At 42.0% G+C, this 1,153,433-nt stretch overlaps 1 protein-coding gene across 1 annotated transcript; it reads right to left on the bottom strand.

Annotated features, from left to right (window-relative positions):
• Positions 1 to 302,871: 302,871 nt before the first annotated feature.
• LOC126275143 (nephrin-like) lies at positions 302,872 to 989,075 on the bottom strand. The gene is made up of 16 exons (XM_049977173.1): positions 988,857 to 989,075; positions 756,183 to 756,312; positions 724,498 to 724,700; positions 690,511 to 690,621; positions 617,520 to 617,717; positions 564,148 to 564,299; positions 471,755 to 471,899; positions 465,594 to 465,724; positions 459,314 to 459,473; positions 430,295 to 430,642; positions 425,491 to 425,829; positions 362,570 to 362,776; positions 354,087 to 354,229; positions 335,994 to 336,243; positions 304,506 to 304,698; positions 302,872 to 303,412 (listed from the first exon to the last, which is right to left on the bottom strand). The coding sequence occupies exons 1-14, from the start codon at positions 988,957 to 988,959 to the stop codon at positions 336,052 to 336,054; spliced, it is 2,562 nt and encodes an 853-aa protein (XP_049833130.1). The 5' UTR covers positions 988,960 to 989,075; the 3' UTR covers positions 302,872 to 303,412; positions 304,506 to 304,698; positions 335,994 to 336,051.
• Between the last annotated feature and the right edge of the window lie 164,358 nt (positions 989,076 to 1,153,433).

Below are 1,153,433 nucleotides of genomic sequence, written 5' to 3'. Positions count from 1 at the left end.
CCTTCACGAAACTTTCTCAATATTGTTTTGCGAAAAAAGACTTCTTCCCTCAATAGTTTTCCATTTGCGTACACAGTGTATTTCCTTAATAGTCATGTGCTCATCGAACCTACCGGTACGAAATCTACCAGTATCCCTCTGAATTTCTTCCGTCTTCCTTTAACGCCTCCTTGTGGGGACTCGAAACACTGAAGCAGTATTCAAGGATGGGTTATAAAATAATTCTGCACACTGTCTCCTTTATACATGACTCAAACGTTCCTAGAATTATTCCAATAATAATCGCCTCCCCTACAACTGAAATTAGGTGCTCGCTCCATTACGTATCGCCTTACACCGTTAGGCCTTATATGTAATTTAGGTAACTGTGTCAAGCAGAACGCCACTAATGCTGTTTTCGAATATTCTAGATTTGTTTTATCATGCTGATCTCCATTAAATTTCATTTTTAAACATTTAATGCAAGCTGCTATCTCACCTAAAAAATACTTTGATGTGATCAACCTGCATCCTTGTGCAATCACTCACTGACATTTTTCCGTACACTACAGTGACAGAAGCAGGCAATCGCTTATTGTTGCTGGCAATAACCGAAAGATCGCATATGTATACAGAGAAAAAGGGTTGTCGTATCACACATCCCTCGGACACTATTAACCACGCCACGTCCGTGATGAACACTCGTCGTTCAAACGATGCTCTAGACGGTTCCATTGTTGCTGATGAACACTTGTCCTCCAGGACAACTTACTGTGTACTGTTACTCAGAAAGTCTTCGACCCACTGAAGTATTAGAGTCTCTGCCTGATGCTCGGATCTTTGTTAACCCTCTGTGGTTTTACTCTCCGTCAAACACTTTCCGGAACTGTAGCAATGTTGTCATTCAGGATATCGTGGTAGATAAAGGTAAGTTAATTTTCGTTCGAGCGGACAAAAGCTTTTTCTCTTTCAACTAAATTGATTAAGTTTCGACGTTAAAATATGCTGAAGATCTCTACACCACGTGGATGTTAAGGATGTAGTCCTATAATTTTCCGAGTCCGTTCTTTTACCGGGAGACAGTAGTGTAGTGTTAGTGTCTACAACTGATCAAAACATCCTAGATTCTGGATTCGTTTCCAGCCACTGCTTAAATTCTGAATGAAAGTCATCAGCAATGGCAGCCAAAGGCTCCTACAGGAGGAGTCATCCTCGTTCCGTCAACGGCCTTGAGAAAAAGATGCGGTCAGACATTCAGGGCGCCCTCTTGCCCTTGCAGTGATGAAACTGTCCCTAAACGGTGAAAGACTCAACAATATTATTATCAACGGTATGAGGCTACTCAATGAACTGAATTAAAGTTAATGTATGTCCACACGATAAATGTCCTGTAATTAATGAAGTATCATGATGGTTAATCCATTGCCAAAAGATTAGTCTCCCACTGGGAGGGGCATTCTAAGCGAGAGTTAACTACAAAAAATTACAAATGACGAAAGGCAAGTGTTCTACAATTCGCATTATGAATGTGAGAAGTCTGAATGTGGCATGGAAGTAGAATGTCTAAAAAGGGTCTGGATATAGTAGGAATCAGTGCAGGGAAATGGCAGAAAATTAGGATTATTCCTCAGGCGAATATAGACAATACCATCAGAAGCGGAATATTGTATATTGGGAGTAGAGTTCAAGGCTAATAGAAAGATAAGGCAGAGAGTTAGTTACTGTGAACGGTTCTGCGAAAGTATTGCCCCTGGGGTAAATGTGGTCACCCCGTCAAATGGTAAAATATTGATGTATGAGTGTGGAGACTGGGAGGTCATTGGTTGCAATTTTCTGTAGACTGTTTTAGCTGGATTTTACCGATTTTAGCTAAATGAGCTGATCATCATTGCTTCAGTTTGTTACAAAAAGATTGTGTAATGGGTAGTTTGGTACAATTTCGCTCTAAAATTGCGATGTGTGTGGCGAAGCGGCACGTATTCTTCACTGCGTGATAGCATATGACAGACGTTTTTATACTGGAAGGTAATACCCTAAGGTTGGGTAAATATAATGTTTGGGTACCTCTGCAACATTGTTCGAAAGCATAGCAACCTCGTTTCTTACCTATACAAATGTGTATTAGTAGTCTAATTTAAGTGTCGCATTGTCTTCACCATATGCCATCATGATAAAGAATAATCAGTATAAGATGACAAACTTTTTGTATTTCAAGTTGAAATTAATACCATAGCATGTGGTATCGCTATACAGCTTGCCTGACTTTGATATTGCTTTTAGCTTAACTAAGCTGAGTTTAGATCTGGGAGTAACACTGTTCATTTTGGTAGAAAGAGTAAACTGTTCCCAGTGCTAATTGCACTTTCAGCTGTACATTAGATCAGAGCTAGTACTCATACATATTTTGTGATGCTGTAGAACCAATTCTTATAAATTTTGATAAATCTCATGTCTGATATAAAAATTGAGCTCGACGCATTCACTAAGTTAAAATGTATTTAACTGCTCCAAACAAGCAATGAGCATGTATTTTCATAAGTAATACAGACTATTTAGAAATGGAAATATATAATTCGATTGTCCGTTGTAGTTGCGAAAACTGGTACATGTATCGAACTTTCATTGTCAAATGGTTAAAATGGCTCTAAGCACTATGGGACTTAACATCTGATGTCATGAGTCCCCTAAACGTAGAACTACTTAAACCTAACTAAGCTTAGAACTTGACACACATCCATGACCGAGGTAATATTCGAACCTGTGGCGGTAGCAGCAGCGCGGTTCCGGACTGAAGCGCCGAGAACCGCTCAGCTACAGCCGCCGGCGAACATTCGTTGTCAACAAGTGCTGCTTATCTGGTAAATTTTAGGGTTCCAGTAAGTAAAGTACATCTACATCTACATGACTACTCTGCAATTCACATTTAAGTGCTTGGCAGAGGGTTCATCGAACCACAATCATACTATCTCTCTACTATTCCACTCCTGAACAGCGAGCGGGAAAAACGAACACCTAAACCTTTCTGTTCGAGCTCTGATTTCTCTTATTTTATTTTGATGATCATTCCTACCTATGTAGGTTGGGCTCAACAAAATATTTTCGCATTCGGAAGAGAAAGTTGGTGACTGAAATTTCGTAAGAAGGTCTCGCCGCGACGAAAAACGTCTATGCTGTAATGACTTCCATCCCAACTCGTGTATCATATCTGCCACACTCTCTCCCCTATAACGTGATAATACAAAACGAGCTGCCCTTTTTTGCACCCTTTCGATGTCCTCCGTCAATCCCACCTGGTAAGGATCCCACACCGCGCAGCAATATTCTAACAGAGGACGAACGAGTGTAGTGTAAGCTGTCTCTTTAGTGGACTTGTTGCATCTTCTAAGTGTCCTGCCAATGAAACGCAACCTTTGGCTCGCCTTTCCGACAGTATTATCTATGTGGTCCTTCCAACTGAAGTTGTTCGTAATTTTAACACCCATGTATTTAGTTGAATTGACAGCCTTGAGAATGGTACTATTTATCGAGTAATCGAATTCCAACGGATTTCTTTTGGAACTCATGTGGATCATCTCACACTTTTCGTTATTTAGCGTCAACTGCCACCTGACACACCATACAGCAATCTTTTCTAAATAGCTTTGGAGCTGATACTGGTCTTCGGATGACCTTACTAGACGGTAAATTACAGCATCATCTGCGAACAGTCTAAGAGAACTGCTCAGATTGTCACCCAGGTCATTTATATAGATCAGGAACAGTAGAGGTCCCAGGACGCTTCCCTGGGGAAAGTACGTGCTGCAATATCCCCCCTAATGCCTTCTTCCATCTATTGTGCACATTAAATAATGTCCAGTCCAAGTAATTAATAAGCACTGTCTTTTATGAAAGTTATTGAGGAGCGAAGATTACAATAAATGTTCAAGTTTACTTAGCTTCTCATGTTGAGGGAGCTCCAGTTCTCCTTGTTTAGGGGTTTGATTCTTGAAGCTGAAAATCTCTCATCAGGTCCTCACGGTTGGTTTGAAGTAATAAATTTGAAGTTTGTGGTTTTACCATTTATTTTACGTAAATACATTTTTCTCGCATTTTGGTATATCATACAGTATTTTGATTTTTAACCTTCACAATGTCAAAATCACGTCCCACTCACAATAATACAAAAATACGTCCGATCGCAGGAACAATTCGAAGGAAATAACAATATATTCATAACAAATGAATTTCTACTTGTTTCCGTTATGTTATTAATTTCTATTATTATTTCATAAATGAATCCTAAAATAATCATAATAAACAGTACAAGATTATGTAACTAAGAACAGAAATTTTAAGTGTGCGAGTAATTCGTAATTTCAAATGTTTCTAAAAAAATAATTTTAACAGTACATTCAGAAGAAACACTTATCGATTATAACATCAAAACAAAATTTTTATATAAAGTAATTCCTTTTCATAAATTTTAGCTCGCAATATAACATACTGCATATAAAATTATATGGAAGTTTTCAGAAAAGTAACTGAGGCAATACTAATCTTTCCAAAACTCGAAAAACAATAATGGTATCGACAACTACTATTGAGGAAAAGTAATACCAGAAGAGGATGTCCTGTTACAATGCATGTTTTATTTTGTTACAGAACAATTAAGTTGCGACAGTAGTGAGATGCATGCTTTGTGCTTAACGTCTTTCCTGCTTTCAGAAAAATACCTTTTTTGGTTCAAAGCTGGAATTGCCATCCTCGATTAGAAATCTGTAATTAAACTTGTGTGTTAAGCAACCTGTGCATATGTGGGTGAGTACTGAATATCTTTACTTATTTTGATAAATAATTTTTTGTGATTCTTTATTTTCTCTCGGCATATTTGTTGACTGAACAGTCCACAGTGGTACTGCCGGTTCGTAGTGTTCAGCAGGTACAATATTTCGACGATTATACATGTTGCCATCGACAGACCCGCTTAATAACTGAGCTCCTGAGGGCGCGCGCCGGCTAGTCTCCCCTCCCCCAAGAGCTGCTGCCGCCCGGTATGCGCTGGAGGCCGTGCGCCGGCGATCGCGGAGGCGCAAGCGTCGGCGTCTGTGATGCGGAGACGCCAGCGTCAACGTTGTGATTGCGTTGATGCAAGCTCTCTGTCCACCCTGGTCGCCAGATCGTGTTGTTTCCCGCGAGTCGTTTAATTATACCCAATCCTGGTTCCCAAGCCCTGCTAAGATTACAGCAGCAATCTTGGTTCATGAGATCGTCGCTGGTGCGACTTTCTGTGGATTCCCCAACGACAGTGTCCCAGTATTTGCAAATCTGTAATTTTCCTTGCTCGTAAGCACTCTATCGCGGGATTCACAGACAGTGCTCTGAGGCCGCTGACTTGGTGGGATACATCAGTCGAGTGTGCCTCTTGTGTTCTCGGCAACGATCTTCTACGGTGAAGTTGTCTACCCGTTACATGTCGTCCAACATTCATATGGGATCTTGTTACCGCTGGCTTTCCGCAAAATTAGATTACGTTTCAAAATCGCACACTAACCTGTATTTCCATACTTACAGCTGCCATCACTTTTCGCAGAGGAATGGGGTCCTAAAAATACTTGTACTCAGGGTGAGCACCACTTCGGACGCAAGGAGTCTGCCCCAGGAGCCGGATTACCTTAGAAATGTACTCCGAAGAAATGGTACCCAGGTTGGCAGTTCAGGCACGCTCTCTGCTCCACCGTCTCCACACCTGTGGAGACGGAAGAGGTCACGAAAGAGGCAGCGACTGCCATTGTACCGTACACTGGCGCACTATAGGGAAAAATCGCAGTTTATTGAAGAACCTGGCCTAGCGATTCTAGGCGGTACAGTCTGGAACCGCGCCGCTACGGTCGCAGGTTCGAATCCTGCCTCGGATTGTGTGTGATGTCCTTTGGTTAGTTAGGTTTAAGTACTTCTAAGTTCTAGGGGACTTATGACCCCAGAATTTAAGTCCCATAGTACTCAGAGCCATTTGCCCACCCAATAACACACCTGTATTACCGGGAAGCGTCAAAGATGATCTCGATTTACGAATGGCCGCCATATACCATATTCTGTGTCAATGTGCCAAGAACACCAGAGGTACACTCGACTGACAGCAAGTCAACGGTCACATAGGACTGTTTGTCACTGAATCACGCTATGGAGTACCAACGTACCGGGATCTTAGCACAGATTTCTCAGTAATGGAACAGCGTCGTTAGAGATGTCGTATGAATTCGCACGAGGGACGATCTCATCAACCGATATTGCGGCTACAATCTTAGCAAGGCTTGGGAACCAGCGCTGAGTTTAATTAAGAGGACTCTCAGCAAGCAAAACGATCTGGCGACCAGGACGGGCAGAGAGCTCACATCAGTGCTATCGCACACGTTGACGCTGGCGTTTGCGCCACCACTGGCACTCTACTGCGGGCACCGACCGCAGAGGGAACAGTTCGTGGGGCAGAGGATATTAGTAGGCGAGGTGCCCGCCGGAGCTCAGTTCATCACCGCATCTGACGACAGCGAAGTGTCGGATCGCCGAAATATTGTGCCCGTTGGACAGCACGAACAGGCTCTACAATCGTAGTCTCCCCCATCAGTTTTATTTTGGTGCAATGACTATATTTTCCAGACATTGACATTTTATCTTTGCTCTGTACCACCACCGTCTTTGACCATATTTCGTATTAATCTTGTCCCACCATTGCCTTTGATTACAGCCTCTCTCAGGTGACACTAATACTCCACCCCCAGTAGCTTTTGTCACTCGATTAGTAGAATCGACGGCGTTCGCTACTGATTCTCATGGGTATGGGATGGTAGCATCTTCTGTGTTAGGTTGTTCTGGTGTTGAACTTGCATATGCTGCCACACGAGACGATCAGCAAACCGCATCCATGACTGATGTAAGCCAGCTTCCTATATTGATGTCAGCACAGCAGCCAGCACTAATGGGTTTGGCTTAGTGTTTATCAACAACACTCCGGTTCAGGCCTGAATCTATCCTACACTTCAGCGTCGCACGACTCTGATATTCTAGAGTAACAGCAGACCAGGTTCGCTTTTAGCATCATCACGATCCACCTGAGGCGACAACGTGAGCAGTGTTCTGAGAGGGATCAAGAACTCAAAGATAAAAATACATAAGTCTTTGTCACTGCCATCTGCGAAAGCGCAGCTACCGACAGGGTATTCCTTCCACGCCAGTGGGCGTCAAAACCTCAGCATCAGAGAGTTATCGGCTTCCACTAGAAGCTGAAGCAGCGTCCTTGGCAGCAGGGAATCCGCTATTGAGTTCAGAGGAATCTTCTCCGGGTTACGTATTCGCTAGTTGCTGCTGAAGAAGCAAAAACGTGTATATTGAGCGATAAATGTAATAATTTTAAACATTGTTTTACCGCGTCTAGCGACAGGGCACATTTCCTTGATCTGCAACCTGACGAAATGATGGGGACTAAAAAGGGAAGAAGACAAAGATTTCTCGTCAGATACCAACAGTCGCAGAGAGTGGCATAAATTGAGTAGGATACGTCATGGATAAGAAAATAGGGCGGAGGATGAATTAGGAAGAAAAGTTGTTATAATTAGAATGGACAACAAGTCTACACCGACAACAATACCGCGGAAACACGTACCGACGTCGCAAGCAAATGGTGAAGGGACAGAGAAAGTATTTGAGAATATTGAAAGGGCAATTCGGCACGTAAGCTGAGTTTAACATCCAGTAGAATGGTTAATTCCAATGCGGTTGTAGAGGAGACAGTAGGTGAAAGTATTACATGAGATTATGGGCGTGGAATCAGAACGAGAGAGAAGAAATACTAACTGAGTTGTACAATAAAAATAAGTTAGAAATAACGGTTACTCTGTCCACAAATCACAAGAAGAGGAGGTATACTAAGAAATGTCCGTATTATGTGGGAAGATTTCTGTTGGATTCCATAACGATTAGCCAGAAATTCTGTAATCAGGAATTGGACTGTAAGGCGTACCCAGGAGCAGACAGCTAACCGGATCACAGTTTATTAATGATGAAGACTAGTCTGCAGTGTAAGAGACCAGTCACGAAGAATCAATGTGCAGAGACATGGATTATGGCAGTACTACGGAATGAAGATATACACTTGAAGTGTCTGAGTCTATAGATGCTGGGATAATGAATATTTCAGAAGGCATTTCGGATAAGAGGGAATTGAAACCTCAAAAAACCCAGTCAAAGATGGTGAAAAGGAAATCGTAAGTACAGGGAACGTGACTACGAAGAAATCATGGATAGCATAAGAAATACACTACTCGCCATTAAAATTGCTACACCAAAAACAAATGCCGATAATAAATGGGTATTCATTGGACAAATATACTACAATAGAAATGTGATTACATTTTTACGCAATTTGGGTTCATAGATCCTGAGATATCAGCACCCAGAACAACCACCTCTGGCCGTAATAACGGCCTTCATACGCCTGGGCTTTCAGTCAAACAGAGCATGTATGGCTGCCCATGAAACTTAAACGCGATACCACAGTTCATAAAGCCAAGTGATTGGTGTATTGTGACGAGCCAGTTGCTCGGCAACCATTGATCACATGTTTTCAGTTGGTGAGAGATCTGGAGAATGTGCTGGCCAGGGCAGCAGTCGAACATTTTCTGTATCCAGAAAAGCCCGAACAGGACCTGCAACATGCGGTCGTGCATTATCCTGCTCAAATGTAGGGTTTCGCAGGGATCGAATTAAGGGTAGAGTCAAGGGTGCTAACACATCTGAAATGTAACGTCCAATGTTCCAAGTGCCGTCAATGCGAACAAGAGGTGACCGAGATGTGTAACCAATGGCACCCCATACTATCAAGCTTCGTGATACTCCAGTATGGTGATGACGAATACACGCTTCCAATGTGCGTTCACAACGATGTCGCCAAACACGGATGCAACCATCATGATGCTGTAAACAAAACACGGATTCATCCGAAAAAATTAAGTTTTGCCATTCGTGTACCCAGGTTCGTCGTTCAGCACACCATCGCCGGCGCAGGCGCTACTGTCTGTGACGCAACGTCAAGGGTAACCGCAGACATGGTCTCCGAGCTGATCGTCCATGCTGCTCCAAACGTCGTAGAACTGTTCGTGCAGATGGTTGTTGTCTTGCAAACGTCCCCAACTGTTGAATCAGGGATCGTGACGTGGCTGCACGTTCTGTTACAGCCATGACGATCTCGACTGCTGGTGACTGCTAGTGATACGATGCCGTTGGGATCCAGCACGGCGTTCCGTATTTCCCTCCTGAACCCATCGATTCCATATTCTACTAACAGTCATTGGATCTGGACCAACGAAATGTCGCGATACGATAAACAGCAAACGCGATAGGCTACAATCCAACCTTTATCAAAGTCGGAAACGTGATGGTACGCATTTCTCCTTCTTACACGAGGCTTGACAACAACGTTTCACCAGGCAATGCCGGTCAACTGCTGTTTGTGTACGAGAAAGTCTCCTCATGTCAGCACGTTGAAGGTGTCGCCACCGGCGCTAACGTTGTGTGAATGCTCTGAAAAGCTAATCATATGCATATCACAGAATCTCCTTCCGGTCGGTTAAATTTCGCGTCATTAGCTCGTCATCTTCGTGGGACAGCAATTTTAATGGCCAGTAGTATATTTCATTTGATCAACAAAGAAGGAATACAAAAATGTTGTGGGATGGTCAGGAATACAGAAATACGAGTCACTTACAAATGACAGAAACATGATGATGTGTGAAGCTAAGGCAAAAATGGCTACACGAAAAATATGAGGAAAGCGAAAAGGAAACGATTGGCGGAAGGGATGCTGCAGCAGAAAGTAAAAACAAAACAGCCACCAATGAGATTAAAAGCAAGTGCTGTGACATAAAAATTGCAATGGAAATTCTGGTGTAAAATACAGAGGAGACAGCGGATAGGTGGAGATCCATTGAAGGTCTCTGTCAGTGGAGGGGTTGTCTGATGACGTCGCAGAAGAGGAAACTGGATTCGACAGGGAACAGGCAGAAGATCTGGCTTCAGAATCAGAATTTTGTACGACTAAAGGTCATGTGAGGCAAAAGTGATTCCATGATAAATCTTTGATGGAGAGAAGTGGCAATAAACCGGCAATTCACGTTGGCGTGTGTGGTGTATGACACTGGCGATATACCGTCAGACTATCGAAAGAACATCATCTACACAATTCTCAAGACTGCAAGTGCCAAAAAGTGAAATAAATATCACACAATCGGCTTAACAGCTCATGCATTCCAGTTACTTAACTTATTATGCAATAATATGCAGGAGAAAAGGTAACAAAACTGAGGATTTGTTAAATGAAGATCAGTTTAGCTTTAGATAACGCCAAAAAGGCCTCAGAGAGATGGTTCTAACAGCAGTTCATACTGAAAGCAAGACTGAAAAAAAAAGGGATTCGTACATAGGATTTGTCGACTCAGAAAAAGCGTTCAACAGTGTTAAATGGTGTAAGATTTTCGAAATTCTGAGAACAATGTGAGCAATTTATAGGGATAGACGGAACAATAATACTGGAAAACCTAGAACGAGGTGCTTGGATTGATAAAAGATGTATGACAAGGATTTTGTGTTTTGCCCCCAGTCCTTTCTATACGTAGGAAATGCAGTGATGGAGATCACAAAAAGTTTCTAGAGCAGGATTAAAATTCATTCTGAAACGGTATGAATGACAATATTTTCTGATGATATTGTTTTCCACAGTGAAAGTGAAGAAGGATTGTTGAATGCAAAGAACGGTGTAATGAGTGAAAACTGTGGTTTTGAGAGTAGATCGTAGAAAGACGAAAGTAATGAGGAGTACCGGAAATTACAACTTCGAGTAACTTAACACTATGAGAACCACTTGCATGAATATCAAGAGCTCAGAGGGAAACCAATTCTAAGCAAAGAGGGGAAAGCAGAAAGGTGGAAGGAGTATATAGAGGGTCTATACAAGGGCGATGTACTTGAGGACAATATAATGGAAATGGAAGAGAATGTAGATGAACATGAAATGGGAGATATGATACTGCGTGAAAAGTTTGACAGAGCACTGAAAGATCTGAGTCGAAACAAGGCCTCGGGAATAGACAAAATTCCATCAAAACTACTGACGGCCTTGGGGGAGCCAGTCCTGGCAAAACTCAATCATCTGGTGAGCAAGATGTATATGACAGTTGAAATACCCTCAGACTTCAAGAAGAATATAATAATTACAATCCCAAATAAAGCAGGTGTTGACAGATGTGAAAATTACCGAACTATAAGTTTAATAAGTCACAGCTGCAAATACTAACACGAATTCCTTACACACGAGTGGAAAAACTGGTAGATGCTGACCTCGGGGAAGATCAGTTTAGATTCCACAGAAATGTTGGAACACGTGAGGCAATACTGACCCTCCGACTTATCTTAGAAGAAAGATTAAGATAAATGCAAACACGTTTCTAGCATTTGTAGACTTAAAGAAAGCTTTTGACAATTTTGATTGGAGTACTCTCTGTTAAATTGTGAAGGTGGCAGGGGTAAAATACAGTGAACGAAAGGCTTTTTAAAATTTGTGTAGAAAGCAGATGGCAGTTATAAGAGTCGAGGGACATGAAAGGGAAGCAGTGGTTGGGAAGGGAGTGAGACATGGTTGTAGCCTCTCCATAATGCTATTCAATCTGTATATTGAGCAAGCAGTAAAGGAAACAAAAGAAACATTCGGAGTAGGCATTAAAGTCCATGGAGAAGAAATAAAAACTTTGAGATTCGCCGACGACATTGTAATTCTGTCAGAGACAGCAAAGGATCTGGAAGAGCGGTTGAACGGAAGATGAACATCAACAAAAGCAAAAAGAGGATTATGGAATGTAGTCGAATTAAGACGGTTTATGCTGAAGGAATTAGTTTAGGAAATGAGACACTTAAAGTAATAAATGAGTTTTGCTATTTGGGGAGCAAAACAACTGATGGTGGAAGTATAGAGGATATAAAATGTAGACTGACAATGGCAAAGAAAGCGTTTCTGAAGAAGAAAAATTTGTTAACATCGAGTATTGATTTAAGTGTCAAGAAGTCGTTTCTGAAAGTATTTGTATGGAATGTAGCCATGTATGGAGGTGAAACATTGGACGATAAATAGTTTGGACAAAAAGAGAATAGAAGCTTTCGAAATGTGGTGCTACAGAGGAATGCTAAAGATTAGATGGGTAGATCACACAACTAATGAGGAGGTATTGAATAGAATTGGGGGGAGAGGAGTTTGTGGCACAACTTGACTAGAAGGAGGGATCGGTAGGTAGGACATGTTCTGAGGCATCAAGGAATCACCAATTTAGTACTGGAGGGCAGGGTGGAGTGTAAAATTCGTAGGGGGAGACCAAGAGATGAGTACACTAAGCAGACTCAGAAGGATGTAGGCTACAGTAGGTACTGGGAGATGAAGAAGCTTGCACAGGATAGAGTAGCAAGGAGAGCTGCATCAAACCAGTCTCTGGACTGAAGACCACAAGAACAACAACAAAACCATGTTTGGGGATTGCTAAGTATAGGAAGTTAAGGAATTCTGCTTTCTAAGTAGCAAAATAACTCATGATCAACGGAGCAAGGGGAACATAAAACGCGGAATATCACTTGCAGAAAGGGCATTCCTGGCCGAGAAAAGTCTCTTGGAACCAAAAATATGCCTTACATTAGAGGACAAAACTTCTGAGTATGTTTGTTCAGAGCACAGCACTGTTTTTCAGTGAGAAATGGACCCCTGGAAAACCGGACTAGTAGAAAATCTAACGATTTGAGATGTAGTGCTACAGAAGAGTGTAGTAAGGCTTTAAAGAATAACTACGGTGATAATACAGGGTAAATGGTAAAACTACAGAAAAAGATAGAGATTGCAACACAACCGGCAATAATTGAGGATGTAGACTGCTAATGCTACCCCGAGATGAAGAGGTTGAAATAGGAGAGGAATTCTTATCGGGCCGAATCACAATAAAATACAAAAATTGCAGCAAATTACATGTTTCACATAATTTTTCATGCTGGGAGGTTGACATAGGAGGGGAATTATTATCGGGCCGGATAAAAATAAAATACAAAAATTGCAGCAAATTACATGTTTCACATAATTTTTCATGCAGGGAGGTTGACATAGGAGGGGAATTATTATCGGGCCGGATAAAAATAAAATACAAAAATTACAGCAAATTATATGTTTCACATAATTTTTGAAACTGTGTGTCGTTACGTCAAGTAATGGGTACAGTATTCAGCATAATTCCTTTTTTAATGAAATATAATAAAAGTCGTTTATATAGTTTTGAACATGACCATCAAGTACTGATTAGTTTACTTCATTTTAATGGCTAGCAAAAACAGGGCTGTGACTAGCTGTTTCGAAGAAACATAAAGCACTGTAACTGAAGAAGTGGGTCGTGGTTTACCGCTGCGTTTGCCTGTAACATCACAGATAAGAAAGAAGTGGCTTGTCACGTGATAGATAAGTTAGATCGTGGCCTCTGGCGTCACGCGTTGCCCTTCGCCATGTAGCCAACCCATCCGGTATTGGTCAAAGAGCGCTTGAATCGTCATAACTCTACTATTTTGTGTCTATGAGGTCCATAAAATATGTCCATAGTGTGTTACTTGTCGAAATACTTTCTTAAGATCTTTTTCCAATAAAGCACTGAGAACTATTTCGCAAAAAGATGTGCCCAAATGTGTCCTCAGCTCAGTAAAGTCGACTCCAACTAATAGTGCATGATCAGGTACTTTCGCTTTATTGCCCGTTTACTTTCTTTCAGTTATAAAACTAGAAAATACAAAGAGACGCTATGGCACATCATCTAGCGCTCCCTGTTGTTACATTTCTACTATTGGCAGACATGTTTGGTGAGGTCATTCTGCAGTTGTCCTGAAAGCGATAGAGTGGCTGAATTTTTTTTAATCGTCTCTGCCGTGTACTAATCGTATAAATTCACTCGCCCATCTGGGAGCATTATTTATGAGTACATATCTGTAACTGAGCTGTTTTCATGTACATCGATGTATTTTCCATTTGCGTAGTACAATACGCTTTATACAAGCTCTCCTTGCCATATATCTCAACGCGTATCGTACTTCCAGAACTTTCTGACGATGGAAAATCATGACACATGCATGCAGTATAATCTGAAATATTTTTGACGTCTAGAACATAAGGTCAAAAAATTTTATAGTAACTGAAAATAAAGTATATACAACGGAAAATGGTCAAAGTTGCGAAGTTCACTTTTATTTAGTTGATGACTAGTTTCAGGTCGAGAATGATTTTCAAATCATGTAATAGGCAAAATTGCATTTTCCAAAATACATGAACCATGTCAAGATGCCAACCATAGATGTATCACAAAGTACAGATAGTTAGAAAGCATACTGTTATTAGTGTGCTCAATAATTTTTCACTTGCACTTTATTATAGACATATGTTTTAGACCAGGAAATGGTTGCCTTGCCGTATGGCCGGCGACATTCAGGGTGGTATTCCAGCGCTATCTTGAGCGTCTCCAGACACATCTTCGCTTCATCTGGGCTCAGTTCAAATGTTTCAAATGCCTCTGAGCACTATGGGACTTATGGTCTGAGGTCATCAGTCACCTAGAACTTAGAACTACTTAAAGCTAACTAACCTAAGGACATCACACTCATCCATGCCCGAGGCAGGATTCGGACCAGCGACCGTCACGGTCGTGCGGTTCCAGACTGTAGCGCCTAGAACCGCTCGTCCACTCCGGACAGCAGGCTCAGTTCGGAGCGAGGCATATTACTGAAAACAATTCAACTCCAGTCAATGAGATTACAGACCGAAGACTTGTCTCGGTATGCCCCAGATACCAACCCGACTGTCGGCCGCCGTACGGCCCGACACACATCAGAAATGGTGTTTGGTGTCATTTGTTTTCATACCAGGGCCCCTTTGTTTGTCATCCGCGGTAACCTTGCAACACAGCGGTCTGTCGACAATGGTGTACACCCCGTTTTGTTACACTCAATGGCAAGCCATTCTGAGCTTAATTTTCGGAAAGATATTAGACTCTCGCACACAGGGAGATTATCTACAGCTTGACTTAATACTTGCGGGACTCTTACCTTGGCCAGCAAAGTCGGCGGATGTATCCCAAACTGAGAACTTTTGGAGCATTATGGGCAGCGAACGTCAGACGTTATGGGACTGTTGTTTGGAACGGACCAGCAACATATTCAAATTCAGAATAATCAAATTAGATATAATTAACTGCTCTTAAGTGTATGAAAGACTGTTGCTTACTAACAGTAGTATAAAATGGTCTTGCATGATACTGAGCAGTAAGGAAATGTTTGGAAGCAAACTGGACGACACGGCCAGTGAACAGAACACTGGGACTACTAGGCGTTCCAATGTGCTTCTCTGGAGAAGGACGTTAAATAGGGGTTGTCAAACGTTGGCAAAGAGGCAGCAAGGCCTTACGTGATGCCGCCGGCCGAATTATGCAACAGCAAAGCTTTGTGTGGGGACAACCTGCGAATACGTGTTACGAGATGGAGTGAGGTAGAAGCTTAACAGAAAACTCAGATGTCGTCCGCACGCGGAAACCTGAATTTTTTATTGGACAGGTGAACATAAGGCACCTAGTCTTTGAAAACTTTGGGATGCCGCTAAAAGCGCAGGTACTACAGAGAAAACATTGTTTAGAAGGATGGGCATTGGTTCATATGGAACATTTCCGAGAGAGACTAAGACCACGACAATACTGGAAGGAAAGAGACAGATAGAGTGAAGAATGGCTGTTGTCTAAGGAAACTGTTAAGAAGAATTTCACTGGTTAGCCGAGTTAAAAAAACATTCTAGAGAAGGGGACCTGCGCTCTTAGAGAATTCGTTTTCCAGCCAGTTAGCGCCAGCTCGTAACGAAAAATAAGGCAAAGCAGGGTTGACAGACGCTGTTGAGCAGTAGAAACGGAATTCATGTGACTCTTCTCTCCACCTGGTCAACTCGCAGAATTTCTGCTTATGACGTCAGCTTGGGAGGAAGGAAGCTGACGCTACCGCAGATTGAGATCGCAACGTTTCTGCACCAAAAGCTACATGTACGGTGTGTGCGAGCCTTTTCTGCATGAAGGGAAAGTCAGACCAATTATATTTTAGACATTCAGTCTAACAATTTATATTTTCTTATCCATCAGTCTTCTGACGGGTTTGATGCGACCAGCCGCCAAGTCCTCACCTGTGCCAACCTCTTCATCCCAGAGTAGCACTTGTAAAGTACGATCTCAATTATATGCTGGATGTACAGGGTGATTCAAAAAGAATACCACAACTTTAGGAATTGAAAACTCTGCAACGACAAAAGGCAGAGCTATGCACTATCTGTCAGCGAATTAAGGGTGCTATAAAGTTTCATTTAGTTGTACATTTGTTCGTTTGAGGCGCTGTTGACTAGGCGTCAGCGTCAGTTGATGCTAAGATGGCGACCGCTGAACAGAAAGCTTTTTGTGTTATTGAGTACGGCAGAAGTGAATTGACGACAGTTGTTCAGCGTGCATTTCGAACGAAGTATGGTGTTAAACCTCCTGATAGGTGGTGTATTAAACTTTGGTATAAACAGTTTACAGAGAATGGGTGTTTGTGCAAAGGGAAAAGTTCTGGACGGCCGAGAACGAGTGATGAAATGTAGCACGCATCCAGCAAGCATTTGATTTTTTCTGATGGGGGTATGTTAAGGATTGGCGTTTCGGCCACCTCTCCCAGCCACCATTGATGATTTGAAACGAGAAATAACAGCAGCTATCCAAACTGTTACGCCTGATATGCTACAGAGAGTGTGGAACGAGTTGGAGTATCGGGTTGATATTGCTCGAGTGTCGGGAGGGGGCCATATTGAACATCTCTGAACTTGTTTTCGAGTGAAAAAGAAACCTTTTTAAATACTCTTTGTAATTATGTATAACGGAAGGTTATATTATGTTTCTTTCATTAAATACACATTTTTAAAGTTTTGGTATTCTTTTTGAATCACCCTGCACTCTAATTTCAGCCTTCTCCAACAGTTTCTGACCTCTACAGCTCCCTTTAGTACCATGATGTCTTAACTGATGTGCTGTTCCTTCTCCTTGTCAGTGTTTTCCACATATTCCTTTCCTCTCCGATTCTGCGCAGAAGTTTCTCACTCATTACCTTATGAGTTCACCGAAATTTCAACATCCATGTCTAGGACCCATATCAAATGCTTCTGTTCTCTGCTGTTGCGGGTTTCGCACAGTCCATTTTTCACTACCATACGATGCTGTGCTCCAAACGTACATTCTCAGAAATATCTTCCTCAAAAGGACACCTATGTTTGATACTGGTAGACTTGTCTTGCCCTTTTTGTCAGTGCTAGTCTGCTTTTAATGTCCGTGCTCTGTAGATCATTGGTAATTTTGCTGCCTGTGCAGTAGAATTCCTTAAATTCATCTACTTCGTGACCATCAAGCCTGATGTTAATTTTCTCGCTGTTCTCATTTTTGCCACTTCTCATTACCTTCGTCTTACTTCGATTTACTCTAAATCCATATTCTGTACACATTAGACTGTTCATTCCATTCTGCAGGTCATATAAATCTTCTTCATTTTCACTCAGCATAGCGATGTCATCAGCAAATCGAGTCATTGATATCTTTCAACTTGAATTTTAATTCAACTGCTGGACTTTCCTTTTATTTGCATCACTGCTTCTTCGATGTTCCGATTGAAAAGTAGGGCGATATATTTCATCCCTGTCTTAAATCCGTTTTGATCTGACATCTTCATTGTATGTGGTCCACTTTTATTATTCCATTTTGGTTCTTGAACATATTGTTTGTACCCTCTCTCCCTATAACTTACACCTACTTTTCTCAGAATTTAGAATATCTTGCACCACTTTACATGTCGAACGCTTTTTTTAAGTCAACATGTCCTATGTACGTGTCTTGAATTTCCTTTAGTCTAGCTTCCATTATCAACCGCAACGTCTGAATTGCCTTTCTGGGCCTTTATCTTATAAGTAATGAAACGTTTGCTTCTAAGTTCCACAAAAATTGCAAGGTATGTGACTTATTTGCTTTCATACCCGCCCCCTGGTCCACCCTCCGTGCTACCCATGTGAGATTAACAGATTTGTTTTCTCAGAGGGTACCTTATCGAAATATTGCTGCAGGATAAAATTATGATATATTATTTAGAGAAGTTTTTTTATTATCATAGTTCTGAATTATTGAAAGGGTAACTAAACCAAATGAATATATCAGAAATTGCTAATATATTTACTTACACAACCAGCTCAGGATTTTGGCGATCTAGCACACGAATCGGACAGAGCTTCGCATGCTGCCCTTCAGGAGGACAACCATCAACTGCATCAAGCAATGCCAATCCGAGTTACTGTTTGCAGACGGGAGCCAACGCGTTATTGACCTTCTCCGTTTGTATAGCTCTTCCTCTTGAATAAATCATCCTTCTTCAACTTGAATAACAAGTATACTGTTTTTGTTCGACTGATCTTCGTTTACAACTTTCAGTGTATGAAGGAGAAAAACATCAACGAAGTGCTAGCAGATGGCATTTTCCGATGTAAGCGAGAAATCAAGCGGAAATTACCATAAGTAAAAACTACCATATTGTTAACGAACTGTTTTTCGATCTTAAAGGAAATAATAATGGAAACAACTATTGTCCTCGGGTGATGCTTTACCTCAATAAATCTAAACGAGTCTGGTGAAAAAGAACATGTATTTTTGTAGTTGCAACGACAGAACGAAAATACGCTCAAGAATTGCAAAGCATCTATGGATAATATGACCACAAAATGAAAAACTCTTTGTTTATGTTGTGCAACAAATACGTTTTTTAACTTCGAAAACCAAACATTAGTCAATGGACAGTATTACACAAAACAGAGTAGATAACATTACAATATTACAGATTATACGGTTATCATGCCGTGGTTTTGAGGTTGTGATATTGGCTGAGAACAATCTGCGCACTAGCAAGTTATGTTTAGTAGCAAACAAGTTTTACATTGTAATTAAAATGTTTATTTAACTGGCAATATTCAACATACTACATGATTAAAATGTGTAATATTAAAGTATTACAAGTTGTATTGTTCAAGTTTGTGGGGTAAAGAGTAGGAAGTTCTGTTATGTTTTAATTTTGTGTATCAGTATGTGTTAGTTTGGCGGTTGACACCGTCATGTGAAGCTTAAAAGTGGGGAACTGCTCAGTTGTAATTGACCATTTGGAACCAGCTTGGAATTTTGTGCTAAATGTCTGTTTACCTCAAAAGCTTCTAATGGACTTACTTTTCTTCCTTTGTTGGCTGTATGTTGTTCTTGTGTGTTGACTTGATATTTGTGTTCTTTATTCAGCGCATTTTCAGCAAAAGTGGACAGTGATTTATGCAACCCCGCCTACATTCGTTTTCAATCAGCCTAGTTGTTATGTCCATGTCTGTCTGACAAACGTGCAGTTCGTTGCTGTCATTGGAAGCGATTTTGTAAACACTTATGTTAGTTAATAGATCTTTTTAGTCCTTGCTTTTGAACAGGATGTGTGCTGTAGTGCCTCTAACATAAAATGAAGTTTTGTAATTGTAGAACTTGTGGGTTTTGGCTAATTTGTCAGACAGCTTTCCTAAATGTGGTATAGCACACCAATTGATTGTACAGAAGCCTTACACATAGGGGAACATTTTGCTTTTTTGCTTTCTGTTTACAATGTTGTCAATTAATTCAGGGGTATGACCACTGTTTGATGCAATGTTCATAATGGCGTCTAATTCTGTTTGAAAATTCTGTTTTGACATTGGTATGGATGTACCGCGGAATGAAAGGCAATATGTTTGTGTGATACTGTGTCCTGTGAATATGAGAGTATTACAGAGTAGTGATATCTATGTTGAGGCCTAAAAGTTAATGAATTTTTCAACAATTTCCAAAGTGAAATGAATGTTTTTATACTGTGAATTTAGATGTTATTGGAATATGGTCAGCTGTCTTTTGGTTCGGGTCCACAGACACTGTACGTCTTCTACATATCTGAACCAATATTTTATGTCATCACTGAAAGGCTCATTATGTAGGAGCTGTTTTTCGCAATGGTCCATGGAGATTTCTGCTCAAAGAGAACTGAGGGTAGACCTCACTGCCAAACCTTCTATCTGCTTGTATAGAGTACCTTCTGACTAAAAATTATTTTGTCGTAAACATGTTTGGGTGACCATTTTTATGTATTCTTCTTGTATAGAGTTCACACCTGCTCTGTACAGAAGTTCTTTTGAACTATAGAGAAATTCCTTGACTCCTTTGTTTGTAAGTAAGTTGCTAACCTCACAAGATACTTGTTTTGCATTGTGTGGATAGAGATGTCTTTAGTTTCATTATCGAGATCCATCAAATTTACAGTTCCTACCTTAGACTTAAATTTTGTCTCGGTTTTGATACAAATACGTATTCCTTTGTTAGTTGTGTAGTTGCTGCGGTGTAGAATGGAACAAGAGGTTGTAAAAATTTTGGAAGTCTACACACTATAGGAGCTACTGTGTTCACTTTGACCAAATACTTGGCATCATATTAAGGTATTATACATTTGCAATTCTTGGTTGAGTTTTTAATTTCTCCTTTAAAAATTTCGGTGGGAGCTTTGCTAAGGATATGGTAGGAATAAGGTGTGAGTAGTTGTTCCAGTTTCCTAACATACTCATTTTTGCGATACTTTGTTAGGAATGTTTCGGCAGTTCACAGTTAAAGCATTAATATTCTAAGTGTCTTTGTTTTATGGGTGGTATGTTTTCTCTCTTTCATGTATACATTCGTCAGTTGACCTCAAATTGTTTCGATGTCTAACAACTCCAAGTGCGCTCCACATGCTCTCTGCTAAATGAGTAGCTGCTGCCTCTGTAAAGGATACATGTGACCTGTCAAGAGGAATGCGTTAGTTCTGCAGCTCATAACACAGGGTGAGACTACTGCGGCAAAGACTATCACAGAATCGACGAAAAAGTCTCACTGAGGTCCTCCATTAGGCTCCAAACCAAAGAACCCGTGATAATATTCACCACCTTCCGATGATCTTTGCCGTTACGAACAAGATCACAGATTCATTCTACACGTTTAAATCCCTTTCATCCAATATGGGAAGGTATTGTCATTACCTTCAGTGTGGCGCACACCTCACCAGCACAGCAGGGCTGTCCACATGAATTTGTGAAAGCCCATAAGAGGCCTCACAGAGGTAGCAGATAGGGGAGTGCCGCCTCCCGCAAGCGTCTGCCCATTGTGTGCACCTGCCGACTGTGTGTGCCCAGAAGCGTTCTGCATAACAGAAACGCAAACAACGACAGAGAGGTCCCCGACGCCCTGCCCTGAGCCACGAGCATCTGCATTGTAGTCTCCAGTATCATGATACAACATATGTCTCTGCGGTACAGTGCGCCTTACCACAAAATCGTGTGCCCAATTGACGTTTAGGAGAGTGATAATATTTCATTTTATTTTCCTAAGATCATTGTGCCACCCGTTATGGAGAAATGTTAGCACATTTTTACAGACAAACCAACAGGGAACCAAGAAGATGTATTACTAAGGCAGAAATACAGTCATAGATGTGATGCCAGCTAATAGCATGTGACTACGAGTTGCATATTTAGATCAAGTATGAGTGATTAGTAGTAATTAGCGCACCTTTTTTTATGTTTTGCGATTAATTTATTGACGCCCCCCCCCATATATATATATATATATATAGGGTGTTACAAAAGGTGCCTCCAAACTTTCTGGAAACATTCCTCTCACACAAAGAAAGAAAATATGTTGTTAGGACATGTGTCCGGAAACGCTTACTTTCCATGTTAGAGCTCATTTCATAACAGCAATTTTGTCATATGATGACGTGACGGAGACCGTGGCTGTTGTTTGAAGAAAAATGTTGATAGTGTTAGGACAGCAACCGGCCTCAAATTTACTTTCAGTTCCTTTATTCAAAGGAAACCGTTACCGGTTTCGAATCGTTGTGGTTCATCCTCAGACGGTTTACACGTTTTCTATATGACATGCGGGCTGTTTTTACAGATTAATTGTCCTACAACATAAATAAAACATAATTATAAACACCCCACACACAGATGGATGCGTTACAGATTTTCGTTGCATGTGACTTACGTGAAACGTACGTTTCGAGTGTTTGTTTTCATAACATATGTTATGCCTGTCCTACCCTCGCAGCATGGATATTCTAGAGCCTGAGAGTAGCCTGACATAAATTATGTTTCTGTACCCATTTCTATTCCTCCGATTACTGCGCCATCTGTGGCGTAACGAAGAAAATGCATCAGATAAAACACGGAGATATGAAATTACAATGAAATCCAGACCATTAGGTTCTTACAGGCGTTGGTGGCATGCTCCCCGTGAGACCCACACTTGCGATTTACTGTCCATACACTACATTTGTAGTGACCGTGCCAACTATACCCATTACTCGAGGCAGTCAATCTACCGATTCCCGTAAGAGTTTGAGCAATGTGAGTGCATCTGCACTGAAAAACATCATTTGTCGGTAAGCCGTATCTATATGTAGATGGTATCCGACATGTCCGAAAGAACAGGCTCATATTCATAGATGTAGATCTTGCCGAAGAATCGTAATTCCCATTGAAGTTATCAAAGCTGCTCTACACGTTAAGGGACACTTCTTTCGAAAAATTTCGAAACATCTCTGATTTAATTTTATTAGTAGAGGAAGCAAACTTCCGTAAAGGAAAATCCCGTGCCGATGGTACTTTCACGTTGAAACTTACACAAGAAAGACGAGTATTCAATTTGGAAACACACCTAGCATTTATAGAGAATGAAAAAGCATTCGACTGCACCATCAGAAGAAATCTTTGGTGAATAATGAAGGTAAGAAGCACGTGATAAAAGTATGCCAAGGTTTATTACAGCAGGGAGTAAGTTAAAGCTATTCAGCGTGTGTATCGACGACTTTGCGAACTGAATGGAGGACATAATACCTCAAGGTACAAGAATTGGAACAGATAAATTCTTTAACACAATGCTTTTGGGCAACGACCATATAATTATACGGAACAGTGAAGACAAACTACATGGAGAAGTACACACATTAAACAACATAAGCCTAAATTGTAACCTGAATATATCAACAATTAAAACAAAACGAATGGAGTTTTAGGAAAATATCACACAAAGACCATAGAAATCATTAGTAACACAATAACTTAACAGGAGTCCCATTTCCAGTATATGGGATTTGAAATAATTTTGAAAAAGAGAAGGACATAAATAAGAAAATTAATATTTATCAGCTTATATGTGCCACAACGAGAATAACTCTGAATAGTAAAACGAGAAAAGGAATCAAAATGAATTTTACAGATCATGGCACTCGCAACAGTACTACATGTAGCAGAAAGCTGGACTTTAAGATCAAAAGATGTAACACAACTTGAAAGAATAGACTATACATTCCTTAGATCACTGAAAGAATGCACACGAGAAGGCAAGAAATGAATATATGACGGAAGAACTGGTGGCACAGCCATTAACTGAAGAATTAATCATACGAAAGCAGGGACAGAGAGAGCGTCTACAGCTTACGTCAACTTAGAGAACCCCTCGGAAAGCGAAGGAATACAATCCTATTAAATGAAAGAATGTGGGAAGCCCGAGGAAGAAATGGTGAGGCCGGCACAGGCGATGAGGCCTAATCCTAGAACGTAGAAAAACAAGAAGGAGCAGGAGGAGAAGAAGAAGGAGAAGGGGGAGGAGGAGGAGAAGAATACTGGAACATAGCCTTTGATAATGGAAGGGACACAAGGAACACAACTTTCGATAGTAAAACTTGGAATATACACAACGTTGTTGAAGCCTAGATAAAAGAAAGAAATGGTTGAAAATGCTTTGAGGTTTAACCACATTATTGCAGTAGAATAGGCAGATAGCTATGCTTCTGTATTGTTTGCTGTGTAGCGATGTAGAAAAGGTCAGTCAGCAACAGGATTTATAATAACAAAAAGGTTAAAAAGAAGCATATTGGGACTTCAGCCTATAAACGAAAAATATAGCAGAATCAGAATAAAAGGTAAATTCTGGAATATACCGATAATAACAGCATATGCGCCAAAAGAGAAAACAGAAAGTAGAATAATAACACAACATAGAATAAAATAACACAATGATTTGAACCTAAAAACTGCGTCCATTAAGTCGCGCAGATACGATCATTTGATAGTTTTAGGACGCATTAATGCGAAAGTTACATCTACATGCGTATCTATAAATCTACGTTGATTGCTCTGCAGTTCATAATTAAGTGCCTGCCAGAGGGTTCACAGAGCCACATTTAAGCTACATCTCTACCGTTCCCCTCTCGAACGGCACGTGGGAAAAAACAAAAATTTATATCTTCCCGTGCGAGCTTGGATATCTCTCATTTTATTATGATGATCATTTCTTTTTACATAGGTGGGTGCTAGCAAAATATTTTCACATTCTTGGGAGAAAGATGATGACTGAAATATCATGAGAAGGCCCTGCTCCAGCGAAAAACCACTTTGTTTTAACGTCTCCCACTCCAATCCATGTATCATACCGTGTCACCCTCTTATATCTCGACAATTCAAAACATGTTGCTCTTCTTCCATCTTTCTCGATGCCACCCGTAAATGCTATCTGATGTACATCCCACCCTTCACAGCAATATTGCAGAAGACTGAGGACAAGCGTAGTGTAAGCAGTCTCATTAGTAGATATGTTGCATTTTATAAGTTTTCTGCCAATAAGTCCCAGTCTTTGGTTTGCTTTCCGCACAGCATCGTATGTGTGACCGCTCAGAATTTGTAAACCGTACCGTAGGTGCAGCCACAACGAAGGGGTATCTGTTGAGAGGCCAGACAAACGTGTGGCTCCTGAAGAGGGGCAGCCGCCTTTTCAGCAGTTGATTGACTGATCTGACCTTGTAACACTAAACAAAACGGCCTTGCTGTGCTGGTACAGCGAGCGGCTGAAACCAAGGGCAAACTACAGCCGTAATTTTTCCCGAGGGCATGCAGCTTTACTGTATGGTTAAATGATGATGGCGTCCTCTTGGGTAAAATATTCCGGAGGTAAAATAGTCCCCCATTCGGATCTCCGGACGGGGACTACTCAAAAGGACGTTGTTATCAGGAGAAAGAAAATTGGTGTTCCACGGATCGGAGGGTGGAATGTCAGAGCCCTTAATCGGGCAGGTAGGTTAGAAAATTTAAAAAGGGAAATGCATAGGTTAAATTTTGATATAGTGGGAATTAGTTAAGTTCGATGGCAGGAGGAACAAGACTTTTGGTCAGGTGAGTACAGGGTTATAAATACAAAATCAAATAGGGGTACTGCAGGGGTAGGTTTATTAATGAATAAGAAAATAAGAGTGCGGGTAAGCTACTACACACAGCATAGTGAACGCATTATTGTGGGCAAAGATAGACACGAAGCCCACGCCTACTACAGTAGTACAAGATTATATGTCAACTAGCCTTGCAGATGATGAAGAAATTGATGAAATGTATGATGAGACGAAAGAAATTATTCAGGGAGACGAAAAAATAATAGTCATGAGTGATTGGAATTCGAGGGTAGGAAAAGGGAGAGAAGGAAACATAGTAGGTGAATATGTATTGGGAGTAAGAAATGAAAGAGGAAGCCATAAGTTAGAATTCTGCACAGATCATAACTTAATCATAGCTAAAACTTGGTTCAAGAACCATAAAAGAAGATTGTATACATGGAAGAATCCTGTATATACTAAAACGTATCAGATAGATAATACAATGGTAAGACAGAGATTTCTGAACCAGGTTTTAAATTGTAAGACATTTCCAGGTGCAGATGTGGACTCATGACCACAATCTATTAGTTATGAACTGTAGATTAAAACTGGAGAAACTGCAAAAAGGTGGGAATGTCAGGAGACGGTACATGGATACACTAACTAAACCAGAGGTTGTTGAGAGTTTCAGGGAGAGCGTAAGGGAACAATTCAAAGGATTGGGAGAAAGAAATACAGTAGAAGAAGAATGGGTAGTGCTGAGGGATGAAGTAGTGAAGGCAGCAGTCGATCAAGTAGGTAAAAAGACGAGGGCTAGTAGAAATCCTTGGGTAATAGAAGAAATATTGAATTTCATTGATAAAAGTAGAAAATATATAAATTCAGTAAGTAAAGCAGGCAAAAAGGAATAGAAACGTCTCAAAAATGAGATTGCCAGGAAGTGTAAAATAGCTAAGCAGGGATGGCTAGAGGACAAATGTAAGGATGTAGAGGCTCATCTCACTAGGGGTAAGATAGATACTGCCTACAGGAAAATTAAATAGACCTTTGGAGAGAAGAGAACCACTTGTATGAATATCAAGAGCTCAGATGGAAACCAAGTTCTAAGCAAAGAAGGGAAGGCGGAAAGGTGGAAGCAGTATATAGAGGGTCTATACAAGGGCGATGTACTTGAGGACAATATTGTGGAAATTGGAGAGGATGTAGACGAAGATGAAATGGGAGATACGATCCTGCGTGAAGAGTTTGACAGAGCACTGACTGACCTAAGACGAAACAACGCCAACATTCTATTAGAACTACTGACGGCCTTGGGAGAGCCAGTCATGACAAAACTCTATCATCTGGTGAGCAAGATGAATGACAAAGGCGAACCTAAATTTCTAGCACTTGTAGACTTAGAGAATGCTTTTGCCAATGTTAACTGGAATACTATCTTTCATATTCAGAAGGTGTCAGTGATAAAATACAGGGAGCGAAAGGCTATTTACAATTTGTACAGAAACCAGATGGCAGTTATAAGAGTCGAGGGGCATGAAAGGGAAGCAGTGGTTGGGAAGGGAGTGAGACAGGGTTGTAGCCTCTCCCCGATGTTATTCAATCTGTATACTGAGCAAACAGCAAAGGAAACAAAAGAAAAAGTCGAAGTAGGTATTAAAATCCATGGAGAAGAAATAAAATCTTTGAGGTTCAACGATGACATTGTAATACTGCCAGAGACAGCAAAGGACTTGGAAGAGCAGTTGAACGGAATTGTCAGTGTCTTGACAGGAGGATATAACAAAAGCAAAACGAGGAATATGGAATGTAGTGGAATTAAGTCAGGTGATGCTGAGGGAATTAGATTAGGAAATGAGACACTTAAAGTAGTAAAGGAGTTTTGCTATTTGGGGAGTAAAATAACTGATGATGGTCTAAGTAGAGAGGATATAAAATGTAGACTGGCAATGTCCAGGAAAGCGTTTCTGAAGAAGATAAATTTGTTAACATCGAGTATAGACTCAAGTGTCAGGAAGTCATTTCTAAAAGTATTTATATGGAGTGTAGCCATGTATGGAAGTGAAACATGAATGATAAATAGTTTGGACAAGAAGAGAATAGAAGGTTTCGGAATGTGGTGCTACAGAAGAATGCTGAAGATTAGATGGGTAGATCACATAACTAACGAGGAGGTATTGAATAGAATTGGGGAGAAGAGGAGTTCGTGGCACAACTTGACAAAAAGAAGGGGCTGGTTGGTAGGACATGTTCTGAGGCATCAAGGGATCACAAATTTAACAGTGGAGGGCGGAGTGGAGGGTAAAAATCGTAGAGGGAGACCAAGAGATGAATACACTAAGCAGATTCAGAAGGATGTAGGTTGCAGTAAGTACTGGGAGATGAAGAAGCTTGCACAGGATAGAGTAGCATGGAGAGCTGCGTCAAACCAGTCTCAGGACTGAAGACCACAAGAACAGCAACAACAAGTATTTAGTTGAGTAACAGCCTTTAGATTTGTAATATCCATCGTGTAACTGAAATTTAGCTGTTTCCTTCTAATGCTCATCTGGCTTGCTTCTCACTTTTTACTAGCCACTTTTTCCATCAAACTGATATTTTGTCTAAACCATTTTGCAATTTATTTTGATTATCTGATGACATTACAAGACAGTAAATGACAGCATCTGCTGTAAACAATCTAGGAGGGCTACTCATATAGTCTTCTACCTATTTGACAATGGCCTAAAACACTTCCTTGGGGAACTCCAGATCTTCCTTCTGCTTTACTCGATGATTTTCCGTCAGTTATTACGAATTGTGATTTTTCTGACAGTGAATCACGGATACAGCCACACAACTGAGACGGTACTCCAGAGGCACGCAATTTAACTAGAAGTCGTTTGTGAGGTAAGGCATATGAATGCTTTTGATGTCTCCTGTTAATATCACTCATCACTTCGTATGAATAAAGTACTAGCTGTGATTCACAAGAACGGTGTTTTTAGAATCCCTGTTGTGTATTTGGCAATAAATTGTTTTCTTCGAGGTGATTAGTAATATCTCAAGGACGGATATGTTCCAAAATTCCATTGCGGATTGAGGTTAGTGATTTGGATCCGTGATTAACCAGACTATCTCTATTTCTTTTCTTGGATATTGGATTGACTTGTGCAACTTTTGTCTTGGGGTACTGATTATACTACGAGTGAGCGGCTGTATATGACTGGTAGATATGTAGCAATTGTATCAGCATACTCTGAGAGGAACCTAACTGGGATACAGTCTAGATATCTCTTTTAAGTAACTCCTGCTGGCACTTGTTCTTGATACTAATTCTGGAATAATTACTTCGTCTTAAGTTGTGAAGTAATTTCAGAAAACCGTGTTTAGTAATTCTGTTTTAGTGACAGTGAAAGTCTAGATTGAGTCTTGCCAGTGGTTTTCTTTACATACGGCCAGAATCGCTTTGGGTCTTGTGTCAGGTTTCGAGGTAGAGATTCGTTGTGGAATGTATTAAAAGCATCTTGTTCGCACTAAATTTTGAACTTCTGTATAACGGCGTCTAAGGTGGAGATTTTCAGCTCTTTTAAATTTGGCGTGCTGTTTTCTGCAACAGTGTTCTGACCTTTTTTGTGTACCAAGAGGGGATTAGTACCATCTTTCATTAATTTATATAGTATACGATTGTATATCTCAATTGCTGTCGATAATGTTTCTTTGAACCATATCTGGTCTACACTTACACAGTCAGACTGGAAGAAGTGGAGATTCCCTCTTAGGAAGGTACCAAGAGAATTTTTATCTGATTTTTAAAATAGGTGGATTGTACGCGGAGTAATTTTTGGGAAATACATTTTGAAGGATGAAAGTAATGAGAATGAAGCTAAGCTATGTCAGTTCGCTACCAGCTGCTTCCAAACGAAAGAATACGCGTTAGAACACGTAAATCGACTGTTTATATATCATATGTTATAAATGTATATCCTGCGTTGTTTGTCACATACGTACATATTACAGGGTACAAACTGTTACTCAGACCACAGCGTTGTAGTGTAATGTGGAATGGAAAAAAGATTACATTGTGATACAAAAAAGACTCTATGATCCTTAAACTGGAAATTATACCATATAATAGTTATGGACAATCTAACAGCAGACGAGAAAGATAAGACAGGTGGAACACAAGTCAGAAGCCGTTCAAGGAGCAGAAGATGAAACAGAATTGATAAGGAGAAAGGAAAGATATGAATCTTTTTCGAAGGAATGCAGATTAGCAGTAGAAGACGGAAATGCGGGAAGACTGAGAATGCTACAGAGACAAGAAAAGGAAATTAAAGGTTCATAAACAACTAAAATTGAATGCCCATAGGCGATTTACGAAAACGAAAAAGGAATGACTGACAGCAGAATTTTATGAAAAAGAAGAATTAAAGAAATTCAATAAAGCAAGAAAATTCTGACTTGCAATAGGGCAGAGGAAAACTGCTTTCAATCAACACTAAATGTACTGAAATTCGTCTTCACAGCTATAGCTTTCACAACTGACTTTTCTTCCCCATATCCTAAGCCGCAGACCTTCTGGAAAGATGTAACTGTATCGAGCAATCGATTTCTTGAAGATTCTCAGACTTCGACCAACTCGCTAAAGACACATGAAGTGAAACACTTTGGTGAATGTAACACCAATCAAAGGCGGGTGTGCCGCGTGTTCAGCTAAGAACTACCGGTTTAAACTGATGAAGTAAAGGCTGGTCTGGTTTGGGATTCCGCTAGCGTGGAGTCCAAGGGCGCTGCTATGGTTCAGTAATGGAGTGCCTGATTATAGTTAATGTGCAGCAAGAAAGGTCCTTTGTGGTTATAAGTATCGTATGACAGCAGAACTTGGTAGTGAATCTAATGCATTAATGTGGAACCGATATAGGCCGAAAAATAATTATTTCCCGCTTTGACCACCAGGCGCAAATCTGACACTGTACACAGTTTGAATGTCTATGTGACATTCATGTTATCATTGGCAGGCCATAATGTGAGTGTACAGTATGGATGTCGAGAAGAGAGACTGTGCGTTAATAGTGAAAATGTTTTATTTCAGCGGCAGCAACTACATTGCTTGCACTGAGAGTATTGCCGACTGAAAATACTGAGGACAGGTCTGATGTCATTAACTAGTTTAAGGCCAACTTCTCATGCAAATAAGCAAAAACTAGGTAAGGTTCCTAATTTTTTTAAGGCAGTGAAAATACATGCAACGGGTATGTTTGGGGATTATGATTGATCATACTTTGAAGTTTATTATAGATTTGCAATATAAAAAAATGGGGCCAGTATTTAAGGTTTGACCAAGGGGCTGCGAATTTGAAGCACGCAGACTGCGTGCGGTGTAGCCCCTTAGTAGTTATGTGAAGTCAAAAATGGGTAGCATCAGTCGATACTACAGTCAATTTAAGGGAGCTTTTACCCAATTACAGTGAAATACCTTAAATTTAACGATACGGTGCTAACTCGAATCTTGAGTTCGATTTTTGGAAGTTTTGATCACTCTTATGGCTTTACAAAAAATAGTTAATACAAACAAATTTCATATATTTCATATACAATTTCCCAATGAAAGCCCTTACTTTTAGATGGTCAAAGGAAGAAGTTAATAGCTTGAACAATTTTTATATTATGCTGCACGAAGGTTTGAGAAATCGATTATTGAGAAAAACCTGATTAAAGTTCAGAGAAAACTTTTATGTACGTTATTATTTCAATTTACAAAAACTACATGTCATTATATACTTTTGATGTCACCAAACACAAGTCTGAAGTTAGATTTTCAAAATGGCGAATCAAATATAGCGGACCAATAATTATGTTCTGACCGATTTGATCAAAATTTGACCCAAAAATGCGTTTTCGCTAATTACACTTGATATTTAACAGCAAGACGATATATCAGCTCTTCCTATAACTGTTTTAGCTGTTCCTGGAGGGCAATTCCTTTGTATTTATTGGCGAGAAAAGTCGATCTGGCTTAGCTGGGTGTACTGCCTCCGGCAGTCTGCTCACGTTGTTCGTCAGAATTTTCTACAAATATGTTTTTATGCATTTTTTTTTATCAGTCTACTGACTGGTTTGATGCGACCCGCCACGAATTTCTTCCCTGTGCCAACCTCTTCATCTCAGAGTAGCACTTTCAACCTACGTCCTCAATTATTTGCTTGACGTATTCCAATCTCTGCCTTCCTCTACAGTTTTTGCCCTCTACAGCTCCCTCTAGTACCATGGAAGTCGTTCCCTCATGTCTTAGCAGATGTCCTATCATCCTGTCCCTTCTCCTTATCAGTGTTTTCCACATATTCCTTTCCTTTCCGATTCTGCGTAGAACCTCCTCATTCCTTACCTTATCAGTCCACCTAATTTTCAACATTCGTCTGTAGCACCACATCTCAAATGCTTCGATTCCCTTCTGTTCCTGTTTTCCCACAGTCCATGTTTCACTACCGTACATCCTCAGAAATTTCTTCCTCAAATTAAGGCCGGTATTTGATATTGGTAAACTTCTCTTGGCCAGAAATGCCTTGTTTGCCATAGCAAGTCTGCTTTTGATGTCTTCCTTGCTCCGTCTATCATTGGTTATTTTACTGCCTAGGTACCATAATTCCTTAACTTCATTGACTTCGTGACCATCAATCCTGATATTAAGTTTCTCGCTGTTCTCATTTCTACTACTTCTCATTACCTTTGTCTTTCTTCGATTTACTCTCAAACCGTACTGTGTACTCCTTAGACTGTTCATTCCGCTCAGCAGATCATTTAATTCTTCTTCACTTTCACTCAGGATAGCAATGTCATCAGCGAATCGTATCATTGATATCCTTTCACCTTGTATTTTAATTCCACTCCTGAACCTTTCTTTTATTTCCATCATTGCTTCCTCGATGTACAGATTGAAGAGTGGGGGCGAGAGGCTACAGCCTTGTCTTACACCCTTCTTAATACGAGCACTTCGTTCTTGATCGTCCACTCTTATTATTCGCTCTTGGTTGTTGTACATATTGTGTATGACCCGTCTCTCCCTATAGCTTACCCCTACTTTTTTTAGTACCTCGAACAGGTTGCACCATTTTATATTGTCGAACGCTTTTTCCAGGTCGACAAATCCTATGAACGTGTATTGATTTTTCTTTAGCCTTGCTTCCATTATTAGCCGTACCGTCAGTATTGCCTCTCTCGTGCCTTTACTTTTCCTAAAGCCAAACTGATCGTCAATCTGATTCTCAATTTTCTTTTCCATTCTTCTGTATATTATTCTTGTCAGCAGCTTCAATGCATGAGTTGTTAAGCTGATTGTGCGATAATTCTCGCACTTGTCAGCTCTTGCCGTTTTCGGAATTGTGTGGATGATGCTTTTCCGAAAGTGCGATGGTATGTCGCCAGACTCATATATTCTACACACCAATGTGAATAGTCGTTTTTTTGCCACTTCCCCTAATGATTTTAGAAATTCTGATTGAATTTTATCTATCCCTTCTGCCTTATTTGACCGTAAGTCCTCCAAAGCTCTTTTAAATTCCGATTCTAATACTGGATCCCCAATCTCTTCTAAATCTACTCCTGTTTCTTCTTCTATCACATCAGACAAATCTTCACCCTCTTAGAGGCTTTCAATGTATTCTTTCCACCTATCTGCTCTCTCCTCTGCATTTAACAGTGGAATTCCTGTTGAACTCTTAATGTTACCACCGTTGCTTTTAATGTCACCAAAGGTTGTTTTGACTTTACTGTATGCTGAGTCTGTCCTTCCGACAATAATACCTTTTTCCATGTCTTCACATTTTTCCTGCAGCCATTTCGTCTTAGCTTCCCTGCACTTCCTATTTATTTCATTCCTCAGTGACTTGTATTTCTGTATTCCTGATTTTCCCGGAACATGTTTGTACTTCCTCCTTTCATCAATCAACTGAAGTATTTCTTCTGTTACCCATGGTTTCTTTGCAGCTACATTCTTTGTACCTATGTTTTCCTTCCCAACATCTGTGATGGCCCTTTTTAGAGATGTCCATTTCTCTTCAACTGTACTGTCTACTGCGCTATTCCTAATTGCTGTATCTATAGAGTTAGAGAACTTGAAACGTATCTCGTCATTCCTTAGAACTTCCGTATCCCACTTCTTAGCGTATTGATTCTTCCTGACTAATGTCTTGAACTTCCGCCTACTCTTCATCACTACTAGATTGTGATCTGAGTCTATGTCTGCTCCTGGGCACGCCTTACAATCCAATATCTGATTTTGGAATCTCTGTCTGGCCATGATGTAATCTACTTGAAATCTTCCCGTATCTCCCGGCCTTTTCCAAGTATACCTCCTGCTCTTGTGATTCTTGAACAGGGTATTCGCTATTACTAGCTGAAACTTGTTACAGAACTCAATTAGTCTTTGTCCTCTCTCATTCCTTGTCCCAAGCCCATATTCTCCTGTAACCTTTTCTTTTACTCCTTCCCCTACAACTGCATTCCAGTCGCCCATGACTATTAGATTTTCGTCCCCCTTTTACATACTGCATTACCGTTCCAATATCGTCATACACTTTCTCTCTCTGTTCATCTTCAGCTTGCGACGTCGGTATGTATACCTGAACTATCGTTGTCGGTGTTGGTCTGCTGTCAATTCTGACTAGAACAACCCGGTCACTGAACTGTTCAGAGTAACACACCCTCTGCCCTACCTTCCTATTCATAATGAACCCTACACCTGTTATACCATTTTCTGCTGCTGTTGATATTACCCAATACTCATCTGACCAGAAATCCTTGTCTTCCTTCCACTTCACTTCACTGACCCCTACTATATCTAGATTGAGCATTTGCATTTCCCTTTTCAGATCTTCTAGTTTCCCTACCACGTTCAAGCTTCTGACATTCCACGCCCCGACTCGTAGAACGTTATCCTTTCGTTGATTATTCTATCTTTTTCTCATGGTAACCTCCCACTTCTCACTCCCCTCAAGGAGATCCGAATGGGGGACTATTCCGGAATCTTTTGCCAATGGAGAGATCGTCATGACACTTCTTCAACTACAGGCCACATGTCCTGTGGATACACGTTACGTGTCTTTAATGCAGTGGTTTCCATTGCCTTCTGCATCCTCATGTCGTTGATCATTGCTGATTCTTCCGCCTTTAGGGGCAATTTCCCACCCCTAGGACAAGAGAATGCCCTGAACCTCTATCCGCTCCTCCGCCCTCTTTGACAAGGACCGTTGGCAGAATTTGACTGACTTCTTATGCCGGAAGTCCTCGGCCGCCAATGCTGATTATTTATCAAAATTTACGCAGTGGCGGGGATCGAACCCTGCACCGAAGACGTTTTTGATTACCCCTAGACCACTGAAACATAAATCAATTGTGAACGAGCGTCTCTGCACAACATGTTTTGTACCTGAACCGGGTGTCTCCGGCTGAGAGCGTCCCCCGGGGGCCGTGATACTGCTTCGAACAATGGGCTGTAGAAAACATTGTAATGCATGAATTAAAAATCTTTTTGTCCCATTGTTCTAGACGTATATAAAATTCGTAAACTTCGATTCTTTTCTTTCAAAAAAGGCATTAAAGACATTAAAAATTTGGATCATTTTGAATGAGAACCTGTCCTTAAAGAAGATCTTAATGAAAAGCTAAGCTTGGTAAGGCACCTGGAGAGGGAGGCGTTCTATCTTTGGAAGTGATTGACAATGTTGTTGACGCTTCAACTGGCCATGAAGCATACGCCCAGGGCAGTGCTAGTGCTCGTGCATTGTCACGCGAGCAGTTCATCACACGATGAACAGTACAGAAAGTTTTGCTGTCTGTTATTCACTAGTACCCATAGAAAATGGTTCAAATGGCTCTGAGCACTATGGGACTAAACGTCTGAGGTCATCAGTCTCCTAGAACGTTGAACTACTTAAACCAAACTTAACCTAAGGACATCACACACACCCATGCCCGAGGCAGGATTCGAACCTGCGACCGTAGTGGTCGCGCGGTTCCAGACTGCAGCGCCTAGAACTGCTCGGCCATCCGGGCCGGCGTACCCGTAGAAGACACAGACGGTGCAGGAACTGCCACCTCATGATTTGCAGCAACGTTCTGAATTATCTCTTTGGTGTCTAGTTGAGCCATGCTCCCTCCTACCGATCTTGTTTTCCAAAGGGAGTTGTAAACTTTGAGAACCACGCCGAGAGACCTGGTAAGCGAGGGCAAGTGGCATACGTGGTGCATTCAGACGGTGTTCGGGCTACAAGGAGCAGTCGTAACGTGAGGGCTCGGTCAGCTATCAAGAAATTAGCAGCAATACCGAGAGAGAATGCAGTGAGTTGGGACCAGTTGTTGCAACGTGGGTGCAGAACTGGACCTTAGACGGTTGGCCACCCAGTCCCGTATACGAACCAAGTCACCTGCATGGTTACTGGGATGCACCGAGTTGCCCTGGTCCGTGAAACGGCTTGCTCTAGATTTCATGCACATTGTGCCAGCTGCCTGTACCGGGCATGTGCGTCTATTAATTCATCTAATTATTTGTCAAGACTACGTATAATTTGGTGCAACTTAGTTATCTGTGTAACGTGGTGCTGCAATTTTTATGTGCTTGGTGGCGTGTGGCTCAATTTGAGAATCTCTTTAAACCCTGCCATAGCAGATTGTTCTGTTGTATTATAGGAAACAAAACAAATTTAAAAGTCATTGACTCCGCTGATTTTTGTGTCTGGTGAAAGTTGTGAGGTGAATGCAATGCCAGACATAGGCATTGTATCCTTAGTGTGTTTTGTATTTTTTAACTAAACAGTGAAAGCGAATTGAAGCCCAGCTGCTGAAGGAATGTTCTTAGTCCTTATTTTTAGGTTTCACTTTGCTTAATAAGACCAAGTAAATAACATTGTTATACCAATGTGCCAAATATAGCGTTTTCGATTTTTCTGATAATGCTGGCCTTAAATATTATGTAGCTTCATATTGAGCAAATTTATAAAAACGTTTTGTTACCTAGAAATTTTTTTGAAATTCTCAAGTTGTAAAGCTGCGGTGCAATTTAAAACACACCCAGAAGTCATTACAGCGCATTGTGCTGCCAGCGGGATGAACACCCACCTCGTTAAGCAGTCTAATTCACAAGCGGCAGTTGCCGCTGAAGGGCCGCTAAATGGCAGTTTTTTCTGTTTCATTGCGGTTAACCATACAAATGTAAATTTTACTGCAGATCTGTCCGTTGCAGACCTGAAATTTTTATAGTTGTTAAACCGCAAGCAGGTATTTGCTCTTAATCCAACACTTATAATTAATTGTAATACCTTTCTTATGACATGTACTGTTGAAACCGGAGGCCTCTTGGAAGCGTTTTGGAAAGAGGTTGAATATTTCGAGATGGAAATTATTTGTGACCGTGTACGCAATGCGAAGCTGTGTATCCAAACTTTTCTTGAAATTAATATTATCTTTCCACTGTGTCATGGTTTAAGATTTTAGGGTTTTAGCATCTGTTCAAAAAGTGTTTGTTGGGGCTCAGTTTTTTATTTGAAACGTTATTTTGGTTTTTAGTCTGTTGTACTGATTCGATTGCTACTGCCTTATATCCATGCATGCGGGTTTACTTGGGTGCTCCTCTTTGACTGGGCCCAACCTGCTGTGACTGTCACCGATGGCGCCTATCTAAGACTTCTTCAAAATTTAGTTTCGTATTTTTTTTGGAAAAGCTGTATAAACAGAATTTAAAGAGTTTCATTATAAGTGATTTTTAAATTACTCCTTTAAACTAAATGTTAATTGAACTCTTTATTTAATTTTAAATGGTGTTTGAAATATATATAGTTACTTGTTATTGCCTGGGTCTCTCATCAAACAGCTACCCATTATGACGCCAAAGTGGGGAACCACATTTCACTTGCAAATTTCTGTGGGGAGAAGACGTACATTTTAAACCACACGGGGTGCTGTGAACACACAGAACAACCCAATCTGTGGTACTGTTCAACCGAGTGTAGCTGACGAAGAGTCATTGAAAGCACCGTATGTGTCTTTGTGGTGTAGATTCGTAAACGCCTTTATGCCTGGTCCGTTCTTCTTTCAAGAGAATACACCCAGAGGGCCTGTTTGGGGTATCGTGACGTCTGCACGTTGTCGAGACCTTCCTGTATCACATGTGATCCCCGATTTGGAAGAGCGTAACTGTGTGAAAACTAGCTTTCATGCAATACGTTATATCACTCGCCCACTGAAAGATCTGCTTAACGGTGTCTTCCACGAACGTGCTTTCTTCAGATACTTTTGCAAGATAACTTGATGTACGCTCATTTGAGTTTTGGTTCTGGGGATATCTAAAGGAACACGTTTACCAAGAACAAGTCGGTCCGTTCTGAAGGCCAACATACAACAACGTGTTGCTCATATTACACCGGAACAGCTGTGAGCAACTATTGATCACGTGTTTTTTACGGATGCAGCACTTAACCGAAATCTCCGGTGCTAATTTCAAATATATTGTGTAATCGGTGGTTAATAATAAAATCAGCATTATTCCTTTCCCACTTGTTTGACCTGTCTGCCGATGTCTCTTTCCTAATACATTACACATGGACATTTCCATGCGTCTGTCTTGCACTCACAGTACCAAATTTGCACCTGGTGGCGGTAATTGGAACTTTTTTTCCAAGTTGTTCTGTATCATCGCATCAGGATATCTACCTAGTTTCCCAGAAACACAATAACTACAACCCAGACTGGATCCCTGTGAGCAGTGTGCTTTAAGTATAAGAACGCGTTATTAAGTACAACTGAATTAGATTTCTGTTGATCTGTCTGAGATCTCATGTTACATATGTTCCCAGAGATTCTGCCTTACATTTCGCAGCTTGGGGTTTTGGTATTTGCAGCTTTTACCGAGCTTAAGCTTACGTATAACTTATTTTTCATCTTACCTTCCGTCGTATGGTGAGATCCGAATTGCTTTGTCGAATTCGTCTCATCCTCTTCTAGTGAATTGTTTTCTAATGCTTTTGAAATTCTTTAATTTAAAACATTGCTTTATGGATAATTAATGTTCTACGTGTTCCATGCATGGGCGAGTCTGTATTGTGACCATGATCATGTTTCGGATAAATTTACACTCTCTTGAACTACAGTTTACGTCGTTTATTCGTTATCCCTTGCCACAGTTTAAACATTCTAATATATCTATGATTGGGAGTACAGTATGCAATCTGTCTCGGAGTGTCTCACGTAATGTTACAGATTTTCTGCCTTCCACAGAGATAGGTCTTACTGATCCGCTATTACAATAAGTAAACACGTTTCTCAAAACTACAGTCAACAAAACTCTTCCGCTGTTTCGTTGCTTCCTTTTCACGCCAGAAGGCAAGCATAAGCAGGAAACGCAATTTATATATGGCGTGATTGCTCAGTATCATTCAGTTTCGGTCTTCTAATTAGAAAATATCATGTTGACAGACAGAGCTTTCTCACTAGGTCTAACTTGGCTACAAACTTTTGTAAACTTTCTCTGGTCTTATCGCTAGTTAATCATGGAATCCATTCAAATGGGCACTTATGCTCGCTATTATTAAGGTTCGCCAAGTAAGCTATACCTCTTACTTCGTTGTTCTTTTCCTTTAAGTCATTCTGCGAGCACAGCGTTACAATATCGTATCTCCACGAACTTTATATTAAAAACCGGCATGTTTAGGGTTCATATTTGCACGTAATCTGAATTTAACACAAGAGTTATTAGCTTGCAGCATGCAAAACCATGGTGTCAAAACGACTGTATTGCATAAATCACTAATACGGCTATTTGCGTGGAAAATAATCGTATGTCTTTAATGGAGGAGTGCATCATATCAACTGATATCGTCTTGCGATCCATTTTCTTCAAGATTCGATTCAGTACTTCATTGGTTATCTAGTTTTCCCTTGATGATGTAAGAAGCTACATCCATGACTATTACCTTCAGAGAATACAATCAAACACTGAAATTTGTGTAAGATGTTAAAGAAACAGTTTTATGTCTACTTATCATTCTTCTTCCTGAAACGTTTATGCTTATGCTAGCTGTTCACAGACTCTTTTACACGCTTTTCTTTTCACCCACAGTCTGTCATTAAGGACCTCCTTTCTCTGCAGTCCTCTGCGGTTCATACCACCTTTCACCTGGTCTCTCCATCTTGTTAGTGGTCTTCCAGTGGGTCTTCGTCCTGGTTCCATTTTTTTAATGTTGCCTAACCATTTAAGCATTTTACGTTCCACAGTTTCTTTTATGCAGGCTTGTTTCATAATGTTTCATTCCTAATCCTAATCTGTCTCGTATTACCCAGCGTCTCTCATAGAAAGCGCATCTCGGTTCCTTGTACTCTACACACGTCTTTCTTTGTCCAAGTCCAACATACTGATCCATAGTCGAAACTGGCAGATAATGTGAGTTGCTTTGATGGTGTAAGAGGTCCATGATTAAAGAATGTGTTGCAAGCGCACTCGAGCACAAGTTTTTTCGTTGGATTGCTCACGCGCTGCCTGCGATATGTAAGCTATAAGAAAATCTCAGACCAGAGAGCAGTGCTGTCAGCAGTAGGAACTGTGTGTTAGTAGCAGTAAGTAGTTGCTAACAGTCTGGTGTATCGTGTTGGCTGGGCCGGTCGTGGTGGAGCGATGGCGGAGCCTGAGCGTTGTAGGATGAGGTAAAAGCAGCGTCGCGCATATGTAGTATTGTTATGTCAAGTCCCATGTAAATGTTCAAAAAAATCTGTTCGTAATAATCTTTCTCATAAAAAGTAACTTTTGGCAATCATTCATCTTAATTTAAGGAATTCACTAATTTCTCCAATCCATGGTCATGCTGATTACAGTAAATAAAAATCAGTTGTTTCTTTTTATACATGACAAATCTATCGGCCAGCATTGCACTGGGCTGTGCCAGAAAAGTTTATTTTCATATAAGAGCAGATATATATATATATATATATATATATATATATATATATATATATATATATATATATATATGCGTTATCTGGCGACTAGACTGAGGTAAGAATTTTAAATTTATTCGGTGTGATCTTTCAGGGCCATGACGCAGCACTGCTGACGTCCAAAATTTACCAGGTTAAATTGACAATCAATTATTGAAAGGTTATAAGTGAGTCACATTTTTTATTATTGAGAGATTAGTCACATTTTATTATTGATAGGTTACGCAATTTTTCTGTTCGTAGGTTATACTGAATTTGAACGACATAATTATATTTTTGAGAGGTTTAGGAATTTTTTTGTTGTGACGTTACACTTACTGTGAATATTATTCATATTATTTTACTGTGGAGAGGTTACACTTGTCAACAACCGGCCAGGATCGTATTTTCTTTTTGAATTTCTGAGTAGTAGATGTATATATCCTCTTATTTAACTAATATTAAATGTAGTTTACATCTGGCGCAACGCATTTACTAACTTGTCACTCTTTCTTTCACAGATCATCGGCAATTTAATGCTCTTTATTGTTATTGTATTTGTTCCACTTTTGCTTTGTCCTTGTTTGATTTTGTGCTTAACTTTGATTTGTGAAAATGCCGCGAAAAACTGCTAACAGTATATCGCGATGTGCAATGAATGAAAACGCCGACTCGAATAATTTGACCCATAATACTAGCGACACTCAGTGTAATACCAATAATCCTCTAATTACTGATAATCAGTGCGTGCCGATCAGTAGTAATGATTTTTATCCTAATGATGAACAAACAAATTCAATTACGTCCACAGTATATGTAACAATTGATGACGCGGCACGTTCCGTTACAATGAACGCTGTCCAGTTAGACTCGCCTGATTTGCAAAATTTACGTATCGAACAGATAATTGTTTCTAACGAAGGTGAACAATGTACTCAAAGTACGTCAGATTTTTTTGATTCCGATGTAGTGACCAACAGTGCACATCCAATTAGCAAACCTTTTCGTGAATCAGACAATGGCCAAATGGTTACACAAAACGTGAAACTTGCAGATACACCATCACATAGCGCAGAAAATACAGTCGCTAATTTTGGCATGGATCAAGTTATGGCATTATTGATACAACTTAATGAAAATCTCAAACAACAAATTAATGAAAATTTCAGACAGTTGAATGGAAAACACGACAATCTTAATGAATCGAACAAACAACTTAATGAAAGTTTCAAACAGTCGTATGAAAAACACGAGAGGTCGATCAAAGAAATTAATGAGAACTTTAAATACATTAATGAAGAGATTGCAGCCGTTGCCGTGCAATGTCATGATACTAAAGAACAATTACGTGAGGAAATTAAGGTTTGTGCTAGGAATAGTAGTGACGAAATTAGATCCGTTGCACAGGAATTACATAACACGCACGCAGACACAACAAATTTACTTAGAGATCAAATTAGTGCAGTTGCTAAACAATGTTCAGAAAACGCAACACAGTTACGCGACGAGTTTAAATTCATGTCAGCAGAACTTTCATGCACACTTGATGAGAAATTAGATAAGAAATTTGATGAACAAAACAGACAAATTGACGAACGTTTTAATCACCACCTACAAAACAGTGAAAAGGAGTTACCGTAAATTCATACAGGAACAGAACAAAGTAAAGAAACAAGTTATGGAAACAATTACTGCACAGATACAGGAAGATAAGCGTAAATTGTTTACGAAAGGAAAAACATACGTAGACAACAACATTGCTACAGTATCAGACGAAATTAATACTGTCAGACAGTTGAACACTGAATTGCATAATGAAATCTCCGCTCTTAAAACCAAAACAGACACACACACAGTAGACTTTCAGACAATGACCAGCAGACTTGAACAATTGGAATTAATATAGGATCCCGATGCCATTAAAGCAGACATTAAAAAATTGAACAAAATCACCCGCAAAACCCAAAATCAAGTTAATGTTTGAGACACTAAAAATGACTATCACGTAAAAGCACTGACTGAAAAAGTCGATGAATTGGTCAGTCGTATTGGTGTTATCGAAAATAACATTGACACCAAATCAGACGATACGTCACCAATTTCGTTCAATCAAACACCCGAATTCCAAACCTTACAGCAGACAATCAGTGAGATAGGTTCGTCGAATAATACATTACGTAGAAAATTGTTATCTTTACAGCAAGAAATGACTGAAATGAAAAATGTTACAGCCTTTAACACGTCACAGCATGCACAACATTCCGAACATTTCTCACATTCACACAGCCAGTACAATTTAGGTAATTTACAGCGAGTACGTGACTTAGATTCCGAACAGTCACAGACAAACAGATTATCATACAGTCCTGAACCTGTTCAGACATTCAGAGACGATAATTTTGATCACAAGCAGTTTCTGTCCGTTAGGAAATTTAAGGTATTTAAAAATGACAGAACACAGATTCACTCTTTGGATTTGATACAACAATTTAGCTTTGCTTTTCCACCAACTTGGCCCGTGACACACAAACTTGAATTTATTAGCAGTTTTTTGGAAGGCGAACCGGCAACTCGTATGAGACCGATCGCGAGGCAGTGCTACTCGGTAGAAGAATTTCAGAATGCCTTTCTGTCGGCGTATTGGTCGAAGACGACACAGCGCGGAATCAAGGATCAATTAATTAGCTTGGCAAATTATGAGAACTAAAATTTTCCCACTGTCACGCAATTTTTTGAGCACATGGTCCAACAAAACCAATACTTAAGTGAGCCATGCAGTAAATCAGCACTTATCCAAATGTGTATTTCTAAATTACCACGATCGTTAAGAGTATCTCTTTCAACAGGACAGCACAAAGAAAATAGTTCGGCATTTAGAGATCTGTTACAGCTTTTGGAAGTTCAGCAGTCAGAGTATTCTTTCATAAACAAAAATTTTTCACATCATAACCAAGGTTGACAAGCATACGCCAATTACGATCAGCCACGCTATTTTAATAGCAATGGTGATAGACTCTCCAGGAATGACAACCACCAAAACTTTAATAACAGACAAAATTTATATTATCTGAATCCTCATAGTTATCAGCAACAGCAAAGACAATTTGGCAACAATAGAGGCTTTTCCCCACAACATCAACAAAACCAGTCGGTTAGCATACCTAACCAATAATGTAGTCTGCAAGGTCAACCAAGTCTTAATGTTTCGCCGCCTACACATATAGCGTCGGCTCAGTAACGCACAGCAACAAGGAAATCACTACGAACAGAAGACACATTATTTCAGTTCCTATCGCAACGCGCCGTATAGCAATGATTATCATGACAGACGTAAGAGTAATGAGCACACTTTTCAGCGTAACAGTCGGTCTTACCAGCAGCTGAATCATCCGCAACAACAGATTATCATGAATGAACCAGACAGCAGATATCATCCCGAACCTAAAACGTCAGGAAGAAATAACACAACAGTACAAATAGTGGAAATGCCACAGCATCCTCCCGCAAATAGCAGCACGTCAGATAGAATTTGACTAGATACAGCACAGATTGAACCTTCCAGCGATGTAAGCAATACTTTTGATACACAGACTCTTGTTCACGAAAATGTTATTACTTTTGACGACATCCGAGACACTCTTTTGCATGAAAAACCAGTTATTCAAAAAACCATTTCCCACCCTGTCATTGAAGTAAACATTGGATCATCCACATTTTCGGCAGTAATCGACTCTGGATCACCTATGTCAGTTATAAATGAAGAAACTTTCAACGCTTGTAACAAAGAGAATACTTATCCTACATTACCATTAGGCAAAACTAAAGTAAAAGGAGCAGTATCTGGTAAAGGAGTAGATGTAAAATTACAGACACACTTATCATTTTGTATGGCAGGTCATACATTCCACTAAAATTTTTGGATTGTTCTCTTATTGACAACAGACGTTATTTTAGGTATGAGTTTTTTGGTACAACACAACGCAGTTACTGACTTTCAAAATTCCTATTTAGTGTTAAAGGATGAAAATGTACAACTGGCATTAGAATTTCAGCACGCTTTATCTGCAGACGAACAGGCAATTAATCGAACAGAGGTCATTTCTACATCGCGTAACGGACTGTCATTCCACATTGTTCACAGATACGTTCGTACACAACTATAATATACCAGACGAAGCTGACTATGACGTTATGCAGATGATTTGTGATAAAGTAATACAAAGCAGTGCAAATACAGAAGTCGAAAGTACTCAACTACTCAATATTCTTTTACAGCAAGCACCAGTTTTTTACAACATCCCTGGTACTATGTCCAGTTTTATGTATGAATTTCAAGTTATACAGTAAGGTGTCAGGCAAATCCAACACCTTACATGAAAACCCTGACATGATAAGCAAATCTACTAGCTGTCACATAGCTCGGAATAAATCGTGACATTAAATTAACCAAAGTAATACGAGTAACGAGTGAGCAAATGGAATACCACAGACTAACACAAGAATGCCTAAATGCATTCGTACCTTCCCACTGTGAGGCAGACGCAGTTCCGAGGGGAGAAACGAGGACAGAAGCCGAGAGCAGAACCGTGTTAAGCTAGATAAGGGAGGGGCTGGGCACCCACGCCGCGAACCTACCTGTACGACTATACAACCCGCACGTTTTAGCGTGAGGCTTTTTCGCGTCTCAGGTACGTCAAGGATCACCCCCAGCCCATGTTAAAAGCTAGAGCCCTCCAGAAAAGCAGTATAGATCTTACGATAACATAAAAAGGGCCACTACCACCCGCAAGTTTTAGCGTGAGACTTTTTCGCGTGTCTGTTACATTAGGATCACTCCGCAGCCCATGTTAAAAGATAGAGCCCTCCAGAAGAGCAGTATAGATCTTACGATAACGCTAAAAGGACCACACTAGCTGCAGGTTTTAGCATGAGACTTTTTAGTGTCTCTGTTACGTTGCAAACTTTAAAAACATTGCCCCACCACGAAAAGTACAACGTTTCTCATTGGATAGACAGAATTTTTGTAGGCGGAGCTTAAGGTTAACATTGAGACCCTGATTGGTCAGATGAAAACACAGCCAGATAGTTTTTTTAAAACCAACTTCGGTAAATTGTAGTACGGAGAAGTTAGAGGAGAGTTGGTTCCGAGACGGCGAGCTGGATGGCTGCTGCGCCGGCCGCTGCCGCCCTGACGCTGCTTAAACACCGACAAGGTAATGAACGCACGCGATGCCGCATTTTTGAGCGCATAAGGCTTCACTCAGAACTGTAGAAGTCTCATCTGTTACACCCTCTTTTTGCGTAATACTAGTGTCGATCGTTAATGAAAACTCATGGTGTTCACATTTGCCACTTGAAGTAAAAATCTTAAACGCGATAATTTTTCTGTTATATAGTTATTGAGAAGCCACATCAACCACTGTAATTTACGACAAGTTAAATAAGTAATTAAAGATAATTGAGGGTCACTGTAGACGATTTTGATAGTTTTCTCTTTTGTGAAACTTAATTTAAACCTAGATTATAGAAGTGATATGGCATAGGTCATCCTTCGGTCGATTGTAGAACTTGGAGACCCATTCAGGGAATATTCGTTCACATTTTTGTTGAACGCAGTTGGTTTTTACCATCCTGTAATAAAACATTTCCTTTTGTCAATAGTGCAATTTATAAACGATGTTTTGTGAATAGAATAAAATTTCCAATGGTAAACGTAACTGCTTTTTCGACGTTATCTTACCAGCTAACTAAAAATAGGAAAGCCTTGAACCCCTTCCACTAAATTTAGTTAGTATTAAGATTCTTTTACAGGGAGTGCTGTGGAGCTGACGCTGAGATCATTAAGTATTTGGTTATATCATCGCTAGTCTCACTGAACTCTTCTGAATTCTACATGTCATGTGTGGTCTGGCGTCTTCTTACCAGCAACAGGTCCCAGGTTCAAACCAGTTCCCTAAAAAACACGCTCAGAGCGTCGTTGCGCGAAAGTGGTAGGGGACACGATATAGTACAATCAGACACCATGAATGTTTAGAATACAGCACGACGCGTTTAAAGCCAAACATTATCGCATTCCATATATTCACAGAGAACAAGATAAGAAAGACTTGCAAGCTATGCTTCACCAAGGAATTATTGAACCGGCAGTTAGTCCGTACATAAACCCGCTCCATATTGTTAAGAAAAAGGATGGCTCACTTCGGCTCGTACTTGATTCGCGTCCCATCAATGACATTATTATTAATGAAACAGATCGCTCTCAAGCACTAGAAGAATTTCTACAGATATTTCATGGTACTGCTGTTTATTCCACATTAGATTGAAATCGAGATTTTGGCAAATTCAGCTCCATCCGAACCGCAGAAGATACACAGCATTTCTCTGTTTTGGTGACTGTTACCAATTTTGTAAATTACCTTTCGGTTTCATAATTTCTTCAGCAGCGTTTATTCGCGGTTTGAATACTATACTTCCGACAGAATTAAAAGACAGAATCACAACGTATGTAGACGACATTCTTATTGCAGAAGCTAACTAGTCTGAACACAATCTGATTCTTGAACAACTGTCGCAAACTTTTCGTGCACAAGGACTCACAGTTAATCTTAGCAAATCGCACTTCGGCGAAACATCCATAAAATTTCTTGGACATGTAATTTCAGCAGAAGGCATTGCACCTGACGAAGAAAAACTTCAAGCTATACGTGACATTACTGTTCCTACGGCAAAGAAACAACTACGCAGCTTTCTGGATTTAATTAACTTTTTCCGTAAATTTATTCATTACTCTGCTTTAGACACCCCTAGATTGTGCCAACTGACGGGTAAGAACACTAGTTGGTCCTGGGATAGCCAAGCGCAGTCTGAATTTGTCAATCTGAAACAAGCTTCGGTGAATGCACCACTTTTATCACACCCTGATTCTACCAGAAATTTTTTCCATTTCCACCGACCGTACTAACACAGCTTTAGGCGTACACATTTTTCAGCAAATTGAAGAAGACGGTAATACAGTAATTAAAAATATCGCCTTTGCAAGTCGCATTCTGTCACTTGCTGAACGTAATTATTCTGTTACAGAGCTTGGAACATTATGTGTTGTATGGGCATTTCCCAGATTTAGGAATTTTCTTTGTGGAAGACATACTACCGTTTGCACAGATCAAAGATCTATACAGTTTTTACTTTCCGCTAAATTTACACATGACAGATTAAGCAGATGGAAACTTTATTTACAGTAATTTAATTTTACATTTGTTCACATTTCCGGTACAGAAAATATTGTAGCAGACGCACCATTCCGTTCTCTCAGCAACCATCAGCAAGACATCGCAACCAACTTCTGCCAAGCAAATTTTAGCGTCATGTATATTTAACAAGTTGCGTTTGAAAATTTCATTTCGTCGTCATTACAAGACATAGCACAAGAGCAGAATAAAGACAACATATGGAAAGAAATTAAACACCTTTGGCAAGATAGAAATAACGTTACCTTTAGAAACCATTATACTGTACGCAAGAACATTCTGTTTTGCCGCTCTCACCCTGACAGCAACAACAGCATTCCTGACGAGCTTGTTAAAAAGTTAATTTGGTATACTCATTTAAGTTACGCACATTATGGAGACAGAAAATGTTTTCTTATACTGAGACAGAGCTGTTATTTTGCCAACATGGAGAAACGTATTCGACGAGTTTTAGCGTCATGTAAAATCTGCCAGAAAGCTAAATCAGACACTTCACACATTCCTTCGTTACATCCCATTGTACTCGTTATATTGAGACACATGGCCGCTGTAGACATTTTTGGTCCAATTCCCAGAACTGATAGAAGTTTTTGCTACATGTTTGTCACTGTTGAACTCACTTCGAAATTTGTTATATGATATCATATATAAACACTACAATTTGATGCTACACGCAATAACTCCTGTTTTGAATGATGACTTCTGAATAATGCATAATAAATGCCTTGTCACTGGGCAATGAATGCCAATAATTACTTTAATGAGACGAGTCATGAATATACTATGCCATTAATTTCTGTAATTAGAAGACTTATGAATAACGTTTTGTAGTAATTACTATAATGAGACGTCTTATGATGCCAATGATTACTATAATTATATGACTTATGCATAAATGCTATGCCAATAATTAACTCATTTTGAATGATGACGTATGAAGTAGAAGTGGATAGTTCCTGTGAAATATTATGGGTGGAGGTTACACTCAACAACCGAGCTAGGTTAATAATTGGCTCCTTTTACCGACCACCCGACTCAGTAGCATTAGTGGCAGAACAGCTGCGAGAAAATTTGCAATACATTTCACATAAATTTTCTCAGCATATTATGGTCTTAGGTGGAGATTTAAATTACCAGATATAGACTGGGATACTCAGATGTTTAGGATGGGTGGTAGGGACAGAGCATCGAGTGACATTATACTGAGTGTACTATCCGATAATTACCTCGAGCAATTATACAGAGAACCGACTCGTGGAGATAACATCTTGGACCTACTGATAACAAACACACCCGAACTTTTCGACTCTGTAAGTGCAGAACAGGGAATCAGCGATCATAAGGCCGTTGCAGCATCCCTGAATATGGAAGTTAATAGGAATATAAAAAAAGGGAGGAAAGTTTATCTGTTTAGCAAGAGTAATAGAAGGCAGATTTCAGACTACCTAGTAGATCAAAACGAAAATTTCTGTTCCGACACTGACAATGTTGATTGTTTATGGAAAAAGTTTAAGGCGATTGTAAAATGTGTTAGACAGGCACGTGCCGAGTAAAACTGTGAGGGACGGGAAAAACCCACCCTGGTACAACAACAAAGTTAGGAAACTACTGCGGAAGCAAAGAGAGCTTCACTCCAAGTTTAAACGCAGCCAAAACCACTCAGACAAACAGAACCTAAACGATGTCAAAGTTAGCGTAAGGAGGGCTATGCGTGAAGCGTTCAGTGAATTCGAAAGTAAAATATTATGTACCGACTTGACATAAAATCCTAGGAAGTTCTGGTCTTACGTTAAATCAGTAAGTGGCTCGAAACAGCATATCCAGACACTCCGGGATGATGATGGCTTGGAAACAGAGGATCACACACGTAAAGCTGAAATACTAAACACCTTTTTCCAAAGCTGTTTCACAGAGGAACACCGCACTGCAGTTCCTTCTCTAAATCCTCGCACAAACAAAAAAATGGCTGACATCGAAATAAGTGCCCAAGGAATAGAAAAGCAACTGAAATCACTCAATAAAAGAAAGTCCACTGGACTTGACGGAATACCAGTTCCATTCTATACAGAGTACGCGAAAGAACTTGCCCCCCTTCTAACAGCCGTGTACCGGAAGTCTCTAGTGGGACGGAAGGTTCCAAATGATTGGAAAAGAGCACAGGTAGTCCCAGTCTTCAAAAAGGGTCGTCGAGCAGATGCGCAAAACTATAGACCTATATCTCTGACGTCGATCTGTTGTAGAAATTTAGAACATGTTTTTTGCTCGAGTATCATGTCGTTTTTGGAAACCCAGAATCTACTCTGTAGGAATCAACATGGATTCCGGAAACAGCGATCGTGTGAATCCCAACTCGCTTTATTTGTTCATGAGACCCAGAAATTATTAGATACAGGCTCCCAGGTAGATGCTATTTTCCTAGACTTCCGGAAGGCGTTCGATACAGTTCCGAACTGTCGCCTGATAAACAAAGTAAGAGCCTACGGAATATCAGACCAGCTGTGTGTCTGGATTGAAGAGTTTTTAGCAAACAGAACACAGCATGTTGTTATCAATGGAGAGACGTCTACAGGCGTTACAGTAACCTCTGGCGCGCCACAGGGGAGTGTTATGGGACCATTTCTTTTCACAATATATATAAATGACCTAGTAGATAATGTCGGAAGTTCCATGCGGCTTTTCGCGGATGATGCTGTAGTATACAGAGAAGTTGCAGCATTAGAAAATTGTAGCGAAATGCAGGAAGATCTGCAGCAGATAGGCACTTGGTGTAGCCAGTGGCAACTGACCCTTAACATAGACAAATGTAATGTCTTGCGAATACATAGAAAGAAGGATCCTTTACTGTAAGATTATATGATAGCGGAACAAACACTGGTAGCAGTTACTTCTGTTAAATATCTGGGAGTATACGTGCGGAACGATTTGAAAAGGAATGATCATATAAAATTAATTGTTTGTAAGGCGGGTACCAGGTTAGGATTCATTGGGTGAGTCTTTAGAAAATTTAGTCTATCAGCAAAGGAGGTGGCTTACAAAACACTCGTTCGACCTATACTTGAGTATTGCTCATCAGAGTGGGATCCGTACCAGGTCGGGTAGACGGAGGAGATAGAGAAGATCCAAAGAAGAGCGGCGCGTTTCGTCACAGGGTTATTTGGTAATCGTGACAGCGTTACGGAGATGTTTAGCAAACTCAAGTGGCAGACTCTGCAAGAGAGGCGCTCTGCATCGCGGTGTAGCTTGCTCGCCAGGTTTCGAGAGGGTGCGTTTCTGGATGAGGTATCGAATATACTGCTTCCCCCTACTCATACCTCCCGTGGAGATCACGAATGTAAAATTAGAGAGATTCGAGCGGGCATTGAGGCTTTCAGACAGTCGTTCGTCCCGCGAACCATACGCGACTGAAACAGAAAAGGGAGGTAATGACAGTGGCACGTAAAGTGCCCTCCGCCACACACCGTTTGGTGGCTTGCGGAGTGTGAATGTAGATGTAGATGTAGTTGTAGGTGAATAATGCATAATAAATGCTTTGTAACTGGCCAACAAATGCCAATAATTACTGTAATGAGAAGACTTATGATGCCAATAATTATTGTAATTAAGTGACTTATGAATAATGTTCTGTAATAATTACTGTAATTAGATGTTTATGATGACAATGATTACTATAATAAGATGACTTATGCATAAATGCTATGCCTATGATTACTGTAATGAGATGACTTATTAATAATGTTCTGTAATACTCCATACAAAGTACATAAATGTTTAGTAAATTTTCAATGAGTGCCAATAATTATTCAGTTCAGTTAATACATTAGTGTAATTCTGAATGATGACTAGCATAAGACTTAATGTATCCTTCACCTTCTGACCTAATTACCAGCAATTACTGCAATGTCCGTATGTCCTGTTCATCCTCATGATCATGGAGCACTATTTTTGCTTTCTGCACTAATTCTACATTGCTGTAAGAGTATGGACTCTACAGGAATGTGGTGTTGACATACCAAGCTGTCCACCACCTTGAACGATGGCGATGTTATTATGGTCCTACTGTTTGGTGTACCTAATGTCTTGGCTACACTGATAAATACATCAGGGAAGAGAACTTAAGATTGTGTCACTTGGCGTTGTGCTTCTGTAGAAATATATGGACTTTCAGTGCAGCTACGTGCAACCCACTGTGCTATAACCATGATGCTATCCTTCCCATTCCTTTCCTAGTTCTTGTAAAATGTTAGAGACTTATACAGTGCGTATGCACTTTATTTCATTTCCTGATGTATTCGGTTCTTGTAAAAATGCTAAAGACATACACAGTGCGTGTGCACTTCATTTCATTTGTTAATATGATCAGTTGTCCTAAATATCCTAAATATTTATACAGTGCGTGTGCACTTTATTTCATTTCTTATCGTATTCAGTTCTTGTAAAAAAATGCTAAAGACTTAATCGCCCAGAAAAGAACCACTGCATAGGGTGTCGAATCGTCGGTATTTTAGTTGTATAGTATTTCATAATAATGTAGCCCAACAGGAAAAATGATTCTATATATTTTCTCCCATGACATATTAAATGACGTTTAGGTAATAACCCTACTAGTCAGCTAATGTCTTTTTTCGAGTTATTATATTCTGGAATTTAAATTTCTTGTGTCTGATATATCTTGCATCTCAGATATAATAGTTTTATGAAAGTTGGTTCTTCCTTGCATAAAAAATATTCTGGGAGTAAGCCATCTACTCCAGGAGCTAACTGTGTCTTAGCTCTTGAAGTTTTCTGCTAACTCCATCTCACAACATTGTAACTATGATGTTCTCTTCCATTTTCATACTAATGTCACAGCCTCCGTCCACCTACCGCCTTTCAGCGTGCCCTTCTCTGATACCTACTGGCTTCCCTTCTTGCCTCTTAGTATTTTCATAGGCGTATCTATTTTCATCAGTGACCTCTCGAATTTTTCTGTAGTCATAGAATCTTCACAGTCTTATTTGCATTCTTGCTTTGTCATTTCCACCTCTCTCGAAACTAAAATTTATTCGTCTATATTCTCTTCGGCTTGCTTCATTTCTTGCATTTTTTTTTTTTTGCTTTCCTCAGTTACATTCAGTAAATCCTCTAATCCTCTGATATCAAGGATCTCTACTGAGTCTTATGTTTTTACGCAAAACAGAAGAAAATAACAGAAACGATCATAAGTTTCAACATCTAAAATTTCCCAATATATACAACTTTGTTAATACTTATGATGCTGTTTTGTATCTTTTAGTGCGTGTGGAAACACTTTTCAATTTGACAACTTTACTGTCACACACAACCACTTTTCTCTATTAACAGCTAATCGGTTTCGGCAGCCACTAATCACCTGCAAGCAGCGTTCTGTTTTGTGTACCTTCAAAGAATGACTTGTGGCACATAAACTAACACACAATTACAGAATGCTAGTTGTGGGATCGGATGTTGTGCGTTGTTGGTCGAAGCAGGTCAATTGCTAACGAATAAAAGTGACTGTGTCTAATAATAAATTGTTGACACTGGATCAAACATGTACTTCTCCATGGAAATCTGTCAGTTTCTTTAATGATCTGTTGACATTATGAAGAGTTTTTGTCTACAAATAGTTTGTATTCAAACATGCGTATCAAGTGGTGCTATCCATGTAGTACTCATCTGCGTCCACCATGTCACTAATCAGAATGACTGAAAGTAACAATGTTAATTGAAATGTTATTGAAAACAGTGAGTTATTGAAATCCTATGAGTGGACGTTACTTAATTTCATTCCCGATCGGAAGAGCAACGAACATGAAATTTCAAGGTGAGCTGAGCATTATTGTAAGGAGGAATCAGGCTAATATGCTTAGGAGAACGTACGTCTACGTTTCGCCTTCAGTTATCGCATTATATACAGTTACATTTAGTTTACATTGTTCTGTTTTGTTCATGTAAGTTCTGTGATGTTAAAACGTTATATGACAACATATCCAGCGTTTGTGGAGCTAGTTTAAGCAGCTGCACTGATACAATGCTACACTAAAACAGTGTGTATACACAAACGTAGATGCTGTAGGAATCAAATCTCCTGAATATGTATCCACAAGACGCTGAGTGTGATAGAATCCAATATGAAAAACGTCGTTTGTGATTAAGTGCGTAATGAATACATAAATCTAAGTGAATCACCGTTTCATCACTGTTTAAGTTGTTAAGATTAACAGGCTTGCAACCAAGTCAAGTAAAGACTTTGTATTTATTTGTGATAAAGACCGAGCCGTCCAGCGAACTTCTTCGTACAAATAAGCATCTGCCCAGTGATTCGTTGGAAGAAAAGACTTGAGAGGGACGATATGTAAGAAGAAGCAGCAACTATCCAGGGTAGGTAGTAACTAGTAGCAAGATCTGGCAGTCTGTCGCAACATTTCAGGAGGATTTCTGTCTTCTTCAAGCTCCGGATCAGTGAAATACACGAATCTGGAACACAGTGAGTCAGGAGCGCATGAAGGAGCTGCAGGGTGGGTGTTTACCTATATAGCACTTATATCACAAACATGAGATCTTCATCTGGGCAATATAACTGAATAAATAAGATATGCCATTAGCGATTCCTGTTTAATGGCAAATCGGCATTGAGATGAGTAAAAACATTAAAGCATAAAGGTACTTTATAGAAGACATTTTCATTCAACAATAGTTCTTTTTTAAAACTATGAGATTTCGTACAGGAATGGCTATTGAGAAAGCTAAAATTTTTCTCTTAAATAGATGTCATACCCGTAAAAATAGTTATAAAGTTATGTTAAGAGCATTAATAACGCCAAAATAATGATATTAATTTCTGCATACTTCACTTTCCAAAGGAAATAAAATCTGAAAATAAATTAATTTTTTAGATTCCCATCTCAGTTTTATATTACGCTTGGACGGACATGAAAGTATTTTTCAATGCAATACTTAAACATTTCTGTATAGTTTCCCAAAAAAAATACGCTGCTGACCACCCAAAATGCAGCATCTTGAAGAAAGCATCCAAATGAAGTAAAACTTGCAGCATGCGTTTGCGACGACAAGACATGCGCACGATCAGCATTTCAGTCGGAAGCGCACATCATGGGCACGTAGTAACGCCACCCGCATGCGCTGTATGAAACGGAATGGACTGCCGTGCGCAATGACTAGAGTTGTTCTTCCCTGTGGTCCTTCTGCATACGTAGCTTCAATATACCACTTAGAAGACAGTAAAGCATCTTCAGAGCACGTTTCGGAGTTGCGCATAGGAACAGCGGATAATCCTTCAGAGAAATCGGTTACCTTGTCGGACGGAACCAAGCAACTGTGATGCAGATCTGTAATCGCTGGATGCCAGAGAGATCGACGGACCAGTGGGAAAGATTGCAACCATCTCGTTGCACCATTACACCTGATGACCGGCACATTGTGCTCATGGCAGTGATCGATTGCTCAGCCCAAATTCTTACTTTTGCGCAACAATAAGTGTACGTGCGTATTATTCAATCTTATTTGCAGCAGAGTCGAGACAAAGACAGGCCGAAAGGCGTACGTGTAGGTCTTAACGACTGCTAACAACTGCCTCCGGCAGTTAGTCAGTGACTATTCAAGACGACTTTAAAATTCTTGATTGTGAGTTAATTTTAACAAGTTCTCTATAGCACATGGCAAAATTAAGACCTTCAGTCGGCACCTTTTCAGTTAAATACTTATTTCCCGTGGGCCATGCAAGAAGCCAAGTGTTCACGACGTGTGACATCACAAGCTCGTTGCGGAGCCGGTACACCTCGTTGCCCCGCAACCAAGGCGTCCATTACTGAGTTTACCACTGAGCCAACGTCACAGACGTTTGCACCGCTAATGATGCGATAACCTAATGGAATGACATTGTTTTACCGTTTAATCCTGATTCTGCCTGCACCACCTCAATGTCGGATTAGAGTCTGTAGACACGGTTCTGAGACACTGTTGAACTGTTGCCTTACGCATCGCCATACTGGTTTTGTACCAGGTATTATGGCTTGCGGTAGTATTGGACCCCACTTTCGCTCTCTACAACTACGTGTTGCCGGTACACTACAAAACCAGCTTTACATCTCTGAAGTGATGGAGTTTGTTGTCCTCCCACTGATAAGTCAAAACATTAGATCACTCCACATCGCGACGTTGTTGGCCACCTGGTGGCGTTGCGGGCACGTGACATTCTAACAAACGTATGCACGTGGAGCAGACACGGGCAGGGAATCACCCAGGCGGCCAATGGAGAAAATTTATTGAGATAATCGAGTTTGACACCGGGCAGCTTGCCAATCGCCACATTGCAAGAGCATAACGCGCAACCGTGTCTCGCAATGTTCAGTACTACTCCGCCGTCCATCGGATTGCTTTGTGGCCTTGATCTCCCTGTTCTCCCGATCTCTTGCCTATCGAAAACGTCTCGTGGATGATTTCCTTTTCAATTACATTACTGGCCATTAAACTTGCTACACCACGAAGATGATGTTCTACAGACGAGAAATTTAACCGAAAGGAAAATGATGCTATGATGTGCAAATGATTAACTTTCCAGAGCATTCACACAAGGTTGGCGCAGGTGGCGACACCTACTACGTGCTGACTTCAGGAATGTCTCCGACCGATATCTCATACACAAACAGCAGTTGACCGCCGTTGCATGGTGAAACGTTGTTGTGATGCCTCGTGTAAGGAGGAGAAATGCTTAGCATCACATTTCCGACTTTGATAAAGGTCGGATTGTAGCCTATCGCAATTGTGGTTTATCGTATCGCGACATTGCAGCTAGCGTTGGTCGAGATCCAATGACTGTGAGCAGAATATGGAATTGGTGGGTTCAGGAGGGTAATACGGAACGCCGTGCTGTATCCCAACAGCCTCGTATCACTAGCAGTCGAGATGACAGCCATCTTATCCGCATGGCTGTAACGGAACGTGCAGCCACGTCTCGATCCCTGAGTCAACAGATAGGGACGTTTGCAAGACAAGAACTATCTGCACGAACAATTCGGCGACGTTTGCAGGAACATGACTATCAGCTCGGAGACCATGGCTGCGGTTAACCTTGACGCTGCATCACAGACAGTAGCGTCTGCAATGGTGTACTCAACTCCAAACCTGGGTGCACGAATGACAATGTCATTTTTTAGGATTAATCCAGTTTCTGTTTATAGCATCATGATTGTCGCATCCGTGTTTGGCGACATCGCGGTGAACGCATATTTGAAGCGTGTATTCGTCATCGCCATACTGGCGTATCACCCGAGGTGTTGGTATCGGGTGCCATTGGTTACACGTCTCGGTCACCTCTTGTTCGCATTGACGCCACTTTGAACAGTGGATGTTACATTTCTGATGTGTTACTATCCATAGCTCTACCCTTCATTCGATCTCTGTGAAACCCTACATTTCAGCAGGATAATGCACTACCACATGTTGCAGGTCCTGTATGGGCCTTTCTGGATACAGAAAATGCTCGACTGCTTCTGCTCTGGCCAGCACATTCTCCAGATCTCTCACCAATTGAAAACGTCTGCTCAATGCTGGCGGAGCAACTGGCTCGTCATAATACGCCAGTCACTACTCTCGATGAACTGTGGTATCGTGTTGAAGTTGCATGGGCAGCTCTACTTGTGCATACCAACCACGCTCTGTTTGACTCAATGCGCAGGTGTATCAAAGCCGTTAACACGGCCGGAGGTGGTTGCTCTAGGCACTGATTTCTCAGGATCTATGCACACAAATTGCGTGAAACTGTAATCACATGTCAATTCTAGTATAACATATTTGTCCAATGAATACCCGTTCATCGTCTGCATTTCTTCTTGGTGTAGCAATTTTAATGGCCAGTAGTGTAAATATTGATTTCCCGTAGGTCCCGCATGTAGTCGGATGTTCGCGAAGCGTGGTGGACAAGCCGGCTGCACCAACCGGGATACACCAACCGCTGCTGCACTAGATCAATTTTTGAAATATGTTGGATCAGCATGGACTACTGTTCCCCAACGACACGTCCAGAGCCCCTCTGAATCAACGCCGAGACGTATAGGAGCGGTATGACTAGCAATGGCGCAACACTGAGTACTTAATTTTACATCTTCCTCACTTCACAAGGGATTGTATTTTAAATCATGTGAACTATGTGCAACGTTTCATCTCCTCAGTCAGTGTGGCTGCGATATCTCCGGTCCTCCTTGGTGATGCATTTTGGATGGTCAGCTGTGTAACAGTTCGCGAGAGACAGTACAAGTGTAACTATAGCATCATAATGTTAAAATACACTGATAAGCAAAAACATTAGATCACTGCCACTCGCGATGCTGGATGCCACCTGGTGGCGTTTCCTGCGTGTGACTTGATAACAAAAGTATATAAGCAAGTCATACACAGACTGGGCATCACCCTAGCGAACATATAGGCTGCAAATGGCGAAATCCATTGAGAGAGTTTAACTAAGGGCAGATTATTATTACGCAGAGCCAGTGAACGAGTATGTTGAAAACTGCGAAACTGGTCGAAAGTTAACGTACTACTTCATGAATGTCTATGGAAAGAGGTAGAAGGACAGTGAAGTTACCACTAAGCGACAAATGGTTGGAAGTCCACGACTCTTCACAGATCGTCGAGTTCGGAGGCTTGTCTGCTGGGTAAAGTTGGTTAGCACAAGTGTTTCGGTGCACAGCGATCATCGTACCTTACTGCACATAAAGCTCCTTAGCAGACCACCCCTACACGTACACATGTTGACCCGACGGCATCGTCAATTACGATTACAATGGGCACGGGACAATCAGGATTTGACCCTCGGTCAATGGAAACGTGTCACCACTTCGGGTGAACAACATTTTTGGTACACTAGGTCGATGGTCGTCTCCACAAATGCCATCATCGAGGCTAACGACCGCTCGAAACGCGCAGCCCGCTACGGACGCAGGCTAATGTTAGCAGTATTATGTTACGGTAGGCATTCTCTTGTGCTTGGAAGTAGTCAAAGACAAAGTGATACTTACGAAGCTCCTGCGCCACTTCATGCTTGAAGATTTTTCCGATGGCGACGTCATCTTTCAGAAGCATACTTGTCCATGCATCGGAGCCAGAAACGTGCTACAGTGGTCTGGGGAGCATTATAATTAACTCACTCTGAAGTCCCGGCGAGCAAATTTGCCTCATTTAAATACTGCGGAACCGTCTGGGGCGTTATCAGCCGCCATCACCGCGTACAAAAATGGGCGGTCCCTTCTTTACGCTAACACATGACCTGTGCGTAGACGACTAATTCCACATACCATCCCAAACCTAGCAACAAATTGTCGGCTTCCTGATACGCAGAACCAGTGATGTACTTCGTTCCAAAGACGGCGAAATATGCTCTTAAGCAGGTGGTCATAATATTTTGCCTCAGTGTATTTGCCCAATTCCAGATTTCATAATTAGAATTTAAGTAAAACGTCGCAATCGAAAAACAAAAGGAGGCATTTTGCACTGAAGATCAATTATTATAATGAATTTAATGCATAAAAGCTTAACATCATGAATGAAGGTGAGAGAAGCCTGAGAAGGGGTGTTGTGAAAAGCATACAGACGTGGTAAAATATAAAAATACGTAATTCATTCATGGCTGTTGGTGGATGAGGTAAAATCAAGTATGAAGAGCCGTCAAATGAAAGCAGAACAACCGTCACAACGGAAGTATTGAATTGTTCTATTGAAAAGTAATCACGGCGCTCGTTAACGCAGTCATCCCACTTGGAGACGAGGCGACTAATTCTCGTTTCGTAGAACGCGGTCGGCCGCTGAAGGATTCACAACCGCACCCTTTCTTCATTTCCTCCTCCGATCGTGACCAGCATCAATGCGTGTTTTTCTTCAGGTCACCAACGATGTAAGACCCAGGCTATACGGAGGATGTTTCAGTGTTTCGCAACCAAATCACTGAACGTAGTCGTCACCCGACTGGCGGTGTGGGGCAGGGCATTATCGTGCAAATTCGGCTGCAAAGGCCCTGTGCTCGTCGAGTTCCTCACTTATTGCGCAGGGCTATGAATAAAATGTTGCAGGAACTGCTACGCGCTATGGAGTCAAAACGCTCAGTAATGCTGCCGGACAGAGTCATCCTGTTAGACGATGACTCCTACCCCACACTGCCTGTCGGATCTAGTTGCGAAACACTGCATATTTCTCCGTACAGCCCGGATCATTCACCTCGTGCTTATCACGTCGTTGGCGACCTAGATTATGACATGCAGGACATCAGCTTCAGTTGGACGACGAAGTGAAGCGAAGGTATGATTGTGGATCCTTCCTCGATCGATCATATTCCACGAAACAGGCTCAGAGCACTATGGGACTTAACTTCTGAGGTCATCAGTCCCCTAGAACTTAGAACTACTTAATCCTAACTAACCTAAGGACCCTCCGACACACACCGTCAGGTGGCTTGCGGAGTATGGATGTAGATGTAGATCACACACATCCACGCCCGAGGCAGGATTCGAACCTGCGACCGTAGCGGTCGCGCAGTTCCAGACTGTTGCGCCTAGAACCGCTCGGCCACTCCGGCCGGCACGAAACAGGAATCGATTGTGTTTTCTCCCACTGGGAAAAAAGTATTAATGCGTGTAGTGACTGCTTTTGGATGGAACCATTCCATGATTTCGTTGTGGTGGGTGTTTGGTTTTCACTGACTGCCCCTTAGAGGTGAAAATAAACGAAACCGATTAATGAAGCAGATTTTTGTTCGAAACTGCCTTTGGTTTGAAGACAGTATTTAGCTACTACCATTAATTAGAAACCCCTCTATAAATTCTTTGCACCTTTGTCTTCTGGTCGATGCCTATGATTGGTAATAACCACATTCCCAGACAAGCCATTTTTTTTATTTTATCATGTAATTTTCATCAAAACGAAATCTGTGTGCTAAGTGGATTCTGTTATCACACCACAAAAATTAATTCACTAGAGATAGATATCAGATTTCTAATGCATGATGTGTTGCAAAAGTAGGGGTGAAGAATGTCACACCTGCTTAGACACTGTGGTAGATACAGGAGAGATTTTATGGTTCCCATCGGGTAATATAGAGATATTTTGGTAATATACAGCTTTTTTGTTGTGTCAGCCACTGTAGGAGTCAGCACCAACAAAAACAAGAAAGAAGTTGTGGTGGCAAGTAGCAGGAATTCAAAATCATCTGTACAAAACAATTTCAAATTATAAGGACACGTTATATCTAAAAAGAATGTAAACAAATCTTCTCTTTACGAGGTGGCTGCCTGTACCTCCTACTATAAGTGCCTTAGTGCATATTACTGCTAAGTAAGGCTAAGTAACGTCTTCCTATTACTCAGTACTCAGTACCGATGGGTGGCTGGCTAAATCAGCGTTGACAGGGGTCGCTGAACTCTGGTCTTCCTGGAGGTGTGGTGCTCCCCGCTCTTTCCATTGGCGCGAGTCAGCTTCTTCTTGATGCCATATCACGGCGCTGATCGGGTCGGTCTGCATTCGATGCTTTAGGACTGCACAGACTTTATCCTGATTACCTTACTTTGTTCTAGACAGACAGACCTGTAACAGGAATATACCAAACATAATATAGATTGAAATTCACAGTCAAGTTCATAACATGCGTTCGGAAGTTAAAATGTACAGATGATCTTTTTTTTACTTTGTATTTGTACAAGGCTGAATGTAAACACCTATTTTTGTCTTTTCAGTACGAAAACACACTGTAGGTTGCAGTTAAAACTGGAGCTTTATGAGGTCGTTGCTCCTCTCTGAGGTATTTCCAGAATTTGTTTAGGAACTGCGGATAACTAATTATTCATAACTAGCCGAATCATTTGGTGTGCACCTTTGGCGAAGGCTTGCAGCTTTTCTAAGATATGGGGATCTTAGCATAGTTACATGCCTTGCCGAAAGTGCACACCGGAAGTTTTTGCTACTTGTGAGTAATACATTACCTATAATTCCTAACAAATTGTAAAGATGATTAAAAAAAGCGAAACTTGTCAGTAAAGTTTCTGATGCCATTTGCAACCCAGATTATTTCTTCTACCGAAAATATATCGAAGTTGTTGTACCGTGGCCGTAGAGTTGGAGAATTTATTTAACTGTATTTTAGTTTCTATCACGTGTCTCGATTTCTAAAGAATTTCTGAGGGTCTCAATGGACATCTGAACGGCCAGTTTTTGATGAATCAGTAAAATTTTGAAACTTGAGCATAAAGCCTGTTGGTTTATTTCTTGTACAAAATACAGTAGAGAGGGTAAATACATAACTGATGTCACTTGAGTATGTGTATAAATAGATTACAATCACCAAATTACAACTTTCATTAAGCCTCTTGTCGATTTCCAAACACTTACTGGAACAATACAGTTGTAGTGGATGGGTGACAGGAAGTGCCATATTAAAACTCAGTGAGAACTTTCCAAATGATTTATTTGTTTCCACTACAGCGCTCCGTTCACCTAAGCCTGTGTCACAGGGCCCCGCAATGCTGAAGAAGCGCCCCACTGGTCTACGAAATGCAACGCTGTGTCTTGACGGCCTTGGCCGGCCCACTGAGTTCCCATGATCTCAGGATGGCTGCGCCAACACACGATTCTGCAGCCACTTTCCCAGGTGACTCCACGCTGCTCCGCTGGGAGCTGTAGGCCGGCCCTGCGGCTGCTTCTTCCTCGCTGGCGTAGCTGAGAATGCAGAGCAAATAGCCGCCCGCAATCCATCGTTCGAATCTGCGGCCCTCGCCTTGGAAGTCCCTGACATGTGTCGGTAGTCGAGACGACTTCCCACGGCAGCGACCCGAAGAGTGGCCTGTCGCTGGCTGGCTGCAGACCCCGCGTCGGCCTCAGAGGGTCGAACCAATGACCCGCCATGGACTGGGATGCCGTCGCTCCATCTGTTGCTGTTTGTAGCCTGGCGATGTGACACGCCTCGTCGTACAAGGGAGCTGCCACACTTGAATGAATATCGTTAGATAGCGGCATCTATTTATACTCGGCTGTGTGCCTCGATTTGCCACTTCGCGTCACGTATTCATAACACTTAGTGGACCAGTGGCTCTCTTCTGCCTACGACTTGCGCCAGGGAAACTGCTGTGTGCGCCCTCTCTGGCAGTTCTACGCCCCTACGGCCTGTATTTGCCTTCGCAACTGCTGATATGTGTAACTTACTGCAGTTCGGCCTGCACCTGGTTGTAACTTCTGCTCCGAATATCGCACAAATCTAACTTTCCCTATCCTAAACGGTGGTGCCGCTACACTGTGATGTGAGTAGAAAGGGAGTAGGTGTATTCTATGTTTAAGCAATGGCCAAATGTAAGCCAGCAGCATGCTGTGTTCCAAACTCAGCTCTCACCAAGGAACATTCCTCGTTGAGTTCTCCCTACAAATTAACGGATAAGTTTTAATGATAGAGTAGTTGACTAATGTCGACCCCAGCAAATAAGTCTAGCTACGTTTGCTTCAAGTGTCCCAGTGGAAACTTACTTAGCGACATTTGTATCGCAGAACGTTTACTGAGAGAGCAGTATGAGGAGGAAACGACATTTCCTGAACAGCATCGCTGCTACGGATTAAAAATATTCTGACCGCCAGGGACTAGAGTACAAGCTTTTAAAAAACATTAAATCCGTATCAGAAAAGAATAAAAGATGATAATTACAGTTTTTAGTGGTATGTGACTTGCGAGTTTACTAGCAGTACCCATGAGACATTTACAAACACAGTAATTCATTCGATGAGCAGTAGGTTGAAGCAGCACAAGAGAAGACACGTGATACCCTTACCACGTTTAGTAAGCTTATTGTATAATTTAGTTAAGAGTTAAAAACCAGCAGTTTGTAGTTCTAATTTTTCACTGACTGATTTCTTTCTCATAGTTCGTAAGACGTTCAATTGCAAGAATAGAAACAAATATATCACAGTTGCACACATTCCTCCGATGAGCAGGACGACGTTATATCTTGCGAATTTTGCAAGCCATACAGTGTTAAAATCTATCATTCAGTCGAGTGATAAATGGTCACACTCTGGCAATTTGTTGTCATTATTCATGCCTTCTAGATCACACAAGGTACTCCGAATAAAACGTCAGTGACCAGTGGTGGTCGAAACCGATTGGCTGTTAACAGGTAAGCGTCATCGTGTGAGTCCGTGATGTTAAAATAAAAAGTATTATCATATGCACTGAATGACACAAAAAAAAGCAGAAATATTGTCATTGGAGTATATATAAGGCACTGTAGTCATAAAAAATATGTCCATCTCTATTAGTTTAGAGTCCTTTGAAAAACTAGGTTATTAGAGGCGGAGCAGAAGCTCAGATTTTTGAAGAATTGGTATGGAAATTGGCCGTGTCCTATTCAAACGATTTAGTGAAATTACAGAAAACCTGTGCAGTACCATCGTGGACTTAATCTGACATCTTCCCGAATGAGAGTCCAGTACGATGTACCATCTCACTTCTAGTTTCTTTTTATTGATGAACACTTTAATACACTAATTCCTTATATCCAGATTTTCAGTTACATAACATACATGACTGAGAAGGAAATGAGGTCTTTTGAAACAGTACACAGTTCTTTTGGAGAGGTGTGATGAAAGAAATCGGACATGTTAATACGGTGGGCTCTGTTCGGGCAAGTGCTTAAGGAAATACAGGTAAACCTAATACACAGTGCGTCCGCAGCTCGTGGTCGTGCGGTAGCATTCTCGCTTCCCACGCCCGGGTTCCCGAGTTCGATTCCCGGCAGGGTCAGGGATTTTCTCTGCCTCGTGATGACTGGTTGTTGTGTGATGTCCTTAGGTTATTTGGATTTAAGTAGTTCTACGTTCTAGGGGACTGATGACCATGGATGTTAAGTCCCACAGTCCTCAGAGCCATTTGAACCATCTAATACACAGTACCTCGACAGGGACTCGAATAACGGAAAACCCGAGTGTAAGTTTCGTTCCTAATCTGCGGAGTCCATCTTGACGTATATCAGTTAATGAATAATCTTTTAATTTTTTGTGCTGCTAGCTTAGAAGTAGCACAATCAGAAGACGATATGAATGAATATAGAAGTTATAACGAAAACTCAACAGATGGAAATGAATCAGCGTAATAGAGGAACTTCGGTAACTAATCTATTATAATACACAGAACAAGGTTTGTTTACACTTACATTTTACTCATTGTTTCCAAAACCTATTCTCAGTATCACTGCAACTACTTGACATTAGAACACTATAAATAATAATAATGTCGTGTGACGATGGACTCCTGTCGCGTAGACCGTTCGCCTGGTGCCAGTCTTTCGATTTGACGCTGCTTCGGCGACTTGAGCGTCGATGGGGATGAAACGATGATGATTAGGACAACACAACACCCAGTCCCTGGGCGGAGAAAATCTCCGACCCAGCCGGGAATTGAACCCGCGCCCTTTGGATTGGCATTCTGTCGCGCTTACCACTCAGCTACCGGGGGCGGACATTAGAACACTTACATAATATTAACAATTGCATTGCTCGCTACATCTCATACGCCTCTCGCTTTACCATTTTCGTAAGGCTCCCTTTGCCATTAGAGGAACGCAAGCTGCATCGCATACCAAATCAGGACAAATCAACCACATAATGTTGTTGAGACAACAGGCTGACGAAATTTCGGGAATTATTCTGCCTTGCTGACAGCCACGCGGGGCGGAGAATGTAATAAGAGAAGCAATGAAGGCTTCTCCGACGGTCACGAATTTTTGGAGCTAATTCCAAGTTCCTCCAACCATTAAATGGCAGGTGGAGGACACAGAATAAGGTTAACTTGTTACACGACGAAGTGTACTGACACCTCGTACAACTCTCTCCAGTTCGGACACGCCATTGACGCCGTATTAACCTACGTGAACGACATAATTTTCGAAAAAAAAAATGAAACGGCACGCTGTGGTTTGCTGATGAAAATCAGTTAGGCCTGATCATTTCTACGATGCAGAAAACAGAAAAACAGCATCAAATGATATTTAAGCATCTAGGTCCCCAAGTTTACACTGTAACTTAAATCCAGACCTTACAAATATAAATATTGTTGTTGTGTCTTTATGTGTCCCGTACAATGTTTGAAGAAGAAATTATTCATTCACTCGTAACAAAGGTTCTTTAGATTAGAAAGATACTTTGTAGGATACACTAAGGTTACATTAATTAGTCCTGATACGACCATTTCAGGCTACAGTATTACCATTAGTTGACTGTCTTCACAATAGTTCTATAAGGAATAGTAAAGCTCTGTTCCCGTGCCGACTGTATATCTAATATCAAAAATAATACAACGACGACCTTATTAACACCTTATCTGAACGACCTTATGTGAACTTCTTCTGATTTAAAATCAAGATACTGCTGCAGTGTTGTATCATGAAAATGAGATCTAAAACAACTTGAAGTACTTGATTTTATTTGATTTAATATACTTGTGACGATATTAGAAAAAACTTTAAATTTGGTATACAACAGGTTTCTCGGCTTTTCAAAAACTTGTGCAGATATTATTACCGTAGATTGGAAAAATTAACATCTCTACCTGTATCAGTTATTATCGGTTAGGTTCCCTTCCATGTGCCAGGGATTTGAGTTTAAACTGATTTTCCATATTACATTTGTGACTCGAGTAATAAACTTCTTAGAACGATGACGTACATCTTATATGCTGAAGCTAATCTGAACATTGCTAAAACAGGAAAGTGAACTTTACAGAGTGTTAAGCTAGTGCCACGTCTACCTATTCCAACTGAACAGCGAAAAGTTTGTGCAAGTAGCTTCTCCACTAACTAGACGTCTAATTCAACCGCACTTCTCAGTCTGCATTCTAAGTTCTTTTCGTCCAGATACATAGGTTTGAGTGGTTTCATTACGATTGTTATTATTATTACAATGTTTCCTTCACCTCCGAAGCCAAATATAGCTAATCTCGTGTTCATACAAGCTAATGTGACAAAAATTTCTATTACTTCCTAATTTTGTGATACACAATACGTGGAAATATTTTACCATAACGTCTTTACATGGAGAGTCAGGCAGCAGTCATAGTTGACGGTAAATTGAGTTCATGGTTCAGAGTAGTTTCAGGGGTAAGACAAGGCTGCAACCTGTCTCCACTGTTGTTCATATTATTTATAGATCATATGTTGAAAACAATAGACTGGCTGGGTGAGATCAAGATATGTGAACACAAAATAAGCAGTCTTACATATGCGGATAACTTAGTTGTGATGGCAGATTCGGTTGAAAGTTTGCAAAGTAATATTTCAGAGCTAGATCTGAAATGTAAGGACTATGGTATGAAGATTATCATCTCCAAAACTAAAGTAGTGTCAGTGGGAAAGAGATATAAACGGATTGAGTGCCAAATAGGAGGAACAAAGTTAGAACAGGTGGATGATTTCAAGTACTTAGGATGCGTATTCTCACAGGATGGCAACATAGTGAAAGAATTGGAAGCGAGGTGTAGCAAAGCTAATGCAGTGAGTGTTCAGCTACGATCTACTGTCTTCTGCAAGAAGGAAGTCAGTCCCAAGACTAAGTTATCTGTGCACCTCTCAATCTTTCGACCAACTTTGTTGTATGGGAGTGAAAGCTGGGTGGACTCAGGTTACCTTATCAACAAGGTTGAGGTTACGGATATGAAAGTAGCTAGGATGATTGCAGGTACTAGTAGATGGGAACAATGGCAGGAGAGTGTCCACAAACAGGAAATCAAAGTAAAACTGGGAATGAACTGTATAGATGTAGCAGTCAGAGTGAACAGGCTTAGATGGTGGGGTCATGTTACACGCATGGGAGAAGCAAGGTTGCCCAAGAGACTCATGGGTTCAGGAGTAGAGGGTAGGAGGAGTCGGGGCAGACCAAGGAGAAGGTACCTGGATTCGGTTAAGAATGATTTTGAAGTAATAAGTTTAACATCAGAAGAGGCACCAATGTTAGCACTGAATAGGGGATCATGGAGGAATTTGATAAGGGGGCTATGCTCCAGACTGAACACTGAAAAGCATAATCAGTCTTCAATGATGATGATGATGATGATGATGATTTAAAACGAAATGATACATTTTAAATGCATTATCCAACAAAACCGAATGGTCAGCTGACATTTTTTAATAATAAATACGTTGTAAGTGTCGTGAACTGATGGGAGAATGTATGGCACTTGATTGGGTCTGAAGAGAAACATTTGGTAGCTTTATGGGTAATTGTCTTTTTGCTTGCCTCTTGTAAATTTGTTATGGAGCATTTCTACGCACAGACCTATAGTAATCCGTAACCATTGTTTCATTCCAGCGGATTTGATATACGACAGAAATATCGTGACGGAATCATTCTTCATCACTGATAATTCCACTACTAGGAGGAAATGTTTAGTTATGGAATTTTTGCAGAAATACTGTCACCAAATAACTCGATTTTCACCCCTTATGTTGACAAAAAGACCATGAATGAATTCCTTTATGGATTTCCATGAATGTAATATTTTAAAGAACACAGTTCTTATTATAGGAAACAGCGATCTATAATTATTATAAACTAATGATCGCATAAAGTTTTTTAATGTGGCGACCGGTTTGGATCTTATTATAAGATCACCTTCAGGCCTACAATCAACAGGAATCCTTATAAACTTATAAAGGATGAAATACTATATTGATAAAACAGTAAATAACGCTGATATACCACAGATTTCTGCCGGAGACCGTGGCGCATGGCAACCCTCTTGCTTGTGGCTGGTGGTGTACTGCAACGTGAAGGACGCCAGCTGATAAATACTTGAAGCCACAGCCACGGTCTCCGGCATAACGTCAAGGATAGCCAATAACGTAAGTTGCATTTCTGTCGCTTAAGAAAGTAACGTGGTAGTTACTATTAAGTCAGTATTACCAGCTGTAGAACTTACATAACAAGTTAAAATCTTGTAGCTTTTAAAATATAGTTTCCTTGAATATTTTCCTGTCTCCTCCTAAACTCTGTTAGAAGCAGGATCTTTTATATTTTTCAAATATGTGTTTCAACAAATAAAAGTTCCTTAACTTTTGCATCACTTTGTAATATTTCTTTATATTTGATGAATTATTCTGATACAATTCTACCCTTGAATGACGTTTACTAATTTTCTTTCTTCATACTCGCAGAATCCATGCGTAAATTAGTTTCATACAATAGCTATGCCATGAACACATAATTATTCTTTGTAGTACTCTCTCTGGTGGTTGTTAGAAAAAAGCTTCCGAGATTGTCTTCGTGCCGATTAGCCTGAGCATGGTTTGAAGAATTGCAATCTGAATATTGAGATTTGTGACAAAAGATAACTGATACGACATTGTACGATTAAAAGGGAAATATATATATTGCTCCTTAATACAACAGGTGTGTATTTGACATTTGAGAATTAATTATATTCATCGATATATTGTGTAGTTGTTAATCAGAAGGCAACTTCCGAAAGACTGGATACGAACCTGCATTTAATAATCCAAAAGCTCCTTTACTTCTTCTGAATGTTAAACTTCATCAAAGCCAAATATCCGCTTCATCTGATGTTTCCAGACTGACTATACAACTCTCTCAAAATTGCGAGGCATTTTATTTGTACAGGTTAGCAGACTGCCGGAAAGCACGAGCCTGCAGGGAGGAACAATTATCACCTGATTTCATTCTAACAAGTAAAATTTCCGAATCACTTTTTAGTGACTGAGTCATGATTGTGTTTCCTATTATGAATGATTGATGCTCGAACGAATTGAGAACTACATAACTACATAAGTACTTAGATAGGAGGAAAAATTACAACTTACAATCGGAAATTTATCTCTTAAAATAGTAAACGCCTGTCCATCATGATTTATTATTTCGAAACGTACACTTTTGAAAAATCTAGTATTATAAGAAGAGTTGGAGGAAGAACATCTTTTCGGTGCTTAAGAGGCTCGCTAACTATGTTATCTTCGTTCAAGTTTTCTTACAGGTACATTTGTTCGAATAAGAAAGTGATGTGACTTCTTACACCTAATGTTCCACATACAAGCAAAAAAGCATTATTTAGTGATACCCACTTGCATTCCTAAGAGTGCAGCTACGATTTTTAGATCGACACAGATTTTTCACCTTGTATTCAGCATATTTGATTGAGCGGTGAAGGAGTGCTATATTGGCGTATCTCTTCGTATGTGAACTGCAGGACGTACAGGATTAGAGGGAAGACGGTTGCAGTCGTGAAGTAATACAGAGTTCAAATTAAGCTTGGATGAGGCTATGAACAGCCTCAAATCCGACGAACTGTGATTCACATTCGATTATTTTGTCAAGTCACTAAAGTCGCAGTAAACAATGTGATTGTTTTCCTTCTGAAAATATACGGGTCCCTGAAACATCTAGATACGGCTCTTGGCTGGTGACACGTGCGTAAGCCTCCTGCCTGGTCACGTGTATCCATTCATGTCCATTGTGCGTTCCGACGGACTTAGGCAATTCCAGCAGGACTATTCGACACCCCACACGTTCAGAATTGCTACAGAGTTCTGCGTTTAAACACTTCAGCTGGTCACCAAACTCCATGAACATTATTGAGCATATCTGGGATGCCTTGCAACATGCTGTTCAGAAGTGGTGTCCATACCCTCGTACTCTTACGGGTTTATGGACAGCCCTGCCGGATATATGGAGTCAGTTCCCTCCAGGGCTACTTCAGACATCATTCCAGTCCATGCCACGTCGTGTTGCGGCACTTCTGCTCGCTCGAGGGACCTACACAACATTAGGCGGGTGTACCAGTTTCTTTGGCTCTTCAGTCTAATATCGTTCGATGGGGTGTTAACGAAAACCAATATGTTCTACAGTTGTATCTACAATATGCCTTTAAAACCACAAAATTTAGTCCTTGTAAAATCATTACTGTCTATAATGGCGAATATCTACAATACAGGTTTAAAACCATAAAACTTTGTCTTTGTAAAAACAATATGGTCTATAATTGCTAGTGTGTACAACATCCGTTTAAAACTCTAAAATTTAGTCCTTGATCACATTAATTAAAAGTGCAGATAATTAATTTCATTCGGCACTGAACATCTTCAAATTTAGTGATTGTCAAGCCGAGATAATTGGTGGAAGTATTTTACTCTAACTCTATGATAACTGTTTCTTTCGAAAGCGTGTCTCCTATGCAGCCCGTAAAATTATTAACAATCTCTTGCCATTCACTGTGCAACACTCTAGTAGCTATAGTAATATATAGTCATTCCCTGCGAAACAATTGAACACGGATCTGTAGTTTCGCTGAGAAAAATGTAGGTCTAAACTGTATTTCATTGTGGGCGCTATTCTTAAATGAGCATGATTACTAAAACTGAATACGGATGTCTACTAGACTTTTGTGATTACTACTGTCTTCAGATATACGAGTACACAAGTGTTGTCCTGCATGTCTTGTACTATCATCCACACTCCCCCACCTACCATTAGATCCTCCAGTCGGTATTTCTTGATCTTCAAGACCGGCATAGAACTTCCTCCGTTCATCCTTCCATTTCAGAGTAGGAACTGCAGCCCAATGTCCTCAATTTTTGTTGGATGTATCGCAGTCTCTGTCTTCCTCTGCATATTTTACTCTCTAAAGCTCCCTCTAGTAGTGTGGAAGTTATTCCCTGATGCTTTAATACCTTGATACTTGTCCCATCTTCCTGTCCCATCCTGTCCTGTTAAGGTTTTCCATGTATTCCTTCCCTCGTCGGTTCTGCGGAGAACCTTCTCATTCTGTGGCACTACATCTCATATGCTTTCCCACAGTTCTAGCCTCACTGCACAATGCTGTACTCCAAACTACATTCTCAGAAATGTTTTCCTCAGGTTAAGACACTATAGACTTCTCTTGGCCAGCTATCGCCCTTGCTGCCGGTGCTAGTCTGCTTTTTATGCTCTCGTAGATCCATTCGCCATGGGTTACTTTGCTGCCTAGGCAACAGAATGCTTTAACTTCGTGATCACTAAATTTGATGTTATCTTTCTCGCTGTTCTCGTTTCTGCTACTTATCATTGTTTTGTGTTTCTTCAGTTCACCTTCAGTCCATATTATGTACTCATTAGACTAGTGATACCATTCAACAGGTTTTTTAATTCTTCTTCACTTTCGCTGAGGCATATCTTTTCACCTTGAATTTTAATCCCGCTCTTGAAGCTTTCTTTTATTGAGTCACTGCTTCTACTACGTATATACTGTCGCCTGTGAAGTACGGGCAGCGTCATTAATTAGTAACTAAAACATACTCGGTCCCGGTTTCGAACTCCGTCATTCCTTAAATCTCCAATGAAAATGATCACCAATGGCGGCGGAAGGCCTCTGGCGTAACCAACAGCCTTTTCAAAAGGAGCAGAGGAGCTGACAGAGTTTCTGCACACTCTATTGCATTTTAACTGGGAAATTGACCCAACAAAGCGGAAGAATCAGCTATGATCAACGGCATAAGGATACAGAAGGTAATGGAAACCATTAATTTAAAGACATATAATGTGTATCCACAGCACACGTGACGAGTAATTGATAAGTTGTAATGGTAATATCTTCACTGCCAAAAGATTTAGGCCTGTCTTCCATGAAGATCGCCGGGAGTGGACCGACAAGGAAGACGTGACCAAGAGAAGAAGATTGAATAACTAATGAAAGGATATCGTTCAACCAGTCGGGGAGTGAAATGTCATAAGTTTGATCACGATAAGAAAGATAAAAAATCTGCAAACAGAACTTCTAAGGCACAATATAGAGATCGTGGGCGTCGGTGAAATGGATTGGAAAGAATGCAAGGATTTCTGGTCATACGAGTTTAGGGTAATATCAACAGCAGCGGAAAACGGTATAACCGGAATAGGGTTTGTTATGAATAGGAAGGTAGAAAAGAGCTAGCTACTGTGAACACATTAGTAATAGGGTTGTTATCATTATAATCGACAGCAAACCAACACCGACAACAATAGTCCAGGTATATATGACGACGTCGAAAGCAGAGGATGAAGAGAGAATGTATATGAGGATATTGAATTTAGCACGTAAAGGGAGATAAAAATCTAATAGTCGTTGGGCATTGGGATGCGGTTGTGGGGGAAGTATTAAAAGAAATGGTTAAGGGAGAATAAGGGCTTCGTACTAGGAATGAAAGAGGACAAAGATTGAGTTTTGCAATATATTCCAGACAGATCAAGAATCTTGGGAAAACTCGGGAGACCCAGGAAGGTTTCAGTTACATTACATCACAGTCAGACGAAGATTTCAAAATCAGATTTTGGTTCGTAAGGCCTATCCAGGAGCAGATATGGATTTAGATCACAATTTACTCATAATGAAGATTACGCTGAAGCTTACGGGACTAGTCAGGATGAATCAGTGGGCATAGAAGGGTAAAGTGTACTGGTTGATTAATGCATCCTATTAAAATTAATGTAAAGTATGCATGAGAGTACGTCAAGTATAGTTCCCAAAAGATGCGGATTTTTATGCTCAAATACTACACAGTGGATTCCTGAATATCACTATCCACGAAAAAAGATATGTAAGGATTAACGAAAAAGGAGGGTTTCTGTAATTAATTACGTCCGCGCTCATTATTCGTTGCGTAACTGGACGTAATTTGTGTAGCTTTCTTCTTGTGAAGATGTAAGTGTCGTCCGAATTGGTTTCATCTCCACTGACCTCAGATTCTGACGCGCGTGCGGCAAATAATGCACAAATAAGTGGCAAATCGGAAAGAATTCAGTTTTATCAAAATTGAGATTACGGAATACTGGGATGCCACTGGATTTTATTTCTGTGTACAGAAGCTAAAAATCAAGATAAAGATTCTGAAGCCCATTCTACCGTTAATATTCATAATAATAATCACAGTCAACATTCTTTAGTTCCCAAGGACCTCAAAAGTCACAATAATACATCACACGATCTTGAAAAATGTTCCGGTGTGTGTGAAATCTTATGGGACTTAACTACTAAGGCCATCAGTACCTAAGCTTACGCACTACTTAACCTAAATTATCTTAAGGACAAACACACACACACCCATGCCCGAGGGAAGACTCGAACCTCCGCCGGGACCAACCTCACACGATCTTAAAATGAGCATGAGATTGCACAAATAGGTTTTCCGAGGCAAATTTAGTAATCAATTCCATCTTTACTCGGCGTTGCACTTCACGCACTAGTTGGCGAGTTGGCACCTCGAAAACCAACCGCAGACTGCCTTTATTTAACGGAACATCGCACAGGTACGGTACGTCCACCGATTCAGGTTTTCAGTAAACTCTTCCGTCTTAATATGAGTTAGGTTTACACACAGTTTCATGGATTACCTCCCCCAAAACGGATCATAGACTAGTAGGGAGCTATCTTATCAGTTTCGCACCTGCCTTCTCAGATCGCTCATGTGAGCAGTCCATCCTTTCCATCAATGAGCACTGACTGATACTAAAAGTGTAAAATAGCATTTCATGATGATTATTTCTCATTATCAGGAGAAAAAAAACTGGCGTTCTGCGGATCGCAGCGTGGAATGTCAGATCCCTTCATCGGGCAGGTAGGAAAAGGGAAATGGATAGGTTAAATTTAGGTATAGTGGGATTTAGTGAAATTCGGTGGGAGGAGGAAAAAGACTTCTGGTCAGGTGACTACAGGGTTATAAACACAAAATCAAATAGGAGTAATGCAGGAGTAGGTTTAATAATGAATAGGAAAATAGGAATGCGGGTAAGCTACTACAAACAGCATAGTGAACGCATTATTGTGGCCACGATTGATACGAAGCCCATACCTACTACAGTAGTACAAGTTTATTTGCCAACTAGCTCTGCAGATGACGAAGAAATTGAAGAACTGTATGATGAAATAAAAGAAATTATTCAGATAGTGAAGGGAGACGAAAATTTAATAGTCATGGGTGACTGGATTTCGGTAGTAGGAGAAAAGGAAACGTAACAGGTGAATATGGAATGGGGCTACGAAATAAAAGAGGATCCGCCTGGTAGATTTTGCACAGAACATAACCTAATCATAGCTAACACTTGTTTCAAGAATCATGAAAGAAGGTTGTATACTTGGAAGAAGCCTGGAGATACTAAAAGATATCAGATAGATTATATAATGGTAAGACAAAGATTTAGGAACCAGCATTTGAATTGTGAGACATTTCCAGGGGCAGATGTGGACTCTGACCACAATCTATTGGTTATGAGCTGTAGATTAAAACTAAAGAAACTGCAAAAAGGTGGGATTTTTAGGAGATGGGACCTGTATAGACTGAAAGAACCAGAGGTTGTACAGAGATTCAGGTCGAGCATAAGGGAACATTTGACAGGAATGGGGGAAAGAAATACAGTAGCGGGAGAATGAGTAGGTTTGAGGGATGCAATAGTAAAGGCAGCAGAGGATCAAACAGGTAAAAAGACGAGGGCTAGTAGAAACCCTTTGGTAACATAAGAAATATTGCGTTTAATTGGTAAAAAGAGCCAAAAAGGAGTACAAACGTTTCAAAACTGAGATCGACAGGAAGTGCAAAATGGCTAAGCAGGCATCTCTAGAAGACAAATGTAAGGATGTAGAGGCTAATCTCACTAGGGCTAAGATAGATACTGCCTACAGGAAAATTAGAGAGACCTTTGGAGAAAGGAGAACCACTTGCATGAATATCAAGAGCTTTGATGGAAACCCAATTCTAATCAAAGAAGGTAAAGCAGAAAGGTGGAAGGAGTATATAGAGGGTCTATACAAGGGCGATGTACTTGAGGACAATATTGTGGAAATTGGAATGGATGTAGACGAAGATGAAATGGGAGATACGATACTGCGTGAAGAGTTTGACAGAGCACTGACTGACCTAAGACGAAACAACTCCAACATTCTATTCGAACTACTGACGGCCTTGGCAGAGCCAGTCATGACAAAACTCTACCATCTGGTGAGCAATATGTATGAGACAGGCGATATGCCCTCAGACTTAAAGAAGAATATAAGAATTGCAATCCCAAAGAAAGCACGTGTTGACAGATGTGAAAATTACCGAACTATTAGTTTTAATAAGCCACAGCTGCAAAATACTAATGCGAATTCTTTACATACGAATGGAAAAACTGATAGAAGCCGACCGCAGGGAAGTTCAGTTTGGATTCCGCAGAAATTTTGGAACACGTGAGGCAATACTGACACTACGACTTATCTTAGAAGGAGAAAGATTAAGGAAAGGCAAACCTACGTTTCTGGCATTTGTAGACTTAGAGAAAGTTTTGACAATGTTGATTGGAATACTCTCTTTCAAATTCTGAGGGTGGCAAGGGTAAAATACAGAGATCGAAAGGCTATTTACAATTGGTACAGAAAGCAGATGTGAGTCATACGAGTGGAGGGGCATGAAAGGGAAGCAGTGGTTGAGAAGGGAGTGAGACAGGGTTGTAGCCTATCCCCGATGTAATTCAATCTGTATATTGAGCAAGCAATAAAGGAAACGACAGAAAAGTTCCGAGTAGGTATTAAGAGCAGTTGAACGGAATGGACAGTGTCTTGAAAGGAGGGTATAAGATGAATTTCAACAAAAGCAGAACGAGGATAATGGAATATAGTCGAATTAAGTCGGGTGATGCAGAGGGAATTTGATTAGGAAATGAGACACTTAAAGTAGTAAAGAAGTTTTGCTATTTGGGTAGCAAAAATACTGATGATGGTCGAAGTAGAGAGGGTAGTTTGTATGGAGTGTAGCCATATACGGAAGTTAAACATGGACGATTAATAGTTTAGACAAGAAGAGAATAGAAGCTTTCTAGATGTGGCGCTACAGAAAATTGCTGAAGATTAAATGGGTAAATCACATAACTAATGAGGAGGTATTGAATAGAATTGGGGAGAAGAGGAGCTTGTGGCACAATTTGACTAGAAGAAGGAATCGGTTGGTAGGATATGTTCTGAGACATCGAGGGATCACCAATTTAGTATTTAAGGACAGCGTGGAGGGTAAAAATCGTTGAGGGAGACGAAGAGATGAATACACTAAGCAGATTCAGAAGGATGTAGGCTGCAGTAGGTACTGGGAGATGAAAAAACTTGCACAGGATAGAGTAGCATGGAGAGCTGCATCAAACCAGTCTCAGGACTGAAGACCACAACAACAACATGATGATTTAGTGATACTGAAATTATAATTAATAAATTCTGACTAAAGCTATCTTTACAATCACGGTCTAGCTGTAATTTAATGTTTAAACGGCAACTGTGAAGGATAAAGGATTTGTTTCTTGGCGCCCAGCGTGGGAAGTATATCCCCATTGACTCTCTCTCTCTCTCTCTCTCTCTCTCTCTCTCTCATGATCATCTGGCGCGTCGTCCCTAAAGTCAGCCATGAGATCGTAACTACTCGCCAGCACCCGCAACAAAATCTTCCTATACTGTGCATTAAAAATTTGCAACAAAATGTAATAGACGTGGGCAGAGAAGTGGCACAAACGCCACAAAGTTTCATGCAGAAGTAATAAGGAATGAAGAAACACGCTTGACGTTCTCTAAGACTGTAGATACTGCGATAATGAACAGCTCAGTTGGCATTTAAGTTGAAGATAAAACAACAGAGAGAAACATAGGTACGTGGAAGGTAGCTGCGAAGATAGCATGGGTAGTATAAAAGTTCTTCGTTGATCGACGGAAGAAGAAAGTTCAAAAACGTTCAGGGTTGTACAGAAGTATATAAATACAAGACACTTAGGAATGAACTAAGTAGTAAGTGCAGGGAAGAAAGACGAAATGGCTGCATGAAAAATGTGAAGAAACCAGAAAAGAAATGAATGTCAGAAGGACTGACTCAGCATATGGGAAAGACAAAACAACCTTTGGTGAAATTAAAAGAAGAGCGGTAACATTGAGAGTGCGATGGGAATTCCAATGTTAAGTGCAGAGGAGAGAGCATATACGTGGAAAGGCTACACTCAGGCCTTGTGCGATGGGGGGATTTATCCTGTGACTGAAGAAGAAACAGGAGTCTATTTGGAAGAGATAGGGGATGCAGGAGAGCTTTGGAAGATTATAAGTCAAATAAGGTAGAAGCGATAGTTTACACTCTTCCGGAGTTTCTAAAATAACTGGCGAAGTGGCCACAGAACTATTCTCGTTGGTGTATAGAATATATGAGACTGACGATATACCATCAGACCTTCGGAAAAATTTCATCCACACGATTCTGAAAATAACAATAGCCGACAAGTACAAGAATTATCGCACAGTCTGCTTAAAAGCTTGTGCATCCAAGTTGATAGCAAGAAAATATACAGAAGAATGGAAAAGAAAACTGAGGATCAGTAGTATGACGTAACAGTAGGTGTGACGTCATAAGCGGGTGACTGCGTGTGAGATCGCTCTCTTAAGTTTTTATGTATTTTTAGGTTTCAGGTACATATTTTAACGGGTTTTGTGGTAATATTTACTATATAAGTGACTTATTAGTGGTTTCGTCATTCACCTCTGCCTTTCTTGTGTTGTGACCTGATATTTGTGAGTGTTTCGTATCGAACAACTTAACCTCTTACCTGTGTTTACATTCCGCCCTGACCAGTTGCAGCTGTAGCGGCGCGTCGAAAGCTAAGTACTAATTAAATGTTTGTGTGTAGTGGTTTATTTAGGAACTTCAGTAGTTTTCAACCGGTGTTCTTGGTGTTTTCTGGTGAAATAATTTCAGAAGTATTGGAACTTAGATAAAGTAGTTTTCTTCTGTAAAATTTTACCATGAGTGAGAAGTGTGGGCTTTGCCGTAGGTTCGTGAGTAGTGGATTGCGGTATGAGACTTGTTCGAAGTATTTTCACTGGGGGGAATGCAGAGGGGAAGCCAGTGCGCATTCTGATGACATCCTCTTCTGGAACTGCAGGTTATGTAGCAAGAGTAAGTTGATAGAGGCGCAGGAGCGTAAGATCTGTGCCCTTCAGGTGCAGTTGAAAAACGCGCAGGCGGAGCTAGATAGCATGAGGAGGGAGAAGGGAGTTGGGGAATGGGAGCTGTCTGTTGGCAAGAGATCTGCTAGGAGAAGAAGATTTTCAGATAGTTTTACTATTGGTGTTTGCAATAGATATGACCAACGGTCAGAGTCTAGTGGAGAGGAATCTCTAGTAGCTGTTGATGTAGGAAGTATGCACCAGACCTCAACAGTTACGGTGGCTAGGACAGTTGCAAAGTCTAAGAGAAAGCAGAAGATTCTGCGGTTAGGTAGTTCTCATGTCAGAGATGTAGGCCAGAAGTTGCAGTAAGTGTTGGGGAGTGAGTACCAGGTCACCAGCATTGTGAAGCCTAATGCACGATTGGCTCAGGTGACTGTTAACATAGGGGGGTTACGTAGGAATTTTCCTAAAAAGGATCAGGTAGTGATTGTGGGTGCGGCTGGTAATAGTATTAATAGGGATGGGAATATGGCATAGATGGTGACCTGGAAAAGATAGCCACTCACACTGGCAACACGAATGTGCATTTCGTGGACCTGTTTCAGCATCACGATCGGCCTTATCTTAATACAGCCGTCAGGCATAATAACATGAGACTTGGGGGTGCGCTGATGACAGAAAGCATGGGTCACATTTCAGTGATGTCGGTGTAGTCTATCAGCAGGACGTGTTTCACTAGACATGGCCTGCACCTCAACAGGTATGGAAAGGAGAGGTTGGCAAATCTTATAGGTGACAGCATAGGTCGGGGTGGTGGCATCACTCATGGGAAAATTCCTACAGTAGTGGGTGTTAGAGCTGCACCTTTTTTAGATTGAAGTCAGCTGGTAGGTATTCCTGCTTAAGGGAAGTCTCTCTGACAAACGAACCACTTTTGACAAAGCTTAGGTATCCGAGTAATGAGAGAATTAGTATATTTCATCAAAATATACAATGTATTAGAGATAAAGTTAATGAACTGCATATAGATGTTGACTCTGAAATTATGGGTATATCCGAACATTTCTTAAATAAGGAGATAATTCAGAGGCTTCCTTTACCGGGATTCTGGTTGGCTGGCAGCTATCCTAGGAGCTCTTTGCGGTGTGGGGGAGTAGCCATGTATGTGAAAAACAGCATCCAATTTGAGTCATTTGGTGTTTCAAAGTACTGCACTGAAAAGGTGTTTGAATGTTGTGGAGGTGTGGTTAAATTTAATGAAGCTAAACTTCTAACTGTTGTTATTTATAGATCCCCAGACTCCGATTTCACAACATTTTTGCTAAAGCTAGAGGAGGTTCTTGGTTCACTTTATAGGAAATACAAATAGTTAGTTATATGTGGTGACTTCAATATTAATTGTATAAGTGATTGGGCAAGGAAAAGGATGCTGGTAGATCTCCTTAATTCATATAATCATATGCAAACTGTATTCTTTCCAACGAGAGAGCAAGGGAACAGTAGAACAACCATAAACAACATTTCTGTTCATTCCTCATTACTAGAAGGTCATTCTGTTAGCAAAAAGGTGAATGGCCTTTCAGATCATGATGCACAGATTTCAACTCTAAAAGATTTTTTTTCTGCAACACATGTTAAACATAGTTATCAACTGTTTAGGAAAGCTGATCCAGTTGCTGTAGAGACCTTTGTAAACGTTGTCAAGGAACAAGAGTGGCAAGACGTTTATAGCGCTGATACAGTAGACGGTAAATATAATGCTGTTCTCAAGACTTATCTCGTGCTCTTTGAAATTTGCTTTCCCTTAGAACGTTCAAAACAGGTTACTAGCACAAATAGGCAGCCTGGGTGGCTGACTAGGGGGATAAGAATATCTTGTAGAACAAAGTGGCAATTATATCAAAACGTTAGAAACAGTAAAAATCTAAATGCAGCAGCTCACTACAAACTGTATTATAAGGTGCTTTAAAATGTTATTAGGAAATCAAAAAGTATGTGGTATGCAGATAGAATAGCTAAGTCTCAGGATAAAATTAAAACCATATGGTCAGTCGTAAAGGAAGTGGCAGGTCTGCAGAGACAGGTCGCGAATATACAATCAGTGTGTAGTGGGAATGTCCGTGTTACCGATAAGTCGCATATATGTACAGTATTTAATAATCACTTTCTGAATATAGCAGGTAAACTAAACAGAAACCTAGTCCCAACAGGGAATCATATAGCGCTCTTAGAAAAAATTGTTCTGAGACCATTACCTGAAATGCTCCTCATTGATACTGACAAGAGGGAGATTGAGTTAATAATTAAATCACTAAAGACCAAAAATTCTCATGGCTACGACGGGGTATCTAACACAATACTGAAGTATTGTTCTATGTAAGTTAGCCCAATGCTTAGCCATATCTGTAACTTTTCCTTTAGGAGTGGTTGGTTTCCTGACCGATTAAAGTACGCCGGCCGCGGAGGTCTAGCGGTTCTAGGCGCTCAGTCCGGAACCGAGCGACTGCTACGGTCGCTGGTTCGAATCCTGCCTCGGGCATGGATATGTGTGGTGTCCTTAGGTTGGTTAGGTTTAAGTAGTTGTAAGTTCTAGGGGACTTATGACCACAGCAGTTGAGCCCCATAGTGCTCAGAGCCATTTGAACCATTTTTGATTAAAGTACTCGGTAGTGAAGCCACATTATAAAAAGGGAGACAGGGATAATGTTGACAATTTTAGACCTATTTCTATGCCATCGGTGTTTGCTAAAGTTATCGAGAAGGTTGTATATACAACGTTACTGGAGCATTTAAATTCATATAATTTGCTGTCAAATGTACAGTTTGGTTTTAGAAATGGTCTAACGACTGAAAATGCTATATTCTCTTTTCCCTCCGAGGTTTTGGACGGATTAAATAAAAAGCTGTGAACGCTACGTGTTTTCTTTGATTTAACGAAGGCTTTGACTGTGTTGACCACAAAATATTACTGCCGAAGTTGGACTATGATGGAGTAAGGGGAGTAGCTTTCAATTGGTTCGCCTCTTATTCTAAGAACAGAAAGCAAAAGTTAATTATTGAGAGTGGTACTGATGTTCAGTCCCAATGGGGCACTGTTAAGTGGGGCGTTACCCAAGGGTCGGTGCTGGGGCCATCGCTGTTTCTTATTTATATAAATGATATGCCTTCCAGTATTACAGATGATTCAAAAATATTTCTATTTGCTGACGACACCAGCTTGGTAGTGGAGGATCTTGTGTGTAATCTTGAAATAGTATCAAGTAATGTAGTTCATGAAATAAATTCGTGGCTTGTGGAAAATAATTTCACGCTAAATCATAGTAAGACTCAGTTTTTACAGTTTGTAACTCACAATTCAACAGCATGGACATATTATAAGCGAGACGGAACAGTTCAAGTTCCTAAGCGTTCGGATAGATAGTAAGCTGTTGTGGAAAGCCCATGTCCAGGATCTTGTTCAGAAACTAAATGCTGTTTTATTTACCATTAGAACAGTATCCGCAATAAGTGAAAGGTAAACACGGAAAGTAGTCTCCTTCGCATATTTTCATACGCTTATGTCGTATGGTATTATTTTTTGGGGTAATTCTTCTGATTCAAAAAGGGTATTTTTGGCTCAAAAACGGGCTGTTCGAGCTATGTGTGGTGTAAGTTCGAGAACCTCTTGTCGCCCCTTATTCAATAGTCTGGGAATTTTGACATTGCCCTCACAGTATATATTTTCTTTAATATCGTTTGTTGTAAGCAATATTAGCTGATTCCCAAGAGTTTGCAGCTTTCACTCAGTTAATACTAGGCAGAAATCAAATCTGCATGTGGAATGCACTTCCTTGACTTTTGTGCAGAAAGGAGTGCAGTATTCTGCTGCATCGATTTTCAACAAGCTACCACAAGAACTCAAAAATCTTAGCAGTAGCCCAAACACTTTTAAGTCTAAACTGAAGAGTTTCCTCATTGCTCACTCCTATTCTGACGAGGGGCTCCTGGAAGAGCTAAAACATTAAGCAAATACCAGTGTTACATTGCTGATTTTCTTTATTTAAACTTACGACTTGTCGCCTGAATATGTTTTTTATATTTCATTTTATCTGTTTCTACTATCGTGTTGTAATTTCATGTCTTGACTCGTTCCATGACCATGGAGACTTCTCCTTAATGTGGTCCCACGGAACAATAAATAAATAAATAAAATAAATAAACGAACAGTTTGGCTTTAGGACAGGTAAATGCACGAGAGAGACAGTTCTGACGTTGCGATTGAAAATGGAAACAAGACTGAAGACAAGTCTAAAGATGCTCTTAGGATTTTTCGACCTGAAATAATGGTCCGGCATTGTAAAAAGGTGTGGAAGACTAAGAAAGAAGTGCATGGCTTAAAGAATTTGTAATACACTGTATACTTCGGAATTTAGTTACGCCCTATATTTATTTACAGATGCCTTTTTTTCGTTTCTTGAATTTACGACAGTCTTCTTGTTACAAGAAGAATTGATGAAGGCGCCATAAAATGACAAGGAACCTCTGGTATGCGATGTCACAAAAGACCAATGATGTATATGGCATTCGACGCCCAACATGTCGTGCCCCATGGTACCATTATGTTGGCTGCTATTGACAGCAGGGAGCGAGACTGAAGGTCCGGGGCACAGCATGAGGCTGCGCAGTGTAGCTGAACTGCTTAGGCGACGAGTAGCAACATCGCTACAGTGCCAGTGGTGTTCGCACAAAGCAGAACAGTAGCAACGATAAACGAAGCAAACATTGCATTATATCTACAAATATTGTATGTTGTATGTTAACTGGGGACCTAGAAACGACGGAGAGGCTCCGTCTCAGCCGCAGCCGCAGTGGTCCACAACCCTACGACGACTACGGCAGTCCACGTCACCCCCCCCCCCCCCCCCTGCCACCCCACACCAAACCACTCTTCCAGGGTTATTGTGCGGTTCGGCCCACGGCGGACCCCCCCAGGAAGGAACGTCTCACACCAGATAAGTGTAACCCCTATGTTTGCGTGGTATGGTAATGGTGGTGTACGCGTACGTGGAGAACTTGTTTGCGCAGCCATCGTCGACATAGTGTAGCTGAGTCGAAATAAGGGGGACCAGCCGCCGTTCGCCGAGGCAGATGGAAAACCGCCTAAAAACCATCCACAGACTGGCCGGCTCACCGGACCTCGACACAAATCCGGCGGGCGGATCCGTGACGGGGACCAGGCCCCCGCTCCGGAACCTACAGCCCTTACTGAAGCTAACATTTCGTTAGAAAGGAGCCCAACTAATTTCGCAGGGTGAGAAACAAGTGTTGATGAAATACCAGATGAGTCAATAGAATGTGTGGTGTCGTGTACGCTACACTGTGCGTAAAATTTTCATTAGGAGTACAGTGATGGCGATACCTGCTTAATAAGTGAAACTGATAGTGAAACGGCTGTCGAGCCATATAATTCATCAACATTGTCAGCCAGGGAGCCACAAATCCCGTCTCCAGTGAAAAGTTCTAAAGATTAATCGTTGCCCAAGCAGCGGGTATTAATCACCATTACGCACATCGAGATTTCGAATAAGTCATCAGCAATATGTCCTTGTAGTGCGAAAGAAAAACTACGGATATTCAAGGAAGGACAAGGCTCATTTGTTACAAAAACTGCTGTTTGTGCGTTTCAAGGACGCTCGACACAATTTGCAGGATGTACATGGTATTCACCTAATACGTTGTGCACATCAAATTGCGCTCGGCATGGATTACAGTGATTTCAAGGGAATCAGTGCATGGTTGCTTAAGTTGAAACGGTCTGCTGACTGGGAAGACGTAAGATAACGAAGTTTGAAACAAACTGCCAATTTGACGATTCACAACACATTGCGGAATCGGCCCGAAATTTTGTGGGTGAGATGAACTTAGCCCATCCTTCAGTAAGGAATTTGTTTTTAACTCTGAACAATCGGGATATGAAGAGTGAATGCATGTGGAAGGAACCCTGGAAATTAGAAGTACGAAGAGAGTTGTATTAAGATCAGTTAACATCAAGGCCTTAACGCATTCGTATACAATTATGGCAGCTGTTAGTATGGTTGGTAAATTGGCTGGGTAGTTAATTATTGTACTGCCAGAAATTGGAGGTGCTCAGCTTCCTACGACTCTTTCTCGCGTTTTTGACGTTCAGAGGGCAGAAGTGAATATTCACGTTACAGTAAGCAAGAGCGGGAAAATGGTCGTAAGAGAATTACAGCTGTGATATGAGAACTGCTTTTTGCCAATAGCTGGTCGAAATAATTGGCTTACGTTTGCTTCACGCTCTGCGTACAAAATCCATACTCCTTTAGAACCAACTATCACTATCGGAAAAGTGTGACATTTCAGTTCCTACCAATGGGAACAACTGGACAAATTCAGTCTCTGGGTGTTTGTTTTTCCGTGCCTAAAACATATCGCATTATCTGCAGCCACGCCTTAAAACATAGTCTCTTTAAAAATAACCTCCACGGCAACTTGTTTCGCATTCAGTTCCATGCCATCACATTCCATCCGTCCTCATCACCCCCTTACATCAACATGATTCATTATGCATTCTTTAAGATAGGACACCTAACTAAACGTCCGGCATAGTTCGTAACTCCCAAGGAGCTCGCAATCAATCTCAACGATGCGAACCTTTGTGATCACTGTGGCGGCTCCCTTTTCATTCGGTGTTCACGGTGCCAGTTAATGATTTGTTTTGAACATTCCTTGAATGTCGACGATGTCCATTTTATGAAGTGTAATACACACATGCCGTAAAAGGTTTAACACTGCAACTCCCAGACACCTATTTTCTGTCGCCCTCATGCTGCAGGTGGTGATACACTGGCAAATAAAACTTTTTTTTTCCTGCCAAAATTGTTAACACAACACTTTCAAACGAGCCTTACGAAAGATGGAACTTGAGGCCTCGTACCCAAGTGTTACCTTGTGAGTAAGATTGTGCGATTTAAGGGGGCCAATGTAGGCGCCAAGGAAAGCCGACGAATTAGGAATGTATGTATGCAATCCTATGAATATGGCTCCTGTCATCTTCGGACACAGAAGTCTCCACTGCACGCTCACCATAACGATGTAGAAAAAAGTACAAATATTTTGGACTCGAGAAGTTGATCCTATTTCATGTTCACTGTCACCTGAATTTGAGCACCCGAGTCGTGGTACGGAAAACATCACAGAACAGTGTCCGTGAACTATACGCAGCGGGTTACGGGACTCAGTAAGCCGTTGGCAATTAGTATCAATTTAAAGATGCGAATCTGCCAGTCGTCAGATCACTCTACTTACCTCTAGTCAGCTACTTTCCACTTTCTATGTTGTTTGAAGACGTGCAGCTGTTCGTCACCCTATTACACAATCAATGTCCTTCCGAGAGTTACCGACACTAGATTTTCATGGCATATACTTCCCTCCACAATTCTTTCCTCTGAAATTGGTTGAAATGGATTTCTTTTAACTAATAGTAGCGATTCCTGTCGTGTTTGAAACTGATTGTCATTACAAGATGTAACTCTGACCAGTCTCTGTCGGAGAGGATCCGCTTACGAACACCGTTCTCAAGTGCTGTTACAAGGCGGCCAATGGTATACCATTCCTTGCAGACACGATGGGCAGTTCGCGTTGATACAGTAGCAATTCGTGAACGTTCATCCAGGGTGTGACCTCGGAAATGTCCAAACACTGTTTCTCTTTTTCACTATTCTGTCATTGTTGACAGTCGAAGATTATGTATTACAGATACCAGTAACTTCACCTCATCATCTTGAAAATCTGGAAAAATTATGTAACGATCTTATACGGTGGTACGGTACTCGTAAGAGAGAAAGAAAGAGACGAGAATGAGAGATACAGAGAGAGAGAGAGAGAGAGAGAGAGAGAATGTTCAAATGTGTGTGAAATCGTATGGGACTTAACTGCTAAGTTCATCAGTCCCTAAGTTTACACACTACTTAAACTAAATTATCCTAAGGACAAAATCACACACGACCATGCCCAAGGGAGGACATGAACCTCCGCCGGGACCAGCCGCACAGTCTATGACTGCAGCGCAATGACAGCTCGGCTAATCCCACGCGGCAGAGAGAGAGAGAAAGAGAGAGAGAGAGAGACAGAGAGAGAGAGAGAGAGAGAGAGAGAGAGACATAAAATAAATAACTGATGATAGAGGAAAACAATGTGCAGATACAAGTATGGAGTTAAGAATATATAGTAAAATAAGAAATTGGAGTTTTTTAACTGGAGCTACGGTGCTACACTGCTGAATATCGGTTCTGCAGTCGCCCTTATCGCGCTACGTTGTGCGCAAGATAAAATGCGCTGTACTCACCCTCTCGCGCTCCAGACTCCGCCAGATTCGATTAAAAACGCAGTATCGTTTTTCAAAACGCAGAAGAGGACACAAACAAATAATTACACGCTGCGCTACACACTAATAAAGGCGCGTCAGCCGGCGCTGCTAGATTTCCCGGTTCGCCGGCCCTCTTTCCGCATTCACTGTCACGTATCCGGCGGCTCGGCGATGGAAATAATGCGCAAACCTCGGCTCATCCAATCAATGCAAAGGCAATTTGTTCGGCAAAAATCTCCAAACTTGCTGTTCGTAACACGGTTTGCAGGACGTGCGCCAGACTTCGTACGCGGTGACCGGGGCTGCCGCCGCGACCGATGCATTTACGTAGACAGCAGCGGAGGTATCATTAGCTCAGGCCAGCTGATATCTGGTCTGCTGTGTAGTATTAGCTCAGCACTGTCAGGGTGAAACAAATGGCGGACACTTTTATGTGACGTCTTAAAGAGAGATATAATACGCCAACTACAATTAAACATTACTTCTTCCATTGAAAGATTCCCTCTCTTAATCTAATGACATTCTGATTCATTCCTATGCCTTTATTCAAAATATTGCAAATGCAGTTTGAAGGGTGTAGCTGTAGAAGCTACCTACAACTAACATGAGTGTAATAATATTGAATTTACTCAGTTGGATACACATCGCGATTCAAGAAATTGGACACGTTGTTTTCATCAGTTCTTTTTATAAAACAATCTTTTTTAATTTCTTGTTTTTTTTTTTAGCCAGAGCTATTTCACAATTTCAGGAAAATTTTGGTACCGACTTTACTAATTTCGTGTTTTAATTTTGGTATACACTAAGAAATCAAATGTGTTTAGCCAACCATATGTCATAGGAACTAATGAATAGATATAACAAGAGGCTTACCAGCAGTATGGGCGGGATGAGTCGCTCAGGAGCGGTCAGTGACAACGAACATGAACTAGTTATTCGATGACCTTTTGAGTATCAAATCAAACACATTTAAATCCATCTCAAGCTACCCACTCGATTGTTAGTGACGTGCATGTTAAGTGAAAACGTGATGGAACAACAACAGCTGAGGAAGACGAGACCTACCTCACCTACTGACGGACATGGACGGTCAAAAATTGTGGACAATGGCTGGGAAAAATAGCATGGAACCACCTGAAGGAATCAACCGCGGGATAAAAATATCAACAGCAGTCCAGGTAGCACAATGACCGTGCTGGGGTACAATCGCGAGCAGCTCCTCATAAGCCAGAAATTTCTTTGTCCTTCAGTAAGTTCTAAACGACGATTCAGGCTGTGAAAAGAGCGACACGACGATTGACGTTGTGAAAATAGCGACACGACTGGTTCAATGGATGATTGTAGTGAGTCATTGGGATTACTGACTCATGCGATAAGCTTGGAAATCCAGTGGAAGGATTAGGGTTTGGCGTACTCCCGGAGTACGTTACCATCACTTGTAGTGCCAACAGCGAAGTACGGAGGAAATCTTGGATTATGGAAGGCTGGGGAACGAAATCGGCTGTGCCCTTTCAAAGGAACCATCCCAGCATTTGGCTTAAGTGATTTAGGATAAGCTCGTAAAGCCTAAATGTTGGTGGTCGAAAGGGAACTAAACCGATGTCCTCCAGAATGCGAATCCAGTGTGCTAACATATGCATCACCTCAGTCAGTAAACACAGAGGTGACAGTGCTACGGTACAAGCAGGTCTTTCGTGGAGTTAGGATATAGCCCCCTCGTTGCGGTTAAGAAAACGCGTCATGGGTATGGGTCTGAATACATTTTACAGCAATGTGTACTGCATGCAGCAGAGGGACCTTTCGGAGTCGATGATTTATCACCACGAAAATGCGCTCTGCCACCAAGCAATGAAGTTTGTTGTAAACTATACATCTCTTTTTCCAAGTAAATGCTTAGTACACAGTATCAATACTAGGCATAAGAACAATATAGATAAGGATTTAAAATCACTTACTCTTGCCCAGAAAGGAGTCCAGTATTCACCAACGCATATTTTCAATAAGTTAATAGCAACCATTAAGAGTTTAGTTTCAGAGAAGGCACAATTGAAACACAATTTAAAAGAATTTTTGGTGGCCAACTCCTTCTATTCCATCCATGAGTTTCCCAACAAGTGCAGTAGACCATTTTTATGAAAATTTATTATACTTAAATTTTGTGACAATACTTGGTTGTAACAAATGTTTCAAATGGCTCCGAGCACTATGAGACTTAACTTCTGAGGTCATCAGTCCCCTAGAACTTAGAACTACTTAAAGCTAACTAACCTAAGTACATCACAAACATCCATGCCCGAGGCAGGATTCGAACATGCGACCGTAGCGGTCGCTCATTCCGAACTGTAGCGCCTGGAACCGCTCGGCTACTCCGGACGGCTTGGTTGTAACAGCCAAGTAACTACCTACTGTGTGAATGATAGATGTATGGAAATCAGATGTAAGTCTTAAGTCTGTAAATAGTGGAAGTTTAATTTTAAATCCTGTACATAATCTGACTGTTCTTAACTGAGGAGCGCTGAAATGAATAATTTACTTTAATTTTTGACAATACTTGGTTGTAATAGCCAAGAAACCAGCAAATGTCTGAATTATGGATTTAATGAAAGCAGATGTAAGTGTTAAACCTGTAAATATTAGAACTTTAAATTTAATTTACGTACATAATTTTACTGTTTATTGACTGAGGATCATTAAAATAATGAAACAGAAGTTTTTCTAATTAAATTTTTGTAATGTGTTATCTGACATGTTGCACACCCAGGAGGATACCCCCTTTTATGGGTCTATGGAATGAATAATTAATCTAATCTAAACATCTTTGAGGGAATGTTTTGTGGACAGTAACGTTCCTGAAACGGACTGGACTGCCAGAGACGGGATCTGCACCCAACGGAACAGCTCTGGGACGAGTTATAACGTTTACTTCTCTTCAGACTCCAGCATCTAACTTCTCTCTGGTTTCGGCTCTTGAGGAAGGACGGACTGCCATTGCTTCACAGACTTTCAGACACCACACTTAAAAGCAGAGTTCAAGTTGTCATACACACGAAGGGTAGACATACCTATGTTAAAGACCACTAACTGCTGTCCGGGTCCTTTTGATCAGATAGTGTATACTGGTAAACAGGTCGTATAGTGTTTACAAATCTGCATTAGCACCGGTTTTAGCACCGAGATAAAAACCTGCCAGCGCTACCAACTGGTCACCACAGCAAATAACTTCGTGTGTTATCTAACATTACATTAATAATTTGGTCACATTGCATAAGGAGAATACTAGCACAGTGAAAAAACATCATGGTGTATTTTGATTATATTTGTTGAAGAAGGGTCACGAAATAATTGGAGAACTTCTAGAAATTAAGATTCATAAATAGAAGTAAATTTCATAAATTTTTATTTAACTTTCAAAACACGCCTAATCCTACTCCAATATTTTAGCTGGAAAACAGAAACACAGAAAATTAACTGAAAACCTGAGGATCATAACGGGGGAATACGATTGACGTTGTTGGGAAGACTAAAAAAAAGAATAAAGCAGATTTCTTCATTTGCGAAACCCCTGTTTTCTAAAGAATAATATAAATGGCAAAGTGAACTCCTCATTCAAGATGCAGAAACATGAGCTGCTCAGAATATTTACTCTGAGATAAGAAAATAAGTCATCGTGCTACAGCGACACGCGACACTTACTTCTTCTCACTGCACAGTTAGCACGGGATGACTGGCAGGGGGCTAACGATAGTAGCCACACGACGAGTCCCAAGAAACCGGCTGATCAGAAGGACAAGTTCTACATAAGCAGCTGAAGCCCGGTTTGAAGGGGCGGCAACAAACTTGTAGCGAATATGGTGAAAATACAAGTGCCTTGAAGCAGGAAAATAGAGGAGAGCGCTGCAAAAGTTTCCCTAATACGGCTTACAGATATCCATAGACAATTTTTAAGGTTCGTACCAAGTTACACAGTTTTCATATACTCCTTAAATTGCCAGAATCGGGGCGATCTGTAGTGTAATGAACTTCAACAAAACTCCAGAGAGCCAGGATTGCTAACACAGTATTTATTTAGCTGGCCGGTTTCGACAATACTTTATTACCATCTTCGGAAGATTCAAAGATTGTGACATAGTCTTAACAAAACCGGCTATCTAAATAGATAATTAACTAGCGATCTTTGCTGTTTGGAATTTTTCCCAAGTTCAGAACAGTCTTATATTTATGAATGACGTAAGATATACAGTGTGTAGGAAGGTAGACAGTACACGAGATCAGCCTAAAAAACATACTATTCTGGTGGGGCGATATTCTCACGTTTTAATTGGAAAAGAAAAGCTGTATTCTTGTTGACATTCGTCCTGAATAGATACTTGTTGCATCGAAGTGTACTCTGAGACTATGAAACCCCTGTGGCCGAGTGTCTAGCATTAAATCGCGGAAACTATGAATTCAGAATGCGCCGAGTAGTCCCTGTAAACCACCCCTGAATCGAAACCCAACCTGACCAAAGTCGTTCTGCTGGAACTCCACAGTGAAATGAAACGAACGGAACTGATACAGGATCGAAAAACCGCCATGCTATAGTGTAATGGTTTGGTGAAACTATTAGTAACGGTTTGTGAATCGAAAATAATGCACCGGTCACTTGTGCAGTTTCTGTTGCTGTATAACATCCCTGCCTGCAACTACAAACAAATATAAAAACTTTTACTGATTCATAAGTGCGGCGGTATGTCAATCGTTCTCCAGCCGCCGACAATTTTCTGAATTTCAGGTACTAATTTAATTATATCAGAGAAACAGCCATGCCACTTGTATAACTTAAGAGGATTATTTGTTTTCCTGAACATAGAAAAGACAGATTACCACCGCTGTGCGTGTTCATGCAGCCACCCTTGGAAGCACAGAAGTAAGTCGTTTCTTGTTTTCCTCGCTCTTTTACAATTAAAAATATTTTACGATCTCATAGAGAACTCTGCCAGATATATAAAACTCAGCAGAGCTACCTATCCGACTGAAACAGCAAAAACAAAAGAAAAGTTGAGAGACCTTACTAAGGAAAAACTAATGTGTTTGTTTCACGTTCCAATCCCCCTTCTCCACCCCATCTCCTACAAGAATGCTCTAGTAAAAATTTCTGCAACGATAATTATTTTTCTTGAAACAACCGTTTTTGTCACATATAAGACGACAATATATATCAAAAGTACTGGGCGGTTATATTTAAAGTGAAGTTCTACACAGACGTCCAGTGTGGACTGTCATTGTCTTATGTCAGAGAAACTTGGTAGATATTCTAATGCGTTAATGTGGAAGCGATTTACGCAAGAAATATATTTAATCTCAATTCCGTCACAGGTGAACAATGGCAATATGCAGCATGTTTCTTGCTTTTGACACTCGCAATAATGCGACACTTAGAAAATAATGCGATATTTATAACCTTCCGAAAAAGAGCACTAAGTGTCTGAAACCGGTTAAGGAAATGACAAGTCTGTTCTGCAGCTGGTCACTGAATATTTCAATGAATATAACTACAGCTACCGAAGAAGGATAAAATAGTAATGTTTCCGTATGTGGTGCATTAGGAACGGGACGTGGGCAGAATACGTAAAGAAGTGAGATGGCATAATGTTGCTTTTATTATTAACTGACGCTTGCACCGGAAAAGTCGACGATATGATGTGCAACGACAGATTTGTACCTGGTGGCCATTATTACCATAATCTCCCAGCTTCGCTGCCATATGATAATTTCAGCCCACACTGGGCGTCCGTGAGTAGCTCAAATTTAATAACAACCACCCAGTATATCACTCTTTAAACGAAAAAAAAAAACATAGATGACATAGTTACAAAAAACTGAAAATGTAACTTCCTAAAAAAAAGAAGAAAGCATACGTCCAGAAATATTATGGGTATGAAACGAAAAGAGAATGTGTGAGGTGAAATTGTAGAAATCAAAAATGAGAACTCCAAAATTAGTCTACGAAATTATAAACTTTCTTACTGATACTGAAAGCACATACTTTCACTAAAATTCTTCTTAGTGTGCGTGAGAAAGGAGGTCGAACCCAAGGAACCTTGAAGCTGACATGAGTGCTGTCGAGGCAGTCGGACGACGTGCATCGTAAAACTGGAGCTCCCTAATCAAATTAACAGAGGGAATGAACACGGACCCCAGTTGCCAGCAATTCAGCTCTGGCTCGTGTGAGCGGTCGTAAGGCTGTCCATGTCACGCAATTTGGGGAGAGGGCTCGGCCACTGCAATCGTCGCTACGCTCCAAGGTCTTTGACATGCTTTCCATATATTTCCTCTTTCTACTCATAATAAGACGTAATTATTTTATGGATGTTAGAAATATAATTTAACGCTTTTGGCATTTATGAAATGCCAGTAGAAACGTAACAAAAATATGTTGATATCAGTAGCATCAGATGTTTATACCATAAGAAAGACTGTAGCTGTACGGCTGAAATGTTCATTATTCCAGTGTTTCATATCTTGTATTTTAAGACGCCCATGTATACTCAGAAAGACTTACATAATTGATACGTCCACGGACGCCTACATCAATAAACTTTCCATACATTAATCAATGTCACTAAACAACGGTTACAGATTTTATGGTCTGTGTTTCGGCATAACATCAAGGTAATTCTCATTATTCATTTCACCGAACTGGAGACATTTTAATTTCTCAGATATCTTCTTTTAAAGTTTATTTATTTCTCGATGGAGGGATAAACGGTTATTACCGTGTCAGATGTTTATAGACCTTTTCATTTATTACTCTCCACCTTATCAACAGCCATAAAATTGCTAGTATGTTAATTTACGTTCAAGGACACAATTTGGTAATACTATTACCACCCTATATTCTTCTTCGTATTTGTGAAACGATCATCTGCGTCATTGGAAGTGTGTACAGGATCTTCTTGTTGTCACATATAAAATAATTCGTTACACGCAAAGCTACAAAAGCTAAAGAAAGTACATGTACAAATACAGTACCGACAAAGGGTCGCAGAAAGCAATCAGCAAACTAATGATATTCAAGTGCGTGTCGTGAAAGAATTCTGATGTCCCGAGTAAGATAACATACGATGGCTGTACGTGGAAAGAAACTGTTAGCCCGTGTGTTCATTTAGAGTGCTCACCAGAAGTTTACTGGCGCTCTAAACTAGTAGGGATAGAATTTTTCTTTATGACACAACTGTACTGGATTGATTTATTTTCACCAACTAGTGGTACACATCTGCCACAGATTCTTATATCTAAGAACGTCAAGGAATTTCATCGTAAGGGTCTTAAGCGCAGCACGTTAAAAATGTAATTGGTAGGGGAAGATGTGTTACTGGAAAGATTGATGAACACATTGTAAAGTCTTGCAGAAATAGTGTGAAATGGGAGAAGTTACGTTTCCTTTGAGGATCATTAGTGCAGAAAATTCAAAGAGGCATCCCCAGCTTGTAAGACAGAGTTTGGATCTCCCTTGGGTTGTGCAGTGAAATATTTACACGTTATCACAAGGCAGTGGAAGGTGTTCTTGGGTAGAGGACCGAGGAGGGGACAGACAGTTGTAGGCTTTCATTTGTTTACGGAAGCTGTAGAAAGCCAAAGGGTAAAACCTGCAACGACATCCATATTCCCAAGTCTACCAATCGCGATATTATAATGAAGTACTATTAATTATGAATCTTCCTAGCTGATTAAACCTTTGTGTCCGATCGAGACTAGAACTTGGGACATTTTGTTCTTTGCTGGTAAGTGCTCTACCGACTGATGTACCCCAGCACGTTTCACGACCTCCCTCACAACTCCACTTCCGCCATTACATCTCCTACGGGCACACAGTTTTAATCTGCCAGGAAGTTTCGATTCAGCGCACATTCCGTTGCAGAGTGAAAAATTCGTTCTGGAAACTAGGAATTATGCTTCTGTCTAAGAAATTAGAAACATTAGGCAGGGAATGGCTCCTCAGAATTATTAAGCTGATGTCACTAACGAAAGACGAGGAGAAGCAGAATCCGTATTTTGGAAACGGTGCTAAGAGTGAAAGCATTTACTCATTGAAGGTGTGCTATGTTGAAGACTATTGATTTTGTAGCTAAATTCCCTACTGACTCTGTAAAGCTGTGCTATTATGTAATTTATAAAATCCAAATGTTATCGAATGCCTATACAGTTTGTGGTGGGTTTCAGGCGGTATTGACTGACCTTTAATATTTGACAAATGAAAGGATCATGCTTTGTATTCCACGTTCTTTGAATTTGCATCGTTTTCAGACAAAAAATATAGGTGGGTCTGATGGGTGCTTTAAAATATAATTATTTTCTGTTGTACCAACCTAAACGTGCCATTAACCTATGAAGAGTATTTCTGTGGTAAGATAATGTCATAGTTATGCGAATTTTCATGCTTACCTAAAAGTTACTTGTTAGTCTACTTCATTCTTTGCAATCCTGCGTTCCGTATTTCCCGATCTTTGATTAGCTTACTGAAATAATTTAAATTTATCGTTTCCATGGGAATCACGTATTGACCATTAAGAATTACCTTCTACTCTCCGCTTCGTTTAACCATTCTATAGCTGAGTGATCTTTGTGCATTAACACAATGATTTATTGTGATTTGCTTTTGTGGATTTTCACACCGTTTGCATGCGCGGATTCCTACTAAATAGTTTTGCCTAGCGTTGCATCTTCGGTAGATTGAAAAATAATGTTCTAACTTCACAACGTTATAGCTTGAGAATTACTGAGGTTTTACGTTTGTAGACTGTGCATGTATTAAAAATTTTGTCTTAAAAGTGGTCCTGTCACTGTTGGATGTAATGTGGTTGGTACATGATGCTTCTAATTGATTGCTGGTTTTTAGAATATTTTTTAATTAACTGATGACGTAATGTACTTTTAGACTGCAGTCCAGTGATACTAAATAAGTTCACTACCTACGACGCTTAAATGCATATTCCAGAATTTGTAGATGTGTAATTTGTCGCAATTTTTATTTTCTGTGTTAAACAGAATGACTACTGTACAACCATTCAGTAAGAAAGTTTTACATAGACGTTTTGGATATCTACGTTCCCTGATCAGGTCCAGGAACTTGTGGAAGATAATTTTTTGTTACTTCGTTGGAGTTCGCATAACCTTAAATCGCATTTTAGTACATTTATGAGACTTCGATTTTGGAATTTCCTGGAACTGAGGACTTTAGGTTCTCAGATCGACAGTTATTCTAGTAGAGATATCGGGGATTTGAATTCACAGATTTCCTCTGAATATTTGACGACTAGGTGCTGGCCAGTTTAGTAAAGGATTTGGAGGTAGAGCTCAGTGAATAGGCTATCCCATCATACCTTGCTGCTTTGCGTTTTGGTGCTTTTTTGATTGTTGTTTCTATGCAAGCCCACATTGTATTATCTATAATGGCTTCAGTACCATTGTGACTGATACCGGAAGCTATATGTGATGAAGTGTCCCGTTCGTAGTTGAAATGAATTTCTATATGCGTGTGCATTTTTATGTAGTTTTCTATTCCGTTTTTCTCGTAGTTGGTGTCATATCCGTCAGCGAAGTTATGATTAATTTTTGTAACTATTTTTCTTCCTGTTATGAAATAAAATACTAAGTAATAGCCGCTTCAGTTGCTAATAGGTACTTTCTTAAAGCCCATGAGTTGTTTCGGCCTTTGCATCTAATCCATTTTCACGTGTACGTTGTGCTGTGCCGAAGCAACGTCAAATGAAACAACATCAAATGATCATTAGACATTGCTTCACATAACATCCTGTACTCATTAAAGGACCAACATGTGGAAGATGTAACCTGCTGGGGACTTAAAAGAAGATATAGCAGAAGCTGTAAAATTTGGAAATTTGTGGTAAGTTCTTGTGGGACCAAAGTACACGGTATGCACAACACGCACACCTGTGCCCGAGGGAGGATTCGAATCTCCGATGCAGGGAGCCGCGACAAGGCGCCTTAGACCACATGGGTACCCCTCGCGGCAAGGCAGAAACAGGAGCGTCTATGTATTAACCTACTATAGAGTTATGGAACAACAGCAGTTTGTAAATATGGAGTAACTAATAAGGACGGAAACATAATGACGTTTCCATTCTTTGTGCCACTCACGTTGTATGCCCTCAGTTGGATGACCTATGAAATTAGTCTTTAGTATTCAACATTTTTCGTCTAGGTTCCCTTAATTCTGCTTATAATCACCGTATAGTAATGTGAATCTAACAAACTCCTAGAAGTTCGATGCTGACTCTCCTTTAATACTCCTCACGTGGGTACTACATTATTCCTAAAGTTCATTTGCCGCCCTCGCATTGGTAGTTTATAAAAACATCACACGTAGATTATTTTGACCCCTTTGCTTTTTAACTCTTATACCAGTACATCTTCATGTGCCTCTGCCCATTAAGGCTAAATGTTAAATGTTTCAGTAGATTCACACAATTTGAATTTGAGGGCGGGTATCTTTTCTTAAGTTGCGTTACTGTGGATGGTAGCGTCTTATAATTTAAATTTTCTGATCCTTCATAGCTGTGTTCTATTCGTGATGGTTCTACTAAAATTCTTATCACCTCGCAGAGTATTTCAAAGTTTGATACGGCAGCAGATAAGCTAAAGAAAACTTAGCTTTGTTTCGCATCCATCACGATTTATATTTCTCTTGTTACGTTGTGGTTTATGTTTTGCGGGCGACGAAACAGCTATCTGGACAGCCGTAATTTGCAGGCTTGCGGATTCACGCAAACACTGCGAGGACAAAACGCTTGTTGTTATTGTGAGACAAGAATTGCTGGACTCAAGTAATTTTGCCTTTATTAATGTAGGGAGCGGCATAATATTTAGTGAAGCGACATTTGTTTTGAAACCACTGTATAGCGTCGCTTTAGCTCAAGGCCAGGCTGTTTGTAGCGTCGAGTACGCTTTTGTGGCGGCGCTGTATGGCCGTAATAAGTCAGCCCGTCATGAGGACGCTCCCAGCTGCAGGACATTCTGACTGTGACGGTAAAACGTGTGGCGGCCATCTTTAACTGCGTCTGCTCTCTGAACTGCCATATAAATAACGCTCTCCCCGAAGACACCATTACAAATTACCGATGTAGTACTGATAACGAGATACTGACATTTAGACACATTGGCATTGTTGCATGACATGGAAACAACGCAGTTCGACATTTTCTATGGAATGCCTTTTCTTAAGCGTCTCATACGAAACTGAGGTTACTATTGTTGCAGTTATGAGGCATTTTCGTTGCTGAAATCCTATACATACAATTTCAATTGGCGGAGGAAATCGTCAAACTTTTTTTTAAACTGACTGTTTCTGTGAGGAATTCATTTGTTAGTTACGAGGTTTTTCATAAAATTTGTATTTCTAACAACTATATTTGTATCATTTTTAAAATTTCTGATTTAACTGAAGGGGACAGTACAATCATAAGTGAACAGGAACCTACCTGTCAGACTGCGCTAAAAAATTTACCTCATTTCTTACATTTTCATCGACATCCATATTCTACCAACAACTGTTGGTTAACCGGTAAAACTGGAAGTTTTACAAGTTCTCTCAATACCATCTGTGTACGGAGCGCTTAAATCACAACTTCTTATAAATATGTATGATTGTGTCTGTGTGTCTGTACGTGTAGGATGGCTGCGTGATAAGAACCACCTACCTTTCGTAGTTCAGGAGGTATGACGTCATAAACAATCAGACGCATGAAAAATGTTGCCTAATGCATGACGTGTTCATACTTTTTTTCTTTACTGCTAAGGCACTCCTACAGTCCTGCAGTCAGGGCTACTTAAGAAATTCCCTGACGCCTGGCTGCGTTTTCGCCAGCTTCCAGCTGCGAAACGCAAACATCTGTAGACGAAAACAATCGCCAACTATAAAGCTACTGAGAGACGTTGCTGTAGCAACGTTCACAAAATCACGCTGTAGACACGCCGAAGTAGCTGTGCAAAGCGTACAGAAACTGCCCAGGGCATATGCACGACTTTTTCCTAATTTCAAATGTGTTTTCACGAATACATGGCAAAGGAACATTTCCGATAGTACACTAAAAACACAGCTCTTTTTCGTTTCCGCTTCCAACAGAAAATAGGCTACATGAATATTCGAGAAACTCCGGGTTCGTCAGCAAGTCATAATCAAATTAGAGCTTGGCTTTCGATTGTAGCTCCGAACGGGGTGTAAGAAATTACGCAAGTCTTACCGTATGAGCAAAAAAATAGATAAATAAAAACTTCGTAAGGAAAAATTCGATACGTTACAGGGAGTTAATTAGCACTGAAGTTAGTCAATCAGACTGTTCCACTAGCAGATTCAAACGGCCCGCCAGATACAATTAATGTCATTAGTTCTCACAACGTACAGTGCTGAGCCTTTGGCTCTCTCTTTCGGTTTTAGAAAACGAAACGAAGAACACGTTTGGCTACAACGTCTATGGCGATCTGCTTTAACTGTCTCCTGACTGGCTAACTTACATCATAATTAACTAAGAAACAGCGAGACTTACCCAACATTTTTCCTTAACAATTATTTCTCAGCACAACATACCATACAAAACCATTACAAGCACTTGAGACATTTTCTGACCACCGTCTATGTAACTGTAGCCAGTGACATGGTGAAATGTTATCTGAGTACATGACAGACGTAACAGTAACGTTATTTAATAATGAATTTTGGTGTAAGATCTGGAGCAACAGAGTACAAACGAAATCTTTATTTTGCAACATCGGCTAGCTTACTAGTCGAAGAAACATCGACATAAGCCATTGACTTCCTTAGAAGCTTATAATATTGTTAAATTTTTAAAGCTGTGGCTGCACTAATATCGGGAAAGAAATTTAGCGTAAACTTGTAATTACACTGATATTGATTAAGTTATTGCCTACTCCAAGTCCTTTAACTAACAGAAGTACGATACAGTGCTGTAGCGAGACAGTCATCCAAACAGCCAAATGGAAAAATAAAAATGCCCACGGGCCATTACATACATTACACACACAATTACTTTCATCTAGAACTAACCAAGGCTTTATAACACACGATACGTAACCATCTTAATGACTATTTGCCAAAACATTGCACTCTAGACAGACACTAATCAGAACTGCACATACATTTCTGGAAAATAACTACCCTGATAAACGTAATGAATTTCCTGGATATAGTAAAGAGACGTTTGTTATTAGTACAAAATAGCCATACTGACAAAGAGACTGCTAAAAATAATTAATTAGATTTTGCAGCTGCAGGCCACATAAATGGCCACAGGCTACACAAATGGTAATTTGTTTAGAAAAGAGAGGAAAAAGAGAACAACAAAATACTATGAAAGTAGATTTCAAACAGATGAAGTGCTTCTTTACACACACTACGTAAGCCAACATGCGGTGCGTGGTGGAGGGTGTTCTATTCAGAATTAGAGTGAGGGAAAAACGATTATCTATATGCCTCCGTACGTGTCTCGTTGTGCGAAATATACGTTTACTGGAGTAGGATGGCTCTGGAGGCAGCTTCAGATGTCGGTACTCTATGTTTTCTTATTCGTGCTCCTAGGAAAGAAGGATTTAGGAAGTAAGATAACTGATGATGGTCGAAGTAGAGAGGATATAAAATGTAGACTGGCAATGGCAAGGAAAGCGTTTCTGAAGGAGAGAAATTTGTTAACATCGAATATAGATTTATGTATCAGGAAGTCGTTTCTGAAATTATTTGTTTCGAGTGTAGCCATGTATGGAAGTGAAACATGGACGATAACTAGTTTGGACAAGAAGAGAATAGAAGCTTTCGAAATGTGGTGCTACAGAAGAATACTGAAGATAAGGTGGATAGATCACGTAACTAATGAGGAGGTATTGAATAGGATGGGGGAGAAGAGAAGTTTGTGGCACAACTTGACTAGATGAAGAGATCGGTTGGTAGGACATGTTTTGAGGCATCAAGGGATCACAAATTTAGCAGTGGAGGGCAGCGTGGAAGTTAAAAATCGTAGAGGGAGACCAAGAGATGAATACACTAAGCAGATTCAGAAGGATGTAGGTTGCAGGGAGGTACTGGGAGATAAAGAAGCTTGCACAGGATTGAGTAGCATGGAGAGCTGCATCAAACCAGTCTCAGGACTGATGACAACAACAACAACAACAACAACAGGAAAGAAGGCCGCCTTCCTTCGATAGATTCCCATTTAGTTTCCGAATCATCTCGGTTGTACTTAAGTGTCGATCTAATCTTCCGGTAACAAGCCTAGAAGCCCGCTTTTTATATTCTTCGATGATATCTTTCAGTCAGACCTGTTGAGGTTCCCAAACACTCGAGGAGTACACAAGAGTGGGTCCCAATAGATCCTATACGCGGTCTCCTCAAAAGACGAACCACACTTTCTCAGAAGTCTATCAATGTCCCCCCCCCCTCCCCCCTACTACCGCCAATAAGTGCTCGTTCCATTTCATATCGCATTGCAACATTACGCCCGGATATTCAATCGAAGTAACAGTATGGAGCAGGACACTACTGACGTTGTATTCGAACATTACTGGAATGTTTCTCCTACTCATCCGCGTTAACTTACGTTTTTCCACATTTTGAGCTAGTAGCCATTCATCAAGCCAATGAAAATTTTGTCTAAGTCATCTTGTATCGTCATAAAGTCACTCAACGACGTCACCTTCCCGTACGCCACTGCATCATGAGCAAAGAGAATCAGGTCACTGATGTGTATAGAAAATAATAGCGGTCCTATCACACTATACCAATGAGTCTGGGCGTCGAAGACAACGTAATAGGATTCATTACTAAGGAAATCTCTGGGAACCTAACTCGTACACTTCTATCTTCGTCATCAGTCCGCAGTGGGAGACCATGCCAAACGCTTGTAGAAATCCGGGAATATGAAATCTGCCAGTTACGCTGAAAGGCGGCTACACTGAGTCACAGCGCCAGAGATTGCGCATGAGAGTATTATTGAGCAGCCTCCACTGGCAGTTGCAGCTGAGAAGTTGCTGAGGGCGCTAGTAAAAAAATGGTTCAAATGGCTCTGAGCACTATACGACTTAACATCTGTGGTCATCAGTCGCCTAGAACCTAGAACTAATTAAACCTAACTAACCTAAGGACAATACACACATCAATGCCCGATGCAGGATTCAAACCTGCGACCGTAGCAGTCGCGCGGTTCCGGACTGAGCGCCTAGAACCGCTAGACCACCGCGGCCGGCGGCAGTAGTAGTTCTGAGGTAGCCGTAGTTCGAGTACTAATTGTGACCATGTCGTGTGCAGTTGTTCTGTTGGGCAAGACACCAGATGTTGTTGGATTGGGGATGTTGTAATGATGAGAGTGTATTTTTCGTCAATATATATGAAGGTAAAGAAAACTTTTTATTTCAACTGTCTTATGCCTCTTGGTCACAGGTTCAGTCAACAAAGCATTTGGCTCATGTTCTTGTGTCAGACTGTAATTCTGGCTTCTATATGCAATTATGGTATTTCTAGTTTTTTTAATTACTTCAGTGTAAATCGTGTTTGAAATATCTTGTCTTATTGAGCAAGAACCGTGCCAGATGTGTACGTTGAATCACACTTCCACACACAGAACTGCTACACTTATGCTTTCTTGTTTCGTAGCTTTTATAGTTGCTGGGGATTTAACTAATTAATTGTGTTAACGGAAATTTTCTTTCATTCTTTGTTGTTATTCTGTGCAGTCAGATTGCGTACTAATATTATTCAGGGCCAACCGGTTACGAGTCTGCGTAACCGGACAAACAGCGACTAAAATTAAAAATATTTGCATTCTATTTCATTAAGATCCCATGCACCTGGTGACCGCTGCTTCGGATCGTCCCTTTGAATTCTTTTGATGGTAGAAATAGCAAACAGTAGTATTGTTGTGGTAATTCGTAGTTTGTAATTTGCAGTTTAGTAACTGTAGTCTATATTGCATGTGTAGTTCTGGTAATGAACATTTGTAGTTGTCTTGCCTTTCTTCTAATGGTATTTTTGCACAATTTAATTTTTGATGTCTTGTATACGGGCTTGACAATTTTGTGCAATTGTGAAGATTTTGAGTGTTCGTTAGGCGTGTTTGTTGGGAAGCATTTCGTGTAAATGGTATTGTTGGTGATAAAGTGTTATATTGTGTGTAATTTTCGTATAGTGACGAGCTTTGTATGTTTTGTAAATGATTACGCGATCGATGAAAAAGGCAAAAATGATGGATAGTCAGAATGACGAAATTGTTAACATGGCGAACTCGCCAACACAGGAGGACAGTATGATGAATAATGAAGTAGAAAATAATTTTATAAGCAGGGAAAATAGTCCGCAACTAGTTTAAAATTTTTCAGAATCAAAAAATTCACAGAATACGAGATTAACGATAGAATATTCTGAAATAGTATGGACCACAGATAGCTTTACGGCGATGACAAAGAAAATTAGTTTTATGGAAAATGTTAGGGGCGACAAGAATTTTGAACCAGTTAATTTGGAGCAGTTGATGGGTGCTATATTAAATTTGGGATCACAGATGTGAACAATGGGAACACCCTTAGTCTCACAAATAGGAACAATTAAAACCGACATGGGAACAATGGGAACTCGGTGAGACTCATAAATAGGAACAATTAAAACCGAGATGGAAACAATGGAAACACGGTTAGACTCACGAATAGGGACATGTTTTAAAAACATGAAAGATGAATCAAAGAAAGAAATTAGAGAAGAAGTACAACCGATTTTGAATGCTTACAATAATAGATTAATTTAAATAGAAATCAGACAAAAGGAACAGGATAGAGAACAGGAAGAAAGAGATCGCGTGATAGTACAAAAATTTTCAGAGTTAAATTTGCAATGCGCACATTATAAGGAAGAAATATTTGAAAGAATCGAGGAATCTGTACCAAATGACAGAGTAAATAACCTAACACAACAGTATGAACAGTTAACTACTAAATGTTTCAATATTGAAACCCGAGTGGCGACACTTACGGAATACGTAAATAAACAGAAACAAAAAACAGGTGACTTATCGGAAAGAGTTGAGGAGATTTCAGATAAATTGAAAAGTCTTAGTTTAAATGGAGACAGAGATTCAGACGATACAGCTGCATTGCCATTTGCAGAAACCGAAGAGTACCAGAACATAAATGAACATGTTGAAAATCAGGGAAAATTTAATGAACGCGTTAAAAGGGAATTTGAGGCGTTACGAAAGCAAGTCAAACAAATTGAAAGCGAAATAATAGCAAAAGTCAGCAGAAGAAATTTAGAATCACAGATAGCAGAGGGCTTGGAAGAAAATAATATATTTCATTTACGAGAAGCAACAAGAGAGCGCCAGGCGCGCGAACTTGACAATAATCTACGGGACGGGGACAGACGCGGTAGGTCTCTGTCGCCACGAGGAGAAAACTTTGACTATAAACACTTCTTAACTATTCGGAAATTTAAGATCTTTCGCAATTCTAAGAATGACATACATCCATGTTCATGGTTAGATCAATTTATGTACGCACTTCCACCAAATTGGCCACTAAGTCGCATACTGGAATTTATGTGAGGCTATTTAAGTTCTCAGGGGATTCGCTACACTAAGTGATGTGTGCCGTAGCGTACACAGGGTCCCGAGCTGTAGTGGTGCTATTTCCCTTTTAGTTTTCTGCACCACTGCCTACTCTTTTACTATTCTTTGTATCTATCAAAACAACTCTTCAACTATCAGTCTATCTAGAGAATCGGTAAAGAATATCCGGATATGACTATTTTGCCCAAAAGTGATTTCGGAAATTACCGTTTATACTTACTGTATCTTCAGCAGCATTCATTCGTAGTTTAAACGAAATTTTACCTGTTTATCTTTGTGACAATATTACTTCATATGTTGACGATATTCTTATTGCTAAACGTTCTTGCAGTGAGCACACCAAAATTTTGGATTCGTCATTACGCATTTTCGCAAGAGTTGGCATTACAGTGAACTTGGAAAAATCTGAAATTGGTCGTACTCAGCTGAAATTTCTTGGTCATATTATTTCTACAGAAGGTATTCTTCCTGATCCAGAGAAACTAGACGCTATTCGTAATTATGCTGTTCCTACTACAAAACGTGATGTTCGTAGTTTCCTTGGTGTCTGTAATTTCCTTGGGCGCTTTGTTAGATTGGACGATTTGGCCACACCTCGTTTATGTTAACTATCTGGAAAGGATTCTAATTGGTGTTGGGATGAGGAAGCTCAATCACAATTTGAACAACTTCGTGATGCTTTAGTTGCTGCTCCACTTCTTTCACATCCGGATTTATCTAAAGATTTTTGTTTGGCGCCGGACTCATCATACACAGGCCTAGGTGCACACTTATTTCAAGAGATAAAAGAAAACGGCGTTGTAGTACAGAAAACTATTGCATTTGGAAGTCGTGTTGTCTCTAAATCAGGAAAGAATTATTCGATTACGGAACTTGAAGCCTTGGCTGTTGATTGGGCTTTCACAAAATTTCGCATCTTTTTGTACGGCAGACATACTAAGGTTTACACCGATCATCGAGCTCTAGGATTTCTTATGTCAGCAAAATTAACACATGGAAGATTGTCACCATGGGCGCTGTATCTACAGGAATTTGATTTTAGTATTGTTTACATACAGGGTTCTTCAAATATTATTGCTGATGCTTTATCATCTGCACCTATGGGTTTGAAACAAAGTGCTGAGGAGGACTGAAAAGAAAACAATTATTGTTTGATATATATTCAAGGTGTTGCGTTTGAAAATTTTATTTCGTCTTCGCTCCAGGACATAGCTAAGGAGCAAAATAAGGATCAAATCTGGAAGGACATTAAGGAGAAGTGGAGGAGAAAGGAAAGCGTTGCGATTATTTAGTTCGCGATGATATTCTTTTTAAACGAAAATCGGTCGACAACTCTGTTTGGTTAGTTTGCATTTCTGATGAGTGGGTTAATAAATTGATTTGGTATACACATTTCAGTTATGCACGCTTTGGTCCCAAAAAATGTTTTCATAAATTACAAGAAAATTGCTACTTCTGTAGTATGGAAAAACGTATTCGATCTGTTCTTGCCAAATGCAAATTATGTCAAAAGGCTAAGCCGCCAACTATTTCTCACAGAGCACCGTTGTTTCCTATCATTCCAGCAAAATTAAAGGAGATGGCTGCAGTCGATTTGTTCGGTCCAGTGGTTTGTTCTACTAATGGTTTTGCGTACATTTTGGTAGCAATGGAATTGACATCAAAATATGTGTGTTTTACACCTTTACGCAAAGCAACAGCTGGCTCAGTATCTAAAGCTTTCATCAAACATTTTCTTAAAGAAGTGGGACATGTTGATAAGGTTATATCAGATAACGGATCACAGTTTCGCTCTAAAATTTGGCTTCGTACTCTACGGCGCCGTAACATTAAACTAATTTTCATTTCACTTTTTCACCCTCAATCTAACGCTTCAGAGAGATGGATGAAGGAAATCAATAAATTGTGTCGACTTTATTGTCATGACTCACAGAACATGGGACCAGTATCTTCATATTTTTCAAAACATTCTGAATGAACTTCCTAATGATTCAACTTCTTTACCGAGTATATTGTTATTAAAAAATCAAGCACCGATAAATCGCATTTCTGAAATCGTTCCGTTTCCGCCTTCACGGAAACTGCGGCATTCTGAAGTTGTCAACCTGGCTCTACAAAATATTGCATTTGCGGCTGCTAGAAGAGAGAAATCAGCTAAACGTCCTGGTCGTTTAAAAAACTTGTCAGTTGGTCAAAAGTTGTTAATTAAGTCTCATAGTTTGTCTCACAAAGGAAAAGGCTTGTGTCGCAAATTTTTTCTGCTTTATAGCGGTCCATATAGGGTTCGTAAAATTATTCATGATAACACTGTCGAAGTAGAAACTCTTAAATCACGGCGCTCTTTGGGAATTCATCATATATCGAATGTTAAAATTTTTGTGGAATGACATACTTTTGAAAACTAACATTTTTGATTTTTTGAAAACTAACAGTTATACGTAAACACACGGAGAGTACAAGGATACCGCGCCGTGTTCCGGCGGCGGCACATACTCAAAGCAACAGTCAAGTCTGCGCGCCGCACAAGGCAGTCGTTGACCGCAAACAATTACTTCCTACGTCACGCGTACCTACAGCTGATCGAGCGCTCAGTGTGAATGCACTGCAGCCGTAAACGAATAAACAGTCTAATTTCTCGGAATAAATTCAGTATAAAGCTATAGTGACTTGATGAATTATGTTATTAACGTTCAGTATTTTTCAGGATACGGTTGTATAAAATATTTAAGAACTTCAGCTAAATTCTGTGTGTGTCCGACGTTAAGAGGACTTGCTATCGAGAAAATTTTAGGAAGAATGTAATTTCGAAGAAGAAAGTAATAAACTAAAAATGTAACTATTAATTGAGTTTATTTTTTGGGTAACATATTTCCACTTAGGTACATACTTTAGAAGTAATATGCTGCTCGCGATTACGTGATTTATACTTCGTGTTAACTGATTTTGACAATGATTACGTGATTTATACTTTCTGTTAACTGATTCTGACAATGATTGATTAATGAACAGCGTTGTTCATTATGTATATTATGCATCGCTTGGCTGCACTGCTTTTTCACTATTGTCATATTTTTTTTTTATTATGTGCCTGCTGTGCTTATTTATTTAAATTATAATTGTCACCTGATTAATTATGCTGATTGTGGTTATGTATGTAAGTTATACTTTGTGATTTATCTGCTTGCGCCTTCATGTTTACTTATTAAGATTACATATGAACATTTATTTGCTTATGCTGATATGATGCTAATGACCTGTTTATTATGCAAGATATATATTTGCTGCTCTGCGTATGGATTGCATATTACACATTTCTGTTTTGTTGTCATAACTACTCTTTAATTTGGTATAGAGAAATGCTGATATACTGTGTACGAAGATGGAGTTTGGGTCACACTATGGTATTAATTATAGATTGTTCGCTTGGCAGAGCCTTGTTGTTAAATTATATGCTCTACTGGTATACTTACTCGCTATTGCTTTTTTTGCTTCCTCTCGGTGCTTTATATTTTAAGATAAGAAAATGAACTGCTATAATTCTACGAACGACATTGGTACAAGAAACTTCATTGAAGTCACTTGAACTGGAGTTTTTATGGAAGCCGTATGAACTTATGCTAATAGGAAGGAAGCTAACGACACGACATACCAACACTAGGTTTAGACCATTGACAGTTATTACACTGCATTCTTCGTGAGCAATTGAAATAGCAAGTGGCACTTGACACAATAAATACTCCACGTGTTTGCTTCTGTTGTGTCATGGTTCTTGAAGTGGTGTACACACTGAATTATTACGAACATTCACACTCCGTACTCGTCCTTACTTACTGAAAGTTATTCAAACTAAAGGCTGTTAGCGGTTATGTATGCATTTCTTTCATTTAATGATGGACAAGGTAACCAAAATGTATTTTATAACTCATAATGAGTAGAAGATTCGGGTCAGATGGATTACACAGAGGTTGTGTGTGGACATTATGTCTTTGGATTGTATGGGTTGATGAATTGAAGTTTTGCACTAGGATTTTATCTGTACTTGTTCGAGGAGACTGACTAGAGGAAAGAGTTGTTATGGAAGTGAAATGATATTGGCGATAAGGTTTATATGTGTCGGCGTATTGAAGAGGTATTATTGAGGTATTGAGATTTGTGAAGTTGATTATTATTGGAGTTCTGGTGGATAAGAGGTAAGGTAAATGATACAGGTGATAAGGTTTATATGTATCGACTTATTGAAGAGGTACTATTGAATATTAAGATTATGCGATGCTAATGATTATTGGAGTTTTGGTGGATAAGAGGTAAATAAAGTAAGTGAGTAGTATTCTTTGTTGCTGGAGTACACAGAACAAGGAGGACGAAGATGGCAGACTAGAACACTAGAAGATTGTCTACACACACACACACACACGCTTTGTTAAATCAATAAGCAGTATATACTGTTTTTTTTGTTGTTTTTTGTTTTTTTTGGAGAAAGTAAATATTTGCAAATCATGGCACACTGACAGTTGATCACAAAAAGTTGGCTTGGCAAGCATTGGTCTTGACATGATGACTATGACATTGGCTAACTATTATTGACTGTTATACACTGTACCACTACTACTTGATACACATATTGAGCATAAAATTTCAACAGAATTGCATTTACACAATTAACACCATTCAATTACATAGTAGTACTTAAATGTGGATGAAAGATGAGTGAGTGTGTTTTGTGTGTTTTCCTTTCCTGATCCCAAATAATTGGTACCGACCTATCTCCTAAATATTATTTTACTTGTTCGTTGTGGCTTGCACTGACACCCATAAATACACTCCTGGAAATTGAAATAAGAACACCGTGAATTCATTGTCCCAGGAAGGGGAAACTATTGACACATTCCTGGGGTCAGACACATCACATGATCACACTGACAGAACCACAGGCACATAGACACAGGCAACAGAGCATGCACAATGTTGCCACTAGTACAGTGTATATCCACCTTTCGCAGCAGTGCAGACTGCTATTCTCCCATGGAGACGATCGTAGAGATTCTGGATGTAGTCCTGTGGAACGGCTTGCCATGCCATTTCCACCTGGCGCCTCAGTTGGACCAGCGTTCGTGCTGGACGTGCAGACCGCGTGAGACGACGCTTCATCCAGTCCCAAACATGCTCAATGGGGGACAGATCCGGAGATCTTGCTGGCCAGGGTAGTTGACTTACACCTTCTAGAGCACGTTGGGTGGCACGGGATACATGCGGACGTGCATTGTCCTGTTGGAACAGCAAGTTCCCTTGCCGGTCTAGGAATGGTAGAACGATGGGTTCGATGACGGTTTGGATGTACCGTGCACTATTCTGTGTCCCCTCGACGATCACCAGAGGTGTACAGCCAGTGTAGGAGATCGCTCCCCACACCATGATGCCGGGTGTTGGCCCTGTGTGCCTCGGTCGTATGCACTCCTGATTGTGGCGCTCACCTGCACGGCGCCAAACACGCATACGACCATCATTGGCACCAAGGCAGAAGCGACTCTCATCGCTGAAGACGACACGTCTCCATTCGTCCCTCTATTCACGACTGTAGCGACACCACTAGAGGCGGGATGCACGATGTTGGGGCGTGAGCGGAAGACGGCCTAACGGTGTGCGGGACCGTAGCCCAGCTTCATGGAGACGGTTGCGAATGGTCCTCGCCGATACCCCAGGAGCAACAGTGTCCATAATTTGCTGGGAAGTGGCGGTGCGGTCCCCTACGGCACTGCGTAGGATCCTACGGTCTTGGCGTGCATCCGTGCGTCGCTGCGGTCCGGTCCCAGGTCGACGGGCACGTGCACCTTCCGCCGACCACTGGCGACAACATCGATGTACTGTGGAGACCTCACGCCCCACGTGTTGAGCATTTTGGTGGTACGTCCACCCGGTCTTCCGCATGCCCACTATACGACCTCGCTCAAAGTCCGTCAACTGCACATACGGTTCACGTCCACGCTGTCGCTCTCTGCTACCAGCGTTAAAGACTACGATGGAGCTCCGTATGCCACTGCAAACTGGCTGACACTGACGGCGGCGGTGCACAAATGCTGCGCAGCTAGCGCCATTCGACGGCCAACACCGCGGTTCCTGGTGTGTCCGCTGTGCCGTGCGTGTGATCATTGCTTGTACAGCCCTCTCGCAGTGTCCGGTGCAAATATGGTGGGTCTGTGTTCTTTTTTCCATTTCCAGGAGTGTATCATAGGTTTACTGATACTTGTGTATTTGTAATAGTTAGTATGACAATTATCTGATCTCATTTTGTGTGTTTGCTACAATTTCTATGTTTAGTGTAAGAGCATTGATAATAATTTTGAAAACGCAATTGGGTGTCCATCCAAACTGTTGTTCGTGCTTGCACCTGTTCAACATTGATGGATGCCACTTGGAATTGTTTTCTGCTGATAAACTCTGATGAACTGTCTGATTAGTGATAGTGAATATTATGGACTGTTCCCTGCACCTGTACAACATTACTGGGTGCCACTGTTGGAACTGCTACTACTGATTATGTCACTTGTTGGTGTCTGCACCTGCTCAACATTACTGGGTGCCACTGATGGAACTGCTCTACTGAAATAATGTTACGTCTTGTTGTCTGCACCTGCTCAACATTACTGGGTGCCACTAATGGAACTGCTTCTACTGAGATAATGTTATTTGTTGGTGTCTGCGCCTGTTCAGCATTGCTGGGTGCCACTGATGGACTGTTTCTACTGAGATGATGTCACTTGTTGCTGTCTGCACCTGCTCAACGTTGCTGGGTGACAATGATGGACTGCTTCTACTGGAATGATGTCACTTGTTGCTCTCTGCACCTGCTCAACATTGCTGGGTGCCACTGATGGACTGCTTCTACTGAGATGATGTCACTTGTTGCTGTCTGCACCTGCTCAACATTGCTCGGTGCCATTGATTGAACTGCTTCTACTGGAATGATGTCACTTGTTGGTGTCTGCACCTGCTCAACATTGCTGGGTGCCACTGATGGAACTGCTTCTACTGAGATAATGCCACTTGCTGGTGTCTGCACCTTCTCGCCATTTTTGGTTGCCACTGTTGGAGCTGTTTAAATACTGCTGACGACATGTTATGAGACTGCTAATTGCACCTGTTGACCATTGGTGGGTGCTACTTTTGGAACTGTCAACTACTCTGAGGAGTCCTACTTGTTTATTGTTGAAATGATTTTATATGAATATTTGTATAAACTGATTTCTTGTGTGTTTACTTTTTATGAAATGTTATGAGACTCTTACCTGCACCTATTCGTCATTGCTGACGCTATTGATTGAATTGTTTAACCACATGATACTTGTGTAAACTATTATGTAAAGTCATATGTATGCAAGCATTTTCATTCCTTACTGTATTTTATATATTAGGTTATTGAAGGGTCAGTGAAAAGGCAAAATTTATTTATTTACTTATTTAATATTATCTTTTATTTTTGTCTGTATTTGTTTTGGACGAATTTGGTGGTATTTTCACCACCAATGCTGGCAAAAATACCATCAAATTCTAGCCAGTGGAGGAGGGGCATATAAAAGGTGGCTACACTGAGTCACAGCGCCAGAGATTCCGCCAAAGCCGCCTCCACTGGCAGTTGCAGCTGAGAAGTTGCTGAGGGCAGTAGTAGTTCTAAGGTAGCCATAGTTAGAGTACTATTTGTGACCATGTCGTGTGCAGTTGTTCTGTTGGGCAAGACACCAGATGTTGTTGGATTGGGGATGTTGTAATGATCAGAGTGTATTTTTCGTCCATATATATGAAGGTAAAGAAAATTTTTTATTTCAAATGTCTTATGGCTCTTGGTCACAGGTTCAGTCAACAAAGCATTTGGCTCGTGTCTTGTGTTAGACTGTAATTCTGGTTTCTATATGCAATTATAGTATTTGTAGTTTTTTAATTACTTCAGTGTAAATCGTGTTTAAAATATCTTGTCTTATTGAGCAAGAACCGTGCCAGATGTGTACGTTGAATCACACTTCCACACACAGAACAGCTACACTTATGCTTTCTTGTTTCGTAGCTTTTATAGTTGCTGGGGATTTAATTAATTAATTGTGTTAACGAAAATTTCCTTTCATTCTTTGTTGTTATTCTGTGCAGTCAGATTGCGTACTAATATTATTCAGGGCCAACCTGTTACGAGACTGCGTAACCGGACAAACAGCGACTAAAATTAAAAATATTTGCATTCTATTTAATTACGCCCCCATGCAACGCTTCATCCAGAGTCCATAAGATATTATATGGGAAATGGGCAAGCTGATTTATGACTTGTGCGATGCTGATTTGTGGACAGAAGCATTTCAGTCTGATGGAAATTTATTGTATTCTAACTGAGAATATGTTAAAGAATTCTATAGCAAACAGATATTAAGAATATGGTCTGTAGTTTTCAGGTGCTCGTTCTTATACCCTTGTTGTATACTAGAGTCAGCCTCACTTTATTCCAGTCGCTTGGGACTGTCCGCTGGACGAGAGGCTCTACGTACTATGGTACTCAACATCTGAGGTCATCAGTCCCCTATAACTTAGAACTACTTAAATCTAACTAACCTGAAGACATCACACACATCCATGCCCGAGGCAGAATTCGAATCTGCGATCGTAGCAGCAGCGCGGTTCTGGATTGAAGCGCCTAGAAACGTTCGCCCACAGTGACCGGTGCTGGACGAGAGGTTCGCGATAAATGGAAGCAAAGTAACGGGCTGATACCGTACAGTACTGTTCGTAAAACTCAATTATCAGTCCACTCGAACCCGGCGACTTGTTATTTTCTACCCTTTCAGCTAGTTTTCTGCATCAGAGATGACTATTACTATGACACCCATACGTAGGTCTGTCTGATGGTCAAATTATGGTATGTTTGTAGGATTCTCCTGCGTGAACGATTTCTTCAACGTAGACTTTAAAACTTGGGCCTTCGCCTTGCTGACCTCTACTGCCACACCAGACTGTTTGACGAATGAGGAGATACAAGTCGTGGATGCGCTTATCGATTTTAAGTAAGAACTGAATTATCTTCGGGAGATCTTTTACTCAGGTATAATGTTTGAGGAACAGTTGATAAATTATCTATTTGGTCCGTCTCAGTTGCATGAATATATAATTTATTGCTACAGTTGTTACCGTTTTCCATTCGACTCGCCCTTTCTGAAAAGCTGCACTTGTTATTAACCGTAACTAGATACGCAACACGCCCCCAAAGGCATGAATGGCTTCTTACATCGAAGTCAACCTGTGAGCAACAATGCTCTCATTGGTAAGACCGCTGGGTGCTTTCTGTTACGCCTGAGCGACAACCGAGGGCATAAAACGTGATTGGTATAAATAATGGAAACCCCACTATGAAACAGATGATATTCTTCACATGCACCTCTAGAATTAGTGTACACCCATTTCGGAGAGTATTTCGAAAGTTTTACTCAGTTTTCTATTTTTTATGCCCAGCACTTAATGTTTCTATTCGAATTTTTTGCTTGGACATCGAATTTGAAAATTTTCTCCATCATAGAAACTTCCAGTGGTAAATCGACGTACTTTACTGTAGCAACTTTATTTTTTGTGTTGACAGTGTCGGTGGAAGACCATTACTGGTTATGTACGGTCGTCTACCAGACATCAGCAATTACTGCCTCAACGCCTTGCATTTCGTGCCATAATACGCACATAAAATGTGAAATATGTTACTGCAAAAACATCTTGCGGGAGCAGTGGTACTAAATACTTTTGGATGACTGTTTGAAAGGAAATTCAACGTTTTTCCTGTTTAACCTATGTGATGCGAAGGAAGTAATGGCAGAAGGTTGTTAATGTGTACTTAATAGGTGTCTTGAGTAAAAATTTTTGATGAGTGGAAATAATCTGAGATTGCTGATCACAAATATGGAGCCAGAATTTCTTTATGACACCACAGTTTTCACATAGTATTCTTACAAAATAATCACTTTTCCATTAATTCTTTGATCATACTACTAAGCTGCATTATAATTTTGTTGCTGGTGAAAAATATAAACAGTGATTCATTTCGTAATAACATTAGTCATTCAGCTTTAATACAAAGTTGATACAAATCTGAAAAATGCACAGAAAGTATTTTAATTACGAAGGAACTTCCAGTTTCTTGAAAATCTGCAGTGGATGTTACGCAGGCACGTCATGCAGCAAGCATTAGTCTTCTGCGAAGTATGTGTTGCACCTGCCATTTTTTCTAAAGTAATTTATTTGCATTGTAGATTCACAGTCACTTTTAACAATGATATTCTCAGTGCGAAGTCTCAGTCGCCAGTCTCTAACTTTGTAGAAATACTACATTTTACAGTGGAACTAGAGGTAGAAAAGTTTTGTGAGGTAGAAGGGACGTAAATGTGTAATATGGATATCACTGGTGCCTACAAGACATTAGGCTGTTTATTGCAGAATGTCACGTCTATCACACTGAAGTAGTAAACACTATGCTACCGCTGTTCCCGAAACGACATTGGAATCACTAAACTGAGAGTTTTAATCGAATGTCTGAGACTTACTACTAATGTTCTGTATACGTTATGGAGCTTCCAACATTGGTTCTGCCCGCCGTCTTAATCCCCAAACTGTGCTCATTAAGATTAAAATATAATGTAGTATCCGTTTGTCTTTTGATTTGTAAAAAAAAGTTCAATAAATCAAACTGATAACGGGAACAAAATTAAAAAAAAAATTGTTTTCTGTAAGAAATGAGATCCTGTAGTGCGAGATGGTGCCAAATGATCAGACCAGCAGATAATGACTATTAAAAAAAATTATGAGATTTATGTACATGTATTAGCCATTTTGAAATGTGATGAGACGTGAATATAATTTATTGATTCAGCTTTCTGAAATGAAAAAAAGAACATTTGTTGTGATATTGTTAGAAATATAGATGTAGAAAAATTTTTAAAATTTCCTTTTCAAGAGACACGTGCTGGTCTTACACCAGTGTCGATAACCACGGTCCTGTCCGCCCCCGGTAGCTGAGTGCTCATCGCGACGGAAAGTCAATCCTAAAGGCCCGGGATGGATTCCCGGGTGGGTTGGAGATGTTCTCCGCTCAAGGACTTGGTGTTGTGTTGTCATATTCATCATTTCATCCCCATCGACGTGCAAGTCGCTGAAGTGGCGCAAATCGAAAGAGCTGCATCCGGCAAACGGTCTCCACGGCGGGAGGCCCTAGTCACACGCCTACAAAGGCGGGTAACGCAATCCGCCGAACATCTTACACAATCTTGGCAGCGGGCCAGCGGGGGACCTAGCGCTCAGGCGTACGCTCGCCCTAGTAAGACTAGTGCGCGCGTACGGGATAACGCTCCGCTGTCACTCTCAAATATTCTAAGTCAGACTCAAGGTCATACGTTATCGGATTTCTATATATTAGAGCGAGGGCCGCGCAGCGGCTCAGTCGCGCTGCTTCTGCTGCACAGGCAACTGCATTGAACGCTACCAAGATGCCGTACAGGAGATACCGTCGCCGTTCTAAAGAGACAGTCTACAAAACCATCGAGAACATTGAGTTTGCTACAACATCTGGAGACAAGAAGAATCGTATACCAGTCAAGTCTATTGCTGCTCAAGCTTTGCTCGACGGACCTACTGTATTTTGTGGTTGTCGACTTAATTTCAGTTTAGATATTAATGATTCTTTTGATCATGGTAACGGATTGTTTACTGAGACAGGAAAAGTTTGTATTGGGGGCAGAAATGATTACTAACTCTACGATATACTTCCTAAAGTCGGGTATTCAAGAGACAAGTTGTCAAGAGAAACTATAGTGAATCACAGACCCTGGAACGGTCACCTTTCTTGTTCCGCTGTACAAGTCTCAATGAAAGCTTATAAGCTCGTCCCTTCCATTTCACCCTGCTACTCCATTCTAAAACGCAGAGGGCGACGCGCTGTGACATTCGGCGCTGTGAGTGTGTGAGTCGTGGTGGGAGGAGAGGATGGAGGGGTGGAACTGGAGAGGAAAATTGCTCGGGCACGTAAAGCTCCCGTCCTCAATTTCCTCTCTACCGCCTTACTGATGTATGGCACAACGAAATTTAGTACACAGCTGCAAACGGCTGATCTGAACGGTATTAATTCTATAATGCATTGAATTATTACTTGTCTCCCGTATCGCTTTCGGGAGAACGTTAACTAACTGTTAAAGTAACGTATCCACGAAAGAAGTAAGTTAAAACCATTGCAGCCTGACTATTGTGGAATTAGAGCTCATAAAATCCTTACGAAGGTAATCTAAGGATATTTTCATTTTTCTTTTCTGGGTATTCAGGAAAACTCAATGTGTGAGACTTGAACAGGAATCGATATTGGCTTTCCATGAAAAGTTAGTAAAGCGTTCAATGGGTGCATACCTCTATTTGGCGTTTTTGCCACAGCTGACAATTTAACTCAATTACTTTCCCGATTGTCAAGCAAATATACTGCATTCAACAAACTGCAGGAAATCTTTGAAGTAACTGTCATGGACGGCGTGAGTACGACACAGTCGGATTTACTGTAGTACGTTAAAAACAACACACGCACGCACGCACACGCCACGAGCACACCCACACACGCACACAGAATGAACCCACCCACCGAACGCCCCCCCCCCCCCCCACAGTGTGTGTGTGTGTGTGTGTGTGTGTGTGTGTGTGGATGGGTGTGGGTGTGTGCGTGGGTGTGGGTGTGGGTGTGTGCGTGGGTGTGGATTTTTGTGTGTGATATGTTCGTTTTATACAACTCCTCTACCTTTTTACTAGTCTTGTGTAATATCTGGATAAGTTAGTAAGCAATGGATTCAATCAGAAATTGGGGAAAAGTGATACTCTGTTTAAATTAAGGAATTATTCTGTCATCTTCCCCCTACAACTCTTTTCCAATAATGTAATTGACAATACCTACTGTAAGGGATCCGTTATCCCACGGATATGGATATTAGAATCCGATAGCCAGGTCGACAGCAGACAGGAGTCGATTGTCGAGAACTGCAGGAGGCAGTGAGACTAGTGTTGGGTGAGGAGTAGTACTGGGGAGACGGTCAAGCAGGGCGGTCGACTGAGCAGTAAACGGTAAATTCATCGGAGTGTGACAAATGAGCGCGTCCCCCTGATCGTCGTGGGGTGGACCGTCATCGATACTGATTCGCGAGTGATATGAAACCAAAAGTGACAAGTGCCGAATTAGGCGTTTCGCGTCAACCGCGACGGCCAGCAACAACCATGGATTGCAGTGAGGATTGTTGTGAATGTTAACCATCATGATTTCGTGTGACGAAGTACTGAAAAATCAGCAACAAAAAAAGAGATATAACCGTAACTAGACGTGTGAGGCGAAGGTAGCAACTACCTCAGAATTTGTGTGTTAGTAGGAAATATATATCAGTTTGTACATCGCAAACTTTGTGGTCCTTAACAATAGACAAACTTTCAATCATTAACTATTCCGTCTCAGAACAGACGCACTCGGTTGAAATACCCCCGAAGCCACAGCAGAAAAACCGATAGCCTTTCATCCATTAAGCACATGGTCATATAATCATAGTAATTAACTGTTTGGCGGATTCGGTAAACCACACAAAATCCAATAAAGGAATTTAAACGTGAGTGTTTCACTACGTATACAGCATTGGAGTAAACGAATAATTTCTGAGTTTAATCAGTCTTAGTGGATAGAGTTATATTGTGCTGTAGGCCAATGGCTCATTTCACATCTAGGAAAGTGTAAGTTAAAGGTTATCTTCCACTTTCAAGGGACAGAGAACAGCTTTGAATCCAGAGTGTCCTAAAGTGAGAAGCAATGCTGGTATCGGTTCTAGGTCCACTTTCATTCGTTGATAGCGTTCATATTCCAATTTTCCTAAGTTTAAAGTGACAGATGTTCTTTTTCATATAAAATAGTGTAGTAGGTAAAATGCCGTTGCTTTAGAAATGAAATGGACTGTCTGCAGTTTCTCACACGTAAGTACCTTAATGCAACATATTATTTCAAAGAAATCATATAAAAAGTAAAATGGAACGGTTTGACTTCTTAGAACTGAAAAGGGGACTTTGAGAAATGACCCACAGTTTTTTAATTGTAACTAGAAAAGCATAACTTTGGCTAAGTTCTTCTTTCAATGCGCACAGTAGTTCGTGCATTAATTTACTTCTCTGATATATGTTGTTTATTTTTATTCGTAGTCTCAAATCTTTCGGTCTAGTGAGTCGAATTTCTTAAATTTGTAATTGTCCTTTGAATGGACAGTGTCTTGAAAGGAGGATATAAGATGAACATCAACAAAAGCAAAACGAGGATAATGGAATGTAGTCAAATTAAATCGGGTGATGCTGAGGGAATTAGATTAGGAAATGAGACAGTTAAAGTAGTAAAGGAGTATTGCTATTTAGGAAGTAAAATAACTGATGATGGTCGAAGTAGAGAGGATATAAAATGTAGACTGGCAATGGCAAGGAAAGCGTGTCTGAAGAAGAGAAATTTGTTAACATCGAATATAGATTTATGTGTCAGGAAGTCGTTTCTGAAAGTATTTGTATGGAGTGTAGCCATGTATGGAAGTGAAACATGGTCGATAAATAGTTTGTACAAGAAGAGAATAGAAGCTTTCGAAATGTGGTGCTACAGAAGAATGCTTAAGATTAGATCGGTAGATCAGATAACTATTGAGGAGGTATTGAAAAGGATTGGGCAGAAGAGGAGTTTGTGGCACAACTTGACAAGAAGAAGGGACCGGTTGGTAGGACATGTTCTGAGGCATCAAGGGAGCACCAATTTAGCATTAAAGAGCAGCGTGGAGGGTAAAAATCGTAGAGGGAGACCAAGAGATGAATACACTAAGCAGATTCAGAAGGATGTAGGTTGCAGTAGGTACTGGGAGATGAAGTAGCTTGCAGGACAGAGTAGCATAGCGAGCTGCATCAAACCAGTCCCAGGACTGAAGACAACAACAACAACAACAGCAGAATATTTGATGTTGATTAATGACGTACTATGCAATTTCTGTCTTGTCTCTCTTGCTAAATAAATTTATGTTACTACGTTCATTCATATTAATACTTCACTTCTATCACTGAGACTGCCGCCGCCTTAAGATTACTGCTGTCACAATCTATGTTAACTGATTCAAAAGCTTCAATTCTCTCTGTCGCTAGCAGTTATAACATGTTACGAACTGATTCTCTTTTTGTTTGAAGTATTATTCCGGCGAAACATTTAGAGCAATGTCACATGAATTCCCTGTCGCTAGCACCAGTTTTTATCGTTTGACTCTCTAATTCTATAGCTGTCTCCCACTATTACAATAGAGTAATCAGGACACGAAATTCCGCATGTACTCTCTGAGCTGCTCTGCCACTATAGCTTCTGATACGGGGTCTATAAAAGCATACTCTAACCGTAATTGACCCACATTTGAAGCTTATACTCACATACATTACACTATGTTAGCAAAGTATCCGGGCACTCCCAAAAGTGTACGTTTCTAAAATTAGGTGCATTGTGATGCCACCTACTGCCAGGTTCTCCATATCAGCGACTTCAGTAGTCACCATACATCGTGAGAGAGTAGAACGGGGCGCTCCGCGGAACTCACAGACCTCGAACGTGATCAGGTGATTGGATCCCCCTTGTGCCATACGTCTGTATACGAGTTTTCCACACTTCTATCCCTAGGTCCTCTTTTCCAATGTGGTAGTGAAGTGGAATCGTGAAGGAACGCGTACAGAAGAGAAGCGTTACAGGCCGACCTCCACTGTTGGCTGACAGAGACCGCCGACAGTTGAAGAGGATCGTAGTGTATAATAGGCAGACATCTATCCAGTCTATCACACGAGAATTCCAAAATGCATCAGGATACACTGCAAGTACTATGACAGTTAGGTGGCAGGTGAGAAAACTTGAATTTCATGGCCGAGCGGCTGCTTATAAGCCACTCATCCCGCCGGTAAATACCAAATGACGCCCCGCTTGCTGTAAGGGGCGTAAACATTGGACGATTGAACAGTGGAAATACATTGTGTGGAGTGACGAATCATGGTACACGATGTAGCGATGCGATGGCAGGGTATGGGTATGGCGAATGCCCGGAGAACGCCATCTGCCAGCCTGTGTAGTGGCAACAGTAAAATTCGGAGGCGGTAGTGTTATGGTGTGATCGTGCCTTTCATGCAGGGGGCTTGCATCCTGTGTTGTTTTGCGTCTCACTAATCACAGCACAGGCCTACATTGATGTTATAAGCATCTTCTTTCTTTCCACTCTTGAAGATAAATTCGGGGATAGCGCACGCATCTTTCAACACGATAGAGTACCTGTTCATAATGCACGGCCTTTGGCGGAGTGGTTACACGATAATAACATTTCTGTAATGGACTGGCCTTTACAGAGTGCTGATCTGAATCATACGTGAAGAATGGGCTGCCTTTCCCCAAGAAACTTTCCAGCTCCTGACGGAACGTAGGCCTATGAGAGTGGAAGCTGTCATCAAGGCTAAGGGTGGGCTAACACCATAATGAATTCCAGCATTACCTCTGGAGGTCGCCACGAACTTGAAAGCTATTTTCAGCCAGTTGTACGGTACTTCTGATCACATAGTGTTTCTCACGTTGAGTTTCCGTCATAGAGTCATTAGAAATTATCAAACTGTTTACTGCAATAAAGACATTCTTTTCATAATCGGATCGAGTTTCTGCAGCTGGTCTGATTCCGTACTGCACAATATATTCGTTTCAAATTTGTGAAATTCGGAAATAAATGTTGCATCACCCCTATAATCTTCCAGCACCATGTCGTCAATTTTAGTTCGCTAATTTCAACTGGGCAAAAATTAAGATTTTCCAAGTACATTTTCAGGTTAGCAAATTATTATCTACTTCCATTACCCAGTTATTTTTTTTGTCCGCCTCTGCCTCCCCTTTATAATCGGAGCACTGTGCTCGATCAGTGAATTTGACTGTGTGCCTAAACTGGCCGGTTTCAGATGAACACTGCACTACCAGAAAACTTAAGTCTGTTTATTATGAACCATCATCGTTCATACTACAGGTTATATGCAAAATATACGTAACACAATGACACTGAGTTAATGTGATTTCACTAAATCAGATGCAGACTCCGTTTAGTCACACAAAGTAGGCTTTCACGGCCGGTATTTTTGATGTTATTGATATTTGATTTATGGCCATAAGGCCATGACCAGTGCGTAATTTCCTGTCTAACTTTTAGTGCTCCACTGCTGGAGATTTCGTCAGAGGCTTTAGCGAGTATGAAAATTGTCGCGGGCTCAGAAAAAGAGCAGCAAGCGAACTGTTATTTATGTATCCTAGGCAGCGGTCTGATGACATAACTAACCGACCGTTGAGTAGATCCATATAAACTGTTCGACCTGCTGCCCTTATATGGAGCCTCTAACACCTTTCTGAGTCGTTAAAGACTATGGTGAAGTCTCCTGCAGTGGATGACGAAGTTTTAGGCCCACTAATCAAACATCAGTAATGTTGAACAAGGAATTTAAGTAGCGTAAGTAAAACTCCGGAATCAGAACTTAAATTTGGTTAGTAAGGTTCTCAATTTCACGGATTAATTTTGAAAATCTAACAGAAACGGCTACCAATAGATTACAGTGCTGTAATTCAGTAATGCTAGTTAATTTCTACAGCTGAAAATATATGTATCACAATGGTGCTGAAAAAATGCGAGTTCACTAAACCAGTTGCAGACACTTCATGATTACACAAAGTAGGCTTTCACGACAGTATTTGTGATGTTACTGTTCACTCTGAGAGAAACTTCGAATCCCGATTGATACCGTATATTTCAGAAAACGTCCATGTTGATCCGGTACTGGATTACTCCTCCATACTCTGTTCATACCCTCATTCGAGTCAGTTCATCCACATAACATGTTACTCTATTATATGTCATTAATCCGTGACTAAAAATCTGTCACAGTTTAACGTGTAAACGAGTGAAAAGCCGGTTCATGAATATAGAAAGAGGTTCCTCATCGATATGCAGCAGGTAGTTATTTAACCTGATACTCTAGTTAAAAGCAGTTACATTGAATAATCTTCATTAAATTAATTATTTAGTGAACCTTTTATTAACCAGGAACGTTGGGGAGCAAAAATTGCTCAATACACACCATCAAAAAAGTTTTGCATCACCTCGGTACTGAGAGCTCTGTAACATGTACAGAAAAATGGAATAGAGATTAACATAAACCTTATTTCCACCCTTTTTGCTGCTCATGAAAACCACACACTGCATGTTGTACCACCATATAGCGGAGACCTATAGAGGTGGTGGTCCAGATTGTTGTGCACACCGGTACCTCTAATATCCAGTAGCACATCCTCTTTCGTTGGTGCTTGTATTCGTCGTGGCATACTATATACAAGTTCATCAAGGTACTGTTGGTCCAAATTGTCCCACTCCTCACCGGAGATTCGGTGTGGATCCCTCAGAGTAGTTGCTAGGTTACGTCGTCCATAAACAGCCCTCTTCAATCTATCCCAGGCATGTTCGAAAGGGTTCATGTCTGCTGACCAATCTAGTCGAGCTAATCTAGTCGCCCACCTGGCGACTCGTCCAGTTGGATCCTTAAGACCTGTCAACCAACAAAGTGAATGATGGTCTGTAACAACTGTGAATGGCCTTCCATAGACATACCGTCGAAATTTGTATATGGCCCAGATCACAGCTTCTGTCATTGAGTAGTTTCTCTCGGCTTTTGTAAGTGTCCTAGAAGCATAGTCTATAACCTTCTCTTTTCCGTCCGAAATTTGCACCAGAACAGCACCGATCCCATACCCACTGGCATCTGTATGTAGTTCTGCAGGTGCTCTCTCATCATACAGACCAAGTACAGGGTCAGTCGTCAGAGCTTTTCGCAGCGCATCGAAAGAATCTTGTTGATCACCACCCGAGATAAATTTGGCATCGGTTATTAACAACCTTTGGAGTGGCCTGGCTTTGATACAAAAGTCTTTGATAAAACTACGGTAATAATAACACAGTCAAAGGAAGCTTCTCACATCTCTAATACTTTTAGGAATAGGAAATTCCATTATAGCCCTCACTTTTCTGGGTCTGGCCGGACACCTTCGTTTAACACAAGGTTCCCAAGTATGTTCATTTCTTTTGCTCCAAAGAGACACTTTCTTGTATTACGTTTCAGTACGGCTTGTTGGAGACACTTAAGAACGGCCCCCAGTCCTTTTATGTGTTCATCGAATGTCTCTGAGAACACTATAATATCATCTAAATAACAAAGACACATCGTCCATTTCAGGTGCCTCAGAAGATTATCCATCATTCATTCAAAAGTTACTGGTGCATTACACAAACCAAAAGGCATTACCTTAAACTCATACAGTTCCTCAGGGGTACTGAATGCAGATTTCTCACGATCAGCCTCATCTACTTCGATTTGCCAGTATCCCTAGTACTTAGCCCCCTTCAATCTAGTATACCGTCAATTCGTGGAAAAGGGTAAACGTCCTTTTTAATTATCTTATTAAGCTTCCTGTAATCAACACAAAAGTCGCAACTGTCACCCTTCTTCCTGAGGAGAACTACTGGTGACTCTGTGAAGGTTGAATGATATCATTGTTCATCATTTTCCGTACCTTGTCGCGAATTTTTTGACTTTCCATTGCTGACGCACGGTATACTCTCTGGCTTATTGGCTGAAGGTCTCCTGCGCTAATCCGGTGCTTCACCGTCGATTTGTCTAATGTGCTCCTCACATGTGAATTGAAGCATTCAGAGAACTCTTGAAGTAGCTTCTCCTCTTGTTCCTTAGTGAGATCTGGTGATAGTCGAGCTAGAATAGATTATCTTTTAGTGATAGCACTGATTTCACCCACAGACTCGGCATGGGTGATTTATATGATGCTCAGCTGTTCTGCAGTTAACGGATCAGTGTTTGCTATGCACATGCTTTTTAGAAGGATCTGCAGTTCTCGGTGACAGTTAACTATCCACAATTCACCGAATCCGTTCTTAAACGAGGCGACAGGGGCTGGGATGAGCAAGTTATTATTCAGAGGTACTCTTCGCTCACATTTCACTACAAGATCCATGGGTTGATGCATGGCATGACACATGACAGCTACCTTTCTACCGCTGACTGCAGGAATGATCACTTCATCCAGCACACATAGTTTCCACATGCTCGGATGCACGTCTTCTGTCCATAGTATCTCTTCTCGTCTAGCATAAACTTCGAGCCACCACACACATAGTTTCCTATCATTTTTGTAGTAATCGACGGCGGAGGATTTTCCTCTTTGGCGGCCTCACCTCTAAGGAAGGTCACACCCTTTAGTTTTCCAGGTTGCGGCGGCTAGGTGCTCGTCTGGAGCTTCTAAACGGCGATGGAGACCTATATCGGCGTGCTGGGGAGCGTCCTCTCCAGCGACTAGCTTGCGGCGATGGTTACCTGTGTCGTCCTGCACCCACATCTTCTTGTTCGTCTTCGTCGTCCCGGAGTTGCCGTCGGCTAAGATCAGACATCTGTCTTCTGGCGCGAGCGTCATCAAATATCTGCCGCCTTTCTCGACAATAGCGCACCACATGTCCTGGTCGTCCGCAGGGGAAACATACTGGTTCTTATCCTGGGTCCTCCAGACGTAAGTATTTCTTGGTACCCATACAGGTTCCTCATGCGGCATTGTTGGAACGTAACTTCGCCTGGGTCTCGTATTTTTTACCGTTTTAAAAGGAAATGAAGAAAGAGATTGGGTTCAATATCTGCTCCAATTCCTCCATTATGACCTCTTGCTCTTTGCTCGCCGTGCAATCCAAGAGCCCTTTTAACTTCATCTCTCACTATCTGACGAAGAACACTTGTGAAATCAGTTTCTTCCTCCGTCACATCGATACGACGTTCGAAAGCCGTTCAAACTTCTTGCTTGTAACTTTTTTTTGATGCATTGTCTCGATATACTGGCACCATTTTATGAAGTCGTCTGTTGTCGAAACCTCCATCAGGAGTAGGCCTTGATACATGCCCTCAGCAACACCCTTCATGAGATGTACAATCTTATCTTCCTCCGTCATTCTAGGGTCCACTGTTTTACACAGCTCCAAGGCGTCTTGAAAGTAGAATGCTCTCGTTTCCCCTGGACGCTGTGACTTGCACTTTAATTCATCTTTAGCCTTGCTCTTCTGTCGTCTAGCGTCGCCAAAATACTTGCGCAGGTCCGCCTGGAATACTTGCCAACTTTTCAACTTCTTCTCGTTGTTCTCATACCATTGCTTGGCAGTGCCCTCCAAGTAGAAAACTACGTTAGTCAAACACACGGTGTCATCCCGTTTGTTAAATGTGGCCGTACGCTCATATACCTTCAGCCACTTGTTTGGATCTTGGCCATCATCACCAGAAAACGCAGAAAAATGTCTCATGTGGTGGCACACAGTTGCTGTCATCGTGACGTCTTCTTCTGTCTCCGATAGATTGCGATCTGTTGAATATGGCTCGAGGTCTTGTTTCTCGCCACCTAAACGGCGGCTCTGTCGTGGACTGATGGGAGGCACTGTGTCGTCGATAATGTACGGTATCACAAGTTCCGATATCCAGCGTGTCTACCAGAATAATATCACATAGAGGAAGGTGTAAGTAGATGAATAACGAACACTAACTTCACTTGACGAAGGTTTATTCAGCACTTGCACATACAAGAGCGCGGAGCGAACGGACTCCGGCCAGAACACATACAATATATAAACAGCTACAGATCATTCCAGTATAATGATTCTTGCCATTTGTGGATACTTCTAAAATGTACTAGAATCGAATATATAAATTAAAATTGTACAGTCCACGTGAGTTTTGAGTTCACGACCTTCGATACAACAATTTAGCATTACATCCACTACTGCACGGTGTTACTAAGCTGCTTATTTCACAATAGTAACTAAATTTTCTTTCGGTGTTCGTCGGAACATCGCAAGTCCGTAAAACAATAAACGTTTTGTCAGTGTTGAGCAAAATATTAGTCAGTTGGTCACGAACCGCCTTTCGACTTCTTGGTCCTTCTTCAGATGACCATTAAATGTCACAACCACATACAAACAAACGTGCAACTTACACATGTATAACTTACACAAAAGACACAAAAGAAAGTATTACATTTCATAGGGATATCGTTATATTTAACACAATACGAATAATAAACGTGAAATTACAATTGTTATTTTTGTATGACTCAAACATAAGTTAGCAGAGGGGATAAATGAACTGTATATTCTCCTTTAATAGAAGGCTTACTTTCGGTCTCATACGTTTGCAGATTTCAAGTACTTGCCTTTCTGCTTTGTTTAACACTATTTACGACTTCACACTCTACAACGCATGGACGGTTTTGTGTTCCGCAAAGGTTTGTTTTCCCAGTTTATGGCTTCTCTCTTGTTCAGAAAACCTAAATACCACAGCTCTACCCGACTTTTCCACAGTGACTGCATGTATTTTTATATAAACCACTCTGGGACATTGTTAGTGCAAAGCGAATGTCTGTAGGGGCGAGATAATTTTTTTGTGGGGTTATCTAAATTTTTGTTAAGATATTGGATGGTGAACAGTTTTTTTCCCTATTAACAGGTCCCTCTTCGTCAGCGTAGAGGTGTGGTGTAATTTTACGCACTTTAATTTTTCGTTGAATATTATCAATCAGTGTACAGCTGTGGCCAATACTAGTAGCGATAAATTTGAAATGGACTTTCAGATACTGGAACTGATATGAGGTGATGTCCCATTGCCATAAGAGAGAAAGTCGTATGGCTCAAATGAAATCGGTCTGGAGACTGATGAAGAAATGTTCTCTCTCTTTCCATTTAGTATGCGGTAAATGTAGATCCTGTACACCTGGGTATTCAGTCTCTATTTTTGTATTGATGCTTTTTGTATCTATGATTCCGCCTTTCTGTAATAGTTGTGTTACAATTACTCTGCCAGCTGATGAACATTAAAACATTAGGAAAATCGCTAGATTGCTCTTCGATTTTAAAATCTATGAAGAAAGATTTCTTTTGATCATGAAACTCTGGAACCTTTGAGCTCTCAAACCTCCTACGTATACTGGTGTTGAGTCACAGTATAGACTCGAAGCCACTTGGTGGTGTTCCATTTTTGTCAGCTCCCGCCAGCGGAGCTACAAAAACGTGTGCTATGAGCACTATTCGGAAAGAAACGTATGACAACTGGGGATTCAGGTGGGAAGATTTGGAATCTGGTAAACCTAATGGAAGTGCTGAGTTCCCAGTGTAACTGCTTTAACAAATAACTTGTATTTATCAAAGTCGACCAAGTTTTAAAAACAATAATTAGCAAAATTGACTCAGTAGAGGTTAGAAAAATGACTTTTAAACAGCTGCTACTAACTAAGAGACACTAGCCATTACGTATACACAAAAAGTACAAAATTTTAAAAACAGTTAACTACTCTTAGCAAAATCAGTTGGTCAGCTTTTAAATGACCTTCAGACAGCTGTCATTAATTATGAACCCACTATTACTCAGTAGATATTAAGGGTACTGAATTTTAAGAGCAATTAACAGTAACTGAATATTAGCTGTAGTTAACCAAAATTCTGTGACCAGGTTTTAAGTAAATGGTTTTTGTAATGGCTGTTATTAATTATGAACCAATTGTTATTCACTAAACAGAAAAATACAGAATACAAAAAACGACTTAAGATTCACTGAATAAGCACCTACAGTTGGCCAATTTCCACTAGTCAGATTTTAAGCAAATGTCTTTTCAAGAGCTGTTATTGATTACGAACTTACTGTCATTCAGTAGACGACAAAGCACAGTATATTTAAAAAATTACCAGTCACTGAATAAGCACCTACAGTTAACCAAAGTTCACTGATCATATTTTGAACATATGTCATTTAAACAGCTACTATTATGAGCTCACTGTCATCCAGTAGACAACAAAATAATGAATTTTAGAAACAATTAATAGTCACTGTATAAGCAGCTACACTTAGCCAAAATTTTCTGATCAGATTTTAAGCAAATCATTAGTAACCAGTTACTATTACTTATGACCCACTGGTGGTCAGTAGAAAGCAAAATACAAAATTTCAAAGAAAAGAAATAGTAACAGTCGCTGAATAGGCCGCTACAACTAGCCAACATTCGCTGATCAGTTTTAACCAATTGACTTACAAACAACTGGTATTAATTATTGGTGGAGACTGAATAAATCACACCAGGGGGGCGGGAGAGACAGGCAAAGAGCGAGGGGTAAGGACATAACGGAAGGTACGTAACATGGACAAATATCATGCCCACTCATAGAAACTGCTTCGCAGGGCAGGCAATAACCGACAGGCAAACCCTTTACAGGAGTCGATTCATCATTTCTTTTACCATCCAACACTGTTCCACAGCAAACCGACTCGCTCCGCGAACCACATGCTTACTATCCTCCACTTTCCTGCTTCACGACTCTTGCTCTCACCAATCGCGTCTCCATTGTATCACCAAAGTGATCCAGACGAAGAGCGGCGTAATCGATAGAATTTCGAGCCCGCCCGGCTCAGTGTGCAGCCGGTCGGTAAGTGTAAACCATTGTGAAAATCAAAATGTTTTCCTAGCCACAGTTTGCTACCGGTTCCAGCTACGTCTCTACATACTCGCCTCTACGACTTAGACAAGCTCAGGGATAGCCAATTACGGGCTGTGCACTTCACATCGGAAAACCTGCAGTGGCATCTTAATTGCCTTTGCAGAACGCGCCCGAGTATTTTCATAGAGAAGGAAACACATGACAGTTATGGGGAGTACGTGATATCAGGCGAAATCGCTCGCCAGTCCCTCGTATTTGAAGGGTCACCATTTATTTAGGCATATTCAATTACTCACTGTGCACTCAGAACTGAAAAGAGCGAATTGACGCGATCGACAGAGGTTCTGAAGATATCGCCCAACACATCTCTGAAAAGTAGCATCGGATTTTCACTGTGATTTCTACATCATGCCAGACAGGATTTCACTTACCTAACAGACTTCGTATTCTTTCGTATACATTTAATTTTTCATGAGTTAGCGACATATCAGACATTAAGTTTTTGGTTTAATGAACTTTTTTCTAGCTTTAATGTTCAATTCTGCAGAGTTGATACTCCATCAAAGGGACAGATTAGTTTTTGTATCCCGCCTGGAAGGTTGCGAATGGGTCTACTGCTGTAAACTGAAAGGTAGCCCGAATGTAGGAGGCGAGTAGGAAGAGGTGAGGAAGAGACCTCGGTATTGCTTTTTAAGTAAAAGTGGTTTTACTCTAGGTAAGACACTGAACTTCGGCTATTATGAGAACATAGGTGGGAAGCAGGATGTATCAAAGCTAATACAGGCAGAATCTGAAGTGACTCGCCCACTATGAAAATGAAACAATGTTGGTTGATCGCCAGCTCGCGAACAAATGGGCTGAATCCGGAGCGGCGCTCGTTGAGTTGTGCAGCGCCGGCTAGAGGGCGCTGTCGTCGGCGTCAGTGTCGTAGTGTCAACCTAAGAACTTGTTCCTACGCCGTGGCATCGTAGCTTCGGATACCACACCCCTCGCCCCCCCCCCCCCCCCCACTCCTAAAACGGCGCGCCGTCGTTGAGTAGGGCTTCTGACGGTGGGTGGAGTGACCCAGGGGCTGCGCAACTGAGGGGGTGGACAACGGAACTGACGGGGCGTGCTGCCCACCCGTGTCCCCGAATTGCTCGTGAAAGGGCGAGGAAAACACCCCGTTGGAAACCTCCCCAGGATGCGCACCGCCACTGGGTATGCTCGGATAAGGAGGCGAAGCAACGACCTCCATGGGTGACACTGCGGTGGCAGCGTGATGGCAGCCTTAAACCTATCGGTTCCGGCACCACGGAGAAACTCTGCGACGGCGACGGCGGCGGCGGCGGCCGGAGGTGGGGCCGTGGCGGCGGTTAGAGGCGCCCGCCTGGTGCAAGAGAACGGACCGGGAGCAGCGGCGGTGGCAGGAGCGCCCGCGGCGAAGGCGCGAGTGGCGGAGGCGCCGTTGATGGAGTCGTGGGCTGAGTTGGCGGAGGCCGCGAAGCCTCCAATTCTACCGGAAAACAACCAGCGGCAGAACACCGAGGACGGCACAACCGGATCTGGTTCCACAGTGTTCGAGGGGCAAGAAATGACAAATAAGGCGCAGCCAAGCTGGCAAATAAAGGACCCCTGCTCCCAGCGCAGCCTGCCAGAGAAAACATGATAGGACACCAAATGATGCTGCGTCAAGCCCGAACGAAGTGAAGCGGCAGGAGCCCGCGGTGGCGGGTGCAATAGCTGCAGGAGCGACCGATGGGCGCGGCCATGAGGCAATTCCTCTGGGGAACGAGTGTCGCGCGGCAGGGAGTGATATGAAGCAAGGAAAGTCTATAGTGCGTGCTCGCGAGAGTGCGTGGCGCACAGCTTGCTCATCTGCGGTTTGCACAAAGCATTCAATCTCGCCGTTCGACTGGGGATGGAACGGGGCTGAGGTCAGATGGCGAGTGCCATTGGCAGCACAGAACTCGGAGGACTCAAATTGGTGGCCATTGTCGGAGACAACTTCAGGAAGGCCCTCAATCCAAAAAATAGGCGTCAACGTCCGAACAGTACTGGTAGATGTAGTAGAAGACATAGGCACAACAAAATGAAAATTGCTGTACGCATCAACAACTATAAACCAGCGGGTGTCTCAGAAAGGACTCGCAAAATCAATATGTACGCACTGTCAAGGCGCAGTAGGAGTCGGGCACGTAAAGAAGCGCTGGCAGGGACCATATTGATGCTCCACGCAAGAGCGACAACTGGGAAGCATATTCTCAATTTATTTGTCTATTCCGACCAAAGTGCAGTGACGATCCGCTCTTTGCTCCGTCCGCACAATACCCCAAGTGGATCACTAATCTGGGTAGCAGATGAAGGCCATTGAGTACGAATATACAGCAAAAGGATTTGCAAAGAAGCATCGGCGGCTGTTGCGAATGCAGTGCGACGAAAATACACCGGAAAACCATTAGCTAAGTCCTTATCTTGCGAATCAACGAACATGCAAGACAGTTTGGAAGAATCAAACACTTCATCAGGGCTGATACATCTACATCTACACGACTAATCTGCACATTTAAGTGCTTGGCAGAGGGTTCATCGAAACCACAATCATACTATCTCTCTACTATTCCATTCACGAACAGAGCGCGTGAACAACGAACATCTAAACCTTTCCGTTTGAGCTCTGATTTCTCTTATTTTATTTTGATGTTCATTCCTATCTATGTAGGTTCGGCTCAACAAAATATTTTCGCATTCGGAAGAGGAAGTTGGTGACTGAAATTTCGTAAATAGATCTCGCCGCGACGAAAAACGTCTTTGCTTTAATGAATCCCATATCAGCTCGCGTATCATATCTGACACACTCTCTCCCCCATTACGTGATAATACAAAACGAGCTGTCTTTTTTGCACCCTTTCGATGTCCTCCGTCAGTCCCACCTGGTAAGGATCCCACACCGCGCAGCAATATTCTAACAGAGGACGAGCGAGTGTAGTGTAAATTGTCTCTTTAGTGGACTTGTTGCAACTTATAAGTGTCCTGGCAATGAAACGCAACCTTTGGATCGCCTTACCCACAATATTATCTATGTGGTCTTTCCAACTAAAGTTGTTCGTAATTTTAACACCCAGGTACTTAGTTGAATTGACAGCCTTGAGAATTGCACTATTTATTGAGTAATGGAATTCCAAAGGATCCATACAGCAATCTTTTCTAAATCGCTTTGCAACTGATACTGGTCTTCGGATGACCTTACTAGACGGTAGAGTACAGCATCATCTGCGAACAACCTAAGAGAACTGCTCAGATTGTCACCAGGTCATTTACATAGATCAGGAACAGCAGAGGTCCCAGGACGCTTCCCTGGGGAACACCTGATATCACTTCAGTTTTACTCGATGATTTGCCGTCTATTACTGAGAACTGCGACCTTCCTGACAGGAAATCGCGAATCCAGTCGCACAACTGAGACGATACCCCATAGTCCCGCAGCTTGATTAGAAGTCGCTTGTGAGGAACGGTGTCAAAAGCTTTCCGAAAATCTAGAAATACGGAATCAACTTGAGATCCCCTATCGATAGCGGCCATTACTTCGTGCGAAAAAAGAGCTTGCTGCGTTCCACAAGAACGATGCTTTCTGAAACCATGCTGATTACGTATCAATAGATCGTTCCCTTCGAGGTGATTCATAATGTTTGAATACAGCATATGCTCCAAAACCCTACTGAAAACCGACGTCAATGATATAGGTCTGTAGTTCGATGGATTACTCCTAATACCCTTCTTAAACTCTGGTGCAACCTGCGCAATTTTCCAATTTGTTGCGAGCGGTTGCATGTGATTGCTAAGTAGGGAGCTATTGTATCAGCGTAATCTGAAAGGAACCTAATCGGTATACAATCTGGACCTGAAGACTTGCCCGTATCAAGTGATTTGAGTTGTTTCGCAACTTCTAAGGTATCTACTTCTAAGAAACTCATGCTAGTAGCTGTTGGTATTTCAAATTGTGGAATATTCCATTCGTCTTCCCTGGTGAAGGAATTTCGGAAAACTGCGTTTAATAACTCCGCTTTAGCGGCCCAGTCGTCGGTAACAGTACCATCGGCGCTGCTCAGCGAAGGTATTGACTGCGTCTTGCCGCTTGTGTACTTTTCATACGACCAGAATTTCTTCGGATTTTCTACCAAATTTCGAGACAATGTTTCGTTGTGTAACCTATTAAACACATCCCGCATTGAGGTCCGTGGCAAATTTGGCGCGTCTGTAAATTTTAACCAATCTTCGGGATTTCGCGTTCTTCTGAACTTCGCATGCTTTTCCCGTTGCCTCTGCAACAGCGTTCGGACCTGTTTTGTGTACCACTGGGTATCAGTTACATCTCTTACCAATTTATGAGGTATGAATCTTTCAATTGTTGTTACTACTATATGTTTGAATTTGAGCCACATCTTGTCTACATTTGCATAGTCAGTTCGGAAGGAGTGGAGATTGTCTCTTAGGAGGACTTCTAGTGACAGTTTATACGCTTTTCTAATTAAAATTATTTTGCGTTTGTTTCTGGTGGATTTGAAAGAAACGATATTGAGCCTAGCTACAACGACCTTGTGATCACTAATCCCTGTATCAGTCATGATGCCCTCTATCAGATCTGGATTGCTTGTGTCAAGGTAGACGTGAAAGCATCGGCATTGACACTTTGGGCCGCAGGCAGAAACAAAACTTTGTAATTGTTAGCTAAGTCCTTATCTTGCGAATCAATGAACATGCAAGACAATTCGGAAGAATCAAACACTTCATCAGGGCTGAGAGGTAGACGAGACAAATGGCTCAAATGGTCAAATGGCTCTGAGCACTATGGGATTTAACTACTTTCGTCATCAGCCCCCTAGAACTTAGAACTACTTACACCTAATTAACTTGAGGACATCACACACATCCATGCCCGAGACAGGATTCGAACCTGCGACCGTAGCGATCGCGCGGTTCCAGACTGTAGCGCCTAGAACCGCTCGGCCACTCAAGCCGGCTGTGGACAAGACAAAGCATCAGCATTGATGTTCTGGGCCGTAGGTCGAAACAAAATTTTGTAATTGTAGTTCGACAAAACCAAAGACCAACGTTGCAACTTTTGTGCAGTATGGGCCGGAACTAGCTTTGACAGGTGAAACAACGACGTCAAAGGCTTATGGTCGGTGACCAAATAGAACTTTCAACGGTACAAAAGATCATGAAACTTTAGTCACTCGATATAGAATAGCTAAAGCTTCTTTCTCGACTTGAGTATAGTTTTGCTGGGCGGAACTGAGAAACTTAGACGCAAAAGCGATCGGGTGATCAACAAAATTGATGCTGTGCGAGAGAACCGCTCCAATGCCGTGAGAAGATATGTCGACAACCAAAAGAACTGGTTAGGAGGGATCGAAAGGAATCAAACAGCGATCACTCACCAAAGCAGATTTGAGCTTGTGGGAAGCAGCGTCACATTCCGATGACCAAACAAAAGAAACGTTCTTACGCCGAAGGCGATGCAACAGCGGTGCAATCTACGCTGCATTTGGTATAAACCGAATATAATATGTAATTTTTCCCAACACATACTGAAGTTCTTTCAAGTTCCTGAGTTCTGGCAAGTCTCTAATCACACTGATGTTACGGCCAGGGGTGGATACCCTGTTCATTAATCATAAGTCCTAAATAGTGAATCCCAGTTTGAAACATTTTGCACTTGTCTCTGTTGGACTTTAGTCCTACCTGCCAAAGTACAGTAAATAATGCACGCAAATTCTGCAAATGTTCGTCATGGATTCGACCCCACACAACTATATCGTCCAGATAATTTGAGCAACCAGGGACTGTGGCGCAGAACTGCTGCAAGTAAGACTGAAAAATAGCAGGATCCGAAGCACAACCGAACGGAAGGCAGCGAAACTTTAACACGCCAAGGTGGGTGTTGATCACAAAATAGAGCTGAGACAGTTCGTCGAGCGGAATTTGAAAGCATGAGTCCCACAGGTCAATCGTGAAAAGAATTTTCCCACAGCAAGATTATCAAAAATGTCTTCAGGACGCGGTAAGGGAAACACAGCTACCACTGTCTGGGGATATACAGTACATTTAAAGTCAGCACAAATAGAGAGATGACCATTAGGTTTTTTCACATAGACACTATAGGCGCAGCCCATTGCGAAGCAGAAACAGGTTCAATGACACCACTGTCTTGCAAATGTTTAAGTTCAGCAGCTATGGTGTCGCACAGTGTGTGCGGTACTGGGCGTGCACGCCGGCAAACAGACATGGCATTGTCCTTAACTACAACATGCGCTGCGAAGTCGATGGCACAACCAAGGCCATCCGAAAAGAGTTAAGCAAAATCATCGCATAGTGCGGCAATGCTGTCTGCATGGTTACTAGCGTTGATGCAAAGTACGTTGTCCTGAATGTCCAGACCAGAAAATTCAAATGTGTCAAAAAAATTGTTCAAATCTTCTGAACACTATGGGACTTAACTTCTGAGGTCATCAGCCCCCTAGAACTTAGAACTACTTAAACCTAACTGAACTAAGGACGTCACACACATCCATGCCCGAGGCAGGATTCGAACCTGCGACCGTAGCAGTCACGCGGTTCCAGACTGTAGCGCCTAGAACCGCTCTGCCACTCACACCGGCCCAAATGTGTCCATGCCAAAAATGTTACTAGAGTGGTGTACATAATAAGACAGTTTTCGACGTTGCACTATACGTGGCCTGCAAATTACACACGCCGAGCACTGAGATTTCCTGTCGAGTAAATGCTGTCAGTGTGGAATATGAACGACGAAGTGGGGTCGAACCAAGCAGGTAACATGTTGATCTGTTCAGTAAAGAAACTGACATACCAGTGTCCAGCTGCAAGCGCACAGAATGTCCAAAAATGTTCAAAGACACCAAAAGTTTCCTCTCATCGCTAGAGGAATTGTCTGGCAAAATTCATTTATTCACACAACAAGCTGTAGAAGGACGTGAAGCAGAATTCTTTGAATAAATGGCATTAACGTGCATAGGCTGAGGGGAAACTTGATCACGGCGGTGTCCGTTGCGGTGACGGCCACGTGAGTCACACGAACGGGAGACAATTTGTGAATTAGATTTTGTCTTACTGTATACAGCTTGCACATGTCCTTTCTATTACAAAAATAATACTGTGTACTTGTGCACGAGCGGCGCGGCTTGGCTCGCTGCGCTAGGCCGGGCGAGAGGGCACGTGTTATGCCGTGCTAACGATACACACACCCGGGATCACGTCGAATGCGGAAGTAGCCATATCTAAAGTATCTTGTCTGTCTAGCAAGTCCACTACTTCCTCCAAAGACGAGTTTTTTAATTTGAGGATTTGCTCGAGGATGTGGTGATCCGCCACCTTCTGCGCTATAGAGTCTCTAATCATTATATCCGCAAATGAGCGTCCACACGTGCAATAAAGTCACAATCACAAGTTAGTCCCTGAGGGTCCGCTAACCAAGATTTATTGGACTGAGTAGGGGTACGCCAGAGACGGAAATGTGTAGCGTGCAGCTACCACATATACACTGTCACGGAAGTGGGACTTCAAAGCATCGATCACTTCGTCGTGAGCTTTAGTTTCTGCGTGGGTGGTGGGAAACCGTTTTACGAGCACACGGTATAAAACAACAGCCACGCTGGCAATGAAAAAGGCAAGCCGCTCTGTACCTGGTATGTTGTATGCTGCGAAGTGTGCCTCCAGCTGGGCATTGTATTCTGGCCAGCGTTCAACGTCAGGATTGAAGGCACGAAGTGGCGGTGCTGGAGTCTTCGTCGGTGGTGGTACAGGCGGAGACGTCGGAGGGGCTGAAGTAGCTGCAGTCTGTAGTGTGACCTGTCCATTTATGGCAGCAAGCGGCTGCGTCTTTTGCTCAGCCTGAAAACGTACAAGGTCGGACAGCGGAGCCTGTTCCTGTGACGAAGCCATGTTCTACACATTAGAAAACCTTATAGCGAATTGTGGAAACATTCATACACTGATTCACACAGGCAAATTGACAAAGCTAAAGCAGTACCGAGCAAAAAAAGACTCGCAACCAGTTTTTTGTACCCTGCCTGGTAGGCGGGATGTGAGTCTGCTCCTGTAAACTGAAGGGTAGGCCGAACGTAGGAAGCGAGTAGGAGCAGGTGAGGTAGAAATCTCGGTACTGATTTTAAAGTGATAGTAGTTTTACTGTAGGTAAGGCAATAAATACAGGGTTACATAACTTTGGCTATGATGAACATTTAGGTGAGAAGCCGGATGTATCAAAGTTAACACAACCCATTATGAAGATCAAACAATGTTGGTTGGTCGCCACCTCGCGATCAAATGGGTTGAATCCGTAGCGGTGCTCGTAGATCAGCACAATGGTGGCTAGAGGGAGCTGTCGTCGTTGTCGATGTTCTAGTACCAACCTAAGAACTTGTACCTACGCCGTGGCATCGTAGCTATCGATACCACATTAGGCTCACTCTGTATACGTGGAACACATATACTGATGAACCAAAAAATGATAATCTGCTACTGAAACCGCGGTGGTCCCACATGGAACGCATTAGAGCAGTGGTTTTGAGTACCATGGATTCGACAAGTCCGTGACAGGTGTCGGCAGTACTTGGCACAAGATGTCTAGGCTTGAGTCACGCAAATCCCATACATTACTGACTGAACAATGGTCTGTGGGCACAGTGGTGGAGGTCAATAACGTAGAAAATGTGTCCACTCAGATTCTGATCTGGTGAGCTTAGTGATCAAGGCCAATGGTTGGATCCTCGCTGTAAGCATATCCGGACACGAAGATCGACTTGGTGTAACTAGAAACGTGATCCGGTCCGTTTCCATTCATTCATGGTTCAATTTCGATGACTACATGTCCACCGCATCGCAATTCACGATATCGTTTTGTCAACATGGAAACACGCAGGGCTGTCTGATGCGGACCCCCACGATTTACAAAGAGCGCTGCACTGAGTGTTCCAGAACACTTGTGCTTGTACCAGCATTGTACTCTGTCATCAGATATGCCACAGACTGCCACCCATTCTACTTTACATAGCGGAAAAGCCTCCGACTTCCAAGTTCAGTGATAAAGATTCGGCATTGCAGCCGGATTACATCGACTTCTTGTCACAAAATTTCGGCTGACAAGCATTCAGCGATTTTCAGATGGCCGGCCGTAGTGGCCGAGTGGCTCTAGGCGCTACAGTCTGGATCCGCGCGACCGCTACTGTCGCAGTTTCTAATCCTGCTTCGGGCACGGATATGTGTGAGGTTAGTTAGGTTTAATTAGTTCTAAGTTCTAGGGGACTGATGACCTCAGAAGTTAAGTCCCATAGTGCTCAGAGCCATTTGAACCATTTGAACCATCTTCAGATGAGTGTTTGCATGGGTCATTGCTAGTTCAGATCTTCAACTTTATAACAAAACCTGGCGCGGAAATGAATGAGCAAAGGGAGCTGCTACATGAGAGGCATCTGCCGAGTTTCGCCCTTCTTCGAATATTGCTTCATCTATGGCGCACAGGCGCATATGCAAGGTGATACTAAATGTTCCCTATCCGAAGTGCTTTCTCGGAATCGCGGAAGTCGGATGGCAAAACTAATAAAATTAACTGTCGCTAGACGTGTCATTTATTGTAGGACGATTTCCTTCTGAAGAAATTAAAGAAATCACAGTTTCCCATACCTTATCCATTTGAAAGCCGCCATCATGATTGGTAAGATCTTTCGCCAAACGTATTTCAATGGATTCCTTTATGACTGAAGTCCAGAAGGATCTCGCCGAGGTCAAGGTTTCTGTAGCAAAATAGTCTATCGAATGTCCTTTGAGGTGCAACGCTCGCCTATGTTGACTTAACTGGGCTGCGAAAGGCGAGTGTGGCGACCATGCTCAACGCACCTTTCACTCCCTTGGCGCGTTGTTTCACCAATGAAGGCTTTGCAACATTAGCAGCTTCGAACCGAGACGAGCACAAGTGTTTGTAGGTGGTGAGTATATTACTTTGATATTTCGTTTCCTTAAAATTCTGCCTAGTTTACTCGAAATATTGCTGGAATATGGGAGGAATGCGCTTGTTTTCAAACTGCTTCTTCTCCTCTTGATTTTGTTGTCGATTACGTTCCTTCTTCCTTAAAGCTGTGCTTATCCGATGTGGATAATATCCATTATCTTTGACCACTGATTGTAGGTGTTCCAGCTTCTCTGCAAGGCGTTCTCCAGCAGACACTACCTCCACCCGGTGCACCAACGTTAGAAAGAAGTCCATGGTTTTTGAGGGGGTGATTGGCAACTAGACCACTGCAAGTACACATCTGTATGTGTGGGTATTTGGTAAACGAAATTCCCCAGCGATCCATGTACTTCCCGACTGACTAAGACGTCCAGAAATGGGAGATAACCACCCTCCCTACTTCTATCGTAAATTTGATATTGATTCAGATACTGCAGAAATGATGACAGTTCTTTTTCACCATGGGGCCACAATGCGAAAATATTATACATATATCGCCAGAAGGCATTTGATTTAAGTTATGCTGAATCAAGTGCCATCTTCTCAGAAATTCTCATAAATATCGTTTGCTACCAGAGGGGGGAGAGAAAGTTCCGTGGCAACACCTTCAATGTGCTCAAGTTATTCATTGTGAATGAAAAGCAGATTGAGGAAACAGCTCTGTTATGTTGGCCTTCAACTTACTATTGATGATAGACAGTGAATCGATGAGAGAGACCCTGCTGAAGAATGATACAAAATCGCAGCTTACTAATAGTCCGACTCATTGACCATTAACAAAGTCAGCGGTGTTGCAAATATGATGTTAGAACTTACCCAGAAAAGTTGTTAAAGTGTTTCATTATTTCTTTAAATAAAATTCAGTGATATTAACGCAAACGGCCGCGCGGGATTAGCCAAGCTGTCTAAGGCGTTGCAGTCATGGACTGTGCGCTATCCCGGTTGAGGTACGAGTCCTTCCTCGGGCATGGGTGTGCGTGTTTGTCCTTAGGATAATTTAGGTTAAGTAGTGTGTAAGCTTAGGGACTGATGATCATAGCAGTTAAGTCTCATAAAATTTCACACACATTAGCACATTTAACCAAAACTATTTTCGGTGACCACTTCTCCACAAAAATTATTAAGGTGTTTACTTACTACTTTAAATAAAATTCAGCGATATTAATTCAAACTATTTTTGCTGATCTGTGCTAGATAGCCCATCACCAACAAATGACACCGCTACGCTGGTGTGCTGACCTTACGTATGGCACTAACTTTCGAATGATGTGTCTCTGCCAGGTAATACAGATCGATGAAGCTTAAGCCATAACAGAAAGAACTTCTACAGTAAAGAACAAAGTATACTGAAAGCAATAAACAACGAGACGAACAGATGGGACACTCAAAGACAGTAGTTACACTGAAGTCACGGCGATTTATGATGGTCACCTGCACATTACAAAAGGTGGCACACTCTTCTTGATAGGGTGTGTGACCACAATGGATGGCAATGCATGCTCTGGAACGTGCTCCCATGTTGGCCACGAGGTTAGTAAGTTCTTGTGGTAGGGCGTTCCAGTCTTCCAGCACCCGATCGATAACTGCTGGTAGGACGTCGCTTGATGTGGACGTGCTGAAATACATCTCCCCAACACGCCATAGAAGGTCTCGATGAGATTTAAGTCGGAGACACGGGCAGACCAGTTCATTCGCCGAATATTCTCTTATTCCAAGAACTTATCCACATGCACAGTTCGATGCGGATGCGCATCCATAAAAATGAAGTCATGTCTGAATGATCCCTTGAAAAGACACGCTTCACGAAAAAGTACAGTGTCACAATAAAGTTGATCGGCGAGCGTACCTCGTTCAATGATTTGAAGATCATTACGTCCATGTAGCTTTAAGCCTCCTAATACCGTAACTCCCGGTCCACAAGACGATCTTGTTCGCCAATGTTCCTGGGTCTATTATACATTTCCCATCTCTCACCATATGGGGCTACGACCAAAATTGTCGAACTTAATAGTTTGGTGATGGAGAGACATAATGTTTCATGGGTGTACTGACCTCAAGTCACTGAATACAGTGTTACAGCACAGAATAGTAAAGGGGTATAAATCATAAAGTTTTATTCAAACTCATTCACATTGCCATAGGCAAACACAAGTTATGAGAGAGGCAGAGGAGTAACTGAGAAGCGAGTCAGTATGTCTCAAGCGGGCCCCGCCGATGACACGTAAGACACCGTCTGTCGAGTGAGGGTAGGTTTTCAGCAGGACTGATTACGGCAGGAAACCAAAAGTAGCGAGACAGGCATATTGATGAGTTTGTAAGACATGTTGCAAGAAACTCTACTCTCTGTCACAAGAGCATATAGCGAGAAACTGATGCATTAGTTAATAGCCAGTGAAAAGAATATAGCGAAAATAAGAAGGACACATGAGGTCACTACGAACCGAGCCTTGAGCCAAAACCTGACGCTAACTTCCTTTAAATATTCCAGCCCTCCTCCTCTCGTCACGAGTTGACAATTGGGATTGAGGGCATTCACAATAATAGCACTCGATTCCACAGTTACGAACTAGCGAAGATGTACTGCAGATGATGGCCTTCACCCGAGGAACTACATGCTGCTCGACGCCTACCATCTTCTGAAGAAGAAACTGACTGTCTTCAGACAATACCACATCTCAGATTAGTCCCAGTGGTGAACTTCGAGGCGCAAGCCAGTAACAGGGCCTATTGGAGTTCCTGTTCAACACTCAGACGCCTTCGGGCGCTGCCATCTACCGGGGGTATGCAGGGGATCAGCAGACCACACGAGTACTGACGCCAGATACGCTGAGGAGGGGTCGTCAAAGGCCATCATAGAATTCGGTGCGGGACCGAGTACACTCCAGCAGCCATCCCGCACGGCCACGACTGTTCGCCGGCAGTTCGCTGCGGCGCCAGGGTCGCACACATCTTTACCTGGAGGTGCAACTGCTGAACTGACTCAACGGACGTCAACTAGCATTCAGCATGGATCTGAATGAGCAGCATCCGAGGATGGTACACATTGAGGACAAAGTACGGAACTCTAATGTCTTACCAACGTCGTTAACGCTTCGCGTATTCCCAATAGCTTTGCAGGCTTCACGCAGACATGTCCTCCCCGAGCCAATGGTACACTCAGCGATAAATGTTATTGTGACATGTTACTCCTTTCCCTTTCCCCTGTGCTTCTTTTCAGGGACTTAATAGGCTGCAACTTCATCATTTTGGAAGATAATGCGCAACCGCTTTGAACGCACAGAAGGAGAGGTTCTTGTAATGAGAGGATTATTTGGCGATTGCACAGGCCTGCCCGTCCCCTCCGTCGACAATGTGCATTAGAAGGAAGTATACCATCATGTCCCCATACACTAACGACCATTCAATTTTTGTAAATCTCCTACCACAAGAATGCAAGAATGGATGCACGTTTCAGAACATGCATTAACGTCCGTGGTGATCACATTCCCGATTAACCGCCCCCCCCCCCCCCCCGGTCTTCTGTAGAGTCTATGGGACCAACGTAAATCGAAATGACTTCAGTACACGTATTGTCCTCCGATAAATGTGTCACTTTTGTTCGTATCATTGCCGGCCGGAGTGGCCGAGCGGTTCTAGGCGCTACAGTCCGGAACCGCGCGACCGCTACGGTCGCAGGTTCCTGCCTCGGGAATGGATGTGTGTGATGACCTTAGGTTAGTTAGGTTTAAGTAGTTCTAAGTTCTAAGGGACTGATGACCATAGCACTTAAGTCCCATAGTGCTCAGAGCCATTTGAACCATTTTTTTTGCTCAGAGCCATTTAAACTATTTGTTCGCGTCATTGGGCACCTCTATCTCTCACCTTGGGTGCAATACTGCAGCACATCTATCTAGGTGTGGCCCACGTTTCATCAAGATATGGCGGTATCTCATCACGTGAATGTTAATTTCGTCCTTAAATTTCGCACAACGGTGTTTTTAGGTGCAGCTTTATGCAATATTTACCTGCTACGACAGAGGCTGCTCCCTCCCAGGAGTATCTATTTCCATCCTTGTAGTGGGTGGTTACAGGAAATTCTGTTGTTCAGTATTAAATGAAAATTAAAACACTTCTATTAACTTCTCATGGTTGGGATTCACAGTCATGTAATTTTTCTTAAAAGATATCATAGTTGCCATTGATTGTATACAATATTTATTGTTACTACTGCAATTTCGGCCTGATGGCCATTTTCAAGTAATACTACAAAAGTTACATTCTGTCAGAATATACATATACGCATGTCAGATAGTTTTATATTCTGACAGAATATAACTTTTGCAGTATTACTTGAAAATGGCCATAAGGGCGAAATTTCAATAGTAACAATAAATATTTTATAAAGTCAACGGCGACTGTGATGTTTTTTTAAGTACTAAAACACTTCCATCAGATTATTTTTCATTTAGTCTATTTACGCAACCAATTTCTGTGTTCTATTACATCATTGTCAAGCCACTTTACCAATGTCAACTGGAAAAAACCTAATCTCGTGTACAGTCACTACAGGAGTTAATATTAACTAACCGGTGCCTTGTATATCGATTTCTTTAATTTTATATGTACAAACATGATTAAATTTCGTTAACTTTTATCAGTATGTTGGAACTATGAATGGCGTTTTCGACACATCCAGAGTGCTCTTAAATAAGTGTGGATGGCAACAGTACTTCTTTTCAAACGTGAGCAGAGAATGATGTGGCAGGAGTGTGGAAGTCATATATTCCTAAGGAATGCATTTATACTTAGCATATCCATTCAGAGAAACGCATAGAACATTAAATTATGGTTGACAACTCCATTTCTGCTTGATATGAGAACAGGAAATGATCGATAAGGAAGCAAAATGTAGCTACGATTAAGGAGAGAAATGCTGGTACACCTGTTGCCAGATGAAATTTATAATTTAGTACTTACGAACCAGTAGAATACCTATTTGAGGGTCGCTAACGTACTGATAAATGATATTGAAGGGTACTCGTACGGCTCAACAGCGATTGTGTGGCGACTGCTGCGAAGAGGATATAGGGGCCTGTAGCACTTCCGGTCAATAGAACGCTCATTCGGTTGGCGCGACCGCCACAGTGAGAGAAATCTGATGGAAATCAGCGTTCAGTTAAATTTTATGGCAGCGCCCGCAAGCTGAACTGCCCACAAATGAGCCATTATCACTTCGACTGACTGTGCGTCACGGTAATGGCACTGCCGTAGTCCCAGTACGTACCGAACTGTGCTCTGTGGCAACAAGATCAGATATCGTCTGGACGTATTAACGGCTGCGTCACTGTCGTCCCGTAACGCCCTACGTGGCTAACACTCTCGCAGAAACATCGGTTTATCGTCGACTGCCGTCAGCTGCCATCCACAGCCGTGTTCACACATGCTTTGTGCAAATACAAATAGAATGGTCGACCCTAAAGTTAACTGAATAGCCAGAAGTTCTGACTATCTACTAGGGTACAAAATCGTTAACGACTTAGCGATACATTGTCCTACGTTTACGGCAATATTTCCTGTTGTTTATCGTAAATAGACCATTCTTCGGCCCGTGTTATTCTTCCTTTTGTTAACAATTGCAATACATATTAAATTTAACGAATAAGGATCCCCTGTATCACCTCAGAGACTTGCTGACTTTTTACCGTATTATTATTTTTATGTATTTATGTTACATGTTTTTTGAGTCATCACATTTCTGGCTGTTTTCATACAGCCAACCACGATTACTTCTCATATGCTAAGCTCTTCATCTCAGAGCAGCATTTGTAGCCGCCAATTGTATTTTTGATATGTTCCAACCTGTTTCTCCCCCTAAAGCCTGTAAAGCTCCCTCGAGTACTGTGGTAGTTATTTCTTGGTGTATTAAGGCGTTTCCTGTTGTCCTGTCCCATCTTTTTGTCAGTCCTTTCCACACGTTCCTCTCATCGCTGTTTCTGTGGAGATTCTCTTTTGGTTTCCCCACAGTCAGTGAGTCACTTCCATTCAACATTGTGCGCACAGCGTACATTCCCTGAAACTGTTTGCTATTTGAGGCCTATGTTTTATACCAGTAGGCTTCCTTAACCAAGAATGCCCTTTCCCGGGTGCTAGTCTCCTTTTTATATTCTCCTTGCATCGTCAGTCACGTATTATTGTGCTCTAAAGGTCGCATAATTCCTTGGCTTCGTTTTCTTCGTCGTCCCCATCTCGTATGTTAAATATGCCGCTAATATTATTTCTCCTTTATTTTATTTTCGTTTATCTTAGGTTTTCTCCCAGTCCATAGTGTACGCTTATTATACTGTTCATTACATTTGACTGTTCCCGCAACAGTACATTACTTTCATTGCGGTAAGCTGGGTCGTCAATGGTATCATTGATTTCCTTTCAAATTTCTTCGTTTACTTCGACGTCTTAATAGCAAAATCATTTTCGAAATATCAGAAGTTTTTGTCAAATCTTCATCTTCTAGTTGTGTAAGCAGAGCGACGTTATATCAGAATGATCATCTTTGATTGAAACTTATGAGGCCATAACCAAAAGTTTAAAAATGTTACAACTGAGACTGCAAAATAAATTACATATTATAAGGATCGACACAGTAGCTCAGTCCCTTGTAACGAAAATGTCGGCTGTAGTGGAAATACCAATTCTGTTCTCGTATTTCCATTATTGCTTCTTCGTTGTATAGATTTCTCAGTATGTGTGAAAGACGGCGCTTTATAAGCAGAGCAATTAGTTCATGCTCTCACGCACTTTTCTGTCGTGCTTCTTTTACATATCACATATAATCCATATTTCCTTGTAGTTGACCTGTATTTTCCCGGGAATTTCAAAAACTTGTTGCCGAATGATTTCCTTACGTCACCAAATCATATGAATATGTCTTCCATTCTCTTAAACCTTACGTCCATTATCGACGGAAGATGTCTCTGTGTATTTATCTTTTTTTAAACCCAACAAATCTGACTTAGCAGATACTCAAAATTCTGTTCCATTCATCACTACAAAATGTTCTCGTCAGAACCTCAATGCTTGACCTCTTAAAGTGATTGCAAGATAGTTCGCGCATTTTTCTGTCCTTGTATCTTCATGACTGTGTTCATGACATACACTGTCGAAAAAAAATCTTAACACGAATGAGTTGCGTGACCTAAAGGAGAGGTGGTAGGTTTGTTTTACATCTGAGGTATCTACTCCAATTTCGTGCCTCTTCTCCCGGCGAACTGTGCTTGCTTTCCAGTAACGAAAAATGTTGAAACCAGCACTCCAATAGCGATGCTTCTCCAACGTACTGTATCTTGCCGAAAGTAATGAGTCGTGATCTAATGCCATTCACACTGTATAGCTCCCTCCTATCATTACAAAACGGCTGTTTCAGCCGCGTCTCCATGGCATCAGTGACTAAAATTCCAATGGCCCATTTCCATGACTGCCAACTATACTTGCATCAGAGCCCCTCTGAAATTCTGAGAGCAGCAGCGACGTTAGACCATTATTTCTGCTGGCCATATTTTCTTCCAAATAGATGGCTGTGTATAAAAGCCCTCTGAAAAACAAGATAAACCTGCGCTTTCCTGGTGTCACCTGGCCCCATTATGGCTGCTGGGCAAGACGAGGCACGAGATACATAACAGCCGCTACCCCAAACTGTGCTTAGATATCACTGCTTTGGTAAAGTCAACCACTGGTTCTGACCGTTACCCAAAACCCGTTTTTTCACAGAATCCCATGTCCGTCCCATCTCGTATTCAATATGCTGTGGTTTATCACACAAACAAAAGTCATTCATAAAGAGAAGAGGCTGCTTCACATTATGTGAGAAAGGAAATGAGGTTATATACCGTCACTGTGTTTCTATGTCTGTGAATAAAGATATTACCTATGCAATACATTCTGATCTCAACCTCTAATTACAAACCTGCCGGAGTGGCCATGCGGTTCTAGGCGCTACAGTCTGGAGTCGAGCGACCGCTACGGTCGCAGGTTCGAATCCTGCCTCTGGCATGGATGTGTGTGATGTCCGTAGGTTAGTTACGTTTAATTAGTTCTACGTTCTAGGCGCCTGATGACCTCAGAAGTTAAGACGCATAGTGCTCAGAGCCATTTGAACCTTTTGAACCTCTAATTACATAAATATATTTTTTCAGTGGAACGGGAACGCAAATTTTCCCGCTTAGATTCACGCGAAATCAAAATCCTCATACTCATTCATTATAGTTTTATACATTACCAAATGTCATAAATTAATGAAAAAACGAAAATAGCAGGGATAAGTTCTTTAAGGGACAAATTTACGGTTTTTGCGTAATAATGGGTGAGATAAGAAAGAATCCCTTTATTAATTGCGTAACCTTGAAGTTGTTTACCAACAAGAAGCCTCTATGTATGGATCCTTAGTGTATTCTAGTTTCTGTCTTTCTCTACAGTTTTCGCCCTTTGCAGCTCCCTCTAGTACCACAGAAGTGATTCCCTAATGTGTTAAGAGGTGTCCTATCACCCTCTCTCTTCTCATCATTCTTTTCCACATGTTCCTTTCCTCTTCGATTCCGTGGACAAACTCATTCGTTACATTATCCGACGATATAATTTTCAACACTTTTATGTAGCACCATACCTCAGACCTCTCGATTCCCTTCTATTGCGGTTTCCCAACAGTGCATGTCTCACTACTGTATAATGCTGTGCTCCAAACGTGTATTCTCAGCAATTTCTTCCTCAAATTAAGACTTACGTTTGATACTAGGAGGCTTATCTTGGACAGAAATACAGTTATCGCCAGGGCTAGTCTGCTTTTTATGTCCTCCTTGCTCTGTCCGTCATGGATAATTTTACTGCCGACGTAGTATAATTCCTTGACTTCGTCTCTTTCGTGACCCCCGATTCTAATGTTACGTTTCCGGCTTTTTTTATTTCTCATAGTTCATATTACTTACGTCTTTCTTCAATTTATTTCAGTCCATAACCTGTCCTCATTAGGCAGTTTATTCCGTTCATTACATCCTGTAATTCTTCTTCACTTTCTTTTGAGAGTAGCAAAGTAATCACCGAATTTTATCATTGGTATTCTTTAATCCTGAACTGTAATCCCACTTAAGAGCCTATCTTTTTTCTACATTACTGCTTCTCCGATGTGTAGCTTGAACAGTAAGGGTGAAAATCTGCACCTCTGCCTGACACACTTTTTAATGCGAGTGCTTTGTTCTTAGTCTTCCAGTCTTATTGTTTCCTCTAGGTTCTCGTACACGTTACTCGTCTTTTCTTATAGCTTAACTCAATTTCCTCGGAATCTGTAAGACATGGCACCATTTTACATTATCATACCATTCTTTCATTTCTAAAAATCCGATTGACATTATTCATTATTCTTCATTCTTGCTTTCATTATGAGCCTCAATGTTAGAACTGCCTCTCTGGTGCCTTTAACTTTCCTAAGGCCAAAGTGATCATCATCTAACACATCTTACATTTTCGTCTCCATTCTTCTGTGTATTGTTTTCGTGAGCAACTTAGATGCATGGCTCAATCTGATTGTGCGATTATCTTCGCACATGTCACCTGCTGCTATATTCGAAATTGTGAGGGTGCTGAGTTTCCGAAAGTTTGGTGGTATCTAACCAGCCTCATACACTTTACGTCTAAATGTGAACAGTCGTCTTGTTCACACTTCCCCCAGTCATTTTAAAATGTTACCTATCCTTTAAGCCTTATTTGATCTTAAATCGTTCAAAGGTCTAAATTCTGATTCTAATATTGCATCCCATATTTCTTCTACACTCCTGGAAATGGAAAAAAGAACACATTGACACAGGTGTGTCAGACCCACCATACTTGCTCCGGACACTGCAAGAGGGCTGTACAAGCAATAATCACACGCACGGCACAGCGGACACACCAGGAACCGCGGTGTTGGCCGTCGAATGGCGCTAGCTGCGCTGCATTTGTGCACCGCCGCCGTCAGTGTCAGCCAGTTTGCCGTGGCGTACGGAGCTCCATCGCAGTCGTTAACACTGGTAGCATGCCGCGACAGCGTGGACGTGAACCGTACGTGCAGTTGACGGACTTTGAGCGAGGGCGTATAGTGGGCATGCGGGAGGCCGGGTGGACGTACCGCCGAATTGCTCAACACGTGGGGCGTGAGATCTCCACAGTACATCGATGTTGTCGCCAGTGGTCGGCGGAAGGTGCACGTGCCCGTCGACCTGGGACCGGACCGCAGCGACGCACGGATGCACGCCAAGACCGTAGGATCCTACGCAGTGCTGTAGGGGACCGCACCGCCACTTCCCAGCAAATTAGAGACACTGTTGCTCCTGGGGTATCGGCGAGGACCATTCGCAACCGTCTCCATGAAGCTGGGCTACGGTCCCGCTCACCGTTAGGCCGTCTTCCGCTCACGCCCCAACATCGTGCAGCCCGCCTCCAGTGGTGTCACGACAGGCGTGAATGGAGGGACGAATGGAGACGTGTCGTCTTCAGCGATGAGAGTCGCTTCTGCCTTGGTGCCAATGATGGTCGTATGCGTGTTTGGCGCCGTGCAGGTGAGCGCCACAATCAGGACTGCATACGACCGAGGCACACAGGGCCAACACCCGGCATCATGGTGTGGGGAGCGATCTCCTACACTGGCCGTACACCTCTGGTGATCGTCGAGGGGACACTGAATAGTGCACGGTACATCCAAACCGTCATCGAACCCATCGTTCTACCATTCCTAGACCGGCAAGGGAACTTGCTGTTCCAACAGGACAATGCACGTCCGCATGTATCCCGTGCCACCCAACGTGCTCTAGAAGGTGTAAGTCAACTACCCTGGCCAGCAAGATCTCCGGATTTGTCCCCCATTGAGCATGTTTGGGACTGTATGAAGCGTCGTCTCACGCGGTCTGCATATCTAGCACGAACGCTGGTCCAACTGAGGCGCCAGGTGGAAATGTCATGGCAAGCCGTTCCACAGGACTACATCCAGCATCTCTACGATCGTCTCCATGGGAGAATAGCAGCCTGCATTGCTGCGAAAGGTGGATATACACTGTACTAGTGCCGACATTGTGCATGCTCTGTTGCCTGTGTCTATGTGCCTGTGGTTCTTTCAGTGTGATCATGTGATGTATCTGACCCCAGGAATGTGTCAATAAAGTTTCCACTTCCTGGGACAATGAATTCACGGTGTTCTTATTTCAATTTCCAGGAGTGTATATCTACTCCTGTTTCATCTTGTACCACGTAATCAATCTGCTCCCTCATAGAGGCCTTCAGTGTACTCTTTCCACATATTCGCTTTCTCGTCTGCACTCATTCCACTATGTTGCCATCCTTGCCTATTATTCCAATGAAGGCTAATGAGTTTTTTATATATTAGGTCCGTTCTTCCGTCAACCATTTATTTTCCGAATCCTTCACATATTTCATGCAGCCATTTCGCTGTACTTCCTATTTATTTCGTTCTTAAGTGACTTGTATTGCTGTATTCCTGACATTCACTGACCATTATTTCATTTGCTTCTTTCGGCGATCAACTTCGTAATATCCTTCCTTGCACCTACGATTTCTTTCCAACTTCTGTGATTGCCGTTGTTAGGGATGTCCAAAAATTCATTCCTCTTCGATTAAACTACCTACTGAGCTTTTCTTTATCGCAGTATCTGTAGCCTCAGAGAATATCAAACGTACCTCTTCTTTCCTTAGTTCTTTCGTATCCCACTTATTTACGCGGTGATTCTTCGTGACTAGTCTCTTAAACTCCAGCCTATTCATCATCACTACTGAGTCTCTCTCTGCTCCTGTGTAAGCCTTACTGTCCAATATCTGACATCGGAATCACCGCCTGACCATGGTTTATTGTAGCTGAAATCTTCCCCCCGTACATCTAGGTCTTTTCCAACTATACCAGATCCTCTTGTGATTCCTGAATATAGTATTATTTATTACTAAGTGAAAATTTTTGTAGAGCTCAATTAGTCTTTCTCCTCTCTCTCGTCATACCACCAAGCCCATATCCTCCCATAACCCTTCTTCTACTACTTTCCCTACAACCGCATTCCAATCCCACCATGACTCTTAGATTTTCCTCTCCCTTTATGTACTGAATTACTAGTTCAATATCATAATCTGTTCGATATCTTCTTGCGGCGTCGGAATGTGTACCTGAACTACTGTTGTCGGTGTTGGTTTGTTTTCGATTATGATGAGAGCCACCATATCACGGAACTCCCTCTCTTTCCTACCTTCCTATTCCTGACGATCTCTACTCCCGTACCTGCTGCGTTTTGTAAGACTCAATACTCGTCTGGCCAGAAGTCCTTGTCTCCCACTTTACTTCACTTGATCCTAGTACTTCTAGATCGAGCCTTGGCTTTTCCCTTTTCAGGTTTTCTAGCTTCCCTACGAAGTTGAAGCTTCTGAGATTCCACACTGCAACTTGTAGAACATGATCCTTTCGTTGGTTATTCACTCTTTTTCTCATGGTCTCCTCCCATCGGCAGCACCCTCTTGGAGATCCGAATGGGGGAATACTCCGAAACATTTTGCCAATGGAGAGATCGGGATACGACTTTTTTTTCAATTAGGGGCCACTGTTAATGGTGAATTGTGCTTCGTTTGTCTTTAATATGAATTCCATCCTTCCTTGTGGCCCAACACTTTGCCTGGTCTTCACGAATAAAGGAGACGAGAGAGCTACAAATATACCGGAGTTGCCTAGTGCACTCACGCACGGTGATGCGTTCACCGGATGGAAACAATAAGCCCAGTATCCTGATGGTATTGACAGTAAAGAGCTGTTTCGGCACTGATATCGGATTCCACTCTCCCGCTTCTAACCATGAAACACAAAAGACACACCATTCCATATACATTTTCATTTTAATCACCTACGCCAAACGGGTACATTTTAGACACAGAGAACGGCTACAGTCTGCAGTTCTGGAACCCTCAAAAATCTCAAATGTTCTTCTGTACACTGCAGATCGAAATCCATGCCCAAAACCGTCATCCATCAGGCATCCACCAAGCATTCACCGTCATCCAACACAGCATCACGTCCATAGGAGCCAAGATCTGACGACGTAGCGGTTAGCTCCTGCTTCTCCACTGGCAATCATGGCAATCACTCGCGATCACTGAATAACAAAGTAAAATGGCGACCTGTCAGCGTACAAAGTCTCGTTTAATACTGAAGGAGCGGTCTAATTGTAGGAGCCGGCGCCTCTAACTTCGACGCTCTGCAGCGTCAATGGGTGACATTTCCGGACATGGGGCTCCTATCTTCCATTTGTTCCCCAAGACACCCTCTACAACCCCCGAAGTATGCTGCAACATACCTGGACAGCCGTATACACAGATCTTGATGTAAATACTAAAGATGTGCACGAACAGGGCTGAAGTGTAGTAATATCATCAGCAGTTTAGTAGATACAAAGCACTTAACCCCTTCGTACTGACACCACCAACTCCATTCCAGGTACCTGTGGTGCAGGAAAAGCGTTGTAACAAATAAATTGTGTAAGAGGATAGCCAAAACTAAAAATTGCGCTATGTACTAATATTGACATAAGGTTATCGAGTAAAACAGAAGTGATATCTGGCTTTCCCCTGATCTACGTAAATGATTTAGGAGACAACCTGCGTAGTCATATTCGATATGTGCCGACTGTGTGTCATTTTCCGTCTAGTAAAGTCATCAGAAGATCAAAACTAATTGTAAAATGATTTAGACAAGATGCGATGTGAAAACTGGCATTTGGCTCTAAACCATAAAAAAGTGTGAGGTCTTCCGCGTGAGTTCTACAAGGAATCCGTTAAATTTCGGTTACGCGATAAATCACACCAATCTACGAGCTATCAATTGAACCAAATACCCAGAGATAACAGTTACCAAGTACTGAAACTGGAACAGTCAGATAAAAAACGTTGTGCAGAGAGCGTAACAAAGATTTTTTTTGTTTTTTTTTTTTTGTAGAACACTTAGAAGGGCAACAAATCCACTTAAGAAACTGTCTACATTAAGCCTGATCGTCCTGTGCTAGATCATTGCTCGGTGTTACGGGATGCTTATCAGATAGGATTGACGGTGGAAGTTCAAAGAAGTGCAGCTCGTTTTGTGATACCACGTAATAGGGGAAAGACTGTCACTGATACGATAAGCAAAAAGGGGGAGGCAGTCGTTGAAACAAAGGCATTTTTCGTTGTAGCAAGATCATTACCCAAAGTTTCAACTTTGAATGTAAAATGTTTTCTTGATGGCCACTTTCATAGGGCGAAAGATCATCGTGATAAAGTAAGAGAAATTGGATCTCGTAAAGGAGGATTTATGTATTTGTCTTTTCCATGGGCTTTTCGAGACTGGAATGGCTGAGAAATAGCATTTCAGTGATTCGATGAACACTCTACTAGGCATGTAAGTGTGGATTGCAGAGCAGTCATGTAGATGTAGATACATAGTTACTCTCAAAAGTTCCATCTTAAAGGTGGGATACACGGACAAAAAGTGATAAAGAAACAGACAGTAGTCTATGAAAGTAGCACCTCGTAGTAAGAACTTCACTGCATCTTGTAAGTGTCAACCGACAATGAAACGAGTTGCAAGAACGACTGTCGTTTCGCCAAAGCCAACAAGATATTTTTTCGGCAAATAGAGGCTAATTTTGCAATAACGTATCCAGCAGTACAGACAGAGCACAAAATATTTTCTTAAATCTTAAAAGTAATAATTATCTGTAAAGATCACCTTTAATTAAATTACAGCCGAATTATATATAAACTAGCTGGAAATTTAAAACTGTACATAAAAACTGATATGATACAGTCGCTGCCTTCATGAGTCACAAAATTTGTGTATAACATGTTCAAGGAATAACCATTGCGAAAATTATAATCTGATGAAATTCAGCGCACACTCCGCTGTAGAGTAAAAATCTCATTCTGGATTATAATATGATATTTGCTAGTAAATAATGGATATACAACCCATGGTCTACGGGTAGCATCTTTGACAAGTAACCGCCCCGAGTTTGAACCCGGCCTCTGCTTGAAATTTGAAATGGTTCAAATGGCTCTGAGCACTATGGGACTCAACTGCTGTGGTCATTAGTCCCCTAGAACTTAGAACTACTGAAACCTAACTAACCTAACGACATCACACACATCCATGCCCGAGGCAGGATTCGAACCTGCGACCATAGCAGTCGCACGGTTCCGGACTGCGCGTCTAGAAACGCGAGACCACCGCGGCCGGCTTGAAATTTGAATAAAAATTCTCAAGAACTAGTGGCTGCAGGCTTTGAGCTATAACAAGTCGCCCTCTTTCAGCAAACGGCGTTCAGAAAGAGTGTGGAGGAATGGGGAGGGGTTCAGGGCAACCTCTTGTCCTGTAACACCCCACCTGTTGCTTTTGGAGTACAGGTGATGACTCATTTTGTGTGTCATCTCCTGTATTATAAAATTAGTATGTCGATCATTTTAACGATCCAAAACCGTTTTGAGAGTGTTATTCGGACAATTGACTGCCAGCTGCCCTTTCTCAATCATTCTTTCATTCATCCCTGGGATAATACCTTCGTTTATGGGATTTACATTTATTGACGTGGTCATTGATTTTTTTGATTGTTAACTGTAATTTCTCTCCCAGTTATGGACAATTCATGGCCAAAGTAAAAAGGAAATGTAAAATACAAGGACTTTCGTCTCAAAATCAGTTTACATAGGTACACACAATTTGAAATAAATAAAAAATTTTATAACCTAAATGTAAATCAGAGTGACAGTAATGTCATGATCGTTCTTTTTACTATTGAGGTGAGGCAAATAGCTATTAGTACAGCTTGTAAACACACTATGTGTTACTGTTGCTGGACATTTATTTGTTTGTGGTGTACATGTCTTAATTATAAAGTCCTAGCAATTCAACCCAAGTCCAGTGCTTGGCATGTGTACAATTGTGTAAATCCACATACAAGCAGAATTGACAAGTTCTATCGATATTTATGTAATGTGGAACGACCACGTAAGTACTTTTTGTATTAACCTAACATAGGCATCAAAAAAAACATGACAATATGGATAAAATGTACATGTGAAATAAAATGATAATTAAAATCACACTTAAGAACTAATACACAGATTGTCTTAGATTATCAAACATCAAAGTTAAAAAAAAAATTAATTCATTTCAGGATTGTCTGACTGTCAAGGGTTAATTTAATTTTATTTTTTTATCATATTTATGAGGGACAACTTCACCACATTGGTGTACAATTGTTTGTAGCTATACACACACCCTTATTTGTAATGTTTATGTGGCAGGAACGGGAGGAACGATGAAACTGGTTAGCACGATCAGGAGCTAGTGAGAGACCAGTCAGACCAACAATGGTAGCAAGATGTCGCCTTGGCGACCCATATCTTCTTGATGCGGAGGCAACAGTACCGATTTGTGGATCACAGTGCTGCTGCGTGTAGTGAGGTACTTTCTGGCCCTATAGCTGGAAGGACCGCTCAGTCATTAGAGCTTGGCGTCGATGTCCCTCACACGTGAGACCAGTGATCCTCTGATTTGTCCTCATCTGCAGTGACCTGCTGCCGACAGACTGCAAGACGGAACCCTTTCTTTGGCTAGTGGTGAATAGGGAGGATATATCATAAGACGTGAGCCGTTGCCTGGCTCAGGTCCTAAGTGAAGGTGCCATAATACTCGAAGAGGTTCTGCAGTAATGTTGCTCCGCCACACACGGCGAGCGACAAATAGAAGTTACCGATGATGCTTCTGCGAACTTACCCCCCATCCACCGTGTGCATACAGGGACCAGGTGTATCCCAGCTGCACGTCATGGACCTCTGCATGTCAGCTTTCAGTGAGTGGCCGGTGTACCACAACCTCCGTCATTGCAGGAGTTGGTCTGCATTCCATCGGCCAGATGTTCTCTCATCTCCCGATTGCCACCGTCCTCGTTCACGTGCCATCGAAAGTGTGGTGCTCCAATTTCCACGTCACCTCACTTTATCCCTTCTGAATTCTCTGCTGACGCATTTACATTAGGACATTACATAAGGGGCTTATTTTTCTACAATAATGGATGATCACAATTTCCACATTCATAATGTACAAACTTTTTCGTACATTAACTATTTTTCACTATATATAAATTCATTTCGTCAAACATATACACGGAAAACATAACGTTAGAGCAAAATGAAATCTCCTTATAATAATAAACCGTCTTAGTATCATTTTTTTTCAGACTTGAGTGGAAAGGGACTCTCTGGATTCAAGGGATCGGGATTCCATCACCTTTTTAACTATCACAGAGATGGCCATCTCTACAAGCTAAGTAAATTTTAAAAATGTTTATATACCACCCGGTATTATTCGATGCACTCCGGGCTTTTACACCAGGTCTGATGTCCCTGCAGCAGTCCCTGTGAATCAAGCAGCTACAACAAATTTCTTATCTTACCAAATGATCTAGGCTTGTTCGGTATAGTTACGCCTTTAGAATTCTCTTGCTCTCCTCCTGTTAGTCCTTGCCCATATTATGATCTCTTTATACTTGTTGACAGGAATTTTATTAGTGTCATGCAACTACAAAAAAGAAACAAACACAACGCACTGCTCACATACTCAGTTGTTCAGAAAACTTAAATTTTCCGACCGTTATTAATCTTTCTGCGACTTCAACATGCTATTCTCACATAACAATGTGTACTAAGGTGCACTACGTACGCCACTGCGCATAACTGGCCACCTCAAAACCACTTGTACACTTTGTCATAAGTAAATGCAACGGTGCGTTTTGACAACAGCATCGGCATACGGGACGGGCCACCTCAAGTTTTAGCTGTGTCCTTTGACGGAAATATGAATTCAATGATCTCTTTCTCGCCTTTCAACAGAGAGCCACCTACTGGTTCAGCCTCCTCAGAACGTATATCTACCTCTCATCTAAACAGTGTTTGTCAGGAATACTTGTCGATTACTTACTTCTAAAACACGACACATCAGACTTAATTTATTTTAATCTAAATATCTTCTTTTAATTTAAAGTTTACTATTTTTCGTTATATACATGTTGACCGTTCCACGCCCTAGTCAATCATGTTCCTGTACAATAGTGTGAGATGGTTCCGGTTTTGGTGGTAGAACTTCTACTTCTTTTGTTGCATTGTTTCGAAAACCATCTTGCCAGCCCTGATTCGTTTGATGACCACTTCCACACCTATTCGACTTGTTCCCGGGAGAGTGCCTACCGTTGTTAGTGTAAGTATCCCCGGGCTTACTGTTACTCTTATCCTGACCACATCCGTTGTGCTTATGTACGTGTTTGTTTTCCCACTGTGAACCGTTATTTCTTAAACCGTTTTGCTATTCCCGATGTCGACGTTTCTCACGGGCTTACTCCTCGTTAAAGGCGAACTCGAGTTCCCTCAATATTCCTTTCAATGCTTCTGTGTCGCTTTCACACCTTCCGGCAAGTGTTTGCTGGTAGGCAATCGGTAGCTTCATATAACACAGGCGTATTATTTCAGCTGCGCTATAAGGACTGTCGAAATACTGGTTCCTCTTTTTCATATTCTTGAAGAATTTTAAAGGACTTCGGTAACCTGCGCCTTCCATATCTCTAGACATAATTAATTCTTGCTTAATGCATTCCTGTGTTTCTTTTGACCAGAATTAGCCCAAGAAGGCATTCCGGAACGCATCATACGAGTTGCACGTCCTGGCACAGTTCCTCATATATTCCACTGCGGCTCCCTCCATATATGAGCACACGAAATCAAGCTTATACATGAGTGGCCAGTGTGGAGGCAGAGACAGGTCAAATTGGCCTATAAATGTTTTGGGATGAAGACTATTGCCTTCATCTCTGTAATGCTGAAACTTTCTCACCGAGATGAAGTGTTTAAAATCAAATCTATCTTCGCCATGATAGTTTTGATTTCTTTCTACATTCTGTTGAATCGGTATCTCCGGGTGCAAACTTCCTTGTTCAGAAACTCTGTCAATGTGGGTACTCGATAAATGTTGTGTACTACTTACTAGGAGACAACAATTGTGCCCCGTCGACGTATGCATGCCCACCGAGTTTTCTACGTGCATCGGCGCGGCGTTACGGTATGCTCCGCTGCTACTGGGTTTCGCCGTGTTACTCGAGCCGTCCAAATTACCGGACAGAGAAGTCGGCTTAGCGCTGATAGAACTATTTGTTCAACACTAGCTACCTCCCTGTTGCTATCATTGCCAGCTATTTCGCCAGGATAGCTACCTTGTGTTGGTATTGTGGTTTTCCCGATAATGCGCATAACTTCATTTTCTAGCTTTCGTTTTAATTTGGAGACTTCATCTCTTAGTGCGTCCCTAGGCGCCACGTCCGGTTGTTGCTGTTCCTTATCCTCAATTCGCTTAATGCGACTCTGCAATTTGGATAGGACACCCTTACCTACTTCAACGGTACTCTGTGTCGATACGCGAGTTCCCTTCGCAATTTTCTTTGCCCCCCTTGCTATCAATTTCGCTTGATTGGCTGTTCTTTTTAATATAGTTACCTCCTTTTCTAATTTTACACCTAAGTTTTGTACCTCCCCTTTCATTTCAGCCATCATTTTTGCGCTCGCCTTCCCGGTGTTCGATAATTTCGGAGTTATATTTTTCCATGTTGGATATTTTGTACTGAGATCGGCGTGAAGCATACTGTAGTTTTTTCTTATTTCTGCCTGAGTTCCTTTCGAAATTTCTATAATGTTCTCTACACCGTTCCCATTTTGAACTTCTGTCGCCTGTGTCCTACAATGAGCACGGTTTCCCGTGTTCCTGTTAACCGTTCTGTGTCTTGAAACGTAATGTTTCCGGACACCATTCTCGTTCCGGACTGAACCACTCGACTGGGGTCAGAAATAATTCGTTTCAGCGGCACTATGGCTCCGTGAGCTGTATCCTCTATAATTATGGATTACGACATCAGCCTCCACGTGCCGCGGTTCCTCAGCGTCGCTGTCGGACTCATAGATTCTACTACCCACTGGGCTGAACCTATTCTTATCATCACCTTCCGTCATATGCATTTCACACTCGTCACTTTCGCTTGCAGTACCCTAGCAGGTGTCACCCATTATATCACTATTACAGACGAGATTCTGCTCTGTGGTGGCCCTAGCTTTTGCTCTTGTCAGCATGTGTAATTTAATGTGAATCGTACACCCGACAACAACATTTATTTTAGTCTTAACAATAAAAAGGTACAAAATACCAATCACAAAACAAAATGCTAAACTGGGTGTGCAGAGTGAACAGAAATGCCACCAACTTATACTTGCTAATAGGACTGACACATAAATGGTTGTACACTTAGTGTTCAGCATTTGCACACACAACAAAACAACAGAAGAACAACGAGCTTGCACCATAGAAGCAAAAAGCACAACTACAACAACAAAAAACACACAACTTATGCTACTTATTTTTAACCATGATTCTACTATCAAAATGATCAGACAAGTAGGATCACAAAACTGAGGTTTCTCCTAACTGCATCTCAGGCAGATCCAAAAATTAATAATCCTGGCAGAATCGTCATATCTAACATCACACCCGTTTCTTGTCCAATTGTTGCGTGTGTTCGCCTCTGACATACAACTTACAGAGAAATTGGGCTTGGAACTGTATGCAAAAATGTATAACACTAGATTTAAATACGGCCCTGTCACCCCCAATTAAACTGCGGTGTTTGTGTTGGCGATAAATCACATCTATTGTTTCTTCCAAACATGAACGATCACGAACACTTAGGATGTTCAATGACATCAAACACATACACAAAAATCATTCACAAAAATAAAATGAAGCAAATGGGTGAATTCAGGATCAACTACTGAAAGTAAAGGCTCTACTGAATTACAATAATTCTATTATCACCTTCAGATCAATGCTGAATAAAACAAAATGAAGAATTTACATATTATCCTCCTAACTGGCATTGGCAGTAACTGTTTTAAAATCGGTTCAAAACGCGATCTCTTATAACATATATATGAAGAACCACTACACTCATACGAGCGAGGTGGCGCAGTGGTTCGACACTGGACTCACATTCCGGAGGACGACGGTTCAATCCCGCGTCCAGCCATCCTGATTTAGGATTTCCGTGATTTCCCTAAATCACTCCAGGCAAATGCTTGGATGGTTCCTCTGAAAGGGCACGGACGACTTCCTTCCCCATCCTTCCCTAATCCGCTGAGACCGATGACCACGCTGTCTGGTCTCCTTCCCCATACCAACCAACCAACCACTACACTCCAAAGTACCGTGAAACCTCTGTGGAAACAGCAATTTCCGTTGATCTAACTACTTCACGTTACTCCTAACACAGGCCGAATCGAGAGCGATCTCACCGTAATATTCCAGTTGTAGCGGCGGTCTCCGACGGCTACAGCGCGGTCGTGCGGTCAGCGTGTGGCGTTTCAGGAAGTACAATCCTACAGTATTCAAACACCAGACTACTGCCCGTAAACTTCTCTAATTGCGACAATGTTTCCATCAGCAGTGAGCTGGAGGGGCTAACGTCCTCTCAGAATGAAAGACCAAGAGAGGAGACGACTTGGCTAACGTCCTCTCAGTGCGAGAGCCGAGCACAGATGACCCCTACCAAGAGTCCAGCAAGATCGCTCTTCACCTTTGTTTTCTTACCTCAACTTTTACCGAGTGAATCACATCAGTAGAAGCTCTCAAAATACCCAGTTTTCCAGTGCCAACCAATATACGGCTTGGGAATAGAACTCTTTTCCACAATTCTTTTATTTCTACAAAATGTCACAAGTACGCCTACGCCAGCTGGGAAGAATCACAGCTGTGGGCAATAACACGTATACTGGAAGTTTTCTCCCAAGAGTCCACTCGAGATTTTCCCGGCAAGATTCCCTACCGTAGCGAACAAAGATTCTTGAATTGAAAGTTAGTTATTCGGAACTCCTGGCCTGCTCCACTTGAGTTACTCGAAGGCGTAAAATTAGTCTGACATAGGCTACAGCACGCACAGGAAAGACCGTCCAGCTATCCACTCCTCAGTTTTGGTAAACACTTGAACCCCTGCAGCTCTGCGTCCCCCAGAGGTTGGCAGCCGCTGTGGCCTCCTGTTCATCATTCATACCGTCAGGCTGTGGCCTTCGGGGGCTATCCAACAAAACCTAAAGTGTCACGTTAAATGGACACATGTAAGGAACAAGGCTGTTACCACCTTACAGCCCTTGGTTTGGAAAACGGCCCACAAAGAGTGGAACAATACATACAGAATATAAATTGGCAAGACACGATTCCTTTGGTTATCAGGGAGACGACTGCCATGAGAGGAAAATGGAATAACAAACGAACCGTTCTATGAGTCGGAACATGAAATGTCTGAAAGTGATAGGAAATCTTGAAAATATGGATAGGGAAATACAAACACTCGTTCTAGATATAGTGTGAACAGTTAAGTGAGATGGGAAGAAGGTTAGGACTTCTGGTCAGATGAATGTATGGTAATATCAACAGCAGTAGAAAATGGTATAGTAGGAGTAAAGTTTGACATGAGTGAAATGATAGGTGAGGAAGTGTGTGACTATGAACCGTCCAGTGACGGATTGATCTCATCACAATTGTTTCTAAATCGATGGCAACAACAACAGTTCAGTTATAGATGCTGATGTCGGGAGGAAGTATATGATGGTAATGAGCTCGTAATCCGTTGGGTGAAAGGAAATAAGAATTTTCTGCACTTACTCAACCTCAAAATAACCAACACATTGTTTCAAAAGAAAAATATTCACAAACACACCTGGTCCAACAGAGGATATCCATCAATTACTCACTAAGGTGAAAAAAGTCGTGGAATACCTCCTAGCATCATGTCGGACCTTATTTTGTAGTAACTGGACGTGACATGGACTCAACAAGTCATTGGAAGTCCACTGCAGAAATTGTGAGACATGTTGCCCCTATAACCATCGTTAACTGTGAATGTGTTGTGCACGATTTGACCTCTTTATTATGTCCCATAAATTTTTGATGGCTTACATTTCGAGTGATGTGGGCGGTAAAATCATTCGCTCGAACTGTCCAGACTATTCTTCAAACTAATCAGGAACAATTGTGACCATGACATCGTTGTGTGGAACTTGAAGTCCATAAATGACTGCAAATGGTCTCCAAGTAGCCGGACATATTCGTTACCAGTCAATGGTCGGTTCATTTGGAACATTCCACGTAAACACGCCCACACCATTATGGAGCTTGCGCAGTGCCCTGTTGATACCTTGGGCCCAAGGCTTCATGGGGCTTGCGCCACCCTCGATCGCTACCTCCAGCACTTATCAACTGAAATCAAGACATCTGACCAGTCCATGGTTCTCTAGTCGTGTAATATGCAAGCGATATAGTCACGAGCCCAGGAGAGGCGCTGCACGCAGTTTCGGTCTGTTAGCAAAGGCATTTATTTCATCGTCTGCTTCCATAACGAATTAAAGCCAAATTTCGACAAACTGTCATTACGGACACGCTCACCGAGCAGCCTTCGTTGATGTCTGCTGTTATTTCGTGCAGTCTTTCTTGTCTGTTATCACTGACAACTCTTCGCAAACTCCACTGTTCTCGATCATTAAGTGAAGGCTGACGGACAGTGCACTGTTCGTGGTGAGAAGTAACAGCTGCAGTCTGGTATTCCCCGAACAGTCTTGACGCTATGGATCTGGGAATATTGAATTCTCTAAGAATTTCCGAAATGGAATGTGCCATGCGTCTAGTTCCAGCTACCTTTCCGCATTCAAAATCTGTTAATTCCCGTCACGTGGCAGTAATCAAGTCGCAAACCTTTGTAAATGAATAACCTGATTACAAATGACAACTTCGCTAATGCACTGTCCATTTATACCTTGTGTACACGATGTTACCAACATTTGTAAATATGCACATCGCCATTCCATGACATCTGTCACGTAAGAGTATATTACATTGTAGTGAATAAGAAATCTGATTCTTTAGTGTGGGAAATGAAAGTGTGTGTGTGTGTGTGTGTGTGTGTGTGTGTGTGTGTGTGTGTGTGTGTGTGGTTATGTCAAAGGGAATGAAAGAAACTGTAAGTAATATAGCTTCTTGACAACCATGTTTTCTAGTAGCCATGGTGAAGTTGGTACGTATTAAATATTTCAGTGTTAAAAATAATTACTCTGATGTAAATGTCTTGGCACTGTGCAAAGTACTTTTGCAGCTGGTGTGAGTATGCAGCTTGGATAAAATGTGAGCACAGGGTGTACAGACGGAAATTTCGACCATAAAAAGGAGACATGTAGTGTCACTGCACTCAGAAATGATCAACAGTCCTACGGATTAGGTGGAGGAAATACTGAATTTTATTGGAAACATGGATAAGTCCATGTGTTATAGGGTTTAGGAGGAATAATAACATATATCAAGACAGAAGTAATAAAATAATAATGATAATAATAATAACAATAAGAAGAAACCCCGTGGAGGCTCGGTAAAAGAATAGGCCTTCGGTATGTTCTGTCAGTCGTAAAAGGCGACGAAAAGAACAAACCACTAATAGGGCTAACCCCCCTTTTTGTGTGATTAGTTGGTTCAGGGCAGAACATCACACATCAATTAAACAATCAGAGGAAAACGAAATCTTAAGACAGCCACCAGAACAAACACAAATAGAAGTGACACACGTGTTAGATACAGAAGAAAAATGTCATTTGACATATATAGAATACAAAGACACAAATACAGACATTAGACCATTCTTGCATAGACCACCAAATAACCCACAAGTCGAAACAACAATAACAACTATCAACACAATCATACACAACAAAACAATTGAAAATACAACTATGGAAGAGTTACAACTACAGGTTTATGTGGGAGCACTCACTACACTAAATATGTACACTTGGCAGAGATCAGAACCAACCAACACAGAGAAGAAACCCATAAAACCAGCATGGCGACACAGGCTACAGTTCAGAACAGAAAAACTGAGAAAAGACATCGGACAGCCAACACAATTTATAAGAAATGAAAAATCATACAAAAAACGAAAAAGGTTAGATAAAATCTCACAACAAGAAGCGATAGAGTAATTAGATGAAAAGAAGCGGGAAGTACAAGCATTGGCCAAACGACTTAGAAGATATACAAAAAAAGTAAAAACGGAAGGAAACCATAAGAAATTTTACCAGACAATAGATAACACACACATTAAAATAGACAATCCATCAAATATAACAGACATGGAACATTTCTGGAGCAACATATGGTCAAACCCGGTACAACATAACAGACACACACGGTGGATACAAGCAGAAACAGACTCATACAAGATGATACCACAAATGCCTGAAGTGATAATTTTGCAACATGAAGTCGCCAGAGCAATTAATTCTACGCACAATTGGAAAGCCCCTGTAAATGATAAAATAGCAAATTTCTGGCTACAGAAGTTCACCTCAACGCATTCACATCTAGCTAAATTAATTAAAAGTTACATTGGAGACCCATACACAGTCCTTGATACACTTACACAAGGAATAACTTATCTGAAACGTAAAGATCAAGCAGACACAGTTAAAACAGCAAAATATCGCCCCACAACATGCCTACCAACAATATACAAAATATTAACTTCATCCATTACACAGAAATTAATGACACTTACATCACAAAACAAAATTATTATTGAAGAACAAAAAGGGTGCTGCAAAGGGGCATGAGAATGTAAAGAGCAACTGATAATAGATGCAGTGGTGACATATCAAGCTGAAACTAAACAAATGTCGCTGCACAACGCATACATTGGTTACCAAAAAGCTTTTGATAGTGTACCCCACTCATGTTTACTACAGATATTGGAACTATACAAAATAGATCCTAAATTAATACAGTTCCTAAACATAGTAATGAAAAATTGGAAATCCACACTTAATATCCAAACGAATTCAAATAATATCACATCACAGCCAATACAGATTTAGCGTGGAATATACAAAGGAGACTCATTAAGTCCTTTATGGTTCTGCCTTGCTCTGAGCCCACTATCCAAAATGCTAAATAATAAACATTATGGATATTACTGGAACATGCCCACACAAAATAACACATTTGCTATATGTGGATGATCTAAAACTAATGTCAGCAACAAATCACCAACTCAACTAATTACTAAAGATAACAGAAGTTTTCAGCAATTATATAAATATGGCTTTTGTAACAGACTAATGCAATAAAAATAGCATAGTCAAGGGAAAACTCACTAAACAAGAAGATTACATATTGGATAACCACAGCGGCTGCATAGAAGCGATGGAAAAACAGGTGCCTATAAATATCTATGACACAGACAAAAAATAGGATTAGATAATACAACTATTAAAGAAGATCTAAGAGAAAAACATAGACAAAGACTAACAAAAATACTGAAAACAGAATTGATAGCAAGAAACAAGACAAAAGCTATAAATACTTATGCTACACCAATATTGACCTACTCATTTGGATTAGCGAAATGGAGTAACACAGACCTAGAAGCGCTCAATACACGTACAGGATCAAAATGCCAGAAATATAGAATACATCACATACATTCAGCAACAGAACAATTCACATTAAGCAGAAGGGAAGGAGAGAGGGGATTTATCGACATAAAAAACCTACATTATGGACAAGTAGACAATTTAAGAAAATTCTTTATAGAACGAGCAGAAACTAGCAAAATACACAAAGCAATCACTCATATAAATACATCGCCTACACCATTGCAATTTCATGACCTATTCTACAACTCTTTAGATCACATAACATCAACAGATACGAACAAAGTAAATTGGAAAAAGAAAACACTACATGGCAAACACCCGTATCATCTAACACAGCCACACATCGATCAAGGTGCATCCAACACATGGCTAAGAAAAGACAATACATACAGTGAGACGGAAGGATTCATGATTGCAATACAGGATCAAACAATAAACACCAGATATTACAGCAAGCATATCATTAAAGATCCCAGTACCACAACAGATAAATGCCGACTTTGCAAACAACAAATAGAAACAGTAGATAACATCATAAGGGGATGTTCAATACTAGCAAATACAGAATACACCAGAAGACATGACAATGTAGCAAAAATAATACATCAGCAACTCGCCATACAACATAAACTAATAAAACAACACGTTCCCACATACAAGTATGCACCGCAAAATGTACTGGAGAATGATGAATACAAAATATATGGGAACAGAACCATTATAACACATAAAACAACACCACATAATAAACCTGACATCATACTCACCAATAAAAAGAAGAAATTAACACAATTAATAGTAATATCCCTACCCAATACAACAAATTTACAGAAGAAAACAGGAGAAAAAATTGAAAAATACATCCAAATGGCTGAGGAAGTCAAGGACATGTGCCATCAGGATAAAGTTGAGATTATACCAATTATACTGTCAACTACAGGAGTCATACCGCACAATATCCACCACTACATCAACGAAATACAGCTACATCCAAACATATATATTCAACCACAGAAATTTGTAATTGTTGATACATGTTAAAGTACTCGAAAGTTCCTAAATGCAATGTAACATATACCATACAGTTAAAAGGAAGTCACGCTTGATCAAGGTCCAGGTCACATTCCATTTTCAACCAGACATAACGTCTGAGACAGGAAAGAATGATGATGATAATAACAATAATAATTATTATTATTATTATTATAGCAATGCTGATTCTGTCAACAGAAACAGATATGTTAGACATGAACACAAAGAGGGTCTGGAGGACTAAACGACGAGTAGAGCATGGAAGTTGTGGAACGGAAGAGAATTTCCAGGAGAGAAGAGAGAATGACAGGCAAAGACCGAGACCAAAGGGTCCAAAAGGTGATACTTGTGGTGTAGACAGTCAGAAAACAATCTACTTCCCCACTTATTGTTCACAGTAGTAGCTATAAAATAAACAGAACTGGACCAGATTATAAACATAATGAAAAATGTGTTCAGCCCTAGCTTTGCATGGGTAGCAACGATAATGTAGAGCTGGAAAACGTGTCTGGGGTAGGTGCAATTTTGTTGATCGGTCCCTGCATAGAGTTACGATTAAAATTCAGCGAACAACATTAGGTAACTAAATATGCTCACTTTCATGTACCTTAGATTAAAGCAACACATATCAGGAAAATATTTGGGGGTCTCGAATGTTACTGGGGTTTGGAGTGATACCTCGTGGCTATGACAGGATCTGTGAATTGCCCTGTCACCTAGCCTGCCAGACTACTCTGCCAGTCTGGTAAGAGACACGTATTCTATGTGACCTTCTACAGCATTTCCTAGCATCATTATGATGCACGCTCTACCTAACAGTATACTTCCCACAACATCGGTACTAGCCTCCCTTTGCCACACATTCTCAGTGGGAAGCAGACACTACCACACAACATTCGTATAAAAAACACTCAGAAACACTATAACGGTGTAAAGTTTACCCTGCCACACAACAGCGAAAGGGTGCGCAAGTTACAAGGATATCAAGGACATGTGCCTTCTGCCATTCTCATCAGTTATCAATGCCATCGTTTTCACAGAATCTGAGGACTTCAGTTGAACATAGTGCAATCACTTTGCACGAAATACTTATGAACGCTGTGCGCAAAACGATGTCGGAAATCAGTCTACATATAAGTGCAAACTGTATCAAATCCTAACAATGGTTCCTGAGATTGGTACAAAGAATGAAAGTAATGAGTATTCTACTTTTGCGTTATGGAATAATGTAGTAGAGATAATGCTGTAGAACAGGGACATATTGAAAACAGTGAGGTTTTGGCAGCTATTACAATCAATCATGTATCTAAAACAGAATCATTGATGCCAGAAGTACAAAAAGGTGTTGGTATGAAACTGAGCTGCAAATCAGGCGGTAGCACTGAAGCTATTAATGAGGAAGTTATTTGCAGTGGTTCAAAGGTATGTGTAAAGAAAGAAAGAAATATTTATGGTATTTCCTCTTTGGATACCAATGTGTATTAGACTAATCAGGTAGGAGATTTAATGTTATTGTCCTCAGTGGTGATGATGCAGTAAATAAGGAAGTGATGGGAAATATACGCCTTCACCAATGAGTATAAGTGGCGATAAGAATTACTTAAATGATGAGTTGGTAAGTGCAATATGATTTCATGGTGGTACTGATAGTGCTGATAGTGAATCTCTCGTGAGGAAGCTCCTTCTTCATGGAAGGTGAAGGTAATGTGGTCCCGAATAAGAATGTCAGTAGTGACTGGATCGAGAAACAGTAAGTAGATTTCAATGTAATGGGCTCGCTGTTTTATTGAGAGGTGCACAAGTTATTGATTCTTGAGGAATGGGAGGAACACGAATTTGTAGTAAGCAGAAAGATTTAGACTTTAAATGATCAACAAGGTGTTGAGGGGATATTTACTGATTTATTTACGGCGAGTGAAGAAATAGAGCATGGGGCTGTTTGTAAAAATTCTGTATCTTAGGAAGGAAAGGCAGGGAGGAGACTGAAGCAAATTTTTCGATAATCGAGTTGAAGACAAATCTTATTGTACAACCTATTAATACAGTGGTAGAGGGAAAAGTGAAAAACATTGTGCTTTCAGTTATTGGCTCAAGTAGTTTGTCAACTGTATCAGAATTTCTCTGGCAACAAAAAAGGAGGGAGTTGCTGGAATCACCAGCGACTAGTGCGAAAATAAAACAAAAGCACTTCGGCGAAAGAAGCCAGTTAAAGTAGAAATACTGTTGTTGGGGCCAGATCCGCATGTGGCGTTCCGTTCGTTGTCGGAGCCACATGCGGCTCCGGCCCCAGACAACTGCCACGACCACAGATGGTGGACGAGCTGGGAGCGAACGTCCGTGGGAGCACCAGGGAGGGGTAAAAACCTCAGGAGCAACACCTGGCGGGCGCAGACCGCGAACGCAACTCCCGACACAGGACAGGCCTCAGAGAGCCGCCACAGATGGCGCCCAAGTAGGGGGCGGACGTCCGAGGGAACACTGGGGAAGAGACCACACATTACAAGCAGCGCCAGGCGGGTGCGGACGGCTAAGGAACACCCAGCGCTCTCTGGGCATAAATATTGGACAATATCCTCCAACACGGCAGTCTCAGTTAGCATCTGAAGAAGGCAACGAGTTACGTGGCCCTTAATATTGGCCAGAGCAACAGAACCATCAGGCAGTAGACCCTATTTTTCCACATGTAAATATCTAGCTGGGAAAGCCTGAAGAGTTACAATTTTGAATTAATAAAGTTCTTAAAAAAGTTTTAAATTTTTCAGCTCCAGACTCTTAACTGACTCTGGTAGTTTATTAAATAGCTTTACAGATGTGTGTTTGAAGCTGTTTAGAGATTTGGTATATGAGCAAATTTCTTTTCTTACATCATTACAGTGTTGTGTGTTATAATTATGTACGTCAGAATTCAGATCTAAACTAGCCCCCTTTCTTTGTAATGTACAAGAGACATTGAAATATGTATATGCATGGCAAGCTCATAATACGAAGTTTAATAAATAATTGTGTATAGTGAGTTCTAGGTGGAACTTTACATATCACTCTGACAGCTTTTTTCTGGAATGTAAATAAGCATTTTGAATAGCAATTATTTCCCCAAAAGATTGTTCCATACATCAAATGAGAATGAATATATCTATAATAGACAGAAAGCAAAATTTTCTCATCTTCTTATGCTTGTAATATTCTGAGCATAAATATCCCTTTGGAAATTTTTGGTGTTAAATAATTCACATGTGCCTGCCAGCCTAAATTATTTTGCAATACAATGTCAAGAAACTTTACAGGAACTGTCTCTGAGGTGATTCTATTATTATAAGAAATGTTTAATTCGTGTGTTTTATTTATGTTCATAGACAGACTATTGGCATTGCACCAGTCAGAAAGTATATCTACCTTGGACGATGTAGAGTTACTTACGTTATTCTTTGTAGGCAATGTAACAAACTGATATCATCTGCATTCAAGTAACAGTTTGTAGTATAATCTATAACATTGCTAGGTAGGAAATTCATACATAATATGAACAAGAGAGCTCCCAAGATTGAACCTTGAGTAACACCATGGTTAATGGGTAAGAAACTATAATTCTGGTTATTGAAGTAAACAGTTTGAGATCTGTTAGATAAGTATGACTGAATAATTTGAACAGCAGTTTTTAATTTGAGCAGCAGATTGTTGTGGCACACAGTGTCAAACACTTTTGATAGGTAAAAAACTTTGTACTTACAATAAATTGTTTCAAGACAGTTACATATGTAGCTCATAACAGCATCACATGCTGATAGATTTTTCCTAAACCCAAACTGGCTATTTGAAAGTAATTGATGAGAATCTAGAAAACTGGTTATTTGAATACTCATTAGTTACTCAATAAACTTGGATAAAACTGGTACAAGAGAAACTGGCCTATAATTGCTAGGCAAATTATTGCCACCATTTTTGAGTACTGGGATTGCTTTAGGTACTTTTAATTTTTCAGGGAAACAACTTTCAACAAAGTAGTAGTTTATGATGCGACAGAGAACCACTGCTATATTTACTAAGTTTGAATATTTTAGAGCTGTAATTGTAAATATTCAGTGAATCACAGAGAGTACATATTCTACACAAATGTGTTCAAAATAAAACACCTTTTCCATAGCATCCATGGTGTAATATGGTTTTTTCCTTGCAGCAAATAACAAATGTGTCAGGGATTCATTTGACTGCGGATAGAGTCAGAAAACAAATTCAATATTTTACTGTGTAATAAGAATATGTACCTATTTTTTTCATAACTGAAAAATTGGTGGGGCTTCATTCATATGTATCTATAGCAGTATTTGAGTGGTATTATTTGTCAAAAATTGTACTGATGTGGAACTATGACACTAGGAACAGAATCAACAGCTTGACACTGATATTGCTGGTGACGTTTAGTAATAATAGTGGTGTGTATTTGAAATATGTGCGTCCATATCAATATGTAAAATAAATATACTGTGAGTTTCTTGAAATCAGTTTTTGGTAAGCTCATAATCTGGAATAGCGACTGATTTTTGTTGTTTATTTATCCAGAGATGAATTAGGAATTTATTTATTTATTCAGGGTGACGTTGTTTCTTTTATTGTAAGCTCATGTGGGAAGCAAGTTACTAAGTATCAAACTACAGACGCATAAAGTTAAAATGTTTGTATTTGGGACATCATTTGTATGTGTGGCTTATTTGAATTTAAATGTTATTCTCATGCCTTGTGCCCTTTGTGAATCCCTTTGGAGAGCTACCTATTGTGGACACATGGTGAAACACGGAAGGACTGAAATAGCTTGACCACTTGGCAGTCAATCACTCACTAGAATAAACAGAAACTCACTGGAGTGGTTTGTTTCAATATTTGATAAAATGTGATTTCGCTGGCGAGCAGTTACACAAAGCATTGCTGGTTGTGCATGGAGGCAAAAGGAAAATGGTTAAAAACCACACTGTTGGAGCCTGGGTGCAAGAAACTAATCCCAACCATGTGGTACTGTGATGGGACAACAACAGTGGTTTAAATTATGACGCAATGGCAGCGAGGTGGTGTATGTGAGACTGGGTGTAGTGATTTAAGTACTTGAAAGTTACCTTGGGTGGTAAAACGCTGTTAGTTAAATGAGTTATGTGGACAAATAAAAATCCCGAAGTTGCTAACATCGTTGAGCTTAATAAGCCCTGAAATGAAACTGTTTTTCTTAATGATGTGTTTAGTAATAAAAATAACACTTTGCTTGTATAGGCTACACATACATATTATTTTTAAATATGTGTTTATGTTTGTGCGTAGTTCCTGTTCATTACGCATGCTTATCCATATGTCACACAAATTTACCACACTAGTTTAGGCACAAGGAGTAATTTATGTGACAATTATAACGAAATCTAGTGCTACTACATACTGCAGTTAGCCATGTAAGTGCAATATGACATTACGAGAAACCAATTTGAACTGGGATAACAGTGCTGTGACAGTACACAACAGCCCACTGCCTGAATGAGGAATACTTGTAAGCTGATGGCTGGACACCAGAATGTGTGTTTTCCCAAGTCCAGAATGGCGGCACATGGCTGTAGGCTGGAGACAATTCTGTGATGGCTAAAGCTGATAAAATGAAAGATGATGCCCGTACTTTCAACGGAAGTATATTACAAACATGATACAGACAAGATATAGAAAAAACATTTACGTCAGAAAAATTACTGTAACGAGACGAACTCATTGTGACATAAAGCATGCCGCTATGGTAAATACTGAGAAGGCTGAAGTTGTTTTAATTATGAAAGATTGCATAATTAATGAATCTGAGATACTAGAAGGGTATGATGTTGTGAAGTATAAAATGATAGTTGGCAGGATGAGTAAACACCAAAAGAAGCTAATTTGCAAATCAAATATGTGTACAAAAAAATACGGGCGAGTTTATTCAAAGATGCAGCAGCTACTGGCCAATACTGCCCGTCCGGTGGAGTAAGCACCACCTACAACACCTGCTGCTATACAACCTTTTCGACAATTTCGTGAAGAAGCAGAGGCATGACTTGAGTGGTGGTCACAGTTCGATTCCCATACCCTCGCTAACAATGTACCAGGTACCGTGAAACTTCCTTATCTATTATCTGCGGTAGGAAGTGCAGTGTTCTTCCTCATTTAAAAACTCTTTCGTAACGCCACTCCGAGTCAACTTAGTTATGACCAGGTAGCACAGGCCCTAACAGAGTATTATGAGCGACAAGTGAATGTTGTAACATCTACATATCAATTCATTACTTGCAGAAAACGATCAGAACAAACTTATCGCGAGTGGGTAACAGATATGTTGAGTATGACAAGGAAACGCAAATTCAAATGTGTTTGCGGCGCTTTATATTCAGATATTATGTTGCATGAGGCTATCGTGCACAGTGTGCCTGATGCCAAACTCAGTGAACAGATAGTGAAACTGTCCGATACGTCATTTCAGCAGATAGAGCAAATGTTAGATCCGCTGCTTTGGCAGTCGATAAATTTGAGCAACCGGTTATTCGTCGGGTTGAGTCTCTTGCTTGTTACCGCCCCATTCCACAACGGCAGGTGTGCTAGCCACACCGAGTAAACAACGCTGCACACCGTATAAGCAGTTCGCTAAACAGGCTTCTACACAGGCGAACAGAATTAAGTTCTGCCCCTCGCTGTTATTCACGACACAAATGCCGAGACTGACCCTCCCGACAAGCTCAATGTTAGCTTGTGGTAGGAAAGGACATGTGCAATCCGTATGTTTGCAACGCAACAGACATAAGAATCCAGCCCACTCACAAAAATCTAGCCAGCAAGGCCCATGTCTTTGATGCAATATATTCCAAGTCTGCAACAAGCAAATGTGCAGTTTCTTCCGTGATACGTCAGTCAAACTTTTTGTTCATTTACTTACTTATGGGAAAGATGGGAAATTTCGCTTGGACTTAGGTGCCTCTGTTACATCGCTGAATCGTCACACATATGAACTGTTAAGTTCCCCATGCCTGTCTGAAATTAGCACCCAACTGCCTGCTTATAATGAACAAGATATATACGTTGTCGGAACATGTACTTGGCCTGGCATGGATATCGCGACTGTCAAAACATATTTGGTCTTGATTCTTTTGATTTGTTTGACTTTAATATTCAGGACAATGTGTTGTCAGCTTCTGCATTCAACGGAAAAGACAGTGTCGCTAGCATGGTAAAAGAATTCGTGGAACTCTTTTCTGAAGGTTTAGGAAAAGCTAACAAATTTGTTGCACATATTACGCAGCAAGACGATGCTCAGCTGAAATTTTGCTGGGCTCAAATTGTCCCTATGGCATTACGCGAGAAAGTTGCTGCTGGACTTAAAGAATTGCAAGAAAGCGGAGTTATTGCGCCCATGTCAGCTACTCAATGGGCAAGTCCACTGGTTTGGCTCCCCAAACCTTCAGGTCCCACTCCCTCTGTGTTGACTTTAAGTTTACAGCCAAACCAGAAACTGTGATTGATATTTATCGCCACGCGGAATAAGCCGAGCGGTCCTCTTTCCACTTCACTTCACGGACCCCCTATTCTATCTAGATTGAGCCTGTGCATTTCCCTTTTCAGATTTTCTAGTTTCCATACCACGTTCAAACTTCTGACGTTCCACGCCCCTACTCATAGAATGTTATTATTTCGTTGTTTTTCAGTGTTTTCCTCATGGTAACCTCCCCCCTCCCAGCCGTGCGGCTGGTCCCGGTGGAGGTTCGAGTCCTCCCTCGGGCATGGGTGTGTGTGTGTTTGTCCTTAGGATAATTTAGGTTAAATAGTGTGTCAGCTTAGGGACTGATGACCTTAGCAGTTAAGTCCCATAAGATTTCACACACATTTGAACATTTTTTTGATACTTATCCATTGCCACACCCAGAGGATCTCATGGAGAAAATAGGTTCTGGATGCTACTTTCAAAAATTGATTTGTGTGACGCGCATCTTCAAATACCGCTTGATGACGAATCTCAGAAAATAAAAGTTAAAACATAAATCTTAAAATTTGAGTCATACCAAACTTGAATATAATTAATCAAATAAATAAACAATCTTGTGTGTTGTGAACACTCATTTGGGCTTGTTTAAATATTTGCGTTTGCCTTTTGGCAGTGCTTCCGCACCCGCCATTTTCCCACAGTATTTGAAGCAGGTCACTACACCAAATCTAAACTGTACAAACTATTTGGACGATATTGTTGTAGCAGGTCGTACACCTGAAGAGTATATAGGAAATTTAAGAGCTTTGTTTTGTGTTTATCTTATGCAGGACTAAAGTGTATATAGAACAGGTGTGATTTTTTTAAACCATAGTTGCGGTAACTTGTTCATTTCAAAAAAGTCAAGGTGTACATCCTTTTCAGTCACAGTTGTTAGTCATAAGAGTCTTGTCACTTCCTCGCAAAGTCATAGAATTTTTGTCAGTCTTACGGAAAATGAACTACTATATTCCGTTCGTACGGAATCTGCACAAACAGCGACTCCATTGTATCGGTTGCGTCGCAAGAATGTTTGGATAGACGAGTGCCAAGAAACTTTTTCAACAACTTAAAGATGCCTTGCTCAGTGATCGATGCTTAGTTCACTTTGATCCGGAGAAGTCAGTTGCATTGCAAGATGACGCTTCCTCTTACGCAATCGGTGCAGTGTTTTCGCACAGAATTGGTGATACCGAATGGTCTATTACTTTCGCCTGAAAAGTGTTGTCCAAAGCTCAGTTTAGCTACTGACAAATTGAGAAAGAGGCTTTGACTATTGTGTACGGCGTCACCAAATTTCACCATTATTTTTATGGCAGAAAATTCAACTTAGTAACGGATCACAAGCCTTTGCAGTCCTAGTTCCATCCTGCGAAACCGGTTTCTGTAGTAACTACGAAAAAATTGCAAAGATGAGGTTTGTTGCTGTCTCAGTACCAGTACGAGATGGTGTATCGTCCCACAGCTCAGCGTCATAATGCGGACGTGATTTCACATCTTTCGATTGGCCCTGATACGGTTTTTGACGCTTCTGCTGCATATGGTTGTAACATCGATGCTCAGGATTCTCAATTGCTTTAATCTTCTCCGCTGAACTACAAGAAAATGGCAGAGGCCATGGAAGCTGATTCAGAATAGAACATTTTGCTAACATACATCCGCGTATCTTGACCTCGATCCTTGAATAGCATTAAGAACTCTGCAGTGCGCCGATATTTTGCATGTCGGCGTAGCCTCGCTGTACAGAAAGGTGTATTAATTGTTCAAAATGACAGTAGATAATGACGTTCTTTGATCCCTAAAGCTTTCTAAAAAGAAGCGTAGCAGTTCCTTCGTCAAGGACACTGGGGGATTGGTCGTACCAAACAGTTAGCGCATCGACACTGTAGTCGGCAGGGTATGTACACCCAAATAGAACAGATGACGTCAAAGTGTCATGCATGTGCGGAAAATCAGTCCCCTCTGCCACAACAATTCTCTGATTGGCCTAACTCGCTATCGCCATGTCAACTTGTGCATATTGACTTTGGGGGACCTTTTTCGAACATTCGTTGGTTGATTGTGGTTGACTCATATACACTCCTGGAAATGGAAAAAAGAACACATTGACACCGGTGTGTCAGACCCACCATACTTGCTCCGAACACTGCGGGAGGGCTGTACAAGCAATGATCACACGCACGGCACAGCGGACACACCAGGAACCGCGGTGTTGGCCGTCGAATGGCGCTAGCTGCTCAGCATTTGTGCACCGCCGCCGTCAGTGACAGCCAGTTTGCCGTGGCATACGGAGCTCCATCGCAGTCTTTAACACTGGTAGCATGCCGCGACAGCGTGGACGTGAACCGTATGTGCAGTTGACGGACTTTGAGCGAGGGCGTATAGTGGGCATGCGGGAGGCCGGGTGGACGTACCGCCGAATTGCTCAACACGTGGGGCGTGAGGTCTCCACAGTACATCGATGTTGTCGCCAGTGGTCGGCGGAACGTGCACGTGCCCGTCGACCTGGGACCGGACCGCAGCGACGCACGGATGCACGCCAAGACCGTAGGATCCTACGCAGTGCCGTAGGGGACCGCACCGCCACTTCCCAGCAAATTAGGGACAGTGTTGCTCCTGGGGTATCGGCGAGGACCATTCGCAACCGTCTCCATGAAGCTGGGCTACGGTCCCGCACACCGTTAGGCCGTCTTCCGCTCACGCCCCAACAACGTGCAGCCCGCCGCCAGTGGTGTCGCGACAGGCGTGAATGGAGAGACGAATGGAGACGTGTCGTCTTCAGCGATGAGAGTCGCTTCCGCCTTGTTGCCAATGATGGTCGTATGCGTGTTTGGCGCCGTGCAGGTGAGCGCCACAATCAGGACTGCATACGACCGAGGCACACAGGGCCAACACCCGGCATCATGGTGTGGGGAGCGATCTCCTACACTGGCCGTACACCTCTGGTGATCGCCTAGGGGACACTGAATAGTGCACGGTACATCCAAACCGTCATCGAACCCATCGTTCTACCATTCCTAGACCGGCAAGGGAACTTGCTGTTCCAACAGGACAATGCACGTCCGCATGTATCCCGTGCCACCCAACGTGCTCTAGAAGGTGTAAGTCAACTACCCTGGCCAGCAAGATCTCCAGATCTGTCCCCCATTGAGCATGTTTGGGACTGGATGAAGCGTCGTCTCACGCGGTCTGCACGTCCAGCACGAACGCTGGTCCAACTGAGGCGCCAGGTGGAAATGGCATGGCAAGCCGTTCCACAGGACTACATCCAGCATCTCTACGATCGTCTCCATGGGAGAATAGCAGCCTGCATTGCTGCGAAAGTTGGATATACACTGTACTAGTGCCGACATTGTGCATGCTCTGTTGCCTGTGTCTATGTGCCTGTGGTTCTGTCAGTGTGATCATGTGATGTATCTGACCCCGGGAATGTGTCTATAAAGTTTCCTCTTCCTGGGACAATGAATTCACGGTGTTCTTATTTCAATTTCCAGGAGTGTAGTAAGTTCCCTTTTGCTGTGCCTATGGACTCGGAAACGTCATATAGTACAATTCAGGTGTATTCATGACTTCTTTGCCTCGAAGGTTTACCTGAAATAATAGTGTCAGACAACGGCCCTCAGTTTACGGCCCATGAATTAGAAACATTCTGTGAACGCAATGACATACAGCATCTAACTAGTGCACCGTTTCACACACAAAGGGAGAAGCGGAAAGTTCTGTCAGAATCTTCAAGCAGCAGATGGCCAAACATCGCTCCGCACACACCAGGGATAAAGCGTTCCAACTGTTTCTCGCCTCATATCCTTCGCACCCACGAGATGGACCATCGCCGGCGCAATTGCTTCACGACCGCCGCCATCGTACACTGCTCCTCCTGCTCCACCCTTCTCAGCATCCGGCGCCGAAGGAAGGCAACAATTATCGCTTCGCGCCCCATGATATTGTCTTTTAAAGGGTTTTGAGCGGCAGCAGACGGTGGGCAGGAAGCGAGATCGTCTGTCGACATGGCGCTTGCATGTACCTTCTTCAGGTACAGATGGCTTGCAGTGCCTCCATCAAATTCAATCTCACCTTTGTCATGTCACGATGATCTTGTAGTGTCTCTTCCCCCAGATTTGCTCGTCCAGAGGTCTGGGCGGCCACAGTAGTCGCCAGAGGGTGTCCTCACGACACCGCGGGACGACCCAATGAAGACGGAGCCTTCGCCTCCTCTGCTGCTTCTCGTCCTATGACGGAGCTGAACCTGCCCACACCGCAGCAGTCCCAGCCTTCTTCATCTCTTTCTGGCAGCAGGAGGTGGACGCGTACCCTTCTGGTCGTTTTCAGGGGAAAATTCCCTCAGAGCACAGGCCGAATGGCGGGGTGAGACCGGAAGCCTGACGTCGCCTGCAGCCACAGCTTCCGGCCTGGCGATGCGTCCACACTCGTGCCTCCCACACCGTTGTTGCTCTCCCTACACGACGACGGCCCGGCGCTTCGGGGCAAGGAATATTCTAGTGTAACCACTTGCACCGGAACGAAGATGAAGGACGCAAGAGAAGAGAAGGTGGTGATACGACGTTGACCAATAGCCCGCTGACAAGAACCGCGCCAAGACAGGAGCGAACTATGCAAGAAGAGAATATAAATGCCGCTCCTGCTTGGATCGGCCGCCCAGGATCTGGACAGTGTACGGACACGCTTAGCAGAGAGTGCTACGATATCAGTTATTAGTAATCCACAAACTGTGCCAAACTTGCATGAACATTGTATATAGCAAAGGACTCGGATTTATGTTCCATGACGCCCATCGCTTGCGACACCATTGTAAATTCCAAGTTAAGTATTGTCAGTCTTCATATTTGTAATAGAAACTATTAATTTTATTTGCTTGAATTGTTGTATAGCATTCCAAGAACGCAGCATCCTTTAGGCACCCCATACGAGACGATTGGGCAGGACTCCACAAAGTCAGCAGAGCCTAATGTAATCCTCAAAGTCCTTGCGCACACACGATTTTCTGTTTAACATGTATTTATAATTTTTCATAATTTCTAGTCAAATTGTAAGACTGGATATAGGTGCGCTTTATGCGTTCTGTTAATAGCTTATTTTTCATAATTTCTAGTCACACTGTAAGACTGGATATAGGTATGTTTTGTGAGTTCTGTTAATAGCTTATTTAAGATTGTGTTGTTATTTTAACAAGAGGTCACAAAATGAACAGAAAATTTTCACCCTTTTCTTGTATCTTGTCTATATGCGCAGTCAGCTTCAAACCTGAATGGTGGCCATTACTGGGATGCCGTGATCTTCGTGAACATGAGTTGTTGACTTAAACTTTTCTCTGGACTTAGAGTATTTGACTGTGTTTTTAGTGATTATTTGTTGCTATGGATACTTCTTTTCCTTTCTAATTGTCATCCTGGACAATGAACTCTCCTCGATTAACTGAAGACGGGTGCTAGATTTATTTATTACTGATTTTTTTTTCCAATCCGAAATATTTTTGCCCTCCATTCATACATGTATGAAAATACTTACTAAATGTTTAATTTGGTTGAAAATTTAATCTTTGGTTACGACATCATCATGAGTCCTATGGGGTTTTTCCCTTCGTTTATTACATTTTGCGCTTACTTATCTATTTACTAGTATAAGTCAAGAACCAAACTGTATTAGAAACAAAGGGTATAAAGCAACACTGGAAGTCCGACTCCCTCTGATAAAAACAAGCCAGCAACAAGTTAGTGTATTACCCACTCAAATATTAATTTACAGAACCACCTATGAGATGGTAAACCCTGAAAAAAAGATAATCACAGAAGTTGTACTAACAAACTAGGTGAAGGGAAAGTAACTGCGACGAAACCATGGGCGCCTCAGTTGATTTACTAGAGTAGAAAGTACAAAAACGTTCAGGGAATGACAGGTATGAAGGAATATAAGTCACTCAATAGTGAAATAAGTACAAGGTGGAAGGCAGTGAAGACAAATTGGCTGCAGAAAAAATGTGAAAAAAATAAAAACAAATGATCCTTGGAAAGACAGATTCAACATACAGAAAAGTCTAATTACTTTCGGTGAAATTAAAAGCAAGGGTGTCAATATTAAGAGTGCAGTGGTTATTCCCCTGTTAAATGTACATGACAAAGCGCATACTCGGAGGGAATACATTGACGGGCTCTGTGAGTTGCAAGATTTGTCTGATGGGTCTCTATGAGACTGGTGTCATGCCCGTAGATTTTCGGAAAAATATAATCGACACGATCCCTATGATAGCATGGGATTGCGAGAAAGATCCCACAATCAGCTTAAAAGTTTGATATTGGAAGCAAGACTTAGGAAAAATTAAGAAATGTTCACAGGATTTGTCGCTAGAGGAAATGTTTTACGAGGTGAAATAGTGGAAGATGTTCTAAATTCTGAGGAAAATGGGTATAAGCTGTAGGAAAAGATGATGCTATACAATATCCAAGAGGTAACATAAAGAATGGAAGGCTAAACAAGAAGTGCTCGGATCAAAAAACTGTAGCAGAGAGATGGTCATTCACACCTACTGCTCAATCTACACATCAAAGAAACAGCCACGGAAATAAAAGTAAGAGTCAAGATTGGGATTAAGAGTGAAATGTCCTCATTGAATCTGAGTACGTCTTACTGAATCTGTTGATTGAAATAAACAATCTAATGAGCATAGAATATGCACTGAGAACGAAAAGAAGAAACACGAAATAAATAACAAGTAGAAGAAACGAAATTAGTGATAAATTTGACATTAAAACCGGGGAGCAGGAAGAAAGCGAAGTAATTCTGCAGTCTTCATATAAGGGACGAAGCTAATACGGCGTAAGCTGAATAATACAAGAGAACAGAGCTTCCCTGCAGAATAAAAATCTATTAGTACCAAATATTTGCCTTAATTTGAGGACGAAATATCTAAGAATATACGCCTGGAGCACACGATTGTACGGTAGTGAATCAAGGAGTGTGGGATCTCCGGAAAAGAACAGAATCGAGACGTTTGAGATGTGGTGTTACAGTAGGGTGTTTAAATTAGATGGACAGGATGAGGAATCATCCACAATATCGCCAAGAAAGAAAATATGTGTAGAAGAGGGGACAGGACGACCGCACGTGTGTTAATACATCTGGAAGTAGCTTCCATGGTGCTAGAACGATCTGAAGGAAAGGGAAGAGAGATGTCTGGATTCACCAACCAGACAATTAAGGACCCAACGTGCAATTGAGATGAAATGGTGCAGGAGGTGAATTTGTGGTGGGTCGCCAACAAGTTAGAAGACTTACTACTCACAAATAAAAAAGGGATAGGATACCAGGAGGCTAAACGTAAAATCCTGCAAGTCTTCGTTTATTTTTTGTCACACGAAATCTGCGATGTGTTTAAAATCCTTTCTGAAAACATTTCATTAACTTTGAATTTACGTAAACTATATTTCATTAAGAAGTTCTCTTGGCTGTTGAAATTGCAGATTGATCAATGAAAATGTATAAACTACCTTTCGAACGTTTTAATTACAATAATTTAGCATCCTAACGTGGGAGCCACAATATTTCAAACTGAGCCTTACATAACGAATGTTAATTTTTGAAATATTGTTGTGATTCGGTATTTTCATGAATAAGGCTTTGAATAATTTCCATTCCAGAATGATTTGCATCAGAAAAAGTACGAGTGACCACAGCAATTTTTTTCTGCCAGCATCAGCTAACGACTTTTCCTAGTATGTTACTTTTATTACTGCAAATATACGGTTCTGACAAAAACAGAGTGTGCTTTCCGATTATTCACATAAATTTTGCTCGTAAAATTTTATAGTACTCAATAAAACGATAGAATTGGATAGTGGCAATGAAACCTTTCCGCTGTGTAACAACCCGCTACCCATTACCATCGCTTCTTATGAATGAATTCGACAGTACACTGTAATTGTAAACTCCATCCATTTCCTCACATTTTGTAAGTAAAATCCAAATTCATCAAATGAACTTTAAATTTTGAGCAGTATATATTAAAATACCGAGCTGTGTTTAGGTGCTAAGCATTCAGGCAACTTATAATTGATTAGGAGGTCAAAAATACTTTTCCATTTGCTTTTATTTCTGCAGTTTTATTAAATTTTGGGTTAATTAACAATACAGGTGCTAAAGCCTACTGTCCTGTGGAAAAGTGTTGCTAAATTGTCAGGTAAAGGTATGGAGCAAGTTTTATCCTTACGATTAACCAATTTGCAGGTATGGTTCCCTCACAAATTCATCTAATTTGGAAACTGCAAAGACAACCATAGAAGTTTGATTTAAAAGTTTCTGAAACACACGGATAAGTAAGTTTTAACCAGGAATGCTGTTAACACACCTAATGCATGACTGTGTAGTGAGCTTCATCTTGTAGATGTAACCCGTATATCTGCATAGTATAAAATTAAGCGTTCAGAGAAAGAACTTTCAGATCCTAACGAACAATGTCGAAATTTATGTGGAAAAGACTGATACGATGGCGTCACGTCTCCGAGGTAGTGCAATAAAGCTAGTGCATTTACTAGTGAAGAAAAACGATAGCACCAGCACAGCTACTTAAACCAAATTTCTGCAATTTCAGAAAAAGAAAATCTTTTGATTCAATGAGGAGACGATTGCGAATTGTACAAGAAAGATATTCTGTAAGGGCCAATCAACGTTTCCTGTCGAAGGCCGCACACTCCAGAATCGCTATGCCAATTAGGCAAAATCTTCGTGAGCGTTGAGGCAATCATCCCAGCGACGCACCGGGCTGAGGTTACCCGTTGATAAAATACTGTGCCTTGCTGTTTGAAAAACGTCGGTAAATTCCTGTTGCACGTCCTCGTCCGGCATGAGTCGTCGCACGTTCAACGCCTCTTTCTAAGTAAACGACTGCGTGGCAATCGCAAGAGGAGAGATCAGGCTATAGGGCGGGTGCTCTTCTTTCCCAGGGGCGTATGGGTGAGGCCGTCCTCCCAGACAGACCGGCGTCTTGTGTCAAACAGCGACCAGCTCGGAACTTGGCGCACTGCTCTACAACGGTGGTTCTCGTCCGACGTGCTCCTCCACACACATTCTTCTTTCATCGGTGGCTGGCTACCAGTGTTCGTCCTTCAGCAGACAAGAACACACTAGCTGCACGTTGGTCCGGATTGGATGAATTTGGTAATAACTTGAATGCCAAATTAATTCCTTGCCTGCATGTCGGTGCTTTTATACACGTATCGTACCATTCACGCTCCAACGGCACGGTCAAACAGAAACTTTTGGATTGCCACTTGTAATATGGCAGAAGTTGCATTGGTACTGGTGCCGTAATTTGCAGTGGCTGTTAACATGGCGGCGATGCAGTCATGACAGTACTGTTGGCCTCGCCCAATTACAAATTTTCTTGGCGTCGGAATTACATTTTTATAGGCCCAAAAAGCATGACATGACAACCGTATCATTGAAATCCTTTCACCTTGAATTTAAATTCCACTCCAGAACCTTTCTTATGTTTTATCATTGCTTCCTCGATGTACAGATTGAACAGTAGAGGCTACATCCTAGTCTTTCACCCTTTTTAATACGAACACTTCGTTCTTGGTCGTCCAGTCTTATGATTCTCTCTTTGCTGTTGTTCAAATGGCTCTTGAGCACTATGGGACTCAACTGCTGTGGTCATTAGCCCCCTAGAACATAGAACTACTTAAACCTAACGAACCTAAGGACATCACACACATCCACGCCCGAGGCAGGATTCGAACCTGCGACCGTAGCAGTCGCACGGTTCCGGGCTGCGCGCCTAGAACCGCAAGACCACCGCGGCCGGCTTCGCTGTTGTACATATTGTATATGGCCCTCTCTCCCTATAGCTTACCCCTATTTTTCTCAGAATTTCGAACATTTTGCACCATTTTACATTGTCGAACGCTTTTTCCAGGTCGACAGGTCGTATGAAAATGTCTTGATATTTCTTTATTCTTGCTTCAATTGTTAACCGCAACGTCAGAATTGCTTCTATCTGTGCCTATACCTTTCCTAAAGCCAACCTGATGGTCATCTAGCGCATCCTCAGTTTTCTTTTTTATTCATCTGTATATTATTCTTGTCAGCAACTTGGATGCATGAGCTGTTATGCTGATTGTGCGATAATTCTCGCACTTGTCAGCTCTTGCTGTCTTTGGAACTGTATGGATGATGTTTCTTCGAAAACAAGACGGTGTGTCGCCAGACTAATACATTCTACACACCAACATGAATAGTCATTTTGTTGCCATTTCCACCAACGATTTTAGAAATTCTGTTCGAATGTTATCTATCCCTTTTGCCTAGTTTGATTTTCAGTCCTCCAAAACTCTTTTAAATTCTGATTCTAATACCGGGTCGCCTATCTTTTCTAAATCGACTCCTGTTTCTTCTTTTATAACACACAACAAACTTTCCCACCCATGTAGGCATTCAATGTATTCTTTCCACTTATCCCCTCTCTCCTCTGCATTTAACCATGGAATTCCCGTCACACAATGTTATCACCCTAGCTTTAATTTCACCGAAGGTCATTTTGACTTTCCTGTCTGCTGTGTCAGTCTTACCGACAATCATTTCTTTTCCATTTCTTGACATTTTTCATGGAGCTATTTCGTCTTAGCTTCCCAGCACTTCCTATATATTTAATTCCTCAGCGACTTGTATTTCTGTATTCTAAGTCTCCCGGAACATTTTTGTTCTCCCTCCTTTCATCTATCAATTGATGTACACTCCTGGAAACTGAAATAAGAACACCGTGAATTCATTGTCCCAGAAAAGGGGAAACTTTATTGACACATTCCTGGGGTCAGATACATCACATGATCACACTGACAGAACCACAGGCACATAGACACAGGCAACAGAGCATGCACAATGTCGGCACTAGTACAGTGTATATCCACCTTTCGCAGCAATGCAGGCTGCTATTCTCCCATGGAGACGATCGTAGAGATGCTGGATGTAGTCCTGTGGAACGGCTTGCCATTCCATTTCCACCTGGCGCCTCAGTTGGACCAGCGTTCGTGCTGGACGTGCAGACCGCGTGAGACGACGCTTCATCCAGTCCCAAACATGTTCAATGGGGGACAGATCCGGAGATCTTGCTGGCCAGGGTAGTTGACTTACACCTTCTAGAGCACGTTGGGTAGCACGGGATACATGCGGACGTGCATTGTCCTGTTGGAACAGCAAGTTCCCTTGCCGGTCTAGGAATGGTAGAACGATGGGTTCGATGACGGTTTGGATGTACCGTGCACTATTCAGTGTCCCGTCGACGATCACCAGAGGTGTACGGCCAGTGTAGGAGATCGCTCCCCACACCATGATGCCGGGTGTTGGCCCTGTGTGCCTCGGTCGTATGCATTCCTGATTGTGGCGCTCACCTGCACGGCGCGAAATACGCATACGACCATCATTGGCACCAAGGCAGAAGCGACTCTCATCGCTGAAGACGACAGGTCTCCATTCGTCCCTCCATTCACGCCTGTCGCGACACCACTGGAGGCGGGCTGCACGATGTTGGGGCGTGAGCGGAAGACGGCCTAACGGTGTGCGGGACCGTATCCCAGCTTCATGGAGACGGTTGCGAATGGTCCTCGCCGATACCCCAAGAGCAACACTGTCCCTAATTTGCTGGGAAGTGGCGATGCGGTCCCCTACGGCACTGCGTAGGATCCTACGGTCTTGGCGTGCATCCGTGCGTCGCTGCGGTCCGGTCCCAGGTCGACGGGCACGTGCACGTTCCGCCGACCACTGGCGACAACATCGATGTACTGTGGAGACCTCACGCCCCACGTGTTGAGCAATTCGGCGGTACGTCCACCCGGCCTCCCGCATGCCCACTATACGCCCTCGCTCAAAGTCCGTCAACTGCACATACGGTTCACGTCCACGCTGTCGCGGCATGCTACCAGTGTTAAAGACTGCGATGGAGCTCCGTATGCCACGGCAAACTGGCCGACACTGACGGCGGCGGTGCACAAATGCTGCGCAGCTAGCGCCATTCGACGGCCAACACCACGGTTCCTGGTGTGTCCGCTGTGCCGTGCGTGTGATCATTGCTTGTACAGCCCTCTCGCAGTGTCCGGAGCAAGTATGGTGGGTCTGACACACCGGTGTCAATGTGTTTCTTTTTTTCCATTTCCAGGAGTTCTGTTACCCATCGTTTCTTCACAGATATCTTCTTTTTACTTGTTTTCCTTCCCAACTTCTGTTATCGCCTTTTTTTAGATATTCATACCTCTTCAACTGTACTGCCTACTAAGCGATTCCTTATTGTTGTAATTGTAGCCTTAGAGAACTTGAAGCGTATCTCGTTATTCCTTAGTACTACCGTATCTCACTTCTTTACGTATTGATTCTTCCTGACTAACGTCTTAAACTTTAGCCTTCTCTTCGTCACGACTCTGTTGTGATCTGGGCCTATATCTGCTCCTTTGTAAGCCTTACAGCCCAGTATCTGATTTCGGAATCTCTGTCTGACCATGATGTAATCTAATTGAAATCTTCCCGTATCACCCGGCCTTTTCCAAGTATACCTCCTCCTCCTTAGATTTCTAAACAGAGTATTGGCTATTACTAGCTAAAGTTTATTAAAGAGCTCAGTCAGTCTTTCTCCCCTCTCATTCCTTGTCCCAAGCCCATATTCTCCTGTAAACTTTTCTTATTCTGCTTCCCCTGCAAATGCATTCCGGTCCCCCATGGCTATTAGATTTTCATCTCTCTCTACATACTGTATTACCCTTTCAATACCCTCATACATTATCTCTTCATCTTCAGCTTGCGACGTCAGCATGTATACCTGAACTGCCGTTGTGGTGTTGCTTTGCTGTTGATTCTGATAAGAATAACTCTATCACTGAACTGTTCACTGTAACACACTCTCCGTCCTACCTTCCTATTCATAACGGATACTACTCCCGTTATACTCATCTGACCAGAAATCCTTGCCTTCTTTCCACTTCACTTCACTGACCCCCTAATATATCTTTATTGAGCCTTTGCGTTTCCCTTATCAGATTTTCTAGTTTCTATACCACATTCAAATTTCTGACGTTCCGTGCCCTGACCCGTACAATGTTATTATTTCATTGTTTTTCTGTGTTTTCCTCATGGTAACCTCCCCCCTCCCAGCCGCATGGGATTAGCCGAGCGGTCTAGAGGCGCTGCAATCATGGACTGTGCGGCTGGTCCCGGTGGAGTTCGAGTCCTCCCTCGGGCATGGGTGTATGTGTTTGTCCTTAGGATAATTTAGGGTAAGTAGTCTGTAAGCTTAGGGACTGATGACCTTAGCAGTTAAATCACATAAGATTTCACACACATTTGAACACATTTCCCCCCCTCCGCCTTGACAGTCCCCTTCCAAAGATCCGAATGGGAACTATTCCGGAATCTTTTGCTAAAGGAGAGATTTTCGTGACACTTCTTCAATTATAGGCCACATGTCCTGTGGATACACGTTACGTGTCTTTATTGCAGTGGCTTCCATTGCCTTTCGCATACACATCCTGTTGATCTTTTTTGATTCTTCCGCCCTCAGGGGCAGTCCCACCCCAGGGCAAGAGAGTGCCCTGAACCTCTGTTCGTTCCTCCGCCCTCTTTGACAGGGCCGTTTACAGAATGAGGGTGACTTCTTATGCCGGAAGTCTTCGGCGCCAATGCTGATCATAAATCAAAAATTTAAGCAATGGTTGGTTTCGAGCCTTGACTGAATGCGTTTTGATTACGAATCAAATACGCTACTCCAAGATGATGATAATATGATAATGATATGATATGATGATAATATCACAAAATGCATCATTCTAGGCCCATAAATACTGCCATTAAGATCCTCTGGCACCAAAACTCTAAGACCATGGACCACAATGATTCGCAACTGCTAGCGAGATGTTAACCACAGCATTGCTCTGCCGAGACTCCTTCTCTGTCACAAGCGACGAGTTTCCACTTGCGCGCCAATCACACCTTTTCCACTCCACCAGGCTACTTCCATTGCTACGGGGCTTCCCACATATTTTACGTTCAACCCTATGTTCCCTAATTTTGGACCAAGTCATTTACAGTACCTTCAATAACTCCCGTAGTCATTTAAGTCCACAGGGCACAGATTAAACATCTTTCAAAAAGTTTACATAACTGAAGCATGTATACACAGTCAAAGAATTTCCATGGCAGATACAACACTCTACATAAGCAACGCTACAAATTGACACAGAAATATCGATACAGATACAAAATAGGTCGAAAATAAGGGTTACGAGGTGATTCAGATGTTGCGCTTGATAATGCAAGTGAGACCGAAGAAAAGTCAGAATACGTTCTTAGAATGTATCGACCGAGAAAACTGTTCGACAATCGAAATGCGGCAAGACACTCTGCATTCGCAATAAAATAATTATAATCCGTACAGGCAAAAGGAAAATATGTTGGTAAGAACTAAGGACTGTGATTAGAAATTACATAGGATAAATATGCAGTCTTTCACCGCTACTCCTCAATCTGTACACCGAAGAAGCAATAAGGTAGATATAAGAACGGTTCAGGAGTGGAATTAAAATTCAGGGCGGAAGGATATCAATAAAATTTACACACGGCACTGTTCTCCTGAGAGAAAGGAAGGAAGAACTGCCGGACCTGTTGAGTTGAAAATGGACGGTCTACTGATCACTCACTACCGATTACGAATGCGAAAAAGGTGAAAGTAATGAGCGCTAACTCAAATAAGATCAGCGATAAATTTATGATCAAAATAATGAAATACAAATCAAAGGAAGTTGAAGAGCTCTGCTACTTTGGAACCAAAATAACGCATTGTGGAGAACGCAAGGAGGACATAAAAAACGAACAAGCACAGGCAAAGAGGGAATTTCAGACCAAACTCTATGCGTATGTAACTTCAGCCTTAATCTGACGAAGAAATATCTGAGAATGGTCGTTTGGAGCAGATCATCGTATGGAAGAGAATTATGGTCTGTGAGGGCACCGGAGAAGAAGAAAATCGAGGTTAATGAGGTGTGGTACTGCAGAAGGATGCTGAAAATTGGATGGACAGATAAGAAAAGAAATGTGGTTCTCCACGGTATCGAAGAGGAGAAGAACATTTGAAAAACATTGAAAAGAAGTAAGGGATGATACAGTGGAGGTACATGTAATAGGCCGCATCAAATCAATCTGAAAACAGATAAAAATAATCCATCGCTTACCTCTGTCACCACATTATTGGAAACAAAAATATGAATGATGCTCATGAAGATACATGGACGCTCTTTGCTTCCAGATGCCAACGAATGTAAAAGAGTATTGGTGCCTTTAGGGTCATACCTTACGCTGGTGTTCCCGACGATGGAAATTATTTGCAAATAGAGTGAAAGTTCATTCTTTTGATAACCACTGATGGATGAAGATCTCACAAACTATGATAGATATCGGGCTGGCAATAGATCCCTGTGGCACGCCCTATAAAATTACAACTGACAAAATAAGACCTCCTGCTATACTATCCACAATGCAGAGTGAAGGCCGGATGACAACGAATTGGAGGGAGTCCACTGAAGTTCTCCTTCACGTTGTTCTTACAGATGATGACGAAGAGGAGGACACTGAATATCAAAAACCTGAGAGAGGAACTCGAACAGCTTTAAGACACTACAGCCACCGCATACGAGTGTACCGATAAGAAGGTCGCTAAAATCTTACCTGATGTGAAACTGAGAAGAGCTCTAGGCTTCGGCGGCATACCACGTGAGGTACTACAATCATTAAGTCCCTATGTAGTTCCTTACGTGAGCAGACTATTTAAGGAATACATTATCAAATGGATTTTTCCAAAATATTGAAAAAGGCAGTAGCAAAAATCATAAAAAAGGGAGAAGATAAATATCTCATACTTCCCTAATCATACCGGCCCATTTGCCTAATAAAAAACTTCTTAAAGTCTTAGAAAAAATTGTAGTGCCAATCAATAGACTCAAATGCCAGAATATCCTAAGGGGCTAAACTGCGCACAGTGCGGATTCAGAAGGATGAATGCACTGAGGATGCAATTAATGAGGCGAAACTATCAGTTCCCATTGCGGACAGGAAATATGTAATGGTTACAATGATAGAGGGGCATTTGATAACGTATGGTATCCTCCAATCTTTAAATGACAATGAGGTTGTCCGAGAATGTTACACTACTGCCTACTGGATTACTGGAATGAGCATTATCAATAATTACCGAATGTATTGCGAATGGATGCTTTCCAGGCTCTTTTAACGATCCCGAATTCTAGGACTTCAACTTAGAACCTCTAGGCGATAGGTTGTAAAGCAGTCAGGAATTGTTAGGAGCTGATGCATATGCCGACGATTTGCTGCTTATAGCGTACACCAACAGTAGAGGTAAACTAGAAAATAGATGAGGCAAACTGCATGGAATTTGGCAGAGTGGTGCTCACAGATGCCACTCAGAACAGCTCCACAAAACCTGACATATATGTTACTGAAAGGCAGACTTATGAGGGGTCCGTTAAAAAAAATCAGGAGACAATTCTAAGGCACACCGTTAACCGTAATTTAGGTGCACACCTGGACAAAAACTGGACACTTAATGCCTAGCAAGGGAAGAGAATTCTATAACGAATAAGATTATTAATATGGCAGACAGGGTGTACGGTTTCTCCCTGAGTGTAATTAAACTATACCAGAAATCTGTATTTGCAGAACGGAAGCAGAGAATGAATTCGTCACACAGGAAGGACAAAGTTTCAATTTCTTCTTGACATAACTGAAAGGCTACCGACAGCACATTTTGAGCCAAGCGGGGGACTGCTCCAAACCCTTGTCTGCCGTGCGCTATATCCTACATATCTGAGTGGAAGGACAACGACCGTCTGTTACTGCACTGAAATCGGCTCTTCTGATCATGTCCTAAGGGAATGTTCTTTGGCTGAAGGCATAGCAAGAACCGCTCTGCAGACTTTAAGAGGTAAGCCGAACATTGCTATTTCCGGCAGGCACCGCTGGGCGTTCATGGCCTGTTCGGGTGGAGTTTAGTTTAGTTTAGCTTATGATCGGTTCAGTTGGATCAGAGGACCCGGTCCGTTCCTTTCCATAGGCCACACCATTATGGAGCCACCACCAGCCTGCACAGTCCTTGTAGTCAACTTGGCTCCCTGACTTCTTGGGGTCTGGCCACTCTCGAACCCCACCATCAGCTATTACCAACTGAAATCGGGACTCATTTGGCCAGGCCACGGTTTTCCAGTCGTTTAGGGTCAAATTGAAATGGTCTAGAGAACAGGAGAGGCGGCGCAAGTGATCTCATGCTGTCATCAAAGCCACTCGATTCGGTCATCTGCTGCCATATCCTATGAACGCCAGATTTCGCCAAAATCTCCTAATAGATAAGTTCGTCGTCCCACATTGATTTCCATAGTTATTTTACGCAGTGTTGCTTGTCTGCTAACACAGATACCTTCACACAAACGCTGCTGCTCTTGCTCTCGATAAGTAAAGGTAGTCGTCCATTGAGTGGAGCGTGGTGAGAGGAAATTCCTGAAATCTGGTATTCTCGGCAAACTATTGACACTGTGGTTCTCGGACTGTTGAATTCATTAGCGATTTCCGAAATGTCTCATGCATCTAGCTCCTATTACCATTCCCCGTTCAAAGTCTCTTAATACCCATCTTGGGGCCACAATCATATCGGAAACCTTGCCATATAGATCACCTGAGTTCAAATATCAACTCCGCGCCGGCCGGAGTGGCCGAGGGGCTCTAGGCGCTACAGTGCGGACCCGTGCGGCCGCTACGGTAGCAGGTTCGAATCCTGCCTCGGGCATGGATGTGTGTGATGTCCTTAGGTTAGTTAGGTTTAAGTAGTTCTAAGTTCTAGGTGACTGATGATCTCAGAAGTTAAGTCGCATAGTAGTCAGAACCATTTTTTTGTAAAGTGACCTGGAGTAAAATTGTAGTTGTTTACTACCCCAAGAGGTTTGAGAAATTTATTTGCTTACCTTATTATTATCATTCTTTATTGATTTACTTACCTTATTAACCCTCCTATCCTTCTCAGTTGAGATATGGAAATATACAATCGAAAAGAATAACATCCACTAGGTTTCTTCGAGATTCGAACCCGGATTTTCCGATTCCCAGCTAATTACCTTGGCCGTTGCGCTATCAGTGCTGTCGGCAAAAAAGCGTTGACCATGTGGCTAGGGAAGCGACAGTTGTAAAAGTTTCTTTCCTCGATTTCTGGAATACTTTGCGTTTTCCGATCCCATATCTGATGATGAAAAATGCTCTATTTACAATTACCTATCGATCCCGCCAGTTTTGAGTCGATTGCTCTTCATAACTTCTAGGGGTGATTTTCTCAAAATTATGGGGGTGTTGACCCAAAATATCTTGGATTCCTTAGTTTTAGGTTGTACACGAGCGACCTGCCAAATTTGAGCCGAATCGGTTGGCCGTGTCTGAGGCCTTCCCCTTGTTAGCCAGGCCAGTGAGAAGCGGCTCACATCAAGCGGCACTGAGTCGGCAGGGACGCAGACTGCTGAGTCGACTGCTAGCATCGTGACAGCGCCGCAACTCCGCTGGCGTACAAAGCCGACTCACAGCAGGGCGTGCACGGGTCCCTGAAGCGGCCATTCTACGCCAAGCCGCTTCACAGACAGCGAATTGGTGTCCTCAGCATTGCGGGGTCCAGTGACGCAGATCGAGATGAACGGGGACACTGCAGTTGGAAACAACTGATCACTTTGAAAGCTCGGATGAGTGTTAATACGGTGCCTCCTACCCCTTCCCGCAACATTTGGTGTAGCTATTACATTTGGTGGCAGAAGATGCCACTACAAACGGTGCCATAGGAAAACGACTTGAAGCTACCTAAATGTCAGTGTGAAACTAATAAAAAATAAATAAAAACTTGGTAAAATAGTGAGACAAAAAATTTAAACTTAATTCATGTTGAGAACAAATGAAGAGGTTTAGGGAAAATATGTAGATTATTATAAAAATTGACGTATATTTAATTCTGTACGTAATGCCCCATTGTTGTAATCGACAATACGGAAATGGATAGATAGCATTTAAAACTTTTTGTAACATTGTTACACGGGGACATCGATCTACTAATATTATAACTCGTATAGTAAACACTGTCGTGATCCTTTTTATTTTTTAGTAGACTGGTTTCAGTCTTCTAGGAAATCATCATCAGATGTACATTCCTTGATGCCAGCAGGAATATCTGGCGTGGAGCTGGTCCGTCCATACTGGCATGAAGAACACTGATTGTTCTCCACGTCAGCGTGGACGGACCTGCTCCTCGCCAGATATTCCTGCTGGCATCAAGGAATGTACATCTGATGATGATGATTTCTTAGGCCATCTAACAAATAAAAATCAACAATCTATGTGTCATGACGACTGTGTTAGGTAAATCAGAAATAAAAAATAATGTAAAAATAACCTTGGTGGCCCGCGTACTGGGAGTCGGCGGCTTATGCCGTGCTTTCCCGCACCACCCATGCGAAGGAGACTGCAGCCCTCTTCTCCAGATGTGGAGCTGTTCTAGTGAGCCAGCACATTAATTTGCGAGGCACAACAGCAAAACGTCTGTAGAACCTGCGGATGTGAAATAACTGTCTCGTGGAAATAAGACTACAAACTGGATACGTAGATTTCATAAACTCGGTAACAACAGAAATTGACACTAGTACGCTCTTGTATTTTTACTGAGATGCCTGGATTAACAAAATACACCGACGTTTCCAAGTTTACCGAGTTTACGGATACTGCGGCCGTTAAGGGTAACAACTAACCAGCAGGACACTGACGATAAAAGGGACCCATTTAAAAGGTGAAAAGCAAAATCTCCCTATGTTTTATTTCCTTGTGTCTGCTTATCTCGTAGCGTATGTCAGCGTATTCCTAGGAATGGCTGGACACCAGACCGTCGTCGCTTTCTGACTGGACGCGGTACCAGCTTATGGTCCGTCAAACATCCACGTTCATATCGTTATGCGCCGATTATAGCAAGAAGATTAATTACACAATTGCGTAGGCTTCCGCAGCCAGAGTCAGTCGACATTGATGTTTTCTGGGTATGGTACCGCGTCATATTGTATATTAAGCTACTGCTGGAGAAAACCAACGTTTCGGCCACGGTTTTAGCGGCCTTCTTCTGGGTCTACTGTTGCGTTCTAGCTATGCAGTGTCCCTTATTATTTTGTCATTAGTGTTCACTGAGCATGCCATTACGTCATCATTTTAAAAAGATAATTCATTTCATTGATCACTTAAGGAAGAAGTTTCAAAAATCGCTCAGAGCACTATGCGACTTAACTTCTGTGGTCATCACTCGCTTAGAACTTAGAACTAATTAAACCTAACTAACCTAAGGACGTCACACACACCCATGCCCGAGGCAGCATTCGAACCTGCGACCGTAGCGGTCGCTCGGTTCCAGACTGTAGCTCCCAGAACCGCACGGCCACTCCGGCCGGCTGAAGAAGGAGAGGGGAAGGTGTTTTAATAGGTTAATGCGGTGGAGGGAGAGCGTAACCTCTGTTGTCTATTGGCTGTTTTATTACGTGCCATGATTGGTGGTTGGCTCCTGTTTTCCAAATGCGGGTCGTCGGGCGCGCGGCGGCAGCTACTCGCCGGTAGTGCTAGCGCCTCGTGTTGCGGTCTGTTGGGCTGTGATTGCTGGCAGCCAAGATGGGGCAAAACTGAGTCCATCGTCTCTATTCATGAAGATTAATTCTGTAAATGCTCTGTGTTTAATTTCACCCAGCGACACTGCGGTAACAGAGTTGGAAAAGCGACTAAACTTCGCACGAACCCAGAAGACTTCGCCCATCAAGATTTTTATCGCTGCTGTTGAGGAACGTTTCTTGAAACTTCCTAGTGAAACTGTTGAAGAGATATGGCAGCAGACTTGCACGACGATAACTACGACCAAAGCGCCCAGCAGATCATTAAGCTAAGGAAGGAAAAATGCCCCGTTATTTAAGGAAAGACACAGAAATAGTAATTTTAGGTGCTGAGAAAGGAGACATTACTGCTCTTCTATTTGCACCATCATAGTTTGCCAAGATGATGAATTTGCTACAGAATGCAGTATAACATCGTCTCCAAAAATTTCCAGTATATGCAGTACGAAGGCAGATATCCACCCAGGCTGTTTCATAACTACCTGAAAAAGGTTTGAAGTGTGCGAACTTCAGTTCCACCACGACATGATAACCATTGTGAGCACTGTATTAACATCATCAGCCCTGAACCAACAGACGTATTATGTGGTCTCTTCATTCACACCAGTGCCCTTCCATGGATTCACAGTTCATATGAGGGAAACTGGAAGATGATATTGTGCTTCTTTTCAAACATGTGCTGGTCTCAAGTTACTTTTTATCTTAAGAACCTTTGTGTTGTGGCCAGAAGGTTGATCTGGGGCAGCCGACCCCCGTGTCGTTCTCTGAGAATAGCGTTATCTGGATGTCGTATGGAGGGGTAAGGAGTTAGCACGCGTCTCTCTCTGCTGTTATCGGTTACGACAACCTTGGAGTCAGTAATTCTCATTCATGTAGTTCCTTAAATTGCCTCACTAGCCTTTTGCGGTCCTCTCACCCAGGAAAAACCTTTTGAACTAATAAGAATCGAACCTGGGTCTCGGCGCAGCAAAGAGACACGCTGACCACGGCGGCTACAGAAGCGGACAACCTTTTTCTTTAACGACCTACTTTTTGAGCAGAATGAGGGAATTGCTGTCGATTACCCTCTGTCAAGCACTTCAGCCGACGTTTTTAAAATCTAAATGTTCTTGCAGAAGGGTAGACGATACCTTTGTGATATGGCCAAACAATTTAGATATGGCAATTTCAGGCAGCAAGGCTTCCTTCATTTTTGAAACAAGTTTACTCCCTCCGTCCAAGAACCTACTTCATCATGGAAGTGGAGACATTCCGCATCAGCAAGTCACTCTTCGGAGCAAAGTCGACGGCCTCATGGATGACAGAGCGCTTCCTAAAGCTGCACACGGTGAAATCTGCGAGCTTTCATCACCCAACACAACGCAGCCGTGTACTATGGACTGTCGTTCATGTGTCTAGCGCTACCATAAAACAATGGTTCAAATGGCTCTGAGCACTATAAGACTTAACTTCTGAGGTCATCAGTCCCCTAGAACTTAGAACTACTTAAACCTACCTAACCTAAGGACATCACACACATCCATGCCCGAGGCAGGATTCGAACCTGCGACCGTAGCGGTCACGCTACCACACATACAGAGACTTCAGTAAGAGAATTTATCCACCTCTGGTCTGTGTTTGATCGGAATAGATCTCCCCCAAACGCCTATTCATAAGGCATTTCAACCAGCACGCACCAAACCTCAGGAGCAGCCAGACAAAATCGAGAAACACCCGGAGAATGGTTGTTGCACCTTATGTTGGTGTCTTGGCCTTTAACATGGGCAAGATATTCAAGAAACATCGACTATATTCCGTCTTCTGCTCGCTCGTGCAAGTGCAAACAATGCTGGGCTTCTTGAAAGACAACACGCAAGCAAGGAGACAAGATTACATAAAATACCGCAGCAATGTAAGAAATCTTACACTGCGTATGCGTTCAACACCATTTAAGACAGAAACCACGAACAAAACGTCACGCGACATTGGGTCAAAGAAAAAATAAAAGAAAAGGTTTGAAAAAAGCAATACTGATGCTAAACACTACCTGACAGTATATGTGGCTACGTAGGGACGAAGATTCTCTCGTCTGGCTTCACATGCTGGGACTCTGTCATTAAAGAGGCAATCGAAACGCGTGTCCTATCGACTTTATTAAGAAATACTCGAGATTTCAACTCAACAAAACAAGGGAACCACCAGTTTCTGGCACTGAGGTATCGCAGGCCGCAGACAGACGATTGCAGGGAGCCTACACAGACGGGAAATCAGTGTAAGGATGCTTAAGCCGGGTCAGCACCTTGCTAGTGCATGTTCATGGGAGTCCGTACATTTCCCAGCCTCGATTTGAACACCACAGACTGTTTCTCCTGCAAGGGGCTCTGGATGTCGCAACGTCTATTACTCATCTACGATGACTTCGTAGCCCCACCCTTTGGCGCCTGGGCTTTTCTTGTGAGCCAGCACATAACTAGGCGTTATCAACATGTTAGTAGCACCTGAACATGACGAGGACCTGCCTCAACGAAATATGTGCAGTTTACACGACACTGTCTGACGAAACGCCTGTGAACCACTTAAGCCGACCTTTTTGTGGTTGGTGAAGCAGGGCTGCTAGTGCTCAGGTAGCCTGCAGGCTAAAATCCCAGATGTGGTTGCGGTGGTGTCGCTTGTTGTTACCAGATGGTTGCTCAATGTTCCGTCTTGAAGGCAACGATGTTAAATACTATTTTTATTCCTTATTAGAACTGTAGTGAAGGTACTAGGTGTCAGTCAATGCCCCAACCCGATCCCTCTCCTCCAAGACGCAGGCCGGACTCGGATGGTGAAACGGCTCACCTGAGAAATATGCTACTGTCACGCACAGCGTGTGGCGTCTACCTCTGTCAGTGGTAATGCTGGCCAAGTGATGGGAGCAGCCTAGCAGCGATGAAGGTGACTAAGGCTCTGGGAATGGTGGCTACTGTTGGTCTGCATACGCAGATACCCTTTACAAGCAGCTCAGCATGATGCACCCTGTAGTCCCATCACGGTTGTCGGGGCTCACAGCAGTGACATATGATCGAAAAGTCTAAGGCAGATGGTAACACCATCCGCCAAAACAGATAGTGACAAAAGTGAACAGTGTTGTCCCCAGATGTCTTGACAGACAAAAAGTTATTTAGTACTCGCACGGACCATAGGCCCCTGCAGCCGGTGGCCAACAGCACATGGAAGCCGGTGGACGATCACTTTGCCAGGTGGACCACTGGTTGGAAGACACAAAGTGGGCAATATTTATGCAGTTTGGCAGCACGCGCAAAACTACGTTAGTGGCAGATCACTGACACACTTCGAATCGTTTATGTCCCTTCGTAGACGACTCGTGGTAGTGTCTGCCTTGTGATTGTCTAAAACGGTATCAGTTTATTCCTCTAAATGAGATCGAGACGCAACTTCTGGCCACTAAACAAGGGTGATATCATTGCTCCACCTTTCACATCGTCTTAGGAACTTCTCAGCTCGTGCATTTATGTTATGCTATATAACCATCAGTTTTCAGAAGCCCTCAGAACAACTTCTACTATGTCGGTGTACTGAAAAACATCTACCTTCATAGGATCGCCTGACTATTAACGTTCCTTGTGTCACCGGATGAAACATACCCACAGAAAAATTTAGAATTAAATGGTTCAAATGACTCTGAACACTATGGTACTTAACTTCTGAGGTCGTCAGTCCCCTAGAACTTAGAACTACTTGAACCTAACTAACCTAAGGACATCAGACACATCCACGCCCGAGGCAGGATTCGAACCTGCGACCGTACCGGTCGCCCGGCTCCAGACTGTAGCGCCTAGAACCGTTCGGCCACTCCAGCCGGCATTTAGAATTACTTTGCTGGTAAACTTCTACGTTATTTGATACAAAGACAGCTGAGCAAAACTGAACGTAGTCAGACAGTTCTCTCTTTATTTATTCTGATCATAACTAAACTGACACACAATATTTTCTTTAGCGCTACGCAATCTGATTTTCAATAATCCCTACCAAAGAATTGCCTAGACTAACAATAAACTATACCTATCATGAATCACTTACCTCACAAAACTCTTCGTTACTCGAACTACTGCAATACAGCGGACTCCAATGCTGCCAGAGAAATGATAAATTCTCTACTGAAGGCACTAAATACGCAAAGTTAGCAAATGAAAGATTTTGAGACAGAACAAACAATGTATTTACCTTAATAATGTTCAGTTCAAGACATCCAGTCTTAAAATTTTCCTTTTTCTGCCGGACACACGTCCAGATCGTCCGCTCTCTAAACTCTGGCATCTCTCGCTCCACATCCACCACTGCTGGCGGCTCACCCCCAACTGCACAACGCTACGCGCTGTTCACATCTAACGACCCAACACTACTACAGCGAGTACTCCAACAATGCCTAGCAGCCACAGACTGCACACAGCACAATCAGTGATTTTCATACAGAGCGCTACGTGGCGTTACCAACATAAAAACCTAAACAGCCTACTTACACCGTTTTATGATGTCTTCCTGTCGAAATGGTCAGAAGAGTCTGCCACTATACTAGCAACAGCTGCTTCCAAGCACTGTACGGTGGCTCGCGAAGCAGCTAAGACGACACGAGTATAAAAGATCTCAAAGCTTTTACCGAAGCTACTAGAGACAAGTAAAAATAAAAACGAGCGGAGATATTATGGTGAACTCAGGAAGTCTGCGGCAGAACAGAGAAAGATGCTTCTGTCGACAAGTTCATTAGGGAGCCGGACGTGGAAGCTTCAGCAGCGGCAGCGCTCCGGCGTGCGCATTTCTCTTCCGCGGCAGCCCCGGACAGCCCTCGTGGCGGCTGCGCTGCCAATAAGCGGCGAGCCGCCCTCTCGTTAAGGCGGGCGGGCGTGGCGAAAGCTGCGGAGGAACGCGCCGGCCCACTCTGGACCGCGCCGCGCCGCCCGTCAGCGCGGGGCATCGATTCCGGGCCGGAGGCCGCCTCGTCTCGCCTCGAGTGCCTGCCTACCCTACTCGGCCCTGCACGAGTACCGAACGCTGATCAATGCCTCGTAACGGAAAGGGGGCGTCCAGCCACTGTGTGCGTAAGGCACGGACATAGTAAGGACACCATAAAAAAGCGACTTTAACGTTCGACCCCAAATACTGGATATTTTGGAGGTGTTCTCAACTTACGAATTAATTATTCATGTGTTACGACCACTCGAAATGTTGGTTTTACTTTTACATAGCCGGCAATCTGGAAAGGGGACATCGATTATAGTTTGATGAAGTCATATGACACCAGTGGAATTCTAGATGTACATCTACATCTACATTCATATTCCGCAAGCCACCCAACGGTGTGTGGCGGAGGGCACTTTACGTGCCACTGTCTTACCTCCCTTTCCTGTTCCAGTCACGTATGGTTCGCGGGAAGAAAGCCTCCGTGCGCACTCGAATCTCTCTAATTTTACATTCGTGATCTCCTCGGGAGGTATAAGTAGGGGGAAACAATATTCGATACCTCATCCAGAAACGCACCTTCTCGAAACCTGGACAGCAAGCTACACCTCAAGGCAGAGCGCCTCTCTTGCAGAGTCTGCCACTTGAGTTTGCTAAACATCTCCGTAACGCTATCTCGCTTACCAAATAACCCTGTGACGAAACGCGCTGCTCTTCTTTGGATCTTCTCTGTCTCTTCTGTCAACCCGACCTGGTACGGATCCCACACTGATGAGCAATACTCAAGTATAGGTCGAACGAGTGTTTTGTAAGCCACCTCCTTTGTTGATGGACTACATTTTCTAAGGACTCTCCCAATAAATCTCAACCTGGCACCCGCGTTACCAACAAATCGTTCCGCACGCATACTCCCAGATATTTTACAGAAGTAACTGCTACGAGTGTTTGTTCCGCTATCGTATAATCATACAATAAAGGATCCTTCTTTCTATGTATTCGCAATACATTACATTTGTCTATGTTAAGGGTCAGTTGCCACTCCCTGCACCAAGTGCCTATCCGCTGCAGAACTTCCTGCATTTCGCTTCAATTTTCTCATGCTGCAACTTCTCTGTATATTACAGCATCATCCGCGAAAAGCCTCATGGAACTTCCCACACTAACTACTACGTCATGTACATATATTGTGAAAATCAATAGTCCCATAACACTCCCCTGTGGCACGCCAGAGGTTATTTTAACGTCTGTAGACGTCTCTCCATTGAGAACAACTTGCAGTGTTCTGTTTACTAAAAAGTCTTCAATCCAGCCACACAGGTGATCTGATATTCCGTAGACCCTTACTTTGTTTATCAGTTGACAGTGCGGAACTGTATAAAACGCCTTCCGGAAGCCAAAGAAAATGGCATCTACCTGGGAGCCTGTATCGAATATTTTCTGGGTCTCATGAAGAAATAAAGCGAGTTGGGTCTCACACGTCGCTGTTTCCGGAATCCATGTTTATTCCTACAGAGTAGATTCTGGGTTTCCAGAAATGACATGATAAGCGAGGAAAAAATATGTTCTAAAATTCTACAACAGATCGATGTCAGACACACAGGCCTATAGTTTTGCGCATCTGCTCGACGACCATTCTTGAAAACTGGAGCTGCCTGTGCTCTTTTCCTATCATTTGGAACCTTCCGTTTTTCTAGAGACTTGCGGTACACGCCTGTTAGAAGAGGGGGAGGGGCAAGTTCTTTCGCGTACTCTGTAGTGATAATTGTTGTTAAGTCATCCGCAGACAGGTAGAATAGTAGCATAGCCAACAGAGCGCCATTATGTATCTACCCATTTGTATGGAATTCTCACAGCCAGAAGGTTCAGTGTGGTGCAAACATTTGAAGCAAGCAGGCAACCATGTCACGGAGAAGCACTCGTCTATCCTACAGCCAACTGAGCGAGTTTGAAAAGGGTCAAATTGAGGCCTTCTAATTGGCGGAATGATTATTTCGGGAAACTGCCATACAAGTTGGACGTGATGTGCCAGCTGTGCATCGATGGTGGTATCGATGATCACGTGAAGATTCTCACAACCGGAGGCGGAGGTCTGGACGTCCACGCAACACAATCGCCAGTCAGGATCATCGCACTGTAAGGGCAGCCATGGGAGATCATATAGCTTCGATACTGCTACCACAGCCCAGTTAAGACGGTTTATGGGGCGGACGCTTCAACACTCACTGTTACCAACTGGGTATTAGCAGTAGGACTATGGGCACACACAGTTCCACTTGTCTTGAAACCACGCCATAGCATCGACCTGCAAGGCTCAGCCGGACGCTGTGTCTGAGCGATTCTAGGCGGTTCAGTGCGTAACCGCGCTGCTGCTACGGTCGCAGGTTCAAATCCTGCCTCGGACATGGAGGTGTGTGATGTCCTTAGGTTAGTTAGATTCAAGTAGATCTAAGTGTAGGGGACTGATGATCTCAGATGTTAAGTCACATAGTGATTGGCGCGCCGAGATCTTCGGAGACGAAGCAGATTCTGCCTGCACGCAAGTGATGGTTGTTCACACGTACGACAGACTTCGTGAGTACTATGAGAATGCAGGCTAACTCGGGGAATCTTGATGATAAATTCTTCTCGGGTTGACAGCCGAGTCAATGTGTTGTTCTCCAGCAACGTTTCAGCAAGTTTCTTACTTGCCATCTTCAGGCGAAGTGTCGGGATCACGTCTCGTCCGGGTCTTTATAGCCGCTGGACCACGGGCATCTCTGCATCCTTGGCGCGGGTCGACGCCACTCCTTGAGTATCTTAACAAACTCCGTAGAATTCTTGATGTGGTGGGGACATTTACCCACGAGAGGCTTAATTAGTAGCGCCAGGTGTTTGGCTATACCATAGGTGGGAGAGTTGATCGTGTCTACTATCGGTCGTAATGGTACCTCCCTCTTGTGTATCTTGGGAACAACCTGGTCAATCGGGACAGTGGCTTCCAACTCAGCAGCGAGTGGAATACAACATTATCAAGAATGAGAGGAGAGCGCTCCGATGGAGGTAGGTCGGTGGCGGCGTATGGAATAAACAGGCCGCCACCGAGACCAGACGCCAGGACCCGGCGCCCGCGGCTTCCCCCCACCACGCGCCGCCGCGCCAATTCCGCTCGCGCCTGATTGGCCCGACCCGCGCCAAGGATGCAGAGATGCCCGTCGTCCAGCGGCTATAAAGAACCGGACGAGATGTGAACCCGACACTTCGCCTGAAGATGGCAAGTAAGAAACTTGCTGAAACGTTGCTGGAGAACAACGCATTGACTCGGCTGTCAACCCGAGAAGAATTTATCTTCGTGAGTACTGCCTCTGAGATGCATTCATCCGAGACACATTGCCTGCACTCCAGGTCTTATGGTCTGGGATGCTATAAGATACAACGCTCGTTCAACTTTGGTGATTCTGAAGGAAATACTAACATCGCTCGGTACGTGCACAATGTTGTTTGACCCGTTCTTTTACCGTTCCTGCAACAGAAGGTGATGTGTTGTTCGAACAAGGTTATGGTAGCCCACACACTGCCCGTGAAACTCAACGTCCTTTTCAAGACGATCAGCAACTTCCCTGGCAGCACAATCTCCAGTCTTGTCTCCAATCGAGGACGTGTGGAATGTGATGGGACGAGAAGTGGCTTGTGCGTCTGTCAACCAATAACTTTACAGAACTACGTGGGCAGTTCCAGCATGTGCGGCATAGTGTATCCCAGGACAGTACTCACCATCTGTACGATGGACTGGAAGGCAGAGTCAGCAACCGCATTGCCATCGGTGGGGGAAACACCATGTACTGATTCGGCTGTTTCACATGATCCGGTAACCATAAACATTTCTGCTGTTTGTAAGTTTAATCTGTCCACACATAGTGTACTAAATTCTTTCCGGTATTGTATATCGCATTATTATCTTGCCTCTCCTCGATGCTATTCAATCTGTATATTGAGCAAGCAGTAAAGGAAACAAAAGAAAAGTTCGGAGTAGGTATTGATATCCATGGAGAAGAAATAAAGACTTTGAGGTTCGCCAATGATATTGAAATTCTATCAGAGACAGCAAAGGACTTGAAGAGTAGTTGAACGGAATAGACAGTGTCTTGAAAGGAAGATATAAGATGAACATCAACAAAAGCAAAACGAGGATAATGGAATGTAGTCAAATTAAATCGGGTGATGCTGAGGGAATTAGATTAGGAAATGAGACACATAAAGTAGTAAAGGAGTTTTGCTATTTAGGTAGTAAAATAACTGATGATGGTCGAAGTAGAGAGGATATAAAATGTAGACTGGCAATAGCAAGGAAATCGTTTCTGAAGAAGAGAAATTTGTTAACATCGAATATAGATTTTAGTGTCAGGAAGTCATTTCTGAAAGTATTTGTATGGAGTGTAGCCATGTATGGAAGTGAAGATGGGCAATAAATAGTTTAGACAAGTAGAAAATAGAAGCTTTCGAAATGTGGTGCTACAGAAGAATGCTGAAGATTAGATGGGTAGATCACGTAACTAATGAGGAGGTATTGAATAGAATTGGGGAGAAGAGGAGTTTGTGGCACAACTTGACAAAAAGAAGGGACCGGTTGGTAGGAGATGTTTTGAGGCATGAAGGGATCACAAATTTAGCACTGTAGGGCAGCGTGATGGGTAAAAATCGTACAGGGAGACAAAGAGATGAATACACTAAGCACATTTAGAAGGATGTGCGCTGCAGTAGGTATTGCGAAATGAAGAAGCTTGCATAGGATAGAGTAGCATGGAAAGCTGCATCAAACCAGTCTCAGGACTGAAGACCACAACAACAACAACAACATCTTACAGTTCTTTTTAATTTTGAGTAGGGCATCTGCTACAAATTCGGTAAACAACCCAGTTTCTGTTAACAGTGCTGTAGAGCTTCAATGTATTTGAAGAGTGACACCGAAGAGCCATCAGAAGCAGCTGTAATATAGATTTACTCACAGAAAGCCAGTTCTGGTCAAGCAACCAGCTTCAGGTCGGACATTACCATTGCATGTAAATAAAGGGAGGATTCATCGTGCAGCATCTGTCGCACTTAGACTGTAGACAATCGCAGTCAGAATAAAATGAAAATAAGGTAGAGCGAGATTTTACAGAGATGATTAGCACACTGGACACGAATTTAGGTTTCCCTTGGTTTCTGTAATGTGCTTAAGGAAAATGCGTGATGGGCGCGACTCACATCCTTCCTTATTCTTCCTGAGTCAAATTTTATCCTTCAGATTTAGCGACTTCGAGCCGACGTAACGTTGAACGTTAATCCTCTTCTGATTTTACGATGCAACCTACTCACACTCACCTGACTATTGACATAGGAAACAGTCACATCGAAATTCACCGACGTCATGATATTGTGGTGATGCACCATCTGCTGGAAATGTAAACGCCATTTTGATGAGAGTCACCTATCTGTGAAACTGAAATGATTTCCGGAAAATAAAGGTAAACTGATAGGGCTCTTTTAATAAATGAAATGGAAGTAAACATAACTCTTGCTTAAACGACATGTCGAAAATGTGTTCAAAAGATATTTAAAGACGTTTGTCTGTTTCATATTGATAGTTACATAAAATGACACTGTCACTTAATCAGAAACGTAAGTAATTTCCAATTAGTGACATGTTTTAAGCAATATTTTAAGATTTCAACACAGAGCTCCTCAAACTCTTTTTATCTTCTTCTTAGTATTTATGTCTATAGTCAAGAAGCAAACATTAATTAGTTCATACTTCACAGTAACATGTGGGACACCCACCTTATGAGATGCACTGTACTTCGACTTAGCTGACTCTTAAGTAAAATTTGCCTCATATATGGTACGACACCTTGAGCGTTGTTATGAGACATTTATGAAGCATTTTGTACTTAATTTTATATCAGCAAGTAAACCAAAGATGTTCTGGAAGGGTCTACATGAATGGTCTACATCATGCTTAGTACGAAACTGTCGTTGCGTTATTATCTTAAACCCTGGTTCTTCACAAAGCAACATTCCACCAATTTCTGCCTTGAGTGGAATTATCGTTTATTTTCTACTCTCAGCCATTTTCGTCTATAACACCATTTTCTAATACGATTTGCCTTAAGTGATTTTGAATGCATACTCCTACTTTGTCCAATCTTAGAACCACGAAGACCTTCTCCTAATACTTTTTGAAATCATTTAGGAGCCAAAGTGATTGAAAATTACGTAACAAAGAACGAAAACAGTCCTGATCGCTATAAATTATTTAGTTTTACTTCTGGTGCCAGGTTTTAGTTCATATCACCGTCTTCAGACCACAGGCATTGTCATGTATGAAGTAGCTGGTGCTGTGATAGGGTGTACGGGGAGCTTTGTGGCACCAGAAAAACAGCCAGAACGAACAAGACATCTTCGTTACACCTCTCCATCATTGTTCATTGCAGACAACAGTATCTTGTCTGAGGCGTCCATTGGCTTTCTTTGAGTGTCGTCCAGTAATGATAACAGAGCACGCTATCCGTCGAGTAATTGTACGCCATGCGACTGCCTCTCAGCGATGACTCACCATAGCGCGCTGACCAGTTATGGCCGCAAGTGTGTTGGCACGACTCGCGCCCTCATCACTGTCCAGCAGGTGGCCGACAGGTGACATTAACGCCGTGACGCACTCCCTGCAAGATGGCTGGCAAGGTACTCGCTAGGGCCGGTGCTAGCCTGGAGAGATGGCGGCTCCAGCTCCAGTGGCTTCAGGGTGGGCTGCCCTGTCAGAGTTGAATTGTCGTCCCTGAACCGCTTTCTAGTGGCGCTCCGAGAGACACAGCTCAATTGTTGAAGAGTTTTGATATAATGCAGGTGTATTTAGTGCAGAATTGCTAATTATTTATACGTTTTAGAGCTGAATTGGCTTGGGTTTTGCTATGCCTTTGGCATATATGCTGAACACTTCTGTGGCGGCTGGTGTGGGAAGGCTTCCGCCTTCTTCTGCCTAGATACTGCTGTGACAGCTGTTACCAGACCTCGCTCGACCAGCAAGAGTCACGATGCTGCGACGGATGTGTCGTGTATTGCAAGGCATAAAATCTGCACTTGCCTGCGACTGATACTGCAGTAACCTACTTCCTACTCTGCACATTGACCTCCAACACCACCCAGTTTCTCAGGTCACCATGAACTAGTTTCGATACAGTGTCGCAGTACAGGTGTTGTTCAGAAGTACGACGCAATGTACAGAAAGAGGCCAGATCCAACACATGGTTGCTAATTCGTGGAAGTTTGCATCTGGCTGTGAAGTATGCTCGAATAACATAATGGCATGGTGCGATAAGCGGAAAATCTAGGTTCGAGTCCCAGTACGGCACAAATTTTCATTGTCGTCAGTTCTTATGAAGCTGATTTTTATTCACATTTGATACCGCCAAATCGGTACTTACCGGCAGTGCATCACTGATGCAAAGTATTTTACTGCTGGAAGGCACGAGCGCACACTCGTGCAGTAAGTTCTTAAGGCACCGTGGGCGAACAAAAGAGGAGTCGGTCCGAGTCCACGCAGGGCCTTTCGTTTGTTCTGCAGCGAAACTCTGACGGCTCGGAGATCAGGTGGTTGACCGCTCAGCAAGTGTTGTGGCACTGCACGGAAGGTTTTGGGTATCTGCCGACGGCTAGTCGTGGCTCGTATTTGTGAATCAGCATGTCGCGGTATTACTGTCCACTTGGGAAGTGAAGTGACCAGCTGCACCAGTGAACTTACCCGCTGGACATCGACAATGATTTCTTTAAAATGACAAGATCACCTTATTCATATGGCAAGAATGATTGTAATCAGAGGTGTGCATGGCTGAATGTGGAAGCGTTGTGGTGGTCTCGTGCAATATCAAAGTTGAATTGTGTTAAACTGTATCTTTCCTCATCTGTAGAAACCTGTGCAAATGTGATTGGTATTAAGACGGTCGAACTTGGTTAGCTGCTAGTTGGTGCAAGGATGTGAAGGGACGAACTGGGTTGCCGTCCTGTGATTTTATGTGTCCGGTGGGTCCTAAGCATCCGGCTGGGCGCCATTAAAATTTCCTTTAAAACTGAGCTTCAGGACAGCTCACAATCACTGTGTGAGTGTGTGTGTGTGTGTGAGTGCGTGTGTGTGTTTGTACTGAGCGAATTGTCGGCAAAGTGAATTGTGTAACATACTCTGCTTACTTTTGACGTCTCCTACTGTATGCTTGCATTGTTTAACTTAGTCAGTGTTGAATTGTTATCTAGAAGGGCGCAAGTTTCCTGCAGGGTTATAGCCATATTAATTTTTTACTTATCTATTCCACTGTATTTAACTAATGGTAGCTTTGCGCATCTTGTCTGGTCTAGCTGCTCTGATAATTTTTTTAAGAAAGAATAGTGCCTGATGTTTAGCTTAGTACTGACTGTGCTTCTTAAAACGACGACGCCAGCTGAGTAGAGTTTGGATTGTTACATTGTTTTATTATAAAACTGCGTTTCTTGTGTATTTTGTGATAACTGCAATGAGGAGGAATAGTGCGTGACTTCAAAGATAGTGTTTACATTGTTCTGAAGCGTGACACGCTCAAACCTGGTTAGCTGCTAGTCGGCTCAAACCACGTCAAGGCACTGTTGGTCCACATTGCCCCACTCCTCAACGGCGATTCGGTATAGATCCCTCAGAGTGGTTGGTGGGTCACGTCATCCATAAACAGCTTTTTTCAATCCATCCCAGGCATGTCAGTACTACATAGGGGGAAGGGAGCGAAGGGGCTCCTAAGCCCCATGGAGAGTAAAATCAAATAAATGAATTTCAATTAATTTTAACATACAAATTCTATAATCATTCAATTGTGTATGAAGTAATTAACAATTAGCTTCCATTTCAAGTTTTTGTATCAAACGAGATGTATACAACATATAAATATTGAGTCAGAGGACCTACGAAAAATGCCCCCCCCCCCCCTCTTTGGTAATGCTAGGGCAAAAACAAAACATCCAGTCAGTATGTAGCCACCGCCATTGACTTTGACATCATGTAATCCATGCCAGTGCACTGAATGTAATGCCATGATGTCGTAGTAAACGGGGTCAGGCATCTGACATGGATGGGGTATTGACTTTCTCATGCGATGTCACAAATCTGCTTCCTGGAGCACTCTTAACTTGATGGCTGTGACATCAATGCACTAACAACTGCTTCACAGTTTGAGGGGACAATTTTCATCTAGTTTATTATAGAGAAATTTGAACAAGCAAGCATTGTAACTTAGCACCTTTTATGTATTTTGATGGACATTCAAACATGAAAATAAGGTTGTGATGTGATACTTCACTTAAACATTGTGTGTATTGATATTTTCATCCCCACTAAAATCGTGTACGGTCAGGTACATTTCTGTTCAAGGTCTCATTTAGACCTTCGGTGAAATGTCAGCTGCATGTTACGCATTTTATTTTAGCAGAGAACAAGTGTTCTGTACAGTTATGGAACAATTTGGATGCGCAGATACAGTAAATTAGACCTTTATGTATCTTGGCAGATATTTTAGACATGAAAATAATGTTATGACATTTGACATAAATGTTGCGTCGCTGTATAACAAACATGATAGACAAGGAATTACTGTAACTTACATCCATAACATATTTGAAATATGGATATAACATTTGGACACAGGGCCTAAACATTATACATGTCTCTGATGTAGTTTTTGACTTACGTCTTGGAAGGTGAAATAACAGTGTGATGCTTCACATTACCATTGTGTGTGAATGTGTGTGTGTTTGTGTGTGTGTGTTTTTACGTATTTTAGTTGTAAACATAATGTGTGCTAGGTACAATACAGGTTCGTGATGGGATGAGAGGAGCAGAGCTTACTGCCGTTATGGTTGTTTGGCTTGTGATGCCATGACTATGACGTTATAGCTAAGGTGAATGTATATGGTGACATTTTGATAATGTCGTTTATCTGGGCAAGTGACATTACGTATACAAAACAAAATGTTCCCAAAGGAATATAGTGACTCTGATGGTGTGTGGTTCCTCGCAAACCTGTGTTACAAAGGAGAAACTGATATTTATAATTGGCATGTGGATCAGAGAGACAACGCCTGAATTTCCTCTGCGCTTTTCTCGTGAGCAGTGCTTACTGTCTCGGAGAATGTAATATCACATACATGTTATTTTGACATCGTTTTGGAGATGGACAATCTGAAATATGTCAGCCACAGCCTACAGACTCACCAATCAACTAGCTGAATGCAGCATTTCATTACTGCAAAGATGGTTCTAAAATCCAGGCAGTTCTCGGCATAGATCCGTAAAACGCTGGTCGAAAGTAACTGCTCTGATATTTCGCCTTATTGGTTCCTCTTAACAAAACGGACTATAATTGCTTTGAAACGTAAAGGCTGTCTCATTAGTTGCTCGACAGACTAAGTATAGGAAGCTACGAAAGTTACGACCTTACAACTCCATCTCTCTTGGACTTTATAAATATGACTAACAGTAACGCTTGTCTAGGATACCCAGGGAGGAGCAATGAGCTTTCACTCTCATACCCACTGATATCTGGGAAATTTATCAACTCCCGGGATAGCGAAGATTTCTTTAATACAGAATAATAACAGAGATGTTTATATTAAAGATCCTGGCAGATTAAAACATTGTGCTGGACCTAGACTCGAACTCGGGACCTTTGCCTCATATGGTAGAGCACTTGCCCACGGAAGACAAGGGTTCGGAGTTCGAGTCTCGGTTCGGCATACTATTTTAATATGCCAGGAAGTTACACATCAGCGCACACTCCACTGCAAAGTGAAAATTTTATTCTGAAAACATCCCCCAGGCTGCCGCTAAGCCACGTCTCCGCTATGTCTTTTCTTCCAGGAGAGCATGGTTCGCGCGGAGAGCTTCTGTGAAGTTGGAAACGTTGAAGACGAGATACTGGCAGAATTGAAGCTGTGAGGACGGGTCATGAGTCGTGCTTGGGTAGCTCAACTGGTAGAGTACTAGCCCGCGAAAGGCAAAGTTCCCGAGCTCGAGTCTTCGTGAGTACACTGTTTCAACCTGTCAGATGTTTCACATCCCACTGCAGAGTAAAAATTTCATACTCGAATCACTGCTGTTAGTCACTAAATTCCCTGTTTTGTGCGCTATTGTAATCTGGACACCTCTGTTCGCGTCTCCACTGAAATCGCAGTTCTCTCTTCCGGGAAAAGAGACCGTCCGTCCTTCTAGATTGTGTCCATACAGCGGCCACGTCTCACTATGTCCGTCAGTGAGGCGTAGCAGATCCTTGATCTAACAGCATCGATACGGTTTCCCTCGCTTGGGGCACCATCAACTCACTGGCTGAATCTGCTCCACGAACAATAACGAACTGCGCTCACAGTCCCGATTATGGCACGCACTGTGCGAGTAACAGCCCCCTCTGACTGCAAGACAACTTCTAGCGGCCATCAGATGCCACCACCAGAATGAAATGCATCGCATGCCACCACTCACGGTCCAGTGCCTGATTCCTTTGTTCGGCTTGCCTGCTGGTCAGTCCAAGACTCCGGCTTGAGAGCTGGTCAGCGCAGGACTCCCTGCTCCCATCACTCGCTCGGAGCGGCGACAGCAGTGCTACAAAGCCACCGGCAGTGCCTCCTGTCCAAGCGCTAACGCGAGAGCACTGCAGAAGCGGCTGCGTGATTGGGACAGAAATCAAGACATGCTGCGATGTACGAGGCACATTTCTGTAAGTGTAATCATATTTCATATAATGGTGTGCGATTCTCCCAAAGCCGAATTAGATCGTCAGCAGAATCTTTTTAGTTTAAATTTTTTTAAATTTTTGTATATTTATTAAATTAAAATTTAGTCTCTTAGAAGTCGTCAAAATGTGCTACACAGGAACAAACTGTTGTATTGGCTTACTTATACCTGGAATTTCGCTTACCCTTAGAAGACACTCTTGTTGTTAAATGCTTGTTATTTGCTGGTGAAGGAAATATATGTACTTACATTAAGCTTAATCACTTTCTTTAGATAATTATCTCTTCTAAAGCAATATTCACTGAATTACTATGTTCTTGGCTGAAACTCTTTACAGTGTCCTGTGCGTATGAATAACCACACGGAAAAGCTTACTTTTCCACCATCTTCTAAATGCGAGGAGAAGGAAATCTACAACCAGCAAAAATCTGTAGTTCCAACCATTTCACTCTGCTATAGTTAAAATTTAAAGTCCATTTCAAGATCATCGGCAAGGGAGTGAAGCCTCTTTACAAATTCTAAGTCGATTTTACAATTCGTTGTATAGTAAAGCACATACGAATTTTTTTTTTTTTTTTTTAGCATTGCCCTGAGCGAGGTAAGATTGTTTCCCTCTCGTAGGGCCAGCTGCTTCTGCTCTTCTTGGATTTCTCATCTTGGTACGGTCGCAAATTTTCTCGCAAAACGTGTTTGTGTATTGTGTTTCTTGTTAGTTTTCTTTCCCCTATGTTTGTATAAATATTAATTTGAATTAATTTACTCATTTCCTCTTAACATATATTATCATTCTTCACCATATTTTAAACGTAACAAGTACCTCATAAATTTTAGCTCTGGCTACTTGATTTCTTAAACATCACTCGTTGTGTTAAAAATCGGTGTTTCAGCCCCATAAAAATACTTCAATTCCACGACAATTTTGTAGTGCCCCAGTTTCGTGATGAACTGAAACCAAGCAAAAACATAGTTTCCTGTTGAGGTATCTTTCTTGGAACCTGCCCTTCGTTTCGTGCAATCATTTTTGTTTGCGAGGAAGACGTTAACGTATAAATCGACCAGAAAGACTAACCGATATAAAAAATGAGGCATAATAAACGGATAGAACGATTTCAATTAATTGTTTGGTCACTCGATTGGGACGTCTGATATTATAATGCCAGATCTCTTTCACAACAAATTAAGTAACATAGTAAGAATAAACTGATAATTATAATAATACTGTTAAGTAGTCTCTTGTTACGTCATTTCATGGATCCGATGGAAAGTATTTGTACTTCTTACTACAGGACAGGAGAAAGTGTTGATTACTTTGTATCTCTCTGAGGCAATGGCAGTATATTAAGCATTAGGGAAAGCAGAAACTTGCATCAAAAATGAATTTTATACATGGATGTATTTTACTAGGTTATGAATTTTGATTAAGAACTACGTTCGTCGAAATTGCAACGAATCTCCAAGAGAAAAGTATGTGAAAATATACTGAAACAATAATACGATAGTTTTCGTAACGAGACGTGATATGAATCTCCTGACAGTGAAAATCACCGTAGGCTGTCAATCGACTCGTGAAGAACAGGTTTATGATTTTGTTATTACACTTTACAGAAGGCCTTTTACTTGCGGCCTTATCGCATAAGGAAGATAATACTATTAGAACTTATTTCAAGTGATAGAGGAACGATTTACACTATGTGATCAAAAGTATCCAGACACCTCGCTGAAAATGACTTACAAGTTCGTGGCGCCCTCCCTCGGTAATGCTGGAATACAATTATGGTGTTGGCACACCCTAAGACTTGATAACAGCTTCCACTCTCGCAGTCATACGTTCAGTCAGGTGCTTGAAGGTATCCTGGGGAATGGCAGCCCATTCATCACGGACTGCTGCACTGAGGAGAGATGTCGATGTTGGTTGGTGAGGCCTGGCAAGAAGTCGGCATCCAAAACATCCCAAAGGTGTTCTATAGGATTCAGGTCAGATATAAATTAAGGGAGGGAAAAAAACTAACTTAAGCATTAGTGTCATGCAATATTTTGTGTAATGTAATATCTTGTACAGACATCTTTCATTAACCTGGCACGTTCCACATCTTTACGAAGTGTCGTATTCATGATCTATGGAACAAGTATTAATCTAATCTAATCTAATCTACTCTACACAGGACAGTCCATTACAGGGATGTTACAGTCTTGTAACCACTCCGGCGCAGGGATGTTACAGTCTTGTAACCACTCCGGCGCAGTGCCGTGTATTACGAAAAGTTGTTCGATCGTGTTGAAAGTTGCAATCGCCATCCCTGAATTACTCTTCAGCAATGGGAAGCAAGAAAGCGCTTAAAACGTCAATGTAGTCCTGTGCTGTGATAGTGCGAAGCAAAACAACAAGGGGTGCAAGCCTACTCTATGAGAAACACGACCACACCATAACACCCCGCCTCCGAATTTTACTATTGGAACTACACTTGATGGCAGATGACGTTCACCGAGAATTCGCCATACCCACACAGTGCCATCGGATCTACACGTTGTGTACTGTGATTCGTCACTTCACACAAGGTTCTTCCACTGCTTAATCGTCCAATGTTTACGCTCCTTACACCGAGCGAGGCGTGATGTATGGCTTATGAGCAGCCGCTCGAATATGAGATCCAAGTTTTCTCACCTCTCGTCTAACTGTGATAGTACCTGCAGTGGATCCAGATGCACTTTGGAATTCCTGCGTGATGGTCTGGGTAGATGTCTGCGTATTACACATTACGACCTTCTTCAACTGTCGGTGGTCTCTGTCGGTCAATAAACGAGGTCGGCCTGTAAGATTTTGTGCTGTACGTGTCCCTTCACGTTTCCACTTCTGTATCACGTGGGAAACAGTGGACATAGGGATTTTAAGTGTGTGGAAATCTCGCGTACAGACGTATGACACAAGTGACACCCAATCACCTGGCCACGTTCGGAAACCGTGAGTTCCACGGAGGGCCCTATTCTAATCTCTCACGATGTCTAATGACTCCTGAGGTCACTGATAAGGAGTACATGGCAGTACGTGGAAGCAAAATGCACCTAATATGAAAAACATGTGTTTTGGGGGTGTCCGGATACTTTTGATCACATGGTGTAATTAGTTACCTATGAGGTGCTTCAATTTTTATTTTGCAGTACTCTGTCTTTTGAAGCAAATCTTCAAGAAGTACTACTAAACGATTTAGTACTGAAGCAGGTTGTGAAGAAAATGATATTATTTAGATCGTCTGTCTGTAAACTAACAACTAAGGATTGAATGGTGTCGCTAAAATTTCCATGGTTTAATGTGAATTTTTTTTGTTAATATGTACGACTTCTGAGCACGTTCTCTCGATAGAATGGTTAATGTGGTTAATGGCAGCATGTGAACAGCACCTATTATCTCCATCACGAACAGATAATTAATAGATATATGGGGCACCCAAATTAAAACGAGACAGACGCTGAAACTTAGTAAACAATCATTGAACTGTTAATAATCTAAAAATACTATGAGAAAGACGTTCAGTGTCTTCAAGGAAAATATGTGAGTTTGCCTGTGGAACCACGATTTAATCGAGGGACGCATTTCTTCGTCCCTCTTCGTCCAAAGGAAATCGAAGGTCAACGATGTCTTTCTTCAGGGTTCCAAAAATATGGACATCCCATTCGCAGACATCGAAGTTGCATGGACGATGTGAAAGGGATTCCCAGCAAAACTTCAGAAATTTAGTCGAAGCATCCTGCCAATAAAATGCCTGCCCATATATTCCTAAGGTTGTTTCCATTACGCTGTACAAGTTTCGCTTTACTGCCCTTAGATATCCTCCATACAGTCCCTGTTTCTCTACGTGTGATTTACATATTTTTGGATTCCTGAAGAAAGGCGTTCGTGGCCGATGATTTACTTCGGACGAAAAGACGCACAGTTGGGTACAATCATGGTTCTCTAGGCAACAGGAACATTTTACCATGTAGGCATTGACCGCCTTGTATCAGCATGGAATATGTATTAACAGTTACGGCGATTACTTTTAAATAACAATCTGAAACTTCCAGGAAGATTAAAACTGTGTGCCGGACCGAGACTCGAAATCGGGACCGTTGCCTTGTACTTCACCATCTGAGCTACCCAAGTACTATTCACGACGCGTTCTCACAGCTTCAGTTCCTCCAGTTAAGCCTGTAGGTCTGCAGAAGAGCTTCTGTGAAGTTTTGAAAGTACTAGCGGTATTGAAGCTGTGAAGATAGGTCGTGAATCATGCATCCGTCGATCGAATGGTAGAGAACTTTCCCGCGAAAGGCAAAGGTCGCGACTTCAAATCTCGATCCGCCATACAGTTTTAATTAGGAGGAAGTTTTATATCAGTGCACAATCCCCTGAAGAGTGAAGCCCTCATTCTGAAATAACAAACTGGTTACTTACTTTTTTCCGTATGTATCGTTTTCATCTTACGGAACAAGGCAGAAATATTTTATTCTATAAGTAATGAATGAGGCAAGATTTCCCTGGCCACAGTTATATCGTCATCGTGAAGAGATGTGGTATCTTTAGTTAGTGTTAACATGCTACGAAATATTTCTACATCTGTGTATATAGTACGAGACATGTGAAAGTACCTACTACTAAGATGATGCTCATTAAGCAGAACATTCTTTGTCCATGAAATGAACTGATTTATGTTTGACAAAATATGTGGCACTGGCAATTGAGGGAAATAAACATCTTTGTTATTAGTCATAGACACAACTTGAGTGTTCTAGGAGTAGGACTTGTATCTGCTGTGTTGAAAGGCCTAAAGTAACATACTTTTCGGGTAAGGCAAAGTACGATAGCTATTTCAACAGATAAAAGTATAAAATGTGATAGTGCATTATCAATGCTGTGTAATGTCTACCCGTGCATTGCCTCGTTCGTTGTCATCAGTGACTCTAAACAAGACCAGGAAGTAGATACCGTTTCTTTTATTTCTAACAAGCGCAAAACAAAAAAAGACATCCGCTCCCGAAATTTCATAATCTGCACAATTAAATGTTCAACGTAACGTGAGGATTTCGGAACAGTCTTTGGTGGTATAATGAAGGTAAAGTTATATTAGTTCACTAGTTAAATCATTATTGTTGTAGCCACGCACCTACATCGCCGTCATTTCACAATCTTGGAAACAAAATAGGGTCTGGGAAGTGATTGCGGAAGATATTTCATTGCCACGGGTAGATCCGGCAACGTTTTAAGTTATTAAAAAGACAAACGGTACTAATGGCTTAATAAGCTGCAGAAACGTCAGTGCTGAGCAGTCGGAAAATAGCTAATTTCAATATCATCTTGGGAAAAACAAATAGTTTGATTATATTCTTCATCGTCCGACTTCATAGCTTTGGTTAAGACCTGCATGATTTCTATTATTGTGTGATGTCTAGGTACCTGCTTCTTTGACTACATTAATATTTCTTTAAATTCTCCTTACCTACCGCATCGCAATAGGGCGTCTAACTGAATACCTACTCTGAATGTTAATTGGTTCAGTGATCTGTGTTTCTGCTGATTCCGTTTGCTCAGTTTTTGTTGCCCATTTCTCCACTATCTGGTTTAATGAGTTACTCAGAATGTCATCCTACTTTCGTTGTGATTATTTTCCGTGAGAAAACGCTGCCTGACTAAAGTACTTATTCCTAAATTCATTTACCTCGTGTCTTGATTGATGTGGCACTGGCGATGCCTGCAGATGTACATGAAAATACATATGTCAGTCTGATTTCTACAGAAAACCGTGAAAAAATTAAACAATAAACACTATGTATAATTAGTGCGCATTAAAAACGATATTATGCCTTAGTTCAGGCGGTTGTAGATGAAGTGCATTGATTTAACAATCAAAAGAACATACTGCATTTGAAGCTATCTATTTCAAAACACACACACACACACACACACACACACACACACAAACACACAAAATAATTTGAAAGAGGATAATTCGTCCAGAAAAAATTATTAATCATTACTTGTCGTAAAATACAGTTACCATACGTGATTGCCCAAATACAATCTCAGATCCTGCCAAAGACTGCTTGATCCACAAGCATTTCTAGGTTCTTTTTCACGCTGCCCGAAAAGCATCCGCATCTCGATGCATACAAAGTTGCGTGAGTCGAATGAGTCGTCGATTATTTAGAAAAATCCCTTTCATGCTAGTTACCTACGTCGCTCTGTAGCAAGACATCAAGGTGACAATATTACTTTACACGAAAAATAGTGGTATCAGGCACGCCGAGATGGGAACCTTTCATATTTACTCTTAGAATCATCACTAGATCATGGAACCCGGGAAACTGAAATACTTGCTCAGTAATTTCCTAACAGGTGCGCAATACTGCTGACTGGTTTCTGTAACACCTGATGTTCTGGAAGTATACATCGACCTCTTCACATTTCCGAACACTCCCTTCTTCAAACTTTGGTGTAATATGCGAGTAAACTGACCTACTGAAATCTTGTCATTGTCTGATGCGCTTTCTTATATACTTTAGGCCAATTCAGAACCTATCTCATACGTTCTACGTATACATAAGCGTAACAATGTATGCTACAACGTATATTGCGTACTTCATTTCGTCATTTCTCGCCAGTGTCATTACCACATGTTCGTTTCTTGCTCCTTGCTACTTCGGCTCATTAATATTCACTTACACTAGCGTATCCATTAAATATGTCGTGTGACTAGACCCTCACGTCGGGTAGACCGTTCGTCGGGTGCAAGTCTTTCGCTGCGGTGCAACTTCGGCGACTTGTGTGTCGATGGGGATAAAATGATGGTGTTTAGGAAAACAAAACACCCAGTCTCTCAGCGGAGAAAATCTCCAACCCAGCAGGTAATCGAACCCGGGCTCTTAGGATTGACATTCTGTCGCGTTGACCACTCAGCTAGCGGCGGCGTTAAGCGTATCCATTGCTTCATGAAGATATATATGCTTCCTTACTAAATTTCTTTTTCTCAGTTCTCAGGATCAATATTTCTGATTCATCAGTGTCATTAATCATTGACTGGATGCTACATTTGGCTGTGACACAATCCCTTTATCTCAGAACGAATTTATGGAAAAGATACACTCTACATGGACGTATTTAATAAGCATCACAGACGGATTTATTCAGCATCACTACTGCACTATATACCCAATCGTACCCTCCATCGCCGTACCCGCAAAATTTGCCAAGTCAGACCACTGGAAGGTGGTCTCTTGATACTTTCTAGCAGTGACATGCAAACACGCACAGCAGCAGAGATAAATATTAGCCAATTAAACAATATGGAATGGTGCATAGTATGACACAGTACTTGTACATGTACCAGTCGACATTTCTGCCGTGCGCAGTATTCCGAATCAGTGTGCACTGATTCATATTGGTTTTACCACTGTCAAGCTCATTTAATGTACTCTCCTTTGGGTGTGATAGGAGTTTAGATCATTTCAGTAACAATATTCCGGTTTCTTTTACTGTTCGACATGCCTTTTCTAATACTTCAGACGGAAATCTGATCTCACATATCTGTTACAAGCTAATTTGCGTTTCTTAAACATACTTTTACGTTTAGTCAATTATTAACGTATGAAAGAGCATCTTAATCAAGTTTACTACAGGAATCACAAAGTATCGCACTGCTTTGAAGCAAAATTAATGGCAGAAAAAAAGGATTGATTAGATTATTCGTAATGTCAACATCTGAGACGTAACTGTAGGCGCAAAGCAAGGAAATTCACAGTCTTCTTGACTATGAATTTCCCAAGATATAACTGTTCAAAGATGGCAGTGTATGCGAAGTGGTGAAAATTGTCAGTCACATGTCATCTTTCAAAATATTAATGAAGACCTTACAATTTCCTGTTTTTAATGTACGATATACCAAAATCGTCAGATAAGTCCAATGTACATTATGCAATAGAAAACACAAAATGACAAATTTCATCGAATTTGACGTACAATGTCTCCTTAACTGGACTTGAAAGTCAGGCTAAAAAATACACATACATAAATGTTGATATAACTATGGCAGTTCTAGCAACAAAAGTTAATTTCTAAAGCTGCCCATTTTTAATTATGTAGCTAGCTGGAAGCAAGTTATTCACAAAAACAATACAAATAATGGTACACTTATTTGTGTTTAATGAGGGCAGAAGGTGTGAATACTTTTCCTTCGTACTGTGACATAAATACAGAATACCATTTGTTACAGCTTCTAATTTGACTGTTTATTGCATACACCTCACAACACGAAAGACTCACATGTCTTTTTGGTATCAGTTCTGGTGGATGAGATCTAATTAAAACACAATATATGATTCACGTTGACATAATTTTAATTAATGCCGGCTTTTGATTAATTGATTTACGTAATAACCCGATTCTCTGCAGTTTTAATCTTGTAAAATAATGAATATTTTAATATCTATACTTCAGCAGATTGAATAATCCAAATACTGGATTAAACAAATACAGCTTGCTTGGCGGACAAATCCATAACAATCTTTCCATAGTGCACTCTCCATTATAATACATACGCAGTGAATTCATGCGAAGAGAATGCAGTACATGCAACATGCCATAAATGAGGAAATGAACAATGTCTGTTCTTTTATCAAAAATGATTAATGTACTCTTTGGTATCAAAAAATCGACATTTTTAGAGAAAAGTAGCAAAAACTGCTAAACCTCGAGACAGCACAAAGCAATTAACATCGTAGTTGAATACATTTCTATCGTCGTGTTACTACACAGAACGGCCAGATGCAAAATGGTCTGTTTACATCGACTGTATATACGAAAGCGGCATTTTTAAAAGCGAGACAGCTGAACACAGATGCGTAATAAACTTGGTCGACTGGTGTCCAAGCATCCTGATCTGCACTAACAGTTATTGAGGGGGAGGCAGGCGATTAATTCGTGTTGCGGGACGCATATTTCCGAACATCAAAGAACTACAGTCTGTTCCGATGACCGAAATTTGATGTTATATGCCGGTACTAGAAAGAAAAGGAGAGTGAGCTAATTTCATCTCTAATACCTCCCGATGGCAGTCACTGGAGGGATTTTGCCATGGATTAGTGTGCACAGAATGATTCATGAAATTGCTGTATCCTTGAGGCATTAGGGCATACATGATCATGCAGCTCATAGCTCATTAAACGATTACAAGTGCCAGCATGTACACTGAGCAGGCACACCAGTGTGACCACCGACCTACTACTGATGTAAATCCGTCCAGACGAGGAATGGCTGCTAGTCAGACACACGCACGATGCATGCAGCATCAGTGAGTGTGCTGTCCGTGTGTAGAAGGGAGAAGGCGCGGGTTCTATCCGAGTTTGACCGAGGGCGGATTCCGATTTCCCGAAGACTCCGCACGACCATTTCCGAAACTGCACGACCTACCGGGCGTACGAGGAATGTTGTGGTCAGTCTTTCCCACAAGTGGCGAAAACAAAGTGAAACCAAGTCTAGAAATAGTGAGGTTGGACGACCGCTGCTCATTACTCTTCTCATCTGCAGCCGACGACCCATGCATGTGACAATGTTAACACCACAACATCGGCAAATCCTACTGAAATGGGCACGTAACCAACGTCACTGGATGTTGGTGCACTGGCAGAGCGCTGCACGGTATGATGAATCATGATACCTTCTCCATCATGCCAATGGGAGGGCGCGAATCTGTCGTCTTCCAAGAAACCAGCTCCTTGACCCCTCTTCTGCGTGACGGAGACAAAAAAGGTGGCGGTTTACCCAATTATGCTTTGGACGACAGTGACATGAGTATCTGTTTGTCCAGTGGAGCACTATGACGGTCAAGAGGTATCGTAAACTGGTTGCAGACTGTTCGAACAGTCCATGGGTATACTGCCGGTTCATAGTGTCCAACGGGCACAATATTTCGGCGATGAGACATGTCGCCATCGTCAGGTGCGCTGACGAACTTAGCTCCTGAGAGAGGGCGGCCGATTTAAATCACCTCCCCCCGTGGGTCGCTCTCCGCCGTCCGTGCCCGCGCACCAGCGGTCGCGAAGACGTGGGCGTCGGAATCTGTCGTAGCGTCGATGTGCTTGTTACGTCAGCCCTGGTCACCAGTTCGTATTTCTTGCTGAGAGTCTTCTTAATTAAATTCAATGTCGGGTCCCAAGCCTTGCTGAGATTGTAGCCGCAATCTCGGTTGATCGGTGGATAAGATCTTCCCTGGTGCGAATTTCGATAGCCTCCCTTATAACGCTGTCCCAATATTTAGAGGTCTGAGCCAGGATCTTCGTACGCTCATAATCTATCTCGTGTTTCTCGAACAAACAGTGGTTGCCAACTACTTACACCCCTTTCATGACGATCGTGTTTACATGTGGTAGTAGCATTTTTCAACAAGATAATGTGCGATGCCATATGACCAGGAGTATGATGGAGTGGTATGAGGAACACAATGGCGATTTCCGATTGAAGCTCTCTCCTCCCAACTCTCCAGATCTGAACCCTATCGAACACATCTGGAATGTGATTGAAAGCCTCTATTCCCTCCGCAGAATTTACGGGAATTAGGTGACGTGTGCATGCAATATGGTGCCAACACTCCCCAGCGACCAGCCAAGGCCTCATTGCTTCCATGCCACAACGCTTCGCCTCTGTTATCATTGCCAAAGTTGTACAGACCGGCTGTTAAGCAGGTGATCATAATGTTCTGGCTGATTACTGTAAACTAATTTGCAAACCAATGCAAGAGCATTCCGTTCACGAATTATTCAAACTTTATAATATAGAATGACAGGTCAGATGGTTTGATTTGGCGAGGTATGTGAAACGGATCGTTGTGATCGAGGCATTGTCTACATAGGTATTGGCACTTCCATGTCCTATAGCACAGATTAAGACTTTTTATGTCCATGATGATATGGAAGGTTATAAGAACCACACGGACTAAATTTCAGATGCAGTGCTACGTACCACAACGGGAAAACAATTTATAGTAATAATGGGTTCCAAAATGCATATGATAAGAGCTATGAGCACTTGTTCATCGTACATGCTGTGAACCATAACTACTTGCTTTCCTTATTTAGGGAGGAAGTAGTATAGACATAGCCGTTCCCACTATTATCGGTATTATGCTTGATTACGCTCTTTCATTCTTACCCAACACTGCTTCGTACGTGGTGTCCAGGAGGACGCGCAAGTGAGTTTCGAGCCTTTTACAAGTACACCGAGCTCGCGGAGAGGATTGTCGCTATATCGGACAAGAAGAAAAGTTCAAGCTGGCCACAGCAGCGTGGAGTCGTTTCCGAGCGGACAAGTTGAGTGGAGGCCTTGTAACCTCCTCCTCACTTACCGACCTTAATGACAGTGAAAAATTTAACCGCGTGTACCTAATGGAAATTTAGGAAAAGCAATCGTCACCGAAGTTAATCTGTCGGTGTAGAGGGAGGAAATGGTTACATCTAAATGAAAGGAAAAATGTAAATGAAACTGGTGGAAATTAATTTAAAAAGGGGTAAAGTTAATAAAGAAAGTAAATGTGCGGCTGTTACGTTAAAAATTAACTGGCGTTAATTAGATATTTGAGATTTGGGGGAAATTACGGTCGCCAGTCCTGTGGACAATTACTATAGTAACTGAAAAAGAAAGGTTATTACACATATAATTAGCACTATAAGCGTGGCAAGTGAAGGTTGACACGTGTAGTGTGAAAACTGAAAGTTTGTCAGAAGTAATAAATTTCGCTTTACTCCGACTTAATTTAGCAAAAGAATTAATCAAACCGGAAAATTGAAAGTTAATTTAGTGACTGAAATTAATAGTGAGATTTGTTTCTGAAGCACATCGAAATTCAGTAAAATACGGTTAGTCTTGGGCTACCTCAACAATCATTTCAAAAGCTACTTGAATCTACCCAATTTAGAAATAAGAGATTTAACTTTGAACTTGAATTAAATGATTCTGAACAATTAACGATAGTAAAGTTTAGTACGTACCAAGCTGAGCTGCAGTCACAGGTAAGCTAAAATACGGTAACAAAACTCGCACTCTTAATTTGTGCTTGTGTAACCTAAATATTGTAACCAACGATGAATACCTTAACTGAACTTTGAAATTAAAGCAGTGAAATCGAATGATATTACTTTAATGCTGGCGTTTGAATTTCATTCCGGGAAAGGAAGCGACCTTGCTTGGTAATGCAATTAGGACAAACGTTCATGCTACGTTGCTGTAATTTAGTGAGAAAAATTTAACAGTTTGAAAAGCTGAGGTCTGCCATACAGTTCTAAACTTTACGTGCTTCCAGTCTTCCTTGTTAGTTGATTGAAGATTTGAAGTCGTCGGTCGAGGAGGTGGCGACAGTCAGTCATTGTCGGCCGTCGCTGTTGCAGAAGCTGGATGTTGGCGCGGCTTCTTCTCGACACGGTCTCCAGCCGTAACTGGCTCTTGATGTGTGCCAGCTAACGCTTCCGTCAGCGACACCATGTCTGAGGCTAACATAGCAAGTCGAGGGCAATTACATGCTGCCAAACCCCGAAAGCGCGGCAACTCGCGAGAGCGTCACACAACACACCTGCTCCACTATCCTCCTCCAGCCATACTCTCTCTGCTCTGCCCTCGCTCCACGCGGCAGAGTTCACACTACCAAAGATCCTAAACACTCTCGTTCTCCACACGACCTATCGATGTACTCGTTCGATTCCATAGTTTTCCCTAGGCCAGACCCAGCGTAAAAATACAAATAATATTTACAAAACAAACCAATTATACATCGATATAGATACATAAATGTATAAATACAAATAGTAAAACAATTACAATATATAAAGGCACAGAAATGTCATATATTCAGGTAACAAAATAAGGAAAAAATTTATAGTACAATAGATGGAAATAGGAGGATATGCATTTCCGGCGTTACAGCCTCCAGAGCAGAACGTGGATGAGTGCATGACGCCAGCACGGTGCCTATGCTAGCTTTCAGACAGAAGGAGAAGTGGGTGGCTGTACATCGGGTGAAGAAATCGTCAGTTCACATGTAGAAGCAAAAGAAGATTGCTGTAACACTTACTATTTGGCAAGAGCAGAACTTGGTGAATACGTTTAAGAACATTTCCGGTAGCCGTGCGATTGCCTCGCCAAGCCAACGTGAACACGCAGTGCAGTCTCGTTTAGTATTATTTGGCGGAATTTCACTCCCTATTCGTCTGCAGTTAATTTCTTACTTGTGGTTTGGTACTGGAGCTAACAGACGTAACCTCTTCCTCCTTCCAAAGGAATTAAAGTTCTGTCAATTTTCTAGAGACAGAAAACCACACGGACTTTACGTCATACACTGGCTCCCTGTCGGTCGCACCTCCGCTTAAGCACAGGAATGTAAAACACAGTCGGTCGTACAGCTGTATTGTTCATTTCTGTCACATATGTACGAAAGAACAGGAACAGTTTTGATCCTGCAGCCACTACGAATGAGATACGAAGGAATTAAAGGCATTAGCGCCCAAACGGCTCTGATTTAAATCGAGGGTGAATGTTGAAAATTTGTGACATACTGCTAATCGAACCAAATCTACTGCTTAATATGCAGATGCTCTGACCACTGCGCCATCCTGATTCATAGTGACTTCGACTTCAAAATGGTGTCTCTTATTTCGCACATGTCCCAAAGAACGAACACCACACACGTAATTAAAGCGAGGACGGCTAAAAGTCACTTCAGTGCAGAATTGTTACGGGAATCGGCCAAATGCCATGAGTAACGAACATAATGAGGAAGGGGCACTACATAAGTAGTGTGTGAAGGAAGTGAGAATTAGGATCTGACGGTAGGCATTCTACAATAGTCCTTGGAGTTACACTTAGCACTGTGTCCGAATGGCGTACGTCCCGCTTTTCTATTCTGTGATTTCCTCGTTAGTGTTGTTCTGTGTGCCGAGTGAGTCGTAGCGCCTCCGCTTCGCCTTACTGTCTGTCTCTGTTCGTCTACTGGCAGCAGCGCCTACCGACTTTCTATGGCTTCCATTGTTTCCAAGCGTATCCCACGAAAAGGTACTATGAGCTTTACTCTATAATTCTAGGACTCGCTTGTCGATACAATTTATGTAAACTCTAATCAGGTCCACACCTCTTATTTTGAGGCAGACGAGAACGTGTTTATAGTGAAATTCACGCGTCTCCTTCACGTTGAAAGTCTACTGCCGCAATATGCTTCTCATGTCCCGTTCAAGCATCTCGATAATTCCTTTAGTATGGTGCCACTCGCAGATGCTGCAATTGCAACCAATGTTCGCGTTTCAACCTTCCGCCGGAAGTTGATGACAACTTTCTAAAAGACATATTGACCTCTTACGGCAACGAAAAAAACGTTCCTCGTGAACGTTGTTCCATCAAATTCAAAATTGTGTGATTACTGCGTTCGTGTCATGTATACTGGTCAAGAGGGAACCTATTTCCTGTGTAATGAAAGTGAACACACTCGATCTAATACCCACGGAGGATTTTTGTATTAAGGCCTTCATTAGTGCAGCGTTGCGTATTGATCGTTGATAATCTTGTTCCTTCTACTCTCGAGGTCGGACCTGCTCCCGATCGTAATGAGCGAAACGTCAGTTCTGATAACCGCGTAAATAAATATTCGCCTCTATCTCCTCGATAGGTTCAGAATACTATTGCTCCAGGACAGAAACTGAACAGTGGCAAACAAGAGACGTCGCATTAAAGATAGTGAGGGTGAGAACTAGGCTGCCCCTTCTGCCCCAGTCACCTCCGCATCGATTATGTCCCATCCTCCTCTCGATGCTACGTTACCTCCGAACCGTGGTACGGTGAGTGGCGAAGAAGTTATCTCCAAAGTCCCTCCTGCTCGCGAAGTGGCTCCTACTGAGCTGCCTATGTGTGGAGACGGAGCAAAGTAGCCCCCTTCGTCTTTGTATCCTCCGTTAGTCTGAGACGGTGTAATGTCTTCCTGCTCCTTAGTCGTCAGCCGCCGAAGGTTTCCTGCATTTGCCGACTACAGCAACTACCAAGGAGAATAAAATTAGCCACCAAGTATTACCTGTTGCGTTGGCAGTTTTAGACCTTAGTGACTGCAACTGCATTACATGACCCTAGTTCTGAGTAGTAGGCAGCTGTCTCTATGACCGCTCCCGCACGTCCGCCAACCCACGTAGCCGAGAGACACAACCTGGCCGCCCGGTGCCACGTAAGAAATCGATGAAAAAGGTTGCCATGAAGGGGGTTCTGGTACGCAGGTGTCTGATTCCCCTGTGGATTCCACAATGGATCTTGACTCTCAGCTGTCTACGTAATTCTACTCGGAGGTTCGCACACCACTGTATAGCTGTGATCAATGACCCAAGTCTACAATTTCATTTCCTTATATGTTAATTGTGTGGAATCAGAACTGCGACTGGCTTTGTTGCGTCATTTCATTTATGAATCATGTGCGGACATCGTTTTCTTACAGGATGTGCTATTTAGGCACTTCTCCTTACCTGATTTTCGTGTGATCTTTAATGTAGCACCCGAATATTCTGTGGAGAACCCCTTATTCTTTCACGAAGGCATTCTATTGTTGAGGTGGAAATGTTGGATTCTGGTATCGGCATAGGTTGTCAAATTATTAATCTTACCTTGGTTCTTTTATATGCTGCTTCTGGCACTGGTGGCGCAATGGATCGTCTGCGTTTTATAAAGAGGATATTTTTGTGTAATAGTTCTCCCAGTATTCCGTTGGGTGGTGATTTAAACTGTGTGTTGCGTCCTACAGAACCATGTAAAATTTTAATTTATTTCGCGAATTACATCAATTGCTCTTTTTCTTATGCCTACAAGACGTCTGTGTATGTAAATACCTGACGTTAGTTACATTTACTCATTTTACTGCAGTTTCTGGAAGCCCCGGTTAGATAGATTTTATTATCAGACTGGCAGTGCGATTGCACACTTGATGTTGAAGTCATCGCAGCTTGCTTTAAGGATCACTTTGTAGTCACTAAATCCTTTATCTAGATGGGGAACCAGCCAATCTGTTTCGCGCTCCGTGGATGTTAAACGTCGCTCACCTCTCAGACCCGTCTCTCGATTACTTGACGCGAGCCTTGTGGGAGCGCATTATACGGTCCACTTGGAAGTACTCTTCCATTCTTGGCTGAAGAACACAGTTGGCAAAACCGAGGCTCAGGCAAACTTTGATTCTTTTCTGTGCTGCTAAAGCGCGATACCTTCGGAGAAGTTACGAATATTACTGTTCCATCCCAAGTGAACTTAATGATGCTGGGGATCACGCACCTTTGCGAATAACGGATGGGATGTATAGGCAAAATTGTTACCCTTAAAAAGAATAAAAATGCAAGAGTTGAAAATGCAATCCAAGCCCCATTCTTTGCTGACCCGAAGAAATGACTTCCTCATATCATTTGCTTCGCCATTAGTCCCGTCGCCGACGCGCTTATATTCATTCTCTCACGACAAGTAATTGACTATCGTATCGGAACAAGTTGATATAATGCGTGTCTTACGCAAATGCTATGTAGACATCCGCGACATCGATGCGTCCAGCGCAACGCCTTAGGATCCACTAGAGAGCATCTTGTACACAACAATTACACCTGAACATAATGATACGCTCTTAGCTAAGTTTCAACCTGAGGAAGTTTACAAACTTATTGCGGGATAGCCCTCTCAAAAATCTCCAGGTCTGGATGGACATCTCAAGGAATTTTACGTGCGCTTTTGGTGCTGTTGTGTGCTTCGTTTACGTCACTTTTGAATGAAGTGTTACTGGATAGTTTAATGCCGACCTCGTTCATAGTGGGAAAAATTGTTTTACTCCAGAAAAGCCCTGTACCGGCTTCTCCTGATATATTTCACCCAATTGCTTCGTTAGTCTTTGTTTATAAGACTGTGGCGAGGGTAGTGAATAATAGAATGTCGGCTCTGATGGAGATGATTATTGCCTAACATCAAAGCTGCGTATCTTGTCGTACCATTCTTATTCTTATAGTCGACTGTCGTGACGTGGTTTCAGTTACTGCTATAAGGTCCATCCCTTGTGTCCTTGTTAATCACGTGATCAGGATAATCATGACTTTTTGCTGCGGATCCAGGCGGCAGGCGGTTTTACTGTTGACACAAGGTGAGTGCTCTCAAATCTGTTTACGGGTATTTCAGCTTCGGTGGTAGTCAAAGGCCAACTGACACCCCGATAAATATCCGTCGGGGAGTGGTTCAAAGAAGCCCGCTGTCAATGACTTTGTGTTGTCTATGCAGTCCCTACTTCAGATGCTAGCATCCCAGTTGAAACGTTGGACGCTCTGCGGAGGGACTGTAACTGTTCGTGCATATGCGGATGATGTGATGGTTCTATTCTACAATTCTTATTTTGCGAGTTTTAGATGACACAGTTGTTCCAGGGGCTATTTTGGTGGATCAGCATACGTCTATCGGTATCATCATTGATCGTTGTCGTCTCAAAATGGCGACGGTCAATTGGAAGTCTGTTACGGAAAAAATTCAGAGAGCGATACGAGAACATGAAAGGCGTTTTCTTACTCATCTCCAGAAAGTCCGAATACTGGATACATATATTTCATGCAAAGGTTATTACTTGGCCTAAGTTTATCCGCTTACCTCGATGATGACGAAGAAACTACAGCAATCGTTTTGTCGTTTCTTATGTAAAAGACATATCATTCGCTTACGGTATGAGGTGGTTACAAAGCCTCATTCCTTTCGGGGGCTGTGTCTAGCTGACATACGAAGGAAGACGCAGGTGCAATATGTGCGTCATACTGTTTTGATGATAACTCAAGAAACACATTCATGTCTTGTTTTCCTGTAGCCGTCCAGATAGTCTTGAATTTCCTATTGGTATTAATCGCATTAATTATGAGTTATAACACCCTCGTAACTTCCATCTTGCGGTGAGCTATTTAGAGGCTGACAATTTATGGAGACGCGTCCTCACCTTTAAATCCCTACAGAGTTGTTGGAAAGCCGTCCCTTGACCGAACCTCGTTGAAAGAGGATCGCAGCAAACAAACTGGGCGACAGTTTGGTGCAATATTAGTATTCCGATATTACCGATGTGCGAAGCGTCCTCTTGGTATAAGGTAGTAAATAGCTTGATACCAACGAACGAGCGAGTTTTCCGTAATGGGCTTTGCGACACGGCTTTATGTAGTCGTTGTACATCTGCAGATACGACATCGCTTTACTTCTGGAGGTCACATGGCAAATTGGTCTTGGATTTAAGCACGCAACTGGCCTTACTTGGTGGATCTGATGAGACTTTATACACTACCGACATCATATTGCTCCCAGATTCTTCCTTCTTTCCACTGCCTAAAACCAATACTGTTATGTGGTTCCTGGAACACATCGTTCATTATGTAATAGAATGTGAGGGGAAAGATCACATGAACTTCATGCAGTACATAATCACGGCCTGCTTAACATGCTCGCGATATTGATACCTCTTCACCAATATATTGAATCTTGTCTTCCGTCAGCAAGGTGTTGGTCAATTTCATTTTTCTAATGATTGATATTTCGTATGTTTCCCATTTGCTTTGCTTCGGTTTGATCTCTCCTAGTTTCCTGCTCGTTTTGTTAAGTTCAAATGGCTCTGAGCACTATGGGACGTAACTTCTGAGGTCATCAGACCGCTAGAACTTAGAACTACTTAAACTTGACTAACCTAAGGACATCACACACATCCATGCCGGAGGCTGCATTCAAACCTGCGAACGCAGCGGTCGCGCGATTCCAGACTGTTGCACCTAGAACCGCTCGGCCACGCCGGGCTCCTTTTGTTAAGTGTTTTGACTCGGTGTCGCTTCAGTTCTATTGTAAAATTTGTATACATGAGGAAAAATACACACGATCGTATATATTGCTTAAAACAATATAGAAATTTTCTTACTTTGCTGTTTAGAAAGTGATTTGATTGGTTGCACTTCTGCTCTTAGATTCTATATTACAAAATAAATAAGAATTTAAAAAATCTAAATAAATATAATGAACTATAAAAAATTGTTTATACATATCATGAGAGCTTCGTGATGGTTTTTCGACTACGTTCCCAGTTCTTTTTTCCTTTCTCCCCTTGTCACGGTTTTGTAATCATAATTAATTTCTTCTCCCATATTACATGGTACTTTGACTATGGTCTACTGAGGTTTCATGATAATGTTGTTGTTGTGGCCTTCAGTCCACAGACTGGTTTGATGCAGCTCTCCACGCTACTCTATCCTGTACAAGTTTCTTCATCCCCCAGTACTTACTGCAACATTTTTTATTTTTTTTTTTTTGTCATCAGTCTGCTGACTGCTTTGATGAGGCCCGCCACGAATTCCTTTCCTGTGCTAATCTCTTCATCTCAGAGTAGCACTTGCAACCTACGTCCTCAATTATTTGCTTGACGTATTCCAATCTCTGCCTTCCTCCACAGTTTTTGCCCCCTACAGCTCCCTCTAGTACTATGGAAGTCATTCCCTCATGTCTTAGCAGATGTCCTATCATCCTGTCCCTTCTCCTTATCAGTGTTTTCCACATATTACTTTCCTCTCCGATTCTGCGTAGAACCTCTTCATTCCTTACCTTATCAGTCAACCTAATTTTCAACATTCGTCTATAGCACCACATCTCAAATGCTTCGATTCTCTTCTGTTCCGGTTTTCCCACAGTCCATGTTTCACTACCATACAATGCTGTACTGCAGACGTACATCCTCAGAAATTTCTTCCTCAAATTAAGGCCGGTATTTGATATTAGTAGACTTCTCTTGGCCAGAAAAGCCTTTTTTGCCATAGCGAGTCTGCTTTTGATGTCCTCCTTGCTCCGTCCGTCATTGGTTATTTTACTGCCTAGGTAGCAGAATTCCTTAACTTCATTGACTTCGTGACCATCAATACTGATGTTAAGTTTCTCGCTGTTCTCAGTTCTACTACTTCTCATTACCTTCGTCTTTCTCCGATTTACTCTCAAACCATACTGTGTACTCTTTAGAATGTTCATTCCGTTCAGCAGATGATTTAATTCTTCTTCACTTTCACTCAGGATAGCAATGTCATCAGCGAATCGTATCATTGATATCCTTTCACCTTGTATTTTAATTCCACTCCTGAACCTTTCTTTTATTTCCATCATTGCTTCCTCGATGTACCGATTGAAGAGTAGGGGCGAAAGGCTACAGCCTTGTCTTACACCCTTCTTAATACTAGCACTTCGTTCTTGATCGTCCACTCTTATTATACCCTCTTGGTTGTTTTACATATTGTATATGACCCATCTCTCCCTATAGCTTACCCCTACTTGTTTTCAGAATCTCGAACAGCTTGCACCATTTTATATTGTCGAACGCTTTTTCCAGGTCGACAAATCCTATGAACGTGTCTTGATTTTTCTTTAGCCTTTCTTCAATTATTAGCCGTAACGTCAGAATTGCCTCTCTCGTGACTTTACTTTTCCTAAAGCCAAACTGATCGTCAACTAGCACATTCTCAATTTTCTTTTCCATTCTTCTGTATATTATTCTTGTGAGCAGCTTCGTTGCATGAGCTGTTAAGCTTATTGTGCGATAATTCTCGCACTTGTCAGCTCTTGCCGTCTTCGGAATAGTGTGGATGATGCCGTTCCGAAAGTGCGATGGTATGTCGCCAGACTCATATATTCTACACACCAACGTGAATAGTCGTTTTGTTGCCACTTCCCCTAATGATTTTAGAAATTTTGATGGAATTTTATCTATCCGTTCTGCCTTATTTGACCGTAAGTCCTCCAAATCTCTTTTAAATTCCTATTCTAATACTGGATCTCCAATCTCTTCTGAATCGACTCCTGTTTCTTCTTCTATCACATCAGACAAATCTTCACCCTCATAGAGGCTTTCAGTGTATTCTTTCCACCTATCTGCTCTCTCCTCTGCATTTAACAGTGGAATTCCCGTTGCAATCTTGCTTTTAATGTCACCAAAGGTTGTTTTGACCTTCCGGTATGCTGAGTCTGAACGTCCGACAATCATACTTTTTTCCATGTCTTCACATTTTTCCTGCAGCCATTTCGTCTTAGCTTCCCTGCACTCCCTATTTATTTCATTCCTCAGCGACTTGTATTTCTGTATTCCTGGTTTTCCCGGAACATGTTTGTACTTCCTCCTTTCATCAATCAACAGAAGTATTTCTTCTGTTACGTAAGGTTTCTTCGCAGCTACCTTCATTGTACCTATGTTTTCCTTCCCAACTTCTGTGATGGCCCTTTTTAGAGATGTCCATTCCTCTTCAACTGCAACCTACATCCTGCTTAATCTGCTTTCTGTATTCACCTCTTGGTCTCTTTCTACGATTTGTGATTTTCACCTCGCCCTCCAATACTATATTGGTAATCACTTGATGCCTCAGAACATGTCATATCAATCGATCCCTTCTTCTAGTCAAGTTGTGCCATAAATTGCTGTTTTCCCTAATTCTATTCAATACCTTCTCATTAGTTACATGTTCTACCCATCTAATCTTCAGCATTCTTCTGTAGCACCACATTTCGAAAGCTTCTGTTCTCTTCTTGTCTAAACTAATTATTGTCCACGTTTCAGTTGCATACATGGCTACACTCCATACAAATACTTTCAGAAACGACTTCCAGACACTTAAATCTATACCCGATGTTAACAAATTTCTCTTCTTAAGGAACACTTTCCTTGCTATTACCAGTGTACATTTTATATCCTCTCTACTTCGGCCATCATCAGTTATTTTGCTTCCCAGATAAAAGAACTCAGTTTCTACTTTAAGTGTCTAATTTCCTAATCCAATTCCCTCAGGATCTCGTTATTTAATTCAACTATATACGATTATCCTCATTTTGCTTTTGTTGGTGTTCATCTTATATCCTACTTTCAAGACACTGTCCATTCCGTCCAACTGCTCTTCCAGATCCTTTGCTGTTCCTGACAGAATTACTGCGTCATCGGCGAACCTCAGTATTTTTATTTCTACTCCATGGATTTTAATTCCTACCCCAAATCTTTCTTTTGTTTTATTTACAGCTTGCTCAATATAAAGATTGAATAACATCGGGGATAAGCTGCAACCCTGTCTCACTCCCTTCCCAATTACTGCTTCCCTTTCATGTCCATCGACTATTATAGTTGCCATCTGGTTTCTATACAAATTGTAAATAGCCTTTCGCTCCCTGTATTTTACCCCTTCAACCTTCAGAATTTGAAAGCTTTCTCTATGTCCGCAAATGCTAGAAAAGTAGGTTTCCTTTCCTTAATCTATTTTTAAGATAAGTCGTAGGGTCAGTACTGCCTCACGTGTTCCAACATTTCTACGGAATGCGAAATGATCTTCTCCGAGGTAGGCTTCTACCAGTTTTCCATTGGTCTGTAAGGGATTCGCGTTAGTAATTTTCAGGCGTGATTGATTAAACTGATAGTTCGCTAATTTTACCATCTGTCCATACCTGCTTTCTTTGGGATTGGAATTATTATATTCTTCTAGAAGTCTAAGGGTATTTCACCTGTCTCATACATCTTGCTCACCAGATGGTAAATGTTTGTCAGGGCTAGCTCTCCTAAGGCTATCCGTAGTTCAAATGGAATTTTGTCTACGCCCGGTGGCTTGTTTCGGCTTAGGTCTTTCAGTGTTCTGCCAAATTCACGCAGTATCTCATCTCCCATTTCGTTTTCATCTACATCCTCTTCCATTTCCACAATATTGCCCTCAAGTACATCGCCCTTATATACACCCTCTACACACTCCTCCCACCTTTCTGCTTTTTCTTCTGTGCTTAGAACCGGGTCTCCATCTGACCTCTAGATATTCGCACGAGTAGTTCTCGTTTCTCCAAAGGCCTCTTTAATTATCCTGTAAGCAGTATCTATATTACCCATAGTGATAAATGCCTCTACATCCTTAAATTTGTCCTCTATCCATCCCTGCTTAGCCACTTTGCACTTTTTGTCGATCGATTTTTGAGACGTTTTTATTCCTTTTTGCCAGATTAATTTACTACATCTTTATAATTTTTCCTTTCATTAGTTAAATTCAATATATCTTCTGTTATCCAAGGATTTCTACTAACTCTCGTATTTTTATCTACTTGATCCTCTGCTGCCTTCACCACTTCATTCCTCACAGCTACCCATTCTTCTTCTACTATATTTCTTTCCCCCATTCTTCTCAATAGTTCCCTAATGCTCTCCCTGAAACTCTCTACAACCTCTGGTTCTGTCAGTTTATCCAGGTCGCGTCCCCTTAAACTCCCACCTTTATGCAGTTTCTTCAGTTTTAATCTACAGTTCATAGCCAATAGATTGTGGCCAGTGTCCACATCTGCCCCTGGAAATGTCTTACAATTTATAACCTTGTGTCCGAAATCTCTGTCTTACCATTATATATCTGAAACCTTCCAGCATCTCCAGACCTCTTCCATGTACACAACCTTTTTTCATTATTCTTGAACCAAGTATTTGCTATTATTAAGTTAAGCTCAGTGCAAAATTCTACCAATCGGCTTTCTCTTTCATTTCTTACGCCCATTCCATATTCACCCACTACGTTTTCTTCTCTTCCTTTTCCTAGTGTCGAATTCCGCTCACCCATGACTATTAAATTTTCGTCTCACTTCACTATCTGAAGAATTTCTTTTATCTCATCATACATTTTATCAATCTCTTCATCGTCTGCGGAGCTACACTCGAGCTCATAAATTAAGGATAATGCTGATACATGGTGAAACAACGCTCTAGTGGGCGGTTTGCTGTTTTAAATCATCTGAGGGTATGACCATTCGATGCATTAGACCTGCGGTCGTCGCACGGTGGCGCCGGCAGTAGTTCACATACGCAGAAATGTGTTGGTGCATGTCAGAGTAGGTGCAGCGAATAAGTGTGCAGACGTTTTCAGACGTGCTAATGGTGACTGTGTGTTGAAAATGGCTCAAAGAACACACATTGATGACCAGGGCGAATAGAGGCTAGTCAAACACAGCAGGTCGTAACATGGGCCCTACGTGTGCCACAAAGTGTAATCTCAGGATTAAGGTAACGATTTCAGCAGACAGGAAACGTGTCCAGGCGCTACAGTACGGGACGTCCACAGTGTACAACACCAAAAGCGCCCGCAGAGGGCCACGGAGTATCGCCGGTAGCCTTGCCCGGGACCTTACCTCTGTCCCTGGAACATTTGTCATCAGACTCACAGTCTACAGACGACTGAACAGACATGGTTTAAACCCCCAGAGACCGGAAAGGGGCATTCCACTGACCCCTGATCACAGGAGAGCCCGTAAAGCCTGTTGGCTAAAACACAGTACATGGTCATTAGAACAGTGGTCCCAGGTTATGTTCAGGGACGGGTCCAGGTATAGTCTGTACAGTGATTCTCTCCGGGTTTTCATCTGTCGTGAACCAAGAACCATATACCAACCTCTTAATGTCCTTGAAAGGGACCTGTATGGAGGTCGTGGTAAATAAAGCATGAGCCAATAAATGAAAAAAAGCAAGCTTTCCATAACCTATATCAAAAATTCTTATTATTAAACCAAGTTGTCTTAATATAGAAAGAGCAATAGTTTTCTTTAAATCAAATTTAAAATTAGCACCCAATTTAATGGTGTGGGGTGGGATTATAATTAGTGCACATACACCCCTTCATGTCTTTGACAGAGGAACTCTAACAGGTCAGGTGTATCGGGACGTCTTTTCCCACCAGCATGTCCGCTTTTCAGGGGTGCAGTGGGTCCCACCTTCCTCCTGATGGATGATAACGCACGGCCCATATCAGGCGAGTGGACTGGCCTGCCCGTTCTCCAAACCTAAACCCCATCGAGCACGTCTGGGATGCTCTCGTTTGACGTATCGCTTCACGTCTTCAATCTCCTAGGACACGTAAGGAGCTCCAACATGCTCTGATGCAAGAATTGGAGGCTATACCCCAGCAGCTGTTCGACCACGTGATCCAGACTAAGGCAACCCGTTTTGCCGCCTGTGTACGTGTGCATGGTGATCATGTCTCATATTGATGTCGGCGTACATCCGCAGGAAACAGTGGCGTTTTGTAGCAAATGTGTTTCAGGACGTTTTTCTCAAATTATCACCAATACCGTGGACTTACAGATCAATGTCGTGTGTGTTCCTTATTTGCCTATGCTATTAGCGATTTCTTTTGTCTCATCATATATTTCAGCAATCTCTTCGTCATCTGCAGAGTAAGTTGGCATATGAGCTTGTACTACTGTGTTAGGCCTGGGCTTCCTGTCTATCTTGACCACAATATTGCGTTCACTATGCTGATTGTAGTAGCTTACCAACACTGCTATTTTTTAATTCATTATTATACCTACTACAGCATTGCCTCTAGTTGATTTTGTATTTATAACCCTGTATTCACCTGACCAGAAGTCTTGTTCCTCCTGCCATCGAACTTCACTCATTCCCACTATATCTGACTTTAAACTATCCATTTCCCTTTTTAAATTTTCTAGCCTACGTGCCCGATTAAGGGATCAGACATTCCACTCTCCCACCCGAAGAACGCCAGTTTTCTTTCTCCTGATAACAATGTCCTCCTCAGTAGTCCCCGCCCGGAGATCTGAATAGTGGACTATTTTACCTCCGGAATATTTTATCCAAGAGGACGCCATCATCATTTAACCATACAGTAAAGCTACATGCCCTTGGGAAAAATTACGACTGTAGTTTCCCCTAGCTTTCAGCCGTTCGTGGTACCAGCAAAGCAAGGCCGTTTTGGTTATTGTTACAAGACCAGATCAGGCAAACCATCCAGACTGCTGTCCCTGCAGCTACTGAAAAGGCTTCTGCCCCTATTCAGGAACCACACGTAGTCTCTCAACAGATACCCCTCCACTGTGGTTGTACCTATGGTACGGCTATCTATATCGCTGAGGCAAGCAAGCTTCCCCACCAACGGCAAGGCCCATGGTTCATGGGGCGGAGAAGTTCATGATAATAAACAAAAGTAATGGCGCAATAGTCAGCCTTTCTGCCTGCTAAGGAGAAGATTTGTTCTTGAATCCTGGTCTGAAACAGTTTCTTAACTTTCCCCTTTGATTTGACTCAATGCCATTGGACGACAAAATAGTTAATTCTTTTATGTCTTATTTTATCATATACGTTTATGGGCCCTGCTGTTGTGGAAGAACATCATTATCAGTGTTGTGATTTCCATAAAGTGGTTAGGTACTGTAGCGATTAATGCAAACGCATCGGAAAAATGCAATAAGTAAATAACCCGATCAGATATGATGATTCTATCACAATGGGATTCATAAATCCCACTTCTGTTTCTACATAAATTTGTATATGTGTTACAATGTACTACTCCCTTTTATAATTCTTTTGGTAATATTCTCCCTTTCGAAGAATTTTCTATAGTGGCCATGAAAATGTTTTAAAAGAATAGATAATTTATTTTAAGAGATAAATTGCTTGTACCCATTAATTTTTTGCCGTGCTCGCTCGTCAGTGGGTGTCGTAACATGCCCTAGTCGATGCCATATTTTTTTTTGCTTCTTACTATTTCAATAGGCTTCAGTCATCAGCACTATTTCTTTCAAGTCATAGGTTAGCTGTGGTTTACTATTCAAAACTGGTGTCAGATGCAAGCACTATTGTTTTAACTTAGCCTTATTCTTGCTTGTGGAATTTAAATTATTTATTACTATTGTGAAAGATTGTTTTAACCGTACTTCTTGGTGCGGGTTATGCAATGTGTTATCCTGTGAAGCTTTGAAGATTGTCCAGATTCTATAAACTGGTTATTGTGCGTTTGTCAATTGTATTCTGTTTGTAAGCTCCTATATTTTAGAAATACCTGTGTCGGCGCTACTTGGATAGTAACGTGTAGAAGTGCGTCCAGTACGTGAACTGGGGATGTGAAAGAAAGATAATTTGACACCTGCTGGCATTTATAAAGGAGATGTATATTTCTGGGCAAGCAAATTCACCTATTTGCTTAATTGTTTCTTGTATTAAAATTTTTAGTACAACATTGCAGTGCATGTATGTCCGAAAGAAGAGGCACTTCGGGGACTATAGTCATTATGATATATATAAAATATCTTCACAGTTGCGAATATGTACAACCACCATCTACATAATGGAATAACGACAGCGAAGATTTGTACTGGAGTCGGACTCGAACCCGGATTTCCCGCTTATCGCGAACGGTCGCCTTACCGAGTATCCATCTTTTTATTTCTTTGTTTTCTATGTTTTTTCAAGATTCGAATTAGGATCACTGGATTCAGAGTCCAGAGTCCTAACCTATACACGAATTCTCTTTTTTATTATAATCACAGTGACTTGGTACTATCATGAAACTCTAGTAAACCATAGTCAGAACATCATGTAATATAAGCTACAAATGGGAGAACAAATTAATTATGATAAAAAAACAGTAAGGCAGGTTAAAAGGAAAAAAAAACTGAGAACGTAGTCGAGAAACCACTACGAAGCTCTCATTATACGTATAAACAATTTTTATAGTTTATTATATTTATTTAGTTTTTTAATTCTTATTTATTTTTATTGTATAGAATTCAAAAGCAGAAGGACAACGAATCAGATCACATTCTAAACAGCGGACTAAAAGAAACTCCAATATGATTTCAAGTACTATATATGCTCATATGTACATACACTTCATCTATACACATTTCAGAATAGAATTGAAGTGACACTGAGTCAAATGGTTCAAATGACTCTGAGCATTATGAGACTTAACTTCTAAGGTCATCAGTCCCCTCGAACTTAGAACTACTTAAACCTAACCAACCTAAGGACATCACACACGTCCATACCCGAGGCAGGATTCGAACCTGTGACCGTAGCGATCGCGCGGTTCCAGAATGTAGGGCCTAGAACCGCTCGGCCACCCCGGCCTGCGATACTGAGTCAAAACACTAAACAAAACGAGTAGGGAATTTAGGAGAGAACAAACCAAAACGAATCAGATGGGAAACATGCAAAACAAGGAAAATACCTATCATTAGAAAAATGAAATTAACCAACACCTTGCATACGGAATGCAAGATTCAAAATGTTATCGAAAAGGTGTCAATATCGAGGCATTCGCAAGCATGTGCAGTAGGCCGTGATTATATACTGTATGAATTTCATGCGATCTTTCCCCTCACCTTCTATAACATAATGAAGGAAGATCCCAGTAACCACATAACGGTACGGGTTTTTGACCGTGGAAAGAAGGAAGGATCTGGGAGCAATATGAAATCCATAGTGTACAAAGTCTTAGTAGATCGACTAAGGAAGGCCAACTGCGTCCTAATCCAAGGTCAATTTGCCATATGACTTCCACAAGTAAAGCGATGTCGTATCTATCTGTAGACGTATAACCGTTACATGAAGCCGTTTCGCTAAGCCCAATACGGAACACTCGCTCGTTCGTTGGTGTCAAGTTACTTACTACCTTATACCAAGAGGAAGCTATGCGCATCGCCAAAAAAATTGAAACGGTTCTGAGCACTATGGGACTTAACATCTGAGGTCATGAGTCTCCTAGAACTTAGAACTACTTAAACCTAATTAACCTAAGAACAAACATACACATTCATGCCCGAGGGAGAACTCGAACCTCCGCCGGGACCGGCAGGATTAAACCTGCGCTCGTATCGGTCGCGCAGTTCCAGACTGAAACTCCTAGAACCGCTCGGGAAAACCCGCCGGCCATCGGCAAAATCGGAACACTAATATTGCACCAAACCGTCGTTCAGGCTGTTTGCGACTATTCTCTTTCAACGAGGTTCGGGCAAGGGACTGCTTTCCAAAGAGTCTATAGGAATTTCATGGAAGTCACGAATATGTTTTAATTGATAATATGTGCGACCAACATCAATAGGGGGTCCAAGACTGGCAGGACGGACACAGAGAAATAAACGTGACGTGAATGTGTGAGTTTCTTCAGTCATCATCTAAATATTATGTCGCACTTATAGCATTCGCGTCTTCCTTCGTGTATCAGCTACGCCCAAAGTCCCAAAGAACGTGGCTTCACCTTATACCGTAAGCGAAAAACATCTTTTCCATAATTAAAGACCAGACAATTGTTGTATTTTCTTTGCCATCATCGAGCGGAGCGGATAAAACTCTGGCCATGTAATAAGCTTTCTGTAAGACATATGCCGGCTGCGGTGGTCTCGCGGTTCTAGGCGCGCAGTCCGGAACCGTGCGACTGCTACGGTCGCAGGTTCGAATCCTGCCTCGGGCATGGATGTCTGTGATGTCCTTAGGTTAGTTAGGTTTAAGTAGTTCTAAGTTCTAGGGGACTAATGACCACAGCAGTTGAGTCCCATAGTGCTCAGAGCCATTTGAACCATTTTTGTAAGACATATGTATCCAGTATTTGGACTCTCTGGACCAGAGTAAGAGAACGCCTTGCACGTTCTAGTATCGCTCTCAAAAGTTTTTTTGTAACTGACGTCCAGGTGAGCGCTCCATTTTGAGTGGACAGTGATCATCGGTGATCCCTAGAGACGTATGCCGAATCACTGCAGTAGCCTATGGAGGAACCCTACCATCAAAACCTCGCAATGTAAGAAGCCTGCATTTGCCTTCATTATCATCGATTACAGCCTTCAGTCGGGGTATCTCCCCAGAACTGCGGAGCAAACCATCACGTTATCCGCATTTGCACGAACAGCTATAGTCCCTCCGGAAAGTGTCCAACCTTTCAGATGGGATGCTGGCATCCGAAGACAGGGCTCCAGAGACAACACAAAGAAGTCATTGACAGCGTGGCCGTTAACAACCACCGCAGCTAAAATACCCGTAAAAAGATTTGAGAGCCCTAGCCGTGTGTCAACAGTAAAACCGACTGCCGCCTGGATCCGCAGCCAAAAGTCGTGATTAACATGATCAATAGACTAATAAAAGTCTGGGAAAGCAAGTTCACAAGAGAAGTACGTTATAGCAGCAACCGAAACTACGTAGCGACATTCGACTGTCGGGTTAAGAATGGTACAACCAGATACGCAACTTTGAAGTTTTGCAATAATCATCAGAGCCAACGTCCTGCTATTAACTTCCCTTGCCACAGTTTTATAAACAAGGCCTAACAAATGGGGGAAGGCTATCAGGGGAAGTCGGTGCAGGGTGTTTCGGGATTAAAACTATTTACTCCATTTTGAACGAGGTCGGCACTACTCTATCCTGTAACATTTCATTCAAAAAGGACGAGATGGTAGCACCCAACAGCGCTAAAAGCGCACGTAAAATTCCTTGGGAAGTCCATCCAGACAAAGGGAGTTTTTGAGGAGGCGATCCCACAGTAAGTTTGTAAATTTCTTCAGGCTGAAAAGCTGCTAAGAACGTTTCATTATGTTCAGGTGTAATTTTGATATCCAAGATGCTGACTAGTGGCTCGTGGAAGGTTCCACTGGACTCATCGACATCGTAGATGTCTACAAAGTATTGGTTTAAGACACTCACTGTATCAGCTTGCTCCAAATCGATACGTCCATTACTTGTTGTGAGAGAATGAATACAATCTCGTCGGTGACGGGTCTGATGCCTAAGCAAATGATATAAGGAAGCCAATTCTTCCAGTCACCAAAGACTAGGGCTTGGATCGCATTTTCAACCCTTTCCATTTGTATTCTCCTCAAGGGCAATAATGCTGCCTATACACGTCTAACATACGCGATTCTCAGAATTGCGTCATCCGCAGCATCATAAAATTCACGCAGGATGGAATAGTAATATTCGTAAGTTCTCCGAAAGTATCGCGCTCTGGCAACGCAGAGAAGAATCAGAGTTTGACTGTGCCTCGGTTTTGCCGGCTGTGTCCACCAGTCAAGGACGGAAGAGTACTTCCCAGTGGACCGTAGAGTACGCTCCCACACGGCTCGTATCACGTCACCGAGAGAGGGGTCAGGCAGACGGCGCTGTTTGACAGCCACGGAGCGCGAAACAATTTGACTGGCTGCCGGTATAGATTGAGGGTTGTAGTCACAGCACAGTGATCCGCAAAGCAAGCAGGGATGACTTCAACATTCCTAAAAGTCGCAGCAAAGTGAGTAAATTTAACTATCTTCGGGTATTTACATACCCAGACGTCTTGGAAGCGTAAGAAGCGGACCCATTCATGTAATTCGCGACATAAATTAATATTTTAGATTGATCTGCTGGACGCAACACAGTTAAAATGACCACCCAACGGATTACCGGGAGGACTGTTATGCAACAATATCCTCTTTATAAAAATGCAAACGGTCCACTGCGAGACCAGTGCGAGAGCGAACATTTAAAAGAACCAAGGTAGGGTTTAGAAGTTAACAATCTATTCACCTGCCAGAATACAACATTACCACGTCAGCAATAGGAATGAGTTCGCGAAAGAGTAAGGAGGTCCTCGTAGAATATTCGTTTGCTAAAGATCACACGAAAACCAGGTAAGGAGAAATGCCTAAGTAGCATCTCCTATAAGAAGACCATGTCTGCAGAGCCAATCCCAATTCTGATTCCACCAGATTAACATTTAAGGAAAGGAACGTGTAGGCTTGAGTCATTGATCACAGAAATATAGGCATGTACGGAACGTCCGGGTAGAATTAGGTAGACAGCTGAGAGTCAAGGTCCATTGCGGAATCCAAAGGGGAATTAGAGACATTGGGGGGACCAGAACCTCCGTCATAGCAACCTTTTTTCTTCGATTTCTTACATGCCAAAGCACGGTCAGGTTGTCTCTGTCGCTTACGTGGGATGGCGGCCTTGGCACACGCAGGTGTGAGAGGGGTCAAAGAGACAGCTTCCTGCCCCTCAGAACTAGGGTCATGTAATGCAGTACCGGTCACTAAAGTGGAAGCAATCTCTGGAACGGCCAACGCAACAGGTGACACTAGTTTGCTAATTTTATTCTCCTTGCTTCTCCTTGGAAGCTGTTGTAGTCGGCAACTACAGGAAACCGTCTGCAGCTGAAGATGAAGGAGCAGGAGGACATCGCATCGTCTCTGACTGTAACGGAGGATACAAAGACGAAGGGGGGGTCCTCCACTCCATCTCCACACACAGGCAGCTCAGAAGGAGACACTTCGCGAGCAGGAGGGACCCTGGAGATAACTTCTTCGCCACTCACCGTACCACGGATGGAAGGTATCGTAGCATCGAGCGGAGCAGGGGACATGGTCGATGCAGAGGAGTCTGGGGCAGAAAGCGCAGCCAAATCCTCACCCTCACCATCTTGAGAGCGACGTCGCTTGTTTTGTCACTGTTACAGGTTCTACCCTGGGGGCAATAGGATTATGAACCTATATATTCATCTACACGATTATCAGAACAGACGAATTGCTCATTATGATCCGAAGCAGAAGCAAGTCTGACATCGTGAGTGAAAGGAACAGAATCAGCAACCGTCAATACTGACGCCTTGAATAGAGAAATTCTCCACGAAACGAATTTCATTATAACAGTGTTACATGCGTTGAGTAGACCAACGTTCACGACGAACGTTTTCCGCGTTACCGTAAAGGGTCAATATAACTTTTAGATAGTTCTTCAAATGGCTCTGAGCACTATGGGACTTAACATCTAGGGTCATCAGTGCCCTAGAACTTAGAACTACTTAAACCTAACTAACCTAAGGACATCACACAACACCCAGTCACGACGAGGCAGAGAAAATCCCTGACCCCGCCGGGAATCGAACCCGGGAAACCGGGCGCGGGATAGAAAGTTGTCATCAGCTTCTGGCGGGAGGTTGAAATGCGAACATTGGTTTAGTCAGTTGCAGCATCTGCGAGTGACACCGTAATAACGGAATTATTGCGATGCTTGAACGGGATTTGAGAAGCATGTCGTGGAAGTAATCTTTCAACCTGAATAGGATCCATAAATTTCACTCAAAACATATACTCGTCTGCTTCAAAATAAGTGGTGTGGACCTGATTAGAGTTCATATCCATTGTATCGACAAGACAGCCGTAGATTTCTAGATACCCGGTTTGCAGGTGTCGAGTTGTTTTATCGGAAGTAAAGGTCACAGCATCCTGAGTGGCCAACGGCGCTGTAAGTAGACGAACACAGACATATTGTGAAGCGGAGCGGAAGCGCTAGACTCACTCGGCAGACAGTATAACACTAACGAGGAAAAGTTCACACAAGCGACGCTGCGGAAGGGAATAAACAACAAATTTCCCGCTCGGCGCTTGACGCGGAACTGACCACTATCCTTGCACGGTCCACGGCCTGAATCAAACATCCATATGTCGTCGTTCATGTGTCACAACCGGCATACACAGTATGCAGTTTCCCTACAGGGAGGAGGGGCACTGTTACTGAAAGTATTTGCCTGGTATCGGTGGTGAAATACGATGCGGCAGTGCCTATGTTGTTAAGAAGCAGCAAACGTGCACGTCCGAAAGAACCCTTCATCGTACTTCTTAACAACACAGGTTCTGCAATACTGTATTACACTACATTTATTGTATTATCCTGCAGAAGTTTTCAAACGTTTATATCCTTTAGAAACTGTTGCCTTACAGTTTGCGAAACATATGTGTGATTTGAAAAAGTGCTCACGTGCTCCAAGAAGGCTCTTTGCGGTCCACTTATACTGTCATATCCGCTATATGCATACACTGTCTCCGACTTGAAGCTTATGGAGTACAGTACCTAATTCCTTCAAAATCTGTATGGCGAGCGATAAGCAGTGGCAGTATCTCAGAATCGCCACAATTCCAATGGTCCTGCTGTACCTGTGAATGGTGGCTATACATAGACACAATCGAGAACAACATACGCAGTTGCTATGTTGAGCTCAATTTTTAAGCTTCATGAAAAAGTAATGCAGAATACGTGATATTATCATAGCTAGTTTCCTCGCTGTTAAGAACCCTCCACTTTATCTCACTATGATGTGTTTCACTTCACAACTTGCGCTTAAAGCTGTGCTGATACTTTCTGTGAACTTTGATGATAATACAAAAAACAGAAGCAGATTACAGCGAGTGCGTCTATGTAGTTGTTTGTATCACTTCAAATCTCTAGCAGCCTTTTCTAACCTGTGTATCTGGTTTCCGTGCCGCACGCGACAGTTAATTTCGACATAAATAATAGTCATAACAATGTCACCCTACATGAGTTGTTTCGTTATCTGGTACCAGTGCTACAGAATTATCCACAGTTTTCTAATTCTTTGACAGAATAATGGGTACTGCATTAAAGCAAATACGCTGGTGTAACAGCAATGGAAACGTGAATTACAGTTATAGGTTATATTGAAGAGAGGTACAACAGTAGCCACATTCTGATGTTTCTCATTTCATTGTATAGTCAGAGACTCTTCTGTCGTTATAAGTAACAGCCGCACACGAATTTGTCAAACTTTAACTCATCGCCAAGGTCACACGGAAGGGATTCTAGGTGTATAAACGTGGAGGTATACAATGTATAACGATTAAGGTTGTTACATTCGATATTTCATATAAATCGCTGAACTCCTTAAGGCAAAAGTTATTTTCAGCAGACCGTAGACCTGGGCCTAAGGCTGTTCACCGATTACATGAGACTGCTACCAACAAAGAATTTTCGTGAGCAGCTAACTGCAGTAAACTTCATCACTTTAACTAATATCCTCCCTGCTGCTCTCCTTCAATTACGTGGCTCATTTGAATACGCATGGCTGTTGTGATTCGACTAACATCACTGTAAATAGATGCGTCTCCACTTACGAGAAGACTCTATCGACTACAAACAAGCAGACGACGTGTTGCTGAAGCTAAACCGTATCGGTAAGCATCTGAAGAAAGACATATTTTCCCATACGCGATTATGGGGTAAAAGCGGTCTAAGAGCACTTATGGTTCAATTACACACTAAGAAAAAAAAATATTTGTGAACATTATGGGGAGGGCCCTTGAACCAGCTCGAGATTTTTACGATCTAACGCCCCAATTCGACAGAATTTGGCACGATATCCCTCAGGATTACATGCAACAGCTCTGTCAACCAATGCCAAGCCAAATAACTGCTTCCACAAGGGCCAGAAGTGGACCAAAGTATTACTTACTTGCTAAATTCATAAAGCTCTTTCCCTTCAATAAATCATGCTATTTTTTAAAATTGTAATCATTGTTTGTCTGTACGTGCACATCGCATCTATCGATTTCCCTCCGACTCGGATAATTCATTTCGTGGATCGTCTTTTTTACTTATAAGAATAACTGCATTATGGTTAACTATGATCCATCACAAGCAAATTAGTATTGCAGCAATTTATTTTTACGTTGTCCTAAATGTCAAAGTTAGTTTCGTTAGTCGTGCTTTATGTAGGCAGTTTGAATGTGGGCTGCCAAAGAGAAGTGTGTCGCTCAATGAAATCAGACATCCTTCTTGGTAACTGATCGTGCTGTGTTAATGAAAACAATTGCCGATTTAAAAATTACCTTCACAATTTTTCTTGAACCGGGACTCTTACAATATCGGCTGTACGTGGCAGCTCAATGCGTAACGCACTTTGTGTTGCTAGAAAATCTAAACTTCGTCGTAGACAAATGCACAAAGTTCGCACATATCATCATGCTGAAGGTTAGAATGAACTTAGTCATCTCACTAATTTCCTCAGACACTGAATATTGGAGTATCCTGACGATGATGAAATCGTTTTAAACTGATTGAACCAAACGTTAAGCTTAGTAGTAAAGAGACGTGAAAATTCTAATGACAGCGTACCGTAGAGATCTAAAAGCATGACATTGTACGCACCGAACTCGGTTTCATAGAGGAAACCACTGCAACATGTGGACATACAAAAACCTAGCCTTTTAAAGTCAGTAGAGCAAAATTGTTTTATTGTTTTTTTTGCGTTAAATTCTTCCTAAATTACACAATTACAGCTGACAGACGAGAACTGATTTCGATAAAAGTATATTAACGTTTGTGTGTGCGTGTGCGTGTGTGTGTGTGTGTGTGTGTGTGTGTGTGTGTGTGTGTGTGTGTGTGTGTGTGCGTGTGTGAAGCAATTATGTACCTCTGTGTATGTGTACTGTGCCTGTTTTGTCCTCCCTTTCCGTCTCCTCTCATATGGTCAATAGTACCAAAACTTTGCTTGCTATGGTTTTCTTTTATTATTTCACACAATGTCAAGAAGACTATAACAGTCGAAAAGTGACAAGTAGTGGGACTTATGCTAGCTCTGACGGCGTTAAAAATGTAAAAGGAGAAGGTATCATTGATGACCGATGTATCGAGTTAACTTGACTGAAATACGCGTAATGAAGACTTTAAGCAATTAAGGGCATAAAAAGAAGATCTGTCTGATATATTCCAGAATCTCTGTCAAGAAGGAAAGGATGTGGAGAAAAACACTGAAATATAATTTATTTGCAGGAGGAAATATTACGGTGTGGCTTACAGTAATCTTTTTGGGCATAATTGGTTCAAAACACAACTACAGTTTCACAAGCGTTAGCATTCACAGGTACGCTCAGTTCACCCAGAAACATAAAGCAGAATTAAATTACACATTTTGTGACGAATAATATTAACAATCGGAAGTTGAATACACGTGGTCCGTTAGAGATGCTGTCAAATCTAAAACTCATATTGCCTCTCGTTCACGTGGAACAGTTACTGGACCGTCACCAGAATGTCATGTCTGCGTATTAGTAAATATCGTCTCTGCAGCGGTATACAGAAATTCATTTATTCACTTAGAATCTATTGCTCAAACTTTTAGTTTACAGATCTACAGGAGTGGACATCTTAGAAGATTGCAATGTTATTCTAAAGGCATAGACGCATAACACAGGTTTTCACTGAATTCACCATACTCATCGCAGTTGCGTTAGCAATGTTACCTGCAGAAATACAGTCATTTCTCTCCATAAGACGAATTACGCTTAGAGTGCAAAAGTGAATTAACATTGTACCGTCAGTCATATTCAGTCAGTCCAATAAAATTGAAGCATAATGCTGAAGAACGCAATTAAAGCAAGCATACCGTGAAGACAACTCGTCTTTGCAATTGGTAAATTCCCAGAAATACATAAAACATCTTTTCTCCATTTAAATTTAGGTATGGTTCACGTTCTACATGCATGATATCTAGGTCTTTTCTTCTTCAATACTGATTGTTCTGTTTTAGAAGTTACGATAAATATTTTCATTTTCCATTACGTCACTGATGTCGGACTACTGCTGTAGGCTCCCCTAAATAAACTCATCTGAGGAACATATTGATAAAATTTCTTAGAGAAGTATACCCCTGAATTTCCTTGCTGTCAAAAATTGTAAAATTTTTCCACTTTTCGGTCTGTTTGTTGAGATTTTCGAATTTGCTTAACATTAAAACTTGAGGTCTTGGCATCAGATTCTCGTCTCCTAACATCTCTTACAATGTTTGCTTTTTTTCCCCTTTATACTTCCATTACTACAATAAAGTGTATTTGCTCTCATTGCAACCATTCGTAAGGGTACACTATTTTATTTGACACTTTCGCTAGTTGACAGATGCCAAAGTGCTAACTGCTCGATTTGATCCATAACTATGCACAAGTTGTTTAGAAGGGCGATAAGGCTTTCTGCGGAGAGTATAGGAAAGTTTAAGATGCACCTAAACTTCCATTTGCTGTATACACACAAGAATTCTACTCTTGCACTGTATTTATCACTGTCTCGCTCCTCTAGTCACTCATACGTCAAGAATCAATTCTCCATGAATGACACAATGTATATCATTTTTTACTGTGTGGTATGAATCCTGATATATATCCCAAATGCATTCCAATGCTGATTCAAATCCTCATTTGCAAAAGCTCCTCAGGCCCATTATGACATATAAAAGAATGTTATTTTATTGACAGGCAACATATTTGTGAATAGCTTATCAGAGATCGTTGAGCAAAAAAGAGCTCGTAAAAATACCAGGTGGAATCATATGATTTAATTGTAAAAGTCCAGAAAATTTCAGTTACTAAAATATTCCATTTTATGACTTATGTGACATATTTCCTAGTTCAAGCATATAGGTGTTACGCAATGCAACAAGATACCCTCTCCAGTATAGTTTTTAAGTGATGTCTGTAGAATGTGTAAGCGTCATGGAGATCAGGCCAACTGCAGTCATGGGCTGTGCAGCTGGTCCCGGCGTAGGTCCGAGTCCTCCCTCGGGCATGGGTGTGTGTGTGTGTTCGTCCCTAGGATAATTTAGGTTAAGTAGTGTGTAAGCTTAGGGACTGATGACCTTAGCAGTTAAGTCCCACATGATTTCACACACATTTGAACATTTTTGATCAGGCCAATGTCCAGTCGTGAACCAGTTTTTGATGAGGTTTTCAATATGTTCTATCAGTTAACCTTCGAAAAGTAGCCAGTTTAACCGCTGGTAAGCGGCCTACAGACCATTTGCTTTGGTCAGGAGGTCTAGCGGATTTGGTCAGGTTGTCAGGTTAGACACGTTGTCAGGTCGTGTGTAGATGTGTCGGTTGTCAGATCCGTCGTTGGGTCCTTGTCATTTGACCACGTCACCCGACCGCCCGAGCGAGGGAGCGGAGATCAGACTGGTGTCTTGCTGCCACGTAAATCTCTTTAGTTGAGCTTTGGACTTCGTGAGTATGTCCATCTTATCAAGTCACTGTTGCTATTAAGCGACATGTCATTATGGACTTCTTACAACTCTGTAAGAACTTCAAATGTTTGTGAGATGGTTGTGACAAGTAGTATTGCAACAGGGATGCCAGAAATCAAGCACTACAAATCATCACAGAGAAACTGATACACAGAGAAACTGATACACAGATTGGGAAACATTTCGCGTTACATGCAGGTAAAGACGTGCTACGGATATCATAAGAAAATAGGAAAGATTAATCAAGGCGGCACAGTCACAGTTTCAACTAGGAAAAATAGGAGCTGAGGTAGATGGACGGGCTATTGGCCTGCAATCACGAGAACTGAGTCATGTTCAAAGATGCATTGCAGAAAAATTAATACATAATGTTACGGTACAATCATCAATAGCCAATTTAAGTGATACCAACCCATGTCCCTGACGTCGCTTTCATGGCCGTCACCATACAAGTACAGATTAAGTTGTTCCAGCAGTACGTGCAGTTCTACAATTCCCCTCAGTTACTTCAAATATACGACGCTCTGTTCCACATACCGAAGAAGAAGAATAAGAACTAGAAAACAGTGCTTACACGATGATTGAGTTCCTTACATTTAAGAATATTGCTTCACAATAAAACGTTTTTTTACATGAAATAAATTCTAAATAAGTAATTTACATTAACAGAAAGCCTTTTATTTACCTCTACGTAGTTCCTCAGAACTTCGCATGCTGATTCCAATGTTTCGTGAATTTATTCTGAAAGTAACTGTTGGGAGAGTGAAGCACTGTGTTTAAGATCTACATAGTCTCTTCCAGTAGCTAAAAATCTAAAGAGTGGCAACCAATCCTTCTCAGCGTGACACTTTCTGCTTCGGAGGCAATTGAGTCATAATGAGCAGCAGTGTAATGATAACGTCGTGTGACGAGGGCCTCCCGTCGGGCAGACCGTTCGCCTGGTGCAAGTCTTTCGATTTGACGCCAATTCGGCGACTTGCGAATCGATGGGGATGAAATGATGATGATTAGGACATCACAACACCCAGTCCCTGAGGGGAGAAAATCTCCGACCCAGCCGGGAATCGAACCCGGGCCCTTTGGATGGACAGTCTGTCGCGCTGACCACTCAGCTATCGGGGGCGGACAGCAGTGTAATGAAATTGTAGCTGTCCTTTCTCATGTAATTTCCAAACACTTTACTATCAATTTCTCTCAATAATGTCGTATGGATAAACTGTTTTCGTTTTAGCAACCATTTTTTGACCCCCTTCATTATCTTTCGTACTCGAGGAGTTTCTAGGAGTACTACCAGAGCAATGTCCATTTCATTTTGCTTCGATAGAGCAAGAGGCACGGCACGGTGCAAACGTGTGTAATCTCGACAGAAGAGAAGAGGCAAACTGACAAAATATGGGGCAACATTAGGCTGTGTGGAATGCGCACCTCACACCGCCACCTCACACCATCGCCTATGATCGCCACGTGTTTGCCTATGGCAGTTTGTAATCGTACTGCCACACCGCACCTTACGCAATAATACAATACTTAAATAGCGCGCCAGGCCCTGTAATTTGATTGGAGGCACTGTCGGGGCTGGTCATTGTCACCAGCACAGACTTAAGGTAGTCAAGATGTTTTGAGAATCGCATGAGCAACTATACAGTGGTGTAATGTAACATATATCACATTACGCGGGAAGTAGTAATATTTCTGCTGTGCTTTATTGCAATGTACTTTGCACAGAGTGAAGAATCACGCGGATCTATTATTATGGAAGCGTACCGTATGCCGTAACAAATAAATTTCTCTTGCTCCTAGGTCTTATATGCATGTAAACACAATTTAACTCAAGATAGTTGTGACCCTTTCGCTTGAAAATTCAGTAATAATACTCTGTAAAACTAAGGCTCGAAAGTAACTTTTGTATATCGTATCACTGCCAACTAATAGCGCTCGCAGAATCGTGGACCTTTACACACAGAACTGTTTCAGTATAGTGCAGAAGGTAACTGAAAAAATACGGATTGAGCCAAAATGAAAGGATTTTTTTGTTCAAAGACAATAATTACGCTCACGTCACCGCTACTTATGAACTTACTTTAGAACAGGAAGGGCGTGGTTCTCAGTAGGGCGTGTGACCACCGACGGCAATGCATACTGCGCAACGTGCTCCGAAGCTGGCCGCAAGGAAGATAAAGAGTTCTTGTGGTAGGGCGTTCCAACAACGCAGCTGACATCTGCCGGATGGTCAATGGCGCATGTAGCAGTGCTGCAACACGTGTACCCTACGGCACCCACACGTGCACGATGGGATTTGTGTCGGGTCAACGGGCAGGCCTGTCCATTGGCCTGTTATTTTCTCGTTCCAAGAGTCCTCCATCTGGGCTGAGCGCTGCGGTCGCACATTGTCTTCTGGAAAAATGAAGCCAAAGCTGAATGCACCCCTGAAAAGGCGAACGGGGGAAAATAGTATAGTGTCAGATTAACGTAGGCCGTTGAATGTACCGTGTTCAAACATTTGGAGGTCAGTAAGCACATCCAGCATTATGTTTCCCGTAAGGACACAGTTGAGACAGCAGTAGGACGTATTTAAAGAAACTCGTAACATAAGGGCGCAGCACGACTTTCATTTGCAGACTTGTTACTTTCAGTTGATAATCCAGTTTAGGGTGTTTTGAAGTATGCGCCAAAGTAATGTGAGTGTAACAGATAACTCCATGTGTGAGTAGCGCTAGAATCTATTTGCATAAATGTTATAATTTGTCTCTTTCAGAAATCTAGTATTTAAAGATTTGATTGTTTTGTAATCAATTTTTGAAAAAGTGTAGCAACACAAAAATGTGGATCGTGTAACCAATGTAAACAAAGTATGTAAAACATTTCATCGTGTCTGCAGGAGAACTGCGTTCGTTAGGCAGAGACTTCTTTTGTTATAACTCCATTGAGAAAAAGTAGCTTCTGGCAGTCGTTGCGTGTGTGATTATCAAGCAAAAGCATGTGGAAGGATACCCACAATGTATGTATGGCTTTACCAGAAGAAGAGGTCTGCCACTTTGAAATGATTAACAAAAAAAAACAGCCACAGAAGGAATGATGAAGGATTTGAAAACCGTTTATCTGCCTCAAAACCCCAACGGTATAACAACAATCCAGGTAAGTCCTACTTGTTTGTAGGTAACTCTCTTCATTCACGGTCTTCAGTTCAAGAAATACATGCGGTGTGCAGATAATTTGCTTCTCTTATTCACTTTTTTCTTCCAACAATTATACTAAAGTGTTTTGATTACTAACTATGCGATGAAGATTCTTTACGAACATACCGTTGCACCAGTACAGTGAATTAATAGATATATTGAATGCACAGTACCATCTGTATGAATATTTATGATGATTAGTCCATGATTACTACTATGGTTTACATGTATGATTGTGTGATGATTACCATATTTATTACGATGCTAATTTACTGCGAGTTTCAGTGCTACAATATATTACATTATTAGCAGACTAATGTCAACCTTCCAGTTATCGGTAATATTTTCTTGTTCTCTAATGTGAAGTATCATCTCATGCACTTAGAAGTGAATTCTCATTATTGGGTGTACTTAAAATTTTGTTATAACACTGTGTTGGGCAGTCTGGTGCTCAGATCATATTTTTAATGAAACACTATTTTTTAATAATGCAGGATAATTAAACAGTAAATCCCAACAACCCCGTTCTACTCCACACGCCATAACACATGGGCCACCAAAACTACCAATTCGACTGTGTAGGATGAAACGTCATATGACGAGAGGTAGTGCACTTGAAAATTCGATAACGCCCTCATAAAATGCATTTTCTTAAACTCCCCTTTCATCACCTTCTAGGCCAATGGCCGCGAATAAAATTGAAATGAAACTATAGTGGAACTCTTTCTGAACACGCTAATCTCAGTTCCAGCTCCGAACATTGCATAATTTTCGAACGGGAGCGAGCTTAATGAAATGTGTCTGTTCAACGCAGGATGTTTCGTGTTTCCACGTACTCCAGTTGAGGTGTCATTCCTAAAGTAATTTTTGAAGGAGAATGGCCACGTCGTTGACGACTTGTAAAACATTTAGAACAATGTTTCCGGCAGCTATTATATTATACTGTGTGAACCCTGGATCGTCTAGTTTACGATCCGTACTCTCTCAGTATTTGCAGAGTCATGACGCCAAAAGGGCTTAAACAAGTAAGTGACCAGCTTTGAAGTTTGTTAGCCTCGTGTATGCCAAAGTGACGGCCACATAATTGTCGAATTAAGGATTGCTCTGTTATCTTTGTATAACTTAATGAACACGCAGGGAGGATTACGTTTGGCGAAGTGAATACGCCTCCTTACACAAGGTGAGTAGTGTTCTGTAACTAAAATGTTAATTGAATTCCTGCTAAATTGAGTGCAAGGCAGATTGATTTGCGAGCTTGATCAAGAAAGCATTGGCTCATGATATTTCTGTCCAGAGTTAAAGTTCGAAAATGTCTGTAAAATTTCTTTTTTTTTTCTTTTTTTTTATTCACGAACCTATGCGGAAATTTTCATGGGTCTTTAAATACGAAGTTGCATTTCAGATTTAAAGTACACAAACGTACACAGAGATTTTAAGAGTCTGACACCGCTCTGCTGTTCGAAGTTCATCTGCGCAACTCCTGCAGAAATTCTACAAGTCTTGGACACATCGCCACAAAAATTTCACTTTAAATCGCACAGGGATCGCGCAGACCCATCAGACTTAAAACAACTTGGCCATTACTCTTATATACCCTCGATCTGTCGTAGCAAAACCCACAGAATTAGAAACTGTACATAATATATATTGCAACGAAAATTACATATCTAAATGCTTTAAAGGAGTATCAATTTAGCACTGTTTTCTTCGAGCTGTTAAAAATGTTAGTCTCATTGTTTTTTATCAGAAAATCTATGATAATACCTAATGCTGATTACAGGTGAACTTAAAATGAAGGAAATGTTCGTAACATTTAAGGTGCTATAGCATTTCTTACATAAGGTGTCCCGCTGTTTTAAAAAATTGTATGAAATGCATACGAGTACCATTGTCACAATAATCTGCCAGAGCTGATTTTCGTATTTTATTTACCACTACCTATTCAAGCGATGACTCATTCTCCAGCAGAATGATCTACTTCTAATTAAGCAGGGTTTTGCATGACTGTAACAATGGTGATATTATCTATTATTGCCGATAAATGTGTTGTTCTGTTGTCTATTTTGAACCAAAATGACGTTGTTAATTGTCAGACTCAGCCGATCGGTTCTAGGCGCTACAATCTGGAGCCGTGCGACCTATAGTAGTATTCAAGCGCTATCTACAAGATCGCTTAGGACATTTAGAAGATATTAATTTGTAACTGAACTAAGTGCATTCATAACTTCCATCGCCAAAATCTAAAACAGTATTATAATTAGAGAGTGGATATTTAGCTGTGTTTCCTCACGTCGTTTCTCACTTGCTAGTGTTGCCACTTCCTATCCTGTGTTCTATTGCGCCATGGGTTTTAATTTTGTAGCATCAACGAAATAATATCAGACATCTAAGATTCGGCATGGCAGCGCCCTCACACCACGCACAGGCCAGCAGCTGTCCACTCTCCCAGGGAAAACTACCAGCAGTAACCCTTCGGCCTGTCGGACGTCCATCAGAAAACCGATTCACCTCGTGGCCTGCTTATTTCGCCTATAGCGGAGGCTGAGAAGTAGTCTGCTGGTCAGACGGCTGGACAAGCTACTTCCATGAAAACTACTCTCGCCTTAGTAAGGACTCGAGGCTTACTGCGACTGTAGTCTCGGGCAAGGCAATGTAAGATAGAGTATTTGCAATGAATGTAAATTCTGACACTAAGCACATTATAATTACTCACTGTTATGAGTTTCATTTATTTAGCACGTGTGATGCCAATCAGCATAAGAACTGTCATAATGTACCCTTCGCAGTTCAATTATTTCTGAGTTATTTATACGTGGGTTAATACGAAGAGAAAAGCACAAAACTCCCTCCTGAATAGTTATATTGAACAATGTGACTGGCACAGCAAGAAGAGGACTCACAGGAGTGCGTGACTGAGTTACAGCACAGACCTACCTTCTTACCCAATGTACTCCAAGGCCAGCTGCACATACTCGACCTATCAAACATACCTCATTTTACCTGTAATGCAGTTGTTCAACCGCTGCGCATCCATTCCTGAAAACTGATTAATCTCTGCACTAAAATATTTAGACTTTGGGAAAGGTTGGTACGCCATCAAATAAAGAATAATTTAACCTGGTGAAACCATAATATATTGTTGTAGGCCCATTGCCTTCGAATTACGCGAAGCTGCAGGTGGTTGTTGTTGTTGTGGTCTTCAGTTCAGAGGTTGGTCTGAGGCAGCTCTCCATACTACTCCAATCTGTGCAAGCTTCTTCATCTCCCAGTACCTACTGCAACGCACATCCTTCTGAGTCTACTTAGTGTATTCATCTCTTGGTCTCTCTCTACGATTTTTATCCTCCACACTGCCCTTTTCCTTTACTGGTTGCTCAATATATAGACTGAATAACATCAGGGATAGGCTGCAACCCTGACCCACCCTCTTCCCAACCATTGCTTCCCTTTCATGCCCCTCGACTCTTATAACTGCCATCAGTTTTCTGCACAAATTGTAAATAGCCTTTCGGTCCCTTTATTTTACCCCTGGTATCTTCAGACGAGTATTCCAGTCAACACTGTCAAAAGCTAGAAACCTAGGTTTGCCTTTCCTTAATCAATGTTCTAAAATAAATCGTAGGGTACGTAGTGCCTCACGGGATCCACTATATCTATGGAATCCAAACTGATCTTCCCCGAGGTCAGCTTCTACCATTTTTTCCATTCGTCTGTAAAGAATTCACAATAGCATTTTTCACTCGTGACTTATTAAACTGATAGTTCGGTAATTTTCACATCTTTCAACGCCTGCTTTCTTTGGGATTGGAATTATTATATTCTTCATGAAGTCTGAGGGGATTTCCCTTGTCTACATCTACATCGACATGACTACTCTGCAATTCACATTTAAGGGCTTGGCAGAGGGTTCATCGAACCACAATCATACTATCTCTCTACTATTCCCTTCCCGAACAGCGAGGGGAAAAACGAACACCTAAACCTTTCTGTTCGAGCTATGATTTCTCTTATTTTTTTTAATGATCATTCCTACCTATGCAGGTTGGGCTCAACAAAATATTTTCGCATTCGGAAGAGAAAGTTGGTGACTGAAATTTCGTAAAAAGGTCTCCCCGGGACGAAAAACGTCTATGCTGTAATGACTTCCATCCCAACTCACGTATCATATCTGCCACACTCTCTCCCCTATAACGTGATAATACAAAACGAGCTGCCCTTTTTTGCACCCTTTCGATGTCCTCCGTCAATCCCACCTGGTAAGGATCCCACACCGCGCAGCAATATTCGAACAGAGGACGAACGAGTGTAGTGTAAGCTGTCTCTTTAGTGGACTTGTTGCACCTTCTAAGTGTCCTGCCAATGAAACGCAACCTTTGGCTCGCCTTCCCGACAATATTATCTATGTGGTCCTTCCAACTGAAGTTGTTCGTAATTTTAACACCCAGGTACTTAGTTGAATTGACAGCCTTGAGAATTGTACTATTTATCGAGTAATCGAATTCCAACGGATTTCTTTTGGAACTCATGTGGATCATCTCACACTTTTCGTTATTTAGCGTCAACTGCCACCTGACACACCATACAGCAATCTTTTCTAAATCGCTTTGCAACTGATACTGGTCTTCGGATGACCTTACTAGACGGTAAATTACAGCATCATCTGCGAACAGTCTAAGAGAACAGCTCAGATTGTCACCCAGGTCATTTATATAGATCAGGAACAGTAGAGGTCCCAGGACGCTTCCCTGGGGAACACCTGATATCACTTCAGTTTTACTCGATGATTTGCCGTCTATTACTACGAACTGCGACCTTCCTGACAGGAAATCACGAATCCAGTCGCACAACTGAGACGATACCCCATAGCTCCGCAGCTTGATTAGAAGTCGCTTATGAGGAACGGTGTCAAAAGCTTTCCGGATATCTAGAAATACGGAATCAACTTGAGATCCCCGGTCGATAGCAGCCATTACTTCGTGCGAAAAAAGAGCTAGCTGCGTTGCACAAGAGCGATGTTTTCTGAAGCCATGCTGATTACGTGTCAATAGATCGTTCCCTTCGAGGTGATTCATAATGTTTGAATACAGTATATGCTCCAAAACCCTACTGCAAACCGAAGTCAATGATATAGGTCTGTAGTTAAATGGATTACTCCTACTACCCTTCTTGAACACTGGTGCGACCAGCGCAATTTTCCAATCTGTAGGTACAGATCTATCGGTGAGCGAGCGGTTGTATATAAGTGCTAAGTAGGGAGCCATAGTATCAGCGGAATCTGAAAGGAACCTAATCGGTATACAATCTGGAGCTGAAGACTTGCCGGTATCAAGCGATTTGAGTTGCTTCGCAACCCCTGAGGTATCTACTTCTAAGAAACTCATGCTAGCAGATGTTCGTGTTTCAAATTCTGGAATATTCCATTCGTCTTCCCTGGTGAAGGAAATTCGGAAAACTGCGTTCAATAACTCCGCTTTAGCGGCACAGTCGTCGATAACAGTACCATCGGCACTGCGCAGCGAAGGTATTGACTGCGTCTTGCCGCTTGTGTACTTTACATACGACCAGAATTTCTTCGGATTTTCTACCAAATTTCGAGACAATGTTTCGTTGTGGAGCCTATTAAAGGCATCTCGCATCGAAGTACGTGCCAAATTTCGCGCGTCTGTAAATTTTAGCCCATCTTCGGGATTTCGCGTTCTTCTGAACTTCACATGCTTTTTCCGTTGCCTCTGCAACAGCGTTCGGACCTTTTTTGTGTACCACGGGGGATCCGTTCCATCTCTTACCAATTTATGAGGTATGAATATCTCAATTGCGGTTGCTACTATATCTTTGAATTTGAGCCACATTTCGTCTACATTCGCATAGTCAGTTCGGAAGGAATGGAAGTTGTCTTTTAGGAAGGCTTCTAGTGGCACTTTATCCGCTTTTTTAAATAAAATTATTTTGCGTTTGTTTCTGATGGATTTGGAAGAAATGGTATTGAGCCTAGCTACAATGACCTTGTGATCACGAATCCCTGTATCAGTCATGATGCTCTCTATCAGCTCTGGATTGTTTGTGGCTAAGAGGTCAAGTGTGTTTTCGCAACCATTTACAATTCGCGTGGGTTCGTGGACTAACTGCTCGAAATAATTTTCGGAGAAAGCATTTAGGACAATCTCGGAAGACGTTTTCGGCCTACCACCGGTTTTGAACAAGTATTTTTGCCAACATACCGAGTGTAGGTTGAAGTCCTCCACGAACTATAACCGTATGAGTGGGGTATTTATTTGTTACGATACTCAACCTTTCACTGAACTGTTCCGCAACTGTATCATCGGAGTCTGGGGGTCGGTAGAAGGAGCCAATTATTAACTTAATTCGGCTGTTAAGTATAACCTCCACCCATACCAATTCGCACGGAGTATCTATTTCGACTTCACTACAAGATAAACCACTACTGACAAACACAAACACTTTACCACCAATTCTGCCTAATCTATCTTTCCTGAACACCGTCTGAGACTTCGTAAAAATTTCTGCTCAACTTATTTCAGGCTTTAGCCAGCTTTCTGTACCTATAACGATATCAGCTTCTGTGCTTTCTATTAGCGCTTGAAGCTCAGGGACTTTTCCAGCGCAACTACAACAATTTACAACTACACTCCTGGAAATGGAAAAAAGAACACATTGACACCGGTGTGTCAGACCCACCATACTTGCTCCGGACACTGCGAGAGGGCTGTACAAGCAATGATCACACGCACGGCACAGCGGATGCACCAGGAACCGCGGTGTTGGCCGTCGAATGGCGCTAGCTGCGCAGCATTTGTGCACCGCCGCCGTCAGTGTCAGCCAGTTTGCCGTGGCATACGGAGCTCCATCGCAGTCTTTAACACTGGTAGCATGCCGCGACAGCGTGGACGTGAACCGTATGTGCAGTTGACGGACTTTGAGCGAGGGCGTATAGTGGGCATACGAGAGGCCGGGTGGACGTACCGCCAAATTGCTCAACACGTGGGGCGTGAAGTCTCCACAGTACATCGATGTTGTCGCCAGTGGTCGGCGGAAGGTGCACGTGCCCGTCGACCTGGGACCGGACCGCAGCGACGCACGGATGCACGCCAAAACCGTAGGATCCTACGCAATGCCGTAGGGGACCGCACCGCCACTTCCCAGCAAATTAGGGACACTGTTGCTCCTGGGGTATCGGCGAGGACCATTCGCGACCGTCTCCATGAAGCTGGCCTACGGTCCCGCACACCGTTAGGCCGTCTTCCACTCACGTCCCAACATCGTGCAGCCCGCCTCCAGTGGTGTCGCGACAGGCGTGAATGGAGGGACGAATAGAGACGTGTCGTCTTCAGCGATGAGAGTCGCTTCTGCCTTGGTGCCAATGATAGTCGTATGCGTGTTTGGCGCCGTGCAGGTGAGCGCCACAATCAGGACTGCATACGACCGAGGCACACAGGGCCAACACCCGGCATCATGGTGTGGGGAGCGATCTCCTACACTGGCCGTACACCTCTGGTGATCGTCGAGGGTACACAATTGTGCACGGTACATCCAAACCACCATCGAACACATCGTTTTACCATTCCTAGACCGGCAAGGGAACTTGCTGTTCCAACAGGACAATGCACGTACGCATGTATCCCGTGCCACCCAACATGCTCTAGAAGGTGTAAGTCAACTACCCTGGCCAGTAAGATCTCCGGATCTGTCCCCCATTGAGCATGTTTGGGACTGGATGAAGCGTCGTCTCACGCGGTCTGCACGTCCAGCACGAACGCTGGTCCAACTGAGGCGCCAGGTGGAAATGGCATGGCAAGCCGTTCCACAGGACTACATCCAGCATCTCTACGATCGTCTCCATGGTAGGATAGCAGCCTGCATTGCTGCGAAAGGTGGATATACACTGTACTAGTGCCGATATTGTGCATGCTCTGTTGCCTGTGTCTATGTGCCTGTGGTTCTATCAGTGTGATCATGTGATGTATCTGACCCCAGGAATGTGTCAATAAAGTTTCCCCTTCCTGGGACAATGAATTCACGTTGTTCTTATTTCAGTTTCCAGGAGTGTATAATTCCGACTGTTCCTTGATCCAAGCACGTCCTGTAATTGCCAAACACCCTTTGACATTGCAGCCCATCCCGCACTTACCCGAGGCCTTCTAACCTAAAAAACCGCCCAGTCCACGGCACACAGCGTCCGCTACCCGTGTAGCCGCCAACTGAGTGTAGTGAACTCCTGACCTATTGAGCGGAACCCGAAACCCCACCACCCTATGGCGCAAGTCAAGGAATCTGCAGCCAATACGGTAGCAAAACCGTCTGAGCCTCTGATTCAGACCCTCAACCCGGCTATGTACCAAAGGTCCGCAGTCGGTTCTGTCAACGATGCTGCAGATGGTGAGCTCTGCCTTCATCTCATAAGCAAGACGGGCAGCCTTCACCAAATCAAATAGCCGCTGGAATCCAGAGAGAATTTCCTCAGATCCAAAGCGACACACGTCATTAGTGCCGACATGTGCCACCACCTGCAGCTGGCTGCACCCTGTGCTCTTCATGGCATCCGGAAGGACCCTTTCCACATCAGGAATGACTCCTCCCGGAATGCACACGGAGTGCACACTGGATTTCTTCCCCTCCTTAGCTGCCGTATCCCTAAGGGGCCCCATTACGCGCCTAACATTGGAGCTCCCAACTACCAGTAAGCCCACCCTCTGCGATTGCCCGGACCTTGAAGGCTGAGAATGATCCTCTGAAACAGGGCAGGCAGCTGCATCTGGCTCAGCCAGAGACAGTGCCTGAAATCGGTTTGTCAGACGCACCGGGGAGGCTTTCTGATCAGCCTCCGGGGACGCCTTTCGCTGCCTGCCACGCCTTGGAACGACCTCCCAATCAACCACAGGCGAGGGCTCAGCCCCACTGCGGGCAGCAACCGGGGCAACCACAGCAGCAGACCGATCTGGGGACAGACGGGACGAGGTTGACGTCCCCGTGATACCCAAGTCCGGCTCCCCACAGTGGTGCCCATTGGCAACAGCCTCAAGCTGCGCGACGCGAAGTCAGCGCCGATTGCAGTTGTGAGCGAAGGGATGCCAAGTCAGCCCTCATCCGAACACAGCAATCGCAGTCCCTGTCCATTCTGATCGATGTTGAACAACAGTTACCGAAACACGAGTCCGTGCCTAGATAACGCAAGCGAAACACGCAAAGAATGTATCAACTAACCTGTACATATGCCTAACGACTGCGCTACAATCTCCTGAATTTACGATTGCAGTAACTAAAACTCGAAATTGCACCTCCTGTACGAAACTCACACGCAATTTAAATAAGAATCTACGAAGTAAACACTAAGGTGCGATGCTACAACCCTCAAATACTATAATACGCCCGAAATATATGAATTAAACATGCAAGTACTCAAAAACACGCAAAGAAAATAATTAAGCTATCTAACAAACAAGTAACCTAGGGTTATACGACTTGCTGCTGCAGCTGCTTATCCAACGGCGGCAGGGTGCACACTGACTGACCAACCGACACTGGCCGTTCACAACAAAAACAGAAGACAGACGACTACGCGAATTTACACTGTTCAGGTACTAAGGCGCGATGCTACAACCCTCAAATACTATAATACGCCCGAAATATATGAATTAAACAATGCAAGTACCCAAAAACACCCAAAGAAATTAATTAAGCTATCTAACAAACAAGTAAGCTGGGTTATACGACTTGCTGCTGCAGCTGCTTATCCAACGGCGGCAGGGAGCACACTCATAAATCTTGCTCACCAGATGGTAGAGTTTTTCAGGGCTGGCTCTCGGAAGACTGTCAGTAGTTCTAATGGAATGTTGTCTACTCCCGGGGGCCTTGTTTCGACTTAGATCTTTCAGTGCTCTCCCAAACTCTCCACGCATTACCGTATCTCCTATTTCAACTTCATCTACATCCTCTTCCATTTCCATAATATTGTCCTCAAGTACATCGCCCTTTTATAGACCTTCCATATACTCTTTTCACCTCTCTGCTTTCCCTACTTTGCTTAGAACTGGGTTCTCATCTAAGTTCTTAATATTAATACAAGTGGTTCCCTTTTCTCCAAAAATCTCTTTAATTTTCCTGTAAGCAGTATCTATCTAACCCTAGTGAGATATGCTTCTACATCCTTACACTTGTCTTCGCCATTCCTGCTTAGCCATTTTGCACTTCCTGTCGATCTCATTTTTGAGACGTTTGTATTCCTTTTTGCCTGCTTCATTTACTACATTTTTATATTTTGTCCTTTCATCAATTAAATTGAGTGGTTCTTCTCTTACCCAAGGATTTCTACTATCCCTCGTCTTTTACGTTCTTGATCCTCTGCTGCCTTCACTATTTCATCCCTCAAAGCTACCCATTCTACTTCTACTTTAGTTCTTTCCTCCACTGCTGTCAATAATTCCATAATGCTCTCTCTGAAACTCTCTACAACCTCTGGTTCAGTCAGTTTATCAAGGTCGCATGTCCTTAAATTCCCACCTTTTTGTAGTTTCTTCATTTCTGACCTAAAGTTCATAACCAATAGATAGTGGTCAGAGTCCACATCTGCCCCTGGAAATGTCTTACAATTTAAAACCTGGATCCTGAATCTCTGTCTTACCATTATATAATCTATCTGAAACCTTCTAGTATCTCCAGACTTCTTCCATATATACAACCCTCTTTCATGATTCTTGAACCAAGTGTTAGCTATGATTAAGTTGTGCTCTGTGCAAAATTCTACTAGGCGGCTTCCTCTTTCATTTCTTAGCCCCAATCCATAGTCACCTACTATGTTTCCTTCTCTTCCTTTTCCTACTATCGAATTCCAGCCACCCATGACTATTAAATTTTCGTCTCCCGTCACTAATTTCTTTTATCTAATCATACATTTCATCAATCTCTTCATCTGCAGAGCTAGTTGGCATATACAGCATGAAAAGTATTTAAAATGACTAACTCTGGAAGGTTGTAGGTGAAATCAAAACAAATATATCCCCCTTATGTCATTTTTTCCTATAAGGATTATTTAAACCGCTGGAGACCATATTTCGCTCTTCAGTTGTTAAGAGGCCGTATTACGATCGTCAGTTGTTCGAGGGCGTATTACGGTCTTCAGTCGTAGGCAACTGCTGTCCACCAGTGTAGTAGTGCATTTTCTGTTTTTCCTAATGGAGCGATACACGTGGAGTGAGTACACTTATATGGTTGGTGGATACTACGTAGCGCACGACAACGGACGAGCTGCACAGCGGGTTTATCAACAATAATATTCTAATCGCCGTATCCCGCATCATATGACCTTTGCTGCTGTGTACCAGCATCTGCGAGAGACCGGGTCATTTAGCAGATTACCTGGACAGGGACGCCGTCACATGGTAAGAACGCTGCAGTTTGAGGAAGCTGTCTTGCAGCATATGGAGAGGAATCCTTCAATCAGCACTCGTGCAATTGCGCGTAACATGGGGACGAATCAGACGAATGTAAGAACAGTTCTTCGAGAGCAACCCTTACGTCCATTTCACTCACAGCTTGTCTGCACCCTGGAACCAGTTGATTATCCACCCAGAGCACAGTTTTCGGGGTTGTACCTGGAACAGTGTGAAATGTATCCTACATTCCCATTCTCTGAGTTATTTACCGATGAAGCAACGTCCGGGCGTGATGGAGTCTTCAATATGAGCAATTCGCATGTTTGGAGTGAGGATAACCCACATGCCACAGTTATTAGGGCTCATTAAGTGCGGTTCTTCTTTAATGTGCGGGTCGGTGTTGTTGAGGACTATTTAATTGGGCCGTATCTGCTACCTAGACCATTAAATGGCAGGCATTGTTACAATTTTCTAACCAGAGCATTGCCAGAATTGCTGTAAGACGTCCCGCCCCCTACAAGAAAACGCATGTGGTTCAAACAAGCCAGGGCGCCGGCACATTACAGTAGCCGTGTGAGTGATTCCTGGACCGACGGTTCCCAGAAACGTGGATTGGCAGAGGTGGTCCTGTACCATGGCTTGCTCGATCCCCAGATATTTCCCCTCTGGACTTTTTTGTGTGGGGAGAGATACACAGCCTTGTTTGTGCAACTCCTGTTACATCAGAAGAGGATGTGGTTGCCCGGATAGAAGCAGCAGCAGGAACAATTCATGATACTCCTGGGGTTTTTGGCCGTATCAGACAGAACATGATCCGACGGTTTAACCATTTTTGAAAATCTACTTTAATGGAAATTGGGTTGTGTTAATGTGTTGCCTCTTCGTCATAAAAATGGAAAAGTGTTTGTTGGTTTAGTTAATTTGCCACCACAGAACTCTTCCTCTGCCGGTTTAAATATTCCAAAAAGGGAAAAAATGACATTAGGGAAAAATATTTGTTTTTATGTCCCCTACAGCCTCTCAGAGTTTGTCGGTTTAAATATTTTTCAACCTGTGAACTATTACTACAGTGGTAGACGAGGGCTTCGTGTCTATCTTATGTATTCACTATGGTGATTGTAGTAACTTACCCGTACTCCTATTTTTTATTCATTATTAAACCTACTCCTGCATTACCCGTATTTGATATTGTATTTATAACCATGTATTCACCTGACCACAAGTCTTGTTCCTTCTGCCACTGAACTTCACTAATTCCCACTATATCTAACTTTAACCGATCCATTCCCCTTTACAAATTTTCTAACCGACCTGCCCGATTAAGGGATCTGACATTAAACACTCCGATCCGTAGAACGCCAGTTTTCTTTCACCTGGTAACGACGTCCTCCTAAGTAGTTCCCACCCGGAGATCCGAATGGGGGACTATTTTACCTCCGGAATATTTCATCGAAGAGGACGCCATCATCATTTAACCATACAGTTAGGCTTCATGCCCTCGGGGAAAATTACGGCTGTAGTTTTCCCTTGCTTTCAGGCATTCGCAGTATCAGCACAGCAAGACCGTTTTGGTTAGTGTTACAATGCCAGATCAGTCTATCATCCAGACTGTTGCCCCTGCAACTATTGAAAAGGCTGATGCCCATCTTCAGGAACCACACGTTTGTCTGACCTCTTAACAGATACCCTTCCGTTGTGATTGCACCTACAGTACGGCTATGTGTATCGCTGAGACACGCAAGCGTCACCACCAACGGCAAGGTCCGTGGTTCATGGTGCAGTGCGGCGCGGGGGGGGGGGGGGGGGGGCGGTGGGGGGCGATGGGCAAGGGAGGGGAGCTGCTGGTATAATTCAGAATTCATTGAGGGTATGTAACTTCCGCCTTCATCAAAATAGTTACTCCCGTATAAAACGATCATAACGTTTCTACTCTCTCAGTCTCTGCCGCTCGCTATCACTGCCATTCGGTGTCGAAGCCACCTGACACATAAAAGAAATGAGGGTAAATGTAAAAGTAATGTAATCGCACATAGCCATTGATAGGTTTACAATGTCTGGAAGTAAGTGCATCTTTGACAATGTTCGTAACAGCCGTTTTAGTTGTCAGGTTGCAGAACTTAGAATTTTTTACGATGGAGTATGACTAATGGTTTTACGTATGAGACAAAATAATGTGATGAGCATGATATGTAATGCATTATATAGCGAATGTGCTTGATACTGACGCAAGGCGAAAATTAGCTAGTCAAACGATTTTAATAAAGCACAATACCATCTACAACGGACAATGTATTCTTTATTAAACTCTTAGACCCCCCCATGAACCATGGACCTTGCGTTGGTGGGGAGGCTTGCGTGCCTCAGCGATACAGATGGCCGTACCGTAGGTGCAACCACAACGGAGGGGTATCTGTTGAGAGGCCAGACAAACATGTGGTTCCGAAGAGGGGCAGCAGCCTTTTCAGTAGTTGCAGGGGCAACAGTCTGGATGATTGACTGATCTGGCCTTGCAACATTAACCAAAACGGCCTTGCTGTGCTGGTACTGCGAACGGCTGAAAGCAAGGAGAAACTACAGCCGTAATTTTTCCCGAGGACATGCAGCTTTACTGTATGATTAAATGATGATGGCGTCCTCTTGGGTAAAATATTCCGGAGGTAAAATAGTCCCCCATTCGGACCTCCGGGCGGGGACTACTCAGGAGGACGTAGTTATCAGGAGAAAGAAATCTGGCGTTCTACGGATCGGAGCGTGGAATGTCAGATCCCTTAATCGGGCAGGAAGGTTAGAAATTTAAAAAGGGAAATGGATAGGTTAAATTTAGATATAGTGGGAATTAGTGAAGTTCGGTGGCAGGAGAAACAAGACTTTTGGTCAGGTGAATACAGGGTTATAATACAAAATCAAATAGGGGTAATGCAGGAGTCGGTTAATAATGAATAAAAAATAGGAGTGCGGGTAAGCTACTATAAACAGCATAGTGAGCGCATTATTGTAGCCAAGATAGACACAAAGCCCACACCTACTACAGTAGTACAAGTTTATATGCCAACTAGCTCTGCAGATGATGAAGAAATTGAAGAAATGTACGATGAAATAAAAGAAATTATTCAGATAGTGAAGGGAGACGAAAATTTAATAGTAATGGGTGACTGGAATTCGAGTGTAGGAAAAGGGAGAGAAGGAAACATAGTAGGTGAATATGGATTGGGGCTAAGAAATGAAAGAGGAAGCCGCCTAGTAGAATTTTGCACAGAGCACAACTTAATCATAGCCCCACTTGGTTCAAGAATCATAAAGAAGGTTGTATACATGGAAGAATCCTGGAGATACTAAAAGGTATCAGATAGATTATATAATGGTAAGACAGAGACTTAGGAATCAGGTTTTAAATTGTAGGACATTTCCAGGGGCAGATGTGGACTCTGACCACAATCTATTGGTTATGACCTGTAGGTTAAAACTGAAGAAACTGCAAAAGGTGGGAACTTAAGGACATGGAATCTGGATAAGGTGAAAGAACCAGAGGTTGTACAGAGTTTCAAGGAGAGCATAAGGGAACAATTGACAGCGATGGGGGAACGAAACACAGTAGAAGAAGAATAGGTAGCTCTGAGGGATGAAGTAGTGAAGACAGCAGAGGATAAAGTGGGTGAAAAGACGAGGGCTGCTAGAAATCCTTTGGTAACAGAAGAAATATTGAATTTAATTGATGAAAGGAGAAAATATAAAAATGCAGTAAATGAAGCAGGCAAAACGGAATACAAAATGGCTAAGCAGGGATGGCTAGAGGACAAATGTAAGGGTGTAGAAGCTAATCTCACTAGGGGTAAGATAGATACTGCCTACAGGAAAATTAAAGAGACCTTTGGAGAGAAGAGAACCACGTGTATGAATATCAGGAGCTCCAGATGGCAACCCAGTTTAAAGCAAAGAAGGGAAGGCAGAAAGGTGGAAGGAGTATATAGAAGGTTTATACAAGGGCGATGTGCTTGAGGACAATATTATGGAAATGGAAGAGGATGTACATAAAGATGAAATGGGAGGTAAGATACTGCGTGAAGAGTTTGACAGAGCACTGAAAGCCCTGAGTCGAAACAAGGCCCCCGGAGTAGACAACATTCCATTAAGACTACTGACGGCCTTGGGAGAGCCAGTCATGACAAAACTCTACCAGCTGGTGAGCAAGATGTATGAGACAGGTGAAATACCCTCAGACTTCAAGAAGAATATAATAATTCCTATCCCAAAGAAAGCAGGTGCTGACAGATGTGAAAATTACCGAACTATCAGTTTAATAAGTCACAGCTGCAAAATACTAACGCGAATTCTTTACAGACGAATGGAAAAACTGGTAGATGCGGACCTCGGGGAGGATCAGTTTGGATTCCGTAGAAATGTTGGAATACGTGAGGCAATACTGACCTTACGACTTATCTTAGAAGAAAGATTAAGAAAAGGCAAACCTACGTTTCTAGCATTTGTAGACTTAGAGAAAGCTTTTGACAATGTTGACAGGAATACTCTCTTTCTAATTCTGAAGGTGGCAGGGGTAAAATACAGGGATCGAAAGGCTATTTACAATTTGTACAGAAGCCAGATGGCAGATATAAGGGTCGAGGGGTATGAAAGGGAAGCAGTGGTTGGGAAGGGAGTGAGACAGGGTTGTAGCCTCTCCCCGATGTTATTCAATTTGTATATTGAGCAAGCAGTAAAGGAAACAAAAGAAAAATTTGGAGTAGGTATTAAAATTCATAAAGAAGAAGTAAAAACATTGAGGTTCGCCGATGACATTGTAATTCTGTCAGAGACGGCATAGGACTTGGAAGAGCAGTTGAACGGAATGGACAGTGTCTTGAAAAGAGGATACAAGATGAACATCAACAAAAGCAAAACGAGGATAATGGAATGTAGTCAAATTAAATCGGGTGATGCTAAGGGAATTAGATTAGGAAATGAGACACAAAGTAGTAAAGGAGTTTTGCTATTTAGGGAGTAAAATAACTGATGATGGTCGAAGTAGAGAGGATATAAAATGTAGACTAGCAATGGCAAGGAAAGCGTTTCTGAAGAAGAGAAATTTGTTAAAATCGAGTATAGATTTAATGGTCAGGAAGTCGTTTCTGAAAGTATTTGTATGGAGTGTAGACATGTATGGAAGTGAAACATGGACAATAACTAGTTTGGACAAGAAGAGAATAGAAGCTTTCGAAATGTGGTGCTACAGAAGAATGCTGAAGATTAGATGGGTAGATCACGTAACTAATGACGAGATATTGAATAGGATTGGGGAGAAGAGAAGTTTGTGGCACAACTTGACTAGAAGAAGGGATCGGTTGGTAGGACATGTTTTGAGGCATCAAGGGATCGCAAATTTAGCATTGGAGGGCAGCGTGGAGGGTAAAAATCGTAGAGGGAGACCAAGAGATGAATACACTAAGCAGGTTCAGAAGGATGTAGGTTGCAGTAGTTACTGGGAGATGAAGCGGCTTGCACAGGATAGAGTAGCATGGAGAGCTGCATCAAACCAGTCTCAGGACTGAAGACAACAACAACAACAACAACAAATACTTAGAGGCTCTGGATCCACACGGAAACAGGTTGAGTGGCGGTGTATGACGCTACATAAGCTTTGCTCACTACACATCCTTCGTCTAAACTTCGAACTATTGTCACCATCCAAACATACTTTCACAACACGAATTAACAGCACTATCTACTATTGACTGTATAAAAAAATGTTCAAATGTGTTTGAAATCCTTTGAGACTTAACTGCTATGGTTATCAGTCCCTAAGCTTACACGCTATTGAACCTAAATTATCCTAAGAGCAAACACACACACCCATGCCCGAGGGAGGGCTCAAACCTCCTCCGGGACCAGCCGCACAGCCCATGATTGCAGCGCCTTAGACCGCTCCCCCCCCCCCCCCTGTTTTTTATTATTATTTTATTTTGATACAAATAGATAAAAGGAAAGCCGTTCCTATTCGGCTATATAAACAAAATAATAGAACGTCGTCCCGTTACGACCAAGGATGCTCCATACTATAGCCCGCAGCGAATTTTTCGATGACTGTCGTGTCGTTGCTATGTTGTTTCCCTTGTTTGTTTAATCTCATAAGAAAAGGAACTGGAAAGAGATGCTATGGTTATCTCCTAATGTCGTCGAGATAATCCAGCTGCGAGGTGGATTATGGATAACCCTCCAAAGAAAATTAGAAAAATATTGCCTACATTTAGGGTTCTTGACGATCGCGCAATGTCGTCCGTTGAGGTAATACCAAAAATTCGGGTACTGTCTTTTCGCCATTACAGGATAGTTAGTGAACAGCGTTGCTGCTAATACACGTCACAGAGTTCGTTTTTGCTCTTGGAAAATACATCTCATCGGGGAAAACACGTGATCGGGTAGTTATCCAGCCGGGAGTATTGCGTGTGAGAAAAGCCAATATCTGATGCACCGAATACGAAACATCTTTGGCGACCTGCATTCGAAACGATGTTTATCCGTGTCAATCACTTGGCATGTTGCACACAAGGGTGAATCGGCGAGGTGGATGTGATGTAGGCGGGACTGGCACAACTGTTGCCCATTAACGGTTACGTACCATGCAGATTGCACGTCAGTATCAAGGGTGGTGGCATTCACTGCCTGCCACACAGGGCGCCACTTTGCAGTGGGGTGTTTGTTTTCATTCACATTCGGTGTCCTGTTCATTTGCATGGGAGTATATCGCCCTCGTCATCATCAAGCATGTCGTGTGGGTAGTATTGCGGTGGGGATGTAGCTTAATTCAAAGAAGAATTGGCTAATGTAGAAGAAAGGTGCTGGGATGTCCGATATCATCACAGGGGGTGCGACTTAGATTGGTCTTAAGGCTTCCAGAAAGAGACTTGTGAGGCAAATCGGACTTCTACATCTACATCTACTTCGTCGCCACAGTTGCAGGTGACAGCTGACGAACAGGGCCTACGCTCTTTTCTGAACATGACAAAGGCCTAAACCCCCTCTGCTCCTCGGGAGGGTTAGGGGCTCGTATCGTATCTTAAATAACATGCCCGTATGAACAAAGGATCCCAAAACAGCCAACATACGGTGAGCCAAGGTACGTGGTATCGGGAGTATCTGTGCAAATTGGGGGATACGTTACGCCAAATAGATGTTAGCATATCGTGTCCGTTGCAGGAGGTCTAGATGTCTAAGACGGTGGTCACTTATTTCCGCTCTCATCTGATTCAATAAACGCCTGTAGTTAAGGGCTGTTGAACGCTTCATGTTAGATGTGAAATCAATCCCAAGGCAGCGGATTGTGTCACTGATTCGTAGCGGTGCTCTACGAACATCGTCATTACTGCGAAGAAGGTGTACCAGATCATCCGCGCGAAAAGTGTGTCCACCAAGGGACATCCCAGTCAGGCGTTGTTGGAGGCCGCAGAGGAGTGGTTCCAAGACGAGGGCGCATAATACCGCCGAATGAGGGCAGTCTTGTCGCACCGATCACTGGATCTGTATCGGCGGCGTGAGACGGCCATTATATAAAAGCTTGGACGACGCGCCGCGTAGGAGACCCATTAGTACCTTAACTATGATGTCCATGTGTCGCAGTACCTCCATCAAAAATGTGTGGTCGACTCTGTCAAAGGCCTGGCTAAAGTCGAGTGAGGCCAAAACTCCTGGCAGTTGGCGAACTTTGGCTAGTGCGATCATATCTCGATATCGGCACAGTTCAGTACGAATATTATGGTCACCACCTAACGATTTCTGGTCCTGCGACACAGCACATTGTACCGATCGCTTTAGGCGTGCCGCCAGAAGCCGGGTGAAAATCTTCAAGTCACTGTTGAGTAAGGTCAATGGACGATAGTCACTCATCCTGGATCCGCCTTGTGGTTTGGGTATGGACACAATACGTCCTTCTAGGAAAGCTCCAGGGATCTGCATCTTGGGAGACATAAGATCGCGGCAAATATCAGTCCATGCTGGTGTCAGCAATTGTTGGTATGTCCGGTAAAATTCCACAGGAAGGCAATCACGTCCCGGGGACTTATGAGCAGCCTGTATTGCTTCAATGATTTTCTCTTCCGTTACATCTGCAATCAAATCCGCTGCCGCTGTCGGAGAGATCGTGCCATAAGTGAGTTGACAGACTTCGGCGATCACCTCTAGGAGATGTCGATTTTCTGAGTACAACCTAGTGTAGTGAGCATGAAGGGCGTTTCCTATGTCGCGCTGGGTATCAAGGCGTCGGCCGTCTTCCGTCGTGATAGCTTGGATCAGTGTCCTGCAATGACGTGGTACATGGACAGTTTCTCCAGGGCCACTCTGTCTTGAGTGCGCGCTCTGACGATCGCACCTTCAAGGTGGCAACGTGTTAATCTCATGATCTGTGCCTTGGCACGGTTCACCGTCATATACCGCGCAGATGATTACGGCACTGTTGCACATTCCCTTGAGATGATGTAGTAAACGTCCGTGGTATGTCTCTCCCATGCTGCAACGTCTCGGCCGTAGCCTACTAATGTTTTCCGGAGGGTTGGTTTGCCACAGAGTAACCACCACGGCAGTGTAGACCGGTAGGTGCCAAGCCGGCGGCTACTAGAGTCCCACGGGTTCTCTACAAGGCGGCGGCATTCCTGAGAGGCTAGGTGAGCAACGTTCAACCTCCAAGGACCACGGCTGTGCCATACCTTCTGGCGGCCGAAGATAATGGCGCAGATGTAGGCCTCGTGTTCGGAAAAAGTTGTGGGACAAACTTCGGCAGCTCTCGTCCCCACAGCTGTGGAGCGCGAGATGTAAATCCGGTCGATTCAGCTGGAGGAATGGCTGGTGTAGTGTGTCAGTTCGGGCCCATCGCCACAAACATGTGCCCACGAGTCCACCAAATGAAGATTATTTATAATTGTCGCAAATTGTGCGCAGGGAGAATGATGTGGTAACTGATCCCTATGTGCTTGGCTACAGTTGAAGTCCCCTCCGATTATCATGGCGTCCTGGAGGCACTTAAAGAGGAGCCTGATTGTATTGTAACACCATAGCTCTAATGCTGTACTGATTTAGTTTGCTTGTGTTTTATTTAATGTTACATCATTGAGCTTCTGTAAATGTGTTTGTTTGAATCGATAACATAAAATTGTATACTCCTTTCTTTGTAAGAACATCGATGTCATGATATGATTCTATGCAATGTAGTGTATCTGTCATTTAAATTCTTTGTCCCATTTGGATGGAACAAAACTTACTGCATGTAATTGTAATTTTGTGTGAATAATTTTTGGTAGAAATGTCAATATGTGCAAATGTTCTGTTTTATTTACAGTATTTGTTTGCTCTTACGTAAACTGCTGATCCTAACTTAGGGCCCTTAGTTAGTTTGTATGTAAAAGGCGTAGTGGTTCCTCTCGGGAACGAAACTGTGTAGCACGGGCAAATTGTGGTTGGCCCATGTAGAAAAGGTGGAACAAGAGTCAGTCGGGGACGAGCTACGAGTCGGGGACGAGCTACCAAACTGTGCACTGCCATGTAATACTTGCACATTGCCCTCGTTCCGAGACAGGCTTTTTCCGCTACTTTCCAATGCCTCGGATGGATGGATAAATAGCTAGAACGACTCTGGAATTGGTATTCATCATCGCCACCAAGAAAGGCCAGAGTCCAGCAATTCTGTCTTCAAATCCGCCGACCGACTTGCAGTTGTCACCACATTGCGCAATCACTGTAAAGGAGTACTATAATAATGTACAGTGAAGGATCAGCTAAATGGATGTGTTAGTGTGCTCAAATATAAGATAATTTATAACTGAATTTATGTACCTACCTTGATTTTTCTCCGGATCGTAACAGCTCTCAGGTTTCTCTCCGTTTGAACTAAAGTGATTTCCGAGTGTCCTTATTGAAAGAACGTTAAAGCCCAGTGTTTTGCTGATGGATGCCTCTTGAACATAGTTAAGTGAAAGTAAAAGTTAATGTGGCAAGAGAGTGAGTTACAGTTAATGATGCTTGCCGAAAATAATTTTTCTAGTAAAACTGCTTATTAATGTATTGTTGCCAACTTCAAATTAAAATTTCTTAAGACTGAGACTTATAAAGTTTTGCTTCGTAAATGATCTCATTACTGCCTGTTGTAAATCACAGAAGGTGAGTCAGTATCTTACATATATGTTAATTTTGTCTCTCAATGTAGTAAGAGTGGAAAACTGCAGTATGAAACGTTATATACTCATGTTTGCTAAGTGTTTGTCTCTCTTGTGTATTAAAAGTGCATATGAATAGTATACCAGGATCCACCGTTTGTCTATTGTGTTAATGCTCGGTAACAAGTAACGGAAAGACCATTAATTATGAGAACCATAATTTCTTTATTGAAATGATAGTGAGAAGCAACCTGTTAGTGAATTCCAATTAACTTTCATTTTAAATAGTAAAGCATTTAACTGAGAGAGACTTAACCTATATCTAATTAATGATTCTGCAGTGAATAGTAATAATAACGTTATAAAGACCATCTAGTTTGTGTAAGCCCTGAAAGTAATAGTGTGTTTCGGTATCTGTTATAATTTTGCAAATAGTTTGTGCTGCTCCAGTGGTTAGCTTCAATCTTAAAACATACGTATGTGTCAAGAGTTCACTGCACTCGCGTGTGACAAAGTATAGGTTGTGTTTATCCATTAAAGTTACTAATAACTATTTTCTTGAATGAGAATGTTAATCATTCTCTTGCCTAGTTAGGCTGGCGACCGTTTTCTTTATCAATGAAACAGTGCAGATAGGCAAAAATTTGTTTGTTACTGTTCAAATATTTCCGTAATTCTGACTTTCACTTCCGATAAGCCACCGCCGTTAGGTATAACACGGTCAACACAACAAAATTCCTCTCGGAGGGTAACACTGCTCTTTTGCGTTATACCATAATTGCTTTAATAAGATTGTTTTATTTCACAACCTGCCTCCAGCTTTAAGGTTATGGTACAGCAGTAGCAGACAGAAGTGTTATAGTATGAGCAAAAAAGGTGGATCGTTCGCGACGACAACCAAATCCTGACGGTGCATAGTTGTTAATAAGTTTGACTCCTTGGATAGTAAGAGCCATGCCTCTGGCGACAGCGAGAAACTCAACGTCTTCTGCGGATATACCTTCACGGAGGAGGATCGCCACACCACTGACATTGGCAGACGCATGTGAGACCCAAGTCTTGTAGCCATAGCGTTCCTTGAAGTCTGCGACAAACAACTTTTGAAGGAGCGCAATGTCGATGTCTGCTGCGTAGAGGAGATCCTGTTGCATCGTTAGTTTATGTCGGGCACGTATGTTGTTGATGTTAATCGTCGCTAGACGTTATGTTTGGTCATCCAGGTTGGCAACTGAGTTGTTTATGAGGCCAGGAGTGGGCGGCAGGGGCAGCCCCATAGAGGCTGACGATACAGCCGTAGTCACTGTGGTTGGTCGGTGGAGGCGTCAGGATACTGTTGGAACTATATGCAAAAGCACGCGACCCTGCAGAAGCTAGTAGGTCCGCGAGAATGTTGAGCTCTGATAACGACCTCGCTGCCGTCTCGTAGTCAGAGGTCGTTTAAAGTGTCTGTTCTTGTGACTTTGAGTCACAGACGGTAGTGATCAAGGGATTTCTGTTAGTGCACTGATGTGTCACAGACATACGGTATCCCGTTTGCAGGATGTGTAATTCCTTTAATGCGACAGTGTTATGATGCCATTTTTCAAAAATGCAGTGCTCGTGCACACATGCAACATGTGTCTATGAACTGTTCGTGTGATGTTTAAGTACTCCTGCGACTAGCAAAATCCCCAGGTTTGACAGATCCTATTTTTGAACAGCTTGACCTGGGCCGTCCTAGTAGCCGAGGTTTACGGACCAGTTACAACAGTTAAGGGTCACGTCGCCTCAGGATGCATACAACGGCTTCAGAACAACCTTCTTACACGACTTAGTGCATCTACCCAGGCCACAGGAGGAGCAACATCAAACTGATAAGTGGGGACATGCTGCCAAGTTGTTTCAATTTTTTTATCGGTTTCGTAATTACTAAAATAAATTACGTTTTTTCCCTTCTGGGTGTTTCACTGCTTTTGCCAGGCAGTAAAAGTCAGTGCATTTTGTTTTAGTTCTGTGTGCCTTACGACCAGCCAGGAGACGGTTTCCTCGCAAACGTTGTGGAGCCTAAGCTAAAGGCGAAGATAACAAAGAGGATAGGTCTACAAACAAGAAGTGTATACTGAAGGTCAAAAGCAGGAGCAATACAGAAAGTGTTTAATATAAGACTAGTTAATGGTGATTTCGTTCAGCGACTAGTTCACAAAGTTATGTGGGATGTTGATAGAACGCCGGCCGGAGTGGCCGTGCGGTTCTAGGCGCTACAGTCTGGAGCCGAGCGACCGTTACGGTCGCAGGTTCGAATCCTGCCTCGGGCATGGATGTGTGTGATGTCCTTCGGTTAGTTAAGTTTAATTAGTTCTAAGTTCTAGGTGACTGATGGCCTCAGAAGTTAAGTCGCTTAGTGCTCAGAGCCATTTTGTTCATAGAACTGACGGTGGCTGTGTATGTGGTCAAGCAGAGCTACTACTGGCGAAGTCTGCAACCGCGTGTTCAGATGTGATGCAATATATGAAACGTGTTTGTGGTTTCCTTTATATGACAGCGTTGCATTTTATATTTATGCTTCTCTCTTGAACTGTAAAATGTTCGTATTTCGCTAAATTGATACTATTTGCTCATTACAGTGAGACGAGGTAATTATATCTAATTTCCAAGTTGTAAAGTTCTAGAATCACGATAGCTGATTAAGATAAGGAAAAAGGTTCGAACATAACACGTTTGTGTTTGGGTCCTCATTTAAGACTGATTTGTGCAAACCGCACCATGATCGAAAGTATCGATGACATTTCTGTTACGATTTAGCAATGGAATCAGAATTATATGTAGCAAGCGACGGCTGAAGGCATCCTTTGTCGGTGGTGTGGTGATGGAGTACCCGAAAGTTTTAAGACTCGTGGCAGGGTTCGGACTGCGGCGTCGGTAAGTTTTCTGAGAGGGTGGCATAAGAATACGATGGAGAAACTGAAGGTTCGACTCCGTTTTCGGGGGTAGAACCGTTTGATGTCAAGCAAGTGGGCCTGTCCCACGCCTTGAAACATGGAAAAGGAATCTACGGATTCTGAGATTAGCATGAAAGGCAAATTATTGAAACTAGTGTCTGGATTGAGTTTCCGTTGGAAGACCCGATGCAGAGCATTATAGTGTAGTAATGGAAAAAGTAAAGTGGCCTGTCTGACATCACAGTAGCCCAAAAAAGTAATAAACATAGGAGACATAACAATGTGTGGGGGAGAACGCGACAGATGTCGGCTGAAACAGGACCATCGTCAAATTGCAGTCCTAACTCAGTTGCGTAATAAGCTTTGTATTTGTTTATTCCACGTAAATCAAACCTGAATATGTACAGTTGGGCTGCGCGGGATTAGCCGAGCGGTCTTAGGCGCTGCAGTCATGGACTGTGCGGCTGGTCCCGGCGGAGGTTCGAGTCCTCCCTCGGGCATGGTTGTGTGTGTGTGTTTGTCCTTGGGATAATTTAGGTTAAATATTGTGTAAGCTTAGGAACTAATGACCATAGCAGTTAAGTCACATAAGATGTCCCACACATTTGAACTTTTTTTTTCAGTCAGTAGTAGGTAGTTTACTGTTTACCTTCCACTGCGGCGAGTGTCACAAGTCCGTGTCTCAGTAGTGCCATTGAGCACTTGTAATCCAAGTCCACAATTAAGATCACATGTCAAGCGGTCTACGCAAGACCTCGAGTACTTCACATTAATCGTTTCATTCGGGAAGAACTTCATATTGCACCTCAAGATATCATTGGGATCCACTTTTCTATGACACAAAGTGTCGTGTACATAAAACGTTTCAATGAAAAGGCGGGCACTGATGTTGTGTGCCGACACGCTCATGGACTTAACTTTAAGCATCCTGATGGCCACATAGGAACTGTCACGATCGACCACTCTGGATTAGGCCTTCGCACTCTGAGGGTCTTCGAGTTGCCGTTCGAAGTCCCGTCAGATGTTGTGATAACAGCTTTCAAACCGTGTGGCAGCGTGCTAAGCCACCTGGCTGAAAAATGGCAAAAGTGTGAGACATACCCCGTCTTAAACGGAGTGCGACAAATGAAGATTGAACTGACGAAGCATGTGCCAACCAAATTAGTAATTGGCGGCTGCAGAGCCATTGTCATGTACGACGGACAACCATGTACTTGTGCCGGCTGTGGCCAGGAAGGACATGTCCGATCGGCCTGCATTAAACACTGACTGACTCAGACACCGGTTGGTGAAGTTCCATCCCCGGCGACGCCTACTTCACTCCCCATCATGTATGCAGCGGCTGCAACCACAACAGCTGTTCCTGCCCAGGATCGTAACACCATATTGCAGTCAGTGGTCGATGACAGTTTGGCGGACAGCATGTTACACAGTGACCGACAATGATAACAGGAATAACACTGAAGTACCTTTCCAAAACACTGGAATGTCCCCAGGTCACCACTATACTCGCCGACTGCAGCCCTTTGCGTTGTGGTGTTAACATCAGCCTACGCATGGGATAATAGTGCACTAGTGTGACTCCTGTTAGCCTCCAACCATTGGTGAGGGATGACAAAGGATGATATGTCTTGAGCTGATGCCGATGCACAGAAATTAAAGCCCAGGTAAACAAACCATAACAAGTTAATAGGATTATTCATAAGCCGGCGGCGACGGTCTAGCGGTTCAGGCGCTCAGTCCGGAACCGCGCGACTGCTACGGTCGCTGGTTCGAATCCTGCCTCGGGCATGGATGTGTGTGATGTCCTTAGGTTAGTTGGGTCTAACTAGTTCTACGTTCTAGGGGACTGATGACCTTAGATGTTAAGTCCCATAGTGCTCAGAGCCATTTTTGATTATTCATAAATACTTAAAAGTACACTTAGTTCGGAAGTAATAATGTCAACCTAAATTCGTGTTTCCGTCCAGGAATTAGATTTATACACAAATGAAAGCTCGCTTTATGTTTGTTATAGATGTTTAACTGGCAGAAGGCCAAAACTGTAATACCCAAAAATTCAGGATCCGGAATCACTGCGAAAGTTTTAAAGTTAGCAGCAAAACTACAAGTTCTCTGATTGGTCTTGATCTCTGCATAGAGAGACAATGTGCGCTTAATTAGCGAAAGGCCAAATTCTACATGACTGGAGGTAAAGTCCGTGTCCTCAGCCGGTCAGTGTGGCCGAGAGGTTCTAGGCGCTTCAGTCCGTGTCCTCAAAACAGTATGAACTTAAAGTTTAAGAGCGCACCACTGCGGCGGCCCAAAACCAGCACCACAGTGGCAGTTCCCGGCAAGATAATGGGCACTGAAGACCTTCAGGCGCGCTGGTTCCTAAGAGAGACTCGGACTGATCAGCCGCTACTGTGATCGGCGTGGGGTCTACAGAAATCTCTAGGAATGATGTGGCCTGTCACCGCAGAGTGCCTGCTTAAATACTGTGGAGGCGTCAGGATACTGTCGGAACTATATGCAAACACGCGACCCTGCAGAAGCTAGTAGGTCCGCGAGAATGTTGAGCTCTGATAACGACCTCGCTGCCGTCTCGTAGTCAAGCGGGCGTTTCAAGTGTCTGTTCTTGTGTTTTTAGTGCCCCTGCCACACAGATCGATATGTAGGAACTCACACCTGGACGCTGGTCTCTGAAGGATTTACGGGTAGGTAAGACATTCTGCAGACACTCTGTTAGATGCTGATAATGCTGTTTCACAAGACTACCCAGAATTTCCGTATCCTTTGCAGTGCTCACACATATTACGGTGTTCACGCCCCGCACTCACGGAGAAGTGCCGCAACACGATGTGGCATGGACTCGACTGATGTCTTGAGTAGTGCTGGAGGAAATTCATAGCATGAATCCTGTACGGCTGTCCATAACTCCTTAAGAGTACGAGGGGGTGCGGATCTCTTCTGAACAGCGCGTTGCAAGGCATCCCACATATGCTCAATAATTGTCATGTCTGGCGACTTTGGTGGTTAGCGGGAATGTTTAAACTCAGAAGAATGTTGCTGCGACCATTCTGTAGCAGTTTTGGAAATATGGGGTGTCGCATTGACCTGCTGGAGTTGACCAAGTCCGTCGGAATGTACACTGGATGCTGGTGACCAGACAAGATGCTTCTGTACGTGTCACGTGTTAGAGACCTATCTAGACGTCTGCTTACGTGCGGGGTCCATGGATTAATGAGGTTGTCCCTATACACGTACACGTCCATCCGCTCGATACAATTTGAAACGAGACTCGTCCGACCAGGCAATATGGTTCCAGTCATCAGCAGTCCAATATCGGTGTTGATGAGCCCAGCCGAGGCGTAAAGCTTTGTGTCGTGCAGTCATCAAAGATACACGAATGGGCCCTCGGCTCCGAAAGCTCATATCGATGGTGTTTCGTTGAATGGTTCGCACGCTCGCACTTGTTGATGGACCTGCACTGAAATCTGCAGCAGTTTGCGAAAGGGTTGCGCTCTGTCATGTTGAACGATTCTTTTCAGTCGTCGTTGTTAATGTTCTGGCAGGATTTTTTTCCGGCCGCAGCAATGTCGGAGATTTGATGTTTTCCGGTACCCTCGTGAAATGATCGTACGGGAAAATCCTCACTTTATCGCTGCCTCGGAGAAGTTGTGTCCCATAGATCATGCGCCGACCCTAACACCAAGTTCAAATTCACTTAAATCTTGATAACTTGTCATCGTAGCAGCAGAAACCAATCTAAGAACTGCTCCAGACACTTGTTTTCTTATGTAGGTGTTGCCAACCGCAACGGTGTATTCTGCCTGTTTACATTAATCTGTATTTGAATACGCATGCTCATACTAGTATCTTTGGTGCTTCAATGTGGCATGACCCGTAAAATATGCAATAATTTATGAAATAAGATCTAGGCAAAAACGAAATTAGAAGAAATATCCTTACATCGACAATCCCTTAAAACTGTTACAACTCATAACACTTTCATACATTTTAAATGTCACGTTAACAAACATAGATAAATTCAAATCGGCCACATATTAAATGTGACAGAATCTCATTTTAAATAACACGGCCCAGAAAACTCTACAGCAGTTGCAATGACTCTTAGATGTAACTTAAATTGCTGGAATGTTCTAGAACTAACGCACAGTCGTAGCAATCCAACAGGCAAATCAAGATACCACGAGTGTTCTTAAGGTAAACTAATTATAAATTCCCGCAACCTGTGGTGTACACCTTCACCTTGTATAATTAAACGACATCTTTAGTAATCCAGTAGAGCTTGCCACTGAACGACCTTCCAGCAAGCCAAACATAGCAAAAGACAAGAGAAACAGACCAGGCCAACGTCGCGACATCATGCCGTGTACTGGCTAAAGGATCCGTTATTGATATCCAGCTCACCTGAGGTAGTCACATCCAGCAATACGTTCCTATATAGTCCGAGTTGTCTCTGTGGTGTTCGGTTGTAGACCGTCACATAGAAACTGAGGCCACACTAGAAGGTAGCAATGCCGAAGTGGCCAGGCGCGTCCGATGTGGATGCTTCTCAGGTAGAGAGCACTGGCCGCGATGGCGGAATTGAGAGCCCATTCAAATCTGTTCTTGGCCCTGACGTTGAACCGTCACAGTTTACTTACGGTTTTCCCATCGGTCTTGTTTTCATTTGACAGCCCCTTACTTATGGAGACTCAACTACCAGTTTATGCAAGAAAGCGTCGTTCCTCTGCAGTCTTGCTGCATTTCGCTACGATTTCTCAAGCGTTCCGTCTTTCCTCTATAGAGATCGTTTCAAATTCGTTGGATTAAACGTCTAGGTTTGGTAGCTCACGTTCTGGGGGATAGCTTTTGTTACAGACAAAATGTTTGATACTGGTGAGGCTATGCGCTCTTTAGTATGACCGGCCCTCGGACGACCAGATTTCACCGAACTAGCGGTGACTACTAACCAGGTGTACTAAACCGATACATTTTCAAGAGGAAGCTACAAGCGTCTTTAAGCAGAGAATGACATATATCCCTCAAAAGAACTGGAGAAAAATGATTTTGGGCGTCTGCCATACTCCACTGAGCATTGAGGACTGAGTCTGTTACCAAACAATACTTTATCTTTCACGAATTAAGTACACAACAGAGCATGATTACATTCTCGATTGTTTGCATAAAAAGAATTGAAATGTCCGACAGGTGTCAAAAACACAAGTTGAAACGATCATTCATCCTGGGTGCTCTGAATAGCACTTTAAGGCTTTCAGAAACCGTGAAGGTTTATCACTGTCTGAAACCTACATGGCATCCTTGGTACAGATCTACGGAGGTGATCCAGAGGTATCGGTTCCCATTCCTCGTGAGAGCCCTTGACAGTTCTTGGAGAGTCTGTGGTGGAACCTTCTTGACGCCCACCACATATGCTTTGGTGTTAGGAGGAATTAAGGGCCACCACAGCATACATAACCACCATATGGTTCAACAGGATCTGTCTGGTGAACTTTCTGACGGTAAGGCTTATGGAGAACAACAACATCCATATTGGTATGGTTGTCAAAGCTGAAGCCTTCAGAGAACATCACAGAACCTTTGAAAGCTGACGATTCTCTCGGCAAAATGGCTCAAATAGTTCAAATGGCTCAAAACACTATCGGACTTAACATCTGAGGTCATCAGTGCCGTAGACGTAGAACTACTTAAACCTAACTAATCTATGGACATCACACACATCCATGGCCGAGGCAGGATTCGAAACTGCGACCGTAGCAGCAGCGTGCTTCCGGACTGAATCGCCTAGAACGGCTCTGTCACAGAGGCCGGCTAAACATTTTGATTGTAACTTCAATTTCTCCCCGTGATCTATCACTCATAAACGTTTGATGCAAACACTTTCAAACATCTTGAATTTGCAAAGTACGCCACCAAGCGTTCAAAGCTATTCACCAAACTCTAACATATAACTGTCGCAGGCTTATAAATATTACAGTCTGATCAGAGAAAGCGGTTCCAGTGGCCCTTCTGAGATCGTCTTGTAGTGCTCTGGCTGTATACGTACCACGCTGCAAAGCAGAGGTGGCTAGATATAGGTCTTTACGTGGGTTTGTATTACGTCGGCGACCATCTCGGTATATATACAGGGTGGTCCAAAAATCCGGAAAAACCCTCATAAAATTCAAATGGAGTAGCAAAACAAGGAAACAGAGTCCCTACGCACGAGGAACGGGAAGGGGGAAACTATATAGGCTATGCCACCAACATGGCGGCCCTCTTGAAAGCCGCCATCTTGGATTCAACTCCAAAATTTCAAATGGGAATGTGGTAATGTGACATATCAAACAGATAGAGAATTTCACCATAAAAACAATGCCGTTGTTATTTTAAACATAGCTTTATTCATTCTCATGTTTAGCCAGTTACATATGGCAGTGGTGGGACACTCTGCTGCATGTGTGTTATGTGCCGAAGAGACATTACGCCGATGTTAAAGAGTCCCGAGAGTCCACCAACAGTCATAGGAATGGCTCGATATGATGTCCATCATGTTGAAATGTTACTGCTATCCTCCGAACCCAGTCCTGATGAACTTTGACCAAGACATCTGTCTGAATGTAACCACACGCATAAACGACGAGCTGCTATAGATAATGCAAATCCCTTATTTTCACAGAATAAACCAGTGCTTTGACATGACCCCAAAGATAAAAATCCAAGGGAGTCATATTTGATGAACGTGATGGCCACTCCACAGCACCCCTATCACCAATCCAATTTTGAGGGAACTGCACATCCAGGTATGCTTGCACATTGTAGCCATATTGTGGTGGGGCTCCATCATGCTGGAAGAATTCCGGAAATGTCCCGTTCTCCGTTAACAACGAGGGAAACACTTCATGTAAGAACCTCACATAACCGTTGAATGTAAACGGAACCATTAATAAAAAAAAAGGTCCAACGGCATTGGTACCCCACACACCACACCAGACCATCACTTTTTTGTGAGTTGACCGTTTTGGAAATATCAATCCAGTGCGGATTTGTGTCGGACCAGTATCTGTGAGTCTGCTTGTTCACTTCAACATTGATAAAGAAATTGACTTCATCAATGAACAGCAGCTGATAGGGGAAGCCTGGGTTTATCTGCAGCTGCTGTGTCACCCATTCTGCGAACTGTACCCGACCGTCTGGGTCATACTCGTTCAGGTGATGGAACAGCTGAGTTTTGTAAGGATGCTATTTGTGCTGCGATAAAACTCGCATTATGGAGGTAAGACTAACCACACATTTTTGTGACTGGCGACGAGTACTCCCTTGCGGACTCTTGTTAATGATGCAAACACGCTCACTGTTGTTGCTTCATCGGTGGCGCATTTTGGTCTTCCAGCCTTAGGTTTATCTGCGACAGAACGTGTTGCTCGGAATTTGGCCAAAAGCTTGGCAACTGCGCTGTGAGTGACAGGCTGTCTGGTGACGACTGTTGAAATCCTCACCAATGACCCGTGTGCTTCTTTCTCCTGATATCAAGATGATTTCAATGCGTTCTTCATTTGTTAAGGACATTTTGTAACTTGTAAATAAGGAAACAATGATTGAAACGTTAAATGATACCTAACAGTTAAACACGTGTAACACATCAGGCATGGGATAGTCACTTTGCACCGTTTCAGACTTCATTTTATGACTTCTCAGTACGTAATACTCACGCTGCGGAGAGTCTCACTGCTGCCGCAAGTAATGGGCTATAACCTGAGAAAGAATAAAGCTATGTTTAAAATAACAACTTCATTGTTTTTTCTGGTGAAATTCTCTATCTGTTTGATATGTCACATGACCACATTCCCATTTGAAATTTTGGAGTTGAATCGAAGATGACGGCTTTCAAGAGGGCCGCCATGTTGGTGGCATGGCCTATAAGATTTCCCCCTTCCCGTTCCTCGTGTGTAGGAGCTCTATTTCCTTGTTTGCTACTCCATTTGGATTTTATCAGGGTGTTTCCGGACTTTTGTACCACCCTATATATATAACACTGGGACAACGGTACTCACTTCCTACTGAGGTCTCACATGACAGCTAATAGATGGAGAATTGTTTTAATGGTTGCCTATACTGAAAAGGAAGATCTGAAGCCATCCGATAAGATCACAGGTACCGCATGTATCAAAATAGATTTGACATGCCGGGCTTTGATACACGTGTTCCCATAATTCTTTAGAAGGAAATCAGGAATTTTAAATTTGCTGTTCCCAGCCCCTTTCACCCTGAGCACGTGTCTGGAGTAGCATTCTTATAACAACCCTTGAGTACGTTCAAAGTTACTTTTATGTCCTAAGTTTTACTCCGTCAAAAATTTCGTTTTGCTTTTATCTGCTAGAAAGTCATGAATACAGAAACAAAGCTGGTGTAATAGCTCTCCGTTTGCTGCACCTGTTCTTAATACTCCAATGTTGTTTATCGTCTTGTGTCTGTTTCACATCACACTAATTATAATCACCTTGAGATATGAATTGGATTCTAATATTGTCTGTGCATAAACGTATCCGTGCCTCATGCAAACGTTTGACCCTCACTTCTCTTCAGTAGCTTGTTGTGCAGAACACGATTGTCTGGCTCAGTCAAACGCTGCTCGTCGGTCAGCTATCCAGCGCAATGAAACAGTCAGTAGCCCGCTCTAATAGAGGCGACTTGGACTGTGCCGCACTGCGACAGGTTGAGTATTCGCGTCAGAAGCGCAGTCTCGCCGCTGACGTCACCGTGCTGAATGGGAGGGGCACTGCCCACTCAGTATCCTCCGAATAGTTAGCACCAGCCCGGCGCCGCGGCACGTGTCCGGGGAGCTGAAAAGCGCGTGAATCCTTCTTTGTCAGCCTTTCGAGAAACGGTTTCCCCCTCACTCAGAGGTTCATCACTCACGGGAAAGCCATTCTGGGTACCTCATTCCGCTGCGCTCCGACAACCTTCGTCCACTGAAGTATTTGTCAACCTCTTTCCCTGAAAAATAGTACGGAACGCCAGGGTACTTCTCACACTCGTGATAAGATGCAATCGCACAAGCTGAGTAGCTGACATTTTGATAGCATGAAATGTAATGCACATATGCACATGTGCGCTTCAATTGCACGTACATTCGTACAGTGAAGAAAGAATATCAAATTCTGGTCTACACACAGATGTGACCGATTCGCGTCCAGCATGTTTCCGATGTAAACCAAATGCTATTCGTTGAATGGCCAACAACGTGTGTATCATTTACTCTGTTGACCCTGTTGGCCATATTTGATACAAAATTCTGCGTTGCAGAAACAGTAGATTTGTATAAGTCGTAGCACAGTCCCTGTTAAGAGTGTTAGACCTATCTTCGTATTAATCATGTAATTCTTTACAGAGTTCAGACAATATGGTAACAAAGACTATTAGTAAAAATTAGCACTCATGTCTCGAATATGCATACGACAACTACCAACGAAAGGTAACGGCGTTTGGCTACTACTCATCTAAAAGCAACATCTGCGAGACATATGAAAATGAATTTGTAAGTAGGCTGTTTTGGTTTTTATGTTGGTAACGCCACGTAGCGCTCTGTATGAAAATCACTGACTGTGCTGTGTGCAGTCTGTGGCTAGTTTGCATTGTTGGAATATTTGCTATTGTAGTGTTGGGCAGTTGGATGTGAACAGCGCGTAGCGTTACGCAGTTGGAGGTGAGCCACCAGCAGTGGTGGATGTGGGGAGAGAGATGGCAGAATTTTGAGAGCGGATGACCTGGACATGTGTCCATCAGAAAGAGTAAATTTGTAATACTGTATATCATGAACTGATATATATGATGACTTTTGAACACTAGTAAGGTAAATAAATTGTTTCTTCTCTATCAAAATATTTCATTTGGTAACTGTGCCTATCAGTCGTTAGCGCTTTCAGTAGTTAGAATCTTTTATTTAGCTGGCAGTATTGGTGCTCGCTGAATTGCAGTACTTCGAATAACGAAGATTTTTGTGAGGTAAGTGATTCATTAAAGGTATAGGTTGTTGTTAATCAGGGCCATTCTTTTGTATGCACTATTGAAAGTCAGACTGCGTTGCGCTAAAAATATTGTGTGTCAGTTTAGTGTTGATCAGAATAACTAAAGAGAGAAATGTCTGAGTACGTTCAGCTCTGCTCTGCTGTATGAAGATCATATAACATAAGAGGCTTATAAGCACAGTAATTCATTAATTTTTCTAAGGGGATGTTTCAAATTCAATACATTGTTTATCGGTATGAAGATTTTTACCTGACACCACAGGTATTTAAGAGACTTCCTAAGGCGTTCTGGACCTACAATCTGTATTCGTGATAGACAGGCAACTGAAATTGGTGAGGACCATGTGTTAGTCTGAACTACCAACTTGTACTACAAGCCTTCGCACACTGTTTACAGTAGGATACCTGTTACAAGCATAACAAGAGCAAGTAAACTGCTTTCTTTATGATTGTCTTTTCAGTGTATGGAATTACCAAAAGATACTCCCAATATACCATACATGTTATATTAAGACAAAAAACATCGAAAATAATAAGCACCTATGAAATTGAGAATGTTATAACTTGCAGGACGCTTTTATCCAGCATTTCGTGGTTGTTGTTGACGATGATGATGATAATGAACATAGCATCAATAACTGAAAATCAGATTTAGTTTCATTGAAGTAAGGAAATAACTTACTTGAAGATTTGTTGTCACTTCAATAAAATACAGTGGCAGAAAAATAATCGGGACCCCCAGAAGGAGTTGTTCGCCATAAACTAAAGATGGTAAGCGTGTTTCTACATCTGAAAGGCCATGTCTATTCAAATTTCGCTCTAATCGCAGAAGAGTAGCTCTAAATTCACCACTACGGGGATGAACATCAGGTATGCTTTAAACACTTGCTGCAAAGGTTGCGCGCATTACTTACCTTCGAGATTGGACGTGATGAATAAATGTTAGTCAAGACTGCCTTTAATGCGACAAAGACGCCATTATCAGCTGCAAGTTTGAACTAGGTCGTGTAATAGGACTACGAGAAGCTGGGCGTTCCTTCAACGATACTGCGTAACAACTTGACAGGAATGTGGCCACTGTTCATGATTTAACATTTTAAAGAACATATTATAGGAAACAGCGATTTATAAATATTGTAAATAAACTGGAAGCTGTCTTGGTCGGATATTTTTTTTATGTGGTGATCGGTTTCGATCTTATTATAAGATCATCTTCAGATCTACAATAAACAAGAATCCTTATAAACATATAGAGGACGAAATCGTATATTGATAAAACACAATTATTGTCGATTGTGTTTGTTATGCTGCTGCTTACCACATTTGTTTATAACTACTGTATTCTATTATATCATATGGACAGAGATTAGCCAGCCGAGGTGGCCGAGCGGTTCTAGGCGCTACAGTCTGGAACCGCAACTGCGCTACGGTCGCAGGTTCAAATACTGCTTTGGGCATGGATGTGTGTGATGTCCTTAGGTTAGTTAGGTTTAAGTAGTTCTAAGTTCTAGGGGACTGATGACCTCAGAAATTAGGTCCCATAGTGCTCAGAGCCATCCTTTGACAGACATTACGTCAGACGAATTTGCCTACGCTCTTCAATATCTTTAGTATCACATTATCATGCTTTATACTTTGTGTACTATATTAAATTGTGTCTGTTTTTTTACCACATATTACGCTGGATTAAGTGCATGTGTGCACCAATCAATTTTCTTGCCTTATGTATACGCTATATGTCACTTATCTGTGTTTTGCTATTTGACAAGGGATGTTTTCTTCCCCTGCACTGCCATGTCAGCGGTTATTGGTATATTTATTAACACTATATTTCAATATAACATAATGGTGATCGCAGAAATTATTTCTTTCGCCCATGACGTGACCGTCCAGACTGTGATTTTATCTGTTTTTTAGTGCCTTAATGTCATTAACGTTACGCTCATGATAGCCTTCCCGTAGCATTCTATGCAGATCAACGACTGTAACGGTAATATAGCTCTTACTTTATAAATTTCTGTAATAAACCACTACTCATATCGCATTCAAGATGTAACATTTATTTTGACGAAATGTCTTTTAATTAAAATTTTAATGGTAGCAGTAACACATGCGCATACCACTTACACATACCGTATACTGACCGACCTTCGTTGGATCTTCCTGGCAACCTTAGAGCGACCAGGACGCCTTCCCACACATAGCCTCTTTGTCCTTGGTAACACAAGTAGGTAGCCATGGTTACTAGAGTGGCGTCCTTGTTATCATCTTTCCTTTGGTCGATAACAGTACATGATAGAGGGCCACGCTGTTTAGGTCGCAGTAATTACCTTTTTACACTCTATTTTATAAGCTAAGAGATTTTAACTTGCTTTATAAGTTCTATAAATCGTGATAATGACTTAATAGTAACTACCACGTTACTTTCTAAAGCGGAAGAAATGCAACTTACGTGATTAACTATCGATGACGTTATGCCGGAGACAGTGGGCGGAGCTACAAGTATTTAATTAGCAGCTGGGGTCCTTCGCGTTGTAGTACACCACCAGCCACAAGCAAGAGGGTTGCCATGCGCCACCGCCTCCGGCAGACATCTATGGTATATCAGCAGTATTTACTGTTTTATCAATATACGATTTCGTCCCTTGTATATTCATAAGTAGTCTTGTTCATTGTAGGTATGAAGATGATCTTATAATAAGATCGAAATCTATCACAAAATTAAAAATTTTTGCCATCATAACTGCTTCCAGTTTATTTACTGTACATGATTGCTGGCAGTCATGGCTGATGTGTACCGCTGAGTACTTTGGCTATCGATTCGCATCACCGACAGCTGCAGCGCTGGCTGGGCGACTAGAGTGCTTGAGAGGTCGTGAGGACTGGGTTTTAGGGAATGGAGGGGGCGCGATAATGGGAGGAGGAAGATCACCGAGCAGCGGGCGTGCCTGTACGCAAACCGTGATACGCCTCAGCGGAGCTGCGTGTGGACCGCGGAGGGCTCAGAGTGAACGACCGTCCGAACGTTGGGAGCATCGGGGTCTGGCGCTGTGCTGTTTAGCGAGTACGAAACAAACCGTTGCGGCTGACGTGCCGAAGATTTTGGAGTGTGGAGCGAAAACTACTACTGATAGATTCATGGTAATATCGTTGTCAAATATCGCTCCTGTACCTTTTATCCCTCCCTCCATGAACCATGGACCTTGCCGTTGGTGGGGAGGCTTGCGTGCCTCAGAGATACAGATGGCCGTACCGTAGGTCCAATCACAACGGAGGGGTATCTGTTGAGAGGCCAGACAAACGTGTGGTTCCTGAAGAGGGGCAGCAGCCTTTTCAGTAGTTGCAGGGGCAACAGTCTGGATGATTGACTGATCTGGCCTTGCAACATTAACCAAAACGGCCTTGCTGTGCTGGTACTGCGAACGGCTGAAAGCAAGGGGAAACTACAGCCGTAATTTTTCCCGAGGACATGCAGCTTTACTGTATGATTAAATGATGATGGCATCCTCTTGGGTAAATATTCCGGAGGTAAAATAGTCGCCCATTCGGATCTCCGGGCGGGGACTACTCAGGAGGATGTCGTTATCAGGAGAAAGAAAACTGGCGTTCTACGGATCGGAGCGTGGAATGTCAGATCCCTTAATCGGGCAGGTAGGTTAGAAAATTTAAAAAGGGAAATGGATAGGTTAAAGTTAGATATTGTGGGAATTAGTGAAGTTCGGTGGCAGGAGGAACAAGACTTCTGGTCAGGTGACTACAGGGTTATAAACACAAAATCAAATAGGGGTAATGCAGGAGTAGGTTTAATAATGAATAGGAAAATAGGAATGCGGGTAAGCTACTACAAACAGCATAGTGAACGCATTATTGTGGCCAAGATAGATACGAAGCCCACACCTACTACAGTAGTACAAGTTTATATGCCAACTAGCTCTGCAGATGATGAAGAAATTGAAGAAATGTACGATGAAATAAAAGAAATTATTCAGATAGTGAAGGGAGACGAAAATTTAATAGTAATGGGTGACTGGAATTCGAGTGTAGGAAAAGGGAGACAAGGAAACATAGTAGGTGAATATGGATTGGGGCTAAGAAATGAAAGAGGAAGCCGCCTAGTAGAATTTTGCACAGAGCACAACTTAATCATAGCTAACACTTGGTTTAAGAATCATGAAAGAAGGTTGTATACGTGGAAGAACCCTGGAGATACTAAAAGGTATCAGATAGATTATATAATGGTAAGACAGAGATTTAGGAACCAGGTTTTAAGTTGTAAGACATTTCCAGGGGCAGATGTGGACTCTGACCACAATCTATTGGTTATGACCTGTAGATTAAAACTGAAGAAACTGCAAAAATGTGGGAAATTAAGGAGATGGGACCTGGATAAACTGAAAGAACCAGAGGTTGTACAGAGTTTCAGAGAGAGCATAAGGGAACAGTTGACAGGAATAGGGGAAAGAAATACAGTAGAAGAAGAATGGGTAGCTCTGAGGGATGTAGTAGTGAAGGCAGCAGAGGATAAAGTGGGTACAAAGACGTGGGCTGCTAGAAATCCTTGGGTAACAGAAGAAATATTGAATTTAATTGATGAAAGGAGAAAATATAAAAATGCAGTAAATGAAGCAGGCAAAAAGGAATACAAACGTCTCAAAAATGAGACTGACAGGAAGTGCAAAATGGCTAAACAGGGATGGCTAGAGGACAAATGTAAGGATGTAGAAGCTTATCTCACTAGGGGTAAGATAGATACTGCCTACAGGGAAATTGAAGAGACCTTTGGAGAGAAGAGAACCACGTGTATGAATATCAAGAGCTCAGATGGCAGCCCAGTTCTAAGCAAAGAACGGAAGGCAGAAAGTGGGAAGGAGTATATAGAAGGTTTATACAAGGGCGATGTACTTGAGGACAATATTATGGAAATAGAAGAGGATGTAGATGAAGTTGAAATGGGAGATACGATACTGCGTGAAGAGTTTGACAGAGCACTGAAAGACCTGAGTCGAAACAAGGCCCCCGGAGTAGACAATATTCCATTAGAACTACTGACGGCCTTGGGAGAGCCAGTCATGACAAAACTCTACCAGCTGGTGAGCAAGATGTATGAGACAGGCGAAATACCCTCAGACTTCAAGAAGAATATAATAATTCCAATCCAAAAGAAAGCAGGTGCTGACAGATGTGAAAATTACCGAACTATCAGTTTAATAAGCCACGGCTGCAAAATACTAACGCGAATTCTTTAGAGACGAATGGAAAAACTGGTAGATGTGGACCTCGGGGAGGATCAGTTTGGATTCCGTCGAAATGTTGGAACACGTGAGGCAATACTGACCTTACGACTTATCTTAGAAGAAAGATTAAGAAAAGGCAAACCTACGTTTCTAGCATTTGTAGACTTAGAGAAAGCTTTTGACAATGCTGAATACTCTTTTTCAAATTCTAAAGATGGCAGGGGTAAAATACAGGGAGCGTAAGGCTATTTATAATTTGTACAGAAACCAGATGGCAGTAATAAGAGTCGAGGGGCATGAAAGGGAAGCAGTGGTTGGGAAAGGAGTGAGACAGGGTTGTAGCCCTGGAAGAGCAGTTGAACGGAATGGACAGTGTCTTGAAAGGAGGATATAAGATGAACATTAACAAAAGCAAAACGAGGATAATGGAATGTAGTCAAATTAAATCGGGTGATGCTGAGGGAATTCGATTAGGAAATGAGACACTTAAAGTAGTAAAGGAGTTTTGCTATTTAGGAAGTAAAATAATTGATGATGGTCGAAGTAGAGAGGATATAAAATGTAGACTGGCAATGGCAAGGAAAGCGTTTCTGAAGAAGAGAAATTTGTTAACATCGAATATAGATTTATGTATCACGAAGTCGTTTCTGAAAGTATTTGTTTGGAGTGTAGCCATGTATGGAAATGAAACATGGACGATAACTAGTTTGGACAAGAAGAGAATAGAAGCTTTCGAAATGTGGTGCTACAGAAGAATACCGAAGATAAGGTGGATAGATCACGTAACTAATGAGGAGGTATTGAATAGGATTGGGGAGAAGAGAAGTTTGTGGCACAACTTGACTAGAAGAAGGGATCGGTTGGTAGTACATATTTTGAGGCATTAAGGGATCACAAATTTAGCATTGGAGGGCAGCGTGGAGGGTAAAAATCGTAGAGGGAGACCGAGAGATGAGTACACTAAGCAGATTCAGAAGGATGTAGGTTGCAGTAGGTACTGGGAGATGAAGCAGCTTGGACAGGATAGAGTAGCATGGAGAGCTGCATCAAACCAGTCTCAGGACTGAAGACAACAACAACAACAACCTTTTATCAGCTACTTTTTACAAAACTAACGTTGACATGTACTGGAAGGCTCAGGTTGTGTGGAATCTTGCAGTGGTTTAGTTAGAAATATGGGAGTCTTGCGGTATGCTCCTAATCTGTGCCTTAGTGCACAAATATAAAGCATGTGACTCAAAGTAACAGGAGTTGCAGGCTACATCTGGACTAATACTGTTTTGTACCGAGTGACCATTTTCCGTGTACTTAAACTTACTGTGTTACTTGAAAACCTCTAAACCACAGAGTCGTTAAAGACCCGTTAAGCTGTCTTTTGCGTGGCTGTAGTGGTAGCCCAGGGGTTTTATTTCTCTCTCTTTTTTTTTTTCAAGTTAAAGCTTTATGACCAAGATAGGTCAGTGAACTATTATAGCAAAAGAAATTTAGCATATAACCTAGTGGCTGTTTGTTCGTAATTTACTGCATTGTTAAAGTAACGGATGTAGTAACCAGTTAGTCGCTGTCATGCAACATGACGCTTAAGAAACTGTGAAATCGGCAGCTGCGTTGGCTATTGGTTGACATGCGAGTGGCTAGAGCCACCTAGTAGAAATAATCTCTGTGTCCATCTTTAATATGTTCTGGCACTGCCGCCATATGCGTTGTTTTAGAGTAATTCGTGGAAGTAAAATTGTTTATGTCTAGTCTCTAGTCACACCTCTGTGTCTGAATTGTCATCATTGAATACTGTTAGAACCTTCCACCTGTTTCTTTAAGGATTTAAGAGCTTATTCATTGACAAGTCCTAACCGTATGTCTGATTAAATATCAAGTAGCTAGTGCCCACATCATCTCATGTGAGTAGCAGGACTTACATGTAACTGGATGTATCGGTAGAGCTAAATGCACTTTTCAAGGTAAGTATTGTTTTCGTGTGTTGTGTCGAGCGATGCCTATGCTTGAGTGTATACCGTTAGACAATTAGCTTCATTACTAATTTGAATTTATTCTCCCAAGCACCTGTCCTTTCTTAGGAAAGTTACTAACGTGCTTAGTTTAGTGGCTGCTAGAACAGTGAATTTCATTTACTGTTTTAATGGTGTTACGAGTAGCCAAGAGCCAAATTTAAAAATTTTCTGGTGTATTCTTGAAGTTAAAACGGCTAGTGCCGATTCATAATGAAAAATTAATTGCACAATTTTGAGGCGGATAAGCGCTGAGCTAAACTTAAAATTTAATCTGTTTGTGTAAACTGTTAAAAAGGTTCTCGCCATGGGCATTTCAATATTTAACTACTTGTGTAGTAGCAAACTTTAAACGGCTCGTGACTATTGAAATTGTGAATTCAAAGGCGGTTATCGGTGGGCCAAACACCAAGTTTTGTCCGTTTGCGCAATCATTAAGCCTTAGCAAATTTATCTTATTTTATATTGTATGTAATTTGCAATTTAAGTGCTACTGCAGGTTAGTAGGGAAATCGAGTTAAGTGTTTTAAGGCGATTACACGCCTACTAAATTGTTAGCATTTTGAGTGTAGTGTAATCACACGTAGACTGTTAAAGCCGTGGCTGATATGAATGATTCTGTGGTTTATGTGCCATCCGAAACGTAGACTCATTACTGATCCTTTAAGGTGAGATCGCTGAGTACCGTTAGGAACATTAAGGGCTTATTTCATTGCAGTTACTTACAAGGAAAGCTCCCCATCGCTATCCGCTGAGATTTAGTGATAAGAGGGCTCAGTGGACAGCGCGTCAAAACCTGAACATAGGTCAAACATGAAAAGAGGAAGAAGGTGTACTGTACTGTGAAAAAGAAGCAAAATAGAAACAGCGGACTGTCAAAGGACAAGAAGTGCTATATAGAGCAACCTAGATACACAGTGACGTCGTAGTCATTTGGTCGTGAGTTTTTTTTTAACCTCTGTTCTCTGTGTTCAAATGTGTGTCTGTGTCGTGGTGTAACGTCCTTTTGCAACAGCGAGGAGTAAGGAAGGGACCTATAATGACAGCTGATTCTGCACAATTACTCTGCTAGCAGTCTTCAGTGGTTTCGAATGGGAACAGCAAATGTTTGATGATAAAGATACGAGTGAGTCAACCGTTTCCTCCACCAGAAAACACGTATGGTGTGTCATAGACGGCATTTGTGACAGTATGTGTGTCATATGAGAGGAATCACTTACCGAAGGATATAACATGTACCCCTGGTGAATGAGATACGAGCCCTTGCCCAATTTAACACTTCGTATGAATATGACTGTGATCACTCACAGGTAAATGATGAAAACATTATAATTCGTGACGTAAGCTGCAACAGATAAACACAATAGTTTCACAATCACACAGTTTCTCAGTGCTCTGTCATAACATGTGTTTTCAATGTTTTTGAAGCTGGGTTTCGTTTTCGAAGTTTTGACTCTTGAATTCCTTCGTTGTAACGTAGTTTCCACCCGTTTATTTGTTGTTTTCATTTCGGTGAGACGTCTATTTGGTACCTCACCTGGTCTCACTATTTATCACGTTTTCTTGCGACGGTGAAGTATACTTACCGCAGGACTTATATTCTACCAGTGTATAGTATGAGAAATGGAAAGATTACAGAAAGAGAACCAACATTTCAGTGACTGGACGGGCAGTTGATAATGTTGTGAAAATAAATAAATAAAAATAATTAACGCAAGAGAGATCTGAACACGACTCATCCTCCTCATAGTCTAACATCGTCACCACTTAATCACGATATCGCAGCTGTTTGGCTGTGCTCAGTTTTGCATTTCTTGAGCTTGAACCGTCCAGTGTTTCTATTTCGCCTTTTTGCACAGTTCAGTACACCTTCTACCTGTTCTCATTCTTGGTCTACGTTCAGTTTCTGACGGACTATACACTGGGCCATCTTACCACTAAATTTGATTTGGGTGGAGAGCGAGAGGGTGCGATGGACAATTTCACTTGTTAGTAACAAAAGGCCAGTTGAATATGGAATGATTTTGGCTTGTGTCATTTGCTTTAAAGGCGAATTGGCATGTCGACACTTAAGAACTCTGTTCGGCCGTGTCTCATTGAATGAAACCCGAATGTGTTATTATGTGATAGGCTAATGCCAACAGTATTTTGTTTCTCTTAATAATTTTGCATCGCTCAAGTGCCCAAGTACTCTTTGTCAATAAAGGGAATCAAATTTTTTTTAAATATTTTGTGCTCAGTACGTTTTATTCCAGGACCCTTGTATCTTTGATACCTTTGCTCCAAAGGGCAGACTAAGATCACGGTTGCGTGGCGGAGCTGGCCTAACGGCTTCTTAGGGCAATGGTCAGATCGAGAGAAGTGACTGCGCAGGCGGTTGGTTGGTTGGTATGGGGAGTAAAGGGACCAAACTACAGGGTCATCAGTCGCAGGCGTTGGTGATGTGTGTGATGCCGGCGTGGCTTACTCCTCCTTATTTGGTGTTGTGCAGGAGGGTAGTCCTCTTGAACCGTACTGCGGTTGCACGGTCTTGTAGTAAACAGGGTCAGTGATCTTTCTTCAGTTGACCATGATCGTTAGATGACCCCTATGCTACAGGCTCTTCTGCAAGATATTATTTTGGTTCAGTACCTTCTGTGTAATCTTATTTGGCAAGTAGATGGTGAGGCAGTCGAAGGGTGGAAAGAACGTCCGATAGCGCAATCTCACGCTTGTTATCATGTTTGTAATCTCCCGCACCACTTATTGCCTATTCTCAGAGGCATTCAGGTCCATTCGGTCCGAAATGTTACCCATATTAAATTTTTAATGGTTAACTGTGAAGGTTGAATAATAAGCCTCAGTGCTGCAAGCAGTGGATGACGTCATGTGCCAAATTCCTTAAACATACGTAAAAGGTATATAGAGGGTCTACACAAGGGCGATGTACTTGAGGACAATATTATGGAAATGGAAGAGGATGTGGATGAAGATGAAATGGGAGACACGATACTGCGTGAAGAGTTTGACAGAGTACTGAAAGACCTGAGCCGAAACAAGGCCCACGGAGTAGACAACATTCCATTGGAACTACTGATGGCCTTGGGAGAGCCAGTCCTGACAAAACTGTACCATCTGGTGAGCAAGATGTATGAAACAGGGGAAATACCCTCAGACTTCAAGAAGAATATAATAATTCCAATCCCAAAGAAAACAGGTGTTGACAGATGTGAAAATTACCGAACAATCAGTTTAATAAGCCACAGCTGCAAAAAACTAACACGAATTCTTTACAGACGAATGGAAGAACTAGTAGAAGCCGACCTTGGGGAAGATCAGTTTGGATTCCGTAGAAATGTTGGAACATGTGAGGCAATACTGACATTACGACTTATTTTAGAAGAAAGATTAAGGAAAGGCAAACCTACGTTTCTAGCATTTGTAGACTTAGAGAAAGCTTTTGACAATGTTGATTGCAATACTCTCTTTCACATTCTGAAGGTGGCAGGGGTAAAATACAGGGAGCGAAAGGCTATTTACAATTTGTACAGAAACCAGATAGCAGTTATAAGTGTCGAGGGACATGAAAGGGATGCAGTGGTTGGGAAGGGAGTGAGACAGGGTTGTAGTCTCTCTCCGATGTTATTCAATCTGTATATTGAGCAAGCAGTGAAGGAAACAAAAGAAAAATTCGGAGTAGGTATTAAAATTCATGGAGAAGAAATAAAAATGTTGAGGTTCGTCGATGACATCGTAATTCTGTCAGAGACAGCAAAGGACTTGGAAGACCAGTTGAACGAAATGGATAGTGTCTTGAAAGGAGGATATAAGATGAACATCAACAAAAGCAAAACGAGGATAATGGAATGTAGTCAATTTAAGTAGGATGATGCTGAGGGAATTCGATTAGGAAATGAGACACTTGAAGCAGTAAAGGAGTTTTGTTATTTGGGAAGCAAAATAACTGATGATGGTCGAAGTAGAGAGGATATAAAATGTAGACTGGCAATGGCAAGGAAAACGTTTCTGAATAAGAGGAATTTTTTAACATCGAATATAGATTTAAGTGTGAGGAAGTCATTTCTGAAAGTATTTGTATGGAGTGTAGCCATGTGTGGAAGTGAGACATGGACGATAAATAGTTTGGACAAGAAGAGAATAGAGCTTTCGAAATGTGGTGCTACAGAAGAATGCTGAAGATTAGATGGGTAGATCACATAACTAATGAGGAAGTATTGAATAGGACTGGGGAGAAGAGAAGTTTGTGGCACACTTGACCAGAAGAAGGGATCGGTTGGTAGGACATGTTCTGAGGCATTAAGGGATCTCCAGTTTACTAGTAGAGGGCAGCGTGGAGGGTAAAAATTGCAGAGGAAGACCAAGAGATGAATACATTATGCAGATTCAGAAGGATGTAGGTTGCAGTAGGTACTGGGAGATGAAGAAGCTTGCACAAGATAGAGTAGCATGGAGAGCTGCATCAAACCAGTCTCAGGACTGAAGACCACAACTGCAACAAAAGGTAAAAGGTCGTCTGGGAAGTATGTATGATAGCTGAGGATAATTGATTTCGCAGTGCAGGAAAATTCTGGAGGGCTGCCTAGGTGCACAAAGGCGCAAGATCCTAAGAGACTAATACTTTTATCAGGTACAAGGAAGGGAGGAAAATTAGTCTGAATAGATTGAAGTCTGAAACTGCCTAGGGTAGACCTATGTGAGAATATTCCTCAGACGGACATGGTCACGACCGTGTTGGACGAGCTGCGACCTCTAGATAGATCGCGCATTTTGTTTACTCAGAGTCGAAAGACGTTTCTGGACCTCGACCCTCTGGTAACTGCTATTGCCATTCTGAAGTATGAAGATGAGGTTCATTGGGAGGCTGATGCTATCAGGAGAGGTATGAAGAGAGTAGTGCGAGAGATAACAGCGCCAAGAGGTGGTGAGAGTGTGCGGGGTCGTTGAGTTGTGCCTTAGTGGATTCGGATAGGACAAATCGATAACTAATTACGACTGGTTTAGAGGATACAGTGAGGTTGTGCGACTATGGGACTTACCTTCTGAGGTCATCAGTCCCCTAGAAGTTAGAACTACTTAAGCCTAACTGACCTAAGGATAACACACACATCCATGTCCGAGGCAGGATTCGAACCTGCGACCGTAGCGGTCGCGCGGTTCCAGACTGTAGCACCTAGAACCGCTGCCACCCCGGCCGGCCGACTGCTCTAGCTGGACTCGAATAAAGAGGATTGTTGTACTGTTTCAGAAGACCACTTACGGATTGCTGGGAAGGTTAGATGGAAGGATAGGCAGATTTATGTAGCCCGAAATTTTGGGCCCTTAGAGCAATGACAGTCAATTTACTATTGGGTCGTGAGCTTACAGAATTTTCTCAGTGTATTTCGGATTATGGGGTGAAACAGATTCATTTTAGTTTTAGCCCCAGTGTGAAGCTTGTCTTTTGTAAGCGTAAAGTGGCACGGGGAGTGCTTAGGCGGTCACAGGGCGAATATGAGGTCGGGCACTTGTCTGCTGGAGAGAGGGAAAGGTTATTGCGCGTCCTGCGTAAGTTACCGCATGTGGCACCAATAGGTTGGGGGTGTCCTCGAAGATTGAATATATCATGCGACTGCCCGATCAGGAAACGGTTAGACAATAGCCTTATAGGTTATCCCCACCTAAAATGCGTGAGTCGCGCCAAATATTGAGTCAGCTGTTGAAAGATGGTGTAATTATTCACTCGATACGCCTTTCCCAAACTGTTGGTTCCAAAACCTAATGGTTCCGGACTCCTATCAGTGGTGGATTATCGGCTGTTAAGTCAGAAGGTAGTTTTGGAATATGTGACTCTGCCAGACTTGCCGAACTGTTTCTTGTGGTTCGTCAGAGATCAGGTGTTCTCGTTGTTAGACGTCGATCAGGCATACTGTCACACTCCGTGACGATGAGTTCTTTGGCTATGCAGGCGAACTGAAAGCTGTCTAGTAATCCACATTTCAGTTATGAAATGCAGTGCACACGAATAGGTTAAATGTTCGGTTGAATTGTTTGCAATACTCATATTGCATCTTGTGAAACTGAGAATGTGTAAGAACTTTTACTTTTTAGCATAAAGTTGCTGGTGGATGACTGACTAGCGAGAGAGATCCGTTTTCGCCGGCCGGGATGGCCAAACGCTGGCACGGTAGCTCAGCGTGTTCGGTCAGAGGGTTAGCTGCCCTCTGTAATAAAAATACTGAGTTAATGATTCAACGACGAACTGAAACGGGTGTCTTGCAACGTCCGCCCGAGCAGATGAAACGAACGAAAACGAACAAAATGAGACTAAAGAAAAAGAAAGCGTACAGTGGGAAGCCGCGCGACCGCTACAGTCGCAGGTTTTAATCCTGCCTCGGGGATGGATGAGTGTGATGTCATTAGGTTAGTTAGGTTTAAGTAGTTGTAAGTTCTAGGGGACTGATGACCTCAGAACTTAAGTCCCATAGTGCTCAGAGCCATGTGATCAATTTTTTTTAGAGATCCGTGTTCCTAACATAAGCTCTTGTTTGTTTGAAAGTAGTGACTTCATTTCATTTCCTTATATTACCAGAAGTACTTACAAAATGATAAGAAAACATGGTTACCAGTCAGGTTCCCGATAGCCAATATTGTTGTTGTATTCATCAGAAACTAAATAATAGCTCTACTGGAAAAGACTAAAATTTTAGATTTTTCCATGTTTATATCAGTTACGCGTCAGCAAGATGTATGGATTGAAATTGGTATAACAATTCCTCTCACCTCTAGGCGGCAGGTGGGAGGCCCATTAAATACTGTGTGGGACAGGCACTTTCTGCTACAGGCATTGATACGCTCGCATAATTACAGACATTCTTCAATCTCTTCAAGTGCTTAAGTGGAATTTTCCTGAAAATCTGTTGACAAGCAGCCCAGTATCTTAGTACAGCTGTAACGCATGACAGAGAACCTTATATTCCACTTTTTTTTTAACAATAACTGTGGTGTTGGTGTAACTTGGTTTCTTATCACGAATGGAAAAACCTCATTTAAGAACTGCTGTGCTACTTGCATCTTTGACATGAAAACCGTAGTGTCTCCGTTTTTAACATCTTTTTCTTGCAATAAAATCCTTAAAAGGCGGTCCCCTCACACCGAGGATTTACATAAGATTGCCTCCAATTCCGTTTAAGAATCGCCTGCCAAGCTAAGTGCATATCCATTGTTCATTCGCACCTCTTAAGATATAGTCACTAATTTTTCCATACATCGATGATCAAGAAATCCTTTAAAATATTTGAGGAACGGTCTGATTACTTCAGACAATGCAGCAAGTTCCTGTACCTACCTGTACTAGCCATCAAGCGATGTTATGATTACTGCTGTTTAAGAGTACTAGACGAAATTACATTTTAACCATGCGGTTTATTTCATGACTCTAGTAGCATCTCCAGAACCAGCATGTCTCATAACACGTTGAGTAGCTACATATTTGCATTACTTATCTACATGAAGCGTGCAACACAAAATTTTAAATATTAGAGTTTCAGTTATAACATAACAATTTATTACACATATAACGCGATGCTCTACTGTATCTTCCGAATCTACCTTCTGAAAGGACACACACCGTATCACACAACTGAGCAATAATGAACGCCGTTGAGTTCAGTAATAGAGCTACAGAGTGGTTTTTTTTGCCGTAGTTCTTTGATTAAGCGTATATTTATAACAGCAATTAAAGAAGAAATTTTGATTTGAAAGGCATGTACGGAATTCAAATATGGAACAAAAACAGTTAATACACAAAGATTTTTTTTTCTAAAACAGTAATAAACTTTATTTGCACATTTCTTTCTCCTCCAGGTTACAACGAAGAGCAAGTTCTTATAAATTACTGATGAAACATAGACCTGATATCTTCAGCACGACACGAAAGTGTATATTGACACATATTTGAGTCTATATGAGATTCTTCATTAAATTTTAACATTTTTAAAATGTATTTCTTCAACACACAATAAAGATTTGTTACTTCACGACACAGTAGAAAAATAGGTATCACAGCCGATATCTTCAGTTCACTTAGTTGAATTTGATTATGATTTATAATCACGTTTATAACAAATTAATTCACATTTTACGAATAGAATGTTCCATTTAACATTGTTCAAGTCTGTATGAATTCCAAATAGTTACTGCGATGAATTACCTTACCAAATTTGATATCGTGACACTTGTTAATGCAGCTTGTAATTTGGCGACCATTAAAATATCCGTAGGAAATATCGTAGTTAATTTTTTTCTTTACAAACAATGTGATCCACTCGTATTAAGTGATGATTCAGGAATTCTAAAGAAAAGAAGAAAAAATACGGTATTATCAATTCTTCACAATAGATATTTCTTAATATATTCCTCATTACATAGAAATACTTTCTGATCATCATTTCTCTACCATTATTTGGTAAGCATTTCACTACTTTCGTAATTCTACCAAGCTTTCGGTGTTAAACAAACCTTTGAATGAGATATCAAATATCAATATTAAAACTACGCTACGGAGTTAGAAATAGTCGGTTTATAGCATACGAGCGTAATGGAAAAGAGGAGGGAAACAGAATAAAGTCCTACGGAAATAATGACTTTAAGAGATCTCCAAAGAGTAAATGAAATAACCAGAGTAGAGAAGAGAAAAACAATTGACTTCAGGTATTTTCATTCCAAGGACGCCGCCGACATAATTGGTAAGTAATAGGAAAATATGTTAGAAAAAAGTACCATAATAAGGAATAGAATAGATATAATGGACACAGGGGATATGAATATCGGATACAAAGCGCCGTGTTATGTTGTAAATATAGCAGTTGAATCACGAAAAGAAAATGACTCCTACACTGCATGTATCTTCTTTGACAACAGCGATTGCTTAAAGACTTAAGGGTGAGACGGTATATTTGTCCACTGCAAACCGAGAGATTCATTTTGGCATGGTCGTAAGTTTAACTAGAGTACCCGTAAAAACGAAATTTTTAGAAATTAGGTAAGATTCTTGCCATAGTTCGTTCGAAACACTTGCGAGATGAAGTAGGTTAAGAGGGTGCTTCCTATGAACCGTTAATGACTACTGGAAGGTTTCACCCACTTCATCCATCCCCAAAGACACTGTTTTAGTCTATATATATATATATATATATATATATATATATATATATATATATATATAACACTACACTGATTTGAAATAATTAGAGAAACTTTGCATCTGAATGTCCGAATGATCGGGGATAAAAAAATTGTCAAATGCTGATACAACATAGAGGAAAGAATTCAAGGGCTTGGCGCGTTGGTTGAGTTCTTATAGGAAAGACGACGCGAAATCAAATTTGGGAGTTGTTGCGAGTAATGAGATAAAGAGCTGTTGCGAACACGGAACGACTGCTCACCTATTGGGGCGCGTGTGCCGAAGGAGTCCCGCTATATCCGCCTTTTGCCACTGCCTTTCCTCTTCTATCTGCAATCGCTGTTGTTTTCGCCATGTTCGTTTGTTGACTGTGCAGTCGAGAATATACTGCTAAGCACGCTTGCCCCACTTTCTGCGACGATAGTGGAGTCATCGGCATTTATTTTGGTTCCTGCCTGTAAAAAAGAAAACTTCTATTACTACGTAAAACAGAAGTTAAGCAATATAGATCACCAATCAAAACAATGAAGTGGACGCACAAAATATTTTGATTAACGCTTGCAGAAAGTCCTCTAAAAAACAACAGGATTCAGAAGAAAATCAAATGATGTACCTCATATTCGTGAAATGTAGCATATGTAGGAAAGTACATGTTGAAGACCTGAACGAAACAAGGAAGTAGTGACAAAAGAATGTTATTAATTTCATTCTTGTCGTATAGACAAAATACTCTTTTTATTGTTCTGGGCTACATAAACGTTAGTGAAAACGAAATCACGAGGAAAGAATTATGAAGCAATCCAAAATCAGGGGCACAGTAGCACTTAACTAGAATTCCCAGGTGACTCCAAACACATATCATCAGCATTATTACGTCACCTATGGCAGGAAATTCAACTGTTACGAGAAGCTGACCATGGAGAGATGATTTGGGAAGTGGAAATACACGATCCAACCTCATAAACGAGACCACCGCCTCTATTCAACATCACAGTGCAGTAATACCGAAACAGCTAACAAGGGGAGGCCACGACGTTTGGAACGCGGATTTACTGCAAACTTCGTACACTCGTAGTACTCCACGAGGACAAGAAAATGTGTAAGCAGTAGCGCGTACTTCTCAAGCGTTATTGAGAAAATCGCAAGATAATTTCGATCGTCAAATATTGTCAAATATATATACCTGTACATGGCCATTTCTACCACGGATGCCGGCACGGTAGCTCAGCGTGATTGGTCAGCGGGCTAGCTACCCTCTGTATTAAAAAAAACTGAGTTAATGGATCAACGACGAACTGAAACAGGTGTCTTGCGACGTCCGCCGCGAGCAAATACAACGAACGAAAGCGAACCAAATGAGATACAAAAAAAAAAGAAAAAGTGGTTAGCGTTGAAGACCCGTAATCGCTGGGTCGTTGGATCGACTCCCAATAGTTAGTTCTTTTATTTCTGTCACAGTCTTGTATTTATTATTTATATTACAATTAATGTAATGGGAAAAATAAGTGTAATCGGATGAACTTTTATTAAATTTACAATTTTATTTGGCAGTCTACAAAATTTTATCACAAGTAATGTGATATTCATAACTACCGAGTAGTAAACGACCAAACGCATAAAGTGATACTGGTTCGTATTTAATCGAAAGAGAACGAGAAATTGCTTCTCGTGAAGACGCTATTAAAATACACTCGATACTGCACGGCCAATCATCAGCGCCGATATTTAAGGAAATGCTGCGTTATGCATGGTTTGCTTCCAAACTAAGGGCTGAAAAAGAGGTTTCTGAAAATGTTAACGAGGTTTGCTTTTCCACAGAAAACCTGACAACACCTTGCTTGTGTGGAAACATAGCATTGAATCAATGCAGCTGGTGCCGTTTAAATTTGTTTTCCATGTTTTACGAAAAATACAATCCCGCAACTTGTAATCGTAATGTCGAAAGCGACGACTTATTGTAAATCTTTCGAAAGCCGTCTGTGCCGGTCAAAATGTGGAGGTACCAAGTCGTTTCGGGCTTCTTCCAGGTATAAGGGATTTCTCAAATAACGGACAAGCATACATTTTCAGTATCACTTTATGCGTTTGGCCGTTTATTAGTCGGTAGTTATGAATATTCTATTATTTTGTAATAATAGAAATTTGTAGACTTCCAAAGAACATTGTAAATTTAATAAAAGCTCATCCGATTACACGTATTGATCCCATTAGAAAAACTGTAATATTAATAGCAAATAAAATGACACTATTAGAAATAAAAAAAATGACAAGCAGGACTTGATCAAGAGACCCAGCGATTACGGGGCTTGATCGCTAACCACTCCTTTTTTTTAATATCCAAATGGTGTGGGTTCCTGTAATCATGTCCTAGTTCATGAGCCACGGGCAACGTATGAGTGACCAAGTAAGTGGTCCCGACAGTCGGGATACCAGTTACTTTGAAATAAGGCTGAGCACTCGGACATATTCTGAGTCGTGGTCACCTTTGTGCTCATACGGCAAAGACTACCAAATCCACCGGTTAGTCCCTCTGCCGTTAGGGGTAAAACCCAAGGGGACTCGGCGCAAGTAAGGCTAGCAACCTGCTTCCCTGGTACTTTAAATATGATGCTGGCAACAATCAGAGCAAAATGCCTCGGACCTTTGGAGGTGACGGAGTCCCACCTCTAACTGACAAATCAGGGACTCCTAAGACACGACTTAGCAAACAAATGGTAATGAGATGGGGAGCTATTAATATCAATGGGGGCTACTCTGGGAAGAAGGTAGAGCTGGCAGAGGCTGCACGTAAGATGGGGCTGGACGTTATAGCTGTTAGTGACATTAGGGTAAGGGGTGAGAAAGAAGAGGAAGTGAGAGAATACAAGGTCTACCAGTCAGGGGTCAAAGCAGGAATAGCACAATGGGGTGTAGGGCTTTACATCAGGAAAGAAATGGAACCCAGCGTAGTTGCAATAAAGTATGTAAACGAACGACTGATGTGGATAGATTTGACAGTGCCTAGCAAGAAAATTAGGATAGTGCTAGTATATTCGCATTGTGAAGGCACAGATCAAGATAAGCTGGATAGTTTTTATGAGGCACTCAGTGATGTAGTTGTTAGAGTAAAGGACAAGGACAGTGTTCTGCTCATGGGTGATTTTAACGCCAGGATTGGAAAACGAACAGAAGGATACGAAAAGATTAGGGGTAAATTTGGAGAGGATATGGAGGCAACAGGAACGGGAAACAACTCTTGGATTTCTGTGCCAGTATGGGCATAGTAATCACAAACCCCTTTTTTAAATATAAGAAAATTCACCGGTATACTTAGGAAAGCAGGGGAACCAGATCTGTCATTGACTATATAATAACAGATCAGGAATTCAGGAAGGCTGTTAGGGACACACGTGTATTCAGGGGATTCTTTGATGACACTGATCATTATTTAATCTGCAGTGAAATTGGGATTGTGAGGCCGAAAGTGCAGGAGGTCAGGTCCATATGTAGGAGGATAAGAGTGTAGAAACTTCAGGATAAGGAAATCAGGCACAAGTACATAACAGCGATCTCAGAAAGGTACCAGTTAGTTGAATGTAGTCAATTACAGTCATTGGAAAGGAATGGACAAGGTACAGGGACACAGTACTAGAAGTGGCTAAAGAATGTCTTGGAACACTAGTGTGTAAAAGTAGGATGAAGCAAACAGCTTGGTGGAATGACACAGTCAAGGCAGTCTGTAAAAGGAAAAAGAAGGCGTATCAAAAATGGCTACATACTAGAACTCAGTTAGACAGAGAAAGCTATGTTGAAGAAAGAAACAAAGCCAAACAGATAATTTCAGCATCCAAGAAGAAATCTTGGGAAGACTTTGGAAACAGGTTGGAGACTATGGGTCAAGCTGCTGGTAAACCATTCTGGAGTGTAATTAGCAGTCTTCGAAATGGAGGAAAGAAGGAAATGACAAGTATTTTGGACAGGTCAGGAAAATTGCTGATGAACCTTGTGGATGCCCTTGGCAGATGGGGGGAATATTTTGAAGAATAGCTCAATGTAGGTGAAAATGTGATCAGTAATGTTTCAGATTTCGAGGTAGAATGGGATAGGAATGATGATGGAAATAGGATCACATTTGAGGAAGTGGAGAAAATGGTCAATATATTGCAGTGCAATAAAGCAGCTGGGGTGGATGAAATTAAGTCGGAACTCATCAAATACAGTGGAATGTCAGGTCTTAAAGCGCTACACAGAATAACAGAAATGGCCTGGGAGTCGGGACAAGTTCCATCAGACTGGATAAAAGCAGTATTCACACCAATCTTTAAACATGGATACAGAAAAGATTGTAACAGCTACAGAGGTATCTCTTTAATCAGCGTTGTGGGTAAAATCTTCTCAGGGTTTGTTGAAAGGAAAGTGAGAGTATTATCTGAGGACCAATTGGATGAAAATCAGTGTCGATTTAGGCCTCTTAGAGGTTGTCAGGGCCAGATCTTTAGCTTACGGCAAATAATGGAGAAGTGTTATGAGTGGAACAGGGAATTGTGTCTATGCTTTATAGATCTAGAAAAGGCATATCACCGGGTTCCTACGAGGAAGTTATTGTCTGTTCTACGAGATTATGGAATAGGAGGCAAACTTTTGCAAGCAATTAAAGGTCTTTACATGTGTAGTCAGGCAGCAGTTAGAGTTGACGGTAAATTGAGTTCATGGTTCAGAGTAGTTTCATGGGTAAGACAAGGCAGCAACCTGTCTCCACTGTTGTTCATGTTATTTATGGGTCATATGTTGAAAACAATAGACTGGCTGGGTGGATTCAGGTTACCTTATCAAGAAGGTTGAGGTTACGGATATGAAAGTAGCTAGGATGATTGCAGGTACTAGTAGATGGGAACAATGGTAGGAGGGTGTCCACAATGGGGAAATCAAAGAAAAACTGGAAATGAATTCTATAGATGTAGCAGTCAGGGCGAACAGGCTTAGATGGTGGGGTCATGTTACACGCATGGGAGAAGCAAGGTTACCCAAGAGCCTCATGGGTTCAGCAGCAGAGGGTAGGAGGAGTCGGGGCAGACCAAGGAGAAAGTACCTGGATTCGGCTAAGAATGAATTTGAAGTAATAGGTTTAACATCAGAAGAGGCACCAATGTTAGCACTGAATAGGGGATCATGGAGGAATTTTATAAGGGGGGCTATGCTGCAGACTGAACGTTGAAAGGCATAATCAGTCTTAAATGATGATGATGATGTTGATGATGATTCCAAAAAACACGGCTGCCGGCGCTTCCTGGTAAAAACGGCCACGCACAGGTGTATATTTTCCACGATTGAAATTATCTTGCGATTTCCTCAATAACGCTTGAGAAGTACGGGCTACTACTTATACATTTTGTTGTCCTCATGGAGTACTAGGAGTGTACGAAGTTTGCAATAAATCCGCGTTGTAAACGTCGTGTCCTCCCGTTGTAAGTTCGTAAACTGTTCGGACACAAATGGATCCATCTAAATCAGGCCCTGAGCCACCTGTGGGGCGCCACGGGCCGTAGACGACAGACGTGAAAGACGGCTGCGGATGTGTGTGCCAGCGAATACACGTGTAACTGTCGTGCAACGATCGGGACAGCTGGAGCAAGGCGCTACCAACAGTGTCTCCGTGAGGAGCATTCACCGATTGTTGATGCATATGGGCCTGCACAGAAAGCACCTGATTCATGAACCCATTCTCCACTGCTGTACATCGGCGAAGCTAGCTAGTATTTGCACGCCAGTACCGCAGTTGGACGCACACGTTTTATGCCGCATCAGACTGATGGCGTTGGCGCGTACAGCGTGAAACATCTGAGAGCAAACACCCTTCTACCTGTAGGGAGCGTTTTGGTCTGGGAAATGTTTTCGTAGCATTTCCTGGGTGATCTCGGCATTCTGGAATGCGCAGTGGATCAACAAAAGTATGCATCTCTCCTAGGGGATCATGTCCTCCCATACGTGCAGTTTATTTCTCCTTAATATGATGTCATGCACCAGCAAGATAAATGCAATACGTGACACATTTCTCAGTGCACATGCGTGGTTCCAAGAGTGTAGGATGATTTTAACGTACTCCCTTGGCCACCACGCCCCCGGATTTAAACTCAGTCTAGGACCTCTAGGACTACCTTGATGAGACTATTCGCAGATGGATTCTCAGCCGAAAGTCCTACCGCAGATGGCCATGCACTGGAGTCGGCATGACGCCATATCACTGCAGGTACCTTCCAGAAGCTCAGTGGCTCTATTCTTGCATGTCTCGCTGCCGTTACCGCTACAAAAGGTGCATATTCATGCCTTTGACAGTGTATCGAGCCTGTCTGTCGTCGAGCGTCATTCTATAACTATTCAGATGAGTTGCCATCACATAGCCAGAATGTCTGTTATGGACCGGGATACATATACTTAATTATTATTGTAGATATGATGACTTAGAAAAACAACGCCAGTGTGTAACAAACAAGAATTGAAACAGAAAAGATTGAAAATAATTACACTAATGATTGTCTGGGGACTTACCGCACTAAAATAATTACACCAATGATTGTCTGGGGACTAATCGCACTAAGAAACGGACTTAGGGCACTCAGAAAATTTTAGTGCAATATGCTCGCCGCAAAAGGCTTAAATAACTCTTTGTAAATGTATTAGCTTTAATTAATCTTTGGCGGTGGAAAAGTTGTAAAATTACAATACAGAACATACATACACCGGACGAAATAAACACATCAAAAAAGGTTTTGCATCACTTACGTTCCGAGAGTACCGGAACCTGTGGAGAAGATTGGAGTAGAGATCAACATAAACATAATTTCCACCCTTTTTATTGCTCAAGAAAACCACACATTGCATGTTGCACCACCTTAAGGCGAGACCTTCAGAGGTAATGGTCCAGATTGCTGCTCACACCGGTGCCTCTAATGCCCAAGAGTACGTCCTTTCTCATTGGTGCATGCCTCTATTCGTCGTGGAATACTATCCAGAAGTTCATCAAGACAGTGTTGGTCCAGATTATCGCACTCCTCAACAGCGATTCGGCGTAGAGCCCTCAGCGTGGTTGGTGGGTCATGTCGTCCATAAACACAGCTTTTCAATCTATTCCAGGCATGTCCGATAGGGTTCATGTTTGGAGAACATGCTGGCTACTCTAGTCGAGCGATGCAGGTATCCTGAAGGAAGTCATTCACAAGAGGTACACGACGGGAGTGCGAATTGTCGCCAATATGTTGCCGATACGGTTGCACTATCGGTCGGTGGATGGCGTTACGGCGCCTTCCATGACCACCAGCGGCGTACGTCGGCCCCATATAATGCCACCCCAAAAACATCAGGGAACCTTCACCTTGCTGCACTCTATGAATAGTGTGTCTAAGGCGTTCAGCGTGACCAAGTTGCCTCCAAACACGTCTCCGCCGATTGTCTTTTGAACGCATATGCAACATTCATCTATAAAGAGAACGTGATGCCAATCCTGAGCAGTCCATTCGGTGTGTTGTTGGGCCCATGTGTACCGTGCTGCATGCTACCCTGGTTGCAAAGATGGACCTGGCCATGGACGTCAGGGGTGAAGTTGCGCATCATATAGCCTATTGCGCACAGTCTGAGTCGTAACACGACTTCCTGTGGCTGCACGAAAAGCATTATTCAACATGGGGGCGATGCTGTCTGGGGGCATCCGAGACATAATCCGTAGGTAGCGGTCATCCACTGCAGTCGTAGCGCTTGGTCGGCCTGAGCGAGGCATGTCATCGACAGTTCCTGTCTCTCTGTATCTCCTCCATGCCCGAACAACATTTCTTTCTTTCACTCCGAGGCTCCTGGTCACTTCCCTTGTTGAGAGCCCTTCCTGAAACCAAGTAAGAATGTGGACACGATCGAACCGCGATATTGACAGTCTAGGCATGTTTGAACTAAAGACGAGCCTTGTCTTCCTTACTAGTGGAACGAGCAGAACTGACCGGCTGTCGGACCACCTTCGTTTAGTAGGCGCTGCTCATGCATGGTTTTTTACATCTTTGGGCAGGTTTAGTGAAATCTCCGAACAGTCAAAGGGACTGTGTCTTTGATACAATATCCACTGTCAACGTGTATAAAATAATCGTACACCATGTGATCAAAAGTATCCGGACACCTGGCTGAAAATGAATTACATGTTCGTGGCGCCCTCCATCGGTAATGTTGGAATTCAGTATGTGCTGCACTGAGAAGAGGTATGGATTTTGGTCGGTGAGGCCTGGCACGAAGTCGGGGTACCAAAAACTCTATACGATTCATGTCAGGACTCTGCGCTGGCCAGTCCATTACAGGGATGTTATTGTCGTGTATCCACTCCGCTACAGGCCGTGCATTATGTAAAGGTGTCCGATCGTGTTGATAGATGCAATCGCCATCTCCGAATTGCTCTTCGCAAGTGGGAAGCATGAAGGTGCTTAAAACATCAATGTAGTCCTGTGCTGTGATAGTGCCACCCAAAACAACTAGGAGTGCAAGCCTCCTCCGTGGAAAACGCGACCACAGCATAACACCACTGCCTCCGAATTTTACTGTTGGCACTACATACGCTGGCAGATGACGTTCACCAGGCATTCGCCATACCCACACCCTGCCATCCGATCGCCACATTGTGTACCGTGATTCGTCACACCACACAACGTTTTCCCATTGTTCAGTCGTCAAACGTTTACGCTCCTTACAGCAAGCAAGTCGTTGTTTGGCATTTACCGCCATGATGTGTGGCTTGTGAGCAGCCGCGCGAACATGATATCCAAGATTTCCCACCTTCAGCCTAACTGTGATAGTACTTGCAGTAGAGATCTTGATGCAGTTTTGAATTCCTGTGTGTTGGTCTGGACAGATGTCTGCTTATTGCACATTACAACCCTCTTCAACTGTCGGCAGTCTCTGTCAGTCAACAGATGAGGTCGACCTGTACGCTTTTGTGCTGTACGTGTCCCTTCACGTTTCCACTTCACTCTCCCATCGGAAACAGTGGACCTAGGGATGTTTAGGAGTGTGGAAATCTCACGTACAGAGTAATAACACAAGTGACACCCAACACCTGACCACGTTCGAAGTCCGTGAGTTCCGCGGGGCGCCCCATTCTGCTCTCTCAAATTGTCTAATGACTACTGAGGTTTCTGATATGGAGTACCTGGTAGTAGATGGCAGCACAGTACACCTAATATGAAGAACGTATGTTTTTGGGGGTGTCGGGGTACTTCTGATCACATAGTGTATATAACTGTCACAATCAACGTGCTTAGCAAGCCAGAACCAAACTTGCTAAGTAGGCACGAGTTGATTGTGAGTCTCGTCTATTATTACTGTGTAAAACATGTGTTGCCACGGAGGTGCTCCTCATTACAATCAAGCACTTTCAGTGCAACCACATTAGGTCAGGCCACACAGTGAACTATTTGGTTCGAATCGAGTCGCAAACGTATGTGCTGCAATTGTGACAAGATTTATTTATAATAGTGTCATGAAACATTAAAAAAGGTTGCTGATGATGTATCAGCAACATGCTGAAACAGAAAAAATTCTGGTTTGTGTTCACCGAAACAAGAATGTGCTATTTGCATTTACGATTACTCGTTGCCAAAGTGATAGAATATCATGCAGAGGCAACACCGCGATCAGGGTGAATCAAATTGAACAACCGTTCGCCATTATTTTTGGAATTTAAAACGAAGGGACATGGTGTATGATAGTGTTGAAGGAAATTATGAAACGTAGCCTAAAATAATAAATTCACACTTTCACGTAAAGTTAAGGACGTGAAAGTTATCTTTGTGCTGGTCTATAACACAAATTGACAAAACCAACAACAGGTAATACTTCTTAACAACACGCACATGAAATGAGAAATATTCGCAGTTTTACTGCTTTTGTGAGCGTAGTTTTACACCTCGCAAACTTCAGGAGTGATTTCGAAAGGATATTCGATGACTGCATATCTCATAAGTTCGCACAAATACTATTTCGCTTTTAAAACAACCACAGAACGTCGAGAGATGAAAGTGACGACGCCACAAGTGCTTTCGACTGGCGTTTGTCTAAAATCGGAAATCGGTTATGTGACTTCCACGGTCGTTAATGTTGAGAGGATTCACTATATTCCATTGTTCCCGTACTATAACTCACATCCTATGACACTACGCTATTTCAGGGCGACGGGCTATTGCAGATTTATCACACACACGTCACTCTGTGTACGATCTTTTGTAATTACATGTCAGTTAAGGACAAATCAACTGCAAAGGTATGCAAGAGATTCTACGACGAACGACAATAATTTTCCAAATTTCAACCGATCACTGTGGTCATGCGGTAAGAGACGTGCGATAGGGGAGACCAAGGAAGTATGTTCACGTCCTGGTAGATGCTTCTTTCTCCCATTGTCGCATTTGTAACACACTCAGAGACTTTCTCGTTCATGTAACAGAATCATATTCTATAGTGTTCGATGTTACCTGTATACACGGGCGTGCTCTATCTGGAAAGAATGTCATCGATTTCTTGACTTCATTCGGATTAAAACACGAAACATGACGCTGCTGAAAGTGAACCAACCGGCAATGACATTTATATTATTTCTTGTCAAAAATATTTGACAACCCTAATTTTTTCGAAATATTTCATGATTTCAAAGGATGTCGTTAAGGAAGTGCCTTATTGCTAAGAGTGAAATGAGCAGCAACGGCATTTATATTCTTGCATGTCACGATTACTTGGTTGCATATTTCCAAATATGCTGCGATTTACAAGTGTCAATAGGAAGAAACGTAAGAGCACAGCTTCAATTGCCTCAAATCATATTTATAGCCTTGTTTGTCACAAATATTTAGTTGCCAGCGGATCCTTACCAATGCTTCCGTAAATCTGGCGGTAAACATAAATATGACACCACACAGAAAGCAACTGACGCCACGTGAACAGTTGCACGTGGCAGTATTTCCTCATTATAGTCACTCGCACACAATGACTTCCGAAAGTATGGCGGATAATAGGCAGTGAGACACCACTGGAAGCGATGAACAGCGTGTCACAGTCTCTCTATGTATATCTCTTTGGTCGCTGCCTTCAACGACTTCCATCATTTAACGCCAAATCACAACTCGTACGATCACACTACCATACTTCCAGTGAGTTTCTTTGCTACGTTTTCGTACATTTTACATGTTACTAATACTTACAATAACATGTTATTTAATCTGTGTTCGGCAATTGCAATGTACAATGGTTGCTGGGAAGTAATGCACCGCATTCTTTTTCTGAGCCTAAAACAATGCTACGAGTGCGAAACGTTACGTATGTTTCATTTGAAGTCTCCTGAGCGAGCGCACCAAGTTTGTGTCACTTCCGACACACAGCACAGCTACAGGAAAGTTTCAAAATGGCATCTGTAGGGGATGTACGTAACAAGCGATGTGCCGTCATTTAATTTATCACTGCAGAAAAAGAAACTGTGGGGAATATTCACAAATGCTTTTGCAAGGTCTAAGGAGCGACTCCGGTCGTCGGAAGTAAAGTTAGTCGCTGGGCACGGTAGCTGAAGTCATCAGATGGCGTCTCGGCGGAGCTCCATGGTTTGCGACGGTCGGGGAGACCATCCACGGCTGTCATACCTGACGCCCCTGACCTAGCCCCATCGTATTTTCACTTGTTTAGCCATATAAGGATGCCATTCGTGGAACACATTTCGAGAACGATGAGGAGTCGTTTCACACTGTGAAGCACTGGCTCTGCCACCAGGACGAGGGCTGTTACCGACAGGGAGTACACGCGCTTCTTTCCACTGGAGGACGGCCATAGAACGGGATGGAGATTATGTGGAAACATAGGGTGTGTAGATAAAACACCATTCATTCAAAATGGTTGAAATGGCTCTGAGCACTGTGGGACTTTACATCTGAGGTCATCAGTCTACTAGAACTTTGAACTACTTAAACCTAGCTAACCTAAGGACGTCACACACATCCATGCCCGAGGCAGGATTCGAACCTGCGACCGGAGCGGTCGCTCGGTTCCAGATTGAAGCGCCTTGAACCGCTCGGCCACACCGGCCGGCTCCATTCTTTCGTGTGTGTAATTCCCTTTATGTTCAATAAAGAAATGTTAAAGAACTAAATGCGGTGCATTACTTTCTGAGAAACCCTCGTATCTTGAAGAAAATTTCGCATTTTGTCGTGTACCACATAGAGCTAATAAGTAGTATGTGCCTACTACAGTACACGGTATACTTGGTACTAATGCCAACGTTTCATAAAATGATAATCAAGTAGCAAAATCCAGCTGTAGCCTGACTTACTTTTCCACACACGATTAGATATAATGAATAAAGATTAATTATAAGTAAGCGTATTATTTTTTGTATTACCTTCTCATATACTAGAGTAATTATACGATTTTCTTAGTTTATTCTTCACCCGGTGTCTTCGTTTTGCATCTATCGCCACTCCGTCTAGAAAAATCTGTGGACGAAGTAGTAACAGACATACAACCAGGAAATAAAATCGTACAACCACTCTACAATACGCAAATACTAACCAGATTTCTTTCAGATTGTTATTACCAGCTATGGCAACATATTTCATTTGGAACAGTAACGCAGATTTGTGACACTTGACATATGTAAATTGAACGTGCCACACGAGGATTAAGCTGGCTGCATTTGTAAGTCAGCTGTGTAGTCATTTCATTTGTGCTGGAACGTAGCAGCCGAGGTCGGACAGCCTGATTTAATCATTTGGCAGCTTAATGACTCGTATTAATGACGTCAATGTTACAGACAATGCGCAGCACTGAAATTCCGCCTGCAATATTGTCGTGGAGCGCACACGTATTTGGCGAGCTGTTCACAAGCACAGTTCACGTTCGCTGATGATATGCTTCCTGTCCAAACAACGCTGCTACTCCCCATCAAAGTGAATATGTATATACTTGTGAGAGTGACGTTATATGCCATTATAGATACCATAATTGAGTACTAAGAAGTATTCACTGGGAACACATTAAGTTCGCGTAGGTGAATGAACTAAACGCTACGATAAGAAGAAAAAGGTTATGTTTTAATGAAATTCACGAAATTATTTCCCTTACTTAAGCGGTTCTACATACACGTTTAGTTGTTAATGTATTCACAGTATGTTACGGAGTGCGCACTCTCTCTCTATTACGTACCATAAATGCATACTGTATAGCTTGGTATGAATGTAGACTTACCCGTTGCTTACTTGTAATGAAAACCATCAGATTTTTAGCCGGGTGGCAGTGTCATAATACTGCAACACAGCCGGTAGAGTGGAATATCAACGGATTATAATGTGCATATTAGTTCATTGCCCTTTATGTGGCAGCTACAAATAATTCTTACCGACCTTGCTCAGCGTTAACTGTGGATTGGAAAATGTGGCGTTGCCGAAGTGAAATTTCTTCAGCGTCACCATTCATCCGTTTCGCCAAGTAGGTACTCCTGCGGACGCAACTGTCCTAGACTGCAGAACATTGTGTTCTAGAACATGCTTGAAGTTAGGCTATTCCATCTCAACAGGTAACTGGAAGCTTAGAAATAAACTTCCACCCGAAAGTAAGCAACTAGTGCCACGCGGGATTAGCCGAGGGGTCTGAAGCGCCGCAATGATAGACTGTGCGGCTGGTCCCTGCGGAGGTTCGAGTCCTCCCTCGGGCATGGGTGTGTATGTCTGTCCTTAGGATAATTTCGGTTAAGTAGTGTATAAGCTTAGGGACTGATGACCATAGCAGTTAAGTCCTATAAGATTTCACGCACATTTGAACATTTTTTTAAGCAACTAGTTCTGAACCGAAACTTCATTATCGTGTAACCTCTCATTCATCGGAGGCATCGAAGTCTATTACGAAGAATGATTACGGTTTGACGACTCGTCGACAACGAAGTCAGAAAAGACGGAATACAAGCTCGGATTGAAGCATGATGGGAAATAGAATGAAGAGTGTCATACTCAAGCCGGCTGTTGTGGCCGAGGGGTTCTAGGCGCTTCATTCTGGAATCACGCGACCGCTACGGTAGGAAGTTTGAATCCTGCCTCGGGCATGGATGTGTCTGATGTCCTTAGGTTAGTTAGGTTTAAGTAGTTCTAAGTTCTAAGAGACTGATGACCTCAGATGTTAAGTCCCATCGTGCTCAAAGCCATTTGAACCATTTTTTGTCATATTCAAAGGAAACACCCTAGTATTCGTCCTAAGCGGTTTGAGGAAATCAGACGACGTGTTATATGTGTAAGCCGAGCCCTCCTCGTATGTGTACCATCTTTTTAATCTGCCGTTTGTGACTTCCTGAGCATCAGAAAATTAACTTACCCAGTGGATAGTTAGTTCCAAAGCCCAGCTAAGACTTGCTACAGATGAGAACGTAGATAGTGTGCATCAAAACGGTTTCTTTTCTTTGACTGCCTTATCCTTCCCTCCATAAATCCCTCTCTTCCACTAGCTCTTCGTTTCCTACTAGCCCTTTCACACTACGTCCTGAATTATTTTCTGAATGTGTGCCAATCTTAAACGTATCCCCCCTCTCCGATTTGCACCAGCTGCAGGTCCATTTAGTGTAATGGAGGTTACTCGCTAATGTCTTAACATACGTCCTCTCATGTTGTGCCATCTTCTTGTCAGTGTTTTAAATATGTTCCTTTCCTCACCGCTGCTGCTAAGAACGCCCACATTCTTTATCCAGCTAATTATCAGCATAGTTCTGCAGCATCACATACCAAATGCTTTGATTCTCTTCCGTTCCCGTTTTCCCAATGTCTGTAGGTCACTACCGTACAAGGCTGTGCTTCAAACGTACATTCTCATACATTTCTTTGTTAAATTAACATCTAAGTCTAATAGATTTTTCTTGGCCAGGAATATCCTCCTTGCCTGTGCTGATCTACTTTTTATATCATCCTTGCTTCGTCCGTATGGTTTATCTTGCTTCCAGGGAAGAAGAATTCCTTATCTTCGTCTGCTTCGCGATCACCAGTTTTCATGTTAGTTTTCGCGCTTTTTGTTGCTGTCACTTGTCATTACCTTCGTCTTTCTTTAGTGTATTCTCAGTCCATGTATTGTACTCATTGGAATGATCATTCCTTCCACAGATCATGTTTATCAATTATCTCATTTATGGTGCTCTTCATTACTTTGTTTGTCTTCTGTTCACTCCTAATGTATATTCTGTACTCATCAGACTGGTCATTCCTTTCAACAGGTCCAATATGACTTCTTCACTTGCACGAAGGATAGCAAAGTCACCAGCGAATCTCATCTTCCCACTCTTGTAACATTCTTTTATGCCAGTCATCGCTTCTTCTATGTGTAGACGGAACAATAGGGCCGAAGAACATATCCCTTTCTTACACTCTTTTTAATCCGAGTACTTCGCTCTTATTCTTACAGTCTTATTGTTCCGTCTTGGTACTTGTAAATACTCGTGTCGTGTATCATCTGTCTCTCCCTTTTGCTTACTGCTATTTTTCTAAGATTTTCGAACGTCTTGTACCGTTTCACAGTATCAGACGCTTTTTCAAGGTCGACAAATCCTATGACCATTCTTGATTTTCCTTCAGTCTTGCTTCCGTTATCAAGCGCAACGTGACAACTGTCTCTCTGGTGACTTCGCTTCCGCTAAAACTAACCTGATCGTCATCCAACAAATACGAATTTTCTTTCTCTGTCTTTGTATATACTATTCTTGTCAGCATATTGGTTGAGTGAGCTCTTAAGCTGATTGTGCAAATGTTCTCGCGCATATCGGCGGGTACTGCCTTCGCAATTCCGTGAATGATATTTTTCCGAGAGTCTGACGGCAAGTCACCAGTGTCATAGGCTACACACACAACGTTAAATACTAGTTTGGTTGCCACTGCCACCATTAATTTCATAAATTCCGACGACAAGTAATCTATTCCTTCAGCTTTACTTCATATCGAATGTTCCAACCTCTTTTACATTCAGACTCTAATGCTGGATTCCACATGTTTTCAATTTTCTTTTCTTTGAATCAAAAGTCTTCTGAATGGTTTCATGTGTCCCCCACGGATTCCTCTCCTGTTCCAAACACTTCTTCTCAGAGTAGCGCTTGCAACCTAAGTCCTCAATTATTTGCTCGGTATATTGCGATCTATCTCTTCCTCTATAGATTTTACACTCTACAGCTTCATGGAAGTACCATGGAAGCTATTCCTTGACTTCTTAATACATTTCCTATCATTCTGTCTCTTCTTATTGTGTGTTATCCTTATCCTTTTATTCCTTTCCTCGCCGATTCTCCGGAGAAAATTGTTTCCCTTATCAGTCTACCTAATTTCCAATATTCCTTTCTAGCATCACATCTCTAATGATTCGATTTCCTCCTTCTCGTTTTTCAACAGTCCATGTTACGCTACCATACAATGCTGTGCTCCAGGCGCACATTCTCAGAAATTCTTTCTTCAAATTAAGGCCTGTGTTACTCTTGGACAGAATGTCCTCTTTGCCAGTTGTAGTCTGCTTTTTATTTCCTCTCTGCTCCGCCTGTCATGGATTACTTTGCTTCCTTGGTAGCTGAATTCGTTAATTCCACCTACTTGATGATAATCAGTCTCGATAAGTTTCTAGCTGTTCTCGTTTCTGCTGCTTCTCATTAGTTTCGTTTTTCTTCGATTTATTCTCAATCCATATTCAATATTCAGTAGACTGTCGATTCTATTCAGCAGATCCTTAAATTCTTCTTCATTTGCACGAGGATAGCAAAGTCATCAGCGATTCTTAACATTGATATCCTTTCACCTCAAATTTTAATCTCACTCTTGAATATTTATTTTCGTCATTGTTTCTTCGGTGTATACAGGGTGTCCGTAAATTCCCGATACAAACTGAAACATTACGTTCTGTATGTGCAGTATAACGGGTTCGTTTTCGTTTTGTGATAATGTATACTTGTAGTTTTTAAGTGTCAATACAGACAAATGTGCTTAAGGGATAAGCTTATTTCTTAAGCACACTTGTTTGTATAGAGACTTAAATATTACGTGTTGCGCTATGTTGCAGTTCTAATAGTTTTCTAATAATTGAACTGTATCACACCTAACTCAATTCCTCAGTCAAAAGCGGGTGAGTTAAACATCTGAATTGAAACTATTGGAGAACGGAAACGGGGCTTTTCTGGACGTGGGTTCCTATTCCAAGTATTATGTACCCACTCCCCTATACAAGCCCAAGAAGGTCGTTGCGGTTCTTATACCCGCTTTAATCCAAACACTTTTTTCTTGGTCTTCCACTGTTACTGACCTCCCTTGGCTCTTGAATATATTGTATATCATCAGTCTTTTCCTGTACTTCACACTGCTTTTCTCCGAATTTCCAACATCTTGCACCATTTTACACTGTCGAACGCTTTTTACTGGTCGGAAAATCCTATGAACGTGTCATGATTTTCTTTACTCTTGCACCCATTATCAACCGTGACGTCAGAATTGCCTCTAGCTGTCTTTACCTTTCCTAAAGCAAAACTAATCGTCACATAACACATCGTCAATTTTCTTTTCTATTCTTCTGCATATTATTCTTGTCAGCACCTTGAATGAATGAGCTGTTAAGCTGAGTGTGCTATAATTGTCGCGCTTGTCGACTTTTGATAACCTTGGAAATGTGTGGATGATGTTTTTCTGAAAGTCAGGTGGTGTATCGCCAGACTGAAATAGTCTACAAACCAACGTGAATATTTGTTTTGCTGCCACGTACACAATGATTTCAGAAATTCTGATGGAATGATGTCTATCCTTTCTGCCTAATTCGATCTTAAGTCTTCCGAAGCTGTTTAAAATTCTGACACTGGATCCCATGTCTCTTCTAAATCGACTCGTATACGCTCTCTTCTCTGCATTTAACAGTGGAATTCTCACTGCACTGTTAATGTCTCCCCCCTTGCTTTCTAATTTCACAGAAAGTTGTTTGGACGTTTCTATGTCATGAGTCAGTGCTTCCAATAATCATTTCATTTTAGAGTTCTTCACATTTTCATACAGCCATTTCGCATTAGCTTCCCTGTATTTCCTACTTATTTCATTTCTCCACGTCTTGTACTTCTGTACTCCTGAATTCCCATGAATATATTTGTACTTACTTCTTTCAACGATCAACTGCAGTGTTTCTTCCGTTACCCATGGTTTCTTTGCAGTTACCTTCTATTTTTACCTACATTTTCTATTCAACTTCTGCGGCTGTCTTATTTAAAGATGTCCATTCCTCTTCAACTGAACGTCCTACTAAGCTATTACATATCGCAATCTCTACAGACTCATATAACTTCAAGTGTAGCTCTTCATTCCTGACTACTTCCATATCCCACTTCTTTGCGCACTGATACCTCGTGCCTAGTCTTTTAAACTGCAGCCTACTCTGACCAGAAATCCTTGTCTTCTACTCATTTCACTTCACTGACTCCCACTATATCAATATACAACCTCTGCATTCCCTTTTCAGCTTTTCTAGTTTCCCTACCACGTTCAGACATCTGACATTCCACGCCGTGACTCATAGAACGTTATCCTTTCGTTGTATATTCGTTCTTTTTCTCATGGTCACCTGCCCCTTGTCAGTCCCCTCCGGGAGATCCAAATGGGAGAAAGTGAGGAATCTTTTGCCAATGGAGAAATCATTATGATTCACTTTCAGATTTTCAGTTACAGGCCACATCTTCTGTGCATATACACTATAGGTCTTTATCGCTGTGGCTCCTGTACCCTTCTGGATCCTCATGTCGTTGGTTATTACTGATTCTTCCGCATTTGAAATCAGCTTCCCAGCCCAAGGGTAAGAGAGTGCCAAGAACCTTTGTCTGCTCTTTCTCCCTCTTTGAGATGTCCCTTGGCTGAATGAGGTGGACCTCTTATGCCACGAGCCTTTGGCCAACATTGCTGATGATGTTAATTAAAAATTTAAACGGTGATGGGAGCCCTAAACCAAGGACGTTTATCGCAGCCAAGCAAATAAGCGCTTTGTTTCATTAGCTCTATACAACGTGGATCGAGTTTCGCTTCCGGTACTCTCTTTTTCTAGTTTATTCCCACGTAATTCTAACTACTAATATGCGTATTATGCTTAGAAATTGTGTGATGACCCAGAACCGCTTACGGATGCTACTCGAGTTTGTTAACTAACTGAAAAAACCATGCACACTGAAAGATTCGGCGTTCATTACTAGTGCTGGCCGGCCGCGGTGGTCTCGCGGTTCTAGGCGCTCAGTCCGGAACCGCGTGACTGCTACGGTCGCAGGTTCGAATCCTGCCTCGGGCATGGATGTGTGTGATGTCCTGAGGTTAGTTAGGTTTAATTAGTTCTAAGATGTTAAGTCCCATAGTGCTCAGAGCCATTTGAACCAGTGAACTAGTGCTGTACGTCACAATAATTATTGTTCCCATGTTTAAATGATCAAAATCATCCTGATTCGTAGAGTGATCCATATGCTATAAATTATACTTGCCACACATGCGATAAAATAATATGAATAAAATGACTGCTCTGATTTCTAATTTGATTAAAAATCTCTCACTGCGAAAATTTATCTCCTTGTTTATGTTAAAAGATTATGAAAATAATGATAGTTCGCACCATAATATTTAAGTGGGAAGGGATATTCGTGGTTTTTTTCCCACTTACTGACAAGAAAATATGGCAAGTGCCATAACCCAAACTCCCTCCATTCTAGTCACGCGCTTTACCATTTCTTTTTTCTTTACGATACAGAAATTGACTGCTTGTACCGACAGGAAAGAATAGACACAGTCCGCTTCAGTGGCCTGGCGCCTGGAGCGATACCTCTGAACTGGCCTGTCACTTTGCTGGTCCTCCCATGATACTGGCTTGTTTTTAATTTATTTGTTGATTTCCGCCATCCGGGGTGGCCGAGCGTTTCTGGGCGCTATAGTCTGGAACCGCGCGACCGCTACGGTCTCAGGTTCGAATCCTGCCTCGGGCATGGATGTGTGTGATGTCCTTAGGTTAGTTAGGTTTAAGTAGTTCCATGTTCTAGCAGACTGATGACCTCAGAAGTTAAGTCCCATAGTACTTAGAGCCATTTGTTGATTTCCTTGCTTTAAATTCATCTACATCTACATCTACATTTATACTCCGCAAGCCACCCAACGGTGTGTGGCGCAGGGCACTTCACGTGCTACTGTCATTACTTCCCTTTCCTGTTCCAGTAGCGTATGGTTCGCAGGAAGAACGACTGTCTGAAAGCCTCCGTGCGCGCTCGAATCTCTCTAATTTTACTAATTTTACATTCGTTGTCGTGAATTGTTTGAAACATTACAACTTGTTACACAAAAATAAAAAAAAAATTGGAACAGAATCGAATTTCATCCTACGTGGCCTCCGCTTCTCAAAGAAGAAAAAATCTTTTCCTCCAACAATTTTGTTCATTTTCTTTTTATCAATTAAAAAGAAAAACAAAACCAACATGACCATAAAGATGAATTAACCTACCTAACAATGCTTCTGAATGTGATCATGACGAGAATACCACAAGGTCTGGTTAACTCAACAGATACCTTGACGACGAAATGCATTCCTATTGGCGAAAACATTAATTGAATTCGCAATTGCAAATAAGGATAACCATCAGCTGTAGATGGTATCGTACTCAGAATACCTCAGGCACTTCAATATCGTATTGACTAATAAGTCGCTCCCTCCTACAATGTAATGAAGGTAGTGGCCTAACATCCACCCAATTGTATCTGATTTTACTCTTGGAAACGAGGGTGCGTCTGGACACAGTAGGATATCAGCGAAAAGGCAGTCTCAACGGATCGGGTTAGAAACTCTAATTGGTTTTTAAGCCAGCGCCAGTTCGCTTTATGACCATGACAGGTAAATCTATCTTGTAGAGTGTCTATTGTGGGTCAGCGAATACGCTGATCCGTGACACTATGTCCAATATGAAGGAGATTCTCATTGCTGGATAACAGGATGTGTAACACGCGATACAACTAACACGCCACCGCCAATGTTAAAACAGGAAGGCTAACACGAAATCACACCACCTTCCGAGACGTTTTCTGTGAAGCCCGTTCAACTGCCGTTCTACAGTCAATCCCTCTACTGCGCATTAACAAAAATGTGGTAGTGAGATGTTGCCTCTGTAGATTATCAGCACCCAAATAATTGACAGCAATATAAAATTCACTGGCATGGTTTGACTGGAAACTGACTCGACCAACACTGTCAGACCGATCAATACAGCCCCCTCGCAGACAGTAAAATAACAGAGATGTGAATGTGTGGATTGCGCGAGAGATAGTCAGTGCGATGCGCCGAACAAATAACATGACTCTTTCCAGAGAGAGAACGCACCCGCGTAATCTTTTCGTATCGTAGTAATCGGAAAATGTGATACTTTCATAAAAAAATGACTAGACATCTGCTATAGTTTCCAAGCCTTCTTCGCGGGATGGCGAAAGATGTGACTGGTGTAATACGTTTTGCACAAGTCATAGATATCCAGAGTCCGAAGTTTCTGTAGCAGGTTAAGAGAACACCATTCATGTTCCAGGATTGATCCTTACGTGTTCTACGTAACCGGCTTCAAATTAAGTGTTACCATTTAGAGTGGAGAACGCTCAATTATGACTCTCAAAGATTTATTATTGGCCACTGTCGCCCACCTCATAACAGTGTTAACAAAACCCTATAATTTCATCAATCTAAATTTGTCTTTGTTGACGTGGGCACCATATACAAGGCAAATGACACCCAACCTAGCCCTGAGCAATGGAATCTCAACGGGAGAACGTAGTAACTCCATCACATGATTCGCAAATCTGCGCACCGAAATCGTCTCACCCAGTAGTGTCCGTCCTTGTAACTGAGCGACTATTCTTCGAAGAATGGGCTCAAGCCATAGAATACACAATGAGATTGTAAGCGAACTTCCCCGATGAAAACCCCTATGGATCGTAACAGGGGATGTCAGTTGGCCATTGACAGCTACCGAAGCTTGGACAGCCGTAAACACATTATACTAGAGCCTGTGCGCGTCAACTGTGAAGCAAACGGCTTCCATTGTCTGCACCAGGAAGCCAATTTTGATACGGTCGAAAGCCTTGTCAAAATCGACACATGCCAGAGCACCAGGAACAGAAGTAACAGTGGCCATCTACATAATATCACGAAATTCTCCTACTGTAGCAAAAATAGTACGACAAGGAATAAAACTCTGATAGTCAACAACAATTTTGCCCAACAACGCACACAGCTATCTGTTAAACTCCCTCGCCACAATCTTATAATTGGAATTTAATGAGGTAATCAGGCAAAATTTATGACTTGCTGCCCGACCGAACTTCTAGAAATTAACAAGATTTTTATAACTTAAATGAGGCAGACACGATCCCATATCTCAACACTTTGTTCAAAAGTAATGCAAAAGTAGTATCCAACAAAGGTCAAAACCGCACATAGGACTCCTTAACCAGACCATCCAACCCCGGTGACTTCCTAGAAGACGATCTGTCAAAGTCGCAGACATCATCGCATTGAAATCCTTCTAAAAACGCAGCATTATGAGCAGGTGTAAGTTTATGATCCAAACCCTGGACAAATAATTCGGATGACGTATCGACAGGAACTGGCACCTCATACAGACCAACATAGCATTGATGAAGAGCATGCAGTATGTCTTTTTGTGCCGTCACAATATTGCCATCCTCTGACAGACGTGATGCCCACACGTCGACGACGAGTCTGATGTCGAATGAGACGATATAAAGTAGCCGATTCATGCGCTACGTCGAAACATGGTTTGGATCGCATCCTTAACCCTTCCATTTGACGCTGTGTCAATCGTAACGGTTGCGCCTTAGCGCGCCTGACGTCTAGAATCCGTAGCAGAGCGTGATGTGCTCTTCGATAGAGGTCACGCAAGAGGGAGTAAAAAAAATTCTTGCCTCCTCCGAAGTTCCAGCGCTCCATCAACTCAGAAACTTATCAGTGTTTTACTGAGTTCGGCTTTGCCGTTTGAACCCACCATTCCAAAATAGAGGGGTATCGCGTAGTTGAACGAAGACTACGACTCCACATTTCCCGGATCACCTCATCGAGAGAGGAGTCATTCAAGTGAGCCATATTCAACGTTCAGGGAGATCGAAACAATTTCACTAACTGTCGCTTGTAATTTACAGCAACAGTAACTGCACTGTGGTCTGTGAAGCTGACATTGACGACATGGACAGACAAAATTCTATCACACACCTTATCAGGTAAATAAAATCTCTCAAACTTACTGCTAGAAGTAGCATGAAAATATGTATGTTTGACTATAGTCAGACATTTACAGACCCAAGGAACGAACTAAATCTTGCAATTTCCTACAGATAACAAAATTGTGAGACTGATCTACAGGATGCAACAAACAGCTAAAATCAGCACCTATTAAAACGTAAAGATTACAGAGGCGGGGTGGGAGCCCCTACCCTTTGATTCATCATCAGACTCGGCAATGGATCTTGACACTCATTAATGACTTAATTCAGTTGGTCAGCACCTTGAATTTAGTTGCTTGTTCTGTTGTTGCGTTCCTGTAACAAAGAAACCAACTCTTCCTCATGAAATCGGGAAACGTCTAGAGTGCGTCCGCTACCGGATGGTGCATGAAGGAGAATCACGTGAATAAAAGCACAGCCTATACCTCTAACTTACAAAGAAATTCAATCCCTTCGATGGGAATGCCCTGCCTAAAGAAAAAAGGCAATCCTCATGGAACTTCCGGGAGCCACATTAAGCACTCTGCCAAAACAAGTGAGAGAAAAGCGAGTAAATTGTACTTCTTGCAATAATAAGACATCAACAGAGAAATCATAGATAAACTGTCTCAACGAATCAAGCCTTATTATCATTCAAAGAAGGAAATCTATAAGCCTGACAACTTTAAGAACAAGCAACTAAATTCAAGGTGCTGACCAACTGAATTAAGTCATTAATGAGTGCCAAGATCCATTGCCGAGTCCCATGATGAATCAAAGGGTAGGGTCTTCCAGCCCGCCTCTGTAATCTTTACGTTTCTTCTTTTTACGAGACACCACCCGCTCAGGTTGAACGCGTTGTTTGCAACGACTACGAGGCAGTACAGAATCGACAGTACGACTTAGGCGGTTCTTGGACATTAACCAGAGTAGGTCACAAACAAGGAGCCGCATAGATCCACTCCGTAGGATGGTATCCTTTCAATTCAGATCGACACACAAGAGATGGGTCAGGCAATACAACATCTGGATCGACAGGTAGGGTTCCATGGCCACTAATCACCTCCACTGCAGTAAAAACAGCCAGTCGTTCTGACGTCTCCTGCAAGGGTGACATCAAGGAACAGATCATTTTACGGATGCCTCAGCTTGCTGCTGTTGGAACATCAGAAGGCTCAACTTTCCTACTCTTGGGCTTTTTTGGATGAGTGACCTCAACCGCTGAATCAATACCAGGAGAAACACTAGAGATCTCAGCAGCTGTTTCCGCTCTATCGATTCCATCAGGAATGCAAAACTTAGATAGGTGTGGTCGAGGAGTGGACGTATCCGACTCCCCATCACCCGGTGTCCAACGTCTCTTAGATTGCACTGTGGGCTAGGTAACATCAGTTTTGGGACCTAGCTGCGACGGTAAAGGCTGAAAATCGGGAGCAGTAAACTGCTCATCCCTGTGTTGTTCCATTGCACCCGCGAAAGACGTGGCACCAACCTCGTGATGAGTGGAAACGAGGACAGCTAACATCAATTTTCTACGCTGTTCAGAAGAGGATTTCAATGCAAATACCCCCCGCGGGAAATTAGACCTCAGGTGGGCACTTTCATTGTAGAGGAAGCATCTCCCCATTTCCCCGCTACACGCGACATGAATTAAGGTAACTACAGATCTGAAGATGGGAGAAATGTTACATTTAACTAACAACTTCGCTGAACTGAGCGGGCCACCGTTCGCGTCGCATACCCGTCATATCACCAAAAGGCAGCAACTGCTGTCAACTTCCGGCGGGAGACCGAACTCTCAGACACTGATACAATCTCGAACCCTGTTAGCAGGCCACACCATACTTATGGAGACACCACGATCCTTACCGGAAACTCGAGAACAATGGCACAAAAGCAACCCACCTACTTGTACTGGACCCAAAACTTTTTGAAAAATACATAGTTATCACAATCAAAATTGCCAGTATGAACCAGAGCAGATGTTACATGAAGAGCCAATCATGAATTTTCAAAGATCCGGACTGCACGGAACCCATTGATTTATCGAAACTAAAGCTGACTGTACCTTTTCCTTGGAACAGATTTGAAAAACATGGCGGACATTATAAGTGGACTACACCGCTGCTAACAGACACACACCACAACTAATGCAACGGACCAAACAACGATGCCACGCGACGGTGCAGTGAGGCGATAAACAAACAACCTTCCCTCTCGGCGCTGCCCCAGGACCACGGCTGTTCCCTAGTGACTGGAATTTATTCTTCTATCACGTCATCAGAAGAGACGTCCCTCCCATGGATACAGCCAATGTACTCATTCCACCTATCCGCTCTCTACTCTGCGTTTGACAGTGAAATGCCCAAAATGGTTCAAATGGCTCTGAGCACTATGGGACTCAACTGCTGTGGTCATCAGTCCCTAGAACTTAGAACTACTTAAACCTAACTAACCTAAGGACATCACACACATCCATGCCCGAGGCAGGATTCGAACCTGCGACCGTACAGTCGCACGGTTCCGGACTGAGCGCCTAGAACCGCAAGACCACCGCGGCCGGCTGAAATGCCCATTCCGCTATTACTTACTACCTCCGCTTTTTATTTCACCGAAGATTGCTTTGACTTTTCTATACGCTGAGTCGGTTCTTCCGACGACAGTTTATTTTATACATTCCTCACATTTTTGATGCAGCCATTTCGCCTTGGCTGCCATGCACTTTCTTTCGTTACCAAGTGATTTATGTTGCTGTATTCTTATGTTTCCGCGAACATTTTTGTACTTGCTTCTGTCGTCGATGAATTGTAGCATATCGTTTATTACCCATAGTTTCTTCTCATTTAATTTCGTTGCACCTGTTTTCGCCTGTCCACCATCTTTGATTGTCATTTTTGGAGATGTCGACTAGTCTTCAACTGAACTGCCTACTCTGCGTTCCTTACCGCAGTTCCCACATCCTTAGCGAACTTTAGACGTGTCTCATCACTCCTGAGTACTTCAGTATATCACTTCTCTCTAGTTTTTTTTTTTATTTTGAGGGAGGGGGACGATTCTGTTCACCATTACTAAATTGCAATCTCAGTCTACATCTACTCCTGGGTACGCCTTACAAATACTTGATTTTGAAATCTCTGTCTGACCATCACATAATCCAGCTGGAATATTCCCCTGTCGTTAGGCATTTCCACGTATACATCCTCCTCTTGTGATGCTTCAACAGAGCATTCGCTGTTACCATTAGAAATTTATTGCAGAACTCAGTTCGATTTATTCATTCCTGTTCATATCCTTCCAAAACACGTTTCAAACCCCATTGATTATTTGATTTCCAACTGCCTTTAGAAACTGAATAAAATCTTAGAGATCTTCACATACCCTATCTATATCTTCATTTTCTGCTTACGATGTCGGCATGTATCCCTGATCTACCATTGTCGGCGTTGGTTTGCTATCGAATGTTATGACAACAATCCTGTAACAGAAATGCTCACAATAGCTCACTATCTGTCCTTGTTTCCTATTCATAACGAATCATACTCCCACAACACCATTTACTGCAGTTGTTAATATTACCCAGTATCCGACTGACCCAAACTATTTATCTTCTTTCCTTTCTCTTTAATGATGACAATTATACACTCCATACACAGATTCATAGTATGTTAACGTGTCATTGATTATTCCAACTTTTTCTAATAATCACTTCCCCTTGGCAGTCCCCTCTCGGAGATTCGAATGGGACACTAATTTGGAATCTTTTGACATTGTAAAGAATATTCTGGCATAACCACAAGCGCCGGAACGACGATGTGGAACGCAACAGCAGAGAAGGTGGTCAGAAAACGTCAGCTAATGGTGTACGGAATTGGACCGCGCTGCGTCAAGAGCGACACCTGGAAGGAGTGAATATAAACGCCGCTTCTGCTAGCCTCGGCCGCTCAGGTCAGCCCAGTCTGCAACGGGATCTGTGCTACGCTATCTGATTGTCGTGATCGGTATCAATTGCTTACTTGCACAAAGTGTATAGCAAGATCGATAGTCTTTTCATGTCGCTTCTCGCTAGTGACATGTGCGGTAGTAAAAGTTAAGTATTGTCAATTTGCTTGGCGGCTCGTGTTTATGCCGTTTATTGTTTGTCATCTTCTCGTTTCTTATTCCATTTACTGGCGTCACTAACTTCCTGCTTTAGCTACCCGTGAATGGCAGCAGAAGCGCTTATCGGTAAGTTCACTGTCGTACCATCTCTGGAGCAACGGATAGTATTTCTGGGTTGCCGTGTGTCGGGAGTTTAGTTGCGGACGGACCAGCAGTAGAGTCAGTCGAGGGACAGACCAGCAGTGCGGTGCGGATAATCAGTGCTCGCCGACCGCTGGCGACACACGTGAACCGTCCAACGGAAGGAAAACTGAGCGGTACGACCGTACTATAGACTTACTACAGACGTACAAATCACAGTGGAACACGGAGACCGTGAGTGGACTTCAGGGAGAGGTGTGTCAAGACACGAGGAGGTGTTAGTGGATACGAAAAGCAGCAATATATGTAGAATATCGCATAATGACGAGACAGCACCTACTGAGCATGCAATGACAGCCCGTACCAAATATATTTTATTTTATAAAACACTAATCTATTGCTTCGGCCATAGCACTACTTTATTTCACGTTTTATTCAAGCGAGGACCTCGATAAGCTCAGTTCATACAGGTAACTAAATTTCAGATATGTTGAAAAGTGAACATAGATAGACTCGCTGCCTTTTCCCAATAAATTCTCAGAAGATGTTAGTGACGTATAAATATTGATACCGGTGATGCTAGAAAGGTAAGGTTAGGAAAGAATTTTAGAAAGAGGACAATTGTCATGGTCACTAATAGAACGATCACTGCTTGTAACGAATGTTGGCAACTATCGGAACGCATTATTTATATTTGATGTGAATCATTTACCTGATCAAAAGTATCTGGACACCGCTATGTAATGCGGAACTGACCACTAGACGTAAGTGACCGGAGTTGGAAGCAGAATCGATTGTCAAGGAAAAATCAGTGACTTCGAACGTGTTTCTGTCATTGAATGTCATCTGAGTAAAAAGTCAACCGGGAACATTTCATCCTTTGTAAGGCTCTTCATGTCGGCTGCTGGTAATGTGATTGTGAAGTGCAAAGTCGATAGAGCTATCACAGCTAACGGACGGTCGAGCCTTGCGGTGAGTGGTAGTCAAAGATCGCATGAAATCAGCGGAAGACATCACTCGTGAGCTCCAAAGTGCTTTGCACACCACGGGTGGCTACCAGCCGCCCGCGGGCCGGACCCGGCTGTGACTGCTTTCAATCCTGCCTGCGGAAGAAATTCTTGCGGGAAAGAATATGGCGCTACCATTGTACTCCGCCCGGGACGCATTCCTCGAATACTTCCGCTGACACTCGGTCCGCCTTGGGTTCGCAGCTCACGTCGCAGACCGGTGAAGGTTTTTACTACACCGTGCACGCCATTTTGCCGTCGCTGGTTTCGAACAAAAACGTGAATCACTTTTGCAGTCTGAGCACGTGATTTATTTGATTTTATAGAATCAACCGATGCATTTTCGATCAGTCATGAAAAGTGTTTCTTGTCAAATATTTAAAAAATCCTTCCAAATAATGTTTGTGGATATTTACACACAAAGTTTCAAACACTTGAATGACTTGCTTGAAGCCAAAAGTCGCAGAATTACTGCTAATTACTTGTCGGCAGGGGTGGCGTCTCTCGTAGCCGTGTTCTGTTTCCCTGTCCTTTCTCGTATTAACTTTACTAAATAATTCTGTCCGTTGTGGACGTTTCTCAACACTGCTGCTATTGAAATTAAAGGTGATTTTTTTAATTAGCTGTAAATAGTTAGTTTTATGATCACTATCTCTTCGATGATGACATTTAAAGATGCCTGGGTTCCCCTCTTCAGATGTTTATTTTTATTTATGTCTCATGCACATTTTTTTTGCAAACAGCGTTGTAGGAGTTTGCAACGGAAGTTTTTAAGACAAGTATTGTAAAACTTCGCAAGTAAAGACATAACCTTCACGGCGGATAAATAAATTTAAATATTTCAAGATGGGGTGAACACACGAGGGTTGTTCAATAAGTAATGCCAACCTTTTTATTGTTAACAGTCAGAATTTAGTGACAATGTACATCGAAATGTGTTTTTCATGTCCTATTTTTCTACGTACTCTCCATCACGCTCTATTGCCGTACGCCAGCGTTGTGGAAGAGCATGTATTCCCTGCTCGTAAAGGCTCTAGTCCTGTAGGTGTAGGTATGTTTTCAGTGCTAAACTGCCACTCTCGTCATCTTCATCTTCAAAGTGTGTTAACTGTAGAGAATCCTTAGGCGGCCCAAAGAGATGGAACTCCGTGAATGCCAGGTCTGGACAGTAGGGCAGATGAGGCACTGATGTCCAACCCAGATGGGCGATGTGTTCTCGGGTTCTCAAACTGTTGTGTGGTCGTACATTAGCGTGTTGTAGCAAGATTCTTGTCCGATCTTGTCCGATCGACCACGTCGGAAACGGTTCTTGTATTTATTCAGGGTCTTTACGTATGCCTTTGAAATGATGGTTGACCCTCTTGGCATCACATCCACGAGATTGACGTCATCACAATCCCGGAAGACTGTCACCATGACTTATCCGGCAGAGAGGGTTTCTTGAATTTATTCTTTTGTGTTTAACAAGGATGATGTCACTCCTTGGACTGCCTTTTCGTTTCCTGTGCAAAGTAGTGCCCTCAGCTTTCGTCCCACGTAACGATCCTTGACAGAAAGGCCTCTCCGTCTGTCTCAAAACGCTCCAACAACTCAGACGACATAGTCTTTCTTTGTATCTTCGGGTCTACTGTGATCATTCGTGGACGACATCGTGAGCACCTCTTCGCATATCCAAGATTCTCGATCATTGCAGACGCACTTCCAATGCGGGCCCACAACTGTAGAGCCAATTGTCGAGTTGTGATGTGCCAGTCGGCACAGATAATGAGATTCGCAGGATTCAGCATGTCTGGAGCAGTGGCTGTGGCAGGACGTCCCGAGCGTGGCTGATCATGGGGCTCTGTTTCTACACTTCCCGAGGCTGTAGCTTTCTTTGCCCGTGGCGCAAATGCGCACCTATCAACTGCACCATCACAAGCCACTGCACACAGACGTTGATGGATGTTCACCACCGTATATTTTTCTGCACACAAGAATTCATTAACAGCATGCTGCTTGTAACACCATTTTCACGCTGTACTACGTCTCTGCCATGTTCTAGACCGGTTCCAAATTTCACCGCGCACAGGAGAAACATCAAATGTGACCATCACGGATGGTTGTCTATGTATATTAATGGCTTTAAAAATGTATAGAATTTATTACTGAACAACCATCGTAAAATGAACGTAGTTTTGACGAATAATTTGTTGGCCTGACGTGTAGGGAGACGGGAGCCGTCATACAGTCGCGTTACCTCATGAACAGTAGCGTCACGGACGCTAGTTTCGACTTCGATGGGCTACAGCGTTGCTGTCTCGCTAGGTGATCAGGTGACCATGAGCTTAAGTATGTGAATCAAGCCCGCGGGTGACGAATGGCTGCCCATGTCAATTAGAGTAAGTCGTTCGGATTTGTGGAATTCTTGCAATACCTTACGTGCCGTCATGTGTAGTGCCAACAGTGAATTGGAGAAGAGGTGATGTTATTGCATGTGAGTGTTTAGAATTTGGTGACCTTATTATGCTTAAGACAAACTAAATGCGGAAGTATATGATCTCATCTTTCCACATTGTGCTGCGCAGAGTGGAGGAACAGCTCAGAGATAATCAGTGTTTGTATCAGTATAACAGTGCACTCTGTCGTAAAGCAGTCTCTGTAAGGGAATTTTCCGTAGATAACAACATTCCTCAAATGGACTGTCCTGCCCATAGTCCCGATATGAAGCCAATGCAACACTTTATGTCAAATAAACTGGACCGCGTCATTTCAACTTCTGAATCAGCTAAATTGCCGACGTTTCGATCGACTTGCTGCTGTGCTCTCCAGGGCGGTTCACTGTAAACCGCCCTGAGGAGGACAGCAGAAAATAGGCCGAAGCGTCGGCTATTTAGCTGTTTTAGTAGTTACAGTGATGCTTCCCAATTCCCAAGTTATTTTATCCAAATGACACAGGCCGTGGTAGCCTACGAACTTACACCAATGCAACACCTTTAGGATGAGTTAGACCTCACTCGCGCCCGCACCTTCTAGCGCCTCTTGACGAGAAATGGGCTGTTATTCCTCCACAGACATCTCATTGGAAGCTATCGCAGTAGAGTTCAAACCATCCAAAACGTAAGGAATGGTGACCCCCAGTCTACTGATAGTTGTTCGGATACTTCTGAACAGACAGAGTATAGTCTGATTTAGACTGTTTCTTCAGTGTCGTAGGAAAGGGCCGATGCTCGTCGTTGTACGCTAAAGCTTCAGTAGTCACGACTATCAGGTATAACTTACGTAAAACCGCAGAAACGCGGCTGCAGACAGCTCGGGCGCGAGAGGTGTGGACGCTCGGCTAGACTGCACTCTCCTTGTGGCGCGCCAGGTGCGGCGTCTGCGTGCCCGCGTCGTGGCGGCTCCTGCAGCCGGCGGCGGAGGTCTTGAGCAGCGGCAGCGGCAGCGCCGGAGGCGGGGGTCGCGCTTCCAGCAGCGGCTGCGGGTGGGGGACGGCCACCGGCCAGCACGCCGCCTCCAGCACCACTGGCCCCTGCACAGCGGTACACGGCGCCGGGTGTCTCTTTAGGCTCTAGGCGGACTCTTGCATATAAAAATTGCTGTACACAATTACACTACTGGCCATTAAAATTGCTACACCCCGAAGATGACATGCTACAAACGCGAATTTTAACCGACTAGAAGAAGATGCTGTGATATGCAAATGATTAGTTTTTTTAGAGCATTCATACAAGGTTGGCTCCGGTGGCGACACCTAAAACGTGCTAACATGAGGAAAGTTTCCAACCGATTTCTCATAAACAAGAAGCAGTTGAGCGCCGTTGCCTGGTAAAACGTTGTTGAGATGCCTCGTGTAAGGAGGAGACATGTGAACCAACACGTTTCCGACTTTGAAAAAAGTCGGATTGTACGCTATCGCGAATGTGGTTTATCGTATCGCGACATTGCTGCTCGAGATCCAATGACTGCCAGCAGAATATGGAATCGGTAGGTTCAGGAGGATAATACGGAACGCTGTGTTGGATCCCAACGGCCTTGTATCACTAGCAGTCGAGATGACAGGCATCTTGTCCGCATGGCTGTAACGGATCGTGCAGCCACGTCTCGATCACTGAGTCTGCGGATGGGGACAATTCCAAGACTACAGCCATCTCCACGAACAGTTCGACGACGATTTCAGCAGCATGGACTATCAGCTCGGAGACCATGGCTGCGGTAACCCTTGACTCTGAATCACAGAATAGAGCGCGTGCGATGGTGTACTCAACGACGAACCTGGGTGCACGAACGACAAAACATCATATTTTCGGATGAAACCAGGTTCTGTTTTCAGCATCAATATGGTCGCATTTGGAGACATCGTGGTGAACGCACATTGGAAGCGTGTATTCGTCATCGTCAAACTGGCGTATCACTCAGCGTTACGGTATGGCATGCCATTGGTTATACGTCTCGGGTGCCTCTTGTTCGCATTGGCGGCACTTTGAACAGTGGACGTTATATTTCTGATGTGTAACGACCCGTGGCTCTCTTCTTCATTCGATCCCTGCGAAACCCTACATTTCAGCTAGATAATAGACGACTGCATGTTGCACGTCCTGTACGGGCCTTTCTGGATACAGTAAATGTTCGACTGCTGCCCTGACCAGTACAGTGTCCACCTATCTCACCAGTTCAAAACGTCTGGTTAATGGTGGCCGGGCAACTGGCTCGTCACAATACGCCATTCACTACTCTCTATGAACTGTAGTATCGTGTTGAAGCTGCATGGGCATCTGTACCTGTACACCCCCTATCCAAGCTCTGTTTGATTCAGTGCCCAGGCGTATCAAGACAGTTATTACGGCCAGAGGTGGTTGTTCTGGGTGCTAATTTCTCAGGATCCATGCAGCTAAATTGCGTGAAAATGTAATAACATGTCATTTCTAGTATAATATATCTGTCCAATGAATACCCGTTTATTATCTGCTTTTCTTCTTGGTGTAGCAATTTTAATGTCTTGTAGTGTGTTTCTTTATCATTTCCTTTTGCAGCTCTTGTAGTGGTCTCGTTCGGTCACAATTACTGGATATCATGTTAATGGTAAACAAATGCTCCACAATTGTAAGATACTTTATTGATAGAAGAATTGCACGCCAAAAGTCGCTATACACTACCACAGTTAAGGAGTCCTTAGCCCCATCATCAGATGTATCTAAAATCTAGCAGTAGTAAGACTCGTGTCCGCGTCCCAACAACTGACAGGCAAGTGTCTACCGTAGGTGGATCTCAAATAACATCCCAAATTCGTCGTAGACCTATGGTAGGCGTTTTCCTATTAGTTGCTAGGGCATGGGACTGATGTCCTACTACTGCTAGATCTCGGAGAACGTCTCAAATTGATGGTCCATCTATGGTAGATGTAAGCCCGCTAGTTGTTAGGAGATAGACATGATGTTCTATTACTGTTGGATTTCAGATACCTCTGATGATTGGTCTGACATCCAGTAATCGTTTTAGTGTATAGCGACTTCTGTCGTGCAAGACTTCGGGTAATAAAATATTTTACAACAGTGGTGGATTTATTTACCATGAACATGTTGGAAAACAGTTGTAGATGTCCCACATATAAAAGCTTGTACTGGAAATTATGTCCGCCTCTTAAGTAGAAAACGATTTCTTACATAAACCCAAATATCGCTGAGCACCTTTATACCGTCAGCAGTGTGGTATTCTTTATTTAGTTTTGTGAGATGCAAATAATTTGCAAGTAACAGTTATTCAAACGAAATTACGATAAAATCAGTTTTTGTCTGTTGCTGCGTTACCTTATTTTTTCTACATAATTGGGTTATGTAGAATCCTCTATATGTTTTTGGATATTGATAGCTTTTCACCTTAACTGTATGACTAAACACAGTTTTGTTGTGCGGAAATATTTCCCGGTTATATTTTACGATTATTTACATTTAGTTTCGAAACTAACTGTCTCACCTGAATTAACATCTGTTGTTGATATGCTCACGGAAACACCATACATATTTTGTGCAACTTGACTCACGAACAATAAATCTTTACCCTACAAAACACAATGTCAACGTTATTGCTACGTCTCCACTTCCTGTTGATGTTCACTTGTTATATCAAATGGCGCAAAATTTGAACTTTCCTTGCGTGCCTCTGTCTCTCTGTCTCTTTCTCTGTGTGTGTGTGTAAGTGTGTGTGTGTAATTGTGTGTGTGTGTGTGTGTGTGTGTGTGTGTGTGTGTGTGTGTGTGTGTGTGTGTGTGCAACGTTCGACTCCAAACTTGCATGCAGGGGACATCTAGAACTCTTATCCAATAAAACGTGATCAGTATTGCGCAGAGAGAGAGAGAGGGTGAGAGAGAGGGGGAGAGAGAGAGAGAGAGAGAGAGAGAGAGAGAGAGAGAGAGAGACAGAGAATACGAAGATTCAGCCTCCTGCAGCACGTCCAGGATCAGGAAATCGCCATTAACTGTCGTCCTTCGAAACGTTGTTTGTGTGTCGAAACGACTGCTGATCATAGTGCTGTTGCCATGTAGTGCTGAGATGAGGACAGCAGCGCTCCTTCTAGTGTAATCAGACATCCAGTCACAGCATTTGGCGACACAGGAAAAGCGTTCGACAAAGTAAACTACGTGATGATGTTCACAGTTGTCACAAGGAACCTCTTGAGTGCGACGTCGAAAGTCCAATCCTTGGTGAGTCTAATTTGAATGTGATGTGTTAAGTTTATGAGATAAAAAATATTAGCTGCTAATGACACACCAAGTGCATCAAGTGGTCCTGGAGGTACAGACATCATGCTGGGATGCACCTGTTGCACTTTGTATTTCTTATACTTCATAAAATGGGCATCGTTAACAATCAGGAAATTTTCGAAAGAAATCATTAATAATTTCTGAGAACATGTCACATGGAATGTGACAGCAAGCAACCAAATGTACTGTGTCGTGGAGCTTTGCCTGAAACTGGCTATCCTTCAAGGCTTAGCTACAGCTAGTGCGGTAATGTTTTTATACGCACGGGAAAAACAAACATTCAAAGGCTGTATCTGCCTAGTGCTTCAAGGTGTTGTGAATTTCAATGTCGCATTCTTTTCAGGAGGGATAGTTTGCTCCAAAAGTGAATGATTTTTATACGCAGACCAGTAATCAAACAAAAGCAAGTTATCTTGACCATGTATTCGGCAAAAGCAGTGCTCACACCATAGTTGTAGTCCTCTTAATCCCCACTTTCCCACTCTTGCTTGCTGTAGCGTAAGTATTCTATGCTGCCTTTGCAAGATCAATGACATGAGAATAAATCGCAGGGGGCGCAGAGCACCTCCAACTTCTCGCAGCACAATAAATAACTTTCGAGGAAATTTAATATCCAGATTATCAGTTGGCGTAATTTTATACGAATGCGTTAAGGCACTGATGGCAGTTGATCTTGGTACCTCTTATTTCGAAGGTTCCTTTCTTTTGCATTTCTTCTCCCAATCAACACTGACAGCAGCTGGAAGCAAATTCCTTGATTCCCGATTTCGCTGTTTTCTGTGCATCGTCACTTGACGCTTTGTTTGAACTTCCATACCAACATATATTTAAATTTTCTTAAAGATGTTCCCGATGTCCGAATCGATTTATTCAACTACAATTTGGTTCACAAAACTCTAAATATTGGTTTAAAACGGAAAAAGAATTTAATTTTTGACGCAGATTCACTAGTAAAGGTTTGTAACAACGGCAAGAACGTTCTTTTTATGAGATTATCTGTTTCGGTATGTTTTAGACCATTTTCTGACCTACCACCGTGATGGTGGTGGACGGAGCAGGCGCTACGGCTCTACAAACGCTAATTGCTAGAGCTTGAGAAGTTAGTGTTTGTGTAGTCGTAGCACCTGCTGCGTTCACAACCACCGTCTTCATCGTGGTGATAGGCCTGAAGATGATCTAAATAAAACCAAAACTGGTAACCTTATTTAAAAAAAAAAAGCTTCTTGCAGTTGTGACTGTTCATGTTCAAGAATTAAAGAGAGCATTTCTGGCTGAAATAAGGGTACTACTGCCAAACTTTGGCTTTAACCCGAGAAAGAAATTTCTGAATGAGCACAGCATTTTATGGAAGTTAATTGTCGGATAAGTGGACTACGAGAAAAACAGAAAAGAGGAGATATTGGGCTACACAAGAATGGTAATAATTAGATGCACTGATAAAAATACGGAAGTTCTTAACAGAATTTGTCAATAAAGGAACATATCTAGTGCTAGACCTGAATATATGGTCCGAAAGCCACCGTACGGTGCGTGGCGGAGGATACCATGTCTCGCTAAAAATTATTTCGTTTAAAGTTCCAATCGCAACCAACAGAGCGAGGGAAAAGGATTGTGTGTATGCCTTCATACTAGCCCTAATTTCTTTTACTTTATCTTCATGATCCATACGCGAAATTTACGTTGCTCGTGGTAGTATCGTTCTGTTGTCAAATTTCAAATTCCAGTTCTCTAAATTTTGCCAATAGTGTTCCTCTAAACGAAAGCCGCTTTCCTCCATGGATTCTCATTTGAGCTCCTGAAGCATGTCAATAATATCTGCCTGTTGTTCGAACCAACCGATAACAAATCTAGCTGACCGCCTGTGAATAGCTTCTATGTTTTCCATTAAGGATAGATGGTACTTTTCCGGCTCAATATTATGTAAAAATCAACAGCCACTACTTACAGGCACGGTTTAAAAAGTCTACGTTTTACAGATCTTTCGTTGATGTCAGGTAATGGAGCACACTTTCTGAACAAATTAGAAGTATTTTGAATATTTTTGTACCTCCATAGGGCTATAAAAAGAAATACAACAAAATCGATGCAATTTTTTTCACAATGCTTCCTCAAATTAAGGTACCATTTAATCCGATGTTATTCATTTGAAATTTTCACCATATGTGCATGACATGATGGCTGAGCTACTAGATCTATTTAATTCCACCTATTGTGTGTATTACAAGGATAAAACAATATATCATCTTACATTTTAATTTTATAATTTTTTCCTAATAAAAAGTTATTTATTCTACAATTTAGTTGATTCTGCAATAGAGCATAGGTCTGCCGCATACGTATGGACTATCGCTAGTAACAGAAAGAATTTGAGCAATGCTTTATAAACCTTAGGAAATATTTTTACCTGAATTCTGAAAAATATAACATGCAGGAAATTGCGAATGAAGATATGAGTCCATTTAAACTGTGCCTCAGAACATTCCTGGAGCATAGTCTTCATCCTGCCGCCTTCATTTGTTCATCTTCAAGCTTCCTCTTGGCATTCCTTTTAGAACTTCTTGCTTCTTTGGTAACTTGAAGAGTGAATCTTTCAGCTTCATGCACCCATTGTTTCTAACACAAATGATCTTCCATATTAGAGCCACATTTTATGCCTAAATTTCTCAGGACCTCCAACCTACCTATCACTCCATCATTGAAACATATCACATCTATTACACCAACGTTTAATGTATTTAGTCCTACAAAAACATTCTTGGGTAATCTTTCCCATATGCAATGGTTGAAACTTTCATTTGTATTCTGAGTGCATCCATGAAGACATTTACTGAGCAAAACAGGGTCACTCAGTTCTCTAAAAATTGGTTTTACTTCATTCATAAGAGGCTCAGAAAGAGAATGGATCTGATGGTATATTTGTCTACTTTCTTTTGCTTTTTGGTAACCACACCAAGGATCTGCTCCTTAAGGAGTCCGCGAACAGGGTTTTCAGATCCTTTTACATGGATTATTTTGACAAATTACGTGTTTTTTGCGTGTCTGTATATCACTGAACTGCATTATTTCGGTGATTTACAAATAATTTGCTGGTCTGTAGACTATTTACAGTGACTCGATCATTCCAGGGTCAGTGTTTTGCATCAGTGTAATAAATAAACTATTGAAATCCCTCCCCAAATACGAGTAAATTGTATACATTACCCCCCCCCCCCCCCCAAATAAACAATGGACCTTGCTGTTGGTGGGAAGGCTTGCATGCCTCAGCGATACAGATACCCATATCGTAGGTGCAACCACAACGGAGGGGTATCTGTTGAGAGGCCAGAAAAATGCGTGGTTCCTGAAGAGTGACAGCAGCCTTTTCAGTAGTTGCACGGGCAACAATCTAAATGATTGACTGATCTGACCTTGTAACACTAACCAAAACGGCTTTGCTGTGCTGGTACTGCAAACGGCTAAAAGCAAGGGGAAACTACTGCCATAATATTTCCCAAGGGCATGCATCTTTACTGTATGGTTAAATGATGATGGTATCCTCTTCAGTAAAATAATCCGGAGGGAAAATAGTCCCCCATTTGGGTCTCCAGGTGGGGTCTACTCAGCAGGACGATATTACCCACACAAAGAAAACTGGCGTTCTACGGATTGGAGCGTAGAATGTCAGATCCCTTAAACAGGCAGGTCGGGTAGAAAATTTAAATAGGGAAATGGAGAGGTTAAAGTTAGATATAGTGGGAATTAGTGAAGTTCGGTGGCATGAGGAATAAGACTTCTGGTCAGGTGAATACAGGCTAATAAATACAAAATAAAATAGGTATAATGCAGGAGTAGCTTTAATAATGAATAGAAAAATAGGAATACGGATAAGCTACTAAAAACAGCGTAGTGAACGTATTATTGTGGAAAAGATAGACACGAAGCCCACGCCTACTACAGCAGTACAAGTTTATATGCCAACTAGCTCCGCAGATGACGAAGAGATTGATGAAATGTAAGACGAGATAAAACAAATTGTTCAGATAGGGAAGGGAGACGAAAATTTAATAGTGATGGGTGATTGGAACTCGATAGTAGGAAAAGAAAGAGAAGGAAACATAGTACGTTAATATAGAATGAGAGTAAGGAGTGAAAGAGGAAGCCACCTGGTAGAATTTTGTACAGAGCATAACTTAATCATAGTTAACACTTCGTTCAAGAATCATGAAAGAAGACTGTATACATGGAAGAAGCCTGGAGAAAGTGGAGAGGCTCAGATACGCTCCTGGAAATGGAAAAAAGAACACATTGACACCGGTGTGTCAGACCCACCATACTTGCTCCAGACACTGCGAGAGGGCTGTACAAGCAATGATCACACGCACGGCACAGCGGACACACCAGGAACCGCGGTGTTGGCCGTCGAATGGCGCTAGCTGCGCAGCATTTGTGCACCGCCGCCGTCAGTGTCACCCAGTTTGCCGTGGCATACGGAGCTCCATCGCAGTCTTTAACACTGGCAGCATGCCGCGATAGCGTGGACGTGAACCGTATGTGCAGTTGACGGACTTTGAGCGAGGGCGTATAGTGGGCATGCGGGAGGCCGGGTGGACGTACCGCCGAATTGCTCAACACGTGGGGCGTGAGGTCTCCACAGTACATCGATGTTGTCGCCAGTGGTCGGCGGAAGGTGCATGTGCCCGTCGACCTGGGACTGGACCGCAGCGACGCACGGATGCACGCCAAGGCCGTAGGATCCTACGCAGTGCCGTAGGGGACCGCACCGCCACTTCCCAGTAAATTAGGGACACTGTTGCTCCTGGGGTATCGGCGAGGACCATTCGCAACTGTCTCCATGAAGCTGGGATACGGTCCCGCACACCGTTAGGCCGTCTTCCGCTCACGCCCCAACATCGTGCAGCCCGCCTCCAGTGGTGTCGCGACAGGCGTGAATGGAGGGACGAATGGAGACGTGTCGTCTTCAGCGATGAGAGTCGCTTCTGCCTTGGTGCCAATGATGGTCGTATGCGTGTTTGGCGCCGTGCAGGTGAGCGCCACAATCAGGACTGCATACGACCAAGGTACACAGGGCCAACACCCGGCATCATGGTGTGGGGAGCGATCTCCTACACTGGCCGTACACCTCTGGTGATCGTCGAGGGGACACTTAATAGTGCACGGTACATCCAAACCGTCATCGAACCCATCGTTCTACCATTCCTAGACCGGCAAGGGAACTTGCTGTTCCAACAGGACAATGCACGTCCGCATGTACCCCGTGCCACCCAACGTGCTCTAGAAGGTGTGAGTCAACTACCCTGGCCAGCAAGATCTCCGGATCTGTCCCCCATTGAGCATGTTTGGGACTGGATGAAGCGTCGTCTCACGCGGTCTGCACGTCCAGCACGAACGCTGGTCCAACTGAGGTGCCAGGTGGAAATGGCATGGCAAGCCGTTCCACAGGACTACATCCAGCGTCTCTACGATCGTCTCCATAGGAGAATAGCAGCCTGCATTGCTACGAAAGGTGGATATACCCTGTACTAGTGCCGACATTGTGCATGCTCTGTTGCCTGTGTCTATGTGCCTGTGGTTCTGTCAGTGTGATCATGTGATGTATCTGACCCCAGGAACCTGTCAATAAAGTTTCCCCTTCCTGGGACAATGAATTCACAGTGTTCTTTACCGAGCGAGTTGGCGCAGTGGGTAGACACTGGACTCGCATTCGGGAGGACGACGGTTCAATCCCGCGTCCTTCCATCCTGATTTAGGTTTTCCGTGATTTCCCTAAATCGCTTCAGGCAAATGCCGGGATGGTTCCTTTCAAAGGGCACGGCCGACGTCCTTCCCCGTCCTTCCCTAACCCGATGAGACCGATGACCTCGCTGTCTGGTCTCCTTCCCCAAAAACCAACCAACCAACCACGGTGTTCTTATTTCAATTTCCAGGAGTGTAGATATATAATGGTATGATAGAGATTCAGGAACCAGGTTTTAAATTGCAAGACATTTCCAGAGGCAGATGTGGAATATGAACACAATCTATTGGTTATGAACTGTAGATAAAAACTGATGAAACTGCAAAAAAAAGGCGAGAATTTGAGGAGATGGGACCTGGATAAACTGAAAGAACAAGAGGTTTTAGAGAGCTTCAGGGAGATAATTATGGAAGGATTGACAAGAATACGGGAAAGAAATACAGTAGAAGAAGAATGGGTAGCTTTGAGAGATGAATTAGTGAAGGTAGTAATGGATCAAGTAGGTAAAAAGACGAGGGCTAGTATAAATCCTTGGGTAACAGAAGAGATATTGGATTTATTTGTTGAAAGGAGAAAATACAAAAATTCAGTAAGTGAAGCAGGCAAAAAGGAATACAAACCTCTGAGACAATGAGATCGACAGGAAGTGCAAAATTGCTAAGCAGAGAAGGCTAGGGGACAAATGTAAGGATGTAGATGCGCATATCACTAGGGGTAAGATATATACTGCCTACAGGAAAATTAAAGAGGCCTTAGGAGAAAAGAGAACCACTTGTATGAATATCAAGAGCTCAGATAGAAACCCAGTTCTAAGCAAAGAAGGAAAAGGAAAAATATGGAAAGAGTATATAGAGGTTCTATACAAGGGCGATGTTCTTGAGGACAATATTATAGAAAAGGAAGAGTATGTAGATGAAGATGAAATGAGAGATCTGATACTGTATGAAAAGTTTGACAGAGCTTGGCAAGACCTAAGCCGTAACAAGACTCCAGGAGTAGACAAGCTGCATATTCAGCAAGCAGTAAAGGAAACAAAAGAAAAATTTGGAGAGGCATTAAAACCCATCTAGAAGAAATAAAAACTTTGATGTTCGCCGATGACACTGTAATTTTGTCACAGACAGCAAAGGACCTGGAAGAGCAGCTGAACGGAATGGACATTGTCTTGAAAGGAGGATATAAGATGAACATCAACAAAAGCAAAACGAGGATAATGGAATGGAGTCGAATTTAATCGGGTGATGCTGCGGGAATTAGGTTAGGAACTGCGATGCTTAAAGTAGGAAATGAGTTTTGTTATTTGGGGAGGTCGAAGTATAGATGATATAAAATGTAGACTGGCAATGGCAAGGAAACTGTTTCTGAAGAAGTATAGATTTAAGAGTCAGGATATCGTTTCTAAAGGTATTTGTATGGAATGTAACCATCTATGGTAGTGAAATGTGAACGACAAATACTACAGACAAGAAGAGAATAGACGCTTTCGAAAGGTGGTGCTACAGAAGAATGCTGAAGGTTACACGGGTAGATCACATAACTGATGAGGAGGTATTGAATAGAATTGGCGAGAAGAGAAGTTTGTGGCACTACCTGACTAGAAGTAGGGATCGGTTGGTAGGACATGTTGTGAGGCATCATGGTATCACCAGTTTAGTATTGGAGCGCAGCGTCGAGAGTAAAAATCGCAGTTAGAGACCAAGAGATGAATACAATAAACAGATTCAGAAGGATGTAGGTTGCAGTAAGTACTGGAAGATGAAGGAGCTTGTACAGTATCATGGAGAGCTGCATCAAACCAGTCTCTGGACTGAAGACCACAACAACCATAACATTATTTCTACAGTTCATAATTAGTGAGCATGTATGCAGAGCGTTTTTCACGCATTCTTTCAGTGATCTATGAGTAGTTTGCAGGTCTGTTGGGTCTGCAATTCATTATTTCGTTAATTTTCGAGTTGTCCGCGTGTCTGTACAGCAATGCACCATCAATGTACTGCATTATTTCGATAATTTACGAATAGTTTGCTGATCTCTAGGCTATTTATTGTGACTCCAAGCACGCCAGAGTGAGTGTTTTGTATGTGTAATTAATAAACTATATGAAATCCGTCCCTAAATAAATTGTTCCCAAACTCCTTTCTCTCTCCAGAAGCTCAACATTGACCATCATAGGACGACAGCACTCTCTGGTGGCAGTATGGAGTAATAGTTCAGCTGGACTCCAGACCTCATTGTGAACACTGTGGATGGAGCTACTGACTCAAATTGTTTAAATAAAGACTGCCTGCAAATTAAAGACTTACATCCATCATATCCAGCTACTGGACACACGTGGAGTCATTTTCTCGCTAATTCCAAGGAAGAGATGGTGGTCAGATGAATTAGATGAGTGGAGGTATCCCAAGGGACCATTTCTCCTGCCCTTTTCACAGGTTATTTTAGCAAGCCCAACGGACCTTTCGTCTGCCAAAATTTGAACTTCCCGCCATTTTAGGGGAGGGGATGGGGGAGGTGACGGGTGGGGAGGGTGTTAGGATAGTGGAGGTAGCCTATTTAACCTGCCTTCCCGCCAGTTTTTGAACATCCCGCCAAGACGTCATTGCGACGTTGCTACACCTATCACCGACTTCTTGGATCCGCCGTCATGAATAAATTTGCCATCAATGCAATCTGGGTTGGTGCTGCTCTTGTCCCAGTCCTTGTTTGTAGTGTTGGTTCGATGCTACAAATGTACAAATTTGTCAACGAAGATTGTTCCCTATTTTCTGCTACCGGTGGAACAGAAGGCTAAGACCAGTAATGTCCCAGACGAGAATGGGCACGATGACACTATATCTGAAAGACTGCTTGACTCTGGCCTACAGCGATAACTGTACATGTGCAAAGGGATGCCATGGTCTCATCCTTGTGGTTTAGCAGCAAAACAAATAAAAGCATAATGGTTTATGCGCTATTGCACTATTGTTGGCTGCCACATGTAAACTCACTTCTTTGTATTGAGGGTAATGAGAACAGCAGCTGCAGCGACACAGATGTTTTAGTCCGAGGTTGTGCCACTTCCAGTGTTTCACGTCAGCAGGATAGTTGACGGCTACTTGTAGCCCTAAAAGTGCAAACCTCCGACTAATGGTACCACCACTTTCGTGGTCTGAAGGTGCCTGACATTTATCCCTTCAAACGTATCTGGGCGACCTTTGATAGGCCACTTGTTTGTCACAGAGCTCCAGCTTCCACTCTAGGTAATTTACGGACTTGCAGTCGACCCCCGTAGTGTCATCTTTGATTCCAAGGGACATGTGTAGAATTTCTGTCTGGTCCGACGAGGACTTACAACTTAGGAAGTACATAAGGCTCAGTAATCTCAATCATGAGTTTCCCACCAGATACTTAGTCTGTATGACAAAATTTATTTCAATCACAAGCTTTCTAGTAATCAATGAAGAGATTCACAGGGTTATTGATACGCGTTTCCTACGTTTCAGAAGGCACCTGAAACCAAATTACGAGATACATAGTAGACAGAGCATTTCTCTGAGTCTTTATTGATGCTACGCGCCACGGAGGAGGCGTAGCTAATAGCACGACCACTACGGGGCAGACGTGCCAAACATGTAGACAAATCGTCCGCTCCGTTCTGCTGTATCATATCATTCTGGTCCTGCAGTTAGGCAACGATTGCCGAGATTTCCAAAGCGGGACTCTGTCATGGCGTCTTCCCAGAGAGCAGCAGTGATAGTAGCAGCCGCGGCTTCAGTGAATTGCATGCACGTATTGACGTTTGCCGCTTCACTAACAGTGACCTTGTTGAGCACCCTTAGCGTGAGTTAACAACTGGGAGAAATGCTCTGTCCACTGATCGGTGTAAATTTTCTATATGTACAGTAGTTTTCGTGCAGTCATCCTCTGAAACGCAATATTTCTTGCTGTGATACGAAGGAACTGCCGTATTATAAGAGAAATTATGAAAAAGTTGAATGCTCGCCATCACCATGCCTAATCGAAGCATAATGTGAGATTCATTCTCAACAAAGTTCTTCTTCCAGGTCTGTGTGCGTGTGTTTCAAAGACATTTCTGTAAAATCGAACTTGGCGTTTGACAGCGTCTTGTAATATTTGTCAATCTTTCAGCTACTGTTGCTATCTCCACTGAGTTTCGTCAACCATTTTGAAGTACGTTTCTAACACCCGCCGAAGTACTGATCAATAGGACGAGTACAAAATGACGTGATGGTTCAAATGGTTCTGAGCACTATGGGACTTAACATCTGTGGTCATCAGTCCGCTAGAATTTAGAACTACTTAAACCTAACTAACCTAAGGCCATCACACACAGCCATGCCCGAGGCAGGATTCGAACCTGCGACCGTAGCAGTCACGCGGTTCCGGACTGCTCGCCTAGAACCGATGACGTGATGATATAGTACAACCAATTTTATTGTTAAAGTACCAGTTGTAGAGAATAATGGAAAGAACTGTTGGCAAGGGACGCCATTTTCAGAAATCCGAATTCGATTGCACATTTCTCTAGGATTTCACACAACGCTTTTACGTAGAATCTTTTCTTAAGCAGAAGTATCACCAAAATACAATGTTCATATGTCGAACGGCTGAGATGCTATCAAAACGCATCGTAAGAATTATCGTGGTATGTAACACTCTAATGGATTTATATTTATACCGTCATGAAAGCAGATGTCACTGTTTTATTTTTATTTTTCTCATTCCTTTCTCTTTCATACAGTTTTTATGATGCAGAGATTTCTAGGAAAAGGATATGTAAGGACTATAAGAGATGTACGTGACCCAAAGGTAGTTGTAATATTTTCAGCAGGATATGAGAAATCAAGGTGAGATGAAAATAATGTGGGATGTGCGGTTCTATGAATTTATTTTTATACTTCACGGGAGATGGAGTTTTATTTGGGTTTATGTGAGATAGAGTATATTTTAGCTTGTAATTAAGGACACAAGTTTAAGAAAGGTACGAATTTCGCTTTTGTCGCGATTGACGGTTGCTACAGATCTAGGGTCCGTCATTCGTTCTATTACATTACATTCGAAATGAAATATGCACGCAGCAAGCTATAGCTTGAGAAACAAAATATCATTAACAATTAACACTTATCACAAAAGCGTGTGGCATTGGACATAAACTGAAAGGCAGCAACCCTTCGTAGGATGTGTGTTCGTCACAGAAAAACCTCGAATGTCATCCCGTCACTAGTTGCTCTCTATATGTTGGGATCTGTATACTACTTCGCCCGCTGCGTTGTCAGACTACACAATGGCGAAAGATATTATTGTAAGTAAAATTATGTGGTCCCTGCTGCTTCTCTCAGGCTCTACTCCGCGATGCCCTTCCACCTAGGTGTGCTATTCGCAAAGCGTTCTGTAATAATCTCTTAGGAATTCAGATAATGCAGATAGGACGTGGTGGAAATTACCGATTTCAGTTATTAATTGTCCATATTTAGGTACATTTATATATCACTTACACCTTCGAGTCAAAACATCTCTGCCAACTGATATTGACATACTCCAAATTCATTCACTCGCCGTACGTATTTAAATCAATTATTTCGTGATGTCAACTGTGAAAAAAATTTTATAATGTGTCTATCTACTTCAATACTGGTTAACTAACTACATGACTTTCTCAAATACAGAGCATGAGCAAATTAAAGCATCACTTTCTCGAACCCTCGTAACTGCCTCCCATTCCAACGTACAATATTAAATTTTGGATTAATGGTGCCCAGAAGGGTGTGGACACGGGCTAAAAAGGCCATAGCTCAGACGTTCACTCGGTGGGAAGTTCATCACAGCCCGTATTACCTACATTTGGCTCGTTCGTTTGACGCACTACGGTGGAGGTCAGAACAGCGCCACGCAGCGTTCTAATCAAGCTGTTTTCTTATGAGTTTCTGAAGGTAAATTTACAATGTGCTCAGCAAAGGTGCGTGGTGACACCGAGGGCGTTGCCGAACTGGGGGAACCTTAGAATGACTTAGGGACTCTTTGCGGTTTTATCACAAGCATGTTGATATTGCAATCCCATTCCGGCCCTGTGATCACGCCGCAGGAGGACGCGAAATTCAGATCCTGTCGAATGGTTTTCCATGGTCTCTGGTGACTTCATCCTGTATACCGGAGCAACTACACTCCAAAGAGGTCAGATCAAGTTCAATGGGGTAGCAGCCCCACGATGTCCTTAAGGTAGGGTTGCAGTACTCAGGGGCTGGCATCAGCGTTGAACGTCATCAAAAACTTCATCCTGCTGCTTATCGCAATATGGACGTAAAACATCCATGGTGGCGTAGAGCAGTATTATGATGAAATTTGGTGCCAATATGAAATCACTAATCCTCTTTACAAGTGACATGAACTGGGCTGCATGTATGAAGCGCTCCCTAGACCGACGTAGACGTCGTAGGACCCCGTATTATTGCAGTGTTACAGAGGAAGTTTCTAGGCACCTTTGAGTCAAGTTTCAGTCGTTTGCGTTGGAATGGGAGATTATTAGCGGGGTTTGAAAAATGATATTTAATTTTGTTGGGCAGTGTATTTACGTCTCTACTACCTCAACCATGTAAATTGATGATGTTCCGAAGGAGACAAAATCCATTTTTTACCTGTAGAAGCTCAACTATCAATTTTTCTATACAAGGTGGTCCATTGATAGTGACCGGGCCAAATATCTCACGAAATAAGCACCAAAAGAAAAAACTACAAAGAACGAAACTCGTCAAGCTTGAAGGGGGAAACTAGGTGGCGCTATGGTTGGTCCGCTAGATGGCGACGCCATAGGCCCATCGGATATCAACTGCGTTTTTTTTAATAGGAACCCCCATTTTTATTACATATTCGCGTAGTACGTAAAGAAATATGAATGTTTTAGTTGGACCATTTTCTTCGCTTTGTGATAGATGACGTTGTAATAAACGTATAAATACGTGGTATCACGTAATATTCTGCAGGGCAGTCGGTATTTGCTTTGTGATACATTACCCGTGTTAAATTGGACCGTTCACTAATTGCGGAAAAGGTCCATATCGTGTTCATGTATGGCTATTGGGATAAAAATGTCCTACTGGCGTATGCTATGTATGCTGCTCGGTATCCTGGACGACATCATCCAAGTGTCGGGAACTTTCGTCGGATATTTACGTTATTTAAGTAAACAGGAAGTGTTCCGCCACATGTGGAACGTCAACCACGACCTGCAACAAATTATGATGCCCAAGTAGGAGTTTTAGCTGCTGTCGCGGCTAATTCGCACATCACTAGCAGACAAATTGCGCGAGATCGCGAACTTCAAAAACGTCGGTGTTGAGAATCCTACATCAACATCGATTGCACCCGTACCATGTTTTACACACCAGGGATTGCTTGGAGACGACTTTGAACGTCGTGTACAGCTCTGCCACTGAGCACAAGAGAAATAATGGGACGATGACAGATTTTTTGCACGCGTTCTATTTAGTGACGAAGCGTCAGTAACCGACAGCGGTAACGTAAACCGGCATAATATGCACTATTTGGCAACGGAAAATCCACGATGGCTGCGACAAGTGGAACATCAGCGACCTTGGCGGGTCAATGTATGGTGCGGCATAATGGGAGGAAGGATAACTGGCCCCCATTTTATCGATGACAATCTAAATGGTGCAATGATTGCTGATTTCCTACGTAGTGTTGTACCGATGTTACTGCAAAATGTTTCACTACATGACAGAATGTCGATGTACTTCCTACATGATGGATAATCAATGTTCGGCACATAACTCGCATGCGGTAGAAGCGGTATTGAATAGCATATTTCATGACAGGTGGATAGGTTATCGAAGCACCATACCATGGCCCGCACGTTCACCGGATGTGACGTCCCCGGATTTGTTTCTGTGGGGAAAGTTGAAAGATATTTCCAATCGTGATCCACCGCAAACGCCTGACAACATGCGTCAGCGAATTGTTAATGCATGTGCAAACATTACGGAAGGCGAACTACTCGCTGTTGAGAGGAATGTCGTTACACGTATTGCCAAATGCATTGAGGTTGACGTACATCACTTTGAGCATTTATTGCTTTAGTGTGGTATTTACAGGCAATCACGCTGTAACAGCATGCGTTCTCAGAAATGATAAGTTTACAAAGGAACATGTATCACATTGGAACAACCGAAATAAAGTGTGTAACGTACCTACGTTCTGTAATTTAATTTAAAAAACCTACCTGTTGCCAACTGTTCGTCTAAAATTGTGAGCCATATGTTTGTGATTATTACAGCATCATCTAAGACAAAGAGAAAAAAGTGGTCCAACTCAAACATTCATATTTCTTTACGTACTTCATGAATATGTAATTAAAATGGGGATTCCTATTTTAAGAAACGCAGCTGATATCCGTTTGACCTATGGCAGCGCCATCTAGCGGGCCAACCATAGCGCCATCTGGTTTCCCCCTTCAATCTAGACAAGTTTCGTTCTTTATAGTTTTTTCGTTTGACGCTTGTTTCGTGAGATATTTTGCCCGGTCACTATGAATGGTCCACTCCCAAGATATTTCTTGCTGATAAGTTACCTGACAGCTTATATGGATTTCATAGTTACCTTTTAGTTCCACGAGAGCCTGTGACATCACCGTTTAACCAGTTTCCTATCAGACTTTTCAGTTTTTATCCACATGTTAAATGTTAGTTATCCTCCATCTTAGATGTAGGTATTCATTGCTCGCTGTCTAGTAATCATCAGCCAAGCACTACAACCAGACGCTATTCATTCGTAGCGTATGCTTGCGAAGGCGCTTTGAACATCTAAATACACCACTGCTTCTCCTGAAAATGCTTACTGCTTCGATAGGGCTAGCAGCGACAGGACTTACGGAGGCATGAGTGGCTGCAGCGACCGTCTTAGGGTAGACGACGGAGGGCGGCGTCGGCGTCGGGGTGGGTGAGTCGCTGACCAGCTGCCTCGTGTCCGCGGGCAGGGGGTGCTTCAGCAGGCCCAGGTACCCTGCGCTCACGTCTGCAACAGCAACGCAGTGCGCACCTGTAACTTCAGTCTGTTGTTTCAGGATTTGGTGCCAAAATACGAGAATACTGATAGGAATAAGAACTTTTCACAAATAAGCGTTGTAACAGACTTCGTATAATGCCGTCTGTAACAAGCTATTCAGTTTGCTATCGCACTGCTCCTAGTACATTCTCGGTGACGTTGCATGGATTCCGTTAAAATAATTAGGACTATGAAATACTGCATGTCTTAGTTTCGATCTGTTCATTGCAATAACTGGGGTGTATAAAAGGGCTTAGCTTTTTCAGTCTCCGATTTTGCTAAAAAATTGATGCATGTATAACATAAAGCATTATGTACAGCTATATGTACGTGAAGGAATTACTTTTCAAGATAATTTCCATGGTGACAGGATTGACAAGTTTGGCGCAACTAAATTGCACCTTTCACATCCCTTCTGAGGAGCCATGTCGTAAAAATGTCCCGTAGTTCTACGTTTCAGAAAGTCACAAATCTTCTACTCATCGCAGACAACAGTCAATACTGCGGCATATAATGCTATTTTGTGAAGAAACGTTGCAAAGTTGAGAGGCAACACGCTAATCTCTCACCTTAACAACATTGTAAGTCAGATAAACGTTCATATTTTAGGTCATGATCTCGATGTTCCCCAGTACTATATTTGGTATGTGTGCTTTGTGACTTTTTTTACAAGAGGAAATTGCGGGCGGAACGTTCTTGTAACCGTGTGTACAACCTGTAGAGAACAGGTACCTCAGGGGTCATAGTAGAGGTCATGGAGAACAGGCAGAGAGACGAATTGGGGCCACAAATTCTGAGTGCAGTAACAAGGCTGTGTGCGTGTTTCTAGGAAACAGCACTCAGTGGTTCATACCTGCAGAGGGACTTCTGGCCGTAACACTCCTTTCCTTCCACTTTTGACAAGGAGGCGCAGGTTTGCAAAATATTTTACCTTGGCCAGATGGAAGTCTGTCGCGATGGTAGCCAGTTGGTACGAAGTGGGTGAAGGAGCCATTTAAGAGAGAATGCTGTAAACTAAGTCTTTGTGCAAATGGTGGGAGAATCATGGAACTCCACGCATTCTCATGTTGGAAACTGTAACGATAGTTAGTTTAGTGGAGACCTTAGTGTAACTGCCCTGATGCCACGGAGTCGCCACTTTCTCTTAGCGAGCAGCAAAAACAAACATATTTCATTGGCAAGACTGTCTGGGAAGGTTAACATCCTTCTTTCAGAAACTGGAAACGTTCGTCTTGGAGGGATTATATGTCTCCGTAAATGAGGGACTGTGGTCCTTCTAGGTAGATTTTATTTGATTTTTAACCCAGACATGGCCATCCTCACTGTAAGAACTACCCCTAAGTAGTCTAAGGTCTCCTTGTTTCAGACAAAAGAGATTTGGGTCACTGATTGTCTCCTTTCAGGATATGCAAAGTGGACGCTTTAACCTCTAGCGTGGGAACCCCGGTTCTGTGTCTGGATTGGCTACGAGGCCAACAGGACAGTCAAGAGGGGAGATTCAATGAGTAGAGGGTAGTACTACGTATTTCTGCAATGTAAGGGCGGTTTCGTTTTTGCGAATTCTGCTCCCGTACTGAGGTTTGGTAGAAAATGATTATGATTATTTGCCTTCCACATCTTCTGGTCCTCCCTTAGTAGGGAACTTCAGGCCTTTCCCTAATCGGTGAGAATTTTAGTATGTATCGTTTGCTGGACTAACAGCCATTGTCAGCTTCCAACCGAACTGAAAGTGGAACTGCAAATCATCTTCGACATATTTTATGTCACAAAGTTGAGCATATTCGTCCTGAGTCAGCAGTCTGACGTTTGACAATTCCACCACGCACCGTCGTGCCTGCAAGTCAAATTGGTTTGCCCAGACCAGCAAGTGGGGGTACCTCACACTGAAATCATCAGGCATTTCAGGGCTCCGATAGGGAAGTTTCCTGCGTACTGATAATCAGTAGTTTGAAAACTTTTTGTGCACGTGTCAGAATATTACAGCTGCCACAACGCTCCGCTCCTCGCTCACAGTGCGCCGTTTTCTGCTGCCGCCTGAATCAAGGTGACAAGGTAAAATACTGCTGCACCGGCGTAGGCTTGTTGAATGATAGTGTCGGCCGGGGTGGCCTAGCGCTTCTAGGCGCTACTGGCTGGAACCGTGCGACCGCTACGGTCGCAGGTTCGAATCCTGCTTCGGGCATGGGTGTGTGTGATGTCCTTGGGTTAGTTAGGTTTAAGTAGTTCTAAGTTCTAGGGACCTGATGACCTCGGATGTCCCATAGTGCTCAGAGCCATTTAAACCATTTGAATGATATTCACAGCTCCCTGTTCTCAGGTGAACCGTAATTTCTGATATACTTGGTCGTAGTTGAATAGATTGGGCCTTAAAGAGGATTAATGTAAACAAATCAGATTGCGTAGTAAAAGGGATTAATTCAGGAGAGATTTTGTGTAGCTTGTATCCCAATGCATTATTTCCAAATCAAACACCATAATTTTTCTGATTTGTGTTTATCATTTTTGTGTAGGATTTATCAGCTAGTTAAAGTTACAAAAGGATCAATAAAACCGGTCTTTTTTGTAATCTAAAATACGGCATTGTCCTCATTCATACTCCATCGACTATTCACTATTTTTATGTTGTTGTGGTGATGCTTGGATACACCAGTAATTTAAGGTGCAGTCTTATTAAATCAGATAATTGGGTTATTAATTTGAGTTCTGAAAGTAAATACAGACATAGACAACAAAAGTACCATGCGTAAATTCACTAATTTCATGTATAAAAACTGAGGGTCTAGCTCACGATTCGAAAGTTGTTGAGAAGATAATACTTTTCTTTATGTAAAGATAACATTTTGCGTCACTCAAACATATATTTATGATTAAAGCAAGTGACAGCTTCCAAAGTATCTTCCCCATGAGTTAGGGTACGGTTGTCAGGTTTATTATTATGTACATGTCTCAGCTCGGAGAGTAACATGACATGCTTTAACTGTGGTTAGGCAGACTTCTGTAGTCACTACCACATGTGCGAACTTCAATGAGGTGTTCAGAAGATGTCTCAACGTACGTCAGAGGTGTGATAGCCCAGTTGTTAGTGAGAGGTGTGATACCCCAGTTGTTAGCAGTTGTAGTGATAAGGGGGGTAGGGGAGAGAATTTTGCCAAATCCGAGCACATTGTGGCATTCGACGATATTTCACCTCCGCTCAGAATAAATTGCTGTTCCTGTGATGTCTTAGTGACTCGTTAGCTCGCCAAATTTGGTTACGAAAGTATTTTGTTATATGTGTGTATTGTGCAGAAATGATGAGAATGCCCATAACTGACAAGTTAGTTCCGTATTTTGCGTATGCTGGCTAAGAAGTTAAAATGTCTCGCAAATTACGATCTCTTTAGACGAGTCACTCACTACACATTGTGGAAGACGGTGGGGTCTGGACATGGAATGTTATCCGCGTTACCGGGTTTCTTAGTCAGCAGTGTTGCTGTAGTAACAGCAAACGATAATTGTTGCTTGTAAGACCGAGTTGTGGTGATTTAGGCGGACGTTTTGTAATAGAGGGCAATTCTTAGCAACTGCTGGATGCAGAGACGCAGGTATTGCGGTTATCAGTAGGACGGGGGAGGCGAGGGCGCTCACCGTATTGTTCAAAATGGTTCAAATGGCTCTGAGCTCTATGAGATTTAACATCTGAGGTCATCAGTCCCCTAGAACCTAGAACTACTTAAACCTAACTACCCTAAGGACGTCACATACATCCATGCCCGAGGCAGGATTTGAACCTGCGACCGTAGCGGTCGCGCAGTTCCAGACTGGCGGGCCTAGAACCTCCCGGCCACACCGGCCGGCTACCGTATTGTTCTTGGGGAAACTGTACCGTTTAGTTCTAGTGTGACTTTTCGACGTATTTAACTCTGAGCGTTATCCTGATCTAATTTTCTTTTCTGGTAATATAGAAGGCTAAGAAATAGCTGGAAGCTAATTTGGTTAGTGGTGTATATTTGTAGTCTGCTGTCTGATAAAGAAATGTAGTTTGATACAGACTTGTAGTTGGATAACTGGATTATTACAAGGAAACGGTAATTGTGTCACAGTCATCCCATGGGTGAAAGAGACACTGGACACATTTACGTTTTAAGTAGTTCATTAAAATTGGAGAGCAGCAAAGCGCTGCTCCCGATACATCATTATCATTTCGTGAAGAGTGACTTCGACTTCCTCCAGAGATGAAGAAATAATGTACGGTCCAAATTTCACTTCTAATGAAGTACTGTAGGACACGGTGACAAGAAGCAAGAACAATTTAATGAATGCAAATACAAAAGCTAATACACGAATATGACATACAGCTAACAAGGGAACCTCCCCATCGCACCCCCCTTTGATTTAGTTATAATTTGGCACAGTGGATAGGCCTTGACAAAACTGAACACAGATCAATCGAGAAAACAGGAAGACGTTGTGTGGAACTATGAAAAAATAAGCAAAATATACAAAGTGAGTAGTCCATGCGCAAGATAGGCAACATCAAGGACCATCTAAGTTCACGAGCGCCTTGGTCCCGTGGTTAGTTTTAGCAGCTGTGGAACCAGCGGTAGTTAGTTAAAGTCTTCCCTCGAGTGAAAAGTTCTTTTTTTTTTCCTTCGCAAAGTTATGATCTGTCCGTTCGTTCATTGACGTCTCTGTTTACTGGAATGTGTTTAGTGTCTGTGTTTTGCGACCGCACCACGAAACCGTGCGATTAGTAGACGAAAGGACGTGCCTCTCCAATGGGAACCGAAAACATTTGATCGCAAAGTCATAGGTCAACCGATTCCTCCACAAGAAAACACGTCTGATAGATTCTATACGACACTGGTGATGGCATGTGCGTCACATGACAGGAATATGTTGTCGACCCACCTAACTTGTACACTTGGCCAATGGGTAAAAAGATTCTTCTTCCTTCCCGATTTAGGTTTTCTTGTGGATGTGCTAATCACTCCCTTAAAAGTGATGAAAACATAAGAGTTTGTCACATAAAATGAAAACAACCAATGAAACTTTTCACTCGAGGGAAGGCTTGAACCAAGGACCTCTCGTTCAGCAGCTGCTCACGCTAACCACGGGACCACAGCGCTCCTTAGTTAACGCCGTCTTTGATGTTGCCAATGTTGCGCATGGACTACACAGTTTGTATATTTTGCTTATTTTCTCATAGTTCCACACAAGTTCTTATTGTTTTCTCGATTGATCTGTGTTCAGGATTTCAAGGCCTATCCACTGTGCCAACTTATATCTAAATCTGGGGGGGGGGGGGGGGGTGGAGGGGCGGGGTGCGATGGGGAGGTTCCCTTGCAAGTTTCCATGGTAATTATGAGAACAAAACACAATTCATACAGATAATAACTGTAATTCAATCCTTTATGGTAACTAGATACTTATTTTTAGCTGTATTCGAAACTGAAAATATGCTCCAGTTATGAAACACCGCTGTTATAAAAAAAATTTTGTTTGTTTATTAATTTATTTTGCATCGCCGGTGATTATGCGACTATTGAGCTTGATTATCTTTCAGAGAAGACACTGATCTCACTTAAAGAGTAAATCTCTGATTGACAACGTTTCTCGAGAAGATTGGGATACAGTAAACAGGCTGTTATCTCACAAGGTGGACTCAATTAAATACTTGTGCGTCCAGCGATCGTTGAATATTTAGATTTAAAGAACAACAATCAGCTGACAAACACATCATTTACTGAAACTAATTCAGATTTCGACTATTACGTAGTCATCATCACCAGTGTAATTGCCAAAGTGTGGCAAGGTCTCGGAGTGTCAGAGCATAAACACCGATAAATGACACAAGCCTGTACGTGTATCTGACTACCGGCTGGGCAACAAAATCCATTCAGACGGCTGAGTTACGGATTGATAACCACTTGCACGTTATAGTTGTATCAATTTCATGACCTGTGTGAGCAGGCAGGTATGACTGAATAGTGCGAATAACGAACACTGGGAGACATCTGCTAAAGAGAACTTTTTAACAATTTCTAAGTAGCTTGTGCTTCAGTGAAGGAAATTCACTTGGTCTTTTTGTTGACACGGCACTTCGTTGAGTAGATCGCTTGCCCATAAACCAAGGGCAAGAAAAGGTGGGCCATTTTGCTTACAGATTGTGTTGTAAGTAGGCTTTGTATTCTGGTCTGTCACGGCGAGACGAGGGTAAATGGGAGATGCGGTATTCCTCAATCTACGTTCATAAGCACGCTAACAGAAGGCATCTGCACTACAGTAGCGCTGATTTATCTCATTGACTCTTTTTTTTTTAAAGAAAAAAACAGGAATTTTCTGTCCTGTTGCTGATGGTAGGCGTGATCTGGAAATATTTTCATCCTTGTGACAGAGGTTTAGTGATGCACTTCGGTTTACGTGCAATGGCAAATGCTGTAGGTGTAAATCACGTACCAGTCTGGAGGGTAGCGCTCACGTAAAGCCTGGAAGTTAAACACTTTCAGAGTGTACAGACGCTATGATGGCCCGATTTCGAATCTTATACGAAACTTTCGCAATCGGCTTTTCGTAGAAATTCTTATGATACTGCGAACAGCTCAGGAGATTGCCCTCAGGTGAGGACACCTTTACACAAACCGGGTATTTTGGCAATGAAATTAATCCCATCTGGTATACCCGACTGCTGTAATGATAATTCCGTGTGGTTAAGCACTCAGCAACCTTGTGTAGATCTTTCAATTTGACACCACACCGGTGACTTTCGTGTCCTAACACACCACAGTAGTTCTACCAGTGGAAGAATACCTACAGTTACACGTGGCTTCCGAGAGACGACACGTTCCTGGCGAGTCTTCACATTACTGAGAGGTGAATGTTATGTTTTACGCAGACTGAATTATTTCCTTTTCCGGCCGGGTCCGATCTCGTGGCCTTTGTTTTTCCACCCACTCTCTTTACCTTTAGACCACTTGTCCCGACACACAATTACTGTTACATCTTACCAAGAAGTTTTTCTGTGAACGAGTGGATTTGAATGGTTGACATACATCTTGTAGGACCTACGAGTTCACCAGTTCGCTTACCAATTTGGACAGGTGGAGCTGTACTGGAAGCAGGGTCAGGGAGCTTATCTGAGTTTACGCCTCTTAATTAAGTAACAAATTAGTTTATTTTGGAGGCGGGTTGGTGGGATATCAGAATGTAGTGTAGATTACACCATTTCCACAGAACTGGCCTGATTGTCCGAACCTGTGCTTTGCGACAAGAAACAGAACCTACCATGTTCGACAGAACAGCAAATGTACAAAGCTTCCTGTATGAAGGTCAGAGCACTTAGTTTGAACACATATTGAGGCTTTACTCCTATGTAGCCTTAACAACACGTAATTGTGTATAACTATACACATTCGTACTCAGAATTAATGGACGTTTCATGCAGTCAGTTCACACACGAGAGATGACAAGTTGACTTCTCCTAGGAAAGTAACACATATAGTGTGACGTACGATGACTTAAATTTTATCGTCTTGAAAGGGGTTATAAATTTTTCTGTTGCGTAAAAGCTATAGAAGCTACGATAGCATTTTGCAAACCAGCGGAAAAGGTGTTCCGAGAATGAGTTAGTTTACATCACAAAATGTCGTCTGTTCTTCGTAACGACACTGCTTATAAGAAACAGGATTTGTTTGTGGAGTGAACTTTATGTTTCCGTTGTACACGCTACATCTTACACTAAGTGCCGCGTCGATGAAATTGAAGCAAACCCAGAAGAAAATAATACACAGCGTTGAGTTTAATAGCTTAGACAGAAAGAATTCCGATATGGCACGTAGCAATTCTATGGAAACGTCTTGAACGCTAAAAACTTTATTTATGAAGCGTTTCCAGTAGTTATCATCGCACAAAATATACCTAGGAAAGCTCAGACAAGAGGTCAGTACAAGAAGAGATGTTATTTCGAGACGTCGTATGACAGACTGCTGGCAAGCGATGTCTCAGAAAATATCTTTTGCAAACACGCCTAACGACAGCTGCGCATGACAATGTACGTTTCGTTATATTACTCGCCTCTATGAGGTATCCTAAGCTATTTTATGTGACTATGATTGCTCGAGTCACGTCAAAAATAAATTTCATAGCGATCAGACGTTTCCATGAAGTTACTACTTGCCAAATCTGGATGGTAGTATACCTTACAAATGGCTGACTTCTTCAGTCAAATGGATGAATGTGGATACTTACCCTCCCTCCCCGTATGACACTTGGTAGCATCCAGCGCTATTTGTAACTAAGATTTTCATTCTAACAAATTAGAGCTCCACTCACCTCCTTCATTGGGGATGACGTCGGGGTTGTCCTCTGTGGTGACGGTGGCTGGCGTCTGCGGGGGCGGCTCCTTCTGGCTGGCGGCAGCTCGCAAGCGCGCTCTGCGCATGCGCAGCGCCAGCAGGAGTGCTGGGATGCCGACCAGCAGCAGTGCCACCAGCACCCCTGCCAGCAGCAGCGCCTCCACTGGCACCGGAGGCTCCTCTTCTGCACAAAGTAAACAACAACAACAAAACAGTAACTTCTTGTCCAGGGACCCAGTACATGAACACTATGCAGTGATGGTCACGACACCACTCCAGTGGCGCCAACAACAAGTCAATCGTGCAGGAGTCCGGTATACGAATATGCGGCTGTGATTAGCGACACTGCCCGACACATACAGGGAGTGGAGAAAAACATGGGAACGCCATAAAAACAACTCATCACCATGCCTAATAGCGTGTATGAAGCCTTTTGGGATTCAAAACAGCTTCCAATCGTCTCGAAATGGATAAATACAGACTCTGTGTGGTTTCGAGTGGACTCTTATACCATTCTTCCGGCAAAATAGTGGCAAGTTGAAGTAACGATGATGGAAGCAGATAACGGTCATACCCTTTTCTCAAAAGTAACCCACAAAGGCTCTAGAATATTGTGATCTGGTGACTGTATTGGACAGCCAAGATGTGAAAATTTATCCTCGTGTTCGCAAAACCAGTTCTGCATGACGTGACTTGCTGAACATTGACCCTGTCATCTTGGAATACTGCACCAAGATTGGTGATCAAATATTATACAATCACGTAAAGTCTTGAAAAAAAATTGTTCAAATGGCTCTGAGCACTATGGGACTGAACATCTGAGGTCATCAGTCTCCTAGAACTTAGAACTACTTAAACGTAACTAACCTAAAGGCAAGTAAGAAGGCCTTGAAGGAGAACCATGACGTCCATGGAATACCATGACACCACTGCCCATGTCATCACCAAACGCCGCAACGTTCCACTCCTGGCAGCAAGCACCCCGCATCGTACACTTGGGGTGGCGTACGTCACACGTAAAATTGGACAGTAATTGGAAACGCTATGAAACAAGACTCATTCGACCATATGAATTTCTTACATTGCACCACAGCTGAGGCTTTACGACTTCGGGATTACGTTTCCTGGTTACGGCAATTTGCATCATTGCAGCATGGGTTTGGAATTCCAGACTGCCTTGCAATTCCCACTTTATGAAGGTCACTTCCTCCTGTTTCCGTGCTGAGAGGGCTTGCAAGTACGACATTTAATTCTGCAGTGACTTTTGCAGCTCTTCGATCTCTGTTTTTCCCGAGAATTCTCTTCAATGATCGTCTGCCGCATTATGAATCAGCGGATGATGTTTTTCCGCATTCCCCGTATGCGGTGTACATCTTCGATACTCTGCCTCCCGAAACACCAGACACTTCGGATGCTTCCCATCATACGAGCACCAATAATTTTCCCACGCTTGAATCTACTTAGCTGCGACATGATGTACTCATAACTACCAGAGAACACCATTCTGACCATGTCTTGCAATGACGTTCGTTGTCAAATGCAACGGCGCCACGAACAGACTTGGCTACATCGGCATTCAAACTCAAGAACGTTTCTCTCGTGGTGTTTCATATTTTTGTCCAACCCCTGTAGTTGGCCCTGATGTCCCTGCACTGCCCCAACCAGGAACACAGGTACCGCGCCCGCAGAGTCTTGAACGCGAGTTAGACGCGCAGCAGCAGCCATCATGACCTCCTGCAAGGGGGGCATAGATTTTTACTTGGCGGTCGAGTTGGAAGTGTCGGCAAATGTGGTGGGTCTGCACCAAGGCGGTCATGTACGATCAATTTAGGATATTGTCACAATTTATAGTGTAGCTACTAGGAATGCTCCTTCTGAGAAAGGTTTAAGGAAGTCATGTCAGCTGGCGCAGAGAAATATTATCCTTTGTATTGGAACTCTGTTCCTAGGTTAACTGGTAATAACAGAAAGAGCATCTGTATTTCATGATGGATATTTTCTTGCCGAATGGAATTTGTACCGATTGTTTTCATTTATTTACTGTTAACCATAAATAACAAAATACCAATTTCACACTGTTAAATTATTATTCTGTTCAAGAGCTTTGTCTGTGATTGAACTTTTCTGATTATAATCTTTGAAGTGTATTTTATTGACGAGTTACTTTACAATTAATTTGATGTTACATCTTTAGTGTTCTTCGGTAAATTTGCACGTATTGAACCCAGTCGCAGCACTCGCCCATCGTTCGATAACCTCGTTGTCCATGTTCCTGTTGTGGTTGGCAGCAGAGCCAACCGTGTTACTGAAGGAGGCCGAAATTCACGCGTTTTAGCTCACGCAGGCTGGCTTGAGGTCTGGAACATGACAAAGGAATTAGAATTGAGAAAAACGGACGTAGCTGATGCAATACTTAACTTCAATCCATTAATGGAGAACTCGCTCTTTATGGTACATGATTCACAATATCAATAGTACGGATACTGGCGCCTTGCTAGGTCGTAGCAAATAAAGTAGCTGAAGGCTTTGCTAACTATCGTCTCGGAAAATGAGAGCGTAGAAGGCAGTGAACCATCGCTAGCAAAGCCGGCTGTACAACTGGGGCGAGTGCTAGGAAGTCTCTCTAGACCTGCCGTGTGGCGGCGCTCGGTCTGCAATCACTGATAGTGGCGACACGCGGGTCCGACGTATACTACCGGACCGCGGCCGATTTAAAGGCTACCACCTAGCAAGTGTGGTGTCTGGCGGTGACACCACAGTTCCATGAATTTGAGAATCTGAAATTCAGCTTACTTACAAGACAAAATCATCATTTTCGTTGGAATGTTCATTAGCATTTTCTTAAATCTTGTGCCTGTTTACAAAGAAATCAGACGCCGGGATCACCGATGTGCCCTCCAGGCAGATATGATTTACTTCTTCATTAGTTATATGATCTACCCACATTATTTTCAAAAGTTTTATGTTCCCTTTGTATCTGAACTGTTTATTGTCCAAGTTTCATATCCAAATGAGGCTAAACTCTATATAAGCTATGTACTTTCAGAAATTGCTTCCCAACACAAAAATTCATATGAGACAACATGTTTATATTTTTAAGAGGATCATTCTTGCTCTTGGAAATATGTTTTTAAACCCTCTTATGCCAGTTTCTTGCTCCACACAGTCAAGTACTTCGGATGTTTCAGTTCATTTTTCTTTAAGGCAACACATCCTATACTTTTCGAAAGAATCTTTGTGGATATAAGTAAATTCATATTAGGGAAACAGTGGTAAATATAAATCTGGATAGAAAAACCCATTTCTCCTGAAAGTGAATTCACTATCCTAATAATCATGATTCAACGCTTATTCCCATCCCAGCGTTACTGACAAGTGACGATCCCCTATTCCGGATAAATTACTGTTCTTAAATTTGTGGATGATATCCGACCTTGAAGCAAAATCAAGGTTCTCACTGATGATGAAGTCCGACTGTTTTGTTTCATGTTTAATCTCCTGACAGCTGGCGATACTAACTAGAAATTTTGAGCTCTTAGGTATGACCAGGCTTTCGTACAGAGAAATTTTTGTTAATGAATAATAACAAGAAAGACCATGTAATAACTTCATCAACGTGTTTAAAATGTAAAGGAAAGTAAACACTAGTTAAATTGCAAATGTGACTTAAAAACATCTAAATCCTTCCAGCCTCAGTTATTCGCATGGGAGTGTGAGGGATACATTGCTTGTAGAACATAGAGCGCAGTTCGTGGCTAACAGTCTTACGCATTTCTTCTGCAGAGGTTGGCAGGTCTCACGTGAAAGTTGGCGTAGAATATAGCTGGCCCTTTTAAAATACGATAAACATGAGCATAGTTGTTCCTGGATAGCCTATATAAAGGTTTACATTTCCTTCATTATAAACATTCATTATGTTGACACTATTTCAGTGTAAAAATTCTTCTTAATATATGGAATATATTGGACTGTGGCTATCTTATAAAAAACTGACTTATAATGGACTACGTTTCTTCACTGCAAAGGGACTCGTACATCTTAAATGAAAGTATAATGCAGCTTTCGTTGACAGCGGTGTGGTAACAGATACGTTGTGGATTATAGCTTATAGCTTAGTTAAAAGAAATGATGTATATGACAGTCAATTCTTGAGCGGTGTTGCTAATTGATGAAATCGATTCCGTTCTGAAATCGGCTAGTAAGGATGTCGTTTTCCCCTACATGCATTACCTTAAGATCCCCTGACGGAGGACTTCGCAGTACACTGCAGAAATTGTACGGCCTACCACCTCAGTCGCACTCGTTAATGTCCACGTCTACGTGTATACTCTACATGCCACAATGCGGTGCATGACGGAGAGTAACGTCCATTACGTCTAGTCATTCCATTTTCTGTTCCCCAAGCAAATAGAACGAGGGAAAATGATTATGTCTGTGCTTGCATCGTGTCTCTTAGACGAGATGTAAAATGCTGTAGAATGAATGACGTCGAATTTGAACATTATTGACCCTGTGGGAATATCGTGGGGCAAAATGAAATTTAATGAAAATTTTACCAACATATGACGCTGTAAGCGTATTAACGTAAACTGAGTTGGCTATAAATTACAGATGAATCGCAATACGACAACTATGGTTTGTGCTGCACACTACACAATCTGTGCTATCCATTTCTCGGCGAAAGTTCGGCAGTCAACAGTTGCGGCACTGTTAGATAAGCTCATCCACAAAGACAAGCCGGCCGCGGTGGTCTCGCGGTTCTAGGCGCGCAGTCCGGAACCGTGCAACTGCTACGGTCGCAGCTTCCAATCCTGCCTCGGGCATGGATGTGTGTGATGTCCTTAGGTTAGTTAGGTTTAAGTAGTTCTAGGTTCTAGGGGAATGATGACCACAGCAGTTGAGTCCCATAGTGCTCAGAACCATTTGAACCATTTGAACCACAAAGGCAAGGTCGGACCACATCGGATGGCAAAATTCGGTTATTAATTGTCCTGCGGCCAAAAACCATATTCTGAGCCAAATGTCGTCGGCTTTTTATTGCCACCTTCTTCTGACGCAAGTTGAAATCGAGGAACAGTATGTTCCAGAACAGACTGGAATGTCTCAGGAGTCACGTTCAGAGTGCATTGTGCATTGTCTCTGCAGCAGCCGCTTGACTGTGTGTGCAACGTGTGGAGAAGCGCCATTTCGCATAAAAATGATTGTAGCCACACATTCACACTGTTGAAGTGTTAGAATGACTTTGGAACCCAAAAGACTCTCATAGCGGTTACCAGTGACAGGTAACATAACCTACAGGACTTATCGCCTGAGAAAAAATACGGGCCTGGATAAACGATGAAGTCCACCCGCAGCACAGAGTCACCTTTGGAGAGCAAAAGTGGAACCGGTAGATGTGCGTGTGGATGTTCCTTTGCCCAAGTTCTGCAGTCATCTATATTAACATGTCCTTGGAGTTCGGAAATGGTCTCGGTCTGTGCACAGAATGTTCCATGGTCATTCACCGTCCTATTCCATATCAGCAAAAAAATCCAGAGCGGACGTTTGTCTTGCTGGCAGGTCAGCAGCAAGCAACTTCTGAACATGCGTGTTTTTGTATGGATAGCGGGTCACAATGTGCCGTATTATTTTACGAACGGTGCTCGCAAGAATATCGAAAGTCTTGGCGATTCCCCGTGCACTGTATGTTTGCAAACCAATCGACATCTTCTTCAATGTTTTCGCCACAGCTTCAACAGATGTCCGTTCAACTGCTTTCCGTCCTCATCCACACTATACATTAAAACAACCTGTCTTTTGGAACACTGTAATCACTTTCTCCAGAGAACGAGAGACGGAGCGAGGTGCGCAGTGGTTTGCAAACTAGATTCGCATTTGCGAGGACGATGTTTCAGACCCGTGTAAGGCAATCCTGATCAAGGTTTTCCATGGCTTTTCTAAATTGCTTCTGGCAAATGTTGAGATGATGCCTTTGAAACGGCACGGCCGGTTTCCTTCCCAATCCTTCCCTAAGCCGAGCTTGTGCTCCGTCTCTAATGACTTCGTCGTCAACGGGACGTTAAACTCTAATTTCCCCGACTATTTCCCATTTCCTCTAGGTCCTAGAGAGTCCGGAACCTCTACGGGGCCACCTGCCACAGCCATCGTTCTTGTGAAAGAGCTTCAGTAGTAGCGTTCAAACTTTCTCGGAGACTGTCGTTTTGTCTCGGACGAAACTGAAGAACAGCCCTGTACCACGTTGTTGTTGGTGTGTTTAGTCTGGCGCTTACAGCGTCATTTGTAGGACAAATTTAATTTTCTTTGTTCCATGACGGTTCTCCCTGCATCAATTATATGCTGTCCAAATGTGACGTAGTTCTGTGCAGTAGTTCGCTTTCTTCGTCGTTTCTAACTTGGAACTTTAATTACCATCACCCTGTGTGTTGGTGGCAGCAGCAACGTCCTGATGTCTGTCACCAATATTTGATCTGTAAACTTTCTCAACATCATTACGAGGAAAGTAAGTCTTCCCACTTGAGTCCGCGTAGTATCAGATAAGTAAACGAGTAACGCAAGTTTACTCAGTGACACTGGACCAGGAAGAAGGGGGAACGCACCGGTGTTGTCTGAGATGAATAATATTATGATTTTAGTATTTCAGGCAAAAGAAGACCATAAGTATCACCAGATCTATGAACATCAGATGTCATGCCAATGAACTGAGTAAAATTACAAACTTCAATTGTTATACTTTTGTGATTGTTAGGCGTGGACCTTCAACATAACAGGCTCTCAAGAGTGCCACCAAAATATCCAGACAGTGAACCAAACGGAAATCAAGACCTCACTTGTAATCAGATCACAGTCGGTATCCAGTGCAGGTTCGCCCTTAAATAATCTCATTGCTACCATCTTCCGTTAGACAGTTCTTTAAGGATTGGAAGTATAATCCAGTTTCTATCAGAAATTTTGGGAACATCCAGCAGCACCTGAATGCAATGGCCTCCTCAATCGTCGAGCCGAGGAGTGCCTGTACGAAACAAAATTTATTATTCGAATAGTTAGGGCATGTAAACGAAGATAATTTCTCTTCGAATATTTTTAAGTGTTGTCATTGAATCAACTCGTCACTACTTCACATGAAATATAATTATCTAGTATAGTGTAGTACAGAGTCTATTGCGTAGTGTTCACTGCACTACAAAGACAACAGTGTAGACAGTATTACTATAATAGCAATAGCAACAGATGTCAAGATCAAAGCGGCAAAGTGCACAATAGCCTCTTAACAGGTCAGGAGCCGACCTCTGTACTAGTAGCAATAGGCAAACAGATCGTTTGTGTGTTCACTTTACGTGCTTCTAAGTGGAAGCGAGTCATTCATTTAGATTTGTTTGTGTGCTTTTGTAGTGTAAACCCTAATTTTTCACGTGTTGATATAGTGTAGTTTTACACCGTATTTAGTGTGGTTATAGACTGTGAAAGTTGTGTTGGGAAGTGAGATGAGTTGCTGACCCTATGTCACATTTCCATGAAGTACTTGCTGCGACCAAGCAGCTTGAGGCTCTTCGCGGTGGTCATCACTGTGGCGTACCAGGCGTACCAGATGTGGGGATCCAAAGAACGTGCTGCATATCCCGCGTTCCTGATTGATCCACTCCTGTGGTCCGCCCAGTTACTGACCGCATCGCTATTGATACCTCAGCCGTTGGAGATCGTTTCAAGCTATGGCAACCAGTCAAAGACAGCGACTGATAAAGATCCTGAAACAGATGTAGTCACTTGCCCTGTTTCAGAAGAAGCATTTCGGCGTGAAGGGTGTAGAATTCACAATGGGAGGGTTGTTGGTAGTAGGGAGCTCCAATGGCAGATGCTTGACGTATCCGCTTACGGATATGGCTGCCAAGGCGTGGATAAGTCCAGCATCCTCTCTGTGTGCATACAGGGGCAATTATCCCAGATGGTGAATGGTTGCTTCCTGATGCCATGAGGATCAATCTACTGCAGGTGGTGGCTCAAGATGGTACTAACAATGTGTGTCGCTTTAGATCGAAGGTGATTGATTATCTCTGGTTTCGGGCAGCTAGCTGAAGTAAAGATTGTCAGTCTTGCTAGCGAAATGACGCGTGGCCAACCGCGTGCAGTTTCGTTGACTGGCCCGACTGTGGACCTCTGGTACAAAACCTATTGGGGGTCTTAATTAGAAGGTTCTGCAACCATGTAGACTACAGTTTGTTTGACTTATACCATAGGGTGGTGGGTTATGTGGTTCCACCTAATAGGTCGGCGGAGCTTTACAAACATGAAGCGGCTGCACGAGTATCAGGTGCCCTGTGGAATGGACTGTATGGTTTTTTTAGATCAAACGGTAGCGGAAGTGTAAAAATAGAGAATCAGCCTCAAAGGATGCTGGTGAAATACAGGACGAGGGTAGACCTAGAACACATTGGTATTAGTATTACAGTTCTAAAGTGTCGTACCTGTGTTGGTAAATAAAGTTTAGCAGACATTTTCACAAAGAACTCTACGGCTTTAATAAAGGGCCGATTGAATTCTGTTCCTGATGGCGTACTTGTTGCTGTTAGTAGTAATTTATCTTGTAGTGAAATTGAAGTAGATAGCTGCTGCGAGCTGGTATTGGTAGAGGTTACACTCGACAACCGGGTTGAATTAAGGATTGGTTCCTTTTACCGAACACCCAACTCAGATTATGTAATTGCTGAACAGTTTAAGGAAAGTTCGAGTCTCACCGCGAATGAGTAGTCGACGCATATAATTATAGTCGGTGGCGACCTCGATCTACCCTCTGTAAGTTTGTGAAAATACATCTTTGAAGCCGGCAGTAGACACAAAACATGAAAGTTTCAATGAAAGCATTCTCAGAAAATTATTTTGAGCAGTTACTGAAACAGCCCACTCGAAGTATAAATTGCTGCTTTAACGAAATTCACATCTTAGTAACAAATAGTCATGAGTTAATAAGGAGCACCATGATGGATACAGGGACTACTGGACACGAGGTAGTTGTAGGGACATTGAATATTTTTTTATTAAGTTCACTTATGTCTTGACACACTTTTATTTTTCGTAGAACCTACTGGTTTCGACTTCCTGACATTTTCAAAGGCAGTGCTATGTCAGTCATATAAAAATATAGTATCACTTCAACATTCTTGAGAACGAGACAAATGCAAAGTGCTACCAATTGAAAATTTTGGTTCTAGTTTTGACTTGGTAGCAGTTTGCTCTTGTCCCGTGCTCGAGAATGTTGACGTGATATAATATATTTAAAGTTTTTTTGTGACTGACATAGCATTGCCTTTGAAAATGACCGAAAGTCGAAACGCGTAAGGCTGATGAAAAATAGAAATGTGGTCTTGACATAAGTGAAGTTATTAAATGTGTATCCAGATCGCCGTGTCGTCTCACAGCATTTTCATTCAAAGTGCAGCAGACTGAACATTGTGGCATCCAAAACCATCAAAAGTGAACGGAAAAAGCACCACGACAAATTTAAGAGAACCAAAGTATCCAAGATTGGCGATGTTTTACAGAAGGTCGGAATTTAGCGTCCACTTCAATGCAAGATACTATTAATAGTTTTCACAACGCTGTCTCGAAATTTGGCATAAAATCCTAAGCGATTCTATTCCTATATAACGTACGCCGGTGGCAACATACAGTCACTACCTTCAATGAGCGGTGACAGTACAACTAACGGGGAGTTATTGAAACCACGCCTGTCACCCTCAAACTGAGACATCATCATCCTGGCGACTCCGAAGGCGGGGATGGATATTGCAGCAGCAGTAGTATCTCCGAAATCTGTTTGCATCATGGCGAGAAAAGAAATGTAAGGTCGACGATGCGACGATGGAAGACGAGGTCATTAGAAAAAAGATGACAAGTATAGATACGAAAGACAGATGGTAAAGGTACCGGCCATGATCTGATCATGGAAACCTTAACTAGGAAGGTCGAAGGGACATTCGAACTCCTCTCCTCCAAAATCACCTTACTTTGTGGGGCAGAGGGTATTCCCGCGCCGACCACCGTGGCCGAGCTGTAGTAGGGGCTTCAGTCCTCAACCACCCGGCTGCTACGGTCGCAGGTTCGAATCCTGCCTCACGCGTGGATGTGTGTGATGTTAGTTAGGTTTAAGTAGATCTAAGTCTAGGGGACAGATGACCTTAGATGTAGAGTCATTTGAACCAATTGGTATTCCCGCTCCCACTGCTTTTACGTTTCAGTAATACTAAGAGTATGAACTATAACTGAGTCAATGGAAATACTGTATTTGGCAGCCATTTCTCCAAAGGCGACAAATTACTTCTTGGCTTTTGTGTCGGGTTCTTCGGCCGATGTTCGTTTGACGATTTTTCTGGCTTTTCGCCAGTACGAGTGGCTGGCATTGTCCAAATTCCATCCTCCATGGTTATAAGCGGGCCAGAGTCGTCGATCTTGCGACTGCAGATTATACACTGTCCAGTACAATTAAAGGTCGAATCCCCGTAATTGTCTCCAATTGCGACACAGAAGTTGGAAATTTGGTTCAAAAATGCAAGCAACCCTTTCGACAACCCTTAGATTTCGCATGACCGAAAGTATGAGCTAGAACAGCAGCCGAACACCATTCAACTGAATGGACGTCGATATATTTGTACAGGTATATTTTTAAAGTTCTCAACAAAGGTACATGGGTGACACCGAGGGTATTGCCAAATTGAGGGTCTTAGAGCAATCAGTTGCAGTTTGATCCATGCCAATGTGAATACCAGCTACAAAAAGAAAAAAGCCCCCCCCACCAACAGAACCCTCTGCGCGGCTCCTCCCCCCCCCCCTCCCCCACCTCCCCTGTAGGTTCGAGTATTATGGATGGGTGTGTGTCATCATCAGTTTAAGTTAGATTAGTAGTTTGTAACCGTAGGGACCGATGACCTCAGGAGCTTGGACCCATAACACCATACTACAAATTTCCCAAAAAAAATTTTCCAACCGCCACGACCACCATTAAGCGTGATCACACCACAGGAGGGCTAAAGAACAATGAACACGGTTTTCTGTTCAGATCACGTTCGAATTTTGTCGAATGGTTTTGAACGGTCCCTAGTGATTCCACCCTGTACACCAGTGCAAAACTTGCGGTCGCGTCGTACTCCAAATGGGTCAGCCCCACAGTGTCCTTAGCGAATGGTTAAATCGTCCCACGACGTCAACACTGTCGAATGTTACCGAAAACTTTGTCTTGATGCTCCACCTCCTGAGGCCTTCTGTTGTCGATTCTGAGTGGCGGGTGTCTCAAAAGTATTCCTCGACGGGCCACTAGAAAATAATGTGATTTCAACACTGAGTGTCGCGGCTCTGACCTCCATTACAGACACAGTAAAAGAAGGGGTGAAGTGTGGATAAGAAGGTATGTGAGGATATAACATCGTGTGACACGTTCACGGTGGCGTTGGGCAGAGTTGTGGTGAAGTCTAACGCCTCACATGAATTTCTGTGCTCTGGTCTTTGATTCACACGTGTCGACGTGTTGCTGTTGAAAGCGGGTCCGAGCCTAAGGGTGATTTCGCAGAGCTTCTCTTTTTACATCATGAGACAAGGAGGTCGTAGGAACCTCTGAGCCAAACTTCAAACCGATGAAATGCCCCTTTAATTATGTTGCTCAGTGTATGTACCTGTCGCGCCAGCGTCCGAGAGCTTCTCCGTGGTCATTACCGCTGTCATCCCCTTGTTACCTTAATACGTCAGAACAATCGACAAACAAACTTCGAGTGAAGAACCAGAAACTAAAGTAAACAAGCATGTTGCCGAGAAGTGCCAAGAAAATCTCAGCAATTTTGTAATCCCGAAGATCTTGCACCTTCCCTATTAAACTTGCGCTTGTTGCTTGGATGGAAGGACGCTCGACAAACCTCCAAACCTCCGCGTGAGCTCAAATTTCTCTGATTTTTTCACTGTTGTCATTCCGCGAGACCTATGTGGGATGAAGTAATATGTTTGAAAACTTTTCTTGGAAAGCACGCTCGAAAAATTTCAGCTGTAAACCCTTCCATGACATACAACGCTTCTCTGGCAGCATCTGCCACCGAGGTATGATAACCACATCTGTAACTCTCTCACGTTCATGTTGTGTGAATATGTACCAAGGTATTTGCCGGCCGGAGTGGCCGTCGATTCTAGGCGCTACAGTCTGGAACCGAGCGACCGCTACGGTCGCAGGTTCGAATCCTGCCTCGGACATGGATGTGTGTGATGTCCTTAGGTTAGTTAGGTTTAATTAATTCTCAGTTCTAGGCGACTGATGACACCAGAAGTTAAGTCGCATAGTGCTCAGAGCCATTTGAAACTTTTTTTTTGGACCAAGGTATAGAGGAGCAGTACCTCGTTAAACCAGTAAGTGGCTCGAAACAGCATATCCAGACACTCTGGGATAATGAAAGCATTGAAACAGAGGATGACACGCGTAAAGCGGAAATACTAAACACCTTTTCCCAAAGCTGTTTCACAGAGGAAGACAGCACTGCATTGCTTCTCTAAATCCCCGTACAACCGACGAAATGGCTCACATCGAAATAAGTGTCGAAGGAATAGGAAAGCAACTGAAATCAACCAACAGAGGAAAGTCCACTGGGCCTGACGGGATACCAGGTCGATTCTACACAGAGTACGCGAAAGAACTTGCCCCCCTTCTAACAGCCGTGTACCGTAAGTCTCTAGAGGAACGGAAGGTTCCAAATGATTGGAAAAGACCACAGGTTGTCCCAGTCTTCAAGAAGGGTCGTCGATCAGATGCGCAAAACTATAGACCTGTATCTCTGACATCAATCTGTTGTAGAATTTTAGAACATGTTTTTAGCTCGCTAATCATGTCATTTCTAGAAACCCAAAATCTACTCTGTAGGAATCAACATGGATTCCAGAAACAGCGATCGTGTGAGACACAACTCGCGTTATTTCTTCATGAGACCCAGCACATATTAGATACAAAATCCCAGGTAGATGCCATTTTCCTTGAATTCCGGAAGGCGTTCGAGACAGTCGCCTGATAAACAAAGTAAGAGCCTACGGAATATAAGATCAGCTGTGTGACTGGATTGAAGAGCTTTTAGCAAATAGAACACAGCATGTTGTTCTCAATGGATACACATCTACAGTCGATAAAGTAACCTCTGGCGTGCAACAGGGGAGTGTTACTGGACCATTGCTTTGCTATATATATATCAATGACCTAGTAGATAGTGTCGGAAGTTCCATGCGACTTTTCGGGGATGATGCTGTAGTATACGAGAGCATTAGAAAATTGCAGCGAAATGTGGGAAGATCTGGAGCGGATAGGCACTTGGTGCAGGGAGTGGCAACTGACACTTAACGTAGGCAAATGTAATGTATTGCGAATACATAGATAGAAGGATCCGTTATTGTATGATTAGATGATAGCGGAACAAACACTAGTAGCAGTTACTTCTTTAAAATATCTGGGAGTATGCGTACGGAATGATTGGAAGTGGAATAATCATATAAAATTAATTGTTGGTAAAGCGGGTGACAGGTTGAGATTTATGGGGAGAGTCCTTAGAAAATGTAGTCCATTAACAAAGAAAGTGGCTTACAAAACATTCGTTCGACCCGTACTTGTGTATTGCTTTTCCGTGTAGGATCCGTACCAGGTCGGGTTGACAGAGGAGATAGAGAAGAACCAAAGAAGTGCGCCGCGTTTCGTCACAGGGTTATTTGGTAAGCATGATAGCGTTACGGAGATTTTTAGCAAACTTAAGTGGCAGACTGTGCAAGAAAGGCTCTCTGCATCGCGTTGTAGCTTGCTGTCCAGGTTTCGAGAAGGTGCGGTTCTGGATGAGGTATCGAATATATTTCTTCCCCCTACTTATACCTCCCGAAGAGGTCACGAATGTAAAATAAGAGAAAATCGAGCGCGCACGGAGGATTTCCGACAGTCGTTCTTCTCGCGAACCATACGCGTCTGGAACAGGAAAGGGAGGTAATGACAGTGGCATTTAAAGTGCCCTCCGCCACACACCGTTGGGTGGCTTGCGGAGTATAAATGTAGATGCAGATGTAAAGCTACTCAGTTATTCTATGTAGGAGGACACAATACTGCCAGTAATTGAATGCAAGTTCTCATGGGCTGTTTGGAACAGAAACTATGAATACCAACTGCTTATGGAAAAGATAATAAATTCGATATGTAGTGTACGAAAATCCCTGTTGTATCGTCTGCGACCTCCTAATCCCTAATTAATCTCACAATGTTCAACGAATATATTTTACCCGCGGCTGTCTTCTCCAGAAGGATAACGGCTGTTTATGGCTATTGGCTGCAGCCTCCCTATCTGGTATCGACAGCGAACCGTTTGTTCCACGCATTATCGGGGGCGGCGGCGCATTGTGCACAACCTTACGGCGTGGCACAAAGCCATAGCTGATAATCCTGGATTCGTTCAATTCTCATAACTTCCGCAGTTCTAAACAAAAGCGCAGTTAATAGCTTGCAGCCATAGTCGCCCAGTTCAGAGACTCTAGTAGTTAAGTGCTGGAGATTGTACGCAGTTGGAAGCGGAGCCGTTAAATGGCGAACAACGCATGGCCTAATACCGTGAACTTTTACTCTGCTGCTGTCGCTTTAGATGATTAAATCACATTTTTCTGCTGCAATGATGAAATACAGGGTATAGGGAGGAACGATATCACAAAACTGTAGCCTACATTAATATATTTTATGGGTTAATTCCTATCGGCTGTTTTCTCTTTATTGCTGCAGCCATTTGTTTGGGGATAAGACTTTGAAGGGGGGTATAGAACTGATCCTTCCTAGCGATGGAATGTTAATCAACAAATGAGGCTACGTTAATACAGAATTCCTGTTGCATTATATATTTAAGTCTATGAGAAATGATGTTTTTGTAAGCTGCATTAATTTGATCTTCTCTCACAGTGAACGTTTCTTAGTCACTGACAAATCACACAGTAATACACGTCTCTGAAGTAATCGGAATCAAAAATGCTGAATGATATTGATGTTTAAACAGTACATGGTTCGTGGACACTTTGTAAGTAAAAATATATTGAGCGCTGAAAAAAAATTGTACCATTCCAAAATGCCGGACTTGTTTAATATCTGCTACTGTTGTCATATTACATATTTTTTCTCAAATGGTACTTGTCAAATCATAAATCACATACACTGCCGTACCGCAGAAGTGACTGAAACCAAACTCCTTAATGAAAGTCAACGTAGTCAAATTGGAGCATGTAATGTACTTTGGAAAATACTTCTTAATTTATGTCTTCTCCGCAATGGTTGAACGCACAACGTCTACCTATTTCGATGCTTATGAGTCATCATCAGAAGTACAATCTCAGAAAAGACAAAACTTTAAAAGCCGCGCAGAGTGGCCGCACGATTTGAGGTGCCATGTCACGCATTGCGCGAGTCCTCCCTCGGGCATGGGTATGTGTGTTGTTCTTAGCATAAGTGAGTTTAAGTAGTGACTGGAATACTCTCTTTCAAATTCTAAAGGTGGCAGGGGTAAAATACAGGGAGCGAAAGGCTATTTACAATTTGTACAGAAACCAGATGGCAGTCATAAAAGTCGAGGGGCATGAAAGGGAAGCAGTGGTTGGGAAAGGAGTGAGACAGGGTTGTAGCCTCTCCCCGATGTTATTCAATCTCTATATTGAGTAAGCAGCAAAGGAAACAAAAGAAAAATTTGGAGTAGGTATTAAAATGAAGTAAAAACTTTGAGGTTCGCCGATGACATTGTAATTCTGTCAGAGACGGCAAAGGACTTGGAAGAGCAGTTGAACGGAATGGACAGTGTCTTGAAAGGAGTATATAAGATGAACATCAACAAAAGCAAAACGAGGATAATGGAATGTAGTCAAATTAAATCGGGTGATGCTGAGGGAATTAGATTAGGAAATGAGACACTTCAAGTAGTAAAGGAGTTTTGCTATTTGGGGAGCAAAATAACTGATAATGGTCGAAGTAGAGAGGATATAAAATGTAGACTGGCAATGGCAAGGAAAGCGTTTCTGAAGAAGAGAAATTTGTTAACATCGAATACAGATTTATGTATCAGGAAGTCGTTTCTGAAAGTATTTGTTTGGAGTGTAGCCATGTATGGAAGTGAAACATGGACGATAACTAGTTTGGACAAGAAGAGAATAGAAGCTTTCGAAATGTGGTGCTACAGAAGGATACTGAAGATAAGGTGGATAGATCACGTAACTAATGAGGAGGTATTGAATAGGATTGGGGAGAAGAGAAGTTTGTGGCACAACTTGACTAGAAGAAGGGATCGGTTGGTAGGACATGTTTTGAGGCATCAAGGGATCACAAATTTAGCGTTGGAGAGCAGAGTGGAGGGTAATAATCGTAGAGGGAAACCGAGGGATTAGTACACTAAGCAGATTCAGAAGGATGTAGGTTGCAGTAGGTACTGGGAGATGAAGCAGCTTGCACAGGATAGAGTAGCATGGAGAGCTGCGTCAAACCAGTCTCAGGACTGAAGACAACAACAACAATAAATAGTGTCTAAGTCTAGGGACCAATGGCCTCAGCAGTTTGGTCCCTTAGGAATTCACACACATTTGCACACAATAAATTAAAACTAGACAGATAAAGAGAAAAATAACATGTATAACCAGTATCTTGTTACAAGATATACAAAACGAACAGTAGCTTTGTGCTCATCTTGGTCACTTGACCTCAGATGCCCTGTCTGCTCTTTCTTTCTCGCATTTATAAAATGAAACTCTTTATCTTCACTGTTAATACTGCCTTCCGACGTTGAATTTCTTCCACTTCGTTAGTTAGGAAAGGAACAAGAAGAGTGTCCGTGTGACCATCGAACGAGAATGAAAAAGCTCTGAAAAATATTTCAAATTGGGTAAACAGCTTAACGATTTGCTACTAAAGTACATAATGGCTTTTCTTCATTTTCAATTTTCATTTGCATAGAGTTCTTCTTTAACACAGAACCCCTCTTAAAAACCTATCTCTTGATAGACGAATTCTGTTGCGCTCGCATAAACCTGTGGCCCTTAGGAAGATACGCAGTGAAAGCCTTACTGTAAATTTGTTCTGTGAATATTTTCGCACATTGCTGTTAGTTGCACTGTTGCACCACCTTGCTGTAGAAAATACTCTTCAAAATGAGAAAAATGCTCTTCGCCAACATTTGCAAAGACTGGACTGCTGCTAGCGTTAGTCAGCGTCATTTTGGTAGCTATGAACGCGTTACAAGCAGGAGAGTGACTACGGGAGCGATAGAGTTGATTGAATGTACCAAACCAGGCGGTACCTGCATATCGCTGACACAGTGATCCGGCTGCGTGTAGAGTGTGCAGATAAGCTCAGATGCCACAGCCAACACGGTGCGTCATTTACGTAACTAATCACTTTCCATCGGCAATGCTGCTGTGGCGCAGTTCTGTTGGCGGTCGGTCACTCAAAAGCTGTCTCCGGCTTATTCACCTAACAGATACAACGCCTTTAGGTGATGATAATCCTGCTTCAGCTCAGCCAATAAAGAACAACTGCATTCTGTTGGTTGAAACAAAAAAGATGTGCATAATATTTTTTACTTATGTAGTTTCTGTCATTGAGACAGTGAAAGAAGCAACGATTCATGGACGTCGGGTGAAGAAATCATGTCTCCTAGTTAATCGAAAGTTTTGGATAAAGTTTATGAATATGTCCGTGCTCATCAAAACTAATTAAAGGTCTCTTCTAACTTCGGAGAAAATTGTAAAAATTAACTTTTTCAAACCTGAAAATTGTAAAAATGAAATTTTTCAAACCCGTCAGTCGGTTCAAACACAGAGTATTATTACTGCTTTTATATAAAATGACAGTGCTTTTCTTTAAAAATCTGCAGGCGTGGTCTGAGCGTTAGAATTCCTGTGAGATTTGTGGCATCTATGTTTTTATACTGAGAACATGTCACTAAAGCTAAGAAGTGAAAGTCGGGAACTATGTTATGTACGAAAAGACAAATTATTTAAAGACAGGAGCGATGCTATTACCGTTCTAGTGCCTACAGCATTAACGAAATTACAAAACAGATATTTTCAGTAGCTCTATGGTTCTACCTACAATCAGGTTTCCTACCAGATCACATCTCTATTCTTAGGACTAATTTTCAATGTATATTTAAGTTGTCAGACATGTAGCATACAATATGTTGTACAAGACGTACGGCCACGACTGATATCTAAACGGTGGCGCACCGTCTGTAAGGCACTGATAAGCGTGTAGAGAAGAACTATTTGCTCAGTTGTCAATTATAAAAGTTTTATTTATAAAAGTGGATCAAGAGAGCCCTAAAAAGACTAGATGTTTGACTGGACAGTGTTCTATTTAGGACCCATGGTGGTATCTGTACATCAGCAGTGCTCAATATTATGTATTCTATAACGTGCAGTAACTTCTATGTAATACAGTTTAGTAGCTGGGAAAGCCTTTTGCTAAAACAACTAGACTTCACTGAAACAAATATATAAATCCCGAAAATTCATTTAAAACAACCAATCTTCCAATATATCAGTCTCAAAACAAACATTCTGGAGTACAAGAACAGGTGACATTTGGCAGAATTAGTAGTCTATCTATATCCGAATCCCGCTCCAGCTACTGCCAGATCTGGGTGCTGACGAGTCCTCTCCATTTGGCTCGGTCATCCCACCACTTTTCTTCTTCCACTTGCTGCCAGGTCACACCTCTCCTTTCAACAGATATTCTCACTCCCATTTTCCACCGTGTTCTTGGGCGCCCTCTAGGTCTTTTCCCATCCATCTTAAGTTCTTCCAAAATTTTGGCGAGTTTCTGCCCATGCATCCTCTTAACATGCCCATACCATCTTAATCTCTTTCTTTCAATTTCTTCTCTCATACTTTTTTGATTGAGGTCCTTTCTAATCTCTACATTCATTACTCTGTCCATTCTTGTTTTTCTCTTAACTGCTCTGAGAAATTTCATTTCCCCTGCTTGCAGTCTGCTCCAGTCTGTCATTGTCCATGTTTCTCCACCATAGGTGACAATAAGGATGTAATAATTCTTATACATGAGAAGTTTTGCTCTTTCTGAAACTTCATTATTCCAAACCAGATGTTTTATTGTTTGGTAGAAATTGCCTCCCTTCTGTAACCTTCTATTAGTTTCTTTAGTTATTCTTCCATCCCTAGATATTTCACTCCCTAAATAAGTTAAACTTTCTACCACTTTGAGGGGTTCTCAATTCAAGGTAATATTTCCGTTGATTCCTTTCCCTCTTCCAAATACCATTACTTCACTCTCATCATTATATACTTTTAATCCATACCTTTTTGTGGTGTCACCGCCAGACACCTCACTTGCTAGGTGGTAGCCTTTAAATCGGCCGCGGTCCGGTAGTATACGTCGGACCCGCGTGTCGCCACTATCAGTGATTGCAGACCAAGCGCCGCCACACGAAAGGTCTAGAGAGTCTTTCTAGCACTCGCCCCAGTTGTACAACCGACTTTGCTAGCGATGGTTCACTGACAAAATACCCGAGAAGATAGTTTAGCCTAGCCTTCAGCTACGTTATTTGCTACGACCTAGCAAGGCGTCATTATCAGTTACTATTGATATAGTGAATCATGTACCGTCCAGACCGACGTTTGTCATTAATGGATGAAAGTTATGTATTCCACCAGCTACGTCCGTTTTTTTCTAAATTCTAATGTCCTTGTCCTGTTCCAGACTTCACGCCAGCCTGCGTGAGCTAAAACACGTGCCTTTCGGCCTCCTCTAGTAACACGGTGTTGGCTCTCCTGCCAACCACAACACTTTTCATTATTTCCTTCCACGCATCAAGCTGTGACTGTGCATCTACCTCTTTATCACCCCATATTACCATATCATCTGCAAAAATCATCTTTTTGTCTTTTTCTTTTACTATATCTTTAACTGCCCTATTCATTCCCTCCACCACAACATTAAAAAGCGCAGGAGATAGAATACTTCCTTGCTTAACTCCTTGTCTTATTTCGAAGTATTCAGAGTTCCCCAGTGGTGTTCTAATTCTACAATTGTGGCCTCTGTACATTGTTTTTATAATATTAATGGATCCATCTTCTATATCTACCTTCTTCAGTTCTTCCCAGAGTCTTTCCCTGTCAAGTGAGTCATATGCCTTTTCTATGTCTATTTAGAATTAGTTGTAAAAGGAGGAAATAGTCCTTGCGAGCTACAGCCGTGCAATTGTAACTGCAGCTGTAGACGTAAATAATCTACGCTCACAAAAGAAACAACAGTGGCAGTGTAATTATCAATCTATCGTCTCAACAGACAGTAACATTCTCGTAAAATAATCTAAATAACGACTCCATTACAATAGTAAGAAACCTAGTACCCAATGCCTGAGACTTCTCAAGTGCAACCTGCATCGGTATTCAAACGCGCTAAAATAGCGTGATACAAGTCTGTTCTCCTTTGAGTTATTCCACAACTTTGATTAACTCTTCCTGGAGTGTCTCGGAGATCCACACAGATATTTCAAACCAATAAAGCTCTGATCTGTGTAAGGTCAGTTTCTCAAGCACCTCTTTCCCTAGAAAATTTACCATTAACTTCATTGATGTAAATATTAGTACATGTTGCAATAATGGGTATTATATTTTCGTTCAAGAATAACTTTATGATATCTGTTACTGTCTTTGTTATACGAGCTTTCTATCAGACCACTTAAATGTGCAGTAACATGACAAACACTTATTCTAACATTGGAAGGATGTTAACTTTTCCTCCATTTAGCGACTCCATTTTTTTCATAAAAGAAGTACTTCCTTTTAAATTATATTTTTCTGTTATACAAATTCATCATTTTCAAAGACTTACTTTTATGCTCCTAAATCATGGCCGCTTTCATGTACACAGTCCTCTTTCTCTAAATCAGCAGTATCAGTTTAAGTAAGGATCTTCATCAGTCAGCTCTTGCAACAATTCCAGCTATAAATCAAAATCTCTGCTAAACTCTGTCCTAGGTTTTCTTTGCCTTTGACATTTAGTCCACAAACTGAAACTATACTGAATATTTACGTTTCGTGGATAGGTATTCTAGGTAAACAGAAAATTACCTGTAATTAGTTTAGATTTGCCTACAATTACGGATATGAAAGTTATATAGGATTTAGGAAAGCACACTAAGGGATTGTAGGGAGGCGCTGTATAAGATTGATCGAATTGGAGAGCTCAGGCAGGTGGCAGACTAACCGTCTAAGTGCAGAAAAAGAAAACACTTTTAGTGTCCTGTTCCTCATTTACGTACCCAGTACCACAAATTAATCATGGTCAGGTGATCATGACACTGAACTGCCCGGGGTGAGACATACAAGAATTCTGCATTAATGCAGGACTCGCACTTGCATGCGGAGCTCTGATACCTATTTGCACACTTGCCCCATTATCACGCCAAGCCGTTTCAGTGAGAAGAGGGTAAAACTGCAGACCCACTGCGCTTAAGTGGCATGCAGACCCACTGCGCTTAAGTGGCAACGCAATTACGCAAGGAACACTGAGCGTTTTGTAGGCGAGTTGGTTTAATATTTTATAGCAATTTGGATTACAAACAAAGAATTCCAGTATTATGTAATTGTTTTAGGCATGATGGAGATGTAATAAAATTTATAGCTGATACAAACAATCAGCATACAGATAGACACAAAAAAATTCAAAAATTTATATCACTCATGCTGCAGCGTAATTATGCCTCAATTACTTTCGTAATCGAAAAAAAAACATAACGCACATATATTGACCAGAACACCGGTATATGTTTCCCCGTCCCATTATGGAGACGTGGAAACTCTTTCCGAAGAGGACCACGGGATATCCCTGAACTGTTTTATCGCAATTGAATTTATCTGTTAAATAGGAACTACATGACAGATCTGTCGGTTTCACCTGCACATGTGCAGGTTTGCTTACAATTGAAACACAGACGGTTTCAAAAACAGATTTGAAATTGACATTGTCCACAATATGTTTAGAAAACTGTGCATGTAATTCCTTCAACTCGAAAATAAATTCTTCAAAAATCGTGTTATCTTAAAGTTATAGAGCTCATGGAAATGAATGGTTCCTGTCACAAGTTGCCCCTTCCACAATTAGATTTCCTTTTAAAAGCTTCCCTACCATATTAGAAAAAAATTGTTTTTCACCGTGCAGCGTCTTACTGTGTCAAGTAAGTAAGAGGTCAGCAATTCAGTCTTATGTACTATTTTTCGCTCCTGCTTTCCTTTTTGCTTCAGAACTCAACAGTGGCTCTTAAACAGAAAAATCGTTCTTGGCAGGCACACTGACTTAACCAGCGTTCTGTGTAGTGTTACACATGTTGTACATTTTAACTAAAGACATTCAACTATTTTGAGAACTATCCAGTGATACAACACTCGACCCACTATCACACCACGTGCGTGGGTGGTGGAGACCAACTTTAAAATCTTCCATGGGAATTTCTGCCTTTTTTGCACATTACGATTCGACGGCTAAATTTACATACGTTTTGCCTGAAGCATTTTCTTCGTTTCGCTACAGAAGTCGCTGTAATCGGAGGAATAGAAATGGGTACACAATGGTAATCTTCGACATGCTACTCAATGGCTCGTGAATATCCAGTGGCACCTGGGACCCCACCTCCATGCTGCGCGGGTAGGACAGGCCAGTGTTTAATAACTTCCACTTCTCGACGCTCTAATGTGGTCGTCGCGCAAGACAAACATTACTCTAATTTTCCAATTACACTAAGTGTTCAGACGTAGTACCGCCAATTTCAAGACAATGAGTCATTTGTTTTTCAAATGATCGTACACAGGACAGAAGCGTATGTAGATTTTCCCACAGAATCGTGATCTGCTGTAAGAAACTCGGGTTCCCACTGAAGACTTCAAAGTTGGCCCCCGCCCCCCACGCACCGGTTGGGATAGCGGGTCGAGTGCGGTGTCGTTGGATGACCCTGTCCGAAACAAACAAATCGGAATCATAGCTTATTTTGATCCGATGTGTAGTCTTCGGTATATTTCAATGTCTTCAGTTACAATGAACACCCTCTTTCACGTCATCAAATTCTGTATAGTTCCATTTTTTACTGTTAAGTTCATGATGTAATATGCATATAACTACAGAATATATACTATTCGTATCACCAATCAAACCACACCCACAATGTCAGCTAATGGGACATAAAGTGTATATATATACAAAACAATAAATCCCGTACAAATCGTTTCTGGATCGTTGTAATGTTTTGATCTTTCATCAGCAGCCAGATCTTTGAAGTCTTTCGGCATGTTATTGTAATGCCATTCCGTAGCAAATTTGCGGTACCTGTCGATTACAATACTGAATAAGAGACATTTAAAATTCTCATCCTTACCCTGGAATGTCCATTCATTTTCTAACTTTGGGACGACACGTAGCTAGACTATTTCTTTAAGTTAAAACAAACACTGGACTCTTGAATATTACACCACAAATAAACAGTGAAGGGTAAACAGTGCTGACACCACAATTCTGTGGAGCTCAAGAAAGTGATACCTACCACAAAATTCCACACCAAGTGCCTGAACAAATAGTGTCGCATCGCTCTGCTCGATAAAATTGTAGGGCTATCCGATTAGCTCCGAGAGGGACCGAGCAGAGCCGAGATATTCCGGAACAGGCCAAGCCTCGGAATACACGTGTGCAGCACATAATACATACTTGCATACATGCATGCATGCAGAAATTCACGCCGTGCCCAACCCAGGACTACATAAAGCAAAAGTAGACACCTGACAGAAATATTAAGGAAGTGTAATTCATCCACTGAAGAAGTGATTTACAAGACACCAATACTGATAAAATATAGTTACTTGATTGGTTGTGGCTAACCTGAAAAGCAGCCGCAGCAACATAAATGATCCAATGGATAGTATTTGAACTTCTGAAGGAGCGGTAATAGGAATAAGATAAAAGACATTAGGGTATGTACTGGATCATACAGGTAATCAGTTTTTCCTCGACTAGTACGAATGTGGAACAGGAACGTAAATCGGTGATGCTATTATAATATGCCACTTAACTGCAAAAACTAGCTTGACTGGTATGTGTTCACAGTGCATACTGTTTGGAGGCAATGCTGAGAGATTTGCATCACTAATAGGCTGTATCGATTTACAGGAAGACCTGCACAGATTTGACAGTTGGAACAGGCAATGACAACAGAAGCTGAACGTAACTAAATATAAGGTACTAATGATAAATAGGCGAAGAGTCCCAGTCCTATTCTATTACATACTGACCACAAACCACTAGAAATAGTAGAAATCGGAAATAACTGGAATTAACCATCCAGAGAAATCTAAAGTGGAACGTGTTTAGAAAGAAAATAGTAGTACAAAAGCAGATATCATATTGAAGGTATTTTATATCGTGTTCAAGGTTGTACAAAACACACTTCATAAAACTAAGTTGGCGCCGGCCGAGGTGGCCGCACGGTTCTAGGCGTTTCAGTCTGGAACCGCGCGACCGCTTCGATTGCAGGTTCGAATCTGGCTCGGGCATAGATGTTTGTGATGTCCTTATGTTAGTAAGGTTTAAGTAGTTCTAAGCGACTGATGACCTCAGATGTTATGTCCCATAGTGCTCAGAGCCATTTGAACCATTTTATTTTTAGAGAAATGCATCGTTACTGTACAATTCTTGCTGTGGTAAAGAATATGTCAAGATGATGGAATGTTTATAACGCTTCATATTTCAAAATAATTATAAATACATACAATGTCCACAGCAGTGACTCCCTATGCACATCTTCATTTCTGCAAAGTAACTGCCAGCATATACCAAACGTTGGCTGGCGGCATCTCATCCTCAGATCCTAAGAAACGATCGTTTCACACACACACACACACACACACACACACACACACTGGAGCATGGTAAAACAGCGGCACTGGCAAAAGTGCGCACAGTTTATTTAACCTTTATGTACATCTTTCCTGTTCCTATATTAGTGATGGCAGCAGCATATGTATGGGACAGTAGTGTAACGTAATGATGTTTTATGTGTGTTTACAAATGGTTACGAAAATGCTTCAACTTGAATTATTTTCTACTTTTTTCTCGCCATTACCAGGAACTCCGCTATAATCTTTATTAATCTTTCGATGTCATTCTCCACCAAGGTAGCCTGATTGACATCACAGTGGGTTGGCCGTTTTTTCTAACACATTAATAGTGCAGTTACTGTGAAATTTCCTACATAAATACACTTGGTAGAAAACAAGAACGTATTTTTAAATGATACACTGGGATATTTGTTAAGCGTTAAACAATTAGGATATCAGAGTACTGGTTTAAATTATGCACTGCATTAACTGTGTAAGATTTAAAATCTTGTAAATCTTGTTTTTATACATATCTTTGGTTGACGCTGTTTAAAACCGAGTCTTTGGAATACTATAAGAAAATAAACAAAACTGAAATAGGTAGCACTAAAATTGTAAAAAAGTTGCCCTAAATATGTAAATAGAAATGGAAATGGGTCATACATTAGAATGCTTGCAGAAAATAATATTGGGAGATTTGGAAATTTGATATTTAGAGTATTGGGTGAAAATCGTGAGAATTGTCCCAGATAGCCCCAAAATTGTAAGAAATTGTCTCGTAACTGTAAATAGAAATGGCTAGTGGTCATACGTTGCACGAAATGCCGTGGGGCAGCCATGACATCACTAAATTACAGTAACTCAACCAATAGGGTAACGGCCTACCATTTTTCGTACATCAACTGTAATGTCAAAATATCTTACGTCAGATTTGGGCCGAAAATGATAGAAATCCAGCCTCAGTGTCATTTATACTTCACCCATTAGGGCGATACGTGTTAGAGGATACGGAAGGGGAGCGGTGGCAACTTGAAACTGATCAGACAAACAAACATCCTGTTCATAAATAAATAAAAGAGTATTTGCATACATCTTGTTTACTTTAGGGCTATATAAATAGCACAAATATTCATTTTACTTACATGAGGAGCTCAGACAAGTGAGTGGTTTGTCTACGTAAGTGAAGTCATTGTTTACACACGGAGGTGTGGTCAAGTGACATCATTCACCACTTAGCAAGAATAATGGGACCTTTGTGCTTGTAGATACCCTGCTCTCCTGCTCGTGTTATCAATGGGGGAGCAGAGAGTCCAAAGATCGTGGATAGACTGGCATAGAGAAAAGAAAATACGTGTCCTGTAAGAATTACAGAAACAAATAGTATCGCATGCACCATGGTGATAGCTTTCCACACTACTCTGCTGTGAGCCCCCCACCAGCTTATTTGTTTCCAGACATGTCCGTTGTTGGGGATACTAAAAATTCTCACTGATTAGATAGAAGTATTTGCTTAATTTAGATTCGCTCTTATATCACAATCTACTTCAACGAAACTGTCGAGGAACTAATGGAGTACGCAACGTATGTAGGAATCGATATAAATGGAAACGGATTCTTACACAAACTTTTACGTTCAGACAACGTATATGGCGAGTGAAAGATAGCGGTCTGGTTGGTCTCCACAATTTGACTTTCCAAATCTCCTTTGGTTTCATGAAGTCAGACATAATGGATGTTTAACCACAACTATCAGTCATCAGGGATTAAATTACTATACACTTTTTTATTGAGTCTGTCAGATTAGTGGGACAGTTCTTACTGAGATTCTTCTAACTTTTCTTTTGGGAATGCTGCTCGCATAGTTGCACCCAGAAAACAAAGCCCTGGTCATTGATTATTGAATAGTCGTATTCAGATGAAGTTTCGTTGTCCGCATTACCTCCAAATCCTTGAGCGCCATGCACTCCATCTTGTCTACCATATCCGGTTACCTGCCGCAACATTTATCTTCTACCATCTGACTAAATTCCGATCTCGTATTAACTACAGTCAATACCTCCACCTATTCTACAATGTCCGCAAACTGCATAGCATTAAATAAACCCATTATCGCACCAAAAATAAATATAAAATACATCTGATTAAAAAAGCAGATATAAATTTACTGGACGCCTTCCTAAGAGAAGGTCTCCACTTCTCCCAATCTGATTACGTAAGTGTAGACTAAATGTTGTTTCAGTTGAAAGAAATAGTATCGACTGCAATTGAGAAAAGCAAACCAAATAAGTTAATAAGAGATAGTACTAATCCCCGTAGTACACAAAACAAGTCAGCTTACTGTTACAGAAGCAAAGAAAAAGGACACCAAACTTAAAAGAAAGCAAGACCCGCAAAACTACCGAAGTTTCAGAGAATTTCGAAATTTTACACGAAATTCAATGCTAGATGCTTTTAATAGTTTCCACAACGAAACTCTCTCTCCAAATCCGGTAGAAATCCAAAGACATTCTGATACTATGTTCATAAAGCAAACCAGTGGCAAGACGCACTCAATAGAATCACTGTGCGATAACAATGATGATGTTACTGATGAGAGTGCTAGTAAGGCAGAATGCCTAAACACAGTCTTCCGTAATTTCTTCAAGAAAGAAGATGCAGCAAATATACCAGAATTCGCATTAAGAACAATGGAAACTAAGACTGACTTAAAACTAGATAGCCTCAAATCACTCGATAAGGGGGAGGACTCGGTGCAGATTGTATTCCAGTCTAGTTTCGTTCAGAAATAATATCTCGATACTTAGCATCATATAAGACCGCCCATTTGTCGGAAGACCCGTAACTAAAATCTGGAAAGTTGCACAAGTCACACCAATAGCCAAGAAAGGAAATAGGAGCAATCCCATAGGCCACTGTCGCTCACATCGATTTTCAGTAGCATTTTGGAACATATACAGGCTCGAACATTATGAATTACTTGGAAGAAAACAATTTATTGACAAACAGCCAATACTGATTGAGAAAATGTCGTTCTTATGAAACACAACTACCTCTTTATTCACGGGAAGTATTGAGTGCTGTAGCCAGGGGATGTCAAATTCATTCCATATTTTTTTGATTTACAGAAGGCTATTGACACTGTATCTCACAGGCAACTTCTAATCAAATTTCGTGCCTAAGGATTATCCTCTCAGTTGTAAAACTGTATTCATTATTTCCCGTGTGACAGGTCACAGTTCGTAGTAATTGGTGGAAAATAACTCAGTAAAACAGAAATAATACCTCGCGTTCCTCAGTGAAGTGCTAGAGGTCCTCTGTTGTTCCAGATCAACATAAGTGATTTGCGAGACAATTTGAGAATGTTAACGGATGATACTGTCATTTACGGTCTTATAAGGTCATCAGAGAAGATATAAAAAGGCAGTAAATGAAGCAGGGAAAAGGAATACAAACGTCTCAAAAGTAAGATCGACAGGAGCTGCAAAATGGCTCAGCGGGAATGGCTAGAGGACAAATTTAAAGATGTAGGAGCATACACCACTAAGGGTAAGATAGATAGATACTGCCTACATAAAAATAACAGAGACCTTTGGAGAAAAGAGAACTACCTGTATGAATCTCAAAAGCTCAGATGGTAAAGCAGTCCTAAGCAAAAAAAAAAAAAAAAAAATGTTGAAGTGGCTCTAAGCACTATGGGACTTAACATCTGAGGTCATCAGTCCCTTCAACTTAGAACCATTTAAACCTAACTAACATAAGGACATCACAGACATCAACGCCCAAGGCAGGATTCGAACGTGCTACCGTAGCAGCAGCTCGGTTCCGGACTGAAGCGCCTGTAACCGCTCGGCAACAGCGGCCGGTTGGTCCTAAGCAAAGAAGAGAAAGCCGAAAGGTGGAAGGAGTATACATATGGTCTATATAAGGACTATGTACTTGAGGAGAATATTATGGAAATGGAATAGGACGTAGATGAAGATGAAATGGGAAATATAATACTGCGTGAAGAATTTCACAGAGCACTGAAAGATCTAAGTAGAAATAAGGCCCCGGAAGTAGACAACATTACGGTAGAACTAATGATAGCCTTGGGAACGCCACTCATGACCATAATCTGCTATCTGGTGGCAGAATTTACGAGACTGGCGAAATACCCTCCGAATTTAAAAAGAATATAATAATTCGAATTCAAAAGAAAACAGGTGATCACAGGTCGTGAAAATTACTTAACTACCAATTTCATAAGTAGTGGTTGCAAAATACTAACGCGAACGGAAAAACTGGTAGAAGCCGACCTCGGGGAAGATTAGTTTGGATCCCGTAGAAATGTAAGAAGACACGAGGCAGTACTGACCCTACAACTTAAGTTAGAAGCTAGATTAAGGAAAGGCAAACCTACGTTTATAGTATTTGTAGACCTAGAGAAAGGTTTCGAAAATCTTGACTGGAACTCTCTCTCTCAAATTCTGAAGATGGCAGGGATAAAATAACAGAGAGTGAAAGGCTATATACAACTTGTACAGAAACCAGAAGGCAATTATAAGAGTACAAGGGCACGAAAGGGAGGCAGTGGTTGAGAAGGGAATGAGACAGGGCTGTAGCCTCTCCCTAGTGTTATTCAGTCTTTACATTGGACAAACAAAAAGCTTAAGGTTTGCCGATGACATTGTAATTCTATCAGTGATAGCAAAGGACATGGGAGAGCAGTTAAACGGTATGACCGTGACTTGAAAGAAGGATTTTAAGATGAACATCAACAAAAGCAAAACGATTGTAGTGGGATTAAATCAGGTGATGCTGAGGGAATTAGGTTAGGGAATGAGACACTTAAAGTAGTAGATGAGTTTTGCTGTCGGGGAAGCAAAATAACTGATGGTATTCGAAGTATGGAGGACATAAAATGTGGACTGGCAATAGCAGGAAAAGCGTTTCTGAAGAAGAGAAATTTTTTAACATCGACTATAGATTTAAGTGTCAGGAGGTCTTTCCTGAAAGTATTTATATGAAATGTGGCCTTGTATGAATGTGAAACGTGGACGATAAACAATTTAGACAAGAAAAAGAACAAAAATATTTGAAATGTGGTGCTACAGAAGAATGCTGAAAATTAGATGGATAGATCACGCGTCTAATGATGAGGTACTGAATAAAATTCTGGAGAAGAGGAATTTGTGGCACAAGTTGACTAGAAGAAGGGATCGATTGATAGGACACGTTCTAAGCCAACAAGGGGGAACAAATTTAATGCTGGAGGGAAGCGTGGAGGATAAAAATCGTAAAGGGAAACCAAGGGATGAATACACTAAGCGGATTCAGAAGGATGTGGGTTGCAGTAGTTACTTGGAAATGAAGAGGCTTTCACTGATAGAATAGCCCTGAGAATTGCATCAAACCAGTCTTTGGACTGAAGACCACAACAGAAAGGTCATGAAATGATCAAGACAAATGGCATAACAGTTTAGACAAGATATGTTTTTGATGTTGAATGTGGCAATTCATTCCAAATAATGAAATGTTTGGAGTCATCCGCGTGAGTCCCAAAAGGAATTCGCTAAATTCCGGTTACACGATAAGAAACAAACATCTATAGGCTGTCAATAGGGATTACAATTACGAATAACTGAAATTGGAACTATTAATGTTGAGCGGATTTATAGGCCGCAATCTCAGAAAATGCATGAGGGCAGCTAATACGCTTGTGCCCCTCTTCTGGAGTACTGCTGTGTGGTATGGGATCGGATCAGTTAGGGTTCACAAAGGACATCCTAGTGCAAAGGAGGGCATCTTGTTTTGTGTTGTCTCGAATTAGGACAGAGAATGTCACGGAGATGATACGCGAATTCGGGTGGTAATCATTAAAAAACGGCGTTTTTCGTTCCAGCAAGTCCTTCTCATCAAATTTCAATACCAAACTTGCTCCTCATAATGTGAAAAAATTTCGTTGCCCCCATCTACATAAGGAGAAATGATAATCGTAATAAAATATGAGAAAACAGAAGTCACTTGGAAAGATTTAAGTGTTCATTTTTCCTTCGCGCTGTTCGAAAACAGAACGGTAGAAAAACTCCCTCTAGGTGTTCGATGAACCCTCTGCTGGACACTTAATTCTGAATTGCAGAGTAATCATGCAGATTTCCATTAGATGTATATTATTTCCCTTTTGGACTATGCTCCACAAGCCAACTTACGGTGTGTAAAGAAGGGTACTACTAATACAACTATCTGATGTGCCTTTCTAGAACAGAAAGTTAGAAGGCTTTGTGTCGCTAAACATCTGTATTAGCTCGAATATTTTGGGTTTTCTCGTTGTGGTTATTTAGCGAGACGTACACCATGTGATAAAAATTATCCGGACACCCCTAAAAAAAATATTTTTCATATTAGGTGCATTGTGCTGCCACCTACTGCCAGGTACTCCGTATCAGCGACCTCAGTTCAGTAGCCATTAGACTTCGTGAGAGAGCAGAAAGGGGTGCTCCGCGGAACTCTACTGACTTCGAACGCAGGCAGGTGATTGCGTGTTACTTGTGTCACACATCTGTACGCGAGATTTCCACACTCTTAAACATTCCTTGGTCCACTGTTTCCGATGTGATAGTGAAGTGAAAACTGAAGGGACACGTACAGCACAAAAGCGTACAGGCCAATCTCGTCTGTTCACTTGAGAGAGACCGCCGACAGTTGAAGAGGGTCGTAATGTGTAATAGGCAGATATCTATTCAGACCATCACACAGGAATTCAAAACTGCATCAGGATGCACTGCAATTACTATGACAGTCAGTCGTGAGCTGAGAAAAATCAAATTTCATGGTCTGCTGGCTGCCCATAATCCACTCATGACGCCGGTAAATGTCAAATGACGCTTCGCTTGGTGTAAGGACCGTAGACATTGAACGAGTGAACAGTGGAAGAACAGCGTGTGGATTGACGAATCACGGTACACAATGTAGCTATCCGGTGGCAGTGTGTGGGTGTGGCGAATGCCCAGTGAACGTCATCTGCCAACGTTTGTGGTGCCAACAGTAAAATCGGGCGCGGTGGTATTATGGCGTGGTTGTGTTTTTCGTGGAGAGTGCTTGCACCCCTTGTTGTTTTGCGTGGGACTGTTACAGCACAGGCCTACAATGATGTTTTAAACACCTTCTAGCTTCTCACTGTTAAAGAGCAATTCGAGGAAGGCGATCGCCTCTTTCAACAGGATCGAACACCTGTTCATAACGCGCGGCCTGTGGCGGAGTGGTTTCACCACAAGAACATCCTTGTAATGGACAGTCCTGCACAGAGTCCAACCTGAATCCTACAAAACACCTTTGGAATATTTTGGAACGCCGACTTGGTGCCAGGTCTCACCGACCAAAAATGTTCAAATGTGTGTGGAATGTTATGGGACTTAACTGCTGAGGTCATCAGTCCATAAGCTTACACACTACTTAACCTAAATCATCCTAAGGACAAACACACACACCCGTGCCCGAGGGAGGACTCGAAGCTCCGCCGGGACCAGCCGCACAGTCCGTGAATGCAGTGCCTGAGACCGCTCGGCTAATCCCGCGCGGCCTCTCACCGACCGACATCGACACCTCTCGTAATTGCAGCACTCCGTGAGGGATGGGCTGCCATTCACCAAGAATCCTTCCAGCAGCTGATTGAACGTATGCCTGCGAGAGTGGAAGCTGTCATTATGGCTAAGGGTGGGCTGACACCATATCGAATTCCAGCGATACGATGGAGGGCACCACTAACTTGTAAGTCGTTTCAGCAAGGTGTCCGGATACGTTTGATCACATAGTGTATGTGGAACGTAGCAATAACATGATCGATCTTTCCCGAAACGTGCTCTCTCCGAATTTCAGTTGTGAATCTCCCCGTGACACTCAATTCCTGTTATTAAGCGTCTATTAGAGCAGTTTGTTGTGCACCACCGTAACGTTATCACACCGACTGAACGAACCCGTGGCGAAGATCGCCGCTCTTCTTTAGGTTTGGTTCATCTCTTTTATTACTCCGATCTGATAATTCTCCTTGACTAATGAGCAACTGTCAAGAAATGGTCGAACAAGTGTCTTCTACGACCCTTCTTTCGTGGACGAATTGAATCTTCTTCTGATTCTTCCTGTGAATGTCAGCATGACATCTGCTTTTCCAACTATTGTTTTATGTTTGTCTTTCCTCTTTAGATGGCTCTGTTTGCTTACTCCCATGTATTTTACATTTATTAGTGATTTGTCATCACTAATGTAGTTCGTCGTCAGAGTATGTGTAGGTCTTCTAGCAGTTCGATACGGTATTATGGCATTGCTATTTTCTTACCAATAACCATATCATCTGCAAACAGCTTCATGGAGATCCTGATCACTAATCATTGTATGCTGTCATGCGTATATTAACATATGCCAAACTTCGTATAGTTACACACAATACGCAACGCTAGCGTAATTTTAACCAACTCCCTCTCTCAAACAACTGAATCCTCTCCTGTATTTATCCATTCCATTCTATCAAAAAACAGCTCTCCTCCACCTATTTTAATCCACCTGAGAGATTACGTTTTCCCTCTCTATTTTCCATCATTATTTCTTCTCTTGGTACTTCGGCCCTTTCCACCGCTTTAGCTCCACCTCTATATCAACATCTACATCTACATCGATACTCCGCAAACCAAACTTAAGTGCCGGACTGGGGGTTCGTCGAACCACGCTCCCAATAAATTTCTATTCGATAAGTTTTCTTTATTTTACATCTATGGTCACAAACTTTTTGTTAACAGATTATCGTACCCAGCAGACCGCAGCATTCATACCAAGATTCTTCGACGCTAACCTAACATTTTCCTTCCCCAAAACCCATTCTTCCCGTGCATATCCTTCTACGCTAGAGTGAAACTGCAAAACACTTTTTTAATAAAAGCCATCATTTCTACAACGTGCTTTAAAAGTAGATAATTTTGTTTTTACATTTGCCTTCAGTCTTTCGATTTTAATTTCAAGAACAAAGCAAATGAACAGTTTTATGCTTTGTTAATACTCCTAAAAATTGATCTCCTTAAAGGTTTTACAAACATTTGTAAAATCTTTCAGCTTGTAATCATATTTGTTTTGCTTTTATGAATATTTTAAAGTTTTCGGCTGAAGATTGGGATGCTGTACCAGTGTCAGTCCACTACCCACCCACGCAGGAAGCGGGCCATGAAGTAACAACAAAGAAAACAAAGTTTTGCAACTTTGCCAGCAACTCCGATGGCAAGGAATGATATCCAACTTTATTTCCTATAGGTGAATGCCATCCGTTTTTATCGACGTTAACACGGTCGCTCCCATACATAATGTTATCTTCAATTTCAAAAACCAGTTTTTTGTCTTTTTTTAGTGACACTGAAAGGGATAATAAATAACCAACTCACAAAATATTATTTTGTTCATCTTTTATTGATGTTAATAGTTAAGCAATTCTTCTGACAATGTCATATATTTTTCTTCAATGTATTGTCAAATCGAAGCAAATTAAAAGAACAGTACCTTCTACGGAACTGTAAGAGTTGGTTGCGGCAGACATCGACCTCAATACACTACATTTCGAGAGGACTGGCTAAGGCTTGCAGATATACTGTTTGAGTAGAATTTTCCCGTTGTTAGCTGTCTCAAGTAGCTTCAGGAGTGTGGGGATGCGGTTTACTAACATACCTTTTGACGACCGAAATTATGTGAAATTACAATGAAAAATTTCTATCATCTGAGTTTCGATAAAACACCTTTCCCGTACTTGTCGGTATTATTGCAGCTCATAACACTGGACTGGGTCACCTCAGGATCAAGGCTGCCAACTAAATATGTTACATTCGTAGATTCCATTTTCCGGTATTAAGGAAACATCTTGTGTACATGACACCTTCCAAACATCTCTTTATTGAGGGCTCGTATTACGCGATAAGACTCAGTGGTCAACACATTGTAGTTCCTGTTTGCGTTAACACAAATTCACATCAGACAACCGGCATTGATATAATTTGACAGAGCACGACAAATTAATTCTCTCGTCTCTAGACGGTCTGCATTGTCTTTAACCACCTAGACTTGGACGAGATGTGTAACCTTAATCTTCTTTTTTTGCCTCACATGCCTCCCTTGTGCAACATTGCAGCTAGCTTGGAGCATATATGAATATGTGAGTGTTCTTAGGCGGTACTATGCACAAAGACGCTGGGAGCACTATACTTCTATACATTTGGATGTACCTTTCGGGAGGAATATTAACGAGAAGTTAGACTTGTTTCCGGTTAGTCGCTGATTTGTTCCTACCGAGCGAGGTGGCGCAGTGATTATCACACTGGACTCGCATTCGGGAAGACGACGGTTCAAACCCGCGTCCGGCCATCCGTACAAAGGTTACCGTGCTTTCACTAAATCGCTCCAGCCGAATACCGGAACGGTTGCTTTGAAAGGACACAACTGATCTCCTTCACCATCGCCAAGCAGTATATTGCTCCCTCCTACGTATATCTCGCGAAGAGACCATGAGGATAAAATCAGAGAGATTAGAGCCCACACAGAAGCATACCGACAATCCTTCTTTCCACGTACAATACGAGACTGGAATACAAGGGAGAACAGATAGAGGTACTTCAGGGTACCCTCCGCCACACACCGTCAGGTGGCTTGCGGAGTATGGATGTAGATGTAGATGTAGATGATACAATTCGAGCTTCAGCTCCGTCTCTGATGACCCCGACGTCAATGGTAGGTTGAAACCAGTTTACCTCGTTCTTGCCAAGTTTTATCTGATCATATCGCGTCTGTTCAGATTCTTAACTGACTTTTCATGCAAGTGAGAAGTATTACAGACTTAACATAATTAATTTTTTTTCGTAATTATATAGAAAGTGCGCGACAAGAAATAAGATGTTATTTTAGAGTGTACAAGGAATGGTTGCCGTTTACCGCTGCTGCGGCCTAGCTTGTATCAAAGAGATAAATAAGAGAACAAAAAAATTTGGAGCAAGAATAAAATTGTAAGGATAACAGATACAAATACAGAAGCTCACTGATCGTATACAGTGGTTGGACATTAATATGAAGATACTGCAGGAAATACATACTTGAACATAATGTAGGAGCTAACGATCTTGCGCCTGTGAAATGTCCTCAATACGTTAAAGTGTCAATCGTGGTCATAATAGTTCTCCGTGTAATTGTGAGTGTATTATGTCGGACCTAAGTGAATTCGAATGTAGTCAAACTGTTTGTGCTCGTATGCTGGGTGCTTCCATAAACAAAGAGCCCGAAGTACTAGATGCTCCCAAAGGCGCCATAAAGGAGATTCGTACCGCACACAGAGAAGGCGGAAAAACATCATCCGCTAATCCAAAACGCGGAGAAAACGTGTGTGCTGAGTGATCGTGACAGATGATTCTAACGAAATATAAGAAGACGATAACAGCGAAAGTCACTTGATGACGGAATCTCCAGCGCCAGCTGGAATTGTGAAACCACTCGTCCTGAGGCGACCCAGTCCATTGTTATAAGCTTCCATAAGCCCCCCCCCTCCCCTCCAGACGGTAGGAATTTCAAATAATTTCACTCGTCAACAGCTATGTTAGTAAAACATATCTTGCATCGCTGGAGCTATCTACGGCAGCTGCAACGGACAAAGTATATCCACAACAGTACACCTGTTATAGGAAAATGTGGTGTCGGTGCCATAGATCTTGCATTATGGAGAAATGGAAGAAGATAGTTTTGTCACACAAGTTATGTTTCACATTCTATCCAACTCATGGCCTAGTTCTGTCCCAAGAGTGAAACATGGAATGTGGCTCAAAAATGGTTCAAATGGCTCTGAGCACTATGGGACTTAACTTCTCAGGTCATCAGTCCCCTAGAACTACTTAAACCTAACTAACCTAAGGACATCACACACATCCATGCCCGAGGCAGGATTCGAATCTGCGACCATAGCGATTGCGCGATTCCAGACTGTAGTGCCCAGATCCGCTCGACCATTCCGGCCGGCCATGGAAAGTGTTCGGAGATGATTTGGGCAGCCATATCCTGTTATTCCATGGACCCCAAGGTTATCCTAGAAAATAACATTGCTGCCAAGGATTATGTGGCAATTCTGGGTGATTAGGTGCATCCCATGGTACAATGTTTGTTCCACCAACGGTATCGCTATGTGAGATGATCACTCTGCTCGCATCGTCTAGGACTGCTTTTGGTGAGCACATAGATAAATTGTTGCATTTGCTCTGCCCACCAGAGCTATCAGATAACAATATTATTAAGATTCAGAGATGTACTTGCGAGAGAAGTTTAAGTGATCGCTATCCACCCGTAACATCGTTCCATTAACTTGCCCTTATTTCGCAGGAAGAATGGTATAATATGGCCTTGAATACCATAGAGGACCTGTATTTGTCCGATCCGAGACGACTGGGAACTGTGTTGAACACCAGTGTGTTTCCTACAGTGGCTCACAATGGCTCTGAGCACTATGGGACTTAACGTCTGAGGTCATACGTCCCCTAGAACTTAGAACTACTTAAACCTATCCAACCTAAGGACATAACACACATCCATGCCCGAGGCAGGATTCGAACCTGCGACTGTTGTGTCGCTCGGTTCCATACTGTAGCGCCTAGAACCGCCCGATCACTCCGGCCGACTTCCTAGAGTGTATTAGATATGATAACAGGTATGGTAATATGTTATGTTTGTATTTAAATGTTTTTGTCCAGACTCTCTCCGTCTGGACAGATAACGTAGCATACAGTATCAGAATAAACAAAAAAGACAAAGCTTATGAGCCGTATTAGAAGAGAGAATGATGAGTTACAGAACATAAACTGGAAACGCGCACTAGAAAACTGGGCGTATTAGCTGTATATGAAGTAGAGTTACTGTATACGAATAAGTCAATGAAGACAGCAGAAGCAGATCGACGCTATAAACAAAGGACTGAAATAAAAAGAGAGGTCAGTAGCGAAATAAAAAGTTACTGGGGTTTATATAGAGCCACTTCGGTTGCTCAAAACTTTGTTAACTAACCACGGTTACGATCACACTAGGGCAATCTTCATAAGACTAACTAGCTACTCATAAACCGGGTAGGGTTACTGCATACAAATAAGACAAAGTAGGACAGCAGAAGCGGATGGACGCGGTAAGCAAGGGAGTGAAATAAGGAGAGAGGTCAACAGCGAAATAAAAAATGAAATACCTCTAATTACAGGATGTATATATAGCCACCTCGTTTGCACAAAATTTTGTCTATTCTCCACGGTTTCGACTGCACTATGGCAATCTTCATCAGAAATAAAGGTTACATGGGATACATGTAACTTTTTACGCTGATGAAGATTGCCCTAGTGTAAACGAAACTGTGGTCAATTGACAAAATTTTCTGCAACCGAAGTGGCTGTATATACGTCCTCTAATTAAACAGCGTACGGTTGCTGGGTCACAGCCAATCAAATGTTTAAAAATTTTACAAATACCTCTGATAGTCCGTGTAATCATTTGAAATAATTTAGAGAGTTCATAGAAAAAGTGGGAGCTGCACTACACATATCATTCCTGTCCATCTTTATAGATTTCATACTATATTGATTCAACTGCTGTTTCGTCTAATATGTGTTACGCTGAATCTAAAGATACATATGTTAATTATGTACGGATATTTCTTTTGAATTTCTATCTATTGAAGTAATCACACAGTAGGTGAACAAAAATTTTGTGATGCCAACTGTCCGATACTTCTCGCACCAAGAACACCGTAGCTTTTTGAGGTACCGAATTCGAGAGTTATTTCAACCAATTTTACATACATAAACGGTAGTGCGAACTCTGCTATAGACGATTCCCATACTTGTGAATGTGAGCGCAGGACATATTTTCTGTATGTGGGTAGCACCCGTGAAAAATTCAACAGCAGTGAGCTAAACTGGCACTTTGTAGGTCAGAGGCAGCTCGCGAGTGAGAAGTATATCGCACTCGCGACGTTGCGTACTTAAGAGCTAAGTCTGTGAAGAGTGGGGACTGCGAAGCTGTGGATTGCGAGCAGAGGGAAGCAACACGTAGCGGCAGCGGGCGGGCGCTTGAGTGCGGCAGCGCCGGTGAGCGGGCGCCTGCAGCCGTTCTGCGCTTCGCGAGTTCATTGTGCCACCACTCGGCGGGATTACCCCAGTGGGACGGACGGGCTGCGGCCGAGATATTTATACAGCGGCCGAGCTCCACCGCGCCGCGAGACGTGCTCCCGGGACGGAGGCTCGCCTTAGCCGGGAGGGATCTGCCCGCTGCTAACTGCAGCTCGCGCCGCGTCGTAGAGACAGTGGTTACCCGTGGCCGACTTCACCGGTTGCTACGCGGGGACACGGCTCTAAAGAGGACAGCTTATCATTCCAACGTTCATCGTTTTCGGTACGTAGCGGAAAGTATCTTCAGTGGTAATAGAATGTAAAGGCGAGAATGATTACTCGCCAACCAGGGACACGGGTAGTATAGCCAGATTTTAATTTCCTGATGGATAAACCAAAGGCTCATTTGACTTACACGAGCAGAGTAAAATTCATAGGATGTGTTCCAAGATAAAGGAGCAAGACAGGTGCAGAATATTTGCCGATAAATAGTCATGTATGGAGTCAATAATATCATACGCAAACGAGATTTCTTGCTTGCCGCGTTAGAAAGAGATATCACCAGAACTTGCACATAAATTGCTTTACAAAGTGTAATCATCCTTCCTGCTGTACCGCGCAATAGACCATTTTTCATACACACATTGCTCTCTGAGGGAAAATAGGAGTCATAATTGCGAATAAAATAGATGTTTATTTAGTAGGTTAGCGGTTGCGGATTAATACCCATTTTCGAACCAACCAAGACTCCCAAAGTTAAATGTACGACCTAAATAACGATTAATAATGCCTATACATGTATGTCCGGTCATAAGTGAACATCACTGAAATGAATTTAAAAAAAAGTTGCACTAGCAAGTGTTCTCATTTATAATCATTTCACGCATTTGATTGGTTATGCCACATCTCATCCTTTTTTTTTTTTACTTTTTTTTTAGAAATCTCTTATTAGTAATGTGTTAGTTTATTGACGCCAAGCGCTATGTGTAAATGATCTGTTATTGTGCGGTTTGTGCGCTCATTTAACTCTTCACATCCCTTTCTGTAACATTTTCTATACTGTAGCGAATTTGCCGGTCTTGATTTTTATTTGTGTTATCTTGTGTTATACCCCAGACATACACTGCGTTGTACACATGTTGATGTTCTAATGCACGGGGTACTGAGGGTGGCACCAGTAAAATGTCGAAACTGGCAGCTAAAAGAAAAATAAATAATGACTGATTGAAATTCACCAAGAGTTTCTGTCTCATAACAGCCAGCATCCTGGAAGTACGCACGTTACTTTCTATTTCATTGGATGTCATATGTAAGAAACACCCAACGAAGTACCAATTAATATTACACTACACACATGCTACACTCAGTACCCCAGCTTTCAAACCATCACTGTGACATATATTAATGTTGTTACAGTATTTATTTTTGAGAGCCAAGAATTCTCCCGCATGTCTTACAACATTTTCACTGATCATACTTTATGTATAATCTTACTTACACAGCTGTTGTTCACAGTAAGTCTCAGTTTATACCGCATTTCTTTACTCACAACATCTTTCCGTAGCAATACAGTTATTTGATTTCTTACCCCGGTAATGTGGCTGTCACTGCTATTTTAAATTCGTCAAATTTACTCCTCCTTACATTTGCCAGAAAATCTGTATCTCTCACGAAGCTCATCAGCGGCATCTTTATCCTTTGGTTTATTGGTGTCCTGAAATGTTGACAACTATTTTACTTATTCAACATGTAAGTTAAACACCTGGGACAATACACTGAAATAACATCCGTCCTCTATATGTGCATTTTTAAAATATTTTCCACATTATTATTTCCACTTTACCTAATTCGACACTTCTGTAAGGTATTCATTTGTTTTTTTATTGTAAATAATTACATATTTCATCTTTAATATACTGGGACAAAGATGAATGAGTGCACTGCATGAGTAATAAATAAGATTCTTGACTATGTATTTACTTTTGTCTGTGGCTCACTAGCTAGACAATCAGTTGAGCGCGCTGTGACATTCTTATTTCAGGCTTAGTAGCGAGCAGTTGAGTTTTTCAGAGAATGAGATTTGTTATTTGTCAATCTGGGATAAATTATTTGGAATATTGTATTATGGAGATGAATTTTTTTAATGCTTTTTCATTCTTTGTTTTAATGGACAAAGTTTTTGTGGGAATGATATGTCAAATGAAAGAGGAACTCAGACAGTTTTAAGAAGAACCTAATATATGTTCAATGTGAGCAAAATCTGTCACACTGGTTGAACTTCACTGTAGCCAAGCGCTGGATAGGCCACAAGGGGCCCATTGATAGGGCTGCATGTGCAAGAATAAGATGTCTATTTGTCAGAACTGGGCTGTGGGAGAACTGTATATGAGGGAATCGAATAGACTGTAACGTGGTGCTATAGAAGGCAGTAGAAAATTAAGTGCACTGACAAGAGGGATGAGAAAACTTTCTGCAGAATCAGTTAAGAAAGGAACACATGGAAAATACTAGGAATAATGGACAGGAAAGTAGGTTACGTGCTAAGTAGTCAGGAGGAAAAATTAATGGCTCACCGCTTCAAAAACGTTCAAATGTGTGTGAAATCGTATGCGACTTAACTACTAAGGTCATCAGTTCCTAAGCTTACCCACTACTTAGACTTTATTATCCTAAGGACACACACACACACACACACACACACACACACACACACATACACACACACACACACACTCCCATGACCGAGGGAGGACTCGAACCTCCGCCGGGACCAGCCGCACAGTCCATGGCTGCAGCTCACGGCATCAAACGAGAAAGAAGACAGATAAAGAAAAAAAAATTCAGCCACCTTCAAGGTGAGGCGGTGACTAAATTGAAACTACTAGTTGATACAATGGTACACCGTGGTCTCAAACGTGCATGCGTCAGACTTGCGACTGTCGTCACAACAGTGGCATTCGTAGACAAAGCTTTAAGCGTAAAATCGCGTACTGAAATAATACTGCAAAAATTGAAGGTATTTTGTGTGTCCCTAAACTGCTCACTATTGGCTATTAATCTGCTTTAAATTTGTCCTATAGTTTAGTCCTACGTTTTCTACTTTACTAAGATAAGGTCTTTGACGAATAATTAATTCTGTGATTTCATGCAAAAAAAATCGAATACTGCCATCAGACCGATATTAATTAATAAGCACAGTGTACTAATGCACATATCGAGGGTGTATATGGAATTTTGTCAATTTCTCTTACCATTTATTGCACGCAGCACACAATCTCACTCATTATCCATACTGGAACAACCGCCTTCCGATCAGTTAAACTCAATTAACAAGTCTATCAATAGTCAAATGTCCGCATGATGTCCGATGATTAGGCCTTCTTGCCAAAATGTTTCACAGTTCCGTGCTCGTCAGCAAGTCATTGTCTCTAAACAACGTCTATATAATACACCACGCGGTGGTATGGCTCTTAGCAGAAATAACATCTTTCTATTTAATTATTAAAGTGTCACAAGTATCTTCCAAATCTGACAGTGATTATGTCCACTTCCTACTGTCCTCTTTCCTCTAACACACTCTTCCTGACGTAAATAGACAGCTGAATATTTTACCAGAAATTATGGAGTTACAAGAGAGACAAACTTCGACTCCGTAGGCCAAATCGCGACTCTCCATTAGTTAGGCCACTTGGTCGATCTGCCGCATTCAGAGAGTACTAGCGCGATCTCTTCTGATTGAGACAAACTAAGGCCAGTTCCCTCCACCATATATTCTTATCGCATCAAATTTCATTTCATTGACCAAAACAACTTGAAATGAGGAATATTGTTCCTAGGTACGTGATACGGCATACGCCTTACAGTTCTAGGACTTATGACAAGAAAATACTTAGCTATATGACTTGAGTCATAAGTAAACAATGTCATATCACGTGTATTAGGAATCTACTCCTTATATCATGAGGATATTACATACGCAAATTGAAAAGTTTGAGTTGTTGTTGTGGTCTTCAGTCCTGAGACTGGTTCGATGCAGCTCTCCATGCTACTTTATCCTGTGCAAGGTTCTTCATCTCCCATTACCTACTGCAACCTACATCCTTCTGAATCTGCTTGGTGTATTCATCTCTTGGTCTCCCTCTACAATTTTTACCCTCCACGCTGCAATCCAATACTAAATTGGTGATCCCTTGATGCCTCAGAACATGTCCTACTAACCGATCCCTTCTTCTGGTCAAGTTGTGCCACAAACTTCTCTTCTCCCCAATCCTATTCAATACTTCCTCATTAGTAACGAGAGCTACTCACCTAATCTTCAACATTCTTCTGTAGCACCACATTTCGAAAGCTTCTATTCTCTTCTTTTCCAAACTATTTATCGTCCATGTTTCACTTCCATACATGGCTACACTCCATACAAATACTTTCAGAAATGACTTCCTGACACTTAAATCTATACTCGATGTTAACAAATTTCTCTTCTGCAGAAACGCTTTCCTAGCCATTGCCAGTCTACATTTTATATCCTCTCTACTTCGACCATCATCAGTTATTTTGCTCCCCAATTGCAAAACTACTTTACTACTTTAACAGTCTCATTTCTTAATCTAATTCCCTCAGCATCACCTTACTTAATTCTACTACATTCCATTATCCTCGTTTTGCTTTTGTTGGTGTTCATCTTATATACTCCTCTCAAGACACTGTCCATTCCAATCAACTGCTCTTCCAAGTCCTTTGCCGTTGCTGACAGAATTACAGGGTCATCAGCGAACCTCAAAGTTTTTATTTCTTCTCCATGGATTTTAATACCTACTCCGAAATTTTCTCTTGTTTCCTTCAGTGCTTGCTCAATATACAGATTTAATAACATCTGTGAGAGGCTACAACCCTGTCTTACTCCCTTCCCAACCACCGCTTCCATTTCATGTCCCTCGACACTTATAATTGCCATTCGGTTTCTGTACAATTTGTAAATAGCATTTCGCTCCCTGTATTTTACCCCTGACACCTTTAGAATTTGAAAGAGAGTATTCCAGTCAACATTGTCAAAAGCTTTCTCTAAGTCTACAAAAGCTAGAAACGTAGGTTTGCCTTTCCTAAATCTTTCTTCTAAGATAAGTCGTAAGGTCAGTATTGCCTCACGAGTTCCAGTATTTGTACGGAATCCAAACTGATCTTCCCCGAGGTCGACTTCTACTAGTTTTTCCATTCGTCTGTAAAGATTTCGTGTTAGTATTTTGCAGCTGTGGTTTATTAAACTGATTGTGTAGTAATTTTCACATCTGTCAACACCTGCTTTCTTTGGGATTGGAATTATTATATTCCTCTTGAAGTCTGAGGGTATTTACCCTGTTTCATACATCTTGCTCACCAGATGGTAGAGTTTTGTCTGGACTGGCTCTCCCAAGGCCGTCAGTCGTTCCAATGGAATGTTGTCTACTCCGTGGGCCTTGTTTCAACTCAGGCCTTTCACTGCTCTGTCAAACTTTTCACACAGTATCGTATCTCCCATTTCATTTTCATCTACATTCTCTTCCATTTCCATAATATTGTCCTCAAGTACATCGCCCTTGTATAGACCCTCTATATACTCCTTCCACCTTTCTGCTTTCCCATCTTTGCTTAGAATTGGGTTTCCATCCGAGCTCTTGATCTTCATACAAGTGATTGTCTTATTTCCAAAGGACTCTTTCATTTTCCTGTAGGCAGTATCTATCTTACCCCTAGTGAGATAAGCCTCTACATCCTTACATTTGTCCTCTAGCCATCCCTGCTTAGCCATTTTGCACTTCCTGTCGATCTCATTTTTGAGACGTTTGTGTTCCTTTTTGCCTGCTTCATTTATTGCATTTTTATATTTTCTCCTTTCATCAATTAAATTCAATATTTCTTCTGTTTCCCAAGGATTTCTACTAGCCCACGTCTTTTTACTTGTTCCTCTGCTGCCTTCACTACTTCATCCCTCAAAGCTACGCATTCTTCTTCTGCTGTATTTCTTCCCCCCAAGACTGTCAATTGTTCCCTTATGCTCTCCCTGAAACACTGTACAACCTCTGGTTCTTTCAGTTTATCCAGGTCCCATCTCATTAAATTCCCACCTTTTTGCAGTTTCTTCAGTTTTAATCTACAGGTCATAGTCAATAGATTGTGGTCAGAGTCCACATCTGCCCTTGGATATGTCTTACAATTTAAAACCTGGTTCCTAAATCTCTGTCTTACCATTATATAATCTATCTGTTACCTTTTAGTATCTCCAGGGTTCTTCCATGTATAAAACCGTGTTTCATGATTCTTAAACTAAGTGTTAGCTATGATTTAGTTGTGCTCTGTGCAAAATTCTACAAAGCGGCTTCCTCTTTCATTTCTTAGCCGCAATCCATATCCACCTACTACGTTTCCTTCTCTCCCTTTTCCTACACTCGAATTCCAGTCACCCATAACTATAAATTTTCATCTCCCTTCACTATCTGAATAATATCTTTTATTTAATCATACATTCCTTCAATTTCTTCGTCATCTGCAGAGCTAGTTGGCATATAAACTTGTACTACTGTAGTAGGTGTGGGCTTCGTATCTATCTTGGCCACAATAATGCGTTCACTATGCTGCTTGTAGTAGCTTACCCGCATTCCTATTTTCCTATTCATTATTAAACCGACTCCTGCATTACCTCTATTTGATTTTGTGTTTATAACCCTGTAGTGACCTGCCCAGAAGTTTTGTTCCTCCTGCCACCGAACGTCACTAATGTCTAACTTTAACCTATCCATTTCCCTTTTTAAATTTTCTAACCTACCTCCCCGATTAAAGGATCTGACATTCCACGCTCCGATCCGTAGAACACCAGTTTTCTTTCTCCTGATAACGACATCCTCTTGAGTAGTCCCCGCCCGGAGACCCGAATGGGGGACTATTTTACCTCCGGAATATTTTACCAAAGACGACGCCATCATCATTTAATCACACAGTAAAGCTGCATGCTCTCGGGAAAAATTACTGCTGTAGGTTCCCCTTGCTTTCAGCCGTTGGCAGTACCAGCACAGCAAAGCTGTTTTGGTTATTGTTACAGGGCCAGATCAGTCAATCATCCAGACTGTTGCCCATGCAACTACTGAAAAGGCTGCTGCCCCTCTTCAGGAATCACACGTTTGTCTGGCCTCTCAACAGATACCCCTCCGTTGTGGTTGCACCTACGGTACGGCTATCTGTATCGCTGAGGCACGCAATCCTCCCCACCAACGGCAAGGTTCAAGGTTCATGGGAGGGAAAGTTGGAGTATTAGCGTAAATTTACATATCCAAGCTATCATTCAAATCATTAACCTCATTTGATTTCTGATCTGCTATTATTATTGGAAGCGTCGAGTAAGGGATTATTACAATAGCTATAACAGAACAGACATAATTACTACACGGTTTGGTAACTGATATAACAATACGATATACGCTAGCACAGCTGTTTACTATACGGCACACGCACTGATTGGGACCTAGTTCAGTCGGACTACATCTTCACACTAAACATGAAAGGCCGCTGCCACAATACTGCCTCTCAATAAGCGGATAAATATCATTACGCCGCAACTAAGCAGGTCTGCCCCTGGACAATGTAATAATGTTGAATATCAACAAACAGGCAGCTAGCCCTAAATATGGAGAACTGAGTTAATGCGAGTGAGTAGGAAGAACACACCTGTAATGTTCGGATACAGTATTATTAGTGTCCTGCTTGATACAATCAAGTCATTTAAATATCTGGGCATAACTTTGCGAAACCATATGACATGGAACGAGCATGAGAGAACTGTGGTAGGGAAGGCGACTGGTCGAATTCTCTTTATTGGGAGAATTTTAGGAAATAGTGGTTCATCCATAAAGGAGATAGCATATAGAACGCCGGTGCGACATATTCTTGAATACTGCTCCAGTGTTTGGAATCCGTACCAGGTCGGATTAGGAGGAAGACATCGAAGCAATTTAGAGGCGCGCTACTAGATTTGTTACCGGTAGGTTTGAACAGCGCGTAAGTCTTACGGAGACGCTTCGCGAACTCAAATGGGAACCCCTGGAGGTGTGGCAATGTTCTTCTTCCCGAGAAACACTGTTGAGAAAATTTAGGGAACCGAGAACTGAAGCCGACTGCCGTAAGATTCTACTATCGCCTACACACATTGTGTGTAAAGACCACAAAGATAAGATACGAGAAATTAGTGCTCATATGGAGACACATAGGCAGTCGTTTGTAGCTCACTTTATCAGTGGAGAAGGAAAGGAAGTGAGTTCTAGTATATAGCGTACCCTCCGCTAGGCATCGTACGGTGGTCTGCGGAGTATCTATGTAGATGTAGATAAGCAAATAAGGGCATAATAAAGGTTGGTGATTGTGTAATTTTTCTCCCCTCAACTTTCATCTAAAAACCAACTTAGTGTGTTTTGTACAACCTTAAACACGGTATAAAAAAAGGCTATCACTTCAGAATGTCCCTAGATTTTGTACATTCTGGCCATATACACGTATAATCTGAGTCTGTGTTGCATCCATAGGAGTAAAGATTGTGTACCTAGATGAAATACTGTTTCAGCCAGTACCTTTGGAACATGCGATTCTGTACCACGAGATATGTGGTATTTTTCAATTAAGGCACCCAAGTGATATAAGATTTAATCCTCTCTGTAGCCATTTCGTTTAATGTAATCGATACACCTCACTGATACGTCTCAGCTATAGATTTCGTTTTCTGCATATTTATGGTTTGCAATACACGTTGCATACAATATTTGGAGAGATTCCAAACTTTTTTAGATGAATTCTGATTCAAATCTACTTTCAGCTCTGTTGTCATGTTTATTTGCTTACTTACCTCTGCGATCAAAGTCATGTACTACGAAATTCCCTCATTATGTACCGTGTAGTTCAGTATCAACATCATCTTCATCTCTCTTATTTTTGCACAACTTTGTAGACCTCTCTGCCCTTGCACTGCAAACCACAATTTGGGTGAAATGCTAAAAATTGTAAAAAATATATTTAATACTTTCTATTGCAATCAGCACTTTGTAATTGTACATTATTCCCACTTTTGTAGGTCCACCTAACTGCTTATTATTCACTACACTCACGTATAAAATCACGAGTGCACTAATTACGTGGAATTTATTTAAAAAAAATAGTTGGACGATCAATTTGCTGACTTTGTAAAAAATCTGATATCACTGTTTTAGTGCCTTTACCGAGTCAAGAAGTAGGCAGCGTGCCCTCCAATGTGGCAAGTAATATGACGTGTGACATAGCAGATATATGGGAGTGGCGTGGCATGCAGTTGACTCAATGTCAAAAGCAGTAACGTCGCACCATGGCTTTCATGTGCGATGAAAGTGTTCTGGTTTTAATATTGCATGTAGATGAAGCAGAACTACATCTGCCTCTTTCTGAGTAAAATACTTTTCGTATACTTATCTTTTTCATTTATGCCCTCTGCTATACAACCTTTCTCCTTCTCTTTTGTGGAAACAACATGATATACCAATTTTAATTTTTTGCACCTTATAATATGATATTACAGATTGAAATGGCTATCTTTCCAATGCTGATTACAGTTATTTTGGTATTTCGAAATTAAGTAGGTACCACGCATATTTCGGAAAGTTCGCAGTGAAAAATGTAGTCCCTGGTCAGTTTGCATTTGGTACATATTTGGTCATATTTAGGGTGATTATAATTAAAGTTTAATTTCAAAACGCTGTAGAATTACCCCATGGTCAGAATGACGTCAAATTTCAACAGAATATTATGGGAGAAGGGGGAAAACGTATGGCAGAAGAAAAAGAGTGTGAAAATTGATCAATAAATGGCGCTGTTTGTGTCAGAATACGCACGGCTCATTGAAGCTGGTATAAACACGCCGGATACACGGCTTTTCCTCCTTTCGCGTCTGCGACACTCCATGACTGTCTCAATGCAGGATCGCGCTCTGTGTGTAAAGCTGTATTACAAGAATTATGATTGTGCACACGCCGCTCTATAGAAGTTCCGGATTCTGAAGGGTTTGAAAAAAAGGGTTAGTCCGATGACTGCCGTGGGTCTGAAGAAAATGATTCGGAAATTGGAAAAGACGAGTTTTTTTGGTATACAACCTCGTAAAGGGAAGAAATCAATTGATTCGATGCTAGTGGAAGCAGTGGCCACAGAAATGCTGGAGCAGACGAGTGGTGGTGTGTACACCTGTAGTGCACGGAGAATTGCTCGAACATTGGACCTACCCGTGAGTACGGTGCGTAAAATCATACGAAACATCTTTCTCTGCTGTCCATTCAAAATTACCCATGCGCACTACTTGCTTCCTGTTGATCTGCCAGAAAGAGAGAACTTTGCTTTAGAATTTCTTGTTTGCATTGAAGTGGACAGTGTTTGGCATCAGCGCAATTGAAAACCGTTTTTCCACATCCTACGTGAGATGACATTGCCGTTGTGAATAGGCTTACGCAGCAAACATCACACGTGTACACCCATCCCCGTCTAATTCTTCCATCATTCTCGACAACCTCTTACTGCAAAAAACAGAAAACAGGAATTCCACAGAGAACCGATGATGATATTTCAGATATTTAGCTGCCGAGTATTCGTTCAAAGTGTTTTCCTACCTCTTTCTTTTTTTTTCGTAGGATTCGCTACAGTTCGGAGAATGGCGGCTGAATCGTCAAATGCAATATGAGAGCATCCGCAGCCGGAATATATACCAACACTAGCTCAAGAAATATGGAAGAACATTGCTGATGGAAACTATGGAATCTACTCAACTTTATTGTCAGCATAGACGTAATACATGTCAGAATTGAAGATTCTTCAAAATCTGGAGCAATGTTTTCAAATTACAAAGGTTTTCCTTCCATAGCTTTGTTAACTATTCGAGGCGCAGATGGATTATTTGTCAAGTCACGTTGGCAAATATCGCCGCCACTCATAACGGAGAGTATTAGAAGAAATTTCTGTTGGTAAAACACTGTCAGGCGGCAAGCTCTCGCTTCCGGGAACACCTTTTTCCTGAACGAAGATTAAAAACCTCTTATTATTTTGTTATAGATGAAGCTTTGCCTCTCGCAAAACATTGAGGCCTTATTCTCGTTAACAATTAACAAATAAATGGTGCTTTTTTATTAAAAATTATCTGGGGCAAGAATGTCTGTAGAATTTTCTTTAAGTATCTTAGTGCCGAAGTTCCTGGTGCTGGAAACTTCAAAAAACTGTGGATTGTATAAAATCGATGATATAGGCCAAGCTATTTGGGTGTTAGATACATTTTTACTTATTAATGACGGTGTACATTCTAAGCCATGTGTGCAGAAAAATGTAGATAACCATACTGAAAATTCACATCAAAAACAGCAGGTCAACCAAAACCTTCAAGCAACATCAAGGAATCGAGGAAACGCCCCTGTACTTTCTTTATTAGCCTGAGTGGAGCGGCGTCTTTTCAGAAAAAGGAGTGTATATACTTAAAACTCGACAGGGTTTGATATTAAAACAATGTTTTACAGAAAACCATATTGCATACACGTATTTCCATTTAGCTGCACCTTCTTTCTCTTCCACAAATAAATCAAATGCTTTATTTGTGTGGTAATATTTTACGTAGTTGCTTTATAATTTCTGAAGGTATTTTAGTTCTGTCGCTGCAACTACAAGATATGTGTGTTTTTTTTTTCGACATACATGTTTCACTTCACTGAGGTAAAGTATCATCAGTGGTGGTGATTTATGCTTGATTTCTCGCCTGCATAGGGAAATGCCGTTTGCTAGCACATCTTTGCTGTATTTTTTTCCATTAGACACTGATACTCGTAGGCAATTTTTTTTTTTTGTTGCTCTGTAGAACTATGCATTTCTTTCGTTTTACATAGCACACTTTTTCGCAAGAAGTATAACAATAAACAGTAAACAGTGGTGTGCGAAACCGTATGCTCTGCAAAACGTAAGAAATGCGTAGTTCTACTGAGTAACAAAAAATTTGACTGCAAGTATCAGTGGCTAATGAATAAAGACACCAAAGATGTGCTAGCATACGGCATTTCCCGATGTAGACAAGAAACGAAGAAGAAATTACAACCGCTGGTGACAGTTTACTTCAATACAACGAAAAGAGTATCGTGAAAAAAAAAAACATCCATTTCTTGTAGTTGCAACGACAGAACGAATCAACCCTCACAAATTAAATTAATTTCATTTGTCGTGTCTGCCGCTGATATTTCACGGGCTGTCCTTGCCACTCGTTACCTTAAGTGTTCATGCTTCTGTATTCAGCACTGTTGTAGCCATAAATACAAAGATGGCTTCCCACATGACCAACAAAATTAATCTTAGAGACAATATAATCTCTCATTTTCCTTCGTGCAGACACAACGGACAACCAATACTAAAACTTCTGTATTGCGTCACCAGCCCAGAAGTGGTACGTGGCAGAATGTGGAGTCTTCATCTGGCCACGAAGCGGGTGGCACGCTATACATCTCGTCAATTTGGTAGAAGTTGTGTCATTGAACAATGTGTATTTAGCTTAAAATGCAAGCATAAATGGTATTAGCGTATGATTCTTTGTATTTGCTCAACTGGAGGTAACATTCACTCCTCTGGTAATACTATAAAGTTCGTCTTCCACAGCCTATAAAATCAAGAGCAACGGAATTTTTGAACTGGAACGGGAAATCGCCTGACTTCACGGACAATGTAATAGTTCGCCAAGTGAAGCGATGGATGTCTTCAGTTCCGGAATGACCATAACTAATTACGAGTAAGTAATAAAGCACTTTAGGTGATAAATACAGGATAGCAAAAGGTTTTCTTTGAGACAAGAAGTGGTGGTGTTCTCACTTAAGTTGTTGTTTTCATGTGGAGCTCAGCACCCTAATTGAGCAAGACAGTCTTACACCTCTCCGTCCCGATTTGGTTCACAACAGCATGATGAATAATAAAAGAACATGAGAAAATCCGTAAGACCTCGAATCTGTTCATCGCAGTGGTACTCAGCGAGTGATATGTGTCAGCCTCAGATCCAGCTGCAACTGGAAACCTGTGATGAGAAATGATCGTAAAAAAAAAGAATCAATACGTTGCTCCGTTTCACAGTTTGCATTGAATGTAGCCGGTGAGGCCGTTGCGGTGGCAAATTCATGCGTTGTGTAAGTTGGTACGTGCGAGAATACTAAACTTGTGAATTATTTCTCAGCACACTCTACCCTTCAACACCCTTACAAGCTTTTCAGGCTGTATATGACCACCCTGCATTGCGGATTCCATTCAACAAGGTGCTATCGTCCGTAGACTAAATAGAAAGGTCTTCCACTGTTCAGTAGATATCTTTCATTCAGCTGTTCAAGAGTGATTAATCTAATGGGTGATGACTCACGAACATGATACGTTCACTGTTCTTTGTTGAGATTAAAAGTGTTCTATCGCACCATGTTTCTAAGGAAACTGTCTGCTCGATTGTTTTACTTGAACATTTGCTGCCAGGTAAAACTTTTTCTTTAATGTTTTTATATTTACCGTACTTATACGGCGTTATTTCACTTAATCTGTGGTCTCCATACGTTTAAAGTAATACAACTATTATCTTCTTTTTCGTGTATGATGTTATTCACAGCTGTTATTTTTTCAGCAGTTTTCAAACTATAATTAAGTCGTCAACTGCTCCATCGGAATATTTTACGCACTTCACCGGTTTCGACATATTAATTTGCCATCTTCGGAAGTTCAATATCGCCTTAGAACACGTAGTTAGCTGCCCTGTCTATAAAGATTTTTTTTACAATTGTTTAATATTTCTCGGCGCTAGCGTCTATAAAATTGCAGTGTTTTTATACGGAATTTACAGCGTGGGACATCAACTATGCATTCGATAAAAACTGTTTTCTGATGTAAACAACAACAGAAAATATCTGTTTCCTTCGTTTTTCAACTTGTGAAAAACACAGCTAAACTTTAATATTCTTTACAAGTTTTAAGAACTCTAAGAGAAAAGTGGGACTCTCATCCAAAGATATTGCAGAAGAGAGTGAGGTGACGAGTGAAACTTTGTCTTGACAACTTCAGAAGTTACCGTTCCCCCGCTTCGTCGATAGCAACCGATAGTCTGAATGCCTGCAGCACCATGCTCCACAGAAGAGAAGGAAACAAAACAAAGGGTATTTGTCAGCGACAGTAAGTATTTCGTTCAAAACTCGGAGTTTCAAGTGGTGTGTCAACGTCGGAAAGATATCACGCGTCGTAGGACATACTCACAGTTCAGTGACTTTACCGTTATTTCTGGAATCACCTGTCACGTAAGAGGATCAAATCGGTGGTGTTTAGCAGGTACGGCACATTCCTGCAGCACTCCATAAATTAAAGAAAATAAGTGCTCTGCTAGTTTGTTATTGAAAGTGACTCTTTTGAACGCAATAGTTTGATGATTAATAATGTAGCCATTGCTTCTCATTTCCTTTTGAAACTTAAGTTATTTCTGTAACAGCTGCTAACTAATATTGGTGACCAATCATGATCCAGTGCACCATTGCATAGTAGCGGCTGATACAAATAATCAGATTTTCCAGAATGAGATTTTCACTCTGCAGCGGAGTGTGCGTTGATATGAAACTTCCTGGCAGATTAAAACTGTGTGCCCGACCGAGACTCGAACTCGGGACCTTTGTCTGTAGAGACGAGATACTGGCAGAAGTATAGCTGTGAGGACCGGGCGTGAGTCGTGCTTCGGTAGCTCAGATGGACAGCCGGCACGGTAGCTCAGCATGTTCGGTCAGAGGGATAGCTGCCCTCTGTAATACAAAAACTGAGTTAATCGATCAACAGCGACCTTCAACGGATGTCCTATGACGTGCGCCCCGAGCAGAAGCAACGAACAAAAGCGAACAAAATGAGATAAAAAAAAGATGGTAGAGCACTTGCCCGCGAAAGGCCAAGGTCCCTAGTTCTAGTCTCGGTAGGGTACACACTTTTAATCTGCCAGGAAGTTTCAAATCAGATTTTACTCATTATAGGTCTGTGTATCTTCCAGGTCCTTTGTCTTCCCTTGTAAAACATTGTCTTGTAACTTCATTTAAATATGCGAAATGAACTTCATTTGCTGTAACATTACACATTAATCTCAAAATAACGTTAATGGACGTTTGTAACAAGACATCTCAAAGCTTACTCGCTTCATCTTCTTCAATGTAACACGCAGCTACATGTATAGTGTCACCAAGGTAAATGGGCAATGCAGATTAAAGGATGAATATGTCTTAGATCTCTTGTCACGTTCAATGACCCTTTGTATTCAGGTTTCCAACGAGTTCCTCTCTCGTAATCATTAACAGTAACCATCCTGCTATAGGTTTGAGGGGAATTTTCATGTGCAGCTCCCCAAATTATGTTTTCCACACGTCACGAAGTCACAGAAATTCCACACGCCAGAAGAGATTACGTCGATGACTCTGATGGATTTACATTAGTAGCTATGCTGATACCATTACATGGTGAATAACTCCACTTATTTCATTTCTCATTTCTCTCTGACTTTTCAGCACTGCCCCCCCCCCTCCCCCCCTTTCCCCCGTTTCCGCGCACCACTATAGCATCTGTCAACAAAGAAGAATTAGAGATCAGAAAGTTTTAAAACATTTTTAAGTTCTACCGTGGCGTTACCTGTTGTGGTACATGGATACGGGCACTGGATGCTGTAAGGCTACAGAGAAATAAGCTGTTACGCACAATGTAACGGAACCATCTACGTTGGTAATATTCCTGTGCCACAGACATCGAAATAATCTGTGGTAACGTGTGTAAGTTCTATGACTCTGTGACACGTCGATGACGTAGTTCGAGCGATTACGTACGAAAGTACCACACGGTACATTATACACTTCTCTTGTCCGCGACTTGTGCTCAAAAGTGGAACCCAAACTAGGTGATGTGGTACAGTGCGGTCCTGGAAGCATGTAGCTCGATCCTTCTTTCAAGCGTGAGTCATACATCAGTATCGACTAATCAAAGTTTTTTTATGGTGATGGGAAGTGAATAGAGAGGGCGGTAACACAATCATAACGATGTCAGGAGCCCGCATTTGGGTTATCAATGGTAACGTAATACTTATTAACGTATTGCAAAGAAACATGACCACGTACATGAAGTACTGCAATTGAAAGAAAGCAGTGAGCAAATAATCAGTGACAAGATTCACATATTTAATTTATAATAAGAGCTCGAAGATGCCACTACAGGGTTAAGTCGAACATGAGAGACAATTATCAGCAATGCGGAACAAGAGTAACACACGATGGCGCGTTATATGGTCCGTAGACAGTGAAATATCACGTTGCTGCGTAGACGGCAGCCGACGATACTTCTAATCGCGTGAATTAACGTCTCGTGAATAATTAACGTCATATGCTTTTCGCTTGAGGCCTCAGAGCCATACTACTGTCGAATAGAGTCAAGTTACCTCTGGGTGAAACTGACAGGGAACTTAAAACAAAAATTATGTTAAATAAGTACACATTGGCGATGAAAATTCTTTCGTTTAACTTGTTATATTTGCTTCTCTAAAGTTCTTAATTCGTGGCAGTGGCCATTCTGAACTTTTCCCTGAATACTATTCGTTTTCAGGGCTGATGTTCCTTATTTAACTTTTTTAATAGGCCACAAATTTTATTCGTGTGGCAGGCCTAAAGCAACTCCACTGTCTGGGTCCTGTGCGTGTCGTGCATTCACCTTCCACAACGATATCTGAAGCAGTAACAAAAGTAAATCTAGTATCCTTACCTATACATGGACACACAAATGAAACTTTGGAAATTACGGTGAAGTTCGCAGTTTATTCTCGAACGTCCCTTTCATGAACAAACATACGTGAATGCAATAAGAATGTGACCCAAAGAACGCAGCAACAAGTCATACAGTGGATGCAGCTACAACTGTCTGTATCAATCCAGTGGTGGAGTGAGGTAATTATTTGCAATACATTACCCCCCCCCCCCCAACTACGCTACGTAGTCGCCGCTCCGACGATGACGTTTGTCGTAGCATTGTGCCAAGTTTCCAACACCCTCGTCACAGAAGGCAGCCGCCAGTGTTTTCCGACTTTTCTCCACAATTACCTGCAGTTCGTTGTCTGTTCTAAAATGTTTTCATAGCCAGCGGTCATTGTGAGCAGAGATGAGAGGAATCCAAGACCGGACTGTACAGTAGATGATCAAGCATTTCCCATCGAAAACTCTACAGGGGTGTCCTCATTTCCCCTGCAGCGTATGGCCGAGAACTGTCCCGAAAAAGTGAATGCATGACTGGTATTTTAAGTGGGGTTGCATTGAAATCAGGTGAAACGTCATGGAAGGCAAACCTACTTGACAGGAGACACTATGCTGTAGGCGACTTTACGAGTTCACTGTGTGCCCAGGATTGAGAAGAGCGATGTGACGCGATCGACAGGCATACTAGAGAGACTGCCCAAGCCTTGGTGCAAAACTTCATCGGATTATCACTGTCTTTTTCCATTTCACGGCCTACCGGACCTTACTATCCAAACAGCCCTCGCATTAACTGTATTGGTTTCAGAAATATGTAACTTTGAGGTCCAAAATCTGTTAGTTTCACACTATTTGACAGTTTCGGCAACATGGTGTGTACAACGATGTGCTCAGTGACTCAAACTACCCGGCCGGTACGTACCGACTACGGTAGGTAATCGACATAAATGGGGACGAATGAGCTTGAAGGATCTTATTTAAAAACAGGTTCTCAGTAAGAGAACAGTCAAATGTCAGTTTAGCAACAATGTTCTATTGCTAATCTAAATGGCCTGTCCGTCTGCAAGTGAATCCTGAATGCACTCTCCGTAGCCATTAGGTGGGGTAAAGTATCACATCTCGTCCGCCTGCTACATAATTCTTTCCGTTTAGGTTTGTAGTTTCAAAAATCGGTTTCGTCATATATTTTCGGATGAGGTATACATTATTATCGATTTGGCGCTTACTTTGGTAATTGTATCTCTGTCGCTATATCATTTCCACTTGTCTCAAAATAAATGAGGCAGCCGGCCGGAGTGGCCGAGCGGTTCTAGGAGCTACAGTCTGGGACCGCGCGACCGCTACGGTCGCAGGTTCGAATCCAGCCTCCTTAGGTTAGTTAGGTTTAAGTAGTTCTAAGTTCTAAGGGACTGATGACCACACTGATGGTGCTCAGAGCCATTTGAACCATTTTGAATAAATGAGACAGGCAGACCTAATATATCCTCTCCGCTGGCAGTGGATGAAAAGAGAAACGCTCTCACGGCTTTGTACTCTACATACAAAATGACACTGATATTACAAAACATTAGTATGGACGACTTCATTCCATTAAACCCCTTAGTTATTTTGTATGTTATCAAGGAAATGAAAAGGAGGAATATCACACAGGCAAAGGAAAAAGAATATTTCTCCTGCCAGTCTGAGAATTAGCAGAAGAAAAGGCGTTCAGGATCCCGAAGGAGGAATGGTTAATATTCGAGGATAAAACAGAAGTGGACATTCGAACAAAAAGAATTCTAGCTAAAACGGGCTGTAAAATTTATGCCTTAAGAGCTATGAAAACTACTTCAGTACTGTGAAACAAATCTCTTCTACTGTCAGCTGTTCGCTTTTCATACTTCTGGAGGAGGTAGTAAGGAGCAAAGTAAGAATAAAACTTTTGTAGTGGACATGGGCTCAAAAAGAGTTCTGAGCATTTGTTCAGTAGAAAAGATGTGCTTCACATTAGTGAACAACAAATGCTCGTAACTATTAAGATATTATTTTAGTCTCCATGTTCACTCGATTATTTTTCGAATGATCGTTCGTGTCATGTCCCTGGATAGTGACCATTCTCCTGCAACACACTGTGGGTATTGCCATTTCTTGTCTGCTCCGAACCGTCTAAGAAGTATCACTGCGCTCCTGGTGATCTTCTTCAAGCCAACAAGAAGACACTCTAGGGACCACCGCCATCTTGTTGACCACTAACAATAACAGTTCGAAAGGCGTTGCAGTAAAATTAATGTGACACAAAATTACTCCTGCAGAGAGAGAAAGTCGTTATGTAATATCTCTCTCACTCTTGTTGTTGGTACACGTTGAAAACCAGGACAGAAGGTTCTTTTTACTTTAATTTATGACTTATCTCGCCGTAATCATAATCACAATCTCCTTTCAATACCTACTGTCCTTGGGTATACAAACAAATCTATCAGAAGTACATTTATCCAACCATAATCATGTTGAGCACCACAGCTGACGTTAATGTTAATGATTAATGAAAACCACTTCAGCTGATTATAACTGAGCCGTGCGCGGAGTTATATCGATTCCTGTACTTGCGTAAACTCTTTGACTAGCGTTGCTTAGCTACTGTTTCCTTGGCGTCTTGGATGGTGGCGCCCTCGCGGCTCGGCAAAGAATTTAAATGCGCGCACAGACGTGACCTACTGGAGTTTGGCTGTTTTCATGGAGCCTTGTGTGGTGTCGCAGCTTGTTTCTGGAAGCTATCGTGGTCGCTCATCGTGTATGTACGATTGATTTTTACATCGCGAGCCGAGCCTTCGACTTCTGTGGAGCTGCAACTTTAACCTGTCTGTGCAGTGAAAGACCGTATTCTGAAGATTTGCTTGCTGGCTTGCCTGGTGTACGTGGCCACGTACATCGTCCCGTGGTTCGCTTTGTCCTGATACAGGAACAATGGTGAGCACCATTTATTGTGAGTGTTAAGTATTGTTCACGATTCACGATTCACGAAATAGTACCATCCCTATCTTCCTTCTTCTGGGTGTTGTTTGTTATTTTGTCAGTAAACTCATTTGGATCATTCTGGTGGCAGTATTTGAACGATCTTTTTTCTCTTTTTTTTCTTTATGGAGTGTCGATTCCCCTCGAAGGGGGCGGGCTGGCTGCAGCTTAGTACGCCACTCTTCAGCCTACAGAATTTGTTCTAAAAAGATGAAGATAATAAATAATAAAAGCAGGCGATAAAATCGGTGACTCGAATGGTAAAATGGCGGAAAATCGTGCAACTTAAAACATAAAATAAAGGGTTCTTGATGCTAATAAAATATATATGAAGCAGACAGGTAAAATAATAGACAGACAATTAAGAAACACGGCGACAGTCTGGTTCCTGTTCGCAAGAGATATAGAATTCACACCCTGCAATAGCATGAGTTCTGTTCGCAACACTTTCGAAAGACGAACAACACGGAATATTCACTTGAACACTGCACTAAGTTGGCACAGATATGACATACCACAGCAGAGGGCAGACGGGGTGGAGGTGGGGGGGGGGGGGAGGTGGGGTGAGGGGTTGGAGGGAGGGTGGTGAAAGGAGAGGAAAAACAAAGTGGGGGTGGATAGGGGAAAGGAGCCGATATGGAGGACGAGGACCCATAAGAGGGGGGGGGGGGGGGCTTGGCCGATGTCTGCATCCTGGCGATAAAAACATGAACCTGTCTAAATCAAGTATTTACATAATTGTAAAGGGTAACAGTTTTCAGACATCATATGTGCATTTTAAATAAAAGTTTTAGTGTGTGCTATTTCCAGTATTTAAGTGACTTACATATACAGGGTGAACATTAACAAAACCGACAAAACACAAGAACGGATTTCTGAATGAAAAAGAGAGAAAAACGTCTTATGAATACGTGTCTGGAAATGCACCGTTACCACGGTAGATGGCGCTTACGAAAGAACCTTCCGTCTGACCACGTGCCGTGTATTCGTTGTGTGTTTCAGGCTGTGTGATTGATGCAGTGTTCTATAAGCAGCAGAATGATGTGGTATCCGTGCCGGGAACAAGTCTAGATGGTGTTTGTATACGGCCAAGCACATGGAAACGTGGAGAGGACAGCACGGCTGTACCAAACCAAATACCCTCACAAACACCAACCACATCACACTATATTTTAAGATGTTTTCGGTCGTTTGTGTGGTCACGGGTCCTTTCAGACCGAAGAACGTGCAAGGAGGCGGCGGACTGTGCGTACACCAGATTTGGAGGACTAGGTCCTACAACATATTGGGACGAATCCTAGTACAGGCGCCAGGAAAGGGGCCCACCAACATTGTGAAAGCCAAAGTACTTCTATATGTATGCTGCATGACAACCGCTACAATCTCTGTTACCTGCGACGAATGGAAGGATTATCGGCAGTCCTCTCCGTGACGATTGCACGCACACAGTCAATTTACAGACACTGCTCATTGGACTTTTTTCTCCATTTGCAATCAGGAATAAATCCCTGCAGTTTGTCGGTTTAATCGATGTTCACCCTATATATATGTACGTGCATGTTAAAAGGACTGCGTTGTACTCCGTAACTTTTCTACTGTGATTGGGGGGGGGGGTTCAGTGCACTCCCTGTCACTTTGTAAATATAAGTTGTGCTCTGTGTGTATGATTTAGAATTCGTCGAGCAACTGTCTGTGAGATAGGACGAAGTTGAGCCGTTACCGTAATTGCTAACTGATGCGCTCTCGGTTTTTTCGATTGCCTGGAATTTTGTTTCTCTCAAAGTGGTTGGTAACACCCTCAGCCTGCTTCAGCAACGTGTACATTATTACAAATTTTCTGTGATTACACATATTGTGAAATAGCGACTCTCTTTGGCTTCTTTACAGCGTGTCATTAAAGTTTTAAACACCTTAATACAAATTTCTTCATCTATACGATTGATACTGGTTCATGCAAAAGTCTGCTTCACAGACGTAAAGCTTGCTTCAGATTTTATACTTTCGGTGATAGCGGAAACTAGTGTGACAACGATCACCTCTGATTGCATTACAGCTGTGCGTGAAACTTTTTAATTTTTTGTAGTAATTGTATCCGCGTAATTTGATAATTATTGATGATAAATAGCTGTGTATGTCAGTATACTACTATTAATTATTTTACGTATTTGCGAATACATCCAGGAAATAACTGAGTATGTAGCTTGCAAGTGCTAGTCTGAAATGAAGAGGTTGGCACATGAGAGGAATTCGTGGCCAGACGCATCCAACCTGTGAAAAGACTGATGATCCAAAAATAAAAATATGTATTTCGATATTTATTGATGCTACGGTCTGTTCTATCTGCTTCACAGACCTTATATATCACTTCTAGTGTCAAGTACCTGCTATGCGTGTTACAGAAAGTGTTGGTAGAGAAAATTTTTTATAGAATTTGTATGCGAACAAGCATTACATGTTTTTGTAAATGACAAACCGGTATTTGTAGTAAATAAAGAAATTATTTTCTTTCAGACTTTTTTTATTTTCTCTGAGCAGCTTTATGATCCCTGATCCCATCTCCTACCCAGTTCAATTACACATTTACGAGTGGTTTCGTTCGTATAAGGGGCACAAAAAGTTTCCGTTTTAGGTTACTGCTGCAAAGTATGTGCAATGCAGTGCTACTCCGATGCACGTGTGAAGTATCGACATGTAGGCAAGGGATTAGTTCGGTACTTGCAATCTTCTGTCGTGCGTACAGTTTACATCTAAACGTGAACTTTGGCGAAGTTGTTACCAAATACGTCCAAAAAGAACCATTTTGGTGTTATTCTTTCCTTGCCTGCCGAAGGAAAAACACGAGTAGACATCCGGCCGACAATAAAGACTGTGTATGTGGTAGCAAATATGTCGAAACCAGCGTTGCGGAACGGTACTCCGAGTTCCATGTTGCTGCTTCGTGATGACTCACGTTCCTACATCGCAAAAGTCGTAACGCTGAATTTACGCCAACTCGAGTTGGAAACACTCGAGCAGCCACCCTAATAGCACTGACCTGTCTTTATGGGATTATCACGTTTTCGATCCCTTGAAGAGTCAATTATTGCTGTCGGACGACGATGTGCAGCAGGCAGTTGCGGACTTCTTCACGCAACAAGACACAGTTTTTCACCGAACAGATATCTTCAGGCAGGTTCGTATGTTGGGTGATTTTCTCAATGTTAAAGACGGTTTTACCGCATTGGCATTCCAATTCTGGACTTTACGACCTTCTAATGGAAACTTTCTGATCGCCCTTTACATATTATATTGTGACTGCCGAGTCGTGCTTAAGTCATTACGCAAATTGGCTGTTTGTTGAATATAATGTTAAAATGTAACAAGGTAACCTCCCCATCGCACCCTCCTCAGACGTAGTTATAAGTTGGCACAGTGAATAGGCCTTGAAAAACTGAATACAAATCAATCAAGAAAACAGGAAGAAGTTGTGTGGAACTATGAAAAAAATAAGCAAAATATACAAACTGAGTAGTCCATGTGCAAGACAGGCAACATCAAGAAAAGTGGACGCTCAAGAGCGCCGTGGTCCCGTGGTTAGCGTGAGCAGCTGCGGACTGAGAGGTCCTTGGTTCAAGTCTTCCCTCGATTGAAAAGTTTAATTATTTGTTTTCAGACAATTATTATCTGTCCGACCGTCCGTCTGATGCGAGGTAACTGCGCCGTAGTATGGGGACGCTACACCTAAACAACATGTTCCTGTCATGTGACGCGCATGCCATCACCACTATAGTATAGAATATATCAGACGTGTTTTCCTGTGGAGGAATCGGTTGATCTATGACCTGATCTGTGTTGAGTTTTTCTAGGTTTATCATTTGTGCCAAATTATAACTAAATCTGTGGGGCGTGCGATGGGAAGGTTCCCATGTAAGAATGAGCCTGCCCCCCCTCCCGCCCCCCTGTAAAAGGAAAAAAACCTCATCAAAATGTAGATTGATAATGTATATACCGTTATGCAGAAGAAAAACTCACTGATTACTGCTGGTGCGTAATGGACGAAATATACGAAGTAAGAAGTGTCAGTGGGACTGATAGAGGAATGGCTGAAGTCGCGCCTGCCGGTCCGATGGTACCTTGGTCGAGTCGCGGCCTGCTGAGTCCTCCGCCGCCGCCGCCGGTGGAGGCGCTGGGCGTGGTCACCTGCAGCTCGGCGGCCGAGTCGCTGCGGCCCTTGCCGTTGCTGGAGAAGACGCGCAGCCGGTAGGAGGTGGCGGGCTCCAGCCCGGCCAGCGTGAACTCCGGGGAGGCGCGGCTCGTCACGTTGGCCACCAGCCGGCCGCCGCGGGCCGCCAGCAGCTCCAGCGTGAACTGCTGCGGCGGCAGCCCGCCGTCAGAGCCCCGCATGCACGACACCTGCAGCGACGTCGCAGACCGCGACGACACCCGGCAGTCGCGCGGCGGGTCCGGGGGACCTGCCGGGCAAGCAGGGCACAGTGGAGGAGCTGTCAAGTCCCGCTTTTCCATCACCGGAGAAGAGGGTCTGGAACGTCTTCACACGATCTGTTACACTACAATAATCACTGAAACCGGCCACACTACAGGACCGGGTGAAGCAGAGGCTAACGCAGGTGAATCGGATTTGGGAGAACTGTATCAACAAAATCAAATCAAACTACATGGTAGCAGAGATCTCTTCACGTATTAAACATCCCTGAAGTAAACTTGCACTTAAGTCAGTCTCGCACCCGGGCGTCGTGCCTCACTAAGCAGATGCGCTAACCACTACGCCACCCTGACATGGTGGCTTTGCACACCTACACAAACTGCCCTCGCATGCTTCCCTCCACAATCCTAATTCCCGTTCAAGCCTCAGTCCAATGTATTCCCGCTAAATTCGAACAACGTTGCAAAGGCCCTCCAACTGTATTGGAAAAGTACTTCAGCATCGGACGAAACGGGGGATGCTGAGGTGCAATTCTAATCGAGTTGGAGAGTGTCTGCAATGCTATTGGATTTTAATGGGAATATCATGTGGGTTGAATGGAAATTTTGACTGAGAAAGAGGGCATACAAGGCTAGTCGGTGCAGTTGTGAAAACCTACGTAACAGGGTGGCGTAGTGGTTAGCGCATCTGCTTAGTGAACAAGAGACCCGGGTTCAAATCCCGGCTTTCATATAAATTTTCATTCATCACTTCTCATATACAGAGTGAATCAGGAGGAAAGGTACATACATTGACGGAATGGTGATTCTAAACAAAAAAACTTCTAATAAACATATGCCCTTTTCTTAACAGTCTCCGGGTAAACCAAGGAAAACACGTAGGAACGGGAAAGGTACAGGTGACGGTAAATTAAGATACTGTTATGTTATGGTTTGTTTTATTGTGTACGTTTCCCCACATAAAAAGTTCAAACAGTTCACCGTCAATTTTTAATGCATGTTGCTGGTCTTGTAGACATTCTTGTGTCGCCGATCGGAGCTCAGTTTTGCATTCCTTTACCTGGGCACAAGCATGTAAAATACGAGCGAGAAGTTCCTTTCTCGTGTCCACTCTACGCTTGTAGACGTCGACCTTAACATTAATCCAAGGAGGTACGGTCGGGTGACCTTGGTGGCCCAGCAATGATTCCACGGTGACAAATCCGACGACCAGAATGCGTTGTGTTGAGACACTGTGTCATTGGCCGTACGGAATGTGTAGCATCTCCGTCATGCTCAAAGTACGTAAGAGCTCGTGTTGCCAAAGGAACGTAATCCACGTAATCTGGTAACACATTTTGAAGAAACCCAAGATACCGTGTATCAGTAAGACGGTTATCTGAAACAAATGGACCTATGAGTTTGGTCATCAATAATACGGCACCGTATGTTGATTTAGAAACGTCGTTGAAAATTCGTTTCCACAGTACCATGCACATTTTCATTTGAACATACATGAGAGCTACGAGTGTTGTTGATTCCGTGTTTGTGGTGTACCATGTTGGGCAACAATTCTTCTAGAGCTAGTAGTATGGTTGTGTTCAACTACTTGAAGAATGTTCTCATCTTCACTAAGAGGTTGTTGTACGGGACGTTCACAGACACCATTTACGCTAGGAAGCATACCACTCTCACACAATCCGTGAAATATCCTGCTAAACACCCTGCTACCTGCCACTCTGCGATTCGGAAATCGTTGTCGGTATTCTCGCACAGCATCTGTGGAATTCCCATTAGACAAACCATACAGAAACACCATCGCAGCATACTCTGCATGTGCGAAGCCCGTAGCATCTTCACAACACAAAACTGTATTCGTTGTTCAGGTAACAACACTGTAATACCATGCAATACGGGAAGCGCTGTCTGACAGAGACTTGAGGTAAAGAAATGCACCACGTGCAAATGAACTGCGTACTGGCACGGTTAGTAAGGACGACGCTACACGTTTTCCGTTCCTAGTTGTTTTCATTGGTTTATCTGCAAACGGTTAAGAGAAGTACATATATGTATTAAGAGTTTTTTGTTCAGAATCACCACTTGTATCACCCCTCAAAGCATGTATCTTCCCTCCTGACTCACCCGGTATACACATCATACATGCGTAAAACTCTTGTCACGGCACCCAAATTGAGGAAATACCCTTACTGTAAGTGTTGTAAACACCTCCAGTGATATTTAGCAAGACAGTTTCAATGCTGACATTGGCGTAAACGTCATGACAGCATCTCGTCTTATACATACCATAACGTTCCGGAGTACTAACCTATTCGCAAGTAACTGGCTTTAAATATTTAACAGAGTCGCAGAAATATGTTTGGATACAGTTAATGGCAATACGTTCGTCATTTCGATGGGAATGATAAAAAATGACATCTTTTTACGTGTACACTTACGTCTATGCTCTGTTGTGAACAACTGCGGAAAGCATGGCAGAGGATCATTCCCCTTGTACTATTTATTTGGGAGACTTCTCATGCAATTCTCGTATGGAGCGGGGGATAAATGACGACTTTAAGCACTTCTGCGTATGCTGTAATGATTCTGATCTGAACTTCTCAGTCACCACTTGAGCCAAACGTAGAAGGTTATTCTATGCTTGTCGATCGCTCAGTACCGTTTCTTGAAATTTGAAAGTGGCCTTTCGAGGGGTGGTTGGCCTCTGACAATCGAGTCTGCCTTCATGCCTTTCAGAATATCCGTGGATCTCTCCCACTGTTAAAAAGAAATCTGTTAACATTCGTGCTCTCCTTCTTTTAATATCCTGTGTCATTTCTATTAGATATGGTTCCTATGCGTTAGTGCAGTTTTCTTGAATGGGTCGCGCAAATGCTTTGTAAGTCATCTCCTTTATATATTAATTACATTTTCCCATTAATGTATCACTATATCGAAGTCTGCTACCCGCTTTAACTACTACTGAGCCTTCGTGACCACTTCATTTCATATATTTATAAACTGTTTCTATGAGGTAACTGCTGCTAACACGCAGTTGTTAATATCCACTCACTCGCAAATAATTATTGCTTATAGCATATTAGCAAACTGTGAAGTGGATGACCTCCGAAATGTCTGCGTCTATTCCACTACCTAAAATTACAAGTATGTATCCTGAAGACGAAACCAAATGTCAATGTAACTTGAGACACGAACATAACATCGGCGGTTAAGTATATGATTAGAGCTCCAGTTCCCTGTGGCTCAATAGTGACCAAACCCCATTAGTCTTATTGATGATTTAGCATTGTCACAAGCCTGGTGGGGTACACGACGAGCGTGAACTGCGTCAGATGTTGAGTGACCAGTCTAAGAATGCGGAAATGCAGTGTACTCATGAGATACAGCGTTATGAGGTCTTGACACTCTTTGTAAAGGACCTCTCTGTAGGTCGGCGCCTTTCCGGATCACAGCCCTCCAGATGTGTGTCACATTCTTCTGTGGCATTTTCCTGTTGTTGGGCAGCATGGGAACGCAACCGTAGACGTACTTGTCGTCAAGATAACGCTCGGCCACATTTGACCACCACAAGGGAGTATCGCCGTACTGTGCACCAACCACATTCTAGCGCTTTCACATTTGTACCTGCCATCCGAAAACAAGTAAAGGACTCACTACCACATTATGCGCCTTCTTGCACCACTGGTATGAGACTATCAAAAACCAGACTGGGAATTACCGTCCTATGCGTAGACAGCCATTAACAACACAACACAAACACCTGCATCTGGATTTGTATGCCCAGTGATGAGTCGTTGTTCTCCGCAACCACAGATGACTATCGTCGGCTAATAGGACTTCGATCTGGTTAGAGGCCCATTCTTCCAATGTTTTGAAGAGGAAGAGGTGGTGTTATTTCTGCTCTTATGGTGAGGGAAGCCATTGTGTGTGACTTCAGGTCACATCTCGAAGTGACTGAGGAAACTTGACGATACAACGGTGTGCCATGAACTTCCAGTTTCCTCACGTTTTACCTCTCGTACGGCAGGATCGGAGTGCCTGTTATCAACAGGAAGATGCTAGTTCACACTTAGCACGTATCTTTTTCAAAAATATCTGCGCGGTTTTTAGGTATTAAGGAGGCTAGCAAGATTCTCAGTCTATCCCCAACAGAATAGATTTGGGACCAGCTCGGATGTCAACTGTGTACTAGTACAGTTATACAGGATATCAGGGATCAGTTACAGCACTTGTGGGACAACTTGCCTTGGCAACGAGTAGAACATGTTTGCGGCACTCTCCCCAACCCAATCAGTGCATACATCCACCAGACGGAATGCAACATTTTCTAGTTCCTAGTTAATCTTGCTGGATATTGTACTCACTGGAATAGAAATATATACGCTCAAGCAGTGGCGTTTCATTTCGTTTCATTCCATCCTTCTTCATACCTCATTTATTTTCTCTATTGTCTGCCTGTAAATTAACGTACAACGTGAACCCTGGCTGCAGACGAACCTGCAGGTACGACCTGGAAGACGCAGGGCTGCTGCTGGACGCCCACTTCGTTGCGGCCCCAGCAAAGCAGCGTCCCGTAGTCGGCGTCGCTGAGGGGCGTGTGCGTCGCGACGCTGCGGCCCGGCTGCGTAGTGACGGCGGCGGGCGCCGTGGCGACCGGGGCGCTGCCGCCCGCTCCGGCGTCGGCGCCGCTGGCGGCCGTGGGAGCTCCGCTGGCGGCGCTGCTGTTGAAAGCCCAGCGGAAGAGCGTGGCCGGCGGCCGCGCGTCCACCTCGCACGGAACCGACACCGGCTCGCGCCGCGCCGCCCCCCACATCGTCTGCTGGCCCGCCGCGCACTCGGGAGCGTCTGCACAGCGCACAGTGGGCGGGCGCTCCGCTGCAGGTATGGCTAAGCTTCGTTTCGGGGACACAGTGTACACTACTGACCATTAAAATTGCTACACCAAGAAGAAATGCAAATGATAAACGGGTATACATTGGACAAATATATTATACTAGAACTGACATGTGCCTACGTTTTCACGCATTTTGAATGCATAGATCCTGAGAACTCAGTACCCAGATCAACTACCTCTGTCCGTAATAACAGCCTTGATACGCCTGGGCATTGAGTCCAACAGAGCTTGGATGGCGTGTACAGCTACAGCTGCCCATGCAGCTTCAACACGATACCACAGATTCTTAAGAGCAGTGACTGCGTGTTGTAACTAGCCAGTTGCTCGGCCACCATTGACCAGACGTTTTCAATTGGTGAGAGATCTTGAGAATGTGCTGGCCAGGGCAGCAGTCGAACATTTTCATTATCCAGGAAGGCACGTTCAGGACCATCAACATGCGGTCGTGCATTATCCTGCTGAAATGTAGGGTTTCCAGGGATCGAATGAAGCGTAGAGCCACGGGTCGTAACACATATGAAGTGTAACGTCCACTGTTCAAAGTGTGATCAGTGCGAACAAGAGGTGACGAGAATTGTAACCAGTGGCAACCCATAACATCACGTCAGGTGATACGCTAGTATGGCGATGACGAATACACGCTTCCAATGTGCGTTCACCGCGAAGTCGCCAAACACGGATGCGACCGTCATGATGCTGTAAACAGAACCTGGATTCATCCGAAAAAATGACATTTTGCCATTCGTGCACCGATGTTCGTCTTTGAGTACACCAACGCAGGCGCTCCTGTCTGTGATGTAGCGCCAAGGGTAACTGCAGCCATAGTCTCCGAGCTGATAGCCCATGCTGCTGCAAACGTCGTCGAGCTGTTCGTGCAGATGGTTGTTTTCTTGCAAACGTCCCCATCTGTTGACTCAGGGATCGAGACGTGGATGCACGATCCGTTACAGCCATGCGGATAAGATGCCTGACATCTCGACTGCCAGTGATACGAGGCCGTTGAGATCCTGTACGGCGTTCCGTATTACTCTCTTAAACCCACCGATTCCATATTCTGCTAAAAGTCATTGGATCTCGATCAACGCGAGCAGTAATGTCGCGATACGATAAACCGCAATCGCGATAGGGTACAATCCGACGTTTATCAAAGTCGCAAACGTGATGGTACACATTTCTCCTCCTTAGATGAGGCATCACAACAACGCTTCACCAGACAACGCCGGTCAACTGCTGTTTGTGTATGAGAAATCGGTTGGAAACTTCCCTCCTGTCAGCACGCTGTAGGTGTCGCCACCGGCGCCTACCTTATGTGAATGCTCCAAAAAGGTAATGATTTGCATATCACAGCATCTTCTTCCTGTCGGTTGAATTTAGCTTCTGTAACACGTCATCTTCGGGTTGTAGCAGTTTTTAATGGCCGGTAGTGTACCTCAACCAATGCCTTTTCACTTTTGCAAGCAGCATTCTAACTTCAGCGATATCCAGCCTAAAAGCGTCAGTAAGGTATGACCCCATTCATTCGGGCTCATCCTCATATATTGATAAACGTGGAAGAAAGGCATCACTGAAGTACAGAAATAAGGAAAAATTTAGGAAAATTACAGAATATGTCAAACTTGTCATCAGCCAGAACAAGATGTCTTCGTCATCAGAGCATTCTGCGGGGAAGGTAAAGTTCAGAATTCGAATTTCAGTCCACGATTCGACTCCAGTACGCAGGCAATATCTCAGAGTGAGACAATGATGTTGAGACCATCCAAATGAAAAACATGAAAGTATGGGAAGAAATAGTTTTAAAATTAAGAACTATAATGATAGAAACGAACTACACAATATTTGTTGGCGACTGAAAAGGACACTCGTCAAGGTTAAATACAGACCCTTTAAATTTGAAGAACAAGATTACCCCACCAGACTTTGTGTAACAATTCTTTTCACTCTACCGATTTCCGGCATTGTAAACTTTCAAATGTGTCTTTAGTAACATACATGCCTACATTGTCGTCGTTAATTTAAAAATTGCTTTGCACTGTTTTAGATGGCACTCGGTTTTTAAACTAGTTACGACGATCTAGCCACATTACGTTACTGGAAACACACTTGAGAACGTGCAATTCTCGAAACCGGTAGTGTAAAAAATAAAAATAAGTAAATGAATTAATAAATATGCACAGACTGGTAGAAAAAGTTGGTTCTTCAAATATATTGAGGCTGTGGAGCCGACAAAAAAGACAATATTTGATCCTTCACCTCATAGGGTTTGTGGAGGCCTGGCCTCATCCCAAATGCATCTCGTAGCAGTCCTACAGGTTGATCCTGACATTAGCCTCTCACTCGATTCTGAAAGTTACAAATGTTTAGCTGTCACAGCTCGACTCTCTTTACATACATAATAAACTACTCACCCTAACACTGTGTAATGCAAGGCAGTGTTCTGTGATCGTGGAAAATGGGTTAGCGGAAGAAGTATTCACTGTCATTTGCCAGCAAATTCCAGGAAATTAGCTGTGGATTTCACCTGCTGCTGGTTGGTTGGCAACAAAGAGTCACATGATCATGATGAGCTCGACAAATCAGGAAAGGAAAATCATCTATCAGAGCCAACAAGATTTAAATTAATTTTCCTTCAACTGTTACGAGTAACTCAGATTCCTTTATCAAGCACTAGCATAGAAGAATGAACAACTGCCGCCGCACAGTTCCTGGAGAAGAGGTAGTGTTGATATATTGAATGCATACAACGAGTGAGCAGAGTAGCACTGTCTGGACATATTGGTGGACATGGAAATAGGCAAGGATTGTCGGAATTCAATTTGACTGTCGTGATTTCCTTGCCGGTTGTGGAATGGATGAGATGGTGGTAATAAATAACTTGCCCATATCATTTTATTGTTCTTGAGCCCGGTGGTGTTGCTGACGTCGCCTTTCGGATTCCTGGCGCCAGTAGCTCGATCTGTCCAGTGATATCCCTTTGGTTTGAGGCCACTAAGATCTTTGATCGAGGTTGTTGACCGGGTCTGGGCGTGTTGTGGCGTGGCGAGTTGGCGAGTGGCAACGGACGAGGAGGACGGTAGGAGTGGACGACCCGGCGAGTAAGGCGAGCGCTCGCGCAGGCGTCTTGGCCACGGAGACCGGTGGGTGGTTGCTGGGTATATGTTTCGACCGATTTGAATCCGTGGCTGAATTTGAGAGCCGTCTTCGCGCGTAGTCTGACCGGCAAGTTATTAATGGCTGGTCTCCGTGGTCACACTGTTGCTCTGCAGCATTTGCCCTGTGAATGCTGAGTGATTTGTTGAATTGTCGGTTTGCTCGGAAGATATTAAAATAGCGTAAGGGGTTGTTGATGCCAATACATGTACCCGCTTATTCAATGGAGACCGTTCATTTATGTTGCTGGCCGGTCGGAGTGGCCGAGCTGTTCTAGGCGCTACAGTCTGCCTCGGGCATGGATGTGTGTGATATCTTTAGGTTAGTTAGGTTTAAATAGTTCTAAGTTCTAGGGGACTAATGACCTCAGAAGTTAAGTCCCGTAGTGCTCAGAGCCATTTGAACCATTTTATGTTGCGGTGATTGGTTTGGTGTCGCACCACAAATCTGCTATTAAGTGTTTCAGTGCAGCGTCGTCGCCGTAGTTAGTGGCAGTTTTCCGTACACACGCTCCGTCGGCGAAATTGTGAGTGGCATGCAGTTTTAATTTTGTTGCATCGTTGCTGCTACTACAGCTTCTTGGCCTTTCTGTTTTGGCGAGTGCCGACTATCGGTTGGAGGCATCGTCTTGTAGTGAAAAGAGGTGCTATTTTATGTGCAGCGATCAAGGCGAATTCTGTGGAAGCAGCTGGGCAGGAGACGCTACAAAATAACTACGAACATCTTGTAGTGGGGCTTCTTCACCGTCAACAGACGCGGAACGAGATCAATGTTACCTGTGTATGACGCCACGCCAAAGTAAAGAGTGTAAACCACATCAGTTGTTCGAGAGCTGTCGCATTATATTGCTGCTATTCTGTGTCTGTGAGTCGTTTATTCTCTCTCTCTCTCTCTGTCTGTGTGTGTGTGTGTGTGTGTGTGTGTGTTCATTGCTATATGTGTCCTACAGTGACGTTTTACAATCCTATGCCGGAACGTGATTACTGATTTTACGCATGTGTGCTGGTCGTGGAAGATTGTACTTGGCACTCTTGTTCAGAATGCTTTTTTATTCGGCTGCACAGTAGAAAAAGCGGAGGGTTGCGCTATTAGCAGCAGTAGCTGTGAAAGAATTACACGCCGTTTGTATCCTCTTGAAATACACCAGTAATTGTTTGCCACATTCAGTGAGAGCAAAGAATTGATAATTTCTAATTTCATAAAGAGCGATTGGTGTGGCCTTCTGATACTTTTTGCCAGTAAATTAACTTAAACCTACGTCTGTAAGAAATTTTCTTGTGCCAATAAGGCTGCCCCCTAATTTTAAGTTGGATGTGAGTGCACCACGCTCTCTTATGATAGTGTACTGATCAGTTACCTAGCCTAAGTGGTGTTTACGCAAATTCAGCACTGTTAAGCGGGATTACTTCAGAACATATCTATCTTAAGGCGTGCTAAACTATTTAAGCTCTACTACTCGAAAAATAACTAGTTTGGTATGATAATTTGGTATATTGACAGCATAGCGCATAATGGTGTACCGTTAAAGCAGCGCATTGGGCACTAATAGTTATGTGTTGTGTTGTCCTGTAGTGACTGGATACCAGAAGTTAATTAGCAGTTAGATGTGGTGTAAATTGTTATTGTGGGGTAGTTCTAATCGACGAGAATGAATTGATTAAAACTGGAATTCATTTGTCGTTGAGTGTTTTAAGGTGGAAATCTGCGAAAAACACCCAAATTTTGATATTATTTCCGGTGCAAAACTGCAGCTGGCAAGTCCTGTGTCCTTCGTACCATTCCCCCCCCCCCCCCCCTCCCTCTGCTCATTCCAGTTTCTGCAGTTGACACATTATAAACAGGTCCAGAGTTCCCATCGTTCTAATGTTTGGTTGTTTGGCATGCAGCAGCCAATGAAAAAACAAATGTAGCGCACAGGTATCTCGTCGAATTCTTGTTGTATGCCATGGTTTGAATCATGGTACCAAAATCACAAAGGGAATGATTGAAATTTTTGTAAACAGTTCGAATAAATTTCGTTTGTTGCCCATCTAGAGCCTCAGATGAATTTGAAGAGATGTGTTTGCAAGACTAGGTGCAAGTAGAAGGCTAAAAGTAAAGTAGATACTCAACGAATACTAATATCATTTTCCCATAGCACACTTGTAGGATTTTTATGAACTTCTAGGAAACTGATATTCATTGATACGGTGGTATGGAATTCAGCAGTAACTTAGGATGTTAAGTGGAAATGGCTTGGGGCAGTAAAGGCGCAATTGTATGACAGCAGTGATACCATTTATTAACAACGCTACTATCGAACAGTCACTGAAATGTAAAGTAAAATTTTTCTAGTTTAGTTATTTTAAAAGAGCACTATAACTATAAAAACATAATAATGGTCCTGAATCAATAATAATATTAATAATAATAATCAAAACAATAATACAAAAAAATACTCTGTGAGAATCGTAGCATTAGCAATGTCTGCTGACAGTAGTACTAAATTGCTCTCCAGCGTATCAAATCTCACAATTGTTAATGAGTTCTGGCTCAGTCTTACTAAAGACTCAGTTTAGAAAAATCTACAAGTTAGCACTAAAGCTCTAACCTAAGCGGTGTTCATTAAATTATAAATACAATTACGCAGAATAAATACACTATGTGATCAAAAGTATCCGGACACCCCTAAAACATACGTTTTTCATGCTAGCTGCATTGTGCTGACCTTCTGTCAGGTACTCCATAACAGCGACCTCCATAGTCATTACACATCGTGAGACAGCAGAATGGGGCTCTCCGCGGACTCACGGACTTAGAACGTGGTCAGGTGATTGGGTGTCACTTCTGTCATACGACTGTACGCGAGATTTGCACACTCCTAATCATCCCTAGCTCCACAATTACGCTGTGATACTGAAATGAAAACGTGCAGGGACATGTACAGCACAAAAGCTTACAGGACGACTTCGTCTGTTGGATGACAGAGACAGCTGACGGTTGAAGAGGGTCGTAATGTGTAATAGGCAGACATCTATACAGACCACCACACAGGAATTCCCAACTTCATCAGGATCCACTGCAGGTACTATGACAGTTAGGCGGGAGATGAGAAAACTAGGACTTCATGGTCGAGTGGCTGCTCACAAGCCACATATCACGCCGGTTAATGCCAAACGATGCCTCGCTTGGTGTACGGAACGTAATCATTGGACGATTGAACAGTGGAAAAACGTTGTGTGGAGTGACGAATCACAGCACACAATGTGGCGATACGACGGCAGTGTGTGGGTATGGCGAACGTCATCTGCCAGCGTGTGTAGTGCTAGCAGTAAAATTCGGAGGCGGTGGTATTACGGTGTGGTTGTGTTTTTCATGGAGGGGGCTTGCACCCTTGTTCTTTTGCGTGGCGCTATCACAGCACTAGCCTACATTGATGTTTCATGCACCTTCTTGCTTCCCACTATTTAAGAGCGATTCGGAGATGGCGATTCCATCTTTGAACACGATCGAGCACCTGTTCATAATGCACGGTCTGTGGCGGAGTGGTTACACGACAGTTATATCCTTGTAATGGACAGGCCTGCACAGAACTCTGACCTGTATCCTATACAATACCTTTGGGATGTTTTGGAACAACAACTTCGTGCCAGGCCTCAACGACAGACATCAATACCTCTCCTCAGTGCAGTATTTCGTGAAGAATGGGCTGCCATTCTCCACGAAACCTTCCAGCACCTGATTAAACGTATGCCTACGATAGTGGAAGCTGTTATCAGGGCTAAGGAATTCAAGCACTACCGATGGAGAGTGCCACGAACTTGTAAGTCATTTTCAGCCAGGTCTCTAGATACTTTTGATCACATATTGTAACCAAAAAGGTATACTACTACACCTATTTAAAATTGTCATCCATGCACAAACACAGCTAAACATCATTCCGAATAAGTATCATGATGTCGAATATAAAACATAACAATTGAAAAAACAGTGCAAAACTTGTCATTTTAAAGAAATGTCTTTCATCAGCATCAACCCGAATCTCCTCCTCTGAACTCTCCTGCCGATAGATAGTGATAATCAGCCACACAGTTACAAATTAGCACTAGCACAAAAAATAAAGTTACCGTCGCACACCACGGAAACTATAAGAAGTATCAAGGCCTGGTAACTGCATTCTCCAAGACCTGATAGTTTTATTGACCAATCCTGTGTACACAGCGTACAACACTACTCACAGCCACGTCCGTGGGCTCCAGGTACAGTTCTCCCGGAAACCGGAGAAACACAATCTCGTCCTCCCTTCACACGTGTTTGACCTTGCACTTCCGGTGTCGATAGCCGCCATGTAACATTACCACTCAGCTTCGCAGTCGTACGTTTCGCATTACGTTGCACAACTGCTCAGCAGCAGACTTACGGACAGACTTCACGGAACCAAGTAACACCAGACGCCTTGTCTCTGTGCGCTCGGTGCCACTGTGCGTATGCTGTCAGCCAGCTCCGGCACTCGGCCCCGACTCCAAGCTCACGCCATTCCACTACCGCAGCAAGGCTCCTGCAACAGACCACGTGGGAGTGAAAACAGCATTGGCTGTTGTGCTCCAGGGCGTTCGACGCCACTATCTCTGTACTATCGTCCAGCCGCCAGTCCTTTTCCTAGGCGTTGGCTTGCGTTTCGAGTTTACCGGCCCTCAACGGTGATGTTACAAGCGTCCGGGCGTTGAGTTGGGGCTCCGATCCGTACGTTTGCCGACAAAAGGAGGATAACACAGAGCGGCGCTCCCTTCATGCATGCCGCTCAAGATATGTTGTAATTAAGGTGCTGCTCACCGCCTCGACGTTACCTCGAAGTTCTGGCTGTTCTGTTGTCGCACACAAGGCTCCTTGGCGCTGTCACGTTTGCTCATTCGTCAATCCTGTGGCACTGTAAGCTACTTTGATGCTCCACGCGCACTCAGCTGTGGTGGAAAGACACCACGAGCTTTGGCGCAACAGTTAAGTGGGACGCGACATTAACTGTGTTGCATAATCACTGCGCCCAACGTAATCCTTGATTACAAAATACGATGTAAAAGTATTTTTAATGCCAACTGTCTAGAAATTTAGCACACCTGATTTTGATCGTAAACTGAGACTGATTTGTAGTCAGAATACAGCGATGGTAGTATAATCTGCAGACACGCAATTGGAGAAGCAAAGTCCTTCGAGTTGCTAAGCATTTGAGAAGTGCAATATTGGCAAGGAAGTTAGAGATGGAAAATAGTCGTACGTTTGGCTTGGAGGCATGTTTTACGCTACACATGTAACGAAATACAAGGACATGCTGACCCCAACAGTTTTTATTTTGTTCACAATATCAGTTGAAGTATTACATGTCATGCGCATTAGTTGGTCGACTTTCGCGCTTTGCTGACGCAAACTGCAATCCTCTGCCGCTATGGGGCTCAGAATCGTAGCTTGTGACATTGCGGTGTGCAACGTAACTGTATCAGTACGTGAGAAACAGAGTGCGGTAATCGTGTTTCTAATCGCAGAATACTTGCTTCCAATTGAAATTCATAGCAGAATTAAAGCTGTGTACTTGATGATCATAACGACATCAATAATGACCGACGACGGATTTTCCGTGGTCGTAATGAAGGAAATGGTGGTGCTAACCTCAACGTGTGAGACAGAACATGAAGTGCATGACCGCGCTCGGCAATCGACGAGATGTTTTGTACTCTGGTTGAGGATCAGAGGAAAACGTCGTATAAAATAGACGCAGTGTGGCACGTCACGATACGTGTACAGCCCATCGTAGCTGAACTGCGGTACAGAAATGCGTGTGCACGATGCTGCGTCTAATAGTCACATCTGACATGAAACAGAGGAGATTAGACATCTGTCAACAGTTTCTCTTACTATTTGAGCGTAAGGGTGATGGGGTCCTTGACAACATTGTGACAGGTGACGAAAACTAGGTTCACCCAGAAAACAACAGAGAACCAATAGAGTTCTGCCACAAAGATCACCGACGCCAAAAAGGCTCCATACCATGCCAACAGCAGCCGAAGTCATGCTCACAGTGAATTTATGTCTAAAGGAATCACCATAATCTCCGCAAGGTACGGCTAAGCCCTCAGGAAACTGAAAGCATGAATTCGAAATGTTCGTCGACACATGATGCACCCTCTCCTCCCAAATGACAGTGCCAGACCACACACGAGCGCTCCGACATCTGTAGCAATCCGCCGCGTTAGGTTCACCTATCATCGATCATCCTCCATACAGTATCGAGTTGCAACCTTGATATTCTCATCTGTTTCCAAAACTTAAAGAACACCTTCGACTGTACTTTGACTGTCATGAAGCGGAACAAGCAGAGATAAGGTCGTGGTTCCATCAGCAAATTCAAGATATATACAGTGACGGTAACAACGAATTGGTCTCTCGCTGGGACACTATGCTGGCTAGAAGAGTAAAGATGTAGAATGTTAACAAAGTCTGTTTTATTTAAAAAGCTGTAAGCGTTTTCACTGCTTCCGTGCCGTCCACTTCAGTGACTCGGCAGCCGAGTCTGAGACACTGACCACTTTCAGGAAGCTTCCATGCTAGCCATAAGGTTCATTGATGCAGAGGAAGGCGGCAGAGGTAGATCTTTCACATGGTCACCGACAGACAGCTCTATTTAAACTTCCTCATGACCAGCCGATCGTTACTGTAACAGCTAGGCAATATTGTGACGCCCAATCTGTGTCGGACACAGCCATGGAGTCGACGATGCCCCAGTGACGCAGCTGCTGCCACACTCACCATGCTTCAAACCGCTGGCTGCCGCCTGACTGCCAAGGCAGTTGGCAGCCAACACTCCGCTGCCGTCTCTACAAGATCTTTCACCATCTTTCAACCGACGCCGAGGCACGAGGGGATGGTGACCCATCTCAGTACTGCTGAGATCCACCAGCTAACGGCCAAGAGATTGATTCTGGGTGCGGCCGTCGTCTGCCGCAAAGTGTGGCAATACGTCGCTGGCTCTCTCTGGCCGGCAGCAAAGTCGTGTCGAGGGGAACTCTTCGCATTTGGCGAGTCGGCATTTACGGAGCCCACCACCCAAATGTGTGGGTACACCGCGGGTCGTACGGTACGAATGTTGCTCTGACGTTGGTACAAGACAAAGGCAGGCCACGCCCAGGACGAGAGCCTTTACAAATATTTGTCCAGCTCTAAAAATTAATAAAAAACTGTTAGTTACTGATGATTTCGCTGCAGCGACCCACATCGTCCTCCAATCTTCCTCATATACTGCAGTGTAGTGAATGACACTCCTTTGACGATTTTGAGCAGTGTCAGTTAAGAATTAACTCTTAATTACGATTATGGTTCCGCATCAGCTGTAGAATATCTTAGAACGTCTGAACATTTGAACCAGAGCGGGACTCGAATCTTGATATCCTGGGTGTGAAAACATCAACACAAATGGAGAACTGAATTGATTCTGGAGGAGTTCTCGGGTAGTCAAAGTGGTTGAAGTGGCCGCTCGCGACATGCCGAAAATCGGGGTTCGAGTCTTGATCTACTACAAATCTTCATTTATTCTGAAATATTCCACAGCTACAGCGAAACCATAATTGCGGCGAATAGAGTTCATTTCTAATTGATTACAACTATTCATCATCAACGCAGTGTCTCATATAGTACCACAGTATGTCATCCCATAGCAAGGCAATGACGAGAGAAAACAGTACCTTGCCCCATACCGAAACCACAGTAATATAGTGCGACCACAAAAGAGTGAAGACCATCGGGACAGATGGACGTCTGAGCCCATCACGAAGGCGAAATGGGATAGCCGAAACGATTAACACGACGACTTAGACAAGTGGGAAATCCGGGTTTGCGTCCCAGCCTGTCAAAAATTTTCTTTTTTTTCTCAAATAACATAGCCATAACCATAATCTCAATTTTTGAGTTTAGTCCCTCACATTTATCCGAGCGCAGGACGCTCCAGGTGGGGGCTCAGCATCTCTTGACAAAGACCAAGTCGTTTTCCACCACACAGTAGCGGTCGTATACCCTCGCCAGCTTTATTCTCGTGTCAGAGATGGGATATCTTTGAGACTGACTGATCGACAAAGAAGAAGCAATAATTTCATTCTGGTGACAGAAGCAAACTGAGACTGCAATAGCATATCCAAGACGCAGATCAGATTTTCGGTTTACCTCGTGGTATCTTTCTACCCTTATGTCCTTTAATTCCCGACATCCTGTTTTTCCCCCATTCGGGTTTAGACTTACTTATTGCATTTGGTAAAGACCCCTGGAATGAACCATTAATACAACTGGTATGTACAGACATCAAAAAAAGTTTTGCGTCACCCCTGCTCCCAGAACTTCTGAAGACAGACGTTGACTGTGGATATTGTGTAACAAACACAGTCCCTTGGACTGTTCAGATATATCACTAAATCTGCCCAAAGGTCTAAACAACTATGCATAAGTAGCTCCTAATAGACGGAGGGTGTCCGATAGCCGATCAGTTCCAATCATTCCACCATGAAGGAGGTACACGGCTCGTGTTGTCTGTAGTTCAACCATGTCTAGACAGTCAATACCACGGTTGGATCGCGTCTGCAATGTAACTTCGTGCTAGAAAGGCTTTTCAACAAGGGACGTTTCCAGGCGTCCCGGAGTGAAACAAAGCGATGTTCGCGGGACATGGAGGAGATACAGAGAGACAGGATCTGTCGATGACATGCCTCGTTCAGGCCACCCAAGGGCTTCTACTGAAATGGATGACCGCTATCTACGGATTACGCCTCGGAGGAACACTGACAGCAATGCCACGATGTTGAATAATACTTTTCATGCAGCCACAGGACGTCGTGTTACGACTCAAAATGTGAGAAGTAGGCTCATGATGCACAACTTCACTCCAGACGTCCATGGCGAGGTCCATCTTTGCTACGGCGATACCATGCAGTGAGGTACAGATGGTCCCAACTGAATGGACCGCTCGGTATTGGCACCACGTTCTCTTAACCGATGAGTGTCGCAAATGCCTTCAACCAGACAATCGTCGGAGACGGGTTTGGAGGCAAACCGGTCAGGCTGAACGCCTTAGACACACTGTCCGGCGAGTGCAGCAACGTGGAAGATCTCTACCTTTTGGGGTGGTATCATGTGGGAAGGACGTAAGTCGCCGTATCGGCTGTACAATATGTGAGTGCCATTGTCCGACCGATAGTGCAACTATATCTGCAGCATATTGGCGAGGCATTCATCTTCATGGACGACAAGGCGTTACGTGGGACCGACGTAAGGTGCCGTATCGGCTGTACGAAATGTGAGTGTCATCCTCCGACCGATAGTGCAACCATTTGGCAGCATATTGGCGAGGCATTTGTCTTCAAGGACCTTCATGGACGATAATACGCTCCCCCATCTTGCACATCTCGTGAATGACTTCCTTCAGGATAACGACATCGCTCAACTAGAATAACGACATCGCTCAACTATAATGGCCAGCATATTCTCCAGACATGTACCCTATCGAACATGTCTGGGATAGATTGAAAATTTCTGTTTATGGACGACGTGACACACCAACCACTGTGAGGGATCTGCGCCGAATCGCCGTTGAGGAGTGGGCAATCTGGACGAACAGCGCCTTAATGAACTTGTCGATAGTACCCCACGACGAATACAAGCATGCATCAATGCAAGAGGACGTGCTACCGGGTATTAGAGGTACCGGTGTGTACAGTAGTCTGGACCCACCACCTCTTAAGGTCTCGCTGTATGGTGGTACACGATGCAATGTGTGGTTTTCATGGGCAATAAAAAGTCTGGAAATGATGTTTATGTTCATCTCTATTCCAATTTTCTGTACAGTCTCCGGAATTGTCGCAACGGGGGTGATACAATACTTTTTTAGGTGTGTATAAAGTGCAATTCACTAGGACACTTAGCTCCATGGACTGTACCACATGATGTATCATGCTGGGTATTCCGACAAAAAGGCCGTTACGACGGCCGTTACTGAGAGTGTGCCTGACGTAGGCATGGGATACCTCGGGTTCCCCGAAACCTTAGGAATAGGTCAAAATAACCATCAGGTTTCTCATGTCAACTGGAATTTCATAAAACAGAGTAATGTAAATAGTTAAAGTGTCTGTTTAGGTACGAGATAAAAAGGAACTTTTAGGTGAGACTTCTACTACGTGGAATGTGCACCGTAGCAAGGCGTATAGCAAATACTTAATGCATTTAGTTTAGTAGGAAGCATGCATATGGTGTGATATTTTGAATATTTGGTGAAGTTCGTACTTCGGAACAGGAATGTCCCGTTGTAATACCTGAATCAGGGTAGCAGTTAGTAAATAATATTTAGCGCCTAGCTGAAATGCATATGATAAAATATAATGCACATGATAAGTTATATGTGAGCAGTAGTACAGCGCTGACAAAGTAGAACATGACTGAAGTGTCTATAATAACGGATGCTTAAGATTTTCTCTCTTTCATCATGCTAGACTGACACAAAGCAGTGACGTTCTAAAATATGACACGAATGCGAGATGGCAATTAGACCTGACATCATCACTAAACAGCTCTAGGTCCCTCGAAAGACGGTGAGAATGACAGCAGAAAATCCGCCAATGATGTTCGTGAAATCTGGAGATATGATATTACGGGAGAACGACCTTGTTAAGAGGGCGGAGGAGCGGACAGAGGTTCAGGGCACACTTTAGTCGTAGGGGAGGGAAACTGCCCCTAAAAGCGCAAGAACCAACAACTATAAACGACATGAGGATGCAGAAGGAAGTGGAAAAGACTGCATTAAAGACACGTTACGTATATCCACAGGACATGTTGTCTGTAATTGAAAAAGTGTCAAGATAACCTCTCCATTGGTAAAAACTTCCCGAATAGTCCCCGATTCGAATCTCCGGGAAGGGACTGCCAATGGGAAGGTGACAACGAGAAAAAGACTGAATAACCAAAGAGAAGGATAACGTTCAACAATTCGGGTCGTGGGATGTCAAAAGCTTTAACGTGGTAGGGCAACCAGAAAATCTGAAAATGGGAATGCAAAGGCTCAGTCTAGATATAGTAAAGGGTCAGTTCAGTGGAAGTGAAATGGAAAGAAGACAAGGATTTCTGGTCAGATGAGTATAGGGTAACATCATAAGCAGCAGAAAATGGTATAACGGGAGTAGGAGTCGTTATGAACTCGAAGGTAGGGCAGAGAGTGTTTTAGTGTGAACAGTTCTGTGATAGGGTTGTTCTTATCAGAATTGACAGCAGATTAATACCGATGTCGATATTTCAGGTATATATGCTGACATCGCAAGCTGAGAAGGAAGAGACAGAGAAAGTATATGAGGATATTGAAAAGGTAACACAGTACGTGAAGGGATATGAAAATCTAATAGTCGTGAGGGACTGGAATGCTGTTGCCAAGGAAGGAGAAATTAAAAAGGTTACAGAAGAGTATGGGCTTGCGATAAGGAATGAAAGAGGAGAAAGACTATTTGTGTTCTGTAATAAATTTCAGCTGGTAATAGCAAATATTCTGTTCAAGAATCCAAAGAAGACAAGGCAGGGTAGTACGAGAAGATTTCAGTTAGATTACATCATTGCAGACAGATTCCGAAATCAGGTACTGGATTGTAAGGCGTACCCAGGAGCAGATATAGATTTAGGTCACAATATAGTAGCGATGAAGAGTAGGCTGAAGTTTAAGTAATTAGACAGAAAGATCAATCCACAAAGAAGTGGAATACGGAAGTACCAAGAAATGACGACATACACTTGAAGATCTCTAAGACTATAGATACAGCAGTAAGGCAGTAGGCTGTACAGTTTAAGAGGAATGGACATCTCACAGAACTTGGAAAGAGAAACGTAGGTAGAAAGAAGGTACTGCGAAGTAATTGCGGGTACCAGTAGAAATACTTCTGTTGATCGATGAAACCAGAAAGTACAAAAATGTTACGGGAATCTCAGGAATACAGAAACACAAGTAGCTGAGGAATGAAATTAATAAAGAATTCAGGGAAGCTTATACGCAATGGCAGCACGAACAATGAGAAAAATCAAAAAAGAAATGATTGTCGGAAGGACAGACTAAGCATGCAGAAAAGTCAAAACAACCTTCCGTAACAAACGTGGTAACATTAAGAGTGTAACGGGAATTCCACTGTTAAATGAGAGAGCGGATAAATGGAAAGAATACATTGAAAGCCTCTATGAGGGACAAGTTTTGTCTGATGTGATGGAAGAAGAAACAGGAGTCGATTTAGAAGAGATATCGGATCCAGTGTTAGAAGCAGAATTTAAAAGAGCTGTGGAGGACTTGAGGTCAAACAAAGGAAAAGGGATTGATAATATTCCATCAGAATTTCTAAATTTTGGGGGGAAGTGTCAACAAAACGACTGTTTACGTTAGTGTGCAGAATGTATGAGTCCGGCGACATACCATTTGACTTTCGAAGGAATATCATCCACACAATTTCGGAGACTGCGAGAGATGACAAGTGCAAGAATTACCACACAATCAGCTGAACTGCTTATGCATACAAGTTGCTGAAAAGAATAATAGACAAAAAAATGGAAAAGAAAATTGAGGATGTTTTAGATGACGATCAATTTGGTCCTAGAAAAGGTAAAGATACGAGAGAGGCAATTCTGACGTTGCGGTTGATAATGGAAACAAGAGTAAAGTAAAATCAAGACACGTTCATAGGATTTGTCGACCTGGAAAAAGCGTTCTACAATATAAAATGGTACAAGAAATTCGGAGAAAGATAGAGGTGAGCTATAGGGAGAGACTGGTGATATACAACATGTACAAGAACCAAGAGGTAGTAATAAGAGTTGTCGACCAAGAACTAAGTGCTCGGATTTAAAAGGGTGTAATAAGGGATGTACTCTTTCGCACCTATTCTTCAAAGTGTACATCGAAGAGGCAATGATAGAAATAAAATAAAAGTTCACGAGCGGAATTAAAGTTCAAGGTGAAAGGATATCAATGATACGATTCGCTGACGACATTGCCATCCAGAGTGAAAGTGAAGGAGAATTATATGATCTGCAGAATGGTCTGAACAGTCTGATGAGTACAAAATATGGACTGACGGTAAATCTAAAAAAGACGAAGGTAATGTGAACTAGTAGAAACGAGAACACCGTGAAGCTTAACATCAGCGTTGATGGTCACGAAGTAGATGAAGTTAAGGAATTCTGCTTCCTAGGCAGTAAAATAACTAATGACGGACGGAACAAGGAGGACACCAAAACGAAGCCAGTGATTGCTTAAAGGGCATTCCTGGCCAATAGAAGTCTACTAGTATTAAACATTGGCCTCAATTACATGAAGAAATTCCTGTGAATGTACGTCTGGAATACAGTATTGTGTGGTAGTGAAACATGGGAATGTGGGAAAACCGGAACAGAAGAGATGTGATGCAACCGACTTATGTTGAAACTTTGGTGGACTAATAAGATCGTTTTCGTTTCTTTTGAGTAATTTACTTCATTTACTGGAATTCCTCACGCTGCGTTTTCGGCTCGCTGGCAACACTTTATTTCTCTCAAGTAAATCTGGATAACATTATTTACAAAATGTGTATGGGAGAGACAGTCAAAAGCATCACGTCATGTAAACGATGTCAACGCCGAATAGTTTTTCTTTATTCGACTGATACCTGTTTAAAAAGACTCGATTCATACTTCCATCCTGAGCGCTACGGCGAATGTGTCATCCATCTTCGTATAATTCGCACCTCTTAACCCACAGTACTAAGGCAAGATATTTTATCACATTTATCCCTTTCGTGACGGGTTACCGGTGAAAAACTGTATTACTTCGGTGATTATGATGACGGAAAAAACTAAACATTGTCACTCAGGGTGAAGCACGAGAAGGGTTTCATAGGCATAAATCATTACTGCAGCTACTTCAGTTAGTTTTGGGATATGCAGTTCGTTTTTCCATTGAGTGCTGAAGTTCGCGAGCTACAAAGGTAACTCCTTGTACCACCATTTGGTGCTAGGACTTACCTTCTTTACTCTTGCTTCCATTATGAAGCGCAACGTCAGAATTGCCTCTCTCGTACCTTCATCTTTTCTAAAGCCAAGCGCAGTGGTTTGCACACTGGAATTGCATTCGGGAGGACGACGGTTCAATCCTGTCTCCGGCCATCCCGATTCAGGTTTTCCGTGATTTCCCTAAATCGCTTCAGGCAAATGCCGGGATGCTACCTTTGAAGGGCACGGCCGATTTCCTTCCCAATCCTTCCCTAACCCGAGCTTGCGCTCCGTCTCTAATGACCTCGTTGTCGACGGGACGTTAAACACTAACCACCACCACCATCTAAAGCCAAACCGATTGTCATGTAACACATCCTCAATTTTCTTTTCCCTTCTTCTGTGTAGTATTCTTGTCAGAAACTTGGACGTGTGATCTATTAAGCTGATTGTGCGATAATTCTCGCACTTTTCATCTCTCGCAGACTTCGAAATTCTTCCGAAGGTCACACAATCTACACGGCAACGTGGATAGTCGTTTTGTTGTCACTTCACCCAATAATTGTAGAAATTCTGGTAGAATATTATCTGTCAATTTCGCTTTATTTGATAGTAAGTCCTCCAAAGCTCTTTTAAATTCTGCTTCTAATACTGGATCCCCTATCTCTTCTAAATAGACCCCTGTTTCTTCTTCCATCGTTGTACCAAATGGTGGTAAGAGGAACTGCTTTTCGTAGTGATATGCGCATCCGAGACAAAATTTCTGAGCTATTCAAATACACACAAAAATTGATTCACTTAATTAATCCGTGTATTAGCCTCTAGTAATGGTCTGAAGGAGAAAAGGTGCTGTCGCCACACCATATGGTGACCCACAGCTAGCATAAGGAGTTCTAGAGTTTAATCGTGAACGACAGTTTCGTCTTGCTGTAGAGATGTACCGAACACATCTCCACTACATTAAACCGTAGCACAAACTTGATAGGTCTATCGTAGCCTCATGTGATTAAAAACTTAGAAATGGGAAAATAAGGATCAGGTCATAAACCATACTCCGGACTCATCCACAAGCAATACCAGTTTGAGACTGCGATAAGCGTAAGGACAAGTTGGTTTCAATAATGAGAAAAAGTTCATTGCGCATAATTATTTTGGAGAGAGAGAGGGTCAAGTTTGCGAGAGCTCGGGGAGAACATAAAGAGTCTACATCGTATCATGATTCAGGTCAAACAGATTTACGGTAAAGCCATTATGAAAGGAGCACTTGGGTCAGCAAAAAGTGAACGGGTCCAATGCGAACAACTACAAAAAGTTTCTCGCTCCAGGACGTCTCTTAGCCCGCAGCCTGTGAAATTCATGGCGGAGGGCAGACTGCAGCGCAGGGATACCAACAACTGAGAGAGCTCTCTCAACTGCAACTTCAGTGCTTTTGCCCACAAATCGGCATTTGCTGAGTCTGAGGAAAGGGACATACTAGCAATAAAGGAAGCACACGAGAAGTAGATCAGAGCGTTTCACATTTGTGCAGCAATTTCAGGACAGCAAAGCAAAACAAAACAAAATCATTTCACAGCGTTATTCAGCAGCCCGCAATGAATTTGTATGGACGAGACATGGGATCATATTTCAGTGTTTCAATTCCTCATCTAGACACACAATATCGTGCTGCTACTTTTGAAACTAACTTCATAGTTTTTGAATATTTTCTTTTAATTTTAAATATTATAAGATTTTTATTATTACATCGAATTAGCCAAGTAAGCCTGTACAGGTTCAGCTAGTCCTCCAACTATAGTAATTTCTGCACTCTGGACAATTATGTCAGTGTACCTAAAGAGAAGTGATGTCATTAGTTGCGGCTGACTAATGATAGGAATGATGTTTTAGTATCTTTATTAGCAGTGGTACTCTTTGCAAGTGTAAGTATTTATCTTCCTGATAGACGATTTCGAGATACTAGTATCAATCATAAGAACTTCATCAAATTATTCATCGTTCGTTCGAAACGAGTTCAAATTAGTTGAAAAAGATATAGTCCTCCGTACGCATAGACGATTGCAGACCTTATTTAATGACCAGTTCGGTGAAAGACTTAATTAAATTTCAGGGTGGATCTCGCTGCGAGCTCTGTTTCGGAGGAATGCGTACCGTCTCACTCTGATTTTCAGTTCGCTAGGCCTGTAAGCGTACTGTCATATCGCTGTACTGGTTGCGGAGTATCTTTGCGGGCAGCCGCGTCTGTCGAGTCGCGCATGGGACGCGGAACTGTTACGTTGTGGTGTGGGTGGCTCTGCATGTGAGAGGCATCGTTATTATGGAAGTTAAAGTGTTGCTAAAAGTGCTATTATAGTAAAGTCATGAAATATGGATATGGTTCAGGGGAAAGTGCGTCAAGAAGTAATTAAAAATGATCAGTGCCGCCGATAACGTATTTGTGTATCCTCTCGTTGCGTGTCGTACCGTACAGTATCAATCATCCGCGCCGTGTTCGGTCTCCCAGAATGAACTGAAGTGAATCGGTAAAAATTAGTTACCATAAAAGCGTGCAGTCAAGTGCCAGTTTCTTGTAGCGAGCTTGAGAACGTGCGTGTTTCCGCATTATCAACAATCAGCTGCGCAGCGACGGCTACGGGCACGCTCGTACAAGTGAGAACTGAGAACTGAAAAATTAGCTTTACGGACAGTGTTGTATCATTACTAGTGTCAAGGAGGACTGGTAGCTAAAGAAATGTGTGTATGCGTGGCGAGCGTAAGAACTTTCGTTCGATTATCCGGCTTTCGCATCATCAACAATCATCCGCGCCGAATTCGGTAACACGTGCACTCGTCCAAGTGATTTTGTGGACAGATAATCATCTAGAAGTTGGCATCAAAACTAATGACTTAGAATGTAAGCAGTGCAACCTGTAATTTCATATCGTCTCAGAATATACACTCCTGGAAATTGAAATAAGAACACCGTGAATTCATTGTCCCAGGAAGGGGAAACTTTATTGACACGTTCCTGGGGTCAGATACATCACATGATCACACTGACAGAACCACAGGCACATAGACACAGGCAACAGAGCATGCACAATCTAGGCACTAGTATAGTGTATATCCACCTATCGCAGAAATGCAGGCTGCTATTTTCCCATGGAGACGATCGTAGAGATGCTGGATGTAGTCCTGTGGAACGGCTTGCCATGCCATTTCCACCTGGCGCCTCAGTTGGACCAGCGTTCGTGCTGGACGTGCAGAACACGTGAGACGACGCTTCATCCATTCCCAAACATGCTCAATGGGGGACAGATCCGGAGATCTTGCTGGCCAGGGTAGTTGACTTACACCTTCTAGAGCACGTTGGGTGGCACGGGATACATGCGGACGTGCATTGTCCTGTTGGAACAGCAAGTTCCCTTGCCGGTCTAGGAATGGTAGAACGATGGGTTCGATGACGGTTTGGATGTACCGTGCACTATTCAGTGTCCCCTCGACGATCACCAGAGGTGTACGGCCAGTGTAGGAGATCGCTCCCCACACCATGATGCCGGGTGTTGACCCTGTGTGCCTCGGTAGTATGCAGTCCTGATTGTCGCGCTCACCTGCACGGCGTTAAACACGCGTACGACCATTATTGACACCAAGGCAGAAGCGACTCTCATCGCTGAAGACGACACGTCTCCATTCGTCCCTCCATTCACGCCTGTCGCGACACCACTGGAGGCGGGCTGCACGATGTTGGGGCGTGAGCGGAAGACGGCCTAGCGGTGTGCGGGACCGTAGCCCAGCTTCATGGAGACGGTTGCGAATGGTCCTCGCCGATACCCCAGGAGCAACTGTGTCCCTAATTTGCTGGGAAGTGGCGGTGCGGTCCCGTACGGCACTGCGTAGGATCCTACGGTCTTGGCGTGCATCCGTGCGTCGCTGCGGTCCGGTCCCAGGTCGACGGGCACGTGCACCTTCCGCCGACCACTGGCGACAAAATCGATGTACTGTGGAGACCTCACGCCCCACGTGTTGAGCAATTCGGCGGTACGTCCACCCGGCCTCCCGCATGCCCACTATACGCCCTCGCTCAAAGTCCGTCAACTGCACATACGCTTCATGTCCACGCTGTCGCGGCATGCTACCAGTGTTAAAGACTGCGATGGAGCTCCGTATGCCACGGCAAACTGGCTGACACTGACGGTGGCGGTGCACAAATGCTGCGCAGCTAGCGCCATTCGACGGCCATCACCGCGGTTCCTGGTGTGTCCGCTGTGCCGTGCGTTTTGATCATTGCTTGTACAGCCCTCTCGCAGTGTCCGGAGCAAGTATGGTGGGTCTGACACACCAGTGTCAATGTGTTCTTTTTTCCATTTCCAGGAGTGTAGATGTTCATACCAGATGAAGGAGAGTGTTGTGATTGTCGTTGAGTGGCTCCCCTAAAACCGCTTGCATATTTAGGTAGATAATTTCAGGCAAGCTAGCAGCAGTGTAGAGCAGAACAATACGGCTTCCGCGGGAGTATCAGGTACATGGAGTGGACAGGGCGCGCAGTCGAAACGACAACCAGATGAAACGTACCCCACTCATTCGTACTCCTGGGCGTGTTACAGGCGCAGTCACTTTTTCACCACTTCGTTGCACAATAATTTAAGACTAGCCGTCTTTAGATGGGAAATTATATACGTCGTCTTCCGTAATTATTCGTTCCAATAAATACAAGAGGTGTAAAACATCAAAACAAATACACTTAGTTACTGTAGTATGCTGCTTACAGCAATTTAGGATCATAGTCAAGATTTTCACGAAAGGTGGCTTAACACGTTAAGTGCAGCAGTGACACTGACAGGAACCGCTCGAATACGCGACCACTGGCCTGTAGGCTCGCAGTAGCTCGTATGAATACTGATAGTCCTGACCGTCCGAAGATAACTGGCATGTGCGCAGTGGTACCAGCAGTGACGGCAGTTCTAGAGACGAGTTCTTCTTCTGTTCCCACCACGGTTTCACGCACCATCTGCTTCATAAGCCCCATGAGCAAGAAGTCCAGACACCGAAGCTGGCTCTTAGATGATTCTTCACAGGAATGCTGAAAGGGCCTGTCGCCCCATAGTGCTGCAAGTACGTCCTCTGTCTAACATCATAGGCAATTCTGATGAAACATGTTTCACGCGTGTTCTCCGTCTGTTGCACCGGAATGGAAGAATATATGGTCCAGTCAACCTCTATCCGAGAATGCCTGCCCACACGTTACCACCGAATCGCTGTCGGTGAGCACGATGTCGAGTACGTCGTAGATTCACATTGCTCAAACATGCGAATTGTTACACTCAGCAGTTTCGAATGTTAGTATACATCCTCTGTCAACGACAACGGCTCAGCTCCTTACGTTATCACTGCTATGTCCCTCAGAGGCACCAGCTGCAACACGTAAGACGGCTTCAATGGGCGAATCACGGAAAGCAACGCTCATGTCATACGTAGGAGCCACGCCGGATTTTGAAGTACACCCCTAGATCCTCAGGAGTCACACCGAAAACTACAGACCGCCAGGTACCTCGCCAGACAGCTGCATAAGGTCACTAGCTTCATCATCAGAGCCGGCCAATGAGGCCGAGCGGTTCTAGGAGCTTTGGTCTAGAACCGCGCGATCTCTACGGTCGAAGGTTCGAGTCCTGCCTCGGGCATGGATGTGTGTGATGTCGTGTCTTGCGAAAAATAAAGTTCAGAGACCTTTTCGCTTCAAAAACAGCATCAATTAACACTAGCTCCATAATCACCATCATCTGCCAGTTGCTGCTATATAAACATACAGAAACCTTCACCAGTGCCATTAGTGTTCCTGGAAAATATTGATACGATTCCTCTTGAGGAGGTATATTCATTACAGCATTAATAAAAGTCGTTTTCAGTCAGAAACATTTTCCAAATATCCGCCTATTTGTTGTTTTCTGCTAACATAATCGGATGCAACGTCACTATCTCAAGCGAAGAATTTTATTTAGATTGTGTGAGTTATAGAAAAAGCGTGGAGTCCTGCGCTGGTGTGTGTGTGTGTGTGTGTGTGTGTGTGTGTGTGTGTGTGTTTATGCTTGTATATATGTGTGTGGGAGGGGGGGGGGATCCAACCTGCGATACATTTTTATCTACAGTGCTAAAGGGACAGACGATTGCTATCTTAATAAGAAAGAGACAAGTACTAGCAAAACTTAAGTTGTGAATCTGGATCATTACTTTTACTTCTATACCTCAGCTGAAGAGAGCATTTCCTACAACACGTTAAAGTTATGGTACTAATTCCAGTGATTCTTATCGTTCAGGAAGCCAGACAACTGCGTATACTCCGCTATAAAGAGAAATATCTAAGACTATAATGAGCTTTCACAAGGACATACACCTATCCACAGTGAGAAATACGGGGGAAAAGAGAACAGATCAACCATATCCGTCACCCAGTGACTGTCACCTGTACACACATATGGCATTCTTCATGGTTTCTGCAGCAAATTACTGAAATCAGTCGGATAAGAAATTAAATGCTTTTATTTAAAATGATAACGGTATCTACATAAAAGGAGAAGTACAGCACCAGACAGCGAGTGACACCTAAGCTGTCGACAATAGAGTACTTTAACAGTGCACATAGTCTGCTGAGGTTTCATTTCCCGTGTGGTACTGTTGACATAGGGGTTTGCAAGTATTGCTGTGATCCTTTTTAGATGTATAGATACAAGTCGAACCTGAAAATGGGTCTGCTAGACTCGAAATGGATATGGCAATAAAGAAACTGAAGATCTTTCTAGCAGCCAGAGGCTCATTGGAAAATTTGTGGGAAGATCTTAAGGGACCAAACTGCTGAGGCCATCGGTCCCTAAGCTTACAAACTACTTATTGTAACTTAAACTAACTTACGCTAAGGAACACCCACACCCACACACACACACACACACACACACACACACACACACACACACACACACACACACACACATGCCCGAGGGAGGATTCGAACCTCCGACGGGGGGAGCCGCAGAGGCTAATTTTGAAGTTTAAACGTAAGTTGCACTAGAGAGTGTAGTATTTTTCTTATTCTCATTAGCTTAACCTCAACAACTAAGTATGTTTTTCTTTATGCTACCAACCGTTTGGTATCAAGACTCCTGTGTGCGTCTTAAATATAGCCCTTCGATATAAGGAAGGTCCCCATCTGTTTCGTTCCATTACAATGTACCTTAGTGAGATGTGCAGAGGCAACTAACGAAGTTTCACTAATATTTACTTGCATGTGTTACAAACCGGTAAAGGTAGTTAGCGGTGTTTCATTTATCTGTTTGGTTCTGACATTCTAGTAGCGCGAGGGAATATTTTGGTTCTTACACAGATGTTGTATGTGACGAATCTCCCTAAATTACTCACCAATCCTCAGGGAAGAAGGAAACTATTGTTTGACGTGGCATCCGAAACACTAGTTTCTGGCGAATATCCAAATCACCTAGAGGTGAATGTTCAGTTAAAAGACTCAGTGAAAATTCCGCAACCCAACCAAGATTTAATCCTGCGACCTTCCAGTTTTGAGGCACGAACCTTACCACTGTGATTCCCTTTGCTTACGTATTTCTTAGTCGTTTTTCTTCAGCTGCTACGTGGGAATTTCACAAGATATCTCTCAAATTTCATTGGTGAAAATTTCACACCGTTTTTGCTTCATCATAGAGGGTGGCCAATCCCATCACCGACCAGGCTGAGCTACCGTGAGGGCTACCACTAAACAACCAGGCCCGACAGAGATTCTGCTCAAGCTTCCGCCCCCTTTGCCATTAGGCGGCTGTTACATGACTTCAATTCCTACCAGATAGTCTCCCTTCAAGGTGACCAGCACGAAGCTCTTATCACTGCCACGGATACCTCGTAAAAAGCCGATTAAATATGGACCAGACATAAATATATATATTACACACTCATTAATACTACGAATAATAAATTATATACGCAAATCTTTATCGCGAATCAATCTAACCATTAGTGGAAGCCGAATCAAAATCCCTACAATAGTTAACGAGATTGGCGATAAAAGTACAGTACAGTACAGTACAGAAGGTAAATGAAAGAAATATGCCACCTGCACTTTCCCTACCACTACAGGCCATATTCACTTCGCCTGTCTTAATTTTCTTGGGAGTTTCAAAGTTTTCTGCGAGTTAAAAACGTTATATTCACAGTGTCGCAGTTTGGGTGTTAGTAAGACTACCTGATGTATTGCCAGACCGGATGTGGGTGAACTGACTGCACTAACAGTGGTCCTATGAGGAATATCCTCCTTATGTATCTTTAGCATTAATTTGTTCACCAATTCGTCTAGTACAGCATATCTTTTACTAATGTCGCTGTCTTTCTGACGATTGACTGTGTTAGAGCACGACTAGACTTCCGTATGTATGAACTACTAACAAATGTAGCATAATCAGGGTGTGGCGCTCAGTGATCAGAACGACTGTGGTATGAAGCCGTCCATTCAGTATACAGGAAACAGAAATGACACTTCTATTCAAAGCCGTAGCGATTCGTAATGTTCCCTAGATATTACAAAAGGCGGGACATGGTTCTTAACGGCTTGTGCGATAACTACGGTCAGCAGTATATGGTCTGCAACGTGTGACCATTCTGGCCACAAGGTTGGTAAGGAGTTTTTGTGCCACTTCCTCCGCGCAGTTGACAACTGTTGGATGGGTGTTGATGCACGTAAAGTGGTTCAATACGTCTGCCCAATGGCTCCCAGACGTGCTCATTGGGTTTTAAGTCGCAGGAACGGGCAGAACAGTACATTCGCCGAATGTCCTCTTGTTTCGAGAATCTTCACCAGTCATGTTCTGTACAGTCGTGTAATGCAGTCCATAAAAATGATGTCAGGGTCGAATGTATCCTTAACAATTCCGACATGGGGAAGAAGTACAGCAACGTTGACAGGTGAGTAGAGTTATGGCCTTCCAATATTAGGCCTTCTCACACCATACCAACTACACCACAATATTGATCATCAACAATATTCCTGGCTGAATTATTGGTCCCACCTATCGACATTTGAGGATCGATATATCAAGTGTTGTCCAACATGATCTTTTTCGTGGTCCAGGTGTATGATGTGGGGAGGCTTAATGCTGCTTGGGCATATTGACCTCCAACACGGTCCTCTCACTGGTCGACGTTACTGATGCACACTACCCATACCCTTTGTCTGTCTTTCGAAGGGCGCGTTTGGCCCTCACCCCATTCTTATGGATGACAATGCGCGGCAGTTGCAAACAGCTCAGGTGGAGGAACTTTTGAAACGAGAGGATTTTTGGAGAATGGACTGGCCTGCCATTTCCTTGTCTTCCTTGCAAACAATTGTTTGATGCTTTGGGAAGACATACTGCAGAAATTCCACATGCACCAACGACCATTCAGCAATTGTCAGTCGCGCTAGTGGAGGAATGGTACACCGTACGACAAGAATTCATTATCGAACTTGTGACCACCATGACAGCAAGTTGCCGAGCAAGTATCTCTGTTTGTGGTGATCACTTACTCTATGAGGAGCCATGTCTCATGTTTTTCTTTATGTTCAGGGGACCACCATAAATCGAGGTGACTTAAGTGTAATTACTGCCTACTGTCTATTATTTTAGTTACCTTCTTTATTATTCTGTTACAGTTCTTCTTGCGTGTGGTCCAAGTTTCATGGAGCGACGTTACTTGGCAGTGAGGCATCATTCGAAAGTTACTTTCGTCCTTAAATTTTGCCTAACAGCGTATTACACACATAGATAGTAAGATTCGGAGATCGCTGTAGGGTGGTTAGCGTTGCTTTCTCTAGATCAAGGGGCGCCGGCCGGAGTGGACGAGCAGTTCTAGGCACTACAGTCTGGAACCGCGCGACCGCTACGGTCGCAGGTTTGAATCCGGCCTCTGCCATGGATGTGTGTGATGTCCTTAGGTTAGTTAGGTTTAAGTAGTTCTAAGTTCTAGGGGATTGATGACCTCAGAAGTTAAGTCCCATAGTGCTCAGAGACATTCGAACCATTTTTTGAGATCAAGGGGATCTCGGATTCGATTGCCTGCCGGATCAGAGATTTTATTCACTCGTGAACTGGGTGTTGTCCTCATCATCTCTTCGTCATCATCAACGACCTGCAAGTCGCCGAGATGGCTTAAAATTCTATGTCTTGCATTACGGTGGCCGAAAAACTCCAGGATGAGTCTCCCAACCGAGAGTACTATACCATCATTTAATTTCATGGACGTTAGAGTCGATGGCGAAAAAGATGTCGTTCAGAGTGTCTGCTACAAATGGAAGTAGATAGGTTTGTATGAGTACAGACTGGTATCAGAGAGTGAGGAAGGATGAGGCAGCCTACTAACGTTCGCGTTCAGGCGGTAAAGAAGACGAAGAGAACCCGAGATGAATATTTTGGTAATACTATGCGAGAGACGTTAGACAATCTGCACTGACCTGTAAAGGGATATTTATGCATTTTCGAACAACGATCAGATGTGTCTGCGTTCAGTCGGTGGACTTACTTCCTCACGTTGGTATCGAATAGTGAATTAACCTTCTGTCGAAACAGGGCCCACAAGAAACACATGTCGCAGATTGTGTCACAGATCCAGTCCCTTTGACTGTTCAGAGATGTCACTAAACCCTCCCTAAGATGTAAACCACTATTCATGAGGAGCCCCTATAAGACGGAGGGTGTCCGACAGTCGATGAGTTCCAGTCAACCCACCAGGAAGGAGGTACACGGCTCTTGTTCACTGTAGTTCAACATGGCTAGACGGTCAATACCGCGTTTCATTCGCGTCCGCATTGTTACTTTGTGCCTGGAAGGGCTCTAAACAAGGAAAGTGTCCAGGCGTCTCGGAGTGAACCAAAGCGATGTTGTTCGGACATGGAAGAGATACAGAGAAACAGGAACTGTAGACGACATGCCTCGCTCAGGCCGCCCAAGGGCTACTACTGCAGTGGATGACCGCTTCCTACGGATTACGGCTCGAAGGAACAATGACAGCAACGCCACCATGTTGAATAATGCTTTTCATGAAGCCACAGGATGTCTTGTTACGACTCAAAATGTGCGCAATAGGTTGCATGATGCGCAACTTCTCTCCCGACGGCAAAGTCGAGAGAGGGCCCACAAGAAACACATGTCCCAGAACGAACTTGTGATGTCACACTTGCTGCCTTACCCGACATACATCGTGAACGCTCACGCTCAGCTGCGTCCGAGACGAGGTGGGAATCACGGTGTTAATGAAAATGTACCTACTAAGTCCAATCGACAGGTAAGTAATGCTAAACTCTTTTGAAACAGTAACTTTCTCCCCGCCGTAGACGGTCGCTGGGACTCTTGAGGCCTGTAGTGTCACGTGCTGTGACGCACGCCACAGGGCCACGCTAGCCCCGGATCCAGAGGCGTGTCCTCACAAGTTATTGCAGTGAGACAAGTGGCTGCGCTAGGATGGATCCTACTCACACTTGACGTCCAGAGTGAGCGGGCTGCTGTCTGCGCGGCCCTCGTCGTTGGCGACGCGGCACGAGTAGCGGCCGGCGCTGTGCCGGCGCACCGCCTGTAGCACCAGCGTCAGGTTGCTCAGCAGCGTGCCCGCGCTGGCGTTCGTCTGCACCTGCTTGCCCTGCAACCACAACCACACGGTGTCCTGCCCAGCGCGCCTTCACGAAACGTGAAATATCTGTGCTGCGTAACCACATCAGGTGTTAGAAAATAGAGGCGCTCACTAAGTGCTACAACACTTTCTTATTTTCAGAAAACAGGTTGTTTTTACTCATGAGACTACAAAACCCTATTTTTCAGCAATCTCCGTCCAAGGCGATGGCCTACCGTCATTTTACTGCGATACTGCAAGTGCCTGTGTGCCTGAATGGTACCAATCGACTGCTCGGGGCCAACGTCTTGCTGCAGCAATAACCGCCCCATCATCCACTTACTGTCCGAAACAAATTGCAGTCTATGGTCTTCTGTTAGGTGGCCAGAAACGCACCGGACATACAATTATAAGTACACCAAATGGCGGACGAGTGTGTCATGGAGCACCATCATAAACCTACTCAAAATTATTTCATGCCTATACACTCATTTTTTTTCTAAATCGTAACTAGGAGTTTATGAACACCCCCTTATGGCAGGGAAAGTCCTCAATTGTATCAGAGATCATTTAATACTTCATTACACCTACCCACAGTGGTCGAGTCATCATGCCAGAAGATAGTTAGACACTTATCAAGTGTTCATCTGGCATGCTTTCCTAGTGAAGAAAAGCAAGACAAGTGGTTGGACGATGCGTCTGTCATCGTCGCAACAAGGTCGCACAAACCTGTCCGATCTCCCAATCGGTGGCTGGCTGCCCACGGCTGTGACTCTTGAAATGTAGGGACGTGCGGACACTCTCATTCGAGGTGATAGACGGATCAGAATCGGATACCTCGCCACTCATTCGGAAGTCTCTATTGGTAGTGTTGACACACTTCGCAAGAACCTATGAATAACTGCGGTGCTCTGTGACGCACTTCTGGTGCAGACGACGTTTTCAAGGCTACGCATAGCGCCGCTCCCAATCGGAGCTTCGTGAAACTATAGGCGTTGAAGCTGGAATATTCGCCAAACTCCCACTACAAACCCCGAAATTTTTCAACCTAAATTCGCCGATAAAAAATGTCTGTTGCGTTAATTATTGAACGCTCCGCGTAGATGAATAAAAAGAGACTCTTGACGGCAATTTCAGCGCACGCATAGAAACTTGAAAAAATTGTCTTGGCGCCAGTTGTAATTTGCCGGTCCATTTGGTTGTCTTGATTAATTCAAGGCTGCAGATAGCTCTCTCACTCACTACCCACTGTGCGTCGAAGCGGATGGCAATAACTCAGCAACAAAAGGCGTTATGCGTTCGTCGTTTTAGCAATTGCAATTCAGCTACAACTGTCCAAGGAGAGTTTCGTTGACAGCAGAGGCACTGCATCTCAGACAAATCCACGGTGGCACTAGCAGTTTCGTGATACTGTCAGCTGTAGTGACAAAGTTTTAAATATATTCACGTAATTACTTTTCAAATACAGCTCCGCAATTAATTTGTTGTTTGTTAGCAGGTAAATGTCTGCAGTTTTGGTACATACCTAATTGCCACACCACTCTATCGTACCAGTCCAAAAGAGGAACCGAAATGAAACGACATTAACCATTGATAAAGTGCAGAATAGTACAATAATTCATTTTCTGCATTTGTAAGGGAACAACACTGCATCAAACAATGCCGAGTTTATGCGTTCATACGGCAACAATGCACTTTTGTGTGTTTAAGTGGTTCGGTGGTGTGCTCGAGACCAGTATATCGGTATCAAAGAGATACTGAAAATCAGTCATGGATACCAGGTTCTGCGAGTGACCATACCCTAGTTCATGCTGCACGTGGCAGAGTCAAACATGCAAGTTCCTGGGCTATCATATTTTGGCTCATAATTCTGGATATTGTCTTCATACAGAACCCAGTGGTTTCTCACTCTTTCCTCGGATGAGAAAGCAGTTATGTGAAAGCCATTTCCAAAATGGACACAAGTCATTTTCGGCGAGAGATCTATTTTGAGCAGCCGAAACGCAGATCTCTATAAACAATATACCCGCCAAGTCATTCACAGTCGTGCATAATGTCTCGCATTCAAGGGTGAGTAAGTAGATTATTAATACCATGGAGCCACGTCCTATGCCTAATAAACTATTTTTTCGCGGACATAGACAGATTTTTTTCTTTATGATAGTTAGGACTTTATGAACACCACTTGAAGTTACTCATGTAAGGGGAAATCGTCAGTTGTCTCTGCGAGCTCGGTCAAAACTTCGAATGCATTGCCCCTAGCCCAAACAAGTCTAGTCGTTATTCCAGCGGACAGTTAGCCGCTTATCAAGTGTTTATCTTGCATGTTTTGCAGCAACATTTACATTTCACATCATACACTATTTAGGTGCTGCAAACCCTTCATGTGCTGATAAACAACAACATCTAGTGTTTCGTAAATTAGTTCTGACAGTAAAAATTGAAAGGAATTTATTTTCACATGAATCATCCAGTTAAGGATGTGTCAAAGTGGGAATTCCCACAGCTTAATGTGTTGTGCGTCGTTTCTGAAGAAGAAAGTTAGCGGCCATACCTCCCTGAAAAAAACAGTTACAGGAAACACATTCCTGGATTTGTTGAAGACATGGCTTCAATAATTGCAATATTCTGCAGAAAATTTCGTATTTCAATGTGGCGGAGCACCACTACACTATCACCTACAAGTAATACCTTTCCATTGAACTGTCGTGACGATTGTTCGGCCGTGAGGTGTGTACAGAACCCAAACTGCGTAACTAGACATACAGCACATTTGATCTTTTTGTAAAAGAGAGATTAAATTCGATTCAACAGGTAACTGTTAAAAAGTACCTAGTATTGTACGTGCATGCATGTAAAAGATGTACCCGTTGGGTCACCGGATGGTTCCGTCCTTGGAGTCTTTTTTGGTGGCATCAATGAATGAAATATTCCCGGTTTACAAGCCACGTAATTTCACATAAAATTCTGAGCTGACGACGGCTGTCTTTTTCATCATTATAAGGAGTAAAAAAAACTAGACTACTGGGGCTGGCACAGTGTTCCACTTAGGTGCGATTGCATCGTCTGGAACCCTCCAGAGAGGGCAGAACTGGCGTGTGCACAGAAGGCGTGTTCGGCAGCTAGAAGCAGATCCGGCCTGCGTGGGGCCGATGATCTCATGTAGCGCGAGGGGCATGCGCCACGTTTGAAATGGCTGCTCATTCCTCTGTGCAAGGTTCAAATAACTGTCTTAGCTTTCAGTCGATATCCAAACCCGCCTCACGCCCTATTGGTTGTGTACTTCTGGTCTCAGGTAAGACTGTTGCTGTTTAATCTAATGTCAGGTGCCAATATGCAGAGGCATGAGCCTAAATTGTTGTCTTTTCAAGTTGTATTTTACGTCCATTTTCCAGGCAATCTTAGTTTATGGCTGACTTCTCAAGCACCCTTTGGTTAATACAACACTTGTGCTCAGTGCATCACTCGCTACCAGTGTGAATCGTTTGACATACATAGTCTCTGTCGCATTCGCAGCCGTCACCATATACATTAGGCACTCCAACACATGTGTTGTCTTTAATTGAGCGCAACATATCTCATATCACAGAAGTGGGCTGGAAAGTTGGTGCCGGCCGAAGTGGCCGTGCGGTTCTAGGTGCTGCAGTCTGGAACCGCGAGACCGCTACGGTCGCAGGTTCGAATCCTGCCTCGGGCTAGATGTGTGTGATGTCCTTAGGTTAGTTAGGTTTAAGTAGTTCTAAGTTCTATGGGACTAATGACCTCAGAAGTTGAGTCCCACAGTGCTCAGAGTCATTTGAACCATTTTGGAAAGTTGGTCTCAGTAATCGTCTCTTTAGAAATTTTGGTATTCATTGCCCCATATTATGTTACGAAAGCAGCCGGTCTGGCCATTTCTGCCGATGTATGAGGCGGTATCCATCTGTGGTAAGTGAAAGTGTTTGTAATGTCTCGTTCGCAATAATCATCGTCTCTGAACATGCGTCTGAAATGCTGCAACTTGGAGTATAGGTGGTCGCCGTCAGCCATAAGCTTTACTCTGTAAACTTACGTGATCAGGGCCGTTTCTTGTGTAAAGGATGCTGAAAACTATCAGCGCCCAATTAAAAGTCGTTGTTCCCTGATTTCCTGTACAGTGAATGGCAAATCTGGCGTCACCTCACGGGGATTTCATAGTGATGGAGGCAGACACAACATATATAACCGAGACCGAGGGTACACAAATACTAGGACATGGTTTTAGGCTTAGTATGTCGGGTGACTGCAAAGAAGGATGCTTCACACATGTACGGAGGCGGGAATGACACTTTCAAACGTGGCGCCAGGTACTAGCCCCCCTGACGTCATCGGTCACATGGTGGGTCGGACCTGCTGCTTGTTGCCCAGGTCGTCTTCCGTGCATGCTCAGTTTGGCCTCCTTTAGAAGGCACCAGACGTTGCAGTCGTGCCTGTATAAGCGGAACATGGTGTCAGCCACAGCAGTCTATCGTTTTTACTCCTGATAATGATAGCGAAGACAGCTGTCGAAAGTTCGAGTGTTTTATTTCTTGTGACGCAGATTGTAAATGAAGAAAATTTTATCCAATGTGATGATTCTTTCGAAACCAAAATTTTGTTGCTCCATGCCAAAGTTAAAATTCATACCAAGTTTCTATCTATATTCATCAAGAAGATACAGTGTGGCGAAATCAGCTCAGTCTTTTTGAAAAACCCATACATTAAGTGGCTCTTCATGCCCAAGACTGTGGCAATGCGACCTTGACTTTCAATATAACCTTCATTTGCCTGGATCGGGAGTTTATAAAATTATATTAACAGTTTCGACTTTGCTAGCAATTATCTTCAGACCTCAAAATATCATTACAGTGTGGAACACGTCACATATTATACAACTAAGTACTGAGTACATTTTGCTGCTGGTGTAAAAAGACAGCTAACGCCCCAGTGAAGTACTGAGTCTTAAAAATTAGTACTTGATTGTATACCATGAAACTCTCTCAAGACGTTTTACGATCTGAAGGTGATTTCTAGCACAGTGGTACGTTAATAAACTAACGATCTAGAAAAAATGTATTTACTATTCGTAGTCATGTTTTCATTCATTCTATAATTATTTCATTGGGAGCTACCTAATAAACCACGTATATATGGGTTTAAGTCTTACGTTTGTACAGCACAATGTTTAACATGGTACTTCTCGTATATTTATCCTTCACAGTACAAAATACATATAAAATGGTAAAATGGAAATGTGGCATTTTACAGTAATTATGCAATAACGGTAACAAATAATGAATACCGTTAACTGACAAGAGTGAAAGTATACGATGTTGAAAGCAAAAACTTTCCTGTAAATACAGGTCATAGCAACAGAGCTTTCTGTGATGAAACTTAGAATGTTTGGTTACTGGCTTAAGCAAAAAGTATTGTTGTATTCAATGGAAAAAGTATTTGAAATGTGGCTTTATCGATATAGTACCCATGTAATTTGGATGATAATTTCACCTTTGTTTAGGGAACTTGTATGGCAGGGCTCTGGTACATATTGCTGCTGATGTAGCACGGCACCTCACTCATTGGTATAGTATAAGATGGATAGATAAAGGAGGGCCTGAACTTCAAATATCACCTGACCTCAATCTTTTACAGGGACAAATACAATATCATTTCCGAATGCGAGAGCGACTTCCATAACAGGTAGTTATGCTCAGTGAACTATAACACGGTGAAGTAGAATTGTATTAGCCGTTGAAGTAGGCCTCCGGTAAAATTTGAGAGCAGCCAGATAGGAACTTAATCGGAATAGATTAAAATATATACGTACTAGGACAATATTTCCTACTTCAGTCAGTTGTTGCTCATAACCATACATCTACAATTATCTCACAAGTGGTTAACGGATCGACGTTTACTGAAACTCATTTTCTGGTATTGTCGTATACTTTCACTTTGTCAGCTTCCATTCTAAATGACCTCACACCCTATATAATCTTTCCGGATTATCATTCAAAAATAATGTGTTTTATTCTTTATAAAATGGTGTTAAGAGTGCCACCAATAGTTCCTCAATACTCACTTGGGAATGGAGTAACTGCGATATATTAGTAGTGCCACTGTACCCAGCTAGCGCGGCAGTGCGTGAGTACTCACGTCGTGCGTCCAGACGACGTCGGTGACCCAGGGGTCGGCCCGCACACGGCACTCGAGGTAGACGTCGTCGCCCTCGCGGATGGCGCTGGCGTTGAGGCCGCTGCCCAGCTCCAGAGACACGACGGGGCTGTCTGGAAAACGGCGCCTCGTACGTCGCTGGCCGCCGGGCGACTTATTCTCTACTAATCAACTCTGCTCAACGCAGCCTTCCCGCAGCAATGTGGTGCATGAGCCATGCTACCGTGCTAGTCACCAAATGTCGCAAAAACTGGTATCAGTAGGATTCAGAGCCTACCTGTACATGACTATCTTTGTCTGTGATATTTGTGTTTCAACGACAGAAACAAGAGACAGACTCTCTGCTACGACAACTGAGGAACTTGCGGTGCAGTGTACTATTAAATGTGGAGGCAAGACTTGAAAATCAGGACACCTTGTAAGGTGATGCCCACTGCGTAATTATAGGAGATCGTGTTTTGTAAACACGAGAACGGACCTGTCCGGAAGGAGATCTGTCACAGACCGCCGAATGCACGGCTATGTATGCATGAACCATTGCGTTGGCTTTTCCTGGGTGCTAGAGAAGGTAAGATGTTTCAATGCGGCAAAGACGGCGGATTCCGAAGTCTGCAGGATAACTATCTACAGCCTTTAATTCTGAAATAAACTAATAAAAGGTAGAATAATCTACAAATAAGGCAGACACAACAAGATGATCTTGACAGTGAGTAGTATGCGTTGATAACTATACTACAAAAAAATGCAGAAGCTACTTTGCCAATTTTTAGATAACCCTTAAAAAATTAGTTACTAGTAAAAGCATTGAGAAATAATTACAGTCTTGGTAGCGGACCATAACTGAGGGAGTCAGTATAGGCACTGATTATCATTCATCACTAATCATCATCATCATCATCATCATCATCATCATTTTAAGACTGATTATGCCTTTCAGCGTTCAGTCTGGAGCATAGCCCCCCTTATAAAATTCCGCCATGATCCCCTATTCAGTGCTTGTATTGGTGCCTCTTCTGATGTTGAACCTATTACTTCAAAATCATTCTTAACCGAATCCAGGTACCTTCTCCTTGGTCTACCCCGACTCCTCCTACCCTCTACAGCTGAACCCATGAGTCTCTTGGGTAACCTTGCTTCTCCCATGCGTGTAACATGACCCCACCATCTAAGCCTGTTCGCCCTGACTGCTACATCTATAGAGTTGATTCCCAGTTATTCTTTGATTTCCTCATTGCGGGCACTCTTCTGCCATTGTTCCCATCTACTAGGACCTGCAATTATCCTAGCTACTTTCATATCCGTAACCTCAACCTTGTTGATAAGGTAACCTGAATCCACCCAGCTTTCGCTCTCATACAACAAAGTTGGTCGAAAGATTGAACGGTGCACAGATAACTTAGTCTTGGTACTGACTTCCTTCTTGCAGAAGAGAGTAGATCGTAGCTGAGCGCTCACTGCATTAGCTTTGCTACACATCGCTTCCAGTTCTTTCACTATGTTGCCATCGTGTGAGAATATGCATCCTAAGTACTTGAAACCGTCCACCTGTTCTAACTTTATTCCTCCTATTTGGCACTCAATCCGTTTATATTTCTTTCCCACTGAAATTACTTTGGTTTGGAGATGCTAATCTTCATACCATAGTCCTTACATTTATAATCTAGCTCTGAAATATTACTTTGCAAACTTTCAATCGAATCTGCCATCACAACTAAGTCATCTGCATATGCAAGACTGCTTATTTTGTCTTCATATATCTTAATCTCACCCAGCCAGTCTATTGTTTTCAACATATGATCCATAAATAATATGAACAACAGTGGAGACAGGTTGCAGTCTTGTCTTACCCCTGAAACTACTCTGAACCATGAACTCAATTGACCGTCAACTCTAACTGCTGCCTGACTATCCATGTAAAGACCTTTAATTGCTTGCAAAAGTTTGCCTCCTATTCCATAATCTCGTAGAATAGACAATAACTTCCTCCTAGGAACCCGGTCATAAGCCTTTTCTAAATCTATAAAGCATAGATACAATCCCCTGTTCAACTCATAACACTTCTCCATTATTTGCCGTAAGCTAAAGATCTGATCCTGACAACGTCTAAGAGACCTAAACCCACACTGGTTTTCATCCAATTGGTGCTCAAGTAATACTTTTCTAATAGACAGCTTTATTTATATTGTATTTTATTTAGTTAATTATGCCAATATGTCAGAAGGGCGATTCTTCCACGCATAATGAATGCACTATGTCGTACCCATAACTTTGTTCTACTGCATCAGATGTGGTAAGAAGGATATCCGCAGATGTAATCAACCGCTGCAGTTGTATATAGCTTTATTGGTTCAAAAGAACGATCGGTTTCGGGGAGTTGTAAGCCTATGTTATTTTATACTATGACGATGTACATTTAATCATCTCTATTCACTTGTATATTGTGTATTCACCTTTTTCTACGTTCGGGCTTATCGGTCCCCTCTTCCACTGTTCACGTTTTCTTGTAGTTTGACGATCGTAAGGTATCGAGCGCGGCTGCCTTATACCACCGCATCATCACCAGCACCATCAGCTGCATCATCACCTGTCCACCGCCTAGGGTTCGCAGCGTGCGGTGACCACGTGAGTAGCGGTGTAAGTTCTCTTACGTTCATGTTTTAGCAACAAGTCTTATACGATCTCTGATTATAACTACTTCATTTTCACTTTTGTAGTCTTGTACATTTGAAGAAGGGCTGCTAACTGCCCGAAACCGGTCCTGACTGTGAACCAATAAAACTATTTACAGCTTCAGCGGCTGATTGTCCAGTGCTAGTTTCCTACTTTCTTAGCTTCACTTATTACATTCCGCGTCACCTAGGAAGTGGCCCTATTTCCAGCCGTTCTGCGCATCCCCTCCATTAACAGCTGGAATCCAATAAGAGTCATCATTTTTCCGAGCTACTATTCGTGAGCTACTTTTGAACAGTGAGAAACTCCCTACAACTCATGCTTCACAGCATTCAGGTATGATGGTGATGTAGAGTAATATGCAATATGAAAGTGAAAACTTGAACAGACAAGATCGCTATTTGTAGTTTTATTTTTGCTGGCCGGTTTCAGAAAATGTAATTTTGCAACATCAGAACCTATGCAAACACACGTAAATATATCTCCATTGTATGTGCACTCTGCAAAATGCTGAAGAGGTCTCCGAGGCAAATTCCAATGTTACGAGTTTCGGAAATTGCCATCGTCAGATATCCTAGAACATTATGCTGCAAACACAAAGGAAAATTACATGTTGTTGTAGTGCGGCGGCGCGGTTCCTTTTGTCCATTACCGGCACCTACCTGTGAACTCGTTGCAGCAGACCTCCGGTAGGAATGACGAGCAGAAACCTACCGTACTGCAACTCGTACCAGCCTGCATACAACGTAACTATTCCAAGAATCGGGAAAAGGTCTCAGTTTGGAATGAAAAGAGGAAATACTGAGAAAAAGTCGGTACATTCTGAACATTGATAATGTACACGTACACTGCCCAGCCCGTTCTAATCTTAACACAGTCATGCACAAACCATTTCATGCCCGTTAGCAACGTATTTCCGGAAATCTGAACAGCTACTAAGCACGGAGTTTTCTTCAACGAAAATAATCGCCACACTATTACGTTTATCGGTGTCTAACGAACTCATGTTTTTAGTTACCGATCTGCCAAATATGCCACGTGGAATTACTGTCTTTTCTCATACACAAAATTACTTAATAAATCCGTACTTTCTAAAACACACACAGGGCTAAATATGCCTTTACTTTAAAACACATGTAGCACAACTGAAACTGGCAAATTATAACTTCCTTCGGAGCTCATGCTACACACGAACGGACCATTGAAATGCTGTACTCTGACTACCTAGACTACTGTAACCATTCTCCATCTCCAATAGGAAAGACGCGCGAAGAATATAGTGTTCTGACTGGTCAGTTTTATTTAAGGCCAATAGAGAAACATTATTCTCCCGCGTTAGTTCGCGCTTTTTATGACTAACCAATCAACAAATAACACACTTTCGAACTGTGTTTTTCCCGAAATAGTTAAAATTCAGATATTTTGTTTATACTTTATGTTATTAACTATTTTCATTTGCACTCAAATTAGCTTTCCTTTTACTATAAACTTACTTAGCATATTATGATACAAAATTCCCCGTCGTCTGCATTCAAACCGTCTTAAAAATTTCTCACGCTAGTTCGTACAGCGTTTGTCAGTATAACAATTATCTACATATTTACTTTAGACCACATTCACGCATCATTCACACTATTAAAAACATACACAAAACTGTACGAAAATAAATAAACCAAAAAGTCTTCAAGAAATAAACAGAAGAATTCACAAAACCATTCTCTTGACCTGTTCTTTGAGTGTTTCTGAGCATTACTGGAGTCTTGTGAACCCGACAGAACCCGCTTGAGACCATTTGCCTGTGTATACGCATCAGTCGTTCTCCCAATACACAGCTCTAGACAGGGGCGATGTAAGGCACCACGCCCCAGTAGTAACTATCATAAGTACACTCTGTTTACCGTCATTACTACTACAACATCCAACGCGACGTTCCAGTATATCTGATGACAGCAATGTCCAAAACGCGTAATATTGGAATGATAAAGTCAGTTTGCATCGATTCAATTTCTTTTCCTCAGCGACCTATTTGGAAGACCGTAGATTGCACATATTTTTCACCATGACTACATGCCTGGTTCGTGACTCGAAGTCGCACCTTTGCTACATCTCCATCACATGTTCAATATACCGTGTTAAGTCGTGACACGTCATTCTAGAAATGTGAAGAAAGTGATACACCGACATGTCAATAAGATGTACAAAAACTTTTACATAGCATGTCATGTAAATTGCACCGGGTGCACAAGCTCATATTCACACAAGAGCTGAAGGGAGACTGTTGGGTCACGTTCTAAAAAGAAGCATAGAGCCTAAACTTAAGGCATTCACCATGGCCGTCTCCTTCATACCGCCACAAGTATTTTGACTACCGTTCCCTCAAAGGATAGTGATGGGAGTGCCCAACAATCCCTACGCTTCGTTGTAAGTGATTTGAATGTGTGTATTCTGCTCATTTCGTCCCCGATTCTCTTGGTGGTTAATGTCTGTTTGGTATATTTAGTATCTAAATATCAGTGAAGTTACATATTGATTTCGTTTGACCCCTTGTCCAAAATAAATGAATAAAAAATAAAAATAAGAAGTAAAAAAATTGAAATTAACAACCTAACCCCAACTTCGTTTTTTTTTTTTTTTTTTTTCTTTTCCTCTTCAGATGTACATGCTGATGCAAATTCAGGCTGCGGAACCAAATGTACTCATAAAAGATTATTCAGTAGCTGCAAAGGGTTTGTTTAACAAGAATGCATTCCTGCATATGTGGCTGCCCGCAATATAAAGTCTGTTGCTAAGAAGCTGACAACCTACAGTGTGTTTTCTTCTTTTTACGTTACGTTTTGGTTCTACATCACTTCGGATACGTCTAAGTTGTGCTTTCATTTGGCTATGGGTAGGCTACTACTTCTTGGACTTTTTTCCAAGGCCATTCCTTCACCGTCTTGTTAGTTCTCTGTTAATACTTGACCCCCTCTCCCTCCCTATCAGGACAACGTGCCGGAACGTTATACAGTGATGAGGGCCTGTCTACATGGATGCTGGTTCCCACATAACGCCGTAGACAGCGCTTACGATACACATGAGCCACTCTAAAGCACTCCGTCTTCAGGCCACAAGTGGCCTATCGGAACCATCCGACCGCCGTATCATCCTCAGCTGAGGATGCGGTGAGGAGGGGCGTGGGGTCAGCACCCCGCTCTCCCGGTCGTTATGATGGTTTTCTTTGACCGGAGCCGCTGCTATTCGATAGAGGGCTCCTCAATTGGCATCACGAGGCTGAGTGCACCCCGAAAAATGGAAACAGCGCATGGGGGCCCGGATGGTCACTGCCAGCCACGCCCGACAGTGCTTAACTTCAGTGAGCTGTCGGTAACCGGTGTATCCACCGCGGCAAGGCCGTTGTTCTGAACCACCCTGGACCTTTTGTATTACAGTGGGTGCCTTGGGTGTTGGAGCAGCGGAAAGAGCGAGCGACTCACAGCGGACGGCGAGCTTCCAGCAGTCGCGGCGCGCGCCGGCCGGCAGCCGCGGGTTGTCGCCGGAGCAGCACAGGTGGCGGCCGGCGTCGCGCGCCCGCGGCCGCAGCGGCAGCACGCTCGTCGTCGCGTTGCCGTCAGCGCTCACCTGCAACACCGCCACACCAGGAATTCAGCTTACATACAGTACCTCTCTCACTAGCCTGTTACCCACGGCAACGCCCGCGTGCGCGTATGGAAAATACGCACATTTCTCCTCGACCCCACTTCCTTCACTTCCATCACTCTTTTCTGCTCTTTCTGAAACCATGTTTCTGCCTGTCTTCTGCTCGACTTCCTCTTTCCATCTCTTTCCCCGCCGCCTCTCTCGACATCCCTTCCTTCTCCTATCATTGTCCAGCTTTCCCTCCTCACCCCCTCCCCACCACAACCACCTTCCGCTTCCCATATACCTGTGAATCTCGTCCTACCTCTTACCTCTCGCTTCATATCCTGTTGTCCTCTCTTCCTTCGCCCATTCGCTCCTCCTCACTCACTCTGTCCATTTTCTAGTTCCCCTATCTGTCTCTCTCCTCCTCATGTCTGTCTGTCCTCCATTCACTCCAGCCCTTTCTCTCTGCCCATTTTCTCCTCCCATCCTCTTCCAGACAACTTCCTCCTGCCTCCCTCTTTCCTTATCCATCGTGTCCTACTACCTCTCCCTGTCCATCCCCTTCTCTATCCGTGTCAACCTTTTCGCAGCAGTCTCCATTCGAATTTCCAGAAGGCCAATATTGCAGAACACTCCTACTACGCCTACTATGTGGTTGAACCTTTACATTAATGGCTTGAAAACGATTTTTGTCCTTCAGATAAATACTACTATGTGAAACGGATAGATACAGCTGGTAATAGATCTCCAACACAAAATACCTGTCTTGAAGAAGCCTACACATAGGGGACTGAAAAAAATTGTTTCAGCTCTGGGAAGAAGTTCGATAAGGCTGTCCAGTGCGACACCCTTACTACACACTCATTGTGCAGGTCAGCTCTTTTGATCAGGGAGAGAAATCAAAAAATCAGTATCATGGAACAAAACAAATTAATTAAAATTTACCAATAGATAGCGCTGTAAGCGCCAGAAAATGCACACCAAAAGATACACAGCACACTCCTGTTCCTCAGTTAGCATCCGAGATGCTCAGCATAACTGTTTCGGTGAAGCATAGCGAGTTTCCAATAAAGCTGTTTTGCATGATTGGTGACTGTGCGCCAGTAGCCCTGCAGAACTTCCAGGTATGAAAAATGTCGATGGTGTGATGTCCTTCAAGGGTATGAGAAAATGACTAAGGAATTCGAAAAGACAGATTGTTTTCAAGAGGAATGTGGCAGAGACAGAAAAGCAGTTGATCAGGCGTCTGTCGAAGATGAGGTCACAACATTGCAGGAAGATTCATGCAGTGGCCTGGAAACATGTAGTGGTTGGGAAATTGTCCCAATGCTGGTCATACCTGCGAGCACGTTACATAACATCCTACGAATCATCCTGCACTGTTACCCATCCTAAATCACATACATTCCGGACTTGCTTATTGCTGACCTACCAGCAAGACAAACGTTCGTTCAGGCAGTTCATGGAAGTGGACAATATGCTGAATTGCAGAATATGGGCGACGAAAAATCCATATGCTCAAAATCCAGTACCACTTACTTATACAAAAGCGACTGTGTAGTGTGGGTTTACGGCATCGTTTATCTTTTTTTGTCTCTTATTTTGTTTTGAGGAGATTAATCCTGCGGCTCGAATAAATGGTTCAAATGGCTCTGAGCACTATGGGCTCAACTGCTGTGGTCATCAGTCCCCTAGAACTTAGAACTACTTAAACCTAACTAACCTAAGGACATCACACACATCCATGCCCGAGGCAGGATTCGAACCTGCGACCGGAGCAGTGGCACGGTTCCGGACTGCGCGCCTAGATCCGCGAGACCACCGCTTCCGGCCCTGTTGCTCGTTTTACCTATACCGTCACTGGTAAAAGCTATGAGACTCTTTTTCACAGCAACATCATTCCAACTTTTCAAAAGCGTCGGTCTGTGGGCAGTATTACTTTTATGCTAGTTTTCACTCCTCCGCACATTGCACAGCAAATGAAATGGCTGTTGCATTTCGGAAACGGTAGAATGTCATCCGCCATATTAATATAACCTAGCCATCCAGATCACCTGATCTTAATCTGTGTGATTTCTGGCTCTGGAATTACGTGAAGGACGTTGGTTTCAGAGTTTCAATTACGGACGTAGATGAATTGGAGGCAGGCATTGCTTAATGCGTTCTAACCACCTAAGCCCTCTGATCTGTTGTGCTGTTCCTCGATTTCAACTTGTGGCAGGAAACGGTAGACAGTATATTGAACATGTCTTACGCCAGAATGAAATTTTCACTCAGCAGCGCAGTGTACGCTGATATGAAACTTACCGGCAGATTAAAACAGTGTGCCGGACCGAGACTCGAACTCTGGACTTTTGCCTTTCTTGGGCAAGTGCCCTACAAACTGAGATACTTAAGCAAGAATCACGACCTGTCCCCATAGCTTCAGTTATGCAAGTACCTGGTCTCCTACCTTCCCAACTTCCCAGAAGCTCTTCTGCGAAAGTTGCACAACTAGCACTCCTGGAAGAAAGGGTATGGCTTAGCCACAGACTGGGAGATGTTTCCAGAAAGAAACTTTCACTATGCGGCGTAGTGTGAGTGATATGGAACCTCCTGGTAGATTAAAACAGTATGTCAGACCGAGACTCGAACTCAGGACCCTTGCCTTTCGCAGGCAAGTGCTCCACTAACTGAGCTACCCAAGCACGACTCACGACGCGTCCTCACAGCTTCATTTCTGCCAGTACCTCGCCTCATATCTTCCTGACTTCAAAGAAGCTCTTCTGCAAACCTTGCACCAAGCTGGCAGCACGAGAGAACGGTCCTCTATGCAAGGAACGTGGGCCAGCAGGTGTACACTTGCGGTCCGGCAACTGGTCGGGCAGCAGTAGAGCGGCGGAGTCACGGAGGTTGCGCTTGAGAGACGAATGGCAACTGGTTGCTGGGAGCTGGTGATAGTTTCCTCGTACGTACGGAGAATGGGGGGGCCGTTGTCTTATTGGTGTCTGAGAGTGTTTTGTGGGGCAACGAAACAGCAAGGATATGGAGGAGCGTCTGAGGAGCGCCTGAGGAACAGACTGGTGGTTGGTGGCTGACTATACGAGAGGGCAGTCCCGACGGCTAGATGTACGGGACATCCGTGTTGATGTCCTGAGATCTGTTCATTTCTGTTCCTGGAGAGCACGGACCAGGGATGGCCTCGTGAGTGGTGTGTATCTTCCGTAGAACGCTTCAGAAGGGGCAGTGTAACTTGTTCCCAAGTCTGCACTCTACACAGCACCCTTGTCGTACCAGAAATAGAAAATAGGTAAGTTCTAAGAAACGTATTGGGCAGTGGGTCTTCACAAACAGTACCATTCCTTACAGTGCGTTGAACAGATTTTCTGCGTGATTGGTTAAGCCTGGTTGCGAATCTTATGGGTAACATTATTTCACGCAGCTCTTGAAGCAATACTGGATGAAGCTACTTTTTTAACATACGTGATCCAATGATGCTCTGCGCCTGGAAGATAAAATTGTTGTGGGAGGTAAATTAGTAGTGATTATTACGTTTTTAGTTTTTGATGCTCATTTCAACGCTTCATTTTGTATGGATTCTAAGCGCTCTATTCATATGATAGTTAGAGCTTGGCGGTTCTGGTACCATGAGCACCTATCTTCCATTACAAAATTTTATTTATTCATTCTGAAGAGTAATTTTCTGGCTTTCGTACTGTAAATTAATTCTGTTGCTTTCAGTATTGTTGACATTGTCCTTTTCTTCTGTAGATCGTGTTCGTTCATTCAGAATTTTAATTATTCAGGGACTGGTTCATGTTACTCTGTATTATTTGTGAAGACATTAATACGGTTTCGGAATAACTGACAAAAAATAGTTATTCTTGTGTGTTGCTTAAAGATTTATTTTAAGGTTCTATATTTACTGTGAACTGTATAAATATTTACAAATCCATTGGTGATCCAGTTGTGAATAAATTGTGTACTATCATAAGAGAAATGTAACCCCTCATACACCCAGTCACTCCCACATCTCAACCTATGATGATGCTACTCGTTATTGACATCAATAAACATTCGTCTGTTCTAAATATGTTGCCTACAGTGCAGAATGAAGCTATAATTATCACCAACAATTGTGAGTTATTTTGTTTTTCCTTTAATTTCTAAGAAAGGGAATCGAGCGGTGCACCCCTCTGCCTATCCCTGTTCCTCAGAGATGTTGATGATACTTTTGGTACTTTTTTTTGCAGCTTGGCAGTTCATCTACGGTATGGTAGCTGTCTTTCTTAGGTGTTTTGGTAGAATGGACAGCCAGTGGACGACTCGGCCATCCTGTGTATCGAAAAAGGATGCTCATGAGCCTCTACGTCAACGGGCGTTGTTTTCATCATCCACCTCGGACGAGAGATAGCCTGAACATCATAATGGACATAGCTATTTCAGTCTAGGACTGCTATATCCTAGGTTGTCACGTCCACCGTGGCCACCGTCCGTGCCTCGAGATGCCTTCGCCATCTTTTTCACCTCGGGTACCTGATGTTTCGGCACGCCGACACACAGCAGAGTCCCGCGGGTTGCCATCGCACCTGGTGCCTGCAGCCGACACTGTTCGACTTCACTGCGGCATCCGCTGCGAGATCATGGAGAACGTCAAGATCACCAGCCAGCCTGCCTACTTCGCATCCGCGAAGCCATGTGAAGCCGGCTGTTTCCGGGTATCCATGCTCCGGGTAGCATATATGGTACTGCCGCCTCTAGCCCTCCAGTAGAGTGAGCCGCCAAGTGTGCCGTCCAGTCTACCGCTGGCGAAACAACGAGTCACCTATACACAGCACTGCCGAACGAAAACAATGCAGATTCACGACCGGGTGCAACCATAACCGATTCCGACCTTGGAGAGAATCGATGGTGACAGACTCTGTGCTTTCTCTTGCCCCCTTACAAAATTTAATTCAAGTAGTAGCAGTTACTCTTATCAGATCAGAACGATCTATTCTGTTCTTTGTAGAGATTCAATTTCCGTTGTTCATGTTTTCTTCTTGCTTCCTTAGAGAAATAAATTCTATAGCTCAAGACTACCTGGGAACTTTATTTCTGTGTGCACCTTCCCACAACTACACACATGAAGGACCGTCGCGCCTCCGAGATTAATCACCTGACGACGGTCTTCAAAAGGAACGGGTGTTCTGTCCGTGATGGGTCGAAGCCGTCGAGGAAACCAAGACGCGACGCTTTTCAACCCAGTCAGAAGGACGAAAACATTGCTCAGCTTCTACTATGCGGTGCGAAAACTAATAAGTTCACGTACAGCCCTAAACAGCCAAGGAATCAGTTAAGTCTCCCGACCATCCATAAAAATAAAAGAAATGCTGCGTCTTGTGAAAAATAATCTTGACCTGAGGGCATCAGGGATTTATAATATTTCTTACAAGCGTGCCCGCAGTTACGTGAGGATTTCCATACGAACTGTTGTGGAACGTTGCGCTGAGAAACATCGCCAACTTAAAAACGACATTTACAAAAATAAGCGGTAGCCGAGCACAGTCTGTGAAATAATCACGACACTATTTTGGAAGAAATGGGAATATTCGTTCACACGTCGAACTTCAGGGTCTCTGTAATGAGATAAGAGATTGAAAATAGGTACGTGTAAACAGCTTTAAAGAAGCCGGCTGTCCAGTTAGCAGTGTGTGGCAGTGTGCTTTGGATAAAAAACACGACATAGGAAGAATTCTCAAAGTTTACCGCCATCTGGTAGCGCCATAACGGACTCTGGAGAGGAGGAGCTAACGTCATCAGTGGACGGTCAGGGCATCACCCCAACAGAGGCTAACTTAACACAATGTCGGGGGAACAAGACATTCCTGTACACTGGAGTAACACGTTGTGTGGTAGCGATATGCATATATATATAGATGGAGGAATTATAGCCTACACAAGGCTCAAAAGCACATTGCATTGGTGGAGTTGTCATTTGTACTCGGATAATTCACGTGAAAACGTCTCCGAGGTGATTATGGCCGCATGGCATGAATTATCAGACTCTGAACGCGGGATAGTTGTTGGAACTAGAAGCATGACACATTAAATTTAGGCAGCCGTTAGGGAAGTCAGTGTGCCGAGATCCACAGTGTCAAGAGGATGCCGAGAACACCGAATTTCAGGCGTTATCTCTTACCACGGACAACGCAGTCGCCGAGCGCTTTCGATTAACGACCGAGAGCAGCGACGTTCGTCCAAAATTGTCATTGCAACAAACGAACAACACTGGATGAAACAACAACAGCTCTATGGGATGTAAGGTGGTTGTATCGGTTAGGACAGTGCGGCGAAATTTTTGTGTTAATGAGGTATGGCAGAAGATAACCGACACGAATACCTTTGTTAACAGCACGACATCGCCTTCAGCGCCTCTCCTGGGATATTGACCACACGTGTTGGACCCTAGACGTGTGGAAAACTTTAGCTTGATCAGGTGAGTCCAGATTTCAGGTGGTAAGAGTTGATTTAGGGTCCGAATGTGGTTTATACCGCACAAAGCCACGGACGCAAGTTGTCAAGAAGGCACTGTGCGATCTGGTGGTGGCTTCATAATAGTTTGGGCTGTGCTTACATGGAATGGATGGCTAATCTGTCCAGCTGAACCGATCATTGATTAGAAATAGCGATGCTCAGCTGCCTGGAGATCGTTTGCAATCGTTCATGATTTTCATGGCCCCAAACAGCGATGGATTTCTTATGGATGAGAACATTCATGTCGCCGGACCACAGTTGTTCGCGACTTGTTTCAAGAACAATCTGCATAATTCGAGATAACCATTTGGCCACATACATCGCCCTATATCAGTATCATCGAAGACTTACCGGACATAATGGAGAGATCGTTTGTGCACAACATCCAACTGGCAACACTTACGCAACTATGGATGGCTATAGAGGGAGTATGGCTCAGTACTTCTGCAGGGAACTTCCAATAGCCGGTTACTCCATGTCAAGTTGCCTCACTACGCCGAGCAAAAGGAGGTCCGACACGATATTAGGAGGACTTTTGTCACCTCAATGTACAGTTCCGCTTTGGGACAATTTGGTGGCACGGTCTATTTTGACTTCTGCATTACTTGCACCTTGTACGTAAGTCCACTGTCACTGGTGACAGACACCTGGTTCGGTCCAGCTTGGTCACAGCCAAATATTTGACGACGAATCTTGGATGTCACCACGTCCGATTTAAGGCCCAATCAACACAAGCCGCCGCTTCGGACACCGCTTTCAAAGGGGTGCCAAATTGCAAGGTTTGTACGTATACAATGTCTAATAAAATTAATACCGAAACCTAACACAGGTAAAAGTGTACCCACGAAAATTATATGTGTGGGTGGAAGGAGGGTCGAAGTCGCTTGTGTGGAAAAATGTGGGCCAATTAGGCCTGAATCTTACGCTTTCGACAACCTAATGCTGAAGCAAAGCAATGGCTGACGCCACCAACAGATATGTGTAGTAAAGCACGTTAGTTAAAGCTTGCCTGTCAATATTCGGTTTATAACTAAAAGTAACTTAGGTCAGAAAAAGCAAATTTTAATGAAGTATTACGTGATTGGACAGACTATTAACTTATTCTGAAAATATTAATTACCGGTAATTTACCTGAATAGTTCATAATGAAGTAATAGCAATTAAATATACTTCAATTATACGAACCTTGATTAAATGTAGTTTAATTACATTCCTGCTCCTAGCGCAACTAATGGATTTACTGATTGAAAACATTGTGTAGAGTACACTGCTCTACACACGTTCGCTCTTTGCAACACTTAACTGTACTGATTGAGAGTAATAGACGTAGCAACGCAAACTGGAACCATGCCTTGGGTAGCATTAGAAATTAAAAACCTTCCGAGTATCGTGGTAAGAAATTGTTGACTATTGTTGACTACAAATCTGTTATTTGTCTTTTCTGTAACTGTCGTCTTAGTTATCATTTACTCGTATTACGCTTTTATTATCCTTGCTATAGGCAGTCGTTCATCACTTCAAATATACAAAGCGGCAACATGTATTCACGGACCATATTCTCCTTTGTTCCACATTTTCGTTGTGGCATATATTTTGAAACAAATCGTGAATGCATATGGTTATTCATAATCAAGGTAGGTACCGATGACACAACAGTTATTAATGTGACAGCAATTACAATACGCGCCGCAGGTTGGAAAAATATCTTGGAATGACGACATCTCTATCACGTACACTGTGTTAACATGTTCTTCGTTGTGAGAAACCAAAAACACTTTCTTGTCAAGGTTCTTATAAATGCTGATTGCATGTGGCTTTCATGGCTTGATTAAATGATGTTAATGCGGTTGATGATTTCATAATTACATTATAAAGAATGGTACGGAAATCGGTTGACGTGATTTACACGTAAAGACAGACGTATGAGTACAATTTCAGAAAAATTTAACTTGATAAATTGAGAAAGTCAATAACGCGCTGGTTCCCCTCTAGCCCTTTTTCACGCAGTTATTCGCCTTGCAGTTGTTGGATGTCCTCCTGACGGACATCCTACCTACTGCATAACTGAGTCGTCACCTTGTCAAAAGCAGAGGTGGTTAATCTGCCCTGCCCATAATAATTCAAACGTTTACAACTAGGAGAAATCCGGTGATCTTGCTAGCAAAGACAGGGATCGGCAAGCACAAAGACAAGCAGCAGAGACTCTCGCCGTGTGCCTAACCAGGATGGCTTTCCATGATGAGGACAAAACGGAGCGTAGAATGTCGATATACCACTGTGCGCCGGCCGCTGGGGCCGAGCGGTTCTAGGCTCTTCAGCCCTGAACCGCGCTGCTGCTACGGTCGTGCCTGGGGCATGGATGTGTGTGATGTCCTTAGGTTAGTTAGGTTCAAGTAGTTCTAAGTCTAGGGGACTGATGACCTCAAATGTTAAGTCCCATAATGCTTAGAGCCATTTGAACCATACCACTGTGCTGTAAGGGTGCGGCGGATGACAACCAAAAGTGTCCTGCTATGAAAAGAAATGGCACTCCAGACCATCACTCTCGGCTGTAGTGCCATATGGCGGGTAATGTGGCGGGTGACAGACAGGTTGGTACCCAGTCACTGTCAGAGGCGTCTTCTGATCCGTCTTGGCCTGGAATATCATTGACTGGAATAGAATTGTCCCGTTTCGAAATCGGGTCCATCGGCCAGTTAAGACGTGTGTGGAGACGTTCTGGCTTGTGGTTGGATAACAACCTGACTGCCGCCCGCCGCATCGGAAGACAACCACGATTGATGATCTGAGATGCCATTTATTTCCATAGCTGGACACATTCGGTTGTCAGCCGCGGTACACTTACAGCTAACCTACACGCCGACGATATCCTCTATCCTGCTTTGTTGCCTTTCATGGCAGGCCGCCCTGGCTCACATTTCAGCAAGATAACGGCCGCACGCAAACAGCAGAGATTATACTGCTTATCGTCGTCCCTGCTGAAACCTGCCTCGGCCAGCAACGTCGAAGGACCTTTCCCCAAATGATAACGTTTGGAACATTACGGGCCGAGCCTTCCAACTATCTTGAAATTCTTGACGAACTAACGCACCAATAGGACACAATTTGGCGCTGTGTTCCTCATGAGAATAACAGACGGCTCTATCAATCACTGGCAAGCCGAATAACTGCGTGCATAAGGGCCAGACGTGAACTATCGCGTTGTTGACTGGCTCTATTTCCCTAGATCTTTCTCTTGAATAAATCAACAAGTTTTTCAAAAACTGGAATAATTTGTTTGGCCTGTACGTGTACATACAGATTTCCGTCCCACACGCCTAATTCCTTCGTGATGTGTTGATTTTTTCCCCCTTTTTCCTGTTTTTGCCTCAGAATACTTGCTGTGAGTTACAATGCAGTCAACAAGCGGCCGTATTAGAATATTAATATCTATGGTGATCATTGTATTGCGACTAGATCACTTGTTACTCTCGGACTTCAGCTCCATCTCATTCCAGCATTTTCTTTCCTCTAGTTTTATTTACTCCCGGTTGACCAAAAAAATAACCGGATGATAAACCAAATTTCTCCGTACGAGTTATTTTTGTGATCTGAGACCTGCTGTGCACCAACAGAAAGCAAACGCGCATGATGCACCAACACAGTGTATAGTTCAGTGATTAACAACTCAACACATTGTATAGTTGAATGGGTAATCATAATCATATATCTCCGTGGTTGCAATGGATAAAATTAAGTACAATTGTTCCACAATCCTTGGACTGTAATTGTAGCATCGAATAACAAATGGTTCAAATGGCTCTGAGCACTATGGGACACAACTGCTGTGGTCATTAGTCCCCTAGAACTTAGAACTACTTAAACCTAACTAACCTAAGGACATCACACACATCCATGGCCGAGGCAGGATTCGAACCTGCGACCGTAGCAGTCGCACGGTCCCGGACTGCGCGCCTAGAACCGCGAGACCACCGCGGCCGGGCATCGAATAACAATATTAGGAAAGCAAAATAACCTTCATCAATTTAAACGAAGCCAAAGCGTTGACGAACAAAAGATGGTCGCAGCTGGTGAACAAGTTAGGTCTAAAATGCTACAAGCATTCAGTCAATTCGAAATTAGCTTTGTCTACCTGTTGCTGTGGTCAGTCCAAAGACTGGTTTATGCAGCTCTCCACGCTACTCTGTCCTGTGCAGGCTTCTTCATCTCCGACTAACTGCTGCAACATACATCCTTCTTAATCTGCTTACTGCATTCATCTCTTGGTCTACCTCTACCATTTTTCCTACTCACAATTCTCTCCAGTACTATATTGGTGAACCCTTGATGTATCACAATATGTCCTATCAACCGATCCCTTCTTCGAGTCAGGATGCGATGAATATCTTTTATCCCCAGTTCTGTTCAGTATCTCCTCATTAGTTACGTGATCCACCCATCCAAGCTTCAGCATTCTTCTGTAGCACCACATTTTAAAAACTTATATTTTCTTAATGTCTAAACTGTTCATCGCCCATGTTTCACTTCCATGCATGGCTGTACTCCATACACATTTGTTCAGAAAAGACTTACTAGCACTTAACTCTATACTCGATGTTAATAAATTCCTCTTGTTCTGAAACGTTTTTCTTACGGTTGTCAGCCTACACTCTCCAACTTTGGACATCAGTTATTTTGCTGCACAAATAGCAAAATATGTCGTTCGAAATTTAATTCCCTCAGTATAACCTGATTTAATTCGGCCACATTCCATTATTCTCGATTGGGTTTTGTTGACCTTTATCTTATATCCTCCTTTCACGACACAGTCCTTTATGCAAAGGAGTGGTGTATGAAGTTAGAGTAAATTTTGCAGTAGAAGATCTGGTAACAATGAAGACTGATGTTCTTCACTAATGAATTCCTATTGATTCAGTAAGTGCCACATTTTGTCATTAGACTTTCGATATTGCGGTACTGAATGGTTCAGCTGAAGAGAAATGAGAATCACTAAAAAGGGGAACACAGACGTTGTACAGACATAAATGGATATAAGAAATGTAAATATGACGACAGTGGAGCGGTAACAGAAGATATACCTCAGCTGATTGACAGTGGAACTAGATACCAAAATTTCCCCGAAAAGAAAGTAATGTAGCAGTATATATCATTCACAAATGAAACCAATAAGCAGTGCGAAGTAGCTAAACCGACACACAAACAGGATTAGTAACATGAATTCTAAAATGAATAGTCACTGGAAGGACCAATTTAACAAATACAATAGCAAAGTCCTATTATCATTGTAAATACACTCCTGGAAATTGAAATAAGAACACCGTGAATTCATTGTCCCAAGAAGGGGAAACTTTATTGACACATTCCTGGGGTCAGATACATCACATGATCACACTGACAGAACCACAGGCACACAGACACAGGCAACAGAGTATGCACAATGTCGGCACTAGTACAGTGTACATCCACCTTTCGCAGCAATGCAGGCTGCTATTCTCCCATGGAGACGATCGTAGAGATGCTGGATGTAGTCCTGTGGAACGGCTTGCCATGCCATTTCCACCTGGCGCCTCAGTTGGACCAGCGTTCGTGCTGGACGTGCAGACCGCGTGAGACGACGCGTCATCCAGTCCCAAACATGCTAAATGGGGCACAGATCCGGAGATCTTGCTGGCCAGGGTAGTTGACTTACACCTTCTAGAGCACGTTGGGTGGCACGAGATACATGCGGACGTGCATTGTCCTGTTGGAACAGCAAGTTCCCTTGCCGGTCTAGGAATGGTAGAACGATGGGTTCGACGACGATTTGGATGTTCCGTGCACTATTCAGTGTCCCCTCGACGATCACCAGAGGTGTACGGCCAGTGTAGGAGATCGCTCCCCACACCATGATGCCGGGTGTTGGCCCTGTGTGCCTCGGTCGTATGCAGTCCTGATTGTGGCGCTCACCTGCACGGCGCTAAACACGCATACGACCATCATTGGCACCAAAGTAAAAGCGACTCTCATCGCTGAAGACTACACGTCTCCATTCGTCCCTCCATTCACGCCTGTCGCGACACTACTGGAGGCGGGCTGCACGATGTTGGGGCGTGAGCGGAAGACGGCCTAACGGTGTGCGGGATCGTAGCCCAGCTTCATGGAGACGGTTACGAATGGTCCTCGCCGATACCCCAGGAGCAACAGTGTCCCTAATTTGCTGGGAAGTGGCGGTGCGGTCCCCTACGGCACTGCGTATGATCCTACGGTCTTGGCGTGCATCCGTGCGTCGCTGCGGTCCGGTCCCAGGTCGACGGGCACGTGTACCTTCCGCCGACCATTGGCGACAACATCGATGTACTGTGGAGACCTCACGCCCCACGTGTTGAGCAATTCGGCGGTACGTCCACCCGGCCTCCCGCATGCCCACTATACGCCCTCGCTCAAAGTCCGTCAACTGCACATACGGTTCACGTCCACGCTGTCGCGGCATGCTACCAGTGTTAAAGACTGCGATGGAGCTCCGTATGCCACGGCAAACTGGCTGACACTGACGGCGGCGGTGCACAAATGCTGCGCAGCTAGCGCCATTCGACGGCCAACACCGCGGTTCCTGGTGTGTCCGCTGTGCCGTGCGTGTGATCATTGCTTGTACAGCCCTCTCGCAGTGTCCGGAGCAAGTATGGTGGGTCTGACACACCGGTGTCAATGTGTTCTTTTTTCCATTTCCAGGAGTGTATGTGAATTACAGAGCTAAAGACAGAGATAGAGCAGACAGGAGAAAATATTTTACTGGGGGTTTTCTTTCTAAAATTTCTAAACTTATTGAGCTAGCGATGACCAGACGATTATAAAGTTCATGAGTACCATCTATGAGACTAGAGACGTATGGTATGTTGTTGGAAGAACATGACCAACACAAAACCGAAGATTTCAAATACGGATTTGTGTCAAAACTATCACACAATGGGCCTGACGGCTCATGTGTTGCATAATGGAAAAGGAAATAGGAGATTGGTTAAAATGATCATTATAGCTTAACAAAGGTAAAAGAACCAGAGAGGGACTTCTGTCGTTACGCTTGATAAAGAAATCTATATGAAAGGATTTCAAAAGGTTTTGATTATTACTCGTAACTCTTAGACTTACCAGAAAGCGTTAATACAGAGAACACATAAGATGACGAGCAGCTTAGGGAAAATGACATCTTGAAGATACTCACCCAAGTCCTGTGGCAGACAGTAAGAATGACGCTTCTTGCCTCAGTGACAGGTTCAAACTCTGAGAGCGTATGCTTCGTGTAACATATTATCTGCTTCTAAATATATCTCACGACTATAAGAGTAAAATGGTAATGATCCATTTGATACGAATGGTTACCGAAGGTCGTTCTTGTTTCCCTCCATTTGCGATTAAAATAGGGGGGAAGGTCTGGGAGAGGGAGAAAATTCCGTGTGGTCAAGAAGACAGTATAAATTTGGAAACTTAATTAACCCCGGAATAATGTGGATTAGGGGTAAAAATTGACACACATACTTTGAATGATCTGGGGTTTTATTAGAACCAGGCGCTCCACCCCCCATTGCTAGACGCATAAAAGATCTCTTGCGAGCGTCGTTTGGTGATGATCGTGTGCTCAGCCGCCACTCTCGTCATTCTTGGCCTTCCAGGTCCCCAGACCTCAGTCCGTGCGATTATTGGCTTTGGGGTTACCTGAAGTGGCAAGTGTATTGAGATCGACCGACATCTCTAGGGATGCTGAAGACAACATCCGACGCCAATGCCTCACCATAACTCCGGACATGCTTTACAGTGCTGTTAACAACATTATTGCTCGACTACAGCTATTGTTGAGGAATGATGGTGGACATATTGAGCATTTCCTGTGAAGAACATCATCTTTGCTTTGTCTTACTTTTTTATGCTAATTATTGCTATTCTGACCAGATGACGAGCCATTGTCGGACATTTTCTGAACTTTTGTATTTTTTTGGTTGTAATAAAACCCCATGTCATTCCAAGCATGTGTGTCAAAGTGTACCTCCCTATCTACATTATTCCGTGATATACTCAGTTTTCAAATTTATACTGACTTTTTTATCACCCAGTATATTGCTACACAAAGTACCATTCGTATATTCATCGTGTTGGAGCTTGTTCATCGGACATTAGCTTTATACTTGCAAAAATTTTACATTTGCATTAGCAGAGTTGATATAGACGCATGTTTTACTCGTCATCTCGTCGTGTCAGCTACCAGTGCATACGAAAGTATCTATAGAAAACACTGAATAGTAGGAGCTTGTTTGTTCCTTAGCTACCATGATCATGCTCCTCTACATTTTATTGTCCGGTACACTGTAAATATTTTCATGTACAGGTCTCTTGTTGACACAAGACTGGAACTGGCTATACAAGTGACCGTTCTGGCAAAAGAAATATAAATATTTAACTAGTAGAAACGGTAAGTGATTGCTGACAATATGTACTGAATGTTTGAAGGTTCGTAATAGACCATACGCGTTACTCTTTCTTGATGTTATACGTAGTAATGTCATTACATCAAATCACTTAAATAAAAAAAATAAAAAAAATCGCTTGAAGTAAGAAGTTCTTCAACAAATGATGCATTACGCTGGGCACTTCACATTAAAATGCTCATCAGTGGAAGACTTACAGTTTCTTTGATTTTGTTACAGACGTAATACTCGTTTTCACCATTCACGTAAGAGAATGACATTAATTCGATTCCCACTCTAATTCGAATCAGGCTAATTGAACTAATTATCTTCTGTCAGAAGTTGTTGGTTTTCGATATACCTCAACCGTTTAACTACTTGATTAAAATAAGTTTCGAATGTCACGGCTAATCTTAAAAATTTCTCACGTTTCTGCAGAAATGTTGTAATAAAATGTGCCCCGTCATAATTAATATCAATGTTTTTTAATTCCAGTATATAAAGATAACTACTGAAAAGCCCAAAAACAATCGGAAGTTTATTTCCTGGACATACAAACTTTCCTGAAGGTGTATTGATTACTGTGAGTTAAATCCTACGTATCGGGACATGTAATGGCCTCATTATTTTCCGATAACTGTTGCAGAAGTAATCAAGAGCGCCAGTTTCCTATAACGGCGCTCTACTTTTCTGGGGATGGCTTCCCCAGGCGGCAGTTATCACCAAGTAAACGTGCTCAGCGTTAATATCCAACAGGTCCCGGGGAGAGCAGAAGATTTCAGCTTCTGGGGAGTCATTTTTTCCCGTATGGTCTCTTTCTGTATATCTTATACACAGTCTGATACAGTTCAGTGAACAATACGATGCGAATCATAACCAAAAATACGATATCTCGCCGTTCGACCATGGAACACGTTCACCAGTAACAGCTGGGCATTAGAGTTCCGAGTTTCCTTACCTTATAATCCTTACTAATACAGGTAAATCGTCGCCACCGCAGGTAACACACGCTTATATGAGAACATTTACTGAATTTCAAAAACATAGTTCAGTACTGAGCTGTTAGGTACGTGACACTACTGGTAAACTACTTCACTTGCTGGCGGCAACGCAGTTGTCTCTGTTGTGAAAACGTGGAGGCAGAGAGAAGTATCCATGCAAACAGAGGCGGAAATCAGCTTATTCTTTACCTTCATTCGGTGCAGCGTTGCACGCCTTACGAAGATGCAGATTATGTTTTTTATTACTGGATTAATATTACTTCTCATTCTATGTTCGACTACAATGTGTATAAGATAATTAAGTAGGTTACCCTTCAAAGTTTTATTATATAGAGCATCACATGCGATGCATAAGCAGGTGAGGTATGTACTTACAGTAAGATGTAGGTAACATGTAAAAGATGTAGGTAAGATGTAAAACATGCAATTAAATCTGGAGTCAATGGAGGCGATAGGGTGTATGTCATTTGAAAAGATTGGTAATTCCTGAATGCATAGTTAATCACGGACGCTATGTTTCGTACTCATCTCTTATGTAACGGAAGTAAAAAGTGTAAATAATGTTATTTCACATTCAGGTGGGCTGTTATTATTTACTACAAAATAATACAATGATGTTATTATTGACGCAAGACTACTACAGTATTAAGGATATGTTACACGTAAAAGTTATTTTCGTATGGATTAGCTTTTATGTGATTGATTCATGTCGTTGTAAAGCAATATTATTGTCAAATACGTTAACATGTCACTCTTGATTGTATAGAAACAACGAGTAAGCAGAGAAAAGCGGGGCTAGCTCTGTGCTCTGACTGAGAATGGAGCAGCGTATAACAATTTCCGATGCATGACTAAAATTAATGTGAACTCAAGAGTGAATTATAAACTGACTTATCTCACGTAGTTTTAGTGAAATCAATTTGTGGTAAGTAAACTAAGTCTGTTAGTTGTAATTCTGTCGTGAACTGCCACTAAACTGGTGAGAACTTGTTAAAAGAAAAGAAATTAAAACATCCTGAAACTCCCATGTTAAATAACTACTTAGCAAAGGGTAAAAACATCCCGCTGTAAGCTACTGTGATTTTCCTATCTAGAATGTATATTATTTTTGTTAGGTCGCCAGGAGACATTTTTAAATTCTTGTCACACGAATGAGTAAACATGACTACAAAGTTTGTCAGTCAACGTTGAGACAGATTTTTTTTTATTGGCTAAACTGGTTTCCACGCCTTATTCTTTTCTATAGCTCATAACACTTCTTAGTCGATGGCTGCGTCGGGTGGTAGTTGAAATGTGATTTTTCTTTAATGTGTGAATTTCTAAGGGACCATACTACTGAGGTCATCGGCCACTAGACTTACACATTTAACGCTAAGGACAACACTCAGCCGGCGTATGTTGCCGAGCGGTTCTAGGCGCTTCAGTCTGATACAGCACGACCGCTACGATCGCAGGCTCGAATCCTGCCTCGGGCATGAATGTGTGATGTCCTTAGGTTTAAGTAGTTCTAAGTTCTAGGGAACTGATGACCTCAGATGTTAAGTCCCATAGTGCTCAGAGCCATTTGACAACACTCACACTCATGACCCAGGGAGGACTCGAACCTCCGGCGGGATGGACCGCACGATTAGTGACATGGCGCTTCTAACCACGCGGCCACTCCGCGCGGCAAGTGTGATTCTCCTCAAAATGCCCTGCAGATACTGACTTCGAAGTACACTAAATCACAATGCGAACACCTATTAGTGAACATTAGTTCGGAGTGTGTCCACCCTTTACCTTGCTGACGGCTTCTGCTCTGCTGGGGGGCACCTTTCGTGAGGTGTCGGAACGTCTGTGGAAGACACGCAGCCAATTGTTCCTCGTGAGCCGAAGGACGCTGGGGTCTGGAGCGTGGTTATTTCCGTTTTATATAGGGGTGTCCAGATACTTTTGATTAAATATAAAATGAATTGATTGTCGATATCGGATAACGTTTTGTTTCTGTACCGCGGAAACTGATTGTACTTTCCTTGGGGTTCACTGTCTTACTTCAAGACCGTTATGAAATATTGCCTGCTCAGCTATCGTGAATAGTGTGTGTCGTGTGTGTTCGTACCAAATAGGACAACGATTTAGCACAATATGAGGAATGGAGAAAGTCTTAAGAAAGGTCGCTGACGTTGCGCAGGAGTAGACTTGGATCTGATAATTGGAAATGAACAGGATGTACTAAAGGCGCGGCTCGAGAGGAGCGCGCGCTGGCCCGGCAGACACTTGAACAGAGTGGCTGTTGGAAACGCAGTTTGGAGCGCCGTGCCGCTCTTTGGCCCCTCTTCCAGTGGAGCGCCGAGTTGTAAAGAGAAGACGGCGCGCGCGTTCTGCCGCTGAGTGGCCCCTGTTCGCTGTCTGGGCCACTCAACCGTCGCAGTCCCGTGGGGACAACAACCTCGAGGGTCAGGCGCGCTTCTCATTTCCGTTACTGTCTCTGCCGCACCGGCTACGGCCTCAGCGCTGCGCCCGTAGCTCTCTCTCTTCGCGCAATACGGACCCGTGGAGCAGAGGCGAGAGAGAAGGCAGCAGCGCACGGCGAAGGAGGCGAAACTGCAGCTGAGTAGAGTCGGAAGCCCAAAACGGAACTACACAGTGCCAGTATCTTCCAGAGGACCGGTGCACTTCCCAAGTCCTGGCAGCTCTTGACGGAAAAACTGCCACCGCAAAATACGAATGTGGGTGAAAAGTATATGCAACTCGAAGCATAGTCTCTCTCTTTTTTGTTAAACTAAAACAGCTGGTTATTGCGAAATATTTTATTGGTAAGCTGACTACGATTTACGTCTTATATACGTGACTTCGAGGGTCATTCTAAAAGTAAAGAACCGTTGAGCAGTCATTTTTCTTCAAGGCTACCGACCGGGCCTGGTCTCACACGAGTAGCATTCACAAGAGTGCAATCGGAGCAGGGAGTTGGACCCCAGATAATTTCTCCTGGGGTCGAGTGATTGAGTATAGGTCACAACATCAAATTTAATGATCAAATTACACAATAGTTGGTTGAAATGGCTCTGATCACTATGGCACTTAACTTCTGAGGTCATCAGTCCCCTAACACTTAGAACTACTTAAATCTAGCTAACCTAAGGACATTACACACATCCATGCTCGAGGCAGGATTCGAACCTGCTACCGTAGCAGTCGCGCGGTTCCAAACTGTAGCGCCTAGAACCAATCGGCCATCCCGGCCAACTACACAATAGTGACCACAGGTATAAACAGCATAAGTAGTACAACGTTATGACTGGAAATTATAAATGAATTACTGACAAGATAATGCGATAAAAAATTGAATTGCTCGAGCAGAATCTAATGCAACCTTAACTTCCGTGATACAGTTTATAAAAATCAATAACGTATAGGGTGTTATTAAGATACAAAGCTTTAAAAAATATACAAAATCCAAAATTACTTCTTTTACCAAACATAGTACAAACACCTCCATTTACTGTGCTCTTGGTCCCGGTGGACGTTGGAGTCCTCCCTCGGGCATGAGTCTGTGTGTGTGTGTGTGTGTGTGTGTGTGTGTGTGTGTGTGTGTGTGTGTGTGTTTGTCCTTAGGATAATTTAGGTTAAGTAGTGTGTAAGCTTATGGACTGATGACCTTAGCAGTTAAGTCCCATAAGATTTCACACACATTTGAACATTTTTTGAACTTCCATTTATCCCCTTTATCGAAAAAAACAGTAATCATGGAATCCACTGGTTTTTCGGTCCTGGTTGGTGCCAGTAGTTGAACACCGTTTACAGCATCATTTACCGAAATTCAGTTATCTATAACGAGTACATCTGTTGCCGCACGTCTCAACCGCTGCCCCTATCCTGTCCAGTAATTCCGCAGCCCAGAGCGTGTATACGGCGTGTTTTCGTTTACGGAGGCAACAGATGGTTTTCATCAGCTCAGATCTTGCTCTGATATACATAGAACTTAGCAGATGGTTCATTAACCTGCAATAAGGACATGTTACATTTCACCATCTTAATAAATAATATGCAAGTACCAGCAACGAGTCCAGTAGCGCCCGGCTGCTACAAAAACTTCTACGGAAACACCAAGCCTGTCTACTCAGGTGCCTTATAAGTATGCCTTCAGCGTTTCCTTTAAATTACCACCTACACACTGCAAGAGATGACCACTATTACATTCAGCATCTTCTCTTCGAGCCACAAATAGTGCTCGCTGCTTCACGAGAGATAGGCAGTGACTAACAGCGGTGAACAGTTCCAAGAGGCTTTTTCAGTACTCTCAGCAGATCCACAGAACAATCATACCTTAATTCAAACGTCGCCACAAATGCAATTACCGCGTTTTCGATGATGCACTGATACTTCTGCAACAACACTGCTTGAGCAGGGCACCGAGCTCACCACTTGTTCGCGGGCAACGTTAAACACGATGCAACATTTTAGAATTGCGGCTTCATCCATCACATTTTCATAAAAGTCGATTATCTGTCTGTAAATTTCGATATTGCGAACATTTTCATTCACCGAATTATACTATGAACCTAACACTTAGCGGGATCATTAATCTTTTCAAACTTTTAAAACCGCACTAAAAAACAGCAGAGGAATAAGCGCGACTGTTATTAGCGCCTTACTGGCGCCAAAGCTTAGGAACGTCCACGTCACGAAGGAGGGAGTGACCTGCGCGTCTGGTCAGATCAAAATGTTGTGTATTTTTAGAATGACCTATGTATCTGAGATAATCCGACACCATTAACGTCACTATAGATATAAGACCTCCACAACCTAGTATGATATGATTTTCATTTAACTTCATTGAGAGACACCATATTTTCGAGATACAAGGAAAAATGTTGTTTGTCGACGATTACTGCACTTGCAGTGATAAGTAAATGTACATGAAAGTACACGGATGGTGCAAAGAGTCGAGAGGTTGTCCCAAAAACTAAAGAAAAAAAACCATCCAAAGTTTGGTGCAGGTTCCTTACACAAAAAGAAGAAAAAAAGATCCAGTAAACATGGCCTCCAAAATGCATACCGCAAAAGCTATGAGCATTCCTTCTTCTTCCTTAGTGAGAAACATCTATTCTAGTGAGCATGTTCTCATAGGTATACTTTATAGATCCCATGCTTACTGGACTTGTTTTCTTGTTTTGGTAAGGTAAGGAACCTGTCCCTAAAGCTTGTCCACGTTTCTTTGGGACATCCTATACATAACTGCACTCGAAGCAGCGAGTATTCACAACACGACCACTCGCTGCGCCTGAAACAGACAGCTGTCCTATGCGTCGAAATACTGTGCATAAGAACTGTACATCTAGAAATGAACCTAAGCTTCTGAGCAGACTTTATAGCGAAATATTCTTGGCTGTACTACTAATGTTCGACATTCCTGCTCTTCTCTCAAATAGAATACTAAAATATTGTACGTATGCTTCAATATGTGATACAATACTTCTTAGCTTGTTATTTATCTCCTTCCACAAAGAAATGAAAGATGCAGTACAACAGTTTTACAGTCATGATAGAAATGGAGTTCTAAAAATTTGCAACAATGTTGCGTTCCTAAATTCGCGTTTATCGCCATACCATTTTCGCGCTGACAGAGTTGAATAAGAATAGATATCGTAACATATTTCTAAATTTCTGAGATTTTTCACGATTAATGCGGAACGTAGAGGATAAGAAACAAGTGATGTAAACTAAGAACAGATTCCACAATTATCGCTTTAAATCTGCCTACATGTGGCACAAACATTAACAATTATATCTCAAACGAGGTACTTCTGAAAAGCTATTGCTGAAAAGTTGTTTCAATCTTAAAAAGCGTGGTATTTGTCAAAGCATCCATAAAATCTGGCTTTTAACTCAAGGTTACGAGTAGCGTTTCATTCAGTGGGGCCCCTGACTAAAGATTTGTGCTGGTTCCGTTCCTTGGATCTCAGGTCACATTACCCAAGAAAATGTTCTCCTTCGTTTAGAGTGCAAAGCACATAGTAGTTGTTTTATTTTAAGGTACGTGTTTTAGATTACTGAAGACTGTGATTCGCTTGTAAGTGCACCTGTTGGAGATAGCCCTCAGTCTTTCGGGAGGCGAGATCCGGTGGTTATTTTGATGCTGTTATGAGCAGTTCGATTCCACAAAGGAATTTTCTCATTTAACTTTTAAAGTGCAAATGCCTTAAAGGAAAGTAACTGTTTCTGTAGGTGACCTTTATTGTTTTAATTTTTTAAACTGACCGTTTTAACTAGAGCTATTACACAAAATTTTGTAAGAGATTGTCTAAGTTTATTTCTCGTTGTGTGACTCTGGTACCTCTTATTACCGAATTATATACGTTAATGTCGATTTATCTCAAATAAGATTTTTCCATTAGTACCTCGCCCACGTTGCATTGTACACTTAATATCTGAGAGGCACAATATACAGTAGGAAAACCACGTAGCTTAGGGGAAGATGCAAAAATACACAAGAGCAGCGGTCGCTCAGCGGTGCTTGAACTGAAGAGGCGTGCATGGGAGCGTCCACGCGTGGCGAAGCACTGATGACGGACTGAGATGAAATGGCTCAATATAGGAACTTAACAGGTTTGCAGCTGTTCGTAAAATGTTGTTACTACAAAACTTCTACCTCGTCACCCACCGTATGCGTTTGCAAGAGAGTGCAGGTTCAATAAGTGCACTTCACCGTCGCCGAAAGGCAGCGACAGCCTGCCGCACATCATCGAAGGAAACATTAGAGCAGAGGGTCCGGCTGTAGTAGTGCGGTTGAGCAGGTGTGTTGTGTGACGCTCCCGCGAGTTGCCGCGCTTTCAGGGTTTGGCTCAACTTGCTATGATAGTTTCTGACACGTTGTCACGGACGGGAAGCATTAGCTGGCGCACATCAAGAGCCCGTTTCGCCTGGTGACAGTGTCGAGAAGAAGGCGCGCCAACATCCAGCTTCTGCAACTGCGACGGCCGACAATGAGTGACTGTGGTCACCAGCTCGACCGACGACTGCAAACCGTCACTCAACCAATAAGGAAGACTGGAAGCACGTAATGGTTTAGAACTGTATGGCAGACCTCAGCTTTTAAAATTGTGGAATGAACCTTTGTTGCTCATTGTCCCAAGTGCCTTACCAAGCAGAGTCCCTTCCGTTTCCGAAATGAACCCGAGTGTCGTTGAAATTCAGACGCCAGCATTAAACTAATATCATTCCATTTCACTGCTTTAATTTCAAAATTCTGTTAAAGTATTCATAGCTGGCTACAATATTTAGATTACACAAGCACAAATTAAGACTGCAAGTTTTGTTAGCATATTTTAGCTTACCTATGACTGCAGCTCAGCTTGGTACGTACGAAATGTTAATATTGTTAATTGTCCAGATTCATTTAATTCAAGTTCTAAGTTAAATCTCTTATTTCTAAATTGCTTAGATTCAAGTAGTTTTTGAAATGATTGTTGAGGTAGCCCAAGACTAATCTTATTTTACTGAATTTCGTAGTGCTTCAGAAACAAAGTTCACTATTCATTTCAGTCATTAAATTAACTTTCAATTTTCCGGTTTTATTAATTCTTTTGCTAAATCAAGTGAGAGTGTAGTGAAATTTATTACTTCTGACAAACTTTGAATTTTCACACAACACATGTCAACCTTCAGTTGCCACGCTTTTAGTGCTAATTATATGTGCAGGGATCTTTCATTTTCAGTCATTATAGTAGTTGTCCATAGGACTGGCGACCGTAATTCTCCCCAAATCTCAAATATCCAATTAACGCCAATTAATTGTAACGACTGAACATTTGCATTTTTCCTTTCATTTAGATGTAACCCTTCCCTCCCTCTTTACCGACAAATTAACTTCGGTTACGATTGCTTTCCCCAAATTTCCATTAGGTACATGCGGTTTAATTTTTCACAGTCATTAATGTCGATAAGTTAGGAGGAGGTTACAAACTATAACATACATCTACGCTCTAATTAACTACAATGATGCTAATCAGTTCTTCACCTGATGGCCTTGTCCTTAGTTGAACTGATAACCAAATTAATGCTTCTAATAAACTAACACTATTCATGTGAATTTGTAACAGTAATAACAGGTTTTGTGCACTTTAATACAGTTGCTGTTTTAAACAGTGTTTCACTGCCCAGCAGATACTGTAATGTACACCTATAGCACGTTAAATGTGTTTTTTGGGGGGGTTTTCTGGTCTGCAGTGGAACGGTGCTATATCAGCGTTTTTCATTCTTGATTAAGTATTGGCAATATTACTGCTGAATGGATATAATTATTGCTCGGCGCGTTCCTTATAAAAAGATGATTAATGTTTTTGCAAATATTTTAAGTTATTGTGAGCTGGTAGTAAAGCGACGTGTATGTTCAGTTTAATAATGTCGTTGCAGTTACAAATTTATGCATTTCTTCTAGAATGACGAAGGACTATACAGGGTGGTCCATTGATCGTGACCGGAGCAAATATCTCACGAAATAAGAATCAAACGAAAAAACCACAAGCAATGAAACTCGTCTAGCTTGAAGGAAGAAACCAGATGGCCCTATGGTTGTCCCGCTAGATGGCGCTGCCATAGGTCAAACGGTTATCAATTGCGTTTTTTAAAAAAGGAATCACTATTTTTATAAGTTTTTTAAAAAAGGAACCCCCTATTTTTGTAACATATTCGTGTAGTAGGTAAAGAAATATGAATGTTTTAGTTGGACCACTTTTTCCGCCTTGTGACAGATGGCGCTGTAATACTCATTAACATATGGCTCATAATTTTAGACGAACAGTTGGTAACAGCCAGTTTTTTAATTTGAAATACAGAACGTAGATACGTTTCAAAATTTTATTTCGGTTGTTCCGTTGTCATACTTGTACCTTTGTAAACTTATCATTTCTGAGAACGCATGCTGTTACAGCGTTATTACCTACAAATATCACATTAATGCAATAAATGTTCAAAATTATGTCCGTCAACCTCAATGCATTTGGCAATACGTGTAACGACATTCCTCTCAACAGCGAGTATTTCGCCTTCCGAAATGGTCGCACATGCATTGACAACGCGTTGACGCATGTTATCAGGCGTTGTCGCTGGATCACGATAGCAAATATCCTTCAACTTTCCCCACAGAAAGGAATCCGGGGACGTCAGTCCCGGTGAACGTGTGGGCCGTGGTATGGTGCATCGACGAGCAATCCACCTGTCATGAAATACGCTATTCAATACCGCTTCAACCGCACTCTATGTGCCGGACATCCATCATCTTGGAAGTTCATCGCCATTCTGTCATGCACTGAAACATCTTGTAATAACATCGGTACAACATTACGTAAGAAATCAGCATACATTGCACCATTTAGATTGCCATCGATAAAATGGGGTCCAATTATCCTTCCTCCCATAATGCCGCACCATACATTAACCCGCCAAGGTCGCTGATGTTCCACTTGTCGCAGCCACCGTGGATTTTCGGTTGCCCATTACTGCGTATTGTGCCGGTTTACGTTACCGCTGTTGGTGAATGACGCTTCGTCGCTAAATTCAACGCGTACAAAAAATCTGTCATCGTCCCGTAATTTCTCTTGTGCCTATTGGCAGAACTGTACACGACGTTCGAAATCGTCGCCACTCAATTCCTGGTGCATAGAAATATGGTACCGGTGAAATCTATTTTGATGTAGCATTCTCAACACCGACGTTTTTAAGATTCCCGATTTTCGCACAATTTGTCTGCTACTGATTAGCCGCGACAGCAGCTAAAACACCTACTTGGGCTTCATCATTTGTAGGAGTCGTCGTTGACGTTTCACATGTGGCTGAACACTTCCTGTTTGCGTAAATAACGTAACTATCCGGCGAACGGTCCGGACACTTGGATGATGTCGTTCAGGATACCGAGCAGTACACATAGCACACGTCCGTTGGGCATTTTGATCGCAATAGCCATACATCAACACGATATCGACCTTTTCCGAAATTGGTAAACGGTCCATTTCAACACTGGTAATGTATCACGAAGCAAATACCGTCCGCACTGGCTGAATGTTACGTGATACCACGTACTTATACGTTTCTGACTATTACAGCGCCATCATCACAATGCGAAAAGAAGTGGTCCAACTAAAACAATCATATTTCTTTACGTAGTAAACGAATATGTAATAGGAAATGGGGGTTCCTATTTAAAAAAACGCAGTTGATATCCTTTTTACCTATGGCAGCGCCATCTAGCGGGCCAACCATAGCACCATCTGGTTTCACCCTTCAAGCTACACGAGTTTCGTTCTTTGTAGTTTTTTCGCTTGATGCTTATTTCGTGAGATATTTGGCCCGCTCACTATCAATAGACCACCCTGTATACTTGCGTTTTTCTCCTAACGTAAGGTATGTACAGATATATGCAAAACTTGAGGGCGAGGTAGTACATAACATATGAACTACTCTATGAAAATTGCGGGGGCATAAAGCGAAAGCTCTTCCAGTCGTGCACACAAACCTGGACGTCTGATGGAGTGAAGCCAGTGTGACTATACCGCTGAACTAGGTTGAAGGAACCGGTATACACAGTGTGTCTCAATCAGTTATGGTGGGTTGTGTTGGTGTTCTTAAATACAACATGGCCTGCAAACAAGAACTGGATGACTTCCGTGGCAAAAAAGTACCGGAAAATTGGAAGATGGATGAGGTGTTACTGGTGTAATTGTGGAGTTTTACATTGCTCACAGGATTGTTTCATGTGCATTAGCCGCGTGCAGAATTAAGTCACTGCTGCCCGAAGCAGAGCAGATGGTCGACCACGGTCAACTATTGCAGAAGGTAAAAGCTACATTGTGCAAGAGACAAGAAGGAACCAACGCCAAACAGTGAGTTGCAACCACATATAAGAGGACTCAAGGGACACAGGCACAAAGAATGCACGCGGTTGATTTCTTTGCCCGGTGACAACCGAACATTGGCGACACCGTTTGCGGAGGTGCCAAGAGCTGAGGATCTGGACCAACAAGCAATCGTCTCGCGTTCTTCTCGGATGGAAGCAGATTCAGCCTGAGTAGTGGTTCTGGACGTACCCTCCAGGAACATTACTGAAGAAGATCGTTTTGCGATGATCCAGGCGTTATGTTGTGTAAGGTATAACTTTGCATGGGACTGCTGACCTCCAAATCTTTGAAAATGGTACAGTCGTCCGTCAACGTTATTGTGACACTGTTCCCATTCCCCATGTGAATCTTTTCAGCTATGTATTCGGGCCTGACTTTATATTTACAGGTGACAACGCGCGACCGCATCGAACAGTATTGGTAGAGGAGCTCTAGGAACGAGAGGGTGGACTGGCCTCTCCGTTCCCCCGACTTAAATCCCATCGAGCACTGCTGGCATGTGTCGGAGAGACGCATTGCACCAAGTCCACATGCACTCGCCACCATCTAGTAACAGTGCGTGAGAGCGAAAGGAATACTGTACCGCAAGAACTCTTCACTAATGTTGTGGCCAGCATGGAAGCACGGCGCAGAGTATGCATTGCTGACAATATGGATTCACAAAATGATATAAAAAAAATAAAAGTAATGAAAAAGTATCCACTGTACATTATCAAATGACAGAAAATGTATAAAAATGTATAAGGAGTGTAACTACAGATATGTAACATGTAAATAATTGGTAAGTTTAACTTCATAGAGACGTACATTACAGAACTAAACTGAGCTGAAACTTTTTGGGTTGGAGAGGCTCGAGGAACTTCGGAGGCCCAACTCCTACAGGGAAAGTGATGACACTGCCAGTAATCAACAGTAAGACTGATATGAAAAAAGTATACTAGCTTATTATTTTTAATGTAAAACTGTAATTAACCTATCAGTATCATTTGTACTTAGATCTAAGCTAATTTCTGCTGCATCTGGGACCGGCTCGAGGTTGTTCTGAAGCCCTCCCACGTGGAACACCCAGGTAGTGGAACACTTTCTTCTATAAAAAATTTCCCCTATCATCTGTTAGCTTCTACTTAAATGTAAATTGTTTCTGTTTTCTTTTCTTCGATGTATGTTCATTTTATTCCCCTACCAACTCATTACTGTAAATCTTGGTTTAACGCTTAAGAAAAAAGAAAAAAATGTTTTAAATATGGAACAATGTATTGTGACACTCAAAACTGTTAAATGCACGACTTGCTTTTCAAAATAAGCAGCGGATCTTTCAACATGCAATAAATGAAATTAAATATTAGTGGTCATCATATAGCCTATTTAGAATCGGTCCCACCTTTTATAATGAACCCGGAACTGTCATAAATCGCGCAGACTACATTGTAATTATTGTCTTAGAATAAAAGTGTCTTTCCTGTTCGTCACACTGGCATTTCTTTTAGTTACCTTCTGTAGTATACTGTGGCAGTTCCTTCTATTTATGTTCCAAGGTTTTGCGACCATTGTTATTTGGCAGCGACACATCACGCGAAAGTTACTTGCGTCTGTAAGTGTTGCACACCAGTGTACTTTGTCTTACATTTATATGATCCTTCTGCTTCAGTAAATAGCACTAATGGTAGCTACAGACTACTGAAGATGATCATACATCTTTATTAAGGACTAGTAATCGATCGTCATACACTTTAAATTTATACATTCAAGTTTCACTTATTGCTATTACTTGACTGTTGTCCTTGATTTTCTGAGTCGCTATGCCACGGATTAAGCCTTGTACTTAGGTGAAACCAGTAGGAAGTATTAACACACTCAGGTCACAAAGGATAGGGTTACATATACCACAGAGCTTTATATTTTTACTAATACATACTCATCGTTACAGCAACCATATACGATTGATGTGAACACTGATGCTGCATGCTCCATTCAGTACTATATTTATCCTACCAAATATGCAACGGTTTCATATATTGTCAGAAATACAATAGCTTACTAGTACCATGGAAATAGCTGATGTTGAAATCATTTTGTTCATATAATCCGAGACAACCCTAAATTGAAATGTAAGACTATACTTTCTGTCATTTTATGTATTAAATGACACAGCGTACGTTAATTATCAAAGCCAATTACACGAATTAAATTGTTTCGTCACTTCGTAAGTCACTCATATTTTCTGCCTGACGACAAAATTATACCCACAGTCGTAAACTGCAAACAGGTATCAGTATCTTCTACATGTAAGACACGTCACCAGGTGATTATCTTCGATAAATTTTATACGATCTTCAAAGGTTATACGGACGCTATATGTACAAACTAAGCGAAAAACATTATCGATTCTTTAGGACCAGCTAGTTTCTTTACATCTATGAAAGAAGCATGGGTTTCGAAAAAGACGATCGTGTGAAACACAGCGCTATTCGTCCACGAGACACAGAGGGCCATAGACACGGGTTCACAGGTAGATAACGTGTTTCTTGACTTCCGCAAGGCGTTCGATACAGTTCCCCACAGTCGTTTAACGAACAAAGTAAGAGCATATAGACTATCAGACCAACTGTGTGATTGGATTGAAGAGTTCCTAGATAACCGAACGCAGCATGTCATTCTCAATGGAGAGAAGTCTTCCGAAGTGAGAGTGATTTCAGGTGTGCCGAAGGGGATTGTCACAGGACCGTTGCTATTCACAATATACATAAATGACCTTGTGGATGACATCGGAAGTTCACTAAGGCTTTTTGCAGATGATGCTGTTGTGTATCGAGAGGTTGTAACAAAGGAAAATTGTACTGAAATACAGGAGGATCTGCAGCGAATTGACGCATGGTGCAGGGAATCTCAATGTAGACAAGTGTAATGTGCTTCGAATACATACAAAGATAGATCCCTTATCATTTAGCTACAAAATAGCATGTCAGCAACTGGAAGCAGTTAATTCCATAAATTATCTGGGAGTACGCATTAGGAGTGATTTAAAATGGAATGATCATATAAAGTTGATCGTCGGTAAAGCAGATGCCAGACTGAGATTCATTGGAAGAATCCTAAGGAAATGCAATCCGACAACAAAGGAAGTAGGTTACAGTACGCTTGTTCGCCCACTGCTTGAATAATGCTCAGCAGTGTGCGATCCGTACCAGATATGGTTGATAGAGGAGATAGAGAATATCCAACGGAGAGCAGCGCGCTTCGTTACAGGATCATTTAGTAATCACGGAAGCTTCACGGAGATGATAAACTCCAGTGGAAGACTCTGCAGGAGAGACGCTCAGTAGTTCGGTACGGGCTCTTGTTAAGGTTTGGAACATACCTTCACCGAAGAGTCAAGCAGTATATTGCTCCCTCCTACGTATATCTCGAGAAGAGACCATGAGGATGAAATCAGAGAGATTAGAGCCCACACAGAAGCATACCGACAATCCTTCTTTCCACGGACAATACGAGACTGCAATAGAAGGGAGAACAGAAAGAGTACTCAGGGTACCCTCCGCCACACACCGTCAGGTGGCTTGCGGAGTATGGATGTAGATGTAGACGAAGGAATCCATTGTAATACTAGACACAACGACGCGAATAAACATCCGCGGAATGTCATGCTGCAGATAAAGTATATCAACAACAGGGAAAAGACCATCAATGGCTCATTTAGGGAGGCGACAGATAACTAAACAAAAGTGACCTAAGCGACCTTAAATTATCAAACAATGCTGTACACACTGTCGAAAAGTAGTTATCTGTTCACCAGACGTGATGATGACTTATGTCGTAGTACAGAATACATATTTTTTTGTTGAAATATCACACATGTAACTCCCATTACGCCATCCGACATGATGTTCTCCCAACAAGTATCCCTAGCAGACACTTTCTCAAAAATGTCTTAAAAAACGCTTAGCGTCAGAGGTTCGAGATTCTGGTACTGGCGTCTACCGTCTGTAAAAAAATCTACTAGGCAGTGAGTCACACTATTACACAAGAGGTAATTTTCAAGAAAAGTTCGGACGAGATTGTAATCTTTACACTCAGAAATAGTGGACTGTGCTTTGCGCTCGAATAAATAAGCGACAAAGCGAGCACAGACACGCAGAGAGGGGCGTCTAGTAATGGATTATACCGGCCCCTGAGCCACACGACGTTCTTGCTGTAACGGTCATGTGCTGCGGAAAGAACTTACATACTGAGAGAAGACGAATTTCGCTAAGTTATCGGGACGTAGTTTTACGTTCGTGCGCCGCACAGAAATATAGACCTGTCTCTCTATCTAGAGTGTTCTTTGTCTAACAGGATGTTGGAAGAGTTCCAACAGATTTCTGGTAGTGGTCGTTGTGAGCAAACTGAACGTAACATGTCGCCGAGGCAGGAGAAACATTACTAAAACTTCTAATTACAAAGTCTACTGTAAATTAATAAACCGGGTAGTTTTAATGTATGAAAAATTAAGAAAGGCTACTTACACAATATACTTATTTGCGTAAGTCTTATAGTATCATGAATCACCTTAGGTATCAAAATTTTATACCTAAATCTCTAGAAGTAGATTATTTTCTGTAGACGTCGAAATTTACATTTCGGCGTGTTTCATAGTGTTTTGTTTGCTTTATAGGACCTGTACAGTCTGATTCAGTGTGAAGTCGAGCTTACGATGTTGCGTCTAAGCTGACGCCGGACAAAATATTTGTATGAGCATAACCAGTGAAAACTCAGCAACATAGTTAAATGTAAATAATAAACGAATTATTTACATCCTATATAAGCATTCACAGAGCGAAACCATCAAAATAATGTTAATGTATTAAGCTTGGCTTGAAAAGTTTGTGTAGAACTGATATCAGGAGGTAGGAGCAAACGCAGCTCTTGCCCTCTTGAGAGATGCAACGAGTTGTAAGACTCAGTGGCACAGCCCTCCCCCTGTGAGGTATATTGCAGAGAAAACTACGCCACCACAAAGCTGAAGGCCAGTTCCGCCGTGTTATTGCGTTCCTTTCACGACTGCTGTAAGAAGGCATGACGCGCCGAGCGGTAACAGATACAAAGCACTGCCAAAACCAGTCGTATCACAGTAACACAAGTCTCATTGTGATCTCAGCGAGCTCCACATTAACTTTTATGGTCCCCAAGACACTGCAACGCTATGGCGGATTGCATCTCCACATATACATATTATAAATACAGTCTCCCCCGACTGTTCCTGTATGTATGTGAAGGATATCATGAGGAACTACTGTAGGGATTTTCATACGGTTTTCACTCATAGATGCACTGATTCACGAGGAATGTTTGTGTGTATAATTTATTATCGCTACTCCAGACGTGTCATATGGCCATACATACAAGAGAGCGTTCCAAGAAGTAGTGCCTCCGAATTTCTTATGTAAAATCTCCTAAAGCTTTTTAAGTAAAACCTATATCATTAACATTCTGCACCTTTATTCTTCATGTCTACATATTTATTGCTCAAATAACCACCCTGGCGACGAACACATTTCTCCCAACGATAGACCAGTTTGTTAGTACCGTCCCTGCAGAATGTTTGATTTTGCTGACAGAGCCACAAACTCACCTTTGCTTGCACCGCTTCATCACTATCAAAGTGAAGTCCTAGAAAGTGTTCTATAAAATTTGGAAACAGATGAAAAAATGGCTACATACTAGAACTCAGGTAGACAGAGAAAGTTATGTTGACGAAAGAAACAAAGCCAAACAGACAAGTGCAGCATCCAAGAAGAAATCTTGGGAAGACTTTGGAAACAGGTTGGAGACTATGGGTCAAGCTGCTGGAAAACCATTCTGGAGTGTGATTAGTAGTCTTCGATAGGGAGGTAAGAAGGAAATTAAAAGTATTTTGGACAGGTCAGGAAAACTGCTGGTGAATCCTGGGGATGCCTTGGGCAGATGGAGGGAATATTTTGAAGAGTTGCTGAATGTAGGTGAAAATACGATCATCAGTGTTTCAGATTTCGTGGTAGAATTGGATAGGAATGATGATGGAAATAGCATCACGTTTGAGGAAGTGGAGAAAATGGTCATTCGATTGTAGTGCAATAAAGTAGCTGGGGTGGATGAAATTAAGTCGGAACTCATCAAATACAGTGGAATGTCAGGTCTTAAATGGCTACACAGGATAATTGAAATGGCCTGGGAGTCGGGACAGGTTCAATCAGCCTGGACAAAAGCAGTAATCACACCAATCTTTAAACATGGAAACAGAAAAGATTGTAACAACTACAGAGGTATCTCTTTAATCAGCGTTGTGGGTAAAATCTTCTCATGTATTGTTGAAAGGAAAGTGCGAGTATTAGTTGAGGACCAATTGGATGAAAATCAGTGTGGGTTTAGTTCTCTTAGAGGTTGTCAGGACCAGATCTTTAGCTTACGGCAAATAATGGAGAAGTGTTATGAGTGGAACAGAGAATTGTATCTATGCTTTATAGATCTAGAAAAGGCATATGACCGAGTTCCTACGAGGAAGTTATTGTCTGTTCTACGAGATTATGGAACAGGAGGAAAACTTTTGCAAGCAATTAAAGGTCTTTACGTGGACAGTCAGGCAGCAGTTAGAGTTGACGGTAGATTGAGTTCATGGTTCAGAGTAGTTTCAGGGGTAAGACAAAGCTGCAACTTGTCTCCACTGTTGTTCATATTATTTATGGATCATATGTTGAAAATAATAGATTGGCTGGGTGAGATTATATGTGAACACAAAATAAGCAGTCTTGCATATGCGGATGACTTAGTTGTGATGGCAGATTCGATTGAAAGTTTGCAAAGTAATATTTCAGAGCTAGATCAGAAATGTAAGGACTATGGTATGGAAATTAGCATCTCCAAAACGAAAGTAATGTCAGTAGGAAAGAAATATAAACGGATTGAGTGCCAAATAGGAGGAACAAAGTTAGAACAGGTGGACGGTTTCAAATACTTAGGATGCATATTCTCACAGGATGGCAACATAGTGAAAGAACTGCAAGCGAGGTGTAGCAAAGCTAATGCAGTGAGCGTTCAGCTACGATCCACTCTCTTCTGCAAGAAGGAAGTCAGTACCAAGACTAAGTTATGTGTGACCGTTCAATCTATCGACCGAGTTTGTTGTGTGGCAGCGAAAGCTGGGCAGATTCAGGTTACCTTATCAACAAGGTTGAGGTTACGGATATGAAAGTTGCTAGGATGATTGCAGGTACTAGTAGATGGCAACAATGGCAGGAGGGTGTCCACAATGAGGAAATATAAGAAAAACTGGGAATGAACTCTATAGATATAGCAGTCATGGCGAACAGGCTTAGATGGTGGGGTCATGTTACACGCATGGTAGAAGCAAGGTTATCGTAGAGACTCATGGGTTCAGCAGTAGAGGGTAGGAGGAGTCGGGGCAGACCAAGGAGAAGGTTCCTAGATTCGGTTAAGAATGATTTTGAAGTAATAGGTTTCACATCAGAAGAGGCACCAATGTTAGCACTGAATAGGAGATCACGAAGTAATTTGATAAGGGGGCTATGCTCCAGACTGAACGCTGAAAGGTATAATCAGTCTTAAATGATGATGATGATGATGATGATGATGATGATGATGATGATGATGATGATGAAAATCAGTGCCAGATAGAGACGGCATGGGGAATTATCGATCTCAGTGAAACAAAAGCGGCGGATTCTTGCATGTGTCCCAGCGCCTGTATGTATTCTGGATTTCTAATGCTGAAGAAGAGACTGTTTCATGTGCGGACGAAGTCTTAGAATTCATCCCTTCAGCTTTCTGAGGGTCTCTCAGGCACTGGAATATGAGCGAAGGTCAAAAAGTTTCCGTTTGCGGCTGTTGTTGCATAATGTATGCAATTGCGACTCCAATGCGGGTCTACGTATAAGCACCGACGTGCAAGAAAGGCGTTCTTTGAAAGGAAGCTTTTTGAAACTTTCTGATCGCCCCTTCTAACTACGTTACACACCGTCACGTTACACTCTACAGCCCTATAGTCATAGAGGATTGTTACTTGCATCAGCGAAGGGTGAAAGATGGGCGAGTAAAACGCATGACATGTAATAACTGAATATACCGCATACTGAGAATAGAACAAAAAATCAGGCATTTTTTCAGTTCACCCTCGTGGTTATGACCGTGCGAAGCCAGGTGGCATCACTAGTTACCAATATTAGGAAGTTTAATGTGGGGCGTCAATGACTTTCGCTGCACGAGAATGAAGTTGAAAACTACGGTATGTAATACTCCCACGTTGCCTCATATTTTACTAATTATTGTGTAGTGGAAGAACATAAACTACGAGTGTTGCTGGAAAAGTGTACCGACTACTTTTTTTCTATTTCTAGAAGATGCGTACAATATCGTCGGTTGAGTTCTGTTGCAAAGAGCGGTGGCAGTGGAACGTTTCGACTGCAGGAAAGGATGGCACAGGTACCTTTTGGAATATCGACGATTCTGTGCAAATCCATAGTGTTTGACAGTCCCCGGCGGGACATTCTCCATGCAGGGTAAATGGTAGACCACATAATTGATATTCAGGTAACTAGTTTCACGTAGGACGTTAACAAGAGTGAGTGTATTAATCACACGGGTACCTTAAATACTTTTTTACCAGCAGTGAAGAATTTTTATAAATAAAACGTGATCCAGAGCGAATTAGTCTTTCTCTTTGAGTTGAGTTTGGTTTTCTTGTAGGGTGAGAATAGGATTTCTCGAGAAGGACGTTACATTTGCATTTCCAACTGTATGTCAGTAAGTCAATATTCATTGCCGTTGATGATGAGATGTGATCCTACATTCTCGAATTCCATTATGACTACACATTCATGTGATTTACTTCTGCGCGGATGCCGGAACAATATGTTTCCTCTGTTCCTTACATGTTTATGTTTATGGCTATTACAGAATACCCGGAGATATTTGACATCAATATGTACTATTACAAAAGTGAGAAGCGCGTTTAACAAACAAAAAACATTTGATATTTTATGGCCCTGGACGAATTATAGATAAGTTCTAACAGACTATAGCCTCATGTAATGTCACCAATATATCATTTGGTACATAAATATTCCTATCACAAGTAAAACCGTTAATAACAAACTATTCCAGAAAAATACTTATACACAAATTTGGAGATTACCTCAGTGCTCTCCAACTTTCTCAAAGTAACTGAAGTCGCCACTTCTAAAACGCTATCAAAGTCATCCATCAAATAAAACACAAGTAAATGCAAAAATGGTCACAAAAAAAAATTAGTCTCATGAAACAGATGCCTTTGACTTCCTGCAGTAACTCATAATATCATAGACTGAGATGACTTAAATTGTAATGTGGTTCTACACAGACCTTATGTCTTTCATCTGATCGGTCATAATCCGTTATTTATTTGTAGCTATAGAGTTGTTTACATTAGATTTTAATTCTGTCATTCTGACATTGAACAAATGTTATAAATACAATGCTTGAAAAACTGGGAAACGTCCAGAAGGAAAAGGAAGAAATTAAATGAGGAGTTTCACGGGTTGAGATTATAATGTTATATTATTGCAATGATTACAAAACCGTATCAAATAGGTGAAGAATTTTGCGTTAAAACCCCCACCTTTCAGTGTGTCATTCCAGCACCTATAGCCTGGATGCATGGACTAATTTGGTTGGGGGAGAGTAATTTACGACCTTTATGCACCCTCCTTAGTCAAGCTCGCGGACAACGGTCGTAACTAGTCTTTGATAGTGGTACTACGCGCTACAACATATTTAGCCACTGAGCTGGTTCTATTAGGTTCTGCTGGAGACAGCTCTGGGTATCCTGCCAGTCACTAAGTACCTCAGCATCACGCATACAGTTCATAGATACAAGTGGCATGTGTGGACGAGAACGGTCCTATTAAAAAATGTCACCACGAAACTCTGACACACGATGAGGCTGGGTATCCATGACGTAACACTGACAAATCAGACTTCCCTCTTTCATTAGCAGTCGTAAACAGTAGTCATACCCAACAGATCTCTACATCCTATATTACCGCTGTGCCCCTGTAAAACATTACTCGCCATTGACGGTCGTCTGGGGAAGTGGAGAACCATTATTCATTGCTGAACACAAGTAGATCATGTTTCTCTGTCACGAACGCACTCCAATCACAGACATTAGTGTTGTGGTGTTCATGGCAGCATACTCACAGAACGGTAATTCCATAGTCCAGCTGTTGATGAACTACAGCCAAAGGTGTGGCATGAGACAGAATGTTGCAGATGCTCCATCACTTTCTCTCAGATAACAGGTGCAGATGTTAAGAGATTACGATGTCCTTAGTCCACAATTCGGCGTTCCTCCCTTGTCGTGGTCAGACATGGTCGACCGGAACATTCATAACGAGTATGCCCTCAGGTTCCCATGTAGTCCAACATCTATCCACAGTAACATCCGAACGCCACACAGATTTGGGTATTTCCATCACTCGAGGAGCCGGTCATATGGAGACCAACAATTATGTCCTTTCCAAATTATGTCAGAAGATGAAAACGATTTCTCATACGATTATGTTACATTTGCACACCCTTCAGACTAATCATCCAACATGTGCACGTTTTCGATAGTCCTACCAGGACTGGTAACAACACTAAACAAGAGGAAAACAAATGCATTTTGGTGCCGGCAGCGGTGGTCTAGCAGTTCTAGGCGCGCAGTCCGGAACCGCGCGACTGCTACGGTCGCAGGTTCGAATCCTGCCTAGGGCATTGATGTGTGTATGTTCTTAGGTTAGTTAGGTTTAAGTAGTTCTAAGTTCTAGGGGACTGATGACCACAGTAGTTAAGTCCCATAGTGCTCAGAACCATTTCTTCTGCATTTTGGTGGCCGTTATGCCTGTCACAAGAAACCTTAACTCAAGTCATTTAAATATCCGCCAGTGGTGTGTGCCTGTCTCCTGGGTGCTTCAAACTTTTTGTCAGACATTGCATGTTATTACAATAAAGGTCACTTTTTCATGTAACAGAAATGTCACACATCTGTGTCAAATCCTCTATGATGCTTAGTTTTCATAAATAATTTGGCATGCCGCTTCCAGCAGCATATGCAAAGTTGGTTGCTAATGATACGATTCACTCTACTGAAGGATGCAATGAATCCGATTTACAACAGCAGGTCTCTGTGGTAATGTAAGAAACGTAAAAAAATAGTTATATAATGTTTCATGGTGGTATATGACAGAAAAATAATTGTATGAATTGAGAGAAAAATCATACGCAGACATATTCGTCATTACAGAGTATTGGTTCCCAGTCGGGGGTAATTTGCATCACTATTTCGTACTGTAACACTTATTACATACGTTACCAATAATAAAAGTTTTTCCCGGTACTACCATTAAAACGTGACTCAACGTGGTGGCGGGTTACAGCTTGTGAAGCGATTGTATGAACAACATTTTTCAATTTTTTCACATAGTCCACCCACTACACACATAGCTTGTACTCAGTAACACGCATCTATGACTGTAAATATGGTGTCCCAGCTATCTTGTCCATCCAAAATATCTCTGGAACAATAACAGCTACTGGAAAACGACTTTCACCGGTATCAATGTAGTGCTGGGGCCCATGAATGTACATATTTGGAAACATTCTAAAATGAAAGCATATGTGTTTTTCACACAAACTTATGTTTTTTAAATGGACCTCCTATATTTTTTATTCAGCAATCCATAGCATGACAAAGCACATACACAATGGCGTTGATTGCATCGCAACATTCCCATTCCATCCCGAGATATTAAGACGCGAAGTTGACGCTTGAAACACCCGACATGCGCTGCTAGCGCAGGTCCTGAGGCTCAGGCGTGAACCCCATGCTCCCCGTAATCGCTATGTGACTGACATGCGTAATCACACTTCCATACTTATCAAGAGGTCCGAAACGAATAATACGGTCTGCTGCCATCCTGCTGCGATTACGGGCAGCATGGGGTTCACGCCTGAGCCTCAGGACGTGCGCTAGCAGAGCATGTCGGGTGTTTCAAGCGTCAACTTCGCGTCTCAATATCTCGGAATGTAATGGGAATATTGCGATGGAATCAACGCCATTGTGTATGCATGCTATGAATTGCTGAAGAAAAAAGACAGGAGGTCCATTTAAAAATACATACGTTTGTGTTAAAAAACACATATTCTTTCGTTTTACAATGTTTCCAAATATGTACATTCATGGGACCCAGCCCTATATAATGAAGATGCCTTCTCCACCTTGTAGGTGCTTCCCCCCAGTGCACCAGAAATTGCTTGCTCATTAATAGGTAAACGAAATACTTGGCAGCACAGCACAACAGTAACTAAGTAACGTCCAGGATGTTGCTGTAGGACCTACACAGTATTACTAATATTAGTTGTAGTGGTCAGAAAGAAAGCATTGACAGCCTGAAATCTTCTATCTACTGCTAAATCAGAAGTAGTGAGTCTAGCAGTCAACCGTTTTACAAACAGTAAGTGTAGTAAACACATTTTAATTGGTTGATTGTAGATGGGGCTGCTGAGTGTCGGCGAGGGAAGTATTGTTAGAGAGAGGATTAGTTCAGAGGTTTTGGAAGAAGTGTATGTCCTTAGTGCGGATAGTTATCTGTCTTTTCTAAAACGGAGTTGCAAGTAGCACTTGTAATACACTGAGGACTGCTCCAGCGCTCTATAAAGAACAAGACTGCTAAAATTAAGCACTATCAATTTCCCATTTACTCAGTCGTACGTGGTTTAGTAAAACATCTACAAAAACTAAATATCGTTTATCTTTCTTCATTTTAAAGATAAAAGTGTTCAAAGGAAATGCTCTTCAGTTCTGCAGATCCGGTTGGATATTGCTAGGCAACACCCCAAAGTACAACAATATAACAATTATAATGAGAACGATGCCTTCGTACATATAAGAACTGTCATATGAATTCTACGTAAGTGGCACCTAAAAATTTACTAAATTGACAATTTCTTACAGATCTCCATACTGAATACTTAAAAGTGAATGTTTTTTAGTGTATATAGCTATAAGAAAACTGGTTTATGTTTCCTGATAAGTTATGACTTTTGATTTGATTATGTGAAAGCGATAAACGATAAATAAAGTTATGAGGAAAAATTGTACTTAGACACTAATGTTTAAGATGGTGGAGCTACGGTGGGTGGGGATGGCAGGGTGGAGGGGGGGGGGATACAGCTGATATCTCATTGAACTCAGGGTAATGGCCCTAGAAAGCTTGGGAACAACTGTTATAATAGTGTCCGTGATCTCAATTTGTACAAAAACGTCAAAATTCAGTTTGCAGCTCGGTTTTCTTTACATTCAAATAGCCGGTTTCAGGCCAGCTGCCCACATTCAGATCTTCTGTTACAGTTACAGAATAATCTGTCGACACATTACAGTAATGCAATTGTCTTAACTAAAAATATAAAGGTTTTGTTATATGATATCAACATGTATGCTACTTAAAATAACACAAGAAGTGTACAGCATTAAACAACAAAGACTGCAATATTAAACCTAGAAGTTCAAATGATTTTCATAGAGCAGTATGCGGAAATGCCGTAAAATGTGAAAAATGAACCAAATAAGACAACAACATTAATACTATTTTTACTAATAGCTGGAAAATATGGAAATATCGATTAACACTGAGGAGCTGTATGACGGTGCATACACCTTCCACTGTGTTCAAAATATGCGCGATACGGTTACTGTCTTTTTCGTAGAGGGTAAATTTCTGCTGTTGCATTCCTGTTTCGTTTCATCGCAATTGCGGACCAAGCAAGTTGAGGAAGTGACCTTGGCGATGAGCAGTGTGTGTGTGTGTGTGTGTGTGTGTGTGTGTGTGTGTGTGTATTTATGTAACTACAGTTGTTGTGGTCTGTAGTCTGGTTTGATGCAGCTCTCGTTGCTAGTCCAACCTGTGCAAGACTCTAAATATGTGCATAAATACTACAGGCTATACACCCGCTTATTTTGTTCGAGCTTTGGTTTCGCTCATCAAATTTTAACACCAACACTTCCCTCCATTACCAAATTAAATATTATATGTTGCCTCAGGATGTATACTATCAAACGATCCCTTCCTTTAGTCAAGTTTTGCCATAAAGACCATCTATCCCTAATTCTGTCTGGTACTTTTTCATTGCACATATAAAGCAGACTGCCAGAGGGCATTCCTAGATAAAAGAAACCTATTAGTAACAAATACAGACATTCCTTTGCAGAAGAAAATTCTAAGAATGTTCCTTTGGGCACAGTATTGTAAGCTGTGAGTCATGGACTGTGGGGAAATCGGAAGAGAATCAAAGTTTTTGAGATGTGGTACTGCACAAGGATGCTGAAAGTAAGTAAAGGATTGAGGTGATTCTGGAAGGAATCTGTAAAGAAAGGAGCATATGGACGGCACTGAGAAGAAGACGGAACAGAGTGAAAGGATATGTGTTAAGAATTCAAGTGATAGCGTCCATGGTACTAGAGGGTGCTGTAGGGAGTAAAAAGTGTAGAAGAAGACAGAGATTGGAATGAACGCAGAAAATAACTGGGGGCATTTAGTGCAACTGCTAATCTGGGATGAAAGGTGACACAAGAGAGGAAATCTTGGTGGGTGCAACGAACCACGAAAAAGAAATTCTTCATTGGTTATCACATCTACCCATATAATATTTCTAAAGAAAGACCGACGCCAGCCGTAATCGGTCATCGACATAGTTCGATGGCAAAAGTTGAAAATTTGTTCCAGATAGTGACTCGAACCCAAATCTCCCGTTTATGGGAAAGGTAGTCTTAACTGCCTCTGGCATCAGAATTCTCCGCTTGTAATACGGTAGTAACATCCACTTTCCATTCACCTACTTGCTCGCTGCGAGTCCTGTAGTCCCGCAAGGGGTTCCGACCCTGTTATCCATCCGCACTGCAGTTATTAAGGCAGTCACACCTATATATGAGGGGTGTCTATTCTGTCGACGTATTCCTTCGAAATTTGATATTTGTGGCCGCTGTATCCAACAAGAGAGCGGTGTCTGTTTTGTTGGACACATATACATGATGTCTTTCCTGAAAGTTGTCAGTGCGTTTTCTCTGGTGCTTTGGCAGATATTGGCAATTTCTTTTCTGCAATGTGAAGTTGCAGTCAGTCCAGTCACATACTGCTCATTACGTTTTTCATGCATTGCGCCAGTCTATCGAATCGGCACGTAAAATTCCACTTTAACAGTCGTTTGGTTCATAATGGGAAACAAACCGACACTTTCTGTCAACGTTTGGCGTCACATGGAAGTCGTGGTGAGCAGTATGTGATTGGACTGACTGCAGCCTCACACTGCAGAAAAGAAATTGGAAATATCTGCCGAAACACCACAGAAAACGCTCTTGACGACTTTTAGGAGAAACATCACGTATATATGATACAACACTCTAATACTTGACAGTCTTCTGTAGCACTAGGTTCATTCCTTTCATCTGAGCTGTTTGTTGCCAGCGTCCATTTTTATCGTTTTCGTAAACATTGTTCCTCCGATTATCACTCTGCATTTTATATTCGCTTTAGTTCTGCCTTCGTTACGTATCTTATTCTTGGAACAGCAAAACAAATCTACATTTTGTGCCTCATTAGCTAGTCTAATTCCCTCAGTACCATAGTATTTAATTCCGATATACTCCAGCATAGCACTTCTTCAGAAGCGATTTGATTACATCCTCTGAAATAGATAAATGGATGGTTCGTTGTTGTTATTGTTTCAACGTATCCTGTAAGAGTAAATCATGGAAAAGAAACATTTGTTATAAATTGCTGAATTGAGGCATCCTAGAGACATATCCGTCCATTAGGATGTTTAGTTATATTGATACATGTGTCTCGTGTATGTTCTCTGTAGTCATTTGCAAATTTATCGTCTCTGCCTTTCCAAATCAGTTGGAGTTTCATCATCTACATTGGTACTATAGAAACCACTGTCACACACACGAGCACAGTTACATCGCATTGTACAGCGTATCAGCTTTATTCATAAAGATTTAATTGTCACTCCAATAAATCAGTTTGCTACGTCTTAAGATCATGTTTGCTGACATCAGTTCTTCTTGAGCAATGCACGCTGTGATTCAGGGTTGCAGAAAAACAACGACGAAGTGTGTGAGCTGATGAGTTAAGCAGTGGGCCTCTTACTTGACAGACTCGTTATTGAAGAAAAATTGAAGAGATTAGGAAACAATTCTAAGACGTATATACCGCACCTCGACTCGATGTATATTGGTCAGGTACCTATGATCATGAGGCTAGAAGACTCGAAATCGTTCAGGGTATAAGAAACGAAGAGCATTTTTTGGCAGTCTGGGCCATTTCCTTCTTTCTAATTAATCATGCGATCGTATTACCCAGTATCCTAATCAACGATGGTTTCTCGTGTTTTTCTTTCATCAGATTTGTTTCGGTTTTTCACAGTGTTATTTTCACTTGTTTCCGTACCAAATAATTACTGCGTCTTCCCACATTTTCTTGAAATCAATTACGAATAGTTTTTTAAACAACATTCTAATTTATTCGTATTGCTGTTTGCTGATTTTATAATGTTTCCTTTGTGAACGAATGTAAACATGCATCGTAAACCTACAAAACCTATGGTATTCTGTGTGACGTTCCATGATGAAAAATCGTTCCTTAGCTTTATCCTACTTCATCCTACTATACAGCTCTTTGGATGCATACCAAAAGAACTGTAGAAGACAAAAAGTAACCAAATTAAATTGCGATGTTTCCGAGCATGCTATAATTTTAACGTGGTCTTCCAGGACCAAGCGGCGAGAAAGTAAGCGCAAGCTATGAAGCAAAATTTGTTTTAATAAAGGGAACATTCGAAAACTCTATCCTTCCACGGTAAGGAGGCATCTTCAATATTATATCTGGCCAGTGCTGAATGTGTATATCAATTGTGGCTATATTCGATGCTGACACGTAGTCTAACATTCGTGACTTGTTATCTCTGTGTACATTCCCGTTCGTTGGGTCTGACAGTGCCAAAACCTGCTTATTCAGTTTTTTACACCCTTGGAAGTTGGTATGAGTGTGTGTGCATGCGTGTGTGTGTGTGTGTGTGTGTGTGTGTGTGTGTGTGTGTGTTTGTGAGTGTGTGTGTGTGTGTGTGTGTGTGTGTGTGATTTCACCGAGAGTGAGCGATTAAGAGAACATAGAAATGAAATAGCTTTGTTGGTCTTATTATTGCCTGTGCTCACATAAACTACATTACACAGCGTAATCAATATGCGTCGTGAAATAAAACGATATTAGTTTACTTTTGTTGTTTATTGTGTCAGACAGCAAATAATTAGTACTGTGGCGTAACAGCGCAATTATCTTTGTGGTGTCATGGATAATGACATGTTTTTGTTTTCTCTTCATATTACGAGTATCTATTATTTGCTCAACCAAAGAAAGCCACGGGTGTGTGTGTGTGTGTGTGTGGTCAGACTCTGAACTGCGAAATAATACTGAATAGGACATTCTGTATAGTCATAACTTTAATGATTGATTTTCAGCCCGGGTTTGTATTTATCACAGAGAGAACGAGAAACGTTCAACGCTCATTGCTGTTGGCCTTTTATGTGTACTATATACCATTCAAAAGAAAGGTATACTTGTAAATGTAAGGGAACATTATGAAACGGAATCCACTGGTACCCAAGATCTGAAGTACGTAAAACTTTGTTTCCTCTGTGTAAACTTTTCGTTGTGTTTTTGTCTTAAAATTTTTGTTGGATCTGACTCAGCTTCATGTATCTTTTCCTTTCTGTCCTATCTGCCCTTTCTCCTGTCTGCATTGTATGCAGAACGTGATTGCATTTTATCTCTAAGTACGTTAAGTTATAGCCGTGCGGTCTAGCGCACAGCTTTCCGGACAGGGAAGGAACGCCTTGTCCCCGGCACGAATCCGCCCGGCGGACTTGTGCCGAGGTCCGATGAGCCGGCTAGTCTGGTTTTTAGGCGGTTTTCCGTCTGCCTCGGTGAGCGTGAGCCGGTTCCCCTCATTCCGCCTCAGCTACACTATGTCGGCGATTGCTGCGCAAACAAGTTCTCCATGTGCGCTTACACCACCATTACTCTACCACGCAAACATAGGGGTTACACTCGTCTGGTGTTCACTTGGGGGTCCACCGTGGGCCGAACCGCATAATAATGTTGAAAGAGAGGTTCGGTATGGGGCGGCGGTGAGGTGAAGTGGACTGCGGTTGTAGACGGGGGACTGCGGACCTCTGCAGTTGCGGCGAGGACGGAGCCTCTCCATCGTTTCTAGGCCCCCGGTTTACATCCAATACATACAACTTATGTTACTTACATCTTATACAAACTAAAATACCTTTTAGTGATATTATTATTATATTTGTCCTAATGTGAATTTCAATTGTTTTCACAGCCATATAACGGTGAGCAACGAACGATGTTGGGAACTGCTATCATGGTGATGGTACTGATTGGTTTTCATTCCTGCAACCCGAAACGTAAATTTCGCGATTAATAAAAGAATCAATGTTTATTCAAAATAAGTTTGGCGAATTCCGATTCTTTTAAAAGAAGTATTGCTATGCAACGCAAATACTGGCGTTGAAGTACTTATACGGGGTGAACCACGTTAAACTAGCATGTCACATATTTCGGAAATGGAAATTACTTCTGGTGTGTGGTCTTCACAGAATGGATTGGTAGTCAGGGTCTCGCATTGTTAGCCAGTAAGCAGATTCTAATAACATTTGTGCAAACATACATTTTTTTTAAAATACAACAATGCCTGTTCACAATCATGAACTGAAAGTGGGGTAAGTTAGAAAGTCTGTGGTGCTTGTTGTAGGAGTTGTTTACGAAAAATAGTATTTTCAAACGTTTGCTCACCAACAGTTGTCTGTGCTATTCAACTTGTTTACTTGCTAGTACGTTGTTGTTACGTTTGCTTGCAGTGTGATTGCGTGTCTCTTGAGTGTATTTCGACTTCCCAGCCAGTTAGTGTGTGATCTTGAGTGAACGATGGGATTTCAAAAATTGCTCTGAGCACTATGGGACTTAACATCTATGGTCATCAGTCCCCTAGAACTTAGAACTACTTAAACCTAACTAACCTAAGGACAACACACAACACCCAGCCATCACGAGGCAGAGAAATCCCTGACTCCGCCGGGAATCGAACCCGGGAACGCGGGTCACAGAATATTGCTCCAGAAGTTGGACCATTACGGAATACGTGGAGTAGCTCACAATTGGCTCACCTCTTACTTTACAGCAAAAGGGCGTTATTCACCATGTTGAGAATGGTTGTGATGTGGGGCCTGAGTGGTCTACGGTCAAGTGGGGCGTGCCCCAGGGATCAGATTGAAGGCCACTCCTATTCCTTATTTATGTAAATGATATGCCCTCTAGTATTACTGGTGAATCTAAAATATTTCTGTTTGATGATGACACTGGCTAGGTAGTAAAGGATGTTGTGTGCAACACGGGCTCGGTTTCAAATAGTGCAGTTAATGACCTAAGTTCATAGCTTGTAGAAAATAAACTAATACTAAATCACAGTTTTTACAGTTTCCAACACAATTCAACCGAACCAAACGTTTTAATTTCACAGAATGGTCATATGATTAGTGAAACTGAACAGTTCTAATTTCTAGGTGTTCAGGTAGATAGTAAACTGTCGTGGAAAGCCCACGTTCAGGATCTTGTTTGAAGACTTAATGCTGCCATTTTTACTATTCGAACGATATCTGGAGTGAGTGATCGTTCGACATGAAAATTAGTCTACTAAGTGTATTTTGAAATAACTTCCGGGAATTCAGCCAGGTTACACTTTCAGCGACCGCCGATATTTCGGCGGGAGAGCACCCCGCCATTTTCAAGGCAAAGTGCAACGGATTTCACTTGGGATTGGTTTGACGGCTCCTCATGGACTCAAGCTGACTGGGAATACAACTCCGTCACTGCCCGACATTTGGAACAGTTTGAACGTTTTCGTAGCACGGAATCGGATGTTATATCTCGACGATGTGATAAATCTCAGAGAAGTCTTTTGACACGCAACCTTATCCGTGCTAGGGAACGGCTTAAATTTTGCACCCACTCCGAAGAGTTTTCCGGAAGTTTATTTTATTAGTTCAATTGAACAGGCAGTTTGCAAACTACCTCCTGGTGCTGCACAGGAGGTTAGGAGGGAGGCATGCCGTGTTTTGACTTGGGCTCATCCACACAAGAGTAACGTAACAGCAGCAGAGAGGGCTGTTTTACGCTCTCTCAAAGTTGATCCTAAAATTGTTATTTTACGTTCGGACAAGGGCAATGCCACCGTTGTTTTAAATAAACATGATTATGTACAAAAGGTGCAACGTTTACTATCTGATTCAGCATATCGCGGAATCGATGCTGACCCCACAAGAAGTGTTGAGAGAAAGACCAACAGCCTCCTGAAGAAAAGTGGTTTGTCGCAGTGCAGTATCAAGAGTCTTAACACTTATAGTGTTGTTCCCCCTAGGTTATATGGGCTTCGGAAGGTTCACAAGGAAGGGGATCCTTTCCGTCCTATAGTGAGTAACATCGGCGCTCAGACATAGCGTGTAGCCAAGCATCATGCTTCTCTGTTGAGTCCACAAGTAGGTCGGTGTGAACATCATATCAGGAACTCAGCTGATTTTTTACGTCGTTTGAGGGATTCAGTTTGAATGACTCTGATATTTTAATGAGTTTCGATGTGGTCTCTCTCTTCACTCGTGTTCCTCCGTCTGATTCGTTGAGGTTAATTGAGGCCAGGTTTGGTGCTGAATTAACTAATCTCTTTCGGCATGTGTTGACAACCACTTACTTTTTATTTAGTGACCAGTGTTACGAGCAGACAGATGGAGTTGCAATGGGTAGTCCGTTGTCTCCTGTGATCGCAAATTTGTTTATGGATGACTTCGAGGAACGTGCATTGGAGTCGGCGCCTTTGAAACAACGCCTGTTTCTTTACATTCGTGGACGATATCTTCGTGGTTTGGCCTCATGGTAGGGAGAATTTGAATGTCTTTCTAGAACATCTGAACTCGATCCACCCGAACATTCGTTTTACCATGGAGGTGCAGTAGGATGGTTGCTTTCCCTTTCTTGACGTGTTGGTTAGGAGGAAGGATGATGGATCATTGGGACATGCAGTCTACAGGAAACGTACTCACACCGACTTGTACTTATAGGCTAATAGTTGTCACCATCCGGCTCAGCGTGAAGTGGTACTTCGTACCTTGGTACACAGGGCACGTGTTGTTTCTGACGCTGAGACTTTGCCAGCTGAGCTGTCCCCTCCTGAAGTTACATTTCGTCAAAATGGTTATAGTGACAGACAGATTGAACGTGCGTTGCGCTATCGACCAACTGTACATCGTGTGATTAATGATAATTCTCCGGGTTCCCGGGTTCCCGGGTTCGATTGCCGGCGGGGTCAGGGATTTTCTCTGCCTCGTGATGATTGGGTGTTGTGTGCTGTCCTTAGGTTAGTTAAGTTTAAGTAGTTCTATGTTCTAGGGGACTGATGACCATAGATGGTAAGTCCCACAGTGCTCAGAGCCATTTGAACCAATGATAATTCTGAGTCAACACCAAAGTCTACTGCCTTTTTGCCTTACGTAGGAAACACGTCCAACAAGATCGGTCGTATATTACGGAAATACAATGTGAAACGTGTTGTCCGACCTCCATCTAAAATTAGAGCACTTTTGAGTTCCGTTAAGGATGATCTTGGACTGCTTAACGCGGGTGTGTATCGTATTCCTTGTAGCGGCGGCATGGCATATATTGGTCAAACTATCAAGACCGTGAAATACTGATTCAATGAGCATAAATGGCACACACGATTACAGCAGCAAAATAGATCTGCTATTGCCGAACATTGCTTGGGTACTGGTCACCCCAAGTTATATAATAACACCGAGATATTGGCATGCACGTCCAGCTATTGGGACAGTGTTATTAGGGAGGCAGTTGAGATTAAATTAGCGAGAAACCTCGTTAACAGGGATGGAGATTTCTGTTTAAACTCTGTTTGGAATCCGGCTCTCTCCCTTGTCAAAAAACAGAGGGACAGAGTCAATGCTAACTCACCGGCGAATTCATAGTCTCACTGTCGATAGCTCTGGCTTTGGTCATCTTTGGTGGCACCAGTGTTCAGTGTGTTTGTTATCTTTCCTGCTTCAGTCCGAGAACCGAGGTTTTATTTTTGCTTGTACGCCGCCTGTCCGTTGCAGTTTGCCTGGAAAATTGCGGGGTGTTCTCCCGCCGAAATATCGGCGGTCGCTGAAAGTGTTACATGGCTGAATTCCCGGAAGTTATTTGAAAGTTGTATACACCAGGAGAAACTGAGCTCTCACAAGCGTATTTTCATTCGCTTATGTAGTGTGGTATTATATTTTGGGGTAACTCTTACCATTCTAAACGGATGTTTTTGCCTCAGAAACAGGCGGTTCGGGTAATAAGTAGTGTTCACGAACCTCTTGGCAAGCCCTGTTAGCCAGTCTGAGTTATTAACATTCGCCTCTCAATATATATATTCCTTATTGTCATTTATTGTTAACTGTATTAGCTTTTTCCCAAGAATAAGCAGCTTTCACTCAGTTAATACTCGGCTGAAATCAAACCTGCATTCGGGTCGGACATCCTTAACTCTTGTGCAGAAAGGTGTGCAGTATACTGCTACATCCATTTTCAATAAGCTACCACTCAAATTCAAAAATCTTTGCAGTAATTCACGAGCTTTCAAATTGAAATTGAAATGTTTCCTCATGGGTCACTCCTCTTCTGTCGAGGAGTTCCTTGAAAAATTAAGCTGATCCTCGTTGCATTGTTGATTGCGTTTACTTAAAATTATTGATTGACTTTTTTTCGGTTTCATAAACATTTTATTTTTATTTGTTATTACTTTTATGTTGTAATTGCATATACTGAAACATTCCATGACCGTGGAGATTTGCTAGCCAGTTTGGTTCTACGGAACTTGACGTGTAAATAAATAAACGGAAAGTATGTATTGCCACTGTCAGTAGTAATTTTGAAAACAACCTGTCATAGTCAGCAGTCTCGTTACTGGTCAAAATCCACTTAACTAGTGAATGTAATTGCATTGTTCTTTAGCGTCTGCTACCACAAGTATTGTGCAAGTGTCGGCGTGGGAACTTTTTAAAATAATATATCTCGTAATCGTGTGGCTCTAGAATCCTGCAACAAGCATCATTGACATTCTTATTTAGCCTACTTTCAGTCTGTTAATGACTTTGAGACTGTTAATGTCAATAGGCATTGTTTCGTTTTAAAAAGCGGATGTTAGCAAAAAGATGCACTTTCTGAATATTATAACAACCTGTTTATTGGCTAACAATAAGAGAGCACGACTACCAATCGGGTCTATGAAAACCGCACATCAACAGCACTTTCCATTTTCGTAGAATTTGTGGCACAAGTTTCAGTTGATTGGCCCTGTATTTCGTGCCACCGTCACACATCATCCTGTTAGTAACGAACCAACAATTACTGATTACGCTGATTCCCGTCTGTGTTCCTGTCGTGAGAGTATTCCCGTTTTCTTTCACTGCTCGGAAATTAAAACACCGACCGAAATTTTAGATACCTCACACTGTCAGTTTCATGTTTCGTGTTAGATACACCCTATGAGGAACAATTGTCGTGAGAAGAAGTAGTAAACTAATCCACAGAACGGAAAATAAATGAAAAAAAGAATAAAATAAAATACAAAAGGGAAGCATCAAAACGAAGGGAAAAGGCGTGTTCTACCGAAATTGACAACATGTCACTACCAAAGGTAGGACAACATTACTTTTGCTTGCCATTATCAAGAGTGCTGCTTCTGATGTTGAGATCTTTGGCCATTTAAAGTAAAGACATTATTTTTAAATTCATATAAGAATTTTATAGGTCAAAAAATGGCTGTTCCATTGGCATCTAACGTAATGGCGAAGTCACGCTGCACTGCTGCACGCACGATCTTTAATTCTTGATTCTGATAATCTTGAATGTTAAGCATTGTTACCGAAGAGATGTTTTTTTTTTTTCAGATCATAACTTACATAATTATTTTAAACATTTTTTGCTTATATTTTGTTTAATGGTCAAAAATAGCCATGGAATAAAATTATACTTGGCCCTTGACGTGGAAAAATGCGGATTCGCTAATGCAGAAACTGAAATTCATGCATTTCTGAATGCAAACTAGAATTGCGTTCTGAAAGCAATACAGAAGCTGGAATTGATAACCATTTATTTGAATATGATGTAGACACAAGTAATGAAATAATTCGTGCCATTATTGTTTCTTGAGAAGTAAATGTTCCAGTGAATTATACTTCATGTGAATGGAATGTGCAAGTAATTAATCGGTCCATATTCAGTTATGTAACTGTTCCGAAATTTTTCAGGCAGTGGAAGGAAACATAAAAGATATTAATATTGAACAATAAACGAACTTTAGTATCATATCAATGCAATTAGAAAAACAGTCCAACGATTTAACAAAATTGACTAATCCAGTGTCATGTAGTAACAGGTTAAGTTGCACAACTGAAAGCGGCCTATGAAGGTCTTCCGCAAATCATACGCTCATTGACTAAAGAATAAAAACAATTGAAATATACGGTATAACAATTAAACAATGAAGCTAATCTTTTGTAAAAAGGAGGGAGGAGTTGAAGTACAGAAACAATTAAATGATCAAAGCAAGCAAATTGTTGTAACATTTCGCAATGGTTTTCGGACAAGAATGTAGAGATTAATAACAAATTAGATTCAAAATTATAACGTGTAGTAAACAAAACAGACACATCAATAAAATCAGAATAAGCACGGATAAAATCTGTTTTAAACGAAGATATGCTGCAACGGCCACGATCAACTTACATCGCAAATTACAATTCTGCAACAAGAATTGTCTTAGGTCACAGGTATTCAAGACAGCCCACGAATTGTTTATAGATCAACTGTTAACAGATCACGTGACGGTTACAATACTCCTGCGCTGCATCCCGCGATGTACGATAGTGAAATGATTTTCGGTGATGTACTGCCAAATAAGGTACCATGCGAAGTAGGAATAGCACCGCCACTATGTTCTGTCTTAATCCAGGAGAGTTTACTTGAGCACAGGCAGTTACAGATATTTTCGCCAGATAACTGAGCCCCACATCATGTTGAGGCATTCGAAGGCGTGGTACTTCAATCTTGTAGCGAACAGCAAAACAATTTGCTTCACAACAACCTAAATTTGGGGTGATCGAGCCCTTGGGATAACTAAAATGGCAGAATCTTGCCAAACATCTGAACAATTTTAAAGAGAATTTTTATCTAGTACTGATCAGGTTTCTATCGGTAAAGGCTAAGGAAACAGGTGATCAGTTCTGAACACTTTCATACTAAACAGAGTAGCCTCCGCAGAGATTCTGAGAAGTACTTAGACAAAACTCACTATTGGGGCGAGCCAATTTCTCGTAAAGGATTCTAAAGGCAAGTTACCTTTAAACATTCGCGAGAGATTGATACAAGTACCGGGAGACGACCTAGAACATTATTTGTCTCTGTTTGACGCCATAGACCTGATCAATGAAAGCATAAAGGTCAATCATAGTAACAAGTACGGCCAATAGCACGCCAAAGTCAAATCAACCGCACTTGCAGAATCGCAGTCCAGGCCAGCAGAATGGCTATCATGCTGCTCAGTGACGTTATCTGTGTCACCAGTGTACGATGCAGGACCCGCTGACATCGCCTGAGATAATGACAGAAGAAGGTACAATAACCGAAATCATACTGGTAACCAGGTAAACGAGGGCGTGCATTTCTATATAAGTAGTATCACTGGAATTCAAACAGTATAAATCAAGGAAATATCAACAATATTCACCCAAAAAATAATCAGATACCCCGTGGTCTGTCTGAGACAGCTGGAAGAATTAAGGCCCGTCTTTAGATATTATTGAAGTGACGAAATTAGTTAGCAATAATGAAGCTTTGTCATACTAATATAGGCTATATTAAGACCTCCAACGACGGTCATTCCACGGGTTGGGGCAATCAAGGCAATCGTGCTCACCTCTTAAGATACAATGATGGAACTGATATAAGAGATGAATTAACTACGGTTCGACACGTATTCTAATAACAAACAAGTATTGGTTCCTTCAATTCAGGCCATAGTTATTCAGACAGGAGCTTCTGTTACTGGTATATTACAGAATTCATTTAACAAGATGAAAGAGCTGAACAAAATGCCGAAGGTAGTAGCTGTAACCAGATATCTGTATTCAAAACCCAAAATCGCAGTTTATCAAGTGGCAAAGATGGAGTTAGGTTATGTAACATATAATGCAGAAGATGATACAGACCATAAAAGATTATCTAGATCTTGCGTTAGACTGCTCCAAAAACAAAGAAAATCAAAAGACTTTAGAGTCACCAAGGTTTGAAAAAGTGTCTCCACACGAAGTAGTGCTGAATGCTTTCCTCTGAATGGAAAATCTGTAAATAAATCTGTTCCCATGTAATTATATGAATCAGAAAGAGAAAAACTACATATTTAACGGGGATGTACTTCATGTACAGTATGACCATAAGTGACAATGATGCACACTAAAGTTAAAGCACCACTGTGATATTAAATTAGATTATTGCTTGGAAAAAGAGCCTCGTTTTTCATTGATGTAAAGTAAAGGAGACGTTTTTTTAGATATCAGTACTTTCTTAATAATGAAAGTTAGTTCTTGTGTCAGTATATATTAGTTGTTGAGATGTTTCGTGAGGAATAAATGACACTGAAATGAGTGGAACTACTATGAGCTCCCAAGCAGAGCACCGATACGAAATGTAAATGTTTCTGATGTAATTAATGGTATCGGTTTAGCTGTACTATTGTCTAATAGTTCGTATTTGTGAAATGAATATCTCCTGAACCTGTTTCCTTTATTCATCTCTTTATCTCTCACTATGATTTGTAACTCCTACTCTTCCCTCTAGCATTAAATTTGTGATCTCTTGATGTCGCAGAATGAGTCCTATCAACCTATCCTTTCTTTTAGTCAAGTTGTGCCACAAATTTCTTTCTCCCCAGTTCTGTTCAGTACCTCCTCATTAGTTATGTGACCTACCGATCTAATCTTCAGCGTTCTTGAGTAGCCCCACATTTCAAAATCTTATGTTCTCTTTTTCATCGTCTCTGTTTCATTTACAAACATGGCTACACTCCATACAAATACTTTCAGAAGAGGCTTCCTTACACTTAAATCTACAGTCGATGCTAACAATTTCCTCTTCCTCGGAAACACTTTTCCTTTTGCAATTGCCAGTCTACATTTTAAAGCTTGTCTATTTTGGCCATAATTATTTATTTCGATACCCAAACAGCAAAATGCACCTACTACTTCAAGTGTCTCACTTCCTAAGCTACTTCTGTCACAATCACATGATTCAATTCGACTACATTCTATTACCAGCGTTTTGCTTTTGTTGATTATTATCTTATTCCCTCCTTTCAAGACACAATCCACTCCGTTCAGCTGCGCTACCAAGTCCTTTGCCGTCTCTGACACAATTACAAAGTCATCGGGAAACCTCAAAGTTTTTATTTCTTTTCTCTGGTCTTTAATTCCTGCTCCAAACATGTCTCAGATATTCTTTATTGCTTCCTGAATGTGCAGACTGAATATTATTGGAGATAGGGTACAACCCTGTCTCACTCCCTTCTCAATCACAGCTTCCTACTCACCCTTCGACTGTTATAAGGCCCATCTAACTTCTGTACAAATTCTAAATAGCCTTTCCATCCCTGTACGTCACCCCTGCCTGAAAGAGAGTATTCGAGTCAACATTGCCAAAAGGTTTCTCTAAGCCTACACATACTATAAACTTGGGCTCGCCTTTCCATAGCATATCCTCTAAAGTAAGTTGTAGAGTCAGTATTGTATCACGTGTTCTTCCAGTTCTCAGCAAATCCAAACTGATCTTCCCTGATGTCGGCTTGTACCAATTTTCATTTTTCTGTAAAGAATTCGTGTTAGTGTTTTGCAGTCATGACTTATTAAACTGGTAATTCGGTAATTTTCAAGCCTGTCACCACCTGATTCCTTTGGAATTGGATTCACTATATTTTCCTTGAAATCTGAGGATATTTTGCCTGTCTCCTACATATTGCTCATCAGATGGAAGAGTTTTGCCTTGACTGGCTCTCTAACGCTAATAGCAGCTCTAACGGAATCTTGTTTATTCCTGGTGCCTTCTCTCGACTTTGGTCTTTCAGAACTCTTTCAAACTTTCTCGCAGTATCATATCTCCCATCTCATTTTCATCTATGTCCTCTTCCGTTTGTATAATATTTGCCCTCAAGTTCATCTGCCTGGTCTAGGCCGTCTATATACTTCTTCGAATTCTCAGCTTTCCCATCTCTGTTTGGGACTGGTTTCCTATATGAGCTCTTAACGTTCATACAGAAGATTCTTTTTTCTCCAAGGGCCCCTTTAATTTTCCTGTATGTGGTATCTATCCTTCCCCTTCTATTATATTCTTCCAAACCCCTGCATTTGCGCTATGGTCATTATTATTTAGCCATTTTGCACTTCTTGTCGATATCGTTTTCAGACGTTTCTATTCTCTTTCGTCTACATCATTTGCTGCATGTTTGTATTTTCTCGGTTCATCAATCAGATACAGCATCTCTTCTATTATACAGGTATTTCTGCTCTTGTCAATCATCTCTTAAGGCTTCCTCTGAAACTCTCAACAAACTCCGATTCTTTCATTCTATCCAGGTCCCAAATGCTTAATTTTCTACAGTTCTGTAATGTTTTTAGTTCTAAGTTACAGTTCCTAACGGATAAATTGTGATCAGAGTCCACACATGCCCATAGAAATGTGTTACAATTTAAAATCTGCGGCAGAAATCCCTGTCTTACCATTATACAATCAATATGAAAACTTCCAGTGTCTCCAGGTCTCCTCCACACAAACAGCCTTCTTGCATCATTCTTAAATCAACTGTTAGCGATGATTAATTTCTGCACCGTGTAAAATTCTAGCAGATGGTCTCCCCTTGAATTGCCTTTCCCCAGTGCATATTCACAAATTATTTTCCTTCTCTTTGTTTTCCTGCTTTTGAATTCCAGTCCTCTATGACTATTAAATTTTCCTCTGCCTTAACTATGTAAATAAAACTATCAGAAACAAACAGCCTTATTGCGAACGGCTGAAAGACAGGGGAAACTACAACCGTGATTTTTCCCGATGCCACGCAGTGCATTTGTGTAATTAAATGATGATGACATTCTCTTGGATAAAATATTCAGGAGGTTCAACAGTCCCCCATTACGATCTCCGGGAGATAACTATTTATGAGGATGTCGTTATCAGAAGCAGCAAAACTGGACTTCCGCGGATTGAAACGTGGAATGTCAGATCCCTCAACAAGGCTAGTAATTTCGGAAAATTTAAAACGGGCAACAGGTAGGATAAAGTCAGATATAGTTGGGATTAGCGAAGATCTGTGGCGGGAGGAATAGGGTTTCCGGTCAGGTGAATACAGGATTACAAATACAGAATCATATAAGGGCAATGCAGGATTAGGTTTAATAATGAATAAGAAAATGAGAACGCGTGTAAGTTACTATGAGCTGCATACTAAACGCATTATTGCAGTCAAGATAAACATGAAGCCCACACCCATGTAATAATGTATACTTTTGTAAATAACAAGAAAATAATTTAACAATGGATGTGAAACTAATATTCTCTGTGTAAATGTAATGAAAAGATCTGTATTCTATCAAGACTAGCGAGTTCCGCGGGGATGGGTTTGAGACGTATCTATATAATATAAGACTGCGTTTTGTTGGCAAGACACTCAGGAAACGCAACAGATCAATTAAGGAGCGTACCTACACTACGCTTGTCCTTCCTCTTTTAGAGTACTGCTGCGGGGAGTGGGATTCCTGCCAAATACGACTGACACAGTACATTGAAAAAGTTCAAAGGAGGGCAGCACGTATTGTATTATCTCGAAATAGGGGAGAGAGTGTCACTGGAATAATACAGGATTTGGGGTGGACATCAATAAAACAAAAGTGTTTTTCGTTGCGGAGGAATCTTCTCACGAAATTCCAATCACCAACTTTGTCATCTGTATGCGAAAATATTTTGTAGACGCCGACCTACATACGGAGAAACCATAATAAATCATAATAAAATAAGGGAAATCAGAGCTCGAACGGAAAGATTTACGACATTGGAATAATAGAGAATTGTGAAGGTGGTTCGATGAAACCTCTGCCAGGCACTTAAATGTGATTTGCTGAGTATCCATATAGATGTAGAATTGACGAAACGTTAAAGTGAAAATCAGTTCACAGTCATTTGGTGGACTTAATAAACAATTAAACGTTTGTGATTGAAGTAAAGGTATCAGCGTAGTGATAAACATGTGAGTGAAATACCGTTTCTGGCGTGTGTTGCGTAGTGCAACTTGATAGTTTCACTGCCGCAGACGTTTCAATGAGGTGAAAACTTCAGTTACCTCGATTCAGTCCCTTAAACAGCTTGTTGTCTGTGGTTCGGTGTGCTGCAGACGGAATTCCTTGAGTTGATTAACGAGAAATCCCACACAAGTACGAACGTGAATACGGTAGCTACGGTACTGTATCACCACCCGACTGTAAGCTCTAGCCACGCACGTACCCGACGACACTGCAGAGCCGAAGAGCAGTTTGATTGGCTGCACTGTGTTGTGGAAGCAGCGTCGTTAAAAAACATTCAATCAACACAATCTGAGTTAATACGAAAATGAGGAGGCTGATTGAACCTCTTAGGAATCGTGGTAAAATGCGACACTAACTTAAAGAACGTTGTGGCCTGTGACCTGTGATTTAACTAATGAATTCCGCTATAAAATAAAACATGGGTTGATATGAAAAATAAACTCTAAAACTATGCTCCCATAGGAGTAATAATAACGCGTGGATATCCTAACTGCATATGTATTTCTAATAAGAGATACGTTAGACATGTAAGATAGAACTTGTGTTTGTGTAACAATAATCTTAATTTCAGCAGAACCACTGAGCAGTGTAAAGGCATTTCTGATTTAACTATAAACTAGCCATGGGAAGCGGTATCTGTGTCACTTTGAGTGACTGAATATTCAAACCCCTAAGAATCTAAATAAACTATATTAAATATTGTTCAAAGCCGATATATTGCCTTTTGTTATTCTAGAGAATATGGTATAAAAATTTCAGCCTTCTATCTGTCATAGTTTCGGAGTTAGAGGAAATTACCTAAAACACCCCAAACCGACACTTAGACAAAAAAACTCAGTTGGGAATAACAGTTTTTCTTTTAGTTTCATTTGAAATCATTACTGGAGTTCATAAATTGTCAGGTCAATTTATTTCGATTTTCATATTAAAAACGTTAACTATTTCCCATTTTCATAATATATTACTCAGAAAAGACTATTATTGAATTAATATTTATTTGTTTTGTTGTTGTGGAATGAATGAGAATGAGTGAGAGTGTGTAAGTGGAACATACGTAGAAATTCAGTATTGTGTATTGTATCACATTACATAACTGTGTAGTGGGAAAGTTGTGTTTTCCCCTCATTGCTTATGACGTGTGTCTAAGAGTACTTTCTTTAGTAAGAAGGCAGCCAGAATAGCCGTTTGCAGAGTAATTGTTTTCTAAATAGATTCCCAAATCAGTATTCCTTTCGTTTGGTTTTGTTAAACATTATATAAATACTTGCATATTGAAATGTTGTAAATGCAACTGGGAACAGTGATTGGCTTAGGACAGTTTTGGCGTGAGAAAGATCTCGAACGAGTGTTCTGATTGGCCGGTCATTTTGATCAACCAAGCAGAGTTTAGCAGTTCCTGCACACTGCCAGGTAGTTACAGGCTGTGGAAGGAGCAGCACTGAGGAGTCGCTGCGTAGCTATTGAACATGCAGGTCACGTTGAGCGTGTCCATCCGCATAATGTGTAAAATGAAGAAGTTATTGGAATGTCGCGTCCACATTGTGTTTCCGTAGAAACAGTTGCATTTACGGACAGTTTTGTTAAGTTTGGAAGTTCTAAAATTGTTTGCCGGACGTAGTGGCCGAACGGTTTTAGGCGCTTCAATCTGGAACCACGAGACCCCTACGGTCGCAGGTTCAAATCCTGCCTCGGGCATGGATATGTGTGATGTTCTTAGGTTAGTTAGGTTTAAGTAGTTCTAAGTTCTATGGGACTGATGAACTCAGATGTTAAGTCGCATAGTGCTCAGAGCCATTTCTAAAATTGTATTCTTGGAAAGATAAACGCATGTGAACTTTCGGCGTTTGGAAATTTCTGTGTGGCATGCTTCATATCCGAATATGGAATATATGGCCAGCAATTTCTTTAATAGAAATCCACTTTAAAGGACTCAATGTGAAACTCAGATATAGTAGCGGAGAGTTGACTGTGAAATCGCCTAATTCCTCAGGTTCATCTTAAGTACATTTCTGGCTTTCTTGCGAGTGTACTGGGTTGCATGAACTGTGAACTGAGGACAGTGATGTTGTTCGCCTATTAAATGGTTGGCTCTGAGCAGTATGCGACTTAACTACTGAGGTCATCAGTCGCCTAGAACTTAGAACTAATTAAACCTAACTAACCTAAAGACATGACACACATCCATGCCTGAGGTACGATTCGAACCTGCGACCGTAGCGGTCGTTCGGTTCCAGACTGTAGCGCCTAGAACCGCACGGCCACTCCGACCGGCGTGTTCGCCTATTACATGTTGGCTGATGGCAGGTATTTAACTGAAATGAAATAAAAGACTCCTTTCAGAATCCTGACATTTTACTGAGAGATCGAAGCACCACTTTCCACCAGAAAAGTATTATAAGAATTTACAGGATAGCTTGCTACCAGAGATTACACAGACTTTGCAACGTAAGTACTGACGGTGTTTTCTTCAACGCTGCTTTTACGTCGCCAGTGCAGTACATACATATGCAGAGAAACCGACTGGAGATCTGCCACCATACTGCGATAGGTAGAACTTTCGCTGTGAATAGCGCGACGAAAGACAGTGACATTCAGTACGAAAATTAAACCCGCGCCGCCGCAATTGCTGCTTTATCGGTCCGGGAAGAACATTAGTAAAGTTCGAGTGTGTAGGAACTTTATAAAAGCAGCAGCGTCGAGTGAAATCGTGAAGTATTCACACGTGCGTGTAAAGGAACTATAGTAGGACAATGGACATATGTGCTTCTGGGAAAAACAAGAAGGTTGTTAAACAGGAAATATTGTTACCAATCATTGTAAGTGGAATAGAAATAGAATTAAATTTTCTAGCTATTAGTGGACTCAGTATTGAAATGTTGGTAGCGGTCGATTTCTTACATCAATACGAGGGATGGGATCATTTTGGGACAAATGATGTGATTATTAGAGTAAATGAGAAACCAGTAGTTCTTCTCGTCATATGCAACAGACATTGTGTAGACAATGAACAAAGTGATATTCCAATAAGGTACTGTAGGACCACAGGGTTAATTGAAGGCTACAATGAATATGGTAAAAGTAAAGAAGTAGGTCCTTCTGAGAGAAGGGGAACGGCAATGTCAATGATTGGAGAATGAAAAACATACTGAAGGATAACGGAGACAACAGTAACTAAGAAGCCTCAGGGGACGCGCATTCTTGTTCGGTAATTACATGTGGGCTGATGGCAGGTATTTTTTGAACTGAAATGGAATAAAAGACTCGTTTCACAATTCAGACATTTTGCTGAGATATCGAAGCACCACTTTTCGCCCGAAAAGTATTATAAGAATTTACAGGCTGGCTTGCTACGAGAGATTACACAGACTTTGCAAAGTAAATATTGACGGTGTTTTCTTCAACGCTGCTTTAACGTCGTCAGCATAGGACATACGTATGCAGAGAAACGGGCTGGTGATCTGCCGCCGTACTAAGATAGGTGGAACTTTTGTAGTGAACAGCACACCGAAAGACACTGACATTCAGTACGAAAATTAGACCCGCCCCGCCGCAACCTGATACCTACACGAGTCTTAACCCGGTTGATTTGCGACGCCTCATCCAGGTCCAACCATGCAACTCATCGTCTGAGTACAGTCTTTCTCATTGGCACCACCTGACAACCACTGACGTTACATCTCATCTGTCCCTTGGTCCAGTTCATCGATGTTCTTTGTAACTGAACAACGATAGCAATATTTGAACATCATCAAAGGAAAATCAAACAGTTGTTTCCCATATCAGTTAGGTAAATACTTAATTTGAGTTGAAAAACGATGAAATTTGTGAACTAAAATCGTAAATAAGGATGCGAAACAGCTGAGTTAATAGAACAACGCTACTTATCAAACTGAGTGAACTGTGATAGTAATAGACAATGAAAACTAATGAACTCCCTTACGTTTGTGAGTGTGTGTGTGTGTGTGTGTGTGTGTGTGTGTGAGTGTGTGTGTGTGTGTGTGAAGATCATTGAACGGCGTCAAGTCAACTACAGAACCATGCCGCACGGTAGCTCAGCGTGCTCCGTCTGTAAAAAAAAAAAAACCTGAGTGAACGCATCAACAAAGAACCTAAATCCTAAATCTAAATGGCTGTCATCTGACGTCCGCCACGAACAAATTCATCGACCAATACAAGGCAAAATGAGATTTTTTTTAAAAAAAAGCGTGTTCGGTCAGAGGGCTAGCTGCTCTCTGTAATAAAAAAAAACTGAGTTAATGGATCAACAACGAACTGAAACGGGTGTCTTTCAACGTCCGCCAAGACCAGATACAACAAACGAAAATGAATAAAATGAGATAAAATATGAAAAATTATAAAAATATAAAAAAAATTTTTTGCTCACGGATAGTTGCTCCATAACGAGGTTACAAAAGTATTAACCATGCTTTTGTCAGCTTGTGTGAAAGATATTCTTCGGTAATGCAACTAAATAAGTCACGATTACGTGGCAACCTTAGTGAGAACAATTTGATAAACTGCCTGCACTTGTGAGTATGCCGACAGTTTGTACCAGATATGAACTATATTAACATCTACAGCAAACTTAAATTAATTAAATAGTGATAAAAATTTTGTACTTATTGAGAATTTATGCCACGTAACTGTTGGTAGAGAAGTGGTAGGTCATAAAATTTATTTCTTTAACACGTAGTTACGGTAATTTAGTCCGTCCATAATGGAAAGCTGTAGCTACCATTTTTTTCTCTGTTTCGGTATTTCATGTGAAACGTTCCAAGAATTTTAGTCGGAACAATGTGGCTCGCAGAATATTACTGGTCAAATACAATGAAAACCCATCTATATTTATATACTCTTTAAATTCTTATAGTTGTATGCTTTTGTACCAACAGTGAGTATCATTGTAGTACCGCTCTTGAAAAGATAATATGAAACCAAGATGCATGCAAGCAGGACTGCTTTAAGTGCGTGCCTGTTCTGGCGCGGACGTATTTGCTTGCCCCCACCTTTGCCGCTCAGGCCGTATAGCAGTACGGTGGGGGAAGCGTGCAGTCAGACGAGAGACAGCAGCCCGCGTGGCAAAGCGCCGCCTGTATGCCTTGTTTCTGGCCTAGCATGTGCTTTCAATTTCGATTTTACTACAATGTAGTGTACATTGTAATTACTGATGACCATTCATCTACATTTACATCTACATCCATACTCCGCAAGACACCTGACGGTGTGTGGCGGAGGGTACCCTGAGTACCTCTATCGGTTCTCCCTTCTATTCCAGTCTCTTATTGTACGTGGAAAGAAGGATTGTCGGTATGCTTCTGTGTGGGCTCTAATCTCTCTGATTTTATCCTCATGGTCTCTTCGCGAGATATACGTAGGAGGGAGCAATATACCGCTTGACTCTTCGGTGAAGGTATGTTCTCGGAGCTTTAACAAAAGCCCGTACCGAGCTACTGAGCGTCTCTCCTGCAGAGTCTTCCACTGGAGTTCATCTATCATCTCCGTAAACTTTTCGCGATTACTAAATGATCCTGTAACGAAGCGCGCTGCTCTCCGTTGGATCTTCTCTATCTCTTCTATCAACCCTATCTGGTGCGCATCCCACACTGCTGAGCAGTATTCAAGCAGTGGGCGAACAAGCGTACTGTAACCTATTTCCTTTGTTGTCGGATTGCATTTCCTTAGGATTCTTCCAATGAATCTCAGTCTGGCATCTGCTTTACCGACGATCAACTTTATATGATCATTCCATTTTAAATCACTCCTAATGCGTACTCCCAGATAATTTATGGAATTAACTGCTTCCAGTTGCTGACCTGCTATTTTGCAGCTAAATGATAAGGGATCTATCTTTGTATGTATTCGCATCACATTACACTTGTCTACATTGAGATTCAATTGCCATTCCGTGCACCATGCGTCAATTCGTTGCAGATCCTCCTGCATTTCAGTACAATTTTCCATTGTTGCAACCTCTCTATACACCACAGCATCATCTGCAAACAGCCTCAATAAACTTCTGATGTCATCCACCAGGTCATTTATGTATATTGTGAATAGAAACGGTCCTATGACACTCCCCTGCGGCACACCTGAAATCACTCTTACCTCGGAAGACCTCTCTCCATTGAGAATAACATGCTGCGTTCTGTTATCTAGGAACTCCTCAATCCAATTACACAATTGATCTGATAGTCCGTATGCTCTTACTTTGTTCATTAAACGACTGTGGGGAACTGTGTCAAACGCCTTGCGGAAGTCAAGAAACACGGCATCTACCTGTTAACCCGTGTCTAAGGCCCTCTGAGTCTTGTGGACGAATAGCGCGAGCTGGGTTTCACACGACCGTCTTTTTCGAAACCCATGCTGATTCCTACAGAGTTGATTTCTACTCTCCAGAAAAGACATTATACTCGAACATAATACGTGTTCCAAAATTCTACAACTGATCGACGTTAGAGATATAGGTCTATAGTTCTGCACATCTGTTCGACGTCCCTTCTTGAAAACGGGGATGACCTGTGCCCTTTTCCTATCCTTTCGAACGCTTCGCTCTTCTAGAGACCTACGGTACACCGCTGCAAGAAGGGGGCAAGTTCCTTCGCGTACTCTGTGTAAAATCGAACTGGTATCCCATCAGGACACCATTATATTTTTTCCACTGAACTGGGGACCTATAAACGACAGAGAGTCTTTGTCAGCGCCCTAGCCTCAGTGGTTCACAACCCCACAATAGGCTGCAGCAGTCCACTCACCCCTCCGCCACTCCATACCAGGGTTATTGTGCGGTTTGGCCCCCAGTGGACCCGTCCAGGAGCGTCTCGCACCAGACGAGTGTAACTGCAACGTGGAGAAAGTGTTTGCGTAGCAAACGCTGACACTGTGTAACTGAGGCGGAGTAAGGGGAACCAGTCCACATTCGCCGCGGCAGATGTAAAACCATGTTAAAAATCATCCACAGATTGGCCGGCACACCGGACTTCGATACTAATCTGCCTGGCGGATTCGTGCCGGGGACCGGCACGCCTTCCTGGACAGAACTAATGAACATTATAGTAGTGTTCATTTCTTTTTAGTGAAAATGGATATGTCTGAAACAGTGCAAGAAATTAGTAACCTGTTAGAAAACTTTTAAGAAATGCAAGGAATTAATGATTGAAACAGAAAAGACAGCCGCAATCAGGGATACCACATGTGAGGTGAACACCAAAATGAAAACTTAGCTCTGAGGTACGACATTTTAAAGAAACGTGTTTCATAGTTCGAGGAGAAACTTGTGTCCGAGAAGAATGTTCCAGATTATTTTGATAACAGTTTTGCTACCTCAATGTAAAACTGGCATTGATTATAAAAGTCCAGTTACTACATAATATTCCATCCAGTTATAAATCATGTTGTCTTATTAGTGCGTTAATAGGCAACAAGGGAATAGTTCTATCTCTCACGTGAAAGCCCCTTTCGGTAGTGTTTTCATTGGTTCGCCGGCCGCGGTAGTCTCGCGGTTCTAGGCGCGCAGTCCGGAACCGTGCAACTGCTAAGGTCGCAGGTTCGAATCCTGCCTCGGGCATGGATGTGGGATGTCCTTAGGTTAGTTAGGTTTAAGTAGTTCTACGTTCTAGGGGACTGATGACCACAGCAGTTGAGTCCCATAGTGCTCAGAGCCATTTGAACCAATTTTTTTTTTTTTTTGCTTTGGTTCAAGGTGATTCTTGGAGGTAAATACACATTTCAGGTAACAATGAACTACTTATTCTGGTCGGAGTCTGCATTGTTGTATGTACTTTCGCCAGTATACATCTGAAGAGGTCCATAAGACAATGCTCAGAAATATAGTCCGAGAGTTCTCCCAAAGTTTGTTAAATGTGATATCAAACTTGTCGCTTCTTTTACCTACATTTTACTATAGTCAGTAATAAATATTACTTTAAATTGAAGATAATTGCAGGCTGTATATTAAGAGAGGCAACGTAACGATAAAAGCATGATTTACTTCTCTGTGAGGCCTAATTTTTCTCCAGTCTTTAGTTCTGTCTCGGTTCTTGATTCGTCTTCTGTAACGAAGCAGGTAGTGAAACGATGATTTGGGTATTCGAAGATGACAGAAAAATTAACTGTAGTCCCCAATCGGGTCGTCAAACAGAAGTAGTCGTTACAGTAACGCAAATAAGATGTAAAGAAAAGTAGTACATGATACACGCTATTCTTTCAAATAACTGTTCCCAATGAAAACCGAGCAGTTGTTCAAAATTTCACCATTGGTCTGCCAGTTCAAGGTGCCTCTGGCAACCAGCACTGCAGTAGTGACATCGCAAATGTCAAAGTCAGCTACCCTCGAGAAGCTGACACTCCAAATTTCTCTTGGGCCCATATTCTCCTCCCGCAATATACACTTGCGTATCTGCACAGTTTCACGAAATAATTGGCGAGATGATCGTCCTATAAATAAAATTTACAGTTGATATATGCAAAACCTACTTGTTCCTGAAACTAAATTCTAACTCATTACAGCGAGCGTTGAAGTATGTCAGATAAACCAACAATTTGTTAAGTATTCTCTGCCTACTTATGACCTACAATTTCATTAAACTTCATAATAAATATAAATTTTAACGGGGGACATATATGCGTCTTCCACACCGTTGACTCTGCAGCATACTGGTTTAATTCAACACGAACGACGTCAGCTGTTAGAATACCATTTGTCGGTGAGATGCGATTAATTCCTGGTGCAACCTCCAACGATAATGATGACCTACAACTACAAGGAGTAGCTTAAAGCACAGATAGTTCAAAGCGCTTTTTCCATACGTCAAAGACAAGATAGTTGTCGAAGCTGTGTCGAAGAAGTATAACTCCGAATGTAGTGTCACGCACTTCTCACGAATGTCTATTTCAACCCGAAACTCACATCTTTCAGTGCAGCTACTTTCCGTAAAAGAATGTAACATTCTATTACAGTTTATGGAAGTAACCTAGAAAAAATCTGATTTCATTCTGTTACAAGAAACCACTGGAGTTACTCTTACAATGGATACGTACAAATAATGATCACTATCACTTGTATATACCCCTCCGCAAACCATTTCATCAAATCCCTCTGATTTTAAGTCCAGTATTGCGCCAACTACAATATTATCGATAGCTACGCTATTTAAAGTTATTACTCTACTCGTAACTTGAGAGACGGTTATTCGTAGCCGGCCGGGGTGGCCGAGCGGTTGTCGGCGCTACAGTCTGGAACCTAGCGACCGTTATGGTCGCAGGTTCGAATTCTGCCTCTGCATGGATGTGTGTGATGTCCTCAGGTTAGTTAGGTTGAAGTGGTTCAAAGTTCTACGGGACTGATGACCGCAGATGTTAAGTCCCACAGTGCTGAGAGCCATTTTGACGGTTATTCATAATTACAGTAGCACGCCTTCGAAAACAGATCGCTGTAGAAAACTCCTGTCGGGACGGAAGAAGAGGTAAGTATTTGCTATATGGATATATGGGTGCCATCCCTCAAGTGTGGGGACGACGTAGAGTACACGTAGAGCACTGGTCGTGAAACAATTTTGCTTTGCAGCCAACACTGACGTTGTGATGTACTACTTCAGGCGATATACAGGGTTTTACAAAAAGGTGCAGCCAAACTTTCAGGAAACATTCCTCACACACAAATAAAGAGAAGATGTGGATATGGGTCCGGAAACACTTAATTTCCATGTTAGAGCTCATTTCAGGTTCGTCCACCTACGCTCAATGGAGCACATTATCATGATTTCGTACGGGATAATCTACCTGTGCTGCTAGAACATGTGCCTTTACAAGTGCGACACAACATGTGATTCATGCTCGAAGGATCTCCTGCACATTTCAGTCGAAGTGTTGGTACGCTTCTCAACAACAGATTCGGTGACCGATGGATTGGTAGAGGCGGACCAATTCCATGGCCTCCACGCTCTCTTGACGTCAACCCTCTTGACTTTCATTTATGGGGGCATTTGAAAGCTCTTGTCTACGCAACCCCGGTACCAAATGTAGAGACTCTTCGTGCTCGTACTGTGGACGGCTGTGATACAACACACCATTCTCCAGGGCTGTATCAGCGCATCAAGGAATCCATGCGACGGAGAGTGGATGCATGTATCCTCGCTAACGGAGGACATTTTGAACATTTCCTGTAACAAAGTGTTTGAAATAACGCTGGTACGTCCTGTTGCTGTGTGTTTCCATGATTAATGTGATTTGAAGAGAAGTAGTAAAATGAGCTATAACATGGAAAGTAAGCGTTTCCGGACACATGTCCACATAATATATTTTCTTTCTTTGTGTGTGAGGAATGTTTCCCGAAAGTTTGGCCGTACCTTTTTGTAACACCCTGTGTACACCGATCGTATTATTAATTGGTAGCTTACATAAATTAGTATGTTATGATCTCTCAATTGAATAGCTAATTAGGGACGGTATATGTTAGTTGCCGGCTCTCAAGTACTATTCCTTAAAAGTCCATTCGGAAGACTTCGTGTTGACTGCAGGATGTTCAGATTGCTGCAAACCTCTGCGATCTAACAGTTATTACACTAGAGTCTCGTGGGGAAGTGATGTTGATTTTACTATGTGTGCGAATGACATGGATTAATAATGGTGTTAGTACTTTTATTTAAATGCTTGTGAGTGCGCTACAGCACGATAAGTGTTTGATGACTCATTTAAATAGCATTTTTTTTCTATTCACTGGGTTGTATTCCAACAAAAAAGTGTTCAAATGTGTGTGAAATCTTATGGGACTTAACTGCTAAGGTCATCAATCCTGAAGCTTACACACGACTTAACCTAAATTATCTTAAGGACAAACACACTCACCCATGCCCGAGAGAGGACCACCCCTCCGCCGGGACTAGCCGCACAGTCCATAACTTCAGCGCCTTAGATCGCTCGACTAATCCCGCATGGCTGTATTCCAACAGTTTTAAGTAATTTAATGTCCCTTGTTAAAAATAAGTACCGCATTTGAACATGAGTGTCTGTGCAATGCACGTCCACGAATGTATATCAGTTCTGTGTCAAAACATATGCCACGTCAACTAATAGGTAAGAGTCACGAATGCCCATGAGTTTTCAATACTGGAAGACAAACAATAAAACATGCAGCCCCTCACTTTCTCTAGCCCTGTAGTGTCTTGGCTATTTACCCCACTGTCCCTTAGATAAAATGCCAGTTCTACTTACCTGACGACGGATTCATCGACGCCAATTAAAGAGACGGACCTATTATAATTTTACTGTCTATCTAAGTATTTTTGCTTGTTACCAAACACAAAAAATACACTCTTAAAAATCCCTTGACGTTAGCGACGTTTTTTGATTCGGCTTTTAGTTGACAGGAGCATATTGTTGTAAAATACGGCTGAGAAGCGATGGCAGCACGAACCTTACACTCGGGCCGCACTTTCGTCAAATTAAGTTTCCACCACCGGATCTTGCCCAAAAACACCTCAGTACATTTCCATGACATGTACAGTATCTCGTATCAAGAAGTAGAACGTCATTCCAGGCACATGAAGAAAGTGATACTTCGGAATGCTAGTAATAAAAGGAGGTTCACATAAAAAACCATGCATATTTCACCAGCTACACAAGCTCATCTTCACACCTCATGAACAAGAGCTCCTGCAGTCACTGCAGTATGGATGATATTTTGTGTACCGGTAAATATGGTCGACATCTCCACGTGGCAACCTACGGGCATCAGTGCCATAGGATCATTGGATTTAGCCGTGCTTAAGCACCGACGATGGCACATTAGATTTGCCGAAACCAATCATCAAAAGTAAAACTTTAATTAGTATTCTTGGCTGTCGAAGGTTTTACTTCCATGTTCCATGATTATTATTTGTCTTCATTAACAGATCGTTACCAACGTAGTCCAGCACTAATTACTAGTTATGTCCTATTTCTGCTGACATCCTGACAAAAAAAACATGTCTTCGCATATCTTCCGTATCTGTGACAATAACCTCTTGAAATAAGAGTTGGATTTCTTAAGGGAGGCGGTGAAGGCCAACGGCTATGATGATTTGTCCACATACTGGGCTTTCAAAACGTAATATTATTAATTATGGTAATAAGAAGGCCTAGGAACTCTATTTAGGTCACCGTTCATCTCTATATTAATTGACTGCATCAGCAGAACTGTATGGAAAGAAGGTATACAGACCACATTTTACAGTCAAAACAAGATACAGGACTTTTTCCGACGCAAAACGAGCTCATCTGATTACCTCTACGATGTGGGAGTCTACGAAGGGAGACATGACTATGACAAAGTATGTATAAGTGGAATGGGAAGGACAGTGAAAGAATCTACAGAAGAACAAGCTGATATCAACTAATAAGTGTAAAATCTGCGTTAGAGAAAGAGCAGAACTGGAGCCAAAATACAAATTTCAACAACGTGGGTGTGCTCGCAAAGGAAACGAATATTTATAGAAGGAAAGTTCGAGAAGCGGTTGAAACTTCAAAAACAAATGTAAGTTAAATAGAGAAGATGATTACAGCATCAAGGAATATAGGCAATGCCCAGCAAACCACCTCTACGGCACAACGATATTATTTGATAAACTTTCTTCCTCTTTTGCTCTGCCAGTTCTGCTTTCTAGCCAACACCTGCAGACTTACATGATCAAATATGATTGGTGTTCTGATAAAGGAAACTGTTAGCTCCCGTGGTTCGTTAAACTTTGTTCCGTTCTGTGTGTCAACTCGACTCCCTTCACGACAGTACTACTTACAATAACTCCACATAACTGCAAAAGTGTTATATGAATGTGTGGTGTCTGTTCTTCGAAAGAACGGACACCAGGCGTTCATATAATTGATCCTCCTGGATGGGCAATGGATCCACCAGCCTTCTTCAGTGGTTACGCACATGTACGTCCAACCTCCTGCGGGAATCTCAGAGTAGCGAGCATGGAGAAAACGGATAGGGACTGCGGACAGATGGCACTCGGTGGGAGTCTGGGTCGGCGTGAGGCGCGCCGAGACAGTCTGAGCAGTTACAATAGCACTGTGTTGCGAATGGCGCAGTGGCTAACGCACCTGCCTAGCAGGCAGGAGATGGGTTTGAATGTTCGTCCGCTACAGATTTTCACTCGCCGCCGCTGACTCCGCGTAATGTCCCAGTGCACCTGACGTCAGTAATTCATTTCCCTTCATTTCTCCCCTCTAAACCTTCAGTCAACATATGACTGCAAAAGCCTGTGATATGAGATAGTGACCAAGTCAAGAAGGAAAATTTTCCACCGATTAAGGTATTCGATGTTGAGAACAGAGTTTCATGTTCTCGTGTGTTTCCCCTCCTAAGAATGAAATGTGTCAACCGTTAGACTTGTCATATGTACAAGAGCAGTTACGGAAACATCTGTATATCCCAGACTAATGGTTGGCAGAATTTGCACTATAAGTTTCTTAGATTATTGTACGCATAAGACACTCGACGTATAAGCCGTTGTGAAAAGGCTACTAAACATTCTGAACAATTCCAGTAAAGAAATATAGTTACATCATTATGAATCGTGCAGTACATAAACCGGTTATTGCATTACAGTCTTCATATGTGCATCATTTTAGCTGCATGTCACTTCTCTACTAAAATGTAGGACAATTAAGGACAAACGTGAGGCCGTCCACAGACATTTGCATGCAATGAGGAAGATCATAATCTGAACAACGTGTACAATGATTGCAAAAGATTAACAATCACAATACGACCACAAATATTTAGTCACATAACCTCAGCATACTAACGAGAGTATTAAGTACAGGTCATGCGTTCATCAAAGATCATTTCCATTGAAATGACTGTTATCCATTTGTTGTATCGAAACTGTAAAATGTGAGGAAGCAACGGATTTATACACAAGGAACTATGTTATCTTAGCGAAGCGAAAGACTAGAATGAATCGTATCCAGAACACAACCTCCAAGAATGGAGCAGACATCCCAATGATGGTCCTTATGGATGAATTGACGTCTATGCAAATTGTTTTGTTGAAACTAGAAGCACAACTTGCATGAACACTGAGAAAACAGTTAGCATGTAAGACTATGTCCCAAGTAAACTGTTGTGACCATAGAAACTAGTGGTTCTTGCAGATAGGGTGTACAATGGACCACTGGTAATGTTTAATACAGCATGTGAGTCATTAACAGACTGTTGTTTAAGATGAGATCAGATCCCCAATGCCGTCAATGCTAAATTCTTTCAACCTTTAACCCATTATTTCTGAAACTATTGAAGATATCACCACCAAATTTATCCCAATTGATTATCTGAATGTATTTAGTATTTATAAATATGCCTGTTTATTTGAACAAATTAGAGTGTTTTATACAACACAGCATCAATTATATAACTCTCAAAACACTGATTGTAGACCCATAGGATCACCTCCTCTATATAAACAATCCCCATCAATTATATGTTTATATGTTTATTGGTTCATGAGAAAATGGGTCATTTGCATGAAAATTTACAGTTTTGAGAAAATTCAGATTTAAGTAATAAGTCTATAACCACACCTTTCTTCTTAAAAAAACTGGCTAAAAGCAGCCTGCTCCATAATCTGATCATTCTTCTTCACCTGCATTCTTCGTTCTTCTCTTCTTTCTTGCCTCCTTGGTCATTTACTGAGCAGAAACTTCCGCTTTACGCACCCTTTTATTGGTCCATGGGTTCCAATGTTGTTGCCCCAGTCTGCCCTATATTCCCAGCTAATCCAGGACTTTTAATCTCCCATAATGCCCATCGTTGAAGGAAATAGCTGCATCACACACACTTAATCTTAAAGTTTTTATGTTTACGAACACATCTTTGGAATCCTTGTCCACACAATGTTGTTAAATGCCTCATTAACATTATCTGTCTTATCACAGAGGCAATTATTTAGCAAGTCTGAATGTGCTAAGTCTCTGAGTATAGGCTTAATGGCCTCCATTTCTGATTCAGGTACTGAATGTTTATGTTTCAATGCATCTCATTTCTCTGCTGCCTCTGGTTTTCTATACACGCACCATGTATCTGGTGCAGGCGGTCACAAGCTATGTACAGAGTTAGTGTCTGTGGACAGCCTGTGAAAGTAAGTTGCCCACACTGCTCTTTTCATGCTTTCTAAATCATGTGTGTTTCCTCTTATGGCTTTGCCATAGTATTGCTGAAATTCATCAATAACTTTATCAGGAAGCCTTCCATCATATTCTATACTCTTATCATCTGACAATTTGGTATCGCCAAGATTCTTTTCCAGCTGTCGCAGGCGTAGTCCAATCCTTGTCTTCACATGGCCTACACATTCAAGTTTTGTAATAGGTTTATCATAGGGTTTGCTTTTTAAAACAGTGTTGAAGGATTTACAGTCTCCATCTCCCAGATATATCGAACATCTCGCTCTGATTGTGATCGATGAAAAATAGCCATAGCTGCTGCAACCTCCATACCACAGCTTGATGCCTCATAGTTCTTTGTACACAAAGGCCTATGGACACGCTTTTTCTCCTCATTATCACTAACTAAGGTGCAACCCTGCCAATATTTGTTACGAACTTCAAAGTCTAGAACCTCACCAGTTTCAACACTTGTTGCAGTAGCAAATCCATTTTTGAAAGTGTGGCCCGTTTCTTACTACATCCCATCAAATGCTACAGTGATGTCTGTTACACCACCATTCTCACTGACTGCTTCTACAGTTGCAGTTTTCATGGATTCCGTTGCGACAGAGGCTATGCAGTTGCCAATAATTCCTGTGTACTTCTAATATTGTGTGGGAGGGTTTGGTAGATTCAGGAGAGCACAAAGCAGTCTACCATGCTACTACCTTTCCCAATACACCTAAGCCCATATACTAGCCTCACATTTGTTTCATATAGTTCATTGTTTGAAAATTTGCCAGAAGTCAGAAATTATTTTTCAACACTACAATTTTTGTACATAATTTTAAGTTTACACACTATTCCATTCCTAGCAGTCACACCTTCTGAAAGCACTGTATCTCCACAACTTAACTTACATGCTAAAGTCTCTTTCAGCACTGCTGTCAAAATAATCAAATATATAACTATATTCACACCACTGCATTCATGGATAGGTAAAGCATCTGCTTCACATTGAGTTTGCAATTTCCTTTTCGATACACTAGGAAGAGTGCCAACAGTCTTCTCGCCTTTACAGCTATTATTTTGCGTCAATCCACTATTATCCACAACTGGTGAAGTCCTATAGTACCTATTGAAGTCTCTTGAAGATATCTTCTGGTTTTGGCATATTAATAAGAGCAACAACACACAACAGTTTCACTATAAACACAGCAAACTACCAAACATGGAAACTTTTCTTTGTTTTCAGAAATGTATAACTGTATGGGCAAAGAATACAAATAATCGGTGCCGCCAACCCATGGTAAGCAATTCCAAAGAGAAAGAAGAAAACCCACAGCATTCTAGAGCATGTAGTTTCTGAGATTTGAATACAACTGTGAGAGGATGACAAAATCAATGCAGACAACGCGATGTGTCAAGTTAAGGTTAAAAAATAACATTAAATATACATTTAAACGGAATTTTTTCGAAGATTATGCACCAACATGACCAGGAAAGTCCCACATTCATATAGCAGAAGAAAACGAAACCAATTTCCTTTTTAAAAAAAATTGGGGTCTGATCTCATCTTAAAAGCTGTAAACCATCACCTTCTGAATATAATGCTCATTAATGGTTGTTATTTTAGTTTTCGTTGCCTGTCCCTGAACTTATTATAGGTCTGAACCATAGTAATCACTATTCCAGCTAGATTGGCGGCGGGGGGGGAGTGGCCTGAAGAGAGAACGTGAGAATTAAATTGAGATGTCAACAACGCGTGTCCCGAGCGTAAGAGTAATGCGAATGCCCCTGGTATTTCAAAATGATTGGAGACACAGAAACAAGGGAAATAGCAAAATATTTTACTATATTTTGCAACAGACAAATTTTCTCCTCTTGAGATGCACTTAGTGAAAGGTTTGCTCGTTTACCTGTGGTCGACAGCGTTTTACTTTTTTCGATGTGCATAAAAATTTATCAGACAAATAAACAATTTTATGAGACAATGTAGGCAAGACAACGTCATCTCTTTGGACTTCTAAGTAAAAATCAAATGAAATGGCTGGGACTACATAATACCGTGCTCTTCGATAGACTTGAGCTTCAGATTGAAGACATGTGCAGTTACTTCGCCAAAAGTAAAATGCAGGAGAACGTACAGTGTCTTGTATGTATTGTCAGGTACGGTCTAAGTAAGAACTGAACGAAATAAACACTCTCATCTTGTTAGATAGAAAATATATGATTAATTAAAGTAAAATATTTGTCCATTTTCATAAAACAGCTTGTAAAAAATCTTATTTCGATGCAGCATACCTCACATTTCCCTACGTGGCACATGCAGAGGTTTCTAAGTGTCATTATTATTCACTTAATTTCTCTTCACGAATACTGCGTGTGCCAAGTGTTTTCCGCAAAATATATGTCGGTGCGTTTCAACTGTTTACAGACGCCCTCGACTATGTCTTAAGGATTTATTAATCAACGGCACGTAAAAACTAACGTTTTTCGTACAGTAATTTTCAGTATTCCGTTGCTTCACAACTCTTTCAACTTCTTCGTAAAAGATTGCTAAGTACCCTAAATTCTTCAACAGTGCTGAGCAGTACGGAAAATAAGAGAGCGGGGGGCATTTCCCTTATTCTTGGAAATTATCCGTTCCTGTATTCGATTTCCTATAAGTGAGAGTACCTGTTCGTTTCGTTACATATCGCTTTTTATCGTCATTAGTAGAAGTTGAGTGATTACTAGGATTCCTTTGGTACATTATTAATCACTAAACCATGTGCTATGTTGTGTTTCTCATTTTTACGTGTAAGCATTAACTTGTGTTTTATGCATAGTGATCTCCAATCTCCGATGCTGTGCACTCAGTGGAAGTCAATGTTTTTTTTTCTTCTTTTTTTTTGTACAGTCATGGGAGCGTCGTTAGTTCACACTTCAATGCCTGAACATTCTTATGTTAACGTGTGTGTGTGTGTGTGTGTGTGTGTGTGTGTGTGTGCGTGTGTGTGTGTGTTTGCGTGCCACGATTCGTTCGTAACAAACTTTACCTTGGACAAATCGGATTCAATGGCACGTACGGCTACCCTGATTTTAAGTCTCATTCTAACATTATATCATATTTCTCGAAGTCCAGGGACGATATGGGCCTCATCCACTCCATGAATCTGCAGCAGACCCAGTTAGATTTTCCAGTTTTCTTTAGTTGAATGTCTGATCTCTCTCTAATAACTTCGGTGCGACATTACAGCAATTTCCGCGCAGCAGGATGACGTAGGCACGCGAAAGGTCGTAGTAGGTTTTGATATCAGAACATTTACGGCATTGCCCAGTCGCTTGTGCTTTGTTTCGGGCTCCACAGGCCAGTGGTCAACCGACAGCCTGGTATCTTCCTGCCACCACCTTAAGCCTAGAGGATTTCCTTAGGCTTACAAAGTTCAGAGCCCAGGACGCAGTCTGTACGGCCTAAAGGTCGTCTTCTATAAGCTGACCTATCTCATAGTGCCAATGGAGCCAAGAAGGTGTACTGAACTATGCTTAGATGCTTTGAGATTAAAAGTAATTTCTACGTTTTTCAACGCAAGTCTTACGGGTAATGACCGAGTCTCGTTGAGAGAATTCTGCAATCGTGCCAGAAATATGGAAACATATTACACTAAAACACCGTCAATACTTTTTTCCATCAGTTAAAGTGTGTTGCAGCAAACTTTTCACTATTTAGCCGTGTGACTTATACATCATATTTATTTATGGCCTCAGTGAAACAATGTAACAGAATTATTGTTTACAAAATTTATTTCCGCTGTCTAGGATTCCTGTAGATGGTAGAAACCATTACTGTACTTTGAGTACAAATCAGACACAGATCCGATAGTGGCACACATCGGCATGTACATCTACGAATCGATATTACAAAAATTCTTTATTATTTCACTCTCGAAGAGCGCGCGGAAAACACGAACACCTTTCCGTGAAAGTTCTGATTTCCTTTATTTTAGTATGATGATCGCTTCTACCTTTGTATGTCGGCGTCAGCAGAATATTTTCACATCGATAGGAAAAATTTGTTGATTAAAATTTTGTGAAAAGTTTCCACCGAAACGCCTTTGTTGTACTGATGTCCGCTCCGTATCATTTAACTTGTCCTTGATATTCTTTCCCTTATTCCGCGATAATACAAAACGTGCTGCTCTTCTTTGACCATTATCGATGTACTCCGGTAATCCTATCTCGCAAGGATACCACACTGCTCAGCAGTATTCCAAAAGCGGACGGACAACCGTTGTGTAGCCAACCTCTTTCGTAGATCTGTTGCATCTTCTAAGTATTTTGTCAATACATAGCAGTCTTTGGTTCGCCTTCCCCAAAAAGTTTTCTCTGTGTCCCTTCTGATTTAAATCGTTCGTAAGTGTAATTCCTAAGTATTTAGTTGAATTTATGGCCTTTAGATTTGATTGGTTTATCATGTAACCGAAGTTTAACGGATTCCTTTCAGCATCCATGTAGATGATCTGATATTTTTAGTAATTTAGGACCAACGGAGAAATTTTTGCACCATACAGATATTTTTTGTACATTAGTTTACAATATGTTCTGATCTTCTGATGACTTTACTAGATGACAGACGAGAGCATCATTTGCATTAAACTAAGATTGCTGCTCAGATTGTCTGCTAAATCGTTTATACACATGAGGAACAGCACACTACCTTGGGGAACGGCATAAGTCACTTCTGTATTACTCAACTACTTTCTGTCAATTAGACTACTACGAAATGGGACCTCTCTGACAGGAAATCACAAATCCAGTCACATAACTGAGACTATATTCCATAAGCACGCAATTTGATTACAAGCCGCTTGTGAGGAACAGTGTCGAAAGCTCGCTGGAAATTTAGAAATACCGAATAACTCTGAAATCCTGCAAGATCCCCTCGCTTCTAAACTAATACTGTTAATACTGAGCTTAGCCGCGAGTCCGTAGAGGGTGGTATATGTGACGTACAATATAACTGGTCAACATTTCCACACGGGATTTGCGAGTGTAAGTCGGACCTTCCTTGATCAACCTTGGTGGGTCGTGTCGTCGGATTTCCTCCTACCTGTGTTCGGTGCAGCTCTCGTAAATGTCGTCCCGTGCAGATTCTTCATTTGCGCATTGGATGTCTCTGACGGTGGAAGCTAATTATCTGAAATTGCTGTCGATCAACTTTGGGGTATCTACTTACTCGAAATTAACATCCAGAATGCCGTAATATCACTTTTATTCCGATTAGATCAATGACTAAAGACTCATGTCACAAACTACTCGTAACCGAGAGCATGGCTACCATCGAACAAGACAGGAAGAGCTCTTAAGGCCGACTGCGCGCAGTCTGTATCTCTTACTAGTTTCGTCCCAGTTCGTGGATTTCCGATCACGTTCGTACTTACTAACATATGCATTTGTTAATGAACGGGTGTGAATTTTAACGAGGCCAAATTATGATAAATAGTTTTAAACATCCAGAGGCTCCTCCTAGTATTCATGTTGTCATAAATGACTTTAATTATTAAATATAAATAAACAATATCCGTGACATCGGCGCCAAGATAGCGGTACTTCCCGTTACGTATATTTCCCAGGCTGACGCTTGTTGCTAGGGTCCAGCGCCGAGCCCCACCCCAGTACGGCGACACATGGTCGCTTTGTCACCTAGCCAGCCAGCGTGGGAAATGCTCTCCGACTCATGGGCAGCTACAGACTACAACACTTCCTAACTATCGTGAATACATCAATAAGAGACAATACTGCTAAAAATGTCTTCCTCACGTAAGAGGCACGTTACAATCTCTTCTCAATAACACTCAACACTTACTGTGAATAAAGAGGTAGTTGTATTTCAGACGAACAGTGTTTTCTTAATCCGTGCTGACTGCCTGTTAATAGACCGTCCTCTTCGAGATGATTCATAATTTTCGAACACAATACACAAACGGCGTTAAAAAAATTTTGCACAGGTGTCTCTAATTTTTTTATTTGTTGCAGGAGGAGAACGAAATGATTTGTAAACGTGCTTGGAACATTTAGCTGTAAGTTGGTACATAAAAGTATTTTCTTTTATTTACGGGTGAGTCATATTGTACCGTGAGGTAGATGTCAAGTTGATCGGTGATGGAGTTTCTCTTCAAGACCGGTGATGATTCTGCCACATCGGTTCACAGTGGATCGCAACAGCATCCAGCGGAGGTTGCAGAGGATTAAAGAAAGTGATTTCTCTCTAGTGGACTACCCACGATGAGCCAGACCTTCGACGGCAGTGAGTGATGTGAATGATCAAATTATCCAAAACGAGGGATGTGTGACGACACTACAGCATGCTGATTCGTTTGGGTGGTCTGTTATCACTGGTACAGTCACTAGGGTAAAGAAAAATCTATGCAAGTTAGTTAGGTGCCTAGATTATTGACAAGAGAAATGAAAACTATGAGGAAGAATGTATGCCGGGGTCTCATGAAGACCATTACTCAAGAGTGAAAACAATGTTTTGACTGCGTCATTACCCAGGAACCTGAGAGCAAAACCCAATCCATGGAGTGCCGTCATCCGGGTTCCCCTCGGAAGAAGACACCAAGCCTTTCACGAAGAGCAGGACGAAAGGTGATGGCCTCCTCCTTCTAGGATCAGTGTGGTGTCATTTTCATTGACTTTTTAGAACCAGGCTCCACAATTAACCGGGACCGTTGCTGTTTGTCATTGGACAAGCTGCGACGTGCGATCAAGACTCACAGAACACGGCTTCAGAGTCAGCTCATCAGACTATACAATGACAGTGTCAATCCCCATACAGCCCTTATGACGCAGGAGATCAGGACGATGGGTTGGAAAATTGGTCGTCATCCTCCCTGCAGTACGGACTTGGCTCCATCTGATTTTTACCTCTTTGCTCGCCTGAAGGCCCACCTGCGCGGTAAAACATGTGATAGTGAGAAACACCTTATTTCCTGTGTCAAGCGATGGTCTAAAAGTCAATCCCCAGAATTTTACGAAAGTGCATTTACATCATGGAAAGGACGTTGGGCCAGATGCGTCACAGCTGATGAAGGCTATATTGAGTAGGTTCAGTGAACTGCTAAATGTTCCAAGTATGTTCACAAAAAAATTCATTCTCTTCCTGCAAAAAAAAAAAAAAAAAAAAAAAAAAAAAAAAAAAAAAAAAAAAAAACTAGAGACGACTATGCAAATCTGTATGTACCAAAATACTGCTGCATATCGAAGTTAACGATATGGACCTGTAGTTCAGTGGATTACTCCTATTGCCTTTCTTGAATATTGGTGTGACCTGTGCAACTTTCCAGCCTTTGGATACGGATCTTTCGTCGAGAGAGCAGTTGTATTTGACTGTTAAGTATGGAGCTATTGCATCATCGTACTCTGAAAGGAACGAAATTCGTATACGGTCAGGACATGAAGACTTGCTTTTATTAAGTGAAGTAAGTGGCCCAGGAATTCGACTTCTAAGTAACTCATGTTGGCAGCTGTTCTTGACTGTAATTCTAGATTATTTACATCGTTTTCTTTGGTGAAGAAATTTGGGAAGGCTGTGTTTAGTAACTCTGCATTAGCCGCAATGTCATCGATAGTACTTCCTTTGCTAAAGCGCTGAGAAGGCACTGATTGTGTCTTGCCGCTAGCGTACTTCTGATACGACTAGGATCTCATTGCATTTTATGCCATGTTTCGAGGCAGAGTTTCGTTATGGAAACTAATATAAGAATCTCACATTCAAATCCACACTAAACTTCGAGCCTCTCTAAAAGGTCACTAATTTTGTGGATTTTAAATTCGTTTAAATTTGGCATACTTTTTTTCGTTATTTTAGCAACAGAGTTCTGACCCGTTTTGTGTACCAAGGGTGATCATCTCCGTCGTTTGTTAATTTCTTTGGTATAAATTTCTTATTTGCTATCGGCACTATTTCTTTGGATTCAAACGACACCTGGTCTGCACTTACACTTTAATTTGGAAGGACTGGAGCTTGTCTCTCAGGAAGGCGTCCAACGAATTATTAATTGCTTTTTGAATAGGTAAAATTTTCGTTTGTTTTGGGATGACAGCCCCGTGTTCACTAATTCCTCTGTCCGTTTTGATGCTCATAATTACCTCAGCAGTAGATAGTGTCGGAAGTTCCATGCGGCTTTTCGCGGATGATGCTGTAGTACACAGAGAAGTTGCAGCATTAGAAAATTGTAGCGAAATGCAGGAGGATCTGTAGCTGATAGGCACTTGGCGTAGGGAGTGACAACTGACCCTTAACATAGACAAATGTAATGTATTGCGAATACATAGAAAGAAGGATCCTTTATTGTATGATTATATGATAGCGGAAAAAACACTGGTAGCAGTTACTTCTTTTAAATATCTGGGAGTATGCGTGCGGAACGATTTGAAATGGAATGATCATATCTATATCTACATGACTACTCTGCAATTCACATTTAAGTGCTCGGCAGAGGGTTCATCGAACCCCAATCATACTATCTCTCTACTATTCCACTCCCGAACAGCGAGCGGGAAAAACGAACACCTAAACCTTTCTGTTCGAGCTCTGATTTCTCTTATTTTATTTTGATGATCATTCCTACCTATGTAGGGTGGGCTCAACAAAATATTTTCGCATTCGGAAGAGAAAGTTGGTGACTGAAATTTCGTAAAAAGGTCTCGCCGCGACGAAAAACGTCTATGCTGTAATGACTTCCATCCCAACTCGTGTATCATATCTGCCACACTCTCTCCCCTATAACGTGATAATACAAAACGAGCTGCCCTTTTTTGCACCCTTTCGATGTCCTCCGTCAATCCCACCTGGTAAAGATCCCACACCGCGCAGCAATATTCGAACAGAGGACGAACGAGTGTAGTGTAAGCTGTCTCTTTAGTGGACTTGTTGCATCTTCTAAGTGTCCTGCCAATGAAACGCAACCTTTGGCTCGCCTTCCCGACAATATTATCTATGTGGTCCTTCCAACTGAAGTTGGTCGTAATTTTAACACCCAGGTACTTAGTTGAATTGACAGCCTTGAGAATTGTACTATTTATCGAGTAATCGAATTCCAACGGATTTCTTTTGGAACTCATGTGGATCATCTCACACTTTTTGTTATTTAGCGTCAACTGCTAAAATATATAATTAATTGTTGGTAAGGCGGGTACCAAGTTGAGATTCATTGGGAGAGTCCTTAGAAAATGTAGTCCATCAACAAAGGAGGTGGCTTACAAAACACTCGTTCGACCTATACTTGAATATTGCTCATCAGTATGGGATCCGTACCAGATCGGGTTGACGGAGGAGATAGAGAAGATCCAAAGAAGAGCGGCGCGTTTCGTCCCAGGGTTATTTGGTAACCGTGATAGCGTTACGGAGATGTTTAGCAAACTCAAATGGCAGACTCTGCAAGAGAGGCGCTCTGCATCGCGGTGTAGCTTGCTCGCCAGGTTTCGAGAGGGTGCGTTTCTGGATGAGGTATCGAATATACTGCTTCCCCCTACTTATACCTCCCGTGGAGATCACGAATGTAAAATTAGAGAGATCCGAGCGCGCACGGAGGCTTTCAGGCAGTCGTTCTTTCCGCGAACCATACACGACTGGAACAGAAAAGGGAGGTAATGACAGTTACACGTAAAGTGCCCTCCGCCACACACCGTTGGGTGGCTTGCGGAGTATGAATGTAGATGTAGATGTAGATGTAGCAGGATTTATTCCTATGCCTGTTTTCGCAACTGTTTACTAATCGAGTGGGCTCATGTACTAAGTGCTCGAAATAATTTTCAAAGAGTTCGTTTAGCACAACTTTGAATGATGTTTTATGCGTACCTCCGGATGTAAACCTGTATTTTCGCCCACATATTGAAGGCAAATCGAAGTCACGACCATCTATAATGCTAAGAGTCGACTACGTGTATGAAATTTGACTCAAGCTTGATTTGAACATTTCAGCTATTGTATCATCTGAATTCGGAGAAATTTGACTCAAGCTTGATTTGAACCTTTCAGCTATTGTATCATCTGAGTTCGGAGATAGGTAAAAGGGTCCAATTACCATTTTATTCTGGTAGCCGATAATGACCTCTACCTAGTTCACAGGAACTATCTACTTCTATTTCGCTACAAGATAAAATACTACTAACAGCCACAAACAAGCCATGCCAACAGTGTTTAGCCTATCCCTTGTGTATATAGTCAAGTCCTTCGCAAAAATTTCGGATGAACTTCTATCCGGCTTTCAGTGCCTACAACGATTTGAGAATAAATGGTTTCTACTAGCGCTTGTAGCTCTGGCACTTTCCCAGCGCAGCTGTGACAATTTACAACTGTTATGTCGATGGTTCATAGATCTATCGACCAGCGCTCTTAGCGACTGAAGCCCTTTCTGTGTTTCTTCGAGACCTTTAACCTAAATAATAGCCAAGCAGCACACGCCACACAGCCCCTACTACCAGTGTAGCCGTCTCCTGCATGTAATGGACTCCTGATCTATTTAGCGGAACCACTCCGCTCTATGGCACAAGTCGAGGAATTTGCAGCCTACACTCTCACAGAACCAACCGTCTAAGCCTCTGATTCAGATCTTCCACTCGTCTGTGTATCGGAGGTCTGCAATCGGTCCTGTCGACTCTGCCACAAAAGTTAAGCTCTGCTTTCATCTCACCAACAAGACTGGAAGCCCTTAGCACATCTGATAGTGTATGTCGAGTTGTCATCGACTATAGTCCTTAATTCGCTGTTCTACACGAGCCGGCAGTTTTCTTTGTCCTGACAGACAGTTTCAGACTTATTCTCAGCTTTACTGCTGCTGCAAGAAACAGTTACCTGACCTGTTGAATGGAGTGACTACAGTAAACGATTTGAGAATAAACCAAAGAAGGACGAAACAAATGATGAGTAATGATAAACGTAACACAAAAATGGAAATCCACACTGTAAACGAAATGAAAGAATCATGCGAACTTGGTGTCAACGTAACGCATGACGGACGAATCAGGGAACGTATAAAAAGTAGATCAGCACAGGCACAAAGAGTATTCTTTGCTAAAAGAAGTCTAGTGGCATGAAACACAGGCATTAATTTGAAGAATAAATCTGTAAGAATATCTGTCTGGTGCAAAGCGTGGAAAGGAACTTGGGCTGGTTGTATAGTTTCTTTGGGTTAGGGGACCAAACAGCGAAGTCTTCGGTTCAATGGGACCGGGACAGGATAAGAAGGACGTCGGCCGTGTCCTTTCAAAGGAACCATCCTGGCAGAATGGAAGTGGATCCTGGACTGTGGCAGCTCCGAAAAAACCGACAGATGAGGGCTTTGAGATGAGATGTTACAGAAAAATGCTGAAAATTATGCTAAATGATAAGAGGTTAAGTCCTCCGCAAAACGGATAAAGAAGGATTGTGTGGAACTCGTTAACTAGAAGAAGGAACCCTATTAAAATAAGAACAAAACACAGAAAATGTTGTCTGGTGAGGTTAGTAGTGAGCATCTTCTCAAAGCGTGGAAAGGAACTTGGGCTGGTTGTATAGTTTCTTTGGGTTAGGGGACCAAACAGCGAAGTCTTCGGTCCAATGGGACCGGGACAGGATAAGAAGGACGTCGGCGGTGTCCTTTCAAAGGAACCATCCTGGCAGAATGGAAGTGGATCCTGGACTGTGGCAGCACCGAAAAAACCGACAGATGAGGGCTTTGAGATGAGATGTTACAGAAAAATGCTGAAAATTATGCTAAATGATAAGAGGTTAAGTCCTCCGCAAAACGGATAAAGAAGGATTGTGTGGAACTCGTTAACTAGAAGAAGGAACCCTATTAAAATAAGAACAAAACACAGAAAATGTTGTCTGGTGAGGTTAGTAGTGAGCATCTTCTCAAAACCAACAGAAAGGATTGTAATTAGTTAGCTGTGTTCCAGCAATATTTGTAGTAAAGTGATAAAGCTCAGAAAATGAAAAGAACACTCCTTGAGTACTATTGTTGTCTTCTGATTTATCTACTCACAGTTCTATGGAGGAACATTAAACACACTTACTTTTCGATACCTTCTTGGCATCGAGTTCGGTGAAAAAACTCCAATAGGCTCCTCCTTACTTTTTTACAATTATTCCGCAAATGTATTGCATAAATGACGTGACAGCCGAGAACGTATCAATAATCGAATGTTCAGTGTAGCTCCACAGATGATGCAGAGATTGAAGAAGTGCATGATGAGATGAAATAAACTATTCAAATAATTATGGGAGACGAAAATTTAGTTGTGATGCTGGACTGGAATTCCATAGAAGGAAAGCGAAGAGAAGGAAAAATGTAAGTGAATTTGGACTGGGGGAAAGAAACTGCAAAACAGTTAAGTAGGAATGGCTAGGCCACAAATGTTAGGATCTAGAATTTTCACACAGCATACATTAATCATCGCTAAAATTTGGTCTATGAATTAGACAAGAAGGGTATACACGTGGAAAAGACATGAAGACACAGGAAGGTTTCAGATTTGTTATATAATTGTAACGCAGAGCTTTCGGAACCAGATTTCAAATTGTAAAACATTTCCAGGGGCTGACGTTGACCTAAAGCACAATTAAAATGAAGAAATTGCAAAAAAGGTAGGAAATTAAGAAGATTGGACCAGGATAAGTTGAAAGAACCGGGGGTTGTTGATAGTGTCAGAGGGAGCATTAGGCAGCGATTGGTAGACGACGAATGGCAGTTTGAAGAGAGGAAACAGTGGAGGCAGCAGGGGACCAAAGAGGTTAACCGACAACGCCTAGAAGAAGTCCTTGGATACACAAGAGATACTGAATTTAAATCATCGAATTTAAATGATGAGATGAAAAAATATAAAAACGCTGCGAATGAAGCAGGGGAAAGGAATTAGGAAGAACTGAAAATGAAACCGTTAGTAAGCACAAAACGGTTGAGTAGGAATGGCTAGGCCACAAATGTTTGGATTAAAACATACTCTTATTTAACTATAGAAAATTAACTGGAAAATTAAAGAGTTCATGAGACGAAATACAGACAGCTGTGTGAATATCAAGAGCTCAGATGGAAAACCAGTCCTAAAAGAAGAGGGCCAACTGAAAGGTGGAAGGAGTGTACAGAGGGTGTATAAAAAGGAAGGCGAACTTAAAGACAATTTTATACGAATGGTAGTGGACATAGATGAAGATGAGATGGGAGATATGATACTGTGAGATGAATTTGACAGAGTATTGAACGACCTAACTCGTAACAAAGCTCCAGATGCAGACGAAGTTCTATCAGAAATACGGATAGCTTTCGGAGAGCCAGCCATGTCAGAACTCATCCATCTGATCTGCTGGACTTACGAGACAGGCAAAACACTTTCAGATTTCAGGAAGAATATAGTAATTCTAATTCGAAAAAAACAGTGGCTGACAGGTGAGGCGATTAGCAAACTATCAGTGTAGTAAGTCATGGTTGCAAAATATTCACAAGAAATCTTAACAAAAGAATGAAAAAACTGGTGGATGCCGATGTCGGGGAAGATCAATTTGGATTTCGGAGAAATGTAGGAACAAGCCAGGCAATACTGATTCTAAGACTCATCTTAGAAGATAGGTTAAGGAAAGGCAAACTTAGGTTTACAGCACTTGTAGACTCAGAGAAAGCTTTTGACAATGCTGACTGGAATAACGTCTTTGAAATTCTGATGGTAGCATGGGTAAAATGCAGGGAGCGAAAGGCTATTTACAACTTGCACAGAATCCTGACGGCAGTTGTAATAGTCGATGGGCATGAAAGACAAATTTGGAGTAGGAACTGAAGTCCATGGAGAAGGTATAAAAGCTATGAGGTTTGCCGCAGACATTGCAATTTTGTCAGTGACATCTAAGGACTTCGAAGAGCAGTTTAATATAATTGACATTGTGTTGAAAGGAGGATATAGATGAACATCAACGAAAGCAAATCAAGGATAATGGAATGTAGTCGAATTATATCGGATGATGCTGTGGAAATCAGATCAGGAAAAAGAGACATTTAAGGTAATAGATAAGTTTTGCAATTGGGGATGCAAAATAACTGATGGTGGGCGAAGTCGAAAGGATACAAATCGTTTCTGAAGAGTGCAAATTTGTTAAAATGGAATCTATATTTCTGTGTTACGAAGTCTTTTCAGAAGGTACTTGGTTTGTAGACATACACGGAAGTCAAACATCGACGATACACAATTTAGATAAGAATAGAGGGTTTTGAAATGAGGTCCTAAAAACCAGTGCAGAAGATTAGATTGGTATATCACGTAACTAATAAGGAGTTTCTGAACAGGACTGAGGAGACAAGAAATTTGTGACACAACTTGACTAAAAAAAGAGATCAAGGGACACATCAAGGGATGGTCAATTTAGTATCGAAGCCGGGGGAGGGGGGCGGGGGGGGGGGGGGGGGAATCTGGGGAGAGTCGTAGAGGGAGACCAAGAAATGAATATAATAAGCAGATTCAGAAAGATATAGGTTGCAGTAGTTATTCGGTGATGAAGAGGCTTGCAAGGGATAGAATCGCAAGGACAGCTGCAATAAAGCAGTACTCTAACTGAAGATCACAGCGACGACAACCCCTCTAAGATTTAAAAATCCTCTCTGAAATCTATTCACACTATCTATACTTCCCTAGGCTTGGCGGTTGAAGGCTCCCGCCCATCACACTTCTGGCTAATTAAATTCTTACACTCAAATGCCATGTCCAATATCCTTACTCTGTAAATACACTACATCTTTTTAATTTAAAATTTTATTCAAGGCTAATATTCACCTTCCAGAAGCCCACACCATAATCTCCCCGTTGATTACAGAACCATGTCACCAACACCATGAGTGGCATTTCATGACAATCATCACATAACGTAAATGCTAGTGTATATCTGTAAATTGTCATTGTTAGTGAGCGGCAGACAAGCCACTATCACCGCAATTCCCAAAAATATAAGTTTAAACAATTGAAGATAACGGTCGCTCCAAGTATGAAATTAAGTTAGCGACATTTGTTTATCTTTGGGAACTGTAATGATCTTCAGAAGGCGGCCAGCTCATTAAGTACTACCAACCGGCATGTGCTTCGGAAAACACACCGCTCTAGGAACGTCGTATTGGTAGCGTCATGAAGAAGAAGTTGCACCATAGGATGGTATTCGGCCATCTCTGTCTATCATTAGCTTGCTTGCTTTCTCAATGTGCTGCAGCGCTTGCGCAGAGACTCGACGGCGTACGATGAAATCTCTTGAGAGCTGTTGGCTGAATAGAGACATACAGCGGACCACATGATTGATCGGTCAGCGCTCGCCAAGCATGCATCTTCATCATGACATGGTGGCTAGCATCGAGGCCCTAGTGGAGCTTAAGATAACGTGCTGCCGGCGACCTACATAGTCACGCGTATTGCAGTCGTGACCATATACTCATATATCCTCTGGCTTGAATATCAATTTCCTCCTTGTACCCCTTTAATGAAGATGTGCTATCATATATATTTTATATTTGTATTCTATAAGGACTCACTGATTATCTTGGTCTGTAGATTTTAAAATGTTGTATGTTAATGACAATGTAATCCGTTTTTCTCCAATTGATGCAAATTTTGTGGAACCTTTGTAATACAATGTATTTTATACTGGGGCCATGCTATAGGAAAGTTGTAGTGAATGTTAGGGAAGTCTCTTATCGTTTGACAAAGACTGGCGCCGTCTCAGAATGTAGTTGTGTGAGCTCAGAGTGAGTGCGAGAGCTGCGTACAGAGAGGAAAGTTTGCTCTATTTGAGACTAAGTCGTTAATTGCGAGGCACAATGGACCTGTCAAGTGATGCCAGATGTATTAGGCTCGAGGAACATCAACATCCTACGAAAGACTTGGTCATGGCCAATTAAAGTGAGACCGCAATATATGGAGTAAAATGAGCACTATCGCGGTCACTATCCTCGTCCCAGAGTCTCCGACGAAGTGTAAGAGTGTTCATTTTCATTGAGATTAGGATCATTGTGAGGTATGGTTTAGTGAACTTTATTTAGAAATTATTATTATTATATGCTAAGACTTTAGCTGCCGACCTCTTTATTCTTCTAGGTCATTGTCATTTTGACTTGGACCCTAAGCCATTCCCTCTATAGAAAACACCAGTGTCGTTGATTATCAAAAGAAAATATTAACATAGCAGAACAGCCAGGTACAATTTCCTGTTGAAGATATGATAGAAAGTAATCACTAATGACGCTTAAGTGAGCTAGTTATTATGTTTCATAATAGATACAGTTTTTATGATTAAGTCTTAGCTGAAGTAAATTTAACTGATGTACTACTGACACATTAATATTCAAGTCAAAGCTATAAACTTTTTACATTTTATTTTATGCTGTTTTTCAGAGCGTAATTTTGTGTTTGCTTGCATAGTTCTTGTTCCGGCGTTCCAGATGTACTGACAGTTAATTGTCATTTATACACTGAAGCGCCTTCCCAGTTATTCATGATAGGGAATTACAATCAGTTTCATTTGCTAATTGTATGAGTTCTGTACAAATAAATAAACGTTACTGTGAGGCTACGAAAAACTTGCTGCAATTGAAGGTTTCCACTAGTAAATCGCTTCAGTACCAAGAAATTACATACTGCTCCAAATTATTACTTTAGCGTTTGTTAAAGATTTACAACGATTGTTAACCATTTCTCACTTTTGTTTTCTACCGTGTTTTTGTGTTGGCTACGTTCTGCTGCCACACATTTATTTAAGAGATATGTAATTACTGCTGTTCTCATTATCGATTACGCTGCGAAAAGATGTAGGACTGATGGAACTTTAATTTTACACACTAATGCATTTCATTTCGCTGTAGGCTATTCGAAATTTCGTTCTTCCCTTTTTCTTTTCGTACTTCATCATATTTGACTGCACTGCTTCACGTATTGAAACTTCAAGTAAGTGGAGAGAATACGAAGTTATTTGTAAAGAATAACATGCTGTACACTTTTCTTCATCACTTGGTCATCCAAATCGGAAACGAATACTTTAATTACTGGATTGTTACGATTAGACTCGCGCGATCACCGTCAATAAACGTCAATACCCTCTCATGAATCGATTAAAAGGGTACAGTTACATCACCGTCTTCCATATTAGGCGCTCAAGGCTGTCCAATGATCTTAACTGCATTCTTCCATTCATAAAGCTAATGTTGAAATTTATTGAATGACTAGCTTCCCAATCCAGTTAGAGTTAAAACGCTTACAGTAAGCACATACTAAAAACGACAAGTTGTCGTTGTAGAATGAACAGGAAAAACTGTAGGACAAGTTTAACGACTTTGCAATCTAAATAGAGACTCAGACTGAAATTTATTTATCTGCTCTAATAACTGACATATGTCACAATGAGATTAACGAAGAGCAAAGTTCTGTATAATTAAAATTAAATAACAAAATAATGTTATCACTATGGAACTTTCCTAAATCAGTGGCAAACTGCATGGAGCTAGCACAATGAGATATGCTTTTCTGGGTGGCTAACGTTATCAAAGCCAAATTCATAACAAGAAGCCACAAATATAAGCAAAATAACCAATTCAAGTTTCATGGAAAATTAAGCGAGTGACGAGTTGCAGACAATATGGATGGAACTGCTTCAATTTTACTGCTGCCCTTTCCTTAAAAAGCTAGTGTGCTCCGACCAACACCAAACGGAGGCCAACGATGACACCCTCTCTAGCGGACCGGAGCAGAGCACTCTGCCGACGATGTCCCGGAACATAATCCTCCTTACGGAGCCCTTATGTGTCACTATTGAGCGACATCGCAGTGTACGCAGATCAGCGGACCGTTATTTACTCGAATTACATGACATGTGCATGGGCATCTAGTGCCACATACTTCTACAAACCTATCAACAAACTGTCGAATCCCTGGCACGCAGCCGGCCGGAGTGACCGAGCGGTTCTAGGCGCTACTGTCTGGAGACGAGCGACCGTTACTGTCGCAGGTTCGAATCCTGCCACTGGCATTGGTGTGTGTGAAGTCCATAAGTTAGTTACGTTTAATTAGTTCTAAGTTCTAGGCGACTGATGACCTCAGAAATTAAGTCGCATAGTGCTCAGAGCCATTTGAACGCAAAATTCATGACGTATGTCGTTTCAAAGACGAAAAACCACACTATTAAGCATTATAATGTTTTGACTTACCATTGAATGTCTACTGCAAAGCACTGTTCAGATATCGTGTCTATACGCGGAGCGCACGCTGCATGTAGCTGCAGCATTCCGGTGACATACAGGACACATCAAACAGGGCATTCCCTCCCGTGACTATTCGCTGCTTATTTTATAATATCACTGTGGTCTTACGTGACTAAGGGAAGAATGATAATCACAATTTGTGATTACTATTGGTTCACCTGTGTGTTTTGAACTATGATTAAAAGTGTCTTAAAACAGCTAAATTAATTCAGCAACTGAGTCCCATGAGCTATACTGAAGAAACAATGTAGATATGCGGACTAGAATCAAACCAAGAGCCATTAATTAGTGGTGAAGGATTGGTGTACATGTACTATTACAAATCTCCCAATTACAAATTAATTGTCCTATGGACAGATGTAAAAAATTTTGTAAAGGGAGCTCTAAGATAATTAATGACACAGATAGATGTAAAATTTACCACATAAAGGTCTAAGTCATTTTCCTTTCTACATCGACATCTACATACGTGGCTGAATGGTGTGTGGCATAGGGTACCTACTAACAGTACTAGTTATTTCATTTCTGTTCCACTGCCAAATAGAACGATAGAAATATATGTTAGCAACCGTAGAATCTTTCTACAGTCAGTCTAAATTACCTCAATAGCGCTCCTCGAAAGAACCTCACCTTTCCAACAGTGATTGCCATCGTGTTGGAGTAGCTTGGATCAGCAACTTCTGTTAATGAGTAGAACGAAAAACCAGTCCAAGTTACAATTTTTACTTTTTATTCGTTCGGTAATTAGTTCATTGCACATCTGTATAAATGCCATTTTCGACTGTGTTATGACGATTTGAAAATGGGTCTCGGCCCGAAACTACTCATTGAATGAATAGAATGTAAAAATTTGCAGCTTGGCCTAGTTTTTCGTTCTACTGATTCCCATTTGAGTTTCCAAAGCATTTCGGCATTACTTACATGTTACGCAAACCTATCAGTAACAAATGCAGCATACCCTCTCCCTACTGCTTCGATGCCTTCCTTTAATCTGATCTGGGCTAGATAGCAAACATACAGACAGTACTCCACAATAGGTCGCACTAGTGTCCTTCACAGATAAACTAAATGTTCCTATACTTCTCACAATTAACCAAAGTTGATCATCCACCTTCCTTACGTGCTCATTCTATTTCATATTGCTCTGCAACGTTATGCCTATTTAATCAATGTGACTTACGAACAGCTCACTACTAATGATGTACTCGAACACTGGTGTTTATTACTTACATTTTTATACATTTACTGTTATTTGCAATTCATAACACCAACTAGAAATTTTGTCTCAGTCATCTTGTATCCTCCTACAGTCACTCAACAACGACAGCTTCCCACACGCTACAGAGTCATCAGCAAACAGCCGCACACTGGTGCTTATCCTGTCAGCCAGATTGTTCCTTTCTTTTGACTTGGAGTGTCTGAAGGAATTGTTGGTACGGTTTTTGTTGAGGGACAGCCAGGTAACAGACGCCAAGAAGCCACCTGCGTTCGCGCGCCACAGTGGAGCAGCAGACGCGGCACTCACCGTCTGGCGGTCTCCCGACAGCGGCTCGCCGTCGCTGGACCAGGAGATGCGGGCCGGCGGGCGGGAGCCCAGGCTCTCGCAGGCCACCTCGTACGTCTGGCCGGCGCTCAGAGGCCGGTTCTTGCCCAGCAGTCGCGTTGTCACTGGAGCCACTGCGGGAAAACAGCAGTACCCGCGGTCAGTCTTGCACGTTAACATGTTTGTAGAAATTGAGCTCACTGGACAAAACATTAGCCACACACTCAAAAGATAGCACTGGTCGCTTTTGAGTGCTAGAGGTGAGGTAGATCTGTGTGCCAATGGTCAGATGACGTAAGTCGTGGGAATGTGAAATGGTGTGTGTGTGTCCGTCAGTTATGATTAGATTAGATTACTTCTTGTTCCATACATCATGAATACGACACTTCGTAATGATGTGGAACGTGTCAGGTTAATAAAAGCTGTCTATGCAAGATATTACATTACCAACATTATTACATGACACATAATGTTTTAAATTTTTTTGTGGTGTTGGGGAAATTACCCACTTACTACATCCAAAAATTCATCTAATGAATAGAAGGAGTTGCCAATAAAAAATTCTTTTAATTTCCTTTTAAATGCTATATGACTATCTGTCAGACTTTTGATGCTATTATATAAGTGACCAAAGACATTTGTGGCAGCATAATTCACCCCCTTCTGAGCCAAAGTTAGATTTAACCTTGAGTAGTGAAGATCATCCTTTCTCCTAGTGTTGTAGCTATGTACACTGCTATTACATTCGAATTCGTTCGAATTGTTAATAACGAGGCTACTGTGAAGTCTGATTAGACGCTTTTGTGCAATGAACACTGTTTTACTCAGTTATGAGTTGCCACGAATATGATGCCATACGAAAGCAAAGTATGAAAATAGGCGTGGTAAGCTAATTTACTGAGATGTATATCGCCAAAATTGGCAATAACCCTTATAGCATAAGTTGCTGAACTCAAACGTTTCAGCAGATCTTCAGTTTGTTTTTTCCAGTTCAACCCCTCATCACTGTATACACCTAGAAATTTGGAATATTCTACCTTATTTACCGATTTCTGATCGAAGTCTATATTTATTAATGGTGGCATTCCATTTACTGTGTGGAAATGTATGTACTGTGTTTTGTCAAAGTTTAACGAGAGCCCATGTGGTATCACTGTAGTAAGGATAGGTCGCTGTTTGAAAGAACCCGTGACCAACCGTGAATGAGGTTGCCGACTTGTTGGGTGTGTCATGGAGGATTTCGCAATCTGTCTATAAGAAATAATACACCGCTCCGAGGCATGTTACACAAAGTAACAACAGTGGACGTAAACAAGTCCTAACAATCAGGAATTGCTGCTACCAGCGTTTTGCAGGTCTGTCCAATCCAGTATCAGAGCGAGTATTCCGACGGGATCTGCGGGTGGTGGGCCAGTGAAGGAGAGTAATTCGCGGGTGGTGGGCCAGTGAAGAAGAGTAATTCGCAAAAGGTCATTGCAGACGGACGCACATAGTGTTGCACGTTTTCAATGGGCCGTCATGGTACCGGTGCGAGAGCCAGTTTGCAGAGCTAATGAAGAAGGTGTGTGGCTTTGAGCAACCGAGGAGGAGAAGCAGGAGGAGGAATATGTCACGATTTTTGTTGCGACAAACACGCTGTAACCGTTTCTTCAATTTCCTCAGATTCTCAGAATTGACTTCGGAGTTGATGGAGGACATGGAACACAATAACCGTTATAGTGTCTCAGTAGACCCTAACCATGACTTTAACTGCTGAGGTTACTGTCTTAATCTTATTCAAGGAAGAAGATATTATAAGGTGCCACTTCATTGACTGCTATTTCGTTCCACACTCAAATTTGTGACAGCATATTTGATCACCTGTGACAAGGTTTGATACGAAATCGTACCGTCAGCCCCATAGCGGAAAAACCAAGACGGCACGGAATTTCCTTCATGCCTCCCTATCATCTTCAGTTAGGCTTCGAGAAACTCAGCGCGCACATAACTTTTTATAGCCTAACTGGTGGACATGTGTGTTAGCACTGGTAACAAAGATGTCAAGTTGAGCACTAAGTTGCATAATATTCACTGTCGATCACCCAGAATAAGAGTGTCAGCACATCGAAACAATGGAGTCGTCACAGATGTGCTCGGCCGCCTGCTCGTCGCAAATCATACATATTTCCTTCTTTTTGTTTCTCAGACGACAGACTCTTCACCCAGCGACTTACCGAACCTTTAGCCACTGTCCGGAGACCGTAGTCATTCTGTGAACCCTTGAGCATATTTTTCGTGGCCTGATTTTACCTGAAACGAAATGCAATAACTGCTCATTGGATAGAAAGCACCTCATTCGCAGAAGATCTTTTGAAGACTGGCTGACCGCTGCTATCGACCAGGGAGTCACTAGAAAGATACGAGAAGACGCGGGAGTGCTTAAGAATGTCACGAAATAAATTATGGATCTTATCCCTAGCAGAGAGTTAATGTCAAGCGCATGAAACCTTGTTGACGGTACATTTCTTGTGCATGGCACATTACTTTCCAAGATTTACCAATATACATGAGTAATTAACAGAGGCATGGTGGAATTCTGTTAACTACTAAGGCTAATTCTCCGTCAAAACCTAATTTTGAAACAATTTTTAAGACATCCTGGTTTCCAAAAAACTAAATTCTGTGTTAGTCAAGTAAAGATATGTTTCACAGCATTAGTCAGTTTTATATTCGTGGTAGAAATTATTACCTGGTATGCAATGCAGCTATGTGGTGTCTCGAGTGAGGGCCAACTTCCTGCAGACACACGTGTGGCTTTAGAAGGGAAACGCAGGAATAGTGGGGGATATAAAGAGAATCAGTTAACTGGCCTGCACTTTGACGAAACAGCAGCCGTAGATGTGACTGCAGGAAATGTTCGCGACGTTAACGCTAATTAAGTCGAATGAGTTAGTGTGCAAGCCACTAACCTACATGCAGTTGGGGCACATCTGTCGCCGTCATAGACGAACAACACACTGGAGTACGAAAGTTCCCAGTGCTGTAGGGCACATTCCGTATTAAACCAGGGACGTAAAGCAACAGTTCTATATATGATCAAGCTTCTGACAATATACGGTAGTCAAGCTAGTCGTGGCGATGAGTACATTGCTCGAAGTGCAGGGATAAGCGAGACATGAATATAAGCTGAGTCCTGAGTACAGTAACCGTTTGAACCATAGTAGTTGTAGACTACTCAAGTAATTACACTAATTTAACTTCAGTGAACCACCAAGCATACCATTAACCACTAGAAGCTCGCACGTACATCCTCCGACGTGCAAAATAACAGTGTTTGCCTTGTGCAGTTTATTCATGCAAGAGATTCCTGGCCATTTGAAGATGTAGTAGCCGCACTGACGTATGCACTTAAGTATTTCTCATGCTGTTATCTATACGTTCAGAACTCATCATAATTTTTGCGAACCTAAACATTTACTTAAACCAGCATTATTAACCTCATTGCAAATAAATTACGTTTCTCGTGTAGGTAAGGATAAGAGTTATCCGTCTTTCGATTCTAAATGGAACCAAACACGTTTCTTCTATTGGTGTTAGCGTTATCAGTGGTCTAAAAATTAAAAGATAATTATTTAATTATTCATTTTTTAATAATGAGACCAGTAGTGTTCCCTGACAGCACATTTAGATTATCTTCCGATTTACAAGCACTGGATTGCAATTTTTCAGTTTCACTTATGAAGCCTGTTCTTTTAGTGTATATATGTGTAGGCACTAGAAAAACACAATATAAGTTTCCAATAGACTGTATGTCACAATTAGTTGCTCCACTTGTGTCTTCAAAGCAGTCAGTGGGCACAAGAGAAAAACAGGGAAATGATGAAACAGAGTAACAACGTTAAGATATCCTTAATATGCTGTCACTAAATACTGAAAGTACCATAACGAAGAACTTTTAGTTTGTAGATCACGGGTAATTCCTAAAATGAATAGTGAAATATGTTTTACTCAAAATAAAATAAATATTCAGTTCCAAAAGATGGATAATACTTATTGTTTTCTATATGAATAAACTTAATTGAAGTAGCAACCGAGGAAGAACGACACCAATTTGCTTGCTTCTAGGGTTATTCTTCTCTATTCCTGTTCTAGCAAGAAATTTACAAATATTGTTTTCCTTTGAACATATAACAATATTCTACTCCTTCACTGGATACGTGGTTTGGTCTAATTTTGCCCCCGCCTACATTTCGTAAATGATGTCTCAATTTAATTTAGTCATTTATTGAAAAACCTCACTGAGAAGACTAAGACATGCTTTTCCTAAAATATAACTATTTATTGTTCTTCATAACGTTGATTTTCTTTCTGTTGGTACAACTACAATTATTTTGCCTGTTAATTGAAATGAAAATTCTGCTACCAGCTGTAGAAGTCGTCTGCCCTTGATGAAACAGGTCATGAATGCCCTGCAAAGAATCATACCGTCGTGTCCCTCTGTCAATAGAAATGACATGCTTTTGAATCCTGGTACAGAGAAGCGATCATTTCGTGACATTTTATTAGCTCATACGAGTTTAATTTTTTACCAGCTAGGCGTTTCAAGCCCGCTACCGAGAAGCGATCATTTCGTGACATTTTATGAGCTCATGAGAGTTTTAATTTTTATCAGGTCATGGTAATACTTAGTATACCACGTATAGCGTCATTCGGCTTCAGGTTCTTAAAATTACTCCACTCCTATCTTACAATGGGCGTTCAGTGCGTAATACAATACATTTTTTGCACTGCGAATTTGCGTTCAAAAGATGCGGAATTTGCTGTGGGACCTCGTGGAATAGTCCTGCTTCCGCCCCTACAACACGGATCTCTCACCTCCAGCCTTCTAGCTGTTTGGATCAATGAAGGAAGCACTCCGCGGCCAGCAGTACGTGTACGATGGGGAGGTTACTGATGCAGCAAGACGTTGGCTCCCCGACGGCCAGGAGAGTGGTACCGTGCAGGCACGCAGGACCTCCCAGTAAGGCTGCGTAAAGCCGCCGCATCGAACGGAGATTTTTTTAAATACAGGGTTTTCTATCCAAAAGAGTGGGGAATAAAATTGTGTATTGGAAATCTGGGTAAAACTGACCTGCTTTCAGAAAAAAAGTGTTGTATCACTTACTGAATGCCCGTCGTATGTTACGGAATAGCAAATATAAATTTCAGTGGCATATAAAAGCTATTTAACCAGTGTACAGGAAGTGAATTTTTGTTGCGATTTTATAAATTAATTTACAAAGAAAAAAATATAAAAATTTGTTTTAATATAGCTGAAATTGAGTATTTTATTAAATATGGAATAAATAACTTAGAATGTAAAAACTCGTAGAAGCCACCTCGGAGAAAATCTGTTTGCATTCCGCAGAAATGTTGGAATACGTGAGGCAATACTGATCCTACGACTTATCTCAGAAAATAGATAAGGGAAAGGCAAACTTTCATTTCTAGCATTTGTAGACTTAGAGAAAGCTTTTGACAATGTTGACTAGAGTACTCTTTTTCAAATTCTGAAGGTGGCAGTGGTAAAATACAGGGAGCGAAAGGCTACTTACAATTTGTTATAAGAGTCGAGGGGCATGAAATGGAAGCAGTGGTTGGGAAGGGAGTGAGACAAGGTTAGAGCCCGATATTATTCAATCTGTATTTTGAGCAAGAAATAAAGGAAACAAAAGAAATATTCTGAGTAGGAATTAAAATCCATTGAGAAGAAATAAAAACTAAAAGGTTTGAATGTTGAAAATTGAGAGCTACGGACGATGGTTGTAGCTGCCGCTCTTAGATGAAGAGATTGGTTAAGCTGAGGAAGACAGACGGAGGAAAATTAAAAAAAAAAAAACACTCAGAGCTTTGTCAGACTGTACTTAGTTTTATATAAGAAACAAATAGATCCTGAAGAATACAGTCATTAATACTGTGCGTATACTTATATTTCATCTGTGAATCCAAACGCAAAGAAGTGATACAAAAAATGGTTCAAATGGCTCTGAGCACTTCGGGACTTAATATCTGAGATCATCACTCCCCTAGAACTTAGAACCAATTAAACCTAACTGACGTAAGGACATCACACACATCCATGCCCGAGTCAGGATTCGAACCTGCTAATGTAGTGGTCGCACGGTTCCAGACTGAAGCGCCTCGAAGTGATACAGTTTTCTGCGATAGAAGAGAAGAGAAATTGTGGAAAACAAAAGTGGGTAAGTATCAGTCATTTCAGATGAACAAGTTTTGGGTATCACTTCTCAAATTACATTCATAAAGCACGTTATCAAACTTCCCGAATCGGTTATATAAAAAATTGCAATTGTAAAATCTTTCCCCCTGGCGTAAATTTCTGCAGACACCATTGAGTACAGGAGAGACCGACGATATGTAAAGGGGTAACCCCAACAGTAAAGTCTCCTATTTTTTATAAGTATAGAACTCTGTTTGTGTGGCAGTTGGTCACACTGTTATGAAGAGTGTTTCATGCGCTGTGTGTAAACATGCACACGCCGCGCTGAGGCGCTCAGTCTTGGCTTGGCAGCCGTTGAGAATGGAGCTCCCATTGGATGTGGCCGCCAAGTTCGAACTGCGCGCAGTTATGCGGTTTTTGAACGCAAAGGGCACTGCGCCGATTGAAATCCATCGCCAATTTACGGAAGTGTATGGTGAGCCGTGCATGGATGACAAAAATGTTCGTAAGTTATAGAGAGTTTGTAGCTGGTCGGACCGAAATTCACGACGAACAAAGGAGCGGGAAACAAGTTCATGTGGTTCAAGTGGCTCTAAGCACTATGGGACTCAAATGCTGTGGTCATCAGTCCCCTAGAACTTAGAACTACCTAAACCTAACTAACCTAAGGACATCACACACATCCATGCCCGAGGCAGGATTCGAACCTGCGACCGTATCGGTCACGCGGTTCCAGACTGAAGCGCCTAGAACCGCACAGCCACACCGGCCGGCGAGCGGGAAACATTCAATTTCTGAGGAGAAAGTGTTGAAGGTTGAGCAAAGCATTAATTAACGCTGGCAGGTACTGTGAGACTCTGAAAAAACTCAAACGGGAAATTCAAAACCGGAGAAGAGGAATGTTGAGCAAGGGCGTACACATTCTCCATGACAACGCTCGCCCACATAGATCGGCAATCCCTTGCTCTCCTGCAGCAGTTTCAGTGGAACATAATCACCCACCCACCCTATAGTCCTGACTTGGTGCCCAGTGACTATCACCTGATGCCTAGGTTAAAAGAACATTTGACCGGGAAGCGATTCAGCTCCGACGACGAGGTGAAAGAAGAGGTTCATAACTTTCAGAACAGCATGGCGGCGAGCTGGTATGACATGGACATACAAAAACTGCCACAGCGTCTACAAAAATCCATCGGCAGAAATGGTGGCTATGTCGAAAAGCAGCTAAATGTTCAAGTTGTAAACTGATGTCAACCATTGTAGAAATAAACTGTTCTATGTACTTATAAAAAAATAGGAGACCTTACTGTTGGGATTACACTCGTAGTATCAGACACTGAAAATACTTACATTCATCTGAATATTCGAACAGAGATCGACGGAATCAAACAAAATACTATCGAAAAGGATTTAGATATCAAGGGGTCCTCCTCAGACAGAAACCGCCGGTGCCCTGGTTCCGGTGGCCTCCGAAAAAGAAATCTGTCACAGGTGAGATAAATTAAACCTGCCGATAAGATTTTTCTGCATTTACTTTTCATAAAAACTGCCGAAGAAATACGCTCGTCAAATTCTAGTATCGCGCCGCGCAAAAATAAGGAATATGTAGGTTTTCGCATGACACCTCAACCGGTGTCTTCGCCAACTATCATTTACCTTTCAACCTAACATATATAGCTCGGGCTGCCTTAAAGATCAGTATGTCATCACAACTAAGATTTCGTTTCCACAGTCCAAAAAGTAAATTAGAAGCACAATTAATATAGCCATAGTTCTGCACTATCGTCAAAATGCGGCTTCAAACTCCTGTTATCGTTCTTTCCGTGTTTGCGAATTAAGTTGGGGTTTATAAACTCTGCCTTCTGCAGAACGCAATGTATGCCTTTCTACAATTTACCGAAATATGTTTCAACACTTATGTGTCGTCTTTTGTGAGCCTCGTTTCATTTCTGTAAAAGTCTTACACAAAGTTCATTAAAGGTTTTTCTATTTTAAGCCTAAAAATGATAGCATATGAATTTTTTTGTAATTACTCGTCTGAAATAAATTTTAATGTGAAAGTGGATTTCTGCAAGTCACCTTGCATTTATAATTTTTCATTATTTTACAGAATGTCGTCTGGCAAGTATTGGGAATATGTGCTTAGAAACTTATTAATTTTGAGATACTTTTAGAGAGTAGCAGTGGTGTATGTCTTGTACTTAACTTTCCCGCAATGTTGTGCATCATATGTGTGCTTGTTAATATGACTGGAATACCCTTCTTTCACATCTTTTGGACAGCACCGTACAATGTTATAACATGTTTTCATACACAGACCGAAAATATGGATAAACTTGTGTCACCATATACCAGCTAGCTATAAATAGATGAGATGGCTTCCGAGTACTGCAGTGTGTGTCGTGTACGACGCAGGACGCTGAAACGTCGTTACCAAGATCATTAATCGGTGGGCTTGAGGAGTATGCTGTAAAAACTACAGCGAATGGTGATATAGTTCTATTAGCAATTAGAATGCGGTGTGAGTGCAGGAGACAGGAAGGAATGATTAAACACATGACAATAATGGTTCTGGAACGTTATTAGGATTTGGTCGGAAGTTACAACGTGTGTTCAGTATGACCTTCCGACTCGGCAACATTCTGCATCAGTAACACGGCATGGTCGGCAGTTGCTCGCATCATATCCGCAGTATGCAATCATATGCAATGCTTCAGATGAGGAAGGGTCCGGATACTTGTCTGATAAACATGATCTTTCAAATATCCCCACAACCAGAAGTCACATGGATTTAGATCGGAGGATCTGGATGGGCACACACCTTGAAATTGCCTAGAGATGATGTCGTCGTTGCGGAAGGTTTCTCGTAGCAAATCTTTCACCTGGCGCACAACACGTGGCGCTACCTCATCTTGCATGAAAATAGTGGTGTGGGCACAGATGCGTACTTGCAAAGCTGAAATCACATGTTGCACAAGAAGGTCCTTATAACGTTGCGGATGTCAATGTACACCCGACAGGGCCGCGAGGTGTCATCTCCTCGAAGATAAGCAGACCGAGAATGAAGTAGCCTGTTGAACCACACCACACAGTCACGTAAGTTGAATGTAGGGAATGTTCCCGTACAGCATGTAGCGGTGTAAAGCCCCACGTGCGATAGTTCTGACGTTCACGCCATTGTGCACAGTAAAATGTGCCTCGTCCGCCCAGAGCATATTCCACAGCACCATGTCATCAATTCCTATGCGCGCCGAAAAGTGAAGGGCAAAGCCACGGCGTTGAAGCCTAACTTGGGGTTTCATTTGGTGCACAATCTGAATGGTGTAAGGATAACAGCGTAAGATGTGCTCCAAAACTTTTTTGAACAATTGATCACAGGAGAGAGTTTTCATGACACAGCTGGAGCACCGGCTGCAGAATCTGAGGCATGTGCTGCACGATCGGCTGTAGCTACAGCAATTCCATCAGCAACTGCCATCGGAATGGGCCGCCTCCCTCTCTCAATGGCCTCAAATCTGTGGAATATACTCTTTACCCCACCGATTGACAATTCGCCTTTTCGCAGCTGTTTCTGTTGCACGATATTCCAGCAATGCAGAGCTGACACTACTGCAGTTCTGATAAAACAATTTTACCAGAAGTGCACTGTCTAGTTTTTCTATAGCCATTATATCTCATACTGGTAACATCAACTTCCTTAAGCCTTTACACCAACAGACATTTCAGAAATCAACACCCGTCATCAAGCTACAAACAGCCTACTGATGCCAAAACTGGGAACGCTTCACATTCTGACTGCTTACAGCGCCCATTTTCATCCGGTGGTACAAAGGGGACTATTGTTTTTTCAGCATCCTCCGTAAGCAAACTGATAAATGAACATATCTATGACGTTCCAGCGTCATTCGCCGTGTACAGCCCAGACCACACTGCAGCACTCGAAACATCATCAGTTTAGTTACAACTACCTGGTACATAGTTACACCAGTTATTTCTCGTTTTGTTTTTATCTGTTATGACGTCTATTTTGAATGTTTCGTGCAACCACTCTGCCACGGACGAAACATTTGATTTTTGTATGTGAATTTGAGAGGGAGAGAAAGAGAGAGAGAGAGAGAGAGAGAGAGAGAGAGAGAGAGAGAGAGAGGGGGGGGGGAGGGAGAAGGAGACAGAGAGAGAGGGGGAGAGCGAGACACAGAGAGAGATGAGGTCAGGAATGAGCAAACGAGAAGCAAGTCAGCCACGGCAGTAACGTAGTGTGACTCAACGAATATAGTGTGTCTCAACGAATATGGCGACGTAAATTTCCTCCCAAATCTGGTTCTTTTTATGAAAACGTGGCTAACTGGTGAGGATGGAGTGTGAAAGGTGTAAGAGAAACGTATGTAATTACAAACGAAACTACAAGATCCAGCTGTGAAGTACAACAGCACGGGAAACCACTAATACTGTTTTCGAGAAGTGTCTCAAAATCAGAAACTCCCTAAGCAAACACTTCCGACTGCTTCATCTACGTCTACGTCTACATGACTACTCTGTGATTCAAAATGTAGTGCCTAGCAGAGGGTTCACTGAACCAACTTCTAGCTGTTTCTCTTCCGCTCCACTCTTGAACAGCGTGCGGGAAAAACGAATAATATAATTTTTCCATGCGAGCTCTCATTTCTCTTTCTTTATTACTATGATATTTTATCCCTACTTAGATGGGCGCAATTTAATATATTCGCACTTATAGGAGGAAGTTGGTTACTGAAATTTCATGAGAAGATCCTGCCGCAACGAAAATAACTTTTGTTGGATGTAAGGTCCGCCAGTTAAGGCAAACCGTATTTTCAAAGTTTCCAAGCATATTTCATCACCTCTGTGCTATCAGCAGTGGGTTTTGTTTTATTTAATTTTTACACTCTGTTTCCATGGTTTTTCAGGACCACTTGTGTATTATTTATTACAGGTAGCTTGTCATGTTTTTGTGTGGCAAGTCCTTTCTCTTCAGCATCCTGAGTTCCGTGATATCTCAAGAACGCTGTAGCCTTCGAAGAGGTTACAGACAATATTTCCGTCATCTCTGAAGTGGTCATTTCGCGTTTCCTATCTAAAGACTTCAGTGCGGTAGGAATCTCAATCTTGGTGCTTTTCTAGACAAACACGCCGCAACATCGCTGCTTAATTCGGGTGGTCTTTCTCTTGGTGCACTCAGGTTTCTTTGTCTTTCCGCTTCCGTGTTTAACAACGGTTACCAAGAGATATGAAGCTGAGTGCTTATCGTCGAGATATACGCAAAACCTTGGAACACATTCCATTCTCTAAGTTCCACCAAGACCACTACTTGTGAAAGAACTCTATCTGGTTCTGCAGAAGTCAGAAGGGTTCTCAGAGCTCCATGCTGTCAGATAAATACAGCGTAATTCTTCTTCTCTCTCACTCACTCTCTCTCTCTCTCTCTCTCTCTGTCTCTCTCTCTCTCTCTCTCTCTGTCTCTCTCTCTCTCTACATCTGTACATCACATTCTCTACCAATTTGTCTCCCAAGACCTCAGTTTCGATTTGACTCATCTTCCCACCCAAGGCAGTTACGAAAGAAGCTTAAAACCTTAGAAGAATTGTAGATATTTATAGAAGACTAATTTCGGATAGGAGTCAATGTCTAAGTACAAATGTTGCTACATACCGTTGAAAATAACTAATCAGTTTCCGACAGAAGGCAAGAAAGCAACTCAGCTCACTGAGATAATTATCGCTGTGTTCACCGATGCCTATAGCTGCTACGCTAAGCGTACAAGAAAAAAAGAAATAAATAGAAACAGAAATAAGCAAACCATAAAATTCATTCTGTACTCAGTAAACACGCACAAAAAAACTCTCTAAACATGTAAGCTAACATTTAAGCTGACTCTAGACTATAGCAAACATAACAATCATCGGTGCTAGGAGTTCTTCTCTCTAACATTAATGATTATTTGACACATTTATAAATTCGACTCATTCAAATATTACTGACATATAATCAATAAGTCTATACTGTTATACCTATTTCTGATTTAAAACTTTCTCTGACTGCGAATAAAAGTGGTGTCACACTCCACAGATTTAGTCCTTAGCACTCGTTATTAATACAGGGTCTTAGGAAATTCCCGTTACAAACTTTTAAGACTTGTAGAATAGAGTGAGTAAATAATATGTGAACAGGGACCCATGTTTTCTTTCTAGGGCGGTTTCATTTCAGACGTGTCACGCCTCCACGCTGAGGGAAAGAGAAACGTCTCAGACTTGGTACACCAGACATGCTGTAGGGTAGGCGGATGACGTGTACAACTCTGTAGGAACGTTGACGGTTGCCATTTCGAGCTGCTGTTTTAATGTATCAGTAGTGTTTCGACCGTACAGTATGCTGGGGTCTTTCTTGTTTTGAAATAATGTAAACCCATACTATTTGTGTTAACGCAAACAAATGTGCTTCAGTGAGAAGTGGATGTTTCGTTATGTTTCCTTTCTAATTTCTACCTAATAACTGTACTGTGTCACGACTAATTCAATTCGTCAACTGAATTGGGTATGTTAAACATATGAACTGAAACCGTCACAGAACGGAAACCTCCAGCTTCAGTCAGGTTACGTACTATCTCTACACTAAACTTCAAAAAGGTTCAAATGGCCCTGAACACCATGGGGCTTAACATCTATGGTCATCAGTCCCCTATAACTTAGAACTACTTATACCTAACTTACCTAAGAACACCACACAACACCCAGTCATCACGAGGCAGAGAAAATCCCTGACCCCGCCGGGAATCGAACCCGGGAACCCAGGCGTGGGAAGCGAGAACGCTACAGAACGACCAAAAATGGCCTGTAATCTGGCGGAAACTGACTATATTAGTAGTGATTACTAAGATACAGCTATGTGGAGAGTGAAACCATCATTTAGTTTCATGTATCACAAAATTATAGATCGCTGCTTCTTGAAAATAAAAATTTCATATATCAAGTAACTCAGAAGTCATCGGGAAAAGAGATCTAATCCCCTTCAGTGAAACAATAAATGCTAATTGGCTACAGGGTCATATCTTCCTGGTAATTGGTTGTACGTTCGGTACTTTGTAATTCATACGAAAAGGTTTCGTATCGTCATACTGCAGGTTCCTTCGGAAAAATCTCGAATATTTTAGGTGTCACATGCTGTTTTTATGGTTCGTATGTGAATCGTGAGCGTATAAATCTGTATAGGCAGAAATACAGAACAGTCTGGGTAAACGCAAAGCATCTCCCTTTTACAAACATTTTAAAGTAGAAGGTGTGTCTTTCTCCTGGGAATGTGCCGCAGCAATTCATGTGGTAATTTACTGGCAGTTTTTGATGATGGTCCTAAAGGAAAGGTAACTAAGTGCTTCAAATAATAAGGCTATTGTATATCAGATACATTGACCGTAACCAAATTGGACGATACGGCGAGGCGCACGGCGCAGACAATAGAGACGCATAATGGACTTACAGGCCTCCTACCTGTTTGCCATCGTTTCGTTGCCGACAAACGAGTTCCAGGACGTTCATTGTCCAAGCGCCAAAAGGAAGCCGTACTACGCCAGTGGGAAAAGAATAAGCGGAAAAAAAGAGTCTGAGACGAGGAAGGTTAAAGGGAGCGTGGAAGCTCCATTGTGAGAATAGAGGATCTCACCTGAAGGACATCGTTAAAATGTGAGATTCCACATTTTTCTTGTAACAAGCAGTTGCAGTAAAATCGTGCAAGTGTGTAACTCGATAATTTTAAATGCTTACAACCAGTTTATATGATTTATAGGTAGCCAGCGGGGAAGAAATCATAAGCACATAAATTCTGAAGTCCATATATCACAAAAAGAAAATATTTCACTTCAATAACTGTTGTGCATGGTAAATTCATACTGAACGACCGTAGCTGTTACACGTCACATACCCAGGCTCATAATCAAAATGAGTAGCGACAAGTGAATAACAGTGTATAATATTGCCAGAGAATGGATTGGTAGGAAAGCAGTACAAGAGTATAATTACACTAAAGTGAATCAGATCAAAAATTCCTTCGTCATTTGTACACGTAGCAAAGCGCAGAACAGCGCTCAACACTGTGACTTTAAATGCATTTGTTTACTAGCATTGAAACAACGTAAAGATTACATTTTCCGAGCTGCCGAATAGTCTGTGTTATGTCTGGGTCAAAATAACAAACGGAAACTTCCTGGAAGATTAAAATTGCTTTACCTGGGCTCCACTCCGCTTTACAGTTAAAGATTCATTCTGGAAACAAGGTGATTGACAGCTAAATGTTGACACAACAGCTGCCATAGCAACACCGAATCATAGTACGAGCCTTCTTTTCCTTCGCTGCCATATCGTTACTCCACGAGCCGATTACCACAGTTAGCGGTAGACGTTGTTTGTGAGTGGTAATCTAACTTATGATTCGGTATTGTCATAGCTTTCTGCAGCGTTTTCAATTTACGCCGCAGAATGTTTGAAATTAGTAGCGGAAATATACAGAAACGTGATCATTCGTTTATGATATTACAAAGAATTCAGTTATGTAAGTTAACAGAGGATTATATGAATATATTCAGAAAAAAACAACAGAAACATAGCTTCCACAACCATATTATCAGGCGTATTACGGAGAACGGTGAACATATCCTCCTTCCACGCTAAATTGTGCTCGGGCGTCAATTACTTTTTCTGATTTAGACATAAATACTAATTTCTATGCTGCACAGTTTTGATGAAACTCATTTTCCATACATACCATCATGAAATGCTACTAAAATCTCTGTACTGTTATTGTTTTCGAATATTTATACCACCACCTGGCAGACTTTAATCTAACCTAAAAATCACCCTATTCTGTAAAAACTTGATTTTTCTTATGTGACTTAGAGTTTACCTGCTTTAACACAAATCCCGCAGATAAGAATTGAAAACACTGATTAATTTAAAGACATGTTTTTTAACGTTGACGAAAGCTTGTGAAGAGTTTGAAGTTGCTACGTTTTTATCGTCGTAAACATTAACTTCTATTGTCTAGCAAAAGAAAATGAGCACCCTATATTCACTGACAACCAAACAGATTAAATGCATTCACTATAGATGTTGAGAAGAGGAACGAAATAAATAAGCGATAGGAAGACAGAGACGACTCAGATAAATGCTAAAAAATGTTCGCTTCATCCTCCTTCCCCTAACGCACCACGAAAAGCGTGCTTGATTAGTAAATTAACACCAGTTAGAGCTTACCCCCCTCGCTGCTTCACAGCTAATACACTTCAGTGCCACGTCATGGCTCGCACCTGTAGTTCGGGCGTACATCACTTCATTGCGCCTCTGACGACAAAGTAAACCAGGTGGAAGTCGAGGCCGCTTGCCAAAATGAGGCACGTTTGACGCTGCTATGGACTATGTGTAACTTGATGGAAACCAACCAAGCCCTTGTTTCACGGAGGCCACTATTAACCGCAGATGACAGTTTGCAATCCCTACCGTGTAAGCATCACAGTAAGCCTACAGCTTTATCTAGCCACTACTGTATAAAAGCAGAGTTTCCCTAACTTGAATCACTTTTGCTGAATAGGAATTTGCGCTTGATGGTATCTGCGGTATTCACGTGTCTGAACGTATCTGCGAGTAAACAGTAATACCATTTTATAGAGTGTATATAGGAAGAAATGATCATCACGATAAAATAAGAGAAATCAGGGCTCTCACAGCAAAATTTAAGTGCTCGTTTTTCCCGCGCACTGTTCGAGAGTGGAACGATAGAGAGACAGCTTGAAGGTGGTTCATTGAACCCTCTGCCAGGCAATTAATTGTGAATAGCAGAGTAATTTCGTAGATGCAGATGCAGAATATGCTCTTGAGTCTAACGCGTAACGGTATACGGTTTTGGAATCACCTTCGTTGTAAGATTTATCTGCTGCGGGCCTATGGCCGAATATATGTTCTTTATATCTGAAGTACCTAATGAGAAATGACGGAAAAATTAAGCCGATAATATAAATACGTCTGGTCTAAAATATTTATTAGTATTGATGCATCATAGCGAAGGGTTTTCATTTCTACAATCTGATAAATTGAATGAATCATCATACAGAATAAAGTGTTAATAAATTACATAACTGCAGCAGAATTGAAATCAGTTGCCTAAATATCTCTGTTGGGAGTATGTTATACTACTTGAAGATACTTATACGCAAAGTAATTACACAAATATTAATTAGTTACAACTGAACATAGCACTGTTATTAACAAATCAGCTGCGACCTCGTGGTCTGGAGAACAGATTTTTCCTATTCGTAATCTGTCGCTACAAACCACGGAAACCCATTTAACAAATAATTAAGTGCATCCAAGCAAGTTGTTCATGAATGATGGCCCCCGAGCGGAAGAGCTCTTTGTCAAGAGCCAAAACCAAGTCTTTTAATCAATGAAATAAATATGTTTCGTTAATAGGCTGATGAACTTTTCAAGAGATTTAAAGAACTCCTTAACACACCTATCGGTGACGTTAACCATTCACAGAGAGTGGCCGCGAAATGAAGACTGTCTTGCTCGACAGAGTAGTTATCCCTTCACTGCTACGCGAGCACTGCATATTGCAGTGAAAACATGTCCTCTCCTCGGAAGGAGAGGCCGGAAATGTCACCAATCTCATTACTAAGATTAAATTTAAATACGTTAAACGATTATCCGTTACAATAGTACATACGACGAACATTCACAAGAAATGCCGAGTAGTTATTTAGTGCGCCAACAATCAAGCTTGCTTCGGCTGGTGACGTCTACAAACATTCTCGTAGGTTAAAACGTTAAGCTAGCCAGAACTCAGATCAGCACACTTACCAGTCGTCAATAATATTCTTGCCAGATGGATAGACTTTATTAACCACTCACCTTAGCTTCAAAATATTAGTTAACTGTGGTTACATGTCTATATAAAACGACTTGTCCAAAACATGGAGCCACATAACTTTCAATTCAAAGTTCAGTATTGTAGCATTGAACTTCCTACAGTTCACAGTTGAGATCTCTTTCAGTTGTGAGGTAGTTTAAAATTTCTGCACAATCCATGCCTGGTGCTACGAAAACTCCTGTAGAGACTCATCATAGATCACCACCAACGAGCCGGCCGCGGTGGTCTTGCGGTTCTAGGCGCTCAGTCCGGAACCGCGCGACTGCTACGGTCGCAGGTTTGAATCCTGCCTCGGGTATGGACGTGTATGATGTTCTTCGGTTAGTTAGGTTTAATTAGTTCTAAGTTCTAGGCGACTGATGACCACTGATGTTAAGTCGCATAGTGCTCAGAGCCATTTCAGCCATTTGAACCACCAACGATGTTGTATCAAGTTTTGGATGTGAACTTCACTAGATCACCTAACATTAATCTCCCATTGGCCATTAAAAAAAATAATAAAAAAAACAATAGTCCAAAATTTTTTTCTATATAATTTGCGCTTGGAAGTACATATTACTTTTCCACATAGTCGCCACCCAAATTCGAGCATTTACCACACCTTGAGACAGCTTGTTTATCCCATTATCGGAGAATGGCGCCAATTGCTGCCTCAGCAGGTTGTTGACAACATCGTTGAACTCATTATCGAACGTGAAGAACGTCCTTCACCTAGGGCGTGGGTGACGAAGACTTCGTCTCGCAGCCGTGTCCTCGTCCTTGTGCCAAAGAGCTCAACGAGACTGAATATTTTCCCCACTTGCTTGCCACATAATCATGACTTATTTAGTTTGATAATCAAAAAAGGCATTCATTCACATATTCAGATAGAAATATTTTATCATGTTTGGAAACTCATTATGGAGAGGCGGAGACTCTCCCTAATGACAACAGTGTTGATGTCTTGAACAGTTTTAACATTAAAGAACGTACCTTTAAAACGGAAATTACATTTCAGATCAACCTGTTATATCTGTATATGCACAGGGACAGACGGTCTCGAAAACAATTCGGAAACACATTGCTAGTGTCCTCAAAAGACGTTTAGAAAACTATCCTTGTATTTGTTTTCAAGAACACAATGTATTCTTCATACGTAACACTTCCTGTAACTCCTATGACCTTAGGGAACTAGAATGTGGTTTATGACATTTTTTACCTCTACAATGCGATTTTCTTTTTAAATGCATCCACATCAAATCACACAATAATTTTTTTCTGAACCTGCAGTGTCTTACTGTCTGTGGGTGATATGTAGTAAAGTCCACTTAACATACAAGGTCTCCAGTCCATTCGAGGTGCTCTAATTTTCGTTTCTGCAATCTGTTTCTTTCATAATTCAATAATAGCATATTTTAAATCCAAGAACATCTCGAGGTACGCCCCTTGACTTAACTAACATAATTCGAAGTCTCCATACACTTCGTTCAGTTCTATCAAAAACTGTTGTATCCGTCAGTGAATATTGCGTGCTACTTCAGAAACTGAACTCAGTTTCTTCACGTGGTAAATGCCTGCATTTTTAAAACAAATTGTTTCTCGATGTACAGAAAAGTGAACTCTGTCCTTTGACCGCTGTTCTTTTTTCTTCTTTCAGTGTCTACATCTACATCTACATTTATACTCCGCAAGCCACCGAACGGTGTGTGGCGGAGGCAACTTTACGTACCACTGTCATTATTACCTCCGTTTCCGGATCCACTCGCGTATGGTTCGCGGGAAGAACGACTGCCGGAAAGCCTCCGTGCGCGCTCGAATCTCTCTAATTTTACATTCGTGATCTCTTCGGGAGGTATAACTAGGGGGAAGCAGTTTATTCGAAACCTCTTCCAGAAACGCACCCTCTCCAAACCTGGACAGCAAGCTACACCGCGATGCATAGCGTCTCTCTTGAAGAGTCGGCCACTTGAGTTTGCTATCACGCCTACCAAATAACCCTGGGACGAAACGCGCCGCTCTTCTTTGGATCTTCTCTATCTCCTCTGTCAACCCGATCTGGTACGGATCCCACACTGTTGAGCAATACTCAAGTACAGGCCGAACGAGTGTTTTGTAAGCCACTTCCTTTGTTGGTGGACAACATTTTCTAATGATTCTCCCGATGAATCTCAACCTGGCACCCGCCTTACCAACAATCCATTTTATATGATCATTCCACTTCAGATCGTTCCGTACGCATACTCCCAGATATTATACAGAAGTAACTACTACCAGTGTTTGTTCCGCTATCATAAAATCATACAATAAAGGATCCTTCTTTCTATGTATTCGCAATACATTACATTTTTCTATGTTAAGGGTCAGTAACTACTCCCTACACCAAGTGCCTATCCGCTGCACATCTTCCTGCATTTCGCTGCAATTTTCTAAGGCTGCAACGTCTCTGTATACTACAGTATCATCCGACACTCTCTGCTAGGTCATTTATATATATTGTGAAAAGCAATGGTCCCATAACACTCCCCTGTGGTATTCCAGAGGTTACTCTGATGTCTGTAGACGCCTTTCCATTGAGAACAACATGCTGTGTTCTATTTGCTAAAAACTCTTCAATCCAGCAACACAGCTGGTCTGATATTCCGTAGGCTCTTACTTTGTTTATCAGGCGATTGTATCGAAGGCCTTCCGGAAGTCAATGAAAATGGCATCTACCTGGAAGCCGGTATCTACTACTTTCTGGGTCTCATGAACAAATAAAGTGAGTTGGATCTCACACGATCGCTGTTTCCGGAATCCATGTTGATTCCTACAGAGTAGATTCTGGGTTTCCAGAAATGGCATGATACGCGAGCAAAAAACATGTTCTAAAATTCTACAAGAAATCAATGTTAGAGATATAGGCTTATAGTTTTGCGCATCTGCTCGACGGCCCTTCTTGAAAATTGGGACAACCTGTGCTCTTTTCCAATCATTTGGAACCTTCCGTTCCTCTAGAGACCGGCTGTTAGAAGGGGGGGGGGGGGGGGGCAAGTTCTTTCGCGAAACTGTGTACAATCGAACTGGTATCCCGTCAGGTCCAGTGGACTTCTGTTGAGTGATTTCAGTAGCTTTTCCATTCATTCGACTCTTAATTCGATGTCAGCCATTTTTTCGTTCGTGTGAGGATTTAGTGAAGGAACTGCAGTGCGGTCTTCCTCTGTGAAACAGCTTTGGAAAAAAAGTATTAGTATTTACACGTGTCATCATCCGTTTCAATACCATCATCATCCCAGAGTGTCTGGATATGCTTTTTCGATCCACTTACTGATTTAACGTACGACCAGAACTTCCTAGGATTTTCTGTCAAGCCGGTACATAGAATTTTACTTTCGGATTCACTGAACGCTTCGCGCATAGCCCTCCTTACGCAAACTTCGACATCGTTTAGATTCTGTTTATCTGAGAGGTTTTGTATGCCTTTAACCTTGCAGTGAAGCTCTCTTCCATAAACACTCAACATTGTCAGCGTCGGAACAGAAATTTTCGTTTTGATCTGTTAGGTAGTCTGAAATTTGACTCCTATTACTCTTGCTAAACAGATAAACCTTACTCGCTTTTTTTTATTTTCCTATTTACTTCCATATTGAGGGATGCTGCAAGGGCCTTCTGATCACTGATACCCTGTACTGCGCTTACAGAGTCGAAAAGTTCGGGTCTGTTTGTTATCAGTAGGTCCAAGATGTTATCTCCACGAGTCAGTTCTCTGTTTAATTGCTCGCAGTAATTTTCGGATAGTTCACTCAGTATAATGTCACTCGATGCTCTGTTCCTATCACCCGTCCTAAACATCTGAGTATCCCAGTCTATATCTAGTAAATTGAAATCTCCACCCAAGACATGCATCCACCCACATGCTGAGGAAATTTATGTGAAATGTAGTCCAGATTTTCTCTCAGTTGTCCTGCCACAAACACTGCTGAGTCGGGGGGTTGGTAGAACAGCCAATTGTTAACTTAGCACGGTTGTTGAGTACAACCTCGACCCATAATAATTCACAGGAACTATCGACTTCTATTTCACAACAGGATAAACTACTACTAACAGCGACAAACACGCCACCACCGGTTGCATGCAATCTATCCTTTCTAGGCACCGTCTGTGCCTTTGTAAAATTTTCGGCAGAATTTATCTCTGGCTTCAGTAAGCTTTCCGTACCTATAACGATTTCAGCTTTGGTGTTTTCTTCCAGCGCTTGAAGTTCCGATACTAACGCAGCTTCGACTGTTTACAATTACAATACCGATTTCTGCTTGGTCCCCGCATGTCCTAACTTTGCCCCGCACCCTTTGAGGCTGTTGCCCTTTTTGTACTTTCCCAAGGCCATCTAACCTAAAAAAAAAAAACGCCCAGTCCACGCCACACAGCATCTGTTACCCGTGTAGCCGCCTGCTGTGTGTAGTGGACTCCTGACCTATCCAGCGGAACCCGAAACTCTACCACCCTATGGCGCAAGTCGAGAAATCTGCAGCCCACACGATCGGAGAACCACCTAAGCCTCTGATTCAGACCGTCCACTCGGCTCTGTACCAAAGGTGCGCAGTCAGTCCTGTCGACGATGCTGCAGATGGTGAGCTCTGCTCTCACCCGCTAGCGAGACTGGCAGTCTTCATTATATCAGATAGCCGCCGGAAGCCAAAGAGAATTTCCTCCGATCTACAGCGACTCACATCATTGGTGCCGACATGAGCGACCACCTGCAGATGGGTGCACCCTGTGCCCTTCATGGCATGCGGAAGGACCCTTTCCACATCTGGAATGACTCCCCCGAGGATGCACACGGAGTGCACATTGGTTTTCTTCCCCTGCCTTACAGCCATATCCCTACGGGGCCCCATTACGCGCCTAACGTTGGAGCTCCCAACTACCAGTAAGCCCACCCTCTGCAACCGCCCGGATCTTGCAGACTGAGGGGCAGCCTCTGGAACAGGACAAGCAGCCATGTCAGGCCGAAGATCAGTATAAGCCGGAAACAGAGTCTGAAACTGGTTCGTCAGATAAACTGGAGAGGCCTTCCGTTCAGCCCTCCGGAATGTCATTCGCCCCCAGCCACACCTCGAGACGAACTTCCACTCTACCACAGGTGAGGGGTGAGCCTCAATTGGGCAGCATCCCGGGCAGCCACAGCCGATCGGGGGATGCATGGGACGAGCTGGCCGTCCCCGACAAACCCCAGAGATGCCCACTGGCAACAGCCTCAAGCTGTGTGATCGAAGCCAACACTGCCTGAAGCTGGGAGCGAAGGGATGCCAACTCAGCCTGCAATCCGAACACAGCAGTCGAAGTCCCTATCCATGCAAGATACTGTTGTGCAAAGAACGTCTGAACTAATCTACACAAAATTTAAAAGGTTTTTAAAATACAAGATTGCCTAGTAAATGCAGTAATGCTGCTACTTGAGCACTGCTGACACACTGCTCGGCGGCAGAAGGAGACTATGCGATTTTACACTATTCAGGTACTAAAATGCGATGCTACAACTCTCAAATACTATAATACGCCAGAAATTTATGAATTAAACAATACAAGTACCCAAAAACACGCAAAGAAATTAAGAATTAAACTATGTAACAAATAAATGAGCTAAGAGTATACAACTTGCTGCCGGCAGCTGCTTATCCAGCGGTGGCAGGGAGACTTTTCGATTCTTTCTGCATGGTCCTGTAATATCGTTGCACAAAACGTTTGCAAACACGTCGATTATACAACTGCATATTCAATACTGTGAATTCTCATCTCTCTCTTCTGTCATTCCGATTCATTTTTAAGGTTTTATGACGACAGATTGCAAGCCTGCCACTTTTTGTGCAAGCGCCCACTAAACCTGTGAACGAATGTCATACCACCAACAAACAGCAAAGGGTAGACAGCACTGACACCACGATCCGGCCGAACTGAAGAAAGTCGTGCCAGCCGAAAAATGACGCACCGCATCGCTAAACGAAAAATGTCGTTGTACCGAGTTCTTGGGGTAGGAACGATTAAAGCCGAGAAAGTGGTAGCCAGCTGTCCACACATCACGCCCAGCTACCGTTTGGCAACTGTGGTCGGCCCCGACCTAGTGTAAGAGGTGAAAAGCTTGCGCCGTGTCCGTACGTTAGGAAGGATATTGAAACACTCCCCAGCCAAAAATTCTTAGTTTTTCGTCTGTTAGATTGACAGTATGAGGCTGCACATAGTCGTAAAAGAGAATTGTTCGTTTCGTAATTATTTGTTTTGTATTGACCTTTCGTGGGGGTCTCACAATTAATCCGTCATGTCACAATATTCTCAACTCGCTTGCTCTTTGTTTTGCGGTTCATGGTTCACGAAGGTTACTGTCGTGCATATTCAATAAACTCAACAAAAAACTGTCTTATTTACTTTTTTTTTGCTCTGATAAATAAGAATCAAACTGAAATTAAGAGATACAACGCTGCTGGCCATTGAAACTACAACAACACGAAGATATCAAATAGCAAGACTTTAGTTGTGCGTATGCAATACAGTGGGAAGAATGCATGCTTCATTTTGTAGAAGTTTTGAGGGTTCACAATGTGAAGAATTTAGAACAGGGAGCTTACATTTCTGGAAGCGGCAGCGGTTCAAACCGCGCTAGGCTTCCTGTAGAAATGGAATTGGATGAAAGACACGAGTGCGTCAATTCTGCAGAATCTCTTTGCCAGAGCAAAGGTTCACCATTCGTTTTACCAACCCATCGCCAACCCACACGAACAGCAGGGCTGTACCGAAGTACCTCAGGAGAGCAGGGCTGCTTCTGTCCATATTTCGGATTTTGTGAACCAGGAGTGATCATGTTGTATACCCAGTGTCACCCCACACCATCACGGTACTCTTTTGTGAGTCATCAGTTTACTGACTGGTTTGATGCAGTCCGCCAAGAATTCCTCATCTGTGCCAACCTTACCATCTCAGAGTAGCTCTTGCAACCTACGTCCTAAATTACTTGCTGGCCGTATTCCTGTCTCTGTCTTCCTCTACAGTTTTCACCCTCTGAAGTTCTCTGTAGTATCATGGAAGTTACTCCTCATGTCTTAACATATGTCCTATCAGCCTGTCCCTTCTTCCTTCCCAATTGTGCGGAGACTCTCCTTGTTTCTTACCATACCAGTTCACCTACTTTTCAACATTCTTCTGTGACACCATATATCAAACGCTTCGATTCTTCTCGGTGCCGGTTTTCCAACAGTCGATGTAAATTTATTCCTGAGTTTAAGGCCTATGTTTGATACCAGTAGACTTCTCTCTACCACCAATGCCCCTCTTGCCAGTGCTAGCATGTTACTGATATCCTCCATACACCGTCCATCAAGCACTATTTTACTACTTGGGTAGCATAATTCCTTAACTTCATCTACATTCTTGATTCTTAATTCTCATGTTGCGTTTCTCACTCTACTCATTTCTGCCATTTCCCACAACTTTCGTTTTCTTCGATTTACTCTCAGTCAGTATTCTGCACTTATTATACAGTTCGTTCCACTCAACACATCCGTTAATACTTCTTCACTTTGATGGATGATATGAATGTCATGAGTGAATCTTATAATTGATATCCTTTCACCTTGAAATTTAATCACGCTCGTGATTCTTTCTTTTATATCTGTCATCGTTTCTCATATTTATGGACCGAATAGTAGAGGCGAAAAACAGTATCCCTGCATTACATCCTTTTTAATACAAGCACCCCGTTCTTGGTCTTCCAGTCTCACTGTTCCCTCTTGGTTCTTGTACATGTCGTATATTCCTCGTCCTTACCTATAGCTTACCCCCATTTACCTCAAAATTTCTAACGTGTTGCACCATATTACATTGTCGAATGATTTTCCCAGATCGACAAAGGGTATGAATATGCCTTGACATTTCTTCAGTCTTGTTTCCATTTTCAATCGCAACGTAATAACTGCCTCTCTGGTGCCTTTATCTCTCCTAGAGCTACACCGATCGTCATCTAACAGATCCTCAATTTTCTTTTCCGTTCTTCTGTATATTATTCTTGTCAGCAACTTGGATACATGAGCCGCTACGCTGATTAGGCGATAATAATCGCCAATGCCAGTTTTTGCTGTCTTCGGAACTGTGAGTATGCTGTTTTTTTCCGAAAGTCAGATGAAATATCGCTAGTGTCATAGACTCAACACACCCGTGTGAATAGTCGCATTTTTACCACCACCCCCAATTATTTTAAAAATTCCTATTGGAATGCTGTCTGTCACTTCTGTCATATTTAATCTTAAGTCGACCAAAGCTCTTTTAAATTCTGATTCTAATATTGGGTCCCTTATCTCTTCGTTGTCGACTCCCGTTCCTCCTATCACGTCATCGCGCGGGTAACAGCATGGTCTGAACGCCTCGCCATGGTTCGCCCGAGTGCCCCAGCCGTAGGTTTGATTCCTCCCTCGGGCATGTGTGTGTGTGTGTGTGTGTGTGTGTGTGTGTGTGTGTGTGTGTGTGTGGGTGGGTGTGTGTGTGTGCGTGTGTGTGTGTGTGTGTGGGTATTCCTTAGCATAAGTTAGTTTAAGTTAGATTAAGTAGTGTGTAAGCCTAAGGTTCGTTGATCTCAGCAGTTTGTTCCCATAGGAACTTACCACCATAGCTACCACCATCACAGCATCAGTTAAGTGCTCGCCTTCATAAAGGACTTCAGTGTACTCTTTCAACATACTCGCTCTCTCCTCGCATTTAACAGTGGAGTTTTCATTGCACTCTTAAAGTTACAGCTCTTTCTTTTAATTTCATTGAAGGTTGTTTTGACTTGTCTATATGCTGAACCAGTCTTTCCGATAATAATGGCTTTTTCATTTCTTCACATTTCGGGTGTAGCCATTTCGTCTTAGCTTCTATATACTTCCTACTTATTTCATTCCTTCTTATTACTTATTTCATTCATTTCTTCTGGCGCCCATGGATCTGCGCGATTATCTTCTTTGTGCGTAGTTTTCCGTTTCACCTACTGTGACTGCACTTCTTAGAAACGTCCGTTCACTTTCAACTGAACTGCCTACTGAGCTATTCATTATAGCAGTATCTTTAGCCTCAGATAACTTGAAGCACATCTCTTCATGCCACAGTGGTTCCATATCTCACTTTTTTGCTCATCGGTTTTTCTTGGTACCCTCTTAAACTTCAACGTACTCTCAATCCTTCCTGTACATCTGCTCCTGGATACACCCTTCATTCTAACACCTGATTTTGGAATCTCTGCCTGACCATGACGTAATCTCACTGGAATCTACCCGTATCTCTCAGCCTTTTCCAAGTATACCTCCTCTTCTTGTGAGTCTTAAATACAGCAGTCGTTATGCCTAGCTGAAGTTTATTGCAGAACGCGATTCGTCTTTCTCCTCTCTAATTCCTGCTACCAAGTTCATATCCTCCCATAAGCCTTTCCCTTACGACTTCATCCCATATACCTGAACTATTTTCTTTCGGTCTTGGTTTGCTGTCGATTCTCTTCTCTACGTCCCCCGTGCAAAGAATGCTTTTTTATCCCTCTCCTTTTCCAGTTTTTAGATTTGGCTTACCCTTTTATATCTTCTACTGCGTGTATTTTTACTTCCGTGCGTAATACTTTGACACTTCTGGTTAGATCCACCCACAATTAGTGGTCCCTCTCTCTTGGTCAAGTAACTACCGAATCGCGGAAATGATGGCTTCGCCGTTTAGTCCCATAATCACAATCAATCAATTAATCAACTAGTGTCCATTCTGATCACAATAATTTTATCTCTTCCCTACCTTCCTATTCATTACGAATCCGACTCCCATATGCCATTTTCTGCTGCTGTTGATAGTACCTTACGCTCATCTGGCCAGAAATCGTTCTCTTCCTTCAATTTCATTTCTGTGATTCCCACCATATCTAGATCATTTGCACTCCCCTTTTCAGATTTTATAACCACCTTGAAATTTGTTGCGTTCCAAGACCCGATTCGTAGCACCTTACCCGTTCATTTTTTATTCAAGAGTTTTCTCATGGTCACCTCCACTTCGCAGTCCCCTCCAGGAGATCCTAATGGCGATTAACACGGGTTCTCTTGCCAATGGAGAGTTCACCATAATACTTTTTCAATTACAAGCCACATGTCCTGGGGATACACATTGTGTGTATGTAATACAGTTGTTTTCATTATCTTCTGCTTCTTCGTGCCATTGATCTTTGCTGATTCTACAGCCTTGTACGGGGGAAGTTTCTCACCTCAAGGGCCAGAGAACCTCTGTCAGCCTTTCCACCCTATCTAACAAGGTTGTTGGTAGAACGAGGGTGACCGCTTACGCTGGAAGTCTTCGGTGGTCCTTGCTAATGAGTTTTATTCAAAATTTAATATGTGGGTATGTTCGAACCAGGCACCTAGGGCGTTTTACATTGCTAATCAGTGACGCTATCCACACTTTTTGCAAAAAACTATGTCGTAGTGTAGAAGGGCCGGGCTACACACTGTGAGCTGTGAGCTTGACACTGCGAAGGTCCACAGATGTAACCAGAAAAAAATTTCTAATCCGGGAAGAAACAGGTACCGTTCTTTGCGCATATCTCCTCTTCGCGGAGGATGTTGTACCAGTTATGGAGATGCTACTCCGGGTTGGTCTGTGGTGTAAAAGCCCACCACGTAATCGGCACCCCGCAACCGTGAGGCGGGGGGGGGGGGGGGGGGGGGGGGACAGTAGCAAAGTATGCCTCTCAAGTAGTTGGCGCGGTAGTATTCGTATCGCGGAGTACGATCGAGTGTGTCGTGGACATAGTACGGTGATCGAAAGAGACACACAGTGGATTGATTGGTTGGTTGATTTGGGGAAGGGGACCAAGACGAAGCAGTGAGGTCATCGATCCCATCGGATTAAGGAAGGTTGGGGAAAGAAGTTGGCCGTGCTCTTTCATGTAATCATCCCGGCATTTGCCTGAAACGATTTAGGAAAATCACAGAAAACATAAATCAGGATGGCTGGACGTGGGTTTGAAACGTCGTCCTCCCGATTGCGAACCCAGAGTGGTAATCACTTGCGCCACTTCCGTCGGTCACGCAATGGACATGCCTTTAAACCATGTCATTGTGTTATGTTTGACGGTTGGCAAGCAAGAGTCCGCTGGATAGAGAAGCATCTGTGGTTTAACAGCTGTCATTAAACCCCAGAGCAGAGGGTGTCGATCAGTGGAGACGGAGGCGGAGCTTCGTCGCAGATTTGAGGTTGACAACCGGTACCACAATGTCCTGATTGTGGCAGGAACAAAGGGTATTTGGATCGATCGCAGCACTATTGGCTATCGAACTACTGGTTACTTGGCTTTTATGAAATTATGAGGAACATGTCACAATAGCAATTCCGAAAATTCCTTCACTCTCAGTGATGGTGTGGTCGGAAGTCCAGCACATACATAGGTGTACTCTACGATGAAGTCGGTTGTACGGGACAGACAGGGTGCAACATGTGCAACCGTCACCAGAGACGAAGTGGAGGTTGGCGTGAGGATTTCTAGGATACTGTGCTTGATGGTCGTGTGGTGTCTTCTCCTTAGTTTCATCACTGTGCTCTTGTATGAGGCCATCGCCCTCACCTGCATATTGACCAGGTCCAGTACACCCTCACGGGGAGGAGGATATGGGTGTCGTAGCGGACCTTGGATATAAGCCCGCACAAATGTTATATCCCAACATAGCCTGAAATTGGCGCCTCAGCACCACTGTCATAGGGGAGACTTATGCTGCGTGAACCAATCCCGATGCCACATGCGTTTGTGAGTTACACGAGCTGGAGGTGGTCAAGGCTGCGTAGGAGGTGCTGGCGAATGTCTGTCCAGGCTGATTATAACAATATTATGTACTTCATCGTCACCATATGACGCACATTGTTATTAAAGGTAATTTCCGACTCTCAAAGTTCATCAACCTGCGGCAGGGGCAACTCACCATGATGCTGAAGGCCACGTCAGGTGTTTGTGACTGATGGATTGGCCGCGTTCAGAAGACTTCCTATGGCATTCCCGTCTCGTATGACCCACTCCAGCGCAACGCAAGTAGGAGACAGTCGTCGGCATATACTCGACAGTGAAATGTGTGAATATGTAGTTTGAGACCTGAAACGTGGGCTGTTTGACTTCTAATGGGTGGATCCACATCTTCAGGGGTATCGAGTTCACGCAGTATGGTGCAATGCGTGATGTGTCGGTGCCACTCGTCCACTTCTTTCCCATACTGGACCGGCACACGTTGGATCGTCATTCTGGCGCAACCTGACCAACACCTGAAGAAACGCCGATCACTGGTTGCCAATGCTGCGGCTAAGCGCTGACCGCAATCATGATCTTGTAGATGATACGTTGTTTCTCCAGGCCTCTATATTAGGTCGCAGTCTCTCGTCACTTTTCCAGAAAACTTTCCGTCAGTTAATCTCATTAAATAAATCCTCTAGGGATACTATGGAGATTTTTTTGAGGTGAGACCATCGACTGCTATAAGGTCACGAATTATAATTTATTCAAACACTCAGTAAACATTAAAACTGTTGATAACATTCATCATTTCAATCTACATGCCACAATTTGATTGTTTCCACACTGAAACTTAAGCAACGGCCGATAGCGGAAGGGACACTCTATAAGAGCATTAACACGGCTGCCGACCACTGCTGATGAATGCAGTATCCAAGCTCGGCTCAGTCGGTCGAGGCCGAGAGCCCAACTGAAACTAACACGCACCACAACAATATCTGGTGTCCAGCGTATTGTCAACAAGGAAAGATTAATCTATATTGATAACCAAAGCTACAACACAATCAATGAAAAACTTCATCGATGGTTGAAAAGCCGAAGAAACTGCTTAATACGGCTTAAGGTTCCCGCGAACATGCCGAAGCGGCGCAACACGACGTAGCATGGACTCCCTAATGTCGTAAGTAGTGCTGGAGAGAGCTGACTCCATGAATCCTGCAGGGATTTCCATAAATCCTTAAGAGTACGAGGGGATGGAGATCTCTTCTGAATAGCACGTTGCAAGGGATCACAGATATGCTCAATAATGTTCATGTCTGGGGAGTTTGGTGGCCAGCGGATATGTTTAAACTGAGAAGAGTGTTTCTGGTGCAACCTTGTAGCAATTCTGGACGTGTGGGACGTCGCTATCTCCTGTTAGAATTGTCCACGTCCGTCGGAATGCACAACGGACATGAATTGATGCAGGTGATCAGACAGGATGCTTGTGTACGTGTCACTTGTCAGAGTCGTATCTAAAAGTATCACTGGTCCCATTTCACTCCACCTGCACACGGCCCACACGATTACAGAGTTTCCACCAGCTTGAAATGTCTCCTGGTAACATAGAGGGAGCATGGATTCATGCGACTGTCTCCACACTTCCACCCGCTCGATAAAATTTGAAACGAGACTCGTCCGGCCAGGCAACATGTTTCCAGTCATCAACGGTCGAACGTCAGTGCTGACGGGCCCAGTCAAGGCATAAAGCTTTGTCTCATCCAATCATCAAGGGTACAGGAGCGGGCCTTCGGCTCCTAAAACCTATGTCGATGATGTTTCATTGAATGGTTCGCATGCTGGCATGGTTCTCATGCTGCCATTGTTTGATGGCCCCGCAATGACATCTGCAGCAATTTGAGGAAGGGTTGCATTTCTGTCCTTTGAAACATTTTCTTCAGTCGCCGTTGATCCTGTTCTTGAGGGATCTTTTTCCGGTGGCAGGGATGTCGGAAATTTGATGTTTTACCAGATTCCTGATAGTCACGGTACACTCGTAAAATGGTCGTACGAGAAAATCCCCACTTCATTCCTACCCGGGAGAGGTCGTGTCCCATTGTTCGAACGCCGACTATAACACCACGTTCAAACTCATTTACATCTTGATAACCTGCCATTGTAGCAACAGTAATCGATCCAACAACTGCGCCAGAGAATTATTTTTTTATACTGGCGTCGCCGACCGCAACGCTGTATATATAATAAATATTCACGACATGATCATCTTCCACGGTCTACAGCTACACCAGGACATCACATGCGGAAGAAGCACTGATGAGATCATATCGCTGTCAACCGAGAAAAAAGAATGGCCACCGCTCGGCATCCTACAAACGAGGCCGGAATTTAGAGGACACATTCAATATCTCGTATATCCGAGGGAGACAGCTGAGTGAGTGGTTGGTGAGGAAGGTGTGACCGGGAGAATCACTACGTTTCCCACGTATCAGTGAGATGTATGTCGCGCAACACCATACAAATCTCTTAACACTGAATGGTCTTTGGGGTGTAGCACACACTCGAGGATGTAGTTGTAACTCTCAAGAAAAAGTGGTTCAATTGCTTCAGATTAAAATCGGGATTGCTCGCAGCGCCGAGTTGTCCCCGGTGTGGAGTATCCATTTACTATCCACGTTCCCTTAGTATTGAGAGACAATCCCCTCGAAAGGTGTATTTTTATAGGACTGTTTCTGGTTCTGGATGTCTGAAATCGCGCTTGTAGGGTTAGAATTGCTTACACACACGCGCAACCTCAGCAGAGATGCTGCAGAGTACAGAGATGGGTCATAGATGATCTTTGCTGTGCGGAGATGCGAGTCAGGTTTATCTGTTGATAGCAACGAGAGTAGAGGAGACAGTTACTTGAACTATGGTGTTGAGGCTGGACAGTCGAGTTTTGGTTTGGTAGCAGCATTGGAAAACAATGGAGATGTTTGGAATTATATTATGATGACTGATTTTGTAGAGAAAATTGATTGATTTTTACTTTGGTACGATTATATTTTGAAGCATGGTTTACAAGTACTGATTAAATTTGTTCTATTTGCGGCGGAAGTTTCATAATACAGTATTCTTGGTTCGTCAGACATCTGGCTCAGGAATCTTTTTGCTTCCGATATTTTACTAAGATTTACCGATCATTGAGAGAGAAATGGATTTAAGAACTAGTTTTGTATTTTGGTTAAGGAGAGACTGGACATGTGAAGTTCAGTTTTTGTAATTCTTGGATTACTGTTACGTGATTCAGAGAAAGCTTAAGTATTTTTGAAGTTTCACTAAATGTTTTTAACTCTTAAGAAAATGAAATTGGAATAGAGTTCATTTAAGCAAAAATCATTGACCACGTCTATAGAGTCGATTGATTTTCAATTATTTAAAAACAGTTATCAAAAACTATGAACCAAGAATGAAAGAAATATTTTAGACAACGCATTGCACCTCTGCTTGTCTCTGTAGCTACACTTTGAAGTTGTAGAGTAGACAATCTGTGTAGAAAACAGAATCTTTATTGAATTAAATTTCACGGGGACCAACTGTACTTTTAAAGCGATCAGTTTTCTTTTATCAAAGTTCTTAGTAAGATTTTGTGATTACCATAAGTTTCAGACGTGGGACGATTTTCTTAAGATTTTCGCATTTAGTTTTATCTATGCTTTCTCATAGTTGAATGTTGTCATCAACAGTTATCGTTAAAAAGCTTATAGATTCAGTTCCTCTTTCAGATGCGTTTTTACTTTCATTCACAAAACTAAAAGAAACAGGTGACTTTCAGCTTTGCAGAGGGGGATAGACACCCGTGAGATACGGGAAGGCCGTTAACAAGATAGATGGTCACTCTGCAAGCGACGGGATCACATGTGGATTTATAGGTGGCGGAGAGTGTGTCTAGCTTCACCTCCTGCGACAAAGGGATGTTGAAATTCTAAGCACGAAGCATCCCACGTAGTAGTTGGATCTTCGCCCGTGCACCAGTCGTATTGCTATTAATCTTTGCAGCACTATGTGTTCGTAGTCTGAGCACAGAGTGGGAGGGAGGGGGAGGGGGAAGGGAGGGGCGTCAACGACATACACTGGTCATTGAAATTGCCACACCACGAGGACGACGTGCTACAAACGCGAAATTTAACCGACAGGAAGACAATGCTGTGATATGCAAATGATTAGCTTTTCAGAGCATTCACACAAGGTTGGAGCCGGTAGCGACACCTACAACGTGCGAACACAAAATGTTCGCGCAGTACAACTGTTGCATCCCGTATGACGTATTAATTTATTACTACTTTACTGCTAACTCTCTTCACAACGGATTTGGCAGAACACTGTATTCAGATTTACCGCTTAACATATATGAAGAATTACATCATTGTACGACACATATTTCAGGAGACATGATGCCATAAACCTTGCGATGCGTGAAAAACTGCAACATCATGCACGACGTTCAAATTTAGTACTTCTTTCCTACTGACTCAATTCGCAACATGTTTCGCAGACAGTATCTACATATACCAATATAGGAACGTGCAAAATTATATCATTGTACGACACACAGCGCCACAGCGCCACAGCGCAGGAAATACGTCACAAACAATGGTCTATATGGAAACCAAAGTGCAGAACGAACTTCGTTAGTTATACAGGTAAAATATGTGTATAAATACGTGTGAAATACATTAACTACATGTGAAATAAATGTGACATGCACGTACATGGGCAACGCCGCCGCTACAAATATGCTTCTAAAGATGGATCCAGACATGGCGGAGGACGGGGGGGGGGGGGGGGGGGTTATGAACAGAGAGAGAGAAAGAGAGTGAGGGGGGGAGAGGGGGGAGGGGGAGAATCGAGGGAGAAAGGGGAGAGGATGAGATGAAAAGAGAGAAGGGGAGGAGGAGATGGATTGAGAAACGAGGAGGACGAGATGAAAGGGAAGAGGACACGGTCAGAGTGTGAGGAGGAGATGGACATAGAGAAGGGGTGCAGGGGATGGACGCAGGGAGGGAGGGAGAAGTACATTCGGAATTAATACGTATCGGCACCACGCCGGGTACACAGCTAGTGTTTCCTTATGCAGAGACTGTACATAGCGTTAGGCACTTTGTCTCGTTGCTCTACAATGATTGACATTTTGATATCCAACCTTGTAGTACACTTCATACCAGCTCGAAGTTTGTTACGTGCGGTCTCTCAGTACTACAACTTTGTCGGCCAGCGGAGTAGCGTATTGCCATTGATATAAAAAAATAGTAAGATGTTTTAAATCCTAAAAATCAAAGGCTATTGAGCTCATTTAGAGTTCTCAAGGAAGCAGTCCACAGAGAGAACGTTGCTTGTTGGAAGGGAGTCCCTTGCAAAATCCTGCTGTGCAGGCCACCGCCATCCGGCGCACACCTCAAAGTTGCCAACTTTCCCTGTTGCCGCTCAGAACATTAGATCAGGGGCACCCGCTCCGGAACAAACTTCGTGACCACCATCCCCATAGTTTCACGGGAATATCCTGCAGAACTGGTGGGGATATCAGGTGCGTGAACTGTGACTCCGCATACACAGCGGGGTCGCTTTTTTCTGGCTCTATTGTTGGCCGTCGACAACCACGTTACCAGAGATGGATGAAGATAAATTACATTTAACTGATATGAAGCGGAGGACAGGCAATTCGCTGTACACATTACCTAAAATTTAAATCTAATTGCAACACCGCCTGTGAAATATGATCTCGAATTAGTACCGTGAAGAACATAGTTCCATGATTGATAAAAAGAGAGAGATCTGTACCATGTCACATTTAATTAACAGACTTGAAATGTGCCTGCTTTTTGCATCAACTGATTTTATTCGTGCAAACCTTATTACTCCTCTGTCCTCTCCAAAGAGACCAGTGGTGTGAAGCGGAAGGCAGCCAGGTGCTGAATTTTCTTCTTTTCGGATGTGGTTGCTTCTTATAGTTGAATTGAGTGAGATCGCCCCATTCTCTTAGCTTAAGCAACACTTTGCAAACGTATTCAGTGAAGTTGGTATATGGCAAGTTGGTTTTCGAACTCATAGTTAGGACAAGTGTATTATTCAGGCTCAGTACATAGTCAAGTCAGAACGGAAGATGGCTTATCTCTTTGATAAGTTTGAAATTCCGCATCCACGTGGGTAGCAGTATCCATGCGCCCTTTCACATATTGAGCATTTCCTCTCCCATTCAGTGCAAAGACACTGCTTCGGTAATATTACTTAGCCAATACTATAAAATTAGTTATGTATAATGGTTCTGTACGAAATGCCTAGGATTGTTTGTGGGCGCCTATAAACGACCGCTATCTGTATCTACACTCCTGTCCACTAAAATTGCTACACCAAGAGGAAATGCAGATGACAAACGGGTATTCATTGGGCAAATATATCACACTAGAAATGACATGTGATTATCTTTTCACGCAATTTGGGAGCACAGATCCTGAGAAATAAGTACCCAGAACAACCACCTCTGCCTGTAATAACGGACTTGGTACGCCTGGGCAATGAGTCATACAGAGCTTGGATGGCGTGTACAAGTGCAGCTGCCCATGCAGCTTCAACACGATACCATAGTTCATCAAGAGTAGTGACTGGCGTATTGTTACAAGTCAGTTGCTCGTCCACCATTGACCAGACGTTTTCAATTGGTGGGAGATCTGGAGAATGTGCTGGCCAGGGCAGCAGTCGAACATTTTCTGTATCCAGAAAGGCCCGCACAGGAGCTGCAACATGCGGTCGTTCATTATCCTGCTGAAATGTAGGGTTTCGCAGGGATCGAATGAAGGGTAGAGCCACGGGTCGTAACCCATCTGAAATAGAACGTCCACAGTTCAACGTGCCGTCAATGCGAACAAGGGCTGGCCGAGACGCGTAACCAATGGCACCCCATACCATCACGCCAGGTGATACGCCAGTATGGCGATGACGAATGCACGCTTCCAATGTGCGTTCACCGCGGTGTCGCCAAACACTAATGCGACCACCATGATGCTGTAAACACAACCTGGATTCATCCGAAAAAAGGACGTTTTCCCATTCGTGCACTCATGTTCGTTGTTGAGTACACCATCGCAGGCGCTCCTGTCTCTGTACTGATTGTTTATGTCTTGGAAACGTCCCCATCTGTTGACTTAGGGATCGAGACGAGGCAGCACGATCCGTTACAGCCATGCAGATAAGATGCCTATCATCTCGAGTACTAGTGATGCGAGGCCGTTGGGATCCAGCACGGCGTTCCGTATTACCCTCGTGAACTCACCGATTCCATATTCTGCTAACAGTCGTTGGATCTCGACCAACTCGAGGCAGTGTTGCGATACGATAAACCGCATTCGCGATAGGATACAATCCGACCTTTATCAAAGTTGGAAACGTGATGGTACGCATTTCTCCTCCTTGCACGAGGCATCACATCAACGTTTCACCAGGCAACGCCGGCCAACTGTTGTTTGTGTATGAGAAATCGATTGTAAACTTTCCTCATGTCAAACGTTGTAGGTGTCACCACCGGAGCCAACCTTGTGTGAATGCTCTGAAGAGCTAATCATTTGCATATCACAGCATTTTCTTCCTGTCGGTTAAATTTCGTTTCTGCAGCACGTCACCTTCGTGGTGTAGCAATTTTAGTAGCCAGTAGTGTATAATCGCAACAGTTCTTTTATATTTTCAACAGAAATCCACATTCGCCTGCTAATGATATTGAAACATCCTTTGTTTTCTCTGGGTGTCATGTGGCTATGCTTGTCCACTACCTGCACTGGTCGCAGTATAATTCCTTATGCTATTAAACGGCTCCGCTTAAACCATTATTGCATGGCGTATGTTATTCTCCTGTATGACATAGCATTTAAGCTTTACCGTAAGTACGCCGGACGCGGTGGTCTAGCGGTTCTAAGCGCTCAGTCCGGAGCCGCGCGACAGCTACGGTCGCAGGTTCGAATCCTGCCTCGGGCATGGATGTGTGTGATGTCCTTAGGTTAGTTAGGTTTAAGTAGTTCTAAGTTCTAGGGGACTGATGACCATAGATGTTAAGTCCCATAGTGCTCAGAGCCATTAGAACCATTTTTACCGTAAGTACGATTTCTCAAGTTGATGCTGACTGAAGTTCCACCGTTTTCAGATCACATCTCCCAGAAGTTTATTTCAAATTCACCAGTATTCAGAAGTTAATTTTTCTGTGTCATTCAGACTTCAGGGTTACTTCAGATTCTATAGAGCTGATGATAAAGTAATTCTTAGTTTATTCCTGGTTAGATGTTAGCGTAATCTTCAAGTATCACAAAATTATTATTGTAGGTTGGGTTTTATTTTACTCGACACCACAGTCTGAACGTTCAAAAATGGCTCTGACCGACATCTCTGGGGATGCTGAAAGACAACATCTGTTGCCAATGCCTCACTTTAAACTCCGGACATGCTTTACAGTGCTGTTCACAACATTATTCCTCGACTACAGCTACTGTTCGGGGAATGATGGTGGACACATTGAGCATTTCATGTAAAGAATATCACCTTTGCTTTGTCTTACTTTATTATGGTAATTATTGCTATTCTGATCAGATGAAGCGCCACCTGTCGGACAATTCATTTTTTTTTTTTTTTTTTTTTTTTTTTTTTTTTTTTTTTTTTTTTTGTTCAAGTAAAACCCCATGTCATTCCAAGCATGTGTGTCAATTTGTACCTCTCAATCTACATTATTTCAAATTTATACTGACTTTTTGATCACCAGGTATATTAATAATAGTCCATACCGTGCCAGTAACTCCTGTGACAGGAGGAAGTTAGAAAGTTGAAGTAGGTGCAACTCGTAAAATCGTAAGTACTGTGCTCTCGTTTCAAGCCTAATCACACTGCAATAACCCAACAGATACATCTAACGATGTAAATTATTCTATATGTATTTCCGCCACATTTTTCTCTAAAGAAGGATTCATCGGGGAAACAGGAAGTCTTATTGCTTTGGTTACAAAGTATGATACTTACTGAAGTTTTCATCCCACATACACAAAAGTTTTTGCGTGTGTATACTTGCGTGTGTACAAGTATATGAAAGATCCAGAGATGGACCTATATCATTTCTGGAATTTCGTGATATTACATTAGTCCAACAGACGAGCTGCGTTTTCGGTTTCAGTAAGACCGCAAATGGTGAGTCAGCGCCACGAATCGTTAGCAACAAAACGCGGCGGGCAGCAGACCAGCTAAGGCTTCCTAAACAAGGGGTCAGCAACAGGACGAGGAATGCGAGCTTAGCGAACACGCGACCCCGCCGTGGCGACTTCAATTAGGCTCAGCGCCAGCGGAAAGGGAGGGCGGGATTAGCGGCGGCCGGCGCCGCTGTCTCTTTCCCTGCTGGCGACAACTGCGCCGCCACTGCGGCAGCTACAACTCTCCACTAATAATACGCCGCTGGCGTCAGCAGAAGCCACCGCAAGTCTGTACTGAACAAGTTGCTGCAGTGGGCAGTGCCTCGAATTTCGTGCCCGTGAGGCCATCTGGCTAACGAGAGAAGCATTTTCTGTTGTTTCCGTTGACTTTTTCCTCCGAAATAATTTCGGACCAACATCGAGATTGTTTCACCCATCTTTCACAAGTATCGTCCCATGTGCTTTTCGAATGATCCCAATGTTGAGAGGAAGCAAACTTCCAACCATCTTTCTTCGCAGATGCGCTGTGACGCATAACTACTTTTCTCATCACTGTTACGCATAACTACACCACTGGCCATTAAAATTGCTACACCACGATGACTACGTGCTACAGGAGCGAAATTTAACCGACAGGAAGAAGATGCTATTATATGCAAATGAATAGCTTTTCAGAGCATTCACACAAGGTTGACGGCGGTGGCAACACCTACAACGTGCTTACACGAGGAAAGTTTCCAACCGATTTCTTATACCAAACAGCAGTTGACCGGCGTTGCCTGGTGAAACGTTGTTGTGATGCCTCGTGTAAGGAGGAGAAATGCGTACCATCACGTTTCCGACTTTGATAAAGGTCGGATTGTAGCCTATCGCAATTGCTTTTTATCGTATCGCGACATTGCTGATCGCGTTGGTCGAGATCCAATGACTGTTAGCAGAATATGGAATCGGTGGGTTCAGGAGGGTAATAAGGAACGCCGTGCTGGATCCCAACGGCCTCGTACCACTAGCAGTCGAGACGACAGGCATCTTATCCGCATGGCTGTAACAGATCGCGCAGCCACGTCTCGATTCCTGAGTCAACAGATGGGGATGTTTGCAAGACAACAGAAATCTGCACGAACAGTTTGACGACGTTTGCAGCAGCATGGACTATCAGCTCGGAGACCATGGCTGCGGTTACCGTTGACGCTGGATCACAGACAGGAGCGCCTGCGATGGTTTACTCAACGACGAACGTGGGTGCACGGATGGCAAAACGTCCTTTCTTCGGACGAATCCAGGTTCTGTTTACAGCATCATGATGGTCGCTTCCTTGTTTGGTGACATCGCGGCGAACGCACATTGGAAGCGTGTATTCGTCGTCGCCATAATGGCGTATCACCCGGCGTGACGGTATGGGGTGCCATTGGTTACACGTCTCGGTCACCTCTTGTTCGCATTGACGGCACTTTGAACAGTGGACATTACATTACAGATGTGTACGACCCGTGGCTCTAACCTTCATTAGATCCCTGCGAAACCCTACATTTCTGCAGGATAATGCATGACCACTTGTTCTGGATACAGAAAATGTTCGACTGCTGCCCTGGCCGGCACATTCTCCAGATCTCTCACCAATTGAAAACGTCTGGTCAATGGTGGTCGAGTAACTGGTCCGTCACAACATGCCAGTCACTACTCTTGATGAACTGTGGTATCGTGTTTAAGCTGCATGGGCAGCTGTACCTGTACACGCCATCCAAGCTCTGTTTGACTCAATGTCCAGGCGTATCAAGGCCGTTATTATGGCCAGAGGTGGTTGTTCTGGGTACTGATTTCTCAGGATCTATGCACCCAAATTGCGTGAATATGTAATCACATGTCAGTTCTAGTATAATATATTTGTCCAATGAATACCTGTTTATCATCTGCATCTCTTCTTGGTGTAGCAATTTTAATGGCCAGTAGTGTACTATTCTTTGCCGATACTTTTCTCATATCCTGTGAGCTGTGTACCGTGTATGGGACATTCCGCTATAGTATGTATGCAGTGCATGAGATTTCGATGTTGCGTTCACAATCTGGAATCTTAATACACCACGCACTTTCCTATCACTATCATTTTTGGCATGAATGGTGACGGTCTTTTAAGACAGCTTATATTTCTGGGCAGGAATAAATATTTTCTTGTGAGTCAGGTATGAAAGTCGCCAAAAATTTTGGTATCTTTGAGACGAGCAGTACTGGAAGGCCAAGGGATCCGCACAAACGTAAACATATATGTAGATACGAGTAGATACTTCATCCATCCCGGGAATCTAGAATTTGGGCGATTTTTGCCTTTTATCGATATCGATAATGGCAGGATATCAAATATGTGACACAAACAGTCGTTTCTTTTGACTGGGTTGAAGTAAAAGCCTAAATTTTCTACCACACAAAACGACTGTTGACTTCTGTGTGTCAAATACATTTGGACTTGATACGTCTACCCATTTTTGAGAAACATCTGTCCTAATAGACAGATGGACTCGTGGGTGGACGGACAGACCGACTCACACTGAGGAAACAAATGACAAAAATATATTTTTGTCGTGTGATATAATTACTTATTCACAGTTTTCGGAATTTTCCTTCACTTGTAGTGTGAAATCTTGCTTCTGGCTAAATTTCACGACTCTAGGCCAACGGGAAGAACCCTGAAGGTTTTGATAATTCAGTTCGCTTGCATCAAAATATGTGACATGGTTGGGCGTATCTTTTGTTAGCAATTACTTTGAAAATAACGTTCATTTCGCCGCTAAGGAACCATAGGCCTCAGTATTTGAAATAAATTTCAGCTCGACAACTTTACCCGTCTTTTAGATGGACGAAGAGACAGTCGGATAGCAAAGGACGAAAACGTTTTCTTTCTGTTGATATGATCACAAGTTCACAGATTTCGGGTTTTTCCTTTACATTTACAGAGAATCCTTGTTTCTTGCCAAATTTCATGATTCTAGGCAAATGGAAAGAACGCTATAGCCTTTCATGAATCCGTTTGCCTGTATCAAAGTATGTGACATGAGGTACATTCGTTTTGATTACACTGGCTCAGAAGGTAACATTTATTATACCTCCAAGCGGCCATAGAGCTAAGTATTTGACATAAATTACAACTTGATACCTTTACCCATTCCCTACAATAAGGGGTGTTAACAGATGCATGGAGAGACAGTCGGATAACAAATGACAAAAAAGTTTTTTGCGGGAGGCATAATTACAAATGAACAATTTTACGAATTTTTATGTAGTTTTAATGTGAAACCTTGCTTCTTGTGAAATTTCGTACTTGTGTGTCGACGGAGAAGAACATATTGACTTTAATGAATGAGTTTGCAAGTATCAAAATATGTGACATAAATTGAAGTACCTTTCGACGGCTATGACAGAAGCTTCAACTTTACGCAATAGCAAGGAACTACAGACCTTAGTATGTGATTAAAATTTCAACTTGACACGTCTAACCCCCCTCCCCCCATGAACCATGGACCTTGCCGTTGGTGGGGAGGCTTGCGTGCCTCATCGATACAGATAGCCGTACCGTAGGTACAACCACAACGGAGGGTTATGTGTTGAGAGGCCAGACAAACGTGTGGTTCCTGAAGAGGGGCAGCAGCCTTTTCAGGAGCTCCAAGGACAACAGTCTGGATGATTGACTGATCTGGCCTTGTAACAATAACCAAAACGGCCTTGCTGCGCTGGTACTGCGAACGGCTGAAAGCAAGGGGAAACTACGGCCGTAATTTTTCCCGAGGGCATGCAGCTTTACTGTATGGTTAAATGATGATGGCGTCCTCTTGGGTAAAATATTCCGGTGGTAAAATATTCCCCCATTCGGATCTCCGATGGGGTCTGCTCAAGATGATGTCGTTATCAGGAGAAAGAAAACTGGCGTTCTACAGAAAGGAGCGTGGAATGTCTGATCCCTTAATCGGGCAGGTAGGTTAGAAAATTTAAAAAGGGAAATGGGTAGGTTAAGTTAGATATAGTGGGATAAGTGAAGTTCGGTGGCAGGTGGAACAAGACTTCTGGTCAGGTGACTACAGGGTTATAAACACAAAATCAAATAGGGGTAATGCAGGAGTAGGTTTAGTAATGAATAGGAAAATAGGAATGCGGGTAAGCTACAACAAACAGCACAGTGAACGCATTATTGCGGCCAAGATAGATACGAAGCCCACAACCAATACAGTAGTACAAGTTTATATGCCAACTAGCTCTGCAGATGACGAAGAAATTGAAGAAATGTATGATGAAATAAAAGAAATTATTCAGATAGTGAAGGGAGACTAAAATTTAATAGTCATGGGTGGTTAGAATCCGAGTGTAGGAAAAGGGAGAGAAGGAAATGTAGTAGGTGGATATGGCTTGGGGCTAAGAAATGAAAGAGGAAGCCGCCTGGTAGAATTTTTCACAGAGCACAACTTAATCATAGCTAACACTTGGTTTAAGAATCATGAAAGAAGGTTGTATACATGGAAGAACCCTGGAGATGCCAAAAGATATCAGATAGATTATATAATGGTAAGCCAGAGATTTAGGAACCAGGTTTAAAATTGGAAGACATTTTCATGGGCAGATGTGGACTCTGACCACAATCTATTGGTTATGACCTGTAGATTAAAACTGAAGAAACTGCAAAAAGGTAGGAATTTAAGGAGATGGGACCTGGATAAACTGACTAAACCAGAGTTTGTAGAGAGTTTCAGGGAGAGCATAAGGGAACAATTGACAGAAATGGGGGAAAGAAATACAGTAGAAGAAGAATGGGTAGCTTTGAGGGATGAAGTAGTGAAGGCAGCAGGGGATCAAGTAGGTAAAAAGACGAGGGCTAGTAGAAATCCATGGGTAACAGAAGAAATATTGAATTTAATTGATGAAAGAAGAAAATATAAAAATGCAGTAAATGAAGCAGGCAAAAAGGAATACAAACGTCTCAAAAATGAGATCGACAGGAAGTGCAAAATGGCTAAACAGGGATGGCTAGAGGACAAATGTAAGGATGTAGAGGCTTATCTCACTAGGGGTAAGATAGATACTGCCTACAGGAAAATTAAAGAGACCTTTGGAGATAAGAGAATCACTAGTATGAACATCAACACCTCAGATGGAAACCCAGTTCTAAGAAAAGAAGGGAAAGCAGAAAGGTGGAAGAAGTATATAAGGGTCTATACAAGGGCGATGTACTTGAGGACAATATTATGGAAATGGAAGCGGATGTAGATGAAGATGAAATGGGAGGTACGATACTGCGTGAAGACTTTGACAGAGCACTGAAAGACCTGAGTCGAAACAAGGCCCCCGGAATACACAACATTCCATTGGAACTACTGACGGCCTTGGGAGAGCCAGTCCTCACAAAACTCTACCATATTTTGAGCTAGATGTATGAGAGAGGCGAAATACCCTCAGACTTCAAGAAAAATATAATTATTCCAATCCCAAAGAAGGCAGGTGTTGACAGATATGAAAATGACCGAACTATCAGTTTAATAAGCCACAGTTGCAAAATACTAACACGAATTCTTTACAGACGAATGGAAAAAATAGTAGAAGCCGAACTCGGGGAAGATCAGTTTGGATTCCGTAGAAATACAGGAACACGTGAGGCAATACTGACCTTATGCCTTATCTTAGAAGAAAGATTAAGGAAAGGCAAACCTACGTTTCTAGCATTTGTAGACTTAGAGAAACCTTTTGACAATGTTGACTGGAATACTCTCTTTAAAATTCTGAAGGTGGCAGGGGTAAAATACAGGGAGCGAAAGCTACTTAGAATTTGTATAGAAACCAGATGGCAGTTATAAGATTCGAGGGACATGAAAGGGAAACAGTGGTTGGGAAGGGAGTAAGACAGGGTTGTAGCCTTTCCCCGATGTTAGTCATTCTGTATATTGAGCAAGCAGTAAAGGAAGCAAAAGAAAAATTCGCAGTAGGTATTAAAATCCATGGAGAAGAAATAAAAACATTGAGATTCGCCGATGACATTGTAATTCTGTCAGATACAGCAAAGGACTTGGAAGAGCAGTTGAATGGCATGGACAGTGTGTTGAAACGAGGATATAAGATGAACATCAACAAAAGCAAAACGAGGATAATGGAATATAGTCGAATTAAGTCGGGTGATGCTTAGGGAATTAGATTAGGAAATGAGACACTTAAAGTAGTAAAGGAGTTTTGCTATTTGGGGAGCAAAATAACTGATGATGGTAGAAGTAGAGAGGATATAAAATGTAGACTGGCAATGGCAAGGAAAGCGTTTCTGAAGAAGAGAAATTTGTTAACATCGGGTATAGATTTATGTGTCAGGAAGTCGTTTCTGAAAGTATCTGTATGGAGTATAGCCATGTATGGAAGTGAAACAAGGGCGATAAACAGTTTGGACAAGAAGAGAATAGAAGCTTTCGAAAAGTGGTGCTACAGAAGAATGCTGAAGATTAGATGGGTAGATCACATAACTAATGAGGAAGTACTGAATAGGATTGGGGAGAAGAGAAGTTTGTGGCACAACTTGACCAGAAGAAGGGATCGGTTGGTAGGACATCAAGGGATCACCAATTTAGTATTGGAGGGCAGCGTGGGGGGTAAAAATCGTAGAGGGAGATCAATACACTAAGCATATTCAGAATGATGTAGGTTGCAGTAGGTACTGGGAGATGAAGAAGCATGCACAGGATAGAGTAGCATGGAGAGCTGCATCAAACCTGTCTCAGGTCTGAAGACCACAACAACTTGAACGTCTACCGTTCCTGAAAAGGAAACAGTCGGGCAGACATACAGGCAGGCAGACATACTATGGACCACCAAAGTGATCGTGTAAGGGTTCCGTTTTTACTGAATGAGGTGCGGAAGCCTAATAAAAGAAACAAATATACCGATGCAATTCCCAACCATCCCGGAGCTTCAATATGCCAGTTTTCTTGCATAATTTGTTGTATTTTATATTTAGCTCTCAGGCACTCGTAGTTGGTGAGACTATCGCCTGTGAAAGTGTTACGTCTACCACATAGTTTTAATCCGAGAGACTTCTATAAAATAAATAAGACTTTTAAAAATAGTAATGGTTCTCGGTACGTCAAACACTATTTCATAAGACGTTTTCAATAACTGTTTACCGTAGAACCCAGAAGAGATGTGTTTCATCAAGAGCTGACATTTTTATTTTGCTTTCTAAACATTACAGTGGTCCCTTTTTATGATTTCTTCAACAGCGAAGCTGCACTCTGTCAAATCTCACGTTTATTACATATTCTGCTCTCCTTCGGATGTTGATCTCTAACTGGTAGAACACACACGTTTTTTGAATTAAATATTGGCCTGGTGAGTTGGTGCTTGGCCAGAAAATAAATACCCAACTCAACTGGTGAAAACAAGTTATATTGTCAGGGCGCTGCGTCCTCCAAATAAGTTTTTACATGTCTCAACACTTTCCAAGCAAACAGAAAAGTTCATCACACAAAATTACACGAAGCGTTCAAAGAAATCACCAATTCGAAGTACTCTTCTCCATAACGTACCCTTTACGAACTAGCCGACCCAGTGGGAGATGAAATATAATACCTCGCGAAATGTGGCCTCGTAAGAAAAATAGCAGTATAGTTCTGAAACTGTTTAGTACACTACTGTTAAGTTCCCATACAGAACTGCGACTGGCGTCTACGATTATTTACCACATCATTTTAGCGTATGGTTAATACAGACATATCATAAAATTAAATTACATATACATATGGACACACAAGAAACTTAAGTTCATTATTTACCGTAATATTCAGTAGATGCACAGTAAGGTAACCGGTTCAGTGATACTTACGAGAGCGACTGTGAGACATGACGTGATAACACGACACAAGCGTTGTTCATCTGATCTAACCATGTCTAACCACGTAGTTTCGTCACAGTTAAAAAATATAAAAAATATAATTTCTGGACACCAATAAAATTCACATACTGTTTGTTATACGAGCGATGTGTGGGCAAGCTTTGTCATGGAGAACGTGTACGCCCTTGCTCAACATTCCTCTTCTCCTCTTCTGAATTGGCCTTTTGAGTTTTTTCAAAGTCTCATAGTACCTGTGAGCGCTAATTGTGGTCCCAGCGATTCAGCTCCGACGACGAGGTGAAAGAAGACGTTAATAACTTTCTAAACCTCATGGCGGCGAGCTGGTATGACACGGGCATACAAAAAATGCCGCAGCGTCTACAAATTGTATCGACAGAAATGGTGATTATGTCGAAAAATAGCTAAATGTTCAAACTGTAAACTGATCTAAACCATTGTAGAAATAAACATGTCTATGTACTTATAAAAAATAGGAGACCTTACTTTTGGAATTATCCTCGTATCAGTCGAACTAATAGTTAAGTTCATTATATAACTGAGGATGAGCTGCTATCAGCTACATCGTGTGACCTTGGCCAATATCCGTCACTACCTGCCTTGAACAATAAGGTCGTAACTTTATTTATAATTTTTTATCTGACAGTGATTAATCTCTTTTCCTAGTATTATAGCTACGCCGCCTTTCTGAGTCTCACCAGTAATCCACACTTCTACTGACTTGGACATTTCTTGCAAAAATTTTACAATCAGACTGTCTACTAGCAACATTTTTGTTATGGAGTGACTATTTTGTTTCCCCCGCCCTTGAGAGCCGGATCGAGTCTAGCTTTCATTTTCTAAGGAGCATCTTTCCACTAATAGTGCACCTTACTTTTTAGTTTCGACGGAAGTATTCCTACACGAAGCTTCTAGAACATTCGCTCCTCTACGGGACCCACTTAGTGGCCATGCATATCATATGGGCACTCTTCGTTAGCTTCCATGACAATGTTCGAATAAGGCTACCGCTCGCCTCCCTGACTTCCGGTGCGCCCCACGATTAAAATTCATATAATTCTTTAACCAAATGCCACATTTAGGTATGGATTGCATCAATAAAATGCTAAATCAAAAAAAAAGTTTAATTCTGATAGTTTCTACAAGTTATTCGCTTCCTCAACGTAAGATAATACATAATATAGCTTTCAGAAATGAAGGTGGATAGGGAAACATCATTCATTGCCATGTCTCATAGTGAGTTTTATGCACAAATTGTTAAAACGATCACCCTACTCACTAAAACATATCCTTATAACTTACAGTATATTCCCACACGTAAGGAAATATTTGGTTGCGAAACATTCTGAGTACAATGTTGGTGTTCGGAGAGCCGAGCTGAGTATCATTGCCTGTGAAATTACTCCGTGTATCAGTACGAAGTATGTAGTGAAATATAGTGTTTATTTTAAAATACATTAATATACAGGGAATAAATTAACATATGGGAACATCGACGAGATGCATGTTTGAACATAAAAACAGATATTAACCAAGACTACATGTTGCACTGTTACATCTGAGCAGGAACGGAACATGTACAATGTCCTCAGTACGGTTCAAGTGTAACTCGTGGTCAGAACGATATCCATGTAGTAGCAATTGCATTATTCCGGAGCTAAATAAATTCGAAAGTGGGCAGGGTGTTCGTGCTCGTATGCTGAGGGCTTCCGTAACCCAAGTAGACAAAGTGTTTGAGTGTTTCGAGAGGCACCATATCGAAGATTTATATCGCGTACAGGGGAAGTGGAAAAACACAACGTGGACGGAAGTGTGTGTTGAGTGAGCGCGGCAGATGATCACTAAAGATGACTGTGACGATAAATAAGAGGGTGATAGCGGAAACATTTACTGCAGACTAGATGTCGCACTCGCAAACACTTTCAGCACCAAAACAACACAGAGGGAGCTCCATAAGCAGAGAATTGGAGGGTGAGCGGGAATTCGAAAACCACTCGTCATTTACGCAAATGCCGCTAACAGCCGAACTCATGAAACCAGGACTACGGTGCACTGGAAAAAAGTTTCACAACTTCTCTCCGTTCCAAGCCCAATGGCGAACCCGTGCTACAAAAAGACAGGAGAGCTTTTTCACACAGCTCGCAGCACTCGTTTTGATAGCACGACGATAAGTTTTTCGCATCTCTCCTGGCCATCACAGTCAGCGCACTTCAATATTATTGAGCCTCTGTGGTCTCCTGTGATAGAAGAATACGTGATCCCCAATCGTCTCCATCATCATTACCTGAACTGCCACTATTTTGCAGGAAGAAAGGTGTAAGATAACCTTGAAAACCGCACAGGACCTTTCCGAGACGACTGTAATGTGTTTTACCAATGGTTTTCGTACACCGTATGGTATGGTAATATCTTGTGCTGTTTGTGTCTCACATTTTGCCCACCGTTCTGTATTCGAGTTCTTCTCATGGGTGGAGTGTGGGACACACTTTTATTAGCATGCCTCGTTGTGTTAGCTGCTACTCCGATTTTACGTGTAAGGAGTCTGCAGATATTACATGTAAGGGGCGAAGAAGTGGTTTTCGTTCTGGAAGCCGTACAAGGCAAGTGGAAAAACACAACGTGGACGGAAGTGTGTGTTGAGTGATCGCGGCAGATGATCACTAAAGATGACTGTGACGAAAAATAAGAGGGTGATAGAGGAAAAATTTACTGCAGACTGGATGTCACACTCGCAAACACTTTCAGCACCAAGAATGATTTTTGTGAAATGTACAGCGTCTCTCATCCAGTACAAATCATAAGTATTTCAGCTTTTCTGATAGATTTGTACACGTGGAACAAGAGTGCCACTATCTGCGTTACACATATTTGTAAAAATTCGACATGTTGTATCAGTTTCTCATTTTGGCCCAATATGCTCAAGCAATATTCTTGCAGATCTTCAAAAGTAGTTTCTTCATTTCGACGAGGTACGTGCAGGATGTTTCGGTAAGAGCGTGAAAAAATGGAACGGAACGTAGAGAATGCTCCACTGAACATTTTGAGGTTGCGGACCTAGGGTCGGAGAAGCCAGCTTAAGCTGATGTGGTTGTGAACTTGTCTACCGGTTTGTCTGGCATTACTGTTTTCCAGCTCACATGCGTACGAGTTTACGCATACTGTTCTGTTTATTTACATAAACATTCCTTATTTCCTGCACGAAAGCAAGGAAAACGAGGCTAATTACTAGGAAGTCTACCTAGCCGTCTGAATGGCCACCTGCTCTTGAAGTTCGTGCATAGAGTTCTGCCCGAGTTATTGGAGAACGTACCCTTGGCTGCTCGTGAGAGGATGTGGAAAACAATAGTCTCACTTTGGCTGGGATGTCCGCAACCATCTCAATGCTGTATTTTCCTGGTCGCTGGATTGGAAGTGGAGGTCCTATTACATGGCCTGCGAGGTCAACTGATCTGAATCCCCTTGATTTTTTTCTATGGGGATATCAAAAGTTAAATGAGACCCCAACGGATACGGAGATGAAATTAATTGCCAGAATTGTAGCTGCCTCTGATGTCATTCGAAACACAGCAGGAATATTTGTTAGGGTGCTTCAGAGTCTTGTTCGCCGATTTCATACTTGAACTGAGGTGATGTACGTCAGTTTTAGCACATTTTGTAAGATACAGGGAAGGACGGGGAAGGAAGTTGGCCGTGCCCTTTCAAAGGAACCATCCCGGCATTTGCTTGGAGCGATTTAGGGAATTCACGGAAAACCTAAACTGTAACTAATGTAAATAATAAAGAACACAGTACAGTCATTTCACTCCTTTTATCAACTTAAGCTGACGTCTCCGAACACATGTTCCCTACCTCAAATTGTCCGGTGGAGCATCCTCCTTGTCCTCTCAAATTTTCGCACCCTCTTACGGAAACACCCTATATATGTATTAGAATACTAAAAGTATTCCATATTTGACACAAAAACAGTACTACATCGAACTGGAAAACTCTCTCTTTCTACGATAACGTTCTTCAACCTTCTTTGTGAAACATCCAGCTGAAACACGACAGAGGTTTATAATTTTTAAACTATCTGCAGAATTATTTCATAGGAGAAGTAAATTTAGTTCAAGAAAACCCGTGAGTGTCACAAGACAGAAACACGAAAGATTTTACTCTCCACAGGGTTGACCGGCGTTACCTGCTGAAACGTTGTTGTGATGCCTCGTGCAAAGAGGAGAAATGCGTACCATCACGTTTCCGACTTTGATAAAGGTCGGGTTGTAGCCTATCGCATTTGCGATTTATCGTATTGCGACATTGCTGTTCGCGTTGGTAGAGATCCAATGACTGTTAGCAGAATATGGAATCGGTGGGTTCAGGAGGGTAATACGGAACGCCGTGCGGGATCCCAACGGCCTTGTATCAGCAGCAGTCGATATGACAGGCATCTTACGTATCCGCGTGGTTGTAACGGATCGTGCAGCCACGTCTAGATCCCTGAGTCAACAGATGGGGACGTTTGCAAGACAACAACCTCCTGCACGAACAGTTCGACGACGTTTGCAGCAGCAAGGACAATCAGCTCGGAAACCATGGCTGCGATTACCCTTGTCGCTGCATCACAGACAGGAGCGTCTGCGATGGTGTACTCAACGACAAACCTGGGTGCACGAATGGCAAAACATCATTTTTTCTGATGAATACAGATTCTGTTTACAGCTTCATTATGGTCGCATCGGTGTTTGGTGACATCGTGGTGAACGCACATTGGAAGCGAGTATTCGTCATCGTCATTCTGGCGTACCGCCCGGCGTGATGGTTTGGGGTGCCATTGGTTACACGTCTCGGTCACCTCTTGTTCGCATTGACGGCACTTTGATCAGTGGTGTATTAAAGACAAAGAATTAAGTGCTATGCTGGAAATGAGGAATGCTGTACTCTTATCAAAAAATACTGTCACGTAGCGAAAAGAGATAAAACTGTCTTTCACATGTCCTTCCGGTAGTATGAGGTCAGCGACAACTGAAATACACGTAAAATACTTGCTACGATCAATCTTATATCGATGAGGCGAGGTTTCACCACAGAGGGCGCTAGTAGCAGCGCAGACGCCTGCAGCAGACGCGCAAGCGCTCTAGCAGCGCATGCGCAGTGACATCTGGGTACACAACACATGCAAAGGCAGGATTTTAAACAGTAGAGCTGAAATGACTTTCGCCAGTTAATGCCTAAAAATAACAAAAAGACTCCACGTCGAAATATCGTGGCAGCAGGTTGTTGACCAAAATTTCATGGAACAGTGAACCAGGATATGTGCGCCGATGACAAAGTTCATGCGATACCTCCTAATATCGCATCGGACCTCCTTTTGCCCTGCTAGTGCAGCAGCTCGATGTGGAATGGACTCGTCGACTCAACAAATCATTGGAAGTCCCCTGCAGAGATATTGAGCCACGCTGCGTCTATATTCGTTCATAATTGCGAAAGTGCTGATGGTTGCAGGATTTTGAGTACAAACTGACCTTTCGATTATATCCTATAAACGTTCGATGAGATTCATGCCAGGCGATTTGGTTGGCAAACGGAATTCACTGGAACCATCCAAAATGTTTTTCCAACCAATCGCGTACGATTTTGATCTAGTCTCATGTTGCATCGTTTTTGGAATATAAAGTCTATGAATGGTTATAAATGGTCCATTTTTCGTCAATTTTCAGTCAAGCTTGATAAGAGGACCCCTTCTATTCCATGTAAGCAGAGCTCACAACGTCACAGAGCAACCAGTAGTTTCTACAGCCTCTTATTGAGAACACTGGTCCATGACTTTGTGGGGTCTGCGCCACATTCGAGCCCTGCCGTCAGCTCTCACCACATGAAATTAGGACTTATCTGAACAGGCCGCAGTTTTCCATATGGTAGCGAGTTCTGTCCTGGGTTATTATGCGATTATTTCACAAAGTGTTTTTGGCCTGTTAGTACTGACGACTCTACGCAAACGAAGCTAATCTCGTTCGTTAAGTAAGGCCGTCGGGCGCTGCATTGTTCTTCGTGAGAGGTAATGCTTGAAATTTGGTATTCGCGCCACACTCTTGGCATTGTGGATTTCGGAATATTCAATTCCCTAACGATTTCCAAAATGGTATGTTCCATGCGTCTAGTTCCAGCAGCCATTTTGCGTTCAAATCCTCTTAATTCCCGTCGTGCGGCCATAATCACCTTTTCACATGAATCACCTGAGTATAAGCGACAGTTCCTCCAATGCACTACCCTGTATGCCATGTGTATGCGATACTACCGTCATCTGTATACGTGCATATCGCTACTCCACGACTTCCGTCATCTCAGTCTGTATCCACATTCTCGGTGACATAGTGTTGCTCCTTCTTCTACGTCTTCGTTATACGTCTTCCAAGATGACAACAACTGCTTTAGTCACTTGCATGAAACGAACACTGAGGCACTCGAGTCTACCTTGAATGTTCCACTAAAAATCCGCAAAAAATAAAAAAATAAAAGTAAAAAGTGTTGGAGTATTTGTAACAGCTCGTAAAACGTAGCAACCAACGTTCTCGTAACTCCGCAATTAGGTTTTTCTACGGTGTATATTCATAAAGGGGGCTTCATCTTGGTAGGCACACTTGAAAAGAACTTGTGGAATCTTCCTAGCTGAAATAAGTCCATGCTACAATTGAAACGTACCCTTTGAAAAATTATGAATTACTGTGCTGGTAAACTTCTACGTTATTTGATACTAAGACAGATGAGTAAAACTGAACGTACTCAGACATCTCTCTCTTTATTTATTCTGACCATCACTAAACTGACACACAATATTTACAGCGCAACGCAATCTGACTTTTAATAATCTTTACAAAAGAACGTCCCTGACTAACAATAACCTATACTTTTCATTAATCACTTACCTCACAAAAACCTTCGTTACTCGAACTACTGCAATACATTGAGCGCCAATATTTCCAGCTAAATAAAAGATTCTAACTACTGAAGGTATAAACTACTGATAGACATAGTTAGCAAATAAAAGATTTTGATAGAGAACAAACAATGTATTTACCTTAATAATGTTCAAAAGTCATCGTATATATATGACATCCATCTTTACTAATTTCCTCTCTGTGGCGGACACACATCCAGATCTCCCGTCCTCAAAACTCTGGCATCTCTCTGTCTACATCCACCACAGCTGGTGGCTCACCTCCAACTGCACTACGCTACGCGCTGTTCACATCCAACTGCCCAACACTACAATAGCGAATATGACAACAATGCTACAAGAGACAGACTGCATACAGCACAGTCAGTGATTTTCATACAGAGCGCTACGTGGCGTTACCAACATTAAAACCTAAACAGGCTACTTACACACTGTATTAGAGTGATGTCATTCGAGACTGACTAATCATAGCGTGGTGTTAAACTTTAGCTTAGTGGCCGCCGAGCGGTACTCACGCAGCATGTCGATGGTGACGGCGGCGGTGAGCGGCTGCTGGTGGTTGGAGGCGCGGCAGAGCAGCTGCTGCAGCAGGTGGTGCCTGCCCAGGGGCGGCAGCCGCACCACGCTGGAGACGCGCCGGCCGGACGCCTGCTGCTGGCGCGACTGCAGGGACTGGCCACCCAGCCACCACGACACGCGCGGCCGCGGTCGACCTGCGCACCACCACCACACTGCTCACACCGCACCAGAAACAGGCCCTTGCTGTGCCAGTAGTCATCACTTAGTCACAACGAAATCTCTCAAATTCACGTCTTGACTAAATAATGACAATATTATGAAAAGGATAGACTGGTACTCACCACGTAGTGGAGAAGTCGGAAACAGTCACAACACAACGACTATTGAACAAGTAAACTTTCGGTCAAAGCCGAGTCAGAGACAGTAGGCGTGTGTGTGAGCCGCATTGAGTGAATATGTTTGTGTTTATGTTCTCTAATTCAGAAGACGGCCTTTCGGCAGAAAGCTTACTTGTTTGGCACTCATTCTGTTTTGTGTGTCTAAGACTCAACGTCTGCACTACATAGTGAGTAGCAACCTATCATTTCAATAATATTGTCATTATTCCATTCTTAATTTTCCGTTGTTTGAACTCATCTTGATCGCTCACGCATCATCTTTTGGGAAATGAAATGATCGTTTGGCACTGAGGGCCCGGAGGCCTCATCCGAGGAAGTTCGTCCGCCGGGTTGCAAGTCTTGTTTCAGGTGACGCGACAATGGGCGATTTGCGTGTCGGTGATCAAATGATGGTGAGGGCAACACAACACACACTGCACAAGCGGGGAAAATCTCCAATCCGGCCAGGGATCGAGCCCGGGCCCACTGCGTGGTAGGCAAACACGTTACTCCTCAGCTAAGAAGACGGACATCACCTTTTGGGGTCAACCAGTGACAGAAAGAGTGGGGAAGCCAAGGCGAAACGACTACAGGAAAAAACGTAAGGAAATTAGAGAAGAAATATTGGTCAAAAGAACTGACTCAGCACGTACAGGACGAGTCCGCGATAATTTTACAAACTTGCAGGGATGATAGAGAAGAGTAAATGTATGACTTTTAGATAAATGCTCGGGTAAAACCAAAAATCGTTCTGATACCTCTGGCTGTGGAATACACGTACCGATGCTGTTGTTGCTAAGATTATACAGCAAGCAGCTTTCAGAGAAAAAGATCCAGTAAGTATTGGCTCTAAAATGCAAAAGTTAAGAACTACGAGCACTGGTTCATCTCCACTGTTGTGAAACACATCTTCTACTCAACAAGTGCCCATAGCTCTTACGGTATGCAGTTTAGAGCTCAAATACAATTTTTTCTCATTTTGACCTACACTATCACCTCTGACAGTAAGATATTGCAATGCCTGTGGTTTTCGAAGTACGATGCAATACATGCATGCCCGAAAGAACATTGCGTCTTTATTATGAACAGCACAGGGTGTGCACTATCGTAGTTACCCGCCGACACCGGGAAAACATCTTTTAATTATAATTTCTCCCCTGTACGGGATTATACATAATGGACGTGCGGTTGCAGACTATAAACACATGCTTGACGACGTGTGGAAGTTTGTTTGTGGCCATGGGGCGCGCTGGGTAGGCTAAGCGGTAAATCCTGGTTCCAGTCCCGGTCCGGCACAACTTTCCACTTTCGTCATCCCATTGTACAGTTGATGGTTGTCCATATTTGCAACTGCGAATATATTCTATATATCTCAGGGAAAGTTGTCTACCTTAAAGGCTCAGCAGCTACAGTACTACTACATGTATTGCACTCTCTGAGCTACCACTATCACTTCTCGATTTGATCCTCTTCGGACCAGGGTCTCTTACCCCATATTGATACATTTGCCCTTATTCACAATCCCTGAAAGTCTGTAACACCATTACCGAATCACACTGCAGAAAATCTAGAAAACTTTTGGTAAAATTAGAAGCAAATGCGTCAACGTCAAGAGTACACGAGTAATTTCACTGTTAAACACAGAGCTAAGCTCCGATAGGTGGAAAGAACAGAATAAAGGCATTTACAAGGGTGATGAACTGTCTGATGATGAGATGAATGAAAAATGGAACCCGATACCGACGATACAAGGATCCAGTATTACAGGTAGCGTTTAACACAGCTCTGAAAGGCATGCCATTAAATAAGGCGTGAACAGCATTGATTAGGAAATTCTGAAATCGTTGGGGCAAGTGACAGTCAAATGAATCTGAAAGTTTTTAGAACCTGTGAGACTGGAGATATACCATCAGACTTTTGGAATAGTATCTTTCCATCTCGAAGATATCAAGGACAGGTAATGCGAGAAGTATCACAGAACAACTGGACAGATTCTGTATAAAAATTTATGGCAAGAGTAATATGTGGTACAACGAAAGAAAAAAAACTCTGCAATCTGTTAAATCACGAACAGGTTGTCTTTAGGAAAGGTAAAGTCAATCAAAGTTTCTGACAAGATTAATACTTAGTACAACGGAAAAAATGGGAATCTGTTAAATGACGATGAGGTTGCCATGAAAGGTAGAGGCACCGTAGACACAGTTCTGACTTTACGCCTGTTCATGAAAACAAGTCTTTAAAACAGACAAGGCACGTAGATAGAATTTTTGGAACTGGAAAAGGCGTTCGACAGCATAAAAACGTGCTACATCTTCGACATTCTCAGGACAATAATAAAAACATAAAAAAGTTGTGCATCACCTCGGTTCCGAGAGTTCCGGAACCTGTGCCAAAAATTGGAATAGAGATCTACATAAACATCATTTCCGCCCTTTTTATTGCTCATGAAAACCACATTTTGCATGTTGTACCACCATACGGCGAGACCATCAGAGGTGGTGGTCCGGATTCCTGTACACAACGGCACCTCTAACACCCAGTAGCACGTCCTCTTGCATTGATGATGATGTATTCGTCGTGGCATACTATTCAAAAGTTCATCGAGGCACTGTTGGTCCAGATTGTCCCACTCCTCAACGGCGATTCGACGTAGATCCCTCAAAGTGGTTACTGGGTCACGTCGTCGATAAAGAGCCATATTCCATCTATCCCAGGCCGGCCAAGCTGGTCCAGCTGTTCTAGGCGCTACAGTCAGGAACCGCATGATTGCTACGGCCGCAGGTTCGAATCCTGCCTCGGGCAAGGATGTGTGTGATGTCCTTAGGTTAATTAGGTTTAAGTAGTTCTAAGTTCTAGGGGACTGATGACCTTAGCAGTTAAGTCCCATAGTGGTCAGAGCCAATCTATCCCAGCCATGTTCGATAGGGTTCATGTCTGGAGAATACGCTGGCCACTCTAGTGGAGCGATGTCGTTATCCTGAATGAAGTCATTCACAAGATGTGCACGATGGGCCGCGAATTGTCGTCCATGAAGGCGAATGCCTGAGCAATATGCTGCCGAAATGGTTGCACTGTCGGTCGGAGGATGTCATTCACGTATCGTACAGCCGTTATAGCGGCTTCCATGACCACCAGCGGCGTACGTCGGCCACACATAATGCCACCCCAAAACAGCAGGAAACCTCCACCATGCTGCACTCACTGTACAGTGTGTGACAGACGTTCAGCCTGACCGGGTTTCGTCCAAACACTTCTACGACGACTGTCTGGTTGAAGCCATATGCGACACTCATAGGTAAAGAGAACGTGATGCCAATCCTGAGTGGTCCATTCGACATGTTGTTGGGCCCATTAGTATCGCAGTGCATTCTGTCGTGGTTGCAAAGATGGACCTCGCCATGGACATCAGGAGTAATGTTGCGTATCACGCAGCCAACTGCGCACAGTTTGAATCGTAACACAACGCCCTGTGGCTGCACGAAAAGCATTATTCAACATGGTGGCGTTGGTGTCAGTTTTCTCCGAGTCATAATCCGTAGGTAGCGGTCATCCACTGCAGTAGTAGCCCTTCGGCGAGGCATGTCATCGACAGTTCCTGTCTCTCTGCATGTCTTCCATGTCCGAACAACATCGCTTTGTTTCACTCCGATACGCCTGGACACTTCCCTTGTTGAGAGCTGTTCCTGGCGCAAAGTAACAAGGCGCACGGGATCGAACCGTGGTATTCACCATCTAGGAATGGTTGAACTACAACAACACGAACCGTGTACCTCCTTCCTGGTGGAATGACAAACTGAAGGGCTGTCGGACCCCCTCCGTCTACTAGGCGATGCTCATGCCTGGTTATTTACATCTTTGGGCGGGTTTAGTGACATCTCTGGACAGTCAAAGGAACTGTGTCTGTGATACAATATCCACAGTCAACAGCTATCTTCAGGAGTTCTGGGAACCGAGGTGATCCAAAACTTTTTTTGATATGTGTAGTAACCTGTAGAGAAAGACGAGTAATATAAGATAAACACAAGAACAAAGAGGTAAAATAGGAATGGAAGGCCAAAAATAAAAAAGGCTCTTTAATGGGGATACAATTATTCGCCCCTCATCTTCAATATATGCTATCACACCGAAGAAACTGTGACGGATATATAAGAAAGGTAAAAATGATGTGTGGAAGAATATCAGTGATATGACTCGCTAATGTCATAGCTGTTCCCAGTCAAGGTGAGGAAGATTTACAGAAACTTTTGGGTGGAACTAACTGTGTAATAAAACACAATATGGACCTGATGTAAACCGAAAAAAGCAAAGGTAATGGGGAGCAGCAGAATACTGGGTACCAATAATTAACAAAAAGAAGTAAATGTGCTATTTTGGAAGCAAAAAAAAACATATTATGGGCGAAACAAGGAAGACATATAAAGTAGAATAGAGAGCAAAGAGAGAAGTCCTGGAATAAGCACGTCTTCTTGTATCAAATACGGGCCTTAATTCGAATGAATGATGGACTTTGGGGAAACGGGAAGCATATCGAAGTGTTTGACGTACGGTGCTACAGAATTATTTTGACAATTAGGTGGACTGATAAGAAATCAAGAGGTTGCCATTGGAGTAGGCGAGGAGAGTAACGTATGGAAAGCGCTAACAAACAGAAGGCACAGGATGACAGGATGTACGTGAAGACATGAATGAATAGCTTCCTTGGTATTATAGGGAGCTGTAAAGAGTGGAAGCTGTTGGGGAAGACAGAGATTGAAGTGTGCGCGATAAAAACGAAAACGTATGTGAAAACTCTAAGGTTTTTAAATGAAACGAAAAATTATTTTCATTGTAGGAGAGAGATGGGTATAGTGGCCAGCCTAAGGTATTCCTATTTATTAAGCTGAATAGCAGTAGACGGAAATTTGTGGAAATAAGTGATTATAATCTACAGCTATTGTAATATGATATGGAATTGGTTTATCAACCTAGGATCAAATCAAGTGCTTAAAAGAATGAAATTTTAACAAACTGGAAACACTGCCACTTTTGCCTATATGAGCGACAAAGCGGTCACTTATATTGAAACTTGAAAATAATAGATGAAAAACACTGTTTTAATAAAGACTTCAATATATTTTATTGTGAAACATTATTCAAATTACACTTTTCACAGACGAAAGCCAAACTCTGTGCCTCAGCCGCAATACAGAGTTCGTGGACACAGAGGGAGCACAGCTGACAAACCGCTGCTCTTTTGGTCCTCAGTTTGAGAATTTATCTCTGCAGTACTAGCAGTCTCCGTCTTCGTCGTTGTCGTCAAAAAGAGCTCTACTGTGGTTGAGTTTCCTGCTCTCCGCACTCTTCATTTTACTGCCTTCCTTCTTTTCGGCTGTTGTCCGCTGTTGTTTCTTTTTACTTCCTTTTTCCTCTCTCTCTTTATTTTCCGCTTCTAGGATAGTCTTATCAGGAGCCCTTCCTTCGGAGCTGCTTTTACGTTTTCCTCTTACATAGAGTGGCCAGGAGCCACCGCCGATATGCCCACATTGCCTTCATTGACGCATTCCCACAAAATCTTTATATCCTCTACCATAATGAAGTTTTAATAATTAAAGTAGGATTATGGAGTCAAGATAAGGCTCTTTTAACACAATTTCATTTAAAAGGCGTGTCACATTCCCTCTCAATAATAAAAACAGATACAGCCCACTTAGCTAATATCAGGGTCACTAAAATCCACAAAAATTATCTCCAAGGAGCGACATAGCTAACAGTTTAGACCTCATAAGGTGGCTGATCCCTCCAGGAACAATACGTTAAGTCATAACCCCAATAAATACTTAGACCACCCTGGCCACTTTTCCCGGCTCCCCCTTACATCTTTATTCTTCTTGTCTATAAGGGGTGAAAAGTATTTAAACCGACAAACTCTGGGAGGTTGTAGGGGACACCAAAACAAATATTTTTCCCTAATGCCATTTTTTCATATGGGGAATATTTAAACCGGTGGAGGCTGTATTACGATCTTCAGTTGTTAGAGGGCGTATTATGCAGTTTAGTTGTAGGCAACTGCTGTCCACCAGTGTAGTAGCGCATTGTCTCTGTTTACTAATGGACCGATACACCTGGAGTGAATACACTGAAATGGTTGGTGCGTACTAGGTAGTGCATCACAACGGACGAGCTGCACAGCGGGTGTATCCACAACAATATCCTAATCGCTGTATCTCGCATCATACGACCTTTGCTGCTGTGTACTAACGTGTGCGTGAGACCGGGTCACTTAGCAGATTACCTGGACAAGGACGCCGTCGCACGGTAAGAACGCTGCAGTTTGAGGAAGCTGTCTTGGAGCATGTGGAGCGGGATTCTTCAATCAGCACTCATGCAATTGCACGCAACATGGGGATGAATCAGACGAATGTAACAACAGTCCTTTGAGAGCAGTTGTTAAGTCCATTTCACTTACAGCGTGTCCACAACCTGGAACCAGTTGATTACCCAGCCAGAGAACAGTTTTCGCAGTGGTACCTGGATCAGTGTGAAATGCATCCTACATTTTCATCCTCTGTGTTGTTTACCGATGAAGCAACGTTCGGGCGTGATGGAATCTTCAACTTGCACAGTTCACATGTTTGTAGTGAGGATAACCCATATGCCACAGTTACTAGCACTCATCAAGTGCGGTTCTTCGTTAATGTGTGGGTCGGTGTTATTGGGAACTGTTTAATTGGGCCGTATCTGCTACCTAGGCCATTAAATGGCAGGCACTATTACAATTTGCTCGCCAGAGCATTGCCAGAATTGCTGGAAGACGTCCCTCTACCTACAAGACAACGCATGTGCTTCCAACATGACGGGGCGCCGGCACATTTGAGTCGTCGTGTGCATTTCTGAAAAGCTACTGTGATTGATATTGGGTTGTGTTAATGTGTTGTCTCTTGGACATAAAAATGGTAAAGTGTTTCTTGGTTTAATTAATTTGCCGCCAGAAAAAACTTCCTCTAAAGGTTTAAATACTCCTCATAGGAAAAAATGACATTGGGGAAAAATATGTGTTTTCATGTCCCCTACAACCTCCCAGAATAGGTCGGTTTAAATACTTTTCAACCTGTATATTTCTACCCTCTGCCACTAGACGGCTCCGAATTGCATCGTGTAACATGGCGGTAGATAAGATAAATACATCGGTGCGTGAGAGACAGCTTGCTGAAATCGAGTTCCGAATGCAAAGAGATCGTCCAAAAATGGAGCACTCTCAACTTTAGTATGATAATGCCATTCCACTCGCGAGCGAAGCGACATCTTGCAGCAATCCGACTTCTTGGATTCCCTGTCATCGATCATCCTCCATAAAGTCTCTACTTGACGCCATCCGATTTAGATCTGTTTCCAGAACTTAAAGAACATGTTGGAAGACTTGACTTTGATAGTGATGAACCGGTGCAAGCATAGGTGAGTTGTGGCTCCGTCGACAGTGTGAAATATTCTATAGTGACGGTATCAACAAACTGGTCTCTCGTTGGGAGAAATTTATTCGTCGCCAGGGTGACTATGTACAGCAGTAAATACGTAGATATGAAGCACAAATGTTTGAAGTGTTAATGACGCTTCTTTCATTTTAAATGTTTAGAAGTTTTCAGATAAAAATTGGGAGGCATTTCTTTTCAGCACGCCCTCGCAATTAAAGACGTTGGGTGCAGAGGCTCCTCACAGAGGGGAGGTTACCGTACCATCGACGACGAGGGAGTTGAAAAGGATGGGGAAAGAAATCGGTCGATCCCTTATCAAAGGAACCATCCAGTTACTTGCTCTAAGTGATTTAGGGAAATTACGTAAAACCTAGATCTGGATGGCCGAACGGGAATCTGAGCCATGGTCCTCTATAGTGAGCCTATAGTGATAACAATTGCCTCACTTCGCCCAGTAAATCGTGGCGGGCTGTAACAAACGGTTCGGAAGACAGAGAAATACTACGCCTATATGTTGTGCTGTGCGAAGGACTTGGCTTTGACTAAGCGGTACTAATTGGCGGTGTCGTAAATGGCGCCCGATTCAGTCTTCGATTCTGCGCTCTTTCCTACCATCTCCCACCATTCCATCTCCCGCCTCCACCGTCTCCCCGACTTTGCCAGCCTTCCAAGATATCTTGTTCAGTCCTCATTCCATCCCTCCTTCCATTCGCCCTGGTTATGTTGGTGCTTTTGAATGTATCAATGCAGCAAAATCGCAGTGTACGCTGTTCATTAACTGCCGCACCTTAGATCACAGCAACTCTATTTGTAACTCCCTTGTTAGCTGGTCAATAAGAGTCTTCAACCTTCCAATCCCAAACTCCAAACTGACCAAACCATCTAAACATACAATCTGTCAACTACAATGAGCCATGTTTTAAATAAATATAAAGTATTAAGTAGAAGGGACACCTAGTTAATTCTTATTTAGTATGACTAATTCAATCCATTGATCAAAACTGTGTTGCAAGTCGAAATGCTTGCAGCAGTAGCATGATTCCTTTATCATTGATTATTTGTGAATAAATTTAAGGCGTATATATAGGGTAGGTAAAAATAACAGTACTTAACAATCATTTTTCTGAGCATTGGCTGTGAATTAAATAAAAATTTAGTTTCTAAATGGAATTATATAATTCTCTAGGAAAATGCATTTCCGAGAATCATGTCTGAAATACTCCTGTGTGATGCAGAGAGCCGACCGGATGGCCTAGCGGTTCTAGGCGCTACATTCTTGAACCGCTCGACCGCTACGGTCGCTGGTTCGAATCCTGCCTCGGTCATTGATATGTGTGATGTCATTATGTTAGTTAGGTTTAAGTAGTTCTACGTTCTAGGGGACTGATAACCTCATGAGTTATGTCCCATAGTTCTCAGAGCCAATTGAACCATTTTAATTTTACAAACAAGCGGAAGATGGAGTCAATAATTAAATCACTGAAGACTAAGAATGGTTATGATGGAGTGTCTAGAAGAATATTAAAGTATTGTGCTGTGCATGGCAGCCCTGTATTCAGGCATATTTGTAATCTCTCCATTAGGAATGGTCAGTTTCCTGAGAGATTAAAGTACTCAGTAATAAAGTAGCTTACTACACTACTAGGCAAAAAATTGCTACACCAAGAAGAAAGGCAGATGATAAACGGGTATTCATTGGACAAATCTTACTAGAACTGACACGTGATTATATTTTCACCCAATTTGGGTACATAGATCCTCAGATATCAGTACTCAGTACGACCACCTCTGGCCGTAATAACGGTCTTGATACGCCTGGGCATTGAGTCAAACAGAGTTTAGATGGCGTGTACAGGTACAGATGCCCATGCAGCTTCAACACGATACCACAGTTATCAAGAGTAGTGACTGACGTATTGTGACGAGCCAGTTGCTCGGCCACCATTCATCAGACGTTTTCAATTGGTGACAGATCTGGAGAACGTGCTGGCCAGGGCAGCAGTCCAACGTTTTCTGCCTCCAGAACCTGCAACATGCTGTCGTGCATTATTCTGATGAAATGTAGGGTTTTGCAGGATCGAAAGAAGGGTAGAGCCACGGGCCGTAACACATCTGAAATGTAACGTCCACTGTTCAAAGTGCCGTCAGTGGGAACAAGAGGTGACCGAGACGTGTAACCAATGGCACCCCAAACCATCACGCCGGGCGGTACGCCAGAATGACGATGACGAATACTCGCTTCCAATGTGCGTTCACCACGATGTCACCAAACACCGATGCGACCTTAATGAAGCTGTAAACAGAATCTGTATTCATCAGAAAAAATGACGTTTTGCCATTCGTGCACCGAGGTTCGTCGTTGAGAAGACCATCGCAGGCGCTCCTGTCTGTAATGCAGCGACAAGGGTAATCGCAGCCATGGTTTCCGAGCTGACAGTCCATGCTGCTGCAAACGTCGTCGAACTGTTCGTGCAGGTGGTTGTTGTCTTGCAAACGTCCCCATCTGTTGACTCAGGGATCGAGACTTGGCTGCACGATCAGTTACAACCTTGCGGATACGTAAGATGCCTGTCATATCGACTGCTGCTGATACAAGGCCGTTGGGATCCCGCACGGCGTTCCGTATAACCCTCCTGAACCCACCGATTCCATATTCTGCTAACAGTCATTGGATCTCTACCAACGCGAGCAGGAATGTCGCAATACGATAAATCGCAAATGCGATATGCTACAATCCGACCTTTATCAACGTCGGAAACGTGTTGCTACACATTTCTCCTCCTTACACGAGGTATCACAACAACATTTCACCAGGAAACGCCGGTCAACTGATGTTTGTGTATGAGAAATCGGTTGGAAACTTTCCTCATGTCAGCACGTTGTAGGTGTCGCCACCGGCGCCAGCCTTGTGTTAATGCTCCGAAAAGCTAGTCATTTGCATATCACAGCATCTTCATCCTGTCGGTTAAATTTCGCGTCTGTAGCACGTCATGTTCGTGGTGTAGCAATTTTAATGACCAGTAGTGTAAAAAGGGAGAAAGGGATAGTGTAGATAATTTTAAACCTATTTCTATGCCATCAGTGTTTGCAAAAGTTATTGAAAAGGCTGTGTATGATCGGCTTTAGAAGTCGTTTAAGAACTGAAATGCTATATTCTCTTTTCTCTGTGACGTACTGATTGGGCTAAACAAAAGGTTTCGAACGCTTTTCGTATTTTTTATTTAACTAAGGCATTTGATTGTGTTGATCACAAAATATTGCTCCAGAAACTGGATCATTACAGAATTCGGGGAGTAGCTCACAACTGGTTCACCTCTTAGTTTAGCAACAGGCAGCAAGAGGTCATTATTCACAATGTTGATAACGGCTGTGAGATGGGGCCCGAGTGGGGTACTGTCAAGTTTGGTGGGTTCCCCAGGGATCAGTGTTGGCGCCACTCCTGTTCCTTATTTATATAAATGATATGCCCTCTAGTATTACGGGTAACTCTAAAATATTTCTGTTTTCTGATGACACTAGCTTGGTAGTAAAGGATGTTGTGTTCAACATTGGGTCGGTTTCAAATAGTGCAGTACATGACCTAAGTTCGTGGATTTTAGAAAATAAACTAACGCTAATTCACAGTAAGACTCAGTTTTTACAGTTTCTGATACAGAATTCAGAAAAAACTTGACGTTTTAATTTCACAGAACGGGCATATTATTAGTGGTGTTCAAATAGAAAGTAAGCTGTCATGGAAAGCCCACATTCAGGATCTTGTTCAAAAACTTAGTACTGCCATTTTTACTATTCGAACGGTATCAGAAGTGAGTGATCGTTCGACACGAATATTAGTCTACTTTGCTTATTTTCATTCGCTTTTGTCGTACGGTATTATATTTTAAGGCTACTCTTCCCATTCTAAAGGGATATTTTTGGCTCAGAAACGGGCTATAAGTGGTGTAAGTTCACTAACCTATTGTCGACCACTGTTCACGATTTTGGGTATTTTGACATTGGCCTCTCAATATTGTCATTTCTTGTTAACATTATTACCTTATTCCCAAGAATAAGCAACTTTCACGCGCTTAATACTCGGCAGAAATCAAACCTGAATTTGGATCAGAACTCTTTAACTCTTGTGCAAAAAGGTGTGCAGTATATTGCTGCATCAATTTTCAGTAAGCTACCACTCGAATTCAAAAATCTTAGAAGCAGTCCACGCGTTTTCATATCGAAACTGAAGAGTTTCCTCAAGAGTCACTACTTCTTTTCTGTCGAGGAGTTCCTTGAAAAATTAAGCTGATTTTTATTTATTGTTGATAGCGTTTACTTAAACTTATGGATTGCCTTTTTTCGGGTTCATAGACATTTATTTTTATCTGTTATTACCTTTATGCTGTGATTTCATGTACTGAAACATTCCATGACTGGAGATTTGCTCCTCAATTTGGTCCTAAGGAACTTGTCGTGTAAATAAAATAAATAAAACACCAGAGAGAGGTAGGTGCTACGGAGCTGTTGTTCAACACAGGCCAGCCAATCAGAAAACAGCGCGCCATCACGTAAAGTGTCCCCCCCCCCCCCCCCCCCCCCCAGGGCAACGCGTCCTGTCTGTCATACTTTGGTTATGCCACTGCTACCGTATATGAGGAACCACTTGAGTAAAAACAGCAGATCAGGGCCGCTGGGAGATCGGTCTCTTAAGCCGACAGAGCAACCAAACTGACGCCACTTGCAGAGGATGAGTATGACAGCACTGAATTGTCCTATAGTGTCAGAACGCAGAGCTTGTACAACAGATTAATGTACATTCTCCACAGTCCAGAAAGCATTGTGGTGAAGGTTTTTGTCATTGCATCATTGCGGTTCTAAGGAGACATTGCGTGTAGTACAGTCCAAGACAAAAGAGAGGACACATCACGATGAAAGTATCCGAATGGGACGGAAATCGGTAGATGTGATGTACATGTACAGACAAATAAACGATTACAATTTCAGAATAAATTCACGATTTATTCAAGATAAAGAGTTCATAAATGAGCAAGTCAATAATGGACTGGACTACCTCTGGCCATTATGAAAGCTATTATTCAGCTTGGCATTGATTGATAGAATTATTGGACGACCTCCTGAGGGATATCAAGCCATATCCTTTGTAAGTGTCGCATTAGATCGTCAAAATACCGTGCATATGGGAGGGTCCGGCCTTAATGCTCCAAACATTCTCAAGTGGAGACAGAACCGGCGATCTTGCTGCCCAAAGTATGGTTTGGGAAGCACGAAGGAAAGCATTATAATCTCTCGCCGTGTGAGGGCGGGCATTATATTGCTGAAAAAACCACGACGGCTTGCCGTGAAGGGTAACAAAACGAGGCTTAGAATACGTCGACGTTCTGCGGTACTGTAACGGTGCAGCGGATAGCAACCAAACCGTTCCGACTATGAAAATAAATAGCGAACCGCGACCATGTGACTTCGTAGGATTTCCCAACATAGCAAGTCTAGAAAGTCTCTTCGCGTTTGCTGCTGGATGCTAAACTCAACTCGATTCAATGCGTCGGCGATCCAACTGTAAGCCATCTTCAGGAGAACGCTGCCTCTTCTGCTGAGTCCCACTGAGAACTGATGCCGAGGCTGCAAATCGACGTCATACATAGTGTAACACCCCAAGAAACCCAAAAACCCAAATAAGAATGTCATGATAATTTAAAGTAGGGAATGGTGTTGTCTTGACAGGTACGACAACTTTGACAATAATATAACACCTTAAAGTTTTGATGAACACCAATTTCAATAATTACTGAGTATGTCATGATATAAAGATAGAAAGAAAGAAAGGTATTTTTATTAGCTATCAAACATCTCAGTAATAACTGTAAATCAGTACGACGAAAGCTAAGTCCAAAGTAATATGTTCGTCAGAGATAACATTTATTGTGAAAGAGAGTTGTAAACGCGGCGAAAAGGAAATTCAATGCGTCTACAATGCTCGATCGTGGAAAAGTTAGTTGCTTGCTAGCTTGCTTCCTATCAAGTCGAGAGAGAGCACCGTTTGTTGTAGATCATCTTTCACAAAGCCCAGTAGTGCCCTAGTCTTCGAAGATGGGCGGAACACACTCTGAATGTCAAAACTCCTTAAAATTATTTCATTCTTAAACGATATGCCTCCAGTATAAGAAATAACGGCCACCGATCTGTGATCTTCTTCATGCTCCCCCGGTTATGGTCCAAACTCTATATCCCGACGAATCGGCTTCACAGAGTACTCATTTACCTTATAAATCAGCCATCAAATGTGCAAATTATTGGGTTAAACTGTTCGCGTCGGAAATGGCATATCCTCTGCTTACCAGAGCCCTAAGAACGACACTGCGTTGGTATGGTAGACAACATCTCTTAGCATGCAGATATCGATCAGTGTGGGTAGCCTTTCCGTGAACACTATGTACCAGATTACCGTCTGCTCTTTTGTAAGTAATGACGTCCAAGAATGGTAGCATCCCGTTGCTTTTAATCTCCATGCTAAATTTAATGCTTGGATGAAGACAGCTGAAGTGGTCCAAAAATCTGCTGAAAGCATCGTGTCCATGTGGCCACACGAAAAATGTATCATCTACATACCTCCAGAAACACGTTTGTTGCAAAGCCGAAGTCCTCAGTGTCATCTCACGTCTACAGGGCCGTATGGCGGACGACAACTTTGGTATCCCAACTCTGTTCGGGGATTCTCCACTCACGTCGTCCACCTGGATTCTCATTGACTGGATAAGAATCGTCTTCAGTGATGTATCTCGCTTTGAAAAGATTCCAGATGATCAGCGAAGACGTGTCTGTAGATTCCTCGGACAGTGGTGGGATACAACCCGTCCGTCGCCCGCACGTAGCGATATTTTCTACTGCTTATCTTCGTGCTTCCCAAACTCGACCGTAGACAACAAGATCATCATTTGTCTCAAAAATTGAGGGCGTTTGGAGCATTAAGGTCAGGAGCCTCCAACCAGCTCAGGATTTGGACGGTCAAAGGCGGCAATCAGAATTTGGCACGATATCCATCACGAGGACATCCAACAAGTCTATCAGTCAATGCCAATCCGAATAATTTGTTACATAAGTGGTGGAGGTCGGTCAACGCGTTATTGACTTGCTCATTTTTGTCTTAGAATGTATTTTATTGAAAGCGAGTTTGTAAGAAATTTTCTTCAACCTGAGTTGCACAGAGACTTACGCGCAAATACACGTCTAATGATATGGTGAGCAGCAAGTGTCGTAATTTATATATCAGCTTTTCAACGATAAAACATACGTATAAGCTATTTTCAGATGTGTCGTTGACTGCGAGTACTACCAGATTCTCTATTGTTTACTTTTTATTCGAAAAATATAGAGGCTCCTACGTGTTTAACCCAAGAACAAATGTATTGTTTCCAGAAAATAACTTCGAAAAACAACTTCAAACGTGTCTTTATCCTGGTGTATAGCGGAACAATATTAAAGGAAGCAACCGAATTCTTATCACATTCCAATGACTGACGGAAGCAAAAAATTTCCATTACGTATGGGTCTGCAGGTGAGAGCTAAGGAAGAAAGGCTAGATATCACGGTGCAATTTCTTACGACATCTGCTTGAATTCAAGAAACATGTAAATGGAAGCCACCTTATTGCCTTCATGTGTTTAATCATTTACAGGAATGTACTGTCCCCCAGGACTCGCTCAGTGTACTGGACAAAAGCAGACAAGGGAAAATGTCCCTTTATCTTCAAAAACTTGTGCGCTCTACTGATGTCTCACATATTCCGCCCTACGCTTCCTCACAAACCGATTCCGCACAGTTTACAGGGTCACAAGAGATTGAGCAGCTTCCAGAAACCGCTTTCAGTGTTACGTGTCAGGTCGCGAAACCAAGAGTAACGAAAATACGTTAGGTGGCTGCGGGGCGTCGCTGGAGGAATAAGGGCGACAGTTACTGCTGCGGCAGGCGCTCTTACGCCGCCTGAGTGTCGGGAAACGGTGGCGCAGCTTTGTAGGAAAGTGGTGCCAGTAGATTCACTAAACTTCGTTACTTCCTACTAAGGCGTGAAGGGGACTTTGCGTCCTTCTAGAGCTTTCGATTCTAGTACGATCAGAAAATTATATGTTTTCGTCTCCAATGTTACACATTCCCTCGAAGAAAACGCCTTACACTCAAGTTTGTATTTTTGCCAGACTGCTTCTTAGTCAACTACGTGTGAATGCTCAGAGGGATAGTGAGTTAAATGTACAGCAGCCAAAATGTAGCACGGCTGTCCTTTCTCGAATTTTCCAAGTCCCTTCTAACAGGCGTCAGAGGCATGATGCATATGACGACAACTCTCCATACCTATATTTAACTTCTGCAGGATTTAAAGTTACTATATGTACAGTGAGTCGGAGTGAAAACCGGTGTTAAATTAATTTTCGAAATCCTCTTAAGCATTGGCTCATGTCCAAAGCATCAGTCATTCCTGGTGCTGCGTAGTATCACATGAAAGGTAATAGGCCTACACTGAATCAGAATGCAATATCATATTTGTATTTGTCAATGTTTCTTCCACAAAATCTTCGGTACACTTTATCCCTACCGACTGGCGTATGGTTTGCAGTTTTAGTGGAAGTGTGGGATTCATTGAAAGGAATTAGCGAACTTTTCAGTTTATGGTGCTGTCCACATGGGACATGATCATGAGTGAAAATACTATTTGGCATATCTCAAGAAATACTGGTTGCATGGCTAGCACTAACGACAGTCATGGCCGTTGTATTTTTCGCGATGGAGAGAGAGAGAGAGAGAGAGAGAGAGAGAGAAAGAGAGAGAGAGAGAGAGAGAGAGAGAGAGAGAGAGAAAGAGACCGACAGAGAGAGAGAGAGAGAGAGAGAGAGAGAGAGAGATTCTGTCTCTATAACGTATGAAACATTTCGATGTGTCTCGCGACGGGGACTCCGTGCTCGTGTTGGCTGTCTGCGGCAGGTCGAGGACAAGATAAATAATACATGCGATATCAGCGAGTTGTAATGCTGGAAATGCATATCCTTCTATTTCCATCTATTGTACTATAATTTTTTTCCTTATTTTGTTACCTGAAGATATGACGTTTCTGTGTCTTTATATATTGTAATTGTTTTGCTATTTGTATATATAAATTTATGCATTTGTGTCGATGTATAATTGGTTTGTTTTGTAAATATTATTTGTATTTTTACACTAGGTCTGGCCTAGGGAAAACTATGTTATCGAACGATTACATCGATAGGTCGTGTGGAGAACTAAAGTGTTTAGGACCTTCGGTAGTGTTAACTCTGCAGCGTGGAGCGCGGGCAGAGCGGGGGAGTCTGGCTGCAGTAGTGCGGTTGAGCAGGTGTGTTGTGTGACGCTCCCGCGAGTGGCCGCGCTTTCGAGGTTTGGCAGCATGTAATTGCGCTCGACTTGCTATGATAGTTTCTGACACGGTGTCACGGACGGGAGGCATTAGCTGGCGCACATCAAGAGCCCATTTCGCTTGGTTGGGTTGGGGTTGTTTGGGGAAGGAGACCAGACAGCTAGGTCATCGGTCTCATCGGATTAGGGAAGGAAGTCGACCGTGCCCTTTCAAGGGAACCATCCCGGCATTTGCCTGGAGCGATTTAGGGAAATCACGGAAAACCTAAATCAGGATGGCCGGACGCGGGATTGAACCGTCGTCCTCCCGAATGCGAGTGCAGTGTCCAACCACTGCGCCACCTCGCTCGGTATTTCGCTTGGTGACAGTGTCGAGAAGAAGGCGCGCCAACATCCAGCTTCTGCAACAGCGACGGCCGACAATGAGTGACTGTCGCCACCTCCTCGACCGACGACTTCAAACCTTCAGTCAACCAACAAGAAAGACTGGAAGCACGTAAAGATTTAGAACTGTATGGCAGACCTAAGCTTTTCAAACTGTTTCAAAATTACAGCAACATAGCATGAACCTTTGTTGCTCATTGTCCCAATTGCATTACCACGCTGAGTCCCTCCCTTTTCCGAAATGAACCCGAGTGTCGCTGAAATTCAAACGCCAGCATTAAATTTCCCTCCCCCCATGAACCATGGACCTTGCCGTTGGTGGGGAGGCTTGCGTGCCTCAGCGATACAGATGGCCGTACCGTAGGTGCAAACCACAACGGAGGGGTATCTGTTGAGAGGCCAGACAAACGTGTGGTTCCTGAAGAGGGGCAGCAGCCTTTTCAGTAGTTGCAGGGGCAACAGTCTGGATGATTGACTGATCTGGCCTTGCAACATTAACCAAAACGGCCTTGCTGTGCTGGTACTGCGAACGGCTGAAAGCAAGGGGAAACTACAGCCGTAATTTTTCCCGATGACATGCAGCTTTACTGTATGATTAAATGATGATGGCATCCTCTTGGGTAAAATATTCCGGAGGTAAAATAGTCCCCCATTCGGATCTCCGGGCGGGGACTACTCAGGAGGATGTCGTTATCAGGAGAAAGAAAACTGGCGTTCTACGGATCGGAGCGTGGAATGTCAAATCCCTTAATCGGGCAGGTAGGTTAGAAAATTTAAAAAGGGAAATGGTTAGGTTAAAGTTAGATATAGTGGGAATTAGTGAAGTTCGGTGGCAGGAGGAACAAGACTTCTGGTCAGGTGACTACAGGGTTATAAACACAAAATCAAATAGGGGTAATGCAGGAGTAGGTTTAATAATGAATAGGAAAATAGGAATGCGGGTAAGCTACTACAAACAGCATAGTGAACGCATTATTGTGGCCAAGATAGATACGAAGCCCACACCTACTACAGTAGTACAAGTTTATATGCCAACTAGCTCTGCAGATGATGAAGAAATTGAAGAAATGTACGATGAAATAAAAGAAATTATTCAGATAGTGAAGGGAGACGAAAATTTAATAGTAATGGGTGACTGGAATTCGAGTGTAGGAAAAGGGAGAGAAGGAAACATAGTAGGTGAATATGGATTGGGGCTAAGAAATGAAAGAGGAAGCCGCCTAGTAGAATTTTGCACAGAGCACAACTTAATCATAGCTAACACTTGGTTTAAGAATCATGAAAGAAGATTGTATACGTGGAGGAACCCTGGAGATACTAAAAGGTATCAGATAGATTATATAATGGTAAGTCAGAGATTTAGGAACCAGGTTTTAAGTTGTAAGACATTTCCAGGGGCAGATGTGGACTCTGACCACAATCTATTGGTTATGACCTGTAGATTAAAACTGAAGAAACTGCAAAAATGTGGGAAATTAAGGAGATGGGACCTAGATAAACTGAAAGAACCAGAGGTTGTACAGAGTTTCAGAGAGAGCATAAGGGAACAATTGACAGGAATAGGGGAAAGAAATACAGTAGAAGAAGAATGGGTAGCTCTGAGGGATGTAGTAGTGAAGGCAGCAGAGGATAAAGTAGGTACAAAGACGAGGGCTGCTAGAAATCCTTGGGTAACAGAAGAAATATTGAATTTATTTGATGAAAGGAGAAAATATAAAAATGCAGTAAATGAATCAGGCAAAAAGGAATACAAACGTCTCAAAAATGAGATCGACAGGAAGTGCAAAATGGCTAAACAGGGATGGCTAGAGGACAAATGTAAGGATGTAGAAGCTTATCTCACTAGGGTTAAGATAGACACTGCCTACAGGAAAATTAAAGAGACCTTTGGAGAGAAGAGAACCACGTGTATGAATATCAAGAGCTCAGATGGCAGCCCAGTTCTAAGCAAAGAAGGGAAGGAGTATATAGAAGGTTTATACAAGGCGATGTACTTGAGGACAATATTATGGAAATGGAAGAGGATGTAGATGAAGACGAAATGGGAGATACGATACTGCGTGAAGAGTTTGACAGAGCACTGAAAGACCTGAGTCGAAACAAGGCCCCCGGAGTAGACAACATTCCATTAGAACTACTGACGGCCTTGGGACAACCAGTCCTGACAAAACTCTACCAGCTGGTGAGCAAGATGTATGAGACAGGCGAAATACCCTCAGACTTCAAGAAGAATATAATAATTCCAATCCCAAAGAAAGCAGGTGCTGACAGATGTGAAAATTACCGAACTATCAGTTTAATAAGCCACGGCTGCAAAATACTAACGCGAATTTTTTACAGACGAATGGAAAAACTGGTAGAGCAGACCTCGGGGAGGATCAGTTTGGATTCCGTCGAAATGTTGGAACACGTGAGGCAATACTGACCTTACGACTTATCTTAGAAGAAAGATTAAGAAAAGGCAAACCTACGTTTCTAGCATTTGTAGACTTAGAGAAAGCTTTTGACAATGTTGACTGGAATACCCTTTTTCAAATTCTAAAGGTGGCAGGGGTAAAATACAGGGAGCGAAAGGCTATTTATAATTTGTACAGAAACCAGATGGCAGTCATAAGAGTCGAGGGGCATGAAAGGGAAGCAGTGGTTGGGAAAGGAGTGAGACAGGGTTGTAGCCTCTCCCCGATGTTATTCAATCTGTATATTGAGCAAGCAGTAAAGGAAACAAAAGAAAAATTCGGAGTAGGTATTAAAATTCATGGAGACGAAGTAAAAACTTTGAGGTTCGCCGATGACATTGTAATTCTGTCAGAGACAGCAAAGGACTTGGAAGAGCAGTTGAACGGAATGGACAGTGTCTTGAAAGGAGGATATAAGATGAACATTAACAAAAGCAAAACGAGGATAATGGAATGTAGTCAAATTAAATCGGGTGATGCTGAGGGAATTAGATTAGGAAATGAGACACTTAAAGTAGTAAAGGAGTTTTGCTATTTAGGAAGTAAAATAACTGATGATGGTCGAAGTAGAGAGGATATAAAATGTAGACTGGCAATGGCAAGGAAAGCGTTTCTGAAGAAGAGAAATTTGTTAACATCGAATATAGATTTAGGTATCAGGAAGTCGTTTCTGAAAGTATTTGTTTGGAGTGTAGCCTTGTATGGAAGTGAAACATGGACGATAACTAGTTTGGACAAGAAGAGAATAGAAGCTTTCGAAATGTGGTGCTACAGAAGAATACTGAAGATAAGGTGGATAGATCACGTAACTAATGAGGAGGTATTGAATAGGATTGGGGAGAAGAGAAGTTTGTGGCACAACTTGACTAGAAGAAGGGATCGGTTGGTGGGACATGTTTTGAGGCATCAAGGGATCACAAATTTAGCGTTAGAGGGCACCGTGGAGGGTAAAAATCGTAGAGGGAGACCGAGAGATGAGTACACTAAGCAGATTCAGAAGGATGTAGGTTGCAGTAGATACTGGGAGATGAAGCAGCTTGCACAGGATAGAGTAGCATGGAGAGCTGCATCAAACCAGTCTCAGGACTGAAGACAACAACAACAACAACATTCCATTTCACTGCTTTAATTTCAAAATTCTGTTAAAGTATTCATAGCTGGCTACAATATTTAGATTACACAAGCACAAATTAAGAGTGCAAGTTTTGTTAGCATATTTTAGCTTACCTGTGACTGCAGTTCATCTTGGTAAGTACGAAATGTTACTATTGTTAATTGTCCATAATCATTTAATTCAAGTTCTAAGTTAAATCTCTTATTTCTAAATTGCGTAGATTGAAGTAGTTTTTGAAATGATTGTTGAGGTAGCCCAAGACTAATCTTATTTTACTGAATTTCGTAGTGCTTCAGAAACAAAGTTCATTATTAATTTCAGTCATTAAATTAACTTTCAATTTTCCGGATTTATTAATTCTTTTGCTAAATCAAGTCAGAGTGTAGCGAAATTTATTACTTCTGACAAACTTTCAGTTTTCACACAACATGTGTCAACCTTCAGTTGCCACGCTTTTAGTGTTAATTATATGTGCAATAAGCTTTATTTTTCAGTTATTGTAGTAGTTGTCCACAGGACTGGCGACCGTAATTTTCCCCAAATCTCAAATATCTAATTAACGCCAATTAATTGTTAACGTGACGACCGCACAATTAATTTCTTGATTAATTTTACCCTTTTCTCAAAATTAATTTCCACCAATTTCATTTGCATTTTTCCTTTCATTTAGATGTAACCCTTTCCTCCCTCCTTACAGACAGATTTATTCGGTGACGATTGCTTCTCCCAAATTTCCATTAGGTACATGCGGTTTAACTTTTCACTGTCATTAAGGTCGATAAGTGTGGGGGAGGTTACAGAGCGTGGTCGGTATCAGGTTGGTTCCTGACTGAAGTGACAAGGAATCTTTAAGATCTTCCGTGTACCTTTAATGATCACTATGAGGCAATTAGAAAACACGCGCGATCTACATCCTGAATTTTAATACATGGGATAAGAGCCTAAAATGAGGGAAAATTCTTGTGTTTCTCTCCGGATGTCTGTGTTGAAATAACGCGACGTCTCAATGAGTGTCATGCTCGTGATATTCTGGCCAGAAGAAGATGAGTATGATAATCGTTAAAAGGTAGTGGTATCTTAACACAGCCACTCAAATCCTGAGGACTTATTATCAGTGGTACACGCTAAGGAAGTCTACATGCACACAATCTAAAGTGATTTTGCCAGTATGTTCAAAGTGTTTAAGCTTCTGGCGTCCAATCTTCAGCTACAGATTATAAGGTACAGTGATGCTCCAAGTGGGCTACACTGGATGATGGAGTACAAACGTTAACAAGCTTCACCTAGGAGGAGCGGTCGATGATACGGTAACTTGCTCTGCCGACAGTCCTCGCCGCAAAGCCGTTTGCGTGGCTGCCTCTGTGACAAGTTGCAGGCGCACACGCACGCAGAAGCGGGTAAAGCCCACATTCCCTGGCGTACGGGTTGTGTTGATACGTCTGAGAGCCTGTTTGCTCGCATCTGTTGGCATGTAAGACGGCGCTGGTGGTAGGAGTCTCCTGTGTTCCCGAGTCCGTCTGCCTCCGGGCCAGATAAATTTGAGCTGTTGTACACGGATCAGTGTGCACCGGAGCGCCCACCGGTAGTTGTAATTGCTGCGGTAACGTTGCTTGAAGTAAACATTTTTAGTACACTGTACATATATGTCGAGATCAACCACACTTTTCAAAAGAGAAGTCGAAAAATGGGTGAAGGTGTATCTATGATGTGTCAGTGCACCGGAGGGTCACACAAAATATATTACTGTGTAAATACAGATGTAACATTCGAACTAGCGTTCAACCACATTAGAGAACTGCAACTCTTTAAGTATCTGAAACGTATCTTTTGTTCAATGAGATGGTATAGCGCAGTGCACTGCACTAAAAACCAGCGTCTAAATCAACAATTTCAGAACTCAGGTCATCATAGTACTTGATGTACGGCATCGATTGATACAAGGCAATGGATATTGTGAACATTTGGATTGAAATCCACAACCAATCCCGATACAGTTTCCATACACCACTTCAGCTGAACTACATGGAAGTTTCTCTGAAGTGCGCATCACCCAATTCCTGCATCATGTATTTCTTCCATCTCTAATGACTTCGAGACCTACGGAACTTGAAACAATAATAATACCTTAACACTTTACATGACACCAGTCTGCGGTCTAAAATGTTAACAACCCTTATTTTGTCACCGTCATTTATGTCTAAACAATTGCAGGACATAAGACAGATTAAACCTGGGTGCCCAACAGCAACACGAACCGTGGGCCTTTGCCGTTCGCAGTAAGTGCTCTATCCAAGTACCACTTATGTTCCCACTCTTCACTTCACCCAGTTTGCCATCTCCTGCCTTCCAAACTCGATCTCCAGGAACTTTCCAATGGACGCACACTACGCTGCAGAGTGAAAAAAATATGGTTCAAATTTCTCTGATCACTATGGGACTTAACTTCTGAGGTCATTAGGCCCTAGAACTTAGAACTACTTAAACCTAACTAACCTAAGGACATCACACACACCAATGAGCGAGGCAGGATTGGAACCTGCGAACGTAGCGGTCGCGCGATTCCAGACTGTAGCTTCTAGAACCGCTCGGCCACCCCAGCCGGCGCAGAGTGAAAAGTTATTCTACATACAGTCTAGTAAATATTGACAAGACGGTAGTTTTCTGTTTGCCTATTATGTGGAACGCTGACACATTTAAGATGCCCCCAGACGGAAAAAAAATTAGAGGTTTCGGGTCAGATTGTCTTGCACACCAAGGTAAAAGCTCTGCTAGACCTGTCGAGCACATTGATGCGTCAGATGTCGTCTTACATTAGCAACAAAAGTTTTTGGTACTCTAATATGCATCTACCACATTTTAGCCTAATTAAATCGGAATATAATGGAAAAGTAAACTTCTAAAATATATTTGTATCAACTAAGACATTTTTCTATAGTGAAGTCAGATGCTACACTCACATCAGCAAATTCCCAAACGACTTGTTTGCAGAACCATGTTTAAAGGACCTTTTTTTTTAGGTATACTGTCACCTGTGCTCGTTTTCGATATAAATTGTGATGTACTCTGCACAAAAGCAATGCACCATATTAAATGCAACAGTACATTATATCAGTCAATTGTAATCACACCGCAGTGCAGTCTTGTTTAAAGTAAACCTGTGACGCAACACCGAATATGCTTTCACTCTAGCGTTCAGCGTGGCGATCTGTCAAGGTAAGTTTCACCTGTCCAGAGCCTAAGTCAGTGGTTCCCACAATGAGGGTTTTCACTATTATGGTAGACTCTTAATATTTTCCAGGCTACTGTCCAAACCTTCCCCAATTATTTTCGTCTCTAACAGAGTTACGTCATCCACTCTAGTCAGTTCCCTAATCCTTGTACTTGTTCTTCTGTTTCCCCAAGTAATTTGAAAGGTACGTCCCTCCATTGGTCGCTTAACAGCCCTCGAATTTTGAATGCTTGTCGTGATGAAACGTTACTTTTCTCTGTCACGAGTAAAAATTCGGAAACACGAACTGTTTGCAAACAGTTTCACACGCTATAAAAGCATCATTTTCAAATATTTAATTTATCAAGAGCACTCGAGACAGCTTCTGTTTATTTATTTTGCTGTCTATCCATGGTAGTATTTAGAACTCGTCGTCGTTAATACATTATAACGGCAACTGTTTTTCTGGTATGGAAAAATGTTCACTTTATGTGAATGCAGAAAAATTCTCAGACAGTGAAATTCTTGCGAAAGCATAATTTCTTCTATCCTGAAAAGCCCAAAAACTGCAAAGAGATTTCGTTGATACATAACTGTTACTATTCTAGAGAAAGGTCGGTGATAAGTAGCTATTATTAGAGGAAAACCTCTTAAGAATACTGTTTCCATTCGCCAAAATTAATTCCATTGAAAGTAGACCATTCACCAACACGAAGAACTGAAGGAACTACACTACTGGCCTTTATAATTGCTACACCAAGAAGAAATGCAGGTGATACATGGGTATTCGTTGGACAAATATATTATACTAGAACTGACATGTGATTACATTTTCACGCAATTTGGGTGCATAGATCCTGAGAAATCAGCACCCCAGAACAACCACCTCTGGCCGTAATAACGGCGTTGACATTGAGCCTGGACATTGAGTCAAACAAAGCTTGGATGGCGTGTACAGGTACAGCTGCCCATACAGCTTCACCACGATACCACAGTTCTTCAAGAGTAGTGACTGGCGTATTGTGACGACCCAGTTGCTCGGCCACCACTGAGCAGATGTTTTCAATTGGTGACAGATCTGGTGAATGTGCTGGCCAGGGCAGCAGTCGAACATTTTCTGTATCCAGAAAAGCCCATACAGGACCTTCAACATGCGGTCGTGCACTATCCTGCTGAAATGTAGAGTTAGGCAGGGATCGAATGGAGTCACGGGTCGCAACACATCTGAAATGTAACGTCCACTGTTCAAAGTAACGTCAGTGCGAACAAGAGGTGACCGAGACGTGTAACCAATGGCACCCTATAACATCACGTCGGGTCTTACATCAGTATGGCGATGACGAGTACTCGCTTCCAATGCGCGTTCACCGCGATGTCGCAAAACAGAACCTGGATTCATCCGAAAAAATGACGTTTTGCCATTCGTGCACGAAGGTTCGTCGTTGAGTACACCATCGCAGGCCCTCCTGTCTGTGATGCAGCGTCAATGGTAACCGAAGCCATGGTCTCCGAGCTGATAGTCCATGCTGCTGCAAACGTCGTCGAACTGTTCGTGCAGATGGTTCTTGTCTTGCAAACGTCCCCATCTATTGACTCAAGGATCGTGACGTGGCTGCACTATCCGTTACAGCCATGTGGATAAGATGCCTGTCATCTCGACTGCTAGTGATACGAGGCCGTTGGGTTCCAGCACGGCGTTCCGTATTATCCTCCTGAACACATCGATACCATATTCTGCTAACAGTCATTGGATCTCGATCAACGCGAGCAGCAATGTCGCGATACGATAAACCGCAATCGCGATAGGCTACAATACGACATTTATCAATTGCGGAAACGTGATGGTACGCATTTCTCCTCCTTACACGATGCAACACAATAACGTTTCACCAGGTAACGCCGGTCAACTGCTGTTTGGTATAAGAAATCGGTTGGAAACTTTCCTCGTGTAAGCACGTTGTAGGTGTTACCACCGGCGTCAACCTTGTGTGAATGCTCTGAAAAGCTAATCAATTGCATATCACAGCATCGTCTTCATGTCGGTTTAATTCCGCGTCTGTAGCACGTCATCTTCGTGGTGTACCAATTTTAATGGCCAGTAGTGTAGGTTCTTGATTTGCGTTTTGAGTAGGTGGACACCAAACTAAATGTGAAATATTGTTAGAAATAAGAAGGCGGAAACCCCTCTCCTTGACTCATTATTTCTTGTTGTAGTTAAATACAGAGAAAACGTGACATTACCAGCTTTCTGATCAGTAACTGAGTATTGTAAATGGCTACATCTGATACAGTGTAGACATTGTTTGTTAACAAACACTTTACTGCCCGTCGCCTGATTCGAATGTGGGTTCTCTGCTAGGAGTAAGGAAGAGGATGGTGAGGGTGTGTCCACGGGTGGCTCCTGGTGACATAATAACAACATTTGTTGATGAACTGCAGTAAGTTGATTGTGGGCTCAATGAGCGACATTTGCTTCCACTTCTAATATTCTTGGCGGTGATGGAGGTGACCGGCGGACGCTCACATGTGAGCCACTGCTCCTTCTCAAGCTGTGCTGACGTAACTCGAATCGCTGCGGCCTTGCAGGTACTTACTGCGGCGGCTGTGACCACGCGTCACTGGCCTCTGATATGCTCGAGGCTTGGGAGGGGCTTTGGAGGGAAAGGGGTGGAGGGGGAGGGGGGCCAGAAGGACAGGTCTGTGCCCTGTACAGCCGACGTCCCCGGCGGCGGCTGCCAGGCATTGGCGGGCCAATGTCTGCGGTTCCTGCCCCGATCATGACGTTCGTGGCGGCAGCGTCCCAGGACGGCTTGTTGACGGCACCCGGCGCTAATTAGGGCCGCGGCCTCATTCTGGTGCCTCCTAGCTGACGACCTGCATCATGACGATGATTGCGATGGCAGTAATGGCTCAGAACTGGCGATGGACGATGTTGACGATGGCTGCTGGTCCTTAAATGTGGTTTTCTGCCACTGAAGTCTGCAGTTTCTCTTGCCCAGTTGGTCGGTGGAATAAGCGGGTATTACACGGCTGGCGTAACTGTCCTGATTACCGTCCTCGATGTCGACACCCTAGTGTGCGGCGAACTGCTTCTTGCCATGTCTTCTGATGTGCAGTGAGCTGGCCGTTGACACAGCCTTCTCCTTCGTGTTGCTGAAATCGGCGCTCTGCCAACCTCATAACGCCACAGTATCGTAGCATTGAACTGCGCAACCGAATGTAACACAATACGACTTCAGGCTCCCAGTATTCTTTATTCTTCATATTTTAACTGACTTTATTACTGCAAAACTCCTACCTTTAAATAACTTAATCACTCTCAACTTCCGACGCTCTACAGTATTAGAAATTATTTGTCACTTTAAAAGAGGACTGTTCGTTGTTTATAATACAATGTTCAATTGAGCTCCAAATTTTGTACGCGGAATTGGGTGTCAGCTGATATCGTTCAGTTGTAACGGTCTCAGAAAGGTTGGGATCTACTGGTCCACACGCTACACTGTCACAGTTGTTTGTTCATGCCTGCAGCACGCGGTTAAGCAGATGAAGGAGTCTGATCACATGTGTAAATGTTGGAGTGCAGATTCAATCGTTCTACATTCAATTTCAGCTGTATTTACCAAATCATCTGTTACTCATCGCTCCCGTCACCTCCGAAAACAGTGATGTTTACTGTAACTACCAAAATTAGTTGCCTCATAAGCTGGAGTAAGTCAATGCCATGCCACAGGACCACACTGTCTACACGACCGTGGTGTATTAAGCACATGATGATATGGTTCTAGGATATTGGGAGAGCAGGTATTGACAATAACATATTATGTATTTTTCATATTTTTGCTAAAGTACCTCTTGGTCAGATTTTTATGTCTACTTGCCATTGAATCAGACAAGCTGCGAGACTAAACTACGGACTCTAGAATCATTGTATCTACAGTGATTCTCACAAATCCTGGAAGATGCATCGTAAATGGATCTGAAAGTGAACTACACATTCCAGTCAGACCCGAACATTTCACACTGGTGTAAAGCTTGTTTGTGGTCTCTCATCTAAGGTTACGTTTTGCTTAGGGTCTGCAAAGGACGATATTCGTTTGGAAAAGGCGGACGTCTACCATATCCCCTGCAGTTGTGGTGTCTTCACATACTGATCACGCCACCAGGAGGTTTGAGGATCGGTGTTTTGAGCGTTTATAACAACCGAGCACATCTTCTATTGCAGATCATTGCTTGTCACCGGTCATCCTATGGAACAGAACAAGACAGAGAAAATGGCATATACTTACTGCCATTGTAACAGTGTTATTACGGAAACAATTGTGATTAAAAGTCGCAAGTGATCTTATAAGTAGAGAACAGAGGTCTTTGCTTATATTGTGCTTGGGGTCCTGCTCTTTCTATGGTCAAACAGCAGAAGGAGAGAGTTAACAGTCCTTGCTCGATCCATTGTCAATTAATTTTCAGTTTCCAGAAGGTCCGATATATGTTTTCTTTGCAGATCTTGGTCATCTTTAGTTGTATGGTGTCGCTAGTTGCTTGTTATGGTGTGTGTGTGTGTGTGTGTGTGTGTGTGTGTGTGTGTGTGTGTGTGTGTGTGTCTTTATGGATATGCCCTACTATGGTTCGTCGTCGGCGCAGACCCTGCTATTTACTTGCCGCAGTGCTCTCTCGGCGGATTTGTGCGTTGACTATGACGTGGTTCAAAAATTGTTATTGTTCAAATGGCTCTGAGCACTATGGGACTTAACTTCTGAGGCCATCAGTCCCCTATAACTTAGAACTACTTAAACCTAACTAACCAAAGGACATCACAAACATCCATGCCAGAGGCAGAATTCGAACCTGAGACCGTAGCGGTAGCGCGGTTCCAGACTGTAGCGCCTAGAACCGCTTGACCACTCCTGCCAGCGACTGTGACGTGACGTTGACCTATAGAAATATCGGTGGTTGTCTAAGACGTCACCCAGCTACTCTCCCGTAAACTGTTTATTTTACACACCGATAGAAACTCAAATTTTACAGATTTAATTTTACCTTGGAGATAATTTGAGCGCCAAGGAAACTCTTTCCAGTCTTAATCTTCTTCAGCGTATATTCTGTTACGAAGTCACATGCTATTTATAAGATCATCGGTGTCAGTCTATTCGACCATCTTCTGATCAGTCACCAAAAAGTGAACAGTGACTGCAGATGATGTTGATAGGTGATCGTGGAATAGAAAACAAGGTGATGATATCTCATATTGGATTCTACATAGGTTAAGCAAAAGAACTTATCCATTACAGTGGAAATTTATCTTGGATCGAAAGAATAATTAATGGTTACAACTTAATAAAAAAGGGCTCAGGTCTTGTAATTATCAAGAAATGTTGTCGGAGGAACACGCATAGCAATTTTAAAAACTTAAAACTGACTCCTTGGCTTTCACCGAATTTTACTACGCTCGCTATGCTTATCCAAGACTTCCAAAAAGCGCTCGATAGTGTCTCATAGGTCGATGCTGTTCGACGATTTCCATTAAACGTTCCATATCGGTCACATATCAGTCGGCACTATCGACTAGTAAACAAAATGAATGCTTATGGAACATTGGATATCTATTGTGATTGATCCGGAAACTGCCTAGCTGACCTCAGTATGTCTATCTTGACAGGAGAAATTACAAGGTGGCCGTACAGCTTCGAATGTTTCCTGAAGGGGCGTACTAGACCATCACCATTCGCCATAAGATCATTGGAGAAAACGATAGTCAGCCCCTCAAAAGAGCTCACTGACCATTTCGTAGTGCTGTGCGTGATGTACAGCAAATATCTGGCGAACATGTGACGCACTAACGCTGACTCATGTACTGGTAATGACGAGGGCGTACTTGCTAGTCGGTTCTATGGAATCATCTCAGTAAGACTGATCAAGATGGAGACCTGACAGACTGGCAGAAAGCAGCTCCCACACCATGAATTTAATGGCCTAGCCTCTTGATATATCTAGAACGACTGTTCATTCTCTCTACAAGGAATCTTATACCAGTCGTAGCACAGAAACATGGCGTAAGAACAGTAGTTGTTAGAAGAGATTACCCGTTAGGGACCAGGGACGAGTCTGTTTATCCACAACAGAAATTGTTCAAAAATGGCTCTGAGCACTATGGGACTCAACTGCTGTGGTCATCAGTCCCCTAGAACTTAGATCTACTTAAACCTAACTAACCTAAGGACATCACACACATCCATGCCCAAGGCAGGATTCGAACCTGCGACCGTAGTAGTCGCACGGTTCCGGACTGCGCGCCTAGAACCGCGAGACCACCGCGGCCGGCACAGAAATTGTGGATTTCAGTGAATACAGGTATAAGTGAATCAGTTTCCAAGCAATATTGCAATATGGAAAGTAGTCTACTGGAGACGTGTAGTGTGGTCTGAAGAGTCGCGATATTGCCTCTTCTGAAATGCTACAACAGGTCGAATTCAACCGATTACCCATTGAAGCGTTTAAATTAGTGTGCGTGGTGGTGTTGTTATGTGGGGAGGTGATTATGGAAGGTTTTGGAGCTGTTATTCGTGTAATAAATCGAGCTCATTTAATTAGATTACCTTGATCATGATTCAGAATGTTCATTTCAACATTCTCGAAGGGTTTCCCTTTCTTCTGTATCATCATGACAAGCATGCTGTGGACAATCCCGCCTTCCAAGAAGACAACAGCTGTGTTTACAGCAAAGCCGAGACAAGCCGAGCCTTAACAGCCTTTCCCTCATCGACTGGATTGCTATATTACCTGTCCTTAATGCTATTAAATATCCAGGACAACCTGGGACAGCGGGTATGAAACGCAGCAATGAACAAACCCGAGTTATGGGATCTGTCCATCAGTGAGCAGCTGGATATAGCATACCTGAAGAAACTTATTGACTCTCTCCCTTGTTGCACTGAAAACGCTATTTCGTTTAAAACTGATGGAGGAGGGAGGGAAAGGAACGGAAAGAGAAGGGATTATTGATATCAGCTGCAACACGACTTTGGGCAGCATCAGCGGCGACGAGTGAAGAAGTGTGCCGGAACGTCGTTCGAGTCCGGGATTCCCTGCTTGCTACGCAGCCGCGCTGACTACTTGCTCCATGCGGACACACAGCTACGAGCACTGTCGCGGCACACCTCTTTGCTGACACACACTCCCACCTAGCACCATTTATCAGCAGCTCCTGTCAGTGTTCACCATGCTCACTTCCCTGAGATTCTCGCAGGAAGTCTGAAGCACTAGTGCATCGGCACTGAACAAGGTGGATACATAGCCCATCTAGAAGAATCAATTATACGAATGTGTGGCGTCTGTTCTTCTGAACATGTCCGAAAGATGAGAAACCAGACATACGTAAAAGCCGTTCTTTAGGCCACGGGCAGTGTCAGATCATATTACCGTGGTGTCTCCTTGTTGGTGAGTGATTTTGTTCGGTGTCCTTATGAGTTGGGGAATAAAGTTAACAGCCCCGCAGTTTAATATTGGGCTGATGCTTTTGTACGTGGTGAAGTCGCAAGAGCACAATAAATTGGTAGCGCAGGGCGAGATTACCTCCAGACACTTGAAGTATTGTGTTGCGATTGGCAGGGTACAATCACAATATGCGATTTCCTTCCTCAACATAATTTTACAGAACCTCTAATGATTCACTCTAGGAAATGATCAGCAACGGCGTGCGAAACGGCACGCGACTAAGACGTGTGGGCGGCGTGCGGGTCAAGGCTCGAAATATGTCTGCTTTTCTCGGTACTTCTCGAAAGTACAATGATCGACACAAAGGATTCATCATTCTGTGTATCAAGAACTACTCACTGATAAGATTTGATGCATGGAGCACATAATTAATCTGCTGGTACGAATAATAATTTTCCTGAGCTCCCACGCATTATTCCACTGTCAGTTCAACAGATCTTGGTGGAACAGAAAGAAGTGCATCAAGATGTTATAAATTAATACGAAGTAAGTTAGTTAAGAGGACGGCCATCCCTGTAAAGATTTATCGTTTTAAAATTAGTTATTGCTCAATTTGTGAAGGAAGAAAGAAGCAGGAACGAAAAGTAGAACATCCGGAATGTACTGCAGACCTCGCTTTTTAAGTGGGTTTCCTGTTAATATCAGAGTTAATTTTACCATGTAGTAAATATGGTTTCAGGTCCAGAAAACTCAATTTATTAAGTTGATTTTGTATTTTATATGTAAATTTAATTTTATGGTGGAAGCAGGTCAGCGCCACGCTAAGTGAACTGATGTGCTTCACATCTAATTTTACTAGAATGAATCTATAGTCCGCCTGTCGTCTGTAGAAAGAACTGCTATTCGGTAGAGTTGAGTGGAAATTAATAATCGTTATTTCAAAATTATTATTGAAGAAGTCAGAAAAAATTCTGCAAGGCAGTTCTACTTCATCTTGCTGATATAGCTGACCATTGAATCTGATGTAACTGTATGTTAGAACGATTCTCAAAAAAAATCTTATAAATTTTTTAATTTCATTTTAATTCGGCTTCTTGTACTTAGTGAAATTGTCTTCAGTAATATGGATCGTTTTGTCTAGAGGACTGTTATAATAGAGATTTGTTATGTTAAAGGACGTATGTATACGGACAGGTCGAAAATAACGATTTATGAGAGTTAATAACTTCTTTTCTATTTTTCGCAGGGAATGACGTTCGCCATGTATAGTATTTCTTGAAAAGGACTAGTAATTTCTTGAACTGGAAATGCCCGGGGCTACAAATTCCATTAGCTGTTGGACGAATAGGGTAATTTTTTTTGTATCTTAACTTGTGAATATAAAGTTCATTATATATCTTGGTTATAGTTTCTATATACGTTCCTTGCTGTTAACACACCAGATACATGGATCTGATTGAGTTAAAGTAAATTGAAGATCAACATTTAAAATAATCACATACAATATGCTCATTTCAGGATATACCATAACATTATGCTTCTCTGAAAAATATACTGGCATCTGCTAAACCAATATTAAGTAAGTCTGTATATAATATACATTTTATACTTGACGTAACGTATAGCGAAGGTCTAAACATTTATAATATCTTTCGTTCTGTAAGCTTCTGAAGACGACAAATTAATTTGTAGAAACTGGTAAAGCATATTAAAAATTAATTTGTGACTGATAACTGATTATTATCCTGAAAAATTAAGACAAGTATTAAAGTTAGAAAGAGTGTGCTTGTCTTGAGGCAATATATCTCAGAGTGCACAAATTACCAACATTTTATTCAGCCAGTATTTGAGAATGAAAGAACTTAAGACTTACAACAAATTCGATACGTATTTTTAAACTTTTCCACAGTTTTCTACAGTTGGTGCCCCACACAAAATAATGAAAGGAAAAGAGTTCGTCGCCAACTACATTTTCACCGATTACACACTTGTATAGGTAGGAGCTCGACTATTTTTACAACTGACGATAAAACATTGAAATCCCTTCAAAAATATAAAAAGCTCTTCCTTTTAGAAGAGAGAAAAATAATTATAGAAATACTTGTCTTTCGATATTTATTATGGCGATGGTATCCGTCAACGAATTTCTCAGGGATGAACTTGGCGCTGGTGATAAAGGTCTAAGTGTAATATGTGGCATTCGTTATATCACATCTCACGAGCTTACAGCTACCCTGGCTACGTGCAGACATGCCTAGAAAATTTCATAAGTACATCATGTTTTATCATCTGATTGACGTACATGGTTCCTCATATACCTTCTCGATCAAGTATCTTAGCTAAACAGCTAAGCAAAAATAGTAATTACCACCACAGCAAGTTCCTTTCAGTCCAACTCCATCACACACTGTCTACTTCAAACGCTTGCTGGTAGAACAGTTCATCACATCATCAGAAAATTAACTCGCACCTTCAGCTAATTATCAGTCTTTAAGACAATAATTAGGTCGTGTCTTGCTTTCATTTTTGTAGCGTACCCTTTGTCCCATTACAACTGAGTCACTGCTTTACCCACAATGTCTTTCTAATTTCCCAAAGCCACTCTATGGGGCAATTTTGCCTAAACGTCTCGATATGGTATTGTATTTAATTTTTGTATACACATGAATACATCTGCATGCCCTGCTCGCACAACGACAGCAATAACCATAGCAATATTATTATTATTATTATTATTATTATTATTATTATTATTATTGGTAGTAGTAGTAGTAGATGTGGTTGTAGCTGTAGTAGCAACAGCAGTAACTCTTTTTTATTGCTATTGTGGTCATTAAATTTCCTTTAGTTCACGTCTGTGGACACAAATATTTTATGTCATCAGACTACCGGTTTCGGTCTATAATGACAGATTCAGATTTGTTTTATAAAAAGGTGTCCTAAGATACTGGAGCCATAGTAGCATCATCAAATGCTAAACACAAAATCAGCGCCAGCATCGTCAAACATATATAAATAATAGTATAAACAAGGGTCATCTTGTCAGCAGCAATACTGTTAAAATCTAACAAAAATTGTGTTCATTAGTTCCTAGTCAGTAGAGTTACTCAAAATAACCTATATAGCTTATACATGTACATGGTTTAAAACAACTTTTCAGTCGTACTACTAGCGTTATTACTATGATTTATAATTATTAGTATCGATGTTCAGGCCTCACCCAATATGCAGCGTGACAACTGATAGGTCTGAATTTTCTTCTAGTCATTCTTTCTGCCAACATTACCTTCATTTTCCTTAAACGGTCCCTTTTCGTTTCTGAAGAATATGGGATCCGATCGTCTTAGGATTTTCTGCAGTACGAACGTTCAGTCATATATATCTGTCAAGAATAATCCTACCTCCTCTCAGCTCTTGTTTTACTACTGCAATCCATGTTATTGTCTCCATTTTAGCTGTACTGGTAATTTCGAGGAATTCAACAACCTGTCCAATTAATTCCGTCAACCTTATTGTTTCAAACCGCCTATAGAATTTAAACCTACGTTTTTTCATATCAGAATAAACTTGCTATTACTCGCATATTTCTTCCACAGTGCACATTTGAACTAAAAATGTTCTTTTTTACTTTCGTTTCTCTCTTTCAGATTTCTTTGATGTCTCCTTTTCGGTTTGAAATGAGTATTTCGGCCTCGAAAGAATACTCTACTTTGTGACCGAGTTAAATGTCTCAGTTTTTAGTGTATAGTATTTTGTGTATGATGGTTTGTACCATGATTTGCGATGCAAATAGTTTGCATGTGTAACATCTTGACTCCATACAAGGAAATACCCAAAGTATCTGACCAGTCGAAACAATTAATTAAATAAATTAATAGCTAAGTAGCAAATAACATGCATAAGAAGACGAAATGATCTGATAACGTTCCTCCCACCGTAACGTTACTTTCACCGACCTATTTCCGGCAACAATTGCAGAGTGATGGTTCTCCAATATTTCTCTGGAGACACGCCAACAGAAAGAAGCTGGAAGCGTGATACGCTAACAGCGACGATCCACTCACATCAGTGCCTCGAAAACATACGTTGATGTGTCATGGTTGACATTGGTAAAAATATTTCCCGTCTCATAAAGGGAAACATTGTCTTTTGTATGCTTTATCTCAGTATCGTTTATCTGTTACGCAATTGGCCAGTTTCGACTACCATGCCATTGTCAAGAAAATATACATTAGCAGTATGAACTATATCGCACGCGATGCGGCATACAAATTAAATTATCAACACACACATGAAACATCAAATGAATCAGTCTACGTACAGTATAACTTACGGACGAAAAAGACATCCTTAAGCTATACTGTAAACTATTTCATGTGTGGCTTCACATGTGAATTGATAATTTAATTTGTGTGCCACATTGCATGCGACATAGTGCACTCTGTTAATGTATATGTGCTTGATAATGACATGGTAGCCAAATTGGCCAATCGTAAAACAAACGAATGATATGAAGATACAGCCTACAATTTACAGTGCTTTCTTTTACGAAGTTTTTGGAGATTGTGAACGAGCATGTAAACAAGACTCCCATATGCCTGTAAGCAAATTACGCGACACAGTTCGGTGATTTGTTGGACAGGCAATAGCGTGTGAACCCCGCTGATGTATTTTCGCCGTGAGTAGTTCCACTACATAACATATTTTACCACGACGGTCATTCTCAATGGTGTAGTGACACCATTGGGAATGACTGTCGTGGGAAAAAGTAGTGACTCTACTCGCAACACACTTTTGGCAAATAAAAGAAAAACTAAAAAAGTTGCTCTGTTTAAGAAAAGTTACTCTACTTCGACCTCTTCGAAACAGTTTAACAGATTAATTAACCCATAGAAGAGGGGAACTAAATGGAATCACATAATCAGTCCGCCCCATGCATACCCTGGCAGGGCACATTTCAGTACACCCATCACTCGTATTAAACTCGGAGCCACACGTGTCCTGCACGCAAAAACGATGTTCGTGTGTTTGTTCCGAGTGACATTCGGATGCGTTTTACTTCAGCCACGAACAGTAGATCGTCAAGCTGAATACGCTCTGAGTTACAATAATTTGACCATACGACATTTCATATACAATACTCTGACTATAAGGGAGAAATGAAGCGGAATCAGTTGAGTTTTGACAAAATGTTCCCCGTGGTCAGGTCGCCTTGGGTAGATCAGTCCGAGCACGCATCACGGACCGACTCACAATAATGAATGTCTTGAGACCAGTTAAATCAAGGAGTTGGACCGTCCCAAAGAACCATCTTCTCGATTTAACTGGTCTCAACACAAACTTAACTGTGAATAACCGGTTAAAGAGTAAACATATAGCATATCAACAGGATTAATTCTTGACTCCAGCACAGCTTCTTTATTAAATTTGCTCGCGTAAGTCAAAGGTCCCGAGTTCGAGTCTCGGCCGGGCACACAGTTTTAATCTGCCAGGAAGTTTCATAACAGCGCACACTCCACTGCAGAGTGAAAATCTCATTCAGCTCACTTTATTTATTTCTATGAAGTTTTCTATTCTGGTATAGTATGTTCACAATTAGTATATTTGCAATAGAGGGTATTTGCACTAACTAACATAATACACATGCCTATACATCGAGCGATATCAATAACATGTTAGTGCCTCTAAAACTGAATTTGTATGGAAAACCTAGCAGAGCCTCCAGTGTTCGGCGATTCATCTGGTCACCTCATTCATCTCGTCATTAATGCGAGGGGAGTTAAATAAGGATGGAAATTGTTTCCTGAGAGCAGTGTGGTTTTATTCAGGACTTCAAATACATGATATTATTCCCCATTCATTTCACAACAAAATACTTTTCGACATAATCTCCATTCAATGCGATGGCCAGGGAGGTCCTGTATGCCCGCACGGAGCTATTCTACTGGTTATTGTCGGAGCCAATATCTTAATGTATGAATAACCTCTCCATCAGCCACAATGTCCCACGGAGTGCATATGTCATTGGGCTAAGCAGATCGAAGACGAAATTTGTGAGAGCCTGGTTATAGGGTGGATGAGGAAGAACAGCCCAATGAAGTTTTGTGAGCTTGTATCGCTCGCGAAAACGTGAGTGAAGCCTGGCGTTGTCATGGAAAAGAAGTTCCTTTGAATTTTTGTGACAACGGTCATGTGGAACTAGTATCTTATATTTCCTGAGGGTGGCACAATGCACTTCCAATTTCTACTTGCACCATGAGACAGAACATCTAACAGAATAACGCGTTCAGAGCCCCAGAAGATCGTCACCATTACTTTGTCAGCTGATGATGCGGCTTCCAAATTTTTCTTCTGAGGGGAGGTCGTGTGGTGCCACTCTATGGATTGCCATTTTTTCCCTGTTCGAAGTGATGTAACCATGTTTCATCTCACTGACGATGTTGGACAAAAGGTGGTCACTATCAGCCTCGTAACGCTCAAAGAATTTCGCACAGGTGGTCGTTGGTTGCTGTTTTTGGTCTTTTGATAGGCGGCGAGGAATCCGGCTGGCACACACCTTTGAGCACCCCAACTATGGACGAGTGTTTCAGCACTACCAACAAAGACGTCCAGTTGTGCAGCCAGGTCTTTGACTATGATCCACCAATCACCTTGAATGAGAGTGTCCGCATTTTGCAGGAGTCATAGCTATGTGCGGTCAACCCTCATCGCGGGAGATCTGACTGCTTTGAGCAACAGTGCTGCGATGATGACAGACTCCTTGGCCAACGACTTACCGTGCCTTTTGCCTCCGTAGAAATTCTGCAAACGCCTATGAGTACCTGCGTTGGTATGATTTTTCGCCAAAAGAAACTCCGCGCCAGCCCTCTGCTTGGAATGCTCCTCCGTTACAGACGCCTATCGGAATTTCAGGAGCCTACATGGACAGAACCAAGAATATTCCATGTTGTCCCACCACAGGTTCCGCAATTTTTCAACCGAAATTGCTGAAGGAAAAAAAGAGTGTTGCATTACTTATTGAACGTCTCTTGTACTTGTGTGACGTACGTGCGACTTCATCATATGCTGCCTGAAAACGGTCAATGCATAAAACCACTTTAGACACCCAAAGAAGTGGGGAAGGTATATTATAGAAACTTATTAAAGTAATGGAAGGAATTCAAGCTAGCACAGAAGACACTAATCCTACTCGTTTTGGAAAGCTATACAGGTTTAAAGATCTGATCTGATAGACGAATGGCCCCGAACATTATCTTATGCTTATACGTAACGACAGAGGGGTGTTGAACAAAGTCTGACATGGAAAAGGCGCAAACTTATACGCAAATCACCGTTTTTTATCTTCTTTTCTGACAACGTTTTGTAAATCAAAATACCATGGTTGACTTAGATACAATGTAAAAAGTTGAGCGTTCGATCCACTGATGCACCCCAGAAACATAAATAATATTACTGCTTTTTAAAAAGAAAGGTCTAAATGACTGTACTCCTTAGTGCACGGTATGGTGTGCGCTGGAGAGTCTGCAGTGCTACAGGCACCGTTTGGAGCTGTCCGCTGTAAATGTTTTGTTCGTTTACTTATTCAGTTTTTGGGCCGTTCTCTAGTTCCTATATGCACAGATTTGTTGCTTCAAATGTTCTATCAATCTGAATGGTGCTGTTGAATAATTATTCCTAAAGAGTTCCTTCGCGGATAATATTGAAACTTGTAATATATAGAGAAAGATAATAGAGATCCGACGCGAAATTTGGCGTGTGCACTGGGTTGTGTGTGTGTGTGTGTGTGTGTGTGTGTGTGTGTGTGTGTGTGTGAGAGAGAGAGAGAGAGAGAGAGAGAGAGAGAGAGAGAGAGAGAGAGAGAGAGAGTATGAGCGCATGTGCGGGTGAGTGGGAGGGAGGCGTGTGTAGTGATAGTGAGAAGATCTTTACATACACTGCAATGTTGTGTACAAAATATAGTGGAATTCTGAACCTCCTAATCATACGTTTAGATAAGCGAGAGAACATTATGAATATGAAAGCGATACACTCAGCTGTGTCATATGACGTTAAACAGATGATAATTAACAAGTTCCAAATAATGAACAAGTTACATGTAATGGAAACGGACAGCCTTTCCGTTTCGTTAATGTTATTCCGAATCCATACATTTTCAAGCAGACGGAAAAAACAGAGCTGAGCTGTGTTATTACTGTAATGCTGGATACAATGACGCCCGTCTGTGTTGGAACTCGCCGTACAGCAAAATAACGCACTTCGTTTCAAATAGAAGGCTGGTAAATTTAATATGGTCGGCTGATACACACAAATGTTGTTGCAGTGTATATTTCCTGATGATACGTTAGTGACTCTGTCCCTTATAAGTTCCAGTTATAATGTAAACATTCAACACGTTGAAAACTATCGAAGGATTTTTTTTCTATCTGTTGCATAGTTTATGATCGTAGTGAAGTATGATACATTTCAGAAGATTTATTCTTTGGTTTTCATTTCATGCAGTGTGTAAAAACAAGGGTCTGATCTCACCATGTTGTTCTTATCTACAGCACAAATCCATCTCTTTCTCCTAATGAACACTTGCTTGCGGGACGGCAGTAGATCGAACAGTTCGTTGTTGGAATCTTGGTAACGGAACGAGTTTCGTGACCAGTATTTGCTCGTTAAGGAGAGGGGAGATGACTATTAGATCAACACTGATGTCTTAAGTTTGCAATGTTTATCTCCCTTGTAATTCTTGTTTTGAAGCATTTTCCGCCTAAATGTAAAATATGATCAGAGTCTCTGATTTACCGTCTATGATTATTTTTTCTTTCTTTTAAAAGTGTAACAGTACTCGTAGCTCATATTATGATACTGTTTTTCAAAACTGTTTAAATGTAGTTTATAGCCTACTAGTTATTCGCTCTGACACTAGATGGCAATGTACGTGGTGTTGTACATAGTTAGGAACGGTTTCTGAAAAGAGATCGAGGTGTTGTGAACGGATCTCGGCTGTGCATCCCATTGCTAATGTAAATTTGAACAACGCAGGAGGTGCTCTCGCGGGTAGAGGTAAAGTGCTTATTGATGTCTTTCAATGCTACGATATTCGCATGAGTAGCTCTTTGTTGGATACTGTTAGCTTGGAGGGCACTGTATACCATAGCATGAAATCAACGAGGTGTCGTAAGTTAAATTTTTGTTGACCGTAAAAATAATTCCGATAGTATTAAGAAACAGATTCGTCGAGTATTTTCCCTAGAGTGCCCTATTATGTGACAACGTCATAGAGAGCCAAAAAGAAAGTGTAAATATACTTAGAAAGTTTTGTAATGTGGCTTTGGGTCAAAAAATTACTGAATAGGACACGTAAGGAAACTAAAGCAAAGGATGAGAGTTAAGGAAGGTATTGACCACGAAGAATTGACCTCCAAAATTTATCATTAATTTTCGTACATTTTATATCTTTGTACTACACGCTGCACTGTAGCCTGAGTCTCATTTCGTGTGCAGGATTCCAGCGTTGTTTCATCATTACTACCCAGTCATCTGGAAAGAAAACTAAAAATCGTAATGAGATTAAATCTATGAGGTTGTGCGCTGCAGTGTATTATCGTTTGTACATTAAATATTCACCAATGACAGTACACATTCTAATATTGAGTGGGTCATTAGGCAAACTGATTTCATTACCAGCGACCAAATTTATGCCTCATTACACAAGTTGTGAAATTACGTAATAGCGTCGCACATTCGAGTACGGAATAGGCACGTCACTGCTACGACCAATTAGTTTCTCAATGAGATACGCCCAACAGGTCTAATGACTGCATTGTTTCAAACATTATCGTATACTTTTGAGCTAGCATATTTTTGTGGCTAGCATTTCCCCCTCTTTAACTCTCCCCATGATGAACACTACATTTAACCAATAAATTTAAAAAAAGCAACAGAACAATCGTACAAGAATTCATAGCAGCGAGCTACACACATTCCCTGTTCGGATACGACTGTACCCGCAACCGATTACCTTTGTATATATCGGTGCCGTAACACATGAGTGTGTAATCGATGAAATTACAGTGACGTGAAAAGGTAAATTTCAAACATGTTCCCATTGCCACCGGAAGTGCGAGCATGCGACAATATTGAACCGAATCCATCCGTGGAATACTGGGAAGTTAATATCGGCGCCCTCTTTGTTTTGTTTGAGGTAAATATGCAGGACGTCTCTACTGGGATTCCCCCTCACCCCTCGTCGTCACTGGCGGAAATGTGAAACTATGCTACATTTGAGTTTGTGTATAGTCACCTACAGTAAACAGCTGCACTTAAAACGGATGAAAGCGTCTCTTAGGAAGGATTGCATCAACAGGTTAATCTTACAAACTTCACTAAATCGTTAGAACACAGTTTGAGACATTCGATACAATCATCAGGAAAGGAATTAAGAATCGTGTCACTGCCGCCATAAGTAGAAGGAGAAATTTCATCTAAATTTAACAATTAAAAACATTCCCGAATAACTATTAACCAAACAACGGTTATGTTGATTAGCCGAAGCAGGAAAAAACGCAAGTAGCTTATTTTCCAAGTAAAAAAAATATGGTAGGGAATAAATACGAGGAATCGATATTTTTAAGAGAACTTATTGAGCTATGGTTAAAAATTGAATCAAATATTATGTCTTTAGCACCTATAAAAAAATCAGCGCTGTTGAATAAAGGTGCGTGATAAATTATTTCTTAACATGCAATGCCCGCTACGTCACTGGTGTGATTCAAATCTATATCGTTCAATGAACATACGGTACGAAATACGGCCGTAGTAAATTGGTCTCTGAAATGTAAGCGAACAGTAAGATCTACCATAGCGTCAGGTATGCACAGAAGAATATAGTTATATTTAATACTGTAATATTCTGTGAAAAATATGTAGATATAATATGGGAATAGATTTTCTGACGGCTACATCCGTCTTGCCATGTGAAATTAGATACAGGCTTTTGATTAGACTACAGTTAAATTGTCTGTGTCACATGGTGTCACTAGCAATGCAGGAATCCTCGCAAGTCAGTGGATGGTGAAGAAGTCGACGGAGACAATTGTCGAAAGAGTGAGATTTTATTCTACACCGAAAGGAATGGAAAGTGACACAGAACGAGTGTGATATTTAACAAATTTTGGGGAGATATTCGTCGTATAATGGACATTGAATGATTAACTTTTGTTCCATTTGGAACTGGTATCTATCATCGGCATGAAAGGCAAGAATATGCACTTGCTTGCGATGAGGAAAGAAATTGCCTCCAAATGTGATACTAAGGAACTTCTTGGTATGCCTCCGTGAAGGTGTTCATAGTAGAACGTTTTCCATCTTCGTCAGTATGACTTGCCACAGCAAGAATTTACAGAATTTTTATGCAAAGAGAATTTGAACGTTAGACTGTGTAAGCGTACTGTCATATCGTTGGCTTGGTTGCGGAATATCTTTGCGAGCAGCTACGTCTATTGAGTCGATGACGGGACACGGAACTGTTATGTTGTGTAGCGTGCAGCTCTGCATGTAAGAAGCACTGATAGTATTCACGTTGAAGTGTTGTTACAATTGTTATTACAGTTATGTAATTAAATATGGAAGTAATTCAGAGGGAAGTGCGTCAAGATGTAATTAAAAATGAGCAGTGCCGCCGACAACGTATTTGTGTATCGGTCTCCTAGAATGAGCTGATGTGAATCAGCAGAAATTAGTTACCACAAAAGAGTGCAGTCAAGTGCCAGTGTCTTGTAGCGAGCGTGAGGACGTGCGTTCGATTATCGCGTTTCCGCATCACCAACAAGCAGCCGCACGGCGACGGTTACGCGAGCGCTCGTACAAGTGAGAACTGAGAACTGAAAAAGTAGCTTTACGAACAGTGTTATACCAATAGTAGTGACAAGGAGAACTATTACCAGATATCTGAATGTGTGATTAGCGTAAGAACTTTCGTTCGATCATTCGGCTTCCGCATCATCAACAATCACCCCGTCGTGTGGGTTACGCGTACGCTCTTCCGAATAATATTTTGGACTGTTAATCATCAAGATTGTTAATTCGGATAAACATTTACGATCTAGGGTGTAAACAGTGCAACCTGTGGTTTCCATATCATCTCAGAATATAGATGTTCATAGCAGAAATGGGACAGTGTTGTGTTTTAACGTTGAGTGGCTCCCCAAAACCCGCTTGCATATTTCGATAGATAATTTCAGGCAAGTCAACAGCAGTGTGGAGCAGGACAATAAGACCGCCGCGGGATTATCACGTACGTGGTGTGGACAGGGCGCACGGTCACGAAACGAGAGGTCAGTTTAAGGTACCACCCCACCCATTCGTATTCCCGGGCGTGTTACCACTGTAGTCTGAGCAGTTGCACGGAATTAATGTGGGTGCAGTTGTAACTAAATAAAAGTGATCATGACAACGCCCTCTTAATGTTCGTATTTATTTATTTATTGTTTACTTAGCATTACCATACAGTATTATGACTTTAAAACTGTCTCTTCTAATGGACAAGGAACTACATATATTAAAAAGTATTACAAGACATTGTCAAAATCTATGAGTATTTCTGGTTTGTTGAGTACACATCTGAATATAGTACGAGAACATTTATGATTACCAACTTCTTTGCAAAAGAAGGAAAACTTGTGTCTGTACCGTTTAGGATAAAGTTGGGAAGAGAGTCTTTCAACTGATAAATAACAGGACTTACCTGAGCACTAAGTTTACTTACTTGCTTACGTTATGCGCCCAATTTGATAAGAGAGTTCTGTCAGCATTTACGTTCTGGGCGACTTTGCATAGGTTCGTTCGACTTGAAAGTCGTTAGTGTTTAAGTGATATATGCAATAGGACAGAAAGGTCGACACATTACTTAACATATAACGAGAAAATTAATAGGCCAAAACTCATCCTTCCGGGAATCTTCACACTATATCTCCCACTTGACTTGTGAGTTTAGCAAGTAGGATGTCAAAGTTGACAATATTTAAAGCTTTTCTTAAGTCATAAAAGCCCTTAATAGTCCTCTGTATAACGAATTATTGTGTTGGTAAGGTAAACGATCCTCTCATTTTCAGTTATAGCAGAAATTATATCTGTGAAATTAAATACATCTATGTACAGTTATTGTCCATGTTGTATTATGTAAAACAACGAAACGAGTCTTCTTATTGTTACCTTTTTTCTCCTGACCACTGGACTGAAACGTTCTCTGTGACTTTTTATCTGTAATTTGGTGTTACTAATAAACGTAATGATTTTAGTGCTGTTTTTATTTATGGATAAAGTGGTCCATTCCTTCCACTAATATTTTTCGGAGTTTGTGTATACATGTTTCAGCTAATTAGGCCGTTGGAAGTGAACGGTTCGGTGACGTGATAGTCCTACGGAAACAGAGCACTATGTAATGTACATTTACGTCGAAACTGCTGTCTATTTTTTTTCTTCCTACTATTATCATAGCCATTGTCATGCAAATCATTTATCACATTGCAGTTTAATAACATCACGGTTCATTTTCCCTCCAGATTTTTCGCTCTCCAACGACGAATTCAGCGCCTGACTTTCACCAAAATATGAAATTACTGGTAGTAGTTTTTTATCTGATACAGCAGGAAGTTCAGTCTAATCACCTAAAAAGTCCTTAGCGGCATATTACTCAAGCATACGCGTGGTGTCGCCAATGTGCTGTGTTACATCTCTTGAACAATTAACATTCGAAATTTCGCTTTATTCTTTGTGAGGGATACATTAGAATGGCGACAATGGGACGTGATCGTTTATCATGTTATAAACATTTCATATAAACGTTGTTGCCATTACATTGTTGTAACTAATGTATTTGCAGAAATTTCATGCCTAGAAATATTTCTGTTTGCGTGTTAATATTATATTGAAATACTTGATTTTATGCACTTGACTTCTGCCATCTTACATGTTACAGAAAAATCTATAAAGTCCACCAACATAGGAGAGAGTAAAACATAAAGAGAAAATTAGTCGAACCCCTGTTCTCATGCCAGGGCAGTTCACAGTTAAATACAGTCATTAAACCAATGAAAATTGAATTGGTATCCGAAATTTTAGCTAGATGTCAACTAGTTTAAATGTAATGAAATCTCTTTCAAACACGATGAAATGTCAAGCAAGTTGTCTCCTGCAATAACATCTATATGTAAGGAAATGTCATTTTATGTTATGATATATCCACTACATGTAACGAAAAGTCCACCAAATATAATGACTTATCCAGGAACAATGGTAAGCTATCAACTCCGTACGATGAAGTCATGTAACGCAAATGAAGTATTAGTTAAGGCAGATATTCTGTCATCTGAATCTGAAAAATCTCCATTTCACAGCTCTGGACGTGTTAACACATGTCACTACTACTGTCTCTGGCTGCTCCGGACACATTTGCACACGTCTTTAATCCATTCGGCATGTGCTCTAAACGTGTATATGCGTGCTCCCTTGCCATCGTGTTTGTGCTTATGAGATGTTAAGAGAGCTGACTCCTCAGGTCCGTTAAGCGCTCCAAACGCGTTAAAGCGTCAGGCACTTATTAGCCGTATAGAGTGACCAAATGGCCGCATTTTCTCGTTTAGCTTTCAGGAAACTTTCATCGCTACACCCGTGTTTTCATCTTCGTTATTAAATGAGAAAATATTAAACCGTTGTAGCTCCACAGAGGAAGAAATCATTAAGACGGTGAAAGGAAATTATACCAGGTGTAAGCGTATTGTCATATCACTGGCTTGTTTGCGGAGTATCTTCGCGAGCGGCTGCATTGCAGAGTCGAGCACGGGACACGGGACTGCTATATTGTGTTGTAGGTAGCTCTTCATGGGAAAGGCATTACGATGGAAGTACTATTACTGTGAAGTAATGAGATATGAAAGTGGATTCAGTGAAATGTGCGTAGAAAGTAATTAAATATGAGCAGTGCCGCCGCCGATAGCGTATTTGCGTATCCACCTGTTTGCGCGTCGTACCGCATCGCACAACATCAATCATCCGCGTCGTGTTCGGCCTCCCAGAATGAAAGTAATGTGAATCAGTAAAATAGTTTACCACAAAGGAGAGCAATCAAGTGCCAGTGTCTTGTAGCTAGCGTGAGAACATGCGTTCGATCATTGCGTTTCCGCATTATCAACAATCAGCCACGTCGCAACGGTTACGCGCATGCTCGCACGAGTGAGAACTGTGAACCGTAAATTAGCTTTTACGAACAGTGTTATATTATTACAAGTGTCAAGATGGGCCGATACCAGATATATGTGTGTACGTGACAAGCGTAAGAACTTCCGCATCATCAACAATCATGTCAGTTACGCATCCGGTCGTCCAAGTGTAATTGTGGACAGATAATCAACACCATTGCCTGTGTATCTATCACCGAAGGTTCGGTCAGAGTAAGATTGTGAAATACGTGTGACAGCGTGATGTACAATAGTGGCAGACATTAACATCGTCAAGAATACTGTACAATAATAAGGGAATGATAATTATGACCTCTCATCAAATTTGTATGAATACTAATTGGCATCAACACTTACGACGTAGTGTGTGCAACCTGCGATTTTCTTACCGTCTCACAATATATTTGTCCACACCAGACAAAGAAAAGTTGGGTTTAGTGTTGAGTGGCTCCTTTAAATCCGCTTGCATATTTCTGTACATAATTTCAGGCAAGCCAGCAGCAGTGTGGGGCAGAAATAATACGAACGCCGGGGAAGTATCAGGTTTGTGGCGCAGGGTACAGGGCTCACGGTCAAAGAGAGAACAGTTTAAGGGTCCTTCACCAGTTGCACCCCGTGTGTATTACATAACTATTTGGCATCACCAGATAAATGAAACAGACGTAGAGCTTCAGATGCTTCCATATAAAGACCATGGCAATAAAGTTGCTCGGGGGACTAGTTGGTAAAAAAAAAATAGTTCAAATGGCTCTGAGCACTATGGGACTCAACTGCTGTGGTCATCAGTCCCCTAGAACTTAGAACTACTTAAACCTAACTAACCTAAGGACATCACACACATCCATGCCCGAGGCAGGATTCGAACCTGCGACCGTAGCAGTCGCACGGTTCCGGACTGCGCGCTTAGAACCGCGAGACCACCGCGGCCGGCTACTAGTTGGTAAGCTGATATGATAACATGTAACTGCAATCTAAAGGTTGTAAGTAAATTTAACGTCTAGACAGAAATTTATATTATTAAAAATTAAATTACTTAGCGATAAAACCTTGTGACATAACAACATACAGTTTTCGATTAAAGGTAATTATCTCACGCACAATAAGGTATATATTAATGTACGCAATGCTACAGTATACTGGGTGTTTAAAAAATGACCGGTATATTAGAAACGGCAATAAAAACTAAACGAGCAGCGATAGAAATACACCGTCTGTTTCAATATGCTTGGGACAACAGTACATTTTCAGGCGGACAAACTTTCGAAATTACAGTAGTTACAATTTTCAACAACAGATGGCGCTGCAAGTGATGTGAAAGATATAGAAGACAACGCAGTCTGTGGGTGAACCATTCGGCACGTCGTCTTTCTGCTGTAAGCGTGTGCTGTTCACAACGTGCAAGTGTGCTGTGGACAACATGGTTTATTCCTTAGAACAGAGGATTTTTCTGGTATTGGAATTCCACCGCCTAGAACACAGTGTTGTTGCAACAAGATAAAGTTGTCAACGGAGGTTTAATGTAACCAAAGGACCGAAAAGCGATACAATAAAGGATCTGTTTGAAAAGTTTCAACTGACTGGGAACGTGACGGATGAACGTGCTGGAAAGGTAGGGCGACCGCGTACGGCAACCACAGAGGGCAACGCGCAGCTAGTGCAGCAGGTGATCCAACAGCGGCCTCGGGTTTCCGTTCGCCGTGTTGCAGCTGCGGTCCAGATGACGCCAACATCCACGTATCGTCTCATGCGCCAGAGTTTACACCTCTATCCATACAAAATTCAAACGCGGCAACCCCTCAGCGCCGCTACCATTGCTGCACGAGAGACATTCGCTAACGATATAGTGCACAGGATTGATGACGGCGATATGCATGTGGGCAGCATTTGGTTTACTGAAGAAGCTTGTTTTTACCTGGACGGCTTCGTCAATAAACAGAACTGGCGCATATGGGGAACCGAAAAGCCCCATGTTGCAGTCCCATCGTCCGTGCATCCTCAAAAAGTACTGGTCTGGGCCGCCATTTCCTCCAAAGGAATCATTGGCCCATTTTTCAGATCCGAAACGATTACTGCATCACGCTATCTGGACATTCTTCGTGAATTTGTGGCAGTACAAACTGCCTTAGACGACACTGCGAACACCTCGTGGTTTATGCAAGATGGTGCCCGTCCACATCGCACGGCCGACGTCTTTAATTTCCTGAATGAATATTTCGATGATCGTGTGATTGCTTTGGGCTATCCGAAACATACAGGAGGTGGCGTGGATTGGCCTCCCTATTCGCCAGACATGAACCCCTGTGACTTCTTTCTGTGGGTACACGCGAAAGACCAGGTGTACCGCCAGAATCCAGAAACAATTGAACAGCTGAAGCAGTACATCTCATCTGCATGTGAAGCCATTCCGCCAGACACGTTGTCAAAGGTTTCGGGTAATTTCATTCAGAGACTACGCCATGGTGGATATGTGGAAAATATCGTACCATAGAGTTTCCCAGACCGCAGCGCCATCTGTTGTTGACAATTGTAACTACTGTAACTTCGAAAGTTTGTCTGCCTGAAAATGTACTGTTGTCCCAAGCATATTGCAACAAACAGTGTATTTCTATCGCTGCTCGTTGTTTGTATTGCCGTTTCAAATATACCGGTCATTTTTGAAACACCCTGTATTTCTTTCAAGAGATTTTAAATGCATGAAATGTATTCGCTGCTGGGAATGTGGGGAACCATCAACTGTATAACGGAATGACAAGAATAAAAATATGTGCCAGACCGGAATTCGAACGTGGATTTCTCACTTACCGCCAGTGGTCGCATTACCATTGGGTTATCCGAGCGGCAGTACTGCCATACATCTCAACCATGTATCTGCAGCCTGTAATTCCCGTTCAGGAGAGTCATTTTAGTTAAAATTCCCTTGCCTGGTGTCAGCGGATAAACACGATATTGCAGTGCCTATCGTGTTGCGAAGTACGATGCAGTATTCCTTCGAGAATGTACAATTGTTTCATGTGACCTAGAAAAGCTGATTCCTTTGAGGTAAACCTATGATGCAACAATAACTAAATGGAAACCTCCCACTCATACTTTTCCGGTCTAAGGCCGTTCTGTCCGAAATCTCGTAGGTAAGTATGGTCCCACCGTAGCCGACAATACCAAAACTGTATTTTATTCTTGTGTCTATCACAGACGGTCATCGACCGTAGAAACGTCAGACCATTCTTTCAAAGCAGCATCTCATGAACTTTAATGCCTACTGTTTTTATAAAAACGGAGGTACCCGTAACCTTCGCTCTACTGCAACCATCTTGTATATTATAACATGAAGAGTTTATACTACTTACAGAAACAACACCACTAAGAAAAACTCGCTATGAGTAAAATTGTACGAAACATTTGTCATGCACGACGAATTAAATACCAGAAGTTAAGCGGCTAAAGCATGAACTGTAAAAAAGTAAGAAAAATTAAAAGGTTCATAAATCTTAATAAATCGCACGTTATGAAGAACTGTCAATCAAAGTACTGAACCGGTACGCAGAAATCTTTGAACCTGTAAAGTCTAGGAAGTTTGTCCTTTTTTTTTTTTGTAATGAATAACACCATCTGCCTCTTGTAAAGGGTTAACGTCTGAAGACCCCATCGCACTTTTTGCAAGTTTCCTGTCGACTAAGCCCAGATGGGTGCTGATGAGGAGGAGGGGCGCAGATGTTTGTCTAAATAAGTCTAAACTCAGTTATAATTTCAGAGATTAACACTGGAGTACCACTTTTAAAGTCTTCCTATCAAAAAGTTAAATGATCTGTTGTGATTTCCGGTTTGTTTAAACTACCGTAATAAAAAAGAGCACTTTTGTTAAACATGTAATATGCCAAAAACTACCTTTTTACAAACATTAGCTAAATTACACTGTGTACGTATTGTATTTGATACTAAATTCATAAGTCAATGCTCTGTCGTGTTTGAGTCTAGATTTCACGCAAATACTTAGCCCATACATGCTTTACAGTTGAATAGTGAAAACAAATTATCAGCTTTTTCTATACCATTTAAGGGACTTATAAAGAGTAAAATGTCAAAGTGGACGATATCTAAGGCTTTTCTTAACTACAAAAAGGACTTAATAGTCCCCTCCTTAACGAATCACCCAGTTCGTAATGTCGACGTTCAGATCATTGTAGGTTTACAACAGAGATTACGTCTGAAATGAAATACATCTCTGTTCTACTACTGTTCATCTCATGAAACACAATTTTCGAGCAGTAAGATTTTCGCCTTTACTATCTGCAAGGCATCTCCAGTAGCAGATTGCGTGGTCGATTTTCTAGATGCTATTTTTTTGTCTCATTTCTGGTGCTGTTCCTCTTCCTATAATTGCCTCTTGGGGTTTTTGTTTTCCATATTTCATAGCACTATGAACTGAAACCTTGTTTTAATGCAAATATGTTTCATTCAATTGCTGTTAAACGGTGCAAAAGTAAAAATTAACAATATACCGTAATTTTTCAACCAATTAAGCCGTTTGATGAGGAGGGTTTGTTGATGTGACAATCGCGCGCCATCAGTGCGCAATTGAATGCATATGTACGTCTTTCACAAGTAGAATCTGCAGTGTATTTTTTTTACTGACTTCATCATTGCTATGCATCTCATTCATCGAACTGAGATTTAATAAAATCCTGGTCGCTCGTCACCAAGCTTTTCCGCTATCCAACAACTACTTCTACGCCTGACTTCCACCAAAATACGAAATTACAGTAATAGTCCTTCAGCTGACACAGCAGAAAGTTCATTTCTGTAAAAAAGTCTCCAACTTCATGTTATTCTTCTCATATTATTGTTGTCGCCAATGTGATGTGTCCCTCCTCTCGAACAATTACGTTCAAAAATTTCACTTTACTCATTTTCTTCTCTTTAAGGGATACATTACACCTTTTGTCTGCCCATAGCTTGTTTCAAGTCTTCAGTCATTTTTATGTGAGCTGCCATGTGTTGTCACTTTTTTGGGTATTCATCTAAGAGTTTATTTGGGGTTAAGTTATTAGTAATCTGATCGTGGACTCTATATTCTAAAGACTTAGATAAAGCTGGCAGAATGCAAATAAGTCAGTATTCGGAGGGTTCTTTTGCAGATTATTTTTCGTGTGATAATTTTATGTGTTCCTTCTTCCAGGCTATTGGAAAGTTATTGGGGGTCGGAAATTGATTACAAATGTCTGTTACTATGAGCTGTTGTGAATCGCCGAAAAAACTGATCTTTTAACTGTGTCCTGCATTTTCCGAACGGATTACCAGGCAAAAAACTAAAATAATAATAAAGAGAAAAGTAAACATACCAGAATGAAATGATGGAACGCTGTAAATTTGTGACGCTTTTTAAGTAACACAAATGTCTGTTCCTCTGCTTTATTTTAAAGGGTTACTGAAAGAGGTGTCCGTGGAGCGATCTCTATGAAATATACATTTATGTAGAATCATAAGTAATCCCTGTTGGTACACAGCTACAGGCCTATTAGCGAAAAACTGATAATTTACGATATATGCAGATTAGAGAATCTTTCTTTTCTGCGATGGTCAGGACAGTAACTTACTATGGAGTGTCAAAGCCTATCCACAACACATTACAAAAAATTTTGGATCGATGTGTGAATTATTTTTCGACATATTCTCCTTCCTTTTCAATTCACTTGGTTCTGGCCGTACATGAGTTTGCCTATTCCTGCTTAGAAGTTTCTTGGTTGGGCGCGAAGCCACTTTCGCACTGCTTTCTTCTCTTCAACATCTGAGGAACATTGATGACCACACAAAGCACCTATGAGTTGCCCAAGCTAAGGAAAGTCTGAGGGAGCAATATTTGGGCTGTGTCCCGGCATCTCAGTACCCAATGTCCTCTATGTTTTACGGCTCCGTGGTCTACGCGGAATTCAGCTCGTTTCACAGATTTTGGACCAAACAAATCGAACAACTGTTCGTAGTTCCATCTTCGGAAAAGTTGCTGGTGAAGCGGACAAATTTGCGTTGTCATTGCTCGGGTCGAATGCTATGTACAAACGTGCGGCGATACCAACAGCGACAACTTTGTCTTAACCGACAACTATTTCAGCAGTTGGTTTTACTGTAGAGGAATGTTAATTTTTTTGAAAGTCCTGAGTATCCTTTTAAACATTATTTTGTTTCTGAATGCGTTGTGCACAGCATATCTACGTAATTCAACGGCCGTGCCGAGATGGATACAGTGCTTCCCGTCAGATCACCGAAGTTAAGCGCCTTCGGGCGTGGCCAGTAATTGGATGGGTGACCGTCTGCGTACGCTGCTGTGCTGTTGACGATTTTCCCTTTGACTTTACGTAGAAGGAGCAGGAGCTGTGGTGACTTAAAGTTCCTGTTCACCAGTCTTCACACAAATGTCTTGAATTAAATTCCAAATCTCTCCGGAGCATCTCATGAAGGGAGGACATGCGACACTCTTGATAGTGATCCATCCATCGTATGTGGACATTAAGCTGGCTGCCTCCTGGGTGCTCTTAGAGAGGAGCATGACTCTACAGTACAGATACGCAACCATTACAGTCTTCTATACTTAGGCACATATCCATCATACTTCGCGAAGGAAAGGTGCCTGTAGGCACTAAAGATGGCGAAACCTTTCCAATTGGGCTGTTGAACCTGCCCCTCGGTGTCTCCCGACCATTCGTGCCATATGATATTACTTTACTTCTAATATTTATATGAGAGAGGTCATGCAGCCATCGTCAGATTGGCTGGCTTTTGGAAAAGTTATTTGAAAGCAACAGTACACTTGATACAGGAAAGAACGAACTATTCTTCAGAGTGTTTTCTACAAGTATTTTGCACCCAATTGTTTCTTCACATGAACCATCCATCTAGTTTCATGGTTACGGAGAGAAACGAGCTTGTCATAATAGCAATGCGATTAGGGGATTTCAATCAAATTCTTTGGTTCAAATGGCTCTGAGCACTATGGGTCATCAGTCCCCTAGAACTACTTAAACCTAACTAACCTAAGGACATTACACACATCCATGCCCGAGGCAGGATTCGAACCTGCTACCGTAGCGGTCGCACGGTTCCAGGCTGTAGCACCTGGAACCGCTCGGCCACCGCGGTCAAATTCTTTAACCAAGACTTTCGGAGTCTCTAGGAACTTTTCGATAGACTTTGAAAATAATACTACACTGTTGTTAACGAAATTAATAACATAATTTTGTGTAGCTACATTTAAATCTGTCCTCTGGACCAGTGTAAAGTGTGCGGTAGAGGGTAGTTCTCGTTATAACATGTACTAGGGGTCCTTCCCATCCCCACCTGTGCACGGAGTGTGGGAAGAACGACTGCTGGACTGCTTACACGCCTTTCTATGGGCTATAACTAGTACGGTCTCGTATTGGTGATCCCTAAGACATCGATAAGTATGGTCTGGAGTACATTTCTGGATGACTATCTCAGTGTTGGTTCTTGAATTTTTTAAAGTAGGCTTTCGCGGGATATTTGTCGTCAGTCTCAAAGCATCTGCAAGGTCGGGTCTCACAGCAACTCTGTGACTGTTTCCTGCTAGTCAAACAAATCTGTGATCATACGAATATCGCCTGATACTCTTATTTTCTGTGGCTCCAACACAGTGGAATAACGTTATAGGAAGGTTTGCAAGAGCGTCTTGTGTTGAATGATTTCAAATGTTGATACTTCAATCGCACGTTACTACGTTTCCTCGATGCGAGAAAAGCACAATTTTACATTTTGCTACATTTCAAGCCAGGTGATAGTCTTCGCGCCACTTTGAAAAATTATGTTGACGTGACTCAATTTTTGTTTAGCTTCCTTTCAGGTAGTACTACATTATTAATAACTGTATTATCTGTAGAAATCTGAGGGTCACATTAATATTGTCTGTCATGTCATCAATCAATATGAACAAAAATGGTCTCATCAAACTTTGTGGTCCACAAACGAAGTTCCTTATACTTTCGACAATTACTCTCCATCCACCATAATAGCCTGCTTGGTTCCTACCCTATCTCCAAGATTCCCAGGCACAAATGACTTTAGCAGCATAAGCATCATTTTCTTCATGTACATATGAAGTCTAACTAGGTTTTCCTCTTTCTATATTGTAGTGCAGCACAGATAGATCAAATTATAGAATAAGCACAAACGTTTTTCAACAAGAAGATAGTAATTTGGAGTTTTACCAAGATAGCCGTTGATAGCGTATTTTACTTGCAGTTCATTTTGAACTTTCAAGATTTCCAGTAAATCGAATTTCATGATCTTTCATAACACATTTAACTTCATTTTCCGTCCTTACTCCAGCGTAAACGACGATACAGCGAAATAGTTTCTATGGCCACAGTTCCCCATACATGCGCTGCCGTCACTGATCGATACCTTCCTGTAATTCTCGGACTTGCTATTCGTTTCTTTACTGTTGTTGTTGTCTTTATTTTCTATCACGTTTCAGAAGTTTTTATCAAGTTAACTGATGTTCATCCTAGTTCTTTCTAGTGTATTCTTATCTGCAACACTGCTTAGTATTGTACACTATAACGTTCTACGTTTTTATTACTTCACAATCCTGTGTTCAGATTCTTCGTTGAGATTTTATTACTTTGTTTCCTTTTATTTCTTGGCTTTCTTTGACCTACAAAAACTGCTGCGCCCGTCTACAGCTTTGCAGGTTCTCAAAGCTCAGTTATATTAACCGCGCCGAGTTTCTTACGGCATCCATCGCTGAAGATAATATCTAATAACGAATTACTGCAGTGGTTTTTTGCGGTATATAGAGGGAGGGACAGGATTATATACTGGGTGCTGTGGGACACACCTGCTCAGGAAGTGTGCAGTGCCCCACAGGTTGGTAGCTACGGAGAGTGGCGTGGCGTTTAATTCGCTATTATCATGAAAGACCTGTGGCCAGGCGAGGGCCGCGATAACATCGGGCGCCGTTCCTTCAGGCGAACAGCCACTCGCACGAAGGCTTCGGGCTCGCCCCTCGCCCCCTGGGACTACAATAGCAGTTTAAAGAGCCGTTCAGGGGCGCCTCAGTCTACTACCGCGGGGACGCAGTTAGGGAACGTCAGCGGCGCCCTATCTTCGATCGGCGCTCCTGGTGCCGGTGCGGTATCGCCGTAAGTGCCGAATACTGTGTATTCTTCGAATTTTGTAGATTGGACAGTTTTTGGTCATAAAAAACGGATGGAATAAACTGACATTATTTAGCTTCAGCTGCATTAGATCTGCTTTCCCGAGACTTGTTTGTTGCACTCATTTAATTAGACTATACAGCATGATTCAGCTGTTCCTACCGCTGTCGTTTTATGCTATCCGCAATGTTATAGTCGACCTTCATTAATCACGCGCGACATTTCCATACTCTCTCGCACGCTACACGCAAACTTTTAGATCTGCAGAAAAAGAGCCGGACATTTTTGAAGGAAATGTAATGTTAACCTTTATACTTGGTATGTTTTCGCCAGAGGCCGTAGTTTCCGTCTCACTCAATGAAAATGTAAGAAAGGAACATTCAGAACACCCACACGCATTCCCCATGACAGTGGTAGAGGAAGCTTGATCATCCGGTATAATAATATATCTTTACTTTAAGATTCACGTGTAAAAATCATTTATACGCCCACACGCATAAATGCAATTTAGAACGCTGGATAAATTTTTAACTACAGGGTGAAAACTTGAAAAACATCTTAGTGCAAGATTAAAATGACCAGGAAACATATGTGGATGGTCGGCCTATATTGTACGATAACAGTAGCACAAAAAGGATAGAAATGGAAAGTGAATGCTATGAGCCTCTAACGTTGACTGTAAAAAAAAGAAGTGCTCGCTGATAGTGTTTGGAGTCCTTAGTGAGGCCTAGAACATTATGCTGTCGTTCACTGCCACTTGCGTTTCCACCACCACCTGTGTGGCACACTTGCAAGCTGCCAATACGATCTCTGCTGGAGCAGACTACACAACCATTTGAGAGAGGAGCATGGCGTCGACTGAGAGTAAACTGATAGTGACGTCGTCCGTATGAGTGATCGGAATGAAGGACACGGCGACCTAGTACTAGTTTGTCCGTTCTTGCCTCTCTTCCATATTAGGCAGTGTGTAGGATACCTAGTTGGATGTAACAGAGGACTTGATAGCCAGATATTAGCCGGTTAAATGAATCAATAAATTTGAAGAAACAACAAGAAAATATTACATTGACACACATTTCCGGTGGAGCTCACACATTGGCATTATTTTCTCCACATCACTTGAAGCGAATGGATCAGATGAATCTCTAAACAAGGGTTCCATTCCAGTGTACTACTGCGAAATTTTTCTCACCAATTTTCACGTCATCGACGAAATATTAAACTTCAGCTTTTCTTCGTCCCTTATAAAATGTGTTCCAGCAGCAGGGACTACCTTGTAAATTTGATTCCATTGTCATCTACCGATTAAATAACCTAACTATCGCTAAACATTTCTTTATCGTACAGGTTATCTTACGCTTCACACACGTAACACAGGCACACTGCTATCACAATGTTTCATACACCCACGCAATAAGTACAGTGCACACATCTAGAAAGACATTAACTTTACTCTATTATGCGTGTAAACAGTGATACAAACACTCTCTAGCCCCACATAAGTATATTGAGAACTACTATCCTATAAATTGGTGTGAAGTTGCTGCAATCCGAACAAGATCCCAGAAAGTTTCTTTCAGTGTAAAAAAAAAAAAAAAAAAAAAAAAAAAAAAAAAAAAAAACACAGAAGGGCCCCCGCCTTGTCGTAGCGTCTCTGACTAGTAATCAAAACGTCATAAGTTAAACTTCGCATAACTTTGAATAAAAGTCATTAACAACGGCGGCCGAAGACGTCTGGAATAAGAAGTCACCTTCCGTCTGCCAACGAGATTGTCAAACCGGGTGAAGGATAATACAGAGTTTCACTCTCTCACTAACGTTCAACACCAGAAGGATGTGTAAGTCTGTGGAACCACTCCATTGAAGACACCAAAGATGTACGCACTGGACATGATACCTACAATTGAAAATGTGTTATCATACTGTTTCCATTGGCAAAAGATTTTCGATGAATCCCCCTTTCGCAGCTTCGGAAGACGGCTACCAAAATGGAGGACATCATGGTAAAAAGACGGAATAAGCAACGAAAAGGGTAACACTCTACGACTCTGGGCGTGGAATGTCAGAGGTTTGAACGTAATAATTTTAGAAGGGAAATTCTAAGACTCAATATGTATGTTGCGGGGACTAGCGAAGTGAAACGGTAATAGTTCAAGGATTTCTGTCAGACAAATGTAGGTAATGTCAGCAGTAGCAGAAAATAAGATAACAGCCGCAGGATTCGTTATGAATAGGAAGGCAGGGCAGAGAGTAAGTTACTGTGAACCATTCAGTGATAGGGTTGTTCCAATCAGAATCGACAGAGAAAATAGTCAGGTACACATCTCGACTTTCGAAGCAGAAGACGGATAGATAGAGATAAAATATGACGGTATTGAACGGGTAATTCAGTGTGCAGAGAGAGATGAAAATTTAATAATCGTGGGGACTTTGAATGCCGTTGCAGCGGAAGGAATGGAGGAAAGAGTTACAGGAAAATATGAGTTTGTTGGTAGGAATGAGAGAGGAGGTGGGGAAAGTGGGTTTTGCAATAAAATCAGAAAAGAAATGTACGTTGAAAAGATTGGCTCAGCACATTGACAAGTCAAAGCTACCTTCTGTGAAATTAAAAGCAAGGGCAGCAAGATTAACAGTCCAGTGATAATTCCACTGTTAAACGCAGGGGAGAGAGCGGACAGGTGGAAACACTACTTTGATGGCCTCTATGAGGGACAAGACTTCTGCGAAGACGTAATAAAAGAAAAAATGGGAATTGATATTGAAGAAATAGTGGTTCCAGTAAGAGTCAGAATTTAAAAGAGCTTTAGAATACTTGAAAATAAGTAAGTCAGAAGGTGTAAATAACATAGAATCGGAATTTTTTAAATCATTGGAGGAAGTGGCAAACAACCGACTAATGAACTTGATGTGTAGAAGCTATGAAACAGACGACATACTATCAGACATTCAAAGAAATATCATCCCATCAATTCCGAAGATGGCAAAAGCGAGAACTGTCGGACATTCAGGTTAATAGCTCATGCATCCAACTCGCTAACAGAATAATGGAAAAGGAAGTTGATAATCTATTAGATCAAGATTAATTTGGTTTTAAGAAAGGTAAAGGCACCAGGTCTGGCGTTGCGATTCATAACGTAAGCAAAACTGAAGCAAATTCGATACAAAACCAGCAAAAAGCGTTCGACAATCCGAAATCTAAATACTGTGAAAGAGAGGTATAAGCTATAGGGAATGAAGGGTGACACAAATTGTACAAGAACCAGAAGAGAACGACAAGAATATCAGACCAAGGCAGTCGGTAAGACAGTGATGCAATGGCGGAAACAAAGGAAACGTTCAAGAATGAGTTTAAATTTCAGGGTGAAAGGATATGAATGGTAGGATTCGCTGAAGATATTGCTATCCTCAGTGAAGGTGAAGAACAATTACTAGATCTGTTGAAAGGAATGATTAGTCTAATTCAGGGCCGCACAGTGCATAGTACAGAAGACGGCTGCGCTATGTTGACGACGGTGCAGATCCCCCACTCCTCGGCTTTGCACTACAGCGTTGCCTCTCATTTCCTTAGTTTGTGTCTCTCGCGCTGCTTGTGTGGACCTGTTTCAAAGCTTTTGCCCTTTTGTCTTCGTCATTGCCAGATACTAATGTACACTAGGCGGAGAGCTTAGTTTGGTTTGCCGGTACAAAAGAGAATTATATAACAACTGTAATGGTAACAATTTTAAATTTGGTTTGAACAAAAATGCGTCCTCCTATGTGCTCTTCATTTTATTTGCAATTATGCTACTAAGATCTGGAACAAGAGATTGGCTGACAGCAATTCAGAGAGAATTTTTTAAATTACAATTACAAAAACTCGCACGCAACAGAAAAAACCTTTCACATACACAAGTGGAACCAAACATAGAAATAATCTTCGCTGCTTCTCTGTGTAACTTGGGAAATTCTTCCTTCGGCAAATTCTGGTAGAATTGGAGCAAACCTTTTGTATTGTAAAACGCATCCCTTCGGTAAACATCGCTTTGCAAATCAATTAGTTAGAAATGTAAATCTGAAGGTACACTTTCAATATCCATCGAAAAAGATTTCACAAAAACATCGAGAATTGGCTGAAACAATAACAAAGTCAATGTTAATAAATGAAAGTAATGTAAGCCGTTGTTTCGAACTACTAAAATGCGATAGATTTTAATAAACATGTAATGTGTACTATTGGTTTTAATGAAATGTTACACTTGCATATGTAACGCAATCTCCTTTATTTAGCTGTATGTCATATACCGGCACATTACCTGCAATCGATCGTTAAACGCATTTTCAAGGGATTGTAGCACCTCGACGTATTTTTCAAAGCGCACTCCTGCCTGCATAAACGCTTTAAACAAAAACATAGTTTCTTTATAATTAGAGCGATTATTAAAATCAGGCTGCTTTAATATAGGTACAATTTATATCTCTCTTACCTAGTTCAGGAAAGTGTTGCGTATTTTTCTCTGAAAGGTTGTTTTTGAGGAGCTTCAGTTTATACTGGAAAGCGTTTTTTTGCTAATCATACCGTTGATGAGATTGTTTTCTTTTCGGAGTTTCAGACTTAAATCATTTAGGAGAGCCATAATGTCTGCTAAAAATCCTAAATGAGCTACCCGTTCAAGGTCATGAAAAAGTGGCTCCGGACGGCCTTTGCTCTCTAAAAACTAAGCCACAGTGTGGCGTAGTCGAAAAATTAGGGAAATCACTTTCCCTTTCCTCTGGATACTCCTCTTCAAAGGAAATCAAAAATTCTTTTAATTGACGATGAGTGAGTCCATGAGAACGAATGTACTTCACGATACGCACCACTACCGTCATCACATCTTGAAGACCGATAACTTTCGCACAAAGAGCCTGTTGGTGAGCAAAACAATGAACGGAAGGTAAATTTGGTATGTTAAGTTTTTTCCGCAGTAGGCCAATAAACCTTTTTGCTTTACCGCACATTGCTGGTGCCCCGTCTGTGGTTACGGAAAACAGCTTTTCCCAAGGGAGTCCTATTCCTTCAGCTGCCATTTCAACAGCTGCTAAAATATCCGCCCCTGTAACAGTGTCCTTCAACGAAATCATATCCAGGAGCTCTTCCGTTACATGTAGGTCGTCGTCCACGCCACGCAAAAATATTGCTAACTGAGCCGTGTGGTTAATATTCGTGAACTCATCAAGTGCGATGGAGTACGCTAGGAAGTTTTTAATTTTGGCTGCCAGTTGTTAATGCAAATTCTCAGTAATGTAGTTCATTCTCCGATGTATTGTCATTCTGGAAAGTGGTATTCTGCTGTACGCGGGAGCTAATGTAGGATTCATTGTCTCTACTACGTCCAACAATGTTTTTTATTAATGGCCCGTCCATAAATGGCCGCCCAGCTCTTGCTAAACGTAGAACAACTTTGTAACTAGCTCTAAGAGTCCTTTCGCAACACCCCTCATCTTCTTCACCCTAAAGTAGAGAAAAAAAGATATGTTAGAAATAATTTATGCGAAAACGAAAACTAAGGAATCTAAACAAATGTTATTTCGTTTCGCATACCTTTAACCAAAATATACATGGTGAAGTACTTGCAACAAACCTCGTTTGTAGATACAGAATTCTCTTCTGCAAGAGTTTGCAACTTCCGTAATTCTTCCTCTCTGGCATCCCCTGTTATATCACTATTCTGAATGCAATTTGCTGTAGTGCCTTTCAATAGACGATTTTCTGACACACGTCATTAGTGTACCGCAGATTAGACATTTGGCTTTATCGTCACAACGCACATGAAAGTAGGAGAGTTCCCATTGCGGTTTAAATTGACTTTCGGCAATTTTTCCCTTTTTTGGAGCAGATGGCTCCGTTATTCCGGTAATTGTCTTGCGCTTACGTATTCCCATGTTGACTAAGCCGTCTGGCAGCGCATTCGGCAGCGCACAGCGTCGGCCTCACCTATCAAGCCGAGTTGAGGCGAAGTATGCCGAGTTGAACCGATGCACTGTGCATTCACTCGCTGCACCTCGCTTTGCACGCTTGCGGTTTTCCGTGTTTGTGCGGTCCTGATATAGATTGAAAGTAAACTAAAGAAAGACTAAAGTAATAAGAAGTAGCAGAAATGAGGACAGCGAGAAACCTATCAAAGAAGATCAAGTTAAGGGATGCTCCTACCTTGGAAGCAAAATAATAGATGGCGGACGAAGCAAGGATAATGCGAAAAGCGGACTAGCACACGCAGAAGAGTTCTACTAGTATCAAACATAGGTCTTATTTTGAGGAAGAAAAGTTTGAGAATGTTCGTTTGGAGCACCAGCATTGTATGGCAGTGAATCATGGCTGTAAGACAACTGGAACGAAAGAGAATCGAAGCCTTTGAGGTGTTATACTACAGAAGAATGCTGAAAGTTAGGTGGACTGATAAGATACGAATTCAGGAGGTTCTCCTCAGAGCCGGCGGAGAACGGGACCATCTGGAAACGACTGGTAAGAAGTCAGGACAACATGATAGTATATCTGTTACGTCACCACGGAATAACTTCCATGGTACTAGAGGGAGCTGTAGAGAGTAAAAACTGTAGAGAATGACAGAGATTGGTATATATCAAACAAATAACTGAGCACGTAGGGTGCTAGTACTACTCTGAGATGGAAAGGTTGGCTCAAGGGAGGAATTCGTAGCAAAGGCAAATGCCGGAAACGGAGGTTCGCTCGTAAATAATCTCAGTCGACCCACCTTTTGTCACACAACTCGTCTGGTATTTAGTTGAAAAGATCGTGAACTGACAGTACGTCGAATTTCCAGCAGCCCGTTCCTGCTTACTAATGGAGAATGTAACGTAAAAATATTAGATACACTTAGAAATTTATTTTCAGTCCATTTTTAATTTCAAAATAGAAAACATGCAGTCTTATTCAACATTTGGCCATCCTTTAGCTTCTGCTTTAGATTTTCTTGCTGGCACTGTTCCTTTTCCGTCGTGAAATGGGAGCTGATACGTCGCTTCATGAAATACGCTACTATTTTATGTTTCTGTCACCCATTCCAGATTCTGCTCATTAAATGTTATCTTAAAATGCTATTAATTTATGGTCCTTTCTTATGACATTGGTCTAATTTTACTGACAATCGTATTTCACGCCCTTGCCTTCACTCTGGATTCAGAAGGAAGCAATTGTTCTGAATATGTACTTAATCCTATGCTTCCCCATTTCTACAAGCAGTCGAAAACTACTGACTAAGAATTTCACCTATGCGTCTCAAGTCTTTTCCTGAAACAAAACATCACGGTTCACGCTATTACACACAATTTCAATTTTATATTTGTCTTATTGGAAAAAATCAGCTACGTATCACTTTAGTTCTTCAAGCACAATAACAGTTTTCGACAAACAAACAAAATAGTAATTTTAATAGGAACAGATGGCGATATAATGTTGAATTTTCTGTGAAGGGCAACGATGGAAAACTGCTGTGAAACAAAATGATGGCAGTATCTACGCTCTGTCAGACTCTTACATGTCATAGTTTCATTGCCTTTCCCTTCACTATGAAAAGGGAAATATTTAATCCAGGTATATCTGCAACCTTCAAAAATTCCCGCGATAATTCTTGCATGTGTGGCAGCCGATCAGTTCAACGTATTGGATGCCACTCCATAGGAAAACTACTGTTTTCTCACGTCTGCTTTATTTCGTGCCGTGGATGGAAATACTATACTTGCGACGCTCTAGTCAAGTGCTGTATGAGAAATGTTCATCACAGACGCCCCATTATTACTCTAATTTATGGTAATAAAACTGTTAAAGTGGCTTATTAATGCATATTTTCTTTCACTCATTAGCCGATTGGTTTTCTTTGTAGACTTGAATATAAGGGAACAAAGTAATGGTTATGCCTTTGTAAATGATAGCCTGGGAAACGAAGTATGAAAAATACTCCTTGATCATGTTATAATGTTCATCGCAGACAACTTGCAAAGGGATTCCTAGACAAAATAGTTCGCAGAAAGTATTTAACGATTTAGCTGACTTAGAATTTTTGTAAGGTGTCAAGGGCAATTTGTCTCTTATTTATGCTGTTCAGTGAGTCAAACGTGTTGTGAGAACGAGCACTATAAGGAACAAATAATTTTACTACACATACCTTAGAAGAGATTCTGTATGGGCTAAAACCAAGAAACTCCTATTTGCTTGGGTGTGATAACGTGATGACGGACTCATAACGCGGGGTGAAGGTGGCTAGGAGGAAGGGGAAAGAGAAGGTGGACATGGTGGTTGAGGAGATCGACACATCCAGCGGCAGGAGGAGGTCGACAGACCGTGCGAGTGGTGAGAGGACCAAAAGTAGATGGACACAGAGAGAGAGTCGTGTTTGGAGGCTCAATCAATGCAACACGTGTCGGTGAAAGGCAAAAGTCCCAGGTTAGAAGACTTACTTGCCCGCGAAATAAAAAAAAGTCCCAGGTACGATTGCCTGCCCGGCACATAGTTTTAATCAGAGCATATTACGCTACATGGGAAAATTTAGTCTGGAAACAACAACCCCGCCACACCGGTGGTTACTAAGCCATACCTCCGCATTATACTTTCTTCCATCTGTACTAGTACACCAAGGTATGAAGATCTTTTCTCAAGTTACTTCAGAGAGATTGCTCGACATCTAACATCAGGTGCAATTATAACCATTTACAAAACCGCCGAAGGTACGTACTTAATTAAACAGACATCCGACCATGTCTTCTGGATGCTTAACTGTTTTTGTCAAGCACTGAATACACTGAATTTAAATTTTTGTCCGTAAAATTCAAAATATTAGTCCCAGAAATAAATTGAGGCAGTCCCAATGCCACAATCGCTATCAAACTTTTCTGCAGGTTTCTCCTTCATTATCAGACGACTGCTGTCACTGGAAATTCGCTCCCCAAATATCGCAAATTGGGACTTTTTCCTCCCCGGTCCCAGAGTGCTGAGACGTTTATCTGATATGAGCCCCGACTGTTCAATAGGCTGGATCTCAAAAAGCATGCTTTGCTTCTTGGAATACAGAACGAAACACACACACACACACACACACACACACACACACACACACACACACACACACACACAGACTTTCGTCCTTTCTCACTCGTAGCTAATCCACGTCTGCCCGTAGTTCCTATTGTAGTCACAGAGTGTTCGCCGTCCAGGAAATTTCTTTAAATTACTCAGCCAATTCCAGTGACTCAACATAATATTAAGTCCCTGACATTGATACTGTGACTACTGTACACACGTTTCAAAATTATTTTAAATGTTTCAGGTAATATTTCATGTATAGCAAAGTCATTATTCATTAATCACGTTTAGTTTGCAATAATTACGCACTATTTAAACTGATCATACATTACAAAAAATATTGAAAAAATCATGTCTTTATAACGGAAGAAAATAAAATATTTCAAATAGTAACGCTGTGTTATTGTGTAACAAAATTGTGTTGTATTGTCATAAATTATCCCACCGGAAGGTGCCATCAACGTCAAGGAAGACATTATGCTTGGGGAGACGCAAATGATCCGCAATAATGTCGACATATTGCACAGCTGGCATGGTGCTTTCCATTACTGCCACAGGTCCCATGAAATCCCATGTGAATGTCCCGACATAGTATGTCAGTACGTGCTTCAACTTCAGCCCGTGGCGCAGTGCATGATCCGACCAGCTGCTCATCCGGATAATGGGTATCTCGACACAAATACCTATTTGTTCTGACCTGAAACGTGATTCATCTGACAGAGCGAAACGTTTCAATTAACGTAGGCCAAATCTCAATGACCGTGTGTAGACTGCAGTCGTTACTGACCATTTCGTTGGCTCATTGCGGGTCGTCTACTGTAAAGCCCTGTCTCCAACGAAGTGCACTGAACAGTGTGCTCCGAAATGTTTGTGCTTGCACCAGTGTTGCACTCTGTCGTCGGATCAACCATAGATCGACTCCTAACGTGTTTGTAGATGGTTTGATAGAACACACCAGGCTCCGAACCCTATATTCTATAAAGATGCGTCAACGTTCAACTGCATACGGTCTTACTGTCGTTCAACCATATTCGATCACGACAGTAGCACGTGAACAGCCGAACAGCTATGAAGTGTTCGAGATTACCTTTCCCAGAAGGCCGAGCCTAACATTCTATCCTTTGTCAAAATCTTTTTGCTGTGGGTACGCCTTGCTCGTACCTAGTCAGCAATCAACACTACTTCTGTGCGTAGCGGTTAGATAACTCACAGGGGCCAGCCTTCCCGCAGACAGCTGCAACTCGGCGGCGTCCTACCCGGTACCAAACGAACTAACGGACTAATTTCCTCCACGGCCACCTGCTGCGAGATATGCCTATGGTATCCTCGACCCGGACCGTAGTTATGACGGTACTCGATCCATGGGGAGGAGTTCGAGTGGGCTTCGTGGGCCAGGCTCCGAATGAAGTCGCGATCCATCAGTGAGCCACTCACTTCGGAGCTGCCGCAATGGCGACGCCGTCTTTCATGTCAGTGATCAGGCAGTGGACTTATAAGATTTACTTTTTTTCCAGCCCAGACTTGGCTGTGGTTCTTCATACTTTAACTTTGAAAATGTACTGTTTTTTCTGAGACTTCAGCTCGCACTGTGCCCAAGTGTACAAGAGTCTAACCTCGAATTGTCCCTTCAGAACTTGAACTTCGCCTAGCGTAGTGCATCGCCTGTTTACTTGTTAGCGATATTTTTTAGCAATGCTTGTTTTCTTCCTAAAGACCTTCAGCCTTCAGACTGTATCCACAAACTAATATTTACGGTTATAGAGCAAGGTACAAGCATACGGATTAGGTTCCCAGGTGAGTAAGTGGCTCGAAGAACTCTTTAGCAACAGAACCCAGAATGTTGTCCTCGACGGAGAGTATTCATCAGAGACAAAGGTATTGTCAGGAGTGTCCGTGAAAGTGTGACAGGACCGTTATTGTTTCCGCTATATATATTGTAAATGATATGGCGGACATGGTAAGCAGCAGTCCGCAGTTGTTTGCTGACAATACCGTGGTGTATGGGAAAATGTCGTTGTTGAGTGACTGTAGGAGGATATGACCTAAACAAACTTTCTAGTGGTTGTCATGAATGGCAGTAGCTGTAAACGTATAAAAATGTAAGTTAATGCAGATGTGTAGGAAAAAGAAACCCATAATGTTCGAACGTAGTATCACTACTGTAACGTTTGACACTATCACGGCGGTTAAATATCTATGTTTAACTTCGATAAGAAGTGAGAAATGCAATAAGTATGTAGTACGAAATACGAGTCGTCGAATTCCGTTTATTAGGAATAATTTTTGGAAAGCATGGTTCATTTTTGAAGGAGATTACATATAGGGCGACCCATTCTTAACCACTGTTCGAGTGTTGGGGATCCGCACCAAGTCTGATTACAAGAACACGCCGAAACAAATCAGAGGCGGGATCTTAGATTTCTTACCGATAAATTCGAACAACATGCAAGTATGACGGAGGTGTTTCGGTAGAGCAAGTGGGAAACCCTGGGGGCAGGCGACGCTCTTATCGATGAGCATCATTAAGAATACTTAGAGAACCAACATTTGAGGCTGACTGCAGAACGATTCTGCTACCGACAACGTACATTTCTCTTCAGGGCTGTGAAGATCAAATCAGAGAAATTAGTGCTCGTACGTAGGCATATAGACAATCGTTTTTCCGTCAGACTTTTTGCGAGTGACATGGAAATGGAAACTAGTAGTTCTGGTACACCATGCACTATATAGTGGCTTGCTGAGTATGTAAGTACATGTAGATGCAGACATTTATTCGTTCTTGCATTAAGTGACATCGTTCAGACCATTCGCCTCCATAATAATATTAATGTTAGTTCATTACCTGAAAAGAGACTTTCCTTTCAGAAAGTAATTGTTTTTGTCAATTGATTGATTTTTATTTTGTACTAAAACATACGTCAGAGAAGACATATTCTCTCTTACTAAATAAATACTGTTCTACCAAATCTACGTGAACATGCCTTGACCGATACATGTTTATGCAGTTTATATCCTTATTTGCCTCCCTGTCGGCCCTACGAAGATTCCCCATTCTGTTCTCCATTTATGTTCTTCACTTGCCGCGTCACGTGATCGCAACGGCGCCTAGCGGCATTCGATCTCGCGGTGGCCAGTAGTGATAATGTTTTGGTTTATCAGTGTATGTTGCGCCCCAACTATTACGGAAGTCTGAAGTGAACGTATCCTCAGTCCATGGACAACAGATTGTGTATGTCGTGACCGTCGGTTTTATGCGGTCAGACACCATGTGAATATTTACTTTCTGGGAGTTGGCGGTTACAAAGCAATTGTAATCGAGAAAGAAGACGGAAGCGACTAGATACAAAGTGAGACAGAGCATTGTTAAGACATTGGACTCGCATTCCGAAAGACGGCGACTGAATTTTTTCGTCTGATCATCTAGACTTAGCTTTTCCGTACTTTCCCTAAATAGCATAAGTAAAATGTGGCTTCTTCGGAAAGGACAAGGCCGATTTTCTTCCATACGCTTCTCTAACGACGCCATCGTAGACGGATCTTTAAATACCCTCCCGCTAATAACCAAATGTTATTTCTGGTGCGTGGTGGATGGTGCCCAAATTGTAAGACAAATCTCAGATTCTGCTGAATTTATCCATGAGAGTCTCATAAAATATACTGCAGGCCTTTAAAACTCATCTTATTCCTTTTGAAACATTTAATGTAACAGAGAGCCATTTTTCTAATCCATTAATTTTCACTGTTACTCAGGCTTACACTATATGCAGATGAAATTGTGGGGGATTACCAAGCTGGATTTCGGAGGAACAGATCAACTATAGACCAAAATATTCACCCTGCGTCATATGCGGAAAAAAAATGAGAATACAATAAACCAGTTCATAACCTTTTCATAGATTTTACAAAAGCATATGATTCAGTACTGCAATCAAACTTGTACAGAATTCATTTGGAACTTGGAATACCAAAGAAGTATGTTAGACTTGTAGAACCGATTTGAAAAACACAAAAGTTAGAGTACGCGTGGGGAATTCGGAGTCAGAAGATTTGTAATAAACAACGGACTTAAGCAGGCAGATGCCCTCTCTCCGCTACTTTTTAATTTAGTCCTAGAATATATTGTACGAATAGCAGCAGATCATTCAGAGGGTGTGGAGTTAAATGGAAATACTAAGATATTATGGTATGCAGATGATCTAAACATCATTAGCGATAGGAAAGAATCTGTAACAGCAAGGCTAGTGAAGATGTAGGTCTAAGGATAAGTGAAGACAAAACTAAATACCTCGTTACTACTAGAATGCCAACTGCAGTAGATCTGGAAATGTTAAGAGTTCGAGACATGCAGTCTGAAAAAGTGAGCACATTTAAGTTTCTAGGCGTGAACATCTCTTCGAGAAATGAAATTGAATCCGAACTGAAGAAGAAATTACGGGCGGGAAATGCGTGCTACTTCTCTCTAAATCGATTACTTTCATCGCGGATATTGTCTAGGAATTTAAAGATTAGAATATACTAAACTATTATTCTACCAGTTATGCTGTATGGGTGTGAGACTTGGTCTCTCATTGGGAAAAATGAGAGGGCGTTTGAAAACAAAATTTGATGCATAACGAAGAGGTTCACGAACTCTATTCAAGCCCTGACGTAATCACTATTACTGAATCATGAAGGCTGCGATGGGCGGGTCACGTAGCTCGAATGGATGAGGGCAGGGCAGCGCGCAGAGTACTGGTAGGAGACCTAGAGGGAAAACCTCCTGTGGGGAGACCGAGGCGTAGATGGGAGGACAATGTGACCTGAGGAGCCTAGGTATTGAAGGTGAATGGAGGGAAATAGCCCAAGACAGGGACAGATGGCGAAAATACGTTGCTGCGGTAATTGACTCTCAAGGTTGGTATGACCAGTGAGTAAGTAAGTAAGTATTAATTTTCACAGAGATTTTCTACAGGTCAATAAGAATTTGTAAGTTTTGTTACCTTTTTCGCCATAGTTTCTGGGAAAAACAGATGATATTAGATGTTAACTATATTTGAAGGGCTAATATAAGGACATCGTGTGGACTGCAGTACTAAAAGGCTACTTTTCGATCAGCGTTTCGTATTTGAGATTAAAACTTTTCTCATTGTACGAAATATCGAAGGGGATGAAAATTAATGTATACGCTGAAGAGCTTTTCCCTACTTGCCCAACGCAGTGTACCCACAGTGACTGAAATATTCGTTCATTCTAAAGCCACCACATATTACAACGCCTAATACGGTAAAGGAAAACCGTTGGCATTGAATATGGCTTCCAGTCCTCTGGGAATGGATAAATAGAGGTACCATATGGTTTCAAGGTAATAGCACACCACTCTTCCTTCAGAATTCTGGTAAGTTCAGGTAACGGAGAACGGAAGTGGATAGCGATCACGCCTCCGCCTCTCCACAGTATACCACAGAGGCTCAATAATATTGAGATCTGGTAACTGTGGTGACCAGGGAAGATAAGACACTTCAATTTAGTGCCCACAAAACCAGTCCTGGAGGATGCGAACTGTGTGGACAGGGTCCCTGTTCTTCTCGGCACGACGCGTCACAATTCGGGAATGACAGTCGAACTGTAGGATGTACCTGTTGAAACGAAATGGTCACGTAACCCTTGGCAGTAAGATGACCTTTCAGAGTACTCATAGTGTGGTATTACCCATACGGCATTACTGCAACGGAACTGCAAGGTTCTGTAAAACGTCGACAGCGGTCACGCAGTATCTGGTGGAACCAATGGTGTGCGCCCACTGAGCCACACCTCCAGCAAGACGGTACCACGATGGCGTCTGGCAACCCAATACAGGGCAACCGGCGGCAGACACTCGTCCCATTAGCTCCTGGAGCCACTACAGTAACTTCGTTCGTGCTTACTTCAGGGAGCCACATCGTTGAGCTGGACTATTTCTTATTGCATCTTATGTATTGAGTGTTCGTACATTTGGAGAAATACAAGTTAAGGAAACTTTATGTTTGCTCTGGTACTTGTTCATGCTCTGTTACTTATTCACTAATCATTTCTGCTCCTATCCAGCTTTTCTATGACGACAATTGCCAAACCAGTCTGTAGCCCATCTATCCACTACGTATTGTACAAAGTAGTTCACTACACATAGGATCCATGGGATAACACTGTACGGCGGCCCTGATCGTCACTGAAATCCTGCCACATTTCACTCTTCGGACGTAAACTCGCCCAGAAGTTAGAAACAGTGTGCAACAAGACTCATCCGACCTAATGAGATTTTACCATTGTTTCGTAGTGCACGTTTCATACCTTCGGCATTACATTCTCCTGATACGGGAATTCCCATCAATGATGACTGTAAAAAAATGTTCAACTGTGTGTGAAATCTTATGGGACATAACTGCTAAGGTCATCAGTCCCTAAGCTTACACACTACCTAACCTAAATTATCCTATGGACAAACACACACACCCATGCCCGAGGGAGGACTCGAACCTCCGCCGGGACCAGCCGCACAGTCCATGACTGCAGCGCCCTAGACCGCTCGGCTAATCCCTGACGGCGACGACTGTATTTCGAATTCCATCTCCCCCAGTAATTCCCTGCTTACGGAGCTACCTTCTTGTAGTTTTGGTTCTAACAGAATTCGGGAGTCCGACATTCATTTCTGCGATGACTATTTCAACTGTCTTCGCTTATTTTTCGACACCATCCCGTTAAACGATCAGCTTTAACGATCATCCAACACATACTTCTGTTTGTGTTGTGACTTAGCAGTTGGTACTTTTTTCCACTTTCCTTGTATGTGGTATAAATCTTCCACACGGTGCCACTTCAAACATCAAATACTTCAGTTACCTGTGTTAACGGAAGCACCCACAATACGACCACAAGCAATTTGCCCACGTTCGTATTGACTTTGCTCCGATATAATACACTGACAACTTTACAGAACACTCTTCTGGTCACGATTGGCACTTGCAACGTATCAATGACATTGCACAGATGTCGTTCGTGTTCGAATACAACAGCCCATCTGCAGGATTGTCTAGCATCTGCAATTAATTTCAAACGTGTATTTCTCGCGATGTTTCCATATTTTTGTCCAGTCACTCCACCCATGTTACTTTGTTTTCAAGCCACCTTGTGGTATAAATTCACACCATAGGAGAAGAAGCATGTTCATGCTCTGCAGGCAGTACTGAAACTGAAACGGGAATACAAACGCGTAACGTTTGCAAGTGACGACATGCCCAACATAGTCGTGGAACCGGGCGGGATGGGGGGGGGGGGGGGGGGGTTGGGACACAACGTAAGTAGCAGTGTACTCTCTGTACTGGGTGCTCGTGGAGAGAAAAGAATGAGACGATTCAGACAGTGGAGTCGGTCGAATTCGCGAGGACAGCACTTCAAATCTTCGCACAACGAGACTTTGGTTTCCAGTGGTTTCTGTAAGTCGCTTAAGAGAAATTGCCGGATGGTCCCTTTGAAATGGACATGACCAATTTCCCTACCTATCCTTCGTCAAAGGCAGCATTGGCTCAGGTTCCAGCTATCTCGTTGTCGATGAGATGTTAAGCCCTAATCCTCATTCCTTTTCCTGAAGGGGAACCGGTAGGCCTTTCGATTTGATTCATCCTTTCCTCGTGCTCCGTAGATTCGAGCAGTGAAGGGTTGCGTTGGTATTACGGGAGGCAGGGCTAGGTGGGAAAGGGGGCGGGTGCGGGAGCGAGGAGGCGGCAGCCGGCGGCGCCACTCACCGCCGTAGACGACGCACGTGACCTCGGGAGTGGCCCCCTCCGGGTAAGGGCCGATGACGTCACGCGCTGGCGTGCCGCGCTCTTCCACGATGGTCACGTTGCTCGGCGGCACTGAAACACACGAGAGCTGACGTCAGAGACACGCCAGCTGCCTTACTATTACACACACACACATTGTTTAGAATTCTAAGTAATCACATCTACATAGTGCTCAAATTTTTTTAAAAAAAGTGCATTGTAAGACTGAATATACGTTATTTAGTATTTAGGCATGTTGTACTTCTCCAAAAAGAAGAGCCGACAAATAGGTCCTCAGCTGCACAGCAGTATTCAGTAGCACTCGAACAACATGAAGCATTACAACAACTTTTATGAAAACAGTCTTAAGTTCCACAGGAAGAACATTTATTTGTTGATGACAAGCTTCCGACTGGTTGTCCATTATCAAATCTGCCGGAAACGTAAATCTTGCGTTGCACCAGTCACACAAGCGGAAAATTAACTATGAAATCAGTAAGTGTGACTCTAGAAAATATGGCCTCCACAGTGCTCCTCGCTATCAGAGAGAACAGTTAGCGATGAGCACATGTGGAGGCCACATTATCTATTATCATACAATTGATTTAACAGCCAGTTTTTCATTTATATGACTGGTGTAACGAAGACTTACATTTATGGCTGATTTGATAATGGACAAGCAGTCCAGAAACTGACACCAATCAATAAATGTTTATGTGTGCACCTTCAACCGGTTGCCATGATGGTTAGGCCTTGTGTAAAAGGAAGGATCAACGACGTTCCAATATTTACAGCGGTTATAGGAAATGTCAAGAGCATCCACTGCAGGACTGGCCCAGCAAAGGAATCCTCAAAGACTGTTTCATATTTGAGTTCGAAACATATACAACTTAACACTCCACAGAGGGGCAACTCCTTCGAATCCTTCACAGGTGCCAGAGAGCTAGATGAAGGAATCAAATTACTTAAAAACATCAAAACTTAAACAACGGTAACTACATAACAGCCAAATTCGGTAATCGTGAAGGCTAAGAGAATGTTATTTCCTCTTTCTCCTCCTCCTCGTCATCGTTAATATTTCCAGCACTCTGTTTGGCAGTGTGCAAGATTCCTTGAGCAATTACTGCTCATTTCAGTCAATGTAATCACTTGTTACGCTTTAGTAGACCGTATCTTTTAGTTTAGCCATAGAAATAACCGGCAGCCACAATGTGGCAGTCACAAACAGGACGGAATCTTCACCAAGCTTTCCATTTGGAAGTAAGTTTTCGAATCAACTTTCCCACTGGTCAGAAGTAGACCTTCTATACTAAACTCAGTAATGACATTTCTAATCTTCTGACTACAGGAAACAGAAGTGTCTGGTGATGTGTTGTCTCTATCAGCTTCAAGTAGTTGCTACAAACAATAGCTGTAGAGGCCGTTGGTGACATAACAGATGCGTGCACGAAAAGTACACTAGTAAATAGTTATTACTTTTTGGAAGTGCGCAGGTTGCTATGACGGTACGCCATTACAACAGCTCGACGACCATAAATATCATACTTGGTCCCAAATCGCCCTCAGAAATGACGACATTGCAAAAAGCAAAGTCGGTAAGAGACTGCATTACGTCTAAGTAAGATATCATGTTCTGGAAATGTGTAGATCGCCTTTTGCACAAATTCCATAGTTAAGTGCCCATCAGAGAGCGACTCTTGAGTTAAAAATGTTTTCTTCTCCTATATGGAAAACTAAAATTATCTTGTTGAGGATCATTACAAATATTTACTGATGCGTAACCGTTTTAAACAAACTTTCATCTAAAATACATAGTCAAATAGAAATCAGTGATTAACATATTCTCCACCCTGTTCTAGCTGAACAATATGCGCACGTATAATGCTTCATCTATATGCACCATTCCACTACGATCACCATCTTTATTACAAAGAATACCGAAGCAAAACGTTCCTACTGCGACTGAAGTGTTCCTGATTGATACAGTTTAAAAGTTATTTTATAGCTACTATTTTATGTATCTTCAAATTCCTTTCTATTCAACTAAATGATGTCCCCAATGTTTACGGCGCATTATCTGTCCTCAGCATTTCACAAATCGCTTGTTTTCAGAGCTACTTCAGTCTAGAAAAGATAGTAAAATTTTATCTAGTAGAAATCCTCTTCTATGGTGTCCGTAAGAGAGAGTATTTATTTGTGGCCGCCTATTTGCTCTATGCAGGGAAGGGAGCTAAGACAGGCCAGAATGAATAAACATATCGTGGTGAGGTTTTCGCCAAGCTATAGTGGGAAATATGGCAAACTTCCTGACGCTCACAAAAACGTTTGTCATTTATAGACACCGAATTACGACACTGACTTTGTTTCTTCCTAATGAAACCGTACATTATTTTCTGTCGCATCTGAAGGAAGCTTTTAAGACAAGTCAACGACATAATATGTACGGTACTCGATCAAATATTATCAAGATGACAACGTCGCAAATCACTGTCCTGCCGTCAGTACAAGAACTTCCACAAACGTCTGACCTATTGCACCAACACGGAATTCAGACACGGTTCGTGTGTTTATCATCACAGCTGGCATACCAAATACGCGAAATGTTGACATTGAGAAGTGCTACACTCCAAACGTGATTTTGGAGAAACAATACTGCACGTTGTATTTCATCTAGAGTTAACGGCGGGACAGACCCGTGTTATAAGGTATTTCATGTATACGGATGAAGTCGATTTTACCTAATAGAATTCTTATTTTAATTTTTGCAACAGATAAAAGTATAAAAATAAATAAGTTTAGTGCAGACCATTTAACGTTTTCTGAATGACCTTTCCAGTGCTCCCGAAATGATATTCAAATAGGGACTGTCGTTACATGTGCGGAAAGAGAGCCACATCCGTCATTTTGATTCTACATTGATTAGTGGTATGTCTTCCAATACCTGCAGCTGCTGCATGTGTTATGAACTAGAGATAATTCAGTGTATATAGATTCTTGTCACTGAAACAAGGACCAATGATGCGAGTGTTGAAAAATACACACCAAAAGTTGACACACTAACTGCATTGTTTTACCCGCTTCTTCGAGTGAGAGTAGGTTTTGAACCGAAGAATAATGCATGTTGTGGAAGGTGGGTTTCGTTGGGTTGTTTGGGGAAGGAGACCAGGCAGCGAGGTCATCGGTCTCATCGGATTAGGGTAGGACGGGGAACCTTCAAAGGAACCTTTCAAAGGACCCATCCTGGCATTTGCCTGGATTTAGGGAAATCTCGGGAAACCTATATCAGGATGGCCGGACGCAGGATTGAACCGTCGTCGTTCCGAATGCGAATCCAGTGTGCTAGCCACTGCGCCACCTCGCTCGGTGTGAAAGTTGCCGGGATGGTATGTAAACTATGCTTCTACTTTAAACAAAATTTTGCACTGATATGCCACGTCACTGTCGCAGCTAACATTCGGAGAACAGCAGTCAATTTTTAAAAATCATTGCCATGAGACTGTTGATGCAGCCAAAATTGGACAGAGTGAAATGCAATGGGATGTATAGTTCGGAGAAAACTCGTCTATTTATTCCCCTCGTCCTAGATGCCGCTTAGTAACATTTGCATCGTGTGTTACTGCTGGTAAAATGTTAGTTTCGTTTCTGCTCTACTTCTTTTTCCTTGGCGTGTTTTACTATCCACACTTGCAGATTCAAGAACTTTTGTATAATGTATGAAGGCCCCGTCGCGAGGTGATATGAATCAATAAAATCTTCTCGGGCTTCCAGCCGCGTCAGATGCTTAAAATCCCACGAGCTTTCTACCGATCTCTCCTCGATCTTTCTCAAGCGGTAAACGCCTGGCGTGTCGCCTGGCATCGCCGTTATATAGTCGTGCAGCTGGCTGCCGCGGCACTTGTGCTCTCTTCCTTGCCAAATCCGATAATGTTTTCGTCCCGCGTCGGTCGCGCCCGCCTGAGCCTCGCGATGGACAGGTTGCAGGCTGTACTGAGCTACGAACCGAAGTCCTTGATGATGGTGTTCTCAGATGTATTCACTTTCATAGCTTATTTTATAGCATTATCCCAAAATCTCTTCGTCTTATCTCTTCGTCTTCGTATTGACAAATGATTCATCGTTTCCTCCCACAGCTGGTTTTTTAGGACAGCATAGGCATAACCACCTCTAATGCTCCGTCTGGTGTTGCTCCACAGTTGGTAGTGTTTGGCCGACGTCATAGCAGTCACAGTGTCAAGAATCTTGTACACTTCAGCCGTTCTAAACCCTAAATCCTTCTTCACAGGCCTCATGAGCTACTGTATTTCTTGTTGGGTGCCTAAACATTGATGAAATGTTGTCTGTCTTCAGGAGTCGGCTCATTCTTCCTGACACTGTACCACAGAACGGCAAAAACGCATGTTTCTTCCTCTATTCTTCGGTGTGTTCCTGCTGCGCTTCTCACGAGAAACGGCGTGTAATATGTGGCGGTGATTGTAGCCATTTTTTCGGGAGACTTTTCGGAGGTGACTTAACTCTAATGTCAGATTTTCAATGTCTCAGACGACTGTAGCACGATGGACGAGAGCGCTCAGAACGCCACGTTTTTGTGTCGCATGGTGATTGCTGGGGGCCTGCACATACCGATCCATGTGTGCAGGTTTTTTGTAGACGTTGTGGTAGAAGTGACCATTGGTTTCAAGGCGAACGAAGACTTCAAGGAAGGACAATGCGCCAACTATCTCCATTCCCATGGTAAACCTAATGTTCAAATCGTTCAAATGGCTCTGAGTACTATGGGATTTATCATCTGAGGTCATCAGTCCCCTAGAACGTAGAACTACTTAAACCTAACTAACCTAAGGACATCACACACATCCATGTCCGACGCAGGGTTCGAACCTGCGACCGAACTGGTGGCGCGGTTCCAGACTGAAGCGCCTAGAACCGCTCGGCCACATCGGCCGGCAAACCCAATGTGGTCGACAATGCTGTTCAGGTATTGTAGTATTTCTCCCCGTGTTTCGTGCCCATGAGGCCAGATGATTAAACTGTCGTAGACGTAAAGATAAAATCAGCTTGGCTTAGCTCCAGCAGATTCCTAAGTGATTTCTTCAAATTTCTCCATAAAAAGTTTGGTTATGGATAGAGCTAACGAACTTCCCATCGCCGCGCCGTCCAGCTGGTCTAAACGTCGCCCGTCATATAGGAAATACGATCTCAAGGTGTATTTAAACAGTTCCATAGTTTTACTGTAAAATAACTGAGAGAGGAGATCTATACAATTTTGACAGGGACAAAAGTAATTAGGGATACCACATCAAAACTGTCCATTATATCACCTTTCCCAAGATGTAGATAAAATCGGCTGGTAAAATTGTCGGTATCCTTGATGTGATGCACACAGCGACCCACATGCGATGTAAGAAGGTTGCCCAGCTGTTTTCCCAGTTTATAAGTTGGTGATAGAATGGTGTTACAGTGGGGCGAAGATCTTTGGTAGTGCATACGGCATAAGAGGTCCTTGTGCCTGAAAGACGAGATTCTTAATAACTGTCTTTTCCAATTATTACTGCTTTAGGAGCTCTGATGTCTACCTCACCATTCATGACGTCGGGTCCCATGCCAGTTTCCAGTAGGTATCATCCTGGAGAAGCGACTGAATTTTAGCGTCCTAGTCGCTCTACTCAGAATGGCGGATGCATTGTATTCGTCAGCTGGCAAAACCACGAGAAGGGGTCGTTGCAGAGTGCACAAGACTGTTGAGTTCAACCCTAGTCAAGTTAGACGGTGGTAGATTTTGAGATAATCCAGCATGTTTCGCAACGAGTTTCGTGTGCAGTCTAATTAGGGATTTTGTGATCTGCTTCTACAGAGCCACTTGTAAGATCGCAGATAGGGATAGTCCGAGGCACTAGAGCGAAGTTAGGACCTTTCTTAAGCCCCTAAATGCTACCCGCGAGGATTTCTCTTTGCCACTACAGCTAAGCCACCACCGATAAATCTTCCGGGTAAATGGCTACAATCACCGCCAGGTATCACATTTGGTTTCTGTTGTGATGTGAAATACGAACACCACCTGTTGTGTACAAGATACCATGTCAATGTGACTGCTACTACGTCGGCTAGACAGTACGCACTGTGGAGAAACACCTGACGGAGCAAGACACTTGCTTACGGCTACGATATCAGGAGAAATCAACCGTGGCAGGATATGTTATACGAGATCGGTAGACAGTTCTTTTCGCCGAAACATCTGTCATTATGAAGATGAAGGAATTCGCGATAGCAATACAAAAGAAGCTTTAGAAATAAAAATATCTAAAAACACTATCAACGACGAGGGCGATCTGCAGCCCAGCACAGCCTGAGACGCGGCCATCGCGAGGTTGAAGCGAGCGCGACGTACGCGGGACGGAAACACTACCATATTTGGCGAGGAAGAGAACACCAGTGACGTCACAGCCAGCAAAGCAGTTATAAAACAGTGAGGCCACGGCGACACGGCAGTCATTTGGCACTTCACAACGTCCGCAGAGACCTGGATCGATATCTCGTGGCACTTTAACAATTAGACGAGGCTGGAAGCCAGAGTAAATTATGTTAACTTCTTTTATTATTTTTGCAAAGACAGATCACGACTGCTTGGCACGGTCTGGATTCTCTTCAGCACCCAACCGCACCGCTGATGTAATAATTTGGTGACATTCGCCATTAAATGATATTCACTACCTCGACTGTCGTACAATTTGTTAATGTCTCCGAAAGCTTTAATAGCAACTTATCTGATTGCTACAACAGCAGAACACTGATTGCTATGCTCCAAATGCACCGGTAAAAATAAGATCCGTACCTGCGCTACTGTTTTTTAGTTTCTGAATCGAAACCCTCCTGACTGGTTTGATGCGGCCCACTAAGTATTATTTTCCTGAGCCAACCTTTCCATCCCAGAGTAACGGTTGTAGCCTACATACCAAAGTACTTCCTGGATGTATTCAAATCTCTGTTTTCTTCAACAATTTTTACCATCTACAGCTTCCTCTATTAAAATAGAAGTTATTCCTTGATGTCTTAACAGATGTCGTATCATTCTCTCTCTTCTTCTTGTTTACTCAGTGCTTTCCATACAGTTCTCTATTCGTCAATTTTACGAAAAACTTCAACATCCTTCCGTAGTATTACATCTCAAATGCCTCAATTCGCTCTCTCTTTTTTTTTTCTTTTTTACATTTGGTATATCAGGGCAGACGTTTGTGGAACATCTTCTAATGATGGCTGGACAGTGGTTTGCGGCGCTGTTATCTTGGTACTATTTGATGAAGCCCTATGCATATTATGTCGTTGAAGTTCTTTTAATGCCATATAGAAAAGCTATATCTCCATTACAAAAAAAATTAAGTCGGCGTCGCAGTTAAACGACTATAAACGATAAAAATCACTTGTGAACGTCAAGAAATTCGCCATATTGTCCGCTAGAAACCGCAGGTCTTTGTTTTTACTCATTCTTGATATATTTGAGGCGGCCTATCTTAACTCTCTCACCCAGTACGCTATTAAGTTGCATAGCGCCGACAAATAACTGTATCGTACTGTAGAATGTTTATAGATCCCTCGTGCCACATGTCTTTTCATTAGAAAATATGGACCATTCATGAAATTTAACTGTATCTGGCGAATGTCAGTACTCTCGAGACCACTCGTGATACACCTGTTGTTCGCTGTCGTCATTCTGTGTGTGATGGCGATCCCGAAAACAGTAACCCAATGTGCTTGTTTTCCATTACAAACAGAAACTAATTCCAAGCAAACCGTTTGAAAAACAAAAAAGAATCGCAAGGAATGTGAGTTTCATGTTGTGTTTTCCCCAAAAGCGTTTATGTTATTTTACGCCCTCTGTCGCCTAACAACATGACATCAATACTGTGGTTCTCTTCAGGACTTCGTCATTATTTATATGTCATACGCCTCATTACTGTTATTCTTGTCCATTACTCACAATAAACCTCATAATAAATTACTCCTCAGATTTCAACGATAGTACCCGTGACTTCCCATTCCTTACATGTTAGGGAATTTCGATTAACAAATTTCGTGTAGTTTCTCCTGAAATACGGTAAGAAACACCATGTTTTTGAAGGACGTCAGAGAGTGTTATAAGTTTTTATTACACTACTGCAATTTCGGCCTTAGGCCATTGTCAAGTGCTGATATTGTGGTTTTAAGCCATGTGAACATAATGTAAGCTGACACATTTGTATGTCGTTGTGAATACTGTTAAATACACTCGTGACGTTGTTACACAGTGCGAGCACACGTATTCAAACATCGTAAATCAGATTATGTTGATTCACGATGTCTGAATACGTGTGCTCGCACTGTGTAACAACGCCACGAGTGTATTTACTGAGACAGACAGTGTCTTACAAGATGTTGTCACACAGTAACCACTACCCAGACCGTAATACTACCTCTCTTCATAAATATAATGGAAGTCCGAAGTGGTAACTGAAGGTCGGAGTGGCCGAGCGGTTCTAGGCGCTACAGTCTGGAACCGTGCTACCGCTACGGTCGCAGATTTGAATCATGCCTCAGGCATGGATGTGTGTGATATCCTTAGGTTAGTTAGTTTTAAGTAGTTCTAAGTTCTAGGGGACTGATGACCGCTGCAGTTAAGTCCCATAGTGCTCAGAGCCATTTGAACCATTTGAAGGTAGCCAGAAAGAAATATCAAATCCTGAAACCACACAAACAAATCAGACCATTACATTTCCAAGTCAAAGCGAGAGTCTCAATGTTCCATTTGATGCTTAGCAGCTGCAGCGTAATCCAAACACGGAGTGTGTTTGCCCTTGATCGTATTCAGTTAAATCGTCTAGGACCGTTTCCGACCACATTACAGAGAGCTGCAGGCATTGCCATGACACCGTATGGGTACTCGTAATATCGGCTGTGCCCTGAATTTTGTGGTCTTACGCACGAGAAACATTAGTTACAACCGATACAAAACTGTCATAAAATCTTAGAAACTTTCGCCTAGGCATTTTTTTTTCCTCCCTCAGAGCACACCTTCGAACGACTCCATCTTTCTATTCCTTATCATACCACTCAAATCCTGTACGGAAAATCACAAATACAGAGCTTCTTTCATAACATCGCTTACTCATCGCCTCTCTAATGACCTCGATGCCGATAAGACGTTAAACCCTTATGTATCTTCCTGCCTTCTATCATCAGCTTTTACGACAACATAAATTAACAATTGCTGGTACCGTTCCGCGAAAATATCTGTGCTGTTGCATTGCCCTCAAGTCCACACTACGGTACCTGCGTTTTTAGATACTAAAACACTGATCCCTGGAATATGATTTGCTTATATTACTTGTATTACTCTGCAGTTAGCTAGTAGGAGATCCTTCTACCTGTTTCAAGCCACTAAACGCTAGTGTATATACCACCGATACACCCTATGTTCAAGAGCTCGTTCTTTAGCTCAAACTTTAAACATCTATCATCGACACTCAGATTCATAGAGGCTTTATTCGTCCTTCTCCTGACATACCTCCTACGAACATCCATCGTATGATCTCTATCTTAGTGTACCTGTAGATCCTTCTGCAAAAGTCGTAATACAATAACCCAACGAAGACACCCTTTTCTTTAATGGAATGCACTCTAACTGCCCTCTGAAGGCGTTTCGTATTTACAGTTCTTTCATTCAAACGAAGTTATTAATGGATAATAGAGGTACGATAAATGCTTTCATTTGATGTAGAACAATGAAGAATTCCATTGCCCCTCTTTAATCACATGCTGGCTGGCTCCTGCTACCTACAGTAATACTGTTTTCGCTGTCACTCTATCAGTTTTGCTAATAAATATCTACAATTTTTCTCAAAATGTTCTCAAAATGTTTTTTGCGTTTCATTTCGACAGGAGTTGTCAGAGAAAACAAAAACTGACGGGTAATTCATTCCAGGGAATATATGTTATATTGTTAACAATAATGTGGTGAAACACCCGACAGCAGACTACACATTAAAAGCATTCTAGCATCTTACGTCATTTAGCAATCTAAAAAAAAACTTTCTGATTTCCGTGATAGTGTGAGAGATATCCAGCGGGAAGTAATCTCAGTGCCCAGAGTAGCGGTGAGGTACTGCGATTTGGAGTTTCAAGAGATTCTTTCATAGAACTCCCTATGGCCGTGTTGCGTTTTGCCCTAAGCACTGAGCTAATATCTGAGAGATAATTTTTGCTTTCGGTAGATTAATAACACTACAGGTGAATATTCAATTCGTACTTTTCATTTGAATGATGTTAATTTTTCTTCAGTTCAGCAAACTGTTGTGTTTAACAGACGCTACGGAAGAACAAGTGCCACATATTTGTCCTTTTATCTGAGCGACGTGTTTGCATGAAGGTAGGAACATGAATGAACACTCAATAATCATTTTGCAGCCAGACCTACCAGCAGACGGTCAAAGTTGGGGGAATTTCGATAACAAAAAATTAATAAAGCAGCTATCATCAACACCTGTAGAGCGATGTTCCTGTTGCAAGCGAATAACGCGATCAGGGGAAGGCCAGAAAGATCACGTCTGTGAATTTTAGTTTTTTTTTTTTTCAGTTTGGGATACGTGCGAGAGCAACATTGAAAGGGAGGCAGAAGGTCATTGCATAAATGCCACAGATTGGTTGGGTTGTACAAAAGAACAGTCTACGTAACGCGACATAAATAAACTAAGGCGTCGCTCGCAGGTGTTACAAATGTCCAAATCTTCCGAATGAATAAAATTTCATTATATAAAAATACAATTTAAATGAGACACATACTGGAAAGGTGACTCATTAGAAATTAGAGATAATGAGATAATTACCACAAGTGCAGCAGATTAGAATGAGATCAGATTGTCAAGATTTTGACGTTGTGGCACTCTTACAAATAGTGAAGACATCTAATGTTGATTTTGGGTTGTTGATTTTGTCTTTCTACAAGATGAACGCGTCATGACTGCTTCATATCGGCTACAAGATTTTGTTTTTCCTTCATTTATTATTTCATTCCACTCATCCCACATGAGTAACAGCTACTCACCGCCTACACGCAAAGCGTTTTCGGACATAATCGACGTGTTGTAAAACACAAGAGAACTGTTATATAAGTTTCCTTTGCAATGTTAAATAAATACGACACTTTTTTAAGATTTCTTCGCAATAGAATGGTAGGAGGTAAATTTACTTTCTAAACTTGACGCACTCACTACGGATTGGTGTGGTATGTAACCAGGGAAAATTTTATTGCAATACCGATTTCTTTTACAGTTTATAAAATACAAGAAGATAAATCTATTGACATTTACTAACTTCAACGTTCTGGATAATGGCATGTGATTTATTTGATTGCCAGGTAGATGGAACAGTTGAAGAATAAGAGTTTGCATGGTGATTTCGGTGAAAGGAGATTGCTGTGTGGATTTTATGTCGGCAAGAGTTTGCGAATATATGGGAGGGGCACGGGTCCTACTGAAGTTATCCGGTTTACATGTACCCTAACAAGGAAATAACGACAGGAAATGTGGAACACCTACTAGGTGGACCTCTGCGACATCAATGTCTCGTACTAATTTACTATTTGAATAACGTGGTAACGATCTGTATTTTCCTTACATTATTTCATCAGAGCTATGTAAAATTGATTTGCGTCATTAAATTTTCGTACGTGAGATATAAGTTATCGTCGTATAATACTGTGGCCATGTGTTAGCGGCGTAATTAAGATCCAGACCAATGTAAGCATTCCAAACAAATTCTATATCAGTTCCAGGAGCACGAAACATCATCTGGTGGGGACAGAGGTAGTAATTCTCACAGTAAACTGATGAGTAGAGTCAGTCTACGTTCGCCCGTGACTGTTGGACAAAATAGTGGACAGTTAGGCTCGAGGATTTAATGGTAATGTGGACACATATTCCCTTTTCTTCATCAGTTCCCATTTTAGCAGTATTAATATATTTACAAAAACATTGGAAAGCACATTGCGGTAAGGGAATGGCCTATATGGTCCTCAGTCCCAAACCCCACGCAAAACACGTGGTACGCTATCTGACAAAAGATTGGGATTTAACGTTCCTCCTAAGATGAAATAATTAACCAAGGACGCTGTCGAAACCTGAAAACCGTATAACAAATGATCGATATCACATCCTTTTCTCCCTAAACAACCACACACAGTGCCTTGTAAGCGAATGCAGATGGTGTATTGCCATCCACCGTAATCTGTTGGAATGCATGATCCAAAGTGAATTCTTGTTGTCTTACTGCTCTGCTCAGAGCGTAATCTTGGGATTTTGTTGCCCTTCAGCCATATGTGACGTTTTTCCTGTCGTATCAAACAAATAATGTCGATACACCTTTCAGATGTTCACATTCTCTTTTTAATTGCAATACTCTTGTTATCTGTTGTTCACCATGATGCAGCCAGGACAGGATTTTCGTATACTATACATTTTTGGAGATTGGTCCTCTGGAAATGCTAACTTTGTTTCTGTTTATAAACAGCTGGTCACAATTACAGTTCGCATCTTAATTTTCTATCAGTTGTTCTAAAGTAAGCAGGGAATATTTTTCAACTGTTATTGATCTCTTCCTCTTAGCTGTTAAAACGAGAACTGGGAGGCTGTTCTACAGCTACCGCAGACGGCGCGCGGGTTTTACTGCAGCATTCCATTCACAGAGATTACATTACGTATGCTAAAAGTGAAATATGAGGGGCGGTCTTCTGGATTTCATCGTGTAAATGATAATAAGCCGTATCAACGTAGTCGAAGTGTCTGTCTGGTGTACTGAACTGCAGCTGTGTGAGCAATTCGAGACAATGTGCCATACCAGGCGTGATTTCACTACTAGGGGCAATGTTGCAAAGAGAAATACGCCGTAAATAACAGGTCAAAGAAGTTGCGAGGAAAATAAATCACATGTTGTAATTTATTAGGACGATTCTAGGAAATATGTAGCACATATGCAAAACGCAGCCTGCTCTTCATTGTTCCTCGAGAGTTTTGAGATTTTTTTGAATCATGTCTGAAGGTAGAGATCCTGGATACTCGGAATTAGACAGCGCCATCCAAACGCATGTGTTATGTAGATGCCGTACATTTCGGCCATAATAGCAAGATAAGAGAGACTGGTGGTCTTCGTCAACCTGGGTACATCATCTTCTTCGTCTGTTCATTGTGCCTAAAAAGTCTGTATGTGGAACTACGAAATACGGTTTGAAAAACCCTCCGTCAACGTTTCAGAGGTTACTACAGAGTCTTGAAGGGTTTGAAACAATGGCAGTGTCTTGCCCACTTGGTTGACACTACAGTGATTTCAAGTAGTATGGAGCAATATAGACAGCAGTTTAGGGAAGTCTTTATGAGGTTAAGAGTAGCTCGTTTAACGTTGAGCCTGGATAAGTGTCATTCTGGATAGAATAAGTAAAATATTTGGGTCATATTACCAGTAACGATGGAGTGCAAACAAATCCTAGGTTGGTACAGGCTGTGAGGAATTTTCGGGAACTGAAAACACTTAAGGAAATGACGTTATTCATCGTAATTTACAATTTCTATCGAAACTTCGTGAAGGGTTTTTGCAGATTTAGCACAGCCGTTGAGATGATTGTTACAGAAGGGTGTTAAATTTGAGTGGACAGGAGAGTCTCAGAAAGCGTTTGACAAACTGAAAGAAGTGTTAATATCAAGTCTGGTTCTTATGATTCCAGATTTTGAAAAGGAGTTTGTACTAGCATGCGATGAATCGAATCAAGCATTAGGGTGTGTTTTTAGTCAGGAAATTGATGGGAAAAAACATCCTGTAGCCTATGTATCTAGGCAGTTGAATGCAGCAGAGAGGAATACCCAACAATGAGATGCTTAGCATAATCTATGGATTCACGTATTTTAAACGTTATTTATATGGGTGAAGATTTAGGGCAGTGATTTATCATGCTCCATTGAAGTGGTTGTTGGGGTTGAAGGATCCGTCCACTAGACTCGCTATATGGGCTGTGAGGTTTAGTGAATCCGACTACAATGTGGTGCACAAGCCTGGGAAGAAGCACGGTTATGAAGACGCCCTAAGTAGGAAGGTGGCAAACGTAGAAGTCATAGGTTATGACCTAGCGGTATGGCAAGAATTACAGGATGTGGACAACGATTATATCGGACACAGCCACAATTTAATATGTACGACGGTCTTCTGTGCAGGGAAATGAAGTTAGGACCAAGAGTAATAGTGGCATGGAAGCTGAGGGATGTGATTTTAGAGGAAGCACATGGCCAAGTGTTATCTGGTCATGGAGGGTGTAGAGCGACGAATAGGAGAGTGGCGGAGAGGTATTGGCGGATAGGTAGGAAAGTAGATGTGGATCAGTATGTCAAGAATTGTATACCATGTGAGTAGAGAGGAGATTTGAGTCGTATACAGCTACAACGATTGCCAGAAGCAACATGTCCAATCCCTATGTTGGGAACTGATGTCTTAAGATCTTTCAGACGAACACCATCAGGGAACAGATTCGTTCTGACAATAATAGACCATTTTTCCAGGTATATGGAGATGGTGGCTATACCAAATCAAAAGGCAGCATTAGTCGCGCAAGTGTTAGTAAAGAACTGGAGTTTGAAGTTTGGTGTACCGGAGACAATAATTACTAACCAAGGGACCAACTTCATGTCAGATTTAATGAAGGAACTGTGTAAATTGTTGAACCTAAAGAAGTTGGGGATGAGTGTATTGAATCCACAGACGAGCGGAGGGACAGAATGGGTATACAGAACAATAGGGAAGATGCTAAATTTTTACGTGAATTCTCATCACCATCTGTGGGACGAGTATTTGAGGCATATTGTATGCACATATAATGCAACAATCCATACAAATACCGGTTTGTCTCCATATGAGGTAGTGTTCGGGCGAAAAATGCCATCACCGTTTGATTTAGAGAAGCTACAGGAAGGAAGGACCAGTGAAACTGTACATTAATTCGCAAGAACAATTCGGTATGTTGTGAAATGGGTACAAAAGGCGTATACAAAGGCTCCGAAATGGCAGGAAGGTGCTGTGAAGGAGAAAGGAAGTTTAATGCAGTATATAGTGGGGCAATGGGTAATATTGTCCAGCCCCTATAAACAAAAAGGGAAACCAAAGAAGTTACTCCCGAGGTCTCAAGGGCCATACCAAGTTGTTGAAACCATATCTCTCGTTAATGTTAAGCTTCAGCTGCCAACTAGAACAACAATAGTATACATTGGGTGGTTATGGGCATTTAACGGTTGCCCAGATGTGACTCCAGGCGTGTCACAGGAAGCAAAGAGGAAGAAAGAGAGACTGGAGAGATGTTCACCGCAGAGAAAACCAGGAAGATACAGAATGAAGTACCGTATGCTTTGCGATCCAGAAAGTAGTGGAGCATTTGTAGCTTTTTTGTTTTCTTGTTTTGTATCGTTGGGTTTACGTAGATTAATTAGGCATTGTGTTTCCATATGTTGTGTGTGTTTGCGAGTATGGTAAGCCTGCTAGGGACAGCAACCTTTTTGAAGAGGGAGGAAGGGTAATTGTGATCACTGTCCTCAGGTCACTGAAAAGGGGAGCGTTGAGCAAGTTTGTAGAAGTAAAAGCTGAGGAGGTATTTCTGATCTCAGCAGTTAACAGCTGGTACGCTGAGATGACAAGGGAGGAATTACAGAGCAGCCATAGAGGGAAGGTAACGGTATGTCCAGCCACGGTGATAAGTACCAATCTGGACACATGCACAGTGCAATTATTTTTAGGCAGGAGGGAAGGAACAGACTGTCCAAGGGACATCGTGGAGCCATAATTGAGCTTGCAACGGCTTTGGATGCATTGGATCTTCTCCACCTACGAGAAATTGGTATTAGTAGTAAGTTGCTTTGAGTAGGGCGTATTTGCAGAGGCGAAATGGAAATAGCTTGAGGGGAGTGGAATTTTATTCAGTGGAACTGTATGTAATATAAGAGGACAAACACTCCACCTGTCAGTGTCAGTTTCAGGAGTCACGCAACTGAGTGTTACGTAGCCACAGCTGTACTGGCCAGAAGCAACTTTAGAGTTTTTGCCAAGGCAGAATCTGACCTGGTTAAATCAGACTCTGGAGTCCGGTCTGTTGAGATCCGAAAACCATTTCATTTTAGAGCAAGAGAGGGGCATATCAGCCGAACAGCTTGTGCAACATGTCACTCAGTACAGGGAAAAGACAACGGCAATTAACAATCATTTTGAGCACCTCTGTGCCAAGTGTATTCGAAGCCTTAACTTTGTTATGTGTTGTTTTCGTTATGATCAGGTGGAGTGCCATTTCCAAGAGGGAACTACGGCTAGTCCAAGTCCCAGTGGATTGGATACCGAGGGGGTGAGACGAGCAAGTAAGGGGTTGATAGTGCAGTGGTCGTCCACGGAATTTTTACGTTTTGTTTCATGTCATGTGTTTTAAGGGCACTAGACCAAATTTAAGGTTTCTAAAAGTAAGGTGCAGACCCAAACAAGTTAAGAATTAGTTAAAGGTCGACCTGGGGACTGGGTCTTTCCACAGGGGGAGAGTAATGTAGCGGCACTACCATTTGGGATAGCAAAAGTCAATCTTGGTGCAACATTTCTGAGGGCGCAAGTTACAGCCAGGTGCGGGCCTGTTTACAGTGAGTTACGCTCACCAGCAGTTCCAAAGTAAAAGAGTGTCCACAGGGGCGTAGAACCATCGGGAGAAGTGCACGCAGCAGTTTTCATGGCTTGCATGGCACAAGTAACAGGCACAATGGGCCCACTGTCCAACCTAAGTGTTATGAGTACTTGACGCGGAGTGGTGAGTGGTGCGTTTAGCAAAACAGAGGCGCACAGCTGCATATAAACAGGTGCCGGTTCACTAACAAAGCATTCAACTGTGACAGCTCCCCTGGACGGCGGGGCATGTCTCACCACCGACTACACGCAGCAGCAGAAGGGGTGCCAGCAATCCTGTCCACAGCAGGTCACTGGTTCGATCCTCCGAGGCCACCGCGGGGTCTGCAACCAGCCAGCGGCGTGGCCACACCACAGCTCGCTACTGCGGGCAGTCTTGTTGGCCCTCAACACACGCCAGAGGCATCCCGAGGCGACGGCTGCAGAGTCGGACGCTGGATTGTGGATACGGCCGAATTGCAGCCGGCGCTAAAGCGACAGAGACGAAGACCGCTGAGTCGATTGCAGATGCATCTTGATGTCGTCACAAATCTGCGGCCATACAAGGCCGACACACAGCAGGGTGTTGCACGGGTCGATGAGGCTGCCATTTCAGGCCAAGCCGTTTTGCAGACAGTGAAGTGGGGTCCTCAACATTGTGGGACAAAGTGATACACATCAAGAGGAACTGCACCACTGAAGTTGGAAACAATAAATCACTTGGAAAGCTCGGACAGGTCTTAATATGGTGCCTTATACCTCTTCCCGCTACATTTCGTGTTGCTGATTCATTCGGTGTCAGAAGTTCCTACTACACATGTGACACTCATTTATACTAGCAGTGTGTGGAATGAAGAGTGCCAGAATAGCTGCTGCCCTATCTTTAAGGATGAAACCTATAGTACTAGCATGAATGAGGACAGTTACTCATCACGGTCTGAAGTCAGATCAGTTTCTCATTAGCACCTAACTCAGAGGTTCAGAACATAAATAAAATACAGAAACACGGTTCTAGGCGCTGGTGATACTGCGCTTTTTAAGCCCTGTCACAACGTAAATTGTATATTCAGGAACCTCCAGAGACATCTAGACAAGATCATTCAGCGATGGGCTAAGAAGAAAATAAATACTAACAAGAACTAATCATTTCTGTTACTACTAAGCACAAGTTTCCCAACACCAAACTCTCACGTGGTGACATGACCTTAACTTGGTGTGACTCAGTCACTTGGTGTGACATTGGACTTCATCCGCATAACCATTGTGGTCGCCAAGCGTTGTGGACTGTCTAATTAGTTTAAATCTGGTCATTTCTGATAAAGTCTTCTTGCTCAGTTCAATATAGGAGTGACAGCAACGGAGGCTGCCAGAAACATATGCGCAGTGTATGGGGATAATGCCATTGAATATAGTACAGCAAGAAAATGGTTTTCTAATTTTAAAGAGGATCCTTTTGTCATTAGTGACTCACAACGTTCAGGAAGAACTTCGGTATTTGATAAAAATCCTTTAAATGCTTTAATCCACAGTGATCTAAGTCGGTGTACTCGAGATATGGCAAATGTGATGAACGGTGATCATTCAACCATCATATGAAATCTACATGCGATGGGAAAGGTTCGAAAGTCAGGTGTATGAAAACCGCACGCTCTAAGCCGAAATCACAAGAATTCTACGAGTGGACATATGTGCATCTCTACTTGCTTGTCAGCAACTGGCTCGTGAAAGACACCGACCATTCCTACCCCTTGTCGTTACTGGTGACGAAAAATGGTGTCTTGAAGTTGACTTAAGGGGGATAAAAGTCACCCCTACAAGGACCTGCAGCCATACACAAAAGATAACGTTATGCGTGTGATGGAACAGCGACAGCGTACTGTATTACGAAGTGGTTCTCCATCACTGATGACATTTATTGTCAACAAGTGAGACTCTACCATACGCAGTCCAAGAAAAACGACCGAGAAGACTCCGTGAAATAACGCTAGTTCACGGTAACATTCGCCGGCTTTCTCCTAGATTAACAAAAGAGACTGTACAGGACTTGGGTCGAGTAGTCATTCCGTACCCACCTTATTCATTTTATCTTGCGCCCGCAGGTTTTCACCTCTCCCGCTCTCCATCGAACTACCTTCAAGGAACTCTGTTTCCGGATGAAAATGCCCTCCGAACATGGCTCGCCGATTTGTGCGACTAAAAGCCAAGTGATTTCTACAGTCATGAAATAGAAACGTTACCCCAGTTTTGTCAGACCTGTATATATTGAAGGAAAATGTACTATTTATGACCAAAGTCTCTGTTATGCGTTTCTGTTGTATTTACTAAACAGACGAGAAAATCCTAATAACTGTAGCACTAGTCCGACAGGATGGTTCTAATGGTTCTGAGTACTATGGGACTTAACACCTGAGGTCAACAGTCCCCTAGAACGTAGAACTACTTAAACCTAACTAAAGTAAGGACATCACTGACATCCATAACCGTAGCGGTCGCGAGGTTCCAGACTGAAGCGCCTAGAACCGCTCGGCGACGCCGGCTGGTCCCAACAGAATGTGCTCATTATACCTTCACTCCATTCAAAAATTCCTATATTTCTTCCTCAGTTCTATTTCACGTGCAAACAATATTTTAACCCATAATCTCATTAATGCGCTGCCAAGAACCCCTAAATTCATTTAATTAAAACCGAAAACAAAACTCACACGGAACTTTAGGGACTTACACACAATTAAAGAGTACACAAATAATAACGTTGTATCCAAATCACATATCTCATTTTTCTGCTCATCTGCACGGTGATCAGAAACAGTCTGAGCTGCTAGCAAGAACGTTGCAGGTTATAGTGTGCTAAGAGCGAATTGTTAAGAAAAAAAGTTAATACGATGCATCGCTTCCTTGTTAATTAGCAGTGAGGTTAGGCAATCAGGCCGTCTTGCGAGTGTTGTTTGAAACGTGCAGCCAGAGACGGTGCCGCCAAATGCGTGGTACCTTTTATTTCCTGAAATAAAACAGGAGAATGATACAAAAATTTAATGTGGGACCATGGTAAGGATCCAACCTGAGCCCAAGGCTGACCTGTCTTGTGCGCTATCATATACGCTTTGAGCTTTGAGAACAACTGACATTAATTGTATTTGGCGGACTGCTTGATTTTTGTCTACCCAACAGCCTGATTGGTTAATTTCAAGGCTAATTAACTCGGCAACGCCTTAACTCATCGAATTTTCTTTTTGGAAATTATTTCTCAGCACAACGTACGCTCTTTAGACTGTTTTTGACCACGTGCATAGCACCGTCAAAAGCCGGTCTGATGCAATGTCCTAGGGTAAGTGTCAAAGTATGAATGTTACACACTTGCACCGGCTTCGGCAAACGGATAAAATCGGTTTGATTCTTTTTGCAGACTAGTATTCCAAGACGGCTATTCACAGGAAATGGCTGAAACTTTTATGATACATTCCAAAGATAGCGATCTCTAACAGCCTAACAGGTCTCCTTGATATCTTTATCCGTTTTCCAAATATAGAGGTTCAAACTTATCCTATTCCTACACGTATTATCCGGTATGAGGCGAAATTTAAATAGTAAATTACAGCAGAAAATGACTCAAATGATTTTTGGCTACTAAAACCCAGCCGTAGATTCCGAGACGACTGTGCACAAAAAATGGCTGTAATTTTTGCGATGTATTCCTGAAACACCGATATGGAACAGCCTTGAAAATTTTCTTCATATCGTCATCGGTTTCCGAGATTGAGGTTCAGAACTATCGTATTTGTACAAGTAAAATAAGCATATACACGTACAACACGCACGTAAAATCAGGTGAGAGGCGAAAACGTTGTTTATAAAGTAACGTATCACGGAGAAATATGCTATGAAGTGTCTCCGTTATGATCTGGTAACCCCACGTTGTAGTACCGAAGGACATGAAAAATTCTCACTGAAATTTGGGGTACCAGAAGCCTCATTCTACCTTGAAAAGCCCCTTTAAAAAAAAATCCGAAAATTTTGCGCACGCGAATATGTCCGTGCTTTTTTTATGCTGAGTCGTGAAGAAGAGAGTTGCGGTGGCGAAAAGCGAAAAATACTGAAAGATAGTAGGCTGTGGTTATGTTACAGAAAGAGAGAAGGAGACAATGGCAGTGTGAGAGAAAGAGAGGAACACAGAGGCAGTGGAAAACGTTGACAGTGACAGAACAATGCTAGCTAAACAGTGAAGCACACAGTGCCAGAGGGGAGGAATAAAGAGAAAGATAATGTGGAAGTTTGTGGGAGCCAGTAATAATGAGAGAGAGAGTGTATGAAAATTACAACGTCGAAGTGAGAGATACTACACTGTGAGAACAGACTGCAGCAGTAGGAAGGAAGGAATCAGGTATTAACATTAAGAGAGAGCAAGATGGAGAGAACGACAGTGTCTTAGTAATAGGACAGAACGATGAGGCTGTGGCTATGACACAGGAGACACAGTGAAAGAAACACAAAGAGATAATTTATGGAGTTGGGTGAATTGAGGGAGTCAGAAAGGGCAATTAGAGGTGGATGAGTATGACCGACTTACAGCGATGGATTAGTGGGTGTGAGTGGGTTACAGTTATGGGACCTTGTGGGAATTAGAGGTGAGTTGCATGTTAAAAATGCACAAATACGGTCACGTACCTAAACTTGTGGGAAAATTTTTAAATATGCTGAAAAAGGTAGAATGAGGCAGCTGGTATCCCATTTTCCAGTCAGGCTTTTAAAAAAAACAGAACATACTCGCATTTCCTGTCCTTCGACAGAAGTACTTTTCGCTGGTCAATTCATAATCAAACATAGCACACGTTTTATATGGAGATTTGAGATTAGTGTAGCACAACTAACACCGATATGGAGTTCAATTACCCACAACTACAATATAGAGCAAATGAATCTGTTGATAATGTCTGTGAGCTTCATAGGAATCAGGTAATATCTCTTTGGTAAACTTGTTCTCTGCATGGCGAAGTTCTGTGAAAGCAACTCACCTGCACAGCCCTTAAGGAAATGTTCCTACAGAATTGAGCTTGGTAGATCCAGATTAGTTCTTCATAAATTGAACGATTTGCTGTTGAATTTGTATTGCCGAGCGCTGACGCCCTGTAATATGAAACTTTCACCTTTGAGCCATCAGCAAGACTAACGTTCCGTGTACATTACCGACCTACTTCTTGGCGTGCGCTTAAAGTACGCCACTCTGCACAGACTCTACTGCATACGAGCGCATCATTATACGAACTTTCGTTAAATAATTACATGCCTGTTGTCACATCACAAACAAGATTTAGGAGCATCCATCAAGACAAAGGTCCTTGTTTAAGTGGCAGTCCCGAGTACATGATAAAATATTCAACAACCACCCTTCCAACTGTGCTAATGGTCGGCTTCGCCCATGAAGCTGGAGTCTTCACAAACACGTTACTTGACGAAGAATTCCGCGTGGATTACTCGTTGATAAAAGCCTACAGTTCCCTTCAACAAGGGAAAACTGCATTTAGGACGGGATTTCGATCCACTCCTAGATGGCCACAGGAACGCGTAACAAGACTAAGCCATCTTTGGCCGAAAATTCTGGAACCATGCTTTGTGCCTGGAATAAAATTACAACCAACATTAAACCACTTGTGTATCACCTCTGCATTTCACAAACTTCCTCAGCGAAATTGTATATTCGGTCTGAACAAGTTAGGTGGCTCGGTAAAATATTTTCTAAACTCATAGCAGTGACATTTCCGTACTAATACAGCGTATTTCAAAAAGAATTTACCAATTACAAAGTATTATTTTGTCCAAACCATCGATCACTGCGCCTCGGCTCGACTATTGGAGAAACGAATACAAAGTCTAGTTCATATTAATAGCCGCTAGGTGGCATTTGTCTTCAGTTTTGCTTGGTAACCGTCATATTTTTAAAATGTCTCCGCAGTAGAAATCATTTTGTGTTTTCGAGTTTGCGAGGTGCGAGGTGCAATTCCATGATTACAGTGCAAAGACGTTTCAGGTCGAGGCACCAAATTTATCCTCCGAATAGGTGCAACATTCGCAGATGGTATTGACAGTTTCTAGATACAGGATGTGTATTTAAAGGGAAGAGTCCTGGCCGCCCTCGTGTTCCTGAAGAAAATGTTGCACGAATCAAACTGCTTTCCAACGTAGTCCTTCAAAATCAACTCGTAGTGCCAGTCGGGAGTTACAACTGCCTACAGCAAAAATTTGGAATTTTTTGAGACGTCGATTAGTTATTAGGTCGTACAAGTTACGACTATTACATGCTCTGCGTCCTGGTGACAAACAGAAACGTGTGGCATTTTGTAACGAGGTTCTTGATGCTATTGACAATGATAACACTTTCGCATTATGCGTGTGTGTGGGTTCTTAAGGGACCAAACTGCTGAGGTCATCGGTCCTTTCGCACAGTGCATCGTGTTCACTGATGAAGTGCCTTTTCTTGTTAGTGGTAAGGTAAACAACCACAATGTTCGAATTTGGGGCCTACAGAACCCACATGCACCGATTGAACATGTACGAGATTCGCCGAAAGTCAATGTGTTTTGTGCGGTATCCCGATCATCTGCTTACGGCCCATTCTCCTTTGATGTAAACACGGTTAACGGTCAGTGATTTCTAGCTATGTTTCAAAACTGGTTGTTTCCAAGGCTGCACGAAGACAACTTCATTTTTCAACAAGACGGGGCACCCACTCACTGCAGTCGCCAAGTGCGTGACTATCTGAATGAAACTCTACCGAACTGTTGTATTGGAGCTAGCGACTTGGCATGTCTCAGCTGGGCTCCACGATCACCGGATTTCACACCCTCTGACATTTTCCTGTGGTGTTTCGTAAAAGACAACCACCCACAGAACCTGGAACAGCTGAAGAACCGGACCCGTACTGAAATAACATCAGTGACGAAGGATATGCTTGCCCGAGAATGGGAGGAATTTGAGTATCGATGTGATATTGTTCGTGTTGCTGATGGAGGACATATTGAAAATCTGTTATCTGAACTTGAGACGTTCGTAAATAAGTGTGTAAAGTTTCATATTCGTATGTCTTAAAGTGTAATAAATACATGCATTCTAAATAAGTATATTCTCTTTGAAACACCGTCTATTGTAACTGCGAAAGTAACTATGTCTGTTACACTTTCACAACTAAATCGCTGAACCGATTTTAATAAAATTTGGTATGTAGATAGCTTTAAAACTGAGGAATAACATAGTCTATTTTACAAAGTTATATCTTTTCGAGTGTTATTACCATTTCTGAATATGGTGTATGTGACTAGCATTCAAAAGACGCTGGCGTGACGATCAGTGTCTTTTAGTATCTATAGAGTATTCTGTGACAGCGCAATGAGAATGTTGCTGTGTGACTGAATTATGATATTGATTTCCTACACCACATGGCCTCCCTGCAGAGTTCTGGTGGAGATACAGCAATAAAATCGGACAGTAAGCCAGATAACCATATCTAAAAACATTGCTATAAACCTCGCAAACGTAGGTCTGATTTAACGCATAGTTCTAAGAGAGCTCAAGCTGCGAAAGTTACTCGAATCCACCAAACCTCAGAGCCATCTTATGTCGCCCGAACTTGGATGCAGCTTCCGAGACGCTTGAACACTCACATTTAAAGGCTGTACGACAAACGGAGAGGAGTTCCTTTAGGTGTGGTAAGGGGGAGGCTTTTCGTAAGGTTGTATTTGATTAGGATCTATTAACTGTCTATGTTAATCATACATAGTAACAATTATTGAACTATATGAAATAAAATCGTCATAACGTCTGAACGGTTTGCGTTAGGACGTCCAAACTGCACGGTTGACAGCGGGACACGATGGAAATCAGTATACGCATGCATGGTTTGGTTTAGTAACAAAGCTCACTTTCATGTTGATGGCTTCGTCAATAATCAAAATTGGCGCATTTGGGGACTGAGAATCCGCATTTCGCGATCGAGAAGTCTCATCACCTCAATGGGTGTGCAATGTCCAGTCACGGAACAATCGGTGCGATATCCCTTGATGTTACGGTGCCAACCGAACGGTGCGTGAAGGTTTTGGAAAATGATTTCATCCCCGTTATCAAAAGTGATCCGGATTTCGACGAGATGTAATTCCTCCTGGATGGATCTCGACCCTACCGAAGCAGAAGTGTGTTTCATGTTCTGCAGGAGCACTCTGCAGACCACATGCTGGCTCTGGGGCACCCAGAGGCTACTGGCATGGGCCTCGATTGGTCGCCATATTCCCCGGATGTGAACACATGCGACTTATTTTTGTGGTCTATATTAAAGACAAGGTGTACAGCAATAACCGGAAAACCACTACTGAGCTGAAACAGATATTCAGGAGGTCACTGACGTCATCTATATTCAGGTACTTAGGTGGGTCATGCAGAATTTCGCTATTCGTCTCCGTCACAACATCGCCAATGATGGCAAGCATATCGAACATGTCATAATCTAAATCCGAATACCTGTAGTGATATTTAAATGTTGAATAAAGTGTTTGTACGCCGTATTTTGTAACTAATTTACGTTTTTTTCTTATAGTTCAATACCTGTCGTCTGGCAAGTCAGTCATCATAGTTGGTGGACCAAAAATTTATGCACAATAGCGCATTAAAATGAAAGGGGGTATGTGTTCCTCTGGTGGAAACATCTCACATGCAGTACTAAGTGAGCCAGAGAAACCTCTAAATCTACTTCTAGACGAATGAAATTAATCGAGGCATTTTTTACAATGTACTTAGAAAATATAATGCATGCTTTCAGCTTCAACATACAACAAAGTAACAAGACAGATTAATTATATGCCTACATAATGGCACTGCACACATTTTTATACAAATGGATGTACGCCATTATATACTGAGACATCTCGTAAAATTACTGTCTTACTGACTCACCACCACTCCTCATGACGAAACCACTGATACGCGAGCGAAGCAGCGGGTAGTACATTAATTTTTTTCCCAAATTCCCTAAATTACTATGATGAGATCCAGAATGGTCTCTTCATCTACACGAAGATTCATCTTTCTCCAAGCGCGCGTTAAGATATGATGCCAACAGGAGCTTAACTTTGCTCTAGCTTAAATGAGTCCGCGTATGCTTAGTATATCACTGTTGCTATTACTTCCTCAAAAGGTACTGTTTTCTCTGCTAGAGTCTTTTCCCTGAGTATTAGTTTTCGCCAGTGCTGTGTTTCATTAATCTTCCTACATTATATGTAAGTGGAAAATTTGCTTGAATAGCAGATGAAAAATGTCACTATAGATAACAACGTCATCAGAGGTGGAGCAATTAGGAAACTGGATAGAACGTAGATATCTACAAGTGCCAGCGGCAATCAAATTTGTGTGAATTTTTAGATTTTCTCTTGATATCAGTGGGAGATGCATCGTTGCGACACGTCGAAAATCCTCACAGCTGGTAGGTAAGCTTTCGGTAACATATGGTTATCGTCTCGGACAAAAAATCTACGGCTTCCAGTAGTACCATCTAAGGCCGTGATCGCCAACGCTTCAGACTGTTACCCAGAAAGAGAATCAATCTACCAGTATCCCCAACATATGTTGCCAAATAACTAAACTGTAGGATAAAAGAAATAAAGACTGTTATTTACAAAAGGACAAAAGATTAGGTAATAAATAAAAGTCGAACTTATTACTGGACGAAATAAGCATTCATATATAAAAAATTACGAACGATAAATAATAGTGACAGAAGAAAAAACTAGACGGTTTATGTAGGTATTTTACTAAATCATTACATACATAATCAACGATCTGGTGGATTCAGCTTATTGCTGCTAATATTTCTTTATACATGGTGCTCATAAATAGTCTAAAAAGTTGTAAGGGTGTTGTATGGTAGGTTGTGCTGAGAATTGTTACGAAACGTAATCGATACATTGCGCCGTTTCCGAATTAATCAGCATCGAACTTAGCCAACCAGGCCGTTGTGCACAGCATTTCGCGGTCTGTCTGAGACGGTATGGGCAAACTTGCACTTTGTTTGGTTTCCTAAAACCGGACATTAGAGAAATACAAAAATTGCACATGGGACGTGACAAATTATCGAACTCGAGTCAAAGGCTGAAAAGTATCGTGCGCTATCTTTTACTGTGAGATCAACTGACAGTAATTGTATCTAGCCGACAAATTCAATATTTGCGAGCAACCGCACGACTAACTAAGTTCAATGCTAATTACCTCGGAAATGGCACTATGTATGTAATTTGTTTATTAACAATGAATTAACAGCACAGCCTAGTATGCAAGTCCCGTACAAGTTTTTCAGACTCTTACTGACCACCCAGTATATTCGGTATGGTGTCGGCCATTGCAAATAATTGATTCTCCAAGTTCATTGTGTTCCTCAGTCTTGGAGTCATTGCAATCACAATCCATAATTAATTTTCTTTTTCGTAATTTGTAGTGAATTTTAATTATTTTCCAATAATAATGGAGTACTCGTCGTCAACTTTCCGCAAAAATGTTGCCATTTCCTTGTTACCTAAGTCTGTTTCCAGTATGATGGCTTCGCGGAGTCTAGGAATGCCTTCTCTAGCAGTAAATGGTAACAGGAATCAGGTATTCAGTCTTACATTTTCCATATTAGGAAGCCATACCTTAAAATAATTCATTACCGATGGCAAGTGATGAACACTATGAATGGACGTACAAGTGAAATAAAGAAATGAGTAAAAATGCTTTGATATGCTTTCAGTAAAGAATATACAGCACTCATGAAACTAAGCTTCCAACATGTCTCAGATGTGACGTTTATCGTCAGTATTTATCACCATTTTTGTGTTAGGCAGTGAGACCGCATCCACTTCTACTGAAAAAATCGTTCAAAAGGTAAAGGCAGCTCACCGAGCGGACGAGCAGTCGACAAGAAAAGGAAAAGAAGCATCAAGGAACAGACTTGAATATGAGGTGTAATTACGACTACGATTAAAACGAGTTAGACGGCACATACAGACAAGCGAATGGTTGGTTAAAGGAGTAAGGAAGTTCTTTACTTAATTACAGCATATAAGAAAAGACCGAGGCGACAATTTTGTGGGTCAATCACGGTAAAAACATCCATGAACAGCAACGATTCGATTTATGATTGCTGCAGTGAATGGAAAAGTCTGTTGGAGGCATTTACTCAACAATTGATGTCAATTTTTGATCCCATGAGGATTAGAGTATAATAAAAAACTGATAAATTAGAAGCTTTTTTTAAAAAAGTTGTTTTGTCATGATTAAATCGCAATCGAAGCATTTCTATTTTTACCGCTCACAAAATTTTACTCATGCCCCAGGGAATAGTTACTCACAGCTGAAAATCGCTATTCTAGTATATTTAACAAAGGAATTTCTACGATATTGATTTTTAACAGAGGGCGGGAGCGTGTTCCTTCATTAATCAGTCACACGTACCAACTCCGTAAACGTCAGTCATCTGAAACTTTTGTTTATCCAGCGAAAGTCCTTATTTCGAGATCATTGAAAACAATTTGTTGAATTTCTTTCCATCTAAGATGTCAGCTGCTCTTATTCAGATTTGTAGAGCACAAGAGATTGATATGGCACACCCGGCGTCATCATCTAAGATCACGAATTTTGTTCACTTTTCAATCTCGAATTGTCACCTTCATCTAATTAATTATCCTAGTTAATTAATTTCATTTCGTAGTTCTCACCAACAGACAGAATAGTCAGTCCAAACATTAAACCATTCTACATTCTACTTGGGTAAAGCGTAAGAAATGGAAAGATGTGTAAACACCATTGCACATCCACCAGGTAGCACATCTACCTTCGCTGAAATATCCGATCCTTCCCAGGAAGTCCAGGTTGAACCTGATTTCCGAGGAGGGATTCGTAATGAGCAATGTGTTAGATGAGAATCACTTTGGCTTTAGGAAAGATAAAGGCACGAGACAGGTAATTCTGACGATACCGGAACCAAAACTAAAGAAAAATAGAGACAGGTTCATAGGATTTGTTTACCTGAAAAAAGCGTTCTACAACGTAAAATGCTACGAGATGTTCGAAATTCTGAGAAAAATATTGGTAAGCTATAGGGAAAGACGGGTAATGGACAATATATACAAGAGCCAAGAAGAAATAGTAAGAGTGAACGAACAAAAAGTAGTGCTAGGGTTAAAAAGGGTGTATGACAGGAATATAATCTTTCGCCGCTACTGTTGAATCTGTACATCGAAGAAGCAATGAAGGAAATAAGTTCATGAGTGAAATTAAGATTCAAGGTAAAATCATATCAATGATACAATTCGCTGACGACATTGCTATCCTGGGAGAAAGTGAAGAAGAATTACATGATCTGCTGAATGAAATGAACAGTCAACTAATCCAGAATATGGATTGAGAAGAAATCGAAGAAAGATGAAAGTAATAAGAAGTAGCAGAAATGGGAGCAGCGAGTAACTTAATATGAGCATTGACGGTCACTAAGTAGATGAAATTAAGAAGTTGTACTACCTAGGCAGAAAAATGACCAATGATGGACGGAGCAAGGAGGACATCAAAAGCAGACAAGCACTGACATAAGGACGTTCCTGGCCAAGAGAAATTTACTAGTATCAAACATAGGCCTCAATTTGTGGAAGAAATTTCTGAGAATGTACGTCTGGAGCACAGCATTGTATCGTAGTTAAACATAGACTGTTGGAAAATCGAAACAGAAGAGAATCAAAGCATTTTGGACGTCGTGCTACAGACGAATGTTGAAAATTGCGTGGACTTTTAAGGTAAGGAATGAGGAGGTTCTGAGCAGATTCGGAGAGGAAATGAATATGTGGAAAACACTTACAAGAAGAAGGGACAGGCTACTAGGTTATTTGCTAAGACATCAGTGAATGACTTCCAAGGTACTAGAGTGGGCTGCAGAGAGCAAAAACTGTAGAGGAAGTCACAGATTGGGGATTGGAATACATCCAGCAAATATTTGAGGCGGTAGGTTGAAAGTACTACTCTGAGACAAAGAGGTGGGCAAAGGAGAGGAATTCATGGCGGACCGCAACCAGTCAATCAAAAGACTGATAACTCGCAAAAAAAACAATAAGAAATAAGGGAGTTCATCTCAACCGATTAATAAGTGAGACTCGACATCAATTATTCTTCAACAGTTACATAATCATAAACATCTAGAGTGTTCCACATATACACGTTGACGTACATTTGGGACAGACATTGGATACGTGGCGAACGAACCTCCAACCACACGGCGATCTTTTACAGACTCAAGAACTTGCAGTCTTCAACAGCGTTAACAGCGCTTTACCAAGATTTCGTCACACAACGTATTATACAAACGGCGAATCACCTGAAAGCCAACAGTAAAAACCAAAGTCTCGTCTAAATAATATTCCAGCGCAATATGAAACAACATAAAACACCAAAAAAGTAAAATAATATAACAACCCCAGTGACAGACAAAAGCATGGTTGCACGCTAATTGATACAGGCAGTGAACTCTTTATTCTTCTTTCAATTCGGATTGTCTTAAGCACTGGCAACTCCAATGTAGGATACTGGTATGCTTTTGGCCTCTGTGGTTAGTGGGATGGTGTTCGCAATTATGCGGTTCGTCTCCATAACTACAGAGCTACTGCTTGCCTTGTCCCAAAACTATTTCTTTGATCTCAGTGAAATCGTGACCGTTGTTGAATCTAGCAGTGAGTGAAACATTCAAGGCGAATGAGTGAGTCTCCTCAGCCGACAACTTCATCAGCGACGACACCGGCAGCTACTGTTTACTATTTTCCGGATTTTTCTTTCCATCTGATTTGTCTGATAAGTTGCTGCTGTCAACTCATGATCCACATGCCGCCGGTATCGATCGTTCTACACTCACATACATTCAGGAAGAGCCAAGATTCCAGAGCAACATTCGAACTCTCTTTGTTTCCTTGTCACGTCGCTGATGATGTTCTGTAGAGCCGCGTTCGGAACATGTAAACGATATTTCCCCATGAATATATAGACATACAGCTTCTCTACGATTAAAACAATTTCGCTTGCGTGTTTTAATTGCAACATGTGATAGTTTGCCGACATAATGGATTCCCAACGTCAGGAGCAGAGTGAATTTTGAAAAGACTATTCATTTTTATATATTAAATTCGTAGCGTAAAATTCTTCTAATCACCAATGACCTCTTTGGTGTTGCAGATTTCATAAACGTTACCGGAGGTATGTTCTCAGCAGCAAGTTGTTGACTAGCTCAATCAAACACATCATTGTTCTGTCGTCACGCCTTCGACGAGCCAAAATTTTACGGTATTACAAATTATTTTGCGGAGATTTATGATTCTCTGCTACTGGAACTTATAAACGAAGAAGCGGTTACACCTCGTCAGAGCCAGTTGTTGAATATCACTATGTTCAGCTTTCCGTTGCGTCCTGTGGACCCTTAACGAATGTAACTGAGGTCGCTATTAACATGACTGGGTTGCCGGCGGGAGGAGCCGGTTGGAATTCTACTGATGGGCGAAATTTTCAGCGACTGAACGTGCCTGGCAAAGTGAGGACCGTAAACCTCCTGATCACCTTGCCCTCCAGTCTCATGGATTAAGCGCCAAAATGCGTCCACTCTGATTGACTGAGTGATGATGTGTAACACTGGTAATGACGATTCCTTCGTCGGGTAGTGACACCAAGCTCAGCGGTTGTTAGGTGCTATGGCCTTTCATTGTAACCTACAATATCAATTCTGCAACTCCAGATGGAACCGCCAGACTTACAAAACTCAACAGATACGCTTCATCGACTCTTTGCTTCGTTTGACGGACAGAATATGTGGTTCGCTAAGTGCTCGATGAGTCGGCAGTTACGGTTATCTGCTAAAACTGCCGGAATTTAGCAATCGATAAGATCTGTTACCTGCAGGCATGGAGGTTCGTTCCAGTATATGGCCGTTGTTGGATTACTCAGCAGAAAAGAAGGGAACATGCGGATAGTGTGTTCAACAAACATAGTAAGAAAATTTATCTATGGAAAAATAACACAACTGTCTGGTTTAAGAACGGGTGAGCTACACATACATTAAATCACTGACAGATAGTAATACTGTTCACTGCACGGAACAGGCACTGCCTCCTAATGACTATCGCGAACCTTCCAATGAAAATTTGAGTTCACAGTTAATGATAGGGTCTAACTCCCGCAGGATCCAACAATCACGGCTTCTGACACTAGCCCGCTACTAACTGGAAGGACACAGCTTAGCGCACTGTAAGAGTAATACACCAGGTGATCAAAATGTCAGTATAAATTTGAAAACTGAATAAATCACTGAATAATGTACATAGAGAGGTACAAATTGTCACACATGCTTGGAATGACTTGGGGTTTTATTAGAACAGAAAAAAAAATACAAACGTTCATAAAATGTCCGACAGATGGCGCTTCATCTGATCAGAGTAGCAATAATTAGCATACCAAAGTAAGACAAAGCAAAGATTATGTTCCTTACAGGAAATGCTCAATATGTCCACCATCATTCCTCAACAATAGCTGTAGGCGAGGAATAATGTGAACAGCACTATAAAACATGTCCGGAGTTATTGTGAGTCATTGGCGTCGGATGTTGCCTTTCAGCATCCCTAGAGATGTCGGTCGATCACGATACACTTGCGACTTCAGGTAACCCCAAAGCCAATAATCGCACGCACTGAGGTCTGGGAACCTCGGAGGCCAATTATGACGAAAGTGGCGGCTGAGCACACGATCATCACCAAACGAAGCGAGAAAGAGATCTTTCACTCGTCTAGCAATACTTCTTTTTTCCTAATAAAACCCCATGTCATTCCAAGCATGTGTGTCAATTTTTACCTCTCTATCTACATTGTTCCGTGGTTTATTAAGTTTTCAAATTTATACTGACTTTTGGATCACCCGGTGCATACCCAATGGATAAAGAGAATATTGGAAAGAGGTTTGCGTGGTTGAGTACTGTGGAGACCTGAACGCTCGGCGTAAATTCTTAACTGGCTTCGCTGAGAATTGTTGAGTGAAAGAAGCGCAGCCAGACTTGTCGCAGCGATGGCGGCGATGGATTGCGAATAAAATTGCGGCGCGGTTGCTAAAATTTAATGTTCTGTTCCACTTTACTTAATCCACCGAGAAATAATTGATTACCTCAATTCGTCGCCACTTGCTAACCATCTCTTCATAAAACAAAGATGGAAGCCCTACGCTAAGAATGTGGCATAGGGTCCATCTCCTGTTACTGTACAGAAGGAATATTTTTCACGATCTGATACACTTAAGATTAAGGCAGCAATTGAGGATTAGGCAACGTGTGCTCAGAGTTTTTTCATCTTAGTTCGAGAAAAAACATGACACTGCTTTAATTAGAATGTTATCAACTTCCTAGCGACGACGGTCGAGCGTCCGTATCCACTCTTAGCCTCGTGAAAGGTCATTAAGAAGGCACTAACTCGGCAGGCACTGTGCCTGGGTGGAAAGGAGGTTTTAATGAACAAGCTCTGTCAAACTTCAAACTTTAGAAATCCGTATGAGGAGTGGGGGGGGGGGGGGGGGGGAGACTTGAGACTAAGCCAAATGGCCGCTTTCGTACGGGCAAAAAAAAAAAAAAAAAAAAAAAGTTGACATGGCTCTGAGCAGTATGGGACTTAAATTTTGAGGTCATCAGTCACCTAGAACTTAGAAACTACTTAAACTTAACTAACCTAAGGACATCACACACATCCATGCCCGAGGCAGGATTCGAACCTGCGATCGTAGCCGTTGTTGGGATCCAGACTGTAGCGCCTAGAACCGCTCGGCCACAACGGCCGGCGTATGAGCAACAGCAATTACTTCTGTACTTGAAGAAGCCATTTCTTGCTCCTTCCACCGAATAAAAACATCACCAATAACGTTTTGATAAATCTAAACTTGTTATAATTAGAATATCAAATAACATAATTGTCTTAGAATAAATTTTACTGATTATCTGTGGTGCTACACCCTCAAGAGACCGCCCTCACACTTCTCGAGCGAAGTGTATCATATGGGTCTAATTTGACAGAGTCGCACAAGAGAATATCACGCTAGGCCTGCCAATACGCTGTCTGTGTAGCCAGTAATGCAGGTACACCGTTAAATGTATCTGCTGAGTTTGGTTTTAGTCCAAGCTTTCTTTCTGTATGATTTAATTTATTAAGTGACTGAAGATGGTACAGCGTACACAAAACTGAAGAGAGATGTGGGAAGCGCACTCACCGATGACGGCGAGGTTGATGATGGAGTTGCGGGTGGGCGAGCGGCGGAAGTCGACGCGGCAGCGGTAGGAGCCGGCGTCGTCCTCGCGGACGCGCTGCAGCGTCAGGTGGGAGGCGTTGCCGGCGCTGCGGAAGTAGGCGCGCGCGCCCAGCACCTTGTCGTCGGCCCAGTGCTGCGCCGGCTCCGGACTGCGCGCGTCCATGCTGCAACAAGCGGCTCGTTAGCCGGCGGGCCGCACTGAGGGGTGCCGCCGGCGGCCCGGGCGGGGCGCGCTCTGCTACGCACGGCGGCGACGCGAGTTTGTACGCTAGAGAGTCCCGCAAATGCCCCTACGTGTACTGAAGTGCAATAACTCATCACCCCAAAATACGATTTCAAACGGTGTGAAACATAACGTTCCAAATACTGACAAGAGTACAGTGAGGCACCTGGGGAGGGGTTGGCGGGTAATCTGATGTACACAGGTGACTAACCTATAATGAGGATTAACATCACGGTGGACCGAGACAGGCGAAATAAAGAAATCTTATTAGTTCAAAAAATGGTTCAAATGGCTCTAAGCACTTTGGGACTTAACATCTGAGACCATCAGTCCCCTAGACTTAGTACTACTTCTACATTTACATCTGCATCCATACTCCGCAAGCCACCTGACGGTGTGTGGCGGAGGGTACCTTGAGTACCTCTATCGGTTCTCCCTTCTATTTCTGTCTCGTATTGTTCGTGGAAAGAAGGATTGTCGGTATGCTCGTGGGCTCGTATCTCTCTAATTTTATCCTCATGGTCTCTTCGCGAGATATACGTAGGAGGGAGCAATATATTGCTTGACTCTTCGGTGAAGGTATGTTCTCGAAACTTCAACATGAGCCCTTACCCAGCTACTGAGTGTCTTTCCTGCAGAGTCTTCCACTAGAGTTTATCTATCATCTCCGTAACGCTTTTGCGATTACTAAATGATCCTGTAACGAAGCGCGCTGCTCTCCGCTGGATCTTCTCTATCTCTTCTATCAACCCTATCTCGTACGGATCCCACACTGTTGAGCAGTGTTCAAGCAGTGGGCGAGCAAGAGTACTGTAACCTACTTCCTTTGTTTTCGGATTGCATTTCCTTAGGATTCTTCCAATGAATCTCAGTTTGGGATCTGCTTTACCAACGATCAATTTTATATGATCATTCAATTTTAAATCACTCCTAATGCGTACTCCCAGATAATTTATGGCATTAACTGCTTCCAGTTGCTGACCTGATATTTTGTAGCTAAATGATAAGGAATCTATCTTTCTATGTATTCGCAGCACATTACACTTGTCTACATTGAGATTCAATTGCCATTCCCTGCAATAGAGTAGCTAAGGTATCCCCCTCTTTCGACACATCCTAACTAACCTAAGGACATCACACACATCCCTGCCCGAGGCAGGATTCGAACCTGCGACCGTAGCACCTGCGACTGAAATGCCTAGAACCACTCGACCACAGCGGCCCGCCAATCTCATTACTATGAAGTGGAAAAGCTGCAGACCTCCATATCACCACTGTCGTTCAGCACAGAGTGTACAAGATGAGGGTAGAAGTTCGCTGAACAGTCATATGTATTACTGCGCCCCGCAACACTATGGCGCACGAATTGTAATATTTCTAAAGTTGTAGGCAAAAGCCCGGCCCGAAGTGCTAATCAAGTTGGTCACGGAACAGTACTGCTGACATTACGTCAAACACTCCGCCAGGACGGGTTTGCGACACAGGCAAAGTGCATATAACAGCTAACGCCAATACATAAGTGTGAAATCTTGTAAACGCGATCACCGCGTACGGCTGAAAACTGAGACGTTGCTAATGTGACAGCACATAGCAACCCGTGTTCTGCGCGGAGCCCAGGAATAAGCTCACGGGATGAGTAATGTGGAACAAAACCAGTCGTTCTCTCCACCTCCCCCCCTCCCCTCTTCCGCCTCCAGTACTGGTAACACTATGTCAGGAGCTTAGAAATAACTGTATGAATAATCAAGCCTACGGGATCGGGATATTTTGTTGTGTTGTGCCACCATTATGTCTGTGTTTTGAACTGGAGAGAAACCACACCTAACAATTTGATTTCTGTTTGCTGATCAACTCGTCACATTCCAGACAGAGGCACTCCAATCTCGTGGCGTAGCACCTACTGGACTTCGAAATTTCACCAACGCGTGACGCTGGTGTGAGGCCAGGATCCTCCCTCTGAGGGACCGCAAGCTGTCCACATTCCGACTAGGGGAGGCGCGCCCTTACGGCTCGTAGTCCCATAAATATCATCGAAACCGCCCTGGTCAACCCCTGGTCGGTGACTGAGGCCACTGCTGCTCGTCATGGAATATCCAGTGTCAGCTATCGCACCCAAGTGCTTGACTTGGGGGACACGAGTATGCACATGGGTGCACAGACGGCCAAACTCTGGAGGCCCTCAGCAGGCTAGGCCTGTTTCTTCGCCTTCTTGCAGGCTATATGGCACTGCGGTAGAAGCTGCCCACGATCCAGGGCAACAGACATTACCAGCTCCGTCGGAGCGCCAGCAGGTTCCGCAACCGACTGTGCTGGTACGCGTGTTGAGCGGCCTAGAGGACGGCCGTCGCGCTGTACATTGCTGTTGGATATAAATACTTCTTAATGCTACCACTGTTTCACTGTGGGACTGATGACCCCAGAAGTTAAGTCCCATAGGGCTCAGACCCATTTTGTTTCACTGTAGACTCCTTCGTATACCGGCCCTCTCCCACACCATTTCTCTCCCTCATCCTAACGTATAGGAGCCATGAATAGCTACGATACGCGGGATGAGTCAGTAAGACGTAACACCCCTTTTAGTTCTTGAACGGTTCCAGATATTCACAGTTGACAGTATGATGAGAAGAACGTGATATTTTGTACGGGTAATGCCCTTAACTGTAGTATCAACACAGATATTTAGACAAGTACGGCTTTTTGATGGATCCGTACACTTTTCGTATCGTCATTCAGCAGCTCTTAGAAAGACAATAAGCGACGTAGAACCGTGAAACATTTAGCAAAATAATCCAAGAAACGTAGTAAAATTGGAAATCAATACTGCGAGAGTCGACTATTCTGGCGTGAACACCACCAAGCAGATCTCCGACGCTACATGCAGCAAGACAGACCTATGCTATAAAATAAAACCTTATTTCCTATACGTCACAGATATAGTGTCAACTACTATTCTTGTATATGGACCTATGACGTATGCTGTCTTATGGTGCATCAGGTGGGGCTTAGAAAATCTATTGCAAATATGTGCACGTTTCCAGGCTTTTCTTGGAACAACTGCTATTCCGTAAGGCAGTATTCCATTTTATCCCTGCCTGTTGCTGCTTATGTGTCAAAGCCTCAAGAAAGTGTTGAAAAAAGGGGATAGCTAGGGCACTCTACTGCTTTCCATGATCGTTTTCCCCAGCTTCGTTCTCTTTTAGACGTCACTGTCTGCGATGCTACATTATCCGCAATATTGAGAGGGCTGGAGCAGATGTCATTTACGGTGTCTGCTAATTCACTCGTCTGCTCCAGCTCCCTGACGGCCCATCAATTTCTGAGACGCATCTATCCAGCCGACATCCAGGACGTCGTTCTACACTTACGAAGACTGGGGAAGAGGTGTCTTTCTGCTAGGTGCCCGGGCAAATGGGTGTTGCAGGTAACGTAAGGGTGGATGTAGCAACCAAGGGCTATGTCGTAATCCTCAGTTAATTTAGTGTACCATCCTTGCACCATCCTTCTGCATACTATCCCTCGTTGTTGTACAGCGTTACGCACCAATAGGAAGAAGACTGGCTGGGAGTAGTAGTATCACCCTTTTCCTATTACTTTTTCTCTTTTAGAGCAAATTTTTACGCGTAACCGCGCAAGTAATCTATATTGATCAAAGACTCATTACGACAGCAAGAACGAGAGAAAGAGTAAGAGAGACATTATCTCTGTCTCGTGATATAAAAGCTCTGTGGATGTAATGTGGAAAATTACATATACTAGGAACTTCCTTCTGACTTAGCAATTGCGGGGAGTATAATCGCAGCGGAATTGTAATTAGCGGCTTTGTTGTAAGCTGCCATTTTGAATACGGAAAGTAATTTTACTGATTATGATAACATTTCATCTCATACAAGAAAATGATGCATCCTGAAATGTAGTTACGAAGATCATATAAGGGAAGGTACAATTTCATGAGTGGGAAAGATAGGTTTAATTCTTTGGTTATTTTAACTTCTCCGTTGTCTGTGACTCGGAAGATTATTTGGTATGTCGTAACGCGTAGGGAACTTTGTATCCTGGGAAGTCAGTAATGCCTGCACCACGATCGTTTATGGTCTAATTAGTTTCTTGGCTTTTGTCTAAATTGATACACAACTTGGACATGGATTCCCACACTGCAGACTGAGTACGTCATAGAACCCAAGACGGCTTCCCCACAGCGAACAATTATGACCAACTATTTTAAGAATTTTCAGTGTCTACGATAGCCAGAATTCTGCAGAGCCATGGAATTTTTATTCCAGGTGCTGACATCGAGAGGCAGACACAGTATGATTACGAACTGTAATTGCCTAATCATTTTGCTTTATAGACTTGAGAATTTGTACAGGGTTTAAACTTATGACTGGGAGTGTGGGCGATATTTGTGTTAAAAATATAGGGGAAGCGACTTTTCTCGCCCACAAGTTTACATTCAAGTAACTAGTTATTATCCAGCGATAATAATTCATCTAAACTTTAATGGGTAGAGAAGTTTGATAGACAATAAGTTGCGTCTACTAAAGCCCTTAATGCAGTCGTGGCATACCTCCTTCTAGCCACGCAGACGGGATGACGTCCTCCTTATTTGTCTTTGCACGGGCCACAGACATTGCTGTGCGCCACATTTCACAAGACGGGTTCTTATTTTCAGACCAGAGGACATCGCCAGATTTGCCGACAGACATGCCGTCTATTTTAAGTGGTTAGAGTTTTATTGTCTTGTGATACTACCAACTTGTTTCCAAGAATTTTGGGGAAATGTTCTTAATCCATTAACAGGGTGACTGGCTCACATCTCTTTTTTGTAAGTGGTCTATCAGTCACATTACCCTCTGCTATTATTCAAGTTCCTCTATCGTTTCCTTATGTATTACTCCCAGTTTCATCACCCTTTATCCTTTCTCCGTTATCTTACGACGTGTGAGATGGAGTGATTGTGTATGTCAATGGGAATGAGTAGCTGCGAGTGACTGTCATTTTGTAGGTTTACTCCTTAATGCGTCACAACATTTCTAGACCCCCCTTCCACATTCGATTCTTTTAATGTTGGTAAGGACACCGTTGACCGGCTGTAAAGTCCAAACACACTCACCACCAGCTTATCAAAGCCGAAACAGAAGCGTTGGTCATCCGCACTTCATAATGATAAGCAGCGCTCCTCTCGGAAAAAGAACCACAGCATCAACATTCTTGGATTAAAAAAAGAAAAGAGTATATACCAGGTGGCCCACACACGCTGTTCTCCATTGACGATAGCTAATCACGGATACTAGAGATTCTGAAAGGTTTACGTAAGTAGAGTAGTAAACAGACAGGAGACCCTACTAAAGGTGAGACTAGCATTTGAAAATAAACACTCTACAGCTCTAACTGAGCCTATAGCTGGTCGAGGTGATTGAGTAGAATGATTTTCTCTAACCAAAACAACATGCACAAGCGCCGAAGCTTATAAATTGGCTGTTTTAAGGCGTATCATCAAGTGACAACTATTTTACTAACAACACATAATGCACGGAATATATGAATGCAGTAAAGAAGAATGAATATAATGAATTTATGTTCCTTTAAACCTATGCTATAGACTGACAGATCTGTATAATTGCGTTATTCACACTACAAATGTTTAAATGCATGTCTGCATTGTAGGATGCATTAATGTAACTGCCTCTCGTTATTAGCATGGACACCCCTTAACATTTCTGCAGATGCTGAAGTCCACGAATGTCATATTTGTTCTTATAACACATCCGAAGTTTACGGTTTCGTTTCGTAAACCTGGCTTTGATATAACCCCATAAGAAAGAATCCAAGGGCACTAAATGAGACGATCTTGCTGGACATCGAATGCAACAACCAAGAACTGTCCGCCGTTGGGGTACACATTATTGGAATATTCCCTAACTCATCTACAGTAATGGGCTGCTGCACCATCATGTTAAAACCAGTGTCTTACAGCTAACTGAAGTGGGATGTCTTCTAGGACACAGCCAAGATTCAGCTCATTTTGTAGGAATTGCAAATACAGGCTACCAATTAGTCTGGGAGCCAGCCAAACTCGTCCAGTGAGTGATCTCGCTAGCATCCTAGTGCTCTTGCATGTGATGTAGTCGTAACAAGTGAGGATTTGCAGGAGCCCAGTAATGTATATAGTGTCTATTGACAGTGGCGTCACTGGTGAAACAGAATTCATCCCCCCATAAAATCTAACAGATGAAATTCGGATTTACGGCTACTTTACGTACGATACGTCTCCAGAACGATGCCTGGTTTTGGAAATCGTTTCCATACAGCTGTGGTGCACGTGCAGGTGCAGCTTAAAGGGAGGCCATTTTCGTTCCTCCACAATCATTTGTACCGAAGACCTCGATATGCATAGGTCCGCTGCAGCTCTTCATTTTCGCAATAACGATGAGAAATGACTGAGCGACAACTAATGAATTTGATAATATTAATGATAATGACCACAAAAGTATTACTATTACTGTTACAGGTAAAAATAACACTGCAAAGTAAATACAATAGCACGTAACACTTCCATTTATTCTACACAGTAAGCGCGCTATATTTTCATTGAATCCACGATTGCCGTGTATGGGATGTGCTCCAAAATACTCGATAACGTTCTGTGCAACAAGGCGTGCTTCTCGGGTTAGTCTTTCCACGATACTTCGTTCCTGCAAAGCTCCCTCGATTCTTAAACGCATCTCTGTACGTATAAAAATATGCTCAATAGATAGAAGTCGCGTTGGAAAACGTTGTAAATACAGCCTTCCGGCCTAAGCTGCATTTCAGAGCGTCTCCCCATAGATGATCGTCATATTGTTGTAATCATTGCGGCAGTATGCTGCAGTTGTTACTTGCTTGACTGTGCGACCTGACTCGAACTACAAACAGACGGCTACGCCACATTATCAGGGCGAAACCAGGAGCAAACCGCATGCGCATGGCAGCATAGCTCGATGAAGTTTCGCTTGTACTAGCACTTCCCTTTTGGACAGCAGTGGCGCCAAAGAAACTGGTATAGGCTTCCGTTTTAAAATACAGGAACATGTAAACTGCTAGACTACAGCGCTACCGTCGGCAACGCCTATACAAGGCAGGAATAGTCTCGCGCAGCTGTCAGATCGCCTACTGCTGCTACAATGGCAGCTTATCAAGATTTGAGTGAGTTAGAACATACTGTTATAGACGGAGCAATGGGACGCAGCATCTCCGAGGTGGCGATGAAGTGGGAATTTTCCTGTACGACCATTTCACGAGTGTAACGTGAATATCAGGTATCCGGTAAAACATGAAATCTCAGACATTATTGCGGCCAAAAGAGATCGAGACCAACGACGACTGAAGAGAATCGTTCATTGTGACAGAAGTGCAACCCTTCCGCAAATTGCTACAGTTTTCAATGCTGGGCCAGCAACAAGTGTCAGCGTGCGAACCATTCAACGAAACATCGTGTATCCTTGATGACTGCACATCACCAAGCTTTACGCCTCGCCTAGGCCCGTCTGCACCGGCATTAGATTGTTGATGAATGGAAACATGTTGACTGACCCGACGAGTTTCGTTTTAAATTATAGCAAGCGGATGGACGTGTGCGGTTATGGAGACAACCTCATGAATCTAGGGACCCTGCATGTCATAGAGGACTATTCAAGCTAGTGGAAACTCAGTAACGGTGTGGGGTGTGTGCAATTGGAGTGATATGGTCCCCCTGATACGTCTAGATACCACTCTGACAGGTGACACGAACGTAAGCATCGTATCCGATCAACTGCATCCATTCATGTCCATTGTGCATTTCTACGGACTTGGCCAATTCCGCCAGGACAATGCGACATCTCACACGGCCAGAATTGCTAGAGAGTGGCTCCAGGAACACTCTTCTGAGTTTAAACACTTTCGCTGGCAACCCAACTCCCCAGACATGAACGTTATTGAGAATATCCGGCATGTCTCGCAACGTGCTGTTCAGAAGAGGTCTGCACCCTGTCGTGCTCTTACGGATTTATGGACAGCCCTGCAGGAGTCATGGTGCCTATTCAACACTATTCCAGATATTAGTCGCGTCCTTGCCACGTCGTTTTGCGGCACTTTTGCGTGCTCGCGTGGGACATATCTGGAAGATAAATTTGCGATAGCCTTTCGAAAGATAGATGAACAGACGAAAGAACATTCAATGATATGGCGTTGCGTGCTTGGGGAATTGACGGCGCATATCGTCTGGCGTAATCGTGGTTTCGTCATGGACTGCATCTTTCAGTGTTCCCCGTAGAGATAGATCAAAAGGAGGCAAATCAGAGGACCTGACCGACAATGATACTGAAGCATTCCGCCCACCCGACGGTCAGGAATCTTTCCCTTCAGTAATTGCGTTGCATCACTGGCCGAGTAAGCTGGGCAGCCATAAAGTTGGAAGAACATACACTGTCGCATATAGAAAATGTGACATTTTGCTAATAAAGTGTGAATACGTATTTCCGCTTTCCACAGCGGTTGAAGTAAAAACCCACAATGGAGTTTACTATGATGCCGCACCATCTGCTTACTCCAAACGTTCGTTGCTGTTGTACCTGACGAACCCAGCGTGGATTTTCAGCTGCCCAGTAGTGTACGTTACATAAAGTTACACTTCCGTGCTTCGTGAACGTTCCTGCGGTAAAGACTACATGTTGGAAAAAAGTACTATCGTCATCAAGGTGCTGCAGAGCAAACAGACAGAATCCTATACGACGTTCGAAATCACGTCCTCCGACTGCCTGATGTAATGGCACGAAATTAGCAGACGTAAGGACTGTTCTCGCTGATCTCACATTCCCTGCCTACACATACGTCTCCTGCCGGGGCGTAGGGATTGACAAACGTCGTAGTGACAACAGTTCCTTCATGAGATCTCTGTCTGCTACAGTCTCCATCGTCGTCCTGAAGTCGAAGCTGCCTGTTGGCAACAGTGACTTAATAATTCTTGCAAGTGCCTGGTGCGACTGCCAGGATGGAAATCTTTATATTGCCGTTCCGTTTCGACAGCATTCCTTTGACATCTGAAGATGGTATCTGTTCTTTCGGATATGTCCATGCAGCACTCTCGAATGAAATGATGATTAAATCAAGACACTACACTGCCGACATTCGTTGATATAATCAACGGGGACAATGGAAAATGTGTGCCCCGACCGGGTCTAGATCTCCTGCTTACATGGCAAAAGCTCTATCCATCTGAGCCAACGAGGACACAGAGGATAGTGTGACTGCAGGGACTTATGCCTTGCACGCTCCCCGTGAGACCCACATTCCCAACATAATGTCCACACACTACATTCGTAGTGCCCCTGCCCATTACACTCATTACTTGCGGCAGACAACCTTACCGAGTAGCGTAAGAGTTCGGCAATACGTGTGCATTCGTACAGAAGAAGGTCAATGGCCGTTTAGCCTTAATTATATGAAGATGGTATCTGTAGCCTGGTTTAATACAGCGATGTAGCCTGGCACGACTGTGTTTATAAGGCAACTGCCTTTCATTTTTAGAATACTACTGGACAACAGAACACTCTCCCGGGCGAGCAAATAAGTTTATAAAGTTTTTCTTGGTGCAAACAGCAGAGAACCAGACCGGGCTAATACCGTGTGTCACAACCTAGAACTGGGGAATGCAAGGAAGAGAATGTTGCAAAAGACAGGGAACCGCTTTCCAGACGTAACCGAGTAGTAATCAGGAAGTGCAAATTGCTCAGTATGACGCAACCTGATGCGTCATCCTGCGAGCCTTGTAATACAGAACCGTAAGATGTAAGATACCAGCTCACCCAGTCACCTCAGCACTGAGAGAAAGAGTAAAGGCAAGGGGAACTGACAATTACTGAGACACTATAATGAGGCGAGTCTGCTGAAACCCACGGATATTGAAGCCAAATGGGCGCATTGCCAACAGCAAAGATGTTATGTCCAGCTTACAAACGACCGTTTCAGAATCCTCAGTCTCAGGTGCCTGGTCATTCCATCAACATTAAATGACAGTTTCGCATGGTACAGGAAAACTAGGTTGCTGAGTCGCTGGATCATGATGTGCTGCCTGTTATCGAAAGAAGAGTTCACCTTCGACACCACAGCCAGACGGCTATAGTGGAACGTAGCCACTGCAGGCTGCCGCTGTCTATGATTGAAGAAGATGTAGCTGAGTCTTGGCCTTCCCTTGGTGATGGGCCATAACTACTGACTGCAAACCACCGCCTGCAACTTCTTGGGCAAGACACATGAGTATTTCCTCCCTGAACATGTACTGTATTTATGATTTGGGTTCTGCACCTCTGCCTTCACAACACTCACTGTTTTTAATATGCTATTGTTACCAACTTAAGAACACATCCGTCTTCGAGAGCGCTGGAGTAGGCCGCCCTAGTTCCCCGTGAGCCACGGTAGGCTTGCGCCTACAGACTCCTGTTCCGGATACCAGCACAATATCACTGCTGTGTCCTAACCGGCACAACGATCTCAGTCGAGGATGTGGTGTGTCTGTATTCCACATTGCACTGAAGATGTGTAAATGAGGATGTTTTCCGCCACACGGACAAAACAGTTCATATTGTAAAATCACAGACCCCCGGAGTGGCCGTGCGGTTCTAGGCGCTTCAGTCTGCAACCGCGTGACCGCTGCGGTCGCAGGTTCGAATCCTGCCTCGGGCATGGATGTGCGTGCTGTCCTTAGGTTAGTTTGGTTTAAGTAGTTCTAAGTGCTAGGGGACTGATGACCACAGATGTTAAGTCCCATAGTGCTCAGAGCCATTTGAACCTATTTGTAAAATCACAAGTAAAAAATTTGTTTCCTGGTGAGTCTGTTTCTCTTCACCTTAGGCGCATGACAACCGGCTACACCAGCTCCCGAGCTCGACCTCCTCCACCTGCAGCCTCACCTCCTCACCTGCTCAGCTTTCATCCGCACTAAAAACCCTGACCAGAAGGATGACCGTTGCACTGGTGTCAGGTAGTGAGGTGATGTCGCATTGCTGCAGCTGGTGACAAGAAATGGGCTTCACGCAGTTCCGCTACAAATGGTGAACAGAAGTGGGCCTCATCCCAATTCCACAACGACTGGAGCCACTTTTCGACATCACCGTCAGCACCACAAAAGCTTCGCTCATCTTTCAGCGATGTTTCCCATAATGCAGGGTGATGAGTGAGAAGTACTTTGTTTTCCTTGTAACTGGCCATTTTCATTGTGTAATCCATTAGCTGTGGTAGATCGTAGCGCCGTTAATTTTAATCTGAGAGTAACACTTGTGGTACTGTGTGAACCTGTGGATAAGTCTGCTTTAAATTTACTATCATGAGTCGTATTTAAAACCTTTCTAAGCAGTAGTTGTAGTGTATGAATGTTGTGCCAGCATTATATAACCTTAATGAGGTTTCCACTCTGCAACGGAATGTGCACTGATAAGAAACTTCCCGGCAGATTAAAACAATGCACCGGGTCGAAACTCGAACTCGGGACCTTTGGCTTTCGCGGGAAAATGCTCTACTGACTGAGCTACCCAGGCACGACTCCCGACCTGTCCTCCTAGATTCAATTCTGCCTCTACATCGTCTCCTATCTTCCAGACTTCACAGAAGCTCTCCTGCGAAGACTCGAGTTTGAGTTTCATCAGGGCACACAGTTTTAATCTAACAGGAAGTTTCATTATATAACCTTGTTGACGGTGAGGTCATTTGGCATTCAACTCTAATACACGTACGTGGGCTATCATACGCCGGAAGAACAAGCGGCGCTACAGTCTGGAACCGCGCGACCGCTCCGGTCGCAGTTTCGAATCTACATCTACATTTACATTTATACTCCGCAAGCCACCCAACGATGTATGATGACGTGCCACTGCCATTACCTCCCTTCTCTATTCCAGTCGCGTATGGTTCGCGGGAAGAACGACTGCCGGAAAGCCTCCGTGCGCGCTCGAATCTCTCTAATTTTACATTCGTGATCTCCTCGGGAGGTATAACTAGGGGGACGCAATATATTCGATACCTCATCCAGAAACGCACCCTCTCGAAACATGGCGAGCAAGCTACACCGCGATACAGAGCGCCACTTGAGTTAGCTAAACATCTGCATAACGCTATCACGGTTACCAAATAACCCTGGGACGAAACGCGCCGCTCTTCTTTGGATCTTCTCTATCTCCTCCGTCAACCCGATCTGGTACGGATCCCACACTGATCAGCAATACTCAAGTATAGGTCGAACGAGTGTTTATAAGCTATCTCCTTTGTTGATAGACTACATTTTCTACGGGCTCTCCCAATGAATCTCAACCTGGTACCCGCCTTACCAACAATTAATTTTTTATGATCGTTTCACTTCAAATCGTTCCGCACGCATACTGCCAGATATTTAACTGAAGTAACTGCTACCAGTGTTTGTTCTGCTATCATATAATCATACAATAAAGGATCCTTCTTTCTATGTATTCGCAACACATTACATTTGTCTATGTTAAGGGTCAGTTGCCACACCCTTCACCAAGTGCCTATCCGCTGCAGTTCTTCCTGAATGTCGCTACAATTTTTTAATGCTGCAACTTCTCTGTATACTACAGAGCCGCATGGAACTTTCGACACTATCTACTAGGTCATATATATATATGTGTGAAAAGCAATGGCCCCATAACACTACCCTGTGGCACGCCAGATGTTACCTTAACATCTGTAGACGTCTCTCCATTGATAACAACATGCTGCGTTCTGTTTCCTAAAACTCTTTAATCCAGCCACACTGCTGGTCTGATATTCCTTAGGCTCTTACTTTGTTTATCAGGCGACAGCGCGGAACTGTATCGAACGCGTTCCGGAAGTCAAGCAAAATAGCATCTACCTGGGAGCCTGTATCAAATATTTTCTGGGTCTCATGAACAAATAAAGCGAGTTGGGTGTCACACGATCGCTGTTTCCGGAATCCATGTTGATTCTTACAGAGTAGATTCTGGGTTTCCAAAAACCAAATGATACACGAGCAAAAAACATGTTCTAAAATTCTACAACCGATCGACGTCAGAGATATAGGTCTATAGTTTTGCGCATCTGCTCGACGACCCTTCTTGAAGACTGGAACTACCTGTGCTCTTTTCCAATCATTTGGAACCTTCCGTTCCTCTAGACTTGCGGTACACGGCTGTTAGAAGGGGTGGCAAGTTCTTTCGCGTACTCTGTGTAGAAACGAACTGGTATCCCGTGAGGTCCAGTGGACTTTCCTCTGTTGAGTGATTCAAGTTGCTTTTCTGTTCCTTGGACACTTATTTCGATGTCTGCCATTTTTTCGTTTGTGCGAGGATTTAGAGAAGGAACTGCTGTGCGGTCTTCCTCTGTGAAACAGCTTTGGAAAAAGGTGTTTAGTTTTTCAGCTTTACGCGTGTCATCCTCTGTTTCAATCCCATCATCATCCCGGAGTGTCTGGATCTGCTGTTTCGAGCCACTTACTGATTTAACGTAAGACCAGAACTTCCTAGGATTTTCTGTCAAGTCGGTACATAGAATTTTTCTTTCGAATTCACTGAACGCTTCACGCATAGCCCTCCTTACTCTAACTTTGACATCGTTTACGTTCTGTTTGTCTGAGAGGTTTTGGCTGCGTTTAAACTTGGAGTGAAGCTCTCTTTGCTTCCGCATGGTTTCCTAACTTTGTTGTTGAACCACGGTGGGTTTTTGCCGTCCCTCACAGTTTTACTCGTTACGTACTTGTCTAAAACGCATTTTACAATTACCTTAAACTTTTTCCATAAACACTAAACATTGTCTGTGTCGGAACAGAAATTTTCGTTTAGATCTGTTAGATAGTCTGACATCTGCCTTCTATTACTCTTGCCAAACACATAAACCTTCCTCCCTTTTTTTATATTCCTATTAACTTCCATATTCAGGGATGCTGTAACGGCTTTATGATCACTGATTCCCTCCTCTGCACTTACAGAGTCGAAAAGTTTGGGTCTATATGTCATCAGTAGGTCCAAAATGTTATCGCCACGAGTCGGTTCTCTGTTTAATTGCTCGAGGTAATTTTCGGATTCTGCACTCAGTATAATGTCACTCGATGCTCTGTCCCTACCACCCATCCTAAACATCTGAGTGTCCCAGTCTATATCTGGTAAATTGAAATCTCCTCCTAAGACTATAACATGCTGAGAAAATTTATCTGAAATGTATTACAAATTTTCTCTCAGTTGTTCTGCCACTAATGCTCTTGAGTCGGGAGGTCGGTAAAAGGAGCCAATTATTAACCTAGCTCGGTTGTTGAGTGTAACCTCCACCCATAATATTTCACAGGAACTATCCACTTCTACTTCACTACAGGATAAACTACTACTAACAGCACCAAACACGCCACCACCGGTTGCATGCAATCTATCCTTTCTAAACACCGTCTGTGCCTTTGTAAAAATTTCGGCTGATTTTATCTCTGGCTTCAGCCAGCTTTCTGTAGCTATAACGATTTCAGCTTCAGGGCTTTCTATCAGCGCTTGAAGTTTCGGTGCTTTGCCAATGCAGTTTCGACAGTTTACAATTACAATACCGATTGCTCCCTGGTCCCCGCATGTCCTGATTTGGCCCGCACCCTTTGAGGCTGTTGTCCTTTCTGTACTTGCCCGAGGCCACACAACCTCTGCTACCCGTGTAGCCGCTTGCTGCGTGTAGTGGACTCCTGACCTATTATCCAGCGGAACCCGAAACCCCACCACCCCGTGGCGCAAGTCGAGGAATCTGCAGCCCACAGGGCCGCAGAACCGTCTCAGCCTCTGGTTCTGACCCTCCGCTCGGCTCTGTACCAAAGGTCCGCAGTCAGTCCTTTCGACGATGCTGCAGATGGTGAGCTCTCCTTTCATCCCGCTAGCGAGACTGGCAGTCTTCACCAAATAAGATAGCCGCCGGAAGCCAGAGAGGATTTCCTCCGATCCATAGCGACACACATCATTGGTGCCGACATGAGCGACCACCTGCAGATGGGTGCACCCTGTACCCTTCATAGCATCCAGACTGTAGTGCCTGGAACCGCTCGGCCACTCCGGCCGGCTGCTCGGTCACAACGGCCGGCACCGACAAATATGTTGTATGTGGTAGAACTGCGAGTAGTAGCTGCGTAAGCACTGTTCATGTGTGTTTTGAGAAAACATAAGGGGAACCTTTGTATAGAAGGCAAATTTCCAGATGATACGACGGAACAGTGGATGAAAACCGCCTGATAGAATAAAAAATATAAATTGGTGATAACCTGTAAGGACAGAAATGGAGACAGTTTAGTCGGGTTTCTTATAGCTGCTCGTATACACTGCCTACAATTAGTGCCTGAAGCTGCCAGCCGTCTGGTGTTAGTGACAGTATTCAGAATGTATTGTTCGTGATTTTGGTCTTTCTCAGTTCATGCATTTCTTAGTACACTGGCATCTTGTAAGGAGTTTCTGATTTCTATCATTTTTCTTTCATTCATACAGTCGTTTGCGAAAGATTTAAACTGAAAGACAATAACAAAACTCTTCTTTAGGACACTATCGTTCACCTCACTTGATAATTGAAGACAAGGTAAATTAGGAAAAGGCGACGCCCGCTGTTCCTGAATTAGCTATAGTGGAACTACGTACGAAAGGTGTTCTTTTACAGCTACTCGGAAGACGTTTTGTGAACTTTAACTTTTCAGATATAAACTAGAGTGAACTGCTGTCTTACAGCCTGTGTGTATTTGGTATGCACCACGGTGGATCCGTTTTTGTTTATTGCAGGGCAATCGGTTCCATTCTTTTATGGTGTCTGTAAATGACATTCTTATTGCGTAAGTAGGGATTTAATTTTCCATTTAATGCTGAAGCGTTTTGTTGACTATAAAAATTTTATCTCACCATGGTGCTGCTATATTCTACACTAATTATGACCACCGACCTACAATCGACAACAGCGACACCTGGGGAGGTATGACTGCAAGTCAGAAACACGCACGGTACCTGTAGTATCAGTAAGTCGCTGTCCTTGTATAGAATAGGAAGGGCGCGAGATCAATCTGAGTTTGACCGAGGGCAGATAGCAATGGCCTCGAGGTCGGCACGAACATTTCGGAAACTGCGCGGCTTCTCGGGTGATCGAGGAGTGCTGCGGTGAGTGTCTTGAACACTTGGCTAAATAAAGGTAAAACCTCTTCCACACGTCGTAGATTTGCGCGGCCACCCCTCGTTAAAGATGGCGGACACCGTAAGCTGGGCAGATTGGTAAAACAGGACAGGCAGCGAACTGTGACGGAACTAACATGAGACTTTAATTCTGGGCAGATTACAAGTGTGTCTGGACATACTGAGTACCGAACACTCCTAGCGATGGACCTTCGCAGCCGACGATCCATGCATGTGCCAATGTTAACACTACGACATCAGCAACTAAGGCTGAAGTGGACACGTGACATTCGGCACTGGACGTTGTGCAGGGGCAAAGCGTTACGTGGTCTGATGAATCCCGACTCTTCTTCATCATTTCGATGAGGTGGCACGATTCTGTAGTCTTCTAGGGGAACAGCTCCTTGACACCTGTGCTGGGGGACGGAGACGAGCTGGCGGCGCCTCCATGTGCTCTGTGGAACATTCGCGGGGTCATCCATAGGTGCAGTGAAGCACGTGCAAGGCACCATGACGGCCAAGGATTATCGTTGCAGACCACGTACAACCCTTTATGACAATCATTTTACCCAACGGCAATGGCATTTTTCCGTAAGATAATGCTCGATGCTACAAGACGAGAGCAACAGGAGTCAAGCCACGACATCGGTCTGGCCGGTACGAGCTGCTACGCCGTGAGACGAGAGATCGGCGCGCCTTCCTGCGTCCGTTGAAGCGGCTGATTTCACTATGTAAAGTTGCCACCCTTCCACCGTAAGAGTTTTTTTCTTTTTAAATCAATTTGCACATTCTGTGGCAAGTTAATATTTTAATGTTGGTGTTTCGTACCCTTTCCATCCCTCCTACGGGGTGCATAGTTTATGTGCTTGTGTCAGTTGTTAAAATTTTTAGTTTAAAGTAATCTGGTCCGTTGCAGATTTGTACCAGTATAGTCTTTCAGAGGTTGCTGCGAGCGGTCGTGACTACGGCCGTGTCAAAAGGCAGCGGCAACGTTCTCAACCCGAAAGCTCATTCTCTCAATATTTGTTCTTTTTGCCTCTGAATAAAATTGTAACTTGATATTTTAGAGTGCTTTCTGATTATAATTTTAAAGCTGTTTCAAAAAAAGAGCTTTTAGGAATAAAATTTCGATTTGTTGAAAGAAATTTGATTTGTTTTCATACGTTACTCACTGGCAACTACTTCCACGCTCACATAGTGTGATAAAATGTGTTAATGTTCTTGATGAATCGCTAGTAAATAAAGTAAATTCTTAAGAAAAGGTTTTGAAAGTAAATTCACCGTTCAGTTTAGTACGGTGACGCACAGCAGCATGTCTACGAATGGAGTAGGAAGTTCGCAAATGGTGTGACTTCAGTGGAAGATGTTCCTCGGCCAGGTCAGGCACAACGAGTTGTGACTCCGCAGAACATTGCAGCAGTTGAAACCATAGTGAAGGAAAACCGCCGAGTGACACTGAATGACCTTGCAGCATGTTTACAGATTAGTCATTGGTCAGCATACCACAGAGTGCCTGACGTGCTTCAGTTTCACAAAGTGTCTGCAAGATGGGTGCCACGGCAGCTGACTCCTGAAATGAAAGAACGACGTGTTGATGCTTGTGAAGAACTTCTTCGGCGCTTTGAACGAGAAGGTGATGGCTTCCTTGCAAGAAACGTTACTGGGGACGAAACCTGAGTTCACTTCCCCCGACCGGAAACGAAGAGAGCGAGCAAGGAATGGTGCCATTCTTCATCACCAAAACCAAATAAGTTTCTTACAGAACCATCAGCAGGGAAGGTTATGCTGACTCTCTTTTACGATAAGAAAGGGGTAATTTTCTAGCATTAAATGCGTAGAAGGACCACTGTCACCAGTGCATCATACAAAGATCTCCTAAAAAATCATCTGCGGCGTGCAATCAAATCAAAGCGACTTGGATTGCTGTCAGCAGGTGTCCTTTTGCAACATTACAATACAAGGCGCCACACTGCCCGTACAACAGTTGCAGCAATCACAGACCTGCATTTTGAGTGCCTTCCGCATCCACCATACCCACCAGACCTTTCCCCAAGCGATCTCAATAGGTGTCGACCACTCAAAGACGAAATGGGAGAAGTTCCGTTCTCGTGAAGAGGTACGCCACGCGGTGCTTGAGTGCTTTCGCGGACTACCAAAAGAGTTTTTTTCTAAAGGAATTTATGCACTTCATAAGCGCTGGAGGACTTGCATTGAGCCTGGGGGAGATTATGTTGAAAAGTCATAGAGCTTTGTACCACTTCTGCGCAATAAATAATATTTAAAAAATATTTAAGGTTTTAATTTGACTCACCCTAGTATATATTTTTTAGTGTTTACATTATAGGACAACAATTATTAACGTATTTACCTTTAGTTGTAGCGTGTAACATTCGCATATTATTATTTTCACTCCATAACAACAACTGTAAATGTGGGTTTACACATACATAAAATGCAGCAGCTGTCAGTGTCGTTATCGGGGATTGGCTGGGAAGACAATGCAGTTCCTTTCATTCTACATCGCAACAAGGGATCAACAAATTGTCACGTCTAGCGATGAAAGCATGGAATGGTTTGGCATTATATCAGAGAAACTAAAAGCGAATGGGTGTGCGCACCGAAAACTGTACGTGGTTCACAAGTAGCAGAAACGCGTAAAACTATCCGGCCCAGTCACATTAACGTGACCACCGCCTGTAATTGACGTCAAAGTGCGATAACCGTTCACAGACGGCAAGTGATACAACTAGCACTGGAGGGCATATAATGCGTCTCGGAGATACTGGAGCTGGGGGTAGGGGACGGAAATCAGTGCAGTCGTTTTCGTTACGCAGAAACGGAGCGATTTACGTGTCGTGCAACATAACATGATCACTGGCTTCCTGGTGAAGAGTGGAAGCATTTTCGAAAGGGCTCAGTGTGTAATCTGTTCGTCTGCTGCCGTGGTTAAAGTACACAGTGAATTGCAAAAAAGGCGGTATCCAAAACAGGCGCAGAGGTAGCTGTGCTCTACCACGGGGCCTAGAAGACAGGGATGAGCGCCAGCTGAAGAGATGTCTACAGGCGAATAGACAAGTAACTGTAGAGCAACTGACCACCCAGATGAACCAAGGGTCTACCAGAAATATCTCCTCAAAAAGCGTTCAACAAACGTCGCTGCATATAGGCATCTGCTGTAGGCGCGTCGGTCAGGAATACTGCTGTTCATCGATGACGAAGTCTGGAATCGTCACGCCGGTACCACAACTGGACGTCCACTGGGCAGCTACAGGTGATCTTTTCAAATGAATCACGTTTTATGATCCACCACAAGATGGCCACTGGCGTGCACGACGCGAAGCGTCTAAAAGCAAACACTGTGCATGTGCTATGGTCTGGGGAATGTTTTCGTGGTATTCACTGAGTAATTTCCTCATTTTGGAAGACACAGCGGAGCAACACAAGCATGAATTTATCCTTAAGGAGTACGTTCATCCGTACATCGAGTTTGTTTTTCCTCGGCGCGATGGCATCTACGAACAGGGCAGTACAACGAGTCTCGCAGCTCACAGTGTACGTGCTTGCCTCGAAGAACACTATGAGGGGTTTACCTTACTGCCCTAGATACCAAATTCTCTGGGTTAAAACCCAATTCAGAATCTGTGGAACCACTTCGATGGGCTGCTAGCGCCATGGATTCTCAAAAGACAAACCTTGCGTAGAAACCGAGAAACATTATCGGTATCTTCTAGGACCTTATTGACACTCTACCTGCACGTTCCGGAGCGGTCCGCCCAGCAAAAGCTGGTTATCCATGCTTTTGGCAGGGATTAACGTGACTGCACAGTATATTTAGTCGGTTTTTGTCACACACACACACACACACACACACACACAGACCATAGACACTTCTCCTTCTCCATAATCCTCTTCGATTGCGATGACAGGTACACAGCAAGAGAAACAGATGGGATGTATGGCCGGGATTGAAAGGGGTGTGAAAATTGGAAATACACACTGAGCCATCCCTGTTATCAACTAGTCCACCCATTTTAACTTCGCAAGATATAATGGTGTTTAACATTTAAGTACGAAAATAACCTGCACTAGATGTGTCACTGCCAAGTAACGTAGCTCGATGAAGCTCAGACCATACATAGAAACACTGGACGTACCCTCATATGGCAATAAGTGAGAATATGTGATAACTCAGGAACATTATGGAATATGATCGTTTTGATTGTACAGGTGTTATGATGTTTGGTGGCATAATGTTGCATGGGCGTACTGACTTCCAAATCTTTGAACACGATACGCTTACTGGTCAACGTTATTGCGACACTTTGGTCATATCGACAGTTACCGATAGCCGATCAGAGGGTAATCAGGTCTCTTCGGGCTGGAATGCTCTCTGGCGCGGTGGTCCGTGACGAGAGAGGTGGTTGTTGAGTGGAGTGCGCCAAGCCGGAGCGTGTCTGGCATGGTATGGTTAGCGGCCCGAACGAATTGCCCTGGAAAAGGTAGTGTGTTACTGGGTTACTGCGCAAACAGTGATGTTACAGAAGTGTCAGTGCTTGATAGAAAAACGTGATAACTGCATCTGAGGCGTTTGCGGCGATGTAAGCACGTACGATGATGACGTTGTTGTTGATGATGATGATGATTGGTTTGTGGGGTGCTCAATTGCGCGCTTAGCAGTGCCCATACAAATTCACAACCTTTGCTCAGTCCAATCTCGCCAATTTCATGAATGACGATGAAATGATATAGACAACACAAACACCCAGTCATCTCGAGGCAGGTGAAAATCCCTGACTCCGCCGGTAATCGAACCCGGGAGAACGTAAGAAGCCAATGTTTGGTTTAAGGTACGATTGTACCGTTGCTCTGCTGAATGTTTACTAAAGAAGCCTCTTGGAACAGTTCACTGCTGTTATCACGCAGTATCTCTTGTGAAATACAGATTGCTATTTGTGGTTCGAATACCAGTTGCTAAATTTAATAACGGTCAGTCCTTTGCAATATGTCAATGGTGCTTTGAAAGAAACCTTAAAGGTATCCTCACTAAGTGGCAGAGTAATAGACTGGTATTTCTCTAATAGTTTTGGTAGCAGTCTGACACTACCGTCCTCATTTCGGGTGCTTCAATATTATTTGTTATGGCGATGCAATATTGTTGTTTCCAGCGTGTAACATAAGTTTGTTGCAGGTTAATGAAATCAGTGTCTAAGTCATATGTATCTGAGGGCATACTGTGTACCCATGAATTCCATGTAATACTGCTTCTGTAAAAGGATAGCACGCAGCATGGACGTTCTATGCTGCTTAATTACTACACAGGATAGTGGCAGCGGTTTTGGAGTGCTGCATAGAAGGGCAGTATCATTTTTTGCTCATTATAGATGTATTTATTTTTGTGAAGGATGTTCCTTTATGAAGTTCTAACCTGGATCCAAATACCTCTCTCATTACTGATTCAGGTGGTTCAATGGCTCTAAGCACTATGGGACTTAACATCTAAGGTCATCAGTCCCCTAGATTTAGAATTAATTAAGCCTAACTAACCTAAGGACATCACACATATCCATGTCCGAGGCAGGATTCGAACCTGCGACCGTAGAAGCAGCGTGCTCCAGGAATGAAGCGCCTAGAACCACCCGGCCACAGCGGCCGGCTACTATTGATTATTTTGTCAATACTTTAAGGTAGCTTCAATTTCTATGAGTCGTAAAATAGTAGATTTACTGGAATGTGGATTCCATGATTATGGTTTGTTCGATAAAGGGGATAAATGAAAATGATTGTATTACAGTTCTATAAAAGCAATATTTTTGATTTTTATATTTCTTACTATTAAAGATTATTGTCTTAACATCCTGTTGTCTTCGATTATCAGAAAGTATATAATGAAAATTAAGGGTTGAAAACTGGTTTTTAATAATATTTTGCTACAGTAATTTAGTTTTTAGTAGCTTTCTCCTGTTAGTATTCTCGTATTAACTTGCAGTCTGTACGTTGTTCTAAGTATGCTAGTACGTCAGCCGTTATACCAGGGTGCTGAAATGTTGCTGCTGTGAGCAAATTACAGAAATTAGTCACAGTGCGCTGGCCACAACCCAACTACTTCGGCGCGGAACAGCTGCGGGATGTCAGGAATTCGCGTGACGTCATAGCGCATTAGCAAACACGCTGTTTCGCAACTAGTTCCAGAAACTTCCTCTGGTACTACAAAAAGAGACTAAATTGGGCATAGCTGCCGCTCGCAGCGCCCTATTGAAGTGTACCAGTTGAACAACGTTTGGGAAGCCTATTTGTGTGAAATGATACAATAGTGTAATTTTAATTTTTTTCAATTGAAGTAGAAGGATCAATTTTCAAACTTTTATTGTTCATAAAGGAGATTGTTTGTAATGGGCAACAACCGAATGTTTCTGTGTGATAGCGTCCTGTGCAGCCGGTACTGTAGTGGAAACTGGATACCCAGAGGAAGCACGCGTGGATTTTTGGGAGAAAAACAACGATTACTCATGAGACGCAACTGGAAAAATTTACACAATCTATTAACAGATTGCAAACTTTTTTCTTATTCTATCGAATGAGTCTGCAGTAACTGGCCACAAGTAGTAGATAAGACAAATGAAGACGCATACGGGAGCCAACAATCACCTTTTCTTCGTACTATTCACGAGGGAATCCAGTAAGCAAGGCATAAATATAAGTAGGGCCCTGTTAATTAATCGCTCGTCTCTCTTACCTCGTAGGGGACGAGTATCTTTCCTTTCTCTGCCACTGGTCAGAAATAACATGTTATTCCAAAGATGATGACAGCTATTACTATTCTGTCACATTTCTTACATCTGCCTATCGTTCCCCTTCTTATTCTTCGTCTTCTTCTTCAACCAATCCTATACCATCATCAGAACATCTAAAAACCATTCACGCGGATTTTGTTCGTTCCCAGGCATCAAATATGTCGGCGCTTGATCATTAGCTTTGATGTTTCTGCTTGTCAATTATCACTGACTCCTTAGTTAACTATGATTTCTCTGTCATTTCTGTGGCAAAAACCTCCCCCATTTTGTGGGGAACCACTCTATCACTATGCAGGACTCATTCACTTGCAGCACCCTGGTGTGAAACATTGTGACCTTCGAGGGCGTCAATCATCTGCATCGCCCGCCTGATTTTTCTCACTTAGCTTTATTTTATATAGAAAAAAGAGAGACTCAGTAGCCTTAGTCAGGTTCCTTCCAATGACACTTGAAAGGTAGAGACCCAGCTCCAGCTATACCATGCTGCCTAATTAACCTTTTCATCTACGTAAGATGCTATCGCATCACTGACTCGCCCAATGTAAAGAATCGATCCAGCAGAAGGACATCACCAAGGGGAGGTACATATAAGCTCGATAACTGGGTACCACGGCGCGAAAGCGCTTATTCAGTACCCAAGAACACGAGTTCAGTACACTGACGATGTGGAAGGCGCCAGACAGAGTCTGTAAAAGCTGAAGATGCGACAGCAAAAAGCACCGAAAGGGCTTCTGGAGGACCTGACCAGACAGGAAAACCAAGGCTAATGAAATCATAGTTGTCCAACGGTAACGCTCAACTGCGCCAGTCCATTGGGAATTACAGGACGGGAGAGCTGTCACTGGGAAAACTCTAGCCAGCTCGACTTATATGCATACCACCTAATTGAGACCCTGAGTCTCAGTAGAGTTCAATTTATACAGCATGTCCAGTTATGCAGCCGATGCCAGCTTGAAGTAGGTGGCAGCCATTGTTCAACATCTCTTTGAATAGTTGATGGCCTCTGTCTAAGTCTGTATACTGTCATCCTGGTGCATTCGCATTGGGTGGCTAACATCTGCTGACAGACGCCTCCTTGGTGAGCCATTGATTTGAGCCTGGCCTTCCAGCTGCACCGCCACCACTGTTGTCCACCGCCCCATGCGAGCCTACACTGTTCCTGCTCAGTGCCCACAGTGAACACCCACCATCGTTATCAGCCTAGCAGGACCCCGCTGTCTGACCTCAGCTGAACCTGTGTGTCCTCTACCGCCATTACGGGAGTGGACTGGCAGCAAGAGCCACTTCTGCTGTCTATTGCCAGAAGCCGCCACTACATTGCGTCAGCACTGAGCTCTTGAGCTGACTGCTGCACGAAGGCACTATCACCACGCACTGCCTTAATGGCAGACAGTTGCTGACGAGAGTTGCTTACGACCGCCCCAACAGCTTCGATTCAGTCACTGTAACTGTTATGATTAAAAGGACCCAGGGATGTATTTCTTACAAACCACCAATTCCAACCACCACCACCATCACAATGCCACAATTGAGACGATTCGCTGTTCCTTGATCAGTTACAATTAGCCGCTTCACTTTCTTCCATTGTCTGACTTTAAGACTGAGGAGTTTCTTACCAGCCTGCTTTTTGCCCTGAACTAGCTTATTCGTGAATTCGCGAACTGGCATAGAGGTGTTCTCCCACACCATGCGAACCTTTAGTGTCAATGACTCTTGTTGTTGTTGTTGTTGTTGTTGTTGTGGTCTTCAGTCCTGAGACTGGTTTGACGCAGCTCTCCATGCTACTCTATCCTGTGCAAGCTTCTTCATTTCCCAGTACCTTCTGCAACCTACATCCTTGTGAATGTACTTGGTGTATTCATCTCTTGGTGTCACTCTACGATTTTTACCCTCCACGCTGTCCTCCAATACTAAATTGGTGATCCCTTGATGCCTCAGAACATGTCCTACCAACCGCTCCCTTCTTCTAGTCAAGTTGTGCCACAAACTTCTCTTCTCCTCAATCCTATTCAACACCTCCTCATTAGTTATGTGATCTACCCATCTAATCTTCAGCATTCTTCTGTAGCACCACACTTCGAAAGCTTCTATTCTCTTCTTGTCCAAACTATTTATCGTCCATGTTTCACTTCCACACAGGGCTACACCCCGTACAAGTACTTTAAGAAACGACTTCCTGACACTTAAATCTATATTCGATGTCAACAAATTTCTCTTCTTCAGAAACGCTTTCCTTCCCATTGCCAGTCTACATTTTATATCCTCTCTACTTCGACCATCATCACTTATTTTGCTCCCCAAATAGCAAAACTCATTTACTACTTTAAGTATCTCATTTCCTAAACTAATACCCTCAGCATCGCCCGACTTAATTCTACTACATTCCCTTGTCCTCGTTTTGCGCTTATTGATGTTCATCTTATATCCTCCTTTCACGACACTGTCCATTCCATTCAACTGCTCTTCCAAGTCCTTTGCTGTCTCTGACAGAATTACGATGTCATCGGCGAACCTCAAAGTTTTTATTTCTTCTCCATGGACTTTAATACCTACTCCGAATTTTTCTTTTCTTTCCTTCACTGCTTGCTCAATACACAGATTGAATAACATCGGGGAGAGGCTACAACCCTGTCTCACTCCCTTCCCAACCACTGCTTCCCTTTCATGCTCCTCAACTCTTATAATTGCCATTTGGTTTCTATACAAATTGTAAATAGCCTTTCATTCCGTATATTTTACCCCTGCCACCTTCAGAATTTGAAAGAGAGTATTCCAGTCAACATTGTCAAAAGCTTTCTCTACGTCTATAAATGCTAGAAACGTAGATTTGCCTTTCCTTAATCTAGCCACTGCCAAAACTTCCTGACTGGTTTCATATTTCACACTAAAAATTCGTTTGTATAATTCTGAATTTCTTCAGACTTCTCGGAACATATCAATTATACCTCTATATTCTTAATAAGTATTGCTGGTTGTTTCTTCCTATTATTACAAGCAAAACTGATGTTCACCTTGCTATTCAAGGAACGAGACATGCGTAGAATGCCCTAGTTTGCATCACGTCCCACAGTGGCTGTTATGTTGGAACCCGTAATCGCGATGTGATCCTACAAATCTGCTCTGCTCGCCTTTTCTGACCTTAATATCGTATATTTAATTAATGAAACACCAACTAAATAAGGTATTTACCGAATATCATCGAGAAATCAGATTTTTTTAATAGTGAAGCTCCATTCCTCTGGACCTTGTAACACACTAGTTTCTTTCACTTTGACGCAACTGGACAAGAACATGTATCACTGAACGGCTAACGAGGTTGGTGGTGCACATTCCAAGTACCAGGTAACAAAAATTTGATTTTCAGAATTCTAGATAACTGTCGAGCGAATTTAAAAATTTAAAATGCTGTCATAACTCGTCATAATCTTAAAAATCTACTCATTAAGAGGTACCATCTAATGATAAATGCTTAACACAGTAAGATGAGTAGGTATTACAGTAAGAACCTGTATAGGCCTTGAAATAGAATAACTCAGTGCGCGATAATTACCCACTTTGTATTCATCCACTACTTCGGACTATGAGCGCTTAGCGACTTCTATAAAACTTTATACATAATCGAAAACCTTTAAGAAATTGTTCTCACAAATGATGAAAGGAAGACTATATGGCGCTGATATTTTAATTTATCACTTTTTAACTACTGACTCTGTTCGCAATACATTTTGCAGACCATACGTACCATCAAATGTACCTGGAAAATAAATTATGTCAGTGTAAATATACAGTTCAAAAGATATGATGTCATAAACATTGTGATGCTTGAAAATCTAGCGTTTGCTAAAAACTGAGCGCAAATTACCCAGATGTATTTATCCAGCGTTTGATAATGTGAGCACTCAGCGACTTTTAACATAATTTAGCAAAGTTCCTAAGCTTTTTCTCGCTCACAAATATTTAAAACATTAGTTCATTTGTAGAAGGATCAGGCGTTTGAAGCTGGGTGGGGGGGGGGGGGGCGCTCGCTGGTAAGATGCTGTTCCGCCATTTGCGAACGCTACGCTCTTGCTTGTTTTTTACTGCCTTTCCTGTTTCCACAGCGTCTGGTAACTGCCACAGGCAAATTGTGTCAGTTTAAGGGGCTCATACAGTGAACATTGCCTGCGTTCACTGTATCTTGTCTTTAATTACGCCACATGCCGGGTGTTGTCGAGGAAACTTCTCGGAATCTACTGCTGTGGAGTAGAATTATATGCCAGAAGATGTAAGCAATATTGGAGCACGACCGCGTTTACAGTAAGAGAAGACGTGTGGCGCCAAGAACTCACATTCTAATAGGACAATACAGTAGTTATTTGCGCCATTACTTCGCTCGGAAAGGTCGCAAGGTAGTGTAAGTATCAAGAAACGTAAACGGATGACTACTTTATGGCTATTTTATAGGTAGAGAGAACTCTGATATCTTCTCACACCACAAGAGACGATGAGCAACATGACAAACATTAACGAAGTGCTTGATTCCATGAAGACGTGCCATTCACTTGTTTCAAGGAAGAAACGGTGGCAATGATTTTGTGGCTAACTTGGACGATTTGTTGGAAGAGATTATGGAGATTCTATTAGATCAGTAATTTTGGTAGGCATCATAAATCTGTTTCCCCAGTTTTTACTAAAGGAGTTGAGATGTGGACGCTTAGTGTCGAAAACTTTAAAACTAATGTTTACTAAGCAAGCAATCGTGATATGCATGTTGGTAATTGACAGACAGGAAAAAAAATGTATCAGAGCACACACTACAATGGAAGATAAATTATGATCGTAGTGAAAAGGAAACTGACATGCGAGGAACAAGTAACAAGGCGATGAATTATACACGAGGCACTCTGATACTCACCTGCATTTAAAGAAAAAGGAAGAACCGGAAGATGATCCAATGTGAGGTGGGTACAAGTAATTAGAAAACGTATAGAAGCGACGTGATCGTGTAATGGATGAACAGGATGAGACGAAGCCAAGAGCGGATGTCAAATAGCCAATGATGAAGCGCTGTGTAAATGTACAGGTACATTTAAGTATCCAGCGAATGCGTAGCGTAACATACGTGTTTCGTAGATAAGTATGTCGACAGACTTTTTGTTTTTACAGCTGTCAATGTCTGCATGTTTATTTCTATCATGAATATATATCAACTGATGAAGTTGAGAGAGTAAAAACTCTTCTCCCTGTGGCCCGTAAATCACGTTTGAGTAACCTACACCTTCAGATACAAAATTACTATTTTCCCTAACAGTATTCTTTTCCGACACCACAGTCATAATCCGAAATGCAGATGCAAGACAGCTGCCGTAGCGTTAGCATGTTTCACAAACACTCACTCGCGAGCCGCAGATAAGCCACTTGTTAATTCAAAGACGATGTGGCCCTAGCCCACTCTGTTGGAGCGGTGCATCCTTACAATAGGAACAGGAAGGTGTTTCTCAGGGAGACGCGCAAACTCTGACCGTTGCTGGCCCATCAGTGTGCTGGACGCGTGTTTTTCAATTGGCCGTCACGTACAGTTTCAGCACAAAGCACTCTGATTCCTGGCACCATTCCGAGCGGACGTGATTTAGACACTTGTGCTTTCGAGTTGAGTCCGTTCGGCCGACAACTTTCAGCAATACATTGAGCTTTCAGCAAGCGCCGAACATTCGAGTTTCAGTTATGCGACTGGAATTCACTCGAGCTTTGGCATTCATATAGAATTGAGTCCTTTTAGCGCTACCTTTTGCATTCTAACATGGCGTGGGAAACTTCATGTCATTGTCTCGCCTTTGATCTTATCAGAACACGCTGTGATCGTTAACTGTTTCCGAGTTAAGCATCTGACTTCAAATGACTTTCAAACAGAATCTCAAACTCATAAGATCATGCTTCAGAAGTTTGCAAGGTTATTTTAGGATATGCTTCTGTCACGATACTCGGAGGGGATCTTAACCAGTTTAATTCAATACTTGTATTTTTTGCATCACTAGAAACCTAATGTATCTTGTTTTCCGACAGCATACTGACGTTATCATACTTTGCTTTTCATGAATTTATTACCTGGCACCTATTCTACAATTGAATAATTCCACTACGTGCCTCGTACCTCCACATGGAACTACATAAAAGGTGACATTCTTGTTACAATCAGCTCAGGGTCTACGTTGTATAAATAAGCAGCACTTGTGGTTATATTCCGTATAAACTTTGCATCGAAACCTCCTACTTCCACCACAAAAGACCTTGTTACCTTTTTTTTTCTTCAAGTCATTAGGAAGCGTAGACCGCAAATAAGAAGCACAGTTTTCCTGCACAGACTGATTCTAAATGGCGCAATTTAATAAGCTCTGAGGCAGTATAGTGTGGAGTTTGCAGTCCATGCTCCAATTCAAATTCCGGCTGTCTTACTTCCGAGTAACGCCGACCCATCCCCCACTCATCATTTTCGTTGCACTTTTTGACATTTTCTTCATGTTTCTAGACAAAGAGTATAATTAATGAATGGTTTCTATGTCGGTTGGTATTTCAGAGCAGACAAAAAGCATGTTCATAATCTTATGATGTCTGAGGTTTAGTTTTAAAGCAAGTGAGTAGGCTTTCTCAAATTATGCACACAAATAGGAGCAATAGATTTACGCAGTACTGGTGTAAGATATATAACACGATCACTATATTGTGATAAATAAGGGTGTGTCCAGTGAGCACAGCAGGGGAGCAACGGACGAGCTCTGTATCTCAACCACCAGACATATGTAATTACACTACTGGACATTAAAATTGTTACACCAATAAGAAATGCAGATGATAAACGGGTATTCATTGGACAAACATATTATACTAGAACTGACATGTGATTACATTTCCAAGCGATTTGGGTGCATAGACCTGCAAAATCAGTACCCAGAACAACCACCTCTGGCCGTAATAATGGCCTTGATACACCTGGGCATTGAGTCAAACAGAGCTTGGATGGCGTGTACAGGCGCAGCTGCCCATGCAGCTTCAACATGATACCACAGGTCAGCAAGAGTAGTGACTAACGTATTGTGACGAGCCAGTTGCTAGGCCAGCATTGACCAGATGTTTTCAATTGGTGAGAGACCTGGAGAATGTGCTGGCCAAGGCAGCAGTCGAACATTTTCTGTATCCAGAAAGGCCGGTACGGGACCTGGAACATGCGGTCGTGCATTATCATGCTGAAATGTTGGGTTTCGCAGGGATCGAATGAAGGATAGAGCCACGGGTCGTAACACATCTGAAATGTAACGTCCACAGTTCAGCGTGCCGTCAATGCGAACAAGAGGTGACCGAGACGTGTAACCAATGGCACCCCATACCATCAACCCGGGTGATACGCCAGTATGGCGATGACGAATACACGCTTCCAGTGTGCGTTCATTGCGATGTCGCCAAACATGGATGCGACCATCATGATGCTGTAAAAAGAACCTGGATTCATTAAAAAAAATGACGTTTGTCATTCGTGCACCCAGGTTCGTCGTTGAGTACACTATCGCAGGCGCTCGTCTCTGTGATGCAGCGTCAAGGGTAACCGCAGCCATGGTCTCCTAGCTGATAGTCCATGCTGCTGCTAACGTCGTCGAACTGTTCGTGTAGACGGTTGTTGTCTAGCAAACATCCCCCTCTGTTGACTCAGGGATCGAAAGGTGGCTGCACGATGCGTTACAGCCATGCGGATAAGACGCCTGTCATCTCAAATGCTAGTGATACGAGGCCGTTGGGATCCAGCACTGCGTTCCGTATTACCCTCCTGAACCCACCGATTCCATATTCTGCTAACAGTCATTGGATCTCAACCAACTCTAGCAACATTCTCGCGATAGAACGAACCGCAATCGCGATAGGCTACAATCCGACATTTATCAAAGTCGAAAAGTGATGGAACGCGTTTCACCTCCTTACACGAGGCATCTCAACAACGTTTCACCAGGCAACGCCGGTCAACTGCTGTTTGTGTATGAGAAATTGGTTGGAAACTTTCCTCATATCAGCACGTTATAGGTGTCACCACCGGCGCCAGCCTTGTGTGAATGCTCTGAAAAGCTAATCATTTGCATATCACAGCATCTTCTTGCTGTCGGTTAAATTTCGCTTCTGTAGCACGTCACCTTGGTGGGATACCAATTTTAATGGCCAGTAGTGTATCCTGGACATATATCCATATCTCCTCGGCACAACAAAGGAACCCCTGAAATGTCTGCTCGCTATTCGACTTTAGAAGAGGAACGCTTCACGTAATTTGCTCTTATGGTAAGGCCACAATCAGGTACTTTCTGACATCACCTTCCGCATATCTCCTCCGCCGCAGTCACGTAGACGGCATATGCCTATGTATTCACCCAAGGGAGCAGTGCCTCGTACACGGTGGCACTCTTACTAGCCTGTCTGCAGTATCATTAGCGTGCTGCCACTGCTACGTGCACTGGGCGCACCGACCTGTAGATGGGGGAGTCGGCACCGTCCTTGAACCACAGCACGAGCTCCACGACGTCGCCGTGCTCCGGCTGCAGCACGCACGGCAGGTGCGCCACCGCCTCCTGCAGCACCGTCACCTCCGACACCGACACTGCAACACAGCAAACACGCCCTCTGAAGACAGGTAGACAGACGCGTTTCTATGTGCCTCCGTGGTTGGAACTGAACTGTTACCGAAAACCTGATGTGCAATGATAAATGAATAATTTAACAACAAGAGTTCTAACGTCAGTAATTGTTGTAGACTACAAGAATTATGTTGAATAACGTTTATTCAAGAAAGGTCATTTCAGATAAATGGGAAGTGGTCCTATTATATTCAGTTAAAATACAAATGCAGTAAAGTTACTTTGAGAGCGTTACGAGACTGTCAGAAAAATCCCCACATGAAATATTCATCGAAGATACAAGAAGACGAAGTCCATTTCGTGATTACAAAAGACGAAATATTCACCGGCTCAAGCCAGTTCAGAGTGCAGTACGATGATTCACACAGTAACGCTTGCACTACAAAGAATAGTAATTCGCATACTACCATCGGTTCCTTAAGGGGGAGTCGGCCGACAAACGGGCCGACTTGGAGCAGGACAGGCACCACAGGACACTGTAATTTCCACCGTCGACACATTAACAAATAAATTCATAAAACTTTGTCAGCATGACCAGGAAGGATTCCGGATTCACACTAACGGCAGTGGGAGTTCAAAAAAGCAACAAAATAATTTTTTTACATGTGAAATTTCATCACTTTTTCACTTACTATTGGCTGCATTTGTTGCTATAAGTACACTTTTCTTCATAAGTAAGAGAGATTATTCTATGATTTTTGCACAGCATACAAATCATGCTTATACTCTAGAATTTTCCAAATCTACTAAAAACTGTGGTAAAAATTGAGATAATTAACTACAAAATTTGAATTTTTTCTAAAGTTTCTATGTTCAAAATGTAACAGCTCGTTCATTTTTACATAAATTAAATAAATTGTAGAGTTTCATACACCTGTAATTAAGATTTGGATGCTGTGCAAAATTCATCCAAGAATCTCTCTTATTTATGAAAGAAACTGTTCCTATAGCAACAAAGGCAGTCAACAGTAAGTGAAAAATGATGAAATTTCACATGTAAAAAATGAGTGTGAATTCTGAATCCTTCCTTGAAATGCTGAAAAAAAAGGGTCAAATTACTTTGAGCACTATGGGACTGAACTTCCGAGGTCATCAGTCCCCTATAACTTAGAACTACTTAAACATATCTAACCTAAGGACATCACACACATCCATGCCCGAGGCAGGATTGGAACCTGCGACCTAGCGGTTGCATGATTCCAGACTGAAGAGCCTAGAACCGCTCGGCCACTGCGGCCTGCAAAAAGACGTATAGAACTGTTTTCAAATGTAATGTATTAAGACTGGGATGCGGCATTAGGACTGCTCGGCCACTCCGGCCGGCTCATGCTGACAAAGTTTCATGAATTTATTTGTAAAGCATGAACAGTGGAAATTAAAATTTCTTGTGATGCCTCTCCTGCTCCAAGTCGGCCGGTTTGTCATTCTGCCCACCACCCCCTTAACATTCGTGCAAAAAAAAAAGTAAAGAGCCATTCCGGGGAGCATTTTGAGACCTCTTGAAATATAAAGTCTCTTCAGAAGTTAAAGTATGACGGCGCCTATTCATTACCCAGAACCAATCTCCTATATAGATGAATCACACATACTGTCGTAGGGAGGTCTGTCTTCCTCCAGGATTCAACATTAAGTGTTCAGAATCGTTGCCTTGATCCCATTGCTCGAAATGTCCCAGTCTCCACTTGACTCCCATAGTGTCGCTACTGCCTGCTTTTCCATTGGCTGTAGCCTGTAACCACCAAAATACATCGTATTGAAGCTCTCATATATGATTTGATGCAGTACGACCACTTTCATGAGTTTACCAATACATTACAACAGCATTTAAATAAAGAAATGCTGCAAAAATTTTGTCACACTCAAATAATTTATAACAGTGTTAAATGACGGTTTGTAAATAAATAAGTAAACCAATATTCTTGCGAAAGTGCACATATGATAAATTATCATTTATCATAAGCGCATATTGATTAAACAATAATGTAGACCTGCTAGTCTTTCAGTTCTCGGTTCAGTTGTGGTGTCCTCTCACTTACGTGACTGACCACTTTTAAATTAGCACAGCTTTTTTTTGTTAGTAGTGCGTGCAATAATATTCAAATAAAGTTACCTGTAAAATACACTCCTGGATATTGAAATAAGAACATCGTGAATTCATTGCCCAGGAAGGGGAAACTTTATTTACACATTCCTGGGGTCAGATACCTCACATGATCACACTGACAGAACGACAGGCACATAGACACAGGCAACAGAGCATGCACAATGTCGGCACTAGTACAGTGTATATCCACCTTTCGCAGCAATGCAGGCTGCTATTCTCCCATGGAGACGATCGTAGAGATGCTGGATGTAGTCATGTGGAATGGCTTGCCATGCCATTTCCACCTGGCGCCTCAGTTGGACCAGCGTTCATGCTGGACGTGCAGACCGCGTGAAACGACGCTTCATCCAGTTCCAAACATGCTCAATGGGGGACAGATCCAGAGATCTTGCTGGCCAGGGGAGTTGACTTACACCTTCTAGAGCACGTTGGGTGGCACGGGATACATGCGGATGTGCATTGTCCTGTTGGAACAGCAAGTTCCCTTGCCGGTCTAGGAATGGTAGAACGATGGGTTCGATGACGGTTTGGATGTACCGTGCACTATTCAGTGTCCCCTCGACGATCACCAGAGGTGTACGGCCAGTGTAGGAGATCGCTCCCCACACCATGATGCCGGGTGTTGGCCCTGTGTGCCTCGGTCGTATGCAGTCCTGATTGTGGCGCTCACCTGCACGGCGCCAAACACACATACGACCATCATTGGCACCAAGGCAGAAGCGACTCTCATCGATGAAGACGACACGTCTCCATTCGTCCCTCCATTCACGCCTGTCGCGACACCACTGGAGGCGGGCTGCACGATGTTGGGGCGTGAGCGGAAGACGGCCTAACGGTGTGCGGGACCGTAGCCCAAATTCATGGAGACGGTTGCGAATGGTCCTCGCCGATACCCCAGGAGCAACAGTGTCCCTAATTTGCTGGGAAGTGGCGGTGCGGTCCCCTACGGCACTGCGTAGGATCCTACGGTCTTGGCGTGCATCCGTGCGTCGCTGCGGTCCGGTCCCAGGTCGACGGGCACGTGCACCTTCCGCCGACCACTGGCGACAACATCGATGTACTGTGGAGACCTCACGCCCCACGTGTTGAGCAATTCGACGGTACGTCCACCCGGCCTCCCGCAAGCCCACTATACGCCCTCGCTCGAAGTCCGTCAACTGCACACACGATTCACGCCTTCGCTGTCGCGGCATGCTGCCAGTGCTAAAGACTGCGATGGAGCTCCGTATGCCGCGCCAAACTGGCTGACACTGACGGCGGCGGTGCACAAATGCTGCGCAGCTAGCGCTATTCGACGGCCAACACCACGGTTCCTGGTGTGTCCGCTGTGCCGTGCGTGTGATCATTGCTTGTACAGCCCTCTCGCAGTGTCCGCAGCAAGCATGGTGGGTCTGACACACCGGTGTCAATGTGTTCTTTTTTCCATTTCCAGGAGTGTAGTAAACTGTTCATAATAACCCAAATATGAGAACTATGAGGAATCATACTGTATTCATTCTGAAACTCTTTATTCTCTGCGAAATAGTAATTTCCGTAGCTTTAAATAGTGGAATACTACTGTGCCACTGGATGTGGTTCAAATGGCTCTGAGCACTATGGGACTTAACATCTATGGTCATCAGTCGCCTAGAACTTACAACTGCTTAAACCTAGGTAGCCTAAGGACATCACACAACACCCAATCAGCCCGAGACAGAGAAAATCCCTGACCCCACAGGGAATCGAACCCGGGAACCTGGCGCGGGAAGCGAGAACGCTACCGCACGACCACGAGCTGCGGACCATTGGATGTGCCTCATAGTTAGTGGGAACTATGAAGCTTTCTTCAATACAAATACAAAAAAACTGTTTAAATAAAAGAATTTTTAATATAACTCGTTTTTAGAATGAACTAAAAGTCACAAAATTTATCTTAGCCTTATGCAGTTTCCTAACACCAACTACGGGGTAAACATTAAGAAAACCAACAAACTGCGGCACGGACAGATTCTTGACTCGAAATGGAGGAAAGAAGATCCAATGGATGTGTATCTGGATATGCTTATTGCCACGGTAGATGGTGCTGACGAATGAAAGTTCCTCTGATCGCGTATCGTGTGTTCCTTGCGTTTTGCAGACTGTGTGATTGACGCAACCCACTGTAAGCAGCAGATTTGCCCGGTATTCATGTCTGAAACAAGTCGAGATAGTGTCTGTATAAGGCCAAGCAGATGGGAACGGTCGAGAGGCGGCATGGCTATACCAAAACAAGTACCCTCACAGACACCAATCACATCACAGAACATTTCATACTATTTATGCATGTTTTAGTTATCATGGATCTTTCAGTTAGAAGAAAATGCATGGAGGCGGCGGACTGAGTGTACCCCAGATCTGGAGGACCGGGTTCTACAGGATATTGAGAAGAACCCTAGTACAAGCTCCATACAAGTGGCCCGCCAAAATGATAATAAGCCAAAGTACGATTTTCTCTATCCATCATGACAGTCGCTACCGTACCTATCACCCCGCAACAAATGCATGGGTAATCAGCAGCGGATTTCCCTCCATGGCATGGCTTTTTGTCGATGTTTTGTGCACCAGACAGTCAAAATTATGGAATTTCTGTCAGCTGTCCTTTTTTAACGATGAAGCAGTGTGTATAAGAATAGGCATCATCTACCTGGATAATCGTCGTCTGTGCTCTACAGACTACCCTCGAAGAATGGTTGAGACGTTTCATCAGCGTCGGCTCAGTATTAATGTACGGCACGGATTCTTGGCGATCACGTACTTGGACTAGTTATTATTTCACAACCACATACGATACAGCTCCGTGTTGCGCCATGAAATTGAGCTGTGAGTCACAGAGATGCACAGGGGTGCCTCACACAGAGAGAGCATCCCAGATTGCCCCTGAGAGTTACAACGTAAAGGGTCGCTTCTCGGCTTTTAGCAAGACCATAGTGCAGGGTATTTTTTAAAAGAAAATCGGTTTTTTTATTTATGATAGTATACATTAAAACGCTAACAAGTCTTGCAGCTTCACAAACCTGAACATCCTGCAGAACATTCTGCCTGGACCGATTGACAATACATCTTTGACTATACGACAGGTTATGTGGTTTCTCGATGGCCTAGCACCGCCTCAATTCAGCATTACAGTTCTTCGACACCTCACGAACGGACTTTGGACAGGATGCAGAGGTCCTTAGCATAGCCTGCTAGATCGCCGGAGTTAAATCCCCTGGATTGTTGCCTCTGGTGGCATCTGAAAAGCATTGTGTATGCTGAACCGATTCCTGATGTGCAGACCCTTCAACAGCGTGTCCACATTGCGTACGACGATTTTCGGAGAGACGTAGGAAAGTGCGAAAGAGTGCGACAATCCACCATACGACGAGTGAAAGTGGGTATTTCGTCCCATGGAGGTCACTCTTAACGTATGTTGCGACGTGGATGCGTTGCAGCTGTGTACTCTGTTCCCGGACAATTTGTTGCCGTTGCCCGCATTTTCGGATACATATTCATAGGATTTTTATACTCCATTTCCAGTCAGAAATCCTCTCCTACAGTTTGTCGATTTCTTAACTTTTTCTTTGTATATAATTCTGAAAATTTCTGTTTCTGAACTTTTAATGCTACGAAAATATATTTAAGCTTTATAATGAAAAACCTGGGACGCATGCAACTTATAATAGTTAGGAGGTGAAATATTCATGCATGAATTATTTACTGTATGCGTCCCATGCGTTTCAGTACAGAAATTACAAGTGCTTTCATAGCTATTAAAAATTTACAATCATAAATTTTAACGCCTTTTTGTATAGGGCTAGGAGAAATAACTGTTTTAATTTCTTAGTTCATTTTAAAAATGTGTCAAACTAAAAACAATAATTATTTCAATGATTATTTTCTGTTTATCAGACTTGTGTGTGTTAAATTTTTCAGTGGTTATAAACGTTGTGATGAAATTAGATGGGTGACGTGTTATACTTAAGGCTTGTTCAGTGTCTCTTCACCTGATCATATTTGAAATAGAATAGTGCTACAGCTACCTATTAATAAGACATCAAACTGATAAAGTGATATTTTCCTAAAAAATAAAATAAGGAAGCAAAGAGACAAACAAAGTACCCTCCGCAACATATTAGAATGAAAGTGAGTTAATACTGCATTGTCATACATTTCAAACTTATGTAGACACTTTCAAGTGTCTAGCTCATTGGGAAGTCAGTTTAAAATAAATTATAAAATTCGTACCGAACATGCAGACAGAAGAATGAAGTAGTAGACTCCAAAATGTTGAAAGGAGTAACACTGGAAAATATCCAAATATTGAAATACCTGGTTAATAACTGTGGCATGTTCCACATGTGAGATGACAGTGCAATATCTGACCTATGACCAAATACGAGGAAACGCAGATTTTGGTCGGAGAAACGACTAACTGTAAGGAATGTTTTATTAATGTAAAACTGTTATTCTAGATTAAATCCCTTTCCGATCTGTTTCTCAATAACCTGCAGAAAAGGCTAATTGTCATAGATTTAAAGTGCTTAACTGAATCCCCCGTCTACATCTACATGACTACTCTGCAATTCACATTTAAGTGCTTGGCAGAGGGTTCATCGAACCACAATCATACTATCTCTCTAGTATTCCACTTCCGAACAGCGAGCGGGAAAAACGAACACCTAAACCTTTCTGTTCGAGCTCTGATTTCTCTTATTTTATTTTGATGATCATTCCTACCTATGTAGGTTGGGCTCAACAAAATATTTTCGCATTCGGAAGAGAAAGTTGGTGACTTAAATTTCGTAAAAGGGTCTCGCCGCGACGAAAAACGTCTATGCTGTAATGACTTCCATCCCAACTCGTGTATCATATCTGCCACACTCTCTCCCCTACAACGTGATAATACAAAACGAGCTGCCCTTTTTCGCACCCTTTCGATGTCCTCCGTCAATCCCACCTGGTAAGGATCCCACACCGCACAGCAATATTCTAACAGAGGACGAACGAGTGTAGTGTAAGCTGTCTCTTTAGTGGACTTGTTGCATCTTCTAAGTGTCCTGCCAATGAAACGCAACCTGTGGCTCGCCTTCCCGACAATATTATCTATGTGGTCCTTCCAACTGAAGTTGTTCGTAATTTTAATGCAAGGACGATGGGAAACTCATGTTACTGTGTAACTGATTTATAAAACATAATTTTCTGTAAAATTGTCCGTAAGTGAATACGGAACGAAAAACAGACGTTAACGCCAGGTAAAAAATAGTTACCTGAGACAAAAATTTGAATTTATTTTCCTATTTAACAAGGACTCTTCATAACTATAGCAAAAAAGTTCTCATAGCTTCATAGCTATCTTCTTGAAACTAAAAAGCGACATGATATTGAAGAGCATATCTTCCCTTAACGTGTCATGGATTCTATCCCCAAAGACTCCGTAATTGAGTTTCTTTTATAATCTGTTAACACTGCCTAATATTACCTGAAGGAGAAGTCAACTTTCTTAACACTCGACGCATATTTACACGCTTATGCTTCCTACCACGTGACAACGATTAGATGATTTACAGGTAGTTGTTTTTTAGTCTGCAAGAATTACTCTGCTTTGGAGGTATCTTAAAAGAACTGGAACGGAGCTGCTTCTCCCCCCCCCCCCCCAGGAGAAGGGTGTGGCAAATCAGTGAGAAGGGGCGCAGCTGCAGATGAGCCCTGAGTCATTATAACCACAGATTATGGACACCTCCGATTCAGAGAGACAGCGGTGTTACAATCTTCCCATGTTTCTGATCTACAGCCACAAACACTGCCCTTTCTTTTCAAAAACGAAGCGTCACAGAAGTTTCCAAACATTTATTGCCTGTGGAAAATGTGATGGATGGCGTTTGTCGAAATTATTTGTAAAAACTTTAGTAATGTAAGACGTTCATACCGCCGTGAATAACGTTTACCCACAGTAAGGCGGTGGTACATTTGACTGTATACTTTTATTTTACACATAAAATGTGAGTCCAAAAATACCGATAATAGCGCAATATAGTTTTCACTGATGTATCCAGAGATGCAGGATATTTATTAAATTAGTGCAAACACTTATTTCTAAGACGGTCGCAATTTTTCGCTAACTGATGGTAGTTCAGGTGGGTTAGTATTCTTGACAGTGATGCACGTGAGCTCACGGCCGTATCCATTTACACAGGCGTTAACTGATAAACAAAGCTCGCATTTCCACTGAATGCTGAACAATCTGTTTTCTTATCTTCTGTTAGTAATAGAGAGTAATCCTATCTTAAAGGTCGTTGCCATCTGTTGCAGATAAGCCATAGTTTCAAAACCGGCTAAAACATTTACCAACGAAAATTTATGCAGCTAGCAAACCTGAAAGACATGTATTTTCTTCACTGCACTGCAAAATATACATGGCAATGATAGAAATGGTTTTGAGTGACTGATCTTGGGATTCGGTATATTCTGTACATGTGAAAGAAATTGCGTGTGTACTTCTCCGGACCCCCCCCCCCCCCCCCCCCCCCCCATGAACCATGGACATTTCCGTTCCTGGGAAGGCTTGCGTACCTCAGCGATACAGATAGACGTACGGTAGATGCAACCACAACGGAGGGGTATCTGTTGAGATGCCAGACAAACGCATGGTTCCTGAAGAGGGGCAGCATCTTTTCAGTAGTTGCAAGGGCAACAGACTGGATAATTGACTGATCCGGCCTTGTAACATTAATCAAACCGGCCTTGCTGTGCTGGCACTGCGAAAGGCTGAAAGCAAGGGGAAACTACAGCCGTAATTTTTCCCGAGGGCATGCAGCTTTACTGTATGGTTGAATGATGATGACGTCCCCTTGGGTAAAATCTTACAGAGGCAAAATAGCCACCCATTCGGATATTCGGATCTCCGAATGGGGACTACTCAGGAGGACTTTGTTATCAGGAGAAATAAAACCGGCGTTCTACGGGTATGAGCGTGGAATGTCAGATCCCTTAATCGGGCAGGTGGGTCAGCAAATTTAAAACGGGAAATGGATAGGGTACAGATAGATATAGTGGGAATTAGTGACGTTCGGTTGCAGGAGGAACAAGACATCTGGTCAGGCGAATACAGTGTTATAAATACAAACTCAAATAGGGTTAATGCAGGAGTAGGTTTAATAATGAATAAAAAAAATAGGAATGCGGGTAAGCTACTACAAACAGCACAGTGAAAGCATTATTGTGACCAAGGTAGATACGAAACCGACGTTTAGCACAGTAGTACAACTTTATATGCCAACTATCTCCGCAGATGACGAAGAGATTGATGAAATGTATGATGAGATAAAATAAATTATTCAGATAGTGAAGGGAGACGAAAATTAATAGTGATGGGTGATTGGAATTCGATAGTAGGAAAAGGAAGAGAAGGAAACATAGTATGTGAACATGGAATGGGGCTAAGGAATGAAATAGGAAGCCGCCTGGTAGAATTTTGCACAGAGCATAACTTAATCATAGTTAACATTTGGTTCAAGCATCATGATAGAAGGTTGTATACATGGAAGAAGCCTGGAGATACTAGAAGGTTTCAGATAGATTATACAATGGTATGACAGAGATTTAGAACCAGGTTTTAAATTGTAAGACATTTCCAGGGGCAGGTGTGGACTCTGACCACCATCTATCGGTTATGAACTGTAGAGTAAAAAAGAAGAAACTGCGAAAGGTGGGAATTTAAGGAGATGGTACCTGGATAAACTGACGGAACCAGAGTATGTAGAGAGTTTTAAGGAGAGCATTAGAGAACGATTGACAATAATGGGAGAAAGAAATAAAGCAGCAGAAGAATGGGTATCTTTGAGGGATGAAGTAGTGAAGGCACCAGAGGATCAAGTAGGTAAAAAGACGAGGGCTAGTAGAAATCCTTGGGTAACAGAAGAAATATTGAATTTAATTGATGAAAGGAAAAAATATAAAAATGCAGTAAATGAAGCAGGCAAAAAGGAATACAAACGTCTCAAAAATGAGATCGACTGGAAGTGCAAAATGGCTAAGCAGGGATGGCTAGAGGACAAATGTAAAAAATGTAGAGACGTATATCGCTAGGGGTAAGATAGATACTGCCTACAGGAAAATTAGAGAGACCTTTCGAGAAAAGACAACCACTTGTATGAATATCAAGAGCTCACATGGGAACCCAGTTCTAAGCAAAGAAGGGAAAGTAGAGACGTGAAAGTAGTATATAGAGCGTCTATACAACGGGGATATTCTTGAGGATAATATTATAGAAATGGAAGAGAATGTAGATGAAGATGAAGTGGGAGAGACGATACTGCGTGAAGAGTTTGACAGAGCACTGAAACACCTAAGTCGAAACAAGGCCAGGGAGTAGACAACATTCCACTAGAACTACGGATAGGCTTGGGAGAGCCAGCCTTAACAAAACTCTAGCATCTGGTAAGCAAGATGTATGAGACAGGAGAAATACCCTCAGGCCTCAAGAACAATATAATAATTCCAATCCCAAAGACACAGACGTTGACAGATGTGAAAATTACCAAACTATCAGTAATCTAAGCCACGGCTGCAAATACTAATACGAATTCCTTACAGACGAATGGAAAAACTGACAGAAGCCGACCTCGGTGAAGATCAGTTTCGATTCCGTTGAAATGTTAGAACACGTGAGGCAATACTGACCCTACGACTTATTTTAGAAGCTAGGTTAATAAAATGCAAACCTAGGTTTATAGCATTTGTGGAGTTAGAGAAAGCTTTTGACAACGTTGATTGAAATAAAATCCTGAATGTGGTAGGTGTAAAATACAGGGAGCGAAAGGTTATTTACAGTTTGTACAGAAACAAGACGGCAGTTATAAGGGTAGAGGGCTATGAAAGGGAAGCAGTGGTTGAGAAGGGAGTAAGACAGGATTGTAGCTTATCCCTGATGTTATTCAATCTGTATATTGAGGAAGCAGTAAGGGAAACAAAAGAATAATTCGGAGTAGGAATTAAAATCCATGGAGAATAAATAAAAACAGTGAGGTTCTCCGATGACCTTCTAATTCTCTCAGAGGCAGCAAAGGACCTGGAAGAGCAGCTGAACGGAATGGACAATGACTTGAGTGGTTGTTTTTGTGATCTTCAGTCCTGAGACTGGTTTGATGCAGCTCTCCATGCTACTCTACCCTGTGCAAGCTTCATCTCCCAGTACCTATTGCATCCTACATCCTTCTGAATCTGCTTAGTGTAGTCATCTCTTGGTCTCCCTCTACGATTTTTAGCCTCCACACTGCCATCCAATACTAAATTGGTGATCCCTTGATGCCTCAGAACATGTCCTACCAACCAATCCCTTCTTCTGGTCAAGTTGTGCCACAAACTTCTCTTCTCCCCCAATCCTATTCAATACTTCCTCATTAGTTATGTGATTTACCCATCTAATCTTCAGCATTCTTCTGTAGCACCACATTTCGAAAGCTTCTATTCTCTTCTTGTACAAATTATTTATCGTCCATGTTCCATACATGGCTACACTCCATACAAATACTTTCAGACATGATTTCCTGACACTTAAATCTATACTCGATGTTAACAAATTTCTCTTCTTCAGAAATGCTTTCCTTGCAATTGCCAGTCTACATTTTATATCCTCTCTACTTCGACCATCATCTGTTATTTTAGTCCCCAAATAGAAAAGCTCCATTCATACTTTAAGTGTCTCATTTCCTAACCTAAATCCTCAGGCATCACCCGATTTAATTCGACTACATTGCATTATCCTCGTTTTGCTTTTGTTTATATTCATCTTATATCCTCCTTTCAAGACACTGTCCATTCCATTCAAATGCTCTTCCAAGTTCTTTGCTGTCTCTCACAGAATTACAATGTCATCGGCGAACCTCAAAGTTTTTATTTCTTCTCCATGGATTTTAGTAACTACTCCGAATTTTTCTTTTGTTTCCTTTACTGCTTGCTCAATATACAGATTGAATAACATCTGAGAGAGGCTACAGCCCTGTCTTACTCCCTTCCCAACTACTGCTTCCCTTTCATGTCCCTCGATTCTTATAACTGCCATCTGGTTTCTGTACAAATTATAAATAGCCTTTCGCTCCCTGTTTTTAACCCCTGCCACCTTTAGAATTTGAAAGAGAGTATTGCAGTCAACCTTGTCAAAAGCTTTCTCTAAGTCTACAAATGCTAGAAACGTGGGTTTGCCTTTCCTTAATCTTTCTTCTAAGATAAGTCGTAAAGTCAGTATTGCCTCGCGTGTTCCAGTGTTTCTGCGGAATCCAAACTGATCTTCCCCGAGGCGGCTTCTACTAGTTTTTCCATTCGTCTGTAAAGAATTTGCGATAGTATTTTGCAGCTGTGGCTTATTAAACTAATTGTTCGGTAATTTTCACATCTGTCAAAACCTGCTTTCTTTGGGATTGGAATTTATTCTTCTTGAAGTCTGAGGGTATTTCGTCTGTTTCATACATCTTGCTCACCAGATGGTATAGTTTTTACAGGACTGGCACTCCCAAGGCCGACAGTAGCTCCAATGGAATGTTGTCTACTCCGGGGGCCTTGTTTCGACTCAGATCTTTAAGTGCTCTGTCAAACTCTTCACGCAGTATCGTATCTCCCATTTTATCTTCATCTACATCCCCTACCATTTCCATAATATTGTCCTCAAGTACATTGCCCTTGTATAGACCGTCTATATACACCTTCCACCTTTCTGCTTTCCCTTCTTTGCTTAGAACTGGGTTTCCATCTGAGCTCTATATGTTCATACAAGTGGTTCTCTTATCTCCAAAGATCTCTTTAATTTTCCTGTAGGCAGTATCTATCTTACCCCTAGTGAGATAAGCCTCTACGTCCTTACATTTTTCCTCTAGGCATGCCTGCTTATTAATTTTGCACTTCCTGTCGATCCCATTTTTGAGACGTTTGTATTCCTTTTTGCCTGCTTCATTTACTGCATTTTTATATTTACTCCTTTCATCCATTTAATTCAATATTTCTTCTATTACCCAAGTATTTCTACTAGCCCTCGTCTTTTTACCTACTTGATCCTCTGGTGCCTTCACTACTACATCCCACAAAGCTACCCATTCTTCTTCTACTGTATTTCTTTCCGCCATTCCTGTTAATTGTTCCCTTATGCTCTCCCTGAAACTCTGTACAACCTCTGGTTCTTTCAGTTTATCCAGGTCCCATCTCCTTAATTTCCCACCTTTTGCAGTTTCTTCAGTTTTAATCTACAGGTCATAACCAATAGATTGTGGTCAAAGTCCACATCTGCCCCTGGAAATGTCTTACAATTTAAAACCTGGTTCCTAAATGATTAAGTTGTGCTCTGTGCAAAATTCTATCAGGCGCCTTCCTCTTTCATTTCTTAGCCCAAATCCATATTCACCTACTATTTTCCTTCTCTGACTTTTCCTACACTCGAATTCCAGTCACCCATGACTATTAAATTTTCGTCTCCCTTCACTACCTGAATAATTTCTTTTATTTCATCATACATTTCTTCAATTTCTTCGTCATCTGCAGAGCTAGGTGGCATATAAACTTGTACTACTGTAGTAGGTGTGGGCTTCGTATCTATCTTGGCCACAATAATGCGTTCACTATGCTGTTTGTAGTAGCTTACCCTCATTCCTATTTTCCTATTCATTATTAAACCTACTCCTGCATTACCCCTATTTGATTTTGTATTTATAACTTCACTGATTCTAACTATATCTAACTTTAACCTATCCATTTCCCTTTTAAAATTTTCTAACCTACCTGCCCGATTAAGGTATCTGACATTCCACGCTCCCCTCCGTAGAACGCCAGTTTTCTTTCTCCTGATAACGACATTCTCTTGAGTAGTCCCCGCCCGGAGATCCGAATGGGGGACTATTTTTACCTCCGGAATATTTTACCAAAGAGGACGCCATCATCATTTAATCATACAGTAAACCTGCATGCCCTCGGGAAGAATTACGGCTGTGGTTTCCCCTTGCTTTCAGCCGTTCGCAGTACCAGCACAGCAAGGCCGTTTTGGTTATTGCTACAAGGCCAGATAAGTCAACTATCCAGACTGTTGCCCCTCTTCAGGAACCACACGTTTGTGTGGCTTCTCAACAGATACCCCTCCGTTGTGGTTGTACCTACGGTACGGCTATCTGTATCGCTGCGGCACGCAAGACTCCCCACCAACGCAAGGTCCATGGTTCATGAGGGCGGCAATGTCTTGAAAGGAGGGTATAAGATGAACATTAACAAAAGCAAATCGAGGATAATGGAATGTAGTCGAATTAAGTCGGGTGATGCTGAGGGAATTAAATTAGGAAATGAGACACTTTAAGTAGTAAATGAGTTTTGCTATTTCGAGAGCAAAATAACTGATTATGGTCGAAGTAGAGAGGATATAAAATGTAGACTGTTAATGGCAAGGAACGCGATTCAGATGAAGAGAAATTTGTTAACATCGAGTATAGATTTAAGTGTCAGGAAGTCGTTTCTGAAAGCATTTGTGTGGAGTGTAGCTATGTATGCAAGTGAAACGTGGACGATAAATAGTTTAGATAAAAAGAGAATTGAAGCTTTCAAAATGTGGTGCTACAGAAGAATGCTGAAAACTAGATGTTGTAGATCCCATAACTAGTGAGGAGGTATTGAATAGAATTGGGGAGAAGAGAAATTTGTGGCACAACTTGACTAGAAGAAGGGGTCGGTAGTTAGGATATATTCTGAGGCATCATGGGATCACCAGTTTTGGTATTGGAAGGCAGTGTGGAGGGTAAAAATCGTAGAGGGAGACCACTAAACAGATTCAGAAGGATGTAGGATGCAATAGGTACTGGGAGATGAAGCTTGCACAGGATAGAGTAGCATGGAGAGCTGCATCAAACCAGTCTCAGGACTGAAGACCACTACTACTACCACTACTACTACTAATCCGGAATAAATGCTAGTATCCCCTACAAACCTTAGCTTATCGTGTTATACAAAGCTTCCGTGTATCCGGATGTCTTCCACATATGATTCATGATTTTGCTGTTCAATATGCGCTATCATATTTGGGAATGATAACATGACTCCATACTCCGAACAGTTTCACAATAGATAAGAAGCTGTGAGAAAGAAATTATCTTTTCCAATGTTCTTTAATCGGTTTACTTATCATACGTAAGTATTTACGTTTGCCGTGTGATTTTCCTTTCCTTCTTAAGTCATCAGTCTTCTTACCGGTTGGATGTGGCCTGCCACGAATTCCTTTTTGTTGAGGGGTGACATGACCACCTAAAATACAGCAGCGATCCGGTATTTAAGAATTCGTAGAAACTGAAAAAAATCTCTGATCGCCATGTTCCGCTCACGACGATCCTTATGCACAAACTACCAGTATGCTCGGTCACTCAAGCAGACCTCAATATTTTAGTGGGTACGATCAGCATATCTCATTGAAAATCGTAGTATTAGTTTTTCTTTACGTTACTATTCTGGAAGAAAAGAAAGAAACGAAGCTTTTCATCGTCCCCATGTGGCACTATGAAGGTTTGCTTCTTGATATGTAAGTGAAGTGACCGCTTTCTTAGAAGTCCGATTAATAAAGGAATGCGGCTTGGTAAATCAATAACGTAAACTTAAGCCGGCAACCTTTAATTATTATTATTGCACTAAATAACTAGAAATGATGCAGGTTGGGTACCACACAATGAAAACGTTTATACTAAGAAGTGCGAATTTAATTAGCGGTTTCTTTTAGAGGTTTCTTTTAAGATAACCTTTTGACACAACCATATACATTATCAGAACTCCACCCCTTCTAGATAAAACATTCAGTAAATGGACAGTACTCTTAACAACTTGAAGTTCTTTGTGCTTTAATTTGCAGCTCTTCAAGAGTCACTAAACGCAACAGCCAGCGAGATATTTTTCCTCGTGAAACCTTGTACAATACAGTTTAACTTTCACTCAGTTTGACTTTACAGAACTCAACAACTGAACGAACAACGAAGAAGTCAAAAGTTGTAGACCGCTAGACATTGGTTTGTGTTCTGTTTGACCTGTGTCACCTGTACTTGAAATTATAATATTTCTTCATGTCTTGCGTGTCAAAATCGTTAAAATCTTTAATTATGTATTGAAATAAAAAGGACTCGTCTGATGATAGTGATGTCTAAACGACAGCGCATAGCAATAAAAGTGATTTAGCTTCGGTTGTTCGTGACAATGAAAGCCCTGTTACTATTTCTGCTAATTTTACGAAAAGTAATACCGGAACTGAGAGTGGCAGTCGCAGGGGCCGGACTTTTCAAAAACATTAGGTAAGAACATACATATATACACTCCTGGAAATTGAAATAAGAACACCGTGAATTCATTGTCCCAGGAAGGGGAAACTTTATTGACACATTCCTGGGGTCAGATACATCACATGAACACACTGACAGAACCACAGGCACATAGACACACGCAACACAGCATGCACAATGTCGGCACTAGTACAGTGTATATCCACCTTTCGCAGCAATGCAGGCTGCTATTCTCCCATGGAGACGATCGTAGAGATGCTGTATGTAGTCCTGTGGAACGGCTTGCCATGCCATTTCCACCTGGCGCCTCAGTTGGACCAGCGTTCGTCCTGGACGTGCACACCGCGTGAGACGACGCTTCATCCAGTTCCAAACATGCTCAATGCGGGACAGATCCAGAGATCTTGCTGGCCAGGGGAGTTGACTTACACCTTCTAGAGCACGTTGGGTGGCACGGGATACATGCGGATGTGCATTGTCCTGTTGGAACAGCAAGTTCCCTTGCCGGTCTAGGAATGGTAGAACGATGGGTTCGATGACGGTTTGGATGTACCGTGCACTATTCAGTGTCCCCTCGACGATCACCAGAGGTGTACGGCCAGTGTAGGAGATCGCTCCCCACACCATGATGCCAGGTGTTGGCCCTGTGTGCCTCGGTCGTATGCAGTCCTGATTGTGGCGCTCACCTGCACGGCGCCAAACACGCATACGACCATCATTGGCACCAAGGCAGAAGCGACTCTCATCGCTGAAGACGACACGTCTCCATTCGTCACTCCATTCACGCCTGTCGCGACACCACTGGAGGCAGGCTACACGATGTTGGGGCGTGAGCGGAAGACGGCCTAACGGTGTTGGGGACCGTAGCCCAGCTTCATGGAGACGGTTGCGAATGGTCCTCGCCGATACCCCAGGAGCAACAGTGTCCCTAATTTGCTGGGAAGTGGCGGTGCGGTCCCCTACGGCACTGCGTAAGACCCTACGGTCTTGGCGTGCATCCGTGCGTCGCTGCGGTCCGGTCCCATGTCGACGGGCACGTGCACCTTCCGCCGACCACTGGCGACAACATCGATGTACTGTGGAGACCTCACGCCCCACGTGTTGAGCAATTCGGCGGTACGTCCACCCGGCCTCCCGCATGCCCACTATACGCCCTCGCTCAAAGTCCGTCAACTGCACACACGATTCACGCCTTCGCTGTCGCGGCATGCTACCAGTGCTTAAGACTGCGATGGAGCTCCGTATGCCACGGCAAACTGGCTGACACTGACGCCGTCGGTGCACAAATGCTGCGCAGCTAGCGCTATTCGACGGCCAACACCACGGTTCCTGGTGTGTCCGCTGTGCCGTGCGTGTGATAATTGCTTGTACAGCCCTCTCACAGTGTCCGCAGCAAGTATGGTGGGTCTGACACACCGGTGTCAGTGTGTTCTTTTTTCCATTTCCAGGAGTGTATTTAGTATGACGAAAAAGATGAAAGAGTTTATGGTTTTTTGAGTAGGTCTTGTATGAAAACAAGAGGTTGCTTCCAAAAACTATCTACATCTACATCTACATACATACTCTACAATCCACCATACGGTGCGTGGCGGAGAGTACCTCGTACCACAGCTAGCATCTTCTCTCCATGTTCCACTCCCAAACAGAACGAGGGAAAAATTACTGCATATATGCCTCTGTACGAGCCCTAATCTCTCTTATCTTATCTTTGTGATCTTTCTGCGAAATGTAAGTTGTACTGCAGTCAGCATCAAATGCTGGTTCTCTAAATTTCCTCAGTATCGATTCACGAAAAGAACGCCTTCTTTCCTCTAGAGACTACCACCCGAGTTCCTGAAGCATTTCCGTAACACTCGCGTGATGAACAAATCTACCAGTAACAAATATAGCAGCTCACCTCGAATTGCTTCTATGTCCTCCCTCAATCCGACCTCATAGGGATCCCAAACGTTCCAGCAGTATTCAAGAATAGGTTGTGTTAGTGTTTTATAAGCGGTCTGCTTTACAAATGAACCACATCGTCCCAAAATTCTACCAATGAACCGAAGACGACTATCCGCCTTCCCCAAAACTGTAATTACATGCTTGTCTCCCACTTCATATCGCTCTGCAATGTTACTCTCAAATATTTAATCGACGTGACTGTGTCAAGCGTTACACTACTAATGGAGTATTCAAACAATACGGGATTCTTTTTCCTATTCACCTGCATTAATTTACATTTATCTATAGAGTTAGCTGTCATTCTTTGCACCAATCAAAAATCCTGTCCAAGTCATCTTTCATCCCCGTACTGTCACTCAACGACGATACCTTCCCGTACACCACAGCATCATCAGCAAACAGCCGCACATTACTATCCACCCTATCCAAAAGATCATTTATGTAGATAGAAAACAACAGTGAACCTACCACAATTCCCTGGGGCACTCCAGATGATACCCTCACCTCCGATAAACACTCACCATCGAAGACAACGTACTGGGTTCTATTACTTAAGAAGCCTTCGAGCCACTCACATACTTGGGAACCAATCCCATATGCGCGTACATTAGTTAGAAGTCTGCTGTGGGGCACCGAGTCAAACGCTTTCCGGAAGTCAAGGAATATGGCATCCGTCTGATACCTTTCATCCATGGTTCGCAAGATATCATGTGAAAAAAGGGCGAGTTGCGTTTTGCAGGAGCGATGCTTTCTAAAGCCGTGCTGATGCATGGACGGCAACTTCTCTGTCTCAAGGAAATTCATTATATTCGAAATGAGAATATGTTCGAGAATCCTGCAACGAACCGATGTTAAGGCTATTGGCCTGTAATGTTGAGGATCCGTGCTTCTACCCTTCTTATATACAGGCGTCACCTGCGGTTTTTTCCAGTCGCCCAGGACTTTACGTTAGACAAGAGACTCGCGATAAATACAAGCTAAGTAAGGAGCCAATGCAGTTGAGTACTCTCTGTAAAATCGAATTGGAATCCCATCAGTACCTGGCGATTTATTTATTTTCAACCCATTCAGCTACTTCATAACCCAAGGGATGTCTATCACTATGTCCTACATATGGGAATCTGTACTAGACTCAAACGGTGGTATGTTTGTACGATCCTCCTGCTTGAAAGATTTCTCAAATGCTAAATTTAAAATTTCAGCTTTCGTTTTGCTGTCATCCATTGCCAGGCCCGACTGATCAGTGAGTGACAGGATGGAAGCCTTAGACACACTTACCGATATTACGTAAGACCAGAATTTTCTTGGGTTTTCAGCAAGATCTTTTACTAAGGTATGACGGTGATAGTGGTTGAATGCTTCACGCATCGCTCTTTTTACAGCAGCACGAATCTCTAATAACATTTGCCTGTCCTCATTCTCCCGATCTTTCTTGTACCGCGAGTGCAACTGTCTTTGCTTCCTGAGTATTCTCCGAATTGCGCTGTTAAACCACGGTGAGTCTTTTCCGTCCATAACCCACTTTTTTGGCACATAATTGTCCAATGCGTGACTTACAATGTGTTTAAAATTTGCCCATAATTCTTCCATGTCCATCGTACCGGAAGTAAATGAAATTTATTTATTTACTAAGTGGGATGCTAACAACTGCTTATCTGCTCTTTCTAGTGTGAATACTATACTAGCCTTTATGACCGACTTTTTAACTTTCGTAACCATAGTCGTAATGACAACATCATGATCACTAATCTCTGTATCAACACTGACACCGTCGATGAGGTCTGGTCTGTTCGTGGCTACCAGATTAAAATATTTCTATTACGCGTTGGCTGTCAATTAAGCTGCTCAAGACCGTTTTCTGATAATTTGTTCAAAAGTAATTCACACGACGGCTGTCTGTACCATCTGTAATGAATCCATAGACATCCCAGTCTATACTAGGTAGGTTGAAGTCGCCTCCGACTAATATAGCATGACCCGGGTACTTCTGCGACACAGAATGTAGACTCCCTTTGAATGATTCTAGAACTGTCATGGTGGAACCTGGTGGCCGGTAATAACCCCCCACAATTAACTTCATTTCCCCTAGCCCTGTTAAACGTGTCCAGTTAACTTCACAATCACACTCTACTTAGACCTCAGTAGACACAATATTTTTGTCAACTGCAATGAAGACATCACCTCCTACGGTGTCTAATCGGTCTTTCCGATACACGTTTCAACCCTCACCAAATATTTCAGGACTTCCTATCTGAGGGTTCAGCTAGGTCTCAGCCCGAGATTAATTTGTGCACCACACGCTTCCTGGAGGGCAGTAAATTCAGGAACTTAATTCCGAACACATTGAAAATTTACTGCTAATATCTTGAGTGTCTTTACACTGAGCGCGTCCTGATTTCCCTGCCTGCATGTCGACTGGTGAGTGTTCATCAGGACACCTTGCACTACTGTCTAGCCCGAAAATCCCCATGTGCACGCCACAAATACTCTGCTACCCGAGTAGCAGCTTCCTTTGTGTAGTGCACCCCTTACCTATCTAGGGGCATCCTACAATTCCCCACCCAATAGTGCAGCCAAGACCGTCACAGAGTCTACGAAGCCTCTGGTTGAGACGCTGCACTCGCCTTCAAACCAAAGGACACCGATCCACTATGGGAACGATGCTGCAAATAGAGAGCTCTGCTTGCACCCCGCATGCGAAGTCAGAGGTCTTCACCATATCCGCCAGCCGCCCGTACAAACTGAGGATCGCCTCAGAACCCAAGGGACAGGCATCATTGGTGCCGACGTGAGCAACTACTTGCAGACGGCAGCACCCCGTACGCACGATAGCCGCAGGCAAGGCCACCTCCACATCTAGGATGAGGCCCCCCGGCAGACAAACCGATTGCACGTTGGATTTCTTTCCAGCCCTGTACACTAAGGGGCTCCATCACCAAACTTACGACGGAGCTCCCACTAACCACCAAGCCTTTGCCCCCGTGTGCCTGCTCGGGCCCTGCTGAACGAGCAGGACAGGACAGGGTGAACGGTCGAGGCCAGCCGGCCAGCCTCCACATTGGCCCTCCGCCTCGAGGAAAGCGAACGCGTTGCAGTCCGCCACTCACCTTGAGGTGAGGGCGGCCCCAACGCGCCGGGTACACTAGAAGGTGCCTTGGCGGCTGAGTCAGCGGACGCAGCAAGCGACACCTGGGGTGTCTCAAGCGACGTGCCAGACCCTCCGCCGTCGCTGCGCCTCGAGGCAGCAGCCTGAAGGCGGCTGACCGTGGCCAACAGCACACTCAGCTGCTCGCGAACCGCGGCAAGCTCCTCCTGCGCCCGCACACAGCACGCACACACCCTATCCATCCTACTGCTAATATCGTACGGCTCCGCGAATTTATACTCTACGGCTATCAATAAGCAATATTGCTCCTCTCAAATACGAGAATACGCAAGGGTTTTATGTAATTAAATATGCAAGCGCACAAACACTCGGAAAGAAATTAAGAATCAAAGCACAAAACAAATATGAAAGCTAAATACGCGACTCGCTACTGCACTGCTGCTGCACTGAAACTTCACCAGCGGCTGCTCAAGGCTCACTGAGCTGTGTCAAAAGCGCACTGGCGGTCCCAGACAAACAAAATTACTGAAAACAATGATTCCTGCAATTCATTCGTTAAGTATGGCCTTAAGAACTTGTCCGTTTGTCTAAAACGATTAAAATCTCAGTTAGTACAAATAATTCTATGAAGAAGGGAATAAATATTCTGTTATCAGTCATTCTAAAGCAAAAGAAATGCAGGCCGCTACTGTTTGTTCGAGGAAAATTTGTATTTCAGCATTGTTCTCCGTTTTCGAAGGATTCGTCTTACCAGTTCATATTGATGAGTATTATAATTTTGTCACTCTTCTGAAATTACGTTCCGAGAATGTTCCTGAATTACAGGTGGGTGCCTCATGACATAATAAATGAAATTATAACCTTCGTAAGCACGTCTATTCAGATTCCTTTTATTCATCTAATAAAGGAATATGATTTATATGCATTAATGTTGGACGAGACATCCAGTATATCAATTGAGAGCAGATGTATGCTTGTTTTCGTACAATTGACCAAACTTTTGCTGGTTATGAGTTGTTCTGTGGTTTTAATGAGCTGCTGACGTTAACTGAAGGCTATATTATTAACATATTCTATTTCTGTGATCAGCTGTCACGGACAACAAAAGTTAGCGGTAGTTTGCAAGGATTACATTCACCGATAACACAAATTAAACTCGGAGCTGTTAATATTCACTGCTTCACTCATTCCCTAAATTCAGTTGTTCAAGACTCATTTAATCACATACCAGTATTCAGAGATATTCTGTCAATTCCCAAAGATTTGATTTCATTAATTCGTCGTTCTCCCAAGAGACCACGAAAATGCGGAAATCTTAAACAATTGTTTTAAGTGCTTTCATATTCTTATCACACTGAAGCAGGTCAAGATTTAAGACCGTTCCGTCCAACGAGGTAGTGCATGCGTGTTGTGTCTCTGCTGTGTATAGATAATAATTATGATTTTCTGTAGCAATTTCTTAATGATACCTAAGATGTGGTTCATGGTGTGGGTTCCTGTAGTCATGTCCTAGTTCATTGACCACGGGCAACGTATGAGTGGCCAAGTAAGTGGTCCCGACAGTCGGGATACCAGTTACTTTGGAATAAGGCTGGGCATCTCGAGCATATTCTGAGTCATGGTCACCTTTATGCTCATACGGCAAAGACTACCAAATCCACCGGTTAGTCCCTCAACCGTTAGGAGTAAAACCCAATGGGATTCGGGGCAAGTGAGGCTAGCAACCTGCTTCTCCTGGTACTTTAAATATGATGCTGGCAACCATCAGAGCAAAATGCCTCGGACCTTTGGAGGTGACGGAGTCCCACCTCTAACTGACAAAGCAGGGACTCCTAAGATACGACTTGGCAAACAAATGGTAATGAGATGGGGAGCTATTAATATCAATGGGAGCTACTCTGGGAAGAAGGTAGAGCTGACAGAGGCTGCAAGTAAGATGGGGCTGGACGTTTTAGCTGTTAGTGACATTCGGGTAAGGGGTGAGAAAGAAGAGGAAGTGGGAGAATACAAGGTCTACCTGTCAGGAGTCAAAGCAGGAATAGCAAAATGGGGTGTAGGGCTTTACATCAGGAAAGAAATGTAACCCAGCGTAGTTTCAATAAGGTATTTAAACGAACGACTGATGTGGATAGATTTGACAGTGTCTAGCAAGAAAATTAGGATTGTGTCAGTATATTCGCATTGTGAAGGGACAGATCAAGATAAGATGGATAGATTTTATGAGGCACTCAGTGATGTAGGTGTTAGAGTAAAGGACAAGGACAGTGTTCTGCTCATGGGTGATTTTAACGCCAGGATTGGAAATCGAACAGAATGGTATGAAAAGGTTATGGGTAAATTTGGAGAGGATATGGAGGCCAACAGGAACGGGAAACAGCTCTTGGATTTCTGTGCCAGTACGGGCAGAATGTCTTGGAACAGTAGTGTGTAAAAGTAGGAAGAAGCAAACAGCTTGGTGGAAAAGTAGGAAGAAGCAAACAGCTTGGTGGAATGACACAGTCAAGGCAGCCTGTAAAAGGAAAAAGAAGGCGTATCAAAAATGGCTACATACTAGAACTCAGGTAGACAGAGAAAGCTATGTTGAAGAAAGAAACAAAGCCAAACATATAATTGCATCCAGCATCCAAGAAGAATTCTTGGGAAGACTTTGGAAACAGGTTGGAGACTATGGGTCAACTGCTGGAAAACCATTCTGGAGTGTAATTAGCAGTCTTCGAAAGGGAGGTAAGAAGGAAATGACGAGTATTTTGGACAGATCAGGAAAACTGCTGGTGAATCCTGTGGATGCCTTGGGCAGATGGAGGGAATATTTTGAAGAGTTTCTCAATGTAGGTGAAAATACGATCATTAACGTTTCCGATTTCGAGGTAGAATGGGGTAGGAATGATGATGGAAATAGGATCACATTTGAGGAAGTGGAGCAAATGGTCAATAGATTGCAGTGCAATAAAACAGCTGTGGTGAATGAAATTAAGTCGGAACTCATCAAATACAGTGGAATGTCAGGTCTTAAATGGCTACACAGGATAATTGAAATGGCCTGGGAGTCGGGACAGGTTCCATCAGACTGGACAAAAGCAGTAATCACACCAATCTTTAAACATGGAAACAGGAAAGATTGTAACAACTACAAAGGTATCTCTTTAATCTGCGTTGTGGGTAAAAACTTCTCAGGTATTGTTGAAAGAAAAGTGCGAGTATTAGTTGGGGACCAATTGGAAGAAAATCAGTGTGGGTTTAGGCCTCTTAGAGGTTGTCAGGACCAGATCTTTAGCTTACGGCAAATAATGGAAAAGCGTTATGAGGGGGAACAGGGAATTGTATCTATGCTTTATAGATCCAGAAAAGGCATATGACCGGGTTCCTAGGAGGAAGTTATTGTCTGTTCTACAAGATTATGGAATAGGAGGCAAACTTTTGCAAGTAATTAAAGATCTTTACATGGATAGTCAGGCAGCAGTTACAGTTGACGGTAAACTGAGTTTATGGTTCAGAGTAGTTTCAGGGCCAAGACAAGGCTGCAACCTGTCTCCACTGTTGTTAATATTATTTATGGATCATATGTTGAAAACAATAGACTGGCTGGGTGAGATTAAGATATGTGAACACAAAATAAGCAGTCTTGCATATGCGGATGACTTAGTTGTGATGGCAGATTCGATTGAAAGTTTGTTAAGTAACATTTCAGAGCTAGATCAGAAATGTAAGGACTATGGTATGAAGATTAACATCTCCAAAACGAAAGTAATGTCAGTGGGAAAGAAATATAAACGGATTGAGTGCCAAATAGGAGGAACAAGGTTAGAACAGTTGGACGGTTTCAAGTACTTAGGATGCATATGCTCAAAGAATGGCAACATAGTGAAAGAGCTGAACGGGAGGTGTAGCAGTGACCGCTCAGCTACGATCTACTCTCTTCTGCAAGAACGAAGTCAGTACCAAGACTAAGTTATCTGTGCACCGTTCAATCTTTCGTCCAACTTTGGTTCAAATGGCTCTGAGCACTATGGGACTTAACATCTTAGGTCATCAGTCCACTAGAACTTAGAACTACTTAAACCTAACTAAACTAAGGACATCACACACATCCATGCCCGAGGCAGGATTCGAACCTGCGACCGTAGCAGTCCCGCGGTTCCGGACTGCAGCGCCAGAACCGCACGGCCACCGCGGCCGGCCGTCCAACTTTGTTGTATGAGAGCGAAAGCTGGGTGGATTCAGGTTACCTTATCAACAAGGTTGAGGTTACGGATATGAAAGTAGCTAGGATGATAGCAGGTACTAGTAGATGGGAACAATGGCAGGAGGGTGTCCACAACGAGGAAATCGAAGAAAAACTGGGAATGTACTCTGTAGATGTAGCAGTCAGGGCGAACAGGCTTAGATGGTGGGGTCATGTTACACGCATGGATGAAGCAAGGTTACCCAAGAGACTCATGGTTTTAGCTGTAGACGGTAGGAGGAGTCGGGGCAGACCAAGGAAAAGGTACCTGGATTCGGTTAAGAATGATTTTGAAGTAATAGGTTTAACATGAGAAGAGGCACCAATGCTAGCACTGAATAGGGGATCGTGGAGGAATTGTATAAGGGGGCTATACTCCAGACTGAACGCTGAAAGGCATAATTAGTCTTAAATGATGATTATGATGATGATGATGATGATGATGATGATGATGACCTAAGATGAATGAAATGACGATGGTGCCAAAGATAAAGTACTTCTAAAATATCTGGAAAAATTTTAAACTATATTCATTTCAAGATGCTAGCTTTTGTATTCCATAGAATAGGAAAAGTAATGCAGTGCTTCAAAAAGTTTCACTGAATTTCCGCCATGCTCACAATTTAGTTGATGTTGCTTTGTCTTCAATAGAAGACTTTCGGAACAGCTAAGTGGTTCGAATGGCTCTGAGCACTATGCGACTTAACTTCTGAGGTCATCAGTCGCCTAGAACTTTGAACTAATTAAATGTAACTAACCTAAGGACATCACACGCATCCATGCCCGAGGCAGCATTCAAACCTGCGACCGGGAACAGGTAAATTTGGAAATTTGTTGTAAGATATTATGGGACCAAACTGCTGAGATCGTCGGTCCCTAAGCTTGCACACTACTTAATGTAGCTTAAACTACCTTACGCTAAGGACGACACACACACCCATGCCCGTGGGAGGATTCGAACCTCCGACGGAGGGAGCCGCGCGGACCGTGACAAGATGCATTAGATCGCGCGGCGGAACAGCTAAAGAAATGTATGATGCATTGCAATTAAGTATAGGTTAAGTAGTGATGACAAGCATAATTCATCAGACATTCAAGAAAAGTTGCGAATTTTATTTTTAGAGGTAGTGGATGAAACAGTAAGCAGCTTTAAATGCAGATTTCCGGCCAGAACAATGTCACATCTTGTCAAAATAGATCAGTTTTTATTAGACATAGAAGACAATAGTTACATTACTTCCTTTTACGGTTACGATTTCGACTGTGTAAGAATGACTCTTCATAGAGATATTTTCTTACATGTGGTAAAACCGAATAATGTTACACTAGATAGTTTTGAAAGTGTTGTGCAATACTTGAGTAGGACAAAGGGTGAGAAGTATGTAGCTCTGAAGCACATGATACCAGAATATGTAAAATTACTGCAGCTTCTTTTAACGATACTTGTATCCATGTATGGCGCAGAACGTTCTTTTTCTCCACTTCGAAAACTGTAAACTTACAACAGACCCACCATGAACCAAGACCGGTTAAATCATGTAGCATTATTGAATATCCATTGTGATCTCTCAAGGGAACTGAAACTGGAACCTCTAATCAACGAATTCATCAGCAAAACAACTGTCAGGAGGAGTACGTTTAGAAGAGTGATAATGTATTTTAAGTTACTTTTCTAACATTTACATTTACTATAATTATATAGGGGGTAATTATGAGTCTTAAAATGTAACATGATGAGTGTGGTGTCGCCGCCAGACACCACACTTGCTAGGTGGTAGCCTTTAAATCGGCCGCGGTCCGGTAGTATACGTCGGACCCGCGTGTCGCCACTATCAGTGATTGCAGACCGAGCGCCGCCACACAGCAGGTCTAGAGAGACTTCCTAGCACTCGCCCCAGTTGTACAGCCGACTTTGCTAGCGATGGTTCACTGACTTCTACGCTCTCATTTGCCGAGACGATAGTTAGCATAGCCTTCAGCTACGTTATTTGCTACGACCTAGCAAGGCGCCATGATCAGTTTCTATTGATATTGTAAATCATGTACCATAAAGAACGACGTTCTCCATTAATGGATTTAAGTTAAGTATTCCACCAGCTACGTCCGATTTTCTCAATTCTAATTCCCTTGTCATGTTCCAGACCTCACGCCAGGCTGCGTGAGCTAAAACGCGTGCATTTCGGCCTCCTTTAGTTATACGGGTTGGCTCTCCTGCCAACCACAACAATCAGCATACCTGAAGATTTTCAGAAGTCGGCTACTATGCCACAATCATCACCAGATAACATTTAAAAAGTACGTAGACCGGCGAAAAGCTGCCTATTGAATCTTCTAGAAGAAACAGAAATCTGAGGGTACAAGAAAGACCAACCCGCTAAAATTCTGATGAATAAAACGAACTCAAATTGAAGACCTAATTTTCACTGTATGAAAGGCTCTTGTAGTCCTCGCAAATCCTGGTTTTCCTGCCCTGTCCTTTTGATTCCTGTTCCTGTGTCTCCGTCGCCCACATCTCACTCACATGTGAGCACGTCCTTTGCCTTTTACATTTTTCGTGTCATCTTGGCGCTTGTTTCCATGCGCTCTGTGTGTGTATAGCTTCTTTCGCGTCTCTTTACGCTACTTTCAGCTAATTTCATAACGTACAATATACGTTGAGGATACGAACACTGTTGGAAAAAGGATTAGTATTACAACCTTTTAGAAGTTTCCAGTTCACTCAAGATTTATAATTACAACAGCGCGTATGGAGCACATGGAATGATCATGTTGACAGTTCTTCAGGAAACGTGGTTCCGATGTACCAGCTATAGACACATGCTGAACCACCCATATCAGTAAGTGGTGTAGCCTGCACGTGGTTCACTCAGGCTCTGGCTCTGGCATCCAGTAGATCGTACAGATAGCGAATACTGTCCTGGGATACGTTGCATCACGCCTGCTCGACCTGTTCACGTAGGTCTGTAAGGCTTGTTACTTTACTCGTTGCACGAATCACTTCTCGTCCCATCATATCCCACACGTCCTCGACTGGAGACAAGTCCGGAGAACGTGCTGGCCAGGGACCGTACTGTACATCTTGCAGAGGACGTTGAGTTTCTACCAAAAATTACCGTACCGACTTCTGGTTAGCGTCTCCTCCAGAAACCCCAGAGGTGAACAGGAATTGTAGCTTATAGCATCCCAGATTATAAAGCCAGTGTGTCTCGGACGAATACACCCTACGAAACAGTTGCCAATGAGTCTAAGTCGTACGCTCCAACGATTATCATTTGGTGCGGGTAGAATATGCTTTCATCGCTGAAGACAACGGCCTGATAGTGATCCTCTGTTTGCACGTGTCAAGCAGTGATCGTCGATGCTGTGGCGTGAGTGGAAGAGATGTGCATGCCCTTAGTGATCACGCTAATAATTGGTTCGCTACAGTTTGTGTTGGCACAAGCCCTCTTTATCTGCGCTGTGGTAGCTGTACGATCTGCCACTGCTGCCCTTACAATAGGACGATCCTGGTGGGCTCTTCTACTGCGTGAGCGTCCATAACTTCGCCTACCAGTTTGAGAATGTTCACCTGACCACTGATACCTGCTTTGTTGCACAGCTGACTCGGCACGTTCAACATGTGTGACATTTCTCCGCCAGAACCATCCCCCTCCCCCTCCCTCCCCACACATACACCACACACTCGGAAGGCCACAATTTGACCGATTTCACAGTCGCTCATTTGGTTGCAGAACTGAGCCTTCTATGCCGTGATCGGATCAAAATCGACGTCGTCTTTCCTGGTGTACTAATAAACATCTTTTCCGGCAGCGGACTTGAGAGCCCGCATTTACAATTTTAACTAATGTCTTACTGTGGATAACGCTTTCTTGCCTCGTTTTTGGGTCATTTTTGATGTACCCTTCACGTTTTGTTTGCTTACGGTATACCAGAGTCAGCTTCGTCTGGTTCGTGGCAACCAACTTGATGTTAAATTCCTCTCCGATACAGCTTTCGTCAATCCTTATTTTTCTCGTCTTTCTTAGGTTTACTCTCAAGTCAAGATCTGTACTCATTAGACTGTTAATTCCATTTAATGGATCCTATATTTATTATTCACTTTCACTAAGAAGAGCTATGTCCTCAGTGAATATCTTTGCTATATTCTCACATTGAATTTTTAATACCTCTCTTTTACGTCCGTAATTTTTTCTGTCGATAGACTAGATTCCTATCTAACACCCTTTTTAATTTCAGCACTTCCTTCCTAGTTGTCATTGCAGCCCCTTCATTCTTGTATATATTGTACATTATCCGTCTTTCACCACAGCTCCTCCTATTTTTTCATAATTTCCAAGATCATGACTATTTATTCTCCTTTTTTTCTTAGAATTTCCAACGTCTTGCACCATTTGACATAGAGGATCGGTTTTCCCTCATCGGAAAGTCATATCCTTGATTTGTCTAAAGTTTTTCTTTAATTATCAATCGCACGCCAAACCAGTCTCTCAAGTGTCCCTATCTTTCCCAGAGCGACAGTGATCGTCATCTAGCAGACCGTCAATTTTCTGTTACATTCTTATGTCTGTCATTCTTGTTACTCACTTGAACGCATGAGCCGTTAAGCAGACAGCGCAATAGTTTTCCAACCTACGCTGTTCTTACTATCTTCGGGATTGTTTAGATAATACTTTTCTGAAACTTTGATTGTTTGTCGCCAGTCTCATAGGCTCTACACATCATGTAGAATAGACGCGTGGTTGTAACTTCTCCTAGTGACTTCAGAAATTCTGATGAAATCTTGTGTTACCCTATGCCTCATTTCTTTGGAAGTCTTCCAAAGGTCTGGTAAACTCTAACACTGGACGCCTGTCTTCCATATCAACTCCAACTTCATCCTTAATTCCGTCGCCAGTGAAGTCCTTTCTCTCGTAGAGGCCTTCAGTGTTCCATATCCAACTATCCAACCCCTATTCTGTGCTTAACAATAGAATATCCATTGCACTCTTAATGTTTACGTCTCTGCCTTTAATATCACGGGAGGTAACCAACTGATATCCATCTCATTTCAAAGCAAACATGTGCCTAATTACGCAAGGCGATAACGAATTCCTGAAGGTCTATCTCATCATTGCTTCAGTGGGAATTCACTGTTTACGAGTAATTCCAGTGCTAATGATAATATTCTGTGCCCATAAGTGTGGTTCCAAAGCGACCCTGTAGTGGGCATATAACGAAATTCGACCGGGCATTCGGCTCTGTACGCTTCCGTTACACACCAACGGTATCAACAAGGGCTTGTCATGCTCTGAAAGGACGCGTGTCACACAAGATCTGAAACTGACCGGTCCACGTAGAGAGATTACCTGCTCTGCCGACGAGATAATGCCAGCGCGGTGAAGCTTCATCTCTCTCTCTCTCTCTCTCTCTCTCTGTCTCTCTCTCTCGGCAGCCTCTGCATCCCCGATCAGTGCTCAATATATATTCATGAATCCAGGAACACATACACGGAAATTCTGCCACACGCCGTACAGTTTTCAGCGGACCACACACACCTATGGTTACCACCGAGAAGAGCAACGAAAATACAGAAGCCGGATAGCAGCTTATGAATACAAAGTTACACATCATCGTTGCACTCCAGCAACATTTATTTCAAATGACATTTTATTCTGTACTGAGCTACTCCATTGCAAAATTGAGTGACACATTATGTGTAAGCAACAGTGTTCAGGAACAAATTCCATTTCTGAATTGGTAATTTTCATCGGACAGTGGTTGGGAAAAAGGGATGGTACAAATTATAAAGAAGTAAACTCTCTATAAATTCATTTATACACATTCACACACCCACCCACGCAATACTCACTCTTATTCTCCACCCCCCCCCCCCCCCAACCCACTCTTTCTCTCTCTGTTTGTGTGTGTGTGTGTCTTCCAGCATCGCTCTTGGAATGGCTCGACCAATTTCATGCAGACATTTACATATAAAATAGTACCAGGAAACAATTATCGTGGCAGTAACACACTGTGAAAAAGCTACACTTCGCGAATGAACCCAGAGGGCATCTCGGTGTTGTCCGGCAGCGTCTGCCAAAATGAATCATTTGAACGCGGACAGAGAGGCACAGGGTCAGGCACAACGATCTCTAAGCCACTGTTGACTATCCAGACGTTGGAGCCAGTTCTTTTCATTCAAGTTGTTCTTCACCCGGATTTGCGAGGCTAGGTGGTTTCCGTTCCAGTACTGCCACCAAGGGACAATTTGTTAAAGTGCCGGAAACTGACACCGCATCGTTCGCATGGCAGAATGACGCGCTCGTCATTCAGCTACAAAGGCTGACAGCAGTACACTTTAGGACACCTATTTCTTCGGATAGGGGTGAGAAAGTGGTGATATCTAAGCTGAACAGTAAACAGCTGCAGCAATCTCAGGAAAACATATTACATACCGTGTGGTTATAATTAAAGTGCAATACTCACAGAGGTTCAGTGTGAGCTGTAATTATCGCATGGCAGCGAAACTTGGTAGATACGCTAATGCTTTAATGAGAAACCAATTTCCGAGAGAAAAATTTATTTTTGATTTTGACCGCCAGATGCGAATATAGAGCTGTACTTCATCTCGTCAACGTCTCCGGAGCTGTTAGTGAATAAACTGTGTAAGTGGCAGTCAATAATAAAATCAGTATTATATCTTTCTCATTTTTTTTTTTACGTTAATGCCACATCCCACTCTTAATACATTACATTTGAAAACATTTCTATACGTCTTTTTGCCGGCCGCAGTGGCCGAGCGGTTCTAGGCTCTTCAGTCTGAAATCACGCGACCGCTAGGTCGCAGGTTCTAATCCTGCCTCGGGCATGGATGTGTGTGATGTCCTTAGGTTAGTTAGGTTTAAGTAGTTCTAAGTTCTACGGGACTGATGAGCTCAGATGTTAAGTCCCATGGTGCTCAGAGCCATTTACACGTCTTTCTTGCTTTCACAGCGCCAGATTTCCACCTGGAGGCCAGAACTGGAACTAACTTTTTCCAATGTAAATCCGTTCCGCATTAACGCATTAGAATATCTACCACGTTTTGCTGCCATACGATAATTAGAGCCCACACTTAATTTTGTGAGTAGCTGCACTGTAATTATAGCCACCACGTACATGAATTACTGAAACGTCCCCTTAGAACTATTTATACAAGACTGGTCTATGTGAAACGTCCTCTTTGAACAATTATACACGACTGTGCTTAAACTGACACACAATAGTTTTAGCGCAACGCAATCTGACTTTCAAAAATGCCTACGAAAGAATGGCCCTGACTAACATTAACCTATACGTTTCACAAATCACTTACCTCACAAAAATCTTCGTTACTCAAGCTACTGCAATACAGCGAACACCACTACTGCCAGCTAACTAAAAGAATCAAACTACGGATGTCACTAACTACTGAGGCACAGTTAGCAAATGAAAGATTTTAATAGAGAACAAACAATGTATTTACCTTAATAGTCATAATATATATATCAGTTCATGACACCAATTCTTACAAATTTCAAAACTCCGCCATCTCTCTCCCCACGTCCACCACTGCTGGCGGCTCACCTCCAATTGCGCAACGCTACGCGCTGTTAGCATCCAGCTGCCGCTGCCCAACACTACAATGGCAGACAACAATGCAAACCAGCCACAGACTGCACACAGCACAGCCAGTGATTTTCTTACAGAGCTCTACGTGGCGTTGGCGTTACCAATAAAAAAAACCTAAACAGCCTACTTACATTACTATCTGGAATTAATAGGTTGAATGTGAAATCCCTACAGCAACTTGTCAGTGCGATGGAGGAGTAACAAGGGCGAAGATGTAAAAATAATGGAAATTTATTGATATTAGTGCAGAATTCATAGCCTTAGGTTTCTCTGTGTTGGTTAGTGGGAATCTTAATAATATTTAACCCCTTGGAATGAGAGTAGGTAGCAGTGACATGCAGAGCGTAAGTGGAATCTTTGAAACGTAGTTGATACGCATATTTATATCTGGGGAAAAACGATCAGTGGGACCAGACACTTCGTGATAGGGTAGGAGGTGGGTGGACGGGTGTGGATGGGGGTGGGGGGAATACGCAAACAAAGCATGACTCTAGAATGCCTGGGGAAATTTCAACCAAATTCCTCATTGCCGTGCAGGGGAAATGGGAATGAAGTGATATATATATGTATCAGATATTAGTGTGCAACACATTTTTTTTGTGTTGCTAAGATCATTAGTAAGAGTTGTGATCAAATTTCATCTCTAGGCGTATGGAAGGGTGGCAGTCAATAGGAAGTGACCATTTTGCTTGCAAGAGCGGGTTCTTACGCTTTGAGAGATAAGTAAAATTATTTTATACAATTATGTTTTGTTTCAAATTAATAATATAATGAAGTTATAAAAATTTTAATTTCTGATAATACGTGTATCGGTACCGTACTTATATCTTTGTAAACACGTAAATAAACTAAGTATCGATATATTTTATTTTTCTTCCTATTCAGTACAAAACTGGAGGAAATAAGTAATCGGGTATGCCTAGGATTCTTTTAGTACTGTACACATTTCGTCTGCGGAAGTACAGTTTGCGTTTATCGTATAAGTAGTACAGAGATTAGGGTGTGTATGAAAGTACAAAGACAATTTATTCTTTGCTTCATACATGAACTGAGCAACTGGGAATGGCTAGTATCGATATGACCTAACCCCCACCAAAAACCGTTTGCAGGTCACCGAAGACAATATGTGGATCTAGGTATGTTTCACAAAAACAAAGAAAACGAAATTTACAGAATGAAATTTACTTTATAGTGGACAAATGTTTAACTAATATGTGTATCAGGTGCAAGACCGCTTAGAAAATGATCTACGTGTCCCCTGGATGTGATAATAATAGGGTAGAGTTAACGTGATCATAAGCTTTTCATTGGTTCCAGACGGGTACCCACATGGCACAGCGTTGTTCATGAAATATGGATATGCAGGCTGAAATACCCATTCGCATTAATGTTATACCCAGGGCTGAATAATTTTATCGTATAGAAGCAACAGAAGCTAATCTCAAAAGCTCTCTTTAACTGTAGTAAACAATACTAGTGACATCTGTGGGAACGATGTATACATTTCGCCACATACATTTTGAAGCACTCCTTTACAACACGCGTCGTGAGTCTGCTAGAATTTCTAATAAATACAATAATTCTCAGCCCGGAAATGAACTAAATTTCGATGGGTCCATTCTTCGGCAGTTCAGACGACAACAGTATAGTGAAAAGTACATTAAAGTTTACGGAATTATTTTTATCGTTAGTAGCTGCTGATCCTTTAGTTGATCTATTTTGGTATCAGCAGTATCCGTAACTGACTTTGATAATGTGATAACTACATATTATGATAGAGTTTTGCGATTTCTGTCTATGGAGTGTCAACTGACAACAATTATTGCACCTGTTGTGTTTGATAAACGTCTTGACGGCTCACGCAAGCAAATATATCTTAAAAATGAATTAGAATTGTCATAAGTGGAGTTTCCCTTGCCTACACCCATCGAGCGACGTGGCGCAAAGGTTAGCACACTGGTCTCGCGTTCGGGTAAACGACACTTCGAACCCGTGACTGGTTTTCCGTGATATCCCTAAATCGCTCCAGGCAGGTTCTGAGGTGGTTCCTTTGGAATGGCACGGCCGATTTCCTTCCCCCTCTTTGGTACAATCCGAGGTTGTGCTCCGTCTCTATTGACCTCGATGTCAATGGAATGTTAAACCCAATCTTTCTTTTACATCCATATTGTTTCACTATGTATGAGCCCCTTCACATAACACATCACCCTAATCAACAAAAACATGAGGACCTAAGTTCTGGACTGTTCTCAATTAATTACTGTCTCTGGGATGGGCGGAAAGCAAAGTATATGTAGGTAAAGTGTGCACAGGAGACACGTTAGTCAGTTTTATTAAGTTACGTTATGGAACTATTAATGTATGTCATTAACGCCCTGAGTACAGTACGGATTACATTACAAAAATAAATTAGAAGAGTTTCAAACTATGAGAATTTTCTATAGGGTGCGATAAATTATCGTGTTCGTTTACATTTACATATTTCTCTTCACAATTTTTGTTTTCTTTTATTCCCGTTTCAAACACATGTAATCATCCTCAATGAACATAGAAGGCCCAGTTGTAACAATATTTCAGTTCGCCAATTACTTGAAATTATGACCAACACAAGTGCTGCTGCTGTTATAAAAAAATATTTACACAGGTAGAACTGACACAAATCCTAATAATTTTGAGGCAATGAGAATGAACTGCTCGTCAAATGTGTCGCCGTTAACTATGTTATATGTTTATAGATCATGTGGAATCGAGGAGACATTTCTAATTGACTCAGTGGACTGGAAAACACTCAGATCAGCATGGAACGTAAATGTCGTCTGCCTCTCAGACTTAGCCTGTATAATACAATTATCATATCTTGAACAAGTGTATTTTTGTTGAACATGTTCTGATCACTGAACAGCTTCAAAGCACATAAACTTGAATCGAGACAAAATAGTCGCAATATGATTCGCAGTGGTGTCTCCTGTACTGAGGACAATCAACTCATCGTTATATCCTTGTCTCTGCTTCGAACTAATTTATGTATTTACGCACTTAAGTGTGGTTAACAGGAGCTGAACTGTAATGAGCTTTCGGCATCAGAGGTCTGTCTATGAGATACAAACCTGAGTTGATGACGACCCAAAGGGTTTATCAGTAGCAGAAGATGACAATAATCGGATAAGCATACTTATCAACATAAATGAAGACAAATATCGTCGACTCACTCTAAAAACTGGTTATGATCACGCTATACTTGTTCTGCATGTTGAGAAAAATCAAGCTATTTGAGAATGTAGAACGATAAGGACCGGAACTGAGCCTTAATATAGCTCAATTTCAGCAATCTTTAGAAATCAGCCCAGGAAGCTGGTGGATATCGTACTCTGTCACCACCGGTCACGGGGTAGAAGCATTTACATAAGGGCAACGCAGAAGCTGCTCAATAAAATATGGTAGCCTATGTCGTCGCTGCGTGTTGTGAATTATTGTGGAGCCCAAAACAACGTTCATCAAGGTTCTGAATTGCACTTCTGGAGACTAAAATGAAGAAGGGTAGAAAGTAACGAAAGTTTACTCAACTAACCTAACACTTTTTCTTGCTTTTTTCACAGTTTTGTTATTAATGTTACTGCATAACCTAGGTTTTTGGCTACCAACCCATTTTCAAGTACAATATTGATTCCCACAGATGATAATGCTCAGATAAACATGACGAAAAGGCAAAGATAATCGTCTCAACTTCTGAAGGTAATGATCCATAGCTCAATGAAAAACTACGTCACTCGCCATTTTTTACAAATTACATGCGTTATTACACAATCCAGCAATTACACTAACATGACTGAATTAAAGTTATGCATCAGCCAAGAATTTTTTAACTATGGTGGATGGGGACCCAAAGTTTTGTTTCTATCCTGGGGTTGTGATCTCATCTAAAAGAGATGAATATCTGAATTGGGTTTGCTCGTTTAATAATAGGTGTTGGGATGTACACACCTGTTTTTTAATTAGTAAAATTTCTGATTGGTTGAGTTTAGCCCCGGTTTCCTCTGTGTATAAGACTTGTACATCTATTATGTTACACCTATTATGTATTTGTGGTTATTGTTCGGGCAGTATTCTGCAAAGACTGAATCAGACTCCTTCAATTGCCAACTTCTGTGGTGTCTAAGTTTTCTGCAGGCTGACCTCCCCGTCTGTCCAGTCTAGCAAGAGTGACGCTTGCGGCATGTAATTTTATTGTCAAAGGAACATAGAAAAACACAGAGAAACCCTTTGCCTTCAAAATGTTACTTACGTTATTTGATGTTTTCCCAATAAAAGGTAATCTGCACCATTTTTCATTGATGACATTAGGGACCTGGCTTGTTTCTTCAGCTTTTTATGTAAAATTCTATCAATGATGTTAAGGTTGAATTCATTGTTTGTGACTATTGCTTTTATTGGGTTAACTTCCCGGTCAAAGTCTTCGTGGGACATAGGGATAGACAGGAGACGGTGGACCATGCGGTGGAACGGTGCATGTTTGTAGGTTATGGGATGCTGGGAGGAAGCTGTGGTAAATGTAACACTAAAAGAATCTTTCTGGTCAATTTTAAATTTATGGTAACTGTGTACTTCTATCTTTAAGATAGTGTCCAGGAAATTTTTGCTGGACCCATCCCACTTTAAGCTCACCTTTATGCTAGTGTGTTACTGGTTCACATTTTCCACAAATGTGTTTAGTTTTCTACTGGAATCTTTCCACGTACAAAGATTATCACCTACACATCTGCACTATACACAAGGTGTTTAGCCAGTGCTTCTCTCTTAAGAAAATCAGTCTCCCACTTGTCCATGAAGGTTTCCGCCAGTACAGAGGATACAAGTGAGCCCAGTGAAAGACCATCTTATGTTCATAGCTTGTTCACATGTATTCCAGTGAATGATTTATATATGTTGTGTGACAATCATTGTATTCACGCAACATCAATCCAGATGAGCAGTTGATCATTATTCATACTGTGGCATGTTGCTTGATTCAAAATTATTTCTATTTTAAAGGGAGCTATTATCAGTAAGCAGATGGTCTGGTAATAGGATCACCTTTATCCCACTTACTAGCAAAAATGATCATGGCCAGCAGGTTTGAGTGGCCGAGCGGTTCTAGGCGCTACAGTCAGGAACCGCGTGACCGCTACGGTCGCACGTCCGAATCCTGCCTCGGGCATGGATGTGTGTGAGGTCCTTAGGTTAGTTAGGTTTAAGTAGATCTACGTTCTAGGATACTGATGACCTAAGATTAAGTCCAATAGTGCTCAGAGCCTTTTGAACCATTTTTTTTTATCATGGACAACTTGGACACTGATTTTATTAAGAGAGGACCACTGATGAAACATATTTTATGTTGCTACAGAGATGAAGATAATATTGTTTGTATGTGTAAAGGTTCCAGTAAACGTTCTCTCCCTGTCCCATACAGCACAGCAGTACTGTAGTACAGGACGAAGAAGCGTACTGCAGGCAGTGACCTTTATAGAACTGCTGCATCTTCTAAGTTTTCTGCCAGTGAAACGTATTCTTTGGTTTGCCTTTCCCCTAACATTACCTATGCGATTGTTCCAAAACAAATTATTCCGAATTGTAATTCTTAGGTATTAAGTCGAACTGACTGCTATTAGATTTATGTGATTTATCGTGTAATCGAAATTTAATGGCTGTGTTTTTGTGCTCGTGTGAATGACCTCACATTTTCCTTATTGAGACCATTGCCACGTTTCACACCATTGAGAAATAGTGTCTAAGTTGTTTTGAAATTGCATTTGATCTTCTGATGACTTTACTAGAAAGCATCATCAGCAAACAATCTATGAAGGCTGCTCAGATCATTTATGTGTATTAGGAACAGCAGATGGCCTACTACACTTCCTTGGGGAACGTCGGATGTCACTTACATTTTACTCCATGATTGTTCGTCGATTACCACGTACTGCAGTCTTCCGAAGTGGAAGTAACGTATGCATTCGTTCAACTGAAGCGCTACTTCATACAAGCAATTTCATAAGTAGACGCTTGTGAGGAACGGTTTCAAAAGCCTTTTGGAAAACTAGAAATATGGAACCAATCTGTGATCAACTGTCGATAGGACTCATTATTTTGTGCTAATAAAGAGCTAGTTGTGTTCCTGATTTTGTGTCAATATACCGTTACCTCTGAGGTAATTTATAATGTTAGAACACACTACAAATCGACTTTAGTCTGTAATACTGACTGTACTGGTGTGACCTTTCAACTTTACAGTCTTTTGGTACGGATCTTCGGTCGAGCGAGTGGTTGTATATGATTGTTAAGTGTGAGGCTATAGCATCAGCATACTCAGCAAGAAACCTTATAAGTATGCTATCTGGACGGGAAGACTAGCCTTTATTAGGTGCTTCAAGCTGATTCGCAACAACGAAGGTATCTAGCATTTGTTCTGGATTCGAATTCTGGAATACTTGCTGTCTATTATTTGGTGGAGCAATTTCTGAAAACTCTTTTCAATAACTCCTCTTTAGTGACGGTGTCATCGGTCATATTATTATTGGTACCGCGCAGTGAAGGTGTTGATTGTGTCTTGCCGCTGGTGTTATTTACAGACGACCAGAATATCTTCGGATTTTCGAAGTAGATAGTCATTTTCGAAGCTACTAATGTATCTCGCATTGAAGTCCGTCTAAGTTTCGAACCTCACTGAAACTTCGCCAGTATTGGAGGTTTTATGTTCTTTTAAATTTGGCATGATTATTTCGTGTCTTCTACAACAGTGTTTCACGTGTTTTGTGTACGTTTGAGGATAGCACCATCTTTTATTCATTTACTTGGTATAAATCTCTCAGTTGTCTCAGATAGCATTTCTTTGAATTCAGTCCATATCTCTTCTGCACTTATATAGTTAGTTGGAAAGGGGTGGAGGCTGTCTCTTAGGAAAGCGCCAGGCCGACTTCTATCTGTTTTTTTTAAATAGATATATTCTGCGTTTACTTTTGGTGGATTTGGAAGTTGCCGTGGTTATTCTTGCTACAGCGATCTTGTGGTCACTAATCGCTTTATCATCTATCACGATGCTCCCTATTTGCTCACTGTTTTTTGTTGGTAGGAGGTCAAGTATGTTTTCGTAACGATTTTCACTTCGAGTGGAATTCTGAACTAACTGCTCAAAATACTTTTCGGAAAAAGCATTATTTCAATTACTGAAGATATTTTATACCTACCGCTGGCTTTAAATGCGTCTTTTCTCCAACAAATCGAGGGTAGATTGAAGTCACCACCAACTGTAACTGAATGAGTATGATACCAATTGGTAATGAGACTCAAGTTTCTCTTGAACTGTTTAACAGGAAGAATTTGTAGGCGGATTACGAGTCCACAAGAAGAAAAATTTAAAACATAGAGGTGCCACCTCTGGCAAAAATAATGGCTCTAAACTTCATGGGCATCGAGTCGAACGGAGTATGGATGATAAATACGGTTACGGATACGTTTTTCCACGCTGCTACACCTCTGTGACAGAGTTCATCGAGGTTGATGTGTAGAGGCGTACTAGAGACTCGGCAAACCATGACCAAATATATTCATTGAGTGAGAAACAGAAAAACTTGCTGGCCAGTGCAACAGTCGAATACACTCGGTATCGAGGTATGTTAGGACGTCGCTGGCGCTATCTTATTGAAAGACATCGAGGCTTGAACTATAAGACACAGCTACATTACTCGCTATGCGAAACGGGGCTGATAGTAATGACGGGTACACGGTGGCACCCGAGATCATCACGCCGGATGCCTGACCCATTGTGACGATGAATGAATCCAGTCTCCTCGGACCCTTGACTTGTCAGTATGTCTACTGTTTTGATGCACGCAAATCCGGGACTACTTAACGCGACGGCGTGGTGCTACTCCCGCGTTCAGTGCTGTCGTTGGCGGACCACTGTCGACGCGTCTTGTCTGGGGAAACCGCAGTAATGGCTGCCTAGCTGCTCCAGACATCGCCGTAATGTACGAGAGGATACTTGCCTTTTCAGGGTAGATGCTGTACTTGGCAGTGCAATCCTTAACAGCCGAGAGCACAGTTTGATTCATCTCACGGTCGCACAGTCCGCAGCGCCACTGAGTTACCCCACGGCGTTGAGTATGGGCCTTCGGAACCCAACTATTCCCTATTCGTATTACAATTGTGGGGTGCAGAACAACTCGAATAGTAGTGTAGGAGAGTAATAGTAAGGAACTGATAATATCTCCAACTTTAGAAGACGACCTAAGGCAAACAATAACGATTACCATAGTCCTTGTATGCATTCGTTATCTTTGTACATCCTTCTTTCCAAACAGATTTTCTTCATTTCCGCGTATTCTTAGATGGTGCAGTCTCCTTAAGTTTCTTTTCCCAGAAATCACTATATCGGAAAACATTGATTTTCTAAACATGTAAATACTATTTGTATCTTGCCCTATCATTATCTTAATTATTATTATTGACATTATTAGTGTGATCATTAATAAGAATAATAATAAGAATATTATTATTATTAGTGACAGCAGCATCAGCAGTAGTAAAAGTACTGTCGGTCAGGCACTTAACTTCATTAGCTCACAGTCAGTATTATTTACCCACTTTGTCACCACAGACGATCAAACCACTTTAATATTATTTGTCATATTAAAATTGTTATTTCTTAGGTAACTATGATGCAGAAAAGGCACTGTAAATGTGCAGCTCTGGTCATCTGTAAGAAATGGCCTGATGGCTCTCGTCAGATTAGTTTAAATAAATAAATGAATGTAATCGTGAAACATTAAACCGACATGCGTTTGTACACAATTCTGATAATTATACGAAATATAACACAATCTTTTCACAAACAAGCAACATTTAGTTTCAATTTAGATTAAGGACCTGCCGCTTATGATTTTCCCTATCAAGCATATTGTGCACTCCATGCTAATTTGTAACGTGCCCACTTCCTATAGTGAAGATGCTCATATTGCACTGGAAAGAATTATGGCAAGAGGTACTGCCATCAAAGAGTGTTGATGTATGAAAGTACTCAACTCTGCTCTCTCTCTTAACGGGAAACGGTGAACCTGATGTGTCTTTTTTTTAATTTCTTAGAGAATACGGGAAGAAAAGTAATCAGAGGCAGTTCTTAAAACTAGAGAGCTTTGTTTTTGCTGTGGGTGGTGGTATCTGCAATACCACAGCGAAATTTGGTTAGGAGAGCATAAAGCGCCGAACGACGCATTATTGTTTTCCGTAACAACATTAAAAGTTTTGAAAATAAACGTATTACACTCTAGCCGCATTTACATACAATTTCTATTTTACTAGCCAGTGCATTCCTTACTGCGTCACAATTTTTAGCAAGGTTAATAACATTTTCGGATTGCAAAGAGACAGTCTGAATAAATGCTATTCCTGAAGTTTATACCGCCATAATGAAAACTTTTAACTTGTTGCAAGAAAGCGACTGTGGCCACTCGGTCTGTAAAGACTGACATTTATCACAGAGGGTACTGATTATGTTCGGTATGCAAGTTCATTTATTAAAGCACAAATTAAAAGTTTGCAGAGAAAGACTTTTCCCAGTTTTAACAAGCAGAAAAGACTTTACAGGGTCTTTTATTTGAATGGTATACCGCCATCACAGATTTTGTACTCCCTATGATATTTATAATTTACAACTAAAACATAACGCTCTTAAAGAAAAGTATCTCCTTTAGCTGCGGATAAATTAATTAACATTTTCTTAACCCCTCTAAAGAATTTCAGTTTTCCGTAATGATAGTGTTTGTTTCCTTCGATGAACTATTAATGTCGGCGTATCGCCGTCCAAAAAGAATGATTCGCAGTTTGATAAACACGATTTTCACTTTTCGCTGGGAAATACCAGTATTCTGTCATTAGGTCCTCGTTATCATCTGCAAGCAAAAAGTTGCTATCAACCCTTACCAGTAAATTATCATCTTGGAAGAATGTTCCTACAGAATCGTTGGAATCTTGTGTCTTGTGTACTTTCCCTATATTTTTTCCTAATGCGACGTAAAGATACTTCCCTTTGACAGTAACTCGATTGAAGGGCTGCCCTATTTCTTCACTGTAAACTTATGAAACTGTAGCGTCTGTTTCTTTTTCGGCACCTTTGCGATGACAAAATGTTTTAGCGCGTCATTTGATGCGTCATCTGGAATGCAGACGTGGCTAACTTCCCCAAAAACAGTGCTACTTTTTGTGGACAGCCTTCCTTTCCATTTATTCTTTTTAAAGTTTGCACGACAGTAAGTTACCTATTGTTTGTTAGCACTGTCCGCTATGTGTTGATGCCCTCTGAAACTCAGTAAAGGCTTCCCTTTGATGGTCTCGGTGATGAGCTTCATTATCTGATCACTGAAACACGGAAACTACTTGCCAGTCGGCGGTCAACGGCAGCACTGAACTCTGGGAGAAAACTACTCACGCTACGAACTGGTACAGATACAGGTTATGCTTTAGCCTTCCCCAGAATAAGTGCCAGACAGCGGAGCGCAGGCCGGTGTATCGTACTTCTGGAACACCCTGTCGATTATCTATATTGGCCTGGGCTCCTTACAAATGTCAACACCTTCTCTCTCCATACAAGCCTTACTCTGCGCAAAAAATGGCACTCTAGTGGGGGTGTGTGCCAAACCTTATCACCAGCTCTTACCAACTAAAATCGGAACTCACCTGACCGGACCACGGATTTTCAGTCGTGTAGGGACTAGCCGCAATGGTCACCAGCGCATGAGAGGCGCTGAAGGCTATGCCGTGCTGTTAGAAAGGAACTTGCGTCGGTCGTCTGCTCCCAGTACCCATTAGCGCCAAATTTAGCCCCACTGTCCTGACGAATATGTTCATCGTACGTTCCACAATGATTTTTGCCGTCATTTCACGCACTGTTGCTTGTCTGTTAGCAGTGACATCTCTACGCAAGCCCGCTCTGGGCAGTAATGTATGGCCTTCGGCCAACACGTTGTCCGTCGTGACAGGAATGCCGGAAATTTGGTATTCTCAGCACACTCTTGACACTGTGAATCTCAGAATACTGAATTCCATAACGATTTCCAAAATGGAATTTCCCATCCGTCAAGCCCCAACTACCATTCTACGTACAAAGTCTGTTAATTCCCGTCGTGCGACCGTAATTTCCATGTACGGAGCACAGATGTTGCAAAAACTCTCAGAGACAGTCCAGATCATGAGGGCAAACTGTAAAAATGTCATTAACCTACCGCCAAAATGCAGTTAGTTTGAAAATAGCTGAGGCGCGGGGTAGCCGCGCGGCCTATGGGGGTCTTGTCACGGTCCGCGCGGCTCCCTCCGAAAGCGGTTCGAGTCGGGCATGGGTGTGTGTGTTGTCCTTAGCGTAAGTTACTTTAAGTTAGATTAAGTAGTGCGTACGCTTGGTCCCATAGGACCTTATCACAAATTTCCAAGTTTCAAAATGTTCCATAAAATGATTGGCCACCAGGGGATACAAAGAGCTTCCCATGGCGTCAAACAAAAAGTAAGTCGAGGAGAGAGTGTGCTCAAACAAAGCTGTAATGTCAGAGCCAAGCCTATTGCCGATAGATGCAATGAGTCCCCCAGAAGCACATTTGTAAAAAGCGAAGACAGTCTAAACTGCACAACAAGTCGTTGCTTTCCAACTTAAGTGACTAAGGTCTGCTGATAAAATCAATAGAATTTCTTACATGATGTGGCCACTTGCTACAATGAGTTTCAGGACAGATGTTAAGTATTTGGCCAAATCATGGGTCGCTCCTCCTTAATCCACAAACCTCATACCATCTCGGATGCCGATATTCTGCAGACGGAACTGGAACACCTGCGAACTGTGTTCCAGAACAATGGATACTCGTCCCAGGAAGTGCACATAGCGCTATAGTAGCACAATTGACAAGACAAACAAGAGTATGAGGACTTCAACACGACTGCTTATTTACCATGTACTGGAAATATTTCAGCCAAAACAGGCAGGATATTAAGAAGACAGCAGTTTTTTGTCCTCTTCCTAAAGTGTCGGCGCTGTTGGGATCTGTTCAAAACTATTTAGAGTTGCGAAGGCAGATGTTTACATACTTCCGTGAGAATGCGGCGAATCTTACGTAGGACAAATGACGAGCACAGTGTAGGAACACTTCAAAAAACCCAAGCGGCATACTCGACTCCTGCAAACCAATAAGTCCGCTAAATGATGAAATACAACCAAACGTAACAGTGGCCCAGAAGTCAAACTGTTGGATCTCCATCATCATCATCAATGATTGTCTGAGACCCTCATTGATCGAGACCGCGGTTTCCAGTTAAATCGTGGATGGAATCCCGTCATAGAAAAACTTGGTACTCAACGTATCCGGCGTCGTTTACCATGCGAAGACAATCGATCTAATATCGATGACGGCAGCTGTCACCACGGAGTGCTCAAGAGGGAGCGTACATACGCGCAGACAAACAGCTCATGCGCAACGTCAACTGGACACACGACGCATGTGCCGGCGGAGTCTTAAATACGTGAGCTCAGTGCCTTTCCTGTTAGTCTTGGGTATTAATAATCGCTTCAACTGTATTTTGGTTCTCATTATTGTACAACTACGCGTTTCCAGGCGTTAAAGTCACATCTCCAGGTGACATATAATTAAAACACTACCTAAGCTAGTTAGTGGGCCTTATAATTAATACATCAACAGTTGCGGCGGCATACATTCATTAGTGGCTATTACTATGGATAAGGCTAGTATATTTACTGTTCTATTCTACAAAAAAACAACAAGTTGCAATTTCTGCAGCGGAATCTTTTTTCCCAACATTTGTCGTTAGTCAAATACAAAACATTGCTAAAAACGGTATGTCACTAATGGAAAACTGCCAAATTCCAATACAGTAGGCGGGTCCAAAAAAAATGGAATCATAGTGATCGCTTCTCCAATCTACATGGAACTGCGTACAGGGGACGCGACGATTTGTTTTGAACCAGCCAACTATACTGGAATTTGGCAGTTGTTCATTAGTGACATACCGTTTTTAGCAGTGTTTTGCATTTGACAAACGACGAATGTTGAGATAAAAGATTCCAATCTTTTCCGTTCTAATGCTTTAATCACATGTCACTTGAAGATGTGGCTTTAACGGCACGAAACAGGTTGCAATACAGTATTAAAGGACCAAAATACAGCTGAAGCTATTATTAACACCCAATATGAACGCTCACGGCTGTGGTTGCCCCACTCACAAGGTTTCCTGTTAGCATTCACCTAAAGATGGCCAAGAGCATCTGGGCCCAAATACCGTGGCAGCAAGTTGCAGGTATCCAGCAGTTCGCCCGAATTTTTTGTAAGTATTGGTGTCTTCTATGTAATTGTTCTGAAGCCCGACCGCCGCGAAACCCGTTGTTTATGGCCTGTTATGCACTGTTTGCGATCCGGTACGTCCATGTTTTTCTTATTCGCTACATGGCGAAAAGATTAGCGGTTCCATTGCAGTAATATTTCGAATGAAAGTCAGCGAGAGCACAAAATCACACATCGTCACGTCCGAGGAGTTTCGGCGTCAAAATTAATGGACTCATGCCTTATGGAATAACAGATTTTATACTGTGATCACTAGCAAAAAATATTCACTTTTCGTTATCTCGTACGGGTTTCCCACACGCCCGTTTTTTGGAAAGTTCTCATTCCTCGGCCTATCTACGGCAATGGAAGAAACTTAGACAATTAAGTGAGATAACAACGTTGTACACAGGGAACCAACAGCTATAAGTAATCGTCTTTGGTGTTAATAAACAGCTTCAGCTGTAAGCTGTCATTTAGTGCTTTTTTATGAGTGGTATTCGTCTAAGCCATGTACAGGCATTTCGCGTTAGCGGCTCTGTATTGCTGACAAGGCGGGATTCTCGTGAGATATGCAAGGAACTGATTGAATTAACTGGAAGACCTCTTCCCTTGAAAGATAGAAGTCTTCGTTTGACTTCCGATACGGCACACATTCTTAACGAATTGCAAACTTTCAACGCAGAAAGAATTACGTCCGAAAACGATACACCAATTATATTTTTATTTCTCGCGTTTCAAAACCGACACTTTGTCAATAACGGTTAAATTAGAGAGTTATGCGCAGATAAATTTCCTTCCAGTAAAAATGGAAGCACTCGTCCGAATGAAACGTGACCTAGATTCAATGAGTGTAGCCGTCTTCCATTACAACTCGGGAAAATCGAGCTTTCCCTATGACCCCGCGCGCGCGCATTTTCGACGAGTCACGCACCAGACGACGTAGGACGCCGACGTCGGGGTAAGTGGTCGATGACGTTCACCGAATCGTGATGAACGACCGCCGATTAACTTTGAGAGAGATAGCGCGCGCGCTCCTGCCTTTCCGGGATGACGGAGGAGCGACATTCCGGCGGTATGAACGCACCCAGGAGATCCAGGCCGCTACCTGCCGGCCGTGTTTGTTCTGCAGGTCATAAAGAGAACCTCAGGTTAGTCTGTCCGTGACCGGTTCTTGAGAATTTTAAACAGGGAAACTAAACTGATGGTATATCTCGATTTCGTAGAATTTACATAACGTGGACTAGGGGTAGCGTCTTTGATTCACAATCAAAAAGTCTTCGCTCCCGCGTTCGAATCCCGCCGCTGCTTAAATTATGATTAATAATCATTAATAATTATAATAATCATTAATAATTAATAAATACAGGGAGCGAAAGGCTATTTACAATTTGTACAGAAACCAGATGGCGGTTATAAGAGTCGAGAGGCATGAAAGGGAAGCAGTGGTAGGAAGGGAGTGAGACAGGGTTGTAGCCTCTTCCCGATGTTATTCAATCTGTATATTGAGCAAGCAGTAAAGGAAACAAAAGAAAAATTTGGAGTAGGTATTAAAATCCAGGAAGAAGAAATAAAAATTTTGAGGTTCGCCGATGGCATTGTAATTCTCTCAGAGACAGCAAAGGACTTGGAAGAGTAGTTATATGGAAGGGACAGTGTCTTGAAAGGAGGATATAAGAAGAACATCAACAAAAGCAAAACAAGGGTAAAGGAATGTAATCGAATTAAGAAAGGTGATGCTGAGGGAATTAGATTAGGAAATGAGACACTTAAAGTAGTAAATGAGTTTTGCTATTTGGGGAGCAAAATAAGTGATGATGGTCGAAGTAGAGAGGATATAAAATGTAGACTGGCAATGGCAAGGAAAGCGTTTCTGAAGAAGAGCAATTTGTTAACATCGAGTATAGATTTAAGTGTCAGGAAGTTGTTTCTGAAAGTATTTGTATGGAGTGTAGCCACATTTGGAAGTGAAACATAGACAATAAATAGTTTGGACAAGAAGAGAATAGAAATTTCGAAATTGAGTGCTACACAAGAATGTTGAAGATTAGGTGCGTAGGTCACGTAACTAATGAGGAGGTATTGAATAGGATTGGGGAGGAGTTTGTGACACAACTTGACTAGAATAATGGATCGGTTGGTAGGGCATGTCGTGAGGCATCAAGGGATCACAAATTTAGCATTGTAGGGCAGAGTGGAGGGTAAAAATTGTGGAGGGAGACCAAGAGATGAATACACTAAGCAGATTCAGAAGGATGTAGATTGCAGTAGGTACTGGGAGATGAAGGAGCTTGCACAGGATAGATTAAGATGGAGAGCTGCATCAAACCAGTCTCAGGACTGAAGACCACCACCACAACAACAACAACAACAACAATCAGCATTGGTGGCCAAAGACTTCCGGCATAAGAAGTCATCCTCATCCTGCCAACGGCCTCGTCAAAGAGGGCCGAGGAGCGGACATAGGTTCAGGAAGGGTGGTGAAAGAATCAGCAATGATCAACGGCACGAGGATGCAGAAGGTAATGGGAACCACTACATTAAAGACACGTAACGTGTATCCACAGGATATGTGGTCTGTAATTGCAGAAGTTTCATAATGATCTCTCCACTTTCAAAAGATTCCGGAATAGTCCCCCATTCCGATCTCCTGGGGGGAGGGGGGGGGGCGGAGGGTCTGGAAAGGTGGAGGTTACCTTGAGAAAAAGCTGGAATGATCAACGGAAGCATAAAGTTCTACGAGTCAGGGCGTGAAATGTCAGAAGTTTGAACAGGGCAGGGAAACTAGAAAATCTGAAAAGGGAAATGCAAAGGCTCTATCTAGATATAGTAGGGCTCAGTGGTGTGAAATGGAAAGAAGACTAGGCTTTCTGATCAGATGAGTAGGGGGTAATATCAACAGCAGCAGAAAATGGTACAACGGGAGTACGATTCGTTGTGAATAGGAAGGTAGGACGGATAATGTGTTACTGTGAACGTCTCAGTGATAGGGTTTTTCTTATCAGAATCGACAGCAAACCAATACCGACAATGATAGTTCAGGTATACATGCAAGTTGAAGATGAGGAGATAGAGTGTATGAGGATATTGAAAGGGTAATACAATATGTAAAGGGATATGAAAATCTAATAGTCTTGGGAGACTTGAGTTGTAGGCGAAGGAGTAGAAGAAAAGGTTATAGGAGAATACGTGCTTGGGACAAGGAATGAGAGAGGAGAAAGAGTAACTGAGTTGTGTAACAAGTTTCATCTAGTAATAGGGAATACTCTGTTCAAGAATCAAGAAGAGGAGGTATACTTGTAAAATTCCGGGTATACGGGAAGATCTCAGTTAGATTACATCATGATCAGACAGAGATTCCAAAATCAGATACTAGATAGTAAGACGTGCCCCGGAGCAGATGTAGACTCAGATAACAATATAGTTGTGATGAAGAGTAGGCTGAAGTTTAAGACAGTAGAAGAATGAAATTTTCACTCTGCAGCGGAGTGTGCGCTGATATGAAACTTCCTGGGAGATTACAACTGTGTGCCCGACCGAGACTCGAACTCGGGACCTTTGCCTTTCGCGGGCAAGTGCTGTACCATCTGAGCTACCGAAGCACAACTCACGCCCGGTACTCACAGCTTTACTTCTGCCAGTATCCGTCTCCTACCATCCAAACTTTACAGAAGCTCTCCTGCGAACCTTGCAGAACTAGCACTCCTGAAAGAAAGGACATTGCGGAGACATGGCTTAGCCACAGCCTGGGGGATGTTTCCAGAATGAGATTTTCACTCTGCAGCGGAGTGTGCGCTGATATGAAACTTCCTGGCACATTAAAACTGTGTGCCCGACCGAGACTCGAACTCGGGACCTTTGCCTTTCGCAGACAAGTGCTGTACCATCTGAGCTACCGAAGCACGACTCGCGCCCGGTACTCACAGCTTTACTTCTGCCAGTATCCGTCTCCTACCTTCCAAACTTTACAGAAGCTCTCCTGCGAACCTTGCAGAACTAGCACTCCTGAAAGAAAGGATATTGCGGAGACTTGGCTTCTTTCAGGAGTGCTAGTTCTGCAAGGTTTTCAGGAGAGCTTCTGTAAAGTTTGGAAGGTAGGAGACGGATACAGGCAGAAGTAAAGCTGTGAGTACCGAGCGTGAGTCGTGCTTCGGTAGCTCAGATGGTACAGCACTTGCCCGCGAAAGGCAAAGGTCCCGAGTTCGAGTCTCGGTCGGGCACACAGTTTTAATCTCCCAGGAAGTTTCATATCAGCGCACACTCCGCTGCAGAGTGAAAATCTCATTCCGGAAACATCCCTCAGGCTGTGGCCAAGCCATGTCTCAGCAATATCCTTTCTTTCAGGAGTGCTAGTTCTGCAAGGTTCGCAGGAGAGCTTCTGTCAAGTTTGGAAGGTAGGAGACGGATACTGGCAGAAGTAAAGCTGTGAGTACCGGGCGTGAGTCGTGCTTCGGTAGCTCAAATGGTACAGCACTTGCCCGCGAAAGGCAAAGGTCCCGAGTTCGAGTCTCGGTCGGGCACACAGTTTTAATCTGCCAGGAAGTTTCTTTAAGACAGTAGTCACGAAGGACCAATACGCAAAGAAGTGGGATACGGAAGTACTACGAGATACGTTTGAAGTTCTGTAAGGTTATAGATACAACAATAAGGAATAGCTCAGTAGGCAGTACAGTCGAAGAGGAATGGGCATATCTAAAAAGGGCCATCACAGAACTTGGGAAAGAAAACATAGGTACAAAGTAGGTAACTGCAAAGAAACCATGTGTAACAGAAGAAATACTTAAATAGATCGATGAGAGGAGGAAGTACAAAAATGTTCAGGGAAACTTTGGAATAGAGAAATACAAGTCGCTGAGGAATGAAATAAATAGGCACTGCAGGGAAGGTAAGACGAAATGGCTGCAGGAAAAATGTGAAGACATCGAAAAAGAAATGATTGTCGGGAGGAGAGACTCGGCATACAGGAAAATCAAAACAAACTTCGGTGACATTTAAAGCAAGTATGATAACGGGAATTCCATTTTCAACTGAAGAGGAGAGAGCGGATAGGTGGAAAGAATACAATGAAAGCCTCAATGAGGGGGAAGATTTGTCTGATGTGATAGAAGAAGAAACAAATGGTTCAAATGGCTCTGAGCACTATGGGACTTAACATCTGGGGTCATCAGTCCCCTAGAATTTAGAACTACTTAAACCTAACTAACCCAAGGACATCACACACATCCATGCCCGAGGCAGGATTCGAACCTGCGACCATAGCGGTCACGCGGTTCCAGACTGAAGCGCCTAGAACCGCACGGCGAAGAAGAAAGAGGAGTCGATTTACAAGAGATAGGAGATAAAGTATTAGAATCAGAATTTATAAGAGCCTTGGAGGATTTACGATTAAGCAAGGCATAATGGATAAATAACATTCTATCAGAATTTCTAAAACCATTGGGGGACGTGGCAACAAAACGACTGTTCACGTTGGTATGTAAATGAACGAGTCTGACGACGTACCATCATCCACAAATTCCGAAGACGACGAGAGTTGCCAAGTGCGACAATTACCGCACAATCAGCTTAAGAGTTCACCGGATGGAGTGTCCGAGCGGTTCTAGGCGCTAAAGCCTGGAACCGCGCGATAGCTATGGTCGCAGGTTCGAATCCTGCCTGGGGCATGGATGTGTGTGATGTCCTTAGGTTAGTTAGGTTTAAGTAGTTCTAAGTTCTAGAGGACTGACGACCTCAGATGCTAAGTTCCAATAGTGCTCGGAGTCATTTGAACCATTTGAGGATGTACGTCTGGAGTACAGCATTGTATGGTAGGGAAACATGGCCTGTGGAAAACCGGAACAGAAGAGAATCGAAGCATTTGAGATGTGGTCCCACAGACGAATGTTGAAAATTACGTGAACTGGTAAGGTAAACAATGAGGAGTTTCGGCGCAGAATCACAGAGGAAAGGAATGTGTGGAAGGAAAACACTGATAAAGGGAAGGGACAGAATGATAGGACATCTGTTAAGACATGAGGGAATAAATTCCATGGTATTAGAGGGTGCTGTAGAGGGCAAAAGCTGTAGAGGAGGACAGGAATTGGAATACAGCCAGCAAATAATTGAGGACGTAGGTTGAAAGTGCTACTCTGAGATGAAGAGGTTAGCACAGGAGAGGAATTCGTGGCGGGCCGCATCAGACCAGTCAGAAGACTGATGAACAAACAAAAAGTGAGTGTAGCATTAGGAAAGCAACGTCTCTTAGCACGTATGTAGAGTCGGACTGAAACTTGTAGGCACTGCGGTTTAGCTTCATTGTCAAAAATGATGAAATAACGTAATGAAAAATAATTATTTCTTATAAATGACGGTGGATTAAGGATAATTAGCTCAAAAACGGCGTAGACTTGTAAAGAGAAGAGTTTGGAGACGACCAAAATTTGAGATGGCACATCACCAAATGTGGAAATATTCTGTCACCTAGGAATCAGAATTCCATAACATATCTGAAAAAAGGGAGATACGCGATAGAGAATGATACTGAACCGTTTTGCAAAGCAAAGGGGAATTTAAATAAAGTTGACTGCACATAGATTAAAATGAGATTCCATTTAATGACTGATCACTGGGTGAAGTTTGAAGGATGGTCTTCGCAAGCCAAATAAACAATAAAGCAAGTAATTATGTAAACTGAAGGTAGAGGGCGCAGAAAGCAAAGGAAAGGGATAGGATGGGACTAATGATGTCGCCTGCATCAGGACTTCATACGAGCACAGCGCCGACGAGAGAAAATGTGTGCCAGGACGGGACCCGAACCCCATATCTGCTTATTAGGCAGTTGCTGTGTTTATCGCAAATGTGCGGAGTTTCTCGGCACACAAGCCGACTCAAGTTTCGGACATGTACGACAGAACAGACAACACGCATTCATATAATCGATTTGCCTCGATGCACGGTGAATCTACAACCTTTAGTGCGGATGCACATTTACGTTATATCTCCAGCAGTATCTAAAAATTAGTAAGCATGAAGGGCAAAGACGGGAACTGCGGACAGGTGGCGCTAGATGGGAATATGTGTCGCCTGAGAGGCGTGGCGTGATAATCCGTGCATTTCCTGTAAACACTGTGTCCGGGTGGCTCAGTGGTTACTCCGACTGCCTCCTAAGCGAGAGATTCCGGGTTCCGATCCCTGTCCTGTACACATTTTCCCTCATCGCCGCTGATTTCACACAAAGCCTCTATGTAGCTGGTATCATTAGTTCCTTCCCTCTCATTTTTCTCCCCTCCGCGTCTAATTTATGAATTTCACGTCGGGTGTGCACTTTCGAATAAGTCTGAACAGTGTCTGTCCTAAGAAATTGAGGGATAGTACATATGGGCGACAAGGTAGAAGCCGCGTTCCTTCACTTCCGAAAGGCCTTCGAAACAGTTCCGCACTGCCGTCAAATGAACAAAATACGAGCGCACGAAATAACAGACCAGCAGTGTTATTGTTTCCAGGAAACAGAACATATTATGTGTCCTGGGCGAAGAGAAGCCTTCAGGCGTAAAAGAAAATTCGGATGTGCCCCAAGGGAGTGTTATAGTATCATTATTTCTCAGAATAAATGTAAATGAGATAGTAGGTAATTTGGAAGTCAGGATGATGTTGCTGTAAACAGTGAAGCCACAACACTAGAAAACTGTAGAGAAATGCAGGAAGATCTGTAGAGGAGTGGCAATTGACGCTCAACTTAAACAAATGTAACTTGCTGCCAATACGTTGACACAAATACTCTCTATTACATGATTACACTATTATAGAACAAACACAGGAAACAAGTAATTCCATAAAACATCTAGCAGTCCGTCCAAGTAGAGATCTGAAGTGGAACGACCACATAAAGTTAATCGCGAATAAGGCAGATGACAGACTGAGCCTCACAGAAAGGAAAGAAAAGTAATCCATCAACAAAGGAAGTAGCTTACAAAACGCTCGTTTGATCAATATTTGCCCCATTCCTCGTCACTCTAGGATCCGTGTCAGGCAGTGCTGATAGTGGAAATAGAGAAAATTCTAAGAAGAGCAGCACGTTTCGCCACAGATTCATTTAGTAAGCGCGAAAGCATCCCGGAGATGTTCAACCAACTCCAGTAGCAGACGCTACAAAAAGCGGCATCCTGCATCACGATGTCAACTGCTAAAGTTCCGAAAGGGTTTGTTCCCAGAAAATATACTGCTTCCTCCTCCGTATATCTCACGAAAAGACCATCAAGATAAAACAAGAGAGATTCGAGCCCAGACTGAGGCTTGGGGGAGGGGACCAAACAGCGAGGTCATCGGCCCCATAGGTGTAGCCTGAGAAGATTTTGTTACTTTTATTCACCCTGTGCCGAGAGTCGGTTATTACTAACTGACTCGAACGTGTGATGTATGCATTACCAGCCTAGTTCCAACCTAGTTTGAGTTATAGTAGAGACTTCTCGTTCTCAAAGACGAACAAAACAAAGTTTTTCTTTGGATCGCTGATTGATGATTGGAACAGATGTTTGGGTTCGTCAACTCTGTAACAGAATCTGCCATCCTCCGCCATTGGTCGGAGAGCAGCAGCAGGCGGACTAACTAATTACCGTCCCAATTATGAGCTGCTGTGAACTCCACAACGAGAACTACTACGCCTGGAATACTGCAGCGACCAGGAAGATTGGACTGTTGGTTAGTAGTGTCGCATTGTGAACGTCTATAAACCGCGGTTTGCACTAAACCGGATGTCCTTTGCCGACGAGTATGGCGGCGTTCTGTGGAGATGTCCCATTCCTCAAACTTTTAGAGAGGCACAGCCTTGTTAGTCCTGGCATCATTGTTTGCTTAGCCATCGGCCATGAGTTCAGGCCATGGCTGGTCACGACAGAGGGAACACTGACGCCACACTTACACGTCACCGGCATCCTGCGTCCTCAAGTGTTTCCTCTCAGGCGACATTATCTTGGCGACATTTTTAAACACGACAATGCTCGTCCCCACATGTCACGTCTCTCTAGGAACCGTCTTCGCGGAATTGAGATACTCTTGGAGCCCGAGAGTTTCACAGATCTGTCCCCGAAAGAACTTGTGTAGGACCAGATCGGATATCAGCTCCGCTAGCTAGCCTCAGAAGAGGATGTAACGGCTTTTTCGTAACCTTCTCAACCGAAGTTCCATTTCACTTCGTCTTCCCCTTTTGGGTGCTTAACTATTTTGTTAGGCCTTTATAAAAAAACAAGCTAGTGGACAAACTACGAATATTTCATGCATGCACATCTTGTATCACGACCACTGCATTTACTATTTAATGTTTGAGGAGAAGATGTTGCATTAATGCTAATTTTCATTCGGCGTCAACGTTTAGGGGATGACGAAAAATAACATTCCTAATTATAATAATATTTATCAGGGTTCTTAGCTATACAATACCGAGGCACCTCAGTAGAATTTTAACTGCAACATTTTTGTTTCGACGATTTCTCATCACACGTTTGTTTACAGGGAGCTTGGAGCACTAATTTCAATGTTGCGTAAATTGCTAATTTAATTCACTGAAATTATTAGAACAATTTGCGCATTTAGGAACAGTGGCAAATTTAAATTAAATTGTATTTTTTAAACTACAAAATTCTCTGAAGTGCAATAAAAACAAATTGTATCTATGTAGTTCCGAAAATAAATTTAGCAATACCCCACATCAAAAGATTTGCATATATTTATCTTTAATATCAAAAACAGTTGTTTCTTAAGAAGTTAAGTGTGTTTTTGAAATGTAATGACGATCCCTAGTTTGGTGAACAATGAAATTTGTTTATAATTACATTAATTAAATTTGGAAAATAATAATGACCACGTTGCATTAATTATGAATAATATGGAAAAAAGATGAAATTAGATTATGTTTTATGGAAAAGACGTAAAATCACTTTATATTTTACTTAGGCACATACTCTGTTTTGAATCTAGGTTATTGTAAAGTAAAATCTGTCGGAAGTCTAATTTTTGCAGCATAACAGTTTCACGCAAAAACACCCTAAATGGTGTTGCGTTATGGAATAAATTTGGAAAGTTGTAAACTTTCGTAAACGCATCATTATATTGCGTAATTACTTGAAAAACATGAAGCTTGTAGTTCACAGCCGAACATAGCAATAAACATTACCGATAGTATGGTGGAATCGTAACTTTCGTTTGACATTTGAATTTTCCTTAAATCTTGCTTAGTTATACGGTGTAGATTATTTACAGGATCACTTTCATTATTTCTATATTTAGTGCTGCAGACTTAGTGCAATGACGCGAAGGTCGAACTGCAGCTCTAAATATTTCTGTGAAACTCGTACGGAAGACAGAAACAATTGTTATACAGGGTGGGGCAAATAAAAGTGACGCGTATGAGTGGATACGGTTGGACGTGAAGGTATGCATGTCACCACACCCAGTGATGCTCACACAGTATGTAAGCCAGGCTCGTGATCCACGCCGGCTCGGAGTATAGTGTGGGCTGTGTCAGTTGAGTGGAGCAGCAGCGAGCGTTCATTGTGGAAAACTATGTGACAACAAAGTCGTGGAAACGGCGTGGTCATTTGTTTGCTGAGAAGTTTAATGCTGTCCAAGTGCCAGCAAAAAATGCCATGCAACGCTTAGTCCGAAAAAGGCATCAGAGGATATGTTTTGAACAATGCAAAAAATATTCCGAAACATGCCCGCACACCAGAAAATGTGTCAGCAGTTCCCAGAAAATTCTTAAGAGTCCTAGCAAATCAAACCGATCGGCATATCACATCGAACGGGCGTACGAACACACAGCCCAGATGTGTTCTCCAGGCCACTTTTATATACCCCACGCTGTACTTCGTTGAAAAGCCATTCCGATAGTTCGTCATCAAACTCACCTCAGGCAAGGAAAAATTTCTATGTTGTTAATTCTGAAATTAAGTTTTCCATTTCGAATTCATCGAGAAACGCCACGTTGAAGTGGGTTCTACCCATTAATACTGAATGAATTTATCTGTCATTCACGTTGTTTCTAGAAGATTACTGCATGTGACTTGCTGTCTTCATATTTCAGTAGAAGATACTTTCGTAGCATGATGAAGAGTATGGTTCACCAGCTCGTATAACCTATCGTGAGGCGTGCTAGCCAGCGAGACTGAGATGTTAGCCGCAACTAAAACGAATCCTGACAGCGCATGGCGGGCTGGTCCCCAATCTCACGTGCCGAAGAATAACGTACACAAACAGTTTCAATTCGGTAACACGCAGAACTAACTTCACTTAAACTTCCGGGCTAGTAGGCCGTGCTCGATGCATAAAACTTTCTCCGACTCCGGGTACATCTTCAGGGACAAAACGGTAAACTGCAAACAGAACTCAAGGGAGCGCCGACTAAACAGGCAGTGTAGAGGGCACGACAGTCGACCACATGATGCCCGCTACGAGACTATTTGTGGTAATGCCAATATTCTCGACTGAAAGTAATCGATCGTCACTCGTAGGGGCAATGTTGATATCCAAATTCTACTTTGTGTTAAAATTGTTATGGTTCTGATAAATCTCAGTAGCATCTCTATGCATACGGGTGTGATAATGCGACGTTTTCGATATGACACTCGCCTCACTGAATTTCATTTAGTGATGAACGTCTCTGTAAATATGTTCCGCTATGTCCCAGGCGGCAATTCCTCGTGTTTTCAACCAGACAGGTGTTAACACTTCTTTTCGTGGCTCCAATATAAACCAGTCGGCAAGTACAACGAATTTTTTATACAGCCAGTGTAGCCAAAGGAATGAAGTAAGGAAGAAAGATTAGCGTTGAACGTCCTGTCGACATCCAGGTCAATAGAGATGGAGCACAGAATCGGATTGTTTCGGGGCATGGGAAGGAAATCGGCCGTGCTCTTGCTAAGTAACCATCCTGGCATTAGCCTGGAGCGAATTAGGAGAATCACGGAAAACACAAGCCAGGCTTGTTGGACGCTGGCTTCAGCCGTCGTCCTCCCAATTCGATATCAGTGTTTTTGTAGCCACATTACGTCGTATATCTTTTGCCGATCTTAAACGTTCTTTTGTCTTCCTGGTTGGTCTGAAGATAGTTTCCACACCATACTTGCTCCATATTTTCACTTTGCGATATGTAATCTTATTACCAAACGGAAGTAAATCTTGCCACTAGGGTGGCAGCGTTTTTTGTTGACCCCGATTATCTCCCTAGGGTGAAGTGCTCGATTTACCTGCTCTTTAAATAAAGATGCTTCTTGAATGTCTACAGTAGATGTTCAACCTCGTCTTTTAAATAAGTCGGTTCACAAATTTTGTACTTTCTGTGTACCAAGTTTTTAATCACACCTCTTTGTCTGATGTGGTTTGAATCTTTATGAAGGTAACGGGCATCAATCCAGAGGATTTAAGTGAATTCAGTTCCTAGCGTGAATCCCTACATTGTATGATCAACACAGAACGAAGTTTACACGATTCACGTGACATCCCTCCCTGAAGTTAAATGACTGGGGCAGGTGGGGCATCTGACGACAAAGTTAAAGTTGAACAAATTTGTCAAATCGTGAACAACAGCAGATCCTGTACGGCTGGATAAATGCAAGCAGAGAGAGAAAAGGAGAGATAGAGATGAATACATCGGACATTACTTCTCACAGTTCTAAAATCAGAAACGTTATTCTAATAAATACGACTGCTGAGAGAAACCACGAAAAAAAGAAAAACTATTTGCTGCAGAGATATTAAGGTTCTTTCCCAGCCCATCCTATCAGTCAGTACAGTCAGTTGGTCCACTTCCGCGTGAGGATAAGGATCGGCACGTTTAGGTCATCGCTGGCGATACCTGCAGTATTTCAGCTGAAGCATTTCGGATGGAAGACGTTTACTGCCTGCAAGGCGGAGCTCGGCATTTTACGGCCTGAGAGGGCAGGAGGCTGTAGTGGGGCGCCTCCGACCCCCGCAGCGTTCCTCTCGCCAGCAGACTTCTTCCAGAGGGAGGGGGGGGGGGGGGAGAAAGAAGCGTGGCCAACACGTGAGAGTAAATATGCAGTCCCCTGCGGTAATTGCCTCTCACCTTCAAGATGGGGCTAACTCCTCCGGCATAACGCTTAATCTGCTGGCGACGTGTTAATGGGAGCCAGTACTCCATTACTTCACCCTCCTCTTACACCTTTTATGTTCTTGAGGCACTCTACGGCTACCCAAGCTGAGATGCCACAAATTTTTTGGACTTACCTAAGAACATTATGAAGAGAAACGTCCTCGCCGTGTTAGCAACAACAAAAGAGCGCTCAGCGCTCGACACTATGGAGGACTTTCGTATTTTTCGTCTTGTACGTCGTGAAAAGTAATACTCTAATAAATTAAAGAAAAAATAAGGAAACTCACTCGTCTCTTTAGCATGGCAGAGAACACCACTGACCGAAGGTAATGTCAGTTCGTTGTATTATTATCAAGAGTAGGAAAGTGGAGAGATTATTTCTGATTCCAATCCACTTGTTTTGAATTTGTTTGTTTTTATATTACAGTAACGGCCATCGCACTCGATGAGACGCAGAAGAACGCAAAACTGCGTCTCTGGTGCCTTTACCTTTCATGGAGTTAAACTGATCGTCCTCTACCAGATCCTCAGTTTTCTATTTAATTCTTCTGCGTATTTTACAGTCAGTATCTCGGATATATGAGCTGTTTAGTTCACTGTGCGACTTATCTGGACTTCATATCTTCGCAGTTATGTAGGTTACATGTTCCCGAAAGTCACACTGATGGCACGTACCCTGTCTAACAGACTCTGCGAATCAACGTGAGTCGTGAATCGTTGGCAAATTCCTTCCACAGAATTTGGAAATTCCGAAGGATGGATATACATTTCGTTTCTGACCAATTTGATCGTAAATCTTCCAAATCTTCGTCAAACTAAGTACTACTGGAGCTCCTACTTCTCCTAAATCAATCGTAGAGCCTTCGATGTAGGTTTCCCACGTATCCTCTGCATTTTACAGTAAAATTCATTTTGAACGGTTAATACTGACGTATTTCTTTCTGATTTTATAGAAGATTGTTTTGACTTTCCTGTATGTAGAATTTGTACTTCCGACAGCTGTTTTGTTCTCCGTTGTTGTTGTTGTGGTCTTCAGTCCTGAGACTGGTTTGATGCAGCTCTCCATGCTACTCTATCCTGTGCAAGCTTGTTCATCTCCCAGTACCTACTGCAACCTACATCCCTCTACGCTGCCCGTCAATACTAAATTGGTGATCCCTTGATGCCTCAGAACATGTCCTACCAACCGATCCCTTATTCTGGTCAAGTTGTGCCACAAACTTCTCCCCAATCCTATTCAATACCTCCTTATTAGTTATGTGATCTACCCATCTAATATTCAGCATTCTTCTGTAGCACCACACTTCGAAAGCTTCTATTCTCTTCTTGTCCAGACTATTTATCGTCCATGTTTCACTCCCACACAAGGCTACATTCCATACAAATACTTTCAGAAACGACTTCCTGACACTTAAATCTATACTCGATGCCAACACATTTCTCTTCTTCAGAAAAGCTTTCCTTCCCATTGCCAGTCTTCATTTTATATCCTCTCTACTTCGACAATCATCAGTTATTTTGCTCCCCAAATAGCAAAACTCGTTTACTACTTTAAGTGTCTCATTTCCTAATCTAATTCCCTCAGCATCACCCGACTTAATTCGACTACATTCCATTATTCTCGTTTTGCTTTTGTTGATGTTCATCTTATATCCTCCTTTCAAGACACTATCCATTCCGTTCAACTGCTCTTCCAAGTCCTTTGCTGTCTCTGACAGAATTACAATGTCATCGGCGAACCTCAAAGTTTTTATTTCTTCTCCATGGATTTCAATACCCACTCCCAATTTTTCTTTTGTTTCCTTTACTGCTTGCTCAATATAAAAATTGAATAATATCGGGGAAAGGCTACAGCGCTGTCTCACTCCCTTCCCAACCACTGCTTCCCTTTCATGCCCCTCGACTCTTATAACTGCCATCTGGTTTCTGTACAAACTGTAAATAGCTTTTCGCTCCCTTTATTTTACCCTTGCCACCTTCAGAATTAGAAAGAGAGTATTCCAATTAACATTGTCAAAAGCTTTCTCTAAGTCTACAAATGCTAGAAACGTAGGTTTGCCTTTCCTTAATCTAGCTTCTAAGATAAGTCGTAGGGTCAGTATTGCCTCACGTGTTCCAATATTTCTACGGAATCCTAACTGAGTTTTGTTCTCCATTCCCTCATATTTCTCTTGCAGGCATTTCCCTTTCACTTCCCCGCAATCACTACTGGTTACTGAGTAACATATATTGCGGTATTGCATTCATTCTTAACATTTACACTTTCACATCTGTATTCGATCAACTTTTACGCCAAATTTTTTGCAGCTATCTTCCTTTTAGTTGTTTCTCTGAGCGTCCCCTTTAGAGATGTATATTGCTTCTCGACTGAAGTGCCTACTGTGGAAATCGTTGTCGCAGTATCTGCTGATGCAGATAACTTCAACCTTGCATCATCACTCGCATTTCTTTTTACAGTGTTTCTTCCTGGCCCCTCCCTTAAATTTCAGTCTTCTATGCATCAATACAAATTTGTGATCTGTATATATCTGCTCCTGGCTTCGCCTTGCAAACCTGTAACCAACTCTGGAACTCTCTCTCACCATGATTTAGTCCAGCTGTTATCATCCCGGGTCTGTAGGCATTTTCCAAATATACATCCTCGTAGAGTATTGAACAATACATGTGGTATTATGATATTATGAACTGTAATTTACTGCTCTATCATTCTTACTACTGAGTTGGCATTCTCTCCCCTCCAACTGTTTTCCATGATAAATGGATTTTCATCTCCATTTACGTAGGAAGTAACCCGGATAATATCCTCATATACTTTTATTACTCCTCCATATTGTGTTTATAACATTGGGTTGTACACCTGAACTGTTGTTGTTGATATTGTTGGGGTTTGCTTCCACCTCTGAAGAGAATCACTGAACTGTTCAGAACAGCTAACACTCTATCCTATCTTCTTATTCAAACTGAATTCTACACCCGTTACAGCATTTAGCTACTGTTGACATGACCCTGTGCTCACGTAATCAGTAATCCTTATCATTTCACTCGATTCACTCCCACAATATTTAGATTGATCCTAATCTCTATGTGTTTCAGATATTCTCTGTACCATACTCAGATCGGACATTCCATTTTCCGTCTCGTAGAATGTTGCTCTTTTGCTGTTTCTTCGATTTGTTTGGCAGTCTTCGATCGGTAAACCGAATGGGGAACATAACAGGAATCTTTTGCCAATGGAGACATCGTCATCAAACTTCCAATTATAGGGCACATGTCCGTACACACAGGATAGGAGTGTTTCAATCCAACGGTTCCCATTGCCTTTTGCATCCTCATGCCGTTGACCGTTGTTGATTCTTCCCGACTTTTAGAGCCACTTTCTCAGACAGAGGGTGAGAGTTGCAGTGAATCCCTATCAGCTTCTCTGTGTCCTTTGACATGGCCATTGGCAGAATAAGGTTGACTCATTACACTGAAACTCTTCGGTAGCCACTCCTGACGATAGACAAAATTTGAGGAATGGCTGCGATCCAGCTCGGGATTCTCGATTTTCTGACTGGCAGTGCATGACGACACACCTAGAAACTCAGGGAAACGTATTTCACGCACAAATAAGGTTGCCGCATTTTAATATTGTACCTACCTCTGCAATCGTAACCAAATTCAACGGAAAGAAAAGATGGATTAAACTTAAACTTAAGTCAAGATCCATAATTGTTCCAAATTATACTTCGCAGAATGGGCAAGAAAGTGATAATATTGGATTTGTTCGGAGTCATATTAACAACTTGTTCCTAGAGCAACTCCAAATCGAACATGAAAGGAGAGTCGAGAGAAATTCAGACGCCGCGAAGTACCTTCTGCGAGATACCGCATAGTGCGTTACAAAGTATAGATTCTAATGTACATTCGAGGCTAGTATTAATATATATCCACACGCATGTTTCGCAATTACAGCTCCTACCGAGTAACGAAAACGCATATGAAGGTGACATGCCTTTAACTGCAGGTTCATACCACGCTGTTCCAGTCCATAACCTTCTCTACAGTGGACCGAACAACAGAGATCAATAAGTAGGATCGGTCGAATACTAGGATCCAACAACGAAGCCTTATTCTTACTAATTTTTCTTCCATTAAATGTTATTAAACTAATGCAGTAAATATTCCCGCACCTGCACAGCTGTAAATGGTTGCGGGTATCGAGTCAAGTGGAGCAGAAAATGAACGACTAAGCCTAACTAAACTAACCGAATTAAAACTTTCTGTGAAATGCCCGTGAAGCAATAGCCAAAATAATGGCATATTTTTGTACATCTATGAAATGAAAATCTGGTGCTGGACCACGTTCATTACAGTGTTGATCCAATATGCGCATTGCAACATTTGTATCGTTCTTCAGTTGCTGCCCCTAAAGTGGTCTAAACGTTGTAGCTCAAGCCTGTAATAACATTCGACGACGAACCTACTGATGTTCTTGCGACGACGCACTGTAACTTCCAACTGGCCTCATCCACGTTTAATCAGGTTCCTGTCGGCGGATTCCTGCTCCATGGAGGAAGCTGTTTACGAGTTGGGCCTACACGTGTATCGCAAAAAGACAAACCCATCGCCGGTAATGTCGTCCCAAAAATTATGTACGGTCCAGTTGAACGAAGCGTGAGGCTGCATGCCTAAGGTACGCTGCTGTATCTAACTAGCTGTGTTTCCTTTCATGACGGGCATCCGATATCACAAAAATCCTGCACTAGTCCGTGACGAAAACACAATGACAATGAGTCAGATTCCATTCCAAGTGATTCTTTAACCTCCCTCTCTCCAGAGAGGTTTTCGATGTTATTCATAATAAACATCTAGAGGCCTAATTGATCGTTTGCATAGTCTAGGTCCACTTAGCGCTCCCACTTTCCTCCGAAGAGGTAGCTCGCAATTGTGTTGCATTCTTCTGGTCGTGCCTATTAACCTCAAATATTAGTTGTTAGCGGTCATTACCAAGTGCTATCGACCACGGACGGCTACATTTGACGTCTCGCGACTGCGCTTGAATGTTCAAGCGAAGTCTCTGAGCTGTGTGTCAAATCGGCGGACAACTTCCCGTGCTGACAACCTTTCTTGCGCTCCCACGGTATAATCTTGAAACTACCTTTGGAGCATGTTGACAGGGACGCGTACACAGGCTGCAGTGCCCCGTACACGGCTGGATATTCTGTGCAGCCTGATGAATTATAATGCAGATTAACTTCCTTCTTAACACAGGCACCTGTAAGTAGCAGTTCTAATCGTCTTACATTGGGATTGGGGTTGTTTCGGGGAAGAGAACAAACTGCTAGGTCATCGGTCTCATCGGATTAGGGAAGGAAGGGGAAGGACAGCGGCCGTGCCTTTTCAAAGGAACCATTCCGGAATTTGCCTGGAGCGATTTAGGGAAATCACGGGAAACATAAATGAGGATGGCCGAACGGGCAATTGAACCGTAGTCCTCCCGAATGCGAGTCCAAGTGCTAACCACTTCGCCACCTCGCTCGGTCTTACATTAAGAGAGATTAAACAAAGGTGTTTTATATTTAACACGAACACGAACTGCAGAAGTCATGAGGAGCGGAACAAACAGCTTTCTAGCTGTATGCAGGGTGCGGGCAAAAATATGTGCATTCCACAAACGCAACGTATTACCTACCATTCCTAATACTGTGTAGGAAACATTCGGCATTCAAAAGTGATTCCGGTCGTCTGAGAATGGACAAATACAGATCCTGGATGTTTTTTAGGTGAATGTTGTACCAGTCTTTCTGCAGGTTATGATTATGGAGGTGGATGGCGATCACGCATCCTTTGCTCCAAACTCAACAGTGCAGGTTGAATAATACTGAGATATGGTGACTGTGGTGGCTAGGGGAGATGCGGCAACTCGTCCTGGTGCTCCCAAAACCAGTCCTGAACGACCAAAACTGTTTGAACAGGGTCCCTCTCGTCATCGAACACAGTATCGCCAATGGGGAACAGGCACTGCAAAATGGGATGGACCTGAATAGCCAAAATTACAAGGTCGCCATTCTGCCAAGGATTATTTGACAGAGACCTATGGAGTCGGCGCAATACCACGATGTGAATGCCGAAATAATCAGGGAACCCTCGCCTTCATTCACTCTTGGGGCGTAAACTCGGTCAGAAATTAGAAATAGTGTGTAAAATAAAATTCAACGGACCATTTGATTTTCTTTCATCACTCCATCATCCAGGCTTATTGGCGTCGGCAGCACATTCCTGTCATGTATGGTTTTGGAATTTCAGCTCGCCTTGCAATTCTCTGCTTTTGAAGCTTCCTTCCTCTTGTATTGGTGCTGATAGGGTTCACTAGCAGTACATTCAATTCTGCAATGACTTTTCCTGCTGTCTTCCGTGACAGCCCCTCCCCATCACTCAACTCACATTTTCGCCCACGTTTTCAATTAGTGCATAATGTTTTACAATGTTCAATTACCTCTAAACACTATGGGTCTTAACATTTGAGGTCATCAGTCCCCGAGACTTGTTGTTGTTGTTGTTGCTGTTGTTGTTGTGGTCATCAGTCCAGAGACTGGTTTGATGCAGCTTTCCATGCTACTCTATCCTGTGCATGCTTCTTCATCTCCCAGTACCTACTGCAACCTACATCCTTCTGATTATGCTAAGTGTATTCATCTCCCACTACGATTTTTACCCCCCACGCTGCCCTCCAATACTAAATTGCTGATCCCTTGATGTCCTACCAACCGATCCCTTCTTCTGGTCAAGTTGTGCCACAAACTTCCCTTCTCCCCAATCCTATTCAATACTTCCTAATTAGTTATGTGATCTACCCATCTAATCTTCAGCATTCTTCTGTAGCACCACATTTCAAAAGCTTCTATTCTCTTCTTGTCCAAATTATTTATCGTCCATGTTTCTCTTCCATACATGGCTACACTCCATACAAATACTTTCAGAAACGACTTCCTGGCACTTAAATCTATACTCGACCTTAACAATTTTCTCCTCTTCAGAAACGCTATCTTTGCCATTGCCAGTCTACATTTTATATCTTCTCTACTTCGACCATCATCAGTTATTTTGCTCCCCAAATAGGAAAACTCATTTACTACTTTAAGTGTCTCATTTCCTAATCTAATTCCCTCAGCATCACCCGATTTAATTCGACTACAAACCTTTATCCTCGTTTTACTTTTGTTGATGTTCATCTTTTATCCTCCTTTCAATACACCGTCGATTCGGTTAAACTGCTCTTCAAGTCCTTTGGTGTCTGTGCCATAATTACAATGTCATCGGTGAAACACAGAGTTTTTATTTCTTCTCCATGGATTTTAATACCTACTCCGAATTTTTCTTTAGTTTCCTATACTGCTTGTTCCATATACAGATTGAATAACATCAGGAAGAGGCTTCAACCCTGTCTCACTCCCTTCCTACCACTGCTTCCCTTTCATGTCCCTCGACTCTTATAACTGCCATCTGGTTTCTGCACAAATTGTAAATAGCCTTTCGCTCCCTGTATTTTACCCCTGCCACCTTCAGAATTGGAAAGAGTATTCCAACCAACATCGTCAAAAGCTTTATCTAAGTATACAGATGCTAGAAACTTAGGTTTGCCTTTCCTTAATATATATTCTAAAATAAGTCGTAAGGTCAGTATTGTCTCATGTGTTCAAATATCTCTACGGAATCCAAACTGATCTTCCCCGACGTCGGCTTCTTCCTGTTTTTCCATTCGTCTGTAAAGAATTCGCGTTAGTATTTTGCAACTGTGACTTATTAAACTGATAGTTCGGTAATTTTCACATCTGTCAACACCTGCTCTCTTTGGGATTGGAATTATTGCATTCTTCTTGAAGACTGAGGGTATTCCGCATGTCTCATACATCTTGCTTATCAGATGGTAGAGTTTTGTCAGGGCTGGCTTTCCCGAGGCTGTCTGTAGTGCTAACGTAATGTTGTCTACTCTCGGAGCTTTGTTTCGACTTAGGTCATTCAGTGCTCTGTTAACCTTTCACGCAGTATCATACCTCCCATTTCATCTTCATCTACATCCTCTCCCATTTTCATAATTTTGACCTCAATTACATCGCCCTTGTATAGACCCTCTGATTCTCCTTCTACCTTTCTGCTTTACCTTGCTTGCTTAGAACTAGGTTTCCATCTGAGCTCTTGATATTCGTACAAGTGGTCCTCTTTTCTCCAAAGGTCTCTTTAATCTTCCTGTAGGCAGTGTCTATCTTACCCCTAGTAACATAAGCCTCTACATCCTTACATTTGTCCTCTAGCTATCCCTGTTTAGGCATTTTGCACTTACTGTCGATCTCATTTTTGAGACTTTTGTATTCCTTTTTGCCTGCTTCATTTACTGCATTTTTATATTTTCTCCTTTCATCGATTAAATTCAATATTTCTTCTGTTATCCAAGCATTTCTACTAGCCCTCGTCTTTTTACCTACTTGATCCTCTGCTGCCTTCACTACTTCATCCCTCAATGCTACCCATCCCTCTTCTACTGTATTTACTTCCCCCATTCCTGTCAATCGTTCTCTTATGCTCTCCCTAAAACTCTGTACAACTCTGGTTTTCGTCAGTTTATCCTTAAATTTCCGCCTTTTTGCTGTTTCTTCAGTTTTAATCTACAGTTCATAACCAATAGATTGTGGTCAGAGTCCACATCTGCCCTGGGAAATGTGTTACAATTTAAAACCTGGTTCCTAAATCTCTGTCTTACCATTATATAATCTATCTGAAACCTTCTAGTATCTCCAGGCTTCTTCCGTGTACACAACCTCTTCTCATGATTCTTGAACCAAGTGTTAGCTCTGATTAACTTATGCTCTGTGCAAAATTCTACCAGACGGCTTCATCTTTTATTTCTTACCCCGAATCCATACTCGCCTAATACGTATCCTTCTCTTCCTTTTCCTACTATCTACTTCCAGTAAACCATGACCTTTAAATTTTTGTCTCCCTTCACTATCTCAGTGATTTCTTTTATCTCATCATACATTTCTTCAATTTCTTCGTCATCTGCAGAGCTAGTTGGCATATAAATTGGTACTATTGTAGTAGGCGTGGGCTTCGTGTCTATCTTGGCCACAATAATGCGTTCACTATGTTGTTTGTAGTAGCTTACGCGTACTCCTGTTATTTTTATTCTTTATTAAACCTACTCCTTCATTATCCGTATTTGATTTTGTATTTATAACCCTGTATTAACCTGACCAAAAGTCTTGTTCCTCCTGCCACCAAACGTCACTAATCCCCACTATATCTAACTATAACCTATCCATTTCCCTTTTTAAATTTTCTAACCTACCTGCCCGATTAAAGGATCTGACATTCCACGCTCCGACCCGTAGAACGACAGTTTTCTTTCTCCTGATTACGACATCATCTTGAGTAGTCCTCACCAGAAGATCCGAATGGAGGACTATTTTACCTCCGGAATATTTTACCCAAGAGGACGCCATCATCATTTAATCACACAATAAAGCTGCATGCCCCTGGGAAAAATTACGGCTGTAGTTTCCCCTAGCTTTCAGCCGTTCGCAGTACCAGCACAACAAAGCCGTTTTGGTTAGTGTTACAAGGCCGGACCAGTTTATCATCCAGAGTGTTTCCTCGGCAACTACTGAAAAGGCTGCTGCCCCTCTTCAGGAACCACACGTTTGTGTGGCTTCTCAACAGATACCCCTCCGTTGAGGTTGCATCTACTGTACGGCTATCTGTATCGCTGAGGCACGCAAGCCTACCCAGCAACGACAAGGTCCGTGGTTCACGGGGAAATATATGAGAACGTGAAATTATAATAATTTCCACTCTATGGACAATCAAGGGCCCAGGCTGCACAAGAATGTAGGAAGACTCGGTCCACTGGTGGACCTAAGGGCACACACACACACACACACACACCGGTGCCCGAGGCAGGATTCGACCCTGTGACTGTAGCAGCAGCGCGGTTCCGGACTGAAGCGCCTAGAACCCCTCGTCCACAGAGGCCGGCAAAATGTTTTTCCGTTTCCCTTGTATGCGGTATAGATGCCTTGACACGGTGTCTCTTGAAACAGTTGGGCTACTTTGGTTACCGGAAGCTACCATCATACGAGCATCATCACTTCGACCATAATCGAATTCACGTAGCTCCGACATAATGTAGGCCTACTCACAACTACACAGAACACTGTTCTGACGACGACTCATACTTGCAACGTACAGAAGTCATTGGAAAGTTGCCGTGAGTAGTCAGACACAGTGGCTCAACTCGCAATTTTGGCTATCGTCTGCATTTATGTTCAAGCATGCCTTTCTCGTGCTTTTTCCATATATTTGTCCTACTCTTGTGTAAGGTATTAATTTCCTTTCAACTTAAATTTTGTTACATCGCAGTAATAATCTGCACTCATACCGGAAATCTGGCACAGTGGTTTTCAACACAAACTAATTTACATTTTAGCTGACCTTAAAATGTAGTACCTTTAATTCTACATCTACATTTATACTACGCAAGCCGCCCAACCGTGTGTTTGTCGACGGGACGTTAAACACTAACCACCACCGCCACCACCACCACCAACCGTGTGTGGCGAAGGGCACTTGACGTGCCACTGTCATTACTTCCCTTTTCTGTTCCAGTCGCGTATGGTTCGCAGGAAGAACGACTACCGGAAAGCCTCCGTGCGCGCTCGAATCTCTCTAATTTTACATTCCTGAGCTCCACGGGAGGTATAAGTCGGGGGAAGCAAAATACTCGATACCTCATCCAGAAACGCACCCTCTCGAAAGCTGGACAGCAAGCTACACCGCAATGCAGAGCGCCTCTCTAGCAGAGTCTGCCACTTGAGTATGCTAAACATTTCTGTAACGCTATCACCATTACCAAATAATCCTGCGACGAAACGCGTTGCTCTTCTTTGGATCTTCTCTATCTCCTCTGTCAACCCGACCTGGTACAGATCCCACAATGATGAGCAATACTTAAGTATACGTCGAACGAGTGTTTTGTAAGCCAACTACTTTGTCGATGGACTACATTTTCTAAGGACTCTCCCAATGAATCTCAACCTGGCACCCGCCTTACCAACAATTAATTTTATATGATCATTCCATTTCAAATCGTTCCGTACGCATACTCCCAGATATTTTAGAGAAGTAACTGATACCAGTGTTTGTTCTGTTATCATATAATCGTACAATAAAGGATCCTTCTTTCTATGTACTCGCAATACCTTACATTTGCCTATGTTAAGGGTCAGTTGCCACTCCCTGTAACAAGTGCCTATCCGCTGCAGATCTTCCTGCATTACACTGCAATTTTCTAATGCTGCAACTTCTCAGTATACTACAGCGTTATCCGCGAAAAGCAGCATGGAACTTCCGACACTATCTACTAGGTCATTTACATATATTGTGAAAAGCAATGATCCCAAAACCATTGCTGTACATGGACCACAAGAAAAGACTGCAATTTGAAATACTTATTTCCCTACATCTTATCAGGTTCCCAACAGTCCACTTGAGAGGATTGCCTGTCTATTTACAGAGTATTAAGATTGTCTAAAAATAGCGTTGTTATATTGGAAAAAAGACCGCTTATTTCAGAAACACGGGACACGGTAGATTGGTGACGGTCGCCTCTGCAATTTGGCCTCATTCAGGTCGCCAGCTGCATGGCGATACGGTCCTTCAAGCATTGTTCGGGCCTCCTGCGTGACTGAGGGCAGTATCGACGCCGTCAGTACGATAGGTCGCCAGCATACCTCCCTGAACTAGAGGCACCGCGCAACGGCGGAATGCGCACGTCTTTACGATGTCAGTTACCCCAGTTCTAAGAAATAATTCCTATACCAGTTCACCACTCCTGCATTCTGAAAGACTGAAATCCAGAACTCCTTCACTTTATATTCCACAAAAAGTAACGCCATAATATATTCTTCGGCATAAAGTATACTTTCACACTTCAGATTTGATTAAATATTTCAGTTTAAATGTTCAATTTGGTCAATGAGAATATTACGCCGATCACTTTCTGCTGCAGAAGTTTCGTCGTTATGGTTATTGTGGTTACCATCCACATACGAAATCTAAAGTACGAAATTCACAATGGAGATCTTGCGATACTTACTTTCGACGCAGGTATTTAACATACCGACAATCTCTCTGCATTCACAACGCTCAGGGCCGTCACAGCTTATGGTTCGCTGTTGCTGAAATGTTACGCAACAGCCATTGTCGGAAAAAGTATCACAAAGCCAAAAAATAATTACTGTGGAGAAAATAAATTTTGGGAATACAAAAAAATGTTCAAATGTGTGTGAAATCTTATGGGACTTAACTGCTAAGGTCATCAGTCCCTAAGCTTACACACTACTTAACCTAAATTATCCTAAGGACAAACACACACACCCATGCCCGAGGGAGGACTTCAACCTCCGCCGGGACCAGCGCACAGTCCATGACTGCAGCGCCTCAGACCGCTTGGCTAATCGCGCGCGGCTTTGGGAATACATCTTTAGAAGATTAATAAATCAAGATCACAGTTTAAAGTGAGTGCAAAAAGACATTACAAATGCCAAATGCTCGTACATTAATAACCGGTGTAACTGCCAGAATATTAATTGCAAGCATGCAAATTTGCATGCATTTTATTATACAGGTGTTGGATGTCAGTTTGTGGGATGGAGTTCCATGCCTGTTGCACTTGATGGGGCAATACATGGTCGGGTTCAGGCTGTGGATGAAGCCGAGTTGTCGTCCAACGATGTCCTGTATGTGCTCTATTTGAGACAGATCTGGTGAACGAGCAGGCCAACGCAACATGTAGGCAGTCTATAGAGGATGTTTGCTTAGAACAACAGTATGTGAGCGAGCGTTATAACTTTGGAAAACACTTATAGAGAAGCTGTTCATCAACGACAATGCAATAGGTCGAATCACCAGATCCAAGAACAAGTTTGCAGTCATGGTGCGTGGGATAATCACAAGAGTGCTCCAGACCATAACTCTAACTGTAGGTCCAGTGTATGTCTACTACGCAGACAGGTTGGTTACGGGCCCTCAACTGGTCCCCTTCTAACCGACACCCGGCCATCACTGGCACCGAGACAGAACCAACCTCCAGAAGAAAACAAAACAGAGCTCCACTCTGCTATCCAATGAGCTCTCTATTTACAACCCCTTAAGCCGCAAATGGCGGTGGTTCTGAGACAATGGAATGCACACTACAGGGAGGGCCAATGATACTGGGCGGGCTGAATATCTCACGAAATAAGCATCAAACTAAAAAACTACAAAGAACCAAATTCATCTAGGTTGAAGGGGGAAACCACATGGCGCTATGGTTGGCCCGCTAGATGGCGCTGCCATAGGTCAAACGGATATCAACTGCGTCTTTTTTTTTAATACTAACCCCCATTTTTATTACATATTCGTATAGTACGTAAAGAAATATGAGTATTTTAGTTGGACCACTTTTTTCACTTTGTGACAGGTGGCGATGTGATAGTCACAAACGTATAAGTACGTGGTATCACGTAACATTCCGCCAGTGCGGACGGTATTTGCATCGTGATACATTGCCCATCTTAAAATGGACCGTTTCCTATTGCGGAAAAGGTCGATATCGTGTTGATCTATAGCTATTATGATCAAAATGCCCAACGGGCTCGTGCTATGACCGGACCGTTCGCCGGATAGTTACGTTATTTAAGCAAACAGGAAGTGTTCAGCCACATGTGAAACGTCATCCACGACCTCAACAAATGATGATGCCCATTTAGGTGTTTTAGCTGCTGTCGCCGCTAATCTGCTCGTCAGTAGCAGACAAATTGGCGAGAATCGGGAATCTCAAAAACGTCGGTGTTGAGAATGCTACACCAACATCGATTGCACCCGTACCATATTTCTATGCACCAGGAATTGCATGGTGACGACTTAGAACGTCGTGTACAATTATGTCGCTGAGCACAAGAGAAATTACGGGACGACGACAGATTTTTTGCACGCGTTCTATTTAGCGACGAAGCGTCATTCACCAACAGCGATAACGTAAAACGGCATAATATGCACTATTGGGCAACGGAAAATCGACGATTGTTGCGAGAAGTGGAACATCAGCGAACTTGGTGGGTTAATATATGGTGCGGCATTATGGGAGGAAGGATAATTGGCACCCATTTTATCGACGGCAATCTAAATGGTGCAATGTATGCTGATTTGCTACGTTATGTTCTACTGATGTTACTACAACATGTTTCACTGCATGGCAGAATGGCTATGTACTTCGAACATGATGGACATCCGGCATATAGCTCGCATGCGGTTGAAGCGGTATTGAATAGCATATTTAATGGCGGGTGGGTTGGTTGTCGACGCACCACACCATGGCTCGCACGTTCACCGGATCTGACGTCCTCGGATTTCTATCTGTGGGGAAAGTAGAAGGATATTTGCTATCGTGATCCACCGACAACGCCTGACAACATGCGTCAGCGCATTGTCAATGTATGTGCGAACATTATGGAAGGGGAACAACTCGCTGTCGAGAGGAATGTCGTTACACGTATTGCCAAATGCATTGAGGTTGATGGACATCATTTCGAGCATTCTTTGCATTAATGTGGTATTTACAGGTTATCATGCTGTAACAGCGTGCGTTCTCACAAATGTTAAGTTCATAAAGGTACATGTATCACAATGGAACAACCGAAACAAAATGTTTAAACGTACCTACGTTCTGTATTTTAATTTAAAAAACCTACTTGTTATCAACTGTTCGCCTACAATTGTGGCCATATGTTTGTGACTACTACAGCGCCATCTATCAGAAAGCGAAAAAAGTGGTCCATCTAAAACATTCATATTTCTTTACGTACTACACAAATATGTAATAAAAAATGGGGGTTCCTATTTTAAAAAATGCAGGTGATATCCGTTTGACCTATGGCAGCGCCATCTAGCGGGCCTACCATAACGCCATCTGGTTTCCCCCTTCAAGCTAGACAAGTTTCGTTCTTTGTAGATTTTTTGTTTGACGCTTATTTCGTGAGATATTTGACCCGGTCACGATCAATGGACCACCCTGTATAGGGCGTCCGACTCGGAGCTGTCCTTAAAGCAGCCAATCTGTAACACTTCTTTATGTGACTGGAGCGTCCAGTGTTCTAACTGCTGCTGTAGGTGCAGTTCGATGCACTAGGGCCATACTCCGAACACGATGGTCTTCCCTCTCGGTAGTGCCACGTAGCCGTCCGGAGCCCGATCTTCCTGTGACCGTACATTTTCGTGACCATCTCTGCCAGCAACCATCTACAGTGGATACATACCTGCCAGGTCTTTCTACAGCATCACAGAATGAACATCCAGCTTATCGTAGCCTTATCATGCGAACTAGTTCAAACTCTGTGATAATGGCATCTTTATAGCTTTAAAAGAAATCTTCACTAACATCAACTCACCAAGTCCAATCTCAAAAGTAACTAACGCTCAAGCCCTTTTTTTCTATAATCGTTACAATATGTATTAAACACAAAACTGATTTTCATCCACACAGCGTCGCCACTAGCGACCCAAATATGCAACTGGTGCGAAATACGAATAGACCTCGTCTATCAGACCTAGAAACACGTCCACCAACTTTAGATTATGGTTCACAACTCCTCCTTGGTTTTGTGATTTATTTTTCCGTCCGTGAAATTTGAAGGTGAGGGTAAACTCATTATTCGTAATTCATTGAATAACAGCCACGATGGCTGGAGATGCAAAATGTAGTTTCTGACTTAAGTTAAAATCAGTTGCAAAATGTCACAGTGAAACACGAAACCATTGGAAGAAGTGGAAAAGAGAAGAGTGGAACGACAAGAATATTATCTACTACAACGTTTCTATGAAGCATGATGCAAAATACGATCGGAAACATATGGTACCTTTCCCTGAATAACGAAACGTATAATTACAAAAGACGTAGTAATTTGACGTTATTTAGAATGGATTACTCTAATTTTCGATCAGTGGTCTCCCGCATAGAGACACATTTTCTGCCTCATTGGACAGGTGAACATTATTATCCCCGGTGAGATGGGAATCGTCTTGATCTGCATACAATTCTTTGTTCGGAGGCAGATTCTATCTGTGCGTGATAGTAACAGTTCTTGCCTGTGGGATTGGAGGCTGGTGCAGTGTTCACGACGTAACGCTATGAGCTATATGACTGGACGTACGCTCAACTAGCTGTAACAGCACAATTGAAAAATGCAAAAAAGCAGTTTCTTAAACTATTCTAAAATTTATTGGTGGTCTCCCTCCTCCTTCCCACGTCCTTCAACAGCTGTGGGAATAATTAGGGCCGATATATCTCCCGATGACCATCTGAATCAGAACATAACCGAATTGCTTTCACTTCTACTTGCAGATCTATATGCTGCAAATTATAACGATAACTATTCATCATTGTGTTAGTAACACCGCTATGAATTTCGTCAAGACTTTATCACATACGATACAAAACTACAGTTTCCTCTCCCGATTGTATTGCAGAACCCTGTATCTGTGCTGCGGTTCTCATCGACCTCTCGACCTTCCATTCTACATGAAAACTTGCGGATCAGCTTAATATTGGGCCGACCCATTTTTGAACACGACATATGTATTGAAACTTGCCTTTTCTTTAAAGGAATAACAAGAGACGAAAGTGGAGAAAGGTGTTTGTAAGTTGAAGCAATGTTTTTCCCTACTCCTGCTGTAGTAATGGTAGCAGTATTTATTTTACTCGGATATCAGACTTCCACAATCAGGCACAATGTTCAAAGAATATGAAGGGAACAATAAGACTGGAAGACAAGAAACGAAATGCTCGGATTAAAAAGTATGTAAGAAAGAGGTGTTGTCTTTCGCCCCTACTGTTCAGATGTGACTATAGGCGTTTAACCACTCAAGATGTAACAGCACTCAAATCTGATAAACGAAATAGTTTAATGACTATCGATCGGGCTGACTATATAAATGATGTAATGATTGTTTTTCAAAATAATAACAGTACGGTAATAGAACATAATCATTCGAACCGAAATGGCCATAAGAATTGTAATGTAATTCTCACACACCAATAAAAGAAGAATACGTTATCATGAATCCACAGAAATGTCTCTACTACATGCTCTGCCAAAAATACATAAATACAAATCCCAATCTGTCCCATTACAACCTGCATAGATAGCCAAACCTACCTTTTAAGTAAAAAAACTCATTCAAGGAAAGTACACCATATAGGACACAAACCTTAAACCATACAAATCACAGAAACTGCGAAATTAATCTCAGTCCTTATTATAAACCTAAAAACCAAATTTCAGTTATGGAAAACACAGATGTCATACAAAGAACATTCTTCAATAAAGAAGAACATCTATCATAGTCGTCCATGAACTCATAGACCTTCCAAACCTCATGCTCTTTCGAAATTATTTTGAATTTAATAAAACAAACTGAACTCAAGCAGCTGGGGTTGCAATGGACAACAGTCTATAAGGAACGACTGCAGACATATTCATAAATACAAGAAAATTTTTTTTTAGTTCAAACAGTCAATCAACTGGAAATATCAGATGTTACTAAAGATCTATGGACGATACACTATTGGTAGTAAATGGTAAGTATGGTGACATCCTAGAAGTACACCACAAATTTAGATACTTACATAAAAAACCGTACCATAGAAAATGAAACCATTAGCTCTATAAATTCTCTTGACTTGAACATAAATTAAATAAACAACAAACGTAGATTAGAAGAACACGGAAAATCAGACACTACAGACCACATCATTAACAAAAAATCACGGTCGTCATGATGCACTTAAATATGTACTTTTCAAAGCAATGATCAACAGAATTGCAATTTTGCCCCTAGAGCAACATGTAACACAATAAAAAACAAACACTTCAATACAAGTCACAGAAAAATAATTTCCACACAAATATAGAGCTCAGAATTTACAACCTACCAACAAACAAACAAAACTTGCAACAGAAACGATATTTAAGATTATAATACCGAAAAAAGAGCCTACAACTAAAACAAAATTAACATACGTGCCAACGGATTATCTGGGCCAAGATCTAATATAATCGGTAATTTTTATATAGAAGGCTGTGGATTACTGTGTTATAAAGATCATGCCTAGAAGAGGATGGGCACCAGACTGAGGAAGTTGAAACTAAGTTTGAGAGACAAGATTTTTCTGATGGTAAAACCATAAGATCGTGATGACTGGGTGTTGTGTGATGTCCTTAGGTTTAAGTAGTTCTACGTTCTAGGGGACTGATGACCATAGATGTTAAGTCCCATAGTGCTCAGAGCCATTTGAGCCAGAACCATAAGAAACATGCTGAGAAACAAAATGATTGATGAACTGCAGCAGTATTATGGGATGGCCATTAGAAATAATACTGAGGATTTGCTGAAAATGAAGCAGGCAGTTCAACTAATGAAAAACCAGAACGTGACCTTCCCCTCCTGGACCTGATTCACGGTGTAATTACCTGCAATGCCCAGGACTCAAACAGTTCATACAACCATAAGCATTCCATCCCAGCAGCAGTCATGAATATCATAAAACCTATTTACAGAGACCTGGCAAATCCTAAATTACTGAAGAAGTGTCTGCATGGTCAGATTCATAATCCCAATGAGTCGTTCAATAATCTTATATAGACTCGCTTACCAAACAAAGTGTTATTATTGGAACGAAGGCACTAAAGTGGGGTGTTAGTGATGCTGTTATTGCTTTTAATGATGGCAACATTGGTAGTGTGAAAGTGCTACAGCATATTGGAATTAATCCTGGAGCAAACTGCATCAGAGAACTTGAACGGATGGAAGAGGTTCGCATTGATAAAGCAGAGTATGCAGCACAGTTGGCCACTAAGGAGTCCAGAAAGAAGAAAGAAGAAAAAACTTGGAAAAGAGATCAAGAGGATGATATACAGTATGGTGCAGGGTGCTTCTGAGTGGCTAAAAATAAAAAAAATAAGCATATATTAATGAGTTACAGTCTTTTAAACTTTAAAAGTTGTTCGTTAAAATTTACATTATCTGTTTCATTTTTCCCTAAATCTTAAAAACCAGTTGGAGTAGAGTATTGAAATTTTCAGGGAGTAATCCGCCCCGATAACTGAGTGGTCAGCGCGACGGACTGTCATGCCAAGCGGCCCGGGTTCGATTACCGACTGCGTCGGAGATTTTCTCCGCTAAGGGACTGGGTGTTATGTTGTCCTAATCATCATCATCTCATCCCCATCGACAAGCAAGTCGCCAAAGTGGAGTTGATACAAAATAAGCGCTGTATCGTGTGTGAGATACAGAGGCGAGCGCCACGTCACCTTCACGCGCAGCCCACAAATATTGCACAACAATGAAGTATAAAATTAAAAGTTAAATTTAACATTTGAAACTTTGTTAACACATAGTTTATTGTGATAATGTTTCAAATATCAAGTTTTTATGTAGCTAGACTTGAGAGTTTCGGTAAAAATGCCGCTTTAAGAAAAAAAAAATTAGTTGCGCTAAATAACAAAGGTAGAAAGCCAGATCTGGTCAAAATGTACCTGTCGAGTTCATAAATAACTCGTGCAAGTTTCAAAGCTAAAAAACAAAAACTACACCCGGAATCCACGTTTTTAAGTAAAATGGAAGGCGCTTAAATCTGGACTTAGAAACGTAAAAATTGGTTTTAAACTTCAGTTCACCCTAAAAGTAATAACTAAGAGACCACTTCAAGCTACCTCTCATAGCATGTGAGTAATTTAATAAAAATGTGTAGGTAATATACTGTAGTAGATTAAGTACCGGTAATTTTGTTGGTAGAGAATTTAGGTTACAGCAAATGGTAAAACCTACTAAATAATAGAGTTACACCAAATTTTAGAACTTTAATAATAATAATATTCAATACAAGTTCTAATAAAGGTGTGTTTCAGAGGTAACGATCTACTACCGTTAGTTCCACTATAAAACTTCTAGAAGGCAAAGATTTTATTCAGATGAGCCGAAACTTTTTCTGTGCTTTTAAACAACTTATCTAAATACATGTAAAAATTAAGAAGATTCTGAATTAATTCATAAATATGTTATTGAAGATTATGTGTCCGAGAAAGAGGTCGTCCTGAGGCTGCTGCCATGTGTTAAGGCAGTAGAGAACAGATATTCCCTGGGTCTTCCGCTGCCGCAAGTATATAAATACTGCCCTGAGAGGCAGTAGAGAGGTTCACTTTGCACTCAGCCACTGTAAGATCCACGTCTGCTAAACGTCGGATCGAGCACTGGCTCGGATGACGTCAGAGACAAATTGTGACAAATCGCGTATTTGCGGTAAGAACGGATAGTGAACTCGCGAAGACTCTACACGGACCTGTATCGCTTAGAATTCACCAAAGTAACTGTTAGTGTGGCGTCAGTGATAATTACAAATCCGCGTGGCAAGTGCGGTCTATTATTTCCACTTTTATGGCGAGCATTTATTTCATTGATTTGAGTATTATTAGCCAGGCCGAAAGACAATCTGGTAGAAACTTACTGAAGAGAGCGCCTCTGAACTGCTAGTTGTGCTATTTATTATAGAAAGATTTACTGTCAATTAAGCATAGTGAATTTCAAAGTGTTGTACGTGAGAGACTTTGCTCAATATATGTATATACTACAACTTTATACTTCCATTTAAAATCATAGTCCTGATCCCGCTTGGTAGAAGGAGAATAGAAACATTTCTTTCAGGGGGCTGAACCAGTATGTGGCCCTGCAGACAGGAAACTAAAGTCAGTATGTTTCCCTTCGCTTCCTGGCTGACCACAAAATTAGTTGCCAGGTTCGCGTGAGAAATATGGCGAACAAAAACAAAAAATCTTCCCATAAATTTTACCCGCCTCCCCACACTGTCAACTCAATAAAGATGCCTCAGGCGAGCGGCCTACCCCACGGGAGGCCTTAGCCATATGACATTTCATTTCATTTCATTTCAAGGAGTAATACATACACATCCCGAGTGTACTGAACAAAAAGAAGAACATAATTTTATGTATAAATAAAATTATTTAGGATAGCGCAGAAAAAAGTACACAAAATTTTAACCGTTTAGTTAAAAAATTGTATTTCCGAAAGTAGGGGCTGAAATACAGTTATTGTAGTTCAGTAGACTCAGAACATGCAGTTTAATGTCCAGTATATGTTTCATGTCAATGGCTACTGTGGTTCTTTATATACAGGGAAGCCAAGTCAATAAATATGACATTGTCCCGATAGGGCGTTCCAACTCCCGTTATGTCATTTCAGTTTAGGACTGTAAAAAAGCTCTTGAAAAGTTTTGAAGTTTTAAAAATGCATTGACTGAGTTGTGGGCGATTCACTACTTTTCTAAATACCATCCTTTAATTTGGCTCGGATGATGTTCATCTGAGATATGGCTTCATAAACATGTACAGATACTATGAGATCGAAATTCGGGTATTCACTGTCCGTACGTGCAAATCTTAACGATTGGGCGCACGTGTATCGATGTGAAGATCACAAAAGCATTAACTGTTCTTCTTTAACGGAGATATCGATGACAGAGGTATATTTATCCGCATTACTGGAGTTTGAATGCTTCTGGACAGAAATAAACACTAATTTGTTCACTACTACCAAACTACATCTGGTATCGATTTTGGAGATGTGTTTACACCAAGATCCAAACAGAATTTTGTGTGTCATTTACAAACCATACCAGCGCTTCATCGAAGATTGAAGACATTTGTGGTTGTGATTGCTTTTTCTTAGAATGGGAGATATTTTACTTCGTTGTTTTCCAAGTTTATGTGCCGGTACAGCGTTTTTAGGAGTTTAATCAACACATTTGTAAAATGTTTTGCTTGTTGAACACATCCAAAACAAACAGTTTAATTTACTTATCAGTAGTATAATTTAGTATTACTGTGTTCATATCCACTATAACGTTAAAACAAACAGTATAATACATATTTTCTGTTGAGGAGCTATGACGGTCTTTGCGTAAAGAGCTCGATGTTTGCAGTAGACCAGTATGGTTGGAAACGTCGGACGTCCAGGCAAGTAAGCTCTTTCTCTGTGTATCCTCAAAGGGCAACTGCAAGCACTACTGCTAAAGCGGCGAGGTTGAAACCCACAGCACGTCGGGCAGCGGCCGCACGGATCGTAAGAACACAAGGACACGTACGGTAACCAAATCCGGGATTAAAACTGTCACCGCAGTTGGCAACTGTTATTCAGCAGAGATTACGCTATTTCTGCTCAACACCTCTGATGACCGCGGGGAATCTCAAATAATATTAAAATAGAAAAATCTGTTCCAGTAAAGCACCCACACAGTGTTAACTGTACTCGTATATCAGCCGCTTCTCTCGATACACCGTCGCTATGGTTGGAAAGGATGGCCAAAATTTCAAAATTTAAGTAATTCATCGCCTTTATGGAAGCACGATAACACTCTGTGACCAAAGCACAGAACATCTGATGAAGGCGAAAGCGCTGTCTGTATGCGCTGTAACGGATTTTTACGGTACTGCTGGTCCGCTCGACAAAGTTAAAATCACAGTCACAGCAAATGCCGCAGGATTATAGAGGACTGTAGTATCTGAGAAAGAGAGAAATGAGTACCGTCTTTGGGCATGTTCCAGCTTCTTTCGGTCCATCCAGTTTCCCACCTGACAGTTCAAACTTCACAGTTACACCGATTTGAACTGCGTTTCTGTTCTGGTTACTCTGCATTCACGATTGCGCTGCGGGCACTGCCGTCACTTATTACGAAATCACTCTATTTCTCCATCGATTTTACGGACATCTAATTCCCTTCTTATTCGTTCACTCCTCTTTGAATTCAAACTGCAAATAACCCGCAACGTTTTTGTAAAACCTTCATTTAGTTGCTATCAAGTCTCTTGAATGTAATTCCGGTTTTGATTTTCGCAGAGCAGTAACGGGATTTCAGGTGTTTGATATTATTGTAATTATTTTAATTCACACATATTGTGGTCCAAGATATGTCGTGTTATTCTCAGAAAGTTTTAAAGACTACCAGGTTTAATATGGTGGCTGTAGTGCAACAGAATTTTCAATCGCAGTGCTCTTTTTTCCGCCTGAATGATGTAAGATAAATACTTATTTTTGAAACATAATGGAAGAGTTTTCACCCATTTCAATTTTTAATGGTTAATGAAGCAGCTAATGAGGAAGTATTGAATCGGATTGGGGAGAAGAGAAGTTTGATGCACAACTTGACCAGAAGAAGGAATAATTGGTTGGTAGGACATGTTCTGAGGCATCAAGGGATCACCAATTTAGTATTGGAGGGCAGCGTGGAGGGTAAAAATCGTAGAGGGAGACCAAGAGATGACTACACTAAGCAGATTCAGTAGGATGTAGATTGCAGTAAGTACTGGGAGATGAAGAAACTTGCACGGGATAGAGTAGCATGGAGAGCTGCATCAAACCAGTTTCAGGACTGAAGACCACAACAACAACAACAACAACAATGAAGCAGCCGGGACCTTAGCAACATACCCATGTATATTTGACTGAAGCAAGTACGTTTCTTTCTTTAAACGGAGCCGTATACTTTTTATAACTTTAGTGTATAGCTCTTGAGAAGACAATTACAGTGATAGCGTTTTTTAATGTTGTAGTTGAAACCTGTCATAAGAAAATTCGTGAAATGTCCTAGAATTTGAAAGGCACCGACATTATAGGAGCAAACACCGCCAAGCAGAGCTCTCTTGTTACGTTGTGTCAGAATGTCAACACATTTTCCTGTTTACATATCTGCACTATTATTATTATTATTATTATTATTATTATTATTATTATTATTATTATGTAGTATTCTGGCTAGTGGCAGGTCCGTGTCTTCGTACGGAGATTTTCTGATTCCATTGTTCACTGTCTTCAGCTTCTTAATTCAGTCTGCTGTATCTTTATTGTGCCAAAAAGTTGAGTTCTTCTTCTTCTTCCTTGTCCTATTTATTATTTATTATTATTACTTTGAGCGTTTCCTCATTACAGAGGCTTATCTCCAACACAATAATTTACTTGGAAATTACAATACAAACAATAACCGTTCTTAAACTGTATTCTCAAAATATTTCTCCAGGTGTTTCGATCTTGTGTGTCTTCTTCCTCTGCGCCCATTCTCCTCATTGTGTGCTGTACACTTTGGATCCAGGTGGTCATAGGGCGTCCTCTTCTTCTTCTTCCCTCCGGTTCCCACTCCAGTATCAATTTTGGTATTCTGGTTTTCTCAATTCGTCGTACATGCCCGTACCACTCTAATTTCTTCCTATCCATTACGTCATATATTCTTTCTTTTATTTCCATTCTCATTATTACTTCGGTGTTCCTTATCTTTTCTATCCTGGAGATTCTTGCCGATCTTCTCCAAAAGTCCATCTCTAGAGCTTGTAATTTTTTAATGTGCTTCATGTTAATTGTCCAGGTCTCCGTTCCATACAGAACCACACTCTCTAATATGGATTTGTATATTAATTTTTTTAGTTCTGCTCATTACATTCCTGCTCCATAAGACTGAGTTAAGCATCGCAATGACCCTCCGCCCGCTACTAATTCTTTTATTGATTTCTGACTCTGATTTTCCCTCTATTTCTAAAATGGATCCCAAATAACAGAAAGTGTTTATCTTTTTGATTTTCCTTCCTTCAATGTATAGCTTATCTGAATCATTAGTCAAATATTCTGTTTTTCGGTAATTAATCTTCAAACCCCTCTTCCTTGTCTTACTATTCCTTTACTTTTCCCTTCAGTGGCTTCGTGTATGAGCACTCTGTGTCTGTGTCCGATCCAGATTGCCTTCCTCTGAAGATCTGCATTCAGAATGTCTCTCTTCCCTCCTACTCTTCTCAGTACATCGTTATTCGTCATCCGATCGGTCCACTTGATCTTCTCCATTCTCCTCCAGTAAAACATTTCAAAACTTTGAAGGTACTTTTCCCTTTTTCTCATGATCCACGTCTCTGCTGCGTACGGAGCAATGCTCCAGGGGTAGCACTTCACCAGTTTCTTCCTTAAGTCCACGCTTAACTGGCTGGTCAGCAGATTCCTCTTTTTATTGAATGCATTTTTGGCCATAGCGATTCTTGTTCAAATTTCGCTGGTGCATTTGGCATCCTTTGTTACCACATTTCCGAAGTACATGAACTGTTTCGCGTCCTTCAGTTCTCGTACAAGCCGCTTATTTCTGCTTCAACATTGGTTGCGTGCAGACATGTACACCGATGAGAAGAAGTTGGATAAATTATTTTTATATGGTGAAGGTAAAAGTAATGCCGTAAAAATAGTGCAGCGGTAAGAGCTATGTATCTGGATGGCCGATGTCCCACGCGCCAGGAAATTGCACGAATTCCTAAGACGCTAGTGCGGACAGCCTGCCTGAACATAAAAAAGAGGACAAGAGAGAAGACTGCACCTGACAAAGAACATGAAGAAGCTGTCCTGGCTACGACGCTAATGAAGGCGCACAGTGGTACGAGACATATTGCTGAGGAATGTGGAACCAGCCAGAGGAGTATCATTTTCATCCTGCATTGACAAAATTTCCATACCTATCATCTGTCACTACATCAGGGATTCCACAACCGTGATTTTGAATGTCGTACAGAATTTTGTCGGTTTTTCTTTCAGCAACTGAGAGACGGTCCTACGTTTTTGCATGTGCTCTTAACCGAATAAGCAACGTTTACTAATCACGGTAACGTAAATTTGCGTAACATGCATTACAGGGCAGCCGAAAATCCACACCGACTTCGTCAGGTGCAACATCAACGGCCGTGGAGCTGCATCACAAATTACACTGCGGGATCTTACTTCATGTCAGGCATTCTAAATGGACGCTCGTAAGCACACTTTCTGACGAACACTCTGCCAGTTCTTCTACAAAAGGTACCACTGGATATTCGACAGAGTATGTGGCTGCAGTAGGAGAGTTGTCCAGTTCACTCGTACCGTGTTACAAACGCAAATACTGCATGATAACATTTCTGGAGATTACAAAGTAAGAAATTCTGTTGTCAAATGGCCTACGAGGTTCCCGGAGTAGACTCCTCTTGATTTATTTCTTTGGAGAAGACTCAAAGATGCAGTCTACGACGAAGCGTCAACTACGCCAGACGATATGTACCGTCGAATCGCCGGAGCATACTCTACCACATCATCCCCTGTACTTACAACTGCTTATCACTCTTTCCAATGGCGATTGCACATGTCACTTTCAGTCCATGGTCAACAGTTTGACCACATGCTTAAATAAAGGATGAACTCATTTTTCTGGAAGACAAAATGGATATTATGTGGTTTATGTGATTACCAAATAATTGTTGGTAAATTGTTTATTTCATTTACGTGTGTGCGAAACTGCATTACAAGACAAATAATTCGACAGCGTATACTGCACGTAGCTGGTAGCACTGTCATTAGAAACTTATGTTCGGCGTGAAACGACGTTCCGTTAAGAAGAATATTTATTCTGCGGTATACACGTCGTCACCAAAGTATTTTTAATAAACTGTTTAGTTCAACGAATGTATCCCATAGGATATACTTAAGAGCAGGGGAGGTAGAGACAGTTGTCTGATAGCATGTATTTCACCTCTATATTTGAAGAGTGAACAGTTATTTTTCTGTTTCAGCTAACGTAAATGCGGGAGAATATGGAATGGTTTTCCAAAGCCCTTTGTGTACGCTAGATTGTAGCTAGCTATGTCGTATTTCTACATATAACATTCGTAGGTGAAGCTACATCTAGGTCACAATTTGGCCAATGGGAAATAAAGCTTTATTCTCGATAGCGCATGTCTACCTTACGGTATACAACTACGCAGCCTGGTCCGAGACGCCTGCTTGGCAGTGTATCCATCGCAAATGACGTTTCCAGCCAACGTGCTCTCACACTCTATGACATTTCTCGGATTTTCTTCAGGTTTCAGCGTCAACATTAAAAAAGACTATATCACTTTAATTCCCTAAGCTATCGAATGCGGTTATAAAAAATATACGGTTACATTTAAAAAAGTACGTAATTCAACACTTCATTTGATACCAGCGCTAAAAACATTAACTAAAAGAGGCATACTTGCCCCTCGACGCTCTAATATATGCCGGAAACCGCGTTGCGAAATGTGTCACCGTTCAGGTAATTAAACGTGTGTTACGTCTTACGTGACTCAATGAAATGTCGTGTCGCGAGGACCTCCCGGGGGTGTGGGGGGGGGGGGTAAACCTGATCGCCTGATGCTCCTCTTCTGAGATGACGCCACTTTGGCGACGTGCGCGTCTGTATACATTCCTATCACGTTTAGTTTGGAAGCTACAATCCCTCAAAGTTTCAGGGGCGGATACCGCACGCTGTACCTAACGCATCGCGCCTTCTGAAGGTGCTGTGGACAATATGTTACGTCACCGGCCGGCGTCACAGGGCGACAAGCTCCCTCGATGTGCTGTTAGACTGCGAACTGTCGCCGTACACGACAGTATATGCGACAGGTCGAATCACACAAACAAACGGGGTTTAGTGTGCCACGGTTACTGTGGACGGATGAACATGGCACACACATATAATGAGTACTTTGACATGTTGCTGATACTCGGCGAACGCCGCCACAATGCCACTGAAGCAGCCATGACGTATGCCGTGAGATATCCTAGCAGAATAGCTCCAGCAAACATTACGTTCTTACGTGCCGAAAAACGACTTCGGGAAACAGGCAGCTTGGGAAGGCCTCTTGAATGGCCCATACGATCGCCCGATGTAACACAAGTAGATTTCTTTTCTCGGAGATGTTATTATTATTAACAACAAAACTATATATACAGGGTGAGTCAGCTAACGTTACCGCTGGATATATTTCGTAAACCACATAAAATACTGACGAATCGATTCCACAGACCGAACGTGAGGAGAGGGGCTAGTATAATTGGTTAATACAAACCATAAAGAAATGCACGGAAGTATGTTTTTTAACACAAACCTACGTTTGTTTAAATGGAATCCCGTTAGTTTTGCTAGCACATCTTAACACATAAACAAATACGTCTTTTTCACTGACGCACATGTACATTACCATGAGGGGTGAGGTACACTTTCGACGGGCGTTTCATAGGACGTGGAGGACGCATAATTGGCCAGCCAGTTCTCCTGATCTTACATCTCTGGACTTCTTTCTGTGAGTACGTTAAAGGAGAATGTGTAATGTGATGAGCCTACAACCCCAGAGGATATGAAACAACGTATTGTGGATTACACCAGACGTATTGTGGCGTGTACGACATTCATTACGCCAGAGATTTCAATTGTGTGCAGCAAATGATGGCCAACACATTGAACATTTATTGGCCTGACATGTCGGGACACACTCTATTCCACTCCGTCATTGAAAACGGAAACCACGAGTGTACGTGTACCTTACCCCTCATGGTAATGTACATGTGCGTCAGTGAAAAAGACCAATAAAAGGGTGTTAGCATGTGGACGTAATGTGCTGTTCCAGTCTCTTCTGTACCTAAGGTCCATGACCGTTCCCTCTGGATCCCTACGTAATTCGGAGCTCTCCGATACACACGATCGAACAGCGGAGGAGTGGTACTCAAGCGTCAACTTTAGGTTACAGTATCTCCGGATGTAATTAACATTTTACAGTGCAACAAAAGGCACTGATTAAGTATTTGTTTATATGTGCTAACAAAACTAACGGGGTTCCATTAAAAAAGCGTAGGTTTGTGTTAAAAAACATACTTCCGTGCATTTTTTTTATGGTTTGTATTAACCAATTACACTAGCCCCTCTCCTCACGTTCGGTCTGTGGCATCGATTCGTCAGTATTTGATGTGGTTTACGAAATATATCCAGCGGTAATGTTAGGTGACTCATCCTGGATAAAAATGAGCACGTGCAATTGTAATTATTTACACTGTATGGACAATCAACGAACCCATGCTGCAGAAGAATGTAGGAAGACTCGGTCCACTGATGCGCCACGTCGGATGCTTCATGCAGACTCCTGACGCCACCAGGTAGCCATCTGCTATGGCAAGTATTTGCACTCTGACTCAGTGTTTGAATATCACCAAAGACGCATGTACTGTCAGTGTAGAAGACACACTTCATGCATGCTGTATTTGCACCTACCTTATCTTGTCAAGCATCTATTAAGCCTCCTAGGATGATGATAGGATACAACTTTAAGACATGGGTTATAAATAGCTTCATAATCCGGGTTCTCGTGGCTTACCACTCACGTTTCCATTCAGCGTCGCGGATCTACTCAATGAAGAGCATTTGGATCCCTCTTTCATATACCGGTATTCTGGATTTGAGGCGTTTCCTGAGGAGCGAGAGTAAATCTTCGTGAAAGGGAACTGATTCTTTTTAGGAATTTACTGGTGAATGTTGCAGAAATCCGCATTTTGATAGAGGTGAACGGGACAGATGTTAAATAGTACTAGTAGCCAGCATGTAGTTATAAATCTGACTTTGTGTTAATGTCTCTCATAGCTGCAATCAAATAGACATAAAGTTTTCAAACTATTGAAACATTACTACGTGCTCCGCATGAATGAAAGAGTATGTAGCATCGCCAGTGGACTGATCACACCTCTGTATACGTTATACAGATGAGGCGTTAAAGTGCTCACCTCAGGTAAGACGTCGCGTTTTAATTTGCAGCTACCCTTACTTTCGTGAAACGCCACAAACAGTGCCCATTTACAATGAATGTAACAATAAACTCCATCCTATGATAGTGTTTATGTATGCTTTACGTAAACTTTTTATTTACCGAAATCGCAAGGAAACATACTCTGTTACTTCTTTCAGTCAGTTACACGGCCATATGCAGATATGAAAGGATGCAGAAGGCTAATGAGTATAATGGACAAGGGGCACTAATTTAGTAGTGTGTGGATAAGAAGAGGATTTGGGTCCGACGGGACGCATCCTTGGGTAGTCTGTGCAGTTGCCCAGGATCGAACCATCGAGCGAGGTGGCGCAGTGGTTAGCACACTGGACTCACATTCGGAAGGACGACGGTTCAATCCCGTCTCCAGTCATCCTGATTTAGGTTTTCCGTTTCAGGCAATTGCTGGGATGGTTCCTTTGAAAGCGCACGGCCGATTTCCTTCCCAATCCTTCCCTAACCCGAGCTTGCGCTCCGTCTCTAATGACCTCGTTGTCGACGGGACGTTAAACTCTAACCACCACCACCATCACGGTGATCGAACCGGGGACTTTCTGCGTGTCAGTCCAGCAGACGTGATAACAGCTAAAAAAGAGGCCTGGTGATCACAGCATCTGCCTAACAATCAGGAGACCCTGGTTCGAATCCCAGTCTGACACATGTTTTCTACTTTTGCCACTGATTTCAGTCAATGCCGACTCGCCGTCAATGTCTATAAATCCTTTTTGGCTTTTACAAAAGAATATAAATAACAAAAAATATATAGGACCTTAAAAAGTAGATGTAAAACACGTTCAATAAAAATTCAAATGGCTCTGAGCACTATGGGACTCAACTGCTGTGGTCATTAGTCCCCTAGAACTTAGAACTACTTAAACCTATCTAACCTAAGGACACCACACACATCCATGCCCGAGGCAGGATTCGAACCTGCGACCGTAGCAGTCGCACGGTTCCGGACTGCGCGCCTAGAACCGCGAGACCACCGCGGCCGGCCACGTTCAATATTTTATACATTAAAATATGAAAGTCGCACAGACGAAGTCAGTGCATTTCGTAAGATTGAGATAGTGCAATACGTCTACTATATGTAAATACTTTAACATGTAATGCAAGACATTACATGATACACTAATATCTGTAAAATTACGAAATTGGAATACAATGCACTTTTGGTAGTTGTAGGTGATTGTCGTGTACGAACTGCATAGTTTACATAAGATCTTATGATCGTTGCCCATGTTATACGCTGTGGTTAGATCCATAAAAAGTAAGCTTTCCTCAAACCCATTGTCTGTAGGTGGTTCAAGGTTAACAACCTGACACAGGAGTGATTTTTCTGGTAGATAAACAGTTTCCTGATTGGACAGGTTAGGTTTTACTGTTGCTGATAATGTTTCTAACAGTACTTTATAGGAATTGGATAGAGGTTACAAACATGGGAGATAAAACAATAACATTTATGGGTCATCAAGATTTTTTCCTATTGTAAGAAAAGCTGTTAATCGAGTTTATTCTATATTTTCATAATTTTCAGCGAAGTGAGAGAGTTGGAGAAAAGATCGGTTAGGCAGAGTTTTGTAACTGATCCGAAGTACTTCATCTGTTGGTGTGTAAGAAATTTCGATGACAAATTATTCAGTCAGTGGAACAGAGCCATGAGTAATTTGAGCAGCTGGCACTTATCAGGCTCACTTTAACGATGGATACTGTAAACGTAGAGGTAATATCATCCAGCTAGACTTGGGTTATTTCCGATGAAAATTTTTTCAGTATCTGCTGGCTCTCGCTTTTTCTCACAATACTGACAACAATATCGTTTCCTTTTTTCAACAGGGAGCTGTTCCATGTAGTGCTGCAGTTGCTTCTTCCTTCTTTCTTCATACCATATTTCTCGGACGATTATTAAGACTGCTAAATAATTTGAATTAATACTGGGATTTCTATGTTTCTTAGTTTATGTCCTATATCCTATGCTGCCTTAAGCGTATTGCATGACGCTATTATCAAATATCAGCCATGGGAGAGCGTTGTATCTAGAGGACAGTGCACCTAGGAGCATGGTCGGCACTTCAGTCTGGTGACAGTTTAGCATCACATGAAAGAGTGCACACGACAGATCGTCATAAGAACTTTCCACCACTTTTAGTGTTTTTTTGTTGTTGGACTTGAGCCTCTGTTTTGTGCAGCTTCTATAATTATTAGAAGTTCTACTTATTTAATTACTGTATAATTTATTAAAACTGTTTGGAATATATTGATAATTTTTCAGGTACAGAAATTTATTATGTGTAAACTGACACATAATTTTAGAACTATTACTTGAAAAGGGACTGAGTAACTTTAAGTCTAACAATCTACATAAACTTGTTGTTTCAATCCATTTCATTTAATGTCACGGTAAAGCTTAATCTAAAATGTTTACATTTGAAGTCATACGATGTTAAGTAATATAAGAATGTTCGAACTAACAGAGCCACTCGAGTTAGTACTGTCCCACATTTAACTTATTTAATAAACCTATATTCAGAACGACGGCTTAGCAGTAGATGGTAGCTTTAGATGGCCTGCTTGCTGACGTCTATAAACCATATGTTTTAAATCAAACTAAATACTAAAATACAAAGTCTTCTTTAGTAGTTATGTTGACGCCACCTTGATAACACTGAAATAGGAAGCTTATCTGAGAAACTTAACAGTAAACATCGCAAAATACAGTTTACAATTGAACATCAAACGCACGATGGAATTCATTTTCTTGACTTAAACACTAAATGCCATAACTAATACACCAAAATTGCAGAAAAACTATCACATTACATGTCAAAAATAATACAGTGTGGCACCAAAATCAACACGAACTAGCTTTCTTGAGATCAGCAGCCGACTATGCAAACAAAATGGAAGCTGACCAGCCACAAAATATAAACAAATATTTATCTTAAAAGAAAGTATACGAACCATCTACAGTTAACAAAATCAAAACAAAAGTCCTCAGAGGCAAAATAAACCAAATACACGTCTCTGCCTTTCCTCGGTAACATCTGGTATCAACTCGAAAAACTGTTTAAAGCATACAAGATCAAAGTAAGTCTTCACACAAACTACAAAATTCAAAGGAAAATAACTGAGAGCTCTAAAAGGGCTAATATTTTATTGCACACCTAGTACATACTAACCGTCCCACATTACAGACATAACTTCCATACCTTACACACAGCAGTCAAAGAGATAAAGAGACCTTCTCAAACAATCAGAGAAACTTTCCCATAACCATAAACCACAACACATCGTTTTAAACGAAAAAAATTGACTCAGCAAACAACTTATTATTTTACAAGTAAAAATAATGCTTCACCATGCGAAACTAAACACTTATTATAACAGCAAAAACGCAGACTAAAACAGCACACACACACACACACACACACTCACTCACACACACACTCACTCACACACACACACACACACACACACACACACACTCACACACACACACACACACACACACACACACACACACACACACAGGCGCGCGCACACACATACAAGACAAAACACATATACAACATAAAACACACGCTCACACCTATCCTCTTAAAACCCTTCATCTCCCACAACCACCTCAAGAACCCCACAAAACGTAGCATTTCAAGCAAAGGCGTCAGCACGCTAAGTTCTACTGTATGGAAATATCTAATAAGCATGTATAAACCTGATAGATGTAATTTTAGCGCCAGACAGTAAATTTCATTTGGACCTCAGCTTAAGCGACATAGTAAATAGTTTATGTTACTTTTGTAATAAGGCACTTTTAAATCCATACCATTACAAAAGGTGACTGATTGCAGTAATTTCTAATATCCCATATACAGGGTGTTACAAAAAGGTACTGCCAAAATTTCAGGAAACATTCCTCACACAAAGAAAAAAAATATGTTATGTGGACATGTGTCCGGAAACGCTTACTTTCCATGTAAGAGCTCATTTTATTACTTCTCTTCAAATCACGTTAATCATGGAATAGAAACACACAGCAACAGAACGTACCAGCGTGACTTCAAACACTTTGTTACAGGAAATGTTCAAAATCTCCTCCGTTAGCGAGGATACATGCATTCACCCTACGTCGCATGGAATCCCTGATGCGCTGATGCAGCACTGGAGAATGGCGCATTGTATCACAGCCGTCCACAATACGAGCTCGAAGAGTCTCTACATTTGGTACCGGGGATGCGTAGACAAGAGCTTTCAAATGCCCCCATAAATGAAAGTCAAGACGGTTGAAGTCAGGAGAGCGTGGAGGCCATGGAAATGGTCTGCCTCTACCAGTCCATCGGTCACCGAATCTGTTGTTGAGAAGCGTACGAACACTTCGACTGAAATGTGCAGGAGCTCCATCGTGCATGAACCACATGTTGTGTCGTATTTGTAAAGGCACGTGTTCTATCAGCACAGGTAAAGTATCCCGTATGAAATCATGATAACGTGCTCTATTGAGCGTAGGTGGAAGAACGAAACTAAAATGAGCTCTAACATGGAAATTAAGCGTTTCCGGACACATGTCCGCGTAACATCTTTTCTTTATTTGTGTGTGAGGAGTGTTTCCTGAAAGTTTGGCCGTACCTTTTCGTAACACCCTGTATATCGCTGACGCAGATGTTCACTTAACACTGAAACTATCTTCCATAATGTGGTACCACCTGTGAAGATTAGCTTTGTGTTTGTCCAACGTTTGTCAGTGAGATAATTTCGCCGCTTCCAGTAACGGGACAACAGTCTTGAAAGTCTGTTTACATCTTCCTATCGAGTCCAAACCGGAAGACTAGACAAATTTTCTCTTCTTTGTTCTGTCAGAGAAGATAGTTGCTGAAGCTATAGATTACAGTGAGAAAATACTGTGGAAATAGAAAAGTGTATGATTCATCCTCTCAATCTGAACAAGATGTTTCCAACTTCTACTGTTGAGGTATAAATCAGAGCGTGTGAGTGTCCTCTACAAGTTAATTAGACAAGACGGTGAAGAAATTTCACGTGAGAAAGTAATTAGTCCAAAACCATGGTATCACACTCCAAACGTGCCAATCACATATCTCCAGGAACAACATTGTTTCAGTTCCAGATTCTTCAGAAACTCGATTAGCGACTAAAGAGCATAATGGACCAGATACCGAAAAAGTTTGGTCAAATGATTATCAACTTACACGAATTGCAACATAAGTAAGTAGAGACAACACTGTGAAGCTTTTGGGTACATCAAATTGTTGTTACTGCCTTCTTGGTTCACCTACAGAATTCGAAAGGTCTGTAGTCACTCCCGCAATACTGTCTTGATACCAGCAAAAAGCTTCGGAACTTTTGGAATCGTAACCACAAACTAACCTAACAATTCACTGATTTTAAGTATTTACTGCGCTAAGGTTTTACACCATTCAACCAAACAGTACTCACTCCTCTGAATAATATCGTTTGATGTTTCACAGTTTGATAGCTGTATCATATGATGCTATTCTACAGTCTATTATGGAAACGAAGTCGATCGCGACACCTAGCAACCAACGCCTTGACACTGAGCTAGGTTTATATCATGTGAATTCCATTTTTTGTATGTAATATGTATTTATAACAGCAGCGAAACATTGCCTTTGGTTTTTGACTTCATAGATACTATTCAGTCATTCTGAAATTGTAAGTGTGGATTCCTGTAAGAAATACACAGACTGATCCACCAAGATACTATAACCACTGCCTAACGCAACGTTGGATGTCGTCTGGTGAAGTTTCAGGCACGTGACGCGTTAATAAAGGTATGTAAGCGAATCAGACACAGATGGTAGACTACCCTAGTGAAGATATGGCCTGCAAAGGGAAATCCATTGAGAAAAGCGACTTTGACAAAGGGCAGATTATTATTACGCAGAGCCTATGAACGAGTATCTCGAAAACGGCGAAGTTGGTAGAATTTTCACTTGCCAATGTCGAGAACATCAATCGAAACAGCTAGGAGGACAGTGACACTACCCCTAGGTGCTAAATGGTTGAACGTCGACGGCTCTAACTCTTTCCAGAATGTGAAGTTCGGAGGCTTGTCTGCTCTGCAAGATGGATAGATGGTATAAACTGTAGCATCTCTGTTGATAGAACACAATTCTGATGCATGCCCAAGTGTTTTGGAGGATCTCCAACACCGCTATGTGATAATAGGTTTCATGTAGGAACTACTCATTTGATTAATTCCAAAATTTTATCAACGTATCAAATAAGGATACTGTTGAGCAATATTCAGTTAGCAGGCTATTTTAAATAGTAACAGTTATTCAACTGCTGCTGGAGTACAAAATATAATGTTTACATATGTGACTGTACCCCAAACCCATCAACTACATTAATACTACTAAAATATGAATCATAATATCAGATTCTTAACCACTTCATGAGTATTACTGATTCACAAAAACTAAGAAATTTTTGAATCAGCACTATTATTCCTATAAGACGAGGCACTGCTCTTATCAATTCTTCGTTGTTCTAAATTTCTTAAAAATTTCATTTATTTTATTTTGCTAAGATTGCAGACAGGGTTGTGCAAATAATAGTAGACTCAAATATGGTTGTTACCACATCACTATACATTCAAGAAAATTTAATATGTAACCAAGAAAATATGTACCTTAGTAATAACATAAATTAAAATGAGGCTAACTTCTGTTATTAAGTAAATATTTTCAGTGATCTCGCATCCCTTAAATTGGTGCGTAGACGAATATCTTTAAATGGAGTTAAGAGAGATGCCACAAGGTAGTTAAAAGAGAATAGATGTTTTGGCCGTTCCTGTAGACCTGTACTAATTTCAATTTCTGAGAATGCCATCCAATTCTGTTTACGTCAATATTGCATTAACAGGTCTAATGTCAGTGGTTACTGTGAAATCGTGCTGCGCGAGGTAGCCGCGAGGTCTAGAGCATCTTATCACGCTCCGCGCGTCTCTCCCCGTCGGAAATTCGAGTCTTCCCTTCTGACAGAAGTTTCATTTCAGCTTCAAACGTGAAGGCCGAACTCTGTCTTGAGGACGGCACTGGCTACCACATACTGGACTTCCAACCAACGAGCCACCGAACGGATTAGGGGTGCCTCAACCCAGTTGACGAATATAACTGGCGATGACATTAGCACTGCTTGCTACCAGCTGTGACCATTGCCTTCAGCAACATCCAGCAGGGCCTCCTCCATACGTCGCATGAAATCCTTGGTGAGCGTGAGTGGTTACACGTATGGCCTTACGAAGTGATACACCCTTTCTAACTAAACTATTGCTTTCATATGGTATCTTAACGCTGATGGAGAAATAGAAATGTTTCTTCAGAATATCGTTCCATTACTTGATAGCGCTTTCCAAGTACCACCTAAAGATGTCATACTGATTATCACATATGTTGCAGTAATAATTTTACCTACACAGTTCTTCAGTCAAACAAGAATACTTAATAGCTAATTTGAAGTCAGTGTTGTATACTCTTGTTTTATATGAAATTATCTATAAAGTAATGTCTGTACATCTCCACTGAAAATCATGTAATCGAGGGTTTATTTTATTACCAGTTTAGCGCCCGCAGATTCGCTCTTGTATTCTGTATGGTCTGCACAGACTTTCTTTGTTTTCTTCAAATCAAATTTTTATGTTATTCATAAAATGCAACACCTTCTAAACTTTTCACGCTAAATAAGGCCATTGTGAATGTACTTCTGACTAAAAAGCAATTCTGGTACCTGGAGTCCAAGGTATTTGTTAATCATGTCTTTTCTGTTCTTCTGACGTATTTCCATACTAACTCTCAGCCCCTAACACATATTACTTAATATCTAACCAAAAAGTAAAGCACTACTTTTCAGAGGTTTAGCCTGAAAAACTTTATAAAATAACAAAACACTTTCTAACAATTTTTTTCCCTATTGCACTCCCTTAGGGGCTGAATTTCCAAATACAGTAGAAGACATATTTCTTTCATCTGTAACGAAGAAGCCGGATATCAGTTGTAATGGATGCAACATCAAAAATGCTGTCACAATGAAATATTTTCACGAAACATTTTACCCTCTACTTAGGAGTTGAATTTACAAAAACCATGAAATGCGTATTTTCTTTCAAATTTCTAACAAAGAACCGAAATAAAAATATTCATTGATGTACCTTCAAAAATGCTTGCATTATGAAATATTTCCCAAAAGAATTTCATCTCCTATTTCACCCCCCATCAGGCCTGAATTTCCAAAAACAGCGACACATGCATTTTTTTTATTTCCTGCTGGGAAGCCAAATGCAAGTTTCCATAGATTTAGCTTTAAATAATTGGTTCATAATGAAATATTTCACAAAACATTTCATTTCCTGTTTTGATTCCCTTAATTTCCCAGAACACTGAAACTCGTATTTTTTATTTGTATTCGAGATATTAAACACCTATTTTCATAGATCTAGCTTTCGAAATACTTCAGCACTTCTTTAATTATGATTGAGCTAGAAAAGAAAGCTTTCACCCACCATTGCACTACATAGGGGTTAAATTTCCAAAAGCGCCAAATATGTTTTTCTTAATTTTTGAACGGGAAACCAAATACCAATTTCCGTAGGTCTAGCTTCAAAACTGCATTAATACCGATATATTTTCTACAAACATTTCATCTCCTAATGCACTCCAAGGAATTTCAAAAAATCCGTTCTTAAACGGCGCTTGCACTATAAGCTCAAGACCCACTTCAGATTTCAAGCTCCTATCCCTTGTGGTTTGATATGTGCCATGATGAGTTAGTGAATCGGGATGTCACCTTCTAAATACGAGGAGAAGCATGCAGTCACGAATCAGAAACGTTTGTTATTTGGGGCGATGAAAAATTTTCCGTTCGAGGGCATTGCTGCAGCGTTTATGCAACATAATGCCATTCAGATGCGAATATATAGACACCGACATACAGGCCGGATATCAGTGTCGCATTCGTGTCTTCCCTGAGGTCAGCTTCTACCAGTTTTTCCATTCGTCTCTAAAGAATTCGCGTTAGTATTTTGCAGCTGTGACTTATTAAACTGATAGTTCGGTAATTCTTACATCTGTCAACACCTGCTTTCTTTGGGATTGGAATTATTATATTCTTCTTGAAGTCTGAGGGTATTTCGCCTGTCTCATACACCTTGCTCACCAGATAGTAGAGTTTTATCAGGACTTGGCCGCTTGTAATTTCAGTCACTATGACCACCTCAGGAATTTTCACTGAAATTAATAACCTGTCTGATAAAATGTTGTGGCCCAAGACTGGACTTGTAATAAATAAGTATATCCTGGATCACAGGAATACATTACTCTGATTATGTCAATTTCTAATACTAACCTTATATATCGCTGTTTAGACAGTGTGTGAGAGTAGTTTGCCACTCCAGAAACAGCCACACCAACAAATGTACTGCGTTCCCGTCACTGTGTCTACTTCATCAATACATTCTGATACACATTTAACATTCCAGCTCCAAATACCGAGCAACTGCTGCCTCTGTGTAAGTTCTGAACTATCAGGAAAACGACCTCACCTCTAACAGGTGATGTAGCGCGTACGTACACAGTTTGCACTTTCAGCAATGGGCACTTATTCCTATCAACTGTTAATGTGCACGAAGAAAGCAGTACTACCAATAGCCAGATTCCGGCTTCACCTACAGATTTGTTTGACACCGCTCTCCTCCCTCGAATGAGGAAGAAGCTAGGTCGGCTGGATTCGACAATGGAATAAAGTATTCTGAGTGAAGTCACTGGCAATGGAGATGCCGCAGTCGTTGCTGCAGGTGCCCGCTGACGCCACAGTCCAGGAAGCAGCCTGAGGCTTACCAGTCAAAGCCAACGCTTCTCCCAGCTTTCGTAGTACAGTGTCCACTAAACGTCTGGAACTTGCAAAAATGGCTCTGAGCACTATGGGACTTAACGTCTGAGATCATCAGTCCCCTAGAACTTAGAACATCACACACACATCCATGTCCGAGGCAGGATTCGAACCTGCGACCGTAGCGGTCGCGCCGTTCCAGACTGTAGCGCCTAAAACCGCTCGGCGGAACTTGCGCATGACTGGCATAGAGCCCAAGCACCTTTGACAACAAGACAGAGCAAACAACGCATGAGAAATAATTAAAGAATCTACATCAGTGTGGTCTGATCGGTTTCAGTGCCCTCACGACAGATGCACGAGGGTGCACAGAAAAGTAATGCCTGCGAATTTTCATGTGAAAACTCTAAAAGATTTTTACTTAAAACATCTTTATTCTTCATCTTTACATATTTGCAGCCATGTTCTCCTAGAGGGCTCCGAACAGTAGCGTGCGAAAGCATTGGGTTCGCTGTCATCGATCATCCCCCATAAAGACGCGGATTGACTTCATCCGACTTTTATTGTTTCTAAAAAACAAAGAACATCTACGATGATGTCACTTCACTTTGATTGTCATGAAGCGGTGCAGGCAGAGGTGAAGTTGTCGCTCCGTAGACAAGGTCAAAGCTTCTACAGTGATGGTATCAACAAATTGGTCTATCATTGGGAGAAACGTGTTCGCCGCCAGGATGACTTTTCCGAGAAATAAATATGTAGACATGAAGTATGAAGATGTAGAATGTTAATAACGTTTGTTTTACTTAAATCGTTTTCGCATAAAAAAAAATTGGAGGCAGTACGTTTTAGCATACACTCCTTGTTCCCCTCAGACAAGAGATTCACTGGGCAAGCAAATTTTGCTGACAGATCAGGGAATACATGGAACCTCTGAATCTGCTTAGTTCATTTTATGTAGGCGATTCCATCTCAAGATATTTTAAAAATTTGCTTAAAATGGCGTAGTAGAGTATGGCCAGGTTTTACTCCACTAAGTCAAAAATTATGTTTTATAAATCGAAGATAAAATAGGATTCTTTTCCTGAAAACAGGTACAAAACTTCATTTCCATTGCTTACTCTTAAAAAAGGGAGGATAGGTATAAAAGAGTTATATCAGACGCCATGTGTTTTAGTCTACAAATAGCGAGCTGCGATTTAAGTGATTAAATGTTGAGCTGTGTTTGACGATATGCCATCGCTGGAAGGCAGAGCGCGATTTGGAAGGGCCTTCCGGGAACCTCTGCGCGGAGCTTGTCGCCCTGACGAGGGGCAGCAAGGGACGTCAAAGGGTCGGCCAGCAGTGAGCGCACACACAGGCAACTTTGGTTGTGTTACCGGGGGTGTTCGGGGGAGGGGGTTACGGGGTGGAGCAGTAATGCGGACAGGCCGGCTAGCCGAGGAGACACGGTGGTTGGGCGGACGTGGGTGGGGGGAGAGGGGGGGGGGGGTGGTGGCGCGCAGGAGGGGAAGGTCGCTGCAAGCGCAAACTTCGTCAACAGCTGCGACACGGGGCACTCTGATCTAATCAGCGATAATGGTAACGGTCTAGTAAACTAGCTGCACCATAGAATCACAAATTTAGCAACTGCACTTTCAGTATTAACGGAAGTGTGACGGTACGGGGTATCCAACGAAATTTGTAGCTGAGTTTAGGATTTCTTGGTAGCAAGAGCGGTGCATCATGCTGTCTTGGGTGGAGAGTAACCAACACAGGCCAACGTTATTCCAGGGGTGCCCAATAATAAAGTGTTCGGAGCTTTGCTGTTCATGTTCCACGTTAATGACATAGCATGGCATGGATGACATAATTATGTATAATAAAGTAGTCTTTGAAAGAAAAGCAATTAGATGCACAGTCAAATCTTGACAGATTTCAGAGTAGTGCACAGATTGGCAACTTGGATTAAATGTTCAAAAATCGGTACACCTCACAAAACGGAAAAACGTAGCACTCCATGGCTACACTGTCACTAAATCACGATTGGAATCATTCAGCTGAATCACATATATGGGAGGAATCTTTAGTGGGATATGAAGAGGAATGATTACATAGATGGTTAACTTAGGTTAGTTGATAGGACACAGGAAAATTACAATAAGTCTACAACGGACTTGACATGGGAATCACTAGTACTACCCGGGCCGTAATACTGCTGAAGAGTGTGGGATCCACTCCAATAACGACTAAAAGGGGATCTGAACATGTACATAGAAGGGCAGCACGAAAGTTCATAGGTTGGTTCGACCAATTGGAGGCCATGGCGAAGATAATGAAATACTTGATCTGACGGACAACTGAAGGCAGATGCAAACAACCCCGTAGAAGATTATTTACAAAGCAACGAAAACCAGCTTTAAGTAAGTAATCTACAAATATGCTAGAGCCCTCCCCAGTACGTACTGCTCCCGCAGGAACCAAACCAACGATCTCAGACGTGACTGAGAAGACATTCTTCCTGCGCTCCATATGTAAATGGAAAGAGAAGAAGCCCTAATATATAGCGCAATGGGAAGGACGATATGCCATTTACTTCACAGTGTGTTTCAAAGTGTAGTTGTAGATTCAAGGTGAAAGGATATCAATGACAAGATATCCTGATAACATATCTATCCTTAGCGAAAATGAAGAGAGTTACAGGATGCACTGAATGGAACGAGCAGTCTAATGCATACAGAATCTGAAATGAGAGTAAACAGAAGAAAGACGAAAGTAATGAAAAGCTGCAGAAATGAGAACAGCGAGAAATTTAACATCAGAATCGGGGATCACAAAGTAGTCGAAGTTACGGAATTCTGCTACTTAGGCTGCAAAGTAATCCATAATGGACAGAGAAAGCCGCGTGGGATTAGCCGAGCGGTCTAAGGCGCTGCAGTCATGGACGATGCAGCTGGTCCCGGCCAAGGTTCGAGTCCTCCGTCGGGTATGGGTGTGTGTGTTTGTCCTTAGGTTAAGTAGTGTGTAAGCTTAGGGACTGATGACCTTAGCAGTTAAGTCCCATAAGATTTCACACACATTTGAACATTTGACAGAGAAAGGAGGAAATAAAAGGCAGACTATCACTGGGAAGGGAGCACTCTTGGCCAAGAGAAATCGATTAATATCAAACATGGGCATTAACTTGAGGAATAAATTTCTAAGAGTGTGCATTTGGAGCACAGCATTGTTTGGTAGGGACCACAGGAACAGAATAGACTCTAAGCATTTGAGATGTATGGCTACAGAAGAAAATTGAAAATTAGGTGGACTGGTAAGGTAAGAAATGAGGTTCTCCGCGGAATCGGTGATGAAAGGATATGTGGAACATACTTACGAGAAGAAGAGACAGGACGATAGGAGATATGTCAGGATTAACTTCCGTGGCACTAGAGGGAACTGTAGAGGGAAAAAAACTGTGGAAGAAGAGAGAGATTATAAAACATTCAGACAATGATTCAGGACACATGTTACAATTGCAACTTTGAGATGAAAAGAAAAAGAACGATGTAGTTAACGCAGTGCCACTGGTTAGTTTTGCCTTACTGTCGCGGAGTCCTGGATTTGTGGAATCGGTTTAACTGCTGCTGATAATTATTTCAGTAATTTATTATGCTATCCCTCATAAAGTAGTAGTTTAATCATTTTAACTCTGAGACAAATCTTTTGGTTGCAAGATCAAAACAAATCATGTTTATAAACTGTTTACAAATCAGATCCTTAAGTGGAAAGCATATCAGCCTGTGGGCTTGATTATATGAGATTACCTTTCTGGAGGACGTTGGTTCCAATCCCCCACCAGCGGTGGAGATTTAGGTTTCTCGTGATTTATCTAAATTTCTAAAGCAGTACGTAGAGAGGGTTCCTATTGATGCAGCCTAAGTTTCAGGCAGTCCTTCGCCACCAGCCAAGTGACATGCGGTCTAGCCAACAACGTAATTGTGCAACTACTTGCTTGCGCTGCACCCTGCGCTGTGATGTTCTTCCCTCGATGGCTGACTGAGTTGCTACACAGCGTAGAGCGACACGGCGTTTCTACAACCAAGTACTTGACGGAAGCTTACCACCCCTTATAACGCACCTGCCCGGAAGCAATATAAACTCTCTCGCCTCTTCCAGTAGCACCATCCCTTCATCGTTGTACATTCGACCGGTGCAGTTTCTGAGCCAGTCAACAGTCAGATGTACGGCAAAGTCACTCCACCGCACTATGCAACGTCATCAAGGCGAAATCGCTAGACTATGAGCCGTCAGCGAGCCCTGGTGGTTCCGGGCTATGAACTGGATTATCTGAGCCGAGGCCACCAACCTAGTGTCATCACCTGGTATTCCAGCTCGTCTCTGAAGGTCCTTGGTTTCACATGGGGCCAGCACACATCCCACCAGAGTCGTAGAGCTCCAGCGGTACATGAAGCCCATCTGGCTTGATCTTACGTCAGCAAGCTGACAGGGCGAGTGCAATCTGCACGATCGCTGCCCACCAAACGTAAATGTTAAAAAGTACGTTGGGGAACTAACAAAAAGTCTTCCACATACTCAAGGAATCACAAACGTACAAGATTTAGAAAGCACGAAGTAAAAGTAATACAAGCTGTATCAAAAGCTGTAATAGAAAATGCACCAATAAAGATAACAAAACGAAACGTAGACAGGACCCCATAAAAATTAGTGAGAACAGCAAAAGAAAAAAAATACCAATCTACAAGCAGTACATTGCGAATGCAAAAGGGAAGGGAACAGACTGAGTAGCACGGTTAACCAGTACCACGGAGAATTGCTAACCAAACGATGATCTGAAAAAAGCTAAAACCTTAACCACAAGCAAAGAAATAGGCAGACAGAGTAAAAGAACAGCATTTGATCGCGAAATCCATCGTTGTCATACGACAGATCTATATTTCAGCGATAACATTTTCATCTTCAGTGCACATAAATGTTACATTAGTCCAAAGTGTCATGTAATAAACAATGCTGGTTACTGTTGAACGTACAGGAATATAACATGGAGTTCACGTTGGATTCCTGTATGCTATAGCAACTAGTATTGTTTATTACATGGCACTATGGACTAACATCGCCTGTTGTTACGTGCACTGAAGACAAAGTGTAGTCGTTTAAATCTAGATCTGCGTAACAAAGCGATGGATTTCGCTATCTGTTTCTGTTTTTTTCTCTACTGTCTATCTGTTCCTCTGTTGTCCGCACAAGGACACTATGTCGATTCTAATCTGATTAAAACAACAAGATTCTGGCACACTATTAGAAAAGTTACAGGCATCCATCATTACACCACGAAGGAAACACAGTAACAGACGACAAACTAAAAACCTTCTCGATGGAAATGTTATAAAGCATTTACAGGTTACCAAAAGACCAAATCCTCGAGGCGAAACATGAAGAACAGTCAGACAAGAACTGAAAACCAGAGAAACAGAAGCAGTCCTTACAAGTGAAATAACGAGTACGCAGATAGAAGAAATCATATGGGAAAGAATAAAAAATAAAAAATTGGGCCAGGAGTAGACGACATAAAGCAAAAGCTAATCAGATTAACACCAAGAGGCAAAATGATCACAAGACAAAAAACACTACACAAAATTTCCATGAAGTTAAATAAAATTCTAAGATATTGGAAGCGTGCAAAAATTATTATTGTACCTAAACCATGCAAGCCAATTATCGATACACCATCATATAGGCTTTGTTGGATGTATTCCAGGCTTCCTCCACAATGGCTGCTCTCTGCAGCTCCCTCTAGTACCATGAGAGTCAATCCCTGATGTCTTAGCGGATGTCCTACCACCTTGTTCCATCTCCTTGACAGTGTCTTTCACATATTCCTTTCCTACACAATTCTGTGCAGAGCCTCCTCATTTCGTACCTTATCAGGACACCTAATTTTCAACATTCGTCTATAGCACCACATTTCAAAAGTTTCGATTTTCTCCTGTTCCGGTTTTCCCACAGTCCATGTTTCACTACCATACAACGCTGGGCTCGAAACGTACATTCTCAGAAATTTCTTCCTCAGACTAATATAAATGTTTCTTACTAGTAGACTTCCCTTGGCCGGGAGTGCCCCTTTTGCCTGTGTTAGACTAATTTTATGACCTCGTTGCTCCGTCCATCATTGGTACTCTGCTGTCTAAGCCTCACAATTCCTTAACTTCATCTAATTCGTGAACATCAACCCTGATGTTATGTTTCTCGCTGTTCTTATTTCTGCTACTTCTCATTACTTTCGCCTTTTTTCCACTTACTCTCAATCCATATTCTTTCCTAATTAGACTATTCATTCCATTCAGTAAATCAAGTAATTCTTCTTCACTATCACCCAGGATAGGAATCTCATCATCATTGCTATCCTTCCAGCTTGAATTTTAATTCCACTCCTGAACCTTCCTTTCAATTCCGTCATTGCTTCTTAGATGTAAAGATTGAATAGTAGGGGCGAAAGACTACAACCCGTCTGATACCCTTTTTAATCCGAGCATTTCGCTCTTGGTCGTCCACTCTTATTGTCCCCTCTTGGCTCTTGTACATATGTACGTTACCCGCCTCTTCCTATGGCTTACCCCTATTTTTAACAGGATTTCGAACATCTTGCACCATTTTACACTGCCGAACGTTTTCTCCTAGTCGCCAAATCCTATTAACGTGTCTTGATTTTTCTTTAGTCTTGCTTCCATTATCAAACGCAACGTCATAATTGCCTCTCTGGTGTCTTTACCTTTACTGAAGCCATACTAATCGTCTTCTAACACATGCTATATTTTCTTTTCCATTATTATGTATATTATTCTTGTAAATAACTTTGATGCATGAGCTGTTACGCTGATTGTGTGATAATTCTCGCACTTGTCAGCTCTTGCAGTCGTAGAAACTATGTGGACGATATTTTCCCCAAAGTCAGAAGGTATGTCGCCAGACTCATCCACCCTACACACGAACGTGAACAATCGTTCAGTTGTCACCTCCCCAATGATTTTAGAAACTCTAATGGAATGTTATCAATCGCTTCTGCCTTTTTGATCTTAAGTCCCCCAAAGCTATTGCTTTTGATTTCACCGAAGATTGTTTTGACTTTCCTACATTCTGAGTCATGCTTTCCGACAATCATGTCTTTTTCGATTCGTTCATATTTATTCATGCAGCCATTTCGTCTTAAATTTCCTGCACTTCCTATGTATTTCATTCCCCAGCGAATTGTATTTCTATGTTCCTGAAGGTCCCTGAAAATTTTTGTACTTTCCTCTTTCATCGATCAGCTGAAGTATTTTTTTCCGTTACACATGTTTTCTTCGTAGTTACCTTCTCTGTAGCTATGTTTTTCTTTCCAGCTTCTGTGACGGCCATTTTTAAAGATTTCCATTCCTCTTCTATCTGAGCTATACCTTACAGCTGTACCTACAGCCTCAGAGAACTTCAAACGTATCTCGTCAATCCTTAGTAGTTCTGTATCCCACTTCTTTGCATATTGATTCTTCCTGACTAATCTCTCAAACTTCAAGCTGCTCTTCATGTCTGTTACATCGTCATCTGAGTGTATATCTGCTACTGGTTACGCCTTACCATCCAGTATCTCATTTCGGAATCTCTGTCTGATCATTACTAATCTAACTGAAATTTTCCCGTAATAGCTGGCCTTTTCCAGGTATACCTCTCCTGTTGTGGTTCTAGAACACAGTATACGTTCTTCGAAATTTATTACAGAACTCAATTACTCTTCCTCCTCTTTCATTGCTTGTCCCTGGCCCATATTCTCCAGTAACTATTTCTTGTACTCCTTCCCCTACAACTGCACTCCAATGCCCCATGATTGTTATATTTTCATCTCCCTTTACCTAGTGTATTATCCTTTCAGTATCGTCATATAATTCCTGTGCCTCTTCAACTTCAGCTTGCGATGTCGGCATTTATACCTGAACTATCGTTGTCGGTGTTTGTTTGCTGTCGATTCTGATAAGAGCAACCCTGTCACTGAACTGCTCATAGTAACACACACTCTGACCAACCTTCCCACTCATTACGAGTCCTACTCCCGTTTTGCCATTTTCTGCTGCTATTTATGTTACCGTATACTCATCTGACCAGAAATCCTAGGTCTTGTTTCGATTTCACTTCGCTGACACCTACTGTATCTGGATTGATCCGTTGAATTTCCCTTTACAGATTTTCTAGCTTTTGATATTCCTCTCTCTGACTAGTAGAACGTTATCCTTCGGTTGGTTATTCAACATTTTTCTGATGGTCACCTCCCCGTTGGCCCACAAAGATCCGAATGGTGGACTATGCCGGAATCATTTGCCAATGGAGAGAGCATCATGACAGTTTTTCAAATGCAGACTACATGTCCTATAGATGCACAAAATGTACAGTGGTTTCCATTGTTTTCTGCAACCTCATGCCGTTGATCATAGCTCAGTTTTTTGCCATTAGAGGTGGCTTTCCACCCCAAGGACAAGAGTGTGCCCTGAAGCTCCGTCCGCACTCCGCCCTTTTGAGAAGGCCGTTGGCCGATCGAGGGTGACTGCTTATGCCGGAAGTCTTCGGCTGCCAATACTCGCGTTATGCACCGTTTCTTAAGGCGCTTCGGCGATTTCTGTTTACGCTGTCTCGCCTCTGTGTCCGGCGCAGGGTAAGGGGCAAACGCGGCATCCTGTTCGTCAGCTTCCACTGCCCCGTCACCTTGCCGTTGTAGTGGTGCGCTTGGGATCGACGAGAGGAAACAGAGTCATCGGTACTGGAAAACGCTGGGAGTTCCTCAGGAACCTCCAAGGCTTGCACCAACACAGAAGAGTCGTCATAGACAGCTGGCGTCTCCTGTCTCACCGCTGCAACATACGTAATCGTCATAGAGATCGTTATGGACGGTCGAATCTGATCGGCTGAGAACGTCTACACGAACGGCATTGCAGGCATTCTTTACGTACGTGCCCTACCTGTCCACAGCCGGAGCGAGTCCTCGGCTGACCGGAGTAAATTATTATAGCTCGTCAACCACCAACCGTGAGATACGAAGGTATATGGCGGTGCAATTCAATACGGACATATAGCACCCTGTCAAGGATTGGGTAAGTCTCAAAAGTCTTCCATTTTTCGGCCGTATGGCTGAGGACTGCGCTATAAGGTCGAAGAGCAAGGTTGACCAAATCCGATGAAGCTTCAAATGGTAGCTCAAACACGAGTACATTTTGTATTCCCAGGCCGGCACGTTCAAGTGTTACCACAATCACGTTTCCGTCAGAGTGGGAAATCTATACCCTTCTGTCGAGCGTCTGAGGAGTTTGTCACATACCTCAACGTCAGCAAATTTAAGATGTACAACGGTGGAGACGATAGACATGTGGATGCCCAGCAGCTCTTTAGGGTTCATAAGTATCAAGCCTCGTAAAAGTCTCTTTACTTCGTGGGCCTTGGTTCTACAGTACGTTGTATCAAACTGAAGCTTGATAGCGGCTTTCCGATACGAAAGAGCCATCGTATGTCAAGAACGTAACTATAACACTCAAAACTAGCGTGGTGGCGCCGTAAAAAACAGACACGGAAACGCGACACAGAGAGGCCGGGGAGTGTCGCACTGCTCCACTGCCAAAGGCCAATTGCCCCTAGACCACAGCTGAACCTTCCAGTAACGTTATGACAGTTTTTTTCGATCGGCTGTGTATGTCTGTCGTAGTATCCTCGCTAACCATGTGCTTGGACTGGGTTCAATTCCCCGCCAATGCTTATATTTACGGAAAGGAGCATATTCTGTTAGTAGTTGTGTGAAGTGTAAAATACACAAAGACAAAAAAGAATAGAAAACGGTAGCATTAGAGGCTGATGGATAGCTGGTTTGAATCTAGCTTCCGTTCAATTTTTTTTTATTTTTTTTATTTTTTGTTCACTTCGAATACTATAACTTGTAACTTCTCCTAACTTCTTTAACTGGTGCCAATTGCTGTTAGCATTCGGTTAAGATCGTTGTATGAAAAATTAATATTGCTGTAGCCTAGTCATTTGTTCTATTCTGCAGGAGCCTACAAGCAAGCAAGCATCTCACTTCTGTACACATTGTTAGCTCTTTTGCGAGGTTACGGACACACAAAACTATCACTACACACAATATCAATAACTGTAAGTTATTCACACAGGTAGATAAATTACAGACCAATATTTGAGAGTAAGCGTTGATGCATTAATAAATATCCTTCGCAAAGGAAAGAAGTGTTCCGAAGTATGAATAAAGCGAGGATGCAGTCTATCACCAACAATTTTGTAAGAACCGTCCTTTATAAGTAAGTTTTTTTCTATGTCTGCAGGGTAATAAGGTAGCAAAACTAATATGTTCCATTTAAATGAATATTTGAGCACGTTTCGTTACGTAAAAAATTATTTAAAGCCTTTGCATTAACTTTGCATTAAATTGGTCAGCTATAGCACATATGCAGTTTTGATCAGCTGATCTATTGTGAGAGAATTATAAAAGAGGTAAATAGGAAGCAGACATGAATTCATGTGGCACATTTTAAATATTTACACTCGACAGCCGCGCGGTATAGGCCGAGCGGTCTTAGGCGCTGCAGTCATGGACTGTGCTGCTGGTCCCGGCGGAGGTTCGAGTCCTCCCTCGGGAATGAGTGTGTGTGTTTGTCCTTAGGATAATTTAGATTAATTAGTGTGTAAGTTCAGGGACTGATGACCTTAGCAGGTAAGTCCCATACGATTTCATACACATTTGAACATTTTACACTCGACAATTTTCTGTCGTCAACTTCCAGTGTGACTGCATAGATGTAGTTTTAGCTGTTTCCTACCTGGGATGACTGGTGCAACATCTTTGGTGCCGTTGTCTCGTTGATCGCTCGTGTGGAGGAAATACAGCAATGCTAAATTACGTAAACCATATGGAGCGATTCCAGAACCTAATAATACTGCGTCGTCTCGTCTCGTCCCAAGGGTAACGCTGTTAAAACACAGTAAAAATAAAAAGTATCAAAACACCACTGCTCCGCCGTAAAACGCGAGAAGACGCAACCGACCGCTGATCGCAGAAAACAACACTCAGTGTTAACCTTTGGCAGTTGAGTAATATATCCTTTATTATACAGCTCACCCATTTATTCTCAAATTTTCAACGTAAAACAGTATTTGGCGCTTAGCCCGTGGTCACAGTCCCATTATGAGTGCATTTATCATTGCAATACAGTTTACTGCACCAACGACAATAGTATACTTTATTTGTTTCACGTTCGTATATCTGATTCTGTACCATCCGGGGTGATTTGTGGCTCAATTTCCCAAGTTCTGAGGCTCTAGTATGTTCGAAGTATACATATTATGTCGTCTTATACGATGAATCTTCCGCAATTTCTTCTCTCTCCAAAATCGTCTCTCTCCTTTTTTTCTCGTGTTACGCTCTTCTTCTCTTGCGAATTCACCTTCCCATACGAATTTTTAGTAATTACAAGCCACAGAACAAGTATGTCGAAAATACAACTGTCATTTTACCTCTCTGTAAACTGTCCTCATCTTACACCGAGCGAGGTGGCGCCGTGGCTCGCACACTGGACTCGCATTCGGGAGGACGACGGTTCAATCCTGCGTCCGGCCATCCTGATTTAGGTTTTCCGTGATTTCCCTAAATCGCTCCAGGCAAATGATGGGATAGTTCCTTTGAAAGGGCACGGCCGACTTCCTTCACCGTCCTTCCCTAATCCGATGCGACCGATGACATCGCTGTCTGGTCTCCTTCCCCAACCAACCAACCAACCATCTTGCATCTTCAACAAATCACATAGATCAAAATTCTTTCCTCTTCTCTTACCGATAAACCGTTCTCTTCTCAATAAAACCGGCATCCTTTTCTAGTAATATAATTTCGCCTTAGATCTTCGCTGAACTCCCTACACAGCCCTTTACCTCCCTCTCTTTTTCTCTGGGCTGTTAACATTATGCACTGATATTAATTACCATATTGGACCGAGGTCTAGAATCACAGTGAAATTACAGGTACATGTAAAGTACAGCGATATATAATACACAACATTATCACAACACAAAAAACACTTAATCTAAAGCAAAGCTATACACAAATGACTTGCAGGCAAACACAAAACCTGGGTAAAATTAATCCGTCACAATACCTTCATCGTTTAAATAAGAATTTCATCAAATGTAGGAAGATAGCTCTTAAGATCGTTTCCTTTAATCTTCGTTAATTAAGTAATCAATTCAGAGACATTATCACAAACTGAGTTATTTTGTGACCCATCACGGCAATGAAATGAATGTATAACAGGGAATGGAAGAGTTAGTTTGTTGCTAGGATAAATAAGTGAGGCAGCTCATAATCAGAGTTATGAATCTTTACTCTCATCGGCGAGTATACCTGGGTATGCTTCTATAGCAGTGTGTGAAGAAACACACGGCCGAGGTGAAAGCCGAGGGGGCACGCTATTAGCAATTTCTCGGAAGGTACGTCCGGCTTGCCCGGAGAGAGACACTGTAGATCGAGGCGTCTGGCGCCTTTCATGTTCGACAGACTTATCCCTGGGGATGGCTGGTGACCGGCCGTGTGACAGGCTTACCCATTGGGAGGCCAGGTGAGCGACCGGCAGGCCACAGGGCATCGTCCAGAGCGTTGCGTTAAGCTACGGGAAATATCGTCTGGCTCAGTCGGCGCTGGCCCTTTACGAGTTCAGGATGTCACTTGCGACACTCTAGACCAGCTCAAATTATTGCTCTGGGAAAAACAGCACTGTGTGCCGCGGGAACAAATTTTTGCGAGACTCAATGGCGCAAGATTCGTGTGGAGGCGTAAGGCACTCCAGAACGTTTGTGGCGCGGGGCGATCTCTGTGCGAGTGGGAAAATATTGCGGCAAAATAGGACTGCCATTGACGTAAGAACACGTTGTGTGGGCGTACATAGCTTTATGACGGAAAGCTTCCCCACTGGGGGAATGCTTTATGCCGCGTCTAGGAGGGAGCTCTAGCAAGGTGTGGTTATCTCATTGGCGCGACGGACGAGCACTTCTCGACCCTTGGAGCCGATAATATTCTAGCGAAACTTTTCGTGGAGCGATGGTGTTGAGAAAGGAATCAGTGGTGGATTTTTCTGGCATTTGGTGCAGGTCGGTCCCATAGTATTGCCCTGGTTGTTGACGGACGTCAGCCGGGATTTCTCCCATAATCTGATGCAAGGGTGCACTGGTTGCGAGTTTACCAGTTACGCACCTACGAGCAGTTCGATGGTGAGCGTATTGCCAGCCATTGCATTTAGGAATTTTTCTGTGAGGAGTTTATTCTTCGCAGCAGCGAATCCATCCGACCTGCAGTACTTGTGTTTCAGCTTATAAATGTCGTACTAAACCACCTACTAGTGGTACACAGCCTGTTCCGTTCAACACATAACAGTTGATAGCGTCTACGATACGATTATTTTGTGGGAGGCGTCGTGCTAAAATGACCATCGCTTTCCCATTTAACAACTCTGACAACCGTTGACATCGCAAATTTTGATTCGTGTTTTTTAAATCAAATAGACTAATGTTTTATTTCTGTGGTTTTATAGTCTGACGACGCAATAATATAAGACTGAAGAGAATAATTATTCATACCACTACCCGGTTCTTCCTCACCATTTATGAATTTTTTAATTTTTGTGTGTGTTGAGGAGACATCAGGGGAAGAGGCACTTTATACACTGAGGTGAAAAAACTCAGAACAGCGATATGCACATAACAAAACAGCCGTGGTATTGAGTACACAAAGCATAAAAGGGCTGTGCGTCGGCGTAGCTGTCATTTGAACACGGATTATTCATCTGAAACGGTTTCCGATGTAATTACAATCGCAAGAAGGGAATTAACATACTTTGAACGGGGAATGGTAGCTGGAGCTAGACGTATGGGACATTCTGTTTCGGAAATCGTTAAATAGTTCAATAATCCGAGACCCACAGCGTCAAGAGCGTGCCGAGAATACTCAGTATGAGGCATTACAACTCACCATGGACAACGCAGTGGTCGACGTCCTTTACTAAACGTAACGACAGAGTGTAGCGACGTATGTGTAGATTTGTGAGTACTAATAGACAAGCAACACTGCGTGAGCTAACCGCAGAAATCAATGTGGGACGAACGACAAACTTATCCGTTAGGGCAGAGTGGCTAAATTTGGCAGACGACCGACATGAGGGCCTATGGAAACAGCACGGCATTGCCTGCAGCGCCTCTCCAGGGGTAGTGACCACATTGGTTGGATCCTAGACTACTGAAAAACCGTGGCCTGGCCAGACGAGGCACAATTTCAGTTGGCAAAAGCTGATTACAGGTTTCGAGGGTGCCATGGAGCCAAGGCCTCAACAAGGCATTGTGGAAGCTGGTCGTGGTTCCATAATGGTGTGGGCTTTGTTTAAGCAAAATGGACTGTGTCCTCTGGTTCAAATGAAACGATCATTCACTGGAAATGGCTATGTTCGGCTACTTGGAGACCTTTTGCGGCCATTCACGGCGATCTTGTTCCCAAACAACGATGTCATGTTGAAAATTAACCCTGTGGAGGCAACATAAATGATTGAAAATGTAGGCAGAGGTTTTAGAGTTCTAACAAAATTTATTTTTTCAAAAGGAAAAAACAGTCATAAATTATGCTAAACAAGTTATTGATTGAAACTGTAAACATTTAACAGGTGGTTTACGACCACAATGGACAAAGGTCCTGGGTGGAAGAAGTGAGTCAAGTACTTTGGCTCTAAAAATGTGAATTACGCAATCTGAATTCATCTGACGCTGAGCAGACTTTAATTATTAAATCTAGAGAAGCTTTCCTATATAGGTACAGCTGAGAGCAAGTGGCGATTGAGAGCTGTATGGCCTGAAAATGCTGGAGTGGCAGTACGTTACCCTGTTTGCTATGCGCGGCGATATAACTTGCAGCTGGCGAGACGGGAGATGTGAGGCGGCACCTGTGAATCGATCGCGGCCACGAAACAAATGTAAAAATCTCACGTTCTAGGGATCAGGCAGGCGAATCGTAATTTACTTTCTACCAGAGCCCTGAAATCATGGTAGATTTCAGTATTACACACCCATTTCCTGGTCGTACCAAGGACCAATTTGGCTCACTTATACGGCAGAGCACACAAGGTTACCAAACATCAAGACTGGTAAACAAAAAGCCGAAAAGTGTGCTCTTGGTAAACGAGTAGTCTGAGACCTTTCAAGTCACAGTGTCAGTAGCATAAGAATTTCACCACAGCCTCCCCAGTCTAATTACTCGCAAGTGAAGTCAGTCTTAGGACAGGTCCCAAAAATAGTTCAAATGGCTCTGAGCACCATGGGACTTTACAACTGAGGTCATAATTCCCCTAGAACTTAGAACTACTTAAACCTAACTAATCTCAGGACATCACACACATCCATGCCCCAGGCAGGATTCGAACCTGCGACCATAGCGGTCGCATGGTTCCGGACTGAAGCGCCTAGAACCGCTGGGCCACAATGTCCGGCGGACAGGTCCTAGGTATCAACCACACATACCAGAGCTTTGACCAGAAGTGCTATTACCAGACCAAAAAGTCCAGTATTTGATTGCTTTGCACCTGTCCTAAAAAAAAGGTCAATTTTGCCACAGAGTGCACTAAATCTACCCTCCCATATGACAGCACAAACTCCTGTCAAACCAGGGCAAGAGTTAAGAAATCTGAATCTCTGAAAAAAAAGAAACTGCTAACTACTTGCTATTTTAGGTTTTGGAGGAGGGGGAAGATGGTTTTTTTCCTAAGTTGTGTCACCTTCCACGTCAACAAGTGAACTCTTAAAGATCTTTATCTAAATTGCCTGTGCCTTGGAGACTGTTAGTCCTAGAAATGAGGTGCAATAAGGATTCTATCTACAAACGTTTCTCAGACGCTGAGTTTCCTCTACAACCAAGACGGCCGATGGACGGGGTTCACATGCCTATTTGCAGTATCAGCGAACACGAAAATGTTTATTACGCATGGCTCTGTACAGAATGCCTGGTTTATGACTCCACTGTGTAGACGCGTTCCTTCAGATCGTCGCCCCCAGTCCAGCGTTCCGCTGGCGCCACTGCAGGTAGCTCAATTTTGTTCCGCTGGAGACCTGTCTCGAGGAGGGACTGCCCTGTCTGCCCTGTAGGGCTATGGGCCTGTTCAGCAAGATTTACTGAGGGGTGAGATGGCCGCCACTTGCTTTCAACTCCGAACATGCCATTTCTACGAGCTAATAACCATAAAAATATGCTTTTAGCGCCCTACCAGGCTCCATCATCGTCTGCCCAGGCCATTAACATTCTAGAGTCTCGATCAAGGCGTGTCAGGTTATAACAAAATCTTTAATAATTTTCCATATACGAAAAATTGGTGAAAGAGTAACTTGTCCTCTATCATTGTCACCAAGCCATAATTGTTCGCGATTCATTTGAATCCGGACAGTTCGAACAAATGATTTGGCCATCCAAATCACCCAACATGAAAGAAAAATTCTTGATTAACCACTTTCTGAAAAACACTATTAATCGAGATGGCTTAAATTGAAAAGCACTACAAATTAAATTTTTGAGGCACAAAGTGAAAAATTAAATATGATTTATTTGGACAGTATCCTTTGTTTTATACCATTGATGTAGTGTCATAGGAGCCAGAGTAATAAGTAAAATATGAAAATAAGTAAAATATGAAAAAAATCATTTTCATGACATCGAGCACACCACACAAGTTCTGCATTTTTGTCGCGTTTCATCACACCTCAATTCCAATTTACTTGAAAAGTACTTCAATATGTGTCAATTTGCATACATTTGATGAATTATAAATTTAAAATAATATAGCTATTCTATCTGGACGAAAAAAAAGAAACGAATAATGACCGAAACTAAAACGGAACGGAACTAGGGAATTATCGGTGTTGAGCCCTACTCATACTTTTTTCATCTTTATGTATTTTATGCTTCATGGAAATGCTGATAGAATATGCTTCTTTGTTTAAAAAATTGTGTCAGCTAGACCACGTACATAGCAGGCCTACGTTCAACCAGAGAGCCACACACCCCGCAAAGAAATCGTTCGTACGCTCAAAATTTCAAAGTCGATTTTCTCCAGAGTTTTTCGAAGTTGCATTTAAATGCTTTGTCTGATTGATATTTAAATTCTGAACGTCACATACAATAAATTTAAAAAATTATAAAAATCCGATTTTTGTGTTGTCTCTATGGCAGAAAAGTAATAGCAAAATCTCAGTGAAAAAAAAAATATCCCTGTTGTATAACCCACCATCAGCAATAAGCCCTACCGTTGGGGCCGACAGTCTCTTCTGGAAGAGAATGGGATCATGGCTGCTACTTCACAAGTAGTGTAGGGAAGGTCTCCTACTGCACAAGCGCTCTTGATTACGCATTCGCTGCACAGCCGGTTACCTTTATCATGTCACAGTACGACCTTTTGTTCTGTCTCAGATTTCGTAGTCGGCGAAACGTTAAATGCTAATCGACTTTCATCCATTTTAATTATACTGACGTTGTTTCAGAGCCTAATAATGCTTGTCAATATGTTCAGCTTCAAAAGACACAAGAAAATGCAGTATCTGACGAAGTGGAAAGCTGAAAATATGAAAACAATCAGAGACGTAGTGAAGTAATTAATAGATGACGATTAATGTTGTAAAAATTAGCTTGATACATCAAAAAGGAACAGGTTACCATAATTACATCAAATACAGAAGCGAGCAGTGATGGGTTCAGTATGAAATAATTACATATATTGAAGAAAGAGGCAAATGCCGTAGTGAAAGAAATAGAACAGGTAACCATTAGGATAGGCTGAACAGAAAATTACTTAATAGAAAAATCAAGGAATATAAATTAAAATTGCTGGGGAAGCATTCAAACAACTGAAAGAGTTTGCTGAAGTTGATACGGTGTATGTGAAAATTAAACGCTTTTTCGTCGGTGAAATTCCTAAAGTGCAGAGAATGAGCAGATAGATGGTGGTCTTCCAAGTTCTCTAGTTTGAAGAAATACTCTATTGAAAAAGAGAAGAATGTCAATGTTGAAGAAAAATGTAATCAACCAATACGGCCACAAATGGAAGAACCACCGATTGAACAGCTATGGACAGTAGCAGGAGTCTACAACAGTTTCTCGAATTTTTCAGGCTTCATGATTTCATATATGTTAAAAAATAATTAATTTACATTTTAAGACAGATATATGTGAAAATAATAGTACAATCTGTCCAGCGTATGCCACCTGTAAATTAAAAAAAATAAGACAAGAAGGTCTAACGTCAGATACATTTCCGAAACTGCTCAGAAATATAAACAACAACATTGGAAAAGTGCAATATCACCGTAAATCTGACGCGGAAAAAACTTTTGACTCTAAATCGACAAAAAATTAAAATGTAGAGACGGTGTAACAAACCAGGCCAAAATGCAGTGATTGGCAAGTAATGAAAGCAACAAAAACCAAGTTGGTACAACAAAAGAGTGACGTATCTGTGTTAGAAACGATTAAGACTCATTTGGATGTTATCGCCTTAAGATAATGGATACAAATTCCATAAAAACATAAACGGCGAAGGTAAACGGACTCAAAATTAAAAAAAAAACTGCCGACGATACGAGATTCCTGGCAGATAGACATCTACATCTACATCTACATCCATACTCCGCAAGCCACCTGACGGTGTGTGGCGGAGGGTACCCTGAGTACCTCTATCGTATCTTGTGGTATCTTGCTGTATCTTGTTGAACACTGAATGGCATCATATCAAATTTCTGCAATATATGGTAGCAGATGAAGTGAAAGATATCGTGAAACCACATTCGCGGGAACAGGGAAGCAACATTCAAAAACTACAGCCCTGTCGTTGACGGGTGTGGTTTAACATATCAGTTTGATAAAGTGACGTTTTACCTAGCCGACAATTAATGCTCGCGAAAGAAGGTACCATTTATTTGTCAAGCAGTCTGGCGTCGAAACCTGTTTGGAGGTTTCGTTATTGTTCGGCCACGCAGACTGATAGGCATAGACGCCGCGTGCCTTGAAGGGTGCAGCATTACGAGTTGCAGTGCCTACTGGGGACTGAGTTATTACGTGCTCTGATGTCCCGGATTCGAGAAGCAGGATGCGTCATAGCGTAAAGAGCGCACGATTGGAATGTAAACAACGTAGCAACCAACAGAGGACGACGAGTTATCTGTCTAATCCGATAGAGCTGTCGTTCGTCTCTGTGAGAGTGCACACAGTGTCATGTTCCAACTGTACGAACTGTAACTGTATATGTATTGTTTCTTCACATTCATCAATTGTAACCAAATCGCAACACAAATACAATCACAACAAGTAAATTCTAATACAATGACGAAAGAAACATAGCAGCGCCAAGAAAGAGTTGCTCTACACGCTGTAATGGTCGCGAGCGTTGTTTACCACTGAGATTGGAAGTGGTGAGTTGATGTTAGTCAAGAATTCTTTAAAGACGACAAAGACACCGTTATGGTTCAAATGGCTCTGAGCACTATGGGACTTAACATCTGAGGTCATCAGTCCCCCAGAACTTAGAACTACTTAAACCTAATTAACCTAAGGACATCAAACACATCCATGCCCATGGCAGGATTCGAACCGGCGACCGTAGCACTCGCGCGGTTCCGGACTGAAGTGCCAAGATCCGCTAAGACGCACCGTTATGAATAGCACAGTTTGAAAGAGACCGTGTAATAGGGCTACAAGAAGCCGAATGTTCCTTCTGCGATATTGCAGAAACACGAGGAGGAATGTAACCATTGCACACGATTGCTGGCAGCGGTGATCTCGGGACTGTACGGTCGCTAGAAGCCCGGGCTCTGGTCGGCAATGTGGCACGTCCGAGAGGAAAGTGTGTTCGGTGTACGGCTCTGGCGCTTCGTACTGCATTTGCAGCACCAATCTGAGCAGCAGTTGTCACCACAGTTACACAACGAACTGTTACAAATCGGTTACTTCAATTACAGCTCCGATGCAACCGCTGTAGCTTGCATTCAATTCACCCCGAATCGCCACCACTTGCGACTTCAGTGGTGTCAAGCGAAGGCTTATTGGAAGGCAGGGTGAAGATCTATTGTGTTTTCTGGCGAAATGTGGATCTGCCTCGGTGGCAGTGGTGGTCATTTATTGGTTAGGAGGAGGCCGATGGCGGACCTGCACCCAACTTGTCTGCGAGCAAGACTCATTGGACCTAGACCTAGAGTTATAGTCTGTGGTGCGATTTCGTATGACAGCACGAGCACTCTCTTGGTTATCACACGCAACCTGACTGCAAATTTAAACATCAGTCTGACTATTTGACCTGCTGAGTTACCATTCTTAAACAACATTCCTGGAGGCGTAGTCCAACAAATACCGCTGTTGTAACCCAATATGTTCTACAGAGTTTCAACGTTTTGCATTGATCTGCTCGGCACCAGATCTGTCTCCAATAGAGAACATATTAGGAATGGCTTATCTCGCACTTACTTTAACCTATCATCTTGCAATGTTAATCACTTAAATAATTTGGTGTACAAATTTATTTCCGAAATTTCATTTCTCTGCATTAATAATTTTTTGTTGTTGCGATTTTCATCCGTCAGCGTAATTAGTAGAAAGTTCCAAACATCTCAAATTCTCCGTATTGCAGAAGATTAACTGCTTCCAAGATGAAGTTTGAACTTACTTAAACCACACGCTTTAGTTGAACCATTAATTCGAAGCAGCTCACAGTTGGAGAACGACAGCGTTTTCAGTTACCACCAACATATAGGCCCTACATTCTTAATTACTAACAGGAACACCGGACTTGCTATGCGGTTTCCTTGAATACAGGCGTCTACTGGAATGATGTTGTGAGACGGAATAGAAGAAGATAGTACTGAAATAGTGAATCCGGAGCAAAGCATTGTATGAAACTTACCATGGGTAATTCTGGGAAAAAAGTGGGTAGTTTGAAATGTGTTACTATTGAAGAATATTAAAAATACAGTGAACAGAGAGTGGTCGCAATCTTACCTCGAGATTGGTAAAAAAAATAAATAAATAAAAATAAACATGGAGGAACATCAAGAGAACGAACACTACGAACGTTCGAGCTTGAAGGTACAGTGCAGCCAAAACTACAGATAGAGGTAATCATGAAGGTCTGTTGTTCTATTAGATACGTGGAGACGATCTTAATAGCACATAATTTGAAAATATAGTGGTCGACTTCTCTTAACTCTATGATCGCCACTCGCAGAAAGGTCCGTACTGCCTCTTGTCTTTCTCCAGAGAGCGTTGGAGGCACCGTGAAGATTCCTGAGTTCACGAAACGGCCAATTCTGTAGCTGATCCACAGATCTCTCCCACAAAATGGTGTCTCTATAGCGGCGTAGTCCCACTGGCAGTAGTGACGTACTCGTGTAATCCCAGCAGCACAGTGGCCGTTGTGTGCGAGAGATATTTACATCAACAACGGAGCCGACCGTTTTTTGAATTGAGGAACGTCAGCACATTTCTTGAGATAGTAAAGCCTCTACATTGAGAGGTGTCTCTTCTGTCGAACTCGTTGGACTATTAAAAATATTTTTACTTTTGGTTAACGGCACTGCGAGAACACTAAGAACTTTTTATACTAAGCTCTATTTCCGAAAGCTTTCTTAAACATTTTCATTCGGATATTTTTCTGGGCCGTCAGTGTTTATTTTTCTTGGCTGTCAGTGATCTTAATCGATTCATGCGGTCTACTACTACTTCCTCTCCTACGTCACTGTCTTCGTCTTAGCGTATCGTGGTTCGTTATTCGCTAAATAGATTGAAATCTATCTCTTCCTCTCTATAAATCCCTGTACCAACTCCCTATTCCATCTTCCTCGCCCTTCTAGTCAATGATTTCCATATATTCTCTCCCTCTATAATGCTGCAAAGAATGTGTTCATTTCTTACCACCCCATTTCATGTTCAAGTTTTTTTCTGTAGCATCGATCATCATCTTTACGATGTCACAGTCCTTTATTCTATTCCCTTCGAATGCTCCAGACGTACATTCTTAGAAAGGCTTGGTTTCTACTAGTGTGCTTCTTATATCGAGGAACGTGATCTTTGCCTGTGCTCGTCTGCGTCTTATATCCTCCTTCCTCCGTCAGTCATACGTTATTTTACTTCAAACTAAGAACAATTCTATCTTTACGTCTATATTTGGTCCCTAATCCTGATATTAATTTCATCGCTAATGTCATTTCTGCTCTTCACAGCATGTTACCCTTTCTTTGTTTTTCTGTCGGTATAAATTCTGTGCTCCTAAGACTGTTCATTTATACATTTCATCGAGCGATTTTTCCTTAGTAAAAGTCACCCGTTCAATGAAATCAACAGTGTAATATGCATGTAAACAAAAAAAACGAAAGTATAGAGGAGTATCAGAAGCTATTTTATCAATCTCCTCAGTGAATCTTATCAGTGAATCTTATTACTGATGGCCTTTCTCCCTGAATTTTAATCATACAACTTCACCTATTTTTAACTCCTTTACTGTTCCTTCAATTCATAGGTTGAACAATAAGAAACAAAGACTGTATCCCTGCCTTAGTCACTTTTGAACCTAAGCATTACTCTCTTTTTCCTGTTTCCTCTTAGTTCTTTTACATTTTGTATATAACGCCTCGTCCCCTAGTTTACAGGTATTTTGTGATAATTTCAAACATATTACAAGACTTAAATTTAAGATTTTTTCTATCTCGACAAATGTTTGAACCCACCTATGAAGCGGCACGTCAAAACTACTTATCAGATACCTTTTCTTTTCTGAAGCCAGACTTACTGAAATTTAAGAGCTCTTTAACTTCCTTTTCCCCTTATTTACATATTATCTTATCACCAACTAGTGTATGTGATGTGTTAATTTTATCGTGCAGTAGATCTTGCTGTTTCCTGCCCTGGCTATCTTCGGGATTGTGTAGACGATTCAAAAGTTTGATTTCTATCTGCTTCAGTGTATCTGCCTTCTCTTTAAGTGTTGTATTTTTTACCTTGCTTGTGTGTGCGAGAATATGTCTCCAGTATCACAGATTTTCTTAGTTCCCTATTCCCTAAATCGCAGTAGTAATTATGAAGGAGTATTGTCTCCCAAAAGTCTGTCAAATTTTAATATTATATCCCATATTATTTTCCGTATAAACCCTCATGTCTTCTTCTATCACGTTAGCAGACAAATCCTCCCCGCTATAGAGGACTGCAATGTACTCCCTCCACTTACCCGTTCTCTCTTCTACTTTTCACATTGGAATTTGATTTGCAGTCTTAATACAAATGATTTTGCTTTTAGCTACACCGAATATTTTTGTAAATTTTCTGTATACTAAATATGTCCTTCAGACGATCATTTGTTAACGACTCGTTCAGATTCTATCTGCAACCATTTTACTTTAGCTTCCATGCAGTTACTATTGATTTCATTTTCTGTTTACAAATATTTTTCTGTTCCCTCTTTCGTCAACAAGATGACGTACGTCTTTTGTTAACTGACATTTCTTTGCTGCTACCTTCCTAGTATCAATATTTGTCTGCCCAACTTCTTCTATTGCCCTTTTCATGGATGTCGATTTCTCCTTAAGTGAATTTCCTACAGTCCTATTCACTATCGCAATACCAAGACCACAGTAAACAGTGCGAGGAAACTAAGTAAACTTTGAAACCACTTTGTGAGAGTAATTTCAGGGAACGATCACAGGTAGTAAATATTTGTAACCTGAAATTTAGAGAAGGTGATTTCAAGAGGGAACTTCATACTTCAAGGTTCGAAGTTACTTTGTCAACTGGCAACATGATACGAGTAATGTGAACTTCAGTTGTTAACCACCACCGAATAGATCGCTAAAATAATTGTTCACTTTGCTGTTCAGAAGTGATTATTGACACTTGTAAGTTTTTACGCATCACTAACAATATCAAAAATAAGAACAAAGTCTTCATGCTTAGTTAACTTCCAGTACTGATGGATGATACACATGACTTGCTACTCTGTATGAATATGTTCTTATTTTTTATATTTCTGGCAACGGGCGGAATCGGAAATGTGTCAATAATCACTACCGAACAGCAAATTGACTGGTTATTTTAGCGACCTATTCAGTAGTGGATAAAGATTAAACCTTACATTGTGGTCGCATACCTCCTAGACGACTTCATGTCTCACTTTAACTTGAGAATTACCGTGGCTGTATGATAAAGAACAGAATCTGATCGAGACGTGGCACGTGGTTTCCACATTGGGAAAGGCTGCGACATCTGTCTATCGGAACTAGCTGGCCGGTGTGGCCGAGCGGTTCTAGGCGCTTCAGTCTGGAACCGCGTGCCTGCTACGGTCGCAGGTTCGAATCATACCTCGGGCATGGATGTGTGTGATGTCCATAGGTTAGTTAGGTTTAAGTAGTTCCATGTTCTAGCAGACTGATGACCTCATATCTTAAGTTCCATAGTGCTCAGAGCCATTTGAACCATTTTATTTTTATCGGAATTAGCCCAGACCTACACATCAGTCTGTCACCACAACAAATATTTCGGGAGAGGTGGGGGGCAATATCACACTTTATCCAAACATTTACATTCTGTACCTTCTTTCCGTTTTACAACCAGCTTCTTAATAACATACAAAACTGACCCCAAAACAAAATCTATAGGCAGCTTACTATGTCATTTCCCGACAGTTTACCAAGACAAATCGTACTGAAAGACGCCTTTTGCTGAGATCTGTGATGCGGTTATTTTGGCTTCGCTGCATACTTCATATTTTTGCTATTTTCATCTATAACCTTCAAATGTTCAGTGTTTTGTGGTCTGAAATGCGGCGTTAAAGAATTTGCACGATGAAACAGCAATTTTTCAATAATGCCACGGATGTTGTGCTGTGACTGGCTCATATGAGCAACCCGAACAACCGCCGTGGTAATTTTCACATAATATTTGTCGTATTTATACTTGTGTAACACAAAAATATGCGTGTTAAGTTATGAAGCGCATACAACGATTCATCTGGATATTATGTGTGTGCCCTTCCCTGGATTTATACAGTTTTTGTTGTTGATACATGTTTACATCGGGTCTGGGAGAAACAAGTTCCTTTACTATCATCCTGACCGCATGCTCCAGAAATTTTACTTGGTGAATTGCACACTGAATTCATAGTGTTGTTTTTGCACTTGTGGTACGCTGCTGTTATTCGGAAGATCGTAAAACTCAATAAACCCATGCATAATACACTAACAAATCGAAACTTGTTAGTAACCCACGTTACCCGCAGTCAGAAAGCAAGGAAACTCGAATAACAGAACATATTTCACTCACGGGGTATATTTGGCGCTCTTTTTCTTTTAATCATTTGTGAAACTCACACTGGGTGGTGATACTGAAGTTCCCGTACTCTAGTGCACTCTGGCGAGACATTAGCGAACTAACTCCAACGGTGGCTAGAATAGCTAATAGAGAAACAAAAAAAATGTGTAAAACACAATAAAAACAAAAACACAAACGTCGATTAATGTCATAGCCGGCCGCGGTGGTCTCGCGGTTCTAGGCGCGCAGTCCGGAACCGTGCGACTGCTACGGTCGCAGTTTCGAATCCTGCCTCGGTCATGGATGTGTGTGATGTCCTTAGGTTAGTTAGGTTTAAGTAGTTCTAAGTTCTAGGGGACTGATGACCACAGCAGCTGAGTCCCATAGTGCTCAGAGCCATTTGAACCATTTTTGATTAATGTCACAGTTAATTATAATGAGAGATTCAGAGACAGGGATTAGATAACGAATTTTCAGTAACTGTTAATTTCCTTTTCACGTAAGGTATGGAACATGAAAATTATGCGCAGGCTGGTAGGACACTCATAGGCTGAAACACCGGAGCGTTTGGGTCACGTATAAGAGCTGTACTGCGAAGAATCCCCGCTCCCAAACCTCTACTACATATAGTTAAGCGACATTCCAAGACCAGCCTTAATACTAGCTTCTCTCTGTTTGAAAAACATCGCTTGATACCACATATCAACAGCTCCAAAAACACTGACCGCCATTAAGTAAATCCGTGTGGGAAATATTCGAAGTGCGCTCTGATGATTTAAATACATTATTGGAAATATTTTTAATACATATTTTGGGACAGCTGCGCCTCAAAGCCTTTAATTACGAGCAGATTCTGATTTGTTCGAAAGTATAACGCGATGTTGCCCACTAGATGTCACGGGAAGTGGACCCGCCAATATAATAGGAGAGGGAGAGATGAAGTAACAGCTGGTTGAATCATACAAGAGGGTTGAGTGACTTCGAACGTGGATTAATCGTCGCATGTCACATGGATCACAAATTCATAAGTGACATTACAACCTTTCTAGAGCTACCCAGGTCTGCTGCTGGTGATCTGATTGTGAAGTGGAAATGCGAAGGAACAACCGCAGGTGCATGAAGACCAGGTAGACCGCATGTACTTATAGACAGAAACTGTTGAGATTTGTGCAGGTCGATTGCAAGAAATAGCATGAAGTCAGCAGAAGAAATCACTCGCGGGTTCGAGTCAAGCTCGCACAATGACTGTAAGTAGGGAATTGAGTAAAATGATCGAGCAGCTCCTCATAAGCCACACATTTGTGTAGTCAGTGGTAAGCGACGCTCGAGATGGCGTAAAGAGTAACGCCACTGGTGAGTGAATGAATGGAAACGAGTGATTTGAAGCGATGAATCGTTCAATACCCCGTGTTATTTCGATGCAAATGTTTGGATTTGGCGAATGAATGAATAAAATGGATGTGGTGTCGGCTTGGGGATGGTCTTTTTGGTTAGCGTGTGGTTCCCTTACTGCGCTTAAGAAACACTAAATACTGTAGGATATAAACACGTAGTAGAGGAACAGTTCGACGACGATGATTTTTTTTTATCAGCATCACAAAACACCCCGTAGTAAAGCAGCATGTATGAGGCAGTGGTTTGAGGACTATAACGTTCCTAAAACGGAGTGACCTGTCCAGAGTTCCGACCTGAACCCAATGCGTCACGTTTGGGATCAAGTAGAATTTCGACCTCACTCCAAAATCCAACGTCCAATAACATTACCTCCTATGATTTCGGTACTGGAGGGACAATAGGTTGCCATTCCCCCACAGGCATTCTAATACTTTATTTAAAGTGTACCTAGCGAAGTTCAACCCAACATAAAGGCAAACATGTGGAAACATCTCAAATTTATGTCCAATAGTAGCTATCTGTACGCTTTTTATCAGATAGCGTAGATTGTGAAACAGCTAACAGATATTAAATCGATGGTATGTTTAAATAATTTCCTACTTTCCTTTTCAAAGCAATCGTTCATTTTCAGATGACTGCAGACTATTAATTCAATCTAATTATTCATCTGATGAAAACTGAATGGTTCTAAATCTGTAATGACAAGAAACACTAAATGATTTAAACATACTTTTATTTACTGGGCGTTAGCTGTTTCCAACAGATCTACTAGGTCTTTTAGAACTACTGTGTAATGTAAATGTTGAGACAAGGGAAAATTGTTGGCAACTGAAATGTTTTATAGGGATGTGTGTTTTTTCCGATACTTTAAAGAAATATTTTTAGAAAAAAAATTTGCCCATATCCAAGAAAGTTCATTTTAAGAGCTGGCAGCATAGTGTAGACATTAGACTTAAGTAAACTTTTATTAGGACTTCAGATAGTTAGATCACTCCCTCTGTGATAAGGTTATGATACATCCTGCAGTGTTAATGAACAATTTCACACGCCTTTAGAGGTTGAGACACAGTTATCTGTACTGCGCAAAGTAAACCTTACATTTTAATGACGTTGGTGCCTCGGAATAGTGTAACTACTCGGACTTGCTTGCAGTTCAATTTCCTGCAAATGTCCCGACGAGGCATGTACGCAACTGTGTAAAGTAAAACTTTGAATAACATTTCAGTTTTTGTATATGTCGGCCCGTAAATGATCTACGGAATACATATCCTCATTCTCAAACTTCGTATTCATTTTGTACCGTTTTCTATATATGAAGGTCACTGCCGAGCATTTATTATTTATCACAGTAATAAGATCGGTTATGCCAGTGCTCAGCCCATAAGAATTGAGTTACAGGCTGGAGGATATTAAGCGGCTTTTACGGGCCGATATTTAAAGCTCCAGTTGGTGCTATACTGTAAATCTGAGCGTGCTTCTCATTAAGGCTTGCAGTGCGCTGTATAGAATGCGTGTAGGTCTCGTAAATATCTCGTCTCTTTTCAGTTTATACAGCATACAAGCAAAGTAACTTGGTTCCTAACATTCATTTTTTTATAATAAGTTCCCAACAATAAGTATGATATTCGAAGGGTATATAACTAGCGTGTAAGAAATAGCAGAGCCACTTTGTAATTTAACAGCACGATTCTACGCTAAGCAGCCATATTTATAAAGTGAAAACGGGTCAAGGGAACTACTTATTTTGTTAGACGATAGTCTGATGTACTAATTTCTTCAGCAAATGTATCTTTTTTCTTACAGTTTGATAATAACAAGCAAGAAACGTAAAGATATGCTGATATATGGAACTGTAAGCATTACTACAAGTACAAATTACTGATTAATATGATCTTATACTCTTCACCGCCTATTTGGTCTTCATTCTTGAAGCGTCAGCACTTTCGTAACACAAAACTGTTACGGCTATCATGGTCACTTGTTGGCAAACTGCTGTTGGCCTCTGTCTCAGATTCTTCGGCCAAAATTTGTTTGACGACTTCTCTGACTTTTGCCCAATTGTGAAAGCTTCATCCTCCATTGCGAGCGGTGGAGTGCCGCAATGGAGAGTGAAGCTATCACAATGCCAGCCACTTGAGCTGACGAAACGTCACGATAGTCATCAAACAAACGTCGGTCAAAGAACCCGAGACAGAAGCCAACAGCAGTTTGCTATTTTCGTAAGTCTTGGAAAAGCTATTATATACGAATAAAGGCGCAGTATCTGCTACTTCTAACTTCTAATGCCTTTCTCTCTTGGTTTAGGCTGTAAATATGCAGTTTTCCTTTTGTAACTGCAGTAATCTGTTGGTACAAGTCTAGTGCAAACGTTCTAACGTCTTAGCTTTACGGGTTTGGTTCGTCAAAGGTTACATGTGAAAAAAGCAACGATTTATAAACAGTTGATAGACGATTTGTGTGAATAGTAATTCCGTTTATGAGTTCTTTGGCTGTAATGGGTACCCATTCATCTTCATCCGTTGTCCATTAATCTTAATTACATGGACAATTACGTTATCAATTCGTGGGAGCCTCCTATAAGCTCTAGCATTTTCGTGAAAAAAAAACTTGCTGCTCCTTGCTGATGAGGCATTGTTGTCCATTGTTTCACCATACTGTGCAACACCTGTTAAGAACAGTTATCCCACTTTTACTAGCATGGCTACCGTAGGGCTGCAAGGATCATACAGGCCAAGACACAAAGGGTCAAACCAAGATTCATTTATCAAGTACAGTAGTATAATTCGTTCTTAGGAATACTAGTACTGGAGGAGACGGCGGGATGCATGTTATTTGTATATATCAGTGAAAACTTAGGTCGTCAGCTAGACAAGTTATCTTTTTAATCATGTTCAGTAATATCATGAGTTTGATAAACTGGATTTTAAATATCCCCTCGTCTAGGGGCAGCGTCTTTCAGTGATAATCAAAACGTCCTCGGTCCCAGGTTCGTACCCCGCCACCCCTTAACATCTGATTAATAATCGGCATTGCCGGCCAAAGACTTTTCGCGTAAGAAGTCAATCTGATTCTGCCAGCGGCATTGTCATAAGGAGTGGCGGGGCGGACAGGAATCAGATACAGAATCGTAAGGCGTACTCTGCAGCAGTGCAGCAGATATAAACTTAAACCACAATGTAATAGTGATAAAGAGTAGGTTGAAGTTAAGAGATTAGTCAGGAAGAATCAATACGCAAAGAAGTGGGATACGGATGTACTAAGAAATGAAGAGATACAGTTGAAGTTCTCTAATGCTTCAGATCCTGCAATAATGAATACATCAGTAGCCATTACAATTGAAGAGGAATGGACATATCTACATGGGGCAATCACTGAAGTTGGAAAGAAAAACATAGGTACACAAAAGGTAACTGCGTAGAAATAGTGGATGACAGAGGAGATTCTTCAGTTCATCGATGAAAGAAGGAAGTTCAAAAATGTTGAGAGAAATTTAGGAATATAGAAATACAAGTCGCTGAGGACTGAAATAAATAGCAAGTGCAGGGAAGCTAAGGCGGAATTGCTACATGAAAAAATGTGAAGAAATCGAAAAATAAATGTTTAAAAAGCTCATGATACTGAACTATATTAACTGGATTTTATTAGTACAACATATTTCGGCCGTATGCCATCGTCTGGTACGAAAATAACTTAAAACATTTCATTTGTCATCAATACTGAAACACAAAGCATTGAATATTTTAATCCATGTGGAACACGTAATAATAAACGCATTCATTTGGCCTGTAATTGAAAAATTGGATTAAAACATTCGTGCCTACTGAGACACACAGAAGTTACTTACGTTTCACGTATTAATTCTGTCAGATGCAAGGATTTTATTTGTATGGTGGTCTTATAGCATTTCAGTATCTCTTTCTTCCTCGTTTCTCCCCATTAATATCTTACTCATACAAATAGTCTAATTTTCTTCAATACAAACATTTGAGGCGGAACATACCTTCTAATATGATTGTATTAGGCACATTTACTAGTGGCAGTGATTGCTAAAATTCAATAGCGACAATTCATTGTTTTGCTTCCAGATAAACAAGGTACGAAACAAGTAAACAAGGTACGAAGCACACTTGCTCGTGGCTAGATTTGTTCATGTCTCATCAAAGCAAAACAACATTAAAGATTTTCTTAATTATTATTTCCATTATCAACCGCAACCTTGGAAGTGTCTCACTGGTACCTTTACATTCCTAAACCCAAAGAGATATCAAACATATCCTTTTTTTTATTTCCATTCCAGTTACCAACTCTGATATATGAGCTGCCAAACTGATTCTACGACAGTCCTTACAATTACTTGTCCTTGCCAGTTTTCAGGCGCCAATCTACCAAATTCCGATGGTGTTAAAATTAAAGCACCCGAAAGGGAAGGAGGAAACAAAATGAAACTCCACATGTTGAGAGAGTATGATTACAACATCGAGTCAAATTTATAAAGATCTGTTGTTGAGGTGAAATAAACTTCAATGGCTGCAATCAGTCTCTGCTTGATTCCATAGGAGATATCAATGAGACTGGCAGGTACTTGAAATAATCGAATCTTTCCAAGGTATAACTACACATCGTTCTTTCGGCTAGCATGTTCTCCCCGTGGCTTTCCGACAGCTAGGTAACTTGTTTCCTGCTAGCTGATAATTATTCCTACCGGTCTGTTGAAGTGCGGTGAATGTGTCTTCAACTGCTGTCAAAGTTCCTGCTACTATGTCGATGTCGTCTGCAGAGGTCATTATTTGCACAGATTTATGAAAAATCGTTTCTGTGTTCAGGATATTTGACTCTCTCATAACGTTCACCAAAGCGGCGTTGAATAGGAGGCGTGCCAGCGCATCACTTTGGCATACTATATTTTTAATTAACAAAGCACTGGATAACATACCTCCAGTTTTTACGCTACCTCGCGTTCCTCTCATTGTTATTTTTACTATACCTAGCAGTCTTCGTAGGATACCCAAATCACCTACAGCGTGATATGGTTACTCTGTGTCTATACTAACGTACGCTGCTTTACAATCAATAAAAAGTTGATACATTCCGACCCCATATACCTTTCATTTTTCCAGTCTTTGTCTAGGCTAAATATCTGGTCGATAGTCGACTTGCCACGGATAAACCCACGTTGGTAAGGTCCCGTTTCCCTCTGTATTATTGACAGAAGTGGGTCTTACAGTAAGTTAGAGAAAATTTTCTATCCCAGATTAAACATTTTGACCCCTTTATAGTTACCGCATATCATCTGGTGTCCTTTCGTATATACAGGGCATGTAATTCCCTCTTTCCATGTTTGAGGTATTTCCTCTCATTCCCATATTGAGTTAATCAGTTTCAGGATGGTCTTTCCCTATACCGAGCCTCTTTGCTTGAAAAGTTCTGCTGAAATGCCGTCCTGTTCCTGCCGCTTTGTTCATCTTTAGTTTCCCAGTCGCAGTTCTCATCTCTACTAAGTCAGGTGGTTCCTCTTCCTCTTATATTTCTGTTGGGTACCTTGGTACGACTGGTCTTGGGTTAACGAAATTATCAATGTGGGATGCCACCTCTCGCATATCTCCTTTTCTACGCTTATAATTTCGTCCCTGTCATCCTTCATTAAACTTGTTCTGTCCCTGAAAGGTTTGTGTGTCTCGTTTACCTCTATATAATATTTCATTGCCTCGTTTGCACTCAGCAGAAGCTCCATTTCTTCAATATTTGCCTTCAAGCACTCGCTCTCTTTCATTTTGTGGGCCCTTTTCTCTGTATATTGTTCCATTATCCTCCTGCTATAATTTGATTGTAACGTCATTCTCTTTGCTTAAATTTTTTCATTTGATACTGTTTCACATTCGGCATCGAACCACGAGTCATTTTGTTTGCCTTAAGCTGTTCCCAAATATCTCGTTTGCTACAATCTGCACTGTCTATTTTTTTATCTTTTCCAATTGACCTTCAGGATTGTTACATTCTCCAGAGTTTTCAAGCGTGTGAATCATTCTCTCCTGGTGTCGTTCGCTTGCTTCCTCTGATTCTAAAGCTGTGATGTTATATTTGTAATTCCTTTCACTGTGTTAGATATTCTAGCCATCTAGAACCCTAGTGATCCGTGTCCACATGTGGACCTCTTAAACCTCTTACGGCCAGTAAGTCTGACTTTAAAGGAGATACTGTACACAAAAGCAGTAACGCATAAGGATGTAACAATATTGGTTGGTAGAGAATGGAACATGACAGAAACAGGAAGCAGAAGCTACCAGTTTCTTCTGAACATAAAATGAAGGAAACGAATGGCATTCTTCCTTACAACCACGGGAGCTATACATTATCTATAGGAACATGGTTCATATCCCCGCTACTTAATAAAAATACGACAGAGCAACAGAGACACTTGGTGTGGCCGAGCGGTTCTAGGCGCTTCAGTGTGGAACCGCGCGACCGCTACGGTCGCAGGTTCGAATCCTGCCTCGGGCATGGATGTGTGTGATGTCCTTAGGTTAGTTAGGTTTAAGTAGTTCTAAGTTCTACGGGACTGATGACCTCAGCTGTTAAGTGCCATAGTGCTCAGAGCCATTTTTTGAACGCAGATACTTGTGAATATGGGGCAATTGCCACCCCGGACTTCACTATCTGGGACTGTGCCATTAGAAAATATGTTACACACCAGAACAGGAACACACTTTGTAAGGCAGTAATCGACAATATAACAAGGAATGAAGAAGTGTGGCAGAAACTGAACTCGCTGAGAGCTGAAATAGCAGTTTATGAACCGAAACTTCCTGGCAGATTAAAACTGTGTGTTGGACCGAGACTCGAACTCGGGACCTTGTCTTTCGCGGACAAGTGCTCTACCAACTGAGCAACCCAAGCACAACTCACGACCCGTCATAGCAACTTTACTTCCGACAGTACCTCGTGTCTTACCTTCCAAACTTCACAGAAGATCTCCTGCAAAACCTGCAGAGCTAGCACTCCTGGAAGAAGTGTTACTGCGAAGACATGGCTTAGCGACAGCCTGGGAGGTGTTTCCAGAACAAAATTTTCAGTCTGCAGCGGAGTGTGCGCTGATATGTAAAACTGCGATGACGGGAGAGCTTCTGTGAAGTTGGGAAGGTAGGAGACGAGGTACTGCCGGAAGTACAACAGCGATGACGGGTCCTGAGTCATGTTTGGGTTGTTCAGTTGGTAGAGCACTTGCCCGCAAAAGGCCAAGGTCCGGAGTCCGAGTCTCGGTCCGGCATACAGTTTTAATATGTCAGGAAGTTTCATATCAACGTACACTCCACTGCAGAGCGAAAATTTCATTCCAGCTTATAAACTGCAGGCCTACATGTCAGAGAGAGAGACTCAACGCTTGCGGCTGACCATCCAGACAAATGATAAATCCAGTCTGATTCTGATATCATGTACAGTAGTGTACGGCTTTTGTAGTGAAATGTAGAGTAATAGTAGTAGTAGTAGTAGTAGTAGTAGTAGTAGTCCAGAATTATAAATTCAATATTTTTGTCCACCAATGTTGAATAATGTAACAGACCAGCAGTGTATGCCTCATGAACTCCACCTGTGAGCTGTATGGCCAAATTGTACCTGTCTTTTTTTAATGTAGATTCCAAGCACAGTTTTTATCCCCTAAACAGCATAATGGTTAGTTATTACTATGACATTTGAAATTATGTTAAAATATTATCTGCTATAATCGTGCCAATTCACATGTAGCATTCGGTCTTTTCTTTTCAAAAATTGGATCAAATGGCTTCGAGCACTATAGGACTTAACATCAGAGATCATCACTCCGCTAGAACTTAGAACTACTTAAACCTGACTAGCCTAAGAACATCACACACATCCATGCCCGATTCAGGACTCAAACCTACCACCATGGCGATCGCGCGGTTCCAGACAGAAGCGCCTAGAACCATTCGGCCACAGCGGCTGGCGTCTGTTCTTTTACCCACGGAACAGACTGAAAGGAAATAGCAAAAATAAAAATATCTAAAGAAAGTGGAGTTCATATAGGGGAAAATGTATCGACGGAGGACAAAGCTCCAACGGGAATACATTGTCTTGTTTTGTGTTGTTAATAGATAACGTCACAGAAATCTGAAAGATTGGGCACAGTTACTACCCTTAGAAACCAAACGGCTGCCGCCCGATTTACCTGCTGTTACCTTAGGTGATGTGTTGTGTACCTAACGGCACACTATACCATCACACCACTTGCTGAACCCGTACAACTAAGACGTTCATCGAGATACTGCTAATAGAACAATGTGTCGTATGCAGAGACAACGTAGTGAAATTCTTGAGCACAGTGTTGTGCGTAGCACACCTTATGGGGGCGCCTCCCTGAGTGTCTGGCAAGGGAAGTCACAACAATGGCCGTCGTACTGACTGTCTTTGATTACCAGATGTCGTTGCACTCTCCAAGCGAATACTTGCCTTACTGGAAAACAAGTCTGTTTCCTGTCTCTGGCCACGTTACGTGGTCCAAAGCAGAGTAAAAAATATAACCCTACAACCTCAAATTGGTAATTTTTTACTGCTACATAAAGTGTTGTAGGAAAAAGTACATGGTAAACCAGCATCTCTGTTAACATACCAAACATATCTGGAACGTACCAAATGATTTGCTCACACATTAAAAGTACAGAGTGATTTTTTTCAGTGCCGTTGGGCATGTGTAATGGAATGTGCCAAGATAGAAGAAGCGACTTATTTTTTTCTGCGACAGGTTATCACAATGCGTTTCTTGATGTCTAGTACAATGAGGTTTCTCATGTTCACTGCGAAAAAAAGGCGTCAGATCAGTAGAGAGTGTAGGACACATACACACTAGTGACTCCAGACGCTCTGGGTAAGTTTCATTTTTCTGCTTTTGTGTCGAAACAAAATCTGCTGGACAGCTATCGTGCTGGAGCTTAATACCTTGTCATCTCGCAGAGCTGCTATCAAAATGTCTTTGAGGAAAGTGCGTTAATAGCGACCGATCTGAGTCTTTCTATCTACCATTGCCTAGTTTTGAAGTCACCATGTTTCTGCTCTCTCCACTCCCGCTGAAATGAAACTCTTCTGAGCCAGCCATGATTCTCTACGGCACACCAATGCATACGGTATTAAGTTGTGTCCGTGTTTCGGTTATGTAGCCTCCACAGTGAACACTGTCTTCCTCAGTAATCCTGTCATCTGTTTCAGAAATCTCAATAAGTCTACAAATAACGAAATTATTTTCATGCAGCTGCTACTGAAGACTGACATGGAAGGGATAAAGTTTCTGCTGCTGTTCGAAGGACAATTGATTGGTTGATCCCAAAAAATTGCAGTATATTGCGAACTAACTCAAGCGTCTTCAAAAACTATTGAGAGAACCCTCTCCTGCATCTTCCCAAACAGAGCAGTCTTTATCTTCTTTCTTCGGAATCACCTTCTCGTAACAGATCTTTAACAATTTGTGCTGCCGTTCGCAGTGATGCTACCCACCTATTAGGATACCTCTCATCTACCAAAAAGCGTGTCGCCATTTCGGTGCAGCTAGATGGGAATCTGTGGAATGAATCTACACTGCGTACAGGTAGTTGGGAACTTATTTCAGTCGATAGTGTGGATCTAAAGATATTACCTTACTGGCTTCGCCATGGGACCTGCTCTTTGAGTCTATGGAATGAATGTTCCACTAGAACAACCACTTGCACTCTGTCGACAGAGCCACATTGACCACACATCCATAAAATCCCCTATAGCGCAATCCCCACACATGCAACCATACAGTTAACTGTGATGTACGATTCAATCCTGCTATAGTGGTTTGAGAAGCACTCGCATTGACGTCTTAACCATCAAGTTCATCTGATCTAAATGCATCTGGAACTCTACTGGACGTCAGCTCTACTCTGCACTTCACATAAGTTGTGTGTAAACATGAAGAAACTCCTGTAGTACTGATTGGTTAGTATTGATTTGTCTGCATACTCCATCTGCCAACAATCGTACGCTTGCATGTGGGATGTATTTACATCGTAACGGCAAACCTATCAGGACCACTCACAATGTGGGCCAGCAAAATACTTCCACCGTAAGCAAGTTGTTGAATGGATCACACTCACATTCATCAGAAATATAAATACTGTCGAAACATGTGATATCTATGTCTGATAATCAATTCAATGCATGTCTTCCGTGAAACCCGCTAATGTTGTATTGCAATACATTCGATCTTCGATCGCAGACCTGTGACACTTGTCATCGTTTTTGTAGTGTTTAAAAGACGAGACTTTCATTAATCGAAAGGGCTACTCATCCAAGACTAGATATATTTGCAACGCCTCAGTGTACAAGATTTTCATGCTACTTCTAGCAAGGTACAAATTGTGATGTTAGATGGTGCTCATCAGGATGATTTAGAAATTCAGTGGAAATATTTGTTATCTACGTCTTTCATTTATGTATAATGAGTTGTGGGACATTTGCAGTCCAGTGTAACAATTTGTATTCTGTCTCCAGGAGGATGAGTGCCAAATCGTGCTGCATTGGTCTGAGGATGTATATACAGCGTGATTCAGTTGCTCCTACAGCTGCAGCTTTATGTAACCCGTAAAGATATATCTGACCTCCAAAAACTGAGGACGAGATCTTCACATTCTCTCGCTTGCTACGCACAAACTATTAGTCCTACAGAAAAATAGAGCAGGAACTTTTTTGCATGAAATTTAGTGTAGCAAATCAGTATACTGGAATACGTTTTCGCTGAAGGCCACAGCTTGTGAGTTATTCAAAATTTATGAATACATGAACTATTCCTAATATTCGACCTTTTTTGATCTCATATTAACTGGGCTATTGCGCCACCAGCATAGTCGGCTATTTCGTTAACATTGTTAACTCAAAAGTGACAGTGAGCGTAATGAAAGAAAAACTAGCTTTCTAAACCTTATTCTAAAACTGATTACGCTGCAGATACAAATTTCAGCTTTACAAGCACAACAGTTTAGTAGTCAGAGGGCCTGTCCAATACAAAGATGTAACTTTATTTCATGCCATTAAAATTCACAGAATTGGTTGGTAACATGTCTATTTTACGTCTATTTCACAGGTCGTTAGTGCTCGACTAATCCGGTTCTCGACTAATCCAGTGGAATAATAATGCCAGTGAATGGAGCCAAAAAAGAGGTCTAATGTGGGAAAGCATTCGTTCAGTCACAAATTTCTGTACAGTTGTAGGAAAGATTGCCTTGAACAACATATTAGAAATCCTGACGGGTGGGGCCTGAGTGTGGAAGTAGGAGTACTTTTGAAGGTCACTTTTGTACGTTTTTCTTGAATAACTTGAAAACTACAGTCTCCAAAGAAAACCTATCCCATTACAAAATTTAAATACATTAAATTTTCTACAAGGAACGTCTTGTTCACTTTAATACGATAGTCTTGTCTGTGGTTCTGGGCAAGATACAACATAGCGGGTTGCATAAAACGACAGCGATAGGGGAGCTGAATCATCTGTATAGTTCAACGGAATGATAGTCTAATGCATGCAGTCAAGATATCCTGCTATCCGCTACTTTAACTTTGAACTATTGCATGTAGCGTGTTGCATTTAAGTATGGATCGATTTTCCTAGTGTGAAATGCTGTATCAGACTTCTAGAAGAATCTTCTCCATCACATCTGGTGTACTTGCATACAGTTCGGATATAAATCGAGTCGTTCAGTTTCATAGCTGTAGCGGCTCTGAGTCAGTGACAGGACGTGGTGGAATTCTGTCAGCACTATGCGCATATTTCTCTATACATCACCGACAGAATCGAAGTGCTGCATTCTCGTATTGTCGCGCCCGACTCTATGTGCCTCTCAGTCCTAGAAAATTTTACATATGTAAACTTGTGAAAAACACAGCTAGCCATCAGATATAATTCCCCCTATACGTCAAACTATTTTGATCACGAAAAAGTTTCACAGGTATAAAGGAATCGTGCTTTGACTTCGTGAAGTACAATTCATATTGGGGAATAACATGCAATACAGCATGGGTCCTACATTTTGTGTTCAAAAACTCGTAATAAATATCACATGTTTTTTGATTCCAGCACAAATGATAAATTGCTCTGACCGTTGGTCTTATCCATCAGCTTTAGTGATGGGAGAACGAGTGTATACTTTCGTACATTAAGTGTTGTATGTAAGATAATTTCGTCTATGTTGTGATGAAAACGTCTGGTACCTGTACAGCACTTTATGTGCCTCTCCAACGCACATGCGTAGTGGTGTCTGTCTGATTTTACTTTAAAATATGGATATCTCAGGACAGTAGAATTGGTTAAATCATTGTCTCGTTCATGTTATGAGTTCAGTGACCCCAAACAGATAGTTTCTAATTTCATATTGGAAATCAAATTTACAAAACCGTAATCAGACCTCAAGTCCGTAAACATTTCAGGCTGCATACCTTCAGTAACCTGTCAAGAGCTTGTGCCACGCAGAATCGATGAGCAACAACAGAACAGAGCGTGCCTATCTGGTCTTCAGGTCCATCGGCCTGTGATGGGTCGCGGAGTGAGCAGCGTCGGGCAGAAACGACTGTTGGCTAACCTGAATCTGTTTACGAATGGGCAGTGCTGTACTGTCTGTCACTGAACCTCCTTGTTCAGCGTACACTTGCTGTGATGTGTCGCTGGTGACAGTTGCATTCGTTTCCTGTCAGTGGGCTCAATTTTTCACACGTATAATAGCAGAAATTTTCTGTCATGAAATGTCTATTACAGAGGTTACCAAGCTGTACTCTCGAAAAAATAAGGACAAGGGACTTTCAATTTCAAATAGGCCTTGCACACAGCTGCTCCATATCAGAATGGTGAGTTTACAGGAGCTTCCATGAAAGCTGCTATTAATCCCACACATGTTTTTCTTATGAAATTCAGAAGCATAGTATCTGAAGTTTCGAATTTCTCTGGAGCAGATCAATCTGAATTTCATGCCACTGTGTGTTAAAGAGTAAATGTGCTCTTTGCATTTTCAAAATTGCTCACCATTTTAATTCGGGGCACTTGTGCTGTGGCTGTGGCGCTGTCAGAATTATTATCGTCCTCTTCGCGTTAGGCAGATGAATCGGCAGTATGTATCATGCGGTGTGTCTGTGTGTGCTCAGCTGTCACCCGTCCGTGAGTGGCATTTTGAGCTTGTAGCTTCTGAACCTCCATTGGTGTGACAGTACATGCACGCATGTGGCCAGTCAGTCACAGAGCGAAGGCAGCATTCCGACACGACAAGACCGTGGTAATAACCGTGGCCAGCGTTTAACTTCATGATGCATGCGTGGAACTTAGTCTCTCCCAATACGGTAGTTGCTTAAATAGAGAAGTAGAGGCTCGTACCCAAGTAGCAGTAGCTTTTGTTGCAGCATAGCAAAACTGGACTTAAAATCAGGGCTTCCGAACAGTAACTTCATAACTAAACCAATGATTTTCTTAAATTTCCTACTATTTTAAACCGAGGATTCTGCACTATGGTTTCACTTCAGCACAAGTGAGCTGGCAATCACACATCAGTGAGCTGAGGAATCTGGCAACTCAAACTGCTACAGATAGCCCTGCACGTCGCTGTATATCTCAGTGAATATTTTCTACCTGCAAGGGGAAAACACGTTTGCGTCGGAAACTTCCTGCTGGACTAAAACTGAGTGCTGGACCGAGACTCGAACTCTGGTCCCTAGTTAAAATTTCAGTCCAGCACACAGTTTTAATCTGCCAGGAATTTCCATATCAGTGCCACTCCACTATAGAGTGAAAATTTCATTTGGCATCATCCCCTAGACTGTCGCTAACCCATGTCTCTGCAATATCCTCTCTCCCGTGAGTGCTAGTCTTGCACGTTTCACAGGAGAGCTGGTGTGAAGTTTGGAAAGTAGGAAATGAGGTACTGGCGGAAGTAAAGCTGTGTCGATGGGTCGTGAGTCATGCTTGGGTAGCTCAACCAGTAGAGCACTTTACTGCTAAAGCCAATGGTTCCGAGTTTGAGTTTGGCTCTGGCACATAGTCTTAATGTACAGGAAGTTTCGTATCAGAGCAAACTTCTATTCGTGTTTACGTTTACTAAGTAGTTTCTCATGTTGTTGAAATAGGTCAGCTATAAATAGAAGGCATGCTCAGTCTGGTCACAAACTGTAAGGTGGGTAGGATGAAAAATATGTTTTCATATATTATGCAGGTTCTCGGAAATAGCCAGCATACTTATACACGAAATGAGAATAAAATCTTTTGTCTCAGGAGTGACGATGTCCTTTGCCCAGAACCATGTAGGGGCGAGTGGTTGACCTTTCGGAGACGCTGCCTTTCTTCCCGGAACCAGCACCATACGCCATCTTGCAAATCCTTGAATTTTACATCAAGAGGACAATACACCACTTTTTTTTCTTTTGTAATTTCTTGCCAATTTATACTTCGGACAACAGACCTACATCCATAGCGATAACAAAAGCATGGGGGAAAACCATATAGCACAGTTGGTAGGTTTTGAATTTCGGGTCAAATTGGACATTGTACCTCGCCGGACACAATCAAAGCAAAATAGACAGACACGTTATTAAGGCTACATATACTACATTTAATAAGTGGTGAATATGATTTGCGGAGAAACGTTAGCAAATAATGGTACAGACTAGGAGGAAATGTCTTGAAACAAACCAGAATAGTTTTCCTCTGCAGTGAAAGGAGCAACTGAAAGAAGAACTCAAGCGCCCGATTTACGACGATGGATGTGGGTGATAAGTTTAGATCTGAAGAGAAGAGGTACATAAGGCGGAAGACTAATTCTGCTGATGTTTCACTTACTTTTATAGTAAATGAGAGGTTTCAAGAATTTGTCTCGCCTAAAATCTCGTTACCATGAGTGGCTATAAAATTTAGTTGTGTACACTTCTGAAGACTTGAAAAATTAACCGAAGTATTCTCCCATATTTAAGGACGATCTTTTCCAAATAGATAAACCCATATGAGACATACAGGAAACAGAAGAAAGAAACATCCTTCACAGACACTATAGTTCCTTCCATTCGTAATTACAATCTCTTTGACATAATGATGAAAGCATTGCGAAGGAGCTGATCCGTTTGCACCTTCGCAGTTCGTACATCACACACATTCCAACTGCGCTACAGTGGACGACAAATCTATTAACGATTAAACAAACGCAATTAGTGCGATTAATGTCTTTTTATGCAAGGAATCTCCTGACACTCTCATGAGATACGTTTCCTTTAGTCTTAAGAGTGCCGTCTCGAAACGTTTATTGCGCCAAGTTGTTGAAAACTTTATACGAGAAATGTGTCGTTGAGCCATTCTCTCTGTGAGTTACGCTTCTAACTTGCAGAAGTTATTGTGCAAGTTCGTCCGATCAGCTGGTTTATGACCTCCCAAGTAACACGCGGCACATTCTTGCTCAATATTGCTTCTTTCGCTTACTGCTCCAGTAAAGACACTTTTTCGTCTGGCTCAGTTTTCTTTCCCGCAGTTTATTGAATTTTCTCATTGAGGCATAACATGAAACACTATTCACGCCAAATGGAATCGATACTTCATATAATTGCATTTTTCCAATACCTGTGGAATACAGCCAGAAGAAAGTGATACGCAGCTTGCCAAAATGTATTTCAAAGTAGGTTAGTGTATTACATACTCAGTTTCGAAAGGTTAATTAATAGATTTTTGACATAGTTGCATATGTCATCCGTTCATGTAAAATATACCGATCTCCTAGAAGTAGAATGTTTACGGACGCTGCAGTATCTTGACGTTTTAGATATGCAAGTCAGAGTATATATATATATATATATATATATATATATATATATATATATATATATATATATATATATATATATATATATATATACATACTCAGATAGTCAGTTCCATGATCTAGTTAGTTCCATGTTCGGCACACCAAATTCACGATAGACTTTCTGAACCAGAACGTGTCAGTAAATATAATACACCAGTGACGATTAAAAAAAAAATTAAACAGGGTCAACATTACCCGACAAACTTTAGGCACGGAATCCTGACTGGAAACGGAGGAAAAAAAATGTCCTGTGACCATATGTCCGGATATGCAGAGTTTCCACGGCAAATGGCGCTGACGAATTTCAGTTCTTCTGACCACGTGTGTTCCTGTGTGATTGATACAGCGCACTGTAAGCAGCAGAATGGTCCAGTATGCTGTCGGTCACAAGCCGAGATGGTATTTGTGTATGGCCAAGCCTCTAGGAAAGGGCATACCGATAAAAGTACCCTCACATCTACCAACAGCATCACACAACATTTCAAGCGTTTTTAAGGCCGTTTATGGTTTGTGTAATCATTGGTCCTTTCAGACTGACAAACGTGGAAAAGGGGAGGGGGGGGGGGGCGATAGTCTGTGCGTACACTACATTTGGACGACTGGGTTGTATAGGATACTGAGACGAACTCTCGCATTCTCGCATAAGCTCCAAGCAAGTGAGCCGCCAACATGATGTAAGTCGAAGTATGATTATGCATATCCTGCATGACAACCAGTACCATCCCCATCACCAGTAGCGAGTGAAAGAATTATCAGCAGCGGATTTCCCTCTACGGAAAGGATTGTGTCGATGATTTTTGCACCTGATCATTACAAGTATACGATTTCTATCATAAGTCCTCTTTCCCGTATGCTGCTTCAATGATGCAACACTCAAGAAACACACAGTACGTGACTAGAGGAATTGTCATTCGCCAGTGCCATCTAACGTGGCTACCATGCATTTCTGGACCCATGTTCATAGGATCATTTTTCCCCCATCTGCAGTCAGGAATCCGTCCCTGCAGTTTGTCGATTCTATTAATGTTTACCCCGTACTTTTGCTGTTTTATAAATGACAACTTTTTTATTTTTCTATGGTACAGAAGAAGTTTTTATGGAGAAAAAGCTTTAATCCATATTTAGAAACGTTTCTGTGGTCTGTGGGACGGACCAAGGTCACTTGGTGGTATCACTTTAATGCGATATTCACTGCAGACTCCTTATGTAATTACGACGAATAAACTTCACCTGGACTTGTCGACATAGTCCGGAAACTAACAGTGCGTGGTGTTAGCGCCGGACTGTCTTCAGTTACTTTACTTCAAAGTGGCCTTCGAACATTGGCACTTAATGCATTCGTTTCTTGTACAATTTACTTCATGTGTTCAATAAATACGTCTACAACATTACAAAATCCATTATTGCATGGTACAAGAAACGACTGTTAGTAACACAGGATAAAATTAGAATGCGAATACTATCAACCTGTCCAATAAAAGGTGTCACTGTTAGCAAACACCACAAGGCGGCGTAGAAATATGTGAGCAAGTTCCACTTGACAGAGAAAAAACCATGAGACAAGACGTATGTTGATCAAATACTCTCTTTCTCACTATGTTGCTGCAATTGAAAGATGGGAATATACTAAGACATGGCCTTGACCTGAATAGGAGAGGGAAAGATAGGTTGGCTTAGCTTCTTGCAGATAATGTACGCAGAGCCATCATCACACACAGCGAGATTCCTGGTTACTTGTGTCAGAGGGGCATCTTTTTTAGACTATATGAATGATTCAGGCACCCTGTTTTGAAGGAACAGAAGGACCCCACAAAATGATTAATATTGCATAGCAGACTAAGGTTAGCTTATTTCATAAAAATGTTAGCGGACTGAGCAGTAAGACAGAAGAGCTTTTTACGTGTTTGGAAAATTAAAAGAGCGCTGAAAATATAGACATCCTGTGCCTTTGTCAGAACAACATAACCACAGAAGTTACATATAAAAGATTACAGTATTGCAGCTTACTATTGCAGAAATAGCACAGGAAAAGAAGGAACTGTTACATACTTTACGACAGAATACGAGTTCAAAAACAAAGAGTCTAACAGATTTTGTAGTGATCATCACAGAGAAGTACATGATTGTGAATTAATGTTGAAAAATAGTTCACTTTTAATTGTAACTGAATATAGATCCCCCTGGGTTATTTTGAACTGTTTATGACGAATCTGGATTCGTTACTGTACTATCTGTTAGACAGCAATAAGCAATGCAGATTTTCTAAAGGATTCTGATAGAAAAAATGGTTTTGATATTAAAATTTGGTTTCAGTAATTAACTTTCCAACATGGTTGGTTAAATACAATAGGGCCCTAACTGATAATGTTTTCTTTTGTGAAACTCAAAGGAAGAAAACCACTGTTAGCCCAGTCGCAAATTCTCTCTCTGACCGCAATGCACAGTTCATTAGGATAAATAACACAGCTCCTTACAGTTGAGATATGCCTCAGTGGAAATGATTTAGAATAATTAACGTCTCCAGGACAAATGTTCTGAAGAATAGTTTGTAGCAGATGACATGGGATGTGAATTATAATGAACCAAATGCTAGCATAAAATTTAATCTAATACACGATAAACTAGTATCATTATTTGAAAAAAGCTTTCTGCGTAAGCTAATCAGAAAGGACACTAAACAGCTAGGTAAGAAACCGTAGATAACTAGAGGGATTAAAGTATCCTGTGAAAGGAAAAGGGATATGTATCTTTTTGGCAAGAACAAATAGTAACATGCTGCAAAAACTACTTAATAGTACTAAGAAATATTATTAAAAATCAAATAATGTGCTCATAATGTCAGAAATCAGTACCTTCGACAACAGACTTAAGGCTACATGGAATGTAATGAAACAAGAGATAGGACAACCAGACATAGAACAGGAAAAAAACACTACTGAACTTAATGGAAGGGCTGTAAATGATGAGTCTCAGGGAGAGATTGTTTTAAATAACCATTTCCTAAATATAGTAGAATGCATAGGGACAAACTGTGCAGGATCAAATTCACAGCAATATGTTGAAAATGGAGTTTTCATAAAATTCGATCATGTGAATGTAGCACCAAATTTGTGAAAGTTATACATACTCTCAAAAGTAAAGGCTCATTTGTTTTTGATGGTCTTTCCTATAGAGTAAATAAAATTTATCATGTAATAAGCCCTGTCTTATCTGAAATATGTGATGCATCTCTAACTCAAGGCATTTTTCCAGGGAGACTGAAATGTGCCAATGTTAATTCCTCCTTAAGGGGAAAACCACGTTAGGAGGCTGATTGACACTGGTATTTTGGGAATTTTTGGGTAGAAATAGTTAGTTAGAATGTAATCAAATTTTTACATCATTTCATTCATATTTCTACCAGTGTTTGTGATTTTTTTTTTGAATAATTTCAGCCAAAAATTATAAAGTTACGCTGTGATGTCCGCTGAAGGTTGAGTGTATAGTTCTTCAATTGCGTACAGTGTAGCCATTCCGATTTTCATCTGAAATAAAAAAAGGTTTCGATTTTTCGTTAATAACTTATTTTGTAAGGATGTGAACTTCAGTGCAGGTGAAAATAATGAAAATTAAAAATTTTGCAGGCTTTGGAAGAATTTAATTAGTTTTTCACGTTTTTTTTCTAATTATGTCAAGGAAAATACCCTTACATTCATGATATATCTCATAAGTTGATTCATATAATTCGTAATTTTGTAAAGAATTCTACTGTCAATTTTCGTAATGATCGGTTCTATACCGTTTTATGCAGTTATACTGCACGAAAATATGAAAAAAGTAATTTCGAGATAAACGCGATTGAAAAATTAATTCTCTAAACGCGTTTGAAAAATAAATTCTCGGAAACTAGAAATTCAAGGAAGTTAACAATAATGTAAAATGCTTATCGATTAATCTGCGATTCCAGCATCATAAAGTAATCCTCTTTCTTTCTCATAGCCTTTGTTTTGCGCTTGCAGAAGTGCTTTCCGAGCTTTACGACCTTCCTTCTATTCCAATCAACAACGTCGATTCTATCGGCTCAAGAGCTGGTTATCCATTTGTTCTGCATAGCTGATGATCTGCTTGATTGCTACAATTTCTGCCTCGTTCATGACCATCAGAAGGGATGAATTTCCTTCATTGAATAAGCCTGCTGTTAAATACGATGCCAATTCAACGACTTTTAGTCCGGAGTGAAAGTGTTTAGGAGCTAATCACCAAATAGTGTAATTAAAACTTTCATTCGAATTTTGTGTGTGGCGACTTAAACATCTCTCCAGTAATTCATCCCTTGATAAATCTTGACATATTGGAAGAATTTCCTTCTGTACGTCGGGGTGCAATGGATTAGAGTGCGGATCATGTTCCATTCCAAGGGCTGTTCGTTTCTGCCATTCGCACAAGCTGTCCTCTCCCTCTGGGCAATACTCGTGTCCAAGAGTTTCATCCGTGGAAATCATATGATAGTATGTCGCCCTATCTGCGCTCGAACCTGTACCTATGTGACTCGGTTCTATGCTCACAATAGCTACACGGATGCGAATTTCGTTTGGAAATTTTGACAGCGTATTCTTGGGTGGTTCACGTTGTGATTTATGCAATTAAAAAAGCGGATACTTTGAACCTCCTAATTTGGTTTGCCTTCTTAAGAATGGTGATAAAGAAGTCAATAACTACTGACCTGTTTCACTGCTGACATCATTCTCCTAAATTTTTTAGAAGGTGGTGTATTGGAGAATAGTATCTCACCTTAGCATTAGCAGTTTCCTTCGAAAATCACGGTTTGGGTTTCAAAAGGGTTTCTATACTGAGAATGGCATTTACACGTTCACTAGACTGGTTTTACAAGCATTAAATAATAAAATAGCGCTGGCTGGTTGGTTCAAATGGCTCTGAGCACTATGGGACTTAACTTATGGGATCATCAGTCCCCTAGAACTTAGAACTACTTAAACCTAACTAAACTAAGGACATCACACGCATCCATGCCAGAGGCAGGATTCCAACCTGCACCGTAGCAGTCGCGCGGTATCAGACTGTACTGCCTATAACCGCTCGGCCACTCCGGCCGGCGCCCTGGATGTTTTCTCTGTAATCTCTCTAAGCTATTTGACTGTCTGAATCACAGTAGTCTCTTGGATAACTTAATGTTTTATGGGATTAACAGTATATTCAACCAATGAATCTCATATCTAAGCAAGAAAAAAATGACGTACGTTGTACTTAGTAATTCAGACAACAGAGTCCAGGCGCATAATTGTACCTGGGGAAAAATCACACATGGGGTACCCCAAGGTTCAATCTGAGGTCCTTTCCTGCTCCTCATATATGTAAACCATCTTCTGTCTAGTATATATCTATGGGAATTAGTTCTTTTTGCAGATGACACTAGTATTGTGATCAATCCAAGCATACATACAGAAGAAGAAGAAATGGCACAAAAAGTACTTAAAGGTATAATTAACTGTTTTTCTGCGAATGGTCTCACCGTCAGTTTTAAAAAGACTCAGCATATTCAGATCGGCGCATCTAGAGGTTCTACACTCCTGGAAATGGAAAAAAGAACACATTGACACCGGTGTGTCAGACCCACCATACTTGCTCCAGACACTGCGAGAGTGCTATACAAGCAATGATCACACGCACGGCACAGCGGACACACCAGGAACCGCGGTGTTGGCCGTCGAATGGCGCTAGCTGCGCAGCATTTGTGCACCGCCGCCGTCAGTGTCAGCCAGTTTGCCGTGGCATACGGAGCTCCATCGCAGTCTTTAACACTGCTAGCATGCCGCGACAGCGTGGACGTGAACCGTATGTGCAGTTGACGGACTTTGAGCGAGGGCGTATAGTGGGCATGCGGGAGGCCGGGTGGACGTACCGCCGAATTGCTCAACACGTGGGGCGTGAGGTCTCCACAGTACATCGATGTTGTCGCCAGTGGTCGGCGGAAGGTGCACGTGCCCGTCGACCTGGGACCGGACCGCAGCGACGCACGGATGCACGCCAAGACCGTAGGATCCTACGCAGTGCCGTAGGGGACCGCATCGCCACTTCCCAGCAAATAAGGGACACTGTTGCTCCTGGGGTATCGGCGAGGACCATTCGCCACCGTCTCCATGAAGCTGGGCTACGGTCCCGCACACCGTTAGGCCGTCTTCCGCTCACGCCCCAACATCGTGCAGCCCGCCTCCAGTGGTGTCGCGACAGGCGTGAATGGAGGGACGAATGGAGACGTGTCATCTTGAGCGATGAGAGTCGCTTCTGCCTTGGTGCCAATGATGGTCGTATGCGTGTTTGGCGCCGTGCAGGTGAGCACCACAATCAGGACTGCATACGACCGAGGCACACAGGGCCAACACCCGGCATCATGGTGTGGGGAGCGATCTCCTACACTGGCCGTACACCTCTGGTGATCGTCGAGGGGACTCTGAATAGTGCACGGTACATCCAAACCGTCATCGAACCCATCGTTCTACCATTCCTAGACCGGCAAGGGAACTTGCTGTTCCAACAGCACAATGCAGGTCCGCATGTATCCCGTGCCACCCAACGTGCTCTAGAAGGTGTAAGTCAACTACCCTGGCCAGCAAGATCTCCAGATCTGTCCCCCATTGAGCATGTTTGGGACTGGATGAAGCGTCGTCTCACGCGGTCTGCACGTCCAGCACGAACGCCGGTCCAACTGAGGCGCCAGGTGGAAATAGCATGGCAAGCCGTTCCACAGGACTACATCCAGCATCTCTACGATCGTCTCCATGGGAGAATAGCAGCCTCCATTGCTGCGAAAGGTGGATATACACTGTACTAGTGCCGACATTGTGCATGCTCTGCTGCCTGTGTCTATGTGCCTGTGGTTCTGTCAGTGTGATCATGTGATGTATCTGACCCCAGGAATGTGTCAATAAAGTTTCCCCTTCCTGGGACAATGAATTCACGGTGTTCTTATTTCAATTTCCAGGAGTGTAGATATGAAGATAAACTTCGGTCTGTGCTGTATGTATTGTACTTACTTACCCAACCACTTTACAAAAAGTCTCATGTTCGCTTCTCAAGTCACACAAACACGAGACAGGCAACAGAAATACAGGAACCAAAAATTTAATAATTATTGGACTGCTTCCGCTGTCACTGGTAGCACGTGATCGTGATATGTCGATGGTCTTTATCATAGATCAAAGTAATTATCACTAATCCGGCTGATTTCATCAGTCGTGGTGCCCCATCTCCAAACTTCTCTTGCAAAGAGTACTGAAGTATCTGGAGGATGGTCGTCGGTAAAACTGAAGTAAATAAAAAGATGTAGATATTCACTGCTTTTGAGACGTTTGTCTCTTCGTCCAGGACATTTTTCTTCTAGCACTTAATCGCGTAATGTCCACGAAATCTGCGAAGTACAGCAATCCTAACTAAATTGGGTCTGAGTGAAAAGTTCTTAAGAGAGACCCTTCATAGAGGCATCGACGCTAAAAAGTAGCGAATAAACTGGAAGTAGCAAATAGTTTAGCAGATAGAGGCGCCATGTTTATGGACGTCTACAACAAATTATTTATCAAAAACTACAAACAGCGGCAATATGTCCTTCGGGTTCTAACAGAGTATCCTAGTTTCCTAGACCAAAGTAACAGTCTTTATCAGAGGACTGGGGTTTATAAGATAAAATTTGATTTTTCGCCTTTGATTTGCATCATAGCCATTGTGTAAATTGATGATATAAATTGAATAATGGAAGTTATTACAACTCACTGATTAACTAACTTGGAAGTAATTGGTTAATCAGGTACTTCAATATAATATTGTCGAGATAAAAAGTAAATGTGATTTTTCGTTTCATTTTTTCAAAATAGAGGAGCGTATTGACACTTCTTCCCATTTTCCCATGGAGCCAAAATTATGCAACTCATTACATTTGGAACAAAACTAGGTTGCAGCACAAAGGAAAAAGCACTGGGTTGAAAAATAAGAGCCACACTACTGTCATTATATTCCCTATGTTTGTTCTCTATTTACCTTTAGTTTCATATAATGTGTTTTCTATTGAACTCAAGAGTGGGGACAGTGTTAATTTAATCATTTGAAGAACATGAGGTAATGTGTTAAGAAAGGTGCAAGTCCGCTTTATTATGTAATAACTACATCCAGTTAACTTATGTCGTTGGTACTGTGCTTGAGGAAATAGGTGTTGGATCACGAAATTAGTGTCTTACAGGTGAGTCGTGCATTTGAAAGGAACATAAGACACATCACGGTAATGAATCACTTTTTGTAATTGTGTCTAACATTAGTTTTTGTGTCTTTAGTTGTAATTATTATTACAGCAATAAAAATAAGACAGTTCTCTGCTTGGGGACACAATACCACACACCAAGGGTTTGGTAATGGTGAAGATCTAAGACACACAGTCGCAGAGAATGGAATTAAAATTACAGGCAAATTGCCCTAATTTTATTTACCCAATTATATCTGTAAATGTTTCGGGTCAATATCAAGACTATTCCTTGAAACCTTCCGTGGTTGATGGCCTCATTATATCGTAGATTTAATTCTTAGGTTGAAATGTGACAAGTCCTTTGGCTAGCCTCTTTTCATTTTTGGTCACCTTTAATTACACATATGAAGGGTGTTTAACTACTTTTATGTAAGTCATGGGATCACAGTGATTTATGAGCCGGTTTCACTTCCTCTTCCTAACCTCTTGTACTATTACAGGGTACATTAACTTGATTTATTGGCTAACTGTGGAAGTGAGGAGTGCTGTGAATATAAGACAGATGACAGATGACAAGACAGATGACAGCAGAATGAGCCCAGGGTGGCCATAGGCAAGCCAACTTTTGCATAAATAGAGGGAGAAGAAATAGCTGGTAGGACACCCACCTCCTTGACAAGGGATAGAAGTTGCTTTGCTGAACAGGGAACGGGTGGTCAGGCCATTGTACGTTTATAGAATGGTGTGTGGGTGGCTAAGATAAGGAAACTTTCGTTCCAGAAAATGGAACTCTGGGTATGGGTGGCTAGTGCTAGGAGCTTATTGAGTGATATACTTCACTTTTCTGAAAGCTTGATCGGCTACTAGACGTCTAGCTAGCTTTTTATCATTTCACTGTACCTGTAGATCATTGCAGGATGAGCACCGATTGAAGGTTTGATAGTGACACCATGAGGACTGAGTACTTGGCGGGAAGCTTTTTAGAAAAGAAGGAAAGATATTCATGTCATTGGGCTGTAAATTTTTCGCAATGTTTGAGTGAGCAATATTGTCAAAGAAACAATTATGTCTTTGGTCGGCTCTAGCAACTTTTAAAGGGATTGGTGATCACATTTTGTTGGGCGGAAGACACAAAAAAGCTGGAAAAATAGAGAGCAGTGTATAGTCATTCTTAGAGGGTGAAGAGACATTGAGGATGGAGAGGTCTACAGTAAAATTTATAGACTACTGACGTAGGCTGTCATTAGACTCTCAAGTTGCTGAGGCATTATGTCTCCACTATGCTCAAAGTCGACTGGTGGTTATGGAAAGCATCACATACAACTCAGGCATATTAGGGGAGGCGAGCGCAACTCAGACTTTTGGTTTGCAGTTCGCAAAGTGAGGTACATTTTTATAGTTCTTGTTTATGTAAGTAGGTTTTGTTCCATTACTATTCATGTGTATTATATAAAAAACAACAGTGGTACTTTAACCTTGAGTTTATTTTCCCAACCAATTACTTTAAATGATAAATATTTATGTCAAATCCCCACCTGAATCTTAATTGCTAGGTCCAATAAACAAACATTGGTAATTCCATGGCACACACTAAATTCAGCACTGAACAACAATGGTGAGCTCAATCCTTGATTAATGTCAGATTGAGTTAGATTCCACATTCTCACACAAAATGGGTTTTGCATATACTGGCGACCATGTCAAGATCAGTATAAAACAGGATATTCTAGGAAGCAATCAGATAGGAAACATACTTTGTTTTAATGATTCATTAACACAGAACATTTAAAATCATAGCTGTCTATACAACATTTTGCTGGCGTGAATAAATTATACAAGTATTTATTGCAGCTTTCTACCTATTGTTTTTGAATTCTTTTCAATGTCCAAGTGGTTATCTGCCGTGTCACTAAATTTTGGATGAGATTTATATTCATACATACTTTATTATGAAGCTGGTTGAGAGATTATCTTTGATGAGGGTTAATTCTCTTTATGTTAACAACAGAGTATGGTACACAATTTGAATGGCAACACAAAATAAGTTTGCAAACAGAATATGAACAAGTCAAGGATGAAACTACTAGTATCACTGAGCACAGTCAAGTTAGGGCAGGTGGTGATTTACGAGAGGGACAGCTGATCTTTTCTACAGTACAGTCAAATACAAACAGCAGAGGCGAAGAAGTGATGTAATTTTTATTTAGATCACAGGCAGTCAGGGATGGAGTTAATAACGCTCATTGTAAGTATAAACAGGAAGAAGATGAAGTTACTTCAACACACTTCAACATTATAGTGATTATATGAAATTACAAGGTAGAAGAGAGTAATAGGCTGGAATTTTCAGTGAGACCAAGTGCTCAAATGAGTTCACAAACTTTTTCTCCAAACAGACAGACGGTAAACATTGAAGATAGTTTCGGAATTTTTAAATAATAGGAATGGGGATGCATATAATAGGATAGTCGAAATTAGGAAATACATAAAAGAAATTCAGAAATGGACAGATGAAATACAGCAGGCATAAAAATATGTGGAGATTTACAGATGATATACAGAGAAGAGCCCGCATCTCGTGGTCGTGCGGTAGCGTTCTCGCTTCGCGCGCCCAGGTTCCCGGGTTCGATTCCCGGCAGGGTCAGGGATTTTCTCTGCCTCGGGATGGCTGGGTGTTGTGTGTTGTCCTTAGGTTAGTTAGGTTTAAGTAGTTCTAAGTTCTAGGGGACTGATGACCATAGATGTTAAGTCCCATAGTGCTCAGAGCCATTTGAACCATTTTACAGAGAAGAGTGGTTAAAATACAGAAAGAAGTGGAGAGATGAAGCAAAAAAGAAGAGGTGATTGGTAAGCCACGCAATGAAAGAGGTACAAGTATCCAAGAAAACAGCACAACAGTCGATCACCAAAACGAGAAAACAGTCGAACCAATGGCAGGAAAATATGATGAAATTGACCAATAGAACTGCGAATGTAGAGCAGGTACGAAATCAGTATATATTTCTGCAACAAGATCAAATAATGTTGCACGACTGGTAAGATAAAGTAGAGATGTGATTAAAAAAGCAGAAAAGCAATCTGAACGGGTAACAGCACAGTTTGTAAAGCAGATAGACGAAGCCACATGTCAACTACAGGTTCAAAACAGAAATTGGAAAATTGTGTGTAGGCTCATATATTACTATTTCAGTAAATGTATGAGACGGCCAAGAAGTACAGTTATCTCGGGAAAGATCGAAAAGGGCTCCAGTCTCATCGGGAACAGGACAAAGGAATGACGAGAATCGACAAAGCAACAATCGTTATTGTAGTTGTAAATTGTCCTAGCTGTGTTGGAATAGTACCAGAGATTCAAGCGCTAATAGAAAGCACTGAAACTGAAATTGATTATGGGAACAGGAAACTGGCTAAAGCCGGAGAGAAATTCTGCCGAAAATTTTACAGAGGTGCAAATTGTGTTCAGAAAGGATGGATTAAATAAAGTAGGTGGTGGCGTGTTTCTGTCTGTTGGGAGTAGTTTATCTTGTAGTGAAGTTATCATACAAAGTTTCTGCGAAATAGTATGGGTAGAGGTTATACTCAACAGCCGTACCAAAATAATAATTGGCTCTTTCTACCGACGCCCCGACTCTGATGATGTAACAGCTGCAAGCTTCAAAGAAAACTTGAATCTCATTGCAAACAAGTACCCAACTCACACAGTTCAATCTACCTCCGATTTGTTGGCGAAAATACGCGTTCTAAGCCGGTGATGCACAGAAAACATCTTCTGAAATTGTACTAAATGCTTTCTCTGAGAATTAGTTTGAGCAATTAGTTCATGATCCCACACGAATTGTAAATGGTTGCGAAAACACACTTGATCTTTTAGCCGCAAATTAGTCTGAGCGTCATGACGGATACATGGATTAGAGAACACAAGGACATTGTAGCGAGACTCAAAGCCATATCAAACAAAACCACTAAAAATAGATGCAAAATATATCTATTTAACACAGCAGATAAAAATTCGTTTGATGTCTTCCTAAGAGAGAGTCTCCACTCCGTCCAAGCTAATTATGTAAGTGTAGATCAGATATGGCTGAAATTCGAAGATACAGAATCGACAGCAATAGATAGCTTCATACTGCATAAGTTAATAAGATCCACCATGGGACGCAAAACACGTCAGAACACTATTGCAGAAGCAACGAAAAATTTATGCCTCATTCAGAAGAACGCAAAATCCCCAAGACTGGATAAGTTTCACGGAAGCTCGAAATTTAGTGCGGACGTCAATGCCAGATGCTTTTTATAGTTTCCACAATGAAATAGTGTCTCAAAATATGGTAGAAAACCCAAAGAGATTCTGGTCGTATGTAAAGTACACCAGTGGCAAAAAACAGTCAATACCGTCACTGCGAGATAGCGATGGAAATGTTACCGATGATGGTGCAACTAAAGCTGAGTTACTAAATACAGTTTTCCGTAATCCCTTCACGAAAGAAGACGAAGTAAATATTCCAGAAATCGAAACCAGAACAGCTGTTAGCATGAGTAACATAAAAGTAGATATCTTAGGCGTTGCGAAAGAGCTAAAATCACTTAAGAAAGGCAAATCTTCCGGTCCATACGGTATACCAATCAGGTTCCTTTCAGAGTAAGCAGACACAATAGCGCCTTCTTAGCAATCACATACAACCGCTCACATGACGAAAGGTCTGTTCCTAAAGACTGGAAAGTTGCACAGGTCACACCAATATTCAAGAAAAGAAATAGGAGTAACTCACTGAATTAGAAACCCATATCACTGACCTCAATTTGCAGTAGGATTTTGGAGCATATACTGTACTCGAACATTATGAATCACCTTGAAGAGAATGACTTATTGATACATAACCAACATGGATTCAGGAAATATCGTTCATGTGCAACACAGCTAGCTTTTTATCCCCATGAAGTAATTAGTGTTGTCGACAAGGGATCTCAGATCGATTCCATACTCTTAGATTTCCAGAAGGCTTTTGATACCGTTCCTCACAACCAACTATTAATCAAATTACGTGCATATAGAGTATCATCTCAGTTGTGTGACTGGATTCGTGATTTCCTCTCGGAGAGGTCACAGTTCCAAGTGATGGACGGTAAATCATCGAGTAGAGCAGAAGTGACATCTGGCATTCCGCAAGGTAGTGTCATAGGCCTTCTGCTGTTCCTGATTTACATAAATGATGTACGTGATAATCTGAGCAGCCTCCTTAGACTGTTTGCGGATGACGCTGTAATATACTGTCTAGCAAAATCATCAGACGATCCATTCCAATTACAAAATGATCTAGAGAGAATTTGTGCATGGGGAAAAAAGTGGCAATTGGCACTAAACAAAGAAAAGTGTGAGGTCATCCACATGGGTACTAAAAGAAATCTGATAAATTTTGGGTATACGATAAATCGCTTAATTCTAAGGGCTGTCAATTCGACTAAATACCTAAGAAACACAATTACGAGGAACTTAAATTGGAATTAGCACATAGATAATATTGTGCGGAAGGCGAAGCGAAGTCTACGTTTTGTTGGCAGAACACTTAGAAGATGCGACAAACCCATTAAAGAGACAGCCTACATTACACTTGTCCATCCTCTGCTGGAACATTGCTGCGCGATATGGATCATTACCAGGTAGGATTGACGGAGGATATCGAAGAAATGCAAAGAAGGGCATCTCGTTTCGTTTCATCGTGCAATAAGGGTGAGAGTGTCACTGATGTGATACGCGAATTGGGGTGGCAGTCACTGAAACAAAGGCGGTGTTCTTCGCAGAGAGATCTATCTACGAAATTTCAGTCACCAACTTACTCTTCTGAATGAGTAAATATTTTGTTGACACGCACCTACGTAGGGAGGAATGATCATCATAATAAAATAAGAGAAATCAGAGCTCAAACGGAAAGATTTTGGTGTTCTTTTTCCTACGCGCCATTCGAGAGTGTAATTGTAGAGTAGTAGTACGAAAATGGTTCGATGAATCCTCTGCCAGACACTTAAGTGTGAACTGCAGAGTAACCATATAGATGTAGATACAGACCCTTCTTGCATTCCAGAAAACACAGGGAAATATAAACGTAAGGCTGCAGAGAAGATGCGAGAAAAAAAGCTCATATCAGATTTGAAAGGATGGGTTTGTTAAAGGTAGGAGTAAAAACAGTCACTACAGTCACCGATAACAGCATCCCACTGAACAAAAGTCGTGCACTTGGCAGAAACGAATGTAATGCTAGACACACCAACACCAAAAATTTTCATGTAGAGTCCCATCGAGAAGAGATAAGAAGAACATCACAAACAGCTGTTAGGTCGTGTGTGAGACAGGAACCGTCCTTCAACTTAAAATACCTCATATCAGTCGGTATGCAATAGCATAAAACTTGGATTGCACGATTTGACTGTCAATATCACGTTCTGGGCCTTTGTCGCATGAATTGTAGTTTATATGAACACACGTTGAGGGAAAACAGTGGAAGAATTAGGGAAGCAGCTACAATTGGACTACATACGTGATTTTAGAGATGCTTTCCTCACGAATTACAGATTGTGATGAATGCAAGAATGTTCTAAGCAGGAGATGTAAATGTAAAGTGATTTTACGGCATAATGATGCATGAGTTCAGTGAATTTTCTCGAAGCTATGGTTACAAAAAATCAGTTCTTGGACATTCCTGGTAGCCTAGGTGAAGTCATTCGACACTATAATATCGAACAGCTGACAAATTGTCAACCAGTCCTAACAAGTCGATGCAATGACAATAATGAAGAATTAACAAGCACATTGCGTGAACTTGAAGTCTCTTTTGCCAATCACAATGCTAGGGAACAACAGAGAGAGCATGAAATTAACTTCAACTGACCACCACACTGCAACGATAATTAGAGAAAAAATTTAAATGGTGGTTCCTGAGGTGGACATAATTCCAACGGTCTGTCAACAGGAGAAAATCATTTTTGGAATCACCCACAACAAAGAGGAGGCTGGAAAAAGTAGCAGAGATATAACAATGAACAGTATTTGATATGGAATGGATCCTCCTCTCTATAAGGCAGAGAAGGACAAGAAATCATAAAAATCAGGCCACTGAAACCAAGAAATGAGGAATGGGGTAATAGCTTATCAAAGCACTGACTATATTTAATAGCAGGGGAAGCTGCCAAGAAACCCACAGAATAAGTCAGAATACACTAAGTAAATATACTAAAGAGTGGCGAAGAATCACAGTTGCAATTGGAGGAGCAGGAAGTACCCATGATACGAACTTGAGCTGTACCCAGTAATTAACATCTCTGTAGGACATGTACAGGTCAAGGGAACAAGTGATTGTGTAAGCCAAAAATCGGCAATAGGCGATACAACATTAATGTATCAAGAGATTTCATTGTCTGGTACGGTCATTTAAAAAAAATAAAATATAAAAACCGCAGTGGTAAGTAAATTCAAAAAAGTAAATAAGTCAATCAACGGGCTAGGACGCAGATTAACAGGAAATTTTTCTTGATGTTACCTAAATTGACCATCAATCTATTATCAGAATAGACTTCTTGAACAGTAACCAAAGGATACTGAACCTTGTCAGAGGAGGAATCATTCCACAAAAAGGGAAGAAAATGAACAACTGTTTTGAGGAGCGGGTGATTCAAGTGCAGATACTGTAGAACAGTCTTGAAGTACGCTACAATTACGGAGAGTATACAGAAGATACATGGGAGGATGAGAAGGACGTTCTGGCAAGGGAAATCCATCAGAAAATCAATGAGTGGATTGAAGAACTGGAAAATGTAAGTTTGGAAGCAAAAAGAAAAAGAGTGAAATATCTTACTCGTCAGTAACAAGTTTTTCAACAAAATCACGAACAAAAAACTTTTACAATACGAATTTGAAATAAAAGACTACAAGAAATCTATGCAAAAGATGCTTTGTCATAAATTTTGTTCGGTGCATAGTGGTACACTGATGACAACAAGAACTGCTCAAGCTAGTGCATTTGACCTAGGAACTATTAAGCCGAAGAAATTAATTGATGTACAAGAAACCATGGAAAACAGAAGAAATGGACGAAGAGTGAGGTACAAAAATGCTAAGGGAAATTCAGAAATCTACAAATGTAAGTTACTTAGGAATGAAATAAATAGGAAGCTAAGCCGAAATGGCTGCTTAAAAAATGCGAAAAAATCGAAAGGAAAATATTTGTCGGAAGGACTGAGTCGGCGTTGTTGAAATTAAAAGCAAGAGTGGTAACATCCAGAGTAGAAAGAGTATTCCACTGTTAAGAGCAGAGTAGAGAGGGGATAGGTGGAAAGATTCTATGAGGGGGAAGATTTGTTTGATGACGTGAAAAAGAAACAGGTGTCGACAGGAAAGGCAGAGTACCACAATCAGAACTGAAAACAGCTTTTGACGACTTATGATCAAATAAGGCAGAAGGGATAGATAACACTCCATTGCAAATACTAAAATTATTGGTGGATGTGGCAACAAAACGATTATTCACGGTGGTGTCTAGAATGTATGAGACTGGCGATATACCATAAACCTTCGGAAAAGACATCATCTTCACAATTCCGAAGATAGCAAGAGTTGACAAGTGTGAGAATTATAGCACAAGTAGCTTCACTGCTCATGATCCAAGTTGCTGCCATGCTTGATAAACAGAAGAATGATAAAGAAAGTTGACGATCAGTTAGATACCGATCTGTTCGGCTTTAGGGAGCGTAAAGGCACCATAGAGGCAATCCTGAAGTTGCGGTTGATAATGGAAGCAGCGCTGAACAAAAATTAAGATATGTTCGTAGGATTTGTCGAACTGGAAAATCGTTCGACTGTATAAAATTGTGCAAAATGTTCAAATTTTTTAGAAAAATGTAGATAAGCTGTAGCGAAAGGCGGGCAATATACAATATGTAGAAGGACTATGAGGGAACAGTAAGACTTGGAGACCAAGAACGAAGTGCTCGGATTCAGAAGGGCGTAAAACAGGATATTAGTCTTCCGCCCCTACTTGTTCAATCTGTACATCAAAGAAAGAGTGGCAGAAATAAAAACAAGGATCACAAGTGGGATAAAAATTCAGGGTGAAAGTATATCAAGTATAAGATTCACTGATGACCTTGCTATCGTCAGTGAAAGCGAAGAAGAATCACAGGATGTGCTGAATCGAATAACATAGCAATGAATACAGAACATGGATCGAGAGTAAATCAAATGAAGAGAAAGTAATAGCAGACTAGCACTGATAAAAAGGGCGTTCCAAACCAAGAGAAGTATAATAGTATCAAAAATATCAAACATATGCTCTAATTTGAGAAAAAAATATTTCTGAGGATGTACGTTTGTGTCACAACACTATATGGCAGTGAATAATGGAATATGAAAAACTGGAAAAGACAAAAATCTTAGCATTTAAGGTGTGGTGCTATAGACTAATGTTGAAAATTAAGAGGACTGACAAGGTACCGAGTGAGGAGGTACTCCAGAGTCTCAGTGACGAAAGAAATATGTCGAAAACAACGATAAAAAAGGGACAGCATGTAAGGACATATGTGAAGACATCTGGGATTAACTTTAGTGATACTAGAGGGAACTGCGGACGGTAAAAACTTAAGATGGAACTTAGATTGGAATATGTACAGCATATAATTCATAACATACGTCTATTCAGAGAGGAAAAGGTTGGCACAGGAGAGGAATTCGTGGCGTGGCGCATAACACCAGTCAGGTGTTCGACATGAAAATTAGTCTACTTTGCTTATTTTCATTCGCTTATATCATATGGTATTAATATTTTGGGGTAACTCTTCCCACTCTAAAAGGATAATCTCGGCTCAGAAACGGGCGGTTCCGGCAATACGTAGTGTAAGTTCACGAACCTCTTGTCAAACCCTGTTCACGAGTCTGGGTATTTTGACATTGGCCTCTCAATATATGTATTCTTTACTGTCATTTCTTCTTAACAGTATCGGTCTATTCCCTAGAATAAGCAGCTTTCACTCAGTTAATACTCTGCAGAAATCAAACCTGCGTTTGTGTTGGACGTCCTTAACTCTTGTGCATATAGGTGTGCAGTATACTGCTGCATCCACTTTCGGTAAGCTACCACGAGAATTAAAAAATATTAGCAGTAATCCATGCGCTTTCAAATCGAAACTGAAGCGTTTCCTCATGGGTCACTCCTACTCTGTAGAGGAATTATTTGAAAAATTAAGCGGATTCATATGTTGTATTGTTGATTGCGTTTACTTAAATTTATGGATTAACTTTTTTTGGGTTCATAAACATTTTATTTTCATCTGTTATTACTTTTACGTTGTAATTTCATGTACTGACTCGTTCCATGAATTTGGAGGTTTGCTCCTCAATTTGATCCTGCGGAACTTGACGGATAAATAAATAAATATGAATGGACTTCATTTTAATTTGACTGTTTTAGGAAAGATGGCACACTGACACATGCTATGTATTACTGGGATTCCATGAGTTTTTTCTTTTGTTCTTTGGTTCGTAGGTATTTGGTATAGGAGATTATGTGTATTTTCGTCCTTGAAAAACGATAGGATACAAACGATATATTGTGGTCCACCAAAGTTGCGGTTGAACAGGATTTATCAAGAATTGAGTATGTTGAGAAATTCAACTTCAAGAGTAAAGTTGAACATAGTAATATTGTACAAAATAATAATATTTAGTTAGGTACCTTTTTTATTTGTTTTTTAAGAGCACCAACGTGCACGTTATTGAGCGGTAAGCAAGCTCATTTGTCCTACGAGGAATTTTGAAGTGCAACATGACATCAGAAGAATTCTAGTGAATAAAGTAAATCCACGCGGACAACCATGATAGCAATCTGACGGACGGCAGTATAATGTTAAATGTAATAAAGAGAATTGGGGATGATATTGTTTTGCTTATTTTTGTTTAGAATTCAGCAGCTTGGAGACGTACGAGAGAAGTGAGGTTGAGAGTTACTATCTCATCTCAAATGAGAAAGTGACACACGTAAGGCTGAAATGACTATGAGGAAGATCATAAAGAAACAATTAAGTAAACTAAGTGAAAGATATGTAACTACCATGAAGATCGCGAGCACTACAGATTAACTTCGTCTTCAATTTCAAATGTCTAATCAGTAAATTTTAGTATCATAACTTTGTTGTGTATTGTGAAGTTATATTTCACTGGAGCCGACAATGATGTGAAAACCACTAAAAAGGAAAACTAAGAGGGGAAACACGTAAAAGAAAATATTGCCTAAAGAGGGATACACAAACCACGGGAAAAGCAAATAATTATCAAAAATGGGCCTAAGAAAAGGAACCATACCATGATTAATAAGTAATTGATGACAGCCCTTTTATTTCTACTTAATAATTTTTAATTGTAGTCTGAGCAGGATAACTAGTAGAACGTTATTTGCACGCAAATAATTTACTTTTCATTAATTCTGAAAGAAAATGTGATTAGAAGTGAATAATTTATTACTTATCTACTAACAATAAAAGAGTAGCCAAGGAATGATCTTAAGTGTATGCTTCTTGCAGTCAGCAAAGGTAAAGATAATAACTTTCATATAGCGTAAAAGTGAAACCTAAGGGATTGTTCCTACATGATAATTGTAAATACTGCTTTTACGAATAATTGAAAATGTTCATGTATATAAATTTGATGTGCTAGTAAATTAAGAGAAAGATAAGTATTATGCAAAGGAAATTACATTCATGCTTCAACATCCCATTATTAGTATAGAACTTTAAGGCTCTGCATGATGAATCTGGAGAACCGTAATCATTGAACGGGATCGTGACGGAGACCTGGTCGGTGCGTGTGCACATACAGATCAGATGCTGTCTCCATAGCGACACGGCGGGTGGCTGAGGATCAGATGGGAACCGGTTGGAGGGCCATTCACTTTCGCTGGCGCACGCCTGGAGGGAGGAGAAACAGCGGGAGACAGGTTCACCTGGCGGATTATCCCCTGGAGATAGAGCCGGTGTAGACAGTGGATGGAGGGGTAGCTCCCCATCAATACAATTCAGTTCTATGACAGAGGACGCAACAGGCGTGGATGTTTCGTTGTGAACCTTCTCTGCTCAGAATAAGAAGGCCACTCGTAAAATTGATGAGACGCAATGCAGGAAATGTACATTTTCTCTACAGCTATTCATACATAGAGGTAGCAAATAATGTATGAAAAATCTTTAGACTTTCGCTCCTTGTGAGATGTTTGGATTGGCCAGTCTGTACCAAAGTACACAGTACTCTGCTACCAGGCCACTATTTGTTTCCCCTATTCATCATCCCAAGGGAACACCGACATGCTATCAAGAGGAACATACGCCATGGATCATCATAAGAGCTTCAATCATAATCCATCGACAGCAAGGATCTACCTTTTTATGTCCCTCCACAGCAGCAACTAACTAAAAAAACCTCACTAGCAATTTCGATTATTCTATTACTGATACAACTTTTATTATATCAGATAAAATGTACTAAAAATTCTCAAGTATAACATTACATCGCATCTGCATCGCATATTGCAAGAATGCAAAAAACAAAAGAATCTGCAGCAACAAATTCAGCCTTTTGTTTCTGCTCCAACACCTAAGGCATCGCAAAACAATTTTTAGTTTTGATTCTTCAATTTCTCCAGGCGTATTTCATAACGAAATAAATCTCGGATGAACAGCCTGGTGTGAATGTACAACATGGTCGACTGCCGAAATATTGCGTCCTTCGTACACTCACACCAGGCTGTTCAATCGAGATTTATTTCGCCAATTTTTACTTGTATATGTGAGGTCCTTTTGTAGGAGCAGGTATAACACTTGAGAACTATACGTCAAAAGATGTACTTGATCCATCAACACTGGGAACAAATTATGTTCCATAATCCTGTAAACAAAAGGCCTAGGCAGTGCATTTGGCAATATAAATTTTGTGTAAAAGTAAATGAAAACTACTTTTACACACGTAAAGCTACTTATGCTAGGAAGGTATTGGACAAAATTCGAGAGGACGTGAGAAATTCAAATATATGGACATGAAACAAGTGATCCTAGTTGCTAACCTAATAGTAGAAAAATTAACTGTGTGTGGGCCTGGTCAACCTCATCTAATATACTGTGGAGAATTGGAACAAGAAAGGAACTCCAGAAATTGCTAGTTTCACTGAGAAAATGCTTCCTGTTCTTTAGATTTTCTAAGGCCAAATAATCTACATAAATACACACAACATTTGCCGTTAAGAGGTGCAGCTCTAAACATGCCGCAGGCCACAACGACACATCAAATATTTTTCCCAAATGCAATACACATAAAGTGTCTTGCTCATGTACTCCAAAGTGCTGCAGGAACAATACGCCAAAATTATGACAAAGTCAATAATTTGATACCTTCAACTGAAAAGGTACGTGTAACATTCAGTTTTAGTGGTCCCAAAGGTGTAAAAAAATTACTGGTTTAAAACGATATTTTCAATGCCTCTCCAGATGTAGCAGCTTAGAAGCAGAGTCTACCAGGCCGTTCCAACTAGGTTGGGTACTTGCGTGGAAGGTGCAACTCTAACAATTTTGATGCCATGTAATCGGTATGAAATAAAAGTGATACACAGATAATTGCAATGAAATTAGTTCTCCAGTATTGAATTATAAAGGAAATGCGACTTTCATTAAGTAGTAAACTGATTCTCACCAGATGATACCGTATTTACCAGATATGCACAAGCAGCATTTGAGTGAAAAATGTTCACTAGGATTTAATTGACACTGAGACAAACTTCTTTAAATTGCCATCTACAATAACAAAGTTGGAAGCCATATGTCCGCAATTGATAGATTCAAAGTCAACCGTTGAGTAGTTCCAGAGATTTCTCAGTGATGTCAAAGGGAACTTTTGAGTAGATGTAAAGAAGAAACTGATCAGTGTGATAAACAGGAACCTAGACTATGGATTCTTTTGTTCAGTGAAAAGAGTATTTTGTGAAAGCATGAATGAAGAATTTCATCTGACACTGTCAGTTATACTTTCGTTCAGATTTGTGCCTATAACTTTCTGTGATATAAGAGGTTATTTTCCGTCTTGAAAAACATTTTGAGTGACTAGAGCAGGAAACTCGCAGAAAAAAATTAGAGATGTTGCTAGTTGTGCAACAAGGGAAGTGAATTAATGATTTAGGAACAAAATCGTTAATATAATTTATAAATTATAGAGTTCAGCAATCAGTCGTCCTTTTTTTAGATTTTATTACACAAATCCAGATTTCGGCTAGTGGCTAGCCGTTATCAATGCAATATTTTCTGTTCTCGATGCATGTAAGTCCCTGTTGTTCGGGCGTCAGTCATATTTCTTTGATTTCAAAGAAATGTGACCGACTCCCGAAGAACAGGGAGTCACATGCATCGAGAATAGAAAATAATGCACTGACAATGGGTAGCCACTAGCCGAAATCCGGACTGGCGTAATAAAATCTAAAAAAAGGTCACTGGTTGCTGCACTCTATAATTTATAAGCCACATAACAGTCGCTGAGTGCACCCACTTTCCGAATGGAAGGTAACCCGATGCAAATCGATACTGTACATTTTAATCTATTTTTCACTTGATCGTGCATGTGTTGTAGTTTGATATTGCATGAATGTACGCAAATTTTGGTATTTTACAGTGCATAGAATACTCGCCGTTATTATGCGAAAAGTAGTGTTCAGTGTAAGAAAGCGCAAGGGTTAGAGCATTGAAAAAATAAGTCACTACTGGATATTGTGGAATGAAAGAAATCCTCACACTCACCACCATTAATTCAGATGAGTACTGCTCCGCAGTTGCTTGACGGGCACCTCAGCGATTTTCCGGTAAGCAGTCTCTCTCATTTCCATGATTACGTACCTCACTGCAATGCTCGCCTCCTCTCTGGTATTCAGAAAGGACGCCGTAACGATCTCCGAAATCTGCCGGTCACCAGGGACCGATGCCCACAGCACTCGTTTGCTGTAATCCGCGAATCCCCTGCAGTGCTGTGGCCGCCTATGTTTAACGAGCCGTTTCTCTCTCTGACCCTACAGCCCCGCCAGGGAAAATCCGCACGTCCCCAGGTGGCAATGAACTTTCTGGACAAAATGTCCTTTCAGAACGGCATGCTTTTAAACGGCATGCTTGTGAGGGATGTATAAAATGTGTAGCTACAGCGAAAGAGCAGTCTCACGATCGCGACTGCGTTAGTATTTTCCATATGGCTTGTTACACGTGGCACAGGAGAAATCCCAGTAACAGCTCCGTAGCACTGTGATTATGGGACAGGGACACCTCGGTCCCTGAAGTGCGATGATTTTTTTAAAATCAAATAACCGCGTTCTGCGGAATTCACGAACTCATAACAATGGCGTGTAGAAAATTTCTTTTAATTTTCCGATTCTGTTGTTCGTAGCCGTTGATCACCGTTCAATCCAATACAGGTAGCGAGTCAATACCCTGCGTTCTGTAAATAACAAAATTAAATCGAAAATATTAAACTCGCTGTTTTTGTGATTCTACGCAATGGAATCTGATATACAGAGATTTCATTTAATCATCGACAAGGCGCAAAGTAAACGATGCAGCAACTGTGTCAACAAACTGCTTGATTCAGAAGAAGAAACATGCGCATTAAAATACTTGTCAACGAATCGGAGCAGGAATTTAATTTGATGTAATACAAAACTTAACAAGATTTTTTACCACTTTTAGGAATTGAGCTCCTTTCGATAAACGGATACTATTATAAATTCTTTAGGTTACTTTTTAATTTTAAGAAATACAGCACCCAGCCTCTTTTTAAAAGTATTTTTATTTATGCAAATACGCGTTTCAACCGTTCGCTCTTCTTCAGGTAGGGTATAACATATTTAATCTTCAGTTCGCACAAACATTTTTTCATTTATATATTGCATAAAAACAAAATACGTTTGTGCTGAGATCACAATTGTGAAAAATGGAACAAAACAAGCAGAATAGAAATGCAGCTGCAGCATCCAGTTTGCACCAAAGGTTTTGAACGATGTTTTGACTGAATGTTAAATATCTTTTGGACCAATTGCAAATGGACAAAACTTCGAAACGCCTGTTGGCATAGCTCAACAAAGTGGCTGGTTGCTATATTTCTTAAAACAATGTAATCCAGCTCAGCATTCAAAAAATGGATAACTTACTTTTAAATTATTTGAGATAGTGTAGCATCTTTTATTTTAAAGGTAATCTGATACTGCAATAAGTCTACCACTTAGGCGTTTATAACAGTTTTTCTGGATATTTGAGATATCACAGTAACATGGAGGCATCTAAGTTTCATTGCATGCTAAAAGTTGTGAAAACGCATTTATCTGTAACCAAAGAAATTCAGAAGATCTGGTAGTTTGCCATACGGTTATTACATTAAACTTTATTAGCTACTGAGGTACTGAATGAATAACGAACATTTAAGTGACTGTATAGTTGTAAGACAAATACCAAGGATACCATATTTAATACAATTTGTTGTTATATTTGCACCGTAAACGGGGTAAGTTATTACTTACTGTCTTTCTCTTTTAAAAATCTCTCAAACGTCGATAAAAGTAGTATACAATTCTGCTGAAAGATGAATCTAGTTGCTTCAGTAACTCTTTGGATCATATTAACTCTCTTCTCTGTGAATTTATCTATGAGCCAGTTACGTGGCTCACCTTGTATAATAAAGAAATACGTCACATATGGGATTCGATCTGTGTTTAAATACACTCCATGACAAAAAATGTGAAGTGAACAGAAGACATTTTCGGATGTCAATGTAGCTTTGCACACCTAGACACCATGGGTGGGTTTGTAAATAAGGAGAGTTACAATAGCCTGTGGCAAGTAAAACGGTCACCAGAGTGCATTAGTGTGGTTCGTGTTTAGTGTTCTTACGAGGCCTGGTAGGGTATACGAACGCAGTCACATGTTTTGTGATCACTCTGAAGGACGTGGAGAAGCCGCGCACTCGTGTTTGACAGGGGCCTCATTTTCGATCACCAACTGGCTGTCTTTTAGATCTGTGCAATACCCAAATTTGTAGAGCGTTTGGATGTGAAAATGGCCTGATGTTGGACTACATTTTACCGTGAGGGCAGGCTTACTCGTCCTCAGGATTTCGGTCAACCACATACTTATGACCAATGGACAATCGTATTGTGCAGCACACACATTGTAACCCTTTCAAATCTGTGCCTGCTAAGAACAAATGATGGAGTGCCTGTAATACTGTATTGTCCCGTAGGATTGTTTATCGATTAGTAACAGCCCGACCTAGGAACTATCATCTCATGTGTAAGCTATCGTTAACACAGAAACACAAATTGTTGTGTCTGGTGTGGGCCCGTTGCCGTGAACCATGAATTGTTGATGAATGGCGTCGCATTGCGTTCAGAGTTAAATGGCGTTTCTGATCTGCCACAGATGACCACTGTCGTCGAGTATGGCGGCGACCTGGCCAAATGTCACATTCTTTCAAAGTTTTGGTAAGGCACAGCGGCCCTACTCCTTGCTTCATCGAGTGGGGCGCCATCGCCTAAGAAATCAAGTCACGGCTGGTGGGTATTGAAGAAACTGGGATGGCATAAAATTAGGTCACATTGTCCTACGTCCTCTTGTGTTACCTCACATTTAACAGTATCATGGTGCAATTTTTCAACAGTACTATGCTCTTCAACGCAAGAGTTTTGTGCTCATAAACCGTCTGCATGATGCTGACGTACTCCTGTGGGCACCCAGATCCCCCAACATAACATGTGTGGAACCAGCTCGGACATCAACTACAACAATACGACACAATATTGCAGTGCCTGTGTAGTTCATAATTTTTGGATAGAATGTTCCTTCAACCATCAAAGACGGCAATGGCGGACGACATGTGGAAGTTTGAGTGTGGCAGTCGAGTGTGCTCGGATAGCATGAGGGTTAGGCGATCGCTCGTGATAAGCGGGAAATCAGGGTACGTGTCCCAACCAGGTACAAATTTCCGTTGTCGTTTATCATAGAGCTCCTGGTTGTCCATATTCACAACTGCGACTGCGTTTCATGTATAGCTACAACATTTGTGGGCCAGTTTCCCTTAGGAGGAGATTTAAGGGCCTTACAACCAAATCAGTACATTCATCCTGGCCAGAAGAAGTGAAACATAATAATGATAAATTGGCACATACCCTTCTAAGTTCTCTGTAATATCAACTCAATTTTGTAATCACTGCAGTAACATCGCATACCTTCTCAACCCGTGAAGTTTCATTTCTTTTCCTCTTCTGAGTGCGCCACTTATTTCTTGAGGGGATATATATCTCCCCTCTGGTAATATCATAAAGCAGTACTGCGAAAGTTTTGAGTGTTATTGGTACGATGGAGTGGTTATGATGACGTTAGATTAAGGATGTTATTTCAAGATTATTGAACAGTTTCTGTAGCACTTTAATTTGGAATTTTTTTTTCATTTGTGAGGATTTCTGTCAGAAATTGGATTCGAAACCTCGGTTAACCACATTTAGTTTCCCTGTAACTCCCTAAAATATCTCAGGCGCATGCTTGGACAGTTCTTATTAAATGTCCATTTGAGAGAGTGCCACATCTAGAGTGTTGATAAAATTTTTGTGTAAGTGCAAGTAAAATATGTCGAAATGAGCCACATGGCATATCGATTTCTTGTTTTATTCTGCATCTACGTTGACTTGGAGCCGATGTACCAAGTTAACTGTTCTTGTAGAAATAGGAGATGCATACAGAATTCACTAGCCTCACAATACCTCTGTCTTTACTAGCGTATTTCAATATTCTGTTAAAATTCCAAGCACACGGGACAAAAAAATGGTGAACTGCAGGAGAAATCAGACTAACACAGAGTAACCCCTTCTCTAACCTTGATACAGGCCTCAGTTCGATGAGGAAGAGAGTATCTAGAGATACCACATGGCTTGGATGTGGGCGATGATCTTGGCTGCTTCAGTGCGATGGAGTACTTTCATCTTCTTCAAACGATTGACAGTGACCAAGGATTTTGAAACAAACAGCCTGCTTTATTCTTAACACATACACGCAGACCAAAGTGACGAATGAAAATTTATAGCAAAACTGGGATTCGAGCCCATGTCTCCTACTCATTACGCAGATGCGATAACCAATACGCCACCATGGCATAGTGGCTTTTGCACAACTGCACGGCTTACCCTAGCACGACTCTCTCCTCAGTACAATTTTCCTTCCATGCCCCATCCTACTTGGTACTCCAAATAAATTCAAACAGTGTTGCGGAGGCTCTCCACCTTTATTGTAATAGCACCTCAGTATCTAAGGAATCGGGGAATCCTGCGTGAAATCCAGGCATAGGCGCTTTGATCGAATGGAACCGTATGATTCTAGAGACCTTTTCGTGTCTCATGCATTAAGTGGAATACAAAGCGGGCTGATTCACGAATGGGAATCTGAACTAAGGAAGAAGATATACTAGGTTAGTGGTTAGCGCATCTGCCTAGTTGTCAGAGGACCCGGGTTCGAATTCCTGCCATGATATATATATAATATATCTCTGAGATCTTAAAAAGTCTCTGTAGCTATATAGTTTCTTTTGACTGTTAAATTTTCGTGGTTGCTTGAACGCATGGATCCAGATCATGGTAGGAGGAACATCTCCATAACATCAAAGAAGCACATCTGACCTGAAATACACCGTCGACAAACTACGGGTTAGATGCCTCACTGGACTATCGGTGCGCTCGACGTCTTGAATCATTGGCAAGGAGGCGAAACTTTGACTCGTGGGACAACACTATATGCTTGCAGGGAACTATTGTCCAACTGAAGTTCACAGGACGACACTCGTCCACGCACGGATTGGGTGCCCGTGAACGTTGTGCGTGATGATGAGGTACTCCGACGGCCAGCCATATCAGTTCTACGTACCCCTGTGATCAGTAAACTGTTACAGGGTACCCTGCTTCAAATTTCCACCGCATGTAGTTTCCTTTGAATTATTCGCTCGTAAACTGGTTGATATGCACCGCAATCTCGTACGGTAGCAATTCCTCGTTGGACATTCACGTGGCAGTAGTTCTCTTGCTCTTATGCCGTGTTACACAGCTGTTAGTGGTGCACCATTCCTCGTAGACACGGTGATACACTAAGCAGTCCGGCAGTTTCTTCAACTGTGTACTCATGAGCGCATATAAATACGCCACGTTCTTTCTCCATGTCGATCTGTCTCACTATGCTGATCTAAATAACACAATGGAACACACGTTTTCACAAAGACGGCCGCAGCCACCATATTTCAAGTCAGCGGTGGTGTGTCTCACGACCGCCTGATACCAGCTGTTCGAAATCTACAGGGACCTTAAGCGATTAGTGTATCATCTTTAGGGTTTCACGATTACACACTAAGACGACGCACTATAAATGAATTATCCGAACGGGACAGAAATCGGTAGATATGAGTTACATGTGCAGATAAACTAATGATTACAATTTCGCAAAAATTGGATGATTTATTCAAGAGAAACAGCTTCACAAACTGAGCAAGTCAAATAACAAGTTCATTCATCTCTGATCCTTATGAAGACAGTTATTCGTCTTGCTACTGATTAACAGAGTTGTTGGATGTCCTTCTGGAGGAATTCGTACCATATTCTATCCAACTGGTGCGTTAGATCGTCTAAATTCCGAGCTGGTTGGAAGATTGTGCATAAATCTCCATACCTTCTGTATTGGGAAGAGATCTGGAGACTCCAGTGACCATGGTAGGATTTGACAAGCTCGAAGACTACCAGTAGAGATACTCGCCGGGTGCCGAGGGATATTATGTTGTTGAAATGTAAAGCCAGGATGTCCTGCCTGAAATGCAATAAAGTGGGATTTGGAATATCGTCGCTGAGCTGTAACGGTGCCGCGGATGACAACCAAATGGGTCCCATTATGAAAAGAAATGGCACCCAGACCTTCACTCTGGGTTGACGGACCGTATGGCGGGCAAGGGTCAGGTTCGTATTCCAATGGGTCGTACCAGATACTTCTTCACTGGTCACCAGGGCCCATTTAGAAGAGGGAATGATCACTGGAGACAAATCTACTCCAGTGGATGAGATTACTGGCCGAAGACGTTTCTGGAGACGTCCTGGTCAGCAGTGGAATACCAGTCTGGATGTTACCTGCCGTAAGGCCCATCAACGAGGGGTGATGGTCGAAGGTGCCGTTCCTTTTCATAGCAGGACCTTGTCATTCGAGGTATTCTTACAGCACAACAGATGTCAACGATATTCTACGCCCAGCCTTGTTTCCCTTCATGACAGGCCATCGTGGGCTCACATTTCAGCAAGACAACGCCTGCCCGCACGCAGAGTTTCCACTGTTTGTCTTCGTGTTCACCAATCACTATCTTGACCGGTAAGGTGGCCAGATCTCCCCCAAATTGAGAACATTTGGAGTATTTTCGGCTGGGACATAGAACAGTCTCGAAATCGGACAAAAGTGGGCACTATATCCCTAAGGATGACATCAAACAATTGTATCAGTCAGTTCCAAGCAGAATAACTGCTTGCATAAGAGCTGCAAAGGGATCAACTCGTTTTTAACTTGCTCAATTTGTGATGCTGTTTCTCTTTAATATATTACCCATTTTTTTCTGAAATTGTAATCATTTGTTTGTCTATTCACGCAATACCTATCTGCCGATTCCATCGCATTCCGATAATCATTTCGTGTTATGTAGTTATTTTTCTTTTTGTCTTGGAGTGTAATTTGTTCGGTACGCTACTGATCACGTTAACTCTGATCGATAACACAGAAGTCTATAGAATTTGTGAAGGTTAAAAGATATAACCTAAGTTCTGAACAATCGTAGTAACAAAATAAGGCTGCGCGTCACCATAGATCAGCCGTAAAATAAGACAATATGTTGCGTGCAAATCTGCATCATATGCTGACTGCATATCGGTTGAGTTCTTGCGCTCAAATTAAAATGAATTTGTAGAAAATTTTTACGAAATTTCTTTGCTGCCTGTTCTTAGAAATTGTAGGTAATCCAAATTTAAATTCTTCAATGCTTAACTTTGAACTTTTCATAGAAAATCGTTATTAAAGGCGTCTACGAATTTGGTAGGCAATATCTAATTATTTAATCACTTACCTTTAACGTGTTACTTTCATTTTTCTATGACGTATTTCTGTCGTATATTTTACTATGTTCATAATATCTCTTAACTTGATAGAAGATAAGCTTATTTTTTCTTAGATATACCCACATTTTGATGTACTAATGACTTAGCTTTGAATTCTGCAGTACTGATTGTTTTGTAATTTAAGTCTGTTGTTGTGTCTCTTGATGTTTCCCGATCCCGTTCACTGGATAGGATTAAGGAGCAGTTAATCTACTCACAAATGTTACCGTTTTAGGTTTTTTTTTAAATTATTCAGCAAATATGATCTAATTGGTGCGCAGATTATAACCATGTACACACAATATTTTTCTCTGTTTACGCAAGGGTTCTGTTGTGACCCATTTCATTTTATTTCTCTGTACAGCCAACTCCAGTAACTTATTGTCGGATCTAAAGTATTTATATTTATTGTTACTGTATAAAAAGCAGCAGAAGTTTGTAGTAACTAAATTATTATATGTTTATCTTTGTGGTCAAATTTTATGTGCCAAAGGGCAGACGCAAATGTAGTTCAATGTACTATGTTCACTGAATCAGATGTTCTCCCTGCGGCCGGCACACCGCCTTTCGATAATCTCGACCATTTCGAAAGGTAGTCTGATAATCCTACCAATGTCGTATTAACAGTGCTGAGCCATGATAGACAAAGGCTGAGTGCTTATAAATCTCAGAACGCAGAATCACATAATGATGGTAAGCCGCTGTGGTTTGGACAGCAGTCCATCTATACGTGTTTTTCTTAACGTGATCCGTCAAGTTCACCTTATGATTAGCAACAACTTCACTGTATGATTGATTAAATTGGACATCGTCGTCTGCCTAGGTCGGTTTAGTTAATACTAAGGTGTCTCCTCCCAGTCCCGGACTAGGCCATCTTCTACTGCCTCCACTAGATTTGTATGAGATAATTGTGGCCTACAAAATACCATATGTAATCTGGCAGCTGAGTGGTTCATTGTACACCTTAATATAGCTATGAAACAGTTCAGCTGTAATTGCACCACCTTCCATACATTTCAATATGCTTCCTCCATACACTCTTCGCAATCTTGTGCTTTCCCGTCCTGAAGCACGCATTTTTGCGACTGTTCTAACGCCACTTGCCTATGAGGTCTCAGCCGACAGACGATTTCTTTAGCAGACCAGTACTATATGCAATTCTAGGGCCATGCGAGCATGAATACTACGTTAACCTTCACAGATTACTGCGAAGAGGACACTGACAAGCTCATCACATCCAGCTGCTACTCCACGATATCCAACGGAGGCGGTTGCCTCCTGGAGACTGTATGCATGTAGGCCAACCGCAGCGCATCAGCCGGCCATCTATATAAACGACATGCGGAGATGACGTAATCAATAGCGCTGGCGCGCTGCCTACGAAGGTTATCAAGATCACACAGTGTCGTAAGGTTCACCTACCGAAACACGGGAAGGCTACCCAGTACCGCAACCCCTGTTACTGAGCCAAGAGTGAACCTCTGGTTGTTCTATAAAATCCCTGTGGCAATATCATTGCTTCTCTTAATGTACATGTCTTACGTTTTGTTTCACCCTAATAGATCTAATATCATGCCGCTGAAAACTTGATACTAAATAACATTTCGGATATTGAGGTATTTGATTTGTCCTCCAGGAAATTTCCAGCTTTGTATTTACTACACACCGTTACATCGTGTGCTGTTAAAGTCGCACATGTACTGTTGGCCCGACGAAACATTGTTCTTTAAGATGCTTTTACGAAATACGTTAAATTGCAATTGAGTCCCGAATTTGTACCCAATAACAAGGGAGTGTTCTGTTAATATATATCTTGTACATTTCTAGGTGTGACAAGTCGCGCTGAGTATAACTATCGGCAAATGCCTACCGACTGATAATTCAGAACACTTCTGTGCTGTGTCTAAGACGCTGCATTCACGATCTACAGCGGCATTCAATTAAGAATGAGCTCGTAAACTGCGATTATGATATCGCAACAGCTGCAGAATATTTCACTGTAATATATGGGCCAGTAGACACCACGAAGCGTGCTCAGATAGCCGAAGTTGTTAAGGTCACCGCTTGCAATAAGCAGGAAATCCGTATTCGAGTCCCGCTCTGACACAACTTCTATTTGTTCGGAACAGTTCGACTTTGGTAAATACCGCAGCAAGCATACAAGCACTGTTGCTTGTCATTTTTTATATTAAGAGTGAGGAACATCTTTAACCTGTAGAAAGTACTACGACAATCATATTTACTTTATTTACATTTATTCACATCTGTGGGAAGCATTTTAATGCTATCAACTTAAGTTTACGTTGAAATCTCTACGACCGTTAGGATGAGGTTGATATGCAAAAGCGTTGTGCGATGCTTCCTACATCAACTGGGTCGATTTAGATTGCTAGTCAGGAATGAGAGAGCCTCGATACATAGAATGTATAATTGGCTTCTCCATAATGCGGAAGGGAGGCCCCCTGCACCGACGAGGTCATTACATAATGACGATGACTATGAAATTTAGTTTCTGGGGCGGTAAACGGTGTGTTTATCAGCGCCCGTACAATTTACCATTCTTTACACACACCAGTCTCTCCACTTTTCTCGAACGATGATAAGTCACTAGAGACCTAGAACATTGTGAAGGTGTATGATAAAATTCCTACGCAATTCTTCGTAGTCGAATCGTTTCAAATTTCGCATCACTGAAAAACAAGAAATTAAGTAAAGGAAAAACTGTAATTAGAGTACAGAATTATGGTTCAAATGGTTCTGAGCACTATGGTACTTAACAGCTGATGTCATCAGTCCCCTAGAACTTAAACATAAGTAACCTAAGAACATCACACACATCCATGCCCGAGGCAGGATTCGAACCTGTGACCGTAGCGATCGCGCGGTTCCAGGTTGAAGTGCCTATAACCGCTCAGCCATTCCAGCCGGCAGTACAGAATTAAACCACAGTTATTTGAAAACACAAGTCTCCCTTGCCGAGGCCAACAATACACTTGATTTGGTAGAATTCCATTCAAATGCAGATGGTATAATGCGGCCAGTGTGGGGAGGGGGGTTGGTGCAGGAAGATATGACGAGTTGAATTTCAAATAAACCTCGTCACAGTATCTTGAGGGTGTGTGTCACTATTGATTTTTATCCGCCAGTTGGAAATGCATGTTAAATTTGGTGGTCCCTTGGTGCTGTAAAAAACGTGTAAGCTACTTTTAAGAATGGAAAAGAAAACAAGATCTGTTAGTCTGGGTTCGGAAAGGTAAAGGCAATTCTGACGCCCAGTTGATAACGGAAACAAGACTGAAGAAGAACCAAGACACGTTCATAGGACTGTCGACCTGGAATAGTGCAAGATTTTCCAAATTCTGAGGAAAATTGTGGTAAGCTATAGGGAATGTTGGGTAATAGACAATAAGACCGAAGAGAGAACAACAACACTGGAAGACTAAGTATAACGTTCTCGGACAAAAACTGTGTAAGACAGGGACTTAGTTTTCGCCCTTGTTGTTCAGTTCGAATAAGCAATGAAGGAAATAAAAGAAAGGTTCAAGAGTGGAATGGAAATTAAAAGTCAAAGGTTGTCAATGATAGGATCTTCTGTGAAAGTGAAGAAGGATTACAAGATCTGTTGACTAGAATGAACAGTCTTATGAATACAGAGTAAGACTATGACGAAATCGAAAAAAGACGAAAGTAATGAGAAGTAGCGCAAATGAGAAGCGATCACTGTACAATCATGATTCTTTATCACGAAGTAGAAGAAGTTAAGGAACTCTTCTACGTAGGCGGCAAAATAGACAAAATAATTCATGACGGACGTTAAGGAGGACGTAAAAGGCAGATTAGCACTGGCATGAATGGCATTGTTAGTCCACAGAACTCTACTAATACCAAACATATGACTTAATTTGTGAAGAACTTTGTGAGAAAATACGTTTAGAACACAGCACTGTATGGTAGTAAAATAAGGACTGTGGGAAATTCGGAAAAGAAAGAAAAGGAGAATGTGAGGAGTTGTGCTACAGATGAATATTGAAAATTAGAAGGACTGATAAGGTAAGAAATGAGAAGGTCCGCCGGCCGGTGTGGCTGAGCGATTCTAGGCGCTTCAGTCTGGAATCGCGCGACCGCTACGGTCGCCGGTTCGAATCCTGCCTCGGGCATGGATGTGTGTGATGTCCTAAGGTTAGTTAGGTTTAAGTAGTTCTAAGTTCTATGGGACTGATGACCACAGCAGTTAGGTCCCATATGGCTCAGAGCCATTTGAACCATTTTTGAGAAGGTACTCCGGAAAATCGACTAGGAAAGGAATGTACAGAAAAGACTGACAAGAAGAAGGGCAAGATCGTAGGACATCTGTTAAGACATTGCGGAATAACTTACATGTGACTAGTTGGAGGTATGGAGTGTAAAAACTGTAAAGAAAGACACAGGTTAGAATACGTCCAGTAAATAATTGAGGAGATAAGTAACAGGTGCTACTCTGAGATGAAGAGCTTCGCACAGGAGAGGAATTCATGGCGAGCCGCACAAAATTAGTCAGAAGACCGATGATTTAAAAAAGGACAGGCGGCATGGAATTGTACGCTTTCCTTTCATCGTAAAATGCGTTAACACAACACCACTCTATATAAGCGTTCATTGTGACCTACACAAGGCAGTTACAGTCAATACACGGAACACTCAGACTGCCTAAGTATCGTCAGCTGAGAAGGCTAGAACAAGGTGCGTGCTGTAAGAGTAAATAAAAATTCGAAAAGCTTCCAAGAAGATAACACCACGATGCCATAGGGCTGTAGTGACAGCTACGTCTGGAGCATCGTTATGGTAGGTCGTCTTGACTTGGTATATTTAGTAACATGTTCTCTTCTTCTTGCCTTCAATGTGGTTAGTTATGGACAGTTTCTTTTCTTATTTAATGTTGTCGAAAATCATGATTTTCACACTGCCATTTGCCCAATAGCCGCCTTACAGCCGTTCTGAAACTCGTGATTGTTCAAAAATATTTATAGGCTGTAAATTAACGCCTCCCTACAATCATGAGTCATTTGCTACTATCTAGCGACCTCACAACATCAAGCATACTACAGTTCACTGTAATTTGAACACTATCGGTCTCTCACGCATGGGTATTTACAGTATGTTGAAGAAGACCCCAGAAACAGTAACGTAAAGTTGTAGAAAATGTACCGTTCTCAACGTTATTAAATTAAGAATAAATTGACCGAATTTGGCTTCGGTGACACAACTCTCAACCCGTACATTTTCCTATGTTCCTGAATGGGTAGTCACTTTACGTACCTCGCGAGGCAGTAACTCAGGAGATGTAACACCACTGGGGGGGTTCGTTTACCACAATACACTATTATCAGATCCTGGATTACAGCAGCGGCCTTCCTTCCAGTCCTTCATTTCCTCTATCCAGTAGAAAGCCCTATGGAATTAGTTAGGTTTCTATTGCTTTCGCTTGTCGTACTGTTAGTCTTATATGTCTTTTAATCTTTCTATAGATTTGAAAAACGTTGTCATGCCGAGCATTTCATTTTAACTCAATTGACTCAATACATACTTTAGGTTGTTTTAAAAATCTTTCAAACATAGTGATCCACAGATTTTTCTGGGTGTTCGTCCTTCCGGCACCAATAAAACTCTCTGAAACCTAAATTTATATGTTTTCACACATACTCAGTTAAAATAGTTCAGATCTATATCATAACACCTGTTAGATAGTAAAGAAATGAATATTGGGCTGTGTTTGAGAAACAGAAGCCAAATGCGAAATTTCACTGTCACTCTTAATGCTTAACCTCTTTGGTGGTAAAAGTGGAGGGAGCGGTTGATGGTCCTTACTTTCCTTTCTTGCCCTCGTAAAAAGTAGTTTTATTTAGTTACACTACGAATTGTGTAAAAACGACACTGTGCTCTTTTCGACTATCTGCACACTCCATTATCACTAGTCCATGGGAAGGAGAAACCACAATGAGACAACTCCAGGTTCAAATGGCTCTGGGCACTATGCGACTTAACATCTGAAGTCATCAGTCCCCTAGAACTTAGAACTACTTAAACCTAACTAACCTAAGGACATCACACACATCCATGCCCGAGGCAGGATTCGAACCTGCGACCGTACTGGTCGCGGGGTTCCAGACTGAAGCGCCTAGAACCGCTCGGCCCCACTGGCCGGCGACAACTTTTGGAATAGGAGTAGTGGGAAAATGGAATTCTTTCATCGTTTCACAAATGCGACCGATCTGTCCCCAATGCCCTCGATGAAGATGGAACGTCAAACTCCTACCTTCTTTCTCCACTTCCAGTAGAAAGAATCTAGATATATTTTTAAATGAATTTACCACATTTTTTCCACTCCTTCAGAACATACATTCACATTTCTCGTACAAAAGAAATAGGAGATGAATTTCGTCATTTTTATGTAGAAAGTCAAAAGGCTGATTATAATAATTCATATTGTATGTAGCCAATTCCACTTCACTGTTTTCTGGCAGTTAACGTGGGCCTAACGTTCCAAAACAGTTACATTCGCATAGAAACTGGGAAGTTGTTTGTCGGTTCCAAGTTAATAACTTACACTGAAAATACAAAACATTATGACCACTGCCCACAGCTACGTTGAATGCCGCCTGGTGGAAAAAACGATAGTATATAAGTGGAGTTAACACGGACGGGGGATCACCCTAGCAAAGATATGCTCTGCAAATGGGAAAATCCACTGAGGTTAGCAACGCTGACAAAGGGCAGATTATTATTATGCAGAGCCTGTGAACGAGTATCTCGAAAACGGCGAAACTTGTCAAATGTACACGTGCTACTGTCGTGGGCTCTACGGAAATAGGAAGGACAGTGAAACTACCACTAGGCGCTATGTAATTGGACGACCGTCACCCTTCATCTTATATTGTTAATCATGGAGCTCCGCAGCAGACCACCCTTAAACGTCCAGATGTAACCCCAACGACATCGCCTATTACCACTGCAGTGGGCACAGGACCAGCGGGTTCAGACCGTCTATCAGTGGAAACGTGCCGCCTCGTCAACTGAATCACATTTTTGCTTCACTAGGGCGATGGTCGTGTCTACAAATGCCGGCATCGAGATGAACGTCGGCTCGAAACGTGCAGCGGGTCACGGACGCAGATTGATGGGACCAGTATTACGCTACAGGAGACATTCTCCTGTCCTTCAATGGAAGCTGTGGTAGTAATCGAAGACACGCTGACAGCTAGGAACCACCTCCATCCCTTTATATCTTGATGTCTTCCCCGAGCGCGATGTCATCTTTCAGCAGCGTAATTGTCCGTATCTCGCAGTCAGAACCGTGCTACAGTGGTTTGAGGAACTTTATAGTAATCTCACGTGGCTGCCCCTGCGAGCAAATTGGCGTGATGTAAATCCTGTCGCACCGAGCAGGGTCGCTATCGGGCGCCATCACCGCGTACGCAAATCAGCGGGCCATTAGTTACGCGCATTACATGACTTGTGCGTAGACATCTAATGCCACACAACTGCACAAACCTACCAATAAACTGTCGGATGCCTGATACGCAGAATCAGTGATGTATTTCGTTCCAAAGACAGGCAAATGAGCTGTTAAGCAGGAGGTTATAATATTTTGGCTCATCACTGTACATTTCACCACACGTCACTGTCCATCAGAGGTAAAAGGAAAGAAAGGGGCTTTCAGTTACCCTAAAGAGCAAAGTGGAACTTAAACCAAGGTTTCAGTTAATTGGTATTCACTATGTTTTTGAGTGGAGTCGTATTTCAACAAGTGTAAAACATCTATGTGCCGTATCCAGAATATTGCTAAGTTCCTCTGGATAACGTGAATTCTTCGGCTCAGTTGGCTGCTCCTTTTTATCATTAACAACGCAGGATGGTCGAAGAAGTGCTATATTTCAGCTGATACGAAAGTCCAGAGAATTAACTGTCAGTATGTAATCACATCTATTAACTAAATTAATCGTTATACTAGAAACTTGATCTACGACTACGTTCCCTGTCTCATTTCCTTAATTAAAAACAGTACTATGAATTCCAGCTGTTATTTTAGACGTGTAGCGTAGAATCGCTGTCGCCATATTTAACCCTGACTAGGTGAATTTAAGATAATTTTATAGCTACCTGACGAACTCCTAAAGACGTTAATGACAATTATTGAAAACCTGTGAAATCCACGATTAGTCACCGCTTTCGTAGAACATAATTTACAAAGCTTATTTCCAGTACAGCCATGTTCGCAGTTTCGTACGAAAGAAAAGTAATAGTTATGCCAGTCTATAGCGACCAAATAAATAATACCCTCTGATGCAAGGGTTGAACTATGAAGATGAGAAACGGGGAAGGTTACTTCTCGCAAATTCCTACAGCAGTACGTAGTCACCGACAACACATAACACTTCGCAAGCGCCATTTCCCAAACAGTCATTTTACGTTTCCTCAAGGATATTCTACAGCTCTGGGAAAGTGATTAGAGTACTTGCATTTCTGGAGCCTGTTTTCGGGTAGAATGTACGAGTCTAATTCGGACTAAAAGCTGTCAATACACCGAAAGCTTAGATCTTGTAGGTATCACACTACAGCAGCAAGCCACCTACCAATCATATGAACATTAAATGAAACAACAAGTTTACTGTTACCAGTCACCGTTTTATTTTTTACACGACGCGCTTCGAAGGTTTAAACCTCCATAATCGGGTGGATTTACATTAGTTAGTATTACATATGTGTGTGTGTTGTGCTACGATTTTGGAGGAAATTGTGGCACTGCCTAGTGGAGAAACAAGACACTATTTCCAGACGCCATATATCTTTACAAATGTGACAGTATACATGTGATGTGTTACGACAGCAAAATGAACCTGTGACCACTGGAGGTACTCTAGTTTACTTATTAAAGTTTACCATTAGATATCAGTTTAATGTTTTGTCAAAAGTAATCCAAAACCGTATTCTGAAATAGTGTCTTGTTTCTCCACTAGGTAGTGCCTCAAGTTCCTCCAAATCCGTAACACAACACACACACACACATATGTAATACTGTTTTTGTTGCGGTCTTCAGTCCTGAGACTGGTTTGATGCAGCTCTACATGCTACTCTATCCTGTGCAAGCTTCTTCATCTCCCAGTACCTACTGCAACCTACATCCTTCTGAATCTGCTTAGTGTATTCATCTCTTGGTCTCCCTCTATGATTTTTACCCTCCACGCTGCCCTCCAATACCAAATTGGTGATCCCTTGATGCCTCAGAACATGTCCTACCAACCGATCCCTTCTTCTGGTCAAGTTGTGCCACAAACTTCTCTTCTCCCCAATCCTATTCAATATTATCTACCCATCTAATCTTCGGAATTCCTCTGTAGCACCACATTTCGAAAGCTTCTATTCTCTTCTTGTCCAAACTATTTATCGTCCATGTTTCACTTCCATACATGGCTACACTCCATACATATACTTTCAGAAATGACTTCCTGACACTTCAATCTATACTCGATGTCAACAAATTTCTGTTCGTTATAAACGCTTTCCTTGTCATTGCCAGTCTACATTTTATATATTATCTACTTCGACCATTATCAGTTATTTTGCTCCCCAAATAGCAAAACTCCTTTACTACTTTAAGTGTCTCATTTCCTAATATAATTCTCTCAGCATCACCCGACTTAATTCGACTACATTCCATTATCCTCGTTTTGCTTTTGTTGATCTTCATCTTATATCCTCCTTTCAAGACACTGTCCATTCCATTCAACTGCTCTTCCAAGTCCTTTGCTGTCTCTGACAAAATTACAATGTCATCGGCGAACCTCAAAGTTTTTACTTCTTCTCCATGGATTTTAATACCTACTCCGAATTTTTCTTTTGTTTCCTTTACTGCTTGCTCAATATACAGATTTAATAACATCGGGGAGAGGCTACAACCCTGTCTCACTCCTTTCCCAACCACTGCTTCCCTTTCATGCCCCTCGACTCTTATTACTGCCATCTGGTTTCTGTACAAATTGTAAATAGCCTTTCGCTCCCTGTATTTTACCGCTGCCACCGTTAGAATTTGAAAAAGAATATTCCAGTCAACATTGTCAAAAGCTTTCTCTAAGTCTACAAATGCTAGAAATGTAGGTTTGCCTTTCCTTTATCTTTCTTCGAAGATAAGTCGTAGACTCAGTATTGCCTCACGTGTTCCAATGTTTCTACGGAATGCAAACTGATCTTCCCCGAGGTCTGCTTCTACTAGTTTTTCCATTCGTCTGTGGCTTGTGAAACTGATTGTTCGGTATTTTTCACATCTGTCAACACCTGCTTTCTTTGGGATTGGAATTATTATATTCTTCTTCAAGTCTAAGGGTATTTCGCCTGTTCCAAACATCTTGCTCACCAGATGGTAGCGTTTTGTCAGGACTGGCTCTCCCAAGGCCGTCAGTAGTTCCAATGGAATGTTGTCTACTCCGGGGGCCTTGTTTCGACTCAGGTCTTTCAGTGCTCGTAATACTAATGTAATACTAACTAATGTAAATCCACCCGATGATGGAGGTTTAAACCTTTGAATCGCGTCGTGGAAAAAATAAAACGGTGACTGGTAACAGTAAACTTGTTGTTTCATTTAATGTCAGTAACAGTCACGGTAAAGCCTAACCTAAAAATGTTCGCAATCATATGAACATTTTCCCAACCCGCAACAATAGTGAGAGCTTCTGCACGAACGTCTATCACATCTTTTGGATAGCCCGTCGCCGGTTTTGTATAGTATAAATTCTCTCAGGAAGTGGTAAGCAAAGTAATTCAAGCTTGTAGCGAAAATGAAGTCAGACAATGGTGATGGAGTCCATCGCCTGCCGGTGTGGCCAAGCGGTTCTAGGCGCTACAACAGTCGCATGTTCGAATTCTGCCTCGGGCATGGATGTGTGTGATGTCTTTAGGTTAGTTAGGTTTCAGTAGTTCTTAGTTCTAGGGGACTGGTGACCTCAGAAATTAAGTCGGCTGAGAGCCATTTGAAATCTTTTTGAGTCCATCGGATTCCGAACAATTGGCACATCTAACAATAAAGTATTTTGTATTTTATGGGAGTGAGCATGCAATAAAGCTTATGTCACTTAACCGGAATCCTTTTTCTAGGGAAGAAAGTTAATACTTTAGTCGATCTCCCACCAAAGATTGGAGGTGCGGAGGGAAGGATCCGATGTTGGCTCCACGCCTTTATTTTGAAGAGTCATGTGGCGCATACAGCGGGAGCAGTGAGCCAAACCAGCAGTGTACCTTAGCAATGAACCGTAAACCTCCTGATAAAGGCCGCCATGTCTTATCGCCCTTAATCGCCGTCGTGCCAGCGAGCTATCAACAGAAATAGGGAATACTACTACTCAATGAAAAAGGTCACCTTATCAAAACGGACCAGATCATTACTCTCCGACTCCGAAACTTGGCGAACGGAAATACCAAGTCAAAATGAGCTAAATACATTCAAAATAATGAGTGTGCAAAATACTGAACGTTCTTAACAAGTGAATGAAAGTAATTACATCTGAGTGCTACGCCGGGGCTCGAGATCCCTTCCCCATGTGGCACTGCACTACCTGTCGCCGTATGTGTGCGTGCTTCACGGAGCTACGAAAAGTTTCAACGCATCCCTGTTTCCCCTCCACATTTTACAACACCGCACTGGGCGGTACTTGTTTCTTTGCTCACTATTGCTTCTGTAATCTAGAAGCTAACGCTCGGTGCACGTACACTCATGGACAGTTTAGTTAGCCAACTTCTTAGAGAGAGAGAGAGAGAGAGAGAGAGAGAGAAAGAGCGCATACATTCTCACAGTTAGTGGACTAGTTTGTTGGATTTTTTCTGACACACTCACATGTGCATATCACAATGCTGTAACCGGTTTAGAACAGAATGTGGCCTTCTTCAATGACGGCACTGTGAAATAATTACGTAAATGTGTCGAAGAAATAAAAGAACGCAAGTCAGTCAGTGTCTCCAAGACGACTTACCACTTTTTTCCTTGTTCGGATTCAGATCTTTTACGATTAGCTCACGGAATCCACGAGGGGGGAGCCGGGCAAAGCGACCATGTTAAGGTATTGCTATTTTTTGAGCTGAGTAGCAGTAGAGAGAATTTCATAAAAATAAGTGTTTATAATTTACAACTCTTTAAGTGCAGTATGCAACAGTTAATCACATTACAATCAAATTAAATACTTCAAACTGCTCAATTTTCACGAAGTGCTACAAAGGCCACTTTGCCAGACATGAGCGGGCAAAGTGGTCACTTAGCTCTAAACTCAAAAACAAGGGATAAAAAACTGTTTTAACAAAGCACTAGGCATATTTTAGTGTGAAATATGATTCGAACTATGTTTTACCGAAATTAAAGTCAAATGGTGTTTCTCATCTGTTGTACAGAATTCGTGAACCCAGGTGAAGCTCAATTGGTACTTAATACGCTGATCATCTGGACCTGAAATGGAAAATTCTTCTTCGCAGTACGTGCCCTCTGTGTCTTCATCGTTGTCGTCAGGAACTCTTCCAGGGGTGGGTTTCCTGCTCTTCGGAAAAAGCCCTAATTCTCTTCTCCTCCTTTCGTTTCTTTTTATTTTTAGTTACTTTTTCTTCTCTTCTTTATTTGTTGATTCTAGGTTACTCTGAGGACTCCTGTATCGCCACGAAGATCATGTTCCTGCCGCTGCTTTTACGTTTTCCCCCTCACAATGCGGCCAGAAGCCATCGTCGAGCTGGCCACTTAGCCGCATTGACGCCATTACACAAAAGCTGTACACACCCTAACAGCATGACCGAACCTACAATACATAAAGTAGGAGTATGGAGGTAGGACATGACACTTTCAACACAATTTCATTACAAACACATAGATCACATTACCCCTGAATAATAAATACAGAAAATAACCACTTACCTTACATTAGGATAAATAACATCCATAAAAAATTTTATAACTCCAAGGGGTGGCATAGTAGACAGGTTAGGCTTCACGGGGTGACGCGGCCCTCCGGGGAGAATGAGTTGAGGCATTTCCGATGGCGGCATCTCACAGCTCTCGGAACACCAACAGCCGATTTCTCCGCCATGGCTCCTTTGCCCGGCTCTCCCGGGCATGTCGAGTAACGCCCCAGATAAATTCGCATTTTATCGTGGTGTGAGGGTGGATGCCAAATTATAGGGACAATAATTCTTTGAGATAGATGCATGTTAGACCGTTCCGAGGCTGTAGCGTGGCTGCGTCGATTCTGAGGCACCTCTAGCAGAATCAAAAGCGGTGTCGACTGTTATCATTAGATGGACAGGCAACCATGGAGCATGTAACTCGCCCGTGCGATGCTGAGTAAAAATAAGAATTAGAAGCCATTCCTTTCGGAGCCACGACCTCTCCACGGACAATAGAAAATACCTTCCCACAATGTAAGTCTGCTCACTGTACGACTCAAAGAGAAAACACGACGACGTTGACGAAGCATAAGCGCCGATCCGGAAAGGATGAGAAAGAGAATGGCCATGCACTTTCAATTAAATCGTCCCAGTATTCACGTTAAGCAATTTAGCGAAACAAGGAAAACGAGAATGTTGATAGCCACACGAGGATGTGCACCGCCGCCCTACCGATTAGAGTCCACTTTGTTGCTATTACGTCACTTCGTTCAGCTGCACGACACGTGGCAAAGTGATAATTATGGGCGCAGGAACACTCCAAGCAAGTAAACACGTCTCCTGAAACGGTGAGAAGCAGAACACATTTTTACGCACTGCACCAGCACAAAACCGCATCCGGCTTGCAGAAAGGACAATTCTTATGGGTGGCGGCCGTAGAAGTTAAGCCTCTGATCTCGGAGTGGACAAATACCAGTCCGTTATGGTTTTATGCCATTCTGCCTACAAAATGGAGGCAAATTCAGGTAACGTGATAGAGGCGGATTGAGAACATACACCTCACTCTCGAAAGTAGACAACAAAGGGTTGATAATACTGAGATACGGTAAGTGTGGTGGCCAAGGAAAGTGTAACAATTCATCTTCGTGCTCACACATCCAGTCCTGGACGATGCGAGCTGTGTGAAGTAGCGCCTTTTCTTCGAAGGATAGAATCTGAAGTGACGAACCAAAATTTCTGCCGCAGCTGGAACTTGAACCCGTCTCTCTTGCTTACGAGCCAGATGTACTAAACACTACACCTCCATAGTACTGTGGCTCTCACAGCAGCAAAGACGACCGTAGTCCAAAGCTCTCCCTAACAAAAATTTCAATTCACGCCTTAATTCGTCAGTAATGCCGAGGCAATCCGACACTGTAATAGAACCCAAAATCGGAAAAAAACTCGGCAATACTGACGATTTAAGAAGAGGAAAATGGGCTTAAGCCGTGGATTGAAGCTTGCGTTAGGCAGGACATTGGACTAGGGTAGTCTGTCCACCTATACTATCAACATTTCCACTGTGCTGTAGTATTTAGTACATCTGAGTTCTAAGCAAGAGACCTGGGTTCAAGAACCGACTGACGCATAAAATTTAATTCATTGCTTCAGCATCTGTGCATATCCAAGGTGTAGTGGAGGTTCATACGTCTCTAGAAAAGTTTAATTCCATAAGTTCTGAGCCTTTTCGTCTTGAAACACAGCCTCAACATTCGGGAACAAACATTGTACCATGGGATGGACAAGATCAGCCAAAATGGTCCCATAATCCTTGGCAGTAACGCGATCTTGCAGAATAATTATGGGGCCCATGAAGTGCCACGATATGACTGCCCAAACCGTCACCGAGTCCCAGTCGTTTTGCACTCTCCAAACGTAAATTCAGCAAGAAGTTGGAAATAGTGTAAAACAAGACTCATAAGCCCAAATGGATTTCATCTGTAGTTCACAGTCTAGGTTTTATGGCTTTGGTACCACGTTTTCCTGTTAAGATTTGCATCACCAATGAGTGTTTTGGAATTCAAGACCGCTCTTCAATTCCCTGCTCAGAGCTCCATTCGTATTGTTTTGGTGCTGACGGAGTCCATGAGTGCATTCGGTTCTATAGTGACTTTTGTAGCTATCGTCCTTTTATGTTTCATCAAAATCATCTTCAACGACCGTCTGTCACGATCATTCAACACACACTTTTGTCCGCGTCGTGACTTAGCGGATGTTCTCAGCTTTCCCTGTATGAGGTATAAATCTTCGATACGGTGCCTCTTGACAGATAAAGCGCTTTGTCGTCCTGGTTTATGGAAGCACTCACGGTGCCAGCACCAGTAAATTGCCCATGTTTTAATTTACTTAACCTCTTACATAATGCACTAACAACTACACAGAACACAGTTCCGACCACGAGTTACACATTAAACGTATTGAGGACATTGCACCAGTGCCATTCATGGTCAGATACAACAGCACAACGTGCAGCTTTTGCTAGCATCTGCATTTATGTTCAAGCTGCATTTTTCGTGGTGTTTCCTCATTTTCGTCAACCCCTAAACGTATGCTGTCATGTCGAACAGTACAGGAACTCGCTGTCCGGACGTCTGCGTCCGTTCACACACCTACTGTAAGCTGCAGGCAATACGCACCTTCAGCAAGAGACGTCGCTCCCAGTCTTAGTCCGAATGATTTCAGGAAAACTCTACCGACATGAGGGTGCTTCTACCTGCCACCCCTCCCTCACTTATACCTTTATGATGATCTCGTTTAATTTCTATTCTGCTTCTCTACGATGCATTTCAGGGTCATGAGCTAATCTTGGACTAGAATCGACCAATATTTATGATTCATGGAAAACTGCTGAAATGTTTTTCAGCAGTATAGCTCCAAACTGCTGTCGGTGGATGGCACGCCACAACGTTTCGCCACCGTCAGGACGAAACGGGTTGCTACGTGGTAAAAGATTCTGATTTCGTTGCTGATGATTCTTTATGTATGTGCATTACTTCAGTTTCCTTGGCAATGATTCTGTGAATCTATCAGAATATACTTTCCAGCTTTTAGTAGAGCTGTGTTTACATGGCTGCTAAGCATTCTGCACACACCCCTAGACCCACACGACCCGCATTATCTGAGAGGGGAAGGGGGGGGGGGGCGGGCTGATTCACTGACCATCATCAACAGCGCTGCACGCAAGAGTGGGCGAACGATGTGACCTTTCTAGTGGACAGTGTAAAGCTGACCATGACAGCCGATCTTCTGCTAAAGAAGAAATTATTGGTGCTTGCATATTCCTTGGTGGAGAGAAAAAAGAGAAGAAACGATGAAATCAATGATTTTGGCTGGAGAACATCTACATTAAAAGTTATTACATGAAGAGTTACATACCGTACCTCCGGACCTTCTAGATGGTAACATTTCTATATTTGATTACGGTATCGTATAATAAGTGAAGAGATATTTCCGTCTATCCTCGACTTACTTCTGCGTGAACGTATTAGACAAACACCTCACTTAAAAGAGCTGCTGAACGAATGTATGCCCGCATCTCGTGGTCGTGCGGTAGCGTTCTCGCTTCCTACGCCCGGGTTCCCGGGTTCGATTCCAGGCGGGGTCAGAGATTTTCTCTGCCTCGTGATGGCTGGGTGTTGTGTGATGTCCTTAGGTTAGTTAGGTTTAAGAAGTTCTAAGTTCTAGGGGACTGATGACCTAAGATGTTAAGTCCCATAGTGCTCAGATCCATTTGAACGAATGTATAATTTCAGGTGCACTCATTTAACTAAATAATGATACAGGGTATCCCACATAAAACCAGTACGCTTCATGCCCGTGATTCAAGTAACAACGAACTAACTAAAGATGAATAGATAATATTAACGTTAAAAAACAGATGCTGGAAGTATTGCCCATGGGCAAACAGGCGTCACTGACTTCGTGTGACGACGTTACCAGCAGCACGCTGTAATTCTGCAGGCACAATGATGTTAATTTATCTAGTAATGTTCCGTTTAACATTGTATATTGTGCGAGGATTTCCAGCGTGCACTTTGCTTTTTAGTGTGCATCATGAATAAAAATTACACGTTAGTTATGGGGACCCTGCGGGCCAGAGTCAACTACTGATAACACTGTCTTCAGGAAATACGTTGGTGACGTGGGCAGTACTTTGGTTGGATGTGTGAGCTCTTGGTCCATCATGTTGGAATACTGCATATAGTTTCTGTTCATCTGTCAATGAGAGTAGAAAACAGTCAAAGCTCTCTAGATATCTAGCGCTGTTTAAGGCGTAATTGAAAAACAGGGGGCTAACAATGCGTATGTAGGACGATGTTCACCAAAGACCTATTTTCCTGAGAGGAGAAGTTCTTCATACAGAATATGTGGGTTGTAGTATCTGCAGTTCTGGGAGTTAACATTACGTGACAAATGAAACCAGACCTCCTCTGACATGAAATAAAGCAAGGGGTCGTAGTAACACGTAGCAAATGGTGTTAGCAGCCAATTACTATAATGAACTCTTTTTACCCAATATTCAAATTTCCACTCTTGCAGCTCACACACGATAGGTTTTCAGTTTCATATCATTTAGTACACCATGAGACTACGTACGAGACACACCTGCCTGATGCGATAATCTCCATACCGTCTTTGACGGACTCCTCGTAATGTGAATACTACCTACAGTTTCTGGGTTCCTCACTGTCGGTTACACTTTCCCCAGCATATTACGAACAGATCCTATATCCCTCCCTTTCTTGTGCAGATCTTGAATAGTGAAGGTCGTGGGGTGTTTTATACCAGGATACTTCACTTGGAACATTTCTTTACGTTGCTTGATAGAGCCTGTCTTAATGTACCCCTCCACATTATCAATTCGCCGTTCTAATACAAACTGCCCTATTTCTACAACACATCAACATTTCAACTCGACTTCAATTTGTAAAACATATTGCAAGTTTAGATGAAGTCACTTTCAACATATACGATTCACTGCAATTAGCTTTACCTTAAATAATTAAAGACAGGGATACTGCTACAGAAACTACTGTCTTTTCTTTAAGTCTTCTGTTTTCTCAGCTGTAACATCCACTAAAAGGAGTCTTGAATTCCCGATCCGCATTTCTGTTGTAGTTAGCATGTCAAGTGCCTATTTTATTATTCCTGTTTGCTGTCGCAATGGAAACCTTCTGACCGTTTCTGCCATACTGGCGAAGAAATTTTTAGGCACCGTCATTTTTTTCTACCTGTTACTTTCTTTTTAGTTCCCAAAGATTCTCGATGAACATGAAGTGTAAATTCGTCTTCATTTCTTTCTATTAATGTGCCACAGTAGTGCTGGTGGTTTAGTTGCAAATACGCCGACTGTAACCTAGAGATCGCGGGATCGAATCCCGACCGGACCTCGAAAATTTTCATCTAACCTTCAAACCACATCGGACTCGCCCGGTACGACACGTGGTTCGGATTGCAGGTTAAATTATATGTATCCTTTCCCCTGTTGTATAACTGGGGTAGATTGGAGACATGCAGCTCGCCCGCGTCCAATTACAAGACTCGAAGGCGGCTATTGAGCTACATGCATAAAATCGTGTCACAGGCTTTCGTACTTCCTGGAGAATTATAATTTATTGTTTGGACATTATTATTATACTCGTCATCATTGGACAGAGTATTAGTTTCTTCCTGCAGTATTCGAAATTACCTTGTGCGAAAGTTAAAGGCGAACGTGTAGTTGAATGATTTGCGCAATTGTCTTGCAAGCAACGAGACGAAGAGATGATAATTCTTTACGAATAAATAGCTGCTAGTAAAGTTATCAAACACTTAATATTCGCTCCATTGTTGTTTCCTCACGATATTTTCTCTTGTAATCTTCCACTAGGGCGATCAGTGTTCCTCCATTCATTGCTCTTTCTGATGTTCGATTCTTCTGTCATTCGCTACCCAGAATTTGACTGTGACGTCACCCGCATCAGCCGCAGGCACCGAATGCGTTGTCCCTCGACAATGAGGGCCGCATTTCTCGCTGGTTGGGTCGTGAGGCGCGCCGTGGTGCACGCAACCCCATTATTAACGCTACAGAGAACAGTGCGGTGGAGCTCTTCCGGCGGGTGGGGCGTTCATCAGTAAATGCACTTCACATAAATACACTGTAAACCGCTGTGTAGTGCACAGAAGCGAGTATTTACCACGGTACAACACGTTGAAGTTTCTTCCTTTTCCAACAGGGTAAGGAGAGCGAAAAGAGTGAATCCTTCAATACGTCTTCGCATGCTGGAAGTCCGATTTTCTCTTCATGATCAGTACAAAAGCGACGCGTAGGAGGCTGAAGAATATCTCTACATCCTTCACTAAATACTGATTCGGTTGAGTTTGTAAGTAGGATTTTGCAGAAAAATTTGCACATATCTTCAAGGGTCTACTCGTATTGTGAACTGACAGCATTTTCGCAGTGGCCTGCCAATGAATCGTATCTGTCACCTGTCTATGTGATATCTTGTCTATGTGATCATTCCGTTCCATTGTTCTAGAGACTGTTGAATCCAAGTATTTTTATAAGTTGAATGATTCTAGCTGTAACGTAGCGGTATTGCAGCCACACTGTAATACATATCGCCAATTTTAGCTCCAATACGAAATATTTTCAAGAATATACTGAATATTTCTCCCGGTTTTTCAGGCGTTATTTCATTTTACGTAAGCGCATCATCAGCGAAAGGCCTGAGACTGCTATTAATATTGTTTTCCAGATCGTTAGCACAGAATATGGACAAAAATGACCCCTAAACATTTCCCTGGTTCTGTCGATGGCTATCCATCACACACAACAGTATGTGGCCTGTTACCAAGAAATTGTCAACCCTGTCACAATTTTTTTCATTATCTCATAATATACTTACTCTTTTGTTAATAAACATTGGTGCAACACACAGTATAATGCTTTACGTAAGTCAAGGAATTTACTGGAGTTCCTTGATCCATGGGTTTCAGGATGTCATGTAAGAATCCTGATTATATGCCTCCGATATGACTAGTTTCTCTGTGCCTAAAAATGTCGTGAACTTTCTACCTAGCCTTTCTGTGTCACCTTATCTGTGGCACAATTATTTTCCCTCCATTGGTTTTCCATATCCCTCTCTCCTCCTTGGGTCTACAGATTGCCTATCCCCAGCAGAGACACACTCTTTTCTCCATTCCACTCTCCATATTTGTCCATATCTTCCACACTTATTCCCGCCGTTCATATTCGACAGGTTTTATGCTCCCATTTTCCTGCACTCATTTCTACCATCGATACTCCGTTCATTGTTTTTTCAAAAACTCCCAACGGCACAACCACCCCCAGGAGACGATCCTTACATTTTCGTTTCCCAAAGCCTTCATGCCACATCCACACAACAACCAGATGGCGGCCTAACCGCCGACAGAGCTCGCTGGCCACAAGGACCTCTTTCTTACGTTTCCCTGTGACTGAAGTAAGATCATCTCTCATCCTTACGCATTTCATCTATCAGGAATTAATTCACTCTAAGCCAGCGCTGAACCGTCACCACAGTCCGTCTCAATCTTCACAACCCAGAGTTTCAATATGGTCTCCTCAGGGGTATATGTGGACACCATCACTGTCACCGGCCATCAAGATCCATAACATTTTCTCGTTCTAACCACTGACGACACGCTGGACTTGCACTTACGCCATATCTTCTGAATACTGTCGGTGGCTCATGCTGTTGATGCTTAATCAAATGTCTGTTTCTACTTGACCATGCTAGTGTGATTTCACACTCGAAATACTTGCACACCTAGTTCACAATGAGAAATTTCCTACTATATTGTGGCAGTACCGCTAACAATAAGAAGTCTTTTTTGATTTCATAAGTGTTTCACCACAAACTTACATGAAGATAGTTACTGACCTTCAGCCTTATGTTCTTTTGTTAAATTACACAATTAGCTTGTTGCAGTCAGTTCGTTCGTTAAAAATTCAAATCTGACGGCCTCGCACTGTATCCATTTTTAGTTATTTAAATCTGAAAAACACTCTGGGTTGCAATGGTATTTAGTTTGAGCAAGGGGATATGCAATTTTGGGACATCATCAGATTGTCTAAAAATCAAGAAAACAATCCATTAAGAACAAATTTTGTACGTCTATGGGAATAAACTAAATCTAAAGCTTACATTAAAATTTACAGAAAAATAAGCGGATATAAAACACATACATAGTAGAGTCATAAAGAGTGAGAAGTGGACCCAATGAAAAGAAATAAATTGCGAAAACAAACGTGCGAGGGAGGTGAGTAAATTTCAAAAAGAAATTTTAAAGACCGTGTGTTACCTTAGGTCATAGTAGCACAGCTAATGACCATGCTCACAGAAGTATAAACATGGTATCAAATGAGCACAGCAAAACAGTTCTGTTTAGCGCACACACAAATATGGCTACGACAAACTAGAATGTACAAACTGGGCTAGTGTCGCAAATAATAAACACAGGATGCCAAAACCTAGGCATAAGATGCCTACATGAATACAAAACTTCATAAGACAAATAAACTGAAATCGGTGTGTGGAAAACATAAATTAAGTTAAACCAAATTTACTCGCTGAGTCAAAAAGGGATTTACAACGTTTCAATGATACAGATATTTATTGAGATAACTTACAGAATCAATGGAAATATCATTTTGTAGCAAGCACCGTGAAGTTTCACATCACAGTGTCAAGTGTCGTTTTGGTTCGATATGTCTATCATTTGGGATGCGGTAAAAAACATCCCACTAGTAATAAATTTCTTCACACACTTGTTACATCAAATCGGGTTTAACTGTTGCACCAGCAATGGAGATTCGATTTTTCGCGTGGAATAAATTTTTTGGTAGGGGAGGAATTTATAAACGGTCTTCAATATAGCCCTAGAGAAAGAATTTATGTATATAGAATCAAGCGGAGAGTGAAGATTTATACCAAGACCGGGAATCGAAACCGGGTCTAGTGCTTACTAGGCACGTGCGTAAGCCGCTGAGCATTCTCGGCGCCGCAGTTCACACCGCTGCACGGATTAACCTGCCACGCCTCCCTCCTTGATCCAAATTCTCATTTCTGCTCCAGTCTACTTTAAATTCTCCCTTACACACGAACAGAACTGCCGTAATTCTCCTTTGTTCTGGAATAGCACCTCAGCAGCGATCGTGAATGGGGGATCCAACCTGAAACCAAGGTGCAAGTACTCATTCAATTCGCGGCCCGCCACGAATTCCTTTCCTGTGCTAACCTCTTCATCTCAGAGTAGCACTTGCAACCTACGTCCTCAATTATTTGCTTGACGTATTCCAATCTCTGTCTTCCTCTACAGTTTTTGCCCTCTACAGCTCCCTCAGTACCATGGAAGTCATTCCCTCATGTCTTAGCAGATATCCTATCATCCTGTCCCTTCTCCTTATCAGTGTTTTCCACATATTCCTTTCCTCTCCGATTTTGCGTAGAACCTCCTCATTCCTTATCTTATCAGTCCACCTAATTTTCAACATCCGTCTATAGCACCACATCTCAAATGCTTCTATTCTCTTCTGTTCCGGTTTTCCCACAGTCCATGTTTCACTACCATACAATGATGTACTCCAGACGTACATCCTCAGAAATTTCTTCCTCAAATTAAGGCCGGTGTTTGATATTAGTAGACTTCTCTTGGCCAGAAATGTCTTTTTTGCCATAGCGAGTCTGCCTTTGATGTCTTCCTTGCTCCGTTCGTCATTGGTTATTTTACTGCCTAGGTAGCAGAATTTCTTAACTTCATTGACTTCGTGACCATCAATCCTGATGTTAAGTTTCTCGCTGTTCTCATTTCTACTACTTCTCATTACCTTCGTCTTTCTCCGATTTACTCTCAAACCATACTTTGTACTCATTAGACTGTTCATTCCGTTCAGCAGATCATTTAATTCTTCTTCATTTTCACTCAGGATAGCAATGTCATCAGCGAATCGTATCATTGATATCCTTTCACCTTGTATTTTAATTCCACTCCTGAACCTTTCTTTTATTTCCATTCTTCTGTATATTATTCTTGTAAGCAGCTTCGATGCATGAGCTGTTAAGCTGATTGTGCGATAATTTTCGCACTTGTCAGCTCTTACCGTCTTCGGAATTGTGTGGATGATGCTTTTCCGAAAGTCATATGGTATGTCGCCAGACTCATATATTCTACACACCAACGTGAATAGTCGTTTTGTTGCCACTTTCCCTAATGATTTTAGAAATTCTGATGGAATGTTATCTATCCCTTCTGCCTTATTTGACCGTAAGTCCTCCAAAGCTCTTTTAAATTCCGATTCTAATACTGGATCCCCTATCTCTTCTAAATCGACTCCTGTTTCTTCTTCTATCACATCAGACAAATCTTCACCCCCATAGAGGCTTTCAATGTATTCTTTCCATCTATCTGCTCTCTCCTCTGCATTTAACAGTGGAATACCCCGTTGCACTCTTAATGTTACAATCGTTGCTTTTAATGTCATCAAAGGTTGTTTTGACTTTTCTGTATGCTGAGTCTGTCCTTCCGACGATCATATCTTTTTCGATGTCTTCACATTTTTCCTGCAGCCATTTCGTCTTAGCTTCCCTGCACGTCCTATTTACTTCATTCCTCAGCGACTTGTATTTCTATATTCCTGATTTTCCCGGAGCATGTTTGTACTTCCTCCTTTCATCAATCAATTGAAGTATTTCTTCTGTTACCCATCGTTTCTTCGCAGCTACCTTTTTTGTACCTATGTTTTCCTTCCTCTACTTCTGTGATGACCCTTTTTAGAGATGTCCATTCCTCTTCAACTGTAATGCCTGCTGCGCTATTTCGTATTGCTGTATCTATAGCGTTAGAGAACTTCAAATGTATCTCGTCATTCCTTAGTACTTCCGTATCCCACTTCTTTGCGTATTGATTCTTCCTGACTAATGTCTTGAACTTCAGCTTACTCTTCATCACTACTATATTGTGATCTGAGTCTATATCTGCTCCTGGGTACGCCTTACAATCCAGTATCTTATTTCGGAATCTCTGTCTGACCATGATGTAATCTAATTGAAATCTTCTCGTATCACCCGGCCTTTTCCAAGTATACCTCCTCCTCTTGTGATCCTTGAACAAGGTATTCGCTAGTACTAGCTGAAACTTGTTACAGAACTCAATTAGTCTTTCTCCTCTTTCATTCCTTGTCCCAAGCCCATATTCTCCTGTAACCTTTTCTTCTACTCCTTCCACCACAACTGCATTCCAGTCACCCATGACTATTAGATTTTCGTCCCCCTTCACATACTGCATTACCCTTTCAATATTCTCATACACATTCTCTATCTGTTCATCTTCAGCTTGCGACGTCGGCATGTATACCTCAACTATCGTTGTCGTTGTTGGTCTGCTGTCGATTCTGATTAGAACAACCCGGTCACTGAACTGTTCACAGTAACACACCCTCTGCCCTACATTCCTATTCATAACGAATCCTACACCTGTTATACCATTTTCTGCTGCTGTTGATATTACCCGATACTCATCTGACCAGAAATCCTTGTCTTCCTTCCACTTCACTTCACTGACCCCTACTATATCTAGATTGAGCCTTTGCATTTCCCTTTTCAGATTTTCTAGTTTCCCTACCACGTTCAAGCTTCTGACATTCCACGCCCCGACTCGTAGAACATTATCCTTTCATTGATTATTCCATCTTTCTCTCACGGTAACCTCCCCCTTGGTAGTTCCCTCCCAGAGATCCGAATGGGGGACTATTCCGGAATCTTTTGCCAATGGGTAGATCATTATGGCACTTTTTCAATTACAGGCCACATGTCCTGTGGATACACGTCACGTGTCTTTAATGCAGTGGTTTCCATTCCTTCTGCATCCTCATGTAGTTGATCATTGCTGATTCTTCCGCTTTTAGGGGCAATTTTCCACCCCTAGGACAAGAGAGTGAACCTCTATCCGCTCCTCCGCCCTGCCGTTGGCAGAATGAGGCTGACTTCTTATGCCGGAAGTCTTCGGCCGCCAATGCTGACTATTTATCAAAATTTAGGCAATGGCGGGGATCGAACCCGGGACCGAGGACGTTTTGATTATGAATCAAAGACGCTACCTCTAGACCACGGGTGATCATCCCCTTTTATGTATACAGACTGAATAAAGAGTGAAAATTATACCAAGGCCATGAATCGAATCCACGTCTACTACTTGCATAGGCAGGTGCGTAAGCCACTAAGCCACCTTGGCACACCATTTCACACAGTTGTGTGGATTACCCGGCCATACCTACCGCTTTGATCCAAATGTTCGCTGCCGAACCAGTCTACTTTAAATTCCCTTTTACACATGAACAGAACTGTCGAGGCTTTCCATGTTCTGGAATAGCTCCTCAGCATCGAATGTGAATTAGGGATCCGATCTGAAACGCAAGTGCAGTTACCTGTTAATTCAAAACAATACTATTTAGAGACTTTACTGGTCTGATGCAAATGTGATTTTATGAATACAAACTGAAGCGACAAGTGAAAATTTGTGATAAGGCCAGGAATCGAACCTAGGTCTCACGTTTAGCAGTCAGGTGCATTTAGCCATTAGGCCACCTCAGCACAGCGGTTCACAGAACTGCACAGATTAAGCTGTCACGTCTCCCTCCACGATCCAAATTCTCATTTCTGCTCGAGTCTACTTTAAATTCCCCCTTACAAACAAGACAAACTGCCCAGGGCCTCCACGTTCTTGAATAGCACCACACCACATTTGTGCCTCGGCAATTCGGTTCGTGTGTAACGACGGAATTTAAATTTAGACTGGGGTGGCATTGAGAACTGGGTTCGAGGAAGGGAGGCATGCAGGGCAATCCGTGCAGTTCTGTGGACCGTCGTGCTGTGTATTAGTGGCTCACGCACGTAACTAGGAAGCAGGAGACCGGGATTCACTCTCAGCTTTGGTACAAATTTTCACTAGCCGCTTCAGTCTATATATAAAATCATATCTGTATCAGACCAGTAAAGTCTCAGAAACTGCATCTTTTCGATCCCCAGAGAAAAAAATCCAGTTGTGTCATGTCTGGAGAGCGAAGTGGTCCTTTATGGCCAATCCACCGACCTGGGCAGTGATTATCGAGGAAACCTCTAACTTCGATGAGGAAATGAAGTGGTTAACCGTCTTTCTGACAGTAAACCAACCCATCTTCGTTTTTATCATCGATCTGTGGAACTGGTAAGTTTTTATGCATATCCAGATACACGATACTAGTGACAGTTTTCTTCATGAATAAGAAACTGCCTTACACTTCCAATTTTCCGAGGGCAGAAAACGTTAAATTTGGGGCTGTCGCGAACGTGTTACAAGGTTACATGTGAATTGTTGCTGTCAAGAATTCTGCATATGAGGTTGTCCACCATGCCACTGATATGAAATGATAACTCATGGCTGAAAGTTATTGTCATCAGAAATATCACATCGTCCTCTATCCGACGCAACATTTTCGCACAGAATTCCCCACGACCAACCTTATCTGCATCACTAATGTGCTCTGCCTTTTGAATCTGTATGGTTTCAAGCGTAAACGAGTACGCAGGCTTACGTGACGGCCGGCCGCGGAGGTCTCGCGGTTCTACGCGCGCAGTCCGGAACCGCGCGACTGCTACGGTCGCAGGTCCGAATCCTGCCTCGGTCATGGATGTGTATGACGTCCTTAGGTTAGTTCGGTTTAAGTAGTTCTAAGTTCTAGGGGACTGATGACCACAGCTGTTAAGTCCCATAGTGCTCCGAGCCAATTTTTTGAGCTTACGTGACGCACGTCGCGTTGATTTTTGAGGTCTATGTACGAAGCTCTTCCTAACCTGTTCAAGTTAATCATCAAAATGCGAGCCACCTTGTCATCTGTTATGCCACAATGAACAATTCGTCTCAACAGAGTTCTTGCACCAAGAGTAAATTTTAAACCTGCTCAGAAGTTTTTTACCGCACTCGGTGCAAAATTTACGCCGGACATTTGTTGGAGAGTTCGTCTCATGAAACCAAAAGACACAGTGAGCACGCTCCGCACTAGTGAAAGTTGCCGTTTTGACTGTGCGCTACGCTGCCGCTCCTCGTAGTGGCATAGGGTACTGATGCACTACGTGAATCAAGCTAAGTTTTTTGCTACAAAATGAGATACCTACCGATTCTGAAAGCTATCTCAATAATTTTCTAAATCACTCCAAAGCCGGAAGGTCCTTATGACTACCCTATATATTACGATGCCCATATACGAGAAGAAGGTAAACTGATGGTAGCATGATACTTAGCGAATCAAGTATGTGATTAAGGCCGACCAATACGCAGTATATTGGCTACAATTTAACTAGCATGTACAGCACATGCATCTAATAATCAACAAATCCAAAAACCACACACACCAGAATCAGGAGTTTCAAAAATAAAGGCCTATCCTCAGACATAAAAAATATAGAAATATAAAGACATAAAAATCTAAGAAAGAAAGTACGTCACATACAATAAAACAGATCCCCTAAAAAGTCCCTTAACAATCCCCCCTAACTTCTCTCACACTTAAAAACTGTAAAGAGCATGTTATACAAATGTAAATAATATAAAAATATGAAAAACATTAAATGAAAAAACTTTTTTTTTAGTTTTCCTCCTCGCTACCTCTACAATCTGTTTCAACACACTGATAGCGAGTATGTCTTTCAACTGTGCTGTCTCATTTGTCTCACATAAATGAGCCACATGCAATGACAACAATGTTTCAATACCTTTAGTTCTACAGAAGTCAATAATTCACAGTGAAGAAACGATTTCACAATGAATCGCTATATGCGATATCAACATATAGTATCTCAGATGGTACCACTGCAATGAATCTATCATCACAGAGAGCTATGTATCAGCATCGGTTCTATATATTGACATACGGCATCTTTTATATCTTTTTCATTATTCAAATGATTGCAGAACATCGTATTCTCAACATTTACACAGCTAATGGAAACAGGTTCAATACCTCATATTTTGTCGTATCTGTCTTTTTAGTTAATTAACAGTTTACTATTCTGCCACTAACTTCATTTAAATGTTAATTACAAATGCTGTTAAAAAGTCTGCAAATTTAAAAGCGATCAGTCGCATGAGTTAGTGGGCACCATAATTGAGCAGAGAACCAAAAGACGCATCTGTCAAACAGACCTAAACAATTGTTTAAACAGTCTATAAGGCCAATCTATTGTTATTTATTGCGAACGCACTTTAACAAGAATACTGGCTTATTTATTTAAGGACAAACCTTTATTTATAACAATTGTAAATTATCTGACTCCAACAGAATGTTTGTAACATTTCTTTTATTTAAACATTGCAAGGAAGTGTTCACAATGAGTCAAATCATGCGTGTAGCATATAAGAACGATGTGTTTTTGGTGTGGATGGTCTTCAACCAATTGAAAAGCAAACAGTAGTGGAACACAATGGCAGTCCAGTAGACATTGGGGCTTCTTGAGTAAACAGCTCAAAGGAGCAGTTGGACACTTTATGTCGCGTATAGGAAGAAGGCAGCCTATGGGGACATAATACAATACTTTTAACTGTTGAAGGGGCTTTATATTTCAACAAGTATGAAAATGCTACAGAGTAGGAATCTAGTTCTGCTTGATTTATGGGACTGGGAATAGAGTATGAGTTACTATTCTCTATTTCACAAGTTAATTACTGGATCATTATATTGAACCCAGAACTGTTTTGACCTGATGAATGTTTCATGTATTATGATCCCAAAATGGACTTAGTTTTCATGTATCTTTGATAAAAATTTTGTTTGGGTTCAAATGGTTCAAATGGCTCTGAGCACTAAGGGACTTAACATCTGAGGTCATCAGTCCCCTAGAACTTAGAACTACTTAAACCTAACTAACTAAGGACATCACACACATTCATGCCCGAAGCAGGATTCCAACCTGCGACCGTAGCGGTCGCGCGTTTCCAGATTGTAGCACCTAGAACAGCTCCGCCACTATGGCCGGCCTTTTGTGTGGGGATTTTATTACTATTCTCATAACACTCTCAACGTAGATTTAATGCATTTGATACGTTTTTATTTCTGTCTGTATTCCAACAGAATATCACGGGAACACTTGTCATTTGTCTGAGATATTCTTTCCTGAATAAATACTATTCAACATAAATCTCTGTCGTCTACATAAATTACAGACGTTAGAAAATAGCCCTGGTTATTAAGTTATTCATTTAACTTTTATTTTGTATTTCTATGTATTTTATTAACTAGCCGTTCTAGCCAGTGCATAGATATTTGACTGCAGGATCACAGCTATAGGAAAGAGCATATATGGGATATAATGCACAACTGCTTTGTTTCCATCATCTAGTACCTTTGATACTGCACTATGGTTGGCCAAATATACAAAGGGGTAGATGGGAAGGGGTGGAAAGGGGGAGAGGTATTTTTTAATTTCCCACTAATACAACCGAATTAGTACCACCAGTTTGGATGTATTCATGCTGCACTGTGATTGGCTTTGGGTAAGGGGAGGTGTTATGGGAATGGCATAAAACATACCTCAGCTGTTTCGTTTTTTCTTTGATTTACTTTATCTTGATTGGATGCCCTCTTTTAGTACTATGTTATGACTGGTTAGATATGAATGGGGGCCTGGGGCACAAAGCACAACTGAAGGTTTTGTTAGTTTACTTTTTTTTTAACCACCAGTGCCATCTTTAGTTTTCCTGAATTTCCCATCACTTTTCGTTAATTTCCCGTAACCTTCCCTATTTGAAATTTCACGCCAGTTATTTTAAATTTCTTCCCATTTTAAGGGCAGGACAACTGCCTTGTGTTCAATTTCCTGCAAATTCTTTTTCAATTTACTTACTTCCGCCATCTTGAAGTGTTTTTAATTCCGCATCGAAAGTGATCGCAGTGACACGACTGTGGTGTCACCTAGTGGTAGTTACTGGAACTGTTTGCGAGGCAGTTGGCACACCTACTAGTGCCAACAACTCCTCATTAGGCCCCTTCTAAGTTGTATAAGGAAGGCACCTGGACTGTCACAAAGGTACAACATTTTCACGATGTGGTATGGACATCTGTTTTTACCATAACTGCATTTCGACATCGCGTATTCTACAATGCCTCAGTAAGTGACATTAGGAGCGGTATCATGCCAGCATGTTAGAAGAACGGCCAAGAAGACAGGCTACGGGAGTGTGGCAATATTAACCATAGTGGGAAAGCTCATATGCGTTCTGAGTAGGGCCGCGAAACCCTTTGCTCTTTTATGTGGCAATACAGCGGAAGTATGGTTTGGAAATTCTTTCTTTGTGACGCTCGTCTTTCTAGAAAATGCCTCCCGACAACTTTGCCACTAATTTGCGCTGTGTGGTCCAAATCTCCATGTTTGTGTGTTATATGGTGGCTGCCCAATTTGTTTACTTGCAATGAGTTTGGTTTCTTTCATAAGAGCATATTGCTTACCACAACGCCTACCAAACAGTTTTATCCATCTATGAGGGTCTTTTATAAGCATTATGTGCTATTAGCCTCCTAAAAACGTCAATTGTGATTGGCGTATTAATAGCAGGAGACGGGTACAGAAGCAATTACTTGCGCAAAAGTCTCACCGAGGGAGCTGGCGAGTTTGTAAGGCGTGGGGTTCCTACTGACGAGGACAGAATTTCAAATCCGCTTTCGGCCACACAGATATTATTTTTTTGTTTTGTGATTTTCCTAAGTTGCTTCAGGTGAAAGCCAGGATAAATCTTTTGAAAGGATATGGCCTATTTCCTTCGATAACCATAGCTTGCTCTCGGTCTGTAATAATCTCATTGTCGAAAGGACGTTAAGCTCTAGTCTTCAATGATATTCGCTTTTTAGCCGACGATGATTTTGTTCTGGAGCTCCGCATATCACTACGATTTAGAGGCATTTATCAAGATCCAGCAACTCGGCACAAGCGAAAGAAATAGAAGGCATTGATGGCGGCTTGTTATCTATTTCTAGAGTTAAGGTCGTTTATCTCCGAACGAATGTATGAAAACTCGGCGACCATATAGCCGAGTTCATTAGCACCTCCCAGAATACAGGTACACACTATGTATAGAATGTAGCTGTCAGATTGTCTATGCTCATTTTTCTCATTGATGTCATGAGAATTGAGTGTCATTGCTTCGAGTTAAGAAAAAGGAAGATGGTAGACTTTTGTCCTGAAAGAATCCATGCATTTGATAAGCTGATGTCTGAATTGCTGGTGTCTGTAGCGAAATTTTTCAATAGGAGTCTTTTTTTGAACTAATGTGTGTCACTATCTGGCCAACGGCCTTGCCGAAGTAGTAACACCGGTCCCCGTCAGATCAGCGAAGTTAAGCGCTGTCGGGCTGGTCTAGCACTTGGATGGGAAACCATCCGGTCTGCCGAGCGCTGTTGGCATGCGGGGTGTACTCAGCCCTTGTGAGGCAAACTGAGGAACTACTTGATGGAGAAGTAGCGACTCCAGTCTTGTAAACTGACATACGGCAGGGAGAGCGGTGTGCTGACCACATACCCCTTCTTATCCGCATCCAGTGACGCCTGTGCACTGAGGATGACACGGCGGCCGGTCGGTACCGCTGGGCCTTCCAAGGCCTGTTCGGACGAAGTTTAGTTTAGTTTTAGGATCATTATCATGGAAGCCGCGTATGATTCATATCCAAGGAGAAAAATGCAGCTCAGGATCTCTTGACTCTATTGGATAATGTGAAAACCAAACTCGTAACATTTATAAAGGTGAAGCGTATCCTTCGAGGTAGACGGCTGTGTCTCCACCCTCATTATCTGTAGTTAACACACAAGACGAGATTTTACGCCTTAACATCGAAACTAGACCGTTACTAATCATAAGCTCTTCTCATATCACATTATCTGCTTCACACGTTGCTGCGTACGCCAGCATTCTATAGAAACAACTTTTCCACTGCAGATGTCTCAGAAACACACCGTTGGGGAATCTTTAGCTTTCCTTTACAACTTTCAGCACCATTGATCAGTGTGAAGGATAAACTCATTTAACTACGAATCACATCCTCGACTATTGCGTTTCCACGTGGAAGGTAATGGATTTTTCAAATAGATAAGATTCCTTGCGATATGCCGAAAAAGCACGAAAGTACTAGAAAACATTCGAAATTCTTGCCTGGTTCATAAATTTCTCGGATTTTTACTGAGCTGAATATTTGTGATGGTTCAAATGGCTCTGAGCACTATGCGACTTAACTTCTGAGGTCATCAGTCGCCTAGAACTTAGAACTAATTAAACGTAACTAACCTAAGGACATCACACACATCCATGCCCGAGCAGGATTCGAACCTGCGACCGTAGCGTTCGCCCGGTTCCAGACTGTAGAGCCTAGAACCGCACGGCCATTCCGGCTGGCTGAATTTTTCTGAAACCAAAGCCATAAACATGTTCGCTGCTATGACTTAGGTCTCTGAGTCACTTCCATTTCGTTTGCTAACTGTGAGGGTACTACCAGACTGTCACGACTTTAATCCCACAGCGTATCTGTGTGCTTTTTAACTGCCGAGCTTGGTATCAAACCATCCATTACATCTTGATAGAAGAGGCTCATCAAGTATTTTAGCATCCCCGTCAGCAGATGTTGTGATGGAGGCATTCTATCTGATGTGGGAAGCGCAGCGATCTAGTGCGGACAACTGCCATTGATGGGCGGGTGGGGGGGGGGGAGTGGCTCGCGGACCACTGTATAGCGGCAGACCCGCTGACAGAAGTTTTTAGTTGCGGGTGACTGAAAGCCTGGCCTTGTCTCTCCTGCCGTGTGCCGTTCCAATGTGCTCAACCGTCAGCCGCCCGCATCTGCCGTATGTTGTGTTCATGCCGGTGCGCATCTGTACGCGGTTTCAGACATTCTGTTTTCTCGTACATCGACTCGCACGGTGAGTTTTCATTTCCTCCTGCGGTATTCTGTTTCCCGGCTTGTTGCGGGGCCACTGTCGGCCCGTACACTACCTGGTGCCGACAGTTTTGTGTAGCAGCTCAGTGATGCTTGTGTAGATGCTCAGTGTACTTCTATAGTCACGACACTCGTGACAATGATAAATGCTGCGTTAAATACCGTTGGTTTTGACATGTTTCTTCAACAATTCTTGCTATCAGTGTTGCCAAAGTAAATCATGTCAGCATACAGAAACAACTGGAAATGAGAATTACTCTGTCACACGCTGTTCATGTCTTACTCTCAGATCGTGAATAAAAGACGAGTTATTAGCATTTCGTCTTTGGTGAATAGACAGTGAGAGCTCAAATTTTCGATAGCTAAATGAAGACCAGTTTACAAGTTACACTACTGTCCATTAAAATTCCAACACCAGGAAGGAGATCAGATAAGAAGATTTGTGTATGCAGTATAGTTTCCATGCGGGAAGGCGTGCCGGTCCCCGGCACGAATCTGCCCTGCGTATGAATGCCGAGGTCCGTTGTGCCGGCCAGTCTGTGGATGGTTTTTAAGGCGGTTTTCCATCTGGCCCGACGAATGCGAGCTGGTTCCCCGTATTCCGCCTCACTTACAATATGTCGGCGATAGCTTCGCTAACACTTTCTCCACGTACGCGTACGCCATAATCACTCTACCACGCAAACATTGGGGTTAACACTAGTCTGGTGTGAGACGTCCACGGGGGCTCCACTGGGGGCCGAGCCGCACAGTAACCCTGGATTCGGTGTGGGGCGGCGGTGGGGTGGGTGGACTGCTGTAGCCTGTTGTGTGTTTGTGTACCACTGCGGGCTACGGCGGGGACAGAGCGTCTCCATCGTTTTTAGATCCCCAGTTCCATACAACACAATGCAGTATATTAAGAAGTATGCATAGTCATTTTTCCACCGTGTACAAACTCTAGACATTGATTGATGAAAGAATACGGAACAAAAACTGTCTAATGATCTTATGTCCGGAAATGCATGGTTTCCATGCTAGAGATCATTGACTCAATCATACTTTGTCACAGAGACTGCAGTCCAATACGTACTGTACCATGTTGACTGGCCCGGGAGGGAGGCACCAAGTTTGGGGATTGGCGGTAGCGTCGCGACTTGACATGGTAACGAGATCGGGTCAGCCGAAGTCACAAACTGCCCAAGGAGGGCCTGCGCAGAGCGAAGATACCGGAGTACTCCACAGGGGTCAGCGTCGACTATAAGCAGCAGGCCGACATCCCTTCGGTTGGTTGGCAACATTCGTGTCGCACGATCGTTCGTGGCCTGGCTGCCCTCTTCTATCTGGCTTTCATCGGTACCACTCAATAGCCGCTCCGACGCACCGTGGATCCATGGAACTGCTTACTGGTAAAGGGGAGTAACATTCTGTTGTCCTCGTGGTGATTTGTTTCATTATCTACCTGACTTCATTAATATTTCCTGGCTTGTACCCGACCCTCAAAGTTTTACTAGGTCGCCTCTTTGGTCGTAAATATATTCAGTAGTATTGTACTAAGACACTAGTTATCGTTTGAAAAATGGTCCCGCAATTATATTACCATTCCTTTCTGGTGTGTACCCGATCACTAATGTTCTAATTAATCAGCTCTTGGTGGTAAATACACCACGAACAATTGTACTTAGGCACAGGCTACCATTAAACAAGAGGGGCCTTGTGGTTAGATTTAGCTGGTAACTGGTTCTATTCTTTGATTGTAATTGCCAATCTCAGTCATTATTTATAATCTGAACAACCTGTTGTACTAAGCTGTTCGTTTCTGTATTTGTTTATTGGTGTATTTTAGCTGGAGCTTGTAGTTCCGCTGAGTGAGTTCTCTTGTAATAAGTGTTCACAGGTAATCTTTTAAGACCGTACTTACTTATCAAATTCCGGTCCAAAAAAAAAAAAAAAAAAAGAATTAGAAATGTGCGTGAAATCTTATGGGACTTAACTTCAAGGTCATCAGTCCCTAAGCTTACCCACTACTTAACGTAAATTATCCTAAGGAAAAACACACACATTAATGCCCGAGGGAGGACTCGAACCTCCGCCGGGTCCAACCGCACAGTCCATGACTGCAGCGCCTAGACCGCTCGGCTAGTACCACGCGGCCCGGTCCAAAAGGTAGCATGATATGTAGAGCGCGCGGGTCAGTGAAATCAGGGGCTTGTTTTAGAAGCGGCCATTTAGTAGGAGGATGCCCGGTTCCAAGGACGCCTTGAGCTGAGAAAGACGGCAGGCGGTGATGGGGCCGCATCTTTCGGAGACATGGGTGGCGTAGTAGTATACAGGAAGCCACCACCCATACCTTACCATTTGTTTGACCGGCTATAGGGCATGAACCGCTGTGTGAGTTACGAGATTCAAGCAGCTCGGTGTCACTCCTTAATTGTAAGTGATTTATTAACTATGGACGTGTATGTAAATTATCCCCAGAACGTCCCTCGACTGAGAGATGTCGGTGACCAATGGCCAGAGTTACTTCTGTGCAGGGAACAGCGTGGTAATCTTTCCGACTATGAATTTTCATGGCCCGTCAAGTTTTTACTAGTTAAGGGACTGGTGTTTGACTTAATCCTAGGGAATGATTTCATCCATAAGACCGGTATGGTGTCACATTAAGGTACCCGGACCTTTTATTTCAAATTTTCCCTCAACGATCTAATAGAGTTTTGATCATGTGCTAATGTGGGGATGGGACCTGACACTTGTAGTAACACGCGCCTGCTTCGGGTAGGTCACCTCCCCAGACAACAAGTGAAACAGTTAAGTGACGTTTTTCGAGAATTTCCTGACGTACTTTGTGGTAGGTTGGGGGTCACAGCCATCATTAGGTGTCATATTCGTGTCATTGATGACGTGCCGTTTCGCCAGTCTCCATATCTCTTGTCACCACCTAAGATAATGACATTGCGGCACAAAATTGAGAGCTTGTTAAAGACAGTCATAAGACATTCCACTTCCCCCTATGCTTCCCCTATTTTCTTAGTATCTAAAGATCAGGGGCATGATTTCCTACCTGTGGTTAATTACAGGCTTCTCAATAAATCCTGGAGTTGGTGCCACAGCCTGATCACAACTGTTTCACCTGGTTTTCTGGAGCATCTTGGTTTACGGTCTTAGATCTTAATCAGGCTTATTACTAGATACCCTTAAAGTAAGAATCTAAGCCTCTCACCGCCTGCCCCACGGATTGGAGTTTATATGAGTTAAACCGGATTCCGTTTGGTTTGTTAACCGGTGCAGCAGTTTTATCCCTTTATTGGATAAAATTTTAGGTGATTTGAAGTGTAATTGTGTCTTCAATTATTTGGACTATATGGTCATATTAAGTGTCTCTTCTTAAGAGCATTTAGAGCTCATCCGGAAGGTACTAGCTAGACTCAGGGACGCGGGGCTGACTGTGAAACCCTCAAAGATAACAATAGCTTAGCACCACGTGTCCGAGGAAGGAATTAGCATTGATCACGAACGCACTAAGGCGTTGAGGAATTTTCCGCAGCCACGAAACAAGAAGAAGGTTGCCTAATTTGTAGGGATGGCTAATTATTGCCGCAGATTTGTCCCAAACTTTGCTCGACTTGCAGGTCCGTTAAATTTGTTACGCAGAAATATTGAGAAATTCAGTTGGGCTTAAAGTCAGCAGGCAGCCTTTGAAGGAATTGAAACTGCGATTGCCAATCCACCGGTTTTAGTCGTACCTCACTTTAAGGATAGATTTGTGGTCCAGACTAAAGCTTGCAATACTGGTATGGCAGCAGTTCTTTTATTGGAAGATCAAGATATTAGGCGCCCGTTAGCATCTGCTTCCCGACGTCTGGAGGGGCCTGAGCTCAATAATTCAGTATACGAGTGCGAAGCTTTAGCTGTGTTACTTACCTGGAAAAATTTCGGTTCTATCTCAAACAACGTGAAGTTGACCTAGAGACGAATAATAAGGCCCTTAGTTGGTTCCCAGGTCATCCTAGGAAGGCAGGGCGTATCGCCAGATGGACGATCCGCATTTCGGCTTTCCATTATAAGGTTCAGCACGTTAAGGGATCTGATAATCAGATTACTGACGCCCTTAACAGGATGTTCCAACAGCATGAGCTTGAAGAGGAAACACCAGACAGTCACCTAGTATGTACAACCCTTCCGAGGTACCCGAAGTGATTAGTAATTTGAAAACTGAACAAGAACAAGGCCCATTCTGGGGAAACAAATACTAGATGGACAGCAGTCCAGTGACTATTTTCTGCAGAACGGCATCCTGTGTAACCGCAAGGGTAGGTCTGGGGAAGCTACAATTTGTCTCCCACAAACCATAGGTATTCCGGTCTTCTAGTACCTCCATGACTCTACGGCATTTAGGTTTTTATAAATCTTTAGAGAAGGTCAAGGAGCAGCTGACCTGGCTGATACTTTATAAAGACATTAGAGGTTTAGTCAAAGAACGCCAAGATTGTAAGAAGGGAAAACCTAGTAACTCCCTGGCGAGGGGATTACTGCAGTCGGAATGGGAAGAGCGTCTATTGGACAAATGGTTTGCTGATTATGTGGGTCCGCTTCCCCGGACAAAAATTTGTATATTCTCGTACTGGTAGACGCCTACTCTAGATTCGTTTGGTTGATACCTAGCCGGGGCTTGACCGCTCTGATCACCATCACTCATCTTACTAATATCTTTGGTGGTTCGGGCCACCACGGGCACTGGCTACGAATAACGCACCTGGCTTTCTGGCAAGGTCGTTTTGGCAATGGGATAAAACATGTTACCACCACACCTTATTATTCTGGGGCTTCCTTTCCCGAATGAATTAACCGCAACTTTAAGTCAATGTTGATTACTTACCACCAAAACTCGCCCAAGAAGTGGGATACCACCTTGCCCTGGTTAAACGTAGCGTTTAACTCAGCGCAGCATGAAGCATCCCGGGCCACCCCAGCTAGCCGAATGCTTGTATATTCCATTAATTCCACGCTCTCCATTTTATGGGAGATAAATGATTTTTTACTTCTATCTATTACTCTCTCAGCGTTTCCTTAGCCCATATTATATTGTCAAAATTTTAAGACCAGCCAAACTTTTGGTCAGGGCCCTGGGAAAGGGGAAGCTCATATGGGTTCATCTCAGTCAGATTAAACAATCCAGTGGAATGAGGGTTCTTATCCCCGAGGTAGGCTTGTTAAAGTTTGAGAGGGGGAGATTGAGCTGTGGCGCCATTCGGTTAGTAGACTGTTCTGTATGGCGCCACTGGCCCAAGTGCAGTATCGATTATTCCTCTTACGGCCCCATTGCCAATGTCTATGGGGAAGAGTTGGTCTCTGTGGGTTGCGCCCTTAGAAACTCTTAACTTGTCGGTACATACATGGGGCTCGCTGGACCAAGAGGGAGGCACGAAGTTTGGGGATTGGCGGTAGCGTCGCGACAAGACGTGGTCACGAGGTCCGAGCGGCCGAAGCCACGAGCTGCGCAAGGAGGGCCTGCGCAGAGCTAAGATACCGGAGTACTCCACAGGGGTCAGCGTCGACTAGGTACCACTCAATAGCCGCTCCGACGCACCGTGGATCAATGGAACTGCTTACGGGTAAAGGGGAGTAACATTCTGTTATCCTCGTGGTGTTTGTTTCATTGTCTACCAGCCCTCTTTAATATTTTCTGGTTTGTACCCGACCCTCAGAGTTTTACTCTGTTGGCTCTTTGGTCGTAAATATATTCAGTAGTATTGTACTAAGACACTAGCTATCGTTTGAAAAATGGTCCCGCCATTATATTACCTTTTCTTTCTGGTGTGTACCCGATCATTAATGTTCTAATTAATCACCTGTTGGTCGTAAATATAGCAGAAACAACTGTACTAAGGCAAAGGCTGCCGTTAAACAAAAGAGGGGCCTTGTGGTTAGATTTAGCTAATAACCGGTTCAATTCTTTGATTGTAATTACATTTCTCAGTCATTAGTTATAATCTGAACAACCTGTTGTACTATGCCTTTCGTTTCTGTGTTTGAAAGACCGGGTCATTAGTGGTGTATTTCAGCTGGAGCTTGTGGTCCCACGGAGTGAATTCTCTTGTAATAAGTGTTCACAGCTAATCTTTTAAGACGTTCCTTCAGAGCAGTCTTATCATTCTCATATTGTTTGCTAATTAGTTTAACGTTTAAGCACAAGCGTGCATCTTAACCCCGAGGCTTTCGACACGTAGCTTTAAAATTAAAAGCTACGTCTTTTGTTTTGCGTAATTGAATCACTCTTGCCATTAATGGTGCTTATATAGTTTTCATGTGCCGCAGAAGGGCAGTTAACAAGACAGACGCAAAGATTAAAGGCTTATTCAACTTACGGTTTAAGGTCAAAAGAATTTTGCACTTTTGTTCGTTTTGTTAAAGAAACTTTTATGGGTAAACGCTTCGATTATCTGTAAAACACAGTTTATATATTGTTAAATAAATAGGTTGTGTGAAAAGAAAGTTACATTTGTGTATTCTCCCGTCCACGTTTTCCTTAATTCCAGTAACTACCACGTATCACTGAATATGGTTTCTAGAAGATTTGGGAGAACATAGAATGAGACATTTAAAACTCAGAGCTGCCACTTACGGCATCAAGAATTGATCTGCTCTTGCTCACATCGAGTCGAACTGGATCCTTGTACGTTATTTCGTCCTGGTTCATGCCTGTGGCAATGTTTATCAATCGTAGAGGCTGGCGTGTGCTGGCGTTCTAACCTCTCGACAATCCCTGTCCAGATGTAACCAATACATGAGAGGCCAGGACAACATGACAACCAGGGAAAAACTTGAACACCGTTTGTGCCGAGGGAGGTACGGGTAATATGCCATCTTGCGTTATCTTGCTGAAAGATCACGTCACGTAGAACTCGAAGACGCAGCCGACCGCCTCGAGACGTCAGGTATGTAACGCCTGCTGTACAAGACGCCTGTCCACCCCATCTCACCGCACTCCAGGTGCTGCGCCCGTACGACTGTCAAATGCAGTACGACGATTTTCGTTCTTCTCGGTACCTTCACACATGGGCATGTTCGTCGCAATGCTGCACAAAAAAGAGTAGCTCGCCTGAAGAGACGTTGTTGTACCATTACTGTATGCACTTGTCACTGGGCGCACCAGTCCTGGCCGCCTCTCTCTGCTATCACATCAAGGCAACCAGTAACAGTGGTCGCCATACTGACAGCCAATAGCGCTGTAATTGTGGTCACACTGTCAATGTGGACACTTATCTAGCTGCAAAAAAGCGTATCTCCTGACTCACAGAAATATGCTTTAAGCTCCTAAATAGCCAAGAGAACACGCTTGTCTTCTCGAGCTATATTACTGCGGAGCCGCTGAGACCCTGCTGGCCGATGCGTACGGCCATCAAGAAGCTATAGATTCCAAATTTACATGACGGACGTGGGAACCGAACAGCGTATGTAGCAATACTGATGAACGTCAAGTTGGTCTCGGAAGACTACGATCTTGCTGGTGTCGATTTCCGACGTGTAGTTTTATACTTTTCTTCATTTTACGCGAGACATAACACATTCTTCTCACACAAAAAAAAATATCCGAACGCCATTTCTGAATGGGAAACCCTCTTGCTTATATACAGAAAGTAGATGGCTTTACTGCTCCCGAAACCATTCCTTTGCGCTGAAAGGGTAGTAATTTGCATATGAAAGCATGTAGTGCTTCATGCCTGTTTTACGTTTGTTGGACGCCGTCTTCACGGTGACGCAGTTTTAATAGTCAGCAGCGTATTTCACGTCTATTGTCACGTTCTACTTACTGAACAACCCTGGAAGCCTTTATTAGGAGACATTATTAAGCCGTGTCGTTATATAAGAGCTTACATTTTAGTCTCTTATCGAGATTGTGCAGTACACTTGATGCTGTTTCTAAAAACACCAGTAACTACCATTCGTGAAAGGCTCAATCTCCGATATTTGAAACTGCTTTCAGTTGCTCATCACACATTATTTAATGTGTTAAATATCTAAAGTGAAGCCTGTAACCGAGAAAAAATTTAGAAAAGGTTAAAAATTGTGTGTAAAGAGTGTTGGAAATCGCTAAGTGCTCAGATTGTAAAACGCTGGATAAGTATAGTGTAGGGAATTTGCGCTCAGTTTTAAGCAAAAGCTAGTTTTTCTACAATAGTTTTTCCACGAATCTCAATATTCATTGCGCCAAATCTCCTCACATATGCGTCTTACAATCACGTAACTATACAACTGGGTTCAGTGGGGTTACGTGAATACTCTCTATAAAATGTGTTGCGAATACAGTAATAAACGTCAAGTCTAATGAGGCGTTTTTACTACATGAACAGCGAAAATGTAGTAACCGATAAACAGTTTTCCTTTCCTCATTTTGTGGGAGGTATCACGGAGAAAAAGTTTCATAAAGGTTTTAAATAATGTGTAAGGTTTGTTGCAAGTCATCAAGTGCTCTCATTTTCAAATACTGGATGAATTGTAATTGCGCGTGATAAACTACTCTTCCTCAAGACACGTACACAGTATTTAACACTGTAATAAAGTCTTACTGTGTTAAACCTTTAACGTAAGATTGTAGCTCTTGATGAGTCGCTTATAATAGCATTTCAAATTTTTAAACTCGGTAGATAATTATATCACATTATAAAAAATTTCTTTTGCTCCTGGAAGCCGTTAGTTAGGCAATTTGAAGGTGGGTAGGGGTGCTATGATCCGGGTTAACCATTTAGTAGTAAAATAGATTATTTCCGCTAAGTTGAAAAATTCCTTAGCCTGGCAGTTGCTGTAGCATCACTCATATGTTCAACCATTTTTAAAGTCTTATAACTCCTAACAGTATGCAGTTAAAGTTTACTGACGAACGACCATAACATATTAATTACTAGTAAATCAACCTCTCATAGTCCGCGGGACAAAAATCGGGCACTAGACCACAACCGTTTGATACAGCTCTGAGAAACAGCGTGCTCGCTGATTATAATTGTTGTTGAGCTCCTTTCTAGCTTACGAGGTGCTGCAGGTTTAGTTCCCTAAACAGACAAGTCTTATATTCCTGCGGCCCGGACGTTAGCCTTGCCATCTAAGCCCCTATAAATAGCCAGTTGGTCCCTGTCAAGAACCTTGGCCTATGTTTCACAAAGAAAGTATACGCAGCCAGGGCCACGGAAGCAACTTTACCTACCTACTACTATCGGACTTTTCCCCAAGTGGTTGATTGGGAGAGCCTCCCCATAGAGGAGGAAGGTGGTGCCAGAATAAGCTGCATTGGAGCATAAGAATCGGTAGTGTCACTAGTCTAGAACTGCTGAAAACAACATTGGGCCTACCTGCGTGGGGTTGATGATACGTTTCCCTGCTTGTGGTTGAACTGACAGGGTCGAGAAAGCAGAATGAAGGCTGACGCCGTCTCCCGCTACTAAAGTCCTCCTGTAATGGAACGCCTCTCAGAATAGAATGATGCCGAATATAAGTTCGTTATTATGTTCCCTCGTTCTACTCCACACAGGGTAACATTCGTGAGACACCCATTGTAGCTTTAGCTCTATAGTAGGGTGGGCGTGGTTCCCACGGCAGAGTCAGATGCTTTGGCGGTGCTGCATCCCCCTGTTTCCTCGCAGGCGCCAGTCATATTATTACTTTTGCCTGATGGCAAGCCGGCCGGGGTGGCCGAGCGGTTCTAGGCGCTACAGTCTGGAACCGAGCGACCGCTACGGTCGCAGGTTCGAATCCTGCCTCGGGCATGGATGTGTGTGATGTCCTTAGGTTAGTTATGTTTAAATAGTTCTAACTTATAGGGGACTGATGACCTCGGAAGTTAAGTCCCATAGTGCTCAGAGCCATTTGAACCATTTTTGAACCTGATGGCAAAAGGCGCTTCTCTTCAGAGGGACAGATGTTAGTTTGTGAATATGGGCCGCGGATTGACCAGGTAGGACTGTCTGGGAACGAAACGCATTTGTTCGTCAGTTCAAAGTATCGCTAATCATTAAACGCGGAAACAACTAATTTCTTGTTTGACTAACATCATTGTTGAAAGTAAGCACACTTTCTTAAGTCAAGAAAGATTTCACATCGGAGTGTGAAAGCATACTGGACATCCCGAGAATACTCAGTGGCTTTCGCTACAGTATCTGTCGTCGTCCTAGTTATTCAACCAAAAATTAGCAAAATCAGGGTGTAACGCACCCTCAGCATCCAAATCGTTGGAAACGGAGGTTGCAGTAGATTTCTAATACTCTGATGCTATGTATTTTTATCGATGTCGAGTTACGCTGTACTGATTACTAGTGCTTGGAAATGTTTTCGATATGCATGGTAAAATCCCATAGCTTGCAACTCTGTGTATTACGAATTTCTTGTGTATTTTATGCACTACAGCAGAATTTCTTCCTTGTCCCTGAACTGCTGGGAGTTTCTTACTCTATGTACGTGGTGCTACACGGTATTTCCTTCTGGCAGCATTACGATAAGATTCAGCCTGAGTCTGAATGTGGGCTAGCAAGCAGAGCACAACATAATGGTACAATTAAGGAACGAATTACCTGCGTACATAATGTATATAACTAGGAATGTATGGTTTAAGTTGATATGTACTGATAACATTCTCTCGAGCTGTTGACAAGGCCAGCAGTTGGCAAAAGTCGAGTAGCACTCGTCGGCCAACAGTTCGTGTATTTCTAACCAACTGACGCGCCTGGAGGCTCGAGAGGAATTTATCGTAATATATAGACGTGGTTTATCCGGGAAATGTGTGGCGCTCTCATGAAAGTGATACTGTACTCAGATGATTCTTTTTAAATGGTAAAAAATTAACATGCGCCATTGAGACAATTTTTTCTTTCATTTGCAATTAATGCTTGTCAGAGTTACAGAATTCTAAGGACGTACGCTCTTGTGGTGGCCTCAAAAGTGTGTAACTGCATATTAGAGACAACTATGAAGGTTCCAAGAGAACTCAAACTAACAGTCAATTTCATTGTTTAGCTCTTCCGCTCTGACCCAAACAAAAAGGGCTATCAGCACCTACCGACCGACCGCCGTGTCATCCCCAGCTACTGGCATCATATTGGCATCACGAGGCCTAGTGCAACCCGTTCCAGATCTCCCAATACGGAAAAAATCCCTGGCAGTATCGGGAACTGAACCCAGGTCTTCTGCAAATAACCGTTCAGTTATGGAGTCGAACGTGTCATGGTTTAGTAATTATTACTGCCCGGAAGCACTGGCATGAATATCTAAAAAGACCGAGCACAGAATCGCGGTTGAGCCGGAAGTGGGGGGGGGGGGGGGGGGGGGGGTCCGTGGTTTGGTGCTCGGTTCCTAGTTGAGTTAGGAATATGGGGTGAAAAGCTGTTGGTTTAGCCGGGATCAGTGGGCACTTGTATAAGCAATCGAACATCTGTCTTAGTGTGGCTGGGTTATAGCATATTGTTATGTAACAGTATATAACTACGTTACATGTTACAGTATTTTAAGCAAAGAGCTCTCGACGAGGGAAATTTTCAAATCCATTAATATCTTTTGGAAAAGATTTTAATTAGGCTGAAGTTAATATCTCAGTTAATGGTACGGTTTCAATGTGCACCCTAAGGGTTTCACAGTGCAAAATATCCCCCTTAAATAACTCCGGCCTGGAGATAGACTAATGGTTCAAATGTGGTCCATCGGTGTATTAAACTTAATGTGATTTAACCGTTGGAAAAAATTGCTTTGTTTGCATTCTACATGCAAAAAATACTTTTTCTGTGAGGTTTCTGAAGCGCGCCGCTTCTCTTCTTGTACGAATCTGTTCAAATTTTGAGCGAACATAGATAAAGGGATACAGTCAAATCGAAATCTCTTTACCCATTAGTCTTGACCCGTTGTCGAGATACGATGGTTTAACGTCGAGCTAAATGTAGCAACTAAATTTCGTACTTACGTGAACTCTGAATGTTCTAAAATAGTTTAAAGGCTATCAACTAAATTTTTAAAAAATCCATTATTACAATACAATTGGAAACTCGCTTTCAAAAACTTTGCTCCCTGCCGCCGTTGGATAAGCAGCTGCAGCAGCAAGTCGTATACTCCTAGCTCACTCATTTGTTACATAGTTTAATTCTTAATTTCATTGCGTGTTTTTGGTACTTGCATTGTTTCATTCATAAATTTCGGGCGTATTATAGTACTTGAGAGTTGTAGCATCGCGTTTTAGTACACGGATAGTGTAAATTCGCGTAGTCGCCTGTCTTCTGTTTTGTTTTGAACGGCCAGTGTCGATTGGTCAGTCAGTGTGCTCCCTGCCGCCGTTGAATAATCAGCTGCAGCAGCAAGTCGTATACTGCTAGCTCACTCATTTGTTACATAGTTTAATTCTTAATTTCTTTGCGTGTTTTTGGTACTTACATTGTTTAATTCACAAATTTCGGGCGTATTATAGTACTTTAGAGTTGTAGCATCTCGTTTTTAGTACCTGAATAGTGTAAAACCGCGTAGTCTCCTTCCGCCGCCAAGCAGCGTGTCAGCAGTGCGCAAGTAGCAGCATTCCTGCATTTACTAGGCAATCTTGATTTTAATAACCGTTTAAATTTTGTGTCGAATTGTTTGTGCTCTCTGTAGATTAATTCAGACGTTCTTTGCGCAACAGTTTTTAGCATGGATAGGGACTGCAACTGCTGTGTTCGGATGCAGGCTGAGTTGGCATCCCTTCGTTCCCAGCTACAGGCAGTGTTGGCTTCGGTCACACAGCTTGAGGCTGTTGCCAATGGGCATCACTGTGGGGGTCCGGATGGGGGTTTGTCGGGGACGGCCAGCTCGTCCCACGCAATCCCTGATCGGACTACGACTGTGGCTACCCGGGATACTGCCCACATTGAGGCTGATCCCTCACCTGTGGTAGAGTGGGAGGTCGTCTCGAGGTGTGGCAGGGGGCGAAACACATTCCGGAGAGCTGAACGGAAGGCCTCTCCAGTTTGTCTGACGAACTGGTTTCAGGCTCTGTCTCCGGCTGATACTGATGTTCGGCCGGAGATGTCTGCTTGTCCTGTTCCAGAGGTTGCCCCTCAGTCTGCATGATCCGGGCAGTCGCAGAGGGTGGGCTTACTGGTAGTTGGGAGCTCCAATGTCAGGCGTGTAATGGGGCCCTTAGGGATATGGCAGCAAGAGAGGGGAAGAAAACCATTGTGCATACCGAGGGGAGTCATTCCAGATGTGGAAAGGGTCCACCCGGTTGCCATGAAGGGTACAGGGTGCACCCAACTGCAGGTGGTCGCTCATGTCGGCACCAATGATGTGTGTCGCTATGGATCGGAGGAAATCCTCTCTGGCTTCCGGCGGCTATCTGATTTGGTGAAGACTGCCAGTCTCGGTAGCGGGATGAAAGCAGAGCTCACCATCTGCAGCATCGTCGACAGGACTGACTGCGGATCTTTGGTACAGAGCCGAGTGGAGGGTCTGAATCTGAGGCTGAGACGGTTCTGCGACCGTGTGGGCTGCAGATTCCTCGACTTGCGCCATAGGGTGGTGGGGTTTCGGGTTCCGCTGGATAGGGGCTGTGTGGCGTGGACTGGGCGGTTTTGTAGGTTAGATGGCCTCGGGCAAGTACAGAAAGGGCAACAGCTTCAAAGGGTGCGGGTCAAAGTGAGGACATGCGAGGACCAAGCAGCAATTGGTATTGTAATTGTAAACTGTCGAACCTGCATTGGTAAAGTACCGGAACTTCGAGCGCGGATAGAAAGCATATATAGGTACAGAAAGGTAAAGAAAGATGGCTGAAGCCCGAGATAAATTCAGCCGAAGTTTTTACAAAGGCACAGACGGTGTTTAGAAAGGATAGATTGCATGCAACCGGTGGTAGCGTGTTTGTCGCTGTTAGAAATAGATTATCCTGTAGTGAAGTAGAAGTGGATAGTTCCTGCGAAATATTATGGATGGAGGTTACACTCAACAACCGAGCTAGGTTAATAATTGGCTCCTTTTACCGACCTCCCGACTCAGCAGCATTAGTGGCAGAACAGCTGCGAGAAAATTTGGAATACATTTCACACAAATTTTCTCAGCATATTATAGTCTTAGGTGGAGATTTCAATTTACCAGATATAGACTGGGATACTCAGATGTTTAGGGCGGGTGGTAGGGACAGAGCATCGGGTGACATTATAGTGAGTGTACTATCCAAAAATTACCTCGAGCAATTAAACAGAGAACCGACTCGTGGAGATAACATCTTGGACCTACTCATAACAAACAGACCCGAACTTCTCAACTCTGTAAGTGCAGAACAGGGAATCAGTGATCATAAGGCCGTTGCAGCATCCCTGAATATGGAAGATAATAGGAATATAAAAAAAGGGAGGAAGGTTTATCTCTTTAGCAAGAGTAATAGAAGGCAGATTTCAGACTACCTAACAGATCAAAACGAAAATTTCTGTTCCGACACTGACAATGTTGAGTGTTTATGGAAAAAGTTTAAGGCAATTGTAAAATGCGTTTTAGACAGGTACGTGCCGAGTAAAACTGTGAGTGACGGAAAAAACCCACCGTGGTTCAACAACAAAGTTAGGTAACTACTGCGGAAGCAAAGAGAGCTTCACTCCAAGTTTAAACGCACCCAAAACCTCTCAGACAAACAGAACCTAAACAATGTCAGAGTTAGCGTAAGGAGGGCTATGCGTGAAGCGTTCGGTGAATTCGAAAGTAAAATTCTATGTACCGACTTGACAGAAAATCCTAGGAAGTTCTGGTCTTACGTTAAATCAGTAAGTGGCTCGAAACAGCATATCCAGACACTCCGGGATGATGATGGCTTTGAAACAGAGGATGACACGCGTAAAGCTGAAATACTAAACACCTTTTTCCAAAGCTGTTTCACAGAGGAAGACCGCACTGCAGTTCCTTCTCTAAACCCTCGCACAAATGAAAAAATGGTTGACATCGAAGTAAGTGTCCAAGGAATAGAAAAGCAACTGAAATCACTCTACAGAGGAAAGTCCTGACGGAATACCAGTTCGATTCTACACAGAGTACGCGAAAGAACTTGTCCCCTTTCTAACAGCCGCGTACCGCAAGTTTCTAGAGGAACGGAAGGTTCCAAATGATTGGAAAAGAGCACAGGTAGTCCCAGTCTTCAAAAAGGGTCGTCGAGCAGATGCGCAAAACTATAGACCTATATCTCTAGGTCGATCTGTTGTAGAGTTTTAGAACATGTTTTTTGCTCGAGTATCATGTCGTTTTTGGAAACCCAGAATCTACTCTGTAGGAATCAACATGGATTCCGGAAACAGCGATCGTGTGAGACCCAACTCGCTTTATTTGTTCATGAGACCCAGAAATTATTAGATACAGGCTCCCAGGTAGATGCTATTTTCCTAGACTTCCGGAAGGCGTTCGATACAGTTCCGCACTGTCGCCCGAAAAACAAAGTAAGAGTCTACGGAATATCAGACCAGCTGTGTGACTGGATTGAAGAGTTTTTAGCAAACAGAACACAGCATGTTGTTATCAATGGAGAGAGGTCTACAGACGTTAAAGTAACCTGTGGCGTGCCACAGGGGAGTGTTATGGGACCATTGCTTTTCACAATATATATAAATGACCTAGTAGATAGTGTCGGAAGTTCCATGAGGCTTTTCGCGGATGATACTGTAGTATACAGAGAAGTTGCAGCATTAGAAAATTGTAGCGAAATGCAGGAAGAACTGCAGCGGATAGGCACTTGGTGTAGGGAGTGGCAACTGACCCTAAACATAGAGAAATGTAATGTATTGCGAATACATAGAAAGAAGTATCCTTTATTGTATGATTATGTGATAGCGGAACAAACACTGGTAGCAGTTACTTCTGTTAAATATCTGGGAGTATGAGTGTGGAACGATTTGAAATGGAATGACCATATACAATTAATTGTTGGTAAGGCGGGTACCAGGTTGAGATTCATTGGGAGAGTCCTTAGAAAATGTAGTCCATCAACAAAGGAGGTGGCTTACAAAACACTCGTTCGACCTATACTTGACTATTGCTCGTCAGTGTGGGATCCGTATCAGATCGGGTTGACGGATGAGATAGAGAAGATCCAAAGAAGAGCGGCGCGTTTCGTCACAGGGTTATTTGGTAACCGTGGTAGTGTTACGCAGATGTTTAGCTAACTCAAGTGGCAGACTCTGCAAGAGAGGAGCTCTGCATCGCGGTGTAGCTTGCTCGCCAGGTTTCGAGAGGGTGCGTTTCTGGATGAGGTATCGAATATACTGCTTCCCCCTACTTATACCTCCCGTGGAGATCACGAATGGAAAATCAGAGAGATTCGAGCGCGTACGGAGGCTTTCAGATAGTCGTTCTTCCCGCGAACCATACGCGACTGGAACAGAAAAGAGGGGTAATGACAGTGGCACGTAAAGTGCCCTCCGCTACACACCGTAGGGTGGCTAGCGGAGTATGTATGTAGATGTAGATAAATGTAGATTCGTACCTTACGTGCAAAAAAATACCCTTTTTTATTGTAATTATTCGCCACTTCTATGTTTCAGACTTGCGCGATTCAGTTCCAATTTTCTATTAAGTTAGACAAATACATGAAATTTATGGCCATACCGTTATTTTGCGAAAACTTTATCCCATTCCACGATATAGGCAACAAGATTCGAAATATAATAAAAAAAACCTACCCAGTGTCAAAATTATGACAGAGTAAGAGTTGGAAATCAGAATGAAAAAGGCTGGTACCATAGCACAAAAAAGGCGAATATGTCCTGGACAGAGTCAACGAAAGAAGGGAACAGCTTCAGAAACATTGAAAACAAACGTCTTACCGTATTTACCCATTTTCACGAGTTATCTCTACTTCTACAACGCAGTGACCTGTCTTAGACACACGCCTGTTACATGTATGGTGAAGCGTGAAAGAACTAAGAGACACAAACCTACGTGATTCTAGAGAGTGAGATGTATCTGCAAAAAAAATTATACGAGAGTGTTGATGCGTCTACAATAGAAGGTATCCCAGAGTGGGATGCATGCATGCTAAACTTAAATGATACGTTGTGTCATATTGTACGACACGACACATGGCATGATGGATGAGTTGTTGGCATGTCATGTTATACGACATGAGATCACGTGTTAGGTTACTTTCATTGACACGATGCATTATATTACACGACATGCGTAATAATGCTAACAAGTAAAAAAACTGCGAATATGCCAATATGTTTTTATGTCTTTGTCGTTGTCAGATACGGCAAAAAGGTAGTTCCCTCCTTTTACGTTCATGTCTCTCCCAAGACATACTCACCATTTTGTGCTGCTGCAGGAACAGTTTTCATTATGTTACAGTTAACTGTCACACGTGTAACTACAAATTTTTCCAGTTAGATCGAATACAAGATTCGTTGTAATTTAGCAGCATGTTTGCACCTCAACTAATTCTCACACAAAGATGGTTCTAGATGCTTGCTGTGACGGATGGCTGTATGAAGATGGCCTAATACCAATGAAGAAAAAGATATGTCGTATTGCTTCACCACGCACTGCAACACTAATCTGAATATTTAGTCTTGAAGCTAGTGCACGGAGGAGGTTAAGAAAAATTTTTGCGTGATAAACTATTGTGGTTCTTCGATAACGAAACCAAAATTGAATACTCACAGGGGAGATAGACGTGCAGTACAAGTAGTTCATCTTTTCACATTACTGCGAAAAACGATTATTTATTCTCTCAGTGAAGCCTCTGCATGTTACTAAAGTAAAACTTCGAAATTACTGACAGAGAATGAATGCATACTGGACAAGTGAAATATTTGTAGTAGCGTTAGCTTGGCAATCTGCGCTCCTGTAGCCGAGAGATCAATGCGGCTGATTGCATGAAGAGGACCCGGGTTCAGTTCCCAGTACTGCAAAGATTTTTTCTTCGTGGGAAGACTATTAAGGGATGGTCTCGTCCTCGTGAGGTCAACTAAGAAGCTGCTCGACCGATTCATAGCGGCTCCAAAGTCAAGAAACACGACAACGGGCGGGAGACGTGTCTGCTGATCACATGCACCTCCATATCGCGTGTGCATTACGCCATCGTCTGGGGGTGGCATTGCGGTCGATCTGACACCATCAGCCCACCAGCCTCATGATGCGGGACCTACCTTTTAACCACGGCGACACGCACAAAGAAAGGACCGTAGGGCCAATTAACGTTATACTCCAACAACATGTATCCACCTCCGAGGCTGAGTGGTTAGCCTATGAGTTTGCGACGAGGGGAACTGGGTTCGAGTCCCAGTACTGCCAAGGAATATCCTCTATGGAAGGTCTGGTGCGGGGTGCCCTCTGCTTCGTTATACCAACAGAGGGGCTATTTGACAGAGCAGTAGCGGTTCCGCGGTCTGGAAAGTGTGTATTATGGCTGGGAGAGCGAATAGCTAACCGCACCCGCATGAAGCCGTGAGGCAGGCATTAGTATGGAGACCCGACTGGGCATTCGCGGCGTGGCGAGGAGTTGCTTTACAAACATGTTTGCCAGAAAATTACAGGAGGAGGATGAGACTGGTGATTAACGTCCCGTCGACAACGAGGTCATTAGAGACGAGGCACAAGCTCGGATTGGGGAAGGGTGGGGGAGGAAATCGGTCGTCCCATTTAAGAGAACCAAATCGGCATTTGCCTGATGCGATTTAGAGAAATCATCGAAAGCCTAAATCACGATGGCAGGACACGGGTTTTGACCGTCTTCCTGCCGAATGTGAGTCCAGTAGAAAAGTTACAGAAGACGGAGAGTGCTACACAAATAGCAGCCTTTCTCGAGGCATTTTACCAAGTTAGGTGGAGTACAGATTATCCGAAAGAACAGACATTTGGAAGTCTCCCGTTTCAAATTCGCATGATGCCATTCAGCATTAGATTCCGTTGTTCCACTGGGCAATTTAAAATGAATGGTAGTGAATGAAAACTATATGCTGTTGTCAGAAAGCGAAACTATAATGTCCCGTCGTACCCCCCCCCCCCCCACCCCCCCCCCACCCCCCCCCCCAAATTGAAGCATTTCAGAGTGACATTGTTACCCAGACGATTTGGAAAAAACATGAGATCTTAAGTCGGACATTTATGTATCACTTACACTAACAGACAACAAAGGAGATTCATTCATAAAAGTGCTATAAATTTTGCAAGGTAGTAGATTTCAGCTAGCCCCATTGTGTCTGTAAATTTAAGAGATTGTTCTGATACGGTACAGCTCGAAACACTGAGTTCTGACTGCGTCTGGAACATCACAAGTATTCCCTTTAAATGATTACCCATTAAAGAACATCGACACTTTCCGCGTAGGAAGCAAGCAAAACGTTTAACGGCGGTTAACGGAGTTTTCTGAGAGAAACTTCTGTGTACGAACATCCTACGTTTTCTTATTTGTTTTGAATGTTACTTCGGAGTACCGTGACAGTTTTCTAGATAGTAAACCGTGTCTAATGAATTCCTTGTCGATTGGACGTTACACCTTAAGCATCCTTCCTCATCCCTTGGTACAAACGTTATAATGTGACTATAACCACAGTAATAAATTGTTCGTTTTTGCTCTAAAATATTTCAGGTCAAATTGCCACTTTTATCGCTTTTATACACTGTTAATAAGGGTAAAACATTATATATAGGTTACTGAAAGATTTAGAACTAAGATTACTGTTAAATGAAGCTTTTATAAATACTCAACGATGCTCGACAAAAAACGGCCTTCTCTCTTTTCCCCTTTTAAAGTGGCCGATCCATTTCCATTTTCCCGACTGACATTTTCCACCATCATTTGCACATCTATAACAGGAAGGACTGTACAACTCTTTCTCCTCCTCTCCTACTTTCTCTCTCTCTCTCTCTCTTTCTCCCTCTCTCTAGCTCTCTGTAAATCTTGTCGGTTTTAATTCCCTTTAATTCCGTTTCCTATTATTATTCTTTGTAACAGTTTACTCGACGTTATTTACATACCAAACACCACTAATAAAGGGTAAACAGCTGTACACCAATAAAAGCTTCGTGCGTTACTGAAAGCGTTACCTGAAAACATCTCACAACCTACAACCATCGGAAAATGAGTAATTTTAACTATTCACAAAGTCTAGAATAATATATAATATATGATTTTAATCATAACCATTTCTGTTTACCCAGAGCGCACTTCATAATCAAATGAAAGCCTGGCGCTTGCCTCGCTGTGACGTGCAAGGATTAGCCTATACTCATTTGCAGATGCAAATAGAACTCCCTGTATGATGTTCCAACGTAGAACAGATGTGTTACAGATTTTGATCATTCCATGTAAGACCACAAATCCGTAAGATTTTGAGAAAGAAAAGGAAAAAAATAGTTTTCCTCGCTAACTGCATCCCTGATTAACAACTGAAAGACCGTCAGACAGTTGATGCAAACCGGAAGAAATTGTCAAGTGTTATCATAAGACCTATTGAACGTTGTGTATGATTGAAAGTGCTATAGTTCAAAGCAACCGGTACTGTCCGACTGTAATATATGTGTAAAATACCTTAAGTGTGTCGCATTTTTCAGGTATATTGAGGGTGATATTATGAAGCGACATGAAATGGAACGAACAAATGAAATCAGTAGTAAGGCAGGCGAACAGAAATATTAGGTTTACCCGGGATATTCTTGCACTCATTACGGTACCTGTATACAAGACGTTACTACCTCATATTATACAACAGTTTCCGTGTTTGGTGTCCTAATCAAGCAAGAGAGCAAGCATTGGCGGATTTCAGAGACATACTGATAGGAACGTAATATATTCGACTAACACGAGTGCAAAAGTGTGATAAAGGTGCTTACAGAACTGACAGGATTATCTCTGGAAGGAGGTGATATTACTCGCAGAATCCTACAAAGAGGAGTACCTTCAACAACTCAGCTATTTCCAACGTATTTTATTTGATTACATATCTGACGCTCAGAAATATAGTGTAATGCATGACAACGATCGCCTTTTGCCTAGTGATAGATCACAACACTTTAAGTTAGATGAGAATATCAAAGTGTCGACCAGAGTTCTTTACGGTGGTAGTACGGAACACCATATTGGAAAGAATCACATACTTGCCCTTCTTCTGTATTCTAGTGCGGTTGGTTACTATTCCGTGAATCACAACGTTCGGCAACAAAGAGATTGAATGCCGGAGGACATGCTATAGGTTTAAGTTATAGCCTTAGTACCGTACAGGTGTGTCCCCAGCCTTAAATCCTATTGAGTACATAACGGACCTCAGGTAAAGTACGCAGTGCAGATGGGCCAGAACCTCTCACGTCCGTACTGATATGTAGATTGCTCTTTTCCAACAGCTACAAAATGTTCTCAAGGAACTCATATGTATCCTAACTGGTTCATGTCACGACTGATGCACAAAGTAAACACAGAGCACTTATTTCGTATATTGTCCATTTGTCCATTAAGGATATCACGTTAAGTGTAATAAAAGTGTATATTTAAAAAAAAGTATTTATAAAACTTGATTTAGTGGCTGATTCCGTAATTAATTGGACAGTGTAGACACATAAAGGTGTTTATACACTACAACTACAAAGCATACAGTACGATTAAATAAGACAGACCTATCAGTATCCCCTCTTGTTCTCTTCCCCCCTCGTCTCCTTCCCCTTTAATGTGCTTATTATAGCTTTATGGAAACATTAACTGCTGGTATTTGACAACGCGGCATAAGAAGAATGTCGCTGTATAAGGAAGTATCTGGCTACGCGAGACTATCGAGCAAGCTGGCGGGCGTTCTAGTACACTGGACTCGTATTCTGAAGGATGCTCATTCGAATTTTCATCCGGTCATTCAGACTTGGGCTTTCCGTGAGCTCTCTAAATTATGTAAGACACATGATTCCGTTTAAATGGCACGACCGACTTCATTCCCCTTACCTCTCCAACACGAGCTTGTGTTCCCTCTCTAATGATCTCACAATTAGCGGCACATTAAACCTTAATCTTCTTTCTCGCTTCCTGAAAATATTCTCAAACAAATTCCAACCGCTATTATCTTCTTACCATTCATATGCATTTCCAGTAAATGGAGCGATAATGATTCAAAAATGTGTAATTACATTTTGCATCTGATTCACACTGATTACTACATACAGCGTAGGTGCAAATCGCTACTACCACTCAAAGTAGTGAATCTGGCAGTAGCGAAACAAATGTTAGCCTACTTGTGAATATGAGTACAATATGATGTAATAATTAATATTACTGGAGATTAATTCCGTACCTGTCTTAAAAATTCACATATAAATTAACGTTATATTGCTGGTTTTCAGTCTTTTGTAGCAATATAACATGGCAGCTGTGTCGGACACAGCGAAATTGTACCATACTTTACTATCCGTAGGTTAAGTTATGATTTGCAGGTGATCAAGAGCTTGGCACCCTTACCGGTTCAGGCCACAACTGAGCGTAAACCACACAGAAAGTAGCTGTAACTTTTACATGTTGTTCCAATATACATGTGGACACACTTCATTCCTCCACGAGTAATACTTTTATTAAGTACGACCTCCACTATGCGTCCAAACACTTACGAATAACTGTATTCCCCGCATTTTGTGCTACGTTCTCCATTAACAAACATTACAGAACCGAAAAGGCTCGATAAAAACATATAAATGTGAACCAACAGTTAACACCCGACACTTTAATGTATTACTCCGTGGCATTATTAATAAATTAATTCACCTGATAAAAATAGATCAATCAAAATGTGATTGCAAATTCAGCACGTAGAAATAAATTATGTCTGCAAGACAGTCTGACAAGGCAATAAGAAGAGATAAATGGTTCTTACAGCAACAGATATTCACAATGAACAGATGATGGAAATGCGGTGTTTCATCAGGACGATGGCATTAACAAAATTTCCTGTAACTGAAACACAGTCATTCGTGAATATTATCCGTTACCTTTCCTCTCTAACAGGCACACACTTATTGTAGTTGTACAGTAGTTATCTTCGCAGAGAATACTAACTATCGACGTATTTTGTTCAGTTTATAGCTTGATTGCCGCGGCTGTTCTAAATTACAAGGAGCTTGCAATATCGTTAATACTATATTACTCTATATCGTTTCATTATCTGGTTATGAATTCTGATCCCCTAATCAGATGGATGATGCAACATTTAGTTTCAGTGAAACGGGTAATTCAGATCGCCTTCATACAGTTGAAATACACGTGTAATGCAAAGTGCATGACCCAAAGTTCAAAATGATACCATTAAGCACTACACACAAAAGTCACACCTCTAAAACAAAGACTTTAATGTGACAGCGCGAAGATCACTTGGATGATATGTTCATTTGAAACCCTATAGTGCATTAGCCAGTTGAAAATGGAGCGAATATCCCAGACTGGTCGTGGAATTATGTACGTACGAGTACAGAATTCGGCTATGTTGATGGTGATAAAAATGAGGTTCCTTACGCAGTATAATTATCGATCTCTAACTCTTCTTCTTACCTCAATAGAAAGACTACGAGGGATAATGTTTCGCCAATAAATCAATAACCATAGAGTAAAATTTATTTTCATCTGCGATAACTGTAGTGCCAAAAATTAATGAAGTAACTTTAAGAATAATCACCTTCATACAATTAAATCGAAATGTGTGAAGATCTCATGGGGCTCGAACTGATGACCTACTAAATCACGTACGTCAGTAAATATTATTTCAATTCCGCAGAATCATATGAAAAACTCTCTATGTCAGTTTATACGTACAAGATAGTGTCACAAGCTGTGGCGACTACAGCAAAACGTCAACGCGTATGTTTTCAGTATTTAAAACACTGGTATCCCTACCGTAACGAACACTTCAAATATGCACTTCTGAAAACAGCGAATTAAATTGGTAATTTGGAATAAACACAAAACGTCGGAAAGCACAAATTTAGATTTCTTAAAGCAGTCTTCACGTCAGTGCTTAAATGGAGTAAAAGGGTAAACTGTAAACTGCACTATGTGGATATAGTTAGAAGTACGGCGGGAAATGTGCTCTGAATGGAGAGGTAGAACACTCTTTCACTGATCATAGATTATGAACCGGACAAAAGTTGAAGCAGAAACAGGAGAAAAGAAATAGTGGTTCCTAGTTTATAATAATTCATGGAGGCTCACAAGGGGATGAACTACGCTTGTTTTAATCATAAATCGGATTTTATAAGGAAGTCTTATTCATCTTTATGAGGTAAATACTCCAGTGTTAACCTGGAAAATGTATGAAAGGCCCATGTAAGAGAGACAAAAATTTTGAAATACAACACGTCATAGTAGTTTTTTATGCAGAAATTGCGTCTTTGTTATGTGTCTGAATAAATATAAATCTCAGCTTCATTGTGGATGGCAGCCTTTAGTTTTACGACAAAACGAGCGAGGATGTGTTAGTAATCTGTAACATGTAGAATTCTTAGTGTACGCTTGTGGCAAATTGAACCGCTTTGTCTTAGTGATACTTGAACCCACATACCTATAATTCACAAAATGGAGTGTTAGTTGTCCTAGGGCTGGCGAGAAGTAGTTTTAAAATGTCCCAATTGATTAAGGTGATATGTTGTTTGCTAATGACTACAAACAAGTCAACAAGAGTTTATTTTCATATATTTAAGACTAATTATACGTAAGGTTGAATGACTAATCCGCTCCAAGAACTCGAAAAAAATGTAAAGAACTCTGTATCAGTCGTGAGCCATTTTGCTTTAACTACTGAAAGTAAAAAAAAAAAAAATCCATCACTATATAAACGAAATTACCAATGCGTTCACAGTAAGTACAGCTTATGGAAGCGAGTCAGCATAATTAGAAGTAGCAACTGCTACCTTGGAAAGAATTCAATCTTTTCCGTTTCGTAAATATACGTGTCACCAGAAACATCCACTTCCTGGGCATTACTGCTTTCTCTGCGCCATGCATTACTGCTTTCTCTGCGCCATAGCCAGTTAGTATTTCATTGATCCCACTAACCCACTGTCGTAGAAATGTGTGTGCTAAGAGATCGTTCAGTTCCAATGCATCACCATTCTGCATAAGTCTTTATCTTCAATAAATGCAGTAATTGTTTTCTCTTAAACACATCAGGCTCCCTGTATATCATAGACGCTGTTCATAAGTTATGGCGCCTAGGCTGAAATTCAGTTACGTTTTCAATCGACGGGTACAGTATTTAAGGAAGGAACGAGTTTTAAGGAAATGCAGAAGTATGAAACGTGGACTTGCCACATATAAATAACGTTGCGGATGTGACAGAGTCAATATCGAGAAGCAGTGTAGAGTGTAAGTTATTGATACATTGATACATAAATCCTTATGGCGTATTTTCAGCGGGACCCGTATTCGGTCTGATGTACGTCCTCTCCCTTTTTTCTTCTATATTCTCTGACCTTCATCCGCAGCTCAGTTACGCGTGCCAAACAGCTCCAGTGCAGATAAGAGCACAAGTGTAAACACATCATCTCGGCTGCAAATAGGCAGTGACGTACAGCTAAACATGAGTGCAGGCCACAACATCCGCTTCAAAAACATAGTGTGAATAATACTCATGCAAAAACAATGGGAATTGGGATTGGATTATTCCTTTAGGAAAATGAACAATAGTTTCACTCGGCTCTTATTAAGAGATGAGAAATTTCAGTTCTGTGTGATTCGCATTAAGAGATTGACATTTGCTGTTTTCCCTTAACTGTCTTGATCCCTATTGCCGAATTTTAAACAGTTGACCGGTTTAGACTCTGTCATCTTCTTATTACGACAGTCGCACGACATCTCTATCTATAGTGCATATCGGTGTCACTTCAGTTAATTTTAAGTTATCAAGGTGACTATTAGATTATTTGAAGTGCTACAAGCTATTGGTTCCCATGATGAGCCATTAGAGACGAAACTGATCATCTTCCATAAATCCAGGAAATGTGATCAAGACACGAATAGAAAACTATTTTTCTAAGCGATCGCAGTCTCTGATTTAATAACATTTCATTGTCCGACGCATTTCTCTTGACTGATCTTTGTACCTCATTATCATCATACTTTGTACATAAACAGAATAAATATTCTACCGATATCTAACTGTGTCGTGCAGAAATGTTGTTGACAGGACACTCAATATCTACACGCACCACAACGTCCTAGGTGGTTTTTAGTTCTATAATAATGTGAAGGATTCTCTTGAAAGTAAAAAAGCATGGTAAAAATGTTTTAATGGGAAGCGTAATACACAGGAGGCTTCCTGCGTGTGTAATAAATCTAATTAACTCGCACTTCCCATGAAATTCCTGGCAGCTGTAACCGACACAGAAAAATGCTGCCAAACGAATAATACCGTCCTGCCACCATAACAGATGTTATGTTACCAAGAACTAGAAACAACGGCGAAATTAATACGGCCGTTGTTTGATTGCTACTTTTGTAACTCATTTGAGAAAATTACAAGAAGGCAAATGCTCTGGAGAAAGAATAGCGTTTTACGCCATGTAGATCATAGGGTCGTCTCATTGAAGTAGGGTCGTGATGGAAAATGCCCCTCTCGTCTTCAAAGCCACCAAACCGCCCTCTGCCTGAAGCGGTCAGGAGAATGACCCGAGCAACTGAAGCTGTGTACCTATAAGTGGTTTTGAACCCAGCCCCTCCATGATGTGTGAATTGCTTTGTCAAGTCATTAAAAGGCCCTCGTAGACTCGGTAGATATTAAAATACTATGCAATAAATATTAGATGTAGGCCTGGCAGGCCGGTGTTTCGTTCCAGATGTGCGTTACATATAAATTTTTACATAGCTACGTAAAAGTCGAATAACGTCCAGTAGACCACATATTTAACCAGGGAAAGTTTTCGCCACATGACAATTTGGAGTTCTGCAACTTTCTGAAGTAAGGAGAAGGAGTGTCAGTGGTTCACTAATCTGTGTGGAAGCAGGTACCCGTTCCGTGACATCGTAGGAAGAACTTTAATGGTAAACCATAGCCTCCTTATATTGTTTCAATTGTTTGTGACGACATGTGAGGGGCGCTAAAAGCTTTCATAGGCCTATCCGTGTGCACGATGATCGTATCATCCGGTTATGGTGAAGAGAATTTTTTTCACGCTTAGTCATGCTCAGTTATGTGATTAAGTTGCTTTTTAACGCTAATAGTACACGTATGTGAAAATGAAAACTTGAGACTTTAAATTACAAATTTAATCCATAAGTTGTTTACTTTTCCATTAATGCTCTGAGTTCATTCTTTGCCGGAGCAGGGGGCGTGGAAGAGAGGAATAACCACTCACCGAGCTCTCCCTGGTACAGCTGGGGCACAGTCACGCCCCCACAGAAGACGATGAGCAGCAGGTAGCAGAGCAGCCACGGGCAGTACGCGACGGCGGCTCCCATCACGGGCGGCGACCTGCTAGCGCCGTGCCGGGCCTCGCCAGGAGCGGACACTGTCAACCGCAGCCGCGGGAGGCGCGCGCGCAACTGCCGTCGCTCCGAAGCGCGCTCCGGCCCGCCGAGTGCGGCGGCGCGGCGCGCGAGAAGCGCGGGACCACCGCCTGAGAGCGCTGCTGGCCGGCGGAGGCGGCGGTGGCGGCAGTGGCGGCGGCAAGGCCGCGGTCGGTGCCCGCTGTCACCATACCTTTGTTTCTAAGTATTCGCAAATACACTTACAGAACTGGAAAAGTGTCATGTAATGGGGGTGTTTCTCACACAACGGGTGTTTTACGAAGAGCTGTAAACCTAATGAGCATGAAGATACTAAAAAAAAAGAAGGCTACTCACCAGTAAGGAATTATCCGAATGATGGACGGAAATCGATAGCTGTGATGTACATGTGCAGACAAACAAATGATTACAATTGCAGAAAAAAATATGAATCTTTCAAAAGAACGAGCTTCAGAAACTGAGCAAGTTAGTAACGTATTCGTCCACCTCTAGCCCTTATGGAAGCAGGACATTGATTCATAGAGTCGAGAGATGCCCTTCTGAGGGTTTTCGTTCCATATTCTGTCCAATTGGTGCGTTAGATTATCAAAATCCAGAGGTCATTCTATTGCGCTGCCCATAACACTTCATAGTTCTCAATTGGAGACCTTGTTGGCCAATTTGGAGTTTGGCAAGCACATAAGTAAGCAATAAAAACAGTCGCCGTGTGCAGGAGGGCATTATCTACCTGAAATGTAAGTTCAGGATCTCTTCCGATAAAGGGCAACAAAACTGGACGTAGAATGTCGTTGACGAACCGCTGAGATGTAAGGTTGCCGCGGATGACAACCAGTGGGGACGTACTAAGAAAAGAAATGACACTCCAGACCAAGTTGCTGACTGAATAGCTGGCGACAGTCAGGTTGGTATTTCACTGTTATCTGGGGCGTCTCCAGACACGTCTTCGATCTGGAATGTCGTTGACCGGAGTAGAACTGTCTTCAGTGATTAATCTCGCTACGAACTGAGACCCGATGGCCAAAGAATTTAGCACGATATCCAAGAAGAGGACATCCAATAATTCTATCAACGGAAGCCAAGCCGGATTCCTCCTTGCATGAGGGCCAGAGGTAGACCAGTTTGTTATTGACTTGCTCTATTTGTCAAGCTCATAAATCATGATGGGTGTGATCTCACATGAGCGAGCACTGCTTCTCAAGAATACAATATAATTTCTTATTGTGATGTGGAATAGTTATGCTACACAAACATTTTAATGATAACCACTTCATAACACAGTCTCACACTTTAATGATTTTTCTGAGAAGTTTGCTTTGACTATCTCCATTACCCGTACTGACAGAGGTCTACAGTTCTGCAACCACCGAGTGTGGCAAGTTGGGCTCAGAGGCGTGCTGAAATATCGCATTAGCTGGACTCTATCTACCCTTCAGCTCTTTGATAACAGCACAGTGGTTTATCAGAGTGGCATGGAAAATTATACACATGCTTCCGTTGGCATCATTCTGTGAGTTGCAGTATCTCATTACATCTCACTTCAGCATTCACATGACATGTCTAATTGTAAAATTTCTTCAAAGAGCTGAAGACTTTCTTTTTGTGAGGGATTAATGACAATGTTTATGGAGCACACATTGGCGACAGAATGCAGAACGAATTTTACAGCCTTGGACACGTATCTCACGTAAGGAGATCGAAGACGTGAGACACCAATAATCATGTGGAGTTGTGCACTCGTTTCCCCCCATCACTGTAACATTTTTCCAATGAAACTGAGCCACATATTTGATTACCCAATCTCCGGACTGTTCACTGAATAGTTACGTTATTTAAGGAGACAGGAAGTGTTCAGCCACATGTAAAACGTCAACCACGACCTACAACAAATGATGATTGCAAGTAGGTGGTTTAGCTGCTATCGCAGCTAATCCGCACATCAGTAGCAGACAAATTGCGCAAGAATCGGGAATCTCAAAAACGTCGCTGTTGATAACGCTATATCAACATCGACTGCACCCTTACCATATTTCTATGCACCAGGAATTGCATCGCGACGACTTTGTAAGTCGTGTACAGTTCTGCCACTGAGCACAAGAGAAATTACGGGACAATGACAGATTTTTTGCACTTGTTCTATTTAGTGACGAAGCGTCATTCACCAACAGCGGTAACGCAAAGTGGCATAATGTACACTATTGGGCAACGGAAAATCCACGATGTGCGACACGTGGAACATCAGCGGCCTTGGCGGCCTTCGATCTGTAGTTACAAAAAGCTTGGAAAGACACCTGTGCTCTGTGGGTAGCGTCTTAGATTAATGATCTAAACGTCCTCAGCCCCTAGTTAGAACCTCACTACCCGCTTAAATTGTGGATACAAATTATCACCCACGATAGCCGAAGAAGTTCGACGTAAGAAGTCAACCTCATTCTGCCAACGGCTTTATCAAATAGGGCGGAGGTGCGGATAGACGTTCATGGCACGCTCCGGGTGTAGGAAACTGCCTATGAAGGAGGAAGAATCAGCAATGATCAACGAATCGAGGAAGCAGAAGGCAATAGAAGCCAACGCTTTATAGACACATAATGGGTATCCACACAGAACATGTGGCCTGAAATGTGTTATGATTATCTGTCCATTCTGCAGTAGTCCACCATTCGGATATCCGAGAGGGGACTGCCAAGGGAAAGGTGAGCATGAGAAAAATATTGATAACCAACGAAAGGATAACGTTCTACCAGTCGGGGCGAGGAAAGTCAGAAGTCTGAAAGTGGTAGGAAAACTAGAAGATTTAAAAATGGAAATGCAGAGAGTCAATCTACATACTGTGAGGGTCAGTTAAGTGAGATGGAAAGAATATAATGATCTCTGGTCAGATGAGTATAGGGTAATGTCAGCAGCAGCAGAAAATGGAATAACTGGAGTAGGATTCGTTATGAATAGGAAGGTAGGGCACAGAGTGTGCTACTGTCAACAGTTCAGTGGTAGGGTTGTTCTCTTCAGCATCGACAGCAAAGCGACACCGACAACCATAGTTTAAGTATGCATGCCGACGTAGCAAGCTGAAGATGAAGAGATGGAGAAAGTATATGAGGTGTTTCAAAGGGTAATACAGCACATAAAGGGTGACGAAAATATAACGGTCATGGGGGAATGGAGTGCCAATGTGGGGGTATGAGTAGAAGAACGTGTTACGGGAGAATATGGGCTTGGTACTAGAAGTGACAGATGTGAAAAACTAATTGAGTTCTACAATACATTTCAGTTACTAATAGGGAATAATCGGCTCAAGAATCACAACAGGAGGAGGCATATTTGGAAAAGGCCGGGAGATAAGGAAAGATTTCAGCTACATTATATTGTGGTACGGAAGAGAATCCGAAATCAGATACTGGATTCTAAGACCCACGCAGAAGAAGATATAGACTCAGGTCGCAGTTTAGCAGCGATGAAGATTAGACTGAAGTTTAAGAGATTAGACTGGAAGAACCTGTACACAAAGAAATGGAATACGAAAGTACTAAAGAATGGAGAGATATATTTGAAGTTCTCTAAGGCTTTAGATGCTGCGATAAGTAATAGCTCAGTAAGCATTTACCTGGTGAGAAATGGAAATCCATAAAAAGGACAATCACATAGTTTAGAAAGAAATACACAGGTACAAAGAAGGTAACTTCGAAGAAACCTTGGGTTGGTTAGTTGGTAGATTTTGGGGGAGGTGACCAAACAACAAGGTCATCGGTCCCAGACGAGACGGAAGTGGGTCATGCCTTTCAAAGGACCCATTCCGGTATTTGCCTTTAGCGGCTTAGAGAAATCACGGAACACCTAAATCAGGAGGTGGAAGGAGGATTTTAGCCATCGGCTTCCCGAATGAGTCCACTGTGCTGACCACTGCGCCATCTCATACGGTAATCCTTCGGTAACAGAATAAATACTTCAGCTCGTCGATAAAAGAAGGAAGTACAAAAATATTCCGGAAAATTTAGGAATACGTCAATAAAGTCGATAAGGAACTAAATAAATAGGAATTGCAGGGAATCTAAGGGAAAACGGCTGCAAGACGACTGTGAAGAAACTGTAGAAAGGACTGGCTCAAGATACAAAAAAGAATCAAAACAACCTTCGATGAAATTAAAAGCACGGGTGGTAATACCATGAGAGCAGTGGAAAATTCACTGCTAAATACAGAGGAGAGAACGGATAGGTGGAGAGAACACATTGAAGACCTCTATGAGGGGTAGGGCTTGTCTGATGAAGTAACAGAAAAAGAAAATGGCGTCGATGTAGAGGAGATACGGGACTGAGTATTAGATGCCGAGTTTAAATGAGCTTTGGAAGACTTAATATCAAATAAGGCAGTGCGGACACATTCGGAATTTCTAAAATCACTGAGGGAAGTGGCCACAAAACGACCATTCACGTTGGTGTGTAGAATGTGTGAGTCCGGCAATAGACTGTCTTACTTTCGGAAAAAATACCATCCACACAATTCCGAAGACTGCAAGAGCTGACAAGTACGAGAATTATCAGACAACCAGCTTAACAGCTCATGCATCCAAGTTTCTCACAAGAGTTATATACAGAAGAATGGAAAAGCAAATTGAGTGTGTTAGACGACGATCAGTTTGTCGTTACGAAAAATGAGAGCACCAAAGAGGCAGATCTGACATTACTGTTGATAATGGTATCAGGGATAAAGAAAAATGAAGACCTGTTCTTAGGATTTATAGACTTGGAAAAAGCGTTCAACAAAGTAAAATGCTACAAGATGATCGAAATTCTGAGGAAAATAGAAGTAATATAGAACATGTACAATGCTATAGGCTGTGAAAGTGAAGAAAAATTACACGTTCTGCTGAATGGAATGAACATTCTGATGAGTACAGAATACGGATTGAGAGTAAACCGAAAAAAGATGAAAGTTATGAGAAGAAGCAGAAACGACAAGAGCGAGAAATTTAACATCAGCACTAATGTTCACGAAGTAGATGAAGGAATTCTGTTACCTAGGCAGCAAAATAATCCCTGACAAATAGGGCATTTATGGCTAAGATAAGTCTATTAATATCAAAATAGGCCTTCATTCGAGGAAGAAAGTTCTCAAAATGTACGTTTGGAGGACAGCATCGAATGATAGTGAAACATGGACTAGAATAAACTAAGAAAATATTTGAGGAGGTAGGTTGCAAGTACTACTCCGAGATGAATACGTTAACACCGGGAGGAGTTCGTGGCGAACCGCATCAAACTAGTCAGAAGGCAAAAAAATAGTCTGGTGTTGCGGAGGATGATAGGATACCTGCGCTATTTTTTTACGTTACTTGCAAACTAGCAACGTGCACAGAATGAAAAAAGTGAAATGATCGTACGGCATTGCTGACCGGGAGGCCCCATCGGGGAAGTTCGTCCGCCGAGAGCGAGTCTTATTTCAGTCGACGTCACAGTGGGCGACTCGCGTGCCGGTGGTGAGGATGAGGGCAACACAACACAACAGCCAGTCCACAAGCGGAGAAAATCTCCGACCCGGCCGGGAATCGAAGGATTCGCTGCATGGGAGGCAAGCACTTTACCGTTCGGGTAAGCAGCCGGTCTCCACAGAAGTCTGCATTCACCTCCTGAATCTGCATCAACATCATTGTGCAATTTAATGTTTCATGTATGAGATATTGCCTTACCCTCAGTATACAGTAGAGCTTACAACCTCGATGGTTGGTCGTTAACTATTAAGCAGTGTCCTGGCAAACTAAGCCAAGCTGAATGAATTCTTTTATACCAGTAACGGAGATCAAACAGTGTGTCTCAGTTGTGGTAGAGCACAGAAATATAGTGAAGAAACGCATAATCCATGGGTTGAGCATGCTGTGTGATTTTTCAACTTCTTGTAAGGGCTGTGATCTTGTGAGTAATATTCGTGCGAACAGAGATGCTATAACCACTTCAAGGGATGCAGTTAATGTTAAACCCTCATAAAACCTACTGAAAGCCGACAAATTTGTTGTCCTGAAAGCACCATTCTACATTGTCGAACGCTTTATCCAGGTCGACAAATCCCACGAACGTGTCTTGATTTTTCTTTAGTCTTGCTTCTATTATCAATCGCAAAGTCAGAATTGCCTCTCTCGTGCCTTTACCTTTCCTAAAGCCATACTGATCGTATGTAAGCACATCATCAATTTTCTTTTCCACTCTTCTGTATACTAATATTTTCAGAAACGTAGGTGCATAAGCTGTTAAGTGGATTGTGCAATAATCCTCGTACTTCTCAGCTCTTGCAATCTTCGAAATTGTTTGGATGATGTTTTTCCGGAAGTCTGATGGTATGTTGCCAGACTCACACATTCTCCAAAACAATGATTTTAGAAATTCTGATCGAATTTTATCAATTCCTTCTGCCTTATTTGATCTTAAGTTCTCCGAAGCTCTTTTAAATTCTGATTCTAATACTGGATCCTCTATCTCTTCTAAATCAACTCCTGTTTCTTCTTCTGTCACATCAGATACATCTTCCCCCTCATAAAGGCTTTTCACCTATCCGCTCTCTCATCTGCATTTAACAGTGGATTCCCGTTCCACTCTTAATCTTAGCACTCTTGCTTTTAATGTCACTGAAGATTGTTTTGACTTTCCTCTAAGCTGAGTCTGTCCGTCTGACAGTCATTTCTTTTTCGATTGCTTCACAATTTTAATGCCTCCATTTCGTCTTAGCTTCCTGTACATCCTGTTTCTTTCATTCCTCAGCGACCTGCGTTTCTGTATTCCAGAGTTTCCTGGAACGTTTTCGTACTTCCACCTTTCATTGGGCAACTGAAGTTTTTCTTGTCTTATCCCTGGTTTCTTCGCAGTTACTTTCTATGTTTCTATGGTTTCTGTCCTACTTCTGTATTGGGCCTTTTTAGAGATATCCATTTTTCTTCAGCTGTACTGCCTGCTGAGCTATTCCCTACTGCTGTATCTACGGCCTTACAGAGCTCTAAGCACGTCTCATCATTCATTGGTACTTCCGTATCCCACTCCTTGATTCTTCCTGACTACTGTCTTAAACTTCAGCCTACTCTTCATCACTACTATATACTTATCTGAGTCTATATCTGTTCCTGGGTACACCTTCCAATCTAGTATCTGATTTCGGAATCTCTGTCTGACCATGATGTAATATAACTCAAATCTTCCGGTATAACCCGCCCTTTTACAAGTATGCCTCAGCCTCTTGTGTTTCTTGAACAGAGTATTCGATATCACTAGCTGAAATTTATTGTTGTTGTTGTGGTCTTCAGTCCACAGACTGGTTTGATGCAGCTCTTCATAGTACACGATCCTGTGCAAGTCTCTTCATCTCCGAGTAACTACTGCAACCTACGTCCTTCTGAATCTTCATAGTGTATTCATCTCTTGGACACCATCTATGATTTTTACCCTCCACACTTCAATCAAATGGTAAATTGATGATCCCTTGATGCTTCAGAACGTGTCCTACCAACCAATCCCTCCTTCTAGTCGAGTGATGCCAGAAATTCCTTTTCTCCCCAATTATGTTCAAAACCTCCTCATTAGTTACGTGATCTACCCATCTAATATTGAGCATTCTTCTGTGGCACCATATTTGGAAAGCTATTCTCTTCTTGTCTAAACTACACTCCTGGAAATGGAAAAAAGAACACATTGACACCGGTGTGTCAGACCCACCATACTTGCTCCGGACACTGCGAGAGGACTGTACAAGCAATGATCACACGCACGGCACAGCGGACACACCAGGAACCGCGGTGTTGGCCGTCGAATGGCGCTAGCTGTGCAGCATTTGTGCACCGCCGCCGTCAGTGTCAGCCAGTTTGCCGTGGCATACGGAGCTCCATCGCAGTCTTTAACACTGGTAGCATGCCGCGACAGCGTGGACGTGAACCGTATGTGCAGTTGACGGACTTTGAGCGAGGGCGTATAGTGGGCATGCGGGAGGCCGGGTGGACGTACCGCCGAATTGCTCAACACGTGGGGCGTGAGGTCTCCACAGTACATCGATGTTGTCGCCAGTGGTCGGCGGTAGGTGCACGTGCCCGTCGACCTGGGACCGGACCGCAGCGACGCACGGATGCACGCCAAGACCGTAGGATCCTACGCAGTGCCGTAGGGGACCGCACCGCCACTTCCCAGCAAATTAGGGACACTGTTGCTCCTGGGGTATCGGCGAGGACCATTCGCAACCGTCTCCATGAAGCTGGGCTACGGTCCCGCACACCGTTAGGCCGTCTTCCGCTCACGCCCCAACATCGTGCAGCCCGCCTCCAGTGGTGTCGCGACAGGCGTGAATGGAGGGACGAATGGAGACGTGTCGTCTTCAGCGAAGAGAGTCGCTTCTGCCTTGGTGCCAATGATGGTCGTATGCGTGTTTGGCGCCGTCAGGTGAGCGCCACAATCAGGACTGCATACGACCGAGGCACACAGGGCCAACACCCGGCATCATGGTGTGGGGAGCGATCTCCTACACTGGCTGTACACCTCTGGTGATCGTCGAGGGGACACTGAATAGTGCACGGTACATCCAAACCGTCATCGAACCCATCGTTCTACCATTACAACATTACAATGCACGTCCGCATGTATCCCGTGCCACCCAACGTGCTCTAGAAGGTGTAAGTCAACTACCCTGGCCAGCAAGATCTCCGGATCTGTCCCCATTGAGCATTTTTGGGACTGGATGAAGCGTCGTCTCACGCGGTCTGCACGTCCAGCAAGAACGCTGGTCCAAATGAGGCGCCAGATGGAAATGGCATGGCAAGCCGTTCCACAGGACTACATCCAGCATCTCTACGATCGTCTCCATGGGAGAATAGCAGCCTGCATTGCTGCGAAATGTGGATATACACTGTACTAGTGCCGACATTGTGCATGCTCTGTTGCCTGTGTATGTGCCTGTGGTTCTGTCAGTGTGATCATGTGATGTATCTGACCCCAGGAATGTGTCAACAAAGTTTCCCCTTCCTGGGACAATGAATTCACGGTGTTCTTATTTCAATTTCCAGGAGTGTAGTTAGCGTCCATATTTCACTTCCGTACGTGGCTATACTCCATACAAATGCTTTCAGAAAAGACTTAAATCTATACTGGCTGTTAACAAATTTCTCTTCTTCAGAATCGCTTTCGTTGCCGTAGCCATTCTATTTCTTATATCCTCCCTACTGCATCAATCACCAATTATTTTGCTTTCCAAATAGCAAAACTATTTTACTACTTTAAGTGTCTCGTTTCCTAATATATTTCCCTCAGCATCACCTAATTTAATTCGTCCATATTCCATTATCTTTCTTTTGCTATTGTTAATGTTCACCTTATATCTCTTTCAGGACACTGTCCATTTGTTTCAGATGCTGTTCAAGTTCCTTTGCTGTCTCTGACAAAATTACATTCTCGTCGGCACACCCCAAAGTTTTTATTTCTTCGCCATGGGTTTGAGCTTTTACTCCAAAATTTATTAAGGAACTCAGTCTTTCTCCTCTCTCCTTCTTTGTTCCAAGCCCGTATTCTCCTCTAACCTATTCTTCTACTCCTTACCGTACAACTGCATTCTAGTTCCTACATGACTATTCGATTTGGATCTCCCTTTACGTACTGTATTACCCTTTCACTACCTGTATATACTTTCTCTATCTCTAGATCTTCAGGTTGCGGCTTCGGTATGTATACTTGAACTACTGTTGTCGGTGTTGTTTTGCTGCCGATTCTGACAAGAACAACCCTATCACTGAACTGTTCACAGTAACAAACACGTCCGCAGCTCGTGGTCAAATGGATAGCGTTGCTACCGCTGAGTCACGGGGTCCCGGGTACGATTCCCGGCCGGGCCAGTGATTTTCCCTGCAGACGGACTGTATGACTGTCTTGTCCTCATTACCTCATCACCTGAACATCGTTCGGGTTGTGACAAGACTAGAAATGGAAAGACTGGAACTTGTGTGGCTGCTGATGACACGATCAAATCAACATCTTCATCATCATCAGTAACGAACTCTCTGCCCTACCATCCTACTCATAATGAATCCTACTCCTGTTATACCAATGCCTGCTGCTGTTGATATTACTCCATACTCATCTGGCCAGAAATCCTTGCTTCTTTCCATTTCACTTCACTCGCCCCTACTATATCTAGACTGAGTCTTTGCATTTCCCTTTTCAGATTTTCTAGTTTCTCTGGAACATTATAGCTTCTGACGTTCCACGCCCCTACTCGTAGAACGTTATCCTTTCGTTGATCATTCAATCTTTTTGTCATGTTCACCTCCCTCTTGGCATTCCCCTCCCGGAGATCCAAATGAGAGACTATTTCGGAATACATTACCAACGGAGAGAAGATCATGACAGTTTTTCAGTTACAGGCAACATGTCCTGTGGATACACGTTATGTGTCTTTAGCGCAGTGGTTTTCATTGCGTTGTACGTTTTCATACCGTTAATCATTGCTGATCCACCCAGAGGACAAGAGAGAGCCCTGAACCTCTGTCTGCTCATCTGCCCTCTTTGACAAGGCCGTTGGCAGAATGAGGATGACTTCCTATGCCGGACGTCTTCGGGCACCGAGGCTGTTATTAATCAAAATTTAGGCACTGGCGGGATTCGAATTGGAACCGAGGACAGACGCTACCCCTACACCATAACTCTGATACTATGCTTCATCACAACTTAATTGTTCTTCCAACTCACCTGTGTTTACTAACAGGTTTTGTTACACTAGAGCCGCGCGAGATTAGCCGAGCGGTCTAGGACGCTGGTCCCGGGTGAGGTTCGAGTCCTCCCGCGGGCACCGGTGTGTGTGTGTTTGTCCTTAGGATAATTTAGGTTAAGTAGCGTGTAAGCTTAGGGACTGATGACCTTAGCAGTTAAGTCCCATAAGATTTCACACATTAAAAAGCGAAGTTACAGTAGAGCAAGCTGTATTCATAATACCAAATAGTAATTCTGTATAAGCGTACCAGTATCTTTTTATGGTCACTCAGCGACGACATTTTTTCGTATACTACTACGTCATCTGCAAACAACTGCAGCTTGCGGCTCAACCTTTCCGTCAGATCTTTTATGGACATAGAGAATTACAGATCCGGAACGGCTTCATAAAGGTAGCGTCAGGTATTTATGGCAAGGCGATTTTGGTGGAGTAGCGTATTATGTTTGCAGACCACTGCATAGATTTAGGAATAAATATCACAGAACAACATTAAACATTGAATATTATCACTTTCATATGACGTAAGCGATGTAAGCAGTGTACAACAGGAAAGTTGTCTGGAGGCATGCATGTCATGCGTTCAACAATGAAATCGCGCAATATGATTACAGTCATATATCGTATGCGAATCGTAGGTGTACGTTTGTGTGTGTGTGAGTGATTCGATATGCATTGGTGGCAAGCTGAGGTGGCGTCAAATAAAATAAAAAAAACAAAAAACGCGTGGTACTTACACAGTCATATAATACACCGCTTCTACATTGAACAGCCAAGAAAACAGGTACACCTGCTGTGGTATCGATAGCAACGATGTCACGGCGTAAATACAAGTTCTAAAGCTGGCACTACGACAGACACAGACGACAGCGCACTCTAGCCGGAGCGGGAGAGATCTACGAGCTCCGCTCCTAATTCTGACCATTTGATCAAGAGCAGACGCCCGGGATGCTTCCCTTCAGCTTCGCACCTTTAGGGCAAAGTTATGTATTACTCTTGTTGCTAAAGTAAAGGTGATTCTAATTCCCACTGTAGTACCGAGAGATTTTCACCTTTTCCTTCTCCTACAAACGCACCGCCTTCCACGCGGGATACAAAACCTGCCTAATATCGTGTAGGCCCCGCGAGCTCGAGAAGTGCCGCAACATGACGTGGCATGGCTCGACGAAAATTGACACCTTGAAACCTGTACGACTGTCAATAAATCCGTAAGAGTACGAGGGGGGTGGAGAACTCTTCTGAACAGCACGTTAAAAGGCTTCCCAGATATGTTCAGTAATGCTCACATCTGGGGAGTGTATGGGCCAGTGGAAGTGTTTAAACACAGAAGAGTGTTCCTGGATCCACTCTGCAGCAATTCTGGACGTGTGGGGGGTGTCGCATTTTCCTGCTGGAGTTGCCCAAGTCTGTCGGAATGCACAATGGACATGAATGGATGCAGGTGTTCAGAAAGGCTGCTTACGTATGTGTCCCGTGTCAGGGACGTACGTAGACTATCAGGGAGACCAACTGCACACGCCATACACCGCTACAGAGACTACCTCAGCTTGAACAGTCCTCTGTTGACATGCAGGAGCCATGGATTCATGAGGTAGTCACCATACCAGTACACGTCCACCCGCTCGATAGAACTTGAAACATGACTCGTCCGATGATTCGACATGTTTCTAGTCAACTGTCCACTGTCGGTGTTGCCGGGACCAGGTGAGGCGTAAAGCTTTGTGTTGTGTGGTTGTCAAGGGTAAACGAATGGGCCTTCGGCTCTGAAATCCCATATCGATAATGTTTCGATGACTGGTTCGCACGCTGACACTTGTTGAAGTAGCCATCATTGAAATCAGCAGCGATTTTCGGAAGGGTTACACTTCTGTCACATTGAACGATTCTCCTCCGCCGTCGTTAGTCTCGTTCTTGCAGGATCTTGTTCCTGAAGCAGCTATCGGAGATTTGATGTTTTACCGGATTCCTGATATTCACTGCACACTCGTGAAATGGTCGTATGGGAAAATCCCCGCCTCATCGCTACCTCGGAAATGCTGTGCCCCATCGCCGATGTGCCGACTAGAACACTACGTTCTAACTCATTTAAATCTTGATAAGCTACCACTATAGCAGCAGTAACTTATCTAAAAAAATGTGCGAGGCACTTGTTATCTTACATAGACGTTGCCGACCGCAGCGACGTATTCTGTCTCTTTACCTATCTCTGTATTTGGATACTCTTGCCTATACCAGTTGCTTCAGGACTTCATTGTACATCTACACAGATACTCCGCAAGCCACAGTACAGTGGTTGGTACGATGTACCACTACTAGTTATTTCCTTTGCTCTTCCACTCGCAAATACAGCGAGGATAAATGGCCAACAGAGGGCGCTGAGTATTTATTACACACTGTTGTCATTCATTTGGCTTCTTTACCTATTTGTTTTATCACTTTCATATTATTCTGTGTGCTTTGGAAGCTTGCTCTTATACATGTTATTACATTTTCATCTAAAATTCGCCACAAGAGCGTCTCAGAATTATTGGGATTTACCTCGTATTTCCTTTTTAACAATGTAACTTTAGTCGTGTTTTAATTTATTGCATTTTACTATTGAAATGACATGTATGCTTCGTACGCCCGCTAAATATTTTTATCAATTGAATTCTCCTTCTTTTATTTCATATCGTATAATTGAACCACAGAAGAATATGTGTACTCCTACAGTAACCATATCAGGTAAACAAACATTTTGTGGTTACTGTACAGCAGTTTATTTCAAACAGTAGCGCTGAACTGCTATTTATCAATTGACGATTCCACTATGGCTCTGTTACATTAGGACAAGCTTTTAAAACAGATATGCCTTGTCATTTTAGAGCTCACAATTTTGACATGTATGTCAGTAATACTTTCCGTATGGCCTATTTTATTGGGCAATCCACTACTTGTATATATGTGTTTCCCTTGTATTGCTGCAAATCTGAAGATGGTAATTGCTGATGGAAAACGTAGTCTGAGCACCTAACAAATGTATCATCATAGACGTGAAATAAATAAATTTATTCTACTTTCTGGCTGACTGTTCCACTGGTGACCACGTCACAGCTTGTGTTCAGTGCATGTTGCTGCGTATGGGCCTCCACAGCAGGCGACTAATTCACGCTCCTATGATGACTATGTGTTCATCAGCGACGATGACTAGAATGTGCACGTCAGTTCCCTAACAGGACGTTCACTGACGACCGATAGGCAGCCTTTTCAGGTGAATGACGTTTTATAGTTCATCGGACAGATGGCCGTTGGCGTGTGTGTTCCTGCATCAATCGTTGTAAGAGTGTAGGCTAGAGGACAGAATGTTATGGTCTAGGGAATACTTTCGTGATATTTCCTGGATCATCCCGTCATTCTATAAGGCGCAATGGATCAACATAAGTATGCATGTATCCTTGGGGACCATGTCCTCCCAAATATGCAGTTCATTTTTTTCCTCGGGACGATGGCTTCTACGAGCAGGACAATGCAAGGTATCACACAGCTCGCAGTGTACGTAAGTGGTTCGAAGAGCATTACGATAAGTTTGCTGTACTCCTCTGGCCACTAAACTCTCAAAATTTCTAGTGAATCGAGAATCCGTAGGATTCTGTTCGCGCCGTGGATTCCCAGACGAGAATCCTAGCGCAACTGTCCTTGGTGCTGACGTCGCCATGGCTCCACACACCTGTCGGTACCTTCAATAACATCACTGACTCTGTTCTTGCGCGTTCACACACCAAACTGTTGTAACTCAGGCTTGCGACAGGTAGTCACAATAATGTTATCGGACCGTGTATTTGCTTCCGTAATAGCAATGAAATTGTCACCATTCCGAGTGTGAGTGATATTTAAGCTGCCATGTAACACCCATCCTTTTGAATTTGCAGCTACTGGTATACGCCGTGTTTGCAGTTAAAAATTTTTGGATTTGAGGTCCGGCAGTTATGCAAAAACCTGTTTCCCTCAGTACCCATACATGTTTCGACACCACTGTGCCATCATCAGTGGGTTCTCATTTTTATTTTATTCTGCAATGTGAACATTTTTGTTAAATGATTATACAATTCTGTGTATCTTTAGTTCAAACAACAGATAATTTTTTTGTAATTACCTTTACGTTTGGTGTGCATGAATTTTCTGGATCACTTTTGTGGTAATTACTACAGGTAGCTTGTCATCTGCAACCAAACGACGTCGATGAGAAAGTTTTTGCTGCTAGTTAACCTATCTTCTAGAATGTAATTTAGTTTTTCGCGATGTTTTCGCGCCTATTTTCGTATTTACTTACGTTTTCGTGTGGCAAGCACTCCCATTCTCCACATCATACTGAGAGGTTGTGATTCATACGTCACTGTAACAAGTATTTTCCACAAATAACTTAGTAAAACACTTTTTCACTACATCACTACATGCGCAGGGACACATAACAAACCACAATCACACTGTGTTCTGGTGTAGTGAAAAAGTGTTTTACTACGTTATTTGTTCAAAAATGGTTCAAATGGCTCTGAGCACTATGGGACTTAAAATCTATGGTCACCAGTCCCCTAGAACGTAGAACTACTTAAACCTAACTAACCTAAGGACATCGCACACATCCATGCCCGAGGCAGGATTCGAACCTGCGACCGTAGCAGTCACGCGGTTCCGGACTGAGCGCCTAGAACGGCGAGGCCACCGCGGCCGGCCAGTTATTTGTGGAAAATACTTGTTACAGTGACGTGTGCATCACAACATCTCAACATGATGTGGAGAATGGGAGTGCTTGCCACACTAAAACGTAAGTAAATACGAAAATAGGAGCGAAAACATAGCGAACAACTAAATTACATTATAGAAAATAGGGCAATTCCCAGCAAAAAACTTTCTCATCATCATCGTTTGGTTGCAGATGACAAGCTACCTGTAGTAATCAACACAAAAATGATCCAGAAAATTCATGCACAGATTGTTTGAACTAAAAATGCACATAACTGTATAATCATTTAACAAAAATGTTCACATTGCTGAATAAAGTAGAAACGAAAACCCACTGATAATGGCACAGTGGTGCCGAAACGTGTGGGTACTGAGAAAAACGGTGTTTGCATAACTGGCGGACCTCACACCCAAAAATTCTAGCATGTAACAGTAATGTCTTTATATTTTATTAGACAATAACAATGTATACCTTTCCCCAAAGATGATATAATGGTAAAATACCAACGTCTTAATATTTGTGTATTTGAGCAGTTAATAGTATCATACACGCGTCAGAATTCGTGAAGATAAACCCTGATAATACTGCCGAAGACCTTGCAACATAAAGGAATTTTCAAGGATCATATCAGCGTATATGACAGGTTACACGAAGAGAATCCAGCACATTTGTAGGTCTTCCAAAAGGAGACATCAAATGGAATAAACAGTAGCGTGCTAATTTTACCCAGACTAATCCCTGACCGCGTTCCAAAAATGAACTAGAGTGAGAAGCAGTTTCAGCTCAACAGCGGGATTGAGAGCGTGGGCTGCAGCCTCGCGCGGTGCGCGGCATTAGACGGCGCAATCAGAGCCACCCAGGCCTGCTGAGTCCAGCCAGCCACGGGTTCTGCGGCTGCGAGGGGGCGGAGAGGAGGAGCAGCTAGGCGCCGCTGCCGCTGTTGTATGCATCCGCCGAGCACGCGTCCGATGCTCCCTTTGTTTCTGGCCGCGCAGCTGTGTGCGGAACAAGAAAAACGCGATCGTCGCTGCCGTTCTTTACTTGCGTGGGTGGGTGTAGCCGCCATGTGAAAGTGAAAAAGAGAAAGAGCGCCCTATATCTGGAACGGCAGGCGGCGAGAGGGTATATCTGTGCATTTCCCATAGCGTCCCAGTAACCTCAAACACTTTTTATTCTTCGACACAACACACAAAAACATACATACACACACACACACACACACACACACACACACACACAAGCACGCATGCGCGCGCGCGCATGTACCCACACGCACACGCACACACACAAAACGTAATTCTCTCATTTCTTTCACTAAAATTGACGTATCGTTATTACATTTCATTAAAAAGAGAAGCATTTTTCCCTTGCTTCATAAAGGCTTGTGAGTGGTATTTCCATCTTTCTGAAATATAAAGAAATACCTTGTTGATATTGTGTAGGTCAACTTTGTAATGTCCTTATGAAATTCTTGGACAGTGACAAGACACGGATTTAGAGAGGTGAAATTTACTGGGGGCTTACTGAATGTCAAGAGAAACATTTCACCACAGTAGCCTAAACAAGAATCCAAATCCGCTGCACAGTTGTATTGCATTCTTTTGTACTCCTTACATCTTAGGAAAAAGTTTAATTCTCGAAAATATTGTCTACATCATACATTCTCTTTTCAATTTTATGTAGAACACCAGTTAATAAAATTTACAACTTCAAAAAATGAAAACTTCAAATGCCATTAGCTGTCAACTAGGTTTTTAAAAAAACACGGAGCAACTACGCTCTAAACAAAGCAGTTTCACAATAAGGCAGTACACTTATAAAGCAAGCGGTACAACCATTTAAAAATATTAAATAATACACACTCATCATTTATCTTCAACTCGATAATCAAAAGCAAATAACTTCTTAAGTACCACCCACCCCTTTGACCGGTCTGTTTCTCAAAACTTCCTATGTCTCTCTCTCTCTCTCTCTCTCTCTCTCTCTCTCTCTCTGACTAAGTGGACAAAACTAAACATAATTTATCAAATTACCAATCATCAGCTACCGTAGGACAAGAGCGCTACTTCCCTGAGAGTTATATTCTACCTTTGGATGGAATTGTAATACACTTAAATTATTTTCATTTAGTGTATTCATATTTATGTGTTGTTGTTGCTAATGCTTTATGTGGAAAGTGTTAGTAAGAAAGATTGTTGTGAGACAGAACAGTTTTTGGCTCCCCTACGCAGGAGTCAGCCTGTCACGTATTTTATAGTGAAAGTTTGTGTGAACCTCAGTGAACTGTATTTAAGATATTTGTGCTATTAAAATTATGTGTTCCAGTGTCTAACGTAACCTGCAACAGATTTAGGGCCTCTATATATACAGGGTGAGGCAGCTAAGTCATAACACCCTTTGTATCTCCCCAACCGCAATAGATACAAGGATGCCGTTTGGACAGTGACTTCCAGGGATAGCGGCTACTTGAATACATTACATTTCATGGTGGTGCTATTTTTTATTACAGAGATATGAGGCCATCTATGTTTCTTTTAATTTTAGCGTAACATTGTGGGCTTAAAATGACGGTTTCAAAGATGTGTACGTCATAATATTTAGGAGAATAGTTTTTGAGACACAGATATGTTCCCGTACCATATTCGTCCTTCGAAGCGGCGTTGTCCGTGCGACCTTTCCTGTTGACCACTGAGGAACGTAACAGGGAAGGCGTTGTTTTCCTGCTTTTCGGTAACGCCGCATGGTGACGCACGAGGTAGCTGGAGTGAAGAGTATAAATATGCTGCTGGGTTAATGAGGTATCTCACCGTCTATGGCCGTCCTATCGCCCTCACTCCCACCCTCAAGTACCTTGGCGTCACTCTCGACTGTCGCCTCTCCGGAAAATTCAAGCCAAGGCACACTCACGACTCTGTCTCCTCAAGCTCCTTTCGGGCCGTACATGGGGTCTGAACCCCTCCACTATCCTCCACACCTATAAGTCCCTCATCTGCCCTATACTTTGCTACGTCCATCCGGCCTGAATCTCCGCCCCAACTACCTTTCGTAAATCCCTTCAAATCCTTGAACGCCATGCTCTCCACCTCGCCTATCACATCTGTCTCCTCTCCCCCACACGGATCCTGTATGATCTCATTTCTTTCCGCCACCTCCTCTTTTTCCTTGAAAGGGTACGGATCTTCTAAACCTCCCGCAAACTCGACCCTCCTCACCCGCTTGTTTCGCCCATCCTCTCGCACCCCCGCCCGCTGCGGCGCCTGTATTCCCACGTCCCACCCGGTCTCCATCTCTCCATCCTCTCCCAAGGTGGCTTCCGCCAGCTCCCCCTCCCTGATGATGTCCTCCTCCCCTCCATCTTTCCCTCCTATCAATTTTGATCCTTTCCGCCCCCACTTCCTGTGTCCTTTCCTTTCGGCACCCTCCCTCCCTTCTCTTTCCTTTTCCCCCATCCCCCTTCCTCCGCCTCTCTCCTCCCGGGCTCCCCCCTTCCACCCCTCTCCCTATCCCCCCTGCCCATGGCATCTGCCCCCATTCTCCCTCTCCCATTCCTTTTCTTCCTCCTCCTCTCTTGGCAGGTCCCCGGACTCGCACACAGTGAACATTCCCGCGCCGGTGATCATCGCCATCAGTGTCTCGTGTGTGTGCCTTAGTTTGTGTTTTGTGTTCTTCGCCGTCACGCCACCACTGTTCACGTGTGCCGTCGCCGTCGTCCATGTTATGTGCGTTGTGTCAACTAGTGGTAGTGATATTTCTCGTCCTGCATGAATGGCTCCATGTTTTTTGTTTTTTAGTGTCTACTATTTTTGCCCACTGTTTTGATTGTTTTTCCCTGTGCCTCCTATATGTACCACTTTTTGTCCAACTCAAGGCTGAAGAGCGGCGTACTATGCTGCTGACAGCCCGCTTTGTATAAGGTGATAAAAATAACAAAAAAAAAAATGAGGTATCGCATTTCTGTCTCTGTTTCTTGGAGCAGACATGTACACTAATGAAGAGCAGTTACACTTTCTTCTAGTGTATGGTGAAAGCAGAAGAAATTCTGTTAAAGCAATAAAGCGATATGGAAAGTTTTATCCTGATCGTTAGGGTCCTAAGCGCCAGCCTCTTGCACGCATATGTAAGAAACTACTTGAATCGGGATCATGGAATGCCATACAGAGGACAAGGCAGTAAACTGCAACTGGTGAGGTACATGAAGAGGACATTCTAGCGTTGGCCCATAACGACCCTACCGATTCGTCGCCTCCTATCGCCTCGGAATGTGGTATAAGTCAGAGAAGTGTTATACCCATACTGTACCGCCATTGAATTCACCCGTTTCATCCCTCATTACATTAGGCCCTTCCCCATGAACCATGGACCTTGCCATTGGTAGGGAGGATTGCGTGCCTGAGCGATGCAGATGGCCGTACCATAGGTGCAACCACAACGAAGGGGTATCTGTTGAGAGGCCAGACAAACCTGTGGTTCCTGAAGAGGGGCAGCAGCCTTTTCAGTAGTTGCAGGGGCAACAGTCTGGATGATTGACTGACATGGCCTTGCAACATTAACCAAAACGGCCTTTCTGTGCTGATACTGCGAATGGCTGAAAGCAAGGGGAAACTACGGTGGTAATTTTTCCCGAGGGCATGCAGCTTTACTGTATGGATAAATGATAATGGCGTCCTCTTGGGTAAAATATTCTGGAGGTAAAATAGTCCCCCATTTGGATCTCCGGGCAGGGGCTAGTCAAGAGGACATTGTTCAATGGATCGGAGTGTGGAATGTCAGATCCCTTAACCGGGCAAGTAGAATAGAAAATTTAAAAAGGGAAATGGATAGGTTAAAGTTAGATATAGTGGGAATTAGTGAAGTTCGGTGGCAGGAGGAACAAGACTTCTGGTCAGGTGAATACAGGGTTATAAACACAAAATCAAATAGGGGAAATGCAGGAGTAGGTTTAATAATGAATAAGAAAATAGGAATGTGGGTAAGCTACTACAAACACCATAGTGAATGTATTATTGTGGCCAAGATAGGTACGAAGCACACGCCTACTACAGTAGTACAAGTTTATGTGCCAACTAGCTGATCAGATGAAGAAATTGAAGAAATGCATGATGAAATAAAGGAAATTATTTAGATAGTTAAGGGAGATGAAAATTTAATAGTCATAGGTGACTGGAATTCGACAGTAGGAAAAGGGAGAGAAGGAAACATAGTAGGCGAATATGGATTCGGGCTAAGAAATGGAAGAGGTAGCTGCCTGGTAGAGTTTTGCACAGAGCATAACTTAATCATAGCAAACACGTGGTTCAAGAACCATGAAAGAATGTTGTATATCTGGAAGAATCCTGGAGATACTAGAACGTATCAGATAGATTATATAATGGTAAGAGAGAGATTTAGGATCAGGTTTTAAATTGTAAGATATTTCCAGGGGCAGATGTGGACTCGACCACACTCTATTGGTTATGAAATGTAGATTAAAACTGAAGAAACTGCAAAAAGGTGGGAATTTAAGAAGATTGGATCTGGATAAACTGAAAGAACCAGAGGTTGTACAGAGTTTCAGGGAGAGCATAAGGGAACAATTGATAGGAATGGGGGAAAGAAGTACAGTAGAAAAAGAATGGGTAGCTCTGAGGGATGAAGTAGTGAAGGCATCAGAGGATCAAGTAGGTAAAAAGACGAGGGCTACTAGAAATCCTTGGGTAACCGAAGAAATATTGAACTTAATTGATGAAATAAGAAAATATAAAAATGCAATAAATGAAGCAGGCAAAAAGGAATACAAACGTCTTAAAAATGAGATCGACAGGAAGGGCAAGATGGCTAAGCAGGGATGGCTAGAGGACAAATGTAAGGATGTAGAGGCTTATCTCACTAGGGGTAAGATAGATACTGCCTACAGGAAAGTTAAAGAGACCTTTGGAGAAATGAGAGCCACTTGTATGAATATCAAGAGCTTAGATGGAAACCCAGTTCTAAGCAAAGAAGGGAAAGCAGAAAGGTGGAAGGAGTATGTAGAGGGTCTATACAAGGGCGATGTACCTGAGGACAATATTATGGAAATGGAAGAGGATGTAGATGGAGATGAAATGGCAGATATGATACTGCGTGAAGAGTTTGACAGAGCACTGAAAGACCTGAGTCGAAATAAGGTCCCGGGAGTAGACAACATTCCATTAGAACTACTGTTGACAGATGTGAAAATTACCGAACTATCAGTTTAATAAGTCACATCTGAAAACTACTAACGCGAATTCTTTACAGACGATAGGAAAAACTGGTAGAAGCCGACCTCGGGGATGATCAGTTTGGGTTCCGTAGAAATGTTGGAACACATGAGGCAATACTGACCTTACGACTTATCTTAGAAGCAAGATTAAGGAAAGGCAAACCAACGTTTCTAGCATTTGTAGACTTAGAGAAAGCTTTTGACAATGGTGACTGGAATAGTCTCTTTCAAATTCTAAAGGTGTGCAGGGGTAAAATACAGGGAGCGAAAGGCTATTTACAATTTGTATAGAAACCAGATGGCAGTTATAAGACTCGAGGGGCATGAAAGGGAAGCAGTGGTTGGGAAGGGAGTGAGACAGGGTTGTAGCCTCTCCCTGATGTTAATCAATCTGTATATTGAGCAAGCAGTAAAGGAAACAAAAGAAAAATTCGGAGTAGGTATTAAAATCCATGGAGGAGAAATAAAAACTTTGAGGTTCGCCGATGACATTGTAATTCTGTCAGAGACAGCAAAGGACTTGAAAGAGCAGTTGAACGGAATGGATAGTGTCTTGAATGGAGGATATAAGATGAACATCAACAAAAGCAAAACATGGATAATGGAATGTAGTCGAATTAAGTTGGATGATGCTGAGGGAATTAGATTAGGAAATGAGACACTTACAGTAGTAAAGGAGTTTTGCTATTTTATGAGCAAAATAACTGATGATGGTCGAAGTAGAGAAGATATAAAATGTAGACTGGCAATGGCAAGGAAAGCGTGTCTGAAGGAGAGAAATTTGTTAATATTGAGTATAGATTTAAGTGTCAGGAAGTCGTTTCTGAAAGTGTTTGTATGGAGTGTATCCATGTATGGAAGTGAAACATGGACAATAAATAGTATGGACAAGAAGAGAATAGAAGCTTTCGAAAAGTGGTACTACAGAAGAATGCTGAAGATTAGATGGGTAGATCACATAACTAATGAGGAAGTACTGAATAGAATTGGGGAGAAGAGGAGTATGTGGCACAACTTGACAAAAAGGAGGGACCTGTTGGTAGTACATGTTCTGAGGCATCAAGGGATCACAAATTTTGCACTGGAGGGCAGCGTGGACGGTAAAAATCTTAGAGGGAGACCAAGAGATGAATATACTAAACAGATTCAGAAGGATGTGGGTTGCAGTAAGTACTGGAGATGAAGAAGCTTGCACAGGATAGGGTAGCATGGAGAGCTGCATCAAACCAGTCTCAGGACTGAAGACCACAACAACAACAACATACACGAGGCACTCTTCGGTGTGGATTTCGAACGGCGACAAGAATTTTGCCGGTTTACTCTACAGCGCCTACAAGATGTTCCAACGTTATTTCATCGGGTGCTATTTACTGATGAAGCGACTTTCACCAACCACGGTAATGCGGATTTGCATAATATGCATCACTGGTCAATAGAGAACGCTCACTGGCTTCGACAGGTACAGCATCAGTACCGTGTAGTGCTAAGGTGTGGTGCGGCATCATCGGAAATTTTATTGTGGGGTCGTATGTCATTCCGGGTATAATAGCTGGCAATAACTATGCACAGTTCCTGCGAAACGTTCTGCCCATTTTGCTGGAAGAGGTAGCACTATCTACGCGTCAGTGCATGTGGTTCCAACATGACGGCTGTCCTGCTCACTCTTCCCGTGTGGCTACAGAGTTGTTCAATGAAGAGCTACCGGATTGTTGGATAGGACGACGTGCTGGAGTGAAGTGTCCAGCCCGGTCTCCTGATTTGACTCCTTTTGATTTTTTTCCTGTGGAGAGCAATCAAACATAAACTGTATGCTCAAATACCAATTACACCAGACGATATGAAGCAACGTATCACCGAAGCGTGCGCTGATATTTCACGTGACACCCTGGCAACCGTTTACAAATCATTCGAACGGCGACTACAAATGTGCACTGCAGCAGAGGAGAAGCATTTTAGGCACATGCTTCAGTAAGGTTTTGTATCATGTACAATATGTATTTTGCATCTTTGTGTGTATTTGTTTGGTATTGTGATCAATAGTAAACATTTTCAAATAAAAAACAAATACGTACGAAGTAATTGTGACCAATAAGGACTTCCTTGTTTACAATTGTATTTCTGTTACTTAAAATGTATTAACATCTTGTACTATTTTAATACTGTATGTTGTCTAGTATTTTGGTATCACAGTTGTCAAATAACTGAATAAAATTTGTGCGACATCATCAGCTAGTTTTTGCACAAAATATCGCAGTATGTATCATTATTGTCCGGCAAATGGGCCTGTTTGTGTGAGGACGTTTACCATGTTCTCTACACAACAGGAAAGGTCGCATTGCACAACGCCAGTTCGAAGGACGAATACGATGCCGGAAGATATCTATGTCTCAAAAACTATTCTCCTAAATATTATGATATACCCATATTTGAAACCGTCTTTTTAAGCCCACCATGTTACGCTAAAATATAACATAGGGTTCCATTTAAAACAACCAAAGAAGGTCTGATATCTCTGTAATAAAAAAAAATAGCACAAACCTCAAATGTGGTATATTCAATTAGCCCCTGTCCCTGCAATTCACTGTCCAAACGGCATGTCTGTATCAATTACAGTTGGGGAGATACAAGAGGTGTTACGACTTACCTGCCTCATCCTGTATATATGGGGGCCCTAAATCTGTTATAGGTTACGTTAGATATTGGAACTCATAATTTTAATAGCACAAATATTTTAAATGCAGTTAGTTGAGCTTCACCCAAACATTCACTATAGAATACGTGACAGGATGACTCCAGCATAGGAGAGCCAAAAACTGTTCTGTCTCACAACAATCTTTCTTGCTAACACTTTCTACATAGTGGTAAGATAAAGCGGCTAATACCAGTTCATATCAGACGAACATATTTTATCAATACGGTCCGTGTCTATGTTTGTCAGTGTCTGTAAGGGTGGATGCAATGTTCCTTCAGACATGCGTGTTTATCTGAAGAAACACTGCATGAATTTTAAGAGATACTGTCAAATACATACACCCCACTAATGTACTACTTGCCAAATACAAGACTACCTGACAACCAAAATAAATAAATTTCCCACGTGCAGGAATTACATAATCGTGCGAGCCCTACGGGAAGAAGACACTGAGAATTCGGAAAATTTGTGTCTGTATATGAAGTATGCTCGGCTAGCTGATGCTATTAAGGTGGCTGCTAGCATAGAGAGGGAAATATGGGTTCGAGTCATGACGAAGCACAAATTTTCATTTGCTTGCAGTAAAATATATACCTGTGGTGGTACCTTATTCAAAATTTTCGAATATACACTCCTGGAAATGGAAAAAAGAACACATTGACACCGGTGTGTCAGACCCACCATACTTGCTCCGGACACTGCGAGACACTGGTAGCATGCCGCGACAGCGTGGACGTGAACCGTATGTGCAGTTGACGGACTTGGAGCGACGGCGTATAGCGGGCATGCGGGAGGCCGGGTGGACGTACCGCCGAATTGCTCAACACGTGGGGCGTGAGGTCTCCACAGTACATCGATGTTGTCGCCAGTGGTCGGCGGAAGGTGCACGTGCCCGTCGACCTGGGACCGGACCGCAGCGACGCACGGATGCACGCCAAGACCGTAGGATCCTACGCAGTGCCGTAGGGGACCGCACCGCCACTTCCCAGCAAATTAGGGACACTGTTGCTCCTGGGGTATCGGCGAGGACCATTCGCAACCGTCTCCATGAAGCTGGGCTACGGTCCCGCACACCGTTAGGCCGTCTTCCGCTCACGCCCCAACATCGTGCAGCCCACCTCCAGTGGTGTCGCGACAGGCGTGAATGGAGGGACGAATGGAGACGTGTTGTCTTCAGCGATGAGAGTCGCATACGACCGAGGCACACAGGGCCAACACCCGGCATCATGGTGTGGGGAGCGACCTCCTACACTGGCCGTACACCTCTGGTGATCGTCGAGGGAACACTGAATAGTACACGGTACATCCAAACCGTCATCGAACCCATCGTTCTACCATTCCTAGACCGGTAAGGGAACTTGCTGTTCCAACAGGACAATGCACGTCCGCATGTATCCCGTGCCACCCAACGTGCTCTAGAAGGTGTAAGTCAACTACCCTGGCCAGCAAGATCTCCGGATCTGTCCCCCATTGAGCATGTTTGGGACTGGATGAAGCGTCGTCTCACGCGATCTGCACGTCCAGCACGAACGCTGGTCCAACTGAGGCGCCAGGTGGAAATGGCATGGCAAGCCGTTCCACAGGACTACATCCAGCATCTCTACGATCGTCTCCATGGGAGAATAGCAGCCTGCATTGCTGCGAAAGGTGGATATACACTGTACTAGTGCCGACATTGTGCATGCTCTGTTGCCTGTGTATGTGCCTGTGGTTATGTCAGTGTGATCATGTGATGTATCTGACCCCAGGAATGTGTCAATAAAGTTTCCCCTTCCTGGGACAATGAATTCACGGTGTTCTTATTTCAATTTCAAGAAGTGTTTTTCATGGCATATTTAATCAACTTTTCCAGGAATCGTTGCCTCGGGGTGTTTAATCTTCGAAAGCTAGACACAGCCCCCTTTCCGAACTGAGACTTGGTTCGCTAACTCATACCAATCCTCATTTTACACACTCGTCTAAATCTTTCCATCATGAAGGAACTTCTCTATACCTCTTCTACTTTGTACAATTCTATGGTCCCTGCTCATGAACCAATTTTGTAGAAATTTAATAGAACATAATACAACTTTTAAAAAGACACTTAAAGAATATTTTAGATTACATGAAGTCACACAATGAGAAAAAAGATATCTACGTACACTCAAGTCAAAGAAGTGGAAAAATACAGATATGAGTAGTATTCCCTCCAGTGGTTGCTTGGAAATGGACGCTGGGCCTCCTCACTTTTTTTGTTGTGGAGATACTAATAACAGTAGTTATTATTTTAACAATAAACCTTTACGCACTTTTGTCAGCGAATGCTAAAGACATTATCTCTAGACCGCCAGCAACAGAGGTGAAATCAAAGTACAAAAGCTAAATCTCAACCTAAATCAGATGGAGGCGTGAAGATTACTCTATGTGGTGTGGATGCCACAAATACGTCAGACCGCCTGTACACGCTCGGTTGCTATGGTAACCATTATGTCACTTGTTTCAGTCAGCCACCGTGCTGGGGTGGGGGGCAGATGTCCTGGTGTCGCCTCATTAGTCATCCACCGCGCGCGCGCGCGCGTGTGTGTGTGTGTGTGTGTGTGTGTGTGTGTGTGTGTGTGTGTGCATTCCTAAGGGACCAAACTACTGAGGTCATCGGTCCCTAGTTTTACACACTACTTAAAATAACTTATGTTAAGAACAACACACACTCCCAAGCCGGAGGGAGGGCTCGAAACTCCGGCGGGAGTGGCCCCACAATCCGTGACATGGTGCTTCAAACCGCGCTGCTACTCATCCCATGTGATGGGCTGTGTGTGGAGAACCGTTCTATTGACAGAAAGGATGTGTTTTCAATATTTGTTTCGAATTTTCCGTTTCAATTGACTTTCAAACGACAAAAGGTAATGTCACTTTGTAAAGACAGTGGCAGAGCCTAGGTCAGGATAGCAACAGATTTTTCGTGTAACACCCACGCCAGTCCACATGAACAAAGTCCCACGATAGCGTTGATGACTAAGGACGATATGTTGAGTGGCACTGAGGGAGGGACACCCACTGAACCTGCCCACCAATAGGATGACTGGGGGGCGGTCACGAGGGGCGCGTCACGCGGTGAGAATGCACCTGTATTGAGAAAGCTCTTTGGCCTGCCAGCTCGGTCCACGACTGGGCGTGTCCACTAGCTCCTCCCTTTTGGCGCAATGCCTCTCACTTTGAATGCGGCAGCCTCTGTTGCTGTAGTGAGTTTGAGTTGAGTTTACGCTTTAGACGTAGGCCTTTGGAGAAATAAAACTTCCACTTGTAACTGAAAGTATCTTCTCTCGAAGGTTTTCTCCTAACACTTGCTGCTCATCTCCGCATCCTGACCAAGTCTAGCACGTAAAACTGGTGTCTGCTGAAGTGGGGTTATCTCACAGTTAGGTCCGGCTGACAAGTTTCCTTTGCGAATTTTTGCCACTTGAACATGGCCGATGCGAGATGGCAGTGGATGTTAGACTGGTAGTTACTATATAACTTGGACAGTGATAGAAAACATCGACGTCCCGTTTGCGCTTGGAAGCGCATATTGCGCGCCGCCACGTGTCAACGTGTGCCGAGCGTACCGTCAACGTGTTAGGGTGCAGACAACCATTTGCTCCGTGACAGATCGCACCACACTGCTGCCATCTTCACGTCGCTGTAGGCGCAGCCTGGCGCTATCGTAGCAGCGATTTATCGTCGCGCTACTCAGGGCGACCGCTGGTCCGTCGACACCGCTTTCTCGCTGCTGCCTCCGTCGATGCGGGGTGTTCACGTATGTGTCGCTCCAATGTGTCCTTACTTTTCTTCACCGCCTGAACTGCGAGCGTCCACCGTGGGATCTCGTCGTTGCTTAATGTAGTTTAGACCCTTTTTTCGTAACGTTGTTAGTCTACAGAATTCTTTACACTACTATTGTAATTATTCCTCCCAAAAAGAAAAGAAAACTTGTCTGAGAACCCACGATTAAGCCCAGCCGAAGAGTTCCAAAGGTAAATACAGACACTGTCAGCAAAGCATCAAGAGAGAATAACTAAATTGTTAGAAGAAAACAAGGAACTGTCCAGTCAGAATGAACAGTTACGTGGTCAACCCAGACAATTTCAGCGAAAACTTGGAGTTAAGAAACAGACAGATTTATAGAAGGAGAACGAGTTTGTAAAAAATAGTAGAGAATTGGAGAAGCAACTAGAGGTACTGCAACAGTAAATACTGACCCCTCCAAGAGTAGACAAAGAAACGCAAATAGATCGTGGAGGAACCACCACAAAAAAACTAGATTTCAATATCTGTTGAGGAGGGCAGGGCAGGCAGGTGTGTCTATCTCACTGCTTGTAAACTTCCGAACGAAGTCAGCGAGACAGACAGCGAAACAAACAGTTTAGGAGCATAATTAGAGACAGTTACGGACCTTCCAGAGGTGTAGAGAGAAGGAAAACATAAATCAACACCACTGCCACCACAATGAGTAGTGGACCAAAGAGAGCGCTGGTCCATTTGTTATTGTGGGTTGCCTACATCAGGGGCAGGTGTACACACAGGGGAAAACCAATTGTTCTCCTTTGATTGACAGGTACTTAACATATTGTTCTCCTTTTATTGACAGGTACTTAACTACTGTTCTGCTGAAAGGATCCTTCCTTTTGAGTGACAGGCACTTACCCTGTTGCAACCCCGCCCCCTCCCACTCCCGTCCCCCTCAGGAAATCTCAGTCCCTCACTGCTGTAGGTACACTTTCACATCTGAGTTATTCAACAGCCTCTCTCACTTTTATCAATTTTATTGACTAGTAAACTAAATTGCTAACTAATTAACCTCTCCCCCTCTTCCAGCTCCACTCCCCTCCCAGCCTCCCTCCTGGATATTGGCTGGAAAAAGACTCAGTTGATCGATCATTTGGAGGGAATTCGTTTGCAGTGTGTGGAATGTTGTTTACACACTTCAGACAATGTATAGAATATTATTTAATAATTTTTGGCAGTGTATGGAATATAGTTTATTTATTTAGTTAAAGAATTTGTCAAGAAATCGACTGCTGTGAGTAGAATATTGTTTAAACCATTTAGACAATGTGTGGAATATTGCTCATTTAAACAATTTAGGATTCAAGGCAGTGTATGGAATATATGGAAACTGGAAGTACTTTGGTAAAGAGCAAGGATCTCATAACAGGAGATTCAAGGGTATATTCTTTATTTATAAATAATTCAGTCTGTGTGGGCTGGATTTCTCTTGCTCATCAATTTCTGCTGTTTGGAAACATGTAGGTCTTGTAAGAAGTAATTACATGAGGGAACCATGTTGCATAACCTAATATTCGGCACTGTACTCTGTATGTCTTAACCTAATTTTTAGGCTGGCCGCAGTGGCCGAGCGGTTGTAGGCGCTTCAGTATGGAACCGCGCGGCTGCTACCATCGCAGGTTCGAATCCTGCCTCTGGCATGGGTGTGTGTGATGTCCTGAGGTTAGTTAGGTTTACGTAGTTCTAAGTTCTAGGGGTCTGATGACCTCATATGTTAAGTCCGATAGTACTCAGAGCCATTTGAACCATTTGAACCTAATTTTCGGCCCTTTGTCAGCACTTAACCTATTGTTCTGTTAAGTGGTTTTCCATATCACCCCCACTTCCTTTAACTATTGTACCGTCTTTGATACCAAATTAAATAATTAATCACGTCCTCCCACGATTTTCTGGTACACTTTTCGAACTTCACATGCTTTTGAACGCCATTTATGGCGCATTCTTCTTTGTCACCCAGCCCCTTAAACTACTGTACTGAGTTTTACATAAAAATTATGGAAATTAACGTGGTGTTCTATATTTAAACTGCTGTTCTGCTCCATTTCACCCACTCACGCATACCCTCTCCTTAACTATTGCATACCCTCCCCTTAACTATTGTCCGCCTAACACCCTATCACAATGCCATGCAATCATTTTCGTTTACCGTCTTGGGTATAAAATCAAGCCTTCAGCTTCATAACTAAGATTATTCTATGTTAGCGATAGGTGTTTGTGAGGCACTGCAATTCCTGTGTATACATTTGCCTGAGAGATGTCCTGTTTACAGAGTTAGTGGCGGGATATGAACAGTAGACGCTATACATCTCTGGGACACTATATTGCGCACATATCACACATAATCGATATTTTAAGGAAGACGTTTTTTCATTTTGCGGTTTGTTACCATAGTTTATTGTGGAGAAACCAGCAAGAAGGATGTATGTCATGCACTAGAAATACATTTCTTACATTGGAATACTAATTGCGTTATATTCTATATGACTAATAGGTTGGAAACTGGAGCGATCTAACATTATAGCCTGTGTTATGTTCGGAACCTTGTAGCCTTAGGAGTGCGTTTATTTATGTTCCCCCTTAGCAATATCTTTCAGGTACTGAACCCAGACTATAGAAAAATACTTTAGAGTTGATAGTGTGGTTGATTTGGGTAAAAATGCTTCAAACTCCATCTGCTGGGAGCTCCAACATGCACAAAAACAAGCCATTTCCTGTTCTTCTTAACCGTCTGCTATTACATCACAACACTTTCAAATCACTTACTATACACCGGTATGGAGTGCTAACCTCCTCGACATGGGCACATCTGGAGAAATCTTGTGCACTAAGATGGGCGAAGACTCAGCTAGCTCCATTCATTCATGAGGCGCGAAATGTAGTGGTCTACTTCTGGTCAGTTTTAAATTAAATTGGTAACGGTGCTGCAAGGCGGGCTGGTCAAAGGCAGTGCTAGGATGTCTTTCAATCTCTAATTTTCTCCTAAGACTGTGAGAATTCTCTGTGAAACCCATCCACATAGAGACAAAACATAAATTAAGCACTATGCTCGAGGTGCTAGAAATATGCAGAGTACTGTTTTAATATACTTTGATGACGTATGTGTTCGAGAATTAACAATGAATGGACATACTGCGCAGTCATCTGTCTACATTCGCAATGATACTCGCAAAGTAGAGAAGGGGCGTTTTAACTATAATACTCAAATTGGGAAACATGTTGTCACATCATTGGTCAGTGTTGAAATTACTATAAAATTGCTAAAATTGTTCACACTATTAACTGTGATGCTTAGTATTACAGTACATTGACAGTGCCTTTTCCAGCCCACCCATCCACTGGTACACTGTTGGTTACCACATAATGATTGACTGACATCGCTTGTTTGAGATGAAGAAAGAGTTTTGGTGGAGGGTAATACCTTCTGGGGATGGCTAGCACTGAAACAGTGATCGAATACATGACTGCAATGTGAGGAAACAGTCGAAACAGAATGCATAGTCATCAGCTATTCTGTCACTGTCAGATGATTTTAAATGTTGAGGTTGTCAATCGCCCTCAGGCAGCAGTTTGGAATCTATCCACAATGCAGCCAAACCCTTCCAGTTTCCTTATGTTGTAACCGTCTTTTATTTAAAATCATCCTGTGTGTGTGGTGTGTAACGGTAGCAAAGGTAACAAAATGACTTATAATGTGCGATATGTAATTTTTTCTGAGAGACAATGGATCAAAACATTTTAATGTCAGTTTAGAACCTGACACAGGCCTCAAAGTCATGGCAGAGAATCAAAATGTATGGCAGTGTACAAAGCCTGTTATAGCAGAAAAAACGATGTTTCAAACAACGACACAGGGTCACAGGGAGGATCTGTTCGACTTATAGTGTAGTTCGTGGGATACGGTCATCATCCTACAGTTCAGGTGATGCAACTTTACACTAGTCCGCGCAATGGTTGCATGTGCTCGATGCCGGGATGTAGAAGGTATTTGTTTTCGATGGAAGGAGAGAGATGCTGTAAATTTCTTATCGAGCTCTCTATCGGACGAAGTTAGTGGAACTTTTATAGTTCGTAATTTTCCCTGTTGGATGGTACAGAATAACGAAGATAGCATGTTGGTATCATAGACGTGAATGGGCTCTGAGGGACAAAGATCTGCTTCAGACAACAGTCCTTGTATGTGGTTTGGGGCCATGCTCCAATGCTGTAACAAAATCCTCGTCCTCCCTCCAGTTCATGTACTGTCTTTTACAGTACCTCATGTTGCACGAGTAGGTTTTGTTTCCATCGAATGGTCAAAATACAGTTCTGTTGCCGTAACTCAACTTAGCCAGTTTCTATACATGTTGCAGAAGGTGGTAGATACAGTTTTCTCTGACCTCCACTCAGTTCCGACTTGGAGTAATCACATGCTCAAAGTTGCGGGGATAGCGGCACAGCGTGTGAGGGGCAGTTTCAAGATGCATAGAGCAGTTTCAAGATGCATAAAACCACGCTGGAATTTTACTGTAACAGATAGGTCCGAGAAAGGTGACGCGTTTCGATATACAAGAGTGTCAGAAATTTGATTCACTAGTGGCTATAATCATTAAAGGACTTCTGTACCGGATCCAAGGCAGTTATGTGGTTGCATGGAAAGACTTGATTCCAAATCACAGACACCATTTCTACCAGATAGCGTTACGCTGGAGATGAAAAGCCTGTGTACATCTCTTACGACCTCAATCGGCACATCATTTACTCTTTGTGATCCTGATCAAGTAGCCTTCGCCTACAACTCAGCGGATATATCGTAAAACCTCTGACATGGCATCGAGACAGAATGCATTACAAATACTGGAGAAATATCTAGCTGCAGCATGAGGGAGCTGCAAATACCGGTTTCATACCATGTTTCTTAGCCGAATCACTTTCTAAATTCGGTGATTTTATGACGAGGTTGAATCGTTAGTGACGTGTAACCGCACTGTTGGTCTGATAATATACACTCCAGTGATCATTGGCTATATTGAGTGTCATGGTATTTGCCTGGAAAACCCACTTTATTCGGGGGTAATGCAATACCTCGATTTATAAAGCCAGTATAGCTTTTAACATGGATACTTGTGAGCACCTGTAGAACAAAGACTGCTTGTGACGGTAATATGGTTGTTTTTTTTCTTTTTTTAACACATAGCGGTTTGTAAGATGATAACGCCTGTCTTTCTAAGACACAGTGGTAGCATTCGCAAGACAAACGTATGAGAGATGTCCATTCATCTTGATTATTGGTCAGTATTATTTCGTATCATCAGCAATCAGTTGTTGGCAAAGTATTATACTTAGTAGCAGGGGATGCGGGATAGGTTCACCTTGAACACCAGGCTTATAAAGTATGTGTTTGTGTTCGGATATGTGCAAAGAAAATGACTATGTCCAGTTGTAAGGAAGATATGGATTTGACGTGATAGCAAAGAGAAGAGTAGGTCAAGTCATAAGAATGGTACAGATATTTCTATTTCCAGAGCACAGCCAACAGCAGGGTGTATGCTTTGCTCATTGTCGTATGTCGTTCAACTGAGACTGCAATCGTAGCACTTAATTGTAAGTACAGCAGTTAAATATACATGTGGAGACTTCGTGGGACGATTCTGTCTATGCATGGTTAGCACAGTGCCCGCGGTAGTCTGTTGCGGGAATGAGTCACGTTTGCCGTTAATGGCAGGAGCCGCCCAAATGGAGAGGCCTCTTTGGATGCAGGACTTTGGTTTACTTAACCATGTCGTGCTCTAGACGGCCGAATAGCAGACTAACGCTTAGTATGTATTGGACAGCTTTCATGATCACCTAAAAATATGAGAAGATTCAATATGGACATGCGTTTGCACTGGTCCATTATTCCCTCCCATGGAAATTGCCTTATTGAATGCTTCTTCACATTTCTCGTCATTATTTGGTTGACAGAAGACCGAGTGTAGTGTGTTTTGAGTGTAACTAGCAGGTGAAAGACAGGTGGAGGACACGTTTTCTGGTTCTCTAGACACGAGAAACACGTTAGTTGACTTTGTAAATTATAATGATGGTTTTAATCTGTTATATCACCGACATCGGTATTCGCGAGTGGAAATATCAGTTTCCTCTAATTTTTTTCGAGTTTTCACATAAAGGTCTTCGCAGATAGGATACGTTTCTAGTTACTCAATGGCTCACAACAATTTTTAGTCAGGGGAAAGTCGTGTGATCTGGGTGGTGAAAGCTATGCATGGAATACACTGACACTAACCCTGACTTGTTGGTCTGAATAGACGCCACTGTGTATTGGCTGGATTTACAAGTCTCGAAAACCTCGAAAGGTTTTCTGGAAGTGGTGAAATAGATAAACCAAAAAGATTCTAGAGCTTTTCTAAATTGGAATTATATCCTTTATTCATCGCAAAATACGTAATGGCGGGTGGTTTTTTCGCAGTGTAAAAATGACACCCAGCTGGTGTATCATAGTTTTTTTATACACCTATAATTGATAGTAAAAAATGTTGCGTGAATGTAAAGGTACGATGGCTTATGTTCCAAAATACGATTGTGGGAAGTAATCAAGCCGGCAGGAGTGGCCGTGCGGTTCTAGGCGCTACAGCCTGGAACCGAGCGACCGCTACCGTTGCAGGTTCGAATCCTGCCTCGGGCATGGATGTGTGTGATGTCCTTAGGTTAGTTAGGTTTAATTATTTCTATGTTCTAGGCGACTGATGACCTCAGAAGTTAAGTCACATTGTGCTCAGAGCCATTCGAAGTAATCAAACTACTGTTCATGTAAAAAAACAATAAAATTTCGTATGTCTAGTAGTAATGGAAGGATAGATTGGACATGGTGAATTGTGATTTCAACACGCTGAGGAGTACAACCGAATATACTTGATGACAGATTCATTTCGTAAACAGCTGCACAATATAGTAATGCAAGTGTTCAACTGGACCTGCTATAGTGTACAAACTGGATGGGCAATATGGCTGTAACATTACGTCCCCTCATCAGCACCCCTTAGTGTACCCTCATATTTTCCTTGTTTTTCTATCGATACTGATGTTTATTACAGTACACCAACCCTCGTCGGTGATGTCTTTCCAATCAATTACGTCCGCGGGTACGGTATTCATTATCCCATAGTTCCGGACGCCTGTCCTTTCAAACACTTGTTTGAGAGAATCTTGGCAAGATGCAGCACCTTCCAGAAGCGCAGATTCGAAGACTTTGTCAGAAAATTTCCTAGGATAGATGAGAATCGAGACATATAGCCGGTGTGAGTGTAGGCACACCACACTTTTTCAGGTGCTGTACAGATATAAAGGATAACTGCACTGTTTGTGTAAAATAATTATATATTGCAGTGTAATGTTACTGTGACTAATGCTGTGGCAGTACCATAGAAAATGTGTGTTTGTCCTATCGTGAGAGACGTCTAGATTCAGCTCATCGATAAGCAAGAGGGTACGAGAGAGATTTGCGTGTGGGAAATTATGTGCGCTATAGATACTGAGATTCATTCCAGAACTACAGCTGTCTACAAGAGACATTACCTGTACATCGATCGGTGTCAGAGCGCAACAGCAATCGTAATATTTAATTGTGGTTACACTGGTAAATATGTTGGTAGTTCCCAATATTCTTGTGACTCTTGTATGTATTTGATGATCAGTAGACAACTTGTGTGAGGTTTACCTACGGAAAGTTCCAAGTGTAAGGTGATGTATTCTTTGTTCATGTGTTCAAATACAAGTTGAAGCAGACCATCCATCACTTGTATGATGCTGTCCCTCATCTGACAGTATGGTATTAGGACATCTCCAGACCAGTAGCTGCAGGACAGTTAAAATTCCAGCTACGCTATGCAAATATCTTGTGGCGACGTGTCAGTCTAGCTGGGCAGATGAACATATGCGCGTGGACAACGCATCTCCCTTGTTATGTTAGGATCGATAGGAACAATCCACCCTGAGCTATCTGGGATGCATTGGAAGAGATTTCTGGACCCACAGCTCTGCGTCATCACGGCAGCAACGGTGCCTAGGTGAATAGGTGTTTCGACAGGTATTTCTCAGGTATCATGTATGAAAGAGATGCTGCCACCTCATCCTTGTGGGACTCGAACTGAGACATGTGCATGGTTTGGCACCTGAGGGCCGCACCATCACTTCATGGGGACCGCTAGGGCATCCCAACTCCTGGGGGCGTATGCAGAATCGGCGGCATCGGCATCGGGCGTCGAGTGGCGTGATGTGCTTTTTATTAACGATCTTTTGTTTAAACTAAATTCTATCGATTTCACAGACAAATAGGGTGCTGCGAATAAAGAAAGACTACCTAATACATGTGAAAAATATCGAATTAATTAATTTGCATACATTTTTTATATCAACATGGTGTTAGCGGTAAAATAGTTAGGAGGAGGGTATGCATGGGTTGGTGACATGGAGCAGAACAGCAGGTTAAGTGCATAACACTAGGTTAGTTTGCAAATTTTTATGCAAAACGCAGAACAATAGTTTAAGGGGGTGGGAGACAAAGAAGAATGTGCGAGAAATCGCGTTCAAAAAAGTGTGAAATTCTAAAATTGTACCAGTAAAAGATGGGAGGACATAACCAGTTACTTAATTTGGTATCAATAGTTTAAGGAAATGTGGATGACATGGAAAACCACTTAACAGAACAATAGGACCAGTGCTGACAAAGGGCCGAACATTAGGTTCAGACACACAGAGTACAGTGCTGAACATTAGGTTATGGAACAGGTTTGCTCCAGGTAATTACTTCTTACAAGACCTAGATGTTTCCAAACAGCAGGGAATGATGAGCAAGAGAAATCCAGCCCTTACAAACAGAATAATTTATCAATAAAGAATATACCCTTGAATTTCCTGTTATGAATCCTTCCTCTATGCCAAAGAGCCACCAATTTCCCTATAATCCATACAGTGCCTTGAATCCCCTAACTTGTTTAAATAAACAATATTCCAAATATTGTCTAAATTGTTCAAACAATATTCCATACACAGCAATCGATTTCCAGACAAATCCTTTTACCTAAATAAATAAACTATATTCCATATTCTGCTATAAATAATTAAATTATATTCTGTACATAGTCTAAAATTTTTAAAATATTCCACACACTGCAATCAAATTCCCTCCAAATGACTGATCGGCTGAGTCCTTTTCCTGCCAGTTTCCAGGAGGGAGGGTGAGAGGGGAGGGGATTAGCAGATGGGAAGAGGTTAATTAGTTGATAAATTTAATTAGGTAGTCTATCAAATTGGTAAGTGTGAGAGGGGCTATCCAATAACTCAGATCTGAAAGTGTACCTATAGCAGCGAGGGGTGAGGTTTCGCCTGTCAACCAAACGGAAGGATCCTTTTAGCAGAACAATAGGTTAAGTACCTGTCAATCAAAGGAGAACAATAGGTTTGCCCGTGAGTCCATACCTGCCCTGATGCAGGCAACCCACATTAATAAAATAATGGACCAGCACTCTCTTTGGTCCATTACTCACATGTAGCCAATACCTTTCCAACAGTTGTTTTTATACATTCATTCATGGGATCTCCTGATGAAAATGTCTACTAATTTTTGCAGAATATTTGTGACCGCTTTTGTGATTTGAAATAAGGCTTTTTACTATTTATAACATAACTTAAATCAGCAGGAGACATTCGCATATGTTCGGAATCTGTTGATCAACTCTAAAAAGCGAGAACATTTGAAGAATTAACAAAGGAACTGATAGCGAGATTCTCAGTTAAACGTGGGACCAGTTACTGCCGAGATAAGTCGTCCATTTTGTCGCGAAAGCCGGGTGAAGAACTGGAAGCGTTTGCCGATCGCATTCGCCCAGTATCCTGCAAAGCCTATACCTTATACCCTCAGCAATCTGGAATGAGGTGTTACAGGAAGAAGCAGAGATAGGGGCTATAGATGTTTTCATACGTGAAATCGATCCACAAGTGGATGTTCAAGTTAAGATACCCTGCCCCATATCTCTGCATGAAGCAGTGTGGTTAGGCTCTCTGTGGCAAGAGGCGTACCGGTTCGTCCCCCCCCCCCCCTCCCCCCCTCTACATGCGGAATAACGAACCAAAGTGATGTGTACTCCCACCAGTGGCAAATGTCGTCGCTGTTGTCAATCCGGCCACTTTGTCGACCGATGTGGTCGCCAGGTAGGACACCTAAGGATGCGTTTCTCTCTGCCACATGACGGACAAAGTCGCGGCCCCGGTGTTCTGTCCGGGAGCAGAGGCAGCTGAGGGAACGAAAGATGTAACGAGACCAACAACCGAGTGTCAGGTACAGCAGATTCCACGGCAACCACAGAGAAGCCGCGCCAGGGTGTGAATGGTTCCAGGAAAAAGCGACAGCGGAATAACCATAAAGCTACCACTAGAAATAAATAGGCAACAGTGCCTACCCACTGATGGAACGACAGTTTAAAATCTTGTAGGAAAAATGACAGAATATCACCGTCTGATGGGCTGGCAGTAATACCAAGCAGCAAAATCCATTTTGTCTAAGGTGCAGGCAATCCACCCTGTTCGCGCCCGCCGTGTAAGCAGAGAATTCGAGTTGACGAGCACGATGAGGTAATTAGTACTAGAGAAGAAATGTTGCGGACAAATAGGATGTCGGATAAGAGAAAATCACATAATTTGTATAGTTTTATGAGGATTTCACCAAAATCAAGGTAAAAATAGACGCACTTCTGCCCAATGGAAGGATCCCCCAGGAGTGGACAAATCACCAGAGTGGACCGTCGGTAAAAAACTCAACCACAGCCCTTGTCACGACCGTGAACTGCGTCCAATAATTCGTTGCTCTTGTGCGTCCCTGGGTCAGTGGAACGATGTAAATGACGGTTGTGGGTAGAATCACCTTTTTTACTCATGGCCCTTTACGTCGTTGATTAAGAAAGAGTTCCATATACACCTTGGCTGTAAGGTTTATTTTGCTTTAATAAACCACTGCTAGTTGTTGTAGTGACTTTTTCTTCAGTTTTCCTATTTTCTGCCTCGCGTGTGAATGTTTTGCCGCCTGCTGCTGTGCCGTGCTACTCAAGCAATGATTCCCATTTGTGTACACTTATTGGGATTCATCTTCATGCTGTGTCCCTGTTTTCTACTATGTTTGTGGTTAAAATAAGGATTATCCCCACTACAAAGGTGGAGTGTGAAGAGTATCCCCCTTTCCTTTACCCTAAATACTGTTACTATAAGCTGCATGTTGGCTGTGTCCAGTACTATTTAAAGTATTTTACGCTGTGTGGCTGAATAGTGACTGAATGTCCTTGGAAAACGAATTACGTTATCCATAGAAGGTAACATTAAATCATTACCACCCAAAAACACCTCATTGTGGCACACCTTAGAGAATGAACATCAATAACATCTCATTTTATCTTGATTTTCTGCAGTTTTTTTTTTTAATCTACGAACATTGAGTAGTCGGTAACACCAAATCATCGCTAGAACTCCTAAGACACTTACACACATACGTTCTAAAGGTTGATAGAGGATAATTATAAATACCGCCTTACAATCAATAAGAACCACCTAATAATTACGTCTATTTGTCAGTTTTTTAAGGGATGAACGAGTATAATCTACGTTCCTATCATTCCTAAAGAGAACTTTGTCACACGAGGTTACAGCAGTTATATGTTACCCGTGTATTGCGCCGTAATGGCGAAGTAGAGTTGGTTTTCTTCCGTACTGCGCTAATAGGAAGCATTGATCCTCAAATCGCTATAAGCTTGAAAGCTGGCTATGTCGGATGTAAGTTCAGCCATAATTTTTGCCAAGGACCTAACGGTGTTAACACTTTGCCGTCCGCACGTCTCGTACAAATCTATTTGTTTGGCGCCAGCAACGCTAGTTCGGATTACTTGGCTTGTCGCCAGCCGTTCTTGGCATTATCGGGAGATTATAAATTGTTAAGTTTCGCTAATCTCGTCGCTAGTTCTCGGAAGTTCACGGCTCTGTTCCACTACTTTCATAAAATTTCGAAGATATACATACGTAAATATATTTAAAAAATTTTGTTTCATATATTTGTTTTTTTGCATTGTCTTTGATACTTAGTGCTTCTCTTTCATATTATATACAGCAAAACTGTATGCAGGATGTAACACAACTCCACAATACTTCCACATTAAGTTTGCTGTTCTCCTTTTTCTTTCTTTTCGGAACGTACAGGGCAGTTCCATCGTTTTCGTTTATTCGCTTCGGAAATAAGTATTAGCTGGTCTTGCTTTATTTGACCGGAAAGTCTGTCAGCTGGATCATGATGCCACGTACGCGATGTAGTGGCAACCCCAAGTTTTGCTCAGAAGCAGGTACATGGACTTTTATCCACGAATCAGACACTTTCAATAAAAAAATCAAGACATCGGAGACTCTTGTGGTCTGTATTGAAATATTGCCATGTACGGAACGCATTAAATAACGCGCAATTAAAGAGTTACGTGCAAAGCTTTTTGATAATTTTATAGTTTTCCTGCATACAGAGTAATAACTGAGATATTGGTTTGCCCGATCCCCTCCTTTTACGTCTTTGTTGCTTCAAACACATTGACATTTGGGCGCTTTAATTTTTCCGGAAATTCTATATTTTGCCGTATCGTTCCACAAAGTCGAATTTTCTTTTCAAGTAACTTCTCTGCAAGTTCTACACTGTTATAATAATTATCCATGTAGAGGTGTCAATAGTTCCATCACTATTTTTTCTAAAGGCTGTCCAACGCCGCTGTATACCTTGAACGAGGAAATGTATCCCGCACTCGAATCACACTGCACCCGAATGAGTATGCCATATTTCGTAATTTTCGATGGGTTGTAAGGTTTAAAATTTAATCATCCACACCACGGTATCATTCCTTCATCAACTGAGAATTTTGGACTTGGATTAAAGGTTTCTTTAAACTTTATCGAGAAATAACCAATTGCGAATTGCGCTTTGAAACTCCGGTCAGCTTTGTACGGTATATTATTGTTGTTGGAACAATGTAAAAATGATATTTGTCTGAATGGGTGTGCGGGACATCGTTTTGCGAAATATCGGTGCGTCTATCAACGGAATCATTGATCAATAACCATCGATCGTTGCTTTTTTTACAATTGCCATAAGGATAGGAAGCCCAGACCATTTTTTAAGTTCGGGCCCCGTAACGTCGACAAATTTAGCATTTTTTATCCAGTTTCCTTTTATAGCAATTTTGACTGTACTGGTTGGTTTCATTGTTAACATATTCAGATAGATCATTCCCAATATACGTTTCTACGATATCCTCGACGCTCTGCGTATCTTTGGGAAATAGGTTTGGATCGGGAGATCCTTCCAATTTATTATTGGTCCTCGGTAAATCAAAGCCTGACCACTGTGCACTGTCGTCTTCTTCTGATTCATCCAAATCAGATGGCAACCGTTGCGTCCGCCGAATTCTTCTTGCACTATTTCACTATCATCCGACGATTCTGATTCACTTTCTTTTTCTTTTTTTTTTCATATTCTGTGTCTTCTTCCCATTCGGCCAATTCGTCCGAAACGTCAGACAAGACATCCGCGCATTCATTGTAAATAATCGTACCGTGTCTTTCGTCTGTCATGATGAAAGGGCACGTACTTGTTGACATGTGTAACTTATTGTTACCTAAACAAAACGAATACAAAAGATACCAATGAGCTGTCGCCGGCCATTGCGCGATACTATGCACACTACAGCACTGTGGTGTCGCCAGCCTTTGACCGTTGTTTCGCGTACGATACCACTGTGGTGTAGCCGGACGGAATAGTGTTACTAAAGGATAGGCTAAACACAGTTGACGGTGGCGTGTTTGTTTCTGTTAGAAGTAATTCATCCTGTAGCGAAACTGAAGTAGATATTTCCTATAAATTAGTACTGGATCCTTTTACCGACCTCTCAACTCATATGATACAATTGCTGAAATGTTGAAACACTTACCTGACTCATAAAATGATAGTTGGTAGTGATTTTAATTTACCCTCCATATGTTGGCGAAAGTACATATTTAGACCCGGAGGCAGGCATAAAACATCATCAGAAATTGTGCTAAATGGATTCTCTGAAAATTATTTCGAGCAATTAGTTCATGAATCCATGCAAACATAAACGGTTGTGAAAACACACGTGACCTTCTAGCTACAAATAATCCTGAGCTAATAAAGAGCAACAAAACGGATACAGGTATTAGTAAACAAAGCGCTGTCGTAGCGAATTGTCACCCTCAAATCCTCTCAAAATAAACTAAAACTATACTTATTCAAAAACAGCAGATAAAAATTCAGTTGCGCCTTTCTGAGAGAGAACCTCCACTCCTTCCAAATTAATAATGCAAATGTAGATCAGGTGTGGCTTGAAGTCAAACAAATAGTATCGACAGCAATTGAGAGATTTAGACCAAAAAAATTAACACACTACGGTGGTGACCACTCTTGGTATACAAAACGGGTCAGAACACTGTTACAGAAACAACGAACAAGTACGCCAAATATAAACAAATGCAAAAATTTCCAAGGTTGGTGATCTATTACAGAAACTCAAAATTTATCGCAAACTTCAATGCGAAATGCTCGTAATTGTTTTCACAGTGAAACTTTGGCTGCAAACCTGGTACAAAATCCAGAGAGATTGTGGTGAGACACAGTCGATGCCTTCTTTGCTCGATAGCAATGGAAATACTATCGACGCCAGTGCTGCTAAGGTAGAAGTATTGAACACAGCCTTCACAACTTAGCTCACCAAAGTAGACGAAGTAAATATTCCGCAATTCGAAACAAGAACAGCTGCGACAATGAGTAACTTAGAAATAGATATCTATCCTCGGAGTGGCGAAGCAACTTAAATCATTTAATAAAAGCAGGCCTCCCGGTCCCGACTATATGCCAATTAGGTTCCTTTCAGAGTATTCTCCTGCAATACCTCTATATTAACAATCATATACAGCCACTTGCTCTACGAAATATATGTACCCAATGACTGGAAAGTTGCCCAAGTCACACCAGTATTCAAGAAAGGTAGAAGGAGTAATCTATTAATTTACATTCCCATAACATTAACGCTGATGTGCAGCAGGATTTTGGAATATATTATGTGTTCGAACATTATAAATTACATCGAAGAGAACAATGCATTGAGACACAGTCAACACGGGTTTACAAAATATCGTTCTTGTGAAACACAGTTAGCTCTTTGCTCACACGAAATTTTTGTGTGCTATTGACAAGGGATTTCAAATTGATTCTGCATTTCTAGATTTTCAGGAGGCCACCGTACCACACAAGCTGCTTCTAGTGAAATTGCGTGCTTATGGAATATTGTTTCAGTTGTGTGACTAGATTCGTGATTTCCTGTCAGAGAAGTCACAGTTCGTAGTAACTGACGGAAAGTCATAAAGTGAAACAGAAGTGATTTCAGGCGTTTCCCAAGGTAGTGCTATAGGCCCTCTGATGTTCATTATCTGTATAACCGATTTGGGAGACCATATGAGCAGCCGCCCTAGGTTGTTTTCAGATGATGCTATCATCCATGGTCTAGTAAAGTCATCACAAGATCGAAACAGATTGCAAAACGATTTAAAAAAGATACCTGTTTGGTGAGAAAATTGGCAGCTGACTCTAAATGATGAAAAGTGTGAGGTCATCCACATGAATGCTAAAAGCAATCCGTTGAACATAGGTTACACGAGAAATAAGCCAAATCTGAAGACTGTAAATTAAACTACACACCTAGGAATTACAAATACGAACAACGTAAACTGGAAAGAACACAGAATATGTTGTGGAGAAGGTAAACCAAAGAGTGCGCTTTATTGGCAGAACACTTAAACAATGTAACAGACCTACTAAAGAGACTGCCCTGCCTACAGTACACTATGTTTGTCCGCTAGTTTTAACGGAATGTTGTCTACTCTTCGGGCCTTCTTTCGACTTAGGTCTTTCAGTGGTGTGTAAAATTCTTCTCGCACTATCATATCTCCCATCTCATCTTCATCTAAGTCCTCTTCCGTTTCTGTAATATTGGCCTCAAGTACATCTCCCTTGAATAGAATCTCTACATACTCCTTCCACCTTCTAGTTTTCCCTTCTTTCCCTAGGACTGGTTTTCTTTCTAAGCTCTTGATATTCGACAGATGGTTTATTTTCCTCCAAAGCCCTGTCTAATTTTCCTTCACGTGGTATCTCTCCTTCCTCTAGTGATACACGCTTGTAGATCCGTAAACGTGTCCTCTTGGTATACCCGCTTAGCCATATTGCACTTCCTGTCAGTCTCATTTTTAGAGGTTTGTATTATCTTTCCCCTGCTTCATTTGCTGCATCTTTATATCTTCCCCTTTCATTAATCCAGTTCAATGGCTCTTGTGCTGTGCAAGAATTTCTACTAGGCCTCGTCTTTTTACCTTTTTGATCCTCTGCTGCCTTAATTGTTTCGTCTCTCAAAGATACCGATTCTTCTCTACCGTATTCTTTTCACCTGTTCTTCTCAATCGTTGCCTAATTCTCCCACTGTAACTCTCAACAACCTCTGGTTCTTTCATTTTATCTAGGGCCCACCTCCTTAATTTCCTACCTTCCTACTTATCCTACCTTTCCCCCTCCTTGAACCATGGGTCTTGCCGTTCGTGGAGAGGCTTGAGTGTCTGAGCAATATAGATATCCTTACTATGAGCGCAATCACAATGGAGCAATTTCTGCTGAGAGGCCCCTAAACGTGAGTTTCTGGAAGACGGGCAGCAGCCTATTCAATTGTTGCAGGGTATAAGGTATGGATGATTTACTGATTTGGCCTTTTATCAGTCACCAAAACAGCATTTCTGTGTTGATGCCATGAACGGCTAAAAGCAAGGGGAAACCAGAGCGGTAATCTTTCCTGGGAGAATGCAGCTATACTGTATGGCTAAATGATGATAGCTTCTTCATGAGTAAAATATTTTGGAGGGAAAATAGTCCCCAATTTGGATCTCCAGAGTTGGGCTACTCAAGTTGACATGAATTTAAGAAGGATTAGTGTCGAAGTTAGCATTTACCAAAGTGACTTAGGAAGAAAATGGTCACCTCTCACAGACCAGAAGCCACTTCTTTGCAACTTTAATGCCAGATCCACTGGTTTTGGTGATAAAACCAACAACAAAAACGGTGATTTCTCTATTGCAGGTCTAAACGACCATCTGATCCACTTAGAAAATAACTCACCTACTTTCATCAATCACACTCGAACCTCTACAGCTGATCACATTGTTTTCACTCTCCAAACTGATAGTCACTGTGGCGAAGTGGAAATAGGTGATAGCATCTCAAGCGATCACCTCTCTATCATCACAAAAACAACGGCTTTTATCCAAGTCAAGGACGGCAAGTACAACAGAAAAATTTTCATTGATTTCAAAAACATCTATATAAACAAACAGAATTTGTAAAGAAAAGCCCATTACAATAGTCGTTAATGCTATAGAAAACCTCAAGAACAACAACTAGCTAATCATGCAAACGATATAGTCTGCTGTCATTAACAATGCGCCTAAAAACATCATTATAGAACATCAAGATAGACATAATACACATATCCTCTACCTAATCAAAGAAAACAGAAAATTATATAGACAAATCAAGTGACAACCTAATGACAGGGCTAAACGGAATGGCACCTTCTTAATAATCAAATTAGATCTGAGATCCACCAATTCAGAGCAAATACACTGAGAGAAAAATAATTGCAATACCAAGAAGGAGTTGTGCGACATAAATAAAAGTTGTAGTAGTTTTTATACTTCTGAAAGATGATGTTTGTTAAGATTTCGCACCCGACACATAAGAGAGGCGCTAGTAGGGCCACTATGAGGATGCAAATTAGGTTTGCTTTAAACACACGCTGCAACGGTCGTGACCGTTAGTTACCTTCGAGATTGATTGTAGGGAGTTGATGATAGTCAAGAATACCATCAAGGTAACAACGACGCCATTAGCAACACCTCACTGCTTTTGAACGAAGTCATGTAATAAGACTACGAGAAGCTGGACGTTCCTTGTACAGGAACGTAGCCATAATACATGTTTGCTTGCAGCTGTGGTCACGAGAATGTACGGTCGCGAGAAGACCTGGCTCCAGACGGTCACGTGACACTACCGAGAGAGAAGACCGCGTATTCGGCGTATGCCTCTGGCGCATCGTATTACGTTTGCAGCAGCAATCTGAGCTGCAGTTTGCGCCACAATGACAACAGACTGTTGCAAGTAGGTTACTTTGAGGACAGCTCTGAACCAAACCCTCTGTAGGGTGCAATGCACCAACCCAAACCATCGCTATTTGTGACTTTAGTGGTGTCAAACGGGTGTTCTTTGGAGGGCTAGATAGCTGTTGTGCTTTCTGATTTAAGCTGGTGCTGCCTGATTGCCAGTGATGACTCTGTGTCGATTAGTAGGAGTCGAGGTGAGCCCTCGTAAACAACTTGTTTGCATACTAGGTATGTTGGACCTGCACCCGGATTTATGGTCTTAAATGCGAGCTAGTATGACAGAAGGTATACTCTCGTGGTTATCGCATTCATCCTGACTTTTTTTTCACTTGTCGCGCTGATTTTACGACCCACCATCTAATTACTTAAAGTGGGTCTTTCTTGACCACTTGACAGCTGCGACCCGTGTCCGGGCGCTGATGTAGTTGAAACTCCCATCAGTTCCCGCATCTGGTCGCACCGATGCCCGTGTCCCGCCACGTGGAGGCGGGTCGTTTTTGCTCATTTCTTTCTTTTCTTTGGCAGATTTCCCAAACCATTTTAACAAAAATTTTACAAAATTGAGAAAGAGGTTGGAAGAAGAAAATGCAAGCAATAGATGTGACTGAAGAGGAAAGAAGATAGGAAAGGAAGAATTGATAGTCCCACCACCTTGGGGTACTGAGGATGAGCGCCTTGGGATTGGTTTTCAAGCCACTGATCCTCAGTCTCCGCACCTTAACCTAGGAAGTTCTATGCTAATCTATCTTTCACAGGTAATTTCTCGATATGTTACTAAGAAGTTATGCTATTTACAGGTTAAAAGTGCCGTGGTAGCCGGTGGCAACTGCGACGAATAATCTATTTTTATATATTAGTCTAATCATTATTGTTTATTGCAGAAGCAGTACTCTTGTGAGTCTAGTACATATCTGTCATCTTGTATTAATACTTAGTTTAAATCCTCCACACTATGGTGTCTGTCTAGGTGCTGCATATGGGTTTGTCGTCTGTAAGGTCTTTCGCTTCTGTATTCATTATGGCATTCGTCAGAAATTTTGTCTGTGAGTGCATTTCATTCGTCCCACAGTACTGGTGATCTAACTGCGTCGTATATATGTTGCTCTGTCTCTAGATGTTGTACCCCATGTGTGTTCCTGTGTTGTCTATATTTCCCGCTGAATAGGATCGTGTGTTCGGGGGTTCCCACATTTCCGCATGTGCATGTTGACGTGTCTCTTACACTCACGCGATTCAAGTGCGCGGGATAAGGTCCGTGGCCAGTTAAGAAATACACCATGCCGAGGCTAGGATCGGCATGTTTCATTCTTAACCTTTCCGTTATGTTCGGAAAAAATGTGTACACTCTCCGTCCCTTATCACTTGTTCCCCATTCCTCTGGCCATATGTCGATTTTCCATTTTCTGAGGTCCCGCTTATTGTTCAGCGGTGAACCAGTCATTATGTTGACCTGATCTAGTCTACCTATCTTTAACCAGTACAAAGAGGCCCGATATCTGATTGTAATATCTATCGCGAAGATTCCTAGCACGACACATCCTGACTGCAAACTTGTTCGTCAGTCTGATGGTTCAACCGGTAGTGGTTCCACTAATGAGCACCATTCCAGGGGCTGTTTTGCAACGCTCGCCCACATACTGCTGTTGTCACCCAACATGCTCCACAGGATGTCGCAATGTTGCCTTGGCCTGCTCGATCACCAGCTCTGTCTCCAGTCGAGCTCATGTGGGGCACCATTGGACAACTCCAGCGTCATCGACAACTAGCAGTAGCCGTACCCGTATTAACCGACCACCAAACTGACGTTCAGTACTTGTACAACAGAATGCATGCATGTTTGCTAACTTGCGTGCAACATTCTGACGGTTACAGCGATTTTTAATGTATCAGCATTTCCAATTTGCAATGGCTTACCTCACACTTACATTAACCTGTATTGCAGTGTTAACCACATAAATATGTTGACTAGACAAATGTATTCCCGGAATTTCATTACTCTATATTAATTATTTTTTGGTGTTCCAGTATATATGGGAACGTTAGTCACAAATACTTCAGCCACGTAATGCCTCTCATTTGGAATAGGTTCAAGATAATCGTGGGCAAAACAGTCTCCGAAGAACGGGCTTTACAAATAGTTGTCCACATCAGTCAGAGAAAAAGTTGAAAGATTCAGCGATTTACGCGAAAAAAATACACTGTCACCCACAGGATCCCAAATTTGACGACAATCGCGAGGAAATTATTACTGCTGAACTTCATTCACTAATAAATAAAAATGCCACACCAGCCGACCATCCACTAACAGAATATGAGATAGATTTTGATACATTAAACGGCAAAAATACAGCTCTTGGAAATGACTGCATTGGACGATTTCATCTCAAACAACTGCTATCACAGGGTAGAGGTCGGAGTTTAGTGACACTAGACATTGAGAATCAATGGCAGAGGGGAGCAAAGGTCATTATTTTGTCAGGGATAGCGGGAGGGATACCGACACTTTGTGGGCATTTTCCTTGGCTCAATAGGTGATGTGTGAATAAAACATTGGAGGCTCCATTAACAGTCATTTATTGAGGCATAAACCCCTTTAAACAAAAAGAGTAATACGATATGTTTCAACTCTCTCAATTCCTCGGGGCTGCGGAGAGGCGGGATCGTAGCGTGCAGATTCCAGTGACAGCTGATAAGGCGCCTGCTCATGTTACAGCGGCGCACCGGTGGCGTATTCTTCCATTCAGTATCGTACCGTGTCTTACTCTGACCGCGGCGCGGTATTCTCCTTGTGAATTCGCTTGTTGTGTTATTAACAAGCCGCTACGGTATGGCGTGGAGTGCTCCGTCCCGGAATCGAACCATCGACCCTCAGGTTCGGCGTCTTCTGGCGGAGTATAACAACCTCTAAGTTCACAGGTAACTCATTTGGTGAGGCCGCAGTCCCTTTGTCCTCACCAACCACCTAGATAAGTACCACACGAACTTCATTTTGGCAATATCTGGGGTGGCATCTTTTGCGTTTCTCTACTGGCGCGTCTGTCGAGCAGCGCAGCGGCTAACTTATTGTAGTGAAGTATGACTAACCATCATTGCGTCCGTCCCTCTTTCTGCCCTCGAAGGACCTCTTCACGTCCGTTAGTCGGAGGTATTTATTCGGTGTTTTCGCCAATGTCAGGAAGTTTGTAGGTCGGCGACTGACTCCTCGGTCGTTGATCTATGCTTTTCACGTGGGGCACAAACGGGACCCATGTCGACGCACGTGCCGGCTTTCCATTGTTTTGCCTCTACGCTGGCGTGGTCAGGCATTGCCTTGTCGTCTTCCTCCGCGTCGCCAGATACATCGCACACTCGAGTTCAGTTGCTGACAGGTCCTGCAGCACTGACCGCTGATGTGCGAATTGCGCTGGTCGTTGTAATCCTTGGAAGTATTTTCCGTCCGCACGATCGTTGATCTGTCAAAGTGCTCACTGCTGCTGCCCAAACTCTGCTGTTCATCGGCCTTCTCATGTTGGGCAGAAACATGTCCAATGTTGACACACGTGCCAGCTCTCCTTGTTCGATTGCTGCCGCTTCAGAATATTGTGGCTTAACGTGTCAAAGTCTTTAAAATCTTCACTTAACCTATAAAAAGTCTTTACGTATTTTTCGGCTTTTAACAGCCATAAATGACACGTAATTATTATACGTAATTATCGTACACCCTAATGCACCATACCAATGGCAACGTACACATATTAGAATGACTCAAAAACCGGAAATCCAAACCGAGCGAGGTGGCGCAGTGGTTAGCACACTGGACTCGCATTCGGGAGGACGACGGTTCAATCCCGTCTCCGGCCATCCTGATTTAGGTTTTCCGTGATTTCCCTAAATCGTTTCTGGCAAATGCCGGGATGGTTCCTTTGAAAAGGGCACGGCCGATTTCCTTCCCAATCCTTCCCTAACCCGAGCTTGCGCTCCGTCTCTAATGACCTCGTTGTCGACGGGACGTTAAACACTAACAACCACCACCACTGGAAATCCAAACGATCCTAACTCATATATACCTACATATTATTACTATCAATAATTGGCAATCTTTGAAGCAATAATTAACATGAGATTACAACAGTTTGTAGAAGACAACAATCTTATGACAGATCAGTACGTTGGTTTCATAAACAATGGCAGCTCCACTGATCATTATTAACGCTAACTAAAAATGTGGCAGATGCCTGCAACTTAGCAGATGTGACTGCTGCCCTCTTTTACGGAGTAGAACGCGCCTTTGATGAGGAATGACATGCGGGACTTCCCAACTCACCTAGTACAATTAACAGCAAGCCATATTGGAAAATTACAAGTATGACTTGGTGATCAAAAGTCATCTTACTTCACACCCAAAGCGGGAGTCCCTCAGGATGCAGTCATCTTCCGCTTGTTACACACGATATATACTGCTGACATCCCAAGATGTAGGTGGAGTAATGATCAGACAGTAAATGAACAGGCTAACAGCGACGTCGGCAAACTTGAAGCCTGGCTAAGTAAATGGAGGATTACACCGAATCCAACGAAAACTCAGTTTAGTCTATTCATGTCAGCAGTAGACTCCAAGAAACTCAGCATTCTACTTTAAGGACAGTAAATTACTCCACAGACTAACGTTAAATACCTTGGAATCTCTCTACATGAGCTCCTAAATTCGCAGAAAAATACAACCGAAAAGATTAAACAAATTGAAAACCGACTTCACTGAGTACATCTCATGAAATATCGAACACGTAGAGTGCAACTAGTTCCCCTTCTTACATACAAAATATTTGTCCTCTCCATTCTCGAATATAGATCTGAAGCATGGATTATGTCATCTAACCAAACGAAAAAAATTCTGTCTGCTGACCTAAGAATGCTTCGAACAGCTGAAGGTCTATGCTATAACTTACCAACAAAGTATCTTTACGAAACCTTAAAGCCAAAAATATGCTAGACAGAATGAAAGAACACATCACCAGATTCGGAATCAACAGACTATGTTACAACGTACATACAAAATCAATCTTGCAACACGAGCGAACAACGTCCAATTTTCCGAAATTCTAATATCCATTACCTCTTTATTTTGTTCTTGAAACAGTATCAAATCCACCCCAACAGCGTCTCTGCAAAACGAAGAAATCAATGAGATTTCCAACAGACCAAGAACCCCTGCAAGGATTTGGGATGATACTGCAGCGTGATATAGAAAGTACAACTTATTGAGCAGTAGTGTTTCAGATAGTCCCTACAGAACGAGAGACAAATCTTTACATCGATTAATTTTTTTTAGTTTTCCATCTTCTACAGAGTTAGACGTAAATTCTCTACCCATATAAATTCCAAGATCACAATCTCAGATTCATGACGATTGAGATAAGAAGATATATGAGCCAGAACAACAGGCAACCCACCCCAGCTGGGGTTTCTTCCATCGGGAGGTTTTTCCGTCAGTCGTAAGGTGGGTACCGAGAGTTGGAAATAAGAAATCTTATATAACACGATATTTCTCTCAGTTATACGTTTATATACAATCAAAAATCCTACAAAACTAAGTAAGCCCCAACTGTTGTTGTTGTTGTTGCGGTTTTCAGTCCTGAGACTGGTTTGATGCTGCTCTCCATGCTACTCTATCCTCTGCAACCCTCTTCATCTCCCAGTACCTACTGCAACCTACATCCTTCTGAACCTGCTTAGTGTATTCATCTCTTGGTCTCCCTCTACGATTTTTCCCCTCCACGCTGCCCTCCAATACCAAATTGGTGATCCCTTGATGCCTCAGAACATGTCCTACCAACCGATCCCTTCTTCTGGTCCAGTTGTGCCACAAACATCTCTTCTTCCCAATCCTATTCAATACTTCCTCATTAGTTATGTGATCTACCCATCTAATCTTCAGCATTCTTCTGTAGCACCACATTTCGAAAGCTTCTATTCTCTTCTTGTCCAAACTATTTATCGTCCATGTTTCACTTCCATACATGGCTACACCCTATACAAATACTTTCAGAAATGACTTCCTGACACTTAAATCTATACTCGATGTTAACAAATTTCTCTTCATCAGAAACGCTTTCCTTGCCATTGGCAGTCAACATTTTATATCCTCTGTCATTCGACCATCATCAGTTATTTTGCTCCCCAAATAGCAAAACTCCTTTACTACTTTAAGTGTCTCATTTCCTAATCTAATTTCCTCAGCATCACCCGACTTAATTCGACTACATTCCATTATCCTCGTTTTGCTTTTGTTGATGTTCCTCTTATATCCTCATCTCAAGACACTGTCCATTCCATTTAACTGCTCTTCCAAGTCCTTTGCTGTCTCTGACAGAATTACAATGTCATCGGCGAACTTCAAAGTATTTATTTCTTCTACGTGGATTTTAATACCTACTCCGAATTTTTCTTTTTTTTTCCCTTTACTGCTTGCTCAATATACAGATTGAATAACATCGAGGAGAGGCTACAACCGTCTTACTCCCTTCCCGACTACTGCTTCCCTTTCATGTCCCTCGACTCTTATAACTGCCATCTGGTTTCTGTAGAAATTGTAAATAGCCTTTCGCTCCCTGTATTTTACCCCTGCCATCTAAGAAGTTGAAAGAGAGTATTCCAGTCAACATTGTCAAAAGCTTTCTCTAAGTCTACAAATGCTAGAAACGTTGGTTTGCCTTTCCTTAATCTTTCTTCTAAGATAAGTCGTAGTGTAAGTATTGCCTCACGTGTTCCAGTGTTTCTACGGAATCCAAGCTGATCTTCCCCGAGGTCGGCTTCTACTAGTTTTTCCACTCGTCTGTAAAGAATTCGTGTTAGTATTCTGCAGCTGTGGCTTATTAAACTGACTGTTCGGTAATTTTCACATCTGTCAACACCTGCTTTCTTTGGGATTGGAATTATTATATTCTTCTTGAAGTCTGACGGTATTTCGCCTATTTCAAAGATCTTTCTCACCAGATGGTAGACTTTTGTCAGGACTGGCTCTCCCAAGGCCGTCAGTAGTTACAGTGGAATGTTGTCTACTCTGGGGGCCTTGTTTCGACTCAGGTCTTTCAGTGCTCTGTCAAACTCTGCACCCAATATCATATCTCCCATTTCATCTTCATCTACATCCTCTTCCATTTCCATAATATTGTCCTCAAGTGCATCGCCCTTGTATAGACCCTCTATATACTCCTTCCACCTATCTTCTTTCCCTTCTTTGCTTAGAACTGGGTTTCCATCTGAGCTCTTGATATTCATACAAATGGTTCTCTTATCTCCAAAGGTCTCTTTAATCTTCCTGTAGGCAGTATCTATCTTACCCCTAGTGAGATAAGCCTGTACATCCTTACATTTGTCCTCTAGCCATCCCTGCTTAGCCATTTTGCACTTCCTGTCAATCTCATTTTTGAGACGTTTGTATTCCTTTTTGCCTGCTTCATTTACTGCATTTTTATATTTTCTCCTTTCATCAATTAAATTCAATATTTCTTCTGTTACCCAAGGATTTCTACTAGCCCTCGTCTTTTTACCTACTTGATCCTCTGCTGCCTTCACTACCTCATCCCTCAAAGCTACGCATTCTCCTTCTACTGTTTTTCTTTCCCCCATTCCTGTCAATTGTTCCCTTATGCTCTTCCTAAAACACTGTACAACCTCTGGTTCTCAGTTTATCCAGGTCCCATCTCCTTAATTTCCCACATTTTTGCAGTTTCTTCCGTTTTAATCTAGAGGTCACAGGCAATAGATTGTGGTCAGAGTCCACATCTGCCCCTGGAAATGTTTTACAATTTAAAACCTTGTTCCTAAATCTCTGTCTTACCATTATACAATCTACCTGATACATTTTAGTATCTCCAGGGTTCTTCCATGTATACAACCTTCTTTCATGATTCTTAAACCAAGTGTTAGCTATGATTAAGTTGTGCTCTGTGCAAAATTCTACCAGGCGGCATCCTCTTTCATTTCTTAGCCCCAATCCATATTCACCTACTATGTTTTCTTCTCTCCCTTTTCCTACGGTCGAATTCCAGTCACCCATGACTATTAAATTTTCGTCTCCGTTCACTATCTGAATAATTTCTTTTATTTCATCATACATTTCTACAATTTCTTCGTCATCTGCCGAGCTAGTTGGCATATAAACTTGTACTACTGTAGCAGGTGTGCGCTTCGTATCTATCATGGCCACAATAATGCGTTCACTATGCTGTCTGTAGTAGCTTACCCGCATTCCTATTTTCCTATTCGTTATTAAACCGACTCCTGCATTACCCCTATTTGATTTTGTGTTTATAACCCTGTAGTCACCTGACCAGAAGTCTTGTTCCTCCTGCCACCGAACTTCACTAATTCCCACTATATCTAACTTTAACCTATCCATTTCCCTTTTTAAATTTTCTAACATACCTGCCCGATTAAGGGATCTGACATTCCACGCTCCGATCCGTAGAACGCCAGTTTTCTTTCTCCTGATAACGACATCCTCTTGAGTAGTCCCCGCCCGGAGATCCGAATGGGGGACTATTTTACCTCCGGAATATTTTACCCAAGAGGATGCCATCATCATTTAATCATACAGTAAGGGTGCATGCCCTCGAGAAAAATTAGGGCCGTAGTTTCCCCTTGCTTTCAGCCGTTCGCAGTACCAGCACATCAAGGCCGTTTTGGTTATTGTTACAAGGCCAGATCAGTCAATCATCCAGACTGTTGCCCTTGGGAACCACACGATTGTCTGGCCTCTCAACAGATACCCCTCCGTAGTGGTTGCACCTGCGGTACGGCTATCTGTATCGCTGAGGCACGCAAGCCTCCCCACCAACGGCAAGGTCCATGGTTCATGGGGGGGAGCCCCAACTACACTAAATAAATAGTGTCACAACAGAACAAACTATAGCTACTGTTCGAAAAGGGCTATGCTCTCTTACAGCCCATCGTCTCCCTCAGAGGTTGAATGAAAGATTTATAAATGTAGTAAATGAACAAATAAAATGTACTATTTCACTCTGTAAGTTTGGGACACGTAATCAAAATAATGACCGAATGAAACAGAAGAAACTCGCCTAGAAGATTTCACACTGTTTTATCTAATTTCTACTATTTCTGCAGCATCAGCTTTTGTTGTCTTCAATGTGTAAAAACGTATTCGAGGAACATTATGGCTCTCGATCGCGTATTTCCTCTTGCTTGTATCTCAACTACAAGGCCTGTCCTGCAAATAGTTGAAAGCAGAGACACATGGTACGACGCGAACTATGGCGGGAAGAAGAAGGATCCACGCATTAACTAGTAACAAAATTGAAACATTCAATCCATGAGTTCACTTATAAATAAAAGAGTGCAACTATCGTTATTATTAGCAGTAAAGGTGATTTTCTAATATTTTGGCTTGCCTCCCAAGAGTTTAGGCACCTGATCCGTCACTGATACACTCAGTATTCGACATAGTTGTTACACATTGTATGAATATCTGTAAGTTTATGAGGATGTTTCACTGCAAATACGCACTCAAGATCCAATTCATACGATCGAAACGTATTTAGCAATTACTTTGTACATCAATCAGAGCTTCAATATCAGACGAATTATATGACACGATGCGTTAATAAACAATATGAATAAACGTAAAACAAACTATTAATTGTGATTTATTGCTGTGAGTTTGTACATTCGCTTCCACTGAACATCAAAGTTATATCCTACCACTTTTTTTCACGTTTTGTCTGCAAGTTTTCGGATGACGAGTGCCTCAAAGAAAGCCTCTCCCTAATTTTTATAATAATCTCGGCCTCTAAGTCTATATTTATTTATTTATTTATTTATTTATTACTGAATTCAGTTGCGTGGGACAGCGCTGTCGCACGCAGCCGCGTACAGTAGATTGGTAGCGGCAGCAGCTCACTGGCCTGAGGCTGGTCGCGTGACAAAACACTGTACTGGCCCGACTAAGCGGCTGTTTGCATTCGTCTGCGAGCGCGTTGCACGGTCGCTTTCCATATAAATATGGCCACATTCGACCAGTCGCAAGAAGACTGGCTGTGATCGTGGGCGTACCAGTGCACCGCTAGCCTTACTCGCGTCATTGTCGTTAGTAAACACAATCTCACAGGGAGTACCCACGAACCACGCATACACAACTGCCGGCGGTTCAGCCACATGTATAAAAGTCAAAATGCAAAGCGTTTCCCAAAATGGACGGTGTGTTATTAAAAGTCTGAAGGAGCTAATTAGGTCCAGATATACCCATCACTATCATAATCTTATCCTACTGTGAAACATCCCACGTCAGGCACTGCGATAAGTTCGTGCTATATAATCCACACCGTTCGTCCTGCTTCAGTCATAGAACGTCCGATAGTTATTATACAACGTCCGGCAAAGAGACCTTCCTTTTTTGGAGAGGTCGCTGCCTGAATTGTGGTGAAGTGGAGGGGTTATCAGTCGATAACAATAAATCTGTCATTTCCAGTGGTCGTCATAAGTTGGCTAGGTGATCATCGTGCGTTTGTTATGAAGGAGTGTACTCTAAGGGTGCGGCGGGGCTATTCAGTTCACTTAAACTATAAGCCGTATGTAATATGACATAAAACGTTTTAAAAGAATCAGTGTGATGCAATATGGAGAATTCATTGTGAATACATTCCAGTATTGTAAAAGTTGGAAACTGGTTTACAAGAACAAAATATTAAACAAACACCTGAAGAAGGCAGAAATCACAATATGCAAAATGTTGGGGCTATTCTGCCCATTCGTGGTGCTGTTCCGCCAGTATATTTCAGTGTTCAGATCACAGGCATTTATCACAGGCAAACGTTTTTTGATCCTTTGCACCCACACACATTTCGTGACACTATGTAGCACATTGCTTGCACTGTATCGAGTCCATCTTCTTGACCGATTCTGACGAATAATATTTCAGATCGCAGAAGCCACAAGGAGTGTCCTCATGATCGTATTCAATTGCAGTTGGATGTAAGTCATCGTCCGAGTCCATCACTTGACGACGACGTTTCTTACTTGCATTACCTTTGTCTTCCTTCTCCATTTTTAGTCTGCTTTTAGCCTTCGTCGCATTGTAGCTCGCGTCTGAGGTCAAATGCCTTTTTTGACGTCATTTGGAATATCTTTTTTCTGGGCTCGAAATAATTGCATTGAAAGGTGAAATCTTCTGGTGAACGGAGGAAGAGTGTCCTGAAAAGGGGACTCAGGTAGCAGCAGGGAACATTCAGGAATCTCAGGTAAGGGACATTGAAAATGTCTTCCTTCGCAAAGAACTGAGGGGAGAAATTTGTCTTCAGAAATAACAAAAGGATTTAAAGGAACAACCAGTGCATTTAAATCCTTTAACACTGGTACCAACGGTGGTAGCCTTATTGAAACCTGGGCACAACAGTTGTCCCAAGTTATAGTTGTTGATTGCACGTCCTGATGTGGAATGTACGTAATTTTTTGCAGGATGATGGTAGAAGAGTTTCACTGGTTTAAATACTGATCGGTCCAATGGCTGAACGGCATGTGTGGTGTGGGGTGGAAACCAGAGCCTCTCTATGTTACTCTAACAACAATACTCCGGACGCTGGAGAGAACAATGTGAGCTATGGTTATTCAGACTTAGAAGATACTGTCCACGTGAGTAGTACTTCTGAAAATGTTCGAGCCACTTTAGAAAAATATCTTCCTTCACACACCCAGGCTCAGACTTGGTGGCTTCTGAACCCACTGGAAGGAGATGTTTGTACACCTCTCTAAAGCGAACACCTTTGATGATTGCAAAAGGAGACATAAAAGCGTCACTAGCACTACAGCAAGTTGTAATAGTGATATTTTCCCCTCTATTCATCTCTGTTATCTTCACTGCTCCCCTAGTATCTTCCGCTGTAACCATTTTAGATGGGAAATTATTGAGGGCAGACCCGCCTAGTCAACATAGAAGATGAGATGACGCATACCACAAACTCCAGTCTGCTCAGACAAATTCCGATACACGTGGAAAAATACAGTGACAGCCTGCTTATTCATTGCCTTCGCCCTAGCTTTTGAAGGTTTTGTGGTTTTCAGAGTGATAAATCACTAAACCTCTACGTAAACCCAGTATATCAGCCTTTACCTGCACTCATGTGTTCCACACCCCAGGGATTCGTCGCTGTATACATGAATGCTGCTGTTCGAATTTTTTCAGGAGTGCAGCCAAAACCCCTTGCATCTAAGTCTTTCAACATAGAGCTTAAATTATCTTCTTCTGGGCTGAGTGCAGTCAGGTGACCAGCAGATCTGCGAGAGTTCTTTTCTTCTATTGCCGAATCACGTTTTGAAATAGTTACCCAATCTTTAAGTGTCGAATAAGGAACTCTGAACAACTCAGCAGCGCATCTCATATTCACATCTCCATCTATAGAACTTGTTACTGTGTATTTCATTTCTTCCTCGGACCACAAAGCACTTGGTTTTTTTACTTTTGTACGCACGGACCATCTGAAAAGTGTTGTGGTTGGCAGGAGAGCCAACACCGTGTTACTAGAGGAGGCCGAAAGGCACGCGATTTAGCTCACGCAGGCTGGCGTGAAGTCTGGAACAGGACAAGGAAATTAGAATTTAGAAACAACGGACGTAGCTGGTGGAATACTTTAATCCATAAATGACGAACGTCGGTATTGATGGTACATAATTAACTGTATCAATAGTAACTGATAATGGCGCCTTGCTAGGTCGTAGCAAATAACGTAGCTGAAGGCTATGCTAACTATCGTCTCGGCAAATGAGAGCGTAGAAGTCAGTGAACCATCGCTAGCAAAGTCGGCTGTACAACTGGGGCGAGTGCTAGGAAGTCTCTCTTAGACCTGCCGTGTGGCGGCGCTCGGTCTGCAATCATTGATAGTGGCGACACGCGGGTCCGACGTATACTACCGGACCGCGGCCGATTTAAAGGCTACCACCTAGCATGTGTGGTCTGGCGGTGACACCACAAAAAGAAACCAAGAAAACATGTTTTCTAGAATTTTACATTAAACATTGATTAAATTAATAAAGTGACGGAGTGGAAATAGCCATACGTGTACAGGACGAAATAGCCCCATGTGCAGACTTTTCGAAAGACGCGCCAAATCAGACCTTTGTGGAAAATCCCAGCAATGTTTGCTGTTACGCACACTCCATAACCTGTAATATTACACAAGTAACATATGAGTTTAAAATTTTGCGTTATTGTGCGTGGTATACTTAGGTAACAATCCATCCCAATGCGCTTACACCTAAAGTTTGTTCTTGTCCTGTCAGTACTGTAACCGAAAACAGCCTTACTACACGCACATCCGGCGACACAGTGATACTGGCGCACACTGCAGGCAAACCGGTCTTGGCCCTATGAGGAACTAGCGCACTGTTCCAATATTTCATATTTCAGGTGGATTGGCCCCGTGAGCGGAATAGCCCCGCTGTACCCTATAACTAGTCCTGTGATTACTGCTCTGCGAGCATTTCGCATTTGGTTTGAAGTTCGCCGACATGATTCTGTTAATGATGGGAAAAGTATTCGAGTTTGGATATCAGACTTTCGAACATCTGGTTCTGCGCTGAAAAGAAAATCGACTGAGCAGTCTCGGTCTGTTAATAGCTCCGAAAAGTGTGGCTCGTGTGAGAGCGTCCGTCCAGTTATCTCTAATGCTTCCAGCACTTACACATGCAGCTGCCCTAGGATTGTCTGATAAGAGGGTAAAACAATCCTGCACAGAGATCTGCATCTGCACCCATACAAAAAGAATGTTACTTCAGATTTAGGTGATAAAGATTTTGAAATTCGTAGAGCTGTGTGTGAGGAAATTCTCCAGAATATTTCCCATGGTGCTGTTTCGATTTCTTCTGATAAGGTCCACTTCCACTTGCTGGGTATTGTAAATAAAGAAGATTTCCGTTACTGGGCAGCAGAAAACCGTCAGTAACTTCACCAACGAAACTTCACAGCCATCGTGCGATGGTATGGTGTGCCGTTGCTGAATTTGGGGTTGGGCCCGTATTTTTTTTTTTCGAAGAAGAAGTCCTAACAGTAACGGTTAATTCAAATAACTACTGTCTCATGATAGAGACCTTTCTTCGAACTTAGTTAAATTCACTTTTTGGGGTGCCATGAAGAGGAAGAATTTGGTTCTAACGAGACTGAGCAGTAGATCGCAAATCTCGGCATTCTCTGGAAATTTTGAGAGATTTGCTTCAAAGACGTTTTCTCTCTTCACTAGAAAACCGCGTGGCTCCCAAAGTCACTCGCTTTATCACCTCTCAGTTTTTTTTTTCCTTGGGTACACTTCAAGGCTCAAGGATATAAACTTCGCCTCACAATCCTGCAAGCACTTAAGGAGGCAGTCACCTAGGAAGTGGCTGCTATTCCACTGGAAATGGCACGAAGAACTATGGACAACTTGCACGAAAGGCATCGTTGATGTGTAAACGACGGAGGGCTCCAATTACCGGACGTAATTTTTGAATCAGGCCAATGAAAAATGGTATAGTATCTGTTGTTCACAAATAACAGTATTTTCACTGTATCTCTGTTTGTTTATTTGAAACTACTTTTGAAATAAGGTAGGTCTTTTTACGAGACCCTGTTTTTATACAGGCGGCTTACAGAGGATTCTGTACGGTCGTCTTTCTCAGTCGTCAGACGCGCTCTTAATTGCATGTAAGGATTCGTACTAAGGACGCATACAAGATGTTACGTCCCCTTAAGGATTGATAACTTCTAATCTATCAGAACGTCTCAGGCCTACATTCGCCACCGACTTCATTTCATTCTTCTACTTACGACGTTTATGGAAAACGCTACCGACATTTAGCATAGAACTAACAGTCGAATCTGCCATGTAAATAATTCTGACTCACCAATAATGTACAGTATAGTGTGAAAGCTGTATTATTATGATTTACGTCTGTCTCCAGAGCAGAGGAAAAAAGTCTGATTGGCGTATAGTAAATCAACATTCCACCCCGGTACTACTGAAGAGTTTATCATTGTGGCTCCGTGTAAATTATTACCGCTTTCACTAAATCGCAGTCGATTATCTTCCACCTTCTAAGTATTCGTCTTATCTTGAAGTGCGATGGAAAGCGTGTACACCATTTCTCTGAAAAATCGTATCGATTTTAATATGTTTGGTTTAGTGATTTTTAGGTACGTTTCTGTTGAAACAGGAAACCAGTTTCGGTTTCTGTTAAACTACGACTTGTTGTGATAATACTGCAATTAAATGAATTACTTTTGAAGTCTAGTTAAAAATACTGAATGCAGATCATCTATATAGTCCACGAAAGGTAACAGGTGTAACGAATGATAGAATATGCCGTATCATAGGACATGTATGCCATAGTTCATTGAAAGTTAGCATCGACATTTAAGATAACGTTCAACTAACCAGTTTTATTGATGAGGTTACGTTACTGCGAACCAGTTGTACGGGCGCCATACGTTTCCGATTTTTCTTTCTTTCTTGTTATTTCATACCCACGCCCCGTATGGGCGGAGAGTGGGTTGTCAGCAGCACAATACTCCGCCGTTCAGCCACGAATATTCATGAAAGGGATAATAATGATGGCATAAAAATAAAAATATGAGGCCTGTTTACGTTTTAAGGTAAAAATATTAATGACGGGCTGTTAAAAGATGAAAAATATGCAGTCTGCAATTTGATAACATAGCTGCGAGCACTGCTCTTTCACTTAACACCTGAAGGGCCTGGCCTGGTGAAAAAGTATTGTGTGAGGAGAGAAAAAGTTTCGCAAAGGCTCGAGCGAGGTAGGAGGGGGAAGAGGATAAAGAGATAGGCATCTTAAGTAGGGAAACTATGGAGATGATAGGTAGAAGGTGAAGTAGATAGTGGGAATACGTTAGTTCGCTCGTCTTTGAATGTAGGTTCTCTAAATTTACCTAACAGGCTTTAGCGGGAATGACAGTGTGTGAGGAGGAGTAATGATGAGTGGGGAGGGTAGTGGTACAAGAAGAAAGTGTAGGCGGAAAAGGAGAGAGGAGCCCTGATGTGGAGTGGGATAGGTGGGGAAGGGTTAAAGTTAGTAGGTGGAATAAATATCAGAGCGGATGGGTAGGAGTTGGTTGAAATTGCGTATGTTTTCGATCTTCTCAAACAGCGATATCTATCGCCAAACAAGCACCAAACAAGCGCTGTTTCGACTTGGGGCAATGGATCTGTTGACTCATGCAACTGATACAAAGTAAATCCGTGCAGTTAAAGCAATGATCTGTTATACGCTTTAACAATCATTCAGCGTCTAGTCGACAGATCTTTTAGCCAAGAAATTAGTCAGCACTTGTAATAAAACGCAGTGTCATCTATTATGTACTCTCCCGTTGGTCAAAATTGTTCTTGGCGTTGCGCTGTGCTGTGTCTTCGGCAAACTACAGGGGGCTGACAACGGCGCTCGCGTCGACCATAGCCCATCCGTTTCCTTTCACCGGAGTGTTGATGATTTACACAAGTGACACCTTTCTCCATAAATCTCGCATACGATGCCTTTCGAATATCTTGCAGATGCAGCGATATATGAGGTATAGACTAATGATCTTCGAGCATATCGTTAGCTATTCAAATTAATTCGCACTGTGTTAACTAGCAGCTCTTATTACTACATACATACATTTCGATGGTGGGACATATTCTGAAATCAAAGTCAATTTGCTACCCACAAAGTTCCAATCTTGTTCTGTTTCACGCCGTATATCCCTTCATTAGCCCATTTTAGCTTTGTGTCACTTTCTCTTACGTCCATTAACTTATTTTCATTACTACTGCCTCTACATGTAAATTACTTACCACGAGGTCGCTTAGTGTAAATTAGGACTGGTTCTATCAGATGTTTCAAAACTTACATATTTTTTCAATCTGGAAGTCCGTCCCCGGTAGCTGAGTGGTCAGCGCACAGAATGTCAGTCCTGAGGGCCCGAGTTCGATGCCCGGCTGGGTCGGAGATTTTCTCCACCCAGGGACTGGGTCTTGTGTTGTCCTAACCATCATCATTTCATCCCCATCGACGCGCAAGTCGCCGAAGTGGCGTCAAATCGAAAGACTTGCACCCGGCGAATGATCTACCCGACGGGAGGCTCTAGTCACACGACATTTACATTTATTTACTCACTGAAAATCGTTACATCTCCTCGACAACCGCTTCACATTTTGTCTTACCACAGCCATTATTATCTAACTGCTCTGTAGTGTCTCTTGCATCCGAACAGAATCTCTCTTTACCATAATCAAAATGACTATTTCATTTGTAGTTTTATGCTGTTCAGTTTCATTGAACCACGTGATAGAATGTTTTTAAGATCAAACAGTTAGTAACAATAAAGTTGGCTAAACAATTGAGTGGAAAATGGATTATTTTCGACTAATTTAGCCCCCACACGAGAAATCAGTATTCCACTTCTAAACAACACTAATTTATTACATTATGAAGCATAAATGTAATCCACGTGTAGCTTCGTTGATTTCGCAACACCGATCATCTTGAGGGCACGCTTTTGGGTAGGTTTCAGCACTAGTCTAAATCTAGGCCTTCGGAAATGTGAGACACGAAGTGCGGATACACGAGAAGATACTAACATCGCCGTGCTTCTGTCCTCCTTTCCACATCTGGCTTGTACTGATGCCTCTCGAGTGGGAAATGATACAGTAATACAAGTAAAAATAAATCATGATCATCTACTAATCGTGGACGGAAATAATACTTAGAACTGTCATTAACATTGTTTCAGAGATTTTAGCACAGTACAAAAAATATCTCTGTGTAGCCAGTCATAGACTCCATACCATTCTCAGTGTGGCAGAGTAAAGCGGGAGATTAACATCGTTTCTGTAGTTGTCAGCAAGTGATGTGGCCCAGCAGTTGCGAGTCTGGCTTCGTACGGACGGCATTATACGCCCTCTCCGCGATGGAAGTTTCGTTATCAGACACCGGGGCTAATGGGCTCGCCGAAGGAGACTCTGCAAACACGGAGAGTAGCGACACTGCGTGGCGTGGGGGTTGCCACTCGGCAGCGACGCCTGGCGACTGCTACTCGAGAATTTCGTGGAACCACTTTATGTGGAGAAGCGCTGGCAGTTAGCTTTAAAATATGAGGCAATTTTTTTTCTTAAGGGCCATAAGGGAAAGAGAAGTGTTACCAAGCTACGCCACTGTTGATCCAAGAGCTTTCTCTCTTCGTAATTCGCTAGACAGCTGAACATGTAAGGGGAGTGTAGCACGTTATCTTGTGTGTATCGCATTATCGAGGATGCAGGGTTATCCAAAGGTTTTTGAAGGAACGTCAGGCGTATAGCAGAAAAGGATGTTGCAATCCTTACTGTTCATGTAGCATATTAATGACATTGCAGACTATAAATAATAGCCACAGACTTTTCGCAGACAATGCAGTTCTTTGTAGCGTAGTATTGGCTGAAGAGCTCCCCATAAATATTCAGTCACCCTTTGATAAGAATTTAACGTAGTGCGAAGACAAGCAACTTGCTTTAAATGTTTCGGAAGTATAAAATTGTGCATTTTATTAAACGAAAAACATAGTGTCCTGTTGGTACAATGTCAGTGAGTAACAAATGCGATTTCTACACTGATACAAATCATTAATGGAATGATCATATAGGATAAGTCGTTGGTAAAGCAGGTGGAAGATTTTCGTTAATTAGTGGGATACTAGGAAAACGAAATCGACCTACAAAGGAAATCGCTTAACAGAAATTCGCGTAGTACATCCTAGAATATTTCTGAAGTGTGTGCAACCGTATTTAATAGAACTAATATGGGATACTGAAGCTACGCAAAGCAATACACCAACAATGGCCACATAGCTTTGGACGGCCGGAGTGGCCGAGAGGTTCTAGGCGCTTCAGTCTGGAACCGCGACACAGCTACGAACGCAGATTCGAATTTTGCCTGGGGCATGGATGTGTGTGACGTCCACATGTTAGTTAGGTTTAAGTAGTTCTAAGTTCTAGGGGACTGATGACCTCAAATGTTAAGTCCCACAGAGCTCAGAGCCATTTGAACCATGTTTAAACCACACAGATTTGTTTGTTTGAGCTCCACGAAAATGCTGTAAGACGGCGGAATAGCAGATCCTTAAAGGTAGACATCAATTATTTCATGATTGCCTACATACCAAGTTTAATTAACGTTCCTTTTAGTGAACAATCTAGGAATATACTACATATATCTGCTGTACGGATCGTGAAGGCGCGATAAATTTAATTATAGAATGTTTAGGGGCGTATAAGCAATTATTCTTGTTGCGCTCTATATAAGACTTTCCCCATATCATGCACATTGATATTGGTTTAAAGAGTATAGAAATAAATACAAAAATACCTGTGATTAAATAGCGCTATTGTCACATCTATCATTAGGTAACAAACGAAAAGAATTACCTCAACAATTCTGAAAGAATTTGTGACACAAGGCCTTTAACATCATAGTTAAACATCTACAACGAAAAGCTTATACGCTTCGTGCTATAAGAGAAGTCAAATGAGGGTCACAAATTTGCCGACATTTGCCGCATTACTATAGCATCACGTGCCTGAAGTGTTTTTGACAAATCACGGAATTAGGATGCATGGACAGTGGAAGTAAGAGACATGAAACTGTATCTCACACTTTCAAGACAGTATGATTCCGAATTTTCAACAGTGAGTCCAATAAGCATGATCCAGACGTCAGCAGGTCTCATGACTCCATAATGGTGAAAGTTAGACACATCCCATATTACCGTCCACTAATGGGTGTTCGGACACTTTTTATCAGGTAGTACAGACTAAAACAAAACATATGTACAAAATTCATATATATTATAAAAGTGTGTGTGTGTGTGTGTTTATGTTCCACATCTTCTCTTAAACGACTGGACCAATTTCGAGCAAACATGGTACACATATCCCTCAATGTCTGGCAACAGTCGTTGTGGGGGTAAGAACCATCGAACTATTATAGTTCAGGAGATATACGAAGCAAGCACTGAGATGCGCGAAAAAGTGCCGCATCATACCTGAAGTCTTAATATATTCATTCTTTACTACAAATACATTTCTACAGCGAGTCAACTTAAGTAAATCCCTGACATCTGGCAGCGCTTTTGATAACTTTCATCTACGAAGTTCAAACGACTGTGGGAGTAAATGACAGACATGTATGAGGTGGTGTTGGCGCAGAGATGCTTACAAAATCGTGTGGTGGACACACGAAGCAGATGCGCCAAAAGTACAGAAACTGTTTCTTAATTTGAATACTGCACGTATAAATTAGTAAATGATGGATATTTCTATCTACGGATGTTTCACATTTTCAGACTTTTTTCATAAATTGATAACATGATATTTTTTTATACTTCACTACAAAAACACTTAATTTTTTGTTTTCGTTTCTAATAGAAAATTGGCAAAATAAATAGCCGGGCAGTGATAAGATTTTAGGCTAGTAGTATCTCAGTATAATTTAATTATTTATATTTTGTGTTAGTCGTTACGTAATCTGTTTCAAAAGAACAAGTCTATGTCATGTCCATAGGCGTACTGTCAATTTTGCGATTTTTGTGATGACTTTTGACGAAAGAGTGGAAGAATGGTGGAAGGATCTTTAATGCGGCTATTCTTAGTACGTGCGTAAGTAGTCGTATTAGTATATACTTTTCTAATAATGAAAAAATGCTAATGCCAAGTGAGTAATAAAACTGTATAACACTGGCAACAAAACTGAAGAGAATAAGAAAAATTTCGTACAAGGAACAAGCAAATATAATGTGAGAACTACTTATTCTGCAGGTATTTCAATATTAGATTACAAAGTCAACCGTTTGTACAAAATTTTTTATTTATTTACTCATATGGATCACAAGCAGTTTAAAGTTACAGATATATAACATTGTTGTTGTTGTTGTTGTTATGGTTTTCAGTCCAGAGACTGGTTTGCTGCCTCAGAATGTGCCCTACCAGCCGATCTCTTCTTCTAGTCAAGTTGTGACATAAATCTCTCTCCTTCCCAATTATATTCAAAACGTGCTCATCAGTTATGTAATCGACCCATCTAATCTTCAGCATTCTTCTGTAGCACCACATTTCACTATTTATCGTCCATGTTTCACTTCCCTAGATGGCTACACTCCATACAAATAATTTCACAAATGACTTCCTGACACTTAAATCTATATTCAATGTTAACAAATTTCTCCTCTTTAGAAACGCTTTCCTTGCCACAGCAGTCTACATTTTATATCCTCTCTACTTCGACCATCATTAGGTATTTTGCTCCCCAAATAGCAAAATTCCTTTACTACTCTAAGTGTCTCATTCCCTAATCTAATTCCCTTAGCATCACCCGAGCTAACTCGACTACATTCCATTATCCTCATTTTCCATTCGTTGATGTTCACCTTATATCCTCCTTACAACACAATTTCCGTTCCAATCAACTGCTCTTACAGGTCTCTTGCCGTCTCTGACAGAATTAGAATGTCATCGGCGCATCTCAAAGTTTTTATTTCTTCTCCATGGATTTTAATTCCTACTCCAATTTTTTTTTTCGTTTTCTTTATCCTTTACTGCTTGCTTAGAATACAGGTTGAATAACGTCGGGGATAGGCTAAAACATTGTCTCACTCCCTTTCCAACCACTGCTTCCCTTTCGTGCCCCTCGACGCTTATAACTGCCATCTGGTTTCTGTACAAACTGTAAATAGCCTTTCGCTCCCTGCATTTTATCCTTGCCACCTTCAAAATTTGAAAGAGAGTATTCCAGTCAACATTGTCAAAAGCTTTCTCTAAGTCTACAAGTGCTAGAAACGGAGATTTGCCTTTCCTTAATCTACATTCTAAGATAAGTGGTAGGGTCAGTATTGCCACACGTGTTCCAATATTTCTACGGAATCCAAACTGATCTTCCCCAAGGTCGGCTTCTACTAGTTTTTCCATTCGTCTGTAAAGAACTCGAGTTAGTAATTTGCAGCTGTGACTTATTAAACTGATAGTTCGGTAATTTTCACATCTGTCAACACCTGCTTTCTTTGGGATTGGAACTATTATATTCTTCTTGAAGTCTGAGGGAATTTCGTCTGTCCCATACATCCTGCTCAGCAGATGGTTGAGTTTTGTCAGGGATGCCTCTCCCAAGGCCGTCAGTAGTTACAATGGAATGTTGTCTACTCCCGGGGCCTTGTTTTGACTTAGGTCTTTCAGTGCTCTGTCAAACACTTCACGCAGTATCATATCTCCCATTATATCGTCATCTAAATTCTCTTCCATTTACTTAATATTGTCCTCAAGTACACCGCCCTTGTATAGACCCTTTATATACTCCTTCCACTTTCTGCTTTCCCTTCTTTGCTTAGAACTGGGTTTCCATCTGAGCTCTTGTTATTTATACAACTGATTCTCCTTTCCCGAAAGGTGTCTTTAAATTTTCTGCAGGCAGTATCTATCTTACCCCTAGTGAGATAAGACTCTACATCCTTACATTTGTCCTCCAGCCATCCCTGCTTAGCCTGCACTTCCTGTCGATCTCATTTTTGAGACGTTTGTATTATTTTTTGTATGCTTCATTTACTGCAATTTTATATTTTCTCTTTTCGACAATTAAATTCAATATAGTTCGTTCCATAAAAGCACGGGAGAACTGCCGTAAGTCAGTAACATCTTGCCACGATATTTCGGCACAAAGCCTTTTGGCCATCTTCAGGTGAGTGCAGCTGGAGAAGTACTCCTCCAGCTGTACTCACCTGAAGATGGCCAAAAGGCTTTGTGCCTAAATATCGTGGCAAGATGTTACTGACTTACGGCAGTTCTCCCATGTTTTTATGGACAATCAGTACGCCGGGAAAATGTCAAAGATCACAACAAATTCAATATATCTTCTGTTACCCAAGGATTTCTACTTGCCCTCGTCTTTTTACTTACTTGATCCTCACCTCTCAAAGCTACCCACTCTTCTTCTACTGTATTTCTTGCCCACATTCTTGTCAATATCTCTCTAATGCTCACTCTGAAACTCTCTATAACCTCTGGTTTGTCAATTTATCCAGGTCCCATCTCCTTAAAGTCCGGCCTTTTCGCAGTTTCTTCAATTTTAATCAGCAGTTCATGACCAATAGATTGTGGTCAGAGTCCACATCTGCCCGTGGAAATGTCTTACAATTTAAAACTTGTTTCCTAAATCTCTATCTTACCATTATATAATCTATCTGATACCTTCTAGTATCTCCAGGCTTCTTCCATGTGTACAACATTCTTTCATGATTCTTGACCCAAGTGTTAGCTGTGATTAAGTTATGCTATGTGCAAAATTCTGCCAGGCGGCTTCCTCTTTCATTTCTTATCCCCAATCCATATTCACCTACTACATTTCCTTCTCTTCCTTTTCCTATTACCGAACTCTAGTCACCCACGACAATTAAATTTTCGTCTCCCTTCACTATCTGAATAATTTCTTTTATCTCATCATATATTTCATCCATTTCTTCGTCATCTGCAGAGCTAGTTGGCATATATACTTGTACTACTGTGGTAGGCGTGGGATTCTTATCTATCTCGGCTACAAAAATGCGTTCACTATGCTGTTTGTAGTAGCTTACCCGCATTCCTATTTTCCTATTCATTATTAAAGCTAATCCTGCATTACCCCTATTTGATTTTGTATTTATAACCCTGTATTCACCTGACCAGAATCCTTGTTCCTCCTGCCACCGAACTTCACTAATTTCCACTATACCTAACTCTAACCTATCTATTCCCCTTTTTAAATTTTCTAACCTACCTGCCCTATTAAGGGATCTGACATTCCACGCTCCGATCCTTAGAACGTCAGTTTTGTTTTTTCTCATAACGATGTCCTCTTGAGTAGTCCCCGCCCAGAGATCCGAATGGGCAACTATTTTACTTCAGGAAAATTTTACCCAAGAGGACGCCATCATCATTTAATCATCAGTAAAGCTGCATGCCCTCGGGAAAAATTACGGCTGTAGTTTCCCCTTGCTTTCAGCCGTTTCTAGTACCACCACAGCAAGGCCGTTTTGGTTAGTGTTACAGGGCCAGATCAGTCAATCATCCAGACTGTTGGCCTTGCAACTACTGAAAAGGCTGCTGCCCCTCTTCAGGAACCACACGTTTGTGTGGCCTCTCTACATATATAATATCAGCAACACTTTATGTAACAAGAATACGAAAATACAAAACTACATACAAAACTAACTAAATCTCAATATCTAGGTTTGTAATCCATGTTGTTGTTGTTGTCTTCAGTCCTGAGACTGGTTTGATGCAGCTCTCCACGCTACTCTATCCTGTGCAAGCTGCTTCATCTCCCAGTACCTACTGCAACCTACATCCTTCTGAATCTGCTTAGTGTACTTATCTCTCGGTCTCCCTCTACGATTTTTACCCTCCACGCTGCCCTCCAATGCTAAATTTGTGATCCCTTGATGCCTCAAAACATGTCCTACCAACCGATCCCTTCTTCTAGTCAAGTTGTGCCACAAACTTCTCTTCTCCCCAATCCTATTCAATACCTCCTCATTAGTTACGTGATCTATCCACCTTATCTTCAGTATTCTTCTGTAACACCACATTTCGAAAGCTTCTATTCTCTTCTTGTCCAAACTAGTTATCGTCCATGTTTCACTTCCATACATGGCTACACTCCAAACAAATACTTTCAGAAACGACTTCCTGATACATAAATCTATATTCGATGTTAACAAATTTCTCTTCTTCAGAAACGCTTTCCTTGCCATTGCCAGTCGACATTTTATATCCTCTCTACTTCGACCATCATCAGTTATTTTACTTCCTAAATAGCAAAACTCCTTTACTACTTTAAGTGTCTCATTTCCTAATCTAATTCCCTCAGCATCACCCGATTTAATTTGACTACATTCCATTATCCTCGTTTTGCTTTTGTTAATGTTCATCTTATATCCTCCTTTCAAGACACTGTCCATTCCGTTCAACTGCTCTTCCAAGTCCTTTGCTGTCTCTGACAGAATTACAATGTCATCGGCGAACCTCAAAGTTTTTACTTCGTCTCCATGAATTTTAATACCTACTCCAAATTTTTCTTTTGTTTCCTTTACTGCTTGCTCAATATACAGTTTGAACAACATCGGGGAGAGGCTACAACCCTGTCTCACTCCTTTCCCAACCACTGCTTCCCTTTCATGCCCCTCGACTCTTATTACTGCCATCTGGTTTCTGTACAAATTATAAATAGCCTTTCGCTCCCTGTATTTTACCCCTGCCACCTTTAGAATTTGAAAAAGAGTATTCCAGTCAACATTGTCAAAAGCTTTCTCTAAGTCTACAAATGCTAGAAACGTAGGTTTGCCTTTTCTTAATCTTTCTTCTAAGATAGGTCGTAACGTCAGTATTGCCTCACGTGTTCCAACATTTCGACGGAATCCAAACTGATCCTCCCCGAGGTCTGCATCTACCAGTTTTTCCATTCGTCTGTAAAGAATTCGTGTTAGTATTTTGCAGCCGTGGCTTATTAAACTGATAGTTCGGTAATTTTCACATCTGTCAGCACCTGCTTTCTTTGGGATTGGAATTATTATATTCTTCTTGAAGTCTGAGGGTATTTCGCCTGTCTCATACATCTTGCTCACCAGCTGGTAGAGTTTTGTCATGACTGGCTCTCCCAAGGCCGTCAGTAGTTCTAATGGAATGTTGTCTACTCCGGGGGCCTTGTTTCGACTCAGGTCTTTCAGTGCTCTGTCAAACTCTTCACGCAGTATCGTATCTCCCATTTCGTCTTCTTCTACATCCTCTTCTATTTCCATAATATTGTCCTCAAGTACATCGCCCTTGTATAAACCTTCTATATACTCCTTCCACATTTCTGCCTTCCCTTCTTTGCTTAGAACTGGGCTGCCATCTGAGCTCTTGATATTCATACACGTGGTTCTCTTCTCTCCAAAGGTCTCTTTAATTTTCCTGTAGGCAGTATCTATCTTACCCCTAGTGAGATAAGCTTCTACATCCTTACATTTGTCCTCTAACCGTCCCTGTTTAGCCATTTTGCACTTCCTGTCGATCTCATTTTTGAGACGTTTGTATTCCTTTTTGCCTGCTTCATTTACTGCATTTTTATATTTTCTCCTTTCATCAATTAAATTCAATATTTCTTCTGTTACCCAAGGATTTCTAGCAGCTCTCGTCTTTGTACCTACTTTATCCTCTGCTGCCTTCACTACTACATCCCTCAGAGCTACCCATTCTTCTTCTACTGTATTTCTTTCCCCTATTCCTGTCAATTGTTCCCTTATGCTCTCTCTGAAACACTGTACAACCTCTGGTTCTTTCAGTTTATCCAGGTCCCATCTCCTTAGTTTCCCACATTTTTGCAGTTTCTTCAGTTTTAATCTACAGGTCATAACCAATAGATTGTGGTCAGAGTCCACATCTGCCCCTGGAAATGTCTTACAACTTAAAACCTGGTTCCTAAATCTCTGTCTTACCATTATATAATCTATCTGATACCTTTTAGTATCTCCAGGGTTCTTCCACGTATACAACCTTCTTTCATGATTCTTAAACCAAGTGTTAGCTATGATTAAGTTATGCTCTGTGCAAAATTCTACTAGGCGGCTTCCTCTTTCATTTCTTAGCCCCAATCCATATTCACCTACTATGTTTCCTTCTCTCCCTTTTCCTACACTCGAATTCCAGTCACCCATGACTTATTACATTTTCGTCTCCCTTCACTATATGAATAATTTCTTTTATTTCATCGTACATTTCTTCAATTTCTTCATCATCTGCAGAGCTAGTTGGCATATAAACTTGTACTACTGTAGTAGGTGTGGGCTTCGTATCTATCTTGGCCACAATAATGCGTTCACTATGCTGTTTGTAGTAGCTTACCCGCATTCCTATTTTCCTATTCATTATTAAACCTACTCCTGCATTACCCCTATTTGATTTTGTGTTTATAACCCTGTAGTCACCTGACCAGAAGTCTTGTTCCTCCTGCCACCGAACTTCACTAATTCCCACTATATCTAACTTTAACCTATCCATTTCCCTTTTTAAATTTTCTAACCTACCTGCCCGATTGAGGGATCTGACATTCCACGCTCCGATCCGTAGAACGCCAGTTATCTTTCTCCTGATAACGACATCCTCCTGAGTAGTCCCCGCCCGGAGATCCGAATGGGGGACTATTTTACCTCCGGAATATTTTACCCAAGAGGATGCCATCATCATTTAATCATACAGTAAGGGTGCATGCCCTCGAGAAAAATTACGGCTGTAGTTTCCCCTTGCTTTCAGCCGTTCGCAGTACCAGCACAGCAAGGCCGTTTTGGTTAATGTTGCAAGGCCAGATCAGTCAATCATCCAGACTGTTGCCCCTGCAACTACTGAAAAGGCTGCTGCCCCTCTTCAGGAACCACACGTTTGTCTGGCCTCTCAACAGATACCCCTCCGTTGTGGTTGCACCTACGGTACGGCCATCTGTATCGCTGAGGCACGCAAGCCTCCCCACCAACGGCAAGGTCCATGGTTCATGGGGGGAGGGGAAGGTAACTACAGTTTGACAAAAGCAGCTAGTTTCTTCCTTCTGTGTGGCTTTTGTTTTCTGCATACTGAATTTGGTGTACTTTCTGAACTCTTCATAATATAGCTGTGTGTTAAACATTTGTTTTTTTACTATAAAGTTCCGTCAATTCATTTTTCACCCATAGTTTCCACAGGCGTTCCAGTCTTTTCTTTACAGTTGTATTCATTTTATTCTATTAAAGTAAATGTGCAGTGTCATCACTGCAAGTTTTTCCGAGGTGTTTTTCTTTCTCAGTGCCACTGGTTACCCCAAAGGTGTAACACAACACAAACATCATATTAATACAAATAACTCCACCTAATGCTGGAGGTTTAAACCTCTGCAACACATTGTGGAAATGAATTAGGACGGCTCACAGTAAACTTGTAGTTTCATTTGATATTAGTAACAGTCTCTGTAAAACCTAACCTAAAATGTTTGTATTTTAAAAAATAACAATGTCAGTAATAAATCTAATTACATTATTATAACAACCAATGACATATATCAAAATTAACAAAATCCTAAAACATTATTTTTAATCTATTTCTATGGATAATATAACATCAAATCTTACACTAAAAATGGTAAAAATGCCATAATTGTGATTGTGGAATAAATACAGTAACTGATAAAAGTGAATAGATGTCATATAAAAAAGAACAAATGTATACCAACTGTTGAAACATCAATGGTTGTCATTACAGCTAATAAGTTATGTACTATGATATCTTTATACAGAGGAACTATGGGCACTGGTGTTAAGTTATTAATGTATCCAATGGCCCCAAGTGAAAACACACCAGGAAATATCTATGCACTAGCCTTGAATATATAACATACAGGGCATTCACATTTAACTTATCAAAATAACTTGTATGTAATGTTAATATCCGCAATCTTTCAAATTTAAAATTTTAATTACAAATTGTAAACTATGTTAATGAACAGTATATATTAAGTTGTGCAAATATTAATGAAAAATCATTTTTTTAAATATTTTCATTCCACTTGAAGTGCAGTAAGTATGGCTTTCTCATGACTCTACTTTACAAGCCCAAACGTTCTGGTAATACAATAATTATTTGAAGCACATATAATAATGAGAGAGCGTTTGGTACCTGCAGTTGTAACACTGCTGCTTCAATAGTACATAAACTCACAAATATTTTATTTTTATACCTTTTTTCTTTTCTTTTTTTTTCTTTTCTCCCCCCCCCCTCCCCTCAATAATTCATTCGGTATATTCAATCAAAACTAGACACAAAGTAATGCAACATGCAATTTGAGTAGTTTAATATTGCTAATTTATATTTGGATACTACAGTTGCTTTATGTTTTTGTCTAAACTGTAACAGAGGATTAGCAAGAAGGATCAGACTTTGCTCCAAACAACATCTGAATCCAATTCAGACATCTTAAACCAACACCAAAGAATGCAAACAATATTTTCATACCAAAGGAAGATCTACCACAACAGCCGAAAGGGACCACAAAAATATCGCAAGCTCCCATTCTCATGCATTCACAGAGGTACACATAAGGAATAATTGTCAAAATTTTCACATACATGCCCTAATAAATAATCCAGTAACAGTGATTTTTGTTAAGAGTTTTTAATTCAATCTATTACATTACATTTAAGTATAACCCTTTATTCTGTTTATGGTTTCTGCACATTATTCGTACCTGCCAGAATTTTCTGTGTAAACAGGTTCTCAGTATCTTACAAGCACCCATTAATCTAAAGTACAACATTTTTCTTGTGGAGTATTCCATGAGAATTTACTGTACAAGCTTTTAACACATACATATTGATAAAACAAACCTGGCACAAATAGGTATAAAAGAGCCATTTCATGTGTAAAGTATCTCGCGTCCGCAGTGGAAAACTACATCTGCACCCAGGATAAACCTAAACGAGCTAGAACGAATAGGCACCAGACGAGGTATTGTATTTCGTGGCTACAAACTTTCGGGCATATCAAAATCAGGTCGCACATAAACGTTAGGTCCATTTATCTAGGTTTTGACACCTACTAGAGGTGTCTTCGTCGGAATTAACTGTTCAAAGTCGAAAAATTACTTTGCTAATGTGCGGAGTTGGGCTTTACAGCAACTATGCTCAAGTCAAAAGTAAAACAAAATGTTGTAGCATTTGCCACGTGTACCCAGCTGGTATCGGATGATCATAATTGAAGTGCATCTGCTGACAGAGGCCCATTGTGGGTTGTAATTATCGTATGGCAGCGAAACTTGTTAGATGTGCTAAAGCGGAAACGATTTACGGTGGAAAAATGTTAGTTCCAATTTCAGACATTAAGTGCACATCTGGCGCTGTATACTTTTCGTATGACGGTATGTCACCCACGCTGTCATATAGTAGTAAAATCAACATTCAAGCGCTGATAGAAAGCACCGAAGCTGAAAGCGTTATAGGTACGGAAAGCTGGCTGAAGCGAGAGATAAATTCTGCCGAAACTTTTACAAAGGCACAGACGGTGTTTAGAAAGGATAGATTGCATGCAACCGGTGGTGGCGTGTTTGTCGCTGTTAGTAGTACTTTATCCTGTGGTGAAGTAGAAGTGGATAGTTCCTGTGAATTATTATTGGTGGAGGCTACACTCAACAACAGCGGTAAGTTAATATTTGGCTCCTTTTACCGACCTCCCGACTCAGCTGCATTAGTGGCAGAACAACTGAGAGAAAATCTGGAATACATTTCACATAAATTTTCTCAGCATGTTATAGTCAAAGATGGAGATTTCAATTTACCAGATATAGACACTCAAATGTTTAGGACGGGTGGTAGGGACAGAGCATCGAGTGACATTATACTGAGTGCACTATCCGAAAACAACCTTGAGCAATTAAACAGAAAACTGATTCGTGGAGATAACATCTTGGACCTACTGATAACAGACAGACCCGAACTTTTCGACTCTGTAAGCGCAGAACAGGGAATCAGTGATCATAAGGCCGTTGCAGAATCCCTGAATATGGAAGTAAACAGGAATATAAAAAAGGGTGGAAGGTTTATCTGTTTAGCAAGTGTAATAGAAGGCATATTTCAGACTACCTAACAGATCAAAACGAAAATTTCTTTTCCGACACTGAAAGCGTTGAGTGTTTATGGAAAAAGTTCAAGGAAATCGTAAAATGCGTTTTAGACAGGTATGTGCAGAGTAAAACTGTGAGGGATGGGAAAAACCCACCGTGGTTCAACAACAAAGTTAGAAAAATACTGCGAAAGCAAAGAGAGATTCACTGCAAGTTTAAACGCAGCCAAAGCCTCTCAGACAAACAGAAGCTAAACGATGTCAAAGTTAGAGTAAGGAGGGCTATGCGTGAAGCGTTCAGTGTATTCGGAAGTAAAATTCTATGTACCGACTTGACAGAAAATCCTAGGAAGTTCTGGTCTTACGTTAAATCAGTAAGTGGCTCTAAACAGCATGTCCAGACACTCCGGGATGATGATTGCATTGAAACAGAGGATGACACGCGTAAAGCTGAAATACTAAATACCTTTTTTCAAAGCTGTTTCACAGAGGAAAACCGCACTGTAGTCCCTTCTCTAAATCCTCTCACAAACGAAAAATTACTGACATCGGAAAAAGTGTCCAAAGAATAGAAAAGCAACTGGAATCACTCAACAGAGGAAAGTCCACTGGACCTGACGGGATAGCAATTCGATTATATACAGAGTACGCGAAAGAACTTGCTCCCCTTCTAAGAGCCGTGTACCGCAAGTCTCTAGAGGAACGGAAGGATCCAAATGATTGGAAAAGAGCACAGGTAGTCCTAGTCTTCAAGAAGGATCGTCGAGCAGATGCGCAAAACTATAGACCTATATCTCTGACGTCGATCTGTTGTAGAATTTTAGAACATGTTTTTTGCTCTCGTATCATGTCGTTTCTGGAAACCCAGAATATACTCTGTAGGAATCAACATGGATTCCGGAAACAGCGATCGTGTGAGACCCAACTCGCTTTATTTGTTCATGAGACCCAGAAAATATTAAATGCAGGCTCCCAGATAGGTACTATTTTCCTTGACTTCCGGAAGGCGTTCGATACAGTTCCTCACTGTCGCCTGGTAAACAAAGTAAGGGCCTGCGGAATATCAGACCAGCTGTGTGGCTGGATTGAAGAGTTTTTAGCAAACAGAACACAGCATGTTGTTCTCAATGGAGAGACGTCTACAGACGTTAAAGTAACCTCTGGCTTCCCACAGGGGAGTGTTATGGGACCATTGCTTTTCACAACATACATATAGATGACCTAGTAGATAGTGTCGGAAGTTCCATGCGGCTTTTCGCGGACGATGCTGTAGTATACAGAGAAGTTGCAGCATTAGAAAATTATAGCGAAATTCAGGAAGATCTGCAGCGGATAGGCACTTGGTGAAGGGAGTGGCAACTGACCCTTAACATAGACAAATGTAATGTATTGCGAATCATAGAAACAAGGATCCTTTATTGTATGATTATATGATAGCGGAACAAACACTGGTAGCAGTTACTTCTGTAAAATATGTGGGAGTATGCGTGCGGAACGATTTGAAGTGGAATGATCATGTAAAATTAATTGTTGGTAAGGTGGGTACCAGGTTGAAATTCATTGGGTGAGTCCTTAGAAAATGTAGTCCATCAGCAAAGGAGGTGGCTTACAAAACACTCGTTCGACCTAAACATGAGTATTGCTCATCAGTGTGAGATCCGTACCAGATCGGGTTGACGGAGGAGATAGAGAAGATCCAAAGAAGAGCGGCGCGTTTCGTTACAGGGTTATTTGTTAAGCGTGATAGCGTTACGGATGTGTTTAGCAAACTCAAGTGGCAGACCCTGCAAGAGAGGCGCTCTTCATCGCGGTGTAGCTTGCTGACCAGGTTTCGAGAGGGTGCATTTCTGGATGAGGTATCGAATATATTGCTTCCCCCTACTTATACCTCCTTAGGAGATTACGAATGTAAAATAAGAGAGATTCGAGCGCGCACGGAGGCTTTCCGGCAGTCGTTCTTCCCGCGAAGCATACGTGACTGGAACAGGAAAGGGAGGTAATGACAGTAGCACTTAAAGTGCCCTCCGCCACACACCATTGGGTTGCTTGCGGAGTATAAATGTAGATGTAGATGCCTTTCTGACCTGTTTGGATTTTTCTGCCTGCCAGCGATCCTAATCCGTTACATACGCAAACATTTCCATACATCTCTTTTGCATTTACAGTGCTAGAATTGTACATGGTGGCCAAGACTGAAACTATTTTTCCCACTGTAAATCGGTTCTGTATCAACGCCTCTGCACATCTACCAAGATTCGCTGTCATACAAAAACAACAGCCTGCACTTCGTCTCTGACAGTGGCTGCACATTAATTATATCTATCCAGTACATAACCGAAGCTAAAAAATCACAGTGCAATAAGAAATATACGCAAGCCTGATGAAAGAAATGGAATGACTAAAATTACAAACTGCAAAACAAAAATGAAATTCTAACATCAGTACAAGGGGAAGCAGGTAAAGCAGCTTGTTACCAGAGATTAGAGTCAAAACCTTTGTACCTCAAACTCGCTTTCATTTACAAGCATAGTTGCTCCTTTTTGCAGTTAAATGAGATAATCGTGCCATCTGAAAGTGAACTAATTGTCAGCACCAGAAATAAATTAAAAATAATTGTAATCCACCCCCCTCCGTCCCAGTTCCGACCAAGATTTTGGGGAGGTTTCGCTTGGTTGTAAGACAAATTCCGAAACTGGTGATCTCCTGCCATTTATACTAACTGAGAATAATTCTACCCCACTATCATCTAGCATGATATTTTTCTGGAAACAGCCTGACTCTAAAATATGTCAGACTCTGAACTGTCCACTCTACCTCTAGCATTATACAATGACAAGTAGTCACTATCGAATTACAGTTATCATTTCTGTAAGCATGAGTGTGATCGTTTTAGATATACTATACCGCATTTCGATAGTCACTTAAGGGTAACATGCTGTATTGTAATATTGAGCTATACTCAGCTAAATAAACACAGAGAATTCTTCAAATTTAAGCATTCAGAAATGTGAAGAACTCACTTAGTATTTGAGATCAAACATATATCACACTACGTCAAAATATGTTTGCAGAATTTAATGATTGCTAATATAGTGTGCATTGTATGTTACTTTGTAAAGGCATTTGGTAATTCACACAAACTGAATATTATAGGTTTCTAAAGAGCTGTCATGCTGTGTTTTAAGTGTAACAGTGCACGGTATTGAGAACCGTCATCACAATTCCGAAACGCGCATTTGTGAAAGAAGAGGAAAGTGAAAGAGAACTCATAATTCTTAACGAAATTGCTGCTGTAGCGTCCTGCTTGCTAGGGTCATTACTAATTTTCATTACATCTGAAGTTCAGCCATCGATAAATTTGCGAAAGTCATAATACGCTTTGATGACAAAAGTCATGGGACAGCACATATACAGATGGCGGTACTAAGGCGTACACAAGGTATAAAAGGGCAGTACGTAGGAGGAGGTGTCATTTGATCTCAGGTGATCCATGTAAAAATGTTTATGACGTTATCATGGCCTCAGGACGGGAATTAATAAACTATGAACACGGAATGGTAGTTGGAGCTACACGCAGGGGGCATTCCATTTGGGAGATCGTTACGGTATTCAATACTCCGAGGCCCACAGTGTTAAGAGTGTGCTGAGCTCACCAAATTTTTAGACATTACGTCTCACCACGGGCAACGCAGTGGCCGTAGACCTTGATTTAACGACCGAGAATAGTAGCGTTTGCGTAGTGTTGTCAGTGTTAACAGACAAGGAACACTGAATGAAATAACTGCAGAAGTCAATGTGGACGTACGACGAACGTTCCGTTAGGACACTGCACAGAAATTTAACATTAACGGGGTATGGCAGCAGACGAGACACGAGAGTGCCTTTGCTAACAGCACTACATCTCCTGCAACGCCTCTCTTGGCCTTGTGACCATATCGGTTGGGCAGCAGACAACTGGAAAAGTTGTACCGATTTCGGTTGGTAAGAGATGCTTGTAGGGTTCGAATATGGCGCAGACCTCACGAAGCCTTGGACTCAAGTTCTCAACAATATACTGTGAATGCTGGCGGTGGCTTCATAATGGTGTGGACTGTGTTTGCGTCGAATGGACTCTTATCCAACTGAACCGATCATTGACTGGAAACGGATATGTTCGACTACTTGGAGACTATTTGCAGCGATTCATGTACGTCATGTTTCGCAAGCAATGATCCCCGGGCCACAGTTGTTAGCGATTCGGTTGAAGAACATAAAGGTCAACTTGAGCCGAATAATCAGACCGTCCAGATCGTCCACAAAGAGTCCTATCGAAAATTCGTGGGACATAATCGAGAGATCAATTCGTGCGCAGCATCCTGCAACGACAACACTTTCACAATTATGGACTGTTATGAAGATTGCATGGCTCAGTGTTTCTGCAGGGGACTTACAACGATTTTTTGAGACCATACCAGGTAGAGTTTCTGGATTACGCCACGCAAAATGAAGTCTGACACGATATTAGGAGTGGTCACATGACACTTGTGACTGTGTAGATATCGTGTGTAGGAGTACTGTAACTGCGAGTACCTTATAGCAACTTACAAATAAATACGGTACCTGTTACTGTTATTACGGATGAGGTATCGAATTATCAGATAGTTTCAAACTGTACATGATGACCAACCAACATCCGGTGTTCGAGACAGCAGAGAGATAGCGTACAGGAAAACATTTTTTTTTTTTTTTTTTTTTTTTTTTTGTATTTATTTCGCTGTCGGATATGACCAGTAGCGACAGAGTAACTTCTCTTCAGTCATACAGATTTTGGATATAGTAATGCCAAGTTACAAACACAACAGATGATGAAAGTTCAAATTTCATTAATTAAAATGTATTTTATCAAGTCTCTGCCACGAACGTAATAAAATCATAACAGATCTAGCTGTTAACCAATTGATCTGTCCGTCACAGCTAAGGAAAACAGTATTAACGTAAGTTGGCGACACTATTATGGAGTTTCTCAGCTCTGTGGATTCTCGCAGTTAGATGTAACCTTTACATCAATACTGTCCCTATTTGCTCATACGATGTATAAAATGACAGCATCGCTAGAGTCTTCTCCAAACGCTAGATAACGTAGGGCCAGTGTTATCGTACTTTGCTCACAGATCATTTTTACTGATTCAAGGAGACGTCTTTAGTGGTACTGTTCTTAGATCACACGATTATAAGTAACACCACCAGTCTTTGTTCCCTGTAAAAATACCACTAGCACATCGGTGATCTGCGTAAACTCCGAACTTCCACTTCCAATATTAATTATCTTTCGTATGGCTCCTCCTTTCTGCTGGCGATCATTATTATCTCCCAACCAGCGCTGTTTCATCACACTGTTCACATAGCGCGCCTCCATCGTCAAGTAAAAGTAGCTGTCTACAATCCATGTCCACGGAGTGACATACAAAAGAAAAACATTAGAATCTTATTTAATCACTGATCAGCCGAAACATTACGTCCACCGAACTACTTTCGATATAAACCCGTCCAGGCGATGGCAGGGTCACTGGGCAAAGAGTGACTGCTAGTCAGGCACACGTAAGGTGCATGTAGCATCAGTGAGCGTGCTGCCCGTGTGTGGAAAGAGGAAGGCGTGCGATCGATCTGAGTTTCACCGAGAGCTGCTTGTGATGGGGCCTGAGACTCAGGACGAGCATTTCGGAAACTGCACGATTTGCCGGGTGTTCGAGTAATGCTGATGTGAGTGCCTTCAACAAATGGCGAAACCAAGGTGACGACGGGCCCTACGAGGAGTATTCAGAAAGGTAGGAAGATATATTTGCTCGCAAGGGTGGCAGGATACAAATTTAAGAATATCTCAGCTGTCAGCATCAAATATTTGTTGATGAGGATGCAGGTATGGAGAACAAATAGAAAAAGTTCAATATGCCCTAGACAAGTAAGTTCCGAGTAAGGCTTTAGGGGATGGGAAATATCCGCCATGGTTTAATATCCGTGTTAGAAAAGCGCTACGTAAACAAAGAGAACATCTCAGATTCAAGAGAAGTAAAAACCTACCGGACAAACAAAAGCTGAACGAAGCGAAAATGAGCGTAAGGAGAGCAATGAGAGAAGCATTGAATGATTTAGAAAGTAAGGCGTTGTGAACCGACCTCAGTAAAACCCCTAAGAGACTTAGATCGTATATAAAATCAGTAAGTGGTTCAAAACCATCTGTTCATTCTCTCAGCGACCACAATGGTACCGAAACGGAAGATAACAGAGAGAAGGGAGAAATACTGAATTCGGTCTCCCTAAGTTGTTTCACCGAGGAAGATCGTAACACTGTCCCTCCTTTCAATCGTCGTGCGAACGTCGAAATCGCAGATATTGAGATAACCGACCGCGGAACAGAAAAGTATCTGCAATCGCTTAGTAGTGGAAAGACTTCAGTACAAGATAAGATTGTATAAAGATTATGAGAAAGAACATGCTCCCTTTCTAGCAGTAATTTTTTGTAGATCGCTTGAGCAACGAAACGTTTCTAACGCCCGGAAAAAGCGCAAGTCGTTCCCGTTTTTAAGAAAGGCCATAAGACTGATCCACACAATTATAGACCTATATCGTTGACGTCAATCTGTTGTAGAATTATGGAACATGTTTTATGTTCAAGAATTATGACGTTCTTGGAAAATGAACAGCTCCTCTATAAAAATCAATATAGATTCCGCAAACATAGATCCTGCGTAACTCAGCTCGCTCTGTTCCTCCATAAGATCCACAGCACAGTGGACAACGGCACTCAGGCTGATGCTATGTTCCTTGATTTCAGTAAGGCATTTGACACCGTCCCGCGTTGCCAATCACTGTCGGAGCAGACCTGTGACTGGATTCAAGATTTTCTCGCAGATAGAACTCAACACGTCTCTCTTAACCGAACTAAATCGACGGATGTAAAGGTAATATCCGGAATACCACAGGGAAGTGTGATAGGACCGTTGCTGTTCACGATACATGTAAATGATCTAGTAGAAAGCGTCCGATTATCTTTAAGGCTATTCGCAGATGATGCAGTTGTTCATACCAAAGTAGCAACGTCAGAAGATAGTAAGAATTTGCAAAACGACCTGCAGAGAACTGACGAATGGTACAGACCTTAGCACTTGACCCTCAACGTAAATAAATGTAACATATTGCGCATACATAGGAAAAGAAATCCCCTACTGTACAGCTACACTATTGATGATTAACAACTGCCACAAAATATCTATGCTTAACTATCCAGAGCGACCTTAAGTGGAAGACCATATATAGCAGAAAGTGGGAAAAGCAGACACAAGGATCAGATTCATCGGAAGAATCTTAAGGACATCCATGAAAGAAGGTGCCTGCTCACCAGATTCTTGAGTATTGTTCATCTATCTGGGATCACTATCAGCTAGGACTGATAGAGAGGATAGAGAAGATTCAACGAAGGGCGGCGCATTTCGTCACGGGATCGTTTAGCTGGCAAGAGAGCGTTACGGAAATCCTAAATAAACGCCACTGGCAGACACTACAAGGGAGACGTTGTGCATCACAGAGAGATTTACTACTGAAATTTCGGGACACCTCTTTTCAGGAGGAGTCAGACAACATATTACTTCTCCCCACATACAAAATGGCTCCAAGCACTATGGGACTCAACTTCTAAGGTCATCAGTCCCATAGAACTTAGAACTACTTAAACCTAACTAACCTAAGGACATCACACCCATCCATGCCCGAGGCAGGATTCGAACCTGCGACCGTAGCGGTCGCGCGGTTCCAGACTGTAGCGCCTTTAACCCCTTGGCCACCCCGGACGGCTCTCCCCACATACATCTCACCTATTGTCCACGAGGAGAAAATTCGAGAAATTAGAGCCAATACAGAGGCTTACCGACAATCATTCTTTCCACGTACTATTCGCGAGTGGAACAGGGTTGGAGGGAGCAGATAGTGGTACCGAAAGTACCCTCCATCACACACCATTAGGTGGCTTGCGTAGTATGATGTAGATGTAGATGAAATGACGTCCAGACGTCGTGGGGTTGGGAGACCACTCCTCATTACAGATGTCGGACGTTGGCGCAGTGGCAGAGCGTTGCGTGGTCTAATGAATACCTGTACCTTCTTCATCATGGCGATGGGAAGGAGCGAATGCGTCGTCTTCCAGGGGAACATCTCCTCGACACCTGTACTGCGGGACGGAGATAAGCCAGAGGTGGCTGCATTATGCTCTGGGAACAGCACATGAGCATCCATGGGCCAGTGGAGCTCGGGCAAGCCACCATGATGGCCTAGAAGTACACTGGTTGCAGACTACGTCCACCGCTTCACGACGATCATGTTTCCTGATGACAGGGGCATTTTTGAACAAGATTATGTGCCTCGTCACAAGGTCAGGAGTGTGATGGAGTGATTCGGGGAACACAATGTCGAGTTCCAGTTGATGTGCCGGCCCCCAGTTCGCCAGATCTGAATTCGATCGGAAACATCTGGGATGTGATTCAAAGTGGCGTTAGAGCTCATCGCCCCCTTCCCGAAAATTACGAGAATTAGGTGACTAGTGTGTACAGATGTGGTGCCAACTCCCTCTAGCGACCTACCAAGGCCTCATTGCTTCCATGCCACGAGGCTTCACCGCTGTTATCCTTGCCAAAAGTGAACACACCGGTTATTACGTAGGTGGTCATAATGTTCTGAGCGATGAGTGTATATTTTGGATATACATTCGTAACTCATTCCCATTTCATTACAAATACGCTGGGAGAAAGAACACGGCGAATGACTGCACTTTTATGCAACTGGTGTCATTATGCTGCAGAGTACTTGATCTGGAGTTGCTGTGGCTCTGCTGGACGTTGCTGCCAGTGGCTTAAGGACTAGCTCATGGCAAACAATGACATGAAATGGGCTTGTGAGAAGTAAAGTGGAGATGGGGTATAATTGGAGAATTAACATGGGGTGTTAGTTGATGAGACTTGTGAGGTGAGCATTTGAGGATTATTTAAGATATCGTGTGACGATTGTGGTAGGTTTTGGGTGGAGTAGGAGTAGAGATACTCCTTTGGGAAGGGTGGTTGGCGTATTCAGGTGGGGCAAAGTGAAATGACATTGCGAGGGTAAGTGGTGATGATTGTCAGGTCAAATACAAAATGGACTTTCATGGTACTTCGTCGTGTAGAAGACACTGCAACTTCTTTTGTCATATAGGGAAGGTCTCTGTCAAACTAGAAACAAACAATGAAAAATTGTTAAACGAAATGTCAAAGTGAAAACTATGACACAAACAGAATGCAATAATAACGTATGGCTCACAAAGAGCGTCTCCCACAATAGTGAAGCTTGTGTGAATCTTTATATAAAGTGGGCCGTATAGCAAGAAAAATGATCACAATACTGGATTTTCTCCAATGAATATTACGATAAATTACCGGTTCAAAATATTCGATTATTGATTTCACTATTGCATGTGCGAACAGCATATAATGGATAAACTAGGAAGTTACAGGAATAAAAGCTAAGAGAAATAAAAAAGCTCTCATTCCAATACTTTCATTACATTTTTAACGTCATAGTCTTATGGCATACCTCAGGAGATCATAGCATTCGACTATCAAAATGTATGTCGTAGCCACTAATTATTGCCGGTTAGGAGCAACGCTCTACCTGATACCTGCTCACTTGTTGTTTGTTGCAGAGAGTATTTCACACCGGTTAGGTCTGCTTCTCATTCTGTAGGGCTACACAGTATTGTACAAGGGTGTTTGGTAAATCAGACGCAGTATCACACAGAGACGAGCGTTATTAATTGCAAAACAAGTTAGGAATCTTTTCTAAATGGTATCATCTCTCTTTTTGCGTTAAGTTAATTCAAGATCTCTGGTTCTCGTCTACTTTTTACGAATCACTTAACATTTCCAAAATGTTGAGTCAGTGGTCAACTTACGACTTTATTCTCATGATATACGTCGCTGGTTCCAAAAATAAATAAATAAACATAATTTCGAGAGATTTTATTGGGTTCGGAGCTGTAGTCGTCTTTGGTGGGCTTTCCTTGTCACTAACTTTCGATTAATGTTCTGTTACGTAAGGAATGGAGTGCTTATTGACACAACTGCTGAATTTTACAGACTACATATGTTCCTTTGTAACACACTAAATGTCTGTTACATGCGTTTGTACAGGGTCAGCTGCAGATAAAAAACATTCGATTCTTCCTTTTCAGATTCTCGCTGGAAACCTATTCACTAGACACAATCTCACCGCAACCCATATTTTCCGGACTGTATCCTAGTTGTGAGTGTTGCAAGGCATTTATTGTTGCTAGTGATATGCCCGTTATCGATCCTGACGTGGAAAGTCTCTAGCATCGAACGTACCGTGCTGCGAAGTGGCTAAAACCAAATAAAATTATTATAAAATACTAGCATTTGTCTGTTCTGACACCTACCATCGTCCTTACCTGTAAAACTCTGCATTTTTGCACTATCAGTGAAAGTAAGCGAATCTAAAAACTATGTAGAGTCACAGATCACTGAAGAAACAATACCACATAACAGAAATTTATGATGAGCAAAATCACAAGAGTCATAAAAGAATTCATACTTATAAAATAAATCTAAAAGTTTGCTTGTAGCAATACAGTGTGTCGCACAAAGTAGTTTACACCGTTTGGACCCTAATAACTGAGAAGTTGTTAATGGCTATCTGATCTAGTCGTGGTTGTATGGTGCTCCCATGACTAACGTATGTAACCATTCACCTGCTTTTCTTTGGTTTACTTTCAACCTCCAGTAACTACACGAAAATAACAAGATGGTTGGAAACTTATCCTTGCAGCAAAAAAAGTGGATTTTAAAGTGTTATTTGAATTGCGAAAACCTGAAAGAACTGCAGAAGCAATGGCAGGTGGAGTTTGATACTGTGCCAACGTCACGTGTAACAATGACGAAGTGACAATTTGAGAGTAAAGGAACTGTGCATGTTCTGAAGAACAAGAGGGACGGACGCAGTTGTATACGCTTTCACAAGAACCCCAAAGAACTCCATACGGCAATATGTGCATGAATCAGTCGTAAGCAGATAAAGTATTCACCACATTTTAAATTAAGCAAGGTGCAAACCTCACATTCTGATGTTGCTTCATGCGATGAATGACGACAGTCCGGATAAGCACTTCGAATTTTGTGTTTGGATTTGCCATAGTGAACAGCTGACTGATATTATTGTTTAGCCTGTTGAGATGAAGCGTAAACTGAATGAAACCGTCAGTTGTCATAACTGTGTACTGGGCAAGAAGTCATCCTAATGTTACGAAAAAACGAGCTGTTATCTTTCGTCCGCAGCTCTTGGTCGTGCGGTAGCGTTCTCGCTTCCCGCGCCCGGGTTGCCGAGTTCGATTGCCGGAGGGGTTAGGGATTTTCTCTGCCTCGTGATGGCTGGGTGTCTTGTGCTGTCCTTAGGTTAGTTAGGTTTAAGTAGTTCTAAGTTCTAACGGACTGATGACCATAGATGTTAAGTCCCATAGTGCTCAGAGCCATTTGAACCATTTCTTGTTATCTTTCTGGATCATCAGTGTGGTGTGACATGTGTTGTGGTTGGCAGGAGAACCAACCGTGCTACTAAAGGAGGTCGAAATGCACGCGTTTTAGCTCACGCAGGCTGGCGTGAGGTCTGGAACATGACAAGGGAATTAGAATTGAGAAAAACGGACTTAGCTGGTGGAATACTTAACTTTAATCCATTAATGACGAACGTCGCTCTTGACGGTACATGATTGACAATATCAATGATAATGGCGCCTTCCTAGGTCGTAGCAAATAACGTAGCTGAAGGCTATGCTAACTATCGTCTCGGCAAATGAGAGCGTATTTTATCATTGAACCATCGCTAGTAAAGTCGGCTGTACAACTGCGGCGAGTGCTAGGAAGACTCTCTAGACCTGCCGTGTGTGCGGCGCTCGGTCTGCAATCACTGATAGTGGCGACACGCGGGTCCGACGTATACTAACGGACTGCGGCCGATTTAAAGGCTACCACCTAGCAAATGTGGTGTCTGGCGGTGACACCACACATGTCTGTCTAAGGAATTGTAGAGGACGAACTGTTTACTAACTGTACCGAGATGAATATTTTTTTTTTTTATCCAACAAGACCATCACATTACCTTCGTGACGTGTGGCAATATAATGATAAAAAATCTTTTGAGATGTGTAGCCCGACGAGGAAGTGCTGAGTTCCCACCCAGATTTCCCGATGTAACGCCGTGGGACTTCTTTCTGTGGGAAATACCGTCTATGCCAAAAAGCCAGGTATACTGGATGACATCAGAGCTCATTATGGCTTCCTGTGAATCCATTCCACTGGCAATCATGACACATCGGCGTCGATCAGTTCCGCAGCGCTGCAGCCAATGGAAGACATTTTTAACATCTTCAGCAGCACAGAGTCACCAGTAAAGTCGAGACGATCAAAATGATTTAAAAATGTGTAGTAGTTATTATTTTTGTTCCATTTACTAAAGATAAAACAAAGTAAAACCGTTTGTGGATCATTCTCTATGTGTTAACACATGATCGGCATTTCATCGTCCGTGTTCGAGTGAAGTCGACGTTTTAACTCACCTCAGAGGTGTTCCATACGGTTCACGTCACGACTCTGGGAATATCAGTCGATTTCAGGAATGTTTTCCGCGTAACTTATTGCCTCACAGAAGCCGCTTTAAGACAGGGTGTGTTGTCATGTTGATACAAAACAATCATCGTCTCCGAACTGTTCCTTTACTAAAAGTAGTGCACAATGGTGTAAACTGTGTTTCTTACCCTTTTATATATTTGATGTTTTACCAAGCACAGTCGGAGGACCAAGACTTAAACATGAATAACACGTTCTTACAGTTAAGACCACCTCGTTCGTACTTCACTGTTGGCACTCCACGTGATGGCGGGCAATGTTCGCCAGGAATTCGTCAAACCCAACCCCATCCATAGATTTGCCACAGGATATAGCTTATCCGCTAGTACATTAGGTACGTTTATTTCTTGACGTTTTCACTTCACGGTTACATCACCCACAGTAATCTTGGATGGCTTTAGAAGGGCTGAAATGTCGTTGATGCATTTCTTACTAATGTGACTTCAATAACTAGTCCACGTTCGATGTCACTGAGCACTTCTGATCGGACCTTTCTGCTGCTACTGTCTTTTTATTGGAGAAAAACAGCTCCCCCGCTCCTTTTACGAGGCGCGTTCTCCTCTCACGACTTCTAGTAGTCAGTTACCCTCTACGCAGGGGTGTCCGGAAAGTTTTGATCAGATCGTCTAAATAGTCATTGGCACAAGTTCATAAATTAATGACCACTTTCGGATACCATGTTATTCCCTTCCTACAGTTTAAACTTTCCGGATTTATTGGAAAGTATTGTGCAATATTGGAATCTGCTCTTTGTGTTGTTTTTTGCAAGATACTCAGAGATTTTATGTGTCGTCTAAACAATGAAAAGATAATATTCGCTTTCAGTGACCTCTACTAGTACAGCGTTACTGCATTAATTGTTAATTAATTGCTCCTTGAGAATTTCTCTTGCGTATAACTTGGCTTTCTTCGTATATCATTACATTCATTACGATGAACATGTTACAATACGTCTAATATTTAATAGAATGTAACGCTTAGAAATACTAATGACATAAACAACATTGACAATAATAATGGTTAGCTATATCAAAAAGCAATACAGTGTGATCTGTCAGTTTTTCTTGGTGTGGTTGTTTAAAGGCGTGCTTTCCGGTATTCTACCGAGTTGTTGATTCCATTTTATGCATAATATTTGGACTACTGGCCTAAATGTTTGCTTCAGGTGCTGCAAGCGGCATTGTTATTCTGTCTCGTCGGAGTTCAGGCAGCTGGCAGCCCCAGAAGAAGGTGAATAAGTCATTATCACCTGACATTGTCAGGATGGGGAGAAGCGATCTAAAAATCTATATTTTCATACATACTTTTTTTTACTTAAAATTACTTAAAATCTCTTAACTGTCTACATCACAGTTAGGTAACAATAGTTATATAACTAGTTTCGGCTTAAAAAATCAGCCATATTTAAACTTAGTCTAATGAGAAATTAGAGTACCCGTGTGTGAAAAGGACAAAACACAGCATTTAAATAGTGGTAGTATTCTCATGAAAAATATATAAAATGAACATTTGTGTACAACAGTGGACTCTCCTGAACGAGAAAGTCAGTTTTCATGGGAATACTTCTTGGTATTCAGATGCCATGTTTTAACCGTTGCACATACGTTTACACAAATTTCTTACAAGACTGGGCTCGAAGATGAGTAATGTAAATATCTCGTCAATGACGTTCCACTTCGGTACACAAATGTTTGTCTTATTTGCTTTTGTTGGGAATATTTCTGCTATTCAAACTCGGTGATTTATCCGTTTGACGTGCGATTACGAAAATTTCTCGCCAGATTAGATCTGAAAATGTTTATTTTTCCAACAGAAGCCAGTTATCTAATTGCTATTACAGAACAGAAACAATTAAAAGTTATTAAATCTTTTTAAACAATATTTACGTATAATATTTAGTCGAAATAATATGCACAAAATGGAATCATCTCGGCTGAACATGAGACAGCACAGCATTAATGAAGGATGGAAAATGAAAGGGACAGTTATAAATTTCCTCATACATTTTGTATTTGGAAGCAAACTATTTCGTCCATTTATAGCTTCCCAGAAAACGATTGCAGGAGATATACTGGACCGTAGGCAAGAAACTGTGATTATCCTTGTTATTTTACACATTAATTAACAATTTTCAGAAGCTATAAAACTGAATGGAAACTCAACCTTGGCTTTGGACAAGTAGTTTGATACTTAGTCATTTAAAAACCGAGCCAAACAAGAGGACTGAAAGGGTTATTTTGGACAGAGTTGATGAAGAGTTTGTAAATGGGAAGAATCTCACATTAAAAGAACTATTTGTCAAGGACTGTAATGGGAAAAAACATCATATGGGTTGCTGATAAAGAAACAACATCTGCAAAATTATTAGTTAGTAGTCACAACAATGTTGAAAACGCTTTGAAGTGACCAGGAACAAGATAATCAATATCAAAATGTACGCTCAACCGACTTTCACAATACAAAAGCTTTAAAACTGACAGGTTTGGAAAGAGTAAGCGTTCACCCTCAGAATTATTCTAGAACAGTCTTATAAATGCGATAAAGATATAAATAAAAGTAATAACCGGCCGCTGTGGAAGAGCGGTTCTAGGCATTCAGTGCGGGACCGCCCTGCTGCTACGGACGCAGGTTCGAATCCTGTCTACGGCATGGATGTGTGTGATGTCCTTAGGTTAGTTAGGTATAAGTAGTTCTAAGTCTAGGGGCCTGATGACCTCAGATGTTAAGTCCCATAGTAGTTAGAGCCATTTGAACCATTTTGGAAAGTAATAAAAAATCGTTGTCACTTACCTTTTAATCGTGTCTTCCCAAACGGTGTTTCAACACCATTCGTCCAATCGATAAAATAGACTAAATGAAACGGCGTGTATAATCCATGAGTATCAGCAGCGACAGAGAATCAGCAATTCACGGTCGTTGTCCGTTTACCACCAGGAAAGACGCACTCAAACTACAATTACAGAACTAGCGTTTAAGTGAGACCGCGCACTTCGTGTCCGAAAACAAGAAATCAGAGAGACACCAATTATCAAGGATAATGCACCTCTACGGAGATGCTCGGGAACTCGAATTTCGAAACGCACAGACCGTTAACAGTGTTACTATAATTGCCGTAGTTAACTAAAGAGTGATATTGTAACAAAAGTTGTTTACCACTTATGTAATTTGTTCGTTTACTGCATTTCCATTTTTCTTGCTATCACTACTAACCTCAAAGTATTCCAATGGATTCAATTTTCTACTATCACGTACAAAATGTTGAGCTTCTCCAGTTTCTAATAAAGTGTGCATGGTTTAGTGGAAGCGCATAGTTGAGGTCGACTTTTCGATATCATGAAGTCCTTAAAGCGCCCCTCGTTCCTTGACTCTCAAGTTGGATAATGTTCCAGAGTGATCCATGTAGTTAGCAATGCAACTCTTATTTTGTGAACACTAGTTTTGTCATATTTCTAAACCTCCTATTTTAAATTCGTCCTCAGTTTAAATCGTAGTGCATTGTTTATTTATAACGCGGCTTTAGCTTTTAACAACTAATAGATGTGGTGACTCTGAGATAAATTGCTGAAATACGGACTCGTGATTGTCTTTACATTTTGCGAGGTATTCCCATTGACCTCTGTGTGCTGTTTTTATGTGGTATTTTATTCACAATATTTTTCATTATATTCGTTAAATCCGCCTAGCTGTCTTATGATATTCAGTTCCGTCACTGTATGCTTCATCTGGACTTTAAATGCTCTATCTACTAAACAGTGAAGGGCGGAAACTTTTTGCGGCTTGAATGACAAGATTTACTATGTATCATAGTACCCTGTGTTAGCTTTCTATACTCTTTTAATCATTCGGTAATTTATCTCATTTATAAACCGTTTTACAGCAGAAGCCTTGTTTAAAACCAACAACATACTACGATGTAAATTAATGACTAATTCAAAACATAAGGCTGATAAATACGATAAAGCTGGTACATACAAAATTCATCGTAACGGTTGTGATGCAGTTTTTATCAGATACGCCGGTAGGCATTTCAAGCGCGGATACAAGAAAACAGGAACGTTTCACGCCTTTATTTCGATAAGTCACCCATAGCTATGCACACCCATGAGACTGGACTTTTTTAGGAACAAGAAAACCTCGCAATTTTGCACATACGGGATAAATATATAAAACTGGATCTACACTCCTGGAAATTGAAATAAGAACACCGTGAATTCATTGTCCCAGGAAGGGGAAACTTTATTGACGCATTCCTGGGGTCAGATACATCACATGATCACACTGACAGAACCACAGGCACATAGACACAGGCTACAGAGCATGCACAATGTCGGCACTAGTACAGTGTATATCCACCTTTCGCAGCAATGCAGGCTGCTATTCTCCCATGGAGACGATCGTAGAGATGCTGGATGTAGTCCTGTGGAACGGCTTGCCATGCCATTTCCACCTGGCGCCTCAGATGGACCAGCGTTCATGCTGGACGTGCAGACCGCGTCAGACGACGCTTCATCCAGTCCCAAACATGCTCAATGGGGGACAGATCCGGAGATCTTGCTGGCCAGCGTAGTTGACTTACACCTTCTAGAGCACGTTGGGTGGCACGGGATACATGCGGACGTGCAATGTCCTGTTGGAACAGCAAGTTCCCTTGCCGGTCTAGGAATGGTAGAACGATGGGTTCGATGACCGTGCACTATTCAGTGTCCCCTCGACGATCACCAGAGGTGTACGGCCAGTGTAGGAGATCGCTCCCCACACCATGATGCCGGGTGTTGGCCCTGTGTGCCTCGGTCGTATGCAGTCCTGATTGTGGCGCTCACCTGCACGGCGCGAAACACGCATACGAGCATCATTGGCACCAAGGCAGAAGCGACTCTCATCGCTGAAGACGACACCTCTCCATTCGTCCCTCTATTCACGCCTGTCGCGACACCACTGGAGGCGGGCTGCACGATGTTGGGGCGTGAGCGGAAGACGGCCTAACGGTGTGCGGGACCGTAGCCCAGCTTCATGGAGACAGTTGCGAATGGTCCTCGCCGATACCCCAGGAGCAACAGTGTCCCTAATTTGCTGGGAAGTGGCGGTGCGGTCCCCTAGCACTGCGTAGGATCCTACGGTCTTGGCGTGCATCCGTGCGTCGCTGCGGTCCGGTCCCAGGTTGACGTGCACGTGCACCTTCCGCCGACCACTGGCGACAACATCGATGTACTGTGGAGACCTCACGCCCCACGTGTGGAGCAACTCGGCGGTACGTGCACCCGGCCTCCCGCATGCCCACTATACGCCCTCGTTCCAAGTCCGTCAACTGCACATACGGTTCACGTCCACGCTGTCGCGGCATGCTACCAGTGTTAAAGACTGCGATGGAGCTCCGTATGCCACGGCAAACTGGCTGACACTGACGGCGGCGGTGCACAAATGCTGCGCAACTAGCGCCATTCGACGGCCAACACCGCGGTTCCTGGTGTGTCCGCTGTGCCGTGCGTGTGATCATTGCTTGTACAGCCCTCTCGCAATGTCCGGAGCACGTATGGTGGTGGGTCTGACACACCGGTGTCAATGTGTTCTTTTTTCCATTTCCAGGAGTGTATTTGAACAGTTTGAGATTTCAACAAATATCGAGAAGAATGAAAATACATTACACAGATTACAATAGAGAGGCAAATAGGTTTCTTGTAGATCCGTTTTAATATCAGCGTTGAGTTAGCTACTTAAATTACCGTAATACTGTTGACATTCTGTGGGGGACGAAATTAAAGCACCCATGCATCCCCTTACCGGTGCATTATATTTGATCATTAGTGACTCTTTGATTTCTTGTTCACGCACACTCAGTGCTCGGTCGCTAACGTGTTTGCATCTCGAGTGTGTCTTTTCAGGAGCTACAAAGACGTTATACACGAATAGCTGTTGCTCTGCCGCTGCGGACACTCGTGGACTCCATTTTATTGACCGGTCGAGTGGTGTTGAAGGGCAATCGAGGAATACGCGGCTACTAAGGGAAATGACAACGAATTTTTATTATTTTTATTTTTATCTTTATCATCTTATATGATGCCTGAAAATAACTCTGATGATAGAGGGTAGCTCCTCCTAAACGCGTCAATTTTAATGCCTCTGTATTGTCAAAGGTGGCTTAGCGCATACTTTAACATTGCGTTTAACAATGACGATCCCTTAGCCGTTATGGATAAAATCTAACCGGCACATCACTTCCACATCTCCATCTACATACGTACATTGCAAGCTACCATACGGTGCGTGGCGGAGGGTACCAAGTACTACCAATACTAATATCCTACCTTGTTCCACTCCCAAACAGAGTGACGCAAAACGATTGTCCATACGCCTCCGTACTAGCCCGTATTTCTCTTTCATTATCTTCGTGCTCCTTGCACGGAATGTACGTTGGTGGCCAGTAGAATCATTTTACAGTCAGCTACAGATGCCAGTTCTAAAAATTTTCTCAATAGTGTTCCTCGAAAAGAACGTCGGCTCCCCTTCAGGGATTACCATTTGAGTTGCTCAAGCATCTCCTTAATAACTGCATGTCTTCGAAACTTTAAAGTTGAATCGTATTTTCTAAAATCCTCCCGATAAACCGAAGTGGAAAATTGTACTGAAATGCAGGAGGATCTGGGACGAATTGACGCATGGTGCAGGGAATGGCAATTGAATATCAATATAGACAAATGTTATGTGCTGCGAATACATAGAAAGAAAGATCCTGTATCATTTAGCTACAATATAGCAGGTCAGCAACTGGAAGCACTTAATGCCATAAATTATCTGGGAGTACGCATTAGGAATTATTCAAAATGGAATGATCATATAAAGTTGATCGTCGGTAAAGCAGATGCCAGACAGATTCGTTGGAAGATTCCTAAGGAAATGCAATCCGAAAACAAAGTTAATAGGTTACAGTACACTTCTTCACCCACTGCTTGAATACTGCTCACTGGTGTGGGATCCTTACCAGATAGGCTTGATAGAAGAGACAGAGAAGATCCAACGAAGAGCAGCACGCTTCGTTACATGATCATTTAGTAATCGCGAAAGCGTTACAGATATGATAGATAAACTCCAGTAGAAGACTCTGCAAGAGAGGCGCTCAGTAGCTGGGTACCGGCTTTCGTTGAAGGTTCGAGAACATACCTTCACCGAGGAGTCAAGCAGTATATTGCTCCCTCCTACGTATATCTCGCGAGGAGACCATGAGGATAAAATCAGAGAGATTAGAGCCCATACAGAAGATTACCGACAATCTTTCTTTCCACGAACAATACGAGACTGAAATAGAAGGGAGAACCGATAGAGGTACTCAAAGTACCCTCCGCCACACATTGTCAGGTGGCTTGCGGAGTATGTATGTAGATGTAGAAGTCGACCATTCACCTTCCCTAACAATCCTCAGTGCCGTTCCACTTCATATCCCTTTGCAATACAACGCCTTAAACAACGCCTAGATATTTCATCGATGTGATTTTGTCGACCAATCACAATTAACGCTGTATTTGAATATGGGGTGTTTGTTTTTCCTACTCATCCTCATTAATTTACATGTGTGTAATTTTACAGCTAGCTGCCATTCATCATACCAACTAAAAATTTTGTTAGTCATTTTCTATCCTCCTGGAGTCACTCAATGGTTACACCAATTGTGCAAGCACTGAAGTGAACTATAAGTTTTATAACTCGTTTCCTAAATCTATTATTCTGTAGGTTACCTGTTACATTGCTAGTGTTGTCATTACACAACAATCCATTAAAATTACTAAGGGTATGTGTACCATGTTAATATTCCAGGCCTAAGGTGGAACGAAGTCGTATACTCAATTATACTAATCTCCATAGTAATCTTTTTCCAGTTACACTGAAGAGCGAAAGAAACTGGTATACCTGAAACATCGCGTAGGGCGCCGTCGAGCACGCACAAGTGACGCAGCATTACGTGGCATAGACTCGACTGATATCTGAAGTAGTGCGTGAGGTAATTGAGACTTTGAATCCTGCACGGTTGTCCATAAATTCCTAAGAGTACGAGGGGGTGGTTCTCTTCTGAATAGCACGTTGCAAGGCATCCCAGATATGCACAGTAATGTTCATGTCTGGACAGTTTGGTGACCATCGGAAGTGTTTAAACTCAGAAGTGTGTTCATGGTGCTACTCTGTAGCAATTCTGGACGTTTGGAGTGTCACATTGTGTGCTGAAATTGGCCAGGTCCGTAGGAATACATAATGGAGAGGAATAGATGCAGGTGGTCAAACAAGATGCTTATGTACGTGTCACCCGTCAGAGTCGTATCTCGACGTATCAGAGGTCCCATATCATTCTAACTGCAACCGCCCAACACCATTACAGAGCCGCCACTAGCTTGAACAATCCTTGGATTCATGAGGTTGTCTCCATACTCGTACACGTCCATCCGCTAGATAAAATTTAAAACGAGACTCGTCCGACCAGTCAACATGTTTCCGGCCACCAACAGACCAATGGAAGAGTTAACAGGCCCAGGCGAGGCGTAAAGCTTTGGGTCGTGTTGTCATCAAGGATACATGAGTTGGCCTTCGGCTCCGAAACCCCATATGATGATGTTTCGTTGAAAGGTTCGCACGCTGACACATGTTGATGGCCCAGCATTGAAATCTGCAGCAATTTGCGGAAGGGTTGCACTTCTCTCACCTTGAAAGATTCTCTTCAGTCCCGTCCATGCAGGATCTTTCTCCAGCGCAGTGATGTTGGAGATGTGATGTTTTACCGGATTCCTAATATTCCTGGTATAATCGTAAATGGTCGTACGGGAAAATCCCCACTCCATCCCTACCTCGGAGATGCTATGTCCCATCGCTTGGGCGCCGACTATAACACCATGTTCAAACTTACTTAAATTGTAGCAGCAGTGAAAGCTATCTAACAACTGCGCCAGAGACTTGTTGTCTTATATAGGCGTTGCCTACCACAGCGCCATGTTCCCCCTGTTTACATATCTATGTATTTCAATACAGTTGCTTTCACCAGTTTCTTTTGCACTTCAGAGTAATAGCTTAGGACAGCCTTCACCACATTCACTATGGTAGTAATGAAGAAATATAACTAAACAATTCACAATGCACAACACTGTCATAGCACAACAGTAGTTACATATTACGTATTGAAAGGTGGCTACACTGAGTCACAGCGCCAGAGATTGCACCAAAGAGTATTTATTCACCCGCTTCCACTGGCAGTTGCCGCTGAAAAGTTGCTGAGGGCAGTGGTAGTTCTGAGGTGGGAGTGATCTGTGCTTGTTGAGACGTCGATAGAGTACTAGTTGTTCTGTTGGGCAAGACACCATATGTTATTCGATTGGGGATGTTGTAATGATCAAAGTGTATGTTTCGCCAATATGTATGAAGGTAAAGAAATTTTTCTTATTTCAATTGTCTTAAATAATAATGCCTCCTAGCCACAGGTTCAGTCAACAAAGCATCTGGCTTGTGTTCACGTATTAGAGTGTAATTCTGGTTTCTATGTGCAATCATTGTATTTCTGTTTTTTTTTTTTTTAACTTCATTGTAAATGGCGTTTAAAGCATCTTGTCGTATTGAGGAAGAACCGTGCCAGATATGTACGTGGAATCAGACTTCCACACACAGAACAGTTACACTTGTGCTTTGTTGTTTCGTAGCTTTTATAGTTGCTTGGGACTGAATTAATTAATTGTGTTAACCGATATTTCCTTTCATTCCTTGTTGTTATTCTGTGCAGTCAGATTTCGGAGTAATGCTACTCAGGGCCAACCGGTTACGATACTACGTAACCGGACCAACAGCAACTAAAAATTAAAATTATTAGCATTGTATTTAATTAAGCCCCCATGCACGTGGCGACTGTGGCAGGATGGTCCCTTGAAATTCTTTTAATAGTAGAAATAGCAGAAAGTAGTATTGTTGTAGTAATTTGTAGTTTAGTAATTGTAGTCTATATTGCATGTGTAGATTTGGTAATTGAACATTTGTAGTTGTCTTGTCATTCTTCTACAGGTATATTTGCAGAATGTAATTTTTGATATCTTGTATAGGGGTTTAACAATTTTGTGCAATTATGAAGATTTCAATTGTTCGTTAATCGTGTTTGTCGGGAAGCATTTTGTGTGAATAGTATTGTGGGTGATAAAGTGTCATATTGTGTGTAATTTTCGTACAGGGGCGAGTTTTGTATGTTTTGTAAATGATTACACGATCGATGAAAAAGGCAAAAATGATGGATAGTGAGAATGACGAAATTGTTAACATGGCGAACTAGCCAACACAGGAGAACAATATGTTGAATAATGAAGCAGAAAACAATTTAACAAGTCGGGAAAATAGTCCGGAACCCGTTCAAAATTTTTCACAATCAAAAAATTTTCGGAATACGAGATTAACGACAGAAGATTCTGGAATAGTATCGATAGGTTTACTCCTATGACGAAAGAAGTTGATTTTGCGGCAAATATTAGGGGTAAAAAGAGTTTCGAACCAGGTAATACGGAGCAATTGATGAGTGCAATATTTAATTTGGGATCTGAATTAAAAGCAGTGGGATCACAGTTACGATCTGAATTTAAAACAGAGATGGGAACTTTGGCAACACGGTTAGACTCACAAATAGAGACATGTTTCAAAAACATGAAAGATGAATTAAAGAAAGAAATTAGAGAAGAAGTACAACCGATTTTGAATCCTCACAATAATAGATTAATTTCAATAGAAATTAGACAAAAGGAACAGGATAGAGAACAGAAAGAAAGAGATCGCGTGATAGTAAAAAAATTCTCAAAGTTAAATTTACAACGTGCACACGATAAGGAAGAAATATTTGAAAGAATCGAGGAATCCGTACCAAATGACAGAATAAATGACCTAACACAACAATGTGAACAGTTAACTACTAAATGTGTCAATACTGAAACCCGAGTCGCGACACTCACGAAAGACGTAAATAAACAGAAAGAAAAAATAGGTGACTTATCGGAAAGAGTTGAGGAGATTTCAGATAAACTGACGTGTCTTAGTTTAAATGAGGACAGAGATTCAGACGATACAGCTCCACTGCCATTTGCAGAAACCGAAGAGTACCAGAACATAAATAAGTATGTTGAAAATCAGGGAAAATTTACTGAACGCGTTAAAAGGGAATTTGAGGCGTTATGAAAGCAAGTCAAACAAATTGAAAGCGAAATCGTAGGAAAAGGCAGCAGAAGAAATTTAGAATCACAGATAGCAGACGGGTTTGAAGAAAATAATTTATTTCATTTACGAGAAGCAACAAGAGAGCGCCAGGCGCGCGAACTTGACAATAATCGACATTGGGACGGGGACAGACGCGGTAGGTCTTTGTCGCCACGAGGCGAAAACTTTGACTATAAACACTTCTTAACTGTTCGGAAATTTAAGATCTTTCGCAGTTCTAAGAATGACATACATCCATGTTCATGGTTAGATCAGTTTATGTATGCACTTCCACCAAATTGGCCACTATGTCAGAAGCTGGAATGTATGTGTGGATATTTAGAAAACGAACCGGCGACGCGCATGTGCGCACTTTTTAGAGATTGTAATAATTTAAATGATTTTTATCATGCATTTCTATCGGCATATTGGTCCGAAAACACGCAAGACAGAGTCAAACATAGTCTTATTATGCAGCGTAATTTTAAACAGTCTGAGTTCCGCACGCCAGCAGAATACTTTGAAGACATGATTCGAAAGAATCAGTTCCTTTCCAACCCTTATAGCCCGACTGAATTAATTCGCTGCAACAATCGATAAGACAAATTGCTTTAGCCGGAAAATGTAAAGACGACATTGTGACTTTTAAGACGTTGCTACAAGAACTTGAGTATGACAACGACGACGGGACTTCTTGTAATTTTTTCAGTAACATTAATTACAATAGATTTTCAGAGACAAGGAATAGTGATCGGAAGGACGTTATAGCGGTAATTTTGAAAATGACAGACGTAACAGACAGGACAATAGATACCAGCCTTATGACAATAACAGACGGTCTAATAGAAATGACACAGACAATTATAATAACGGAAATTCCTAGCGGAATGATCAATCAAACGGTAAAAGTAATCGGTATCATCAAGACAGAAATTATTCGTACAATAATAGAAATTCTTACTACAGAAATAACCAGGGTAGTAGATATAACAATAATTCCAGAAGTGACAGTCGAAATTACACAAGAAGCAGTCATGCAGGTAGACAGGAAAATAGAAATTTTAATAACAGACACAACCAAGAATTTACATCTAACAGATAGGAGGGATCTAATTGGCAACCTCCACGTGACATAAATTCAGAGAGACAAGTGCAAATCGTAGAAATTGATCCGTGAAATGACGGGAATAATCAAAGACTTGACGCGAACAATCGACAATGACTTGTAGCTTCGGCTCTTGGCAGCAATATAGACGGTTCAGAAAGTAATGACACTACGACTTTACACTACGTACGCCTCGACGACATGAGAGACATTTTGCTAGACGAAAAGGAAAATAATGTAGACGCATTTTTACATCCTGTTATTGAAGTATGTGTGGGTAAGAATAAGTTCACTGCAGTTTTAGATTCTGAGAGCCCATTGAATGTTATTAGTGAATCAGTTTTTCGTATATGTGTAAGAACTATTACTTGTCCTGTGTTACCTGTTTCTAAAACTACAATTCGAGGAGCTATTTCTGGAAAAAGTGTGGAAGTCAAACAACAGACCAACTTAAATTTCATTTGCCAAGGATATGAATTTTGTGCTAATTTTATTATTGTTCCATTACTCAGTACACAAATTATATTAGGTATGGAGTTTCGTAACACACATAAGGCAATTTTAAACTTTAAGGAAGGAGGTGTGAGCTTGACTGTTGCCGCAATGCCGAAGTGTATGAAATTTTTCGAGTGTTTAACGAAATATGAATCAGACGCAAAATGTTTAAGGTTTCTTACTTCTGATGTTTTGTCTGAGCATTATGACGACAATGTGTTCATTCATGACAACGGCAATAGATACAGAGACTCGATGGACGACATAATTAATAGCGAAGAATTAATTAATGAAAAGGTTAAGAAAGCTGAAGTGCCAGATGGAGTTGCAAGAGAAGAACTGCACCAAATTTTGACGTCACATGCTACAGTATTTAGTTATCACACAGGAACTATACAAGGGTTTCAATATTTATTTAAAGTAAAAGGACACACACTATTTCGAGGAAAAAGTACGCTATTCCTTTGGCCTATAGAGACAAGATTAAGAGTGAACTTCAATGCATGTTAGATCAAGGCATTATTGAGCCAGCAGTCAGTCCTAATACCAGCCCATTACACGTCGTTCTTAAAAAGGATGGGTCAATTCGTTTGGTTCTGGATTCTAGACAGATAAATAATATCATCATTCCTGAAACTGACCCTCGACAAAACCTAGACGAACTTCTTCAACATTTCCATGGAATTAAAGTTTTATCCAAGATTGATATGCGCGCAAGTTTTTGGGAAATAGAACTCCACCCTGATTGTAGAAAATACACTTCCTTTTTAGCTTTTGCTAACTGTTACCAATTTCGGAAATTACCATTTGGACTTACTGTATCTTCAGCAGCATTCATTCGTAGCTTAAACGAAATTTACCTGTTTATCTTCGTGACAATATTACTTCATATGTTGACGAAATTCTTATTGCTAAACGTTCTTGGAGTGAGCACTACAAAATTTTGGATTCATTATTACGTATTTTTGCAAGAGTTGGCATTACAGTGAACTTGGAAAAATCCTAATTTGGTCGTTCTCAGGTGAAATTTCTTGGTCATATTATTTCTACAGAAGGTATTCTTCCTAATCCAGAGAAACTAGACGCTATTCGTAATTACGCTCTTCCTACTACAAAACATGATGTTCGTAGTTTCCTTGGTGTCTGTAATTTTCTTAGACGCATTGTTAGATTGGATAATTTGGCCACACCTCGCTTGTGTGAACTATCTGGAAAAAAATATAATTGGCGTTGGGGTGAGGATGCTCAATCAGAATTTGAACAACTTCGTGATGCTTTAGTTGCTGCTCCACTTCTTTCACATCCGGATTTATCTAAAGATTTTTGTTTGGCGACGGACTCATCATACAAAGGCCTAGGTGCACACTTATTTCAAGAGATAAAAGAAAACGGCGTTGTAGTACAGAAAACTATTGCATTTGGAAGTCGAGTTCTCTCTAAATCAGAAAAGAATTATTCGATTACGGAACTTGAAGCCTTGGCTGTTGTTTGGGCTTTCACGAAATTTCGATTCTTTTTGTACGGCAGACATACTAAGGTTTACACCGATCATGGAGCTCTGGAATTTCTTATGTCAGCAAAGTTAACACGTGGAAGATTGTTACGATGGGCGCTGTATCTACAGGAATTTGATTTTAGTATTGTTTACATACAGGGTTCTTCAAATATTATTGCGGATGCTTTATCATGTGCACCTATGGGTTTGAAACAAAGTGCTGAGGAGGACTGCAAAGAAAACAAGTATTGTTTTATGTACATTCAAGGTGTTGCGTTTGAAAATTTTATTTCGTCTTCGCTCCAGGACATCGCTAAGGAGCAAAATAAGGGTCCAGTCTGGAAGGACATTAAGGAGAAGTGGAGGAGAAAGGAAAGCGTAGCGATTAGACAGTATTATTTAGTTCGCAATGATATTCTTTTTAAACGAAAATCGGTCGACAACTCTGGTTAGTTTGCATTCCTGATGAGTGGGTTAATAAATTGATTTGGTATACACAATTCAGTTATGCACACTTTGGTCCCAGAAAATGCTTTCATAAATTACGATAAAATTGCTACTTCAGTAATATGGAAAAACGTATTCGATCTGTTCTTGCCAAATGCAAATTATGTCAAAAGGCTAAGCCGCCAACTATTTCTCACAGAGTACCGTTGTTTCCTATCATTCCAGCGAAATTAAAGGACATGGCTGCAGTCGATTTGTTCGGTCCAGTGGTTCGTTCTACTAATGGTTTTGCGTACATTTTGGTAGCAATGGAACTGACATCAAAATATGTGTGTTTTACACCTTTACACACAGCAACAGCTCGCTCAGTATCTAATGCTTTCATCAAACATTTTCTTAAAGAAATGGGACGTGTTGATAAGATTATATCAGACAATGGATCACAGTTTCGCTCCAAAATTTCGCTTCGTACTTTACGGCGTCGTAAGATTAAACCAAGTTTATTTCACTTTTTCACCCTCAATCTAACGCTTCAGAGAGATGGATGAAGGAAATCAATAAATTGTGTCGACTTTATTGTCATGACTCACAGAACATGGGACCAGTATCTTCATATTTTTCAAAACATTCTGAATGAACTCCCTAATGATTCAACTTCTTTACCGCCTATATTTATATTAAAAAATAAAGCACCGAGAAATCGCATTTCTGAAATCGTTTCTTTTCCGCCTTCACGGAAACTGCGGCATTCTGAAGTTGTCAACCTGGCTCTACAAAATATTGCATCTGCGGCTGCTAGAAGAGAGACATGAGCTAAACGTCCTGGTCGTTTAAAAGCCTTGTCAGTTGGTCAAAAGTGTTAATTAAGTCTCATCGTTTGTCTCACAAAGGAAAAGGCTTGCGTCGCAAATTTTATCTGCTTTATAACGGTCCATATAGAATTCGCAAAATTATTCATGATAACACTGTCGAAGTAGAAACTCTTAAATCACGGCGCTCTAAGGGAATACGTCATACAACGAACGTTAAAATTTTTGTGGAATGACACACTTTTGAGAAACTAACACGTATACGTAAACACGCAGAGAATACAAGGATACCACGCCGTGTTCTGAAGGCGGCACATACTCAAAGCAACAGTCAAGTCTGCGCGCCGCACAAGGCAATTACTTCCTACGCCAGGCGTACCTACAGCTGATCGAGCGCTCAGTGCGAATGCACTGACAGCCGTAAACAAATACACAGTCTAAGTTCCCTGATTAAAATCAGTATAAAGCTATAGTGACTTGATAAATTATGTCATTAACGTTCAGTATTTTTCAGGTTGCAGTTGTATAAAATATTTAAGAACTTCAGGTAAATTCTGTGTGTGTCCGACGTTAACAGGACTTGCTATGGAGAAAATTTCAGGAAGAATGAAATTTCGAAGAAGAAAGTAATAAACTAAAAAGGTAACTATTAATTGAGTTTATTTTTCAGGATACTTATTTCCACTTAGGTACGTACTTTAGACGTAATTTGCTGCTCGCGATTACGTGATTTATACTTTGTGTTAACTGATTTTGACAATGATTGATTAATGAAGAGGGTTGTTAATTATGTATGTTATGTATGTATTGCTTGGTTGCACTGCATTTTCACTGATGTCACATTTTTTTATTATGTGCCTGCTGTGCTTAGTTACTGAAATTATAATTGTCACATGATTAATTGTGCTGATCTGGTTATGTATGTAGGTTATACTTTGTGATTTATCTGCTTGCGCCTTCATGTTTACTTACTAAGATTACATATAGTAGAACTACATGAACCACGGACCTTGCCGTTGGTGGGGAGGCTTGCGTGCCTCAGCGATACAGATAGCCGTACCGTAGGTGCAACCACAACGGAGGGGTATCTGTTGAGAGGCCAGACAAACGTGTGGTTCCTGAAGAGGGGCAGCAGCCTTTTCAGTAGTTGCAGGGTCAACAGTCTCAATGATTGACTGATCTGGCCTTGTGACAATAACCAAAACGGCCTTGCTGTGCTGGTACTGCGAACGGCTGAAAGCAAGAGGGAAACTACGGCCGTAATTTTTCCCGAGGGCATACACCTTTACTGCACGATTAAATGATGATGGCGTCCTCTTGGGTATAATATTTCGGAGGTAAAATAGTCCCCCATTCGGATCTCCCGGCGGGGACTAGTCAAGAGGATGTCGTTAATAGTAATGAAAAAAAAAGTACATTAAAACTGAAGGAATTGCAAAATGGTGGGAATTTAAGGAGATGGGACCTGGATAAACTAAAAGAACCAGAGGTTGTACAGAGTTTCAGGAAGAGCATAAGGGAACAATTGACAGGAATGGGGGAAAGAAATACAGTAGAAGAAGAATGGGTAGCTTTGAGCGATGAAGTAGTAAAGGCAGCAGAGGGTCAAGTAGGTAAAAAGACGAGGGCTAGTAGAAATCCTTGGGTAACAGAAGAAATATTGAATTTAACTGATTAAAGGAGAAAATATAAAAATGCAGTTAATGAAGCAGGCAAAAGGGAATACAGACGTCTCAAAAATGAGATCGACAGTAAGTGCAAAATGGCTAAGCAGGCAGGGCTAGAGGACAAATGTAAGGATGTAGAGGCTTATCTCACTAGGGGTAAGATAGATACTGCCTACAGGAAAATTAAAGAGACCTTTGGAGATAAAAGAACCACTTGTATGAATATCAAGAGCTCAGATGGAAACCCAGTTCTAAGCAAAGAAGGGAAAGCAGAAAGGTGGAAGGAGTATATAGAGGGTCTATACAAGGGCGATGTACTTCAGGACAATATTATGGAAATGGAAGAGATGAAGATGAAATGGTATATACGATACTGCGTGAAGAGTTTGACAGAGCACTAAAAGACCTGAGTCGAAACAAGACCCCCGGAGTAGACAACATTCCATTTGAACTACTTACGGCCTTGGGAGAGCCAGTCCTGACAAAACTCTACCATCTGGTGAGCAGGATGTATGAGACAGGCGAATTACCCTCAGACTTCAAGAAGAATATAATAATTCCAATCCCAAAGAAAGGAGGTACTGACAGATATGAAAATTACCGAACAATCTGTTTAATAAGTCACAGCTGCAAGTTACTAACGCAAATTCTTTACAGACGAATGGAAAAACTAGTAGAAGCCGACCTCGGGGAAGATCAGTTTGGATTCCGTATAAATGTTCGAACACGTGAGGCAATACTGACCCTACGACTTACCTCAGAAGCTAGATTAAGGAAGGGCAAACCTACGTTTCTAGCATTTGTAGACTTAGAGAAAGCTTTTGACAATGTTGACTTGAATACTCTCTTTCATATTCTGAAGGCGGCAGGGGAAAAATACAGGGAGCGAAAGGCTATTTACAATTTGTATAGAAACCAGATGGCAATTATTCGAGACGAGGGACATGAAAGGGAGGCAGTGGTTGGGAAGGGAGTGAGGCAGGGTTGTAGTCTCTCCCCGATGTTATTCAATCTGTATATTGAGCAAGCAGTGAAGGACACGAAAGAAAAATTTGGAGTGTGTCTTAACATCCATGGAGAAGAAATAAAAACTTTGAGGTTCGCCGTTGACATTGTAATTCTGTCAGAGACAGCAAAGAGCAGTTGAACGGAGTGGATAGTGTCTTGAAAGGAAGATATAAGATAAACATCAACAAAAGCAAAACGAGGATAATGGAATGTAGTCGAGTTAAGTCGGGTGATGCTGAGAGAATTAAATTAGGAAATGAGACACTTAAAGTAGTAAAGGAGTTTTGCTATTTGGGGAGCAAAATAACTGATGATGGCCGAAGTAGGGAGGATATAAATTGTAGACTGGCAATGGCAAGGAAAGCGTTTCTGAAGAAGAGAAATTTTTTAACATCAAATATAGATGTAAGTGTCAGGAAATCGTTTCTGAAAGTATTTGTATGGAGTGTAGCCATGTATGGAAGTGAAACATGGACGATAAATAGTTTGGACAAGAAGAGAATAGAAGCTTTCGAAATGTGGTGCTACAGAAGAATGCTGAAGATTAGATGGGTAGATCACATAACTAATGAGGAAGTATTGAATCGGATTGGGGAGAAGAGAAGTTTGTGGCACAACTTGACCAGAAGAAGGGATCGGTTGGTAGGACATGTTCTGAGGCATCAAGGGATCACCAATTTGGTATTGGAGGGCAGCGTGGAGGGTAAAAATCGTAGAGGGAGACCAAGAGATGACTACACTAAGCAGATTCAGAAGGATGTAGGCAGCAGTAGGTACTGGGAGATGAAGAAGCTTGCACAGGATAGAGTAGCATGGAGAGCTGCATCAAACCAGTCTCAGAACTGAAGACCACAACAACAACATGAACATTAATTTGCTTATGCTGATATGATGCTAATGACCTGTTTATTGTGTAAGATATATGTCTGCTGCTTTGTGTATGGATTGCATATTTACACATTTCTGTTTTGTTGTCGTAACCACTCTTTAATTTGGTTTATATCAATGCTGATATACTGTGTACAAACATGGAGTTTAGGTCACATGGTATTAATTATAGATTGTTCGCTTGGCAGAGCCTTGTTGTAGGGATTGTGCTACATCCACTTGTTGCCATTCTGTTCTCTACTGGTATATTTACTCGCTATTGCATATCTTGCTTACGCGCAGTGCCTTATATTTTAAGATAAGAAAATGAACTGCTCTAATTCTACAAACGACATTGGTACAAGAAACTTCATTGAAGTCACATGAGGAGGAGGTTTTATGGAAGCTGTATAAATTTAAGCTAATAGGAAGGAAGCTAACGACATGACATACCAACACTAGGTTTAGACCGTTGACTGTCATTACACTGCATTCTTTGTGAGCAATTGAAGTAGCAAATGACACTTGGCACAGGAAATACTCCACATATTTGCTTGTTTTGTGCCATGATTCTTGAAGTAGTGTACACGCTGTGAAATATTACGATCATTCACACTCTGTACTCGTACTTACTTACTGAAAGTTATTCAAACTAAAGGCTGTTAGAGGTCATGCATGCATTTCTTTTATTTAATGATGGACAATGTAACCAAAATGTATTTTATAATTCGTAATGAGTAGAAGATTTGGGTCAGATGGATTACACAGAGGTTGTGTGTGGACATTGTGTCTTCGGATTGTATGGGATGATGAATTGAAGTTTTCACTAGGATTTTATCTGTACTTGGTCAAGGAGACTGACTAGAGGAAAGAGTTGTTATGGAAGTGAAATGATATTGAAGTATAGAGATTGTGTAATGTTGATGATTATTGGAGTTGTGGTGGATAAGAGGTAAGGTAAATGATATTGGTGATAAGGTTTATATGTATCGATGTATTGAAGAGGTATTATTGAAGGATTAAGATTATGTGATGCTGATGATTATTGAAGTTTTGGTGGATAGGAGGTAAGGTAACTGAGGAGCATTTTTTTTTTTTTTTGATTTATATGGAACAAGGAAGATGAAGATGGCAGACAAGAACACTCAAGTAGAAGGAAGATTGTCTACACACACACTTTGTTAAATCAATAAGCAGTATATACTTTTTTTGGAGAGATGAAGTAATTGCATATCTTGGCACACTGACAGTTGTTCAGCAACCGTACATTTTGATCTGGCAAACATTGGTCTTGACATGATGACTATGACGTTGACTAACTATTATTGACTGTTATACACTGTGCCACTACTACTTGATACACATATTGAGCATCAAATTTTGACAGAATTGCATTTACACAGTTAACACCATTCAATTACACAGTAATACTTAAATGTCGAATAAAGATGAGTGAGTGTGTTTTGTGCGTTTTCCTTTCCTAATCCCAAATAATTGGTACCGACCTATCTCCTAAATATTATTTTACTTGTTTGACACCCATAAAAATTATAGGTTTACTGACATTTGTTTATTGTAATAGTTAATATAACAATCATCTGATATCATTTGTGTGTTTGCTATAATTTGTATGTTTAGTGTAAGAGCATTGATAATAATTTTGTAAAAGCAATTGTGTGTGTATTCAAACTGTTGTTCTTGCTTGCGCCTGTTCAGCATTGATGAGTGCCACTTGGAAATGTTTAATTTCTGCTGATGAACTCTGATCAACTGTCTAATGAGTGTTAGTGAGTATTATGGATTGTTACCTGCACTGGTTCTACATTACTGGGTGCCACTGGTGGAACTGCTTCTACTAAGGTGATGTCACTTGTTGCTGTCTGCATCTGTTCAACATTGCTGGGTGCCACTGATGGAACTGCTTCTACTGAAATGATGTCACTTGTTGGTGTCCGCACCTGTTCACCATTGCTGGGTGCCACTGATGGACTGCTTCTACTGGAATCATGTCACTTGTTGGTGTCTGCACCTGTTCAACATTGCTGGGTGCCACTGATGGAACTGCTGCTACTGAGATAATGTCACTTGATGTTGTCTGCGCCTGCTCGCAATTCCTGGGTGCCACTGTTGGAGCTGTTTAAATACTGTTGAGGAAATGTTATGAGACTGCTATTTGCACCTGTTGACCATTGCTGGGTGCTACTGCTGGAACTGTCAAGTACTCTGAGGAGTCCTACTTGTTTATTGAACTATTGAAAGTATTTTATGTGAATATTTGCATAAACTGTTTTTTTGGGTGTTTACTGTTTATGAAATGTTATGAGACTCTTACCTGCACCTATTCGTCATTGCTGACGCTATTGATTGAATTGTTTAACCACATGATACTTGTGTAAACTATTATGTAAAATCACATGTATGCAAGCATTTGTATTCCTTACTGTATTTTATATATTAGGTTATTGAAGGGTCAGCGCAAAGCCAAAATTTATTTATTTAATATTATCTTTTATTTTTGTCTGTATTTTTTGGACGAATTTGGTGGTATTTTCACCAGCAATGCTGGCAAAAATATCATCAAATTCTAGCCCGTGGAGGAGGGGCATATGAAAGGTGGCTACACTGAGTCACAGCGCCAGAGATCGCGCCAAAGAGTATTATTCAGCCGCTTCCACTGGCAGTTGCCGCTGAAAAGTTGCTGAGGGCAGTGGTAATTCTGAGGTAGGAGTGACCTGCGCTTGTTGAGACGTCGATAAAGTGCTAGTTGTTCTGCTGGCAAGACACCATATGTTATTCGATTGGGGATGTTGTAATGATCAGAGTGTATTTTTTGTCAATATATATGAAGGTAAAGAAGATTTTTTTATTTCAATTGTCTTAAATAATAATGCTTCTTGGCCACAGGTTCAGTCAACAAAGCATCTGTCTTGTGTTCACTTATTAGAGTGTAATTCTGGTTTCTATGTGCAGTCATTGTATTTCTGTTTTTTATTACTTAATTGTAATTGGCATTTAAAGCATATTGTCGTATTGAGGAAGAACCGTGCCAGATGTGTATGTTGAATCACACTTCCACACACCGAACAGTTACACTTGCGCTTTATTGTTTCGTAGCTTTTATAGTTGCTGGGAACTTAATTAATTAATTGTGTTAAGAGATAATACCTTTCATTCCTTGTTATTCTGTGCAGTTAGATTGCGGAGTAATACTATGCAGGGCCAACCGGTTACGAGACTGCGTAACCGGACGAACAGCGACTAAAAATTAAAATTATCATTGTATTTAATTAAGCCCCGATGCAGTATCTAACGAAGGTACTGCTCTATAACATACTTTATCAAAATGGAATAAAAGCAGCGACATCTGTTGTGCAGAACTGAAATATTAAGGCATTTATTTGGGTGCGTAACGTTATTCGAAGATAAAGTCACTATACGTAATTTCCGTATAATTTTAAATGTCACGTCTTTCAACTTACACCCACACTCTCAAGAGTGCTAAGGATGTTTTATCTCCACTGCATGTTTCATAAATATTTATCCAAATGAGAGGTACCATAGTTAGAAAGTTTTAATTAGCACCAAGAGCAATGATATTTATGTAATTTTTTTTTTTCGTTTGCACATGCATATCTGTGGTTCTGCTGAACACAGCAATCTCAGTGCTAGGGGAGCAAAACCAAGATGGCGTAGTCGATTGCTTAAGCTGAGATGGGCTGTATTATGTTGTTTTGGCTCCCGTAGCGACGTGCTAGGGTACTGTGGAAAAGGGAATTTCAGTGTGTACCAGGGCTGCAGACATTTATCTCTAACCAAACAAAAATTTGATTCCGTAACTTCATATTTCCGAGATGGTAATTAAAACTTTGACTACCGGCCGTACGAAGTTAATGTTCGGGATCAACGTTAACACGAAGCAGTGCTGCAAAATACGGCGTTATTTCTGTTTGTCACACCATACAATTTTTGATAGACCAAGGTACATCACTGATTTCGTTTCCTAACTTCAAATGAATAGAGACCGACTGTGCGACTGATTGACATGGGGCAGTTGTTGCCACACTATTCTAGCAATCTGGAAGACATCGATTCAAACCCGTATTCGACTATAATGATTTAATATTTCCGTGATTTCCCTAAATCGCTCCAGGCAAACGCCGAGGTGTTTCCTTTAAAAGGTTACGGTCGATTTTCTTCCCCATCCGTGAATCATTCGGAGCGTGTGTTTCGTCTCTAATGCCCTTGATGTCGTCCTTCGTTCTCCTGAACAGTACGCCGGTCATCACTTACTGAAAGCGCTATGCTACACTGTGGCAAACAAAGAAACGATTCGTTTGTATTCTCGAGCATGTGTAGCTGTGCCAATCCAGCAAAGTGATAACGACTTTGGAATTAAAAAAATGATTAAACAGTCTCGAAAAACATTTGTTCAGAATTCATAAATATAAAGAGTAAAACTTCCTTTATGCAGTGGTAGCTTCCAGATATTCCGGAAATTTACTCCTTTGTAATGGTTTAAGGAAACAATAAGTGATAAGTCCGACTCATCAATGTACCAAACATTCTTCAAAAAATTTATGTCCTCTAAGAGGAACTCCACTGAATGGGGCCATGAATAAAAACTCGCGAAACATCTGATCTTCTTTACGAAAGTGCTGCAAAGTAATCGTTGAATTAGTGGCTCTGTTCATCTGCCTAAGTCGTGAACATCCTTGCAGTCGCTCATATTCCGTAGATTACCTGGTGGGATTAATTTCGAAACAGTGGAGGTTCATTTACTGGATAGATGGCGCCTTTGAGTTCCCACCGAGACAATTTAGCTGTAGAGCAGTCTATTACAGGGACTGCATTAACGGACAAAGGACTCCGTGTTAATGTCGTCCGGAAGGGTCAACACGACCAAGCGACAAGGTATGCAGCACCTCAGTCCCGAGATGAGGCGGTGGCTACTCGAGTTTGGCAGCAGTAAATGCAACTGCCTTTAGTCCAGACCTGGAGTAGAGGATGTCTTCCATTCAAAGGTTATTGAAAGGCTTAGCAACTTGGCCGCGGATACTGTAGTGGTGGCTGGCATAAGTAAACGATCCCCGATGTGCGATTTGCAACAGTATCATAGTTTTACTTCCATCTTGGCAGACATGATAAACATTAATTCGTTAATAACAAAGCCGTGCACTTATTGTCCGTAAATCGAAGTATGTTCATTAGCCATATAAGGAGGCACGCACTTGCTGTGATGCTGTAATGGTTTCCTTGTCAACATCTACATACACATGGATACTCTACAAATTAAACTTAAGTACCCTTCAGAGGGTTCATCGACCCACCTTCGCCACAATTCTCTATTACTCCAATCTCGTACAGCGCACGGAAAAAACGAACGCTTATTCCTATTATGGTGATCGTTTGTCCCGATGTAGGTAGGCGTCAAAAATATTTTCGCATTCGGAGGACACAGTTGGTGATTGAAATTTCGTGAGAAGACTCCGTGGAACGGAAAAGCCATGGTTTTAATGATGTGTACCCCAAATCCTGTATCACTTCAGTGACGCTCTCTTCCCTATTTCGTGATAATACAAAACGTGCTTCCCTTCTTTGGACCGACCGAGGTGGCGCAGTGGTTACACACTGGACTCGCCTTCGGGAGGACGATGGTTCAATCCCGTCTCCGGCCATCCTGATTTAGGTTTTCTGTGATTTCCCTAAAGCGCTTCAGGCAAATACCGGGATGGTTCCTTTGAAAGGGCACGGCCAATTTCCTTCCCCATCCTTCCCTCACCCGAGCTTGCGCTCCGTCTCTAACGACCTCGTTGTCGACGGGACGTTAAACACTAATCTCCTCCTCCTCCTCCTCTCCTCTCCCTTCTTTGAACTTTCTCGATACACTCCGTCAAAGCTATCTAGTAAGAATCCCGCACCGTGCAGCAGTATTCTAAAAGAGGGAAGACAGCGTGGTATAGATAGTCTCTTCATTAGGTCTGTTACATTTCTATGTGTCCTGTTTATAAAACCCAGTCTTTGGTTAGTCTTCCCCACAAAATTTTCTATGTCTAAATTTAAGTTGTACGTAATTGTAATTCCTAGGTATGCAGTTGAATTTACGGCCTTCAGATTCGACTGATTTATCGAGTAACCGAAGTTTAGTGGATTCCTTTTAACACTCTTGTGGATGACCTCACACTTTTCATTATTTAGCGTCAATTTCCAACTTCGGCACCATACAGATATCTTTTCTAAATCGTTTTGAGTTTGTTTTGATCTGCTGATGACTTTAATAGTCGATAAATAATAGCGTCATTTGTGAATAACCTACCAAGGCAGGTCAGATTGTCTCTTAAATCGTTTACGTAGATACGGAACAGCAAAGGGCCTACAATACTACCTTGGGGACCGCCAGAAATCACTTCTATTTTACTTGATGATTTTCCGTTAGTTACTACGAACTGTGACCTCTTTGGCAGGAAATCATAAATCCAGTCACGTAACTGAGACGATTTTCAATAAGCGAGCAATTTCGCTGCAAGTCGCTTGTGTGGTACATTGTGTAAAGCCTTCACGAAATTTAGAAATGCGGAATCAATTGAATAAAAATTCGGAATCAATTAGCACGTTAAACAGCCGCCATGTCTTGCGAAAATAATTATCTTGGTAGTACTATGGAGCTATTGATTCACTCCCTTGTTTTCTGATCAGTTTCGTCTTTTTGGCATCTACCAATGGTAAAATAACGTAATCATACTGGTTGTTGCTAACTTAACTGTACCACTTTAAATAGCCAAACGCTCGAAACCAATCACAGGATAAAGAAATATAAAATAAGTCGTAGTAAGGGTTATGAAAAATAATTTTCTTTCATTTGCAATACTGTGATCCTACATGCAATAATGAGCCAAAATGGATACGGTGTTGTTGAAAAGTATGTGGCACTTAGTGCACTTCTCCTGTGCCAAAAATAATCACAGCTTTAGACTAATTTGTCTTTTACGTGTAGAAGCTTAAATCAGCATGAAACTTAAGAAAACTATAACCATTTACTTCCATTTTCCTTATTTCATCAATTTCGAGTTGTTTTGCCTCTTTTCAGATGGCAGTGCTATTATCGACACATTGTAGCGTATCGGTTTTACTTGTTAATGGAAACACGTCTGCAAAATGCGACAATTACAAGAAGTTGTACATTATACATGAACTCAGAAAACTTAAAAAAGCCTTCATGATAAACTGCAAAAGTAACGAAAGTTTTGAACAATGGATTGGAACTGTTAGTAGTCTAACGATGGAGATGACATTTGTTCGAATACACAATTAGAAACTTCGTTATAAACACCGTAGATGCTAAGAAAGTAATCTGATACTACGCTCCAGAGAACATCAACATATCAGAAGCGCAAGGCCCGTGTTATGACATTGAAAAAGAGAACGACAGTACCACTTCAAGTGGCGTGGCAGTGAATTCTGAATACGAGAAAAATGAAGCGAAAATTCGTATCATTACTTTTCAAGATACAAATACTAGACGACAATATTGTTAATTTATACTTTCTGGGCAGATCTGGTAGTGTTTTGGTAAAGTGTATTTATTTGCCAGACCCGATACTGCAATTTCGACCGTGTGTCTGTTATCAAGTGGAAATTATGTTCCTGATTACAACCTCCTTGTGCGTATTGCTCTCTTTGAACTGCAACATAAATATGTTGCTTGTACTATGCTCTCATTATTAATATTGCCTGGGGAACATGATTCCATATTTGATTTTTGTTTCATAAAAAACAGAAACTGGTTTACTTACGCGGTATTCTGTGGACTCATTTCTATTTGTTACTGTTTACGAATCAGTGTGTGAACTGTTCGATTTAGATGTACTGTAGTAGACTGCTCGTATTCTACGTTTTTTAATTATTTATTTATTGTTTTTTACCATCCAGTTTTCGTACTTTTCGTACTTTCGCTGTTAATAGACAGCGGAATTTTCATTCACTCCTCTAAAATATGCTGTCACATTTGCAAGGAAGAATGTGTGATATGTACCCTGACAACAAAGCATAGGGCCTACTCATCTAAATCTACATCCATACTTTTCAAGACTCTGTGAAACGCGTGGCACTCAGTGGCAAAAAGCAACACCATTCCAAACAGAATCACGTACTCGATCTGGGGCAAAATATAATGAAGTTGAATGTCCACTGTCAAAACCTGATAAAATGTAATTCTCCGTTCAATGCGAGAAATTACAGAAAACGGATGATGATAAAAATAACGCAGAATACAGGTAATATCTTACAATGAGTCATATAGCGCAGTTCAGTCTCAGATTCGTAAGCAATAACTGATGCACTTAAGTCCGCAGACCACCATGCAACGAAAGTGGCTTCTGTTTTATATGAAACAAGAACAAATTTGGAATATTTTATCCCACCCAATATTAAGGATGCGAGAAGAACGCAATCAGAATATGAGTAACATATTTACATCAGAATTCAAAAAGGGCAATACATACGAGAAATCGTAATCAGAGGCACACTGTGATGAAAGGAAAACAAACATGGAAGAGTAATAACCAGCCAATAAGGAAGCGAGGTAATGCACTAATAAATTTGCAGCCCCCTATATGAGTTTCACTCTCGTGCTACATGCTGTTTGTAATGTGACACACCGACTATTAATGTTCCGTCAACGCAAGTGTACTCAGATTTGAACTCCTTCTTGACACTTTTGTCCCTGGAAATCATATCGATTTGTACAACGGGAAGGTCTGCTTATTCACTACAGCGGCACACATCTTCCTTGAAACACCTGTCTACATTTTATGAGATGTTTAAAAAATGCGTAATGTTTCCAATAGACTATTTTTACTTACAAGATATTAATACTTTTTACACTGTTTAATTGTTGCCTTAAATGGGAATAGGTATACAGCTAACTACAATAATTTTGATAAAACAAACTGCGTCCGTATTGACTTGGAAATCCCAACGGTAGCTTGCCGACCGACAGATGTCACTAGATGTGACTTCTTGGAGGTGTATGTAGTCAGCACACTGTTCTCCCAGCCGTTGTCAGCTTTCGTGATCAGAAATAATTTTTAATATAGCTTCCGTCAATACACGTTGATGTGCGGGCGTGAAAAAAAATCGTCACATTTATGTCATATTTGTTGACTTTAGGTGCTTTCCACTGTCCATATTTTTCATGTTTTGTTCATTTCAGTCTTTTGGAGCCAAAACGTAATAGGTTTTCTCTTTAAGGGTATCAGTCGTGCTATATTACGATAGACGGAATGAACCAAGATATCGACCATTATTCTACGATAGAAAAGAAATAGTACTAACCGATACAGACGTTGCTTTTGAATGTAGCAATAAATAATGTCTGGCAGATGTATAAGACGAATAAAAGGAGAATGACCCCCCCCCCCCCCCCCCCCCCCCGTAAACACAAAACTCGCGTAATCTCAGTGATTACCAACTGTACTGACCAGAAAGAGATCATAGAGTCAGAAAAAGCGTTGTTTTACACATGTGTGAGTGAAACGTGATGTGGGCTACTGCACGAAGAAATAATTAATTTTTAATTTAATTTAGTCTTAAGTTTCAGTTCGGATACTTTGTGTGCCATGAAAGTGCATAATTAAAGACACATACTTAGTAACTGATTCACATTTCCTTTCTTTTTTATGAGTCATAGACCAGGCATCAATATGCGGATTAATTTCGAAATTTGAAGTTACAAAGGACGAATGTGTCGTACCTTATGTACACCCATACGTCATGTACTAGTGTCAATTACGGTGCTGGAAAAATAACTAGTCCACTACTTTAGAGGTTTCCAACTGACTCCAGATTTATTATTACAACAGTGAGTACGGAGTGCATGAAATGATTACATTTACAGATCAGAAGCAGAACTGGTTCTGAGGTACCAAGTATCGACCCATGCTACAACGTCAGCATTAGTACGTGGTATATCCTCTGCCGGCGGCACTGCAAGCGCTGACTCTGGCACAAGTCGATCACACACATGGCGAGTATTTATACTGGGGTACGTTATGCCACGCCTGCTCGATCTGCTCACGTAGTTCTGTTAAAGAGTTGTTGGTTTCAATCTCGCACGAGTCACTTCTCGTTGCATCATATACCACACGCGCTCGATCGGACACAATTCTGGAGATGGGGCTGGCAAGGGAAGTTGCTGCGCGGTCTTGCAGCGCACGCTGAGTTTCACGGGCAAAGTGTAGACAAGCATCATCCTGCTGGGACTACACGTCACCTTCCTCTTGCAAGAAAGGCAGAAGAACGGGTCTAACAACATTCTACACGTACCGAGCGCTGCTCAGTGTTCCCTCCAGAAACACCAAAGATGAACGAGAGTTGTTGCTTACCGCACCCCACACCATAAGGCCTGAGGCCAGTGTGTCTTGGATAAATGCACTCTACCAGGCGACGTTCACCAGGTCTACGTCACACGCGCAAACGACAATCACTTGCGTGCAAGCAGAATCTGCTTTCATAACGGTCGACTACGGTCCGTCAATCCATCTTTCAAGTCATCCTCAGACGGCACGTCGTTGCTGTTGGCCAGAGGTATGCGTACCCCTAGTCACAGAGCCAATAACCGACTCACATCAGTTCGTATTGACGTATTTAGGCTCACAAGGCCCCTTATCACACTGTGATATCTGTACTATATGCTACAGGTGCTCTTACTGTACGACGATTCTGACGAGCGTATGTGCTGCGTGGACGTTTAGAAACTCTTCTACCGGTGTGACAATGTCTACGTGACCACTGATATCAGCATCGTTGCGTAAGTGACGCAGCACGTCCAACTTATGTGACAATTTTCCGAAATGAACCATACCGGCACTCGGATGGCCACAATTTGACCCCTTTCAAACTCGCTCGGCTCCAGGAAGCCCCAGTGCGTCTCCGTGGTAGGTTCCAGCTGGCTTCACAATTTTGCACCATCCTGAGCTTTCTGGTTGCGAGAATTCCTCATTAAAGAGTAGAAACAAATGGCACTCTGGTAGCAATACTACTACGCTGTTGTTGCGGTAGATATTTGAACTATTATCAGCACATCTATTATCCCATAGGTGGCATACGAGGTCATCGGGTGAAAATTAACGCCATCTTTCCAGGTACATTTCCATCAGTATATTTTTAGTATTTTTCGGATTGTTAAAGCTGTTAAGTCAAAACTTACGTGATGTTTTCATCTCCTAACAAAAAATTCATCCTTAGTGTGCTAACACCAAATGCATATTCATGAAGTACTCCTTAACTCCTTAATTAGTCAGAGATAGCAAATTTTTTATAAAAAATTGTGTTCTTGGCGTATTTTTAGATTCAGTATGGGAAAAAAACAAAATTTTAAAAATGCCGAATACCGACAGTTCATACGATTGCGTTGAGAACAAAAGACAAAGATAGTTATCATCTAGATACTGAATCTGTGACGAAACGGGTAACTAGCTACCGTAACTTCCACAGGGAAATGACCGTAAGTACTTAAAAATTTTGTTCAAATTGACATCCAACTACCGAAAAACAGGACATTCTTGCACCAAAAAAACTGCCATAATGACGAAGAGACCTGATTCAGTGGTACTGGGATAAACACAACAAGCACCTGATTGCATAAACCAACGCACCCAAAGGGACACTCAATATGCAACGTGTATTGCACTAACAGTTCAAGTACAGAAAATGGCTTCAAATGGCTCTGAGCACTATGCGACTTAACTTCTGAGGTTATCAGTCGCCTAGAACTTAGAACTAACTAAACCTAACTAACCTAAGGACATCACACACATCCATGCCCGAGGCAGGATTCGAACCTGCGGGCGTAGCGGTCGCTCGGTTCCAGACTGTAGCGCCTAGAACCGCATGGCCACTCCGGCCGGCTCAAGTACAGAAAAACAAATGATTGGCACATATGAAGGTGTACACTGTAACCTCCCGACAAAAAATTATATATATATAATTATGCTTATAACATTAACATTTAGTGTAATCTCCCAACAGTTTATAACACCGTAACCCCGCAATAATTATGTGACTAACCTCCCAATAAAAAATGTGACTCATATATAACCTTCCAATAATTAACTGACTGTGAATCTAAACTGTTAAATTTGGATGTCAGCAGTGCTGCGTCATGGCCCTGAAAGATCATTCTGAATAAATTGAAAATCCTTACCTCAATGAAGTCGCCGGATAACGCGTATAGATCTGCTCCAATAAGAAATTTTTCTCGCACAACCCACTGCAATGCTGGCCGCTACATTTGTCACGTATAAAAGAAACAATTGATTTTTCTTTACGATAACCAGGATGACCATGGATAGGAGAAATTAGTAAATTCTTCATATTCAGAGGAAGTATTGTCAAAAGTTAGTTTCTATAAGGAAGATTATTATTAAAAGATTTTGAATATAAGGTAAAAGCAGCCGCAAGCATATCTAATTTGCTACAACTAAATTTGTACTGTTGTTATATCAAGTCCCAATAGGCAGCAATAGGCACGTAAGGCTAGTAGGAAAACAGCGCTATAACGCCATGTGAGAACCAATGAAATGGGCTATCACTCTATCAGGCGTATGACACAGACCTAAATCGCCCGTGCGCCGCTTGAGAGTGAGGGTCTCCGATCAGCAACCCCTAGACCTCAGGTGCCTCGATAAAAGTTTAAACAAACTTAATTGTCAACTTATCATTCCGTACTTCACCTGAAAACAGTAATCCATCCTCTTGCAAAGTTACAATTCATGCGCTATGAGTAGCTCACTCCTGACCAAAGAGGTTAGAATGCTTGCTCCCGACAACGAGTATCTACTTCTCTATCCACACTGCTTCGTTACTGCTTCACACAGCAAGCGAGGTATCGATATTAATTCGGCGCTTTCTCAAAATGTTGCTTAAATAACTATCCCTTAAATTTAAACAGTGGAAAATCCAGGATGGAATAACGACAGTATTATGAAAACGATAGATTGTCACTCACCATATGGTAGAGATGTTCAGCCGCAAACAGGCACAACAAAAAGAATATATTCTTTCTGTTGTGCCCGTCTGCGACTTAGTATCTCTTCTATGTGGTGAGTAGTAATCTATCTATTTCATAATATTGTCATTAATCCTTTAAAATTTCCACACAATTACACATTTTTATGCACATAGAAATATTTTGCTCAAAATTAACACATTATTAAATATGGAAGCACACAACAGAACAAAATAAAAAATAATAATGCCAAAGACACCAATTCCAGAAAATAACACAAAACCGAAGTACATGACTGCAAATCTATCTTAGACGTGAAACAAGGTAAGGGAAAAGAAAAATAAATTTATGTCGGATTACGGTTCTATCTTAAAATGCAGTGACAGGGAAATATTGTTCATATGTTGTTTTAGGATACGATTCCGGTAATATAAACACTGACTGTCGAATAGTTGAAGTAATGGATCACAGATGTGGGAAACATTGATGCTATGCTTTTAACGCAGCGTATTATTAAAGTGTGTGGCACTAAAATAAGACTGTTAGGCGATATGAAAAAATGAGGAAATTTTCATGTCCTGGCATCTTCCACCCTCATTACTCTTTTCCTGTTTATATTCCTGATTCTCTCTGTCAGCGTGCTCCCTCTCTCCTTTTTTCCTCGTCTTTCTCCTCCTGGTATGATAGATGTCCCCAACCTAAGTAGGAAGAAGCAGTTTAGGATGTAAATATTTGTGGAACTAAAAGTGTGTTTAACGTTCCATTAGTTGCATGGTAATTAAGAACGGAGTACAAGCTCAAAGTAACAGGAATGAAACTGACCGTCTATTATTTACAGCTGCATCCTGGCATTTGTCGTGAGTGATTTACAAAAATGACAAAGGATAAATCTACGTGTCAGTTCAGGGTTTTGAATGATGACGTCTAAGAACTTGTGTTTGAAGTCGGAACTACTCTACGTTGCGTAGTGCGGAACGTCGATAGAAAAAAAAATATATTTTTTCTGTCTTTTCTCTATTGACAGACTGACACATTACAAATATTTCTTTGCTTGCCACCAATTTGTAAATAACTGCATGAGACTCGCAGAGGTATTTTGCGATATGCATGGTTAACTGCCCCCATCCTCTTCCTTCATCTTGTTATAGAAGCAGCGAGAACGGTCGCGGTTCCCTAACCATCAGCTGCCTTAAATTAACTGCTCGTGAGTAATTAGCGCCGGAACACGAAGCGTCTCAGGGAGTTCCGGAACGGGAGAGATTCCTCACCTCGCTAGCTCCGTGGAATTAAAGAGCCTTCGAACTGGGGCGCAAACAGACCGCAGCGCCAAGGTGAACTGCTCTAACCTCAGAGCTATTTTCACCCTACGGTTGTTAACTGTTGGCAAACACTTCGTTATTTTGAATACATTATCACGGCAGAACAGCTCAAGGGAGCGTTTATACACACTACCCAGCTTTATCTCCACTTTCTTGGAGACAGCTGAAACATTTTCCACGAACTCTCCTCCAAGATGTAATCTATTAAATTGTTTGAACGAGATGTGAAGATGAGAACACTAACTGCAAAGTTCCCTTTGATGCATGTACATCTGCATTTGGAACACAATTTAATTCATGTAGACATCTATAAATGATACCGAGTTTTGATTAACGAATTCACTGCTGTATCACTGTTAATTTTCTTGAACGTTATTATTATTATCATCAACTCCTTCCTTTCCCCTCCCTTCCCTCTTCTCTCTCTCTCTCTCTCTCTCCCCTTCCCCCCCTCCCCCCTCTCTCTCTTAAGCATGTGTTATCTCTCCAAAGAGTCATCAGATGCATTTTCTCTGGTCTTTCAGCACATATTTGAATGTGTGTAACTGTAGTTACGCAAGCATATACTGATCATCATATCTTTCACGCGGAGCTCAGTGTCGACGAAAAGCACACTTACAAACCATATTATTTTTATAGCTGAATTTTGGGTGCCCACTCCATAGAACGGCCCAAATTAGTCTAGTGCGATTTTGTTTTTGTCGATATGAACTGACAGGGACGGTAAAACACAAAGAGTATCCTGTGCTGTAGCAGCGACGTTTTAGCGGGCTGCTGCATGTTGACAGCAGTCAGCGCGAATCAGGGCGTTGCCGCCACTGCTAGAGTAAAAGTTATTTATTCTTCGTGTTTTACTGTCCCTGTTAATTCATATCGATAAAACCAAAATCGCACTAGACTAATTTCAGCCGTTCTATGGAATAAGCACCCAAAATTCCGCTTTAAATATAAATTTGTCGTGACGAGTAACAAACTGACGCTTTCCGTCGACACCTGACGCCACATGAAAAAAGTGATGAGCAGTATTTGTTTGGGGTCTGTGGTGTCATCGGCAGACACCACACTTGCTAGGTGGTAGCCTTTAAATCGGCCGCGGTCCGGTAGTATACGTCGGACCCGCGTGTCGCCACTATCAATGATTGCAGACCGACGGCCGCCACACGGCAGGTCTAGAGAGACTCGCCCCAGTTGTACAGCCGACTTTGCTAGCGATGGTTCACTGACTTCTACGCTCTCATTTGCCGAGACGATAGTTAGCATAGCCTTCAGCTACGTTATTTGCTACGACCTAGCAAGGCGCCAGTATCCGTTATATTGATATTGTAAACCATGTATCGTCAAGAGCGACGTTCTCCATTAATGGATTAAAGTTACGTATTCCACCAGCTACGTCCGTTTTTCTCAATTCTAATTCCCTCGTCATGTTCCAGACCTCACGCCAGCCTGCGTGAGCTGAAACGCGTGCATTTCGGCCTCCTTTAGTTATACAGTGTTGGTTCTCCTGCCAACCACAACAGGGTCCCTCAAGCTACTCACTAACAAAAAGAAATAGCAAGTACCTGCCGAGACATCATCAGTGGAAATGTGCCTGACGATTCTTAGGAGAGACAGCCTGTATATCCCTTTCCTACATACAAACAAAATGTAATTCCTAAATAACTTGATGGCTCATTAATTACTTAACTGCTCATTGGGGTGAGTTTTAAGGAAACTTGCTCTGTCTGCCTGAAGGCAACAATATGAATTTGTGCAACTGTTTACTTTATGGCATTACCTAGATGCCCTTGGAGGTGTATTGTAAGAAATTTTTTCCCTAGTTATCTCGAGGCAGCTGTAAGTTACTCTGCCTTCCTGTATGGCAACTTGTAATTGTATAACTTTTCGAAATGAATTATGTTTCTACGTTATCTTAAACAGCCATCTGTTTCCATATATTAATTATTTGTTCATTCGTTGAACATTTTCTGATTTGTCCGTAAAGGAAGAAATATTTAGTCTGAGATCTAAGACATGCTTTCAGACATAGCTTGTTGTCTTTAACTATCAGCTTATTTAAATTGTTACTAGATTAAGGGGTGTACTTTCTTAAATCTGCAAATTTCAGAGCGTTGCTTGTAATCCTGTTAATTATCTCCACAGGTTTTCGTTATTTTTCTTAAATAAATATGTTTTAATAAACAATGGTGAATGATCTGAACCCCATTCACTCCAGTTCATCCATGTAATTTACTGTTTGGCTGATTAACGTTTGAAAGTGCTATACCGAAAAAATACATTAATCGATGGGTAGTGTTGGTCAAAAGGTTCAAATGGCTCTGAGCACTATGGGACTTAACTTCTGTGGTCATCAGTCCCCTAGAACTTAGAACTACTTAAACCCAACTAACCTAAGGATATCACACATATCCATTCCCGAGGCAGGATTCGAACCTGCGACCGTAGCAGTCGCGCGGTTCCCGACTGAGCGCCTAGAACCGCTAGACCACCGCGGCCGGCGATGGCTAGTGTAATGAAATAAATTTAGGAATTGAAACTGATTATAATATGGCAACCACACTGGGTGCTCAAGTGTTCTAAGTAAAACTGAGAAACTGAAATGCAAATCTTCCCCGTTGGGGACCAAAGAAGTAGTGAAATAAATACATTGATGGATTGATATGCGCCGGCCCGAGTGGTCGAGCGATTCTAGGCGCTACGGTCTGGAACCGCGCGACCGCTACGGTCGTAGATTCTAATCCTGCCTAGGGTTTGGATGTGTGTGGTGTCCTTAGGTTAGTTAGGTTTAGGTAGTTCTAAGTTCTAGAGGACTTACGACCTCAGAAGTTGAGTCCCATAGTGCTCAGAGCCATTTGAACCATTTTTTCATTGATATGCTTCACACTGGGTACCGACAAATTAGCGAAACTAACTAATTGGTATAAATGTAAGTGATGTCACCCCTTATTGGCCACCAAAATGTAATAAATTAATTCAGAAATCACACAGTAAAGGAAAAAGTTAACGTGTTTTATTTTAATGTTTCACAGCTTATCAATACAAAAATAAAATCAGAGCTAATTTAAGTGGACAAAGATACAATAAGCAATTGGGCATGTAGGTAAGGAGGGTCATCAATATCCACTTTCTCACCAAAGGATGGATTCAGTGTTTCATACAAGCGTGGATGGCGGGTACGATGTCGGCGTAAGGTGTCGATACCCGCCAAGTCTGTCGCGGTGTCGGGTAGCACTTTTCATTTCCGTGTAATGCTGTTTAGAGGCTACGCTCTGGACAGTGAAACCTTACTTCCTTCTACACTCCCAGCCTAGTCGCTCTGCAGGTAGAACGCATGCCGCTAGTTGATGCAGTATAACAGTCTGGGCGCACGGCATCAATTGTGTGCAGTGAGATACTGGCAGAAGTAAAGCTGTGAGAACCGGGCGTGAGTCGTACTTCCTTAGCTCGGATGGTAGAACACTTCCCCGCGAAAGGCAAACGTCCCGAGTTAGAGTCTCGGTCGGGCACACAGTTTTAATTTTCCAGGAAGTTTCTGCGATTCACGATTAAATGCCTCGAAGAGGCTTCGTCGAACCATCTTCAAGCAATTTCTCCTACCGTTCCACTCTCGAATAGCGCGGGGGGAAAGTGAACACTTAAATCTTTCAGCGCGAACTCTGGTTTCTGTTGTTTTATTAAGATCGACAGATATCTCTATACATATGGGTGGCAATACAATATTTTCACTTTCGGAAGAGAAACTTTTTCATCGAAATTTCGAGAAAAGATCCTGCCGCAACGGGTAAAACCTTTGTTTCATTGATTGTTACCTCAACTCACTTATCATTTCGATGGCACTCTCTGTCCTATGATTCGGTAATACGAAGCGAATTACTCCTCTTTAAACTTTTTCGACCGTCTGCATCAGTCCTATATGAAGCGGATCCCATACCTAGCAGCAATACTCCAGAAAAGTGCAGGGAAGCGACATGTAGGCAGTCTCTTTAGTAGACCAGCTGCGCCTCCTAAGTTTAAACAACGCACTCTTTGGTTATCTGTCTCCCCAATATTTTCTGTGTGATCGTTAAAATTACAGTTATTCGTAACTGTAATTCCTAGCTATTTAATTGAATTGACAGCGTTTTGTTTTGAGGTACTCTCTGTGTAAAAGAAATTTAGTGTATTCCTTTTATCACTCAGGTGGATGACTACTCACTTTTCATTGTGCAGGGTCAATTGCCACTTTTCACACCACACAGATATTCTATCTAAATAACTTTGCTATTGGTTTAGATTTTCTCCCCATGAACCATGGACCATTCCGTTGCTGGGGAGGCTTGCGTGCCTCAGCGATACAGATGGCCGTACCGTAGGTGCAACCACAACGGAGGGGTATCTGTTGAGAGGCCAGACAAACGTGTGGTTCCTGAAGAGGGGCAGCAGCCTTTTCAGTAGTTGCAGGGGCAACAGTCTGGATGATTGACTGATCTGGCCTTGCAACATTAACCAAAACGGCCTTGCTGTGCTGGTACTGCGAACGGCTGAAAGCAAGGGGAAACTACAGCCGTAATTTTTCCCGAGGACATGCAGCTTTACTGTATGATTAAATGATGATGGCATCCTCTTGGGTAAAATATTCCGGAGGTAAAATAGTCCCCCATTCGGATCTCCGGGCGGGGACTACTCAGGAGGATGTCGTTATCAGGAGAAAGAAAACTGGCGTTCTACGGATCGGAGCGTGGAATGTCAGATCCCTTAATCGGGCAGGTAGGTTAGAAAATTTAAAAAGGGAAATGGATAGGTTAAAGTTAGATATAGTGGGAATTAGTGAAGTTCGGTAGCAGGAGGAACAAGACTTCTGGTCAGGTGACTACAGGGTTATAAACACAAAATCAAATAGGGGTAATGCAGGAGTAGGTTTAATAATGAATAGGAAAATAGGAATGCGGGTAAGCTACTACAAACAGCATAGTGAACGCATTATTGTGGCCAAGATAGATACGAAGCCCACACCTACTACAGTAGTACAAATTTATATGCCAACTAGCTCTGCAGATGACGAAGAAATTTAAGAAATGTACGATGAAATAAAAGAAATTATTCAGATAGTGAAGGGAGACGAAAATTTAATAGTAATGGGTGACTGGAATTCGAGTGTAGGAAAAGGGAGAGAAGGAAACATAGTAGGTGAATATGGATTGGGGCTAAGAAATGAAAGAGGAAGCCGCCTAGTAGAATTTTGCACAGAGCATAACTTAATCATAGATAACACTTGGTTTAAGAATCATGAAAGAAGGTTGTATACGTGGAAGAACCCTGGAGATACTAAAAGGTATCAGATAGATTATATAATGGTAAGACAAAGATTTAGGAACCAGATTTTAAATTGTAAGACATTTCCAGGGGCAGATGTGGACTCTGACCACAATCTATTGGTTATGACCTGTAGATTAAAACTGAAGAAACTGCAAAAATGTGGGAAATTAAGGAGATGGGACCTGGATAAACTGAAAGAACCAGAGGTTGTACAGAGTTTCAGGGAGAGCATAAGGGAACAATTGACAGGAATAGGGGACAAAAATACAGTAGAAGAAGAATGGGTAGCTCTGAGGGATGTTGTAATGAAGGCAGCAGAGGATAAAGTAGGTAAAAAGACGAGGGCTAGTAGAAATCCTTGGGTAACAGAAGAAATATTGAATTTAATTGATGAAAGGAGAAAATATAAAAATGCAGTAAATGAAGCAGGCAAAAAGGAATACAAACGTCTCAAAAATGAGATCGACAGGAAGTGCAAAATGGCTAAACAGGGATGGCTGGAGGACAAATGTAAGGATGTAGAAGCTTATCTCACTAGGGGTAAGATAGATACTGCCTACAGGAAAATTAAAGAGACCTTTGGAGAGAAGAGAACCACGTGTATGAATATCAAGAGCTCAGATGGCAGCCCAGTTCTAAGCAAAGAAGGGAAGGCAGAAAGGTGGAAGGAGTATATAGAAGGTTTATACAAGGGCGATGTACTTGAGGACAATATTATGGAAATGGAAGAGGAAGTAGATGAAGATGAAATGGGAGATACGATACTGCGTGAAGAGTTTGACAGAGCACTGAAAGACCTGAGTCGAAACAAGGCCCCCGGAGTAGACAACATTCCATTAGAACTACTGACGGCCTTGGGACAACCAGTCCTGACAAAACTCTACCAGCTGGTGAGCAAGATGTATGAGACAGGCGAAATACCCTCAGACTTCAAGAAGAATATAATAATTCCAATCCCAAAGAAAGCAGGTGCTGACAGATGTCAAAATTACCGAACTATCAGTTTAATAAGCCACGGCTGCAAAATACTAACGCGAATTCTTTACAGACGAATGGAAAAACTGGTAGATGCTGACCTCGGGGAGGATCAGTTTGGATTCCGTCGAAATGTTGGAACACGTGAGGCAATACTGACCTTACGACTTATCTTAGAAGAAAGATTAAGAAAAGGCAAACCTACGTTTCTAGCATTTGTAGACTTAGAGAAAGCTTTTGACAATGTTGACTGGAATACTCTTTTTCAAATTCTAAAGGTGGCAGGGGTAAAATACAGGGAGCGAAAGGCTATTTACAATTTGTACAGAAACCAGATGACAGTTATAAGCGTCGAGCAAGCAGTAAAGGAAACAAAAGAAAAATTTGGAGTAGGTATTAAAATTCATGGAGACGAAGTAAAAACTTTGAGGTTCGCCGATGACATTGTAATTCTGTCAGAGACGGCAAAGGACTTGGAAGAGCAGTTGAATGGAATGGACAGTGTCTTGAAAGGAGGATATAAGATGAACATCAACAAAAGCAAAACGAGGATAATGGAATGTAGTCAAATTAAATCGGGTGATGCTGAGGGAATTAGATTAGGAAATGAGACACTTAAAGTAGTAAAGGAGTTTTGCTATTTAGGAAGTAAAATAACTGATGATGGTCGAAGTAGAGAGGATATAAAATGTCGACTGGCAATGGCAAGGAAAGCGTTTCTGAAGAAGAGAAATTTGTTAACATCGAATATAGATTTATGTATCAGGAAGTCGTTTCTGAAAGTATTTGTTTGGAGTGTAGCCATGTATGGAAGTGAAACATGGACGATAACTAGTTTGGACAAGAAGAGAATAGAAGCTTTCGAAATGTGGTGCTACTGAAGAATACTGAAGATAAGGTGGATAGAGCACGTAACTAATGAGGAGGTATTGAATAGGATTGGGGAGAAGAGAAGTTTGTGGCACAACTTGACTAGAAGAAGGGATCGGTTGGTAGGACATGTTTTGAGGCATCAAGGGATCACAAATTTAGCATTGGAGGGCAGCGTGGAGGGTAAAAATCGTAGAGGGAGACCGAGAGATGAGTACACTAAGCAGATTCAGAAGGATGTAGGTTGCAATAGGTACTGGGAGATGAAGCAGCTTGCACAGGATAGAGTAGCATGGAGAGCTGCATCAAACCAGTCTCAGGACTGAAGACAACAACAACAACAACAACATGTCTTCACAAGGCCTTGAATGACAGCATCACCTGCAAACAATTTAAGAGGGCTTCCCAGACTGTTTCCTAAATCCTTAATATATATCAGAAACAGTAAAAGATCTAGAACACATCGTCAGTGAACAACACATACCAGTCCTATTTTACTCGATTACTTTCAGTAAATTACCACGAATTGTGACCTTTCTGACACGAAACCACGAATCCAGTAGCAAAACTGAGCCGACACTGCATAGAAACGCTATTTCATTAAAAGTCTCTTGTGAGTCACTGTGTCAAAAGTCTCTTGGAAATCTATAAATATGGAATTAATTTGAGATCCCTTGTCGATGGCACTGATTGCTTCGTGTACATAAAGAGCTAGTTATATGTCACAAGAACGGTATCTCCTGAATCCATGCAGACTATTTGTCAATAAATCGTTTTCTCCGAGGTCATTCATAATGTTCTGACGTAGTATATGTTTCAAAATCCTGCTGTAAATCCGACGTGGAATGGCAAATAAGGATCACATAAAGTGATGATCGGTGCTGTAATGAATGAAGAGAACCAAGTCTGGAAACAGTGTTGACTATAGGCCGACAAGGTCCCAGAAAGAAAATCAGAATGCGTTATGAAAAACAGCAGGCAAATCTCTTATGATGGATGCGATTACACAGGAAGTGTCTCTGGTGTAACTGTCAAGTAACCTAAGATTAAACTCCTCATAGCCTACTTTTCTGAGTCCCGCAGCGAAAATTCTAATTCTCCTACTGGTCGAATCATCCAACTCTTGCAGCTCACTAAATGTTTCACCTGACTGCCATATCTCACTCAGTCGTCCTTTCATCACTGCTCTTCACCTGGCTGCTCACTAAACTCCAGCCCTGTTCAGCTGATTCCTTATTCATCAACTGATTCTCATTGACCTCACGGTTACTTACTTCATTTTCCACAAATCTGTCATTCAGAGAGCCAAAAATCCTGTCATATCTCTTTTATTATCGGTGGGCTCGATCTGCGTTGTGACTCAATAAATAAACGACACTGCGTAATCTCTCCTTACAGAGCAGGGTTCCGAAGAATCCGATCTTGTAAGTCGAAAATCCCTGGCGATCAACTGGCTTGTGGCACCGCAGCTTCCACGTCTCGACACTCCAATCGTTGCTGCTGGTTGCCTAGTGACTTCGGTGCCGGAATTCCTCGCGGAAGCCGCTAAGAAGTCTTCCAGGTTTTTCCCTGCATATTTACATTTGTTTGTGACGGGAATGACTTGACGCAAGTGCCTCAGGCACTCGGTGCCTAGCGCCGTCCTGCTGCTGTCAGTCAGTCTTTAAATGGGACAGTTTTCAGAACGAAACAAATACATCAGTTAAACTGTATCTGCCGGTCCTCCGTAGCTTTCGGGAAAGACTCACTATGGTCAGACATGGCTCAAGGGCAGCTCCTTTGTCCTCAGAACCTGGCGGCAAGGTGCACTGTCCAGTCCCATTAATGTGACCACCTGTCAAAAGCCTGGATAACCACCTTTTAAATCGAGGGCCGATGAGGGTCAGCGAGGTCCTGGAAGATACAGACACGGATGTGGACCCATGCTGGCTCCAGACCCATGACCAGGTGCGCTAAGTGTCTCGGTTGGGTGGTCCCACACATTCTCGAGCGAGTTTAAATCGAGCAAGTTTGGTGGCCAGGTTAGTACAGTAAACTCGTCCTGGTGCCACTCGAACCACGCCTTTCTAATAGGAACTGTGTGACAGCTTGCATTGTCCTGCTGTTAGAAGCCATCGTGCTGAGGAAAAACAGACTTTATGTAGAGCTGGACATGGTCCCCAAGGATAGATTCGTTCTTCTGTCGACCCAATACTACTTCCAGAACGATGAGATCACTACGGGAATGCTATGGGAACATTCCCCAAATCATTATGCTCCCTCCTCCGTCCAGGACTTCTCCGAGGATTGCTACCGTACACGGCAACGGCTATCTGCCCGATAGAGCATAACATATTATTCATATGAAAAGACGACGGTTTCCACTCAGTGGAAGTCCATTTGCAGAACTCACGTCTAAATTCCAGCATTTGTCGCCGATGAACACCAGTCAGTATGCATGAAACAGGCGCCTGCTGCGGAGGTCCATAAGCAACGACGTTCGGTGACAGGTGGTGAAGGAGACATTGTTGGTAACTCCTTGGTCCGTCTGGGCGGTCAGCTGCTGAACAGCTGCAATCCTTTTTGCCCTTTTACATCTCAACAGTTCTTGTTCACTCAGTTGCCTCAGTGCTAGTTTTGGATAGCGTCACTTTGCCATGTACGGTATATTTAACCTCGACGGCACATGAACAGTTTACAGACTTAGCCGTTTCGGAAGTGCTTCCACTCTTGGTTCAGAAGCCTATGATCATACCCTTTTGGGTATGAAATAAATAGCTCCGTTTCCACAGTACTACAGCGACTGCAGTGTTTCCGGCGCCCACGAGATACGCTTCATGTACCCTCAGCTCTAGTGCTGTCATCTGCCGTATGTGAGTATTTTGCACGCTGACGTCGAACATAATTGGTGATCACATTAACGAGACTGCGTAGAACACTACATCGGTAGGTCAAATATCGAGATGCATCACACTGACAACCAACTTCTGCATTCACTATTCCTTTTTCCTCTTGTAGCTGATATATTCTAATCCAAAAACTTAAGTAATGACTTTCTTAATTTAACTGTATCTAAAGACATCTTCTTTTGATGACTGTGTTTCTGTTTTTCATTTGAATTAGCTGACGCGACAACAACAGTGACGCTAAAAAAATACTTTCTCGTTTTTAGTTTCCTCAGTTTCATGGTATTTGAACATGTAAACGAAGGTTCAAGTAAAACAAACTAAATTACTATTCTTCTAAGGAGGAAAAAAGTAAATGTTGAATTAAATAATTAGCAGAAGATACAATTTTTTCATGTCCTTTTCCATTTTATGAAGCATGTTATTACTTTATCTGAAAGCCGTCAGACTTGTGTCTTCGATAAAGCAATAAGTAAATAGTTCTGGAAAATATTTTGATACTTGAGCTGCAGTCGATTCGTGGTTGGCCAAATTAGACGACACGAGCTCTAACGATTGGGCTGTGGAAAATGTAGCAAAGTCGACTTTGAAATGTGTGTTATTTCAGTCACATGTGAAGACCAGCAGTTCATGGTCCGTTTCATCCTTGTCCAGTTCCTGTCATAATTCTGTGCAGTTTAATTTATAAGGCATGAAAGAAAATATACGCAGCAGAAGTACGCAGTAGCTACGAGAACTGTATGTGCCACAGATTTGTAATGTGATGTTTCCATACAATTTTTAGAAGTGAAGGAAAATAAAAAAGGGATGTTGAATACGTAAATGTAAAAAACATCCATGCCACAATCTAAATATTTGTGAAGGCGCGATGTATACATTTAAACTGTTACACATTAGTTAGAAGAATATGTCACCCAATGCCTACACAATAACAAAATCTAATTTAAGTACCATTTATCATAGAGATAAATTTTATTACTGTTTTTATGTAGCATCTAGTCAACTGTAGAACCGTCAATAATTCAATTTTGTTGTCTGATTACCATAGTAGTGTTTAATGGCCACTTCTTTGGATTCGATCAAGACTGTCATCTTTGTCTTTGAAGTTCTTTGAGTTGGGATGGTATACATCACATGTAGTCGTTTTGATAATGGGCCATCATATTTTAATCTTGCTACAATTTTTCCTTTTTATTGGTATTATTGTTCTCGGTGGTAACTTATGTCAAAGTCAAAGCATAAACTAAAGGCGATACGTCTGCAATAATTTTTGTATTTCGATTGATTTACCGGTTTTCCCTGTTTCAATCTTATTTCGGATCATATTGTCAAGTTGTCCATTTTTTTATGTTGTACAGCAGCCGTTGATGAAGGTTTAACCCCGAAACAGGTAGCAGAGTAAATAACATTTTCGCAGACAGCACAGTATCGTGTATTTTGTATAATTCGTACATGCTGTTGACCAATGCGTAAGCAAGATGTTTAATTAAATATCAGAGACGAAGGGATATTCTGAAATATTAGTACTATTCCTACTTTTTGATCATGGTATCACTAAATGTTGAGGCCTATAATTCGACTACATTCCCATATCCTCGTTTTGCTTTTGTTAATGTTCATCTTATATCCTCCTTTCAAGACACTGTACATTCCGTTCAACTGCTCTTCCAAATCCTTTGCTGCATCTGACAAAATTACAATGTCATCGGTGAACCTCAAAGTTTGTATTTCTTTTTCATGGATTTTAATACCTACAACGAATTTTTATATTGTTACCTTTACTGCTTGCTCAATGTACAGATTGAATAACATCGGGGAGAGGCTACAACCCTGTCTCACACCCTTCCTAACCACTGCTTCGCTTTCATGCCACTCGACTCATAACTGCCATCTGGTTTCTGTACAAATTGTAAATAGCCTTTCGCTCCCTGGATTTACCACTTCCACCTTTAGAATTTGAAAGAGAGTATTCCAGTCAACATTGTCAAAAGCTTTCTCTAAGTCTAATAATGCTAGAAACGTGGGTTTGCCATTTATTTAAGAAATAAAACTAATGAAATAATTTATTATTTTTCTTGTTTCATAATAAACACCGTTTGAGATGATATCATCTCAGTTGTATTGTGGTATCTTCCAAGTAACATAATGTAACGTATGGCAAAGATAGGTCGCAAAACAAGTAACTATTTACCGTCTGTCTCATAGAGTCTAGTGAACAATCTATTTTAACAGTCTCTGACATCTGTTACACTCATTTCTAGTAGTTTTCTGGTGCGAGATACTACTTTACGTTTCGAAGGAACTTTTTGAAAGAACACAAAATCACGAAGTCTGACGATTTTGAATAGTAACTCGAAATCTAGCACAATATTCAATGCAAAATGCCTTTAATAATTTGCACAAGGAAACTGTCTTGAAATAAGGTAGAAAATCCAAAGAGATTCTAGTCATGTGTGATGTATGTCAGTGGCTAGACTTAACACATTCAACACGCAGTAACAATGGTAATTTACCGACAACAATGTCACCAAAACAGAGTTACAGGACACGGTTTTCAGAAATTTTATCACCAAAGAAGATGATTAAATATTTCAGAATTCGATTCGAGAACAGTTGACAACACGGCTAATTTATATGTAGATACCCTCGGCGTGGTGAAGCACTATAAACAAGATAATAAAAACAACTTCTCCAGTAAAGAGTGAGTAGCAGTTACGTTCATTTCAGAGTACGCGGAAACAGTAACCTCACACAACCGCTCGCCCGACGAAACATCTGTAGCTAAAGGCTGGGAAGTTTCACAGGGCATACCAATTCTGAAGTGCGGAAATAGGTGTAATCCGCTGAATTACAGATCCATACAACTGAAGTCGATGTTCGGTCGGATTTTGGAATATATACTGATTGACAAAGAGCACGGATTGACAAAACATCGTTCTTATCAAACGCAGCTCGTTCATTCTTCACATAAAGTGAAGGGGATTTGTACTTGATTCCGCGTTTCCAAATTTAAAGGAGACTTGACAACGTTCCTCATAAGTAGTTTCTAATCAGAATTTTTGCATATGGAGTATCGTCTCAGTTGAGCGACTTCATCTCTGAATTAGTTTTAAAAAGGACGCGAGTCATGGTAATGGACGGGAAACCGTCGCGAGAGAAACAGAATGGTATCTGGGGGTACCAAAGGAGGTTTCGCAGGTCATCTGTATTTCGTAGCCCATAAAAGCGATGTAGAAGACAATTTTAGCATCCTTCTTAGATTTTACAGGATGAAGCTGTCAGTTACTGCTTAGTTTTGTCAACGGAAAACTAAATGAGTTGTAAAATGATTTAGACCAGGTCTGGCGTGAAAATCAGCAACAACTATAAACAATGTAAAATGTAGGTCCTCAATATAGCTCTAAAATATCCGTTAAAATTCATTTACACAATAAAACTTATCAATTTAAGTGTTGTCGATTAAATACATGAAGATTCCTGATGTAGAAAGGGTCCTTCCGGATGCCATGAAGAGCGCAGGGTGCAGCCAGCTGCAGGTGGTGGCACATGTCGGCACTAATGACGTGTGTCACTTTGGATCTGAGGAAATTCTCTCTGGATTCCAGCGGCTATCTGATTTGGTGAAGGCTGCCGGTCTTGCTTACGAGATGAAGGCAGAGCTCACCATCTGCAGCATCGTTGACAGAACCGACTGCGGACCTTTGGTGCAGAGCCGGGTGGAGGGTCTGAATCAGAGGCTCACACGGTTTTGCGACCGTATTGGCTGCAGATTCCTTGACTTGCGCCATAGGGTGGTGGGGTTTCGGTTCCGCTGAATAGGTCAGGAGTTCACTACACTCAGCTGGCGGCTACACGGGTAGCGGAGGCTGTGTGGCGTGGACTGGGCGGTTTTTTAGGTTAGGAGGCCTCGGGAAAGTGCGGGATGGGCTGCAATGTCAAAGGGTGCTTGGCAATTACAGGACGTGCTTGGATCAAGGAACAGTCGGAATTATAGTTGTAAACTGTTGTAGTTGTGCTGGAAAAGTCCCTGAGCTTCAAGCGCTAATAGAAAGCACAGAAGCTGATATAGTTATAGGTACAGAAAGCTGGCTAAAGGCTGAAATAAGTTCTGCAGAAATTTTTACGAAGTTTCAGACGGTGTTCAGGAAAGATAGATTAGGCAGAATTGGTGGTGGAGTGTTTGTGTCTGTCAGTAGTGGTTTATATTGTAGTGAAGTCGAAGTAGATACTCCGTGCGAATTGGTGTGGGTGGAGGTTATACTTAACAGCCGAATTAAGTTAATAATTGGCTCCTTCTACCGACCCCCAGACTCCGATGAAACAGTTGCGGAACAGTTCAGAGAAAGTTTGAGTCTCGTAACAAATAAATACCCCACTCATACGGTTATAGTTGGTGGGGACTTGAACCTACCATCGGTATGTTGGCAAAAATACTTGTTCAAAACCGGTGGTAGGCAGAAAACGTCTTCCGAGATTGTCCTAAATGCATTCTCCGAAAATTATTTCGAGCAGTTAGTCCACGAACCCACGGGAATTGTAAATGGTTGCGAAAACACACTTGACCTCTTGGCCACAAACAATCCAGAGCTGATAGAGAGCATCATGACTGATACAGGGATTAGTGATCACAAGGTCATTGTAGCTAGGCTCAATACCATTTCTTCCAAATCCATCAGAAACAAATGCAAAATAATTTTATTTAAAAAAGCGGATAAAGTGCCACTAGAAGCCTTCCTAAAAGACAATTTCCATTCCTTCCGAACTGACTATGCGAATGTAGACGAGATGTGGCTCAAATTCAAAGATATAGTAGCAACAGCAATTGAGATATTCATACCTCATAAATTGGGAAGAGATGGAACGGATCCCCCGTGGTACACAAAAAAGGTCCGAACGCTGTTGCAGAGGCAACGGAAAAAGCATGCGAAGTTCAGAAGAACGCGAAATCCCGAAGATGGGCTAAAATTTACAGACGCGCGAAATTTGGCACGTACTTCGATACGAGATGCCTTTAATAGGTTCCACAACGAAACATTGTCTCGAAATTTGGTAGAAAATCCGAAGAAATTCTAGTCTTATGTAAAGTACACAAGCGGCAAGACGCAGTCAATACCTTCGCTGGGCAGTGCCGATGGTACTGTTATCGACGACTGTGCCGCTAAAGCGGAGTTATTGAACGCAGTTTTCCGAAATTCCTTCACCAGGGAAGACGAATGGAATATTCCAGAATTTGAAACACGAACATCTGCTAGCATGAGTTTCTTAGAAGTAGATACCTTAGGGGTTGCGAAGCAACTCAAATCGCTTGATACGGGCAAGTCTTCAGGTCCAGATTGTGTACCGATTAGGTTCCTTTCAGATTACGCTGATACTATAGCTCCATACTTAGCACTCATATACAACCGCTCGCTCACCGATAGATCTGTACCTACAGACTGGAAAATTGCGCAGGTCGCACCAGTGTTCAAGAAGGGTAGTAGGAGTAATCCATTTAACTACAGACCTATATCATTGACGTCGGTTTGCAGTAGGGTTTTGGAGCATATACTGTATTCAAACATTATGAATCACCTCGAAGGGAACGATCTATTGACACGTAATCAGCATGGCTTCAGAAAACATCGCTCTTGTGCAACGGAGCTAGCTCTTTATTCGCACGAAGTAATGGCCGCTATCGACAGGGGATCTCAAGTTGATTCCGTATTTCTAGATTTCCGGAAAGCTTTTGACACCGTTCCTCACAAGCGACTTCTAATCAAGCTGCGGAGCTATGGGGTATCGTCTCAGTTGTGCGACTGGATTCGTGATTTCCTGTCAGGAAGGTCGCAGTTCGTAGTAATAGACGGCAAATCATCGAGTAAAACTGAAGTGATATCAGGTGTTCCCCAGGGAAGCGTCCTGGGACCTCTACTGTTCCTGATCTATATAAATGACCTGGGTGACAATCTGAGCAGTTCGCTTAGACTGTTCGCAGATGATGCTGTAATTTACCGTCTAGTAAGGTCATCCGAAGACCAGTATCAGCTGCAAAGCGATTTAGAAAAGATTGCTGTATGGTGTGTCAGGTGGCAGTTGACGCTAAATAACGAAACGTGTGAGATGATCCACATGAGTTCCAAAAGAAATCCGCTGGAATTCGATTACTCGATAAATAGTACAATTCTCAAGGCTGTCAATTCAACTAAGTACCTGGGTGTTAAAATTACGAACAACTTCAGTTGGAAGGACCACATAGATAATATTGTCGGGAAGGCGAGCCAAAGGTTGCGTTTCATTGGCAGGACACTTAGAAGATGCAACAATTCCACTAAAGAGACAGCTTACACTACACCCGTTCGTCCTCTGTTAGAATATTGCTGCGCGGTGTGGTATCCTTACCAGGTGGGATTGACGGAGGACATCGAAAGGGTGCAAAAAAGGGCAGCTCGTTTTGTATTATCGCGTTATAGGGGAGAGAGTGTGGCAGATATGATACACGAGTTGGGATGGAAGTCATTACAGCATAGACGTTTTTCGTCGCGGCGAGACCTTTTTACGAAATTTCAGTCACCAACTTTCTCTTCCGAATGCGAAAATATTTTGTTGAGCCCAACCTACATAGGTAGGAATGATCATCAAAATAAAATAAGAGAAATCAGAGCTCGAACAGAAAGGTTTAGGTGTTCGTTTTTCCCTCTCGCTGTTCGCGAGTGGAATAGTAGAGAGATAGTATGATTGTGGTTCGATGAACCCTCTGCCAAGCACTTAAATTTGAATTGCAGAGTAGTCATGTAGATGTAGATTATAATTTCTAACGTCTTAAATGAGAACCAACACACAGGAAGGCGAACCAAATGTGTACAACTCATTTCTCGATGCTCTTCTGGGGTCTTGCTGGTAAGTATAGGATTATTACTGGATATTATTGCTGGAGGACATCGATAAACATCAAAGAAGAGCAAAGTGTTTTGGATTGTCCCAAAAGAGGGAAGAGACTGTCATGAATACGATACGTGAGTTGGCGCGGCCATCGCGTAATGTCAATCATTAATTTTCTCATCAGACACCGTAAATGTTTGGTTAACTTCCACCTTCATAGGGAGAAAGAGATAACAGAGCTCATTTAGTTGTTTATTTTTTCCGTGGGATGTTCGAGTGTGGATAGGGCGAGAAATAGTCTGGCAGTAGTTCATACGAACCGTCTGCCAAGGACTTACGTGTGAATTGTAGAGTAGTGATGTAAATTGTAGTCATTAAGAGAAGAATTGAAATCACTCTGTACAGGATGCTTTATCAATTAATGCTGTTTCCTCGTTAATGAAATGAATGGTTGACGATGATATGGTCATTAACCTTAAATGCCTTTGTCCACAGACGGAAACAACTCAGTCTTCTGCAACCCATGAAGCCTGTCGTTTAGAGAATAAAGTGTTACTGCAACAAAAAGTGGGAACCACACTGTGTATTATTCTTCTAACGATTCGTGAAATTTGGTTATAAGAAAAACGCAGTAACAACATTGCACTTAATTTCTGGGTAAATCTTGACAAAATGTTTTCTGTCGCTTCTTCCGTTGCTCGACCTGGTTCTTCTTAAAGGAAATTTAGATATTTGTAAGATGACTGTGGCTGAGGTTTGTATGAAGAAACCATATGCCAAATGGGTTTACGTTAACGCCAACTTTTGAGCACTGGCAGTCCTAAAATGTGCAATCTTGTTACAGGACATCCAGTTTCAACAATATGCTGAGCCACGCAGGTAGCTCACTGGTAAATTACTGGATTTTCATTCGAAAGGACAGAGCGGTGTTCCTAAATCGCTCAAGACAAATGTTACGATTTTTTACTTTGAAATGAATACAGTCAGTTTCCTTCCGCATTACGGATTTGTGATCCTTCTGTGATACCTACGTTGTCGAAGTGACTGAAATCCTGATATTGTTTTCCTCACCATTAATTTCAGACCTGAAAATGGGTCAGACATTTTGAAGTGTAGCATCGGCCATATGAAAAAGAATATATGAACCTGCAGCATGAATCCATGACAATTTGTGAATTACAGACTCCCGCGAATAACAGCAGAGAACCAAATTTATTGCTGTCTCCATTATACTCAGTAATCCTGTTAAGCGACAAAAATATAACCGTGCTACGGCGGATATTAAATCCGTGTGGACCTGTATGGTTTCAGTCCCTGATGAAGTTAATGAATACATTACGATGCTAATTTGGAAACTGTTTTATATCTCTGCAAAGAGATTACGTGGGTGAGGATTAAAAAGCGCTTGGTGTTCTAAATTCTATTAACACTGCCAGATATCATGTAGCGTTTGGTCTAACATCAGTGTCAACATGAAACAAGTTCAGCGTTGGCACATGCGATGTCCATATTGAACGAACAGCAAATCACACCTGAAAATCATTAATTGCAATTTAGTGGTGTACAAAACTTAAGGACGAAAGTAACTTTCGCACGAAGCATCTCCCAACTAGCATAGCTCGTGGAATCTTGGACCATACAAAGAAAGAGCTGCTACCCTGTAATAGAGACGATTACAGAAATAAATACGCAACGAGACAAACAGAAATGACACTTTTGAAGGCAGTCGCCATGATTCAAGACCGTCCCCTGGACAGTATGAAATGCGGAACATGGTTCTTAGTAGGATGTGTGATCACCACAAGGTTGGTAAAGAGATTTTAGAGTATGGTGTTACATTCCTCCACCACTGCGGTTGACGACTGATGGATTGCAGTTGGTCCATATGGACGTGCTGCAGTACGTTCCTCAAACTCATTCCACACCTAACTCTTCAGGCTTTCCTGGCGATCTAACAAGATCTTGGGTTGTCGGGTGTACCACTGGATATCAGCGTCGTATTTGCACGATATTTCGGTAACGTATCTCGAAACCTGCATCAAGAGCGATCTGCGACTGCTCCTTGACCTGGTCCACTGGTTTCTAAACAGTTGCAGAAATAAATGTATTGCTTTTGTTGGACTCTTGGCCTGGAAATAATATACATATATCTTTCAGGAGGGCGATGAAAGGAGTATTGATATAATTCAGACTCAACCGAGGACAAACAATGTGACTCTCAATAAAGAATTTTTCTGACTGTGGAAATCAATTTTAATATCAGACAACATAATTTCAGATAGCTGCAGGCCTTATAAAGTTTATCAGGAAACGGTATTCTTCAAGTTCAACCATTTCTGCGTTATCAGTCTGCATCGACAAATTTTACAAATTGCTTTAAATATTCCCAGTATGCAGCACAATAATCAGATCAGTGGCCAAGACCGCTCCTTAATCCGCCGTAATTCTCGCTAAATATAACTAGTAATTGCTGTCAAGTACCTGAAACCATCAATTATCCTTTACCCAGGTGTGTGTGGTGTAACGAAAATGTTTGTTTTTATCACTCAAATGACACTTCACTTTATTATGAAGACTATGGAATATAAAAAAAAACTCATTTTTACTAAAATATGCACTACTCAAGAAGTATCACAGGAATTGTGTCGCATGAATTGCTGTAAAGTGACTTTAGTCTAAGAAATATTTCATTGCGATAAATTAAAATCACAATTGTTGGAAGTCAGTTCTAAGGTAACATCAAAACAAAATTTAGTTTCCTCTGCTGGTTATCACTGTGATAATTGCCTATTCAACAGTGCAGTTGTTGGAATTAACTGCTTCTGTTTTGTAAAAAAAAATCCTTATTCAACTCATTACATTATACATATTAACCCACAACCTAACTACATTAGTGGGTCCTTTTTTTTTTCATCAGTCTACTGACTGGTTTGATGCGGCCCGCCACGATTTCCTTTCCTGTGCTAACCTCTTCATCTCAGAATAGCACTTGCAACCTACGTCCTCAATTATTTGCTTGACGTATTCCAATCGCTGTCTTCCTCTATAGTTTTTGCCCTCTACAGCTCCCTCTAGTAGCATGGAAGTCATTCCCTCATGTCTTAGCAGATGTCCTATCATCCTGTCCCTTATCCTTATCAGTGTTTTCCCCATATTCCTTTCCTCTCCGATTCTGCGTAGAACTTATCAGTCCACCTAATTTTCTACATTCGTCTATAGCACCACATCTCAAATGCTTCGATTCTCTTCTGTTCTGGTTTTCCCACAGTCCATGTTTCACTACCATACAATGCTGTACTCCAGAGGTACATCCTCAGAAATTTCTTCCTCAAATTAAGGCCGGTATTTGATATTAGTAGACTTCTCTTGGCCAGAAATGCCTTTTTTGCCATAGCGAGTCTGCTTTTGATGTCCTCATTGCTCCGTCCGTCATTGGTTATTTTACTGCCTAGGTAGCAGAATTCCTTAACTTCATTGACTTCGTGACCATCAATCCTGATGTTAAGTTTCTCGCTGTTCTCATTTTGTAATTAGGCTGTGTAGGTTTTCTTGTTGGTAACGCCACATAGCGCTCGGTATAAAAAAATCACTGGCTGTGCCGTGTGCAGTCTGTGTTTAGTCTGCATTGTTGTCTGCCATTGTAGTGTTGGGCAGCGGCAGCTGGTTGCTAACAGCGCGTAGCGTTGCGCAGTTGGAGGTGAGCCGCCAGCAGTGGTGGACGTGGGGAGAGAGATGGCGGAGTTTTGAAATTTGTAAGAATTGGTGTCATGAACTGCTATATATATTATGACTAGTGAGGTAAATACATTGTTTGTTCTCTATTAAAATCTTTCATTTGCTAACTATGCCTATCAGTAGTTAGTGCCTTCAGTAGTTCGAATCTTTTATTTAGCTGGCAGTAGTGGCGCTCGCTGTATTGCAGTAGCTTGAGTAACGAAGATTTTTGTGAGGTAAGTGATTTGTGAAACGTATAGGTTATTGTTAGTCAGGGCCATTCTTTCGTAGGAATTTTTGAAAGTCAGATTGCGTTGCGCTAAAAATATTGTGTATCAGATTAAGCACAGTCGTGTATAAATTTTTCAAAGGGGACGTTTCATATGTCGACTCTTAGCCAAGGATACCTCACTGGAATCTTCTGATTTTTTTTCTTGTAGTTTTTGTAATTAGTGTAGCTTTTGTTTATTGCTAGCGCGTAATCATAGAATTTCCTTTGTAGTTGCAGTCTTTCATTGTTGTACAGTAAAACAGTTGTGGCGTGCATGTAGTTTTGCACAAAGTATTTCGCAGCTGCGCTTGCAATTAATAGATATTATTTTCAGTGATATGTTAATATGTTCTCTTATTTTTGCTTTTCAAATTGTGCTTTTTTTGTGTTGTCGTGTGAAATATTGTGACAATAATGGCGTGTGAAAAACGTAATACTAGTCTCCAAAGTAAACTGAGAAATGACAGTGAAGAGGAAAGCAGTGTGTTAGCGCCACCATGTAATGAATTAACTAATTTTCAAAGTAGTAATTTGGTAATTAAGCATAGGGAAATGGAGCGGGTTGCAAATAATGGTGTAGGCAGTGAAACAATTAGTGAACAGGAAAGCGTTATCGATCGATCGGTCGGCAACAGTTCGCCACAGGATTCCGAAATGACAGGTCACAATATTGCAAATACTGTACATTCAGGTTTTGCGTCCTCACAGTTTTCTCAAATAAGTCAAGACACATTTTCTGTTTTTCAAACTGCGAATATTGCCGGTGCAAATGCATTGCCGAATAGGACTAAGGAACATGTTTCAGACACCAGTGCATTGTTATTACAATTAATGCAACAAATGGGACAAAAGCTTCAAAAGTTAGACACAATGGAACAAAATCTTCAAAAGTTAGACACAGTGGAACAAAATCAGAGACAAACACAGCAAAAGTTGGACACAATGGAACAAAATCAGAGACAAACACAGCAAAAGCTTCAAAAGTTAGACACAGTGGAACATATGCTTGAACAAACACGTGAAGATTTAACTACTGAATTACATAAAATCGAATCGAAATGTCAAAAAGTCTGTAATGACGTAAAAACACAAATTTGTGAGCATTTCCAACCTATTTTTTTGCGGCATGAAAATGCATTACAGAATCACGAAGCAGCCATAAAAGAACTGCAAACAATTGTTCATGAAAATCATGAGACCTTGCAAGCTAAAATTGACTCAGTTGCATTCACCGATTTGGTTACGCAACTGGCAAGAACTCAGGAAAACTTAAAGGTCACAGTAGATTCGATTTCAACACAAATGGACACTCTGAAACCTGGTTCAGAAAAACACACTGAGGAAATGTGTTCACTATCGGAGAAAGTAGCCGAACTTTCAGATCAGTTCACTAACTTATCTACGAAGGTAGATGATCTGAATGACACAAAACCTGTAGCCTTCACTAACACTGAAGAGTATGAACTAATTAGGAAATTCAAACAGAATCAAAATCAAATCAACACACAGTACAAAAGAGAAATGCGGGAAGTACAAGATCAGTTGGCTCAAGTAATACAAGAATTATATATTTCGGCGGACAGTCGCGCCCCAGTATGGGAAGAGGGACATAGCACTACAGAACAACCACAAAATAACAACACAGGGCATTTCGGAAATCATGAAAGTAATTGGCAAAGTACACCGAATTTTGAGATGGAACCGCCGAAACGACGTAACAATGACCGATATGCGACCCGCCGACGCGATGATTTTGAATATAAGCTGTTCAGTACTACACGTAAATTCAAAACATTTAAGAATTCTGGCAACGACATTCATCCACAAGCGTGGCTCCATCAATTCTCTCATTGTCTTCCTCCCAACTGGTCACTAGAGCACAGATTAGAATTTATGTGTGGCTACTTGGAGAATGAACCAGCTGTAAGAATGCGATCGGTCATTCACGACTGCCACAGTGAAGGAGAATTTTACCATGCCTTCCTCTCAGCATATTGGTCCCAAGCCACACAAGACCAAGTAAAACATAGCATCATAATGATGAAACATTTCGAACAATCTGAATTTTCTAGTCTTGTCAAATATTTTGAAGACATGTTACATAAGAATCAGTATCTTTCAAACCCATACAGCCCCTCAGAACTCATCCGCATTTGCTTAATCAAATTACCTGAACATTTACGACAGATTATTTTAGCAGGACGATGCAAAGACGACATTGAAGCTTTTCAGGGACTGTTACAAGAACTGGAAATTGACACTGACAACCGCGGAACGCGAAAACAGGAGCACAACAATTAAAGGTCACACCTGTCACAATTCCGCGATGACAGAGATAATACACGACAAGGCTATTCGTACAACGTAAATCGTGACCAAAACAGACACCACACGTATGACAACCGTTGGCAGAGTAGTAATTATTACAGGGAAACATCACCTCTCCGCGGTAATGACTATCACAGAGACAATCAGAGAAACAGACAATATGGAAACCAAAATAATTATTATCAAGGGAGACGGAATAACTTAAGACGCAACGGTCCAGCGTGCAGTTACGATTCAGGGAGAAATTCTCCACCACGTGACCGACAAGAAAGAAACTATGGAATCTACCGACATGACGACACACGATATGATCGTAACGACAGACCGGAATTTCATCAGAACTGGCGTAATTCAAAAAGAGCTGGGCCCTCTCGGCAAGGTGAATTTGTAGAAGTTAGGTCTCCTAATCCCATTAACGACGCGCGCCAACAAAGAAACAGACAATGACTCGCACCGCAGGCAGCCGCGTGCGCCGGCTGGCTCAGAGAAAAATAACATAGGCGCTAACCTTGAGAAAAATTCCAGTATTCTTTACCGACGTACACAACATGATAATTGCTTTGAAGTTAAAACTCTGCGAACTAGAAAGGGTAAATGATGGCACCACATTTCACATGTAAAACCGTTTATTGAAAGATAATCTGCTTTTTAACTTTGTCTTTGCCATTAAATATTTCACTTCACATTTCTAGTATGCTTTGTCACACTGAGAAACTGTTAACATGCAACAATGTTTGAAGTTTACTATCCAGTCTAGAACCTACGGAACATATTTAGACAGTATTTACGAGTGCATTTTTATAGTGAACAGACATCACAGTGTTATTGCGTGTGTGCATTCTTGCTTGTTAGTTGCACGATTACGTAACGACTATCAGGCTCACATACTTAGAACATTTACCAGTATTGCTAATGAGATTTTAATGCAACATTTTGGTTTACTTGAAAATACATTCTGGATTTAAAGTACTTTCTGTGAGATACCAGATGACACAGTGGTTAGTTTATGTGACAGCTACACGATTTTATCACGACGCTACTAATGAGTGACAATTTACAATGTTGCTTTTGCAGTTTATCTGTTTTATATCTGCACAGTTTTTCTGAATTTTTCTGGAAAGTAAAACATGTTTTAGTAGTAACGTTTGTGGTATAGCTACAATGAGACAGCCTTTTCTGTAGCACAACAATACGTACATTACAGTACTTCATCATGGCAATAAGTGTAATAACTAAGATATCTATACGCAAAGCATTTCAATTTCGTTTATCATGAGGTAAGTACATTGACTTCTGCAGAACTTAGCTTTCGGAGAACAACAACTACGACACTTCCACAGAGATTGTCTTACAGCAAGACGCACATTTAGCGCTACAGGACACGCATTAAACTATTTATTTTTCAACATATTTGAATTACAAAGAAAGTTTTCCGTGATACATTTCATTCCATTGCTGTAATCTGTAACACCTGAGGATATAATTACATTAATCCTCAGGGGGGTACACGCTTACTTTGTGTACCATGTGTTTGGCAAGCACAAGGAGCCCTAGCTAATATGGTATTTGTTTATACAACTTTACACATCGGTACCATATTTCTCTAACACATAAATTACACAGCTATCTGATCATTTAACTGAGAGAGACAAACATTTACTTTACTACATCAGTGACAGATGTTTAGGTAATTACACCATTGGATAACTTCACACTTACGAAGTTGTATTTTGTGAACTGTTCATATTTTTTCGGAATCATTGTGATACTATGAGAGCTTTGAATGACATATTTGGTATGGGATTACGATTTTTAAAGTACGTTTGAGGCAGATGACACTTTTGACATGAGCAGAGAATTTTTTTAGGTTTTGAAATTATTGGAGGAAGCTACGACGATTTTGAGATTAGGCTGAGGTTTTATGATGTTATGATGACGATGTGTATTATGCTGTTGCGGTATGTTTATGATCAATAAGCTGATGCTATATGAGTTATTTGATTATGCTACTTATCTGTTATGATGGAATATTGAAGAAGTGTTGACGAATAAGGTAAGAAATAATGAGAAGAGGTTAGGAACTCTGATTTGTGAAAAAGGATGTTGGAAACCGAGAATCGTACTTTAAGTGTTATGAAATGAGTGTATATGCGTGAATGTATCACTATGCTGGCGAAAATTTTTTGGACACAATTATATTTAAATGATTTTATTTCTACAGATTTGTAACGCAAATTCTTGACCTGTGAATTTTTTTTATATGAGACTGTCACTGTAGCGGAAAATGGTGTCGTAAATATTTCGGTAAGACAGTTAAGTGACCACCTGCACAATGCGTCGTGAGCACCCAGCTGCGCGACAACCACCTGGAATAAAGCCTTTAGTGTGTGCCTTTCAGAGGCACAGGAAGAAAAAAAAAACATTATCCTCGCTATTGACATTCCTTTGTAGAAAGCATCGTAAATACGACACCCTCAAACTTGAAAACATGATTACACTGTAGAGTTCTTAATTTATGATATTTACTGAAATAAAATGATGAGAAACGTTTCATGTCTATTGTATTGCTAGTTGAAAGATTGTTTACTGCACTATGAAACGCCATACGACTAGTGAATGACATTTCACGCCTTGCTTTGCCTATTCTGTTTAATATCTAGTTTTTAGCTGCACTGCAGCGTTGGTTACAATAAAATATAATGGATGTACTAATATAGATATTTTATGCCTACAGATCCAGTAAATAATCATGATGTACTTAAAAAAACGAAGGAGCACAAAAAGACTTCCCTTCACAGGAACTGCATACATAATTTTCTTTTCAAGTACTTGGTAATTTCATTGAATAAGTAGTGGTGCACCATTTTAATTACATAGACATTAAGATGTGAATACACATTTCCCTTATCTGCGTTGTTGTCTTCAGTGTACTATTTTTTGTGCTTGTGGTTTTGCCATGTTTAGATATAAGTTATTACATTTATTGCTGCTTGCTATGCTTACCTTGAAACCTTCCCGTCTAATATTGGATGGACGTTTGCTTGCTGACTGAACGCTGCGTCTCTTAAAATCTTTTAACTGCTGCTCTGTCAAGACTACCTGCTGATTATTACGACGAAACATAAAATGTGTTGTCGCCGTGGCCCTCAGTCGTTACCTGAAATTATTAAGACTGATTCTTACCTTTAATTATTTATACTGGATCGCCATCTGACTGCTACAGCAAACTGTGGAATGAATATACTTACTTCTCTTTAACATAATTATAAGCTGCTGGTGGAGTTTCATAATACTTTGTGACTGGAATTCTTTAAGTTGAAGTTAATTTAGATTTGATAAAAGCTGAAGCTCACTTTAGACTTTTCTTTTAAGATAACAATAAATTCCGTAAAGCATTTACGTGAATGATTTTGGGATAGAAAATTCTTAATGCATTTAATCTGGTAGAAGTTAACTATATTCTGAGAACGATCTTGACAAACAATTACATGGGGTATAGTTCTTTACAAAAATTCTTAAAAATTAGCGTTGCGCTACATACCTAATTTTCCATCAAAATTACATAACTATATTCTGAGAACGATCTTGACAAACAATTACAAGGGGCATAGTTCTTTACAAAAATTCTTAAAAACTAGCATTGCGCTACATATAGCGAGTGGCTGGCGAGCACACCGCTTCTTTCAAAGTGTTAATTCATACCTCGCTTACAGCGACCTCCTCTCATGTCTCGCTAGCTACGACTGCCTCGTCTCACATCTTACTCGCAACTGCTCGCTTCCAACGCTCAATGCTACAAAAGTGCGGTCTCGCCGCCAACAATGGTTTTTGGTGCAGACAATCCCTGCTACCATTACAGATGTATTACTGCGCGCTGTTTCCCGCTCTTTCTCAAAATGTATCTATGCGCGGTTTCCCGCTCTTTCTCAATAATACACAATGCAATTTAATTAACAAAACAATTTAAATAAGAAACAGTTCAGATAATTACATGCTAAAACAGTTTAAATACGCCTATTACATAATTACATATGCCGCTACTCGGCTTTCTTAAAATTTTACTACGTTGTTGAGTCATATGGACTCAACATAAGTATAAAATTTGATTATAGAAAATAGTTTGAACAAAGTGTATACACAAATGCTGTCATACGAAATGATTTGTCTATCTCTAATAAAGAGAATATGTAAATAGAAAGGGTTTTAGTAGGAATTGTACATCAAGTAAAATTTGGTTCCCTTAAATTTAACAACAAGAATAAGAGTAAATGTGAAAATCAATATACAGATCATATGAAGCAATTGAAAGTTTACATTATGAAACATTTAATTCAAATTGGCATCTCTTAGTACCACAATTAAGGAAGGTACAAAAGGAATTGGATAGCATGGTCAAAGCACTGGCAACTGTCTGTGAATGCACTCAAAAGTCTGTTCCTTTCCCTCACATAGCACAACACCACGTTTCGCCATGTGGTTCCATCATCGCCTTGCTCCATAGTTTTAGTGTACCCAAACACTAAGTACGTCGTCGAATAGCCTGAGTTGCCGCAGCCACATCAGGATTAAGTTCCATCTCCAATGGTCCATTAAGGTTGGTGGTGTGCATCTTGGTATGCAAACACCTATTGTCGTACATCATACTGTGGTGTGTATCTAGGTATGCAGGCACCAATTGACATACATCGGGCTGTGGTGTGCATCTAGGTATGCAAACACCTCGTCGAGAACATCATTGGTTGAAGTCACGTGTTTCACAATTCACTGATTCTGTGCTCAATAACCATGGGGATGCGCAGGAATTAAGGTACGGGTAAAATTGTTTTGGCAATGGGTTCACGGACATTGTTGGTACCATAATTTGACTACCAAATAATTTTCCCTATGACAAAATATGTTGTGTCGTAATTTGTAACAATATGTAGTTTTAATTTAAGAATTCTTCCAGAAAATTATTCCCATATATAAAAGACATAAAAGTTCCTACTTATTCAGTATTTGATAGTATACAGATTTGTTATAGACAAGTACATTATTACTTATTCTGTATTTACATATCTTAGTTTCTTACATCATTAATTATAAATTTTGTTGACAATGCATTTCTTGACTTACTGTCCTAAAATTTTATCTTCCATTCAGGGGTGTAGTCGTCAGTTATGAGTCGTCAAATGTCAGGTCATAATATACAATAAAATTACTGTCATAAAATTATTTAAAGTATTCTTTTGCAGCTGAAAATTAAGGTAAACATTATTCTGGTTAGACATTGTAATGTGTGGTCCCCATCCATAGTGTTGCAATGTGTCACATGCTAGCAAAATTATTTCTTAACATTATACATTTCTTATATACTAACATAACATACACATTCTTCTTCTGCATCTGTGTCAACTCTCTGCATAACCTGTTATAAACATTCAGCATTAATTAACGTCAGCGCACGGCATGACTTATTATAAAACATTCTGTATTAATTATCGTCAGTGCACGACATGACTTCAATAAACATCTTCTGGTACTTCTCATCTGCTCCTGGCATGACCTATAAAACGCTTTATCATAATATTAACTGCTGCAAAATCACGTCAGCTCCCGGCATGACCTATAAAATTTCTGTAATGACAATTAGCGTCAGCTATCTGCGTGACCTAAAGGTTCACATCCTTATTCTAACTAAAACTACGTTTCATTTTGATGACGTGTGACAACAATGCTGCATTCTGGAATAAAGAGTACATGTTAATGTTACCACTAAAATAGTTGATTAATGAATGATCTATATTATCAGTTTAGCTATTGCAAAAATCGACATTTTCTTAAGTAATTATGTCATGTTATAAAAAAAATTTCTTTCATTTATGAGCTCTCAGTGCACAAATTCATACGTCGTGTCGTTGTCTGCATGTTCTCTTTAAGTTAGGAAATGTTTCTCGTGTTTTTATTTGTCTTGGCTGGCGTAGCATCATTAAGTACTGCTGTGTTCTTTAAGGTACGGTGAAATATTAGCGGCCCGCTGCGTGTCGCGGCTTTGTTTGTTACTGAAGCGCGCTGAAACTACCATTGTTGCATAGTTACGTGTCACGCCGTCCTTTCGTCAGCTGAAATGCAAAAATTTAAGTCAAGAAATGTTTCACGTTGGATACATGATGATTCCCTAATGATTTCTTCTTACGTAGCGTTTCCACATGCACTACATTAGCGTGTGGAATATTACGAACTCTGTAAGGGCCTGCATACAGAAGTTCGAATTTACGGCATCTGTGGTTACCTTTGTTGGAAAGAAAATGAGTGCGAATCAGTACTTTGTCGCCAATCTCGTACTTCTGTAGTCGACTTACCTGCTTCTGTTGTTTCTTCCGCCGATCTGCAGCTCTTTTAGTGTTTGCTAATGCTGTGTCTATTATTTCACAATGTCGAAGCCTACGCGTCTTAGGAAAAGTAATTAGTTCGGTAATTTTGTTCGGTGGGTCTTTATTTGTCAGTATTACGGTTGGTGATAGCATCGTAGATTCATTGGGTATTGCATTTATCACTTCTTGAAACTGTAAAATATATTTATCCCATGTTGTATGTCTTTTATGACAATAAATTCTGCATAACTTCCCGATCTCTTTCATTATTCTTTCTGATGGGTTGGAAGAACTGTGATATCTTGATATGTAAATAGGTGTTATGTTCTTACTTTCTAACATTTTCTTCCATACGTCTGACCTAAACTGCGGACCGTTATCCGAAATAACCTTCTGTACACGTCCTACTACTGATAGAAAATCTCTTACAAACGCTCTTGATACTGTTCTTGCTGTTGCTTTCCTTAGTGGAGAAAATGTTACAAATTTGGATGTTAGTTCTACAGCTACAAAAATATAACTATAACCATTATTTGTTCTGGGGATTGGACCGAAAAGATCCACTGCTGCCATGTGTCTTAACTTAACCGGTATGATGGGATACAATGGTGGAATGTGTGACACTGTTGATGATTTAGCTTTTTGACATATCTTGCATGATGCTATTACTTTTCTTATGTGTTTTTCCATGTTATTAAAGTGGCAATTTTGTCGCAGAATCAGAAAGCATTTCCTCGCTCCGTAGTGTCCATAACTTAGATGTGTATACCATATCAGTTTATTTACGATCCCTTCCGGAATGCATAAAAGCCAATTATTACCGTCTCGGTATGATCGAATAAAGAGTATATTTTGATGTACAGTGTAATGAAGTCTGACTTTAGCGTTACTTCTGTCTTTCAAAAGCGTTACAATCTCTTTCAGTGTTTCATCTTTCTGCTGTTCTCTCTCTATATCCTGTAATGCTGCTGATATAAAGTTTTCGAAAGCTACTTGTTTGATATACATAATACTATGGTTGTTCTAGCAAAAGGTATTTTCTTTCTCCATGCGTTTATTGTGAATGGACCTTGACAATGCGTCGGCAACAGTATTCTGCGTGCCTGGAATGTGTATAATGGTAAAATCAAACTCTTGTAAGTATAATTTCCAGCGGCTTAATCTATCGGGCGTAAGTTTTGCTGACAATAAAAACTGGATTGCTCGGTGATCGGTATATATTGTTGTATGTCGGCCATATAGAAAATGACGGAATCGCTTAAAAGCGTAAATTACACATAGTGTCTCTAATTCTGTTACAGAATAATTGCGCTCTGCTGGAGAAAGTATCCTGCTTGCAAAAGCAATGTGTTTCACGACTGTCTTATCTTCTTCCTTTATTTCTTGGAAAATATGTACTCCTAGTGCTGTGGTTGAACTATCTGTTGCAACGGAAAAGTTTTGTGTTGGGTCAGGGTGTGATAACAAAGGTGCTTTTAAAAATGCTTCTTTCAAATTTTCGAATTCAGCTTCAACGTCTTCATTCCATGACCAAAGTGTGTTTTTACTTGTAAGCTGGTATAGCAAGGGCGTGTCTAATGCTTTGTAGTGGATAAATTTTCTAAAATAATTGATAAGACCTAAAAAGCTCCGAAGTTCCTTTTTGTTTGTTGGCACGTCGATGTCTTTCAGTGCTTGCAATTTGTCAGGGTCTGGTGCGATACCTGTTTGTGAGATAATGTGCCCTAGAAATTTTATTGACGCTTTACCAAATTCAGATTTACGCAAGTTTATAGTTATACCATTCTGCTCGAATGTATTCAGTAATTGTTGAAGAGTATGATTGTGTTGTTCCCAGTTTTCTGCTGCAATTAAAATGTCATCGACATATGTGGTAATTTTGTTTTTCAGATCTTGTGGTAGAATAGTATTCATGCCTCGTATAAAGGGGGCAGACGAAATCGTTAGTCCAAACGGAAGTTTACAAAATTGATAGCATTCCCCAAAGCAAAGGAATGCCGTATATTTTCGGCAATTTGGGTGTAGTTGGATTTGCCAAAACCCTGATTTGAGGTCGAGTGTAGTATAAATGGAGGTGCCATGAAATTTTTGCAGTAACTCTTCTAACGTCTGTGGTCCGTCGGTTTCTGTAATGATTATTTTATTAACTTGACGTGAATCTAAAACTAAACGTAGTGATCCATCCTTCTTTTCAACAATGTGTAGTGGATTTATATATTGGCTGGCTGCTGGTTCTATTATTCCTTGATCGATCATTGCTCTTAATTCTTTCTTAACTGCTTCTGTGTGTATGTGTGGGATTGGATAATGCTTTGCTTTGAAAGTCTCGTGTGGTTTCACCTGAAATTCGTACATAAATTCTGTCGTTGTTCCTGGAACATTGGCAAAAACTGCTTTGTGTTGTACCAGAATATTTTCAAGTTCTGTGCGTTCTGCGTCGCATTTTGCTACACTATTGTCTACCTTGCGTGTAATTGTCTCGAACATATTGTACTCCTGTTCCTCTACCAAGTCATTATTAAGTGTGTTCGTGTATAGTGCGATATAACAATCGTTATCTTGAGAATCAGTAATAATCTCGATCCTGTGCATATTTTGTTCTTCGGAGGATACTGTGTTTTGAAATCTTACGATCACTTCCCTGTTTTCCTTTTGTAGTGTGAGGTATGACGATTTGAAGTCAATCTTCGCATCATACTGAACAAGAAAATTTATTCCTAATATCATGTCTGTTGTTAAATTCGGAACTATCCAACAATCACTGTGGAACGTTTCCCCTGCAAAAACAAATGTTAATTGTGTCTGTCTTTTAACTTCAATGCCTTTTCCTGCAAAAGCTTCCTTGACCTTCGTTCTGTTTAAAGGAAATACTGGGTAATCATTATTGCTATTGCATCTGTTAAATGTGTCTTCGTTAATTATGCACATAGGTGAACCTGAATCAATTATCGCTAAAATATTGTGCGACTGTAAATTTATCTCTATTATTGGGTGATATATTGTTTTCTGTAGGATTGGTTTTTCCTGTAACAATGTGTCTCTCACGTCGTCAAATGTAATGGCATTTTCGGTCGTTATGTTTTCTCTGTGTGATTTCATAGTATCGACATTAAGAGATTCATTGCAGGTTTTCTCTAGTCATAATTCTTCCGATATGTGATTTTCAGCTTGGGAGTTTGGTATGTGTTCTATCAACTGTACAGTTCTGCCGTTTTGATTATTAGCAGTGTCTGGTGGATGAAATCTGGTGTCTGGTACATTCATACGGTAACGCAGCTGTTGGGCCCTGTTGTAGTTTCCGTTAAAATTGTCATTGTGGAACGTCCTCTGCGGTCTGTGTTCGTTTTCTTTTCTCCTGTCGTTATAACTGTTACTGTACGGCAGCCCACCTGCACCCCGTAGAAACGTTTGTTTTTGTTCATTTTGCGGTCGACCCGCGTAATGGCCTTCCCCGGTCGCATTATCTGAGCGATGATTCATATGGAAATTTGACCTATTCGGTTGCGTGTTAAGTCTCGGATTCTGTTGCTGTCGTGAATATAAATTTACCGTGTCAGTATAATGTTTTTCATTACTCCTGTTTTCGTTGTCATTTTCGCTGCGAAAGCGTTTACTCTGATTGTTATTACCAAATCGTGTTTGTTCAAAAGTAGCTGAGTTTGTTTGTTTTCCGTTCTGTCGTGAAAAATTTTTGTTAACAAATGCGTAGTCTGCCTGGTTTGCTTCTAATAGTTGTAAGATGTCTCTAAAAGCGGATACATTGTCCTTTTGTTGCCCTGTCAGTAATGACACTTTCAAAGCTCTGGGCAGTTTTGAAATGCAAAGCTGTATTAATGCCGATTGACTGTATGGCTCGTTGAGGTACTGGTTCTGTTCCACCATGTACTCGAAAAATTGTGTGATTGTTGGAAAGGTAGAAGTTTCAAAGTTTGGCAAACTAAGTAGCCGATCTTTGATGCTGTTTTGTGTAGTGTCAGACCAATATGCTGATAAAAATGCTTCCTCAAATGCTTCTACGGAAAAACATTGTCTAGCAATTGGTCGCATTCGTCGTGCTGGTTCTCCTTCAAGAAAACTGACAATAAATTCTAACTTATGTTGTACTGGCCATGATGGTGGAAGTGCTCCCCTGAACTGTTGGATAAAATCCAACGGATGTATTTGCGCCCTGTCGTTTTTAAATGTTTTAAACTTTCTAACTGAAAGAAAATGTTTGTGATTAAAACTGTCATGTCTGTGTGTGTAAGTGTTGTCGTATTGTCTTGAATATGGATTCGGGTGTCTTTCTTCCTGGGTAAAATCTCTTACTCTCTGAAGTCTACCAACATTATATGTATTATGGATCTGAGGCATTTCGTAACGGTGTGTGTTCTGTTGAAAATGATTATGTGCGGCGGTTTCTTGTGCGTCCGCTATCTCTTGCTGTAGAGAATTTATTTGCTGATGCAATGAATCATTACGCGATTTTTGATCTGTGATAGTTTGTTGTATATTTGTCAATGGCGCGTTATTACTATTAGAGTTCTGTTGCACTGGGACTGGTGCAGTGTCGTCTGATCTCTCGTCATTGTTAGTATCTAAAAGATCTATTCTTGTAGTGAGTTCATTGATCTTTTCTGTCAGTTCGTTTCGTAATTTACGGTTGCTTTTGGTGACTTTCTTAAAATCTGCCTTTAAATTTTCTGTGTCATGGTTAATTTCTATGTGTTCTATTTTGTCAGTTAGTGTCTGAACGTCCTCTGTTAATTTATCTTTAACATTCTGGATTTCAGTGTCTGTAGAAGTTTTCACATCGATTGTCTGTGTTTGGATTTCTGTAAGCCTGTCTTGTATTTGATTATTTGTTTCTTTGACCGTTTCGATTTCTTCCGAGATCGACTGTATGTGATTGTCTACATATGTTTTGCCCTGGGCAAACACTTTCTTTTTGTGGTCCTGACGCTGTTTAGTGATTGTTTGTAGTAATTCTTTTCGTTCTTTATCCTGCGATCACAGCAGTTTACGGTGACGTATCAAACAGTTTTCTGTGTGATTGTTAAAACGTTCATCAATCTGAGCGTTTTGTTTAGCAAAGTTTTCTGTCATTGTTTCCCGTATACTAACTGCAAATGTTGCTTGGTTATCGGATATTTCTTGAATTTTGTCGCGTAATTCTTGTGTTGATTGTGAACATTTTTCAGCGACTGTTTGAATTTCTACTTTGATTTCGTGTTTTAGATTTTGGTACATGTTGTCTAATTTCTGATCTGTGTGTGCGTGTTCTGCCTTAATTTCGTTTGTTAGATCTTGTGACCTTTTTTCTAATTCTTGTGACCCTCTGTTAAAGTTTTGATTCATGTCTTGTCTCATTTGTAGCAAAAATGCCATTATTGGATCCGTTTCGGATTGACTTCTGTGTGTATTTGTATTCGTTGTTAAAGGCTGTAGATCTGTGTTCATTTGAACATCCTCAGATGATTGTGACTGCGTCACGTTTTCCGTAATTTCGGAATTTTGGTCATGAGAACTGTTGGATCTGCTACGCAGGTTGTGTAGCTGTGTACCGTTTGAATGTAAATCAGTGCTTAATGGAGTCTCTCTGTCTGACTGCATTGTAGTGGTTTCGTTACTGAAACTGTTATGTCTACTATGCGGAATTTGTGACTGTGTACCGTCTGTTGCATTTAATGCCAAATTATTTTGCACTACCGTTTCATTGTCTGTGGGCATTTCTGAAGTTACTTGTTCGTTAAACGCTTCCATATTGTTACAGTTATTAAATGTCTGTTCACCTAACGTTTCAGAATCAGGGTTTTCACACGTATTATTACTGCCTATTCCAGAAAAGAATCTCTCGTCAGTATTTTGTACAGTTTTATCAGTTTGAGAACGAGTAATTATTCTGCGGGACAATGTCTATAATAATCACACGCAACAAAAAGTTTTATCAGTTTGAGAACGAGTAATTATTCTGCGGGACATTGTCTATAATCATCACACGCAACAAAATATATCACTGTTCAAAGCGGATTCAACACTGAACAAACACTTTTCCACGCCGAATCAATAAAGCAAACAGAATTGCCGATGACCCGTGAATAAAAGTTATACACTTTAGTATATGCGTTGCGCCACTTAACAGTAACTTATTCACACTATTATCAAAGTCAGTATATTCATATCCACAGTAGATTCACTAAAATGTCGTACTGAATGGATATCGCCAAGTGAAACCTTCCCGTCTAATATTGGATGGACGTTTGCTTGCTGACTGAACGCTGCGTCTCTTAAAATCTTTTAACTGCTGCTCTGTCAAGACTACCTGCTGATTATTACGACGAAACATAAAATGTGTTGTCGCCGTGGCCCTCAGTCGTTACCTGAAATTATTAAGACTGATTCTTACCTTTAATTATTTATACTGGATCGCCATCTGACTGCTACAGCAAACTGTGGAATGAATATACTTACTTCTCTTTAACATAATTATAAGCTGCTGGTGGAGTTTCATAATACTTTGTGACTGGAATTCTTTAAGTTGAAGTTAATTTAGATTTGATAAAAGCTGAAGCTCACTTAAGACTTTTCTTTTAAGATAACAATAAATTCTGTAAAGCATTTACGTGAATGATTTTGGGATAGAAAATTCTTAATGCATTTAATCTGGTAGAAGTTAACTATATTCTGAGAACGATCTTGACAAACAATTACAAGGGGTATAGTTCTTTACAAAAATTCTTAAAAAGTAGCGTTGCGCTACATACCTAATTTTCCATCAAAATTACATAACTATATTCTGAGAACGATCTTGACAAACAATTACAAGGGGCATAGTTCTTTACAAAAATTCTTAAAAACTAGCATTGCGCTACATATAGCGAGTGGCTGGCGAGCACACCGCTTCTTTCAAAGTGTTAATTCATACCTCGCTTACAGCGACCTCCTCTCATGTCTCGCTAGCTACGACTGCCTCGTCTCACATCTTACTCGCAACTGCTCGCTTCCAACGCTCAATGCTACAAAAGTGCGGTCTCGCCGCCAACAATGGTTTTTGGTGCAGACAATCCCTGCTACCATTACAGATGTATTACTGCGCACTGTTTCCCGCTCTTTCTCAAAATGTATCTATGCGCGGTTTCCCGCTCTTTCTCAATAATACACAATGCAATTTAATTAACAAAACAATTTAAATAAGAAACAGTTCAGATAATTACATGCTAAAACAGTTTAAATACACCTATTACATAATTACAACCTGCACCTTTTTTTTCACTGCTGTTTGTATTAATTGTTTTGTGGTGCTGCATTGCCTCGTCCCTTAGTTTAGTATCTGAGCTCAGTAGATTTAAGTTAGCTTAAGAGGGGGTAGACTATATAAGAAACTAACTATGATGAATTGGAAGAAAAGCATTGAGAAGCTATAAGGAAATGCTTTGGCCAAAAAAGTAGTGTACAGTAGAGAAAATCTATTTTTGAAAGAGGATATGAGAAAAGTACAGAAAGCATGTACAGATAGGACTTTTTGGAAATAATGAAGAACGAATGGAGATCTCCAAGAAGTAAAGAAAGTTTTGTTTGCAAAATACTGCAGTAAAACAAACCCTGTCCTTTCACTTTCTATTATTCCGCTATGTGTTTGTGTACTCTTGTATATTTGTGTTCTTCCTGTCTTTATGTGTTTAGCTAATAATATTTACATTGTAGAATTTTTCTTATGTTTAGACATTATTTATTCTCTTTTATTTTAATGCTAATGTGTGAAGTTGATGTTTCAATAATTATTCTGATCTTTTATATATGTACTTATTTCATAATTTTTGCAACACCTATGAATTTGTTATTTCGATTCTTTTGTAAAGCCTGTACTACTGCAAATGTTCGCTGTATTGTTATGTGATTTAAAGATGTATTTTGTACCTTTGTTATTGTATTTTCATGTTATAAAATTGTAATTGACACCAGTTCATCAAATTAAGTAACTTGTAAATTACATTCCATTGCACACGTTTCTGTTGGTCATAGTATATGGATAATATGTGAGAAGTAGGGACTGATAGTGTTTGCACGTGTATTAATAATTCAGCAAGGGACTGGATAACAGCATTGCTGGTTCTAAGGACATTTAAAAAAAAAACAATTTGTGAGTGCACAAGTGGTGGTTATGGACTTGCTATATTATTCACAAGACTCTTCAATGGTGGTTGTGCGCCTGCGCAGTCAACCAGATGGCTGCTGGCCATCTCTACAAGGACTACAGTGGGTCTACACCTTTGATGACCCACCAATACCATTATTTCTGCAAGGTCTATAGTCGGTCTGCATCTCTGGTGGCCCACCAATACCGTAATCTCTACCAGGACTACAGTGGGTCTGCTCTGAGATGACCTACGTACCAATATTCTTCAAAACTTCGACTGACTCTGCTGTGGGTTTGCTCTGTTGTGGCCCATTACCTGTCTGATTGTCAAGAGTCAGCACTGTCTTACCGTTGGAGGGACAACACTACCTCTTCAAGACTGCATGGAAATCCACTACTTCCACGTGCACTTTCTTTTACTACTCAGACTTTGAGAAAAACACTGCAATTTTACTTTGATGAATGATTAGGACTGTCTTTATGGACTGTGAGAAAATTTTAGCTTTTGACCAACATTGTATCGATAAGTGTGTGAATTTCATTTCTTTGTCATTGTAATTATGAAAAAAATTTTCAAATCTGTACTGGCCACTGCCCAAAACAATTTGTAAATTTTTTTGTGGGGAGAATGGGGGCTATGTAAGTAGGCTGTTTAGGTTTTCTTGTTGGTAACGCCACATAGCGCTCGGTATAAAAAACCACTGGCTGTGCCGTGTGCAGTCTGTGTTTAGTCTGCATTGTTGTCTGCCATTGTAGTGTTGGGCAGCGGCAGCTGGATGCTAACAGCGCGTAGCGTTGCACAGTTGGAGGTGAGCCGCCAGCAGTGTTGGACGTGGGGAGAGAGATGGCGGAGTTTTGAAATTTGTAAGAATTGGTGTCATGAACTGCTATATATATTATGACTAGTGAGGTAAATACATTGTTTGTTCTCTATTAAAATCTTTCATTTGCTAACTATGCCTATCAGTAGCTAGTGCCTTCAGTAGTTCGAATCTTTTATTTAGCTGGCAGTAGTGGCGCTCGCTGTATTGCAGTAGCTTGAGTAAGGAAGATTTTTGTGAGGTAAGTGATTTGTGAAACGTATAGGTTATTGTTAGTCAGGGCCATTCTTTCGTAGGAATTTTTGAAAGTCAGATTGCGTTGCGCTAAAAATATTGTGTATCAGATTAAGCACAGTCGTGTATAAATTTTTCAAAGGGGACGTTTTAATTTCTACTACTTCTCATTACCTTCGTCTTTCTCCGATTTACTCTCAAACCATACTTTGTACTCATTAGACTGTTCATTCCGTTCAGCAGATCATTTAATTCTTCTTCACTTTCACTCAGGATAGCAATGTTATCAGCGAATCGAATCATTGATATCGTTTCACCTTGTATTTTAATTCCACTCCTGAAGCTTCCTTTTATTTCCATCATTGCTTCCTCGATGTACAGATTGAAGAGTAGGGGCGAAAGGCTACAGCCTTGTCTTACTCCCTTCTTAATACAAGCACTTTGTTCTTGATCGTCCACTCTTATTATTCCCTCTTGGTTGTTGTACGTATTGTATATGACCCGTCTCTCCCTATAGCTTACCCCAACTCTTTTCAGAATCTTGAACAGCTTGCACCATTTTATATTGTCGAACGCTTTTTCCAGGTCGACAAATCCTATGAATGTGTCTTGGTTTTTCTTTATCCTTGCTTCCATTATTAGCCGTAACGTCAGAATTGCCTCTTTCATGCCTTTACTTTTCTTAAAGCCAAACTGATCGTCACCTAGCGCATTCTCAATTTTCTTTTCCATTCTTCTGTATATTATTCTTGTAAGCAGCTTCGATGCATGAGCTGTTAAGCTGATTGTGCGATAATTCTCGCACTTGTCAGCTCTTGCTGTCTTCGGAATTGTGTGGATGCTGCTTTTCCGAAAGTCAGATGATATGTCGCCAGACTCATATATTCTACACACCAACATGAATAGTCGTTTTGTTGCCACTTCCCCTAATGATTTTAGAAATTCTGGTGGAATGTTATCTATCCCTTCTGCCTTATTTGACCGTAAGTCCTCCAAAGCTCTTTTAAATTCCGATTCTAATACTGGATCCCCTATCTCTTCTAAATCGACTCCTATTTTTTCTTCTATCACATCAGACAAATCTTCACCCTCATAGAGGCTTTCAATGTATTCTTTCCACCTATCTGCTCTCTCCTCTGCATTTAACAGTGGAATTCCCGTTGCACTCTTAATGTTACCAACCAGAGGTTGTTTTGACTTTCCTGTATACCGAGTCTGTCCTTCCGACAATCATATCTTTTTCGATGTCTTCACATTTTTCCTGCAGCCATTTCGTCTTAGCTTCCCTGTACTTCCTATTTATTTCTTTCCTCAGCGACTTGTATTTCTGTATTCCTGATTTTCCCGAAACATGTTCGTACTTCTTCCTTTCATCAATCAACAGAAGTATTTCTTCTGTTACCCATGGTTTCTTCGCAGCTACCTTCTTTGTACCTATGTTTTCCTACCCAACTTCTGTGATGGCTCTTTTTAGAGACGTCCATTCCTCTTCAATTGTGTTGCCTACTGCACTATTCCTTATTGCTGTATCTATAGCGTTAGAGAACTTCAAACGTATCTCGTCATTCCTTAGAACTTCCGTATCCCACTTTTTAGCGTATTGATTCTTCCTGACTAATGTCCTGAACTTCAGCCTACTCTTCATCACTACTATATTGTGATCTAAGTCTATATCTGCTCCTGGGTACGCCTTACAATCCAGTATCTGATTTCGGAATCTCTGTCTGACCATTTATCATACAGAAAAATGCAGCTCTCTATTCTACACTACTGGTAATCTTAATTATGTTCTTACCGCTATGTGGTTTCTTATTCTACTTAATCTACAAAGAAACGTATGCTACCTGCAGCGTTACAGGTGTGCCAGTGCTCTATAAACTTGATAGATGTTGGCCTGTGTAATGACACATACCGACGCAGAGACATACAATACCTTAAAGGCTGCGCCAAAGATTAAATTGAGATGCATGTAGATTATAGTCTTTGTAATGTTCACATTAGATTCTCTTTTGTTTCATACTCCAAGAAGGAGCTAAGAGACACTTTCGCTTGTTGCCTTGTGGAGGACGGACGTAATTTTGGAGGGTGCGGAAAGGCAGCCAAGTTGTTAGCAATTATGGTTTGTGTGACGAGCAGAGTAAGTCTTATTGTCTTGTGAATAAAAAATAGTAATAAGTATCGAAGTGTTACGAAAATTATTTAAAGTGACGTAGCATTGTATTTCCTTGGTTTCCACCGTCTTTGTGAAGTGAACCGATGCCGACTTAGGAAGATACACTGTCAACGAAGAGAAGAACATCGATGGCGACTAATGACTTAAAATTATGGCAGAAGGACTAATTCTACGTCTAAGGTGAGAACTGATTAAATCAACAGTGACGTAGAATTCAAAAATGTAATTAATCGGAATGGTAAATTATATTACAAGCATATTTCACGCAGCACTGAATTTGTCCGCATTCAATACGGTCAATACAGTCCGTTAAAAAGCCTTTCAAAAATTCTAACGTTACAGTTCCATGTCCGTAATTTTTCCTCTTTTCAAAAAACCAATAAATTTAATTTTTTT

Source organism: Schistocerca gregaria, chromosome 1 (assembly GCF_023897955.1).
Source record: "Schistocerca gregaria isolate iqSchGreg1 chromosome 1, iqSchGreg1.2, whole genome shotgun sequence".
Taxonomy (NCBI): Eukaryota; Metazoa; Arthropoda; class Insecta; order Orthoptera; family Acrididae; genus Schistocerca; species Schistocerca gregaria.
The sequence above is the reverse complement of the archived record's forward strand: the minus strand, read 5'-3'. Positions and strand labels throughout refer to the sequence as shown.

Bases quoted from the DNA above. Each gene is read 5' to 3' on its own strand.
- LOC126275143 (XM_049977173.1), bottom strand. From the start codon at position 988,959: ATGGGAGCCGCCGTCGCGTACTGCCCGTGGCTGCTCTGCTACCTGCTG. The intron at 465,725-471,754 runs GTGAGTCGCTCG...GCCGTTTTCCAG, and splicing joins CTGGAAGCTCGCCGTCCGCT to ACAGCCCCGTCGTGTCTCTG. The intron at 354,230-362,569 runs GTGAGTGGAGCT...TTGCTGTTGCAG, and splicing joins CGTCATCCCCAATGAAGGAG to ACGTGAGCGCAGGGTACCTG.